This window comes from Panthera onca, chromosome A2 (genome assembly GCF_046562875.1).
Source record: "Panthera onca isolate mPanOnc1 chromosome A2, mPanOnc1 haplotype 2, whole genome shotgun sequence".
In the NCBI taxonomy this organism is placed as follows: domain Eukaryota; kingdom Metazoa; phylum Chordata; class Mammalia; order Carnivora; family Felidae; genus Panthera; species Panthera onca.
The window spans coordinates 81,152,634-82,218,735 of record NC_138340.1 but is presented as its reverse complement, the minus strand read 5'-3'; the positions used below and the strand labels follow the sequence as shown (position 1 = coordinate 82,218,735).

General features: G+C 38.4%; 15 protein-coding genes, 4 long non-coding RNA genes, 1 other non-coding gene and 2 pseudogenes across 46 annotated transcripts; 14 read left to right on the top strand and 8 right to left on the bottom strand.

Annotated features, from left to right (window-relative positions):
* Positions 1-5,686: 5,686 nt before the first annotated feature.
* On the bottom strand, positions 5,687-74,378 carry RSBN1L (round spermatid basic protein 1 like). Of its 3 annotated transcripts, XM_060632314.3 has the most exons (9): positions 73,771-74,378; positions 41,327-41,437; positions 32,851-33,108; positions 32,468-32,532; positions 15,854-15,991; positions 13,939-14,081; positions 10,878-11,045; positions 9,711-9,819; positions 5,687-9,630 (listed from the first exon to the last, which is right to left on the bottom strand). In XM_060632314.3, exons 1-9 carry the CDS (start codon positions 74,330-74,332, stop codon positions 8,992-8,994), a joined length of 2,193 nt encoding a protein of 730 aa, XP_060488297.2. In that variant the 5' UTR covers positions 74,333-74,378; the 3' UTR covers positions 5,687-8,991. The 3 variants fall into 3 exon arrangements, with proteins under 3 accessions (XP_060488297.2, XP_060488296.2, XP_060488298.2); XM_060632313.3 differs by having other exon boundaries at positions 32,468-33,108; positions 73,771-74,377; XM_060632315.3 differs by lacking the exon at positions 73,771-74,378 and adding an exon at positions 54,359-55,201 and having other exon boundaries at positions 32,468-33,108.
* On the top strand, positions 50,529-50,635 carry LOC132679918 (U6 spliceosomal RNA). Its single transcript, XR_009610404.1, has one exon. It is a non-coding gene; the product is annotated as a U6 spliceosomal RNA (small nuclear RNA).
* Positions 69,123-73,516, top strand: LOC144613783 (uncharacterized). Its single transcript, XM_078435135.2, has 3 exons — positions 69,123-69,907; positions 73,108-73,201; positions 73,327-73,516. The coding sequence occupies exons 1-3, from the start codon at positions 69,883-69,885 to the stop codon at positions 73,514-73,516; spliced, it is 309 nt and encodes a 102-aa protein (XP_078291261.1). The 5' UTR covers positions 69,123-69,882.
* A 31-nt stretch (positions 74,379-74,409) lies between the features above and the next one.
* Positions 74,410-98,887, top strand: LOC132679113 (uncharacterized). Of its 2 annotated transcripts, XR_009609972.3 has the most exons (5): positions 74,410-74,990; positions 76,666-76,860; positions 82,606-82,662; positions 90,929-98,299; positions 98,486-98,887. It is a non-coding gene; the product is annotated as an uncharacterized LOC132679113 (long non-coding RNA). The 2 variants fall into 2 exon arrangements; XR_009609971.3 differs by lacking the exon at positions 82,606-82,662.
* A 35,210-nt stretch (positions 98,888-134,097) lies between these two features.
* On the bottom strand, positions 134,098-237,816 carry PTPN12 (protein tyrosine phosphatase non-receptor type 12). 3 transcript variants are annotated; one of them, XM_078442532.2, is made up of 18 exons: positions 237,332-237,816; positions 196,094-196,202; positions 183,273-183,349; positions 180,659-180,754; positions 179,089-179,127; positions 178,159-178,230; positions 174,576-174,635; positions 173,028-173,170; positions 170,082-170,148; positions 166,675-166,752; positions 166,465-166,563; positions 152,785-152,870; positions 144,228-145,204; positions 140,059-140,136; positions 139,145-139,212; positions 138,190-138,220; positions 135,206-135,313; positions 134,098-134,978 (listed from the first exon to the last, which is right to left on the bottom strand). In XM_078442532.2, exons 1-18 carry the CDS (start codon positions 237,428-237,430, stop codon positions 134,917-134,919), a joined length of 2,349 nt encoding a protein of 782 aa, XP_078298658.1. In that variant the 5' UTR covers positions 237,431-237,816; the 3' UTR covers positions 134,098-134,916. The 3 variants fall into 3 exon arrangements, with proteins under 3 accessions (XP_078298658.1, XP_078298659.1, XP_078298660.1); XM_078442533.2 differs by lacking the exons at positions 196,094-196,202; positions 237,332-237,816 and adding an exon at positions 187,033-188,045; XM_078442534.2 differs by lacking the exons at positions 196,094-196,202; positions 237,332-237,816 and adding an exon at positions 184,975-186,755.
* LOC144615636 (transcription factor BTF3 pseudogene) lies at positions 189,424-191,292 on the top strand (annotated as a pseudogene).
* Positions 237,817-238,096: 280 nt separating the features above from the next.
* GSAP (gamma-secretase activating protein) lies at positions 238,097-442,573 on the top strand. Of its 13 annotated transcripts, XM_060632294.3 has the most exons (33): positions 238,097-238,372; positions 329,969-330,134; positions 336,309-336,360; positions 363,183-363,259; positions 364,352-364,408; positions 366,582-366,651; positions 366,975-367,028; positions 373,809-373,897; positions 377,924-377,993; positions 379,183-379,232; positions 388,988-389,092; positions 389,342-389,401; positions 390,358-390,401; positions 393,059-393,144; positions 400,632-400,736; positions 401,413-401,490; positions 404,977-405,069; positions 405,203-405,420; positions 407,652-407,721; positions 408,530-408,612; positions 411,821-411,874; positions 421,709-421,837; positions 422,693-422,751; positions 423,411-423,442; positions 425,752-425,813; positions 429,259-429,354; positions 432,175-432,278; positions 432,941-433,035; positions 438,028-438,147; positions 439,014-439,075; positions 441,029-441,130; positions 441,291-441,390; positions 441,817-442,573. In XM_060632294.3, exons 3-33 carry the CDS (start codon positions 336,315-336,317, stop codon positions 441,906-441,908), a joined length of 2,562 nt encoding a protein of 853 aa, XP_060488277.2. In that variant the 5' UTR covers positions 238,097-238,372; positions 329,969-330,134; positions 336,309-336,314; the 3' UTR covers positions 441,909-442,573. The 13 variants fall into 13 exon arrangements, 11 of the variants coding, with proteins under 11 accessions (XP_060488277.2, XP_060488284.2, XP_060488283.2 ...); XM_060632290.3 differs by lacking the exons at positions 238,097-238,372; positions 329,969-330,134; positions 336,309-336,360 and adding an exon at positions 352,524-352,764 and having other exon boundaries at positions 400,659-400,736; XM_060632289.3 differs by lacking the exons at positions 238,097-238,372; positions 329,969-330,134; positions 336,309-336,360 and adding an exon at positions 352,524-352,764.
* A 1,752-nt stretch (positions 442,574-444,325) lies between these two features.
* On the bottom strand, positions 444,326-559,144 carry CCDC146 (coiled-coil domain containing 146). Of its 3 annotated transcripts, none has more exons than XM_060632285.3 (19): positions 558,914-559,144; positions 542,464-542,633; positions 484,581-484,663; positions 481,207-481,416; positions 475,740-475,797; positions 473,426-473,602; positions 471,473-471,546; positions 470,321-470,548; positions 469,285-469,471; positions 463,083-463,178; positions 462,301-462,471; positions 461,002-461,090; positions 460,748-460,912; positions 458,405-458,629; positions 456,388-456,616; positions 450,995-451,123; positions 450,077-450,214; positions 446,577-446,825; positions 444,326-445,222 (listed from the first exon to the last, which is right to left on the bottom strand). In XM_060632285.3, the coding sequence occupies exons 2-19, from the start codon at positions 542,620-542,622 to the stop codon at positions 445,019-445,021; spliced, it is 2,871 nt and encodes a 956-aa protein (XP_060488268.2). In that variant the 5' UTR covers positions 542,623-542,633; positions 558,914-559,144; the 3' UTR covers positions 444,326-445,018. The 3 variants fall into 3 exon arrangements, with proteins under 3 accessions (XP_060488268.2, XP_060488269.2, XP_060488270.2); XM_060632286.3 differs by lacking the exon at positions 558,914-559,144 and adding an exon at positions 545,147-545,212; XM_060632287.3 differs by lacking the exons at positions 542,464-542,633; positions 558,914-559,144 and adding an exon at positions 494,372-494,619.
* Positions 458,903-511,242, top strand: LOC144615640 (uncharacterized). The gene is made up of 3 exons (XR_013554008.2): positions 458,903-458,952; positions 494,251-494,324; positions 510,170-511,242. It is a non-coding gene; the product is annotated as an uncharacterized LOC144615640 (long non-coding RNA).
* Positions 517,585-524,132, top strand: FGL2 (fibrinogen like 2). The gene is made up of 2 exons (XM_060632310.3): positions 517,585-518,333; positions 520,819-524,132. The coding sequence occupies exons 1-2, from the start codon at positions 517,718-517,720 to the stop codon at positions 521,523-521,525; spliced, it is 1,323 nt and encodes a 440-aa protein (XP_060488293.1). The 5' UTR covers positions 517,585-517,717; the 3' UTR covers positions 521,526-524,132.
* A 143-nt stretch (positions 559,145-559,287) lies between the features above and the next one.
* Positions 559,288-634,785, top strand: FAM185A (family with sequence similarity 185 member A). Of its 2 annotated transcripts, XR_009609968.3 has the most exons (9): positions 559,288-560,007; positions 562,694-562,803; positions 576,069-576,161; positions 580,563-580,701; positions 598,627-598,668; positions 611,822-611,917; positions 616,847-616,981; positions 629,743-629,876; positions 633,857-633,942. XR_009609968.3 is itself a non-coding variant. In XM_060632311.3 (8 exons), the coding sequence occupies exons 1-8, from the start codon at positions 559,557-559,559 to the stop codon at positions 633,967-633,969; spliced, it is 1,179 nt and encodes a 392-aa protein (XP_060488294.3). In that variant the 5' UTR covers positions 559,291-559,556; the 3' UTR covers positions 633,970-634,785. The 2 variants fall into 2 exon arrangements, 1 of the variants encoding a protein (XP_060488294.3); XM_060632311.3 differs by lacking the exon at positions 629,743-629,876 and having other exon boundaries at positions 559,291-560,007; positions 633,857-634,785.
* Positions 634,786-639,344: 4,559 nt separating this feature from the next.
* FBXL13 (F-box and leucine rich repeat protein 13) lies at positions 639,345-849,685 on the bottom strand. 2 transcript variants are annotated; one of them, XM_078442538.2, is made up of 21 exons: positions 849,435-849,685; positions 834,731-834,834; positions 833,930-834,020; positions 814,361-814,428; positions 813,175-813,329; positions 811,763-811,872; positions 809,103-809,270; positions 764,559-764,654; positions 762,019-762,151; positions 733,038-733,090; positions 728,983-729,083; positions 719,432-719,561; positions 702,367-702,465; positions 701,715-701,832; positions 701,455-701,617; positions 695,388-695,507; positions 694,247-694,373; positions 669,240-669,323; positions 654,680-654,814; positions 649,351-649,514; positions 639,345-639,660 (listed from the first exon to the last, which is right to left on the bottom strand). In XM_078442538.2, the coding sequence occupies exons 1-21, from the start codon at positions 849,507-849,509 to the stop codon at positions 639,474-639,476; spliced, it is 2,481 nt and encodes an 826-aa protein (XP_078298664.2). In that variant the 5' UTR covers positions 849,510-849,685; the 3' UTR covers positions 639,345-639,473. The 2 variants fall into 2 exon arrangements, with proteins under 2 accessions (XP_078298664.2, XP_078298665.2); XM_078442539.2 differs by lacking the exon at positions 809,103-809,270.
* Positions 640,229-664,413, top strand: LOC144615642 (uncharacterized). The gene is made up of 5 exons (XR_013554011.1): positions 640,229-640,294; positions 648,334-648,409; positions 649,339-649,469; positions 655,824-655,881; positions 664,120-664,413. It is a non-coding gene; the product is annotated as an uncharacterized LOC144615642 (long non-coding RNA).
* Positions 719,390-750,849, top strand: LRRC17 (leucine rich repeat containing 17). The gene is made up of 4 exons (XM_060632309.3): positions 719,390-719,491; positions 735,860-736,766; positions 745,727-745,882; positions 750,121-750,849. The coding sequence occupies exons 2-4, from the start codon at positions 735,995-735,997 to the stop codon at positions 750,516-750,518; spliced, it is 1,326 nt and encodes a 441-aa protein (XP_060488292.1). The 5' UTR covers positions 719,390-719,491; positions 735,860-735,994; the 3' UTR covers positions 750,519-750,849.
* Positions 766,576-766,661, bottom strand: LOC132680012 (U2 spliceosomal RNA; annotated as a pseudogene).
* Positions 849,686-849,848: 163 nt separating the features above from the next.
* On the top strand, positions 849,849-868,301 carry ARMC10 (armadillo repeat containing 10). The gene is made up of 6 exons (XM_060632312.3): positions 849,849-850,165; positions 855,161-855,309; positions 858,364-858,498; positions 861,526-861,702; positions 866,272-866,343; positions 867,245-868,301. Exons 1-6 carry the CDS (start codon positions 850,027-850,029, stop codon positions 867,494-867,496), a joined length of 924 nt encoding a protein of 307 aa, XP_060488295.1. The 5' UTR covers positions 849,849-850,026; the 3' UTR covers positions 867,497-868,301.
* Positions 868,302-868,319: 18 nt separating this feature from the next.
* NAPEPLD (N-acyl phosphatidylethanolamine phospholipase D) lies at positions 868,320-915,544 on the bottom strand. Of its 4 annotated transcripts, none has more exons than XM_060632304.3 (5): positions 915,203-915,544; positions 894,291-894,597; positions 879,219-879,865; positions 876,340-876,454; positions 868,320-871,575 (listed from the first exon to the last, which is right to left on the bottom strand). In XM_060632304.3, the coding sequence occupies exons 1-5, from the start codon at positions 915,412-915,414 to the stop codon at positions 871,447-871,449; spliced, it is 1,410 nt and encodes a 469-aa protein (XP_060488287.1). In that variant the 5' UTR covers positions 915,415-915,544; the 3' UTR covers positions 868,320-871,446. The 4 variants fall into 4 exon arrangements, with proteins under 4 accessions (XP_060488287.1, XP_060488288.1, XP_060488289.1 ...); XM_060632305.3 differs by lacking the exon at positions 915,203-915,544 and adding an exon at positions 914,797-915,165; XM_060632306.3 differs by lacking the exon at positions 915,203-915,544 and adding an exon at positions 902,922-903,026.
* A 109-nt stretch (positions 915,545-915,653) lies between these two features.
* LOC144614090 (uncharacterized) lies at positions 915,654-919,317 on the top strand. The gene is made up of 3 exons (XR_013551610.2): positions 915,654-916,538; positions 916,982-917,029; positions 918,893-919,317. It is a non-coding gene; the product is annotated as an uncharacterized LOC144614090 (long non-coding RNA).
* A 43,939-nt stretch (positions 919,318-963,256) lies between these two features.
* Positions 963,257-977,883, top strand: PMPCB (peptidase, mitochondrial processing subunit beta). The gene is made up of 13 exons (XM_060632283.2): positions 963,257-963,387; positions 964,347-964,487; positions 965,381-965,467; positions 965,801-965,930; positions 970,590-970,788; positions 971,160-971,239; positions 973,858-973,970; positions 975,202-975,345; positions 976,157-976,317; positions 976,971-977,056; positions 977,138-977,226; positions 977,387-977,462; positions 977,557-977,883. Exons 1-13 carry the CDS (start codon positions 963,289-963,291, stop codon positions 977,619-977,621), a joined length of 1,470 nt encoding a protein of 489 aa, XP_060488266.1. The 5' UTR covers positions 963,257-963,288; the 3' UTR covers positions 977,622-977,883.
* On the bottom strand, positions 977,832-1,014,606 carry DNAJC2 (DnaJ heat shock protein family (Hsp40) member C2). Of its 3 annotated transcripts, none has more exons than XM_060632279.2 (17): positions 1,014,313-1,014,606; positions 1,011,895-1,012,085; positions 1,007,516-1,007,591; positions 992,043-992,141; positions 990,450-990,591; positions 988,139-988,219; positions 987,209-987,274; positions 986,676-986,767; positions 986,269-986,390; positions 985,700-985,849; positions 983,103-983,191; positions 982,960-983,029; positions 981,330-981,514; positions 980,458-980,558; positions 980,240-980,347; positions 978,215-978,369; positions 977,832-977,959 (listed from the first exon to the last, which is right to left on the bottom strand). In XM_060632279.2, the coding sequence occupies exons 1-17, from the start codon at positions 1,014,374-1,014,376 to the stop codon at positions 977,885-977,887; spliced, it is 1,866 nt and encodes a 621-aa protein (XP_060488262.1). In that variant the 5' UTR covers positions 1,014,377-1,014,606; the 3' UTR covers positions 977,832-977,884. The 3 variants fall into 3 exon arrangements, with proteins under 3 accessions (XP_060488262.1, XP_060488264.1, XP_060488265.1); XM_060632281.2 differs by having other exon boundaries at positions 1,011,895-1,011,996; positions 1,014,313-1,014,604; XM_060632282.3 differs by lacking the exon at positions 1,011,895-1,012,085 and having other exon boundaries at positions 1,014,313-1,014,604.
* Positions 1,014,607-1,016,865: 2,259 nt separating this feature from the next.
* PSMC2 (proteasome 26S subunit, ATPase 2) lies at positions 1,016,866-1,030,069 on the top strand. The gene is made up of 12 exons (XM_060632284.3): positions 1,016,866-1,017,025; positions 1,019,063-1,019,100; positions 1,019,669-1,019,750; positions 1,020,468-1,020,567; positions 1,024,301-1,024,432; positions 1,024,836-1,024,908; positions 1,025,296-1,025,391; positions 1,025,963-1,026,127; positions 1,027,651-1,027,738; positions 1,029,331-1,029,533; positions 1,029,623-1,029,719; positions 1,029,808-1,030,069. The coding sequence occupies exons 1-12, from the start codon at positions 1,016,956-1,016,958 to the stop codon at positions 1,029,963-1,029,965; spliced, it is 1,302 nt and encodes a 433-aa protein (XP_060488267.1). The 5' UTR covers positions 1,016,866-1,016,955; the 3' UTR covers positions 1,029,966-1,030,069.
* A 625-nt stretch (positions 1,030,070-1,030,694) lies between these two features.
* Positions 1,030,695-1,063,188, bottom strand: SLC26A5 (solute carrier family 26 member 5). The gene is made up of 18 exons (XM_060632278.3): positions 1,062,990-1,063,188; positions 1,061,096-1,061,235; positions 1,055,006-1,055,116; positions 1,053,758-1,053,924; positions 1,053,043-1,053,207; positions 1,050,960-1,051,112; positions 1,049,555-1,049,637; positions 1,044,775-1,044,922; positions 1,043,636-1,043,749; positions 1,042,229-1,042,306; positions 1,041,442-1,041,537; positions 1,041,127-1,041,233; positions 1,039,980-1,040,049; positions 1,039,381-1,039,473; positions 1,038,589-1,038,696; positions 1,037,720-1,037,920; positions 1,037,057-1,037,111; positions 1,030,695-1,035,746 (listed from the first exon to the last, which is right to left on the bottom strand). Exons 1-18 carry the CDS (start codon positions 1,063,139-1,063,141, stop codon positions 1,035,562-1,035,564), a joined length of 2,226 nt encoding a protein of 741 aa, XP_060488261.1. The 5' UTR covers positions 1,063,142-1,063,188; the 3' UTR covers positions 1,030,695-1,035,561.
* Positions 1,063,189-1,066,102: the final 2,914 nt, after the last annotated feature.

Sequence of the window (1,066,102 nt, the reverse complement as noted above, 5' to 3'; positions counted from 1 at the left end):
GTGCTTTATCTCCATACCACCAAGGAATTAATTCAGTTCTGACACTACTTGGAAATAGTATCTCATCTCACAGGCTAAGGGTCCAATTCCAGCAGATGCCTCCTTCTCTCAAACTTCAGATACCAATTACAAATCCAGGTTGTTTCCTGTGCTTCTGACCTACCAGCATTGGATTGGATGTTCACATGACTCTCTCGATAATTTTGCTACAGCAGCTCACAACTCAAAGAAACATTTTACTTATTAGATTACCAGTTTATTATAAAAGGATGTAACTGAGGAACAGCCAGATGAAATGGTAAGGCAAGGTATGGGGAAGGGGCAAGGAATTTCCATGCTCTCTGGGCACACCACTCTTCCCCCATCTCCTTGTGTTCACCACCCCAGAAGCTCTCTGAACCCTGTCCTTTGGGGATTTTATGGAGGCTTGATTACATAGCATATTAAGAAAATCAATGGCCAATGGTGACAGAAGTCAATCTCCAGTTCCTCTCCCCTGGAGTATAAGGACAGGGGGACTGGAAGTTCCAACCCTTTAATCACACGGTTGTTTCCCCTGGCAACCAGCCCCTATTCTTAGGTTACCTAGGAGTTTTCCAAAAGTCACCTCATTTAGTTCAACAGACACCTTATTACACTTAACATTTAAGTTCCAAGGGTGTTAAAATTCCTGTGCCTGGAATAAGGATGAAGATCAAATATGTATTTCTTATAAATCACAGTATCACAGCCTCAGTGGTCGGGATACATTTAAAATATTAATTAAAGATAGGATAGAAACTATGCTCACAGAAAAAGCAAAACTAATGGAATAATAAATAATATGAAGAAAAATACCTTCCCATTTCTTTTTAATTATAGGCTATTACCTTTATAATATAAAGTTGTTTACTAATGGTGTTTATAAAAAGAACACACTCTGCCTTAAGAAAGAAACTTAAACATGAAAGTATGCAACATGAAGTTTCTTCGTGAAGTCAGTATTTTCCAGGTCAGCATGGACAAGAAGTAACTTAATCTGATTTGGGGTGAAAGATTTATCAAAAATTCTGAGTAAAAGCAACTTGTGAACAAAATAACTTTTTATAAGACTTGGAAATAGAAAAAGTAGAAAATATGAAAGAACGCACAACTTAATTCAGCAATATTTCATTAACACAGAGGATGGGTATGGTGGTACAATCAACTTACCACATGAAACATGAGCCCACCAATGGAGGGCTTTCACGCACCAAGAAAAATAGTTGTGCAAAGCTTTGAGAAGTAGAGATCCGTCCGTGCGCTAAAGTTTACTGTAATTTTAAAAGTTATTAACCTTATGAATTAGGCTGTTTTCCATTCTGCTTTTTCACAGTGCAGCAAGTAAGAGAAACTGATGTCGATTAGTTAACAGAAGTAATGGTCAAAAAAGAAGAGGAAACCATAGAACCATTTTCATATGGGGCAGGCATGTTACTATACACCTGTGTCATCAAGAAAAGAATAGTCATTTCTCCCTTCCTGAAGACAATCAGAGTGCTTTTAGTATTATATTAAGAAGCCACAAACTACAAAAGGAGTTTCCTCTCATCTTGATTGGTCACGTTTGCACAGTAAATGTCAGTCGATCTCAAAGTATTGTTGGTGTTCCTATAATTCGTGACATAGATAGTGAAGGTACACAGGAATTACAGTGTTAGAACTAAGAAAAAAACCACCTCATTACAATGACAGAAAAACTAAAGCACAGATGAATGAAATGTAAATCAGACCATGGTCATTGATAAATGGAGACGTCTAACTCCAAATGCTATTTCCACAAATAGGTTTGCTATTGAAAAAAAATAGAAAGTTATCAGTGGAAGATGCATACCAGTTATCAACTGCTAGGTAAGGTAACCCTGGGTTAAAAGCTTTTATGAGAGGGATCTACTTTACACTTTAATGTTTTACTCTCATTTTGCTTGCCCTATGTTCAAGTTACCATACTATAATCATACTGGTAATCTTATACCTCAAAGTAAATTTACTACCACTATCATGTAGATACCACAAACACAAATTTCTAATCAGGAAAAGGCAGTCTGTGACAAGACAGAAAAAGCAGTCTGTGACAAGACATGATTTTGAATTTCTGGCTCTGGGCAAAATAGTGAACTAGGAAGAAGTTTGTTTTGTATCTCCCTAACCTCTGCCACAACCTCACCTTGATCCCTTGATAAACTTTTTCCTCTTCCCAGATACCTATCATTTGCCCAAAATTAGAGAGCGGTATACAGAGAAGAGATCATTAGTGAGAAAGGCGTGAAATGATTAGGCTGACCCAGAACATAGCTCTTCTATTCTTTTTACTATGTTAATTCCAGGATCAGAAGCTAACACTTGTAGTGTCTACAATATATAAATCAATGTGCTACGTAAACATTTGGCATGTTGTCATTTAATTCTCACCACAAATTAACAGAAAAGGTATTTCTCCCCACTCTGCCATTTTACATATGAAAAATACAAACTAAGAAATTTCTCAACATTATACAAGTGTATTATTCCCCCTTGATAGCTGTACTGCTCAAATGCCCTCAGCATAGTATCATACTAGTGAAGTGGGTTCACAGAGGGTCTGTGAAAACGTGCCACCGTTTTGTCCTTGCCCCACTCCTGCAACAGAAGGATATAGACTAAAAACACTAGTGCATGTTATCACCTTCAAAATTTTCAATTTTTGAATATTTACAGTATCAATAGGGAGACTTTATCTTGCCAAGCAAGACTTAGCAACAGTTAAAAATCTGCTTCAGACTGCTTCTTATATGATTATTTGCAATTTTAATCATTTTAGGTCTAGTTAAAATCTATCCTTAATTTGTAATGAATGTATGTCTGGTTGAAGGAAAAAAGTTGGATTTTACAGGTTTAATGATCTTTACAATATTTACTTCCTCCACATTGCTCAATGGGCCCAGATATTTAACAGGTCGCTTCTTACACTTTATTTGTAAGACCATAGTACAAAATAGAAACTTGGTCTCTTTATAGTGCCTGCTGATCTAATTTTCCTCACTTTTCTTTCTATTGCAATTCTGGAGTTACATTATGAATTAGTCAGAGACAGACTTTTTAGTAGAAATCTACATAATTTGTTTTTCCCACTCCCAGTAAAGGTACAACAGTTAAGGTTCCTTCAAATATTTATTGAATACCAAGTGTATATATTGGATGTTGAGGATACAGAAGGAAAAGAAAATGTAACTTCTAGCTTATGGTTTAGCCAGAGCCCAACATGTACTTAACTAATATGTACACTAAATAATATGCACAAAGGAACACAAGAAGCAGAGGGAAGAAATGGTTCTACACCGACTTTGGGATAAGGGCACAAATGGAACAAATTCATGACATGTGGAAGAGATGTTTAACTAGAATTTCGAAAAAAATAAGTAAAATTTCACTGTGTTATATTCCAAGCAGAGATTTCCCCAGCAAAGGCAAAGAATTTTAAAAGTACACAAGGGAAATGGCAAGTACTGGCACCAGATAAATCTGAAAATTGGGCACACACGTTAATGGAAGGTGACAACAGATGAAGTTGGAAAGGAAGGGCCATATCATGAAGGCTTTTTGGTACAATGATGAGCATTTGGCTTCTATTTAGGAAAGGAGCTATGGAATATTTCTAAGCAAAAGAGTAACAATCATTGTTTGTCTTACAAAGATTGATCTGGTAGTAAGAAAGAATGGATTGGAATGGGGATAAGGGCAGAAGACTGCAGTCAGCCTAGAACATTTTAGGCTATTTTAAGAGTCCAGGTGAGATGAACATCTACTATGGCTAAATATCTACTGTAACAAGAGAAGTAGACAAATTATAAAACTACTTCTGGGACCAAGACAAAATCTCACAATACATTGTATATAGTTAGAAGAAAGATAGAGAATTCTGATTACTGTGAGATGACTAGGTAGAGAGATAGTGACGCCAATAACCAAATTAGGAGGGACGGAACAGCTAATGCTTGGGGGCAAGGGAGAAGAATTTAGATTTGATTACAGGGATCATTAGAGCTGCAGTGAGAATCCAAGGCTGAGTGAAGTCATGGGGTCATGAAGATAATTCAGGGACAGAGTATAGAGACCTGAGGAACCGGAGACTGCTTTAAATAGTGAATAGGCAAAAGAAGACATCCAAAGGAATGGAAAAGCAAAGCAGAACAGTTAGGTCAAAAGTACGGAGTTTTAAGGAGTAAATGATTGTTTACAAGTGCTTCAAGGATTAAACAGAAGTATTAAGTGAAGCCACTGAATCTGGCAGTCAAACGGTGACCTTTGAGAGAACCACTTCAGCAGGGTGATTAAATCTGAGGCTTAAAACAAAATTGGAGTGAAATGAGGAAATGAAGGCAGACAGAGATTTCCAAGAACTGTCAGGAAGATGGAACAATAGTATAAACAAAAGCCAGACTGAAAAGTGTGTGGTTTTTTTTTGTTGTTTTTTTTTTAAGAAGGCAGATGAGATTTTTCACATAAATGTCTGACTCAGTTAAAAACAAAATTTCAAAGAAAGAAGACACTTGGGGTGTAGAGGGAAGATGTGGAACTGCCTGTCCAAATAAAATTTTAAACACTACATTATGCAAAATATTTGCAGCTACACTGACTTGTCTCTGAATCTGCCTAGTAGTGTTAAGTAATACAAAAGCAATGAATTTTATAGGAAACTATATAGATTTAACATTTTAAAAACACACAAGATGTATAAATCCTAAATTTTAAAATGTGTAGAAGGATCCAGAGTTCTCTTATTTTGATAGTGCAGTTCTTGGAAGGCAGATAATAGTAAAAAACATAGTAGTATGTCTTTGTTGTCCTCTTCGTTTCTAGTTAACATATATTCTATATGCCCACATTTTATTCTTGGCTCATTCGCATTTCCTGATTGGGTCTAAAGTCCTAGAAGGGAAGATAACCTGAAATGCAGAATGTTTTTTTTCCCCCTCCTTTCCCTGGTAGAGAATATGATATGATATACAACCTAGTAGAGATATGATATACAACCTCTGTAAACTTAAAAAAGAAAAGACATCACTGCTTTTAGCCTCTTGTGCTTGACATTCTAAAAAGCAATCGTTCCATCTGCATTATGCAGTATGTCACAGAACAGAAAAGCCAGAGCAGAGATAGAGATTTACACTTCTCCCTAGTTGTCCTCTTAATTATCTTATCTGAGATACACTGTCAGTGCCAAACATAAGTCTTTCATGAAATAGACAAGGCATTCTAAAAACCAAAATTCTGTTTACATATCAAATTAGTTACATCAGGTGGGAGAAAGATTAAGCAAGAGCTCTACTACCACTCTGAAGATCTAAAACCCAACATGTCAGTTTTTACCAGCTTAAAAGTATTTGGAAAACAATGGCACTTTTGACCTCCCCTCAGGGGAAAGAGAGTCTAGAGGGAACTGAAGTAATTTAGCCCATCATCCTGTCACCCATACCTAACTAGTTTAGCAGTCTTAAAGTAATCCTCAGTATTTTAAAGTTGGCATGAATCAACTTTTGATAATTAAGTTTTAAGAGGAAAAAAAAAGATTTTCAAATTGCAATTCAAGATCTTATGGTTTTGGCTAAAGACAGAGAAACAAGAACTTTTAAAGATGACAAGATGAAAATAAAATGTCAAATATAAGAAAATAATTACAAAACAAAGGTAAAAAGATTACAGTTATCAATTTTAGTATTTATTGAAAGGTGGAAGACAAGGAAAATTCCTCTCAAACTCTAAAAACAAATCTTGCATCTTTGCTAAATGTAAAATGAATTTTTAGATATTTGCTTTACATGACAATGAACTTGTCCAACAAAATACCTGAATGCAAATTTACCAAAACAGTGCTAATCTATTATTTACAAACATGATCTTACCTGCCATAAGTATTTGGGGAAAAAACTGTTTCACTCAGGAACACTAATGAAATACCTTGAAGACCTAACAAAAGAAATAAAATTTTTCCTACCTTCCCTGGCCCCAACTCCCCCAAGTTATATAATGGATTAAAAATGGATATATGTGGGAATAAACATAATATTTCCAATAATCTTACACACATGCATACACACACATACACACACATACACAGTGTTGTGCGAGATCAACCTAATCTTTATTTAAGGTCAACAGCTTTAGGGACAAGGGAGAAAATGAATATGGCTTTAGTAAAGTTTTCAACTAAATATCACAAATGTTTAATTCTTTTGCTAGCTAACCAGCTAACCTGAGTATGGAAAAGATACTACTTCTTAGCTAAAAGGGTATGAACAAAAGTAATTGAAACAAACAAACAAACAAAAAAAGCACTGTAGCAGACACCACTGAGGTACCTTAGTTATTTTTTTAAAGGTCTGTGTATCAATTTAATAATTTACATAATCACTGTTTATATAGCATAAGATCATATAGAAACTACATCTTAAGTGCTTTATTATTCTGGTCCAACAAACTGGAAGTAACCAAAACAAAACAACAACAAAAAAACCTAACAAACTTGTGTTCAGATAAAGAACTGGAATGTACTAACTAGGAAACCATTAATATAATGCAATATTGAAATAGAAGTTATTTGTGTGTAACAAAGGTAGTCAGAAAGTTCTCAGATTGCATCTGAAGAGGATTTTAAAATTATAACCCGTAAGACAAGGAACATAGCATTATTCAAGGTGACAAGGCTATATCTTGAAATCTGAGCCCAGTGATTTGTATTTCACTTCCAGAGAAATGTATGCATTTTACAAAACATTACGTTTTCAAAATATGGACAAGTTTTGAGTATTTATAAAAGAAACTATACCTAAAAGCAACCACTGTGGTTGTTTTAGATACGTCTTTTAGTTAAAAGTTTAAGGCTCATAATGTTTTGGACGGATACCCTAAAGACATTTTATTACTGTATGATCTCATGCATCTATGTGTATACTACTGGAAAACTGAAACGAAAACATTGTTAAATATATCACCCTTCAATTAAAAAAAGAAAAACAGAAAAACATTTTAACCACATGCTCTCCTACTTCTCAATACTGGTTTGTTACTAACTTTTGTATCCAAAAGGTAGATGCAAACGATAAATTTAGCTTAAAAGAGAAGATTTAAGTGGTGAAGAGCAGGCTAAGGCAGTAACGTATAAAACAAAATCCCTATTTACATTATCATGATTTATACCTTCCTTATCCCATGAAAATTCCTATGTTACAAACATACTGATTTCCTGTAAACCACTGAGATTTCCTACAATATTTGCCTACCCTTTTAAACCGTGAGCCAGAAATATCACTGCTGCAATTATTTTTTCTCCCTAACCAGAAAGATAAGCAGTTTTATGGGTACCACAAATAAGGCTGGGACAGAAACAATTTAAATAGCAACACTAGCCCAAAAGAACCACAGTTAAAAGTCATCAACCAAAGTAAGAGCCCAGAAAAATACCAAAGGTAAATAAAATTGATCTGCAATGAGTAGAATTCCTTATATCAAAGCATACATTAAAGACATTTGTTTGACTTTCAATTACAGTAGTGGAAGCAGTCTCAAATAGTGCTGAAGTCCATCACTGAAGAGATTTGTTTTAAGCTTTACGTAGGCACTGGCAATCATGTTTCTACCCTAATTTTACTTTCTAGAGCTTTTTTGGGGGGAAAAAAAGTACTCTAAGTTGTTTACCTGCTAAGGTAGGGAGAAGGATCCTTAGAAAAATGAGGTAACACATCTTATTTTGTTAGTTCTATCTCTGTATGGCAGCTGAGTCATTGCCCTTACGATTTTGTATTTGTCGTATTTTCCTCCTGGTCTGCAAGAAAAATGTAAAAAAGGATTTTAACTGCTCACAACTAAACATTCTGTAACTAAAGATTTTTACTCAGCTTCTATGAAGTATATATAGTACAGATGCTGATTAGTAAGAAAATTTTCTCAACTTATTCCACACACTACAGAGAAAATTTACCTTAGGGCTATGCAATCTGGCCACAAAACTTCATTAGTTAGAAGAGTTAGATATCACTAACAGACCTTGTTTCTCCCAACTTTATAAAACTGTTTCTATTACCTAAACTGCTTTCTTAATGTTGAATATAAATATTTTAAAACATATTCCAGGGAGTGAGGCTAGGAAGTTTCACATATTCATCTTATTCAGCAATTTAAGAAGTTATGCAAAATATGATATACATATATATATATTCCCATACATACACACGTATATAAATATGCTTTCATAACTGAACCTTGGTTTTAAAAATGCTTACACAGTGTGGAGAATTTAAATATTCACTAGATTTGAATACGTACATTGCACTCCATTACCACTCTAAATGCATACACCAGCAGAAACATAATAGATCAAATGATTTAACTGAATTGTCAGTTTGTCTTTTTGCAGACCCAACAGAAAACATATTTATTATTATGAACCTTTATTAAGTGGCTCACATTTCAGTATAAATCACACTAAAAAGATTTTTTAAAAGCTATTTACACTACAGTGCTGACACAGTAAAATGAAAAAAAAAATTGGTATAAATAAGCTCTATGGAAAAGCCTTTAAATTGTCAAAAAAGAATTCTGGCTCATATTACAAAATATATATATATATATGTTAATACATATATATACACATATATATACATACATATGTATACATATATATATGTAACATATATATATATGTTATATATATATATATGTTAATGTCAGCTCTATTCTAAAACCTACAATTCCAAATCAAATGATTTTTTTAAAGACTCCTTTTGTTTAAACCTGTAATGTTTACAGTGCATCTGGCCCTAAGTGCTTTGATACTTCACAGTTATGGACAGGCACTGAGGAATGTTACAAAGCTACATAAACTCTATTTTGTAACAGACTTAGGAGCAAGTCCTTGGCTTGCTTTCAGAATTCATGAATCTTTATTACATTATTAACTTAAAAAAAAAAAAAGAATTGTAAATGGTATGTACAAATTCAGCACAAAATGTCATCATCTTTTCTATCTTGATTTGAATGTGCTGAACTAGGTTGTCTTGTATCAACTAGACTTATGTGACTTCCAGGACATAATTCTTCCTTTAAATCTTTGTTGGTATTTTCAAATTTAGAGTCCACGTCAATCTTAAATTCTGTAAATTGAACATGATCCAATTTTGCTTTAACATTCTTGCCATCCATATTCGGTGCTCTAGTCTTTTCAGGAATATAAACATTCACAGGTTCTTCCTTGATTCTTACAGATGGAATAGGTTCATGTTTAATCTGCTGCAGTTCAGATTTAGAATGAAGTTTGTCTGAAAAATTAGAATCCAAGGAGGTTTTGCTTATAGCACAAAGCATGTGGTCAGTGTGAGGTCCAAGAACTGATGATGTGGTATCTGGTGATGTGCCTGTTTCATGAGTAGCTGTATTCTGTACAGTGTCCTCCTCTAAGTGATATAACTTGAGCCGAACATGCCATGCTAAACTGCATACAGCTGAAACTGTCTTGAACTGATGAACAACATTCCTTGGAATAAAATAAATGTCATTATCATACAGCTGAATTCTGGCATAACGGATGCCTTCCCTCCTCAGTTGATTAAGTTTTGCATCATCAACCCACTGGACACACTAAAAAAAGAGACAGAAATACCAGTAAGTCTTTTCCACAATAAAAATTAAACTGAAGACAATAATGGTTAAAGATATACCTGGGACAGTGGAGGTTCATGTAAATCTAACTGCATTCGTTGAACTACTTCTAAGAAATCTTCAGCATGAAAACAAATTACATCTTTGGTTATTCGGGGTTGAGCAGGCCTACAAAAACATGAAACAATGAAGAATCTTCCATTAATGTTTCACTCAGTTAAGTCCTTATTAAATTTTATGGTCAAAACAAAAGTACTTAGAAATAAAGTCAAAATGTTTAAATATGTAAAGACCACTTTACATATTTAAACAAAGGGATAAAACCATGAGTTTTGGCTTAAACATAAGTAGAACAACTCGCTTCATTTTATTATAGCTATGTATAACCGTATTTTGAAAAAGTAAAATAATTTGAATTGGTTAATTATAGAAATCAAAAAAGTAAGGGATTATCTTGAAGGTTAATACTTCAGCAAATTAAATGCTAAAGACGAAATTACTAAATAAAAATTAGAGGTAAATATGAGAAGAGAATACTTTCAATAAAGACATATATAACCGCAATTATGTGTAAAATTCCTAAGTCACTCAATAAATTAAGAGACATTCACTAGAAAAGTGCTACTGAACTATTACCACTCTATTTGCGGAGGATTAACAGTGTCTTTATAATTCTAAAAAATCCCCAAATTCGTCAATTAAGTAGCAATATACAAATACATTTTTATAGAACATGCTAAAAAATGGATTTTGAAATGAAATTCCAAGCAACAGAACTACAAAACAATCATACCAGGGCAAATCATAAACAGATTTTTAAAAACCAGTGATAAAGAGAAAATCTACAACTTATACATTACACTGATACACAGGGAAAGTAGGGTAAGATCATCAGGGACAATGATGACACAGTAAGCACCAAGTGAACCTTAGTTTTTCTTTAACCTTAGTTAAGGCAATTGTTTTTACTTCTCATCACTTAGAAAATCAAATTATTATGGTCCAACCCAAAAGAGTAAAAGCACATTCTAACAATTAAAAAATTTTAGTGCAGTCATACAATTAGTCATACAAATACAGAGAAAAATGGAACTTTCTTTCCCCACAGGAAGGAGAATTACTGAGAAACTTCCCAAGAAAAATTTTAGAACCCAAAAACCTTTCATTAAAATAGCAGCAGTCAAAAAAAAAGAAAAAGAAAAGAAAAAGCAGTAGTTAATACATACCACTCTCCACAGTGCACAGCCTTCAACACTCCAACAGCAGCTGTAGTCTGTCGTTCAAAACCTTGTCCTATATGATCTGCATGGGCTCTTGTCCTGTCTTCAAAGAGCATCTCACGGGGCTCACTGGTTCGAGGTAGGTACTGCAGGTTTTTTATTTCATTGGTAGTTCTGTTAAAATAAAATCAAAGATAGACAGGTAGGAAGGAAGGAAGGAAGGGAGGAAGGAAGGGAGGAAGGGAGGGAGGGAGGGAGGGAGGGAGGGAGGGAGGAAGGAAGGAAGGAAGGAAGGAAGATAAATAGAGGAGGTGGGGAAAGAGGCTGGCCTACATATTAAAGCTTAATCGCCTTCAAACATTTGTATTGATGTCCTGAGGCTTAACTGCCATCAAGGATTTAGTAATTACATAATTCAGACAAAAGGAAATTTTACATCACCTGTTCCCAAATCAAGTTCTATTTTTAAAATGAACAAGTACAAACAAAAATGCATATAATCCCCTCCTTTTTCTAACAGTCTTCACAAAAGTGGCCACTGTAAGGTGGATAAACAACTAAATCATAGATGTTGTGGTTTACCCAGGTTCCCTTCCAGAATCTTTACCTGAGGTTTGGGTCTTATCTGTAGAACCATGCCCCTCATTCAAATCACGTGGCTAATGTAAGATATATTATCTGGAACAAACAGGTAACTTTCAAAAATGGGTTAATATTAATAGAATACCTACTGTATATTAGGTGCTATCTAGGCACTGCAGCTAGTGAACAAGACAGTAGTGAATAAAACAGACAAGTTCCCTACTTTCATAGGAGTTGATATTCCAGTGGAGAAAGACTAACAAATAAATAGGAAGAAAATACCAAGTAGTAAGTACTTCCACAAAACATGCATGATTTATTGGAGGCAGAAAGGAAAACCTTAGCTCCCTCTTAAAGGACATCCACCTGCATTCCCCTATGGCTCACCTAGATAAGCATACAGAAGCTGCTACTTAGTCTCATTCAATGCAAAAACCCTCTAATTTTGCTGCAAAAGGGGAAAAGGGTGAGAACAATTTCTTTGGGAGTCATCATCTTGTTTATCTTCCTATGTGGTTTTCTGTTGCTTTCAGAGACAAATCCAGATTGCCCCCATAATTTTCTCCTCTCATCCTAGACTTAACCCCTAGAATCACTCTTTCTTATTAGTTCTCTAATTTCCCACTGTCCATCTCTACTACCACTGCTCTTTGTGCACTCTTGTATTACAACACACACACACACACACACACACACACACACACACACACACACACACATGTGATGCTACAACATACTTTTTTGCCTTTTGTGACTATGTTCTACAGGTGCCAGAAAGCTAGATGATAATTCCTGTGGAAAGCTAACAGGCTTTCAAGCCTACAATTCTAGTGTCATTAACACCACATTCTAATGAATTAAAACTTTATATGAAACATTTAGCACAGTGCCTTGGGCAATATTGTTATTAGTTGGTCAGACTACTACGTGATATACAATCATCACATATACATGGATTCTAATCCCTGAGGGCAGGCAGTTTCCTCAGAGGGCTGGTGAACTCCCTTAAATCACATGTAAAATTCTGTGTATATCTGCACTGTTCTGGGGAGAGGCTTTCACAGTCTATTTCTCACTACAAAGAATGCTGAAATTAACATTCTTATACATTTACCTTTGGTGATTTCATTTCTTAGGACAGATTCCCAAAAGTAGTAGTGCTGGATCAAATAGTATATATGCATTAAACTTCATGAGCTATTGTTAAATTACTTTCACAGAATGGTTATAGCAGCTCACCTTTCTACCAACAATATATAAATGGTTCTGTTTCCTCATACCTCCCAGCCTCTAATACTTTTTTTTTGCCAATGTAATAGGTAGAAATAGTATCTCATGATTCTTTTAATGTAACTGGCTGAAGCCTATTTTTCTACTGGGTTGTGTTACATTTTTGTTGTGAATTTGGGAATGCTTTTTGTATATTAACTTTAGTCTGGCACACAATATAAATGTTTTAGTACAGTCTATCATGGTTTTGAACTTTGTTGTTCATGTCTTTTTTCTCACAAATAGTATTACTATTATACTAGATAATACTAGATAGTATTTGTATCTTATTTCTATCTTATTTTCTATCTTATTTCTATCTTATTTCTATCTTTTCTTTCTTATTTTCTATCTTATTCTATCTTATTTAAACCTACTCCTAGGTTTAAAGTTTTTATTCTTTTATTTTAATTTTTTATCTATTATGTTCAAATCTCTGACTTCTTGATAAGGGTTTGAGATAAGGGCTATGGTTTTGTTTTCTTTCAAATGGACTTCAATTATGCCAGCATTACTCATTAAATAAATCTTCCTTTTCCCATCCATCTCATACATTAAGGTCTCAACATATTTTGATCTATTTGGATACTCTATTGTATTCCAGTGATGTTTTTGAGCTTTACAATAATTTTTAATATCGAGTAATACAAGGCCCCCTCACTTATCTTCTCTTTCACAGTTTTCTTGGAAATTTGTTGACTTTACTTATCCTTCCTTCTGAACTTTAAAATCATTAAATCCAGTGCTGGAAGTGTGAGTCCAACTGGAATGCTAAAAATTTCAAAAGACACTCATTTTTATCCAATCTAGAACACAGTAGGGTTTTCCATTTATTTAGTTTATTATTTTATATCCTCCAGGAGATGTTTTAGTTTTCTTAATATGGGTTCTGAATATTTCTTATTAAATTTATTCCAAAATAGTTTATAATGTCTTTGTTGTGAATGACATTTTTTCCCATTCCTACTTACAATTTATTGTAATTTGCCTACATTACTCAAGCCTCATTTATATTTGATACTTTATAAAAAAAAATTAATCAGCACGTGTAGCCATTTTTGAATTTACATTTAAAGTATGCTCTAAACCTTCCCTTCCTTCTTTCTCCAATTTCCAACAAACACACACACACACACACACACACACACACACACACACACACACACCCAGTGTACAGACATCTATCCCTGGCAATAAAAATTTGTATTCAACATACCTTTTCCTTTTGAAAGGTGACTTTGGCATATCGGCCACAGGGATCATTTGTTCTCCTGGGCGCACCCACATGATGGGACCATCATCACTGTCTTTTCGACTCTCTAATTTTAGACTAGATAGTGTCCCCCATGGCAGTGTACACTAGAGGCAAAGAGTTACACAGAAACCAATTATTTTCAAAATGCATCTTCCAACATACATTAAAGAATACTGCCCCCTTGACAAACTTTCATATATACCTTTATACTTATACATTTAAAACACATACCTATATTGAATATATTCCTATGTATTTATACATTTTCCTTCAAAAAATTCTATTTCAAACATATCAAGAGTAATTATTCTCAGATGGTTCTCTCCTCTAACCCTGGCAGAATATGATTTACTACATTCATCATCTGTTATTCCTCCTTCTACCAAATAAAAGGGTCATATGATGTTAATAAGCCGGCAAAATAAGCAAGTGTTCTCCATGAGAATCCATAAAAATGAACTGAGTTATAAAAACTAGGCATCTCAAAAAAAAAAAAAAAAAAAAAGATACCTCTATGAATAATTATCATCAAAACCTAACAAAACGAAAAGGAAAACCAAACCAAAGTCAAAACTTATTTCTGTTTAGTAGTTGCTTGAAGAGGTTGCTGGTCTAAAAGCAACTTTTTTTTTTTTTTTTTTTTTTTTTAAAGAAAAGAGAGAAAAAAAATGTCTAAGGGCCATTGTCCTGGGAATGGTGAAAATGGTATTTAAAAAAAAACAACAACAAACATTTATCCTATCATTTCCAAGAAAGGGGAGGATTGTCACATGAAATTTCCCCTGAAAGAATGCATTTAGCTCATTTGCCTTTAAAATTAAAATCTGAAACAATGATGTTTAAATAATGGTATATATTTTTTTTAATTTACAGTTTATTTTGAGACAGAACGAGAGAAGGAGAGTAGAGAGGGAGAGAGAGAGAATTCCAAGCAGGCTCCAAGCTCAGCACACAGCCTGACACGGGGCTCAAACTCACGACCTGTGAGATCACGAACTGGGCTAAAACTGAGTCGGATGCTCAAGCAAGTAAGCCACCTGGGCACCCCTAAATTACGCATTTTAAAAATACCACTCAAAATAAATGCAATCAAATTCCATGATTTCACTAGTAAAGGAATAAAAAAAATATAAGGGGAATGGAATGGAGTGAAAAAGCTAGAAAAGATATGCATACACACATAGATTAGAAAATGGAACAAGAAAGTGAAAAAAGAAGCTATCTACAGCGAATTATGTAGCAAATATTAGAGATAAAGGGATCCTGTCATATTCTGACCTTTAAATTACTGATGAAAGAACTACACAGCTCAGAAATTTCTCTCTCGGTGGGACAGTCCCAGCAGCCCACAAGAAGAAATATTTTCTAGAATGCAGAGATTATTGAAAAAATAAATCTGGCTAGTAATCATTTAAAAAATTTAAAAGGGCCTTAAAGCCACATAGTCTAAATGCAATGTTTTATGGATGAGGAAACTGAAGTCCAGAAAGTTTAAATGGCTTGCCCATCCCAGGCAAGTAGAGCCAAGATTGAAATACAGAGCTATAATCTCCCAAGCCAGTTTTCCACAATGCCAAACTGCCATTACTTTGTCCTAAACACTTAATTTGTAGGCATCCTTCCTGTACTTTAAATCCTCTGGTACTCAGTTGATACAAAGCTGACAAATGGATGGAACCTAATTTCCTCAAGTGGGAGCAACAGGCAAATGTTACTCTGGTCCACCACTTAGCTCTGCCATTATAATCAGTACCTGAGAGGTCACGTGCACACACACTACACAAGAATTCTATTTCTGAAACAACCATGATTTGTGTCACCCATAGTGTGAAAGTGACACCCACGATTTAGACTGCTTGATACTGTTTTCTCTTACTTTTAAAAATGGTGAATCTTCCAACATGTCAAGGAACTCAGGGAAGTAATCTCCCACTTCTTCATCAACTGCTCCCACCAAGCTGATCTGTCGCATTGGGCCAGCTCTGTAAGTACCGTGAGAATATGTTCTTTTTACCTGAAGGATATGGATTTAATTAAAAGTTACACATAAGATAATGTTTACTATCATTCTGTAACACTAAATTATACTGTCTGAGAACATAAGAACATAATGTGAGGTAAGCAAAACAAAACAAAAGCCTTTACAAACAGTTAAAGAAAAAAAAAAGCATGAAAAAAAATCCATACTAAGGCAAGCTATTTTACCTTCTCTAGCTATTTCTACACACTGCTTATAAAACCACAGATGAGATCAACAGCATAATTCTAGACACTAACTTCTCACAATACAGTTAATTATATGATCTATAAGGCCAATTAAATTATATTAAAAAGTTGTATACCAGTTTTTCCTAAATGGCTCATATCTTTTTATTGGAATTTCCCCCTGAAATGTTACATTTATCCGATACCCGTGGTTTATATGTCTGAAAGGCCACCAGGAATGATTTTCCCTTCTAGATCATACATTATTACCTAGGATCCAGTTTATTTTTATGATTAACTCTGATAAAAACTACTAGAGATTGAGAATCTGGAGTCCTAGGTTCCAACTCTACCTTTGCTATCTACCAGCTATGTGACCTTCAGAAATCACATAAATTCCTTGAGTTTTAGTTTCCTTAAGTGGAATGATTTACCTCAGATTGCTGAAGAACACTTAACAATTATATAAAGCTATAAAGCCACCTGCACAATGCTAGCAAATGGGCGGCATTCGAGTATCAAGTGAAGTAAAACAACCCACACCTCAAGAATCTTGGTACTTGAATTCTAACAAGCACATTTAAATCCTGCAAAGAAATCTATGCCGTTTCATATCCTAATGGGAGTAAACAAAAATCTTTATAAGGCAAAACAACTTCCTTTCATAAACTTTAAGCAAAATCCTAATTATCTTTTTCATCTCTGGATTAGCTTTGGTGGGCACTAAATTTAGGGAGATCAAAGTATCTCACTTTGCCTGGGTCTATGGCAGTTTTAAAATTCAAAGTCCTATATATTTCAAGAGGCAAACCTGGAATGGTTAGGCTTTTGTCACATCATGGATACACTCTTAAAAGATATTCACATCACAAATCAAATTCCTATTATCACAGATGGCACAGATAGTCTTATGTACCCAAGAATGTAAGCCCTCCACCCCCATATTAAAAAAAAAAAAAAAAAAAGATGACAAAAATTCCATCACAATAGATTAATTTGACTCAAATACTAGAGAATTTCACTTCATTTTTATTATAATCAGCAAAAGCAATTAACAATGATACGTTAATTCCTTAATAAGTTTATTTACCAGAATTCCAAGTTTAAGTTTTGATTAACTGTCAAAAAGTCACTTCTTAGAACCGTAACACACTCTTCCAATCCTCAAGTTAAAAAAAAATTGGAAGTTCTGTGTCCCCATTTTGTACTCATGACTTCATCTTTTTTCCTGTATCCCAAAAGTTCTTAGCATCTTCAATACTGAGAGAGCTAAATGTTAAGATCTGACTGTACTCTAGAGGTTCTAGATGGTTACATGTACTAACAGTACCACAAGAAAATTAGTCATCAGTGTGCATTCTGTAATGTAGTCTAACAAAGCTAAAGGTTATTATCAATTCAAAATTAAGCAAATTTACCAGAACGGACATAACATTAATTCTATTAGGTGATTCTGAGTTTGTGGCTTCAGTTTTGGATCTGCATATGATTGTATTAACAGACCTCATGGCCATTCAGTGAAATCAGACCTACAGTGCAAAACTCAAGTTTTCCAAGTGCTTTGAAATACATTATTTGACCTGTAAAAGTCACAGTAAGATAATAATATTTCCACTTCAAACCAAAGTTCTGTGCCTCAAATCTCCTTAATTTGTTTAACTCAGATAACTCATCTAAATCATTAACTAGTTCTGGGGCGCCTGGGTGGCTAAGTCTTAGGTTAAGCGTCTGACTTCGGCTCAGGTCATGATCTCACAGTTTGTGAGTTCAAGTCCCTCCTCGGGCTCTGTGCTGATAAGCACAGAGCCTGGAGCCTGCTTTGGATTCTGTGTCTCCCTCTCTCTCTGCCCCTCCCCCACTCGCCCTCTGTCTCCCTCTGTCTCTCTCAAAAATAAATAAAACATTAAAAAAACTTTTCTAATTATTAACTAGTACTAACAAAGCCAAAATCAAGGAAGTCTTTGCCACCCAGCTTGTTCATTCTACGACATCACAATATCAACAACAATCAACTGAATAATTGGGGCAGTGACTCAATGATCAACTAAATAATTTGGGAAGGAGGAATCTTCAACAATCAAATTCTTCTAAAATACTAAGCACAACTCAATTTATGAGCTCTCCTAAAGAAATAGGCACTTTGAACATACTTTTCAAGAAAAGTCAAATGGGTGGTGGTCCACTGGACTTTCTTTCCAAGTGCAAAAATTAAATGTGTGCATATAAAAGATAACACCAAGAAAGAATGCTCTTTAATGTGAATGTTGGGAATCAAAGATAATCTTCTCTGAGGAAATGTAAATATGAAATCGTAACAATTTATGTAATAGGTAAAAACAGGTCTTACTATACTTGAAATAATTTTTTTCGCAAATAACTGAGGTAGTTTTCTGAGTTCTACCTAGCAGTTGCCATGCAATTCAAATTGCTTCCATCCTACAAAAAACAAAAACCTACTAAAAGCATTATTAAACTATAGAGAAGATGAGATAAATACAGTAATCAGAAAACCAGAACTAATTACTAACAAATTTAACATTCAGCCCTCTTAAGAGTATAATTTCTGTGTTTAAATGTTAAGTAAAAATGTATCATTTAGTAACTGAAAAAATGGGTAAAGCTTCTTGGATGATAATATTAAAGACAAATGATAATGTCTTATCTTATAACTTAAGTACTTCACTAACTGACTTAACCAGATGTTAACCAGATGTTATCTTAGCCTAGAATGATTATTAATTGAAAGGAACATATTGACCTAGTCATCTCATTTCAAATTACCTTTACATTAATTTCTAAGTTATAAACGTTGTTGTTTGTTTAAAACTAAAATGAAACGTGCTCGCTTTGGCAGCACATATACTAAAACGAAACACATCTAAATTAGTACAGACTAATTAAAAACTATTAAAAACTTTAACATAATACATTAAATAAATTAGAACAAACTTGAGTCCCCCTCCCACCATTTCTATTTTGAGGCCACCTAAAAAGAGGCTATATCTTTTGATGATGTTTTAAAATATGGTCCTATTATAAGTCATAAATATTTCAAAAGATAATTAGGAAAAACTAAATTTTCAAGAGTAAAGTAATATAGACTCTAGTCGTCAGCTTATAATCTTAAATATTGTATTTGAATCTTTATAGTTCTTGTCACCTCATGGCAAAATACATATATATTATATATGAAATTTACTTATATACATAATTTGCTATAATAAAAGTACAGGTCTCTCTCCTTTTCACCAAAATGTGCTAAAACTGTAAAATACATCCTATTTGTCTACTATTAAAACCACACAGGTAGGGGCGCCTGGGTGGCGCAGTCGGTTAAGCGTCCGACTTCAGTCAGGTCACGATCTCGCGGTCCGTGAGTTCGAGCCCCGCGTCGGGCTCTGGGCTGATGGCTCGGAGCCTGGAGCCTGTTTCCGATTCTGTGTCTCCCTCTCTCTCTGTCCCTCCCCCGTTCATGCTCTGTCTCTCTCTGTCCCAAAAATAAATAAAAAACATTGAAAAAAAAAAAAAAAACCACACAGGTAAATTCTACTAAAAGTATGGTCTTTATATAAACTATGTATACTTATCTATCATGTTCAAAAACAAAACAGTAATTTTCTTCTAAAACATTTATTCTCCAAATATTAAAGATAATACTCTGATAACTCAATACGATGGATACAAATATATTTAAATTTAAAACTACATTTTAAAAATTAAACTGAAGTCATCAAAATCTTACTTACAAAATTTCACAAAAGTAATTTTGTGAAAGCAATCTTTTAAAATACACTGTAATATAACTTTTAATTATATACCACTTAACTTTGTAATTTCATAACCCAATATTCAAACATAGACTAAATTAGTCGGAATCACTAATTTAATGTTTTAAACATGGCATATTACACATAATAATGCATTCAAATTCAAAAAGTATGTATCTCTTGATAAAATATACAGATGGCACTTAAGTGGTTACAACAAAATGTAAGAATATGATCCACACACCTTTCACAAAAAAATGTAAGTACCTCTTGATTTAGAGGACACCTATTTTACTGCAATACTACATAGCAAATATCTATTCTTACATGGAATGAAATTAAACCTACAATATCATAAGATAAAAAGCTTCAACTCTCCAAAAATCATCTATTTAACAATTGTAACTAAAGGGCAGTGGGAGTTGAGGGGGAGGAAACAGGTAAGGTTCTAAAGAATCTCTGGAGAGCCAAAATAAATGCCATAAAACCATGACTCATAAAAGGGTCTCTTCTGACGTATGTTTCTACATTAGGCACAATCCTAACTAAACTCTAAAATCATAAAGGATAAGAAATCACAAATGTGAAGTGGGGAGTGGTGACAAGAAGCAGGCATACATATTTGCAACTCCCCTAGCATGCATTAGAGCATCAGAATGACAAACCTAGACTGAAAACAGAGTTAAATTGTATTGCATATGCTTTTAAAAAGGGTATTTTCATTAAAATCTTGGTACCTAAAACTATGGGCTTCCATTATCTAGAAAAACCACCTATCTGAAAAATATCACATCCTGATGACACTGGATATGAGATTACTTTATTTGCTTTGACTCACTTCAGTAAACAGTAGTCAAGCCATCAGTTTTCTGATGCAGTTAAAAAGTTTACTAGAAAATATCAAAACGTGTCACTGCTTTAAAACAAATCCTATATGCTGAAAGAAAAATGCATTGTTACAAAGAGTACACATATTTTTCCTCTCAATTTAGGTACACTCAAAAGACAACACAATAAAAGATAGAAATGACATTTTTGCTTATATTTAAATAGTTAAATTAAGCTCATCTTTAAAAAGTGCCTGTTAGAAGCAGATGGAATATTTTTAATCTAAATCTCCTCCCTATAGCTCCCTTCACCACCGCCCCCCCCCCCCCACAAAACCTACCACCATCATGATTGCATGTTTACCTTTCCCCTCTCATATTCTTTATAAATGTTATAAAGGGAAAAAAAAATCAGGAATAGGAAACTTCTTGTACCCAATGCCTGTTTAAGTGTCAAAAACAAAATCTAAGAAGTTCTGGTTAACAAGAAATGAACTGTTTAATTAAATCATGTTTAAACCGAAATCCTATTCATCATTCCTCATGAAAAGTAATCTTTAAAATAAATGAACAAAAAGAAGACCTTATGATTCTGAGGTCGGCCTGCTTACAAAAAGAAAAAAAGTAGACTTTCTGACAAGAAAAACGCAGCCAAAAATAAATACGTAGGACTCAAAACTGTTTTATTTTATGTATAAATATGGCTACAAGGGAAGAAGCAAATATGGTAATAAGTAATTAAAAAAAAAAACATGAAGAATGACTCATGTGAAACAACTTGCTGCTTCCTAAAATATGTTTCTTGATATGCCAGCCCCTGCAAAGAGGATTCTATACAGTCCAATAAATTTCGGAAACTCTTCCATGTGGGAGGTTCACCACACACAGGGACTATTAGCATTTCTGTGAGGTCTCAAGGTAAACATAACTTATTTGACCCAGCCTTACACAAACTATTCTGGCTTCAAAACCAGTTTTTCTCATACTTGTTTCAGCATGCCTACCAACATCCTGAGATAGTAATGGTTCCACAGAATAATAGTGAGCCATAATAAATACAGAAGATATTACAGATGTTCCTAGCTAGCTAGTATCATCATCAATCTGAAGAAAACACAAAAACAGGATAGTTATCAGAACCAAAAATTTAGGGGGTGAGGGCAGAAGAGGCTGTCAATTCTGCTGGGTGTTTTGAGGGGAGAGGGGGAAGGAGAGGGAAAGTCTTATTTAAAAAAAAAAAAGAAAAAGCTCATCCCATTCTTACTGAGGCAAATCTAAAATCTAACATAAATGAGTGTGCCACAAGGGGGAGCCATTCCCCATCACATCTGGCATATCCTTTCAAATCAAAATCTAACAGGTAATGACATTTAGTCAACATTCTATTTCAAAAATATCCATGTAACTTCAACTAAAATTAGGATAAAAATATCATTATTCATTTTTAAAACAGTACAATAAAGGAAAAAGTCCCCTTTCTCATTTAGAGCACCTGGCACTTGCTACAGTAATGTTTTGCATAGATCTGCTCCTAAGCATTCAAGGAAGATGGGACAGGCACAAATGGTCAAAATAAAATTTTAATACAAATGCAGCCAATGGTTCAAAGATGGCATATCTAATCATTTTTACTGGCCTAAAACAGTGAATGACCCCAGCAAGAAGCCAACAAATGTTAACTGTCTCATTCTGCAGAGGGACAAAGCTTAACAAATCAGATCAGATTTAATAACTTTCACTATTAAGGTACCAGCCATTTAATCATGAGTTAACATCGTGACCTAAGTTATTTGATACAAACAACTCAGAACCAAGATGAAATAAAACCAGGATTCAGAGTTTGGGGAGGGGAAAGGTGGTCAGAAGATAAGTGCTCTGGTTTTCATATTCTCACAGCTCCAACTACAGTGTTCAGAGTATGTGCTGATTAAATACTGAGTGACAAGAAAGAAACCTCATTTATACCTTAACAGATAAAACTCCTGTCTTACTTGCCTTTTTGTCTTCCTACTATCAAATGAATATTTGAACAAAATGGAGATGGTAGAAAAACTAGGACAAATGTGGAGATTGCAAATGATGGCCAAAAATTCTTCCCAAGCATGTATGCTCACTTTTTTAAACTTTTTTTAATGTTTATTTATTTTTGAGACAGAGAGAGAGAGACAGAGCATGAACAGAGGAGGGGCAGAGAGAGAGGGAGACACAGAATCTGAAACAGGCTCCAGGCTCTGAGCGGTCAGCACAGAGCCCGACGCAGGGCTCGAACTCACGGACCGTGAGATCATGACCTGAGCTGAAGTCGGACGCTTAACCGACCAAGCCACCCAGGCACCCCTAAACTTTTTTTTAAATGTTTATTTTTGAGGGAGAGACAGAGTGCAAGCAGGGGAGGGGCAGACAGGTAGACACAGAATCCCAAAACAGGCTCCAGGCTCTGAAATGTCAGCACAGAACCCAACACCGGGCTCAAACTCACGAATCTCGAGATCACGACCTGAGCCGAAGTTGGACACTCACCCCACTGAGCCACGCAGGCGCCCCTGTGTGCTCACTTCTAAGCAACATGACTGCACCAGTCCTATCATCAAGAAGTGAATCTGGGCCTGGCTATTTCACTTCCTTTGGCCAACAGACATTAGCAAACCCAACAGAAGCAGAGGTTTGTGCACTAGGGATTGCCCTCTTTCTGCTCTGTGGAGTCCTGCACCTGCCACCATGTGTATGAGCCTAGGCTAACCTGCTAGATGATGAGAGAAATGGGATCATCACTCCAGGTGACAGCACAACAACCACTGGACATTCAAGCAAGATCTCTTAAGACCAACTGACCTGCCAATCACCAGACACGTGAATGAAGCCATTCAGCCCCAGCCAACCCAACAAAGACCTTAAGAACTCTCCAGACAGCCCAAAGAATTGTGAGAAATCACTTTAAGCCATTAAGTTTTGAAGGTTTTGTTTGCTGCAGCAAAAGAACTGACAGGCTATTAACTTACAACAAAAATCCATGTATATATGTTTCTGTTCTCAAAAAGACTTTTATCATACACTTTGACTGACATTATATCACTAACCTCAGAGCCACAACACTACTGACATGACATGACCTACTAAAACAACATTATAATTCTACATGGTCTTTAAAATTTTCAGGCAACCTGCAAGGATACAGATGAAGATAGAAAACATAATTACACAAGTAAAAAGAATTCTAAAACCAAAAGAATTCAAAGACTAGGAGGTCTCGATCATCTGTCACTGCCGTGTGTGTGTGTGTGTGCGTGCGCACTGTGTGTATACACAAACACATATACACAAAAAATTTCAAATTAACACGTTTCAAGGATAAAGGCTGAACAGGTGCAAAAATGAGTTTTTGTGAAAACTACAGAGTAATATTACAAAGATAAACACTATAAAGATCATAGGAACGGTTACATAATTTGTCATCTTTTACTTTCCACAGAATTGAGGACAAATGAATTTTGGTTGATCAGATTTTAATCAGGGAGGAAGGAAATTAGGAAGAAGGGAGGGAAGGAAAGGAGGGAGATAAGGAAACAAACTAGTCTCATGAGGATGGACTTAGTTTGGGTTCCACAAGCCACTGGTAGTCAGGACCATCAGGTTGCACTATGAATAGGTGCAGTAACAATTTTATGTCAGCATATACAGCAGCCCTGCTGGTAGTATTAATTCTCTGGGTCTGATCTAAACTTGGGCATATGAGGACCTATTTTAAGTTGAAACAGATGAGGTTTTATTTACATTTTAAGCTTCAATATTTGCACACAGTACAATACTACAAATAAAGGAAACATAAAATACATATTTTAACATTATTATACTGTTTTATCCACTAAAAAATAGTGCTAATTCATTACAGATACTCATTATCATGAATTTCTTTTCTTTTGTTAAAATTTTTTAAAGTTTATTTATTTGTGAGAGAGCGCACACGCGCATAGCACAAGCAGGGTAGGGCAGAGAGAGAGGGAGAGAAAAAGAATCCCAAGCAGGCTCTGCACTGAAGGGCAAAGCCCAATGTGGGGCTCAATCTCATGAACCGTGAGATCATGAACTGAGTCAAAATCAAGAGTCAGACACTTTAAATGACTGAGCCACCTAGGCGTCCCTATCAACAATTTCTTTAATGCTGCTAAGTGCATTTTCCAAACTAAGATTAAAGAAAAACAGTAAAGGTTAGATTTGCACACTTCCTCTCTATGAACTCATTCAATTATCTCTTCTCGCATGTTTCTAGATCTTTTGAATACTGCTTTTTGGACTGGTTTTGACTAAATCTGAGGTTTTTCAGAATATAAAAGGCAGAAAGAGGAATTAAAGGATAGTGAATTACAAAATTTTAAAATTCAAAACTTCTCTATAGATTTTCTTTCCTCCGCTCTGTAAAAAGTATTATCTCTCAACTATACCAGGTTCTAGTAAACCTAACCTATTGAACTTAGTTAATGAGAGGTCATGATCAAATCATCAAACTAGAACATGAATTTGGCTTTGTTTCCCACACCCTGTCTTTGTTATGGTTGATATTAAGTGAAACTACATTCCAACACTGATACCTCATTTTCTTCCTCCTGTAGAATACTACCATGCATGAGTCCAATAATGTTATCTCAACCAATTCTTTTGGTGAAGACAAATGCACATGGCAGGATGTAGGCTAATTCATTTGACATCACCAAAATATATAGCCTCACTATATGATTCTACTAATAAGCATGCTGCACAATAATGCCATAGGTAAAGGGAAGAAAGGTGCTGAAAGAGAAATAAGGTACAAGACATATTTTCAGTTTCTCAAGATGAGTGTTAATGTCATATTCTAAGAGGTACTCAGAACTTCCAAGTTCTCAAAAACAGTGATAAATAAAATGAAGTCCTCAAATACCTAGGAATGAATCTCAAAAGATGTGTAAGATCTGTAGGATGAAAACCAAAAAATATTATTGAGAGAAAATAAAAAACTAATGAAGGAAAATACCATGATCACAGACTGAAAGATTCAAAATTGTAAAGACATCAATTGTACCCAAACTTAATTACAACTTCAATGTAATCCCAATCAATATCCTAAGCAGATTTTTTGTGGAATCTGACAACTATAGAGTTTATACGCAAATCTAAAGAGCCAAGAAAATCTTGAAGAACAGCAAAATTAATACTTACTCTACTAGATATCAAGAAATATTATAAAGTTATAGCAACTAAGACAAAAAGAATAAGGAAATCGGAAAGAGCCCAGAAATGCACACCATATATACGATTCAGCTGATTTATGGCTAAGAGGACATTGCAATGTAGCATGGAATGGGTGCCTTTTCGATAAATGATCATGTCCATTGAGTACTTATATGAAAAAATATGAACCCTGATGGTGACCTCATATCATATACAAAAATCTATTCAGAAGAACTGTAAATTTAAATGCAAAAGATAAAAGAATAAAAGCTTCCAGAAGAAAACTTCAGAGAATACATTAATGACCTGGGTTAGGCAGAGATTTCTTAAGCAGGACACAAAAAGCACTAATCATAAATGGGAAAAAAAAAACAAAAAACCTTTATAAATTAGATTACATTACGGGCGCCTGGGTGGCGCAGTCGGTTAAGCGTCCGACTTCAGCCAGGTCACGATCTCACGGTCCGTGAGTTCGAGCCCCGCGTCAGGCTCTGGGCTGATGGCTCAGAGCCTGGAGCCTGTTTCCGATTCTGTGTCTCCCTCTCTCTCTGTCCCTCCCCCGTTCATGCTCTGTCTCTCTCTGTCCCACAAATTAAAAAAAAAAAAAAAAAAAAAAAAAAAAAACGTTAAAAAAAAAAATTAGATTACATTAAATTAAGAACTTCTAGTCATCAAAGCACTCTTAAGAGTGAAAAGGCAAGCCTTTTCGAGTAAGAGGATATATGTGCAATACATATAATTGACAAGATTCTTATCCTATCCGCAATATATTAAAAACTCCAACAACTCAATGAAGAAAAAAAAAAGCCAGTAGGGAAATGTGCAAAAGAGTAAACTAGTTACTTTTAAAAAGAGGATATCCAATTGGACAATAATTAGATAAAAAGGAACTTGACTTCCTTAGTCATCAGGAAAATACAAATTAAAACTACAATGAGATACTACTACACAGCCACCAGAATGGCTAAAATGAGGAAGACAGACACCACTGAGTGTAGCCAAAGATGTGGTACACTGCTGGTGGGAATGTACATTGGTACAATGACTTTGGAAAACCTGCAGTATCTAGTAAAGCTGAACATGTGCATACTTTTTGATCCTGAAATTCTAATTTTATATACAGAGCCAACAAAAACAAATACATATGCTCACAAAAACACATGTACAAAAATATTCATAGCACCCCTACTGTAATAGCCACAAACTGGAAACAATTCAAATATTCATCCATATTAAAAAGAACAAATAAATTGTGGTATGGTCATACAACAGAATATCATACAGCAATGAGAAAATAAACTGTTGCTACACACAAGATAGATGAATCTCACAAACATAAAGATAAAAGGAAGGAAGCCACACGGAACAACGCACATACTATTTGATTCTGTCACAGAAATGTTCAAAAACTGGCAAAATTTATCTGTGATATTTGAAGTCAGGAGGTAGTTGCCTGGGTGCTTGTGTATGTGCTGGTGGTGGGGTGCAAAGTAGTGATAAAGAGGGATTTGGAGAAAGCTCTGGCTACTAGTAATATTCTACTTTTTAAAATCTCGGTGTGTTCATTTAGTAAAGATTCATCAAGCTATGCATTTATAATGTGTGCATTCTGTGTATATATATATACTTCAATAAAAAGTTTATTTAAAAAATCAATTTAACAAAAGCTTAAAGAAGTTTATCTTTTACAAACATTTTAATGAAAAACGGAAAATAAAACTATCATATGATTCAGCAATTTCACTTCTGGGTATTTATCTCATGGAAATGAAATTACTGTCTTGAGTAGACAGATGCACCCCTATGGTTACTGCAGCATTATTTATAATAGCCAAGACACAGAAAAAGACACAATGTAAGTGTCCATTTGTGGATAAATGGATAAAGAAAATGAGGTGTATATAAGCATACAATGGAGTATTAGCCATTAAACAAAGAAGGAAATCCTGCTGATTCCAGCAACACAGATGGACCTTGCAGCTATTATATATTGAAATAAGTTCAGACAAAGAAAGACAAATACTGTATGATCTCACTTATATGTGGAATCTTAAAACACAAAACCAAGCTCATAGATCCAGATAAAAGATTGGTGGTTGTCAGAAGTGGGGTGGGAGGGGGTAAGAGAGGGTGAAGGTGGTCAAAAGGTGCAAGCCAATTATAAGATAAGTAGTAAGTCACCGGCATGCAATGTTCAGCATGGTGACTGTAATTAATAATACTGTATTTTATGTTTAAAAGTTGCTAAGAGAATAGAGCTTAAAAGCACTCATCACAAGAAAAAAATCTGCAACTATGTGTGATGGTTGTTAATTTATTGTGGTCATCATTTTGCAATATATACAGATATTGAATCATTAAGTTATACACTAAAACTAACATAATGTTCTACCTCAATTATTGCAATTAAAATTCTCAATAAAAGGGGTGCCTGGCTGGTTCAGTCAGTGGAACATGTGACTCTTGATCTTGGAGTTGTGAGTTCAAGCCCCATACTGGGCACAGAGATTACTTAAAAAAAAAAAAAAAAAAAAAAAAAAAATTAAAGTTAAGAAAAAAAGTTTTGAAAATCTCAATAAAGGAAAGGCAAGAAAGAAAGAGAGAGAAAGAGAGAGAGAGAAAGAGAAAGAGAGAGAGAGGGAGGAAGGAAGAAAACCTCATGTCCATTAAGCAGTTACTCCCAATTTTCCCTTTCCCCCAGGTCTTGGCAGCTACCAATCTGCTGTTTCTATAGATTTACCTATTCTGGGTATTTCATGTAAGTGAAGTCATACAATATGTGACCTTTTGTGACTGGCTTCTTTCACTCAACATGATGTTTTAAAGGTTCACCCACACTATGTAACAGTATCTGTATTTCATTCCTTTTTATGGTTCAATAATATCCCATTGTGTGCATATATCATAATTCAGTGAACTCCTTATTTGTATATAAAGCATTTGTGGTAATTTTTGACCTTCAGTACTTGCTGAACTCCCTACCATAAATTAACACACTTTTAAGAATCCTCACCCAGAAGTCAGTTGTCACCTATTCAACAAAATGGAAAATTTTAATATCGCACTAAGTCACTATAACAACTCTCTTTGTATAACCTGTTAGTAGTCTATGAAATACTGCTAACAACAGCCTTGTGAATTAAATAATATTATCCTTATTTTGTAGGTGAGAAATCTGAGACAAAGAGCTGAAGTAGCAGGCTAGTGTCACAGTGGGTCAATGGCAAGACCCTGACTAGACCCCTTCTCTTTCCATCCACCCCACATCAGAGTTCAAGCAGCTATTCACACTAACCCAGTCACAACTCACTACAATGACTATAAGATATTACTACAAATTAAATTTTGAAGAGAGGTTCTCACATTCAGGACAAGAAAAGGCTCAAGTTATAAACTGGTTTAGCTCTAAATACATGTTTATAACTTAGTCTCTGTAATTCATAAAGCATTTTCCCAAATAAAAACCTATACAAATGGTTAAATAATTTCCTGGAGGGATACCACAAATTAGGTTAAGAGATGGGGGTTTACTGGGAAGAATCAAGAAACCAGAAATAAAAATAAGCTACAAAAAGTATACTCATTTCTCTCCTATTTGCTCTCTTTTGGATTCCATTCAGTTTCAGATAGCTAGCGCCTAAGAACAAACACAAGGCTACCTGCCCCAGTCGGCAGCAAACAACTTCTTCCTTGGTTTCCTCATTTTGTTGTTTTTAATAATGTTTTTATTTATTTTTGAGTGAGAGAGAGAGACAGAGCATGAGCCTGGGAGGGGCAGAGAGAGAGGAAGACACAGAATATGAAGCAGGGTCCAGGCTCCAAGCTGTCAGCACAGAGCCTGATGCAGGGTTCAAACCACGGACCATGAAATCATAACCTGAGCTGAAGTCAGACATTTAACCAAAACTGGGCCACCCAGGCGCTCCTCAGATACCTCGTTCTTAAAAAAACAAGAAATACCAAATGAGTAGTTCAAAGTAGCTCTTTGCTGGATATTCTTCCCCACACCACAGGAATGACTCAATTTGGAGCATCTTGGGGCAGTGAAACATGGACCTTGCATAGGCAGCTTCCTGCTAGTAACTATAAAGCTAAAGAGGTAAAACCTGTCCTTGCAGCTGACAGATCATATAGGGGCGAGAGCCACAGCTGGTAACCAAGAACTCTAGCATCTGCCTAGCGTTTCCTCTATGTAACATGTATTATACCAAAACCCTGGATAGGAAATGAATGGTAGGTGGCTCTTCAAGGACCCGCAACCCACAACCTGGCCACACAGTGGAACAATTAATGAGTCCCAGTATCTCATTTTAATTCATAACAAAAGCACTTATTACACAGTAACATGAAAATTCTTGTTTAATAAAAAATTCCTAATTTGAAAGAAAATGTATTGGGAGCTATTTGAAAAGCAAATGTATTATGACATTTGAAAGATTACTGAAATAAACTTGCATAGCATGGCAGCAAGAAAGTTTGTGATATAATGAAAATAAGTGGGATTGGAAGTCAAGAGGCCGAGCATAAAACCTAGCACTTAGACGTATAATAAATGACAAATGAATGATCTAGTACCAAAGGACTATGGACAAGTTATTTCTTCTCTCCCTATTTCTAAAATTAGATTGTAATAAGGCTTAAATGAGTTATTACATTTGTGTTTAGAGCAGTTCTTGGCACAGAACTATTTATTGACTAAATAGTAGATACTATTACTAGATACTAATCGATACTATCACTAGTTCCACCACGAGACAGAGGTGTAATCTCAGACAAGTTACTAACCATTCTAGAATTCTATAAAATGACAGTGCTAATAATAGATGCTCTATAGCTCCCCTTCAGCTCTAAAAGAATATTTACATTCTGATTCTCAAACATGTTACATTAAGGAGTATCTTCCCACAGGCACATTAAAACTTTAAGTACTACTGTATTTTCCAGACAATAGTATATTACAGAATATATACCAAACATACAGTGGGGGAAGGGGGCTTGGACATGTGGATATGACTGGACATCCAGACTATCATTTAAGGTAAAAGACTGTAACTTAAACACATATCACAAAAAGAAATAGAATAAGTAAAACAGTTCTGGATGAAGATTGAGGAGATTGTGTTCTACTCCTGACACTGCTACCAAACTTAAAATAGTAAATTACTCCTATCTATGTTTGTTTGCTTATCTGTAAGGTGAGAAAGGTTGCAATACATGATCACTAAGATCTCTTTGGGACTTTTTTCACTTTTTTCCTTCTTTCCAAACTAGCATAATGTCAATTATTACTTAGAAAACTGGGAACTTTAGCACCCATAAATTTGAAAAATTGGCTGATCTCCTGGCCTAAGCAAGCAGTCCCTGATCTGAGAGTGGGTGCAAATTGCAATGGCCTTTTATTATTTTTTTAATGTTTGTTTGTTTGTTTATTTATTTATTGAGAGAGAGAGAGAGACAGCAGGGGAGGGGAGAGAGAGACAGCAGGGGAGGGGAGAGAGAGAGAGCAGGGGAGGGGAGAGAGAGAGGGAAGGTGAGAGAATCCCAAGCAGGCTCCTCACTGTCAGCATAGAGCCCAATGTGGGGCTTGATCCCACGAACCATGAGATCATGACCTGAGCCGAAATCAAGAGTCAGATGCTCACCTAATTGAGCCACCCAGGCACCCTGGCAATGACCTTTTAGATGAGCCCACATTCACTTTCAAGAGCCAGTGGATTTGATTTTGCCTCTGCTTTCTAAAATAATGTACATTCTATACCATAGAGAAGGGCAGGAAAAGGAAATTAGCTCAATAAATGCACTGATACACTAACCTTCTCACTTAATTGCAGAATTAACTGATTCCTTTGTACTAAAATATATTTAACAGCCAACATTTACTCAGCACCTACTATATGATGGATCCACTGGTAAGCACTTTTAAGATAGAAAACAAGATAATTTTAAGTGATCTTTAGGTAAGAGTACTGCTGTAAGGGCTGGAAAATACATGGCTACATCCATCACATTTCTTTCATTTCCAAGATAAATCCTTGCAAAAAAGGACAACAGAATCTTATTTCATTATCTCTAAGAAAAAAAGAGATTAAGTAGAATCTGAAATTTATTTTTTTATATTATATTTTTTTTTTTTTTGAGAGAGAGAGAGCATGGAAGGGGAGGAGAGGCAGAGGGAGAGAGACAGAATCTTAAGCAGGCTCCATGCTCAGCACAGAGTCTGACGCAGGACTCAATCCCCCAACCCTGGGATCATGACCAATGATGAAATCAAGAGTGAGACACTCAACTAAGTCGCCCAGGCACCCCAGAATCTGAAATTTAAACTCTTATGTTCACATCAGGACAGTAATTTATTCTTAATATTCCCAAAATTGTCATTATAGTCTTACCTTTTTATTTCAAACCCACAGCAAAATAAAAAACAGAAACTTGTCTAAAACATGTAACTAAAAGTTAAAAAAAACCCAAAACCTAAAAACCTCTTACCTGAGCATGAAAATTGGACATAGTCGTTGTCTCTATATCCTTCTTTCCTAATATCTCCATTTTCACTGGTGAATTGGGAAAATTAAATGAAAAGTAGTCTAAAAAGTCAGGTAAATAAGTAGCTGCCCCATGAACAATACCCATTACATAGAAAGCTGCAGAGTTTTCATTTTCACTGAACACTAGACCCACAAACTCTTCTGCAAACCTCTCCATCTCCACAGGAGACAGGTGGGAGAGTTCATTACTGTAGGCGTGGATAACAGATGCGCCTCCATTAGGCTGGTGCTCAATATGAATGAGCTGTTTGAACTCCAATGTGTCCAACCTTTTGAGGTTATTCTGAACCCGTGGCTCCTTTAATGAGACAAATGGAAACTCACTGTTCTCTGGAATTTTGGAATCATAGTTCTTGGTATCCAAATTCTTTCCACTGTAATCCTTTACATTATCATTTAGGATGCCTTTGGCTTCTTGATCTTCAACATCAGATAGCAATCCTGAGCAGATGGTTTGAATAGATTTGCTATACATTTTTGGACGCTTCCGTTTTTCATTCTCTTTGTGTTTCTTTTTCTTTTTCTTCTTTACTTTTTTAATTTGTAAGTCTTCTGCATTTGTTTTTGGTTTCTCCTTCCCACCTGTTGAGAAAAAAATTTTTTTCACTCCATATTTTAGTTACTTAAAAATCATGCTTAAGGAACTATTGTACAATAAATAAGCAAAGTTTACTCAGATTTGAGTTTGTATCTGGGACTTGTTTTACACAATATTGATAAACATAATTTAGTCAATCTCCTTCCCTCTCTACACACACACACACACACACACACACACACACACACACACACACACGAAGGCCTACGACAAATTTGTACCTATCGCGCATGGTACCATTCTGACATGCAGCAGACGTTCAATCAGTGTTTACTGAAGTAATGAATGAATATTTTAGAAAGCATAATCTTCAAATTTAAATGTAAAAAATCAGAAATGGGAAGTTGAACAGAGATCAGTCAGATGTTTCCCACTGACACATATCATCATTTTAATGCATCTAAGTTATTTAAAAATTGCATGTAGTCAAAAGACTTATAAATCACAAAGGGAGAGAACTACTTGCATTGTATGAGCAGCAACAAACACAGCAATTCCTTAGCTGTTTACCATATTTCCTCCTTACTAAACTATTCTTGCATCTAAAATGGACTACTTTAGGGACGCCTGGGTGGCTCAGTCGGTTAAGCGGCCGATTTCGGCTCAGGTCATGATCTCTCGGTCCGAGAGTTCGAGCCCCGCATCGGGCTCTGTGCTGACAGCTCCGAGCCTGGAGCCTGTTTCAGATTCTGTGTCTCCCTCTCTCTTACCCTCCCCTGTTCTTGCTCTGTCTCTCCCTGTCTCAAAAATAAAACGTTAAAAAAAAAAAATTAAAAAAAAAAATAAAATGGACTATTTTAGAGGTCCACTAGATTTTGCAAAGTCCCCAATGAAGACCCAATAAGGCAGCATAAAGGAGATGACAAAATTAGAATAATTTCACATGTCCTAAGCATAAATGATACCCATGTACTAGTAAAGAGATGAATAAAAAAGTAAAACATTTAGGGATTATAACCATATACATTAATAAGCTTCTGTAACTAAAGTCAGGTAGATTCTGGGTCTAGAAATTTAGAACTCCAAAAAATACAAGAGTAATGCACAGAGGCTATACAGCTATAGACTAAGTGTACATATAAATGTGTAATTTTATCACAATATATTTATTTCTATACAGCAAGAAAAATAGGAGAAAGCAAACATCTTCACAAGAAAGTATTATGCTGGGGCATCTGGGTGGCCCAATAGGTTAAGTGCCAGACTCTTTATATATGCTTAGGTCATGATCTCACAGTCCTGAGATTGACCCCGTGGCAGGCTCTACACTGAGCCCTCTCTCTCTGCCCCTCCCTCATTTGTGCTCTTTTCTTTCTCTCAAAAATAAACAAACTTAAAAAACATACTATGCTTCCTAAGATAGTATGAGAAAGCCATATGGTAAGAGTTAAGAAGAAAAAGCATTCACTGTTTCTACCTGTTATTTCACTTTTATAGATAACCTGTTATAAATTAAACCTTCCCAATCTGTTTCCTTACCTAAATTTTTCCATATGCACATATAGCTTTTATTCCTTTCTGTCTCCAGTGAGCGAGATGTCCTGCCTACTTTTAAAAAATAAGTCCTTCCCACCAACTCCAAAAACCCTTACAAAAATAGTTCCCTATCCTCTTCTTTTGATCAAACTTCTCAAAGCAACCATCCATGCTGAGGTCCTTCCATTTATTACCTTATTCTTATCCCTTAAATTCTAAGTCTCCTTCAGTCTACTCAAATTTACTTTCCCAGAATGTTCAAATACTAAATCCAATGATATTCTCTCAATTCATTCTTCCTGATCTCTCCAAGCTTTAACAGAATTATCCAGTTCATCCTTGATTTTTTGCTTGACATTACTTCCTTGCTAATTTTTAGTTTAAAAGCCTCATGACTGTCTTTCATCCTGAATGCTGGAGTCATATTAACCTTTCTATAAATTTTATATATTGTTGGATCATATTTATCCTTTAAGTAAACTGCTTTGAAGGGTTCTCAATGCCTACCAAATAAAATACAACCTCCTCAATATGGAATCCAAAGAAAATGCTCTCAGGACAACTGGACAGCTCAGTTGGTTAAGTGTACGACTCTTGGTTCTAGCTCAGCTCATGATCTCTCTCACAGTTGGTAAGATCAAGCCCCGTCTTGGGCTCTGTGCGTGAAGCCTGCTTGGGATTTTCTCTCTCCTTGTCTCTCTGCCCCTTCCCGGCTTGCTCGCAAGCATGTACTATGTCTCAAAATAAAAAACAAAAAACAAAAAAAAAACAGACAATGCTCTCAAGTACTTCATTCTCTAGTCAATGTGTACTACTTACAATTTCTTATAAAACAGCCTGTGTTATCTTTCTACTACTTGCAAAGACATCTCCTCTTCCGAAAATACCCTTGTCCTACCCAGCACATCTGACTTCTTTCTTACCATTCTTTAAAGACAACTCATGTCATTTTCTTCATTTTGCTTTCCCTCTCTAGTTGGAACTGGAATCACTTCATTCTAAATTCATATAGGGGCACTTGGGTGGCTCAGGTTCCTGGCTCTTTCTGCCTCACTCTTGGTGTCAGTTCAGGTCATGATCTTTACGGCTCATGAGTTCAAGACCCACATCAGGCTCTGCACTGACAGTGTGGAGCCTGCTTGGGATTCTCTCTCTCTGCCCCTCCTCAGTTCTCTCTCTCCCTCAAAATAAATAAAAACTTTAAAATAAATAAATTCATATAGGGGCGCCTGGGTGGCTCAGTCGGTTGAGTGGCCGACTTCGGCTCAGGTCACGATCTTGCGGTCCATGAGTTCGAGCCCCGCATCCGGCTCTGTGCTGACCGCTCGGAGCCTGGAGCCTGTTTCGGGTTCTGTGTCTCCCTCTCTCTCTCTGACCCTCCCCCGTTCATGCTCTGTCTCTCTCTGTCTCAAAAATAAATAAACGTAAAAAAAATAAATAAAAATAAATAAAAAAATAAAAAAAATAAAAATTAAAAAAAAATAAATTCATATATTTTTTTCACTCATAGGATACCTGTATATCACGTCCTTCCACATACTATATGAGTGAAACAAGTAACTTTTATATGAATTATAAGAAAGAGTTAAGTGATACTTTCCCCCCCCAGCCAGGCATTGTATTCCTCATGACATTTAATACATTGCTACGGATGAACATTTAATAAATCCATAAATGAAGAGATTTCTCTCACCAATAAACTAACTGAGGTCTGTGGGTTTTTTCCTTGTCCCTCCTTCAGCCAAAGTTTTCCACAATATAAATACCACTAAATCCTAATCTTGGAAACAACGAACATAAAAATTCTCTTAAGTTAATAGCAATTCTAAAAAAGGGAAATTTAATGTTAACTTGTAAAAATTCATTACTTCTAAAAATTTATAAATATACAACGAAGACCAAATTGGTATAATTATGTAAAGCAAAAATAAAAATCTTTCAACATTACTGATTACATAGGTTTGTAGAGTCATAAAATGCAAAGTGTTAATTCTCTAATGTCTACACGTAAATAAATGAATATACTAATAAACTCATACTTGCTACCTAGGAATGATCAAAACATTAGATTTAAGTTAATATTTTAAGAACAAAATTAATAATGAAAAAAATTTAAACAGGGAGTTAATCAGCATGAAAAGATAAAATAGGTATATATACATAAGCAAAATCCAAATGCGTCAAAGAAAAAAGCAGTGAATTAAAAAATTATAACTTAAGGGGCGTCTGCGTGGTTTCAGTCAGTAAGTGTTTGACTCCTGCTCTCAGCTCACTTCTTGATCTCAGGGTCCTGACTTCAAGCCCTGAGTTGGGCTCCACATTGCGTGTGGAACCCACTTAAAAAAAAAAAAAAACAAAAAAAAAAACAGAACTTAGTACTATGTGCTGCTGCAGCGAGCTCCAAAAACAGAACTTAAAGTTTAAAAGGCCTAAGTACAGTAACTAAATGGAAAATATATATAAAGTTGCACAAATTAAATGGGCTGCCAAAATAAAGAATTTCATTTCAATGAAAATATAAGCTTCATATCCTATTATATTTATACCTAACACATGTTTAAAAAGTAAAATAGAAAATATCCAGCCATTAGAATCACATGTTACTTTGAAATGAATTAGGCACAACAGTCTATTTTGTATTCACAAGGATGAATGAAAGTAGTAACAGTATTAAATGGTCAGAAACTGAAAAATGCAAAATAATAAGAAATCAGTTAAGAGAGTCTTATAATGAGCAACAAGGAATTAAATTCCCAAGACAAAGTACTCTGTAATTAAACACTAAAGCGAGCACAGTATGCAGAAGAGAGTTAACATAACATGGCTGAGACTGCTGGTCTTAGAAAGGCCTGCTTACAGGGGTGGCCCTGGGCTGGTATCTGAGAAACTGGTACTTTGGGAATGTCCCCACAATTCCTTGGTAAGAGTGGCTCACTGTATCTAAACTTTCCGTGCAAACAATATGGTTTATGTTGACACCTTTTTCCTTTTGGGAGCCTGGAATTGTACATGCTAGACAAAAGATGCCTATGTAACCAACCCCCAATAGAAACCTTCAGCATCGAGTCTTGAGTTTTCTGATAAACAACATTTCACATGTGTTTGTCACAATTCATTGTTCAAAGAATTAAGCGCATCCTCTGTGATTCCGCTTGGAGAGGACTCTTGGAAGCTTGTGCCTGATTTCCTCCAGATATTAATTACCCCATGTGCCTTTTCTCTCTACTGATTTTACTTTGTATCCTCCACTACGGTAAATCATAGCCATGAATACATCTATATGCTGAGTCCTACAAGTCCTCTCAGCAAATCATCAAACCTGGGGGTAGTGTTGGGGACCTCTGATGGACACAGGTAACATGCATTCTTTACAAACTGAGGCACTAACATTCACTAGACGTATTTTTACATTCACTAGATAGATTTTTAAGGTTTTATATAATCTGTCACTCATTTCCTTTGTTAGAAAGACACGTGAAATGCAGTAGACATATAGGTAGACAATCTTTAAATACTTTAAGGAAATTAGACCATTTTGATTATCAATGTTCTTCTCTTACACTAAAAGTATTTAAAGCAACATTTCTCTAAATCCTATGATTCTTCAAATCAGACCTATGCTTTTTTTTAGAGGATCGTGTATGCTTTTTTTTTAAAGGATCGTGATACGTACCCATAACAAAAAGGGTTGTCAATTTGAACCCTCAAAAAGTATAAAAGAATAGGATTGATAAGGGACCTTCCCTCCACAGATCCATAGATCCATGAACATAGTGGACCCCAGACACACACACATACACAGAGCACCACAGACACACACACGCAACGAGAGCCAAAGAAAGATTCAATCAGAGAGAGGTGGACGGACACACACACACACACACACACACACACTGCCAGAGAGGAAAGAGACCCTCACTTAAATACAGAAATAAACACACACCGAAACAGATACGAAAACAGCATGTATTGTTAATAACTAATTAAACAAAAACTTTAAAAAATCACAAATCTACTGGCATTAATTTCTGCCACTAGAGTTAGTATATTAGTGTTAACAAAAGAAAAAATAAGGGCTGTCCAGAAAAATTGGATCTGATTTTGTATCTAATATGGGAATTAATATTTATATATAACTCATTACCATACATAGAAAAAAAGTAGTAATTAGCTATTTTCAACCTCTGGGTCTTAGGGGAATGACTTTGCTTGTTTTGCATGGCAATATTTTCACTCTTCCTGACATGAATTACCTACCTGTGACCTTTGGTATACTAGTAATAATCTTGGATATTGGCTTCTTTTAACCCTCATTCCCCTTGCTCACCAGCAAGCTTCTTTTATGTGCTATAATGATAAATATCACTCTCAAAAATACTATAATCGTAACACCTCTGTTCTTACAACTTTTCACAACATAAAAATGGCTGAAACATATAAGTATGCTCAGAAAAAGTAGGTGGTAGATGTTAAACATAAAAGGATAAGCTAAATCAGCTTATTCCTTTAAACTATTTCTCATAAAGCAAATAATCCTATTTTGTCAATGAAAAACATTTACAAGATTTATGCACTAATAAAGATTTTTTAGCATGTATATAATTATGTACATAATCTAGTCATACTCAATCTCATGCAGTTTTTGATGAAAACTTGGAGGAAATGAGACTGGTGCAGAGTTAAGAGTTAGGATCTATTTTAGATGTCAAACACTGTCATTAAACAATCAATGCCTGTGTGTGCCATACTTTGTAACATTATCAGGAGAAAATAATACAGAGAGAAGAAAGGCTGAAAGGAAAACAGGGCACAAAGGGCACACAGTAGTAAATACCAGCACACTGTCCCCACCAACAGATTCTGTTGTTGCTCCAGGACATCACCTCTCCCTGATCATAGACTAGCAGGGCAAATTGTTTCCACTGGATAATAACAAAAGCTAACACTTACTTGGTGCTTACAATGGGACAGGCACTATTTCCAAAATGAATCATGTTTTATTCACTTAATTATCTATATTTTACCTAGGGAGGAGATAATTTTGTTGTTTTTCAATCGCAAGAGTTAATCTTTCATACATGTTTACAAAAAAGATTCATATCCACTTAATCTGTGGGCCAGACACCATGGTTGGCACTTCCACCATACTTTACCTGATTTAATCTTCACAACCCTGTAAAGCAGTAATTACATTATTATTTACCTTCATTCTATAATTAAGTACATTTTCCCATGGTCATCTCAGAGGTCACTAAGATTCATTTCTAAAACTATCTCATTCTTCCCCTTTATCATTACTAGGTTTCAGTTTAGTTCAATTCAAAATTTTTCCTAAATTTTTCATGTACTTCAAAGTCAAGGTTACTACTGCATACTACTGAAAAATCTCCATTTTCTTAGGCTATTTTAAATTTTGTTTGTATATATAATCTCAGATTCACGTATTTCATATGAATGGTATGTAAGGAATCCAACATTCACCCAAGTGACAGGAATTTCCATCACTGTACATTCCATTGGATAAGAAAATGACTATCTGACTAAACCAGTAAAAAATGACTATTTGACTAAACCAGCAGGGTAAAGTTAAGTAAACACTTCAAGCATTAATCATTAGCACTAGAGTGGTCAAATTTGAGTCCCGCCTCAAAGGCTTGCAATCTAATTAGACAACACAGCTAACACACGCTGTCAAAAGAAATAGAATAAAAGGACCACGAACATTAACTAACCATCAACTTAAGCTCTGACCTGTTTCTTCCAAGGTCAAAAGAATTTTATTAAAAATGAAGTTCTGACAAGTAGAAAATAGCCCAAGAACATCTGGAAATATGACAAAGAATGAAATGAAAATACAGAATCTAATATTCTGTTTATCTTAAATAATATAAATTAACCAGTTACTTCATTACACATACAATGCTATAGGCTTTTCTTCCTAATGTATATAATGGTTTATTAACACATGAGTTCAACATCAAATTAATCAAAGTCAATGTATTCTGATCCATAAATTCTCGACTTAATAGGGGCAGCAAATGAATTTGTTAGCTGTCTAGCAACCAAATTGCCATGGATTCTTCTTGCTATCTGACTGAATTTAAGACTGTTCTTACTTCTCTTCTACCACATATTTCCTGGAAGGGTTTAGATTTATTGATAGGATTAGTATTATTACTCAACCACCCAGCCCCATGTATAAACAGCAACTGAAAACAAACATTAACAGAGAAAAGGCAGGAAACAAAAACAGGATATTCTTTAGGTATGCAAGCAACACACAGTAAGAGTATACCTTCTAATTCAGCTCAGAGTAAATGATCCCTGTATGATACCAGACTTTGAGATGGTGATTACTGTCAAATATTTTTAAGATCACTTCTTCTACCATCCATCCCTCTTGTACTAAAATTGTTTTAGCTCTTTAGATGATCTAAACATGGGTAAATACTAGTAATGCAAACACAGAATTAAATAACCTATATTTAAGGAAACTAATAGTTTGATGAAGCTCAACCTTTACTACTTCTTCATAAAGTATACTGAAGAAATATACTACTAACAACATTATGGATTAGAACTCCCTACTATTACAATAACTTTCCATATTCTAACCATTAAAGTTTGCTCTCAGCAAAATTTGGCAACAAACATTAAATCACTAAGTCTGAAAGTACAATGAGCAATATAATATAGTACAACTTACATCACTAAATATAAACTTACTTTTCAGCAAAATCTTTATTTCTCCATTTTCTTTCTTGATCTCATTCATTACTTTATGCTTCTTTTTCTCTCTCTCTTTATCTCTCTCTTTAATTTTGTCTTTGATTTTATCTGAAAGACAAAACAAAGGAAATATTTAAAATCATTTAAAAATAAATAAATAAATAAAATCATTTTATAATTTTTCCCCATGAACCATAGGGCAATTTCTAGAGTTACAATATACCATGAAAAATCGGAATGAAAAACAATCATGCCTTTTGTTCTTCCTCTCAGGTTTGGGGGAAATAGATTTCTGAATTTCCTGTCATAAATTAACATGGAACACATAATATACACATCATATATTGTCAAAATTTATCATTATGAAGATTTGTAGAGATTCTAAAGAAAAATCTTCATTCTAAAGATTATTCTTCATTTAATTCATGTCAACCATATTATTAGACTACCTTCAAATCACTTAAAATAACTGGCTAATTGAGATAGTAAACTACAATGGAAAAAGTGCTAGCTTTGAGGTTGGCTATATCTGAATTAATACCTTAATGAAAAAACAATCACAGTTTCTTAAACTATAAAATGGCAGTTATTATCTTTCTCACAGGTTACTGTAAGGATTAAATAAATCAATTTATAAAATGACTACCCAGAGCCTGGTTTATATAAGACTAAATGTGAGTTCCCCTACCTTTGCTTGCATCTTTTAAAAAGGATATGACTGATCTGGCTAGCTGGTGATATTAGGATATTAAGATAAAAGGTATAGGGGCGCCTGGGTGGCTCGGTTGTTGAGCGTCCAACTTCAGCTCAGGTCTCAATCTTGCGGTTTGTGGGTTGGAGCCCCGCATTGAGCTTTGGGCTGAGAGCTCAGAGCTGGAGGCTGCTTCAGATTCTGTGTCTCCCTCTTTCTCAGTCCCTCCCCCACTCTATCTCCCTCTCTCTCAAAAATAAACATTAAAAAAAAATTTTTTTTTTAAATAAAAGGTGTAAAAACTCTAGGAATCATTGATCTGCATTCTAAAAATTTAAATTTGAGTTTGTAAGATTTATTGCCCTATTCTTGTTCAATCAAGCTCCAATGCCCCCAGCAAAAGAGAAGATCTAGAGAATTTTAAAATAGTGATGTAGTTTCTGTTCTCAAAATGCTTCCCATTGATTACAAAGTCATGATTGAAGCACATAAAATCTATAAAATATCTTCTAATGTAACAGAGATTATATAGTGTATATACACAGACTACAGAATTTTTTTTTTAATTTTTTTTTTTTAACGTTTATTTATTTTTGAGACAGAGAGAGACAGAGCATGAACAGGGGAGGGTCAGTGAGAGGGAGACACAGACTCTGGAACAGGCTCCAGGCTCTGAGCTGTCAGCACAGAGCCCGACACGGGGCTCGAACTCACGGACCGCAAGATCATGACCTGAGCTGAAGTCAGCCGCTTAACTGACTGAGCCACCCAGGCGCCCCCAGACTGCAGAATTTCTTAAAATCCCCCCTTACTGTCCTTTCTATAAATATTATCCTGAGGCCATAACCACCTTATGATTAGATTACCATCTATATCAGTACTGCCCAGTAGAAATATAATGCTTACCTGATATGTAAATTTGAGTTTTCTAGTAGTCACATTAGAAACAAAAACTAACAGGTGAAACTAATTTTAATAATACGTTTTATTTAGCTAATGAATCTAAAACATGGTCATTTCAAAATGAAACCAATATTAACAAATTACTGAGACATTTTACATTATTTTTTTTTCCACAGTAAGACTTCAAAATCCAGTGTATATTTTATACTTAACAGCATATCTCAATTCAAAGTATTCAACAGCCACATGAGTGACACTAGTGACTACCACACTGAACAGCTCAGGTCTAGACTACTTAAACAGAAAATTCTTAGAAAAATAAATTAATGCACTTAACAATTTAAAACTTACATTCATTAATAAAAAAAAAATTCAAATAACATCTTCTACCGATCAAACTGACAAAGTGCTTTTGCAAAAATGATAATACTCAAAACAGAGGAGAGGACAGGTGATGGTAGAACAAACCAAAACAGGGACCGACTTAAAAAATATGCATTGCTGAGTATAAGAAAAGGGTTAGGGAAATACAAGTAAGTAAGGTCCTCATCTGTTCACATATAACTTAAATTCTAGAAATACATTAAGCTGTTCTCACACTTCAGATTAGTTTACTTTTTGATGCTTAAAGTCCTTGAGATCCTGTCATAGGCTGTCATCCAGCTATTAAGTGTTTACTCCAACTAGCTAGAGCTTAGACACATATATAAATTAATATTTCCTAAGTAAACATACATTTTTAATGAACTATTTATGCATCATTTAAAAATCACAACTGAAGAAAATAATCTGTCTCTGCATTTATTTTCCCAATCATCCCTGTTAGTTTATTAACCTAAAAGTGTTATTTCAATAACTATTGAACTTTTAAAGTTTATTAAAGTATAATATACACACAGAGAAAAACATGTAAGTATACAGTTCAATTTTCACAAAAATGAACAGCACCTCAAGGATCCCCGTCTTCCCTTCCAGTACCCCTAAGAGTAACCAAGATCCTAACTGCTAACCACACAGATGGAAATAACTACAGAATTTTAATGGCATATATGTATACAAAGACTATGATATAATATAAACTTACCACAGTCACAAAATATAAATACTTTTCAGAATAAAATTAAACTAGCTTCTCAGAAAATAAAATTATAATATGGTTATGACCCAATTTTTTAGTAAACTTAATTTATATACTTATAAATATATTTATTTATAGACAGTATAGACTTTAAGAGCAGTTTTAGGTTCTCAGCAAAACTAAACAGCAAGTATATACAGATTTTCCATATAGAACTGATACCCCTATACATCCCAATTTTAAAAAAATTATAATGTACACACATTCAAAAGACTGAAAAATAACAGTTCAAATTATTAAAAGCTATTATTTTTGGTGGCATCTGGGTGGCTCAGTGGGTTGAGTGTCTGACTCTTGGGTTCCAGCTCAGCTCATGATCTCGAGGTTGGTAGGTTTGAGCCTCACTCCTTGCTCTGCGCTGACTGCCAGTGTGAAGCCTGCTTAGGATTCTCTCTGCCCCTCTCCCACTTGTGCTGTCTCTCTCTCTCTCTCTCAAAAATGAACAAACATTAAAAAATAAATAAAAAATAAAAAGGGTGGTAAAGGACTGAAGAAAAGCGATACAAACAGACCCATGATAAGAATTTGAACCCAGAAGCAAAACAAATATAAGAATGGAGGAAAAGAGAAGGAATAAATGACTAAGCATTATCAAACTAGAACAAGCTGTAAATTACAAAGTTGGAAAAATAAACATTTGCTAAAGACATATACCATATGTAAAAGTTAAGATATAAAAAATAAAATTGATTAAAATAATTTCAAATAATATAAATGGGATTTTCAAACATATATTCAATTTATTGAATTACCAGTATATTTCAGATTGAATGCACCCAATATATTTCTATTGAGCACTTATGTGCAAGAGATAAAAAGAGTAATAGTGCTGTACTAAAGAATCTTACAATCAACGATATCAGTTGATATTGGTTGATTCTTACTGTTGGTACCACTATGGAAAACCAGTTCTTAAAACAAACAAACAAAAAAAGACCGGTTCTTAAATAATAAAATCATTGTTTTCATCTTGTTATAAAATTTACTAGTCTCCACCAGTATTACAGTCATTATAATATAGAATGAAAACGCACACACACATAAACAAATATTAGGTGAATCGGTCCAGTATAAAGGAAGTAGAACTTATAAAAAGCATTGTTAGAGAATCCTTTTGAGAGATTTCTAATACACCAACAATCCATTTATCTGGAATCTTCAGAATAAATTCACAGTTCCTACATAACAGAAGACTGCCACTGTTTTTTAATCATTCTAATAATTTTCAAAAATGTATTATACTTCCCTGCTTTCAAAAATCTAGGAAATATAGTCTTTTCATTATGACAAAAATTTAAACTCTCACTATCACACTCATATTGATGAACTCAAAAACAAATCAAAACAAAATTTACCTGTTCAAAACTAAAAAAGTATTTGTATTGTATTTGTATTTGTATTTGTAAAGTATTTGAGTATCATTTAATTTTTATTGTCTTAGCTGTCATTTATCATTCCACATACAAGAGGTGACAGCTATAACTTCTGGCAGTCACCAATAGGCTCATTCTCATCTGCTCTGTCCTAAGAAATTAGACCAGGTCCATCAATACTATACTGTATACAACAGTATGCAGGTTCTCTATCTCTAGCCCTATTAAAACAAGTTTCACACTGTATTCTTTCTAGTTATAAACTTATCTTTCTCCTTATAATCAATCCTCCCCCACCAGTATATAGTTTATCCTTGAGAGTAGAAAAGACTCTACCTCAATAAATGCTTGTTTGATACACAAAACAGGTCCTGTGATATAGTAAATTACTGTTATTTTCTGAAGCACATTGTGACTTTCCTTTTATGTGCTCTACGTTGATCTTTATTAATTCTTCCTTCTTTTCCTAGCCATACCACAGCAAGGAAGGAAATTCTTAGCCCTTAAAGCCATCCAGGAGTAGTTCCTCAAATTTATTTCCCCTTCTAACTACCCTGGTTGTTTCTGACAAAAAATCCTGAGATTTATGAAGTTGCTCCTCCAAAAACATTAGGGTTCCACAATTTTTCTAAGTCTCAATAAAGGCTAATAATTTTCCCTGAAAGACAATGGGGTAATTTCTCTTTTATGAAGAATTCTTACAACATAACATCTAAAAAACTAAGAAAAAGAAAGTAACAGTAGGAAAAGCATGTGACTCTCAATCTTGGGGTCATAAGTTTGAACCCCATGTTGAGTGTACAGATGAATAAAACAATAAAGAATTTTAAAAAGAAATAAAAAAAAATTTTAATAAAAAAGAGAAAATAGAAAAAGGTGCAAAGGACATAAAATTTCAACCTTACCAGTGTTCAAAGGAACACAAAACAATATAAAACTGTGGTGCCTGGGTGGCTCAGTCGGTTGAGCGTCCGACTTCAGCCCAGGTCATGATCTCGCGGTCCGTGGGTTCGACCCACGGGGGTTCGAGCCCCACATCAGGCTCTGTGCTGACAGCTCGGAGCCCGGAGCCTATTTCGGATTCTGTGTCTCCCTCTCTCTCTGACCCTCCCCTGTTCATGCTCTGTCTCTCTCTGTCTCAAAAATAAATAAACATTAAAAAAAAAAAATTAAAATAAATAAATAAATAAATAAATAAATAAAATAAAAATAAAATAAAAAAAAAAAAAAACCCACGTGGGTTCGAGCCCCACATCAGGCTCTGTGCTGACAGCTCGGAGCCCGGAGCCTGTTTCGGATTCTGTGTCTCCCTCTCTCTCTGACCCTCCCCTGTTCATGCTCTGTCTCTCTCTGTCTCAAAAATAAATAAACATTAAAAAAAAAAAAATTAAAATAAATAAATAAATAAATAAATAAAATAAAAATAAAAAGAAATAAAAAAATTTTTAATAAAAAAGAGAAAATAGAAAAAGGTGCAAAGGACATAAAAAAATTTCAACCTTACCAGTGTTCAAAGGAACACAAAACAATATAAAACTGTGGTGCCTGGGTGGCTCAGGCAGTTGAGTGTCCTCCCCCACTTGTGCTCTGTCTCTTAAAAATAAATAAACATTAAAAATTTTTTTGAATAAAAAATAAAATAAAAACACAGTAGCAAAGGGGTGCCTGTCTGGTCCAGTCAGTGGAGCATATGACTCTTTGATCTCAGGGTTGGGAGTTTGAGTCCCATGTTGGGTGTAGAGATTACTTTAAAAATAAAATAAAATCTTAAGAAAAATACAATAGCAAAACTGAAAAGCTAAAAACATGAAGGTAAAGTTGAGATAATCTTCCAAAAAGAGAGCAACAAGACAAAGTGGAAAACAGCAGAAAAAAAGGTTACCTAAAGGATCTCTTCAGGAGATCCAATATCAAATTAACTGAAATTTCAGAAAAGAAAAATAGAATTTTACAGGGAAGGAAAATATCAAAATGAATAAATGAGAAATTTTCTCAGAAAAAATGAGTCACCAAACTTTACGGGATGAGCACAGGAGCTCAGTTGGAAGAGCATGGAACTCGACCTCAGAGTCATGAGTTTGAGCCCCCTGCAGGGTGCAGAGATTACTTAAATTTAAAAAAAAAAAAAAAAAAAAGAGAGAGAGAGAGAGGAGAACAAAGAATGGAATTCACAGTGGTAGCCCCCCTCTCCACATACACACCAAGCACATCATCATGAAATTTTAGTTTCAAGAGAAGATCCTAAAAGCCTCCTGAGGAATTAAAAAAAAAAACACAAAAAACCAGATCTCACATAAAAGATCAGATAACAGTGTGGAACTCAACACAATAGTAGATGGTAGAGAGCAGTAGGACGACAAGTGCCTTCAGAATGCTGAATGAAAGTAATGTTTAACCTAGAATTATAGGATCTGTCAAACTATCAACCAAGTACAATGGAAGACATGATCACACAAGCAAAAATTCAAACATTGTTACCACACACACCCCCTTTCTTAGGATACGCTTAAGTAAATTAAGGAGTAAACAAAGAAGGAAAAGGAAAACGGCATGAGACCAAGGAAACAGGAGACCCACCACAGGAAGGCACACAAGAAAGTATCAGTACGAAAACTGTGTAGTTGGCTTAAAGGATAACCAGTTCAGGTATAGAGCACTGCACAAACCACCTCCAAGAATAAAAGGGAATTGCCAGATTATCTCTTACTACAGAACACAAAGAATAGGGCAGAAAATGAAGATGCCAATACATATAAATAGAACTTCCTGGACTTATAATGGGATTTCGTCCCAATAAACCCTTTCATTGTAAATTGAAAATACTGGGGTGTCGGTGGTTCACCAACCATGGTTCACAGTTAAGTGTCCGACTTTGGCCTCAGGTCATGATCTCATAATTCATGGGTTTGAGCCTCACAGAGGGCTCTGTGCTGACAGCTCAGAACCTGGAACCTGCTTCAGATTCTGTATCTACCTCTCTCTCTTTGCCCGTACCCTGTTCCTGCTCTCTCACTCTTGCAAAAATAAATAGTTAAAAAAAAAAAAAACCAAAGAAACATTTTTTTTCATTAAGTCAGAAATGCATTTAATACACCTAATTTAACAAACATGCTCAGAACCCTTACATTAGCCTACAGTTGGACAAAATCATCCAACACAAAGCCTATTTTATAATAAAGTGTTGGATATCTCAAGTAATTTATTGAATATTTCACTGAAAGTGAAAAACACAATGGCTGTATGGAGACAGAATGGTTGTAAGCATATGGGTTGTTAACCCTCATGACTCCATGGTTGATGGGGAGTTCACCTCACTGCCACACCCAGCATCACCAGAGAGTACCCTACCACATATTACTAGCCCTGGGAAAAGATCAAAATTCAAAAATATAGTTTTTACTGAATTATATCACTTTTGCACTATCATCTAGTCAAAAAATTCCAAGTCACTGTAAGTCAGGGACCAATATGTATGAAAAGAAAGGCCATTTTTAACTATTACGAAAATCCAGAAGGCCATACAGAAAAGGATCTCTGATTTGCATTGAACAGTATTTGCAAAGTCATAATAGGCACTGATTATTGCACTTTAACTAAGTTTTATGAAATCACTGGTTAGGAAAGAAGCTAGGTTATAAAAGTGCTAAATTCTTATTACCCTTAACAAGAATGCAATATAGTGTGTCTAAAACCGATCAGTCAAAAAATAAAAGCCACTATGAGCATTTTATTCAGAAATTTGGAATTAAACGATGAGAACTAAAAGAGTTAACAACTGGGGGTAGGGGTAGGGAATGCAAAGAGTTAGGGCCATTTCTCATTATAAACCTTTCAGTATTTAATTTTTAAAAATTTTATTTTTTGAGAAACAGAGAGACAACAAGAGTAGAGGATGGGCAGAGAGAGAGAGAGAGAGGGGGAGAGGGGGAGAGGGGGAGAGGGGGAGAGGGGGAGAGGGGGAGAGGGGGAGAGAGGGAGAGAGAGAGAGAGAGAGAGAGAGAGAGAGAGAGAGAGAATCTTAAGCAGCCTCCACACCCGCACAGAGCCCAATGTGGGGCTCGATCCCATAAACTGTGAAATCATGACCTCAGCAGAAATCAAGAGTTGAATACTTAACCAACTGAGCCACCAAAGCATCCCGATTTGATTTTTTAGATTAAATTTTATTTTTAAAATTTACAAAGTCATGGCCTTCCTTTCAAAAACCCATCTCCCCATTCCAGTCGTGAGAAAACCATCAGACAGATCCCAATTGAGGGACATTTTATAAAATGCCTGACCAGTACTCCTGAAACTATCAAGATAATCAAAAGCAAGAAAAATCTAAGCAATTGCTGTAGCCAAGAAGAGCCTAAACAGACATAATGACTAAATGTAACGTGGTACCCTGGGTGGGGGATCCCTGAACAGAAAAAAAGACATTATGGGGGGCATCTGGGTGGTTCAGTCAGTTTAACATATGACTTCTGATTTTGGCTCAGGTCATGATCTCACAATTCATGAGATCTGGCCCTATGCCAGCTCTATGCTGACAGTACAGAGCCTGCTTGGGATTCTCTCTCTCCCTCTTCCCCTCACCCACTCACTCTCCCTCCCTCTCTCAAAAATAAACTTAAAAAATTTTTTCTTTAACATTTATTTTTGAGAGACAGAGACAGTGCCAGTGGGGGAGGGGCAGAGAGAGAAGGAGACACAGAATCTGAACCAGGCTCCAGGTTCTGAGCTGTCAATGCAGGGCTTGGACCCACGAAATGCGAGATCATGACCTGAGCCAAAATCAAGAGTCAGACGCTTAACCAACTGAGCCACCCAGGTGCCCCAATAAACTTTTTTAAAAAAGGACACTGGGTAAAAACTAAGGAAACCTGAATAAAGTATGTACTTTGGTTAATGATAATATATCAATATTCGTTCATCAATTGTGACAAATGTATCATACAAATATAAAATTTCAAGAACAAGAGAAAGTGAGAAAATTTCAAGAGAAAATTTTTCTATAAATGTAAAGCTATTCCAAAATTGAAAGCTTAATAAAACTTATATTTATCTAAATTTATAAAGGAAAAACTTAATTGTAAGAAAGAAATATAGTGCTTGCTTGCCTCAGCAGCACATATACTAAAATTGGAATGATACAGAGAAGATTAGCATGGCCCCCAAGCAAGAATGACATGCAAATTCATGAAGCATTCCATATTTATGGGACAGACAGTGGCTGTACTTGTGGTGATCACAGCATATGTATAAACTGTCAAATCACTATTTTGTACACCTGAGGCCAAAGTGCCATTGTATGTCAACCATAGTCAAATACACAGACACACACAGGTTTGTGCATGAGGCTAATGTGACATTGTGTGTCAACTATACATGCATACGTAACACAGACACATGTAGTTTGTGTGCATGTGTAGATAAATTTCACTCTATGTAATGGACAGAGTTCCAAGACACTGTTAAATAAAAACAGCAAGTTGCACAAAAGTGGTAGAATATTTAGGCTTTTGAAAATAGGCTACATATTCTTTTCTGTGCATGTATATGTACACATGTACATATGTAAATGCATTGAAAAAAATCTGGAAGGAAGAACACAAAATACCTAACAGGTTTGCTCCTATGGAAGGAACAAAAGAACTTTAAAAAAATTTTTTATTTATTTATTTTGAGAGAGAGAGTGAGAGAGAGAGAGTGAGAGAGAGAGAGAGAGAGAGAGAGAGAGAGAGAGAGAGAATGCACGCACGCACAAGCGGGGGATGGCAGAAAGAAGAAGAGACAGAATCCCAAGTAGGCTCTGCACGGTGCAGAGCCTGATGCGGGGCTTGAACTCACAAACCGTGAGATCATGACCCGAGCTGAGATCAAGAGTCAGACGCTTAATCAACTGAGCCACCCAGGTGCTCCAAAAGGAACTACTGATTCTTATTTTAGGTAATTCTAAATTATCTGAAATTTCTACAACAGAAAGGGATTCATATTTATACTTATGTAATTAAGTTGTTAGCATACATCTCTTTCCTGAAAGAAGAACTGATAATTTCATGTTTAGACAAATTTTTTTTAACTAGATTTACAGTTGAGCACCTGGATGGCTCAGTCAGTTAAGCATCCAACTTTGACTCAGGTCCTGATCTCATGGCTTGTGGGTTTGAGCCCTGTGTTGAGCTCTGTGCTGACAGCTCACAGCCTGGATGGAGCCTTCTTTGCATTGTGTCTCCCTCTCTCTTTGTCCCTCCCCTGCTTGCATTCTGTGTCTCTTTCTTTCTCAAAAATAAATTAACATTAAAAAAAAAATTTTTTTTTTAAAGATTTAGAATCACTCAAGATGCATCAGAAGGAAAGAAATAAGAAAAAAAAAACAAACCACTTCAAAATAAAAGAGTGAATATGTAACCTAACACACAAACACACATGAAAATAATGTTACTTTTTCCAAATTCCTTACTTCATTAAAATTGTTCAAGTGTATTTCTACTTCACTTTTATATACATTATCTCAAGGTTATGTTATAGTTAACAAAAAGAACAAAAGGAGAAAATATGATGCAATTATACATCTATTCTCAATATGTATATATGCATGTACTACTTGTTAGATTTAATAGCTTTTAAGGAAAAGAGAGAAATCCATAAATGACTCATTAAACCACAGAATTCTGTATAAAGAAGGATCTTCATGTAGATTCATTAAATTTTTTTTTTAAAAGATGTTGTCAGAGGGGTGCCTGGCTGGCTTACTCAGTAAACTCTTGATCTCAGGGTCTTGAGTTCAACTCCTCCCATGGGCATAGAGCTTACATTAACAAATAATAATTAAAAGTAAAAAACAGGGGCACCTGTGTGGCTCAGTCGGTTAAGCACCTGACTTCGGCTTTGGTCATGATCTCATGGTTTGGGAGTTTGAGCCCAGTGTCATGCTCTATGCTAATAGCGTGTAGCCTAGAGCCCACTCCAAGTTCTGTGTCTCCCTCTCTGTCCCCTTCCCGCTCACGCTCTCTCTCTCTCAAAAATAAACAAACATTAAAAAAGTAAATAAAATAGGGGCATTGGGTGGTTCAGGTAAGCATCCGACTTCAGCTCAGTTTAATGATCTTGTGGTCCCTGAATTCGAGCCCTGCATCAGTCTCTGTGCTAGCAGCTCAGAGCCTGAAGCCTGCTTCAGATTCTGTGTGTGTGTGTGTGTGTGTGTGTGTGTGTGTGTGTGTGTGTGTCTCTGCCCCTCCCTCACTTGCACTCTTTCTCTCTCGCAAAATAAATAAATGAATGAATAAATAAATAAAAATTAATAAAATAAAAAAAATAAAGTGTCATAAAAATCCACACTACCTGTTCTTTTTTTTTTTTTAATGTTTATTTATATTTTTGAGACAGAGAGAGACAAAGCATGTACGAGGGAGGGTCAGAGAGAGAGGGAGACACAGAATCTGAAGCAGGCTCCAGGCTCTGAGCAGTCAGCACAGAGCCCGACACGGCTCTCACGGACTGTGAGATCATGACCTGAGCCGAAGTCGGCCGCTTAACCGACTAAGTCACCCAGGAGCCCCTCCACACTACCTGTTCTTAAGGAGTGTTGGTAGAATTTTCTACTGAAGACTTCAGTTACAATACATTCTTGTACCACAAACCTCAAATAGGCTTCACGCTATGAGTTTTTCCTGCTTTGGGTATGTGCCATGATTCACACTGTAATAATACAGTCTATGAAATCAGTTAGTCTGAACAACAACACTGATCTCCTTAAACACCTTCCCCAGATAGGAGTAAGTATAGCTAGAAATAGATCTGAAAATAAGCAATAAATAGAAGAAAAAGAGAAATAATACAGAATTTAAGTGGGGAAGTAGAAGGGAAGGTAACATTACAAAAATGGAAAGAGAAAGATAAAGGATATAGTAAAAAGGGGAGCAATGCCTTCTCAGCCCTTTTTTCTTGGTCCTTACTGCAAAAGACATTACTAACCTCTTCTTCAAAATTCCTCCCTAAGTCTCAGTGGTACTGCACTATCCTGTCTACTCAGTAACTCACGATCCTACCATCAAAACTTGCACATTCTCATTAGGATCTACCTTGGGCATGCTTCTTTCTCTCTTCTTTTTCCATTGAAGAAAATGCATTCCTATGATTCAAACTATAACCGTTAGGTAAATGAATCCTCAGACTAATATCTCAACTCAGCCTCTTGGCCAAGCTCTACCACTTATTTCCATAAGAAATATTTAACACCTTGGGGGGTGCCTGGGTGGCTCAGCAGGTTGAGCACTAGACTCTTGATTTCAGCTCAAGTCATGATCCCAGGGTCATGTGATCAAGCCCCACCCTGGGCTCCATGCTAAGCATGGGGCCTGCTTGAGATTCTCTCCCTCTGCCCCTCTTCCCTGCTGGCGCTCTCTCAAAATAAAAATAAAATAAAATAAAATAAAATAAAACTATTAAAAGAAAAAAAAGAAGTATTTAACAACTTGGGATGCCTGGCTGGTTCAGTTAGCAGAGCATGTGACTCTTAATCTCAAGGTTGTGAGTTAGATTGAGCCTTACACTGGGTAAAGAGATTACTTAATGTTTTTAAATCTTAAAAAAAAAAAAAAAAAAAAGAAATACTTAACATTAAAATTACCATCTTTCTCATATAAATAAAGTTCAAGCTCTCCTTTTAATTCCTTGTTTATGTTAATGGCACAACATCCTCCAACATCCAAATTCAAAAAATTCTCAAAAACCTTTATAATACTTCCTTAACGTTATAATATTATATACAATAACATATTATATATAATATAATAACATATATATTATATATAATAACTTTCCCTAACATTAAATCACTTTCTCAGTTCAGTCTATTTTTCCATTGAAATATGTCTATCTTCCTTTCCCTTTCCATAACTGATTACTTATCTTTTGAAACAAGTGATCTTCCTACTTACAGTTTCTCTCTCCACCAATCCACTCAGCAGTGACCAAAAAATATTCCTTGAAAATATAGTTGATCATGTCACTCTCTTCTACTTTAAACAAATGAACAAAACCACCCTACATAAAAAGAGAAAATTCCCACAGTATGCCATTCAAGAATCTACATATTCAAGACACATTTTAATTTCTTCTACTCTTCAACCACATGTATATCTACACAAGATTCCAGACTGATTCATTAGTACAACTTACTCCAATATTTTTGTTAATACCATTTAGTTAGGATGCCTTTGCCCATCCCAATTCTTGTTGACCAAAATCCTACACATTCTGCAAGAATCTACCTGAAATTCAGCTTTCCATTAAGGACTCTTTGGTCCCTTCAACTTGAAATGACCACTGCCTTCTTCTCCCTCTCTTACGATTTGAATTGTTTGTGTACCTTTTTTATCTGCTCTGTTGGATTATAAACTCTTTCTTGGTTATTATATCTAATGTATCTTTGTTGTCTTCTATAGAACCCAGAATAGTGTTTTGCACATAATTGATGCTAAAAATGAATGAGGATTCCAGAGGGCAAAAGAAAAAGGGTTAATATAAGTAGGAGCAAATTATTACCAATAATCATCTGAAGGGTCAGCAATCAGAGAAGACACCCCCCCAAAAAAAGCAACACGCAGAAACAGAAACAAGATGAGTAACAATACAAAGTGCCTCTTACATTGCAGCTAATAATCTTTCCAATTAAATTATACATCTTGAAGGAAAGAAATACAAACAACTTTTCTCTCTGCATTCCCCTACACAATACCAAACATATGGCAGGCAGTAAGTGTTTGTTGAATCATTTAAGAAAGAAGCAGAGGACAAATTAGAGAAACTGTGATATAATTTAAGAAAGTAAATGCTTTTATCAGTATTTTATATGACTCTAAAAATAAGTAATAAAAAAATAGAGCTCTGACAAAAATCAATAAGATAGTGTTGAAGCGGGACAGTTGCCAGAAAGTCTTCCACAAAATTAGTTTTTTTCATAGGAAAAAATTAAAGATTTCACTTATTCTCCTCATTTTATAGAGAATAAAAGTCAGGGCTCAGAGCAGATAAGATGTTCTCATGCACAGAGACTAAGTGGCAGAACTAGGAAAACTCCCAAACAGGTCCAATAGGAGTTAAAAGCTCCTATTACTACACTATAGGAAAGAAAACCAAAAACATATAATTCTTTGGACCACAAATGTTTCATTGAATTTAGCTAATCGTAGATAGTTCCTAACTTAAACCTGCACACGGAAGCAGCACCATTTCTACCTCTTCCGCACTACATCTTCATAAGGATATAGTAACATTACAGGGGAAGGAATAACATAGAAATGGGTTTCAGAAACTTGGAAGGCAAAGAAGAAAACCTTCCTTTCCAATTAAAGGACGGCTGAGATGTGACAGGCATGAGGCAGATGGTATTTAAAATACCTGATGCCTCCTCTGGAGTTGTCTGCTCATCCATAGTGAGGGGAAAATGCTAAAAGAGTGAAAGGTCTTCATGGACCTAATTGTAAAAACTGCTACATGTCATGAACCCTGAGATGTGAAAGACTTGTGCAGTTCCAGTAAGTAAGAACTGAAGGACTTGGGAACTGCTAACCTGTGAGAGGGCTGCAAGCTTCTGCTGCTTATACTTGCAAATCAGGGGCTTCTGCTCACTGAGCTCTGATGACCCTTTCTCTTCTAGTGTTTCCCAATTCTGTGCTTCTATTTTCTTATGAAGGGGAAAAAACTTAGTATAATGACTCATACAGCAACAATGTCCTATATTTTGTACAGTAATGCAAAAAATGTTTCTGCCTGAACATATTATGAGGAAGTTCAGATTGTACAATACTTATCTCTTACTATTCAGGGAAAGGCAGGCTGCTTTGGCTAACATATTGAGACCAAAAAAACAAGGAAGAGAATGTTGAAAATGATATAGTTTAAGACAGCTGTGTATTAAGAAACTCTAAATGTACTGTAATATGTTGGAAATAACTCAGGCTTTGTAATTAGACATATTTAATTTCCAGTTCTGCCACTCACTGACACAAATTACTTACTAATCACGTTGTGCCTCAGTATTAATTGTTAAAGATCACAGCACTTATCTTTTTAGACTTTTTATGAGGATTAAAGGCAACATATGCATTATTTCCAACTATCCCCAGTTTATATTGCAGGCACTTGACAAAAGAAGCTATCATCATTAAATATAGATTATTAGGAAAGCATTTAGTAATATGCATACACTGACAAAATAATAATAGTATGGTAATAGTATAGTAATAATCACAAGAATACAATCCCTAAAAGGAGAACAAAAAAATTAATATAGATGTACCTACATGAAAGCCAAACCAGGCATAACATGAAACAGTGGTCTGGGCGCCTTCCTGTACCATAATTAAAAATTTCAGGTCAGGTTTTCTTCACTAATCTACCAGGAAGACCTGCTTCTAAAACAGAAGTAAATACTTCCTCTCCTCTCTATATATTATAAAAGAAAGATATAAAGTAGCGAGACATTATATTTGGTATCTAGATTTGGTATCTAGATTGTATTCATTGAATTTTATACTACAGCTGTCATATAAAATGTGACCCACATACAACCAGGGGCATTCTAGACCTCTAAGTCAACATTACACAATTACTTTAATTAAAACTATATTCTATAATGCAAACAGTAAACTATATAGTTCTTTTTGTATAATGATAACAGCATATATGAGAATCATTGCTTTTATTATATACGCTTATGTTTTTTCATGCAACCAATTAAAGTTCTAAATTTTAAAAAGTTATGGGGCACCTGGGTGGCTCAGTCAGTTGAGCGTCGGACTCTTGACTTGGGCTCAGGTCATGATCTACAGTTGTGAAATAGAGCCCCATGTCAGACTCGATACTGGGCATGGAGCCTACTTAAGATTTTCTTTTCTTTTCTTTCTATTCTTTCTTTCTCTCCCCCCCCCCCCCACCCCTCTGCCACTTGTGCATGCACACACACGTTCTCTCTCAAAAATAAGAGTCAAGAGCTAAAATAAAGATGTTTAGCAATATATAATGTCAGAGCTACAAAGAGAATCAAATATCTAGAAATTATTTCCTTCTTTGTTTTATGACATTGTATACGTGTTTTCCTATCCAATTCCTATCCAATTCTATGAATGTTACACTTCAAATAAAGCTCTCCACCTAAATTCCTTCATCTCTTTACTGAAATCCTACCACACTATCCTTCAAAGATTCGCTCAAAAATCCCATCCTCCCTGCCTACCTGCATTTCCACAAGTACCACCTCTACTTTCCATTTGTCTTGTGGTATTCAACTTACTGCACTAATAATTACTTTTTCTAGTATCCTGCTAGATTAAGGTACTTGAAGGCAGAAGCTTTATATTGTTGTTTTTGTCATTTTATTAAAACCTACCACAGCACCTAAGCACTAAAAATATTTGTCAAGCTGAACAGTTATACCGTGCTAATAGAGATCTCAGATTTCAAAGACAAACACAATGCTTGAAGTACCACAAGGAGTACCATAACTTCCTGAGTATTACTAAGTATCATACTGTAATTCAACTATTCCTGATTATGAAGAATTGGTAGCCTTTCACTATTATATAATTACATACCCAACTACTAAGTGTATGTAGAAAACCCAAAAGCTTTCTTATATACCAGTAACAATCTGGAAGAAACTCCCCAAAATAAAATAAAATGCCAGATGAAAACTCATAATCTGTATTAAAAATCAGTACACTTTATGGAGACATATAACAATACAAGGGTAGGTCAGGGTACCTGGGTGGTGGAGTTGATTAAGCATCTGACTTTGGCTCAGGTCATAATCTCACGGTTTGTGAGTTTGGGCCCCGCATTGGACTCTGTGCTGACAGTTCAGAGCCTGGAGCCTGCTTCAGATTCTGTGTCTCCCTCTCTCTCTGCCCCTCCCCCACTCACACCTCTATCTCTCTCACTCAGAGATAAATATTAAAAGAAAAAAAAAAAAGAATATAAGGGTAGGTAAAGACATACATGTAACTTTTTAATTTTTTTTTTTTTTTTAATATTTATTTTTGAGAGACAGAGTGTGAGCCCGGGAGGGACAGAGAGGAGTCACAGATCTGAAGCAGGCTCCAGGCTCCAAGCTGTCAGCACAGAGCTCGACACGGGGCTTGACCCATAAGCCCTAAGATCATGACCCGAGCCGAAGTCAGATGCTCAAAATGACTGAGCCACCCAGGTGCCCCCCCCCCTTTTTTTTATTTTAAACGTTTATTTTTGAGCGACAGAGCATGAGTAGGAAAGGGGCAGAGAGAGAGGGAGGCATAGAATCCAAAGCAGGCTCCAGGCTGAGGTATCAGCACAGAGCCCAACACAGGGCTCGAAGTCATGAACCACAAGATCATGACCTGAGCCGAAGGTGGATGCTTAACCAACTGAGCCACCTAGGTGCCCCAAAACATACATGTAACTTTTGAATATAAAGAAAATTCTGTAATTAAAATCTGCCCTTAATTTAATCAACAAATTTAATGAAACACCCTAAGTGATTAGTGGGTTGGGAGAGTGGACTTTACAAAATAATTCTCAAGTTAAGCAAGAAGGAAAAGTAAGAATAAGGGCACTTTGATCCAAACCTCAAATACAGAAGTTTTCAAAATGCACTATAGTCCTAAAGGTAAAACCTAAAACTATAAAGTATCTAAAAGGAAACATAGGAGAAAAACCCTTGTGATCCTGGGTTAGGCAAAGCCCTCTCAGTTAAGACACAAAAAGCACATTCCATACAAAAAATAAATAAATTATAAAGTGGACTTCATCAAAATTAAATTTTTCTGCTATGAAAAAAGTGTGAAGGACAACATTAAGAGACTGAAAATTCACAGAATGGGAGAATACATTCATGAAATACATATCTGATAAAGAACTTGTACACAGAATAAAGAACACTCACAATTTGAAAATAAGAATAACAGATAATCTGAACAGATACTTCACCAAACAAGAGACAAGGATGGAAAATAAGTACATAAACGATGTTCAACATCAGTAGTCATTAGGGAACTGCAAATTAAAACTGCAATGAAATACTGCTACACCCACTAGGATGACTAAGATTTAGTAAACTGACATCAAAAGTTGGTGGGTATGAAAAAAAGTACAGCAACTTTAGAAAAGTATGGCAGTTTTTTATGAAGTTAAACATAAACTTACCATACAACCCAGTGATCCCATTTCTAGATATTTGCTCAAGAGAATGAAAAATACATCTACTACAAGATTCGTCTGTGAACAATTGTAGCAGAAACAAAACCCAAAAACCAGAAACAATCTAAATGTCCATCAATGGTGAAATGAAAAAACAAACCTGTGGTATCTCTATGCAATGAACTCAGAAATAAAAGAAATGAGGGGTGCCTGGGTGGCTTAGTCGGTTAAGTGTCCAAATTTGATTTTGGCTCAGATCGTGATCCCTGGGGTCATGAATGAGATGGAGCCCAATGTTCTCCATGTTGAGTGTGGAATCTGCTTAAGATTCTCTCCCTCTGTCCCTCCCCTGCTCACACTCACTCTTTCTCTAAAAAAATAAATAAATAAAAAATTAAAAAAAAGGAATGAATTGATTACTGCAACAACACTAATAAACCTCAAAAAAGGAATATCCTAAATGAAAGACACCAAACATGAAAAAGACAGTGTAGGATTCAACTTTTTTGACAATCTGGAAAAGGATTTCCATTTATAATGCCATTACAGATATGGTAAACACATGCAGATTAAAACCGTAAAATATCCTCTTTGTGTAATGTATTGATAAGCTTCATTTGTTTGACATTAGAGTATATAAAATGTCAATTCTGGTAACTCAAGCTGAGTCAAACACAATACAATTAGTATCATCTACAGAGTCTTTCTAGTTCCTGTGCCCTTAATACCTGCCTTTTGTACTCACTTGACAATTTTACCATCGTCTGTGAGTTGCTGGTCAACATCTCATCCCGTTATCACTTTTCTGCCGTTCTTAGTTGGAAATACGTGCCCAAACTTTCCTGAATAACAGGCAGACATCTCTTCTGAGCAGGCAGAAAGGGCTGACACGTAGTATTACTCATTCATTTCCGAAATAGTTATTGAGGACCCAGAGGTACCCTGACCTAAAAAGAAGAGAACCACAGCCCCCAGTTTTCACAGGTTATGTCTAGTGAAGAAGACAATTAATTGATTAAAATGAAGTGAAGAAGATAGAAGAAGTGCAAGGTGACGTGGGAAGAGACAGCAAGGGGACCTAACCTAATCTAGAGAATAGCAAAGGCCTTCCTTTCATGTGGAGTCCTGATAGATGAGTGTAGTCATTAGCTAGGTGCAGTAGAAATGTGGAACTAGGGAGGGTAGAATAATGGGTACAGAAAGTCCTAGGCAGCAAGGAGCACTGAGGAGAAGCTGAAGAGCTAAACAAGAATATGATCATTCAGAGAGTTGGAGGACATTTTGGGATTTGAACATCATGTCATAAAGAGAAAAGTGACATGATCACATATGCATTCAGATCTCTAGTTATCACTTAAGGCTGTAGCATGAAGAACGAATTGAAAGATCACAGACCTGAAGTAGGGATTCCAATAAAGAGGCAGTTATATAATGATCTAGGGTAGAGATAATGGTAATTTGAACTAAGACTAGAAAGGACAGTGAAAGGACACAGATATGAAAGATAGTGATTAGAACTGACAAGACTTGGCTACAGGTTAGACAAAGGTAAAGTGTAGAATCCAGTTTTAAAGCTTGAGCTACTAGATATATGATGGCATTGAGATAAAGAACATACACAGCAAGACAAATTTGAGTAAGGAAGGCTATGGGTTTTGAACATATTAATTTTACAGCTCTACGGAATATCTAATAAGGATTATGTCAAGGAGGCAGTTGAATCTATGGATCTAAAACTCCAAACTAAACTAAGATTTGGGGAGTGCTAACAACAGACATTAGAAAACCAACAAGGAGATTAGCAAAGTCAGAGAGAAGAGTACTGTAAAAGAGCCCCAAACTAAACCAAATACTAAGATAAGGAAAGAGATAAGAAAAATGGTGGGGGAGGCCGGAAGACGGAGGACAAATGTGAGATAAATTGTTAAATTGTTAGGCCATGTCTAATCTTGATTTTTTTTTAGAGCCCTTTTAAAGGCTGTGAACAGCTGGTTACCTAAGAACTAAGACAGGATCTGAAATTATTTGTTCCTCACAAAAAAAACAGTGGTTGTTACCTGCTACTATCAGTGACTTTTAAAATGGTCCCCTCCACATACACAATACTGAAACATACACACACTCACTGAACAGAATCTCCTAAACATTTTAAAACTTTAGGGGAGCCTGGGTGGTTCAGTCGGTTGGGCATCCGACTTTGGCTCTGGTCATGATCTCACAGTTCATGGGTTTGAGCCCTGCGCCAGAGCTCTGTGCTGACAGCTCAGAGCCTGGAGCCTGCTGTGGATTCTTTGTCTCTCATTCTCTCTGTCCCTCCCCTGCTCATGCTTTGTCTGTCTCTCTCTCAAAAATAAACATTAAAAAAAATTCTTTTTAATTTTTAAACTTTACACATTGACTCACCACTAACTGGAGCTTCATGTAATAAGAACTCTAACATAAGGTACTTGATTGTATCTCAAACTTATATACATCGTTTCCAACCAGGTCTCCTGCAAGCTTACCCACATTTTTTCAATGATATGCTTATTTTCTCCATCTGAAACAATAAAATACATAAATCCTTTGTTGCTATGTATTTGTATTTATGAAGCCCTATCATACATTCCCTTTCAAAATCTTTTCTGGGGTGTCTGACTCAGTCAATTAAGTGTCTGACTCTTGATTTCAGCTCAGATCATGATCTCACAATTTGTGAGATGGAGCCCTGTGTCAGGCTCTGCGCTGACAACAAGGAGCCTGCTTGGGATTCTCTCTCCCTACTCTCTCTGCCCCTGCCCTGCTAGCACTCTCTCAAAATAAATAAATAAACTTACCACACACACACACACACACACACACACACACACACACACACACACACACACCTTTTCCTTTCCATGTCCAGGAGTACCAATCATCTTACTACTAAAATCACTTCACTTTACTACTAAAGTAGTCTCCAATATCCCTGTCTCTAATTTTTCTCTCAGCCAATTCATCCTACATAGTGCTAACAAATCAATATTCCTAAAATACGAATTTGAATAAATTATCACTCTATTAAAAAAACCCAAAAAACTGTGCCTTGCTGTTGCCCACAGAATGAAGTCTGAACTCCTTATCCTGGCAAATAGAAGGCATATCATGGCAAACTTTCAACTGGCATGCTGTGTTATTTCCCAACTTTGTACAAAATCACCAATCCCAGCTGAATGGTTCTATTCACAGACTACTGAACATGCCATCCACACTTCTGCTTCTGTCTCTACGATCTTACTCATACCATTCCCCCTAATAAGCCTGTCTCCATCATCTCCATTTACCTAAGTCCTATTCTTCTTTCAAAGTCTGGTTATTTGGTAAACTAGCTCACAATGTAAGGTGCAATTCTGGATGAAGGAGATTTAAAAACATTAACCCAGTTTGCACAATAGCGTAGAGCTGGGGCTCTGAAGTCAAACTACATAATGATCTAAAACTTAGATTGCCTGTTTATTTAATATCCTTGGCAGGTTACTTAAATTTTCTGAGCTTCCATACAATACTTAAAAAAGGCTAATATCTAACTAAACTTTAAAGAAGTTGTTAAAATTAGATAGAAACACATAAAAGTGCTGAGTACAGTTCTGTAAATGTTACCTATTGGTATTATTGTTATTGTTTCTGTCCTCAAGAAGCTTAAATTCTAGCTCAAGCTGCATCCAATTACTCATTGTATCAGCTTGTGGCCCAACTCAGCCTGACAGAATTTACTAATTCTGATATTTTCATCATCCTCAAAGCAGAAAATTGAAAAATGGTGGCTATTTGCTCCCTCTTAAGGTATAAAGTTCATCAGTGATTTAGCCAGAAAATGAATGTCTGGAGACATCCATTTTTCAGAATATTGTTCCACATGTCAAACCACTGAAGTGGTTCTGATTTAAGTAATATCTAAAGAAAGTGTATACCCTTTCTATAAAAAAGCTAACAAGTGTAGCTACTCAAATTTGCAATGCAAAGAGGACAGATAAAATTAATTTCTTAAGGGGCACCTGCATGGCTCAGTTGGTTGCACATCTGACTCTTGAATTTTGCTCAGGTCATGATCTCACAGGGTCATGAGATCAACCCCACCTGTGCTGCGCATGGAGCCTGCTTAAGATTCTCTCTCTCTCTCCCTCTACCTCTCATGGTAGAGGTATTTTTTTTTCCTTCAATCACTGAGAACAAGGCAAAGATCATAAAATGATGACTATAACGATGCCTGTTCTGAAGGCATTGATATAATGTAGTTAAACAGGAATTCATATAGGTATATGGCTAATTTATAATAGTCGACAGAGGACATTATGTAATAGAGATTATAATTTTGAAATATATATAGTTTCTAACATGCTATACTATTATATATTTACTATATTAAAAAGACTGGTAGGGGGCGCCTGGGTGGCTCAGTCGGTTAAGTGTCCGACTTCAGCTCAGGTCGTGATCTCCCGGTCTGTGAGTTTGAGCCCCGCGTCGGGCTCTGTGCTGACAGCTCATAGCCTGGAGCCTGTTTCAGATTCTGTGTCTCCCTCTCTCTGACCCTCCCCCGTTCATGCTCTGTCTCTCTCTGTCTCAAAAATAAATAAACGTTAAAAAAAAAAAAATTGAAAAAAAAAAAAAAAGACTGGTAGGAATTTCTCATTTTTGGCCTGTGTTACCAATATTGTAACAGATCACCAATTGTAACTAGACTACTACACTCAATCTTTAACTATAAGCATTCTGCAAGTAGTTTTCCAAAATTCAAACTATGGTGAATTAAGAATTCAAGAAACGTGTTTACCATGAAATTCTAGTCAGACCAATGAACTTATTTACTTTGGTACTCCAAATCAAAATAGATTGCCAAATGTTAATTGACATATAAGAGTAGCGATTTATTATGAATTCTTCATTCCCAAATCTAATTCATTTTTTAGTTAGAAATAGTTTGGCATCATTCTTTAAGTCCCAACAGAATGGGTAACTCAGGCAGAAATCATTGATACTGAAGCCATGAGGTAAAAAATAACTGAGAAACTGGATATTCACAAAGCATCAACACACAGATTACAAACTAAATGCAAACAAAAAATGAACTATAATAATGGGGACAATGGGCACCTCAACCAATTTACTAACGGCACAACCTAGATATTATAATGCATCCTGATGGGATATAATATGAAATATGCCTATGAAATATTCTCACCAAAACTAGTTAATCTGAATTTAATCAGCCTTGATCTTGATACCTAACTTCCAGGTTATAATAAATAAAAAGAATCAAGTTAAATACCACCACAACATGGGTATAGATATTAAAAATAAAATCTTTAAAAATAAATAAATAAAATACCAGAATGAAATAAATGTTTAAAAATCATGAATATAAAAAAAAAAAAATCTACAAGGTAACAGGTATGTTGAACTAGTATCTTCAAAAAGCCAATCTCAGGCACCTGGGTGGCTAAATCGGTTAAGCCTCTGACTCGGTTTTGACTCAGCTCATGATCTCATGGTTCTTGAGATCAATCCCCAAGAAGGACTCTGTGCTGAGACCACAGGGCCTGCTTGAGATTCTCTCTCTCCCTCTCTCTCTCTCTCTGTCCTTCCCCGCTGGCCTGTGAGCACGTGCACTTTCTCTCTCTCTCAAAATAAATAAATTTTACAAAAAGTCAACATCACATGAAGAAAAAAATGTGAGTGGGACGGTTCTAGATTAAGATAAACAGATGTAGTGTGTTTGTGGTACAATGGGGAAATTGGGGGTTATTGGAAGACTTTGAATACACGCTGTATGATTATTTTCTTGAATGTTTTAATGTTATTTTAGTTATGTGGTTACTTTTAGAAGATGAACGCTGAACTATTTAAGAATGAAGTATCATGGGGCACCTGGGTGTCTCAGTTGGTTGGGTGTCCGACTTCAGCTCAGGTCATGATCTCACAGCTCGTGAGTTTGAGCCCTGCATCAGGCTCTGTGCTGACAGCTCAGAGCCTGGAGCCTGTTTCGGATTCTGTGTCCCCCTCTCTCTCTCTACCCTCCTCCACTCATGCTCTGTCTCTCTCTGTCTCAAAAATAAACATTAAAAAAAATTTAAAAAAATGAACTATCATGTCTTTTAAATAAGTCCGTTCTTACATATGATAAAATATTAACAACTGTCGAATCTAGGAGGAAAATCAACATAAGATCATTGTTATTCTCTCAGCTTTTCTGTATGCTTAAATTTTTTTATAATAAAAATTCAGGAAAAAAGAAAAAGTTGGAAAAAGTTTTAAAGTTCATCTTCACTTTCTTCTTCCTGTTTATCACAGTCTAAAGGGAAAAAAATTAAGTTAACTGTAGCACTGTGTAGTTAGGCTCAGACTCTTGCAGAGATGGGGTTGATCCAAATTCTTTACACATTAGCCATGCAACTCTGAGTGAGCTAAGAAAAACTCAGAGTTTTAATCTAAAAATATTGAGATAATACCATGGCACATGACAAGCACTCGACAAATGCCTTTCCTTTCTCCCACCAAACCCTCAAATTTTATTTCCTAAGCTGTTGTGGCTGACTGCACACTGACTTCACAAGTATCTGCTCCAAAATAAATGTTATTGGGAGTTTTTTGTCTGCTTGCTTATTTATTTATTTATTTATTTTATTTATTTATTTATGAGGGGAAGAAGAGAGCACACACAAGCAAGGGAGAGTGGCAGACGGAGAGAGACTATTAAGCAGATTCCACACTCAGCAGAGAGCCCGAGGAGGGGCTCAATCTCACCACCTGGGCTGAAATTAAGAGACGCTCAACTGACTGAGCCACCCAGGTGCCCCTTGTCTGCTTAGGTTTACTTTGATGATACTAAATAGTTAACCCAACCCTGGGGCACAGCTGGTGGGAATATAAAATGGTACAACTGCTATGGAAAACAGTATGGCAGTTCCTTTAAAAAACTGGAAGATTACCATATGATCCAGCAGTTCTACTTCAGGGCACATACCCAAAAGAACTGAAAGTAGAGACTCAAACAGATATTTGTACCCATGTTTATCACAGCATTATTCACAAAAGCCAAAAGGTAGAAGAAACCAGGTGTCCATCAAGGGATGAATGTTTAAACAAAATGTGGTATATACCTATAATGGAATATTCGGCCTTAAAAAGGAAATTCTGACACCATGAATGAATCTTGAAGACACTATGTTAAGTGAAATAAACCTGCCACAAATGGACAAATACTTTATGATTCCACTCATACAAGGAAATGCTTAGTCAAATTCAGAGGCAGAAAGTAGAATGGTGGTTGCCAGGGGCTGTTGGGGCTAGTGGGGAGGAGAAAAAGGGTAGTTATTCTTTAATGGGTATGCAGTTTCATTTTGGGAAGACAAAAAAAGTTCTGAAGATGAATGGTGGTGATGGTTGCACAACAATGTGAGTGTACTTAATGCCACTGAGTTGTACACTTAAAAATGACTAACATGGTACGTTTTAGGTATATTTTACCATAACTTTTTAAGAAGTATTTTTTAAAAGGAGTTAAGCAATATGTATATATATGTATATATATCTATATGCGCACATCTACTCCAAAAGGAGATATACCAAATCATTAATGAGTTTGGGACTATGGCAGATTTTCACTCTTTAAAAGCATACATATAGGCATTGGTGAAACTTTACAGGCATTATTAGTTCCATAATGCAAAAAGTTTCTATCCTACTTATTTTGGGGTGAAATGACAGATGCTGGGAATATGCTTTAAAATACCAGTTCAAAAAATAAAAATAAGTGGAGGAAAGGAAACGAAACTTGAAGTGTAAATGTTAACTGTCAAAGCAGTGTGAAAGGTAGACTCAGAATTCATTATATTGTTATGGTTTCTTTTGTATTAATTAAAAATTTTTCATGAGGAAAAAATTAAATTTTTTCAATCTACAGTTCAAGAGTAAATAATATGTACAACATATTAATGTACCTTGAAAAATAAAAATGTCTGAAGTTATAAAAATATTAGTTAAGAATGCACTTTTACCACTGATTCTCCTAATCTCATACACAAAGATTTTATGTAAGCTACAATATTTCATAATTCTTTTTACTCTAGCACAAAATAAGCATCCTTATTTTTTCAATACTCTATTTTAAGTAGTTTATGCGTAACTTGGAAGTTTAATTCATTTAAGGATGGTGAAAAATAGCAATTACCAAAATAACTACACCTCAAAAATAAAAATTTCTTTCAAAAGTTAGTATAGGCCATACTAAATACCAGAAATTCCCAGAAACCAGGATACCAGTAGAAAAACTATACAGGTTATACCTATCTGTAAGTTCAGTGACATGAAATGTCTCTGTTGTGTTAGACAGGAAAGAAGAGTTAGGAGCTAACATCTGTTATAAATGGGTGCTATGTGCTACATTCATGTAACTCTAACAACCACACCGTGAAAAAGGTATCTCTAGAAAACAGATAAGTTCGGCTCAAAGAGATTAAGTGATTTCATCAATGTTCCAAAAATAGGAACACATCAAAATAAGGCTAAAATTTAAGATCTAGTTTTAAAAAACATACCCAAACAATAGAGAGAAACAGAAACAGAAATTCCATCTTTCATGTAACGAGGAGATACTGTAACTGTAACCTGAAATACAATGTATAAAGGCAGAAAACCGGCTGATGGTAGAATGGTAAACAATTTAGCATAATGGAAGAAGGTTAATGTTAAGTCCTACAGAGATAATACCAAACAATCCTATTTACTATGCAGTACCCTTAGAAAGGCTTAGAAATTGGAGTTGCTAGGGGTGCCTGGGTGGTTTCAGTCAGTTGAGCATCCGGCTCAGATCATGATCCCAGGGTCATGGGATTGAGCCCTGAGTCAGGATTCTCCCCTGAAGCCTGCCTGAGATTCTTTCTCCCTCTGCCCCTCTCCCCCACTTGCACTCTGTCTCTCTAAAATAATGAGAAAAGAAGGAAGGAAGGAAGGAAGGAAGGAAGGAAGGAAGGAAGGAAGGAAGGAAAGAAAGAAAGAAAAACTGGAGTTGCTAGGAGAAGCAGGAGAGCAGACTCAACCCCCACCCCTCCCATACACACATACACTCTCACCCTCCCTCTCTGTCTCTCCTAAGGGAATGAGAGGTATGATCTCCAGCAAAACTGAATCAGAATGGCTCCAGGTTCAGGTGCATCCCACACAGAAAAAGGAAGAAGTGACATATTCATATGAAAACAGGGAGACTAAATGAAAATCCAGAAACTGAATGGTGAAACTTACAGTTTTCTTCCTTGATCCAGCATTAGAGTCTTACCATCTAAACTTATTACCTCTGCCAATCCCCTCATCTCCATTATTCCAGTTATACAGATGGACAGAAAAATGAAGGACCTTTATCTGAAGAAATTGAAAACCTTGTCACCTACTACCCAGGGAAAAGAAGATAAAATATGGGAGGGGTGTCCAGCTGGCTCAGTCAGTAGAGCATGTGACTCTTGATCTCAGCAAGGTTAAGTTTGAGCGCCACTTTGGGTGTAGAGATTACTTAAAAATAAAATCTTGAAAAACAAGATAAAACATGGGAGTTCATTAGTCACTAAGCCATGCTCATGCATGCCCAGTGAGCTTTCAAATCAGCTTTGAATGTTCCTTGAGTATGAAGGAATGGCTAAGGATCACGGAGAGCTGCAGAAAGCCTCCAACAAAAAGAAAAAGACCAAAACCAACAACAACAAAAAAATTTTAGAGGAACCAAAAATAATACAAGAAACAAAGAAATTATAATTAATATTCTTGAAGAGGTAACAGAAGTGCTACACCCATGAAAAAAGAACAAGATGCTACAATACAGGATCAAAGAACAAGAGTTCATAAAACATTGTTTTAAAAGAGAGCTAAAATTTAAAAATTCAATGAAAAGGTTGAAATCTCCCAGATCACAGCAACTTTTTGAGATCAAATTTCTCAACATCAACACTGGAAGCTAGGCAATACGGGAACACCTCCAAACTTTTGAGGGAAAATGATTTCCAATATACAAACCTCTCAATAGCCAGTCAACTGTGAGGGTAAAAATAAAATCCCCCCCCCCCAAAAAAAATATTTCCAACATACACTTCCACAGTAATAGTAGAGGAAACCAAAATGAAGGAATAAACCAAAAGGAACACATAGGATCCAGAAAAAAGGGACTCAACAAAAGTGAAAGAAATTCTGAGTATCAGCTAAGGGAAGTCCCAAGATGACAGCTTTGCAGCAGGCCTAAAGAGAAAACCAGACTAAAGCAGGAAGAAAGACAGCTACAGAAGAGATGACTACAAGAACAAATAGAACTGGTAAGTTTATCTGACAGATCTGACCATGTGGAAAATTGTACTGAGAAGCATTTTATGGAGCTGCTGGAGGGTATAGAAAGATTTTGCTAGACAAAACTAAACAAATGAAAAAACAAGGCATGAAAAAAGGTTATACAAGAAAATGAAATTACAGTAAACTATGCCAGCAGTGACAAATATTTGGCCATAATGATGAAAACTCTAAAACTGAATTTAAGGTAAAACTGTGGAATTAACAATATTAGAAAGATAGGGGAAAGTATAGTTTGAAAAGTCTTCCAACATCACTGACATTTACATACCTTAAATTATTCATTTCTAACAGACTCCTGACTATAAAGAACAAACTGACGGTTATCAAAGGGGAGGGGAGAGGGGTTAAAAGCTTAAGGAGGGCACTTGTGATGAACACTGAGTGATGTATGAAATTGTTGAATCACTACATCGTATACCTTAAATAAATAGAACACTGTATGTTAACTGGAATTAAGATAAAAAGAAAAATAACTATTATTCAATTCTTTAAGAGTCTCTATTTTCATTAGAGTTAAATTCTGTATACTTTCAAGGCAAACATTCTGTGAAATGCTCTGGTTTTATCTTGAGATACTTTACAGAATCATTCTAAGGAAAAAAAAAGTTAATAAATGCAAAGCAAAAACACTAACAAAAATTAGAAGATCTATACAAGTTTTACTGCTTACTTGAATCATTAAAGCACTTTGTTATCTAATAATACGTTTGTTTTGCTCTTTGCTAGAATATAATTCTAAATGTCAGATACTTCCAGCACATGTCCATTTTTTACCTTCCACATTTACCAATTCAAAAATTTTACCAATTCAAAAATTTATTCACTCCTACAGGAAGATGGAATGTGAATTCTTCAGCAGATTACCTCTATAACCAAATCTGGTTATTTTCTAGTTTTAAAAATTTTAAATGTTTTGCACATCTCCTTTTTATAAGAAATAAATTTAACTTTCACATGATGACTCAGGCTATCATGCAAATCAGCTACCGCACTATGACCAGATGGCCTCACAGGTTTTAGGTGCATAAGGCATCAACCTTTATGCTAAATGGGCTTGAACTGCCACATTTTTGTTATTCTGTTGTTTATCACTCCTAACTTTCAAATCCACTGTCAATGATCCTTACTGTGTCTGGACTAATCCACTTTTTAATTTGCTATGGGGTTAAAAAATCATCATGTTTCTGACTCAAATAACATTGACTAAGTGGCCTGCCAAGGCTTTTCATACACAGTTTCATTTAATCCATGTAATTCCTGTTAGAATGGTAGCCAATAAAAAAAATTAGTTCTCACTAAAGACTTAAAAAAAAAAAAAAAACAAAAAAACCCAAAACCAAACCTACTACAGTACAGGAACTTAACTGGTAAATGGGGTAGTGGGCTAGATTTTTTGGATTTTTGTTGTTGTTTGCTTTTTCAGGGAAGATTCATTCTATTTTCTTTGCTTAGATGTCTTTATAGCTCACTTCCTGTTCTGATTCAGATTGTTCAATCATGAAGCTATGGGATAATTGGGGTCACTGAACTATCCTATGTGCTATCCATGAACTATCCAACTTAGAGCAACACTAGAAAGAGTTATATATATATATATATATATATATACACAACACAACAGACCTAACCACTAAGATTTTTCTAAAGTAAACTCTAAGCCCAACCTGGGGCTTGAACTCAAGGTCCTGAGATCATGCATCACATGCTCCACCGACTGAGGCAACCAGGCGTCTCCCCCCCCCCCAACCCCCCGCGCCATCCACTCACTAAGATTCTTACATAAAGCCCACAGAAATGAGAATTGGATTACAAATTAGGATCTTCATATTTGCAATTATATTTATATTGAATTGATGTATGTAATCTTGCTATTTTAATAACAGTTGCTTAAGAGTTTTCTTAATTAAAATAAATTTGATTTAGTTAAATCTGAACTTCAGAAGGATAAGAGTACTTCTTAAATTAAAAGGGAAAGATTTCCACCATTAAATTTATCAAGACACTGAAAAAAATTCTTCTCTTTGATTTTTAGTTTTTTCTCAGTAAAATGGCAGCATTTCTCTCTCTCAAAAAAAAAAAAATGAAAATCGTACAATAGTGTTTACATCTAGTCATACGTAAAAACCCTACATAAATCATGGAAAAACATGTTCCCCACATTTTAATGTAGCAGCTATCATTCCTCATATTAAAGCATAATATAAGCTGTGACCTTCAAAAGGAGGAGCCTAAACGTAAAAGACTACAGAAATTTCTCTTTAACAGCCATTTCATTTTAAGGGCCATTTTTATGCTCCATATTTTAAGTTAGACTTGTGAAAGAATGTTTACTTCTTTATTTTCAGCCATTCCAATACACTGACAAATGTTATACCCCACATTCACTTCCTCATTCAAAGAATTCAGAAGAACAAATACACTGTTTACATACCACAAATAAAACTAATACCAAACTGCAAATGCACAGACTTTCAGGCACTTATAACTTTTCAAGGTAACCACTAAAACAAAATGGCTTTAAAATACTAATCATATTAAAATTCCAGAGCTAATAGTATAAATTCCATCCTCAAAACCACTTTCCTAGAAGCAACACAGTCCAAAACTGAGAGAACTTTACTCAGTGCCAGAGTTCCTGATGGCTATGCTTAGATGTCAAAGCTTTGCTATAAGCAAAACAGCAGGGAAGAAGTAACCCTGTTACTACATACTCCTGTGCAGCATTTTTAAAAACTGTGAAAACTGCCACTCAACCAGAATTATTCATGATTTAAGCTACAATTAGATCAGCAATGCTAAAACTGCTTGACATGTCGTTTTTCCTAAGAAACAATGATACTTTCACAGTACATTTTCAATGTATATTTATAATAAACATCATTATATGCTTTAGTCTTTTGATCACATAAAAATCTACTTTTTAACCAGTCTCCATGTTGTGCCACCGTCAGATCACTATATATCAATAACGAAATAAGTAGGACCATCTATTTTAAATAAACACTTTCGGAAAATTATATGGCTAGCCTACATTTTAAAAGAAAACTGCCTAGCCCTGTCTGAAACGGACGCTCGTGAATTTGCCATTTTCTGATGTTAAAACATTTTGCAGTCACTTGATCTGACCAAAAAACGTCAACGCTCCTGATTTTATCATTTGCTGCAGGAAAAAAGAATATGGCTGAAAATTCTCTCCAAAGGGTGGTGGTATTCCAAAGAGGACCCCAGAAAACACTTGAGAATACGGAGCGGTGCGGAAGGTACCTTATGAAACAGCACACTTCGGGCCCTGCACACTACCTCATTTCCCTAATAGGGATGAAAAGCTCGGGCCTCTGGTAGCTTCCAGCTGACGCCAATGCTCTCCACACCCCTTTTTTGACAGGATTTTCTGGCGCTGGAGCCTGTGTTCACAAATACGAATTCCGCGATCACGTCTAAACGGTCTAAATAATCAAGAAATCTTTTACCAGACCAAACCTTTCGCGATCCCATCACCTCCCATCTCCCTCCGTAGTCCAGCACACCTAAGCGGGTACTCTAGACCGAATTCTACAAATCTTTCAGCGCATTAACTGGGAGATAGAAACAATATTTAAAAATGAGAGTTTCGGGCATTCCCCTCGCTGCAACTGAAATTACAGGCTCCATTTCCTGTCCCCAAAGGGACTGCAAAATCGTCCGCTGAGAACGGGACGCCTCCCGCCCCCTCCAGGCTGGCGCCCGCGACCGCCACACTCCCCCTGCCCGGGCCCCGCGGGCGCGAGGAGGTGGCGGGGACGCGGGGACCCGAGAGCCCTCCCCTCCCCCTCCCAGCGCCGGCACCCACCTCGCGGCAGCGGCTTCACCTCCCCGTTCTCCTCCCGGGCGGCCCCGCTGGCCTCGCCTGCCCCGCCGAGGCCGTGCCTCCTCCTTTCCTTCTCTCGTTTCTCCTTGGGTCGGCGCGGCTTGGCGTTGGCCGAGGAGGTGGCGGCCGGGAGCAAGAGATGGTGAGGCTGAGCGTGCAGCAGCGTAGGAGGGACCAGCAGTTTGCGCGGCACCGGCTGAGATGAGGAAGCAGAGGCTGACGAAGGGACCGCGCCAGCGGAAAAAGAGAAACTGCTCCGAGCAGAGGACGGGGAGGGGGCAGCAGACAGACCGGGAAAGCTCCAAGACGCAGGGCTGCCATAGCTCTGAGGCGAAGGTGCCGCCAGCGGCTGCAGCTGCCTGCTGTTCCCGCCGCTGCTCCCTTCTCCGTTCAGTCTCCTCGGCGCCTTCTTCTCCTCAGTCCGGACCTTCTTGGCCGACAGAGGACCTGGTGGGTCCCGGAATGGGGGCTGCAATTTGCCAAACGGTTCTTTCTCCGAGACGGCAGCGGCAGCGCCGTGCACGGGGCTCGGCGGTTCCGCCATTTTGCGCTCCTGTTGTATTTACTCTCCTCGGCTCCCGGGCGCGGGGCAGGGGCGGGCCCTCAGCGAGGGGCGGGCGAGGGGCGGGGGAGGGGCGGAGCGGACGGGCCACCGGCGAAGCCCTCCATTGGACGAACCGTGCTGAGGGATCCCTCTGGGAGCCAACCAAAGGCGCGAATCTGGAGCCGAAGAGGCAGGATCGCCAAGCGGACCCGTTTTGGAGGTCACAGCTCCTCTGGGCGCGGCTTAGTGGCGGAGCTTGCCGTGAGGGGAGGGTCTTCCACTTGTCGCCAGCGTGAACTCTGGTGCCCCGTGAGTGTTCGGAATGGACCCCCAAATCTGCCCCCGCCAGGTCGCACTCGACTCTGTTTCGACGACTTTTTTTGTATCACTTTCTCTTCCTTTTTGCCTTGGGGTCCCTTTGGTCCCTCCTTTTCTCTTCGCTCTCAGAAATCCGAGTTTCGCAGATGCTTAGCTCAGAGGAGAAAATTGTGTGCGGAATTAAGTCCTTCCTTCTGTTAGGCAGTTGGATGGGAGGGACCAAAAATCACTCGGTGTCCTGACAAGATTTGTTACAGTTGCTAAGATCGTCAGCTCTAATGCTTTGAGGGAGATAACTTCCTGCAAACCCAGAACTTTCGGATTTCTTCCGAGCTCGAAGGTAAGACCCCCTGGAGAATTTTTCTTTTAAACTTTTATGATACACCCGTAAAGATCTTAATTTTATTGCAGTTGTTATAAATGAACCTTGCTAAGAAAAATCCGTTAGCGATATTTATTGATGTTTGAAAGGCAAAAAAAATTTTTTTAACTGTGAAATAGTGGTTAGCATCCTGAGTGTTCCATGTTTTATAAGCGTGTGTTTTGATTTCTAGCTTAGAAGATAAGGAATTGGGGGAGATGAGGTACAGTAGTACAGTTGCAACCGAGGCGAGGAGTAAGATTTCAATTTCACTTTGAGGTTTCACAGGAGATTAACAAGTCAAAGGAACAGACGCAAAAATAAAAGTCAAATCAGGAAATGAGCAGTCGGAGAATATTCTTAAGTCTTAAAAGGAGCCCCAAGTTACCTGTAACTTTTTGGAAAACAGTTAAAAGTAACTTTCCAGGATTATCATTTCTTGTGACCATATGAAATTGGAATTTTTTGTTTTCCCTTTTTTGTTTGTTTAGAATACTTTGGAGTCAAAATTTAATAGTGGTCCTTTTTTTAGGTGCCTCAGATTTTTAAAATAATCAAAGTATTTACTTCCTTTAATACATATCAGTGAAAGAAAGTGAAAACTTAGTGGTTGCAATTGATTGTCAGCATTTGTATTCACGAAAAGGAACATTGGTGGAAAAGCAGACTAAGAGGATGCGGCTGGAAATCATCAGCTACTAACTAGCTTTGAGACCTCCATCACAATGCTTCATCTGTCAGAGCCTCTGTTTTAGCGGAATAAATTCAGTTATATGATCACTAAGGTCTCTTCCATGCTCTAAACTTCTGCCATATGCAAGAAGCTTTACAAAGTCACACTGAAACCATTACAATTAGAGTAGCTTCTTTTTTTTATTTAAAAAAAATTTTTTTTTAGTGTTTATTTATTATTGAGAGACAGAGCATGAGCATGGGAGGGGCAGAGACAGGAGAAGACACAGAATCCGAAGCAGGCTCCAGGCTCTGAGCTGTCAGCACAGAACCTGACACCGGGCTCGAACTCACAAACTGTGAGATCATGACCTGAAGTCAGATGCTTAACTGACTGAGCCACCCAGGCGCCCTAGAGTAGCTTCTTAATTGTTGACCTTCCAAGCGCATAAATGTGTCTCTTGTGTATGGTAACATGGTAATTGGAAACTTGTGCCATTTATTTTCTCATCTCCCACATAGAAGTCTAGGATGTCTAACTTTGTAAGGGCCCAGCTACAATGTACTCTCACCTTCAGGAATTTTTTTCTGCTTGCACTATATATAGTCTTTTATACTATTATGCACTCTTATCAGTCCTAACCTTAAATTTGCAGAGCCTGGGCAAATGTGGCTCAGAGGCTCACGTACCATGTGTCTAAACATTTAAGTTATAAATCAAGATAACAAACTATTATAAAAAAAATATTCTGGGGCACCTGGCTGACTCAGTGCAGCATGCAACTCTTGATCTCAGGGTTTTAAGTTCGAGCCCCGCATTGGGTGTAGAGATTATCTAAAAAATAAAATCTTAAAAAAAAATGTATTCTATTCTAATACATGATGTATCTACTGAAATAATGATCTGGAAGGCCAGGTTTAAATTTAGAACTCTCAGATTTCTAGCATTCTCAGATGCATCCCATTCTCTTCCCATTCCCAGCTTCTTCACTTACCACACCAGAGGAAACCTTGCACGTGTGCATTCAACATGTCCAAGATTATGTCCATATCCTTCACTTCCTGCAAATAGTGATGTCTAATCAGCACAGCTCTGTCTGCCCCCTGATCTGGGCACACATGGTCCCCTGATCTCATGGACTCCTTACACTTTGCAATTGGAGGAAGATCCTTCCAGGTAATTCAGTTTGCACTATTACTGTTATCAGGGTTCAATTAACTGTTTTCTTTCCTGTGTAATCAACCATTCTCTTTCAACTAGATCATTCCTTATAATATTAGGAGAGAATTCCCATCACTGTCACCAATTCCTGTTGGCTTAATCTCTGCTGCCTTGCTGAAACCATCCACTTTTCTCCATGCCCATTGTTGGCACCCTATTCAAAGTACTGCCCCCTTGCACCAGGATAACTACACTGACCTTTGTTGTGATTTCCCTATATTCTTGTTTTCTCAAATCTGTTCTCCATTCTACCCAGAATGCTCTTTTCAAAACCTAAATTTGGTAATGTCTCTTTCCTTGCTTCACACCTGCCAGTGGCTTCCATTGCTTTTAGGATAAAGAGCAAATCCTTAATGTGACCTACAAGACACATCATGATCTAGTACTTTCTTCTGTATCAAGGTAAAAGCTCTTTAGTTTCTAGAATGCACCATGCTATCTTTCAACCTAAGAATATCACATATGTTTCCACTGTGTGGAAAGCTTTTCTCCTTACCTGATGCTTCTGTGATGGTTTGGATAATGAGCATAATGGAGGCAGATATCATGAATACCTCCATTATTTCTAACCTGCATGACTTGATGGACAGTGGTAACATTCACTGAGCTAGGAAACATTGGAAAAGGGACAAGTTTGGACTACTTCCTGACCTTGGACCTGATGAACATGAGATGCTGGTGAGAAATCACTTCCTTTGGATCTCAACTTAAGCCAATTCTCACTTGTTTAGAAAGCCTACCTTTTCTTCCCCATCAAGACTAGATTCCTTGTTTGTTCCTGTTCTTTTTATCCCCATTTCTTCTGCTTTTCATTGTTGTTATCAACTCACTGATAATCTTTCCCACACCTTTTCATTCTCTCCTCTATAACAAGCTCTGTTGAAAACATACCCCATATACCCTGCTTCTCCATCTTGTTTGAAACCTTGAGGACATAGCCTGTACATTTGAAAGTTGTTTCTTCTCAGGGCGCCTGAGTGGCTCAGTCAGTTAAGTGTCCGACTCTTAATTTCAACTCAGGTCATGATCTCACATCAAGACTCCACACTGGTCTTGAGCCTGCTTAAGATTCTCTCTGTCCCTCTCACAGAATTTCAGGTTGTTAGTACTTTTCAAAGTCATGTCAAAATCCCTCCCTTCTATCAGATTTTGTGGTATGGCTGTATCATCCTTCACTGACTTCCTGGTCATTTTGCCACACTTAATGAAGATTTTGATATTTTGCTTATGTTCATGCCCTGTACCCTTCAGCCAACATTTTAACTGACCTCAGCGTCCACACTTATGAGCCATCCAATATTCTTGCCTCAGTGTTTCTTCTAGGACTTGCATTTCCATCCTGTTTCAGTCACAAAATAGCCCTTTCCTGATCCTTTTCATCACTCTTTCATCTCTGAAATCCTAAACTATAGTGTTTTAATATTCAGGTTCCTCATTCCTCTATACCATACCCTTCGCTTTGACCTCAGCAGTACTCCCAGACTCTAGATCTTTCTTTTTTACCTAATTATGATTGCCAAATAAAATATAGGACACCCAGTTAAATTTGGATTTCAGGTAAACAATGAATAAATTTTTAATACAAGTATCCCCCTACAGAATTTGGAATGTATTTATACTAAAAAGATCATCTTTTTTTAATTAAAAAAAAATTTTTTTAATGTTTATTTATTTTTGAGAGCTAGAGTGCAAGGGGAGGGGCAGAGAGAGAGGGAGACACAGAATCTGAAGCAAGCTCCAGGCCCTGAGCTTTCCACACAGAGCCCAACACAGGGCTTAAGCTCATGAACCATGAGATCATGACCTGAGCTGAAGTTAGATGTTTAACCCACTGAGCCATCCTGGTGCCCCTAATTTTTTTTCTTAATGTTTATTTATTTTTGAGAGAGAGAGATACAGAGTACGAGCAGGGGAGGGTCGAAGAGAGAGGGAGACACAAAATCTGAAGCAGGCTCCAGGCTCCACGCTGTCAGCACAGAGCCCAACACGGGACTCAAACCCATGAACTGTGTGATCATGAAATGAGCTGAAGTCAGATGCTTAACCGACTGAGCCACCCAGGCACCCCAAAAATAATCTTTATTTATCTGAAATTCAAGCTTAACTAGATGCCCCTTTTTAATTTTCTCAGTAAATCTGGAAGCCCTATAGTAATCCATCCTTTCTATACTTTCTTCACTCTCCAGCCTAGAGTCTATAGTATGTAATTGGTAGCATACGTTTACTAACACCTCAGTTCCTCACACTGTAATTCTCTTCCTCTCCATGCTGCTGGCAACGTCTATACCTGCTCTTCTGTAGCCGGCCTGAGCATTGTTCCCTCTTTTCCATTTAAATGTTTGGCATATGTCCCTGCTCTCGATCTCACTTTGCACACTTCTTTGTGATAGTATGCATCACAGTGTCTTCTGATAGCTCACAAATGCTGACAGTTCCCAACTTCCCACCTGCCTTAACCTTGTATCTGATTACTGACTCTTACCCAGATGCCAAGCGGACATTGCCACCAGTGTGGCCACAAATACCTCCGAGTTCATACCACCCATTCCCATCCTCCCCTGTGTCATTTCCTACATTCCTTACCATTCAAGCTACAAACTTGGGAATCTTTGACTTCTTTTTTCCCTCCTCCTCCACATTCAGTGGGTCACTGTCTCTAGCCAGTTCCTCTTCATTCTTGCTGCTGCTTCTTGCCTTCAGGCCTCAAGCCATCTTGGGTTTTGTCAATGATTTCCTTACGAACTGGTCTGTCTGCGTTCAGTGTTGCATCTTCTAAACTATGCTCCATGTTGCTACCAAATTGTATTTCTAAAATGTAAATCTGGAGGTGCCTGGGTGGCTCAGTTAATTAAATGTCCGACTCTTGATTTTGCCCCAGGTCATGATCTCATGGTTTGTGAGTTGGAACCCTGCGTTGGGCTCCATGCTGACAGTGCAGAGCCTGCTTGGGATTCTCTCCCTCCGTCTCTCTCTCTGCCCCTCCCCTGCTCATCCGCTCGCTCTCTCTCGCTCTCTCTCTCAAGAATAAGTAAATTAAAAAAAAAAAAAAAAAAAACCTTTAAAATGTAAACTCAATTATCCTTCAGTCTCTTCAGGAATTCCCTTTTGCATATGGAATAAAAGTCACTTTTTAGTATAGATATGAGCCATTCTTGATATATAACCCCACCACTATCTTTCTAACTCTCTTACAGCTTCCCTCTCTTTCATCTATTCTGAACTATGTGTAATTGCTAAAAGAGTTGCACTCCCTGTCGCCATGTGCATTCTGTTTCCTCTGCCTGGAATACAGTAATAAAGCTCTGCTTGCCCTTTCAGATTTAGTTTAAATATCTCCCTTGGCGGTGCTTCCTGACTGGTCAGTGAGAATTGAGCATCCCTTTGTGCCATCATCATTCTACATAGGATCATTGGTCTCTGCTTTTAGCCTGTGAGCTCCTCTTTGGCAGAGATAATGCAGTATTTATATTTGTGTGCATAGTATCTGGGATGGTCAGTGCTCAATAAATGTATATTGAAAAGACCTGTGTAAAGTGCAGGTTTGTGATCTTTATGGTAAGATGGGGACCTGGGGCTACAAACATGAATGCCAGATGGTCTTGGTGCATTCAAAAATAATAAAAATAAGGCAAGCTGAATGTTATCTAGTAAGAAGTGGGGAGGACTGTGGAAAACTAAGAATACTTGCCTTATCTACAAGGTACATTTGCTTCTCAGCTCTAACTGATTATTTCCGTATGGAAATGCAGTGGGCCTACTTGCTAGATATCTAGATTTTTTTAAAGTGAAATTTCCTAAGAAGCTGTGTGAGCCAAACAAAACTTATCAGGCGTGTAACCCAGTGTGACTTCTTATCTAGAAAAGAACAGCTTAGTTTGGGTAAGGTAGCTTTTGAGAGTTTCGTTTGTTAATCCACAACCCTACCTTTGTCAGTTGCTGAAATAGATGCTAAGTAAATGCATTTGGCCCTTGAATGACATAAATGTCAACTACATGGGTACACTTATGTGTGGATTTTTTTCAATAACCATAGTACAGTGCTACAAATATTTTCCTTATTAGTAACATTTTTTCTAGCTTACTTTATTATAAGATTACGGTATATAATATAAACAACATACCAAATATGTATTAATTTACTGGTATTGTTAAGGTTTCTAGTCAATAGTAGGCTACTAGTAGTTAAGTTTTTGGGGAGTCAAGGTTGTATGTGGATTTTTGACTGCACAGGTAACAGTTAGGACCTCTAGTCCCCGTATTGTTCAGGAGTCAACTTATACTCAGGTTTCCAGCCATAATGTTTGTTAGCAGAGCTTAGAGCTGCCTGCTGCACCTCTTAGAATCTGGTTTCTGTATACATGATGCCCTCCCAGTATTCCTGAGCTGAACTATATTTTCACTGTGCCAGTACACTATCCTCTGGCGTTGTCCTGACACCCTTGGCTAAAGGTCTTTGTGCTTTATAAAACCCCATATTAACCTTAAAGACATCTCTTCTACCAGTCTGGCTTGGACATCTCAAAGCCCTGCTTCTACCACATTGACCTGCTCATCTTTATGTGTCTTTCTGACTTGAGTTATTGCTTGTAAAGAGTGGTTCTGTGCTTTAAGAAAGCCTGACCTTTTCAGCTACCATGTTGTCAGTTCTAATTTAGTCTACGTCTAGTACAGGGGCCAGCAAATTTGTTTTCAAAGAGTCCAGTAATAAATATTTTAGGGTTTGCAGACCACATGGTCTTTGTAGCAAATATTGTTTGTTGCACAAAAACAGCCATAGATAGCATGTAAATGAATGGGTGTGATTATGTTTCAGTAAAACTATATAAAATTAGGAAGCAGGCTAGATTTGACTGCAAGAGATAGTTTGCTGACTGTTGTTTTAGGATTTTGATTTCTACCTTTATACCATGTGAAAAGATGGTTGAAGATCGCATGCCACACTCCACTCATGCTGCATTAGCCACACTAGCTTTCTCTCTTTTCCTTGATCATGCGCATTCCTATCTGAGACCCTTTGCCCAAGCTGTTTCCCCTGCCTGGAATGCTTCCTCCCTCCCACCCCCAACTCTCTATTCTTGCAGGTGTCCTAAAGGCTTTCTTTGACCATCCAATTGAAGGTGGCTCTCTTTTCATTATTCTCTATCACAGTATTCTCTCTGTTTCAGAGCACCTATCACAGTTTATAATTACTTTACAATTATTTCTTTACTTTTTATCATCTCCCTCAGTAAACAGTAAGCTCCATAGGACACAGATCATATCTTTTTTTTATTCATTCCAATTCACCGGTGTATCTGTAGAATCTAACAAATTGTCTTGTATACATTAAACACTCAACAAATGTTTATTGGCTATATCAGTATAGATAAATCAGTCAGTGAGTCAGTCTGAATTATGATTTGCCAATGTAATTGTTTTCACCAGAAAATGATAGAATAGTTCTATAGTAGTCTAAAGGTAAAACCACCAAAAAAAGTCAAAATTTTAGCTTTCTGATGAATCCAGTTATGTCCACATACGGGTTTCAGTCATAGTAATTGTTTCCTAATATATTTGTACATTCATGCACTGAAAATTCATACAACTAAAATGCCATTCTATATAACTTTTTTCCCAAAGGTACAGAATGGCTCCAGCTGAATAAGTAAAACAACACCAAGTTATAGCATGAGATTTTATGTGGCATTATATCTCCTACAGGGACGTTCAAGGCTATAAGAAAAACACTGATTATAATTCTGTCCTTTAGGAAGAAAGGTATGTTTAGATAATAGATGAAATAGTGACAGGAGTAAGAGGGTCAATTTTGATTCTTTGGTAGCTGTCTTCAGAATTATAGAGTTAAGCAACTAAGTAAATTTCAAAAAGAACTCTATTAAATTAGAACAAAACATAGTATCTAAGGCTACTTAGTCTCTTTGTATGTATCTGAAAACCTTTTGTTGTATTAGTGGAGTAAAAAACCTTTAGATCAACATTGCATCTATCCACACCTAACCTGTTAAAAGAACTATTGGACTTACCTTCAGAAAAGGAAACTTATGAAGCTGCATATATTACATTATTGCCCTTTCTACTGGCAAATAAGATTTCTATCAAGTTTGAAGTCCATGTATACATATATGGCAAGAACCCACTGAACCATAGATACATCATCAATTTCTTTGGTATACCGACACTGGGCTCTGTAATGATTATGTAAATCCTTTCCCTCACCCTAATTGTAATCACTGAACTTACGAAGTAGAAAAGAAGCTATTTGAGATCCCAGGGTTGAAGCATACTATATGTTGTAAATAGAAGTGTTTCATACAGAAATAAATAAGAGGCATTCAATTATTATGAGATACGAGAAAAAATTAAAGTACCCAAATAGCATTTATTAACCAAATAGTATCCAACATAAAATGTTTTTTAAAAAATAAAGGATCTAGGTGTGTGCCTGGGTGGCTCAGTTGGTTAAGTGTCTGACTTTGGATCAAGTCATGATCTCACGGTTCTTGGGTTCAAGCCCCATGTTGGGCTCTGTGCTGACAGCTGGAGCCTGATTTGGATTCTTTGTCTCCCTATCTCACTGCCCCACTTGTGCACGCGCGCTCTCTTTCTCTCTCAAAAATAAACATTAATTTTTTTTTTTTATAAAAAATTAAAAGAAAGGATCTGGGGCACCTGGGTGGCTCAGTCAGTTAAGCATCCAACTTTGGCTGAGGTCATGATCTCACAGTTCATGGGTTCAAGCCCTGCATCAGGCTCTGAGCTGACAGCTCAGGGCCTGGAGCCTGCTTTGGATTCTGTGTCTCCCTCTCTATCTGCCCCTCTTCTGCTTGCATGCTCTGTCTCTCTCTCTCAAAAAACAAAAAAAAATAAATAAATAACTAAATAAAAGATGGGGGCGCCCGGCTGGCTCAGTCAGTGGAACATGTGACTCTTGATCTTAGAGTTGTAAGTTCAAGCCCCACTTTGGGTATAGAGATTGCTTAAAAAACAAATAAATAAATAATTTAAAAAATAAAAGATGAATTTGGGACACTGGAAGAGGATTATCTGTTAAATTCAGCAGCCACTTTCAGTTCAGTTGGATATTTCCAAAACTTTTCGGATTTATCATGCAGCTCCTTCTCACAATATTTTACAGGTTCCTCTTCTTCTCAAGCATTAAATAGTAGAGGCGCTGAAATTTCAATTCAAGGACCCTTTTTTCCCTCTCACGTTATTTTTCCTGGCCAATCTCAAACATGCCATAACTTTAACAAATTAGTTTTATAGTTACAGCTCCCCAATGGACATCTCTAGACCTGACTGTTCCTGTGTGTTTATGACCTATCTAATCAGCATCTTCCATGGATATGTCAAAAACACCTCAAACTCAACATTTCTGTGGCAGAGATGGCTAGTATTTGTTTGCCCCCTTCTTCCTTACTACCGGAACCTTTATTTCATTTAGTTTGCAATGTGCCTAGGTTAACAAGAAAAAATAGCCTTCCCAACCTCCCTTCCTCTTGGAGATGGCAATAATATGGTGGATGTCTTTGGGTGAGGTTTTCAGGAAGGCCTTTTAAGGGTGGGAAGAGACACTTAGCCTATTTTCCCTTTCCCCTTTCTCTCCTGCCTGGAACTTGGATAAAGGGAAAAAAAAAGGGCAGTAAATGGTCAAGATTGAAAGCTTCCAATCCATATATTTTTTTATTCAACATTTTAGATGAGTTGAATTCTCACCTCTCAACCTGTAGTATCATTTTCCAACAAATATAAGCCAACAACTTGCTCAACCACAATCTTCTTTCCAGTTTGAATATGCACTCAAGTTCAGCAGAAAGAGAGCAAAGTAGAGGAAAGTGAAGTTGAAAAGTGTAAGTGAGGGAGTAGCCCACTGTTTAAAGGCTTCATTGAAGAGCCAAAAGGAACCACAAAGCAGAAAGAAGGTATAAAGAGTAAAAGGGGCCAATAAAGTAAATAGAAACCATCTATAAATATGTCTCTTCTGGAGTTAATTTTGCTGCCAGAATTTTAATATGGGAGGACATCAGATCATTTTAGAAAAGGATAGGAAGCCTATAAAATGTATGACAGGAACCTTATTCAATGTTGTAAAGCTCTTAAAAGCATGTTTTGTCGTTCCACTCAATTCTCTGGGAAGAAGGAACTATTTTAGTTGATGACTGGTGGGTAGAGGGTAAAATATAACCATGAAACCTAGGTATGGCAAAGAGGTGTAAAGAAAAATGATAAACTCATAGAATATCTGGATTGAAAAACCAATCCTATACCCAGTTTGTGAATTTTCTTTACTACATACCCTTTCCTTTCTTTTCGAACAGGAAAACTTCACCTCCAGAATAATTGTTCTCTGCTTTGTAGCTTTAGCCACACTATCTGACCATTACTATGGGTAGAAGGATAATATTTACTGAGTGCCTCATGTAAGCCTCATATTTGTGGACATTTCACTTTATCCCGTGCTTTCAAAAAAGTTTTCCAAGGCAATTTTCAAAACTGAGCTCGAATGGCACATTCATTCTGACTCTAAAGCAGTTTTCTTTCTAATGTGTCCTGTCTTGCAGGGGAGAGCAGAACTTTAAAGCATCAAAAAAAAAAAATTGTTTTTAATTTTATTTATTTTGAGGGGCAGGGGGTGGGGAAAGAGGATCCAAAGCAGCCTCTGTCCTGACAGCAAAGAGCCCCATGAATTCAGGAACTGTGAGATAATGACCTGACCAAAGTCAGCCACCTAACTGACTGAGCCACCTACGTGCTCCTAAAGCATCAGATTTTAAATTCAAACATTTACCAGACCTTTTTAGAAGTTTCAGTTAATTAAATTCCTATATTCTGAAAATGGGCATTCAAAAAAGGTACCATGTTTCTTAGGGCACTGGTGCTTTTTTATCTCCCAGAAAAGAATAGGCCAGCATTACTACTAGGGGAAGGAGTGAGAGTGGGAGAAAGTAGGAAAGACCAACAGACCTATGGAAACAGTGGCCTCAGCTTTTATTTTATTTATTTATTTACTTATTTACTTATTTATTTATTTATTAATGTTTGTTTATTTTTGAGAGAGAGAGACACACACACACACACACAGAGCATGAGCAGGGGATGAGTCAGAGAGAGAAGGAGACATAGAATCTGAAGCAGTCTCCAGGCTCCGAACTGTCAGCACAGAGCCTGACATGGGTCTCGAACTCACAAACCATGGGATCATGACCTGATCTGAAGTCAGATGCTTAACTGACTCAGTACCCAGGCACCCCTGGCTCCAGCTTTTAGAGAAAATTTATAATTCAGTTGCCCAGAGAAAGTCTGGGTAACCTGAACGTCGTGAAACAAGTCTAACAGATTCCAAGGGGCAAGAGGGATGACCCACAGTTAGAAGACAACAGTTTTGTGCAAACACTGCCCCTAGAACCAGGGCATTATGAAGCTATGACTGTCACAAAGTTATCATTTCATTATTTTAGCTTTACAGATTTTACTTTGAAAAGCTTTTTTGTATAATTTGTACAGAGCCATGAAGTAACATGTATCTTGCCTTAGATTCAAGTGCTGGCTCTTGATTCTCATCAGATGAATAACTATCTCTATACCATTTGATTCAAAAATAGATGTATAATTAAACAGCTATACTAAAGAACCATCAAATAAATAACCACTTTTTAAGTTAACTTTTAAATCTAACTCAAGCTGTATTGTAATTCCTATTTTTTTTTTTTTTTAAGAACTGATTTTTAAGTAATCTCCACACCCAACATTGGACTCAAACTCATAATGCTTACATCAAGTCTCCCGCTCCACTGACTGAACCGGTCAGGCACCCCTGTAATTCCTATTCTTAGGATTTTAATGTTGGTCTTTTCTCTATATTCGATTTTAATGCCTAAAAAATACTAAGTTCTACACTATTGTCACTGGGAGTTTTAACATCTATTAGTGAAGAGGATGGGAAAAAAAGGTACAAATCTGGTACCTGGAAACCTTGAATACCAAGGCACAAAGCCTCGGGTCAAAGTTTGCCATATCCATCCTTGCCAACAGAGATGAACAAGTCCAACGGCCAAAGTGGATAAACTTTCTTTTTGTAAAGTTATTGTAACTTGGGTGGAATTTGTCTTGAAGTCTTAATCTTGCCATTTGAGTTCACAAATACTAGCAGTGTGCCTGGCTCATCACTTTGATACAGGTCACAAGCGTGGGGAGTATAGATGTTGAGTCTCTTCTTCACCGTGAACTGTCAGCACATAGGCATAGCTATTAGAGGCACAAAAGGTCTAAATACCAAGGGAAGTGCTTCAATGATTATCATAGGAAAATAAGCCTAAAGTAATGCAGCATCAATATAACTACAGGTATACAGTCATAATGTGTAGTGCTTATAAATCAATAAATAACTTAGTTTGGGGATTAAATACTATTTCTGATACTCCAGGTAGAGGCATTAAACAGAAAAATATAAATACATTAGTGGCAAATGATACAGATTTTTTAAAGATGCGGAGGACATCATTATTTTTATTTCTATTGGGATACTAATAATGCCAATTACCACTGTATAGATAATTGAAAATACAAATCATATTTATCTCAACTCACATTAACTCTTCTGCCTCCCAGGATAATCTCTCATGTTTATGATGAGAGATTTTAGTAATTAAAAATTTTTTTTCTAAGTTTTTTAACATTTATTTTTGAGAGACAGAGATAGAGCACAAGCAGGGGAGGAGCAGAGAGAGAGAGGGAGACACAGAATCCAAAGCAGGCTCCAGCCTCCAAGCTGTCAGCACAGAGCCTGATGCAGGGCTCGAACTCATGGACCCCAAGATCATGACCTGAGCTGCAGTTGGCCGTTTAACCAACAGAGCCACCCAGGGACCCCCAAAACTTTTTTGCGATTCAGTGATGTTATTACTTTCTACAGTTTCTTTATTCCTTGATATACTACGACTTATGCTAGAGGTGCTTGCTTTTCTTACTACCTATTATGAATTCCCCTTTTCAGTTTATTTTCAACTAATTATTAGATAGCCTGCTTTTTATTGTCCATATGCATTAAGTAGTTAGCAGGTACTTGTTTTTTTCTGTTTTTGTTTAAGTAATCTCTATACCCAACATGAGGCTCAAACTCACAACCCAAGATCAAGAGTCGCCAGGTGCCCCAAGTTAGCAAACATCCACTTGGTACCCAACAGTAGGCTAAGTTCTGGGAATATAGCAGTAGGCAAGGCAGACATGGTCCCTGTCCTCATGGAGCAAACCTTACTATCTAGTCACAAGATCTGTTTCCAATAAGCCTTTCGTTGATGCTTAATTATTCAAGACTCTTCTCTCATTTCTTACTTATTTATTCATACAACAAACAGTAGTGAGTATCTGTATGGACCCAGGACACCATGACGATATAATTGAGAAAACAGACATAACCTAAATTATAGCACTGTCGTTAAAGTAATGCAGTGGTAGCATGAAGTGTATACATTGAAAATAGAAAAGGCAGATCAACAGCTCTGGATGGAAAAGAGAATATTCAAGCAGAATTAAAGATTAGTAAGCAGAGAAGACGGAGAAGGACTCTTGAGGCTGAGGAACGAGCATTTGGAAAAAGATAAGGAATGACATGTTCAATATGCTATTCTCTGTAAGAACTTCATTGTAGTTAAGTATAAAGGACACAAAGTGCCATAAAAGGAGAGGAGTCTCTCAAATGAGCTAGAGCCAGATTGTGAAAGGTTTTGCTCACGACTGCCTTGGCATGTTGGAGTCATTGAACACATCTTATTAACTTAAGGGCTTAAATGAGGAAGAATGAAAAATGTTCATGTAACTGTGTTTCACTTCCTTCTAATTGCTCATGGGTTTCACCAGGTGCTTCTTCCTGACTTTAACTGAATAGTTCTGCTTGCCATACAAGACTCGTTTGCATTTTAACTATCACGTAATACTTAAACACTATTGCAGTTATCACAGCTTTCTCACAAACCAAGTAATAATAGGCACAATTTGAAATTTGAAATTTGAAATTAGATTTACTTTTGTTCTCACTAATAAATTGTTTGACTTTAAAATGATACATTCATTTCACACAACTAATCTCTTCATTTAGCATGCAAATACTTTGAAAGTAAAATCATTAAATACTTTGATGTTGGTTATAAAACAATACTCAGGTAGCTTCTTCCTGCTATTTCTCTATTTTTTTTTAAGTTAAAAGTCTATTTTGAAGAGATTTTTGCCACACATATAAATGCCAAAGCAGGGGAAAATGGTTTAAAATACCGTTAAACTAGGGGCGCCTGGGTGGCTCCATCGGCTAAGCAACTGACTTCTGCTCAGGTCATGATCTCACAGTTCGTGGGTTCGTGCCCCGTGTCAGGCTCTATGCTGACAGCTCAGAGCCTGGACCCTGCTTCGGATTCTGTGTCTCCCTCTCTCTCTGCCCCTCCCCCTCCTCGTGCTCTGTCTCTCTTGTCTCTCAAAAATAAATAAACGTTTAAAAGAAATTTTTTTTAAAAAATAAAATACTGTTTAAATAAAGGCAATGAAGCTTAAACCAATGGTTATTCTTATGGGAGGCACCAAGTCAATACTTATCCCATTCTTGAGAAGAAATATCTGAATGCAGGATGTTTGTGGTTTTAAAGTAAGTCTTTCCTTAAGTTCAGGAAACATATATTAAGTACTTACTCTATGCCAAACTTGATTTTAGTCACTAAAAATATAAATATGAGTAAAACATGCTTCCTGCTCTCAATGGACTTGTCATCTACTGAAATGTTAAGTTGAACCATATGAAATTGCTTTTTTTAGGTCAAAAATGGTCAAATACCAGTTCAGCCTAACATGTATATGTAAACAGATTTTCCATGATAGAGATAGGAACGAGGTACTACACACACTGAGAGAGTGCTTCATGCTGCCTAGAGCATTCAGTGAAAGCTTCCCAAAGGAGATGACATTTGAGCTGAGTTTTAGAAAATGATTGGGAGTTCACTGTGTGTTTACAGGAAGCGAAGAGAATGAGGGCATTCCAGAAATAGGAAACAGCATGTGCAGAGTTGTTGAAGCGAGAATGAGCCTAGCGCATGTGGGAAATTGCACATAGTTCAGACTGGTTGCAATGCCAGATATGTTGGGGGTGACAGGAGACGAGGCAGGTGAAGTAAGCAGAGGGCAGATGGTGGAAGGTTGGATGTTTTAAGCCAAAGAGCTTGATTTTATCCTTGAAATTGGTGAGATGTCTGTAATCTAGGGAGTGTGCAAGGCAATCTGTCAGGAGTCAGAAAGAAAATATTACTAGTTATATGTATATATTTTTAAGTTTACTTATTTATTTTGAGAGAAACAGAAACAGCAGGAGCAGGGGAGGGCAGAGAGAGGGAGAGAGAGAGAAGCCCAAGCAGGCTCCATCATGCCAGCACAGAGCCCAACATGGGGTGTGAACTCCTGAAACCGTGAGATTGTGACCTGAACCAAAACCAAGAGTCAGACACGCAACCAGCTGAGCCACCCAGGTGCCTCTACTTCATGTATATTTACCTTTGCCTTATCTTTTTCAAATTTCCAATTAAATAGGGGTTATAGGGGGCGCCTGGGTGGCTCAGTTGATTAAGCATCTGACTCTCGGTTTCAGCTCAAGTCATGATCTCAGTTCGTGAGTTTAAGGCCCACATCAGGCTCTGTGCTGACAGCATGGAGCCTTTTTGTGATTTTCTCTCTCTCTCCCTCTCTCTCTGCCCCTCCACTGCTCTCTCTCTCAAAATAGTAAATAAATAAACTTAAAAAAATAGGGGTTATAATGTATATAATTCTTAATGCAGTACTGGATGTGAATAGTGTATAAATAAATGTACATGTATTATGGTGTGTTACAGACTGAATTGTGTTCCCCAAAATTCATGTTGAAGTTCTAACCCCTAGTATCTCAGAATATGACTTTGTTTGAAAATAGGGTACTTGCAGATATAATTAGTTAAGATCACACCAGAGTAGTGTGGGCCTCTAATCCAGTATAACTGGTGTCCTTATAAAATAGATCACGCCACATGAAGATGGAGGCAGATGTTGGACTGATGCTTCTACAAGCCAGAGAACTCCAAGGTGGCCAGCATATCATCAGAAGCTATGGGAGAGGCATGAAACAGATCTTTCCCTCACTGCCCTCAGAAGGAACAGGTGGTGCTGACACCTTGATCTCGGATTCTAGCCTCCAAAACTGTGAGACAATTTTCTCTTGTTTAAGCCATCTAGTTTATGGTACTTTGTTATGGTGGCCTTTGAAACTAATACATGGTGCATGGTCGAAAAGTTTGGAGACCCCAGTTAGAGAATGAGAGCCATGGAAGAATTGGTATATGTTTAAGAGTCCAAACTATATATGTCCTGTCTTTATTCATTTTCTATATTTAATAACTTATTTTAGGGCACCTAGGTGGCTCAGTTGGTTAAGCATCTGACTTCATTCATGTCATCATCTCACAGCTCATGAGTTTGAGCCCTGCATTAGACTGTGTGCTGACAGCTCAAAGCCTGGAGCCTGCTTCTGATTCTGTATCTCTGTCTCTCTCTGCCCCTTTCCCCGCTCAAGTTGTGTGTCTCTCTCTCAAAAATAAATAAACATTAAAAAAAAAAAACTGTAAAAAGTAAATAACTAAATTGAAGAGATTTCTTAGCTTATCAGTACTTCTATTAAAGGCACTATAGTAGAAAACAATGTGTTCATCTTTGTGTTTGGTGTAGTTTATGTTAAAGGAAGGAGGAATTAGGAAATACTTGACTTAGTATACTTTAGTTCAAAACAGGCCAGTTTTAGGGAAAAAACTTATATTTAAGAACCCCATTAGGCAGAAGTGGAGCCAAAATCAGAAATAGGGTCCTACCAACAGAGGGCATACCTGTGAACAGTCTGAGAGTTTATCATCAGTGCTGAGAGGACTGTAGGCAAAGCATATATTATTCTAGCTGTGTAATTTTCAAGTGCTAAAGACAACCTGTCCTTTTTATACAAGTTATACATTAGTCATGTGTGTGAGATTCCAAAATAGTATGATTGAGACAGTTTTCAAGGACAGGGGTAACACCTTAAACTCAAATGTATCTCTTTAGAACCTGTGTGTGGGTCAGCAAAATCTGGAAGTCAGCAGTACATTAATTAAATAGCATATTATTTAATAGTAACTAATCTATTAATATAAAACCCAGGTTAGTAGATATTAATTAATATATTAGCTAATTATTATGTTTCTATAGTAATACAAAATGTATTTACACATTAATGAATTTAACATATATATAAATATTTTGTTATTTTAGGTCTTTGTTGGCCATGGAATATTTGATCATTTTTGGCCTTATTTATGCAAGTCAGTGAAAACATTTTGAAGTCCTACTTTTTAAAAATTTCAAGTGTATTTATAATAGCTGTGCCATCCTTTAGACTTTTTAAAGTAATAGAATCATTTCTTCAAATAAACTCTTGTGTGGAAGCCCAGTATGCTCATAACTGCATTAGCAGTATACCCATTATAGAGGACTGGCCATTTGTAGAAATATATCCTCATGTTTTAAATCTTGTTTCTTATATCTAGTCTGGAAATTCTGTACTTTGTGGATATATTTTCTATATTCACTATAATTTAACAGAATGAAAAAGAAATTATATAGAAGAGGATAATAAATATGCTACTGACCTATGATCATAGAACCTGTGCTTGGAGTTGCTATCCAGTAGTGGAACTAGATTTGTAAGAATACATCCATCATCTCTAGTTTGGACCCCTTTGTAACCAGCACTGCAGTCTGTGACCTATAGCTACTTGGTCCAGAATATAATGTCTACTATCCCTAGAAACACATTTCTCATTAAGGAACTTCCTTTTTGTGCTTCCACTACTGTTCTTTTAACAGTTTCTGTTTTTGCTCTATTCAGCTACACCTTTGCCACCTTTGGACTCAAAAACCTGTTTGTCCAGTTCAATAAATGTGTTTTTTTTTTCTCTCTCTCTCTCATTCATGACTTATATTATTGTAAGCTCATAAATATTTGGAACTGTATATACTTTTTGTATGTTTAGATTGTTATAAAAACTGGTACCATATGGAGAAGTTGGGCATTAGCAGTGGAGTCTTTCAGAATTAAGAGTTTTTGCCTTCATGGTATTTATCACATGGCTATTTTTAAAGAACAAAATAAGTCAGGTAGCCAATCTGACTGCCAGTAAATTGCAATTCAGACTTTTCCACTTTTGTCTAAAATGTACATATAAAAAGATAGAAACGGGGTATAATTTGATCATCAGTGAATCTTTTCAATAAAAATATACCCAGAGTCTTTATTCTTTTTTTGTTGTTGTTATTGAAGTATAATCAACATACAGTGTTACATTAGTCTCAGGTATACACTATGATTCCACAGTTCTATACATTACAGCCCAGAGTCTTATATCAAATAATGTTTATTGAGACCCTACCATGTGCTCATTATGCTAAGCCTTGGGAGGTGGACAGCAAGAAGTCAGATTCAGTATACAGTGGCAAATTAAATGAACATGATCCTGGCCTCATGGCATAGATATATTACAAATACACATATATACACACAGACAAAAATATACTAATATAATAAGTATAATATAATACTCTGATACAAGTTCCGAAGGAAATAAACAGAGTTCTTCAATGGGAGTAAAAGAAGTTACTTTAAATAAAACAGTCAAAACAGGAATGTGAAGTGAAAAGAAAGCATTCTAAGCAGAAAATAGCTTGTGCAAAGGCCTTGAGGCCCACTAAAGTACTGGGCTTATTCAAGGAACAAGACCTTAAGTTCCATGAGGAAAAGATATTTTTCTTTTGTCTAAAACAACATATGTTATGTAACAATCACTAAAGAAATATTTGTGTACAACTGAATGAATATCTGTATACCTTGGATTTAGTGAGTACAAGTTGAGGTTGAAGAGGTAGGCAAAGATCAGCTATGCCAAGCCTTGTTAAAAATTGAGGGACCTAATTCACATTTTATAAAGGTCACTCACAACTGTGAGAGGAACTGTTTGGTAGAAGAAGGGAAACCCAGGTTCATGATGCAGTGGAGGTAGAGACAGTGGACCAAAGAAATCAGTAAACAACTATGTTAGAGCCAAGGTCAATGGGTTTAACTTCCTGCCCACTTCAGCAGCTTAGCAAAGTGATTGTGTCCAATATAGATCTTTATACCCCTGGAACTCCCATAGCCCTTCAACCCCCAGACCAAGCCTGGAAAGAAATTAACCTTTAGCTGAGAGTTTAATCAAGCCCTTAAAGAAAGTAATTTCAGAGTTTCTCCTGAGTCTTTGTGTAATTAAGGGAATGACCATCTTAAATGAAGTCACAAGGACGATCAAGAATATAGATTATTTTATAACTGCCTTGGTTTATGCCCAATGAGTATTTCTTTTGAAGAGATTTTACCACACATACAGAAGTAAAAGCAAGGTACAATCATTTTTGAAATAGTGCTAAGCTAGGGGCCCCTGGGTGTGTCAGTCGGTTAAGTGTCTGACTCTTGGTTTTGGGTCAGGTTATGATCTCACCATTTGTGATTTCGAGCCCCACATTGGGCTCTGCGCTGAATGTGCAGAGTCTGCTTAGAGTTTCTCTGCCCCTCCCTTTCTCTCCCTCTCTCTCAAAAAATAAATAAACATAAGAAAGTTTAAAAAATAGTGCTAAACTAAATAAAGCCATGATACTAAACTAATGGTTATTCTTAGAAAAGGCTTGCCTCTCTCACACTTCCTGTGGCAATGTTGCAAGGAAATAGTTGTTTTCATGGAGACTCTACCTGTTGTTCTAGTCAATGGCCAATAGAATTGTGCCTAGGGACTCGCAGAGAAGTGTCTGGGATGCTAAGGAGCAATTGCTTGGTGGGTAACTTAGAAGGACATTAAGACAAAGCCTCTTTTCCCCCAACATATACTAAAAATAACCTTGACCAGAGCTGTGAGACTGACAGTTGTTTTATAACATTGATTAGCACATAGGTTCTCAGTGAATCAGGATTTGCTACCTCACAGGGTTAAGTAGCCTGTTTCACTTTTGTATTGATCTAGTCATTAGAGTTACTTCTTTCATTGAGCCAAGGCTTTTCCACCTTTATTCCCACCTGTTGTATATAGTTTTACTCTCTCGATCTCTAGCAAATAAGGCTGATCACTTTTGTTGGAATTTTAAGATTTAATTTATTTTGGAACGGCTGCCTGGGCTACTTTTAATCCTCTAGTATATTGCAAGAGAAAATGAATCAGTGGCAAGAATTAAGCTTACAAGATGCAGAGGACAAAGTGCCGCCTGTGAAGGTAAATTTTGTCTTAAGATTTGCCAGTCCCTGCAGCCCTTTTAATGAGGCAACTCAGTCTACATCTGTCTAGCCAAAATAAGTAAAAAACAGATCATTGCCCTATTCCCTTCCCCTCCTCCATTCCTAAGCCACTTACATAACTGGTAGAAAATTACCAAGATCCCCCATTGAGTTGTAAGGTACCATCCTTCCACGGCCTTGACTTTGGCTGTCCCTTTCGCTGCACTCTCCCTCTGTGTATTCTATTCGGTCTCCTGCCCTCCTTCTTCAGCAGCTATTCCTCCACCTGTTTTGCCTCTTCCAGAAATGTAACCTTTGTGCCATACTTGTCATCTTGTAGTTTAACCCCTTTTTAAGAAAAAAATTCCTTTATCTTCATTGTATCTGGGCCTCTTGGAGAAGAGAGAAATACGCACTGTCCATCAGTCAGTTTGTACCAGAAACAGTAATACAACATGTATAGTCAACTGTACAAACATGTTAAGTTTGGAAAACAGGGAAAAGTAAACATCTATAATCATACCATACTAACACAAATCCATTCATCTGTTTATTTATACGCTTATTCATTCATTCAAGTCACCAGATATTTACTGACTACCTATTATGGTAGTAACTGCCATGCCTTGTAGGGAATTATGTTCTGGTAAGGGAACTGTAGCTAAGTAGAAACAACCACTAAAATACCACTGTTTCGGTATATTTTTATTGGATCTTAATCTTACAGTTTTTCTAATACATTGCAATTATACAGTCTATACAGTCTTGCATGCTTTATTCTACTTTTTAACTTACAGCACATGACAAGAGAGGGGCAAAACTATTTATTCAATATTTTTGCCTGTCAGGAATAAGATCCTATTATTTTTTTTTTAATGTTTATTTATTTTTGAGGCAGAGACAGAGCATAAGTGGGGGAGGGACAGAGAGAGAGAGAGGGAGACACAGAATCCGAAGCAGGCTCCAAGCTCTGAGCTATCAGCACAGAGCCTGATGCGGGGCTTGAACTCACAAACCGTCAGATCATGACCTGAGCCGAAGTCAGTTGCTCAACTGACTGAGCCACCCAGGCACCCCAAGATCCTATTATTTTTAACCTGAGTCTGCAGTTCATATAGCAGGCCCTGCTCCTGATCTGCTTCACAGAGCCTATCTCTAGCTATACTGTTTGTCCACCTTATAACTGGGTGAGCTTTGGGTAGATAGGTACTTCTCACTGCCCAGCAGTCTTCAATAAGGGTGCCAGTTGAGCTCACTCTTATTTAATTGGAGGCTGGGGCAGAATAGGCATCAGTCTGTGAAGAGGATCAGCCCTGGGCCAGCTATTTCAGTTCCTTACAGATCAGCGTGCGTGCGGATGATAGAGGTCTCACGACTTGAGCCATAAGACAGTGATCCTGTGGATGTTTTCTCATCTCTTGACTCAACTCTTCTTCCTTTATTCCTTCATTCCTCCTTCCTTCCTTCCTTTCTTCCTTCCTTCCTTCCTTCCTTCCACAGTCTTATTCTTTTACCTCTTCTCCTCCCAGATTTTCACAAAAGACTACTTGTTTTTTTTCTGGAATGCCACCTCTCCACATGGAAAAAGTGAAGGCCTAGTTCATTTGATTTCTTCTTGTAGTTTTACTCTCAGGAATAGAGAAGGGGGAGGGAATAGGGCAATGATCTGTTTTTCACTTTTTTTGGCTAGATAGCTACAGATTCAGTTACCTCATTAAAAAGGCGGCAGTGACTGGCAAATCTTAAGACAAAACTTACCTTCACGTGGGGCACTTTGTCCTCTGCATCTTATAAGTTTAATTCTAGCCACTGCTTCATTTTCTCTTGCAGTATATTAGTCTTACAAATTTCATAGCCTCAGGTGTCCATTTGGGGTCTGTAGCTTTAGCCCTTGCCTGGTTTCTGCTCTCTTTGTAGTTAGAATCATATTTTAATATAACTAAGTCATACCCTATTATTTTTTTTTTTTTACAATTCAGTGGTTTTTAGCATATTCACAAAGTTGTGCGACCATCACCACAATCTAATTTAAGAACTTTTTCATCACCTCAGTAAGAAACCACACATCCATTAGCTGTCACTCTTCATTTCCCTTACTCTTCTGCCAGCCCTAATTAACCACTCGTCTATTTTCTGTCTCTGTAATCTGTCATTTCTTCTGTTGGTAGAGAGGATAAGTGCAGATGGGGAGAAAGGTGAGCTCTGGTTCAGAAGTGAGCTTCTGCTTCTGATTTCTGCTTATCTGCCATCCCCCAAACTTGAAGTTAAATAAAACTCCTTGCCTCTTTGAAGATGTTCTTCCAAAGATTTCCATCTGATCTCCAAAAGATAATTATACATAATATCTGTAAACATAAATATATTCCTAAATGTACTCTTATTTCATAAGTTTGATCTTTTTTCTTGTGAATGAGTGATCCTAGTGCACACACATGCACACACACTCACCTGGCCCCTATATTTCAAAGCCTTCTTCAAAGCCAGACAAAGCCAGACAATGAAGGGCATCATGCCTCAAACACTGTCCCCTAATTTCCTGATTCCTAGGTTTTCCAAATCAGGCTGCCATACTTATATCTTGGTGATTTTTAGATATCTCACAATACTAAGTAACAGTAAAGAGTGGGAGTCAGTAGAATGAACCATGGGGAATGACTTGGGGGAAACACCCCTCTCTGCTGTGTATACAATTAGAATTGACCAGGGAGAGACAAAGAGGGGTGGCAGGGCAGTATGAGAAGGCTCTTTAGCAGTTATCTTTTCCAGCTAGAGCATCTTGGCCTACCTAGCATCCCCACCCCTCCAGAGTGGTCCTTTGTGATGTCTAAGCTCCCCTTAACCACCATTGGCTGCAGTGAGTGCCCTGCTGACTAAACAGAGCAGAAGGGGTGTGACTCCCCATTGTTCTGGGAGAGGTATATATACAGAGGACAAACTCCTGGGGTTAGACAACTGAGAGGCTGCAAGATGGCAAAAGTGGTGAAGAAATCATGGAAACCACAAACCACAAGCACCAAGCGGTGGAAGAAGAGGAAGACCACCTCTCAACCCAGATCAAGAGGCATTAGCAAGGTCAGATGACCCTACCCAAGCTTCTCTTCCTTTTCCCCATTTATGTTCCCCCCACCCCACCAGTCCCCTCCCCAGATAATCCTGCCTCTGCCTGGCACAAACCTCCTCCTTAGCTCTCCACTTTCCACCCAGCCCCCATTCCCTTGTCCCAACCCAGTCTCTGGGCTCACCTTGTTGCCTTACCAGGTGCTAAAGACACACAAGAAGATGAAAAGATCACTTCACATGAGTTTAAGAAAAAAATACTCTCCTAAAGTTATAACTACTTCAAGAAGAAAGAAGAGAGCAAGGAGGGCCAATTAATTTCACCCATAGACTGAGCCAAAAGCAGCCAGGCCAGACCCAACGGACTCTATAGAACTACACCATTCCAAGACAAGACCGGTGCAAACACTACATACAGAGCAAGCTTCAGAGACCTCAGACGGTCTGCCTCTAGAGTCCTGGCTGCGGAGAAGTGGCCAACTGCGTAGAGACTGATACAGATGCTAATATGAAACATGGAACACAAATGGAGGTGATTAAAATAAAACCAATAGGGTGTAAGAAGCCCCTCCAAAAAATAAAATCAGGCATTCTGCGTAGAAATGAATCGTGTTGCATTACTGCTTAAGATTGTTCCTCAGAATAAGAGAGTGAAATGACAGAGAGGTTTAGCATCTTTGTTGTAAACCAAGCTCTTGGCCCCCTGATGTCTGCCTGAGGAGAAAATGTACATACAGCTTACCAGGGATGGAAAAATGCCCTTTACACCAGAGTCTCTATCCATGGCAGATGAGTTTAACAACTTCCTTAATTCCTTCCTTCACCTATATATGGGTGAAAATCAGCAGAACATAGCAAATGCCCATGCTCACTCTAATAGACTTAAAGGCAAGGGGGACCAAAAAAAAAAAGGAAAAAGCAAAGATGTCCCTAGGAGTCTCTAACGTTGTCAGTCATGATTCACAACTGAACTGCTCAGGTCACTTGGGAATAATTTAGTTGGAAGTTGAAGGTCCCTGAGCTTCACTGGCTCCCTCATCCTCTATTGACCTGGTGAATTGTAACAAAGGACAGCAGCACCAGGCCCAGACACCAGGAGAGGGTACTCATGTGGCCACATCAAGCAGAGGCCTCACCAGATGCTCATCTCTGGAATGATTCTGCCCAGCTTCCCCAGTCTCACCCTGCCTATCAATCATCCATCCCCTTTAAAACCCAGAATGGAGCACTCAGTGTGCCCTGCAGAGTCAGAGTTTAAATATTTTCTAAGGATATAATTTCTAACTTATTATAAATATTGATATTTAAAATAAACTGTTACATTAGTCCTTTTTTTTTAAATCTGCAGTATTTTCAGATAAATTCTACCCCTCTTTGCTATGGATTTAAGCGTGGGAGGCGCCACCAGACAGGGTTATTATTTGGCCTGTATTTTTCTCAGAAAACTTTGAATCTGCTTAAGTATTTAAACAAGCATATGGTGAGACCATTCTTCACCATGCTGTATGAATGAGATGATTTTTTTTTTTTGTACATTCTTAAAGGCTACTATTATCTGATACTGGCCTGAACCATAATGACAAGGGCAGTCTGAGCCCTGTGCACTCTGTGCTTGCAAGATCTGTTAGCTGCAAGCTGTACCCCAGCAGTAGAGCTTATTTGCTCTATATCCATAGAGTGAATATCCATAGTTTATCCATAGTTTATCCATAACTAATTGTATGGAGTTTAAAAATCAGATGTCCAGTGTTGAATAGCATCTTTTGTGAACAAGAATGTTTTGACCATATTTTGCTAGTGAAAAATAACACAGGTGTTATCTATATCGATTAGCTGAATATTTTTAATTTATTTATTTTGAAAGTGTGATGGGAGGGGCAGAGAGAGAGAGAGGGAGAGAGAATCCCAAGCAGGCTGCACACTGACAGAGTGGAGCCCAATGCGGGGCTCTAACTCACGAACTGTGAGATCATGACCTAAGCTGAAATCCAAGAGTCGAACGCTTAACCGACTGAGCCACCCAGGTGCCTCTAGGTTAACTGAAATTTAAAATGCTGATGGCATAACATTGAAAACAGTCTCTCCTTCATCACCTTTGGCCCTTTCCAAATTTTTTTTATTACATTTAGAACAAGTTCCTTTGTCTCTGGAAAGATGGATCCACAGAAAACTGACAGCATTAGTTGCCTCTAGGAAAGGAAACTGAGTAGCTGGCACTGGTGTGGGAAGAAAATTCCCGTTGTCTGTCCTCTTGTGTCTATTGAATTCTAAGCCATGTGCATTGCATATTCAAACTTAAAATACAATTTAAAAAATAAGAGTTAACTAATTATGTAATAACTTAAAAAAAAAAAAAGACTTTGCTTGCCAGAATTGTAGTAAGATGTATTTCTTTTGGTTTTCAATCATTAAAACATTTCTCTAGTTCTTGAAGATTTGTCCACCAGTATGCACTGTAATAACATAATGGCAACAAAAAATTACTGGTAGGAAGATATCAAAACATTAATGAAGCCAGATTAGCAAACAGGGGCCCAAGCAAGAAACTAAGACTCAAAGTATCCCAACTTTTTATTTATTTATTTATTTATTTATTTATTTATTTTAATTTTTTTTAACGTTTATTTATTTTTGAGACAGAGAGAGACAGAGCATGAACAGGGGAGGAGCAGAGAGAGAGGGAAACACAGAATCCGAAACAGGCTCCAGGCTCTGAGCTGTCAGCACAGAGCCCGACGCGGGGCTCGAATTCACGGACCGTGAGATCATGACCTGAGCCGAAGTCGGACGCTTAACCGACCAAGCCACCCAGGCGCCCCCCAACTTTTTATTTTTAAAATAAATCCACCAGTAGTTAAATATGTTACAAATACCATATTTGCTTTATCACTAATCTGTTTTGGTCTTCAGTAGGCCCAACGGACACCGAGCTGTCCGGGACTTTGTCTGATCTTGTTAACAGTTTCATCAGAATGTCCTGATAGGACTTTGTCCTGTGAAACCCTATAGCATATTATTCTCCCATCACCAGAGCTGCTGGTGTGGTATCCTCAAAGATACTGCAGACCTGAGGGTGTTACCTGCTTTTACAACTTGGATCTGGGCCCTTTCATGTTTAATCAAGAGAACTCAGCATTAACTGAATTAATCATTAACTGTTGTCAGGTGTGTTATAGGGAGGTCCTGTGGAACTGGCATAAGGGAAGGGAAGAATTAGGGCTCCTTGGAGGAGTTATATCCATTTATAATAAACTGGTGATCTAGTAAATAATATGTTTGTGAGTGTGAACCACACTAGCAAATTAATCGAACCCAGTGAGGGGTTTGTGGGAACTTACTGGTTCTAGGCAGTGGGTGAAGAGCACAGGTAACAACAAGCTGGACTTGGGATTGGACCTGAAGTGTGTGGCGGGGGGGGGGGGGGGGGGGGGGGGGGCGGGGGGGGGGCGGGGCAGTATTGCCAGTTAGAATCGTTAACTGGGATGTGATGCTATCCCAGGTAGATAGTGTCAGAATTAGGTTGAAGTGTAGAATACCCAGCTGGGGTCTGAGAATTGTTTAGCATGGTGAAAAACACATACATTGTAATTGCTGTTGGAATCGTATTAAACGCAGGGTTCAGGTGCCAAACAGAGAAGGAACTAGAACACTTAAAGGAGATTATTGTTAGATTATCTGCATTTCTAAGTTAAAAAAACAAATTATCATGAGGCTAATAGAACAGCTTTAAAGTAAAAGAAAATGGTACAGACTTTGTAGTTTCATCTCAGCAGCCCCCCCTTCTGCATGAGAGGTAAAGAGTGTAAACTGGAGAATTTTTGTCTACATGCTTTGCCCAACAAGATTTCCAAAAAGCAGAAGATACTTCAGAGAAATAACTATTTTCCCTGGAAATAACAGAAAGAATAATTAACAGTTGAGGACCACTCTAGGGAGAATCATGGTAGGGATTCATGGTGAACCCCCTGAATAAGTCCGAAAAGCTGCTCACCACACTGCCTTCCTGCCCTTATACAGAAGCTCAAAGATTTACTATCAGAGCTCCTTTCTGTTTTTGCTGTCCTGGATCCCAAAGAAAGCCACCAAATATACCATATTTTTTTCTTAAGATGTTCATCATACTTGATCTAATGATTTTTACTTTTTTTTAATTAAAGTGTAATTGACGGAGTGCCTGAGTGGCTCAGTCGGTTGAGCGTCCGACTTCCACTCAGGTCGTGATCTCACAGTTCATGAGTTTGAGCCCCACATCAGGCTCTGTGCTGACAGCTCAGGGCCTGGAGCCTGCTTCGGATTCTGTGTCTCCCTAGTTCTCTACTCCCCTGCTCACACTCTGTCTCTCTCTCAAAAATAAAGATTAAAAATAAATAAAGTGTAATTGACATGACAATATCCTATAAGTTTCAGATGTGCATCATAGTGATTCGATATTTTTATACATTACAAAAGGATCCGCATGATAAATCTAGTTACCATCTGTCACCATACAAAGTTATTACAGTACTTTTGACTATATTTCCTATGCTATACATTACACTCCATGGCTTACTTATTTTATAACTGGAAGTTTGTATCTCTTAATCCCTTTCACCTGTTTTGCTTGGCTCCCCCACCAGCCTCTCCCCACTTTGGTAACCAGCAGTATGTTTCCTGTATCTGAATCTGTTTCTGTTTTGTTCATTTTTTGTGTGTTTTTTAGATTCTACATATAAGCAAAATCATAGGATTCGTCTTCCTCTGACTTATTTCACTTAGTGATCTTTACTTTTCAATGCAATCCATCAAATACTTTTTGTTTTCTACATTATTTCTATTTAAGTACAGAATTGAATTTAGTTGTTTTAATAATCATATATGCAAAATTCCAAATTATAGGTAGCTCCATTCATCAATTTCTGAAAAGCTTTTTAGTTTGTTTTTATAATATTTAGTTTCTAACTTTCATTGCTCTGGTTTTTGTTTTGTTTTGTTTTGTGTTCTTAATCCTATGATTTAACTTTCTGTTTAGCCTAAACCTCAGGCTTGGGAACCATTTCTTCACATATTTGTAAGTAATTGTTCATCCTGCCTGAATGTCTTGCATTTGACTGAACATGCCTAGTTCTTTTAACAATTCCTCATAGGTCTAATTTTATAAACCTTTAATCAGTTGCTGTTCTCCTCTGAACATGCTCCAAGTTTTTTCTCTTTGTACAGCATGACATGAAAATTAAATATGGTTTCTTCCAACTGAAGCCTGCCCAATGCCAAATAAAGCAAAAATAATTGCTTCCTTTTTTTTCACACATATGCCTTAATGCAATCCTATAAAGCATTTGTCTCTTATTTCGACATAGAGAAGACTCATCCAATTTAACACCAACCATAATTGTTGGATCTCACTTCACTTTGTTTCATCTATGGCTGTCCTAGCCGGTATTTCCACATGTTTGTTGCAAGTCACTGGCATATTAAAAGTTAATTGTTAAGTCTATAAAATGATTTCTTCCACATATTCTTACTTCAAAGATTGTTCCATAAACAGTTGGTATAAATGTGAATGTAATGGTAAGGGTCTCAAGAACTAAGACTTGAATGATTCTGAGGGTTTTTTTGGTTTTTTGCAACCTCAGTGAGAGAACACATTTGTGTATCATGTTTTGATATGAAGTGATCACAAAGAATTTACCCATAATAAGGCACCACAGTTTTGAGTTATTTATGTATATACATGTATGTGTACACACACATACACACACACATTTATGAGTGACATAAATACCACTTTGATCCGATATGATTTCCTGAGAGAGAAGGGTAAAATTACAGCTGACCTGCAGGGAGTTATACATAATCCACAGCCTACCTTTGTGGCCATTTTGAATTATTTTCATTTTTTTTTAGTTCACTTTTCAAATTTTTGCCTATGACTAGATAGAAGAGGAAATTACAAATGAATGCATCAGCATCTATACTACACAAAAATAAAATGTCTATGAGCATTATTATTAGTTGACACCTAATAGCTATGATGGCCAAATGAGAGCTCTCAAAGTAATAATATAAAAATCCTCCTTACATTAGTAACAAGGGTGGGGGGAATCTACCAATTACATGTTTTTATTTTAGCAATAAAATAAGGTTAATTTATATGGTTTTCAATAGTGTGAACTTGTTTTATTAATGTCAATATAGAGTAGAGGTTAGGGGAGAATCATGATATCTTAAAAAAGACATAAGCTGTATCTTGTTGACCCTTACTTGACCAATTTTATTATTATTGTATTTGTAACATTATTAGATGAACATTTAACAAAGTATTTTGTAGTGCAGTTTTCTTCATTTATATGCAAAATTGTTTTGGGTTTTTCTTTTTTTTTTTTTTTTTGCATTTTTTTTTTTTGAAATCTGAATGCATCCATGGAAGTATGTCACATAGATAAATATCATCCATCCTTTGTGTTAATGTGGCATAATGATTAAGAAACAATGCTATGCAGGGTGCCTGGGTGTGTCATGATAGGAAGTGGTCACAAAGAATTTACCCATAATAAGGCACCAAAGTTTTGAATTGTTAAGTCGGTGGTTGAGCATCTGACTTCGGTTTAGGTCATCATCTTATGGTTCATGAGTTCAAGCCCTGCGTCATGCTCTGTGCTGACAGCTCAGAGCCTGGAGCCTGTTTCATTCAGGTTCTGTGTCTCCCTCTCCCTCTCTGGCTCTCCCCCACTTGTACTCTTTCTCTCTCAAATGTAAACAGTAAGAAAAAAACTTTTTTCTTAAAGAAACAATGCTATGCTCCTTAATACTCTCAAGGTCTTCGGGGTAGTTCAGAAATCACTACATGTTGACAGAACTTTATAATTAAAAAATGTTTAGTGTTTTTTATTTTGAGAGATAGCATAAGTGGGGGTGGGGCAGAGAGAGAGGGAGAGAGAGAATCCCAAACACCCCCTGAAGAGCCTGGCTTATGTCTTGATCTCACCAAATGTGAGATCGTGACCTGAGAAGAAATGAAGAATCTGATGCTTAACTGACTGAGCCACTCAGGCGCCCCTATAATTTTAAATTTCTTAGAGACTTAAAATCCAGGCTACTATTGGAATACCACAAGCATCTATGAACACATCATTTGGGTTACTAGGTAGCGTCTTCTATTCTCTTCCTCTGCTCTTCAGGCTACTGCGGTAATATTTGTATAGATGCGGTAATGTCTCCTCTTGGTACCAAAGTCAAGTTCATCAGTTCTGTCAAAGTAACTATATCCATGCCAAGAATTCCTTGCACTCTCAATGATTCAACAAGATTTTAGGGAAATGGTCCCTTTAGTTTTTCTTCTTCTATCAGAGCCCTCTTGGATTAGAACCCTGGCATGACTCTTGAAGAACATGTCATTTCCCTCAGACACTAGGCCAGTTTTTTGGAGATAATTCTTCATGAAATTTGCATTTCTGCACATAAGGTGGATGAAGCATTGACTGCCCCTTGTTCTGGGCTGTCTCTTCAAGATGTTTGTATAGCAAACAACCTGAGAAGATAGAAATGGTATCACCTGGAGCAAAGAACAAACAAGCTTTTACTGTCCATTATAAAAGGTTCAGATTCCCTAGGCTGAAGGTTCCTCTCCTATAATGCAAGCCCCTGCGTGTGCAGGGAATTGGGACTCAAAACTAGTGTCCTCCTCCCCCACCTCAAAAGCTGATATTCTGGATAGTGCTATTGCTGTAGTAAACCCTCCTTTCTCTCTAAATCAAGAGTCTTATGTCTTGTACCAATATCCATGTGGCAGGCTAACTTTTTGGTTTGCAATCAGGGTAAAATCTCTTGCAGAAAAAGATTGCTTACAGTTCTTGATGTTGCCTTAAACCAAATGCATGTGCTTTTTTTTTTTTTTTTAGTGTTTATTTATTTTTGAGAGAGAGACAAGCAGAGAGAGACAGAGTGTGAGTGGGGAGGGGCAGAGAGAAAGGGAGACACAGAATCTGAGGCAGGCTCCAGGCTCTGAGCTGTCAGCACAGAGCCTGACACCAGGCTTGAACTCACAAACTGAGATCATGACCTGAGTTGGAGTTGGACGCCCAACTGACTGAGCCACCCAGGAGCCCCCAAATGCATGAGCTTTGAACCCTAAAAGCCTTTTTAGTCCCTCATGTAAATATATCCTCAGGTAATTGGCTCCACAGTGCTCCAGATAGAACTTCCATGGCTTAATCTTAGAGTGTACAGAGCTCAGGCTCAATATTGGACCCCTACACATCTCTTTAAGTGTGAATTGTTAATAAGTCAGACTCTTCTTTTTATTATGCTCATATCATACCTCTTCCTTGAAATATACTTCTGCTTTATTCTGCCACTTTATATTGCATGTGTTCATGAAGCTTTTCCTGAGTACCCCTGCTGTGTTAGATCTGATCCCATTGCATTCAACAGAACTTGAACTCCTGATTAAGGACTAGGCATTAGCTAATGACCAGTAGCTACTCATGAACACATTCATTACTTGGTCTGCTTATCCCTATATTCTCAAAGCTAATTTCTTTGATTCAAAAAAATTAACATATATAACATATATGAGTTTATTTCCTGGCTTGAAATGGAAACTTATGAAGTTCAGACATAAATATAAAACCAAAACATCTATTTACTAATAATCCAAAGAACATTCTTATCATTAGAATTCTGAAGAACATAAGCCTGTAATGGAAGGGGCTTAAGAGTGTATTAATTTCTGGGGCAGTGCCTAAAGCAATTCTCCTGAGGCCCATTGTACCTCCTTCATATTTCCTCCTTACCCTTTCCCTTAGGAACAACTCAGAATCTTTCCTTCTACAAATTACCATTTTCCTCTCCCCCCTTCTTCTTCCAAATATTATTCCCACTTTCTCTAACCCCAGTTATGGGCTGAATTATTTCCCCTCAAAAACTCAGATGTTGAAGTCCTACCTAATCCCCAGCACCACAGAATGTGACTAGGGGATAGAGTCTTTAGAGAGGTGATTGAGTTGAAAATGAAGTCATTATTGTGGACCCTAGTAAAATATGACTGGTGCCCTTAGAGGAAATTTGGACAGACACACAGGGAGAACACCATGTGAACATAAAGACGGCCATCCACAAGCCAAGGAGAGGGGCCTCAGAAGAACCCAACTTGCCAACACCTTGAATTTGGACTTCTAGCCTCCAGAACTGTAAGAAAATAGATTTCTGGTTTTGTAAGCCACCCAGTCTGTGGTACTTTGTATAGCAGCCCTACCAAACTAACACACCCACCCCTTCCCATCAGCTATGCATTCAGTCTTGCTGTTTGCACCCTACCCTTCCCTGGGACCTTCTATTTCCTCTGTGTTCACATCTCAATATTCAATTCAGCAGACCCTTTAAATTACAAGTTCTTTGAAGGGTACAATGAGTCACTCTTCTTGATGATTCCATTTCCAGCAGATTACCCCATCATGCCACTGCAAGTCCTTAGCATTAGCAGGCAAATCTTAACATGGCTCATGTCTAGCAAGAAAGACTGGTTTTCAATCACTATCTTTAAAAATAAGGAGGATCTTTTCCAGAAGTTTCCAGCAAACCTCTTCTGGAATCGAATTGACAAGTATTGGATTATTTGCCTATTCTTAGCAGGAAGGAATAAATGAATATAGTGGTGTTAGTCCATTTAGAGCCCATCCCTGGAGCTAGGAATTTGACTAGTAGCATCTGTAAGTCTCATAGGCTACAAGGGCAAGGGATAGGTACCTGGACAAAGGATCTGTTAGGAGGAAGAGGAAAATAGATACTCGGTGTCCAACCAACATTGTCCGTTGTACCCAAAATACTGTTCTGACAAATTGATAATTTAAAAAAATGATGTTTATATAGCACTTACTATTCTAGATTAATTTTATGTGTTATAAATAGCATGTAAGATAGATACCTTTAGTGTTCTTTTTTTTTTTTTAACAATTATACTTATTTAAGTAATTTCTGTACCCAACATGGAACTTGAACTCATGACCCCAAATTGAGAGTAGCATGCACTTCCAATTGAGCCAGCCAGGTGCCCCTATTGTTCTTTTTTTTAATTTCAATTTAAACAGTAAAACAAAAAACAAAAGCAATTCTCCCATTTCCCCCACCCTCTCACCTCCGCCTCTGGCAACCACCAATCAGTTCTCTGTGTCTATGATATATATATAACACATATCTAATATATATATTAGATTCCACATATAGGAGAGATTATACAGCATTTGTCTGATTCATTTCACTTAGTATATTGTCCTCAAGGTCCATGCATTCATTTTGTCACAAATGGCAAGATTTCATTCCTTTCCATGGCCAAACAATATTCCATTGTATGCATATGTGTGTGTGTGTGTGTGTGTGTGTGTGTGTGTGTGTGTTGTGTGTATACATATACAGTAAAACCTTGATTTTTGAGCATAATTCAAAGCACTCATATTTCAATTTCAAGAACCACTGACTTAGTTGTGATCATGTGATATTCTGTGTCACATACTGCTTGTATTGCAAGACATCACTCATTTATCAGTGATTTATAATAAATTATCAAAATTTATTAGAAATATTTGCTCATCTTGAGGAACATTGACAGAACAAGTTACTCATAAGCCAAGGTTTTACTGTAGATATATCACATATTCTTTATTCATCCACTGATTGAAACTTAAGTTGTTTCCATATCTTGGATATTGCACATGATGCTGCAATAAACATAGGGGTGCATATATCTTTTAAAATTAATGTTTTTGTTTTCTTTGGGTAAATACCTAGAAGTGGAATGCTGGATCATATGGTAGTTTCATTTTTAATTTTTGGAGGAAGCTCCATACTGTTGTCCATAGTAGCTGCACCAATTTTTATTTCTGCCAATAGTGCACGAGGGTTTCCTTTACTCCACATTCTTGCCAACACTTGTTATTTCTAGTCTTTTTGATAATAGTCATTCTAACGTGTGTGAAGTGATATCTCACTGTGATTTTGACTTACATTTCCTTGATGATTACTGATGTTGAACATCTTTCTATGTACCTGTTGGCCATCTGTATGTTTTTGGAAAAAGGTCTTTTCAGATTTTCTGCCCATTTTTTTTTAACATTTTTTATTTTATTTTTGAGACAGAGAGAGACAGAGAATGAACGGGGGAGGGTCAGAGAGAGAGGGAGACACAGAATCTGAAACAGGCTCCAGGCTCTGAGCTGCCGGCACAGAGCCCGACGCGGGGCTCGAACTCACGGACCACGAGATCATGACCTGAGCTGAAGTCGGCCGCTTGACCGACTGAGCCAACCAGGTGCCCCTTCTGCCCATTTTTAATATGGTTGTTATTTTGCTATTGAGTTGTGTGAGTTCTTTATATATTTTGGATATTGGCCTCTTAAGAGATATCTGATTTGCAAATATGTTTTTGCATGCAGTATGTTACCTTTTCATTTTGTTGATAGTTTCCTTTGTTGTGCAGAAACTTTTTTTAGTTTAATGTAGTCTTATTTGTTTATTTTTGCTTTTGTTGCTTTTACTTTTGGTATCCTTATTCTACAAATTATGAAATTGAGAGCACTCAAATGACTTGCACTGATATTGCATAAAGATTAATTACTGGCAGATATTACAATAATTTTATTAGCACAGTCCATTTATTTGGGGATGGTGGGATGTGAACCTCAGAGTCAATCCTTGTTTGATTTTGTGGCTTGTATATAAGATCCTCCTACAAGTAGTAAATTATAATTTAAAAAATAATTCAGGTAATTATTCAGAATATGAAATGTAACAACAGCCAAAAGGAGGAAATAGCATAAATTCCCATTCGTAAGTAATGGATGAACAAAATGTGGTAAATCCATGCAATGTGATATTACTGGCCTTAAAAGGGAGTGAAGTCCTGATGCATGCTACAACATGGATAAACCTTGGAAACTTTATACTAAGTAAAACAAGCCAGACTCAAAGAACACATATTGTGTGATATCATTTATTTATTTATTTTTAATATTTATTTATTTTTGAGACAGAGAGAGACAGAGGCAGAGCGTGAGTGGGAGAGGGGCAGAGAGAGAGAAGGAGACACAGAATCTGAAGCAGGCTCTAGGCTCTGATCTGTCAGCACAGAGCCCAATGTGGGGTTTGAACTCAGGAACGGCAAAATCACGACCTATGCCAAAGTCAGACATTTAACCAACTGAGCGACCCAGGTGCCCCTGTGTAATATCATTTATATAAAGTGACTAGATTAGTCAAATTCACACAGGTGAAAATAGAATGGTAGTTATCAGGGGCTCCAGGAAAAGGGTAATAGGCAGTTATTGTGTAATAGGTAAAGAGTTTTAGGTCAGGTGATGAAAAAGTTTGGGAGATGGATGGTAATGATGGCTGCACAATTGTGTGAATGTACTTGATGTCACTGAACTGTACACTTAAGAATGGTTAAAATGGATATTTTGCCACAATAAAAGAAGAAAAAATATGTAATGTGGGAGACTATTAAGATCTCTGAGTATCCATTCTTATGACACCCTCCCCACTGTACACTGGATGAGAGGTGAGCACCTGGCTGCCTAGCCAGGGACATTTCCCAGCTTCCCTTGCAACTCAATGTGGCCATGTAAACTAGGTTTTGACTGATAAATATGAATAGAAATGATAGGTGTAGTTTCTGCTTCGGCGTTCTTGAAACTGAAATGCTCACTCTTAACACATTCTTTTTCCTTACTCATGGGCTAGATTGCACACATGGTACTGGTGAGCTACCTCAGCCCATGTGGATGAAGACAACTGAGAGGCCCCTGGCTGGCTCAGTCAGAAGAGCATGTGACTTGATCTCAGGGCTGCCAGGTCCAGCCCCACATTGGACCTGGAGCTTACTCAAAGAAGAAAAGACAACTGAAGCAGTTGCTTTTTACTCTGATGTTAAATAGAATCCATATACTGAGGCTAGTAGAGACACATTGTCAACTGGATCCTTGGATAAATTCATGGAGTAGTCTGTCTTCCTATGCCACACTGTAGAAGAGGGAGAAATAAACATATCTTATTTAAAACAATGTATTTCAGGATCTTTGTTACAGCACCTTAGCTTAGACATTAGCTAATATGGCTAACAGTAAATTTGCACTTATGTGTCACTCAGTGTATTTAGCTCCTTATGTGGATTATCCAATTTAATCCTGACCACAGACCTATGATCTAGTCACTATTATTATCCCCATTCTGTGAATAAGGAAATTGAGACACAGAGTGAGTTAAGTAATTTGACCAAGATAAAGCAGCTAGTGAATGGCAGAACTAGGAATTAATCATAGGCAGTTGGCTTTAGAACTGTCTTAAAAAATGTTCATTTATTGGGCACCTGGGTGACTCAGTCAGTTAAGCATCCAACTTTGGCTCAGGTCATGATCTCGCAGTTCGTGGGTTCAAGCCCTGTGTCAGGCTGTGTGCTGACAGCTCAGAGCCTGGAGCCTGCTTCGGAATCTGTGTGTTCCTCTCTCTCTGCTCTTCCCCTGCTCACACTCTGTCTCCTTCTCTCTCAAAAATAAATAAACATTAAAAAAGTTTTTTACATCTTAAAAAAGTTTTTTTTAATGTTTATTTGTTTTGAGAGAGAGTGAGAGAAAGCACGAGCACCAGCAGGGGAGGGGCCGAGAGAGAAGAGAGAGAAAATCCCAGGGCAGGCTCCATGCTGTCAGTGCATAGCCCCACATGGGGCTCAACCCATGGGACTCAAACTCATGAACCGTGAGATTGTGACCTGAGCCAAAACCAAGAGTCCAACTCTTAACCAACTAGTGACTCAGGCACCCCTAGAAGCTGTCTTCTATCAGTTAATTTAATTATATCCTGTGAGAGAATTTGGGATGCTTGGGGTGGCTGAAAACAGGGAATTCCTATTCTGCCAATCAATAGTTTTCTATTTGTTTCGTTTCATGCCCAGTACCTGCATAGGAAAAATGAATTCCTAGAATTGTTGATTATTTTATTTATATTTTGCATTATAGAATCTTAATTCGGGAGAGACATTTTAGGCTTTCTAGGCATTAGACTTTTTTGTATAGTAAAATTTCCAAAATGTCTTTGGAGACTAGCTGGGAGTTTTTTGGGTTTTTTTTAAATGTTTTATTTATTTTTGAGAGAGAGAAAGAGGGTACGTATAAAAGTGGTGTAGGGGCAGACACAGAGGGAGACAGAGAATCTGAAGCAGGCTCAAGGCTCCAAGCTGTCAGCACAGAGCCTGACGTGGGACTCAAATTCACAAACCGTGACATCATGACCTGAGCCAAAGTCAGACACTTAACAGACTGAGCCACCCAGGCACCCCGGTTTGGAGTTTTTTACTTTTAGTTTGGCCAAGGTAAATACCATGGGAAAAGAAAAACCTGTTGTTCATCACCACTACTCGTAAAAGGACATCTTAACACCAAAATAAATAGAAAAGTCATTACAGGGGGAAAAAAAAAAAAAGACATTTAATTTAATTGGATAAAATTGCCATTATGAAAATGTCATTCACTGCATGTTTTTATTTGGAGGGATGTACCCATGACTGGTGGAAACTTTGACATAGAGAAGTAGTGTTCTGAGAAAGAACAAGTGAGTATTTGGTCTCAGTCAACCACCTTCTGCCAGGATTCAATGCTGGGAGTGTATCTCATCCCACCATGTGGCAGGGAGCCTCGCGCGGCTCCACTAGAAAAGTGTATTTTCTCCAAGTATACTTTAACAAAGGTATCTCTGGGCCATTTGAAAGTCTTTGGGAGCCTACACATCTTACATTTCTTTAGTGAGAGGGCAGCACTAGCTGGGGCAAGATATTACTTACACCTCTAACCTTTTACAGTTTATGTCCTAAAATTTCTTCAAATACCTATTTTGAGTATAAAATGATGAAATTGTGAGGTAGGGCTCATGAGCAAATGGCTAAGAAAGAATTCTCGAGAAGTTTTTGGTGCAAAAAGGTGGTTTTATTATAGCACGGGCAGGACCGTGGGCAGAAAGAGCTGCACTGGGATTGTGAGGAGTGCTGGTTTTATACTTTTTAATTAGTGACGGTTAGGGATAGTGTAAGTCTCTAAGGAATTTGGAAGCAAGGCTTTCAGGACCTTGAGGGGCTAACTGCTGTTAAGATACAGATACTTATAGTCTCTGAAAAAACAAAAACACTAATGCAGTTAAGACAGCCATGAGTTCCTTGGGGATGGTCACACTCTGTCCGTTTCAGGTGTCTGTCTGTGGGCTGCAAGCTGTAAGGAGATTTAATTTAAACTACATTTCTCTTGCCTTTGTTATCACAAAATACAAGGTGATTTTATGGTTTTTAAATCTCACAGTTGTCCCTGTCTTGATTCCCATTTGTGATCCCTAACAGGAAAACTGATGGATTTGAAATTATTATTTGTGTTGTTCTCTATAGTCACAGTCAGAAAACACTTTGCCTCTCATTCTCCTGCAGAGACAAAAACATTATTAAAAAAAAAATCTCATAGTAGCTGTTGAGATAGATGTGTGCTAACTTGATGAAGTTGTACTGAATATGGAAATGCCCTTTCAAAGGCCAAGGAAGTAGCAAAGAAAATTATCACATTGTAAAAGTAATTTAAAAATGGTAGCGCAGGGGTACCTGGCTGGCTCAGTTAGGAGAGCATGTGACTCTTTTTTTTTTTTTTTTAATTTTTTTTTTTTTCAACGTTTATTTTATTTTTTGGGACAGAGAGAGACAGAGCATGAACGGGGGAGGGACAGAGAGAGAGGGAGACACAGAATCGGAAACAGGCTCCAGGCTCTGAGCCATCAGCCCAGAGCCTGACGTGGGGCTCGAACTCACGGACCGCGAGATCGTGACCTGGCTGAAGTCGGACGCTTAACCGACTGCGCCACCCAGGCGCCCCGAGCATGTGACTCTTGATCTTAGGGTCGTGAGTTCAGGCCCCATGATGGGTGTAAAGGTACAAAAGGGAAGTAACATTGACAGTAACGATTTGAATTCCACCGACTCTTGCCTCTAGTGATTCACAGAAGACATCAGTCCCATTTCAAAACTTCACATTTATTTCTGGGAAGCCCCAGGGCAAAGTGGTCCCTGCTCTGCCCTCAATTGTGGGCAGCTTTCCTGTGGCCCCGACAGCCCTGCTTCTGCCCCAGCTTTAGGCTTCTACAGCACCTGCCACAGCAGAGCCACCTGCGCTCTGGGGGGGATGCAATGTGGGTTTATGCTGAATTACTGAAGCATGTGTGGAAAACATGGTTATATCTATAGTTGCAGTCCCAGTGGTAGGATAACCAACCTATGCTGTTAGTTTTATGTTAAGGCTTATTGTCATTTAAAAAAGAAACAACACAACTTCTTTGGTTAGTAATGACATTAAACATGTGAAGATTATATTTGGAATCAAGCACTTGCATTCACTCATTGCTGCAGTAATTGTTCATTGAGCCTTAGCATGTGCGGGGGCTATGTTCTACAAGCTGGGATGAGTGATGAAAACAAACAGCCTCCCTGCTTTTGTAGAGAGTATCAATCAACCAGTTAATTGGAGTCCATGATACCAGCTCATTTCTGCAAATGTAACATCTTGTTTCCATCCAGTTTTCTGAGATTCTGAGCTAAAGAATTGGCTACCTCAACAGCACAAATCATTTGGTTTTATATTTTCTCTTTTATAATGAAAGTAGCTGTAAAAAGAGGAGAGTAAAGATGAAAGGTGCTGCAATCTCTTGCTAGATTTTGGATTGAGTCCCTCACTCTAATTGATGGCATTTATACTCCATGCAACCCCTTCTGTAAACCTTCTGATACTGTAGAATGCTGTAGATTAACTTTCTAGGGCATTTTATGGTATTTGGAAGCCCTCCAGTGGCCAAATACTATACCTAAAAAACAAAACAAAACAAAACAAAACCTGCTGTGCTTAAATGTTTAGGTGTGAAATGTACTCACGTTTGCAACTTACTTTGTAATGTATCAAAAAATAAGATGAATTAATGTATGAATAGAAGGATGCATAGATGGGTAGATATGTGATCAAGCAAAATAACAATGTTAATTGTAGAATCCAGGTGACAGGTATATGGGTCGCTGTAGAATTCTTTTCAACTTATCTGTGTTGGAACATTATATAAAGTTGAATAGAAATCTCTTTGCTAAACTCCAAAGACTTATACATTGTAGTTGACATTGAATTTAAATTTTTAGACATTTAAACATTTTTTAGTAAAATTGTCTTCATAAATGGATATGGATTAAATTTTCTTAACATGATTAATTTCTAAATGTTTAAAAAGCACTTCTGGGTTTTTAAAAGAAAGTTTATACAATGGGAATATGAAATAGCTATATGATTTTCTTATTTAAAGAAGTGAGATACCACAATGAGATACACACCTCATGCTTGTCAGAATGGCTAAAATTAAAAACACCAGAAACAAATATTGCTGAGGATGTGGAGAAAAAGGAAGTTTCATACGCCATTGGTGGAAGGAAATGCAAACTGGAAACTAGAAAACAGTATGGAAGTTCCTCAGAAAATATTTGTTTAATTACCTAATGATCCAATTCTGGTAGTTACCCAAAGAACATGAAAACACTAATTCAAAATATATATGCACCCCTGTGTTCATTGCAGCATTATTTACAATAGCCAAACTATGGAAGGAACCCAAGTATCCATCGATACATGAATGGATAAAGGATATGTGGCAGGCAGCTGGGTGGCTCAGTCAGTTAAATGTCTGAGTTCTGGTCACAATCTCATAGTTTGTGAGTTCAAGCCCTGTGTCAGGCTTCGTATTGTCAGTGCAGAGCCTGCTTGGGATTTTCTCTCTCTCCGCCCTCCCCTGCTTGCTCTCTCTTTCTCAAAAATAAGTAAACATTAAAAAAAAAGAATATATGGAATATATATACAGTGGAATATTACTCAGTCATAAAAAATGAAATCTTGCCATTTGCAACAACATGGATGTATCTAGAGGATATAATACTAAGTTGAGATAAGTCAGTCAGAGAGAGAAAATTTACCATATGATTTCACTCGTATGTGGAATTTAAGAAACAAAACAAATGAACAAAAAATAGACAAAAACACAGATTCTTAAATATAGAGAACAAACTGGTGGTTACCAGAGGAGACCATGGTGATGGGCATGGGTGAAATAGGTGAGGGGGATTAAGAGTACATGTATCATGATGAGCAGGGAGTAATGTATAGAATTGCTGAATCACTATGTTGTGTACCTGAAACTAATATAACACTATAAGTTAATTATACTGGAATTTCAAAAATAAATAAAATAAATGTTCATCTTCCTAGAATATCTATTTTACACACTCAGGAAATTGTTAGCAAGTTAACTAGATACACTTTTTTTTTTTTTTAATCAGAGAGGCAATTGTTTGACAATTTCTGACAATACCTTTTTGTAGAGGAGGTGCATTCCTCAGGATTCACTGCAGAGAATAAAATCCACTCTTAAGTAATTTAAGCCAAAAGGGATTATTTACTGCATGTTATATTACAAATAGCAGGATTGTAAACTGAGCTTCAGGAGTGCATCACAAATCCATGCTTTAGAACTGGGCTGGCAAAGGACTGCTGCTCATGTCATGATCAGGAAGCCACTTGCTGAATGTGGAAGCCACCCTTACTGGTTTCCACAGTCACGTCACCTTCATGATAATATGCCCCGTTAAGAAGGATTCCTCATAACCTTGTCCTCCCCTCTGCATTCTAGATTCTTCACTGTACACAAGTGCCTCTAGTTGGTGGAATTTAAATTACATCCATAACTCTAGCTGCAAAGGACTTTGAGAAATATATTTTTAGCTTTCCCAACACTAAAGTCTAAGAAGAGCTGTAAGGAGGAGGATGGCATGAGATGAAAGGCTGTTGGAAACTTTAGTGAACAGATCATAATGAACAGGCTGACAGTATCTGAACACACTGATCAGCATCACCACTGAGACTACCAGACATTATGACCCTTCTGACACATGTAGTGGAAGTCAGTGACAACGTCTATGAAGCATTCTTGCCCAAACCATCAATCCTGACTCTGAGAGCCTCCCAATCCTAGCACCAAGTTTACAAGAAATAGAGGGATACAGGCACATGTTAACACCACCAGAGGAAGGCAGCCAGTGAAATCCATAGTGTGGGAAACTCTATAGGACAAGTGACACAGATTCCTCAACAGATACATGGCAAGGAAAGAAAGCAAAGGGAACCTAAAATTTAAAGAGATTTAGGAAATATATCAAGTAAATGCAGCATGGGAATTTTGTATGGAACTTGATTCAAACGAACCAGTGGCCAAAACATTTTATGAGACTCAGAAATCTGAACACATATTTGAATAATTGATTGTGTTAAAGAATTATTGTTAATTTTTTAGATGCATAACAGTATTGTAGTTAATGTCAACAATCACTCCAATCGCTTTCACAATAACCTCTTTGTTTTTTCAGATTGTTACACATTGTTTCTTTCATAATTAATTTATGGCTGTGTGTTTTATGCCAGAAAGCTTATTGTGCTAGGCAATTTTACATGTTAAATAATTTAATCCTTGTAACAGTGCTGTGATGAAGGTAAATTATTGTGTTCATTAAGAGAAATATCTATCATAGCCTTTCTGGAAGTAGATAAAAACAAATGTCTATTTTAATTTTTTTTTAATCTTTATATATTTTTGAGAGAGAGAGAGAGAGCACGAGGCATAGAGGGCAGAGTGAGAGGGAGACACAGAAGCTGATGTAGGCTCCAGGCTCTGAGCTGTCCACACAGAGCCTGATGCAGGGCTCGAACTCATGAACCATGAGATCATGACCTGAATGGAAGACAGACACTCAACTGACTCAGCCACTAAGGTGCCAAAAAATGTCTATTTTAAAGTACACTTAGTATGTCTAGGAACAAAGAGGGAGGCAGGCAGCCTTTCAGAGAAGGCTAGGAACTACTAGGCAAGGTAAATTATCAGATAATATCTCTTTTCAAGATTTGTTACTTTTTATAAAGTAAACATTAGATTTGATGTTTAAAGTATTTTCTGGGTTGCTCAGTTGGTTAAGCATCCATCTTTGGCTCAGGTCATGATCTTGAGGTTTGTGAATTTGAGCCCTGCATCAAGCTCTCTGCTGTCAGTGCAGAGCCCACTTTGGATCCTCTGGCCCCCTCTCTCTCTCTGCCCCTCCCCTGCTCCTGCCTCCTGCTCTCTCTCTCAAAAATACATGGAAATTAAAAATAAAATAAAGTACTTTAAAAATGTTCTTTTATCTCTGAAAGTATGAGAGGGCATCTCTTATCTCATGAAGAAAAACCCAAAGCACACCCCTAGCTGGCCAAGATGCATGTGAGAAGCACACTGAGAGTCTGTCTTATGAGACACATCCAAGTATGATACCGTGGCCATCAGTGCTCCCTGTTTGGTTGCAGTCTTGAAGTTCGCTCTGTTAATGGGCTTAGGCCATAAACTCTAAAATTCTGTCATAAGGGACAAAAACAATCTTAGACATTAGAGTGGTCTGTGTACCTCCAAAGCTCAACAGTACTCAACAAAATATTATTCCTATTTCTCTCACTAGGGAGAATTTAAATCTAGAGTTTCTCCTTGTCGGGGTGAGAAGCCTATAATGAAAAAAAAATTTCAGAAACACTGACTTAGGCCAAAAGATGTTTTATGTAGAATATGGTGATTTCTCTCTTTTTAAATATTTATGTATGTATATATTTATTTATTTGACTAATCTCTACACCAAACATGGGGCTCAAACTCATGATCCTAAGATCAAAAGTTGCATGCTTTTGCAATAGAGCCAGCCAGACACCCCTAGAATACAGTGATTTCTAAATCATGTTTTCACATTCTTGGAAATGAACATCATCACTTTTACTTTTTAAATTTAATTAATTTTAAAAACATTTAAAAAAATCTTTTTAAAATTTATTTATTGTTTAATTTACATCCAAGTTAGCATATGGTACAACAATGATTTCAGGAGCAGATTCCTTAATGCCCCTTACCCATTTAGGCCATCCCCTCTCCCTGATTTTATATTATTTTTGCTTCCCTTGCCTTATGTTCATCTTAAACTTATGAGTGAAGTCATATGATACTTGTCTTTCTCTGACTAATTTTGCTTAGCATAATAATATCCTCCAGTTCCATCCACGTTGTTGCAAATGGCAAGATTTTATTCTGATTGTCGAGTAATACTCCATTGTGTATTATATATATATATATATACACACACACACACATATACCACTTTTCTTTATCCATTCATCCGTCGATGGACATTTGGGCTCTTTCATACTTTGGCTAGTGTTAATAGCACTGCTATAAACATTGGGGTGCATGTGTGCCTTTAAGACAGCACACCTGTATCCCTTGGATAAATACCTAGTAGTGCAATTGCTGGGTCATAGGGTAATTCTATTTTTAATTGTTTGAGGAACCTCCATACTATTTTCCAGAGTGGCTGCACCAGTTTGCATTCCCACCAACAATGCAAAAGAGATCCTCTTTCTCCGCATCCTCACCAACATCTGTTGTTGCCTGAGTTGTTCGCGTTAGCCATTCTGACAGGTGTAAGGTGGTACTCATTGTGGTTTTGATTTGTATTTCCCTGATGATGAGTGATGTTGAGCATTTTTTTGTGTGTCAGTTGGCCATCTGGATGTCTTCTTTGGAGAAGTGTCTATTCATGTCTTTTGTCCATTTCTTCACTCGAGTATTTGTTTTTTGGGTGTTGACTTTGAGAAGTCCACTGTGTCATTCAAAGCCATTGTTTCCTTGATTATCTGTTTAGATGATCTGTCCATTGCTGTAAGTGGCATGTTGAAGTCCCCTGCTATTATGGTGTTATTACCAATGAGTTTCTTTATGTTTGTGATTAAATGATTTATGTATTTGGGTGCTTCCATGTTTGGAGCATAAATGTTTACAGTTGTTAGGTCTTCTTGGTGGATACATCCCTTAATTATAATATAATACCCTTCTTCATCCTTGTTATAGTCATTATTTTAAAATCTATATTGTCTGATATAAGTATGACTAATCTAGTCTAGCTTTCTTTTGGTGACCATTAGCATGATAGATGATTCTCCATCCTCCTATTTCCAATGTGAAGGTATCCTTAGGTCTAAAATGGGTCTCTTGTAAAGAGCATATAGATAGGTCTTGTTTTCTTATCCATTCTGTTACCCTATGTCTTTTGATTGGAGCGTTTAGACCGACATTTAGAGTGAGTACTGAAAGATATGAATTTATTGCCATTATGTCACCTGTAGAGTTGGCGTTTCTGGTGGCGTTCTCTGATCCTTTCTAGTTTTTGTTGCTTTTGGTCTGTTTGTTTTTGTTTTGTTTTATTTTGTTTCCCTGTCTTTTCTCCCTTCAGAGAGTCCCCCTTAAAATTTCTTGCAGTGCTCGTTTAGTGGTCACAAACTCCTTTAAGTTTTGTTTGGGAAACTTTTTTTCTCTCCTATTTTGAATGACAGCCTTGTTGGATAAAGAATTCTTGGCTGCGTATTTTTCCGATTCAGCACATTGAATATATCCTACCACTCCTTTCTGGCCTGCCAAGTTTCTGTGGATAGGTCTGCTGCAAACCTGATCTGTCTTCCCTTGTAGGTTAAGGACTTTTTTTCCCTTGCTGCTTTCATGATTCTTTCCTTGCCTGAGTATTTTGTGCATTTGACTATGATATGCCTTGTTGATAGTTGGTTTATGTTGAATCTAATGGGAGTACTTCCTCTGTACTTCCTGGATTTTGATGTCTGTGTCTTTCCCCAGGTTAGGAAACTTTTCCACTATGATTTGCTCAGATAAATTTTCTACCCCTTTTTCTCTCTCTTCATTTTCTGGGACCCCTATGATTCAGATGTTATTCCTTTTTTTAATGAGTCACTGAGTTCTTTAATTTTTATTTTGTGCTCTTTTTCCTTAGTCTCCCTCTTTTTTTCTGCTTCATTATTCTCCATAAATTTGTCCTCTATATTACTGATTTTCCACTCTGCCTCATCCTTCCTTCTCGCCATGACATACATTCAAGATTGCAGCTCAGTTATAGCATTATTTATTTCATCCTGACTAGCTTTTACTTCTTTTATCTCTGCAGAAAGGGATTCTAATCATTCTAATCTATTTTTGACCCCAACTAGTATTCTTATTATCGTGATTCTAAATTCTGGTTCAGACATCTTGCTTGTATCTGTGTTGATTAAGTCCCTGGCTGTCATTTCTTCCTGTTCTTTCTTTTGGGGTGAATTCCTTCATTTCGTCATTTTGAAGGAAGAAGAGGAATTAATAAAGTAAAACAAAAACAAAAAACACTTAAATTTAAAAAGTTAAAAACAACACAAAGAAATCAAATAAACAATGCTAGGTCGTTGGTGTGTTTTGGCCTGGTTGTTCAAAGAAGCTTGAGAGATTAGAGAAAAAAGGGAAAGATAAGAAAAGAAAAAAGGAAAATGTTTGAAAATTTGAAAAAATGAATACAATAAAATAGAATCAAATAAAATGATGAAAGTAAAATAGATTTTTTAAAATTTACAAAAAAGTAAAATATATAGTAGAAAAAATTTTCTTTTTAATAAAAATGGAAAATAAAAATAAATTTTTTCTCTTTCTGTATTCAAGAATGAGAAAAGAAAAAGAAAAAAAAACTGAATAAAAGGACCAGTGAACAATATGAAGTAAGGTTGAAATTACATCTGGTTTCCCATAAAAGTCAAGCTGTGAAGCACTTCATAGTTCTGAAGCTAAGCAAGCGGGAGATTTGTGTTGTCAAGAGTGCTGTTGGCCCCGTTGGGTGAGGTTTAGTGTAATGGCTCCGTTCTCCACTAGATGGAGCTGCTTAGCTTACTGGGGTGGATTGCTGTGGTGTGTGTAGGCGTTTATGCGCATGCACGAGAGAGGTGAAATGGCGTCACCCAGTTACCCAGTAGTATCAGAACTCTGTGCTCTCACCATTGGTAATCAAACACCCCTCCTTTGTCTTCAGTTTCCATCCACTCCCTGTTTCTACACTGTCTGTGACCAAGCCGTCAGGTTGCCAGGCGGCACCTCCCTTCTGAGTTTTATCTCTAATGTGGCTGTGTTTTCCAACCCCTCACTTCTGAGGGACTGTAGCTTTTATCCTCTCAGGCCTCTGGAAGAGGGTCTTTCTGAGAAATGGCCAGGTGCCGCCCGCCCCCAGGAATGTTTGCGAGATCGCGCTGCTGCTGCTGCCCACAGATTGCAGCTGGGTGTGAGCCCGCCCCAGAAAAGGTTCGTACGATCTTGTAGCAGCAGCGTTTCAGGGTTTATGGAAAATCGCAACACACATCTCGCACCAGGCTTCACTCTTAACGTCCTGTTCCATCACTAGCGACTGTGATTGTTCTCTGGGGTCTGCTGGGACCAAGTGGCAGCACAGCTTCTACCAAATGTCCTTACAACAGTGGAACTGCTTCTCCCCGTGTGGCCCGAGAACCTCCCGGACCCTGCTTTGCTTCTGGCGATTCGCCCTTCCCACCAGAGCACTGCAAGGTATTGAGGTGCAGAGTTTCAGACTCTGCGCTTCCCCTGTTTATAGAATCTTAATGGAATTTAAACCCTCTCCTTTCTCCTCTGTCCCTTTTTTGTTCAGTCCCTGCGGTTGTTTCCACTTTTCCACTTTATCTCCAGCTGCTTTTGTGTGTGTGGTGGGGGAGGGGTGGTGCTTTTCCCATGCTCTCTCCCCATCTCCATCCTCTCTCCGCAAACAAAAACAGCTCCCTGCCCTCCACAGCTTCTGTCTCCCCCAGTTCACCTCTCCGCTCTGCGTACCTGCCAAGTTCTGTGGTTCAGGTTGTGCAGATTGTTGTGTTAATCCTCAAATCAGTTTTCTAGGTGTGCAAGATGGGTTAGTGTTGATCTGGCTGTATTTCAGGGATGAGAGTTGCAAAAAAACTTCGATGCTGTTCCAACATCTTGGCTCCTCCTCCTCCAAAAACATTTTTTTTTTCTTAATGACTTACATCCTTTTTTCCCAGATTTCAAATGGTTTTTAAAATCCAAATGCTACCTTGTTTTTCTAAAAATGATCCCCCTGTTGCCACTTTTTTCAAGGAAAATTGTGGCATCTCCACCTGATGGAGAATTGGTAATTAGTTGGTTAAGGAGATGTCAATGGTTGGAACTGCAGGCCTAGTTGACTTGAGCTGTTGTTACAGTGAGCTTATTAACTGGTAGTTGTTGGTCTCTGCTGAACTTTGTGCTTCGTAAACAGTCTTAAAACCTGTTGGTAGGTAACCATTTAGAGTTAGTGTCCAATACCTCTGGATTTCAGCCCCTCCTGTTGCTTATATGGAACTGCTATAGAATTTTCTAGTTTGAACCAAAGACATGAAATTGTTATTCCTTACCCTTAAAACTGGCACTGCCCTGAGGCAATACCAGAAATGTCACTCTGTTTGTCTCTAAAGTTCATATAACAGGATTGGGTCTGAAAAAGATGCCCTCTTCACCCTGACTGAATCCCACCTCTGTTCACATGAATTTATTGCAACTAATGTGTTCACACTGTATGGAGAAAATTGGGTTAGGCACTCAAGAGCCTTGAAGGGTAATGTGGAAGATGTATTTTTAAAACAGCTAATTTGAAATGATGTGGAAAAAATTGCTTAGAATACTAGAGCTAAGGGAACTTCATGGAAGAGCAGTTGATTTGGCCAGAAGTCAAGGGAGTGATATATTGAAAAGTAGGAAAGTTTATGAAGAGAGTGCTGTTGGTGGACTTTGAAAGGTATGTAACTGCACTTTCACATTGGAAGAAGGTGATGAAGGCATTCCAAGCGGGGGGTGGCTGTTGAGTGGGACCAAAAGAGCAAAGCACAGAGGTAAAAAAAAATTCCAAGGTATATGTGGGGTGTACATTTCTACAGCTGAAGGTCAGGGTGGAGAGTCAGTGGTGGCAGATAAAGCTGGAAAGGTTAGAGACATATCATTGATCTCAAATAACATGCAGAGGCCTTCTGCTGTCATGGTTAGTCCCAAGGGTTATTTGGAGATGTTATTTGAACACATAGTATCACCTAACTCCTTATCTGTCTCCACCCCCACCGCCTTCATCCAGTAGAAAAGGATCAGAATTTGCTGCATTGTGATTTTGGACAAGCTAGTTAACCTGTCTATACCTTAACTTCCTCTTTTATAAAATGGTGATTAAAGATAGTGCCTACCTCATTAAATGAGTCACAACAGTATGTGGATATAGGAGGCATCGTATGAGTGTTATATACGTAAGTTATCAAAAATTCTCAAATAATTGTTTTGAGGCATAGAAAAAAAGAAGGATTTTAGATCTGTTTAGATCTATGCTAACTCCCAACCATGGGCTGAAGACTTTTAACAGTAAAAATTATGTATATCACAGCCTTAGTGTAATTGCTAAAAGGACTTTTATGCCTTTATTTTAGAGCTCATATAAATGTTTTTCCAGCCCTAGGAGCTGCTTAGAGAGTGTCATTAAATAAATGGGTACTGGGGCGCCTGGGTGGCTCAGTCGGTTAAGCGTCCGACTTCAGCTCAGGTCACGATCTTGTGGTCCGTGAGTTCGAGCCCCGCGTCAGGTTCTGGGCTGATGGCTCGGAGCCTGGAGCCTGCTTCCGATTCTGTGTCTCCCTCTCTCTCTGACCCTCCCCCGTTCAGGCTCTGTCTCTCTCTGTCTCAAAAATAAATAAACGTTAAAAAAAAAAATTTTTTTAAATAAATAGATGGGTACATTTTGAGGCTCCTGGCTAGTGAGCAGAAAGTTCTTGATCTTGGAGTCATGAATTCGAGCCCCATGATGGGTGTAGAGGTTATTTAAAAATAAATAAATAAACTTAAATGTGTGTGTGTGTGTGTGTGTGTGTGTGTGTGTGTGTGTAGATAGATACATTTCTAATTAAGGCTTGACTTAAAACTTTGGAAATTCCTTGGCTTTGAGCTAACAGCCTTTTGACATTTTTGGTATTCATTACCAACTATATGTTGCAAAAAGGAGAAAGGACACACAGCTATTTCATATACCTATGGACAGTGGAAAAGCGATAGTAGATAGGAAGAGTGGAATCTATATTAAATATTTGTAGACTTAGGTCATTTTTGGTTTTCCATTGTTGTTTTACTTACATATTGCTGCAGAATAAACCACCATAAAACATAATGGTTTCAAAACAACACATTATTTCTCACAGTTCTGGGGAACAGGAGTGCTAGGCTGGATGCTTCTCTTCTACGTGGTATTGGCTGGGACTGAGTCTCCACATCACCTTTCATGGGTTCTATGGTTAAGCCTGAGCTTCTTTACGTGCCACCAGGGCTCAGGAGACTGGAAACCAAAGTAACCTGGCCTCTTAAGGTCCAGAAACAGAATCAGCCCAGAAACACACGTGCTGCATTCTATTGGTCAAAGCAAGGCATGAGGTCAACCTAGACACTAGAGGTGAGAAAACAGACTCCACCTTTATGGGAGAAGCTGCAAATATTGTGGCCATGATTCCAGCATTCGCCAGTTTTCAGGCTGTATGTTTTAAAGCTTACGGATAACATTTGACTTAAGTAACTAGCCCTTTTTCTAGTCAGTTAACAAACAAACATTTCTTATCTGCTAAAGCCTACACACCTAGTTTCTCTGAAATCTAGAGGCATATAGTAAGGTAAGGTTAGTAGTTAGGAGTAAGCATTTGGGAATAGGAACTAGGCTTAAATTCTGACTTTGCTACTTTGTGTGACTTAAAATTACCTGAAGTCTATATTCTTCAGGTTCATCCATTAAACAGGAATATTTACCTGGCAAGGATTTTGTGATGATTAAGATAATATGTATTCAGGGTTCAGAGATTATCAGGGTACCTGGCATATGGTAAGAATTTAGCAAGGTTAATAATTTTTATTAGATAGGCCTGAGTCTGCATGAAGACTGTTGATGCCTTAAGGTCTTGCAAAGAGGGGCACTTGGTATTAGGGCCTTCATAAACATTCTCAAACAGTGAAGCCACTCACAGAAGCTTCTGGGTTGTTAGTTTTGTGAATTTTCTTGAGTGCCGTTCCTGATTTTTTTTGGATCCATAAATTTCCTTTTGGTTTGTTTTGCTGCCCCCTTCTGGTAGAATAGAGAAGAGTTCCATGATGTTCCAACGCCTACATCCAGAATAAAAGCTCTATTTGGAAGCCTTTATCAAAGAATATAACTTTGAAAAATTTTTGGTCCTAAGTTTATAAGTGGATTCAAATGAAAGTAAAGTGTAAACATAAAACTTCTACATGTAAATTTCAATTTATTTCTGTTACAGGGAAATCAATAGTGACAGATAGAACAATGACATTAAAATGGACAGCTCACTTTAGGCTTAAAAGATAAGCAGAGTACTTTGTTATGCTTAATAGCAATAGGAAGCTCCCTATAATCTGCATTTCACTTTTCTGAAACAATTAAATGTGTATATATAGAGTTTTGATTTTCAAAAATATTTTTCTAATGTATCAGCTAATGTGTACATTTCAAATTATGACATTGTAGTAACCTTAGATTGGCATTTAAAATTTTTTGCATAGAAGCTGCGTGAAAATGTGTGCTTACTTCAAATACAATCAGAAACGCTAAATACTTAGATTTTATATTTAATACAGTATATTATTTAAATGTTTTTTCACATTTTAGTATTAGAAGACATTGGAAATATTCTAATAGGTTATATATATGTACATAAAGCTAAAATTTAGAAGGCACAATACTTTAAAATGCCACAGAAGTGCTGGGGTGCCTGGGTGGCTCAGTCGGTTGAGCGTCTGGCTTCGGCTCAGGTCATGATCTCACGGTTTGTGAGTTCGAGCCCTCTGTCAGGCTCTGTGCTGACAGCTCGGAGCCTGGAGCCTGTTTTGGATTCTGTGTCTCCCTCTCTCTCTGTTCCTCCCCTGCTCGTGCGCGCGCTCTCTCTCTCTCTCTCTCTCTCAAAAATAAATAAATAAACATTAAATAAATAAATAAATAAATAAATAAAATGTCACAGAAGTGTAGATGATCTGTACATTTGTGTACTTACTAAACAGTCCTGCTGAAGAATTTTTAATGTTTATCTATTTGAGAGAAAGAGAGCATGAGCAGGGGAGCAGAGAGAAAGGAGAGAGAGAATCTCAAGCAGACTCCGTGCTGTCAGGGCAGAGCCCAGTGTGGAGCTTGATATCACAGTGTGATCATGACCTGAGCCGAAATCAAGAGTTGGTTGCTTAACTGACCACCCAGGTGCCCCTGAAGAAGTTTTCAATCAGAAAAACATAATATTGGAGGGTGAGGTGGGCAAAATGGGTGAAGGGGATCAAAAGTACATACTCCCAGTTATAAAATAAATAAGTCATGGGGATATAATGCACAGTGACTATATTTAATAATACTATATTATATATTTGAAAGTTGCTAAGAGAATGGATGTTGAAAGGTCTCATCACACAAAAAAGTAACTGTGGGAAAAAAATAAAAGAATTACTTATAAAAGATAATAGTTTAAGAAATCTAGAACTACTTTCCTGTTTCCTGTTTGGCTATTTGGGCATCAATCTGTAGTAGCTAAAGAATATGTTCTTGTTGACATTTTGGCAAGCACATTCTCAAGTCACAAATGCTACTACATTAAGTCGTGGTAACAGTACCTCTGCCATGCTATCTCTAAAAAATGTAAAATGACTGGAATCTTTAGAATTCCCTGCCCCCATTAATTCAACAAAGCCCAGATTTGTGGTAGTATAGAACAGAGGCACACTTCCTGGAGCTACCCAGGCACGACTGCTTTTCGCTGGTTAAATTATCTAAATATACCGGTCATTTGCACATCTTACGTGATTTGTGCACCTTAAAGACAAATAACTGAGGAAACCAAGTGGAGGAAGTCTGTTAAGAAAATACAATTTATATTCAAAACTATATCTACTTTGCACTTTTGGCATAATATGCAAGGGCTGCTTATTGAGTGGATATGTGCCAAAATCTTAGTTAAAGCTTTTGCAATTCTCCATCTGCCAGAATGAAAATTTGAGCTTCTGGCCTTGAAGAGCTGTGTAACAAAGATCCAGTATTAGAGAAAAGAGAGTATTTAAAAACTGAAATTAATTCACATTTCATTATTTAGAAAGCTATTAATAGAATCTTGGGGTTCCTGGCTGGCTCAGTCAGTATAATGTGCAACTCTTGATCTTGAGATTGTGAGTTCAAGCCCTATGTTGGATATAGAGCTTACTTAAAAAAAAAAATTAAAAAAGAAAGCTATTAATAGAATCTGAATTTTGGTATCTAATATGACTAAAAGCAGGTAATTAGGAGATACTGTGTAAGGAAACAAAGGCAGCAAAACCTTTTCCAAAACTAGCACAATAGTGATTTAATTCAATTTAATCCTATATTTAGAATTAAACTAGAACGATTTTATAATTGCAGTCAAGAATACCAAATACAGGGGCTCGTGGGTGGCTCAGTCGGTGAAGTGTCCAACTTCGGCTCAGGTCGTGATCTCATGGTTCATGGATTTGAGCCCTGCATCAGGCTCTGTGCTGACAGTTCAGAGCCTAGAGCTTGCTTCAGATTCTGTCTCCCTCTATCTCTGCCCCTCCCCGCTCACTCTCCATCTCTCAAAAGTAAATAAACATTTAAAAAAATGCCTAATACGTATTACAATCAGAATACATTTTAGGGCTAAAATATAATTAAAGTGGCATTCTTGAGTTTCTCTCAAAAGCTTCAAATTGCAAACTGCAATCATTCTTTTTATTGCTTCCCTTCACATTTAACACTTTTTTTAGTTTAATTATTAAAAAGCCCTTAATATATATGTATACATGTTTTCAGAACAGAGCCAACTATTCAGTTTGGAAACCATGGATATATTCTTGGGAAAGTACTCCCAGTTAGTGGATAATGTTTTTGACCACTCTGTACTTTCGAGCTGGCTCCAGGAGCAGGGACAAGTATATAAGCAACATATTATTAAGCTCCATTCAATGAGTGTATTGATGTGGGTGCTTTAAATCATATGTCAAGAGAATTAAGTTTGAAAATATAAAGACTGAATAGAAGAGTGCTTGGGAATGTAAATCAGAACCAGGTGTGGACTATCTTAACATGTGCTATAGTTTTGGATTCAGTTCACCTATTCAGCTGACATTTATTTTTTACTCTATGTCAGGACAATGTTTAAGAAAATACATATATTCAAAATCAGTTCTCCTTTGTACATTTAGCTGTTTTTAAAGTGTGTGTGTGTGTGTGTGTGTACACACACACATACATGCCAACTTTTTACTAAATATCATAGTCCTTTCTCTCAAGGGGCTAGTTTAGTAGAGCAGAAAGTCTAAGTACATTGGTAAATAAATAGGGTGCAGTATAGACAAAGAGAATGGTTCATGGACTTGATGAGAAATAGGATGAAATGAAGGACTTAACAAGATACAAGAGCTGAATTAGACTTGATAGATGAGGAGGGCTCACCAGAACAAGGACAAAGTGGGGTATTCAAGACAGAGGGTTTGGCATGAGTCAGGTGTAGGGGCTCAGGAAACTCTAAGTACAGCTGACCTTTGTACAACACAAAGATTAGGGACCCCTATGCAATCAGAAATCTGTGTATTGACTTTTGACTTAACTGCTAATAGCCTACTGTTGGAAGCCTTACTGATAACAGTCTATTGATACATATTTTGTATATTGTATGTATTAAATACAGTGTTCTTATAATAAAGTAAGCTAGAGAAAAAATATATTAAGAAAATCATAAATAGTGGAATACTACTCAGCCACAGAAAAGAATGAGGTCTTGCCATTTGCAACAACATGGATAGATGTAGAGGGTATTATGGTAAGTGAAATAAGTCAGAAGAAAGACAAATACCGTATGCTTTCCCTTATATGTGTAATCTTAAAAAAATGAATAAAGCAGAAACAGACCCATAAATACAGAGAACAAACTGGTGCGTGCCACAGGGGAGAGAGATGGAGGGATGGGTAAAATGGGTGAAGGGGAGTGGGAGGTACAGGCTTCCAGTTATACAATGAATAAGTCATGGGGATGAAAGGTATAGCATAGGGAATATAGTCATTGGTAATGTAATAGCATTCATTGTACAGTGAAGATGGTAGCTACAACTTATGGTGAACACAGCATAAACATAGAGTTGTTGAATCAGTATGTCATACACCTGAAACTAATGTAACATTGTATGTCACTTCAATATTGAAGTACACTTCAATAAAAAAATTATTTTTAAGTTTTTAACAAAGAAAATCACAAGGAAAATTTAATTACAGTACTATACTACACTTATTGAAAAAAATCATGTGTAAGTGGACACTTGCAGTTCAAACCCTTGTTGTTCAAGGGGCAGCTGTAATTCATTGTGGCCAGAGCACAGATACAGAGAAAAGGCTCCAAAGGGCAGCAGCAGGTAGATCTTGGATGGGGTCTTGCATCCAAGTCACTGGATTTCATTATGCACTAGAATCACCTATGGTGCTTGTTTAAAATGCACATTACTTATCCCCATTCTAATTCAGCTCTAGGGTAGGACCCTGGAACCTGAATTTTAAGGGCACTCTCTCAAATATTCTAATGCAGGAGAACCTGGGCCACATTTTGAAGAAGTATTACCATAGACAGTGAAGAACCATTAAAGATTTTTTAGGGAAAAGGTAACAATTAGAAGAGGTCACCAGCAGGTCAGACTGGCCTTTTAAGATGAGTCTGGTGGTGGTAGTGAGGAAGCTGGATTGAAGAGATGAGAACCTAGAGTGCAGAATACACCAGATGACTGGGATGGGTAATGGGAGGGAGAGGATGCCATTCACCAAGGTAAGGAACATGTTTAACCTAAATCAAGTTTCAACAAATACAAATATGAAGATTTACCATATTACTGCAAAAGTTCGTTTAAATAGCAAATTCTTCCTGAGGTTTCTGTGCTGTCATGGTTTCATTCCTGGCTATATTAATTCCCTCTTACTGATATCCAGTCTGGACATTTCTTATGAACTTCGAATCTACCTATGGACTATCTACCTCCTGGCGGTTATCTCAAACTCAACATTCAAAATTGAGCTTTTTCCTTTCCTAGCCAGAATCCTGGGAATTTAAGAGACCCTCCCTATCCCTCATACCCATCTAGTTATCTAAATAGGAATAGGAACTCCCTGTTATAAATTCAAGCTCAGAAGATAAAGACAAATTGATATTCAGTAAACTCTTCACATTCAAGAATTTAATGTTCATAGTTTCAATGATTTCAAGTGACCCCAGGGATTCAGAACATATAGTTCTGAAATTTCCCTCAGGCAAAAATCTTAACCACAGACCCCACGAGGCTGTTATACTTAACTAAGTTACTCAGCTAATGACTGAGCCTGGCTCAGCACTGACATAACTATGGCTTTATTGCTCTCTGTTTATCTGTTTATGGAGAAAATGTCCATAAAGTGAAAAGTATTAGAGTGAAAAGTACTATTTATGAAAAATTGCTCCCAAAGGAAAGCTAACTGATAGTGTTATGAAGGAAACAGAAAGATTTAAAAGCCTTTGTACCCTTAGTTATACAAGGTAGAGGTTTTGGATAAAGCAGCAGGATGAATTTGGCAGTGGTTTATCTCAGATACAAATGAGCTTACCATATGCTTTACACAGAAAAAGAAAAATGAGTAACTGTTCTACTCACAGTTCCAACCAGTATAAAAACTAATCCTTGGGAGAAAGCTAAAGCTAGAAAAAGACAATTTAAAATCATCCTGAGGATAGGCAATAGAATAGAAAGAAAAATCTAGAAACTGACTCACAGATCAATGGATACATAACTGGTATCAATGGATACCTGACAAAACTGTAACAGTGGAGCAAGGACATTAAATGGTGATTGGCCAATGGGGGAAAAAAAATCATTCCCTGAACAAAAAAATGGAACATTAGATAGAAATACGTACTCCGATCACAACCAACACCACTTTGTACCCATTAGAAAGGCTAAAATGAAAATTAAGGGCACTACCAAGAAATATATAACAATTGGAACAACCACTTAGGACAACTGGCAGTATCTACTTACTAAAGGCAGATATGTATGTGTACCCTATGATCCCAAAATTCCACTCCTCGATATTCTGCCAACAGATGTATGTACTACATGTACCAAATAACACATTAAAAAATGTTCATAGTGGCATAATCTGTAATATTCCCAAACCCAAGCCATCAAAATGTTTGTTAATGGCAGAATGGACACACTGTGGTACATTCATACAATGCATAACTCTATAGCAATGAAAAAGAAGTAACAGCTACTCATATGGTAATGAAGAAATCTCAGAAGCCCAAGGGGAAAGGTTCTCAGTGGCTGATCCTATTTTATTGCTGCATCTAGGTGGTAGTCACACTCAAATGGGTATAAACTTTATGATTATTAGTATGATTTTTGCACTCTTCTGAATACGTTATATATTTTTTTAAATGTTTGCTTATTTTGAGAGAGAGTGAGAGCGCAGGGGAGGGAAAGAGAGAATCCCAAGAAGGCTCTGCCCTGTCAGCAGAGCCTGACTTCAGCTCAAACTCATGAACTGTGAGATCATAACCTGAGCCAAAATCAAAATTTGCACACTTAACGGAGCCACCCAGGTGCCCCTGAATATGTTATTTTTCAATGAAGATGTTCCAAGCAATTCCTTCCCAACATAAAAATGTTTATAAATTATTTTAGTACCATATTATACAAATCATCAAGTACATGAAGGAGCTAAATTCGTTTTACAGTTACACTTTCAGTTTAGGGCACCTGGGTGGCTCAGTCGGTTAAGCATCTGACTTCGGCTCAGGTCATGATCTCGCTATTCGTGAGTTCGAGCCCTACGTCGGGCTCTGTGCTGACAGCTCAGAGCCTGGACCCTGTTTCACATTCTGTGTCTCCCTCTCTCTCTGGCTCTCCCCCGTTCATGCTCTGTCACTCTCTGTCTCAAAAATAAAAAAAAAATAAATGTTATACTTTTAGTTTAATTTTTTTTAGGAAAATGATATGCTATAGAGGTGTCTGTGTCTTGTGAATGTCAAGGGTCCACTGTATTCATATTTCCTTATGACCAAAACATATGGGAAAAATTTGAAATCCTAAGGAGCAAACACAAAGACCAATGAGCTTTAAAAAAAATTGACGTGAAATGATAGTTTTATTTTCTCCTCTGCAATAATCCTTCTACTCAGATATGGTCACTCTCTTACTTTAGTCTTATAATTTCTTCTCTCTTTGTATAATTTTTTCAAAAGTTTATTTATTTTGAGAGAGATTGAGAGAGAGGGGGGAACCCAGGAGGGGCAGAGAGAGAGGGAAAGAGAGAATCCTAATCAGGCTCTGCGCTAACAGTGAGGCTTGAACTTAAGGACCATAAGATCATGACCAGAACCGAAATCAAGAGTCAGTGGCTTAACTGAGAGAGCCACCCAGGCGCCCCTTTTATCTCTTTCGTATGCAGAGGGAAAATATAGACATCCATTAACTTTAATCCCTGGTGTTAGAATTCAAACTTGGGACACCTGGATGGGATCTATGCTCCAGTTGTAGGATGGGAAGAAACCAGTTCCCCCTTCCTAACCTTACCTCTGTTTGGTGTTTTACTGGATCTTATTAGGCAATAATGAGAAGGATGCCTAGGGCTGACACAAGGATAAGCATTAGAATTAGTAGAAGTATTGGAATTCTTTAATTAAGAGATTAAACTCCATTCACACTCATGACTTAAACACTGGAAGGTAGATACTAACTCTAATTCCCTTGGAATAAGGAATGAAAAACCAAGACAAGTAGGCACTGTAAAATTGTTTCTGTTTTTTTTTTAATGGCAGGTCAAATATCCTGAAACATACATATATTTTGATAGTCTTCTAATCCCACTTGAGTTCAAATATTAAAGTAACACACACACACACACACACACACACTCACGAGCTAAGAGAATTCAATATTGTTCCAAGGCACTTACTGAATCTCCATGACTAGATGAAAACAAGGACAATTAGGATGGACAATTAGACAGTATATAATATAAAAATAACTTTTTGCTTACAATTTACAAAATGTATTATTATTACAATCTTTGATCTCTGATAACCTGCAACGCTGGCTGCATGAATCCAGCAATTTTAAAATTCAGAAACTATTTTCTAAAACTTCAGGGCAAATAATTTACAAATAAGGTACACAAAGATTTAGACCATGCAGAAATTTCTTACATCTTCTGTTAATAATATTTTATGACTGCAACTTTATCAAATTATATACCTACTTGCCCTGTACATATACAAAATAATGCATACATGATAAAACATTAGCAAAAGAGTAGTCCTTAAACTCAATTTATCATAAAAGTATTACTATATTAACATGTCTACAAGCAGCGTGTAACAGGGTTAAGAGACATTAAGGCAATAATACTTGAAGTTACAAAATAAACCATATGTAATACTTTTTCCTAAGTGTAGTATAAGGCAGGTAGATGGTCCTAGCAAAAAAAAATACTAAGGCAACAATCTACACTGCTGTTAGTCCCACGTTTTTAAGATGGAATACTATAAATCTGGCTTTCAGTGGCACTTGAATTTTCCAGTCTAATTTAAAGTGTCTGTTAGCTCCCTGAATCATGTCCATTCTGAAGGTGGATCTCTTGGTCCTTTGGGTTTTCCACAGCGATTACGAAAACCTATAATCAAAATGCCATAGTGATTAGTGTTCAGAAATGTATTTTAATTTACTAAAAACTCTTAATTTGCTTTGGGTAGTTTATTTACGAACCTGAATAAATCATAGCACAAAGTTTGATAAACTTTGCCTTTCTAAGGAAAGCCTGAAACAATGGCAAATACCCTTTTCTCATTCTTGCCAGCATTAACTACATAAAGTTTTTAAATTATTTAGTAAACAAATTACCAATATCTGTGGCCTCTGTTGGACTTTCTGATAGTTGGTCTTTCTTGTTACTGAAAATAGGTGGACATTCTGTACAAGTCTCTATGTGAATACCTCCTGCTGGATGATCTAAAATGCAAAATAAAGATTGTTAATCACCATCATTTGTAGCATCATATATAGAATCCTCTAATGATTTTAATGTGTGTATTAAATTAAAAGAGCAAGTTTTCTCTCTTGGACGTCATAATTTCAGAGGCCCAGATAAATATAAATGCAGTGACGAACACAGGAAATCATGTTAGGTGTTCTCAAGGGCACTTAGACATCTTCAGTGAGTAGTTCTGCAACGTATGGATTCTCCTTATGCTCTTAAAATTTTATTTAATAAACTTCAATCTTGCTGTATTATATTTCCTTACAGTACTCATACTACGTGCCGATGTCCTAAGGCAATAATAGCAAGTGAACTGCTTTTATATGGAAATCAATGGCAATCAAGTTCATAGTTAATTGATGGACTACTGGCTTCTAACAGTAGTAATTCTTTGAAAGTTTTACATCAATTAAATTTTAGTTTACTTACTTAATCCCCAATGCATAAGATTAGCAACAAAAGAAATTAACTACTATGATTTATTCTTTCACAACCATTATCATATCCTCTATAACTCTCTAAGAAACTTATGGAAACTTGGAATTCAAGTCAAATAATACATGACCCTTGTCCTTTGGTGCTTGTAGTTTAAACAGAGTTCAGCAAACTTTTTCTATAAAGGACTAGAAAATAAATTTTAGGCCTTATAAGCAGCATATAGTTTCTGTCACCTCTTCTTCATTGATTTTTGCTTTTAAGTTTTTTTTTTTTTAATAAGTACTACACCCAATGTGGGGCTTGAGCTCATGAGCCTGAGATCAAGAGTCGCATGCTCTACTGAATGAGCCAGCCAAAGCCCCTAAACAGTTCTTTAAAAATGTAAAAGTTATGGGGCTCCTGGGTGGCTCAGTTGGTTGAGCATGTGACTCTTGATTTCAGCTCAGGTCATCATCTTGCAGTTCATGAGTTCGAGCCTGTGTCTGACTCCACGCTGACAGTGTACTTGGGATTCTCAGTCTCCTTCCCTCTCTGCCCCTCCCTTCTTCGCTCTCTATCCCTCTCAAAATAACATTAAAAAAATTTTTTTTAATGCAAAAGTTATTTGTTCAGCTCAAGGTCAGAATAAAAACAAGTCAAGGCCTAGGCTAGTAGGAGAGACTGACAAGCGTATTATTGTAGTAGTGTGGTAAGTTTTACAGTAAAATGATGCAGAGTGCAATGGAACAGACATAAGAGGTATGGAGGTGAAACCCAGTGGTGGTGAGCTATTCAAGGACTGGCTTCTAGGAAGAAATGATGACCTAGTCAAAAGGCCTCAGTTTTCTCAGTTAAATAAAAGGTCATCTACTGAACAAGAGTCAGTAGGATTGATTTCAGAAGAAAGTAAAGATAGGAAAACTCAAGGAAAATAGAAAGTGTGCCAGCTAGAGCGGATAAGATAACCAAGCAAAGCTGGGGGCCCAACTGTGGATGAAGATCCAGAACTGTAGGCTCATCTGGAAAACGGAATAATGTTCCCCAGCAGTACTCAGGAATCTTGAGGGATAAAATAAAATGGCACAGGAGTTAGGGGAAAGAAACTAGAGGATAATTTAGAGTAGGACTAGAGTAATGGAGGAATAGTATCTAGATTGGATAAAGAAGAGAAACCAGAAAGTAGTTAACATATATTAGGAAAAAAAAGAATTCAATGATCCACAATAGCAGTATTAATATAATAAAGATAGTAGTAATACTATTGCTTCCATTTTGAGTGCCTATCATGTGCCAACCACAGTGTTTGATAGCCCATATATGTGATTTAAATAAGTCCTCACAACAGTTTTTTAGGGTAGGTACTATTATTTCCATTTCACAGAGAAAAAAAACTGAGGCTAAGATAAGGTAACTTGCCTGAAGTCATATAGTAAGTAGAATGGTAAAAATGAAATTGTAAACCAGGTAGACTTGACTCTAAAGCCCTATTCTGTTCTTTTCCTTATGTTGCCTCAGCTAGTAGACAGAGTATTAAAAATGTGTAAGATGGAATGGAGCCCCATTAGTCAAAGATGCAGGGAGAGAGCAACTGAAGCAGAATGGAGGGTAAGGGCAGATGATAGATAAACTGAGGGAATTGTATAGGCTAGGATGTTTTGTTGTTGCTGCTGTTTTTAATTTTTATTTTAGAGAGAGAGAAAGAGAGCACGTGAGTGGGGCAGAAGGGCAGAGGGAGAAAGAGAGAGAATCTCAAGCAGGCTCCACACTCAGCATGGAGCCGGATGCAGGGCTCGATCCCACAACCCTGGGATCATGACCTGAACTGAAACCAAGAGTCAGATGTGGACGGTCAACCAACTGAGCCACCAGGTGCCCCTAGGCTAGGACGTCTGATAAGCTGCTTTCATGGTCACTGATTTATAAGAATTAATAATAACTTGATGTATTTTACTATGATAGTACAAGTAATGTGGCAGAAAAATATTCTAACTTGGCATTGGAACAGTGGGTTGAGCTACATAATCTTATTGATCTTCATAAATGCGGAAGTCCTACAAGGAAGAATTCCAAAACAGTTTTTAGAGCTCCAGTTCAATAATCTAGGTTAATTTGGGACATCTATTCAAATCACTGTCAGATCTAGATTCTAAATGTTTTTATAAACAACAGAAAATAAAAATATTTTAAAAATAATTTTTTTCCTATTAGCCTGTAACTACCAATAATAAATGCTGTTACTTTCCAGATTAATAATAATATCTGATACAATAATTAATTTGAAATAATTATACTACACAGTTCAGGTTCTAGAAGTGTCCTACATATTCTCACATACAGAAATAACCAAGTAAATAACACACACCATGAGGCATGCTATTTTATGGAGATTAATCTCTCTCTCTATAACAGAAAGAAACAAAATCTAACTTACCACATTTTTCACTTCCAGGGGTTGTCAAGCCCTAAAAGGAAGACATTTTAATAACTATTACAATATATCTCTTTTAGAAGAAATAATAGAAAATGTGGTCTGTTATGACTGTATATCCCAAGAAGTCAAGATCTACCAAAATTTTCAGTGTTAAAGGGAAAGAAAACAATGGTGTTTTCAATTAGGCTTAAAATTTTTAAATGTTACGGTATTTTATACTGGGAATAAAAAGATAGGGGAATTACTTTTTCCTTGTGGATGGAAACTGAAATGCAGGAGCAACTACACAAAGGAACATACACACAACTCCCATTTTGCCCATATTCTACGAATTATGATATACATTGTAACACATAAATAACATCATTATTACAGGTTACCACTATTTTATATATGCCAAGTAAAGTATATTGTTTCTTAATCATTGTAAGATGTGCCCTAATTTGGGGGATATTAAAATATGGGGGAAATATGAAAAATGTTAATATTGATGAAAAATGGTATGGAAACATGGCTAATATATTTAGCTGTCAAACATTTGCTGAATGTGAAAAGGAAACCTCATGTAACCAGACAAACCAAAGGATGGGACTATGTACTTAGTGTTATAATGGAAGGAACAAATTCTAAGAAAGTACTGTGACCCTGAAAATGTTAACTCCTATTCCATTCACACTTCCAAAATGACTTAAAACACGGAGTAATTTACAGATTTTAAAAGCAGTCTAGGAAAATAATACTCTGTGATGGCCATATGTAGATCATGTTGCCCTTTTTAAAAATTTCAGATCTCACATTTTATGTAGGGTTTTCATCTGAAATCTTACCATAAAAAATGCTGATCAAAAGTTATATTTAATAGTCTTAAGGTGACAGTTATTAAACAACTATAAGATAAATTAACAAAAGAACAAAAATACTTAGTTATAGCTGTTCCAATCCCAAAAGGACTCACTTCAGATATTTTTTGTTCGGACTGTTCCTGACTTTGAGGTTCACTCCATTCAGATCTCATAGGTGTATCTGAGAAAAATAAAATCTTACAATTAACATCTTTAATTCCTGAATTTCTTGCATTAAAGATGCAAAAACAGACCCTATAGATTTTTAGAAACGATCACTTCCATAAAATATTTTATTTCTATTAATTTAAGAAAATATAGTTTACTGTTATAAGCTCATGGTAATGTATACATGTGGCAGACTTAGATGTATTTAGTAGTATTGAAGTATACGGCTTCACTTTCCACATTCTTGAAATCAGTTAAAATTAATAAAATATTGGTAAAAGGTAACTTAGGTAAAATTAGGGAGGACCCCACCAAGCACGAGACATTGTAAATATATTAAGCTGTTTCTGTACTCTTTTTTTTTAAGAAGAGACAGAGAAGAAATATATTATCAAGACTTTGAAATATCACTTTCTCCCAGTTCTCAGTGATACTCATGTGGCCTTAAGTGTCCTTCAGTTAACACCAACTGAGTTGACGCCCAACTACAACCCAAATTAAATATTTACTTACCTAAACTGGCACCCAGTGAAGCAATTAATGTCTTTTAATAAATGCTATTTTTAATGAATGAAAAGACACCAACTTACAAATACAGTTATAAATACATTTAAGTAAATTATAGTATCTAATATAAATGCAGCCATTTTAGCAATCTTAGCAAACAAAAAATATTTTAAAGTATTTTTCAAAAAAATAAGTATTTTTCATTCAAGGAGTTAAAAACATTTGTCAATATCAAGTCAAACCTTTTTTTGAATTTAATTATGCAGCTCAATAGCAACTAGACTAAAATAAGCCATGTTTTCCAGAGTTTATTATTACAGTACAATAATAAAAAAGCAGAAGAGACACTCACTATGTTCACTTGCTAACACAAAGGATTCAGGAGTTCTTTCAGGTAGGGGAGGAGGTGAATCTTCACTAACATCAACATCTATATTAAATACATAAAATTCAGACAAATTATGAACTTGTTAAAGAATATTAACTCATTAAAAATGAACTTGTTATCTAAACTAATATAAGAGAGAAAAGTCATTTCCACAATTATCTAAGAACCAGTTTTTAGTGTTTATTTTTAAAAAATGTTTATTTTTGAGAGAGAACGCACGAGTGGGGGAGGGGCAGAGAGAGGGAGATAGAGGATCTGAAGCAGACTCTATGCTGACAGCAGAGAGCCCAATGCAGGGCTCGAACTCCTGAACCATGAGATCGGGACCTGAGCCAAAACTGGACACTTAACCAACTGAGCCACCCATGTGCCCCTAAGAGAAATCAGTTTTTAAAAATGCAAATAACAAACAAGAAATCCTCACTACTCAACTTGTTACCAAGTATTATTTAATGAGCAAAGCGGAATGAACTCATTCACTGCTGCGCAGAGAAAATGATTCCTGACTTTCCTGATACCCTGCAGACATCACTGTCCTCTCAGTCTGAAGACAGCCTTCAGTAGAAAAGCCAGTGGGCAAGGGACATCTCGTTTGGGCTTGCAGATGATGTTTTGAGTACACAAAGGAAACCTTTGGTCATTTGACTCAAGCCAGTGTTTCCCAAACTGGAATCAATTGCTTAACTCTCTTCATGAGTTTTGCCATACCACCATACCACCATCTGTCCTCTATTTTTTTTAATTTCTTTTTTTTAATACTCATTTTTGAGAAACAGCACGAGCGGTGGAGGGGCACACAGACAGGAAGGCACAGGATCTGAAGCAGGCTCCAGATTCTGAGCTGTCAGCACAGAGCCCAATGTGGGTCTCAAACCCACAAACCCGGAGATCATGACCTGAGCCAAAGTCAGACACTTAACCGACTGAGCCATTCAAGCGCCCCTGTACTATTTACTTTTTAAGTCCCATTCATTTTTAATTTAACTGTGTCCTTTGGTCATATTTTAAACAGTAATGACTAAAATGGCAAATCTGAAGTGTCTGTTTTCTAATATGCATAAAAGTATTACATTTTTTGAATGTTCATTTAATGCTTAAAATCTTATGAACAGTGGCATATGACCTACTCTGAGAATACTGACTGAAGCCATATTAAAGCTTTTCACCAGAGCTAAAACAAAATTAGCTCTTGGAAAAGATAATGCACTAAGTAAGCCTCATCAGTTAGCCTTTCTGCATAGGGTAAATGCAGTTTCATTGGAGGTAAAGAAGGAAAATATGAGGATACAATTCCGTGCGTGGGTTCTCCGGTTAGAGAGGATGGAGTGAAGAAAGGGAATGTAAGAATCATGTATTATTTTGTCTGGGCTTTGACAACTGTTCTCTTTTTAAAAAATGAACAATCTTGCCATAATACTTTGCTATTTAACCATATCTGATAGGCTATGCATTAAAGAGACTGAAAATCAAAGCCTTTTCAGTTTTCAACTAGCATGAGCCAGGTATGATTGCTCTTGTCCTTCCTACATTTATTTAGCCAAAGACCCAAGAAAATACAGCCTCTGGGTCCTACTAAGAATTCCAGTCCAGTATTTTGTATGTCAGTCACTAGTACTGGAACTCTCTCTTGCATATAAAGTGAAACCATTAAAGAACCATCCACTTATCCAGTAGTAATAATCTGAGCCATCATCATTCTTCCCCTTGCCCTTTTATTATTAACAGCTCACAAAAAAAAGATAGCTGTTGGAAGGAAAGGATGCATAATTTTGGCACTCTGGTGCCATTTCATAATTAAGTGAACAAATCAGGAAGGACAGTCTTGCTTGGTTACATTAAGTATCTTTCAGAAATTCTATACCTCTTTTTTTCATGGCAGTCTTTATTCTTTAACACTTAATTTCTAACTGTGGCTCATGCTTTTCAGCTTCATGTTTTTCTTTCAATCTCTGGACCACCTTTAAGTTATAAACTTCTATTTTAGAGGTTATCAAAAACAGAGACTGCACATTTTACACAGGTTTTTGCAAATCATAACACTAAATGGGGACTCAGTGTAGCCAAGTTTGAGAAATCTTTCAGGAGGCTGAAGTCAATATTAAAATCAAAATTCATAGCCAGTAATTTTTGTCAGGCAGTAACTTACGCAAAAGGTTTTTAGGTATCAAAATAAAATTGTTCTAACTCCCTAACAAGTTCTAAAACAAACAAGGAAACAAAAATCTAATTCTTGTGCCAATGGTTCATCTACAAAGTAACTAGTAACATCAAAAACAGGACTGCTTGCAGCACAGAACACTAACACAGGAAAATCTTCAGTTAATACCAAACTCATTTAGCATAGTTTGGATAGGGCAAAAAGAAATCAAGTCACATTTAGAACTATCTTTGCTTTGAGATACAAATAAAATGCAGAGAAGTGAGCTAGTATACAGCAGGATGACTTAAATATCCTTATACAGTACTTTGCATTATTTTTTAATGTTTATTTTTGAGACACACACACACACACACACACACACACACACACACACAGTGCGAGTAGGGGAGGGGCAGAGAGAGGGAGACACAGAATCTGAAACAGGCTCCAGGCTCTGAGCTGTCAACACAGAGCCCCATGCGGGGTTCCAAACTCAGGAATCATGAGATCATGACCTGAGCCAAATTTGGATGCCTAACCGACTGAGCCACCCAGGCGTCCCAGTATTTTGTATTCTGAAGGAAATTTTTCTATTATCACCGAAAGACTGGTCAGGTGGCAATAACTTTTAATGAGCATATCATATCTTGCATCCTTCCTGCCCTCACACCAAAATTCTATTTCTACCAATGGTTAAAAAAAAATGTATTTCCTAGGTACAAGATAGATGCATGCTTGATATACTTCAAAAGCCCAAAATGAAAATTTCTCATCAACCCATTTTCTTGTGTAGTTACAACTTGGCAGTTATTTTTCAAGCTCTGAATTTGAGGAAGAAAAAGATATTAACAGTCTTAAATTATGGCAAACTGGTAAAGTAATATTTACTGTGGTAACCATTATCTTCTGAAGATCCTTCAAATAACAGAAGAATCAAGACTACAGATTATAATGTAAATTTAGGAAACTACCTTAGATTCTCATTTACTCTACCAGATACATTCTCAAGATTAAAAAACACAGTATGTGTCAGCTGGGGAAAATAAAGGCACCATAATACGGGTAGTACTTATTAGGTCAGGAACAGAAAAAATTATCATTTAAGTTCACAGTACTTATTTGGTTGCACATTGTAAATACCAGCCTAAATACCATGACCTTTGGTCATGACCAGAGTCCACTGACAAGTAAATGACCACTGATAATCAATCTACCAGTAAATAGCTTTCGTGTTTATTACATTTGCTCTCAACTTTATGGTCTGTTTAAGAAGGCAGCCAGGATTATTTTAGTGGATCAAAGATGAATTTTAAGAACCAGTAATACATCTTGGGAACCAAGTGCACACATCCTCAAAAGCTAACACAGTTTAAAAAAAAGTCAATTAAATAATAGTATCAATGACGTAGATAAGGATATATCCCACTCACTACTAACTGAATTAAATTTCCCATATTCTGCTGAGTAGTTACAGTTTTGCTTCTTGGTTCATCTTAGAGGTAAAAGCAACCTCACGTGCAAGTATAAAAGGTGTTGTATAGTTAAAAAAGCATTAAACGATGATAAACTAGTATTTGTGATAAACATGGATGAAATTAAATGCCCAATGAAGCTGTCTGACAATATTTGTTACTTGAAGCAGTTCTATCTTCCCTAAATTATTTCTAATTATTCAGTCAGATAAATTTTTGACCCACATAAAATACTAAAAACTATTAACATAGGAGGGAAAACTAAAGAGAAAAAATTTTCAGTCACAACAATTGAAATACCTTGCAAACACAAAATCTAGTAATGCAATTAATCAAATTAAGGTAACAGAGCTTACTTTATTATTAGTTCTTAATAGAAACCTTTAAAAAAGTATCTAAAATAATGAAACTGTGCTGTAGATTCTACAGTGAAATGTGGAACAAAACAATTAATTGATATAGTGCTTAGAACAGTGACTGTAACACAGTAAAAATATTTAAGTGTTAGATACTGTTATTACCTTTTTCAGCACCTGAATGTATTGTTCCTGCTATATCATGTCTAGCAATGGACATTGGCAATACTTTCCTTGTAGAAATGCTTTCAGTACTAGTGGCAGCAGAAACTGTGGCACTTGCTGTTGAAATACTAGTTTTATTCTTGGTCATGGCACCGTCAGAGTTCCTTTCATCTGAGTCCGAGTCATCAGAGTGAAGAGGATTAGTAAAACTGAGGGGTGCTCTAAAGAGAGGCGAACTGTTATGATGACCTGCAGGATCATGGGTGTCAACTGGTGTTGTGGGGCTTGGTGTTAAACTCACAGTTTTCATCGTTTGACAGTGGAGATCTGAGGGTTTGCCTTCAGATGACTCAGGCATGGGTAGGGTATTTTCAGGTCCATGAAAAGACCACATTACATGTCCTTTCTCATCAAGAGGCAAGCGGTCTGGCCTTGGAGGTGTGCCTGAATTCTTCTGTGATTCTTCTGGTGGAACACCCGGAACTTTATTTGACTGTGTTGCGCTGCAGTCCACACAAGAATTCTGAGAAATATCATCTACTTTAAGATCCCCTGAACTCAATTCCTGGGACTTAGAGGTTTTATCAGTTATACAAGGTGGAGTCGATTTAATTTTAATTGCATGTCCCCTATTCAAGAGTGTGTTCCCATCAAAACTTTTTGGTCCCTCTTGGAGGGGGACCTTCTTAATCTCAAAACTTAAATTTCGCTCCAATTTTTTATCCATCTGTTCAATAGCTGATTCATTTTTCCCTGGAAGTTCTGCTGACTTATTATAGTTTCTGTTGAGGTCTGTTGAATGTTGTTCTGATGAAACCATGTGCAACACTGGCTTTGGATGGTATCTGTCATTGTCCTGCCACACAGTAGTGACTGTTGGAAACGCTGACGGGGGAGAAGGTGTCAAGATGGGTGGCACTGGATGAGGTTCTGGTGGCTGAAGTATTTCTTCCTTGGCATCCCCTTCAACAAGGCAACTGAAAACATTAATAAAAGGGCATCATAAGAATGCTCATCCTTTCATGAATAAAAAATTATAAACTGTCAAAATTTAATGTTTAGTGAGGCAATATATACTGTTTACAAATACAAGAATTTTCATGAAAAACAGGTCTCCTCCCACAGCCCTTCAGTTACCCAGAGACATCAACTTTCAGCCTTTTTAACAGCTGCTTCTAAGATTCACCTCCATTATTTCAAAATATTTCAAAATTCATAAATTATCTTTTTTCCATAAATTGTTATTTCTTGATCTATTTCACACATTCTCCATTATCTTCCTACTAGGTATCTTTTCTATCTTCCCAATACTGTTACAACTTTTAGCTAGTTCAATCTTATCAATATCGATATCATTCTTACCCATGACACTATGATTTCCTATCTTTTCTTATACAACCTCTTATTTTTCTCTAATAATTGCCATATGTTTCTGATGGCTCAGTTCTCTATGCATCATCAATAATTTAGCCCTTCTTTTTTCTTCCACATTTATACACCTCTTCTCAGTTGGTCATGAAACACACTATAGGTAATTATCAATACCACACACGTCCCTCTTAGGCTTTTAGGTCCTTGGTGCTCGAGCTCCAGTGTGTACCACTGACTACCTAGGCCCCACAGAGCTGACGTTCTCTCCAGTAGGACTCTCCTATTTTCCAGGTCCCATACATAAGGTACACTTCCTTGTTTTGGTGGTTGTATCCTGCAATTTCTTCTTAAGAACTACATATGGGAGGCAAATTTCTTGAGGCTTTTTATATTTGAGTATTATATTTTCAAGGTTATTGATTTTTTGAAAATATACATAATTTTAGATTAGAAATAATTTTCCTTCACAATTAGATAATTCTGATTCCTGCTCCTTTGAATGTGAACTGTGTTTTTTCCCTCTCTTGGAGCTATTAGGTTCTTTTTTGTTCTTGAGGTTCTACAGTTTCACCATGGAACTTTCAGAATCCATTGTATTATAAATTTTTTTATCTATCAGATTGGAAACTTTCTTTTTAAGTTTATTTGTTTTGAGATAGCGCACACACGTAAGCGGGGGAGGAGCAGAGAAAATGACAAGCAGGCTCTGCACTGTCAGCGCAGAGCCCCATATGGGGCTCAAACTCACAAACCGTGAGATCGTGACCTGAGCTGAAATCAAGAGTCGAAGGTTGGGTCCCTGGGTGGCTCAGTCAGTTAAGTGTCCAACTCTTGATTTCAGCTCAGGTTCGTGAGTTCGAGCTCCACACTGTCAGTGAGGAGCCTGCTTGGGATTCTGTCTCAAAATAAATAAGGAAAAACTTAAAAAAAATAAAAATTCATGTTCTTTAATACTGGAAATTTATCTTACTATCTTTTTTCTACTTTGTATTATCTCTATTTCATCTAGGTTCCTTTTTTTCCTGCTTATTTAGGTCTATCTTTCACGTTAGAGACGTTGTCAAATGCCTGATCATCCCGGTTCTGTTCTTAAAGAATGGAGTATTATAAATGACTGGAAGATCTATACACATTATGTAAGAGGGAGGTCTTGAAGCTTGTGGCTTAGAGGTCATGTGGACTGAGTACAGCCTTTGCAACAATACTGGTGGGCCACAACGAGTAAAGTGTACATTTCATCTCTTGAGCTAGTTTTTCAAAAGGGAGGTTCTCCCACCAGCAATCTGGGAGCAAAGGACCTGGAGGATGTGACCATTCAGCATACAAATTCCTGTTTTCAGTAAGGCACTACAACACCACCATCAGTTGGATCTGATGTCCTTGAATCCAAAGACCCCCCTGGTTCAGCCACTCCAGAGTAAATCCTTCCTGTGTGTCCAAATGTGAGAGAGGCAGTCATTTGCTCAATTTGATGTAAGGAATCTGGGGTTCTAAATACTCTTAATAGAAACACTCAAGTCTCCTTGTTTTTAGTCCCATCCTACACACTAGTCTTAAGGGGGACCTCCAATTTCTGAGGTTTTCTGAGAGTTCTTTGGAGAATCATGTTGATTCTTGTGGGCTTCCCCCACCTACTGGAAAGCAAGTTTTAGCTTTCCCTGTTCTGTTAGTCCCTTTACATTGGTTGATAAGCTTTCTACTTTCCACAGTTCTGTCATCATCCTTCTGCTGCCATCCCTCTCCAATTTTGTTTTTAAAATCTTCATACATTTTTATATTCCTTCACAATAATTTTAGGAAGTTTAGGGAGGGACCAGAGTTAAATGTGTTCAAACAGCCTTATTTAACCAATAATCTTGTTAAGTACTTTTGGAAACAGTGTGCAGGATGTTGAAAATACACAATAAACACATTCTTAGCTACTCATATTTTTAAAAAGCTTTACTGAGGTAGAGTTGATGTACAAAAAAACTATACATATTTCATGTATAAAATCTGATGAGTTTGGACATATGCATATACCCATGATACCATCACCACAATCAAGGTAATAAACATACATCATCACCTCCAAAAGTTTCCTTGTGTCCCTTTGTGGGTTTTTGTGGCTACTCAAATTTGGTAATTACACTAACAGATTTCTTCCTATCCTTCTTTGATTTAAGGTTGGTTGGAACAAGGCTTAAAACACTTAAATAGCACTTTCATGTACACAAAAATTGGAAGCCCAACCACAAAAATATATATGCTACAAATGGACTTTCCACTATAGTAACCGACACTCATGTTTTTACTAGATACTCTGATATATGACTTGCATAATTCTTATTGTAAATACTGGTTTTAATATCCTCTGTTTTGAGGAAGGCATAGATTTCACTTCTCAAAAACAAAGCAAACCATTCAGGACCTACCACATGCTAGGCATTATACCAGTACCAGAAGAGGACAGAACAATGAACACAACGGTTCGGAAAAACAGTGAAAAATAAAACTAAAAAGGTAGATTGAAGCTATACTGTGAAGGCTCAGAACTTCACACTAAGACATTTGGACTTTATAATAATAATAAATTATATTTAATTTGTTTGACCAAGTCTTAAAATGAGTGACTCTATAATTTGTTATGTTACATAAAATCAGAATATTACTTTTCTTACAGTAATTTAGGCTGGATTCCATATGGGGTGGAAACAGTAAGGGAGTGAAGAAAATGACTACCAAAAAATTAGAACAGAACACTTTCAAAACAAAAACTTTCACTACTCTCTTTTTTTAGGGAGGTAATACCATATAATGAAGAAAACATTACTGGACTAGAAGATAGGAGACTTGTGTTCTTGGTTGAACTCAGCTAGCCTATTCACATCAGTTCTTTTGGAAAACAGCTATTAATATCCCTGTGATCAAGATTACTGTAAAAGTCACTGTGTTCATGACATCACTTACCACTCTGACATATCACTGACTATCTACAGAATGAATAGAGAATACATGGCAATCTAAAAAAGGAAGATGAGAAAACATAAATATAGGTGTTGTATCAATGCTAATGATTACTTTTGATATAATGATTAACTTAATAAAAAAAGGTTTTTTTGATGTCTTTACTTTTGACAGAGAGACAGAGAGAGTGCTAGCAGGGGAGGGGCAGAGAGAGACAAGAGACACAGAATCCAAACCAGGCTCCAGGCTCTAAGCTGTCAGCACAGAGCCTGAGGCAGAGCTCAAACTCACCAACCTTGAGATAATGACCTGAAGCGAAGTCAGACTCTTAACTGACTAAGCCCCCAGGCACCCCAATATAATGGTTACTTTATATAGCTTAAACTTTGGAATTGAGAAAGATGTTCTACTTGTGTTTATCCTTTATTTCTTGGTTTTATTATATATTCTGACCCCTATCAATAACTTTTTAAAATTATGCCTGAGATCAAAAGTATTTCTAAAGTGAAAAGAAATAACACAAGAATTAGAGAACTATAGTAAGCATGCATATTTTTGCATTTTGCCAAAATCTACCCTTATTTATCTTAAAGAATGCAAATTGGGAATGAATAATTCAATTAGAACTTTAAAATTTTAATCAGTCAAATAAATCACTTTTGTCCTTTATGATTTCCTTTATCCTCCTATTATATTCCCTTCTACAAGTTTGTCAAACATTATTATTTTTTAGGTCAAACATTATATTTTGTTTCAATAATTTGACTTTCTGTATTTAATCACCTGAAGATTGCCTTGGTATTTGGTATAAGGATCTAAATATATTTTTCTTCAGATGATTAGTAATATTATATTATGACTTTATAAATAACGAAACCTTTTCCTTCTCCCTATTTAGTATATATTAATTCCTAACAAGATCTATTCCATAGTTGTTGGTTCAACTCCATTAACTAGTATATTCTTATACCACTGACAGACTATCTTAACTATTACAGTTTTCTAGTTTTTAAAAGAGTTGGTCCTTGCTTATCACTATTTTCATCCAAAGTTTTCTGTTATTTCTCTTTGCTCATCCAAGTTAACATTATATTGTCAAGTTCAGAAAAGATCCGGTTAGTATTTTAGTGAAAATTGCATCAAATATGAAAATAAATGATATTTTAAGTATCACTGCGAAAGCTCAATTACATTTAACTTTTCCAATCAAGAACACTTAATTTTTTTTCAATAATACAAATGAAAATAATTCTACCTAAGGTTCCACTTTCTACATAAGGCTATTTCCAGATATTTAGTATTTTGAAAGGGACCTCTTTTAATCACTTCTTATTTGGCTGACCTATAGGACCATTTCCTACTTTTATTCAATCACTTTGCTCCTTTCTTAAAAATTAGCCACTTCAAGGCAATACATTTGTTTAATATACTTGTTAAAAAAAAGAATCAACAAAAGGAAAATAGCATTTCAAAAAAGAGCCGAAGACTTTTTTTTTTAACAGAAGAAAACAGTGCAGAAGAACAACAACTGTTTTGTGAAATACAGGTTTCTCCATCACCTACTTTTTCCAGTTGCCATTTTCCCAGAGTTCTTGGTCACCAAAATCCTCACCAAAAAACCACATTCTTTGCTAGATGAGGGTTCAAATCAGGTAACTTCAAAAGCCTCCAATGAGTAGACCTTAACTCCTGTTTTGACCCCACAAATGCCCTCACCTATTCAGGATATTCTAAGAGCCACAGATGTCTGAAAGTCTATTCATTCTCCCAGGCAACCCTCAAAGAGGTTGATATTCATGTATTTCTGGCAGATACAAAATTCCTTCACGGCTTGTAGAATGCCACTGTTTTCCTGGTTTTACCCTTGGTGGTTTTCCTTTTCTACAGCTTTCTTTTAGTCTGCTCCTCACAAATTATGGTGCTTATCAGGGTTCTCTCCTTGGTAATTTGTTATATTATATCTACAATATGAAAGACTTTATTTCTGTGCAAGTCTTCCAAATACAAAACCCTCAATAAATCTTTACCTCTCGCCTCGATAACAAAATGTCTGAAACAACCACATTCCATATTCCTTCCAATTCTAATCCCACTTAAAACTGAATTGAGAGGCATTAGAAGAAAGCATCAAGTATACTGTCACTGTCTCTGAAATATTAAATAAAGAAAATTTTACTATGGCACACACCATAGTAGTAAACCTGTTGACAATTTATAGAAACAGCTAACAAGGTACACTTACAGAGTGCTGGAGTTAGTGAAAATAGAAAATGAAATCTGCTGTTCAAAATCTACAATACTCTTTAAGTATGTATAAACCAGAATTATATGACTGATTAAATCTAATACAACAAACATAAGCCTTCCTCTCTAGATCTTTCTCTAAGAACATGTACTTTAAACAACCAATTCATTTATTTGCTTTCTGTAGCCATACTGAAAAAGAAAGTATACCATTATTACTTTTTAATCAGTCTTACACTGTTGTGATTTTATTTTCAGTTAACAATTTACACTAGTTCTAAAACTCATCTCAACCTGGAACTCACAGGGTATGCCTTTGTGGAACATGAGGAAATTCTGCCATTTGACTCCACTGCATGTATAAGAAAAAGGTAACTTCACATATCCCTAAATAAAATCCTGTCTTAAGCTGAATGAACACTGTTCTATTAATACTCATTTGCTACTTCTTTATTATCCTTTTTGTTTATTAAAGAATAACAGGAGTCAAACTTTCAAAAAGACTTAAAATTCACAACATTCTATTCATTTTTTCCCTTCAAAATTAGGAAGATATTACCACTGTTTGTTGTTGGAAGTAGAGGACTATGTACATCACAAATATCAGTGTACACTTTGAGAACCTCTACATTGGCTGAATCTCAAAAAAATTAAAAGATATTGGGGTAGCAAAAATGTTTCTTGATTTATTACCTTTATAGCTAGAGTACAGTTTCTTTTAGGATCCCAAAGGACTCATATGTGGGACAAAGAAGTTAGCTAACAGTTTATAGATTTTAACTAGATACCTTCCCAGGAGGCTAAGATTCCAATTTCAGTATAGATACCAAAGTGGAAATCAAACAAGAAACTACTACTGGGAAGTTTTGTTAGTGCACAGTTAACCACATCCTGAGCATTTAAATGCTGAGATTGTAAACCCACCTTCATAGGCTTTCTACTGTTCCACAGAGAAGCACATAACATAAAAGTATTCCAGAGACTACAGTAAGTATGATATCTTGCCTTAGTTATCAAGGAAAATTGTATTCTTCTTTTGTATTGAGGAATAATGTCATTAAGGTGTAGCAACTCAATGCCAAGACCAAACCCCACTTAACTTCAGTCAACTTCTATTCAACTTTTAAGGAAAAAAAAAAAAAAAAATTGATGAATCGTATATAAAAGAAGTCCTACTTTAAGGGAAGGCCAATTCATTTGGGCAGATATTTGCTCAAGACAAGACCCTATATAAGTCATTGTAATAGTTAATAATTGTATAGTAATTGTAATGGGAAAACTAACATGTAATGGAAACCTAATAATGTGCCAAGTCCTATAGGTAGCATTTTCACATACTTTATTTCATTTCATTCCTAGGACACTACTTAAAAACAAAATGAACCAAGGATTAAATAAGTGGCTTAATTAGAACTTCAAAGCTAGTACATGGGTGAAAGGACTTGAAACTAAATCTTTCTGATTCTATCTATATTCTTTCCATACTACCACATAACTGACCTAGCAGCTACCCTGAAAGAAAAAAAGAAATAAAAAAGGGTACAAGAATATCTTGACTTTATTATAAATGAGCTTGGTATGAAAGTAATAAAATCCGGACAGAAATAAGCTCATTTTGCTAGTAATGTTACTAAACATCTTCAAATAACTTTTTCAGTGTGCACACAATTTTTGACAATCATTATCACTTTTTCAGTCATTATGCAAAAGTGGACATCTTTTAGAAAATTTAAAATTGTAATTATACCACATACCAAAACATGAACTACTGTCAGTTCAAGGGGATGTTCACTGTTAATGTACAGTGTACTACTGAAATTTTATCTAAAGTGAAAATTTTTAGTACACTAGTAACAAATCAAATACATATGCTATATCCTAAAAAAAAGAATGATACAAGTTATAAAAACAACTTGGAAATATTCAGAATTTGTTATTTTAATTAAGAGTAAGTAAAAGAAAAATATCCTTTCAAATAAAACGTGACATACAATACCTGCGGGTCCTTGGTGGTTTTGGAGGAGGAGAATCTTGTTTGTCAGGATCCATGGAGCTGACCATATTTTCAGTGTTAATTTCATTCTGCCGAGAAAAAAAAAGCTTCATTAAAGTTAGGAGAAAAATAATTTTCCTTCCTCATGTTTCACATAGCTGTTTCTAATGTTTATTTTTGAAAGAGAGAGCAAGCGCAGGGCACAGGGGGAGCAGAGAATCTGAAGCAGGCTCCAAGCTGACAGCAGAGAGCCCAACGCAGGGCTCAAACCCACAAACCATTAGATCACGACCTGAGCGGAAATCAAGACACTTAAACCAACTGAGCTACCCAGGTGCCCCTCACATAAGCGGTTTCTTGGCTTTTGAATTTGTAAAACAATGACACTTTCCCAAAATGGGGTTTACATTCTCTATTATTTTAGCTGAAAGGGCCAAACTTCAATGAGAGACATTCATATCAAAAAAAGTCTAGGGGTGCCTTGCCGGCTCAGTTGGAAGAGTGTGCAGCTCTTGATCTTGGGGTCATGGTTCAAGCCCCACGCTGGGTGTAGAGATTACTAAAAAATAAACTTAAAAAGAAAAAAACACCACCACCACCACAATCTATTTCCAGTTACTGAAAATCCAATTGTGTACCATGGCATTTCAACACATTTCAAATGTTTCCATAAAGAAACAGATTTCCCAAGAAAATAAAGATCAAAGAAGATTTTTTTTCAGGCATCACTACTACTAGAAGCTTAACATGTGCAGAGAAGAAAAAAAAAAAAGCCAGTAAAATAAGGCTTATATCTTCCACTTTTCCCAATCTTTTTCAAGATTCCTACTGCTACTTAGTACTTTTAAACAGGTCCCAGAATTCATTTTAATCAATCTTTGCCCTACCCTTTATCACCATGGAGTGCCCTTAAACTCCATAAGCATATATAACTATTATATCATTCTCTAACCAAATAAACCCAAAAAAGGCAGAGAGAGCCCATCCAGAGATATCCTTGTTCTCGCTGGTCATAAGGACCAGTAATATTCATTAACATGGATGTTCCAGAGTCAGTAGTTATAAGAATCTTAGGTTGTGTTTAGGATTGTGAATAGAAGAGTTCTGAAATTATTATATAACACACTGCCTTGAATTAGTTTCAGCCTCAAGGAAGTACTTCATTTTTATCCAGCTAGGCATATGTTAATGGGTCGGAAGACAAGAATGATTTTCATTGCTACATCTCAGATTAATTTTAGAAAAAAAGCCATCTTTATATAAACTATGATTAAGGAACTCTGAAACTGTAATTGCCTTTTTTTTTAATCAAAATGTACTTTTGCTGGGTTCATCATAGCACCTTTTTTGCCTTTATAACTGTTTCTTGCCAATGAGTTTTTTTGTTGTTTTTTCACTAAGTAGGCCTAACCAAGAAAAAGAGATCTCCACTTTGCAACAATTTTTAGTGCACTGTGTCCTAATATATAATGAGATGTATCAGAAGAGTTTTATGCATCCTAACTCTGCATCGTACTCTGACCAAAACAACAATTACATCATGAGAATGGATGTTTTCATCCTTAAATTAAAGCCACCTACCATAACAAAGCATCTGTTGCAGGGATATCTGCTAAGGCAATGTAGCCATATAATTTATTGTCCAAATCAGGGCTCGTTAAGAATGAAAGTGGGGGCACTAGTAATTATTACACCTAGACAAATATTAAAGATACCTCCGACATATTAATTCATATGCTTATAAACATATTCCCATAACAACATTCAATATTTTTGTATCAAAATCTGTAAATATTCACATTAAATAGGTTAACTAAAGGTTAAGGGGGAACCATATGAAACTGCTTCTAACCTACAAAACTCAGCAATTTTTTATAGTACAATGTGAAAGCCTCAAGTCATGCCAACTTAGATTTTGCTTCCAAATGGGTATAATACCAAACCAACACTCTCACTCTCTCTTCCCTTCTCCCTCCCCACAACTTCAGGTTTTCAGAGCATTTTGGATTTTGGAATAGCTCAATATGTGAAATGCACTGAAGAGTAAGCACTGCAGAGGATACAAAAATGTAAACGACATAGTACTTAACTCCAAGAAGTGTATAGTCTAGTAATAATCAAATTAAAAAGTAAAGGGGTAATCATAAAACCATAAAGTGATGAAATCAGAGAAAGGAGATGTTATATGAAGGTGTGGATATTAAGAATATAGTTGAGAAATATTAAGAAGTTGAGAATATTAAAGCAGTATGTTGAATGGCCTTAAAGGATAGATAAGATATTGCTACACACAACAGAGTATGGAAGGGAATAGGTGGGAAGGGAACAAGAAGAGAAACAAAGGGCATCTGCAAGCAAATGACAACAAATATGATAAAGGAAAGAAAATGTCATGAAGAATTCCTCATTCTGAATAAATGAGAGAATGGTGGAGCCATTAATAGAAAGGGCCAAAAGAAGAAAAGTAACTTTGGGGGAGGTTAAGACTTTTGAACATGTTGAGTTTCATCTTAAGAAAGAAATGAATGTTGCCAATACAGAAATGTAACTCAAGAGAACCATTGCCTACACAGCATGAACAAATCCTCTCAGTTACTGGACTTCACAATAGGACAATGTTCTTGGATTCCTGTTTTACCTACAATAATGTTTGCTCTACTCATATCTTCTGACACTCTTAACTACAGCTTTTGTCCCCATATTTGTCCTAATGTAGATAGCTCTCTTAAGCTGCTTTTATTACCTGAAACAATCACCAACTTGGTGATTCCAACTTTAGAAATAAGGTAATCCATTGGTAATTAGGTTCTAGTGTATCCTTGTTTCAAGAAGAGCTAAAGTTATTATTTTTTACCTTTTTGACCACCTTCACCCATTTCACTGAAGTAATTTTGTGTCTTATATTTACTACATAACAGCCATGTGAAAGGCCACACAAAAAAAATCAGAACCTAACTATCAAATAATTACAGATATATTATCAGCTGTAAAATCAAATATTAAAACAAGGTGATTTAAAAATAAAAGACATTATATTTGAGGAAAAATTATTAAAAACTCAGTATCACATCTAAAATGTACACCACAACAGGGGCACCTGAGTGGCTCAGTCAGCTGAGCGTCCGACTTCAGGTCAGGTCATGATCTCATGGTTCGTGAGTTCGAGCCCCGTGTTGGGCTCTGGGCTGACAGCTCAGAGCCTGGAGCCTGCTTCAGATTGTGTCTCCTTTTCTCTCTGCCCCTCCCCTGCTCAAGCTCTGTCTCTCCCTCTCTCTCAAAAATAAATAAACATATAAAAAATTTTTTTTAAATGTACAACACAACAGAAGGACCATAACACAAACTATTGCTATTACTCAATCATCCTAGAATTGAAAAACCTGGTGTAGATAACTGGTCTTTTATATACAACATAAAAAAGCATGCAAGCGTATCTTACAGATGTTTGCTTACTTATGTATTTCTAAATTCCAAATCAGTAGGCTACTCCATTCTAGAATGAATTTTCGCTTTGGATCTCTTACTCCGGAAAGTCATCTTAGTTGTAAATACCTCTAACAAATAACATTTTTTAATGTTTACTTATTTTTGAGAGAGAGAGACAGAACGTGAGCAGGGGAGGGGCAGAGAGACAGAAACACAGAATCTGAAGCAGGCTCCAGGCTCTGAGCTGTCAGCACAGAGCCCGACACTGGGCTGGAACTCACGAACTGCAAGATCATGACCTGAGTGAAAGTCGGCTGTGTAACCTAATGAGCCACCCAGGCGCCCCACAAATATCATTTATTATAGAGTCTTATATTGTTGGTCAGCATTCCAACCAAAATTTCTATGAAAATAATTCTAGAACATACAATTTGAGAGTTGTTTTGTTTTTTAACTTCGCCTATAAATTGTCGGAGAAATAATAAACAGATTTATAAATGTTTCTCAGAGCATAGGTTCAGAGAGGTAAGGAAAATATTTCAAATCATTTTATTCAACCATACAGTTCTAAAATAATTTTCCCCGGTTTTTTACATTCCACATTTTTTCTAAATGGCATTTATGGTTTCTAACCACATATAAACCTGCTATAAAAACAAGTCACCCAGATTCAACAATACCTAGAAAGCAAGATTTCTTAACAGGACAAGATAAAAAAATTACACAGAATGATAAGCTGTCTGTCTTTCTTCTATCCATTCCTCCTTCCACTTTTTAAATCCATTCACCCATTGAGTTATATAGTTAATACAGTATTAGTCACTACCTTTGGCAAAGTATTTTTTCTCACCAAATACAGCTTTCTCAGAATGGATTCTATAGAGAATGATTTTTCCTTTTTACAGAATAGAAATTGCCATCTTGCCCAAAAGGTAAATCCAGCAGTCGCCGTGTCAGCTTTAAAATGCAAGGACATAATCTAACATTTTAAGTTCAGTTAGCAAACATTTAGTGGGTGTCTCCTATGTATCAATCAATGATATGAGAAAGTAAGTTTGAAATAACCATTAATCTGCTATTAGCTGATATTTCATCTCATCCCATACACTGTATGATCCTTCTTGTATTCCTTAGCTATTTATAAACCTCTGAGCCATTAGACAGAAACAATCTATAACAAAATTAAATCCTAGTGTGAAGTTCAGACTAATAAAATGAAAGTTTAATTTATGAAATAAAACCTAAAAAAAAAATCAAGGTAATAAGAAAACAGAGATGAGAGAGCAATGCAATATTTACCACATATCAGTTTCTGGAGATTACTTAAATATACTTAAAAGCTTTAAATATATAACATTGAATATTGCATTAAAAATATTTTTGAGCAAAGGCAACAACAACAACAACAAAAAACAAGTGGGACTACATCAAACTAAAAAGCTTCCACACAGCAAAGGAAACCATCAAAAAAATGAAAAGGCAATCTATGAAATAAGAGAAAATATTTGCAAATCATATATTTGATAAGGTGTTGATATCCAGAATATATATGGAATTCACACAACTGAATAGCCAAAAAAAACCAAACAAACAAAAAAAAAAAAACTGATTATAAATGGCAGAGGACCTGAATAGACATTTCTTTAAAGAAGACATACACATGGCCATCAGGAATATGTGAAAAAATACTCAACCATCACTAATCATTAGAAAAATGCAAATCAGAACCACAATGAGACCTCACACCTATTAGAATGGCTAGCATCAAAAAGACAGAAATAATAAGTGTTGGAGAGGATGTGGAGAAAAGGAAACCCTTGTGTATACTTGGTGGGAATGTAAATTGATGCAGCCATTATGGAAACAATATGGAAGTTCCTAAAAAATTAAAAATAGAAATACCAAACAATCCAGTAATCCCATTTCTGGGTATTTATCCAAAGGAAGTGAAAACACAAACTCAAAAATATATGCACCCCCATGTTCACTGCAGCCTTAGTTATGATAGTCAAGACAAGAAAGCAACCCAAATGTCCATTGATGGAAGAATGGATAAAGAAAACGTGGTATATGCACATGATGGAATATCATTTAGCCATAAAACAGAAGGAACTCTTGCCATGTGCAACAACGTGGATGGATCTTGAGGGCATTATACTAAGTGAAATAAGTCAGAGAAAGACAAATACTATATAATCTCACTTATATGTGGAATCTAAAAACAAAAAACTGAATTCATATACAGAGAACAGATTGGTGCTTGCCAGAGGTGGGTGAAATGGGTAAAGGAAGTCAAACGGCCGAGGTCAAACTATACAAACTTCCAATTATAAAATTAAAAAGTCAGGGGATATAATGTACAGCATGGTGACTAAATAATACTATATTGCATATTTCAAAGTTCATAAGAGAGTAAATATTAAAAGTTCTCATCACAAGAAAAAAAAAATGTACCTATGTATGGTAATGGATGTTAAACTAGACTTATTGTGGTGATCATTTCACAATATATACAAATATCAAATCACCACACTGTACACCTAAAACCAATATAATGTTATCTGCCAATTATATCTCAATAAAAAATTAAAATAAGAATGTTCTATACATTTAAAAAATGTAATAGAATATTTTTCACTTGTATATACTAAGGAAATGGTAGTCTAAAGCATCTATATTTCTGAAGTATCAAAACTTTAAAATTAAATCTTGCTTTTATAAAAACAAATATTTTCCCATTACAGTTTAAAAAAAAAAGCATAGCCTATTTAGCTTTCTGAAGCATTAACTGAATCTCAATTTAAATATTCTACATAGTAATATATAAACATTCTATTCTGTATTAGAAAATATTTGACTATATTCAGTACAGATTATAACAGGCTTTAATTAAACCAAGGGGGAAAAAGATGGCCATGTATAAGGCCTAGTTGCACAATGATTCCTAGGTTAATACAGGAAATAAAAATGAGGTCACATACATTAATCTTAAAAATTTACATTATCATTTGGCTAATAAAGGAAATACATAGCCCCTAAAGCTCATGGATAATCCATATTGTCAAAATAATCAATACTATATTATTTTAAGACATTGAGACAAGCATTTGGTAACAAATTTCTCATATGTAAAACCAAGAAATTTAAACAAATAGTCTGGGAAAGTGCCAAAAACAATGTGCAAAAGAAAAGGAAAATAAAGGTTATAAATTTTGCGCCTCATTTTACTTCAGTTATCGAGGCTAAGTTCAATTTATTATGTGATAGCTATGTTAGTTTCAGTGATAAAAACGTAAAGAAATTTTATTTAAAAAAATAGCACAATAACTTCAAGGACAAGGTCATTATGTACATACAGCAAAAAAAGACCTAATTAGAAAACAGAGGCAGACATGAGAACACTATGAGAATACAGTATTTTTGTCAGGTCAAAAGTTTGAATATCCAATAAGATCTTTTAAAGCTAAAATGGGAAGATGGCTGCGTAGGAGGACGCTGGGCTCACCGCCTCCTGCTGATCACTTAGATTCCACGCACACCTGCCTAAATAACCCAGAAAATCGCCAGAAGACTAGCAGAATGGATTCTCCAGAGCCAAGCGAAGATGAGAGGTCCGCGGAAGAGGGTACGGAGGGTAGGAAGTCCGGAGAGGCAGTGTGCACTACACGGACTGGCAGGAGGGAGCCAAGGCGGAGGGACGGCCCGCCGGCTGAGCAGAGGCCCCTAGTCTAGCTTGCAAAAGCGGAGGGGCCGGACAGTGTGTTCTGACAGTGAGTGGGACTTAACATCTGGAAGGTTAAACAGCTCTGCTCGGAGAGCAGGAGGGCTGGAGGACAACGGGAGGGAGAGTTGTTGAGCCCCGGACGACAGAGCTCAGCTTGGCGGGGAACAAAGGCGCTCGCCAGTGCCATCCTCCTCGCCCATCCCCCAGCTAAAATCCCAAAGGGAACCAGTTCCCGTCACGGAACTTGCTTGCACCGGGCAAACACCCAACGCTGTGCTTCTGCGGATCCATCCCTCCAGTGGGTCTGAATCACTCCCGGTGCCGCAGGGCCCCTCCGGAAGCGGATCTCCAAAGGAAAAGCGAGCTGAGCCTGCCCCTCCCGCCCCTGTGCACCTTGCCAATCCACCCCAGCTACTACCAGATCCCCAGCACCACAAGCCTGGCAGTGTGCAAGTAGCCCAGACGGGCCACACCACCCCACAGTGAATCCCACCCCTAGGAGAGGGGAAGAGAAGGTATCCACCAGTCTGACTATAGACCCAGCAGTGGGCTGGGGGCAGACATCAGGTCTGACTGCGGCCCTGCCCACCAACACAAGTTATTCAAGGCAGCACAGGGGAAGTGCCCGGCAGGCAGTTCCGCACCACTCCAGGGACTATCCAAAATGACAAAACAGAAGAATTCCCCTCAAAAAAACCTCCAGGAAATAACGACAGCTAACGAACTGATCAAAAACGATTTAAACAATATAACAGAAAGTGAATTTAGAATAATAATCATAAAATTAATCGTTGGGCTTGAAAACAGTATAGAGGACAGCAGAGAATTTATTGCTACAGAGATCAAGAGACTAAGGAACAGCCAGGAGGAGCTAAAAAATGCTATAAATGAGCTGCAAAATAAAATGGAGATGACCACAGCTCGGATTGAAGAGGCAGAAGAGAGAATAGGTGAACTAGAAGATAAAATTATGGAAAAAGAAGCTGAGAAAAAGATAAAAAAAATCCAGGAGCATGAGGGGAAAATTAGAGAAATAAGGGATGCACTAAAGAGAAATAATCTACGTATAATTGGTATTCCAGAGGAGGAAGAGAGAGGGAAAGGTGCTGAAGGTATACTTGAAGAAATAATAGCTGAGAACTTCCATGAACTGGGGAAGGAAAAAGGCATTGATATCCAAGAGGCACAGAGAACTCCCTTCAGACGTAACTTGAATCGATCTTCTGCACGACATATCATAGTGAAACTGGCAAAATACAAGGATAAAGAAAAATTCTGAAAGCAGCTAGGGATAAACGTGCTCTAACATATAAAGGGAGACTGATAAGACTCGTGACCAATCTCTCTACTGAAACTTGGCAGGCCAGAAAGGAATGGCAGGAAATCTTCAATGTGATGAACAGAAAAAAATATGCAGCCGAGAATCCTCTATCCAGCAAATCTGTCATTTAGAATGGGAGACATAAAAGTCTTCCCAAACAAACCAAAACCGAAGGATTCATCACCACTAAACCAGCCCTACAAGAGATCCTAAGGGGGATCCTGTGAGACAAAGTACCAGAGACATCGCTACAAGTATGAAACATACAGACGTCACAATGACTCTAAACCCATACCTTTCTATAATAACACTGAATGTAAATGGACTAAACGCGCCAACCAAAAGATATAGGGTATCAGAATGGATAAAAAAAACAAGACCCATCTATTTGCTGTCTACAAGAGACTCATTTTAGACCTGAGGACACTTTCAGATTGAAAGTGAGGGGATGGAAAACTATTTATCATGCTAATGGAAGTCAAAAGAGAGCTGGAGTAGCCATACTTAGACAAACTAGACTTTAAATTAAAGGCTGTAACAAGAGATAAAGAAGAGCATTATATAATAATTACAGGGTCTACCCATCAAGAAGAATTAACAATTATAAATGTCTATGCGCCAAATACGGGATGCCCAAATATATAAAACAATTACTCACAAACATAAGCAAACTTATTGACAAGAATGTGGTAATTTCAGGGGACTTTAATACCCCACTTACAACAATGGATAGATCATCTAGACACAAGGTCAATAAAGAAACAAGGGCCCTGAATGATACATTGGATCAGATGGACTTGACAGATATATTTAGAACTCTGCATCCCAAAGCAACAGAATATACTTTCTTCTCGAGTGCACATGGAACATTCTCCAAGATAGATCACATACTGGGTCACAAAACAGCCCTTCATAACTTTACAAGAATTGAGATCATATATACCATGCATACTTTTGGACCACAATGCAATGAAGCTTGAAATCAACCACAGGAAAAAGTCTGGAAAACCTCCAAAAGCATGGAGGTTAAAGAACACCCTACTAACGAATGAGTGGGTCAACCAGGCAATTAGAGAAGAAATTTAAAAATATATGGAAACAAACGAAAATGAAAATACAACAATCCAAATGGCTTTGGGATGCAGCAAAGGCAGTCCTGAGAGGAAAATACATTGCAATCCAGGCCTATCTCAAGAAACAAGAAAAATCCCAAATACAAAAATCTAACAGCACACCTAAAGGAAATAGAAGCAGAGCAGCAAAGACACCCCAAACCCAGCAGAAGAAGAGAAATAATAAAGATCAGAGCAGAAATAAACAATATAGAATCTAAAAAAACTGTAGAGCAGATCAATGAAACCAAGAGTTGGTTTCTTGAAAAAATAAATAAAATTGACAAACCTCTAGCCAGGCTTCTCAAAAAGAAAAGGGAGATGACCCAAATAAAATCATGAATTAAAATGGAATTATTACAACCAATCGCTCAGAAATACAAGCAATTCTCAGGGAATACCATGAAAAATTATATGCCAACAACCTGGACAACCTGGAAGAAATGGAAAAATTCCTAAACACCCACACACTTCCAAAACTCAAACAGGAGGGAACAGAAAGCTTGAACAGACCCATAACCAGCGAAGAAATTGAATCAGTTATCAAAAATCTCCCAATAAGAGTCCAGGACCAGATGGCTTCCCTGGGGAATTCTACCAGACATTTAAAGCAGAGATAATACCTATCCTTCTCAAGCTATTCCAAAAAATAGAAAGGGAAGGAAAACTTCCAGACTCATTCTCTGAAGCCAGTATTACCTTGATTCCTAAACCAGACAGAGACCCAGTAAAAAAAAAAAGAGAACTACAGGCCAATATCCCTGATGAATATGGATGCAAAAATTCTCAATAAGATACTAGCAAATCGAATTCAACAGCTTATAAAAAGAATTATTCACCATGATCAAGTGGGATTCATTCCTGGGATGCAGGGCTGGTTCAACATTCACAAATCAATCAACGTGATACATCACATTAGTAAAAGAAAAGGTAAGAACCATATGATCCTGTCAGTCGATACAGAAAAGGCATTTAACAAAATTCAGCATCCTTTCTTAATAAAAACCCTCGAGAAAGTCGGGACAGAAGGAACATACTTAAACATCATAAAAGCCATTTATGAAAAGCCCACAGCTAATATCATCCTCAACAGGGAAAAAGTGAGAGCTTTCCCCCTGAGATCAGGAACACGACAGGGATGTCCACTCTCGCCGCTGTTGTTTAACATAGTGTTGGAACTTCTAGCATCAGCAATCAGACAACAAAAGGAAATCAAAGGCATCAAAATTGGCAAAGATGAAGTCAAGCTTTCACTTTTTGCAGATGACATGATATTATACATGGAAAATCCGATAGACTCCACCAAAAGTCTGCTAGAACTGATACATGAATTCAGCAAAGTCGCAGGATACAAAATCAATGTACAGAAATCAGTTGCATTCTTATACACTAATAATGAAGCAACAGAAAGACAAATAAAGAAACTGATCCCATTCACAGTTGCACCAAGAAGCATAAAATACCTAGGAATATGTAACCAAAGATGTAAAAGATCTGTATGCTGAAAACTATAGAAAGCTTATGAAGGAAATTGAAGAAGATATAAAGAAATGGGAAAACAATCTGTGCTCATGGATTGGAAGAATAAATATTGTCAAAATGTCAATACTACCCAAAACTATCTACACATTTAATGCAATCCCAATCAAAATTGAAGCTAGAACACGGAATCCTAAAATTCATATGGAACCACAAAAGGTCCCGAATAGCCAAAGTAATTTTGAAGAAGAAGACCAAAGTAGGAGGCATCACAATCCCAGACTTTAGCCTCTACTACAAAGCTGTCATCATCAAGACAGCATGGTATTGGCACAAAAACAGACACATAGACCAATGGAATAGAAAAGAAACCCCAGAACTAGATCCACAAAAGTATGGCCAACTCATCTTTGACAAAGCAGGAAAGAATATCCAATGGAAAAAAGACAGTCTCTTTAACAAATGGTGCTGGGAGAACTGGACAGCAACATGCAGAAGAATGAAACTAGACCACTTTCTTACACCATTCACAAGAATAAACTCAAAATGGATAAAGGATCTGAATGTGAGACAGGAAACCATCAAAACCCTAGAGAAGAAAGCAGGAAAAGACCTCTCTGACCTCAGCCGCAGTAATTTCTTACTTGACACATCCCCAAAGGCAAGGAAATTAAAAGCAAAAATGAACTACTGGGACCTCATGAAGATAAAAAGCTTCTGCACAGCAAAGGAAACAACCAACAAAACTAAAAGGCAACCAACAAAAGATATTTGCAAATGACATATCGGACAAAGGGCTAGTATCCAAAATCTATAAAGAGCTCACCAAACTCCACACCCGAGAAACAAATAATCCAGTGAAGAAATGGGAAGAAAACATGAATAGACATTTCTCTAAAGAAGACATCCAGATGGCCAACAGGCACATGAAATGATGCTCAACATCGCTCCTCATCAGGGAAATACAAATCAAAACCACACTCAGATATCACCTCACGCCAGTCAGAGTGGCCAAAATGAACAAATCAGGAGACTATAGATGCTGGAGAGGATGTGGAGAAACGGGAACCCTCTTGCACTGTTGGTGGGAATGCAAACTGGTGCAGCCACTCTGGAAAACAGTGTGGAGGTTCCTCAAAAAAAAAATAGACCTACCCTATGACCCAGCAATAGCACTGCTAGGAATTTACCCAAGGGATACAGGAGTACTGATGCATAGGGGCACTTGTACCCCAGTGTTTATAGCAGCACTCTCAACAATAGCCAAATTGTGCAAAAAGCCTAAATGTCCATCAACTGATGAATGGATAAAGAAATTGTAGTTTATATACACAATGGAGTACTACGTGGCAATGAGAAAGAACGAAATATGGCCCTTTGTAGCAATGTGGATGGAACTGGAGAGTGTGATGCTAAGTGAAATAAGCCATACAGAGAAAGACAGATACCATATGTTTTCACTCTTATGTGGATCCTGAAAAACTTAACAGAATCCCATGGGGGAGGGGAAGAAAAAAAAAATGTTAGAGTGGGAGAGAGCCAAAGCATAAGAGACTCTTAAAAACTGAGAACAAACTGAGGGTTGATGGGGGGGTGGGAGGGAGGGAAGGGTAGGTGATGGGCATTGAAGAGGTCATCTTTTGGGATGAGCACTGGGTGTTGTATGGAAACCAATTTGACAATAAATTTCATATATTAGAAAAATAAAAATTAAAAATTAAAAAAAATAAAAAAATAAAACTTTAATATTTAGGTTTAAAAAAAAAAGCTAAAATGACATCGAACTAATAAACACATGCCAAAAAGGGACTTAATTGTAGCACTCCAATTCTACTTCATTAAAAAGCCTGTACAAAATTAACTATAAAACTATATATTATGACCAAGAACAAAATACAATTCATGTAGAATCAACTTATAATTACTTAGGTGGGGGTAGAAAAGGAGAACAATAGTTAATTTAAAAATTTTTTTATTTTTATTTTTTAGAGCATGAGTGGGAGAGAGGGGCAGAGGGAAAGAGAGAAGGACAGAGGGAGAGAGAGGCAGAGAAAGAGAGACAGACAGACACTAAGGTTCTTAAGTAGGCTCCATGCTCATTGCAGAACCTGACATAGGGCTTGATTCCACAACCCTGGGATCATGACCTGAGCCAAAATCAAGAGTCGGACATGCAAGTGACTGAGCCACCCAGGTGCCCCTAGTTAACTTCTTAAAAGTAATTTATACTTGAAACAGTAATGATTTTTGATATAAGATCAACTTTCCTAGCTATATTCTACAGAAAATTATTTAGCTGGTTATGGAGTCCATAAATATCCATTACAATAGAGAGATTCAAATAGGAAGAAGGAAAGGAGTTAACAAAAAAATGAAAATAATTGTCATGGATATTATGTTAGATAAAACACAAGATGACAATTAAAAAGCTAAGCATTACATCTTGGTTAAAAAGTAAAAGTTTTGGGGGCACCTGGATGGCTCAGTCCATAGAGCATGCAACTCTTGATCTCGGAGTTTCTAAGTTTGAGCCTATGCTGGGTGTAGAGATTACCCTAAAAAAAGAAAGCTGAAAAATATAAAGAAAAGTTTTCTAAATTTAATAGGCCAAGAACACCTACCACTCCATCAGCAATTTTCTGGGCTCCATGAATTTCATACAGTTGTAGCTGTTTTTCAAACAGTTGGGCAATTGCTCTGTGAACAAGCTCATACTGCTCCTATTATGGAGATGAAATATTAAACAAGGGAAAAGATGTTAAAAAACAAAAAACAAAACAAGAAGACATTTATAAAAATACAGTTTATAAAAGTAAAACAAAAAACTATACCTTAGTTTGTACTGCAGAATGCCTTTGTGTTCTCATTTCTTGTATTAAATTAAATACATTGAATTCCTCTGGTATTTTCTGAAACAAAGAATTTAATACATCAACTCTCTTTCATATAGACCTTCAACTTTTCAAACAGACCTTATATACATACTGGATGAGTGAAAACATGTACTGAGAACTACCTACCATCCTTCAGACACTCTTCTTGGCATTGTGGATACAAAGCTAATCTTGACCCTCGGCAGTCAAGCTGGTGAGATATGTGAACAAATAAATATCCAGCCAAGGCAAAATCATAGTTCAGTGGGAATAAAAATGCTGTAACTAACTCTGATTGGTGTGTGGAATGAAAAGTGAAGGAAATATACATAAGCACAGCAGATTAAATATATACTCTTATTTCAGGAATTGAGAAGCTTGATGTGGAGATAGCCTAAAAGTGAAAGAAGGACAAGTATTCAAGGAGGAAAGAAGGTAAGGCTACCTGGGATCAGACTGTAAACAATAAAATTTGAACTCATTCTACAGGCCACTGTTCCCTGTGCTGGCTACATAAGGACCAGCTAAGAAATTTGGTAAAAATACAGATCCCTCAGCTGTGTCTCTGGAGACTGAAATATCCCAGACAATTCTTGGTACACCTGGAATTAGAACTACTCTAATAGGTAGCACAGACATGAGGAGATTTGATATACAGTCTACTTTTGCAGCATGGAGGACAAGAGTCTGAAAAGGGGACAAACTGGTAGTAGTTTACTGAAGGAGTTTTAAAAAAGCAGATTTGAGGCACATTTCTGAGGTAGAACTATTAGAACTTGGTAATCACCAAGAATATTTTGAAGTGATAAGGAAAAAGAATTAAAAATGATTCCCAGGCATGGGGCGCCTGAGTGGCTCAGTTGGTTAAGCATCTGACTTCAGCTCAGGCCATGATCTCACAGTTCCTGGGTTCAAGCCCTGCGTCGGGCTCTGAGCTGACAGCCCAAACCCTGGAACCTGCTTCAGATTCTGTGTCTCCCTCTCTCTCTGCCCCACTTACACTCTGTCTCTCAAAAATGAATAAACATTAAAAAAAAAAAAAAAAAAAACTAAAAAAAAAAAAGATTCCCAGGCTTACTGCTTGAGAGTCTTTATATAACATCAGAAGATTTTTACATCAAGTCCTAACCTAAGACAGAAGATTTACCCTATGTTAAGCCAAACACAGTCAAATGAGGACTATGTTCAAAATACACAACTTCTGAGATGACCAGTTATTTATTTTGCTTACTGGCATTTATCTATATGCCTGTTTCCATCTCAATTTTAATCTTTCACTTTTATGTTAAAATGGGTTAGAATCCTAGTTAAATTTTTTTCATTTAAAAATCTTCATTTCGACTATCAGGAGATGATTACAATTTTTGAGGAATACAAAAATAAAATTTAATCCTAGACAGCTTTTGAGGAAAATTTTAAATTTAAATATTCCCTAAGCAAGAGTTTAAAATGGAAAGAAGGCAGGAGGAAAAAGAGAAAGAATAGAGGGCAGAAAGAAGGAAAAAAAACCTAAATATTTTATTAATCCTATTTTATACAAGATACAGATTGAAATATTCACAGAAACATACACTATAAAGCTACAAAGGGGGGTGCCTGGCTGGCTCAATCAGTGGAGTATGTGACTCTTGATCTCAAGGTTGTGAGTTCAAGCCCCATGTTGGGTATAGAGATTACCTAAAATATAAAATTAAAAAAAATTTTGGGGGGGGGGGCCTGGCTTAGTTGATGGAACATACAACCCTTGATCTTGGGGTTCTAAGTTCAAGCCCCATGTTGGGTACAGCATTTACTTAAAAAAACAATACAAAAAAATTTTTTTAACATTTATTTATTTTTGAGAGACAGAGACCGAGAACCAGCAGGGAAGGAGCAGGTGGAGAGAGAGAGAGAAAGAGAGAGAGAAAGAGAGAAAGAGAGAGAGAGAGAGAGAGAGAGAGAGAGAGAGAGAGAGAATCTGAAGCAGGCTTCAGGCTCTGAGCTGTCAGCAGAGCCCGACACGGGGCTTGAACCCATGAACCATGAGATCCTGACCTGAGCCAAAGTTGGAGGCTTAACTGACTGAGCCACCCAGACAGGCTCCCAAAAATAATTTTTTAAAAAGCTATAAAGAATTAAAAACCTCTCCCTAATGCATAGAAAATGAACATACTATAGAACCAGCAAAGGAACCAAATCTACATACAATAGGGACAACTTAAGTTTTTCAAATCTGTAATAAGGGCTGTGTTTTATTTACCTGTATATCCTCCAAAGTATTAAACACAGTTTCTCAGAATGAGTAGTGGTAGTAAAACAGTAACAGCAATTGTAATGAAAACTAACATTGAAATGAGCACGTACTACAGGACACCCACGTTCTTTTTTATTTGTTTGTTTATTTTTGAGAGAGAGAGCACAAGCGGGGGTCGGGCAGAGAGGGGAACAGAGGATCTAAAGCAGGCTCTGTGCTGACAGCAGAAAGCCTGATGCGGGGCTTTAATTCACGAACCCTGAGATCATGACCTGAGCTAAAGTCTGACGCTTAACCAACTGAGCTACCCAGGTGTCCCAAGACACCCACAGTTCTAAAGAATTTTAGAAAGGTTAACTTATTCCTTATGAGTTATTAATATTATGACCCCATTTTTCAGTTGAAAACATGGAGGCACAATGAATGAAGTAATTTGACCAAAATCCCAAAGCTAGTAAATGACAGAGCAGGAATTTTAATCTGGGCAATTTGGCTCCAGAGTCAGCATCCTTAACCACTATACTGTGTATCCACTTAGGCATAAATATTTATAAAATTGGTTACATTTATACCTAGAATATAAAAGGCAATGAAGATTCTGTATTTGGAAAAGTCAACGCAGAGTTTACATTCTTTTTTTTTTTTTTTTTTCAATGTTTTTTATTTATTTTTGGGACAGAGAGAGACAGAGCATGAAAGGGGGAGGGGCAGAGAGAGAGGGAGACACAGAATCGGAAACAGGCTCCAGGCTCTGAGCCATCAGCCCAGAGCCCGACGCGGGGCTCGAACTCACGGACCGCGAGATCGTGACCTGGCTGAAGTCGGAGGCTTAACCGACTGCGCCACCCAGGCGCCCCAACAGAGTTTACATTCTTAATGTAGGTATCAATTCACATAGATCAACCAGGAGGCAACATGTCTACCTTTCTGCCCTGTGCATTATCTCAAGGTAATATGCATCATTTATGCCTTCCTTTTTCAGTTCCATTACCTTTATTTCTTACATAGTAAAGCTACTTCTAAAAAAGCAACATGTATAACAACACAATCTATAATTTACAGAAATTAATCATTAAGTTTGAAAATAATAATAGATCAATTGGACATAATGCTATATAAAAATTATTCTTACCCCAGCTTTTAGTAAATTCCATGTATAATCTATGGCACAAATGGCACCTGTTCTTCCACAGCCTGCACTGTAAAGTTTGAAAGAACAATTTCATTTTTGTTATAAAAGAATTAGAAACTAAATGTGGATGAACATGTTAGTTTTCAGAAGCAAAAAAATCATTTAGAAATATGACAAAATTCTACCATTTTATAGTAAACAGACTACAACTTAACATCTTTAACATTAGCATTTATACCTGGTTTTTATTAAATTTGGGGAACTTCCAAGATTCAAAAATTACCTATGTGATTCACAGATGACCCAGCAGCCTTCATTTTGTAAGTCTAATTCTAACTCAGAAAATCTTGTCTAGCTAACATAATAACTCACAGAGATAATTTTATTTTATGTCCAACATGGTTCTGATGCCTTACAGTAGAGGAAGAAACAACACATCATTTCAATCTGCAAAAGGTATAGGAAAGACGAAGAATACAAGCCCTAGAAACTGGTTTGAACTCCAGCAGTGATTTCAACAAAAGAACAAAGTGACCAAAATAACAAAAGACCAGTGATGTACTTTCATCTTCTACGGAACTAACAGAACCTGGAGAACGTAAGTAAAATTCTGCAGGTTTTTACATTTTAAAACATGACAAGAGTACTTTACAGCAATTGATTCTCAACTAGAGGGAGACAGGAGACATGCATCTTAGGACTGAGAATCACTCTGAGTAATTAAAGACATTACTAACATCACCAGAATCATTTTTAGGCAGGAAAAAAGTTAGGCAGCATTTAAATTTTGAAACCTTTAGAAATATCAGTAGTTTGTCAAACATGTCATGTGAAAATTCCTGATAAAGTAAATTTATAAACAACTTAGTATGATTTTTAAAAAGCTCTTAAAAGACATCAATAATACTAATTTTTAACTGTTGATACATTTATCAATTCTTCATAGCAAAATATTTCTAGAATTTTAAGTTAAGAATTACTAGGGGCTAAATGACATATATTTAAAACTTTATGGTTAAAAGTGTAACCTTACAAAGATACACACAACCAGACTGATGAAACACAATACAAAATTTAGAAACAGATCTGAGTATATGTAGGTATTACATAGTGGTGGATTCTCCCATGAAATGGGAAAGATTAGACCATTCAATAAATGGTAGAGGGAAAGTGAGCCTAACAACAGCAAAAGCTAGATTCTTACCTCATACCTTAATTATTAAAAAAATTCCAGATAGATTAAAAATATGTTTATAAAAAAACCTACAGAAGTGCTAAAAGGGTAGTTTATGCACTACTGTTACAGATGGACTTTTTCTAAGCATATCTCAATGGACAGAAATCATAAATGAAGACTCACAACTCTGACTACATAACAATTTCAAACTTATGTGTGGCAAAATATAAGCAGAATAAAAACCATGAAAAACCATGCTACTTACAACATGACTAAGAGCTAACAATCTCAATATATAAAGATATGTAAAGAATTTATCACATAACTAAGAGATGAATGCCTGCTTTAAAACAATTGGCAAAGTATACAAATAAATTCACAAAAGAATATAAACTACCAAGACAAAAAAAAATGAACAAAAAGCTTGCCTGTCATACAGGCATTAAATCAAACAAACAAAAAATTAATAGTACTGGGAAGAATATAGGAAAATAGGCACTCCCACAAACTAGCTAATTATAATTAGCATCAACTTTATGGATAACAGAATATAAAATATGTATTAAAAGCATAAAAATGTTCATGCCCTTTGACTTAGAAATCTCATTTATAGAGATCTATCTTAATGAAGTAATTACCGATATGCTCAAAGATTTTGCCATGAAGACTAGCCATGTGGACATTTAAACTACTGTTTAAAATACATGAAAAAGGATGGGGGTGGGCATAATAAAGGAATGGAGGTTAAATATAAAGTAGAGTACAGTCATAATGAATTGTAGAGAGAATAGTTATATGATTTAGAAAAAGTACATGACAAATTACATGGAGAAACATTCTGTAACAAATACAGCACATACATGGAAAGGAAATTCACCTCAACTGGAATTGTGATTTCCTTGCTTTTATGTATGTGTTTTCTTTCTTTCTTTCTTTCTTTCTTTCTTTCTTTCTTTCTTTCTTTCTTTCTTTCTTATGTCTGTTTTCTAAGTCACTACAGTTAACATACTATTTTGACTATTAAAATATTAAATGGTGTATTTATTTTTTTAAAGGAAAACCTTCACATCAAATTGGATTCATGAGCTGTATACACTGGGCAACGATGACAGCACAAGAAATAATTTCAACTAACTTGTAAGAAATCAAGTCAAATTTAATTTCTACAATTAAATGGACTTTTTTTTCTTCTTAAACACTCAACTACTTAACTGAATGGTCAGCTAACCACTGAATTAACTATAGAAAAATATTTTTTTAATTAACCAAGTTGTTAATTGATTCCCACATGTCCCATCAGCAAGTCCCCTTTCTGGCCCACAGCAGCCTTTTCAACACACTAATAGGCATTACAATCAGACCTACTGGATAAGAAAAACTACCTTTGGTGTTCTGTCTACACTAAAAAAAAAACAAAAAAAAAAAAACTTTGAACTATTTAATTAACCTGTAAATTTCTGAGTCTGGGAAATTTCATTTACTCTTTATAACAAATGTGAATGCAGATAAAGTCACTTCAAGAGATAAACTGATAGCAGTTTTATGAAATAAGTAGTAGGATTCTAAGTGTTTTAGAAGAATCTAATGTAAAATAAAAATTCAGAGAAGAAAAACTCTGATTCAGACAGCTTTTACTATTTGGAAACCCATATAATGATCTATCTCATTTGGTAATTCCAAAAATTAGGTTTCAAAATACCATACATCACCCATATTATAATGCCACTTATATTCCAAAGTACTTAAATATTTGGAAAAATTTTTTGTACCTGCAATGAATACAAATAGGCACATCTTCATGTTCTTGGTATTTCCTCATTAAGCTTATCATGTCCAGAATGGAATCAAACGATGAGGGAACATCATGATCTGGCCAGTTCACGTAATGAAACTGATACAGCCTACGAGATTCCTTCAAGAAAAAACAGAAATTCAACAATTATAAAAAGACATTACAAATTTTAAAGCATGCAGAAAAGCTGCACATCTGACTTTACTGTCATTTCTGAAGTTTTTATGTGGTATTTAACACTGCCTTAAAAAAGTAAATGATAGGCTATATTTATTGACTATCATACATCAAGTCTTAATCTAAGGGCTTCACATGTAACAATTTATTTATTCCCCATGTAATTTTATGAGGAAGGTACTGTTAATAGTATCCACGATTTATAGGTAAGGAAACTGAGACAGAAAGATTACATAACGTGCCTAATGTTTCACAGCAAGTGACAAATGTAGGATCTGAACTCAGGCACTCTTATCTCCAGAGCATGCATGTTAACTCTAACACTATGTATATTATTTGGTAATCCACAGTAAAGGGATGAGCAATATACCAGAAGCACAGTGTTTGAATCTATTGTAATTAGAAAACTAATAGGATATTTAAACTGAAAAAGAAAATTAGAAACAAACTTGTCCAATGCCAAACCCACTTCCTTATTTTAGATGAGTGGTTCTCAAAGTATGGAGTGCTGGAACCATGTCTACTTGTAAAAAGGAAGGTAGGCTGTGGAAGTGTGTTTCAAATGTACCAGTTGAGGAACAACTGTGCACTTGATGGCCATGCTTAATTGTTCATAATGGCTTGAAAAATTAAGATAATAAAAATACAGAGATCTTGGAAGAAGCTGATAGCATTTTCTAATGTCCATCAAATTTTTGATTTCCTAGAAAAATTATCATTTATCATTTTTTTTTAACGTTTATTTATTTATTTTGAGACAGAGGGAGAGAGAGAATCCCAAGCAGGCTCCACATTGTCAGTGTAGAACCCAACGCAGGGGCTCATTCTTATGAACTGCAAGATCATGATCTGAGCCCAAATCAAGAGGCGAATGCTTAACTGACTCAGCCACCCAGCCGCCCCAAGCAATTATCATTTTATATAGTTCTGAAACACGGAAGTCAAGGGCCTCAAGTGAAAGCAATATATATCAAAATGAAGATTTAGCTTTGATGGTGGTTCATCTATGTCTAAAAAGTTGTAAACTAGCAAAAGTGGGTAAATAATTTGGAAAGAATGCTATAATCTGCTTAATGTAATAGAGAAAAAAATATTTATGGCAAATAGATACAATAAATTTAATTTAGGGAAAATTGTTTTAAGTAAGTCAAGATTTATATTACTTTAATTTGATAAGCTCAAGGCTCAAGACACTAAATAAAAATTACACTTTGATTTTCTTCACTATTTTACATAAGGAAATTTGCTAATTATTTTAGTTAACTATGTAAGACCAGATAGCATGCAATTTATATACCTTCTCTTCAAAAATTTCCTTAGAAACGGTCTCTAAATGGAAAATACTTACATTTTGAAATTCAAGTAAGAGTGTCCTAATGAAGTAGTCTGTTCTTGCTTGTTCAGCTTCCTAAATACAGGAAAAGTGAGTCAGTGAGAACATTGAAACCAAAACATCCACACACCAAAACAAACAAAAACCACGTATTTAAAGTCTACAATATAAAATTAACCTTTGAAATTCCAGATATATCTAGTAATTACAAAAACAACCATTCTAAAAGTCACTGATTTGTCTACTCAACTTTGCTGTTCTGATGGGCAAACAGGTAAATTAATGGGCAAGGCAATATTCTAGTAAATCTTTATTTACAAAACAGGCAGTGGACTAGACTGACCTATGCATAGCGTGCCCACGTCTGGTCTAAGTGGTTACATGCAGCGACATGCAACCAAGTTCCTCCTGGCTAGTCCTCCGTGTCCCAACACTTTACCCTCCTTCTCATCCCCAAATCAAAAGTGCTCCTGATACTGTCTTTTCTCAGTCTCAAAAACTGATTGTCAAGAAGTCAAGTCATGTACTATGGTTATTTTCACCAGCTTGCTTTCTAATTACAAACTTGATTTTTATTTACATCAGTAATAACAAGTCCTGAGTTGCTGGAAACAACCACAAGACATACAAATTACTTTCCATCTGAAATCTTGAAAGAAGAAATTTGCTTCTTCAGTATGGATCAGTCCCAATATTGACAAATCAAACCAGCTATCGCTAATCAAATCAAACTTATTCAAAAGATGATTAAATTATCATTTCGTTCACTCTGAAAAGTCATCCAAAAAAGGTCATAGTTTTCCAAATTATAATCCATTTCTTTACTCATTAAAGTCTTTTAATTTTTATTTATTTATTTTTGAGAAAGAGCAAGAGAGTGAGAGAAAATATGCATGCGCGAGCAGGGGAGGGGCAGAGAGAGGAAGAGAGAGAATCCCAAACAGGCTCCATGCTGACACTGCAGAGCCCAATGTGGAGCTCAGACATACTAACTGTGAGGTCATGACCTGAGCCAAAATCAGGAGAAGGATGTTTAACTAACTGAGACCCTCCTCTACTCATTATTTTAAATGTTGTTTACTATTCTTGATCCCCAACTCTTCAAAAATTTCAACTCATTTAGCTGTTGAATGTTAAGCACTATACATTTTCACTTGAATTGTAACATTTAGTACAGATATCTTATTGTATTCAAACTTACAAATGTTCAACACAACTACATTGCACAGAAAATAGATTTCCTGAACAGTTCAGGGGCATAATATTGTAGAATACTTTATAGATTGGTGAGAGGGGAGGTGTTCTCTCACAGAAATACATAATGTGGTATGTATTGGTTTTTATCCATTCCAAATAACATGACATGCAGTAGGATTTAAAATTATATTTAATCCACAAACAGTTAATTCTAACCAGGACTTAAGAATACTGGCTGCTTATTAAATCCAGGCAGTTCAACTATGTGTTATAGTTAACATTACAAAAATCGCATTGTATTTATAAAGCAGACTGTCCACACACCTCAAGTCCTTTCTACAGTAGAGCAACCTAGAAAGCAATAAACTTTGTATGGAATTTAAAAGTCATTAAGTAGAAATAATTCATAAAACCATGGACTTCTTGAACTCACCAGTGAAAATAAAATCACAGAAATTATATTTTACTTAACCATGGAAAACATAGTTACAAACCAGCAATTCTCAGTTGGAGAATGTAACAGTTAATTCCATGTGTCAATGTGGCTGGGTCACAGAGCGCCTAGATGTTTGGTCAAACATTATTCCTTGTGTTCCTGTAAAAGTGTCTTTGGGTGAGATTAACATTTAAATCAGTGGACTCTGAGTAAAGCAGACTGCCCTCTATAGTATGTATGGGTGGCCCTCCATCCAGTTAGGGCCTGAACAGAACAAAAAGACCAACCTCGCCCGAGTGAAATTCTCCACTAGCCTACTTTCATGGGCAAGGATGGCTCTTCAGTTCTACAGCAGACTGTCTTTACACTAGAACTGAATATCAGCTCTTCTGGGTCTCCGCCTTGCGTACCTTTTAGCTCTCTTGGCCTCCAGACTAGATCTAAAGCACAACTCTCCTGAGTCTGCAGCCTGGCTGACCACCCTACAGATTTTGGACTTGCCAGCTTCCATGATCCTGTGAGCCAGTTCCATATAATAAATCTTTTTCTCTGTATATATGCATATCCTACTGGTTCTATTTCTCTGGGAAACCCTAACCAATACAGGGAAGTTATTTAATTCTCATCTATGTTCAGTCATGGTCTTTGAGTATGAGTAAAGACAACATATTTCTTTCAGGTGATTAAGAAAGATGCCATTGGGTGTAACCAAAAAGCAAATTGTTGGTTCTATTCTAAAGTTCACGTATATTTTACTTCCTTTTTAAAAAATGTTTCCCTTCATTCTTTTTCCTTTAAATTCATTTACTTAGATTTCTGCTGTGTTTTAGAACTTAAATTTATTAACTCATTTCCAGAGTTAACATATTAGGTATATGTTTTAAGTTTCATAATAAATTATCTGCCATATAGGATCAATCTTTCCTTCTAGGATAGCAGTTCTCAAACCCATCTTTGTATATAATTATAACAATTCTGGATAGCGTAACGAACGTATGAAAGATTATCACACAAAACTATACTTCAGTCATCAAGGGTCCTTCCCATTTCAGTTTGAAACTACTTTACACCAATTTTTCTTTTTTCTCTTTAAGATCTTACTTTTAAGTAATCTCTACACCCAACATGGGGCTTGAACTCACAAGCCTGAGATTAAGACGTGGTTCACTGACTGAGCCAGCCAGTTGCCCCACCTTTATACCAGTATTCAAATAGAGCACTCAAGGGGTGCCTGGGTGGCTCAGTCACTTAAGCGTCCAACTCTTAGTTTTGGCTAGGGTCATGGTCTCCTGGTTGGTGAGTTCAAGCCCTACATCGGGCTCTGTGCTGACCATGTGGAGTCTACTTGGGCTTCTCTCTTTCTCCCTCTCTCTGCCCCTCCCACACCCTCTCCCTCTCAAAGTAAATAAATGAACTGAAAAGTTAAAAAATAGATCACTCAAAGGACAGTTAAGTTACTGTTTACTTTTTTAATTAATGTTCATTTTTGAGAGAGAGAGAGAGAGAGACAAAGAGAGCAGGGGAGGGGCAGAGATGGAGACACAGAATCCAAAAAAGGCTCCAAGCTCTGAGCTATGAGCGCAGAGCCCGACAAAGGGCTTCAACCCATGAACCGTGAGATCATGACCTGATAAGAAGTCAGATGCTTAACTGACTGAGCCACCCAGGCGCCCCTGTTTACTCTTATATATGTAACACTTATCATCAGCTTATATACAAAGACTAACACTAAATTAACATAATAAGTTACTAGGAAATTACACATTTATGAAGTCATTTTCAAAGTTAAATTTAAAGCTGTATAAAAACAAACATTATTATTAACATTTATTATAATTAAGTACAGATTTATGTGGAAATACTGAATGCTTGGCTTATGTAAAACTAGGTTCATTCCATATTATATTCTTCAGTCTAGCATCCCAAATTTCTGATTAAATAATATGTATATAAATAGGTACTTACACAAGAAATTTTAAATGGTGCAAATGTTATAGGTTCTTCTCCATACAAAGGCCAATAGCGTTCACATTTTTTCTGTTATTCAAACAAAAAGAAGTAAGTTAATCCATATGACAGAATTTTTCTTGAACTTTTACAAATATTTTGTGCCCAATTATTCAGCTTCTTGCCCTTCCCAGAAAACACAGAAACTGACATCAGATTAAAAAAAAGTTTACTTTAACTCATGTACCATATTAGTATAAGGAAAATTCAAATCACCACATAATTTGTTTTCTGAGTTTGATGTACGTGTCATAATTATAGAAGACCACACTTAAGTTTTACTTAATATTTATTCTCTGTAAATATATTAGCACCTCCAACATTGAAGTCTTTGGAATTGATGCTGGAGGGGATCACAATGGTTTTAAAACTAATTTCACTTGGACACAGTATAAAAAACACCCATGTTGAAAACTTCATATTAAGAATTTTGTTCTCTTTCCTTCTGAAGATAGTATGAACAAAAACAAAAAAATGTAGTGGTATTATCTGACAGAAATCAGAATATTCAAGCTATAACCTGATGATAATTAATAAAAATTATTTTATTGAACTCATTTTCATTTGCTCAATTTTATTCCTGTTTTAAATTACGTCTCTATTTCAGTCCATAAATAATATTCTACTTACAACACCATTAAACATCTGAAGACTAAGTAATAATATGGTATCTGTTAAGTGTATCATAAAATGAAATGTAAAAATGTAAAAAAAAAGGTTTATGTGCCTTTTAGAGATTATTATGTTCCTTGTATCAAATAAAACCAATGGCAGAACACAAAAAAGAAGTATCTACTTAGAATATAATAAAGGACCAGGAACATATATCCCTAGAAATGATGAAATGGACACTCCACAGTTATTTTAAGTGTTAACAGGTATACATACCCTTCCCATCTCAAATTCTCGACAGGCCATTACAATGATCTAAAAAGAAGTGGGGGATGGGATGAGATGAAGAATGTATCAGCTAAACACAATTTTACTTTTTTAAATAAAATACAAATTCCAAGAATTACCTTTTATTCCGAACAAAATTATACCTGGCCTGTCAAAATAAGTAGGTTTTTAAATTTTTTTTTTAGTGTTTATTTATCTTTGAGAGAGAGAGACAGACAGAGCGTGAGTAGGGGAGGGGCAGAGAGAGAGGGAGACACAAATCTGAAGCAGCCTCCAGGCTCTAAGCCATCAGCACAGAGCCCAACGTGGGGCTCGAACCCATGGAGCATGAGATCATAACTTGAGCTGAAGTTGGGCATTTAACTGACTGAGCCACCCAGGCACCCATCAAAATTAAGTAGTTTTAACATTAAAAGTAGGCATTAAAGCAATGTTCAAAATCACACCTTCTATTTTTTTTTTTGAAGTTTTTTTTTTTTTAACGTTTATTTATTTTTGAGACAGAGAGAGACAGAGCATGAACAGGGGAGGGCAGAGAGAGAGGGAAACACAGAATCTGAAACAGGCTCCAGGCTCTGAGCTGTCAGCACAGAGCCCGACGCGGGGCTCGAACTCACAAACCATGAGATCATGACGTGAGCCGAAGTCAGATGCTTAACCGACCAAGCCACCCAGGCGCCCCTGAAGTTTGTTTATTTATGAGAGAAGGAGAGACAGATAGCACGAGTTGGGGAGGGGCAGAGAGAGAAGGAGACTCAGAATCTGAAGCAGGCTCCAGGCTCTGAGCTGTCAGCACAATGCCCGACATGAGGCTTGAACTCACAAACCATGAGATCATGACCTGAGCCAAAGTCAGATGCTTAACCGACTGAACCACCCAGGTGCCCCAAAATCACACCTTCCAAACAAGGGATAACTATATAGCAACAAATTAAATTGGCTTCAATTAGCATTATATATGAATTAAATTTTAGGACTTTTATAGATCTACCTCCGACTTGAAATTATATTAAAATATCACTTTTAGGGTATTTACTTACCCAACCAAAAAGCACCATGAAATATTTTAAACATATTTAATAAAATTATCTGAAGGTTTAATGCATTTAATACTGTCTTTAAACATAAATGTTACTGGATTTGCTTCCCCATCCCAACATTTGACAATGTTTCAAACATATAGCGAAGTTGAAATAATTTTACGGTAAATACTGTATAGCCACCATCTATAGTCTACCATTAACATTTCACCGTATTTGTTCTATCACATAGCTATCCCTCTATCCATCTATATAAATCCATCTTAGTTGGTAGCTGTCTTATTAGTTGCTGACTTTAGAAAAGAAAGTATTATCACACTCTTCTTAAAATATTTTGACTAACTTGTCAGTGTTGAATGAGACATCCTAGACTTCAGTTTCTGTCTTTTTAGTAAACATTAGCAATAAGTAACATATCCTTATGGCTAGAAGGTCTTCTCATTCCATATTCAGTAAAACATCTTATGTCATTACATGTAATACTTCTCAAAATAGATTATGAAAAGGAAATTACTTACTACAACATTGTACTCCCATATCATCCTCCAAAAATCTATTACTGTATTTGCTAACGGTCCTTGGGTTGCCACATACGCTTTTGGCCCATAAACACCCTAAAATGGTTAAAAGTAAATTTCATATTTATTATAGTTACCAAAAATATTTCCTTACCTAAATTTTAATGTTTAAATTTTCTTAGTAATACTCCTCTTTTCACTGGAAGTATTTCCAAATAATTTTAGCACATAAAAGCATGACAAAATATATTCAATTCATTTCAGCTTTTTGTGAAGTACTATTTTTGTGTATGTATTAGACCTGGCACACAGAATTAATAATTAAACTGCTTTATGCTAATTTACAAATTATTATTTACCTGTCTCTTCAAAAAGTGCCTAATACCCCAATACATAGTCCATAAAGCTAACTGTACAGAAACATAAAAAGCATGCTTTGATTCTAAAAACAAGAGTAAAACTACCTAATAGTTCCTTCTTAGCCACATTCGTCCATAGATACCTTCAATTATCTACTCAATTTAAAAGATTTATTGTGTGCCTATTATATATATATCTAACAACAAACCTGGGAATATACCAAATAAAACAGTGGACTAAAATACTAAAGCAGCACATAGTTGAATCACACGATAAATCAGTGTTACTAAGTGGAATTAAAAACTACAACTTTTTTTGTTTTTAAATATTTTATATTTAAGTAACCTCTACACTCAACATGGGGCTTGAACTTACAACCCTGAGATCAAGAGTCAGATGTTCCACCGAATGAGCCAGCCAGGGGCCCTGAAAAGCTAGAACTTTTAACAAATGTCCTTACAAAACAGTATCAACATAACAATATCTGAAACAGCAAACCACCTACAGATTAGTTTTGGGTTTTGCCATAATTTTAATAAAACTAATTTTTTTGGGGGAAAAAAGTTTTTATTTTAAACCATGACAGTTTATTGTTGACACAGGTAATATTAATATTACCATATACCTTGTACCACCATAATATTTTGATCAACAAAATATTTTTTATATCTATAAATACCAAATATAAAATAAGTAATTATTATACTGTCATTCAAAAACAAAGAACAGCTAATGGAAAAAAGTAGTCTTTTATTTAATCAAGTAGCATTTTGCATTTTTTTTTAAGTTTATTTATTTGGGGGGGGGGGGAGGGGCAGAGAGAGAATTCCAAGCAGGCTCCACACTGTTAGCACAGAGCCCAACACAGGGCTCAAACTCATGAACACACCAAACTGTGAGATCATGACCCAAGCACCTCAAGTAGTAGTTTGCACTGGTCTATTGACAGCTATGTATGAACATGACTACTTTTCACCTAAGAGTATCTAAAAAAGGTTCTCTACATAAGGATTGTATTTAATCTTTTTTAAATTTTATTTAAATCCAAGTTAGTTAACATATAGTGTAATAATGATTTCAGGAGTAGAATTTAGTGGTTCATCACTTACCTAACACCCTGTGCTAATCCCAACAAGTGCCCTCCTTAATGCCCATCACCCATTTAGTCCATCCCCTCCAACCCTGACCCTCCACTAGCAACCCTCAGTTTGTTCTCTGTATTTAAGAGTCTAATGGTTTGCCTCCATCTCTATTTTTATAAGACTGTATTTAATCTTATATTCACTTGTATTGCCACTTGAAACAGTTGCCAAAAGGTTTTCATCTAAGTTTATATTCTGTAATTTTAAATCAGTATTACCCAGTAATTCTATCTAGCCCTGATAATTTATCCTAAGAAATGATTCAAAAGAATAACAATGTTCACTGCAATATTACCAACAAGAAAAATTGGAAACAACCTATATAGTTCAACAACAGGGAACAACCATGTATGTGCATTTCTGTACATTTGTGTACATAAACTTTGTCAAAGGGACAATGGAGAAGATAATTTAGTAACCAGTAAACTGTTTATAAGCTTTAAATGTAAAAAAAAAAGAAACAAAATAGAAAACCATCTCAACTTTCATGAAACTGAGCAAAACTCTAACTTTATGAGTAAGGTTAGAAGGAAATCACATATGTGATGTGGTGTGTGTATACACGTACAATGGAGTATTACTCGGCAATCAAAAAGAATGAAATCTTGCCATTTGCAACTATGTGGATGGAACTGGAGGGTATTATACTAAGTGAAATGAGTCAGTCAGAGAAAACAAAAATCATATGACTCAACTCGTATGAGGACTTTAAGAGACAAAACCGATGAACATAAGGGAAGGGAAACAAAAATAATATAAAAACATTGAGGGGGACAAAACAGAAGAGACTCATAAATATGGAGAAGAAACTGAGGGTTAGTGGAAGGGTTGTGGGAGGGGGGATGGGCTAAATGGGTAAGGGGCACTAAGGAATCTACTCCTGAAATCACTGTTGTGCTATATGCTAACTAATTTGGATGTAAATTTTAAAAAATAAAAAATAAAATTTAAAAAAAAAGGAAATCACATAAAAGTGTGATTTTATTTTTCTTCGTTTTCTTCCTTTTTTTTTTTGCTCTTGGTATTTAGGAAATTTAAAAAATTTTTATAAAACTATTATGCAGGAAGACATTAAGTAGGGCAGAGAAACACCATTTGAAGTTAATACATACCTTAATAAAATTTGCATTGATATAGTCTGAATCTTGAGAAGGAGTCTTTAAAGTCAACTTAACTCGGCTGTGATCAACTACAAGGAAAAGAAAAAGGATTTCGTAAATTATGTCCTGTTGGTAGACAGGTGTTTTCTAATAAGCCACAAGTAAGATTAAATAAGTAATTCAAAATATTGTCTTTAAAAAACAATTAATGAAAATTGACTCTAGATACCAGCAGGGTAATTTCTAACATCATATTTATAGAAAATAAGTCTATAGTAACAAAAATATGATGATGTAAAGTTGTGTTTTAAAGCTGTAATCAAAATAATCTCAGGAACTCTTTTAAAATACAAACTCCTGGGCATCATCCCACATTTGCTAGACAAGAGCCCAGGGTGAAGCCTCTGCAGTTTTTAACAAGCATTATGAGGTAGTGAACACTAACCAGTGATGTACAAGCTCATTTGCCAAAATTCTTATTAGGAAATGTAGCTTTCATATTTCACAAGAAATTATAAAAATTAATTAACTATGATAAATAAATGAATTATGATGATGCATAAAAAGTGCTCAAGGGGTACCTGGATGGCTCAGTTGGTTAAGTGTCCGACTTCAGCTCAGGTCATGATCTCACAGTTCGTGGGTTCAAACCCAGCATTGGGCTCTGTGCTGACAGCTCAGAGCCTGGAGCCTGCTTTGGATTCTGTGTCTCCCTGTCTCTCTCCCCCTCCCTCTCTCTCTCAAAAATAAAATAAAACCATCTTTAAAAAAATTAATAAATAAGTAAAGTGTTCAATAATGCAGTTGGCAATAATATTATTAAGTAATGCAAACTTAAGGTAAAAAACAGTTTACAATAAAGTTCAAAAGTGTAAACTTTATTACTTTTATAAAATTGTTACTTTATTTTTTATAATTTTTGAGAGAGAGAGAGTGAGCGCTATGAGTGGGACAGAGGGAGAGAGAGAGAGAGAGAGAGAGAATCTAAAGCAGGCTCCACGCTCTGCCGAGCTAGACATGGGGCTCAATCCCACAACACTGGGATCATGACCTGAGCTGAAATCAAGAGTCAGACGCTCAACTGAGCTACCTAGGTGCCCCTGCAATTTTATTTTTTTATCTAATAAATTATTTATTTTTCATAATTTACATACAAGTTAGCACACGGTGCAACAAAGATTTCAGGAGTAGATTCCTTAAGCCCCTTACCCATTTAGCCCATCCCCCTCCCACAATCTTTCCAGCAACCCTCTGTTTGCTCTCTATATTTAAGAGTCTTTTGTTTTGTCCCCCTCCCTTTTTTTATATTATTTTTGCTTCCCTTCCTTTATGTTCATCTGTTCTGTCTTAAAGTCCTCATATGAATGAAGTCATATAGTTTTTGTCTTTCTCTAATTTCACTTAGCATAATACCCTCCAGTTCTATCCACATAGTTGCAAATGGCAAGATTTCATTCTTTTTGATCGCCGAGTAATACTCCATCGTATATATACGTATACATATATATATATATGTGTATATATATATATATATATATACACATATATATATGTATACACACACACACACACACACCACATCTTCTTTATCCATTCATCCATCGATGAACATTTGGGCTCTTTCATACTTTGGCATTGTTAATAGCGCTGCTATAAACATTGGGGTGCATGTGTGCCTTTGAAACAGCATACCTATAACCCCTTGGATAAATACCTAGTAGTGTAATTGCTGGGTCGTAGGGTAGTTCTATTTTTAATTGTTTGAGGAACCCCCATACTGTTTTCCAGAGTGGCTGTATCAGCTTGCATTCCCACCAGCAATGCAAAAGAGATCCTAAGAGATCCTCTTTCTCCACATCCTCGCAAACATCTGTTGTTGCCTGAGTTGTTAATGTTAGCCATTCTGATGGGTGTGAGGTTGTATCTCACTGTGGTTTGATTTAAATTTCCCAGATGATGAGGGATGTTGAGCATTTTATCATGTGTCAGTTGGCCATCTAGATGTCTTCTTCGGAGAAGTGTCTGTTCATGTCTTTTGCCCATTTCTTCACTGGATTGTTTGTTTTTTGGGTGTTGAGTTTGATAAGTTCTTTATAAATTTTGGATACCAACCCTTTATCTGATATGTTGTTTGCAAATACCTTCTCCTATTCCATTGGTTGCCTTTTAGTTTTCTTGATTGTTTCCATCACTGTGCAGAAGCTCTTTATTGTGATGAGGTCCCAGTAGTTCATTTTTATTTTGGTTTCCCTTATCTCCAGAGACATGTTGAGTAAGAAGATGCTGTGGCCGAGGTCAAAGAGGTTTTTGCCTGCTTTCTCTCCTCTAGGATTTTGATAGCTTCCTGTCTTAGGTTTAGGTCTTTCATCCATTTTGAGTGTATTTTTGTATTTGGTGTAAGAAAGTGATCCAGTTCATTTTTCTGCATGTCGCTGTCCAGTTTTCCCAGCACCATTTGCTGAAGAGATTGTCTTATTCCATTGGATATTCTTTCCTGCTTTGTCAAAGATTAGTTGGCCATATGTTTGTGGGTCCTTTTGTAGGTTCCGTGTTCTGTTCCAGTGATCTGAGTGTTTGTTTCTGTGCTGCAATTTTATTTTTTAAATAATACATGTATCTGATTTTTTAAAATGAGATTTAAGAAAAAAGTATAAAATAAAAAGTAATCTTCCCCCATCCATAAAGTCCAGGTCTCTCCTTCCCAACAAAGACACTTCTAAGGTTCTTTTTTCCTTCCAAAAGTAATTTTTATGCATATACCTACATACTTAGAAAAACTACGCAAATGCGTTCATAACATATACATGTTCTGTATCTCACTTTTCAGTTAATTGTATAACCTGGAACTCTTCCCAGAGCTAATACAGATCTATCTTGCTCAATGTTATATGAAATCCATTATAAATAGATATCTCATTATTTATTTAACCAGCTACACTACTGCTGGGCCATTTTTTCCTATTAGAAACACTACCACAATGAACTCACTGCTATAAGTGGTATAGGGTAAGTTTCTAACAGAAGAAAAAAACTTATCTTCTAAAAGGTATATACAGACTTAGACAATTCAGATGCTATATGTGAGAGTGACAGGATGTTATACCTTTTAATAGTTAACTTCTAAAAAGTAAAAAACTCAGACTTGTATTTCTTGAACTATGCAAATGGTTGTACATTTTCATACAGTTATTGGTTATATTTATTTTACCATAAGTTCTTGTTTATATCCTCTGCACATTTTTATCTATGTCTATGTTTTCCTACTGATGTATATGAAAAATTAGTCTTTAGTACATGTAGTGCAAATAGTTTTGTTCTAGTTTGTGTTGATTCTTAAAAACTCTTTATTTAGAGGTGCCTGGGTGACTCAGTCTGTTGAAAGTCTGACCCTTGTTTTCAGCTCAGGTCATGATCCCAAGGTTGTGGGATCAAGCTCTGCTTCGAGCTCTACACTGGGCTCTGCATTGAATATGGAGCCTGCTTAAGATTCTCTCTCCCTCCTTCTGCCCCTTACCCCAGCTCACATTCTCTCTTTTAAAAAAAAAAAAAAAAGCAAACAGCACCCTTTTTATTTAGAACTAATTTTAGAATTAAAGAAAAATCGCAAAAATAGTAGAGAAAATTCCTATATCCCTCACTCAGCTTCCCTTAATGTTAATATCTTACATAACTATCAGTTATCAAAATCAGAAAATTAACATTGTCACACAACTAGTAATTAAACAACAGACTGCATACAAATTTCACCAATTAAAAACAATATTTTTCTTACTAGGATCCCACATTTAGTTGTTACTTCTCCTTAGTTTCTTCCAATCTATAATAGTTCCTTTGACTAATTTTTTTCCTATGTTTGGAATGAGGTTTTGCATTTTGGTAAGAACACCAGAGAACGATGATGTGTCCTTCTCAGTGAGAAGACACACCAAGGGGTTTATGATGTCAATGTCCTATTACTTGTGATGTCAACCTTGGTTACTTGGTTAATAGGTGTCACCTGGTTGTCTCCACTATAAAGTTAATATCTTTCTGTTTGTAGCAATAAATATTTGGGGGGAGATACTTTGAGCCTATGAAATCCTAAAGTAGTAGGAATGCCTAATATTCATGAGTCTCTAGATTAGAAAGAACCACAACATGTAATATGTAAAATGCCACCATCACATTACAGTCCTTCCTAATCCAGAGACAATGAATATTAAAGGCAATTAAAATACAAAATGACGAATACAAAAATGGTAATAAGATATGAATAAGACTTCTTAACAAAACTCTTAAAAGTCAGCTAATGAATAACTAATTTGTCAATGACTCAAATTTTATCTATCAGTACTAAAAGCCCAGTTCTGCTGAGTTTATTAATTTTTGGTGAAATCTTTGGAAATCTGTAGGAAGAGATATCTAAGAAAGAAATACTAGCCTCCAATTCAAATTATTTCTCTCTTTTCTATGATTCCAGGAAAGAGAATATGTTTATCATTTCACTTGATGTTCTGATAAATATTCACTAGTTTGGATAATGACAGTTAAGTAACTACACACACTTCCTCTCCCCATGTCTGCCAGTAATGAGGGGTCCCAATTAATTACCCTTAATCATGTGGCATATTAGCCTCTAGTCAAAGTATCTCAAACATAGGACTTTGTACAATAATTGGTTTACCACTGGATCCTCAGTAAATGTGTCTGGGGATTGTGAATCCAAATGACAACAGTGGCTCCCAAATAACAGTCAAAACTGGTTTCAGGCTGCTACATGCAAGCTGGTAATTTTTTAAAAATATTCTATAATGGAAAACTGTATGCATATACAGGAAAATAATGGTATAATGAATCCCCATATAGCAATTACCAAGTAATTAAGAAATTATTAATAATTTCAACATTTTTTAAAGTTTTTACTTAAATTCCAGTTAGTTAACACACAGTGTAATATTAAATAATTTCCAAACTTGGCACGCCTGGGTGGCTCAGTCAAGTGTCCAACTACTGATTTTGCCTCAGGTCATGATCTCACAGTTTGTGAGTTTGAGCCCCACATCGGACTGTGTGCTGACAGTGCAAAGCCTGCTTGGGCTTCTTTCTCTCTCTCCCTCTCTTTCGGTGCCCCTCCCGCTCTCTCAAAATAAAATCAACTTAAGAAACAAACAAACAAATAATCTCAACACTTTGCCGAACTTATTTCATCTATCTCTAGTCATATAACATTTAGGGGCTAGGGAAAGTTAATTAAAATACAAAATTTCTAAGTACCATATTCTTCAGTAAGTTTGATTCAGTAAGTTCAAGATGGGGCAGAAAAATGGCTTAGTCTAAAGCACAAGCAAATTTTGTAGTCAGTGCTTTATACCACACAATCATAGGATATTACTGCCAATTTTAAAAATCAACAGGGGCTCCTGGGTGGCTCAGTCAGTTGAGTGTCCAACTTCAGCTCAGGTCATGATCTCACGGTCCGTGAGTTCGAGCCCCGCGTCGGGCTCTGTGCTGTCAGTTCAGAGCCTGGAGCTTGCTTCAGATTCTGTGTCTCCCTCTCTCTCTGTCCCTCCCCCACACACGCTCTGTATCTATCAAAAAGTGAATAAACGTTAAAAAAAAAAAAATCAACATTAGGTTGGTTAGATAACGTGTCATCACGTTGGTGCTTCAATTCTTCACTGGTGCTCCTAGTAAGTATAAACATATATAGAACTTAAAGAATATTAAAGAAATGAAAACAAGCAATCCTCTCCATGTTTTTGTTTTGTTTTGTTTTTTGCTGACTGCCACTACAATCTCCCAACAATCCAATTCCAAACAGATAAAACCAAGATTGGCCACACAGGAGACTCTTCAAGCAGCAACTTTTTTTTTTTTTTTTTGGTCAAACAAACATCAACAACCTATGGCAACAAAAAGAAAAGTATTTGAATATCGTTACCTCCAAAGAAACTGAAATTTCCTACTGGCTAAATACTATGTCTCAGGAGAAAAAAAATAATCTTAATAATTAACATTACAATACACGTAGTACACTGATCTATTACTTGTAAAAACAGCTAGCAGCTCGGTTTTAGCCCTCTCAGCAGACAAAGCACAGATCATTCTTGACACAAGAGTATCTAGATATTTCTTAACTCTGAAATTGGCCTCAGTATTTTTTTTTAACGTTTATTCATTTTTGAGACACAGAGAGACAGAGCATGAATGGGGGAAGGTCAGAGAGAGAGGGAGACACAGAATCTGAAACAGGCTCCAGGCTCTGAGCTGTCAGCACAGAGCCCGATGCGGGGCTCGAACTCACGGACCGCGAGATCATGACCTGAGCCGAAGTCGGACGCCCAACTGACTGAGCCACCCAGGTGCCCCTGACCTCAGTATTCTAGTATAAAATAAACCAAATCTCCAAGACAGCTCCAGAAAAACCTACATAAACTTTGGACAATAATGATACTACTTTTAATGGATCACAGGCAAAAATGTCTGCTCTTGCCACTTCAAGTCAACATTGTATTAGAGGTTCTAACTAATACAATAACGCAAAAGACACATTCAGATAAGAAAGGAAGTAGTAAAACTGTCATTATTTGCAGATAAAATGACTCAGTATGTGAAAAATCCTAAAGGATCCACAAAAAATTACTAAACTAATAAATGAGCTCAGGAAGGTCATTGGATTAAAAAAAATCAATACATGAATAGAAACTAGATTTCTATGTGCTAATAATAAAGAACTTGAAAATATTTCATTCAGATAGAAGAATTTAAAGAGTAAATACAAGACTTATACACTGAAAACCGTAAAACATTGTGGAGAGAAATGAAAGATCTAAATAAACGGAGAGAGACATTTCATGTTCATAGATTGGAAGAATCATTATGGTTTAAAATGGCAATTCTCCCCCAAAGTGCTCTACAGATTCAATGCAACCCTTATCAAAAGCCTATTAGGATTTTTTGCAGAAATTGACAAGCTGATCTTACAATTTATATGTAAGAACTAAAAAAGAACCAAACAAATTTTAAAAAGTAAGAACATGGCTGGAGGACTTCTTGCTTTCAAAACTTACTACACAAAGCTACTGTAATGAAGACAGTATGACACTGGCTTAAAAATAAGACACTGTAGGTGTGTGTGCACCTGATCTCAGCTGGTCTGCCTGAGACCCCCTGAGCACCAATCCTAGTCACCTGCGCAGTACCATTTCTGCTCCAACAAGGCTAAAGAAACTATCATGAACCAGGAGAAACTCACCAAACTGCAAGCACAAGTGCACATTGGTGGGAAAGGAACTGCTTGCTGAAAGAAGGTAGTTCATAGAATGACTACAGCAGATGATAAAAATTTCAGTTCTCCTTAAAGAAATTAGAGGTAAAAAATATCTCTGGTACTGAAGAAGTGGCTATGTTCACAAACCAAGGAAGAATGATCCACTTTAACAACCCTCAAGTTCAGGCATCTCTGGCAGCAAACACTTTCACCATTACAAGCCATACTGAGACAAAGCATCTGACAGAAATGCTACTATCTTAAAACAACTTGGTGCAGACAGTCTGACTAGTTTAGGGAGACTGGCTGAAGTTCTGCCCAAACAATCCGTGGATGGGAAAGCACTACTTGCTACTGGAGAGGATGATGATGATGAAGTTCCAGATCTTGTGGAGAATTTTGATGAAGCTTCCAAGAATGAAGCAGACTGGATTGAGTCAACTTCTGAAGAAGATAAAACTTGAAGAAGTTACTGGGAGCTGCTATTTTATATTATGACTGCCTTTTAAAATTGTGTTCATAGAGCTGATAAAATCTAGATCTGTAATATTTTTAAGCCCAGGCCCCTTGGACACTACAGCTCTTTTCAGTTTTTGCTTATACACAATTCATTCTTTGCAGCTAATTAAGCTGAAGAAGCCTGGAAATAAAGTTTGAAACAAGGTTAATAAAGTTCTTTACCTACTGTGAAAGAAAGAAAGAAAGAAAGAAAGAAAGAAAGAAAGAAAGAAAGAAAGAAAGAAAAAGAAAGAAAGAAAGAAAGAAAGAAAGAGAATGAAAAAGGGAAACCATGTAGTAGAATTAAGGGTCCAGGGGAAAAAAAACCTTGTATTTATGCTCCAGTGATTTCCAACAAAGATACCAAGGCAATTCAGTGGAGAAGAAGATAGTCTTTTTCAACAATTGGTACAAGAACAATCTTACATACACAGATTATTTCAGATGATTAACTGAAAATGGATTACAGACCTGAATGTTAAAGCTAAAGCTACAATACTTCTAGAAGAAAAATTTTAAAAAACAAAGAAAATCTTTGTGACCTTGACTTAGGCAGAATTCTTACTCAGAGTATCAAAAGCATGATCCATAAAACTGATAGGTTGGACTTCATCAAAATTAAAGGCTTGCATACCTTAAAAGACACCTTAAGAAAATGAAAAGACAAGCCATAAACTGGGGGAAAAAGTGAATAAAGACTTGTATTTAGAACAACAGCTAAAGAACTGAAACAACTCAAGAAAATAAAATCAAATCTAACAAAAGGACAAATGATTTGAAAAGACTTTTCATCAGAGGATATATAAGTGGCTAATAGAACATGAAAAGATGTTCAGTTAGTCATTAGGGAAATGCAAGTCAGAACCACAATGAGATACCTCTACACACCCAACTAGAATAACTGTAATCAAAAAGACTGACAATAAAAAGGAACGTGGAGAAACTGGAATGCTCATATATTGCTGGTGGGAAAATAAAATGGTACACAGATACTTTAAACAGTTTAGCAGTTTCTTATAAAGTTAAACATAAGCTACCATAGATCTAGAAATTCCATTCCTGGGTATCTACCCAAAAGAAAGAGAGCCATGTGTCCACACAAAGATTTGTATGGAAATGTTCATGGTAGGATTATTCATAATGTTCATCAACTGGTGAATGGATAAACAATATGTGATATACCCATACAATGAAATATTACTGACTAAAAAGGAATGAACTCATATATGCTACAACACAGATGAATCTCAAAAACATGCTTAGGAAAATCTAGAGACAGAAAGCATTAGTGGTGGCCTGGGGCTAAAGACTGAAAAATGGCCTAAATGATTATTTTAGGTTGATGGAAATGCTCTAAAACTTTACTATGTTGATGACTCTATAAATTTACTAAAAATAACTGAATTGTATATTTAAAGTGGGTAAATTTTATGGTATGTAAATTATACCTGAATAAAGCTATTTAAAAAAATACTGGTATCCAAACACTGAACATGCTAAACATACAAAGGAAATTGACAACTTACATTATTTTTATGACAGCAAGTAAATATACATCTCTAAGTACAATTGCTTTTAATAACATTTTCCAAATTAAAATGACTAGAAATTTATTGGAAACTGACTTATCAATCCTTCAATAATTTAAAAGGAAAAAAAGACACTGCTAGTTTGACTATATAGCACAATGAATAAGAGCTCAGGATTCAGAGCAAGGTGTCTCAACCTCAGCACCCCTGACATTTTGGCCTTGAATAATTCTTTGCTGTGGAGAGGGTGTAGCCTCTGTGTTATATAGGATGCAGGAGCATCCTTAGCCTCTACCCACTAGATGCCAGTAGCAGCATGCCCATTCCGTATCCCAGTTGTGACAACCAAAATGTTTCCAGACTTGCTAAATGTCTCTTTTAGGGGCAAAATCACCCTAGTGGAGAACCAGTGCTCTGAATATAAATTCTCATTGACTCTGTTAGCTGTGTCACAAGCTATTTAATCTATGTCTCAGTTTCCCATCTGCAAAGTGGCACATAATACCTACACCTCAAAGTTTTGTGATTATGGCAAATAATACATTTACTACAGAAACTGACAATACAAATCAGGGTTTCTATTTTTTAGAGGGGCAATTTAGAAGCACACCAGTGAACTTCCCCTGCTACCTCTATTTAAAATTGTTAAGCTTTCTATTCTCAGTTTTCTCTACATGCCTAATCCCCACTGTATTATCCTCAATACCGCTAATCACCATATGACAGATCATGTATGTTATTTGTATTCACTGTACATTACCTTAACTAGAATATAAACACCACAAGGGCAGGGATTACTGCCAGTTTGTTTTCTACGGAATCTCTAGCATATAGTATATGCTCAAATTTTTTTGTGGAATGAATAAATAAAATATAACTTAAGAAAATAGAAACCTAGAGCTGTTTAAGACTCATTTGCCCAGATGCCAGAAAAAGAAAGAAGAGAAAATGTGTTTTTAAAAGAATGTGCATTGGGACTCCTGGGTGGCTCGGTTGGTTAAGCATCTGATTTTGGCTCAGACTATGATCTTGCAGTTCGTGAGTTCAAGCCCCACATCAGGAGCTCGAGCCCGCTTCAAGGGAGCTTGAGCCCTGCTTCAGGCTCTGCATTCTCTCTCCCTCTCTCTCTGCCCCTTGCTCACTCTCCCAAAAAAAAAATAAATAAAATAGCATCCCTCTAAAAAAAAAAGAGAGAGAGACAGAGAAAGAGAGAGAGAGACAATGTGCATTAATTCCAGAGTACATTAAGAGTATCTCAAGGGGTACCTGAGTGGCTCAGTCAGTTAAACGTCTGACTTCGGCTCAGGTCATGATCTCACGGTTCGTGGGTTCGAGCCCCATGTTGGGCTCTGTGCTGACAGCTCAGAACCTGGAGCTTGCTTTGGATTCTGTGTCTCCCTCTCTCTCTCTGCCCCTCCCCTGCTCATGCTCTGTCTCTCAAAAATAAACAAACATTAAAAAATTTAAAAAAAAGTATCTCGAGATTGGGGTACCTGGGGTGGCTCAGTCGGGTTAAGCGTCTGACTCTGGATTTTGGCTCTGGTCATGATCTAAAGGTTCATGGGATCATGCCCTGCATTGGGCTCTGTGCTGGCAGCTTGGGATTCTCTGTCTCCCTCTCTCTGCCCCTACCCTGCTCGCACTCTCTTTCTCTGTCTCAACAGAAAAAAAAAAAAGAGTACCTCGAGATTATCGTGCTTAATAAAAACTATCCAGAAACCCATACCATCCACCATTCTGAGGAAGACTGGTAAGAAAGTAGAGTGTATTTTCAAAAAGCTTAATGAGTAGTTACTATGTGCTAGGTACAATCCTAAGCATTTTAACATGTATTAACTTATCTAATGATCAAAATAATCATAAAAAGGATTATAATCTTTATCTCTATTTTGCAGATGCAGGGAAAAAGGCACAAAGAGGGTGAGTCCAAAGTCATATATTTTAAAAATTCTTTTGAGGTTTATTTATTTTGAGAGAGATAGAGACAGTGTGAATGGGGAAGGGCAGAGAGAGAGGGAGAGAGAGAGAATCCCAAGCAGGCTTTGCACTGCCAGTGCAGTCTGACGCGGGGCTCAAACCCACAAAACTGAGATCATGACCTGAGCCGAAACCAAGAGTCGGACGCTAAACCGACTGAGCCACCCAGGCGCCCCCAAAGTCATATAAATAGCAGGTGGTAGAAGCAGGATTTGAACTTCAGAGTCAAAACTCTTCAATTATACTATGTAAACTTGCCACTTAGTAATTCTGCTAATACTGGCCACCCACAGATCCCACAGCTGAGAATACAGTTGAACAACAACAAGAAAAAGATGAAGGATTAAATGTATGCAAAGAAGACCATGAGAAAGAGAGGGAAGCAGACAAGAGAGGGAAGAGGTCATTTGAAAGAAAGAGATCACGGAAGAAGAAAATTTCAGAAATAGGGACTAGTCAATGGCATCAAAATAGTTAACAGAAAGGGGTAAACACTGAACAAAGTCACCAAATCCAGCATGAAGAAAATCACTGGAAATTTTTTCAAAGACATTTTAGAGAGAACAAGCTTAAAAAAAAACAAAAACAAATTTTTCAAGTATATCTCAATAAGGCTGGAGAAAACAATGAATTAGAGTTGAGGGAATGGTGTCATGGAATGGAGCTGTTTTAAGACAGTTGAAGGGAAAGAAAAAGACTAGTGGCAGCTTTAAGGGACAGCATGCATGATGTAAAGTTTTTATTCTGTAAAATAGGACACATGGAAGTATGCATGCTTTTAGAGTTAAAGGTATTCTGCCGAAAACCATGCTATTTAAGAATACAGTTACATTATTATAATATAATGCTATCAGTCTAAAGTATACTCTCAGAGATACATATTTAGATTACTGAGTACAGCCGACATGCAGGCATGAACCACCTTATGGTTCACTTTTTCATGCATAATTAATGTTCTGATTGTGAACAGGGAATAGATAAGAGTTAATATTTTTGGCATTTTATAAAATTTATTCCATTATACTTACTGAATTATCTATTTTATTTTAACAAAAAAACTTCTTTGAACAGGAGTCCACAAAAGATATTCTTACTTGGATTTTTTTTGTATTTTTTTTTTTTTTTTTTTTTTTTTAATTTATTTTTGGGACAGAGAGAGACAGAGCATGAATGGGGGAAGGGCAGAGAGAGAGGGAGACACAGAATCGGAAACAGGCTCCAGGCTCCGAGCCATCAGCCCAGAGCCTGACGCGGGGCTCGAACTCACGGACCGCAAGATCATGACCTGGCTGAAGTCGGACGCTTAACCGACTGCGCCACCCAGGCGCCCCGGATTTTTTTTGTATTTAAAAGTAAGTATCAGAATAATTGTGATGCTTAAAGAAAAAAAAAGCAAACAACAAAAACTACTTTCAGAAGGAAGAACAAGAAGCACAATCACAAATTATTATCTTATAGTGTACCTTACAAAAGAGGTACTAACTCCTTAACAATCAAACTCATTAGGAAGAATAAAACTAGTTTAGGATACAAACTTATTAACATTTCCATTTGTTCTATGAAGGGCATTTCAAACTTACATGGCAGTATGTCCTTATATCTGTTCTTTTTAACATTTTCTTCTTTTTCTCCAGTGGCTGTAGGATAAATCTTTTCTGTTCTATATTTGGTAGACAATCTTCTTAATCGCTTAAAATACAAACAAAAAAATTTAAGTTTATACAAACGTTAATATTTTCAAAATTTTAATGATTTACAAATAGCTCTTTATTGAATTTTGCTAACCCCAATTCCTTATAACTCATTTTCCTATTTTTCCAAGCTCACAGTATTTCCCTATCTCTTAATAATTAACCCTAAGGATAATTGTTTTTTACCCTAAGTGCAAACATAAAATTAATACTCCAAACAGCACTCAAAGGGGACACTAAAATAAAAGTAAGAAATTTGTTTAAAGACATCATTAATAAGCTAAGTCAGAATATTTAACTCAGTCCTTAACTTACTCAAGTAATTTTAGTGTTTAACTATGGGTCCCTAAAACCAAGTAAATAATGCGTAAAAGATTATGTACAAGTTTCTTTATTCCTTCCCTCAATAAACCTTGGGCACCCATGATGTGCCAGGCTCCTTCCAAGGCATAAGCTAATAATTACTTATAAGACACTACAAAACAAAGTTCTTTCATATTGAATTGGAAATGTCTAACAAAGACCAATTCTGCTTATTCACTGCATTACAGAAGTGGTTTGTGAGTTAGTGACAAATTCTTACCACATATGGCAGTAGGGATGTTCTTTGGGCTGGAATATTTCTGCGTGTCAGTAATACACTTCCTGCTTTCAGAAGCACTGAAAGTCAGCATTGTGAATTGTTTAAATTCACTACTCAACTACATTGCTGAAATTTAATTTCAAAGGAGCCTACTTTCTTCCAGGCTTAAAGACATATTGAAGGCATTTTGGTTTTACTATTCAACAAATTATTGAATACAAATGAAATGAACAAAGTCTGGTAACATTTAACTTTTTCACCATTTTACTTTTACAACTTGTGATGCTGATATTTAAGCAGTGAAACATTTTTTTAAATCACAGATAGATTATACATAGAACAGTGAGTCTTCTGTTTGTTTGAAAAACCACTAAACTTTATCATGACAATTCTTAGAGACCTAAATCAGGAATACACATTTTTTTCAGTAAGATGAAAAGACTTATTAGAATCCTGTTCTGCACTGGCACAACACTGAAGTTAAATTCCCCACATTTATGATGCTATTTTCTATGGTAATAAAGTTCTCAAAGTAGGATAGGGGAAAAATTATATTTGAAAGTAAATGGGCTGTTGGTGAGGATGTGGGAAAACCAGAAATTTAATACAATGCTGGCAGAAGAAAACATTAACACAACCCCTAACGAGGGTAATTTGGCAATTTTAAATACATATATCCCCTTAACCCAGGAACTGTACTTCTTAAAATCCACCTGCACAGGTGAAATGATATATCATGCACAAAGTTATTTATTGCAGCATTGTTTTAAAACAGCAAAGGACTACAATCAAAAATGTCTATAAATAGAAGACTAAATAGATTCATTTCATTTATACAAGTAAATATGATAATGACTGAAAACCATTAAGAAAGTTCTTTATATATAGTGATATGGAAATACTTCAAAATACATATTAAGTGTAAAAAGCATGGAACACTACAGTGTATATAATATACTACTGTTGGTGTTAAGAATAAAAATATTATTTGCATGTCTTTGTACATGTGCATAAAATATCTCTAGAAGAGAAACTATTAACAAGGTTGTTGTCTATGGAGAAGAAAAATGAATAGCTATAGGAAATGGATGAGAAAGAAACATTACTATATGCCATTTCATACTTATTAGATTATATAAATGTATTGCCTATTCAAAAAATTAAATGTTAAGGGGGGCCTGGTTGGCTCAGTCAGAGGAACATGAGACTTTTGATCTCAGGGTCATCAGTTCAAGCCTCAAGTTGGGTGTAGAGATTACTTAAGTAAATAAAACTTAAAAAAATAAAAATAAATGCTACAAAAATTAAAGGAAAATAGAAAAGATTGCTCATGATTTTCTTAATCCACATTAACAAAGATCTTCCCAGTTATGCACATATACATCTTACATATATAATTAGACTCTATAATGTTTTTTTGTTCAAAGATTTTAATTTTGTTATTTATAGTATCTTAATACATCAAAATATTGTATGTGAATGTGACCTACAGAAGGATATCAATCTAAATATTTGCAGAAACACCAGGGGAAAAGGAATGTAACTTAGGTAATAATCACTGAAAAAAATTATAGAACTACAAAGAAAAGGAAGAGGGGATGTATTTAATTATAAAATATGAATACACTTCTGGAATATCTGCTGCAATCACTCCAAGCATTTCTTTTTTCACCTGATGAATTATGTTATTGAGAAATGGGCAAAATAAAGATTTTATGTGAAATGACTTCCTTTTTCATATAATAAAACTTAACACTTTTGTGTACAAATAAGTATCTCATTTGAGTCTGAATTTTTATATATCCAGTTTTCTTGAAGCCTAGCACAACATGGAATGCTTTCTACTTCAAGCTTCCCATGAAGAATGTTCTATTAAAATAAGCCTACAGAAGTAGTGTACTTAAAAAGTTTCATACACATCAGAAATACTCATCTCTGGTGTAGTATAAATAAAACAAAGATGATCTGTTAAACATAAAAACTTTGTACATTAAAAAAAAAATCAACATCAAAAAAATTCTACCCAAATTTATCAAAAAGGTATCAGGGCGCCTGGGTGGCTCAGTTGGTTAAGCGTCCAACTTAGGCTAGGTCATGATCTCACAGTTCATGGGTTCTCACAGTTCATGTGCTGACAGCTCAGAGCCTAGAGCCTGGAGCCTGCTTTGGATTCTGTGTGTGTGTGTGTGTGTGTGTCTCTCTCTGCCCCTTCCCTGCTCGCGCTCTGTATTCCTCTCTCTCAAAGATAAATAAACATTAAAAACAAAGTTAATATGAGGATAATACCCACACTCGGAAAACAAGCCTCCAAATCTTATCCATCTTTTAAGTCCTGGCTCCATCAAAGTTTCTTATGTCTCTCGTGCAAAAATAATCTTTCCCTTCTGAGTTCTGTTTAGACTATACACATTCTTAAAACACCACTTCCTTCTCTTTATGATAAATATATAAAGAGAATACACTTTACTTCCCCTACCAAACTGTAAGCTCTGTGAGTACAAGATTATAGTCACATTGATATTTAAGGCCCTGTACCCCTAGAACATATTAAATGCTTACATGTTAAATAAATTAAATTTAGAATAAGATTTGAATGCTGGCCTAGACAAAAAATTTTGTTCTTTTAATATATCATAATTAACATCCAAATAGTGCTTGAAGTAGAGATAGCACCAAACCTCATTTAACTACATGAAATGGAAGTATCTACACATGCAATTTCATTTTAACTTCCTGACCACCAATTCCATTTTCTCTAAGTGAAATTAATTACTAGGAAATTAATTAATTGAGAAACATGTTGTAAATACTAAGGCATCTTATTCGTAAGTAGAGTGCATGTGACAGACTGTGTGAAAATAGCATTAAGGAAAACACTAATAAAATAATTCATTCATTAAGCTTAATAATTATTTAATATAATCCTAAAGCAAGAAAGTACTTTGAATCATTGACTATCCTAATTGGGCGAAAATATAGCTAATTGGCATATTTACATAGGCTTATAAATACCAAACCTTGTGTCATATTTTCTTTTCTTTATGCAAACAAAACTAAAGGCCTTTAAGAAAGATTTCCAATTGTCTATCCTTAAACATCTTGAAAAAGTCACAAAATAAATTCTTTTAAATAATTTCTTATCTCAGAATTACTGTCCTAAAAGGCAAATCTGATCATTTAAATTTTAGTCCCTCACTTAAAAATCCTCCAGTGGGTCTATTAGCTCCAAGAGAAACTACCAATTCCTTTTTTAATTATAACACATTTTGAATGCTGCCTGTCCAGTTTCCTAGCTTCTTTTTAGAACACTCTCTTAGAGTTTGATGCTTCAGCCATGTAGAATCACTTACCACCACCGTTGCCACAAGCAACCCTTCACTCCTCAACATCACAGTTTGACAATTTTTACTCTTGCTGGTGAGTTAATAGTAGGACTCTGGCTAAAGTGTCATTTCCTTTGTGGAGCTTTCTCAAACCTTTCCTTAACAGCTCCTCAGCTTCCAGCACTGAATAGTCAACAATACATTACCCTATTACCACTTGTGAGATTCAATCTTATATGTCTCATCCACTGAACTATAAAACTGAAGGCAGAGACTAGACTATCTTATTGGACTTTAGAGACCAATGAATTATGTATATGACCATGATCTAATGCAAATAACATTAAAAATGGGTAATTCATTTCTTTATTGAGCTTTCTTAGACAAGTCATACAGATGTCTCTAATACATTATAATTAAAAAAAATTTTTTTTAACATTTATTTATTATTGAGACAGAGAGAGACAGAGCATGAGCATAGGAGGGGCAGAGACAGGGGGAGACACAGACTCTGAAGCAGGCTCCAGGCTCTGAGCTATTAGCACAGAGGCTGACACAGGGTTCAAACTCACAAACCATGAGATCATGACCTGAGCCAAAGTCAAACGCTTAATTGTCCTGAGCCACCCAGGAGCCCCTCTAATACATTATAATTTTTAACACAAACAAAACCCAAATTTAATATTCACTTTGTTTTAAAGTTCCAAATTATTTTCTCTTTCCTTCTTTTTTCTTTTTTTTTTTTTTGACATTTAAAAATTTTTTATTTTTAATGTTAATTTTTGAGAGACAGAGAGAGACAGAACATGAGTGGGGGAAGGGCAGACAGAGGGAGACACAGAATCAAAAGCAGGCTCCAGGCTCTGAGCTGCCATCACAGAACCCAATGCAGGGCTTGAACTCATGAGCCGTGAGATCATGGCCTGAGCCGAAGTCCAACGCTTAACCAACTGAGCCACCCAGGTGCCCCATCCTATGAACATTTTAATAGTGAGGTTTGGGGCTCTGTAGGACCTTGGTGGAGTCCTACCTTCCTCCCTGCCCCTCATATCCCACTACACAGGCACTGCCTCCTCCCTCACCCCCCACCACCCCCCACACCAGGGCACACTTTCATAAGAAAGAAAATACTTGAATGTCTTCTCACTCAGTTACCTTTTTGTGAGAACAGATCTTTTTTTTCTTTTTTTCTTTTTAAGTTTTTTTTACTTATTTTGAGAGAGACAGAGACAGCGTAAGTCGAGGAGCGGCAGAGAGAGAGGGAGAGAGAATCCCAAGCAGGCTCCACACTGTCAGCCCAGAGCCCAATGCGGGACTCAAACCCAACAAGCTGTGAAATCATGGCTTGAGCTGAAAGCAAGAGTCAGACACTTAAACGACTGAGCCACCCAGGCACTCCTCTATTTCTTAAAACACAAAAAATTTATTTCCTTAATCCTAAATCAATAAACTTATTCTCAAAGGCTTCTAAAAGTCACATGCAATAGAACTATGCTCTTTTCAGATATCCATTTGTGTGTCAAGATTTGAGTTCCTTAACAAAGTAGAACAGTTTCACTGTTTATCAAAGACTTTAAGCTAATGAGTATGTGTTGTGTGCTGTTTGTTGTATCTGTCCAGTCAAACAGCTGTATACCGGACTGTCCACTGGGTGTCTCATGAGCATTACAAACATGTCCAAATGGCACTACCATTCAACAGTTGTTCAAGCCTAAAAGCTAGGAATCATCCTTGATTCCTTCCTTTACTCTCTCCTACAACATACAATCCATCATCAAATTGTGTTACCTTCAGGTCTAAAAAATATCTAATTCTCTTCAGATTCACTGAACACTTAGAATTCATAATACATTGAGACAAGAAAAGTATTAAACTTAATTGTTGGCTGGATTTTATATCAGGACAATTAAGAAAAAAAATGGACACAAAAAGTAATAGAGCTAAAATGGAAATTAAGCTAACTCAAATTATTTTGGGAATAAAATGGAATATAAATAAATTAAATATTGGAGCTCAAGACTTCTCTTGCTATTACCAGGCCACACACTATGGTGCCAAATTCCTCAATGTCAACACTTAAAAAACAGTATGAGTTCCAAAAGACAATAATTTTAGTAAATATGCACACAAGAATATACAAATCATAAAACTGTACTTCAAGGTGAAATCAAAATGAAATCATACTTTAAGCTTAAAAGTTATATTGTAGCAAAATACAAGAATACCTAACACATAAAATAGTAGTGCATTTGCCACTATTCTGAAAAATTTCTGAAGCAATTACTGGAGAATCTATCTGAATTTTAAAAGGTATGGAACTTGGCAAACAGTTGGAACTAAATAATAACTGTTAAATGAAGAGATTCACCTGGTTTTATACCTGAAATATTTAACTGTCCTGTTACTACAAGTTGTATGATCATTAAGTCAAAATATTTTTTAAGCCCAAATACAAAGTAACAGCAACAAGTAGTAAAATCATAGGATTTTCCACTAAAACTATACCATCTCTAACCAACTTTTCTTAAATCTTTACAAACCTATTTATATAAAAATATGCATATTACTAATACCTGTTACAAGCAACTAAAAAAACCAAAAGGTCTTTAAACTATACATCTGCAATGCCTACCTTTAAGTGTAAAATATGCAACTCTGCCTTTCAAAATTCATCTTCCTATCTTTGCTCATGCTTTACCCGCTGCTGTATAACAGACTAAATTGTCTGCCATTCTTTTTCAGATACCAAAGCTATGCCTTCTCATTTGAAGCTAAGTTAGGATTGATAGTAAAGGGCACATTGTGAAGTAGGGGCCAATCATATGGGTCTTTAGGTAACAAAAAGATTTTATTCTTTGTTCTTGTTGATTTCAATGCTTCAGTTATTTCCCTCGTAGTATACACCAAACAAACTCCTTGCTTTCTTCTAGATCACTACAGAAATTGTCTTGCTAAAACATTTCCTGAGACTACTCCTGGCACCAACCTCCATCTTCCACTTCCTCCCAAAGTGCTTCCTCATCGCTACCCACAGCCCTTTATATACGCGTCTAATCTAGAACATAGCACAATCTACAACAGTTAATATGCCATCAGAACATGGATTCCCTGAAAATGCACACCCTGTCTTCTTATTCTATTAATACCAGCTACTACCAGCATAACCCATGACAAATAGTAGTAATTTAGATCTTCTCCAGTGTTAATGTCCAAAGAAAATGAATACAAATTAGAATTGACCAGTATACTTACGAAACAAATTTCTCTGCCCTCTTACACTTCATTATCACTTCACAATGGGACAGCTTTGAGTCAGAGAAGCTGGGATTCAATTCCTATATCCATCAATTACTAGCAAAGGAGAACTCAACGTAGCACCTTTATAACCCTTTCTGAAGGGGTAAGCAGTAGACCTTAATTTTGAGAACTTGTTTTAAAATAAACCTCTGCACTACAGACTTATATTTTAAAATAATAAATATGGCAAGCATAAAAACTAAAAGAAAATAAAAGTTATAGAAAATTCACAATAGTCTATAATCGTTTTTTGCACAGCCTAGACAGCAAGCAAAAATTTTCCTTAAAGGAAAGCCTCCTGCTCTTGGGTCAGAAGAGAAAATACAGTGCTTTCTCAAGATGGAAGTAAGTTAGGAGGATGTATGCAAGTTTATCCTCTCTCTACCTCCAAATTATATTCTTGTGGAAATAAAGTAGAAGTCCATTTGAATGACGAGGACAATAGTTTTGTGATATATACTAATGTTACTGAAATGAAGATATTTAATACAACAAATGGAAAAGAAAAGAGTTCCCAGGTTTGATTACTTTGTTTCTACACACAAGTTCTTACCTTTTCTTTCATCTCTTCCTCAATCATTCTGGTCCTCTAACCATTTAACTCATGAAACTGTTGGCTCCAGATTTTACAGGTCAATCCCAAATTCAAGTGTTTTGTTCCATTGTCTCCACAGCAAATTGCTCAAAAATTCCAAAATTTGGGTATTAAACCTATGGCCTCTGACCATGCCACCCTTCATCTATCTGGTAATGTGTCTTGATTTAAGCAAACACTGTCACTTCAGTCCCCATTACCCTTTAGTTTACACTGGAAAATACTTTGCCAAGCTCAGACTCTTAAAGTGTTCCAAAGCAATCTATCACCAACCTCATTATTCCATAACATAGACTATGAACCATACAGTAAAATTGAGAATACTGAGCTCCAGCTTTAACACATTAAGCCATAATAATACCAACTGTCCAACTAAAAAATTAAGGAAGACCCCCAAATTAATAGCATGGTTACAGAATTTTTACTTATCTTTGCAAAAACAAATACAGCACAGGAAGAGTCACCTTAGAAGTTTAACAGAGTTCAATACATATTTACCACTATATGGAAATAAATTATTTTTTGCTAGGCTACACTGCTTCAAAGCTGTGGTCAACAGACCACAGTTTCAAAGAGAAACTGGCACTTCCTAGTGAACCATTAACTCCTGAACCCCTTAAAATTTTCATTCTTCCCTTTACCACTTCTACTGAAACTTTTATGAAGTCACCAAAAATATCCAAATGACACCAAAATCTCAAAGCCTTAATTCCTATTAAGTATTTAACAAAGATGATCCTCCCCTTTTAAAAACTCCTTTCTTAGCTCCATGAAGCAAGGGTCCCTTGATTTTCCTTTTACCCTGCTAATTACGCCTTTCTGGTTCCTCTGCTTCCCAAATCCTAAATGTTGTGTTCTCTTAGGGAACTGTTCTCTCCTCAGATTTCATCTTTTAGCGAGGTTATCCCCTACCTATTGTGACTTTAACAAGTACATTTATGAAGATCCAAAAATTTCTATTTCTATCCTGACTTTTCTCTTCAGTTCTAGTTCCATATTCAAACTGCTTATTGAACATCCCCCAAAGCAATTCAAACCTAACTAGATAAAAAGAAATCTACCTGACTTTTCAAATGCTTCTATGTCTCTTTCTTTTCATGGCACCTCTACCCTCCTTACCTCTTCAGCCTTAAGAACTCCTAGTAGTTTTGGGCTTTCCCCGGAACCCTTATCTATCTGACTTGTTTCCTCTCACACCCCATCAATTTCAATTTCTGAAGAATCCACCTCAGTAAGTATCTCCTAAACCTGGCCTTTACTTTCTAGGATGGAGACAAAAAGTTGTTTTCATATAGGATACAGGTTACTTAATTTTCTTTCCTTTAATTACACTGTTTCAATTAAAAATAAAAAGATTTAAGAAATCCTTTGAATGAGGGAAAAGAACAAACTTAGTGGGCATAACAAAATAAATACTATAATTAACATTATTTATGTAATAATTACTTTTTGAATATGATAAACTAATTACATTAATTAATACATGTCAAGGAGTAAAGGCAGAAGAAATGCATTTTTTAACCATGCATGTAAAGCACCCTACATAGCACCTAGCATAGAGCATACCTTTAAATACAGAAAAATTGAGGGGTGCTTGCATGGCTCAGTTAGTTAAGCATCTGACTTTGGCTCAGGTCATGATCTCGTGGTTCATGAATTCGAGGCCCACGTTGAGCTCTGTGCTGACAGCTCAGAGCCTGGACCCTGCTTTAGATTCTGAGTTTTTTAAACAGGAACTGGAGCTGATAATGAGCACTGTGATCTCAAATATCTCACTCCAGTATGGCACCAAATTGCCTCTCTCTCTCTGCCCCTTCCCCACTTGCACTCCATCTCTGTCTCTCAAAAATGAATAAACGTTAAAAAAAAAATTAAATACAGAAAAACTGACATGAGTATGTAAGATTTATTAATAAATGAGGAATTTAACAGAAAATTTTCATTAGCTGCTTCAGATTGGCTGAATTGGCAGACACCAAATTATGTTTATTTGTATATTCAAATATACTGCCAAATTTTTATTCTTAAAAAGCAATTTAAGGGGCACCTGGGTGGGTCAGTCAGTTAAGTGTCTGACTCTTGATTTCAGCTCACAGTTCGTGAGTTCAAGCCCCACATTGGGCTCTGCGCTGACAGTGCAGACAGAGCTGCTTGGGATTTTCTCTCTCCTTCTTTCTCTCTGCCCCTCCCCTCCCCTCTCTCAAAATAAATAAACAAACATTAAAAAATATAGCAAAAAAAAAAAAAAGCAATTTAGTCAAATTTTGTGTGTACCCTAAGATTTGGTGCCATACTGGAGTGAGATATTTGAGATCACAGTGCTCATTACCAGCTCCAGTTCCTGTTTAAAAAACTCAGAAAGCAATTTTTAACTGTACATTGCAAGTCTATTTAGACCCATTAGACAAATCATAAGCCAAATTCTAAAATGGTAGAATAAACTGTCATCGACGTTCTAATTCTTCCATTATTAATCTACACAGAAACCACATAAGCCCTAATTGTTATGTATATATATATATATCCAAAAGCTTGAAAATTACCTAGCAAACCAGAGTAAGTTTACAAGCTGTATTTTTGCACCTTCTCATTTCAACTCCCCAAGTCTAGTAATAACTAAAGCATTACTATTGAAGGATCTGTTGTGCCAATTTTTCCTATCAATGCATAAAAATGTTCTTGTTTAATAAAAGGTATTTATGTTTTAAGATATAAAAAATTAAGTGTAATGAAGGATCTACTTTAACACAATCATTACCATTTTTCAAAAAGGAGAGACTAAGCAGAGATAAAGTCACGTTAGATTGCCAAACTTTTGTCTGTACTATTAGGTTTTAAATTTGTAATAGAAGCACAGTTTGGCAACTCCTCAAAAGGTTAAATATAGAGTTAACATATAACCCAGCAACTCCACTCCTAGGTATATGCCCAAGAGAACTGAAAACATAACTCTGCATAAAAACTTGTACACAAACGTTCAAAACAGCATTATTCATAAAAGCCAAAATGGGAAACAGCTCAAATGTCTGTCAAATGATGAATAAACAAAATATGGTATATTCATACAATGGAATATTGTTTAGCCATAAAAAGGAATGAAGTACTGATAACATACTCAACAGATCAATCTTGAAAACATTATATTAAGATATACAAAAAGCATATATGATTCCATTTATATGAAATGTTCAGAATAGGAAAATCAATAGAGGCAGAAAGTAGATTAGTGGTTACCACAGTATTGGAGAGAGGGGGAAATAAGATGTTACTGGTAATGGGAATGGGGTTTCTCTTGATGAAATGTTCTGAAACTAGATAGTAATGACAGATGCCAGCTTTGTGACTATACTAAAAACCACCAAAATATGCATTTTAAAGACGTGCATTTTTATGGTATATACGAATTAATCTCAATATATGTGAATTTGCCTCAACAAAGCTATAAAAAAATTTATAAAAAATTTATTAAAAAGTTATAAAAAATCCTTAAAAGGAGGTTAATAGGAATTATTAGCAGCATCAGAGCACGCTAACCAAGGCATCCAGTCCCATCCAGTAGTAAGGAATATCCATCCTCCTCAAAATGAGTCTTACTCAGCCTCTGTTCTTCACTACAGACATTCTCATTAGAACATTAATTTGACAGAGTCAAGCATAACAAGACTACAGAATCTGGTCTACACAGGGTAACACAAAAAAATCACAATTAGGTCTACTAGAAACTTGTGCCAGTGAACTTAGCACACAACTCTTTCAGGGAAGGATAGGTAAGTATGATGAATAAGAAAGATAAAAATGGGGGCACCTGGGTGGCTCAGTTGGTTAAGGGTCCTACTTCAGCCTAGGTCATGATCTCACCGTTGCCGAGTCCAAGCCCCACATCAGGCTCTGTGCTGACAGCTCGGAGCGTGGAGCTTGTTTCAGATTTTCTGTCTTTCTCTCTCTCTCTCTCTCTGCCCCTTCCTCACTCATGCTCTGTCTCTCTCTCTCTCTCTCTCTCTCTCTCTCTCAAAAATAAACATGAAATACTTTTTAAAAAAAGATAAAAAATGGAGTTTTTAACATGACTTGATGTCCAAACCACACTAATGAAGCTAGCCAATGAATGTGGAAGACTGGATATTTAAGAGAGGAAGACAGTAAGCAGAAAATGGTGAGGGAGAGAGGGAATAATTAGTAAGCTAAGATTAGAGTTAAAGTCTAAACTCTATCACTTCTATAACTCTAACCCAAGGTCAAGAAAGACTCAAATAAAAATTTAAACCTAAACCTGGGTAATTAAACAAATACATTGTTCTTAAAGTTTCAGTTTATTTCTCTGCAGAAATAAATTGGAGATTATTTTTTATACTAAACATTCAGATTCCTTGCAAAAAGTATTTGATTCTGACATTGTTTTAGACTTAGTCCTGAAGGCCAGACCACCCTACTAATGAAGATATGTGCACCCCAAGTTACCAAGGGCATGATTTGATCTTCAAATATCTCTTTGTAATAATGATAAACAGTGTTCCTCTTTCTTCCAACATGTAAAACCCAACACAAATAATATCTTACATAAATATACAAACTTATGCTATAGAGGAAATACATGACTAAAAATAACTTAAAAATATAATCTAGAATGGGTTTCTTAACTTTTTTTGAGTTTATTTATTTATTTTGAGATAGAGAAAGAGCGTGTGCATGTGCATGAGCACAGCGGGGGAGGGGCAGAGAGAGAGAGAGAGGGAGGGAGGGAGGGAGGGAGGGCGAGAAAGAGAATACCAAGCAGGCTCTGCATTGTCAACACAGAGCCTGATGTGGGGTTCAAATTCACAAACTGTGAGATCATGACCAATATCTCATGACCCCAATATTGAAACTGGGGTCAAAGTCACTGAAGAGAATATACTTTAAGAAGAAACTTTACTGGGTGCCTGGGTGGCTCAGTCGGTTAAGCGTCCGACTTCAGCTCAGGTCATGATCTCACGGTCCGTGAGTTCGAGCCCCGCATTGGGCTCTGTGTTGACAGCTCAGAGCCTGGAGCCTGCTTCAGATTCTGTGTCTCCCTCTCTCTCTGACCCTCCCCCGTTCATGCTCTGTCTCTCTCTGTCTCAAAAATAAATAAACATTAAAAAAAAAAAAAAAGACGAAACTTTACTGAGTCAAGCAGAAGATATGTCAACCTGTTTAACAGTCCTATGAGGAAAAATGATAAATAACTGAAACTTCAGCTGATTATAAGAACTATTAATTAAACTAGAAATATGATGCCACATAACTATCCTGCATAAGAGCGTTTTACTTTAAAAATGAATCATAAATTTTGTTTTATTATAATTGGTAACTTTTATAAACTGATGCTTCCCTCTGCTAAAGATGGATATATAGAAATATCTTGATATAAAGAACTCCCACAACTCAACAACAAAAAAACCAAACACCATAATTAAAAAATGGGCAAAGCACTGGGTAGATACTTCTCCAAAGAAAATATACAAATAACCAACACAAATGTGATTAGATGCTCAACACCACTAATCAGGGAAATGCAAATCAAAACACAAATGACATATTATCTGACAACCCATTACAATGGCTACTATCAAAAAAATAAAGTAAGTGTAGGGGGACTGTGGAGAAACTGGAATCCTTATGACTACTGGAAGTGTAAAATGGTACAGCCATTACGGAACACAGTATGGCAGTCCCTCAAAAAACTGTAACTTGACATTATCAGATGGTCCACTATTTCCACCTCTGGGGATATATCCAAAAGAATTACAAGCAGAGTCTTGAACAGAAACGTGTACACTCATGTTCTTAGCAACATTATTCATGATAGCCAAGAGGTGGAAGTAAACCAAATGTCCACTGATGGACAAATGGATAAACAAAGTGTGGTACACATCTACAATGGAATATTATTCAGCCTTAAAAGGGAAGGAAATTTCAACACATGCTAAAACATGGATGAACTTTGAGAACATTATTCTAGTTGAAATAACGAGAATATTGTAAGTAAATAAGGTACTTACAAAGTCTTAAAAATAAAAAGTGGAATGGTGGTTGCCAGGGACAGGGAAAGGAGGAGAATGGGACTTCTGAGGACAGAGTTTTCATTTTGCAAGATGAAGAGAGTTATACACATTGGTTGCCCAACAACGTGAATGCACTTAACATTAGTGAACTGTACACTTATAAATGGTTAAGATGCTAAGCTTTATATTTGAATTTTACCACACTTAAAAAAAATTGTAATGAAAAGTAACCCTTTCTTATTTGCTTAAAAAATAAATGTCCAATCCAGTTATAGAAAGGGTACAAGCCGGTTGTGGGTAATGTCATTGAGTATCTCAGATTACCAGGCCACACAACATTCATAGAACATTAGATAGCTCTGATGAATGACCAGTTACAGTTTTCAAAAAAAAAAAAAAAAATCTACTTTTCCAGTTTGCTGACATACTAGATTCAGACATTTATCGTAAAAGTAAAGAGTGAGATTCAATTATCACCCTCATTAGAATGAATGATCTCACATCATTTTCTCCTAACCTATCCTATGTGCCAGATTTTCTTTTAGGTGCTACAAATATAGTGGTAAATGGGACAAAATCCCTACCTCATATAGCATACATTCCAAAAGTATATCCTGGTTGTGTAGCATTTATTATTTCTGCCTTTTATATCCATCATTTGTTTACATGTTTTAACCCATCCTTACCACAGCTGCTATCAAAAAAGATTACAATTTCCTGTCTGTCAGAGACAATCTTTTATACTTCTCTTTATTTCCTCAAAGTGCCTAGTGTCTTCCATGTACTATATATTAAACAAAGCCGACAAGAATTTAAAACAAAAAAATTTTTTTAATGTTTAGTTGAGAGAGAGAGAGAGAGAGAGAGAGAGAGCGAGCGTGAGCAGGTGAGGGGCAGAGAGGCAGGAAGACACAGAATCCGAAGCAGGCTCCAGGCTCCGCTCTGTCAGCACAGAGCCTGACGTGGAGCTCGAGCTCACGAACGGTGAGATCATGACCTGAGCTGAAGTCAGACGCTTAACCAACAGAGCCACCCTGGCACCCCAAGCATGGCAAGTTTTTTAGACATAATGGTAACTGATAACCACATTCAGAACATCACATAATCAATAAAATTGGCATTCTACTATGATAGTTATAACACATTTAGTTCACTAAGTTGAAATAATATAGTCTATATAAGTGGAGATACACACTTAAACCCCTTTTATTCGGTTCTTTATTATATTACCTACAATGTCACCAAGGAAAGCTTTCAATCTTTTATCACCAGGGAAAAAATGTGCAGAATAAATGGGTCACATAATACACACATTTAAAAAAACTCATCAACATATCCTTAGAGATGAGATGTGCGTGTGTGTGTATATATGTGTGTATGCCTTACGTATATACATATACATATATAATCTAAACATGTAATACATTAAATTTAACTTCTTAAAATATATACACTCAATACATGCAGATGCTGAAACACTGAAACCATACTGACAAGTTGTGTCATGGATTCCCAAGACCACCCTCAGAGTCAATGATTCATGAGGAAGAGTCCTAGGACTATATACAATCATATTCACAGCTATGATTTATTACAGCTAAAGGACACAAAGCCAAAGCAGCAAAAGGAAAGATGCATAAGGCAAAGTCCAGAAGAAACTAGGGACAAGCTTTCAGTGTCCTCTCCTAATGCAGTCACATAGGACCCATTTAATTCCTCCAGTAATGAGTAATGGTAACACTTGTGAAATGCTGTCTTCCTGGGAAGCTCATTAGAGAGTTAGTCCCACGTGTTTTTATTGGGGGCTAGTCACTGCCTTGCGCGGACTAAAATTCCAGACTCCCAAAAGCAAATCAGGTGTTCAGCATAAACATACACATACAGTAAAGGTATGGTAAGCTACTCTCATCATGGAATGATGGGAACTCTCCCAAAGGTGTAAATTCCCAGAGATTAGCCAAGAGCCAATCTTGCAAGCATGCCATTCTAAGGATAGCAGTTTTAGGTTTGCTATGTTAAATCTATTTTGCACACAATTGGAAAATAAAAAACAAACTCCCTCTCCTCCGTATTTCTTTCCTTATAAGTAGTCAACCATGTTAAACTTCTTTATTAATAGATATTTTGTTTCACGAAACTGCTACAATGAACATACTTGGACATATGATTTTATGCACAGATGCAAATATTGTAAAGAAAAGATTCCTAGAGGTTGACATGCTGGGTCAGAACATACACATCAATTCTATTAGAAGTAGCCAAACTGCCTTGTGAAAAATATTTCACCACTTTACCTTTCTGTCAACAGATCAAGAATGCTAGTTTTTCTATTATCTTTACCAACAATTGCTATGATCAATTTTTGAATTTTACCAAATTTGGTGGAATCTAGTGAACCCCCACAAAATTTAATGTTGATTAAATATTTCTTGAATTATTAGAGAGTTTGGTGACTTTTCCCCATGTTCGGTAATTATTTGCATTTTTCTTCTGTTAATTACCATTCATAATATATGCTCATTCTTCTATTGGGAGTGTTTTTATCAATATATAGAAACTACTCATGTTTTATATAATCCATCAACTGATACATGTGTTGAAAATATTTTACCTAAATCTATATGCTTACCTTTTATATTACAGATTTTTTTTAATGAGGTCAAATCTGATCTTTATTGTATTTGTGCTTTAAAGGTAAGTCAGGAGAAAAAGCATTCTAATTCAGAATCAGCTTTGCCCCTAAATGATGTTTTCATCAATCTCTTTACATCAACATAATGACTCCCTCTAAGCAACTATTTATTACATTAAAAAAAATTTTATCCAATTAAGGTAGTTTTTTGAACTTGCTTATTTTAAAATAAATTGAAGAAAATAAAAAAAATAAAATAAAATGAAGAAATCTGATGATTCAGCTATTTTTTATACTAAAAAAAGTAGTCTTAGGCAAAGTGGTATGTTTCTGCATTACTCTGTGAGGTAACAATTCTTAGGTATCCAGCTAATTTCTAATAGGATGAGGACATAAGTGTGACTCAATACTACACCATCAGCTTGACTTCTTTGGGACATACAACACTTAATATTCAATGTGTAGTGTGGGTACACTGGCAATCTCTGGGGTTAAATTATTTTAGATCATATCCCCTATAACCAAATAACATTGATTGCTTTAATTATAAATCTTTTGCTGACCAGAACATTTCATGAACACAGACCAAATCTACTTTTATCTGTGGAAAACTGACCCAACATTTATTCTTAAAATTCACAGTATTTTAATCTATTCCTTGTTTGTTGTCTTAGAAAATACTTATAGGGGCACCTGAGTGGCTCAGTCAGTTGAGCATCCGACTTTGGTTCAGGTCATGATCTCACTGCTTGTGAGTTCAAGCCCCATATCAGACTCTGTGCTGAGAGCTCAGAGCCTGGAGCCTGCTTCAGATTCTGTGTCTCCCTCTCTCTCTGCCCCTCCCCCGCCCACGCTGTCTCTCAAAAATAAATAAACATTTTAAAAAAATTTAAAGAAAATACTTATAAATTCACCAACCACTCTATTATATTAGCTATTTCTGTAAGTGCTATTTTTTTTACTGCTCTTATTTAGTTAATGCTGCTATTAATTGCTGTTTCCTAAAGTCCATTTATTATTCCCACTCTCATTTGTTTACACAGAGTTCCCTGTACTTGTAAAGTCTCTCCACCACAATTCACCTATCCTTATGGATTCATTTTAAAAATCCTTTCTTATAAAGCATTCCATGACTGTCCTAACAGTATATGACTTTTCTCTTTTAGGAATCCTCACTGTACAAAAATGTCAATGTACTTAATGCCACTGAACTGTATACTTTTACAAGTGTTTAAAATGGTGTACATTTTACCACAGTAAAACAAAGCTGCAAAAAAAAGGGAATCCTCCTGGCACTTTGTCCTGTAGTATTGTCCTCAGTTTTGCATTAGTTATTTGTGTACTTCATTATTTCCCCATCTCTACTGAAAATGAGCCTATTTGCCTTACTTTTACATACTCAATTAATGCTACACTCTACTTTCAATACAATTTTATCTTTCAGCGAAGTTGTTACATTGATAAGAGACTTTAAAAACATACGATCATATTATCAGTAGATTAAATATTATTTATCAAAATATACACTAAATAGTAGAGTACTAAAGGCACATGAACAGAAATGCTTTGATTGATAAGTTTGCAGAGATGAAGTCACCTCCCATGTGTGATTAAAAATGGTTCACATGTATATCCATTGATGGATGAATGGATAAAGATGTGGTATATATATATACATATTTGCAACTATGTGGATGGAACTGGAGGTTATTATGCTAAGCGAAATTAGTCAGAGAAAGACAAATATCATAGGACTTCACTCATATGAGGACTTTAAGATACAAAACAGATGAACATAAGGGAAGGGAAGCAAAAATAATATAAAGACTGGGAGGAGGACAAAACGTACGAGACTCTTAAATATGGAGAACAAACAGAGGGTTATTGTAGGGGTTGTGAGAAGGGGAGTGGGCTAAATGGGTAAGGGGCATTAAGGAATCCACTCCTGAAATCAGTGGTGCACTATATGCTAACTTGGATGTAAATTAAAAAAATTAATTAAAAATTTTTAAAAATGGTTCACATGTGGCACACCTAGGTGGATCAATCAGTTAAGCATCTGGCTCTTGATTTTAGCTCAGGTCATGATCTCATGGTTCACATATCAAGCCCCATGTCAGGCTTGGCGCTGGTGGTACAGAACCTATTTGGGATTCTCTCTCTCCCTCTCTCAAAATAAATTAATAAACTTAAAAAAGAATTCCATGGTAAGAGACATGGGACACTAACATGTTTAATCCACACTCAAGTGTATTTAAGGTGAAGAATGTCAACAAATAGTTGACAGCCAGCAGATATGTTAACAAATTCTAGGTGTCAGGCAAACACTTATTTCAAAAGTTCTGCCAGTCACTTTCTCAAATTAGGGATGGATGATCATGCTGCTGGTGCCATCCATGACTACACTGAAAGAGGCAATAAAACATAATAGTGAATAGCATAAGTTTTATAGTTGGAATAGTGCTTCCACTCACTACCCATGTGACCTTGGGCAAGTTCAGATTCCTCATCTGTAAAAATAGGACTTGGATTAGTCTGAGGATCCAATGTAAAGGACCTAGTGACATTTACTGCAGAGTTTATCATATAAACAAGACATATAGCATTATATATATATACATATATATACATATATACATATATATACATATATACACACACACACACGTCATTGTGTTATCTGATAAACATACTTTGTAAGTATATTGTAATGACTAATTTATCTAACAAGATTTACCAAGCACCTATCATACAGCCATTGGCTAGGTACCAAAGTATAAAGACAAGAAAGACTCAGGCCACTGGATCTCAGAATCTCTGATTGTGGATCTCTGGTCACTGAAGTCCTTACAACCTAGTGATAGAAACAGAAAATAAATATATAACTGCAATATCATATGGTGAATTATAATCGAGATAGATGCGAAGTGCTATGGGAGCAAACAAGGAGAAAACCTTTACTTTGTCAAACCCTGTTTATTTCATCAACAGTTTTCTGCCATATCATATACACTGATGCAACTTAAAAGAGGAAACTTCTGCATGGCATTACCTACTATTTGAGGTCTACTTCTCCCACTGCTCTTACCATGCTGAAGGACAACGTTGGCCATCTGTTTCCTCGTCTACAAAATGGACATAATATCTTGCTCATTTGGTTGTAGTGAGAAGTATGAGAGTTCATTAAGCACAAACTGGCACCACCTCAACATTTGTAGGGCTTTAAAATCATTTTCTGGATTCCATAATCTCTGGGCTTTAAGCCAGCTCTGGTTGCAATGGAAGACCATTTGCTTTTGTGATAGAATGCCATGTAAACAGCAGCACAACAGTGGCAGCACAGAGGATAGAAACGGAAGAAGGGATCCAGGGTTAAATGAGGAGAGAAAATAAACAAAATCAACAGATTAGCTTTTTGACTTGTAATCACTCCCTTCCCCAGTTTTTTTCCCTGAAATGACTATAGGAGGTTTACCTTTCAGGACAACTCCTATGTATGATGGGATTTCACAAACAGGGCAATTCTCCCACTGCTTTGAAAAATAAAATAAAATCTATTCTTTCCTATTAACAACTGCCTAAAACTCCCTGAATATCTTCCATTTCTCGAGAAAAAGTTTTGTTTTGTTTTTTTTTTTTTTTTTTTTTTTTTTTTTAATTTTTTTAACGTTTTATTTATTTTTGAGACAGAGGGAGACACAGCATGAACGGGGGAGGGGCAGAGAGAGAGGGAGACACAGAATGGGAAGCAGGCTCCAGGCTCTGAGCCATCAGCCCAGAGCCTGACGCGGGGCTCGAACTCACAGACCGTGAGATCGTGACCTGAGCCGAAGTCGGACGCCCAACCGACTGAGCCACCCAGGCGCCCCCGAAAAAAAGTTTTTAACGCAAATCTGTCACACCTTCTTCTCAGTGCTTTTGACAAGGTAACCCAGGACTCCTAATCACCAAATCCAGGTTTAAATTCAAATTCTCTTTGAAAATCCTCAATCCATTTGGCCTCTACACCACCTTCCAGGTTCTGCTCCTAACTCTAGCAAGCACTGAGAGTTTATCAACCTCAAACAGGCACTTAAGTGTCTCTAACATTCTGTATTCCTTTCTCTTTATTTTCTCTCTCTCTCTCTCTCTCTCTCTCTCTCTCTGTCTCTCTTTCTGTGTGTATGTGTTTTGAGAGAGAGAGAGAGAGAGAGCGTGAGTGGGGGGAGGAGTGGAGGGGGGGGATGGTGGGCTCTGCGCGGACAGCAGAGACCAACACAAGGTTCGAACTCACAAACTCTGAGATCATGACCTGGGGCAAAGGCAGACACTTAACCAACGGAGTCACCCAGGCACCCCTCTCAGTATATATTCTTTACCTCAGAAATCTCATCTTCTTCCATGAGTTCCACAATCAACCCATACACACACAAAAAATTACAATCTAGAGGGCCAACCATGACACTGACCTGAGACCTAAACTCAGTACATCTACCACTGAACCAACTCTTCAGATTCATCTTTCGTCCTGTATTCCCTATCTCATTACTATCACTTAGTGTCCAAGTTGGCTTAGATGAGTTCTTCCTCACCTTCCAATATGACCAAGTCTTGTGAATGCAACCTCAGAATGCCTTCTGAATTTATCCCTTTTCATTGTCTTCAGGCCCTTCTGCTTCAACTAGTGGAAAGCTTTAAGTGGTCTCTCCTTCTGTCCTTACTCTTCTACATTTTATTCTCCATACAGCAGCCACATGATCCTGTTAAAGTTAACATAACACCTAAGAGTAAAACCCAAGAGTAAGGTTCTCATCTTACTTAGAGTAAAAGCCATTCTTCTTCTTTTTTTTTTTATGTTTATTTATTTATTTTGAGAGAGAGAGAAAGAAAGTGCAAGCAGGAAAGGGGCAGAGAGTGAAGGAGATAATCTGTCAGCACAGAGTCTGATGCAGGGCTCAAACTCACCAACTATGAGATCATGACCTGAGATGAAACCAAGAGTCGTATGCTTAATCAACTGAGCCACCCAGGTGCCCTGAGTAAAAGCCATTCTTACAATGACCTACAAGAACCTAGTCAGCCGTAACTTCCAACCCTACCACAAATCTACTTCTCTGTCACCTATTCTGCTCAAACACAGAATTCCTTCAACACTCTTAACTTAGGTCCATGGGACCTTTAATGCTCTACCTGGAATGTTCTCCTCGCAGATAACCTCATTTCAAGTTTTGGTTCAATGTCTTCACCACCTTTTTTAATAGTATCTCCTATACCTGTGATAATGGTAGATTGATCCTATTCAAAGCCTATTTTTCATCCTTCCATATTTTAAACCCACATTTGACTTTGCAGTTCTTTTGACCTACAAGATAGAATCTATTCCCCCACCCTCTGAGGTGGAAATGGTATTGTAACTGGCTTTGGTCAACAGAATGTGATGGAAGTTACAGTGTGCCAGTTCTAACTTGCGTACTTTCCCCCTCAGCTGCACCTCTGCAACAGCCACGTGCCACAGCCGATAGCCTACTGGGGAATAAGAAACATATAGTACAGTGCCAAGCAATCCTAGTCATCCCAGCCACAGCCAGGCTAGATGTGCTGACAGCCAGCCAACCCTCAGAAATACGAATGAACTCAGACAAGAGCAGCAAAATTGCTTAGCTGACAAACCAATGGCATGTAAAATATGTATATATACGTACATATATATGTATATATATGTACGTATATATACACACACACACACATATATACACGTATTTTTTTTTTTGAGAGAGAGTGTATGTGTGTGCGCGAGCACGCACGCAAGTAGGAGGGAAGAGCAGAGAGGGGAGTGAGGGAGTCTTAGGCAGGCTCCATGCTCAGCATGGAGCTCAATGCAGGACTCTATCCCAGGACCCTGGGATCATGACCTGAGCCAAAATCAACAGTCAGATGCTCAGCCAACTGAGCCACCCAGGTGCCCCAAGAATATTATTATATGCCACTAAGGTTTTGTGGTTGATATACAACATTATTGTGATAACAGATAACTGATATACTCTACTTTTTTTCCTCCTTACTGTTTACTGGCCTCTGTAGCACTTAATATCTGACCTAGTTATATTTACTTGTGTACGATGTTATTTTCTCTTACCAATAGAATGTATGTTCAATGAGGAGTTGTAGTCTTCAGGGTCTAGGATAATACCTGGTAACAGTAGGCATTCAATAATTATTAAATGAATAAATAAAAATAAGCATGATGAGGGACGCCTGGGTGGCTCAGTTGGGTGAGCATCTGACTCTTGATTTTGGCTTAGGTCATGATCTCATGGTTTGTGGGTTTGAGCCCTACATCAGGCCTGTGTTAACAACATGGAGGCTGCTTGAGATTCTCTCTCTGCCCTTCCCCTGCCAATGCTCCCCCCCCCCAAAATAAATAAACATTAAAAATAAAAAAAATAATAAGCATGATGATTTAATAAACCATTTGGATCTATGTATCCTTGTCAGGTATCTTTTTTTTTTTTTTTTTTAAGTTTATTTATTTATTTTGAAAGAGACAGAGACAGTACAAGTGGTGGAAGGGCAGAGAGGGAGAGAGAGAATTTCAAGCAGGCTCCCAGTTGACAGAGCAGAGCCTCATATGGGGCTTGAACTCATGAAACCATGAGCTGAAACCAAAAGCAGTATGCTTAACCGACTAAGCCACCCAGGCACCCAGGTATCTTTTCAATCCAGGGAAGCCATTATATTCAGAGCTAGTCTTTCAAATCACTATATCACAAAGTGTTAAAATCAAGATTTTTACAAAGTATTATAATTTTACTAAAAATTATACTTTGTCATTAGTAAATATTTTTTAAATTTACGTATATTATTTGTTTAGGCTTCATCTCATCCTAATTTTTAATATGTATTTTACAATAATAAATTTTACACAGTTGTATAAGTAATGTATAAAATTATAAGTTAATGAAACTATATCAAGAAGGTGCACACCTAAAAATTTTAAAACTCAAGTTTAGGCAGCTCTTTCTGCCCATGGGCCCTGTCCCCATGCTTTAATAAAATAACCTTTTTGCACCATAAATAAATAAATACATACATACATACATACATAAAAATAAAAAGTTTAGACATCACTGGCTTAGAGGATAAAATCAAAACTCCGGTTACTATCAATGATATCTTCAGATAATTACATGATACACATTATTTTTTTCTCTATCATCCAAGAGAGTCCAAAAGAGAAAAAGAGCAAGGGGTTGCCTTTTTCTTTCACATTTATTTTACTTCTCAATGCCATTTATCACTTTTCATTCCTAACTATCATTTATTTAGAATAACATCTAACACATATTATTCACATTTCAACTAATTCTCACACTGCAAAATACTCCTGTTTTGTGGATAAGGAAACTCAGATTCAGAGTAGTTTAAGTAATGTACTCAAAATTACATACAGTAAAAATGGCTAAGTTTAATCCAGATAAAACTTGTGATCTACCACTGCTGGAATACCCAATATAACAACACCAGGCACTCAAATTGCTAAAATCAAATATATCATAAAGATATGCTACTTTTGTCTGGTCCTTTCTGTCTTGACATCTACTCATTCCTTCCTTAACCTCCTATGATTAAATTCCCTCCTACTAGTATGAAAGATTACTTTTCTTCCCTCTTCTAGTTACAACATATCTTAAAGATAAAAGAGTGACAATTTATATATATATTCAATCTACAGTCTATTTTAAAATAAAATTTTCTTTCTTTTTTTAATAAAATTTTCTAACCCTTCTTTAACAAGAAAAATAAGTGATATGATAATTCTGGAATATACTTAGATATGGCATAGTATTAGATATGGCATAAACAATATATGGTTTGCAACCAATATAAAAACTGACATATAATAAAGTAGTAACAGAAAATTAAATGTATTGGTTAAATATTCGTCCTATACTTCTAGTTTAGATTAAGTTGCATTTTCCAAAAATAAAAATAATTTGCTAGTCATCACAAGAATGTAGAGTATGGGGGTATCTGGGTGGCTCATTTGGTTAAGCATCTGACTCTTGATTTTGGCTCAGGTCATGACCTCATGATTTCTAAGTTCAAGCCCCACATCAGGCTCCATGCTGACAGTGCAGAGCCTGCTTGGGATTCTCTCTCTCTGCCTCTCCCCTGCCTCCTTGCAGTCATGCACACTCTCTTTCAAAATAAATAAACTTTTTTTAAGAAGATTAAAAAAAAGATTGTAGAGTATGAGAAAATATTAGTATTTTATTATTCTTTGAGACTCTTTACCAACATTAGAATAATCCATGTCACTATAGTCAGTTTTACAAGATTAGTAAGATTTCTAAATATTCAAGTATTCCATTATATTTCCCTTAGGACATACCAGGGTAAAAAACAGAAAAGTATGTTGCATCTGAGCCACTATTAGAGACAGAGACTAAAGAGGTAGGTATAAATGATGCTTCAACATCAAGGCAAGGACTTAAAAAGGAAAGGAAAGGAAAGGAAAGGAAAGGAAAGGAAAGGAAAGGAAAGGAAGTTAAAGAAAAGAGAAAAAAATTAAAGAAAAGAAAAAGGAAAGAAAAGAAAAAAAGACAGTCAACAGTGCTGAATGCTAAAGAGGCATCAACAAAGATACACATTACTATAAAGGATGTACTAGATGTGTCCAGAAGATCTGGGGCAACCATAGTAAATGCAATTTCAGCAAAATGGTAGACCTTGAAATCAAATTACAATGGGGGTTAAAGGAACAAATAAGAGGCTGAGGAAGTGAACCTAGCCAATGCCTGCCTGACTACTCAATCAAGAAAGGAAATAATAGTTCCTATGAATGTTGATTTTCACAAATAAAAATTTTTGTTTCAAGTTTTTGAATTATTAAACTTTTTTTAAAGTTTATTTATTTATATTTGAGAGAAAGTACAAGCAGGGAAGGGGCAGATAGAGAGGGAGACACAGAATCCGAAGCAGGGTCTAGACTCTGGGTTGTCAGCATAGAACCAAGGTGGCCTCGAACTCACCAACTATGAGATCATGACCTGAGCTGAAGTTGGAGGCCCAACCAGCTGAGGCACCCAGGTACCCATCCTCTTTACTTTTCCATAAAAGACCAAAGCATATATTAAGCATTAAAACCATATTTCTCTTACTTTAATAATCTTCTGCTATCCATATTATAAATTAAATAAGAAAAAAATTTTAAATATATAATAATGCCAGTGAGTAGGTTTAACGATAAATACTTGGACATACCCAGTTATTTCAGTTGAGAATCCTATTACTGATATCCATCTACTCTATGTTCTTCCTTGGCATTTATGTATAATCTATTTACAGTATTAAAAGAAAAGAATTACAGCGGTGCCTCAGTGGCTCAGTCAGTAGAGCATGTGACTCTTGATCTTGGGGTTGTGAGTTCAAGCCCCATGTTGAGAGTAGAGCTTACTTTTTAAAAAAGGTAAAGAATTACAGACACTGGGCATAAATTACAGGAAATTTCTCAATTACACAGTACATCCGAATCTATTTCTAACACCCATTTCCAACACACATTAACAAATCTTAAACACAAACAGGTCAATGGACAAAGTAGATAAAGAAAACTAGACAAAAGGTAGCAGAGGCGCAAAAGCAGACAGATACAGAGGACAGGAAGAGTGACAACCAGGCAATACATCACAGTACTTAATTTTTAGATGACTCAGGACTAAAGGTACTATAGATTTATTTTATTGATGCGAAATCTGTTGTGAAGAAAATATATTAGTCTTTCAGATAATGCTATATTTCAGATATATATTCAGGGAGTGAACAAAGAATGACCAGACACAATGCTTCAATAAAATAGATCTTTAGAATAATATTTGCTTGCAAAAAGGTAATGTTCTGGTTCTAATATTTGAACTCTGAGAAATTACAATTTAAATTTTAGATACCATAAACATGCAGCATACAGACTACTTTAATTTTATAGTTTTCACACACACAAAAATTTGCCTTTTAATATGTATTGTTATATGCAAAATAACACTCTACCAGAGCCAAAAGAATGTTATCTCAAGTCATAATGACTTTTTTTTTTTAAGTTTATTTAAGAGAGAGTGCGTGTGAGGGATAAGCAGAGAGAGGGAGAGAATCTCAAGCAGGCTCCATGCTGTCAGCACAGAGCCCAACATGGGGCTCAAACTCACGGACCAGGAGATCATAACCTGAGTTGAAACTATAAGTTGGACGTTTAACCAATTGAGCCATCCAGTGCCCCTCAAGACATAACAACTCTTTATCTTTCTTTTTCCCTTCTCTGAAGCAAAGTGGGTAGGGTTTATTTGGGGCTGAAACCTTAATAGTTAATTTTTTTTTTCAGTTTTGCTTCAAGGATTTTTTTACTACTCTTTGCACTACCTGCCTTGTTAGTGAACTATCACTCTCTTTCCATAGGAAAAGTCCTTTCCCTTCCATATGTATGAACAAGCTCCACACCTTGTTCAACTCACACAATACTCATGTCACTGGCAAGCTGAATGACTCTTTAAGTAATGTAAAAAGGAGATATAGCAATTATAGTCATTCTGATCTCTTACCCCAAACTGAAATAAAGTGAGTGAGATAGATTAAACACCAAAAGGATTGTCTTTATTCAGAATATGCAGTCCCAAACAGTGAAAGCCAAACTGCACAAAGAGAACAGTAAAGCAGGTGCAAAGAAGCAAAGCCAAGTATCCAGTCATCTAGAGACAGAGAAACTAATAAATCATAGAGGGGCTATGAAGAGAAAAGGAAGAAGAGAAGTGCCTAGCTTTATAGATCGCTCTCCATTCCTTGGTTCCTGTGCTTCAAGTAGCTCAACGGCAGTATTCTGTTGCAATAATCTTTTTTTTTTTTTTCACTTAAGCTAGTTGGGAAGTAGGCTGCAAATAAAAATCTATACCGGCAAAGAATTTTTTTTTTTTTTTTAATGTTTATTTATCTTTGAGAGAGACAGACAGACCGTGATCAGGGAAGGGGCAGGGAGAGAGGGAGACACACTGAAGCAGGCTCCAGTCTCTGAGCTGTCAGCAAGGAGCCAGACCTGGGGTTCGGACTCACGAACAGCATGACCATGACCTGAGCCAAAGTCGGACGCTTAACCGACTGAGTCACTCAGGCACACCAACAAAGAATTTTTTTTAATTATTTTTTTTAATGTTTATTTATTTTTTGAGAGAGAGACAGAGAGAGAGAGAGAGAGAGAGAGAGAGAGCGTGCATGCGCGTACCCGCAAGTGGGGGAGAGACAGAAAGAGAAGGACAGAGGATCCAAAGCAGGCTCTGAGCTGACAGCAGCAAGCCCAAACGTCAATTGGGGTCCAAACTCATGAACTGCAAGGTCATGACCTGAGCCAAAGTTGGACGCTCAACCAATTGAACTGCCTAGGTGCCCCAACAAAGAATTTTTCTGTATTTCTCATGCCCCGCTTTTTTTTTATTGACTTTTCCCGTAAATAGTAAGAATGCAATTGTTGGCCAAAGCAACATCATGTCATAGAAAAAGCATCTGCTTTGATAACTGGGGACAAACTCAGCTCTGCCAACTTCTAATGGCAAAATCTGTATGAAGTTCTTTAATTTCTAAATTTCTAAACAGGTTTAATGTCTATAACTTATGAGTAAACCCGTTGTGTATAATGTGGGAAGAAGGCATCCAGAAAAGCTATTCTTTACTATTTTGTATTATGGAATCTAGAACTATTTTCCTTTCTTTCTTTGGTTCTGGTCCCAAATATGTAGTCTCAAAAACTCGAGAGTTATCTTATGCAAAACTCAAATTTGTTAAAAAAAAAAATCCAAACTAAGCAAGAGGCCAGCCACTATAAATGACATGCCTAGGTCCTACAGACTTTTTAGTGTAATTTTTTTACAGGGCACTTTTAACAGAAGCCAGCGAAAAATACTGATCTAAACATCTAAGAATCATATAAACAGGGTACTATTTTATCTATCTGGGATAAAGTAAAATTACCAGATTTGAGAATACTGACCATGTGGTTGAAACTCAGTTTTAAAAAGATTTTTCATACTAACCAAATAATACATTGTAAGGGTAAACAACTATGCCATAATAATAAGACATCAAAATACTCCTCACCAAAACATTCAAGAATGCAAAGGCCAACTTCATATTCATTTCATACTCCGCATTTAAGTTGTTCTCGCTGTGGGAATACCCTCCTATTATTTCAGTATACAGGCTTTTCTTATTTTATCCTTTGCCAGCCACTCTGTTCCTCTCATCTCAAACCCACAGTTCTTATCTCTGTGTGTCTGCAAGCGCTGTTAGTTTTCTATCTCTGAAATGCCTTTTATGCTAGTCTACCTAACAAACAAGCAGATTTAGGCTCGCCTGCCTCGTACGTTTAAATCTTAAACACACTTCCATTAGAATAATATGACATCTTGAATTACTATTGAGTAGTCTCTACATAGTATGCTAGTAGCTTTACATACATATTATCTTTATCTTGGTCAATCAGGTAGGTATTATATCCACAATTTCCCTAGATAACCTGCTCATAATCATAGCACAGCCAAGATAAAAATTCCTGTGTGGCTCCAAACCTTGTTGTCTTTCTACTAGTCTGGAGGTATTAAGGTTTTTGGAACCCAAGACCCTTGAGAATCTATGAGCTATGAACTTTCTCTACCACCTCCCCAATAACAAACTTACACACAAAATATTATGTACAACTTGAAAAAGTTCACAGGCCTCCTGAAGCTCATCCAACACCCCCAGGAAAACTTTCTGCTGTTCTCACAAGTCTATCCACAGTTGGTAAACTTCTTGAGGAAAATGTCCTATTTTCAATTGGTAATTGTAAACACAGTGCTTAGGCATAGTGGGCACTTAAGGAATATCTTTTGTATGAATGGTGGATGGCAAGAACCATAGAAGGATGATAGGGACACATTTTTGCATTCCTCCAGAGTCTACCAGGGTAGCTACTCAATGTTGTTAAATAGCTTTTCAAATGCAGAGTACATATAAGAACAATTAAAGGAAATGTAGATATTAGTAAACATCCCAAAGCCTCTGAGATTAACATGATCCACGTTCCACATTCTCCAGGAAAAAACAAGGGACAAACTACTTATATCTGCCACAAGCCAATTCATAGACACTATAATATTTTACAAATGGAAACAAGACTTTTGTGTATTTCAGAGGAAAGGAAGTAATTGTCAAGGTATGACTGCATGAATCTAAAAAATTTTTTAGACTCTAAAGAATCTAAAATGCAAATATATGACAGGAAATACAAAATGTTGGGAGAAAAATTCAACTATTTGGATGAGACTTAGGGTCTTAAGGGTTAGAATAACTGCATATCACTGGGCTTGCTTTAAACGAGTCTTGAACTCAAATTTAATGCAAGGCTTTTTTCCATGACATTAAAAATTGAATTTTACAGTGGAGATATCATTACAATGAGATAAATTTACAACGGAGAATACTTTAGATAAACTGAGCTAAAATATTTATCCCAGAAAATGAGAATTAATTTTTGTTTCTGAGTTCGGGGTGAACATGGTAAAGCCATTCTAAATTTTTAGTGTTTTGACCTTCAGAGTACTGGCCTATAAGGAAAGTTTGCTAAGAAATGGAAAAAGTATGTTTAATTTAATAGTACAACCACAGATAAGATTTCATTCATTCAGTGGGTACGCTCAAGGACAAGAAATGGCTTATTCTAGAGGGAAGAGGATACATACTACAGAGTACAGGAGTTTAATACTGCCAAGGTAATGTAAAACTATATTTAAAAGGCTCTGGAATGCCAAGTTAAGAAGTACAGACTTTATCCTCTTGCCTTGTGATATTAAACTGGGGCAAAAGTTACAAAACTGGGAGGACAGGAGAAAGGGAAATTGGGAAGACAGCATATAATTACAGTTTGAAAATAAGCACAGCTTTGATCTGATGCTTCAATTTGGCATAGGCATCCAAAATTCTAATAATTTTAATGGTGATCAAAGGGAGCTTTGAGTTGTTTTTGAACTTACGTGTTTTGATAACAAAAATAAAAACATGTTTCCAATATGGTCCTACATAAATGTATTAGTAAACAGAACTAAGTAGCAACACTGGGACTAAAATTCACATATCCTGATTTTATAATCAGCATGCTTTCTATTATTCCACAGATGCCAACACTTGAAAATGGTATTTTAGGAAAGTGAGTACAATATGCAGAATGGATCGGATGAGGCAAGAAACTAGAGGCAAGAAGAGAACAGCTATTGCTGTAATCACTCTTAAATCACCCACAAGTTACAAGGATATTGTTATTTTTGCAGAAACGCCAGTGACATGGTATGTAGATTTTATTAATGAAATCTAAAATCAAAAGTTAAAAGTTGATATTTTATTAAAATTAATATTCTAAGATAGTGTCCCCAAAGTATGATTCATGGGATGGGAGATACATTAAGTGTTTCCCTGAATCCTTATGTATATCAGACAGCATCCAGAAAAAAATATGTACCGTTCTATTTTTCATATTTAGGCAGAAGATATTACAATTAATAAAATCCTATTTACCTAAATGTTTTCTTGAATTCAGTCTAGTACTTTGTCTCATATTTTCTTTTTCAGTGGATAATGAAATACAACCACAGTTGTATAAGTACATCTTTATGCATATAAAGGGGAAAAGCAGTTCTCAAGCTCATCTAAGAGACAAGCTCTTCAGACCATTTGAAGAATCCACTTGAAGAATAAATCTCTTACAATTTTTTTTAATGTTTATTTATTTTTAAGGGGTGGGGGGCAGAAAGAAGAGGACAGAGGATCCAAAGCAGTATCTATGCCTATAGCAGTGAGCCCAATGTGGTGCTTGGATTCACAAACCGTGATGATGACCTGAGCCGTAAGTCAAACACTCAGTGGACTGAGCTACCCAGGCACCCCTCTCCATCTCAGAATTTTAAGCTCACTACAATTTCTGCTCATGCAATGGCCACTAATGCCTATTAAGTGCCAAGTACTATATTAGGCAAGAAGTATACAGATAATTAAGTCGCTAGCCCTGGAGGCTTTCAGTCCGGGAAGTCAGAAATGTAAATGTTTATGAATCTAATGAACTGAGTGCTATAGAAACACAGAAGTGTTTAACACATGAACAAAAAAATTTAACCTGTCTAAATGTTAAGGTCTTACTTTCAGTTTCAAACTGTCAAACCTTTTCCAAACTAAATGTCAAATATTGAAGGGAAAAAAGCTAACGGTATTCTAAAAGTAAATACGGACAATCAAACATTCTTGCGAATTTAACACTTGTAATAGGATGCTGTCTCCAGTGAGCCATATCAAGAGAGTTACTTAAAAGTTTACTTCCACTTGCAAAGTTAGAATACAAGTATGTTTGGCTACATACCCATCAAAGGCTGAATAAGAAACTGAACCAATTGCGATGGGAAAACCCTAAAATTAGCTCAAATGGAAAAACGTGGAAAATACTTCCTATCACTCTAGCTTTGAAAGACACGTTAGACATACATACAGCACCAGTTATATAAACTTACTAAGATATTTTAAAAACCTACAAGCTACAAGATAACCTACTTCACACCCACAAGGATGGCTATAATCAAAAAGACAGACAATAACAAGTGTTGGTGAAGATGTAGAGAAATTGGTAGGAATGTAAAATGTACAGCAGCTTTGTATAACAATCTAGCAGTTCCTCAAAATGTTCAACAGTTACCATATCACCCTTTAATTCTATTCCTAGGTATATACCCAAGATAAAGGAAAACATATATCCTAACAAAAATTTGTACATAAATGTTTATTCATAAAATATATTTTATCTATTGTTATATAATGAAAAGATTTCAAAAAGTGGAAACAACTCAAATGTCTATCAACGGATGAATGGGTAAACAAAGTGTAGTATATCCATAAAATGGAATATTATTCAGTCATAAAAAGAAATGAAGTATTTCTGAGTCCTACAACACATAGATGAACCTTGAAAACATTATATATATTAAGTCAAAGGACTTCGCCACAAAACATCACATATTGTATGATTCCATTTACATGAAATGTCCAGGAGAGGCAAATCCATGGAGACAGCAGGTAGATTAGCAGTTGCCTGGGGCTAGCAGGGAGGTAAGGGAGGAAGAATGACTGCTAATGGAGGGGGGGGGGGGTCTTCTGGGGGTGATAAAAATTGATTGTAATGATGACTGCACATTTTTGTGAATATACTAAAAACTATTAAATTACACAGCTTAAATGGATAAATTTTATTGTAGGTGAAGTATCTCTCCATAAAGCTGTTACTGATTTTTAAAACACCTACAAGCCATGGTATTAAACAATTTAACAAACAATGAAAATGTGTATACATATTTTGGCTGTGCAGCATGAGACCTTCCAGGCTTTCAGTCTTTTCTCCCCTCCTGTTTTCTAACATTTCAAATCCAAACTTTAAATAAAAAACTTCAGAGGTCTCATTTAACCAAAAGACAAGTTCTCATTATCTGTCTTTTAAAATCGTATTTAGGGGCACCTGGGTGGCTGTTAGTTGAGCATCTGACTTTGGCTCAGGTCATGATCTTGTGGTCCATGAGTTTGAGCCCCACATCGGGCTCTGTGCTGACAGCCTGGAGCCTGCTTCAGCTTCTATGTCTCCCTCTCTCTCTGCCCTTCCCCCGCTCGCACTCTGTTTCTCTTTCTCAAAAAAAAAAAAAAAAAAGAAAATCATATTTAAACAGCAATCATTTCACAAAAGAGGGCATACAGATAGTTAAAAAACATGAAAAATACCGCATCTATCTTATCTAAAAAAAAAAAAAAAAAAGGCAGAATGTGGAAGGGGAGTTCTCCTTCAATCTGTCTTCCTCTAGTTTCTACTGTCTGCTTTCAGAATGTTAGAGTAAATGTTAAGAATTTATACTTGGGGCGCCTGGGTGGCCTCAGTTGGTTAAGTGTCCAACTTTTGGTTTCAGCTCAGGTTATGATCTCACGATTCGTGAGTTCGAGCCCCACATCGGGCTCTGCACTAACAGCATGGAACCTGCTTGAGATTCTCTCTCTCTCTCTCTCTCTCTCTCTCTCTCTCTGTCCCTCCCGCACTCACTCTCTCTCTCTCAAAAATAAACATTTAAAAAAGAAAAAGGAAAAAAAATTTATACTCATTTTACCTATTTTCTCCTCAACTATAATCTAGATTCTTCCTATATTCCACCCCAAGCTGCTATTTGTGGTGACCAAATCACTCCTATTTGGCAAACAAAATGGGTACTTTCTCAACCTTACCTTACCAGTCCTCCCAGAAGTATTTGATTTTGCTAACTACTCCTTTCCTGAAACTCTCCCAGACTTTTCTGACAGCTTCTGGGTTCTCTTCGCTTCTTTCCGAGCATACCTTCTCAGGAACAGTCACTAACCTCCTTTTCGGACTGCTATTTATTTATTTATTTATTTATTTACTTACTTACTTATTGTTTGTCGGACTGCTCTTTAAATGCTGTTGCTTTCCAACCTAAAACTGGTCACTTTATATGTTTATCTGAACACACTCATTTGCTCCCATACTTGCAACTACCTCTTACGTGCTTATATGACAAGTTTCAAATTTTTAACTCCATCCTGTCAGCTCTCTTGAGCCCTACATTTCTACTCAATGTTTCACGCACCTCAGTTTAACACATTTAAAACTAAATTCTCCCCTACCTTGAAATCTCCTCCAACCGTCTTCTGCTTGATCCCCTCTACCTGTTTCTCCTCCCATACTCCTAACCCTACCAAATGATATCTTCTATTGGGTGATAGTATACCAAACCAGGAACCTTGGAGTCATACTGCAAATATTTCTTTCTCCTTTACTACCCACATCTAGTGAAGTGTTAAATCTTCTTTCTTAATCCTTATCAGATCCTTTTTATACTTTCTACTGTCTTAGTCTTCTTATATTTCAACAGCTTCCAAAATGTTCTCCTCCATCACTAATTCCACCCTTAATACTGCCATCAGAATCAACTTTCTACAACACAAATCTGTCAAATAACTGCTTCCTCTTTTTTTTTTTTTTCTTTAGAGAGAGAGAGAGAGAGAGAGAATGAGAAGGGGAGGGGCAGAGACAGGGGAAGAGAGAGGGTCACAGGATCCGAAGTGGGTTTTGTGCTGGCAGCAGACAGCCTGATGTGAGCCTCAACTCACTAATGTGAGAACATGACATGAGCCTAAGTAGGACGCTTAGCAGACTGAGCCACCAAGGAGCCCAATCACTGCTTACCCTTCTTAAAGCATGAAGTGGCTCTCCAGAGACCAACAGTAGTGATTCTTAGCTTTTCTACTAGCACCTATCTGAATGACAGAAATGAAGGCTCATACTAAAGCAGGCTGGAGCCAGAGGGTGGGGGTGAGTGGTTGAAGGTGGAGGAAACACTGCTAGAATGCTCAGCTACTATGTGTATTTTCTTAACACCTGCCCACTATCCATGTGAGTTTAGTGTAGAACTGTTCAAAATTATTATCATTGAACTACAGAATAAATTATAGCATAGATATAAGAACTTTCACAATCTAACCCCTACCTAACTTACTCAGCATCGTTATTAGTCCTTACCATGCATTACCTCATTGGTTCTCAAAGTATGGTTCAGGGACAGCCCACCCCCAGATCATTTCAGAGTCCATGAAGTTAAAACTCTTTTCCTAATAATATTAAGTCATGTTTCCTCACCTATAAATATGATAACGCACAGACTTTCACACAATAATTTTTAAAAATCAGTTTCATTCTCTGAGGAGTATACAGTAGAGTTTTCTAGAGTACATGACATGTGATGCTATGTGAAATGTAACATTGCAATGGTATGAGTGAAGCAGGGGAGGGGCTTCTATTAAGCCAGACGTAGAAATTTGCAAAATATACAAATAATGCTGTTTCTCACTACCTTTTGTTCTGAATAATTATCTATCACATAGTTAATATGGAATGAGTTTATTATCATTATCTTAAAGTGTACTATTTTTTAAAATATGTTTTAATTTGTAGTATAATAAATAAACAAAAGCTTTTTGGGGGCCTTCAGTAATTTTTAAGAATGTAAAGGACTCTTGAGATCAAAAGATGTGAACTGCTGCATTAGTTATAGCAGATTATCTTTTCCTTTTTTTAAAATATAACTTTTTGTCAAATTGGTTTCCATAAATTATGGCAGATTATTTACCACTTCCCTAAACATGTTCCACTTTAAAACTTCCATCCTTTTGCATGGTGATGTGCCCTCCCTCCACCACTAGCCTAGTCCCAGCTAGGTCCTAAGAGACCTCAGATGTATCCTGGAGAAACAGAACAAAAAGAACAGAGGTTTGGGGGTACCTGGCTGGCTCAGTTGGAGGAGAATGTGACTCTTGATCTTGGGGTCTACACCTGTGCTGTATATATGTATGTATGTATAGAGATTACATACATACATATATACACAAATAGAACAGAGGTTTTGAAGTCAAGCAAGATACTTAACTCTCAGAGTATGCTTCCTCATGTGTAAAATACAGGTTATATCTACCTCATAAACTGTTGAGTTAGTAAGAAAGGGTGTAAAGTATCTGGCGCAGTGTTTAGTATATAATAGAGATGAAAAATGTTAAGTTCTTTCCTACTTAAAATAACTTATAAAGTCACTAATGTTACCATAGTAAAATAAAAACCGTATAACAATTATTTAATCATAACAAAGCAAATAGGCTGGTCATTTTGAGCAGTTCTGTCAGGATTACCACTTGTAGAACAAATGGTTTTATATAATAAATCCCCTGAAATAAATAACTTCTATGGTAGTTCTTGGGTATCTTTGATAAATTAAGTTCAGATTAGTTTAAAACATCAAAGTTATTTTAAATAGCATATTAATATAGGATGGCTTGCTATTATACCCAGTTCAGCCTCAGAAAAATGTCCTTAAATCCTCTCCTCCCAATATTTCACAAAAAAGTACTAGAATTCACACCTCTGTTGCATTCTATATTTTAAATACTCCACTGAATTCACTTATTATGTTTTTGTTTTCACCTTCATAAATGTAGAGAAAGCTGGCTTTTAAGCTGAAGCTGCCATATTTGTTTGTAGCTTAAGTGTCTTTTGTGATTTTTTTCATATACAACTGTGTAATGTAAATTAGATAAACTTTAGCCTGATCAGAAGAAATCTACTTCTTGTTTTAATGTTTTACACATTACAAAGCTTTAAAACGCACAAGAAAATGATTGAAAACAAAGCCCAGATACTTCTTTCTTTCTATGTCTAGTTATCTGTAACTGACTATATGAATTAGCCATATGAGAATACACAGACCTTAGCACAATAATTTGTTAGATGATGACCCTAAACGTCAGTCCCAGACCTCAGCCCTGTGAAGTAGCATTTTTCTTCTTTAAAAGATCAGTCATCTGGGGCGCCTGGGTGGCTCGGTCAGTTAAGCGTCCGACTTCGGCTCAGGTCATGATCTCACAGTCCGAGAGTTGGAGCCCCGCGTCGGGCTCTGTGCTGACCGCTCAGAGCCTGGAGCCTGTTTCAGATTCTATGTCTCCCTCTCTCTCTGCCCCTCCCCTGTTCATGCTCTGTCTCTCTCTGTCTCAAAAATAAATAAACGTTAAAAAAAAAAAAAAAAAGATCAGTCATCCTATTTTAAGTGGCCTGCTCATGGTCAGACAGCTAGCCAATGAAAGAGATGGGAGTAAAACCCAGGTCTGTCAAACACGAATGCACACCACTCTACCTTATACGTTTGTTTACTTGTCATGATCACTGTCTGCCATCTTGCAAAGAAGACTTATAGTCAATGGGGCGCCTGGGTGGCTCAGTCAGTTAAGCGTCCCACTTCAGCTCAGGTCATGATTTCGCGGTTTGTGGGTTCGAGCCCCGCATCAGGCTCTGTGCTGAAAGCTCAGAGCCTGGAGCCTGCTTGGGATTCTGTGTCTCCCTCTCTATCTGCCCCTCCTCCACTCATACTCTGTCTGTCTCTCTCTCTCAAAAATAAATAAACATTAAAAAAAATTTTTTTTTAATAAAAAAGAAGACTTGCAGTCAAGATAGGAGAAACCAAGTTCCGGACCTGCCACAAATCAGATGTTTAACCTTCAACATGCAAGTAATCATCTTGGTACTACAGTTTACACCATCTCAGTATCTTAGTTTTCTCCTTTCTAGGGTTGGGCTGGGGAGGACTCAACACACCAAGGCCAAAAATAGAAAACTCAAAGAATAGTTAATGACAGGTGGAAAATTTTCAAATTAAAACAAGATACTATTTTCCGATCATCAAATTATCAAAGAGCAAGATAATTAAATGAACACTCATGCATTACTGACAGTTGTATACATTGATACTTCTTCAAAAGGTTATTTATAGATCTGTATTAAATGTTTATATCCTTTTACCTAGTACTTCCACTACTGGAATATATCTTATGCAATACTCCAAAATAAGGAAGCTTTACACACAAGTGTTCATTACAGAATTATGACATTGTAATAACAGAAAATAAATGGCCTAAACATTCAACCACAAGCAAATGGTTAAGCTATAAAATGGTTGCCAGGTGAAATATATTATATAGCCACTGAAAATGACTTTTGCAAGTGAAAAACACTTATCAAAATGTTAAGTTAAAAAACAACAACAACGATATTGGGGCACCTGGGTGGCTCAGTAGGTTAAGCATCCGACTTCAGCTCAGGTCATGATCTCCCGGTTTGTAAGTTAGGCCCTGCGACAGGCTCACTGCTGACCATGCAGAGCCTGCTTGGGATGCTCTGTCTCCCTCTCTACCCTCCTCTGCCTGCTCACATGCGTATGCGTGCTCTCTCTCTCAAAATAAATAAACATTTAAAATACATATATATATTTATATATATAATGGACTATATATATGTATATATATACACAAAATGGAAAAAATATATATATGTAAAATGGAATATATCGTATGGTCACACAGATGCATTAAACAGAGACAGCCTTTGAGTGATGGGACTAGGTAGGCTGGATACAACAATGGAAAGAAAACATTTTGGATGTCCACCCACTTCCTAAGAGTAAGGCATTATTAATTAGTCTATAATTTCCAAATTTGAAACAATGAACATTAGTACTTTATACTTGAACAAGATTATAACAGCTAGATTATCTCTAAGGCTCAGTTCTAAAATGCTAAAATTTAAAAATGCATTTTTAGCCCACATAAGATTTGAAGAATAACAGAACACTTAAAATTATTAGCTGATTTTCTATTCTCTTTCCATGGTAGAAGGGCATGGTTTCCCACCAGCATACCACCCAAGGGAAAAAGCACAATCTAGCAGTCTTAATTATAGCTATTGCTTATCAAGTCATGGAATAAAAAAAGCAAGCACTATAAAAGAATAGCCTTAGTCATCAAATCTCGAATGTAGACTCACCTAGTATCCCTAGGTATTATGGAAAAAAAAGAAACTCATTTAGTCCTTCAGAAATGAAATCTCCAATAGGAATCCCTGACTCATCCCCAAAGCACAAACCCCAAGGCTACTTCCCCTGTAGTTCAGAGACTGGGCACCTGTCCTGATGGCCTTCATCACCAAACAATGCTCTTTCCTGACAGGATGTGCCCAGGGATAACCAGATGACTAGCATGCAAAGGAGAAGTGACCAAGGACCACACCACCTCTTCTTCCATAACCAAAATAAGACTGCAATAGACTAATTTTAAACTTTTAAAATATCTTAAGTAAATATTTTCTATTTTTGCTAAAAATATAGAAAAAAGGGACTCCATCCAATTATTGGTGACACTACCCAAAAGATATGAACACAATCAAAATTCTCAATGTAAGATGAGAAAATGTTCCTTACCTTTACTTCGACCAAAAATTAATTTTTCAAAAATACATAGGCTAAATATCAACAGAAAATGTTTAAAATAAGTCATAGATTATTTATATTTTTCTGTTCTGAAAAGATACTAACAAAATCTTACTCCTATCCTCTATTATTGGTCTAGGAAGGCGGGAATCACAAAGCTCAACAATATCATTATTATATTGAGTAAGGTCAACGATCTATTTTATAAGCTGTTAACAATTTTAATGCTAAAGCTTTACTAGACTGGAGTCGCTTTAAAATGTGAAAAAGCATTTCAGTACTAAAAGTCATATCACCTGCACCTTGTAAACAATTAAACTGTACTTTGAAACAAAAACTAGCCAGCGTTTGCTGCTCATTCATTTTTATAGACATTAACTGTGTATCCTTTTTACAATCGAGAATTTCGGAGTTAAGTGCTTATTCTTGGAGTTGTATCTTGCCCAGGCGCAAAATTTTCCCTAGCTTATTTCCCATTCTCAAACCCCGCCAAGGCTAAGGAGCAACCTCTTCCCAAAGTCCCACTTCCTTTTCCATTCCCCAGACCTCCAGAGTTTCCAACGCCCCAGTCTTGCGCAATATCCGTAGGAGCAGCAGCCGCAACCACCGCCTCCTAAGCCGAGAAACAACCCTAAAGGGAACATTGTCCAGCAGAAAAATAAAAGGGGGGCCGGAGGGACAATGTAGGAAGTCGACTTCTGGTCCCACGCCTTTGTATCTGACCCCCTCAATAAGTGATGTATCTAGAGCAATTTCACGAACAAGACTTTTAACCTCCTCTCCAGCCAGCCAGACCAAGCAGAGGGCGGAAAGAGGGGGGCGGGGGGAGGCTGAGAAGGTTATCTCCCAGTTCAGGGCTTCAGCCCGTTTCGTTGCCTCCGCCCCACCAGGACTATTGTTCCCAAGTTCCCCACCCCCACCCCGGATAGGAAGTGATAGTCACATCCCCTCCGCCTTCGACAATATCCCCTAGGGAGTCCGAAGTAGGCTTCCTTCAGGATAATCACCCCCTCCACACACACACACACTTACCCCCTACACACACACACACACACACACACACACACACACACACACACACACACAACCCGTCAACCTAAAGTCACGATGACCCCAACCCCATCTCAAACCTGGGTCTCCAGAGACAAGAGACCGGACGAGGGTAGATGGAATTGGGCAAACCAAGGGATTCCCTACGGACAATCCTTTCCCAAGCCTTGGAATAATAACTGCGAACCCAAAAAACGGCAGAACTCCTCCCTTGCCCACTTCTGAGACCAGCCTGAGCAAAGGGACCCCAGGAGTTAATGCCAACCTCAACACCCCCGTCCCTCCATCAGCTGCGATCTGCTCTCCACCCAGGGTAGACACCTTGCCTCGACCCTCCCAGGAGGGGCAGGCTGGTTAGGGAGTGGGGGTGGAGGGACGAGCCCCCCCTCCCGCCCCGGGTCTGCACCTCCTTCGGCTTCGATTCCCGGCCCGAGAAACAATAGGTGGTCGCCGGCGGCGGTGCAGAGTGCGGGCTCCGCCGGGGCCGCTCCTTTCGCGCCCCTGGCGCCCGCGGTGGGGGCCGCGAAAGCGGGATGGGAGGGAAGGCGGCCGAGGGGCGGAGGCGGTCTCACCTCCCGCCGGCCTTCGAGACCACCCGGCCCTAAGGAGTTGGTGCGCGCCACTCCGCCCCTCTCCTCTCAGCTGCACACAAAGCGCTGGCTGCCCGGGCCGGCTGGGCGAGGCGGTGGTGGGCTCCGGTGCCGGCGAAAGGAGGCGACAGCAAGGAGAAGGACTCACCATGAAGTCCCGGGCGAAGTTGTCCTCCCCATTGTGGTCCGGACTCTTCATGGCCTGAACCCTCTGGATAAATTTCCTCAGGATTTCCACTTGCTCCATCCTCCCGCGTCCCCCCGGCTGCGGTGGCTGGCCCCCCCGCCGCCCGCCCGCCCGGCGCAGAGCTCGCTCAGTCTTCCCCAGCTCGCTTTCCCGGCCCTTCCCCTCCCTCCCGACCCCCGCCTAGCCTCGCCACTCCTTTCGGCTCCTCACCGCTTAAGGCGGCGGCAGCGGCAGCACCGGCCCGGTTCCCGACCCCACAACTTCCAGGAGCAGCGGCCGCTCTCCCACAGTACGAGGCGAGCCGCTGCGGCTAGCGCCAACCCCAACCCCCAGCTTGCTCCATCCTCCTTCCCCGCCCTCCTCCTCCTTCGTTGGGAGACGCCGCCACCGCCTCAGGAACACGGCTCTCCGCTCTCCCTGCCCCCCCCTTCCCGGTTCCTCCTCCCCCCCCCCCCACCTCCACCAGCACCCGCAGCCGCCTCTCCCCACGGGCGCGGCCCCGCCGCCACCCAGACGCGCGGCCCCGCGCCGTAGCTCCGCCCAAGGCGCTAGGACGCGCCGATTTCACCCCACCCCACCCCGCCCACCCCGCCTCCGGGCTACTCTCCCAAGCCCGCCCTGCCGGTGCTAGCCCCTCTCGGAGTGGCTGGAAGGCTTTTAGCTGTCGGCTGGGCTACTTGACTCTACTTCCGGGGCGTGGTTCCGCCCCGCCTGCTAATAGGTCTGAGGAGGTCTGGAAGGAGGGAGTCCGCCTCTGAACAGAGTAAATCCTAGTCAGTCGAGTAGGATTTTAGTTGGAACTTGCGGGCTCACGGCCTGCTAGTGGGAAAAGCATCGTTCTAGAGCGCTTCCGCGCCGCCCACAACTGTGGGCTAGGACTACAAGTCCCGACCCGCGGGAGTCCAGGGAGTCCAGGGAGACCCGCGGGGGCGGGAGAGGGCGGCGGTGGGATAGAGAGGCATGCTGGGAACTGTAGTTGTGTCACCTCCACGTTCACAGCAGGTATGTCTTCATCTTACTAGTGGTTTGGTGACTATTGACGGCAATTAGACATTGGCACTTTGGGGAATGGCTACGGTCAAGAAAAAGGAAACGTTTCTTGAGTGAAAGGACTTTTGCTTTTTTGCAAATCCGTCCAAACCCTGACGAGTGAGCTCCTAGTTGGAGTGCATCCAACACGCTTGTGTTGGGGGTTGTGATTGCTGAATGAAAGGGAATTTATCTAGCGCTTAGATTCGCAGCCCTTCCAAAATGAGTAATAGATTTTTCTCCATTGAATGGATTGTATAAATCTTTATACATCTTTGTAAATCTAGTGATCAGAATATCCGTCCTAGTCTAATTAACCATTTTACAAAGAAAGTGATTCGCCTAAGTTCCCTCAGCATATTCTTAGCAGAGCCAAAACTAGAACGCAAATCTTGTTTTCAGTACAACGGTTATATTTCCTCTAAGGAAGGTAAACATGTGGTAATGTGACAGAAGTGAAGGATTTTATTCATAGACTTTTTTTTGGTCACTTATACCCACAAGCATTTTTTACAGATACACTGCTTGGTCAAGGAATTTGGTTAAATAGAAAATATAAGTGATAGCCCCCTTTTCCCAGATAAATGTTTAGAACTACTATGGAATAAACTCCTTCAAGAGAATAGGTATGAGTCGCAGATAAAAAAAATTTTTTTAATAATACAATTAGTGTGTACTAATCCACTCCTCCTCTCAGAAATAGGCACTTGCAGGTGTGCCTTTCTAAATCTCTAACTATGCATTTACATATAAAAATATACATTTTACATTATATATATTTATATATATTTATATTTATATTATGTTATAAATTATATATTATTATATATTATATTTATATTTAAATATATAATATATATTTATATATATATATAATATATATATATGCAGTGTAAAATGATACAGGTTTGTTCCATATTTAAAAATTCACTTAGAGGAACAGTTCAGTTTCTAAGGTAAGTTTTATCTGAAACAAGGGTCTGGAGTATTTTACTTTAATCAGTTACTGAGACTCCATTTCACTGGATGGAAAGGTCAGGATCTGGACTTGATCACCTACTAAGATAGCTTGCTGTAGGTACCCCTTTTCCTCCAGAACTGGAAAAGAAATTAGACTCTCAGCAAAGAAATGGGCAGATGATCAAGAGTACTTCTACTTTTGATATATCAAAAGAATGTACAAACCAGAGGGTGATTTATAAAGACTATATGCTAGACAAGTTGTCTAACGGTCTAGGGACAGTCTGATGGGAAGTGTTACTTGTTTTGAGTTACTGAGTCTATTTTGACTAGTGTTTTTGCAATTTTTTTACTTTTCCTCTTAATTGGCATGCTTCTCTCTCTTTCCTGTAACACTGTGTGTTTTTTGAGTTCTTAGCAGCTACCTGTGGCATCTGATGTAGGTTAGGGAGAACAAATGTACCTCTGTGTATTTAAACTCTTTTGCAAGGGCTTGGCAGTACCTTCCTCATTTTAACATACTTAGGTCATGTTTCAATCTACAGATATTTCTTGTCTACCTCAAAATATGAAGGGTTGTAAATATGAGAGATTATGCTGTGTGTGTGTGTGTGTGTGTGTGTGCGCGCACGCACATGCAAGATACATCAGTGTTTTTAGGGATGGCTTCTTAGACTGCATAGCCTGGAGGAAAAACAATAAGCGGTTAGTTATACCATGAGTGATACCAAATGAGTGATACAGATGTTGAGTCGTTTAACAGTTCTGAGAAGAGACAATTGTGAATTGGTTATCACGATGCAGTGGTCCTATCCTTGAAGGATATGTGAAATTGGGTTTGAACGGAAAGAAGAGCTTCCACGTAAGAGAAGTGATGAAACAAAAAGCATGAAGACAGTAAAACAGAAGTTTGTAGCAGAATCTTTATATATGTGTGAAGGCGCTAAAGTGGATAGGGATTGGATTCTGGAGGATGTTGAATGCCTGGAGAATGATGCGCACTTCATATTGTCAGTGGAAGTCACCAAAGGATTTTGAGAATAGAAGTAGAATTAGGAAAATAGCAATCTGGCACTTTTTAGATAAATCATGACTTAATAAGTGGAAAGAATGGAATGAGGTATTAGGAGCCAATACATGAAGCAACAAAAGCTGTAACTAAGGTCATAGTACTTCAATTACAAAGACATGGATGGGGCGCCTGGGTGGCTCAGTTGGTTGAGCACTGACTCTTGATTTCGGCTCAGGTCATGACCCCAGGGTCATGGGATCAAGCCTCAAGTGGGGATCCACGCTGAATGTGGAGTCTGCTCGGAATTTTCTCTCTCACCCTCTCTCTCTCTTCCCCCAACCTCTGCCTCTCTCTCCCCTGCTCTTTCTCACTCTCTCTAAAATAAAAATTAAGGAAAAAAAAAGACACAGATGGAATTGGAATTGAGAGAGACAAAGAACTCAGAGAACTAGATGACTGACTGACTTAGTGAACAAGAAAGAAGGTAGAATTACAAATGACTGAAATTACCAAATTAGAAGAGATCAGAAAGGTTCACAGTACACAGGGCTATGCATGGTATGGGCAAATGGAAACTTTCATGCACAGATGATGAGAGGCAGTTTGTCCATAAATGTATAAAAATGGAAACGTTATGCATGCTTTGGCTGAAAAATTTATAGATAATATTTACAGCTGTATACAAACATATATACTTATTGCAACCCTATTTGTAGTAAAAGTGGAAACAATATACCTTCATACCAAAAGGGACTAGTTAAAAAACAAAATCACATACATATAATTAAGTTTTTTGAAGCCATTCAAAATATGAAAAAAATAATCTTTATATTTTTATGTGGAATAGGCCCCAAGACGTACTTACTAAATGAGACAAGGTAGGCATTGTATTTATGGTATTTATTTACTTTTATGTAAAATAGAATGTGGATAAAATGCTTGAACATAGAACTTTGCAAAAAATACTTCAAAAACTGTTCGCTTGTGTTGGCCTCTAGGAGGGCTTTGAGAATCTTTGGTAGAAAGGAGACAACTTCCAGTGTGTATACCCTTTTATATTCCAAATATTTTACTCTGTGTGCATTACTTTTCCAACAAAATTAAATCTATTTAAAATTTTTTAGACTTCCAATCTAGGTGATAAGAAGAATGGCAATATCTTCTTTATAATTCTTTTTTTTTTTAAGTTTATTTTGGGAGAGAGAGAGAGAACATGCGGGGGATGGGGAGAGAAAGAGAGAGAGAGAGAGAGAGAGAGAGAGAATCCCAAGCACGGAGCCCACTGTGGGGCTTGATCTGACAAACTGTGAGATCATTACCTGAGCCAAAGTCTAGTCTGATACTTAACCAGCTGAGCCACCCAGGTGTCCCTGCAATATCGTTAATAAAAACATACAAATGAAGAAAAATGAAAGCAGATCTTATTTGAGAGAATTTTTTAAGTAGCACAGGCTAAGTTTCAGAATACCGACCTACAACAGTTCTCAAGAAACTTGACTATCTTGCTCATCGTCAGCCGCACTTGACCCAAATTAACTAATCCCCATGTAAAACTGGCCAGCATCCTGTGACCTGGTGTAGAAACATCATGTTGGCCAAGCAGTTCTCACTGTTCAGAATCCGAACTTAGAAACCTAGAGAGCATTAAACAGCAAGGATAGAAGCTGAATGCCATGGGGTACAATTAGGGCAGGCCTTGTAAGAATAGAAATTATAAAGAATCCAGTTAGTCAAGAAAGAAACATTAAGCAGGCATATAGAGATGTGTAGAGATGTCACGATACAACCCATGTGGCCATGAGAGAGGTGGGGAGAATCCCTGGAACAACTTGACTTAATAACTTTTCAGGACAGGTCTGTTTGGCATTTATTCCAAAAAGAAATTCTGCTTTTCCTGAAACAGAACAGGGCAACAAGAAAGAGCATGGGCTGTGTGTGAAGTGAGAGAGATGAAGTTTCAAACGCCCACTCCATTTCTTACCCAGGGTGTCACTTAAGCTCTCTAAGCCGTGGTTTCGTCTTCTAGGAGGTATGTTTCAGAATTAGTGTGCTACACACATTACCCTCGCTCACCAAAAACACAAAATAAGAAACTGGTTAAAAAAACAAACAGTGAATGATTTCTGAACCTTTTACTTTTTTACCTCCTGTAAAAGAGCCCTTCTTTGGGCTCTTGCCCTACTCACTCTCCACCTTCACTCTGGGTAAAGACATGAGGGATGAAAGGAAAACCAAAATACTGCTTTCAAAATTTATCTTCTTACTACTTTTGTGAAGGTTGGGGGAGGGGGTGGAGTTTGAAACCAATAATTCAAAATGGGTTTCAGGATTATCTACCTGTTTCATATTCACAGTGTACCCTTCCCCCCTCACTCAGGTAAAAGTAATGCTTTATATCTGTATAGAAATTTTAACTTTTGGAGTATTTTTATGTATATTCTTTCATGAAAATTACCTTTGTTATGGCTTTCATGGCATTGTGACTCTTTGCAAGTTGTTCTTTGTTCTTTTTTAACAACTCTGGGATGTAATTTCGCATCATTGCCCTCATTAATAGATGAAAACTAAATAAAACATGGGAGTGGGCATGACTAGCTCACTTGTAAAATACAAATGTCAGACGCATGGCCAGAACCCACAGGTCCTGAGTTTCCAGCTTGTTGCACAAACCACTGAGTCACAATGCTTTAATATCTGGTGTAATTTAAGTGAAACTGCAGATGAGGATTCAAACCATTCCTGAGATTCCCCCAAAGTAGCACTTGTAATATTCACTTGTCATGTATAAACACCTCTTAGTCGTGTCTACATTTTCAAACTAAAGGTCTCCTAACTAGGAAGTTACAGGAGAGTGAATACGGAAGAAGGGAGGGGAATTCTTCTCTAATTTATTTCTGGTATCCCTTACTCCCTTATTCCTAGGCCTAGTCACCACAAAAAAAAAAAAAAAAAAGCTGTAAAGCTGCTGACCATTTTTAATGTGAGTTTACTTTTGAAGCATATAGTCCGATAGATAGGGAACTGGGGAAAAAGCAGCGTAACTTTTTAGTCTAGTATGGCATAACATTTGTAGAAAAAGGCACATAAAAATGGAGAGAAGTTTGGGAAAGGATGAGATTTCTTTAATCCTTAATATGTATTTCCAAAGCTAATATTTCAGAGCTTTTTGACATAATACTCTCCATTTATTCCCATAACTCTACCGCAAGGTAGGTAAGCCAAGTATGATTATCTCCATCCATCTTTATGGATTAGAATACTACTGGGGATAATAATGCCTAAGCTTAAAGGAATTAAATGATTTGCCCAAGGTCATATAGATGGCAGAACTGGAACCAAAACCCAGGCAATTCTCCACTCAATGAAAATTTCCCAGTGTTGTATAACAAAGGTTAAAGAGTATAGTAATAAATACTAACTGCAGGTGAATGCAGTAATTAAATCTACCCTCTAACTTTTCTTTTAACTTCCAAAGATGTTAAAACATCCATTTCATTTAACATCCAAAGAAAAATTAAAATTTTATAAATAACTTCAAAGTCAAGTACTACCTTAGTATCTAATTAGTGATCTTTCAACATAATGACATTCAATTTCTATATTCAGAAATGGATCATTAGCAGGGGCTGTGAAATATGATTGTACCATATAAAATCCATCCAGTGTATTTACTGGGCTCAGGCCCAATTAGCAACAGAAAGCCCCAAAATAAAACAAGGAAAAATCCCTTTCATTCAGTGACTGCTAATATTTTGGATTAAAAATAAATTGTAGACAGAGAAAAATGCTGAATGGTCTCACTTATATGTAGAATCTAAAAAAGAAAAAAATAAACCACGCTCATAAAAAAAGAGATCAGACTTTTGGTTACTAGCAGTAAACGGTGGAGGAGAGGAGGATTTGGAGGAAGATGGTCAAAAAGTACAAACTTCCACTTAATAAGATTAAGTACTGGGGATGTAATATGCAACATGATGATTATAGTTAACACTGCTATATAATGTATAGGAAAGTTGTTAAGAGAGTAAATCCTAAGAGTTCATATCACAAAGAGAAAGGTTTTTTTTTCCTTCTTTTATTCGTGATAATGGAGATTAGGTGAACCAATTGTGGTAATCATTTCACAATATATATAAGTCAGAACATCATGATGTATGCATTAAACTTACACAGTGATACATGTCAATTATTTCTCAATAAAATTAAAAAAAATAAATTGTGATTCCACTTACATGAGGTATCTAAAGCATTCAAATTCATAGAAACATTAAGTATATTGGTATTTACCAGGGACTGAGGGTAGGGGGAATAGAGCAGTTGTGGATCTTTTTTTTTTTCTTTTTTTTGTTTTTTTAATTCCAGTGTAGTTTATATTAGTTCCAGGTGTACAATACAGTGATGCAACAGTTCTACACATTAGTCAGTGCTCATCATGAAAAGTGTACTCTTAATCCCCTTCACCTATTTCACCCATCTGTTCTTCTACCTCCCCCTCTGGTAACCTCAAGTTTGTTCTCTATAGTTCAGAGTCTGTTTGTTTTTTGGTTAGCCTCTTTTTTTCCCTTGATCATTTGTTTTGTCTCTTATTTCCACATATGACTGAAATCAGTTGGTATTTGTCTTTCTCTGACTGACTTATTTGGCAAGATTTCATTCTTTTTAATGACGTGTGTGTATATATACGTGTATATATATGTGTATATATACACGTATATATACACACATATACGTGTATATATATATCACCTTTTATCCATTTATCAATCCATGGACACTTAGGCTGCTACCATAATTTGGCTATTGCAAATAATGCTGCTATAAACTTGGGGGTGTGTATCTTTTCAGATTAGTGTTTTCATATTCTTTGGGTAAATACCAGGTAGTGGAATTACTGCATCATATGGTATTTTTAATTTTTTGAGGAACCTCCATACTGTTTTACATAGTGGCTGCACCAGTTTGCATTCCCACCAACAGTGCGTGAGGGTTCCTTTTTCTCTACATCCTTGCCAACACTTGTTGTTTCTCATGTTTTTGAATTTAGCCATTCTGACAGGTGTGTGGTTTTGATTTGCATTTCCCTGATGATAAGTGACGTTGAACATTTTTTCATATGTCTTTTGGCCATCTGGATGTCTTCTTTGGAGAATTATCTGTTCATGTCTTCTGCCCATTTTTTAGCTATTTTAATTTTAACTATTTTAATTATTTGTTTTTTGGGTGTTGAGTTGTATCACTTCTTTATATATTTTGGATACTAAACCTTTATTGGATATGTAACTTGCAAATATCTTCTCCCATTCAGTAGGTTGTCTTTCAGGGAATTTTTGTTCGTTGTTTCCTTTGCTATGAAGACACTTTTTATTTAGGTACAGTGCCAACAGTTCAGCTTTTGTGTCCCTTGCCTCAGGAGCCATACCTAGAAAAATGTTGCTGTGTTCCATGTCAGAGAAATTACTGCCTGTGCTCCCTTCTAGGAGTTTTATGGTTTCAGGTCTCACACGTAGGTCCTTAATCCATATTGAATTTATTTTTGTGTATGGTATAAGAAAGTGGTCCAATTTCATTCTTAGACATGTAACTGTCTCTTCTTCCCAACATCATTTGTTGAGGAGACTCTTTCCAAATGCGTATTCTTGCTTCCTTTGTCGAAGATTAATTGACCTTATAATCATAGGTTTATTTCTGGATTTTCTATTCATTATGTTGATCTATGTGTCTATTTTTGTGCCAGTACTACATGTTTTCTTCACTACAGCTTTGTAGTATATCTTGAAATCTGGGATTGTGATATCTCCAGTTTTGTTTCTCCTTTTTTTTTTTTAGTTTATTTATTTATTTTGAGAGAGAGCGAGCCCAAGCTGGGGAGGAGCAGAGAGAGAGAGAGAGAAAAGGAGAAAGAGAGAATCTCAAGCAGGCTCCTCACTGCTAGTAGCGAGCTCTGACATGACGCAGGGCTCAAACTCAACAACCATGAGATCATGACCTAAGCCAAAATCAAGAGTCAGATGCTTAACTGCCAGAGCACCCAGATGGCCCTTATTTTTCTTTTTTAATATTATTTTGGCTAGGGTCTTTTTGCAGTTCCATACAAATTTTGGCATTATTTATTCTAGTTCTGCAAAAAATGCAGTTGGTATTTTGATAGGGATTGCATTAAATCTGTAGATTAATTTGGGTAGTATGGACATTTTAACAGCATTTGTTCTTCCAATCTATGAGTCTGGAATATCTTCCCATCTCCTTATGTCATCTTCATTTTTTTTAATCAGTGTTTTATAGTTTTCAGAGTACAAATCTTTCACCTTCTTGGTTAAATTTATTCTAGGTATCTTATTATTTTGGGTGCATTTGTAAATGGGACTGTTTTCTTAATTTCTCTTTCTGCTACTTCATTATTACTCTATAGAAATGTCATGGATTTCTGTATCTTCAATTTGTATCCTGTGACTTTACTGAATTCATTAACAGTTCTAGTAGTTTTTTGGTAAAATCTTTAGGATTTTCTATATAGAATATCATGTCATCTGCAAATATTTAAAGTTTTACCAATTTGGATGCCTTTTATTTCTTTTTGTTACTGCTTTGGCTAGGATTTCCAGTACTTTGTTGAATAAAAGTGGTGAGAGTGGATATCTTTGTCTTGTTCCTGACCTTAGGGGAAAGGCTCTCAGTTTTTTACCATTTAAAAGATGATGTTACCTGTCGGTTTTTCATATATGGCCTTTATTATGTTGAGGTATGTACTTTGTTGAGGGTTTTTATCATGAATGGATGGTGTACTTTGTCAAATTCTTTTTCTGCATCTATTGAAATGATCATACGGTTTTGTCCTTTCTCTTGTTGATGTGATTTTTTTATGTTAATTGATTTTCAAATATTGAGTTATCTTTGCATCCTGGGACTAAATCCCGCTTGGTTGTGGTGAATGATATTTTTTAATATATTGCTGGATTTTGTTCGCTAATATTTTGTTGAAGATTTTTTGCATCTGTGTTCACCAGAAATATTGGCCTGTAGTTCTCTTTTTCTGTGGTGTCTTTATCTGGTTTTGGCCTCATAGAATGAATCAGGAAACTTTCCTCCCTCTTCTAGTTTTTGGAATAATTTGAGAAAAGTAGATATTAACTTTTCTTTAATTCACCTGTGAAGCTGTCTGGTCCTGGACTTTTGTTTGTTGGGAATTTTTGATAACTAATTCAGTTTCATTGCTTGAACCATATACTTTAAAAACCTTAAAATAGTAAATTTTATGTTAGGTATGTTTTGCCACAGTAAAAAGTAAATTTTGTTTAACGTACCAATGTGGAGACACCTGGCAGGCTCAGTTAGTGGAGCATGTGACTCTTGCTTTTGGGGTTGTAAGTTCCAAGACCCACATTGGGTGTAGAGATTCCTTAAAAATAAAATCCTTAAGGGGTACCTGGGTGGCTCAGTCAGTTGAGCATCCAACTCTTGGTTTTGTCTCAGATCATGATCTCACAGTTTCATGAGTTTGAGCCCCACATCTGGCTCTGCACTGGTCCTCCCTTGCCTCCCGTTTACGCTGTCTCTTGCAAAATAAATAAACTTAAAATTTTTTTTCAATAAAATCTTTTTTAAAAAGTACCAATGTGATTTTCTCTTTTTATCTATAACTTTCATTATTCTGTGAAAAATTTTTCATTTCATGTTTCTGTGTAGACCACTGTTAAAGCTGAGATTTCTTTGAGCTTCTCGGTTATTCAGCCTGTAGTCAAACATACATAATTGGTGTTGTTAGGGAGCTATTCAACTCTATAGAGGGAAATTTCTAAACTCTAAACCTAAACCCTAAACTCTATAGGGGGAAATTTCATTTCCAGAACGTATCATAACACTGTGTAAAAAAATTTTAATGCCCATGGAATTCCACAAGGCACCTTACATGCATATTGTGTTTCATTCAGTGAAATCACTAGATGATTACCTTGCCTCGTCAGTGACTATCACATTTCAAGCTGCCCATTTTGTAGCCATATTCAAGTTCATCTAGTAGTTTAAAAGTTGTTTAAAGGCACTTACTGTTCATAGATAGCTCATTTTTCTTAACTTTGAACTATAAGCATTCAGTGCATTAAAATAATTGTAAAATTTTCTTGTATTATGTTCTGCCAGTTACTTTTGTTTGAAAAACAAACCTTAAAAATAGTTTATTTTAAACTTTAAGGTATGTATTTCCTTCATTTCAAAGAAATGAGCTATGTAATTTATCAAAGCAATTATTATCTACCCTCTCCTTGTCAATAGTTAAGTAGTCTCATTTCAAAATTTTAGTGAGATATTTGTATGTTTCTTTAATCCTAACTTGTCCCCTAGAGATCTTTCATTTCCTTTTCCTAGTTGAATGTTTGACATTTGATGTTGCTTCAGTAGATACCAATTTGCTCTCTCAGTTTATTCTTGACTGATCTTTCTCTTGCATGTTACGTAAAGACTACTTTTAAGTATATGTATAATATGTCACAAATCCAATAACGTGTCATACAGATGGTACAGTATAGTGGTTTTATTTCTGATGAGCAATTTATGAGGTATAATATTAATTATGCAATGCTTTTAACAGTTAAAGTTTTTAATTGTGGATTTGTGTGTCTGTGTGTATGTGTATACACAAGATATTTATGATTTCCACCAAAGCCCTCAAAGCTGCCCAGTCATTTATTTATCTATCTCTTTATCTGTTTTTAAGTTTTTATTTTAATTATCTGGTGCTTATCACAAGTCCACTCCTTAATCCTAATCACCCATTTTACCCACCCTTCCCCCAGCTGCTCTTTGGTGACCATCAATTTGTTCTCCATAGTTAAGAGTTTTTTTCTTGGTTTGTGTGTGTCTCTCTCTCTCTTTTTTTTTTTTTTTTTTCTGTTGCTTGTTTATTTCTTAAATTCCACATACTTGTGAAATCATATAGTATTTGTCTTTCTGACTTATTTCACTTAACATTATACTCTTTAGATCCATCCATGTTGTTGCAAATGGCAAGATTTCATTCTTTTTTATGGCTAAGTAACATTCCATTGTGTATGTGTATATATTTCTTCTTCTTTATCCATTCATCATTTGATGGACACTTGGGCTGCCTCCATATCTTGGCTGTTGTGAATAATGCTGCTGGAAGCATAGGGGTGTATGTATCCTGGTGAATTAGTGTTTTTGTATTTTGGGTGTAGATACCCAGTAGTGTGATTCCTGGATTGTACGGTAGCTCTATTTTTAACTTTTTGAGGAATCTCCATACTGTTTTCCAGAGTGGCTGCACCAGTTCGCATTCCCATCAACAGTGCACAGGGGTTCCTTTTTCTCTACATCCTCACCAACACTTGTTTCTCATGTTTTTGATTTTAGCCATTCTGACAGGTATGAGATGATATCTCTTAGTAGTATTGATTTGAATTTCCCTGATGATTAGTGATGTTGAGCATCTTCTCACGTGTCTGTTAGCCATCTGGATGTCTTTGGAGAAATGTCTGTTCATGACTTCTTATTTTTTAATTGGATTATTTGTTTTTGGAGGTGTTGAGTTGTATTAGTTCTTTATGCATTTTGGATGCTATCCCTTTATTGGATATGTCACTTGCAAATATCTTCTCCAATTCAGTAGTTTGTCTTTTAGTTTTGTTCATTGTTTCTTTTGCTGTGCAGAAGCTTTTTATTTTGATGTGTCCCAATAGTTTATTTTTGCTTTTGTTTCTCTTGTCCCAGGGGACCTATCTAGAAAAATGTTGCTATGGCTGATGTCAGAGATATTACTGCCTGTGCTCTCTTCTAGGGATTTTGTGATTTCAGGTCTTACATTTAGGTCTTTAATCCATTTTGAGTTTACTTTTGTGTATGGTGAAGGATGCTGTACTTTGTCAAATGCTTTTTCTGCATCTATTGAAATGATCATATGGTTCTTATCCTTTCTCTCATCGATGTCATGAACAGCACTTCCAACCCAGAAATAAATCCCACTTGATCATGGTGAATGATTTTTTTTTAAGAACTTTCTTTCTTTCTTTATTTTTTAAGTAATCTCCACACGCAACATGGGGCTCGACCCCAACTCCACCATCAAGAGTTGCATGCTCCTCTGACTGAGCCAGCCAGGCTCCCTGTGAATGATTATTTTAAGGTATTGTTGGATTTGATTTGCTAGTATTTTGTTTAGGATTTTTGTATCTATGTTCATTGGAGATATTGGCCTGCAGTTCTCTTTTTTTGTGGTGTCTTTATTTAGTTTTGGTATCAGGGTAATGCTAGCCTCATAAAATGAATCTGAAAGTTTTCCTTCCTTTTCTATTTTTTGTAATAGCTTGAGAAGAATATGTGTTAACTCTTCTTGAAAGGCAGTCCTCTGGGGCTCCTGCATGGTTCAGTTGGTTAAGCGTCCAACTTCGGTTCAGGTCATGGTCTCAAGGTTCATGAGTTCGAGCCCCACATTGCTGTGTGCTGACAGCCCAGAGCCTAGAGCCTGCTTCAGATTCTGTGTCTCCCTATTTCTCTGTGCCTCCCCTACTCGTGCTCTCTCTCTCTCTGTCTTTCTCAAAAATAAATAAACATTAAAAAAAAATTTTAAGAAAATAAAGGCAGTCTTCTTATTCATTCTTGGTACCCCCGTGGCTGTCCAAGCCCTATACCCTGCTTCCTCATTCCTAGAAAAAATAGGAATTACCAAGTTTAAACCCATTCCCTCTCTCTGCTTTCCAAGTAAAATTTGGAAATCATAAATTTACCTCATACTTACTTGTTTCTCTCCATTGTTAGGATTCTTAGTCCTTTCCTAGGCTAACCTCTCTCCCTGTTAAACCTTCTCTGCCTTCTTTTATCTCTTCCTAGTTGTGCTGTACAAATATCTCTTTTATCTGTCTCCAGTCTTTCCCTCTCCACTGACTCCCCTTATTCTACAAAATACTCAAGATTCCCATGAACTACTACACTGGCCCATCTATTGCAACCCCAACAATCTGACTACTAGCACACTTCTCCTAAATGGACTTCCTACTTGCCAGGTCTAATGACCTCTTAGTGTACATCCTCTTCCACTCATGTGGGGCATCTGACCCTTTTCAATAAGTATCCTTCCTTCCTTGAACTTCTCCCCTTACTTAGTGTTATTTTTAATGTGACATGACATTGACATAGCATAAAATTGACCACTTTTAAGTGAACAATTCAGTGGCATTTAGTATATTCACAGTGTTGTGTAACTGCCACCTTTGTTTATTTCCAAGACATTTTCATGACCTAAAATGAAACCCTGTGCCTGTTAAGCAATTACTTCCTACTCCTCCATTTTTCTGTCAACCCCTGGCAGCCACCAGGGGTGGCTCTCATCTGTCTCTATTTTTTTTTTAATTTTTTTTTTTAACCTTTATTTATGTTTGAGACAGAGAGAGACAGAGCATGAATGGGGGAGGGGCAGAGAGAGAGGGAGACACAGAATCGGAAGCAGGCTCCAGGCTCTGAGCTGTCAGCCCAGAGCCTGACGCGGGGCTCGAACTCACAGACCGCGAGATCGTGACCTGAGCTGAAGTCGGACGCTTAACCGACTGAGCCACCCAGGCGCCCCACATCTGTCTCTATTTATTATTCTTGGTATTTCATACAAAGGAGACCATATAATATGTGACTCCTTGTGCCTGGTGTCTTTCATTTAGTGGAATTTTTTGCTTATCTTAAATTCTAATGTTTTGTCATATTTGCTTCAGATTTAAACATGACAGATAGAAGAACTGAGATCTCTTTTTAGCCCTTCCCTTTCCTCCTTCCCCAGAAATAATTATTGTCTCAGATTTAGAATTTTTATTGTTCCAATGTTCAGTGTTAGATTGAGTGGTGTCTTGCCTTTTAAAAAAAAATTATGGTACAGGATACCTAGGTGGCTCAGTTGGAGAGAAACTTCAGCTCAGTTGGTTAAGCATCTGACTTCATGATCTCACGGTTCATGAGTTCGAGCCTCACATTGAGCTCTGCGCGGACAGTGGTGGAGCCTGCCTGGGATTCTCTCTCTCTCCCTCTCTCTGCCCCTTCTGCTCTCTCTCTCTCTCTGTCAAAATAAATAAACTTAAAAAATGTCTTAATAAAATAATTATGGTAAAAAATATAACACAGAATTTATTATCTTCACTATTTAAAAATGTACAGTTCAGTAGTGTTGAGTATATTCACATTTTGGTGAAACAGATATCCAGAACGTTTTAATCTTGAGAAATTGAAAAGCTATATCCATTAAATAACAACTCACCTTTTCCCCTTACCCCCGGCCCCAGAGAATCACCATTCTACTCTCTGTATCTATGCATCTGATTGCTTTAGGTACCTCATGTAAGTGGAATCATACAGTGTTTGTCTTTTTTCTCACTGGCTTATTTCGCTTAGCATAATATCCTCAAGGTATATTCACAATATTGTGTAACTGCCACCTCTAGTTATAAAACATTTTCATGTTTTATAGGAAACACGAAACCCTGTGTCCATTAAGCAATTACTCCTCCATTTTTCCCTCAACCACGTCCATTTTTCATTGATGGACATTGTTTCTTCTATCTTTTGGCTTTGTCAGTAGTGCTGCTATGAACATACATGTACATGTATTTGGAGCAGTAGGTCGTATGGTAATTCTATGTTTAACTTTTTAAGGAACCATCACACTGTTTTCCAAAGTGGTCTGCACTATTTTACATTCTTCCTAGTAAGAGTCCTAATTTCTTCATATCCTTAATTTTTAGTCATCTTTGTGGGTGTTGAGTGGTACCTCATAGTGGTTTTGAATTGCGTTTTCCAAATGACTATGATGTTGAGCATCTTTTTGTACAACTGTTGGCCATTTGTGTATCTTTTTTGGAGAAATGTGTATTCAAATTCTTTGACAAGTTTTAGTTGAGTTCTTTGTCTTTTTATTGTTGAGTTGCAAGAGTTCTTTATATATTCTAGATACTAAACCCTTACCAATTATATGATTTGTAAATATTTTTTCCCATTCTATAGGCTGTCTCCTTTTGGGTTTTAAAACACTACTCTCTGCTGTTTTCCTCTTAATGCTTTTTCAAACATTAACTTTATTCAGGAGGAAAATTTTGATCTCCCAGTATATTGTTAGTCACTGTTTTCTATACTGGCAGTAAAAAATACAAATATTTACTATCTGACACCTTTTTATTTCTTTCACTATCTTCTGTATTCCTCTTAATGCCTGAATATGATGATTTTCTGTAGTTATGTTGCCTTCTCTGTGGAGGCTTCCCACCTTCATTTTGTTACAGAAAAAGCCTATTTAACCTACAGGACCCAATCTGAACATCAGTCCTCTGAGAAGATTCTGTGATTTCACCAGGCAGAATCAATCACTCCTTCATAGCTCTTACAGCACTTTATGCATTTAACACAATATTATAACCCTTACATTGCTTTATAATTGTTTTTTTATATATGTAGATATGAACTCCTTAACATGTGTTAGCCTCATAGCTAATAAATCTTTCCCAAGTCCCTAGTAAAAGTCTGGCCGTAGCAGTTATTCAACAAATATTAAATGAATTATTAGGCCCTGGATTTTAAAAACTTTTTATTGTGAGAAATTATAATTTTATACAACAGTAAAGAGAACAGTGAAATGAATCACCATTCTTCATTAACCAGCTTTGACAGTTATCAACATAGGGCTAGTCTTATTTCACTGAATCCCCTTAATTCTCTCTCCCTACAGGATTATTTTAAAGCAAACTTCAAAAGTCATTTCATTCATAAATACTTTTCTGCATTTTCAAGGGAAAAATTGGGACATTAAATATAAAACCGGTGTACCTGTGGTCAACCAAACAGAATCTTCAATTAGTTTTTCCTCAGTTTTAAGAGAACATGACAAATCATAAGAAATTATCTGCAATCTCAGAGTTTAAACTATTCAACTTAGTAGATTCTAGTCTTAAAACAATTCCAGCATAATCTAATGAATTTCCACACTTAGCAAAACTCATACGACAGACTGATATTCACTACACTGAACTTAAGGTATTGAAAACTAAATTATCAAAGAAGTAGCCAAAATAAAATATTTTACTTAAGCAAGAAATATGTTTTTTGTGGCAGTTTAAAAAAAAAAACTTGAAAAAAAACCTTTTTGTTGAATCTTATTTCAACAGAAAATAATGTGTCATTGTATTTAGATATAAAATGACACAGCTAAAACCGCAGGGTGTTTTTTAGTTGCATCAAATAATGAAGTAATGTGATATGAGTATTGTTAAGAATATTGAAAATTACTACTCTTTACTTCTTTTAATTTAACAAACATTTTTTGAGTTCTTTCTTTATTTACATGCCCTTTAGGTACTCTGAAACTTATGAAGGGCTTTCCTGGTACATCTCATAGTCCCACTTTGGTACTGTCCTTGGCCAAGCCGCCGTCATCTCTGACCTGCCTTTTATGATCTTTGCCTACCTCTGCCCCAAAGGTTAGAACAATCCTTTTCAGACGTGTCAGGTCACATCCCTCCTCTGCTCAAAACCTCTAGTGTCTTCCCATCCCACTAAGAGACAGCAGGAAATATTCACAGTGGGGCTGGTATTGCTCAGTAGGGTATATTTTGGAAATCTGTGGCAAATGTTTTTGGATATAACCATGATTGAGTGGCATTTAGTGTGGGCGCTCCTAGGCTGCTGGTCCAGCCCACAGATTCCCTAACTTTAAATAATTTTCTTCAATCGTGCATGACATTTTTTAAAATCAGTTTTTGAGATACAATTTAGAAATATAATTTTTGAGGTACAACAGTATAAAAGACACCATTTGGAGTGTACAGTTAGAGGAGTTTTGATAAATATATACACGCAGGTGACCACCGCAACAATCAAGGTATAAAACATTCCCATCACCACAGAAAGTCCCCTCGTGTGTCTTCTGCATGAATTCTAGATGTCCTCTGGACATTTCTGAAGGTAAAAAAAACCTGTTTATAATGATCTGAGCCTGGAACCTAACTCCACGTATATATAACTACAAAATATTTTTTGCATGGTTTTAGTGTGCACTTGCTTTTCCAGAAACACAGCTATCATGTAAATTGAGGGAAGATGATACTCTGTTCAGAATTTTACCAGAGGTTTGCCATTTTGGCAAAACCACATTAGAAACTGCATCAGCGCCATCAATTGTGGCCTTTGAGTTTCCCAAGAATACATTCCTCTGTCAGTCTGCTTTTGTAGCTGTCACATTTATAGTGATTCTACATAAAGGTGACATATTTCATTATATCTTTTATAGTGTTCATGTGTGAACATTTACATATTGAAATATATTATTTTAAGTTACTTTCATTTACTTCTCATTTATATTATGGTTTTTTTCATTTATTTCTCATTTATATTGGTTCCTTTGTAAGTTAGGTGTTTAGGTAGGTTGTATCATCCGTGAGGTCAATTTCAGGATAGTAAAAGAAAGGTAAAAAATGTTATAGAAGGAGAGCATTGGGCCTGTGTATTCTCATCCTGTCCCTTCCCTCCCCTGGAATACCTCCAATGAGATTTATTCACTGTTCTCTGTGCCCCCTTGCTGCAGCCACACTGGCCACTGGCTTCCCTGCTGTTCCATGGAAGCCCGAGGCACATGGCCACCCCTGAGCCTCTGTCTGCATTTGCTGCTTCTTTCCTCTGCTGGAATGCTCTTCTACAGGTATCCACATGATTCATTCCCTCCCTTACGTTTAGCTCTTTGCTTCAATGCCACCTTCTCAGTAAGGCTTCCCCTGACCATTCCATTTAAAATTGTACTTCTACCGTCCAGTATGCCTCATGTTTCTTCCCTGCTGTATTTCTCTTATAGAACTTACTAGTCTCTGGACAGACTTTATATTTTACTTATTTTTTGTCTCCCCCCCCTCCTCCACCACACTAAAATATAAACTTCATTAGGACCAGCTACAAAATGTAGGTTGGTGCTGGTGAAAAAAAAGTATTCAGTTCCCCAGGAAAGTGGCATCTGTTTTGATATATTACATAGTCAGCCTGGGGCTCCCTTCTTATCTTGCAGCCTGGCATATTATACTGGCTTCCCCCATCCCTTATTCCTGTTTTATAAAGGCAACAGTGTTCCTGGAGTTTAGAATGGTACCCAGCACATAGTAGGTCCTTGATAAATATTTCCTGAATGAATGAATGTCTTTAGAACTCTAAGAGGAGTGTTTTTGTATGATTTTATCTTAAAGTTTGAAGATTTAAATATTTTTACTTTTATATTAATATGCGTTTCTAGAGAGCAACACAAAGTATATTACCTGGAGAACTGCCATTTACACTCCCTTGTGCTGTAAAAGTTGGTTGATGCATAATTGGTTCTTTAGAGGTCCTATTGTATTCTTTTCCTCATTAAGAGGATTGACAGCTATAACCTAATGTTATTTATAAGCTATACCCATAGGCACATTGAAGTGTGTCCTACATATGGTATAATTAACCTGACTCATAAATTACTTATCAATCATTTGCCCCCAGGTGTCAGAGGCAATATATGGTGTCTTAAGAATAAAACTGGGGAAACATTGTTAATACAAATATACCTCATTGATTTGGGCCCCTACTGTTTCAGATATTGAGTTAATTTGCTTGAACTGAGCTAACATTTTTAACCCTTGCCTAACCCCTGAACAAAATCCAATCAGTGGTTTAAGGACAATTATAGGAAAATGATCAACCTATTTAAGAGAACAACCTTACTTGTAAGTAATCATTTCAAGTAATCATTTATTCATTCAGCCAGTATTTATTAAGCAATTCCATATTACAATTACTGGACCAAGCATGGGTCTGGAAATATAAGGACAAATAAGGTAGAATCCCAGCTTTTAAGGAACTGATATTGTAAATAGATGAGAATACAAGCAAGTAAACAAAGAGGTACAATAAAATATCACAGTTGCCAAGATAGCAGTCTGATGGAGGACAGAAAGTGATAGAGGTGGGAGTGCGGTGGTCACATCTAACTGCAGTACTGGGAATGAGGCAGAAAAGTCTTCAAAATGAAGATAGTGCTTGAACTGACTCTCTGGAGTGAAGAATGTGGTTGTGTGGACTGAATGGATGAGATGAAGCTATTCTAGGCATAAAGAGCAGCATGATCCAGAGGTTTGCAAAAATCCACCTGGTTAGCAGAATTGTCTGGCGGGTTTAGAGCATATACTACTCCTGAGGGAGTAAAGTGAGGTAAAGCTGGAGTGGTGGGTGGCGGTCAAGGCATGGATGGCCTGGTACCATGGACTAAAGGAATTTGAACTTTATCTTGTAGGTAGTGGAGAGCCAGTGAAGTCCTTTCGGTAGGATAATAACATCAGCTTATTTCACTGATGTGTCAGCAATGGATTAGACAGGTGGAGCTAGGAGTGGTTAAACTGTTATGGTAGTCCAGGTAAGCAATGATTGAGATCCTGAAGTAGGAATGTAGTAATCAAGATGAAGGGAAGGGAGACAGATTGGAGAAATGCTGGAATCAATAGGACTTGATGATTGATTGGAGAGGAATGGGGAGAGGAAGGATTTAGGACAAGAGTTACAATCTCAGATGCCTTGAGAGCCAGACAGATGATACAGATCAATAAAAGGAGCTTCAGCATCCATTGTTGCCATTAAAATTACTGCATGACCTAGGAGCTTATCTGAGTCTAAATGGGACATCTGTTACTCAGCTCTAGCTGATTGTTCCATGTAGATAGAGCCTGATGTTGCCTCCTCTTCTGATTTTTAAAGAGAAGCTGTATCTCTATTTTTATGTGAAATGTCCCAAATCTGAAATGTTGGTTCAAAGTTTTCTAAAGTTCTGTCTGAACCAAATAAAATCAACTTCAGCACATAAGCAGATAGGTTGCAGCCTCTCTTCAGAATGACTCCTGTTTTTCATTTTGAATGAGTAGAAAAGTATGGCACCATTCAGTAAGATAGGAAAGGGAGGAAGAAAAGCAGCCTGGGAGGTGATGTGGGGAAGACATAAATGTAATGAGGATTACATTTTGAACATTCAAGTTTGAGGTGGCTCAACTGAATGCAGGTCTGAAACACAAAAGCCAGAACTGGAAAATAAAGACCTGGGAGTTAAATGTAGGTAAATAGAAGGTGGGTGAAACTCCTGAAGGAAGTGGATTTGCTTATGGAAAACAGTGTATAAATGAGATGAAAAGGGAGCCAAGAATAGAATCTTAGAGAACACTGTCATTTAAGAGGCAGGTGAAGAAAGGCAGCTAGCAAAAGACAAGAAGAGGAAATTGTCACAGAAGTGTGAAAAGAACTGGAGATCAGTTATGTCCCTCAAGATCAGAGAGTTGAATATATTTTAAAAGTGTTAAATTTCTTGAAGTACTCAAATAAGATTGTGTGGGTGGGTGTGTGTGTGTGAGAGAGAGAGAGAGAGATTATAGTTGATGAGTGAGGATTAAATTTTGACCAATTGCTGAAGATAATAGACATAACAAGCAGAGTTGCATTGACTGTTTTTGAGAATACAATGCCAACTGAGATCCCCTTGGTCCTGTTTTGATTTTAGCAAACATTAGCCTTTGCTCTTCTCTCCAGTAGAATATTATAGAGAAGTTATTCTGGTGTTTCTGAAGAAACTGCCATAGGCCATTAGCAGGAAGAATTAACCAACTTCCTAGATGGTGAGCTTCTGATAGAATCATAGACGTTTGAAATAGCAGTAAGGCCTGAGATTTGCATAAGCCATTGGGTCTCCACTCTAGTTACATATTAGAATCATCTGAGGGGCTTTTAAAAATACTGTTGCCCTAGCTCTACTCCAGATCCATTAAATCAGGACATCTATGGGCAGGTATTTTCTTAAAACTTCCCAGTTGATTACACAGTTGATTTCTAAATTTGAGAATTAGTGACCTTGTGGAACTGGAGTCACCTTGAACTGCTTGGGGAAAAAGATACAAAAGTACAGTTATTCCCATATTTACAATAATGGCGATTGCTATTATTATTCATAAATTATAGAAGAAAAATACATTTTTTTACCTTCTATAATAGTCTAAATTCACTTTTGTGCCTCCAATCCCAATAGGCTAACAGAAATTTTTTTTTTAATATATGAAATTTATTGTCAAATTGGTTTCCATACAACACCCAGTGCTCATCCCAAAAGATGCCCTCTTCAATGCCCATCACCTACCCTTCTCTCCCTCCCACCCCTTCATCAACCCTCAGTTTGTTCTCAGTTTTTAGGAGTCTCTTAGGCTGACAGAAAATTTAAGAGCAATCCTTTAAGCCCTCCTCATCCCCCAATTTTGCCAGGTCCTGGTATCTTACACATTGTCAGGTTGTCAGGTATTGGCATCTTGATCGGGTAATGAAGCAGTGCAGCTTGCTGCTGACACAGTTACCACCCCGGTTGTCCATGTGGTAGCCAGCTTCCAGTGATTCTTACCTCCTGACTTACGCCCCCCTGCCCCATCATATCAGGGTTGGTCTATGTGACAAATAGAATATAGGGGTAATGATAGCCTGTGACTTGTGAGATTAGGTCAAAAAGGAGACGTGGCTACCTCTGACTACCCCTCTTGGATGTCTCATTCTGGGTGAAGCTAGCCACCATGACCCAAGAATACTCAGGCAGCCCTGGGAGAGATCCATATGATGAAGACCAGGCTGCCTGCCAGCAGCCAGCATCAACTTACCAGCCATGAATTGAGCCGTTTTGGAAGTGGATTCTCTAGCCCTAGTCAAGTCTTCAGATGACCACAGCCACGGCTGATATTTTGACTACAACCTCATGGGAGACCCTGAGCCAGAAGCACCCAGCTAAGCCGTTGCTGAATTCCCCACCCACAGAAACTATGTAAGACAAATGTTGTTCTTTTAACCCACTAAGTTTTGGAGAGGTAATTTGCTATACAACAACACCTACCTAATGCAGCATGGCTCATTCAGATATTAACGTTGTCTTTTGCTTACATGACACCCCAGGAACTTAGGAATTCTCCTGCTTTTTCATGAGGTGCTTGGAGTATGGAAATTATTGTGGGCTTGTCTATGGCCCTGTTTGTCCCAACACACCATGTAATTATTCTTTCACTGGGATTGTACCTTCCTAGTTTCTCTGCTCAGGAAGCAAGGCCCAAGTTCCCCCTTTTCCTTGAAACACAGACCTATTTGCGGACCCCCTGTTCTTCATTCACAGCCGGGGACATTTTGTTTCTGTCTTCAAGGAATCCTTACCCACCTTTATGGCCATAGTATCTTGTTCTTCAATCTTCTCATCATTTCCAGGACTTTTGGAAATAAAAGTCAAAGCACTTTCTGGCTTAACTTTTCTACCATGTTATAATCCCTTCCCTGAGACAGTGAACACATAGCTATCACTTTAAATTTGGGGCCGTGCAGAAGGGAAGAGGAAAATGGAGGGACGAAAAATCATAGGTAGATATCTCAAAATATATGCTACTACAGTTATCAATATGTGTTGAGTGCTTATATGCACCAGACACCATACTGAATGGTTTAGATATTTTATCTCACTGAATCTTTACAGTAAGCTATGAAAGAAATACTATTAGTTCCACTCATTTTACAAACAGGAGTCTCAGGTTTAGAGTTCAGGCTTTTGACCATTACCATGCAGTTTTTTGGTGAGGACGGGAGAGGGTGGATCTAAGGATTCTCCCCTTTGACGTCATTTGTTCACATAAACGAGTATGCCAATCGGAGCTAATATTTATCTGTTTATTAAAACATTTCTGGGAGCGCCTGAGTGGCTCAGTCAGTTAAGCGTCTGACTTCGGCTCACGTCATGGTCACATAGTTCATGGGTTCAAGCCCCACGTCCGGCTCTGTGCCGACAACTCAGAGCCTGGAGCCTGCTTCAGATCCTGTGTCTCGCTCTCTCTCTGCCCCTCCTATGCTCACACTGTCTCTCTTTCTCTCTCTCTCTCTCTCTCTCTCATAAATAAACATTAAATTAAAAAAAAAACATTTCTGACAGGCAGACCTACTCTGTGCACTTGAAAATTTTAACACTGCACTTCTAAAATACTGAATCAGACAATTTCATTTGGTTAAGCAACCACATAGTTGAGAATAATTGAAAAGCACAGGGGATGCTTGTAAACGAGATAACAAAGAGGTTTGTTTTGCCACACGAACAAATTAGAAGGATTAAGACTCTCACCTCACAGCTAGAATCTTGTCTACAGATATTCTTTGTTTGGTGTAGGGTTTTTTTTGGGGGGGGGGTTGTTTTTTTTTGAATGCCTTTCAGCAGGCCATCCTCCAGTTTCCTGTCTACCCGGGGCCACCTCTTCATATTATATTTGACCTAACTAATCACATAGTTAGGTTTCCTATCTATCCCTGCAGACATTTGAGTTCATTTCTTTTGCTATAGCAATGGGGAGTTAGCTGAGGGTATTTTAAGGCAGAGATAACATGAATGCATTTGATCCATTTTGGTCTGTCTTTACTGTGGAGGATGAACAGTGAGGCCGCATGGTAAGGGGTGAAATGCAGTGCAAGATTAAGAGACCCAGGGAGCCTGGGGATAGGGAAGAGTCATGATTCCTAGGCTCCCACTAGATGAAGCATGGTGCCATTTTCCCCAAATGGAGAAAACAGGTCTTACTCTATACATTATATAAAGTCATAAAAGTGTTCCGGAGCACGTGGGAAGAGTCCATATAATGGACAACAGGAATACCTAGATGAAATTTACCAGGAGGCTTTTCAGAAGTATATTAAATGTGCCTGTAAATATTGTGACATATTTATGCCACCAATCAGGATACATGTAGGACATGTTGGTATGTATCAGTTGTAACAATGAGACACAATGTTGAAAAATGGGAACTGTTCTGAAAAAATCTGGGGCCTGTGGTCACTGTATATAAGAATTACTTTGTTGTCTCATTCGGGCTTCCTCTTGGTCAAAGTTCTCAGTTAATGAAAATATTGACCACCATTAGAATGTGCATGTTTAAATGATCATGTCTTAAGTACAGCTAGTCAGTCTTCAGCTACAGTCGCCCCCTCCCCCATTTGTGGTTTCAGTTACCCAAGGCAAACTACACTCCAGAAGCATATGATCCTGTTGTCAGAAGGTCAGTAGTGACCTAATACTACGTCACGATGCCTGCATCATTCACGTCTCTTCATCTCATCCTGTAGGCATTTTATCATCTCATATCACAAGATGAAGGGCAAGTTACAGGATGAGAAGATATTTTGAGTGAGAGAGACCACATTCACATAACTTTTGTTATAGTATATTGTTATAATTGCTCTACTTTATTGTTACCTCTTACTATGCCAAATTTACAGATTAATCATAGGTATGTATAAAAAACATATATATAATATAGTATTATATTAACAGCATATATATATATATATATATATATATATATATATATATATATATATGTAGGGCTCAGTACCACCTGCATTTTCAGGCATTCATTAAGGGTCTTATCCCCTGTGGATAAGGGAGGACTACTGTATTTCCTTATTCTCATCTCAAATAACTTAAAACTCCTTTCTATCATACTTTTCCCTACAGCTATAAATGGGTAGCCAACCCCATCAGCTTACTTGACTTTCCTCTCTTTTTCTCTAGCTCACGTTCACTGGAGATGTTAATGAGATATATAATGTCTAAAACACAGGAAGCAGGAAAGACATGGGTAAATCTTCAAACTGGATACTCAGGTACTGAGGAATCTTAAATCCACAGAAATCTCTTCCATAATCTATAAAGTGTCTAGCACTCAAAGTACAAGGTAGATATAAAAAGGAAAACCACACTGCAGCAATGTATCCCTGTTATTCCGTACATGTTAGTATATTATAATTTTATAACTTTGGTTAAACCTCATTTTACATTAGAAGTAATTACATCACAAATTTTCAAAACACAATAAACCTACCAAAAATAGTGAGTTAACTACATAGAATGCAAAAATGTATAAGACATGATTTCTTCCTGGAGTTTAACAGAGGCAATAAGACACATTTATGGAAAAATAATAACATAAGCTACTATATGTTGTCAAACAAATACTTCTAATGATAAGTACACACTTTACAAAAAACATGACAAATAGTACAAATGATAAGGAAGTCATATTTTTTTTTAATGAAAGGGGCCCAAATAGGATTTGTCAGTAACAGGGACTTAGGCTATTTACAGCAAATAACATGCTAATACTCAGGAAACTTTACTAGTCAGTACAATAATATGCTCATGACATTCAAGTAATGACAATGGAAGGTAGTCTAAGTTTTTTTAAATAAATAAAATACTGTATTACCAAATTCTATTTTAATTTTTTTGAATATAATTTACTGTTAAGTTGGCTAACATTCAGTGCATACAGTGTGCTCTTGGTTTTTGGAGGTAGATTCCCGTGATTCATCACTTACATAAAATATTTTAATTTTTTTAATGTTTACTCATTTTTTGACAAATAGAGATAGAGACAGAGCATGAGCAGGGGAGGGGCAGAGAGAGAGGGAGACACAGAATCCAAAACAGTTTCCAGGCTCTGAGCTGTCAGCACAGAGCCTGATGTAGGGCTTGAACCCACAAACTGTGAGATCATGACCTGAGCCAAAGTCGGACACCCAACCGACTGAGCCACCCAGGCACCCCTGTATTACCAAATTCTAGACCAAAAAGTCAGCAGTTCATAAGAAAGTCAAATATTGCTCACATTAAAGTCTTTTATCAATTACAGATAATAGATTTTAAAGATATAAAGCAAATTATTGTTTTTAGCATTATAGCTTTTATAGTAACTTGTATTTTTTCTTATCCCAAAAGTCATACATGTGCATGCAGAAAGCTTATGTAAAAATAAGCAAATGAGTTCTAATTAGTAATGAGTTCTAATATTATAAAGTAAATAATTTGACTAGCAATGGTAGCCTAGGTTATTTGGACCAATCTTCCTGATAAAAGTCACTAAAAATGCTAGAAAAAATATAAATAGTTTTAAAGCATTGAAGGTATGGGAAAACAAACTCACGTTGGTGAGCACAGAAGCCGTTTGCTAAAAACACTTGCTGATCTCTAGCAAATTTCGGCTTTCATTTTGATAGCCTTATGGGGCCAGGGCACAGAAATCAAAGGGCTTGGCCCACACAGCAGAGTCAGTAGGCAATATGGACTCACACAGTTAGGTGAAACTCAAAAACAATACACCTTTGTGGTAAAGGTAAATTTGAGATAAACCAGGGCTCGGTACACTAGCTTGGGAGACTTCTATCATAGTATTTCAACTCACAACAGTACAGATTTATAATGTTTTTCCATTTGTACAAAAGTAATTAGTTCTGGTTCTTAAATCACTTCTGACATGTCAATTTCTACAACTTAAGGAAGCGAAAACAACCTGAAACACTGAAAAGAGAACTAATCATTCCATCCCTGTATCTGTTCGGAATAACTTTAGGTGTGAGTAAAAGACCCCAAATGACAATGGCTTAAACAAGACAGTCTTTTGTTTCTTTCCCATATAAAAGTCTGGAGCTAAGGTGGTCCAGGGCTGTTGTAGCTTTATTCCCAGAACACTTCATGTTCTAACTGGGCTACTCACAGCCATCACAACCACATTCCAATCTGGAGGAGGAAGAAAGAATCAGGGGCAAAGGATACATGCCAGCTATCTTTTAGAGAAGGTTTCAGTGCCACATTGCGCTCACCTCTAAGAAAGAGAAAAGCAGCCCCTGACATCCAGAGCCTCTCTGGCACTCACAGCAGGGCCTTGGTATTCTGTTAAGCACATGGCAATTTCAAAGAACACCAGCATCAGGCCATAGAAACAAAACTCCATAATTATGCCTGAACACAGACAAAAATAATGAACATTGTCTAAACTGCAAAGTGACCAAACATCTCCTTATTCTGCCTAATATAAACGACTGCTGCTTTGTTACCAGTTACAGCTTTGGTCGTGTGTCATGCCTCCTGATAATATTTTAAGACACCTAATTATAGAATTGCCCCTGCTTCCCGATAGCATGCATTCCAGAGCAAAGCCCTGCATTCTTCATCCTTCCCTAAAATGGCCTAATATAAGCCGAATTCTGTACTAAAGTGTAACACCTTCTCACTGAGTGAGACACCTAGGTTCCCGATGGTTTGCGTTCTCCCTCATCGCAACAAGCAATAAACCCAACTTCTTCAACTACTGGCTTATTTCTGTGGTCTTAGGATGAAGGTTATGGACACCTGTCATTTGCAATAAATTAGTTATAGGACCACACTCAGTTGTGGGGGTTGCTGAGAAGTGTAGTCTTTTCTTTGGGCCACCATGTACTCCGTGTAAATTGGGGTCTCTATTGTCATAGAAAGGAGGGAGAATACATATAGGGACCAGCTAACTGTCTTTTGCACAGTCTCTAAACTTAAGAAAGCCTAAAGGCTTTTCTAATGTGACTGCCCAAAATAAATGTGTGCTAAGAAGCAAGAAGATGCCTTCAGAAAATAAGTAAGCCATATAATTGGCATGAGGCAAAGAAGCCAAGTTGTAGTCTCAGTCTCTTTCAAAAAAAAGGGAAAGATGTCTCAGGTGAGAAAAGCAGACTCCACAAAGGAGAGCAAGCCAAGTACAAAATAGAAATCAGCTGGACCCAAACCAAATTCAAAGAGCACACTGCAGAATAAGACATCCTTTGTAAGCTCTGTTCTAACAGGAGAAAAACAAAGTAATAAAAAATTGTGATTGTTGATGATAAATAAATGTTGGCTACTGCTAACTCCAAGGTACTCTGGAAGCAAAAATGGAAGGAAAGATTGCTTTTGTCTGGGAAATAGGAGAAATCTCAGTGCCGGCCTCACAGAGGAGGTAATATTTTAGCTGCACTATGAAAAATGGGAAGGAGTCTGCTAACAGTACAAGTTTTAGGGCAACAATAATAAATGAATGGATTTTCTTGTATTGGATATAATAAAGGTCATCATTTGTGGGGGGAAAAACATGTTGCCAATGTGATAATAAAAGGAGTAATGAAGACAGTTGGTATTAGTGTTGTCATGATTTTCCTGTTGATGGGGCACTTGGTTGGCTTAGTTGGAAGAGCATGTGACTCGTGATCTTGGGGTCATGAGTTCAAGGCCCCCGTTGGGCATAGAGCTTACTTTAAAAAAACAAAAAATAAATAGTAATAAAGATTTTCCTGTTTAGAAGTTACTTTTGGCATCCTTTGGCTAGTTCTTTGTGTTTCTGTTTGCTACAGGTAAACATATTAGATTTTTTTAAAAATTTTAACGTTTATTTATTATTGAGAGACAGAGCGACACAGAGCATGAGCAGGGGAGGGGCCGAGAGACAGAGAGACACAGAATCCGAAGCAGGCTCCAAGCTCCAAGCTATCAGCACAGAGCTTGATGCGGGGCTCGAACTCACAAACCGTGAGATCATGACCTGAGCCGAAGTCGGATGGTTAACCGACTGAGCCACCCAGGCACCCCTAGATTTTTTTTTTAAGCAGCAAAACAAATATCTGTGGGGTAATTGCTTAAACAAACAAAAAGTTATTGTAATAAAGTTAGCTTCATAGATGTTTCTTCGAAGACCCTTGTTAAAGTCCCTTCAAAGAAAGAATCCCATGGCCTGATGAAGGTATTCTTCACCTTCTGACTTCTTGCAGACTGAAATAAGGCAGGGGCAATGACAAAGTAGGAAGGGAACATTGCCTCTTCCACAGTGTTGGTCCACCACTAAATACAATGTTAGATGATTGATATCTGTAGCTTTGTGAATAATAATAGTAGCTAACAATTTTTGATCCTTAGTATACTAATTCATTTTAGCCTCCAAACAACACTATGAATTATCTTTTATTTTAATTTTACAGATTCTTAAAGTTACACAGCATATAATTGGCAGAGTTGGCATTTAAACACAGGCATTTAAATTTTAGAATCTGAACTCTTAACCACAAGTCTGTGATGCCTCCAGTTATAACATAATAAATAATGTACTGGCATATTATTTGAAAGTAAGCAAAGGGTTGAGTAAATATGGTATTTGAAGGCAAAAAAAGGAACGAAGTCAACTGTTTTGAGCAACTACGATATGCTAGGCACTGTACTGTGTGCTTTACTTGTATTATCTCATTTAACCCTGACACACCTACTATAAAGTAGATACTATTTTTTTATTTTCCATTTTATAGATGGGGAAACAGGTTCAAAGAGCTTTTTTTTTTTTTCATGTTTTTTCTTCTTGAGAGAGAGACAGAGACAGAGACAGAGTGCAAGAAGGGGAGGGACAGAGAGAGAGAGAGGGAGACACAGAATCTGAAGCAGGCTTCAGGCTCTGAGCTGTCAGCACAGAGCCCGACATGGGGTTCGAACTCACGAACCGCAAGATCATGACCTGAGCTGAAGTCCGATGCTTAACAGACTGAGCCACCCAGGCACCCCTCAAGGAACTTAAATAATTTATACAAAGTAAGTTCAGGTACCTGAAAGGAAAGTTCATGCTCTTAATTACCGTGAAGTGTTGGCTACCCAGTCACCCCCATAATTAACTCTTTTGTTTTAGGCAAAAGAGTTCTTCTTTATTAGTGCTGTTAACCCCTTTGGATTATGCCACTAGTCATTCGCTTTCCACATACATTTTCAATTAACAAAATAGCGAAAGTAAAATATACTCGTTTTAAAATAACTTAAACATGGGGTGCTGGGTGGCTCAGTCAGTTGAGTGTCCAACTCTTGACTTTGCCTCATGGGATCAAGCCCCATGTCGGGCTCTGCATTGAACATGGAGTCTGCTTAGGATTCTTTCTCTCCCTCTGCCCTTCTCCCCCACTCACACACTCTCCCTCTCTCTCTCTAAAATTAAAAAAAAAAAAAATAATGAAATAAAATGTATAGAAAATGAAAATCTTTTTGTAGTTTTGTTGTTCTTTTCCCTCATCTTTATTATTTTTTAATTTAAATCCAAGTTACCTAACATATAGTGTAATAATGGTTTCAGGAGTAGGATTTAGTGATTCATTACTTACTTATGACACCCAGTGCTCATCCCAACAAGTTCCCTCCTTAATGCCCATCACCCAATAGCCCATCCCCCCACCCAACACCCCGCCAGCAACCCTAAGTTTGTTCTCTGTACTTAAGAGTCTCTTATGGTTTGCCTCTTTCTATGTTTTTTATCTTATTTTTCCTTCCCTTCCCCTAGGTTCATCTGTTTTGTTTCTTAATTTCCACAAAAGAGTGAAATCTTATGATATTTGCCTTTCTCTAGTGAAAATCTCCCTTAACTTTGCCTCCAGTTCTGTTCTGATTGGATTTTTGCCAATACCGTTGAGTCTATTTTCAAAGATACATTTATAAGTGTTATACATATATGTGCATTTATATGTATCTGTATATATCTATACATGTACATATGTGTACAGATACATATGCACACATCTGTGTGTGTGTAAATATATACAGTTTAAAATTTTTTCAACATATATAAATCTACGTCTTTTAAAAAAATTTTAAATACTAAAATCACTTCAACATGCTTATAATTCTATTTCTTACTTTATTAGTTTAAGACTTTGTATTAGTTATCTATTACTGTGTAACAAATTACCCAAAAACTTAAAGGCTTAAGACACATTTATTATTTCATGGTTTCTGTGGGTTAGTACTTTGAGAGTGGCATAACTGGGCGATTCTGGCTCAAGGTCTTGTGAGGTTGCAGATAAGCACTCAGCCTGATCTGCAGGGTGGACTGGGGGCGGGGCCTCAAGATGGCTCATGTGCTGAGACACTGGTTCCCCCTCCATCTTCTTTAGAAATTTGTTAAAATGTCTTGCTGCTGCTTCTCATTTTCTATTGTCTTTGTCATTAGGGGTTTATATGCTGTTTTATTCCTTTCCTATCACTTAAATGAGATTTTGTATAATCGATGCGTCATCTTTAACTGGAAGACCGCCTCATACTATTTAAAGGCTGCACGGTATTTCACGGTATGAATGTACTATAACTTATTTAATCATACTCTTATGGAAAGACATTTAGATCTTTTCTCTTTTCATTTAGATCATCCTTCTTTAAAGATCTTTGAATATATGTAAAAGTGTTTCTATAGGATAAAATTCTATAATTTGTTATCCTAAAGGATATGTGTTTTTTTTTTTTTTTTTTTTAAGGTACCACTAAGGGGTGCCTGGCTGGGTCAGTTGGTAGAGCATGCGACTCTTTATCTCAGGGTTATGAGTTCAAGCCCCACATTGGATATGGAGCCTACTTAAAAAAATTTTTTTCAGGGGGGGTGCCTGAGTGGCTCAGTTGGTTAAGCATCCAACTTTGACTCAGGTCATGATTTCATGGCTCCTGAGTTCAAGCCCCACATTGGGCTCTCTGCTGTCAGCATGGAGCCTGCTTCAGATCATCTGTCTCCCTCTCTCTCTGCCCCTCCCTCCCTCTCTCGTTCTCTCTCTCTCTCTCTGTCCCTCTTTCTCAAAAATAAGCATTTTTTAAAAAGTTTTTTAAATTAAAGGTACCACAAAATTGCCTTTCCCAAAGCTATACCAATTTACCCTGAAATTAATTTTTGGTCATAGTTTATACATAAACATTTGAACATCCCAGGACTAAGGAAAAATTCCTCCGTGTTATATCCTGTTCATAAAAGAGTGGGAGGAAAAGAATATATAAGGTGTTTCCACAGCATAATGACAATTCCATCTTTAGCCTATAAACAGGAAGTAGAACCAGGATAAAAACATGACTTCCTCCATTTTCAATGAGAAAAGCAGAACAAACACCCATCCCCCTACAGCGTCCCCCTCTCCACTCCCCACCCCCCCACACACACACACAAAGAATCAAGCAACTAAACAGGCTGCCGCCTATAGATAGCCACATTCACAAGTAAAATTAAGGTTGACATTTTAATCAAATGAAAGCCAGCCCCAAACTAAAATGGGATCCCTGTGTATAAGGACATATGCCACTGAGGCCACCTCAGTTTGTATATACAATAACTGTCCCAAGTAGCTGTGTGTAAAATGAGCTTTTTTAAATGGAACAATATGTCACATTTACAAAGAGGGTTCAGTTCTTAAATGAACTTTATGGCAAATCAATCTCAGTGTATTTTTTCATTCTGTAAACATCTGTTTTCTCATATGAATTCTGAATATGACCCCATAATTAGAGTAATTGAAGCCTTTATTTTAAAATTAGCCCATTTTCTTTAAACAACATTTTAAGAAGATATTGTTTTTTCATTCATGCTCACTGACAACAGTTGTTAGAGATACCTCTCCTGTCCCATGTAGGAACCATCTATAGTACCTGGCACAGTCAAGGGCTTCAGGAAAATTCACTTTCTGACCAAGGCAAGGATTTTTCTCTTAGTTTCTGAAGCATTGTTCTTATCCCCATATCTGTTGCCTTTGTGTGTTTCTAAGCAGGAATTTTCTTATCTCTGATGGTACCAGAACCGAGATGGAGTGGGCTTTCTAAAAAGTCAAAATGTCTCCAGATGCCACTGTTCTTATGATGTTACAAAATTGTAAGCTCTTAGAAGGTAGGAAATCTTCTGCCTTGTTCCATGGTTCTCCATTAGTGGCTCATTTTCTCTGTGTACACTCAGAAATATGAATTTTGGGTATTTATTATGAATTTTTCTGCCACATGAAGATAGATTAGTTTTACAGCGTTATCTCAGTAGCTTGCTCACGTTACAGGTAGGTTGTGGGTCATTTTGTATCTCTGTTCAGCCTTCTGGTAGGCATCACATGTCTCCTCATTTAGGACCTGGGCTGAAGAAGCACTCCCTTTGTGAGACATTCCCTTCTCGTGGCCGGATTGGGGTGGGAGTGGGGGGGATGGTTGTGGAGATGACTCTTAGAAACACAATGTCTTTTAAAGCTTTTGCTCAGATATTATGTGTATCATATCTGCTCGTATTCCATTGGCCAGACCCATCATCTGTGACTGGAGGTACATAATCCCTCTTTCAGGAAGCCTGTACCCACAGTCCCCTGTAGAAGATGACTGTATTTTTTATGATGTGGGTGTGATGAGGAGATGAGAAAAAGTGCTACAATTGAGATTGTATTCTTCTGATAGAAAAGGAAAGGTGCCTAGAATTATTAGGCCTCTGTGCAGAAGAGTGGAGGCTTTACTGGTATTGACATCTTGAAAGAAAGAGCCAGATTACAGTGGGGTGAGTCTGCAATCAGATCTCATGCTGGATTGCTAACAGCATAGGGTTTCTTTTGGGGGGGGTGATAAAAATGCTCTAAAATTAGTGATGATAGTTGCACAACTTTGTGAAAATATGAAAACCCACCGAAGGGTATACCTTAAAAGGGTGCATTTTATGGTATGTGAATTATATTTCAACAAATTACTGTGATAAAAAAAATACTTGTATGCTGAAACTGTAAAGTAATGCCCTCGATAATTTAAGGAACTTTATATTTTTCTTGGGTAATGTTAAAAAACATTCAAAGAGATATTAGGTGGTATTTTTAAAACTCAGTTTTATAACATTTTAAATAAATATAATAGTACTTATGAAATCTTTAAGCTTTGTACTATAGAAAATTTAAAATATGTATAATAATAACACAGTATTATAAAGTCCATATACCCATCACCCAGTTTTAACAATTATCAACTCACCAATTTTGTTTCCTTTTTTTTAATGTTTTTTAGTGTTTATTTACTTTTAAGAGAAAGAGAGACAGAGCGTGAGCAGGGGAGGGGCAGAGAGAGAGGAGACACAGAATCCAAAGCAGGCTCCAGGTTCCAAGCTGTCATTACAGAGCCCGACACAGGGCTTGAACCCATGAACTGCAAGATCACGACCTGAGCTGAAGTCAGATGCTTAACTAACTGAGCCACCCAGGCGCCTCCCCAATTTTGTTTTCTACTATACCCCAAATTATTTGACATCCTAAGTGTATTTTGTAAATATTTGTAAATATTTAGTACACCTATCTAAAAGTAATAACTCTACCATTTAAATATAATCACAAAATTGCTATTAGAGATCCAAAAACAATGCTAACTTTTTAGTATCATCAGCTATCCAGTTAATATTTTTCTTTTCCTAGTTGTCCTATAAATAATATCTTTTTAACTTGAAAAAAATCTAGTACTATAAATTATTGTAAAAGAATTACAGGGGCGCCTGGGTGGCTCAGTTGGTTGAGCATCTGACTTCAGCTCAGGTCATGATCTCGTGGTTCGTGAGTTCAAGCCCCACATTGGGCTCTGCGCTGACAGCTCAGAGCCTGGGGCCTGCTTCAGATTCTGTGTCTCCCTCTCTCTCTGCCCCTCCCCCACACACATTCTGTTTCTCTCTCGAAAATAAATAAATATTTAAAAAATAAAATAATTACAGTATTCAGAGCAAGAAAGTGAAATTCTTTTATTTTTAAAGTTTATTTTTTATTTTGAGAGGGAGAGAAACAGTGCATGAGCACGGGAAGAGCAGAGAAAGAAGGAGAGAGAGAATCCCAAGCAGGCTCCATACTGCCAGTGTAGAACCTGACTCAGGGCCTGAACCTACAAATCATGAGATCACGACCTGAGCCCAAATCAAGAGCCTGATGCCCAACAACTGAGCCACCTGGGTGCCCCAAGAAAGTAGAATTCTTTAAAAATGACATCTAAACTATTTCCCATAAAAAAATAAGTATCTGAAAGGAAGAAAGGAAACTTCTTCCTGCCACCTTGATGATATATCTTTACCCTGATACTTAAATATATGTATGTGTCTGTGGATGGAGGTGAGAAGGGAGATTTTTTTTTTTTAATAGGCTCCACATACAATGTGAGGCTTGAACTCACAACCCTGAGATCAAGAGTCACATGCTCCACCAACTGAGCCAGCCAAGCACCCCAGGAGATTTTTTTTAACTTATTCTCTATACTATTTGAATTTTCTAACTGTGACTATATATTTTGTTTAAAAACCAATATCAAGAGGCGTTCTCTATGTATTCCACTTTTGCTATGTCCTTTTTATTTTCCTCTATTAAAATATAATAAGTATTACTTTTTACGTAAAACAAGAATGAAGACTGAGACCAAAGACAAGATAATTGTAAGATGCAGTAAGGGTGCACATATACCTTTGGACCCTATATTGTTGTCAAGAACGGGCTACAGATTTGTCTTTAGACTTTATAGTAACCAATAAGAGAATAAGCTGGTGAGATACACAAGATACAATATGAGAAGAAAGTGAACCAACTGCTTAGGATAAGCATACGTAGACCTCTTAATAGAGGCAGAAGAAAATCTCTCCTAACGGTCCTCACAGAAGATTCCACTTTGTAAAGAACATGGAAGCCATACTCTTGACTATAGCTGAATACAGTTTCTAAGGCTGTTTTATAGTATCCCTAAATGTAGGCTGATGACAGCCACCAAAATTAAAATCAGTAAAAGCAATACTGACTCTAAAACGGCAATGTGTGATATAATCCTAGCAGCATTCAATTCTCTGCCGGTCTCACTGATCTTAAAATATTTGCAGGCTTTGCAAATGCAGATATGTGTGGACTGTGACCACCTGGAGAGCCCCTGCCCTGATTAAAAGGAACACAGCTGCCCTTTCTCAGCTCCAGCAGATGTTGCCATGTGGGGACCCTAGTACAGTGTTGCCAGTCCTTCTATATTTGAAATCTCACAATTTTTCAATGTCGGCTTAAATTTTTGAAGATACAGTTTGGACCAGAGAAAGTATTTCTGTGGGATAAATTGATCTTATTTTGTGGATGGTTATCTAGAGGAATGAACTAATTTCATACCCTCAGATAATCTCCATGAATGTGCTTCTTTTTACACATATATTTGTTCTAGTTTCTTGTTGTTGTTGTTGTTGTTGTGAGTTGGAGTTATTATGATCAGCTTCCTCTTGCAAGAATAGAGTTGCTTAAATGACAGGCATTCCTGAAAAAGAGGCCAAAAAGGGAGAGAAAGTAATACTTTCCTTCTCAGTTTTCATGAAATGATCAATAATCAGCAGAATGTTGATTTCAAAGCTAGCCAGTCTTCCGGGGTACACTTGGAACTCATCCAGAAGATGCCTAGCTTGTTACACAGGGGCCAAAAATGACCTGGTGGAAACATCCAGGAAGCACTCCCTCCTCATTTATGTTCTTCTATTGGCACCTCCCACCACTGATACTAGTGTTGATGTTCTCTTACTCGTAGGTAGCCAATTCAGAGTTCGTACATGATGGTGACTAGAAGGCTTGACCCCTAATTTTATTAGAACCAAAGAGTACTATCGAAATGTCAGTATATTGATTCGTGGGTGTCCAGTTCTTATACAGTGGTTCCACAGCTCAGCCTTTCCGATGAGTGCATATCACCAGGCTAAGTCCAGGACAATGCTCTAATACAGTGATCTTCATTAGCATCTTCTCAAGGACACGTATAAAATGTACATAGCTCCTGGACCGGCAAGGTTCACGTTTCAAGATGACCTCAAATATTCAGCTAAGTCAAAGGGAATAAAAATTTTAGAGACCACATCTGGAAATATGTCAGACATGTTTCTTTTGGGACTATAAATCCAGGGAATGATTGAGATGTTTTAAAAACTAATATATAAAGCCATATGATTAATACTATTAATTAAAGGAAGTTTTTAGAGTATTTTGAGTACCTGGCATTACATTAATAATGTAATAAATCTGTTTGGAACTGTTTGACATGTTTGGAGGTAACCACATCTGCTGCTACAGTGTGTCAGTAGATTACATCCAAATAAACACGCATCCCTAGCATTTGGCTCTTGTGAACAATATTACTTATCAAGAGTCAAATTTAACCTTTAACATTATGTACCCAGACATAATGTTAGCTTTAATCAAAATAATTGCTAAATTATGAAAAAAATATGTTTAATTTGACAGTATATAATTATTTATCTGATTCTTTCTAAAAATATTTGAAGTAACGTGTAATGAAGTTCAGAGGCATTAAAAAAACCCAAGAGTAAAAGAACAAAAGTCACTTTACAACAGGGTGGTAGGAGTAGAAGGTGTAGGGATGGTGAATAATTAATCTGAAAAGAATGAGTAGATGTTACAATCAAGTAGAAAACTTAACTCTGCACTTCTTGGTAAAAAGGGAAATATAAGTCGCAACCAAAATGAAACATACTAGTTGATCAAAAGAAACAAATATTGCCGAGCATTAAACTCAAAGAAAAATTGTCCACACAGATCTTATTATATGGAGGACAAACAAAAGTGTCATCAAATTACAATTTTATGAAAGATGTCAAAATAGTCCTTAGGTGGTTGTTTCAGTGTAGGCTTTTGGCAGAAGTCCAAGAATGTAACGTTACATACGTTTCTATGAAAGCTGAAGAAATATAGATTAATTTTGTAATTTGGGGAGTAATTGTAACATGAACAAGTATAGACTCAATAATTACTATGCCTCTTAGAACGTCCACTGCATGAACCATATTGAAGAAAACACGTTTCAATACTCACAAACCTTCTGAGATCTTTTATTTTCATTAATTCAGCACGTATTTATTGATGTCACTACATATGTGCTTGTTCTGTATATGCTCTAGAATGTTCATGAATATCTCATCATTAGATGGTCCTTAAGTATGTATATATGATGTGTACATCCACTTGGTTCTAAGCAAACATTGTACTTACTGTCAGCTCAGTCTCTGAGGTATATACATATTAAAGGTTATATTCAACTTCTGTTTTCATGAGATCTATAGATAGTTAATTTTTACCCACAGTAAATGGAAAAAATTTCAAGAAAATCATTCATTCCATGGATCTAGTTTGGACAGAATGTTTAAAATTATTAACAATACAATCAATTGTATTAACAATCAATTAACAATACAAACAATTAAAATAATAATAGGCAAGGGATTAAAAATAACCAGAAGTTTCAGACCCTCCAACTTTTATTTGGCTCTGATCTAGCCATTTGTATTTCTGATAAAAATCAAGTGTTTCTGGTCAAGTTCTCCTATATGCATTTATTTTGAGCCTTGGCTTTGGGAACACAGACAGCTAATATACATGCCAGATGATTTTGATCATAATGGGTGATAAAATATTGAAATGCAAACCCTGTGTCAAAACTCCAAAGCATAAAGCTAACAATTTTCTCTACTTCTGTCCTTGGTTTTTGTGGGAAATTATGTGTGACATTAGTTTGACATGGGTGAAGAGCCTTTCCAAAGATAGCAGAAAGGATAGGATTAACTTCACTGAGGCTCTCCCATGAGAGAGACATTGTAAGGCATTATGCTAGGCATCTTTTATAGGTATTCTGTGTTCTCAGATCCTGTCCTTGGCATCTCGTACATGAGAGAACAGAGTTGGGTTAAGTAACTTGATGAACAAAATGCACCACGTGAGGATTGTAAGGATGGCAATAATGTGAGGAGGCTTGCTCCAAAGGGGATTGGGTAATCTACCCAAAGTCCCACATTAAGGAAGTGGCAGAATAAGGCATGAAATTATGGGACCAGTTTAATTCTTTCCTAATACATCATAGGCACTTTTTGTAAGTAAACAAGAGGACACTGTGATGATTGTTAACTTTTTGTGGAGAGAAGGATGTGGTTGGCAGGAGAACAAACTCAGTGAACTAAGTGAACAAAATCCAGTGCTTGAGTTTTCTGTGCTCCCCACCAATCCCTCCCCTTGCTTACCCCCTGTTTTCCTGTCACATGCTCATAAATTTGGGGGAACATGGGAGTTTAGAGAAATCATAAGAGCATATTTTAGGTGTATGAAGTTCTCCCAAATTAGCTTACCCTCTACCAGTTTCTAATTGAAAGTATTTCCATTATCTAAAAAAATTAGGACTGGTGGTTTATTTAAAAATAAAAATACAAAATCGGTTCTGAAAGCCTGAACCTAAAGTTCTCCAGATGCTCTATTTACTAGATTTCGTGCAGAATAAAAATTTTATTGTGTGATGTGATAAGTATCTATTTTTGCTTTGGACAGAATACTTTACTCATGGCATTGAATTTTTAAAACCACAACAACTCCTTTGCCTCTCATTCGAAACAAGTCTTTGTCCTCCCTCAGTATCTCCTATCATGTCTAGTCGGGGGTGTGTTGTCCAGAGAGCTTCTTTCCTTTAGAGAACTTTTCCCATGACATATCTGCTTCTTTGGGGATGGAGATTCCTCAAATTCACTCTCTCTGGGTAGCTGGTTCCAGTGTTTACTCGTCCTTATAGTCAGGAAGTTCATCTTTACTGCATCTACCATATATGTTTCCTCCTGCAACTTTGTCTGGCTCTGCCTTCTGTGCCGATGGCAGCAAGCTGGACAGAAATATACTCACCGGGGAGCATTCTCAAACTCTCAGGCAGAGAACACAGGAAGGAATGGTTGTTGGCTAGGGAGCTGTAGAACAAATTACAATGTGCCCACCATGCCCGTTAGTGACAGTAATCCTAGTCTGATGCTCAGCTCAAACTGGCTGCCCAGTAAGTCTCAGTATCCCTATATTATTCTGTCTCTCTCCCTTCCCCCTTCAAAACAGCTACTTAATAGGTATTGAGTAGAGCAAAGTATTACCTGATGAAGTATTTTTCATTTAAATATGAATCATTGAAAAGACTTTTTTTCTCCAGCAGGTATTTATTTTTTAAAGCAAGCACCTATTGATTAAGGAATAGGGGCACCTGGGTGGCTCAGTTGGTTAATCATCAGCACACAGCCCGTTTTGGATCTTCTGTCTCTCTTTCTCTCCGTCCCTCCCCCGCTCACTCTCATGCTCTCAAAAATAAATAAACAAAACAAAAAAAAAGGAATAAAATGCTTATCACTGAAAGATATTTAGAAGTTGGAGCTAATATTACTTCCTCTCAGGCATGTTTAAAGTTTAGAAATAGTAATAATAAAGTGCTTAGTAGATTATACCCATACAGCAAATAGTGTCTACTATTATTAGATCCTATAGTCCAAATAGTCTTTGATCCTATAAATAATATTTCTATGGCCTTAGCTGAAGAGTTTGCTGCTTTAATACAGTCCATATTAATAATTTTTAATTAGAGTTGACTAATAAGCTCAGTTTCTTAAATTTGTCCTTATAGGTCTGATTGTATATCCTTTAAAGCTTTTAGTTATTTTTCCTTAGAATCTCTCATTATAATATATCTATAAATATCTACTTTTCCAAAATGTCTGTAAGGTGCATACATTTTAAAATGTGAGCAGCCAAAATAGAAACACTATTGCCACTAAGACCTAAACAATGTTGAGAACTAGGGAAGGATAACCTCGTGGTAGTAGATCTTGTAATATTGTTCATACATAATGATATCAGGCATATTTTCAAATATGCTCCTTTCCTGACTCATATTTAGAATGAGAATCACTCTAATTCTCTATTCTTCTCTGTTCTCTCCTGATACACATAAAACCCATCCTATACCACCTTGTGCTTAAGCAGATTATTTTACCACAGAGCCCACTTCAGATCTCTCTCCCCCTCACTTTCTGCCCTGCCCCTGCTCTTGCACGCAGGCTCTCTCTCTCTCTCAAAAATAAGTAAACATTAAAAAAAAAAAAAAAGTATGCTACTGGTACCCTGCAAAGCATCTTCTGGTCTTACCCATGTGTTTTCCTGTTTTGTTAGAAATTTTAGTTTTAATGCACTTTTCCTAGGTTGTACCCATGCCAGCCACTTTGGAATTACTCTTAATTATCATCATTCAAATTATTAATGGAAGTGCAACGTGGCACAGGGTTCAGGACTGATCCTGTAAGGCAATCTTCAGTGCCCAAGTCCTAATTAGCTGTGGTATATCGGAAAGAAGGAAACATTGAAAAGATGGAGAAATATGTGGAAAGGAAAGAGGGCAGAATGAGAGAGACCTAGAGATCCAAATATTCAGAAAGAAAGATACAGATGAGTAATAAGGCTAAATGGGAGAACATGAAAAAGGAAAACAAGTCTGCAACAGAGAGACATATGATAAATAAAGTTCAGTAAGTGGATAAGTAAGCAGAAGTTTAACATGTACAGCAAATCTTGCTTAAAGCTGCCACACCAGCTGTCCATTATTTCTAGTGTCTATTTTAAAATATACTCTTAAGATAATTCTTTAAATTTACCATTACCATTTTAAAAAATTCTCTTCAAAAGGTCAGCTTTTTATATGGAGAAAAATTAATAACATTTCTTTTTGGTTTTGGCTAACATATGGAAAGAGATTTTTCATTTAAGAGAATTGCAACATGATATGCTATGGAACAAGCAGGGGTTTGAGATCCAGGTAGATTTGAATTCAAACATTATCTTTTCTTGTTAACCAACCCCAAAGAATCACTGAATTCTCTTGCCTGAGTTTCCTCATCTGTAAAATGGAACTGAAATTAAAGACTTTCAGACCTGTAATAAAGTTTAGAAATCATGTACATAAAATGTTTTGCAGGTAGTATGCATAAAACAAGTCAAACCTATTTTTATTAGATCATACAGTCCAATTAGTCATTGATATAAGTAATATTTCTTGCCTTGTTCCCTGGCATTTCATTTAATAGCAGGCCTGTGTATTTTCTTATTTTGTGAGCTTAGTATTTTGTCATTAAACATGAAATTTTAATATTCTAAAAATAACCTACACAAAAGAACTCTAAAATGTCATCTAATTCTTTCTTTTTTTTTTTTAGTTTTTTTAATTTATTTTGAGAGAGAGAGAGAGAGAGAGAGAAAGCAAGCAAAGGAGGAACAGAGAGAGAGAGAAAGAATCCCAAGCAGGCTCTACACTGGCAGCACAGAGCTGGATGTGGGGTTCAAACTCACAAACTTGAGATCATGACATGAGCAGAAATAAAGAGTCAGACATTTAACCAACTGAGCCACTCAGGAGCCCCTAATTATTTCTTTATTGCAACCAGTAATCTTGTTTTGCTAATGGGCACTACCTTAACCTAGTGACCAAGGTAATGTCACTAGTGAGAAAAACTCTTCATCATGTGCCCCCTGAAGTGATGCACTGAAGAAGACACCACATCACACTTATTAAGCATTCTTGCCAAAAGTATATATATTGATTTAATTATGAGGAGACCTCAGAGAAATCCAAATTGGAGGATATTCCATAAAAGCAAATAGACTGGGGACACCTGGGTGGCTTAGTCAGTTAAGTGCCCAACTCTTGATTTTGGCTCAGGTCATGATCTCACAGTTCATGAGATCAAGCCCCGCATCAGGCTCTGTACTGACAACATGGAGCCTGCTTGGGGTTCTTTCTCTCCCTCTCTGTCTGCCTCTCTCTCTCTCTGTCTCTTTAAATAAATAAACTATAAAAAACACAAATGGATGGTATGCTATAAAAAAAAAATATCAGTGTCACAAAAGACAGAAGAAGCCAGGGGAACTTGCCAGATTAAAGGAGATGGGTTATCCTGGATTGGATCCTGGATTAGGGGGAAATTTGCCATAAAGATCAATATTGAGAAATAGATGAAGTTTGAATAAGGACAGTATAGTAGATAATAATATAATATTGTATTAAAGTTTAAATTTCTGGGGCACCTGGGTGACTCAGTGGAGCACATGACTCTTGATCTCAGGTCTTCATCTCAGGGTCCTGAGTTCAAGCCCCGTGTAGGGTGTGGAGCCTACTTTAAAAAAAATAAAATAAAAATATAATTTAAATTTCTGATTATGTAAGAGAATGTCTGTAAATATAAATACATACATACACACATGTATAGATAGATAAGCAGAGAGAAACAGAGACAAAGCAAGCACTAAAGCAAATGTGACAAACTGTTAACAGTTGGTGAATCTGGGTGAGGAATATCCAGAAATTCTATGTCCTAGTGCAGTTCTTTTGTAAATTTGAAATTATTTTAAAATAAAAAGTTCAGAATGAATTTATCTTGTTTTATAGAGAGCAACTGATTTTTTGATGCAGCTAGTTGACTTTTTAAGTAGAATTTAGTGAGGAAAGGTTTTATAAGCTTAAATCAGGCCCAAGTCTGCTCTGGCAGCCTATTGAGATTTATTTACCATAATTGATGCCTTATTCTCATGAATGTGCTTAAAAGAAGTAATGAGAGTGATGAGCTCTCTGCCATAATTTTATTATGTGGTTCTTCTGGGCAAGTACAATGTCATGTATAGATCTGCATGTAAAAGTTTGCATTATTGATGGGAACTGAATTGATGATTAACTAGAAAGCAATAGTTACAGTGAACAGTTTTGAGCTCCCATATATAAAAGTTGTATCAACCACATAAAAATTAAGCCTTCTTTAGGAAAAATCTCAATTCAGCACATTAATCTTCAGAGAAAACTGTTTATATGTACGTTTTGAAAAATCATTTGAAATATTTTAGATTTATTTTCTCTTAGAATTTAAGAAAGTATTGCTAATATAACTCTCTGAAATCTAGAAACAAGATTAAATCTTACTTTTTGGTATTTCAAAGGATAAAAGGGGGTGTCAAATATTTCACTTTTTCCCTCCTTATTAGGATTGTGAGATTCTTTATAGGTAACCATCAAAATATGCTGTTTTCAACAGCATGAAAATAATACTGTTTTTTGGATTTGCATCATATGTATATTTTCAACTTTGTGTGAATTCATTTTAGAGTATAACTTTGGATTCCATTTCTATTTAAAAACATACATTTTCTTTATAAAACTAGCAAAAAAGGAAGTGCTGATTTATTTAATATGTTCTCCAGTTGAGAATGGTCACAGAATTGCAAGAGTCCATGTGTCATGAGGTCAGTGAAATCGTTTCTGTGTTGTGGAGCCCCAGGATTTTTTTGAGTCCCTGGGTAGTCTGGCCGGATTTCCGGGTTGAGTTAGAACAACCTTTGATATCATGGGATGCCTTGCCCTGGTTGTGCAATGTAACCATCAAAACCAAGCAAACCTGTTCAACTACTTCAATCCTGTTTCTTCTGTATCCAAATCAGGTTATTCCCATACAAACGTGGTTCAATAGGATATTTACCACTAGACAAGAAGGGTTGTAAAAATTTCTGTGGACTTAGTGGATTAAAAAAAAATAGTTTGAAAGTATGCCATGAGCCCACTGGGGCTTGGAAGGCACTCTGAAGAAACAATGTCTGTGTAGAATTCAGGTTCAACCAAGAACAGGTGACATCAGATGCAATTGTTCTTTATGGGTGGCTCTCCCTTTCTTCTTTCTACCCACCTGGGCTATGCGCAAACTCTTTATTTCTCATCCTAGAACTATACCACAGGTGGGGTAGGTGTGGCACTGCCATTGGCATAATACTGGAAGAGATGCTCCTTCTTCCCACTCAGGCCCAACACCAAGTCACTGGTATAAAAATGGATGGGTTTGTTCTTGTTCTGGGGCAGAAAGGAGGAGAGAAAGCCAGAGGGGTGTATGAATTGTCCTGACAAGAGAACATATTAAGTCCTAGTTTCAATCATTCCAAATTTCTTTAGTTTTTACATGATGACCTTAAGAGTCAGTCATCTATTTTCTTTGAAGTAGATGATTCATTTTTTATGCTTTGTGTTCTGCCTTCCGAATTTATTTTGAGAAAAAATGTGGATCAGCTAAGTTTGAACTCAATTTTAACTGGTACTTAATTTGTTAACTCCTCAGGTATTAATCCCTGGAGAAAAAAAAATACAATAATTATGAGCCCCCAAAAACTAGATTTGGAAATTTTATTTTTAAAAAAGAAGAAAAGAAATTGCTAACATTTCTTTGGGCAGTTCTGTGTTGTAACTTTCCACTGCCGACATCTGAAACTTCCAGGGTTACTGTTACAAAAACTGCTCTTGCATAAGGTTTTTCTTCTTTGCTTTATTTTATAATGTTTTGGGCCTGCAACTACTTTACTGCATTCTGAGGACATTTCAGGGTCTAAACCGTGTAAAGATGCACAGGTTATTAATTGTGCCTATGTTCTAAACAAATGATTACTAAGAGCTTACTATGTGCCAGTCACTGTTGTGTGCCCAAGATACAATAATGATGCTCACACTTTAATTGCGAAATTTATATATATCTAAATAATTATGAAGTAGTCACAGAGGTGTTAAGGAAATACTTACAAAGTACAACTAAGACCAGACAATGGAACCACTAATTGTGCCAGAGAGAGTCAAGGAATGTGGTAATATTTGATCAAGGTCTTAAAGGATGACTAGAGATTCACTCAGTGGGTTCACCCAGTGGGAGTAGGCATTCCAATCACAGGGAACATTGTTTGCAAAAGCACAGAGGCCTGAAATGCAAGATAAATCCTGAAAGTGGCCTGGAATCACTGGAATTTAGGGTACAAAGATTAAGCATAACTTCCTTTCACCAGTTGGCTTGCTCTCAGCTGCCTCTCACATTCTCCTCTTAGTTTCATTCCTGCTTCAGCCCCCAATACAACAGCGCTCTTTTTCTCACCCAGCATCTCTGGCCACCGGGTAGGCAATTTCTAGTTTATGAGCGTCAGACTCCTTTCATGAAAGGGCCACACCTTGTGCCTCTGTTGTGTATATTACTCTCTAACAACACCAATCTTGCCTGGTCTGATTACTCCTCCTGTTTATTGGGGTTTGTTCCCAAAGACTTTTGACTGTTTTCAAGTCAAGTCTATCCTTGAAGAGTAAAGATTTGTCATCATTTAGGATAATTAAGGAATATGTTGCACATTCTGAAAATAATCCTGAGAAATATTCCAAAAATGTTTTGAAAAGTGCTGGCATCACTTTATAGCCTTTTAAGGTGATTCTCAGAGAACACTCCTTTGGATATGCAAATTATAGTATATTTTAAAATAGTCACATATTGTTCATTTTTAGGTGTGAAAATGATATTGTGGTTGTATCTTTAAAAAAGTCACTTTTTAGAGATACATACTGAAATAATAAGGTGAAATGTGAGATTTGCTTTAAAATAATTCAGTGGTGGGAGGAGAGGGCAGGCAGTGTGGGGAGTACAGCTGAATTAGTGGATAGCTATATAAGGGTTATTGTACTTGGTCTTGCACATGTTTCTTTGTACATGTTTGAAAGTTTCAATAATAAAAAGGTTTTTTTTAAAGTCACATTTAGTCACCCTTCATCTTGTGCTTGTAGGTAGGAAAGAATAATCATTTTCACAAATATGAAGATCCATGTTTACTTCAATGTCATCAGTTCATTACTCTCTCCATATATTGAGAGAGTCTGAGTTCTTTTTAAGGACCTCTACTACCTTTTGCTATAAGGAATTTTAAATGTTTATTTTGGAGAGAGAGCACACCAGTGCGAGAGGGGCAGAGAGAGGAAGACAGAGGATCCCAGGTGACAGCAGCAAGCCCTATGTGGGACTTGAACCCACGAACCGTGAGATCATAACCTGAGCTGAAGTCAGGTGCTCAACTGAATGAGCCACCCAGGCGCACCTGCTATAAAGAATTTTAATATGGGGCGCCTGGATGGCTCAGTCAGTTGAGCGTCTGACTCCTGGTTTTCGGCTAAGATCATGATCTCATGGTTTTGTAGGTTTGAGTCTCACGTTGGGCTCTGTGCTGACAGTGCAGAGCCTGCTTGAGATTCTCGCCCTCTCCCTCTCTCTCTGCCCCTCCCCAACTTGTACTGTCTCTGTCTCAAAATAAGTAAACTTTTTTAAAAAGTTTAAAAAAGAATTTTAATATATATATTCATATGTAGATAAATAATCTTTTAGTATTTCTGAAGATAACTAAGTAGACAGCTAAATGTATATTCTAAAACTAACAAATTAACATATACTAAAAATTCTACCTTTTAACCCAAAGAATGCCAGACTTCTAATTTTAGCTTGTCATTTTTTTTTAATTTTTGTACCACCTCTGCACTACGAACACTAATGAATAAATATTGTCAGATGTAAATGTAGAGGTATTTTTCTCTCTGTTACAATATATCAAGTTACAGGAATTTTATTTGTCCTCTTTATACTGCCCACCTCCACCTATTGAAAAAAATTTTTAAGAACTCCAGGCATTCTTGGACAATAAAGATCTTGTGGAAGTCAGGTCTCTCTTTAATTCAAATTGTTGAGCCTGTAAAGTAGCTTATACAGTGGGGTGTCTTCAGGCCCTCTCCAGCATGTAGAATGTTTGCTTACAGGAATGGTTTGGAGACTCATTAGGTACTCTTCTTCCCTGGGAGAGCCCACAGGCTCCAGAGCACAGAGTGAGCTCCCCAGTCTGAGCTCACCTGCTGACCGCAAAGAGCCACTGAAGATGAACAGTTAAGGCAAGGTCGTGCTCTTCCTATTCAAATCAATCCTGAACTTATAATACATGCAGTTTGTAGTGGTCTCCTTGCTCCAGATTCACTTTAGTTAACACACCCCTAGTTCTTACCTTTTTCATTTCATAAACCACCTCTATAAATTTCAATGTATACATTTTCTAGGACACTTTCCCTTTAGGTGAAAGTCTCCCAAAGTGTGACAAAGGTTCAGTCACACCCAAATTGCTTGGAATGCTTGGAGTGCTGTCCCCCACCACAGACGTTCTAGAGCAAATCACTGGAGGCAAGGCAGGGGCACAGGGCTCCAGTAATGGTAACAGTGACAACTAAGCTTTAGAGGAGGTTTCCATTTGGCTATGGGATAGTAGGACCAAAAACAATAAACCACTGCTCCACTCCTGCCCACCACCTTCTTTAGAAGTGTATTTTCTGGGGCATCTGTGTGACTCAGTCGGTTTAGCATCTGACTCTTGATTTTGGCTAAGGTCATGATTCCAAGGTCATGGGATCAAGCCCCACGTTGAGATTCTCTCTCCCACTCCCTCTGCCCCTTCTCTTCCTCTAAAGAAATAAAAATAAAAAATTAAGTGTATTACCTCAAGTTGTAAAATGCACTGTTGATTTAACAACAGCTTCTGGTGCAAAAAAAAAAAAATCCTACATTTTTGCCAAAATTTTAGAAATATTAAATGCAAAAATATCCATCAGTTCTAAGAACAATAACATTGCAGATACATTTACTAGTTGTCAGGTCACTTAATAGTAAGCTCTTTTAAAATACAGACTTAAGTGGTTAGTCATTCTCATCCTTTTATGTTTTTTTTTTTTTCCAAATTGTATTTTATGCCAACAAGGAGATACTACTTAGGCAAGTTGTTTTAGGGTAGCAGTCTTCAAATTATACCTATACCTATACTATGGTGTAGGAAGATGTTACAAAAGATATAAAGGTCAGGAGAACTTCAAGGGAATCAAGATTCTGGATATTCCACTTCCCTTTCCACTCCTTAAAATTGATCTAAAAAATACTTACTGGAGAGATGACCAAGATGGTGACATAGGAGGCTCTTCAGCTCCCCTTGTCCCATGGACACATGAAAGTGCAGCTGCCCCTCAAGTGATTCTCACTGAAAGAAACCCAGAACCTAGCCAAGCAACTCTACACATAGGTTGAATAAGAAAATACTCATATCAGGGGCCCCTGGGTAGCTCAGTGGATTGAGCACCCAACTCTTTTTTTTTTTTTTTTTTTTTTAATGTTTATTCTTGAGAGAGACAGAGCATGAGCAGGGAAGAGGCAGAGAGAGAGAGAGACAGACAGACAGACTGTGAAGCAGGCTCCAGGCTCTGAGCTGCCAACACAGAGCCTGATGCAGGGCTTGAACCCACAGACTGCAAGATCATGACCTGAGCCGAAATTGGTCACTTAACAGACTGAGCCACCCAGGCGCCCCAAGCATCCAACTCTTAATTTCAGCTCAGGTCATGATTTCACAGTTTGTGAGATTGATATGTGCATTGGGCTCTTGGTTGACAGTGAGGAACCTGCTTGGGATTCTCTTACCCCCCTCTCTCTCTGCCCCCTCCCCCCCCCCCCACTTGCATGTGCTCTCTCACACACACTCTTTCTCAATAAATAAATATTTTTAAAAAAGAAAATACATCAGATAGGAAAGTCTGAGACCCACACTCTTGCCATAAACAACACCCCCCCCCAAACAGCACTCCTAATTCCCAGCTTCTCCCTGAGGAACAAGGGGTTTGGACCCCACATTTAGTGCCCCATCGAGTGTTCCACTTGCCCTCTGGCCCCCAAAACACCTAGCTTTGAAAGCCATTGGAGCTTGCATGCACAAGACCCACAAGACCATAGCCAAAAAAATAGCATCATCAGTAAATGGTGTTGGGAAAACTTGCCAGCTGCATGCAAAAGAATGAAACTAGACCCCTGTCTTACATCATACACAAAACTGCCTCAAAGTGGGTTAAAGACTTGGATCTAAGGCCTGAAACTGTAAAACTCCTGGAAGAAAACTCAGAGGGGTAAGCTCTTTCAAACCGTCCTTGGCAATGATTCTTTTTAATGTTTATTTGTTTATTTATTTCGAGAGAGAGGTAGAGAGTGAGTGGAGGAGGAGCAGAGAGAGAGGAAAACAGAGAATCTCCAGGAGACTCCGCAGCTGTCAGCACAGAGCCCAGTGTGGAGCTCCAATTCATGAACCATGAGTTCATGACCTGAGCAGAAACTAAAAGTCAGATGCTTAACCGATTGAGCCACCCAGGGGCCCTGGAAATGATTTTTTAAATTTGACAACAAAAGCAAAAGTAAACAACTGAGACTACATCAAACTAAAAATCTTCTACACAGCAAAGGAAACCATCAACAAAATGAAAAGACTACCTATGGAGTGGGAGAAAATATTTGCAAACCACATACCCAGTAAAGGGTTAATATGCAAAATAAATAAGACATTCATACAACTTAATAGTAAGCAAAGGAAATAACCCAATTAAAAAATAGGTAAAAGACCTGAATACACATTTTTCCAAGGAAGAAAAACAGAATAGAGATGGCTACCATGTACCTGAAAAGGTGCTCCACATCACTAATCATCAGGGAAATGGAAATCAAAACCATATTGAGATATCACCTCACACCTGTCATAATGGCTGTCGTCTGAAAGAGAAGAGGTAACAAGTGTTGGTGAGGATGTGGAGAAAAGGGAATGCTTAATGCTTGTGCATTGGTGGTGGAAATAGAAATTGATGTAGTCACTGTGGAAAATTTGTGGAGATTTCTCAAAACATTAAAGGTAGAACTACCATCTGATCCAACAGTTCCACTTCTGGGTATATATCAGAAGGAAAGGAAATAACTGTTTTGAACAGATATGTGTACTCCCATGTTTATTGCAGCATTACTTACAATAGCCAAGGTGTGAAAACAGTTTAAGTGTCCATCATTGGGTGAATGCATCAAGAAAAGGTGAGGTAGTGGGTGATGGACATTGAGGAGGGCACTTGTTGGAATGAGCACTGGGTATTGTATATAAGCCAATTTGACAATTATATTTAAAAAAAAGAAAAGAAAATGTGGGATATGTATACAGTGGATTATTATTTGGCCTTTAAAAAGAAGGAAATCCTGTCATATACAACAGTGTAGATGAAACTGGAGGGCATTATGCTAAGTGACATAAGCCAGACAGAGAAAGGAAATACTGCCTGGCAACACTTACATGTGGGATTTAAAAAAATAAGGTAAATTCATAGAAACAGAAAGTGGAAAAGTGGTTTACAATGTGTGGGAGGTGAGGGAAGCAGGAAGAAGTTGGTAAAAGGGCACAAACTTTCAGTTATAAGATGAATAAGGTCTGAGGATCTAATGTATAATATGATGACTGTGGTTGATAACTGCATTGTATAATTGAGACTTGCTTAGACAAGAACTTAAATATTCTCTCACACACAAAAAGTAACATGATGGATGTGTTAATTCAGTGGGGTGAATCCTTTAACAGTGTATATAATACATCCAATCACCACCTTGTACACTTTAAATATCTAGTAATTTAATTTGTCAATTATACACCAATAAAGCTGGAAAAAATAATTTTAAAAAGCCTGATCAGCCTGAGGATATATTTCCAGCTCTTCTTCCACCCGTCCCTTCCCTATTATCTCATGTTTTAAAGAAGAAAGGCCCCCTTCTCACGGTAATCTTTCTATAGCTTATTTTCCTACAGTAGAAAAACCTCTGTAGCCCACTGATATAATTAGAAACATAGTGTAGGTATTGGTATGGGTGTTGAGAAAGGGAGTTACACTAACAAATGAGTAACAAGTTCTTTTGCAATTAGATGGTTTCCTACTTTGCTTTCAGTACAATTGCAGGAAGATCTACAATCAGTTGTCAACTGATTATTGAAAACAAATTTTGGTGCTTGGTTTCCCCATGATTTTGGTGTATGACTGAAAGTGCAAAGAACTGAGGGCATTGCTGTAACAAAACTTCTGTTCCCATCTACTTATTTACATAAACAGGTTTTTTTTCTCAACATTTTCAAAACGCAAAAAGGTTGGGGAGATAAAACTAAAGTTGAACCTTGTCTTAATTTAGCCACAAGTAATAAGTAATTATGGCTAAATTGATACCTGACCCAATTTTAGCAAAAATTAGATACTCGGCCTAATTTTAGCAAAACCAGCCAGTCTCCATCCAGCTCATTAAGATACATGTAAAATAAAAATTGGAATTTTCTTTCTAATAACTTAGCAAAATTTATAATCCATGTTGTTTTCACCAATAGTATGCTAATAGTAATTGAAATAAGTCAACCAGAATAATTTGTTTTAATTTTTTTTTTAATGTTTATTTTTGAGAGAGACAGAGACAACATGAGTGGGGGAGGGGCAGAGAGAGAGGGAGACACAGAATCTCAAACAGGCTTCAGGCTCTGAGCTGTCAGCACAGAGCCTGACGCGGGTCTCAAACTCATGGACTGTGAGATAATGAGCTGAAGTCGGACTGAGCCACCCAAGCGCCCCAAAGTCAATCAGAATAATTTTTAAACACAACTTCATAGTTACCGGAAATAAAAAAATATATCATTTCAACATATATGCCTTTTGTTGTGGTAAGATAATTGACCAAAGTCTTAGAAGAATAAAAATATGTTATATTAGGTTGAAATTTTTTGGTAGAAGCAGAATAGAAATATGAGTTCAAGAAGAAATAAAGATGCTAAATCTCTGATTATTAAAGAACAACTTGTTCATGTTTTTTTTGAAAACAGATGATGTGGTATTTAGATTCTATTATAAATATAATATAATATAATATAATATAATATAATATAATATATAATAAATGAGTATATATATTAATAATATTATATATATATATTAATGATAGTATTTATAGTGCACTGGAAGTGACATCCTTTGCAAGTATTTTAACATGGGATGAAAAGTTTTAGATGTCAGCTTAATAATGTACAAGAGGATACAAAGCTTTACAAAATTATTTTGGAAGTGTTTGCAAGTAAAAAGTTTCAAGACCACTATTTTAAGAAACCCAGTCAGAGATCAGTGTGTAGAATGGGGAGGAATGGGGAGAAATTGGGCAGGGCACCAGTTAGGAGACAATTGATTTTTTCCAGATGTAAGGAATTTGAACTGTATTAAGTTCATAGTCATGGAAATGAAGAGAAGCAGACTGAAATCAAAAGCTGCTAAGAAATAAGAATTATTCATGTTGGTCTTCATTTCATCTTAAATTTTAAATACTGTCAAAACAGAATTTTCCGATGTTTTCTATCTGTAGACAGATAGATTTAGTCTTGAGTTCCTTGCTACCCACTTTCCCTCCCTTCCTCCCTCCCTCCCTCCCTTCCCTCCTCCCTTCCTTTATCCCTTCTTTCCTTCCTTCCTTCCTTCCTTCCTTCCTTCTCCTCCTGTTCATCAGATATTCTGCTAAGTGCTGTGACTTCTAAAACAGTTAACATCAGGTTCCTAGCCTCTGATAGCTTCCAGTTTAGTAGAGAAGCTTACAGCTAAGTATGATGCCAAGAGAGATATATATGGCCCATATATATCCTCTCTTCCCTTCTAACATGCTAGAGGACAGGGAGCTAAGGCTTCCATTTCCCAGACTTCCTCAGATTCCATATGTGACCCAGCTTTTGCCAAAGCAGACATATGAATGTTATATTTGGAAGACAGAAGTGAGACAGAGGTGGTTCTTCTGCTGTTTCCACTAACAAGCAAGGATACGGAAGCTCTGGTTTTTCTGTGGCAATGTAGCAGGGGCCCCGGTGTCTGGTACCTATTTCTGTGGGTGCCAGGGACATCTATTTTAATGGCATGGGTCTGCACTGAGGCAGCGTGCCTGGAGCCAGGAGTCAAGGCTGCCATTTCCTTATTCCTCAACTTTCTGGTCATTCCAATTCTCTGACCATGGCACAGGCTAGGTACTCTGGCTGGCACGTCTGGTGATTGCTCCTAGAAGCTCATCCTGGAGCCTGTTTCTCCAGACTTTCTAACCATTTTCTAAACATTTAATTCATTATGTTAAATCCTTTTGAGTTTAAATTAGCTAGAATGGCTTTTTTTTTTATTGGAAACCAAATCCTGCCTAATACAGATGAAGCCCATCATTCCTACCAGCCTCCTAACCAGCCACTTGTTATTCCCTAGGTCTCTTTTATTTTCAAACAGTTGTTATTCTCTGGGCCAGTGATAACCCTGGAATGGTACATTACTACTTTAGTTGCTACGGTTTCTCCTCTGTGTGCTTTAATTTTCAGAACTAGTCTCTGGCATATTCTGATAGGTCCTCTTTTTGTTGAACTGGAGTCTCTAATGCCCTACCCTGGTGAAGACTATTCATAAACAGATCTAAATGGTGGCTCCAGAAGTGTTGAACCCTTATATTCTGTTTTTCTGCCTCTGTGTTCCATTCACCTGCTTGGGACCCCATTACTCCCTTCTTTGTCCTTTGGACAGGGTATCTTACCCACCTAGCTGCTCCTCCACAGTGTGTCTTTCTATAATTGGGTCATTTCCTTTAGAGCATTGATTCTGTTTATTTGGCCTCAGAAGTCCTCTGAAGAATTTATTTAAAATGCAGATTCCCCAACTCAACCCTGATATTAGGTCTGAGGTATACCTGGAAGAATACATTTTTAACAACTGCAACAGGGCATTCTGACCCACTTGGGCCTTGTACTAAACCTTAACAACTCTGCGATGTCAGTGTGTAAACCACTTTAGTGATTAGGACAGAGAGTGGGTCCTAACTCCTTCCTTTTTCCCTGTACTGTGAAGGATGAGAAAAGAGAGAGGATAAAGGTAGCACCTAGGTTGTAAACTTGGATGATTACGATTACGATTATAGCACTGGTTCAAACAGGGAAAATAAGAAGGGAAACCAGTTTGTGGAGGAGATAGTGAGTTCCATTTGAGACATGCTGGGTTTGACATCCAAATGGAGATGATATATTGTTGGCAGCTTGTGATGCATTGATGACTCAGGTCTGGAGGTTATGATTAGTGGGATGGATTCTTTGTTGTGTGGACTTCAGAGAATCACTGTTGTAGCTAAATTATTTCTTTAATGTGGTACATCCATGATTGTCCTGAAGATGACATACATCTATTGGTGTCTTTCTCAGTATGACATGGAATCAAATATATTTTGTATTTTTGCTGAACTGTGTAAGAGGAAAAGTGAGAAGATTCATAGTAGGATAACCATGTTAGAGTTTCCTGGGAGATGCCTAAGATCCAGCTCTTTCCCTTAGATCTCCCCTTCTCTCCCTCAGTCCTTCCTTCCCTTTCCTCCAGCCTACTGACCAATATACATTAGGTATGTAAATTGGGGAAGGAAAGATTATGTAGGATAAATGTAAAAGAAAAGAATAAAAACCAAAACTACAGGTATTATTATACATGTAAATGTCTCATGGGTCTTTGTGTAAAGGAGAATTCTTGAGTTGTCTTCCAGCCTGTTGTAAAAGTTCTGTTTCTTCTCTAGGACTTACCAAGTGTTTAGGAGTGGTTTACAAGTTCTCTTCAAGTGAAATCTTATACAGAAAAAGGATTTCAGAAATGTAACTGTACTTGATTAAGTTCAAATATATACCATTTATTCATTCTAAAATTGTAGCTGAGGTTCTATGAGAACAATGAGGGTATTTTGATGGAGATAAAAGTTCAAAGGCTAGGGCATGTGGACAGTGGTTGTATGTGAGCAAACAAATTTCTTTCCAGATTTATACTGATAAAATCCTGATTAATTCAGAAAAGTAATTGCAAATGAACACTTTAAAAACAACAACGTTTTTGCAATTGTGGCATATTATAAGTAAACTGACACGGTACCAGAGCCCTAGTTCTGAGATCTACCCTGTAATTATTTAACTTTGTCAGTTGGTCAGTCATAAATATTCATTGAACACTTAGTATGTTCTAGATATGCTGAGGTTGTATTAGAGAGATCAGACACCTGGAATTTATGGCCTAGAAGGGAAAGTAGACCCTAAAAAAAAAAAAAAAAAAAATGTAAGTAATTTACAAGTGCATAATTTATAAGTTGAAAAAAATTCTAAGTATGCCAGGAATGTATGACAGGAGACCTTACCTTGTGTAAAAGTGGTCAAGGATGTTCTTTCTAAGGGAATGATGTTAAATTGAGACATAAAAGGTGAATAGGCAAAGGGAAGGGCAAAAAAAAAAAATGTTCCAGGTTGATGGGCCACTATGTGCAAAGGCCCAAAGGTGGGAGAGGGCATGAGCTATTTGAGAAACTGAAAGTCAGTATGGCTTTTCCCCAACAGAGCTGGAGAGACTGACTAGTGAGCTATTGATAGAAACCAAATAGTATAAGACTTTCTAGCCAATGCATTGGGGTAATTTGTAAGGTATTAATTGATGGTTTTCAATGCTGGTATTATTATTAACCTTGAACCCTCCATCACTTGGGCTGTAGGCCAAGAGTTATTCTCCCAAGAGGTAGATGGAGTGCCACAAAGAAAACCAATAACAGAAACTTTAAATTTTTTGCTAAGTCCTGTTTCAAGTCTTATTTCAGATTCTGTCTCTCTCTCTCTCTCTCTCTCTCTCTCTCTCTCTCTGCCCTTCCCCCACTTATGTTCTGTCTCTCTCTCAAAAATAATAAAATAAACATTTTAAAAAAATTTTAAGGCAGGGGGAGTGCCTGGGTGGTTCAGTTGGTTGAGCATCTGACTTGGGCTCAGGTCATGATCTCACAGTTCCCAAGTTCAGGCCCCACATCAGGCTCTATGCTGACAGCTCAGAGCCTGGAGCCTGTTTCAGATTCTGTCTGTCTGTCTGTCTGTCTCTCTCTCTGCCCTTACCCCTCTCATACTGTCTCTCTCTCTCTCAAAAATAATAAAATAAACATTAAAAATTTTTAATTTTTTTGCTAAGTCTAAACCAAAAAAATAACAGGCTGGGCATTAGAAAAAAATGGGGCAATATGCTTGCTGAGGTGGAATATAGTATAGGGCCTGCATAGGGTACCTGAGAAAAGAACCTGAGCACAGCTTCACAGATAAAGGTGATCCCCAGTGGGCTGTGGGGAGCAGACCAATATTTTCCAGTGTGACCAGAAAGTCACACTAAAAGGTAGGCTGACCAGGAAGTTGCTTGTGAGGCAATGCAAACACTGAGAGCAGCAAGTGTTTAGTGGGGGAGGCACAAGGGATTAGTACCTTGGGGTGGGTTGGAGTCCATAAGTTAATATTTCTTATCATCCTGAGATATCTATATTAAGTCTTGGGCATTATTTGAAAGGTAGTAGAAAGCCATTGGGGGATTTTAAATGGAAACCTGACTTGATGATATCCCTCTAGCTGGGTACAGAGAATGGTTTGAAGTATGTGAAACTGATTTCAAGGGAAAACTGTTAGAAGGATATTGCAGTAGTCTATCTAGGCAAGAGATGATAAGGACAGTAGCAGTGGAGATAATAGGAAATGGACAGTTTATTGATATCTTTATCTGCTCAGGCTGCCATATAATAAAATGTATAATAAAGATGAGAGCTTAAACAGCAGAAATTTATTTTCTCACAGTTGTGGAGGCTAGTCGTCCCAGATCAAGGTCTACCAGCGTTGGTTTCTGGTGATTTCTCAGCCTAGCTTGCAGATGGCTTGCATTGTGTCTTCACATGACAGAGAGGGATCTCTTTCTGTCTTCCTCTTCTTACAAATGACCTCATTTAACTTCGATTACTTCCTAAAGCCCCGTTTCCAGTTATATCACACTGTAGGTTAGGGCGTCAGTATTTGAATTTAGGGAACACAGTGCAGTCTGTAGCAATATATTATATCTTTAGGAAATAGTCCTTGATTTAATGTGAGGATGAGGTGGAAGAGGGTAGGGGAGTCAAGGATGAACTTAGAAATAATGGTGCTATTTATGGAGATTGGGCTCACTGGAGGTAGAGAACATTTTAGGGAGAAATATCTAAGCCTAATGTTTAACTTGTTTATTTTGAAGTACTATGAGATATCAATAGGAAATGGCAAGTGGGTAGTTGGTCATATGGGCCTGGAATTCAGAAAAGACATCTGGGATACAGATGTAGTTGTAGGGCTCATCTGCCTATAGATGGTTGTTCACTATAGGAGTGGAGGAGAGTCCATAGGGTAGTGGTTCTCAAACTGAAATTTGCATCAGAATCACTTGGATAGCTTGTTAAAACACAGATTGCTTGGCCCTACCCCCAGAATTTCTGATATCACTGTACTTTCAGCAGCATATGAATATTTTACAGCTCTTGAAATATACTGGTAAATTGCTTTTCGGAGAGCTCATAGCAATTTATATTTTTATCAGATGAGTATAACAAAGCCCATCTAACTGTACCCTTTATTGCATTGAATATTGTAATTTTTTTAATACTAAAGACAAAAAAGTAAACTCATTGCAATTTTATGTTGCACATCGATGGTTATCTGTGATGGTAAACATTTTTTCACATTTTATTTTTTGTTTATCTTTTTTAAAAGAATACTTTCATTTCTTTCTTTCTCTCTTTCTTTCTTTCTTTCTTTCTTCCTTTCTTTCGTTCCAGAGAGAAAACACGAGTTGGGGGGAGGGGCAAATGGCAAGAGAAAGAGAATCTCAATAGGGGTCCACGCTCAGCATGGAGCCCAATGTAGGGCTCAATCCCACGACCCTGGCATCCTGACCTGAGCCGAAATCAAGAGTCGGACACTCAACCAACTGAGCCACGCAGGTGCCGCTTCTTTTTCACATTTTTAAAATGCTGTTTGCATGTCCTTTGGTTTTTGGTAAAAACCCTTTTGTTTTTACATATTTATATTTTAACACATATATTCTTTGGCCCCTTCGGTACACCATTGTATTTTGTGACCAGCATATTTGGGAGATAATTTGCACTGATGAAATGTACCCTAATGCATGTGAGTTGAAAGAATTAGGCAGGTCTTTAATATTCACCTTTGTCAATATGATGAAAATACTCTGCTACTGATACTTTTTCAAGTTGAATAACATAAAAATGAGGCCTAAATGGTGCTACAGTTAGTTTCCATGTGTGTGTTTAGGGTAAGTAAAACCAAGACCTGGTTGTTCTGATTGACACTAAGTTCTCCCATGGCCTTTTAAAGGGGCTGAGGCCCAGAAATTCTTTCTCTTCTCTAAATTAGAACACACTTGACTGGCTCTGACAAACTGGCCATGACCTCATGTTCCTTCTTACACCATCCCACTGCATGTGAAAGCCAGCCCAAATGCTTAGTTAGGCAGCAGTGAAGCTACTGATGACAAAACCAGATCCTGCTGGGAGCTCAGCTGTCTTGTCTCTATGGCTGTTTCAGTCAAAATCGTGTTACTTTTCTGACAGCCTCTTTCAGTCAGCGATGTTAGATGACTTGAAAGTATACTTCAGCGTATGCTTCAAACACTTTTAAGACTCTTTCCTGGCCTACAGTCTCCCTTGTTAATTGGTTATAACCTCTGCCATGGCCCCCTGTCATCGCTTGTTTTGGCACCTACAGTCTCCATGCACTGAAGCCAGGACTAGGTCTGGTTTGATGGCTGTGAAGCAAATGTTCCCACAGTCATCATCAAATTGCATCTCATAAACACCCACCCTAGAGTTAATCATAGAGATACATTCTGGCTATCTGAAGTGAAAGAGAGCCAGCAGATTTTTCAGATAAAACGCACAGAGGTATATATATGGTGTCCCAACAAGGCCAACTCTCTTCATTTACACAGGACATTGGATTTTACAATATATTTTTGCTCTGAATGGAGATTCAGGGACCTTGCACCTCTTCTTAGACTGGGAACAAAGCAGAGCATGATGGAGTAGACTTGAACTTTGAGTTTAAACAGACCAATCGCCTGGTTCTGTGGCCTTGAGTAACTTTCTTCGTTTCTCAGAATTTGTTCCCTTATTTGTGAAATGGGGTAATACATTTCTTACAGGGCTGTTGAGAATGCGGAAACATGTAAAACATTGCAGGTGCTCAAATGTCAGCCCCCTTTCCTTACTGACTAGGAGTAGGCACCACTTTATGAAAGGAGTGGTCAGTGTCACTCGGTATGGAGTGGGAAGGTAAGTTCTCTAATGGATAGCCTTATTCTTGGATAACAATGGCTCAGCCACAAGGGCTTGAGTAATTGTTTTATTGCTTTGAACTTCCTTTGGCCCAGGGCCCCACCCAACCCATGTGAAAATGAATACCACTGAGCAGCCTAGTGTTCCTCAATTGTTAGCACTCTCAACACAAATTTGTAAAAAGAATTTAATTGCCAAAAATCAAATAACTACAACTGAATATTGCATAGGAAGACCAGGATTCCTAGTACATCCCAGGACTCTTACTTGTCATGTCCTTAGCATGACTCTCTCTCTCATTTTTTTTTTTTTTTTTTTTTTTTTTTTTGGTAGTCCATGATGATAGGAAGAAGCAAGGAGGTAGAAAGAGAATGTACCTGTTTGAGGCTCCATCGAAAGCCTCTGATGCAGTTTCTTGCCAGGCGTCCACTTTCTCTTTGCTGGAGATTTTTCACAATTACAGTTACATCATCATTAGAAGGTCTGAAAATCACAAATTAAATAAAAGCTGGCTGGGCTTGGGGTGCCTGGGTAGCTCAGTCGGTTAAGCATCTTGACTCTTAATTTCAGCTCAGGTAATGATCTCACAGTTTGTGGGATACAGCCCCGAGTTGGGCTCTGTACTGACAGTGTGGAGCCTACTTGGGGTTCTCTCTCTCTGCCCCTCCCCAACTTGTGCGTGCGCATGCTCGTGCGCTCTCTCTCTCTTTCTCTCTCTCCAAATAAATAAATAAACTTTTAAAAAAGAAAAAAAAAGTTGGCTGGGCTTTAGACCCCGTTAATGTAGGGTTGTGTGGAACAACTCAGCTTAGACTTGTCAAATACTGATCACCTATCATCCATATCTAGTTATTAAAACAGACTTTCTAATTAATCTCTGTGAGCAAGACATAGTCAGTTTAGACTTACTGCTATTTTTTTCTCCAAAGAAAAATTTTTTTTTCTGAATTAAAAAAACTTTATTCTTTTCATTAATTTAGGCTGTGTTTCCGCACAATCTCCATCCTCTTCTACTTCAAATTTGACATCTATAATTATTTGAATTATTTTTCCTTTCATCATACTGAATACAGATATGAAAATCAGAACTTAAATAAAATATAGTGTAATTTAGAGGCTGATTATTAACTTTATGAGAAAGATTTCCTTTTCTAGTCGGAAATTCTCTGCTTCATCTAAGTCAGTGGTAAGGTAATGGAAAAGACAGGCAGGGATGCTTGGGGGGAGCTCTGGTCTAGGTTCTAGGGCCATTACCAACCAGTTTTGTCTCATTTGTTGTATCAAATAATCCTCTGGTGCTCAGTTCCTTAGTATCAGGGGGTTAAGCAAGATAATCTCCATAGTTATTTCTGTAAATTCAAGTTACAGGAACTCATCTGTTGTGTAAACCAAGGCCCAAATTTCTGTCTTGGACATTCTGAGTTTCTTATATAATTGTTAGTAGAGTCAGAAATTTCCCAAATTCTGTTTCCCATAATTCCTTAGTTCTACTATTAAGTGTCACTGGTAGTAGAATTCTAAATATTTTATTATAACAACAGCAATTTAAATTCAAGGGCATATGGAGAGAAAGTAGTTCACGTAAAAAGCATACTAATATATCTCATAAGATAATGAGCTTATTCAAAAGCTTGCAAAGTTTCTAACTAATGCAGTATTATGTTTTACAACTTGTATCTATAAAGTCCATTAAGCAGTGCATTTCCCCTTTGATTCAAATTTATGCATGTTCTTATTAGTGATTACATTTTTTTTTTCAAATCACACCTAGAGTTCATGACTCGAGTCCTAAATTTAAGTTCATATTGGATTTCAATTCCATTGCCTTCTTCTGATACATTTAAGATACATTGATATTACTCGACCACATTTTTGGACATTTAGGATAACTCTCATTATTTAAAACAAATTTGAGAACCGAAACTCCACTAACCATAAGAATGACTTTAAAAGTGACTCACCCAATTTGGTAATCAACCTGTTTTTTTAAATATTAGGTTTGAATGGAAAATGAAGAAAGCAAAAGGCTATTAATAATGACATGAGGTGGGTGTATGAACAGGTGTAGTAGATTGTGGTGACAGAGATGTGAAATTGCTGGCTATTCTAAAGAACCACATCCCCATTTTCTCTGTCACCTTCTCAGCAAATGGTGGTTTTATGATTCGAAAAAAGATGTACTGAATGTTGAAACGAGACCATCAGAGTCTTTTTTGTTCAAGAGGATGAAAAGGTTTTAATGTAAAACTTCAGGACGCAAAAACAAGTATTATTTCTTTTCATCTGAATATGGATCCATAAAGGAGATCAAACATTTCCACAAGCATTTTTAATGTCTCTGACCAGGAAGTCCTTCATTTCACACATCTGGGAAGTTATCAGGTGTCCCTGACTTTATGTCCTAAATATCTTCAGTTGCCTCCTCTTCTCTGTGTCTTCATCATCACTACGTAGGCTCCTGCCATTATCCTGTCTTACCCGACAACTGCACCAGCTCCCTGTTCCCAACATTAATTCTCCATTCTGTCAACAAGCCCTGACCTTCTCAAACGTGAGTCTGGCCCTCCACTGTTAAAAAGCCATCAGCAAATTCCCATTTCCTTGAGAATAAAATGCAAACCTTCAGCATGACATAAAAGATTCATTATGGTCTGCCCTTCTGTTTAGCTTCAGCTGCCAACAAAGTCTTCCTCTCTCCCAACTTAATTTCTTGGTCGTGCTGAAACAGATTTTAGTTCCCTTAATTCACCTTGCTTTCTCACCACACTTCTCTGCACATACTGCCCCTCTTGCTTGGAAAGACCTTCCCCATGTCTTCATCTGGGAAACTCTTGCTCATCCTTTATGACTCCACCACCATTCCCTTTTTCCATCTTTAATCACTCTTTCAGGTCGGTGTTACACCAGTGTGTTCCCATGCATGCCCGATCGCATGCTTCATTCTACTCTAAATGGCACTTCATCACTGCACCATAGTGCAATTGTCCATCGCCCTACACTGAGACTCTGGAAGAGAAGGACTACCTTGTTCATTCTTTTCTCTCAACACTTAATATAGTGTCTGGCACAGAGCAGGCATTCTATAAATGTATGTTAAAATAACCAATGCATAAATAATCCAGGAAGGAAAAGTTCAACATGGAGCAACTGTATTTATTTAAGCTTATTTATTTTGAGACACAGAGAAAGCATGAGTGGGGCAGAGACCGGTGGGGTGGGGGGTGGGGGGATAGAGGATCTGAAGCAATCTCCTTACTGTCAGCACAGAGCTCAAAGTGATGCTCGAACCCATGAACCGCGAGATCATGACCTGAGCCAGAGTTGGATGCTTACCTGACTGAGCCACCCAGGTGCCCCTGAACATGGAGCCACTTTAAAATGGGATTAATTAGGACACTGATTCACATTATTTTTAATACTATTGAAGCTGCTACGATATACAACAGAAAAGTGGCCCAAAACAGTACCGAAAACTCACAGTAAACATTATTTTCTACTTGACTAAAAAGAACATTAAAACATCAACAATCTTTCCTGATACTTTTTTATTTTACTTGAAAAGAAAAGGAAGCCTTCTCCCCTCATCATAATTTCATAAATTCATGATTTCCCCTCTCTCAAGCTATAGTTATCAGTGGCATTTAAAATCTCTGAAACTTCATTTATTCTAATTAAAACAGAAGAGGTAACTATTAATTGTAACTCTTCAACCACTTCTGTAAAGTTATTAGAAATTTTATTTATATATTCACAATGTAATTCTGTAAAAAATGCAAGCCCCCAAATAGTATGCTTTCATAGGGAGAAGCAACAGGTGAAACAAGGGTAAATCTCCATAAGCTTGGGCGACCAGGAAGTACGTCCTCACTTTTCTATGTGCCTGTTAATTTCTATACCAGGCCAAGTAGGAAGGCCAGAATGAGAGGTGACAGAAACTTAAGCTCAATTTGGACTTCTCTTTTCTTCTTGAAGTCTAGGGACTGATTTAGTTTCTGGGCATCAGAGGGGCAGGGAGAAGGGGTCTTTGGTCCTTAGTTTCATCCTTTAACCAGCTACATCTCAACACACACATGAAACAAGTGACATGGTAAAATTACAGGCTGTACCCCATTGGCTATTGTAGACATCTGAGCTCGTGAAAACAACAGTGATAGCATACTGCTCTCCACCAGAACCAAGTGATAGATTTTATTAACTAAGCTCTGAGAAGCTCAAAGCAACTTCAGATAAGTTTAAAATGTTATGTAAGGTTAATGGGTAAAATGAGTTCTACATCAATTATATAGAGTTCTACATCTATATAATTAAAATATTATATAAGGTTCAGTGTATGTGATATGCTGAACAATATCGTGAGAAGTGGGTGATTTTTATCAATAGGAAATTATGACCATGAAACAAATCCCGTGGTTTTAAACACATAGGAAAATAATAATGTCTTCGAAGTACACGAAAATATAAGCCCACTTGGAACTTCATACGTATCTGTGCAGCCTTATGTATGTAACAATACAAAAAAATCAGAAAAATGCATTCTAAGGTGTAACATTAGTTATTTCAGAGCAGCAGGATCTCTGATGATTTAATAATTTCGCCTTTCATTTTTGTGATTTTCTAAATTTTCTTTAATACACATTATCATTTCTAGAATAAAAATAATTAAATTGCATTTCTGTATTCTACTTTTGAGGGTATTATTACTGAGACAGAGGTATGTGTGTCTGCTCATGTGCACCCATGGTGAGTGTGAAGGTAGCATGAGGGCCGACTGTATTCTAGGCAGTAGAAATAAGCTTAAGTGATGATGAAATTGGGGAGGGCATACAGAGTGTGGATGAGAAAAAGCAGGTACAGTGGAAGGGCAAACCCTATCTCAAAGGGTACTCATTGCCAGCTGACTGCTGCATAGCTCATAGCAACTTTTCATGAGAAGCCAGATATCTAGATTTTTGTGTGAAATTTTTTGATGTTGGAAGTAAATTAGTTTTTAATTGTGAAGCACTGTATCTGCCACACCAAAGATGTCTGTAGGACAAATGTAGCTTCCGGAGAGTGTATCTGGACTTTTCTGCTCAGACCTATTGATCCATAGTTTGATAAATTAATTTACAGTGCTTCCCAACATATTTGAGACCAGAGCACACATAAAGATATGATAACGTTCGTACAGCACACTGAAAGGAGCTTCTTGTTGCCTGGAGATATCTGAACTGTGGCCTCCTAATGCCTAGGTCTCATCCCCTCTCCTACCCCGGCCCACCCTGACTTATTGAGGAGCTGAAGAGCTATCTCGGACATCCCTGTAACTCACCATAATGCATTTGCATCACCCACTATGGTATGGCCCACTCTACCTGAAAGTGTGGAGGAAATGAAATGAACATGGCTTTCGGTGGTGGTGGAATAGGGAACAAGGTTATGGGGAGAAATCCCAGGATGCAGAGAGCATGTGGCAGGAAGCAGGGAGGGTGGCTGTCTGGGCTGGGGCACCTCAGTCAAGAGCCTGAATCCTAATCAACTTGTGTGAGCTCCTTGCAGACCAGGACTATAAAGGTCTTTGTGTCCCTGGGCCCTGGTGCAGAGGCTAACAGAGAAAGTGCCTAGCAAATGTTTGTTGAATAAATGAAGTGCGGTCCCAGGGTGCTGATTCAGGAAGAAGAGGCCTTACCTCAAGGTTCTACCACTTTTTGGGGATAGAGGGTAGGTACATTCCCTGAATTACTCTATGGACACCTACCACTCCTTTCTCTTCCCTGCACCCCCAGATCCCTTTCCCTGAGGAATTTAACTTATCCTTAGGAATCATACTGGCTTTTCCTACAACCCTCAGAAAATACTCTTGGACTTATTTTTCTTTCTTACGTCTCCTTCCCTCCAACCACCCCCCCCCCCCCAAATAGGGCATGATGCAAGAGGAAATGCTAGTTAGTTTAAACCCACTGAGGGTGCACAAGATTTCTATAAAGCACAAGGACCTAAAGAAAGATTTCCTGGATGGAATCCAGTTTCTGGATCTTCAGCTTCCTTCACTGTCCTTAAAACTGATCTGCCTGAAGATATCCTTGAGGTGTGGTGCTGTTTCCTTTGTCACTGCCTCTTGCATAATCCCCCTCCCCTCCACCTCCCTCATTATGAAAGGGCCTCCCTTCCCCTGGAGAGGTTACTGCAGCCCATTGCCCTGGGGTGGAAGAACCTCTAAAGTGGCAGACAAGAAGACAATTCAAATTATTGGCTTGGATGGTGAGAGGGGGGAATAATTATAATAATCCTTTTGAAACTCAGGAGGTTTTCAGTTCTTTGAACAGAATTAAAGGGGAAACTAATTGAGCGGTCAGCTGGTGATTCATTAAAAAATAATTTTTATGATTCATTACTATGTGATTTCAATTATATAACTCTGAAGGGGTTCAAATAATTGTAGGTCATTGCTGTAATAAAACTTTCAGTCTCGTGTTCTTATGTATGTGACTAAGTTTTTCGGCACTTGAACATTAAAAAAGAAAGTTACATGTAAGTCTAATTCTAGCATAAGTAATATTAACCCACAGATACAAAAGCTCATTGAAAAAAAGGCCCCGTTATCTCATTAAAACATATGCTGACAGTAAAATGTTAACCTATATTTAACATTTATGTAAATGTGTCATTCGTGGTGGTTGATCAGTGTTGTCATTAAATAACTATAATGGTAACGACAAAAGAAAGAAATGCCAGCATTATAGAACCAGAGAACATTTTGATTTGTATGTGTATTTTTATTGTAAAGAATTATGATAGAATGACCAATCATGGATTTCAAGCATCAAAAATATGTCATATTAGAATAAAATTTTGTGGGGAAAATGGAATGGAAATACGAGTTAAGGAGAAAACATGATGTGAAATTTCTGACATAAAAGAATTTGTTCCTATGTATTTTTTTAATGATGTGGGAATTAAACATCTCTGGTGTTTACATTCCTGGATTATATTTAAGAATCACATAATAGTTTTTTAAACAATATGTCAATAGTTATAATACACCAGATATATAATTATATAATAATGTCAATAGTTATGGTACACATCCTTTGCCACTATTTAAATTTATGATGAAAAAGTTTAGATGCAAATTTTAAAATGTGTGAGGGACTATAAAGTTTTCCGAAATTATTTTAGGGAGCATAGAAGCAGAGCCTAACGACAACTCATTTAGGAGCCAGGGCCTAGGACTGAATCAAATCTATTTTTCCCAGTGGTAATATAGACTCCATCTTTAGAATTATAATAATCACTTTATTTCCTTCTTCAGTGGTTAAAAAAAAAAGCTGTAAGAAAATCTCAGTAATTAGCTGTTACTCAGTAATAAGGAGAAAACATCTAGAGTATTTAGCTTTAAATAACTTCTGACTGCAGATGATTCACAAACTTAAAGTTTTCACCCAGACCTTTCCTCTCCGTTCTAGATGTACATTTCCACCTACCTGACACAAGTCCACATGGCATCTCTGACAGGCAGTTTGCCCAACCATGTCTGCTGTTCCAATTCTGAGGCTGTAATTCCCCTCCCAGAACCTCACACTGGTTTCCCTTCTCAATAAATGTCCCTTCCCTTAGAGTTTTAGGTACCGCGGCCCCCATGCTCTCATTACTGTGGCTGTCCGGAGTGTGGAGGATGAAAAAATAAGAAAAGGGGAAAAAAAAAAAGATTAAAAACAACAACAAAAAAAACCTAAGTGATTTTTTTTCTGTTTTCTAGGAGCATTAGAGATCTCCTTTCTTGCTCATTGGACCAGAACTAGAGCCTTCTTCTGGAATTCTCTCTGTCTAGGCCTGGTTTCCACTTCTGGTTTTGGGCTATCCTGAGTCCCGGCTAGGAGACCCTGGAGAGAAAAGAAAATGGGAAACTCCCTTCTGGTTCAGCAGGACTTCAATTTTCTTCTTTCCCTATCTGCCTGCTACCATTTCATTTTAGAGTACTCATGTATTCTGCCCCTTTTATGTCTGCATTCAGTGGGTGGGACAGGATAGAGTCAGCTTACGTCGAAATGGAACCTCTGTATTCTGTATCTTAACTTCTTATCGTAGAATAAGCATTTTCCATTTTGATGAAACAGTTAATGGGTGCATACCACACTCTTGATTGGACGTTTAGGTTGTTTCCAGTTTCTCCCTATTATAAATTGTGATGAGTTCATAGTTAGAACACAGGGGAGTCTCTCTTTCTGTGGGGGCCTGGGCCTTCCAAACAAATTCCTGTTACAGTGAGACTCTTCACCACTAGACTGTCTTTTAAATTAGCTGAAGCTAGTAGTTGTTAAGTTATAAGCAAGATCAAGCAACTCTATCCATAGTCCAGTAGTTTGAATTTAGGGGCAAATGTATTTGACCTGTAAGACTGATAGCAGTGTAATTGAGGGTGCATGGGTGGTCCAGAGCAGGCAAGCCTGACCTTTACTGAAAAGACACACATGTATATCTGAATAGTCCCATAAACGTTAGAGCCCTCTGACTCTCTCCCTGTCTGTCTGTCTGTCTGTCTCTCTCTCTCTCTCTCTCTCTCTCTCTCTCTCTCGGACAACCTGGCATAGTAAGATGTTGGTTACTGTGATGTGTTACACCTGCTGGAACCTGCAGAAAGCATTACTTTTCTCTCCTGTGGTTATGAAGCAGACCCTGTGATCTCGGGAGACCCACAGGCTTTCAGATACTCCCATTTCTCTCCATTGCCAGTACACTCTGCCTCTTCCCTGGAGTGGTGGGAGTTATAGCCCTTACTCTCTCCTGGGGTTAGGGGCCCTCATCTTTCCATCTCAGTGAGTCTGCGGAGGGCAGGAGGTGGCATAAAGCTTGTGTTTCTTTCTGTCATGTGTCATACATCCATGTTCTCTGTGTAAGGGCTCTCTTGATTAGAGAAAAAAGAACCAGATTTTAGTTCCAACTTAGGTAGTAGGAAATTACTCCCATTTTCTTCTGTCAGAATTCATCTGTCTAAAGGGTTAGATTTCTCTCCAGAAAGATGGTAGCAATTTACATTTCCACTAAAAATATATAAAAGTGCCCATATCACCACACCCTCACCAGTAATTCTCATTTATAATGTTTATTAATTTGACAGATGAAGCATGGCAGTTTCTTGTTTGAAATGTTATCTCTTTAATTGCCTGTGAAGTGGAACATTTTTCCATGTTCACTGCCAGTTGAATTTCTTCTTTGTGAATTGTTCTTGTTCATTGCCCATCTATTTCCCAAGTGTTATATTTTTAAAGATCTAACATTTTATATTTATCATTTAGAAAAATCAGCAGTGGAAATATGAAGATGTATAACAAAACTCTATTCTCTAGTTCTGAAATCATTTTACTGCATTATTTATTCTAGGTCTACATAGAAGAATGTTGGCAAATTTTGCATTAATAATGAAATCTAGAAAGCCTCTAAAAATCTAAATTAAGATAATGTCCTAAGTGTTCTTCTTACAACTTTTTGAGCAAACCAGTTACCAATGCTCTTCTTCCTGCCCTGCCTGCCCTCTGGTGGAGGTGTTAAAGAGCAGGCCTGGAGATCAAGCAAGCCATAAGGGAACTAGAAGTTGTGAAAAAGACCAGGGTAAGTGCAAATGACACCAGCCGTTGACTAATTGCAGAGCCAGAGTTTGACTTAACAAACCTCTGTTTCTTGGTTTTTCTAACATTAAATGGAGATAACACCATTTACCGTGGTGGCACCTTTCCATAGGTGCCGCTCTCCACCCGTGGTCCTGCTGACCCAGATGGTCCCTGAATGAGAAAAACATGCCCAAATCTGTATCTGGAAAAGAATACGGTTTGGTATAGTATAAAGAATAGTGGTCCAGGATGTTAGGGTTCTCTTCCCAGCTCTGGCACTTGCTAGATAGTTGAGTGCCTTTGGATAAGTCCCTTAAGCGCTCTGTAAATTAAGAACAATGATATTAATGGGTCTATTGTGAGGCTCAAACTAGTAATGCTAGTGAAAGTGCTTTGTAAACAGTAAACCTCTGCGGATGTAGGGTAATATTAATACAATGTTGACAACTTTTTCTCTCGATCAATATTTAACTTGACTTAGTATCTTTTGTATTTTAAAATAAGAAATAAATCAGTTTATCCTTTTAATCTTTAGCAAATAAATGGAGCCTTTGGTCTCATAGCCATAGAAAAAGCAAATTGCATGTCCCAGTGTGACCCACGTCTGTGTGTGTACTCTCTGATCTCACTTTCATTTTTGTTTTAATTATAGCATTGAAAGAGTAGAAGGTTTAAAATTACACCTTTCAGAACTAGTCATTATTCACTGACTCTGTGTTTCAAAAATATTGCTCATGTCTTTAAAATAAATTATCAGGTTCTTTTATTGTTACCTTGGCCTAAATATAAATTTATTGACATGGTGATGATAATGGTTTTTAGTGGTTTTTAAAACATTTCTTTGAAGCTGTAATAATGTAGAAGATTCAAACATACTATTTAAACATATTAAATATTTACATAAAATTTAAGTATTTAAATTGCTTACACATTTTGTTCTGTGTAGCTGAAGATAAATGTGAAAATACGTAGATTTATAGAAATAGAAGGGTTGAGAGTTTTGTGCTCCTTTCTCTGCTACATACATAGTCTCTCCTCCCTCCCATCCACTTCAGTATGATACAGTAGAAGGATATAAGAGGTAGTTATCTGAAGAGAGATAAAACTGTCAAAGGTACCTGGCCCAAGTCGCCATTATTCTTGCTTAGATATTTACAGTAGCTACCCATCTGGTTTTTCTACTTCAGTATGTCCTTAAAATAGCAGCCAGGACGATTCTGTTAAAATCCAAGTCAGATAATATCATTTTATTTATTTTTTAATGTTTATTTATCTTAGAGGGAGAGAGAGAGAGAGCATGGGGGAGAGGCAGAGGGAGAGGGAGACAGAGGATCCAAAGCAGGCCCCGAGCTGGCAGCAGAGAGCCCGATGCAGGGCTCAAACTCACGAACCATGAGATCTTGACCTAAGCCTAAGTCAGGCTCAACCAACTGAGCCATCTGGGTGCCCCAGTAATGTCATTTATATGCTCAAAAACCTCCAATGACCTTTCCTACCCAGTCCTCTTTTCCTACCCACCCCCTCACTGTCCGGCCAGCCACACAGGCCTCCTTGACCACACAAGGTCCAGTGCAGCTTTGCCCTGGAAAGTGCTTCCCTCAGAAATCTCCAAGAGTGGCTGCCTGACCTCCTTCAGGTCTCTTCATCTTCTCAGTGGGATCTTCTCTTTCGCCTCTTCTAAAATTTCAACTTTCACCCCACTCCTTCATCCCTTCCTTCCATAATGCTTATCACCATCTAACATACAATATGTTTATTTATTTCTTCTGTTTATTATCTGTCTCCCATTCAAATGTAAGCACCATGAGGTCAAAGGGTTTTGTTTGTTTTGTTATCTGCTGTATCCTCAATGCCTGGCTCATAGTTAAGTTCTCAAAAAATGTTTGCTGAATGAATAAATGAATGAATAAAACAAAGACAAGTCATGGTCTTGTTTGATTTGCAACATGTAAAAATTATAAAATTTTCATCAAAACTTTTTTCAAAAGCCAGATAACTTTGGATGGTTTCTGGTGATGAAAAATCTAAGGTATATGTGTTCTCCTCTTCTACCCCCTCCAAATACTTTGGCAATTTTATGTCTCAAGAATTAAGATCTCCATTAATCCATCACTGTCCTGTTTAATCTAAGTGTAATTGTATAAATCACTCCCAGTTTGTCATGAAAGGAGGAGAGAATTGAATAGTAATGAAATATCTGTCCTTTGCTTTTTTTGACACTATATTCTGATGATCTTAGCTTTGTTTAAAAAATTTTTTTAACGTTTATTCATTTTTGAGAGAGATACAGAGCATGAGCCAGGGAAGGACAAACAGGGAGGGAGACAGAATCTGAAGCAGGCTCTAGACTCTGAGCTGCCAGCACAGAGCCCGATGTAGGGCTCGAACCCACAAACTGCGAGATCATGACCCAAGCCAGTCAGACACTTAACTGACTGAGCGACCCAGGTGCCCATCAAAACTAATGATGATCTTAGTTTTGGCAACCCATTTTCTGACTTCTCTTTCTCCCATGTTTCCAAAATGCAGGCACCACCAGAGGATCTTGCTTGGATTTCTTCTCTTGCTTTGTGTATTCTTAACCACTTTTCTGGCTTCTATCATCTCCTTTTCTTAGATGACTCTTAATTTGTAAACCCAATCTTGATATTTCTTATTGGCTCTCAGTTCTGCATGTCCCAGACTGACCATATCCATCTGGCCACCTTTCAAGTTCTCAAACCTTACATATCTAAAACCACATTTATCTTTCTCCTTTAAAACTGGCTCCTGTTCCAGGAGTCCATTTCTGTTAATAACTTCATCTTCTTCCAAGTTTGGAAATGTTTCCAAGGTTTGTAATCGTTTATGACTTTTTCCTTGTTGTCAATTGTCAACCCTTCTTGCTTATATCTCTAGAATATTTCCTGATTCATCCTCTTCTTTGCTTTAAGTAGGTCAGGAATGTGGCCTGAGATTCGGCATTTCTAATATGCTTCTGAGTCAAGCTGGTTTTTGGTCTGTTCACCACACTTGGAGTAACAAAGGCCTGCTATAGGTTAACAGTGGCCGTTTGAACACAGTCTTTCATTTCCTGGTCCATGGCCATATCTAAGAAATACTTAATTCTCTTTCAGAAATAGAGATCTGATATTGCCTGGTCTTGCTTTAAAAGAGAAAATGTCTTTTCTATGTCATAGAAGATTTAGAAAATTACAGAGACAGAAGGTAAAAAATTCAAATCAGCCATAAAGGTCAGTTCACAATTAATCATTAACACTTAGATATATCCTTTTAGTCCTTTATTTCTTTGTCTATAAATATATTTAAGTTACATTTATATTTTTAAAACCATAGAGGAATCATTCTTCCTTTAGTTGCCCAATGTGTAAATATGCTAAGCGTGTTGAATCCCCTGTCTTAAAAAGTGGAATCTGCCTTCTCTATGTGATAAAAATGCTCACTGCTCTGTTTCTTGACCTCTCTTACATCTGGGAACTCAGGACTTGGTGCAGCCAAGCAGATGCATCCTCTCTAGACTTTGATTCAAGAACTGGTGACTCAAAGCAGCAGGGATGACGCAGAATCCGTTCTGGCCAGGGCATAGCAGCAATGGCAGCTGCATCCGGTTTCCAGTGGCGGGAGAGACAGCTGTTCTGTGGCAGTGTGCAGTGTCCAGCATCCAGGGACTTGGCATTGCAAATTACGAGGTCGGTGCTTGGCAGCTGTGGTAATGACTTCACAAAACCAGTTTTTCAGAGTGCTTTGGGTGTGGTTCTTGCCCAGTGGTTTATCTTTCCACCTTTACTTCTTAAATTAGCTTAAAAGTTGACTTAATTTACTGGCAACACATACTAATGATATTAACAATAACTAACTCTTAGTGCTAATTATGTGCCAGGCAAATTTCAAAATATATTTACATGTAAAGTATGCTTTATGTATATTAATTCATTTAATATTTATAGCAACTCATTGTGTATGTACTAGTGTTATCCCCATTTTACAGATGATGATACTGAGCCACAAAGAGGTTAAGTTACTTGCTCAAGGTCACAGGACTTTAAATGGTCTTGAAATTCAAATCTGGTCAGTCTGACCTAGTTCTTAAGAGCCCTATCTGATACATGTACTGTTTCATAACCTGATTTTTTCATAAGACAAAATTTCATGAGCATTGCCATGTTATTAAATATTCATCTAAATATTTAATGTAGCTGCATAGTGTTCAATTATAAGGATGATTCCTGATTTGTTTAACTTGCTATTTTTGGACATTAAGAATATCCTGTCGCCTAAACTTTTTGTTTGTTTGTTTGGGAGAGAGAGAGGGTGCAAGTGAGTGAGGGACAGAAAGACAGAGAATCCCACAAGAGGCAGAGAGAGAAGTGGGGCTTACCCAAAGTGGGGCTCGTGCTCACGAACCGTGTGATCATAACCTGAGCCGAAGTCAGATGCTTAACTGATTGAGCCACCCAGGCACCCATAAACTGTTTTCGTTTTTGTTTTTGTTTTTGTTTTTGTTTTTAATAGCCATGACTCTCCTTGGGATAAAGTCCTAAAAGTAGAATGCTTAGTCAAAGGGTATTCTGATTGCTTTCCAGAAAGATTATTCCAGTTTACACACACAGTAGTGTGAGGGAGCGTCCTGTTTCCCTCAGGTGTTAATAGCATTGAATATTGTCATTAAAATTTTTTTCTTTGTAATATTGAAAATGATAGACAGTTTTCATTTAGGCCTGAACTTCTTTAAACATTTAAAAATATATGTGTTGGTCATTTGTCAAAAGTTCTTTTGTGAATTGACTGTTCCATCACCTATGGGATAAAGTTGAAACCTTAGAAGACAATTCTAGGTTCTTTCTACTCTGACCCCAACTTCTTGTCTATCTAATTCTCCTATAAGTCCTAAGAATCCACCCTACACATCCTGGGGATTATTTTGTTTTGTATGAGTTGAAACTGTATGAATGTGCTATTTTTATCGGCCAAAAATGGTTGACCGTTGACATTTTCATATGGTTAAATTTTATAAATCTCCAAAACATTTGCTTTCCCACTAGAATGTTTCCACAAATGTCTTGGTCTCTCTCTGCTTGGTGAAATCCTTCCCTTTCCTTATGAAGCCAGGTTCACTGGTCATCCCCTACCCCTCTATTCCTTTGCCATCACATTCCTCTTCCCCTTCTTACCCCAGTTTAGGTAACTGTAAATAACTCCTCTTCACCATCTCCACTCTGCTTCTTGCCTATCACAGCCGTAGAATGGATTGCAGCTGGATAATGAGTTTGCATCTGCCTGGCAGAGGCCAGGCCCTCTGCTGCTCTTTGCCAGCAGAGACTCTCTTATTTATTTTGGCAGTTAACAAAGCTAACAAGGTTTCTGGCTCACAGCAGTTGCACAGCAAATATATGTTGAAGGGAAGAGCTAGTAACTTTCAGGCCCAGGAAGTGCCTTATTAACCAAATAATAATTGCAATTTCCTTCCATGTTAAGTAAGGAAGAGTATGTGTAATGTCTTCTAATTTGCTTGGTTGGTATTTTGTTTGGCATTGGCCCTTCTTATTTTGAATCCTCCCTCAATTTAATTCATTTTTTCCTATTTTCAGATGTGGTAGTTATATTTCAGTTCAAAGAAATTAATTTATTCCATGGCACAGTTCTCAAGGGTGAAAGAACACAATTCTCTAACTAACTGTATAGTAATCAGTGTACTTTCCAAGGAATAAATGTACTTTTTTCCTTTTAACTATATTCATCTTTTTTCTTAGGTAGACTTTTAGGAACTTTTAGTGACTTCCAGGAAGCACTAATGCTATAGATAGAGTTGTATTTCAACAAGCTTCAGGAAACATTAAAAGTAGAATTTTCTTTAATTAAAGTGTAGTTGACATACAATATTATGTTAGTTTCGGGTTTACAAAAAGTAAAAATATTTTTTAAAACCATTAAAAACACTTAAACTGAATCTTATTAAGGTAAAGCCTCTATTTATAAAAGATAACATTGAACGATCAATTTATTTTTTTTTAATTTAAGTCCACGTTAGTTAACATATAGTATGATAATGGTTTAGGAGTAGAATTTAGTGATTCAACACTTACATAACACCCAGTGTTCATGCCAAAAAGTGCCCTCCTCCTTAATGCCCATCACCCATTTAGCCCATCCCCCCTAACCTCCCCTCCAGCAATCCTCAGTTTGTTCTCTGTATTTAAGAGTCTCCTATGGTTTGCCTCCTTCTCTGTTTTTATCTTATTTTTTATTCCCTTCCCCTATGTTCATCTGTTTTGTTTCTTAAATTCCACATATGAGTGAAATCCTATGATATTTGCCTTTCTCGGACTGACTTATTTCGCTTAGCATAACACATTCTGTTTCCATCCATGTTGTTGCAAATGGCAAAATGTTTTTCTTTTCGATCGCTGAGTAATATTCCATTGTGTGTGTATATATATACACGGGTATATATATACACGGCATGTGTATATATATATACATATATATGTATATATATGTATATATATATACACTGCATCTTCCTTATCCATTCATCAGTTGGTGGACATTTGGGCTCTTTCCGTAATTTGGCTATTGTTGATAGTGCTGCTATAAACATTAGGGTGCATGTGCCCCTTTGAATCAGCATTTTTGTATAAATACCTAGTAGTACAATTTCTGGGTCGTAGGGTAGTTCTATTTTTAATTTTTTGAGGAACCTCCATACTGTTTTCCAGAGTGACTACACCAGTTTTCACTCCTACCAGCAGTGCAAAAGTGTTCCGCTTTCTCTGCATCCTCACCAACATCTGTTGTTTCCTGAGTTGTTAATTTTAGCCATTCTGACAGGTGTGAGGTGGTATCTCATTGTGGTTTTGATTTGTATTTCCCTGATGATGAGTTGCACGATCAATTTAAATTGCACTTACAGGAAGAAAGTCATGGAATCATAGAACTTTAAAGGTAGAGGATATCCCCAAGGTTTTCAGTATGTACTCTGGTGGAAAAATTCCAAGTAGGAATGGAGGAGAAAAGATAATAGTTTCACTTTAGCACTGGCTCCATATTCCTCTCTCCAGTTAATTTTCAAGAGAAATTACAACCCTTACTCATCTTCTCTTACCTACATATCATGCCCTAGTCATGCTTCAAACAAGTGCAGGTAGAAGCAATCTCAATCCAGGCCTCCTTTTGTTTACAGCCTGAAGGGACTGGATGCCCTGGCTCCCCCATGACCCCCAGACATCCAGACATCTTTGGTCTTTTCTTCCTGCTTGCTCATTAGGCATGTGTGTGCTCAGAATTTTGCCTTTCTTTGCTAACCAGGGAACTGGTTCAGTTTTCCAGATCCAAAGATCCAGAAGATCTGTTTGAGATTTTTAAATAAGGGGTGGGAGGTTATAATGAAAAAGATAATAGCAACTAAATGGTAAGAATGTGGAGAAATTGGAACCCTCATACACTGTTGATGGGAATGGAAAATGGTGTAGCCACTTTGGAAGACAGTCTGGCATTATCTTCAAATAGTCAAACATAGAGTTGCCATATGATTCAGCAATTCCGCTTTTAGTTATACCCAAGAAAAATGAAAAGATATGTCCACACAGGAGCTGGTACATGAATGTTCATGCAGCATTAATCATAACATCCAAAGAATAGAAACAGCCAAAATGTCCATTAGCTGGTGAATGGATAAATAAAATGTGGTAAGTCCATTAAATGGAATATTGTTTATCAATTAAAAGAAATGAAGTACTGATACATGCTACAACATGGATGAATATTAAAAACATGCTAAGTGAGAGAAAACAGTCATAAAGGACCATATATTTATGATTCTATTTATATGAGATTTCTAAATAGGCAAATCTGTACTGAGAGAAAGTAGATTAGTGGTTGCCTAGAGTGATGGCAGAGGGTAGGGGTGTGGGTGTTCTCTTTGGGGTAATGAACGTGTGCTAAAATTGATTGTGGTAATGGATGTATAAGTCTATGAACATACTAAATGCTGTTGGGTCATACACTTTAAATGGGCAAATTGTATGTGAATTTATGTCAGTAAAACTGAAAAAAAAGAAAAGAGGGGGGCATTTGGGTGGCTCTGTCAGTTAAGCGTCCGACTCTTGATTTCAGCTCAGGTTATGATCTCACAGTCCAGAGATTGAGCCCCACATCGAGCTCTGTGCTGATCGCACAGAACCTGCTTAGGATTCTCTCTTTCTCTCTCTCTCTCTCTCTCTCTCTCTCTCTCTCTCTCTCTCTCTGCCCTTTCCCCACTCATGCATGCCCTGTGTCTCAAAATAAATAAATAAACTTTTAAAAAAAGAAAGAGAATAGGGGTTTTGTGTCTTTTTCATTTAATTTTGTCTTCTTGTACTTCTGTGGCTAGCTGGACGTTCCCATGCCTAATTTCAAACTCATTTTGCCCTTTGATTCTGCCTGAAGTCCAGCCAATAGCTAATGTGGCAGGGTGGAAATTTAACTCACACTACAACCCAGACACAAAGAGAAAATATAAGTTCTTTATTTAGTCTATAACAAGTCTGGCTTTTCTGAAGCCCCAACTGATGGATAGTGGTGAAACGAATGGCATGGTTAGCAGTCTCTGGGAGGCCACTGTGGTGGAAGAAATGGCTGGAACTGATTTACCTGTAGCAACCACTCACACAATTCTTGTTGTGACTAGATCCACTCAAATGACCAATGGACAGAACAGTGTGATGTTCCATGTATATAATTCTCAATTCTTGTTTTGATTCTTGATTCTCTGCCTTGCTTTGGCCTTTGTTTTCTATGTGATTCAAGACTTGCTTTAAACCCTGTGTATGTATGCTCCTTAACTCCCAGTGGCTCTCCAGACATGTGACTATGGGCTCTGTCTTAAGCACTGATTCCCAGGTGATGCATATGTCTCTGGGTTTGCTGTATTCCTGCGCCTGGTCACAAATGTTCAATGTCTCAGTCTCTTAATCATGACTTCTAACCCCATCTCTATCTGTGATCAGTAGCTGGCTCAGGTGATAAAATAGTTTCCTGAGGCATTAGAGCTGTAGAATATATACACTTAATTCCCTTCTTAGGAAACTATATTTAAAAGTACTCTAAAATGTTTTAAATAAAATTTGCCATAATTTTGTATTGATAATGCTCTGAGTACTTATTATACTATTTACAGTTCTATTTTGTTTGTTTCTTTGGAAAGAGGACTGCCTAACTGTTGATGCTTTGAATGGAGGGAAGTACAAAACAGTGTTATATTAGCCCAAGAGGAAGATGAACTGTAATGTATATTTGCTTTTCCATTGTTTAATCTTGGCCAAACCAGGTCAGTGAAGTGACAGTTCAGAAAGGAATTCAAAGAGTACTTACTGGCTGCTTTGAGCAATTGATTCTGAAGAATTGTGACTTCTGTAAATACCAACAAATTTCAAAATTGGTATACAATCAGGACTTAAGGAATAGGACCTTAGCATTGATATATGCCCTACTGTCTGAGTGCCAATATAATGGGAAGTCTTTTTTCTTTTTTAACAAATAATTCATTATTTGGGGGGAAAAACAAATTCAAAAATATTTAACATTATATGAATACCTGTTGAATTTACAAAGAGACAAACTTGATTAAACTATTTGACTACTAAGTGAACATGGATTTGGTGTATTTTATAGGATTTTTTTATTCAATAGAAACTATCTATGTGTTATATATAAATCAAAGTCCAGGGGAATATATATGTAAATATATATAAATAAATATGTACATATAAGTAAATCATGACTATATATATATTCTTAGGTATATTGTGCTAAGTTTCAGCTGGATATAATTTTCACAGCAGCCTGGAGCCTGCTTCAGATTCTGTGTCTCCCTCTCTCTCTGCCCCTCCCCCACTCACACTCTGTCTCTCTCTCAAAAATAAATAAACATTAAAAAATTTTGTTTAAAAAAGTGAAAGGTTGATAATGACAACCTAAAACAATTATATTCTTTTGGGTATTTATTTACTTACTCAGATACTCACAAGTTCTTATGAAGTTTAAAAATTCCTGAGACATTTATAACAACTTTAAAGCAGCTATGGAAGAAATACTAATAAAGCATGAGGTGTAATTACATAGATTGCTAAACTTGAATAAATGCAATGATGATAGACAAAGAACAGTCAAGGAGAGGGAAAACTGGAAATGAGAAGAGTGAAGCATTGAAGGAATGATCTAACTGTAGCCCTGGATGAGTCACTGACAGTCAAGGGGAAGAGTGGGGCATAGGAACAACATGTTTGCACAATTTAAGCACCGTGTTGGAATTAATGTGTGTATTCCCACACAAACTCCTACCTCTCATTCCATTTGTATTGGTTGGGATGCAGATTAGATAGACCACTGTATCAAAGGGGCCCAACATATAATGAGTTAAACAAGGAAAATCCAGAGTCTATAAGGTGGCTTCTCAGTGTCTAGGACCAAGGCTCCTTCTGTCTTGTGGCTTGGCCATCCTTGAAGATGTTGCTTTTATCATTCACACTGCAGAAGATGGTTCACCACCATCCCAACTGGGCCCACATTCTATCCAGTGGGAAAAGGAAAGGGGGAACCAGATGGTCTTATGAAGCCTGAAATGATTATTAGAAAGGGAAATGAAAGAGAAAGGAACCTGACCATGTGTCCAGTATGATTTAAGAGAAGATTGATTTGGAAATTTAGGTAGCATTATGTCCCTTAGGTAACATTATGTCTTTCTAGGAAAAACTGGTCAGTCAATCTCCGGGGTACCCCCACCTGTTCTGTTTCTCTTCTTAAGGAGATGCCCTGTTATAATGGGAAGAGGGATGTGGTTTATTGTTTCCCTATTGGGGTGAATTAGAAAGGTTTGGCTGCACACCAGCATTCAGCAAGGGTCAGCCACAGAAATGATCTTTCCAGGGCACTACATGAAAATCAAGGACAAACTTTGATGCCATTGGTATTACTTTCATTTATTCAACACTGGTTCTCAAAGTGTAGTCGCTGGATCAGCAGTATCACCATCACCTAGGAACTTGTGCAAACTCTCAAGTCCTACCTCTGACCTACTGAATCAGAAACTCTGGGGGTGGAGCCCCACAACTATGTTTGAACAAACCTTCTAGGTGATTTGAGGCATGTTAAGTTGGCGAACCATGGATTTAATGCAACTCACTAAAAGGAGGTGTCAGAATACATATTTAATTGACTGATTCTCTTTCTCTCTTGGTTTCTTTCTCTATTCCTTCTATAATTCCCTGGGACTAAAAAACAGTGAGCTTTCATTTACTTCTCCTAATATCCTACTTCGATAAAGCATCCACTTTCATATCAACCTCACTTAAGAAAACAAGCAACTAACAAACTAAACTAACCAAACCATAAGAATGGGCCCTTTGGAGGCACCTGGTTGGCTCAGTCTGTTAAGCATCAGACTCTTGATCTCGGCTCAAGTCATGATCTCGCAGTTCATGAGTTCCAGCCCCACATGGGACTCTGTGCTGGCAGTGCAGAGCCTGCCTGGAATTCTCTCTCCATCTCTCTCTGTCCCTACCCCACTGGGGCTCTTTCTCTCTCTCAAAATAAATAAATAAACTTAAAAAAAAAAAAAGAATGGGTCCTTTGGGCTTTGTTGGGGAGAGGAGAGGGAATAATAGGTATTTGGAAAATAGCCTGGATTGCTGCATGATCCTATTTTGAATGCCAGAAACTATTTTGTCTTTGCATTCCTTTAATATAATACTAATTTCCAGCCCTTTTCCTGATGGATCTGACTAATGGATTCTGCCAAGGATACTGTTTTCAGACCAGGAAGAGAAGAGCACATTTTCCACAGTATTGTATCACCCAATTACATCTATTCACTTTTGTTAGAAGTCTACACTTACATTTTTTTAAAAAAAATTTAGTGTTTATTTTATTTTTTAGATAGACAGAGGGTGAGTTGGGGAGGAGCAGAGAGAGAGGGAGACAGAATCCGAAGCAGGTTCCAGGCTCTGAGCTGTCAGCACAGAGCCTGATGCAGGGCTCGAACTCACGAACCGTGAGATCACAACCTGAGCCAAAGTTGGATGCTTAGTCAACTGAGCCACCCAGGCGCCCCAGTCTACACTTAAATTTGATGAGAATGATGAAGAGGACCAGCTGCCTACTCCTACAGTGCTTCACAGAAAGAAATAGTACCAGGCAACAAAAACAGAGAGAAATAGTCAAGAATAGACAATGTCTAATTCTGGCTCTGTTTCTATCCCAGCATCCTCAGTGTGCATAGTTTCCCTTGATTATAAAATAGAGATAAATTCTAAATGCAACATTACATAAAAACACATTTATTTTTACTCCCTCCTCTGCATGGAGACAGTAATTTGTCTTCATCTCAATGTGAGTTAGAATTTATAATGCCTGAATAAAAAATATTTCAATTTTCATCCATTTAGCAATAGTATGTTTCCTTGGGAGAGAGTTGCCTAGTAAACAAAAAAAAATGTGTGGGATGTTAGGCTCTTATAATCACTTAAAAGAAGTGACTCTAAATATGCTACATTAATATGGCTATAAATCGGAAGTTGTCATTTTTGTGAATGGAGAGTTTATGTAAAAAGAGACACGGTTCTTCCCTTCACTTAATCCATTCTCCACATGTCTGACCTTTTGAATAATCATTTTAAAAATATAAATTGCATCACTCTCCTCTTGTGGGGCTTCCGAATGCACTTAGTTGCTGCTGAGACACTACAGGATCTGCCCCTGCATTCTTCCTTGGTGTCGTCTCCAGGCTTTTCCCCTTTGCTTATATTGGCTTTCTCCCCATTTCTTAAAGAAGCCACATTCTTTCATACCCTAGGGCTTCGGGGTGCGCCCTTTGCCAGGAATGTCCTTTCCCTTACCTCTCACCCAGTTAATTCTCGTTTATTCTTAATTTCTCACTGAAAGTTCTCTTCCTCAGGAAAGCCTACTGTGGCTTTAGGAGTCTGCTGACCCTTTCCCTTCATATACATTATCAGTTTGTAGTTATGAATTGATTTGGTGCTTATTATTTTATAGTCTAAATTAGAGAATAAACCCTGTAACATCACAGATCACGTCCATTTTGTTTACCTCTCCAGAGCCAGTGCCTGGCACACTACCTGGCAGGTAACAGGGCTCAATAAATATTTCATGACTGGATTACCAAATGTCTTGTCACACAGCAAAATAGACACTGTGGTTTGATTTATAAATGATCATTTATCCTGAAATTCTAACATTACAGTGTATTGAATTTGATTGTTCCCAAATGAGTTGAGTTCCAGAATCTGCAAACTGGTTATTTGACAGATTACATTTCTCTATAGAAAAGCTGTCATCGTTGGTCCAGGCCTGCATCTGCCAAGAATAACAATTAGAGATCCGTTCACCTCCATTCCGAATATTGGTGTCCTTAGACTTCAGTTTCCAAATCAGGGTTCCTAGTTTTTAGCCTCCACATAGTTTTTGAGGCCTTTGTTGTTGTGAAATTAAGATAGAAATGGTGCCTTAAAAAGATGATTTTTAGTTTATTTTCTCTCAGGGGCTCTTTCATTATTGGAGTGTTTGCATAAGGAGAGAGAAGCATTACTGTCAAAGTGTGCTCAGCATTAGAGGTGGCCTTAAGAAGCTGGGAAAAAGAACATCTTCCAAGAGTATTTGGAAGAGATCTGTCAGCATCCCGTGACAGCTTCCACTGTAGAAATGTATTTGTGTATATGTGGATTGCAGGTGGGGTGGAAAAGGAAGAGAGACATATTCTACTCAGAGGAGGAGGGGTGACCCTGGAATCAGTCCCTTGTACACTGGAGTGTTCCCTGCTGTTCAGTCACAGGGGCAGCTGCAAGGCCCTAGCTACAGTTGGAATGCTGGCTCTCAAAGACGTCAATGGCACCTAAGTGCCACCCACAAACGCAGATGTATTACTTACAGAGCCCAGTATTAGTCTGGCATCATAAGAACTCATTGCAACTCTCCTTCCTTGAGGTCAGTTTAAATCAAGTTCAGTTTTGCCTTCAAGTCCCTCCCAGACCTGTAGAAGCACATTAGTCTCAGAAAAGCCTAAGCGGCTAAAAATTTCCCTACCAGAAATTTCTACTGCAACAGCCCTGACATGCGTTCCTCCAGCCTTTGTTTGAATACTCACCTCCTTCACAGATAGCCTCCTTCATATTTGGACAGGTCTCATTGTTACATATTTAACTTCCTCATAGTGTAATGAAATATGCCTCCCTGGTCTTTCACCTCATTTGTCTTTGTTTTGCCCTCTGGAGCTATGCAGAATATGTCTGATCCTCCTTCAACATGATAGTTCTTCAGACATTTGAAGACAGCTGTCAGATCCTCTCCCCTAAATCCTCTTTGCCAGGTAAAATAGCCTCAGATCTTCCAATTGGACCTTTTATAAATAGTGTACTAAAGTGAAAAATGTATGAGCAACCAGCCTAGGCAGACCTGGGCGCTCTTGATTTGTTTTTATTCAGTTACTTCCTCTTTTTGCATTTGTTCCCATCAGTAAGTAGAATAAGTATGATACATCCTAACAGGGCGAAGTGCTTGGCTCAGTGAGTTCATACAGTAAGGAGGGACTTGACCAAGGCAGGGGAAGTCAGCTAAGCCTTTCTTAGGAGGTCAGTGTTGAACTGAACTGATGGATGGGTAATAGTTACCAAGGTGAAGAGGAGAAGAATTGCTCTCCAGGCAGAAGGAGCAACATGTACAAAAGCCCTGTGATGGGTAGGGCATGTGATGGAGGTATAACCTTCTTGGTCTTTAATTTCTATATATATGCAGAGATGGATTATAATACCTTCTCCTTTACTAAAAGAATTATTTCAAGGACCCTTTAGATGGGTATGAATGTGCTTTAAAGTAGTAAAATACTATGATTTTAATCACAAAAAAAAGAATCCCTTAACCCAGTCAGGCCTGTTCCATCAATAGGCATTCCCATGTCTGTCTTTTTGCTTCTGGTCTCCCCATCCTAGAAAGGCCTCTCCTTTTCCGTTTATCCAATCCCTGCAATCTGTATTGCCCATCTCCTCTTCTTATTCGTCTGGGAAGCTACCCTGGGCAGTGAGGCTCAGGTCTGTTTCTGTAGTGCAGTGGTTAAATGCAGGGTCTTGGAGTCCTGAGTTTGAGTGCAGGTTCCATTCCTGACCACCTCGTGGTTCTAGACAAATTGCTTAATTTCTCTGACATTTAATTTCCTTATCTGTGCAAAAGAGGTAATAATAGTAACTATTTCATTCAACTGTTTGTGAGGATTAAGTGAGATATCTGCATCTCTCTCTATATTTATCTCTTTGTATCTGTACATATATGATAGAGCCCTTCCTGATGGTTCTTACTTCCTTGTACTGTACCTCCTATGTGGCCCACACCAACTGGCTCAGTAATTTTAAGGCAGATTCTAAGGATAGAGGCATTGGAAGGAAGCCATATGCTCTGCTCCTGAGTATTTGAAGTCTCTGGTCCACTGGCTGTCACTACTGCACATCCGTGGAAGTGCCCCTCCATAAGCCCACATGTGCATGTGTGCACAGGACCTGTGAGCCACCCACTAGCCAAACCAGGTACCCTATAGCTCCCCAGCCTCAGAGTCACCGTGCATGACCAAATCACCCCAGCAAAACTGCAGAAGGCAAGTTATATTATGCTTTAAGTGGCAAGTAAAATCACTTTTCAAAATGCCTTCAAGTCTAAGGCTTTTCTGGATTAATAATTATTTTGCAGAATCTGATTTCATAAATACAGCTTGACAGTGTTTAATAACAGCAAAACAAATTATTTAATCCTTAAATTAACAGGTTTTTAAAGTTCTTACATTAAAATGAGGTTAACTAGGTGAAATTCTAGTATTATTTTCTAAAACATTGTAACCAGTGTGTCAAGACTACAGTCAAGGTTCTTGTAGTGGCAAGATATTTAATTTCTATTCTATCTTGGAAGAGACATGAAACATGCTAAACTGATTAAGTCAATTGATTTAAGATTCTTTATGTTTACCTCCTGCAGACAATTGTGGTTCAATATTGCAAGTAATTTTCTTCTCTGTAGAATTAAAAGAATGTACAAAACAGAAACTAAATCAGTGTTGTGCTTGCAATTTAAAATATAACCCCCTACCAACACCACTCTGTGTTTATTTCATACTTCAAATACTTCTCATTCTCTGCTAGGTCAGGAACTATAAAAGACATTGTAATGGGTGTCTAGTTCTGCGATCAATAAAGCTAATTTAAACTATCCTCTAATAGGTGAGGTAAAAGATTAGTATTTAGGTCTGGGATTAACAAGTGAAAATAGGCCATTTTGTGATATCTTCAGGGACACAGCACAGTTCAGGGTTTAAGGCTCAAGGAAAATCTATTTTGAGAAAGACATGAGTCGTATACTTCATTATGGACAGATTTGTATCCCATTAATGACGATACCTTTTATCTTCAGTTCTGGAAGCATCATCTCTCTGTTAGGGTATTAACACTTCTTTGCCCCACCAATCTCAATTTGTCAGCTGAATTTTTCTGCCCTTCCCTTTGGTTTTTGAAGTGGGGACTCCAGTCACATTTACTTTAATTACTGCTTTGGAGATACTAAAACCAAGATCAATGTGCCTATTTTTCTGTTGCAACCATTTTGAACAATAAGTATTCAAATAGTATGTAAAATCTCACTGAAGCATTTAATTCAGAACCTAAAAATGTGTGTACAAAAGCCACTACCATGATTCTGTAGAGTTCAAAATTGACCATTTTGTTTTCTTACGAAATTGGTCAAAATGAAAATGTACATTTTGTTCTGTTCATTCAGTTTTCCCTAATTCTCTTTAATTCAGTTTTATTTCCTTTGTTCTTTGTAGTCTCCCTCTTCCCCACACTGATTTTCTTTCTGCAAATCCTTTCAATGATGGGTACTGACATCCGTGTCCACAGTTTTAACACTTTTATTAAATCTAATATCTTTCATAAAAACCCAGGCACACCTTAGGGAATCAGGAGCTTACTAAATGTTCACTTAGCCTCATTTTATGTCTAAATCCCTCTTTTCCTGTTGCTCTAACATTTATTTTATCAATAATTATTATCTTTTGATCAAGCATCATGATAAGAAATGTGATTTTTTCTTTCATTTTTTTTCTTTCACCACCCAACGTCTTATTTGGATAAACTTCAAACAGACAGAAAGGTTGAAATAATTGTATAGTGAATATCCATATGCCCACATATACATATTCTATTATGAACATTTTACTACATTTGCTTTACCACCCAGCTGTGCATTTGATCCATTTTTCCATGCATCTGTCCATCAGTCCATCTTAAGTTTTTGATGAAGTAAGTTACAGATACCAGTGTACTTCAGCCTGCATATCATTAACTAGAGTTCTATATTCGTTTACAATTTTTTTTTTTTCAAGCGGTATGTCCATGTAATGAGATGTATGAATATTAGGTTGCCATTTGCTGCATTTGGACAAATGTAGATACCTGTGTAACCTAAACCCCTATTAAAACAGAGAACATTACTGTCACTCCAGAAAATTTCCTCATGCTTCTTTCCAGGTGATCCTCACTCACCTTGCCCCTTCCCCCAGGCAACCACTGTGCTAATATTTTACCACCACAAATTAGTTTAACCTGTTTTAGAACTTCATATAGATGGAATTATAAAGTATATGCCTTTATGGGCAAGATTTCTTTTACTCAGCATAGTGTTGAGATTCACCCATTTTTTTTTTAATTTTTTTTTTTTAACGTTTATTTATTTTTGAGACAGAGAGAGAGACAGAGCATGAACAGGGGAGGGGCAGAGAGAGAGGGAGACACAGAATCTGAAACAGGCTCCAGGCTCTGAGCTGTCAGCACAGAGCCGGACGCGGGGCTCGAACTCACGGAACGCGAGATCGTGACCTGAGCCGAAGTCGGCCGCTTAACCGACTGAGCCACCCAGGCGCCCCAAGATTCACCCATTTTTTAATTATTGTGTGAACCAATAATCAGTTCCTTTTTACTGCTGAATGGTATTCTGCTATATGACTGTACCAGTTGGTTTATCCGTTCTTCTATTGATGAAACCTGAGTGTTTTTCACATTTGACCATGATGAATAAAGCTGCTATGAGCACTTTTGTACAAGTGTTGTGAATATTATTTTTCTTTGCCTTGGGTAAGTATTTAGGAATGTAATTGCTGAGCCATAGGTGTATACTTAATATTATAAGCAACTACCAGACCCATTTCTAAAATTGTGCCATTTCACACTTCTGTCAGCAACGTATAAGGTTTGGTTGCTCCACATTCTTGCCAACATTTAGTGTTGTCAGTCTTCGGAATTTTACCTATTTTGGTGGGTACACAATGAACCCATTGTGGTATTCATTGGCATTTCCTGATGACTAATGATGTTCAGTACTTTTGACATGCTTACTGGCCATTTATAGCCCTATCTTTGTGAAATGTCTGTTTAAATCTTTGTCCGCTTTTTAATTAGGTGGTTTATTTATTTATTTATTTTTGAGCCGTAGTTCTGTGCGTAACCTGGATACCAGTCTTTTGTCATATATGTTTGTGAACCCATTTCTTCTTTGATTTTATCCATCTTGGTGTCCATGCTGTAGCATAACTGAACCGGTATATTGTCTCCATAGCTTGTCCAAGACCCTTACAAGTTTTTAAAATAAATACCTGCTATATTTTTCTTTAATGCCATAGGAAGGCAATGGTGGACTCCTGAAAACTGTTGAATGTCAGGAACTAGTTTTTCTATTTGTCCTTCAGTGGCTTATTTTCAGGATGGAAATTAGCACTTTCTTAGTTTACTTTGAAAAATAGTTTCAGGGGCGCCTGGCTGGCTCAGTTGGAAGAGCATATGACTCTTAATCTTGGGGTCATGAGTTTGAGCCCCATATAGAAAGTGAAGATTATTTAAAGAAATAAAAAAAAATAAAAAATAGTTTCATCTAGTAACCTTCCTATTTATAAAGTGATACAAAATGAAACAAATCTATGAATAATTATAAATCTAAGAAAACAAAACAGCAATGGAACAGGATAGAGAGCCCAAAAATAAACCCACTCATATATGGTCAATTAATCTATGACAATGGAGGCAAGAATATTCAATGGGAAAAAGAATATTTAATAAATGCTGCTGGGAAAATTGTACAACTACATACAAAAGAATGAAACTAGACCACTTTCTTACACCATACACAATAATAAACTCAAAATGGATGATAAATCTAAATGTGAGACCTGAAACCATTAAACTCCTAAAAGAAAGAAAAGACACATTATCCTTAGAAACATGTTTATGGATATGTCTCCTCAGGCAAGAGAAACAAAACCAAAAATAAACTATTGGGACTACACCAAAATAAAAGTCGTGGGTTTTTTTTTTTGTTTTTTATTTTTTGTTTTTTTTCCCCCCATAGCAGAGGAAACCATCAACAAAACAAAAAGCAACCTAATAAATGAGAGAAGATATTTGCAAGTGATATATCCGATTAGGGGTTATCATTCAAAATATATAAGGAACTTACACATGTCAACACCAAAAAAAAAAAAAAAAAAAAAAAAAAAAAAAACAAGCAATCCAATGAAAAAATGGGCAGAGGACCTCAATAGACATTTTTCCAAAAAAGACATACAAATGACCAACAGACATGAAAAGATGCTTAACATCACTAATCATCAGGGAAATACAAATCAAAACAACAATGAGGTACCACTTCACACCTGTCAGAAGCCAGTATCAAAAAGACAAGAAATAACAGGTGTTGGTGGGGATGTGGAGAAAAGCGAACACTCATGCGTTGTTGGTGAGATGTAAATTTATGGCAACCACTGAAGAAAACAGTATGGAGGTTCCTCAGAAAATTAAAAGTAGAAATACTCTATGATCCAGTAATTCTACTACTGGGTGTTTACCCAAAGGGAAAAAAACCCACTAAATTGAAAAGATAAATGCACCCCTACTGGAGCATTATTTACAATAACCTAGATATGGAAGCAACTCAAGTGCCTATCAATAGATGAATGCATGAAGAAGTGGCACACATACATATAATGGAACGTTGCTCTGCCATCAAAAAGAATGAGATCTTGCTATTTGCAGTAACATGAATAGACCTAGAGGATATTATGCTAAGGGAAAGAGAAAGACGAATACCATGTGATTTCACTTATATGTGGAATCTAAGAGCCAAAACAAGGAAACAAAGAAACAGACTCTTAAATACAGAAAAAACAAAACAAAATAAAACAAAACTGGTGGTTGCTAGAGGGGAGGTGGTGAGAGATGGGTGGGAGAAATAGATAAGGGGGATTAAAAGGTACAAACTTCCAGCAGTGCCTGGGTGCTCGGTTAAGCATCTGACTTCATTTCAACTCAGGTCATGATCTTACAGTTCACGAGTTCCGCAGTGAGCTCTACGCTGACAGTGTGGAACCTGCTTGGGATTCTCTCTCTCCCTCTCTCTCTCTCTCTCCCTTTGCCCCTCCCCTGCTCACACGTGCTCAAACTCTCTAAATAAATAAATAAACTTAAAAAAAAAAGGCAAGATGTTAGTGAAAATCTTGGAGACTGTAAGTACTTTTGCATCATGCATTGCTACATTGTAATACAAAAGATTGGCAACAATTCAAACAAACTGTTTCAGCCATCCAGTGGAACACTTACCCCTTCTCTACCTCCTACTGGTTGTGTCACCTGTGTTGTTTTATGTTTTCCTTTATGATTTCATAACCAAAGGGCTCTATAGATGGAAATAACTTTGGGATCATCTGATTCTATCCCTTCATTTTACAGATATTAAATATTATGTCTCAAACAATAGAACTTTGAACAGTTTGAGGAGTTACTATTATACATAGGACTAGACATAGATCTACTGATTGAATAATCTTTTAGTTTCATGTTTTTTCTTCTGTTGTCCAGCCCTATGGGTTTTTGCTTTAAGATGACACTTGCATTTACCCCTTCTTTTCTACTGCCTTTACCAATATAATCTCTAATTTTATCTAAACTGGATTGTCACTCATTTAATCTATTTCCTTTAGGTCCATCTTGCACTCTTTTGTCTCACTGACTTTCCTAGTATAGACCTTTCAACAGGCACTCTTCAGAAACTTCAGCGGCTGCTGTTGAATCAGGTCCTAAATTCTCAAGGATCTTTCATACCCTACTCCCACTCTTCTCTTCATCCTTATTTCCCATTCTCCCCAACCTGCACCTGCTCATCAGGGTGGTCTCCCCATTCCCTGGCTGCATGTGAACTCCTATTGTGGTTCCTTTCTTAGTCTCCTATTCTGGTAACTCCCACTCCCACCCCTTCTCTCCAGTTAGTCACTGACATACAGCTCATAGTTCAAAATACAGCTCAAGCTCCATCCGCCTTCCCCATGAAACATTTTCTAATTTCACAACTGCAATGATTTCTCACCCATGAATATACACTGCAACATCCCACCTAGCAATTGACCTGTGCACTAGCCTCCATGAGAGATAAAACCCCAAATCTCAGTGGCTTAACATCATAAAAGTAAACTTCTTGTTCAGTGATGATAGTGTATTTGTGTATTGTAAGTATTTGTGTATTGTTGATGGTGGTGATGGGAGCACTATGCTTGTTACAGCCATTTAGGAGCCAAGGGTGATGGAGCCTCTGCTCTCTTTATTTATGTATTTTTAGTTTTTTTATTTTATTCGTTCTTTTTTAAATTCATTCATATTTTATTCAACGTGGGGCTTGAACTCACAACCTGAGACCCAGACTTGAGCAGAGATCAAGAGTGGGACGCTTGCCCAACTGAGCCACCCAGGTGCCCCAAGGCTCTGCCATCTTTAATACAAAGCTCCCAGAGTTACTTTGGGTCAGGTCATGATCTCACAGTTCATGGGATCAAGCCCCACATTGGCCTCTGCATGACAGTGTGGAGCCTGCTTAAAATTCTCTCTCTCCCTCTTTCTCTGCCCCTTCCCAGCTGTCTCTCTCAAAATAAACAAACTTAAAAAAAATTAAGAGATATGTCTAAACTGTAGTGTTTGGATCTTGATTTGAACAAACGAATTGTTTTTTAAAATGGGAGAAACTTGTTTACTAACTGGATTATTTAATGATAACAAGAAATAACTTATTACTTAAGTGAGATACAGTACTGTGGAGTTTTTTAGGCCTTTTTTATTAGCAATACAAATGGAAATATTTACATGTGAAACAAGAGGACATTTGTGTTTAGTTTCACAAATGAGAGAGAAGTGAGGCATATAGATGAAACAAAACTGGTCATGAATCAGTCATTGTTGAAGCCAAGAGATATGTACATGGGATTTCATTACAAATATTCACCCTATTTTTTGTGTATACGTCAATTTTTCTATAACAGAAAAGATTTAGGAAGAGCAAGAGAAACGAGGTGCACCAACTAAAATATTTTATTTTATTAAAAATATTTTTTGGGGCGCCTGGGTGGCTCAATCGGTTAGGCGGCTGACTTCGGCTCAGGTCATGATCTGACCCGTGAGTTCGAGCCCCGCGTCGGGCTCTGTGCTGATAGCTCGGAGCCTGGAGCCTGTTTCAGATTCTGTGTCTCCCTCTCTCTGACCCTCCCCCGTTCATGCTCTGTCTCTCTCTGTCTCAAAAATAAATAAACGTTAAAAAAAATTTTTTTTTAATATTTTTTAATGTTTATTTTTGACAGAGAGAACATGAGTGAGGAATGGGCAGAGAGAGAGGGAGACACAGAATCTGAAGCAGGCTCCAGGCTCTAAACTACCAACACAGAGCCCGACGTGGGGCTCGAACTCACGAACAGTGAGATCATGACCTGAGCTGAAGTCAGATGCTGAACCGACTGAGCCACCCAGGTGCCCCAACAATATTATTCTTCTTAAATTGAATATAATCCAGTTGCATTTCACTTTCTGTGTGTGAAGAATACATTGCAAATGTGTTCTTAAAAAAGTTCCCTGGCACGGTTTACCGAGTAGTACCTATGTAGTCACACACAGTTATATATGAAGGGTAGAGTTGCAAGACAGGTTCTAAGTAGTTTTTTGTTTGTTTGTTTGTTTGTTTTTTACTTTTGCTATGGAAATTTTTAAATATACACAGAATAGAGAGAATAGTACAATGAATCCTTATGTACCCATCACTCAGTCCCAATGTCCATTAACCTAAAGCCAGTCCTATTCTATTCTTTCCCTCATTCACTCCCCCTTTTGTATTACTTTGAAGCACATTACATCATATCATGTCATCTTTAGGTACCTGAAGCATATTTCCCTAGAAGAAACAAACGTCTCACAAAATAATCACCGGATCATCACACCTAAAATTTGTTAATATAATTAAATAGGCAGTTGGTATTCAATTTTCCTGTTGCTGTGTATACATCAGCTTTTTTAGTTCCTTTTTTGAATTGGGATCTAATCCTCTCACATTGTGATTATTTCTCCTTCAATCTGTATATTACTTTTCTCTTTATTCAGATTTAAGAAGACAGATTATTTTTGACCTGTAGCTTTCCTCATAGTCTGGATTCTGCTGCTTACATTGCTGTAGCGTAGTTCCAAGTCAGATTTAAATATTAAAGAGAGTGTTCATGCACATTATGGTCAGGTTTCACCCAAAGTGGTGGTATTATTTTGGGCCCTGGTGATAACAGCTAGAGGTCAGGGGAGGCGGCCTTGCTAGTGGATCCCAGCTGGCTGTGAGCACCCTGTGACTGGCTGAGGTGTGCTTGTCAGGCTGAGAAAGCTTGTCTCCTGCCTCAGGCCCTTCCTGCTCTCTAAACTCCATTGGGCCTCTTGTTATGGATACAGTGTCAGACCATCCTCTACTTTTCCTTCAAGGAGCGGGTAACAATTTGTAAATGTAGTGGGCTTCCCCAGTTTATATTCCGAAAAGTCAGGAGTGCATGAATGTGACTTTGAATTCTGAAGAACACGTAAACCATGGTTTCCAGCTAGGAACGGGATGACACAGACTTGACAGTTCGTGATAATCATTTCCACATTGGAACTTTGTCTCTTGTGACTAAACACCAAGTTACATTTAATTTTTCTTCCCCTTCTTTTCTCCCTGGGGAGGACGAAGCTCCTGGGCCAAGGTCATCCTGTATATATGCGGTTCTTTACTCAGCCCTCACCTGTAACTGAGAGGCTGAGGCTATGTCTTCGTTTTGCATTCATCCTGATTTCACAGATCTCTAAAATCTTTGTGCCCCATCTATCCTCCAAACAGACAAGGAGAGGAGATTGAGAGGAGCCAAGAGTGGAGCACAGATGCCAACGGGTGCCAAGAAGAAGCACCGGCACCCTGTCCCCTACGGGGCAAAACCAAGGGAGGTCATTGCAATATCCAGATTTACTTAGATGAATCTCAAGTTTGGAATAGCACCCAGCCAATAGGACGCCTGGGTAACAAGGACTGAGTAAGTTCTGGCAGATGGTCTGAGTGAGGGCAGCATTCTAGAACACTACACATGTCAGAGTGGTGTGAGGAAATTGCTGAGAGGTTTTAAGCCCCTGAAGGATTTGAGGGTGGTGGCAAATTGCCCATGCAACCAGGGGAGACTGTGTGTGCGAACCTTGAGGCTGGAAGCAATGGTGGGGACCATGGACACCACCAGTGGATGCCATATACCACTTGCAATAAACTGTACCTCAGCTCATGTATGTGACCCACCAACGACCATGTGGACAACCACACTACAGAGGCCCCTCATGCACCGATGCTGCAGGGTAGTTAGGGTTCCTGGGGAAGTTGCTAATCCTCAAAAAAAAAGGGAAACAGAAGGGGAAGGAAAACTTTGAATTAGAATGAATATTTACTAGTTTTAAATGGAAAGATACTGAGTTATCTTCAAGTGGCAAGACTGAGCTCATTTTCCTTCCATCAGCAGAAAGGGGACTCAAGAGCTAAGTTTGAATTCCATCAGAAAAAGATAAAGGCACATTCCAGCACATCTGGGCTGTGACTATAAATTTTAAACTCACTACACAACCCACATTTATGTGTTTATTTTTAAATGTCTGTGTGCACTGTATTAAAAGTTTCATGAGGGGTGCCTGGGTGGCTCAGTTGGTTAAGCATCCAACTTCGGCTCAGGTCATGATCTCGCGGTCCATGAGTTCGAGCCCCACGTCGGGCTCTGTGCTGACAGCTCAGAGCCTGGAGCCTGTTTCGGATTCTGTGTCTCCCTCTCTCTGACCCTCCCCCGTTCATGCTCTGTCTCTCTCTGTCTCAAAAATAAACGTTAAAAAAAAATTTTTTTTTAAAGTTTCATGAGGGCACAGACCATTTCTTTTGTGTTGTGTATTCTTAACACCTAACCCAGTGATTAGCCTTGACAGACACTGAAGAAGGAGTTGTTGAATGAATATTGGACCCACACGCCAGAGCTACTTCCACAGTACTTAATACAGAGCAAGCTCATGATAGATGATCTTTTCCCTTCATTCCTAAAGGAATATATATTTCTTTGGGGACAGTCTATCTTTCTGTTGAAATCCAGTTCTAACTTGAATGGCTCTGAAGGTAAATCAGCTATGTTGTTTTTTATGGGAGCTATTTAAGAAAATGACGTCCTAGTGTTTGTCTTCTCTGACCTTATTCTGTATCCAAAGGGTATATTGGATACAGCAGTAGCCATACCTGCAGATGCTCAGGGTTATTATGTGGAAGATGCTGATAGTAGTGATTGCCCCACCACCCACACAGTCCTGGCCCCTTGATTCCAAAACACTCTCTCCTTTTGCTTCCCAGCCTCAGATTCAGTCTGTTCTCATTCGCCTCTCCTTTTTCTGTGCCAACGCTCTTGTCTGCCCTTCCCCATTCACACCCCTGATCTTCACCCCTCTCAGGGCAGAACTCCTACCTAGCCAGCCAGCAGCCATATGTTTTGGATGGTTCTCATTTCACGTAGAGTCATCTCTGGAAAAACCAAAAGGGAATTTTATTAAAAGATGTCAATGTGCAATTGATTATCTATATCTTTAAACCATTAATTTGTATTCCACTTTATTTATAAAAGTATTTGAGGTAAGTAAATATATCTTAATAAAACATGTGTTGTAAATAAATTCACTAACAAGTAAAAAAAATCTGTGAGCTCTGATTTTTGACTTGGAAAATAGGGACCCCACAGTCCAGTATTTCCTGAACTTGCCTGGTAAGAATTACCTTGCTGCTGGGGCATCTGGGTGGCTCAGTCGGTTAAGCATCCAACTTCGGCTCAGGTCATGATCTTGCAGTCTGTGAGTTCGAGCCCCGTGTTGGGCTCTGTGTTGACAGCTCAGAGCCTAGAGCCTGCTTTGGATTCTGTGTCTCCCTCTCTCTCTCTGTCCCTCCCCTGCTTATGCTCTGTCTCTCTCTCTCTCTCTCAAAAATAAATAAAGATTTTAAAAAAAGAAGAATTACGTTGCTGCTTGTTAAATACAGATTTCCTCAGCTCTTCCCCTCAAGACTGATTGAGTGGGCCTGATTTTTTTTTCTTATGCTTTAGGTAATTCTTTTCATTTGATTTGATAACTTGAATAAAAATCGCCAATGTAGCAGAGATAGGGAGGATGAAAACTCATGAGGAATAGGGACATAAGTTTGTGGGGAGGGACAGAGACCTTTCTGAGTGAAAAGGAATTTGATTCAGTAGGGTTTTTTTTTAACAGTTTGTTTTTTTTGTTTCTGAGGTTTTTTTGTTCGTTTTTTGGGTTTGTTTTTAGTAAACTTTACCCCCAACATGAGGCTCAAACTCATGACCCCATGATCAAGAGTCACATGCTCTACTGACTGAGCCAGCCAGGTGCCCACACACTCTTTTTTCTTTTCTCAGTATGAATATATCTGTGTGAATGCTGATAATCAAAAGCACTCATGGCATTATGGAAAGATCGATGGTGGCAAATTATACTGAACTATCAAAGTTAAAAAAATAAACCGAAAATGTTGGTCAAGCTGTGTCAAGTAGTACCAATTACTTTTCTTTTCAATGATCTCCTTACTGTTGTATCTTATTATCTTGCTGCACAATTAGGTATAACATCAAATGTGTCCGATTAAGTAAGCTGTAAGTTTTAATTTGATTAGAACAGTAACTTGCCTCCCTCTGAATACCTATTTGTATCTTTACATATGCCATCTTCGTAGGTTGTCATGTATGAGCATGTTACCTTCTCGATTTTAAAATATTAGAAGGAACAGTGCATAGATAAGATCTTTCTTTATTCTTATTTTCTGAAATTTCAGGCAAACCCCTGTTGGATCAGTAAGTCACCCACTTTATAGTCTGTATCTTTTGAGAATTTTGTTCTTTTCCACTCCATCCCCTTCTTGAATGGAATTCCACACTTCAAAAGTTACTCCACTTGGTGAAGAACAGCACTTACAGGAAGGGAAACCCAGGGAAACCCTGAAGTTTTGTCCTTTGAGAGCTCCACCCTCTGAGGGCTCCGTCACCCTTCATTCCCTACAGTCTCAGGTTCACTGGGAGGGAGCTTGTGGGGAGGAGAGCCTCCAGGGAGGTTGGCAGGTATGAAGGGCAGGGATGAGATTGGGGGAACTGGGACGCTGGGATGGGCTGCTGCTTCTGGAAGACCTCAGATGCTAGGGATATGTGAGGGCCTTGTGGAAGCTGACAGTCTGGAAACTTCCTGTCATAGTGTCCATTGCTTAGACGGTGAGATTATTAAAACCAGTAATTCCTAAAGTCACAGTTTCTGTAATAGGAATCTCTTCTCTTTTTTTTTAAAGTTATTTATTTATTTTTTTCTAAATTTTTTTTTTCAACGTTTTTTATTTATTTTTGGGGGGACAGAGAGAGACAGACAGAGCATGAACGGGGGAGGGGCAGAGAGAGGGAGACACAGAATCGGAAACAGGCTCCAGGCTCTGAGCCATCAGCCCAGAGCCTGACGCGGGGCTCGAACTCACGGACCGCGAGATCGTGACCTGGCTGAAGTCGGACGCTTAACCGACTGCGCCACCCAGGCGCCCCAAGTTATTTATTTATTTTGAGAGGTGGGGCAGGGCAGACAGAGAGGGAAAGAGACAATTGCAAGCAGGCTCCACAGTGTCAGCGCAGAGCCCGACGCAGTGCTTGATCTCACAAATCATGAGATCATGACTTGAGCCGAAATCAAGAGTCAGATGCTTAACTGACTGAGCCACCCAGGTACCCCAATAGGAATCTCTTAAGAAAACAGTACCATGTGAAAGGCGTTGCATAGTGCAGGGTTTAAGGCCCTTGTATTCTCCTCTCCACTTTCATGTCAGCAGTCTGGCTTCTGGTCAGGGACAGCATATTTTCTAAGCCTGTTGCCCTGAAAGCTATTGTCATTCAGAAAAATTCCCGGTACCTTAGTACTTCCCAAATGTTGGGTACTTTTAGAGGTTTGCAGCTGTGCAATTATGACTATTAGTTTAATACTACTCCGCCCGCACCCTACACCCTGTCTGCTTTTATGCAAATAACAGCATGGTGCGGGCTGATCAGGTACCGATGGAATGCAGCATAGACCTTGATCATATTATTCAGGAAGGTTAAATTTTGGTTTCATAGACTCACACTGCTGCTGCCCACATTTACCACTGTCATCATTTCCTCTCTTCAGATGTCCCTACAGAGTTTGGGACATCACTGAAGAATGGAAAAATAATGCCTTCAGAGTTTCCCACCTTTTCATGAATCAAAGGAACATGGCATTGATAGGAGAGGCAGATTGTATTAGAATTATTTGGGCCCTTAGTTGGATTTCCTTCTGGGCTGGATTTCAGTCCCTTCCTTTGTGTCTGCCTATCCATCTGTGAAGAGGGGAAAATTACACCTGTTCCTCATTTGCCTCAGAGGGATGGTACAAAGATTCATTTAAAAAGTCTGTAAAGGTTTTTGAGCACGAAAGAGTTATAAAAAAATATATTGTTGCGTCAGTGGTACTGACAAATATCTGAAATCACTTAATCTGAATCACTGAAAGTGATTTCAGTCATCAATGTAGAGAGGAATACACATTTTTCACATACTCTGTGTGTTTTTTCCCAAGGTGTGTATGTCTAAGAGGAGAGAGTTTGGAGAACAGATCATCAGCCACAAAGGTAAGTTTTAAATAATCCACTTTCTTTTAACTAACTGTGTTCAGGCTTAAAGCTAAAGGAGATGAGCCAAAGAAACGACATGAAAAAAAAACCCAGCAATCCTCAGCTGCACTGTGCAGACTCTAATATTTTTCTGGCCTATAATAAAAAATGACCATCTGAGTCAGAAAAGATTTCTTCAGGTCAGAAATGCTTCTTTCTGTTTTGTTTTGTTTTGTTTTGTCTAAGTTCTGGTGTAAATCTTTGCAAATCACCTGGACCTTTTTTTATTAAGTTTTTATTTTAATTCTAATATAGTTAACAGTGTTACATTAGTTTTAGGTGTACAAATAGTGATTCAACAATTCTATACATTACTCACTGCTCCTCATGGTAAGTGTACTCTTAATTCATCTGGACCTTATTTATTTTTTTATTTTTATTTTTAATTTTTTAATTAAGTTTTTTATTTTAATTCCAGTATAGTTAACATACAGTGTCTTATTAGCTTCAGGTATACAATATAGTGATTCAACAATTATATACATTACTCAGTGCTCATCATAAGTGTATCCTTTAATCCCCATCACCTATCCCCAACCCCATCCCCCGACCCAACTCTACTCTGGTGACCCTCAGTTCTCTATAGTTAAGAGTCTGTTTCTTGGTTTCTCTCTCTCCCTCTCTCTCTTTCTAGAGTGGCTGCACCAGTTTGCATTCCCACTAACAATGTGTGAGTGTTCCCTTTTCTCCACATCCTTGTCAACACTTGTTTCTTCAGTTTTTGATTTTAGCCATTCTGACAGGTCTGAGGTGATATCTCATTGTAGTTTTGATTTGTATTTCCCTGATGATGAGTGATATTGAATATCTCTTTATGCATCTGTTGGCCACCTAAAAGTCCTCTTCAGAGAAATGTCTGTTAATGTCTTCTGCCTATTTTTTAATTGGATTATTTGGTTTTGGGGTGTTGAGTTTTATAAGTTCTTTATATATTTTGGATACTAACCCTTTATCAGATATGTCATTTGCAAATATTTTCTCCCATTCTGTAGATTGCCTTTTAATTTTGTTGATTGTTTCCGTTGCTGTGCAGAAGCTTCTTATTTTTTTGTAATTTTTTATTTTATTTTATTTTGTATTTGTTTATTTTTTAATTTACATCCAACTTAGCATATATTGCAATAATGATTTCAGGAGTAAATTCTGGTGATTCATCCCCTATGTATAACACCCATTGTTCATCCAAACAAGTGTCTTCCTTAATGCCCCTTACCCATTTAGCCCATTCCCCCCCACCCACAACCCCTCCAGCAACCCTCAGTTTGCTCTCTGTATTTAAGGGGCTCTTATGTTTTGTCCCCCTCCTTGCTTTTATATTATTTTTGTTTCCCTTCCCTTATATTCATCTGTTTTGTATCTTAAATTCACCTGAACCTTTTTAAAAAATTTTTTTTAATGTTTATTTATTTTTGACAGAGAGACAGAGCATGAGTGGGGGAGGGGCAGAGAGAGGGGGAGACACAGAATCTGAAGCAGGCTCCAGGCTCTGAGCGGTCAGCACAGAGCCTACGCGGGGTTCGAACTCACAGACCGCGAGATCATGACCTGAGCCGAAGTCAGACACTCAACCGACTGAGCCACCCAGGCGCCCTACACCTGGACCTTTTTAAATGATAAGTTTTCCTAAAGATTTGAAAAGTCAGTTGACACATATACTTTATTTTTTTTTAATGTCAATTGACATCACCCCTAAAATTTCAATTGTCAATTATGTTAGAGGCATGGCTATCACAGATATATAGGAAACACTAGTTTCTTCCAAAATATCAATTTACCTATTATTAAATTTTCATTGTCTTTCAAGGAGGTGAGTAACAGCTGTTTCCTGAAAATTGCTAAAATTGCATCAACAGCATGGGAAACAGAGTGAGGAAAAGTACAACAAATAACTATAAACTCCCAAATGCAAATGAGCTGATTCCTGTTTTTTTTTCTGTTCCACAGCACTCAACCCTGATCTCCCATTATGAAAATGAACAACAAATGTTTGTTAAATGCCTGCCATGTGTGGGAATAGTCGTTTTCCTAGACTAGCGACATCAGCATCACCTGAGAGCTTGTTAGAAATTCAAATAGGAAGCTTTGAGATTGGAGCCCAGCAATCCGTGTTTTAACAAGCCCTCCAGGAGATTCCCATACATGTTAAAGGTGTCATTTAGAACTGGAATTTCACAGGGTAATGGTGAGGTGGGGACTGGGCTGGGCATCCTGTGGGCAGCATGGGATAGTGGCTGAACACAGAGCTCATTCCTCTGACTCCTTAGGGGGTGAACCTCTCGCCACCTCAGGACTTGCATTTGGGGAGGAGAATCATTCTTCTCTGGGAGTCAGATCTCATTCCAGATAAAATGCTCAAATGGGAGATATTCCAATTTGTGGTTAATACTGTGTGCCGGGAAAACAAAGCTGTTCTCTATTGCTGTCATGACATTCGCTTATGGAGCATGAGGAGGGACCTAAGAAGGAGTGAAAGGGGACAAGAGGGCCCGAAAAAGATTTGATCCCTACCATTACCATGTCTCCTTTCCACTACCCTGTCCCACAACTCTTTCCCCATTTACCTCTTGACCTCCCTGGGTCCGGCATGCTCTCCAGTGAATTTTGGGAGAGCTGAAACAGTGAAGGGGAGCTATGTACTAGAGATGGTGTAGAGAGGGAGGATGCCCCAGGCCAGTCCCTGCCTCACCCTTTAACCAACAAGATTCTGATTCCAAGGGCATGTTGCACCTTCACTAACCAGAGCTGTAAGAGTATTCAACCCCACTTCCTTTTGCTTTTTTGGGGGGGCGGGGTGCGGAAAGCAATTCCTGGAAATAGAACTTGTCTTTCACTTCAACAGGATGTAACTCTGATGTACATTCCAATGTCAGCTGTTGGTGACCCAGCCCTCAATAGGAAGGCCAGCCCATCCCTACACTAGTCCTTGGCTGAGAGTGCCTGACTGCTTCCCAACTTCCTGAGGGGCACAGAGCTTGTCACTCCTCCACACACCGTCTCAGTAGTCAGATTTAGGGACCAGTCATGCTTGGAATCAGTATTCCCAACAAGAAAGCTTTCCTTTTGGAAATTTTTGATCTTTGCATCATCAAAGAAACTGGGAGAGAGCAGTCTTTAATTTTTACTTATGGCTTAAAATTAATATGTAAATATATGAAAGAGGGGAAACTGAGTGGACTCAGTCACTAGACATCTGAGTCTTTATTTCAAAATCAATTTTTTTGCAAGATGACTACTCAGCTACATACATTGAAAGAGACTAATGACCGAAGGACAGAAGACAGAAGGGTTGGTTTATCTGGGTTCCATATAATCCATATGCAAGGAGATAGATTTGTCTAACACTAAAAAAACCTCAACTAAGTCGTTTTAAAGCAAATACTAGCAACATTGCTTGAATCTTAGATTAACTAGAGGGGTTTAACTATCCCCAAAGAACTATCAGGCATTTATCCAGTGGACTGTGGATAAACCTACAGTTTGCTTTTTTAGGCGGCGGGGGGGGGGGGGGGGGTGCAGGGGGGGATTGAGGGTTAGAAGTAAATTGGTTTTTAAAAAGTCCCTAATATTCCTTAATCCTCAATTCCATTTTTCTGCGTTTCTTTGTACAGCATATCTATATAGGGTATCTGTTAAAATTCTGGTGTTTCTTTGGTTACTAGAGTTGCAATTTTTCTCCGAAGCCTCTATTGACATATGAACTTACTGACAGAACTTACTGTTCAGAATCATAGAACTGTTTATAACTAAAAGGGACTTCGAAGATTATAGTCCAACTTCTGTTATCTTACAAACAAGGAAACCAAGTCCAGAAAGTTTGAGTGACTTGCCCAAGGTCACAGAACTAGATGCTAGTGCTGAGACAAGAATTCTGGCCTTTTTTTTTTTTCTTCTTTTTTTAAAGTAAGTGCTGTGCCCAATGTGGGGTTTGAACTCACAACCTCAAGATCAAGAGTTGCATGCTCTACAGACTGAGCCAGCCAGGCACCCCAAGAATTCAAACTTCTTAACTCACAGTCAAGGACTGAGTACATCGCCCTGTTACTTTGCTAGTTTGTTTTTGTTTGTTTGTTTGTTTTAATACCCGAAATTCTTTACCCTCTTGAGATTCCTGGAGCATTTTGCCAGTATGGTGTGAATATCAGGCTTTTTCTTAAGCAAGGAGGATTTGATACTATCAAAGAACACCTACATGGGGAACTGCTCCCAAGGGTGGACACAGATTAGATGAACATTTGGAAAGCTGGAGAGAAAGGTGACACATTGCAGGCTTTAGGCTGCCATTAGGACTAAGTGTTCTGATGGTATTCTTATTTCTCTTTAAGAGCAAGAGATCTGATTCCTCTTCCATTCTTTCAACAGACCCAGAGACCAGTCTTAATTAACATAAATATCTTGGATTTTTGAGAATGAGGAGGGTTTAAATTTAATATGGTTACAAAAATTAAATGAACTGAAGGGGGGACATTAATGGAATCCTCAATTAAACTTGAAAAAAATCACCTACAAACGCATAGTCATTTTGGCTACTAACCGCTTGGATCCTCTTGAAATGCACTGAGCTAGTTATTTCTCTGAAGTAGTCTGTATTAGCATGCACCTAGAGAAAGGGTCAGAGGTTTACGTTTTTGGGGTTTTTTTTTTCTTTCTTTTTTTGGCACGGTAAAATCTTTTTCAAAAAGATTTTCTATGATACAGATTTTTTTTAATACTTCAGGTCAATTCATGTTCCCTTTGTATATGGTGATTCATGGTAAGATAAATAAACCACCACTGAAATTTGAAAAGAAGCTACTTAAGGAAGATCTTTAAGTAGCTAATGAGTCAGTGTGTATTCATAGAACTTTGATCAGTGCTTGCAGGGACTATTTTGTGCTGAGAACAAAGACACCAAAGAGATAGGGCCACTGGGAGGAAACTGGAGGGAGTGAAAAGGCTACCATGCAACACTGGAATCAGGAAATTCCCAGCCCTAATAACCAAAGCCAAGTGCAGGGGAGAGCAGCTGGAAAAAATTCAGAACCACAAACAGGTGAAAAATGCAATTCTTAGCAAGGAGAAACACCTTTTATTTTAGATTACCTACATATTTTCAGTGTACAGTCTTGCCCAAGAAAAGAGGTTCATTTGATTCAACAGCTGAAGGACAGCCTGTCATTCCTCCCTCCCCCAACAGCTGACACTCACTGGAGGGACACCAGAATCTTCTGCATCGGAGCATTACATCTTACAACAAAACATTTAATTTTAATTGAATGTATTTTCCTAGGAGGATTGAAAACACACACTAACCCACCGCTTTCGGGATGGTAATTTATTTATGTAGGTTTTGTTTATTCACGACCTAGATTGACTGATGTGGTTCCTCCAGGAATTGCCCCTCCAAAGGCTCTGACAATAGGTCTTCTGTGGAGGGGACTGCTGGGAGAGCGTTCAGCTTCAGTAAAGGCAGCTTTCAGGGAAAGCAGGAGCTCAGGGTCAGGCTGCCAAGATTTTAATGAATTGCTTCAGATATTCTCTCTCATGGCTTCCACTGTGTTCAGAAATCTGAAAGAAAAATAATAAATCTGCATACAAAACACATGGCAGTTGGACATAGAAGTTGCTGCACACACAAATACCTGTTACATATTTCTTTTTAAATGGCTAAGTGCCATTTAAAAAATGTGTACATTTTTTAATGAAAGTGTTTCTGTAATAGTTATTATTTAATCTTTTTCCATCTATTTCCCTATGAAATAAAGTCATATGATGGCTCTGAAAAAAAATGTTTCATTTTAGTAATTTTTTTTCCTGAGGCCAGTTAATGGAAGATTCCTATTAGGGAAAAAAGTCATTGAAGAGGTGAAAAAATACAGTGTTCCATCATGCTTCTGCTTTTATTCGACTATGGCTTATTTTCAGTCAGTTGGGAGTATTCACTTCTTTTTTTTTTTAATGTTTATTTATTTTTGAGAAAGCGCAAGCAGGGGAAGGGCAGAAAGAGGAGGACAGAGGATCCCAAACAGGCTCTGTGCTGACTGTGGAGAGCCCGCCCATTATGGGGCCAAAAGTCAGGAACAGTAGAGGTTATGACCTGAGCCAAAGTTGGACGCTCAACCAACTGAGCCACCCAGGGGCCCTAAGGGAGACTATACTTCTTAAAGCACAAGGTTAATAAGTTCAGAAACTTTCTTTGCATTTCTTTAAATGTAATCTAATTTAAAGCCTTTACATCTTCTGATAATTTGATGTTTTAAATCCACCCACCCATGTCATTATTTAAAGTTTGCTCTTAACACAAAAATAATAGTTTTTTCTCTGGGAAAAAAATAAAAGTTTATTTATTTATTTTGAGAGAGAGCGGGGTGGGGGGAATTGGGCAGAGAGGCAGAGAGAGAGGACAGAGAGAGAGAAAAAAAGTCTCAAACAGGCTAGAGCAGTCAGTGCAGAGCCTGACACATGGGTCTCACAAACCATGAGATCATGACCTGAGCTGAAATCAAGAGTCCAGTCAGCCACTTAACCGACTGAGCCACCCAGGGACCTCAACGAAAAAAAAATACTTTATAAAGCTTCTGAAACACCAGTCATTTTGAAAATATTTTGTTTTTATTTTTTATTTTTGTTTACACATTTTTTTTACATGTATCTATTTATTTTGAGAGAGAGATGGCTGGGGAGGGGCAGAGAGTGAGCGAGATAACCCCAAGCAGGCTCTGTCTACACTGTTAGTACAGATCCCATGAACCTCAAGATCATGACCTGAGTTGAAATCAAGAGTCAGACGCTCAACCGACCAAGCAACCCAGACACCCCATGAAAATATTTTTGTTTTAAAAATATTTTTCACATCTTGAAACAATCACAAGCTTACAGAAAAGTTGGACGTATCCTATAAATAACTTTTTTTCTGAGAGTAACTGCCAATCTGATGTTCCAATATCCTCTAAAACTTTAGTATATATTTTCTACAAGCAAGAACATTCTCTTACATAAACACAGTAGAACAATCAAAATCGGGAAACTAACCTCAAAACATCATTACCACCTAACCCTCAGACCCATTCAAGTTTATTCAGTTGACCCAAAGATGAATTTTATAGCAAAATATCCAGGTTGTGATCATGGGGAGAATTTAACTGCCATGTTTCTTCAGTCTCCTTCTGTCTGAAATACTTTGTCTTTCAGTGGCTTTCATGACCTTGACACTTTCAAAAATAACAGTCCAATAATTTTGTAGAATATTCTTCACTTGGGTTTGTCTGATGTTTCCTCATGATTAGATTAAGGTTATCATTTTGAGGAGTGATTATATACTATAATTTCCATTTGTTCCATTACTGATGTTGTTTACTTTGATCCCTTGATTTAGGTGATGTATACCAAGCTTAATAAGTATTTTGTGGGATAGTACTTGGAAATTATCTAGATATCCTGTTCCACATCAGATTGTGTGTGTGTGTGTGTGTGTGTGTGTGTGTGTGTGTGTGTGTTCCTATGGTTTTCTTTTTTATTTAACATGTTTGTTAAATTAATTCAATTTAACAAGGAGGCCATTAGACTGAAGTGGCTCTAATGCCATGGTGGCTTTTGTAAGCAAATCAAAATCTAGGTCTATAAATGACTCAATGTTATGAAATCAAAACCCAATGAAAACCAATCACAGTCAACCAAGCTTTAAGCTATAGCCAATCAGTAATTTCCTTACTCTGCTTTCTCCTTTTCTCTATAAAAATTTTCCCCCAGAAGAGCACTTCTAACCATTTCCAGTTTGGTGCTGCCTGGTTTCAAATGGATTCTTTTTCAAATAAAATGTTAAATTTTAATATACCTATTTTTTTTAAGTTCATAATCCTTTGTTGTAATTGTTTATTTTGATACTCAGATTATTCCAGATTTGGCCATTTGGGAGCCCCTTCACACTGACTTCTGTGTACTGACATGTCTTAATCATACTTGAATAATGTTCTTGCTTTCTGGCACTGTGAGATGTTTCACGTGCATCTTGTTTTTTTCTTGTGCCAGGTGTGTTAACTGATACTGGAGGTATTGCTGTTCCCAGGCTTTCAGTGGACAGAACTAGGGAATATATATGTATACGCATTTACCCATATACACATTTATGTTACATCTACATTTCTGTCTATCTCTGTCATCATCATCTCTCTGTCTAGTGGAAACTATAAGTTTACACCAGTACCTCCTATTCCAATCCAACACTATGTAGTTTATTTTAGCTTTTTTTCTCTTTTTTTGTGACACCCTGGCCTAACAGTAACACAACTTACATTATTCTTAATATATTTACTTAACTGATCAATCCTCCTGTAAGTAGCCAAACTCTCATCTCAGCTGCCATTCTCATCCTCCTACAGATGCCCTCCCAAGCCATTTGAAATGTGATACCCCATGCTGGACAACCCCCACCCCTCTGCTACCTACATGGATGCCTGCAATGTTTGTATTGGACTGGATTCTGATACCTCCTACTGGGTGACTCCTCCCACCCCACAAACACTTTATCCACCCTTCTTGGGCTCTGAAATCCAAATTTTGGCAGACACCCTGCCCTCAACCCCACTGTGTAGATGCTTACCTGCCTTTGCCCCATCTGATGGCTTAAGGATGTAATTGTTTAGAAACAGAAGAGGAAAGGGAATATAGGGAATTAGGGGCAAAAAAAAAAAAAAAAGAGGAAGGAGAACAAGGAAGGAGAAAGAACAACACTTATGTTGAAATAGATCACAAGTAAGCAGATTAAGTTTTTGTTAATGTGATATGGTTTAAATACAAAGAATCTAAGAAGCACTTAGAAATGGAGTGCTGTCTGACATAGAATGTAATACGTTTTTTCCTGGTCTTGACAAAATCCATGTATTACAGGTGACAGCCCAACTTTCACATGATTATATGTTTTGTGGATGATCTTTTCATATTTTGTATATCTATTGTTCTTCCTATTTGAGATACAGTAATTCCACCCAGTTTTAGTATTTGCTCATCAGTAAATTTCCCAGGAACTTGGTGAAGCGTTCTTGCTGCCAGAAATGTTCAGTACCCTTTCTGTTTCATCCCACTTCTTCCCTATCCCATGATTAAATCAGACATAATTCCTTTAGAATGTATTCAGACTGTTGTCTGGTCCATCTTGTTCAAGGTCAGTGCTTTATTTCCCTCAAAATCATAAGGCTATCATTCTTTGTAACATTTTCTTAAAAGATCTACGTCAGTCTTCTTTTCAACAAATTACAGGGAGAGGCTCTCATACTAACATCACAAATGATAAGTAAGCAGATTTAAAGTTGTTCGATCAGTCACTGCTAAATACAGTGTCAGCTCTCTATGGAAACATGTAAAAACAACATATGATGGGCGCCTGGGTGGCTCAGTCGGTTGAGCGTCTGACTTCGGCTCAGGTCATGATCTCACAGCTGGTAAGTTAGAGCCCTGCGTCGGGCTCTGTGCTGACAGCTGGGAACCTGGAGCCTGCTTCGGATTCTGTGTCTCCCTCTCTCTCTGCCCCTAACCCACTCATATTCTGTCTCAGTCTCTCTCAAAAATAAATAAACATTAAAAAAAAAAAAACAAAACCATATGATATCCCTTAGCATTCAGCCATCTCCACAACAACACGGGGCAAAAATTGGCACAAACATGGTTCCTTAAAACTTGAACAATACTGTTATTATCAAAATCAGAGTGAAGATGTGTGTGTGTGTGTGTGTGTGTGTGTGTGTGTGTGTGTGTATATAAAGCTACTTTCAAAATTAAAAAATTAAAGGTTTAAAAACTTTCACATAATTACATTTCTCAGAGATAACTATTGTTAACAGCTGAGACAGTCTTTGGACTTCCATTTGTAGCTGGTAAGAAATAGGACTATATCTTCTATTTTTAAGCATATCTAAGTATGATTCCTTTCTTAGATGAAGAAAGTGTGTGGGATGTTATGTGATTCATTTTAATTTTTAGGACAGAATTTAAAAATACTAAAAAATGACTGTAAAAACATCCTTATCATAACAGAACTTGGAATTGGTGATTAGGGACATATGGATTACCCACCTTGAACATTTTGTAGGTTTTTAAAAATTCTCTAGAAAGATGTCATATTTTTTCCATCTCCAGTTGTTTAGATCTCTAATACTGTTACTAGAGTTACATTAAATAAAACACTGAGAAGTCTGAACATAGGTAAAGAAGATCTTGACTTAGATGTCCATTTATTTTATTAGGATCACTGTGTTCTGATGTGCACAGAGCAGGCTATTTTTTTGGAGGACTCTTGTACTCATGGATCTTGGAGTGAGGTTTCTGCTCTGCACCATATCAAAACAGGTTTGAAACCAATAATTCAGACACAAACAAACAGAAAAGGAAGAAGACAACTCTTTTTTTTTTTCATATGTGGTATTAGAACTGTTCTTCTCAAACTTTAATGTGCACATGAATCATCCAGGAATCTGTTAAAATGCAGACTCTGGGGGCACCTGGGTGGCTCAGCTGGTTGAACATCCAACTCTTGATATTGGCTCAGGTCACGATCTCACGGTTTGTGAGTTCCAGCCCCACATCAGGCTCTGCACTGATGGCATGGAGCCTGCTTGGTATTCCCTCTCTCTCTGCCACTCCCCAACTTGCTTGCTCTCTGTCTCTCTCTTTCTTTCAAAATAAGTAAACATTAAAGAAGATAAATTGCAGACTCTGATTCACTGCCTTGCTTCACCTCTTTCTTGCCTTGTGTTTGCACCTCCCCTAAAAAGTGTTGGCACTTTAATTTTTACCAGGCTGTACTTTCTGGAAGTCCTGGACTACCAGCCTTTTCCTTTTTTCTAAACCATCCTGCCTTCAGTTCCTGATTTTCTGTGGTCTGCCACTGGAACTGGTGGCCCATGGCCTGGTTCTAACTTACATAATCTGTACTCACCCCCATGTTAGACTTCTCTCTGGACTCTGGGGTGTCTCCACACCTAGCACATCCCAGCCTATCCTCACCGGCCCCTCCTTGGGGGTGAAAGGAAAGTAGGAATACACAGGTGGAAAGATCATTGCAATAAGCAGCAGAGCTTTACAATTCATAGTGTCATCTGTGGACCGGCAGTGGCAGCATCACCTGGGAGGTTGTTAAAGTGTAGAACCCAGACTGCCCACTCAGAATCTACAGTTTAACAAGATCCTCAGGTGATTTGCATGCTTATTCAAGTTTGAGAATCCCTGATTTGACGTGCGGTTAGCAAAAGTAACTGAAAATCCAATTCAAACTGGCTTAACACAATAAAGGAAATCTGTGGCTCCTGTAATTGAAAAATGTGCTGATAGAATGAGTTTCAAGGGTGATCAGATCCAGGGGTTCTTTTTTTTTTTTTTTAATTTTTTTTTTAATGTTTATTTATTTTTGAGACAGAGAGAGACACAGCATGAACGGGGGAGGGGCAGAGAGAGAGGGAGACACAGAATCGGAAGCAGGCTCCAGGCTCTGAGCCATCAGCCCAGAGCCCGACGCGGGGCTCGAACTCACGGACCGCGAGATTGTGACCTGAGCTGAAGTCGGACGCTCAACCTCAGGACTGAGCCACCCAGGCGCCCCAATCCAGGGGTTCTTAAGTCTTTAGGGCTCCGGAACTCTTTTTGCTTATCTGGGCTTTTTTCCCTCCATGCCAACCCCATTCACATTATTTCATTTTATGTTAATAAGAATAATACAAAGATACAGGACAATGTAACTGTTAAAATAAAAAACTTGTTATGATCATACCACTCTTTGGTGGAAGCTACCAGAACTTTGAAATGATAGCCCTTTAAAGCTGAGACCCTTGGCTGCAAGTAAAATAAAAGCCTGACTCAATCTTGTTAAACAATAGAAAGTTTGTTATCTTTAATCTCAGAAAGGCCAAAGGTAGGGCGGGTGCCAAGAATGACATGCCAGGGCTCCCTTTCTTTGCACTTCTCTGGGCTCTGCCCAATTCCATCCGTGGATTCCGTCCTCAGACCAGAGCTAGACTGGTGAAGTTCCAGGAATCATATGCAGGCCTTCAAATACATAAAGGCTGAAAAAGACATTTTCCCTTGTCTCCTTTTTAAGGAGTAGATAAATCTTTCCCAGAAATAACATGGCATAGGTTTCCTTATAGCCCATTGTCTAGGATTAGGTTTCAGGCTCATGATAGAGACCTCTAATTACTTGTGAGCATCCATTCTCTCTGCTCTCTTCAGTAATATTATTCTGATTTTATATGGACATATGGCTCGCCAGCTAAAGACTAGATTCCCTTGCTTCCCTTGCATCTATATTTGGCCATATAACTAAGTTTTAGTCAATTAAATGTAATAAAAATGTTAGGTAGAACTTCCAGGAAGTACCCTTAAAAAGAGAAGTAGCATCCTCTTTTATCTGTCTTCCATTCTGATTTCCGGAACGCAAACAAAAAAGGTTGAAGCTTTTACGGTCATCTTAGATCATGAGGATGAGGATACACTCAAAGAGCTGGTAGAACAAAAAGCTGGAAGAAGCTTGGCTCCCTGATAACTTTAGGGACTTGCCCTCACAAGTATTGTACTGCCCACCTCCAGTTATGTAAGAAAATAAAAGCTTGTATGTTTGATTCACTTTTAATTTAGGTTTTCATTAACCTCCGGTGAACTTAATCCTGACTGATGCACTTGCCCATTCCCAAATCAATCACCGGCCAGAGGATGTGTTACCACCTGACTGGTGGCAAGTGGATTTGGGGGAAGTCAAATGATCACCACATTAAATATTTATTTACTTAAGTACATATTAAATATTTCCATTAAAAAATAAATTATTATAGGGAAGCAGCCTTCTCAATATCTACAAATATCTACCTTGTTGTGAGTGAGCATCTTAGTTACTGAACTTTAATGATTATTTCCTGTGAAGGGCAGAGGCACACTTTACCTTCATTTAGATTCTAATGGACATTCTGGTAACTTCTATTCATTTTCATGAAAAAATTCTTAGCTGTGCTTTCAAAGGATTAGCCTCCAAAATACAGGGTTTGGTTTTGAGCTGATTCACTTTTACTTTTTTTTAAGTTTATTTATTGATTTTGAGAGAGAGCACATGGCGTGCAAGCAAGGGAGGGGTAGGAAGAGAGGGAGAGAGAATCCCAAACTGGCTTTGCACTGACTGCAGGGCCCCACGTGGGGCTTGATCCCACAAACCTCAAAATCATGACCCGAGCCAAAATCAAAAGAGCCAGAAGTGTAACCGATTGTAAGTTCTGCAATTTCTCACTGTGGTCCGAGAATTCCACCCCCAGTCGGGGTGTGGTATTTGGATGACTAGAAATCATCAGACTGTAAGGTAAGAGTACTTTAGTTCAGTTCACTGGATGTATTAACACAAACACCAGTAGCAGGAGACTTGTTGTTCTGAGCCCCCAACTTTGTGCTTAATTAACTTTGCTGTTTTATACCAGACACTCACTTCACCTTTTTGAGCCTCAGTTTCTTCTATAAAATAAAGGCCTTGATTACAAGATCTTTAAGTCTCCAATTCTGTGCTATGTGTGGATTTTAAGGAAGACAGTGGCTTATTTCTAAAATCCTCAAGAAGCAGAAATATTTCTTCTCTCCCCAAAAGTCAGTTCCAGTGCCTGATGATTATGTAAGGCAGCTTTCTTTTGTTTCCAGCTTTACTGATGTATAAATGGCAAATGAAATTATATATAAAGTGTACAGTATGACTTAATACACATATACATTGTGAAATGAGAACCATAATCAAGTCAACACATCCATCAATGAGGCAGCTTTTTAAATAAAGAGGATAGCACTGTCTCCAGTTCTGTCTTCTCTAGAGTTGAAGGATAATCCGCTAGGATTCTTCTATTAACCCTTCACAAATCTTAAACCAGTAAGTCACCATTCACCAGTCTTTTTTCCCTAGCAAATGATCTTCTGAGCTCAGCCATTCATGTACTCCTCCATAGTTTGGGCCTCATCTTTCTGCTATCTTGGTTCTTATGTTCTCTATGTTCCTTTTTACTTAATTTTGAAGAGAATTTTTATATAATCACTGCTTGATGAGGATTATGTATGAGGATAATATCAGTCTTGCTTGGCAAAAATAGAGGTTAACTATGGGGGGAAAAAAAACAGAAACTTAACTGAATTTTAAAATAGACAAGGAAAGACTTTATGACAAAAGCAACAAGCTTCATTTGGTATGAAGCATTTGTTGTAGTAGCTCCCCATGACTTCAGTGGTCTTCCTTTTGTGCAGCAGCATTATCAGTAGCCTCAAACCTTTCTGTTAAACCTGCATGCACTTTACAGGTGGGAAGATGTTCCCAGGTATGTGGTGGTAAGTAGTGGGGTTCTACCTGAAATCATCCACTACCTCAGGTGGAGACGCATGTCTCTAGGGCAAAATCAATAGCTTCTTTTACCTTGATTTAGGATAATTTTCAAACCTTAGCCTAAGAATCACCTGAGGTTCTGGCTAAAATGCTCATTTCTAAGCCTCACCCAGGTCTATACTAGAGCCTAAGAATTGTAAAACAACTTCCTAGATGATTGCATGGCAGGCAGTTTTCAGAGCCTAACTTTGAGAAACATCTGATAAGGCTTTCTTCCATCTATTACTGTATTTCTTTATTCTTCAATAACTGTTGAGCACTTTTCAGGTGCTCTGGTAGGTGCCCCTGATAGGAGGCAAAAGGGCAGAGGGATGTGCCAAGACTCGAGATTTGGTATTCACGTCTTGAGGCAGTATATGACTATGAAATGAGGCACACTGGCAGTATCTTTCTAGGAGTTCGGGGTTGGGAATATTGCTGTGGGCTGAAGCTGTGAGAAGGCTTTGTGGATCCAGATTGGAAGGACTTGATTTTTGTTTTCTTTTTTTTTTGTTTGTTTTTCAGAGGAATCAGCTTCTGGAAATTAGATCAGTCTGGAGGTGAAGTTCTAGGTGCAAAGGCTGGAAAGTCCCTTAAAGTGTAGGCACTTTATCCTAGGGCCATCAGCTGTTACTCAAGGTCTTCTGCCTAGGGACATGAGGGTAGCCTTGTTTTAGGGAGTAATAACTGGGTGTTGATGTTCAGGATTGAATCTGTCAGTGCCAAAGGCACAACACCCATTAAACTTACTGAGGGTGCATTCATGGGAAACAGAAGAAAGCTAGGGGCACTTGGGTGGCTCAGTCAGTTTAGAGTCTGATTCTTGATTTCCACTCAGGTCATGATATCTGGGTTGGTGGGATAGAGCCCCGTGTTGGGCTCAGTGCTGGCAGCGTGGAACCTGCCTGGGATTCTCTCTCTCCCTCTGCCTCTCCCACTCTCACGTGCACTCTCCCTCAAAATGGGTAAATGAAGTTAAAAAATCAGATCACACACACACACACACTATATATATAATACGTATATATAAAAAGCAAAGTGGTGAGACTAAGAAAACACCAGATTTATTTGTAGGGGTGGGGATGAGAAGGTGTCCTGCCCAAGATAGAAGAATGAGAGCACTTAGTCACAGCGGGAATCCTAAACAAGTCAACAATTCAGCTTTGTAAAAGCCAGTTCATAAAATCCTAAACAATTCCTTTTGTAAAAAGGGAACCTCTTGAACTGGCAGAGGACCTGTTTATGTTAAGATTGTTAACCCTTTCCAGGGTCTCAGTATCTCCCTCAAAATAGAACTATCTTCTTCACAAGCTCCCCGATGCTACCTAAATACTGCTAATGAAACCTTATCTCCCTGCAGCTGGGTCAGTAGGCCCGGGATACTGCAGGCTTCGAGCCCCGCGATGAACTAGAACCTTCTCAGGTGATTCGCTAAAATACCTCTCTCTCTTGTCAAGTGGTTTCCAACTTTGCTGCAGAGGAAGCACCTGAGGATTTAAAAAGAAAAGAAAAATAAGCCTAGAGCCTCCTCTAACGCGCAGCATAATTTAAAAACCATCGGTTCAGCGACATCTCCATGGCCCTTAAATCCCTCCACTCATCTGCCCTCCGCCCGAAGGGCGCACGTAGAGGGTTCGCGCCGGGTGGGTTGGTCGCCGTGCCCCAGTCCCCTTTCCTCCTAGTCCGCGGTGCCGAGCTCGAGGCTCCGGGCTCGGCGCAGGCCTGCAGGAGGCGGCGCCCCGGGCTCCCCGGGCCGGGCCGCAGCAGAACCGAAAGCGGCTGGCGCGGGAAGGCGGGGGAGAGGAAGGAGGGGCGGGCGCCGCTGGAGAGAAGGGCGAGGTGGCGCGCGGAGCGGAGGGCCGGGAATGCCCGCGGCGCGGGGCCCGAGCCGCCCGCTGGCCGCGTCCGGGCAATGGCTCTCCGTCTGGTCTCCGATTTCGACCTCCGGAAGGACGTGCTACCGTGGCTGCGGGCGCAGCGGGTGGCGTCAGCGGCCGCCGGGGCCCGAGGCGGCGGCCCAGGTGCTGGAGGCGCGCGTCCGGGCCAGGGGCGGGGGGCAGGTGCGGGCCGGCGAGGGGTGAAGTCTGAGTGGTTCCTGCCGAGGGGGTTCCCAGGACCGGAGGGGGTAGGGGGCGTTGACCAGAGGGGGAGCTGCCTGCAGCCCCCGCCAACCTGAGAAGGTTGGTGCGGAAGGGGTGAGCTTCCCTCTTTGGAGTCTGGGCTTTGCCACCCTCACCCTCGGGCACTGGTGCAGGTCGGAGAGGCAAGCCCTGGGCAAGGTCGCGGCTGTACTGCACTGCTTATTCTAGCGAGTCCTCCAGCTTCTGGTTCACTTGTTGCCTAGTCACTCACCTTTAATAGAAAGGCCGAGGACACTAGTGATACCTCAGCACCACCTCATCAGGGCAGGGCGTGGAGGAGCACGATCCTCCGGTCCAAGTCTGCAGGGAGTGGGACAGGGTCTTCTGCGTGCTTCATTGGCATCTCACCTGCCTGGGAAGGTTCATCACCCTTGTAGGGGCTCTGCCAAGACTGGGGGCTCCTGGAAGTTCTTGCGTTATGAGAAAAGATGAATCAAGGCCACCAAGAAGGCCACCATAGAAATACTTAACGGTTGCACAGTTTTTCCTCACATTGGTGAGGTGTGTTTCTGAGCGAAGTGGACGTGCCTCTTCAGATGTGAAGCGCGAGAGGGCAGGGGCCTGCCTGCAGGATGTGAGCAGTGAACTCAGCCTCCGGTTTTCCAAAGAAGCTCCAAGCCCATCGCCACCAGCCCAGAACACTAGCCTGTGCGGGCTAGCAAGAGGAGTGTGAGACAGTGACAGGTTTGCTGTTCTACTTCCTCAGGGTGAATGAGAACACTTCCTTCACAGTTGAGGCTTTGGTTTTCATCTGTCGCAAAAAATCTTTTGTTTTGGTTTTGATGAGGGAGAGAAAAGTGACTTTTGAGCCTTTCCAGCATTAATCAGTCAAAACTTTAAAAAAAGGGGAACTCTGATTTCTCAGATTTTTTTTTTCTTTTTAAGAAGCTTGCTGCAAATAATGATCCATTCTCAAGGCTTAACTTCAGCTTCAAAAGCTATGCTACCCTGGATCCCATCTTGTTCACAGGAGCTTTTCAGTGTGTTTGCCCCTGCCCTTGTTTTTCCTTACACGCTATAGACTGCTGGAGGGTGTTGTTTTGGAAGGGTTATCTCGTATCTACAATTTCTTTCTCCTTAACTCTGGTGAAAGTTTTCTCTCCCTGCCTTCTGTCTTCACACCATCCTATGTCTTTAACAGAATTATTTGTAGGGTAGCTTGTCTTGGCCTGTTGGTTGTTAGTTCCAAATAAGGAGTCATCTTCCTGTAGCTTAACGCTTGAGTTTGTTGTAGTGTCATTATTAGTAACGTGTAGCTTTTTTTGGAAAAAAAAAAATTCGTCTCCTAAAGAGTTTTGGAAGCTTTAACTTTTTAAAATACAATAGGCAGCCCCAAGTCTGCTTTCCACCACAAAGTAGTTTTTTCTCTGAGCCTTCACCTCCTATAGCTAAATGGCAGGTGTCTGCAAATGAGAAGTTACGCGAAGTGTGAAATGCCAGTCTTGTGTTTCAGTAATGTGTGTTGTGATTGAAAAGCTCTATGTGAGCCAGTTCAGCTTTAGCTTCCTGTGCCTTTCACTCATCTGTGAAGAAATATAAACTTGTGTATTGACATTCCGCTGAACAGATGCACTTGGGTTCTCAGAAGGTAAACCTACTAGAAATACCAGCTTTTTCTGATATTGGTAGTATTTCCCTCTTGCAGAGCACCTTGGCAAGATTAGTAGCTCTGTTATGCTAACAGAATTGTTACTCCTTTCTTTTTTTTAAAAAATGTTTATTTATTTTTGAAGGAGAGAGAGATGGAGTGTGTACAGGGGAGGGGCAGAGAGAGAGGGAGACACAGAATCCCAAGCAGGCTCCAGGTTCTGAGCTGTCAGCACAGAGCCCGATGCGGGGCTCGAACCCACAATCCGTGAGATCATGACCTGAGCCGAAGTCAGACGCTTAACCGACTGAGCCACTCAGGCACCCCCAGAATTGTTACTCCTAAGGATCACCAGTGGGTGGTAGCTCAAAAAAAAAAAAAAAAAAAAACACAGTTAATTCCTCTTCCATAATTTGTAGTACTGGCAAGGGAATCTGGGATTCTGATTTATTTCTAGCATGGTTATTACTCCACACATTTGACAAATTATTTTCCTTTCAAAGTCTCAGCTTTTCAAATGTAAATTATAAGTAATTATACCATTGTAATGTCTCTTCTCTACACACTTGCTTCCTAGATTTGAAGCCTTAATATTTTTACATCAACAAATACAATTAAAGATTTCTTAGTGGTGCTAAGTAATACTCTCTAAGTATGACATATTCCTGGCAAAATAGCCAGGGAGCTGGACTAAGTTAGCCATGGAAATTAAGCGCCTGTGTGATAGTATTTTAGTCAACCAGGGGTTACAGAGTAGGGAGATCAGATTTGGTTACTACGTATGCTCCTGGTTCTGGGTTGAATTTGGGAAAACGGTCTTTCCTGAAATAAATAGAAAAAATGTTTCTTTTAAAAATTAAAACAATTATACAAAATATTTTAACACATATAAGCTATACATAACAAAAACCATGTACCCACCTTAAAATAGGATAATATCAAGACTTTGGAAGGCTCTTGTGTCTCTCTATCTGATCCTATTTCTCTATCCTTCACCTCTTGGAGGTAATAACTACTTAAACTTTTATCTTATTTGTAGTTTTAAGCTATATAAATAGGTATAGATCTCCCTATGCAAAATATCATTTCATTTTGCTTGTTTGTGAACTTTAAATGAAAGAATATTATATGTATTTTTTGCTTTTTTTTTTCTTCTTATATTCACAGTGCTATAGGTCATTATTTTTCACTGCTGTATAGTATTCCATTGTGGGAATACACAATGCTATGGTGGACATGGAGGTGCCCTGCTTAGATCTTCCTTTCAAGGAAGGGCTTGTCCCAGGTGCTGAGGGTAGTTAGCAGATAATCTTCTGTCAGCCCCTTCAGGGATTGCCTCCACAGAAGGTTTCCTTCCTCACCCAAAGTCAGGATGTGTTGGGTGTGGCCCACTTTTAGTTAGGGACTAAAGTGGGATATAAAGGCCTGACCATTTTGACTCAACACAGGACAACTTTGACAATCCATTTCAGTTTGAGAGCTTCTCCAATAGGGGATTCTGAGATTACCTGAGGCTATGGTAGCTTGTCTTCTCCCCACTTTGTGGACCTCCTTCCTTCTCCTTCCTCCTACGGGTGTTAATCCCACATCCCTGAACACTCACTGGTAAGTATCATGGATACTAATCCATCTCAGGGTGCTTCCTAGCTTTGCTTATGCTTTTTCTATTGGTGACATTTGGGAAGTTTCTGGGGTTTGCTATTACAATCAATGCTTTTACTCACTTTCTTATGCATGTCTCCCGGTGCAGGCATGCACAGGTTTCTCCAAGGTGGATATCTAACTGGAGTTGCTGAGTCACAGGCTATGTACCTCTTCATTTTTCCTGGGTAGTGCCAAATTGTTTTCCAAAGTAGTTGTTCTTATTAACAACCCCATTTGCAGTGTAGAAATGTTTTTGGTACTCTTGGTATTTCCAGATTTGTAATTTTTTGTCAAATGGGTGAGTCTAAATGTTATGTCATTGTGGTCTGAAGTTGAGCATCTTTCTCTATTTATTGACGATTCAAGTTTCCCTTTTATGAGATGTCTGTTCATCCTGTCCATTTTTCTATCATGTTTTTTTTTTTTTTCATACTTTTAAGAGTTCTTTATTCTGGTTTCCAATCCTTGGTTCATCATCATATGTTGCAAATATTTTCTCTCATCCTGTTTTTTTCAGTTTGCTATGGGGTGCCGTTGATAATTGAGAGTTTTTAGTTTTAGTGTAGTCTAATTTATGAGTCTTTTCCTTTTTGGTTTGTGCCTTTTTGGATATTGTAAAGAAATCCTCTCCTATTTAGAAGTTACGAAGACGTTTTTAAATTTTCAGGGTTTTGCTCTTTGCATTTTGTTTTCTAATCCATCTGGAATTTATTTTTGTACATGATACGATGTAGGAATCTGACGAGGGGACACAAGAGCCTTCAGAAGTCTTGATAATGTTCTATTTTTAAGCTGGGTGGTGGGTAAATGGTTTGGTTTTGTTATTTATAGCTTACATGTGTTAAAATGTTCTTTTGTAAATTGTCTTGGTTTTCTGTATTAATCGTTCTAGTGACACTAACCAAATAAACCTACCTCTTCTCATTGACAGCAAAACCACTTCCGTGACATATCAAGTTTCCACATATGTATGGGTCTCCCTTCCTGGCTTCTTAATTTTGTTCCTTCTGTCAACTTAAGATGAAGACGTGTTAATAACTGTCTTTATGATAAGTCTTGATACCTGGTGGAGTAAGCCCCCTCACCTCGGCAGTCTTAAGGACCATCTGGGCTATTCAAAGTCCTTTGATATCTTATATATATATAATTTGGAATCCGCTTACCAGATTTCACCAAAACATCTGTTGGAATTCTGATTTGAGTTGCATTGAATCTGTACATCAGCTTTGGGAGAATTGGCATCTTTACAATATTAAATCTTCCAACTATGAACCAAGTATAATTTCCTATTTATTTAGATTCTCTTTATGATCTTAATAAGTCTTAAAATTTTCTTCATGGAAGTTCTGCACACTTTTTCCTAGATTTATTTCTAGGTTGTTATTTTATGTTGCTTCCATAAATGGCACACTTAAAAATCACATGTTCTACCTATTGGTATATTGCAATACAACAGATCTCAGGTTATTAATTTTTTATCCAATGCTTAATCCCCTCTTGCCATGTATCACTTTCAAGAAACTAAGAAAGTGTATATGGTATGCATATTTCTGAAGGTTTAAATGTCATCTATATTTAAGACCAGAAAGAATGTAGGCTTCTTTGCGTATATATTCTTGCCTTCTTTGATATTCTTAGATCTGATACACAGATTGATTCATCTTTCAAATACTGTAATCATTCATCTTTACCAGAGAAGTGATATATTTTACCAGATGACTGATTCAAGAGTAATGTCTTTTTGTTGCCTCCTATATACCCCCAGACAGATTTGAGGGCCAGAGGTCTGGCTTAGCCACATTGTTTTTTTTTTATTGTTCCAGTATTCTCTTGGAAGGCAGCTGTGCTCACCACTATACCACCAGCGCTGCACGCCAGTATTGATACTATCCTTTTCGCTTTTCCTTCCCCTACCTTCCTAGCCTCCTTTTCTAATTGTCATACTTTTCTTATTGCTTCTTAACTAAAGCACCCCATCCTTTTTTTTCTTTTTCATTTCATTCAGAATATGGGTATAAACCACATAATGATGTTTACTTTATAAGTTTAGGAATTATAATATCTCGGCACGTTGAGACAAATACTTATATGAATTATTTACAGCATACACGTGTTGTAGGTATAATCCTATCTTAGCACCTCCTGATCTATATAGGAGCAATTCAAATTTTTGTGTAACACTGTGAGACCCCTCGTTGGAAGACAAATACTTTCATCTGATTTTTGTCTGAATGCAGCTGGGAACAAAATTTACACATTTGGCAAACATCTTCCTATAAAAGGAAATCACTTGTGTTTGGCAAAGAAGAGCTTGCAACGCATGAGAGTATCTGACAAACCAGCTTTGATTTCACGTGAACTGTGCCTTGCCAACACCTTTTAGTGTGGAGGTACTCTCCTTTTCTTCAGTAGGTTCACTTATGCAAGTATCTACATTTTTGCTTCATGAGCTCTGAGGACATTGAACTGTAAAATTAAACCACATTTCCTCATTTGAATTGCTAAACTTCCTCTTCTGGACTTTCCAGTGATGAACTACTGGGAGAAGAGTCAGAATGAATAAGCAAAGAGGCTATTGACTACTTCTTTTTTAAAAGGGTGTGTCTAAACCATGAGCAACTAATCCGGGGAGGATGGGTTAATAGTGTGTGGTGAGACACTGGTGTCTGGATTTCCAACATTGCCAAATTTGTCTAATTCAGATGTTTTTGAGATGAGAACTATGAACTTATTAACTACAGGATTATTTTAAGACTGCAGTTATTACTACGTAACAGATCCACAAAGGCATTATTTTTATTATTTTTCAACTCTATCATGATTACATTATAAGTTGGTCCTAGTTATGTTATTTAATGAATATTGTTTAATATATAATACAAATATGTGATTCAGTGATTCTCAACCCTGGCTGCACATTAGAATCAGATGGGGAGTTTAAACACACACACACCAGAGACTGGGCTCCTCACCAGCCCAATAAAGTCAGGATAGTTCGGGTAGGGCTTGGGCATCCATGTTCTTTTAAAAGCTCCCCTAATCAGGGGCACCTGGGTGGCTCAGTTGGTTAAGTGTCTGACTTCAGCCCAGATCATGATTTCGTGGTCCGTGGGTTCGGGCTCTACGTCAGGCTCTGTGCTGACAGCTCAGATTCTTTGTCTTTCTCTCTCTCTCTGCCCTTCCCGTGCTCATGCTCTGTCTTTCTGTCACTCAAAAATAAATAAACATTTAAAAAATTATTTTTAATAAAAAAATAAAAGCTCCCCTAATCATTCTAACCCAAAGCCAGAGTTGAGAACCACCAATTTAATGGAACAAGCATATATCATTTGTTGTAATCTGTATGGGGATTTTTAAAAATTGTTTAGTGTTTTGGAAATAGATGTGCTTTTGTAAGTAAATTGAATTTTCTTAGCGAGATTTCTTGTAAAGGAGTTTCTTATCTTAGCTGAAACCTTTTAAGTGTACTTTGGAGAGGGTCTCTCCCAGCATCCTTATAATCTTGAAAGAAAAAAAGTACTTCTCAAAATATTGACACATTACATTCCAGAAGTTTTGAGTCATGTGCAGGATGAAAAAAAAAAAAAAACTCCCTGAAATTCTCTTTAGATGTCTACAAAATCTACCTTAAAGGATTTTTTTGGTAATTATCCATTTGCCTATTGTAAGCATGATACAGGAAACTTAGTTTATTCTGTTTACCTTTTTTCTGAGTTTGAGATTAGTCTGTGCCACTTTTTTGATATATTGGCCAAGTATCTGAACCTCATTGAAATTCAAATGTTTCATTAGTACAGTGAGCCTGTAAAAGCTGACACAGTGTGGCTGAGCTAAAAATAACTCAGTAAATTGTAAAGTGCTATTTATCGGCGAGCTATTGAATCATACTATTCTCCTAAGAAGACTAGGTGATTATCCTTATTTTTAAATCAGTGGGAAGTGAGTCTGACAGCTCATTATACATTGAAAAATGGATGTGCCCACGTTAAAACAAAAACAGCACTTCGCCCCCTGCCTTTACCTTGCTCTTAGAAGATCCAGGCAGCTTCTTCCTGTGAGGGATGGGGAAGAGAGATGCCAGGATGATTCCCACATTTTCTACAAAACCTGCTCTTTGTCTTTTGAAATGTTTCCCACCTCCAGTTCCAGTACAGGGCTCCAGGTCACCAGTTATCCTGTTTTGTTTTGTTTTTCTTTTTAAATCAGGAATACAACCTGAAATTTGCTCTGAGTTGGAGAATATTTGTCATATGTCTTGTCTGAATATTGAAACTTGTCATGATCAACATAATTTAACATCTAAAACACTATTCATGTGTGGGGAAAATGAGTCAAGTTGAAGCGATTTTGTGGAAATTAGGGAAATCTGTATTTCTCTCCAATTAATGATAATTATCAAAGCTGTATCTACTAATGTTTAAATCCCATAATTGTAGGGGCACCTGGGTGGCTCAGTCGGTTAAGTGTCCTCCTTCAGCTTAGGTCATGATCTCACAGTTCATTTAGGCTCTGTACTGACAGCTCAGAGCCTGGAGCCTGCTTTGGATTTGCCTCTCTCTCTCTCTCTCTGCCCTCCCCTGCTCACACCCTGTCTCTCTCTCTCTCTCTCAAAAAAATAAATAAACATTAAAAAAAATTTTAATCCCTTAATTGTAGAATTGAGAGGAATATACTAAAATTTTGACCAAAATATGATGGTCAGTTAAGTTACAAGTTAAATGTTTTGTATAAAGGACCTTTCTATCTTTCATCAAAATATGGCTTTCATGCAGAAAGGTACACAGATCATAAGTGTACAGCTCAGTTAATATTCACAAAATGAAACAGACCCTTGTAACTAGCACTCAGAGCAGGAAAGAGAACATTAATAGAACCACAAAGGTCTCACATACCCCTTTCCAGCAATCACTCAACTAGCACCATACGTTCATTTTGCCTGTTTTCGAAACTTGTGTATAAATTAAATCATATAGTTTGAACCTTTCTTGGGAGGGGGCAGGATCTTGGCTTCTTTTGCTCAGTTATTTATGTTGAACATCATAACAAGTTATTATGACTATTGTACAATAGGCCATTGTTTGGGTATCCTACAATTTATTCATTCTTTGCCTGATGGATATTTTGGGTTTCCAGCTTGGGCTATTATGAACCATAGTGCTATAGAAATTACATGTGTCATTTGCTGAAATAAGTGTATATTTCCATTGCGATATATGTACAAGTACAGTTGCTGAGCCATGTATGTTCGGCTTTAGTAGCTACTGTCAGTTTTCCAATATATATTCCTGTTAGCAGTGTATGACATTTCACTTGCTTCACATTTCTTGCCATCCCGTAATATGAAAACATAATTAGTTAAGGACAAGTATTGTAATCTTTAGGATAAGTAGTAATACTAAAAGATTGTATAACAAATTAATAAGTAGGAGAATTAAATAAGTTTTTTGATTAATCCAGAAGAAGGCAAGAAAAAACAATTGAGTCGTATAGAAAATAAATAGTAATATCATTGATACAAACCCAACATATCAGTGATTAAATGTAAACGGACCACATACTCTAAAGGATGTTGCTTGTAAGACATATCTTAGGTGTAAGGACACAGGAAGATTCATAATAAAAGGATAAAAAATGTTATGTAAGCACTAATCAGAAGACAGCTGACGTTGCTATACTGTAATCAAAGTAAACTTTAAAAGCAAAAAGAATGTATTCAAGAAAAAGGGCATTTTATGGTGAAAAAAGGGATTAACTAGTCCAGCTCCTGGTTAAAAAGCTATGTGTGATTTTTCAGGCACAACCGTATGCAATTGCAAAAGCTTAGGGATGCCTGGGTGGCTCCGTTGGTTAAGCATCCAATTCTGGATTTCAGCATCGGGCTGTGTGCTGATAGCACAGAGCCTGCTTGGAATTCTCTCTCTCTCTCTCTCTCTCTCTCTCTCTCTCTCTCTCTCTTTTTCTCTCTCTCTCTCCCTCTCTCCCTCTCACCCTCTCTCCCTCTCTCCCTCTCTCCCTCTCTCTCTCTCTCTCTGTGTGTTTCTCACCCTGCCCCCCCCCCAAATAAATAAAGAAGTTTTACCTGGCAGCCCTCATGGGGGGAAAGCTGCCCCCGCCCCCCAACCAGACTTGGTGCATAGCCAGTGCACTGCAGTTCTCCAAGGGAGTTGCAATCGACTCAGGCCCCCTCTGGGTGGCCATCATCTTATCCATAGCTGCGTTCTCAGCTGGGGTGCCTTCATTCAGAGGCCTCTTTATCAGGAGTTATCAACACAGACCTTCTTTAGGTACCTGTGCTGAAACCACCCCAGGAAAAGTTGGGGAACCTTGAAGATACTCTTTCTCCACACTGACTCAGTACTTGTCCATGTTAGCTCTTCTCCCTCTCTCTGCCCTGAGAACCCTGGGGTTCACAACACTGCCGGAGCCTTTTGTTGAGGGCTCCTTCAGCAGTGAGAGATTCCCCACCTCTCTACTGATCTACCTGACCCTCCACCACATGTCATTCCATGGGAGAAAATAAACTGAGAAGTTGATGCTTTCTCTGGTATAGACTCTTCCTTATACTCTCATAGCCAGTGAGAAAAGACTTGACTATTACTTGCTTTTTATCTTGTTGCTTTCATCTGATAACTCTGCTGAGTTCCTAAATGTTAATCCACCAAGAAGCTATAACAGCACTAAATTTTTATACCTCTAATAACATAGTTTCAAAATACATAAAGCACAAACTAATAGCTACTTAAAATGTATTGAAGTATAACATACAGAAAAGTATTTAGGTTAAGAGTGTACAGCTCAGTGAGTTATTGCTAAGCGAGTATATCAGTATACCCAACACATATTGCATTACCAGCACCTCAGAAAGCTCCCTTGAGATACCTCCCAATCACTAGATCTTTCCTCTTCCCTAAAGGTCACTAAGTAGATTAGTTTTGCCTATTTTTAAACTCTATATAACAGAATCATCAGTATGTACTCTTTTGTATTTGGCTTTTCACTAATATTTGTTAGATATGTTTTTAAACATTCCCTGTTAAATATTAACTTGCTGCTATTATCATTTTAGGTGTTTTAGAAAATAATTATGAGAGCTTACGTATACTAAATGTTGAAAGAAATGGAAATGTTATTTATACCTATAAGGTATGTATGCTTTTTTATTGTGGTATGATATGCATGACATAGAATTTACTATTTTAACCATTTATGTTTTTTCACAGAATTTTATGCTATATCTTACTGAGGGGTAAGAATAAGTGCTGGCATTTAACTTTTAACATGACTTTTATTTTATGAGATTAAACAAACTAATTGAAATTGAGTCTTAGGAAATATTTTTTTAAACAAAAATTACACACAATATCTGACCCAGCACTCAAATTTTTTGAATAAATGAAGTTCCATTCTTCAGAGGAACAAATGCTAAGTGAAAGACGTTTAAACCTAATTAATATGTAAAGTTTTGATCTTTGAAACATATTAAATATGATTACATAATCTGTTTAGGTATCATCTGTTTTGAGGCATTATTTAACATGTTTTCAATGTTCAGTGTTATCAGGAATGAAAATTTAACTTTACTGATTACTATAGTAGGGAAACACGAAAGAATAATTTTAGTGGCCAGTTTGCTTTGCGTAGATGTATTACTGTTTTTTTGTTTGCTTGCTTTTTGTTTTGTTTTTTTTTTGCTTAAAAGTTATTTTAAGTTGGGGCACCTGACTGACCCAGTCAGTGGAGCATGCAACTCTTGATCTCAGGGTTGTGAATTCAAGCCCCATGTTGGGTATAGAGACTACTTAAAAATAAAATCTTTAAAAAAAATAGTTATTTTAAGTTGTGTCTATAAGTATGCTGCATTTAAGGAAACTGTGTGATTCAAAAAGTTTTATTTATAGGAATATCATAGACTTGTTTTAGCCACTCCCAATCTCTATCATATATATTATATTAAATAAAAGGAAGTATAAAAAGATTCACTCCTTTACTATGCTCTGTCCTACTAGCCAGGGTCCCCCCAGTCTGGGTCCCCCAGACTCACCAAACTGTACACTCTTCATTCATTTCACTCTTTGAGCCCCTATTACTAGTTGAAACAGGTTTGGTCCCTTTCTGACATGCTACCTTTAGAGTGCTAATTGCTAATATTGATTGAATTATTGCAGGTTTAAGACTAACAACATCCTAACTTCCTGAACAATGGTATATAATAAATATCTGGTTAATTTTTTTAAGGACAATAAGGGAAATGTCTTCTTTGGATTATATGACTCCCAGACCAGACAAAATGAGGTAAAAATTACTATAATTCATAGATAACTCATTAGTTACTTTATTGTTTTTAGAGATTTTTACTTCTTTCTGCCTCCTTTTTCTAGATACATATTCTCATTTCATTTTCTAAAAAATTTTTTTGCCTCCTCCCTTTTACCATCTCTTGGACCATTATCTTGAAAAATGAATGAATGAATGAATGAATGAATGAAGTGCAAGAACTCCTGGACCAAAACATTACCTGAGGTTTCTTAGTCCTTTGAGATTTAAGCAAAATTGGCTCAAATAAATTATCCAATATTCCATAGGAATGTAGGAAGTCCAATGCCTTCCTGAGATTTGTGTGTGTGCTCTCACAAGTTTAGGATCTCATATTGACCTCTGGCTCTGTGTTCTTCTCCTTAACCTTCACTTCTCTTACTTCTTAAACATCCAGGTATAGAACGCAGCCTCCTTTTCTTAATTTTTCCCCAAACCACCCACTTAGAGCAATGGTTGACGTGACAGGCTTACCTAACTCTCAGTGTAAATACAATGGGGTCCCTTTGTGCCTATGTAAAAGCAACTTACAAATATTAAGGGACCAGGAAGTCTAGAAATGTACCCTGGCACAGAAGTTTCTCTAAACATACTATTACCTGAAAAAAGCAAATTGCCAGAATAATACATTTCATTTATGTTTAAAAAAACTTTCAAGAAAGTATGAATACATATGCATAAACATATATTCATTTAAAAAGATCTGCAAGCCTAGCGAGTAAATAAAAACATGTTTCCTTTTGGAAGGTAGTTCGTACTGGGTGAGCATAGCAGGGAGCTTTGACTTTTTATTTGATGGTGTCTGTGTGTTTTAAACACTGAGACTATACTCGTGTTATTTTATAATTAAAAAGGTAAAACACTAAAAATTAAGTGTGTACAACCATAATTCTTCTTACTTAGAATCCCTCAGAGCAAGAGTCAAAAGAGACCAAAATGTCTGAAATGAATTGAGAGCCTTCTTATTCACTCAAAGTCCACTTTTTCTAATCAAGCGTTTAGTGACTTCTCAACATTTTTCAACTTCTGGCCATAGGGTTTTAGTGTATTCTTGGTACTTTTTGTATCTATAGGTACTAATTACTTTCCTAGTACTCCTGCCATGTGTTGTTTCTCTTAGCCTGTTCTCTCCTGAGGTCTAAGACTCTTGATCTTTTCTTACCTTCTCAGTGTATTGTAAGAGAGTTTGCCTAATATAACTACAATTGTCTTTATTTCCTAAATCTGCATGTCATATCCTCCTCCTGTATGACCATTTTCATTTTCTTTAATATTTAATAAGGAAATGGAATCTTGCTTGTTCAAACAGCAAGAAAATTTTTTAAAAAATAAAGATTAAATAAAAACAGAAGATTACTTTGCCAAGGCTCTGAATATGAGAGTCTTAGAGGAGATGCTCTTGTGATTCTGTCTTAGCCTTAGTTAATGATATCATAGTTAGACAATTTGGTTAAAACTTTACTTGTCTCAATAATTATAAGAGCTGACATCTGAATGCTTATTATGGGTGGCAGACATTATAATAAGTGCTTTGAATGGATCATCTCACTTGATCCTTCTAAGGATTTCATGAAATAGGTATTATGATTTTTATTTTACTGATAGAGATTGTCTAAAGTCACACAGCTAGTAAGTGGCACAGTCAGAATTTGATCCTGTGTTTAACCTGGCTCCAAGGTTTAAACTCTTAACCACTTGGTCATGTTGTCTCATGGTTAAGCTTCAGTGCCAACTCTGGTCTATGATTGCAGACTTTTTCTTAAAAAATAATCTGAGGGGCACCTGGGTGGCTCAGTCAGTTAAGCGTCCGACTTTGTCTCAGGTCATGATCTCGCGGTCTGTGAGTTTGAGCCCTACATCAGGCTCTGTGCTGACAGCTCAGAGCCTAGAGCCTGCCTGGGATTCTGTGTCTCTCTCCCTCCCTACCTTTCCCCCTCTCTCACTCTGTCCCTCTCTGTCTCTCAAAAATAGATAAAAAGTTAAAAAAAAAATAATCTGAAGCTTCTCAGTATGGATAAACTGGTTCATTGGTGGTTCTTTAATAAAAGGTCTTGCCACCATGACACCTGTTTCAGAGCTAAATGGGAATTTGAATTCTATAATTGTTATTTAACACAAAACTCCAAATTAAAAAATAATTTTGTTTTAACAGCATCTCTATACATTTGAAAAAGACTTGCACGTTGTCAGCTGTTCTGTCAATAGTGATAGAACTTTGCTGGGTAAGTTGGACTCTTTTATTGCTACATGTCAAGAACTAAACTACATTTGTTGAGTTTCAAAGTATTGGACTTTTGCTATATTTGACTATTCTATAACAATGATTTTCTGGGAGGAGATGCTCCTGGGAGATTAATTTTGAAATAAAAAATCTGTGGAATCCACCTACAAAAAAAAGAAAAAAAAAGACTTCATTCTGCATTACCTTTATCATCCACTGACAGATTTTTTGAGCCTTCACTTATTTCAGGTCTAAAATGGTAAACTTTAACCAGCCACTGCATGGATCACTTGCTAATGGATTATTTTTTTCTTTTTCCATTAGCTGCGAGTTTAGTTCATTCTACTAAAGAAGGAAGAAAGAATGAGCTTCAACCAGGTATGACATAGTTTTTAGTGTCTATTGAAAGATGAAGATTTATTAACTAAGTCAAATTTCAAACATCTTTACAAATAGCTTTATCTCAGAATGAAAAGGCAAAGGTCATGAAAATGGTTTTTTTTACTTTTTTCAAGAGAACAAGAAAATACAGAAAATAATGTAACAGTGAATAGTAGAAGTATTAAAAAGGCATTTAGTACCTGCAGACTAAATAAACACTGAGGACACACTAGAATCCTATGATTCAGAAGCTGGTGTAAATGGCTGGGCTTTTAAAGGGTTGATATTCCTTCAAGAATGCATTTTTGTTCTTAACATCTGGTGAACTATTGAGCAGTACATAATGCACTATGAGTAGTCCACCAATTCTAAATAAAAATTCCCATTTGCCAAGGTCACTTTGTAGTTTATTATCTATGTGATACTCCCCCCTTCTTTTTAACATTATGTGTCATCCATCTGTCCAGAACTCAACAAAGAAGTGCCTGCAGTGGGTCAGGCACTGTGTTTGATGCTGGGAATGCAATGTTATGCAAGAGAGGTGTGGCAATTGCCATGGTGAGCTATAGAGACTAATGGTGGGTGGAGTGCCCCCTGGGGCATGGGTCTCATCTTCAAAGGACGGCAGTAATCCCTGTGGGAGCAGCTTTTCAATTTATCAAGAGAAGTATGGACCTTTATGTAAAATTTTAATTTAATCAAAAAAATTTTAACGTTTATTCATGTTTGAGAGACAGAGCATGAGCAGGGGAGGGGCAGAGAGAGAGGGAGACACAGAAGCTGAAGCAGGCTTCAGGCTCTGAGCTGTCAGCACAGAGCCAGACGCAGGGCTCCAATACATGAACCGCGAGATCATGACCTGAGCCAAAGTTGAACATTTAACTGACTGAGCCACCCAGGTGCCCCTAAAATTTTATTTTAAATTTTGGCTCAAATATTTTTTTAAAAATTCTGCTCAGGCAGTGATAACCACCTGTGGCTGATGTAGCCCATGGACTACCACCATTTTTCAATCTCTGGTCAAGTTCTCATTTCAGTCCCTTACTATTCCCATCCTGCAGCGCTTCCCATCTGTTGTGTTTATTCGAGGCTTAAGCTCCTTTTGTTAGCATAGTTCCCACTCAGATGTGTTCTTCTGTGGTTGTATGTGATGGAAAAACTTCTTGCACCTTCCTTCCCCGTGGGGCTTATGAGGCAGTCCTGGGTTCCCACAGAGTCAGCTTAGAGGGTCAAGGGAAGCAGAGTCAAGTCTGGATGGGATCTTCTCAGGGACCTTGGCAGAGAGATTATGGGAGATGCTGCTGGGCAGGAGGCTCACCTGGAAACCTCATCATCCATCTGATGATCTATACCATCCTTGCCTTCCCTCCTGCCTTGTTACATGGAGAACCACAACAGCCACCTTCCCTCTTGAGTGCCATGTCCCCCTCTTCACATCCTCTGCTCCTCTTAGAATGAAGTGCAATGCTCACTTCAGAACTGATGGAACTGGACTAGTTTAAGTGAAATAGGATCTAAGACATTGGTGTCCTGACCCTAAAACAAAGGCATATGACCTCAATCTCCTTTACTTAAGAAGAGAAAGGCCTCGTCTCTTGTGCTTCTCCCAATCACAAGCCTGGGCATCTCTACACATCCTTCGATTAGCTCCCTGTGCCTCCCTGTTCTTTTTGGCCCCTATTCCTATTTGCCTCTGGAATTCTTTATTATGCTGGTAAACCAGTAGAACCTATATTCTTCACTTGATGTTTACCATCTGTGCTTGATTGTCATGCAGAACAGTGGCGATTATGTACATTACAAAATGCACTTTCAGACCAACTTTACTGTAAATTTTATTAAATTAAATCCTATTCAGATACGCTTACTCTTGAAGTTTGGTGCACTTCTGGTGAGATCATCTGATTGCATCTTTAAAAATACTAAAATGAACGTTGTTAGTTATCGTATTGGCTACCTCATGCTTTATATCTTCTCAGCTCACCTTTCATGCCAGCTGCCATGGTAAGAACCAGCTCCCCACAAACGTAATTCGACAGACAGTGCCTTAACTCTGCTGCTCTACCTGCTTCTTGCTTTGTGCCCAGAGCCCTTGGGAAATTCTGTTTGCTACCTACATGTGTGCCACCTGGAAGCATGGCTGGAAAGGATTCCCAGTAGCATAAGCCATGACCAACCAGGGGCCAAGGAGCTGAAGGATAAATACTCTTCTTTCCATCCCTTAAGTGGATTATTCTGAGGGCACGCTGCATGCAGCTCAAATCCCACAGTGGTCACAAATTGGATTGGGTTCCTTACAGTGGTAGACTCTTCTTCCTGTTTCATGCTGCCCACTCCCTCATGCCAGCCCTCAGGGCTAAAGTGATCCTGGCCCCTGAAATTATTTCTTGTCTTGGTTTGGGTTTTCCCCCCAAAGTAGAGTCTGAGGCAAGTATTTGAATGAAATTAGTTTATTTGAGGGATGATGCTAGGAAATACTATTAGATGAGTATTTAAGCAGAGATCTGAAAGAAGGGAGGGAGCAAGCACATGGCTGTGGGGAAAGCACATTTCTGGCTGTGACCACAGCCAGCACAAAGGTCCTGAGGCCAGAGTGTACTTGATGGATTTGCTGATCAAGGACAGTGAGGAGGTTAAAAGGGGAGAAAAAAAAAAAAAAAAAAAAAGGATAGTGAGGTCAGTGAGGCTGAATGAAAAGGGGCAAATCAGTAGGAACTAAGACCAGAGGAAAACGGGGCCAAAGTACAGACAGATCATGGAGACCCTTATGAGATCTTCGTTCAGTTAAGAGTTTAGAAATGATGTAACCAGAAAGCACTGTAGAATCTATTATAATGTTTTGCCCTTTGAACAGTTATTTTGGAAAGCCTTATTTTATTTGTCCATGAGTGACCTGATAAGCCATTCAATTATAAAATGTGGTTTGCCTGGAGGTGTTGTTTAACACTCTGTTGCTTATGGGATTTTTCCATTGTAAGTGAGACAAACTGTCACATCTTTCCTATGAACAATACAGGGTTCTTTGGTCCACATATTTTACAGCACAGTTTTTATCAATAGTGCTTCTCTTGTTGGCTGTGGCCATGGCAGAGTTAATGTTTTGTTTGGAAAAGAGGGAAAAAAGAGATGCCTGGCAGTCAGTAGAACATGTGACTTCTGATCTCAGGGTCATGAATTCAAGGCCCATGTTGGGTCAAGCTTACTTGAAAAAAAAAAAAAAAGAAGAAGAAGAAGAAGAAGATAGGGAGCCTGAGTGGCTCAGGTGGTTGAGCTTCTGACTTTGGCTCAGGTCATGATCTCACCGTTCATGGGTTTGAGCCCCGCATCGGGCTTTGTTCCATCAGCTCAGAGCCTGGAGCCTGCTTCGGATTCTGTCTCTCTCTTTCTCTCTTTCTCTTTCTCTGCTCCTTCCCCACTCACACTCTGTGTGTGTCTCTCTCAAAAATAAACAAACATTAAAAAAATAATAAATAAAAAAGATTTAGGGAAAGAAAAGAATTAAAGGGCCTAGCTCCCCCCTTCACCCTCCCCTGTGGAATTGCATTTGCCCCAAGGCACAGTAGATTCCCCCTGGGCAGCTATTGGGGTGTCCACATGTGTTGGCCACTGAGACTCTCCTGGGGTCCCCTGCGTCATTATAGATAGTTGAGTGCTGTGGATGTTCCCTGGAGCTGTGCTTTGGTTCAAGAGCTCCAGTAACCAGAGCTGCTTCAGAACCATGCCCTACTGGCCTTTACCAACCTTGTCAGTCTTTAAAGTTTGGTGCACCTCTAGTGAAGTTAAATGATCACATCTTTAAAAATACTAGAATTTTCACAGCATGTGTCTTCACCAGGTTCTTTTGCCCACTCTATCCTCCCCATGCCATGCCTATCCCTATGCTTTTATTTTTTTTTCAATTTTTGTTCAATTTATTTAAGCTAAAAAGACAGAACAGTTCACTTATTTCTCCCATTCTCCACCCCAACCCCCCACCTCTTGTAACTGCTAATTTGTTCTCTGTATCTATGCGCATGTTTCTTTTTCTCTCTTTCCAAGAGTCCACACATAACAGATACCATACAGTGTCTTTTTCTGACTGATTTCACTTAACACAACGCCCTCAAGGTCCATCCAAGTTGTCACTTTTGATCTTGCTGTCTTTACTTTCTGTGATATCTACATCCTGCCTGGATCCATCTTGCCCTTCAGTGATGCCCTCCCAGTCTCCCCTGAGATCGGTATTCTCTAACTTCTTAAGACAACTGTAAGTACTTCATGGAATCATGGGATTTCATGACTGAAAGTGATTGTGGAAATGATCTGATTCTGTAGTTTTTTTTTGTTTTTTTTTTTTAATAGCAAGGCACTAAAGCCTTGAAAGCTTCATCCTTTCTAGTTGACACTAGAGCTGATGTCTCTAGAATCCTGATCCAGAGTGCATCATATCACACCATGAAAGCACATGGTGTGTTATTGAGAGAAATTCCTTTTCCACGATTACTCTTATGATTATGCTGATTATATTAGTTAAGTGTCTGGGCTGCCCTAAAGAAGGGAAAGATTCGTGTAGGAAGATAGTTTCTGTCCTTGAAAATCCTCCCATTTTAAAATCAAGTGAATTTAGCTGATAGCTGGTTATCAAATTCACTGCCAAAAAATCCAAATGTGAGGTGATTCTTTACTTTTGCAATGAGTAGGATCCTCTACATGTCCCCTTAAAAGGTGGGGTTTTTTTGTTCCCCAAATTGGAATATATAGACTTTTAGGACAAGAGATAAAATAGCCAAATGTCAACTTATACTACTTTATTTACTTAGTTATACATACTTCGTATAAAATAATAAGGAAAATAGTTTTTTTCTCATTGTCACATTTCACAAAACATTTCTATTTTTCTTAAGTATCGTTGGCACCAATGTTTTTCTTATTCCTAGAACCCCCTTTTTTTTTTCTTTTTGAGTGATCAAGCAGATTCCCAAAGCTCCTGAGCTTTACCTCTGTCCCAGTTATTAGAAGTATAGTTCTTTCGGGGCGCCTGGGTGGCTCAGTCGGTTAAGCCGCCGACTTCGGCTCAGGTCATGATCTCATGGTTCGTGAGTTCGAGCCCCGCGTCGGGCTCTGTGCTGACAGCTCAGAGCCTGGAGCCCGTTTCAGAGTCTGTGTCTCCCTCTCTCTCTGACCCTCCCCTGCTCATGCTCTGTCTCTCTCTGTCTCAAAAATAAATAAACGTTAAAAAAAAATTAAAAAAAAAAAAGAAGTATAGTTCTTTCGAACTGGTGTATGATCGTCTCACTGGGATTTTTGTTTGTTTTGTTTTTTATATATTTATTTATTCTTGAGTGAGAGAGTGCGAGCAGGGGAGAGGCAGAGAGAGGGAGACACAGAATCTGAAGCAGGCTTCAGGCTCTGTGCTGCACAGAGCCCAATGTGGGGTTCGAACCCACAAGCCATGAGATCATGACCTGAGCCGCAGTCGGACGCCCAACCGACTAAGCCACCCAGGTGCCGCAGTGTCACTGGAATTTTTATCCCAAGCTGTAAGTACCATTGACCAAACAGTATTTGATTTTCATTTGTTCTGTCCTTGTATATTTCAGATCCCACATAATAACTCACTGTCTTGCTTTCTCAGTAATCTTTAAAAAGCATGTTTATAGAGATATCCAGTCCTTGCAATTGTGAGGCCATATCCCAGGAATTGTTTCACATTCTTTCCCTTAAAATAAAAATGTTTACTTATTTATTTTTGAGAGAGAAAGAGCAGGAGTGGGAGAGGGGCAGAGAGAGAGAGGGTGAGAGAAAATCCCAAGCAGACCCTGGGCTGTCAGTGCAGAGCCCATCACGGGGCTTGATCCCCAGGAACCGTGAGGTCATGGCCTGAACCGAAATCAAGAGTCAGACACTTAACCTAGCCAACTGAGCCACCCAGGCGCCCTACCTAAGACTTTTTGGGTTTTGGGGGGTTTTTTTGTTTGTTTTTTTTGTTTTTGTTGTTGTTGTTTTTCCTAAGCAATGCTATCAGGTTAGTTACTTAAATAGTGAAAACTGGCACTGATTCAATTCCAGGTTGCTGTGCTGTCTCCAAGTTGTATATTATTTTTCAAAATAAAGTCATTGAAAAAGCATCAGAGAATAGTTAAGTCTTTATAAGAACTCAGATATAAGACAACTCCTTCTTCTCTGAGGTTTAGTCTTAGGGGAGGGGAACTTTTGGCCTAAATGTAGATATCTGTGGTAATCCCATTGTAGCCTGTGTCCAAGGACTTCCCTTTTAATTGCTATCTTTTAGGACATTTGCTACAATGTGACACTGAGGAAGTAAGTGGGTCTTTATCAGGGCAGTTCCAGTACCTTTCCCAAGGGAAGCCAAGCCCCTGTCCTCTTAATAGGCACTCTCAACTGTAACATGTTCATGCTTCAGAAAGATCTTTACATTTTCATACACAAGCAGTATTTGCCAGTGTGCTGCAGAATTGGAGTGATAGAGAATTGAGTTGTGTTTGCTTAGACTTAGAAACTCAGAGGGCCTATGAAGCTGTGCCAAGTGGCTGAGGAGTGGGCAAGAACTTGTTCCTCACTTGTTCATGAATGCGTATTGCTTTCTCTTTCATGAGGTTTTCTTTATCTGTTGTGGGTTTTAAGAACTGTCAATGTAAATTTTAAGAAAATTACTTTTCCTGGTTGAATAGCTAATACAACAGGTAACGTGTTTATATTTTCCAAGTTCAGACGTACATGGAGAAGATCATGAATGACATTCTCATCTTCTTACTAAAAGCCTCCTTTCCTTTGTAGGATCAAAGTGTTTAACTTTGTTGGTTGAAATCCATCCTGTTAACAATGTGAAGGTTCTAAAAGCAGTGGATAGCTATATTTGGGTGCAGGTAAGCGAGCATGTCCATTTATCACTCATCTCACTAATCAGAAGGTGTGAAACCTAGAGGCAGTGGTGCTTACCAAGTGTTTTCACACCCATTATCACATTCAATCCTCAAAGCAATCTGGTAGATGGGTATGGTTGGAATTATCAGCTCACCTTTTGCAAACACGGAAATCAAAACTCAAACCTAGTTCCTCTGTCTCTGTTATGTCATGGTTTATAATGTTTTTACATGATAAAATACTCTCAACACACATTTAAGGTAAGTTTAAAGAAAAGTTTGTTTGGTGTATTCACATAGTTGACAGAGTACACATGATTAAATGGCTAAATCACTGAATTTGTCAGCTCCATGAAATGGTACAGAAGCACTGTAGGTACAGTGTGGATGGACCAGATCTAGTCAACATTCATTACAAGCACATTCTGAATTTGTGAGTTGTCCTACTCACTAAAATCTATTTGTGACATCAAAGTCAATACTCTTGGTGCCGTCACAGTTATCTACAGACATGTGGAAAGTGGTGAAAAATTTGTCACTCAGCTGAGGTTGAACAACGAGACACTGCCTTCTTGATTGAGTTCTTATCCTATAAATGAATGTCATTTTTATGATCTATTTAGCGCCATGATTTTCACATTTTTGAGCTTTTTGTTGGTGATTTCACTTTTCAAATGTCCCCCATGCATAGTGCTAAAGTGCTGGCTACTGTCCCTAAGCTCAAGAAGGCTGCCATATGCTTTATAGAGAGAATATGTGGGTTAGGTTAGCTTCATTAGGGCATGAGTGCTGTTGACCATGAGTTTAATGCTAATGGATCAACAATATATATTAAATGTGTTTTATAAAAACAGGAATACACACGAAACAAAATTATGTATTAATTCGTTGACAAAAATGTTGTGGCCAGGCAGGAGCCTGTCCTTGTATGTCCCCTAGGAGTAATGGTTCATTCAGTATACGGTGTTTGTGGTGACTCCATGCGATCTACCACAGATGACAGTGGACTGTACATGTTCATGCAGTGCTATAGCATAACTTCCTCGTGTAACCTGAACTCTCTGCTTCTCGTTGCTCCCCCCCCACCCCTGCCTACTCCCAGCCTCAAGCCACTGGGTCTCCCTCTTGCAATGTGTCAGGAGAGGGACATCTCTCCCATCCCCACCCCCCCAGGTCCTTCACTGGGGGCCACTGCCTGTTTCCAGCTCCTAGGCTGTATTCCTCCTCCGTCAGGAAGCTGCTATATTTACACTGTCATCAGTACAGGGGTGACTATGGGGCAGACCACACTTCCCTTTTTTGGTCTGTTCTTGGCTTCCTTAGCATGTCCACTCAGGGCTGAGTAGGCAATGGAGATACTAATGAAGGATTAGGGCAGCTAAAGGGAATTAGAGCACAGGAGGGAAAGGATTTTTATAAGTATGTAGTTGCACAGCATTGTGAATGTATTAACAACTACTGAACTGTATACTTTAAAACAGTTAAAAAGGTGATTTTTCTGTTATGCAAATTTTATCTTAATTAAAAGCAATTAATAGTACATGATGCATGACTGCATCCATAGGCCAAAGGGGAAGTCCCCACCCAAATGAGGTAAAACTCGTACTTGTCTTGAGGACCCATCTCTGTGCCTAGCCCTGCTCCCTGCTCCTCATTCTTATGCTTCTGGAGGGAGAAAATCCTCCAAACCTCCATCCAGGACAACCCCCCCACCTCCCTTTCTCCCTCCTTCTCCCCTTTAGAGAAATGCCATTCATTGTCCACTGAATTTGGTCTTGCCCTGAAATCTGTCTCCCTTTCCTTACCAAAACATTCATGGTGATCTCTGATAGTACATTTCCCCAAGTCTGTATGTGCAGCCTTGACCTCCTTCACAGAGAAACTTGAGCAGGACAGTAGTGGTTAGGGTTTGGATCCCAACCCGGTACCTTTGGAGAATCGCCTACCAGCATGACCTGCATCTTCCAAATGGCTCCAGATATCCACCTATAGTGCATATCTTCCAACTGAGTATTAATAATCAGAGTCTAGCTCCATATCTGTGAAGATAAATATTTCCCTAATACGATGTAATCTCTATAGACCTCTACTCAAACTGCAAGAAAACAAAAACCTTGCATGCTTTTATAGAGCTGTCTGTCTGTCTCTTTTTATTTTTGAGAATGAGCACACATGCAAGCAGGGGAGGGGCAGAGGAAGAGAGAGAGAGAGAATCTCAAGCAGGCTCCGTGCCCAGCACAGAGCCTGACACGGGAGCTCAGTCTCAGACTGTGAAGTCATGACCTGAGCTGAAATCAAGAGGCAGACGCTCAACTGACTGAGCCCCCCCAGGTGCCCTGAAGTCTATTTATATTCTCATTTCTAGGCCTTGCTCTAAGGCTGCCTCATAATAGAAAGGAAAACCACCACCACCTAAATGGAACTTTTAAAATCATGTTCTCACTGATTGCGGCACAAACACCAGGCAAAGGCTTAGAACTTGTCAGCATCATACTCCAGGTCACAGCCCTAGGCAAGTACGCCTTGGCCACCTCTGTAGTCCCAAGGGAGGCCAAATCATCTTCTCTAGGAATATTTCCTTGTTTTGAGGCACCGAGTGTTGGCTCTTCCGCTATCTGTATGGTGTCACTCAGCTTTGCTTCTCCTCAACCCCAGGACAGGCAGTTTCCTGTTTGAGGTGCACAATTTCACAAATCAGGACATAGTAAGTTCTACATTATTTTCATAGCTGAATTCTACAGTACTATTTTATAATTTTGAAGATTTGCCATGAAAAATGGTGTATCGTTAATGTTCTGTTTTTCAATTCTAAAAAGGAAACTTGACTATGGACAATTAAAAAAATTTTGCCAGTTCTAGGGGTGCCTGGGTGGCTCAGTTGATTAGGTGTCCAACTTCGGCTCAGGTCATGATCTCACCTTTGGTGAGTTCCATCTCCGCATCGAACTCTCAGCTGAGAGCTCGGAGCCTGGAGCCTGCTTCAGATTCTGTGTCTTCCTCTCTCCCTGACCCTCCTCTGCTTGTGCTCTTTCTCTCAAAAGTAAACAAATAAACTTAAAAAAAAATTGCCAGTTCTATTTTCATTTTGTCATCATGAAAAGTTAGAACACCAGGTAATACATTTTGTCAAAAATGTTCCTAGTCTTTAGAAAGGCTGCCGATTATAAAATAAGGACATAAAAAGGCTATGTTCTTTCATAATGCTTTGAACTGTGGAGGGAAACAACAAAATTCACGGGTGGATCCTATCTAGTAAGCTGTTTTTCATGTTACAAAATGAAACTGCTGATTTATAGTCACCCTTTTGATGATGAAAGAATTAAGTCACTGGAGTCATCCCAGGGCCCCTTTTCCCTCATTATCACTGCTGATGACATCAGGCTGTTTCTGGCTGGCTGCTTTGTCCTGTGGGCTGACCCATATGGGAGAGCATAGAGAAGGAGGAGTAGGGTGGATGGAGCCTTTTCTTCCCAACGGCAGTCATTCTATTATTTGAGGCTTGCAAATCCTCCACCACATGCCACATCGTGACTCACTCTTCTGCATTGGAAAGTCCCGTGTTACGTTGTGCTTTGTCTTTTGGATGTGGGACTTTGGAAGTTGTAGGAGAGCCTACATTTACTTGGTTGTCAAATTAAATACTACATTTAATTGCACAACAGATGTATTGACCCCTTTTTTGTGTGCTTGCAAAACAGAACTTTCTGTACTGATGTTTATATTGTTTCTGATTAGCTTCAGAATCACGTTCCAAAATAGGAAGCACCATCTCTGGAAATAAGCTTATACTTTAGCCTTACTGTTTAAATGAATTATGTTGGCCTGCCATCAATTTCCCCCTGGAAAACTGAGCTCCTGAAAGTGTTTCTTTTTCCTCCTTGCTTCCATTTGTAATGTGTGTCTGCAAACTATTCGGTGGTTCCCAGTACCTTCTAGGCTGTGTAGTAGTACAGTGATCAAACACTTTTGGAATATTTGTGTAAGTAAGATAGTCTTTGCTTATGATTTTGGTTCATTTCCTTTTTATAGTTTCTCTACCCCCATGTGGAAAGTCACCCCCTTCCAGAGAACCATCTGTTACTGGTTTCAGAAGAGAAATGTAAGTGTATCTTTAGATGATATATACAAACTTCATGAAGGGCACATCTCCTAGTGAAGTATGGGACTTGACTGAATCTTCTAGATGTTCACTCACCAGTGCTGAAGGTCCAACTGACCTTTGATGTTCATTTCAGATCTAGCACTCCTGTGGAAGGGCTTTTCCTTTTCGCCCCACTTGTCCCCTTAGGCTCTGCTCTGTTTCCCATCCCAGGAATGATGGGCTCCTATATGCATGGATTTCCATGTTTGTCACATGGTAGAGTGTAGACCAGTTGTGGAGGTCACTTTTACCTTCTTTAGTTCATCCTTCTTCAGGGTATCTGTCACCTTGGATGGAGAAGGAGGAAGGTATTAGAAGCCAGTAGAATTTGATAGTAGAATTTGAGGACACATACTTGGTCACATTCTACCTGAAATAAGATTGGGACATCCTCTAATGAAGTTTTTTTCACTTTGGATGGGGAGGGTAGCAGAGAAGGGACAAAATCCACTCGTGGATCTTACCTCGTAAGCCATCTTTCATGTTATAAAATGAAATTGCTGATTGATAATGGGAAGAACAGGCCTGGGGGTGTTAGGTTCATGTTCACTTTCTATGCTCTTGACCAATTATCTGTCTCCCATTTTTGTACCTAGTCTGGCAGAAGGTTAAGTATGGCTAATTCTAGATTGCTTCCTGAGAGAAAGGGACCATCCACAAATCTACCTAAATTGCTGAGAGTTCTCTTATTGTGAAACTGATCCCTGTAAAAATACCCCCCAATATCTTGTATAATGAGTTTTCTCCCCATTATTTTCGTATGATATTTTCATATGATATTTGGAAATTGGAGATAAACCCTGCCAAAGGAACCCCTGTTAGCTCCAAATAAGACTGATGGTGCAGGGGAGGCCAACATTTGAGGAAACCCAGGGGAGCAGAAGGGTTAAATGTCTCATCCATTGTTGACATTGAGGAGCAGAGTAAATGCTAGATTTGCAATAGACTATGGAGAGAGGCTGGAGAAAGGTGGGTTTTGTTTTGCACTTATATTATGAAATTGCTCTCTGTGATAATACTATTTTTCCAGCCAGTTGATTCATCTGCATTGCTTTTATAAATAAATGTTCACCACTGTTAGGTGTAAAAAGGTGCTCATAATTTTCATAAAGGTTAAACTGTCTTTCTTTTGTTTATCTTTTTAAAGATATCGAAAAGTTTCATATCCAAGTCATCCAAGAAGATGGAAGTAGAGTGGTAAATATTTGAAATTTCTCTTGCTTCACAGTTTTTTCCCACAGAGTGACATTTCTAGACTGTTAAGGGTAGAGTAATGTTACAGACACAGACCATTTCTTTATTCGATGTCTTTCAGATGACAGACTTGCTGTTGTAACATGTGAAATAATGTGAGATCTATGAAGGAGTTAATTATCTCCTTTATCTTGACCTCACTGTCCAATCTCAGTCTCCTGAGATAACTCATGACAGCCTGTGTGACTCTTCCCACACCTTTACCTTGCTCATACAAACGTACACATATGCAGGAATTCAGTTGTTTTTACCAAAAGAGAATCTATTAATTTGCCATTTTTGTTTTTTGCTTTTTACTTAGTATATCAGGGCTATCCCCGTAGGTTTTTAATTAGGAATGTAACCTTTTCCACTAATTTTTATGCATACATAGAATAAATGGGATCATAACATATATGCTGGGGGATAATACAGTTCAAATTTTTTTTTCCTTTTTTCTTTTTTTCTTTTTTTTTTTTTTTTTGCTTGTATGCTACTTCTCCCTTGTGTTTTCTCCTCTAACTTTTGTCTACAGCCTATTAGGTGTCCTTTCATGCTGTTCTTCATACGTGTATATATCTCATCCCCACCCCTGACACACCCAGAGGTTTGTTTATTAACCACTCCTTCCTCCTACAACTTTGTGGCATTACCTACAAGTCAACCTGAATATGTCAATTCATTCTTTTTAGAAACACATAATAGTCCCCGGCGTGGATGTACGCAAGTTCAATCATTCTCCCATGGATGGCCACTTTTTTTTTTTTTGAGTAAATAAATATCTTTTATTTATATTTTTTCAATATATGAAATTTATTGTCAAATTGCTTTCCATACAACACCCAGTGCTCATCCCAAAAGGTGCCCTCCTCAATACCCATCACCCACCCTCCCCTCCCTCCCACCCCCCATCAACCCTCAGTTTGTTCTCAGTTTTTAAGAGTCTCTTATGCTTTGGCTCTCTCCCACTCTAACCTCTTTTTTTTTTTTTTCCTCTTCCTCCCCCATGGGTTTCCGTTAAGTTTCTCAGGATCCACATAAGAGTGAAAACATGTGGTATCTGTCTTTCTCTGTATGGCTTATTTCACTTAGCATCACACTCTCCAGTTCCATCCACGTTGCTACAAAAGGCCATATTTCATTCTTTCTCATTGCCATGTAGTACCCCATTGTGTATATAAACCACAATTTCTTTATCCATTCATCAGTTGATGGACATTTAGGCTCTTTCCACAATTTGGCTATTGTTGAGAGTGCTGCTATAAACATTGGGGTACAAGTGCCCCTATGCATCAGTACTCCTGTATCCCTTGGGTAAATTCCTAGCAGTGCTATTGCTGGGTCATAGGGTAGGTCTATTTTTAATTTTCTGAGGAACCTCCACACTGTTTTCCAGAGCGGCTGCACCAATTTGCATTCCCACCAACAGTGCAAGAGGGTTCCCGTTTCTCCACATCCTCTCCAGCATCTATAGTCTCCTGATTTGTTCATTTTGGCCACTCTGACTGGCGTGAGGTGATATCTGAGTGTGGTTTTGATTTGTATTTCCCTGATGAGGAGCGACGTTGAACATCTTTTCATGTGCCTATTGGCCATCCGGATGTCTTCTTTAGAGAAATGTCTATTCATTTTTCTGCCCATTTCTTCACTGGGTTATTTGTTTTTCGGGTGTGGAGTTTGGTGAGCTCTTTATAGATTTTGGATACTAGCCCTTTGTCTGATATGTCATTTGCAAATATCTTTTCCCATTCCGTTGGTTGCCTTTTAGTTGTCTTGGTTGTTTCCTTTGCTGTGCAGAAGCTTTTTATCTTCATAAGGTCCCAGTAATTCATTTTTGCTTTTAATTCCCTTGCCTTTGGGGATGTGTCGAGTAAGAGATTGCTACGGCTGAGGTCAGAGAGGTCTTTTCCTGCTTTCTCCTCTAGGGTTTTGATGGTTTCCTGTCTCACATTCAGGTCCTTTATCCATTTTGAGTTTATTTTTGTGAATGGTGTGAGAAAGTGGTCTAGTTTCAACCTTCTGCATGTTGCTGTCCAGTTCTCCCAGCACCATTTGTTAAAGAGACTGTCTTTTTTCCATTGGATGTTCTTTCCTGCTTTGTCAAAGATGAGTTGGCCATACGTTTGTGGGTTTAGTTCTGGGGTTTCTATTCTATTCCATTGGTCTATGTGTCTGTTTTTGTGCCAATACCATACTGTCTTGATGATGACAGCTTTGTAGTAGAGGCTAAAGTCTGGGATTGTGATGCCTCCTGCTTTGGTCTTCTTCTTCAAAATTACTTTCGCTATTCGGGGCCTTTTGTGGTTCCGTATGAATTTTAGGATTGCTTGTTCTAGTTTCGAGAAGAATGCTGGTCCAATTTTGATTGGGATTGCATTGAATGTGTAGATAGTTTTGGGTGGTATTGACATTTTAACAATATTTATTCTTCCAATCCATGAGCAGGGAATGTCTTTCCATTTCTTTATATCTTCTTCAATTTCCTTCATAAGCTTTCTATAGCTTTCAGCATACAAATCTTTTACATCCTTGGCTAGATTTATTCCTAGGTATTTTATGCTTCTTGGTGCAATTGTGAATGGGATCAGTTTCTTTATTTGTCTTTCTGTTGCTTCATTGTTAGTGTATAAGAATGCAACTGATTTCTGTACATTGATTTTGTATCCTGCGACTTTGCTGAATTCATGTATCAGTTCTAGCAGACTTCTGGTGAAGTCTATCAGATTTTCCATGTATAGTATCATGTCATCTGCAAAAAGTGAAAACTTGACTTCATCTTTGCCAATTTTGATGCCTTTGATTTCCTTTTGTTGTCTGATTGCTGATGCTAGAACTTCCAACACTGTGTTAAACAACAGCGGTGAGAGTGGACATCCCTGTCGTGTTCCTGATCTCAGGGAAAAAGCTCTCAGTTTTTCCCCATTGAGGATGATGTTAGCTGTGGGCTTTTCATAAATGGCTTTTATGATGTTAAGTGTGTTCCTTCTATCCTGACTTTCTCAAGGGTTTTTATTAAGAAAGGGTGCTGAATTTTGTCAAAGGCCTTTTCTGCATCGATTGACAGGATCATATGGTTCTTTTCTTTTATTAATGTGATGTATCACGTTGATTGATTTGAGAATATTGAACCAGCCCTGCATCCCAGGAATGAATCCCACTTGATCATGGTGAATTATTCTTTTTATATGCTGTTGAATTCGATTTGCTAGTATCTTAGAATTTTTGCATCCATATTCATCAGGGATATTGGCCTGTAGTTCTCTTTTTTTACTGGGTCTCTGGTTTAGGAATCAAAGTAATACTGGCTTCATAGAATGAGTCTGGAAGTTTTCCTTCCCTTTATATTTCTTGGAATAGCTTGAGAAGGATAGGTATTATCTCTGCTTTAAACATCTGGTAGAACTCCCCTGGGAAGCCATCTGGTCCTGGACTCTTATTTGTTGGGAGATTTTTGATAACCGATTCAATTTCTTCGCTGGTTATGGGTCTGTTCAAGCTTTCTGTTTCCTCCTGATTGAGTTTTGGAAGAGTGTGGGTGTTTAGGAATTTGTCCATTTCTTCCAGGTTGTCCAATTTGTTGGCATATAATTTTTCATAGTATTCCCTGATAATTGTTTGTATCTCTGAGGGATTGGTTGTATTAATTCCATTTTCATTCATGATTTTATCTATTTGGGCCATCTCCCTTTTCTTTTTGAGAAGCCTGGCTAAAGGTTTGTCAATTTTGTTTATTTTTTCAAAAAACCAACTCTTGGTTTCGTTGATCTGCTCTGCAGTTTTTTTAGATTCTATATTGTTTATTTCTGCTCTGATCTTTATTATTTCTCTTCTTCTGCTGGGTTTAGGCTGCCTTTGCTGTTCTGCTTCTATTTCCTTTAGGTGTGCTGTTAGATTTTTGTATTTGGGATTTTTCTTGTTTCTTGAGATAGGCCTGGATTGCAATATATTTTCCTCTCAGGACTGCCTTCACTGCATCCCAAAGCCGTTTGGATTGTTGTATTTTCATTTTCGTTTGTTTCCATATATTTTTAAATTTCTACTCTAATTGCCTGGTTGACCCACTCATTCTTTAGTAGGGTGTTCTTTAACCTCCATGCTTTTGGAGGTTTTCCAGACTTTTTCCTGTGGTTGATTTCAAGCTTCATTGCATTGTGGTCCAAAAGTATGCATGGTATATATGATCTCAATTCTTGTATACTTATGAAGGGCTGTTTTGTGACCCAGTATGTGATCTATCTTGGAGAATGTTCCATGTGCACTCGAGAAGAAAGTATATTCTGTTGCTTTGGGATGCAGAGTTCTAAATATATCTGTCAAGTCCATCTGATCCAATGTATCATTCAGGGCCCTTGTTTCTTTATTGACCTTGTGTCTAGATGATCTATCCATTTCTGTAAGTGGAGTGTTAAAGTCCCCTGAAATTACCACATTCTTATCAATAAGGTTGCTTATGTTTATGAGTAATTGTTTTATATATCTAGGGGCTCCGGTATTCGGCGCATAGACATTTATAATTGTTAGCTCTTCCTGATGGATAGACCCTGTGATTATTATATAATGCCCTTCATCATCTCTTGTTACAGCCTTTAATTTAAAGTCTAGTTTGTCTGATATAAGTATGGCTACTCCAACTTTCTTTTGGCTTCCAGTAACATGATAAATAGTTCTCCATCCCCTCACTCTCAATCTGAAGGTGTCCTCAGGTCTAAAATGAGTCTCTTGTAGACAGCAAATAGATGGGTCTTGTTTTTTTATCCATTCTGATACCCTATGTCTTTTGGTTGGCGCATTTAGTCCATTTACATTCAGTGTTATTATAGAAAGATACGGGTTTAGAGTCATTGTGATGTCTGTATGTTTCATGCTTGTAGCGATGTCTCTGGTACTTTGTCTCACAGGACCCCCCCCTTAGGATCTCTTGTAGGGCTGGTTTAGTGGTGACAACTTCCCTCAGTTTTTGTTTGTTTGGGAAGATGTTTATCTCTCCTTCTATTCTAAATGACAGACTTGCTGGATAAAGGATTCTCGGCTGCATACTTTTTTCTGTTCATCACATTGAAGATCTCCTGCCATGCCTTTCTGGCCTGCCAAGTTTCAAAAGAGAGATCAGTCACGAGTCTTATAGGTCTCCCTTTATATGTGAGGGCACGTTTATCCCTTGCTGCTTTCAGAATTTTCTCTTTATCCTTGTATTTTGCCAGTTTCACTATGATATGTCGTGCAGAAGATCGATTCAAGTTACGTCTGAAGGGAGTTCTCTGTGCCTCTTGGATTTCAATGCCTTTTTCCTTCCCCAGTTCAGGGAAGTTCTCAGCTACTATTTCTTCAAGTACACCTTTCAGCACCTTTCCCTCTCTCTTCCTCCTCTGGGATACCAATTATGCATATATTATTTCTTTTTAGTGCATCACTTAGTTCTCTAATTTTCCCCTCATACTCCTGGATTTTTTTATCTCTCTTTTTCTCAGCTTCCTCTTTTTCCATAATTTTATCTTCTAGTTCACCTATTCTCTCCTCTGCCTCTTCAATCCGAGCAGTGGTCGTTTCCATTTTATTTTGCATATCGTTTATAGCATTTTTCAGCTCCTCCTGACTATTCCTTAGTCCCTTGATCTCTGTAGCAATAGATTCTCTGCTGTCCTCTATACTGTTTTCAAGTCCAGTGATTAATTTTATGACTATTATTCTAAATTCACTTTCTGTTATATTATTTAAATCCTTTTTGATCAGTTCATTAGCTGTTGTTATTTCCTGGAGATTCTTTTGAGGGGAATTTTTCCGTTTGGTCTTTTTGGATAGTCCCTGGAGTGGTGCGGACCTGCAGGGCACTTCCCCTGTGCTGTAGTGTATAACTGGAGTTGGTGGGCATGGCCGCAATCAGACGTGATGTCTGCCCCCAGCCCACCGCTGGGGCTACAGTCAGACTGGTGTGTGCCTTCTCTTCCCCTCTCCTAGGGGCGGGATTCACTGTGGGGTGGCCGTGGCCCGTCTGGGCTACTTGCACACTGCCAGGCTTGTGGTGCTGGGGATCTGGCATATTAGCTGGGGTGGGTAGGCAAGGTGCACAGGGGCAGGAGGGGCAGGCTTAGCTCGCTTCTCCTTCGGTGATCCACTTCAGGAGGGGCCCTGTGGCAGCGGGAGGGAGTCAGACCGGCTGCCGGAGGGGTGGCTCCGCAGAAGCACAGCGTTGGGTGTTTGCGCAGATCAAGCAAGTTCCCTGGCAGTAACTGGTTCCCTTTGGGATTTTGGCTGGGGGATGGGCGAGGGAGATGGCGCTGGCGAGCGCCTTTGTTCCTCGCCAAACTGAGCTCTGTTGGATGGCCACTTTTTCAAAATCTGTTTTAGGGGCGCCTGGGTGGCTCGGTCGGTTAAGCGTCCGACTTCGGCTCAGGTCATGATCTTGCGGTCTGTGAGTTCGAGCCCTGCGTTGGGCTCTGTGCTGACAGCTCAGAGCCTGGAACCTGTTTCAGATTCTGTGTCTCCCTCTCTCTGACCCTTCCCTGTTCATGCTCTGTCTCTCCCTGTCTCAAAAATAAATATACAAAAAAAATAAAAAATAAAAAAAATGTACGTTATAAAACGTTTTTTAAAATCTGTTTTATAAATCATCTCAAATGTTTTTTATAGCTATATATATATATGGTACACATATTTCTTTGGGTTAAATTCTCAGGGAGGGATAATTGGGTTGATGGATGTACGCATTTAATATATTTCAACAGATTTTGCTAAGATTGCTTTCCAAAACACCTTGTAACAATTCACAGTTTTACAAGCAATGTGTAAGAGAATGCTTTCCCTCTACCCATACCAATCATAGCCACATTTGCCTTTTATTTATTATTTTTATTTTTTTACGTTTATTTTGAGAGAGAGAGTGCAAGCAGGCGAGGGGCAGAGAAAGAGGGAGAGAGAGAATCCCAAGCAGGCTCAATGCTGATAGGGCAGAGCCTGATGTGGGGCCCGAGCCCAGGAACCAGGAGATCATGACCTGAGCTGAAATCAAGATCAGATGGCTAACCAACTGAGCCACCCAGGTGCACCTGCATTTGTCTTTTAAAAAAATTTCCAGGGGTACCTGGGTGGGTCAGTTGGTTGAGCATCAGACTTCTGCTTAGGTCATGATCTTGTGGTTCATGAGTTCGAACCCTACATCAGGGTTGCTGCTGTCAGCCTATCAGCACAGAGCCCACTTCAAATCTTCTGTCCGTCTCTCTGTGCCCCTCCCCTGTTGCACTGTCTCAAAAATAAATAAAGATTTAAAAATTTTTTTCCAATTTGATGGGTTTAAGTTCATATCATTATTTTAATTTGTATTTCCCTTAATGTTACTGGCTATGTGAATTTGTTTTTCTGAAAATTGCCTAATTATATCCTTGTCTGTTTTTTTATTGAGCTGTCTTTTTCTTGACAATTAATGTAACATAATAATATATTATTGGTATTAGAAATTATTTCCTTCAATATTTAAATAGTCTTCATCAAAATAATCTTCTCTGAAGATTTTGATTTTAAAGTTATATGAACATTGAAATGAAAAATGTCATTTATTAATTATGTATCTATGATTGAAATCTCAACTCAAGAGGCTGGCTGGAAAATGACTAGAAAGTAGTCAGAGACAACCATAGAAAGTGGTTGGAGCTCTGGGCCACCAGTGGCATGGATGACAGGGCATGGACAGGGCTAGTGGTCAGAAAAGAGACCAGAGAGGAAAGGTGAAGGTAGAATCTGAAAGCCAGCAATGTGAGTTTAGAGGAGAGCATCTTCTAGGATTTACAGGTCAGTGAAATAAACAAGACTAGAAGTGGGTATAGACAGAGGACTGGCTGGTTAGAAGAGGGGCTGAGAACCACGAGAGACACTGCAGAGTGAGGGCCTCTGTCAGCAGCCAACACAGTATGGCCTCAGCACTCCATCCTTTTGTGCCCTTCTGTGAAGCATCATTGCCCTTATTCTTTAAAGGCTTGGATGACAGCGTCTTAAGGCACTGTGCAGTTCCATGCATTCATCACACCCTGCAATAGGTAGGCAGTGTTGTAATTATCCCCATGTTTACAGAGAATACAGCCAAGGCTCACAGAGGTGAGGTAACTCCAGAGAGGGGCAAAATTGAGATGTGAACTTGGGTTGCCACACTCTGATGATCATTTTCTTGCCAGTATATTCCTCTGTGAGTCCCCAAATCTCTCCTAATTTAACAAATTTCAGAAAAAATGGAAATAAGATGGGCTCCCCAAAGTTAAGAATCTTGTTGAAAATATAAAGGTGTTGAAGGGGAGTGCATACTCATTGGGGTAGACTTATAGGAGTAGTTAAATGTAACTGTAATAGAAATATGCCAAAGTACAAGGATGTGGAGAAAGGAGAACTGTCTTGCACTGTTGGTGGAATGCAAACTGGTGCAGCCACTCTGGAAAACAGTGTGGAGGTTCCTCAAAAAATTAAAAATAGACCTACCCTATGACCCAGCAGTAGCACTGCTAGGAATTTACCCAAGGGATACAGGAGTGCTGATTCGAAGGGGCACATGCACCCCAATGTTTACAGCAGTGCTATCAACAATAGCCAAATTATGGAAAGAGCCCAGAAGTCCATCAACTGATGAATGGATTAAGAAGATGTGGTGTGTATACATACACATATACACGCACACAGGAATACAATTTGGTGATGAAAAAGAATGCAATCTTGCCATTTGCAACAATGTGGATGGAACTGGAGGGTATTATGCTAAGCAAAATAAGGCAGAGAAAGACAGATATCACATGGTTTCACTCATGTGGAATCTGAGGAACTTAACAGATAGGGGAAGGTAGGAAAAATAAGATAAAAACACAGAGGGAGGCAAACCATAGGAGACTCTTAAATACAGAGAACAAATTGAGGGTTGATGGGGGTGGAGAAAATGGGTGATGGGCATTAAGGAGGGCACTTTTTGGGATGAGCACTGGGTGTTGTATGAAAGGAATGAATCACTGGATTCTACTCCTGAAGCCAAGACCACACTCTGTGTTAACTAACTTGAAAATTAAAAACTAAAAAAAAAAAAAAAGAAATATGCCAGAGTACCATAGAAATACAGAGGTAGTGAGTTTTGCCTTGGTTTGGGGGACAGGTGAAGGAGGGCTTTGTACAGGAGGCAGTGCCTAAGTTAGGCCTTGAAGGATGTGTAGTAAAGTATTGCTTGAAGGATGGGCAGTATCACCATACTCATTGTGGAAGAGATAAAGGTAAGAAGCATGGCATGAATACTTTATGGCCGATCTGGGATTGTTGCCCAATACCCCTCACCCCTAGGCCTGAGTTCTTTCCTTGGCCTCACAGCTGCTGCCTTTGGTAGTAAAGTCCTTTTGTCTGCAGATACCTGAGTGGATTAGGTGCAGAATGGGAAACTCTGAACCTTCTGTTAGCCTAGGTATTGATTTGTGGTAGGTGTGGCCTTGCCTTCAACATCCCTGGCCTATCTGGCAAACTAGGGACAAGAGTAATATTGCTTATTATAAAATGGTTGGAAAGAGTAAGTAATGAAATAGTGCCTTAAATCTTTTCTGGAAAGGCTTTCCATGTATATGTGTTGGGGATCAGGGACTGCGAAAAATAAACCGTGGCAATATCTGTATGTATTATAAAGATAGAATATGCAGAATAATAATGAAATCCAGATATAGTCTCCTTTAAAATAGTTACTTATTTCTAAAATCTCTTTGCCTCTTTAGGTAATTAAAGACTCTGGTCATCTCCCGAGAGAGAGAGTAGCTGAGGATTTTGTTTGGGCTCAATGGGATATGTCAGAGCAGAGATTATACTACATTGACCTAAAGGTAAAAATGAGTCCACTGGCCTCCTTTCACAGGAACAATTTAATTTTGACATTATCATTGTTATAATTACTGCATTTTCATTAATGGGGAAGTCAACGAAGGTTTATTAAAAACGTGAAAAGGTTTTCATCACTGTTTGCTTCTTGGTTGCTTCCTTTTCACTCTCCCTCTCTCTTTTTCTTTTTTTTACTAGTGTTTTTATTGTTTTTTTAAATTGTGATTTGTCATTTATCCTGTTTTTTCTTCTAGAAGTCAAGGAGTATTTTAAAATGCCTCCAGTTTTCTGCTGATGAGAAGTTTAACTTAATGGTAAGTCTAGAGAATGATGGGACTATAGGAAATTTTATAACACATGGCCTCCTTTTAAAGAGAGCTGTTATCAGAAAGAGCATCTTAGACTTCTTGTTGCATTAGTCACTTGTATGAGCAAGTAGCACATTTCTTGCCTCTTAAGGCTTCAACTCTATAATATATACAATCAATATAGGTGATTAGAAGAGCACATAGGAAGTTTCTGCTAACTGAATGTCTCTCATTAAAGAAACAAGTATATAAGTGAGGTCTAGTAGAAGGTAATAGGAATTATCTATAGTAGATAGCTTTAAATAATTACAAGTCATTTGACCCCAAAAGACTTGTGAGGATAGTGAATTTGAGTATGGAGTAAAATGTCAATGAGAGTGTATAGTCTGATTAGTAAAAATCTAGCATCACTCTTGGCAAAGCCATTTGGAATGCTAGTCTCATGAGGAGGAATTATAAGTATCTTTTACCTGTGATGGATAGAATGTTATTCTTCTTCCCTAGGATTAATATTGGTGTCTAATATAGATTGATATTATACTGTTACAAGAATTTCATTTACTCCTCCTGCCTTTTTTTTTTTTTTAAACTCATTCTCCTTCTAAAGACACCCAGTCTTTCCCTCCGTACATGGTCATCTGTGTCTTGTAAAAGTCTACCCCTACTGACTGGCTTATTATATAACCTATTTATGATACTCAGATCCAAGGCAAAGTTTGCCAAGTATTAGCCCTTTAAGAAATAAATATACACCAAGCTTGTGATTGTATGTAAATGCCAGAATATTTCCAGTGGACTTCCTGTGCTGTGGATTTAGGAGATAATCTCTGAAGATAATGATGGTTAAATAAATAGGTTCTTCATCAAAAGGCAAGCACAGCATTGTCAGACTTGCTCTGGGCTCAGAACTATCAACGCTTAATGTTGTTTTTTGGTTTATTTTCTCATGATTTTTTTGACAGTTTGAAGCACCCTTGGATATAACATTAAGTGACTCAGGATTTAAGTAAGTTATTCATAGTTTACAACTAATTTTTATAGACACTTGTGGGCAGAATGTTTATACTTATATTTAATCTGTGGTATACAGATAAAAGGACAGTTCAGTATTCCGTGTGTGTGTGTGTGTGTGTGTGTGTGTGTGTGTGATTTTTTAGATTTCTGTCCTCTATAGGGAACATAAACGACTTTATCAAGCACAAACACAGGGTTTTCCATGTAAAGTCAATCATATTGATTTTTGTAGCCACTTATTTCTGTAGGATGTTTCCATTTATTTTGATCTGTGGAAGTGCTCTTCTCCCTGTGATTCAATAAAAGGATTTGATGAATCAGGGAGGGCTGCATTTAGAATCCAACATCAAAACCCTTTCCTTGTTGCCATCAAAGAGGATTGTAGCTCAGTTTTATCTGTTGTGTTGCTATTTGTTTTCCTTTTTACACAAAAGGTGAGCTTTTTTCCCCCCAGACTATTTACACATAGTAAAAACATGAACACTTTTGAAAAAATAGGCAGAAGCCCACTAGTGCACAGAAGAAATGAAAGTTGTCTTGAATTAGACTACTGATAACCCTAAACTGTTCTATATTTCAGTAGCTTTATTTCATCACATAGGAACACTCAGTTGTACTTATTTTGAAACAGTATATGCAGCACTCTTATTAGAAAAAAGTTACATCACTTTCAACTTCTGTTTTTATGTATTTTTTTCTCTATTGCCAGCACCATGCCATTTCTGTATGGTAGGTTTTTTTTTTTCTTTTTTAAATGTTTGTTTATTTTTGAGAGAGAGGCAGAGCGTGAGTGGGGGAGGGGCAGAGAGAGAGAGGGAGACACAGAATCCGATGTCTGGTCCAAAGACACAGAATCTCATCAGCACAGAGCCTGATGAGGCATTTGAACCCAGGAACTGTGAGATCATGACCTGAGCTGAAGTCGGACACTTAACTGACCCACCCAGGTGCCTCCTGGGTTTCTTTGTTTGGTTGTTTGTTTGTTTGTTTTTTATCACGTTTTTAAAGAACTTTTTTTTCTTTTAATTTTATTTTTTATTTTTGTAAATTTACATCCAAATTAACTAGCATATAGTGCAACAATGATTTCAGGAGTAGATTCCTTAGTGCCCCTTACCCATTTAGCCCATCCCCCCTCCCACAACCCCTTCAGTAACCCTCAGTTTGTTCTCCATATTTGAGTCTCTTCTGTTTTGTCCCCCTCCCTGTTTTTATATTATTTTTGTTTCCCTTCCCTCATGTTCATCTGTTTTGTCTCTTAAAGTCCTCATATGAGTGAAGTCATATGATATTTGTCTTTCACTGACTGACAAATTTCACTTAGCATAATACCCCCCAGTTCCATCCATGTAGTTGCAAATGGCAAGATTTCATTCTTTTCGATTGCTGAGTAATACTCCGTTGTGTACATATACCACATCTTCTTTATCCATTCATCCATCAATGGACATTTGGGCTCTTTCCAAACTTTGGCTATTGTCAATAGTGCTGCTATAAACATGGGGATGCATGTGCCCCTTGGAAACAGCACACCTGTATCCCTTGGATAAATACCTGGTAGTGCAATTGCTGGGTCGTAAGGTAGTTCTATTTTTAATTTTTGGAGGAACTTCCATACTGTTTTCCAGAGTGGCTGCACCAGCTTGCATTCCCAGTTTTATAGAACTTTTAAACAAAAAGGCCCACATTATCTACTTAAATTTCTCAGGAACAAGTCTCTACCTTGGTGGGTATGTTATAGCAGTTACTATCCTTTATGAGGGAACTTTATTTTTTATTTTTATTTATTTATTTTTAATTTTTTTTTTAACGTTTATTTATTTTTGAGACAGAGAGAGACAAAGCATGAATGGGGGAGGGTCAGAGAGAGGGAGACACAGAATCTGAAACAGGCTCCAGGCTCTGAGCTGTCAGCACAGAGCCCGACGCGGGGCTCGAACCCACGAACCGCGAGATCATGACCTGGGCCGAAGTCGGCCGCTCAACCGACTGAGCCACCCAGGCGCCCCTATTTTTTATTTTTAAAAAATTCTTCCTATTAAGGGTGTCTGGGTGTCTCAGTCAGTTAAGCATCAACTCTTGATTTCAGCTCAGGTCACAATATCATGGTTTGTGGGATCAAGCCTTGCATCAGGCTCTGTGCTGACAGTGTAGAGCCTGCTGGGGATTCTCTAACTCTCTTTGCCCATCTCTCCCTCCCTTCTTCCTCCCTCTCTCTCATAAATAAATAAATAAATAAATAAATAAATAAATAAATAAGAAAGCAAATAAATATGAAGCAATTAAAAGATTCTTATTCAAGTGTAGTTGACACACAATGTTATGTTAGTTTCAAGTTTACAACGTAGTCCATTATTCAATGCTCCCTGCGTTAAGTGAAAGAGGAAACTAGTTTTTTTTTAAGTTTATTTATTTATTTTGAGGGAGAGAGAGAGAGCAGGGGAGGGGCGGAGAAAAGAGGGAGAGAATCCCACACAGGTTCCACACTGCCAACTACAGAGCCTAACATGGGGCTTGAACTCACAAACTGTGAGATCATGACCTGAGCCAAAACCAAGAGTCTGTTGCTTAACTAACTGAGCCACCCAGGCACCCCAAGAGAACTAATTTTTAAAGGCATTCACAGTTTCTTATGCTTTATGTTTTTAGACTTGTAAACTTTGGATGTGATGATCTTCAAGACCAAGAGAACTTATCGAAACACCTGACCCTGTGCGTTTTTACCAACCATACAGGTAGAACCAGGATTATATTTATCAATTTATTCAATTATACTTGAGTTCTACAAAAAATTTAGTCATTGTTTAGATATATGGATCCTTAAAATATAATAGAGCCACAATCTTACATAAGTGATCCTATGGATATTTATACAGTGTATCAAATTATCTTCTCCACTCCAATTTTATACATCTGTTGTCTGCATAAAGGAAGCCACAGTCAGCAGGGTTATTTTTTTGTGCTTTTTAATAGAGGGGATGGATTCGTATGTAATCAATCTACATTTTCTCACCTGTTCCGTCTTTTAACAAATGTCATACAATTATGAGGATGCTTTTTGTGTCAGGCCTACTAATATATTTGGACTCTAAACCTATGTATCAGGCTGCTTTAAGAGCCGTTCTAGAACTTACTGAGCTAGCAATCAAAGCTTGACATAAAGTTTAGTGTACTGTAAGCCTCTACAAAGTCAACACTAATAACTAAATTTGATAGCCATTTTTAATACCCTAGCTTGAGTAGACAGTTACCACTGAGTTAAGTAGCACTTGGAATAAAACTGTATTCCTTTAAAACCAGATTATGTGGTATTCACTAAGCCAATGTTTATGGAGACTTACCGTATGCTAGGTATTGGAGAAATGATGATGAGAAAAAATGACCTAATTTTCATTAGTAAAATCCACTATTTGAATTTTAGACATTAAATAAGTGCACACAGAGTATTTCAATAGAATCTTGATAAACTGTAGGAATTAGGAAGTCATGAGAGTGTATGATAGAAGGTACTAATATCTTCAAATATGTTCTAGTTCAGCTAGTCTGTCCCTGTGCTCTTACCCTCCAGCACGTTCTGTCTTAGTCCTGAAAAGTGTCTGCTTTCCCACCTCACTCTTTCTTAGTCTCTCCCAGTTTTTCCTGTTCATCCCAGGTCTCAGGCACAAAGTCCCTCCATAAACCAGTCTTGAGAGTTTAGGAAGGCAAGGATATTTCACGTGAGACTTGGAGGGTGTAAATGAGCTAAGAACAGTGTGACTGAAGTAGAGGGAGCAAGGGGGAGAGAACTGTGGCGGAGAGGTGGCTTGAGCAAGGTTACGTAGGGCCTTGCAGACCATGAACGACTTCATATTTTTATCCTGAGTCTAAAGTCATTAAAGGTTTTTTTTTCTTTTTTTGACATTTTATTTTGAGAATGCCCAAACATTACAACAAGTCTCAAGGACAGAATGAACATTCATGTACCTTTTACTTAATTGTATCATTTACAGTATTTGCTTGATCACTCTCCCCAAACACAGGTACCATTTTCTTCCTTTTGACTAAGCCATTCAAAAGTAAGTTGCAGACACCCTGACAGTTTACCAGTACATTATTTAGCATGTATCTCCTTAGGTTAAGGACACTCTTTAACATAACCTCAGTTCCATTATCACTGAAAAAAATGAATTACACTAATCAGTAATAATTTCATATTCAAATTTCCATAATTATTTCAGAAAAGTTCTATATGTGTTTAGATTTCTATATATGTTTGTATATGTGTTATATATTTGTGTATATGTATAAAAATGAATATATGTTGTGTGCATAATTTTTAAAGTCAGGATCCCATCAAGATTTGTTATTATATTTGGTTATGTCTTTGTAGTCTCTTTTAATGTAGACCACTCCCCTCCTCCTATCCTCTGTCCCCACCCCCTGTTTTTTTTGTATTTTTTTTCCCCTACAACATTGATATTTTGAAGTGTCCAGACCAGTTACCCTGCATTCTGGATTTGTCTGTTTCCTTGTGGAAGTATTTAACTTCTTCCTCTGTCTTCCACATTCCCTGTATGTTGATAATTAGACTGAAAGGCATCATTACACATAAGTTAAATTTTTTTCATAAGAGTACTTCATGGGTAATATTGTGAAATTTACTCGCACCAGATCGGGAGGCACATAATGTCAGGATGTCCTACTACTTGTGATGCTAAGTTTGGTCATTTGGTCACGTGGTAACCACTGCCTGTCTCCCTTAAAAGGTACATTTTAATCTTTGCAGGAGTAACCTGTGAGCTATTGTAGTATCATGCGACTGCCTTAGTCCCCAACAGCTTTTTACTTGGCACTCCTTGATGCTCCTTCACTGAATGTTGTGGTTTTTAAGTTTTTATTTATTTATTTTAAGAGAGAGAGAGAGAGAGAGAGAGAGAGAGAGAGAGAGAGAATTCCAAGCAGGCTCTGCACTGTCAGCATAGAGCCCAACGTGGGGCCTGAACTCACATACCATGAGATCAGGACCTAAGCCAAAGTCGGACACGTAACCGACTGAGCCACTTAGGTGCCCCTTCACTGAAGTGTTTTAAGCAGGCAGTGATGTGATTAGGTATGTATTTTTAAAAGATCGCTTGCTGCTGTGTGAAGAATGGATAGGAGGCAAGAGAAAAAGTAGGGAGATGAGCAGTTAGGATGAGGTTATGGTCGTACATTTGGGAGGGGGATGGCTTGAACTAGGATGGCAGAGGTGGTAATTTGGTGGGTTTGAGATGCATTTGGAGATGGAACTGAGAAGACTTGCTATCAATTAGCTGGAAAGGAATGGTTCTCAGGTTTCTCACATGGGTGAACAGTGGTGCCATTTACTGAGGTATAGTGGTTTGGGTCAGGCTTAGAAAGAGAGATTGTGAGGGTTGTTTTGGACATGTTAACTAAGAGATCTGGGACTTAGAAGAGAGGTCGGGACTGGACATGAATAAATGTGGAAGTCATTAAGTCTGCAGTTGGCATTTGAAGTCATGGGAGGGGTATAGGGTCAAAAGGGAAGAAGTTTAGGAATAAGATCTGAAAAGCAAAATATATAAAGATTGGGTGGAATATCCAAAGAAAAAGGAAAAAGAAGGTCTGGAGAGAGAAGGGGAAAAGCAGTTGTTTTACTATAGCAGCCAAAGGCAGAGGGTTTTACAAAGGGGAAATTGGCTAACTGTTACTAGGCAGTGAGCAGTGGAGTCCGTGTGGTCTGGCAGCATGGAGGTTACTGTGGGTGATTGCAGTGAAATCCTGGTTGTGCTGGGTAGTGGCACATGGGAGGTGAAAAAAATCATAGCAGGTATAGACATGAGAGGGGCAGCAGCTAGAAGGGGTAGCAAGATTTAGGGAGTATTATTTTTGAGGATGGTAGAGACTCCAGTATGCTTGAATGCTTACATGGTATTTAGTGGCAAGAGAAAAGATGACAACACACAGCAGAGAGGAATCTTTGGTAGAATGAATTTGCTCGGAAGGTGGGAAGTAACGGGATCCTGAGCTCGTGTGGAGGGACCTGGGTAGGCTCTTCCCTGGTGCTTTATTTTAAATCTGCCAAATATAAACAATCATTTTAGGCTTTCATTCTTTGAAGCTTTTATTCCTTTTCATTTTATTCCCATAGGAATTTCTCATGAACAGTAGCAGCTATAACTTACAGATGGGTGATCTATGATGTTTCTTATTCAATAAAATGTTGGGTTTATCTGCACCAGAAGGGGAAGAGTCTGCTTTTTTTCCTTTCCCAGCAATGTCTAGGACAGTAGAAAATGAGCCTTGTTCTTCACAGTCAGCTTCGAAATACAAATAAGCCTGTTTCAAATGGGATACGTCCTGATGTAAGATGCAAACAAGCCAGGAAGCATCCTTTTAGTTTTTAACTCAAGCTGTCACCTCATGTATTTCCCAAATTTCTCTTGTAAAAATGATTTTTCACCTTTGCAGTTACCAAACAAAAGCCTAGTTCAGTGAAGTAGGAATGGAGAAGGGAACAGATAGTCTAATCCCTATATGGCTCCCTCTGTACCAGAGAGCTTAATTTTCCTCGGGTGTGGAGACCAGAGAACAGGGTTCATGCAGTGAATGCTGATCAGACTCAGGGTTGTAAACAAACCTGATCTTATGTCACTGATGCCATAATAATATTTGGTGTTCATTTGTCCCATATTGGTCATTAAGAGCTACTCTGTCCTTTCAACATTGCTTGTTACATGCTCAAAAGCATCTATGTCCTGAATTTTCCTGCCCTAAGAAATGAAATCCACTACCTTCCAAGGAATTAGAGCTGAAAATCTGGATGATGGGGGTGCTCATGAGCGGTGATGGTGGGCAAAAGTGCTGCCACTTATGTATTAAGATTGAGTTCATGCAGATTTTTTTAAAATGTTTTTAATGTTTGTTTATTTTTGAGAAACAGAGTGCAAGCAAGGTAGGGGCAGAGACAGAGGGAGACACAGAATCCGAAGCAGGCTCCAGGCACAAACTATCAGCATAGAGCCTGAGGTGGGGCTTGAACTCACGAACTGTGAGATCATGACCTGAGCCAAAGTTGGATGTTCAACCGACTGAGCCACCCAGGCACCCCATAATTAATGCAGATTTTTAAAGATAGTTTATAGCAGGAGGGTAAATCAGAGACTTCCTAAAGCAGTGAAGGAAGGAAAATATTCTTTTCCTAATAGTCCACTCTATAGCTGTACTTCAGTCAGTGGCTGTATTCTTTCTTGTGCACCACCTACTGGGAGGTAGTGAGGGGTGAAAAGTGTAAATTCTCTTTTCCTGTTCATATAATTGCAAGAGTTGCCCTTCACAAGTTCCCAGAATTAGTCTTGTGTTTTAGCATTTTATAGAGCCTTTTACAATGAGATAATTTCCCTTGGAAAACTTTGCCCATAATAGCTTTCATTGTCCAAATAGTTTCCCAAAGGCTAGCCAACTCTGAGATTTTATCTTCATCATTGATGAATATTTATTAAACATCTCTTTCTGGATACACCATTAAGAGCATGCTTTGTTTTTGTTTTTTTTTTTTTTTTTTTTTTTTGAAACTCTGACTTCCCCCAAGTGAGTTCCCCCAACTTGTAAATAGCAGCAGAATCATTCTGGAATAATCATAATCGCAGCTAACCTTTATAGCCAGACATAACTTCTTTGGCAGAGCTTTATACATACATCTCATTTAATTCCTATGTAAGAACTATATGAAGTAGGTTCTATATTTTCTTTTATAGATGAGGAAACTGAGGTTTAGAGAACTTAATGTGCCCTAGGCACATTTTAAAAATACTGATGCCTGGGTCTCACCTTCAGAGATTCTTTTTCAGTTGATTGAAGGGGAGGTTTGAGAATCTGTAAGCCCCAGGTGAGTTTAATATGCTTTCCAGGTTGAGAACCAGTGCTCCATTGCTGTGTTGTCCAGTATGGCAGCCACTAGCCACATGCTATTTACATTTATTAAAGTTAAACAGAAAAGAGTCACAGTAGCTACATTTTATTTAAAAAAATTTTCCCCAAATCAATACAGCTTTTATTGCATCTTTAAAATTCACAAACAAGTCTGATAAATTGTCTGGCATCTTGGTATTTCTGTAGCTAGACAAGTTAGATTTTATTCATCAGCCTGCTGAACTGTTCCTTTTTCAGAAACATAGATAGCATCCAAAAATTTTCTGATATCCTTGTTTTTATGTAGGTACATTTTAAGTGCTCGATAGCCACATGTGGCTAGTGGCAACCAATTTGGACAACAGATATAAAGCATTTCCATTATCAAAGAAAGTTCTATCCATGGGACAAGCTTCACAGAGTCGGTGCACACCCGTGTCACCTTGCTGTGTCTTTATTATTTTTCCCACCTTTGGGCTAGGGAAGGGTAACTAAGCCACAACCTAGTAACTATTTGGAAACGTTTGCTTATGAGATCTGAAGATGGCTCCTGGTGAATGTAATTGGGTACATTTATTTTACATCTCACTTCAACTTTCTGCAAAACAAGAAAAATGATGACCTCCATTCTCTAAAGGATGGTGTGGAGGATTTTGCTAGAAGGGGGGGGGGTGGATATCATCTTCTTTATTGTGGACATTTCATGTTCATGCTACAGGATAGATTCCTACAAGAAGAATTTGGGTCGACAGGTGTGAATATATTTAATCCTCTGCCAAACTGTGTTTCAGAGAGGTTGTAGCAACTTCCTTCTTACTTGAGAATGTTTTTCCTACTGCTCCCTTGACAGAATTGATTATCATTTTAAAAACTTTGCTAATTTGAAAGAAAAAATATGGTGCCTTTAAAAAAGATTTTATTTTGTAATTACTAGAGAGGCTAAATTTTTAACTATGTTTGCTGAAAATTTCTTTCTCCTTGTGATCATAGAACATAAAAGGACAGGGTAAACCAGTAGTTTTTTGCTGGTAGTATCTTTACTTTATAAAAATAGTCCAAGTGGTACATAGAACTTTTTTAACTGTTATAATTACTATTTTTGTTTAAGCTTTAGTATAGTGTTACTTGGTTTCTTAGTCTGCTGTAATTTTAAAGAAAAGTTATTATTGTATACTCAGTAGCCATAACAGTAATTTTACATCTAGTAGAATTGTTACTATTTTTATCTGATAAAATTACTCTTTTAAATTCTTTTGTACTTAAGATATTGCAATAAAATATACTTCTAACAATATGGTGCGGTTTTAAATGTCATTAAAAATAGTCACAAATGATAAATATTATAACAAAATTCTCATATATGTCTTTGAATAGCCTTCTTAGAGAAAATTGGCGCTTTTTTTTTTTTTTTTTTTTTTTTTTTTTTTGGCCACCCTGATTCTTTGACAAAGGACCTAGTGAAGTATAACAGAGGAAATACTGCTATTCACTGAAGTAATGATTGAATTTACATGGCTAGCTAATTGTAGTTCTGGGACCAGAACCCAGGTTTCCAGATTCCTTGTTAATTAAGTTCCTTTCCACCTGGAAATCTCCTATTTTGGGTAATCACATAAACATTAGCATTGGAAGTATCAGTTTCTGTATAATGCCCTCAATGGTAGGTCTTTGATGAGAATATCTAGTCTATCCACATAGCAACAGCTGCTAGAGATGATGGACATATTACACACTGAAGGAGGGGTGAAGGCTGAGGGTGTTCTGGAGTGATGGGGTAAGTAAAGGCAGTCAGGGCTCATCTGGGAGGACTGCTTTGTGCCACAAACACTTCTTTGCCCTTGGACCAAGGCTCTTGGTGACCCAAATATGTTTGGGTATGGTCCAACACACATTTGCTTTTATTGGCCCAGTTTGCCTTCCATTCCAGATAACAAAGAAGACTGGAAACTTTCTGTAAAGAAGAGGTACATTTTTGTTAAACTAGGGTCTATAGCTATTAGTAATGGCCTGGAAGGCAAGCTAAATAAGAGAGCAGGGCAGTATATGTATATTAGGAGAATCTTATGAAGCTTTGTAAATTTCTCTAGACACTCATGATTTCATATGTAGGAGTGTATCTCTATTCATTTTCCTATTATTTAGTAGCTCATCACAATACATTGCTTATGTGTGTGCTGAGTAACTGTGGAATTAGCAACTTGTTAACTTATTAATAGACCATTTCTAGATTTGGGAAATAATCTCTGTATTAAGTTGAGGCAGAACGTCTAAAGGAATAGAAGCCAGGTTAAGTGACTTAGGAAACTTTTTATTTGTCTCCTATTCTTTTCAGCTCTACTAAATACCTTCTTACTTCTAGGAAGTTTATGTGTGTGTTACAGTCCGAAGTTTGACTCTTGGGAAAAATTCACATATTCAGTGTTTTACTTTCATAAAGGTACATGCCATTTATTCTTATTTTTTTTTTTACTTTTACATAATCACTTTTTCCAAATGGTAGCAAGTTAGATAAATTTTAAAGACTTATTACCTTGTAATGAATTTTATCAGTACATTCTATACCTTTATACCTATATAATACATGTTTCCTGAATAAATTCATTAATGATGAATACAGTTAACCCTTGAACAACGTGGATTTGAAGTGCACAGATCCACTTACATGCAGGGCTTTTTCGATAAACACAGTAGAGTTCTATAAATGTATTTTCTCTTCCTTACAATTTTTCTTAATATTTTTTCTTTGCTGTTAGAGTACAATGTAGAATACACGTAACATATATGTGTTGACTGTTTATGATAAATGTTAAGTGATAAACATTACAACAAAATGCTTCAGATCCTTCTATCTGAGCACAACCCATCTTATAAAGTCTAATATTATACTCCAAGCCCAGAACAAGTACTAGATGGTGATTGCACTTGTGATCCATTTTCTCTGCTGGTTTTTGGAGAATGATGGGGAACCACGAAATCCAGAAGTCAGACACATGCTTTGTCAGTTTCACAGCTCCTAAATGTTGAGAGTATCACATAGAGTAATAGCCTTGGGTGGGATTCCGGCTCTTTGTTTCTTACCATTCTTTTCTTGGTTTCCTGTTCTCTACCCACAGGGCACGGCAAGACCTTCACTGCTGCTCTTGGGAGTGTTGACTCACATGTGACAAAGGGCCTTACTTTTCTCAACCTTGGTGAGTGAGAGGGAGATGGGTCTCTCTGCTCTGACACTCCTTTCTAGTACATGTGATACTCAGCCTTTTATATCTCATTTTCTCATCTGTGCACCCCATTTTCTCCTACCTCTTCAGGACTCGGATTGTGAGGACAATCACTGACCTCTCTGAAACCTGATAGGGGAAGGTTTTCTCTGGACACATTAGCACCCGTAATTTGTCTGTTGTTCAATAGTCAACTGTATTAAGTTAGTTAATATTTTTATAATATATTTTTTCCTGACCTATGTCTTTTTCAAGGCTTATAGACCAACCCTAATGGACGTATTTGTGTCCCCCCATCCAGATCAGCTTTTTTTTTTGGTGGGGGGGATGCATCTCCCTTTTTAGAGAACACAGGCTGTGAGCTTTCCTGTGTTTTTAGTAGGAAAGAAGCCTGGGCACACATCTCAGCCCTTCTGAGCCTCAGTTTCATTATTGATTGTAGAGAGGACAAAGGTCTTTGAATAATCGTCCATTTCCTGTTGCTAGAGCCTTCCAAGCTGTAAATGATTTACGGATCAGCTTGAATGTGTTGATTTTCATTGAGTAAATATGGTAAGGGAACTTGAGTGTTAGGTTGGAACGTATTAATGGAATCTATAATGAAGAAAATAAAGAAGGAGTTTATTGTACCAACCTCCTGAAAGCTGCTTTTGCATGTCATTTGGGGTGAGGGTCACAAACAGGTTAGCACAGAACTAAATAACAGAAGTATTGCTTGCCTACCCAAGGGACATGACAATATTTAAAAAGAAAAGCTTCAGCTTTAGAGCACATGATTCTTTGATGTATTCCCCTATTCCTGTTCCCCAGTCCTTCTACTGTCATGACAAAGGCTTAGGAAGGTGTGATGTGAGGGAACTTGGCAAAATGAGAATGAAAATGATAAGAAAGTACATAAAAATATTTTTCTTTTGAATGATACTATTGGTGAGGTATCTAAGGCTGAGTGGGCTAGTATGTGGCAAATGTTAACATGAGCTTTGAACCTGTGGGAAATTACTTTAGAGAGGCCTGATTCTACTGCTTCCTGTGGTAAGAGAGATAAATATAAGGTTTCCTTGGTCTGAGACTTGATTATTATCAAGTAGCGAATGCTACATCAACATCCCATCTAAGAGTGATAGGGGAAACTTTCCACTAAAAATAACCTTAGCATTTTGTGAGGTCAAAGGTAGCCTTCCTTTTTTTCCCCAGAGAGTGACTTTAAAAAAGGGCAGGCATGATTTAATCTATGGTCTTCAGACCGTGGAGCCAGCAGAAATACTAGAGCTTTGTAAAAATAGGCCATCTTACATAAGTTATCTTTCCTTCTTAAACACATTTTATCTCATAGGCACAAAATTATACCCAGGATTAAAACTATTCCAGGAGTAATTTTTATGACAACAGTATTGCTTTGTGAGTGATGTATTTTTTCCTATAAATTGCATGCAATTTTCCTGATTGCTACCCTATTAAAAGGGGGCTTATATTGATTAAAATACTAAAGGATTGGGTTTTGGGACGTTTTCTATAAATCCCAAACACCTCTATATAAGAAAGATACATTGGTAAATAAAAAGCTATCATTTTGAAAAATGAATACTATATGCTAAGTTTGTTATTTAAATTATCTTGATCCTTAAAACAATTCTGTTTGGTGATGTTATCCCCATTTTACAGATAATGAAAGTCAGGCTCAGAAAGGCTGAGATGTGCACCCAGTCTTCTTTTAGTGTCTCATGTCAGGGGCACTGTGTTAGTTTCTTATGGCTGCTATAACAAATTATCACAAATTTAGGGCTTAAAACAACATAAATGTTGTCTTAGGGATCTGGAAGTCAAAATTCTAAAATCTGGAGTCTTGAGGGGCTAAGCCAAAGTATAGGTAGAAATGGTTCCTTCTGGAGATTCTGGAGAAGAATTCATCCTTGGCCTCCCGCAGCATCTTGAGGCCAGCATTTCTTGACTTGTGACCGACATGACTCCCATCTCTTTCATCCTCACATGATTTTCTCTGTAGTCTGGTCTCCCTCTGCCTCCCTCCTGTGAACACATTTGTGGTTCCATTGGGTCCACTTGGATGTTCCAGTATACTCTCCCCATTTCAAGATCCTTGATCCCATCTGCAAGGTGCCTTTTATCACTTAAGGTAACATATTCACAGGCTCTGGGATTAGCACCTAAACATCTTTGGGGGTCAACATTTGGCCTACCACAGGTACTGTTGACATTTTTGATGAAACAATACTTTTTGTGTGAGAGTGTCCTGCACGTAGAGCGATGTAATAACCTTTACTCCCTACCACGCCAATGACTGGGACAACTCAAAACACCCTGACATATTTCCAAATGCCTTGTCTCCCAGGGACAAAATTACCACCCTAATTAACTGGTTAAATGCTACAACTAGGAGTTAACTTAGATCATTTGATGCCTAGACCCTTTCCACTGTATGCTACTATATCATTATTTGTGTCTTTCTACTTAAATGTTACCATAATAAGAACATTATTGCAACCATTTGTGCTATAGACTTGAACATCACTTAATCCCCTGTGACTGAGAGGGCACTTCTAAGTCAAATCATTCAAGTTTTACATCCTCTTTCCCTTCCTTTCCACTGAATGCCTTCTATGCAAATGATTTTTTTTTTTTTTTTTTTTTTGCTTCTTAGGGAAAAAAAAAAAAGAGTCCAGCTGGCTCACTTAAAATCTAAATGTGTCTTCTATGTGAAATTCACTGCTATTGCATGAATTTTTCTGTTTTTCTAAGGTCCTAGAAAAATTATTGGCAAGGGCTACTTCCACCTTCCCATTCCCCAGAAACCTATTTTTATACCTTGCTTCAATCTGTGTACAAATGTTCTTGGTACAAAATTATCTAATGCAGGGACTGTGAAGGTGTGAATTCTCAGCAGTTAGCTATGCAAGGAAATGTATTAATATTTCACAAAGCATCAGAATGCCTGCAGAGATTGTTTTGATGAATATCAATTTAAAGGTTCTCTAAACAAAATGACGATAATGATAGTGATGATGACAATGAGTGGGCAAACACAGGAAACTAAATTTTAGAGCATCCCCAAGCTGGCAGAAACTAGGAAGGAAATTCCCATTTTAAGCTGTTCCCAGACTATCAGATAAAGGAAGAATTCATCTTGCTTGATTTTTTTTTTCTAATTTGTTTTCAGAGGTCATTTAGGTTCATATAAAGCCACAATTCACTTAGAAACGGAATTACAGATGTCAATTAAGATAACCGTGACTAGATGTATGAAGAAAATTAGCCACAGGTAGAAATAAATGAGATCTGGCTAGTGAGATGAAATGTACTGATATAAGACAGCTTATTATTATACTGGTCAAAACGTTTGTGTTTTTAAGAGGCACAAAGAGGGCTACTGTGAACTTCTGGGCTTTATCTTTGCCTATGTAGCTCTTGCCACATGCAGATAACATAAATCTTTCTCTTCTACAGACTATTACTTGGCTGTTTACTTACCTGGTCATTTTTTTCATCTACTTAACATTCAACATCCAGACCTAATCTGCCACAGTTTGTTTCTGACAGGTATGGTGATATGGCTGTAATTTTTCATTCACTAACATGATCCATTTGGGTTTGTCTTGGCAACATTTACATTTGGGTGAGAAGAGTTTCTTTTATTTGCTGATGTAATTTTTGTTTTTTGTTTTTTGACCAGGAAACAGCGAAGTTGTTGATATGCTACCTCATAGTCCTTTACAGTCACTGTCAGGGTCCCTGGTACTGGATTGGTGTTCTGGAAAGCTCTATAGGGCACTCCTCAACCAGTCATATTTATTACAGTTCCTATGGAACGCTCGGCTAGACTGTGAGAAGATGGCCGTGTTGCACTGTGTGCTCTCCTGTGGTGGAGACCGCCGGTTCCTGGAAGCCAAGGTGGTTATGTAGCTTAAGTTTAAAAACTGGCAAATGGACAACACCAACTGTATATATTTGTGGTTGAAATGGATGGAAGTCATTTTTGTTTGTAACAATTAATTGAAGTTTATGGTTTCCATCCTAACTTGAATATCTTTTCTTGTGCTTTTTTATAGACCCCCCAAATACACCTCAGACTGTGAGCATGTCTGTTCTTTTGACTACTCTCTTTTCCATACTGTGAAAAATGGTAGCTATATCAGTAACATTCCAAGAAAGTGCTCAGTGAACAGTAAATAGTTTCTCAAATATCTACTTTTCCTCCTGGTCTCTATATGATATATAGTGTCAAAACAACTAAATCTGATGGCATATATTTATCATATTGTAATAAAGATAGCATATATTTACACTGCATGATATAATTGAAGAAGGACTTTCACACACTTTGTCATTTAATTGTACAGCTATCCTTTGAAGTTGGGAGAACCCCCCCTGCCCATTTAGACTTGACTGGGACCAACAGGTTGTTGGGTAATTGAAGAAAAGATGTCTGAAACATTTTAACCTAAACCAAAAAAATGTGCACTTATTCACCTGTCTTTTGAGGTAGACTAAGACCCTTTCTTTGTATATTAGTGGTTAGAGTTCACAATTATTTTTCTTACATAAAACCGCTAGTAATGTGTTGTCTCTGACTTCCTGTTACTTCTTGCTTTTTTTTTCCCCTTTTTTTTTTAACCTTACTTTCTTTTTCTTTTTTTAATCTAAGGAGGGCAAGTTTTTGAAGATCTTTCAAAACAATCTGTGTATATTGGGCCATTTTTTTCTAATCCTTTCTAGTTATCTCATACCTAATTTTTTTTTAGTAAGTGTTTTAGACATGCCTTTGAGTCTTTCCAAAGCATTCAACTTTTGGGATGGCGTGGGAGGCTCAGTCCATTGAGCATCTGACTCTTGATTTTGGCTCAGGTCATGGTCTCAAGGTCATGAGATGGAGCCCTGCATGGGGCTCTGCACAGGGCGTGGACCTTGCTTGGGATTCTCTCTCTCCCCTTCTCTCTGCTCCTCCCCTGTTTGTTCATGTATGCATGCTCGCTCTCTCTTGCTGTCTCTCTCTCAAAATAAATAAACATTAAAAAAAAAACCCACAAAGCATTCAACTCTTATTGACCAAACAACACTCTTTTTGCATCCATATTTCACTCATCTATGGTAATATTTTATTAAATTACCTAATTGTGAAAATAAGTGTAACTAGCATGAATGCGTTTGGAAATAAAAACAGCAACTTATTGGTAGGAGCAGAAACGTGAGAGTGCTCTGTGGCTAGGTAAGCCTGATAGTATCCTTTCACTGGAAGGCTGGGAACAAGGAGTTTCAGTCCTCCAGCAGGAAAGGATGGTTGTGGAGACTGAGGGAGTTGTTGATGCAGCATGCCCTTGGGAGGACCATATAGTGATGCTCACAAAGGTTAGATGGTGTGACAATGTTCACACTGATGGCTTAGCTGGATTCAAACCCAGGTCTGCTGCTTCCAAGCTTAGTGGTGTGGTTTGGTTTGATTTTCTCCTGTATCTCACAGCCCTTCACACTGGTATTTCGCTGTAATGAGATGTACCCTAGCAAAAACAAACATGGGGTCGAAGAAGCCTTACTTGGATTCCAACCAAGGACATTTAGTAAAAAAGATGTGTAAAATGGACCTGATTTATAATACTACTTAAGCCACAGTCTTGCATTATGTGTCTTGAAGAGAACGTAGGAGTGTGTTCTTTGGCAGTACCAAAATAGAGAATTTTAAAAGATTCATATATATATGTATATATGTGTGTATATATATGTATATATATGTATGTATATATATGTGTATATATGTATGTATATATATGTGTATATATGTGTGTATATATATGTATGTATATATGTATGTATATGCATATGTGTGTATACATATATATATATATATATGTATACACACATATATATCCTTTTTTAATGTTTATTTTTGAGAGAGAGCAAGCAAGGAGGGGCAGAGAGAGGGAAACAGAGGATCTGAAACAGGCTCTGTGCTGACAGCAGAGAGCCTGATGCGGGCTCAAACTCATGAACCACGAGATCATGACCTAAGCCAAAGTTGCTGAGCCACCCAGGCGCCCCAAAGATTTGCATATATTTTGTACTTCTTTGGTGGTGGGCGCAGGGTGCAGATGTAAATACTAACAGAATTGTCTTCTCACTTCTTAAAGATTATTCAGTGGATTTCTGAGAATATCTCTGCCTGCCATTCATTTGACCTCATTCAGGAATTTATAACTGGTAGGTGTTGCTGATGGTGCATATTAAGTTGAATCCTTGACCCTTTTACTGGAGGGAGAACAGTAAATTGATAATGGCTCAATCTGTCAAAATGTTGGTTAGGAGCTGTTTTTGTTTTTTTGTTGTTTTTTTTTTAACTCTATTTCTTTTTTTTTTTTTTAATTTTTTTTTTCAACGTTTTTTATTTATTTTTGGGACAGAGAGAGACAGAGCATGAACGGGGGAGGGGCAGAGAGAGAGAGGGAGACACAGAATCGGAAACAGGCTCCAGGCTCCGAGCCATCAGCCCAGAGCCTGACGCGGGGCCCGAACTCACGGACCGCGAGATCGTGACCTGGCTGAAGTCGGACGCTTAACCGACTGCGCCACCCAGGCGCCCCTTAACTCTATTTCAGTCAGCAGCTAATTAAATTTCATTCTCTTATGGTCTTTGAGAAGTTGCAGCCATTCAGAGACTGATAGGATATATGATCTTCATTCTATAACCTTATTAGTGATTTTTTTCTCCCCTGTGAGATGTAACTTTCTTAGTTCCGTTTTGTGTTGGCTAGTTCCATGTGAAGTGGTATAACATCACTGGGATAGATAGAAGTACCAAATAAGTTTTATTATTATTATTCTCCTTGTAAAGAGCAGAACCTGAACATTTAGTGAAAGTGAAACCATAATAGCTAGGCTTTCCAGGGTAAGGATAAGGCAATAAAAACACTTTTGGGTTTGCTTGTTGTGGTGAATGACAGTGTCTACTGCCTTATTCTTATTAAACCATGTCTTTTTTTTTTTCCTTTCCTTTCACAAATCTGTTCAGCTTCTTCATATTGGAGCATATGTCCAGAAACCAGTAACATGGATAAACTTTTGCCATATTCCTCAGTGCTCACTTGGAATACAGTAAGTTAACCCTTTGTGTTCTTTATGTAATTAAAATTGATTCACCATCATGGGTCATTTGTAGGACATCCCTGTCACAGTAACCATGGCTGTGATTTCATTTGTCTTTTGACTGATAAGGATCTGAGTTGGAGTTTTCTGGCAGAAAAATAATAGTAAATACTTGCTGTTAGCCAAAGTATTTATATAAAATGGAATTGAAGGTGAAGGTATAGAATATGTGTTACTCTTCTTACTACTAAGAATTAAGCCTCTGTCATCTTCAAATGGTATTTTAATTTTTTTTAGCAACTAGGGTGGATTAAAATATTTCTTAGGTTTTTATTAATGAGGAAGGGCTGGGCCAATGCTATTGTTTGTAAGCTGCTCTGTTTACTAAGTAGATTTACTAAGACCTCTTCTCAGCCTCATAAGGACAATTTGTAATAAGTGTAGAGCTTCAAGATCAGTAGAAGTTAGTAATCCTGAGAAAATTCACTCCATTCAACCTTTTCTTCCTCTTTGTCCTTCCTCTCTACTTTTCAGCTGGGAAGTGCTGAGATAAAATATTGTTTCTTTTCCCCTAAACATGGGGCAGTAAACTGAGTTTTTGTTGGATCAGAAAGCAAAAACCATGGGGTGCCTGGATGGCTCAGTCGGTTAAGTGTCTGACTTCGACTTCGTCTCAGGTCATGATCTCACGGTCCATGAATTCGAGCCCCACATGGGGCTCTGTGCTGACAGCTCAGAGCCTGGAGCCTTGTTCGGATTCTGTGTCTCCCTCTGTCTCTGCCCCTCCCCGGCTTGTGCTCTGTCTCTCTCTCTCTCTCAAAAATAAATGAACATTTTTTTTTTAAAGCAAAAACCACGTATAGGCTGCCCCTGAAAAAGGTTTCTTCTTTCGTATTTAGATGTTAGAACTATATGCTTAGTCTCAAGGCAGTGGTTTGTATCAAAAAGGCATTTAGAAAAATAAATTTACTTTAGGTAACACAGACATAGGAAAATAAGTACTGGCATAAATTGTGATACTTGCCCATTTTGTATTTAGACTATCTAAATATAATCAGGTGTGTTTGATTCATTCCTAAATTTTCTGTATGCACAGTGGTAGTGTTTTCCTAAAGGCCCTTCCATCTTTTACTGTAAAGAGTTATTAAATTTTCCTGCCTCACTGTAGAAAAACAAAGAAAAGATGAGCTTGTTCCTTCACCAGGCCCTCACTGTTTCCTTTGAGAACCCTTGTGAATAGACATGCAGACTGTAAGTGATGCAGCAGGAAGTTTGCAGGTTAAACCACAGGGAGTCAGGAAATACACGTCTCTGCCTCCTTTCCCCTCCACCCAACCCTGTCATCCTCTTGTGTTCAGTGTCTGACAGGTGGGGACCGGGAACCCCTCTAATTCCCAGAGTTGTGTTTAAGGATGGAGCATGTGTTCATTGGATGACCCATGACAGGCTCATCTTGACAGGCAATTCTTCACCTTTGCATTTCTCATGACTTTGTGGGGGCAGAGGAGCTCTTGTAGACACATAGAATGATGGCAGCAAGTCCTGTGAGCAGTACAGTGTAAAAAACCCCCAGTTGTAATCACCATCTACTGAGCTTGTTTTAGCGTTTTCCACATTGCCCTAAACTTCCAGTGGTTAGAGCAGGTCGCCTTAAAGGTCTCTTCTAATCCTAAATTTCTAAGTGTATGCATATCTTTAGCACTGATGTAAATCATTTACTTTTGCTTTTTCTAATCTGCAAATGCTCTTAATCCTACACCTTAATAAACAGTTGCCACAGTAGGAGATATTAATTTCATGCATCTGTATGGAGACAGATTATTTCTGTAAATAACTGAATTGGATTTAAGTTACTAGAACATACGATGCTCTTATACATAGATAATCCTGAATTGTGCTTTGCAAACAATTATCCTTGTTCTACCTATTTTAAGATGCCATTTATAACCTAAACCTGTAGTAAAATTTTAATGCTTTTTTAAAGTGTCTTCTCTACTGAGTAGTGATAAGTGAAACACAAAATATATTCTTATCACTGGCTTTCAGTGGTCATAGCAGACAACTCAGTTGCTTGAATATTCTGGAAATTTATTTCTCCATTGCTATGATGCCCCTTTCCACAGGAATGTTGTAGGTCAGTAAAAATCCAGGACATTTAAGTTTTAAATAAATACCAGATTTTATTTCTACATAACACCTTCTAAATTAATTTCTAGTATATCATTTTTTTTTTTTAGAAAATAAAAGGTGAATTCACTAGTTGAGAGTCTAACCTACATAATTATTATAGAAACACACTTCCAAAATAACTGAATGAAAGGCAATCTTGGAAGTTTATATTTTTATTGAAATTTTTGTTTAATTTTTTTAATGTTTATTTTTGAGAGAGAGATTGAGAGAGACAAAGCGTGAGCTGGAAAGGGGCAGAGAGAGGGGGAGACAGAGAATCCCAAGCAGGCTTCAAGCTGTCAACACAGAGCCCGACACGGGGCTCGAACTCACAAACCGTGAGATCATGACCTGAGCCAAAGTCAGATACTTAACCAACTGAGCCACCCAGGTGCCCTGAAATTTTTGTTTTAATGCTCACTAGGTAGCAGAATGTTATAATTTGGTCTTCCAGGTGTGAATTGTATATCTTTCATATTTGTCATGGTGATACTGCTGTATAAACTCTTCATGGAGATTTTTTTATTTCTGAAATTATGGTGGAGGATGAGGTAAAGAAAAATCTTCTGCTAAAGTCAAAAAAGAACCCCATTAATCTTGGTTCCTCCTAGTGAGGCAGGGGCTAACTATAATGTAATACATTTAAGCAAAAGAGAAGAAGAGGGACAAAAAAGCAATAAAAAAAAAGAAGGAACATGTCCCCCTGATTATTACACTTCATGGTGCAGATGTAATTTGCCTAATTTGTTCTTAAATGGGAATGTGTAAATATTAAACTATTTACTCTGTATTCCTAATAGTCTTCTCCTTTCCTTCAGAAACCCTGTCATCTATTGTAATCATAACTTTGAAGAACATTTCCCTTCCCGAGGCAAAAGATGGGCTGTGTTCACTGTTATTTATAAACCCCAAGGTTTATTTAAAGTAGAGGTTAGCAAACTGGGAGCTGCCCGCAGCTTCTGTCTGTGCAGAAAACACTTCCTGAAGGCTCAAGCTTGTGGTGGTTGATAGGTTTAGCAGTTGTGTGTATGTTTTTTCCCCACGATAGGAAATTCCTGGAATAACCCTTGTGACAGAAGAGATCGCGTTGCCTTTCATGAAGGTAAGTCCTTATAGGCAGAGGCGAGACCACGGCTGTGCACGGCTTCCTTGCTGGTCTCTACGCCCAACTGGAGTCCCGTCCCTGCTGCCCCAAGTATTAAGGTGGTTCCCAGGGGGGCTTGTAAGCTGTTGGGGGAGGATGTGGGTAGGGGTTAGTTCTCTAGAAAATCCATTCTAAGGGGTTGAGTAGTCACTGATAGTGATATTATGGCAATTCTTAAGAATACTCTTCGGAGAGGGCAGTTTTCTGAAGATAGAGAATTACAGGGCTCAACGGAAACCGTATAGAACCGGTCCTTTCCACCGCACCTCAAATCAGTTCACACTGGAGGAGTTCTTTCTTGTAAACTGTCCTTGGAGGACCTGGTAGCTGTAGCTGTTTCTTTACTTCATTTGTGCTCCCACCTCCTTATCATATGTGCGTGCGTACACACACACACACACACACACACACACACACACCCATTAAGTAACCTGGACTGGGATTATCTAATTTCCTTCTGGTTCTAAGAACCGCTTTTCTGTTTCTCAAAAGAGATCTGTAGTGGCTCTGTATGTGGTCTCTGTGAAGCTTCTGCACACCCCCTTCCTGCCACGAAGTGGTAGCTATTAGTGTCTTTCTGCAGTTTGGTGGTTTCAGAAGAGTTTCTGAGTACAATAGGGAGAATGGGGTGAGGTGAGCAGAAAAGAATGTGTATGTAGTTAAAAACTGGAGAGTATTTTAGCAGTATTCTTGAAGCTCTTTTGTTGTTTTTGGCATTGCTTCCTGTTAATTGTAGTTTGGTGTGTAGTGGGAAATCTCAAGTTTTGCCAGCAGGCAGCTCACTGTGCTGTGCCCTTTCATTTACACTTGATTCTTGTGGGTTCATGAAGGGCAGGCCAGGCCTGGGCAGCTGGGGGGAAAGCCATGAGATCTGAGGTTACAGTGATGCCCTGAGAGTGAGAGAGGGCCAATGGGGACAGGTGTAGTGGTTCTGGGTTTTGGTCCTAAGAAGGGTCCTTCAAGGAGACCAACAAGTGATGGTTCTCGGCCATAGCCTGAGACCACTGGGAAGCTCGACAAAGGGAGGAAGATGGAGGGGAAAGAAAGGTTTGATTAATAGCTTAAAACGTTCTTAAGACCCTCTCTCCTTTCATTTCTTTTCTGCTTTTATCACTAGTCCTACCAAACCCATAATGTGTTTAGTGGACACACAATAAACCACACAATGGAAAATTTTAAAAAGAAACCAGTGTCACCCACAACTCTACAGGTCCTAACATATCAACTGTCGGTCCCCCTCACCCCTCCACTTCCTCCTGGTCTCTGTCCTAGGTATGCATTTATTACCTAGTAGTAGTGGCCATCTAGAGATACTGAATAAAGATGGCAAATCATATCAAGCAGTTTTCATGCTGCCACGTGATGTCATGATTATGATCTCTAATGGCTCCATAGAATTCTGCTGGGTTGTTGTGTCCTCATTAATCATTTTTCTGTTTTGAAATATTTACTTTGTCTTCAGCCCCCCTTTTAAAAAATTGCTATTAAAAATAACGTCTCAGTGAATATTTTTATATAGACAGTTTTTCCTTTGATTTATTCCCCCCAAGGTTAAATGTCCAGGAGTATTACTGGGTGAAAGACTGACAGTTTTGATAGCTTTTGATTCTTATTGCCAAATTGGTATTTTAAAAAGAAGTTGCAGGTGAGCCTGGGTGGCTCAGTCGGTGGAGCATCTGACTCTTGATTTCCGCTCAGGTAAGTGATCTCACAGTTTGTGGGTTCAAGCCCTGTGTCGGGATGTATGCATACAGCATGGAGCCTGTTTGGGATGATCTCTTTCCCTCTCTCTCTGACTCTCCACTTCTCGTTCTCTCTCTCAAAATGAATAAACTTTAAAAAAAAGTTGTGATTAACTTACAAGGAATGTACAAGTTCATCAGTTTTACTATAACCTTATCACTGTCGTATATTTTCATTTAAAAAATTAAGTATAGAAGAGTGATGTGAAGGTTCTCTTCATTTTTTACCCGTTGGCTTAATGCTAAGAATATGATTTGCTTTGCTTAGGAACAAAGTGGCTTGTTTTTGCACTTTTTCTTTCTTCTTTTTTCTATTTGCTTATTTGTGTGTAAAATGATGCGTTTTTATCTTGTTCGTGTTTTCTCTCCCTTGATATTCCCTCTGCCTTCTCACTAATTTCTCCTCTCCCCTAATTATCTTTAGCATTTGGCCTTGCAGACAGCTGTCTTCCAAACCTGCTGAGGAGCTCTCCCACTGCTCTACATGTATCTACACGCTGGCAGGAAGGGTTACAATAGCACAGGTTCCAACTATAGATCTCTTCACGACCTGACCTTGTCCTCACAGACAAGATCTGTCTGGGAAGTTGAAGGTACACTGCTGGGATGGGCTTTGGGCTCAGGAGGAGATGGTACTAAATTTGGTTCCGCCAGCTCCCCAGCCCCCACCCCAATCACTCAGCATGGGAGACCCTAATCAGAATCTCCCAGCGCACAGGACACCTGGCTCTGATCTGTCTCACGTTTCCTCATTTCTGCTTGCACAATACCCCTCACTATAAGCCGCTGCCTTTGACCTACTTCTTCTACCCCAAGTCCCAGCTTAATTATATTGCGATGGACCTGCTTGCAGCGGCTCAACCCCCACCACCCCCATCCTGCTCCTCCCTCCCCGGTCCCAGCTATATGACTGTTCTTGCCATGCTTATTCAGCTACAGGACTTGGCTCTGAGTACCTATGACCTGAATCACAAGTTACCTTTTGAATGCATGCTTGCTGCCGGAATTTCCATGAGGCCCAAGGGACCCCTATTTACTCTGACCACACTTGCTTCCATTCTCCTTGGTAGATGACTGCCCTGATAAGGAGTCAGGAGAGGGAAAGGCAAAGTGAAACTGGATAAGCACTTTCTTCCTGCTCTCTCTGCAAATAATTCTCCTGTGGAGTACTTTACAAACGTTTAACATATGAATATGTAATTTAACTAGCATAACCCAGTTACATTAGAAGTTTATCACCTGAAAGACAAGTGGCTTCCTTGCTTTATAAAATGGTTTCCAAAAGATTTTAAACAATTAATAAGTATATTGGAACAAGGTCCTTGCCTTAAAAGCAGTGTTATCAAGAGTGACCTTCCTATGAATGATTTTACCCCTTCATAAAACATGGTTTTTTCTGGGGAAGTGGCTATTTTTGTGAAAGGTTTAAAATTACCCTTGATTAAAAAAAGTTTTTTTTAATCTTTATTTATTTTTGAGACAGAGACAGAGTGTGAGCAGGGGAGGAGCAGAGAGAGAGAGGGAGACACAGAATCCGAAGCAGGCTCCAGGCCCTGAGCTGTCTGCCCAGAGCCTGACACGGGGCTGCTCACGAACTGAGAGATCATGACCTGAGCCAAAGTCAGACGCTCAACTGACTGAGTCACCCAGGCGCCCCAAAATTACCTTTGATTTTATGGTGAGAAGAGAAACTATTAAAACTGTCCAACCACAAGAGCACCTAAGGATTAAAATATATAAACCACCTACTTGAATATAAAGATAAAAGGTGAACAAGCATATCACAGATGGAGAAATGGGGAATTTTTACCAAAGGTTTTTTTGGGGGTTTTGTTTTGTTTTTTTTAACATTTTGTTCATTTTTTGAGAGAGGGGGAGACACAGGATCCAAGCAGGCTCCGGGCTCTGAGCTGTCAGCACAGATCCAACACGGGGCTCGAACCCACCAACCATGATGAGATCATGACCTGAGTCAAAGTCGGACGCCCAACTGACTAAGCCACTCAGGCGCCCCTACCAAAGTATTTTTTAAGCCAGACATCTCTATTTTCATTTTATAAAGTAAGGAAACCTTTTTGTCATTTGATTAGAGATTAACTGTCTGACCCAGAGACTGGGAAAGTCAGAGACTTAAATCCCCTTCCCACTTACTTCCACTCAGAAGCGAGGGTGTTATGTCAAATGCCTATTTGGGGTCTCAGTACCCCTGAGCAATTGGGAAAACAATTATTGGCACCTGGGCTCTTCTCCGTGTAGAGGCTTGTTTATTTAATTATGCTTCTTCACTTAAAAAGTGTTTTAAGAATACTGTTTTAATTGGGTAGAGCATGGGTGTCATTAAGTGCTTGGTGAAATACAACACTTTTTCCCTTGACCCTCCCAGTACAGACAACCACCATCATTTAAATAAAAGGTTGGTTAGAGATCCGAAGTAGCAACAAAATTACAACGTAATAGCTTACAATTTTAAAAATGAGGATTGTTGCTTTGATAACAATGTAGCATTACCAGAAATGTCAATTGGTTATGTGACAAATAGTGATTTTTCCAAAGATCAGTCTGTATATATGTGATACTATGGTAAAACTAGAAATACACTTTTGGTCTTCATCCATGATTCCTGACAGAGAGTTCCTTATAATTTCTTAAGTGGTAAGAACTACAGGGACATCTTGTGTTATATTTAGTGTTTGTTCCCAGTGCCTGAAATCACCCCAGGGCACAAAGGTGTAAAGAATGTCTTTTTTTTTATTCATAGCAAGCTCCTTTCAGCTACACCCGAGTTATGTTAATAAGGTGATTTTTCGAAAGCACCTAAGACTAGGAGCTGGTTGTCTAAAGAACCAAACACGTGATTAGAAAGTTGGAAATTTAAGCCCATTCCCTCCTCACTTCCAGAGGTAAGAGAGAGTAGCCAGAGATTGAGTTCAGTCCCCAATGACCAATGATTTAATCAATCCTGCCTATGTAATGGAGCCTCCATAAAGAACCTTTACTGAAGGAGTTTGAAGAGTTTCTGAGATGGATGAACAGGTGAAGTTGTGGGAGGGTGGTGTGCCTGAAGAATGCATGGAAACTCTGAGCCCTTTCCCCCATGCCTTGTCTTATTCATCTCTTCCATCTGGTGGTTCCTTAGTTGTTGTTGTTGTTTTTTTAAATGTTTGTTTATTTATTTGTTTAAGTTTATTTTTGAGCGAGAGAGAGAGAGAGAGAGAGAGAGAGAGTGTGTGTGTGTGTGTGTGTGTGTGTGTGTGTGTGTGTGAGTGGGGGAGGGGCAGAGAGAGAGGGAGACACGGAATCTGAAGCAGGCTCCAGGCTCTGAGCTGTCAACACAGAGCCCCATGCAGGGCTCAAACCCACTAACCATGAGATTGTGGCCTGAGCCAAAGTCAGTCACTTAACCAACTGAACCACCCAGGTACCACTAATGTTTCTTTATTTTGAGAGGGAGAGAGGGAATGAGGACATGGGCACTGTGTATGAGTGAGCTTGGGAGGGGCAGTGAGAGAGTGAGAGAATCCCAAACAGGCTCCATGCTTGGTGGGGAGCCCAAAAAGGGGCTCAGTGTCAGAACCGTGAAATCTTGACTTATGCTGAAATCGAGAGTTGGACTCTTAACTGACTGAGCCACCCAAGTGCCCCTGGTTTTCCTTAGTTGTATCCTTTTACAATAAACCAATATATAGTAAGTAAACTGGTTTTGTTTTGTTTTGTTTTTTTACTTCTGTGGGCTACTCCAGTGAATTATCAAACCCCAGGGGGTGTTGGGAACCTCCAATTTATAGGCAGCCTGTGGGATTTGATGCTGTCTTCAGGTAGTGTCAGAACTGAGTTAAACTATGGGACACCCAGCTGGTGTTGGAGAATTAATGGATGGGGGCAGGGGTGGAGTTCACACATTTAGTGACAGCAGAAGTGAAGTCTTCTGTGAACAGACTGTTGTAGAAAAGTTTTTTCCTGTACAACATATTTTCCGGGGCAGTGAGTTATGACAAGTTCAGTGAATATTGTCAAACATAATTTTATGATGCTACAAAGAAGTGCTACCTATTAGAAATGGAGCAGTAGGCTGGTATATTCATTTCTATTATATCTACAGACATGGGGTATCTTCAGTTTATATCTCAGATGATGAAACTGAGGAACAGATTGAGTCACTAGGCTGTGCTGCTGTTATTCATAGGTTTGGTTGGAGATGTTCTGTTGAATGCTTAAGGTTGAAAGGAGGGAAATAGCATTGGCTTCCTCAGGGTATATGCTGATTGTGAAATGGAATAGTTTAGAGTCATATTTAGTGATTACATTAAAATGCAGCCCATTAAAAATGGCTAAGGGAGCCACCTGGCTGGGCAAAGAAGAGAGATTTTTTCCTAGGTGGTGAGAAGAAAGAGGAAGTTAATTTATAAGTAGGAGAACTGGCACTTACAACATGCAGTCCCCTTTGTGGGAAGCTTCAGGAGATCTAGTCACTGGTCCTCTGTATGGATCTGATGGTCTGTTTAGAGCATTTTGGCTTAATATGGTGCTTTGCTGGGTTTATGGACACACAGGTGTTTCTATGTTCTATCTGCACTAGAGGTAGTGGGTCACTGTGTTTCTCTGGGCTGCAAATAGAAGTTGATACTGAGATGGTATCTACTGAACAAATTGGATTGATGCTTTAGTTCTGCTAGTTGAGCCCTGGCATGAAGAGTAAAGGTCTCTGAGGTGGCTTCTTCTCCTCTAAGAAGATGATGGTTAATCAGATGTAGAACCAAAGCCAGAGGGACTTTTAGAAATAAAAGGCAGATTTTGTTTTGTTTTGTTTTTTGTTTTTCCTGGCAGTAATTTGCAGATGAGCCAGTACCACAGGGATTTTTTTTCCTCCTAAAATCAACTGGCAACCCAAATCATTAACGGGGAACAGTTCCTTAATGTAATTCTTTGGTCCTTTGGTTCAATTAATAGTTTTGATGGGCTTCCTTTAATAATTATTTCATGTCCTCCTAAGAGATAAAAGGAGATTATTTTTCAAGAGGAGACCTGGGATAATTTGCCTTCTTTCAGAATCAAACTTTAAAACTCCTTCTTGTGCAAGAAAATACTTCTGGGGCTTCCCTGAGGATCTGATGGCTTCTAACACTAGCATCTCCCAGAAGTAGTTAAATTCATGAATATTTTTTTTACAAAGTATTTTTGTGTATTTTAAAGTTTTGAGCTCTTCTGAAGTAGCCTGCAATGTTCTTTCTGGGCTGTTGTGGCTTTTACTTTGTGTTGATGCTGTTGTTTCTGATGAACACAATGTTGAGTTCACAACTGGTTCCGTAAGTGCTAATTGAGCAACACAGGAGTGGTTTTCTGTGCTCCCAGGTTGACTGTTAGGATGTGACTGTGTAGCTTTCACTCTCTCTTCCCCCCTCTTTCTGTGTTAAAGCATCTAAAATTTTATCTTGGAACTGCTTGAATTCTCTGGGTTAATGAGTATGCTTGTTTTTCATTGACGTTCGAAATCTGTCCTAGATTGGCTGACCTTCTCTTTGACCCTTTCTCCTACTATTTAACAACACAATCATGAGTCTTCAGACAGCTGGTTCTTCATCAGCCTGTAAACCAGGGGTGTAGATGAGGCAAATATGCGAGGCTGGGTGGGAGACTGGGATTACCTGGGCAGGCATGCTTAAGCAGGGTTCTCTGCCCTGGCTGTGCATTGGGGTTTCCCAGGGAGCTTCTAAAACTCAGGAAGCTCAGGTCACACCCCCCACCAGTTAAATGTCTAGGGGATGCAAGCCAGGTGTTTACTGAGGTTGGGAGTGACGTGCTAGAGGCAGCAATCTTTGCCACAGAGAACCAAGTGCTATTGTTTGCTTTCTCTGCTTTCTCTAATGCTCTCTGATCTAAACCCCGGATCACTCCAGTCTTTCATTCAGTCTTTGCTCACTCCCTACATGCCCCATCTGGAACATCCTCCCCTTGTCTTTTACGTACTCAAATCTATTTTCAAACTCTGGGTCTTATCTATTACTTAGGCCTCCAAATAGACCTTCCAATTACAGTGATCCCTGAGAATTTTCATAACTTAAAAAATTACATCACTTACCTTGTAAATACCATGTAGTGACATCGGCCACTAATTGTTTTCACTTATGTTATGGCATGCAGCCCGGTGACATTCTTGAAAGACCCACCGGTTTAAGTAAAATATTTCTGGGACTTCTGATTAACAGTTGTTTCTTATTTAAAGTGTTTTTTGTTTGTTTATTTTTAAAACTTAGATCCTTTTCCTTCTAACCCAGTGGTTTTGAACTATTTTAGGTTATGAATTCCTTTGAACATCTGGTGCAGGCTGTAGACCTTGTCCCCAGAAAATTGTTCCTACAAGTCACTCCATTTTACATACAATCAGTGGGTTCATAACCCTCTTGGAAACCTATCTATGGACTTGTTTTATCTGTTTATTCTCAGCTGAGAACAGGGATTTTTTAATGGGGGAGGAAGGAGAAGGAAGGTAGCTTGGGAGAGATCTTGTCTTAGGAGTTACAGTGTGTGAGTGGGGTCTTCAGACAGGACAGTGGTGTTTGGCTTGAGGGGAAGAGGCCCCATGACAGATAAAAGGGCATCCGTGTTCCTCACAAGATCAGAGGGGTGGGACTGTGGTGGCAAAGCAGGCAGAGTTAGTATCTTAACTGACCACTAGGTGTCACCACAACACCAATTAGTTTTTGGGCTTTGGCCCTAGAGTGCCTGAACCCAGGGGTAGAATAGCAAGAAAGCTGTACTGACTTCCTGTCAGGGACTGAATACTGCCAAATGTTGGCAGTATTTGCTTTCATTATTATTTTTTTAAATAGAAGGAAGACCAAAGGGTGGATAAAGGTATATTAATTTTAAATAAATTGAAAGAGGAAGAAAAGGTGAGGTAGGTAGGTCAAGTTGGTGGTGTGACTTGACCAGTGTGCCGGTTTCCCCTAGAAATGCCCTTTTCTTGAACATAGTTTTTCTTGTCTCTGTGAGAAGGGATGTTGGCTGGATGGGCCTTTCAGCCTTCTAAAACAGTAAGTTAATATTATTATGTAATTTACTGATACTCCAAAATTCATTTTGAACCAATGGACTTCCAATAAGAATTTGGATAATGTGCTATTATTTAACGTAAGGGCATTTTTCTTGGTTGAGACATATTTTGTATAAATTCTCTTTTTTTTTCTTGCAATGCAGCCAAGTCTGTCACCACACTAGGCATTAGCTCACTTTGTTTTATGGCTACACATTGCACCTTTGGCTCCAGTCCTATCTTTTATAAACACGTATATTTTGGCAAGAAAGTGTATCATAAATCTATCTTCATTGATTTAAGAAAACAGTTTGTGTCAGTATATACTTTGACCTCAGCCACAGAAACATTTTTCCAGATATGTCTCCTTAGGCAAGGGAAACAAAAGCAAAAATAAACTATTAGAAAAATATAAAAATAAAAAGCTTTTGCACAGCAAAAGAAACCAACAAAACAAAAAGGCAATCTACTGAATATGTCCAATAAGAGGTTAATATTCAAAATATATAAAGAACTTCTACAGCTCAACACCAAGAAAGCATAGGGAATCTAGTCAATAAGATTGTAATAATGTTGTTTGATGACAGATGGTGACTACACTTACCATGGTGAGCACTGATTCATATATAGAAGTCTTGAATCATTGTGTTGCACTCCCGAAGCTAATATAGCACTGTATGTTAATTATACTTAAATTTAAAATTTAAAACTTTAAAAGCAATTTGTGTCAATATATCCTTCAACATTAAAAAAATGTATTACTATTACCTGAGCCGAAATCAAGAGTCAGATGCTTAATCGACTGAGCCACCCAGGCACCCCAAGTCTCTCCAATTTAGAATTTCTTTCAGGAGGGAAATGCCATCTTTCGTGAGAAGAATTCACTCATAAATGCTACCCTATGAGAGCTGAGGAAGTAAAGCAAGCCCAGCTTTGCAGCAAGGCTCCAGCGATCCTTACCGGGTAGTTTGGGCCACAGGCCCTGCTTCTCAAGCTCACCAATGTTTTTGTCTCCTACAGGTGCATAGTTTTAAGGGCTACTGGGAAAAACTGAACTCCAACCTGGAATATGTTAAGTACTCCAAGCCACACTTGCACTATAACAACAGCATGGTCAGGAGAGAATGGCACAGCCTGATCTCAGAAGAGGTTTGTGTGGATTCATAAGAATAAAGCAAAAAGCAAAAGCATAGTACATTTGATGAGCTGATGCCCTTAAGTCTTGAGGCTGGCTTAAATTTGCAGGTCTCTCCAGTTGCCAGGTCCTTTTGCATTGTTGCAGGAAGACCAAAGTGCTTCTCTGCTCTCTATTCTCTTGAGGAGGAAAATCAAGTGCACAGAGGTTAAGGGACACACACAGCATATTCATAGTAGAAATGGGATTAACCTCCAGGTCTTAACACGGGTTCTTGCGGTACTTGTATAGTTAAAATTTGATTTAAAAATCTAGGTGTTCCCAAATTAGTGGTTGCTAGGGATTAGGGATAGTTGAAACAAGAGTGGCTGGGACTGACTACAAAGCGGGCAGCACAAGGGAGATCTTTGGAAAGATGGAACAGTTACGTAGCTTGATTGAGGTGGTGCACTATGGTACATGAATCTGCATATATGATGAAATGACATCGAACTATACCCTCATCTTACCAACATCCGTTTCCCGATTTTGATATTGTACTATAGCTGTTTATAGAAGATGGAGACTCTGGGGGAGACCGGGTGGAGAGTACATGAAATCTCTCTTTAGCATTGTATATAATTGTAGTTTTGTTGTGTATAACACAACAGTGTATAGTTGACTTGCACCTTCCTATAAATCTAATAATTTCAGACTACAATGTTTTCTAAACTAATTTTTAAGAACCTAGGTATTTTGGTTACTTGGAAAGTATATTTCTTTTTTGCTAAAATTATACTTCTTTCCTATATTGCATTATGTCCTTAGTGTGAAAAATGTCACCCACAAAACCTCTACCTTCCACACTTCTGACATGTTCTCCCTTCTAGAAAACAGGAAGAAGAAGGTCCATGGTGTATGTGAAGAATATTCTTGATAATGCAACGAAGTAAGTAAAATTAGGGATTGGTGTTCCTATAAGATGGCTATCTTTTGCGATTCCTTTTTTGGGTAACTTTCATGGAAGTAGCTTACTTTTGTTGAGTACCCTCAGATGATGCTGTCAACTTAAATGAATGCAGCCACCTGGGCCCTATTCTTGAGTTCAGTGCTGGAGTTTCTAGTGGGAAAATTATATGTGTTAAACCTTGTAGACTTTCATCAAGAGGATGGATGAATTATAAGTGATAAAGCTCTTACTAACTGAGCACTTTAAGGTGGGTAGAGACAGTAGGTTCATTTAAAAAGTGTCAGTGGACTGACGAACTGGCTCTTATTTTGAAAGCACATTTTCTGGATAGATGAGTCATCTCAGAGTGCTACAAGTGTAGGCCCCATTCCAGCCCTGTTCTATTTTCTGTTCCCATTATTTCCAATAACTGAGAGCTGTGATTGTTCTGAATTATTGTCATTGTTTTCACTAAAGGGTTTTGAGATCTTATAATTGCCTAATGTGGCTTTTGCCAAGTTGATTAAAGTGTTTGAGGTTTTCAGCGACCTGAGAACAGTTTCTGCAGTGGTTTTTATGGAGGATGTCTTTGTATGGTATTGTGGCTTTTTTTTTTTTTAATCTTTATATGTGAATAACATTGGCTAATTTCTTTGTAGGGTGATTTCTAACCTAGAAGCAAGGAATTTGGGTAAGAAAAGACCTATAATAAAGCCTTCTGGATGTCAGTGTTTGGTTTGTAACACTGTCTTTCGTACCACTGTGAGTTGGCAAGAAAATCACACCCAATAGTGTAATGAAGGCAGTACCCTTGAATATCTTCCTGTTAGAGGGACCACCCAGCTCCTTCCCTGTCTGTCTTGGCACCAGGACCTGCAGGGGCAGCTGCTGAATGTACTTTAGCTGGGCCAGTCCTTCACTGTTAGCCTTGTGGTTTTCATTATTTTTCTTCATGGACTTGATCTAATTACCATGCCCTGTGGCTGTACCCACAGGATGCACTTGGGCAGTTCCCCTGGCCTAGAGCTGATTTCTTTCCAGCAGGCTGATCATGCGAGAGTCTGTGACTTGGTTAACACTTGGGCACTCACTAGGCTAGGCCATAGGGGTACAAAGATGAGGAGTCTCTGGGTGAGCTGTGTGGTTATGGGGGAAGAGCACAGGCTTGGACCTGGACAGAACTTGGCTTGACTTCCAGTTTGTCCACAGCGCTCTCAGTGTGCTCCTGGGCAAGCCGTCTATTCATTTTGTGCGCTATCCTTTTCAGGGCAAGGTGAGGAGAAAATGAGAGTGAATGGGCTGGTGTTTATAGTGCCTCATACAACACAGTGCTTGGTGCAGGGGATACTTGAGGTGGCTGCTTTGTCATGAATGTGTGAGGAAGAGGTGCTAACACATGGTTTCCAAACCAGGTGACAGGTGTTATAGAACCATAGTGGGGGAGGGAGTGGGTCAGGAGTGGGGGTGATTGCGGAAGAGAGCGGGGTTAGAAAAGCCTTCCCAGAGGGAGCAATGTCTGAGGTAAGTCTTGATGAACAGGTGTTTGTCCAGGTGAAACTGGGGGAAGAGAATGTTAAGCATACCCAGGTACAAGTTTTCTGTGGTTTTGCCCCTGGAACTCTTTCATGCCTCATAGAGGCCAGCCTCCATTTGAAAAGCTGTTATTTTTACATCCCACTGTTGTTTTATAGGCTCGGGTGTTTAGGTACATATTGGGTGGCGCTAACAGAAAATATTTTATATAGTGTGTTGGGGTACATCCTGCAGCTGTGTGCACAGCCCATGTGAACCATGATAGTGAACTTGTCATCCAGCCCAGGCCGACAGAGCCTGTGCTCACTGAACAGCCCCAAGGGAACCATCCTCAGCCTGTGTTACCAGGCCATCCGTGCCTGAAGCCAGGGGGTTCTGCCACTAGCCAGAGTCCTGCCCAGCGGCCAGGGTGTGAATGTGTCTGATTCATGCTCACCCTCCACGTACTGCTGGGAATGTTGCAATCTGGGAAGTGTTGCTGGTTGTCCAGGATTTTGTCGTGTCCGTCACTCCTGCCCCTGTACTTTTGGCCAGTTTGCATCCTGTGACCAGTATCCTTTTTGAGAGCACATTAGGGACTTGTCCCTTCCTCTCACGTGCTTAGTTTGTACTAGTTTCCTAGGAAGAACGTCATTGCTAACAGAAACAGAACAATCTGTGTGAAATTCAGGACTGCTGGAGTCAAGTTTGGAATGACTTCATCTAAATCAGGAAGATTGTGTAGGATCCAGTAGAATTTATCCAAAGGGGTCAAGAGGCCTCTGTGCCATCCCACATAGGGTCACCAGCCTGCTGAGCGGGGAAGTTCTGCTCTCTTGACAGGTGCTGTGGCTCAGGTGCTGCAGGAGAGGAGGAGCAGGGCACCCAGGTGCTGTTAGAGGAGTGTGAGGGCACATCTAGTGAGACTGTGCTTGCCTGCCCCTTCCCTGTCACTTTCCCATCTTGATCTAGTTACCTTTCAGTTGGATAACTTGTTTCAGTTAGTATTATTTGATACAGGAATTAACAGGTCCCCTCAGTTCTGTGACTCTCAAGGTCACTAAACTACAGGGGGTCACAAAGAAGGGAGTCATGCAATCCTTTCACCAAGTCCCTGTCCCTGAGTTGTGCCCTTCTTGGCAGTAAGAGAGGACGCAAGTCTCCCTGACACCAGTGAAGCAGAGGTTCTTAGTGGTGAGTTTTCATGTTGAAGAGGAATCAAAGCCAGATCCTATTGGTGTTGGGAAATGTGTTCCTCATTTTCTTTCTTTCCTAGTCTCTACCTCTGTTAGAATAGAGCTGCGTATCACCTGAGTGATAAGTTCAGCTTGTAGGAATAGGTCACACATGTAATGAAAAATTTCATCCTATCAACAAAGTGTTCAGTTTTCCCAAAAAGTCAGAGAAGGGAAACCCAGGCTGATTTCTCTTCTTCTAGCCCATTTTCTGAAAACCACTCTGCTTGACTCGTGCTCTGTTTAATTTCAGAGCCAAGATTAACACCCCTCTTCCAGGAGGAGGACAACCACCAGAGACTGCTTATGGGTCTGGTAAGCGGTCTGTGGGCCATTTGGGTGCTGGGAAATGATAGGCTTCAAGAAAAGGGGAAAGGGCTAGATTGTACTTCTCATGCTAACCTTATCTTTCATTCATTCTTTTCATTCATTCATTCATTCATTCTTTTAACATTTGGTGTTATCAGCCCTGTAGGCCCTGTGTGGTCAGTGGTTAAGCAACACAGATAAGATTTCTGCACTTTTAGAATTTTTTTTAAGGTTTAATTATTTATTTTGAGAGAGAGAGAGAGAGCACGTGCAAGTGGCGGGGGGTGCAGAGAGAGAGAGAGAGAGAGAGAGAGAGAGAGAGAATTCCAAGCAGGATCCACACTGTCAGCACAGAGCCTAACTCTGGGCTCATGAACCATGAGGTCCTGAAGCTGAAATCTGGAGTCAGACGTTTAACCAACTGAGCCACCTAGGCACCCCTGCACTTTTAGAATTTATAGTTTAGTGGGAGAGACATACATAAATCAGTCACCCCCAAAATATATAATTACGGAACATCATAAGGAAATGTACTCCACTGAGTTTTTGAAACAAGGGAAGAACAATGTCTCTGTGGCATTTGTATTTGGGGTTTAAAACACAACAGAATAAAGTATTCTTTCTCAAGAAGTCCTACTGTAGGAAGACCAAAGAGAGTTATATAAATTACTGTAAGAGCGGAATTGGTAAATAAATCCAAAATATGTTTTAAAAAATGATTAAAGAGACATCTGAAAAGTTTAATAAAATATTTTTAATACTGTACAGGCTTAGGAATGGGGTAATCCATCACGTTAAATTACGGAAAATTTTAAAATATGAGAAAAACACATTTGAAAATTCCAGTTAAATTTTCCTTAATAAAGAGAAATACCAAACTTGAGCCAAGAAGAAATAGAAGTCCTTGAAAGCACAATAACCATAAATAATTTGAAAAAATTGTCAAAAATTATCTCCAAAAAAGTCACCAAATTATTTAATGAGTCAGTTCTTTCAAACTGGCTTAAGGATCTAGATCATCCCCATGCTATGTAAATTATTTTTGGGGGGAAAAAAAATGGGAAGCTTCTCAGTCACTTTAGAAAGCTAGCATAACCTTAAAACCAAAATCTAACAGTGACCACTTTTACTTATAAACATAGATACCACAAGCTTAATTAAAATATTTTCCAGTTGTCCATTTGAAAAATATGGCATGGTCAGGTGGGCTTTTTTCTAGGAAGGCTTAATATTAGCAAATACATTAATGTAATTCATCATATCACTAGTTCAAAGAGGGGAAAAAAAGATCATCTTTATAGGTGCTTAAAATTGATAAAAGTAAAATCCCACTCCTGTAATACATCAATTAGGCAAAAAAATATTCTAATACTAATGGTTAACACCCTTCTTAATGGAATGTTGGGGGCATTCCTGTTAAAATCAGAAGGAAGTTAAGGATCCTTGCTATTTTCACTAAAATTTTATATTGTTCTAGAAATTCTATACAGTGCAATAAGAAACAAAAGTAAAAGAAGATGCTATGATTGTCCAGTGCAACAAACAAATAAAATAATCAACTGGGGAAATGGGGAATAATAAGGAAAAAGTTAATAAGCTGGTGATTCTAAATTTATTTTCTTTTTTATTAGGATTAACCAGTTAGAAAAGTAAATGAAAAACATTATTCCATTTCCAAATCCTTAGCTTCTAGGTTTAATAAAATTACAACTAACAAGCCAATGAAATTTCTCTGACAGTTGACCAAGTGACTCACTTGACAAAGAGGACTGGAACTAGCATTGCCAGATAGCTAAGTATGTTGTTGAGCTACGATAATTGAAACAATGTGGTGCTTGTACAAAATAGACCATCAGGAGACTCTAGTTTTAATCTGAATGTTCAGTGTATGATAAATGAGGCATTTAAAAATCACCATGGAAAGAAAGAATTTTCAATCAATGACTGGCTATTTGGAAAAGACCATTGAAGTCCCCCCATCCCAAATACCACTACTTTATAGCATAAACCAACAAAAATATTAGATAGATTAAAGAATCTAATATAAAAAATTTATGTATGTGTGTATCAAATTGTCAAAAATTTAAAAATTACAAAGTTCAGTATACGGGAAATTGGGCAGTCTCATGTGATGTGGCTAAAAATTAGTATAACCACAGTGTCTGTGTGTCTTTCGGCAGTGTCTCTACAAACCTTAAGTATGTGACCCAACAAATTCCATTTCTAGGAATTTAGCCTGAGAAAATAATTGGGGATATGGCAAACAAATATTGTATAAGGATTTTTTTCAGTACTATTAACACTTGCATAAGAAGCATCTCATAATGTGTAAGAAGGGAATAAATAATTCTAGTACTTTCCTAAAATTGAATACTGTGCAGCCATCACAACCTGTGTGGTTAAGAATATTTAATGACATAAACTATTATATGAAGAAAAAACAAATTAGGAAACATTAGAATGAATGTGCACACTAGAGAAAAGGAAAATAAAAAATTCAAAATGTTAACATAGATGATAGGATTATGGGTGACTTAAATTTTCATGTTTATGGCTATTATAGAAAAATTGAAAAGCGCAAAAAAGCATGCAGTAGTCATGAATCAAAAAATTTTAAGCCTAATTGATGAACACATGGCCCAGAATGCCACAGGCTAAGTTTTGCTTAGGATGTTATACATGCAAATCTGCTAAAATAGAAGATATGTACACATATAATGTCAATTGTACGATTCTCATGGTGTTTATTCATGCAAAAATCTCTCTAGCCAGGAGGGCATCTAGCTGAGTAGGGCATCTAGGCAAAAGGGAGGGGAAAAGAAAGGAAGGAGACAGAAAAACAAAAGGTGGGGAGGGCTGGGATGCCACACTGATTGGTGAGCTCCAAGAACAGAGTAGGTATACAAGCCTGTTTGGAGGCAATAGAATCAATAAGTTCATTACTTTTCCATGTAGGGGCTTTATTCAGTGTCTGTAACCACTGCGCAGAGGAAGGTACCTGATGCATTTCCTTTTTACTCCTGCCTGTGTCCTTCCAAAGGTCCCACACCATACCTCCCCCCCTCCAACTCCCAGTTGTTCTGTGATTAGAGTAGTTCCTTTTAGTTCTCCAGGGCTGGGAGCACTAGACTTCAACCATCTGGTACATCCCAAAGACTTCTAAGTTAATGGTTTTGCCCAGCTTCTCTGGAGAATTCTAATTAAGGCTGGGAATCTGATTCTTGGCTGCTCACTGAGGGAATCATCAGTAGTTCCTCTTGAGGAGAACGTTGGTGCCCTTGACTTATGCCTGTTGAAGTAACACTATGGGTTTGTACATTCCTGCTGGTGGGACCTTCAGACCCAGTATTTTTCATATTGGTAAAGAGTGTTAATAAATGGATCTAGTTTAAACAAGTAGCAGGTGTGAGTGGGCAGGTTGTGACTTATCTAATCTGTATCCTGTTTTCAGATGGTGTCTGAGCTAAAAGACCATCTTCTGAGACACCTACAGGGTGTAGAAAAGAAGAAAATTGAACAGATGGTTCTGGACTATGTTTCAAAACTGGTTAGTTTTGCTTTTTTGTTCTCTATCATGCTCCTTCCACCCTGGTCTCCCAGTATGTAGCTCCCAGTATATGGTTCAGTTTTTCAGATTAGGTTTTTTACAGATTTCCTGTCCTCAAACCAGTATATTTGGCGCTGGAGATTGAATAAAGGGAAAAAAGAACCAAAAAAGCAATGTTATGAAAGTAGTTTATTGCAGTTCCTTCAAATGGTGATTTTTATGTTCATGGAAGGATAGAACAGTAATGAACTTGGCATGGTTGCCAAATGTTCATATGTCATATGTCATCTTGGCATCTTCTAGCTCCTTATTAAACCATAGGTAATGATTTCTGTACATGGAGGTTTATGAAGACATGAGAGAACTTGAATTTAAATTCTTAATGAGTGCCTAACAGCTCAATTAGGCCAGATTCTAGCTCAGTTGTGTAAATACTCCCACATTAGAATCTGCTGGTGGGATTGGTAGCTTATCTACTCAGTAGCCAGTAGTCACTCACTGAAGTTGTGTGATCCAAATTAATAACACCAGTCCATGTGTAAATAGAAGTGGTGTGACCAGTTTGAATTTTGAGGCAATCTTGAGTCTCTCAGAAAGTGTATGGAGTTCAGGCATGACCCTACTAAGAACCTAGAAATAGTGTGGTAGACCAGTTTCTTGAAGTATTTAAATTCACATAAAGAGAAAGAACACTCCATTTCTCCAAGTTTGGGTAAGAACAGTATGCAAATGACCAGTGTGTGAACATATATGTTTGCATATATGTATTAGATATAGCCCTGATTGAATTTCTTGTTTAATTTTATTACCTTTTATAGTTTTCTGCCTTTATTACAATCACCAGTGTCTTTTTATTTTTTTTAAATTTTTTAAAATGTTTTATTTATTTTTGAGACAGAGAGAGACAGAGCATGAACAGGGGAGGGGCAGAGAGAGAGAGGGAGACACAGAATCCGAAACAGGCTCCAGGCTCTGAGCTGTCAACACAGAGCCTGATGCGGGGCTTGAACTCACAGACCACGAGATCATGACCTGAGCAGAAGTCGGATGCTCAACCGACTGAGCCACCCAGGCGCCCCTCACCAGTGTCTTTTTAAATAGTATCTTTGAATTTCACAGTTTTTAATACATTAGGTGAGGTTGGAATCCTCATATATTGATATTTACAAGCAGGGCATTGAAACTTTCTTCTTCGTCTTTTTTTTCCCCCAAATTTGTTTGTTTATTTTGAAAGAGAGCACAAGCAGTGTGTGTGTGGCCGGTGGGGGGCGGGGGGGGGGGAGTTGGTGGAGAGAGAGAGAGAGAGAGAGAGAGAGAGAGAGAGAGAGAGAGAGAATCCCAAGCAGGCTCCACACAGCACAAAGCCCAATGCAGGGCTCAAACTCATGAACTGTGAGGTCATGACCTGAGCTGAAATCAAGAATCAGACGCTTAACCAACTGAGTAGCTCTGGTTCTCCGGCATTGAAACTTTCTTAAATAATAATAATTCTTTGTAGTAAAACTATACCCAGGAACTCAGTTTATGAACGTGTTCTTGATCTTCCCATGCTGACATTAACTTGCTTTCTTTGTCCTTTAATAACACAATTATTTAACATGTCCATCTGTCATCATTCCTTCTGTTGACTTTAAATTTCACCTTCCAATGTGTTAAAGGATTTTAGTTCAGGCGTCATGCTTCCTTGCAGTTAATCACATACAACTTTTTTTTAAATTTTTTTTTACATTTATTTATTTTTGAGAGACAGGGTGAGACAAAGTGAGAGTGGAGGAGGGGCACAGAAGAGGGAGACACAGGATCGGAAAGGCTCCAGGCTCTGAGCCGTCAGCATAGAGCCCAACATGGGGCTCGAACCCACAGATAGTGAGATCGTGACCTGAGCTGCAGTCGGACGCTCAACCGACTGAGCCACCCAGGCGCCCCCACATAAAACTTTTAACAGCAGTTTGTGTTAACAACCACCAGAACTAATAGGACCAGAAGTGGTAGAGCTGTAGCCTCAGAAAACTCAATACCCGTGACTTTCTGACTTGGCTGCCACTGATGGAGGCCAAATCCACCTGCTCCTGCCCAGCAGCAAACAGCCTTGTCTCCCAATCCTCTCAGGAGGGTGGCTGAACAGGCTTTCTAAAACAAATGGAGGAAGTTGCTGCAGAACCAGACTATATTGCTTATGAGTTATCTTACCTGATTTCAGCCAAAGAGAAACTGAGAATCTCTGTCACTGAGAATAAACTCTTATGCCTGTGCCTGTATGGAGATCCTTTCTGATTTGCCCCCTGTGCCCCCCGTCCTTAAGCCTACACGTGTAGTGCATGGACTCATGGCTGGCAACAGCCCCATGGAGACTGCTCTGTTGCTGACAAACTAGTCAAATGTATGACCTGGACTTGAAAGCAGTCTTACTCCACAGTCGACACTCAGGACCTCCATTGTCTTCTGTGTCTCCTTTCTTCTCACTGTCAGCCACTGACCTTTGTCATGTACCAGGCCTAGAACAAATCCAGTTGGACTTGACCTTCGCTGGTGGCAGAGGGCCTATGATTGAGGGCCTGTTAACCAGGCTGGGGAAGCTCAGTTGGGGCACTGCCTGCATAGACAGAAGGGTCTCTGTTAGACTCGGGTGTGCATTTTCAGTCTTTCCATTTTGGATTCCAGTGCCTCAGAACGGACTGCAGGAAGGCTGGTTCTGTGTCTGGGCACAGGCCACATGCCAGCTGCCCTGAACGTGCCCATCAGCCCTGCAGAGGGCTAGCTATAGGGACCCCTGAGGGAAAGGGTATGGGCAAAGGCTAACAGGCTGTCTTTATCCTCCAGCTGGATCTCGTCTGCCAGATAATGGAAACCAGTTGGAGAAAACACAGTCTTCACCCCTGTGTTCCCCACTTGTACGCAAGTATCTCTTGCTCTCTCTTATCAAGGTGTGCAAAGAGTTAAAACAACCCTAATTGCTGCCTGTTTGGGCAAAGCTTTTTTGGAAGTTAACAGTTGACAGCAGTTGTCACCAGCCCTGACACTGTCTATCTTAATTCTATACTCAGCATTTAGGGAATCGCCCTGTTACTTCACCCATCCTCTTTCCCTGACACGTGGTTGATGAGGAGGGAGGGACGTGTGAGCTCAGGACTGCTAGGAAGGGGAATTTCAATTAATACCATTTATCATTTATGTGCCTTCTGTCTGGTTAGATTCTAGGCTTTAGACTGATGGTCGCCATCATACTTATGAGGCTTTCAGCAGGGCCTAGCCTTTCACCATTAGCATGAATTCCATCTCTGTTAGGTACTCAGAGCCACTGCTTAGAAAAACAGGTTTTTTTTTAATGTATGTTTGTTTATTTTGAGAGAGCGAGAGTGCACATGAGTGGAGCAAGGGCAGAGAGAGAGGGAAGGATAGAATCCCAAGCAGGCTCCACACTTTCAGCACAGAGCCCCACGGGGCTCGATCTCACGAACCCGTGAGATCATGACCTGAGCCAAAATCAAGCGTCAGAGGCTTAACTGACTGAGTCACGCAGGTGCCCCTACAAACAGGGTTTTAGAGATTAACCCTTGGCTGACTGTGGCTGTGTTGTTTTACCCAGCAGTGGGAGGGCCAGTGCAGCTGAATTTAAAGTCTTTCACATCATGACCAGGATTCTGGAAGCTACCAAGAGTTTGTTTTTACCGCTGCCTCCCGGTAAGTCTTGGCTCTTCTGTCTTTTGTTGTAAGAAATTTGTTTTTTCTTCTTCACGTGGTCCCAGTCTTGGCACATTATGAGTTTAAGGATGTGATCTCCTGTGTCTGAGAAATTGGGTATCTGGCGTCACCGTGAGAGATGGTCCTGACATTGGTTCTCTGCAGACCAGATCTCTCCAATTATTAAACTATGCTATGCCTTGTCACTAACTTTAGGGAGCCTAGGCTGGTCCCCATGCAGCTTGCTAAGATACTTTGAACCAGTGAAGATGATTCATGGAGATCTTTCTCTGATGTCTCCAGGCTTAGTTTATCTGATTGAGAAAGTTAACACTCAGAAGGAAGTGGGTCTGGCTGGGTGTCAGAACTTGAGCTGATTGTTATGTGCTTGGAAGCTAAAAATTGCCCTTAGGACTTTGAAACAGGAGCAAGTCAGGCCTCAAAACAACCTTGGCATGTGCGTATGCAGTCATTCATTTAATTGGTCATTTGTTCATTCAGTAAACAATTTGTTGATTTTTTAAATTCCATTCCATGTACTGTGCTAGAAATTAGAGCAGTTACAAAAATTAACAGAAGTCCAGTTGGGAACAGGTGTATATAAATCAGTATCCTTTATACAAAACAAATAAGCTCCCATCGGCTTTGTGTTCATTACATCTAAGTTCTGACAAGTGTTAAGCTTTATGATAACTATCACTACATAATGTTTATCAGCCAGTTTTGTTTATTTATACACATACATCTATCCAATAATATACCAGTAATTCATTCTTTTATTTATTCATTTTAAACCAGGACCGGGGAGCCTAGGTGGCTCAGTAGGTTAAGTGTCTGACTTTGGCTCAGGTCATGATCTCACAGTCCAGGGGTTTGAGCCCTGAGTCAGGTTCTGTGCTGACTGCTCAGATGCTTCAGATTCTGTGTCTCCCTCTCTGACTCTGCTCCTCCCCCGCTCACATTCTGTCTTTCAAAAAAAATAAACATTAAAAAAAATTTAAACCAGTATGAGTATGGTGCCCATTTTATGCCCGTTACTGTTCTAAGTACTTTATATAAATAAGCACGTTTAATCTTCATAACAGTCCTAAATGGTAGGAACTTAAATTGAACCACATTAAATTGTCAATATCCAACCAGTTTTTGACCAACAAAAATGGCACTTTCATAGGGTTCCACTTATGATTCTTCCCCTTTTATGATGATGAAATTGAAGCACAGAAAGGCTAAGCAACTTGCCTAAAAGTCACACAGCTATTAAGCAACAGAGCCAGTATTCAAAGCCAGGCAGTCTGGCTCCAGAATCTGTGCTTTTAGCTACTATTCTGTGCTGTCTCTTGAATTTTATATTCCATTTGAATTAGTTGATGCTGAAACATTGACTATTTATGGGCCCAGGAATCCCCACAGCAGTCTTGGCTTGTCAGCATTTGTGATACATCCTTCATGCTTTGGAATCCTTCATGCTTTCTCTATCCATACACCTTATCTTATAAGAGCTGCTTGTAGTGGAGGTACAAAAAGAGTTTCTTTTGATTTTGTAGGGATCTGAAAGTGACCATTCATGAACATTATAGATGGCTTTAAATGATCCTGATGGAATCTGAATTGCAAGATGCCCTCTAGAAAGACTGAAGGGATTTCATGAAAACTATATTATAGCTCTCTGCCTTAAGCTCTTAATTATTTGTCATGAACACAAAAGACTTGTTAGAGGAATGATTGACACTTTCAGATTTGTTCACCGTGGATGTTCAAGCCTCTTTTGTAAATAAATGAACGTGACTCATGGGGAAAACATTATACTTGGGAGATCAGAAGACTTTACCTTCTGTGGAACATCACATTCTTCCACAGGCATGTGTAAGGAGGGGAAACATGGTGGAAAAGTGTTATCCATAGTGGCTGAGAATAATTAGGAGTACACTTAATGGTTTGTGTCCATGGGTCAAGTAAGAGCAGTATCCCTCTCTCCTCTTCTTTTAAATCTTTGTTTCCCTCATTTGACGTGGAAATAGAGGTGAAGTGAGGTTGGATCACGTGGGTGTGCATGTGTGTGTAAACACCGGTGTTTTCCCATGTCCCTGTGTTTGTGTGCTTGCTTTCCAAGCCTCCTGGATTAGTGAGAACTGTTTGAGTTCCAAGGGTCAGAAACTTGTAATCCATTTGGTTAAAGAGGAAAAGGCAACAAGGACCCCGAAAAGGAAGTCATGGTTTAACCATAGCTGGAGCATTTGCAGTTTGAAGGGAGCCTGGGTTCCCCTCACTGGCTACCTGAGGCCAGGAGCCTCGGAGGATGCGGACGGGGGCTGCAAAAGCTCTGCCTTGGAACTGATGCCTACTTGGAGCCAGTTGGCTGTGTTACTTGGAGCTGATGTGTGGAGGCAGCCAAGAAAGGACTGTTGGATGTGGGGCTGTGCCCTAGGGATAGAGAATGAAGCGTCATCAGGGGTTTCCAGGACACAGACACAGGGCTGGAGAAGGGATTTTGAATCCAGGAAACCTATAGGACGCTTATGTAAACTTTTCTTCAGAACTAATTTCACAACAGTTTTTAATCTTAGGAAGAATGTCCAAATCCATGTGAAAAATCTCATGTTGTTGATTAGTTAGTAAAAGTCACTTTTTTTTTTTTTTTTTGGATTCAGAGAAGCCAGTGGACTCCTCCAGCTGTCAGCCCATTAACATCTGTTTGTGGGCAGAGTCCGCACTTTATCTGACCCTTGATGTGGCCAGAACTTCGGACTCAGTCCCTCATTGCTCATGATTCATGTGCTCAGAGACAGAAAACTCCATGACGGCTCTGAATTCAAGTTCCTGCTCTTTGGGCATCATTTCCTTGTCATGTAAATTCCTAAGATTAGGCTGTGATCCTTTGTTATTCCCTATCCACACCCCCTCAGTTTCCAATTCTCTACCTGTTGCCACGTGTCTCCCCCAATCCCTCCCTTCCTCTTTCAGGGTCAATGCCCTCATCACCTCTGGTGCAGGTTCATGAAGTAGCCTCCTGTAAGTCTCCATACCTCTTGTAGCAAGGTGTTGGTACTCCAGTCCATTCTTTGCCTGTTGCCATTTTAATATTCCAAGAGTAAAACTGAAATCCTTTTTCCATCTTGCTCAGAAACTTTCAGTATCCCTCTCCAGAGTCTAATAAATAAGATATTCCTTGCCGTCATTCAGCATTCAGTCCCTGCCAATACTCAGGGCACCCTGCACTTTTCCTTCATGGAACTGGTCACATTTTTAAGAATGTATGTTTTGTGACTATCTGATTGTCTTCCCATCAGACCAGAAGGTGGATGGGAGCAGCAGTGACGTCTGTTTTGCTCATTATCGTGCACCCAGCTCCTTGCCTGGTGTCTGGAAGGCATCTGATTTGTTAAATAAACTAACCATTCCAGCCTTACCTCCTACCATTCCTCTCATACACCTGATTCCAACTCAGCTGGGTCATTTAATGCTTTCTGAACATGCCCTGTACTTTCTCACTTTTGGGCCTCTGTTCCTGTTGTCCCGTTAACCCAGCTGCCAGCTATTGGTGCGGGGTAATGTTATAGGCTAAAATTCCATAGCCCGCCTTCAAATTTAGCTCTGCCACTTACTAATGGTATGATTCTAGGCAACCTTCTTAGTGCCTATGGATCTTGGTTTCCCCATTTATAAAATGGGAATCAGGTAGTTCCCACCTAATAGTGTTGTATGAGGATCAAGTTGGCCGGTGCCTAGACTGAAGGCCTCAATACGTGTTTGTTATTTGTCACTGTTGTTCTACCATGTGCTCTGCGCTTCATAGACTTTGCTCTAGTTCTCAAAGCCACACTGTGGGAACCGTACTGGTGGCTCCATTTTAGGGATGAAGAAACAGGCTCATAGGGGCTTAGTTACCTATGGTGAGTAAGCAACATGGCAGGATTCTAGCTTTGGTCTGCTCATGACAAGCCTGGCTTTTTTTTTTTTTTTTTTTTTTTAACTGTCTCCACTCTGTATGTTCTCTGACCTCATTTCCACACACAGGAATCACATTTACCCTTCAAAGGTCCCCTTCTATGCTGTCTTTTCCAAGAGGGCTTTTCTGATTATCTGCTGGAGTGCTATCTTCTTCTCCCATGGATGTTGTTTTTATTTATTATTATTATTATTATTATTATTATTATTATTAAAGTTTATTTATTTATTTTGAGAGAGGCAGAGACAGGAAAGAGAGAGGATCCCGAAAAGGCTCCAGTGCTGTCAGTGCAGAGCCCCATGCGGGGCTCGAACTCACAAACCGTGAGATCATGACCTGAGCTGAAACCAAGAGTCAGACGCTTAATCTACTGAGCCATCCGGCGCCCCTGTTTTTATTGTGTGTTGTTAACAGTGTACTTAGAACTCTAGGTTTCTGAGTGTTTGAGTAACCCTCCCCACAGGACTTAGGTATGAGGGTGGGCCATCCTCTCTGTTGAATTCCTATAGATATGCTATCTGACCATATTATTTACATTTTTCTTTTTTATAATTTACTTCAAGTAGACCCCCAAAGCCTTTCTTTAGGGCATACCCAGAGATCAGGCTTATAGACTGTCCTCTTCTGGTCCAAAATGTTTCCTCTTCAACAATGTGGTCCCCATCTATCAGCCTTTTGGCCTGGCCATATGGGGTTTGAAGTTCTTCTGTTAATTGTTCTCTTTTGCCATCTTACTGTAGAATCGCAAACCTATTAAACTGTAAAACTATTTTTCATTGGGCAGGCCTTGCATTTTGTCTGTTTGCCTAGGAAGGGACATGAGGTGAAGGCAGTACATTCTTGTTGGGAACTTACTATGTACCCAGAGCACTACTTGGTCGTGATAACACAAAGAAGGAAACTTGGACCTTGTCTTCTAGCAGCATTTATTTGACTCTAGGTGCCAAGGGACCAAGCTAAGTGCTTTATCTACATTACTGAATTCCTTTCCTCTGGAAGGCTGGGATGCTGGCCGACTGTGTTTACCCTCCTGATCTCTCTACTAGGTTTTCACACTCTGCACACGATCCTGGGTGTCCACTGTCTCCCTTTGCACAACCTGCTGCATTACATTGATAGCGGAGTGTTGCTTCTCACCGAAACAGCTGTCACAAGGCTCATGAAAGGTACGAGGCTCTGAGTCTGCCAGAGTGCCAGCTCCAGGCTGAGCACCATCAGGCTGGCTTCGCGGGTGTGAGCCTGTGGGGTCACACGGGGCCCCGCTGCACTCAGGAGTGCAGGGGGATTACCGGGCACTCAGGAGTGCCCTGTGCCCTGTTGAATGCTCTGCGTTAAATCTTGAAATTCTTAGTAGCGGAACAAGGGGTCCTCATTGGCCTTTTGCAATGGATTCCATGTAATATGCAGTTGGTCCTGTTCATTTCCTGTAACCAGCCTTTGGGCTCATTTGAAGTGCCTTAGACCTTCAAGAGGCCCCAAAGGGGCTTCTCAGTCCACACACAGCTATTACATTCCTTCTCTGTACACGGGGGCACTTGAGGATAGGAGACTCTGAAGGCTTGTTTCTCGAGAAAATGTCATGAAATGGCTTACTTTCAGCTGATTAACTCTGTCATCTCAGACTTAGGCTTGAAATGCAAGAAAAGTTAAGAGATGCAGGGCTTACATGAATTTGCATTCGACAGCCCCTAGTATAATCACTTGCTGAAATTACTCATTGTGGTATTTTATAGATGAGTTTTGTTAATGTGTGTTAAAGTATTTGCCATTCCTCAAGGTGCCTTCTGTTTTAAGTTAGTAAAATTGTTCTGTGGCTGGCAGCCATGTTCCACGCCATATAGAAACAGCTTCAATAAAAACAAAGCCCTTTTATTCAGAGACACAAACTAAAATTTTCAAGGTATTGTTAGACTTAACATGAGAATACAAGGTTGGGATGTGTGTTATCAGAATGAACCACTGAAGTAGTATTTGGCTTGCTCAGATATTAAAGTGGAGGTTTGTTTTATTTGCCAATCTACCTTTCTTGTAGATCTGGACAATACAGAGAAAAATGAAAAACTAAAATTCAGCATCATTGTGCGGCTTCCCCCGGTAATCCTGAATTATATTTTATTCTCTCCATAAGCCTTGGTATGAACGTCCTTCAGTTTCTTCTTGTAAAGGGAGCATTTACTTGTTTTGGGCTAAAGTCAACTGAATTGTTTCACTTTTCAGTCCTTTCCAAGAAATCCCATCCATCCCCACCCGTCGGCCGTTCCCTGCTGCGCCCACAAAGGGCTTGTTCCTCTGGCTTTGTACAGCCTGGCACAGCCTGCCTGAAGCACTGAGCCATTTTCCCCTCTTAGGAAACCACGCTAATATTTACGTCTGTGAGTCTGAGGGGAGGGACAGGGGAAACATGTGCTTTTGGCATTTAAACTGATAAGAAATTTAAATACAGGTGAGGTCAGAAGGTTCTGGAACTGCATTTCCTCCCTCTGTCATTTCCACCACAGCAGGAAAACATTCCCAGGTCGAAGGAAGAATGAGGAACGTGAGAGAAAGGGTTATCCAGACACTCCTTATTTTTATGGAGGATATTAGCTCTCTGAGTCAGAAATACTAAGAAAATATGAAATTCCACAGCAAGGTCTTCAGAGCCTCGGACTCCACAAACTTCCTGACCCTGAGAGCCTCGGCCAGCTCTCTGCTCTGTTTGCATACCTTGAACACTCGTATCTCTGGCACAGTCCTCCCACAAAGGGATGTCCGTTGCCTTTCTGGACCTAATCATCTTCCTTTGTAACACCCTCTCCTCCTCACAGCTTAGTGAAGCAAAGGCGAGGGTAGAAAACAAAGCATACTTTCCATGGCTATATCTCTCTGGGGAAGGTCTCTGAACATTTAGTTTGGTCTCTAATTTTTTTTTTTTTTTTTTTTTTTTTTTGCCTCAAACTCTTAGGGAATTATAATTTTCTGGGCAAGACATTGGCAGAGAAACATGGCTACAGACTTTTGTTTCCTATCAAGGTATCACTTAGAGTCGCAGGTACCCGATTTTGAAGAGTAGCAGATGAACTCCATTTTAGAAAAAGAATTTGGCAACATCAGTGTAAAGGGCCTCTCTTTTAGACTAGTTACTTGTTTTTAAATTTTTTTCATTTTTTTAATGTTTATTTTTGAGAGAGAGAGAGAGAGAGACAGAGTGTGAGTGGGGAAGGGGCAGAGAGAGAGGGAGACACAGAATCCGAAGCAGGCTCCAGGCTCTGAGCTGTCAGCACAGAGCCTTATGTGGGGCTAGAACCCACATACTGCAAGATCATGACCTGAGCTGAAGTTGGATGCTTAACCAACTAAGCCACCCAGGCACCCGAGACTAGCTACTTTTGAATAATTCTTTTTAAATTATTATTTTAAAAAAAAATTTTTTAACGTTTATTTATTTTTGAGACAGAGAGAGACAAAGCATGAACGGGGGAGGGTCAGAGAGAGGGAGACACAGAATCTGAAACAGGCTCCAGGCTCTGAGCTGTCAGCACAGAGCCCGACGCGGGGCTCGAACTCACGGACCGCGAGATCATGACCTGAGCCGAAGTCGGCTGCTTAACCGACTGAGCCACCCAGGCGCCCCCATTCTTTTTAAATTATAAATAGATACAAGGTACATTTACTTAATGCACTGTAAGCTATATTCTCCTCTCTATATTTTTTCCATTCTTTTATTGTTATTATTGACTTAATTTTTTTAGAGTAGTTTTAGGTTCACAGGAAAATTGAGTGGAAGGTGCAGAGATTCCCCATATGCCCCCTGCCCCTACATGCGCATAGCCTCCCTCATTATCAACATCCGCCACCAGAGGGGTCCATTTGTTACAACTGATGAACCTACACTGACACATCACAATCACCCAAAGTCCATGGTTAACATTAGGGTTCACTCTTGGTGTTGTTCATTCTGTGAGTTTGGACAAGTGTATGATGCAATGGGTCCATCATTATAGTATCATACAGTGTTTCCACTGCCCTAAAACTCCCCCTCTACATATTTTTCAATTTGCCTAAAAGCTTATTGGTCAGAAGATCTGTCGACTTTGGGATCATCCTATGAGCTCTAACATTATTTCCCGGAACCACGTGAAGAGACTGCTGCAGAACTATAAGAAAAAGGTGAGTCCGTGGGAAAGCACAGCCCCACTAAATGTTCTTTGGAGCCTGTCTGCCCACTTCAATGTATCCGTATAGGCAGCAATTGTCATTCTGTGCCCTTTTTGTAAGTTTGTGCTTGTTGGGGAGATTCAACTGATACCAGAAGTGGTTTCTCTTTTAGCCCCCAAGTTCCGTGATTCACAAGTCGTCATTCAGTGTGGAATTTCTGCCTCTGAACTACTTTGTTGAAATACTGACAGACATAGAATGCTCCAATCAAGGTAATTTCACTCCTCCACTTTTAGCATTTCCCTGCTGTTCTCTTGACACATCAGTCCCTATTCATTTCTGTGTAGCCTTTTCTTTCCAGAATACCCCTTACTTACAACTTAGTCCTTTCTGCAATTGATCTTGGTTTGTAATGTACAATTTAGTTCTTAGAGTAAATTACCAAAGGGATAATCACCTTTGAGGTTTTAAAAGGATTTAAGAGATTCAAAACCCATTTGGTTGCTGCAAATGACCTTCCTTAGGGCTGAGGTTTGATAAATTTTAACCACACATTTTCAGAATAATGTGTATTACCAAAATATAAAAGAATTACAATTTCAACGAGCTGCGAGCACAATGTTATAGAAGTTCCATGGCTTCATAGTAACTCTTTTCTCCTCTCTCTTTCTCTCTCTCTCTTTTTGTTTTTTTCCCAGCCCTATATGCTTTTGAAGGACATGACAATGTGGATGCAAAATTTGTAGAGGAAGCAGCTCTGAAACACACCATGATGCTTTTAGGCTTGTAAAAGAGAAAATGCAATTATACCCGCCTCCAATAGTTTAATCTTGCTCATTAGCTTGACGTCTGTCAGGAATCCTTGACCAATATTTAAAATTGGTAACCAAAGTCAGAATGCGTTGTCAAGCCGTCTGACTTTCAGTCTGGTACTTGTTGAGACAGAATCAAACTGCTGTGCCTCATCCCAGTTTTGGACAGCAGACAAGAGGTCAGTGACCGACAGTCCCAGGAGGCACGCAGTGTCATCAGTGATGCTCTTCCCTAGTGGCTTACCTTCCTAATGGCTTCCTAGGTCAAAAGCTAGTTTCTGTTGCACTCTGAAATAAAATATGCTTTAAAAAAATGTAGGGAACAGTGTGTAGAAAAACAGAAACTAGATGTGTCGTTGAAAACAACATAGGACAAGCAGAAAAATTAAATGTTACATAAGAACTGTATTTGGAAAGAGGATACTTTTTAAAGAGCTGAATTTGGACCAGGTCAAATCTGCTATTTCTAGAATAGAATAATTTGTAACATATGGCAGTGTGTACATCCAGTATTTAGAGTAGGATTTGTTTTTATAATGGTTCAGATGGAACTGTATGTATATGTTAAAGTTCTTTTTTTTTTTTTTGTATTTATAAAAGTTTGATTTAGTAATATCTTGCCATTAAAATAAGAAACACTGAAGGTTTTGGCCTCTTTCATTTTCTCAACATGGCCTTTTTATCCCAGCCAGGAATCATGAGTCTGTGAGTATGTTCCCTCGAGGCCCCCATGACACCTAACTAGTTCTCCTATTTTTCTTTTTTCTTCCCTCTCTCTCTTACAGTGACTACATTCTGATCTATAATGGTAGTTGCTTGCCCGGGGTCAGTCTACCCTTTGCTTTTTTTCTCTTCACCCTGTTTCCTGCAGTGATCTTGTAAAATTTTAACGATTATAATTATCACTAGCTGGTGTCATAATTCAACTTCTTTTCTGAAATCATAGTTGTGTTCCAAATATTGTCCTCCACTACAGAATTTCCCTTTTTGGTCACATATTTAATCATCACAGAGGCTGCAAATCTGGGGGCCTTGTCAGCATGTTAGACTTTTTTTTCTCTTGAGAAGGTCATTGGTTTTCACTCCCTACCCTTTTCTTTTTCACACTTGCGTTTTGGTGTCTTTCTAAAGTCTGATTCCTCAGACTTACGCTGAAACTGCTCCTGCTCATAGCCTTTCAATGACTTGCCATTCATTACAGGATAGGATCCAAACTCCTTGTGGCTCTTACACAATTCCCCAACGTGAACATGCTGTTCTAGCCGGGCCAGTTTGCTGGGCCTTGAATTCAGCTTTTGTCTTCTTACTTCCAAACTTTGCTTAGGCTTTTCCCCCCACTTGGAATCCCCTCCTCACTTATTAAAATCTTAATTATGTTTAAGGGCCAGATAAAAAGTTCCATCTGACTGTGATCCCTGGCCATTCCAACACACAGTGACACCCTCCCCCTCTTAACCAGTAGCACACCTGTAATATTTAAACATCCATCCCTTTGTGTTACAAATTATGTTTCCATTCTTATATTGTTCCTACATGTATATTTTTTGGATCCCTAATGCAATTACTAATTCCTACAACACAGGATTTGTGTTTAAGTATACAGTATTTCTTTGTGTTAACCACACAGTGTTACTTATCATAGACACTTTACTTCTTAATAGCTTTCCAAACCATCCAGTTAGATTCAGGACTGACTTGTAGGCTGAGAATGAGATTAAATTTCCTTCCGGTCTGGCAGGATGTGGGTTTGCAAAATATTTTGTTTGATTTAGCAAAAATCAAATGAAGGAAGGAGGGATGGAAGGAGGGAGGGAGGGGGGTAGAGAGAGAAAGGAAGAAGAAGGAAGGAAGGGGAGGGGAGAGGTGGGGAGAGGAGGGGAGAGGTGGGGAGAGGAGAGGAGAGGAAAAAGTGGTATTTCTTACTCCCAGAATTATGACACAAAATCCATACCTGATACCAATATGAAATACAGCTTGAATATATGAAGTAAAATCAGTTTTCAAATTTACTTGTGTATTTTCATACATGAGAAAATATAAAAACGGAATTAGGAAAATATACGTGGGTGAAATGCAATAAAATTAGAGTAATGAAATAAGTGGAATTGGCCTCATTTCCAATTCTGTCACATGCAAAGCTACAAATGTTTTCATTGGAATTTTTAAAAATCTGGAGTCAGAACTTAAAATAATCACAGGTTTATTTACATATAACATTGTAAAAAATCTAGATTTATAAGATAAATTTTTATAGCAAAAGGATTCTTTATTTGTAAAAAGAATTACCATAATATACTTTAAAAAGGACAAGCCTCCTTACTGCTTTTTATTTGATTTACATTTACCAACAATAATTTCAAATACAACTATTTAACAAAGTGAATTATACCCCTGTGTTACTTGGGATGTTTTCCTTTTTAAACAATCATTCTGTCTTTCCCTTTCAAGTGAATATATTCAATAGTATTTGTGTTTTTTCTTCTTTAAATTTTTTTAAATGTCTGTTTTTGAGAGAGAGAGACAGAGACAGAGTACATGTAGGGGAGGGGTAGAGAGCAAGGGAGTCACAGAATCTGAAGCAGGCTCCAGGCTCTGAGCTATCAGCACAGAGCCAACACGGGGCTCGAACCCATGAACTGCAAGATCATGACTTGAACCGAAAGTCAGATGCTTAACCTACTGAGCCACGCTGGCACCCCATTTTCTTCTTCTTTAATAAACAGAGACCACTCTGCCAATTTCTGTACGTCACTGAAATTTGATTTATTTTTCTTGCATTTTTATAGCCCCTGGACTATACATTTCTGAAAGGTAGTAAATATATAGAGTGAAAAAGAAAAAAAAATAAACACTACAGATATATGCCTTGCCATAACTGTAGGACAATTCTGTGTCCTACTTAACATCATGTAAAATATAGTAGTTGATGAGTGTAAAAGGAAGCCATGTTGTTCTCCACTGGTGGTCAATTGCAATATTTTGCAATAATTTGTATGTTAGAACTCTTATGCTGATATTTTCCAGCTGTGGATATGAGGAAACCTGATTGAAGTGTCTCTCGTTGAGAAGCCTGGATTGGTTCACATACTCAGATTTCAATTGGCTTTATAACAGGTTTTCTTATGTGCCTCATATTGGCCCCAGGTTCACTGGGCTTAAAAGGAGCCAAAGCGCCATATGGTTTTGGCAAGGGAAGAGCGGCCTCTGCCTCTGGGATATAGGCATTTGGACGTGGCTCTGCAGTTGTGTAAACACCGTTGGGTAGCTGGCGAATATCTGCCGCCAAGAACTCCTGCAAAGAATGATTTTTCCTTTTGAGTTTCCTGAAAACTATAGTGAAGCCAATTCATCCTCAGGGCCCAGCAGACACAGCTGGGTCTGAGCAGTCTTAGGCTGTGTTGACTGATATTCCCCCAAAGGGACAGATGGGTATGAGGGTGGAGTTGCTAAACACACACACACACACACACACACACACACACACACACACACACACACACAGCATCTAATTGGAATGACCCATGTTACCCAAGTATCACTCTGTTGCTGGGGTTTAGGGTTTATCATAAACTGGTTAGTGGGTTTTAAATTCACTATATTCCAGCTTTAATAGCTTTCATTACACACTATTTCCATGATTTTGAAAAAGGCTGGAGTAAGTCATTGGTGAGCAAATGTTAACAAAGAGGGAAATAAGGAGTGAAGTAGAACCAGAGGACAGAAGTGGTCAGCACCTTGCTTTGAACCTCAGGGTCCTCAAGATTCTGCCTGTGCTTCTGGAGAATAGAGGAATTTTTTACAGCATTAAAAAAGAACTCTAAATAATGGAGACAGGTAAATGACAGCTGGGACATCATAGGTAAAAATGAATGCCCTAAAAAATAGAGTCCCAGGCAGTGTGGAAATTACAAATCTGACCCTATTTTCAGGCATTTCTAGTGTGTGTTTGGAAGGCATGTCTTCTTGGGATAGGGAGTGAATAGTGATCCTTTGGGGGATATCTACCTGCCAGTCTGAGAGTGAGCTGTAGGTCCCCAGAATGTAGTTTTCTTAAAAAGAGATCCTTAATGCCATTTTAAGAATACTAGAAGGTCATGGGAGTAGGCAGAACTCAGCACCCGATGTGTAGGTCCAGTGATAGACCTAGATTTAGGTCAGTGGTTGGAGAAGAAAGCTGTGGCCTTGAGGCCTTTGATGCCACCAAGTGCATAGTCTGCAGAAGGCCGTGACAACCTTCCCAATCTACCTTGGTGGTCCCAGTGGCCAGACATGGGAAAGTAAGGTGTAGCCTGAGCAGGGGTGCAAGGACATAAAGCCCTATGGATAAAACCAGTGCCAGCCTGGCCACTGTCCTGCCGGTGGGAGTCTATGGTGTTCAGCCACACTAGCCCAGGATGTAAGTCTGGGGGAGGGGGGTGGTTGGTGCTTGATGAATGTTTTCTGGAAAATATTACCGCACTTGGGATGTTATTTTGACTTGTCCCCTACATCATATCTTAATAAAAACAAAACTCCTTTCTACTGCTTGTTGGAACTAGGTGTGTGCTAGAGTGGGAGGTTTTTTATATATTTCGGGAAGACTGAAATCCCTGAAAATAGCCCTTCCTGCCACACTGGACAAATGCAATATAGAAGACAAAGCTTACCTGAGATTTTTCAGTGATGGCCAAAGCATACATTTCTTCATCTCGAAGTACCTTCAGCCATTCTCTTTCAATGTCTTTATTGAGTGGCAGACCCTTTTCTATCCTGGAATTGCAGGAGAAGATGAAATCTTCTTTATCCATGACTTCCTTTTGGAGTTCAATGGCCAGAGCCTGTTTCATGGAAAGCTCAGCAACAAGAGCCATCATTTTTTCCGTGGCATCTTTGATCTTTTTCCGGTAGCCGTTCATCTAGAATGAAAGAGCCCAAGGTTTAGACTATGTATACATTAAGAAAATGGCAGGCTGCTGGCTGTCTAGAATGGTGGGGGGCAGTCTTGGCTGGAGGACAGAGAGTTTAAGTGGGAATTCAGAGGAAATAAGAATTGGAAGAGATCTCAGAGATTGAGCCCAATTCCCTGGCTGTGTAAATAAGGCCCTCCTCTCACAGGCACACACACTCACCTCCACACCTGGAGAGAGCCTGGCCCTGGGTAAATAAAGACAGGAGGGAAAAGAAACCAATCTGTTCATCTACTTACTGGAGTTCCAAGTGGATAGCATGGAGGGAAATAGTCCCTTTATTTTTAAGAGGTGATAAGGAGAAGGGAAAGGGTATTCTTGATGTGTAAGTTCTGGCCTAATTTTGCCATGTCTTTAATTTGTCACCTATCCAGTGGAAAAAAATCTGGTAGAAAAAAAAACTACATTTAAAAATTACTCTTTAATTATACGAGATAATCAGCAGAGGTCCTGTATTCTGAAATGATTTTTAATGGAAAATATCATACCTCAATGTGGTTGCATTATTGATCATAATTCCTGGGATGCATCATTATTAGGTCATAAGCAAGCATGAGTTGAACTGGGGAAAATCTGGTCAATAATTTGAAATGAAATGTTTCTTGTTCTATGGGTATGTTTACCATTTCACATCAGCTAGTTATCATCAAAGAATTAAAAGATAGGACTAAGTGGAACATAGGCACCCAACAAAATTAAAACTGAAATTTTGCTGAATGAAGGAATTAATAAATTCTATTCTATTCTATTTTAATCCTTCAGTCCTTTGAATAAAGGTACACTGGGACCTGAATATGAGCTTCCAAAATCTACAATGGGCCTTGAAATACTTTATTCTCCTAATAGAGTGGACACTGATCTATCTGTATATTTGCTTAGAGAAATATTGCTGTTTGTGATTTACCTTCCTCTGAAAATATGTCTAATTGTTATATACACATTTTGTCTCTTTAAAGGAAGAGGGAATATACATTTTAAAAACTGTTCTATATTTTAAGAAGCATATAGTGAATAAAAGCAACTACTTTTTAAAGCTTCAATGGTGAGTCATTATCTTAAATTTCATTAATCAGTTATGGTACACTTGAATGTTGTGTGTATGTGTGTAAAGCTAGCCAACCTCCTTATCTCCTCCAAAAAAGGATGGTATTATTCTGGGTTGCTCTAAGTCTTTGTTTGGGATTTCCCATTTTCTGTTCATTTGGGAAATTTGCAAGTGGAGCCATAAGCTACCTGGGAAAGGTGAGAGATTTGAGATGTGCATTCTCGTTGAGTTCCTGCAAGGAGCTAGACCACTTCTCAACTACTCAATGCTTGCAACAACTTAAGCTGATATCAACACCCATTTCACAGATCAAGAAACTTCATTTTAAGATCATTTATGTATCTTTCTCAGGGTCACTCCCTAGTATTGGCAAATCACAGATCTGGGGTCTGAACCTTTCTACCTTCTAGTTCTGCCTACTATAAGGAAATCCTAATTTTAAATAAAAAGAGAAAAAGCCAAGTAGCTAGCACTGAAGGTGGGGAAAGGTACGGGAAGATAAAGCAGTAGGCTAGACTCCGCTTGCTGGATCCCGGGTAGCAGTTGTCACCATTTGCATTTCTCTAGCATTACAGCTGACTTCCGGACTGCCAACAGATTTGACAAGCCAGCCCTCAGTGACGACTGGACTTCCCCTAAAGAAAGGGAAATTCATTTTGCAAAAGGAAGGAAGGCAACATTTAAAGAAACATCGGGCATGCTAATTCAGGCAAAGTTCATGAGCCTAAAAGAGTCTTAGCATTTCTTATTTGATGAGGTAAAGTCGTGAATTGCCCACGAGCCATGGATCTGATGTGGAAGTCTATTAGTGAAAGTCATCAGAGCAGGTGTGTAAATGCCAAATAAAAATGGCAAAGGAGGCTCGAGGTTTACAGTGATTTTCTGTTTCTTTGGTGAGCGAGAACTTTCTAGAATGGGACTGACTTCACTTATTCAATAATTTTTTTCTCTCGAGTTTAGTACACGCTGGCCATTGGGGAAATTAAGGACGAGGAACAGCCACTGTGCTCAGGAGCCCACCATCATGGGCTGTTTACCTGTCTGCCAGCACTAGGTGTGGACAGTGTGTCCATTCCTCTTTGTTCCTGCCCTCACACCTGGCATCAAGGGAGCACGCAGCAGGTTCAGTAACTAAAATCCCTGGGCTGTCACAGCAGATGCTCCAAGGGGCCCAGAGGTCAGGTGAGCAGCAGCTCCTCTAAGTGTCCTACGGTGCCAGGTCCTGCCTCACCTAAATTACCAGCCTCCTTCCTGCTGGTGGCCCCTTTCAGCGCAGCTCTAGCAGTCCCAGCCTGACCCTGGAGCTTTGAATCAGCAGTCCTCATATTTGAAACTTAAGAAATTGGGAAGCTCCACATGACTGGTCTTTCCTCACTAGTGTGGCCCTGTAGTGGCTTCATCCCAAGGACTAACAGGCATGGGTGTTGTGTGACTGACTGCTGTTCTCTTTAATGGTCCCGTCCATTTCTGGGTTCTGGCTGGGTTCTGGATTAGGGCTGTTTTCGTGCAGACCGCTGGGTAAGTGAGGCCCTCTAATCACAAGGAACTAGAAAGGATTTAAGTTGGCACATGAAATATAAAGGTATAATTGTCGTAGTTGGAGTAGGTGGCCTGTTCAGGGAAACTTGTAAACTGTCATCAAAAAGCTTAAGTTTTCACATAACAGAAACCCATGGAGGAGGGGAAGGGAAAAAAAAAAAAAAAAAAGAGGTTAGAGTGGGAGAGAGCCAAAGCATAAGAGACTGTTAAAAACTGAGAACAAACTGAGGGTTGATGGGGGGTGGGAGGGAGGGCAGGGTGGGAGGGAGGGCAGGGTGGGTGATGGGTATTGAGGAGGGAACCTTTTGGGATGAGCACTGGGTGTTGTATGGAAACCAATTTGACAGTAAATTTCATATATTAAAAAAAAAAAAAAAAAAAAAAAAAGCTTAAGTTTTCCCAGTACAAAACAATTCATTCAGGGGACAAGATTGAAACCCATTTTGGACAATTCTCTAAGAGTCCTCTTTACCTTTTTAATTTTACATCTTTATGTTTCTCTAGTCATAAAGCCAAATCTCTTCAGTGCTACTCTCGATAAATAAAGCAGACTGTGCAAAATGACAGGTAATAAAGGAGTAAGGGCAGGAGGGAGAAGGCAGGGTCTCAGGCAGACCTTCTTGGCTAAGAGCAGAGTGTCCTGTTTGCAGGCCTGAGTTTTGCTGCAGAGTCTGTCTGTGAGCCGGGAGACCTGTTCATAGATGAAGTCCTTCTCCAGTAACTTCTCCTCCTTCTTGGCCAGCTGTAGTTCCAGCTATGGTTGAAAACAATTTCAGTAAAAAGGAAAAAACAAAGTCATGTAACTCAAATTCTTCTTTCTTTTAAAAAAAAATTTTTTTTAAATGTTTGTTTATTTTTGAGAGACCCAGAGACAGAGCACAAGCTGGGGAGGGGCAGAGGGAGAGGGAGACACAGAATCAGAAGCAGGCTCCAGGCTCTGAGCCTGATGCAGGGCTTGAACTCATGAACTGTGAAATCATGACCTGAGCCGAAGTGGGCCACTTAACTTACTGAGCCACCCAGGCACCCAAAAATATTCTTTCTTAATTAGAGCCCTATTTTTTTCCCCTTAATGAAAACAGATTGCTTTTATATAGTTGCCAAGATATCTCTGGAAAAGTCTTTAGCACTGGTCTAAGTCAAGACTCTCCTTGCTCCCAGCCCCCTGCAGGCAGCTCTGGGAGTTCTTCCTTCCCAAGGTAGGGGGCAGCCCTCTCAGCTCCATTTAGCTTCCTGTTGTCATTCCTCTGATACTCTCCCTTCAGGAAGACAAATTAATCCACTAAAGATGCTAAAATTGTTCCTTTGGGCTATGAGACAAAAGTGGGCATCTAGAAACCACACAGGTTTTACTTCTTTTTGGCAAGCATTTGAAACAAGCTTAGGTTTTGTTAAGGGATTACAATGACACAATTGTTAGTGGCTAGAATTGTGAGGGATAAATCTGTCTGCATAAGATGGAAATAGCACCACCGATATCTGTGACACTGATCAACAAGGGGCTAGTAGGTACTACTGTCAGAGGAATGCTTACCGAATCTAATTTTTTGATCATTTCTTCTTGGGTCATATCTTTCCCTGGAATGAAGCGGGTTCTGTTCTCACCCTCAGGATTTATAAGCTGTTTCTCCAGGTCTCTTATTCTGTCTGTGCACTGTGAAAACTATTAAATAAGAAAGAAACATTAACTTCAAAACTAACCCTCTTGCTCCATAAATTTTAAAATCACATGGCCCATGGTCTTTAAAGTCTTCCAGTGGGATCAACCCAGGGAAAGGGGCAAGAGAACTCTTTTTTTTTTTTTTTATTTTTTTAATGTTTATTTCTGAGACAGAGAGAGACAGAGCATGAGTGGGGGAGGGGCAGACAGAGAGGGAGACACAGAATCAGAAGAAGGCTCCAGGCTCTGAGCTGTCAGCACAGAGTCCAATGCGGGGCTCGAACTCACAAACCATGAGATCATGACCTGAGCCGAAGTCAGTCGCTCAACTGACTGAGCCACCCAGGTGCCCCCAGAGGACTCTTAACATCCCATCAGCTGGGACCTGAGGTTGAACAATGTGTCTGCCCACCCATGGTGCCATGAGGATGATGCCTGTAACTGACCCTCTGAAGTAAGTCTGCGAGTTCAGAGCCATTAAAGAAAAACCTGATCTTACAACCAGACCTTTGACTATTTACCATTTTGTGTTATACCCATGGGATGCTGCATGGTCGCAGAGCAGAGCTTTTTATGGAAGATTGTTCTAGAGGCCAAAGTAGACAACATACAAAGCAGACAACATCCTGGACTCCAGTTTAAAACCCTTTGTTGGCAATAGGTTTAATGGTGTTGCAAAGAATGAAGTTCTTAACTAGGTCAATACAATGTACAGTCTGTGAGGTATAGCCTGAACCATTTATATCTTTTTTGTTAACCACCTAATATAATGCTTTATATATCAACTATATTTATCGAGTCAAGGAGACTTTGGAGGTGAAGAAAATAGCAGTTCACACATAGTTTTTTATGGAGAGATGTGGAACACATTGAAAACCAAGAGTTATCATTTTAAACCTACTGAAAACCTGTAGAATCTTGGGCAAATCATTTATCTTCTCTAAACTTTAGTTTCCTCAACAGTCAAATGGGAAGATAAGGCCCAACTTAATGGGGTTGATTACTTAAATGAGATACCACATTCCAAGTGGTATTTATACTTTACACACTTTACAACGTGTCCCAGAGTGATATAGGTAGTATTTAATTTTTAATTTATGTATGCTTCTCCTCCTGACAAAAAGAATTCTAAGTGGTGACATAAATAATTTATTTTTTTTCCTTTTTCTTCCTCTCTCTCCACACTCCTTAATTGCCCTTAATATGGAGTTAAAGTATACATCTACACATAATTAAGCATAAATACATTATTGTATTTTTTTTATTTTAACTTATTTTTTATTTTTGTAAATTTACATCCAAATTAACTAGCATATAGTGAAACAATGATTTCAGGAGTAGATTCCTTAGTGCCCCTTACCCATTTAGCCCATCCCCCCTCCCTCAACCCCTCCAGTAACCCTCAGTTTGTTCTCCATATTTATGAGTCTGTTTTTGTCCCCCTCCCTGTTTTTATATTATTTTTGTTTCCCTTCCCTTATGTTCATCTGTTTTGTCTCTTAAAGTCCTCATATGAGTGAAGTCATTTTTGTCTCTCTCTGACTGACTCATTTCACTTAGCATAATACCCTCCAGTTCCATCCACGTAGTTGCAAATGGCAAGATTTCATTCTTTTTGATTGCTGAGTAATACTCCATTGTATATATACCACCTCTTCTTTATCCATTCATCCATCGATGGACATTTGGGCTCTTTCCATACTTTGGTTATTGTTGATAGTGCTGCTATAAACATGGGGATGCATGTGTCCCTTTGAAACAGCACACCTGTATCCCTTGGATAAATGCCTAGTAGTGCAATTGCTGGGTCGTCGGGTAGTTCTATTTTTAGTTTTTTGAGGAACCGCCATACTGTTTTTCAGAGTGGCTGCACCAGCTTGCATTCCCAATTATTGTATGTATTATTAACAATTGATATTTCTGTTTCTTAATTAAGAAATTAAATAAGGAACAAAAATATGGTGCTTGTTTATCAAAGCAGTACCTTAATTGCTCTGGTTTCCCCATGGGTCTTTGAGGAAAAACTGTTTACTTTTTTTTTTAAGTTTTTATATAAATTCCAGTTAGTTAACATACAATGCAGTGTTAGTTTCAGGTGTAGAATCTGGTGATGCAACACTTCAATACAACACCCTAGACTCATCACAGCAAGTGCCCTCCTTAATCCCCATGTTTACTTTATTGATATAAAATAGTGTTGTGCTCTAAAATAGTTCACATGATTTCCAAGATCCCTGAAAAGGAGCCATTATTATAAGCACCGGGAAAATATGACTCATGATAATCCTTGGATTAGACTGTTGGACAATTAAAAAATGTTTCAAACAACTGAGAAAATGAAAACCTTAAGAGAATTCTGGAAATGATGCAAAAATGGGAAGACTTTACAAAAAAAACCCAAAAACATTGCAGCTGTAACAAGTAACAGGATGTGACAGGGATCTGGCACAGCAAGGCAGAGTACAAAAATGACTTGCCTAAAGCTTTAAATTTCATATCATGGCCTTCAAAGGACCCACGTGATTAGTGCTAAGTAGACAAATAATTAAGTGCAGTTGGAAGACTAATGGGAAGCTTTATATTCAACAGTTTTGTTTTGTTTTGTTTTGTTTTGTTTTGTTTTGTTTTGTTTTGTTTTAGAGATGGAGCGTGAGCAGGGGTGGGAGGGGCAGAAGGAGAGTGAGAGAATGTCAAGCGGTCTCCATGCCCAGACTGGTGCCCATCTCGAGGCTAGATCGCAGGCCCCTGAGATCATGACCTGAGCCAAAATCAAGAGCTGGACACTTAACTGAGTGAGACACCCAGGTGCCCCTGTTCAACAGTCCTTAAGCTTAGAATAACCTGGCAAAACAGGTAACCGATGGTAATACATAGTCCATATTGTCTCAATTCATTTGCAGTCAGAATGGAAAAGGCTCATGTCAGGCATAAATGCATAAATATTTTCCTCTTGGGTAAACTGAATTCGTATTTTACACCAGATAACTGTATAATGAAATGCCAAGTGTGTATTTTTTAAGAACAATGAATTTTATCCATTGACTAGAAGTATTGATTTGCAATTAACACAAATAAAATGCTTACACAATAGAGAGAGAACTTTTCTGTTGTGGATCTTACTGAATTTAAAGTCCTTTTGTTCTGCTGGGCATCTTGATAGTTTGGTATGGACAAAGATGGCCCTGAAGCTGTGTTTTGGGAAGGAGCTAGAGAAAGGCAAATTATTCTGTAAAATCAAGTGGGACAAGTATGGAGTGCCTGGAGGGCAATCTGGGGTGGGGGTGATGTGGAGAGGCAAAGGGGATGAAAGATGGAAAGACAAGCCAGTGAAATGGAGCTAGGCCAGGGTGCTGCATGGGCTAACATACCTGGGGACTGTTACCAGTGATGGGGTGCCCCACAGAGCTCTGTAGGGCATGGATAGCTGATAAGGAATTTATAAGTTCTTTACATTTCTGTAAGGTATCCCATCATACTGTTGCCCCAAATCTCCAATCAGTTCATAGACAAAGATCTTGCATGAATGATTTTGTGTCAGTAAGCTGAAGAAGGAGTGACTCCTGAGTTTTGCACTGACATGGCACGGAAGTGAACCAGGCACTGTTGTGTGTGAGCTGACGAGGGGATCCCCCAAATGAACCACTCACTGGTAGCAGGAGTCAGAGCCATAGGAATCCTGGGGAGGCTACCTTGGAGACCTGAGAGATGCCTAGGGGTGTTTCAACCAATCCATCTAAATTGGGCTACACTTATGGAGGAAATCAATAGGAGAATTTATGGCTCAAAAAATAAACACTGGAATCCTATCATTGATATAGCATTCATTCATTCAAATGGCATAAAACATGGAAGTGGACCCATCATCTAGTTCCACAAAGTCACGTGAATCGCCATGACATGATTAAATGAAAACAAAACAAAACAAAACAAAACACAAACCCAGGATCCACAACTGTCTATAGCATGAGCTAATGAAAACTTTTTACTTGTACATCTTGAAGAAGACCAGAAGGATCTCTTCCAGATTTTTGATAATTTTAATAGTGATTATATATTGGGGATGGAATTTTATTTTTTAAATTTTTTTTAATGTTTATTTTTATTTTTGAGAGAGAGCAAGCAGAAGCAGGAGAGGGCAGAGAGTGAGGGAGACAGAAGCAGGCTCTGGGCTCTGAGCTGTTAGCACAGAGCCCGATGCGGGGCTCAAACCCATGAACTGTGGGATCATGACTTGAGCTGAAGTCAGAAGCTTAACCAACTGAGCCACCCAGGTGCCCCTGGATTTTTTTTTTAATTTTTGTATTTTTTCAAAACTTCATTAACTGAACATGTTTTAATTTTATAATCAGAAAAAACTTGAAAATAAACCTGACATTTTAGAAACCATATTATAGGTTAAAAAATTATTTTTACGTTTGTTTATTTTGAGAGGAATAGAGACAGCACAAGTCAGGGAGGGGCAGAGAGAGAGAGAGGGAGAGAGAGAAAAATCTCTTGGAGACCCAACCAGGGCTCAAACCCACGGAAGCCACAAGGTTATGATGTGAGCCGAAACTCAGAATTGAGCCACCCAGGCGCCCTATTATAAATTAAAATTTGTTCCTGCTGCATTGAGTAAATGGAAAAAAGATCTCTATTCTTTAAAAATAGAAGAAAAAGTACAGTTATTACATGTGAAGAAAGTAGCTTTATATTCATTATTTATGTATATATGTAGGTATTTCATGTTTAACGTTTGTGGCTTTATTCCATTTTTAAAAAGACTATGTCAGAGATCAGGCTATTATATTACAGGGAAACTACAGGGATTAATAAGGAGTCCATTTATATGTGATTGCCAATTAACAAACAAAAATCTCGGCTTTGGAGGACAGGAGTTCTAAAAATGAGAGCAAGATGGTCTTCAGGATCTTTCCAGCAAGCATCAAAAACATAGTTATGCTGGTGGCAGTGAAAACCTGGCTTACTTAAATTTTGAGCTATGAGGAAGCTGAGCAAGAGTTGAGATTTGGGAGGATCTAAATTCCATGGAAGGCAGAAAATGTTTCACGGGGAAAAAAAGACAATCTGTAGCGTGGATGGCTGATTCCACCCTGAAGCAGGGGCATTTTTAAAGAAGACTTATAACTTATGGGTTCGTACAGATACTAGGAAGGGCATAGCTTAATTTACATGTGAGAGCTCAATATGATCTACAAATCTCTAAAGAAGAGGCGGGGGAGGGGAAGCAAATGGCCCTGGAAATGTCTGATGAATATTTTCCCCACCTGAATCTGGAGCACTGCTAAGTCAGCATCCAGGGCCTTCTTGGTTGGCAGTAATTTCTGGGTCACATGAATCTGTCTTTGCTTCTCGGCAATCTTCAGTTTCAGGAATCGGATCTTTTCTTCCAGGACATGTATTTCAATTTCTCCATTTAGCTTCATCTTTTCTTGGATATTTATTTTTTCATAGAAGATGCACACTTCCTCTTCCCGCTCTATCAGCTGAACGCCACTATGGCCAAAAGGAGAGGCAGAGCAGGCTAAGAGGATGTTGAGGTCACTTAGTCATGGTGGTTCCCCCTGGATTTGGGCACCAAATACACATCGACATTATATAATTCCAGAAGGCAAAAGATATTCACTGTTGGCTTTCTAGTTAAACTCCACACTTTTAATTTTCCTGGGGATGGGAAAGGGAGGACTGTTTAGCATCTTGACTCTGAGCTAACCGTGCAGTTGGCTGGTCACGGTATCTCTGCAAATCCCAAAGGTTTTCCTGGGGTGGGAAAAAAATGTCATTCCCCATGCATGAACAAAGTAATCTCATAATCTGATTTTCTGCAGACCCTTTTCTTGGGCCAGACTTGCCAACTGAGCTCTGGGCCAGAAGTACCCAGGCAGGGGGCCAGCGAATGTGTTTCTGCAGCAATTCTGTGTAACTTGCCAGGCCTATTAGGTTCTTTGAAAGTTGAATATTTCTGATGCAAATTGCCCCATAAATAGGCAAAGTCCTGTCCTTTGTAATCATGCCAGGGGAAAGACCCCTCCATGTGAGGAGAATGTGGGAAAGAAACAAAGTAAGAATTTTCTAATTCCAGCCCTACAGGTCTGATCAGGGCCTGGGAACACACTGCTTAACTACTTGTTTTGTGCCAGGAGCCAAATAAGAGGACTTTTTTTTTCTTTCTTTTTTCCCAGAGAAAACACCTGCCAGCTGTTTGAAAAAGTAGTGTTCTTCACACCCTGAAGTTCTTCCCACACTCTGTATATCCATTATCCCAGAGTTCATCTTTAATTGCCTTTATCTCTGTCTCTCTCCCCTCCCTTAAAACATGTATACACATCGTTGTATTTGCTTAATCTTAGCTCTTTGTTTTGTCTCATTTGCCATTCATTGGCTCCTCAGGATCCTCTTACTTTTCTTGACACAAGAAGCCAGGAGCAATGCCATACCACCTGTTTGTACTTTCAGGGTCCAGCACTTAGCACATAACTTCACATGGAGCAGCCCACAATCAAGCCACAATGAACAGAAGATCTGATACCAGATGTAATTACTACAGGGCTCTACAATCTCACATACCACATTTCTCTAGCACAAGCACAGTTACAGTAGCAATTGATTAATGACATAATTGTAGTCTGGAAGAAATAATGCTGTTCTGAAACATCTTACTTGCTGAGAAAATGAGCTGGGAAAATGGCTTAATAAATTTCCTACTAAGACCAAGCCTGTCACAAAAGTGGATACGAGATCCAAAGACTTACTTATGTCAATTATACTGAAATAACTTGATGGTATCCTGAATGGTAGCCTGGGAAAGAACTTTGATCTTTAAGCGGGCAACTTCTCAAACCCTAGTCTTGCCTGTCTCACTTACAAGAACAGAGTTTCTTATTTTCAGGCAAAACACACAGCTGACCCCCTACCCTGCCCCCACAAAAGGCTAATGAAACCTGAATGTCACATGCCCCTCACTACCCACTGTCAAATCCAGATAGAAAAAGGGGCAATATTTGTTTTTTTTAAGCATTTTTTAATGTTTGTTTTTATTTTTGAGAGAGAGAGCGCAAGTGGGGAAGGGGTAGAGGGAGTAGGGACAGAGGGTCTGTAGTGGGCTCAGTGCTGACAGCCGCGAGCCCTGTGTGGGGCTCGAACTCACAAACCAGAACCGTGAAATCATGACCCAAGCTCAAGCCAGTCAACCGACTGAACCACCCAGGTGCCCCCAAAAGGGGCAACATTTCTAAGTAGGATCTCTGGGTGTTTCGTTTTTCACACTAGGTTGCTAGTTTTTACCTTTCATTTCGATGCTGAACGGCTTTTTCGTATCTCTTGCGAAGTTGCACCATCTCCTCTTCAATCACTGTGATCATGTTGGCAAGTCTGTCGATGTTATTTAACTGGACTTCCTTCTTCTCCTTCATTGCCTGAAGTTTTGCTACGATTTTGCACACGTCATTTTGCATGCTTTCTCTGATGGTAACATTGTTGGCAAGTTTCAGCATGGAATTTTGTAACTTTCTATAAAAACAATGGGAAAATGGGTGAGATCATAATTTTCTTTACTTTAAAAACAATGAAGACTTCTGAAACTAGCAACATAGCTCTTGCTTTCAGTATGTCCATTGAAACGACAATAGTGGTACCGTAGTCCCCCCATCCACCGTCTGGCTTTCTGCAGCTTCATTTACCCGCGGTCATCCGTGGTCCGGAAGTAAATGATCCTCCTTCTGACTCTTCAGAAGGTCAATAGTGGCCTAACGCTATGTCGCAACGTCTGCGTCATTCGCCTCGCGTCACGTCATCAGACAGGCGTTTTGTCACCTCACGTCCTCACGAGAAGGGTGAGTACAGTACAATAACATATTTTGAGGCAGAGGGAGAGAGACCACATTTACATAATTGATTACAGTACAGCCGACGCTTGAACAAAACAGGTTTGAACTGCATGGGTCCACTTATATGTGATTTAAAAAAATAAATAAATACAGTACAATACTGTAAATGTATTTTCTCTTTTTTATGATTTAAAAAACAATTTTTTTTTAACGTTTCTTTTTGAGAGACAGAGAGCATGAGTGGGGGAGGGCAGAGAGAGAAGGAGACGCAGAATCCGAAGCAGGCTCCAGGCTCGAGCTGTCAGCACAGGGCCTGAAGGGGGCTGGAAACACCCTCTCCCCCAAATCATGACCTGAGCCGAAGTCAGACGCTTAACCGACTGAGCCACCCAGGTGCCCCTTTTTTATGATTTTCTTAACATTTTCTTTTCTCCAGCTTACCTTATTGTAAGAATACGGTATATAATACATGTACCATACATAATATTTGTTAATCAAATGTTACTGGTAAGGTGTCCAGTCAACAGTAGGCTCTTAGTAGTTAAGTTTGGGGGGGGAGTTAAAAGTTATATGCAGATTTTCAACTGTGCAGGGGGTGCCCCCCGCCCCAACCTGTGTTGTTCAAGGGTCAACTGTATATTGCTACAATTGTTCTATTTTATTAGTAATTATACTCATCTCTTACTGTGCCTAATTTATAAGTTAAACTTTATCAAAGGCATGTAAATATAGGAAAAAAACACAAAATATATAGGGTTCAGTACTATCTGTAGTTTCAGACCTCCACTGGGGGTTTGGAATGTATCCTTCAAGGATAAGGGGGAACTACTCTGGTAGTAATAATGTTTACTACTATAATTATTATTACTGTAGTAATAATGATATTCATTATATGATACTCTTCAGGAGTTTCTATAGTTCCTCCCTCCCACCTTGGATTAGGACACCTTTTCTTTTGTGCCCCAAGCCTCTGCTGCCCCACTTTGCCAAATCAAAAGACTAAAGGAATTCATTTAATGCTCTGTTGAGTCTAGAAAGCTGTCTTTTTTATTTTTTAATATGAAATTTATTGTCAAATTGGTTTCCATACAACACCCAGTGCTCATTCCAACAGGTGCCCTCCTCAGTACCCATCACCCACCCCCCCATCAACCCTCAGTTTATTCTCAGTTTTTAAGAGTCTCTTATGGTTTGGCTCCCTCCCTCTCTAGCCTTTTTTTTTTTTCCTTCCCCTCCCCCACAGTCTTCTGTTAAGTTTCTCAGGATCCATGTAAGAGTGAAAAAATATGGTATCTGTCTTTCTCTGTATGACTTACTTCACTTAGCATAACACTCTCCAGTTCCATCCACGTTGCTGCAAAAGCCAAATTATGGAGAAAGCTATCTGTCTTAATCACTCCACTATACTGCCTTCTGCAAGCACATTAGATGCTTCAAATCTATAACCAGGGAAAGCTGGTTGATGAACATTTGATTGTCTTCCAAATTTGAATGCAAATGATCAAATTTGTGTTTTTCTTTCTAATTTGGTAAATGAAAATAAATAGTGTAAACATAGTGTTTTATTCACTTAAAAATATGGCTATCAGACAGTAGAAGCATAACGAATCACATTCAGATGCTTAGACTGTCATCTGTAAAGCATCTTTGAGCAAGGGCTCTTACAGCTTTGTAAGACTATTATCTTCTACTTTTTACTTTATTCTACTTTATTATCTACTTTATTATCCACAGGGTATTTTAGAGTTCAATGAATCAGAAGAGAAACTTTTGAAAAGACAATAGTTATTATTACACTTACCTTTCTTGAGTAACTGCACTATTTCTTAAAATTTCCAGTTCATTTAATGACATTTTATGCCTTTCTTTTATTTCATTTACTTTCTGGTGAGCTTTGTGAAGTAAGTTAACAAATTTGTTTCTCTCATTTCGAACAGTGTCATACAGTTTAGCAAACTCTCTGAGTCTGTGGAAACACAAGTGTTTTTGAAACTCATGAAATAAAATTCATTTTTTGCCCATCTAACAAGATAAATCGTCATGTAATTCTTTTACCTCCGATGAATTTCACGTTTTTTCTTCTTGTGTATCCTGATTTCAAGATCCTTTGCTTTGATCTCCTTAACAATATTGCTATATTTTTGCTGAAATATGAAAATTATGTGTGAAATTAAGAAAAAAAAAAGCTCAGCACCACTAACATGAATACTCCCAGCTGCACCTGATCTCATTCCTGGCCATTAAGGAGAATTCTATCTTAGCCAGCTGGGTTGTGCAGTTTGGGGTGGGGGTAGGGGAACTGTAAGGGAGCGATCTGAAAATTGCCTGGCCAGCTGAACTGAATTAATTAAGGACAAGAAAGAAGGAGAGAATAGAGCAAGAAAAAAGCCTATATGAGTTGTCTTTGAGGAAAAGTTTGGGAAGCTTTTAAGAGAGCGCAGGAGTGAGTATGGACATCACAGCCGGGCTGGTAAGTGAAGAGTTTGTGAAAGATAGTTGAAGGAAGATGATTTGTAGTCAGTTTTGACACATGTTAGAAATGGAACCCCCTGTGGTATTTTGTGAGAAACAGAAGCCATGATTTTCAGGCGCTTTTCCGAGGAGAATGCCATCCCGTGTCAATGCTTGCTCAGAATGAAGGTTGCCCTCAGAAACAGCCAACATCTGGGTCACAGGGTAAATTCAGGTATTCTCTTTTTGTAATGTGTTATATCATATTCGTTTTTAACAGGGAACCTGTGAACATAATCCCTTTGCGGAATACAATGATTGTCATGTTAGAGTGTTAGCTAGCATGACAGGAGAGTTGTTTTTGTCATTGGTTTCATTGCTCTTTTGTTGGCGATGTTGCACTGGGTCAGCTCTGCTAGTTTGTTGGGAGCCCAGGAAAGTCATGGGGTGGAGTAGTAACTAAGGGAGTTCTCGCATTGGTTTAAACAACGCTGGCTTGGTGAACCTGGGAGGCACGGGTGGGGGGGTGGGGAGCAGTTTAATGCTACCGCTGTTAACTTGTTCTTGGACACATCTCACCATGTGAGATGGTGGGGAATCACAGAGATCTGCCCACTATGTCAGGCCTGTCCCCGGGAGGCACCCACCTTTTTCTTACTGAAATCGTCATGTGCTCGAATCCTCTGCTGATTGCCACTGACGCAGTTCATTTTTCCTCTAGATTGCTGACTACTGCTTATTAAATCCTGAAACTATTTTTCAGTACGTGATTGAGTCTTGTTTGGGGAAACTGTATAGTCAAACTCAAGGAGACAATTACAGCTTTCTAATGAACAGTATGTGAAATTGAGGTTATCCTGAACTTGTATAGTAATTAATGGATGGTTACAAAAATGCAATTACCTGAGCTTTCAGGAAATCCTTGGATTTTTGCTCCTTCTCATCAATTTTGATTTGAGTCATACGGACAAGGTTGAAGGCAAGTTCTCGCATGTTTTCCTGCTCCTTTAAAAGCTTGTTTTCTTCTGCAAGTTGCTGTTCCACTAACTTGGACTCAGCTTCTGATAGGATTTTCTTTTGAAAAACACCATATATTATAACTGATTTGTTTGAAGAAACACACTAGGGCCAGTATCTTAACATTTTTTTAATTTCCTATGTAGAAGTTAGTTTGCTAGAACATAAAACAAAGTAACTTGACTGCTTTAGCTCCAAGTATTTTATCTTAGGAAAGAATGCGCAAGTACTAGCATTTTAATGTGATAGAAGTTTTTCTTAACCAGACTTTGTTTTCAAGTAACTTGAAGAAAAAGAAGAGACATAAAATCATGTTTTAGAATACTTTAACAGTAGCTTGAATAAACAAAATTTGAAAATTTAAAATTAGACATTGGTGAAATAAAACATTTATTGCTTATTTTTAATCCGATTATATAATCAGTAGCCCTTTTATTTTAAAATCTCATGCATTTGTATAATTTTGTTTGTTCAAGCACATCCTTTTTCTCCTGTTTAACGTGGGGTTCAAGTAGACCCTGAGATGAAGAAACAGACCCACATTAAATAGGATCATACTATATTTGATGACTCTCCTATTGATGAAGTTTTGTGGAGCACAGTTAAAAACACCACAACTTCGTATTAATCACCCTTAGATAGAAGCTTAGATAAGAGTCGATATTGACCTGTTGAGCCAAATTCCTCTTAGCCACTTCAACTTCCTTGTGGAGTTCTCTCCTTCTCTCAGATAATGTAGAATCATCTTTAGGGATAGCTTCCATCTGGAAATAAAAATGTAAAACCACTATTTACACAAGAAAGAAATCTTCAATGTCATGTTGTCAACTCCACTGTGTACCTTTTGCAAATGGTGGGCAAATTATTATGCTGAATATTCTTTATGAAGTCATGGTAAACTAAAATATGAAAACCTGCCAAAAATCTATAATTCACAAATTGCAAATATTTCTCCTTCATTTGGAAATAAATCTTGCTAATAATAGCTGCTAACAATTATACAGCATTGATAATGTGTCAGGAGAGGTTCTAAGTGCTTATGTGTATGGTCATATTTAATCCTCACAATAAACCCTATGAGGTAGATAATATTATTCTCTCTAATTGTACAGATGAAGAGAAGGAGGAACAAAGACATTTAAGCAACTTGCCTCAGTGATACAGGTGCAAACCCAGGAGGATAGACTCAGAGTCCATGAATCTAACACTGTATTTTACTGCTTCACTAACTCATAACTCAGCACTTTGGAAACAGGCATGTTCAAGTGATATTTATCATACTTATAAAATATAAATGTTTATGAAATCTTATAGATTAAAAAAATTGGAGCCATTTAGGGGCACCTGGGTGTCTCAGTCGGTTAAGTGTACGACTTTTGATTTTAGCTCAGGTCCCAATCTTGTGGTTTGTGGGATCGAGCCCCATGTTAGGCTCTGTGCTGACAGTGTGGAGCCTGCTTGGGATTTTCTCTCTCCCTCTCTTTCTGTTCCTCCCCTGCTCGTGCACATGCACTCTCTCTCTAAATAAATAAACCTAAAAGAAAATAGGAACCATTTATTAATCTAGTAAGAATACTTGGCTACTCAATATGTAGTAATTTGATGAGTAGCTGGAAAAAAGTTCTTACCCAAAAGAAAAGCCTCTTACATTTTTTTTGTTGATACCTGAAATTCCACCATTACATTTCTATTGTATTGGCTTGTGCTTTTGTCCTCTGCTAAAGAATTTCAGGAGAAAGTAACATTTCATTCTATCAGTTTTTGCTGCCTTTTAGGAATGATATTGTCAGATTCTTTATGATGGAGAAGAAAGCAGAGAGGAGGAGGGGGACACACAACAGCTTCTGGGGAAACACCATCCAAAGACAGGAAGGGTTATCTTCGGGTGCTGACAGCATACTTGAGTTAGAGCAGGTTTAGAGTCAGACTTTTATACCAAAAGCACATGACTCCAACTTGATAGTTTATTTCCTATGTAACAGCTCACACTTCTAGGAACTAAGGTGGAATATTGGCTAAAATCTGTACCAAGAGGGAAAGATCATGCTGTTTAGTGATTTAACAGTGTCTTTCTGAGATTTGTGTTGCTCTCTTAAAATAACTAAGTCTTTGGATGTCCCCAAATCCATGAACTTGTGTATCTTCAGTAGCACCTTCTGTACCCCCCCCAATGCCCAAGATTCCTGCTTCCATCTTACCATGGAGAGCTAGCTACTGAGGAGCACACCCTGGATTAGAAAGACGAGACATGGTCTTGTGAAATCCATATAACAATACACAGAATTTGTGATTTTGAGGAGCAGGTAAATGCTATATCAGGTCAGGAAAGGGACAGCTCAAAGTAGACTTGAATAATCAGGGAAGATTTTATGGACGAGTTAAGAAGTCAGATGGAAAGAGTTTGATTTCTCCTTCTGGAAAGTAGAGTTCTTTCTTTCAGAGGAAGGCCAGCAAGTGTCCCAGTTCCTGTGTACTTCTCTGCCACAGGTGCCCAGAAGCAGGCTACTCCAAATGCTTGGCTCCCAAGTGTAGACAAATCTGTGTATGAATGCTAGCTGGGATGAAGAAACCTTACAAGGTCTTTTCAGAAGATATGATGAGGGCACACTCACTAGCTTCTCTTGTCAATTAAAGCCCCTAATGAACTTTCCTGGTTTCAGGTCTCAGACATTTAGGTTACAAATGTCTGAGCGTTTTGAATTACAAACAATACTGCAATGAATTGTATTTATTTTTGGATTCTGGCTAGCTGCTTCTCTGATACTTTTCTGAAGTCTCCATAAACCTAACCCTCAAGTTTGAGACAGGAATTAAGGATGCTTGGTTTGTGGGAGAAGTATCAAGGTGGGCCATTGGTAGCTTAGCCAATAGCCACCCTCTTCTTTGACCTTACTAATAAGACCCCAGTTTTGTTCATAGCTGCAGTGTATCCTGGATTCCTTAGACTCTTTTGTAGCTGGGGGTGACCAGGGTATGTCAGTGAAATGTAAATGGAAGTCTGCTGGATGGCACCCCTGGGACAGTGATTGTTTTCCTGCTAAAAACACCACCTCAACCAAGCGAGCTGCCATATGCCTTTTATTCTTTGCCCTTCCCCATGTTTGTTTGATCTTATGCCTAAAGGTGGAATGGCTGTCTTTTGACCTTCCAAACAAAATATACACATTAAGGGTGACAGAAAAAAGAGCTAAGAGGATCTTGGGCCTACCTCTGGACTTTTTATTATGTGAATAAAACAGTCCCTTATTTAGTTAAGTCACTATAATTGAGTTTCTGTTACTTCTGGCAGCCAAATTGATTCCAGCTATATTCTAGTTATGTACTAATACTGGGGTGACTTGAGATATTTACCACTACATTTGAGCCTCAGATTGCATATATCAGCAGGTTTTGTAAGCTTATTTATTTTAGTTCTATGTTTGGGTTTTTATAGAGTAGCATTTCACACTTAGAAAAAAAAATGTGTTCATTGTAACCAAACAAAACAAAGGGTTTAAAGTAAGAAATTAAACACCTGCTCCCTACCTTTCCTTCAAATACTACTCCCCACAAGTCATGGTTAATAGTTTAGTGTCTGTTCTTCCAGACATTTTCAGTGCATGAACAAACATCAGTAACCTTCATAAAAGTTAAGAAGTTAGACATGATTCTGTTGCAGTAAACATCCCAATTATTTGATATCAAAAGAACCTCAGTTTCTTTAAAGCTTTGATATTTTCCTAAAATATTTCAAACTTTCACGAGGTTTGTGGCTTGACTTTCTGGAGTCTCTACAGTCAAAAGCAATAGGAGAATCAAACAACTCTCTCTAGGGGGAAAATGAAGTCTGAAGAGTAGTGGGAACTCTTCATACTTACCTTTTATCTCCTTCCTTTTTGGACTGTGTGCAAGGCTGAAATGTTCACTCAGTCTGGGAGTGACTATTTTCAAGTGCTGCCAGCCAGCGTAGGACTGTGGCCAGGCTAATTATAAGTCATGAGGTCAAAGAGGAACATAGTCTCTCATGGAAACAAACTGCACTAGGGCAAAACCAGATTTTTCTCAAAACCAACGAAGGAAGAAGATTTTATTTTATTTTTTAATGTTTATTTATTTTTAAGAGAGAAAGAGAGAGAGACCAAGTGAGAGCAACAGAGGGGCAGAGAGAGAGGAAGACACAGAATCCAAAGCATGCTCCAGGCTCTGAGCTGTCAGCACAGAGCCCAACGTGGGGCTCGAACTCATGGACCATGAGATTGTGTACCGAGCCAAAGTCGGACACTTAACCTACTGAGCCACCCAGGCGCCCCAAGAGGATTTTAAAATACGTTTTCATTTCTGTTCATTTTATATTCAGTGGGTGCTATTTTGTGAATTTAATAGCTAGAGGTGTCCTACTATAAAAAGCTTTTATTTATTAAAATCTGAACAATGTGTGAGCATTCTATTGCAGTCTCCCATTTGGTCAAGGCCATTCCTTATATATATTTGTGTCCAGCCAGATTAACCTGTAGTGGCAAGCCTTATCATCAGAAATAGCTCCCAACTAGCTTTATTGTGCCTTACTCTTAAATATAAGGAGATAGCACAGGGTCTGTGTTTGCCCAAAGTTCCAACTTAGCCGTCATAATGTGCTAGGACCTGGGCTAAGATGGAATAGCTTGTAGCAGACCAATGCTCCTAACAAGAATAACTTGAAAAGTTGGATTAAAAAAATATGTTTGAAGGTGTAAGAGTTGCAAAGGCAAACAGAGTTAAAGTCTTCAAAGCTTCTACCTAGCACTGTCTGGAAAGTAGCAAATTATTACTTTATATGGACTCTAATTAAAATCAAGGATGAATGTTGTAATCTTTAGGCTAATGGGTGGGAAGAGAATGCAGAACTAACTAAAGCATATCTAAAATGGGGGAAATAGGACAATTGAAAGTAGAAGTAGAACAGCTCATTTTTTTTTTTTTTTGATTCATCCAAAAGAAAGATATATAGGAGGGAAAATGGAACATAAAAGAAATGGGACAAAGAGAAAGCAATAGTAATATGGTGGGCAAAAGCCCAAGTAGATCCATACTTACATGAAATGTTTTTGGACTGAATACAAGAACTAAAAGGTAAAAATTTTCAGACCAGATATTAAAAAGTATGTGCTGCATGTAAAGGACACATCTAAGTAAGGACACAGAAAGAGTAAGAGTAAATGGATGGAAAAGGAAATAACAGGCAAAAGCTAACCAAAAAAAGCTAGTATAACTTATAATGTCCTAATATCAAAGGCAAAAAGCATTTCTAAAGAGATTTCACAGTGATAGCTAGAACTGTAATAAAAATATTAGAAGTATATGAGAAACAAAAAAAATAAACAATTTTTAAAAAAAGTATGAGAAACATAAATAACTGTTCTCTTTGTTTTGCAAAAGTGTAAAAAGCATATTTTGCCCCACTGAGATAGGGGAAAAAAAAAAAAAAAGGTTTGTGAATGCCATTTGTAACACTCCTAACCCTAACCAGTTTTGTCCACACCTTGCTAAAGATTAGCGTTTCAGTCAGAATAAGTTAGGTTATGCTACAGAAATAAACAACCCCCAACTATCATGGCTCCAAACCATGAAGTCTTATTTTTTGCTCTGACAAAGCCTATGGACAGTCAAGATGATTGTTCAAGACCACAATTTAAAAAAAAAAATTTAATGTTTATTTTTGAGAGACAGAGCATGAGCAGGGAAGGGGCAGAGAGAGAGAGAGAGAGAAAGAGAGAGAGAGAGAGAGTCACAGAACCCAAAGGAGGCTCCAGGCTCCGAGCTGCCAGCACAGAGCCCAACGTGGGGCTCAAACCCACGAACTGCAAGATCATGACCTGAGCTGAAGTCGGACGCTTAACTGACTGAGCCACCTAGGCACCTGAGTCCAAGACCACTATTGGCTGAGCCTTTGGACTGCTTCCATTTTACAGCACCTATGTATCATCATGTACTTCCACAACTGCTGTAGGAGAGGAAAAAAGCTAGAGGGTCTCACACGGGCAATCAGATATTCCGGGCTGGAAGTGACATGTGTCCCTTCCATCCACAATCTATTGGCCAGAACTAGTCATGTGACTCTGTTCGACTGCAGGGAAGTATACACTTCCCACATGCCCAGAAGGAGAGGAGAATTAAGTATAGCTTAGGATCAGTAGTGTCTAGCAGAGTTGGAAACTCCTGTTTAAATTTCTGAGGTCATGAACCTCCTTATGGTCACAGAGCATGACAATACTGAAAAGAATGGGTATGGTTTTTATACACCCGGCTGCTTCACCTCAGAGACTGCTCTCTTTTCCACCAAAGGATGCATCCTGCTCAAGGACCTACTGCCTTTCAGAAGTGCTTGTTCAATTAGTAGAGGCTGCTGATGGAGGAGAGTGCAGAGGCAACAAGACCAAAAACCCTCACTTGGGAGCACAGAGATAGAAGATACCAGCTATCCTGAGCATCCTCTGACTGGAGTACGGCTAGTTGGAGGTGCAGGCTGACTGACAAACTTTGATCTAGTCCCTGACTATTGCAGTCTGCAGTGACACCACGCTGGATCTGACTCTTTCAACTGGTAAAGACAGTGGTCCACTTGGTCCTACTCTGTAGTGAAGCCTTGAGCTCTTCCAGACCTGGATGGCCTCACTGCTTCCCCTGGCCAAGCTGATGCCTGATTCAAGTAAGACACGTCTCTAACCTTGGGTTAGCAAAAAGAGATCGAAAAATGTTAAGACAGAGCCTCTATGATAGATCTGATGCAGTTTAAAATTAGCATTCTCTGTTTTCCATTTCTTTACTGGTAGCAAAAACAACTTTTTAAGATATCTTTACTTCAAAAAGATGGCACGGATCTTGAAAAATCAAAAAGTGGTGCACAGCACCCACCTCTAATAGAAGCCTTTGATGTAGCGCTTGAGTTTGAGTGAGTGCATCGCAGGACACTTTCAAGAGTAGCTCCATCTTTCTTAAATTTCGAAAATCTCGTTCTTTTTCTCTTTGCTTACGAGAAAGTTCATCATGGTAGTTCTGCTTGTCAATGAGACAGTTTCGTAAATTGAGATCCAAGATTCCTCTGTTCCAGGAAAAGAGAGAAAATGAAAGTGATTTGTCATCAACTGCCCTTCATGCTTCTCAAGACAGCATGCTCAGCATATTCATACAGAACTATCCTCGTATGAGAAACCAATGTTAAATCATGCTAAAAGCCACTTTATTTGTAAGTTGGTATCATTTAGAGTCCCAGGCTAATTAGAAAAAACCCAAATGGAGGGAACCCGGGTGGCATCCCACTAAGCGTCTGACTTCAACTCAGGTCATGATCTCATGGTTCGGGAGTTCGAGCCCCGACAGCTTTGGGCTCTGTGCCGACAGCTCAGAGACTGGAGCCTGCTTCGGATTCTGTCTCCCTCTCTCTCTGCCCCTGCCCCGCTCATTCTCTCTCAAAAATAAATAAACATAAAAATATTTTTAAAAATAGCAGCTCAGCAGAGACAGAGGTTCCCAGTTTCCCTAAAATTTTATTTACAAATAGGAATTAACACCTTCCCAAGGAATTGCGTGGACCACAAAATTATTCCCATTAGGAAAAAGTCATGATTACCTGAGGAATACCATTCATATGTAGGAAAGATCCCACAACTATAGCATACTCCAGTGATATACTTTTCAGAGGCACATTTCAAAAACTTACAATAATATAAACATTGTGTCCTTGAGATTTGGTCACAAGAAATTGAGGAAAATGATGAGTAAACAATGGGGAAAATACTGGGAAATACTTTATTTTTTAATTAAGGTAAAAATCTATTCAAAATTCTATAAACTATTTATTGAATCAACATAAATGTGTTTGAGATTATGTTTTGAATCCTTAAGTAGAAACTGAAGACAAGTTTAGATGACAGACACACATAAATGTAACCTTTCAGTCAGTGAAGTTGCTTCATTCTCTCTGGTCAATTCCAACAGCTTGACCAATTGGTTATATTCTCGTTCTTTTATTTCAAGTAAGGCTCGTTTGCCTTCAACTTCCTTTATTACATCCTCCTTCTCTTCCATTATGGAATTAATTTTGGTTTCAACTTTCTTTAGGAAGTCATTTAGCTCTTCGAGTTCATATTCTAAGACAATCTTTTTCTTTTCCATTTCTCTTTGGAAACATACATACAGATACAGTTACATACATACATGCATATGTGTATACACACACACACACACACACACACACACACACACACACACACGTTTGCCTTATTTCGAGCTCATGCTGTCTCTGCCTATTTTTACTACCTGAAGAGGCGATAGAAGAGCTAGTGGTGAACTCAGAAGTGGGATGAAGATCACAGATGAGCGGGACTTAGGGGTGTCTCCACTGAGTGCCAGTGAGGGCAGTGATTTGTCCAGCCTCCTCACTTCCTCCTTGGCTCCCCACTGCACCACCTTCTGGGATCTACCCTCTCCCTGACCAGCCTTCTTGAACTGACCTGAATCTCTCAACTTTGGTGGTCGTGACAAGGTGGCTTTCAGAACTGTTACTAATGCCTGCTTTCTTCTTTCTCCTTACCAGAGCAATCAAATGGTTTCTCCAGAATTTTTGTTTCTTCATTTATCTTTATTTTTTTGAGCTCCTCTAAACCTTAAGAACTTCCTCCATGATTTCTGCCTCCAAAATTGCTCTGAATGTTTGGGGGTGTTCCCCAGGTGATTAGATGACAAAGTAGAGTTACTGTCATCTGGGCTTTAGGCTTCTGGCTGGCTGACACACCATAAAATTCTACACATTAAAATTCCAATAATTTATCTTTTGCACAGCTCTGTTAACATCTGTAGGGACACTCCATACAGATTCAATTTATAAATTGGAAAGAGACATAAATAAATGTTATGAATGTTAGTAATATGCTGCCTTACTTTCTTTTAATGAACTTGATACACACAACTGAGGCAAGGCTAAATGCAGATATTTCAAAGGTTGTAATAGTAATTTGATGTGTTCAATGGCTAATATTCTCGTTTTAGTGAGCATACACTAACTTAGGGCTGGCAGGGCTTAAAACATAATATTAAGTCATACACTTTTTTGCGTGTTGTTTTTTCTATCTCTTTTCCAATTTGTACAGGAACAGCTTGATGGTGGACCACTTCATCCTAGTAAAGAAAAGGAATGTTACATTATGTAATTTTAGACCAGAGTTAAATAGAAAAGAAGTACAATGTGTAGAATTCTTATCTTCCCCCTACTGTCTAGGGTGCTTTAATTATTTCATTTAATACTCACAGTGACCTTACAAGACATGGTTTGTAACCAGTTTAAAGAGGAGGTAGCTGAGTGTAACGAATACTGTCTGTTCCCTCTATGGATGTCCACCCATCTTTCCGGGTTTGCGGGGGTTGGCTCATGCCTGTTTTCCTCTCCATAGGATCGCCACTGGCTCAGCAGACCTGTCTTCTCAAGGGATAGGGAATGCAGGGAAGGGGGCAGCTCTCTGTGACCAATGACTAATTGATGTGGTGATACCACGGCCCATCCCCCCTGCCTCTGGGTGGAATTCATGGTCTAGAGATTCCCACAGGATCAGGTTGAGACCAGTATTTTCCTGAAAACACATTTTGGCCTAGTTTCTTCCCCCAACTTTCCTGACATTCCTATCAGATTCCCCTTAGAGACCTCCCTCAATGAGTATTTGTCTGAATACTAGAAACTCTGCTTCTAGGGAACCCTAAGACTTGTGCTAAGAAAGCTTAAATAATTTCCCCAAAGTCACGCAGCTAGGAAGTGGTAAGGCCGAGATCAAAAGCTAATTTTGACTAGTACCACTTTTCACTATGCCCTGTGGATTCACAGAAGGTTCTATTTTAGCCTCAAGCCACTTATGTACAGGGCAGGCATTATGAAACAGCCCTTCCTGCCCAAGGATCACACTGGACTTTGGTGCCTGGGGTAATACATGCATGGAGGTTGAACACATCATGGCAGTGAAGTGAATTTATCCCGGGATCTCGCTCAGTCCAGGGGCAGGTCCAAATTTTGTAAGGCTAAGACTCTTATGATTTGTCAGGGGGCCTCTCTAAGATAAAGAGTAAAGAATTATAAATGCTAAATAGGTACAGGGCCTTGGAAGAGGTTCATGCAAGTGAGGGGCCTGAAGCTTTAGCTTTGTTAGGCTCCTCGTAAATCTGTCTCTGCTGAGGTACTATGTTCCAGGTAGCAGCTGGGCACGTCGTGTTTGACTGCTCTAAGACCCTCGAGGAAAAAGTGGTCAAAGTGAATCATAATTGTCATTAAAGCCAATGAGTCTCAGATGTTGTTTCTAAACCAACTCTAGGGGTGTCTGGGTGTCTCAGTAGGTTAAGTGTCTCACTCTTGATTTTGACTCAGGTCATGATCTCACCATTCATGGGATCAAGCCCCACATTGGGCTTTGCACTGACAGCGCCAAGCCTGCTTGGGATTCTCTCTCCTTCCCTCTCTTTCTGCCCCTCCCCCACTCACGCATGCTCTCTCTCTCAAAAATAAATAAACTGTTAAAAAGGTAAAATAATTCTAGGTTATTTAAATTGTTTTGAGAGTTATATATTTTTCAAAATAAAATGAATTTTAATTATTTCCTAAAACATAAATGCATAAACAAAGTCTTAGTCACTTTCATGGGGAAGAGAAAGTAAAGTGAAATCACACAGATAAGGGTAAAGTTATACAAATATATGCAAGAGGTTAGGACATTTGGTTGCTCTTCAAAGAAGTCACTGTGTTTGTGACATCCAATTCTAATGTAGAAGAAAATTCTTAGTGAGGTCTTTTCCCTGGGCCAGGGCTCCAAGTTGGAGAGATCCTGTCAAACACTCTTAAAATTTTTTGTGAATTCCCAGGGCCCAGGTTTAGTTTGATTAGATCAGTCACAATGCTGAATATTTCAGTTTGTGTGATGCTACCCCTCTTTGTCAAACCTGTGTAGTTAATCTTGATAACCATGCATTTTTATGTCCACAGAGGAACAATGTTTAAATATTTATGTAAGTAACACACCTTTAGGTTGACCTGATATTCCAACAGTTCTTCTAGTTCCTTCTGCTCCTTCAGTAATTGCTTTTGCTTAGATGCCAAATCTTCCCGTAAATTTTTGATTTCTAATTTCTTCTGCATTGTTTCCTTACGTAATTCTTCAGTGCTTTCTCTCAATATTCTCATCTTCTTCTCCATTTCCTTAAAAGTCAGGAAAATTATCAGGTTATATAGAGCCTGAGCAAGTATCTGTCTACCTAAAAATCAAATTAAAAATAATTTTACTCACCATTTTGATTATATTTGTTTTGAGTTTCACAAATGACTTCTTCTAAAGTTAAATACAAAAATGACTTCTGACATCTTCAATCAAGGCATGACAGTTGTACTTCATGTATTAAACACTTTACATCAAACTCTTTTTTTTTTTTTACTAGTGGCTCCTTTCTATCCTGTATTTTATTTTATTTATTTTTTTTAAGATTTTATTTTAATCTCTACACCCAACATGGGACTCAAACTCACAACCCCCAGATAAAAAGAGTCACATGCTCTTCCCAGCTGAGCTAGTCTGGTGCCCCTCTGTCCTATATTTTCAATGTGTCCTTTTTCTGAGTTAATTTTTATTTCATACCAAAAAAGCATGAGTGAAAATTTCCAGCCCATTTTCTAGTAGCTTTGTGATTTGACATCAGATGCAAACCATCTTTGACTATTGGGCTTCTGGTTCACCTGAATCCCACATGAGAATTAAAGACTGAGGAGTTCATATTTGGAAAACCCAACCCTTTGTGCTCCTTAATCCCCCTCTTTGTAACCCATTCATATTCTCCCCAAAGGCCCTCCACTCCAGACTCAACACATCTTTGTTCCCTTGCCTGATTATTTGGGGAGTGTTTGACTTATGGGAGAGAAGCCTTGTACTCAGAAAATCTACACATTATTAATGACTGAGCGAATGGATCCATTTAGCCTGCTCTGGGTTTTCTACATATCTCCACCCTCCAATGCTGATGAGAGCGGGTAAAATTGGTGATCCTATGGTCTGGAACTAAAATCCAAAATTCTTTTTCCCATAAAATCTGTGTGGTAAATGGTAGGTAGGTACTTATATAATAATGTATATTTTATATGCTATATATGTATATGTACATATCTATACTCATACACATACACACACATATAAAAAAGTAGTATTTTACTCTATGACAAACAGGTTTTTTTGCCTTGGAATGAAAACACCAACAGCATGCTTCTGAAATATAACCATTCAGAAGGGGGTAACAGTGCAGAATGTAGTGACATTTCTCTTTACTTTGTGTGATAGATCACAAAAAATGTGATCTCACAAAAATGGATTCCCAATTCCTCCTGTTCCTATAGATATTTGTCATTCTTCTCATTAAGAAGTAGAGCTCAGAGGAGCCTGGGTGGCTCAGTCATATAAGCATCCAACTTCAGCTCAGGTCATGATCTCATGGTTAGTGAGTTGGAGCCCTGCATCAGGCTGTATGCTGACAGCTCAGCGCCCGGAGCCTGTTTAGGATTCTTCCTTTCTCTCTCTGTCTCTGGCTCTTACTGTCTTTCTCTCAAAAATAAGTAAACATTAAAAAAAAAAAAGTAGAGCCCGTTTCTCTATCCCTTGATTCTAGACTTAGCCATGTGACTTGCTTTGACCAATGACAGATTACAAAAGCAGAGGCTTGAAAGGTCTTATGCTTTGGGGGTCTGCCATCACTTGAGGCTGTTTTTTTTGAGGCCAGAAACCCTTCCACTACTATGTGACGACTGGTGACATGTGATCTTAGACCAGCTAGCCTGCCAACTGGCTGACAGATGAATGAAGCCATCTTGGACCACCCAGCCCCAGCTGAACCAGCTCAGACCAGGAAACCTCTGTGTAAAATAAGAAATGTTGGCTGTTTTAGGCCACTAAGTTTTGGGGCAGTTTGTTATGCAGGAATGGATAAGTGGTACATCTCCTTTATAAAAATGTCTTATAGTAAGCTTGAGATGTTCAAGAAGCTCTGAGGGTAATAACTATGCAAAAATAATGTTTTTAAGTGCTAACCACAGACACCCCCCCCCTTTTTTTTCTAAAAACAAAGCAGATATTGTCCAACTAAACACAGCCTATATTAGATGCCAAATAGCTAAGCCTGTAATAGGCATCACTATGTTTATTCCAGAAGTTATTCCTTTCAGCATTGTCTATAGTTAAGACTTTTGGATCTTTCAAATGTCTCAGGGTATGGTTGTTGTGATAAACATTAATATTTATCAAAAGGGATATTTGAATCCAGTTGTATTAACAAACTGTAGACCATCTAAGACTTACTCCTGGCTTAGGTATCTTCTCAAATTCTTTTATTATGAGGTTTTTTTCTTCTGTTAAGCTGTTAAAAAAAAAAAAACAAATTTGACAAAGTACAAAAGAGTAAGCTATTTCTGCAGTAATAACTTTCTATTTTCTCTTAGAACGCACTTCCTGTGTTTGTTTGCCAGGGAACCTGGTGTCTGTTCTTTGCGATGGCTTCAGTGACTCCCGGTTAGGTGCTTCCTCCCCAGTCCTCCCACAACACTCACTGCGTATACCAACCCATTAGAACAGTTATCTTATCGCATTATAGCTACTTGGTAGCAGGCCCTTCCCCACTAGACTCTGACTCCTTCCAGGCAGGCTCTGGGTCTTTTCTTTTCTTTTTTTTTTTTTTTATACTACTTGCAATGAACCAATGCCTGCCTGGATTACTGCAAAAACTTCCACAAGCTCCATCAAATAAGCAGATCTCATGAGCCAGTAGATCTGGGAAGTTGGAGCAAAACATGCACACCAGCTTTTATTTTTATGAATTTTTATTTGCAATAATGTAAATTAAGGTTAGTATAATAAGTACGTACCACATGGAATTTAATGTAGGTTAGCTGGGACACAAGTTGAAGTTGAACTTTCAGAGTTTTGAATACTTAGGCCTTTGCTGTTAGAGCTTGCATACACATTGACAATATTTAACTTCCAACCTATTGATCCTACACCTCATGCAGGCTGCCACTAGGGGGTGGTAGTGTGCTGTCATATTTTGATTGTAAAGGCCACCTTAGCGTCCCTGAGTTGGAAAATGGTGACTTGAAGCTCTCCCACAAGATAAAACTCACAGTCTTTCCTTTAAGTAAATATAAAATAATATATTTTTTAAAGAAACATAAGATGGCTAATTCTTTAGGACATTTTAAACTAATTACGTCTCTATCATGTGTTTTTTATTAAGAAAAATTGACTTTCCCTTTAAGAGATGCATATTTTTCTATTTATAAAGAAGTCTATCATTCATAATCCCATCCCATCACAGTTGATCATTTTCATTTTCTTTGTATCTTTTAATTAAATTATATAAAATGTGTATATATGATTGAATCCATTTTTACCTAACATGTAATTAAAGTAGCTTCCCAACTGCAAAACAGTCTTTGTAATTAGTAATTTAATAGTTAGTTTCAAGGTTTCCTAGTGGGTGAGTGTAGCATAATAAAACAATCCCAAACATTGTCCATCTTTTACTGAACTTATATCAGGTAATTTACATGCATTTCTAAACTTCAGAACTTACTACATAGGTATTATCTTCATTGTACAAATGAAGAAAACTGAGGAGTTAAGCGCCTTTTCCAAAGTCACACAATCAAAACTAAACTGACATTCAAACCTAGAAATTGAGCTCTGACTCCACGGTGCTTTTCAGTATCAAGCTGCCTGCCTGTGGAACACATTATTATTTAAATATTCCACTATTTTTAGAATTTAGATTGCTTTCAGTTTTTTACTCTTAAAAGTAATCATTTAATACATATTCTTGTGCATTAATGTCTTTTTTCCCCCTCCTCTGGATTCTCCTTTTTGCATGGCATTACTGAGATAAAGAAAAAATACTTTTGTGCCTCTTGATATATATCAACTTCTAACCTTTTAAATTGACATCAAACTTTAAATCTGTCTGACATTTTCAGCTTTCCTGACTAAGGGGTGCTTCAGTGTCAAAGCTACTCAGGATTTATTTTTTTCTGCAGCAAGAGAGTCCTAACTGAAACCATGTCCTCAAAGGTTTTTAATTTTAAGGACTTGGGAGTGAAGAGACAATGCAGGAAACCCTGTGTGTGGCCATGTGCAAGAGATATTTTTCACTATCAGTAGTAGAACCAGTCTGAATTAGTGGAAGTTGCAAGAGGTAGATTTTTGAACCAATACAAACCATAAACATCTAAAAATCAGGCTGTCCAAAGCTGGAACGGGCTGCTGTGGGAGGCTGTGTGCTCCCGTCAGAAGGTGTTTAAGCACAGACTGGTGATCACTGACAGAAGACTCGGGTGGATTCTAACCTTGTAGTCAGGGCTGAGAACTGCTTTCGGAGCCAACAGTTCTTAAAACTCTGACATTTCTCAGAAGTATGCTGGGATCTTGTAAAAACTGCAAATGCTGCCTTGGGTGAGAAGGCTTGGAACCATTAGTTTTAAGGTTGGATCTGCCTTTCAATCAAGTTTCTCAGGTCCTTCTCTTTTAGATATGAAGACCACACCCTGCAAAACCTGTTCTAAGCTCATTCTGCTCTTGGTTGCCACAAGGAGAGCAGGAAAGATTTAAAAAGTGTTTAGGAAGTGAAATCTATTCCAGCAGTGAATTTTTCCTTACTACTAATCCTAATGACCTGTGTGCCCCTGTGTCGTAGCTAACATTCCAGAATTCCAGATGCTTTGCTAAAATAATCCCTCTGTTCCTTTCTTGCTGCATCTGTTTGTTTCTTGGTTCCAACTTTGCTGTTACTACTGGACTAAGAATGGCAAATGGCTACCAAGCCCGGATTACACCACAGGGATGGCAGGGACCAGCTTGGAATAATGAGCAGTCACTAAGGCCAGGGTCACGTTGGGATAGCCCTGCATGTGAACAGCATGAGTGCTCCCACTCTCCATGTCCCTACCTGTGACAGATAGCAATAACTTGCCATGGCCTTGTTTCCCCACCTGGCCAAGACTTGTCAGAATGCATCAGATTTAGTATCAGAGACACAATTTACTTGCTGTCCAAATCTGAGGAGTTATTAGAAAGCAGGGAAGCCCCAAAAGGTAACAAAGTGAAGGCAAGGAAATGGTTGAAAAGGATATTGGAAAATCTTTTCAGAGGCTGTTTTTAGAAAGATAATGACTTCTACTTTGTTTCAACATAAGTTCTCAGGGTGCCTGGGTGGCTCAGTCAGTTAAGCATCAGTCTGACTTTCACGTTCATGATCTCACAGTTGGTGGGATTGAACCCTGAGCCTGGCTCAGCATTGCATTGCAGGCAGCCTGGAGCCTGTTTGGGATTCTCAATCCCAGTCTCTCTGCCCCTCCCCTACATGTGTACACTCTCTCTCTCTCTCAAAATAAATAAATATATATTTAAAAAAATTTTTGAGTTCTCAATAGTATTTAAAAACCTCATTATTTATAATATTAATTGAGCTTACTTAAGGTTACATATCCTTTTTTTAAAAAAATATTTATTTATTTTTGAGAGAACACAAGTGGGGGAGGGGCAGAGAGAGAGGGAGACACAGAATCAGAAGCAGGCTCCAGGCTCCATCCTGTCAGCACAGAGCCCGACATGGGGCTCAAACCCACGAATTGTGAGATCATGACCTGAACTGAAGTCGGATGCTCAACCGACCGAGCCACCCAGGTGCTCCAGGGGTTGCAAATTCTTTCCTAAACTGCATATTCAAGAGGTCAATGAGTATTAATCTCATAACTGAAACTATGGTAATAGATTTAATTGTAACTTACCATTAGCATTTATTAAATAGAGTTTATATTATGTGACAGCATAAGAAAAGTCAACCAAATTATAGAGTAAAATTTTATTCTCTAGAGCATTTGAACAATAAATTATTCTTCATAGCTGCCAGTGATTCAGAAGTTCCTAAAGATATTGGGGTGGAGGGGTGTTACTTACTAGAGCTTCTATTATTTAGACCCTGAATAAAATGAGTTTGTTGTACTGATCTGAAAAATATCATCTGTGTATTTGAATGAATGGTTTTCTCTCACTGGCTTAGTTTCTTTATTTTTAGGTGGGGATGAAAATATCTACTTTTTTCCTGGGGAGAGAGTGTTGAGTGAATTTGTTTCTATACAGTGTGATATGAAATATGTTAAAGCCAAGGAAATACGCAGCCTATATAATTCTTTCCTGGTATTCCTTTGGGAATCACCATTATTTTTATGAAAATAAGTTTGTTAATACTTGAGACGTGAGGAAGTCTGCTCGAGCTCAAAGTATTATGCGTTGCAAATCCGAAAACAATACACGCTAAACATTTCTGCAAATGTGAGTCCTGAATATTCTTGTTCACTGTAGGTCACTATGCACAGTTCCCTCCCTATCCCAGGCAACTCAGTGAACAATTTGCCTGTCTATACCTAAAAGGCAAGAGTTCTGGTTGTTGCTGGGTTTTTTCCTTGGCAGGAATACTTGGAAATTTTAAACAATTTAAATATCAACTGACTTATGTTCCCTTTACCCTTTCATGGAAATGTCAAGCATTCTTATCTTCAATACTAATGAACAACCACCAATTGTTTTAATTTCATTATTTTCTCAACTGAAAGAGTGCTTACAGAGCACAGAAATAGCTAGCCTTTCTTTTTATAGATCTCAGTGTGAGTCTGAAACAAGTTTAGATTGAAAGACAAAAGAGAACTCAGATTTTTTTTTTTGCCCTGAATGTAATTCTCCTGATGAAACTAGCCTTCTTCAGCCCCCCAGTTGAAAAGATAGGACCCAAAGAGAAGATTTCAAAACCCAGGGCTTACAGAGTCCTCAGAAAGTCACTTAAATAATTTGCTTAACTCTCGGTAGCAATGAATTATATTCGCTCTGTCGGAGATCTACTGAGATTCTTAAAATTAGCCAGAGGAAAGTTCTGCCACCTTAAAAGGTAACAAATCCTAGGAGCGATTATTTGGCTTTCTCTTCAGTGCCCAGGCACAGCATCCAGCATACCACAGCACAAAGCGTGGACTGTACTCATTTTGAAATTCAATCTAAATAGTGTGATTTGCTGAACAAACTCTTCCACTGACTTGCTACTCCCTCCACAGGAAGAACATTAGAGATTTTGGAAATACTATTTGCCTTTCTAGCAGTACCTTTCTACGTTAGTTCACTGAATGACATACTCTAGATCTGGATAGGTAAATGTGTCTTCCAAAAGGATATTACTGTCTTTCTTGATCCTGAGGGATAGTTCAGGAGAACAAGGTTGAACAAGTGGTCTGTGTTCGTGTATTAGTAAAATATAGTGAGCTAGATGTGACCCTCAGCTCACACAGGTTTGTCTGCAAAGTACATGTGGGGCGTCTGCTGTGCAGCTGTGTGGTCTGGTCCTGCCGAAATGATACTGGGCTACCATCAGGGCCAGAGAGGGCGAGAGTGTGTGCCAGGTCTTTGTTCCATGTAGTGTGCTCTTTGGCTGCAACTTCCAAAGCTTATGACTTTCCGGACACAAGAAAACACAGTAGAGATCTCCTCCATGAACACGTCTCCCTGTCACTTGAGCCTTTTTCTATAAGTTGTGTTACCTTCTTGTTCAGGGATGGCCCGTTCTAGGCAATCAAGGAAAGAGCTAGGCTTGTAGTCATCTTAACATTGCCATCTTACACTCAGTGTGCCTAAAGTTCCTTCCTAATTTAGTTTAATTTTTATCATTTTATTTATGTGGAAAGAGCTTTCCTCAAGCGTATCTTCAGTGTGCTTGAGAGAATTGTGCACTTACCTATTTAATCTGTACTGATTATGGAACTCTCTTTCCTTCACTGCATTATATTCATTTTGATACTTGAGAAGTTGTTCTCTCATTTTAGAGACCTCAGTGGTGAATGCCTCAGGAAAATTATCAGCTTGCTGCAGGTGAAATTGCTGCTGTTGTATTTGCTTGGTGAAACGTTTGGCATCCTGGAGCAGCTGGACCTCTGACTCCTGTGTGCTGGGAGCCATGAAACAGAGATTGAAATAATGAGAAAGGCGTACTTTTAACATCCATAGGAACTCCTGTAGAGATCTAGCAAGGAGAGGAGGGAGCGTGTCCACACAGCTCCTGGTTCCTTCCGTTCCTCAGTACAATTCAATTCAGTGATAAGTTTGTGCCAAGTATTACAGTAGGTACTAGAGGTGAATGGAACTTACAATCTAGGAAGGGGAACAGATGGAATAGGAAGCTGGAGTACCAGCTGACAAGTACTACCACTATCATGTAGATCAAAATGGTGGGAGAGACAGAGAAAGCACTGAGTTGGATGGGAATATGGTATTTTTATTGGGCTTTGAAGAACAATCATGACTTCCCGGACTGGCAGGGGGTGGGGGTGGGGTTGATAATAAGAGAGTGGGTCCTCCTTTTAACTGCCTCAGCAATGCTGGCTCTAATTCTTGAATTCTCCTGACCTGACTGTAGGGAAATTTTTTCCTCCTTAATGAACTAAGAAACAATAAAGTTTTCTAATGACACTTTACTAAGAAACTGGGAAGAAAAATTTTCCTATAAAATTATGGACATAAACTCCCTTACAGGTTTCTGATCCTATCTTCAATGTCTGGCTAGAGCCAGATTTAAATGTCACAGTTGAGGGGGATCCCCTATCTAGGTCTTGTTGCTATATAGGAAAAAAGGTTAAATATCTGGCAAGAAGCAGATTTGAATGGACACAGAAACTGGACTTGGTGAAAGCTTCTAAAACTCATTCATCTGTGCTGCAAGCTAGCCCCAGCTGTAGCCTTACCAGCAGACTTGATTCACGTTTCCCAAAAACCCAACTGCCTCACATTAGCTACCTCTCCTGTTTGGAAGCAAGACAGGGCTGGTGCCATTTCCGGTTTTAAAGTCAGCACGCCTCTTTGGTGCACACCCCAGCAAGGACCCTTGCCGGGAGAAATCTTCAGGTTTCTCCTCATTTGCAGAGATGCCCAATGACTTGACAAAGGCTGTCTCAACTGAAGTTGTCTGCTCCACCCATTTCCCCTAGTGTTAATACGTCATTTGCTCAATAACATCCAGTGAGACATTTACTGGGACATACTATGCCCTAGGCACTATGTTAGGTACCAAATACCAACACAGCTATGGTGATAACACATATGATTTCTGTTAACAGAAGTTGGAGTTTTTTCTTACAATTTGGTTTCCTTGCATGTTAATATACTTGGTAAATCCAAAGTGGCCTGATCTTCAACTGTGGAGTTGTGAATGGTTGTTGGCTTGTGCCACGGTGCCGGATTTCCCCCAGGAAGAAAGTGGACAAGGTGGTTAGGGTTCCAGCCAGAACACAAATGGTAATTCGCCTACATGGACTTAGACTATGCACCAGCATAAGAGAACTGAACAACTTTTATAACGTGGTTCCTATGCAAAATTCATTCAGCTTCAGTTCAGCATTTCCAGGCTCTATATGCCCTGTCACAGCCCCAGCAGCAAGAGTGGAGAGTTGGTGTCTTCGTGCTTTTCTCGCCCCCCAGGCGGGAGGAGTGGGAGAGGGTGGTGGGTGTTTGTAATCACAAGAGAGGGAACTAAAGGGTCAAGAGGAGGTAAAATGTGGGTAACAGAAGGGAAGTAATGGTTTTGCAACACAACCTGGAACTAGGAAGAAATAACCAAGGCCATAGTCTTGGTCCTACAAGGCCGTCTGTCACTGGGGCCCGGGCAAGGAGGAAGCTGAATCAGCACCCCACAAGGCTCTCTGGGCTGGGCTCTAGACTAGAGCTATCTGGAGGGTGAGAAGTGTTGCTGTAGGACTCGTATTGGCAAAGAGTCTTGAAGGGATGTTCTAAGAACTGCATGGATTTTTCCCCCCCACTTAAGCAGTGTGAAGTATGTTGAAAAAGATTACCCAGACTTTCCATCTAAATCCTCCAAAAGTTCGTGTATCTTGAGAATTATGTGTCTACACTGCCAGTTGGGGCCAATTGTGGGAAATGACAGGATAAGGGTGAAGAGTTAGCTTGAGGCTGGCACAGAGGAGGAGGAGGAGGAGGAGAAGCCAGAGCTGGGGGGTTGTTAGGAACCTGGATGGAGTGAAAGTGAAGGGTGCATAGAGATGGAGCTCTGCTCTTCTCCTGCTGCTTCACTTTTCCCTCATGCTCCCTTCCTGAAAGTAGTCAAATGACTTTGGGCAGGAAAAGAAGTAGAGCTAATGTTTGCAGATTGGGGGACAGGATGGATGGGGAATGACAAGAGGGAGTTCCTATCCATTGCTGCCTCTCCTTGGCTTTTGATGAAGACCCTATGCCAGGTTATGAGGCAGGAGGTTATGGAGAAAAGGAAGAACGAGGCTGGGGAGTAGTAAGGAGTAGCAGCAGAACAGGATTTCCCTTCTTTCTTCACTCTCCTTCCCTCTTGATTCCCACTGGCTGATAGCAGGTGCTTAGGAAACTTTGTGGAATTGTCCTGTGGAAGCATATTCTTACATGCTGTTGATTGTGACTAAGATTAGGAGAGTAGCCTAGGGTAGAAGGAAGAGGTGAGAAAACTGAAGCCTCAGCAAATGTAGCCTGGGGTTGTGCTAGTGCGTGAAGGGAGGTGGGGAGCACGGAACACTGTAGGAGTGTCCTGTAGTAGATAATGTCAGTGCCCCACCAAATCCCCTTGGCCCACTCTGGGGTCACCTGTAGCTTTGGTGGACAGTTACCGTACATCCCGACAGACCTGTGTGCCTCTGCCTGAGAGCTTTGTCTAGCCATAGCAACTTACTTGGCTTCTCAAAAGGCATGCTAGAAGTGCGGGGGGCTCCTCTCCCTAGGAGTAATCTTTGATCAACGATGGATGGAAATTAGTGGACAAATATCCCAGTTTCTTTACCCTTCAGTGGGAGAGTTCCGAGGTGTGTCCTACACACTCAGAGGGTCCTCAGTGAGACTGAGCACCAGTTGGCCACAGTGTTAACCTGCACATTAACACACCCTGGCCGGATTCCTCTCTTCCCCATCTCACTTCCCCATTCTCCCACGATAATTTCCGGTATCACTTCTCAAACTACTTGAACTCAAATCTTTGCCTCAAGGCCTGCTTTTGGGAGAATAAAAAACAAGATAGATCCCATCACAAAAAAAGAAATATAAATATGATAAAAGATGTCTCCACGTCCGCAAATAGCATACCTTATCACGGTATCATGTAGCAAGGTGTACTTCGCTTTTAACTCTGCCATTCTGGTTCCAGGAAGTTTTCCCATAGCATGTAACTAACAAAGAGAACACAAGACCACGATTAGCCATTAGCCATCACACTCCTTATGCTTAAAGCAGAGATAAAATGGATATATGGATATCTTATAAGATCTTTCCAGTCGACATTAGAGAGGAAACACACCAGACAGGATGGTATATTACAAAAATGCTGGGTGTTTGGAGAAAATAATTCTAGTTCTATTCTGCCTCCAGTAAGCTCTACATTCCTGAGCAAGGCTCTTACCTCTCTAGACTATGATTTCTCCATCTGTAAATTGACGGAAGGAATTGAGTTAAGTTCTTCCAATTCTAAGAAAACATATTTCTAGTTTTAGCAAACAGCCTGAATTAACTTATAGATGTTAAGTTAAAAACTTACAACAATTTGTAAGTTGAGAGAACTAATAAATTACTTATTTATTAGTAATAGCTGAGCGTCTATTACAAGCAAGTGTTATATTTCAGTTATTTCAAAGATATTTTGTGAAGTAGGGATGAATCGCCATTTTAAACTAAGGTTTGGAAAGTTAAGTGATTTGTGTCAAAGTTACAGAGCTAGTTAAAGGTGGTGTGTCAGGATGTAAACCCAAGTGGTCCAGCTCTAAAAATCCACGACCACTCCCCTATACCACAATCTCTCTGCCTCTACTGTCGAAGAAACATGAGAGTTTGTTTGGTATGTAAAGTGCTATTATTTGTTTCTTTTTCATTTTGGGTAAAAGAACTTTTACTCTCAGAACTAGATGATAAGTAGTAATAGACATCACAGTGCAACACAAAACACTGAAGTTTTACCATAATGCAGTGAGCATTTGTGTTAGGTTTGACTTTACCTGAGCTGCTACTGACACAGTATCAAAAAATGGAGCTAAAGGAAAGATTTGTGTTTATCAATGCCCTGTGGTTCTTACCTCCAAAATATCTCCTGAATCCATCTGTTTCCCTCTCCTTTCTCTGTGACATCCCTGGCTAGTCTAAATGACATCCCACAATAACGAAACCTCCACTGTCCCCCTAGCCTTCCCTGTGTCCACTCAAGGCCCTTGTCTGTCTACTTTCAGGGAGAGCTTTTAAAAAATTAAACGAGGTTTTGCTATGCTGGGTGTTCAGAACTCAAGTGGAATAGAATTCAAGACCCTGGGTGTGACCCCTGAGGTGCTGCGTGACCCTGCTGCTTTCCAGTCTTCTTTTCCAACCTGCTTCTCAAGCTCTTAGTGCTCCAGCCACACTGCCTGCCTTTTATTTCTGTAAATGCACGAGTCTCTTTCCTTCCCCAGAGTCTCTGTGCTGGTCATTCCTCACTTTTCCTTGACTTCACCCCTATTCTTTCTTCATACCTCAGCTTAAATATCAATCTGTAATCAGGCATTCTCTGACTTCTAAATTAAGATAGATACACACACCACTCACCCCAAAAGAATGCTGTACTTAATAACAGATGCCATATTACAATCTGCAGTAATAAAGAAATGTGACTAAAGAAATGTTACTCCCCAACTCATGTATAAGCACCATGAAGAAAGAGTCTGGGCTACTCTGTTCTTCACCGTATCCTCAAGCCAGCAGAACCCCAGACCTGGTGCAGGTACTTGGCAAACATGTGCTGCATGAGTGAATGAGTGTGGCTGATAAAATGTGATGGTCTGAGTCTCCACAGTAAGGTTTCATGGTCTCTCTACCCAAATCAGGGTAGAAAAAACAGTGTTAAATCCACTACGAAACCCTTTTGTGAAAGTGGGATCTTTTGAGAGTCACCTACAAGTTGGTACCAGACCTGGGTTCCAATCCTCACAACCCTCATTTTCTCTATATGGGTAGATATGTAAACAAGATTTTTTTAAGTTTTTATTTAAATTCTAGTTAGTTAACATACAGTGTAATATTAATTTCAGGTGTACAATTTAGTGATTCAACACTTCCATACAACACCCTGTGCTCAACACAAGTGCCCTTCTTAATCCCCATCACCTTTCAAACTTATCCCCCTCTGGTGACCATCAGTTTGTTCTCTGTAGTTGAGAGTCTGTTTCTTGGTTTTCCTATCTCTCTTTTCCCTTTGTTCATTTGCTTTGTTTCTTAAATTCCACATATGAATGAAATCATATGGTATTTGTCTTTCTCTGACTGACTTATTTTGCTTAGCATAATACTTTCTAGCTCCTTCCACATTGGTGCAAATGGTAAGATTTCATTTTTTATGGCTGAGTAACATTCCACGGTATGTACGTGTGTGTATATATACATCATGTCTCCTTTATCCATTCACCAGTTGATGGACATTTAGGCTCTTTGCATAATTTGGCTATTGTCAATAGGGCTGCTGTAAACATCGGGGTGCATGTGTCTCTTTGAATTTGTAATTTTGTATCCTTTAGGTAAATACCTAATAGTGCAATTGCTGGATCCAGGGTGGTTCCATTTTTAACTTTCTGAGGAAGCTCCATCCTGGGTAAACAAGATTTTTAAGCCCTGTGAGAAGGTTCTACTTCTCGCTGTATCAAATATCTTAAAATGTATTCATATGCCGCCTTAAATATAATTTACATGTAACTTTTTAAGTGTTGAGTTGCTGTTGGTAGGTTGACCTAATGTTACATTTTATAGATATTTAATTAAACATATTCTGGTTTTTCAGTTTTCTTTCTGTACTTTTGAGCTAATATGTAATTTACTTCAGATCGCAAGCATTTTCATTGGTTCCTAAAAACAGTATAGGACATAGGTACTGTGCCTTCAAGGTCTAATATGTTAAAAAAAAAAAAAAAACAACTTCGCATCAGGACACTCTTAAAAGAGAAAAATTACTGGGAAAAAAGTTATGAAAAGGTTAAGTGTGTGAATGTGTGTTTGCATGTGTATGTGTGTGATATGAAGACCATGTGGGGACCAGTCTTGTAATTAGTCAACTAGGTAAGCCATTGGTAATTATGGACTCCTTTGTTTAGAAACAAATAGAGTATTTATAGTTTTGTTTTCAAGCTGAAAAGATTTTTTGTCTCACCCATGGTCCTGCATGATGGAAGCAGAAGTAAATATGACATGGGTCCTGTCCTAAAGTAGCTCACAGTTTGAGAAGATAGACACAAAAGAAACCATATAACACTTACACTATGCTCAGTAGTTTTATTGTTAGTAAATAACTGCATTTGGTATTTTGCGATCATTTCCTTGACATTGTAAGTTAAAGCAAATAAGTAAAATTACAAATTACAGACCACTTCCAGGGGATGGAACTTCCAGAATGGTCACTTGAAGAGCTTGATGAATCTTCTACCTCAAAGAAACATTAATTAAACTCACCAGAATTATCTAACACAGCCATTTAAAGTCCCTGGAAACTGACCTAAGGGCATGCAAAAACTTTAGATGTATGTATTTAATAAAATCTGAAACTCAGTAAGAACGGTGGGAGACTGTGGCACGTGAACCATGAACTGCCTCCATTGCCCTGAGGTCCATGTTGTGGAAGAACTATTCCAGGCAGGCTTGGCAGCCAGTAAAGAGCCCATCTCCCCCACCTTCCTATTGTTAAAGACCTATTCAGGTGGGTGGGGCAAGGTTAAAAATAGAAAGGCAAGAATATCTACATCAGAGACATCAGAGACTGCACACTTCGGGGGAGATACACTTCACAGAATTAGTCCAGCCAAGTCACTAAACAAATAAACAAATGAACAATGCTAACAAAAACGTAACAGCAACAACAAGAAGCCTGGGAAGATTCAGAAACCAGAGTTGTTACAATATATTATCTAAAATGTCCAATTATCAACAAAAAATTATGAGCCCTTCAAAGAAATAGGGGGAAAAACGGCAAAAACTCTTTTGGTGGGTAGCAGGTGTTGGACTTAACCAAGACTTCAAAGCAGCTATTATAAATATGTCCCAACAATGAAAGGAAACCACATTTAAAGAATGAAAGGAGACTGTAATGATAGTTCATCAAATAGCGAATATCAATAAGGTAGAAGAATAAGAACTAATATGTTAAATGATGTTCTTTGGTCAGTAAGAATGTATGGTTTTTGTCTTTTTATGTTTGCTTATCTGTATCTTCTAATTTTCTCCAACACATATGTATTGCTTTTAATAATAGGTTATTAAAACATGCTTGAAAACTATTGCTGTAAACAATAGAGATTCAGAGCAAAATTTCAAACTAAAGTGTGCCGTGATCAGATCCAACTGGCATATACAGACAGATTCTAGGTCAAAGGTAGTGAAAACTCAGCTGTTTTCCCTAAGTTAAGTCTCTTCTAAAATACCAGTTAATGGAAGCCTGGTGGTAGGTGGCCAGGGGTGCGTGTTGGTGGGTTTTATGGCCACAGAAAAAGCAGGACGGCTAGAGAGGTTTCCTTTCCTACTTGTTTCCAACACTCCAGAAGCCATACTGCCTTTGATGCCTACAAATCTGTCAAGAAAGCTGGCAGGGCAAAACATATGATATGTTTTTATAGTTTCTATATAAATTGGAAAAAGTTAAGTCATAGACATTTAGAAAGAGGATTGATAAGCTATCTTTTATTTGGTCTACTCTCCTAAAAACAAATCTGTCTTAAAAAGAAAAAGACCAAACTGTAAAGAATGGATTTTAGCCTCCTTAAAAATAAAATTCATAATCTAGATGTAATACTCATCAAACAGTGACTTTCTGTGAAATTGTAAGCTGTCTCCTTAAGCAGGTCTATCTCTGGTTGGAAACTTGAGACTTAATTCTAATAGATGAAATGTTTCACTTATAAACATGGAAAAAATAGTTGCATTTTCACACTGCATGATACAAATGGGCACAGAAAACAAGTTTGTCATATTTTAAAAATGCAGGATCTAAGAAATAGTGCATAAGACCCAATTCAAATTGTCAAAGAGTATACATAAGGAAAGGTTAGATAGTATGTCATTAAGTTCATAAATATGATTGCACAATAGGTACTTGTGTTACTGAATTGCCTTGTTGGTAATTGAGACTGGAAGGAAACATTTACTCTAGAGCTGAAAGTTTAACAAGAGTTCATGATTCATGGATAGCATGTAATGATATGGAAAAAATTTCAAAAATGGAAATTCTAAGACATTCCAAGGAAAGTAAGAACTTTCACCAAGTGAACTGATCTGGAAGGGGGTCAGCATGAGGAAACAATTAGGTGTTTGTGTGGGCGTCTACAGGGCAACCACAGTGACCATGGTTTTTAACCTACTATATTCTTGTTGCCTCTTTGACATTACCTATTTATTGGTTTGATCTTATCCTCTTGAATAGTTGGCTTTGTCAGGGTAGCATAAACTTGAAAGCATAAATATCCTTAGGATCCTTATCTGCCACTCACCTGCTCCCTTTCTCTACTAGAAATAAACAATCTAGCCATTTGAAGCAGTTTCCAAATGCAGTTGAGCTCTCAACAATGCTTCCTTACTCCTTTTGTTTGACTTTCCGCCTTGGTTGTTATATCAAGCGTCAGCTTTCCCTTATAGGTAACTCATTCACCAAACAAAATTAGGCCACCTGAACTCATCTACATCAAAAGATCTATTTATTTATAGCCGCAGCCACCCTTAACTTCTTCCCCCAAATTTCAAAAATGAAGTCTTCTTTTCCTCTTGGTTAAGGCAAGCCTATCCATCTGTGTTTTCAAATATATACTCTCCTATTTCTTCCTAGGCATTAAAGCAACAGTTATACCTCCCTCTCCTTTATAATCTCTATTTCTCCCACTTAACTGGCTCAGCGTAGTATTCTAGTCAAGTACATCACAAGTGGACTTTGATTTGAATTCCAGCTCTACCACTTTTTTTAAATTCCAGTATAATTAAATTCCAGTATAAGTTCTATTATATTCAGGTGTACAATATGGCGACTCAGCAATCCTAAATATTACTCAGTGCTCATCATTAGTGTTCTTATTCTGTCATTTATTTCCCCCATTCCCCTGGTTCCCTCTGGTAACTATCAGTTCTCTTATTTGAGTCTGTGTTTTTGTTTGTCTCTTTTTTTCTGTCTTTGTTTTGTTCAGCTCTATTACTTTTTGACCTTGTAACTTGGAGTAATATTTAATCAAGCTGTGCTTCAGTTTTTATAGTTTGTAAAAGACAAGAAGACAGAAGTAGTCCCCATTTCATAAGTCCATAGTGACAACTACATTAATAATTACATATGAGGTATTTGGTGTAGTATCTAGGACCAAGGGCTTAATCAATGGCAGTAATTTTATTATTATCATTATTGACATTATCCTCAACCTATGAATGTCTTTCTCATTTAAAAAACAAACAACACAGGGGTGCCAGGGTAGTTCAGTCAGTTGAGCCTCAAACTCTTGATTTCGGCTCAGATCATGAATCCCAGGGTTCTGGGATCGAGCTTCACATAGGGCTCTGGACCGAGCATGGAACCTGCTTAAGATTCTCTCTTTGTCTCTCTCTCTCCCCTTCCCTCTCCCCATCTGCCTCTCTCCCCGCTCTCTCTGTCTCTAAAAAAAACCCAAAAAACCACAAAACACACACACACACGCACACACAAAACCCCTAACAACACAAAATCTACGCTGGATGCTGTGCTCCTTTCTCTCTCTCTCTCTTTCACTCTCACTTCAGCTTTCTTCAGGAGAGGAGTCTCTGTTCTGTGTCTCTACCCCCTTACCTTCCGGGCACTCAGGGAGTTGTAGTCACCGGCTTGCCAGCACTTAACCAAACTAATAAATGGATGGATGACTAATTTCTCTGGCAGATTTTGATATTTTTCTCTTAACCACTGTTTTCCAGTAATTTGTTTATGATATATCTTGATGTGGTTTTGTTTGGCCTGAGATTTGTTCACAATTTTGGATCTGTGAGCTTATAGTTTTCATGAAATTTAGAAAAATTTTAGATGTTGGTTTTTCAAATATTTTTTCTGTCCCCCTCTCCTTCCTTCTGTGATTAAATATTCATATATTTGGCCACTTGATGTCCACAGATCACTGATGTTCTCTTTTTTATCTTATACTACTTTTTCTTTGTTTCATTTTGAATAGTGTCGATTGTTACCGAAACCTACCAATCTTTTTTTCTTTAGTGTCCAATCTGCTATTAATCCCATCCAGTGAATTTTTCATCTCAGATACTATGTGTTTCATCTTTAGAAGTTTAATTCAAGTCTTTTTATAACTTTCTCTTCTCGCATTATGTTTATGCTTCCTTCCACCTTTTCCCCAGTATTAAAATATGTATAATATCTGTTCTGATGGCCTTGTCAATTAATTCTATTTCCGTGTCTACTCCATTGTTTGATTTTTCCTGTCATTATAGGTCATATTTTCCTGCTTCTTTGCGTGCTGGACATTGTGAATTTTACGCTTTTGGGAAATGGATTTTTTTTATATTCCTTTAAATATTTTTGGGCATTGTGAGTCACAGTTGAGTTACTTGGAAACAGTTTGATCCTTTCAAGGCTTACTTGTAATCTTTGTTAAGGAAGTTCAGAATGATCTTTTGTTTAAGGCTAATTTGGCCCCACTACCGAATCAGTGCCCATATGTCAGGAGGTCTTTCTGTCCTGATTTGGCTCTATGTGAGTTCCAGGTATGGTTCAACACCTCTTCTCTGGGAGTTCTTTCTCCAGCCTCAGCAGTATCCTTACAAGCACGCACTGACCAATATTCCTCTGCAGTTCTCTGGAGCTTCCTCTCTGTGAAACTCTGCCCTCTCCTCACCTATGTATTTTAGCCAACTTGGCCTCCATGAATCCCAAACTCTGTCTCCACAAATCAGCAAGATCACTTAGTTCTGCTTGGGGTCCCCCTCCCTAAGCTATCATTACTTGGAAACACTGAGTAGTGAGATGGGGCGATGATAGTTCTTAATTTATTTACCTACCCCCTCCCCTCAGAGATTACTGTCCTGTGCTATTTGTTGTCCAAAGTCTGAAAACCATCATTTCATCTAATTTGATTTGATCTTAGTTGTTTAAGGTAGGAGGGTATATCTGGTTCCTGTTACTCCATCTTAGTTGGAAATGGAGCCCCAATGACCTCTTAATTATTATATTCAAATGATATTCCTCTGTCCTTAGATTACTTGATGATTTTATGCCATTTATTACTATTGACTTATCATTCCTGGAACTCTCTCCTCTTCCAGTTACTGTACTATATCATCTCATGGTTCTCTCTCTTACTCTTCTGTTTTCTTCTCCAGTCCTCCCTTTCAAAGTTGGTGTCCTCCGGGATTTGGTCCTTATCCTTTTCCTCTTTTTAAATTACTTACTTTCCCCAGGGCCTCTTATTTATTCCCATAGTGTGAACTACCGCCTACATGCTGATGGTCCCCAAACAGGGGAGTCTACAGGCTGTTACTGGTCTAGTTAGAACTTGATTTGTTCAAGGGCCTTGTTAAGACTATGGGAGTTATGGTGAAAGAATAATAAATGTCTTCTTTGTCTAACACCTGGAATACATGAAATTGTTTCCTTAACACAATATCGACATTCAGGTATTGTGACCATTTTTTTTTTAGAGAGAAATGTATTATCATGTGGCATTTTATCTATAGATTTTGTTGAACCAGATATTGTCAGTTTTATAGAATAAACAGAATCTGTAACTCTTTGCTGAGCATGTGGCAATAGATAACCACTTCCTCTGACTTCAAGTCTTTTCTCCCTTGAATATGTCCTCCATGCTGCCAGCAAAACACAATTTAAAAACACAGTTTTCACCTTGCTTTAAACCCTTCAAAGGATCCCATCACCTTCAGGATTAACTCTAGGTCCATTAACATGCTGTTCAAGGGCTTTCATTATCTGGCAGTTGCCACCCTCTCCAAACCTATCTCCTCCCTTTCTAAATCTCCTGTGACCATTTCAGTTCTGGGTTATCTCCTGTGAATGGCAGAATGATGTCTTTCCCCTTCGCCCCCAAAGATGTGCACATCCTGATCACTGGGACATCTCTAGAGATATTTTACCTTACAGGGCAAAAGGGATCTTGCAGATGTGATTAAGAGTGTGGACCCTGAGATACGGAGGTTATTATGGATTATCTGGCCAGGCCGCAGCTACTCACAGGAGTCCTTAAAAGTCCTTAAAACCAGAGGAACTTTCCTGGCTGGTTTAGGGAGATGAAATGGAATGAGGAGGAAAGTTTGGAAGTGTGAGAAGGACTTGACCTGCCAGAGGAAGGGGGTCATAGGACAAGGACTCTGTGTAGCCTCAAGAAACTAGAAAAGGAAAAGAACCAGAAATTCTAGGAGAGACTCCCAAAAAGAATGTGGTCCCACCTAAACTTTGATTTTAGTCCACTGAGGTCTGTGTTGGACTTCGACCTACAGAATTAGAAGATAATAAATGTGTGTTGTTTAGGCCACTGCGTTTGTGGTTAAGAGAGCAGTAGAAAAAGAATACAGTTCCCAACCATACCACGCCTTGCATGTTATATTCCCTTATCTTCAGTTTCTTCTCTCTCTTGTCCACTTGGAGAGCTCTTACTCTACCTTTGAAACATCTCAGTGGTCACCACCAGAGACACTGCCAGGCAGAATTCTTTTTCTGTCTTTTTAGATGCATTTGCTATTGTACTCATTATACACTATTAACGAAATAATGATTAAACATGTTTCTTCCCACCAGGCTGTGTACTCTTTGATGATGGAATCCCTACCCCTTTATTCATCTTCGAGCCCTAGCACATGGCTTGGTATCTTGTAAGTGCTCGATAGTGTTCACTAAACTGTTGTTGATTTCACCTTACCTTAAAACAAATGATGCAGTTGGAAGAACTCTTGTTCATTCGCTTCCTTCCATTCCAACCTCCCCATTAGAGAAGGTGGGCATAAAAGAGGAACAGAGCAAGGTAACTTGGCCTGAACATAGACTCGAAAGAGCAGAGAATGTGCTGTACAAAACCAGCTGCCTCACCCACAGCTTCTCTCCTCCCTTCTGCGTGGCTGGCAGGGCGCACAGGATGAGCAAAGAGGCCAGGGACTGTTCTCCCACAGCTGTCTTGTTCCTCCTCTGGTGGCCCATCATAGGAATGCGAGGGGGAGGCTACAAGTGGCAAACAGGGCCTCCCAAGAGTTAAGGCATTAAGTGCAGTGGACACTGTGGATGAGTACTGCAACTGCTTAGCTATATGTAAGACTTCAAAGTTAAGTTATAATAGTTTTAAGATAACATGTGCAGCCAAATAAATAAAAAGCAGGCCTAAACACATACATGCTAAAGGGTGGCATTCCTTTAAAACACTCACATTTGTCCCCCTGAAACTACGATTACAGTTTTCCCTTGTTTAAAAATTTTCCCCTTCTCTTCCAAAGATCATGAGGAGAAATGATAGCAGGTTGGAGTGGCTGTGAGCCTGGGAGGCAGGAAATGAGCCAGATTAAAACCCAGATGCCTCTTCAAGAGCTTCAAAGGGTGAACTAATGATTGAGAGCAAAGAACCTAACTGGGCCAGAGACATGAGAGGCAGAACATAACTGGAGTCAAGAAAAAGAGCCAGGTTAAAACCAGTGAATGATGAACATCACAAAATAGGAACCAGAGGAGTAGGCATTGGGGGCAGGGGTGGCATGAACCCCAGAAAGGATTGTGTTGCTGGCCGATTCTGACCAATCAGCTTTCAGTCTTTCACATCCAGAGGTCCCACCTCTAGTGCACCTTTATAGATCTTGAGTTGGTTTAGGCAGTGAGAATCCCGAAACAAAGCTGGGGCCCTCAAAGGCCAGGGTATTTCTCACACAAAATTTGTGAATGTATGAAGGTCATGTCCACAGCTGGTCAATTGTTCATCTCACTGTGTAGTTCACAGACCAGAGCCGCTGCTCAGACCCTGCTGTAAGGGTCTGTCATTGCGAATGTGGGTTGGATCCCAGGCCTGGCTGCTCTCTCTGCTGCTGGGTAGGTGTGGTCACCCACCTTTCAGACCTTCTCTGGTCTGCTGACAGCACCACCCCGTCAGCTGGCTGCAGGCCAGGGATCCCCAGCTCTGGACCATAAGGTTACAGGTAAGGGACATAACCTCTCCCCACAACAAAGAAACTTGGGACTTCTGGTGCCCGCCTTCCTGTTTTGAAGATACTTCTGCCCCACAGTGCTCTTGCCAGTATTCATAAGTAACAATTTATTTAGTGTAGACGCATCCAGGAAGCCACCGGCACCAGCAGCACCCTCCACTTCCCCTTCTAGCGGGCAGATTGTGATGGACAATAAAGCCTTTCACTGTTGATTGCAGAAGTGTTCTTTAAAAAAGAACAAAAACCCAAAGTTGCAGCTTGAATTTCCCCATTGATACCATAAGATGGAAACTTGGGAGCAGAATATGGGGTTGTTTGAGTTCCACTCTTGTTTTTTTCCTTTTTTTTTTTTTTTTTCCCAACAAGAACATTTTTTACTTGAAGCATACTTCAGAACACATGGTGCTAAAAGATACATATAAAACATTTCATCCAAGAAAAACAGAATACACATTCTCCTCAAGTATGCACAGAAGAATCCCCTGGTTAAATCACATAAAAAGAAATATAACAAGTATTACAAATTTGAGAAAACTGAAATCATACCAGGTATATTTTCCAACCACAATGGTACAAAACTAAAGATTAGCAATAAAACAAAGCTGGAAAATCTACAATGTAAATATTAAACAACACACTACTACACCAGCAATGGGCCAAATAAGAAATCAAAGAGCAAATCAAAATATGTCTCAAAACAAAAGAAAAACACAATATTCCAAAATCTATGGGATGCAGCAAAAGCATAGTGTTAGAGTGAAATTTATGCTATAAATGCTTGTATTAAGAAAAAAAGTTCAAATAAACAACTTAATATTATACCACCAGGAACTAAAAAAAGAAAAAACTTCGCTAAAATTTAGTAGAGGAAGGAAATAACAAAGACCTATCAGAAATAATGAAATAGAGACCAGAATAAATAATAACATAACATTGAAAGCAATGACCAGTTTTTCCAAAAAAATAAACAAAATTGCCAATGCTTTAACTACATAAACCAGGAAAGAAAGAAGACTCAAAAGCCAAAGTGAGAAATGGAAGAAAAAACAGATACCACAGAAATACATAGTGTGATAATAGATCACTGTAAACAATTATATACTAAGAAATCAAATAACTTAGAAAAAAAAAACCCAGATAATTCCAAAAACACACAGGTTACCAAGATTGAATCATAAGTCTTGAATCCAACAAGTAGGAAAGCTTCTTAGACCAGTAACAAGAGTGAAAGTTCAATTAGGAATCAAAAATCTTCCAGCACATAAAAGCCCAAGACCACATGGTTTTATTGGTGACTTCTATCAAACATTAAAAAAAATAATGATAATCAAATTCTTACAAATAATGGAAAAGAGGGAACACATTAAAAAATCATTCAATGAGGCCAGTATTACCCTGATACCAAAACAGGATAAAAACAATACAAGAACAAAAAAGTCTAGTTCATCTGATATAAGTGTTGCTGGTCCTGCTTTCTTTGGACATCCATTTGCATTATAAATATTTCTCCATCCCCTTGCTTTCAGTCTGCAGGTGTCTTTAGGTCTCAAATGAGTCTCTCGTAGGTGAGTTCTGCTCTTGTTGATTCACTGGTAGGGGGCTTTAAATCATAGCAGGATATTTAGACAAACCATTTAATGTTTATTAAATTTACCCCAAGTATTTTATTCTTTTTGGTTCTGTTGTAAATGGAATTGTTTTGCAATATAATTTTAAATTGTTTGTTTCTAGTGTGCAGAAGCAATTCAATTTTGTCCACTAAAATTATTAACCATGAAAATAGGGGCCAATCCTCGATACTCTGGTGTCAGCCTTTTTATGTGTTGTACAAATGTTTAAGTTAGGGCAGAATATCTTTGACCCCCTTGTTTACTTGATGTATCCTGAGCATCTAGAATAAACTGACACTGAAGTGCACAAAAATATTTAATAAGTGAGGCCATTATATCTCACACATTCCTCAATTAGAGTACATATCTTGCCAGCGTTGAAGTCTTGCTCATATGTCTGTCCACCAGATGAAAAGCTCTCTGAAGGCAGGGATCATTCTAGTGCCCCAAGAACCTTGTATAGTACATGTCTGAAGAACCTGTCAGTATCTAGCAGAGTGGGGGTGTGACCTGAAGGGTTGAACATACCACAAAAGGAAATTTCAGTATATAACTTCCCCTCTCCACATACATGTGTGAATTGGGCTAAAATGATCATCAAGGGCATCACCACAAGAATATAAAGAAGTAAGTCTAGAAGGAATACCAGCAGCCCGAAGGGTGTTTGTGTGTGTGTGTGTGTGCGTGTGTCTGTGCATGTGTGCACATGTGTGTAAAGGTAAGATGACATAAACCTGATATTGACTGTGGGAGATTTATGAATTGGTTGACTGTATGTGGCATACCCTTCATGTGTACAGGTTGGAATGGAATAGTGAGCACCTTTGAAGAGAACATTTGTCACACATTTTCTCCTGACAGCTTGCCACCTAGGACAAGTCTTAAATTCAACATGCTCTATCTCTGAGGATGGATTACTCTGCCCATAGTTGATATTAATAACTTCAGTAGATTAGTGGGCCAAATTTAAGTACCAGAGAGATTCAAATGCATAAACAAAGCAGAAAATCTAATACATGAATATTTGAATCCTAACAAAAACTCTTTAAAGGGCAAGATAATAGAATTTTTTAATAACTAAATAGATATCATAAAGTGTTACATTTAAACATAAGGTTAGATCCTAAGAATCTTCTTAGTTTATATACTAATGTGAACCACTTAGTCACCTTATAAATTTTCTGAAATACTGTAATTGAATGGTAACAGATGGATAGCTATTACCCATGGCAATTATATAACAAATTATCCTGGAATTTCCTCAGAAAAGGGTGGAATATTCAGAAATTAACATAGTTTTCCAAGAAATCTGGTTTTTATGATATTCGGAGATAGTTTGTTAGCTTGTCTTTGTTTTGGACAAAGGAAAGAAAACCATATAATACCACCAAGTATAACTTTAACTTTCTTCACTTGATACCAATTTTGATACCAAGCAAAGAAAAGTAAAAATAAATGAAAAACAAAGAAGTTGAAAAATAGATTGTAACAAACATTTTGCCAAACACAGCTGTTTCCAGTTCACTAAGTCAACTATTACAAAATATTTTAATGTGCCTTCTGGCAAACACAAATAGCCTCATTTCATGGAAATGCCACATTTCCAATTATTTCTGATAGCTTGTAACAGTTTAAGGATATGCAACCATTTCTACAGATTTTTTTTTCATTTCTACAGATTTCTATATCAGGAAAAGAAGGTAAGACACTACCTACTCTTTAAATATATATCAGATAGACCTGAATCCATATCATAACAGCATATTTCACAAGAGCAAACTAGTAGCCAATAGTATAAATACACTCTGCAGATGTTTTTAGTATGCACAATTTAAAAATAAAATTAGAGAATTAGTTGGCAACATTTAAAAATTGGTAGATTTTATATAAAAATGGAATTTTCAGCTTCTCAAAAAATTACTAGATTTGATGACACTGGATTCATATTCCAATATTGCAACAGTCAATTGGCATTTAGCAGAGGCTGACTTTCAGAGATACTAAAAGAGGCTGCCCTTTTTAAAAAAGAACAGTTTGCCCCACCCATGCAATGCATGGCCCATGTACTAATACCTAGGCTGTTTCAATCATTTATGTTACTTTTATGGACCTTATAGGCATTTGAGATTGGGACTCTGTACATATTTTATGTTATATATTTATATGAGATCTATCTATCTATCTACCTATCTATATCTCAAGGTAGAAAATAGTCAATTGATTAAGAGAATGGCTCTATTTATAAAACTCTTGCACAAACTTTTTGGAATGTCATATTCCTTAGGGTTGTATCTGTCTCTTTTGCCTATCCGTGTAACTACCAGAGCACAAGGGTGTCTGACTGCATTATCTGAGATTTAGTACTTAACACTTTAAAATTTGAGATTTTTTTTTTGCTGTTTTTCCATTTCAACTCCTGATAATTTTATCAAATAAACTTGAATCTGACAATTTTTTAACTAATTGAGATACTTAAAATTCATTTAAAATGAAATATTTTATTTGGATGTTGAAATGTGTTTTCATTTCAATAAAACACCATGGGACAAAAATAAGCTAAAAAGATTATGAAGACACTGTGAAAAAATGTATCAGTCAGCAAATTTTGTTGGGGCCAAAAATCAGGAAACATTCAGTTAACATAAAGGACTTGTATTTTTTATTTCAGTCATTCATTGATTTCATAATAAGACCCAGGATTGGTACAGCTACCTCAGGCTAGCTGAGGTTACCTTCATCGAGGAACCAGGCTTCTCTGTGCCTGCCTCCTTGTCTTCATAGTCACAAAATGACTGCTATCCCTGTGGAAAGTCAAGAAGCAGCAGAAAGGGTAAAGAGAACAAAGCCTCTTTTTTTTCCCCCAAGATTTTGCTTTCTTATTCAGGAAAGTCTTTTATTATTATTGTTGTTGTTGTTGTTGTTGTTATTTACTTTTTAATTAACATAGAGGACTTTTTAAAAAATCTACAAATATTATCGTTGCAGTTAATTATCCCTTTGGTCCTGTACTTTAGGACTTGATAAAAAAAAATTATAATTTGTAAGGGAAGTGCAGATAATAAATTCCAAACAACTTACTCCAATAGTTATCATTTTAGTGGAAGTTTGGGCCAAATAGGAAGTGAACATCCAGTAATGCAGTCAAATGAGAAAATTATTTCCAGGCAAGTCAGGCACCAGCACACTAGGGATTCTAAGAGGGGATTTATAAGGACAAAAAGAATTTATTCAGAAATAGCATAATTTATGACTTGTGGTAGGATGGAAGACTGGAAGTTCCATTAAGGTAGGGACCAGGTCCATTTCTCCCATCACTGTATCTCCAAGGTCTGCCCCATGTGGAACTCACAAATACTTGAGTAAGTGAAAGAAATAACACATGTGACTGCTTAGCAAATAGTAGTCTTTCAATAAATATTTACTAAATAAATGAGCAATTCCTGAAATGAATTGATTCAATAAATATTTACCAAGTGAATTAATACACAAAATACAAATTAATCATTCTTCTTTTATCTCTTATTGAAAGTAATGCTTGGGAAACAAAAGCAAAAATAAACTATTGTGGCTTCATAAAAAGTTTCTGCACAGTGAAGGAAAAAAATCAACAAAACTAAAAGGCAATTGATGGAATGGGAGAAGATATTTGTAAATGACATATCTGATAAAGGGTCAATATCCAAAATCTATAAAGAATTTACCAAACTTAACACCCCAAAAATCAAATAATCCAGTTAAAAAATGGGCAAAAGACATGAATAGACATTTTTCAAAATAAGGCATACAGATGGCTAACAGGCACATGAAAAGATGCTCAACATCACTCATCATCAGGGAAATGAAAATCAAAATTATAATGGGATATCACCTCACATCTGTCAGAATGGAGAAAATTAACAACACAGGAAACAACAGGTGTTGGTGAGGATGCAGAGAGGAAGGAACCCTCATGCACAGTTGGTGGGAATGCAAACTGGTGCAGCCACTGTGGAAAACAGTATGAATGTTCCTCAAAAAGTTCAAAATAGAACTACTCTGTGATCCAGCAATTGAACTACTAGGTATTTATCCAAAGGATACAAAAGTGCTAATTCAAAGGGGTACATGCATCCCAATGTTCATAGCAGCATTATCAACAATAGCCCAATTATGGAAAGAGCCCAAATGCCCATCGACTGATGAATGGATAAAGATGCATGTGTGGAATATTACTCAGCCATCAAAAAGAATGATATCTTGCCATTTGCAATGATGTGGATGGAGCTAAAGAGTAGTACGCTAACCGAAATGAATGAGACAGAGGAAGAGAAAGAGAAATACCCTGTGATTTCACTCATATGTGGAATTTAAGAAACAAAACAAACTAGCAAAGGGGGAAAAAAAGAGGCAAACCAAGAAACGGACCCTTAACTATAGAGAACAAACTGATGGTCACCAGAGAGCGCTGGGTGGAGATGGATGGGTTAAATAGGTGATGGGAAGGCAGCTATGCTCACCACTATATCACCAATGTACGCCAGTGATGGGGATTAAAGAGTGCACTTGTTGTGATGAGAACCGGGTATTGTATGGAAGTGTTGAATCACTCTTTTGTACACCTGAAACCAATTTTACATGTATGGTAACTAACTGAAATTTAGATAAAAACTTTTAAAAAATAATGCTTAATATTTATTTATTTATTTATTTATTTATTGAAAGATTGCTATAGGTTATGTGTTTTATGTATATTATCTCATTTAGTGCTCACAATTACCTCATGAAATAAGTATTATAATCCAAATTTTTAAAAATATATTTTAAAAAATTTATTAAAAAAAATAAAGCTTTTATTTTAACAACAACAGCAGCAACAAAACTCGAGGTGGTTGAGAAACTTGACCAAGGTCACAGCTGGTGAGAAGCTTTCCAGGGATTTGGCCACAGTCCTATTCTGTCAGTCATTTTTGTGAATTAAGGAAAGTCAGAAATGAGTAGCATAGCCTTGCTGATGGCATGGAAACAATGTGAAACATTTAGAGAACTTAAGGTAATATAGATTGGCAGATATGAAATACCATGCAGAGGTGGATGATATCCATGAAAGGGTACTGTGTCAAATTGATGCTGTGAGGAGGGATGGGGGGAAGAAGACATACTAGTTAATTTTGATATCACTTATAGTGGGAAACCAAGAGACAGTAGTCAAAATCAATTATAAGAAAGAGGGAGGGGCACCTGGGTGGCTCAGTCGGTTGAACGTCTGACTTGGGCTCAGGTCATGATCTCACCATTCCTGAGTTCGAGCCCTGTATTGGGCTTGCTGCTGTTTCAGTGCAGAGTCCACTTTGGATCCTCTGTCTCCCTCTCTCTCTACCCCTCCTCCACTCACACACATACTCTCTCAAAAATACATAAAACATTTTTTTAAAAAGAGGGAAAAGGGTATGATATAATAATATGAATATAAAGATAACATTATAACAAAAGCACAGATCTTCCTAAATTCCAGAAGCTATGTTATGAATAAAAACAGATATATGCAAATATAAAGGAAAGATAAACCTTGAAATAGAATTATATTATAGGAAGAGACAGGGATCAGGGTGGAGGGCCTGGGGATAAAAGTTAGAATTCTTTGAATATACTTTGTTTTGGAGAGATGGTATAGAACAGTACCTTAACTATAAAATTAAATTGAAAAGCAATTCTAAAAATTGAAAACAAAATAAATCGATCAAACGTTAACTATGTTGGTGCATAACTGTGCAATCATAAAATCATATAGGACAATTAGAGAAATATGAATACTGACTGGATATCTGATGATATTAAGGAATTTTTGTTAGTTGGGGGAGAATAATGATGGCATTGTGGCTACAGTTTAAGGGAGTTCTTGCCTTTTAGAGATACATATGGAAATGTTTATAAATAAAATTCTTGGATAATTTAGGGATTTGCTTCACAATAATCTGGAATTGGGTGGTGTAGGAAATGAGTGGGGGCTGACTCAAGATTGGCCATAAATTGAAGCTAGGTTATGGGCATTCGGGTTCATTATATGATTTTCTTTATTTTTGTATAGGTTTGAAAATTTTCATTAAAGGGTTATACATTTCTTGATAACCAAAAGTACCAGAGTTTAGATATCCAAGTGAGTGTTGACCTAAAATACTTTAAAGGCTATCAACTTAATCCAAGAACTTTATGTTGTGTCTATATATAATTATATATTATAATAATCATTATTATACTTAATCATCAGAATAGACAACTTTGCTTTGAAACAAAATCCCTATCAATTGGCTTGATTTCCTGTCTTAAACACCAAACTTAGCTCTACAGTGAGCTAAGAGGACCTTTGACTCTCCTTGAAACCCAAATCTATCCTCAGAGAATGAATACTTGCCAGCCATAGAGGTGATGAAAAGAACATGCCAAAGAATTAGAATAGACTATGTCAACTAGTTTAAAAAGAAAGCATAAAGGAATAAAATCCACATTTTGATACTTTGAATATGGTTCTGAATTTCTCATTAGAGATAACACCTTATTCCACAAAAGACAAGAGAGTGTTAGCAATAATTAGTATCACATCAAAGGTTTTCACTGAGGGTATCCTTATCCTGAGCATTGAAAAACAGATGGTGTAATTATCAGTGCATTGCAAACTATCATGGATTTATAAATGGGTTATTGCAGACATGAATAGAATATTAGTCTTACACACAAACTTATGGGAAAATGTGAACAATCTAAACTATAGTGCTTAGATGAGGTTTCAGTTTAAGAGTTAACATATGCATAATAATATATGCCAGAAAAATGTACTGGGGGACTTGAATATGCTCTCTCATTTAATTCTTCTAATAATCCTATGAGAGAGGTATGTCACAGAGAGGCTATGCTCTAAGGAGACAAACGAGGGTTCACATTTCCTGTGACTCCAGAGTCCTTCCTCTTTTCACTCTGCTGCTCTGCCTCCTGCCATGTTGGCTAGAATCAGACACAACACTGACAGGCCTAATAATAACTATTGATAATTTATTATCTTTAAAAATGCAAATTTCAAACAAATAGCCAGCATCACATTTAATTATAGAACACTGGAGGCATTCCCATTAAAGTCAGAAATAAGGTAAGGAAGGGTACCTGATAAAAGCATGGTCATTGAATATGATTCAGAATGCATGCCAAGGCATTTAGACAAGAAAATGATGTGTGTATATGTGAGAAAGAAGAAACAAATGATCATTATTTACATCTGATAGAAATGCCTACATGAAAAATACAAAATAATGTTATAGTGAAATGAGGTGACCATTTATAAAACAAATTTAAAAAAATATAGCTTTCTTTTTTAAATTAAAAAAAAAATTTTGGGGGGGCGCCTGGGTGGCTCAGTCGGTTGAGCGGCCGACTTCGGCTCAGGTCATGATCTCGCGGTCTGTGGGTTTGAGCCCCGCGCCGGGCTCTGCGCTGACCGCTCAGAGCCTGGAGCCTGTTTCAGATTCTGTGTCTCCCTCTCTCTGACCCTCCTCTGTTCATGCTCTGTCTCTCCCTGTCTCAAAAATAAATAAAACATTAAAAAGATTTAAAAAAAAAATTTTTTTTTTGAGAGAGATAAAGTGCAAGCGGAGGAGGGGCAGAGTGAGAGAGGGAGACACAGAATCTGAAGCAGGCTCCAGGCTCTGAGCTGTCAGCACAGAGCCCGACACTGGGCTCGAACTCATGAACTGTGAGCTTGTGACCTGAGCCAAAGTCGGATGCTCAACTGACTAAGCACACCCAAAATATAGCTTTCTTAATAAGAAGCTTGAAAACATATTGAAGAAACGATCCCATTTGTAATAGCAATGGGAAAGATAAAAAATCTGGAAATAATCATTAAGAATGTGAAAATCTATATATAGAAAACTAATAAATAGGGAAATGTAAAAGCAGATTTGAACAAATGTCCTAGCATGACAAAAATACTTTAAAAGAGGCCATTTACCTCTGAATTAATCAATAGAATTTTAGAGCATAAAAGATGATTATAAAGTACAGTTGAAACAATAAATTTTATAAAAGGAAGACTGTTAAGTGTGAAATCTCCCTTTCAGACTGAAGATGTATTCTAAACCTATGAGATTTAAACAGTGTGACAGTAGCACCAGAATAGAGTGCTGCTTTATCATTGTAACCAGAAAATAGCTTGTTTATGCATAACTTAATATACAAGTTCAAGTCAGTGCAAGGAAAAGATGGAATTCATCAACACAGTGTATTGAAAGAACAAAATTAAATATTTGGGGAAAGAATAAAGCCAGGCCCCTATCTCATATTTTACTTAAAAATATATTCTAAAGTTTTAAAATCAAAACAAAAAATGAAACTATAAAAATAAGAACAAAATACACATGGATATTTTATATGATTGTAGTGTTGTGAAGGAATCAAAGGGAAACAACTAATATAAGCACACAACATCTAAAGACTTCCACATATCTACATACACACTTAAAAATCAAGTGTCAAACTTGAAAACAGTGTGCAAACACTTGATATACAAAGGGTTAATAACACAACTTTATGTATAAAAAAAGTTTTAGAGGTCAAAAAGAAAACCACCACAAAATGACTAGTGATCATAAAAATATGTCACTAAATATAAGACCAAATGACTGATAATTACATGAAAAATTGTCTAACAATCCCTTTCTCAAAGCAGTTCTATTTCTTGGGAAGTGCCCATTCAGGTGTATGCACGAGTACCCCAAGAAACATACAAGAATGTTCAACTACCATTATTAGCAATTGATGAAAATTGGAAACACCCCCAATTTCCATAGGCAACATAATGGATAAGTAATATTGGCATAAAAATACAATAGAAAAATACATGCAAAAATATGGATAGTTCTCACAAATATAACAGAGTGAGAGAAGTAAAACACAAAAATACATTTTGCATGATTCTATTTACATCAAATTTAAAATATAGGTAAAATAAAAAGTATGGTGTTTAGGGATTCATGCTTAAGTGATAAAACTATGAACAATTAAAAAGGATTATAAAAGTCACAGTAGCTACTACAGGTAGAGTGATAGGCTATAAAGGGAATTTCTGGGAGCTGGCAACATTTTATTTTTTGACTGGGTAGTGGTTGAGTATTTGATTTAACTTATACCTTTATATTTTAGACACTTTAACATAGGTGTATTACGCTTCAAAATTTTAAAAGATTAAAAACTATGTAGAAGATGGTCTATTTTTTTTATAAAATTACACATTCAGAAAAATTATTTGAAATAGTCCAAAATGTTAACAAAAGTATTATTACACTTAACAACAAAAAACCCAAACAACCCAATTCAAAAATGAATAAAGGACCTGAAAATTCATTTCTCCAAAGAATATAAATGGCAATAGGCACATTAAAAGATGCTCAACATCACTAATCACTAGGAAATACAAATCAAAATCACAGTGAGATATCACTTCACACTCATTCAGATGGCTAGTATTGAACAGATATCTGTGCACCCATTTTTGTAGCCTCATGATTCATTAAAGCCAAAAGGTGGAAACAACTCAAACGTCCACCAACAGAGCAGTAGATAAACAAAATGTGATATACACGTACAATGGAATTTCATTCGGCCTTAAAAAGAAATGATATTCTTTCTGATACACGCTACAACATGAACGGACCTTGTAGACATTATCCTAAGTGAAATAAGCCAGGTACAAAAGTACAAATATTGTATGACTCCACTTACTTGAGATACCTCGAACAGTCACGTCCATGGAGACAGAAAGTAGGACAGTGATTACCAGGAGTGGGACAGCGAGGAGTGAGGATTTACTGTGTAATGGGTATGGAATTTCAGTATGGGGTGATGAAAAAGCTCTGGAGGTGGATGGTTGTACAACAGTGAATGTACTTAATACCACCGAATGTACATTTAAAAATGGTTCAAATGGTGCATTTAGTGTTATGGTTATTTTACCATGGTAATAAAGAAGTAGGATTATAATTTTCATATGCATTTCTGTATTTTCTAATCTTTTTTACAATAAGCAAGTATTTGATTTGTAATCAGAAAAAAAGTTTTCAGAAAAGGGATTTAAAAAAAACTGGTCACATGCCTTCTAGAATGCAGCTCTGGGCAGGGTCGGGCACAAGATGGTTTTTTTGTGGTTGTTTTTTTTCTTTTTCTTTTATTTTACTTACATCCAAGTTAGTTAATATATAGTGTAATAATGGTTTCAGGAGTAGAATTTAGTGATTCATCACTTACGTTTAACACCTAGTGCTTATCACAACAAGTGCCCTCCTTAATGTGTATCACCCATTTAGCCCATTCTCCCACCCACCAGCCTTCCAGCAACCCTCGGTTTGTTCTCTGTATTTAAGAGTCTCTTATGGTTTGCCTTCCTCTCTGTTTTTATCTTACGTTTCCTTCCCTTCCCTATGTTCATCTGTTTTGTTTCTTAAATTCTACATATGAGTGAAATCGTGTGCTATTTGTCTTTCTCTGCCTGACTTATTTCGCTCAGCATAATACACTCTAGTTCCATCCACGTTATTGCAAATGGCAAGATACTTGCATTCTCTTTGGGGCACAAGATGTTTTCAAAAAATAATTATCTTAAGAATTTATACTCTAAAGGCAGACAATACAAACAAGCATAGACAGAAAGACAAGTGGGAAAAAAATTATGGATACAGATGTGTATATGTTGGAGAAATTGTCTGAATCATTTTCATGCCCAGCAAGGCATGTGAATAGCACATATGGGAATTCCCAATTCTTTTGAAAGACCTGAAGAAACCGTATTGCTTTCTAAAATCCCAGCAGCATTGTACTAGGAAAGTTTTAATATGGGTAAACTATATTTTGGTGGCATTTTTCTATAATCTAATGACAAATTAAGAGTACTATACACATCAATCCAGAATTTGCTGGAATAGCTATTTGGGAAGTTGGAAGACCTGAGCAGCCTTGGTCAGGTTTGGACAGATCATTTAGCTTTTCCTAGACCTGTTCACTTATCTGTAAAATGAAGGCGTTGGTCTTGATAACATGAAACGTCATTTCCTGAGGTTTTGTGGCACGGTGAAAAGCTTGCAACAGCAGTTTAATATTAAAGTTCCTCTAGTAAACACTAAACACTATTTGTTCTAAATATTCTATATCAATTGCTGGAATATATATTTAGTATATGCACCTTCCCCCTGACAATGTTATTTTGCTATTTGCTGTAGTACAGGTGTTCCAAAATAGGAAAAACTCAAGAAATTACAAGGAATTAAGTTGTTATGAAAGCAAACACTTCCACAACAAAACTCCTTTAAACATTTGGAAGTTGGATATGCTGACTAAAAGCTCACACTGTTTGTTAGGTTAAGCTGTTTGGAACTCGTATGTCTTAAAAGTTTATTTAACTTTGCGGATGGGCATCATAACAATGTAATTTGGAGCAACTACTGACACGCGGGGCCACTGTCAAAATGATGGAGGAGGTGCTCAATCATGAGGCCCTAATGCTCTGATTCCAACCGTATCCTATTTGTTCTCTCAGTATCCACTCCAGAAAGGAAAATCCTGTAAAATTAGCTTTACATGTGGATTTAATAATCTTCATTGAACGAAATATTGTGATACATTAAACAAAAGATCCCACCATGATGCAATTTCTCTCTCTTTATCCCCCGCTCTAGTCTTTTTTTCTGTGTTTCTTTGTCTCTGTCATCTTTATCCCACCACCTCCATCTCTCAGAGCTCCACTTTATTCCATGACACTATATTTCTGTCTTCTATGTTTGGGTGGGAATTAGAGGGGAAAATTATAGAAGATGAGCACATAATAAGCAGCAGATGTTAGCTATTTGTGGAGCAGGGAGGAAGAGCAACTTAAACTTGGCCAAGATTCTCCAAGTCAGGCCAGGCTCCTCTTCTGGTGCCTGCCCTAGAAAGGAGAAAAGTCAAATCCCCCAATCCATATGCTGTTTGCCCCTTCTTACCCCCACTGCTTCACACTACAGAAGCAAAGATATAAAAAGGAGGGGAAAAAATAGGAGAGGAGCAAATGTAAAAAGCAGAAAGTTTTAATATATTTACCTCTTGTGCTTTTATAGTTTCAGTGCTACAGTTATATCTATTCTGTGCATTCTGCAGAATTTATAATTTATTGAATTGATAAACCCTACAGTCATTAAATAAGTTTTAGACCTAGGGAAGCTACATGTGCTATTTGTATGGGGTATGGTTTTCTTTCTAAAACCCCTTTTGTTCTAAACCCTTTTTCTGCTTGGTACACAGAAGATTTTGGAGTGGTGGTAGTTAGGGAGATGGGTTAAGAAGCAAAGAAATAAGCCTAATAAAGGGGACAAACAGGAAGCTCTTTTCTCTACCTAGATAGCATATATCCAAGGTAGCAGTGGTTATTTACAGACACTATACAACCTTTGTGGTCTAATTTGGAAAAAATGACTTGAAAAATGGCCATCTCAGGAGTAGCAAAAGGAGAGGCCAGTGCTATGGCATAGTGAGAGGGATTGGGGTGGGATTCAGAAAAGGCAAGTATGTTCTAAGGCCAAACACATTGCCTCTGTCCAAGGCTGGCTCTGGCTTGGAACATATTCTTCAGGTTAAAGCTCCACCAAGTAAGGAAGTGTCTGTTTTTTCACCCTTATTATCCCTAGGGCCCAGTAGAGAGCATGGTTCCATAAATGCAAAATAAGTATTCATTGGATGAATAGCTAAAACAAAACAGATCTTCATAGTTTTCCATTGTAATTAGTGATTTAATTAAAGAATGCTCTGTACTTAGGTTTATATTTTAATGATTTGCTTTCCTATTATATGGCTTCTAATGAACAACATTTAGAATCATAAACTATTACAGCTGAAAAGGGCCTTAGTGATCTCTAACTTGACTTTCTCATATTACAGACTTGGAAATGAAAGCCTACTTAAGTGGCAAGAAAGCAGAAGTTTCCTCCCTAAGAACACGAGTTCCATAACTACCATCCTAAAGTTCTTTTCACTGTATCATGACATGCTATTTTTGAGATGATCACAGTAACAAATGAAAATTTAGTTTAAATTTATATGTGACTGACAACTTTTGTGCCTGTCTTGTCATCTTTTTGTGTATAAGCAATTGTTGCAGCTAAACTTTGTATCAGTTGTCAAAACACATGCCTATCTTTTGTACATACAAACATAGTCAAAACAACTTTGTATTAAATACACAAGCAAAGGAAAGCTGTGATAAATAATAATGGATACTTAAAAATAAACAAAATAAGGGACAAGCAATTTTACATCTGTTGATAATGATCTAGAAGTAGTTTCTTCTACCCTGAAAGATTTTCACTGAAAAGAACAGGAAATGACTCAAATCACAGATATTATCAAACTAGAAGCAGAAAAAGAAATAAACTAAATAACATAATGCTGTACCTTAGAATGCTATATTGTAAATACATAAAAAGATTTCCAAAGGACTTGGATGAACTGTCAGTGTTTCAATATGTACTATATACAACCTTTAATCCATTTCATAAATTTTCTTTACTTACCAGCACCATACAAGACACCTTTAAGTTAACCTTTATTGAGAGAGTTCATGTGTTGTCATATATTTCATAAGATAAACTTGAGTTCTTTCAAAAATGAGTCTCAGAGTAAAGGTAGACATTTAAAAGACATGTATTCAGCATGAAATTATTCAGTTGGTGTGGAATTAGTTTAATATCTTCATTTTTCCATAATGATTTAATTATTTAAGATGCACACTATTCTGATGAATGAACTAAAATATTAAACTAAATCCTTGGGGCGCCTAGGTGGCTTAGCCAGTTAAACATCTGTCTTGAGCTCAGGTCACAATCTCGCAACTCATGAGTTCATGCCCCACATCAGGCTCTGTGCTGATGGCTCAGAACCTGGAGCCTGCTTCGAATTCTGTGTCTCTGTCTCTCTCTGCCCCTCCCCTGTTTGTGGTGTCTCTCTCTCTCAAAAACAAATAAAAACATTAAAAACTAAATAAAATAAATCTTTAAACTAAATTTTATGATTCAACTTATATTTATATACATTATCTAATAACATGATATATATATATATATATATATATATATATATAACACAACACATACATGTGATGTATGTTTATACATGTAATATGTTATATAAAAATTTAAATATTATTTTTAAATGCCAAATAAAGACAAAAAACAATAACCCAAGGGAAGCAAGGTAATACCTGAAACAGGTAATACCAAATTAACCTTCTTAGCTTAGAATGAATGTACAGACATTTCCAAGGATTTAAAGCTCTGGATTTTGTAGCAGTATACAGTCAGTCCTCATTATTCGTGGATAGTGTATTTGCAAATTCACCTACTCATTAAAATTTGTTTGTAACCCCCAGATAATACATGTGGCTTTTGGGGATCATTTGCAGACATCCCTAGAATGGTGAAGCTCTGCTGTCTTGCTTCAGCTCTCATGGTGTAAACAGAATCCTTTTGGTGGTCTAAGTGTCACCTTTTGTTTTGTTTCTTGTTTTCATTTTTTAATTTGTTAATGTTTATTTTTTGAGACACACACACACACACACACACACACACACACACACAGAATCCAAAGCAGGCTCCAGGCTCTGAGCTGTCAGCACAGAGCCCGATGTGGGGCTCGAACTCACAGATGGTGAGATCATGACCTGAGCCGACGTTGGATGCTTAAGTGAGCCACCCAGGCACCCACCCCTAAGTGTCATGTTTTTTCACACTTTTGTGCTCCCAAGTTTAGTGCTGAAGTGCTGCCTAGTGTTCTTAAGTACAAGACTGTTGTGATGTGTCTTATGGAGAAAATACATGTGTTAGATAAGATTCCTTCAGGTGTGAATTATAGTTCTGTTGGTCATGAGTTCCATGTTAATGAATCAACAATATGAAATAAGATGTTTTTAAACAGAAACATGTTTAAAAAAAGGTTACGTATTGATGGCTTGACAAAAGTACTATGACCAGAGGTTCACAGAAACCTAACCTAGTATGTCCCCTGGGAACAGTGACTTTGTAGGATGTAACTACCAGAAATAATGGGAGACAAAGAGAAGATGCACAGAAAGCCACAACTGGGGGAGGAGGGAGACATAATTTGATTTTCATGATTTCTTTACCATGCTTTTATTGTTTGTTTTGTTTCAGGAATATGAAAAGAAACAAGATGTATTTTCAATATAGAAATAAAAATAAATACATTTTGTTTCTCCAGCATTGGTTATATGAAGTTTCCTAAGTGTCTGGAAACTGTTTGACAGCAAAATTAGATGTCATGCCCCATGGATCTCTTCAATCCTTTATGATCCCTGGCTTGGTGGGTGGTATATGGTAAAAGGAGATACTGTTGATAGATGACAACTGATGGATATCTCAAGACTTCCATGGAATATTATAGTTTCATAAAATTCTAGCCCGAGGAGCCCTGAATACCCCACTGAAGATCTGGGCCATTAGCACATCAGATAACTGTATATATTCTGTAGTCTTATAAAGAGTGGACCCTTGTATGTTTATGCCCTATATTTCTTTTGAACCAGAACCCTTAAGAATTCACATAATGGATCTTTCATGGTAGGTCCATACTAGAGGGATTTCTAGTCTGCATCTATGCTAGTGAGGTACTTGCAAGACAGACCAAAGAAACTATCAACTCTTATTCTAGTTTTAACCCAAATCAGGCAATTCATGATCTCTCTATGGGTTGCTGAAATCAGGGCTTTGTTTTAAAGTTCTGTGAAATTTATAACAAACAAGGACTAAGACCCCAAAAGAATATTAAAATAAACATTACTTACTGTTGACATTTCAAATCAAGTACTTTCAAAAGTGAATGTTTAAACATTTCTTATCATAAAAACATGTATTCCCTAAAGAATAATCAAAGGCTCTTGAATTTAAACATAAGAAACTACAAATATGTTAATACATGTAGTACCAGTGAAAATATCTCAATGCTATAAATAATGATTGTCATTATATTCCTTTGGTACAAATAGAATCAAAGTGTTCCCTTAAAAAAAACCGTATTATAGGAAATGGAAATTTACTTTTGAAATCTGATCCAAATACAGTAAATGCAGATCCTCCCTTGAATATACTTTGAATAAGACAACACTAAAGAAGTCTGAATAGAAACCCCACCGTATGTCAGTGCTAAATAATTTGTTTAGATTTGAAAAACAAATCTCTAAATGGGCATCATCTATCAGTTCTGGGTTGAGGACAGATGTGGGGTTGGAGGGAAGATTCTGATGCTGCCATGAAGAATGAGAGGTGACATTCGAGTCGGGGCAGACTGGGCATGAGAAAATCCAGGAAGACTTTCCAGCAAAAGGGAGGAGGCAAAAGGTCAAGGTCAGATGGTGGGAATTCCATAGTATTGGACAAAAGTTTTTCAAGCTTTTGATTATCTGATAGCTAGCTGCCTTCTTGAAAGCCTCTCTCCTGGTCTTCACAACACTTTACTCTTCTGGTTCCTGTCCTGTTTCTTTGACCATCCTTTCGGTATCTGTGGTTTCAAACTGATACCCACATTTATTCTGTGATGATTTCATACCTAGGTGTCCAACTGTTTGGTAGATGTCTCTAATTAATGGCTTGTCAATGTATTCCAAACAGAAGTAATACTTCTACACTCTCCCCAATCTACTGCTCCCTTCCAGTTGTCATTGCCACATTACTTAACTTCAACCAGAGTCGTATTTCATAGTTCTCCTTCTCCCCCCCACTTCTGATCAGTTATAAGCTTTCATGGCTTCTATCACTGCTTGGAAATAATGTCTGCAATGCCTTGACCACCCTCCTGCCATCACACTAATACCTCTCATCTAGAACTCCCATTTCCTACTGGTTTCTAGTCGAAGATTCATTCCTAAGAATGGACCTGGGGTGAGGGGCAAGGTTCCTACTGTTAACTAACATTTGACAAATGCAGCATACATCACTTTTCTCTTGACCAGCCATAATACACTTTAGTGTATGACTGATATTTCTCAGAACCGCTTGTCCTGGGGCTCTATTTTCATATTACATTCATCAACATCTAGTTATTCACGTTCCAGAAAACACACTTTGGGAAACAATGACTTGAACTATAAAAATGGCCCCTAAACCGCTCTCCTTGCCTAAACTTTCCCTTTCCAGTGCATCGAGTATTTCACTGATAGATTAATTTCTCTAAAGTACTTAACTCATTACAGTATTCCCTTGCTCAGAAACCTTCAGTGGCTCTCCATTGATCTAAGCAGTGATGAAGCACCAGGTTCCCACAACGTGGTACTAATGTACCTCCCAGTGTTATCCTTTCCCCCTACATGGCCGTGTGGCATAGGAGAAAACACATGAACTTTGGAGTAAGCTCCAGGTTCTTAAAAACTGTAAAACAGGCTTTGAGTCCTTTCTTTGCTCATCTGCAAGTGCACTTAGTAACTGCAGAGATGGGAGGAGGCAGCGAGATAGTATTAGTGAACATTCTCGCATAATTGTAGCGCATACTCTCTGGCCCCATGGGTTATAGACTCACTAGGCAGGTTGAACCTCTGTCATGTTGTAGTCACCTAGTGTCTTCCTGCAGTAAGTGACCAGTGATGTTTTAAATTGAGAACGCAGAGGATCACCTGCCAGTGTCAATGAGAACTGATCAGTAAATCAGTACTTCTATTTGGGGAATTTTTTTACGGGTCCTGAAGGAGCCAGTTCCCACAGAACATCCAAGCTTTTTAGGTGGAATGTGCCACTGGCGCTTGGCTGGGGTGGGGGTGGGGCGCAGGGCCCAAGAATCAACAGTGATGCTTGAAAAGCAAATCTCCAATTCAAACAGATGAAACAAAAGCCCACTGCAAGAGTCAGAAAGCTGCACTTTTATTAGATTCAGAAACTTTTTTTGAAAGTTTATTTATTTATTCTGAGAGAAAGAGAGAGAGAGAGAGAGAACATGCAAGTGTGTGAGCAGGGGAAGGGTAGAGAGAGAGGGAGAGAGACAATCTCAAGCAAGCTCCATGCTGTCAGTGAAGAGCCCAATGTGGGGCTCGATCTTACGAAGCATGAGATCATGACCTGAGCAGAAATCAAGAGTTGGACGCTTAACCAACTGGGCCGTTCAGGCCTCCCAGAAACTTTTAAAAGTGCTTATGATTTACTTCAAAGTCCAACATGAAGAAAATACAAGGTCCTCAACACCCCTGCCCACGAAGGAAAAAGGAATTTTTGTTTGATTTGATCACTAGCATAGTCTAAGTGCCTCAAATGGTGTCTTGCATGTAGAGGATGCTCAGTTAATATGATGGAGGGATGGAGGGATGGATGGAGGGATGAATGGATGGAGCAAGGGATGGAGGGAGGGATGGATGGAGGGATGAATGAATAGTTGGATGAATGGGTGGGTGGTGGATGAATGAATAAATGATTGAATGGATGAGGCCATGGCATGCATTTTATATACAGCCTAGTAGAGCACTGAATATATAGAAGATCCTTAATAAGTAATTGGCTAAATATATCAATTGTATCCCTAACCAGATAAGGGCATTTATAAAAAATAATGTACCTTAAACTAAATATTATTCCTATATATTTCTAATTTATAAAATATTTTTATATATTATCTATATTATCGTCATTCTCTTTCTTTTAAAATTATCTATTCATTCATTTATTTCTCCCCTCACAACATGGGAGTGTCAGAGCTTAAAAGCGGGTGAGGAGAGAAAAATGAAATTAAGAGATTAATTAGATGTTCTTAGTCAGAAGGTTAAAAAATTTTGCCTCAATTGGTTTGACTATGTTGAATGGAATGAAGAGAAAACAAACTTAATTTTTTTAAAAACCTGGAAGAAGATGGAGGAAAGTGAGGCATAAGGTGTGTAAAACATGTTTGATAAATTTGTCTGGAAAGAATGTTATGCTTAAATGCATTCTTTTCCCTTAACATTTCACTCAAAGTTTTTATAACTATCATTCTTGTATGAGGGAATAATAGCCAAATATCTCCTTCACAGCACAGGAACCAAGTCTCAGTGAAGTTAATGATCTGTATATTCAAGAGCAGGTAGATCCAGGGCTAGAATCCATGTCTTCCAAGTATTCAGGAATAAACACAATCGCCAAAGTGTAAAGTGAGCCTGACACATTTAGAGAACATAAGGAGTTAGGGTGACTAGGGTATCTGGCTGGAATGAAGGGGATATATAGAAAAGTCATAGGAAATAAAATTAAGGAAATAACTGAGATAGATTACAGAGTGCCTTAAAACACAATAAAGAATCTAGATTTTTATCCATGTCAGTTATTTTTGAAATTATTTTTAAAGCAAAAAATATCCTTTTTAAAGTAAGAAACCTTATATGAGATGCCAGTATGCAAAACAACTAAAAAGAAGGTGGTTTCTCCCATTGAAACTGTTCCCTCCTTCCTGCCTCTCAGCCTCTGAGGAGAAAAGGTTGAAAATTGATAAAAGGTTTAAACCAAGGAAAGTCTGAAAAGGCATAAGTCTGACAAGTGGGCAGGGCAGTGCTAGAGCAAGTGGCATAGAGACCAGGTGGAGGAACCCACCGTGGGAGGAAGAGAGCACAGAGGCATGGTTGTCAGTGGGAAGAGGAGGCAGAGATGCCGGGGACAGAGGGAGAATCTGAACAGAGCCAAGAAAAGTTCAAAGATTCACATGTGGGCAACTGTAGAATATAATCACAAACGTGGTAAAGGAAAGCAGGAGGCTGCTGGTTTTGATGAAAGGCAATGATGTACCTTTTGTCATGTAGACATTTCTACTACGCTAGGCTACAGCCAAAGGAATAGAAAGTAACCCCTTTCTACCAGTTTTCTTCTGTTTTTCAAATAGATGAAACAAAAGTGCATGGCATGAGTCTGAAAGCTGCACTTTTTGCCATATTAACAAAAAAATTTAAGTGCTTAACATTTCACCTGAAACTCCAACATGAAGAATATACAGAATCCCTGATGACTCACCCCATTCTACAAAGGAAAAAAAGACCATTTCCATTTTTGTAAACTTTCTGTTCTTCAGTCTGGGTAACTAGCACATTAATTTTTTTTTTTATCTTTAAAAGCTAGTTTTTCCAGGGGCATTAAGTACAATTTATTTCAAGCATAATTATTTTGAAATCCAAGATTTTTCTGGTGCTTCATAAACTAAATGGTAAAAGTGAAACTTGAGGAATCTGTACACCCAGGCAACCACAGTAATTCTGATGCGTATTATTTTGAGAATAAATAACAGGTTTTGGCAAGCTGCGTGTAAAGAGGACAGTCTCCTCTTCCTCTGTGATTCTGAAACTGGTGATGCAAGCGCTCCCGCCCTTTTCTGAGAACACAGAAAACCTGACTCAGGCAGGCAGCTGCGGCTATTAAAACAGCGCCGGCCCGCACGCGTCCCCGCTGGGGTGAGGGCCACCGCCGCCGCCGAGCAACGATGAAGCTAGCCAACTGGTGGGGGCTGAGCTCGGCTGTCCTTGCGGCTTATGGCGTTTTGGTTGTGGCGAACAATGAAACGGAGGAAATTAAAGATGAAATGGCCAAGGATGCCTGCCCGGTGAGACTAGAAAGCAGAGGGAAATGCGAGGAGGGGAGCGAATGCCCCTACCAGGTGAGCCTGCCGCCACTGACCATTCAGCTCCCGAAGCAGTTCGGCAGGATCGAGGAGGTGTTCAAGGAAGTCCAGAACCTCAAGGAAATGGTAAATAGCCTCAAGAAATCTTGCCAAGACTGCAAACTGCAAGCTGACGACAGCCGAGACCCGGGCAGAAATGGACGGCTGTTACCTAGCCCAGGAGCGCTAGGAGAAGCCGATGACAACAGAGTTCGAGAATTAGAGAGTGAGGTTAACAAGCTGTCCTCTGACCTAAAGAATGCAAAGGAGGAGATCGATGTGCTTCAGGGTCGCCTGGAGAAGCTCAACCTTGTAAATATGAACAACATAGAAAATTATGTTGACAGCAAAGTGGCAAATCTAACATTTGTAGTCAATAGTTTGGATGGCAAGTGTTCATCTAAGTGTCCCAATCAAGAAGAAATACAGTCACGTCCAGGTATGTATAATGTCTTCTTACCATCTGTTCATGAATATTATATAGCTAGACAGGATCTATAATCATTAACTTTTGCAAAGAAGTTAGACAAAGGACAGATGAAAGAAATTAAGCCTTTTATTCATCAAGGTAGTACAGGAAAAACTAATATCTTTGCAAATGTGACCACAGAAACAAGAATTAATTACAAAAATCATAATTCTGTATCCATTAGAAAGCACTTTCAATTTCAAAGATCTTGTTTGTTAATGCCAGAGCTACACACAAACCAAAGTAGAGAGATATTATTTCTTAATATTTTACTGCATTTCACTTCTCATATCTCCTCATTGAAGTGTTTGAAGACAACACAGATAAGGCAGTATTTCCAGCTGTGCTTTGTTCATTGGAAGTCAGTTTCCTGTGGTTGGCTGACTACTCCTCTCATGTGGCCACAGGAAATCTTTGCAAGATTTTAACTTATCTGCCAATCATAATCCCAAATATCTAGTGAAAACAGGAGATTTTATAAATGGAATAAAAGCAGCTATATGGCTTCATGTGTGTGCAAAACTTTTTGCTTTGAGTGGCACAAAAACATTTTAAGGGGAGAGTTTTGGCATGACAGAAGACCACAAACTTAGTTACCTACTGTGCCCACAAACTTCTAGCTGTGGCACTGGTTCCTCCAAGTGCTGGCTTTCCACCTGATTCACTGCTGCTGATGGTCTTGTTACACTTTGGAAAGCCATCTCTGCATTAGGACCTCCACTTACCATGCATGTAAGGTTGAAGGGATATGGTGCCTGGGATGGAGATCACATTCATTTGGAACAAGCACCTCATGTGTGCTCCATCCCCAAGGAATCTGCTAGGGATCTGAAGGTGGGGCTTTCAAGGACCACTGTTGCTAATACTCCTGCCAGCCCATATCTGAACATACCCTGAATGGCAAGGCAGAAGTTCACATCTTAGGTGACATCCCTGGGTGCACACTAGATTTGCTGCTGCATGGCAGCTTGTAATGATATGAACAAAATTCTACCGTCTATTTTTATACTAAGAGTTTAGGGGAAATGTTGAAATACTTTGAGTTCTAAATACACATGAACAGATTTTGTTTTGAGTAGTAACTTACTTTATCTGGCCCAAATCCTTATAAAAATTATCTAAGAGTAAATACCTGTATTTGATTCCTACAGAACCATCCTGAACATAACCACCTGTTGTTCTTTTCTAGAAACCAAACATGTGAAACACTGGCTAAATACGTTCCAGATAATAAATTCAGAATAAGAATGTTGGTATAGAGAGTATGATGCTAAGTGAAATAAGTTAGTCAAATAAAGACAAATACCATATGATCTCACTTATATGTAGAATTTAAGCAACAAACAGATGAACATAGGGGAAGGGAAGGAAAAATAAAATAAGGCAAAAAGAGAGAGGGAGGCAAACCATAAGTTCTCTCTTAACTGCAGAGAACAAACTGAGGGTTGCTGGAGGGGAGGTGGGGAGATTGGCTAAATGAGTGCTGGGCATTAAGGAGGGTACATGTTGTGATGAGCACTGGGTGTTGTGTGTAAGCGATGACTCACTAAATTCTGCAGAAAACAAAACTACACTATACATTAACTAACTTGAATTTAAATAAAATATTGGAAAGAGAAAAGTTTGCAAACGTATGCATGGAAGCATTAAAAAAAGGATATTGGTATATTATTGAAAAAAAATCTTTTTTTTACTTGAGCTTCTTAATTTAGTTGTCAAGAAAGTAAAATAAATATGAATTTATGATCAAGTCTGTACATTAGAATTTTAATACATAATTTGGAACATATCCTATAAAACTTTCTGGCAGAAGAGGATATCAGCCCCGTTAGGTGAAAGGAAATAGAAACTCTGCTTCTTCTGTAAACATGGAATGCAGTTCTAGAAGGGTTGGAAGCATCTGACCTTTAGGACCAAGGAATGCAGTAGTTACAAGAACAAGCTTTACAGCCAGCCAGATCTCAGTACGTGCCTTGGCTCTACCACTTAATGCTTCTGTGAAGTTGACCAAGCCACTGGTTCTCTTTGACCCTAACTAAGTATCCTCACCTGCAGACTGGAAATAATACCTACATCATAAGGTCAACGTGCAGACTAAGTGTGAAAATGTTATCAAGTCTTTGGCAGAATGCCTAGAACACATAAGTAGCACTCACTAAGTATTACTAAATTACCAAAACTATTTCATTGACTTCGTTGTTGTTTTTTGTGAACATTGTTACTATTATTACCAACCAAGAGTATGTTGGAGAGCCTTGTCTGCTTTATAGCACCAAGTTCTTATTCTGAGGCTTTAATAAACATTTGCTAAACAGGTTCAAGTAAATTTTGCAGAGCAAGGTTTCATGAACACCACTGACTAAATTATCAAACTGCTTTTGTACATATAAAGAATTCTTCATATGCATCATTTTTAGTAACAAAATCCAATGTCTTTCTCTTCTTCCCCCTTCAGTTCAACATCTAATATATAAAGATTGCTCTGACTACTACACAATAGGCAAAAGAAGCAGTGAGACCTACAGAGTCACACCGGATCCCAAAAATAGTAGCTTCGAAGTTTATTGTGACATGGAGACCATGGGGGGAGGCTGGACAGTGCTGCAGGCACGTCTCGATGGAAGTACCAACTTCACCAGAACATGGCAAGACTACAAAGTAGGCTTTGGGAACCTCAGAAGAGAATTTTGGCTGGGGAACGATAAAATTCATCTTTTGACCAAAAGTAAAGAAATGATTCTAAGAATTGATCTTGAAGACTTTAATGGTGTCAAACTCTATGCCTTGTATGATCAATTTTACGTGGCCAACGAGTTTCTCAAATACCGTTTGCACATCGGTAATTATAACGGCACAGCTGGAGATGCCTTACATTTCAGTAAACATTACAACCATGATCTGAAGTATTTCACCACCCCAGATAGAGACAATGATCGGTACCCCTCTGGGAACTGTGGGCTCTATTACAGTTCAGGCTGGTGGTTTGATGCATGTCTTTCTGCAAACTTAAATGGCAAATATTATCACCAAAAATATAGAGGTGTCCGTAATGGGATTTTCTGGGGCACCTGGCCTGGTATAACTGAGGCACACCCTGGTGGCTACAAGTCCTCCTTCAAAGAGGCTAAAATGATGCTGAGACCCAAGCACTTTAAGCCATAAATCACTAAACTCATTCCTCTGGGTATTTATTACCTAATAGGGCAATTAATTCCTTGAGCACTTTGGAATATGTTTTATACTCCTTTACTATGACTAAAAATTTATCTCTAGGAATAGGTTCTTATGCTACACAGCATTTGAAATAAAGCTGAAAAAGCACACATTTTATAGGCGTCTTTTGTTGCTGTTATACTGTTATCCAGATGAATATTTGCAAAGCAATTGGGAGTGTTGAGAATTACACATTAGATTTATGATTCCCTTAATTTCTATTAATTGAAAGATTTTCTATTTACTTATGTTACTTGCTATAATTATGAAATCATTGTTTCTTTAGCAGGCTGGATTTTTACACAAGTAATCTGTATTTTGATTGTGATTTAAATACCTTTTTTTCAGGCTATAGTCAGTTATTGGCTCTTTATGTCTCTAAATACCTTAATCCTCATTCTGAGATAAACCTTCTCGATTTATGGCATTTCTTTTGGGTCAGGAAGACCCTACAGCATTTTAGCTCCCAAAGGGAAATACATGTAATTAAACCTGTTCGTGTACTATTTGTGAAATGTAAAATATTTGTCATTTAAAATATTTTGGTGGTAGCATAATGTCACTCCTAAAAGCATTCAGAAAATTAATTCAACCTTAAAGACCATGATTTAAAGGTTATTAATTCACAGTTGATAACTCTTTAGGTGTTGGATGGTTAAAACTGCTTTACTATAAAAATTAGCTTCCTTTGCTTTGATTGCACAACAGTTTTTAATTTAAGATTGCTCATTACTGTGCATGACTACTGGTAAGCTTTCTTTTGGAAGGGTAGGTGTGGGTGGGGAATGAAGCATTTATTTATAGACTAGATTACTCTGAGGGCCAAAGCATTTATATCCAAAGCAATATTTTCATTAAGTGATTCACTTCATAGAAAGCTAAGTTTTATAAGACATATGTATTTTGATATATATAGAATAGTAGTTCAAATATTATGTATATCTTAACCCTAACTGGTGTATTGCTTATATTTTTATCAGAAAATTTAAATACAGGTGTTTATTTTTTTTAACCAAACTAAAATATATGAAGCTTTTATAATTCACTATGGAGTGCAGACCATTTTTTACAGATTATTAAAAAAATAGTGTGTTAAATTTAATCATTGTAAAAAAGGGATCATTTCAGAGAGAACAGTGGTATTCTGTTGAACATTTAAAATATACTCTAGAATAAAATTTGAAACAATACACTATAGTGTATGTGAGTCATAGAAATGTATTCAATCTTTAATTTCTAGTTTGTTTCTACCACAGTAACTCAAAATATACTCAAAAAGATGCAACTTTACTCATAATTTGAAAATAATTAAGGATAGTAGCTTTAGGAAACAAAGTAACTTTTCAAATATTGCCCTTTATAGAAAATTCTAACCAAAAAGAAGCAAGATACTCTTAAAAATATATGACATACAAAGTTTTCAGGTACACATGATGAAAATTAAGTTATTATGAATGCTATTAAAGTATTAAGGCAAGAGAAATGCAAAGAGAATTGTGACAGCCAAAATACAAAATATCATGGTACATTTCAAAAGCTTCATATCTACTCAATAGTATAACAGATGTAAATGTAACTGATTTACACTTTTATTCTTTTTTGTTTTTTTAAAAAAAGATTAAGAAGATTTTTATTTTATACAATGTATTTATTTCACATAGAATTTTCATTTACTATATGTAATTGTTGATATATGCATAAGTTTAAGTCAATTCCCATGATCAAAAATGGACTCATGAAGCAGGATCTGATCCTCTCAAACTTCTATTTCTCACACTGAAAAAAGGAAAATATACGGACTGTTTGCAAAATACAGTTCTAAAGAAAAATAGCTCATAAAGCGAGTATCCACTGATATAATGGGAATGAGATTATCATTTCAGAAGATTTGCCAAATAATCCATTAATCCATGTAAATACTCAAAAGCTGCCTTTTATCTTTCCACTTATTTCAAAGGATCAAATTTTATTTCTATTATACTTTTATGACACTTTTCCAATAAAAAATTCTGTGACATAGAAATTCCTTCTTGAAATCATTTCATGTCATTTATAAAATGTATTTTATACTTTATCATTTCATGTCATTTATAAAATATATTTTATGCTTTGCTAATCTTTAACATGTTGATGGAAATAGATTATATCTGAAAGAGCGTTTTGCTTTAACATAGTTATTCACTAATATGTGCTAATGTTCACAAATGTGGATTGATTATTAACAAATTGGTTCCATTTTAAAGGCTAATATTTGTTATCTTAATAAGACTTTATTTCTAAACTTTATCATTCTTTGAAAATGTTGACTAAAACTAGTCCTTAGAAATTCCAACTGAGGGGCCCCTCGGTGGCTCAGTCGGTTGAGCCTCCGACTTCCGCTCAGGTCATGATCTCTTGGTCTGTGAGTTCAAGCCCCGTGTCGGGCTCTTTGCTGACAGCTCAGAGCCTGGAACCTGCTTTGGATTCTGTATCTCCCTTTCTGTCTCTGCCCCTCCCCTGCTTGTGCTCTCTCTCTCTCTCAAAAATACATAAACCTTAAAAAAAAAAAAAAAAGAATATATAAGTGAAAATAGAAGTCCTTAAAAAAAAAAGAAATTCCAAGTGAAACTGATCCACTCATTGCTAAGAAGAAAAATCAAATTTTCCTATAGGCAGTAATGCTTCAAATGAATGAATGACACATCTGTCCAATAAAGAGCTTAAATATACAAAGTATAAAACATACTCTAGTAACAAAATTTGCTGGTCTTATTTTTGAGTGGCTACCCAGGGAAAGGTTTTAAAAGTAAAAGTGATGGGTAATGTCATCATGATAAGCTTTTATTTAGAGTTCTTCTTTTCTTTTATGTATAAATAAGTTTATGTCTCATGTCTTTTAACCACCCTATAAAATAAAAGATTTAATCTTCACATCTATTTATTTCTGCAATATGGAAACATTAAATATTGTTAGTAAAATAATATTTATATATTTACTCTTGTCTGAAAAGTTGCATAATGTTCACCTAACTAGACTTTACCTTTGACTCTTTTTGAAGACTTTAATGAGTTCTATTTCATTAACAGGAAGACCATTATCTCACTTCCCTCCAGCATACTATTGACACCTTTGAAATACAAAAGTTTCCGTTTTGTTTTGCAGCATTTAGCTCCATCTTTTTCCATCATTAACATTCCTGCTGGCTCAGCCCTCATCAACTTCTTTGGATAATGCAAATGCTTTCTCAGAGTAACCCATGCATTCAGTTTCCACCCTCCATTTCACTGTCAGAGAGACTATTTAAAAATACAGTTGTTATCATATTATTGCCCTGCTTAAAACCTTCCAACAACTGCTCATTTCCTATATGATAAATTCAGCAAATAAACCCCCTGTTCTTGCACAATCCCCACATTCCCTGAAGTTTTCATTATTCTGTGTATACTGTTCCCTTGGTCTAGATAGAAGGCCATCCTCTACCAGAGTTTTGTCTTCTTACTGCTCGTGATCTAGAGCAGGGACTCAGAAGCTGGACTTGTTAGGTTTGAATTTCAGCTCTACCATCTGCAAGCTGTGGGATCACAAACACAGTCACTTAATCTCACAGTCCTTTGGTTCTTTCAGTTATAAAATGGATAACAGTCGGGGCACTTAATCTCACAGTCCTTTGGTTCTTTCAGTTATAAAATGATAACAGTAGGGGAACCTGTGTGGCTCAGTCCGTTGTTAAGCATCTGACCTTGGCTCAGGTCATGATCTCCCAGTTGGTGAGTTTGAGCCCCGTGTTGAGTTCTGTGCTGACAGCTTGGAGCCTGGAGCCTGCTTCAGATTCTGCATCTCCCTCTCTCTCTGCCCCTCCCCCACTGTTCTCTCTCTCTCTCTCTCTCTCTCTCTCTCTCTCTCTCTCTCTAAAATAAATAAAAACATTTAATAAACAAAATTTTTAAATGGATAACAGTAGAATCTGCCCAATAGAGTTATTGAGAGGATAACATACGAAGCACCTAGAATATATATATGTATCACCTTCTCCCCATCCTCCTCTCCCTTCTCCTAAATAGTTACCTCTTTTGGGCATTCTGTTCTGGTAACATTAGGAGGGGGTTGGTACCCCTCTTCTTCGGTCCTATACCATCCTATATATTCCTTATTATATGTACATTATTCAACAATTGTCTGGGTTCTACCTTGAAATCAATCTGTTTGGCTAGGATGTAAAGCCAATTTGTGACAGTGTTGTTATTCAAAGTGGTTCATAAATATGTTACCAAAGAGAGCTGTAGTCTGAGGAAGCTGGAGTTATAACTGGGGAAGGAGCAGATACTGTCAAATCTGAGGATTTGGGAGATTGTGAACACAGGTGAGAAGTGGTTGAAGCCAGGGGGAAAGTTGGCAAGAGAGGATCAGATATACTATAGACTGGATACATACATACACTGGCAAACCTCTAATTTAGAAGGGGTTCTGGGACCGTGCCTCTGTGTCCATACCACACATGACAGTACCAGAACACACCGTGATTGTTCTACCCGTGTTCCTAAAGAAAAAAAGTGTTTTTTTCATACTTCTTATACCATATTATAATTTTGAAATTAATTTTAATCATACCAAATTCATGAATGGTTTAATTTAAAAAAATTACAATGAGACTAAAGACCCCTTTCTAGACCACCTTTAATTCCAATCTCCTCCCTCTCCCCAGAGGTGACAAGAGAGTTGGCTGAATCCCAACTAATTTCATCCTGTGTCTTGCCAAAATGCAATGTCTACTGAATCGTATTTATGCCAGGTTTCTTTTGTTTACTGATTGGGAAGAGTTGGAAGTGAGAAGAGAAATGAGGGAAATTGGGTATACTTGGAGAACTCACTCCCCTGAATTCCCAAATGTGGATGAGCCACCTTTGCTCCTTGAAGTGGCCCCTCTCCCCACACTGAGGAGGCTCATCCTGTTGCAAGAGTGTTGCTTTCTCTTCTGAGGGAGAGATCTCATTCTCCGTGAGGCTCCTTCATCCCACTCCTCAGCCTCTCCAGACCTGTAATCAGGGCATGCTGTCATGTAAATTATGACGTCAAATTGGAGGAGAAGCCTTTATACAAATTTGTGAATTTTTATCAGCAGAAAGCTGGGGAATACATGTGGGGACAGATTTTGAGGTTGCTTGACTAAGGAAGCAAAAAACAGAATTTCAGATGAGACCGGATCTATTGATATGGGTATATTTACCAGAAGTTCTGGATTCTGTGGGCTAGCTTGAGCAGAGGTGTTTGCTTCTAACAGTTCATTTGATTAGTTAACGAAAACCTAGTTTCGACAGCAGCTCACGCTAACTAAAAAAAGAAGCCAGAAATGTCTTGGAACATAAAGCCTTGTGGAGATAGAAATGTTGAAGTGGATTCAGGTGTAATTCATTCAAAAAAGCATTTACTGAGTGGATACCATGTGTTTTAGGAAGTCAGAGATACATCAGTTACCAAAATCCCTGTAGTCAGGGAGTTTATATCTTATCAGAGGAGATGAATAAATAAACAATATATTAAAATGCCATAAAAATTAAACAGGATAAGGGATATAAGGAGTATGAGAGGAAGGATTCTATTTTACATAGGCAGTCTGGGGAGACCTCCCTGAAGAGGTGACATTTGAACAGTCTTAAAGGTATGAGAGAATGTGCCAGACAGATGGCTGGGAGAAGATATCCAGGCCAAAGGAGCATCAGGTGCAAAGGTGCTTGGCCTGTTTTAGGTTCCGCCAGGAGGCCAGTGTAGGAAAAGCAGACAGTCTAAGACAGAGGGGGGTTGGAAGATGAGACCAGAGGAGCTGGGGAGCTGGGGTGTCGTGGCAGCTGTCAGACCATCTAGACCTTAAAAGTCATGGTAAGAATTTTGCCTTTTCCTCCACATAGGTAAAAGCCCTAAGGGTTTTGACCAGAGGAGGTACATGATCTCACCCACTTTGAAAAGGGCCACTCTGGTTGTTAAGTGGAGAATACGACTGAATCACGAACAGTCATCTGACAGTGTTTGCAATGATCTTGGAGAGAGATGTGCACCACGGTGGTTGCAGGGAAGTAAGTCCTGCAGGCAAAGCTGACAGAATTTGCTGACCAGAGATGGGAGGGGGCGGGGGCGGGGGGGGGGGGGCGGTGAGAGAGGGTGGGGGGGTGGATGGTGAAAAGATCAGAGGGATCACAGAAAACGACAGGACTTTGGCCTGAGCAACTGTGAGGGACGGAGCTGCTGTTCACTGAGGTGGGGAAGGCTGCAGGAAGAGCATGTCTGGTAGCTGGCGTGGGGTGAGGGGTGGTGATCAGCAGTTTTGAACATTCTAAGCTCAGAGATCGATAATCCATCCCAGCGGATGGCATTTTGAGAGCATGATGTACGGAGAAGACATCTAGGGTTCAGAAATGCAGGTCTATATTTAGAAATATGAGAATGTAGATGGTAAGGCATCCATGGGCCTCAATGAGATAACCTAGTAAGTGTACATGGAGCAAAGACTCTCACAGAAGAAAAGTTGGAGATAAGGAGGAACCAGCACAGCTGCATTCCCCCCACCCTGCCCACCCTAGAACTAGGTCATTTTCAGAGGTCACAGGGCTGCTGCCTTATGGAGAGGGCAGAGTTTTATTCCCACTGGAATCACAACTTTCTCTAGATTATTTTAGATTTAGATGTGCTTTTTCTTGCTTCTGTCAGCAACAGTATTTTGTTGAGAAACTAAATGTCTTTTTTAAATGTTTATTTATTTATTTTGAGAGAGAGAGAGAGAGAGAGCAAGGGAGGGGCAGAGAGATTGGGAGAGAGACAGAGTCCCAAGCAGGCTCTGCACTGTCAGCACAGAGCCCGACGCGGGGCTCAAAGTCACAAACTGTGAGATCATAACTTGAGCTGAAATCAAGAGTCAGATGCTTAACTGACTGAGCTACCCATATGCCCCAAATTACTACATGTCTTATAAGCGAGTACTGTATTCTGTAAATGGTATTCTATAAATCATTGCTTGTGACTTAGGCTGTCACTTCACAGAGAAGGGAGGAGGGTCACATATTGAAGTCTCAGATACTGCATCTTCTGGGACACAGCACCTTGTGAAGTTGGAGTGCTGTGATGTAGGATACGGTGTGTTTGTGTGTGTGTGTGTGTGTGTGTGTGTGTGTGTGTGTGTGTATATTGCAAGAGAATTATGAACTAGGCCACAGACCAAAAATGTTCTTTGTTAACAGTGTAATGATTGTTTTTTCATTATTTACTTTTGAGAGAGAGAGGGGCAGAGCATGAGCAGAGGAGGGGCAAAAAAGAGAGGGAGACACAGAATCCAAAGCAGGCTCCAGGCTCTGAGCTGTCAGCACAGAGCCTGATGCAGGGCTCGAAGCCCATGAATCGTGAGATCATGACCTGAGCCGAAGTCAGACACTTAACTGACTGAGCCACCCAGGTATCCTTACTCTTTAGTTTAGAGACATTAATGATGTCAAGGCTTGTTTCTTTCAAAAACATTTTCCAAAAGTTATCCCAGTTAACAATAACCAAAATCTTCTGTTTCTAATGGCTTTCAAAGTGTTAACACTAGAATGGCTATAAATGAATCTGACAGGCAATTTTTACTTAATGTTGGGTCAAGCTGGAAATGGGTGTAGTCCTCTGTATATGGGTAGGTTCCCCTTGTGTGTGTTTGCACACATATACACACTGATGAACATGTATGATACACATGCAGGCTTATGTATGCTATTTGTAACACATGCTATAATATGCAAGGAAACCTGCCCACTGAAATAAATTAGATATGCAGCTCATAGAGTCAAAAGTCAATACAAAAAAAAAAAAATCACCATGAGCCAATAGCTACCATATTTTGAACAATGCTATTTATTTATTTATTTATTTTAAATTTTTTAATGTTTATTTTAGAGACAGAGAGACAGAGCACAAGTGGGGGAGGGGCAGAGAGAGCCAGAGACAGAATCTGAAGCAGGCTGCAGGCTCTGAGCAGTCAGCACAGAGCCTGACACGGGGCTTGAACCCACAAACCGTGAGATCATGACCTGAGCTGAAGTCGGACGCTTAAATGACTGAGCCACCCAGGCACCCCTGAACAATGCTATTTAAAACAGACTGACATTGGGACGCCTGGGTGGCTCATTCAGTTAAGCATCTGACTCTTGATTTCAGCTCAGGTCATGATCTCACAGTTCATCAGTTTGAGCCTCACATCAGGCTCTGCACTGACAGTACAGAGCCTGCTTGGGATTCTTTCTGTCTCCCTCTTTCTCTTCCCCTCCCCTGCTCTCGCTTGAGCTCTCTCAAAATAAATAAATAAACTTAAAAAAATAAAATAAACTGATATAAAAGAACTTCAGATAGTTTTCTTTAAATCCCCTGTAACAAATTCTATGGATTCATGCTGCTGTTATTCCTTGAACTGGAATATTTCTTTCCTGTCTCTCTTTTCCTCCACAAGCCCATAGCCTGGCTCCTTCTCCTTTGCTCCTTTTACTCTTTGACAACTGCTGTCAGGTCAGCAGCCTGCTGTTCCCATGTCCATATTCAATTCTGCCTCGGCACTTTTGCTCACCTAAAGTCCCAGGGGTAAACCAAAACGAAAACTATGATCTAGCTAACTTGTGATCAGCATCTTCCTAGACATCACAAGGTATCTCAAAAAGATCTGCATTATTTTATTAGCAATTTTCAGAAGGAAACCCACACTATACCTCTCAGGATATAAATTCTTCCAAAAAAATCATATTTAAAAATAAGTAGCCTTTTTGTCTTAGCCTCTTAAAATACTTGATATTACATTCATGTTTATTATTTTAATAGAAATATTTATTATTTGCCTACTATGTGTATAGCATGATGCTATATGTTTATCAAAGTATTTTGAATGAGACTTTTTCTAAATAGTAATTATATAAACTCTCAAAATCTGAGTCTAATCTCTAGCATTCAAAGTTTTCTCAAGTAATTAAGGATGATGCCATTTAAGACAAATTGCTTCTCTCTTACAAAAGGCCTTATACAAAGGTTCATCTTATTTGGGAATCATGCAGAATTTGAAAACTCGTTCAGTTTCTATCTCTGGAAATTGGCTTTCTCATTTCCTGCAAGAAGCAAATAGTTTGTGCTCATGTACAAGTTTATCCAAAGACGGGTCCACGAAACTGTTTGCTTACATTTATTTCCCATTCAGTAACTGTAGTATCAAATTTTTACCAGTTAATTAAGTAACCTTTTTAAATTTTTGTTTAGAGATTCTTCCTTCTGAATTCTAATAATGATAAGCAGCTGTCACATGCTGAGTGCCAGTCTTGTGCTGGACACTTTCCTTGGAGCATTTCCAATGTTTTCTCTGCTGTGAGTAATGTTGCAATAGGGAGGAAATGTTTTACACTTAACTAAAGTCTTCCCTGAAAAAAAAAGCCCAACAATTAAACCAACCTCTGTTCCCTAAAACTTGTTGATCATCTGTAGACCATTACCCATTTTCAGCTTTCCTGGCTTTCTTGGTATATTTCTCATGAAATGGGCTAATTTTGCATGACAAATTACCTATGGTGATTCCATGGTAAAGTACACTCATAAGTAAATTTCAGTATCACCCCTGCTCTGACTTTCTATGTGAATTTTTCAAGTGGAAAATGATTCCAATTAAATCTCAATTTAAGGTGAGGCATATTTTTTTTTGTATCTTAACAACACAATTACATAATATTCTGGTGACAGGAGATATTTTAAAAATTAATACATTTTCAAGGGTGTTAATGTCCCTACTTAACCTAGCAGTTAAAATTTATTTTCTTCCTGCAGCGAAGTCAGAATTTATAACAACTCTGACAGAAAAGGCCAAACAAATATTCTATGCTCTCCAAACACTATTTTACTTCCATGGTTACATGGCAGAATTCACTGATGAAAACATTCTGCTTAAGTACAAAGCACTTTGTAAGTTCTTTGGAAGCCAAAAGATCTCTCATGTAAATGCCAAAGTTCTTATTTTCATTTGTTACATAAAATAATTCTTTAAAAATGTAAACATCACTTACGAATGAATGGTGTTAGTGATGGTGACTTTCTATTTCTGTTCTATATTCAAGTAAAAATTTTCTCTTTATCTGATCAAGTCAACGATTGCAAATCTACAGAGGCTCTCATAGCATGGGTAGCTATGCAAGATGGACAGGAAGACTGACATTTGTATGATGAATACGGAGTTGGTGTTTAACATGTTGAACAACTAGAGTAGAGCTTCTCAAACTGTGTCCCTAAGGTTCTGCAGACATAGTTCATGAATGCCAAAAAAAGCAAGGGTAGGAAGAAGCCAGGAGAGTGTGTGATGTATGGAACACTGCTCACCTAGTAAATAGTTCTGATTTAATTTCATATCTTGGGGGTCCACCTTAAATTTCACTTAAGGGACAGGTTTGTTTTCAAGAAAATATTTGAAAATCATTGCCTCCCCACTACATATCTGTTTGGAGGCTCAGCCAGCAAAAATAAAATTCATATAGATGCATGACGATTCCAACTTGGCATGGTATTTCTAACTTTAGACATTTAAATCTCTGAAGTTTTAGGTAGACTCGATGTGGTTCAATGCATTCAGAAAGTTGGAAGACATTTCCTCTTTAAGTTTGCTTTGTAAAATAGTGATTCAGTAGTGTGTGTGTGTGTGTGTGTGTGTGTGTGTGTGTGTGTGTGTGTTTTGTGGGGTTTTTTTAGTAGAAGGCTCTAACTAGTTACTATGAATATTCATTCTTTGAAGATGACTTGGCTACACGCAAGATGGTAAGCTAATTAAGAGTTTGCTAGGAGTATCAAGACAAACAGCAAAGGCTTCCTGCTTTCAATGTTCCTAAGGCTACTAGTTTAAAACACAGGAAAGAAAATAGTAAGTGGGATAAGGTACAGGCACTATCCAGGGAACTGACAGCAGCAAAAGTGATGACACTTTGTCAGGAAGAGGGATGCTTGAAGAAAAAGATAGGACCTGAGCTTTCCTTGAAAGATGAGAACAATGAAGCCCAGAAATGTGAAGGAGACCACTTCTGGGCTGGGTATGGGATGAGTAAAGGCATCAATCAGCAGGTTGGAAAATCAGGAGCTAGTTCAGAAAACAATCATGTGTCTAACTTGGCTGGAGCATGGAGTCTGTGACCGGGGACAATAACAAAAAGAAGAAAGGAATGGTGGAGACTGTAAAGGAATTTTCCTGTATGGTCAAGGAGGTGACACTTAATCTTAGGCAAGAAAATCTAAGGGAAGGAAAAATTCAAATTTAAGTACAGTACCTACTATCTCCCCTGCCACCTCCTGATTGCTCAGTTCTGTGCCTGAGTCTGTGAGGTGATAATGGGATACGGGGTGAGAAGGAAAATTAGAAGGAACCCTGAAGACTGTTTTACAAAATAATGAAATGACCAAAGATATCAAGGAGAGGCTGGGTGGAGATAGGGAGGGAAAAAAAAAAAACAGTTTGCGTGTAGGGAAACAATTTCTAGGGAAGTTTTTAAAGAGGGGCTTAGAGGCGTGTGGGAGAGGCATGTGCTGTGACGAGGAATTTTAGGAGGTTTTGCTGCATGACATGCCGTGGAACTCTTTCCTCTGTTCTCCAAGGAGCGTTCCGTACAATCAGAGTGCTTTCCAAGGCTTTCTGGAGGCAGGTCTGTGTTTCCTTTAGGCTGTGCTGAGATGGATTTTAAGGTGGGAGAGAGCTCAGTTTTATTCAGCTCACAAACTATCTGTACAGAGCATGGGGTTTCCCCAGTGATGCCGGTGGTGACAGGAGATGTGAAGGGGACCTTCCCCTCTGCATCCTTCCCCTCTGCATCCCTACATCCAAATCTGCTTTACATAGTGTGCTTCTGTGTAAGGTTTCCACTAGAAACGAGTGACAGAAGCAGCTTAAAAAACTGTCTACCACCAGGGTAGACACTGAGGTACCCCTGAAGGCTAATATGCTGAGAAATATACTATTAGTGCAAAATGAGACTCAGAGAACCAGATTGAATTGCTCAAGGTTGCATGGCTAGGACATGCACACGTAGAACAAAGACCCATTTTTATGGAACCATTCCCCCACCCTCACCGATCAGAGATTTTCTTTTCCAAGCCATTAAGATTTAAGATATTTTGAGCCTGTTGATTCTTAGACATAGTCTTTTCAGATGGCATAGTCTCTCTTTTTTTTTAATTAAAAAAAAAATGTTTTTATTTATTTTTGAGAGAGAGAGAGAGAACCAGCAGGGAAGGGACAGAGAGAGAGAGGGAGGCAGAGCATCCAAAATAGGCTCTGCACTGACAGCAACTAGCCCGATGCAGGGCTCAAACTCAGGAACCATGAGATCATGACCTGAGCCGAAGGCAGACACTTAACCAACTGAGCCACCGACGCGCCCCTAGTCTCTATTCATTTAATCTGAGGTTTGATGTCAGGTAATTCTTATACCTCCTCGTTTCGTATCTCTGATGCACCCTGGTGCACCTGTTTGCGTCCGCTGGGTATGGATGGGCTGGGGATATGTAAAGAACTTTTGCCTCAGAAGGTATTGGACGTGGCATTAGATTCTAAGCATGCTGCTGGCATCTCCTTTCTGTTTGCCCTTACGGCACCATAAATGCCCAATGGAACAAAGGTTAAAATATGATGACTCAAACTATCAACATGCTAGGAGAAAACACAGGAAACAAATTTATCATCTCAGAGTAACAAAGGTCTTCTTAAAGTATGACATGGAATTTGAAGCTGTAAAAGAAAAGCACATTAAGAAATAAATTCCCGCCCAAATAAATACATTTCCACATAAAGAAAAACCACCTTAAGCTAACTCAAAAGAAACCCAACAAACTGAAAGCCTTTTGCAATGCATATTACACACAAAGGCCTGTTTTCTAAATGTATAAAGAGTTTCTATGAATCTATAAGAAAAAAAAACTACACAATAGAAAAATGGAAAGAAAATGTGAATAGAATTCACAAAAAAAGAAGTACAAATGGTTCTTTGTAGTATCCATGCTTCTAGCTTCTGTAGAGTTGCCACTTTGACATTTGTACTATGTGACTATGCTGGCCGGATACACCTTGTTCTAGACAACCTGATAATATGCCTGAGTCACCTTGCCTTGGCCTCCTGCCTCCCTTATTGTCCCCCTCCCCCACTTTGAGAGGAATCCTCCTTCCAGAGGTATACTTTCAAATGCAAACCAGCCAATCCAGAGTCCACACTCTCAACTGGCTCCTTATTAGGTTCTCACATTCAGGCCACTATACACTTTCCCTTATCACTACACCCCCACACTCCTACCCCTGCCCCATGCCAAGTACCAAATAACTAGGGACAGCCCCAGAGTGACAAAGATCAAAAAGTTAGATAGCACACAGTGCTGGTGTGAGTAAAGACACATTCATTTATTGTTTCTGGAAATATAAATTATTACAGCCTCTATGGAGAGCACTTTAACAATGATAACAAGATCAGAAAACACAGGATTCGTGATCTGGCAATCCTACTTGTAGGTATATCTTCAAAAGAATTGAAAGCAAGGATCTTGAAGAGATATTTGTACACCTGTTGATAGCAACATTATTCACAATAGCCAAGAGGTGGAAATCACCCAAGTGTCCATAGACAGATGAATGGATACACAAAATGTGGTATATACATACAATGGAATATTATTGAGTCTTAAAATGGAAAGAAATCCTGTCACATGCTGTAATATCAGTTTGAACTGCGTGGGTCCACTTACACATGGAGTTTTTCAATAAACACAGTAAGGTGCTTATAATGTATTTTCTCTTCCTTATGATTTTCTTAATAACACTCTTTTTCTCTAATTTACTTTATTGTAAGAATACAGTGTATAATACATATAATGCAAAATATGTGTTCATCAACTATGTCATTAGTAAGGCCAGCAGTAGGCTATTAGTAGTTAAATTTTGGGGGAGCCAAGCTATATGTAGATTTTCAACTGTGCAGGAGGATTGGCACCCCTGATCCCCATGTTGTTCAAAGTCAAATGTATATTCAAATAGTTCTTGGGTTTCTGAAGGTACTGTTTCACAAGATGCACATTCTCTACTGAGAGCGACAAGCTTTCAAAAGCCAACTTACTTTATCTCCCAAGAACTTTCTCAAAGGAGAAAACTATACCATTAAGTATTTATTCCTAATCCTTATTTTAAAAAGCAACATCTGGGGCACCTGGGTGGCTCAGTCAGTTAAGTGTCTGACTTTGGCTCAGGTCATGACCTCACGGTTCATGAGTTCGAGCCCCGCATCGGGCTCTGTGCTGACAGCTCAGAGCCTGGAGCCTGCTTCAGATTCTGTGTCTCCCTCTCTCCCTGTCCCTCCCTTGCTTGTGCGCTCTCTCTCTCTCTCTCTCAAAAATACATAAATATATTAAAAAAATAGAAAGCAACATCCATTTGCAGTGACAACTAAAAAAACAAGCATCTGAATATAGATTATTATTTCTAATATTTAATCGCTTTGCTACAACAGTTTAGCTAAAGAATCAAAGAAAAATACAGAGGTAATTCAAATTTTATTAAACATATAATGAAAAATAAACACAAGCAGGCACACATACACAAGCTAGGTCCTCATTATGTCTGTAAAAGAATCAAAAAAGAGAAAGGGAAATTAAGGACAATTAACCACACAGATGAAGGGTCAGATGAGCTGCTTGGGGCAAGGCCGCTGTGGCATTTTCCTCTGGTTCCCAGCCCTAAGTCTAGCCTGTGCTCCATGCTCAGTAAAGATTTTTAGAATGAGTAAAGGAAAATAATCTCCAAAAGGAGGCAGAGGAGCTACCAATTTTTTTTTGTCCCCGATTTTCAACTCTTTTCTGACTCTCACTTGCTACTGATCACAGCCTGTTCAGATGGCAGAGTTTTCCAACAATACCTCAGATTCCTGGCCAGAATCAATCTTCATGTTTTTCATTTTTAAAAGTGCCAAGGATGGGGCACCTGGGTGGCTTGGTTGGTTAAACGTCCGACTTCAGCTCAGGTCATGATTTTGCAGTTGGTGGGTTCGAGCCCTGCGTCGGTCTCTGTGCTGACAGCTTAGAGTCTGGAGTCTGCTTCTGATTCTGTGTCTCCCTCTCTCTCTGCCCCTCACCCGCTCACACTCTGTCTCTCTCTCTCAAAAGTAAAATACACATTAAAAAATTTTAATAAAAAAATTAATAAAAGTGCCAAGTATAAGGATCCCCTAACATGGAACTTTCTTTTCTGTGTCCCTGGACTCCTGCAGTGTATGATTTTGCTGATTGAATTTAAGGGTGTTAATCTACTTTGCAAAGTGGAATATGGCTTGTATTCTTACGATCCTCATATAAACCTTTAATCTTTGTAAATAGGTATTAGCCATGTCAATATCCCAAATGTTTAAGTGCATTCCAGGCACCTCCCAAAGTCTTTTTCCATACTGGAAAGATTTTAAAATTTCCACCTGACTGTCAGACTAAAACAAAAACCAAAAACTTTATGGGAAACATGAACCTATCTGTATTATTTAATAAATTATCAGTCTGTTTAAAGTTTCTTGACAGCCAAAAAAAGATCTTGAAAAATTATTCTTGCAAGGCTGCCTGGATATCTAAAGGAAAAGTGAACAGAGGCCAACAATAGCAAGACTTGTAGAAAGATTTAAAAAAGAAATTTAGTAGTTTTTTTTTTAATGCATATCCTCTGTGTACAGCTATTAATAAAGTGTGATAACTAAGAAAAGGAGAAGGAAGCTAAGGAGAAATATTTAAATAGAACATTAAATATTTATCTTTATTTTTTCTTTTAATATACAGTTTACTTGAAAAGTCAATTTGTAAAATCCTAAAAGAGTAGTGTTTAAATGTATGAATGTCAAGTGAAGAATGTCATCAGATGAGATGTGCGCTAAGGTAGGACACAGGAGATAACGTTCCTTCTGCGGTTCTGCATCTGTCTGGTTGTGCAACCCAGCAAGTGTCAACGTTTTTAGAACTTTAAGATAAAAATAATATCTTAAAATTCCTATTCCTTATAGAATCCCTATGAGAATTAAATTACACACTTAAAACTATGTTGACTAAGTTCCTTGAGTGTGGGGATCTTATGTTTTCATCTTTGTAAGCAGTTACTTGATTAATTCATGTATGAAAGAAATAGGGATCATTTTCATTCGTGAAAAAATTTTAAATTTCATTACAGATTATCTCAGGAAACTCCTTAGTACCGATAGGGGGTCAAGCCTAGAAAATGAAGGAAGCTTTGGTAGCATCAGAAAATCACCAATGTTTTCAGTAACTACTTGAAACTTTTTTATTAAAAATTCCTAGGCTTATTTAATCTGTTACGAGTCTTAGGAGAACAAAATGTATAACAAATGAGAAAGTATCTTTTGAACATGTGACTAGGGAATTAAATGATGGCCATGGTAAAAGGTGCCGTTAAATATACATAAAAAGTAATGTGCAATTTTTTCAGAAGGCAATCTGAATACAATTGAGAACCTGTTCTGTCTAGATATCCAGCCCAAGGACTTCCCTGGGAAGTTCATGACCCACATATTGGACATTCCTTTCAGGCCTGTTTCTTCTGAATTTTCTGTCACTTAGAATGTCACATTCCAGCCACTTTCCTAAATCGGAAATCCAAGCATCAGTTCAGACTTTTTCTTCTTTCTCACTCTACTTCCCCCATCTATTTAGACACTAAGTCCAGAATTTTCTATTTCCTTAATATCTCTCCTATATATATTCTGTCCTTTTCCCCACTGCCCCTGCCTTGATTCAGTGTCTCCTTACATCTTATCATGATCATTGAAATGCCATTCTAATTGGTGATATGGCAGGAATGGAACAGAGACAAATTTAATAGATGTTTAAGAGAACCAATTGATAGAATACAGGAAGAAAACTAGGTTTGGGAGAAGAATAATGACTTTAGTTCTGAGCATGTTTAGCTCAAGGTGCCTTGGGGTCATCTGGGAAAGATATTCCCAGTATGTGCACATATGGGTGTGGGCAAAGCCTAAGGACAGAAAAGTCGGTTCATAGTGAACACTATGGATATGGCAGAAATGTCCCCTCTCATGTCCTACTCCTCCAAAAAGCTTTTTCCAGATCATCTCATTCCCACAATGATTATTCCTTCCATTCAATTCTAGTAACTCTAATTGCACCTTCCAGTTTCACAATGATATGTTGCTTTTTGTTGATATTTAATATTTCAACCCCCTCCCCCCAAATTAAGCTTCTACAGAATAGTAACCTTTGATATGCGTTATGCCTGTGAATGCCTATGGCATCTAGGGTGACTGGCAAGAGGCTCAAGGGACACCCCCTGCCCCCCGGTTGCAGGAAACATTGATCTTGATCTGAGTGGGAATATGGCAAGAATGAAGAACAGATAAATCCAAGAGATATTGAGAGAGGTATTTAACTCTCAAACTGACAAAGAGAATACAGGAGGAGAATTAGGATTGGGCGAAGAATGATGAATTTGGTTCTGAACACATTGGTTATAGGACTATGTAAACATTCAACCAAGCTGTACACTGAATATTTGTGAGCATCACTGTATGTATGGTATATGATAACAAAAATATTTTTGGATAACAAAAATGTTTAAAATAAAAGTAAAATAGAGCAGCATCAAATTTTCAATAAGACAAGGAAAGTCTGTGGCGTGTCAGGCCTCATACATAGGCAGCGATGGCAGAGTTGGGAAGCAGATGTCTAGCATTAACCCGCACAGTCTACTGACAGAAATCATGTGGCTTAATTCCCAAGCGCCACTTGGAATCTTCATCCCAAAATCTGAATTTACACAGTGTAGTTCCTGCCCTGTTAGGTCTTATTGATTAATATAATCACAATGTCAGTGGAGAATTCTAAATTCTCCATGCAAAATATTATATGATGAGAAGATACTCAATAAATATGTTAAAGACCTAGTAACACATGACAGGTGTAGCCTACAAATGCTGTAATAGTTGAGAGTTTGTAGAAGATGCTGGCAAAGTTTCTCCAAGGACATGGGCATTAAGCTAGAAGGTCCTAAAAGGTAGGAACAGACACAGGGGTTGCAAAGTACAGCCTATGCAAGTATTTGATTTGATTTCTTTTTGTTTGAATGGCACAATCTTTCAAGAGATAATGTGACTAGACATATTTCTGGACAGCCGTAACCTTACATCATGCTTTGTGTATATGTGCCCGTTTCCTAGGCATCTGAATGTGGGAGAGTCCCTATGAAGGAGTGCAGCATAAACAGAAGATCATGAGAGTCTAAGTGAGTTATTAGATTGCACAAGTAGTTTGGGCCCACATCACTCAGTGCCATGAAAACCATCCTGAATGTATTCTGCAGGCAATGTTAACCAAGATGATGACCCCTGTGTATTTCAGTAGTGTGGGCCAGTTGTGTGACTAGCATTAATAACAATAAATACTGTAAGCAGCTTCTGGTTCTTTCAATGTGATGCCAAGCATCTGGACCTTTGGAAGTGAATTTCTTCCTGCTTTCTTTCAGTTGCAATCTGAACTCTTGCTATTCTGCAGAGAAGGCTTCTGTTTAGATAACCGAAGGAAGGAAGCTTATATAAAGTAGGTTAAAAATTTTGTTGAGACTCATAAATCTTAGAGGAGTGTTGAAATGATAAGCAAATAAAGCTATAGATGCCAAGAGGAACAGTTTTAGTGGTGCTTCTTATGGAAATAAAGTTGTTTGAAACCAATAACCATTCTGCAAGGTTGTGCTGGCTTGAGGAACAGTTGTCATGCAATGAAATTACTGATTTAATTACTGATATAATTTTTCACTACTCAAAAGGGTAGGTAAGACAGTTCTTTGACATTATAATGTAAGGTATTCACTTTATCAGGGGCTGGTCATATCCAATGTTTAAGAACTATAATTTATGCATACATGTATGCTGAGAGATTGAGATATTTAATTGTTATATTGCAGACTAACATGCAGGAGAGGTTGTCCTGAGTTCTCCTTTGACTGTACAAAAGAAATCTTTCATGATTATTTATCTGTGCCTTAAAAAACTTGATCATAATTTTTATTATTAGCATAACTTTTGGTAGAAATAAACTCTAGTTTAGCCTTATGTTTTATTTGATAGAATTATTAAGGGTAGTGGTATAAAAGTACAAATTCTATTGCAAAAAGTTGGACATATGATGGATTTTAACAGAAACAGAGAACCCTGGTCACTTAAAAATATTGAGACTAGAGATGTGGATTCATGGTTTTAAATATGTAAATATAGATATAGAAATAGATACGTTTGTAGATAAATATATTCATGCATCCATTGCCTAGCTCTGTCTGCTGAGAGGACTTAGAAGCAGTGACAGACCAGTAGCAATGGACATACCCAGCATTGAGATCTTAGTTTGCAAATATATCTTTCTCCACTAAAAGGAACCAGGGATCTTTGAGAAATGGCTGATTCCAGGGTTAGAGCAAAGAAAATGCAAGATGAGCCTGGACCATATTCTTATAACAGAAAGTAAAGAACTACACAAAGAATCATAGGGGCATATCAATAGGACAAGTGAGCCTTCCTGAAGAGGTGTATACTGGCCAAATCCAGGACAATTGAAATGTCAAAATGAATAATGATAGTAATGGATTATAACCCACTGAAAAGAAAAAGAACTCATAGGTCTAGAAAGATAGATAGATGGATAGAGAGATAGAGATAGATGGGGAAAAGGTAGATAGAAAGAAGAGAAGGTTCTTCCTTACAGTTGGAAGCCAACTAATAAATGTAGAAGGAATAACGGAAGTAGACAATCATCATTTGGCAACTATCATAATAATAACTGATTTGGGCAAGTATCATCAAGAAATATATAACTAGTAGGTGAAGATTTTAGGAGGAGTAGGATACTTAAATAGACTCAGAGTATCTCCCCATAGGTACTTACTAATTTCAAACAGAAAAACAACACCTTTACTGAGGAGAAAACTGATGGAAGTCACCACCTTAACCAAGTGATCAAATTAATACCACCAATAATGGGACAAGTTGACATTGTGTGTTCCTGATAGGACATTTGTATATATAAAATAAAATCTCAACAGTGGTGGCAGCTATTGTTTGAAATATTTACACCTACAAAATATTTGGGTGGGATTTGGTTTTGCTTCTTGGTTTTGAATAAATTCTGATTTTGTTCTAAGACTTTCTAAGCTTATTTCTATTACGACTATCAACTTACTTAGATGTTTTATTCAGTTATATCCACGTAATGTTAATGTCCAGAATTCAGATGTTCTGTAAAATACTTTCTAAAGTAGAGTTCTCAAGCATGACAAGGTAACAGTTGCATATATAGTCAGTTACTATTTAAAAAAAAAACCCTCTCCTTGTATATAGGCATTTCCTAAATGTTCATCTTGGTTTTTTTTTTTTTATTAGAAAATCAGACAAAAATCCTATTTCCCTTTTTGTTTCTCTGCTAATAGGAAAGAGTGGATTTTAATGCCCTACTGCTCTAGCTACAGTTAGGTAAATGCGTATTTTTCTATCATTGGATGTCAAGATCTTTTATCTTCATTTTATGGAAGTAAATGGAGTGTATTCAATAATGAAAGGAATTTCCCCTTTTATTTCATTTACAAACCTATGGAATGTACTTAACTGAGCACATATATGCAAATATTTATTATGCTATAAAAATGTCAGAACCTACACCACTGTGTTCATCCAGGATTGTAGGATAAGACTTTGGAAGAGAGGGTGGGGATTATTTTATTTTCAAGTGCTTCAAATGATACATATTGCCTACAGGTTACATGTAATAAACCATTTTGATAATAATATTAGCTTCACCTGAATTTTAAGTAGATAATGATTCAGGTCTTAGTATAGTAATACGTAAAGAGAAACATACCTCGTGCAGACAAATGAAAGCTGGAGTTGTAGATAAATCAACAAACCGTTCATCTTGGATGTTAATTGTGGGTGCTATGGCATAAACGGGGTCCTTTTGATCCTTTTCATCTTTTTCCTCTTCCTCTTCTGGTTCTGTGTCTGTAGTACTGTCTTCCATTTTTCACAATTCTAAAATAAATCATTCCATTTTCAGCTATTTCAGGATGTCATCGCTTATAAAGTAAAATGGGTGGAAAATAATAAAAGCAAGCAAAAGTCAACTGGAGTAAGCTAGCCTCCAATGAAATTATAGGTCAGGAAAGTTGGCTATGGATAAATTATTATAAAGACTATTTTGTTGTAAAGATACACTTCATTGCTACATTCAAATCAAGAATTCTTTTTTTTTAATTAAAAAAGTGTTTATTTATTTTGAGAGAGAGAGAAAGACGGAGTGTGAGTAGGGGAGGGGCATAGAGAGAGGGAGACATAGGATCCGAAACAGGCTCCAGGCTCTGGCTACCCAGGTGCATCTCAGATCAATAATTCTAATTTTTTTTAATGTTTATTTATTTTTGAGAGAGAGACAGAGTGTGAACAGGGGAGGGGCAGAGAGAGAGGGAGACCCAGAATCCAAAACAGGCTCCAGTCTCTGAGCTGTCAGTACAGAGCCCGACGCGGGGCTCGAACCCACCAACTGTGAGATCGTGACCTGAGCCGAAGTCGGACACTTAACCAACTGAGACACCCAGGCGTCCCAATAATTCCAATTTTTAAAAGCAGGCTATTGTTGCACTACTTGGAGAAAAATGATATGAATAGAATGTAAGTTCCATGAGAGCAGAGACTTAATTTTATTTGAGTTGGCACTCAATCACTATTCATTGATTGGGTAAATACCTGTAACTTCCACTCTTAAAATATAACAAAAAGTTAATTCAAATTAGTTTTGGGGAAATAAATGCCAACACACTGTGGTGGTCCACACTGCCTGAGGCACACACCTGTGCACCTGCGCAACAGGCTAATTGCTCAATACCTGAACTGCCTGCTATGGCCACAGCTTGGGCCGATTCCCCACCACCTTGACTATCTCTGCTGTTACTTGTGTGCTCAACTGTCCCATCAGGCTTCACTTACAAAACAGAAGCTCAAGAATAAAATTAAGGATATTAAGGTGGTGACACTAGAGCATTAAACCAAGTTCAGGGCCCTTTAATACATACATACTTTTTTTCAGTGCCATAAAGCAGTGTTTTTTTTTTTTTTGTTTTTTTTTTTTTAATTTTTTTAACGTTTATTTATTTTTGAGACAGAGAGAGACAAAGCATGAACAGGGGAGGGTCAGAGAGAGGGAGACACAGAATCTGAAACAGGCTCCAGGCTCTGAGCTGTAAGCACAGAGCCTGACGCGGGGCTTGAACTCACGGACCGCGAGATCATGACCTGAGCCGAAGTCGGCTGCTTAACCGACTGAGCCACCCAGGCGCCCCTAAAGCAGTGTTTTAAAAGAACCTGTTGTTATTGAGGCATCACAATGCTTTGATTTCGGCAGTTAATTATAGTTTATTGTTTAAATCTTCAAGGAGCTGAAAAGGTTTGATTATATAATCTAGATGTGTTTATGTTTATAAGCAAAAATATGTACGTTCAATCATTTCACGGGTGAAAAATGTTAATGACTATCCCAGAAAAGTATCTCCTTCAGAGCATTAGACCATACCTGTGAATTTTAGCTTTATTTCAAACAAAAATGAAAGTAACAATATTTCAAACCAAAAACAGTATAATGAATCCTCAAGTGCCCATCAATCAGCTTCAATACATATCAAATCCTGAGCAATTTTTGTTTTATCCAAACCCTTCCACTTACCCCTCCACTCTCCATATTATTTTGAAGCAAAACCTAGACCCTTAGACTTAATAATATAGCCAAAGAACTCCATAACAACATGCAGAGACAGCCCTCAGGCCACTGCAGAGCTGCCCAGCACACTTTGCAAAGATGTGCCATAGCTATTCAAATCATTCCCACATTATAAAAACAGGGGATGTTTCCAGTTTTCTGCTATCATAGTTTTTTTTGCACAGTGTAGTACATATATTTGTTTAAAATATATATTTAAAAGCTCTTGGAACTTTCATAATCAAGATGGCATTGACTTTAAAAACTTAATTTCAGGGTTGCCTGGGTGGTTCAGTCAGTTAAGCATTAAGTGTTATGTTAAGTGTTAAGTTAAGTGTCTGACTTCATTATAGGTCATGATCTCGCCATTCTGAGTTCCAGCCCCGCAGTGGGCTCTGTGCTGACAGCTCAGAGCCTGGGGCCTGCTTCAGATTCTGTGTCTCTGTCTCTGTCTCTCTGCCCCTCCCACCTTTGCACTCTGTCTCTATCTCTCAAAAATGAACATTAAAAAAGTTAAAAAAAAAAAAAAACAATTTCAGGGGTGCCTGGGTGGCTCAGTCAATTAAGTGTCTACTTCAGCTCAGGTCATGATCTCATGGTTCATGAGGTCAAGCCCCAACTTGGGTTCTCCACTTTCAGCACAGAGCCCACTTCAGACCCTTTATCTCCCTCTCTTTCTGCCCCTCCCCAGCTCGTGCACTCTTTTTCTCTCTGTCAAAAATAAACATTATATATTTGAACTTAATTTCAGGCAATCTTCTGAAAGCCACTGCACTTTAAATATGGTAAAGCTTACCTAGGCAACAAAAGAAGGGCACTATGCTGAATTTGTACAGATTTCTCAGTCTCCTGAAGTTTTCAGTCTCTATTATCTTGAAAACATTCCAAATATTTTAAAGCAGGTAAAACATTAAACAGAGGGAAGCAACTAAAAGACACTATAACAGAGTTCTGATACACATTATCAGACAAACTTTGACCTTTAGAAAAGAAAAGGGAGAGTGAGTAGGGAAGTAAGAAAACACAACAGAGACAAATACAAAAGTCTCATGTGAATTTAAACCTAAAACACTAATTAATCTAATTAAATAACAGGTTGGAAAGCGCTTGAGTAGATAGCAAAGTTTAACGGAGAAAACAAATATTCAAGGATTCATTAATGTAGGATTGCAAAGCCCATTACATTAATATTACCATGCTGTTGGCAATATGATTGACAGCCATAAATAAAACAATAGAATAAAATACATTCTTAGTCTACAAGATATAACCAAGAGAACATTTATAAAACATCTTAAATTCCTGGTGTATGAGGAACGTAGCTATCCAGTATAGTAATTCTAGAGACGTATAATCTCCCTAATACATAAGTCAATTAAGCAAATATTTACTGAGTTGTTTTATGAAGATCAAGAATTTACAAAAAGGCAAGTAATTTACAATACAGAGAGAAGGGAGTAGCTAGCTCTGTATCATATAAGGGAAGGTAAAATAAGCCTAAAGAAAAAGCAATGTTGGTAGGAAGGTAGATATGGCTTTAAAGGCAACTTGAAGCCTGAAATTTAGATTTTAATCTATAGTTGTTGGAAAACCATTACATTTTTTTTCTGCATCGAGGAGTTATCTGAGTTTGTAAAGATGTTGGTGACAATAAGAGGAATGTTTTTTTTTAAATTTTTTAATGTTTATTTATTTTTGAGAGAGAGGGAGACAGAGTGCAAGTGGGAGAGGGGGAGAGAGAGAGGGAGACACAGAGTCTGAAGCAGGCTTCAGGCTGCAAGCTGTCAGCACAGAGCCCGAGGTGCGGCTCAAACTCACAAATGGTGAGATCATGACCTGAGCCGAAGTCGGAAGCTTAACTGACTGAGCCACCCAGGCGCCCCTACAATAAGAGGAATGTTTTAAAAAGGGTGTGAATTTGAAGGCAAGGAGACAATTTAGTGGCTATGAGTTAGCTCCCTTTGCTATGGGCAGGGGATAGATTCATTGGTGAGCTTTAACCAGACCAGGTGTCTAGCCTCAGGGGCACTCAGCAACTGGTGAGCAAGATAGAAAACAATCAGAGAATCACAGAGATAAATGTAAAAATAAATATAACTGAAACAGGTGCTATGCAAGCATGCACTGCAGAAGCAAGGTAACCATGTGCTGCACATTTCCAGCAGGCGCCATTTCCTGAAAAATGGCAAAATGGTGCAGGGAGGAAGCCTGATTGGAAGGTTAGATGCTGAGAACCCAAGCCGAGGCAATACCATGCTATGCCGTAGGAGTCTGAAGAGGAGGAGAGGACGTGGTTTTGTGGGTCTTTCTAGAAGGGAGAAGACAGGTACTGATCTTCGACACAGAAAAGCAAAAGACTAGTGAACCCTGAGCTCCTGTATAATTCACACTTTGTCTCAGGGTTAAAAGATAAAGCCAAAATAGGAAGCTTCACAAAGAGTAATTAAGTAATGAATATTGCAGGATATGCCTTGTTTTGTAAGACACAGCACTGCTTCCTCTTCTCTAAAGCTAAAGAAGTGATCATCATTTTGTGTTTTGATTTTGAACTCTTAAGGAAAGTTTTCTTGACAGTTACAAGCAGCACATGCCAAAAAACATTACATGCACAAGGGAATGGGGTAAGATACACCAAAGATGTGTGTTTTTGAAGGTAAAAGGGCAATGCTTACTTCTAGAAAGATACAGCAGGAAACCACACTGGCGTTTGATATTATTTACCACTGAACCAGCACAAGATTTGCTCATTTTAGAACAGCAGGATATAATGCAAAGTCCAAAACGATATGGTCCTACACTGAACCTGAGCATTCTTTTTCATAATTTAGTTCTTCTGTCCACCCTGGAAACAGGATCACATGCTCCTTTCCCCAGCAGGGCATTGCTAGAGGTGAGTTACAGGACAGTTTCTGCAGTGACTTAGAGCCATACCTGTTGGAGGAAGGGAGATGTCTGGGATGCCTATTTTGTTTGCTTGTTTCAGTTTACTATACTTATTTAAAAACATAGACATGGTAAAATGGGGTTACAAAAATTGTGGTATATTTAAAGCTGTATCAGTGTTTCTCTGTGATTGTATGCATATTCCCTTTTAGGGATAAGGCTAAAAGTCAACACTGAAGGCCCTTTGTGAGAGGCCACTGGTCCACATATGACAGGCTCAGAACATAGGGCAGCCGGTCCCATATGTGTCCTCCAGTTCACTCAGATCCATTTAATCCAACAACAACATCACCACAGGACACCACCAGCTTGGGAGTCCTAAATGCAACAGATAAAATTATTGCACATATTCACGTCTAGCTCTTTTATTCATGTACAATTATACAATGCACATTATTAGAGAAAGACAAGATGTGACTTGAAACATTTTTTTAAAGATAGACAGATTTCAGATCATGTTTTTAAAAAGAGGGGTAGAAAAGCTTTGTCATTCAAAGGCCCAACAAATCAAACCACAACTTCTTTCTGTTCCTGAAAAAAAGGAAAAGAAAAAAAAAACTTTGCAAAAAACCCCAATCTGGCACAGAAAAAAATAAAACCACTGCAGATCAGTATGTACAGATAAAATCTACCTCATAACTGAAGTGTCAAAGCAACAAAGTAGGTTAAAAACATACATACACATAAAAGAAAACTCTTGAGAGGAAGCTCCAAGAGCATATTGAGGCTTTAAGATTTTTTAATGTTTATTTATTTTTGAGAGAGAGAGAGAAAGAAAAAGAATGTGAGCAGGGGGAGGGGTGGAGAGAGAGGGAGACACAGAATCTGAAGCAGGCTCCAGGCTCTGAACTGTCAGCACAGAGCCCAATGCGGGGCTCAAACTCACAACAGCGAAATCATGACCTGAGCCAAAGTGGGACGCTCAACTGACTGAGCCACTCAGGAGCCCCTATTGAGGCTTTAAAGTACATGTTCACAGTATTAGATAGTTAAATCTTAAATTATATGCATGTGTAACCAGTGAGGAACCTGTTCACTGCCCATGAGCATAGAGAACCAAAGACTCTGTTATAGGTTAAGGAAGCTGAGAGCGCTAGGCCTTCTCCCAACTCATTTCACTTAGTCCTTTTGCCTTCCTTTGAACCTTCCAACACCAAACACAGACCCAAGGAAAGTTATTCACCCTCTTTTTAAAACTTCTTACATTTTCTCTTCTTTTTCTCAGAAACCCACACAGTCAAGATGAGCTCCATAGTACTCATTTCTGAGTGAGTCAGGATGGGAAGCACCATCCATGTGGAGACTGTCATAGAAACAGACATGATTCTTGTCTCTATCATATGCTCCTGGTTGCCCTCACCAACATGCGGGCACTGCTGCTGGGTGGTCACTCACCTGTGCACTTACTAATAACAGCATTTATATAGCCCTTGACAGTTTAAGCAAAGCTTTCCTTCATATTATTTCACTTTATTCTTATGACAACCATGTTCGTAACTATTATTATCTCCATTTTATAGAAGAGGAAACTGAAGGTCACAGAATATAAGTGATATGCCCAAGATCACACAGCCATAAATGGCAGTATTTATTCAAACTCATGTCCGCTGGCTCCAAATCCCTTACCCTTTTCTATTATACCATATAGGCCTCTTGCCATGGCCTTGGTAAAGCCCTTTCCTCCTGGCCTCCAGTAATGTAAAACAGGATCAAGGATCAGACTGGCTAATGCAATTTGACTTCTGTCCCTGTAAAGGTTTAAGCTAAAACCCCTTTAGCAAACAGCAGGCCAATATAAGGTAAGTCAATTAAAGACAACTTAGTTCTTGTAGAGCAGTGATTACTAGGCAGTCCATGAGGTGGTAAGACTGAGCTGTGCAAAACAATGAGCTATAGAACTTGTTGCTATAGTTACAAACCAAAGGAAAGCTTTCACCTCTACAAAGTGTGGCAAGAAACACTGGTCTTATATCTGCAATAATTTATAGTCATTCTGCAAGTCCAGTCAGGCTTCAGAAATTCAAAGATGCCTGAGAGGCCCCCATAGTTCCCTTAATGGTTTCCAAATAATTTGGTAGTGAGTAGAAACTGAGCTCCAAATCCTGTGGAAGGTTTAGAATGTTTAAGTAGGTCTGAAGTTGACAGTGTTTCAGAAGGTCTGTGAAGCAGAGATTCTATGTTTGTGTGTGATATAGAATCTTCACATTGCTGGCCATTCCTTACTTTTGCTATAAAAATATCCATGTTTTTCAAATCTACTTCCGCCTTTGTTTGAATTTTTAGAAGCATATCTGAAAGCACATTCATAACAATACCAGTCAATATGTCCTACTAATTAGGCCATTGCCTTGCAAACCTGCTCTTTTAATTTACCCCTTTCCTCTCCCCCATACCCTAGTCTGTAGGAACTGTGAATCTAGATGGGTCTTTTTCCTTAGCAAAGAACTTCATTTAGTATGGGCTATCCCTGCTTCCCATCTGCAACAGCCCTGGCTCTTCCCTTCCTTCTTGTCGTCGGCGTCGGCGTCCTCCTCCTCCTCCTCCTCCTCCTTCTCCTCCTGTTATTTCATCAAAGACTGGGATTAGTGGCTTTAACTTAGTCTACCAGGATGACAACATGGAGTAATGGAAATGAGTAGCCTGAAGTTAATCAATTCAGGGTTGAATTTCATTCTTCCCTTTCCTGTGTGAGCTTGGGCAAGATATTCATCCTCTAAGTGGATATTTCCTTTACTGCAAGATGATTTAAGGGTTGTTGTGAAGATTAAATGGAACAAAATCTCAGCCCAGACCCAGCATGATCAATCATTAGTTCCATTTTCAGCCCTTCTTTCTTCTTAGGAGAATGGAGGCAGGGCTGAAAATTCCAAACTTCTAATCATGGTTTGTGCTCTCCTCAATACATGTTAGCTCCCTCCCACCAATTTTGGGTTCTTCTGTTTTCATGTGTAATGTGCCTTAAATGATTTTGACAGGGATCAAATAAACAGAGGTCAGCCTAGGACTGGATCAAATAATTTAGGAATCTATAGGTTGGACAAGGTGATCTGGGTCTTCTCTAGCATGAATTTGTCCCAGAATACCTCTTAAGATTTGGTGTAAGAGTCCTGGTAAGCCTAACCTTCAAATCCCACTATGAGACGTTTTAATGTAGGAAAAGAAAGACTATGTAGGATACTGAGTATTGCGGCAGGGTGGGGGTGGTGGGGGGCGAAGGGGAGCAAACAAAAAAAACCTTTAAAGTCCTTGAAAGAATATGTGTCAACTCTTAGGGCAGGCCCAGCTTTAGACCGTAAGTAGGCAAAGTTCCTTCTCCCATGTCTAGAAATTTCAGAGCCTCCTTTTCATTGCATAAGTACTTCCTGTTCTCAGGCTTCCCCTGGCCCTGGGCGGAACTCCACTTCAGTCTTCCTCCCTTTGGGCAGCATCCCTTACTCAATTTCTTTCCTTCCTGTAAAAGCAAAGGTTCTTATATTCATTATAGGGTTAGAAGAATATTTACCAAGCCAATTTTTCTACCTTACATTGGAAGAGGAAGTTAAAAATAAAATCTTTGCCAAACTCAATATCACAAGATTTTCCCCTATATTTTCTTCTGGATCTTTGAGAGTTTTAGCTTGTCTACTTGCATTTTTTGTCTATTTCAAGTTTTTGTGTGTGGTGTGAAGGGTTGATATTCTTTTGGAGAGGAGAGGCGTATGGATATCCAGTTGTTCCAGCACCATTTGTTAGGAAAAGTATCTTTGCCATTGAATTATCATGGCATCTTTCTCAAAAATTAAATCAGTCTATGGGGCGCCTGGGTGGCTCAGTCGGTTAAGCGTCCGACTTCAGCTCAGGTCACGATCTCGTGGTCCGCGAGTTCAAGCCCCGCGTCGGGCTCTGGGCTGATGGCTCAGAGTCTGGAGCCTGCTTCCGATTCTGTGTCTCCCTCTCTCTCTGCCCCTCCCCCGTTCATGCTGTGTCTCTCTCTGTCTCAAAAATAAATAAACGTTAAAAAAAAAAATTAAATCAGTCTATTTCTATGTTCTCTCTTTTGTCCCATTGATTTATGTCTATTCTTACACCAATACAACATTGTATTAATTATCATAGCTCTGTAGTAAGTATTAAAAGGAGGTAGAATATGTCCTCAAACTTACTTCTTTTTTCAAAAATGTTTTAGCTATACTATGTACTTTTGTTCCCATATATAGTTAAATTTTTTTAATGTTTAAATAATTAAATATTTAAATAATTTTAAATATTAAGTTAAATAATTTTAATTTTGAGAGAAAGAGAGAGAGAGAGAGGCAGAGTGTGAGTGGGGGAGGGGCAGAGAGAGAGGGAGACACAGAATCCGAAGCAGGCTCCAGGCTCTGAGTTGTCAGCACAGAGCCCCATACAGGGCTTGAACTCACGAGCTGTGAGATCATGACCTGAGCCAAAGTCGGATGTTTAACTGACTGAGCCACCCTGGCGTCCCTCCCATATATATTTTAGAAGCGACTTGTCAATTTCTATTTTTTTAAAAAGCCTACTGCAATTTTGACTGAGCAATGAATCAATACATTAGTGTGGGGTGATATGCCATCTTAATGTTGAGTCTTATTGTTCCTCGAACATTCTCCCCACTTATTTAGATCATCTTCAGTTTCTTCAGCAATGTCTTATGGCTTTCAGAAGATAGGTCTTGTATATGTTTTGTTAAATGTATCCCTAAGTATTTCACATTTTGTATGCTATTGTATTATTTTTAAATTTCAATTTCCAAATGCCATTGTTAGTCCTTAGAAATACAACTGGTTTTGTTATTGACCTTGTGCCTTATAACCTTGTGAAACATTTTTATTAATTCAGTAGCTTTGCATAATATACCTTGGAACTTTCTACTGACATGATTGTGCTTTCTGCAAATAAACACAATTTTACTTCTTCATTTCCAACGTAGATTCCTTTTATTTCTTTGTATTGCCTTATTCCACAATGTAGGATCTCCAGTACAATGCAGAACAAAAATAGTGAGAGTGAACATTCTCTCTTTGTTCCACATCTTAACAGGGAAAGCATTCAGTCTTTTATAGTTAAGTATGGTATCAAGTGTAAGTTTTCATAGCTGCCTGTGGGGTGGAGGAAGTTTCCTCCTACTCCAAGTTCATGGAGAGTTTTTAACAGGAATGGGTAATGAATTTGGCTAATTTTTGTTAATGCATTGAGATGATCATATTTTTCAACAAATTATGCTGGAACAACTGGACATCCTTATGTAAAAGAATGCACACACCTCAAACCATACCCTGCATCATTTACAAAAAGTAAACTGAAATGAGGTACATACCTAAATGTAAAATCTACAGTAAAAAATGTTCAGAAGAAAACATAAGAGAAAATATTCACAACCTTGGTTTGGAGAAAGTTTTTTTTCCCCGAGATTTTTATAAATCATAAAGGTAAAAATAGATATTTTGGAATTTTTCACAATCTAGGAGATCTGCTCTTCAGAAGACGGTATTGGGAAACTGAAAACAAGTCACAGATAGGAAGAAAATATATGCAAACAATGTAGCTGATAAAAGACTGGTATTGAGAAATACAAAGAAATCTCATCACTCAATAACAGGAAATCAAACAGACCAATTTTAAAAATGGGTAAAAGATTCGAACACATACTTAACCTAAGAAGATATACAAATGGCAAATAAGAATGTGAAAATATGCTCACTTCATTAGTAATTGGGGAAATGCAAATAAAAATCACAATGGGATATAATTACACACTTATTAGACTGTTTTAAAAAAAGTGACAATACCAAATGTTGGTGAGGACGTGGAGCAACTGGAACTCTCACGTACTGCTAATGAGAATACAAAACTGTATAGCTTCTTTGGAAAAGTTTACTTATTTCTTATAAAGCTAAACATACATTTATCAAATGACCCAGCCATTCATTCATATGTACTTATTCAAAGGAAATGAAGATATACATCTATTCAAAAGCTGTACACAAATGTTTATATTGGCTTTATCAATATTCACCCCAAATGGGAAATGCCCCAAACTGGAAACAGATTGTTTTCATACTGTTCATACAATGGAATTCAACTCAGAAATAAAAAAGAATAAACTACTGCTATATTCAACAACATGGGTGAATCTCAAATACATTATATTAAGTCAAAAGGCTATGTATTATATGATTCAATTTATATGAGTTTCTGGCAAAGGCAAAAGTATAAGGATAGATCAGTGTTTGCCACGGACTGGGTGTTGGGGGAGAAAGAGTGACTATAAAGTGGCATGAGGGAGCTTTTGGCAATGATGGAAAAATTCTACATCTTGTCATGGTGGTTATGTCACAGTATACATTTGCCAGAATTAATAGAGCTGTCCACCTAAAAAATGAATTTTACTGTTTTTCTTTAAAACAAAGAAAAGCAGGGGCGCCTGGGTGGCTCAGTCGGTTAAGCGTCCAACTTCGGCTCAGGTCATGATCTCGCTGTTAGTGAGTTCAAGCCCCGCGTTGGGCTCTGTGCTGACAGCTCGGAACCTGGAGCCTGTTTCAGATTCTGTGTCTCCCTCTCTCTCTCTGACCCTCCCCCATTCATGCTCTGTCTCTTTCTGTCTCAAAAATAAACGTTAAAAAAAAATTAAAAAAAAAATAAAACCAAGAAAAGCAAACAAAAGAAATGAACTTACACAAAGTGCTAAAACTGTAGACCATCTAAACAAAGAAAAAAAAATTCTAAAAGCAACCAAGTTCTTTTGTCTCTACAAAAGAACTAAGTTAGACAGATAGAAGACTTGTCATTAGCAAAAACTGTACTTCTTCAAAGTACTGAGAAACGGTAACTGTCAACTAACCTATTATTTAAAAGGGCAAAATAAAGACATTTTCAGACAAAGTCTGAAAAAATTACTCAGAGATCCATTGAATAAATATAAAAATATACTTCAGTAAAAACAAAACTAAATCTAGAAGGAAAGAGGTGAGCATATAAATTGGTAAATGTTGCTAAATTCAAACAAGCACAAAATATAAAAAACAATAACAACTACTTGTGTGGCCTCAAAAAACAAAGTGAAACTAAAATATACAAGGCAATATGACATGAAAGATGGAAAGGAAAAAACTGATGTTAAAGAATTCCATTGTTCAAAAGGAGGATGAAGGTATTGATTGATTAGAGGAAACAGGTGAATAAAGAAAAATATATAGACTAAATGAATGGAGAAAAAAGAGGACCCCACCCTGAAAAAAGCAAAAAAGAAAAATTAATAGAAAACACAAAATAAGATGGTAAGAATACATACAAATGAAAGAGTAATTACAAAAAATGTAAGTGGATTAATTTACCTATTGAGACAGATTCTCAAATTGGTTTTAAAATATCCTGCTGTATTCTGTTTATAAGACACAAGCCCCAATTATAAGGTCACAGGTTTGAAGTAAAAGAATGAAAATATTGTTAGGTAAAAATATGTATCAAGACAGAAAGTGGGGCACCTGAGTGGCTCAGTCAGTTGAGCATCTGACTCTTGACTTTGGCTCAGGTCATGATGTCATGGTTTGTGAGTTTAAGCCCCTCATGGGGCTCTGTGCTGAGGGTGCAGAGCCTGCTTGGGATTCTGTCTCCTTCTCTCTGCCTCTCCCCTGCTTGCTCTCTATCTTTCTCTCAAAATAAATAAAAATAAACTTTAAAAAGACAGAAAGCAATACTAGAGATAAAGAGGGTCATTACTTAATGACAAAAAAGAAAATTTATCAGGAAGCAATATGAATCTTGAACCCATACATAACTAACAGCATTGTCTCAAAATATATAAAATGTAAGTGATATTTCTACTCAGTGCTACCACTGTGTGAATGGTTGAAACACTATTGCTATCTTGTAGAAATGGCGTTAAGTATTAGCACATACAAGAACTCTTGCCTAAGTTAGCTTTAAAAATTTTTCTATTATGAATAAACTTTGGTTGCAATAAAATATTATCTTAGACACACAAACACATATACACACAAATACATATTGTTTTAGCATACAAAGTACTCGAGAATATTTGTAACATAGGCAACTTCTCAAGGTGTTTAAAGTGGGGGAATTTGACCTCATGAAATAACAAACTTTTTCCGGTACATCATCTGCATGGAAATAACATGTAGATTTCAAATGAGGCTACCTATGTGTTCATTAAATACTTCTTAGTACTGTCAGTTATTAGTTTATATTATTGATTTATTAAGATTTCATAAGAAGAATAAAAGCCATAAGATATATTTATTTTAAAAGTTTATAATGGAGAAAGTTAGCAAATTCCTAGGGCTTCCCTCACTGAAGAATTCCAGAATTCTTTAAGTTACATTTTTCTGAAAACTCTCTCATGCCCTCTGCTGTCCATCTATTAACAATTATTAAATAAAATCTTAATGGGCACTTAAATTTAGATAGTAAGAAATTCTCAACCTATTTCATTATTTGAGTTAGTCTTAGGAAACAATGTATTTTAAGAAATTCTTTTAATATTTTAAAATTATAGATGTAATATATGTTTATACACAAAAAATGAAAAATTAATTATCTCACTACTTAGAGATAACCATTGTTATCAAGTTGGAATTGTTTTAATGGAATATATTTTAAATACAATTGTATTTTAAAATTACTACTATTATTATTATTATAGAATTGAGATCATACTAAACATACAATTTGGCATTCTACTCTTTTCACTTAATATTACTGTGAGATAATAGAAAAAATATATATTGATCTCTCCTTGGTTCCTGGCACAGGGTTCCTGAAACCCTTGTAATTTCTGGGTGTGATAGGATTACCTTTCGTTCTAATGAGGTGACTTTGGGTGGGCTCCTGGATGGCTCCTGGATGAGGGTTTGGAGAGCACAAACCATGATTAGAAGTTTGGAATTTTCAGCCCTGCCTCCATTCTCCTAAGAAGAAAGAAGGGCTGAAAATGGGATTAATGATTGATCATGCCTACTTGATGAAGCCTCCATAAAAATCCCAATAGTATGGGGTATGTAGATCTTCAGTGCAGGCAGACAAATCCACACAAGGAAGGAGACACATCCCAACCCCAGGGAGACAGAAGCTCCTGTTCTAGGGACCCTCCTAGACCTCACCCTATGTATCTCTTCATCAGGCTGTTCATCTGTATCCTTCATCATATCTTTTAATAAACTGGTAAACATGTTTCCCTGAGTTCTAAGAAACACTCTAGTAAATTCATCAAAACTGAGAAGGGGGTTGGGGTGCCTGGGTGGCTCAGTCAGTTGAGCATCTGACTTTGGCTCAGGTCATGATCTCACATTTTGTGAGTTTGAGCCCCACATTGGGCTTTGTTCTGACAGCGTGGAGCCTGCTTCAGATTCTCTGTCTCCCTCTCTCTCTGCCCCTCCCCCGCTTGCCCTCTCTCTCTCAATAACAAACATTAAAAAATAATAATAAAAACTGAGAAGGGGTTGTGGGAACCTCTGATTTGTAGCCAAATCAGACAGAAGTTGTGGGTAACCCAGGGACCACTACATGTAATTGGCATATCAAGTAGGTGAGAGCAGTCTTGTGGAACTGAGCCCTTAACCTGTGGGATCTGACACTATTTACAGGTAGATAGTGTTAGAATTGAGTTAAACTGTAGAACACCCAGAGTATCAGCAGAAGTGTTGTGAGTGTGGTAGTAGTGTGAGAGTAATGGAGAAACACACAGAAAGAGAACTGGAGGTTTTTCCTTTCCAATTATATTATGGAAGTTTTCCCATATCATTGAATATTCTTCAGAATATAATTTTAAATTGTTGCAGAATATTCCAGATATATACTGATTTATGTAACTACGACTATTTCTGGACATTTAAATTGCCTCACTTCTTCATTATCATAAGCAACTCTATAAAACAAAATTCTTTGAACATAAGTTTTTTGAACATCCATAGTTTTATGCTTACATTAAATCCCCAGAAGTGTAATTTCCAGGTCATGTATACACATTAAAAAAAATTTTTTTAATGTTTATTTTTGAGAGAGAGACAGAACGTGAGTGGGAGAGGGGAAGAGAGAGAGGGAGACACAGAATCTGAAGCAGGTACCCGGCTCTGAGGTGTCAGCACAGAGCCCAATATAGGCCTCGAAGTCACAAACTGTGAGATCACATGAGATCACTCCTATAATCAGAAAAGCAGTTTTTCAGTCACTTTTCTTTAGCTTTATTTGAAAATAATCAAACAATGATTTTGCCACATAGACAACTATGGTTCATTTGCCAATTCCATTAACTTGGTTGTTCTCAAAAGGAAATATTACCATAGAAACAAAATAATCTGGTAGGTATTCCTAGTTGATCTAAAAATATTTGGCATGTGCACAACAGATGTGAGTGCATTCTTAACTTGCTTAAACCAATGCCTTTTTCAAATTGATTTTCAAAGTTATCCCTGTGGGTTTTCATTAAAAAGACAGTTTGAAGAGCAGTTTGAATAATTATGACCAAATGAAACACAAAGCCAAGGACAGAACTAGTATACAGCAGGAACTTGGTGAACCTAAAAGCTAAGCATCTATCATAAGTCTTCAGTAGGAGGGAGAATAAGGAGGGAGAAAGAACTAGGAGGACAGAAAAGAGCAAATGATAACCTAAGAAAACACTGAATTTTTAAAAAGGTAATAGCTGGCAGAGAACCCTGTGACCTGGGACCATGAGGACTTTAGCCAAGTTCATTAGGACTTAGCTAGTCCCTCTATCACTATACCTCCCAGTAATTCTGCACTTGGCCAAGGGCTTCAGTTTTCTAAGACATTTGGTTTCAGCCCTTGCATTTTATTAAACATCATTGCTTGCAGTTTGTCTTTACTAAAGAACTTAGGGAATAACTGGTAGGAGAAGAAAGGGGCACAGAAAGGGAGAGATATGTCAGCAAGCAGGAAATAAATCTCGTGGGTTTTTTTTTTCCATTTTTAAAATTGCCCATAGAATTATAGAAGATAAAAATGCCTTACAGAGTCATTTAGTACAATCCTTCTTCATCTTAAAGCTGAAGAAAGAGATCCAGGAGACGCAGATAAAGAGCCAGGTGACAGAGCCAGGAAATAGTCCCATGCTCTTCTCAATGCACTATGCTGACTGATTTTTCTTTGTAGGAGCATTTGTAGTCAAAGAGATCAGTGCTGCTGTCAACACAAGTTCCGATCTCTCAGATATTTCTTTGTGACTAAGAATCAGTGCTATCCCTAAAATAAAAATACAGTAATTTACACGGCAATTTTGTAGCCTGTGCCTCATGTTCACATCCATTTATATCATTTGATCCTTACAAAAACTCTGAGGCAAGACAAGGAAAGTATTATTGACCTCTTTTTAAGGACAAGCAATTAAAACCCAGAGACGTTCAATGACTGGCTTAAGATCACTTAGGATCAGGAAGAAGGCAGGGCTCTAATGCTATTCCTAAATTTGTTATCAAAAGAGGGAGTTCATCAAAAAACACCAATCTGGCTCTTTACCCTCTTGCCCAGGGATTCTCCATCTCAGGGTAATCCCCACTAGTTTAGTGAAGTTTGGATCTAACCACCTACCGAGGGTACTTTAGTTTGCATCTAGTTCTCACTTTTTAAAAGCGCAGTTTCTTACCCCTTAACTTGGTCCTGATCCTTATTTAGTTCCTATATTTCTCCGTGGATTAGGGCCTCCAGGGTCTCACTCCAGAGCTCCACCCTCTATCAAAGTAGTCGCGTCCCGGGTATCCAAGGAAACCACGCAGTCCTGCCCACCTTGTTTCTTCCGCGCTTTCCATTGGCCAGTTGGATTCCCAAGTAGATTTTTTTTTTTTTTTTTTCCTATTCCTCCAATGGCTAATGGGCTTCAGGCCAGCAGCGCACGCCTTCGGAGGCGGGTCTAACACGTGGTCCTACTACCCTTTCTACCCTGCGCATTGCCTCCTGGGATATGTAGTTTCTAAGCTGCTCAAAGCCCTTCGGACCTATCGTCCCCTTTGAAACTACGTATCCCATGCACCTTTGCGAAAGGGGAGGGCGCAGGCGAGGAGTCCAAGTCAAAGTAGATACTGAGAGCTTTGAAATTTCAACTTGCCGGTGAGGCGTGTGCGGTTGAGGTTTAAATTGCCAGAGAAAGTAGTCAGTCTTGCTGTTGCTTCAACAAATCCTCTCAAACGACCCCCCTTTGACTTGAGTAGGCGTAGTGGTCAAGTTGACTGGCTGGTGGCGAGACCGGCCTGTGGTTGAGGGGATTAGAGGGAGCACGAGAGGGGCGCGCCATGTTCGCCCCCTGCTCGGGCTGGGGGTTCGGCCGCCTCCGGCTCAGCCAGCTCCGAGTTGGGGCCGGCAGAGCTGCGGGTAGCTGGGCGTGTCGGGCTGGTTCGGCCCGGGAGTACGGCTCAGGTGGGGGCCAGCGCCAGCCTGGGTCCGAGCCCACAGTCTCTCGGCCTGGGCTTGCGCGCCAGGCTCTGAAGGAGTGGGCGCTGCTAGTGAGCCCGTTCGGTCGGCTGCGGGCGCGGCTTCCGTGCCATTTGGCCGTGAGGCCCCTGGACCCCCTCACCTACCCCGACGGTGACCGCGTGCTGGTCGCGGTGAGATCAGCGGAAGGAGGGGCGCGGGGCCTGGCCGGCCTGCAGGTGAAATACGACGAGGCGCTGAAGGAGGTAACCATCGTGTCTGACACCATCGACCCCCAGGCGTCCGTGGAGGTGAACGCGCCCCTGAAGTTTGGCAAGTGAAGTGAAGTGAAAACGGGTTTGGGTCCCAGGGCACAGCCGGCGACCTTCTGAAATTGGGCAGACGTGCACTTTTCATTGGTTCCTTTGACTTTCCAACCCAATTTACTATTGTCCCCCCTCGGAACCTGCTCCCCCTTTTTCTTTTTGTTTGTTTTTTCTTGTTCTACTTTGGGTTTCCTGGTGAAAGTTAGACATCAGGTTCGCAGTTAAAGACATTGGAAACCTCATATGGAATAATCTAAGTCAAATATTATTTGTGGAACCCTTATATTCTCCTCTGGCACTTAGTTCCTAATTTTTCTGTCACTGCACTTTGTCAGTAGCAAAGTGGTTAATTTTTCAGGGTTGTAGTTTCTTGATAATCCATTCAGTGCTCACAGCCTGGGGTCCGTTCCAAAACAGCTCTGTCTATAGGATGTTCCATATCTAACCTGGACCAAGTGTTCGCTTTCAAATAGGCACCCAGCCTTTTACTGATACGTCTCCATTGTAAATTTTCCATGAGTAGCAGTCTTTTTTTTTTTTTTTTTTTTTTTTTTAAATTTTCCCAACGTTTTTTATTTATTTTTGGGACAGACAGAGACAGAGCATGAACGGGGGAGGGGCAGAGAGAGAGGGAGACACAGAATCGGAAACAGGCTCCAGGCTCCGAGCCATCAGCCCAGAGCCCGACGCGGGGCTCGAACTCACGGACCGCGAGATCGTGACCTGGCTGAAGTCGGACGCTTAACCGACTGCGCCACCCAGGCGCCCCTGAGTAGCAGTCTTTGAAAACACACGCACGCACGCACGCACACACACACAGTAAAACTGCCTGGGAAACTTCAGTTGATAATGCCTGCAATGTTTCTAAGTATTTGGGCTCCATGATATTTCTCAAATGCAAGCCAGTGTGTACACATTGTTCTAGGGAAGTCTCCCCAGGCTCTCCTTCCTGACTGAAGGATACTAATGATGATCCTAACAGCAGCTAACACTTCTAAGATAGTCTTTTCTAACCCTTACAATTGCGCTATAGAGTAGATACTGTTATTGGCACTGTTTCACCTAAGGAAGTGGGAGAGATAGCAAGTTTCATCAAGTGTTTATTGTGGGTGACAAAGTAGAAAAAATCTATGCCTTCGTGAAACTTCTGTTCTCATGGGGATAGATCAGCTATCTCTCAGATATAAAGTGGTGGAGCTGGAATGGGAATTGACTGCAGTCTGCTCAACCACTATGCTTTACTGCTTCTCAACTTCTTTAAACTAGTCTAGATGAATAAGAGACCCTAACCTCAAAATAGAACCCTCTGGGTTGGGGAGAAAGATTTCCCGTTATATTATCATAATAAAAAATGGACTAAGTATCGAAATAGAGTTAAGCAAAATTTTTATGGTAGCGCAGATGAAAGTGAAACCATCCATACTAATGATCCTTAACCTCATTTTTTTTTTTTTTTTGTAGATTCCTCTTTTTAGAGCCAGAATCCCATTTCCAATTTACCATTTTCTACATGTCTATACACGAGCTCCTTAAATCAACATAATTCAGTTTTCTTCATACTTACTTGTTCCTCCAGTTTGTTTATACCTGTTTCTGTGAGTAGATAAGAGTAGCATTATTACCACTCAGTGTCTGGCCTTAACTTTTCTACCTACCTAGTGGGGGGGTAGAGTGTATTTAGAGTATGTTTCTTTCTCCCCATGTCTATCAACACTGCCTTGGATGAAGGCTATGTTGCAACACTACTTAACTGGGTAAATGCTTCTTGGTTACATTTGTTTCCATGTAAAGATGGGGTAAAACTGTTGGTTTGTATAATTTAGATTATTATAGTATTGCTGTTTATTAAACCTTTATAGAGACTGCTATATACAAAACTAGAAAATTTTTTATGCCATAACTATTAAAATTGTGATATTAAGCCCCAGTAGTTTGTGTGGGGGGGCAACAAACACAGATACATACTATTCCTGTACATGCTTTCAATTTATAGGAGATTTGAGAACAAATCTTTAAATCTTCATGAATATGAGAAGAGGCTAACTGGCATATTCAGTTTACCATAATGACTTAAAAAAATTTTTTTTTCTTTAATATTTATTTATTTTCTGAGAGACAGAGACAGAGACAGAGCGTGAGCAGGGGAGGGACGGAGAGAGGGAGTCACAGAAGCCAAAACAAGCTCCAGGCTCTGAGCTGTCAGCACAGAGCCCGATGTGGGGCTCAAACCCACCCACAAACTGTGAGATCATGACCTGAGCAAAGTCGGATGCTTAACCAACTAATGACTTTTTAACTTGCTATATTCTTATTCGAACCTGTGTGTGTGTGTCTGTGTGTATGTGTTGTCTCAGTGGGGAAGAGGCTTGTATGATCTTTCCCAGGAATGTCTATAATAACTAGAGTCTCTGATGACCTCCCTGACTTGTCTCCTATATTACTTACTTTCTCTTTAGGTGATACAGGTCAACAGAAATCACTGCTTTATTTCTTAAAACAAGCAGAAAAGGGCACTACATCTGGTCCTGTTGCTGTGGTGGGACCCCTTAGGTGCTGACAACTGTGCTCTCTCCAGAGTTCAGTAATATTATGAACATAACTCAGGAGCTGGATTTCTAGGGGTTACTAAAATGCTTTGGAGCTCATTAGCCATAGTACTAATTTGCTTTTTCTTTTTTTTTTTTTATTTCTAGATTTGAATATCAAGTCATCAGGGTCTGGCTGTGTAAAAGTCCAAAATATTGAGTGTGATAATTGCAAAATTGAAACTGAGCAGGGGACTGGCATCTTACAGTCTGTTAAGGTATGAAAATTTTTCTAATTGTGTTTCAATATTACTGTTTTAAAAAACCTTAAACTTTGAGCTGCAGTATCAAAATAAAACTATTATTCTGAGTATTATGTTGAGAATGTTAAGTATTATTTATTCATCTTTCAGACATTACTGGCAGAAATTTTACCTTGAAATCAGTTCTGTTCTGAAAGTCCAGAGGTTGTAGCAACTCTGAAGGTTTTCCTCATTTTTCTTTATTTTTTTAATTAAAAAAATTTTTTTAATGTTTATTTACTTTTGAGAGCATGAGTGTGCATATGAGAGCAGTGGAGAGGCAGAGAGAGAGAGGGAGACAGAGGATCCAAAGTGGGCTCTGGGCTCACAGCAGAGAGCCTGACGCGGGGCTTGAACTCAGGGACTGTGGGATTGTGACCTAAGGCTGAAGTCAGATGCTTAGCAGACTGAGCCACCCATATGGCCCATCCTCATTTTTCTTTTAAATTTCATTTTAAAGTGTACAGTGAAACTAATAATACATTCTTAGTATTCTGAGATCTTATTAAGTTAAAGAAATTTTCGTTTTAACAAACGGTTTTATTCTGTTTATTAAAGAGTAAGGAAAGGGCCTTAAGCACTAAAAATATGCTTAATGAAATAAGTTAGAGAAAGATAAATATATGATTTCGCTCATATGTGGAATTTAAGAAACAGAACAGATGAACATAGGGGAAGGGAAGGAAAAAATAAGATAAAAACAGAGAGGGAGACAAACTGTAAGAGACTCTTAAATACAGAGAACAAACTGAGGTTGCTAGAAGCGTGTTGGGTGGGAAGATTGGCTAAATGGGCAATGGGCATTAAGGAGGGCACTGGTTGGGATGAACAGTGGATGTTATATGTAAGTGATGAATCAATAAATTCTATTCCTGAAATCATTATAACACTTTATGTTAACTAAGTTGGATTTAAATTTAAAAAAAGAAAAATAGATTAAAAATAAAAATAAATTAAAAAAATAAAAATATGCTTAAAATAGTAGTCACATTTTTAATGTGTTAAGTAGCTCATTATTTAAGGATTAAGTAGGTATTTGTGCTAAACAACAAAGGATTCATCTTGTTTTGTAATAACACTTTAAAAAAATTTTTTTTAACGTTTATTTTTAAGAGAGAGAGAGAGAGAGAGGGAGAAAGAGTGAGGGGCGGGAGGGGCAGAGAGAGAGGGAGACATAGAATCTGAAGCAGACTTCAGGCTCTGAGCTGTCAGCACAGAGCCTGACGCGAGACTCGAACTCACAAACCGTGAGATCATGACCTGAGCTGAAGTCAGACACTTAACCGACTGAGCCATCCAGGCTTCCTGTAATAACACTTTTTTATTTAATTTTCTTAAAATTAGATTGGTCTCAGCTCTAAATGATTTCAACTACATCTCTGATAGGCGCTAGCTTTTCATTTCTACTGCTACTTCTTACACTTGCATTGTCAAGTACTTTTGTGAACTTTGATGGCATATAACTTTGTTGAAGAGAAGTCAGTCACCTTTGCTTCATAATTGCAAAACATTTTCATTTTTAGATTCATAAACACTAACTAGAATGTTTAATTTGATGCATTTAAAAATTTTTACATCATTTGTTTTTTGCAGCCACTTTTATTTGCATACCTTCTGTTGCAGGGAGTATGGCCGGAGTCGCAAAAGATGAGTCTGCGAACAAAGTGCAGTTAAATGAAGGTCCTCATACTCTAGTGGGAATGAGGCCCTGACTCCAGAATGAAGCTTCTTTTTATTAGGATAATTGCTAAAGGCTGTGTGCATAAAGTCAGCCAAGCAAGTGTGTTAATCAATGTAATGGTTTAGCTTTTCAAGGTTGAATTTTGAGTTAACTGGTTTCTATATCACTAGGAAGGGTCAGGTGTGAAGGAGGATCCGGCCTTTGACAATGTTAATGGCTCTAGGCGTTCCTTATGAGCCTCAGCAGTGTTCAGCTGTGTAAACATGTCCTAAGGCCTTGCACCTTCTCCAGCCCTTCCCTTTTGAAGTCCTTTCCTTTGATGCGTCTCTCCTGCATCTCCCACATCTCCCCCTTTTCTTTCATTTGGCAAAGCTGGAAAGCAAAGACAGAGGCTCTTGCAAAGAGCCTATTCTCCGCTTCGTTGCTGTCCTCTTCTCCAGACTAGGTATATGCAAAGTAATAAGACAAAGATTAATATAAAAATACCAATTGCAGAAAAGCTTAAGGGTTTTATATAATTCATTGGATTCAATACCGAGATTCTATTAGTTATCTCAGATAGAGAAGGAGCACCAGAAATCATCTCAAGTTTATTTTTGAATGTTTCATAAATGTCCTTTTGTAATTGAGCTATATCAGCAGAGGTATTGCCTTGATTAAGAAGGTGTCGACGCACCAGGTCCCGTGATATCTTAGATTGATTATATACATGGGGGTGACACAAAAGGTGGTTATGTTCCAATCACACTGAAGCTTTATCTGTTGTTGTAAACTAATCAATTGATCTCCTAGAAAAAGAACAGCTTGTTGCAAGTCAGATAATTGGCTCTCTATTTGGCTATCGATCATCTGTTGGCTGTTCCACAGCCTTTCTGAATCTTGATGTCAGTTTTGTACAAAGTGGGTGGTTTGTACAGTCTGATGTAGCACAAAACCGGCTGTTGCTGCTGTAGCTGTAATAGCTATAATCCCAAGTACAGCAGTTACCAGTAAAGCTACAAACTGTAGGCTGCAGTGTTAGACATGTTTCAATATTTCATCTATGAGTAACATTTCAAGGGAGTGTTGCCAAAGCTGATCCATGATTACAGGCATCCAAACCCCATTATGTGCCTTAAGGTTATATAAGCTTTGTTTTTCCTGGTTAAAAGAAATAGTAGAATTAAGACAAGTATCAAAAGAACATTTATGGCAAGAAGATTGTTAGCAGGGTCCCAATGAGGCATGCCTAATATAAACAGAGAAGGAAGTCTGACACATGCTTGGATTTTATGAGTCTCATTTAATCTAAAAGAGATGGAGAATTTATTTGAAATATTCATTAAGTGGCCTTTCCAAGTGGCCATGCCTAATAATCTAGTACCAATTTCCCGAAGTTCTGAATGAACTGGCCCATCAGGTAAACGTGGGCTGGGGGGAGCCATCCCTCCTTCATGCCATACAATGGGTTCAGATGTTACATCTGAAATGATGTCGTCTTGATATCGACGCCATCGGAGCTCTCTTTTGGAGTATTTGGGCCAAACAGAGCCTACAGAGGCCCAATTTATGATGCTTCCTTTGGAAGTATTAAGAAGGACTCTATTAATCTCTCCTCTACAGAGCTCCCAATTAACCCATTCCTCAGGATTTATAATCTTTCTTAATTTACATCGAGGCAATTTAGGAGGGTGATCCTATGTAATTCTTTGACTTCTCATGGAGACTCCCTGTAATAAGTACAATATAGAGACATTAGTCCCATTGGGTATTTTTGTTATCCATGCCTGTGAACGAACTGTAACACAGTGTTCACCTGTTCCAAAGCATATAGGTGGCCCATCTGCACCTACAGAATATTCAGGGATTATTTTCCTTCTTCTTCTGGTTTAAATGGGCCTCTATTATCATAAGGTCCAGGCAACCAGACTGAATGATTTACATAAACTGGGAAAGAGGGATCATCCCATGTAATTAATCTATTAAGAGGCAGATTTAGAATATAAGCCCAATATGTGTGATTCTCTTTAGTGCTCACGATAAGGGTAAGAACCGACATCACGGCAATGAACAGAGTAGTAGAGGCTTAGGTGTTCCTGGTTTTTGGAGGATCTGTTCTGCTTCTAGAATCATCTTCTTCATCTGTCCCCATGTCGGAGGTTTGGCTTTGTTTTGTTTTGTTTTGTTTTTGTAATCTCTTGCTTCAGGCTTAATTCTTCCATATCTTTCTCCAGTGGTCGAAAATTGTCAACTCTTTTTCTGTTGGCCCATCTGTTCATATCGTGGTTTTAATTGCCGGGCTGGGAGCCAGATTAGCCCCGTCATCTGTGGATATAAGAGCAAATCCTTGACCTCACAATTTAACATACCCAGGGCACCATTGGTTATTATAATTTTTCCAAAATATTGGTTGTAAAAAGGGTCTGGTATTAGAGACTGTGTGATGTTTTTCAGCTGCAGTGAGCTTTTGTTCACCTCTTAAATCCAAAAAATTAAGTGTAAATAATGCTTTCATTAATTGATTCTTTGGATTCAAGGTCATATCCCCAAGTTTTTGTTTTTGTGACATGGTTTTTAATGTATGATTAGTATGTTCAATAATAGCTTGATCTTGTCGATTGTAAAGGAATGCCTGTAGTATGATGAATCCCCCATTTTTGGCAAAATATAAGAAAAGTGTGAGAAGTATAAGCAGGGCCATTGTCATTTTTAAGATTCTGGGAGAGTCCCGTTGTGGCAAATGCTTCTAAAAGGTGCTGAATAACATGGGCCGTTTTTCCTCCTGACAAAGGTGTAGTCCATACAAAACCAGAATATGTATCTATTGATACACGTACATATGCAAGGCGACCAAATTGCAGAACATAAGTAACATCCATTTGTCATAAATCATTAGGTTGTTGACCTCTGGGATTAACCCCCTGAGAGTATGGAGGAATGACAATAGGCCCACAAGTGGGGCAGTTTGTGATAATTTCTCTAGTTTAAGAGAAATAGAAAAGTGTTTACTTAAGCCTTTAGCATTAAGATGAGTCAGATTGTGAAAATCTTGTGTTGTAATAACAGGAGCTGCCAATAAGGAATCTGCTGTAGCATTTCCTTCTGTCGAGGGATCAGGGAGGCCAGAATGAGATCATTTGTGAGTAATGTATATAGGATGGGATTGGTGTTGGAGACAATGTTGTATTCAAAAAAATAAGACCATTCTGAGCCATCTGAATAAATATTAATGGTTTCCAAATTTTCAATCATTTGTTTAGAATAGGCTGAATCCGTTAAGATATTGATGGAGGAGGATACAATCTTAAGTAATAAAAATATGGCAAAGAGTAAAGAGTTCAGCCTTTTGTACTGAAGCATATGGGGATTTTACATATTTAGAAGTAGGACCATAATATGCAGAATAACTGGATTTGTTGGCATCTGTAAAATAATTAGGTCCATTTACAGGTACTAATTGTACAATTCGAGGCATGATAAAGGAGGTGGTTTTGATAAATTCAGTTAATTTGGATTTAGGATAATGGTTGTCTATGTGACCTATATAATCTGCAACTCCAAGTTGCCATGAAATGCATTGCCGATATGCCATGGATATTTGTGCATGAGACAGAGGTACTATAATTGTCTCAGGGTCTTGGGCTGTTATTTCCTTAAGTTTCTCCCAACCCTTAAAAACTAACATTCCGGGGCGCCTGGGTGGCTCAGTCGGTTGGGCGGCCGACTTCGGCTCAGGTCATGATCTCATGGTCCGTGAGTTCGAGCTCCGCGTCGGGCTCTGTGCTGACAGCTCAGAGCCTGAAGCCTGTTTCAGATTCTGTGTCTCCCTCTCTCTGACCCTCCCCCGTTCATGCTCTGTCTCTCTCTGTCTCAAAAATAAATAAACGTTAAAAAAAAAAAGTTTTTAAAAAAAATAAAAAAAAAAACTAACATTCCTATTTTGTCTAATTATGTAGATAATTTTTTAAAGGCTTTGGTAGAAAGAAATATCCATTCTGTGATTCCATTAGCCTGCCAAAGTACTCCCATAGGAGAATGAGGTGATGGTAAAATTAACAAGGAAACAGGTAGCGAGGGGTCAATTCGAGTAAACCGACAGGAAGCAATTTTTTGTTCGATCCATTGTAATTCTTGGGATGCTTCCGGAGTTAATTTTGTAGGGCTATTTAAATTGGAATCCCCTTTACGTACATCAAGAAGATGAGTCAGTTGATAAGTAGGTATACCTAGAGTAGGACGTAACCAGTTAATGTCTCCTAATAACTTCTGGAAATCATTCAAAGTATGCAAGGTATCTCTACGAACTTGAACATTTTGAGGCATTATTGAATTTTGTACTAATTTTTGACCTAAATAGAACAAGGGATCTTCAAATTGAATTTCGTCTTCTGAAATAATGAGGCCATATTTTGAGAGGGTTGCCTGAGCTGCTAAAAAGAGTGCATGTCAATCATGTCGTTAGGGTAAAGCTAATAGGATGTCATCCATGTAATGGATGATCTTAGCATGAGGAAACTGAGATCATAAATATTGGAGAGGTTCTGCAACAAAAAGCAGACAAAGAGTAGGACTATTTAACATTCCTTGAGTTAAAACTTTTCATTGAAATCTGTTTATGGGCTCCTCATGATTAATTACAGGAACGGAGAATGCAAATCTCTCCGAATCTTTAGGGTTTAAGGGAATGGAGAAAAAACAATCCTTAAGATCAATAATTATAATTTTCCAATCTTGAGGGATAGCAGCAGGTTGTACTCGGAAGGCCAGGCTGTAGAGCCCCCATAGGTTGTAGGATTTTATTTAGGGCTCAGAGATCAGTCAGCATTCTCCATTTTCCAGATTTCTTTTTTATGACAAAAACCAGAGATTTCCAGAGACTAATTTAAGGTTCAATATGTCCCACTTCTTATTGTTCAGAAACTAAAGATTTTAAAGCTGCCGGTTTTTCTTGAGAAAGCGGCCACTGCTCTATCCATATGAGCTCATCATTAAGCCATTTAAAGGCAGCGCATATTTTTGTTCTTTGGCAGTGGTCACTAGGATAAATTTGGATATCCTAGCCTTGTGGCTTTGTATTTGGGGAAAATATCGAGGGGTGTTTTAATGCCTTGTTGATTTTTATCTAATCCCTTCAGTGGGTCATATCCCATGGCACATATTATATTTTTATTTTGAGTAGATATAGATGGGATATTAATATATGCACCCCATTGTTGAAGTAAATCTCTACCCCACAGATTAATGGCAATGTTAGCCACATAGGGTTTAAGAGTTACTATCTGATCCTCAGGTCCTTCACATCTCATAATCTGTTGACTTCTTTTAATTCCAAGAAGCCAAGTCCTGTAAAAATTACAGGTATGTTCTCAACAGGCCAAGATGAAGGCCAAAACTTTTCAGATATGATGGTAACGTCAGCTCCAGTGTCTACTAATCCTATAAAAGATTTATTATTAATTTTAAGATGTATTTTGGGACGAGGATCTTTCAAAAAAGTTTGCCAATATAATTGTTTTCCAGTATTGCCAAAACCTCCAGTTCTGATAACAGGATTGCTGTGGCCCTCTGTGTAAGGAAGAGTAAGTAATTGAGCAATTTTATCTCCTGGTTGAATAGTATAAGGGTTATTGGCTGATATCATAACTTGAATGTCATTTTCATAATCATAGTCCATAACACAAGGATGCATATGAATACCTTTAAGTGTAAGACTATTCCATCCAAAAATAAGGCCTATTGTGCCTTTTTCTAAAGGCCCATATTTAGTGATTAGTGTTTTAGCTTTTTATCTCATTAGATATCCAATGAATTTATCTCAATTTATCATGCAAACAAAACTTAAATGTTTTAGGTTACCAAAGACTTTGAAAGCTATCTTAACAATTACCCATGAAAACTATGAGGCAAACAAAGTTAACCATTACTTTAAGTCATTCTTTTGTTAACAGATTGGAACAGAGATAACATGAGTTTATTTGACCTTTAATAAACCTTAGTAGAATAAAGTTTTATATTTAAAGTTGATAATTTGAAAGACAAATCCAACAAATATAAATTAGTTTAAATATTAAATATGTTTTATTAACCATTTAAATCCTGGGAAGTTTGTTATAACCTTAGGATGTTATTATAAAGCATATCCTAAATAGGATTGTAAATTATTATAAATCTTAAAATTTTATTTATTTAATTAACGTGTCAATAAAAGATCCTAAAGGCGAATGTATAGCATTATATAGTTGTTAGCAAAACTTAGTTCCTTTAATATTGAGAAGTTTTACCTAAGCAATCAAAGACTTGATAAAGATGAAACTTAAAGCTTTGGTGTTTTTGGCAAAGAGAAAAGAAAAAACCTTTGTTTACATTGTCTTATCAAGAGCAGAACAGTCAAAGAAAGCTCTGTTTTTTGAACAGAGAGAAAAGCGGAATTTTAACCTTATACCAGTATATTTTAAAAATTCCATTTATCTCAACCTTGGTAGAATAAAGTTAAAAGACATGTCTATCTTAATATTTTATCTGTGTTTTCTTAAAAGTTTATCATTGTTAATTTTTTCCCGTGGAACCAGTGAGGAAATTTAAAGTTTAAGGAAGTGTTTTCTTTGCCTTTTGACAGCGTACATCTTCCTGAAGGTAGACAGAGGCGCAGAGGGCAAAGAAAAGAGTTCACATGGTTCTAAAGTCTGCCAGCTCAGATAGACGAACAGATACCGATTTTTGTTTTGTTTTGTATTTTTTGTTTGGTTTGTTTTTGTTTTCCTTTAGTGGAATCAGGCAGTCTATGTTGGGCCAGAGAAGACAGGGAAGTTTCCCGAAACAAAAGGAGTTTTGGCAGCTGCTTGGGAATATTCCTTAAAATCTCTATCCTGATGTAGACTAGCCAGAGACAATTGGCTCTAATCACTTGTGGGTGGCGGCGGAGGCCATTCTGGTAAAGTATTTTCCTCAGGTGCTATATAGCTTTGATTCCTTTGGAAGAAGATTCATCCTCAAAACTATCAGATGTAAAATCCAATTCATCTTCTTCTTCTTGATGAGTTTTTAATTTAGATGAAATTATATTTTGTTCTGAGTCAGACTGTAAAGGCTGTAAAGCCATCTCAAAGAGCATAAAAGACCAAACATTTAAAGAAATGATATCTCCATTTTGATGAGCATGTGTAAGCGTTTTCGTAATTAATCTCCATTGTTTAAGGTTTAAAAGATTTTTTCCAGAAGGATTAAACCAATAGCAGTGTTTTTTAACCAAGTACCAGAGCTCATCAAAGGTTCCCCTTTTCACTTTTACTCCTGAACTTCGCAATAAAGTACGAAGTATGTTAGAGTAAGCTTCATGATCCTGAGACTGGGAGTTTCCCATACTTCACTATCCCAAAGCGGGGACTTACCTGTCCTACCGCTCCGCTTTGGTCCCCTGTGACTGTAAACCGAAGTAGTCCAAGACTGCTGCACTGAATCCTGCCGACTCCACCAATTGTCCCAGAGTCGCAAAAGATGAGTCTGCAAACAAAGTGCAGTTAGTGAAGGTCCTCATACTCTAGTTGGAATGAGGCCCCCACTCCAGAATGAAGCTTCTTTTTATTAGGATAATTGCTAAAGGCTATGTGCATAAAGTCAGCCAAGAAAGTGTGTTAATCAATGTAATGGTTTAGCTTTTCAAGGTTGAATTTTGAGTTAACTGGTTTCTATATCACTAGGAAGGGTCAGGTGTGAAGGAGGATCGGCCTTTGACAATGTTAATGGCTCTAGGCATTCCTTATGAGCCTCAGCAGTGTTCAGCTGTGTAAACATGTCCTAAGGCCTTGCACCTTCTCCAGCCCTTCCCTTTTGAGGTCTTTTCCTTTGATGCTTCTCTCCTGCATCTCCCACAACCTTCCTTTAGTATCTGTTCACATGTGAACCATTTCAAATAAATTTAATTGTACAAATGTCATAAAAGATTAAAGAATCCTATCATATGTCCTTTTAGCAAAATGATATGGTTTGGGTTCTTATTGTAAAAGATACACAATGAAATCTTCATGTTGAATGACTAATTGGATGAGAATATTCATAGCTCCTTTTATATTGTTCACTCATCAGTGCTTGAGTTTTAGAATGTGCATTTAGAATATTGTCTTCTGAAAACTCAGTATCGTATACTTTCAGTTTCATAATCAAAATTAGAAGCTAGATGACACAAACAAATGGAAAGACATTCCATGCTCACGGATTGGAAGAATTAATATTGTTAAAGTATCCTTACTACCCAAGCAATCTACAGATTCAGTCCAATCCCTGCCAAAATGCCAATAGCATCTGTCACAGAACTAGATCAAATAATCCTAAGATTTGTATGGAACCATGAAAGACCCTGAATAGCCAAAGCAGTCTTGAGAAAGAAGAATGAGGTGTCACAATCCCAGATTTCAAAATATACTACAAAGCTATAGTAATCAAAACAGTATGGTAGTGGCACAAAAATAGATGCATAGATCAGTGGAACAGGGTAGTGAGCCCAGAAATAAACCCACACCTATATAGGCAATTAATTGGTGACAAAGGAGACAAGAATATGCAATGGAGAAAAAACATTTTTTTTCAATAAATGGTGCTGGGAAAACTGGACAACTACTTGGCAAAAGAATGAAAGTGGACTACTTTCTTACATCATACACAAAAACAAACTCAAAATGGATTAAAGACCTAAATATCAGACCTAAAACCATAAAACTCCTAGAAGGAAACATAGGAAGTAATCTCTTGGGCATCAGCCCTAGCAATATATTTATGGATATGTCTCCTCAGGAAAGGGAAGCAAAAGCAAAAAACAAAACAAAAACAAAAAACTCAGAATTACAAAATGAAAAAGTTTTACACAGCAAAGAAAATTATGAACAAAATATTTTTTTTAGAATGCAAAGAATTTTATTTTTGAACTTCTAAATTTGAAAACAAAACAGCCTAGGTTAAATAATGTAGTTTTCCAAAGCTGAATATGCTCATTTGGAGCTCAGTTTTTCTGGCTTGCAGTAAGAAAATAACTTCCTAAAATTCCTATGCAGGAACACTACTGTTTGATTATCTGTGATTGGATGAACTGACCAATCTCAGTTGGTAACATCCCTTTTTTTCCCCCTTGATAAAGGTTTAAAAAATTCTAGAACAGACATATTTTTCTAGTCTTATACAGACAATCTCATTCTAAATGTCTCCTAAGAGGCATATACCATATACAGGAATCCATTTTTGTCCTTCTCACTTTCATATACTTGAGAAATCGGTGTGGACACACTCACTGTGCTGTGTCCATCCACTAACAGGAAGAAGACTTGATTGGTGTTCAGCTGTAAGCACCTTCTAATTATCTTGATGGGCTCACCCACGTTGACATGATCAGACACAAGAAACTTGGTTTTGTCCAGGACAGGAAGTTCAGGAAGTTGCTTCTCACCCTTGTTACCGTTCTAGTGAATGGGAGAAGATATTTGTGATGATATATTTGATAAGGGGTTAATATCCAAAATATACAGAGAACTTAGCACAACTTAACACCTAAAAACCAGAAAATCCAATGGAAAAATGGGCAGTAGACCTGAATAGACATTTTTCCAAATAAAACACATAGATAGCCAACAGATAAATGGAAAGGTGCTCAACATCACTAATTATCAGGGAAATGCAAATCAAAACCATAATGAGGTATCACCTCACACTAGTCAGAATGGCTAGTATCAAAAAAGATAAGAAATAACAAGTGGTGAGGATGTGGAAAAAATGAAGCCCTCATGTGCTTGGGAACGTACATTGGTGCACCACTGTAAAAAACAGTATGGAGGTTCCTTGAAAAATTAAAAATAGAAATATCATATGATCTAGTAATTGCATTACTGGGTATTTACCCAAAGAAAACAAAAACACTAATTTAGAAAGATTGCAACATTATTTACAATAGCCAAGATAAGGAAGCATTCGTACATGCACGAATAAATAAGATGTGGTGTGTGTATACATATACACACGTACATGTATATGCTCACACATGCATGCACACACACAGGAATATTACTCAGACATAAAAAAGAGTGAGATCCTGCAATTTGTGATAACATGGATGGACCTAGAGGGTGTTACGCTGCAAAGTAATTCAGAGAAAGACAAATACCATATGACTGCATTCATATGTGGAATTTAAGAAACAGAACAAACAAGCCAAGGAAAACAAAACAAAAAAGCAGAGAGAGAGAGACAAAGAAAGAAACAGATTCTTAACTATAGAGAACAAACTGATGGTTACCAGAAGGGAGGTCAGTGGGGGATAGAGGAAATAGATGATAGAGATTACACATACCATGATGAGCACTGAATTGTTGAATTACTATACTATACATCTGGAACTAATATAACACTATATGTTAACTATACTGGAATTAAAATTCATAACTTAATAAAAAGTATATTACCATTAAAAAAATTGATGGTGATTCTGTAGGCACTGTTCAAGTATAAAGGTACTCAAAATAATCACAAGAGTGCAGATTTAAATTTTTTTTTTTTTAAATCAGAAGCTACTATGCTGCTGTCAGTTTCTTTGCATTTCTCTCTTTTTCTTTTGGCATTTATCTTTTGATTCATTTGATAATACTAAGATATCTTTTTTGTCATTTTTCTTCCTCCTGCCATTGTGGCATAAAACAAAAAATGGTTTCTCAACTTTGGCACTATTGATATTTTAGGCCAGATAATTTCCTGTTATCATGGGCTGAACTGTGCCCTGTAGCATGTTTAGAAGCATCCCTGGCCTCTACCTACTAAATGCAAATAGCACACATTATGACAATGAAAAATATCTCTGGACATTGTCAAATGTTCTCTGGGGGACAAAATCATGTTTAGTTGAGAACTACCATTCTAGGCAAGTCCTTCAATTCTTCTGTTGCCTTATCACGGGCAACTTAGGCTGTTGCCCTAAGTGTGACTATATCCTTCTTCAAAAGACTCCAGCCATGGAGTGTGGGTTTTGAAATCATACAGAGCTTGATTCTGTTAATTTATATTTTGTTGTTTTCTAACTGTCCTGTACCTTTCTGATTCTTGGATTTCTTTCTCTGTAAATGGGAAAAAATATAACACTTATTTCTGAGTTGTGAAGATTAAAATCATAGATCATATAAAGTAGTTAACATTGTATTTGGTACAAAGAAAATGCCAAGTAGTGATAACTATTGTTATTAAAAATGATAAGTATTAATAATGATGAGCAATAACAATAATTATTATCATCTTCTTCATCATTTATGTTTAGTTACCCAGTTATGATGATCTTATATTCCCAAACGCTTCTTCAGTGAAGTTACTGGAACACGCAAATATCTCTTCTTATTCTCTAATGAGTACAGATGACTTATTTAACCTCTTTAATAGCAGTTGGCTCTCTTTCCTAGTTGTTGTAATTATTCCAAACAGTGCATTTCTGTTTTATTCCTGGTTTCTTTTTCTGCTTTATTATTATTTAAGAAGAAATGTATAAAATGTTGGAAATGTTTTTATGAGTCTCAATCAAATTTATTTTCTCCTCTATATTTTTGTATTTGTCTTTCAGAGTCAAAAATTGCATGTTCAAACAAAAGGAGGCAAAGTGATCTGTCTGGGAACAGTTTATGGAAATATAAATATTCATGCATCAGATAAAAGTGTAAGATTGAAACTTTTTTTTTTTTTTTTTTTTTTTTTTTAGCAATTACAGTTTTGTATCCAATTGGCTCACACAACTTGTAGGTAGGTTCTTCAAACTTTGTGGCATAATATTCCATCTTTTGAATGCATTTTAGTTCATTAGTAAATTAAAATTTGAAATTTAACTGATCAAGTATTATACAACTTAAATTTTAGCTTGTGACTTAATACTTTTGACAGTTCTTTAGTTTTTTATTTGGAATCAATAACATCTTTAAATAATAAATGTTTAATCCAAGTTCTAAAGGGATGTTTATGAACATGGATTAAAATCGATCATTAAGTTATACTGCCATGATCAGGATTAATTTTTTTTATGTGTTAGGTTTATTTGAGCATTTTTCTAAGACCTGTTTACTTTTCCTTTGGACTAGTAAAGGTTGAATTTCAAAACAACTTTCTTCAGCATTTTCCACAAGATGGCACCATTAGGTAGCATTACTGTTCTCCAAAAGCTTTTATTACCTATAGGGATTTTTTGGTTGTTCTAAAATAGCTTGTATTTTTAAGTTAACTTTTGTTGCTTTCTGTGATTTTGCCTACAATGAAGAATATAGATGTAATTTTGAAATATAAATTATCACAGTTTTCTTAACATTATGGATAATGTTTTAAATCTTTGAGAAAGATCTTGGTCACCTTTTATTTTACACTTACACAATTTGTGAGAATCTTTCTTTGTAAATTTAAATTCTCTACTCAGCTTTTCTCTGAGATAATTGGTGAGGACAAGTTATAAATATATCTTGTAGGTAAATTATTGTTGGCATAATTAAACAATGTAGATTTTAACAGTAACTGTTTCTACTGTCATCACTTTTATTTTCCATCACCTGTGTCTTAGAACCTTTAGGACATTGTTTAAACCCAAACATTTGAATTTATCCTTTAAATTAAACTAGGAAAGTATTGAAAGATACTGCCTGGCCTTACGTGGCAGCTTTTTTGAGATGGCATTTAGTTTCACCCCTTGGATTGCTGTGGGCTTGGAAGTGCAAAAGCGAAATTGTACCAACTTTGCAGCTCCTTTAAATCTGTCCTTTAAATCATGGCTTATGTGAATTGAAATGATTTAAGTTACCAAAATATTACATTTTGATATTCAAATAAAGGTATCAAAGAAAAATTATAATCATTTCTTAATTATTAGCTGCTGTTCCCACTCATTAGTTATTTATTTGTTCCAACTTTCATGGTTTATTAAATATTCATTTATTCCTACTTTCTATTATACTATTTTGTTTCTTGCCTGATTGAGTTTTGTGTTGTGTTAATGTAGATATTTTCTTTATATTGTGTATAGTGTTCATATTTAAAGTATATTTCTAAGTTTATGGGTTTTTATATAAAATAAATGCTTATATATTTACTCTTAATATATAACTTTCACAGAGATGTGCTATAGATATTTGAGAGGCAGCATATTGAATTGGTTAAGAGAACAGAATTGAGAACCAGACTACTTGGGTTTAATTCCAGGCTCAGCCACTTACTAAGCTCTGTAACTTCAGACAAGTTACTTAACCTCTGTGTCTTGGTTTTCTGAAAAATGGAATAATAGTAATGGACTTAACTCAGAGGGTTATAATGAGGATTAAATCAGTTAATATAGATGAAGTACTTAAAACAATGTCTGGCACATAGTTATCTCTAATATGGTATTTACTATAATGATGATGGTGAAGGTAAGTGAAAGCACAGGAAAGATGACTAGTCCTAGATCTACCAGTTAACTTTACGGAGTCTCGTTCCATTATTCATAAAATAGGGATGGTATTATTTGTTTTTCCTATTCACAAGATTGTGAGAATAAAATGAGTACTGTAAACACTTAACAGCATTTTTAATATGTTGTTTTAAATGGAGTGTCTATTTCTAAATAGTATCATTAATTTTAGTATCCTAAGTTTGGTACTGAGAAACTAGAAATACATTCCCTCTGATGGTTGGATGAATTCATGACATGGTTGTCACTTGACCTCTCTTAGTCTGAGCTACAAAGCCACAGTACTTTCTTAAAGTTTGATTTTTATTATATATGTTGATTTATAATAACTAAACTTATGAAAAACTTTCCTTCTTGTATGGAAAAGAAAATTAATTTATAGCAATATCTCTGTCAAGAAGGTATTAATTTTTGGATCTACTTTTTGTTCTTTCTTTAAACAGCTGCTTCTGTTAATAAGCAAGCTATACAGTTTAATCCAAAGAGTCTGTTTGTTCCCTTAGCATTAAATAACTATAAATCAGAACCTCAACATTTTGCTATAAACTATGGTGTCCTATCTTTAATTGTTCTAGTTTGTATCTGATATAGTGCATCATATGTGGCCCTCAGTGAATTTTGAATTTCTTTGAAGTTAATTTTGTGGAATGATTGGTTAAAATAACTATATTATTGTAGTGGGGAAGGTGTGGTACTTTCACATGCTTTCATTTGCTTTGGTACAGCAGGGGAGGATATTTTTCTAGTTTTCTACAAAATAAAATATTTAGAGTTTAATGAACAAAGTAAATCCTTGACCATTTCCAGATACTCATAAGGAGTCTCATAAAGGCTTTATTTGGTTGTGGGGAGAGTCTAATCAAAAGTGCTCCTTTGCTAATTTAATTAAGTTTCAAATATTCTTTCAGTATTTATCTTTTGTTATTGCCTAAACCAGCCTCACCATCTATAAAAAGCTAGAGTGTTCCTCCTTGTCTGCTTTATGGAAATACTTGGAGAGTTTGAAGCCATGCATAAAGCAGCTTTTCATGAAGAACTTTGTAGGTAAAGGACAGATTTTTTCAGGAATTTTACACCTATGCTATAACACTGAGGAATGTGAAATATCTATATTCTCGCAAATTTGAATGAATTGTAGGTAAAATATCTTTTTTTGACTGATTTATTGAAACTAGATTTAAAGTGAAAATTCCTATGAGTCTATAATTAGCTTAAAAGAAACTGTAGATAAGAAGCAATCAGGTGCATATTATATACTTACTGAAAGCTAAAAAAGGAAGTTATATATCTCAAATCCAGAGGGTGAAGAAATTCTAATTTGCTTCCTGGTGGAACTTCTGAGTGCTTTTCTTTCTCTTTTTTGTACTTACAAATTTTAGTATTCTTGAAACTCAATTCTTCTTATATAATATTTTCATTTTTTATCAGTTTTTGAAAAACGTATTAGGAGTGGATGACACTAGTGTGGTGATGATGTGTTGAAAATCGATCTTTCTTTAAACACCCCAGCGTAATACTTGAATTTGATGCCAGGCAAAATTGTAGCATGCCTTCCTGGTGATTCTGTTTCTATGTCAACATAAAAGTAATTAACACTCAGACATAATTAACACTCGACGCTTATAAAATGTTTGTTTGAACTTTGATAGAGATGATTAGAAATTATTACTGGATATCTTCATTTTATATTGTGTTCAATATTTGAAACATAAATTCATACTAAATTTTGTTAGGGAAGCTTAGGGATAGATACAAAATTCTTTTCATTTTGTTTAATAGAAAGCTACTTTGTTATTAGATGTAAACTGGAAAAACTGTATAATTGATAGTGTATTCACTAATTAACAGATGACAGGAGAAAATCATGATAGTACAATCAAATCAGATAAAATATGTGCTAAAATTAAAAGCCTATTTATAATTTAAACAAATTTGAAATAGTTGGAATCTGATACAAAGGATCCAAAGGATATCTAGAGCAAACATCTTACTCAATGATGACGCTATATTGTAAGTTTTCCCTCTGAGAAGAGACATAAGTTTAGGATGCTTGCTATCTCCTTGCTTTTGTTCACTGTTGAGTTGGAGACCTGAGCCAGATAATTAGGCAGGAAAGAGCAGGAAAAATGCATTAATATAAGGATTGGAAAGGAAGTAAAGAAACTATCACTTGCAGGTAATGTAAATATGCATGTAGAAAAATTTTCTTAAAAATCAGGAAAATTATTAGAATTAGTGAGTTTAGTGAAGTTGTTGGATTTAAGATCACATACAAAAGCCAATTAGGATAAAATGAAGTTTAAAAAAAGATTTATAATAACACTTAGAAAATACCAAATAGGAATAAATTTAACAAAAGCTGAAGAACTCTACAAAGAAAATATAAAACATCATTAAGAGAAATTAAAGATCTAAATAAGTGAAGGAATTTAATGGGTCTATTCCACATTCCACAGAAAATACATTGTTGCTCACAATATTATAATTAGAGCTAGAGAATCAACGTAAATAAAGTGATTGTGTACTGGGTAGTATCTTTTTATCTAGTTGCCCGTTTAAATCTGAGGGTACCATTTTGACTTTTTACCAGTCTTTGTTTTATAATGAACTGATTTTGAGTTTTTCTTTTGATAGACTGTGACCATAGATAAACTGCAGGGAAGTACAGTTAGTATATCTACTGAAGATGGTTTGCTGGAAGCCAAGTATCTTTATACAGAATCATCATTTCTGTCTTCTGCTGCTGGGGATATTACATTAGGAAGTGTTCATGGTAAGATGACAAAGGCCTAATACATCTCAGACTCCATATAACATAAATTTTTAAGAGGTAACTCTTATTTCTCTTTAGTTGAAGAAGGATCTGCCATTAGGAAGCTGGCCTTCTAAATAATTAATGGCAAACTCATCATCTTTTTAAACAAACATAAAATAAAATGACTCATAAACTATTATATTTTATTTTGGCAAGATATTGAATATTATGCTGTTATATTTGAAGGTAATAGTAATTCTGGTTTTTAATGCGTTTCCTTTTGTTACTTATTTTTTCATTTATTTTTTGCTCAGCTGTGCCTTGAATAGTTCTAGTGATTTGTAACTCTTCATTTTTTAATAATGACTTTTATGTAGTATTGCATTTCTGGTAATGGCAGTGAAAAGTACTGTACTTAATATATTGAGTAGCTTTTAGTAGAAAAGCAGTTCTTTATCAAGTCAGATGTTGACTAACACCCGTGATTAGAACAGCACTGATCTTTGCAGTGCTTTTTACCATATTTACATTAAATCCATTAATGTTTAATTTCTTTTGCTTTCTTTTAACTTAGATAAAATTGAATTTGGTACAGTTTGCCATTAATAGCTTACATGAGAGTAAACAGAGGCACTTTTTTTGAGGAAGTCCTCAAAAAAACTCTTAAGTCTCTTGATTATTGATTACTTAAAGTGCTGAAATGGAAACAAATTGCGAAGAATAAAATAATTTGTTCCTTAAGTTTTGTAAAGCCTTTTATATTTACTGACCTTTAATATGAAGTCAGATACCTTTCCTTGCGTGGTTTAAATCTGAGTCAGATCTGGATCCTCTCTTGGGCTGTTGTCCTCAGGTTGGGTTTCTTGAAAGCAGGCGCTGAGATGGAAATTCGAGTGCAGCACATTTACTAGGGAGGCGTCTTGGAACCAATGCTGTGCAAAGGAAGGAAGCCCAATTTCTACTGGAGAAGTTGGACCTGATGCAGCCACAGCAGTCCCAAGGGGGAGCTCTAAAGCTGGGGTGGTCCTCAGAATTGTCTCAAGTTAAGGTGAGGGAAGCTAGACCTTTAGATCCCCAATCATTAGATGCAAGATGCCCCAGGAAGGAGTATGATTTTGGGCCAAGATGGCTCTTTTCAGCTGAGGTAATACCCTAAGAGGGCTGACAGCTGAGGGCTGTCTGTCAGCAGTACTCCCATCAGCTAGGAGAATAAGCCTTGGGTATAAAGGGGTTCTGGATGACAAATCATAGCATTCATTGAAGTTATATTTATTGATTCATTCAGTACACATATTGACCACCTATTGTGTGCCATACTTTCAGACACCAAGGGTACATAGTTGGGCAGGAGATGATCCCTATTCTTAAAGAACTAGTGGTGTAATCAAAGGATTGAATGTCATCTTCTTTATTTGTAATACTGGCACAGCAGTGAGAAGAAGTAAGGGAAGGGAAAATTTGATCCATTTGCCACTGTAGAAAAGCTTACATGTTATACAATCCTGCTTTCCTCCATCTGGTCCTTGGCCCACAATCTGCTTTGGTTTTTCAGTGATAGTAAGTATGTAAAAGAGAAAGAAATAAGAAAGAAACCCTCCTATTAGTCACACCAGTGTCTGCCTACTTTTTAATCACCTTTCAGACAAGCCTACGTTTCTTGCCTCTCTCATGCTACCCTTATTTCCATCCTTGTCCTAAAGGACATCCTTGTCAGTATGTGAATGTGCTACTGGAGTTTGGAGTTTGGAGGTGGGATGGGTATGGAAGAACAGGCAATGTTCTAGGCCTACATCCTAGTTGGTGAGAAGATCAGAGTTGTGGCTAGTGAAAGGAAGTCCCTATGTTCTAGCTACTAGGATTTGAGTAAGGAGGAATATCTTCTGAAGATCATCCCAAGCTGGAATTCTGAGTATATATTGCAGTGAATTCTTTGTTCTTCTCAGTGGGGATGGTCATATAACACAAATTATATTTTGGCTATATTTAAACAAGCTGGCTTGGGAATCTTAAAACTTGTTTTTATGGGAAAATGTGTTGCTACTTCTAAATGTCTGGCTTACAGAAAACAAATTTGGGATACATTCTAAGACCTGCCTATCTAGGATTTATTTAGTTTGGCTTCCTTTTCCTTTAACAAGGCTTAAACTGATTTTTTTTTTTTAGTAGATTTTTAGCAACCCAACATACAGATGTTATAAAAAAAGCCATTTTTACCACAAATACAATGTCAGTAGCTGTATAGTTGTCTTTTTTTATAGATTTACCAAGAAATATTAGTTTGGAGGTCTTGGTGTCAGTGGGTGGGTGGATGGTTTGAAAGCAAATTGAAAAGAAACATGTATTGAGTGCCAAAGTGGACCAGCGCCTTTCACTTAATGGACATTTGGCTGTTTACAAATGAAAACAAAACTTAGAAATGTCTAATTGTTTTCTCTCCATTACAAGTTAATTAATGGAAGAGCAAGGATTTAATCCAGGTTTCTTGACCTTCTAGGAGATATTTGTAAACAGTGTTCAAACAAATCTGTGTAATAGCCATGGTGAACCCAAATGCCATCATTGCCCTGAGGGATTCCTGGCATGCTCTGGAGATGTTTCCTCTAGACAAACAGCACTACCACACAGATGGACTGTTTCAGCTATGTTCTATATCGTAAACTCCAGTTTCAGTGACATTTGTGATGCCTTAAGACATCTGGAAAAAATGTGGATGTTCTGTACAATGTTTTGGTTCAACTTAGTCTCATGGAGATATTTAGGAATTCAGTTTATTCCATAAAAGTGCTCTCTTCAGTGTATAGTTTCTAAGGCTTCCATAAAGGAAGAGAGAGCATGAAACTTATTTCTTGTATATATTTTCTGTTTGTTCATATAACCTGATGGCAAACCAATACCCAACACAGTGTTAAGTACTTAGAGGATGCCCAGTAATGAGAAAAGGGATATTGCAAGCAGTAATATGTCTTTTTCTGGCCTTGCAAATTGACTCCTAGATGTAGAGAAGAAGAAAAATCTATCCTAATGGTTTTCCAAATGGAATTATTAAGTATAGTTAACTATATATTCTAGATAAGAAAATGAGTAAGCTAATTGACTAATGATATTCACTATTTGTAAGGTTGGTTGAATCATATATATTAGGTATGTATGTCTTCTAATATAAAAGAAACTAGTTTATTCGTTGATTCAACAAATATTCCCTACTCTCTTGGCACTAGCAATCTAGGAGAATAAGTAGTTGGATAGTTTGTACTTAGGTATAAAATTTTGGGACAGTTTACTCTCTTGATTTCCTTCTAAATTATCAAAAACATTAGATACTATGTGAATTATGTTTTATTATATTCTGCTATTTGAATGTTTATTATTTTAAAAAGTCCTCTACATGTATGTATAAGATATAAACATATTTTTATATTTAGTATTCTACTAAATATGTTTTTAAAATATAAATATATATAATCTCCTGACTCTAAAGAGAAACAGAAGCTTCCTTGAAATGGTTTGCTGGGGTTGGTTTTTATTTATAACATAATTTAAACAATTAATGAGAGTTTAATATGTAGGCATACTCAGGGCACCTGAGTGGTTCAGTTGGTTAGATGTCTGACTCTTAATTTCAGCTCAGGTCATGATCACACTGTTGGTGAGATTAAGCCCTGTGTTGGGCTCTGTGCTCTGCACAGAGCCTGCTTGAGATTCTCTCTCTCCCTGTCTCTCTGCCCCTCCCCTGCTCTTGGTCTCTCTCTCTCTCTCTCTCTCTCTCTCTCTCTCTCTCTCAATAAATAAACGAACACTAAAAATAAAATAAATATGTAGACAAACTCATGACAATTGTTTTAGCATTTTATATTTAACTTATGTTATTACTTGGAATAAGTTATCAATGAGTAAAAGTATACTTTAAATATTTAGCTTCCCCATGTAATTTAAGGTCTTATTTTAGGTTCTTTGGGAATATACATAGATCAATAAATTACTGAGCATTAGTTCTCTAATTTTCTCTCTACTCAACTACTTTGGATTTTAGAAACTCCCAGAAGTAAAAGTTCCATTAGCTATACAAGCACAGTTGGTAACTTTGATATCACTCAGAATTTCATAAAGAAATGTCCGAATTTGCTTTAAGAAATGATTTTTAGTCACTGGTGAATTTATTAATCTGTCTTGTGAATTTAGAAAGACAAAAACAATACAGAATTTCAAAAGAAAAGCTTTTATTGGATAAAATAGAACTTTTCATGAAGTTCATGAACATGCTTTGTTTAAATTCTAGGATTTATTATTTAAAGTCTTTTGTAAAGTTTTGGTTTGATTTTCATTTTGACATATGACAATGTTATGTTAATGTTGACTCTGGACACTTAAAACTTTTTAATATAAATACTAGAAAGGAATTGCTTGCTTTGTGGTACAGACAGCATAAATTTTGGGGGGGGATTTAGACAATGTGATACATGCTGTATTTGGACTCAGTTCCTTAGATGGACTTGACTCTCTCTGTAAAAGTGATGCTGCCATCTTCAGTGTGTGGTTTCCAAGCTTCCACAAAAGGAAGAGAGATTAGAGGTTCATGCAAAAAATTTCAGAAACCAAACCTAAAAGTATATATATTCTTCTGCCATATGTTTTTAGCCAGAATATTTCATTTTATTTAATTAATTTATTTTTATTATTTACTTTTGTTGTTTAATTTATATCCAACTTAGCTAGCATATACTGCAATAATGATTTCAGGAGTAGAATCCAGTGATTCATCCCCTATGTATTAACACCCAGTGCTCATCCCAACAAGTGTCTTCCTTAATGCTCCTTGCCCATTTAGCCTTCTCCCCACCCACAACCCCTCCAGCAACCCTGTTTGTTCTCTATATTTAAGAGTTTCTTATGTTTTGTCCCCCTCCCTGTTTTTATATTTTTCCTGCTTCCCTTCACCTACGTTCATTTGTTTTCCATCCCAAATTCCACATACGAGTGAAGTCATATCATATTTGTCTTTCTCTAATTTTGCTTAGCATAACACCCTCTATTTCCATCCATGTTGTTGTAAATGGCAAGATTTCATTTTTTTTTTTGATTGCCGAGTAATACTCCATTGTGTGTGTGTGTGTGTGTGTGTGTGTGTGTGTGTGTGTGTGTGTGTGTGTGTACACAGCATCTTCTTTATCCCTTCATCTGTCGATGGACATTTGGGCTCTTTCCATACCTTGGCTATTGATAGCACTGCTGTAAACATTGGGGTGCATGTGTCCCTTTGAAACAGCACACCTGTATTCTTTGGATAAATACCTAGTAGTGCAATTGCTGGGCCATAGGGTAGTTTTTTTTTTAAATTTTTGAGGAACTTCCATACTGTTTTCCAGAGTGGCTCCACCAGTTTGCATTCCCACCAGCAGTGCAAAAGAATTCCCCTTTCTTCACATCCTCGCCAACATCTGTTGTTGCCTGGGTTGTTAATTTTAGTCATTCTGAATGGTGTGAGGTGGTATCTCATTGTGGTTTTCGTTTGTATTTCCCTGATGATCAGTAATGTTGAACATTTTTTCATGTGCGTGTTAGCCATATGGATGACTTCTTTGGAGAAGTGTCTGTTCATGTCTTTTGCCCATTTCTTCACTGGATTTTTTTGTTTTTAAGATGTGGAGTTTGATAAGTTCTTTATAGATTTTAGATACTAACCCTTTATCTGACATGTCATTTGCAGTTATCTTCTCCCATTCTGTCGGTTACCTTTTAGTTTTGCTGATTGTTCCCTTCACTGTGCAGAAGCTTTTTCTCTTGATGAGGTTCCAATAGTTCATTTTTGCTTTTGTTTCCGTTTCCTCTGGAAATGTGTTGAGTAAGAAGTTGCTACAGGTGAGGTCAGAGGTTTTTGCCTGCTTTCTCCTCTAGGATTTGATGGCTTCCTGTCTTATGTTTTAAGTCTTTCATCCATTTTGAGTTTATTTTTCTGTATGGTGTAAGCAAGTGGTCCAGGTTCATTCTTCTGCATGTTGCTGTCCAGTTTTCCCAGCACCATTTGCTGAAGAGACTGTCTTTATTCCATTGGATATTCTTTCCTGCTTTGTCAAAGATTAGTTGGCCATATGTTTGTGGGTCCATTTCTAGGTTCTCTATTTTGTTCCATTGATCTAAGTGTCTATTTTTCTGCCAGTGCCATACTGTCCTGATGATCACATCTTTGTAATATATCTTGAAGTCCAGGATTGTGATGCCTCCAGCTTTGGTTTTCTTTTTCAGGATTGCTTTGGCAATTCGGTTTTTTTTCTGGTTCCATACAAATTTTAGGATTGTTTAACAATATTTGTTCTTCTAATCCATTAGTATGGAATGTTTTTCCTTTTTTGTGTGTGTTCTCTTCAATTTCTTTCATAAGCTTTCTGTAGTTTTCAGTGTATAGATTTTTCACCTCTTTCGTTAGGTTTATTCCTAGGTATTTTATGGTTTTTGGTACAACTGTAAATGGGATTCCTTCATTCCTCTTTCTGTTGCTTTATTATTGGTGTATAGAAATGCAATGAATTTCTGTGCATTGATTTTAAATCCTGCCACTTTGCTGAATTCATGGATCACTTCTAGCAGTTTTTTGATGGAATCTATTGGGTTTTCCATGTAGAGTATCTTGTCGTCTGTGAAGAGTGAAAGTTTGACTTCCTCCTTGCTGATTTGGATGCCTTTTATTCCTTTGTGTTGTCTGATTGCTGATGCTAGGACTTCCAGTATTATGTTGAATAACAGTGGTGAGAGTGGACATCCCTATCATGTTCCTAACCTTAGGGGGAAAGCTTTCAGTTTTCCCCCGTTGGGGATGATATTAGCAGTAGGTCTCTTCTTTATGGCTTTTATGCTTTTGAGGTGTGATCTTTCTATCCCTACTTTCTTGAGAGTTTTTATCAAGAAAGGATGCCATGTTTTGTCAAATGCTTTCTCTGCATCTATTGAGAGGATCATGTGGTTCTTATCTTTTCTTTTATTGATGTGTCACATTGATGGATTTGTGGATATTGAACCAGACTTGAATCCCAGGTATTAAGCCTACTTGATTGTGGCGAATAATTCTTTTAACGTATTGTTTAATCCAGTTGGCTAGTATCTCGTTGAGAATTTTTACATCCATGTTCATCAGAGAAACTGGTCTGTAGTTCTCCTTTTTAGTGGGGTCTTTGTATGGTTTTGGAATCAAGGTAATGATGGCCTCATAGAATGAGTTTGGAAGTTTTCCTTCCACTTCTATTTTTTGGAACAGCTTCACAAGAGTAGGTGTTAACTCTTCTTTAAATGTTTGGTAGAATTCCCCTGGAAAGTCATCCAACCCTGGACTTTTGTTTTTTGAGGAAATTTTTTATTAATAACTCAATTTCTTTACTGGTTATGGGTCTCTTCAAATTTTCTCTTTCTTCCTGTTTCAGTTTTGGTAGTTAATATGTTTCTAGGAATTTGTCCATTTCTTCCAAATTGGCCAACTTATTGGCATATAATTGCTCATAATATTCTCTTATTTTTGTTTGTATTTCTGTAGTGTTGGTTGTGATCTCTCCTCTTTAATTCTTGATTTTATTTAGTGGGTCCTTTCTTTTTTCTTTTTGATCAAACTGGCTAGGGGCTTATCGATTTTGTTAATTCTTTCAAAGAACCAGCTCCTGGTTTCATCAATTTGATTTATTGTTGTTTTTTTTTAAATTTAAATAGCATTGATTTCTGCTCTAATCTTTATTATTTCCTATCTTCTGCTGGTTTGGGGTTTTATTTTGTGTTCTTTTTCCAGTTCTTTTAAGGTGTAAGGTTAGGTTGTGTATCTGAGACCTTTCTTCTTTAGAAAGGCCTGGATTACTATATACTTCCTTCCTATGACTGCCTTTGCTGCATCCTAGAGGTTTTGGGCTGTGGTGTTATTTAAACTGGCTTCCGTGAACTTTTTAATTTTCTCTTTAACTTCTTGGTTAACCCATTCATTCTTTAGTAGGATGTTATTTAGTCTTCAAATATTTGCTGTCTTTCCAAATTTTTTCTTGTAGTTGATTTCGAGTTTCATGGTGTTGTGGTTTGAAGATATGCACGGTATGATCTCAATCTTTTTGTACTTGTTGAGGGCTGATTTGTGTCCCAGCACACAAATCTATTCTGGAGAATGTTCTGTGTATACTCAAGAAGAATGTATATTCCACTGTTTTAGGATGAAATGTTCTGAATGTATCAATTAGGTCCATCTGATCCAGTGTGTCATTCAAAGCCATTGTTTCCTTGTTGATACTCTGTTTAGATGATTTGTCCATTGCTGTAAGTGAGGTGTTGAAATCCCCTACTATTATGGTATTATTACCAATAAGTTTCTTTATGTTTGTGTATAATTGATTTATATATTTGGGTAATTTCATGTTGGGGGCATAAGTGTGTACAATTGCTAGATCTTCTTGGTGGATAGACCCATTAATTATGTAATAATGCCCTTCGTCATCTCTTCTTACAGTCTTTATTTTAAAATCTAGATTGTCTGATATAAGTATGGCTACTCTGGCTTTCTTTTGGCAACCATTACCATCATAGATGGTTCTCCATCCCCTTACTTTCAATCTGAAGGTGTCTTTAGGTCTAAAATGGTTCTCTTGTAAACATCAGTTAGGTGTATATTGTTTTCTTATCCTTTCTGTTACCCTATGTCTTTTTATTGGAGCATTTAGTCCATTGACATTTAGAGTGAGTACTGAAAGATAGGAACTTATTGCCATTGTGTTGCCAGAGTTTCTGGTGCTGTTCTCTGGTACTTTCTAGTTTTTTGGTCTTTTTTGTTTTGTTTCATCTTTTCTCCCTAGCCAGAATATTTTAAATGACTTTATCGAACTGCAAGAGGCTGAGATTGAGAGTTTAGCAGTGTTCTAAGGCAGGAGAAAAGCCACAAATATTAGTGGGCACTGGCAGTCTTTTTCATGTCTTATATTTATAATTGATCTTTCTCAAACTTCTATGAGCTCCTCCTTTTCCCATTCCCTTGATATTCTCCAAGATTTCATCCTGTTTTATTGTTGTTTTGCTTCTTTCTTTTCCTTGGGCATCTTACATGCTTTTGAGTCTTAACTACTCTTGTATTCTGGTAATTCAAATCTGTATCTCTAGCCCTGACTTCTGACTTATACATCCATCTGCTTGGTAGATATAGCTAATTGGATCTTTACAGGCATCTCAATTTCAGCATTTCTAACTTTTTTTTTCTTATTTTCCCCTCCCCCTGACAAACCTTATCCATAATGTGTTTTTCCTCCTTTATTTCTATTTTCAGTTTCTGATATTACCATGTACCAAACTCCCCAAGCTAGAAAGATTGAAGTAATCCTAGATTCCTCTCTCACCTCCCAATCATCTAATTAATCACCAAATTTAGGTGGGTTTTATTAGCTAAATATTTCCTCATTCTGTCTCATCTCTTTCTAATTTCTACTGTTCTATTTCAGACTCTTGTCATCTCTTGCCTCCACTCAGCAATACCTTGGCTTCCAGTCTTTCTTTCATCAACTCCATCCTCCTTACTGTAGCCTATGGTTGTTTATTAGAAATACACATTCAACATGGCATTCTCTTATTCAAACCTTTCCGATTGCCTGGATGATTGGCCTAACTTTCTGTTTGGACCCTGTGCCTTCCGGAATTATATAATCTCTTACTTATCTGAATATATTCTTACCTGTTTTATATTTCTGAGTCCTTGATTAGAGTCTTAGACCTACTGATCATTCTGTTGATAGTCTTCAAATGCTTTTCCCACCTTTCTTTACCTCATTGACTTTTAGTAATTTTTCAGTACTCATTGAAAACATCTGCTCTTCATCTCTGGCCTTCCATTGATCTGTACATTCTTGCCTAATTATAAATTCCTCAATAGAAAGGATCATGTTTTATTCATCTCTATATTCTTAGCGTTTAGAACTGTGGCTTGCAAATAGGAAGTGCCTCCCTTACTTCTCACCCTCCCCCCACCTCCTGAAAATACAAAAAGAATTTAACCTTTAAGGATATTTGCTTGCTCCGTTTGGATTATTGATGTTATGTGCTTTTTATTTATTTTATTTTATTTTATTTTATTTTATTTTATTTTATTTTATTTTATTTTATTTTTTGTTTCAAGTTTTTATTTAAATTCTAGTTAGTTCACATATAATGGAATACTGGTTTCAGGGGTAGAATTTAGTGATTTATCACTTACATATAACACCCAGGGCTCATCACAAGTGCCCTCCTCAGTACCCATCACCCATTTAGCCCATACTTTGCCCACCTCTTCTCCACTAACCCTGTTTGTTCTCAATAGTTAAGAGTCTCTTAAGGTTTGTCTCCCTCTTTTTTTTCTTACTTCCCCTATGTTCATCTGTTTTGTGTCTTAAATTCCACATATCAGTGAAATTATATGTGATTTGTCTTTCTCTGACTGACTTATTTTGCTTAGCGTAATATACTCTACACGGGCGCCCCTCCTCTAGGATTTTGATGGTTCCCTTTCTCACATTTAAGGTCTTTCATCCATTTTGAATTTATTTTTGTGTATGGTGTAAGAAAGTAGTCCACTTTCATTCTTCTGCATATTGCTGTCCAGTTTTTCCAACACTATTTGTTGAAGAGACTGTCTTTTTTCCATTGGATGTTCTTTCTTGCTTTGTTGAAGATTAGTTAACTATATAGTTGTCGGTCCATTTCTGGACTTTCTATACTGTTCCACTGATATATGTGTCTGTTTTTGTGCCATTACCATACTGTCTTGATGACTACAGCTTTGTAATATAACTTGGACTCCGGAATTGTGATGCCTCCAGCTTTGTTTTCCTTTTTCAGGATGCCTTGAGCTATTCAGGGTCTTTTTTGGTTCCAAACAAATTTTAAGATTATTTGTTCTAACTCTATGAAAAGTGCTGGTGGTTATTTTGATAGGGATTGCATTAAATGTGTAGATTGCTTTGGGTAGTATAGACATTTTAACAATATTTGTTCTTCCAATCCATGAGCATGGAATGATTTTTCATTTCTTTGTGTCCTCTTCAAGTTCTTTTGTAAGTGTTCTTTAATTTTCAGAGTACAGATCTTTTACCTCTTTGGTTAGGTTAATTCCTAGGTATCCTGTGGTTTTTGGTGCAGTTGTAAATGGGATCCATTCCTTGATTTCTCTTTCTGCTGCTTCATTATTGGTGTATTGAAATGTAACAGATTTCTGTATGTTGATTTTGTGTCTTGCAACTTTTAATGAATTCATGTATTAGTTCTAACAATTTTTTGGTGGAGTGTTTTAGGTTTTCTACACAGAGTATCATGTCACCTGTGAATAATGAAGGTTTGATGTCTTCCTTGCCAATTGGGATCACTTATTTCTTTTTTGTCTGATTGCTGAGGCTAGTACATTCCAGTACTACATTAAATAATGATGAGAATGTCTTGTTCCTGACTGTAGAGGAAAAGCTGTCAGTTTTTCCTCATTGAGTATGATATTAGCTGTGGGTCTTTCATATTATGGCCTTTATGATGTTAAGGCAAGTTCCTTCTGTGCTCACTTTGTTGATGGTTTTTATCAAGAATGGATGCTGTACTTTGTCAAATACTTTTTGTGCATCTATTGAGAGGATCATACAGTTCTTATCCTTTCTTGTATTAATTTAGTGTATCACATTGCTTAATTTGCAAATATTAAACTGCCTTTGCAGCCCAGGAATAAACCCCACTTGATCGTGGTGAGTAATCTTCAAAAGTACTGTTGGATTTAATTTACTGGTATCTTGTTGAGAATTTTTGCATCCATATTCATCAGGGATATTGGCTTATAATTCTCCTTTTTGTGGGGTCTTTGGTTTTGGAATCAAGGTAATGCTGGCCTCATAGAATGAGTTTGGAAGTTTTCCTTCCATTTCTATTTTTTTGAACAGTTTAAGAAGAGTAAGTATTAACTATTCTTTAAATGTTTGGCCTGGCTGGCTTAGTTGTTTAAGCATCTGATTCTTGATTTTGGCTCAGGTCACAGTCTCACATTGTAGGATTGAGCCCGCATCAGGCTCCATGCTGGGTATGGAACCTGCTTAAGATTCTTTCTCTCCGTCTCCCTCTGTCCCTTTCCAACTTGCATGCATGTGCTCTCTCAAAAAAAAAAAGTAAAATTCCCTTGGGAAACTGAGGATATGTGCTTTTTAAACCATAATCACATTTATTTTAGTGAAGAAAAATAAACTAATGTTTCTCTCTAATTGATAGTTTATTTTTCCTTCTGACCATACTAGAATGAAGAATTACTGGCTGAAAAAAGCAATATATTTTCTCAAACACTGGGGTTTGTGGAGAAGTTAACATAACTTGAAAGAAGAATACACACACATAGTACAAACCATATGGTGTCTCCTTTATTACAAAGAAGCCTTTTACATAGATCCACCCCTCTAAAGTAGTTGATTTGTTTATTGTTTTTAGTGGTTGGAGATGAAATAGGTGGAACCAAAATATAGAAAACTGTGCTAGTGATGCCCACTTAGTTATCACCTTTTAAATATTCTACCTAATTCCACAAAGTATTTGAGGTAAAAGGTCCATTTTGTATATTCTCATGACTTTGGAATATTTCTGTTTAAGGTAGAGTTTCCTAAATATTTTGATATGAGTTAAAAATACATTTTTTATTTATTGCTTTAAAAATCCTTTAGTATTGACATGGGGCACCTGGGTAGCTCAGTCAGTTAAGCATCTGACTCATGACTTCAACTTAGGTTATGGTCTCGCGGTTCGTGAGTTCAAGCCCCGCATTGGGCTCTGTGCTAACAGCACTGAGCCTGCTTGGGATTCTCTCTCTCCCTCTCTTTCTGCCCCTCCCCCACTTGTTCTCTTTTTCTCTCTCTCAAAATAAATAAAAATAAACTTAAAATCCTTAGCATTGACAAAGATATTTTGAAATATTCTTTATTTCCATAGTTTTTTCCTTCCACTATGCTTTTATTGCACAGAACTCTTTAACATTTAAGAAAGATGTAGTCTGAGACTCTAAGGTCCCACTATAATATGAACTAGTCCTTCATTCTTTAATTGATCTAAAACTTCTGTTTTATGGCTGTAAGAACCATAACTTTCTTTGAGGTCACTTTACTTTCATGATAAGCGCTAATGATAGGCTTTTTGAGAAAGAACATATTTTCATTAAAAAATAGCAAATTTTGGGGGGCACCAGGGTGGCTCAGTTGGTTGAATGTCTGACTTCAGCCCAGGTCATGATCTCACGGTTCGTGAGTTCGAGCCCCATGTTGGGCTCTGTGCTGACAGCTCAGAACCTGGAGCCTGCTTCGGTTTCTGTGTCTCCCTTTCTCTCTGCCCCAACCTGCTCACACAGTATCTCTCTCTCTCTCTCTCTCTCTCTTTCTCTCAAAAATAAATAAATGTTAAAAAAATAGCAAATTTTTATAGCTTTAATTGAAGACTAGTGTAAGATAATAAAGCTCTTTTGCCTTCCTGAGTGGGCAACTGGACTCGCTTGCTAAAGGACTGACTATAAAACTATTACAGTTCTTTACTAACAGTTATAATCAGAAAAATCAGTGGTCTACTTTATCTTATGTTTGAAGTGTTCAGGAGGTGGAAGCAATAAAGAGAATTCTGAGTGAATGTCTTCACTGTCTCACACTAGGTTAGTCTCCCTAAAGCATGGTTTTCTTATTGTTATCCATCTTGAAATTCTTCACTGACTTCATCAATTTAGGATAAAGTCAGTAGAAGACTAGCACTCTATGGCTCTTCTACAGATTGCTCTTCACATGTTTTTCCAAACTTAATTTGAACATTTGTTTAAAAAATGATAATGTTTACTATGTAGTGGGCACTGTACTAACCTTTCAGGATATAATGCTAAATAAGAAAGACATGATCTCTGTCCTCATAGACTTGCCTAATTGCTTGTGCTTAACTGATTTGCATGATTTCAACATAGCATGTGTAGTTCTACTTTTTTTTACCTTTGCTTATGTTATTCTTCTTCCAAGAAAAATTTTCCTCCTCAGAATATTCAAGTTTATCCATGTTTAAAATCTCAGCTCTAGTTATATCTCCAATATGACCATTCTCGTTGTCTGTGCCTGGTCATTTTAGTCTCTTTCCTCTGAGTGGCCGTGGCACCTAATACATATTGTTAACTTAGGACTGTCACTTATAATTATTAATAAATACTGATTTTTAATTTTTCATGTGTATATCTTCCCAGATATCCTGTAAGGCTTTGGATGGCCAGTCTGTCTTCCAGCCCCTCCCCCAAATGTCCCTCTCACATGCAAAATACACCTCCTTTCTTCCAAGTTTCCTAAAAGTTTCATCCCATTATGCACCGCATCAGAGTCCAGAATCTCTACATCAAAATCAGTCTCATCACCTGATGAGACTCCTCAGGTGTAGTTGCTTAAGTACAACTCATCAAGAACAGTTTCTCTGAATCTGAAGACCTGTGAACTAAAGAGATGTTATCTAGCCACCCCCCCCCCCCACTTTACCACCCCTCCCCCACAACCTACCTGCACACCCAACATACAATCATGGGACAGGTATAAGATAATTGGTATAGACCTTACTGTTCAAGAGGAGGAAAATGAGAGGCATAAAGAGGTCACTGCTCCATAGTGATTTTAAAATTTGGGTGGGCAAATATTGGAGTTTCCTTGATTTATATCTCAAGGCCTGGGAGTAATTATTTAGCATTTCATGCTTTGCCCTCTGTGCTTTTGCTCCTTCCTCTGAGTCATCCTTCCTTTTTCATGAAGTATGTTTGCATGTGAGTGATTTTCTCAGTCGGCTGCCTGACAATTTTGGGGGTCCAGTGGTCTCTTTTTACCTTGTACTGTCATTGTTCCTTTCAGTTCAGTTTAGCGGTGTGCTTGCTGTTATTACTCTCTCAAAAATTTTGTCAGCCTCCTGTGAATCACATTGGGGTTTACTCATTAGATAAAAGCCACATCCAAGAATCTCTTCAAAATGTGGGCTTCCGCAGAGATACTGAGGTAAAATGCACTCAAGCTTTCTGAAGTATTGACTGTTGATTGAGAGGATCTGTGAAACATACTTTTAATCTTTTTAAAGGATTGTTTGTATAATTGATTATTATTATTATTATTATTATTATTATAAGGTACCACTGTTGATCTTTCTGTGGTCTTTGCAGTCACCTCTCAGCTTCATTTTGAGGCCATGTTCTGCCAATGCTCTTGGATTCAAACTTTGTTTGAAAGCTATTCCCACCTTTAACATCTTTTGTCATCTCGGGGGGCTGAGAATTTTCTTTTTCCTTTTTTTCTTTTTTGAATTTTTATTCTTCCAAGATTTTATTTAAATTCAAGTTAGTTAATGTATAGTGTAGTATTGGTTTCAGGAGTAGAATTTAGTGATTTGTCACTTACATATAACATCCAGTGCTCATCACAAGTGCCCTTCTTAATGCCCATCACCCATCTAGCCCATCCCCACCCACCTCCCCTCCAGCAACCCTTAGTTTTGTTCTCTATAGTTAAGTCTCTTATGGTTTGGAGTGGCTAAGAATTTTCAAAACTATTTGTGCCCTGGTTTTGTTTAACAGTCCTTCCTTTAGATTAATCTTTCTTCTCTTGCATTTTACAGTAAGTGAAAAAAAAAAAAGTAGCACTTACAATACTTTAACCTGCTTAGAAATCTTAGTTAAATCCCTCAGTTCATTAAGGCACATTTCTTACTTTGCATGCACATTACTGAAGGTGATGGTATTGCTAAGTTTCTACAACTACTTATCAAGGATGCTCCTTCTTCCAATTTCTTTTTTTTTATTTAAAAAAAATTTTTTTAATGTTTATTTATTTTTGAGAGAGATAGAGACAGAGATGAGTCAGGGAGGGGCAGAAAGAGAGGGAGATACAGAATCTGAAGCAGGCTCCAGGCTCTGAGCTGTCAGCACAGAGCCTGACGTGGGGCTCGAACCCACAGACTGTTGGGATCATGACCTGAGCTGAAGCCGGACGCTTAACCGACTGAGCCACCCAGGCGCCCCTCCTTCTTCCAATTTCTAAATACATTTTCCTCACTTCATCTGAGTCCTTGTGGAAAGCATACTCAGCTTTCTACTAACAGTCTGTTCAAGGCAATTTAGGCTTTCTCTAACATGCTTTTGAAAATCCTTCCAGCCTCTGCTTCACTGCCAAGTTGCAAAGCTACTCCTACATTTTTAAGTATTTATTATGGCAGCACCCCTCTTTTAGCTTTCAACATCTGTACTAGTTACCTCTTCCTGTGTAACAAATTACCTCAAAACTTAGCAGCTGAAAGCAACAAACACTTATTATCTTACATTTGGATGAGTCAGGAATCTTGGTGTGGCTTAACTGGATCCTCTGCCTCAAGACCTCTTACGATGTTGTTACGAAGCTGTCAGTTGGGGCTGTGGGGTCATTTAAAGGTTCCACTAAGGGACAGTCTGCTTCCTAGCTCACTCGTGGTTGCTGGCAGGATTTGAGTTCAGATCCTGTTCATTAGAGGCCTCTATTGATTCCTTCCTAGTGTGCATCTTGGGCAGTTGGCTGATGGCTTCCATCAGAGCAGAAAAGGGCTACCAAGACAGAAACCAGAATCTCTTTGTAACCTAATCTTGGAAACAACATCCCATCACTTTTGCCTTATTTTCTGTGTTAAATTATTAGGTCCAACCTATGCATGAAGGGAAGAGATTATATCAGGGCTTGAATACCAGGAGTCAGGGATCTTTGAAAGCCACCTTAGAAGCTATATGATCTTTGGCCACTGTTTGCATGTGATGGTGAATCTGCATTTACTGGGTTTGAAAATTGGAAGAGAGTGTCTAGAACACACCGATGAAATAATATTTACATAACACATTTAAAAGGATCTTTATAACTTTGTAACTTACTGAGACTTGAAAATAATTTTAGGAGCTTAATTTCTCCACACAAACCAAGTTTTATTTCTACACAAATGTACTCCTTGTTCATATCCTCACATGAAGGAATATAAGACTCTTTGATTTTTGCAATCAAAATACATCTGACTGTTGACAAATGAATCAAGTGATTTGTTTGCTTTTTCTCAGGTGCTGGTGATACATGTCGGTATTTACAGGATGTAAGAAATTAAATAAATGAGTTCATTTACCCTAGATTATTTGTGAGATAAAATTTATTCCTTTACTCTTTTAGTAGTTTTGGAATTATGACAGAAGAGGTAACCTTGATTACATTTTCAGTACAGTAAACATAGATCGTATGGGTCTAGGAATAAGTCTATAAACACACATATGAAGAAAAATCCTATGAATTTTGGTATTGGGGGAAAGGGGGCTGGGAAGAGCAGTTCCAGTATCCTATACTTTTCCTGGAAAATATGTTTTCATCAAAAGACTTCTGAAACCTTTTTCTTTGTTAGTCATACTTCAATGTGTTCATTATTCCTGCCCTAAACTCTTTGACTCTTGGCACAGAAACTACTTTAATCTAACAGACATGGCATCACGGCCTGAAAAATAACAGTAATAACTTTTTTCCACAGATTATTTCAGTGTTATTTTAGTTGGCTTAAAACTTGGCTTTGAGTGGTCTGATAAATACAGCAATGTTTATGTTAAAAATAAATAGTACGTTTAAGCAACTTTTTCATTTATGGATTATAGAAGTATCATTATTTTTCATCCACGTTTCCCAGAGAGTATGGTGGTTTGTTTTGTAGTTATGCTAGAGAACATTAAGGTGGAATATTGGAAGAGAGTTTGTATAGATGACTAAAGCTAGTTATTTCAGAGTTTCAGCTAATTCTCTTATTAGATTTGTACTACTGAGAAGAATTGCCAACAACAATAACAGTGTTATTAAATAATATTGTGAATATCCAACCATGTTATAGAAAACCATATATTATAATAGTTCATTTTTAGACTTTCCCTAATATATAAAATTGTCTTTTTTTCTCTCTCTTTTACAGGCAATATAACATTACACAGCAACATGGGCAACATCACAGTAGGTATGTGCTAAGCTGCTAGTTGGTAAATTTTGCATGCTTTTAAAAATAGTTATATTTGTGATATTTTATAAATAAAATCTGAAGTTTAGCTCATGAATCTGATATGTTCCTGATATGCAAGTCAAATATAGGCAGACCCAATGTATGAATATGTAAAATTGTTTCTGAAAATTCATTGACTCATCATCCTGTATATATTATATAATTATAGATTTGGTATCAATAAGAATAAAGTTAGAATTCTGATTTCACCACTTTCTTTTTTTAAAGTTTATTTATTTATTTGAGGGAGACAGAGACAGGGAGAGTGGTTGAAGGGCAGAGAGAGAGAGAGAGAGAGAGAGAGGGGGAGAGAGAATCCCAAGCAAGCTCTGCATTGCCAGTGCAGAGCCCTATAGGGCTTGAATTCGTGAAACTATGAGATCATGACCTGAGCAAAATCAAAAGTCAGGACACTTAACTGACTGATTCACCCAGGTGCTCCTGATTTCACCACTTCCTATACATGGGCTAATTACCTAACTTCTCTGTGCTTCAATTTGCACATCTGAAAAAAATAGAAATTATAATAAGTACCTATTGTAGAGGGTTATTGTAAGAAGTGAGATCATATATATAAAGTACTTTAGCATGGTGTCTGACATATGGTAAAAATTCAATAAATAATTGTCATTTTAATTATTGTTCCAATCCCAGGCCAGAACTAATAGTGGCTAATGGTACTTAAGACCTCTTCACTACATGTGATGCTGTGCCTATGGGAGAAAAGTTCAGCTTTCCAGATAGTTTAGATAGAGTTTTTCTCTCTCCCAAGGAGCACCTGCTTACCTATAGGCAAAGGCATAAGAGTGGTGGTTGTTTTTAGGCCTTAGAGAGTTGGGAGTATGGATGGAAAATGAGGACCTTTGAGGGGAGGCTGTGGCTTATTGCCAGGATGAATGCCCAGGGCCTCTTGGCTTTGTCCTTTTTGATGGTTTAAATTTTTCCTTTCTTTGTACTCATTTTAATAGTGAACATGTCCATTAGTCCTTTGCACTATCACTCCTAGATTTTCTGACTTAAAGTACATATCTTTTTAAATAATTTTCCAGAGATTATAACTTTTATGTTCAATGAGGGACTAAGTTGAAAATAAAGGCTTCTTTCATGATAGTTGTAAATCATTTTAACTAAGACAAGACAGAAAGATTTACCTGTGTTCCACTGGAAAATTGAGATTTACTGTTAACTATTCAGGCCATTTCATCAGAGGACACACCTAAGCATAGTAAAGGAAGTTTCCAGTGTGAACAAAAAGGTATGCTGGTAAGAAACTGAGCCAGCTGGGGAGAGAAAATGCTAGACATGGGTGGCATTTGTAGCATTAAGGCAAGTGGGGAAAGAAGGAGAATGTTGCAAAATGAGGCACAGGGAATTTCATTACCAACTAGAAGGCCTTTTAGGCAGATATGAATTTGAGGACTATTTGTAATACAATATGATATGATCATGCTAGTATTATTCTTGGATGGAAATGTGAAACATAAATGAAAAACCCTTCTCTCTAAAAGTGGAAATAAATGGTTATTTATCCATACTGGAAAAGAATAGTAGTAGCAAGGATGAAATGAGCAGCAATTTACATCTCTGAAGATGGTTTCAAACTGTACAAATGATTAACATTATGAATTCTTGTTAATTTTTCATATGAACTTTTTCTCACTGTTAAGTACTAGAGGGATTTTAAGATGAAATGTTTTCTTTTTCTTTGATAAATCTCTGTCCACTCAAAGAAAATGACCTGAGTACAGTGTTAAGAACTATAATTTATAATTTTCTTTATCAAAATATAAATTGTGTCCATGGCTTTAGGTTCTTAAAAATCTACAAATATATGAAGGTAAATAAAGCTTGAATTCTTATTTTGTAAATATCATTGATAAACTTTGAGTTTTATTTTGGAAGAATCTCTTACAATAAGAAAAAAAGTTTTACATTTGTTAACTTATCATATTTTGATCTCTGGTAGTGTGGAAAAGTATAGACTTTAGAAGTAGATTTGGTGGTAAATTTTGGTCCTACCATATATTAGCTGTGTGACTTTCTCAAATTACCAAGTCTCTGAGTTTGCATTTTTTTTTTACATAAAATGGATGCCATTTACATAGCACAAGGTTGTTGAGATAATAATTAAAGTAGTACTAATAGCCTACTGTAGACTGAAAGCCTTACCGATAACACAAACTGTCATTTAACACGTATTGTGTATGCTATATGCATTATATATTGTATTCTTACAATACAGTAAGCAAGGGAAAAGAAAATGTTAAGAAAATCATTAGGAAGAGAAAATACATTTACAGTACTGTACTGTATATTTATAGTGGCCCCACACAGTTCAAACCCATGTTGTTCAAGGGTCAACAGTATATAAAATACATCGCAATACGTGGTAGTTATTCAATAAACTATCCCTCTCTTTCTCCTCTTCCAGTTTATTATCTATAATATAGAACAAGTCACTATGTTTTAAACTTAATTATTAAGGAAGTGTTCATTTCATAAATTCCTTTATTTCTTTCAATATCTATATTAATACTTTGGAAGAAAGGTATAAATTATGTCTTTATTTACTGCTCTCAAGATTCTGTTAACATTTGAAGACAACCTTGAGTATGGCAGTAACTAGTCAACATGTATTTATTGAGTGCCTGTTCTATCTCAGGAACTTTTTTAGGTACTGACCATAATATTGGTCAACAAAAACATAGTCTCCATGCTTACCTTCAGCCTGAGAAGATAGACAATAAGCATGCAAATAACCAAAGATAACTTCAGATTGTGCAATGAATAAATAAGAGAGGGTAATAGGATAGAGAATGGGGAAAACAAAGTTACTTCAGTTAGTAATCAGGGAGGGTCTGAAGAAGGGACACTTGAACTCAAGCCAGAATAATGGGAAAGAGGCTCATAAAATTTTGGATGCAGAGCTCCCCAGATAGAGGAGTAGCTAGCGCAAGCCCTGAAAATGGAATGGATCTATCATTTTCAAGATACAGATCCAGAAGCAGAACTCATGGAGAGTTGTGGGAGATGAGGTACCTGAGGGCTAGATCATAGGGCCTTTATAGACATTGTGAGAGTTGGGACTTAATTTCAGCTACAACAGGTGTTAGCAGGCAAGTAATATCTAATTTTTTTTAAAGAGCAACCTAGCTGTTGTTTTGTAATGTACCAGAGGGTGCAAAAGTGGAAGCAGGTAACCAGAAAGCTTAATTTGTTTATCCATTCTCCTGTTGTTGGATACCTTGGCTATGTCTAATTTTTGGCATTTATAAATAAAACTGGTATGAATGTTCTTAGACAAGTCATTTTATGAAGACATATATGGATGGTATATATATTTTTTCCCCTTCTTGGGTAAATACCTAGGAATAGAATCACTGATTTGAGTAGGTATGATAAACTTCCAGACTTTTCCCCCAAAGTTCCCTTTTACACTCCTTTCTACAACATATGACAATTCTAGTTGTTCCACATCCTCACCAACATTTTTGTCAGTCTTTTTTTTTTTTAATGTTTATTTATTTGTTTGAGAGAGAAAAAGAATGCCTGTGTGTGCATACAGGAGAAAGGCAGAGAGAGAATCCCAAGTAGGCTCCATGCTGTCAGCATAGAACCAAACAGAGGCTTCAAACTCACCGTGAAATCATGACCTGAGCTGAAATCCAGAGTCAGCCACCCAACCACCTGGCACCCAGGTGCCCCTGTCAGTCTTCTAATTTTACCCGTGTGCAGTGGTATCCCTCTGGTATTATTTTACATTTCCCTGATGACTAATGATGTTCAGTACTTTTCATGTGCTTACTGCTTATTAGTATATCTTTGTGAAATTTTGTTCAGGTCTTTTGCTCATTTATTTTTCAGTTGGATTGTCTTTTTGTTACTGAGTTGGAGGAGTTCTTTATATATTCTGGGAACAATCCTTTGTAACATTGTTTTTCTGTATTTTCCCTCAGTCTGTGGCTTGCCTGGTCAGTCATTCTGTTTTCTTTTCTTTTCTTTTCTTTTCTTTTCTTTTCTTTTCTTTTCTTTTCTTTTCCTTTCTTTTCTTTTCTTTTCTTTTCTTTTCCTCTTCTCTTCTCTTCTCTTCTCTTTTTTCTTTTCTTTTCTTTTCTTTTCTTTTCTTTTCTTTTCTTTCTTTCGACTGAGAGAGTATGGGCAGAGGGAGTGGGAGAGAGAGAATCTTAAAGCAGGCTCCACAGTCAACCTGACACGGGGCTCAATCTCACAACTGAAAACATGACCTGAGCCGAAATCAAGAGTTGGACACTTAACCAACCAACTGACCCACCCAGGTGCCCCTGTCTGTTCATTTTCTTAATGGTGTATTTGGATGAGAAGATTTCCATTTTGATGAAGTCTAATTGACCAATTATTTTTATGGCTATTGATTTCTGTGTCCTGAGAAACCTTTGGCTGCCTTCAATCATGAAGCTGTCCTATGTTTTCCTCTAGCAGCTTTCAAATTTTTGCTTTTACCTTTGATCAATCTCTAATTTTTGTGTTTAATCTGAGTCAGGAAATCCGGATTTATTTTTTCCCATCTGGATGTTATTGTTACATCACCATTTGTTGACAAAACTTTCTTTCTCCAATGTATTACTTCAGCATGTTTGTCTAGAATGAAATTACTGTATAAGTTAATAGATATTTTATTATTCTATTTTCTGTTTTGTCTGACTTTACATTCAGTAAGTGGTACTTTTCAAGGAATTTGTCTATTTTATCACATTGTCAAATTTGTTCACATAATGCTGTGCAGAGTATTCCCTTATATTCCTGTTTATGCCTATAGGATCTGTAGTGGTATTTCTTTCCTCTTCATTCCTGATATTGATATATGTATTCTCTTTTTCTTGATTAATGAGGGTAGACTTTATTTTCAAAGAACCAACTTTTCACTTTGTTAGTATCTTTATTGTTTGTTTTCTGATGTATTAATTGATTTCTGCTCTTTATTTATTATGTTCTTTCTTTTATTAACTTGGAGTTTCCTTGCTCCTCTTTTTCTAGCTTCCTCAGATAAAACATTAGGTCAGTGATTTTAGACAGTTTTTTTTTTTTAGAATTTTTGTTAATATTAGCATTTAAATTATAAGTCTGTTAAAGGCAGTGTATTCCCCACATTTTGCAATGTTGCATTTTTTTCTTCTATAATTTGGCTTTTGTAAATAATGCTGCAATAAGCATCAGGGTACATGTATACCCTTGAGTTAATGTTTTTAATTAAGTTTTTATTTTAATTCTGGTATAGTTAATATACAGTGTTATATTAGTTTCAGCTGTACAAAATACTGATACAACAATTTCATACATCACCTAGTGCTCATCACAAGTGCACTTCTTAATTCCCATCACCTATTTCTCTCATCCTTCTACACACCTCCTCTTTGGTAACCATCAATATGTTCTCTATAATTAAGAGTCTGTGTCTTGGTTTGTCTCTCTCGCTCTTTTTTTTTCTTTGCTCATTTGTTTTGCATCTTAAATTCCACATATGAGTGAAATTGTATGGTATTTGTCTTTTTCTGACTGACTTATTTTATTTTTTTATTTTTTTTAATTTTATTTTTAATTTTTTTAAATTTACATCCAAATTAGTTAGCATATAGTGCAACGATGATTTCAGGAGTAGATTCCTTAGTGCCCTTTACCCATTTAGCCCATCCCCCCTCCCACAACCCCTCCAGTAACCCTCTGTTTGTTCTCCATGTTTATGAGTCTCTTATGTTTTGTCCCCCTCCCTGTTTTTATATTATTGTTGTTTCCCTTCCCTTATGTTCATCTGTTTTGTCTCTTAAAGTCCTCATATGAATGAGGTCATATGATTTTTGTCTTTCGCTGACTGACTCATTTCACTTAGCATAATACCCTCCAGTTCCATCCACATAGTTGCAAATGGCAAGATTCCATTCTTTTTGGTTGCCGAGTAATACTCCATTGTATATATACACTACATCTTCTTTGTCCATTCATCCATCGATGGACATTTGGGCTCTTTCCATACTTTGGCTATTGTTAATAGTGCTGCTATAAACATGGGGGTGCATGTGTCCCTTCGAAACAGCACACCTGTATCCCGTGGATAATTGCCTAGTAGTGCAATTGCTGGGTCATAGGGTAGTTCTGTTTTTAGTTTTTTGAGGAACCTCCATACTTTTTTCCAGAGTGGCTGCACCAGCTTGCACTCCCACCAACAATGCAAAAGAGCTCTTTCTCTGCATCCTTGACAACATCTGTTGTTGCTTGAGTTGTTAATGTTAGCCATTCTGACAGGTGTAAGATGGTATCTCATTGTGGTTTTGATTTGTATTTCCCTTATGATGAGTGATGTTGAGCATTTTTTCATGTGTCAGTTGACCATCTGGATGTCTTCTTTGGAGAAGTGCCTATTCATGTCTTTTGCCCATTTCTTCACTGGATTATTTGTTTTTTGGGTGTTGAGTTTGAAAGTTCTTTATAGATTTTGGATACTAACCCTTTATCTGAGATGTCATTTGCAAATATCTTCTCCCATTCTGTCAGTTGCCTTTTAGTTTTGTTGATTGTTTCCTTCGCTGTGCAGAAACTTTGTTTTGATGAGGTCCCAGTAATTCATTTTTGCTTTTGTTTCCCCTGCTTCCGGAGACGTGTTGAATAAGAAGTTGCTACAGGTGAGGTCAAAGTGGTTTTTGCCTGCTTTTTCCTCGAGGATTTTAATGGCTTCCTGTCTTACATTGAGGTCTTTCATCCATTTTGAGTTTATTTTTGTGTATGGTAGAAGAAGGTGGTCCAGGTTCATTCTTCTGCATGTCGTTGTCCAGTTTTCCCAGCACCACTTGCTGAAGAGACTGTCTTTATTCCATTGGATATTCTTTCCTGCTTTGTCAAAGATTAGTTGGCCATACATTGTGGGTCCATTTCTGGGTTCTCTATTCTGTTCCATTGATCTGAGTGTCTGTTCTTGTGCCAGTACCATACCATCTTGATGGTTACAGCTTTGTAGTATAGCTTGAAGTCTGGGATTGTGATGCCTCCTGCTTTGGTTTTCTTTTTCAAGATTGCTTTGGCTATTCAGGGTCTTTTCTGGTTCCGTAGACATTTTAGGATTATTTGTTCTAGCTCTGTGAAGAATGCTGGTGTTATTTTGATAGGGATTGCTTTGAATATGTAGATTGCTTTGGGTAGTATCGACATTTTAACAATATTTGTTCTTCCTATCCAGGAGCATGGAATCTTTTTCCATTTTTTTGTGTCTTCTTTGATTTCTTTCATAAGCTTTCTATAGTTTTCAGTGTATAGATTTTTCACCTCTTTGGTTAGATTTATTCCTAGGTATTTTATGGTTTTTGGTGCAATTGTAAATGGGATCGATTCCTTGATTTCTTTTTCTGTTGCTTCATTGTTGGTGTATAGGAATGCAACTGATTTCTGTGTGTTGATTTTATATCCTGCAACTTTGCTGAATTCAGGAATCAATTCTAGCAGTATTTTGGTGGAATCTTTTGGGTTTTCCATATAGAGTATCATTTGACTGACTTATTTAGCTTAGCATTGTACTCTAGCTCCATCCCTATTGTTGCAAATGGCAAGAATTCATTCTTTTTCATGGCTGAGTAATGTTCCTTTATTTATATATGTACACCACATCTTCTTTATCCATTCATCTATCAGTGGACACTGGTCTGCTTCCATAATTTGGCTATTGTAAATAATGCTGCTATAAACATAAAGGTACATATATCCCTTTAAATTAGTATTTTTTGTATTTTGGGGGTAGATACCCAGTAGTGTGATTACTGGATCATAGGGTAGTTCCATTTTTAACTTTTTGAGGCACGTCCATACTGGTTTCCACAGTGGCTACACCAGTTTGCATTCCCACCGACAGTGCAAGAAGGTTCCTTTTTCGCCGCATCTTCACCAACACCTGTTGTTTCTTGTGTTTTTGATGTTAGCCATCTGACAGGTGTGAGGTAGTTTTGGTTTACATCTCATTGTAGTTTTGGTTTACATTTCCCCAATGATGAATGATGATGAGCACCTTTCAAGTGTCTGTTGGCCATCTGGATGTCTTCTTTGTATAAATTTCTTTTCATGTCTCCTGCCCATTTTTTAATTGGATTATTTGGCTTTTTGGTGTTGACATGTGTAAGTTCTTCATATATTTTGGATACTAACCCTTTATCAGATAAGTCATTTGCAAATATCTTCTCCCGTTTAGGTTGCCTTTTAGTTTTGTTGATTATTTCCTTTACTGTACAGAATGCTTTTATTTTGATGTAGTCCCAATAGCTTATTTTTGCTTTTATTTCCCTTGCCTCAGGAGACATATCTAGGAAAATGTTGCTATGGCTTATGTGAGAGAAATAAATGCCTGTGCTCTTTTCTAGGATTTTCATGGTTTCAAGTCTTACATTTAGGTTTATAATTCATTTTGAATTTATTTTTGTGTATAGTGTAAGAAAGTGGTCTAGTTTCATTCTTTTGCATGCAGTTGTCCAGTTTTCCCAACTGAAATTTATTGAAGAGACTGTCTTTCCTCCTTTTTCAAAGATTAATTGACCATATAATTATGGGTTTATTTCTGGTTTTTCTAATCTGTTCCATTGATCTATGTGTCTGTTTTTGCATTAGTACCATACTATTTTGATACTGTAGCTATGTAATATAACTTGAAGGCTGGAATTGTGATATCTGAAGCTTTGCTTTTCTTTTTCAAGATTGCTTTGGCTATTCAAGGTCTTTTGTGGTTTCATACAAATTTTAGGATCATTTGTTCTAGTTCTGTGAAATGTTGCATTTTAAAAATCATTCTTTAGAAGATTTTTAATTGTGCTTTTGATTTCTTCTTTGATCTTTAGAAGTCTATTTTTAAATTTTTGTATACTTAAGATTTTTATAGATCTCTTATTTTATTGGTTTCTAACTAAATTCCATTCTGGTCAGAGAAAATTCTTTATGTGATTTCAGTGTTGTTGTTGTTGTTTTACATTTATTGCAGTTTATTTTATCATTCAGCAGCATATGGTTCTATCTTGTGAATTTCTGTGTCACATGCCATTGAAATGAGCATACGGTATAATACATTTTTGGGGGGTCTTAGCTGTTCTATAAGTTGCTGAGAGAGGGTTGTTAAATTTTTCAATGAATTCTGTCAGCTTTACATTTGGTTTTTGAATCTCTGTTATTTATGATATTCATATTCATGATTGTTATGGCTGTATGTTGAATTAACCCTTTTATCATTACAAAATGCCCTGCTTTATCTCAGGTAATATTCTGTGTCTTGAATTTTCTTCATCTAATGATGAAAACACTCTTCACTTCTTATGCTTAATATTAGTAATAATAAAGGCACTCTTGCCTTCTTATGCTTAATGTTAGCATGGTATATATTTTTCTATTCATTTACTTTCAGTCTATCTGTTTAAAAATCCTTTTTCATAGACAGCGTAGTTGGCACTTACTTTTTAAAGTTCATTTTGCAAACTGTCTTTTAATTGGAGGATACAGTCCATTAACATTTAATATAATTATTGATATGGTTGGATATGTGTCTACCATTTTATTTTATTTTGTATTTTCTATTTTTTGCTTTTTGCCTTTATCAATTAATTTGATATATTTCAGAATTGCATTTTAATTTTCCTTTTGACTTTTTATTTATGCCTCTTTACATGACGTTTTAGCAGAGTTTCTAGTAATTTCAATATAGAAACTTAACTTTTCACAGTCTATTTAGAATTAATATTATGCCATTTTGTATTATGTCAAATAGATTCATTTATCCACTCCTGTCCTTTGTAGTATAGGTTGTCTTACACCTACATATATTATAAAGTTATATAGTATTATCAAGTTGGAATATTAGGAGACTTCAGATTATTTAAGTATTATCCTGATTTCAGGATAATAGATGAAGTAGTTTTCCCATGATTCCTTTATTTAGAAGAATATTTGTAATTCAGGTCAAAGGAGTTTAGACAATATAATTGATCAGATTCTTAAGTGATCTCATCAGTCATTTGGATTTTGTATACACATTACCACTCACCTCCCAAAACCCTGTACTTTCTAGTTTCCGTAACACCGATCTCTCTCAGAAGCTGAAGTGATATAAAAATTTTGATTATGTATATCAGAACCAGGGTTTTCCTTGGATTCATATTTTTTTTTTAAAAATGCCTTTTTTCTGGAACACCAGATCATCTTCTATTTAAAATGAGTCAACAGGACAAGGCAAAGCTTGATAATAGATAACAGTAAGATAGAAGTATAATAGAGTTGTTCACCTCACTTTACTTTCTTTGCCTTATGTTGCCCTTTTTTTTTTTTTAATTTTAGGGAGAGAGAGAGAAAGAGTGTGAGTGGGGGAGAGGGGCAGAGGTAGAGAGAGAGAGAGAATCCCAAGCAGGCCCCATGCTCAGTTTGGAGCCTGATGTGGGGCTCAGTGCAATGACCCTGGGATCCTGACCTGAGCCAAAATCAAGAATTGGACACTCATTGGACTGAGCCACCCAGACACCTCCTTTTCTTTTTAATTTATATGTGTTCCCTTTTTTGGAAGGCACTGCCAGAAGCCATGTACTAGTAATTTTATCTTTAAAAAGAGAAATATGTTCATGGTTGAGTGGGGTGGTTTTGCCTTGTCTGTTCCTTTAAGCCCAGCCTCCGTATGTTCCCTCCCTACAGAATAACAAGCAGGGCACTAATTTAGGAAGCTTTACATGAAGTGACCTTAAAATTCTGCCTTTGCAAATCCTTTATGTCCAATGTATGAAATTTGTTCCTTGTTCATGCAATTAGTGTAGCTTTGGAAGTGTAGGAATTAAGTTGCAGAAATGAAAAAATACCTTTTGTGTTGCTGTTCCTTAGTATCTACATGTTGAAACTTAAGGTAAAGTGATAAAAAAAAAAAATTCAGAAAATCTTTCTGAACATGTTTGACCCATTTTGAGAGAATTCTCCCATTATCTGAAAGAAAATGGCAAAATTTGGAATTTTAGCCTTTCAAGTAGTTATTATTCTTTGCTGTTAGCTAAATGTATATTACAAATAGCTTCTTTTTTTTTTTTTTTTTTTTTTTGGTTGTATGTAGTGATTAACTGGTAGTTGACATCATTTTTTCCTAATTGTATCTGTAATTTTCTGGGAAAACTCAAATCAAACAAGATCTTTGTCCAAAATTGGGATGATAGAAGACTCTCTGTGAGAGTCTACTTATTGCAAACATTACCTGGATTAATGATTTCTGTTCACTTCTTAATCACCCACCCTCTAATGTATATTTCCCTTAAGGCTTCTTCCAAGACCTATGGAATTTACCCATTATGTGAATTTCCAAAACAAAAATGAAATTTTTTAGAGAAAGCCTTAATTTGATTCTTGAGAATTAATTTTTAGTTCCAGTCATGTGTATTATAGAAAACAAAAGAAAATTAGTGTTTGTTTTGCTCCATAGCTTTTTAAATATCACTTTTGCTTTCTCTTTTGAAAACATATCTTGAGTTTTAATTTTTTTTAAACAGTCTTCAAGGAATTGGCCATTATCAGAGCTCAAGACTGATAACATGAGGATGTAATTTCTCAGTGGCTTACGAGAAAATTATTTAGCTCTTGTTTATTTCCCATTGGGATGGGGGGAGAAGTGAAAAGTACTGTTTATTAGCCTCATGAAAATCTTGTGTTTTTAGCCCCCTAGAGAAAGCAAGAAATCAAACTAATGTTTCAAATATTTTACTTCATTCAACCTGGGATAATACACACATTGTGTAGTCCACATTTTTTTAACCACAGTGTATTTTTACTTGGCTTCTTTTAGGATGCAGTAAGAGGTTATAAAAAAGGAATTTCTGTTGGTAACTGAGGAGAGAGATATTCCTCTTTGCCCAACTATTCTATGTCATTTATCACTAGTGACTTAATTTCCCAGCATCAGTGTTTACTTTTTATACTTAAAAATTAAATAAATTGGGTCTGATAAAGGGCAATTTTCAGTATAGATTACAGATAATTATTATAAATTATCTTGGGGTCAGATTTTAACCAGCTTATTCCCAAGTTGTTTTCTTTATTTGGGGTCCTTTAAAACTTGAAAGAAAGATGTCTAGTATATGAATGTTTTTTCTCCACATTTTATTAAAAATATAATATAATTTTTGGCATTATTTTCACCACACTCCCTATTTTGTTTTCACTTTGAAGTAGTAAAGTTCCTAATAAAAGTTCCTGATAAAATAAGCTTTTTAAGAGGCCTTTCTAAAACAAATATGCTTTGGCCTTTCTCAGGGCAGGTAAATTAAAAGGTTCAGTTGCTATAGTTGAGGAGGAAAGAGAAGCTACTTAGTGCTGACTCTTCAACGTCTTTCACTTACTTCTTTAACTTTATCAGCTTTTTCTTCAACTTGAAATGTTGGTTTTTTGAAAAGTAGGGTCAATGACAACTGAGAAATTTGAGTGTCAAATCAGAACCACTTAATTCTGATTTTCTTCTCCTGACTTAATAATATCTGTTTAATTCCAAATACTTGAAAAGAAATATTTAGATATAAACAAGCTTCACCCATTCTTTAAGTGACTGCCTTTTCCTCCATTTCTGCCCCCTAAGAAATGCAACAAATTCTTATCTAAAGTAATCTTTCGCTGTTACAGTACTTTTTTAGCACTAGCAAATTTGTTAAAAGGAGAAAACATCAGAAGTTTTTATTTTTGTTAACTTAGCTACCACTCCTATGTGTCTGTACATGAGATAAAATTCTTTAGGAAATATTGAAAGTTGAGAATAAACTAAATATATCAACGGTGCTTAATAGTCTTGGCTGTCAAGGATCTACTGCTTGCATACTGTCCTTACTATATATTAGGTTGCAGAATAAACATGTTTATCAATAAGTTATGCAGGTTACTATAGATAGGAATTTTTTGTTAGTTATCTAGGTATAGATTTGTAGATTTCTGATACTGTTTTCATTTTTAAGTGAAAGATGGCATAATTATGAGGAAAATACAGAACGTTGCAAGACTCTTGGTGCCTTATCCTAATGCTGAAGCAGAGCCTTTTATTTCAAATTTTTCATTTCAGTTACTACAATAAGAATGATTATGTTTTTTTTTTTTTCTTTTTTCCTAGATTCATCCTCTGGATGTCTAAAGGCCTCAACTCATCTGGGTGCAATAGATGTTTACGTCAGCCAACTAGGGAAAGTGGAGTTAAAATCTCATGAAGGTTAGCCAAGTGGAATGTTTTATTTTGACATATGGTGTACGGAAGGTTTTATGTAACATCTAGGAAACAGATGGTCAGATTATCTGTATTGACATCGTGAGCTCAAGAAGATTTCTTCTGATAGAACTTGATTTAAAGATTGACTGGAGGGGGTACTGGCTGGCTCAGTCAGTGGAGCATGTGACCCTTGATCTCAGGGTTGTGAGTTCTAGCCCTACGTTGGATATAGAAATTGCTTAAAAATAAAATCTCTAAAAAGAAAAAAAAAATAAAGACTGATTTGAAACAGATGGCCATAAATACTATCATTCCCTTTGTAGTGCAAACAAAAATGTTACAATAGGGGCGCCTGGTTGGATCAGTTGGTTGAGCGTCTGACTTCAGCTCAGGTCATGATCTTGCAGTTGACAAGTTTGAGCCCCACGTCAGGCTCTGTGCTGACAGCTCAGAGCCTGGAGCCCGCTTCGGATTCTGTGTCTCCCTCTCTCTCTGCCTCTCCCCTGCTCATGCTCTCTCTCTCTGTCTCAAAAATAAAGATAAACATTAAAAAAAATTTTTTTTTTAATGTTACAATATATTGACTGTTACTGTGGAATTGTTAGTGTTTGGGTTTTTCAATTTGGTTTTATGTCTGAAATAGAATATCCTTTTGAGTGAAAATGCTCCCATACATTCTTTTGGAAGCTTTTCTACCCTCATGTAAGAGGACCTTCTTGAAGAGAAGAATTTCTCTAGAGAAATCTTTGCAAAGTATGATCCCAAAATAAAGGTATCACCAGGAAGTTCCTCTAACGTGATTGTTGACTTAGTATTAAGACTAGTATGACATGTCTCTTTATATATATATCTGTTACAAATAACTTTTCTTTTTTTTTTTTTTTTTTTTTTTTTTACAAATAACTTTTCTAAGAATCCAAGTATTTCATTAAAAATACATTTTTTAGTCACGTGAAGACTGAATACAAGTCTTTGTGTACATGGTGCCAAGTGGCTCAGATACTTGGAATAGCTTGCCCATAGGGGCTGAAGTGGCCTGGGTACAGAAAGTTCAGAAACATAGCTCTGTTTATTATTTGTTTGTTTGCTTTTGTTTGTTTTTGTTTTTTGTTTTAAAGTTTCATTTATTTATTTTGAGAGAGAGAGAACAAGCAGCAGAGGGGCAGAGAGAGGGAGAGAGAATCCCAAGCAGGCTCTACACCATCAGCGTGGAGCCTGATGCAGGGCTGGATCTCATGAACCTTGAGATAATGACCTGATCCAAAATCAAGAGTCAGATGCTTAGCTGACTGAGCCCAGCTGCCCTGAAAAACATAGCTCTGTTTAAAAATTGTTTTAAGTAGGGGCGCCTGGGTGATTCAGTCAGTTAAACATCCAGCTTGGGCTCAGGTCATGATCTTGTGGTTCATGAGTTCAAGCCCTGCATTGGCTGCCCAGGCAGCTCAGAGCCTGGAGCCTACTTCAGATTTTGTGTCTCCCTCTCTCTCTGCCCCTCCCCTGATCATGCACTGTCTGTCTGTCTGTCTCTCACTCTCTCTCTGTCTCTCTAAAAAGTAATTAAACATTTAAAAAAAATTTTTTTTAATAAAGTCTAGAAGATATTGCATATTGGCCAGAACAGAGCTATATGTATAACAAGGAAAATACTTCCTTACAGAAACCGGTTATTCCTGATGTTAGCAATATTTTTGGTCATGTTGGTTTAATACTTTTTTGTGCAACAAGGCTCTCTTTTCAGAGTGTCAAAATAAAACTACAAACACAGAGGCCTGAAACAGAAGGTTTTTTGCTGACACACAGGTGTGATTTGATTTTGCAAGATCACATTTTTTTTTCCTTTAAAATAGGATAATATTGTGTTTTCTCTAAATTTCTGAGATCTTCAGTAATGCCATTCAGGGTATTTTGTAAGTGCTATAAAAGTCATATAGGGGCGCCTGGGTGACTCAGTCAGTTAAGCGTCCGACTTCAGCTCAGGTCATGATATCATGGTCCGGGAGTTCGAGTCCCGCGTCAGGCTCTGTGCTGTCAGCACAGAGCCTGGAGCCTGCTTCAGATTCTGTGTCCCCCTCTCTCTCTGCCCCTCCCCTGCTTATGCTCTGTCTCTCTCTGTCTCAAAAATAAATAAAAACATTAAAAAAAAAATTTTTTAAGTCATATAATGCATTCTCTTATTATGAAGGCCCAAAGAGAAAAATGTAAACCATTGCTAATTTAATGTAACTAGTAACAGAGTAAAAACAGAGTTTTGAATAAGTAGCTCTTATATGAAAGTTATTTCCTGTTTTGTATATGGATGGGCAAAAAGATAAAATAAACAAAAACATTGTTAATCTTCACTTAAAATACTCTTGAGCATTATTTGGAATGTTATTCCAGTAACCTATTGAAATAGCGTATGATATAACAAAATTTGATTAGGATTATAACTTCGTGTTTTTTCCTATTGGAAATGGCATGAAGCTTAAAGATAACTGGAAACAAAAATTTCTGTCAGGTCTTTTAATTACACTTGGGAACAGTAACTTTTTAGAGTAATGGAAAATTATTCAGGATTCTGTTGCTTAATGGTTAGTAAAGACATCTAGAATCCTTTCCAACTCTGCTGCTATCTTGCTGTAGGGTTGGGGAGCCAACCCCTTGAGTCTCTTAGATGTTCTTCATTTTGCCACGCGAAAAAGAATGTTGCATGCTTGTTTTTTCTTCCTATGAGTTAACATGATGACCTTATTAATTCTTTCAAAGAGGCCATGTTTAATAGGCTTAAGAGTCAGACCTGCATCTCAGTACTTACTTTTCCATTTAAAATTTGTCCTTGATAAAACCACTGTTCTTAATATAGTATGTCTTCAGTAAATGGTACAATTAGTATTAGTTCACCTTTTAATTTTAAAAAATGGTATTGAGGGGTACATGGGTGGCTTAGTTGGTTAAGCGTCCGACTCTTGATCACAGCTCAGGTCTCAATCTCAGGGTCATGAGTTCAAGCCCCGAGCTGGCTTAAACTTTATTTAAGTAGGCTCCACGACCAGTGTGGATTGATGTCAGTAACCATCAAAATAGTTTATGAAGTGAAGGAGGTTGAAGATATAGCAAGAGTTCTCTTTTCTAAACAATATAGTGTTAAAGATGGGAGATTTGGAAAATTTTTCAAGTCATGAGAATTCTTTCACAGACAGTAATGGAGTTTTGGTAGTGATGATTTTTGTTTTTAAGAATGTGGAGAAAGATAAGGATAGAGCTAGTTGCATTGCTTAACAATTGTTTTAATTTTTTAAGAAATTATGTTCATATATTTATTTTTTGAGGGAGAGAGAGAGAGCATGAGCAAGCAGGGGAGGGATAGAGAGAGAGGAAAAGAAAAATCCCAAGCAGGCTCTGTTCTGTCAGTTCAGAGCCCATTGTGGTCCTCTAACTCATGAACTGTGAGATCATGACCTGAGCTGAAACTAAGAGTCAGATGCTTAACCAACTGAGCCACCCAGGCGCCCCTATTTTGCTTAACATTTTTAAAGCTCTCACATATTTAACATCGCTTTTTCATTTAAAAACAGAAAAAAGTGTTCATAAAATTACCACATTTGATTTGTTTAGAGCTAAAAAGTCCTAGAAAAAGGTTTTAAAAATCTACTTTTTGTTAACTTAAATCCCTCATATCTGTTGTTATGGGGAATCTCCTGTCAGTAGTTTACATTTAAATCTTGAAAAGCAATTTGTTTTTTAAATAATATAACCCAGTTGTAGTGATATACCTTATTTCCCCCCTTTTTGAGGGATGATTATGAGAGTTTATCAGTTTTAGCTCAGACTTTCCAGCTTCAGTTAGGAATGCTGAGAAGATATGAAATTAGGGAAACTTAATCTGATGCTAACCAAACTAAAAGACAAACAGTGACCCATAAATGAGTGCATTTTAAAAGGAATCTTTGCAACATTCACAATGAAAGTCGTCCTGACCACTTTTGTCCACAGAGGAAATGGACCTAATGCTTTATGGCAGGGGTCTCTTACTTATTTTATTTGACTTATGAGAAACAGAGAAAGAAAAACTTCTGAAGCAGGAGTGTGTTGATGAATTTGCACTGCAACCCCAACAGATGTAATTGTTTTGGAAAATTATTACTTAGCTAACAGAGTACTTTTTCTTATTTCCTCCTTTAAAAGCTTAAATTACTATAAGATTGTAGTGGAAATAAAGTTGAATGTCTTGTCTCATACACAAAAAGACTGATATCCATTGATATCATTGAAAAGAATTGAAAAGAAACATGAGTCAGTTGAAATTCAAATGTTCCCTTTTTTATTATTGTTATTTCCCCCATTCCACCCCACCCCCCACCCCAACATACACACACAGGTTACAACTGAAAACACAAGAGTTTAGGATTCTAGTTGTGTCAGTGATCAGTGAAAACCGAAGTCCTAAAATATGATGAGGTAGCAGTATGTGCAATACCACAGTGGTTATGAGCATGGGCCCTGTTGTCATTGAAGTGAATCTAGTTTGCAACACTAGTGCTGTTGGGAACTTGAGCAAGTAAAATTGGGATTACAATAATAACTTATAAAGTTGATATGTAGATTAGAAGAGATAACCTAATTAAGCTGTTTTGCTCTCAGCAAATGCTCAATTAATGGTAAATACTATTTACAAACTACATGTGTAGTACACTACACTTTTCTGATATTGGGTAAGCTGACGAGATAGAGCTCTTGACAGAAGGAGTTCATAATGTTCTAATGACCCATACCCTTGACAAGAATTACTGTGAATGCCTTGGGAGTAAGGAAAAGGCACTGCTGTTTAAATAAAATATGCCAAGGAGTAAAGACAGGGTTCTAGGAGCAATGCTGCCCTTTCAATCATTTTCCAAATAGCCCTTGGTACTTTTGATTTCTTTGCATTAATAAACTCGTTTAAATTTATTACAGGCTCTATTCTTGTCAAGGTCGCATCTTCTCTTCAAGCTCGTTTAGAGTTATCAGGGAAAGAGGTTGACGTGAACTCAGAAGTCCATGTTCAAGAAATGGCTGAAGCTCATAAAGATGATGGTGTAATAATTACTGGTAAGGGTGCTGCGTTTTGCTATGTAAGGTGAATAGTCATCTGTACATGAGTAGAAATATGGTATACATAACTGCAGTTTTAGTCTTTTATTCCTTTACACGGTCACATTTTGGTGTTTTGACACTCTTTTCTTCCAACTGCTTATCGGTAGCACAATGCAGACATTTAATTTGAACTACTCACTAACCTGTCATTGGATAAAAGCCATTTAAAATATTTTTCTATCTTCAAGAGATATTTGCACACTCATATTCACAGCAGCGCTATCACAGTAGCCAAAAGGTGAAAGCAACCTAAATGTCTATTGGTAGATGAATGGTTAAGTGAAGTGTGGCTTATATAGACAATGGAATATTATTTAGCCTTGAAAAGGAAGGAAATCCTGTCACATGCTACATGCATAAGCCTTGAAGACATTATGCTAAGTAAAATAAACTGGTCACAAAAAGACAAATACTGTATGATTCCTCTTATATGTGATATCTATAGTACTCAAGTTCATAGAAACAGAAGGTAGGGGAAGGGGAAAATGGGGACTTCTTCCATGAGTATAGAGTTTGAATTTTGCAAGAAAAAGTTCTGAGGATCTGTTTCACAACAGTGTGAATATACTTAACACTACTGAACTGTAAACTTAAAAATGATTGAGATGGTAACTTTTATGTTATGCATTTTTTTACCACAATTAAAAAAAATTTTTTAAACCATTAATTTTTTTTTTTTTTTTTTGCTGGTAAAGCTGCTTTCTAACTGTTGGCCTTAAAAATCATCTAAATACATAGAATGCAAGATTTAAGGTTACCTTTATATGTTTGCAATAAACACACATTTGGTTTGGTATTAGGCACATTGTAAACTTGCTCTTTTAATATAACAATTTCTTAGTCCCAGAAATGTGAATGGCTTTTGCATGTTTTTTTAAATTACCTTCGGCTGCATTGATGGCTGATACTACTTTTTAAAATATTTATTGTATACATGTACATAATAAATACATGTAAACGATAAAAAAAAAAAAAAAAAGAATTAATGCTGGTAAAGTTTTCCTTAAAATCTTACCAGAACGGCATTGGAAAAATGTGTGTGGCAGTGGTGGTGGTGGCAGTCGTGGCAGTGGAGTGTCTTCATGAGATCAGGTTTCAGTTTTAAATACAAGCATACCTCAGAGATACTGTGTTCCAGACCACTGCAATAAAGCAATTCAAATGAATATTTTTGGTTTCCCAGTGCATATAAAAGCTATGTTTATACTATACTGCAGTCTGTTAAGTGTGCAATAGCGTTATGTCTAAAAAAACAATGCAGGTACCTTAATTAAAAATGTTTTATTGCTGAAAAATGGTAATCATCATCTGAGCTTTCAATGAGTCATATAATCTTCTTGCCTTGATGTCAATGGCTGCTGCTGACCGTAAGGGTAGTGGTTGCTGAAGGTTGAAGGTCGAGGTGGCTGTGGCAATTTCTTTAAAAGATGACAGGGAAGTTTGCAACATTGATTCTTCCTTTTACAAATGATATCTCTGTAGCATGCAATGCCGTTTGGTAGCATTTTACGCACAGTGGACCTTCTTTCAAAATTAGAATCTATCCTCTCCACCTCTGCTGCTACTTTATCAACTGAGTTTATGGAATATTCTAAATATTCTAAATTCTTTGTTGTCATTCCAACAGTCTTCACAGTGTCTTCACCAGGAATAGATCCATCTCAAAAAACCACTTTATTTGTTCATCCATAAAAAGTACCTTTTGATACATTCAAATTTTATCTTGAGATTGCAGCAATTCAGTCACATCCTCGGGCTGTACTTCTAGTTCTTTTCCTCTTTCCACCACATTTGCAGTTACTTCCTACACTGAAGACTTGACCCTCTCAAAGCCGTCCATGAGGGATGGAATCAACTTTTTCCAAATTCCTACTAATGTTGAAATTTTAACCTCTTCCCATGAATCATGAATGTTCTTAATGGCATCTAGAATGAATCCTTTTCAGAAGGTTTTCAATTGACTTTGCCCAGATCCATCGGAGGAATCGCTGTCTATGACAGCTATAGCTTTATGAAATGTATTTCTTCAATAATAAGAATAGAAAGTTGAAATTGCTCTTTGATCCGTAAGCTGCAGAATGGATGTTGTGTTAGCAGGCATGAGAACATTAATCCCATTATACCTTTCCATCAGAGCTCTTGAGTGACTGACCACTGCATTGTTAATGAACAGTCATATTTTGGAAAGAATCTTTTTTTCTGAAAATAGGCCTCAACAGTGGACTTAAAGTACTTAGTAAGTCATGTTGTAAACAGATGTACTATCATCCAGGCTTTGTTGTTCCATTGAGCACAGGCAGAATAGATTTAGCCTAGTATTTTTAAGGTTTTTTTAAAACTTTTATTTATTTATTTGAGAGAGACAGAGACAGAGAAGGGCAGAGAGAGCGGGAGAGAGAGAATCCCAAGCAGGCTTCATGCTGCCACCACAGAGCCTGATGCGGGGCTCGAACCCTGAAACCGCGAGATCATGACCTGAGCCAAAACCAAAAGTCAGACAGACATTCAACCGACTGAGCCACCCAGACGCCCCTTGCATAATTTTTAAGGTCCCTAGGATTTTCAGAATGGTAAATGAGCATTGGCTTCAACTTAAAGTCAGCAGCAGCCTTAGCCTGTACCGAGAGGGTCAGTCTGTCCTTTGAAGTTTTGAAGCCAGGCGTTGACTTCTCTTCTCTAGCTATGAAACTCCTAAGTAGCATTTTCCTCCTATATAGCGCTGTTTGTATACATTGAAAATCTGTTGTTTTTAGTGTAGCTACCTTCATTAATGATCTTAGCTAGATCTTCTGGATAATTTGCTGCAGCTTCTACGTTAGCACTTTTATGTTATCGAGCACTGTTATGTTATGTTACGTTACGTTACGTTACGTTACGTTACGTTACGTTACGTTACGTTACTGCTTCTTTCCTTAAACCTTATGAACTAACCTCTGCTAGCTTCAAACCTTTTTCTTGCAGCTTTCTCACCTAAACCTTCATAGATTTAAAGAGTGTTAGGCCCCTGCTCTGGATTAGGCTTTGGCTTAAGGGAATATTGTGGCTGGTTTGATCCTCTATCCAGACTGCAAAAACTATCTTCACGTCAGCAGTAAGGCTGTTTCACTTTCTTATCATTCGTGTCTTCACTAGAGTCACACTTTTAATTTTCCTCCAAGAACCTTACTTTGCATTCACAATCTGGCTAACCATTTGGCACAAGAGGCCAAGCTTTCAGCCTATCTTGGCTTTGGACAAGGCTCCCTCACTAAGCTTTATCATTTCTAGCTTTTGATTTCAAGTGAGAGATGTGTGACTCTTCATTTCACTTGAATACTTGCAGGCTAGTGTAGGGTTGTTAACTGGGCTGATGTTGTTGGCACAATATTGTTGTGTCTCAGCAACTATGGAGGTGTGAGGAGAGCGAGAGACGGGGGACTGACCAGTCCGTGGGGTAGTCAGAACATACACATTTATCAATTAAGTTTGCAGTCTTACACGGGTGCCATCTGTGGTGCTTCAAAGCAGTCACAGTAGTTACATCAAAGATCACTGATCGTAGATCACCTACCGTAACAAATGTAAAAATAATGAAAAAGTTTAAAATATTGTGACAATTGCCAAAATGTGACAGACAAAGTAGCAAATGGTAAAGGGGCCAGTAGACTTGCTCAGTGCAGGGTTACCACAGACCTTCAATTTGTAAAAAAATACAATGTCTACAAAGCACAATAAAGCAAAGTACAATAAAGCAAGGTATGCCTTTATTGGTTTTCTATGTCATAAAATTAAACAATCTGTTAAAAATCATAGAATCTTAACAAAAAGCATAACAAGAATAAAAATAAGACCTGTACACCCACCCTCAGATCTAACTCAGTGCCTAATGGCCAGACTCTTAGTGACATAGTAAAAGTTTGATGAAAATTTAACTGTATTTAATGTAGTAAGAATCAACTTCTTATGATCCAATCTCTTGAGTTTAATAAGGAGACAATAGAGTTAACTTTTTTGGCCCCAGTAGTCTAAAGCAATAATATAAATTTGTTTAATAATGTTCTGCATGATAGCATAATCACATTATTTTACATATATTAATGTTTAAATTACAAATTAAAGTTACTTTGTCATTTTCTATTGTTACTCATAGAATCATGAAATTTAGATTTCATTTTAATTCAGTTTTACAACCCTATTCTCAACACTTTAGCCATTAAAAAAGACCTCATTAAATTATTTAGGAACACTTACTAGTCCTGTCACTGGATAAAATCACTATCTGCAGACCTGATCTCTTTTTTCTTGCCCATTTCTATTCCACTAAGCCAGCACCACCTCAAGCATAATATATTTTAAAACAAATGTTCCCTTCCCTTGCCTATCTCCTCCTCCTCCTATCTTCTGTGTTTTCCTTTATTTGGTAAGTCATTCACTCAACAAACTTTTGAGTCAGGCACTGCTAGAAACTAGGAATGAACGATAATAGAGTATGGTCTCTCTGTCATGTGGGAAGCTTACATCCTAGTAAGGCAAGACAAATCAGTGAACACAATGAAGTGGAATAAATGTTGTAGTAAAGATATGTATATGGTACAGTGAAAGCATGTATGTGACCTATCTAAATTAGACTACCATTGTGAGTTTGAAGAGGTGAGAGAAGCACAATATAGCTAGAATATAGAGAGTAGGGGGAATGTGGCATAAAAGAAGGCTAGAGACTTTGGAAGGGGTCAGATCATATAGGGCTGATTTGGATTTTAAACTAAGTGCATGCAAAGGCCCAAAAGGTTTCATCTGGGTTTACACAATCAAATCTATGCATTAAAAAGTTCGCTGAGTGGGGAGCACCTGGATGGCTCGGTCAGTTAAGCGTCTGACTTCAGCTCGGGTCATGATCTCGTGGTCCGTGGGTTCAAGCCCTGTGTCAGGCTCTGTGCTGACAGCTTGGAGCCTGGAGCTGCTTCAGATTCTGTGTCTCCCTCTCTCTCTGCCCCTCCCCTGCTTGCTCTCTGTCTCGCTGTCTGTCTCTCAAAAAAATAAACATTAGGGGCGCCTGGGTGGCTCAGTCGGTTAAGCAGCCGACTTCAGCTCAGGTCATGATCTCGCGGTCCGTGAGTTCGAGCCCCGCGTCAGGCTCTGTGCTGACCGCTCAGAGCCTGGAGCCTGTTTCGGATTCTGTGTCTCCCTCTCTCTGACCCTCCCCCGTTCATGCTTTGTCTCTCTCTGTCTCAAAAATAAAAACGTTAAAAAAAAAAAATTAAATAAACATTAAAAAAACTTTTTTTTAAAAAGTTCACTGAGTGGTGCCTGAGTGGCTCAAGTTGGTTAAGTGTCCAACTCTTGGTTTTGGCTCAGGTCATGATCTCACATAGTTCATGAGTTTAGGCCCCACACTGGAACTCTCTCTCTCTCTCAAGATAAATAAATAAACTTAAAAAAAAAGTTCACTGAATGTTGGGGCGCCTAGGTAGCTCTGTCAGTTAAGTGTCTGACTTCGACTCAGTTCATGATCTCACAGTTCATGGATTCAAGACCCACATCAGGCTCTGTGCCGACAGCTCGGAGCCTGGCATCTGCTTCGGATTCTGTGTCTCTGTCTCTCTCTGCCCCTCCCCAGCGCTCTCTCTCTATCTCTCTCTCTCAAAAATAAATAAACATTAAAAAAAAATTTTTTTTTAAAGTTCACTGAATGTTGAGTGGAGAAAGATTGGAAAGGACAATGGTGAATGAAGAAAAAGCTAACTAGCAGGCTACTGCAGTAATTCGGAAGAGCTCTTTCTGTGGCCTGGACTCCATAGTAATCTCTCTTAAACTCAACAGAAAAATAAATAAGCCTTCAACAAATTTTGCTTGAAGAAATAGATAAATGGATGCTATGAAGAAGATACATGCTTACCCCATTGGTATTTATGAAGCTCCTCAGCCTATTCTTTTTGTGTGTAATTTTTTATTATGTCTTGTACTCTAGCCCCTCCTTCCTAAACCAGAAAGGCCTACATTGCAGAACAAAGTTTATTTCCTGCTCACAACACAAGAATCTAGGTACTGATCAGCAGAATTTCTTTGTAGAGTCCCACATGACCTACTACAAGCCCCAGATGTATCTCTAGATTGTCTCTGATAGTAGGTTAAATCCATTAGAGTAATTGTGCAGAGAGACCTCACATAGAGACAGGGCAGTCCCTTTTGGAGAGAGCCGTATGAACAAGTGACTGAGTTTACAGAAACTTTCATGTTTCATTTTGATTCTAAAACTGTTTGGTGCCCAGAAGGCCACAGACCTTATTTATCAGATGGATGGAATAATTTAAGAGGCCTAGAAAATCAGGGCAGATTGCTTTTTTTGTGGAGATTTCCAATCTGAAACCCAGTTTTGGAAATAATGAGCAGTTTTATATGTGAGTTGTTATTATAGGCAGCTGAGCTCAGCTCATCTGGGCCTTCCTTACAGAGCCTATGAGGCATAGAAACAGAAATACCCTCACTGCTAAGAGGTCTGGATTGTATCTGTAGCATGACTTCTGCATGATTTCTGCAAGAAGCATGCCAGTAAAAATTAGTCCCTAGGGCTCAGGCTTCCCACAGGGTCTGATGTGTCAGCCTTGTAATTTTGATTTCCTGCTTCATGATTTCCCTTGCTGTTGCTGTCACTAATAACTGTACATTGCACAATTCTTAAAATGACTTACAAGTATTATATGCTATTCTGAGGTCAAAAGAAAGCTCAGGCTGAAACATTTACCTACTTTAAAAGCTGTGTGCAGCATGTATTCTTTGGAGTGCATTTTTTAATCCTTTTAAGATCCTTGGTTCCAAGTTTTGTGCTCTACCCATATATAGCAAATTCAACAGGTGGTGAATGGCTTAGGTAAGATATTTCTTGTAAGAAATTGACTTCTCCATTAGCTTTTGGCCTTGGTTCATCAACTTAGATATAAAACCTCACTGTGGTATATAATAACATTCTCTGAGCCCAAAACTGCATGTGGTACAAAGTCTTTCTATCTTAAAAGCCCCAGTTTAGATGTTTAGAGAGTATTAGAGATAAAGCGTGTTGCCAGCCAAATGATGCGTGTCCTCATCTGCTTAGTATAGAAGGTGATACTACTGGGTTAATTTTATTTTAGTAAAACTAGAAATGTAAAGCATATAAAAAATAAGTTCATTTGGGATCCGGCCACCAAGCCAAAATAGAATTCTCAGCTTGTTTTCAGGCCAGAGAGTTATACATTGAATGGTATTGTGATTTATAATGGAAAACTGATTCATGAGTTGGAAAAGAAGTTGAAATGGGACTAAGCCCACAGAATGCCACTTTTAGATCTAGAGACAGTGCTTTACCTCCAAATGGGGGGAAAAAATCTAGTGTTTTATTATGACTCATAGAAATAATTCTTTTTTTTAGAATACTCTGAAGTTTGAGTTTTCTCCAAGCTTATAACACATGGATTTATCAGTCATGTAGATGTGTTTTAGGATGACATGGAAGAAATTCAGAAAGAGAATGAAGAATGCTATAGACTTATGGCTGTCTGCTTAAAAATACTTTAACAGGGGGGCACCTGGGTGGCTCAGTCAGTTAAGCGAATGTCCAACTTTTGTTCAGGTCACGATGGCATGGTTCATGGGTTTGAGCCCCACATTGGGCTCTGTGCTGACAGCTCAGAGCCTGGAACCTGCTTCGAGTTCTGGGTCTCCCTCTCTCTGCCCCTCCCCCACTCACGCTCTGTCTCTCTGTCTCTTTCTGACTCTCTCAAAAATGAATAAACATTTTTAAAAAATACTTTTAACAGGGAGTTAATGTAGAAAAACTGCCTTCAGATTTTTTGTGCTTTTAAAGTTTATTTATTTATTTTGAGAGTGAAATAGAGCAGAAGCAGGTGAGGGGCACAGAGACAGAATCCCAGGTAGGCTCCATGTCATCAGTGCAGAGCCCAGCTTTGGGCTCGAACTCACAAGCCATGAGATCATGACCTGAGCCAAGATCAAGAGTAGGACACCTAACCGACTGAGCCACCCAGGTGCCCCAGATTGTGCTTTTAATGTGTTTTTGTTTCCCCATCATTTTGTTAAAGTTCTGGGAATGTCATAGATAATTAGACATGAACTTTATTTGTTAATGTTTACCAAAAAAGACCAGGTTTTGTTTCTTTTCATATGCAAACTTTATGTGTAAGACTAGATAGTAAATATGTTAGACTTTGCAGGCTACATACGGTTTCTGTTGCATAGTCTTTTTATTTTTAATATAACCCCTTAAAAATGTAAAAGTCATTCTTAGCTATTAGGCCATAAAAACAGGCCTCAGGCCAGATTTGGCCCATGGGCTATAATTTGCTTACCCCTAACCTAGAGATCAAAGTGCAGGTCCCAGTCTTAGAGCATGTGAATTCTGTTTGTAATGCCTGGGGATTTTTGTTTGTTTTTGTATTTGTATTTATTTTGGTCATTTAAGAAATACTGAATCACAGTCAAATCTTACCCCGAATGTACTCTTCCCAGTAATGAAGAAAAATGATTTGTGTCCATAAAAGTGTGATTGCATAAGATGTAAGAAACAGTGCAACCATAGAAGATATACAATGGCAAATAAAAACACAAAAACATTCAGTATCACTAGCCATTAGTGAAGTGCAAATTAAAACCAGAATGAGATATTACCTCTTAGAATACATAAAATAAAAAATACTGCTAATATTAAATGCTGGCAAGGATGTGGAGAGATTGGATCTCTCTTACATTGCTGTTAAGAGTGTAAAATGATATATCCACTCTAAAATTCAGTCTTGCAGTTTGTTAAAAAACTAAACATGAAACTACTGTATGATCCAGCAATTATACTCCTGGGCATTTGTCTTGAAGAAATGAAACTTAGAGTTCACATAAAAACCTGTACACAAAAAGTATAGCTTTATTTGTGATACCCCAAAATTGGAAATCATGAAAATATCTATCAGTAAATTGTTATACAAACTGTAGTATGTCTGTGCAATGAATACAATTCAACAGTAAAAAGGAATTTTTATTGATACACACAACTTGGATAGACCTTGAGGGCAGCATGCTGAGTGAAAAAAGCCAGTCTCAAAATGTTACACACTGTATGATTCCATTATTATAATATTTTTGGAATGACAAAATTATAGAAATGGAGAATAGACAAGTGGTTGCTAAAGGTTAGGGAAGAGACAGGATAGACTATAAAGATGTCACAAGAGACTTATTTTGTGGTGATACAACAGTTTTATATCTTGATTATATTGACGGTTATAAATCTGTACATGTGATAAAATGTCATATCAGTGTACACAAAAATGTAAAAAAGTGAGTGCATGCAAAAAATGGTGAAACCTGAGTAAGGTCTGTAGTCTAATTAATTGTACTTCGCCAACCAATTACTTGGTTTTGATAATGCACTATAGTTACATCACCATTGGGAGAACTGGGTTAATGGGTGCATAGGACCTCTGTGTACTATTTTTGCAACTTGATTCTTGCAAGTCTTTATTATTTCAAAATAAGATGTTAGAGAGCATAGTAAAGGGAATGGGGGGGGGGGGGTAGATGGGGAGAGGGAGAAAGAGAAGAAAGAAACAAGGAAGGCTTCCAGGCAAGAGGTGGAGTAAAACGGACTCATTTTATCCTTTTATCTAAAACAACAATAATAAAATTTTGTAAATAAGAAAAATCAATGAATAAACACTTTCTAAGACATGATACATCAAGTGATCACTGAGAGATGCAAAACAAACAAAATGAGCCCTGCTTACTGTCTTGAAAAAGTCTCCAGTCTGTAGTACAGAGAGAGAGAGGAACCCATTGTGGAGCCTAGCAGACTCTCTGATTTGAGGAGACCATGATGAGGGTCCACACAGACCAAGACAGTGAGAGTTCATAGGACGAAGTACCAGAGGAAAGACGGCCTTGTGTTCACACTGGTCCAAGAATAATGCCTGTGCCACCTGCCAGACTGGAAAAAATTGTAATTCATGGGACACTGGGTAGAGCACGTAGTTGTTAGAAACAATTATCCCTAGAATGAACATCTCCCCAGAACTGCCTAACAAATCATAAAAGCAAGAGATGAAATGCTTAAACTGTTTCCAAGTAACTGCATCTCTGAACCAAGCTCAAGATTTATAGGAATACAAAATCAACTAGCACCCAAAAAAATAAAATTTACAATGTCTAGCATCCAAGCAAAGATTAACAGACATGCAAAAAGGCAAGAAAACATGACCCATAATAAAGGGAATGTCAGTTGAAACCCACCCAGAACAGATACGGATGTCAGAATTAACAGAGAAGGAAAATAAGTTATCAAAACTGCATTCCACATATTAGAATATAGAATAAAGTTAAGACATGGAAGATGTAAAAAAGACCAAAATTGGATTTCTAGAAATGGAAACTACAATGTCTGAGATGAAGAATACAGTGGATGGGATTAAACATAAAAAATTTGAAGAACAATGAGCCTTTTTGAGAATACTTTTTGGGCAAAACTGTCTACTTGCTCGAAGTCTAGAGGTCTGTTGACTTTGTTATTATTCCAGGTAATTGAGAGAAAATGTAATGATGGAAACCATTAAAACTAGTTTAAAAATGGGGCCAGATCATGACCTGAGCCAAAGTCGGCTCAGTCAGTTAAGCAGCTGACTTTGGCTCAGGTCATGATCTCCTGGTTCGTGGGTTCGAGCCTGCATCGGGCTCTGTGTTGACAGGTCAGAGCCTAGAGCCTGCTTTGGATTCTGTGTCTCACTCCTTCTCTGCTCCTTCCCTGGTCGTGCTCTGTCTCTCTCCCTCTCTTAAAAACAAATATGCATTTAAAAACAATTTTTTTAAACACTAGTTCAAAAATATTTTCTTGTCGGTAATAATTTGTTAAGATGCCTGGGGCTGCATTGTTGTTAAGGGCAGGCTGTAAATATTTGTAGAATGTTGACAACATTGAAATATTTGGTTATAGAATTGTATATGGCTAGAGGTTTTATTTGTGAAATATATGCAGTAAAAATAATAAAATTTCAGAGTATTTTCATGTTGTTTCATAAGTTTATGATTTACTTTCCTAGCCAGTTGGTAAACTTTTTGAGCATATTAGTATGTCTTTGTACATCTTCTGAATATAAAGATGTAAACTACTTTAGCATGGTGCTTCCCATAATGGGTGGTCAGTAGTGTTTATAATGTAAAAGAGGGAATCTTCCAACTATGAATCATTGAAGTTAAATATGCTAATAAGGCAGCACCAGAATTATCCTTCTGAATCGAATGTAAATAAAGTCTGTCATAGGGTTGGGAAAGGGAGGTGGAGGTCAGGAACAGGGGAGGGGAAGGGAGAAGCTCACCTTAGTGAAGAAGCTTTTTAAGCCTAATTTTAAACAAGAGAATTAAATTCTGCAAATTACTACTTAGAGCCCTATCTTTATCCACAGAGAGTGCTGATTAGATCAGGTGTATTTTGGGTTAAATAATGACTAATGCTTCTCAACTAAGTATTTGGGGGGAAATAAAAGAACTTGGAGATTCATATATTTGGGTAGATTTGGACAGGGAGGATTTAGAGAGCAAACGCTGTAGTTTAAAAACGTCCTTAGAAGAAACTCTTCCCCCCGTTTAGTTAATGGAAGCCAAACTACATAGGGATAGGGTAGTCATTTCCCTTTTTTTGGCCAATAAAACACTGATTATCATTGGCAAGGGGAATTAAATAAGGAACAAGTTTTCTGCAACCACAAATTCCAGTGTGTGTTGCAAGATTTTTGTAGGAAGGAATTTATAAACTTTACAAATTAGAATGGAGTCTCCACAGATTCAGGCCAGAGTATGAAAAGCTTTCAATAAATTACTTATAGGCAAGATAGAGAAAGCTATTTTCAAGCAACCCAAGTGGAATTGTATAAATATAAACTGTCTTGTTTTTTGAGTATTGTCTCTAGCCTAAAATTGCTGTGTGTTCATTTTGTTAGTAGCAGTAGCACTGTGTGCAGTATGAGGGCTAAGGGCAGGCTGCCCCAGGAAAGGCCACTTTGGCATAAAGACGATTTCAAGTTATAAGTAATCAAAACCCAGTAGATGCAGTAAAAGCTGTCTGCCTCTCCCTCAGCTGCATAAATTTACTTTGGAAAGGAAAGCCTGTGCCAGCAAGAGAGCTATTAACAGAGACTCCCCTTTACCTAAGAAACTTACCTGCATAACTGGGGCAACTTTTGTTTTTCAAAGCATCTCCTTTCACTTTCCTGCTAATGAGCTGCTCCCCTTTGTATCTTCAGGCCCCACCCCTTTCCTTAGCTCATATAAGCTTCAAGTTGCCTCACTGTCTTCGGAATTTCATGTGTGTGGGGATTCTCCATATGCACACATACTAAATTTGATTTTCTCCTGTAGATGTCTCATGTCAATTTGATTCTAAGTCCAGTTAAAAGGACCATAAGGCAGAGGAAGGCCTTTCTCCCCGACAGTAGCCTCTTCTACTGTTGCAAAAGAAAATGAGTAGATTGGCTTCTCTTTCCATAAGCAAGAAAAGCGTAACTGGGGAGGTGACACATAAAATATTAAGGAAAAGATCTTAGGTATTTGGGAAAACCTTACTATCATTTACTATTGATGCCAAAGAGTGTAAGAAAATAATAAACTTAGAGCAACCAATGTTCAAGATTTCCAATTCTTTCCTCTATATTTATTTGAATTACTAGGAAAAAAATTATGTATTATAGAAAACCTATTGCGTGCAGGTACCTCAAAATCCTGACCTACCAAATGCAGCACAGGCACAAAAAGAAGAACATTAAAATTGACATAGCTGAACTCCTTAATGACAAGTTGGAGGAAAAACAGAAGCTTCTGTGAAATAACAAAATTCAGCCAGGTAAATTTGAAGACCTAATTGGCTTTATTAAACAATTAATGATTTGGGCAGCACCTCACCTAGCAAGTAGAGGGGCACACCGAGGTGTTGTACAAAATGGAAGGTTTTTCCAGAAGGAGGATGGGACCAAGAAAGTTGTTAGCAAAAGAAAAGGATTATTCCAGGCTAGGCCCTTTCTAGGGGGGAAAAAGGGGGTCTTCCCATGCAAAGGACCTCATCATTCTCTGGGGAATGAAGAGGTCCCATGTGGCAGAGTCTTGTTGCCACTGACTAAAAATTCCTGACTGACCAGCGAAGACTACGTTTCTGTGGGAGTTTGAAACTGCAATTAGATTATGTATTAAGCATCTGTTTGGGAACTTGTCTAAGAGACACCATTTGGGCCTGTGATGTTTTGTTTTGTTTTGTTTTGTTTTGTTTTGTTTTGTTTTGTTTTTAACACATCTAACACAGGGATTTACCAATTGGAATGAGATTTTAATCAGTTTAATGAGAAGTAGAGTCATGATGATACTGAAATCTAGCAAGAGAGGGTACCTGGGTGGCTCAGTCAGTTAAGTGTCCGACTCTCTGATTTCAGCTCAGGTCATGATCTCATGGGTTCCCAGGACCAAGCCCTGCGTCAGACTGTGTGCTGAGTGTGGAGCCTGCTTGGGATTCCCTGCCCTGCACCCCCCCCCCCCCCCCCACACACACACATTAAGGGGCGCCTGGTGGCTCAGTCAGTTAAGCGTTCCAACTTCAGCTCAGGTCATGATCTTGCAGTTCATGGATTCAAGTCCCACCTTGGGCTCTGTGCTAACAGCTCAGAGCCTGAAGCCTGCTTCAGATTCTGTGTCTCCCTCTCTCTCTGCCCCTCCCCTGCTCATGCTCTGTCTCTCTCCCTCTCTTAAAACTAAACAAACAAACATTTAAAAAAATAAAAAAGAAATATAGCAAGAGAAGTAGAAGGAAAAACTCCAGAGGAACTTGAAAGATGCAATGAACTTGAAAGATGCAATGAACACTGATAGATAAGATTATGGCTCAGATTAAAGGGGAGGCAAGAATTCAGAGAAGAATTTGTTTCAGAAAAGCACTCGACACAAAGATTGGATGGTGTAAAGCACCTTTTCATCAGCTAGGAATATCATATGGTACTAACAAGGGAAAAACTATGCTAAAGAAAAATTGTTTCCTGATTGGTGTGTTTGGGTTCAGCAAAGAAAATGTATATAAGGAATTGAGACAGTGTATTCACAACTCTCCTCAGTACAGTTTTTGTTTTTTTTTTTTTTTTTTGCCAGTGCAATATTATTATTTATTGGGTTCTGTTAGATTTGACTCAAACAGCTGATACACATTTCCCTAAACTAAGCCTAAAAAGCTTCACACAAAAAAACATTGTCAGCACCAAGGATATGTTATCACAGAGGTAGGTGGCAAGAGATTTTTGCCCCCTAAGGCTGGTATTTGGCTTGGTTGAGCACTACCTAGAAGCCAGAGTATAGAAGTGAGTTGAAAAGAGCTATTTATGTATATGTTCAGAATGGGTAGATATTATACCTGTCTGAAGGCAAAGAAGAGAGAATAGGAAATCGCCCTTACACTTAGGCAACTTGCAAGAGAAGTACGAGAGGAGAACCAAACTCACTGGTACAATCTTTCATAGCACAGTGACACCTAGAACACAGTCTAGTGTGTTCTCACACATCCATAGCAGTTCCTCCTCCCTAGGAGGCAGGTGGCCTAGAGTGAGGGCTTGAGCAAGTCTTCTCCCTTAGATGCCTACCATTTTAAGGTAATTTGGGATGAACGTTAACACCTCCTTAGGCCTATCAATCCTAACTGAATTGACTGAGGTTTTATAACATAAACAGTAGTTTGAAACACTAAAAAGCTTACTTTCATATTAAATGGCTTCAGAACTCTGTATGAGGTCGATATTAAGATGTTTTTTATCTTGCTACCAGGGCTTGGAGATAGAAATGTCACAATCGGATTTCTGTTGCGATGGGGATAATAAGACCTCAACTCATAATACTAGCTCAGTGATACTTATTTACTAATACATTTCATCATTGAAGTTGGAAAAGAGCATTATAAAATTACAACTCAGAGATAAGAAATGGTGCCAACTTTTTTAAAGTATTTCATGTTTTGTCATGCTAAAACAGGGCCCTAAGATCAGAGAATTGGGTGAGGATTTGGAGGAGCTTAATATCTTAATCACTTAATTTCTTCTAGTTTTCCCGTGGGTCTAAGTTGGTAGTGTTTCTTCATGTGGGGAGGAGACTGAAATTCTGAAGGTTGTGCTACTGACTAGTACAAAGAGCCTGTGACCTTGGGCAAGTAACTTAATGAGTCTTCCTGGGCCTCAGCAACCTTCAACCATAAGACTTTACCCAGGCTTTGCTTCAAATAATTTCCACTTCTTGGTTAGAGCTGCTCTTAGGAAAATCAGCATATACATAACTCGCACAGAGAGTAAACTGAACCATGTGCAGAGAGAAGAATCCGAAAGTCATTAATTTTAAAATGACCAACGCTCTCGAAACTAATTTATTTAGTCCTTCTCTCAGTTGCCAGTTGAGCCCTGTCCCCACTCCGGCCTAAGCTGTGGTGGCCCAGGCAGCCCACCCGGGTGTCAATCACTTGACCCAGTGGCGTAGCCAACTGGCTTCCTTCCTTCTCGAAACCCTCACAGAAAGATGTGCCCCAAAACACTCCTGGGAATTGTGAGGAGAAACTGTCAATGTTGGAAGACATTCAGAAACCCTTTGCCACACTGGTAGTCCCTACCCAAGAGCATACGTCACGGCCTCCAGACCCTAGGATCTGGAAAACAGAATAAAATGCCCCAGCAGCTGCACTCACGCACTTTCTGGCATTCCTTTCAGCCATAAAGGCTTCCAACCACTTTGACTCCTGGGTGGGTCAACCGTGAACAGGGCGTGTTGATGTGGGGCAGCCAGTCCTCCTCAGTACAGTTTTGATTGGTCTCTTAAATTCAGAGTTGCACTGGAGCTTTAGACGAGGTATACCACCTTCATTACCTTGATTGAAAGAGAAAAAAACCTAGAACTAAAAGAACAGAGATGGGAAATAAACCAGGTGAGCTGTATCACTGCTACAGCGTATGACTTTGAGGGCAGGGAGCAGTAACACAGAGCCCAGCAGACTCCTGAAGTGGAGACTGAGCTGAGCATCTCGGGAGACCAGGGCTGCTAGATTTCAGAAGAAAGAATTCCAGAGAGGAGGGATCTGCAAAGGGTGCCCATGAGCATTCATACGTAGTGTTTCTTCATGTGGGGAGGAGACTGAAATTCTGAAGGTTGTGCTACTTCATATTCCTTCATATTCCTTCAATGAAGGAAATGACCTCATCCCTAGTACAGTGTGAATGAACTTCAAAATGATTATGCTGAGTGAAAGAGCCTAGATTTTTAAAAAAGAATAAAATGCATACTGTATGATTCCATTTATTAAAATTTTAGAAAATGCAACTAATCCATAGTGACACAAAGTAGACCAGTGATGGGGGGTAGATCAGTGATGGGGATTTCATGGGGGAGTGTCTGGAGGTGACAGAGAAGGGAAAAGAAGATGACAGAGGAGCAAAAGTCAACTTTTACGAGTGATAGATATATTCATTATTTTGATTTAAGAGATGGCTCCACAGATTTTTACATATTCCAAAATTTACTGTATTGCATATGTCTTTTATCAATTGTACTTAAATAAACCTCTTTTTAAAACCTGCACACACAAACAAATACAGATAAAAAAAGAGTAGCTTCCCTTTCAGTTGTTCTGAGAAAATGAAAGGAGGGAATAAGCCCAGGTAACTGCAACTCTTTCCCGACTCACACTGTCTTTACTAAGATTTTTGCTGTTCCAAAGTGTTTTTCAGTTTCAGAGATGTGTTGTTAGGATCTATGTCATAGTCAGATATTGTTCTTGTCAATGAAGATATAACTTTATGCAATTTTGTGTTTCAGGGCTCATGAATCAAGCAAGCAAACATGAAAAATGGATTAAGGCCGATGCCCCAAAAGGCACTATAAATTTTAGAAGTCAAAGCTGGTTTCAGTCCCTGAAACTGCAGGACTAAGAATGGTTTGAATTTTACTTATAATTTTTAACAATGATCAGCAGATCTAAGACTACAAAAATGCAAATACCACAGTTCATATAAATGTTGAAAACAATTTAGAATGAATACTAGTGAATTGTCTTGTGGAGACCTTTTCAAAATTTGTACTTAGCTATTGTATTCATTTTTTGTTGCCCTGCAATAAATTACCATAAACGTAACCAACTTAAAATAGCATTTACTTATTAGCTCACAGTTCTGTAGGTCAACAGCTCTGCATAGCTAGGCTCTCTGCTCAAGGTGCACAAAGCTGGACTCAAGTTCTCATCTAGATCCTCTGGGGGAAAAAAAATCTACTTTCAAGCTTATTCATATTGTTGCCAAAATCCATTTCCTTGTGACTATGACTGAGGTCTCTCTTTTCTTGCTGTCCATCGGTAATGACTCTAAGCTTCTAGAGGCCACTTGCATTCCTTCTCATGTGGCCCTCTCCATCTTAAAGCCAGCACTTGCTTCTCATGCACTGAATATCTGACCTCTTCTGCAACCAGCTGGAGAAACTGCTTTTAAAGGATTTGCTTGATTAGATCAGGCCTTCCCAGAATAATCTTTGTTTTGCTCTGTGATGTAACATAATCATGGGAGTGCTCGCTCATCATATTTACAATTTCCATTTATACTCAAGAAGAGAAGATTATACGAAAGCATAGGTCATGGGTGGCAGTTATCTTGTAAAGAAGCATTTCTTTCACTTTAGCTCTCTTGTAACATGTTAGTATTTCTTATGACATCAATGTAAATGTAAGCTGTCAATAAAATACATCATAAAAATGATGCATTTGCTACTGATTCTTAATTCTTTTTGCATAATCTAAGATACAATGCATTGGGAAGAGGAGAAACATTCAACTGTTTTACAGCCTGCTGTATGAAGATTGATTTTTATTTTTACAATGGTGTAGTGTATAAAGTTATTTTATAAATTCTCTTTCTTTCAAGCCTAGCCTGTCTACTCCTGGGACATTTAATTTACGTAAGACTGAATAGACCTATCTTTCAGATTATGTCTTTTATGGTTAGGATAAATCAGCTCTTAAACAATGGTTTATAATAAACCTTTTCTTTCTTTCTTTTTTAAGTTTATGTATTTATTTTGAGAGAGACAGCACAAGCAGAGAGGGGCAGAAAGAGAGAGGGATAAAGGGTCCGAAGCAGGTTCCATGCTGACAGTAGTGAGCCCGATGCAGGGCTCAAACTCGCAAACTGCGAGATCATGACCTGAGCCGAAGTCAGACACTTAAACGACTGAGCCACCTAGGTGCGCCTATAATAAACCTTTTAAAATATTATGACTTATAATAGTCTCTTAATATTTGTTTAGAGTCCTGTCTATTTTTAACTTCATATTTATGAAACAAAAAGTGAACTTTGTGGAATATCTCAAAGTCTCCTTTTAGTTCAATCTTCATGAAATCAAAATTTATTAAAGAAATTGGGACAGTACTCATGTTAGTATGTTTGATGTGATGTGTGTGTGTGTGTGTGTGTGTTAGATTATTAAGTAGAGGAAACTGTGAGGCAATGAGGCAATTTTTATAATCTTTTTTCACCCTCATGCAATTATATAAATATTTTCATGATTAAAAATAAAGTTTGTGAAATTAGTCAACAACAGCCAGAAAGGTCATGAGCATAACAAGCAGTAAACTGTACTTAAAATTCTTAAAGGAATTGTGCATATTTGAACCACATAGTTAAGTCCAAACAGAAAGGAAAAGCTGCCATATTTTGCTCTCTTGACCACTCACCTATCTATGGCAAATGCCTAAGAGTTGAAGACCTAAGTAATATTTTGGATATTTTGAGTACTTTGCACTGAGTACTTGAAGATTTCACCACCTGTTCCTTCTGCTTCTTGGTCCTCCTTTATAGCCTACTTTTTCTAACACCTGCCCCCTTTTTTTTTCATTTGTGTGGTTATAAAATGTGTCTTTCCAAATGTGTCTCCTGTTTTGTTTAAAAGAAGATCTTACTCAAAAGAGTTTTAGAGCGAGCTTTGACAGTTAAATACCAAACACCCTACTTGGTTTCTAGAGAATATAACAGGGTGTCTTTCTCCTTATTCTGATCTTCCCCATGCAGGTTTTATTCCTTTAAAAAGCAGTTGCCTCTTTTATAGGTCTCTCCAGTTGTGTGCTTGAAATTCTTAGGGAGCAGACACTTAGGGATCAGAAGCAAATTTTTCTGCAGCTGCCAAAAATCTCTAGATTTAAAAATTACCCTCTTAAGTCATCTTAAATCTCTTGGCTCATTTCGGAAAGCTTCCTACTCAGCTGATTCCCTTGCAGTCCACTTCTAGGTGGACTATCCTATTTCAGAAACTCTTTCAAAATCAACCTTAAAAAGGGGGAGAATTATTAAAAACATTTAGGTAATACAAGGTATTATAATCATACTTTGTGCAGCCCATTTTAAACTTTTCAAAATAATTTTCATATTCTTTACCTTAAGTTTTATCCTTGCTTCCGATTTTGGGGGTACAAAGAGACTGTGATTAACTTCATTTAAGAGATAACCAACAGCATTTTCCACAGAACTAGAACAAACAATCCTATAATTTGTATGGAACCACCAAAGACCCTGAATAGCTAAAGCAATCTTGAAAAAGAAAAACAAAACTGGAAGTATCACAATTCCAGATTTCAAATTATATTATGAAGCTGTAATATAATCAAAACAGTATGGTACTGGGACAAAAACAGACACAGATCAGTGGAACAGAATAGAAAGACCTGAAATAAACCCACGATTATATGGTCAATCTTTGACAAAGGAGGCAATGGGAAATGGGAAAAAGAGTGTCTTCAACAAATGGTACTGGGAAAACTGGACAGCTGCATGCAAAAGAATGAAACTGGACCACTTTCTTATACCATACACAAAAATAAATTCATAATAGATTAAGGACCTAAATGTGAGACCTGAAACCATAAAAATCCTAGAAGAGAGCACAGGCAGTAATTTCCTTGACGTTGGCAATAACAGCACCTTTCTAGATATATCTCCTGAGGCAATGGAAACAAAAACAAAAACTATTGGGACCTCATCAAAACAAAAAGCTCTGCACAACAAAGGAAATAACCAACAAAACTAAAAGTCAACCTACTAAATGGGAGAAGGTATTTGTAAATGACATATCCAATAAAGGGTTAGTATCCAAAGTACATAAAGAACTTACACAACTCAACACTGAAAAAACACAAATAATTCAATTAAAAAATGGACAGAAGATATGACCAGACACTTCTCCAAACAAGACATCTAGGTGGCCAACAGGCACATGAAAAGTGCTCCACATCACTCATTATTGGGGAAAAGCAAATCAAAACCACAATGAGATATATTACCTTGTACCTGTCAGAATGGCTAACATCAAAAACACAAGAAACTACAAGCAGTGGTGAGGAAATAGAAAAAAAGGAACTCTCTTGCACTATTAGTGGGAACTCTCTTACAAACTGGTGCAGGCACTGGAAAACAGTGCAGAGGTTCCTCAAAAAATTAGAAATAGAACTACCCTACAATCCAGTAATCGTACTACTGGGTATCTACCCAAAGAATATGAAAACACTAATTCTAAAGGATATATACATCCCTTTGTTTGTTGTAGCATTATTTATAATAGCCAAATTATGGAAGCAACCCAAAGGTCCATTGATAGATGGATGGATAAAGAAGATGTGGTAGGGGAGCCTGGGTGGCACAGTTAAGCGACCGACTTCGGCTCAGATCATGATCTTGCAGTTTGTGAGTTTGAACCCTGTGTCAGGCTCTGTGCTGACAGCTTGAAGCCTGGACCCTGCTTTGGATTCTATCCCTCCCTCTCTCTCTGTCTCTCCCCAGATCGCACCATCTCTCTTTCCCAAAAATAAATGAGCTTTAAAAAGAATTAAAAAAAAAAAAAGATGTGGTAGATATATACAATGGAATATTATTCAGCCATAAAAAGAATGAAATCTTGCCATTTGTAACAACATAGATAGATCTAGAGAACATAATGCTAAACAAAATAAGTCAGAGAAAACATGATTTCACTCATATGTAGAATTTAAGAAACAAAATAAATGAACAGAGGAAAAAAGAGATGAACATAAAAACAGACTTTTAACTAGAGAGAACAAACTGATGGTTACCAGAGGGTGAGTGGCTTGGGGGGATGGGTGAAATAGGGGAAGGGAATTAAGAGTATGCTTGTCATGATGAGCACTGACTAATGTAAGGAATTGTTGAATCACTATATTGTACACCCAAAACCAATATAACACTACATTTTCTACACTGGGGGAAAAAAAAAAGGTATGTAATAGAGGAAATAGGTTAAAAGACTGATCCAGTATTACCAACACAGCTTGTTCATGGCAGTCAGAACAGAGTTGTGCTTGCTCCTGGACTCTATCGAGTGTCACATAATATCAAATAATGATATACCACCGTGTGATCACTTGAATTCTGTAGTTATTATCTTTTACCAGAGTGGTAAAAATCCATAGATGAAAGCTTATTAACACTAATAAGGAGTGGGCATGTGGTGGCTCGGTTGGTTGGGCAACCGACTCTTGATTTCGGCTCAGGTGAGGATCTCACAGTTGTGAGATGGAGCCCTGCATTGGGCTTTGCACTGAGCATGGAGCCTGCTTAAGAGTCTCTCCTTCCCTCTCCTTCTGTCCCTTCCCCACTTGTGGGCATGCACTCTCTCCCTCTCAAAAAAATTAAAAATTAGTAATAAGGAGGAGGTACACAATTAATAACCCATATCTCCTAGCATAAAATAGGGAGAGCATCTTTTTTGGCATAGCATATTTTAAAATTCCTCTATAGTGCAGATGTGATTAAAAAGAGATCTTTCTGAAACATTGCAGAGACATCCTTTCTATTCACAAATAGTTCATGTTTCTATTTAATTTGTCCCTGACTGTTAAGTCAAATGTTGAGATGGGTCCAGGGTCAAGTGGCATTTAGTTCTTATTGTTAAATGTCTAGAAATAACAAGAAAGCCTGGTTACCTTTAAAAATGTATGCCCATATTTTTTATAATATATCATCACAGATCCTTAAAGCCATTGCCCTGGCTCAAACTCCTACTCTGACTCCTATGGCTATCTCTGCTTTCTTTTGTAAAGAAAAGCTTTTAAATGGTTGTCAAAAACATCACATCTCTCAGGGTTGTTTTATATGACTGTAACCTTAGATTTGATAATCTCATCAAAACTATCAGTTTGATTAAGGTAAATTTAAGTGGAAAATTTACAGTGTAGCAATACTTCATTTGGCTTTTAAAAAAACCACAATTAAACCAATTAGAAGAACTAATAATGTATTTAGAAATATTTGTATTTGGAACAAAAATCAGGAGATGATTTGCTGGTTGTTCACACTGTTGAGATCCAGCTAGTGAAAATACTTGCATCAAATGAAGTTACCAAGTTCTAGATTTTTTTGTTCTTCTTGCTTGAGGCTGAAGGTCATACTACTTCCTCTTGACTACTGTGTGTTGACTCTGTCACTGTCCATTCTACATTTTTAGGTGGTGGTATCTCATGTTGTCTTGTAAGGGGCTTGCCTTCATAATCATAGCCAAACCAAAGTGGAGGGTCACCAGGGTTATATTCCTGCTGCTGAACTATAGATGACATTCTCTTTGCTGCCTCCCTGCAATAACAATGATTAGCATTAGCCAGTTGCAGAAGTAATTACTGGTGTAGAATTTTCAAACTAGAGCAAATTTGGAGTTAAAAGAACTGTCACAAGTTGAATGAATTTCACAACTATCTTGCCTTACCGAGAGGGAGGGTATGGGTAATTATGTGAATATTCAGGATCCCAAAGCTTGAGTAGCTCATAGCTCTCTTGTTCAGCCATTTCAGAGATTAACAGATACAGTGAATGGGTAAGGAAACTGCATGGTCATGGAGTAGGAACACTGAGGGCACTCTCTAGTGTTCTTGAGTCCTCTGGCTCTTATTTCCAGTTTCTTTGATGAGGGAGTATCCTAACCAGCCAACCTGCAAAGGTCCACCATGCAGGAGCTCATAACCCAGAGTCCCCAGATCCCTGTTGGATATGTGGGTGAACTTCAGGGAGGTCCATGAATTCCCTGAAAATTCATGCAGTTTTGTGTCTAATATACATTTTTCTGAGGAGAGGGTTTGTGACTCATCAAACTCTCAAAAGGTGTCAGCGACCAAAATGATTAAAAATACCATTTCTGCCTTTCTTAGGAAGAAATAAGGAAGAAAGCAAAGAAGGCATCTAAAGGTTGTTCTGGACCCCAATTTTAAATTGGGTGAGTGTGGGTTTCCACCACCAAGCAATTCTTTTCTTTTCTTTCTTTTTTTTTTTTTTTTTACATTTATTTGTTTTTGAGAGAGAGAGAGAGAGAGAGAGTGAGCATGGGAGGGGCCGAGAGTTGGGGAGACACAGAATCCAAAGCAGGCTCCAGGCTCTGAGCTGTCAGCACAGGGCCCAACCTGGGGCTTGAACTCACAAACCAAGAGATCATGACCTGAGCCAAAGTTGGACGCTTAACCGACTGAGCCACCCAGGCACCCCCACCACCAAGCAATTCTTAGACAGCAGCTGGGTGCCCTACAATGCAACCAGTTCTGACACTGTCTACCCAGAGATAGCATCAGATTCCACAGGTTCAAGGCTCAGTCTCACTAGACTGCCCTCCACTTTAGATCCCAGTTGCAAGTCCAGGTTGTCATCTGGGCTTCTGACTGACCAGCTATAGATCAGGAGTTCCAACATAACCCTTTCTTGGATTGGATTAATTTGCTAAAGTTGCTCACAGAACTCAGAGAACCATGTTGGTTACTGGATCACTGGTTTATTATAAAAGGGTATAACTCAGGAGTAGCCATATGGAAGAGATATATAGGACATGGTGTGGAGAAAGGGTGAGGAGCTTCCATGTCCTCTCCAGGTGCACACTCCCCAAATCTACACACATTCACTGACCCAGAAACTCTCCAAACCCTTTTAGGATTTTATGGAGACTTCATTATGTAGTCATGCTTGATGAAATCATTGGCCATTGATGACTGATTTAATCTCCATCCTCTCTCCCTCCCCAAGAAATCAGGGGATGGGTCTGAAATTTGCACCCCCATGCTCGTTGTTGGTTCGTTCCCCTAGCAACCAGCTTCCATCCTAAGCTGCTTTCCAAAAGTCACCTCATTAACACAAACCCAGTTGTGGTGGAAAAGAGTTTGTTATCAATAACATGACACCTATTTTCATCTTTATGTCTCTGAACTAATTTCAGGAACTGAGGGTGAGACCAAATATTATGACAAAAGATGTTCCCATTGCCCTTATTACCCAGGAAATTCCAAGGGTTTTGGGAGCTGTGAGCCAGGAACCATGAAGGAAGACCAAATATATATTGGTATCTAAATGACCAAAATATGTTTCTCATAAATCATAATATTACAGCATCAGAAAAATAAATAAATCTAACTTGAAAACATGTCTTTTTGAGGGTAGAACAATGAGACCAGTGCTTTAAAAAAATTGAGTAATTGGCAACTTTTGTAGGATCAGAAATGAGTAATGATAGTTGCCCATGAAGGGGATACTTTTCCCACTATTGCCAAATATTACATTGAGTTATTACTTGCAAGTCTTGAAACATAAAGAAGCTGGTATTACCCATATGCTTTGAGTTAAATTTGTGCTCAGTGGCTATAGGAGTTCAGGCAGGACAATGACATTGGTAAAAGGCTGAGATACCTCAGTTGTTTAAAATGCTGTTTCATTTGAACCAAATTTTAGATGTCTTAAAATAATTATAACGAAACTCAACAGGGAGACAACCAAAGCATTGCTAATTCCATCTCTTACTACATTACTTTTGGTTTCTATATTTGCACTCACATCTCTTACCACATTCCTTTTTGGTTTCTATATTTGCACTCACATAAAACAAAACTAAACAAAAAACAAAACAAAACAAAATACTAAAAGCAAAAAAAAAAAACAACTAAAAACAAACCACACAAGTTTAAAAGAACAAGTGTGAGTAAAAGCAAGTTATACTAATTTCTGCTTCTGAGCCAACAATCCTATGGACTAAAACTTGGCAAACAAGTGTCTTCTCTTTAGAGAAATACTTATTCTCAAATTTGAAAATGATAACTTTATGATCAAAGATGAAGTTTTGCATTCTGTTGATGTTTTAATTTTTTTTAAGTGTGGTCCTACATTTGAAACTTCTTATATAATCTTTATATAAGTAGGACTTCATTATGCAGTAATAATAGTGTTCTATCTTTAGCTGTCCCCACTTTCTTCTAAAGATTATTCTCCCTTTCCAATTCTGTGGAGTTGAGATTGACATGTCTATGAAGGTGTTTTCCATGAGATTGTTTTCCCTTAAGTACTTACTGTAGCATAATCCCAAATGTTAAGGGAATCTGAAGCATAAATTATTGGCACCATCAGTTTCAAATGTAAAGCAGTACCCTAGGCAACAGAGCTTCACTGTTACTTACCCTTCACCCCATCTCTGCCCATTTAAACTTGATGCATCTTTCAAATCTTCAAACCAATCCAACCTCTTGTAAAGACCCAAACCCAATCTCTTCCTCCTCTGAACTTCTATAAAAAGTTGATCATAGAGGGGAAAATGGGTGATGGGCTTTGAGGAGGGCACTTGTTGGGATGAGCACTGGGTGCTATATGTAAGCCAATTTGACAATAAATTATATTAAAAATAAATAAATAAATAGTTGATCATAGAATTAATTTCTTTCCAATACATAAATTCATGGCATTAATTGTTTATAATTATAAACTTTATTGTTTTCCTTTTGTTTAATAAGGTATTAAGTTATTTAAGGGTGTATTCCATTTCTTTGTATCTTAAAGGACAGCCAAAACAAGACACTTTCAGCAGTTTATCCCAGCAAGGAAGCCCTTTAGGTCTCTTATCTTCTGCAGGTTTGAAGCATTCTTAGGTTGCTATTTCCAACACCCACTTGCCCTCTGCCTGCCAAACTGCATTGTTCTGGACATACATACTGTAGTTAACAGTTGTTGATAATGATTCAATGCTACTGATGATAAGGCAACTACAACTATAGGCAACAATGGTCTTGACCTTTAGGAAAAGGATGAGTTTGGGGAGTAAAAGATTTGTAAGTAATTGACCAAAGTATATGTAACCTTTGGCCTCAGAAGAGCAATAATTTCTGAGAGTTCTAGATAACTGGTAAGAGGATAAATACTCTTAACGCTAAACTTGGTAACATATAAATATTGGGTCATACAGTTCCTTAGTCAGCTACAAGCCACAGTGAATTAGATGATAATTAGGGCAAATAATGGGAGTTTGAGAAAATAACAAGAAAGCTGGGGATACTGAATCCTCAGTATAGACAAAAAAAAGTAGGGAATGCATAGGGAAGAGTACTCATTAAATGCAATGTGATGGGACAAGATCAAAATGAGCTGCATATTGAGCACTAGCTATGAGGGAAGTGCCCAATTTTACCTTAAGCTGTTAACTTTAAGGATTTTAAAGAGCAATTTTATTTAAGATAAAAAAAAAAACCAGCTTATTTGGGTATAGCAGAGGAATTGCAATTCGGGACAAGCACGCTATGGTAAACCATAGCCAAGTCCAAAAAGACAAAGGGAAGGTCAGCTTTTATTAGGTTTCAGGCGGAAATTGGGGAGGGCTGTTTTCAACAAAAGTTTATTGGAAAAGAACAAGAGTTTGAGGTTGTGGCAGTTTCTCATTGGTTACAAGTAGTGGTCAGAGCTTTGTTGCTGGGGCAGGGAGGGATCTTCCTTCCTTTTCTGAAACACGGGAGATAAAGTTCTTATGAAAAATGTCCTCCCTTGTTGAAATACAGTTGACCCTTGAACAACATAAGGGTTAGAAGTGCCAACCCCTTATTTCTTGGCTCCCGGCCACCCTTACCTTAGCTCTTAGTGGTAAGCAACGCTCTTTGTTCTACCTGTAGTCAGCTGCACTGAGACTTAAACATCCAAGGGTCCCCTGATCTTTGGAGGTGATGCTCACAGACCAGAGAGGAACAAAGGATCAGGTCTCAAACCCTCCTTCCCTTCCCTTCTTCCCCTAGTCTCAAATGTCAGGAGGTTAAGGCTTTCTGTGGTCTAGAGTGTTTCTAGGGCCTATCTTAAAGCATGTATGCTTTCACAGCAAGAGTAGTCCTAGGGAAAAACTGAAAATCTGAATTTGACCTGGAACAAATCTGGGATTATTATTAGGATTTGAATGCCAGTATAGACTATTCTGAAAGCCACGTCCTCTCCACTCTTTAGAAAATCCTTAGCGCATTGGGGAGCCTGGGTGGTTCAGTCAGTTGAGCATCTGACTTCAGCTCAGGGCATGATCTCACAGCTTGTGAGTTCAAGCCCCTTGTTGGGCTCTGTGCTGACAGCTCGGAGCCTGGAGCCTGCTTCAGATTCTGTGTCTCCCTCTCTCTCTCCACTCCTCCCCTGCTCACACTCTGTCTCTCTCTCTCTCTCTCAAAAAATAAATAAACACTAAAAAAAATTTTTTTACAAAATCTTTAGCCCATGAACTAGCTATCCTCACCACCTTACTTAGACCTTTGGCATCCTCCTATGGACTGACTCGTAAGGCTGAGGACCTGGCCAAGAGAACAGACCAGCATGCTGACTGGCAGCAAATATCTCTGAACTCTTTTTACACATCCTGTGTTACTGTGTGTTTGCACACACGCACTTTTGAAAAGTATCAGGGAACTTGAAAATCTAGAAACTGAATATTCCTGCCAAAAAGAACTCACTCTGTCTCTGTCTCTCTCTTTCTCTCTCTCTCTCTCTCTCTTAAAATAGTTTGGTATCTGGTATGGTCAATATATGGGAGCTAGGAAATATTGAAAAGAAAATGTATAGTTAGGAATTACTGTGTACTCTAAATTTCTTAGAGTACATATGGAATCCTTTGACTACCTTCCACTCTGGCTGGACCTAAGTGAGTCCCAGGTCCTTGGACATTGTAGGAGATGATTTGGGAACTGAATCCAGTATGCCGCAGTGGTAGTCATCATTACTCATTTAACCTGGTGAAACAGGTTTCTCTGGATCAATATAGAACATGATTTTCAGGGGCACCTGGATGGCTTAGTCAGTTAAATGTCCAACTTTGGCTCAGGTCATGATCTTGTGGTTTGTGGGCTCGAGTCCCATGTCCAGCTCTGTGCTAACAGCTCAAAGCCTAGAGCCTGCTTTGGATTCTGTGTCTCCTTCTCTCTCTGCCCCTCCCCTGCTTGCACTCTGTCACTTGCTCAAAAATAAACATTAAAGAAATTTTTTTTTAATTTAGGATATGATTTTCAAAATGATATGCCACAAACAGTTGTGAAACATTAGATGTTTAATAATAATAAGGTACTGAAGTTTGTAGGTGATTTTTGGTTTTTATATATTATAGGGGATTCAAGGTTATTCTTATAAAAATATTGCTTGCCCTCACGCACATTTCCTTCTAGTTTCTTGAGTAGGCAAAAAAGGGGGGGAATGTTGGAGACAACACAAAGAATGCTGGTAATCAGCAGCCTCTCTAATTTATGCATCAGTGAGTAGATTGGGTACAATAGGACACATGTCTCCCCTTAGTGATCAAGTCCCTTGAATGTCTGAACTTTGAAAAAAAGCTTGAGAATCGCTAAAGGCAAAAGAGCAACATAGTAATGCTTAGGTACAAAGTATAGCTCTGCCTTTTATTTGTTTGACCTTGGGTCTTATTTACACTGTTTAAACCAATTTCCTTATTCATTTTTATAGTAATGGGGTATTTATGAGGATTAGATGAGAGAGTCAACATAAAATAGGATTAACACAATACATGGCAAAAAATAATTATTAAGCAATATATTTTTTCATACTAATACAGCTCCCGATCACAAAGGTCTTTCCCCAAAGATTTTTCCATGAGCTGGGGAAGAGAACTCTGATAAAGGTTTTATTTCCTAGCAACAGAGATCTCTCAGGGTGCCTGTGTAATAATCCATGCTGCCAGCAACTGCTACAGAGGCCTTCGAGAAATCTCTGTTATTGCTGTTTGGGCTCTCCAGGCCACTAAGACTCTACTCATCTCTTTAGAGTTGAAAGTTTTAGACTCCAGACACAAAAATGTCAGAAAGGTCCTTTTATTCTTTGCTAAGTATAGACTTAATGTTTCTTTTACCTCTTTGTGGTTCAAACCCTATCAGGTTGTGGAGACCATTGTTTGGGTCTTGTTCCCTCTCTCCCACTATGCTTTTCTTCCTTTGTATTGCCTTTCTTGTTTTTCCCACAAAGGGCCATACGTTGAAATGTTGGTTGTACACAATTGTTTCAAATATAAACAACTAGATATTCTTTTCATGTTTATGATCATAGTTGCTACTTATTTCTCCTTGAGTTAAAGGAGCCTAGATTGTATCTCAGCATGATGCTCTGGAACCACTTCTTGGGATCCCTTCAGGCTCTGGGGTTAGTAGAATGATAGCATATCTTATGCTGGAAGCTCTCTTGCAAAAGAGCTGTAGCTAATTTTCTCATTGACCAAGAGTTTGCTACTCCCCCAGTTCAGTGGGACAGACGTCTTTGATTTGCAAAGCTTGTGCAATAGTTTTAGATTCCATTGAGTATGGGGTGATTTGTTTCTTCTGATGGCAGTAATTGGATTTTAAGAGCCATATCATACAATATTTTCATGTTCAAATGGAATCAAATGTGTGGAAGTTCAACACTTTGTGATTCAAAGTCACTGAACGTCTTCCCAAGTATGAACAATTTCTTCTATTTCAACTACCAAATGTTCCATTTCACCCAGACAAAATAGCCACTGCAGTTGAGGGAGCCACATTAGCCCTGGTAAGAGCAAACAACTATGCTTTTTCAGAGTGAACATAGATAAGCAAAGGATTAAACAACATCATGAACTTGAGTCTTGAAGGGGCCACATATTTTGTGTAGCATTTCCAATTCCACCAAGGATTTGAGCGGAGAAGGAAGCTGCTTTAAAGTCCTCAGAGCTGACTCCAAACAGCTGCAAGTGTCCAGGCCTTACCACTTCTCTAATCAAAGTTTTCAGGACCAGGTATCTTGGGAGCTCCTTGGCTAAAAAACAGTACCCTGTCCTAGAAGTTGGGAGTCAAGACAAGCACTCTTGGAGCCTTACTAGTCCAAATGCTGGGACTCTCCAAACCATTCTGCTGTGGGGACTGCCCTTCTTTATTGCTAGACAAAGATAGAATCAGAGCATTCTAGGCCTCTTTCCTGCTGGAGCTTAGCAGGGGTGGGGCTATGAGGGAGACTGAAGTAGTTTGGCCTTTTTAGACGATGAGATGGACAGACAAGCCAGTTCCCTTCTAAGCATTAGGACCATCTCTCTGCTTCTTGTTGGTAGGGACAGCCAGTCTTGGTGGTAGAAAATAAAAGATGCCTTCACTGTCCTAGCTTAGGTAAAGGAATTTTTCATAGATCCAACTAGTTAATTAGAGTTTCGCATTGAGTTTTAGTGGTTACGCCTAGCTACTAGTAAAATCTTACTTTGCCTTGTTTGGTTTTCTTCACATATTTTTTTTACCTAGTCACCTTGCAAGAGGAGAGTGGGCCCATCACAGGCAACATTAGGATATTACTAGATATCTTGGGTCTCCTTAACCAAACACCATTATTTATCACACTTTAACATCCATACCATAATTAGGTTCAGAGAGACCTGTGCCAGAAAGTCTCCATTCATTCTTACTTAAAATCCCACTTATTAGAAGTTCAGTGATATTATTTCCCCAAACTAGTGATTATCAAAATGTAATCAAAAGATTAGAAGCCAGACTCCTTTGTGTAATATGTTATTCATTCATTGCCATCTACCCAAAGTTCACTGTTTAATGATATGACAAGGCTGACAGGGACTCCTAGGACCGTATTTCATGATAGCCTCTTTCAATGAAGTTAATCATACCCATATCAGTCATCTCCAGACTTATTAGGGAGGGTTGGGTCTCCACTCCTCTTCAAAAATTTTCAAAGATCTGCTTCTTTATTTCTGACCCCACTTCAGTTGGCTGCCTTCCTCCCTGTGGGCCCACTGGTCCCAGTGGCAATGCCTATTTTACAAGTAATAATTTTTGTGTCCTTTTTTTTTTTTTTTTTTTCATTTTAATTTAACATACACAGCCTTGGATCAGGAACTATTGTCTTCCTCAGGCTTCAAGTGACCAGATCTCATGGTTCTGCTCATGCCAGGGCTACTTAATTAAGCAAGTTCCTCTGCGAAATATATGTGTTTAGATAATTGATAATATTAATTCTTAGTATTCACTTTTCCAGCCTGCAGAAAAGAACCAGACCTTCAAGATTTGGTCAAGAATTTTCATTTTGAAGACTTTACAGGTAACTTCATCAGGTCAGTTAAAACTACTTGCACATTTTTACTCTCAGTCAATAGGAAAACAACTACACAATGTAGCAAATAACTGCTTTATATTTAAAAACTCATGGGATAGGGCACCTGGGTGGCTCAGTCGGTTAAGCGTCCGACTTCAGCTCAGGTCATGATCTCACCATCCGTGAGTTTGGGCCCCGCGTTGGGCTCTGTGCTGACAGCTGGAAGCCTAGAGCCTGTTTCGGATTCTGTGTCTCCCTCTCTCTCTCTGCCCCTCTCCCACTCATGCTCTGTCTCTCTGTCTCTGAAAAAATGAATAAACCTTAAAAACAAAAATTAAAAAAAAAACTCACGGGATAGACACCTGAGAACTTCTACCTGTGTATATTGCTCATTTCCCCAACTTTTATTTCAGTGGAAACATTTTGCAGATTGAGGGAACCAGCACTTGGGCTGTAGCAGTCAAGCCAGAATGCTTTACTCTGACCTCGCTCCTAAGGGAAATCCCTAAATGAGTAACAACCATCAGGCAAATAGCTTTGAGAGATATGTGGCTTAGGGTTAACTGTTAGTAATTTATACTTAATTGTGAACTGGTTTAATCTAATTATTTTTAACCCCTAGGGGAGACTGACTGACTGGAAGTATTTTGAGAGATGAGTAAAGAAAGAATAGTGACAGTTCTATAAGAGCAGAGTTAAGGCTTTGAATACCTGCATGGTCAAGGAAGGAGAAGTCCTTGAAGTAGAAGGGCCAGTGGGAAAGGGATACGAAACTACAAAGACAGTTTTAGAAGAGAGCTTCCCCTGGTTCAACTCAAAATGTTGGCTTCAATTAGGCAAAAACTAAAATGAAACTTTGTAACTCTGAGAGCCACTATGTATTACGAATGCCATAGTCATGTATTCTGTTTTCTCAGAAAGTAGTTCTCAAAGCTTTTCATGTTTCAGGTTCATACTTACATGGAAATAAGCCTGCAGTATTGCATCTTAAGAATCCGGAGTTGTTTGCAGCCTATCTGAAGGTCCTCGAGCATTTGGTCAGTAAGCAGGACGCAACCAGAAATATCCAAAATGTGCAGGTAATGGCATTTTGCCGATAACATCTCCATCGCTGAGTCAGTAATCTGAACACACAGCCAAAGTGAAGTACTGATTATTCCCATGAACTCCATCCCAGGGAGGAACAGTGAACTAGTCAGTTTGGGCTGCTGTAACAAAATACCACAGACTGGGTAATTTAAACAACAGACATTTGTTTCTCACAGTTATGGAGTCTGAGAAGTCTAAGATGAGATTGCCCACAGATTGAGGGTCTGGTGAGGACCCTCTTCCTGGTTTGCAGATGGTTACTTTCATGCTGTATCTTCACAAGGCAGAGAGACAGCTCTAATTTCTTCCCATTCTTATAAAGACAGTAGTTGCATCATGGTGGCTCCACACTCATGACCTCAGTCTAAGCCTAATTAGTTCCCCAAAGCCTTACTTCCTAATGCTGTCACACTGAGAATGAGGGTTTCAACATATGAATGTAGGGGGCAGGAGGGAGGGAGACAAAAATTGAGTCCATAACAAACAGAATCACAACCCTTCCCAGCTTGTCACATGATGGGCCTATAACACACGTTAGTGATTTAACTATTTCCAGAACACTAAAATTATGTTTCAGGTAGCAGCAATAGACTTTGTGATCTTGCTGTTATAACTTTCATATTAGAGTTCTCTATTTTGGATGGGTAATTTCATCAAAATTTCCTTAGTAATACCCATCACACAATATGAACAATTTATGAAATGCCACAGTAATGGAATTTGGCTTTAAACTTGAAATCCACTCTAAGGCATCATCAATTTAGAAAACTAAGTTTAATAATATAATATGTTGCAAAGCTATAAAATATATATATTCCCTGAAGTTAAACCACAGACAAGGTCAAATTGCCATGAGAAGGGATCTGGACATCTCTGATGGTTTGTGTGTAGAGTAAAATGGTTCTGGAAGGGGACAAGTAGATGAAACAGATGTTTGTAGGCAGGGGAAGAAAGAGCAGAAGCCACAGACACTGCATGAATCTGACTCTGAGAAATTCTGCTGAGGGTTCCAATATCTTGAGAGTTTGTCCAGATGTTATACAGAGATAATTCAACTCTCATTCTTAGATTATTTTATTTACTCAAGGTCTAGCTTTTGAATTCATAGCTGTACTAAGACTTGCTGTAAAATCAGTGAGATTACTTTCCTCAAAGGAATTTTTTTTCCAACTGGATTTAATTTCTTATTTTAAATGTTTGAACATTCTAAAAAACATGCCATGAGGCTTGGCTCTTGTTCTTAATATAAAGTTGAGGAAATTATGTAGAAAACTCTTCAGTTTGAAATGTACACTTTCCAAGTTTGGAAAATAGATGTTGTCATTGTCTAAGCATGACCTGTTTTCAGAACACGTTCAGGACCAAGGTTTAACATTGTGCCTGATTCTCACAAAAATACCTCCATACATTCCTGCCATACTATCTTGGTCTCTGAGGATCTGATGTCATTGGGGGGGAAAAAAGCCCTCAGAATTATAGGCAAGACAATGAGGTGATAGAAAAGTCCAGGACAGGTAGAGCTCAGAGCACTACGTTTTATTGATTCTGAAGGAGTGAAAAAGGAGCCTGACATTTCCTGTAGATCAGAAATTCAAGATGTTTAATGACTGAACAGATGTTGTTGGGACTTATAGGGCTGGGAACTAGAGGTGGAGGTGACTGGGTAAATTCTTAGCTCCCAGTCCTGATCTCAGTCCTACTGAGCAGAGATTCTATTATTCCCATTTTAGCACTGGGAAGGGTGGGGTCACAGTACTGCTTACCAACCTTGGAGGTTGGCTGGTTGCAAGAAAAAGCTGGCCTTCCAGGAGATGGATAAGTGACCATGCAAGATTGACCCATGGGCTTTTGAGAAACCTAGTCTAGGATGATGAGCCAGACACTAATGTGTTTTATAGCTCATCAAAAGCAATGTAGGTGGAAATATAACACTGTATGTCAACTATACTGGAATTTAAAAATTAATTGAATTTAGTTTAAAAAACCAATGTAGGTAGAATATATTAGACTGGACCATAGCTTTATGATTTCTCAATGAGGAGTATTCCTATTGGCCCAAATTATGGTCACCACATCTTCTGAATGAAGATACTTATTTGACTCACAGTGGTAGTAAAGCTAAACCCTTCTCTCTTACATTGAGGTTCTAGAATAATTTACTCCCTTTCCTTTTTTTCACGCTAGATCTTTGATATAGGGTGATTTGTTTTATAATATCTTATTTGTGTAACATCCTCCTTAGTTTCTAGGCTGCAAGACAGTATTCACTGCACAGTGTATAGAAGAAATTCCCTCAGCTTCTCCTTACCAAAAAGCAAAAACAAAACAAACAAACAAAAAATCCTCTGCCCAATTCCTATTCTCACCAGAGTCTTTACTTCTCTTATTCTCCTACTTTCCCCTCTAATTAATAGAGCCACTAAGAGGCCCAGCCCCCATCTGCATCTGCTTTGTGGCCAGGGCAGTTCACAGTGAGCCATGTGTTGCCCATGTGTCCACGTGTCTGTGTGCAATGAAAACAAGAACACTGCAGAGGGTCCATGGTCAGTGTGGCTAAGTATGCTTAGTTCCTTGACCCACTTCTAGAGCCAGATGATGCTGACCAATAAGGCATTTGGTTTCTCTAGGTCTAAACAAGTACATTATTAAACAAGAATTTTGTTGTGAACTTTCTAAATTAATTTTGTCATGATTTACCACATCTTTCCCCCCACTGCCTTCTCCTCCTTACTACAGCACAGTTAACTATGGAGGAATTAGGAGTTTCTAGCATCCTTCAGTTAATCCACTAACCACATAGAAGCTGACTTTTTAGACGAGCTAGAATGCAGGATATCTTGAGATTTCGGGTGGTACTTTACTAAAAAGAAGCCCATCAGTGTGCACAACAGAAGACAACAGGTTGTTAATGGTCATATAGTTTCTGAGGATTTTTTAAAAAGACTTTTTAGTTTTCTTCCCTCTGCATATTTTGTTTCCCCCAAGTTTTTCCTATTAATTTGTTTTGGTCTTTATCTTCCACTTTAGAGGCTTTTCTATTATGTCTGGTAATCCTTGGCCGTCTGCTATTAATTAATAGCAGAAGGGCTACACACTGATTGAAGGGTTGAGTGCATGATCTGGGCCTTCTCTACCTAAAGCTTCAATGGTTCTATGGATTATTAGTTGGTAAACCTCCAAATGTCAATATTTTTCTGTCTTTCATCTTGTGCTAGTCAGAGTCTCCAGAAAACAGGCTTTCAGTCTCCTGCCTGGAGGGAAAGGTCTGGCAGCCACATTCTGGATGCTATGTTGGAATAGCTGTTGAGTGTCTCTGCATTTGGCATTCAGTCACTGAATTCCTGTTTTCACTGTTGTACTCAAACTCTGAATTTGCATGGTATCTCCCAGCCCAGCAAGCCGCTATTTTACTATCGGTAGAACAAATAATAGAGCAATTTTGCCCCCCAGAGGACATTTGGCATTATCTGGAGACATTTTTTATTGTCACAATAAGGGGGTGGGGGGGACCTGGTGCTACTGGCATATAGTGGGTAGAGAATAAGAATGCTGTTGAGAGAGCCAAAGCATAAGAGACTCTTAAAAACTGAGAACAAACTGAGGGTTGATGGGGGGTGGGAGGGAGGGGAGGGTGGGTGATGGGTATTGAGGAGGGCACCTTTTGGGACGAGCACTGGGTGTTGGATGGAAACCAATTTCACAATAAATTTCATATTAAAAAAAAAGAATGCTGTTAAACATTCTACAGGGTCGTGTACAGAATAACCCCCCCCCCTACAAAAGAATTATCTCATCCAAAATATCAATAATGTCAGGGTTGAGAAATCTGGGAAATTTAGGAAATAAGTATCCAGTCTTTTGGTGAAGGTAGAGAAGGGCAGTTGCCCAGAGGCGTGAGGTAGAGGAGGAGATCTAGGATCTGTCTACTTCTCAAGAGCTCTTAACCCAGTCTTCCTTATTTTAGCTACCCTCTCCACCCAGTTCCAAAGGTAAACAGTGCCACCAAGTTTGAAGATCATGGTATAAATCAATCTTTTCCCCCACAGTTTTCTCTGTTGCTGGCTTAGGATTCAAAACTGCCTCTGTCTGCTAAATTCTATTGGTTGATCTGGTTTCAAGCTTCCAAAACTTTCTTGATCTTATCTCTTCTGTTTTCCCTACCAACAGTTCTTCTGTAGGTCTATAAGGTTTTAAGAGGGAACAAAATTATATGTGTATATTCAATCTACCGTATTAATCCAGAATCAGAGATCTCTATTTCTTGACATGGAAATATGTCCATAGTGTATTAAGAAAAAGAAAGTAGGCTACAATGTCTTTTGGAAAGTATGATTCTATTCTTAAAAAAAAAAAAAAAGACAAAAACAAACCTTCTATAACTATTTCTAATCTCTGTGTACATAGAAACAGTTCTAGAAGATAAGTATAAAATGCCAATACTGGTTATGTCTGGATGGTGGTATGACAACAGATTTTTACTTTCTCCTTTTTGTTTTTATATGTAGTCCAGAGATTTTACAATAAGTGCATATTTCTTTTATAAACAGATGTCAAAAAAATTATCAAACACTAGAAATAAGAATGAAGATGATTACATGTATTTTCAGTGTCATACTGGAACATCTTTAACAGGCTCACCAGAGGAATTCTATAAGGAATTATGTCTTTGTTTGGCATATTAATTAGTACCGATTAGGGCCTAAAGTCGATGAAGTTACATGTTATAACTTGTTATATTTTTGCCCAGGGGAGATGAAAATTATTTCTTTCTGGTAGAAACTATAAATCCAAGGTTATGGATTTATTACCTTATAGGACATTAACCAACTTTGGATCTAACCTAAAAATCATATTCCAACATTCTTTTTCTTCAGTTCCTATAAATATCCAGTTTGATCAAATGCTGTATGGACTGGTTTTACCATTTTGCTGGTCCTCTCATTAATGAATTCATAAATCTTGACACGTTTTTATATTTGAATGGGAATTGTTTTTAACTTTTTGAAAATTCTACTTTAACACAAATGAAATCATAAAGCCATTTCCCAGTTGAGGAAAGAGAAAAAAAAATGTAATGAATACCTCAGGCATAGCAAAGAAAACAAATTCTATGATGACACTGACCCCTGACTGCTACCCTGCCTGGGTTCCTTGTCTGTGTTTCAACTGGACACATCTGAGCTCTGACTCCTGCACTTACCTTTGGACAGCCAGCAATGCTGAGAGATGTGAGGGAAACACAATAAATGGCCAGTGCTTTAATAATCTCATTTGACAGCTGGGAGCAATAAGAGACATCCAAGTGTTCTAAGATCAGTGAGCCTTTGCAGAACGCCTGCAAGAAATTTCAAAGTCAAAGATTTTTTTTTCTTTTTTTTCTCTTAGTCTTTATTCATCTAGAGCCATCTTACCCACAGCAGCTTGCTTAGTATGCATTTCAGTCCCTGAAGTATAGATGTGTTACATCTTGTTGAAAAAAAAAAAAGAAGAAAAAGCTATTACATCCATTTTTTTTTTAAACAAAAGATATTCACACACCAGCCTAACCGCTTAGTAGTATACAAATTCCTGTTAGCGGAATTTGGTATTCCTGACATTAGTGCTGAGATTTTACCCATATGGTTAGTAATTATTAAAGTTATATTCAGCCAAATGAGTGGAGGAAAAGAATCTAGGGGGGAGAATTAGATGGCAGACACTGTGGGGTAATGTAGTGGGAAGACCACGGTCTTTGGAATCAGGCAGACCTTAGCAACTCCATCTTTCTGAGCCTTAGTTTCTTCTTTTTTAAATCAGGGAAAATAACATCCACCCTCTAGCATTGTTCTGAGATACCAAAATGTTCATCTGAAATTTCTAGGGCTAGAAAAATCCTGGAAATCATTGGAAATTCTTCCCTTTACCTTAGTAGTTATTAATTTTCATTCCCACTTTTCAGTTAAATAAAGACAAGAACTGAGTGATAAGAAGAATCCATGAGGAAAAAGTTTACAACAAAGCAGTTATACAAAAACAAAATGATCCACAAAAGTAAAATTGCAGTTGTAAAAATATACTAAGATGGATAGGAATTAGAAACCATGACCAATTCCAGATATTGTACTTAACAAAAGTCCCTCCCCCAAATTATAAAAATTAGAAATTATCAACATGTGCTCAGTCACTTTAGAGGTTTTTCCTTATTGGAAAACAGCTCAAATTCTTAAAGTACTAAATCAAAGACTTCAGTAAATGATAGTTTACATTAATATTAGATTTTAGTAACTAGTGGCTTACTAATAAGGCATTGCTTATTTGTATGTAAAGATGGATGTCCATTGGACTACATGTCATTTTCCTTTCAGAACTGAGGGAAGGACCTGGGCTGTTGGATCACTTGATGCCATCAGGATGACTCCAGAGGTAAGACAACCAGTGGGTCTCCCTCCCACTTGACTATGCCAGTTTCCCATCATTAAAAATTTTTTTTTTCAACGTTTTTTTATTTATTTTTGGGACAGAGAGAGACAGAGCATGAACGGGGGAGGGGCAGAGAGAGAGAGGGAGACACAGAATCGGAAACAGGCTCCAGGCTCCGAGCCATCAGCCCAGAGCCTGACGCAGGGCTCGAACTCACGGACCGCGAGATCGTGACCTGGCTGAAGTCGGACGCTTAACCGACTGCGCCACCCAGGCGCCCCCCATCATTTTAGCCCTAAGGAAGACTGGAAAGAACTAGTCAGCCCACTATTTTCTTTAGCAAGTTATAAAAGAGGCAAAATTTCCATGAGAGGCAGTTTAGCATAGGAAGTAAAAAATAGTACTAAAAGATATTGGTGATTTAACCCTCAATCATGATCTTTTCCTGACCAGAATAGCCAACAGTGATTCCTTTTTCCTCTGACCTCATGCAAAATTTGTCTTCTTCAATTGATTCAGCAGTTAACAGTATTTGATTTACTCCTGTATTGTGGCTAGCTTCGTATGGAGATCAGTCTTCTTTAGCAACTAAGTGATGACAAAAATTGGAAGGGGCAGCTTGTCATGAGATAGTGAGGTCCCTGTCATTGGAGATAATCAAGCATAGAGAGAATGCCCAGTGGTGGTGCAAGGGGAATCTGACTTTGAAGGACTGGAATGATTGGTCTTAAATCTCAGCTTGGAGATTCAACAGCTTTTTCAATGAGAATGCAGTAAGACTCTCAGAGGTATTGTGTGGAATTCTGCTAGCTTTTTATACCCTCTTTCACAAGCATCATATTTAGGATGCAGTAGGTTCTCAATAAATACTAGTTGGTTGATCCATCCTTTATAAGCATCTTCGAGAATATAAAGAATTCTGTTTTAATGATACAGGAATTCTTATGTCACAAGGAGTAGGGTAACATTGTTTTCTTCTTAGAAAATGGACAGAGTTCAGGGAACCATAGAAAATTTAAGGCGGGAAGGAATATTTAAACTAAGAATAATTTATTAAAAGATGAAACAAAATTTGAAGGGAGATTCAAGGCACTTAGTGTCTGAAAACCCTTTCAGTAATATCTGTCAATGCCTTGCACTGCTTGAATCAGTTCTGCTTTAGGTCTTAAAAAAAAAACAACTCTAATAGTCTTTGAAGTTGAACTTTCTCAGAGGTTTTAAAATTAAAGAATAACATAAAAACATATTAGAAGGTCTATGATACACTCATGGTAGCATTTTCATCCATGGAAAATCTGAGGCATAAAGACCGGTCTCAGGCTTTATGCTTGGCATAAGTCAGTGCAGATCTGAGAAGTCAGTCAGACCCTCTCCTCTCTTTGTAATTCACATTTTCCTTAAGACACATATAAGTCATAAGTAAGTTAAGTCTGCAGGCATGTTTCAACATAACCACTCATGAAATTCCATTTCTCCCCTACCGATAAGATTATTTTATGCTTTTCTGGCTCCAGTGATACAGATTCATATATATTTATCAATGCTGTTGCTTTTCTTTTCTTAGAAAATGTCAGACTAAGCTTCTTCTAAGATGAAATATTTTACAGTGAAAATGGGGAGAAAATACAAAAGTTATCAAGTTTGGCTCCCATCCCACACATCAACCAGTTTTGCTGTGGGTTAACAATCTTGAAGAAAACTTCCAAATGTCTTTAAATCATTTCTTCTGTCTATCTTCGCAGCTGAGTCATAGTGTGGGAAGGCTTATTGACTACATTCCTAAACTGGGTATGTAGAGGAGACTGAGTTCCACTAACACTTATTGATTGTCACAATAATGTGCTTCTGCCAAAATCCTGACTTAAGCCACCTCAACAGGTGGCAGCTCTCAGTCTCAAAAAAGCTCCCCCTCGTGGTGCATACCCATTTTTGGACTATTTGCTTCATTTTTTCTTTTTCCCAATTAAAAATCTTGGGAAAATCTTGTAATGTCAAAAACCATTTTCTGTAATGAAGACTATTTTTGGCTGCTTCAAAGGCTAAAGTACAACGTCTACAATTTTAAGTTATAAACTGAATTCAAAACTTCAGTTTGTTGGGCCTCCTATATCCTACCAAACATAGACTTGCTTTCACTAGGCATTAGAGCAGATGGATGTAGCTGTGGCCAGGGCACACTGAGCTGGGAAATCTGGGCATTGCCACCAGAACTAAATTCTACAGAGCCCAACGCCTCACTACTAGCAAAATGCCTCTCCTGTATTCCCACTCTCCCTGCCAGGGAAACCAGGCTGAGCAAGGCTCAGCATACTTCTTAGTATGCTTAGTAAATATGGAGGGGATTCTTAAAGGGCAAAGGCCAAAACCCAAAACAGGCGTTTCCGAAGATGCTTTCATGATGCAATTTGTTACCTAATTATATGGTGATTTGGGAGATAAGCTGTAGTTCAAGCCAGCTCAAATGTGGCTAACTCCACAAACTTTTCCCCAGTTCGTTCCTCTGGAAGAAATGCCTCTTCCAAATCCCTATAGCTTTTAACTTTTTTGTCTTTCTCACTTTCTACTTGTATTATAGCTATTTACATAATTTATCTCCTGCACTGACTGCAGCTTCTTGAGAGCAGAATCCATGTCTAATTTAACTCTTGCAGCCCCAACATCTAGCATGCAAAAGAGGTTCAAGATGAGAGAGTGTCCGAAGGGAATGGAAAATGCTGCTTAGCACAGGAGTAAGGAAAATGAGCTCCCATAGATTGCTCTTAGGACACTAAGTCCAGTCCTTCCCCACACCCTATTTAATAATTGAAGTTCTGAAGGTGGCTAAGAGCACAGAGTCTGGGGTCCACCAGCCTAAGTTCATATCCTGCCACTTAGAAGTTTGTGTCTCTGGATAAATTACCCTACCTCTCAATTCCTCAGTGATCTCATCTGCAACAGGAGAATAACATGGTACCTTAATATGACACCTACTTCATGGATTTGTAGGGAGGATTAAGTGAGTTAATATGAATACAGCAACTGAACAGTAGCTGGCACGTAGTAAGCAGTCGGTAAATAGTAGTCATAAAAAGAGATCAAATGTGGGGAAATTAAACAACAGAAAGGGTAAGCACTCAAAGAGAATGTATATCGGAAAGAAGACCTGGAAAAGCATAACAAAAAAAATACCCTTGAATTAGAATTTGTGGGGAGAAATTTCCAGAACAGTTTCAGGTTTTAGACTCTATCTCCAAAATAAAAATAAGCCCGGATTGGGCTACTCAAAGGTCAATCAGGCATTTCTCTTGTGGCCTGTAAGATAACCTACACTTTTTCCATTTTTCTAAGATAAGTAAAATTAAATGGGTGCCCAGTGGCCCAGTTACCTGGCACTTCCCCAGGGGTTTCTTTGGGATAAGAAGGGCATGGAAATTATCTAAGCTATACTAATCAGCCTGAAAGAATTGATAGGTTTCTGTTTACACAGCCAGCCACTCCACTTATTCTCTTTCTCATTCTTTCCAAGAAAATGGCAACTCAGAACTTTCACTCCGAGGGCTAAGTCATACTGTCCTCCTGTGACCGCTTCCATTTAAAGATCTCTAGGAAATAATGAGTTCATGAGCCATCGATGCTGCTTTGATCTCCCATTTGGGGGGGTAATGAACTAAGAGATGATGTAATCAAGGGAGGTTACTGGTTAAGCAGAAAACTTAAGGGGCCTGAAGTTGGGTTTGTGATCTTCAGAAAGTTACTTAACCTCAAGTTGTCTCATCTATAAGCAAATGGAAACAACCATTAACCTATCTCACAGGCTTATTGGAAGATAATGTACTCCAAAAGTACTTGACAGACATAGCACCCTTTACAAATCTTGGTTTTTGCCTCTCAGCAGTGGAACCAGAGAGGTCTTAGAACAATATTGTCTGCCATTTAAGACCCCTGAGAGAACATCCTCACTATCTTCCATATGTTGAAGGCTTTCAGATGAGGAAATATCATGTGCTAAATTTAACTGGAAGCTAAGAGAGAGGACAATTAGAAGTCATAATGTGGAAAAATCATAGCTTCTGTGAAATATGCCACAGGTACTCAGTTCATGTCAGGTGAGGCTTAGTAAGCAAGACCTAGGCACGCTACATGACAGAAAGATCAAACACAGATTGGCCACTTATATTTAAGAAGCAAAAGAAGCATAAACTCATACTCTTGTGGGAAAGTGGAATTTTGATGTTTATTTTTTGTGCCCCCCCCTTTTTTTTTACCTTCATACAATCTGACAGTTCTTATTTAACTTTTGGCAAGTTTCATCTTACACAGGATAAACTCATGTTCCAGGGACAGCTTACATGTTGGGAGAGTCCTCCAAAGGATTATCTTCCTTTTGACATATTCTCTTATAGTTCTTCTCTGTGGATGCTCAACATGAAAATAACAGATGTGTGCTTTCATTTAGCAAGTCTATCTGCTTCACTTGTCCAAAAATAGTTCTCCCCAGTGGGAGAGGGCAAGAAGCCAGGATTGGTGTTGGGTATTCTCAGTTTCGGCTATTTATCAGCCAAAGAAACATGGTACCCATGACTCCAGTATCCCTTGGAACCTTACAGACTGTGGGAAAACAACAAGCTGTCAAATCCCACATCCTTTGAAGTCTTGCAAATTTCTAATTCTATTGAATTGCCTCCACAATTGGGAACACACTAGGTTGAGGAACAACAGAGAATACTGAGCTTATTTCTTTTGCTCACAGCCTTAGGTAGAGAGAATAATGCCTAAGTGTCTTCTGGGACCTTGTAACTCTCTGTTAATTCCAAGTGTCTTAGGTGTGTTGGTTATGCTGTTCTATTATAGATTCTAGGAGACAGTTCTTGGTATGGATATCTATGAAGCACAGATTTCTGTAACAAAGATCTTAGTTGCTCTAGGTTTTGTTGGAGTTGCTTTTTCCACAAGGTAGCAGATACCTTCCTCTTAATTCTACCACAGGAATTCCATAGTTTCCTCTCCCCAAACCCTGTAAAATGATTCTACACCTGGGACCTTCTGGGATCTTCATCACAGAGAGTTTAGTCACTTATTTCCTAATAGTAACCTGGAATATTGGAGGAGGCAAAGAATTTTAATGAGCAGTATGGCCAAGAGACAGTGTCCAGATGTCTGAATGTCCTATCTCCCCACACAGAAGATTTCAGAGCTTCCACTGTATCAAAGGCCAAAGAGTAAAGCCATTTTGGAAAAGGATCCTCTGTTTGTTGCTTCCCTCACAACCCATAAACATAACTATATCCCTGGAGAAGAGGTGGAGTTATTGAAATCTCATACTTTGACAGTTTTTGAATGATTTAATCTTAGAAACCAAATAGAAATCAATGTTGGTTTTTTAAAAAATTGTTGCTATGTGGAACCAGCACATCTAATCCATCTTTGGCATTATAAGTCAGTACATGTCAAAGGCCACTAAAACCTCTAAACCACCAAGGGGGTGGAGTCTTTCAACTGATGAGAATGATTGATGAAAATCTTGCGTGAGCAACATTTTATAACTAGTCAGAAAGTTTAGTGATTCAAAGTAAGAGTTTGAGATCAGAAAAGAGTCTCTGGAGCATAATCCACTTGCTCCTAGGTAAGAATGAACCCGACATGGATGTTAGGTCAAGACATGAACCCAGTTCTTCTTACAATTTATAGAGAAATGTCCAGAAGAGACTGTCAATGGGCCATTCTTGGAGAGGAGGACTCAGAAATGTTGCTGAATGTTGCAGGTACTCCTAGGCCTTTTTGACTTGAGTATCCATGTATGCTCTTCAGTTATAAGAGTTTCAGTTCTCTAGCACAGGTAATGCAGGATACAGGACAGAGAACCCTGAACCCTCGGTCCCCACTTGGACTCAGCCTGTAGCAGCCTCACATCTACAGAACCCCTTGACTTGCTGAACAGTCCTGGATTGGGCTGAAAACCAATTGAATAGTAATGGATCTTAGTCTGCTGCTCTCCCAGCCATAGAGTAGCTCTTGATTCACCCGTGCAGCCACCCTTCCCAGTCCTTATTCCTTGATCCCTCTTCTCTACATCTCTATTTATAAATCAAGATAAATCAGTTACAAAGTAAAGGTCAAATAAAAAATAAAATCAAAAGTTTGTAACAAGAGAATGGATAAAAGATGTTAAAGGTTAAAAGACAAAAGGAACTCGTAATCTCAAGTGTCCAAGCACTTAGGTCAAGATTAAGGGTCTCAAAAAAGAAAGACTGTAAGAGAACAGTGAAAGAAGTGGATGTTCTAGCATCTCTACCACTGCTTATACCCCATAAACAAAAGTTGTCAAGTATTTTTGCGATCATCAGAGAATATGACATTATCCTAGGCTACAACTAGGTTGTTAAAATTCATCAGTGGTGCCATTTGGGAGATGTCAGTAAACTGCTTGAGAAGGATATATGCAACAAATCAGGCAGAAAAGACACTAGAGAGTAGATAAGGCTGAACCACTACCACATGCCTCTTATTCTTCTTATGTAGTTATAAATACATCCACTGCATTCCGGCTGCAGGGCTTTAAAACACAGATATCCATCTCTATTAGAGAGTCTTTTGAGATATGTATATATACACACATAATAAAAGGTAAGAGGAGACCATGTTTGGGTTTGAAGAACAGTGATATTTATCTAAGTCTGAATCTTCTCCTCCTCCCCAAACCATAAAATCTATAGAGGGAACAAACAAAACTACATAGTACCCATATTCTCCCTATTAGAAGATAGAGAACAACTACAACCTTCGAATTACCTGTAAGTAGAGTAAAAACATATTCCAACAGAGCTCCCTTAGCCTGCCTGCAGCCACTACAAGCCTATGGATTCAGAGAGTGGGAAAGGGGACTCTGTCCTAAGAGTATAAGGGTAAAGAGAGCTTAGAGAGGAAGCACAGACAGAATTACTCACAAAGAAGAGAAAGTGCAAAACTAAACGTCAAAATACTGAATAGGACTTGGTAGTTCATCGCACTGGCTACATGACTTAGCTATGGGAAAGAGCTTGAAAATGAGGGTACCATAAATCTCCCAGGCAGCCAAGTCAGATGGACGGATGTCATCCGTAACCATGTCTTCACTTCCAAGCCTACTGAAACTCAACAGTTCCATGGATTTTACTACTTAAATGTTCTCCAATCCATTCCCTTCTCTCTAGTCTCACTGTTACTGTCCTTGTAGGCCTGCCACTCTCTCTCTCCTGGACTATAATAAAATCCTCTTACCTTATATTCTTTCTATAAATCTTGAGAGCTGTCCTCTCTCCCCTCTACCCTTCAGTCTAAATTCCACATTTCTTCTTAAAGTGATCTTCCAGTGGGTAAGCTTTCCCTGGCATTCCCACGCTGACTTAAGTACCACAACTGAATCCTTCTGGAGATTTCTTTATTACAGTATAATAGCTAGAATTATCACTTTGGAATTAGACATTATACCCTAGCTCATATGTTTATTTGTTTCATGACTTTGGGCAAAATTCTTAACCTCTTTGAACCTCGATTTCCTTATCTATAAAATCAAATTAAAAGTATTACCTACTTCATAAGGTACTTAATTAACACACAGGAAATACTTAGAACAGTGCCTTGCATATAGTACATGCTAAATTAACATTAGCCAACAATCAGCACATGGTATTGGATTTTTCTTTTTATAAGCCTATTTGACTAGGCCTTGACTTATTAAAAAAAATTTTAGAATGATTTTTGTTTTCAAAAAACTGACAGATTACCTCAGTGTCCACTGCATAGAAAATCCAGTTCACATGTTCTTAGTTCAATCACTGAGCAAGATTTTCACAAAATAAATCTGAATGAGACAATTTGAATATTTTCTTACATGAAGGCATAGAGTTATTCATCTACGTTGAACTTAATCATTTCAGTTTTTGCCAACTCAGTGATTGCAAATCCTGGGGTTGTACTAAGGAAACTTAAGAATCTTTATGAATGGACACGACCAAAGTACCTGAACTTCGGGGCAGCCGTAGGCTCTGCCTGTATGAGCACAGCTAGCTCACCAGGCTGCACACTGCAGGGAGTTCAAAGAGAGCAAGCTCCCGACGCCAAGGGCAGTGCTCAGCACTGATGGCTGCCTACCTGCCCAGCTCGCCAATAGCTTTCTGCTCTTGGCTCCTGAGCTCTCCAGTTCCTGACTTCATTCCTGGACTCTAAAGGTCTGATTCAAGCCTAATTTACATTTATCATCCCTTTTGGTTGTTATTGATTCAGCCAGCATCCATGAATCCAGAAGCAATGTTCCAGACTTCCAGTTTCCAGTCTGTCCTGAGAGTTTGGAACTTATCACTTCTATCCTCAAAAGAAGAAAAAGGGTGAGTGAACTGAAAATCAACAACTCTTCTTAGATCTGTCAGATAATTGCGGTCACAAAGCAAACCACACTCTGAAAACTGGGAAGACAGGTGAATACAGAGAATCAGGGCTTACTAGGAGCAGAAGCCGGTGGCTGAAGCCAGTATCAGCTGGAACATTTAAAGGGCTATTGACTAACTGCCAGAAACTGAGAGTAGATTAGTTTGAGAGAAAAGTTTCTGGGGCCCAGCCTTAGCTGAGCCCCCATGCTTTCATGAGCTTATCCAGGAGACCCACCAAGTTCTCAGGATGAAGATCAGAGAAAAATGCCCTCATGCTTCCTACATGGGGAGAGGGAAAGTAATCATTGTAAGATACCTCCAGAGCATCTGTTCTCATTAACAAAAGCTTGACCTCAAGGGATACTGTTTTACCAGAACCTACCCAACACGGGTTTTATGAGAGCCAATCCAGCAAAGGGTCAGGGAAATACCCAAATCCAGCCCCTCTCACCTTATTGTCTTACCTCAGTGTAGCAGAGGCAGGGAGAGGGGTTGGAAGCACTTGTAAAGATCACTGTCCTGGGACACAGGCCCGTTTGAAGACCGAGACTTAATCATATGAATATAGAATGAGACCTCCCACAACACATCTAACTACCACACAAATAGTGTTCCTGCATAATAACACCTTAACAAAAAAGATTAGAAATCAGACAAAATATGCTCTCAGGGTAAGATGGAATTAAACTAGAAATCACTAAATAAATAAGTAAATAAATATTTTTTTTAAAAAAAGTAAATAAACTAGAAATCACACAGACAGCTAGAAAATCCTAAAATATTCAGAAGTTGAGCAACACATTTCTAAATAAACATGGGTCAAAGAAGTCTCAAGAGGGTTGATGGGGGGTGGGAGGGAGGGGAGGGTGGGTGATGGGTATTGAGGAGGGCACCTTTTGGGATGAGCACTGGGTGTTGTATGGAAACCAATTTGACAATAAATTTCATATATTAAAAAAAAAAAGTCTCAAGAGAAGATTTATGCATATTGAAAAAATATGTTTAATATCATAATCCCAGTGAAAAACAGCAATCCAATTTCTTTTTAACTGGTTTGTTCTCTTATTCTATTTTCAAGAAAATAGCAATTGTATTTATGTAGTGTTCTAGATTTTTTAAATGCTTTTACATATGTAAATTTATTTAGTCATTTATATTTAAGTGCCTCTGAAAAATACATGATTCATTCACAGAAGTAAAAACTAATAAGCTGTTTCTTCCAAGAACATATTCTAAACTATCTCCTTAGCATTAGAGTAGTTTGGCTGTCATGATTACCTGCTTGCTGACTCTGGTTAACTAAGGTAAACAAATTATCAAACTATTATGCCAAATATGTTTATTTTTTATTTACTAGTATATGTTAGTTTCTATTTCATTAAATAAAATAATAATCATAGTAATAGGCAATATTCATCATGCATTGTGTCAGAAACCATGCTAAGTACTCAGATGTTTTATATCATTTAATCCTCACAACAGGGAGACTGTTTTATTATTACACCCATTTTTACAAGTGAAGAATCCAAGGCCCAGAGGAGGAAACTAACTTGTCCAAAGTCACACATCTTGACAGACTAAAACTGTAAACTTCTGTCTGACTCTAGAGCAGATGTTGGCAAACTGCCAAATTTTTACTTGCAGGACAAATCTTGTCTGTCACTGTTTTTTATATGGCCTTCACTCTGAGAATGGCCTTTACATTTTTAAGTGGTTGAAAAAAATCAAAAGAAGGATAATATCTCATGCCATGTGAAAATTATATAAAATTCAATTTTTCCATAAAGTTTTATTGGAACACAGTCACTGTCATTTATTTATGTGTTGTCTATGGCTGTTTTTTACTCTACAGTAGCAAAGTTGAGCAGTTGTGACCACAAACTGTATGGCCTACAAAGCCTAAAATGTAAACTATCTGACCCTTACAGGAAAATGTTACAGAAAGGTTATACGAAAAGATGACTCCTGTTCTAGGGTGCTAGTTCCTGTCTGCCTCACAATTATAGCCACTATGGGAGCAATGAATTGTTGTGGAGCTAAGTGAATTGTGTGCATAAGATTATGTAGCTATGTAAGAGGCAGAATCAGGATAAAAATAAGGATTTTGGATAGCTAGGCCCACATTGCCAATATTATATCCATTGCCTTTGCTATCAGAGAGCTAGTCTATACACTTTTGTAAGAAAAGATCCTTTTAATTTACATGGATATTTAATTTTTAAAATTAAAATATAAACAAAAAGATAATTATTTAACAGACTAATTTTTATGATTTGCTTTGAATATTGATCACTAACTATCTGGTCTTAGCCTAGAAATATATAATCTTACAGCATCTCTATATGTGTGTAATCTAACATACACTAAAATGTGTATACATAATTTAATTTACACACATATACCAGACATGCAGATATACACATCGCTGCATGTAAACATGCAATCTAACATATGCTAAAACATATACACATTTAATTTGCACACATATACTATACATAGGTATACATTTACATACATATCTTCATGTAAGCACATATGTACGCACAATTTTCCCTGCATATACATGTGTAAGCCCTTGTGGTAAGTCATAACTAACCTTGATTTTTTCCTCTCCAATGCCCTTTCTTAATCAGCTACCTCAACTTACAAACACGGAAATAATAAAAAAATTTTGTCTAGCTGCAAAGGACCTACATATGGTCGTATATATGACCATTACAAAAATGCATTTACAGCATACTTCATTCCAAAAACAGGGAATGAGAAATATAAACGAGATAAAGGGAGTAGAAAAAGCAACTAGAGAAAAATAAAAGCAACTAGAGTAAATAATTACATTTGTTCCGTTGGTTCTATCCAAGTAACAAGACAACTTCCATTTTCTCTATATTGCAACATCCCAATTAAACCAATTATTTTACCAAACTTGACAGTTTGTTATTTAATTAAATTCATAAAATGTTCAAGGAGAAGTTTTCCTGAGAAATGCTCAGTTATGACTGCATCAAACATCTTTTCCAAAATGCGTGTGCCTTTGAAGAGCACCAAATAATTTTAGTCTAACATGATCACTAAATGTCTAATGTTCTCAGACAAAAGACTGAAGCTGGAAGAAGTAATTAAAACCAGATCCTAAGTCAGTACATCTGAGACTCCAGACACTTAATCTGCATGTGCTGCGGTTTCCAGTTAAACACTAAAATGAGGTAATTTTTTATTCTGATTATGTTCATGCCTCTTGCAAAACCTAACCAGGGTAAAAATGTTTATCTCATTTTTTTCATTAAATCATGATGTTGAATCTAAGTTTCAATGTCTTGTGCTAAAAAGAGAATCTCCCATAGTTACCTTTTATAAGTAACAAGAAAGCAAATTCCTGACAAATTGTGGATAATGTAAATATCTCAGTATAATCACCTTATTTTACTCCCTTCCCCTCTCTTTTGTAAATCCAAATAAGGAGTTGTGAAATAGGTTTCTGTGTCATTTTCTCTTCTCACCTTCTTTGTCTCCTCTCTTTGGGGACTTAATACTTGGGCTGGAGGAGGCACAGAGGAGAAAGATTGTCATATGCCCAGAAGTATGAGTATACTGGGAACCTTAGAAAGGTAAAACTGATTAACAGCCACAACATACATATACACACCAAAAGCAGGAGAAAGAGAAAAAAAAAAAATTTTGTGAACTTGAATAGAATAGCTGATCTTATGTAACTAATAATTAAATAATTTCGTATTTCCGTGCTCCTGTATTCCCTTTTTTTATTTTCTCTTCTAGATCACTGAAAAAATACATACCAATTTTTTAAAAAATTACATTTTTTTCCACTCATCTGAATGATCGTGTAGTTAGCATATGGAAGAAGGCTTTTATTTAAAGTCTAAGAGTGTCTAAAAATAGTGTAATTTTCAGGTTTCAAGGACCGAAAATAAAAATGCCTGGAACCCATGGAGTCAAAGAGAAATGGCAAAAAGCTCTGGCTTCCTAATACTTAGCCTCATATTTTGTTTTGTTTGTTTTAATGTTTACTTATTTATTTTTGAGAGAGAGAGCACAAGCAGGGGAGGGGCAGAGAGAGAGGGAGACAGAATCTCAAGCAGGCTCTGAACTGTCAGCAAAGTGTCAGATGCAGGGCTCGATCTCATGAACCACTCATCATGAGCTGAAACCAAGAGTTGGATGCTTAACTGACTGAGCCACCCAGGTGCCCCTAGTCTCATATTTTGATCAGCACTTTCTCATCCCATGGAATGTTTTAAAAATTAGTTAGTAATTGGTGTATGTTAAGAGTCCATGTCATCACCATGCTAGGTTTCCAGTGTAATTGATCACCATATAAAAAATATAGCCCAGGGAGGGGAGGGTGGGTGATGGGTATTGAAGAGGGCATCTTTTGGGATGAGCACTGGGTGTCGTATGGAAACCAATTTGACAATAAATTTCATATATTTAAATATATATATATAGATAGCACAGTATTAGAAATGTTAATATTTAACTGTTTTATTTTAATAATCTTTGTTCTGTCACCTTGTCAAAGACCTTTTAAGAGCCTGACTTTATCGTATTCATGGATAAAGTTTTATGTAAATATACGTTTAACTTTTAAATGAACTGTAGTAGGGTAAATCATTGTTTAACCTTAGAAAAACCTTTTGGCTTTTTCTCTTAGTAGATTACAGGCATCTAAATGTTTTGTAACCCCTTTTGTTAAAACCTTGTCCTATATGGAAGTTGTTAGTCCTTATTTATCCCATGAGTCTAACACTGGGAAGAGAGAGAGTAGAGAGGAAAAACGAGAAAATAAATTCCCTTAGTCACCTTAGGCTATGGAGACCTGTCTAAAGTCCAGTTTACCTTGTCTCAATCAGCATATTTATAATCCACTTATTTTTTCTACTCTGACCTATAAAGTTTGTTCAGTTTGTGCTTAAATTTTAACCATAATTCTTTAAGAGAAGACCTTAATTATCTTACCTGAATTCCAACATCGGTGATTTTATAACACTCAGATAGAGAAAGTTCCTTTAATTTTTTATGTCTGGAAAGTGTCATCAAACCCTAAAATATAAATAATATAAAGATCATTTTGTGATTATAATTTAGTACAAACAGTATATGTCTAGTAAAATAACAACCTTTTATGCAAAATAGTTTAACTTCTGTCTTATATTTCTTTACACTTGTAAAATTACTTTCATTAGGCAACATTTTAAATAAAAATTTCAGGTTGTCTCTAATGTTTTATAAAAAGTATGATAGAATCCTCCTGAGGCAAGGGAAATAAAAGCAAAAATAAGCTATTGGAACTACATCAATATAAAAAAAACTTCTACACAGCAAATAATCAACAATACTAAAAGACAACTCACTGAATGGGGGAAGATATTTGCAAATGATATATATGATAAAGGGTTCGTATCCAAAATATATAAAGAACTTAACACTTAATAAATGAGTAATCCAATTAAAAAATGAGAAGAAGACATGAATAAACATTTCTCCAAAGAAGATACCCAGATGGACAACAGACATGAAAAGATGTTCATCATAACTTGTCATCAAGGAAATGCAAAGCAAATGAGATATCACCTCACACCTGTCAAAATGACTAAAATCAAAAACATAAGAAATAAGTGTTGGTGAGGATGTGGAGAAAAAGGAACCCTCTTATGCTTGTGGGAATACAAACTGATGTAGCCACTGTGGAAAACAGCATGGAGTTTCCTCCAAAAGTTAAAATTAAAATTACTATGATCCAGCAAATGTACTACTGAGCATTTACCCAAAGAATACAAAAATGCTAATTAAAAGGAATACATGCACCCCTATGTATATAGTGGCATTATTTACTATAGCCAAACAATGGAAGCAGCCCAAGTATCCATTGATAGATGAATGGACATATATATATATATATATATATATATATATATATATATATATAGTATATACATGTATATACATGTATATGTATATATATATATATATATATATATATATAGTATATACATGTATATACATGTATATGTATATATATATATGTATGTATATAGTATTTCATTGTGTATATATAAAGTTACCATGTGACCCATATGAATGGAATATTATTCAGCCATAAAAATGTTGGTAAATGTTGCCATTTACAACAACGTTGATGGATCTGTAGAGTGTTATGCTAAGTGAAATAATTCAGAGAAAGATAAATACTATATGATATCACTCATGTACAATGTAAGAAACAAAACAAATGAGCAAAGGAAAAAAGAGAGAAAGAGAGAGAGAAAGAGAGACAAAGAGACAGACTCTTTAACCATAGAAAACAAACTGATGATTACCAGAGGGGAAGTGGGTGGGGCATGGGTGAAATAGGGGAAGGGGAGGAAGAGTGCACTTACAATGAACACTGAGCAATGAATGAAATTGTTGAGTCACTGTGTTGTACACCTGAAACTAATATAACACTGCGTGTTAACTATACTGGAATTAAAATTTTTTCAATAATAAAAATTAACATTAAATTAAAAAATAAAAAGAGGGCATTGGCCACTCTTTCATTTCTCCTCCTCTTGCCCCGGATCTAGCGTAGGAAGAGGGGAAAAAAGTGTGACAGAATCCCAAAGCCAGAAATTTCCTTGTTACCTGTATTTAGGTAAATATTATCTAAGTCAATTATTTTGAAGACACTTCATGTGGCTATTTAATCTATTTGTCAGTAAATTCTTACTTGTGCCCAGCCTAAAAATCTGAAATCTTTAGCTCATTTTACTATGTTTAATTGCTTGGAGAGGGAACAGATCTTTATATAAAGGCCTACAGATAGACAATCATTCATCAATAATAGCTCTCTCTTTCAGTTTAAAAGCTTTGTTTCTTGGGGTGCCTGGGTGCTCAGTCGGTTGAGTAAGTGTCCGGCTCTTGACTTAGGCTTAGGCCATGATTTCACAGTTCGTGAGTTTGAGCCCTACATCAGGCTCTGTGCTGACAGCAAGGAACCTGTTTGGGATTCTCTGTCTCTCTGCCCCTCCCACGCTCATGTGCTCTGTTTCTCTCTCTCAATAAATAAATAAATAAATAAATAAGCTTTTAAAAAAGATTTAAAAGCTTTGTTTCTTTTTAGTTAACAAAACATTGATTACACTTTTTAGTTCTTAAATGTTTTTAATGTGTGGTTCTGCTGTTTCATTTCTCAGTACTTTCACCATTAAACTGGGGAAACTGATTAATGTGCCTTTTAGATACCATTTTCCTGGTTTATTATGCTTCCTATAAAAGGTGGACAAGAGCAGTTTCCTCTCATTCTGTGGTCCCAGAGCTGACTGGCAGGGAAAATACCAGAAATGGTATATGGATTTGTCCTTTTTAAATTTTATTTACAGGATTGGTTTACATTTTATTGAGCTTAAATACAGCATTTGGACCATAATTTAAAATGGGTTATGCAAATATTATATCCAGTTGTTTCACTGATGTACATATTAGGCCCTTTTGTTTAAAAAATAAAATGAAATCCAGGTCAAGGAAAGAAGTGCTTAAAAATCTTTTTTTTCTTTTAATAATCTTTTTTTATTAATTTTATTTTTTTTAATTTACATCCAAATTAGTTAGCAGATTGTAAGACAATGATTTCAGGAGTAGATTCCTTAATGCCCCCTACGCATTTAGCCCATCCCCCCCTCCCACACCCCCTCCCATAACCCTCTGTTTGTTCTCCATATTTAAGAGTCTCTTCTGTTTTGTCCTCCTCCATGTTTTTATATTATTTTGGTTTCCCCTCCCTTATGTTCATCTGTTTTGTCTCTTAAAGTCCTCATATGAGTGAAGTCATATGATTTTTGTCTTTCTCTGACTGACTAATTTCACTTTGCATAATACCCTCGGGTTCCATCCACGTTGTTGCAAATGACAAGATTTCATTCTTTTTGATTGCTGAGTAATACTCCATTGTGTGTGTGTGTGTGTGTGTGTGTGTGTGTGTGTGTGTGTGTATATATATATATATATGCACACCACATCTTCTTTATCCATTCATCCATCGATGGACATTTGGGCTCTTTCCATACTTTGCCTATTGTTGATAGTGCTGCTATAAACATGGGGGTTGAAACATGTATGTTTGAAACAGCATACCTGTATCCCTTGGATAAATAACCTAGTAGTGCAATTGCTGGGTCGTAGGGTAGTTCTATTTTTAATTTTTTTAGTAACCTCCATACTGTTTTCCAGAGTGGCTGCACCAGATTGTGTTCCCAGAAAATCTTCTTAATTGATGCCACTGTTTAAACTGCAATTTCTAATTTCATTTAACAGTTTTGTATATCATCCAAAAATAAAATCACTCCATTCATTTTTAAAATTTTATTGCAAATGTGGACTCTTTGGGTAGGAACACATTATGTTTTCTGCCTCCTTGTTTCAAAACAAAAAAATTACTAAACCCTGTGGAGCCGGCACATGTGGTCTCAGTTCCAGATGTGGATGCTATTTTTTTTTTATTCATGTTAGAAGAACTGGAGCTTAGATATTCCCCCAGCAGAAACCAAATTGTTCAAACAAAAGTAATAAGTAAGAGATACAAGGTTTGTCTCATTGCCCTGTACTTGATAATAGCTAAGTATGTGTTATTATCCTATGGGGAATTTGTCCTATGAAACTATCTCTGGAGTTTTCACTTTTGTTTCTACTTTTATGTAGCCAAGTTAGAATTTTTTAAGATGAACTGGAAACAAAGTACACCTGCAAAGTATGACATTTGACAGCCTATATTCTCTTTACCACTTTATTCAAAAACACTATGTGGTAATATTAAAATAGAATGCTATGTTTCATCACTATAATTGTTCGTTAAAATATATGGCCTCAAAATTTAATTAAGATAATTAGCCATTAGTTAAATGCACATCAAAACCACAATGAGATATCACTACATACCTACAATGATGGCTATACTTAAAAAGATAATAAAAAATGTTTGTGAGGATGTGAAGAAATTAAAATCCTTATTCACTGCTGATGGGAATGTAAAATGGTCCAGTCACTCTGGAAAATAGTCTGGCATTTCTTCGAAATATTAAACGTAAAGTTACTATATGACCCAGCAATTCACTCCTCAGTATATACCCAAAAGAAATGAAAATATATGTCAACACAAAAAACTGGACTCGAATGTTCCTTAGCAGCATTATTCATAATAGAAAAACAGTGAAACAAGCCAAATGGCCATCAACTGGTAAAAGGATAAATAAAATGTGTTATATCCTTAAAACGGAATATTATTTAGCAATAAAAAAGTATGATGCATACGACCATATAGATAAACATGTAAAACATTATGCTGAGTAGAAGAAACCAAACCCTAAAGGCCATATATTATATGATTCCACTGATTCGAAAAGTCCAGAATAGGTAAATATATAAAACCAGAAAGTAGATTAGTGGTTGCCTAGGGTGGGGTAGAGGGTGGGTCCAGTCTAGGGAGTCACTGTTTATGGTGACTTTTTGAGGTGATGAAAATGTTCTGGAATTAGACTGTGGTGATGGTTGCATAACTCCATCAATATGTTAAAAACCACTAAATCGTACACTTTGAATCATAGAATTTTACAGTATTTAAATCATTTCTCAATAAAGATGTTTGTAAAAACTGAGATTGATTGGTATAATAACCATATAGCTAAATACAGAGTAGAAATATTCCTACAGCATCCTTCAGTCCAAGATGAACACAGAAAGTTCTCAGATCTGGACACCCAATCTCTTAGCAAGACAGGGAGCGAGAGATGCCATCATCTAATGTGCTGGACAAGTTACCAAAGGTCTTGCTGTTGTAAACACAACTTTGCAACTGAGCAGCAGCAAATCTGAGCCAGCTGGAGGAGACAAGTCCTCTGCTGAAAACTGCCTTGTGCTTGGATGGGATGACAGCTTCTCAGTACAAGTGAAATACATGATTCCAGTCAACAGGATTCATTTTTAACCGCTTTTTGACTCAGAAGGTTTTCAGATAAATGACCTAAAGAACATCAGAGCCAGCTAGGTAAAATGTTCTGCTTGGCACCGTGAGGTTCATAAATGCTCCAAATTAGGTGTTCTCTGAAACACTTGTTAAGTGCTTGGGATGAAAGTCCTAGGGACTTTACTTCTAGGGGGGTTGGAAAGAGGAGAGTGGGAAAACAAAAAGGAGGAGGAATGAGGAATCAACAAAAGGGAGTGACTGGGCCTCCCTTGGGTAAAGGGCAGGTGGATGCTTACTTTTCAGGGAAGTTGTAACCGTGAAAATGTAAATCCTCCTTAATGTCCTTCAAAAGTCAGCCAAACTCATGAATGTTTTGCAGGAAAAGTTTTGGCTTATTTTCCCAAAGTATAGGAAGGGAATAAATTATAATCAAGTGAAGCACAGAGGAAAGTTACTCGTGTGGTAGCCAAGATTGCAGGTGGTATAGTTTCATTATTATTCATTATTATTGATTATTATTCATTAATGAAACATAGTTTCATTAATATATCTGTATGAATATAGTTTTATATATACACACATCATATACATAGTATATATTCTTAAGTCTGCCTATACATACATATATAGGTGGTATGTGAGTGCAAGGTCCCTGGAATCCACACAAATCCTAAGGAGCAGTTTCCTCCTTCATAGGCCATGGAACTGAGGGATCTGGATCTGAGGAACTTAAGAATTCCTAGTAATTGGTTTATATTATAGCTCTGGTATCAGGTCCAATGAAGGAAGCGTCAAGACATAACACTCGAAAGCAGGCACCAAGTCCCAAGAGTCTTGTACGTCATTCTAAGGAATTTGGGCCTCATTGTGTGCAACAGAGTAAAACAAAACTTTCCCTCTTGAAGGAATAGGAGTTGATACATAAGTGGCCATAATGCAAAAAAGAACGAGCATGTGTTTCAAGAAAGGTACAGGGACCACAGAATGGGAGGTGGCTGTCTAGAAAAGATTTTCATGGAGGAAGGGGAATTTGAATTAAGCCTTAAAGACTAAGTAAGATTTTGATAAGCAAAATAATAAGAATAGTGTTTCAGGCTGAGGAAACGACATGAACAAAGACTTCATAAGGATTGTGTGAATTGTTTGGGAAGTAGTTCAGTCTGGGGTCACTGGAAGAAGTGGGAGGGGACACTGGACACTGCCAGGAACAGCTACATGTACACAAGTCATTTCAGATCAAATTCTTAAAAACAATTCTCCCCACCCCCACCCCCAATTTAACATCTGGAATTGTTTAGCTGATGTATATAGACATCAGCAATGAACTAGTTACCAAATGTTGGGATGGTATGTGTGTGTGTAATTAGTATACAGCTAAGTCAAACACCTATATGCTCCTTACCTAAATTCACCAATTGTAAACATTTTGCTATATTTGCTTAATTAATATGAGTGTGTGTGTATAAATATACATAGTTTCATTAATATATCTGTATGAATATAGTTTTATATATACACATATATACATAGTATATATTTTTAAGTCTGCCTATACATACATGTATATACAAGTTTTCTTGATGCAGTTTTTTAAACTGCAAGTTTGTATCTCTAAATCCCCTTCACCTAATTTGCCCATCCCCCCCACCTCCTTCCCCTCTGACAATCACCAATTTGTTCTCTATATTCATGTCTATGTTTTTTGTATGTTCCTTTTTTTAAATTCTACATATAATTGAAATCATATGATATTTGTCTGTCTTTATCTGACTTATTTCACTTAGCATAAGACCTTCTGGGCCCATCCATGTTGTCACAAATGGCAATAGCTCATTGTTTTTTATAGCTGAGTAATATTTGTGTATATAAACACACACACACACACACACACACACACACACACACACACACCTCCTCTTTACCTATTCATCTACTGATGGACACTTGGGTTGCTTCCATATCTTGGCTTTTGTAAATAATGCTGCAGCAAATATAGGGCTGCATATATCTTTCCAAATTGGTGTTTTCATTTTCTTTGCGTAAATATCCAGTAGCAAAATTGCTGGATAATATGGTATTCCTAGTTTTAATTTTTTGAGGAACATCCACACTTTTCAATAGTGGCTGCATCAATTTACATTCCCACAAACAGTACAGAAGAGTTCTCTTTTCTCCACATTCTTGCCAATACTTCCTATTTCTTTTCTTTTCTGATAGGTGTGAGATGATATCTCCCTGGTGATATCATCTGGTTCACCTGATGATTGGGACTTCCCTGGTGATTAGCAATGTTGAGTATCTTTTCATGTGTCTGATAGCCATCTGTAGGTCTTCTTTGGAAAAATGTCTATTCATATCTGCCCATTTTTCCACTGGATTTTTTTGGTTTTTTTAGGTGTTGGGTTGTATAAGTTCTTTATATATTTTGGATATTAACCCCTTATCAGATATATCATTTGCAATTATCTTCTTTCATTCACTAGGTGTCCTTTTTGTTTTGTTCATGGTTTCCTTTGCTCTGCAAAAACTTTTATTTTGGTGTAGTTCCGATAGTTTATTTTTGCTTTTGCTTCTCTGACCTGAGGAAACCTATTCGTAAATATGTTTCTAAAACTGATATCCAAGAAATTACTGCCTATGTTTTCTTTCAGAAGTTTTATGGTTTCAGGTCTCACACTTAGGTCTTTAATCCATTTTGAGTTTATTTTTGTATCTGGTATAAGAAAGTGGTCCAATTTCACTCTTTTGCCTTCTTTTGTAGCTGTTCAGCTTTCCCAGCACCACTTATTGAAAAGACTGTCTTTTCCCCATTGTACATTCTTGCCTTCTTTGTCATGAATTAATTGGCCGTATAAGCATGAGTTTATTTGTGGGCTATCTATCTACTATTAATCACTGTGTCTGTTTTTGTGCCAGAACCATACTCTTTTGCTTACTATAACTTTGTGGTATATCTTGAAATCTGGGAGTGTGATAACTGCAGCTTCGTTCTTTCTCAAGATTGCTTTGGCTATTCGGGGTCTTTTGTTCGTTCCATACAAATTGTAGGATTATTTGTTCTAGTTCTTTGAAAACTACTATTGATATCTTGATAGGGATTGCACTGAATCTATACATTGCTTTGGGTAATATGGACATTTTGAAAATTTTATTTCTTCTAACCCATGACCATGGATTTGTTAGGAGTTTTTTTTTATTACAAATTCAATTTTATTACTCATAACCAGTCTGTTAAAAACTATTTCATCCTCATTTGCTTTTGGAAGACTGTAATTTTGGGGGAATTTATCCATTTCTTCTAAGTTGACCAATATGTTGGCATATAATTTTCAATAGTATTCTCTTATATCTGTGTTGTTGGTTGTTATTTCTTCTCTTTCATTTCTGAAAATATTTTAGTCCTCTCTCTTTCTTTTTTGATGTGCCTGACTAAAGGTTTGTCAACTTTGTTTATCTTTTCAAAGAACCAGCTCTTGGTTTCATTCATCTTTTTTTTTTTTTTTTTTTTTTTGGTCTCTATTTCGTTTATTTCCACTCTAATCTTTCTTATTTCCTTCTTTTTACTAACTTTGGGCTTTGGTTGTTCTTCTTTGCCTAATTCCTTTAGGTGTAAGTGTGGATTGTTTATTTGAGATTTTTCTTGTATTGAGATAGGCCTGTATCACTACAAACTTTCCTCTTAGAACTACTTTTGTTACATCCCAAAGATTTTGGACTGTTGTGTTTTCATCTTCATTTGCCTCCCTGTATTTTAAATTTTCCCCTCCTCACTGACCTATTGGTTGTTTAGTAGCATGTTGTTTAGCCTCCGTGTGTTCGCGGGTTATTTTTTTCTCTTTAGTTTTTTTTTTTTTTTTTCTTGTAATTTATTTCTAGTTTCATACCATTGTGTTCAGAAAAGATGCTTGATGTGAATTAAATCTTCTTAAATTTATTGAGACTTCTTTTGTGGCCTAACATGTGATCTATCCTGAAGAATGTTCTATATGCAGTTGAAAAGAATGTGTATTCTGCAGTTTTGGGGTCAAATGTTCTGTATTATCTGTTAAATCCATATAGTCTTATTCACAGCCATTGTTTCCTTGTTGATTTTCTGTCTGGATGATCTATCCATTGACATAAAGTCCCCTACTATTATTGTATTACTGTCAGTTTCTTCCTTTACGTCTGTTTAGCTTTATGTATTTGGGTGCTCCATGTTGAATGCATCGACATTTGCAATTGTTATATATTTCATATTATATATGTTATAAATTTACCTGAATCATTTGAAAATAAGTTTCAGATATCATGATACTTTACCTCTGAATATTCTATACGTATCTCTCTAGAAATAAAGACATTTTAGGGGCACCTGGGTGGCTCAGTCAGTTAAGCGTCCGACTTTGGCTCAGGTCATGATCTCACAGTTCATAAGTTTGAGCCCCATGTTGGGCTCTGTGCTGCTGGCACAGAGCCTGGAGGCCTGCTTCGGATTCTGTGTCTCCCTCTCTCTCTGCCCCTACCCTGCTTACTCTCTCTCACTCAAAAATAAACATTAAAAAAATTTTTTAAAACATTTTCCCATATATACAGTATAGTATGTATAGTATTATAATACTTAAAATTAATAGTGATACCATACTATTTAACAGAAAACCAATATTTGTTTTTTATTCAGGACTCAGAGTTCATGCATTGCATTTAGTTGTCATGTCTCTTTAGCCTTTTTTTTTTTTCTTTAAATTTTGTCTTTTAAGCCTTTGACTTTTAAAGATCTCAGGCCAATCATTACATAGAATGTCTCTCATTCTGGATTTGTCTGATTGTTCCTACTGATTAGATTCTAGGTAAAAATTTTCTGCAAGAATACTACCTAGGTGCTGTTGCAACCCTTTAGGGGCACATATATGAGACACCCCACTGTTGGTGATGCTGCTTACTCACTTGACGTAGGTGGTAACTATAGATCTCTTCAATAGCATGTATTTTTACTTTTGATTTAATAAATAATCTGTGGGGTAATTCTTTGAGACCACAAAAATACTATGTTTCTCAGAAAACTTTTAGCCAAGTTAGACTTCAGATTAATTGGTGATCCTTGCCTAAATCACTTTTTCCATTAGGAGTTGCAAAATGCTGATTTTTCTAATTCTATCCTTTCTTGTATATTTTTTAGCTCTTTTCTGGCTTTTCTGTCACCCTTTCTCTTCAGTTTTGCTGAATATTTTAGGAGGTGTTTTGAATAAGATTATTTTAGACGTAACAACTATTGCAGTTAATTTTTTGTGTTACCTTAACAATCTTTAAATTTTCCCAAATCCCTGTTGACCACATTTACAAAATGAAGTTACTGTTTTGGTTGGTGTGATTATGTTACTCGTTGGCAAAAGATGACACACTGAGGAAAACAAAAACACCAATACTTTGCCTTGTTGTAAGACTGAACATTTGGTCACAATTTAAAAACAAACATGTTTTGTAAATGAAATTGAAGTGGGTGAAACCTTATTAAACAAAGCTTAACGTTCTGAAAGTAAATTTATTCTTTAAAACTTGCACATGGATTTTTTTTCTGAGACACTGTGTTTGCAGAAAAAGTCTGGAAAGATGGTCTAGGAATAGTAATATTAGAATAAAATATAATGTAATTTATCTAACAGCCACATGGCTACAAATCATCCTTATTTATAGTATGTTTCAGTTTGGAAACTGTCAACACTTTAATACAGACATACCAGAATAGTAAATAAGCATAAATAAACTTTATAATCTGTCTTGCATATGGTTAAAGAAATAATTTTTTGGAAAAAATCTACATAAAATGACATAAGATTGCATAGTTCAACTTTTGATTCTTTTTTTTTTTTACAAGCAGTAGCTTGTGGGCTTTCCAATTAAAATACTAAAACTAATCTCTTTCTCACAGTAGTGAGATAAGCTGTTGTAAGGATATGGAGAAAATATGACAAATGATTAATAACTACGTTATTATAAACAGTTCATACAAATTGGCAGAAGTATTGATACCCCAATGTCAACAGAAAATTCATAGAAGGTGAAATATAATTTCAATGAAAAGCAGCAGATATAGGACAAAATTATTGATATTAATAGATTTTTTAAGTTTATTTATTTGAGAGAGAGAGAAAGAGAGCACGAGCAGGAGAAGGCAGAGAGAGACAGGTGAGAGAGAATCCCAAGCAGGCTCCACATTGTCAGCACAGAGCCCAATGTGGGGCTCGATCCCACAAACTGTGAGATCATGACCTTAGTCGATATCAAGAGTTGGGTACTTAACCAACTGAGCCACTAAGGTACACCTAGAATTTTTTAAAATGCAAATTCAAATAACAATAAAGTTCTAATTCCTAGCGATTTTTGCGAAGTTATAACAGGTAATCTTGATGAATGAGTATAAGTCTATCATAGTTGTTTTATTGCTGATGGCAATAAAAATCGCTACAACCTATAGGGAAAGCAAATTGCCAAAACAACAAAATGTCCTGTTCAAAAGAAGAGAAAAATTGATGGGGGAAAAGTTTATAACAACTTTAAGGCAAGCTGCTTGTCTTATTCTTGGTTTTACACTCAAACCTGGAATTGCTGCTCTAAATATTGTAGGACTTAGCTAATTCTGTATCAAACGAAAGAAGAAAATAACAAAGAAAAGAATGAATCAATAAATATGTGAAATTCCTCAATGTGTGTGAAAAATAATTTACAATAATTTGGAAAAAACAACACCTGTGCCCATCATTAACTCTTTTTGTACATCAACAAAAAATTATACAAAACATTAACACCATGTTTAATTCCTTTACACAGACCCGTAACAGTACTGGGCAGTTTACTGTCTATCCCAAACAAACTGAAACAGCACACAGCACCAACATTCAAGCAAAATACTAAGCTGTGAATGTTGCCATGTACAAGTATATACATAGATGAGCAATTTTATTTTACAAAAATTGATGCTTCTGTTTTCACAGTACTTGAGCCACCTGTGAAATTTGACCTTGCTGACAATCTCTTGCTTTTGGAAATACCACCTCACTTGGTTCCCTTGATATCAGTCTGAACTCTTTCCTCACCTACATCTCTGGATGTTCATTTTCAGTTTCTTTTGTGGGTTCACCTTCCAAATCCACCATTTCGTGGAGTCTTGAACTTGACCTTTTTTCACCTTCTGTCTCTCATCTGTGACTTCCATCATGTCAACCATCTCTACATCTAGCTCAGATCCCCTTCTTGAGCAACAGATCTTTCCTGATTGATAATTAGACACATTAATGTGCCATAAGCACCTCAAACTCAGAACTGCTACTTTCAGAGGACTAGTACTTCAGTTTTTCCTACTCTTTCTGCTAGCTTCAGGAAGGAGTCTGGTGAATGGCTCATGATGGACTTCTCTAAGTACCTTGCTCTTTTCTCTGAACTTTGCAACTTTTATGATTCTCTTTATAGGTCCTAGATTTCCCTGGCTGGGAAACCTATAAATATAACCTGTGCAACTTAGCATATTTGATGTTTGAATACAGGATATTAAAAATCACATTCTATCAAATAAGATGCAGTGAGTGCCCAGGAGTCTAGAATAACTGAGAACTCTGATGTAACTATTGGGCATTAAGATCACGAGAAATCTAGAAAGGAAAAAAGGTCCCTGACAGCAGACATAAAAAGCTTCCTTTTATACTGCCTTTTTTTTTTTAAGGATAAAAATGAGATGTTAGTTGTAATAGAGGGGATAGAACTTGGAGGTTGTTGAAAATCTTTGTGTAAATTTTCTGCTTTCAGTAATGGTTGAATTGGAATATACCTAGTTACTATGATTTCTTGCCAGACATATTGAGGAACAAAACAAAACAAAAATGGTGATTCCAAAAGTCAAATGGCTATGCATTCTTTTCGTCACTCAGGATTGAAGGGGCCCGTAGTGTAGAGAGATGTGTCCTAGTACTGGAATTAAACATGTCTAAAATGGAATTTGGCATCTTATTTACAAGTCCTAATCTCTCTCTGAGGTTCTTTTTCTGGGTCCTGGTACCACCATGTCTGCAGTTGACCAAGTAAAAACTTGGGAATTTTCTATGTCTCCTCCTATCCCCTCTGCTCTCCATATCCAACCAATCACCAGGCCCTCCCTACCTATATACTTCCTAAATATCTCTCATACATGTCCCTTCTGTCACCACTATCAAAACCTCATTTCTCGCTGTATGAGTTCTACTCAGAGTTCTTCAGTGGCTCCCACTGCATATAGCATGAGTCTGAATCTCTTTGCAGAGCACCCAAAGCCAGTCACATTCTGTCCTCTACCTCTTTCTCCAGCCTCATCCCCTATCTTCTTGGGCCATGCTTGAACAATACAAAGTCACCTGTGGATCTCCCAATACAAACCCTCTTTCATGTCTCCATGCCTTCCCACCTGTTTCTTCCTCCACCGAGAATGTCCATCTTTTCCTTGCAAACATCTACTGAAGCTTTCAGCTACACCTCAGAAGCTGAGAAGTGTCCCCCGACTCCTCTATAAATGGACAACAGAAACATAAGCACTCACTTTTCAACTCATCCTTGCTGCCAAGATACAGCACATGTACCCAGATGTATGTATCTTCGTCACAACAAATATACCTCATATGTCATAATTTGAATAAATCATTGCTAAGATGTATTGACTGTTTACCATATGCCAGGCACTATGTTAAGCACTTTATATTTATTATCTTATTTAGTCCTCACAACACTATGAGGAAAGTGTATTTTAAACACTGTTTTAAAGAGAGGGAAATTGGGGCATCTGGGTGGCTCTGTTGGTTAAGTATCTGACTTTGGCTCAGGTCATGATCTCATGGTTCGTGAGTTCAAGTCCCGCGTTCAGCTCTCTGCTGTCAGCCCAGAGCCCACTTTGGATCCTCTTTCTCTCTGACCCTCCCCTGCTCGCTCTCTCTCAAAAACAAACATTTAAAACAATAAAATAAAATAAAGAGAGGGAAATGGCACAGAGAAGTTAAGTAACTTGCCCAAGGTCTCTTAGTGTGATGGCACCAGACAAGATGTGAACCCACACTCTGGACTCAGGCTTTTGGTAACTTTTAACCAAGTAGTGTTGTTACTCTTACTGTTATTGTTTTGCCACTAGACTGTAACTTGAGCCCAGAACTATGGCTGTAAATTTAGTACTCCCAGTACCTCACATAATATTTAACACACAGTTGACAATGAATAAATATCTGTGAATGGATGAGTAGCCTGTAAAATTATCTGTTTTTATGGAGCCAATTTTCTCCTATGTTGTGGCATATTCTCAGAACTCTTGGATAGAATCTATTTCCCTTAGTAATTATGTGAGTTAGTGTTTATATTTCATATGTTCCTTTCTGAACAATTTGCTGTGTTTGGTATTGCTTACCACATTCTTTTATTTTTTTTTTGTTTTGTTTTTTGTTTTTTGTTTTTGCTGGATTATTATTTATTTTTATTTTTTTTTTTAATATATGAAATTTACTGTCAAATTGGTTTCCATACAACACCCAGTGCTCATCCCAAAAGGTGCCCTCCTCAATACCCATCACCCACCCTGCCCTCCCTCCCACCCCCCATCTACCCTCAGTTTGTTCTCAGTTTTTAAGAGTCTCTTATGCTTTGGCTCTCTCCCACTCTAACCTCTTTTTTTTTTTTTTTTTCCTTCCCCTCCCCCATGGGTTTCTGTTATGTTTCTCAGGATCCACATAAGAGTGAAACCATATGGTATCTGTCTTTCTCTGTATGGCTTATTTCACTTAGCATCACACTCTCCAGTTCCATCCACGTTGCTACAAAAGGCCATATTTCATTTTTTCTCATTGCCACGTAGTATTCCATTGTATATATAAACCACAATTTCTTTATCCATTCATCAGTTGATGGACATTTAGGCTCTTTCCATAATTTGGCTATTGTGGAGAGTGCTGCTATAAACATTGGGGTACAAGTGCCCCTATGCATCAGTACTCCTGTATCCCTTGGATAAATTCCTAGCAGTGCTATTGCTGGGTCATAGGGTAGGTCTATTTTTAATTTTCTGAGGAACCTCCACACTGCTTTCCAGAACGGCTGCACCAATTTGCATTCCCACCAACAGTGCAAGAGGGTTCCTGTTTCTCCACATCCTCTCCAGCATCTATAGTCTCCTGATTTCTTCATTTTGGCCACTCTGACTGGCGTGAGGTGGTATCTGAGTGTGGTTTTGATTTGTATTTCCCTGATAAGGAGCGACATTGAACATCTTTTCATGTGCCTGTTGGCCATCCGGATGTCTTCTTTAGAGAAGTGTCTATTCATGTTTTCTGCCCATTTCTTCACTGGGTTATTTGTTTTTTGGGTGTGGAGTTTGATGAGCTCTTTATAGATTTTGGATACTAGCCCTTTGTCCGATGTGTCTTTTGCAAATATCTTTTCCCATTCCGTTGGTTGCCTTTTAGTTTTGTTGGTTGTTTCCTTTGCTGTGCAGAAGCTTTTTATCTTCATAAGGTCCCAGTAATTCACTTTTGCTTTTAATTCCCTTGCCTTTGGGGATGTGCCGAGTAAGAGATTGCTACGGCTGAGGTCAGAGAGGTCTTTTCCTGCTTTCTCCTCTAAGGGTTTGATGGTTTCCTGTCTCACATTCAGGTCCTTTATCCATTTTGAGTTTATTTTTGTGAATGGTGTGAGAAAGTGGTCTAGTTTCAACCTTCTGCATGTTGCTGTCCAGTTCTCCCAGCACCATTTGTTAAAGAGACTGTCTTTTTTCCATTGGATGTTCTTTCCTGCTTTGTCAAAGAAGAGTTGGCCATACGTTTGTGGGTCTAGTTCTGGGGTTTCTATTCTATTCCATTGGTCTATGTGTCTGTTTTTATGCCAATACCATGCTGTCTTGATGATTACAGCTTTGTAGTAGAGGCTAAAGTCTGGCAGTGTGATGCCTCCTGCTTTGGTCTTCTTCTTCAAAATTACTTTGGCTATTCGGGGCCTTTTGTGGTTCCATATGAATTTTAGGATTGCTTGTTCTAGTTTCGAGAAGAATGCTGGTGCAATTTTGATTGGGATTGCATTGAATGTGTAGATAGCTTTGGGTAGTATTGACATTTTGACAATATTTATTCTTCCAATCCATGAGCAGGGAATGTCTTTCCATTTCTTTATATCTTCTTCAATTACCTGCATAAGCTTTCTATAGTTTTCAGCATACAGATCTTTTACATCTTTGGTTAGATTTATTCCTAGGTATTTTATGCTTCTTGGTGCAATTGTGAATGGGATCAGTTTCTTCATTTGTCTTTCTGTTGCTTCATTGTTAGTGTATAAGAATGCAACTGATTTCTGCACATTGATTTTGTATCCTGCAACTTTGCTGAATTCATGTATCAGTTCTAGCAGACTTTTGGTGGAGTCTATCGGATTTTCCATGTATAATATCATGTCATCTGCAAAAAGCGAAAGCTTGACTTCATCTCTGCCAATTTTGATGCCTTTGATTTCCTTTTGTTGTCTGATTGCTGATGCTAGAACTTCCAGCACTATATTAAACAACAGCGGTGAGAGTGGGCATCCCTGTCGTGTTCCTGATCTCAGGGAAAAAGCTCTCAGTTTTTCCCCACTTACCACATTCTTTTAGAAATGAAGAACAAAACTTATACTTAGAAATATGTTTTATCTTAATTACCACCATATCTTCTTTCTTTCTTTCTTTCTTTTCTTTCTTTCTTTCTTTCTGTTTATTTTTGACAGAGAGTGACAGAGCACAAGCAGGAAGGGGCAGAGAGAGGGAGACACAGAATCCCAAGCAGGCTCCAGGCTCTGAGCTGTCAGCACACATCCTCTTTCTGAAATCACTGAAAACACTATCTTGTACAAAGTCCTTCAGAATGTATTTTAACCTCACAAGTGATTTTCCCTTTTATGCTACGGTTAGCAGTTAAAATTTTATGCAGTTAAAACTTTCTTTTTTTCAATGATTTTTATTTATTTCTACTTACTTGATTGTTAGTATGAATTTTGTTATCATATTTTTTAATGTAGTAACCACTCTGATCTAATTTACTGACCTACAGGTCTAAAGGAAAACAGGCTTTGGTCAACACACAGAAATAGGTCCTCTATATATTTATGGAGAGAAAGAAAATCAGCATCTATGTTACCTAGAAATAGAGCAACTGGCCTTGAGACTCCTTGCCTCCTACCTGATGGAGGTCAAGAGGAGAGTTCTGGCACCAACTACTCTCCTTGAGGGAAGTGACAAACTTAAATTGTTCACTTCTTTTTGCAATTTTTCTAGTAGGCATTTTGCCAGTTACAGGAGACAATTGCCTGTAACCTCTGTAAGGAAAGCCACTATTGCTACTGGTGGTAGCAACAGATTCCTGTAAAGCCAGTAGCTAGGAGATGGGCCTGGAAAGGACTCAAAAGAGGTCCAGCTCCATATGGAAGAGTATAACCAGGGCAGAATTTTTGTTATGTGCCTTTGAAAATCCAAGGCAAACGCATCTGCCTCTGAGTTTCCCTGCTTCCTTTTAACTCCCATTCTTTCTATTTATCGAATCCCAAGCGATTTCATGTGTTTCCTGCTTTAGAGGTTTTGCTTCACTGAGCCTCAGGCCTTATTTATGTGTGTGTTCCATGCAGATGGGTGGTCTCTTGAAAGTGTATCGTCAGATGAAGACATTCGGCTGTAAGCACTCCTACTCCAGCTCAGAGAATAGCTGAGAAAATGTGGAAATTGAAGAAACCGTAAGTGTTTGGTTGAAAGGAAGGAAATGGTATGAGATTCATTCATTCACTCACTCCCTGACTCACAAATCAAATATTTTACGTGCCTCTTATGTACTAGGCATTATGCTAGGCTTCCCAAAGATGGGATGATCCAGGCCTTACCATCAAGAAGTTTACAGTGTTGTAGGGAGACAAGTGTGCAACAAATATTAAAGTATAATTAGTTAATGGCTTTACTGGGGCCATTGTGAAATATGGTAGAAACAAGACAGAGAAATCCTAAGTCTGTTTAGGAGTTCCAGGAGAGCTTCACACAGTTGAAACTTGAGGGATAAGCAGGAATTTACTAGGGGGACAAGGGGAGAGGGTATTTTAGACACAGGGAATAACTTGCAGAGATGGGAAGGCAAGAGGAGCGTGACACGTTCAAGGAGCTATAGGAGAGTCAGCTCTGTGTCTGTGGAGCCGAAGATGAAAAGTGGGAATCTGGGGGAAGTGAAATGGTAGAGGTGGGCAGCAACAATCTCAGGAAGAGTTTGGACCTTTACACTAATTGTTTAGACTTTAAACTGTAAGCAGTATGGAACTCCTGCAGAATATGCTCCAGGAAGCATTAGGCTCCAATTTGCATGCTGAAGGATCATACTGCAGTCGAGTGGAGAACAGATTTGAAAACAGTGATATTTAAGGCAAGAGAGGTTAGTAAGGAGAAATAGTACTTGAACTATGGCAGTGGCAGCAGGGATGGAGAGGAGGCAAAGGGATAGACATAAGCGGTATTTATATCATAATACAATTTAAACTTTATAACATATACAATTAAAATTAACATGGAATGTGCATGCCAATATTCAATCGATTTTTTTTTTGAAGTTCAATGAAAATAATTTGTGTGCTACCAATAATTCAAGAGGTATTATTACTGGGAGGCCATCTAAATAGATAACACCTCTCTGGAGAACTATGCTGTAATGTGACAGAAATAAGATACAGGATATTAGGAACTAGAGAATGCTTATTTAGGAAAAACGCCTAGAGACATTAATGTCACCATGTGATTTATGTTTTCTTAAAGAGAGAATGCATCAGTAATATAAAACCCATTGATATTTCCTTGGAATGATCTGGACTGGGAAGTGTGATTTTCTGATAATTATGGAGAATATGGCCAATGTTTATTATAAAATTATTTTTAAAAATCTTGAAAGGTACCATTTGCCAAGATGCATTAGCTATTGTTATGATCCTCATTGATAATTTTCTCAGCATCTACCTATCCAGGCACATGAAAAATAGAAGGAGGAGCATCCCATGCAGACGTTACAGCATGTATAAAGGTCCTGAGGTAGGAAAGATTTTTGACTTGTTTGAGGAGGGAAAAAAAAGGCAGTGGAGCTGGAGGAAAGGAAATGAGGGGAGCAGGGGCATGAGATGATATTGGGAGAACAGGCAGGGATCTGTTTAATAGTAAATATTCTTTCAAATTTTGGTCCTTTCCTGGTTTACCTTCTGTGTTTTATTAAACACTGTTGGATATTCTCTTAATACTCCACACATGGTTACACTCACCTGGTTCTCTTACAACCTTTCTCACCTTCTTTCTTTAGTCCCCTTTATGGATTCATCTTATTTCCACTCCTTGCCTTTAGTCTTTCTCCCCTCCAATCTGTCCTCCAGAGAGCAACACAAATAATGTATCTAAAATGGGAGACTATTATGACTCTGACTTCCCTGCTAAGTGTTGTCTCCTCATCCATTGGTTCAAGTCCAAGCTCCTTGGCCTAGGATGGAATTCCTCAGTGACATCTCCTTTTCACAGTACATTTTAGTAGTGTGAAGCTGCATAAAGTTCCTTGAACAAGCATGCATTTGCATGGTTGCATGTCGAGCAGGCTGAGTTAAGAGATCCCTTCCTCTCTTCTTCCAACACTACACCTGCCACACCATGTTTAAATTACTCATACTTACCCTTCCACATTGGACTGCAGAGAACAGATCTTATTCCCATTTGGTAACTCTAGAGCTCAGCATTTGTTCCTTCATTCAGTGAGTATTTATCAAGTGTCTATTAACCCCCAAGGTTTTGGGAAAACAGCAGTGAGCAAAACAAAGTCTCAGTCTTCTTGGATCTCACATCCTAGTAAGGGGACTCTAGGAAATAGCGTACATGATAGGCACTCAAGATATGCTACTCATAATTAAAAATTTCAAGGGGCGCCTGGGTGGCGCAGTCGGTTAAGCGTCCGACTTCAGCCAGGTCACGATCTCGCGTTCCGTGAGTTCGAGCCCCGCGTCAGGCTCTGGGCTGATGGCTCGGAGCCTGGAGCCTGTTTCCGATTCTGTGTCTCCCTCTCTCTCTGCCCCTCCCCCGTTCATGCTCTGTCTCTCTCTGTCCCAAAAATAAATTAAAAAAAAAAAAAAAAATTTCAAAAATCAGGGGCCCCTGGGTGACTCAGTCAGTTAAGGTCTCACTCTTGATTTCAGCTCAGGTCATGATCTCACAGTTCATGAGTTTGAGCCCCATATCGGGCTCCATGCTAACAATGAAGAGCCTGCTTGGGATTTTCTTTTTCCCTCTCTCTCTGCCCCCCCTGTGCTCTCTTTCTCTCAAAATAAATTTAAAAAAATAAGACTGTCTTTAAAAATTTTTTAAAATAAAAATTTCAAAAATCAGGCAAATGAAAGAGCCTTAATTAAACCACTGTCTAAGCACACTGTCTGGACCATTGCTCTGACTCATTTCTCCTTTAAACAGCAAATATGGCAGTGACTAAAGCAACTTAAGCAATGGATTGAACTTCCCTAACTGTAGGTACTATGGTCTTCAGTAAGTGATAATTCTCCCAACTAGAGGAAAACATTTTCCCCACATACATGAAGATATAACCTCATATTCAAACAATCCTCTGAGGTAGGAAGGGAATGAATAACATCCCATTTAATGAGACATTAAGAAAAGCTGTATAAGAGATTAAAAGACTTTTAATGATACTAAGATACCATCACATTAGTGAGCTATTTCCCTCACTTGTGAACCCTGTCCTCTTTATATTAAAAGAAGAAAATTGACGTATTTCCTCATTCTCTAAAATGTGCTTACTAGATAACTTGTTATACAAGCTTTTATTCCTGGATGATACATTTTTCACTGTTTTCTAATTATTATAAGAAATGTATACAGCTTTAAATAACTGTGTTCTCCTCTTTGCTTCCCCCATTTAAGCTAGCTCTCTCACTTAAGCATTTTTCTAAATTTCTAAATATCTCTACTTTTGCTTTCGCTGATTAACTTCCTCACGAGTTTCCATGACTTTCAGAGTGCAACACGCCTTCACACTCTGCAAACCTAAAAAGCTCTTCTGTCTCTAAGGAGTGAATTTCAGCGATTTGTCTGCTTATTTCCTGAGCTCTACATTTCTCTAAAGCTGTCTTCCAGGTGACTCAAACCAAACAGCAGCCCTGCTCCTTGCACTGTGGAAAGGACCCAGCTCAGTAAGGGATGCCACCATTTAAACAGATGCTCAAGCCAAAAATCTGGCATCATCCCTGATTGCCTCCCTTCCTTCTTTACCCCCATACTCAGTCTATTTCTATTTCCTGATGATTCATTTTCCTCAGTGTCTCTCAAATCTGCAGATTTTGCTCCAGCCCTACTGTCATCTCCCTTAGCTCTAGCCTTAATGCAGACACTCATAACTGGATTACTGCTTTATAATTAGTCTCTTGTTCATCTATTATCCCCTTGTCTATCTAGCAGGTACAGTCATCTTTAAACCATGTCCGTCTGACCTTGTTACAGTCTAATTGACAGTCCTAAATATCTTTCCATTGCCAAAAGGGCAAAGAACAAATTCCTCAGTATGGCTTCTGGGCCCCTCGTGACCTGGTCCTTGCCTGTCTCCTGGGCATCATCTCTTATCACTCTCCTCATGGTCAAGTCGTACCCAATGTGCAGATCTCCTTGATGCCACCATACTTTTAAACCTCTGTGTCTTCGTTCAGGCTGTTTCTTTGGCTCAGCACATACCCCTTCTTTCTCTCTTAGAAAAGGTCTTCTCTGACTTTCTGAGGGATGTTGTCTCCCATACCCATCACAGTTTATAAACCACTTGTCCCATGCCTGAGGAGCCATGTTTGTCTTGTTCATTCCAGCATCCCAATACTGACTACAAAGTACTCAGAATAAAGATTTGTTAACTAAATGAGTGGTGCGATTCTAACTGAAAACTCATTATTGAAAAAAAATTGAGAGAGAACAGAATTATTAGAAAATGTAAGAAGCTTTTTTTTTTTTTTTCCAAAAGGTGTAATTGGTCACATTTGATCTCTGGTGAATATCTGTAACATTCCAGAGTTTAAATCCTAAATGTTAAGTTTCTAGTCGTATTTGCACTTCATCAGACCTACAATCCAGACTGGTGTTTAGCTGCCCAAACTGACATCTGGGCTGACTCATTTTATTTTTACTCTTTGAGATTACTACCACAGCTATTGTAGTACTACAGTGTTGACCATTTGCCTTTTATTTATTTTTTATTTTTTAAAATTTATATTCAAGTTAGTCATCATATTTTTTATTTTTATTATTTTTTTAATCATTCACCTTCTAGATCAGAGTTTAACCAATTTGGAGGAAGAAAACAACAACCTTCAGAAGACTTCTTTTTAAATGTTTTAGCAGAATATAACTAGCATTCTCCCCCACAGATATCCACTTACAGCTCTCTCATATTGTATACCTTCCTTACAAGCAAAACAACAACAGTGAATGGGACTTGAGGCTATATTCTTAAGTTTTTAACTTGTCCTCAGCAGATAGAACTTCAATATATGGTCTTTGAAAATAAAAACTGAGTTTTCCCCAAATGCTAAAAACTAGGATAAAGCTTCCAAGCTTCACTGCTTTTGTTCAACAAATGTTTATCATTCAGGCTTGCAAGGAGTGCTGTGGTGGAACGATATCGTGATGTGTTTTGTAATGTGCTTTGATCCTCCACCTTTTGTTACCCTGTGACCCTTCTAACAGCAGCTGGGCATTCTACTTGTATGTGTCAGGGAAAGGTTTTCACAGAAGAACACAGGAGGAAAAAAGATATCCCAGGCCTTTAAGCTTTACATAAACCATGAAAGACTTGAGACATAATATTTTTCAAACCATGTAATGGAGTTGGAACATTTTTTCCCATCCCCAAATTAGATAGTCTATGTCAAGAGAAAAGAAGAAGAGCTAAAAGAGAGAGAGAACAAGGGAGAGAACAAGGCAGAGGAAGGGAGAGGAAAGGAGAGGAGGAGGGGAAGAGCAGGGGAAGGGGGAGCTAGAGGGAAGCAAAGAATGAGTTCTGGGGGATGCCCCACACAGGGCACTGTTCTAGACCTCCCTGGACTCTATTCAGTTGGAGAGAAGGTTGGAACCCCCAACCTGATAGGTTTGGGGATCTAAGCAAATGGGAACCCATCCCACCTTTCCCTGGAAGGGTTGTGAAAAGCAACAAGGCATCCGAGTTTTTCCTGGGCTGCTTGTTGTGTCAGCTACGATCTAAAGAAGAAAACAGAAACTGTATTTAAAACTGAGGAAATTTAATTGTGATAGGGAACTGGCTAGATATGTGGTAAAGAAACTGAGAAGTGAAATGGGATAATGACACAATCTAGAGATGTGAGCAGGAGCAGGAAGCCACTACTCCCCCTGTGCTGGAAGGCCAATGAGAAGAAACGGTGTTATTGGAGGCTGGACCCAAGGTCACCCAGGGAAGCTGGGACCACAGAAGATCTCACTGGAGGGAGAAGATCATGAAGGAAATGCAGCTGCTGCTGATGATGCAAAGAAAGGTGGAGGAAAATTCTGGTCTTTTCCCTCTTCTTACCCTCCAGTTGCTCACAAATGCCTGACAAGCACCAAACCCAACTGGAAGCTGGTGGACATGAGTCAGCCACCGCAGCAGAGTGAGAGAAGGGTGAGGCATGGGTCTGCGGCAAATACACCCAGATGTGAGAACAGGAAAATGTCTGCAGGGGATGTCTAGGACTATGGGCCTAAGACAGCCTCACAGAGTCCCCATGCCCCAGCATGACCCAGAGGGGTCCAGAGGAAGGCACACATGACAAAGGAGCCTGCAGACCTAAAGGGGCTTTGGAGCTGACCAAGGAAGACACATCAGGGATCTAACTAAACAGGAAACCAAAAACCAAATGAGCCTACAGACATCCCAGTGGATTCCAGCTTGGACAGAAGACAACGTTGTAAAAATCAGGCTTGCCACCACCAAAGTGAGTTGACTATATGTAACTGCCCCTACCCCACTCTCGTACCACACATAGATGACACTACCAAGCAAGGGGAGAGGAGACCGTTTAGCAGGATGGAGGCTGAATCTAAATTCACTCTTAGATAAAGAAAGGAAAGAACATAGACCAATAAACAGAGCCCACTAAATGTTGGGGAAGAATGGACACAACACAGATATCAGTAATGCAGTAAGAAATGGAGAGAAATGGATCATGTTAAAGGATGTACTGGGGCAAGAGATCCACATAGAGAAGTAGTTCCTGTACTTGCCTGTAAGGTAGGGCTTTTCAGAGAAGGACTTCTAGGTGATTTGATGAGCATGAGGGATGAACAGGGATTTAGCAAGCAGATGGGGTAGAGATCCTCAACTCTGTTGTCTTCCTATATCCCTCCCAATGCACTGATTTTCAAGAGAAGCCAATGCATTTCTTATCTAACTACAGCCCATTGAAGTCTTTCAGAAACATGGCAATCTCTCCAACTTTATCTTCCTTTTGATTAGTAAGTGGGGCAGTGCCGCAGTGATAGATAAGATACGATAAGTGTGAACTGAGTTTCAACTCTGAGGAGTAGCATCAGCCTCTTGCAGGAAATGAGTTCCTTAAAATGTATTCTTTTGTAGATTTGATGAGGCCGTTTCTAGATTTCAGTTTTGAACTAAAGAGTGAGGTTTCAAGGCATTCACATAGTTTTACAGAATGTTCAGTCCACCAGAAAAACATATATAAGCCAACTGGAATATATTACATCCACATTGCCACATTTCTATAATGAAACAGATTTCAGATCTGTCGTTTAACATTCTGATCTGTCAGGACTTTGCTCAAAATACTGAATTTTCCATTTTGTAAGCAGAGAAACAAGACCCTTGGTTTATAAATAACTTCATCTATCACTATTACAGAAACAGTATTCCTAAACTGGCCTTTTATAATCTAATAACTTAGGAAATAAAAATAATTAATGTTCTCTCCATTGTTATACTACTGAAAACAATAAAAGTCATTGAACTATTTTGAAAATTTTCTTTACCTCATTAGAGATGTTTGTTCCAGAGAGATCTACTGATACCAAGGAAAAGATGTTTACAACATATTCAATTGCTAGGTCAGTCAAATGTTCACAATTTCTCAAATTCAAGTAGTTTAAATTAGGGCAGCTGGAAGAAAGCAGCATGAAGAATTAATTTTAGCTTTTAATCACAGTATTGGTAGCCATTTCTTTATATCAAAACTGTCTAAGGAAAGCAAATGGTATTGAAACAAGGACTTTCTTTTTCTCAAAATCAAAATAGGCTTAAGAAGCACCTGGGTGGCTCACTCAGTTAAGCGTCTGACTTCGGCTCAGGTCATGATCTCACGGTTTGTGAGTTTGAGCCCCGCATCGGGCTCTGTGCTGACAGCTCAGAACCTGGAGCCTGCTTCAGATTCTGTGTCTCCCTTTCTCTCTGTCCCTTCCCCGCTCTCACTCTGTCTCTCTTTCTCAAAAATAAATAAACATTAAAAAATTTTTAAAAATAGAAGTAGGTTTAAAAGTGGAAAATAATTTGGCATTACAAAATAGGATGAGAGGGAGGTGGGTTATTATATAAGATAGTCTTTCTGTGGTTTCATTTCATACTGTAATTTCTAGTGAGAAAAAAACATATCACTTGCATGCAAAAAATTGTCGTGTAAGTATGATGAATGACCCCTAAAAGTGCAAGGTTAAGTTTCTCATTTATCCCTTACAAGTTCACCACAGGAATTGGGCTCGACCCTTTCTAGTACACAGGTCTCTGACAAGTAGAGAGAATCAAGAATAAACCCACCATCTAGAACATCTCTTGGGAAATGCTGGAGCATTTCCAAAGCCTGGAGCAAAGGTTTACACAGAGGTAATATCCTTGAAAAGCACAGAGAAGTCACTCATGTCTAGATAGTGATAACTTCATTAATGATTCCATCTGAAACTTTCTCTAATATGAAATTAATAAGAAACCACTCATATATGATCAAAAAACTAGTTTAATCTATGACTCCAGTGTCTTTTCTTTTATTTCACTGAGTATTGGACCAGCTTCTTGGCCTCTTGATATTTCCCAAATGGCTCTGAAGGTCTATCTCTGAGCTCTCCTATTAGCAAATATACAATTACTAATGATATGATGTAAAATATTATTATTTTATCATACCACTCTGATAGTTTCATAATAGAGGCATCACCCAGGTGGATACAGTTACTTAAATTTAGCTCTCTTATCCTTATGCTCACAGGACCATCAAGAAATTGCTTTACTCCCATATCACCAATTCTGTAGGAAAGAGTAAGAAAAGCTTTACATATGATTTTATATGTAAATATATAGAATACTACTTAAGTAATAGTTACTACATTCAATGCATTCTAAAATAACATGGTAATATCCTTATATTGGTATTGATTGTGCCAGTGTTTTAAAACCAAATTTGAGAATACAACTTTTAGTCTAATAGAAAAGGTATAAATGATAGTAATGGGAGAAGTATTAATAAAAATGCTCTTCCTGCTCATTTTTCATTTAATTAGGTGACATAATTGTAATTATGAATAAGACAGATGGTTCTTGAAATCTTTTTCTTGATTTAAAATGTGATTGAGTTAAGCGGTCCCAATGCAAACTCCTGCACAAGAAAAACACCAAAACTTAGGAGAGTAGAACCAAAACTAACAGTCAAGCTACTGCCAGACTCTTAGAGGAATTTTCACTAAATACAAGGTCAAGTTAGCTGGACTGGAAAGCCAACAAGTGACCTTTGGATTTTTTCTGCTGAAGTACAGAAAACCTAGAAGAAGACTTTGACCTCAGTCTTCCTACATTGTCTATCCCTAATCAGAGATGCCTTTGTGTCCCTGCCATTCCTTGCCCCCTCTCCGAACCATGCTTTATAAATGGCTGGAAGTCTATTTGACCCATCCGTTCCCTGTCTTCCATTGGGAGCTTTATTTATGATTCCATTTGGAGACCACCGGTTTCTTCTAAAAAGCATTCCAGTAAATAAATACAACAGGAAATTGCACATTGCATCCTAAGAGGTAGATTTCACATGCAACAATCCTACAGGTGGGTGTACAGATGGGAAAAGCCTTGGAACCAATATATGTGGACTGCTGACATCTTTCATACCCTCTATTTGATCAGATTTATAAAAAAACTGAGCAGTACAGGCAGAAGGTGAATGGGCCTGTTTGAGTTGAATGGGCAACATTAAGTGCCTCCTGTGCCCATAAACTCACCTTCCATCTATAATATCAAAGGGAGACTGTGGCAGCACCTGGGAATGCATTAAAGGGCCTGGCGAGTGAGTGGGTGGATGGGGGAATGGGAGGGGATGGGATCAGTGCAAACACAACTGATCAACTTATCTGTTGGCAAACACCAGGGCTGGAGTATTCATTGAGAGATATTTTTACTAACAAGAAAACAAATTCATCATGGGATTTGTAAAACTTAAGAAAGCATATCTCTGAAAATGATTTGAAAAAGAAGATACAAAAACATTAGAACAAATTAAGCAGTGTAAAGAAGCAGTAGGAATTAATAAGGGTGACCTGACTGTAGCCAAAATAAAGATATTCTAAAATGCAATCTGAGATGAAAAGGTGGCCACCTGAGATAAGAACAGATGGCAAACATAGCAGTGTTTTTCTAGATATCTCTTCTAAGGCAAGTGAAACAAAAGCAAAAATAAACTACTAGGGGACTACATTGAAATGAAAAGGCTTAGCACAGCAAAAGTAGCCAACAAAACAAAAAAGCAAACTTACTGAATGGGAGAAGATATTTGCAAATTATATATCTGATAAGGGGTTAATATCCAAAATATATAAAGAACTTATACAAGTCAACACCAAAAAAAAAAAAAATAGTCTGATTAAAAAATGGGCAGAGGAACTGAATAGATACTTTTCCAAAGAAGACATATTGTTGGCCAACAGATACATGAAAAGATGCTCAAAATCACTAATCATCAGAGAAATGCAAATCAAAACCACAATGAGATATCACCCCCACACTAGTCAGAATGTTTAGTATCAAAAAGACAAGAAACAATGAGTATTGGTGAGTATGTAGAGAAGGGCACATTTGTGCACTGTTGGCGGGAATGTAAATTGGTGCAACTACTGTGGAAAACAGTATGGAGGTTCCTCAAAAAATTAAAACTAGAACTACCAGAAGATCCATCAATTCCACTACTGGATATTTACCCAAAGAAAATGAAAACACTAATTCAAAAAAATATATCTACCCCATGTTTATTGCAGCATTATTGACAATAGCCAAGATATGGAAGCAATATAAGGGTCCATCATTAGATGAAAAAAGATGAGATCATGCCATTTGAGACAACATGGATGGACCTAGAGGGTATTATGCTAGGTGAAACAAGTCAGACTGAGAAATTCCAAAACCACAGGATTCAGATCATAGTGAAATCTTTTTAAAAAATGAATAAAAAGCAAAAAGATGAATCAGACCTATAAAAACAGAGAATAAACTCATGGTCTCCAGAGGGTAGAGGGGTAGGAGGATAAGCAGAACAGGTAAAGAGGTGTAGGAGATACAGGCTTCCAGTTATGGAATAAATCAGTCACAGGAATGAAAGGTACAGCATAAGGAATACAGTTAATGATATTGTAATAGTGATATATTGGGACAGATGATAGTTTCATACAGATAGTGAACATAGCATAATGTATAAACGTGTCAAATTATTAAGTTGTATACCTGAAACTAATGTAATATTGTATGTCAACTATACTCAAATTAACAAACAAAAGAAAAACAGCTGGTAAAAACTAAAAATTCAATAACCTAATTTAAGTCATCAAAACCAAAACTGACCCTTTCAGAAAATGAAATTAATAAGTAGAAGGCATATTTGAAAAGTTCCTTTGAAATGCAGAAGGATAAAGAATTAGAAATAAATGAGATTGAAAACAGAGAACTAGGATTCAATCTTTAAATAAAGAGGATTCTTGAGAAAGAGAGAAAAATAAATTAGAACAGCAATAACCACAGATATATAAAAGCTTTTAAAATAGGAAAACAATCCATATGTTAAATCAAATTAACTTAATAAGGAAAGTCTAATTCCCTTAGACATTAAAACATATTATAAAGCAATAATAACAGATAACATTTATTGAATGCATATTATATGCCAGACACTATTCTAAACATATTACGTGAGTTAACATATTTGATCCTTACAACAATCTTGAGTATATACTGTTATTTACCCCATTTTATAGATAAAATACTGTGCAGGATTAGATAGAGGATGGATAAATGAATGGAACAGAAAAGGTAGTCTGAAAACATATACATATACACACCTATCTTTTTTTTTCAGTTTTAAAAACACCATTTTATTTTTTTCTTAAATTTGTGAGGTACATCTTTGTGAGAAGGATTTTTTTTAATCTGTGCACACCTATCTATATCAACTCATATATGTGTGTATGTACGTATATATGTGTAAGTATATGTATATGTATGTATATATGTATATATAATTTTCTATTATAATCCAGGAGGCATCAAAAATCAACAGAAAAGGATTATACAGGTAATGGTACAAGTTAATTGGTTAATGTATTTAGTCCCAAACCTGGCTGTGCATCAAAAGCAGCACAAGCTGGGTTCCATTCCTAAATATTCAGGCTTAGTAGCTCTGTGGTAGGGCTTGGGCATGTGTAGTTTTATTCAGCTCCTCAGGTGATTCTGATACCCTGGAATTTTTATTTTTAAATCCTATATATGTTTTTAATTTATCTTTCCATTAGTGATTTCTAATTTAATAACATTGCAGTGAGAAAATGTAATTTGTTGATACCAATAATTTGAAAATCGTTGAAATTTGTCTTAAAACTTCATGCACAGTCCATTTTAAAAAGGAGGGTTGGGGGCGCCTGGGTGGCTCAGTCGGTTGGGCAGCCGACTTCGGCTCAGGTCATGATCTCACGGTCCGTGGGTTCGAGCCCCGCGTCGGGCTCTGTGCTGATGGCTCAGAGCCTGGAGCCTGTTTCGGATTCTGTGTCTCCCTCTCTCTGACCCTCCCCTGTTCATGCTCTGTCTCAAAAATAAATAAAACGTTAAAAAAATTAAAAAAAAAAAAAAAGGAGGGTTGTGTGGTTGAGGAAAATGTATATTCTCTGACTCTCAAATTGACTGTTTTTAGGCTTATCTCTTAGAGATGAAGTTTTAAAAATCTACTGTGAAACTCTGATATCTTCACCCCATGATACACTCTTTCATATTTTTCATCTTTTTTTTTTTTTTTCACTCTGCTGTCATGGAAGAGATTATCTTCTGTCTCTGTACTTCTCTCCTCAGTGAGTTCTAACCTGCTGATTGGCAATCCATTTAGTTTCTTTATTTCAATAACTGCACCATACTTTTTATTCCTAAAAGTTTTATTTTCTTAAATAAATCTAGTTATTATTATTATATATTTTCCCTGATCATATTTCTGATTTCATTAATTTCCTCAAACATTTTATACATATTTCTTATATCCTATGTCTGATAACCCCAATAATCTGAATTATTTGAAGGTCAAATTTATTTTGCTGTTTCTGGTGACTCATATCTTCATACATCTAACAATCTTTAATCGTGAGCACCTATATTTTATTCTTAATCTATAGGAGTCCTGGAGGCCTAAATAGAAAATACTTTCCTCCAGAGAAGCTTCGAGCTAACTTCTTTGCAGGACCCTGGGTGCTACCTACCTAAAACCATTTTGTCCGCCTTAAAGAGGTCCAGGTCTAGCCCCTGTGGAAGTCTCAGGTTCTGCTTCCCTACCTTGAGTCTTGGTCAGAGCTGATTCTCTCAGTGGCGGCGTTGACATAAACATTTATGCTCAGAGCAGCAACGAATCCCAAGAGAGCGTTCGTTGAGAGGATGGTACAGAATCAGGATATTGGATATTGGATCTTTCTCTTACTCTCAGCAGTGTATTTAAAGTATGTCTCATCAAGGATCTAAATTGTGGCAAAGAGTCCTTTGAAATGTTTTGTTAACTATACTGCTAGAAGTAGAAAACCTCCATTTATTTTAAAAGTAGTTAACCTGCAGAAGCCTGAGTGAAGTATGAGGATGAAACTCAATTTTATTTCACATATTAATACAGATAGGATACTCTGTGTGTGTGTGTGTGTGTGTGTGTGTGTGTGTGTGTGTGTGTGTGTGTGTGTTCTGTATCACTATGTACCTAATAAACCCAAACTTTGTGCCTTAAACATTTATTCTCTCCCAGTTTCTGGGTCTTGGGAATTTGGGAGTAGACTAGCTGTATGGTTCTATCCTAGGGTCTTTCATGAGCTTGCAATAAAGATTCCACTGGGAATTCAGTCATTTGAAGGCTTGACTAAGGCTGGAAGGTCTATCCAAGCTCACTCACGTGGCTGTTGGCAGGAGGCCTCAGTTCCTTGCTGGGCTATTCACTAGACACCTGGATTTCCTAATCCACATTTTTCCCCATTTCAAATCCAGTTCCTTCCCTCACCCATGGTGACTTCCCATTTTAATAATAGGGATCATGGGTCAAGATTTTTGTAGTTTAACTTATTACTCTGAGTAGTCCTATGCTCTCCCAAATATTAACCGACTTCCTAGTCAACTACTGTTTTGCCAGCCTGTGGCCCTATAAGATCATAAAAATGTACACAGACAAAAGCCTGAGATCCACTAGGGAAGAGGTTCCAACAAAAATTGGACCCTTGCCCACCTGAGAATACCAAGGGAGAAACCCAATGCCCAACTGAAGAAAGGGTTTCGTTAAGAACTTGTCTTCTGTCCATATGTTAGGGGATCCACACAGAGGAGAAATCTCACCAGTACTCAAGAAGAAACCCTTCAGTAAGGTTGGTTCCTCCTAAGCAACTAACGAACTCCATTTGGGAAAAGACCTGTTAAATGAACTAGCCATGAGAACCCTCACTAGGAAAAATAGCCCACAAGTGTTCCCGTGATTTCATTTAATCTTATAAGGGACCATGATTCCAATTATCCTGACAGTCTCCTTGCCTTTCCGTATAACCAGCCTGGGGTCGGTGCCCCTTAATTGTGTTACCACAGAACTCTGTACTTCCCTGCACTTGGACTCCTGCTTTTCATGTTTATTCTACTAACCAATGAGCACCTTGAGGAGAGAGTCTCGCGCATTCTAATAATCAGTATTTCTTAAACAACATTTAACTGAATGACTCATTACCTTATACAATTTGCCAAATTCAACACAGTTAGTTGCTTCAAAGGTGAAAGTGACTTAAGGCTACTATCTGTTAATCTCTTGCAGTCTGCCATGTAAATGTGACTGATATTTGGATAATTCTTATCTATAAATTTGAAGCACGCATCAGTAATCCTTTTATTTCCTGTTTAAAAAAAAACCAGAAGACAAGTATTGTATTTGTAATGCCACAAGAGTAAAAGTAAACATTAATGCTGAACCCCATTTTTAATATCACAGACCTTCAAATCGGATCTTTCTGAGGTTACACGTAGAAAGAGCTTTAAAAGCACAATCAGAGATATGTGGAGCGCCAATGAAAACTATTGATGTAATACGAGGGCACCTTTCAACTAAAGCCTTTAGAAGAAGAAAAGATGATAAAATTTACCACAGTGTATAGAACAAGCTTAGCAAAGTAATGAGGTTGTTTTTCTCCATACTTTCAGAAGCAGACATATTAACCATTACATTTTCCTAATTTCAAAGACAATGGGACTTTTATTCAATATATTTTAGTACATTCACATTTGAGTACTGCAGAGGAATCAGAATTAAATCATGTTACAAAGGTATGGGAAAACATGAGAAAATGAAATGCTGACAAAAAAATCACTACATTTAGAAGTCTGACATATAGCACTAAAGTCAACATTTATGCTTAGGCTATAGTATCTTTGAAACAAAAATATTCCAATTGTGAAACAAAGTGTATTAGGGCATGTATAGATTCAAATGTTCAACTGTATGTGCATGTATAAATTTTAAGATGATTTTCTTGCTCTAAAAACAGCTAACTTGAAAATCCCACTCATATTTCTCAACAATTCAGGCCACTAGAAAATGTGTGCATTAATTGGGACTGAGAAGAAAATGTACTTTGCAACTACCTACTTTTATACAGTTGTCCGTCAGAGTTGGCATGTCGTTGATGGTCAGATGCATAATTCCAGTGCAGCTGTTTGCAATGTTCCTGAAGCCTTGGACTGAAATCTGAATCGTACAAAGTAGGTGAAAATGATGGTAGAACTCATTAGCATGACAGCTAATAAAACCCGAGTGAAGTCGTAAGCAAAGGTATGTCATGATGTTGCTACCATATTTTAAAATTGGAACCATAAAATATGACAGACATAAGAGGTAAAGAATCTAGTCTTGATTTCTTTACTATTTAATTTCTTATATGTATATTATGCAATGATCATCACAATAGGTCTAGTTAACTTATTGTTTAATTGTTTTATTGAGGCAAAATTCACATAACGTAAAATTAATCACTTAAATGGGCCCTTAACCATTCATGATCTTATGCAACCACAACCTCTATATGGTTCCAAAATATTTTTATCACCCTAAAAGGAAACTGAATCTATTAAGCAGTTGCTCCTTATACTCCCCTTCTCCTAGCCCCCAGCAATCATTAATCTGGGTTCTGTCTCTGTGGATTTACCTCTTCTAAATATTTCACAGAAGTAGAATCATATAGTATATGGCCTTTTGTGTCTTCTCTCTTTCACTTAGCGTAATGTTTTTGAGGTTCATCCATGGTGTAGCATGTATCAGTACCTTATTCATTTTTATGGCTGAATAATATTCTATTGAATGAATATACGGCATTTTGTTCATCCATTCACCTATTGATGGATATTTGAGCTGTTTCCATCTTTTGGATATTTTGAACAGTGCTGCTATGAACATATATATGCATCTATTTGTTTGAGTACCAGTTTTCAATTGTTTTGGGTATATATGTAGGAGTGGAATTCCTGGACCCTATGGTAATTCTATGTTTAACTGTTTTAAGGAACCACCAAAATGTTTTTTACAGTGATTGCACCATTTTACGTTCCAACCAGCAATCTAATAGTGTTCCCACTTCTCCACATCTTTGCCAACATTATTTTTCATTTTCCCATGTTTTTCTTTTTTTTAAGTTTTTATTTATTTATTTTGAGAGAGAGAGTGCACAAGTTAGGGAGGGGCAGAGAGAGAGAATCCCAAGCAGACTCTGGGCTGTCAGTGCAGAGCTGACATGGGGCTTGAACTCACAAACCTGTGAGATCATGACCTGAGCCAAAATCAAGAGTCAGATGCTCAACGAACTGAGCCACGCAGGCACAATGCATGGCCACATTTTTATCCATATCAGCATCTTTGAGATTATCTACCCTATCTGGCACCACTAAGTGCCTGAACGAGGCATAACTAAAAAGAAAGCTTTAAGATTTTATTGTTGCTTCACATTGCTAAGTTAAAACAGAAACCCTCAAGCCCTTAAAGTTCTGATCCAAAATACTTAATAAAGGAATTTCAGTTTCTTAAAGTTAAATAACTAAATTAGGAGGGGAAACATTCCATTTTTAAATGCATGTGAATGAGTATTATTTAACTTGTGTAGCTGTGTGAGAAAGTGTTTTCAGCCCTGTTAGAGTTCTCATAAAGTGAATGTGATTGTACCATGTTATGGAAGTCACAGCTCATAAGTGACTCCTCACATGTGATGACATATTACAAAATGCCTGGAGGTGGGAACAGCAGAAGAGACAGGTTATCATAAAGATCTTGGACTTCTCTTATAGACTGAGGTAGCCTCCAGGAGATGAGGAAACAAAGTATCAGGTTCCTTGATCAGTTTTCTCCAGATTACAAATTGACAGAACAAGAACACAGATGTTCAAACTCTTAATCCAATGTTCCTTCTGATGAACATTCTTCAACAATAACATCCATTTCAACTGTCCCACCCCACATGCCGTAGTTCTTTAGACCTAGCTGCTCCAGCCAGAAAGACATCTTACTTCTCCAGTACTCAGTGGACCTCTCTGTTCTTTGTCTGACCTTGTACCTCCCTTTGCCTCTTTCTCTTTTCATCTATTCAAGCCTTAACTATGTCTCAAGTTCCAATGACTCCAGCTACTTTCCTTCTCTTTCCCTTACAAGCCTAAAACTCTTTATTTTAGCCATAACTCTTTCCTATAACCTGCATGTCTTAATTCCCCCAAGGAGATGATCTTACACTCTTTTTTAACTTCTTACTGTGTTGGACAACTATCTGTGGCTAAATGAATTAAATTTAGGAGTAAGACAAATAACGTCTGGGAAAGAGTACAGAATTTGGCTACAGAAAAAACCAAAAACATTTCCAAGTCGAAGGTAAAGCACAAAAGTGAAAGGAAAGCAGTGGGAGCACTGGACTTGGATGAAGTGGCAAGGTCACCCCTGGGATGAATAGGAAAAGGTAAGGAGGGAGGGAAAGCTAATGGAAGACCCATAAGGCAAGAGTGAGATATTTTGTATTGTAGTGTCATGGATTCTTGAATAAGTTTCCATAAGTATTCCCAGAGAAAGGTCCAGGGGAGATGAATAAACATTAAAAATCTGGAGATCAGAGGAGGGAAGAATGTTGGGCTTAGAATCAGCAGAGCTGGGTTGGAATCTGGCTCTGTTTCTTTGTCACTTGTAACACAAGGCAACTCAACCTCTCTGACACCTAGTCTTCCCATCTGTAAAGTGGGGATTATCATATGGGTATATTATTAATAATTCTAATTAATATTGATATAATAATGGTAATTGATAATGTAATGTTTCATTAATTATAATTATTAATAACATCTGTTTTAGGAGATACTTGGGAAAACAAAATGGGGTAATGTGTATGTAAAAGTGGTCAGTTAGCACAATGTCTGGCATGAAATACTGGATACCAGTTTTCTTATTAGTGTTCTTCTGGGTGCATTGTGTTCCCACAGAGAAGTACAGATTTGTGACCTAGAGATAGAGGAGCTTGAGAGATCATTCTAGTGCATCCCTCACATTGCAAAAATAAAGAAATAGTATTCAGAGAAGTAGTGTGATTTGAGAACAGGTTCTTTATCTGTTCTTCATGTCCCCAGTGTCCCCAGTGCTGGACAGTGTCAGACAGAGTGAGTGCTCCATAAGTGCTGAATGAATGAATGAATGGTCTTGAGTCACATCATCTATGGCAGAGCGAAGGCTAGAGGCCACCTCTCCCCATCTGACCCACAATTCCAGGGATGGGAATAGTTGGGTTTTTTTAATATGAAATTTATTGTCAAATTGGTTTCCATACAACACCCAGTGCTCATCCCAACAGGTGCCCTCCTCAGTGCCCATCACCCACCCTCCCCTCCCTCCCACCCCCCATCAACCCTCAGTTTATTCTCAGTTTTTAAGAGTCTCTTATGGGAATAAGTTGTTTTTTACAACACTTCTAAATTTCTCTCCTTTCTCTCAGCCCTGGTCTATTACCCTAGCACTATTATTTCCAATAATGGCTTCCCCTAAAACACAAGATAAAAAAAATTAAAAAATTAAAAAAACCTTTTCTCTCTTGCTGTCTTGGAAACATATTTATGACAAGATTTTCTGAACAAGGGAAAAAATTATAGCAGTAATCAGCCACAGCTGAGTGATTCCTTGCAGCACAGCCAAACGCTTGGTGCTATCAACCAATAAGACTGTGTCCAGAAAAGGGGTGGGGGAAACCTCTAAGAAGAGCTTTTTAGTTTTGTCCTGGCATGAAATGCTTAGTTCTCTACACAGTTTATTTTAGAATGTCCAAAAAGATGCTTGGCTAATACTTTATGACTCAAATATTCTCGCCACAGTCTTTTAGGCCAACCAACTATTAACTTGTCCTTTCTCTTCACTGAAATAATGGGAATATAAGCCTGAGAGTAACAATCCCTCTCGAAGGGGAAAAAAAGTATTTTACCATGTTAAAACACCAGGCTTTGCCACAGCTGATACATGTGTATCGTGTGTTTAATATTCTTACAAAACTCGGGATCTAATCTCACTGTGTTTCCTTGCGAGGTGATTTGGACTTCAGTTTTGATACCAAGTGGAGCCCTGCCACCCTGCTCTTTGCTGTCAAACCCCCGTTGGTTAGGAAATTGGGGGAGCTGGCCACACCAATGCCATCATAATCGCAAGTCCCAGCAGACAGCTACTGCTGCTAATGGGGGCAGAGAAGCTTTGGTGATCATAGGAAATCCTCTCCAGCTGCCTCTGGGTGGGTCTGAACCCATGAGCAGGACAGGACAGAGCTGTCTGAGGAGGAAATGAGTTGTCAGTAAGCCACACGAAATGAAGACCAAAGCGTTGAGCACCAAGAACTAGCTCACATCCCGCTTTGCTGTTGCAAGGTGGTAAAAAGAAGGAAGGAACTTATCTCAGGGAGAATAACATATTACTAAGCTTCCACTTTCCACTTCTTTAAAACACTGAACCAGTTAGCTCAGCAACACAGAAAGGAGATGTATGTAGGGCCAGAGCCTCTATGACAGCTAGAAATATCCATCTTAGGTAGACATTGCCCAAGTTGTGTTCCTGTACCATTTCCAGCTGTTTCTCTCATTTGAACAACACTGTAACCCATGACTAATGGGTAATGTAATGACTTTAGTCATATCCATATATCCTTCATGACCTCCTGGTGACCTCAGAGAAGCCTGGCTTAGCAAGTAGAATGAATTGTTGGAGAGAAAGACAAAGATTTTTCCCCAAAACATGCAACACTTTGTTTTATTCCATTCAAATGTGCCACAAACTTCTAAAATAGCAACAGTTCCCAGAGTCTGTGCTAAAAGGGCTTGACAGGCTTTCATATATTGTGTCCTCTGTGATGACAAGAAGAGAGGCCTCATTATAACTGCTTAGATGATGCTTTACTTTCCAGTCTATATATTCTTCATGGCTACCCCCTCCTCTACGTTTGCTAATGTACTTCTCCTAGGTAGCCCTCCCTGACCACTTCAGGTAGAACTGTTTCTTCCTCTTGGATCTCAGAGCACCAAACAGTATAGCCTTAAGTTTGAATTTTGTATCCTCTCCCTTGTATAATAATTATGTGTACACATGTTTACCATTCCTGCCCAGGAACACAGACAGAATTTTCTCCACCATGCCCTTCACAGTACCACACAAGTGCTTGGCACTGAGTATGATACTACAACTGTTTGTTAGTAGACCAAGTCATTGTTGAATAAACTGTTGTAGAATGTAAATGAGAATTAATAGTTCTAAGGCGGGGGAAGGGTAATAATACGGTCATTTATTAAAGATTACTGTATTTATCTAAAAACATTGAAACGCCAAACATAAAAAAGAAAGTTTCATTTTCCGACGTGAGTGGGGAATTAGAATACAAGATTAGCGAAGCCTCCAGATGCCAGGAAGGCAGGCATTGCAACTCCGTGCACTCACTGCACAATGACTGTGAGCTGTGACCTGCCGAAGTAGGCTTGACCCTTCTTACACTTCATCATTCTTGTTTAGCTTACACCATCTTCTTCTTTTCCTCACCCAATGGCCAAATTGTTCACAGCTCCTCCTGTACGATAAATGGAGCTTCATCTCCCTTTTAACCAAGAGAATCACAACCATAATACTTTTTATTACAACACAATGATCCACAGAGCTACTTGATTTGTCTAGACTTATTGAGCTAGATGGTGGCTTTATAGCTACCATTGTAACCATAGGCTTCACTGGGGGCCCAAGACCCAAGTAGAGTTTTGTGAAGAGTTGATGAAATTCTGTATGTAAGTCACATCCTAAGAGAGGGAGCAGAGAAGAAACTGAAAGAAGGATGGTTTTTCAGAAAGCCCTAAAGTTTTTCCAAACCTTTTTTTAGGAGTGCGAAACATGATCTTAGTCCCCTAAGACTCATCATTTTGTCATCTGATTCTTCAAGATCTAAAAATTGTTGCCAGATGTTTCATTTGTTACTGCTTAATGTAATAAACATCCTTACACATTTTGCCTACAAAGAGATTGCATTAAGCTATGGATGTTAGCAGTAGATGTTTGTTATATTTATTTTTTATTTTCAATATGGCTAGCATAAAGTTATATTCAAACTCGTAACAACCATTTAAATTTAGATGAGCCCTATCTACAAGATATGTAAAATGATTTTCCTGTTCAACACAGTTCAAAGTATAATTCAGAAAGGTCATAAAGCATTCCTTTAACAGGGAAACTGAGACACAAGACCTGACTGAGAAAAGCAGAAATTGCACTGTGGTTTTTCTGATTCATGACTGATTTTCCACTAGAACCCCTTCATATTAATGACATTTAAGACCACAAAATATTTTTTTCAAATAGAAAAAAGTGCAACTTTTTTTTTTCTTTTTTACTGTTTGCAGTATATAGCACTTCACAGTTTTACAAATGATAGTCTAGTTGTATAGAACATGGTATTCAGAATTAGTTGGATCAAGGTTATCATTTTGGCCCGGACACTTTTTGTGTGACCTTAGGCAAGTTACTTTATCTTAGCACCATTTTCAATAGTGTGTGGGGCCAGTTTATACCAGTTTGCAAGTGCAAGTTGTTAAATTTGTAGGAACTCTGCAAGCCTATTGTTAAAGACAGTTATATTAAAAATTAAGTCATATAAACTTAAAATTAAAATTAAATAAGTTCTATTAACAAAGGTAGTGAATATTCCAACTCATCAACTCCTAATTATTTTATTACATGTTACCATTTCCTATGCTCTTGAGGATATTTGTGTGTATTGGATATATACAGCGACAGCATTACATAACAGTTACATAACATTACATAACTCTTCAGTGACTTCTCATTGGCAAGTTGAAATAGGTCATGGTGAGAGTATTTACACCATGGAAATCAGCAACCATTGCAAATCAGGGCTTTCTCTGCTTCCTGCCAGTTGTTAAATGTTTACCAGCACATGATTTTTCAGTTTTCACATCTCTAAAATGGGACTAATGATACCTACCTTATACAGTTATGTATAAAGATTAAATCAGATAATAAATGTAAAACACTTACCTCAACACCTAGCACCAAGTCGGTACCCAAACAAATGACAGCAATTATTATCACCATCCATTAAAATACAGAATAAGGGAAAATGGAATCAAACAAATGTAAATGAATCATAATTTTGAATTAACTGTTGACAATTCATTTTGGTACATAGTCTGCTTATTCATAACTGGTTTAGCTGGTCACACAACTCTTACTGTTCCAATTGCCCCTTATTGGTAACCTAGCAAATCTGTACCTCCACTCTCAGCTCTGTGCCAAGGACCAGACTTATACACAGAAACACAAAATTCTCAAGCTGAAAAGGATCTCAGAGATCATCCAGCCCAAACTAGCCATTCTACAGATAAAGGAACTGAGGCAGAAAAGCTAAGTAACCATTCAGAGTTGCACAAGAGGGTAGTGGCACAGCAAGGACTAGATCCCAGGTGTCCCAAGTCTAGCTTGGGGCTCCTTTCACCATCCCACTGCCTTCTGCTGCAGGAGAGAGAGAAAGAAAGAGAAATCCCTTTCCACTCTTACTTTGCTTATGCAATCTCCCTTCCATTTGGCCAGTACATTCATTCCTGGACATGCCTCTGTCTCCCACCTCCACCACAATCCCCAGAGGCGAACAAGTAAAACCTTCCATGATCTTTGCCTTTCTAGAAGGGGAGTCTGTAATTTATGTAGCCTAGAGAGAACTGAAATGACCTTGGAATCTTCCTGTTTGCAGTTTGCACAGCCTACCTTTAAGATCCATGGGTCCCAGAGAGACTTAACAGTACAAGAACTACTGATAAACCATTATTATTGTGTTGAGTCATTTGAACATTTCTGGGATGCTGTCCCTTTTCATTTTTGTTGACTTGGGTGTAGTGACTAAAAAATAATTGATGAAAAAGTACTTTCACTGTAGTATTTCATATTTTCCTAAGCTCTTTTCTTCCCCTAAATCTAAAGCAATGTGAAATTCCCCCCTTACCAAGAAAAGACTATCAGACTTTGCTCTGGCAAGTTGCTAACTTCTCAGCTTCCTAACAGACTTCTTGAGCTTCCACCTGAAGCATCTGGCTGGCCACACCCTGAAATTGGCTGCCACTTATTTCGTTCATTCATTCACTTGTTCATGAAACGTTGATCAAAGTCCTACTCCTACTACATGCAAGGTACTTACTGTATTATGTGCTGAGGATAACAAATACACAGATAAATAAGGCACCATCCTGGCCATCAAGGAGGCCATGATGGGGAGGACAGCAGACAAAAAAGCAAACCACTGAATATGTAGAGAATGCTTAGTGAAAGTACAATAATAAAAGAACAAACAGGAAGGATCATAACCTAGCTTGAGTTGGGGGAAAAGGAGGGGGTCAGTGAGAACTTCCTAGAGAAAGAAGGTTGTGATTGAACAAAGCCTCAAAGGATGCATAAAAACTAATCTGGTGAATGGGAGAAAGGGACAATATGAGGATCACTCTAGATGCTGGGTTGAGAGTAGACTTGTAGGAGGCAGAAGTGAAAGCAGAGAGACCAATTAGGAGGTCGTCATAATCAGTGCCAAAATGGCCAGTGCCAGACACCCCAAGGCAAGAGCTCATGTGTTGAAAGAACAGCAAGGAAACCAGTGTGCCCGGAACAGACTTGGTAAGTGGCAGACCAGTAGGAATTAATGCCAGAAGGGCAGTTGGGGGAGAAGACAGATTACATAGGGTCTTGAAGTTCCTTCCAAGGTTTTTCTTTTAATGAGTGGGTAGGATGCCTCACCAGGTGTTTGAGAAGAGGAAGGACATTGACTTGGGCAGAGGGTACAAGGTGAGCCTAATAAAACAACTGAGGCTGGAAGTGAAGAACAGGGGAGGCACAGAGGCAAAAGCTTCTATTGCAAGCTCTCTTATTCTCTTGTTTAACTCTCATATCTGAAAATATAAATCTGAATCTTGGCCTTCACCTGGCTCTGTCTCTCACTCTGTTCAGAGTTGTTGGTTTCTGGGCATTTGGGTTTCAGCCTGAGATTGGCTACAACCCTAGCCTTCCTTCCCAGCATAGCTGTCGTTGTTCTGTGCTTGGCTTCCTACACAGTGTCATAACCCATGGCTACATGCATTTGGGGATACATAAATCAGTAGGAGAAGTGGCCACCCAAAGTTAATATCAACAGGAGAATCCTTGGACTTACAAACAGACAAAGGATAAAGGGAAAGCATAACCAGCAATCACTGCCCTCCTCATAGGGACTTTCTCATGTAAAACTAGAAAAGCTTTGTCTTCTCCATTAAAATTTTTCATCCTACCCATATTTTCTATTTTGAGATTTTCAAAGAAACAAGAACTTTTGGAGAGTACTGAAATTAACAGGGAGTGATGTAGATATCTTAAGAGCATTTTAGCTGATACCTTTTTATCTACTCATTCATCATGGGGGCATGTGAGGAAAGTCTCAAAGGAGGGGAGGAAGTTAGCCATACAGATAGCTGCAGAAGGAGTATTCCAGGCAAGGAAAATGGCCAGTGTCCAGTAGCAAATACCCTGAGGCAAGAGCTCATGTGTTGAAAGAACAGCAAGGAAACCAGTGTGACTAGAATAGACTTGGTAAGTGGGAGAGCAGTAGGAATTAATGCCTGAAGGGCAGTTGGGGGAGAAGACAGATTACCTAGGGTCTTAAAAGTCCTTCCAAGATGTCTCTTTTATTGAATGAATAGGATGCCTTGCCAGGTATTTGAGAAGAGGAAGGACATTGACTTGGGTTTGAAAAGCCACACTCTAGATACTGGGTGAGGGGCGCCTGGGTTGCTCAGTCGGTTGGGTGTCCGACTTCAGCTCAGGTCACGATCTCGCAGTCCGTGAGTTCGAGCCCTGCGTCGGGCTCTGGGCTGATGGCTCAGAGCCTGGAGCCTGCTTCCAATTCTGTGTCTCCCTCTCTCTGTGCCCCTCCCCCGTTCATGCTCTGTCTCTCTCTGTCTCAAAAATAAATAAACGTTAAAAAAAAATTTTAAATAGATATTGGGTGAAAGAAGACTTGCAGGGGGGCAGGAGTGAAAGCAGAGACACCAATTAGGAGGTCGTCACAATAACGCAAGCAAGAGAGGATGGTGACCTGGGCTGCGGTGGCAGCTGTGGAGGGAGCAAGGAGTGGTCCAATCCTAGGTGGTTCTGAAGTAACAGTCACTGGACTTCCTGACAGAGTGCATGTGGGGGTGAGAGAGAAGAGTCCAAGATAACACACTAGTTTGCTGGGTCTGCTTTAACAGAGCACCACAAACTCAGGGCTTAAACAACAGAAATGTGTTGTCCTACAGTTCTGGAGACTAAAATTTCAAGATCAAGGTGTCCACAGGGTTGGTTCCTTCTGAGGTTGCTGCCTTTAATATGAGGGAAGGATATGGTCCAGGTCTCTCCTCGTGGCTTGCAGATGGATATCTTCATGTTAACATGGCACTCTCTTGTATGCAGGTGTCTGTGTCTAAATGTCCCCTTTTTATCAAGGACATCATTCATATTGGATTAGGGCCAATCTTCATGATTTCATCTTAGCTAATTACATCTGGAACAACCCTATTTCCAAATAAGGAGGTTCTAGAGAAAACCGTATTTTTAAACCCCTCTTCTTCATTTCTCTTAGTGAAAGTGGTCACCAAGGTTCTAAATGCTTGTTAAATATATTTGAAAAGAGGGAAGTTTAATGACATCTACTTGATGTGGAAGTGAACGTAAGATGATTTAAACAGTTATTGCTAATTTCTGAGAGGGGAAGAATACTTATCAGCATAGAAATCCATTCCTGGTTTGAATGTTGCTCTCCTACATCTCTTACAGTGCACTTTACTAACAGTGCTGCTGTGAAAATAAATTATGTGGCTAAATACAGGGAGTGAGTATGGAGAGCCACGGCATCAGCTTTCTCAGAGAAATCGTATCTATGTGAGGTTTCTAAATCATGAAACTGTCGTTAGGATTGACATGTCCAATTAAGGAAACTAACAGTATTAACAACAACCAAACATACATATACTTCATAACCCAGACATTCAACTTCTGTGTGTATAGAGCAGAAATATCTGCCTGGGTGGCTCAGTCGGTTGAGTGTCCGACTTCGGCTCAGGTCATGATCTTGCGGTTTGTGTGTTTGAGCCCTGCGTCGGGCTCTGTGCTGACAGCTTGGAGCCTGGAGCCTGCTTAAGATTCTGTGTCTCTCCATCTCTTGGACCCTCCCCTGCTCATGCTCTGTGTCTCTCTGTCTCTCAGTAATAAATAAACGTTAAAAAAAAAATTATAAAGAAAAAATATCTGCTGTCTTCATCAAAGGATAAGTACATGAATGTTAAGAGAATCACAAATCAGCCTAGACTTACACTCTCCAGGCCCTGCAACCTCAGGAAAAACAGAATTTATTTTTCCCAGTGTTGAATACTTAGAAGGATTCTGAATGGTTCTGGTAGGGTCATGCCTCTCTCCTGGAAAAATCACAGCCACTGCAGATGGAACTTAGGATTGTCCAGGCCAGGGTCAAATGACCCAGTGGCCATTGGAAAACCCTAATGATTACTAAGCATTTACTCTGTGATGCCACTGTTCTAAGCATGTTATATGTATCAGATCATTTCACTTACACAACACATTTATGAGGTAGATCCTAGTACTTTCCCCATTTCATAGATATTGAAGCTGAGAACCCTCAGGTAACCTGCCACAGTCCCATAACTAGTAAATGATAAATTCAGGATTAAAAAGCAAGTGCTCCGGAACCCATGCTCCCAATGACTACCATGTATTGCTCTCAAGGCGTCAAGAGTGACACAGCTCTGCAAAGTCACAGGGAAAGAAGAGGAGTGGTTCCTGAAGCAAAGTACCAGGTGCAGAGGAAAACTACCAATGTTTCATGCAATAGCTCATCAGTTTCATTTATCTAACTAAACATCAATCCAAATATTCAATAAACATCTGATAAATGTCTGCTGTGAGTTAGGTCACACACCATTCTTTAGAGCAGAGCACAAGATGGACCCATTCGTTGCCACCAGTTGTCTCCCTGACCATAGATAATAAAGGAGCATAGGAAAGGGTACTTTTCTTTACACAATAAAACTATTTTGTCTCTAAAAAGTCTCCCCAAATTGTGTTTAAACATAGTTTTAAAAATATTGTGGTACTTGGGGGGTTTTGGTTTTGGTTTTTAATGTTTATTTTATTTTATTAAAAAAATTTTTTTTAATGTTTATTTTTGAGAGACAGCATGAATGGGAGAGGGCAGAGAGAGAGAGGGAGACTCAGAATCGGAAGCAGGCTCCAGGCTCTAAGCTGTCAGCACAGAGCCCGACGCGGGGCTTGAACCCACACCCTGTGAGATCATGACCTGAGCCAAAATCGGACGCTCAGCTTACTGAGCCACCCAGGCGCCCCTATGTTTATTTTATTTTTGAGATAGAGAGAGAGACAGACACAGAGACAGAGTGTGAGAGGGGGAGGGGCAGAGAGAGAGTGAGACCCAGAAGCTGGAGCAGGCTCTGTGCTGACAGGAGAGAGCCCGGCGTGGGGCTTGAACTCACAAACCGTGAGATCATGACCTGAGCCAAGGTCAGACGCCTAACTGACTGAGCCACCACCCAGATACCCCTAAAAAGTTGTTTTACGGCATAAACTTAAATTTTATATTATAACTGAGTAAATAGTAAATATAGAAGCAGACGTATTAAATTTGTTCAACTGATTCGACCAGAATTTTTTGTTAAATGAATGTAGATTGGTTTTCTTGTTCTTCTTCTTCTGAAAATACTATAAAGAATATGTTGCACTCAGGCTCTGAAAGAAAACTTTTAATTAATTTGAAAAATATTTTAACAATGGCAGCTGGTTGGACTAAGAATCCTTGTTATTAGGAGCGCCTGGGTGGCTCAGTCGGTTGAGCGACCGACTTCAGCTCAGATCATGATCTCACAGCTCATGAGTTCAAGCCCCGCGTTGGGCTATGTGCTGACAGCACAGAGCCTGGAGCCTGCTTCAGATTCTGTATCTCCCTCTCTCTCTGCCCCTAACCCACATGCATTCTTTCTCTGTCTCTCTCAAAAGTAAACATTTAAAAAAAAAAAAAAAAGAATCCTTGTTATTCAACAAATATTTATTAAGTGCCTGGGTATGATTTAACCTTACAAGTGATCAGAGAAATACAAATTAAAAATATAAAATATCATATTTGATGTCAAATTGGCTAAAGTTTTTTTTTAGATAATACTCTTATGAAGATATCAAGCATTATTTTACATTTGGCAATTCACACATTGGCAACCTTTGTAGAGCATAGATGGCCTTAAAAATAACTATATGCTCTGACCGTTTCACTTCTAAAAATTCATACCAAAACGTTGCATAGACTTATGGAAATATATGGCTATGAGAATTTTCCTCACAGGTTACTGATGATAGCAAAAAATGGTAGGTTATAGGGGCGCCTGGGTGGCTGGTTGAGCGTCCGACTTCGGCTCGGGTCATGATCTTGCGGTCCCTGAGTTCGAGCCCTGCGTCGGGCTCTGTGCTGACAGCTCGGAGCCTGAAGACTGTTTCGGATTCTGTGTCTCCCTCTCTCTCTGACCCTCCCCCATTCATGCTCTGTCTCTCTCTGTCTCAAAAATAAATAAACGTTAAAAAAACTTTTTAAAAATGGTAGGTTATAAATATAACACAATATAGTATAATATAATATATAGTTAAATAAAATAAGATATTTATGGAATATTAAATAAAAGATATGTGTACTATCTAATCCACTTTAGTTTAAAAGAAGTATAGCTGTGCATAGAAAAAGACCAGAAAGCCTTACCCTTATTATTTCTGGGTGGCGAATTTTCAGATAATTTCAATTTTTGCTCATTTCTCATATTTTTGTGTTTAACATGTAAAAAGAAAAAAAAGCAAAGGTTTTTAAAAAGTGAAAAAATAAAATTCAAAGTGACAAGTATATTGTTAGAAAGTTGCAATGTATGGTGTAAGAGCTCACTGGAACAGCTTTATCCTGATTTAGGGCCAAGTGAGCAGAGATTTTTCGAGAAGAAACTGAACAGAGGCGTCCCCTCAGTCACATTAAAGATGAGGACACACAAGTGTATATGCAAGTGCTGGTATTTGTTAGGAAATCAGTCGCATTACTTACTGCACCTATAGTGTTTATCCAATCCCAAAAGCATTCAGAGTATTTCTAAAACATGTGTAATCGATTTTCACTTTTCTTTGCAGTTCTCCATTATCCATTTATGTATTTTTTCCAACAACTATGGTTAAAATACTTCCACAGTATTGTATAAATCCATCTTTCCTTTTTGGGCGGCAGCCACGACTGCATTAAAGTTTAGCCCTTAACAGACTTCACTTACGTTAACCCAGAGCTCCTTAAAGACAGGGATGCTGTTTTATTCATCATGCGTGTCCAGCATGCAGCAGGCACAGATAACACCAGCGAAAAGCAGGTAGGTGTGAGCTTCTATTCTCAAGTCTTTTGTTTTATTAGGACCTTTTTTCTTTGGCAGATATACTAACACATGACTTCATAGTGCAAAATTCTTGTAAAAAGAAAACAGATTTTAGTTTCCAAGCAGAGAACCTGGGAAATCTGTGAATCATCGATTTTCCTGCTTTGAAACCATTTTTGTGCCACCCAGTCAATACAAGTAGGCCTGGGAGAGTGAAACTGTCCTCACACCCAGAGCTGGGGAGGCAGACAGAACCTCCCCACAGAATTTAACACATCCCTCGGAAGCAGTAACATCCAAGCTTTCCTCATTCTTTCTGAAGCTAGAGCAGCAGCTCTATCTGCTCATAGGAGATCTGTGCTTACTAATGAGCCCATTTCTTACTCTCAGTGAACCTGAAGGGGTTCGGTTTCAAATGGCACAATTTCCAGTGACTGAAACAGTGTCTGACACCTGGAGTTAAATCTCCGTTGAATTATAAAATAAACAAATGAAAGCGAGAGACAGATGAACAAAAGAAATTAACGTTGCTTTGCATAGCACTGTGAAATACTAACTTCACTGTGGATTGAGATGTACAAATTAAGGGCCAGTCGGGGAAAAGTATCTATTCTTTATACATTCAGACCAAACTTAAATACCCACCAAGGACAGGCAGGCCATGCAGTTAATTGGTAGGTGTGCGTGTGTGGACGTTACCGAGTGGAGGAGAAGCCAGCACACGCCATTTCAAGGGGACGAGGCTGACTCGGTTCCAGCCCTTTGTTGCCATATGGCGATGTTGGCCCAACTTCGTTAGTTTTTCCAGTTTTTTAAGAGAAGCTTGGAGTCTAGATTTCTTTATGAAAACTCCAGAATTTAAAATGTTGGCTCAAAATTTAAAAGTAGATAAACTGTATCTGTGAGTTCTGCATGTATATCTGGCTAGAGTAGAGGCACATTGATTGGGAACCTCTCATTTTGACTTTACTGTGTCTGAGAATATTTATCCTTAGGGACATGTGCATGTGTGTTCATGTGTTTGTGTACGAACTGTATGTTGTCGCCATTACCTTGTGGAAACTGAGAAGAAGCAGGTAAGTCACACTGTGGGGAGGGTTTTTAAGGACTTGGTTAGCTGGTGGAAAATAGTGGAGGATGTATCTTTAGAGGGGAGAGCAATCAATAGGATGCGTACACCCATATCGAAAGTAGACACCTACCCTCCCAGAGAGACTGGAAGATACACGTGCTACTACCCTTAATGATTATGTATCAAAGGATGGCTCCCAGGTCCTTGAGGGAGGCGTTCCTGGGTTGTAACACTGGCAAGAAGCTTTTAAAGAAGTTTCTATCTATCTCAAGGAGAGCAAAGAAAGAATGACCAGTTTCAACTTTTCTAAAAGAAATGCTCTAAGAAAAGGGAGGTCAGGGACCTAGAGTCAGGAAGAAGCCGGTCTGAAGTCGAGGGAAGCTGGAGAGAATGGTAAGTCCGTCTCTTCTTGATGTTTAGCAAGCTACACACCAGTAGGTCAGAAATAAATGTAAATTCTAGATGTTTCAACTCTAGCTCACAGCCCTCCCCTCCTTGCCCCCACATCCTCCCTACTGCCTAGTGTACCAGGGCACCATGGGATGCCAGTGATGGTGACTAAGTTCTATCCATTTAAGCACTTGGAGGAGAAGCCCATTGTATGCCTAAATGCCCTCCAGGGGACTCTGCCTGCCTATGTAGGTACCAACAGGTGCTTACAACTGCCCCAGTACCCTGTGCTTTCACCAGCTGGGCAACCTTGGGAGCCTAGCCTCTGCATTCCTAAATGGGCACAATAAATACCAACTACACAGCATTTGCAGTGAATCTGGTCTATGTGAGGCACTCAATATGGTGCCCGGCATATAGTAACAACTCAATAAACAGTAACTATCAAGGTTTCAGCCAGTTCTCATCTGTGCAATTGTATTATTTCTGTAGAAGGAGGAACATACATTAACAAAATACCTAGAGAGGTGAAAGAAAAGAAGTTAAAAGAATAATGACTTAAATCTGCCAAAATCAAGAAGAAACTACCAGTGAGGCAGTAACTGTTCGCAAAGTGCCATGACCTTCCCTCCTCAACTCCACCGATTTTCTACCCAATTTTCCTTTACCTTATTCCCTCAAACTAAAGTATTTCCCTATGTACATCTCAAATCTCCATGTTATTTAGCCCAAGGATACAATGCAGTTTTAGAAATTACAACCTTTGTTGTATTTCCTTTCTTACATTTAGAACTCGCAGCATTTGACCCAATACCCATTTATTTTTTGAAAGCCCGTGTGGGAGCTAATTGACTTTCCAGGAAGTTCTTTGCCAATCCTCCCCCAAAAAGGTTTCTCCTGTGTTTGTATCTGGTAGCAATTCTACAGTTTTCAACATTTGGAACTCTGGTATTATAATTGTGCTTGAAGTATCTACACAGAAATGGTCTGTTTCATCATCCCCTGAGCTCGGCCTGTGTGTGGATGTGACATTCCAGTGGAAGAAAGCCAAGAGCCTATAGTAGCGATCCTGGGGAAAATTTAAGCAGCTGTGGCTGTGTAATTCAAAACCTCTGAAAAGTGTGCTGCAGTCCGTGCACAGCATTAGTATAACATGAGGGCTGGATGTAGCCCGTCCTCCGGAGGACTTCCTTGCCCGCTGCAGGAAAGAGAAGATTGAAAGACAAACCTGGGTGCAGCCGGAAAGGTCCAAATAGATGAGCTTGTGGCATCCATCCCCTAAATTCAGGTACCGTAATCCTTTGTCTGTGAACTTTTTGCAGTAAGCCAAGCTGAGATTCTGTAAGTTGTGGAAGTGCCTGAAAAGACAGGACGAGAAAAGAGAGGAAGGAAGGGGATTAAACTTGAGTCGTTTTCCACATCTTTCTTAAGCCACTATGACAAAGAGAAGTAAAACTCTAAATTAATCTTTTCTCCTTGCAGATATTCAACAGTTGGACTTCATTGTTAATTCTCTTCCTGTTATGTAAAGGAGATTGTAGTAGTATGTCAGATAATGCATAATTACATTTTAGATGAAAATAAAGATTTGCCTCGATTTTTAAGAAAGCTAGTTGGGATAAAGCTTTGGGGGTGGGGGAGATTTGTGCATTCATATTGTTTGGACGTTAGTTTGTGTTCAAAACCAAAGTTACAGAGTTTGCATTATTGTTGCATTTAGGTTTTATCTTTGGAGCACCAAAACAATGTGCAAAATGTCTAGAAGGACAAACCCTTTGTAAACATTTAAATGGTGATTAACTGTTACATGACAGTGAGGACTGGGGGCAGAAAGGAGGCAAAGTTAAACATAAGAGGCTCTTAAAATGGACATGATTAGCAAACGATTTGAAATAGACGTTTGAATATGCATGATTTCATAAGAAACAGTTTCATATTTATAGTTAAAGAAAGACTAATTGATAGAGCTTAAAAATGGGTTAAAAAGAACAGTCTGCAAATGAGTTGGGCAACACATGAGGGGAATAAACACTACATCAGAGGCTATCTGTCTCACTGGAGTTCAAACAGATTAAATGTGGCATTACCACCATGACCAAAATGATCGCTTCCAGAAAAAAAAAAAAAAAAAGAGGGTAATTAAGATGAGCCTGTACTACCCGGCAAGGGCTTACAGTTTGAGGACCTTCTGTGGACAATTTTCCAAGCCTTCCTAAGCCTGGCATTTTTTAAAAGTGCAAGAACTCCCACTGTTGCCGAGTCTTGTAATGGAATTAACAACGTGCTCTTGGTTTGTGATCCGCACCAGTTTAACACCAAGTTGGAAAACAAGAACAAAAAAGTGGAAGAAGATGCCTCTCTGTCCCTCAAAAGCCCACAAATGACAAGTGAAATTTACCTTCACATAAAATTGGGAAATAAGATATGTGAGCATTGACAATCAGATTGATTACTAAAATTTGAAAAACTCATCTATATGATATAAGGATTCCCATTGCATAGTGATTTGTTTGATGCAGAACACACATTCCCCTCTGGCAATGGCTGTGTCCATGAGATTCAACAGAACAAAGAGGGACGCCATCTGGATTCCCCAGTGGCTGTGGGCAGGGCCATGGAGCAGAAAGCAGTACTAACATCCCAAGGACACGTCCCCTCTCCTGGGGCCCTTGAGTTAACGAAGATGTATGCCAAAGTTTTGAAAATGCTTGATCTTCCTCTCCCTGGAATGGTACCCTTGTGATTCAAGAACAGCTTTCTTGGGGTGTGTGGAGGGTGCAGGGAGGATTGTCATTTCTAACAACACTTAAGCTCTCTAATTTGGAGGAGGGAGCCTGAGGCACACAGCACAACACAATGTAAAACATACAAAGTTTTGGAATCGGACCAAACTGGTTTCAAATTTCAGCTCTGACACTTATTGCAACTTCCCTAACCTCTCAGAGATTGTTTCTGCATCTGTTAAGTGGAGATTATAATATGATGTCTTTTCTTTCTAAACCCTGACCAACTGTGTCCAGCTTTCCTGAACCTCAGTTTTCTCATCTGTAACATGGATGTAATTCTATCTGCTATTTCCTCTTAGAAGTATGACAATTCTATGAGAACATAGATGTAAGAGTATATATTAAGGATGACTTTTGATGATTAAAATCAGGAGGTAGAAGCTTTAAAATATATGGGGTGCCTGGGTGGCTCAGTCGATTAAGCGTCTGACTCTTGATCTCAGCTCATGGTTCATGAGTTCGAGCCCTGTGTCAGGCTCTGTGCTGACAGTGTGGAGTCTGCTTGGAATTCTGTCTCCTCTCTCTGCCCCTACCCTACTTGTGCTCTCTCTCTCTCTATCTCAAAATAAATAAATAAACTTAAAAAATAAACTAAATTTCAAAAATAAAATAAAAATATGTATTATTGTTATTACTAATTCAAATGATAACATATTAATTGTTCTTATGAAGTTTGTTGGGTCTTCTTTCATGTAATGGAATGGGTACTCATCTGACAAGGTGGTGCACACAACTGATTCCAAGGGTTTGGGGGAATTTCCTATGACATCTACACCCTCAGTTTGGTCAAGGTTTAAAGCCCTATTTAATCCGTTTGAACTCCAGTGAGATTGATAGCCTTTGACGTAGTTTTTATTCCCTTCATGTGTTGCACATTTTCAGACTGTTCTTAACCCATTTTTAACCCCTATGTCAATTAATCTGTGTTTAATTATAATAATGTAACTGTTACTGACAAAATCATGCATATTCAAATATATTCAAATCTAGTCCAAAGCTGTTGTTTGATTTTTTTAACTCCTTGTGATCAGTTAACAAATACTGTAAGTAGGAATTGACTGAGGAGTTCTTAACTTTTTTGTGTGTAACAGATACCTCTGGGTCTATGGACCCTTTATCAGCATAATGTTTTTAATACGTAGAATAAAATACTTAAAATTACAAAAGCAGCTAATTATATTGAAAGATATTATTATCAAAAAATTTTAAGGATCAAATGAGTAGAATAATAATATGTGTGCTTCTTTATTTTTAACATGTTTATATTATATATATATATATATATATATTTGTTATGTAACATATGATATCATATGTTAATATTAAATAACAAATCTAGTGGCAGGGCTAATAACTACCCATGGTTTTGAGTGGGCGATGAATGTCAGTGATACTTTGAGATAACTATGACAACTATAGTAAGAAAATATTTCAGATTTTTATGTGTAAAAGAGTCCCAGGAACTGCTAGTGCTATTCTGATTTTTCACTTACATTTCAGTTAGAGCTTAGCAAAGACGGGGATGATTTTTCCCCCATCAAAACTTATGGAACCTCTGAATTCCATCCTTGTTCCTTGGGGGATCCACTGACCCCATGTTAAGAACCTCAGATTTGGCAAAAGAAGTTGTTCATTGGACTAAATGACTCCCAGACTGAAAGTCTCTAGGTGGCTGTCCTCAAAGTGGAACCTCATGGGAACCATCAGTTTGAAAACCTAGCATAGGAGGAATCTTGAGTGGCCCTGTGGCCTTTCCAGGGATTTACAGTGCTGCAGACTCAGAGCTTCTGGGAATGGGAAAACAATCAGTTGACAGTGAAATCACTTGGCAAATTTTATGCAATACTGCAACTTTTTATTCTGAATTTTGGCAAAGAAATACATCCCTTACGTGAGTGAGATCTGGCTCATCATGTTCTCAACCCAGAGACAACTTGGTATTTCTAATTCCACTTTGAAGCTGTGTTTGCAGCCTGTGTTTATCTTTTCCTAATTATTTGATAACTAACTGTTTCTAATGGGGGGAGAGGTTCTCTTTGTGATTTATTTTTCTACTGCTACTATAATCTTTAAGAAATAACAATTCTTGGGGTGCGTGGGTGGCTCAGTCAGCTAAGTGGCTGACTCTTGATTTCAGCTCAGGTCATGATCTCACGGTTCGTGGGTTTGAGCCCCACATCTGGTTCTGTGCTCACAGCGTGGAGCCTGCTTCAGATCCTCTGTCTCCTTCTCTCTCTCTCAAAAATAAATAAAACATTTAAAATATTTAAAAAATTTTTTAAAAATCACAATTCTTACAGAAACTACAGAGATCACATTTTTTTCTGTTGGCTTTTTTCCATTAAAGAATCGAGGTCTTCTTTATTAGATCACCAATACCTGAGGGCATTACTGTTGGAAGGAATGTAGAATTCTGTATTTCAACAATGATTTCTCTGAAAAAATCACCAAGACAAGGCCTAGTTTGTAAAGGAGATTTGCAGGTAGTCTCTTTTGATTTAGTGCTGGGCTCTTTAGTTTCACAGATGCAGTTTTGCATAATAGGATCCCTGCAGAAATCCAAATGCAGTGTTTTGACCTTATTCATAGACTAGACCTTGAGGATGTACAGTCAAGGAAACAGCTTACTCTTTCTGCCCCACTCTGATGGGTAAGACCATATAACCTGAGAGCACCTATGTGTAAAGAAATGTCCAAGCCATTTGAAGGGACTATGTGAAAAATAATTAAACACCATGCCACTACAGCACATGACACTCCATTAAAGAGCAAAGATCATAATAGCTTTACTCACTACTATATGCCCAGAATGTCCTGCACACAGTAGTTGATCAATGCATGGTAAAAAAAAAAAAAAAAAAAAAAAAAAAAAAAAAAAAAAAAGTGAATGAATGTTACTGTTAGGATTCAGGGAAAGGAGAGATCATTGTGGAATTGTGGTAGATGGTATGACTCGAGGTATAAAGGCTATGGCTTAGCAGAGAGAAGGAGAAAGAAATTCCATCTATAGAGAAAGAGAAGCTTGCAGCAATCCAGATGACCAGAGTTAAGGGCTTCCCTTGGAAAACCAGGGCAGATAGGTTTCATCACATAATGTTAAGGACCTATACAGGAGAAGTTTGATCAATGTTAAAGGACAGTAAGGGAAGAGTCTAGACCTTCAGCATGTCAAAGACATGATAAGACTATCATTTCAGGATGATGCCTCTTACAGCGTAAGAAAAAAACAGATTGAAGGGAAGAGAGACCAAGGGTGAACGGTAGGGATGCAAGGCCAGATGAGGCGCTGAGAGTGCCACCTAGGTGGTGGCAATAGGAGTAAATGGAAAGGGTTCGATTCAGGAAATATTTAGAAGCAAAAATGTCCTGGAATGGGCATGAGCTATGAGCAGCCCTCATTTTCAACTTCAGAAAATGGAGCAGGTCCCCAAAGAAGTGAGGAAAAATATTCAAATAAAAAGCTGGCAAATCAATGTTGTCAAGAAGGGCAAACAAATTATATTTTTCTTCTGGCAAATGATTTCTTTGGAAAGAAATACTAAAGGCAACTGGGGAGAGAATGACAACAGCACACAACATTTCTCTGGTTATTTATAGTTTAAAGAACACTTTTGCATTCCCAAACATATTTGAAACAATGGAAAACAGAACAAAAATAGGGAATCATAATGAAATGTATTTTTATCATAGATAAGAAAGTGTACATTTTTTTCATATGACAAAAATCATCAATATCAAGTATATTTTTCGTGATTGTTCTCCCAGTCACAAGAACTACAGTTAAAATCAAAACAAAATTCTCATTTTGGGTCCTACCTATTTTTTTTATCTGTTGCCCACTAAAGGCATAGCTTCATTTGCAAAATAAGTGTTCCTAAAAAACTATGCACGGTTGTAGTATTATCTTAATTTTCCTAAGAGAAAAAATTATCTCAAAGTATGATATCCCAAATCATCTACTTCATAAATTCTGTTTTTCACATAGGAATTTAATGGATTTTGTAATATATTCTCTCTTTTTCTGTACACACACACACACACACACACACACACAAGCATACATGTTCTCTCTCTCTCTCTCTCTATATATATATATATATATACACACACCACACACAAGCATATATGTTATCTCTCTCTGTATATATATACATATATACACACACACACTCATACATGTACATATATACATATGCATATACATCTCCCTATGGAATTCCTAAAGAAAAGTACTGAGTGATATTCTATATTGCAGGACTAGAGCACCTTTTAGAATTCCTGAAAGGGTCAGGACCCTCCACAGTAGCATCACTGGAGCTGGCTTGCACCAGCCCATGAGAGCCAACTATTAGCATTTCTTTCCAACTCCACATTCAGTGACATCATGTTGGTAGCTTAAAATTGATCATGGTGGTAGTATTTACATCACAGAAATCAGTAAATCTTATAAATCAGAACATCCCCTTAACCCCTACCCAAACTAGTTATTAAACATTTATTGGAACCCAGCTATCCTTGGAACACACTTTGAGAACTACTGATGTGGAGAATGCAGTATGCTGAGGAAATGTATACAGAGATAAAAATGATGAAAGAGAAGATGACAGCTTTGAAGGACAGGAATAAAAATTCTATCTGAGAATAAAACAGGATTCTTAAGACAAAACCTGAACAAATGGAATAGAAGCATTAAAAAGGAAAATGCCGGGGCGCCTGGGTGGCTCAGTCAGTTAGGCGGCCGACTTCGGCTCAGGTCATGATCTTGCGGTCCATGAGTTCTAGCCCCGTGTCGGGCTCTGTGCTGACAGTTCAGAGCCTGGAGCCTGCTTCATATTCTGTGTCTCCCTCTCTCTGACCCTCCCCTGTTCATGCTCTGTCTCTTCCTGTCTCAAAAATAAATAAACGTTAAAAAAAAAATTAAAAAAAAAAAAGGAAAATGCCTTCCTTGCCTGAGAAAAGATCTAAGTTTTAATATTCAAAAGGTTTACTATGTTCCAGGAAAAGTTAATTGAAAGAATTAACCTCGGATAATGTTTTAAATTTCTCAGTAAAAAGGAAATTCTTGCAAGCATATTGGCAGAAAAATAGGTTTCCAACAAAGGAACAACAACAACAAAAAAAATCAAGCTAGCTTTACACTTCTCTTTAACCTGAAATACCAAAGATTATGTGGCAATATTTGTAGGTTTTTAAGAATAAAGTAAGGGACATAATTCAAGAGCTATACACCAAGAGAGGTTGTTGTTCACCCTTCAAGACAAAAGAAAGTCATTTTCAGAAAGCAATGGCTAAAAATCTAACACTTGTTTATCTTTCTCAATAAAGAGGTTTTAAAACTATATGTCCAGTCATCATGAGATGAATCAAAGTCAGAAATAAAGATTAAGGAAATTGTGGAACAAATGGACCATCAGTGAATGACAAACTTAGAGGTAGGACTCCATAATCATAAATATCATCACAATATTGAGCACAAACATGAAAAATCAATATTAAAAGTAAGTTAGATGATTACCAAAAATCACAAATAATATGTGTTTATGGACAAGGGGGTGGAAGTAGAGAAGCATCAAGTTCAAGGGAGAATGAAAGAGTATTAGATCTCTAACCAACGTCATTGTTCCGTCACAACTTTGATAACTGAAAAAATGCATATTAAAAACATGTTTTTTTAAAAAAAACATACACATAGCCACTAGTTAGAATACAGAACAGAATGTGCACATACCTCTGAAATACATTAAGATTATAAAAGTAAACAATATAGTTTATATAGCAAAAGGCAGAAACAATGAATACAGTATAGTAACATAAAAAATCAAAAACAAAGCAAGATCATAAAAATAAAACCATACACTCAATTTTGAAAGGAAATATTACTTGTAAACTATCCTCTTAAAAAGGCAGAATGAAAAATTTTAAAATAGAAGTTAGCTATGTGCTTCATATAAAAGGAAAACCTAAAATACACCAACATAAAGATTAAAAACACAGGGATACATAAAGTTATTCCAAAAAACCATAAGCAAAAGAAAATAAAGATGACTATATTAATAGCAGATAAAAAAGAATCTGAGGCAAAGAAACATCAACCAGAATAAAGAATGTAATTTTATGTGAATAAATGCTATAATCTATATTGAAACCTGCTACTTATTAATCTTTATATATAAAATAAAAATATCAAAATAAAGAAGCTTGATTCTAAAAGACAACCAATGTATCACTATTATACTATGAAATATCAAGAATTCATACATATATACACACACGTAGAAATTTTGTTCCCTAAAAAATACTCTCTTGTTTTAAGCATTCATGGATGATTTACTAAAATTATCCAATAATTATATAATTAATTTACTAAAATTAATTATATAAACTGGTCCACCAAGAAATCTCAATAAATTCCAAAAGGTAGAAATAATTCAGCCCACATTTCTTGACCACAGTGTACAAAATTAGAAATTAAAACCAGAAGCCTAATCAAAGAAACTTCAACTACTTGGAACCAAAAATTCTCTTCTAAATAATTATTGGGTCAAAGATGAAAATAAACGTGCAACAGTTTACAAAATGAGAACAATACTTATTAAATCTTACAAGCTTTGCCTATATTCTTATTCAGAGGTAATTTCATATTAAATCTTACAAATGAAAGAAATCAATTAAATCTTACAAATGAAAACATTAAAAGGACACTTGTACCTTGTACCCAAGTCCAAAAATGACCATTTGGAAAATATAATGAGAAATTAAAATTAAAATTTAATTAAAACCAAGAGTCAGAAGCTTAACCAAATGAGCCACCCAGGCACCCCTTAACAACTCTGAAAGTGTAAAAAATATTCTTAGCTCATGGACTACATTAAGTCAGGCTTTGGACCACACAAGTCATAGTTTGCTGAACCCTATTACATTGTTGCCTCATTTATCTACCAAAATAAATTCTAGATTGATTATAGATTTAAGTAAAAACAAATCATACAAGAAAAAAATAATAAATGACATCAAACACCTGGAAGGAAGAAAACCTTTATTTAAAAGTTTAAAAGTATCAGAAAAAATTTCAAAGGAAAAATTTGATAGATTTGACTAAACAGACTTGACTAAAATGTGGAAACTCAATTAATGGGATAAACAGAAAATATGTTACCACTTTTTTTAGGCTTACACATTTCTAGAAAATGATCAGAGACAGAAGATAAGGAAAATAACCACCTAGAATTTTCTCTAGCTTTTTCAAATGCTTTGCTGTTATTTTTCAAAGAATCTCAAAAAGTTATATTCTCAAAAATAATTTATTCTTTCGCAATAGTTTGAAAAAAATGTTTTGAATCTCTCCCAATATGATTATCTTCTCTTCCTGATTAGTATTTCCTTGGTGAAAATAAATAATTGAATGACATAAAATTTGAATATCCTGTCAACTTTTGGTGATGTCTTGTAGTCTTCTGTCCCTTCTCCTCCAACGAAGCACTAGCTGAGGAGATGCAACATTTGTATTCAGCCCATAGATCAAAACACAACTCGTATCAGATTTCCTGGAGGTGGTGGAAGTCCCAACAGGTAACCAGAGCATGGCAACAGGGAATATGGGATCACAGTGTTCAAGGTCAAAGAAAGGAGGGCACTGGTGTTCTGTTGTCAAGAAGTCCAGACATGGGACTGGAATTTAGAAGCCAGGCTCCATTGCCCAGGAAGGAGGACCAGAAAGAGACTGGCAGAGCCTAACTCAAGCTACTGGGCACATTGCTATAAGAGTGACACAGAAATGTTGGCCAAGCAGAGGACCAGTTATTTAATCTGGGCCCGCCCAGGAGGGAGAGAATAAGCACCAGGTTGGGGACTTGAAAGCAGCAGTCCTGTTACTAGATTAGTGGTGCCATGATGGTGGGGTGCTAGATGGTTAGATGGTGGGGAGTGCTGGAACAAGCCAGAACCTGGAGGAGCATCACTATTTTCAGTATAACACCTATAACACAAACATTACCTCGGCAGCAGTCTCATGGTCCTGTTGGTGATAATTGTGTTAGATAGATTGAGGTACAGGACTCCAGGACAGCCTTCAGAGATGTATCTCATTGATTCATCCTGCATAAAAACAGAGGGAAGAATCTTATCAAAGTCTAACAGGGGATGCCTGAATGACTCAGTCAGTGAAGCATCCAACTTTGGCTCAGGTCATGATCTCACAGTTCATGGGTTTGAGCCCCGCATGGGGCTCTGTGCTGACAGCTTGGAGCCTGGAGCATGCTTCAGATTCTGTGTCTCCCTCTCTCTCTGCCCCTTCCCCACTAGTGCTCTGTTTGTCTCTCAATCTCTCTCTCTCTCTCTCTCTCTCTCTCTCTCAAAAATAAATAAACATTTAAAAAAATTTTTTTTAAAAGTCTAACAGGCTCTGTTATTTCCCCATGATCTCTCTACTATCTATCTCCCTGCTCCAAAAATACCATGCAAGGCTTGGTCTCTTCAATTCTTTGATATTGGTTGTAAGTCAAATTAAATAGAAGGTGATGGTTTTGTTTGAAGCTTCATTACTCTCTCCCCTTCCCTTTCTTTGGAAATCAAGTCCCATTTGATCACAGTGACACTTCGTTAAAATTTGAACCCTTGCAAGTTCAACTCTGACGGGAAATTTGAGCTTAAGTGTCAGAGTGTCAAACGCTCCTGACTCTTCAGATGCATGAAAGTAATTAAATCCTGATCTATTTTTAAGCTCACTAAAATCATTCTGAAAGACAGGAATAGTAAATGTTCTCAACTGGACTTCATTAAAAGTGACTCCATATTTACACATATAGATTTAAAGAAATGTGTGTGTATGTGTGTGTATGTATAATTAAGTTTTTGTGGTTCTATTACTGAATTATTAAAACAGCTGAACAGATCCTCACCAAATTTATGGTAAGTTTGAGATGGCCTGAAGTAAAATATAGGCTACATACATGTTGAACGTGAAGTTCAGTGTTGAGGGTATTGTGGGCAACACTCTCAAAGATTCAAGAAACCCTCCCCCAGAGAGCTGAAACTGGGGTACCAGGGTACAATTCCACTATGACATGAATGAGACAGCAAAACAAATAGTGATTTCAAGCCTGAGCCCTATCTTGGCATTTACAAGACCAGATCACTTGCAAGCTTTCATTGCAATGAACTCCTTCCCATATGGGTAACTACTTATAAAATGCTTTAGTATGAGTAAGTAGCAGCATGGTTTTTATTTATTTAATTATGGTTGATGCGTCTCCCTAGGGACACCGACAAGGTCAGCTCATTCTAAATATTTGTGGCACATCCGTCCTGGAAATAGGCCATTGGAATAGGCCATTGCAGGAAGAGGTAAATCGTCACTTGACTAGGGGATATGGTTTGGGAAAGAATTCTGCATGTTCAGTATGGCCACCTCCAATACCACTAAGGATGGCAAAGGCTTATTTTCAGTGGGATCATCAGTGTTTAACATTGTATTCCTAGCTATTTCCCAGAGTCAAGGATATTAAAATAACAAAATCATGCAGTTGTAAAAGCTGTAGTTCTGCTGTAGGGAAAGGTACAAGTACATGGCATGAGTACAAGGGCACTGTATTCTTGCCACTGCATTCAAGCTGCCAGTGATTTTTCTAGACACTCCAAACTAAAATGTATGATTTAGATATACATGGATTGGTTTAAAAACAAAAGTATGCCGTACAAGTTTCCCAGAGGTATGGAGAGAATAACCATAACGAGCGGCATTGTACTTTAATATAAACAAAATCTATCTTCAAAAATGTTCATGGTACCAATCAAATATCAAAGTGATTGTACACCTGTTGAAAGTCTCTGGCAAAAATGCAAATGAGTTGGGCAAGGAGAGGATAGAAAGCTGGTTTCTACACCCAACCTTAGAGAGGTAGCCACAGAGAAGATGAAAATGTGGGGCCAGGAAGAGCAAGATAAAGTATGTCTTCTGCACCATAGAGGAATTTGATTTTTCCTTTAAGATATGGAGGCAAACCATTTACTGGATTTTCCTGTCTGGCAGAGCTTGGATATCCAAAAAATTTCAGATGAATCCTATTCTCAGTGTTTAAAAGAACTCAAGTTTCAATCCCCAAACACTTGAGCACATAAACTCAAAAACTGTTTGAGTATCCTTATTGCAAAATGGTTTCTGAATTTGTTCACAATGCACTCAAATCTTTCTGAGTGTAATATATTCATAAGTCAAGTTTCTTAGAAATAAAGTTTTCTGAAAGGATGTTACATGGCTCCTTAAATGTAAACCTGTCTCCCCAGTCTATGTCTCAAAGCGAAAAACAATAGTAAAATGTAGCTGGATAAAATTATCAGCCCTGTATAGTATTAGACTCCAAAACTGGGAAAGACTTTGATGTTCACAAATTCAAATTCAATCCAGATGGCATTGTTTTGACTTTCCTATTACAAAGCCATATTTCAAGACTGTGATCTGTTATTCAAGTGCAGAACTGAAGCTCCCTGAGGACAGGAACTGAAACTTGATTCATTTTAAATTCCCTCTAACACCTGTATTTTATAGCATATAAACTCCCTGTATATCTTTATATATAAAAATAAATACATCTTTAATGTAGTAGGTACTAAAAATATCCACCGAATGAAACAGAAATTTGAAAGAAAGGACAATAATGATGATGCTGGGAGGTAGCAAGGAGGAGTCAAGGGTGTGGATGTCACTCTGGAGTTGCTGCTTAATGAGGCATGACACAGTCAGACCTTTCTGTTTTCACCCTGCTTCTCCCACTGTTCTTTCTGGAGATTCTTTGCTATTTCTTCTCTGTCTACTTCTAAAAGTCAGCAACGCCCCAAGTTTTACTCCTAAATCATCTTCTCATGCCTTCTTTCTCTCTCTAGGCTGACCATATTCACTTTTGTGATGTTAACTAAGCATACGAACATGTCAACCCAAGATGGAATCTCAAGTTCTGTGCCATGTTGTCCATTACCTGCTAGGTGACTCCACACAACTCCATTCATTAAACAAATGTATAGAGTGTTTACCATGCCAAGATCTGTGCTATGTGCTATGACTACCACAAAAAATAAGACACATCTCCTGTGCTTTGGGCCCCTTAGGCTACTGAAGGAGGCAGAAACACTGTGATTAGGGCTATTAGAGTAGCAGAGGAGTAGAGGAGTAGAGTTGCAGAGGAGCTGCAACGAACCCAGCCCTGGGAGTCAGTGATGTCTTGATAAAGCAAGCAGTACCGAAAGTAGGCCTTCAAGCCTGACAAAGAGGATAACAACACCTGAGGACAAAGCGAAAGGGCATTCCATGCCAAGAACACAGGCTGAGCAAAAGTGAAACAGCAAAGAGCAGCTTGGCTCATGCAGCAAAGAAAGCATAGCAGTGCATGGTTGCTGCAGCTTAATGTGAATGCGGGGATTGGAGTAAGATGAGGCTGGAAAAGGAGGCAAAGCCAAGAGTACAGAGGGTGTTTGAGGTAGAGTAATGTTAAAGAGCTTTGACTTTATCAACAGTGTAGGTGACGAATGTGTGTATAAATTATGGAAAATGGGAGTGAAATAATCAGATCTTCCTTTTAGAAAGTGTATGTGCTCACAGGGTGGAAGACAGATTGCATGTGAAAGAAAAGCTTGGAAAGAAGGCCAGGAAGGAGCTGCCCTGGGTTACATGTTCATTTCTGTCTTCTTTGGCACACACCTGATAGCCGTGAAGACCACTAAAATGAGCCTATTGTCTCTACTGGGACCCAGTTTTTTCTGTCTCAGACACACATGGCCTTAAATATAAATATAGTTCATTTTTATGTAATTGTTGAATAGTTTCCACTTTCCAGAGACTCCAACCTTGGGCATATAGCTACAGGATGAATAATAAATAGCATTATACAAATGGGATAACATTTCTTGCCAATGTTTAACATAGTTTGCTTTTTTTACACATTTGATCCTAAATGAGCAGACAGGCATGCATTTTGGCAAAATCTCTGTGTATTGGCACTCCAATATAGCAAGTCTGAATCTATATAAATAACAGTAAAATAAACTTCATATACTCACTGTGAGTGTTGGGCAGTCAGAGACATTCAGCTCTTGCAAATTTCTACAGAGGCCTAAATCAAACAAGTTAAACATTACTAAACAACATAGTACAAATGTTTAAACTTAAATTTTTTCCATCCTACATTCAATGCAATGTATTCATTAGAAAACAAAAATCTTGGCATGTAACTTGTTCTAAGTATATGGTTCCTTTTCCCAAAAAATCGATTCCTTCTGGCTTTAAAATTAAAATATATACACATGTTTATTATTGCTTGAGGATTACAGAAGGAAGGGGAAAAAAGAAAAGTACTACTCTGGGAAAAACAGTATATACTTAGAGCTTGGAAGAAAACCAACCTGCTTATTTTGTGGCATGGCTTTTTGCTCATTTTGGGGATTTTGTTTTCTTTTATTATTTTATTGTAAAATTTTTCAAACACAGAAAAGTGGAAAGACTTGAAGATTTGTACAATGAATATACCCACTACCAAGATTCTATTTCTATTGCACGATATTTGTGTTATCACTTCTTCACCTACATATCCATCTTTCTATCTTTCAATCCATCTTATTTTTTATGCATTTTGAAGGAAGCTATAGGCATAAGGACACATCCCCCTCCTACCTCAGCATGCATATTGTAAATAATTCAGCATGCGTAATAATTAATAAAATGTTTAGGATTTGTTTAGATTAGATCTACATACAATTTATAATGAATTGCAGAGAAATGGGGGACCAGAAAGGCCAAGTGTCTGATTTGCTCTAGGACCAGGGGCAACTGTACAGCTTACGGTGTCACAGGGAAGAGGACACATGTCCACAAAGAGCTGGGTAGCAAAGTGTTCTACAATCAGCACTCTGGGGCTAGACCGACAGAAAGTACAACTCCAAATCTGAGACAGAAAACAAGCATCTAGGGGAGAGGACACAAAACAGTAAAGGAGAGGAACACTTGAGACAAAGAGGGGAAAGTCATTCTAGGTGGAGGAGACCCTCATCGAGCAGGAAAACTCCAAATATCCTGGCATCCACACTGCTACAATGAATAGAAAACACATCTGCTGCTCATAACCACTTAGCCCCACAATAATAACAACAGAAATGTTATTAATTATAAATCGATTTTGAACATTTCTTCCTTTGCCAAGAATGGACTGTGTCCTAAGTAATGAATGCAAACCAAAACCACTTTCAGAATTTAAAAGTGAAAATAATTCTTTAAAATGTACAGATCTTGGAAGTCATCAGTAATACTCGTTAAGGAAGAAAATAGATTCCCCAAACAATGCAATAACTAAATTTATGATATTAATATTTTTAGAGAATATTTACCTGAGAGTAAGTCATGCATTTAACAAATATTATCAAGAACCTGTTATGTGGGGGCACCTGGGTGGCTCAGTCAGTTAAGTGACTGACTTCGGCTCAGGTCATGATCTCATGGTTTGTGGGTTCGAGCCCCGTTCGGCTCTGTGCTGACAACTCAGAGCCTGGAACCTACTTTGGATTCTGTGTCTCCCTCTCTCCATGCCCCTTCCCCTCCCCCACTCACACTCTGTCTCTCCCTCTCTCTCAAAAATAAAATAAAACATTTTAAAAAAATTAAGAAAAAACAAAGAACCTGTTATATGCCAGAAACTCTACAGGTGCTAGAAGTACAGCAAGTGAACAAAACAGACAAAGGTCCCTGCCTTTAGGGAGTTCACATCCTCACTGGGGGAGACTGACAGTAAACACAAGAAGTAAAATATCTACTTTGACAGGTGGTGATTAGTGCTGTGGAGAAAAATAAAACAAAAAAGAACATAGGGAGTGGCTAGCAAGTGGGAAGAGATGCCACTTGACACAGAGTGGTCATAGAAGGCTTTGCTCAGGTGACATTTGAACCAAGATGTGCAAGACTTGCCAAGGACAGTGCTGTTTACTTTGAGCATTTCTGTATCTCACATTCAATATGGTTGGTGATTGGGAGACAGTACAGGAAAGAAAAAACAAGCTCAGGAGAACAGCTGTTGGGACCTACTTTTTTTTTTTGCCCATCTCAAGGCTGATGGAAGTATCCCTTTCATTTCTTGAATCTGATGTGCTGATACATTACATGTTTCAGTTTTCATAACGCTAAGCCCTGAACAGTAGAGTACTTCTCCTGGACCAGGTACTGTGAAGTGTCTTACGTGCATGAGCCCGTTGCATTCTCCTAGCAATACGACGAGGTATCCTCAGCCCCATTTTTTTTTAAGTTTGTTTATTTATTTTGAGATAGAGAGTGTGAGCAGGGGAGGGGCAGAGAGAGAATCCCAAGCAGGCTCCACACCACCAGCAGTGAAAAGCTCGATGTGGGGCTCGAACTCACGAACCATGAGATCATGACCTGAGCCAAAATCAACAGAGGTGTAACTGACTGAACCACCCAGGCACCCTACATCAGCCCCATTTTACAGATTCTGAAGTTGAGGTTAAATAACTAGCCTGACGTCATATAGTTAAGCAAGCAGGAGAGTCTTCATTGAAACTCAGGGGCCAAACCCTTGGCCACTAAACCAGACAAGTGGGAGGGTGCACTCAACCACTGTTCAGGATGTTCCTTTATTAATTGCAATGTCTTTGCTTAAGAGAAAAACAAAAAATTTATTGTGGTGATCATTTCACAATATATACAAATATTGAGTCATTATGTCACACACCTGGAACAAATATAATGTTATATGTCATTTATACCGCAATAAAATATATATATATAAAGAAAATGAATGTTTTTTAAAAAGCTGCTACTATCTGTTAATAACACAATGTTCACAGTGGTTCTTCAGAGATGTTTTTCTCTTGCAACCTAGGGACTCCATCGAACCTCAGCTGGGTCTCATCGTTCCGAATTGCATTAGTTAAGATTACCCAAGCTTGCATTTCAAAGGAATACTTTCATCGTTCCCTCTGTCACCCCAAGTAATTGGGGCCAGCTGAATGTCAGGATGCGCGTGGTTACGGTGGTAATTCTGCTCTTCTTTTGTAAAGCCGCGGAGCTCCGCAAGGCCAGCCCTGGGGGCTCGAGAAGCCGAATGAATCATGGCCGGGCGGGTGGGAGCAGGAGAGGCTCCAACCCCGTCAAACGCTACGCGCCAGGCCTCCCCTGCGAAGTGTACACGTATCTTCACGAGAAGTACTTAGATTGTCAAGAAAGAAAACTAGTTTACGTGCTGCCTGACTGGCCTCAGGATTTGCTGCATATGCTGTTAGCAAGGAACAAGATCCGCATACTGAAGAACAAGATGTTCTCCAAGTTTAAGAGGCTGAAAAGCCTGGATCTGCAGCAGAACGAGATCTCCAAAATTGAGAGTGAGGCTTTCTTTGGTTTAAATAAACTTACTACTCTCCTCCTGCAGCACAACCAAATCAAAGTCTTGACAGAGGAAGTGTTCATTTATACGCCTCTCCTGAGCTACCTGCGTCTCTATGACAACCCCTGGCACTGTACTTGTGAGATGGAAACGCTTATTTCAATGTTGCAGATTCCAAGAAACCGGAATTTGGGGAACTATGCCAAGTGCGAAAGGCCACAAGATCTAAAAAACAAAAAGCTGCGGCAGTTAAAATCTGAACAGTTATGCAATGAAGAAGAAAGGGAACAATTAGACCCGAAACCCCAAGTGTCAGGGAGACCCCCAGTCATCAAGCCCGAGGTGGACTCGACTCTTTGCTACAATTACGTGTTTCCCATACAAACGCTGGACTGCAAACGGAAAGGTTTGTAAGTTTCTTAGTTTTTCATTTTCGTGGACGATTAAAAATGCTCTGAATCTTATCACCCTCCCTACACTCCACCGTGCCTTGGGATTTCTGGTGTCACTTCCACCAGAAATCTTTTCCCGGTGACAATGGAATTTACTGCAAGCTTTTCTAGGGTTCAGACTCAACACGGGGTTTTGGGGGACAGTAGAGGAGGGTAGGAGTTATGCTCAGGAAGAGCAGCCAGTTGGGCACTACTCTTGTTTGCTAATAAAACCTGTGGCTGTCAAGAATCCCCTTTATCTTAAATCACAATGTGGTATAATTTAGGCAGACCAGTGGGTATAAAGACAAGTCCAAATGCTATCTATATAATGTGACTTAAAGCGAAAACATAGTGTGCGTCTGTGGGGAAATTACCTCCAGGAAAATCATGTGTGGAAGGGAACAGGTGAGAACACTGTGAGAGGGAGGCTATGTGGGATGTAATGGCGCGTCTGTACTTCTCAGAATTTGGCCTCAAGGTTTTTTGTTTGTTTTGAGAGAGAGAAAGAGAGAATCCCAAGCAGGCTCCATACTCAGTGCAGAGCCCAATGTGGGGCTCGATTCCATGACCCTGGGATCACAACCTGAGCCATAATCAAGGAGTCAGATACTCAACTGACTGAGCCACCCAAGCACCCCTGGTCTCAATGCTTGCTAAATGCTTGCTAACATCCTATATCTTCATTGTTCCCAAGTTCCCCAAAATAAAACCTAAAAGTATTGAAAGAACTAAGCTGAAAATATTTAATCCAAGAAGTATGAAGCTAAGAAAAGCTTTCCAGAATATTACCTACTTCCTGAAAAATCACTGCTGAGTTTTACATCCCACACAGTTTTGGTGTGGTGCTGCATGGGGCACATACAGGATTAATTCATGAAATAAGAAAGTGGGAAACTTTAGTAATGCTCTTGACAGGTTAGTGAAGACATTCTCAAAGTGTGGTCTGGGAACTGCTAGTCTACCCAAGGATAACCAGCCACAGGACAGTGTCTGTTTCATTTCTGGCATGGATTAATGACTTATTCACAAAATTCAGTTAAAGCTAGATGTCACAGGATCAGGGTCACATCAAAGCAGGATGTCATTCCTTCCACTTATTTTAGGAGGTTTTGCTTTGTCTTGTTTCTTTAAGAACAGAAAGAGAAGGTTAAAAGCAACATAGAGACCCTGACTCCTTTCCAGGGAACCAGAAGCAGGAATGTGTTGACACTGAAGAGGCAGGCAACCTGAACCAGGAGAAAATTTGTTCATTTATCAGCCAAGAAGTGCACAAGCCTTGCCTCTCTGTCCCAGACTCCATAAGTGGCACCTGGTGAGAGCAAAGCACAGCCATGTGACATGGAAAGTTTTGCTTACTACAACACCCTGTGAGACGTGTATAATTTGGTGCCATAGTAGAACAATTACAGTGTCATGACCAGGGAGATGCCATGCCAGGATCCTCTGAACTGGAGAGCAACTGTTCATTAATTGAAAACCTATTCTCCAGGCACTCCACACACATGTTCTGCATAGCTTCCAGTAAGGTAGCACTATCCCCATTTACAGCTGGGAAAAATGAAGCTTAGCGAGGTTCAGTGACTTGGTTGAGGTCTCACAGGTAAGCCCCAAAGCCAAGGTTTGAAGGTTGGTCTGCCTGATCATGCCATCTTCTTTGATCACATTCAAGCAAACAGCTGCCTCACCAATGGAAAGATTAAAGAATTCTAGAAAAGTCAGTATATGCAGTTTCTCTGCAGCCAGATTGGGTGAAATTTCCCTGACCTTGTTACAGTGACTACTTAGTTTTCATGCTGAAGAACATGTCTTATTAGCAATGCCTTTGTGATGCTTAGATTAAAAACTTAAATTACAGGGGTGCCTGGGTGGCTCAGTCGGTAGAGCGTCTGACTTCGGCTCAGGTCATGATCTCACGGTTTGTGAGTTCGATCCCCGGGTCAGGCTCTGTGCTGACAGCATGGAGCCTGCTTGGGTTTCTCTGTCTTCCTCTCTCTCTCTCTTTCTCTCTCTCTCTCTTTAATAAGCATTAAAAAAAAAAATAGACCCGGGGCCCGTAGATGGCTCAGTCAGTTAAGCTTCTGACTTCAGTTCAGGTTATGATCTCACTATTCATGAGTTTGATCCCTGTGTCAGGCTCTGTGCTGAGAGTTTGGAGCCTGGAGCCTGCTTCGGATTCTGTGTCTCCCTCTTTCTGCCCCTCCCCTGGTCGTGCTCTGTGTCTCTCTCTCTCTCAAAACTAAAAAAGCATTAAAATTTTTTTTAAAACTTAAATTACATATTTAAAAAACTAACACAAAGCTACTAATCCTAGACTTGGGTTAGAAAAATTACTTGATAAAGCTGAGGCTCTCCCCTCAAGCTAAAGATAATTTGCACTTGTTGCATCAGGTGATCAAGTTAAGTATGCACAGTTAAGTTCATTGATTATCTGAGAAAAATGCCATCAACACAAAATCAAAGACTTCTACAGCTAGACTGCACTGTAATTTAAGAATAGATAACGTGTTAGGAAATATCTGCCATTTTTACTGCTTTACTGCTCTTGGGCCATTCAACCCCCCCACAATGAGCCTATTTCTGCCTTTGTCTTTTTTCCCATGATATTTTTGTCTCATTTTCTTTTGGCAAACATCAACTTATAAAAACAGAAGTATTTTCTGTTTTCTTTCCTCAACTTATTGTTGTCTAAACACGACCTTCCAGATATGCCTCGTAAACTCATCCCCCTTGTGTTAAAATACACCTATTTACTGGAAACAATACACACTGTATATATAATGATACTGACTCATACATGAAAGGACAATTCAAGTTCCTCCAAACGTTAATGACTACACAAAGGAGAGCATATGCCATTTATATTACAAAATGAAGGGCAATTTTGTCTTTTAATATCATACATATAAATTGCCTTCACTATTATTGATATAAATTTATGAATCAGTTGATAGTTTATTTTTTGTAAAAGCCATGGTCTTGTCTCTGACACCCCCTGTACTCTCAGGTACTGCCTGGAACAGGGCTATGCGCTTTAGACTGATGATAATAACTGTGCTGCCTTCTTTGCTCTTGCAAAGGCAGTAATTTAAGCAACCTTTAAAAATAAAAATACATAGAATTAAAAATCATGGCTAGAATTCAAGTATGACAATCTGTATTTAATCTGTAATTTTCCTTATTCCATTCTATAAATAGATAACAAATGTCAAATACTAAGAATGTTCAGCAATTCATCTCTAGCTCCCTGCCAAAGAGTAGTAATACTTTTGCTTATGCTCTACGTGTTAGATACTATGTAGAATCTAAAGAAGCCCAAAACATGCTGTCCAAGGTGGAACCAGCAGTGGTGTTAGTGAATATAAGCTGTCTGCTAAAGGCTCTGTGTGCCTAAGACATAGAGGTTTACATGCATTACGTAATTTACTATTCAGCCTTCAAAGAGCACTATTACTACCCTCACAAAGGAGGAACCTGAGGTGTAGAGAAGGTAAGTTGCCCTTCTAAGGTCCCACAGGCAGTCCCAAGCCATTGACCACCATGCAATGTCATCTCTTCCTTCATGATTCCAGGTACATCAACCAAGAAAAATGTATAAAAGCTTTCTGGGTGCTTTCTCCCAGTACTGATTCTCCTCTTTTTTTTTTTTTAATTTTTAAAAAATGTTTATTTTTGAGAGAGAGGGACAGAGTGAGAGCGGGGAAGGGGTAGAGAGAGGGGGAGACACAGAATCTGAAGCAGGCTTCAGGCTCTGAGCTGTCAGCACAGAGCCCGATGTGGGGCTCAAACCCACACACCGTGAAATCATGATCTGAGCCGAAGTCAGACACTCAAGCAACTGAGTCACCCAGGCACCCCTACTGATTCTCCTCTTAGGCTCTGTATGATATACCATGTACATGAGCACACACAGAAAACCCAAATACAGATTACCCTAACTCAGAAGTTGTGCCTTTCCCAGCTGACAGATGATGAGTCAGATGGTGTGCATAGGGCACCTAATATGTGCCAGTTTGACCACACAGACCTCAAAAATCACTAATTTTGCTTTAAACGTTGGACGGCACGAAAAAGAAATAATAGCTTTATTCACTGGGGGACAGGCACTTTGCCAACAAAATGTAGTCTTCCAAAGGGAATAAATGTGAAATTAGTTGAAAGGCATGTTTATGCCACATTGAGGTAAATGTATTTGCCAAAAAGACATGAAAGAATTGAAAACTGCATTTTTAGCTTTATGTTTACCAGAATCATTTACAATTTCTAAGGATTCATTTTACTTCTGAGATTTGGACTGGGGGGTATTATGCAGGTAAGGTACTCTCAGCTGCCTTTGAAGTTAATTTCATCGCTAGTTTAACAATGATTAATAATTTTTTATTTGCAAAATCAGGGTTATTTATGCCTCTTTGCCTACTACCACCGAGCCTTCAGAGTAGTTCTGATATTACTGACAACTAAGATATTGCAATCCCACTAAGGGGCGCCTGGGAGCATAGTCAGTTGGGTGACCAACTCTTGATTTCAGCTCAGGTCATGATCTCACAGTTTGTGGGTTTGAACTCCAAATCAGACTCCACACTGACAGTGTGGAGCCTGCTTGGGATTCTATCTCTCCCTCTCTCTCTCTGTCCCTCCCCAACTTGTGCGTGCTCTCTCTAATTAATTAATTAATTAAAAAAAGCTAACCCACTAAATGGGAAATTACATGGAGAAATTTTCCCAGTTCACTCCTCAGACTCAGCAAATTTTGGTTGGGGAATGGTAAGGTTTGTCAAGGGTGACGATAGAGTAGATGAGGTATGTTTTGAGTGTTTACCAAGAATTTTAGGTAGCAGCAAATAACAATGTGGTGCCTGGTCTAGAAATAGGGACATTGACCAAATTTGACTTGTGGCTATAATCTTTATCATTTTACATTATTTTACATCACTATTTGCAATTTTCATTCAAGTTTAAGATAAAAGAACTAAAGAATTGTTTTTACTCGTCAGTACAACAAATAAGATTTTTCCATGGTTTTTCTAAGCCATACTAGCAAAGGCTTTGGGTTGTATATCCTGGTTTACTTGTGGATCCTATTTTTACCCTATTTTTACTGCTGACAATGCCAAAGTTGGTTCTGCAATTCATAGTCCCTTTCCAGCATCCACAGGCCCTGTCATACTGCTTACACTGAGTTTCAGGGAGTTCTCATAAACTATTTTTTCTACCCATTTATTTGTGGTTTACCCACTTCAGCTTGTCCCACAGGGGTTGCTTGGGAGGTCTCTGTCATCCACCCCATGTCCAACCCAACAGATGTGGATTCAGCAAGCAAATCCTGATAAACAGCCTGCTTTCCAAAACCTAGGAGATACTGCCTGTGGTGGCAATGAAGATCTACAGTTCTTAATGGCCTTATAGGACCTTAATGAGGACTTGAGCTTTTATTCATAGTAAGATGGGAACATCTGGTGGATTAGAAGCCATCTGGGGAATTGACATGGTTGTATTTATGTTTTGACAGTTTAACATGGGCTTAGGACACTTTGGGGATAATCCAGACAAGAGCTGATGTTGACTTAGACCAATGTGGTAGCAATGGAGGAACTGAGAAGAGGTAGGATCTTGGGTATTTTGAAATAAAACTCTATTCTGCTTTTAAAATCTTGCTAAGAAGATGCCACAGCCATTTTCAATAATTATTCCAAACACTATAATGTCCACAAATTATTTCTTTGATTTGTCCTCCGTTGTCTCCATGGTTTTTAATTATTGCTGGGATCTCCATTTACTTGTTTAAATGTAGGACCCCAGAGAGAATATAGCTCTTCACTTGGGGTCTTGATGATCCTAAAGGGAGGAATACCTCACTGTTGGAACATTATAAGTTCAAGACTTAAAATCTTTCACCTTTCAATTATATTGGCAGACATAATTCTAAGTCAAACAGAATAGTGCCTTACCAAAAGACAAAAATAAGATCACTCCATATTTTTTTATTTTTATTAAAAAAAAATTTTTTTTAGCATTTATTTAGTTTGGAGAGAAAGAGAGAGACAGAGGCGTGAGCAGGAGAGGGGCAGAGAGAGGGAGACAGAGAATCCGAACCAGGCTCCAGACTCTGAGCTGTCAGCACAGAGCCCAATGTGGGGCTCAAACTCAGACCACGAGATCATGACCTGAGCTGAAGTCGGACACTTAATTGACTGAGCCACCCAGGTGCCCTGATCGCTCCATATTTTAAAAGGATTTTTATTACAAAAGTGCTCAGTATCCTGAAATCATCAAACTCAATGTTTCATGAGCTCTTATTTACAATGTATTATCTGTGATGAACTACCCCAATACTTAGTGGCTTGATACAACACACATTCATTATCTCACAGTTTCTGTGGGTCAGGAAACCAGACATGGCTCAGCTGAGTCCTCTGCTTGCAGATCCTTCACAAGGCTGCAGTCAGTGTGTTCACCAGGACTCACGTCTCTGGTCCCATCTGAAGACTCAACTGGGAAAGGCTCCTCTTCCAAGCTCATGTGGCCATTGGCAGAATTCAGTTCCTCAAGGGTTGTTGGACTGAGGACCTGAGTTCTTTGCTGGCTATTTGCCAGAGGCTACATTCCTTGCCACGTGGGCCTCTCCAAAATGACAGCTTACTTTATCAAAGTGAGCAGAAGAGAATCTGCTGGCAAAATAAAAGTCATAATCTCTTGTAACCTGATTGTGGAAGTGGCATCCACTGACATTTGCTGCATTCTATTTTTGGAAGCAAGTCATGGGTTCAGGCCATATTCAAAGGAGGTGTTTACACAAGGGCATACGTGTTAGTAGAGAAGAACATGGAGTGCCTTTTCAGAAGCTGTCTGATACATATCATTTGTTTAGGATATATTAGGCATCGTCCTAAGCCTCCACCATGAAGCTTCTATGGTGGGGAGGGGACAAAAATGAAAACAATCAGTAAAATGTATACTACATCTGATGGTGATAACTTACCATTGAGGAAAAGCAGGAGTATTTGTTATTGCTAAACTGAAAACAGGAGACATCATTTTAAATACAGAGCTAGGAAGGTCTCATGGCCACCCAGTGTATTGACTCCACCTCAGTTCCTCCCCCACTCCAACTTTACCCTGTGCCAGGCTTGAGGATTCAAAGGCAGATGGAATGGCATGAAAGAAACAGAAAAGTACCAGGAGCAGAGTGGTTAGAAGCATATATTCTGAAGCTAGCATGTGTATTTAAATCCTAGGACTATAACTACAGGCAAATTGTGCCTCAGCTCCCTCATCTGTAAAATGAGAATAATCATACTTAGCCCATAGGGTTCTTGTCACTTAATACTTGTTAGAACATACAGAACACTTCCTGCACATAGATACCAAGATACTAAGATCCCATCGAGACGAGAAAGCAAATTTAACAGTAACAGGGATACTAAAGAAGGATTTACCAATTCCATTCCATTTAAGACCATGGATTTGGGGTTTTAAAGGGGAAAAAATAAACCTGAATCTTCATGAAAATAAATATACTATGGGCTAAGAAGTCATAAATACCAGAGTTTTGGGGTTTTGGTTTTTTTTTTTAGTATTTTGAAGAAATTGTCAGCAATTCAATTATCCTGTTCCAAAAATATTATCATGGATAAATGGATACCACCTTTTATAAGCTTATTTTCTGTACCCAATTCAACAAATTTTATTCACAAAGCCTTTGGGTCATGCTATTTCTCAGTTATCAGTTAATCTGGACATTTTATTACTTCTAGTTTTCTTTTGTGGAAACAGGCTTGTGTCTCTTCACATTTCTCACTTGCCCTACTTAAAATTAAATAAAACCTCCTTAGACTATTTTTCCAATGATTAAGAGGGCAAATATTACACTAAAATATAAAATAACACTATATTTTTTAGGAACTCCTGAGTGGCTCAGTCGATTAAGTGTCCAACTTTGGCTCAGGTCATGATCTCCTGGTCCATGGGTTCGAGCCCTGTGTCAGACTCTGCTGACAGCTCAAAACCTGGAACCTGCTTTGGATTCTGTCTCCCTCTTCCTCTGCCCCTCTTCTGCTCACGTTCTGTCTCTCTCTCCCATCCCCCCAAAATAAATAAACATTAAAATATTTTTAAAAATAACACTATATTTTTTAAAGCATAATTTAAAGAGAAATGTAAATAGAGACAAATTAGGTGAACCTTGATTTCCTATTAACCTGTGAAAGATAACCTGGACTCCTCTTCCAGAGGCTTCTTCTCTAGTAGTAGTAACAGTAATAGTGTTGTTGTTCCTGAGGTGTCTGGGAGTCTAGGAGTGCTGGAATATAAACTAAGTCACAAGGATTCAGGGAATACATGCTGAGGAAGAAGCGGGGGCAGCAGGTCAGGACTACGCTTCCTCAAATTTTAGCATCCAGGGAAAGGAGCCATAAGATCAAGGTCAAAAGCTTTTTGTTAATTTTTTAAGGGTAGAGAGACCTGAGCACTTTTTGTTAGCAGAAAAAATCGAAGGAGAGGAATGAAATGAAAACACAACCCAGGGGCAGCAGTTAATAGTGAAAATTCCTTCCTTGAGCAGATGGGAAAGGATTGGAAGGGACACACATAGCGTGGTTTGATTGATTTCACTTCCTTTTAGCTTTTTTCCCCCTAAAGCTTCCCAGGTGCTTCTAATGGACAGCCAGGAGTGAGCCCCACCGCCATGTCTAGGACATTTCTCTGAACAGCTCAGCAAGGAGTGCTATCCATTCCTCTAAGCCTGACGCACCTGGTCCAGGAGGCTTTGTTGGAGTTAGCACATTCTATATCTCATTCATACCAATGTTCTTTAGCTTTAGATGATCCCTTTCCCCTTTAGCTTTAAGAGTTGACCCTTCAACCACAGGTGGAACAGTAACTAAGAAGATGGCATGGGAGGAAACCTCGATAACCAGAATGTTATTAATTTTTCCAGAGCTGAAGAAAGTTCCAAACAACATCCCTCCAGACATTGTTAAACTTGACTTGTCATACAATAAAATCAACCAGCTTCGACCCAAGGAGTTTGAAGATGTTCATGAGCTAAAAAAATTAAACCTCAGCAGCAATGGCATTGAATTCATAGATCCTGGTAAGTTCCACAGAGTAGCCCTTTAAATGGGTGATGAGTATTCTCTGGGGTTTTTTTTCCCCCTTTATGGCAACATGTATGGTAAGTACAATTTAGTTTTGAAAAACCTATATAATGAAAATTTTAAATTAAACATGATGTCTAAATCAGAATTTGTTTGGCACTCAGAAATATTTACCAAAATGTTGCTTTATGAAGGATAAAATACTGTATATTACTAAGCAACAGTTATTCAGTTGGTCCAAATAAGTGTTTTGTAGAATGGATTTAAAAAATAAGAATATGTGGTCAATAATATCTTAAACATGTAGTGACTTTTAAAGGGAAATTCAGATTTGGCATTTTCTTTGCTATTCATGAAGTTCCAATTTGTTTAAAGTAAACTTGAAACAATCTGCTAAGTACCAAGCTCATAAATTCATATAAAATGTGTTCAAGCCAGAGCCAGATGTATTTTATCTAATCCCAGATCCAGATTAATTTTCGTTTCCATCCCTCAAATCTCTTCTCCATTTGCTAATAATAAAGCCTCTGGCGAAAATGAGCATGTTAAGTAAACACACTGGATTTGGAAAGAACTGAGAATTACTGCAATATTGATCAGATTTGGGACATACATAACACACATGCCTTCATAGTGCTGCTTCAATATGAAAACTCCAGTCTATAAAAATGATTATTGATACTATTAATAATATAATGTTAATGTTATAAATGTTTTCAATTCAGTTGTTACTTCTGCTTTGCTTAATGATAATGCCATTAATAGAACAGTAGGATTTTAACATTGTAGAAGTACAAATTGAGAATGAATGTTCTGGAGCTGCAAAGGCATATTTTAGTATTTGTAACATCTTTTAAAATATTGAGAAATCATAATTTAAGGGGTGTCTGGGTGACTCATTCGGTTGAGCATCCAACACTTGATTTTGGCTCAAGTCATGATTCCAGGATTGTGGGATCGAGCCCTGCATCAGGCTCTGCACTGAGCTTGGAGACTGCTTGAGATTATTCTCTCTCCCTCTCTCTGCCTGTTCCCTGCTCACACTTGCATTCTCAAAAAAAAAAAAAAAAAAAAAAGTCATAATTTAAAAATTTCCCAAAGGAACAGCATTATGCTACACTTATACCTTAGCCTGTATAGACTTGGGGGTGTCTTTAAATCATGAGGTCAAAAGTCATTTTCATTTCACAGTGAATAAGAATACAACAAAGACATCCTTCTCCCAAATGAAGTGATGATCATGTTAGTGTGGAGATCAGTGACTGATAGCCAGTCTCCACAAAGCCAGGCCACAGGGTGAAGAATCTGGAGATGGAGACCCTCTCTTGCTGCAAGAGAACCAAAGAATTGCAAGACAAGCATGCCTTGTCACAGGTCCCTGGGCTTTCACGTATCCAGAGTATCAGTGCAATCGAGTTTTAGAGTTATCTCTAAAAGAGACTGAAATGTTTGTTATTCTAATGGCCTAAGTTAAATTTATTAAAGTAGTGAGTAATGGTCCAACAATATTTTAATTGTAATGGAACCAGTGTATAAAGAAAACTAGAGTAAAATGAAAAAACAGTGTAGAGACAGATAATAATGCAACGTGGGTTTGTTTTACTTCGAGTGATATTTTTCCCTCATCAACTATGAAGTTCCCATAATTGCAAGGATTCCTTTACCATCCTTGAGATCTCCTGAAGCCTCCTGAACTTGTTTACCCAATGTGTTTTCCTTGCTGACTCACAAGGTGAACTCTTGTTACCAGCAATAGTATTCTTGTTTTCTCCTTTGTTCAATTCAGTCCCAGGAAGGTATTTTCTACATTAACAAATATGTGTTGAGCACCTGCCAAATGCCAGCCACTTTCTTGGTATGTCTTCTGGAACAACAACAAAAAAATCTCCACACTTCAATAAGTCAAAATAGCCTAAAGAAGTTTCTAAAATAAAAGACCTTCTATATTTCAGGACCTATGAGATGAAACAGTGCCAAAGTAAACTCTGTTAACTACTTATGTTAGCAGGTATACAAATGCAATGAGATTTACTGGGGTCGTTTAATGTTTATTTATTTTGAGAGGGAGCAAGCAGAGGAAAGGCAGAAAGAGAGAGAGGGAGAGAGATAACCCCAAGCAGGTTCCACACTCAAAGCCGATATCAAGAGTTGGGCACTTAACCAACTGAGCCACCTAGTGATTTACTGGTTTTAAAAGGCATGAAATAACAATCTCATAAAATGCCAGACTTTATTGCAAAAGAGAGAAAGAAGACACCCTATTAAGGATTTATCTCCTTTGAGAAACAAATGAAAACCAGCTTTCCCAAATGCCTGAATACATATGGTTTAAGTAAAAACTATAGCACTTTCAAAATAAAATCTAGGAATGTTTTCACATGCTTTCAGTCTAAAGGGCTGACTTGTTTCAAGGAAAGTAAATTGTGAGATCATTGACTTACAGAGTGTTGGCAAATAGGGGGGAAAATGCAGTGTCTTCAAAGCTGTCATTATACTGGCTGACGTTTTGCTCCTCCCCAGCCCCCAGGCTATTGCTTTTGCACCAAAGTAGAAAAAATTCTTTTTAGGGGAAATTATGCATTTTGTCTGAGAACAAATGATATGAAAATGGTTCATGATACTGGTATTAGAGCACATTTCCCAAATCCAAAATATGGACATTATATACCCTAAGTATTTTAAAACAATATTAAGGGGTTCTGGGTGGCTCAGTTGGGTTAAGCATCCAAATCTTGATTTCAGCTCAGGTCATGATCTCTTGGCTATGAGATGGAGCCCCATGTTGGGCTCTGTGCTGGGCGTGGAGCCTACTTAAGACTTCTCTCTCTCTCTCTCTCTCTCTCTCTCTCTCTCTCTCTCTCTCTCTCTTCCTCCTTCCCTCCCTCCCTCAAAAATAAATAAATAGACAAACAAAAAACCGTAATGAGAAAATGTTTGAAATAGCAGCAAAATGTTTGAAATCAAAGTTGACCAGTGAATTCTAGGGTTAGTCCACGTCAACTAAAATCTATGTTTAGATTTCCTTTTTACTCCTGGAGGGGGAAAAAGAGTTTTGTTGTCTTATTTCGTGTTACATATTTGATATTTGCTAATTACCCACACTCCAGCAGAATTAAATACATATGGATTCAGAACTGATAGCTACCACAGCTTGCCAAAACACAACCAGATGTTTTCAAAATGTTGATAAAAATTGTTTAGTTTTGGACTCTACAGGAATATCGTTCCCTCCCCCTAAAAAGGGAAAAGCTGCTTCCTAGGCATTTTCAGAGTTTGCTGTTGTCCCAGGGAACTGTCAGATCATCACCATACACATTTTTTCATTTTTTATGCACTTATGTCTTACATTTGAAATATTTTCCTAATTCATGCCTTTTTTGTGTGGCATCTTTCCAGTGAGTATTTAAAAAATGCACATGAGCCCAGAAACCATTTTTAGAAAGCTAACATAAAAGTGATTTTTCAAATAAAATATTGTAGTCAATTAAATCAAGGGAAGAGCTTTGTGTGAGCAAAAACATACTCCGGAATTTTGCATTGAGACACGTTACCGTTAGGAAAATATAATTAAGACCAAAATCCTCCAACACGGAAATTCTCTCCACAAAGGTAGTTGAGGAAAAAAGAAAACATTTATTATTGAATAAGCATTAAACCAAGATGTGACGCACATCACGGGCAATCTTCTAAGCGACTGCAAAGCTGAAAACACAATACTTACATGTTTTCAGGATAAGTAACTCGTCCTCAAGTGAGAGGGCTTGACAGCATTCTTTGTCATACATGGGGCATCTTCACTCTATCTGGTAATTGAGGTGGCCAGTTATGTTAGCTAATTGGCTTTACCCAGAGGAAAACAAATTCCATCTTCGTGACTAAGGAGCAAGGCCCCTACCCTCCCTCAGAAACTGGGAGATAAGGGTACTAGCTCCCCTGACGTTTACATTTCAAAGAGATGGCTTTCAGGTCCTTGAGGAAGACATTCCTGGCTCATAAAGTTGACAGAATCCCTGGTTAGGCTTCTGAAGGATATGTATACATTTCAAAGAGAGGATAAAGTACTTAAAATTACAAGTTTTCTAAAGTAAAGCTCTGAGACAAAGGAGAGGAGGGAATTTTTTTTTCAACAAGGAGAATTAGGTCTCTCATTTTTGTGTATATGTCTTTATAATACACCATACAGTTGCATGTAACCCAGCTACTCATTGCGTTAATAACTACTTTCTGTTTCTAGCTGCTTTTTTAGGACTCACACATTTAGAAGAGTTAGATTTATCAAACAACAGTCTACAAAACTTTGACTATGGCGTATTAGAAGACTTGTATTTTTTGAAACTCTTGTGGCTCAGAGATAACCCTTGGAGATGTGACTACAATATCCACTACCTCTACTACTGGTTAAAGCACCACTACAACGTCCACTATAACGGCCTGGAATGCAAGATGCCCGAAGAATACAAAGGGTGGTTTGTGGGAAAATATGTTCGCAGTTACTTTGAAGAATGCCCCAAGGACAAATTACCAGCCTACCCTGAGACATTTGATCAGGATCCGGAAGATGATGAATGGGAGAAGATTCATAGGGATCACACAGCCAAGAAGCAAAGTGTAAGAATCACTATAGTGGGATAACTTAGGAATTGTTTTGGTTGCAACTGTTTTGAGTTTGCTATACCGGTGTCAGAAAACCATATGTTTACATTTTGATTAACTGTGTTGCCTATTTATGCAGGGTTATCCAGTTACAGGAAGGTTCCCTTAATTATTATTTTTATTGTGAGAAATTCTAGCAACCAAGGGAATACTTCCATCCCGCTTGCCTGCCTGTTTGCAGACCGGCCTTTGGTGACGGTTCCACACTGGTAAACTGCGGGAGTTGGGTCCTAATGATGGTATTGGAATTTCATAACATCCTGTATATATGTTTTTACTGCCTTTTGAAAATAAAATTTTAAAAAACTTGGTTCATTTTTATATGCCTTGTGAGAGCTGCTTGTACACACCTAAAGATGATCAAAGTGAAAATATATGAGCGCTTAGGAATAATAAAATATCACTCTCCCCTCTGCCCCTCCCACTTTTTTTTCCAGCAATTCAGCTTATACATAGAATAAAATTCCATTTCTGATTCCTGTGCATTCCAAAATGTGATCCTGGCAAACCCAAATTTTCAAGTTTTCTTCACTGATTCTTGCAAAAAACAAAACAAAACAAAAAACTGTCAAGCTAGACCTGAAGGAGAATTGTCACAAACAATAAATAAGAGAATCTGAGAATTATATTGGAGACTGGTCAGAAGATGGGACTCAGAAGAAGTTGTAGATGGTGTGAATCATAAGCAATGAAGAGGTATAAACACTAGTGAATGTGGAAATAGTGCTGATTTTTGAAAGAATTCAGACTGGGGAGCCACCTGCCAGTGGGAAATGCCTGAGCCCTTCCTGCTAAGCTAATATGTCAAGCATAAAGCAAAGGATGAAATTAGAAATCAGGGTCAGGATTTGGGATGAGGTAGAAGCAAACAGGAGGCAGTGATATCAATAGCAACTGAATAAGAAGGCAGTGTCCAGGAGAAGCCTCATGGTATGGGTTTGCAGGTTAGAAATCACTCACCCAGAGAAGCAGATCCACACAAAAAGAGGAAATACCTGGAGACAAACCCCATCAGCTTGTGTTTTGATAGTTAGCTATACTATTACAAAAATAAAATGAAAAGAATATATACATATCCTTTACAATACCACTTTTTTCGGGATACCTGACTGGCCCAGTCAGTTGAGCAACTCTTAATCTCAGCTCAGGTCGTGATCTCACAGTTCATGGGTTCGAGCCCACGGTGGGCTCTGCACTGACAGTGCAGAGCCTGCTTGGGATTCGGTCTCTGTCCCTGACCCTCTCTCTCTCTCTCTCTCTCTCAAAATAAATAAACTTAAAAAAAATTTTAAACTTTTTCCTTTTTATAGACATTTCCTTTTCACTCTGAGTTGAATACATTTTCATTCTTCTATCAAGGTATTCCTACAAAGTTTAGCAACTGGTCTCATTTGATCCTTGCACAAAAGCATAGAAGATAGTATATGACAAATAGTTTCTTTCATATACAAATAGTATATGACAAATAGTTTCTTAAGCACCTACTAGATGCCATACACTGTGCTAAAAGCTTCACATATTCTACTTCTAATTCTCAACAAGATCCCTTTGAGGGAGGTAATACTATCTGTCTTTTCTAGATGAGGAATCCAAAGCTTGGAGTTTAGGTAGCTTGGATAACGTCACAGAGCTGGCGGGTGACAGAGCCAGCATTCAGGTCCATCTAAGCCCTGGCTGCCGGGCAGGTGTGCAGAGCACTCTCACAGTCACTGTTGGCCACGGCTGCCTCACATCAGAACCTGCAGAATCAGACCCCAGAAGAGGAATAGGTACCAGGAAAGTTAAGCCTTTTTGTCCAGAAACACCCACGAGGGCAGCTGGCAGGAGAGAGTCTTTGGCCCAAGTCATTTAGTACACATCAGAAACCAAGAGAATGGGATGCTGGAAGAATTGCTGGAGCTAATGGTTCAGGGAAGGACCCTAGATTATGAGGTTCTAACCACACTGCCCATTTTACCAGTGGTTGGAATTAGGGGGAGAGACTTATGCATACTTGGGTCTCAATGCAAATCTTCACCTTACTGTTCAATCTGTTACCAGAGTGTGAACGTTCATGAACACTCAGAATAGTAAGGACACAAGACCTGAAACAGCCAAGATGTGACGGTGGAAAAAGCCTGAGTGGGACCTCAGTAGGAGACCAAGTCAAGTGGTAGGGACACAAGGGTTCTGGGAGGAAGAAAAAAAAAGAGATTAAATCCGATTCAGAGAAAGGACCCAAGTTACTCTCTGGTTCAATTTTTGGAGGCTAGTTGGTGATTTGATTGGTTGATTTTTATCTACAGTGTCACCCTCCAGGTCTAATTGGAAATAAAGCGCTAGCAATGCATAGAAATTGATCCAGACCATCCAAAAGTAAGTTAGAGTTGTTAGTATCTCCCAGGACTGAAACTGAAGTACATTTTTGAAAGCTTAGGATTTGCCCCTTCTCTGTATCAGAGTTTATACTTTTCAGGGAAGTAATAGTTGATCAATGATGGAATGAACAATTAGGTACATCCCCTTCTGCCAATTTCTTGATAGTTTAATAACTTGCCTTTGAAACTGCCTTCTGTTCAATAGATGATGAGGGTCAGGAGATTTTAAAAAAATAAGTATATTTTGTGGCAGTCAAAAATATAATAATCCTGAGAACTACATATTTGAACATACATGTTTAAATGTCACTTGGCTATTTATCCAAATGTTACTTGAGTATTTGGATAAATACTCAAGTTTTGTTTTGTTTTGTTTGTTTTAACTTTCCTGCTAGTCCTGAAATTCCCTAATTTTTCTGAAGTAAGATTCACTTCAAGCTGAGGTCTCTTGAGTCCTAAGTCTGAGTCAGCTCAGACCTACTGCCTGGTTATTTGGGAAAGATATTTAACATTAACCAGTTCAGAGTTTTCATTTACTAATCATTCATCCTCTGGAGCTTTATGCCCTATGTCAACTAACACCTGTTTCTGAAAAATCTGTTTCTCCTGCTCTGGCAAATAGAAGCAATTCAGTACTAAGAATCTACTTGCCTAAATTCTATGAGACATCGAGGCTCCTTTCTTCAGGAGGTGTGGGGTATTGGTGTGTACAGGAAGATGTCATATGTGACTAACAAATCCGTATCAATGCTAGAATGAATAAGAACAACACGAACGTGGCAGGCAGACTGGAAAATTACTTCATAATCCTGTTCAAAAAAATGTCAATATTGTATCTCATAAATTCTAGAAGCATAAAAATGCAACTCCAAGGGTATCCACAAGTCAAAGCTTCTTCCAGACTGCTCTAATCTTGCGGTCATTGAGTGAGTGGAGAAAAATTAGGGATGGCTCCTCATCCCTAATATATCTGTTTTACTCCAGCACAACAACACAACTGCTGAACTTAAAAATCACTTGTGGGGGCGCCTGGGTGGCTCAGTTGGTTAAGTGTCCGACTTCGGCTCAGGTCATGATCTGGAGGGTTCATGAGTTCAAGCCCCACGTCGGGCTCTGTGCTGACCGCTCAGAGCCTGGAGCTGGCTTCAGATTCTGTGTCTCCCTCTCTCTCTGCCCCTCCCCTGCTAGTGTTGTGTCTCTCTCTGTCTCAAAAATAAATAAACACTAAAAAAAAACAATCACTTGTGTACCCTTGCCAAACATTTGCTAAAGTGTTTTAGCATATACTCTGCACACTTGATTGTCACAATATTAAAGCAAGCATTTTCTCCCCTGCCTTCATCTGCCTTTTAAACATTTTAAGATAACAATTTAAAGCTAATTTTATTATAGAGTTTTTGCAGACCAGGATTTTGTACAACTCTTGTGGCCATTCAGCCAAACAGCTCAAATAATCAGCCAGTATTTATCTTCAGTGTAACAGTCAGAAAGTCAAACTTCTTGCCAAAAATGTGTGTAATTCTAGACACACCAACAGACTAACCTTAGCTGGGGGGAAAAATTGAAAAGCTGAAACATCTCTGAGGTTGGGTTTTATTTAATCTTTGATACACTCGAGGTAGCTGGAATTAAAACTGATTTTATTAAGTAATCCTTAGCAAATTGAAAATATCACAAAGATGAGATAAGCATTACATTTACTTCCTTAGAAAATTAAGGTCTACTCAGGCTTTCATGTTTAATTTTTTCCATGATAAAGGCATTTTTACCAAGAATTACACTTCTAGATAAATACTAAATTAAAAAAAATTTTTTAAGTTTATTTCTTTATTTTGGGAGTGAGCAAGCATGAGCTGGGGAGGGACGGAGAGACAGGGAGAATCAGAAGCAGGCTCTGCGCACTGCCAGCACAGAACCCAATGTGGGGCTTTATCTCACAAAAAGTGAGATCATGACCTGAGCCAAAATCAAGAGTCTGCCACTTAACTGACTGAGCCACTCAGGTGCCTTAATACTAAATTTTTTTCTAATTTTTTTTTTTACATTTATTTATTTTTGAGAGACAGAGCACAAGTTGGGGAGGGACACACACACAGAGAGAGAGAGAGAGAGAGAGAGAGAGAGAGAGAGAGAGAGAATCCAAAGCAGGCTCCAGGTTTCGAGCTGTCAGCACAGAGCCTGTTGTGGGGCTCAAACTCACAAACTGTGAGATCATGACCTGAGCTGAAGTCAGATGCTTAACTGACTGAGCCACCCAGGCACCCCTTAGTACTAAATATTTTTAAGTAGACAACAAAATATCAAAAAACTTAAGACAGGGGGCCCAGGGTGGCTCAGTCAGTTAGGCATCTCTTGATTTCAGCTCAGGTCATGATCTCACTTTTCATGAGATCGAGCTTCACATTGCCTCTGTGCTGACAGCACGGAGGCTGCTTGGGATTCTCTCTCTCTCTGCCCCTCCCCTACTCACTTGCTCTCCCTCTCTCTCTCTCTTTCTCTCTCTCTCTTTGTCTCTCTCTCTTTCTCTCTCAAATAAACTAACTTAAAAAAAAACCCGTAAGACAATATTTTTGGCTCTCTTAGACCTCAGATAAAATATAAACTAAGGTCCACGTATCTATATATATGATACAATAAATGAAATACATATGACATATAGAAGACATTGTTATCTGATGTAATGAACATATGCCCATTGTACAGTATAGAATTTTCATTTTTTGGCCCTCTCTGTATTTTCCACACAAGTTGCAATTTCATGTTGCCCATTTCATCTCCATCCCAAACTTCCCAGTGGACTTTGTGCATAGGCATCAGGAAAAGTGTTTATGTGGAAACATGTTAAAAAAAAATCCAGGGAAGATTATAGCCATATATGCCAACATTTTAAAAGGATATAAACCTCAAATCAATAAGCTTAACCTTCCACCTTAAGAAACTAAAAAAGAAGAGCAAGCAAAACCCAATGCAAGCAGGATAATAAAGATGGGAGCGGGGATAAAATAGAAAATAGAAAACCAATAGAATCAATAAAAATCAAAGTTGATGTTTAAAAATCATGTTCATAGCAGCATTATTTCACAATAGCCAAAAAGTGGAAGGAACTTGTGTCTACTGATGGATGAGTAGATAAACAAAATGTGGTTAAGAACATCTAATGGAGTATTTTTCTTTCTTTTTTTTTTCAATATGAAATTTATTGTGAAATTGGTTTCCATACAACACCCAGTGCTCATCCCAACAGGTGCCTTCCTCAATACCCATCACCCACCCTCCATTCCCTCCCACCCCCCATAAACCCTCAGTTCGTTCTCAGTTTTTAGGAGTCTCTTATGTTTTGGCTCCCTCCCTCTCTAACCATTTTTTTTCCTTCCCCTCCCCCATGGTCTTCTGTTAAGTTTCTCAGGATCCACATAGGAGTGAAAACATGGAATCTGTCCTTCTCTATATGACTTATTTCACTTAGCATAACACTCTCCAGTTCCATCCACGTTGCTACAAGAGGCCATATTTCATTCTTTCTCATTGCCATGTAGTATTCCATTGTGTATATAAACCACAATTTCTTTATTCATCAGTTGATGGACATTTAGGCTCTTTCCATAATTTGGCTATTGTTGAGAGTGCTGCTATAAACATTGGGGTACAAGTGCCCCTATGCATCAGTACTCCTGTATCCCTTGGATAAATTCCTAGCAGTGCTATTGCTGGGTCATAGGGTAGGTCTATTTTTAATTTTTTGAGGAACCTCCACACTGTTTTCCAGAGCGGTTGCACCAGTTTGCATTCCCGCCAACAGTGCAAGAGGGTTTCCGTTTCTCCACATCCTCTCCAGCATCTATAGTCTCCTGATTTCTTCATTTTGGCCACTCTGACTGGCGTGAGGTGATATCTGAGTGTGGTTTTGATTTGTATTTCCCTGATGAGGAGCGACGTTGAGCATCTTTTCATGTGCCTGTTGGCCATCCAGATGTCTTCTTTAGAGAAGTGTCTATTCATGTTTTCTGCCCATTTCTTCACTGGATTATTTGTTTTTTGGGTGTGGAGTTTGGTGAGCTCTTTATAGATTTTGGATACCAGCCCTTTGTCCGATATGTCATTTGCAAATATCTTTTCCCATTCCGTTGGTTGCCTTTTAGTTTTGTTGATTGTTTCCTTTGCAGTGCAGAAGCTTTTTATCTTCATGAGGTTCCAATAGTTCATTTTGCTTTAATTCCCTTTCCTTTGATGTCTCAAGTAAGAAATTGCTGCGGCTGAGGTCAGAGAGGTTTTTCCCTGTTTTCTCCTCTAGGGTTTTGATGGTTTCCTGTGTCACATTCAGGTCCTTTATCCTAATGGAGTATTTTTCACTCTTAAAAAAGAGAGAGATTCAGATATGAGCCTCCACATGGGTGAAACTTGCAGACATGATGCTAAGTGAAAGAAACCAGGCTCAAAAGAGCAGATATTGTATGATTCTACTTATATGAGGTAGCCAAATCCATAGAGAAATAAAGTATAATGGTGCTTGCCATGGGTTGGTAGTAGGGAGAAATGGGGAGTTCATATTTCATGGTTCAGAATTTCAGTTTTGCAACTGAAAAAAAAAACTTGGAAAAGTTCGGGAGGTGGATGGTGATGATGGTTCCACAACAATATGAAGGCACAGAACTGTACACTTAAAATGGTTAAAATGGCAACTTTCATGTTAAGTATATTTTTCTACAACAAAAAAAGAACTAAAAGTTGGTTATTTGAAATGATCAACAAAGTTAACAAACCTGTAGCTAGACTGACCAAGAAAAACAAGAGGGAAGATGAAAATTTCTAAAATTGCAAATGAAAATGATGCATTACTGCTTACTTCAAGGTATAAAAAGGATTATAAGAGAATTCTATGCACAATTATGCCTCAACAGATTGGTTTACCTACATGGAATTGGCAAATTCCTAGGAACACACAAGCTATCAAACTTGACTCAGGAAGAAACACAAAATCTGAATACATCTCTAACAAATAGGTATATTAAATCAGCAATCAAAACACCTCCAACAAAGAAAAACCTAGGGCCAGATGGCTTCAGTGGCAAATTCCACCAAACATTTAAAGAAAAATTAACACCAATCCTTCTCAAACTCTTCGAAGATGTGGAAAAGGAGAAAATAGCTCCTAACTCATTCTGCGAAGCCAGTATTACCCCGATAACAAAGCCAGGCAAAGACGTCACAAGAAAGGGAAACTATAGGCCAGTATTCCTTTTAAATATAGATGTGAAAATCCTCAACAAAGTATTAGCAAAGAAAATACAGCAGCATGGTGAAAGGATTATACACCATGAATAAGTGAGATTGGTCCCAGGAAAGTGAAGGTGGTTCAACATATAAAAATCAATCAATGTGATAGCAACATATTAATAGAATGAAGAAAAAATCTCGGTGAAAAACCATTTGACAAAACTCAACACCCTTTTATGATTAAAAAAAAAAAAGACTTGGAATGAAAGCTTCCGGAGATATGTGCCCTGCCATTTGTCAGAAACTCACCCCAGTGTTCAACCACCATTGCCAACATGAAAATCTTAGGTCAAACCAAAACATTAAATGTTGCCATCTCGAGTCCATTTTCTTCCTTCAAAAAAGAGATGTATTTAATAGTACATTTTTCTGGGGACAGAGAGTGAGTTTGGGTGGCTAGCACATTTTTTAAGTTTTATTTAAATTCCGGTTAACATACAGCATGATATTAGATTCAGGTGTATAATACAGTGATTCAACAATTCCACGCAATGCCCAGTGCTCATCACAACAAGTGCACTCCTTAATTCCCATCACCTGTTTAACACAATCCCTCCACTTACCTCCCCTCTGGTAACCATCAGTTTGTTCTCTATAGTTTAGAGTCTATTCTTAGTGTACCTCTTTCTTTCTTTCTTTTTTTTTTCTTTGCTTGTTTTGTTTCTTGAATTTCACATGAGTGAAATCATAAGGTATTTATCTTTCTGTGACTTCTTTCACTTAGCATAGTACTCTCTGGTTCCAACCATGTCGTTGCAAATGGAAAGATTTCATTCTCTTTTATGGTTGAGTAAAATTCCATTGTATACATACTACTTCTTTGTCCATTCATCAGTCAATGGACACTTAGGTTTTTCCATAATTTGGCTATTGTAGATAATGCTATAAACTGGATGGCTAGCACATTAAGGCTTACAATTATTTTAACTCTTTATTACTAATAAAGTAATAAATTCATTCAAGATAGCAGACTAAGCCCATATTTCAGCTTTCCTCTCCTACCCAAATTCTGAGAAATGATTTTTTTTTCAAAAATTTGTAATATCTCTGGAAAACAAAACAGGAATGGTATTGGTGGATCAGAAATTAATAGTTCCTAAAATTCCAAAGGCAGACATGACCAGACTGAATGAGGAACAAACAGAACATGGCTGCTGTAAAAAAAGGAACAGCATTATATCTCTATAAAGAGTGTATCCCAGAAATAAAAGATATAATAATAACACTATTCTCATTAAAAACATGAAAAAAGGAGTCAAGAATAAGACAATATGGCTCCATATCCCTGCTACTGGGAGAAAAAAAAAAGGAGAAATAAAAGATATAAGACTAGGAATGAATGGAAATAAATGATCTGCCTGTAAAACCCAAAAGAATCAACTGACAAACTGTTAAAACCAAGAAGACACTTTAATATGTAATCAAATACAATAACATAAAAACTATAGCTTTTTTCAGTATCAGCAACCAGTCAGAATTATCCCATTTGGTATATTTTATTTATTTTTCTATTTAAAATAATCTATATTTATTATTTTTCTATTTAAAAAAAATTACAGATACACTTGAAACTCTTTGTGAACCTTTTCCCCATTTCATTCAACTCTGTCCACCTCAAGAGATAACCACTATCTTGCATTTGGAGTTTTCCTTCCCATGCATGCTTTTTACATTTTCCTTAAATATGTATTATTGAAATTATTTCAAAAGGTAAAGTATATATTATTTTGCACATTGAAAACTTGTATGCAAATGGTATTAGATTATCTATGTCATTCTGCAACTTGCTTTCCCTCATATATCTCTAGACTCATGTTGAGTATGTTGGTATTTACATGTTTATGGCTTTCTTTCTCATTATCTGAAATCAGTATGAATGTACACTTTTCTAAATATGTTTTTTCTCTCATTTCCAGAAATATATAAGGAAGCTGAAATGCACCTTAAAAAACAAATGGGTTGGGGTGCCTGAGTGGCTTAGTCATTGAGTGTCTGACTCTTGTTTTCAACTCAGGTCATAACCTCATGGTTTGTGGGTTCATGCCATTAGCACAGAGTTTGCTGGGTATTCTCTCTCTCTTTCTGTCTGCCCCTCCCCCACTCACATACTCTCTCTCTTTCAAAATAAATAAATATATATGTTAATGCAATGGACTGAATGTGCCCCTTGGCCAAATTCACATGTTGAAATCCTAGCCCCCTGTGTGATGGTATTAGGAGGTAGGGCCTTCAGGACATAATTAGGGTAGAGCTTTCATGAATAGGATTAGTGCTTTTATACAAGGAACCCCAGAGATCTCTCTCTCTCTCCTTCTCTCTGCCATGTGAGGACACAAAAAGATGACAACCATCTATGACCTAGAAGAGGGTCTCTCTAGACCTGATCTTGGACATCCAGCTTCCAGACTGTGGGAAATAAGTTTCTGGTGTCTACGAGACTTTATTATGACAGCTCAAACTGACTAAGGCAATTAAATACACATGTCACAGTGAAAGTACAAAGCAGCTGGGAGAAAATTGGAAATAACCTCAATATCCATCAAGAGGAAGAAAGTTAAATTATGCTACATCCACAGTATGGAAAATGAGTTTAACGATTTAAAAATAATTTAGTAGTTCTTTTTTTTTTTTTTTTAATTTTTTTTTCAACGTTTTTTATTTATTTTTGGGACAGAGAGAGACAGAGCATGAATGGGGGAGGGGCAGAGAGAGAGGGAGACACAGAATCGGAAACAGGCTCCAGGCTCCGAGCCATCAGCCCAGAGCCTGACGCGGGGCTCGAACTCACAGACCGCGAGATCGTGACCTGGCTGAAGTCGGACGCTTAACCGACTGCGCCACCCAGGGGCCCCAAAAATAATTTAGTAGTTCTATATAGACTGACATGGAAAAATTTTCAGGATATAAAAGAAAATATAAAACAATATGATCCATTGCATATTAAAATTTTTAATTGTGTATTTTTAATCACATATATGTAAATGTATTTTAGAAAAACAGAAAACTAGGGGTGCCTAGGTGGTTCAGTTGGTTAAGCACCCAACTTCAGCTCAGGATATGATCTTGTGGTTTGTGGGTCCACATTGGGCTCTGTGCTTGCAGCTGGGAGCCTGGAGCCTGCTTCAGATTCTGTGCCCCGTCTCTCTCTGCCCCTCCCCCACTTGTGCTCTGTCTCTCTCAAAAATAAAATAAAAACATTTTAAACAATTTAAAAAAAGAACAGAAAACTAATACCATTGAATACCTTTGAGTAAGTTAATGGGTTTGAGGGAGATACAGGAAGGTTTTTTGCTTTTTACTGTCTATTGTTAGAATTTTTAAATTGATAATATATTCTTATATTGTATTTTTTTTTAGTAGATGAATTGAAGATACATAGATAGACAAATGCTAGACCAAAAAAAAGTGGTCAGTAAGAATGGACAAAGGACCAGAGCACCTGGGTCTCTCAGTCAGTTAAGTGTCTGACTCTTGGTTTCAGTTCAGGTCATGATTTCATTATTTTGTGAGTTCGAGCCCCATGTTGGGCTCTTGTGCTGGCAGCATGGAGCCTGCTTGAGATTCTCTCTCTCCCTCTCTCTCTCTCTCTGCTCCTACCCTGCTCACATTGCCTCCATCTCTCTCAAAATAAATAAACTTAAAAAAATAAGAATGGACAAAGGACCAACTCCCAGATCATACAATCCATTAAGAGTTGACTATATTATAAGCATTTTAAATGTTTTTAATTGGCATTCTTATGGCCTAAGACCATAACTGAAGTGTCCATTTTATTTTATATTTTTCTTTATATTTGTTTAATTAAAAAACATAAAAGCAAGACAAAGAGTTGTAATGAACATACTCACTGACAGATCTCAAGGTTTTCAAGCGGAGAATACAACCACGAAAATTCAAACGCAGCATGTTTAGACGCCACCTTTGCAAAGTAGACACTATATATTTATCTGTGATGATGTTTTTTACTGTGGAAAAATCAATCTAAAAAGGATAAACAAAAGACGTTAAGAAGTGAGAAATATCTTTTGCATGTAAAAATTTTTAATATTTTTAAAGCACCAAGCAACATTTCTTCACCACATCTCTCATTTTTTCATTTCTTTGTTTTCATGGTCATTCTGGAGTTTAATTACAAACACATTTTTTTTGTTCATGGTCATTCCCAGGTTTAATTGCAAACAGATTCCAAATGTCCAGTCCAGGTCGACAGCTGGGAGGACAAGAGTCTCACATCTACCCCACAACAGAGTTGATTGTCTTGGAGTGACCTGGATAGCCCCCCATCACCCCAGGTGAGCCCCAAGCCTGCTTCAGTGTCAATGAACTCATCCTGGGTTCATTATTAATGTATGCCTGCTTCTTTATTCATGAGCACAGACTATGTGTTAAGTTCTTGACTATGGAAAAGACAATTCAGAGCGAGAGATTTATAGTGGCCTTTTCATAACTCATAATTTGGAGGAGGGAGGTCTGGAGAGAAGGAAAGAGGACTGACTGTACCTGGCTGATTGCATGTAAAATTGAAGAGCACAGAGGTTTATGTGAGTGCTGAGTGATGAGGGCTGGTTGACAATAACATTGATATCATAGTATTAATAATGTCTTTCAGCTACAAGATTAAGTTTATGAACTTCCAATTTCTCACTGCCTTCTGAACACAGCTATTCTTTGTGCTAAAATGTTTGTTTTAGCTGTGCCACATTTGAGCACTCCAAAATGAAGGCAAAACTAATAGAAGATGAAGGCAAACGTAGAATTGCAGAAAGAGAAATGTGCTGAACATAAAGCCTTCCTACCCAGGCTTTGTTCTTCACTGACATGTGCTCAGATTTTCTCTGACTTAACCTATTGAGAAGTGCTAGTTTTTTCTGCCAGGGCAGAAATGCTAGCTTTTTCTGCCAGGCTTCTGCAGGATTTGTCCTGATCTTAATGTCATATATATTCTTTCTCTTTCCAATCATTTGGATTCTTTTTTTTTTCTTTCCTAATTCTTTACAGGTTTTCCAAAGAAAAAAGTAACATTCCCCAATCTGTCACATAAGAAAGAGATTTATTACTTTAAACCATTGATTCTCAAAGTATGGTCCTGGGACCAACAGCATCAGCATCACCCTTGAACTTGGAAATACTAATTCTCAAGCCCCACCCCAGACCTACTGAGTTAGAGACTCTGGGTTGGCAACCAGCAATCTGTTTTAACAATCCCTTCAGATAATTCTGATGCATTCTGAAGTTTGAGCATCACTGCCTTAAACTAAAAATAAACCTAAGGCAGGAATATTAAATTTGGTAGCTAAGATGGATTAGCCGAGACAGAAGCACATTTTCTTCTTGCCATTGTTGCACAAGGTGAGAGTGGAAGCCAAGTGAAGCCAAGAATGGAATGTCAAGAGGTTGACTTGATTTATGAGTGGTACCTGTCAGCCCCTCTTAGTTTCTTCGTTTAAGGTTTAGAATTTATGTGGAATGGTTCCAGCCACCTATTCATAGGTCGGTCTGAGCACATGATGTTATAAGTCTTCTGATCACTAGCAGTTAAGGAGGGGTGGTAAAGTCATCTACTAACTGGACATTAGGTGACAGGGAAGATGTTGCCACCATAACACTAGTTGACAGCATAAATTATTACAGAGATTAAAGTATCATCCAAGGAAAAGAAAGAAGTCAGCAGGGGCAATTTATGCTTATTTTTTGTTGTTGGCTGAGACCCCTCCCCAGTGTCTCATTGGAATAAGAAACACAAGCATGTTCTAGGTTACAAGAATAGTATAAAAATAGTACAATGACAAGGATAGTATAGAGGTACCTGCCTAGAAGTCTATATTAGAAAACGCCTGAGTGTATATGTGTCTGTGTGCATGCAAACACACTAAGAATATCAAACAAGTTTTGTTTACATGTCGTATATTTTAGCCCTATTTCTTGTTAGTTTTTTTTCCACTTTACTCTATATTTTGTGCTATTTTGTTATGTTTTTTAAACCAATAATAGGGGCTGATATTTATTGAGTGCTGCCTACATGCCAGGCTTTATAGGAAGCACTTCACTTGCATTTCCTCAACTTATCTCTGCAGCATCCTGAGTGAGGCAATGTTAAGTCTAATGCAGATCTAACGGAGCTTTGTTTCAATTTAAAAATAATATTTGATTTATATCTACCATTCAAATTAGAAAATACTTATAGTCTATCTCTTAAAATAACATTATTATCTTTCTGTCTTTTCCTTTGGACTTGTGCCTGGGCAGAAGAGAAACAAATGCACCTACTGTTTGTGGCCCTGTGGGGGGAGCAGGGGAAAAAGTAGTCCCTAGTACAGTTGGCTTTTGTGGGGATCGGTTCTCCTTTAAGAACTAGGATCAAGTCATAGTTCAGGTAGTGTCTACTTACACCATTCCACAACGAGCTTGCTTGTGTCATCAACATCCAGGAGTGACAAACGTGACTACATATTATTTTATCTTTTAAGCTGAGGTAGAAGAAAATCTAAACACAAAGAAGAGAAATACACAATTTTGAAAACTGTGTGAATTTGGATATAACTCTTCCACTTACCTTTTGTTGCTGTTGTTAATCATGATAATATAATTCATATTGTAGTAGCAGGGGTTTAAGTGCTGGAATTTTATCTGATGATAGGAATTTTATCTAAAGCACTGGAACTTATCTGATGATGCCTTTGATATAATGTGATCTTTACAATTGATAGTCACAGAAGGATAGGGAAGAAGATATGCAGATTTATTTTCTGAATGACAGTGGCTTTCTGCTACAAAATGAGTGATTTTTCTAAATAGATGGTACGTAGAAGATGGTACATAGAAGACATTCAATGATTGCTTGCTGAACTCAACTGGATTCTTTTTAAAGTTAAAGAATTCCTAGGAAGGGCACCCGAGTGGATCCAGGGTGGCTCAGTCGGTTAAGCGGCAGACTTTGGCTCAGGTCATGACCTCATGGTTAGTGAGTTTGAGACCCACGCTGGGCTCTGTGCTGACAGCTCAGAGCCTGGAGCGGGCTTCAGATTCTGTGTCTCCCTCTCTCTCTCTGCCCCTCCCTTGCTCATGCTCTGTCTCTCCCTCTCTCTCAAAAATAAATTTTAAAAAACATTAAAAAAAAAAAAGAATCCTAGGAAAGATCAATAAACCCATCTTGCCTTCTGTTTCTGGAATAACAGTAGACTAGAAAATCTGCAAGTCCTCTTGACACAAAATATAAGTAAATGATAAAACAAACCTTTTAAAAAATATTTCTTTAAATATTTTTTTAAATGCCAGCTTCATTCAGCTATAACTGACATATAACATTCAAGATATTTTAAGTACACATTGTGGTGATTTGAGGTACATATACATAGTGAAAGGATCCCCCTCCCGCAGACAGTTAATTAACATATCCATCACCTCACATATTTATCTTTTTTCTTTTTGATGATAACATTTAAGTTTTACTCTCTTAGCAAATTTCAATTATACAACACAGTGTTATCAATTAAAATCACCATGTTTTATGTCAGATCCTCAGACCTTATACATCTTATAGCTGAAAGTTGTAGCCTCTGACAACCACTTTTCTACTCTCTAAAACAAACATTTTTTTTTTTAACATACCTGGGTTTTTAAGAAAGTAAAGAAAATATCCAGGCCCAAAGTCTTTGTAAACCCAGACTCATAAGAAGGTGTTCAGTATAGTTGCTCTACATAAGGGAGCAGTGGAGATGGTTGCTGCTTTGCATAATAAATAGATTCAGATTTTACTGGTCATGCAGGGACAGAAAAAGTTACCAAGCTTGTACAAAGCTGGGAGTCCTAACTGAGTCAGAGAGATTAAGAGGAACAGACAGAGTCAGAAAAGAGGAAAAAGAGAGAGAAATCCAGCATTATTAAACAGACAGGATTAAACAACAACAACAACTACCTATTTGGTGAGGAAAAAACTAAGGTAACTAGCCTGGGATTAAAAACAAACAAACAAACAAAAAAAACCCAGAGATTTTAAAACCAAATACTAGATATATGGATTGGAATTTTATTATTTGTGGGGTCCAGTTTATTACCTTTGTAATTGGATTTGATACATTAACATACAAAGAGCCGCGAACTTGGTGGTAACTCTGGGATATTTGGCAGAAATAAATACCATTTCTATGAAGAGACACATCTTCAAACCATGCCTTTTAGGATTCCTACAGATTAATCCCCCCCAAAGATGAGCTTTCAATAGAAATTACAAAACGTATGAGGGAAAAAAATGGAGTTTGCCTACAATAGACCCTTCACAAAAGAACTTCCAAAGGACAATGGAATCAGAAGAAAGGAGTGAGATGGAAATAGTAATGATGGGCAAAGAAACTAAGTATGAAAATAAAACCATTAACCTTAAAAAGCATGTAATGGTCATGACTAATATGGGATACAAAAACAAGGTGGAATAAAAACACTAGATAGTACTAATATTCTACACTTGATCTTAGCCAAAAGGCCGAGAAGCGATGATAGTACTAATATTCTAAGATTGAAGAGAGAGAAACCAGAGTTTAAGTGTTTTAAATTGTAGTGATTATGAGAAAGAAAGTATGGGTCATAATTTACTTTAGGCTTTATTAAGGTAAATTCACATGTTAAAAATATTTCAGAGAAACCACTGATATAGTAGAAATAGAATGCATATCTTTTAAAGCATGAAAATGGGAAAAAGGGGATAGATTTTTTAAATTAAAAAAAAAAGGCAGGAAAGGAGAAACGAAGCATACAAAAAAGAGGATAATAGTATAGTAGTAGAAGAGAAATATTAATCCAGTTATATCCAGTAACAATAAATTTTTAAAAATCCATTAGTTAGAAAACAAATATTCCTAATGATATTTTTGCTTAAATGTTTTCCCTCTGATACTACCAGAGCTATAAACTTTCATCATTTTGTGTTCATCTTGTTCAGAGTTGTATTTTAGATAGATTTTTTTAATATTAGATAATATTTATTCCCATTGTAATGAAGAGAAAACTGAGGGTGAAAGACTGTAAGAACCCCTCTATATGACATGTAGACTGATGTGACAGAGCAGGAATTCAGGTCTATTTTTTTTAATTAATTTGTTTTTTTGATTGAAGTATAGTTGGCACACAATGATACATTAGTTTCAGGTGTTCAATGGCAATTTGACAACTCTATACATTATGCTGTGCTCACCACAAGTGTAGCTACCATCTGTCACCATGTACGCTATTACAATACCAGTGACTATATTTTCTATCCTGTACCTTTCATTCCTGTCACTTACTCATTCCGTAACTGGAAGCCGATACTTCCCACTCCCCTTCATCCATTTTGCCCATTCTCCCATGCCCTCCCCTCTGTCAACCATCAGTGTTCTGTATTTATGAGCAAGTTTCTGCCTTTTGTTTGTTTTGTTGTTTAGATTCTACATTTAAGTGAAATTATATGGTATTTGTCTTTCTCTGTATTACTTCTTTCTCTTAGCATAATACCCTCTAGGTCAATCTACGTTGTCCCACATGGCAAGATCTCATTCTTTTTTATGACCAAATAATATTCCATTGTTTATATATACCACATCTTCTTTATCCCTTCATCTATCAGTAACATGTAGGTTGCTTCCATATCTTGGCTATTGTAAATAATACTGCAGTAAGTATAGGGGTTCATATATATTTTTGAATTAGTTTTTTGTTGGTAAATACCCAGTAGTGAAATTACTAGATCATTTGGTATTTCTATTTTTAATTTTTGAGGAGCCTCCATACTGTTTTCCACAGTGGCTGCATCAATTTACATTCCTACCAATAGTATGTTCCTTTTCCTTCACATATTTACCAACATTTGTTATTTCTTGTCTTTTTGATTTTAGCAATTCTGACTGGTATAGATGATATATCATTGCAGTTTTGTATTTCCCTTATGATTAGTGATGTGGAGCATCTTTGCATGTGTCTCTTGGCCATCTGGATGTCTCCTTTGGAAAAAAATATTTGGGTCCTCTGCCCATTTTTAAATTGGATTATTCTTTTTTGTTGTTGTATTTGGATACTAACCTATTATTGGATATATCATTTGCAAATATCTTCTCCCATTCAGTAAATTGCCTTGTCATATTATTGATGGTTTCCTTTGCTGTGCAAAAGCTTTTTTATTTTAGTGTAGTCCCAGTAGTTTATTTTTGCTTTTATTTCTCTTGGCTGAGGAGAACTATCCCTAATATGTTGCTAGGACTGATGTCCAAGAAATGACTGCTATGTTTTCTTCTAGAAGATTTATGGTTTCAGGTATCATATCTAGGCCTTTAATCCATTTTGAATTTATTTTTGTGTATGCTTTAAGAAAGTAATCCAGTTTCATTATTTTGCATGTGGCTGTCCAGTTTTCCCAGAGCCATTTATTCAAGAAACTGTGTTCTCCCTATAGTATTTTCTGCTTCCTTTGTTGTAGGTTAATTGGCTGTATAAGCACGGATTTATTTCTGGGCTTTCTTTTGTGTTCTGTTGATACAGGTGTCTGTTTTAGTGACAGTACCATACTGTTTTGATTATTATAGATCTGTCATATATCTTAAAATCTGGAGTTGTGGTACTTCCAGCTTTATTCTTCTTTCTCAAGATTGCCTTGGCTATTTGGGGTCTTTGGTAGTCCTATACAAATTTGAGGTTATTTGTTTTAGTTTTGTGAAAAGTATTATTGATATTTTCATAGAGATTGAATTGAATCTGTAGATTGCTTTGAGTAGTGTGGACACTTCAACAATATTACTCCTTCTATTCTATGAGCATGGTATGTCTTTCCATTTGTTTGTGTCATTTTTAATTTCTTTCATCAGTGTTTTATAGCTTTTGGAGTACAGGTCTTTCACCTCTTTGGTTAAGTTTATTCCTAGGTAATATATTCTCTTTGGTGCAATGGTAAATGGAATTGTTTGCTTAGTTTTTTTTCTGCTACTTTGTTATCAGTATATAGAAATATAACAGGTTTCTGTGTATTAATTTTGTACCCTGCAACTTATTCGTTTATTACTTCTAACAGTTTCTTGGTGGAGTCTTTAGGGTTTTCTATGTATAGTATCATGTCATCTGCAAATAGTGACAGTTTAGCTTCTTCCTTACCAATTTGTATGGCTTTTATTTCTTTTTCTTGTCTGATTGCTATGACTATGACTTCCAGTACTATGTTGAATAAATTGGTAAGAGTGGATATCTTTGTCTTTTTCCTAATTTTAGAGGAAAAGCTCTCAGTTTTTCACCATTGAGTATGATGTTAGCTATGAGTTTGTTATATATGGCCTTTGTTATGTTGAGGTAGTTTCCCTCTAAACCCACTTTGTTGACTTTTTATCATGAACAGGTGTTGAATTTTGTCAAATGCTTTTTCTACATCTATTCAGATGATCATATGATTTTTTCTTTCATTTTGTTGATGTGGTATACACATTCATTGATATCAAATATTAAACCATCCTTATTTATTCCCCAGAATAAATCCTATTTGATTGTGTTGAATATCCTTTTAGTATGTTGTTGAATTTGGTTTGCTAATATATTGAGGGTTTTTTTTTTTTTTTTTTTTTGGATCTATGTTCTTCAAGAATATTGGCCTGTAGTTTTCTTTTCTCTCTTTTTTTTTTCTTTGATTTTATATCAGAGTAATGCTGGCCTTGTGGAATGTATTGAAAGCTTTCCTTCACCTTCTATTTTTGGAATAGTTTGAGAATAGATATTATCTCTTCTTTAAATGTTTGGTAGGATTCACATAGGAAGACATCTGGTCCTGGACTTGTGTTTGTTGGGAGTTTCTTTGTTACCAGATTCAATTTTGTTACCAGTAATTGGTCTGTTCAAATTCTCTATTTCTTTGTTACCAGATTCAATTTTGTTACCAGTAATTGGTCTGTTCAAATTCTCTATTTCTTCCTGATTCAGTTTTAGAAGATTGTATATTTCCAGAAATTTACCCATTTCTTCTAAGCTGTCTAATTTGTTGGCATGTAATTTTTTTTGTAGTAATCTCTTAAAGTATTTCTGTGTTGTCAGCTACTACTTTTCCTCTTTCATTTCTGATTTTATTTATTTCACTTCTCTCTTTTTTTTCTTGATGAGTCTGGCTAGCAGTTTATCAATTTTGTTTATCTTTTCAAAGAATGAGCTCTTGGTTTCATTCATCTTTTCTATTGTTTTTTAGTCTCTGTTTTATTTATTTCTGTTCTGATCTTTATTATTTCCTTCCTTCCACTAACTTTGTGCTTTGTTCTTTTTCTAGTTTCTTTAGATATAAAGTTTGATTGTTTATTTGAGATTTTTCTTGTACATCTATACATTTCCCTCTTGGAACTGCTTTCTCCACATCCCAAAGATTTTGGACCATTGTGTTTTCATTTTCATTTGTTTCCATGTGTTTTTTTAATTTCTTCTTTGATTTCTTTATTGACCTATTGATTGTTTAATAGCAAGTTGTTTATTCCCATGTATTTATGTATTTTCCAATTTTTTTTCTTGTAAGTGATTTCTAGTTTCATACTTTTGTGTTGGAAAATATGCATGGTATGATTTCAATCTTCTTAAATTTACTAAGACTTATTTTGTGGCCTAAGACATGATCTATCCTGGAGAAAGTTCTATGTGCACTTGAAAACAATGTGTATTCTGCTGTTTTTGACAGAATGTACTGCAGATATCTGTTAAGTTCATCTAGTCTAATGTGTCATTCAAAAACACTATTTTAGTATTGATTTTCTCCCTGGATGATTTATCCATTGATATAAGTGGTGTGTTAAAGTCCCCTATTATTATTGTGTTACCATCAATTTCCTCCTTTATGTCAGTTAATATTTACTTTATGTATTTAGGTGCTTTAATGTTGGGTGCATAGATATTTATAATTGTTATATCCTCTTGTTGGATTGATTTATTTCAGGAGGATTTTTAAAGCTTGTCTGACAAAGAGAGTCACAATATCATAAATGAAGGAAATAATTCAAACTATGCACTAAAGATTTATAACAATTCTAAATGTGTAAGCCTCCAATAACATAACCACCAAGATACAAGGAGAAATTGACAAATCCACAGTCATGATAAAAAGTTATATGAAAGATCTCAATTACTGATAAATCAATGTGAGGAAATAAATCTTCCCTGAATTTCTCAATGCTTCTATAAAAACCTTTAACCTCTGGAGGCACAGAAATCTGTATGATATAAAGGTGATGTTTTGCCTTCACTTCCTCTATGTTTTTCTTTCCATATACCATGGGGATTAGATCTATAACCATTTGTCCACTTGTCTAGTTTATTGCTCTGATTCAAAAGGTAGTAGCTCTTCTCTTGTTTCCCCAAGAAGGTCAAATGATTATAGTTTGGCCTCCTCCTTTAGATCAAGCTTCCAAGATGCCAGGAAGATCCCTAGTAATTTACATATAAAGGAGATATGTGTCCCAGGCAGCACCTTGAAGATATCTCTAGGTTATAAAAGCTAGAGACACTGGGGCTTATCCAGCCCTTGGAGAGACATATTTATAAGAGGTCCTGTCTCCCTGTTTTACTTACAAGGACCTATGTGATTATACTGAACCCACCCAGATACTCAAGGATAACTCACCATTTCCAGTCTTAACCACATCCACAAAGATTCTTTTTGTCATAAAGATAACATATTCACAGATTCTGAGGATTAGGACACGGATATCTTTGTGGGCTATTATTCTGCCTACCATACTATGTAAGGAAATCATAAACACTGAATTTAAGAGAGCAGTTACTTCTGAGCAAGGGAAGACAATGCAGTGAGGCTTTAATTGTATTTGTTAAACTTTATTTCTTAAACTGTATAGTGATTACACAAGTGCTCATTATATTTCTTTGCATACCTAAAATATTTTAATAACCTCATTTTTTAATAAAATACATGGAATAAATTTCACTAAATTCTTTCACGGTGAAAGACTAGTACACTGAACACTACAAAACATTACTAAAAGAAATTAAAGAAGACCTAACTAAATGGAAAGACATCCCATATTCATAGACTAGAAGACATAATACAAATAACATATAACAACAAATGGAATTAAATCAGAATTTGAAGTCTGCCCATGAACAAATAAACACCAAAGTATTTTATGAGAGTATTCTATCAAATATCCAAGGAATATGTAATGCTTACTAAAGAATATTAAAATATCATACAACCCAAAGTGATCTGTAGATTCAATGCAACCCTATGAAAACGCCAATCGTTCTTTTTTTCAGAAATGGAAAAACTAATATTCAGATTCATATGGAATTGCTAAGGGCCCCAAATAGCTAAACAGTTTTCCAAAAGAAATAACGTTGGAGGACCCACACTTCACAATTTTAAAACTTACCACAAAACTACAATAATCAAAATAGCATGGTACTGGAATAAGGATAGACACAAAGACAAATGTAATCAAATTGAGGATCCAGAAGTAAACCTATACATCTATGGCCAATTGATTTTTGACAAGGATGCCAAGATCATTCAATGGGGCAAGGACAGTCTCTTCAACAAATGATGCTGGGACAAGTGGATATACAAATACAAAACAATGAATTTAAATACTTATCTCATACCATATGTTAAGTAAACTCAAAATGGATCTACAACCTCAATATAAGAGCTAAAAACTATAAAACTCTTAGAAGAAAACATAGGGGTAAATCTTTATAACCTTGGGTTTGGCAAAGGATTCTTAGATATGACACAAAAAACTGGGGTGCCTGGGTGACTCAGTCGGTTAAGCATCCAACACTTGGTTTCAGCTCAGAGTTCCATCTCACAGTTTGTGAGTTTGAGCCCCACATGGAGCTCTGTGCTGACAGTGTGGAGCCTGCTTAGGATTCTCTCTCTCCCTCTCTCTCTGCCCCTCCCCTGCTCGTGTTTTCTCTCTCTCAAAACAAATAAACTTAAAAAAAATTTTTTTAAAGATACGACACCAAAAGTGTGATCAATGTAGGAAAAAATAAATTATATTTCATCAAAATTTAATACCTTTGTGCATCAAAGGACTTTATCAAGAAAGCAAAAACTTTACCTTTTGTCTGTATGTACCACAAAGGAAAAAATATGCCATCAATTAAGTCAATTATTGAAATGGTCAGGAAGCATTGGAAAGGTACTATGGTAGATCAGATGGACTGAAAACTATACTTACACAATTTTATACATGTACTACACTTGTACTGTTTTTTAAGAGAGAAGCAGCATCATGACAGGGCCTATGCCCAGAGGTAAAAGCAACCTAGAAAAGAGAGGTAGTAGCACAGAATGGCAGTAGAAGCAGAGGACCAAATTTCTGAGAGTATAAGAAATGTGAGAACAGATGACTTGTGCAAGAGTTGTATAAGAACAACTTCAAAGAGGGACGAGGATGGGAAGTAAAGCCCGAAGGACAGCAAACTGTATAGAACTCGTGAATACATGAGGTCAATAAAGGGAGCACCTCTAAGTACCCTCAAGATGCAGGCAGTGGACACAAGAGCACAGCTGCTCAGAGTGTGGACTGAGACTTTATTCACTGGGCCTTTATTCCTGAGTCACCACCACTCCTTGGAAGGTTACTGTCTTAGTTTCCTCAGGCTGCTGTAACAAATTAGCACAAACTGGGTGGCTTAAAAAAACAGAAATGTATTCTGTCATAGTTCTGGAGGCTGGAAGTGTGACATCAGTGTCAGCAGAGCCATGCTCCCTTTGGAGTCTCAAGGGGAGGATCTTTCCTTGCCTTTCCCTAGCTTCTGGTGGTTACCAGCATTCTTTGGCTTATAGTTACATCACTCCAATCTTTGCCTCTGTCATCACGTGGGCTTCCCTCTTATGTGAATCTGTGTTTCTGAATCTCCTTCTTCTTTCTCTTTTTTTAAAAAAAAAATTTTTTTTAACGTTTATTTATTTTTGAGACAGAGAGAGACAGAGCATGAACAGGGGAGGGGCAGAGAGAGAGGGAGACACAGAATCTGAAACAGGCTCCAGGCTCTGAGCTGTCAGCACAGAGCCCGACACAGGACTCGAACTCACGGACCGTGAGATCATGACCTGAGCCGAAGTCGGATGCTTAACCCACTGAGCCACCCAGGTGCCCCTCCTTCTCCTTTCTCTTATGAAGATGTCAGTCATTAGATTTAGGACCCATTCTAATCCAGTGTGACCTCATCATAGCTAATTACATCCAATTCCAAATAAGATTATATTCTGAGTTTCTGGTTGGACATGAATTTTGAGGGGATGCTACTCAACCCAGTACAGTTACCTAACTCCTCTGAATCTGTTTCTTCATCTGCAAAATGAAGTTCTTTGTTGAGGTAGTCTCTCAAATTCTATTCAATACTGAAAATTTTGTGTTACTTTTATGATTTGTGGCCAGATAGTCAAAACTAGCCTCCTAATTGTATTGTCATTGTGTAATCTTTAACGTCACATTTAAAAGGTTTATTTTTTCCCATCATGTGATTAAATTATTTTCAGCTATGAATTTTAACAGTATATTATATATAATCAAAAGAAAGTCTACACCTAATTAGATTGTACCCATCATCTATATGCAAATCCTTGCATAAGTGGAGACGCACTTTCATCTGAAAGGTATACCTACATTCTTATATTGTAGAGAAGAAAGGAGCTATTTGAAGAAGACCACATAATTCCTTTCCAAAATGTAGGGAGTCATTAATTTATTCATAAGTGCATTTAATACTCATTCTTGAGCACCTACTCTATGATAATCGTACTCACTAATTCCATGGAATTTTTCCCAGATATATTTATAAGGCAGGTGTTCCACATCTCAGTGAAGAATAATCTTTTGCAAAGAATTTAAGTGCAATTACCATGAACCTATACTTTCTCCTAAGGAGTCATGTCATTGTTACATAATGTATATTGAGAGTTTAAAAACCTTCATATGTATTTGCACTTGGAAAAACTAGAACCTAATTCCACAGGGAGCGTGGGCTGTCACCAACATGGAAACCTGGGAAGAACATCAGGGCAAGTGCGTGTGGATTCCTAATTCAATTCCTACATAATTACATGGTTATTCTATGCAAGACATTCTAACCAAAAAAAAACAAAAAAAAAACAAAAAAAACAAAAAAAAACGGTAATAGGTGATACAAAAGAAAAGGGGACCTTTTAAGAAAACTGTATACCACTGAAACTGCACATAATTATGAAGTATGAGGCTACTCAATCACCCTATTCAATATGTATCAGTTTCCACTGTTTCCACAGTTGCCATTGTGCCAGGGGGAATTTGGATCTTTAGGAGAAGAAAGAACATCTAGTAGACTGGGAACAAATAGTGAAGTAAGCAAGAGGAATGAAAGCCCACATCACAAGAGAAATGGAGGCATGTAGTAAAGAGGATAAAAAAGGAGAGAAGATCTTTCACCCCTAATAGGGAGAGAACAAAACAAAAAGAATTCACAAATGCAAGGAAGCCTGCTGCTGCCCCTAAGGGGTTGAAACAGGTCCTGATAGTATCTGATCCCAGCTAAGGAATATAAAGGCAGCTACAAGAAGAGTCATCCTAAAACAGTGTGGAGGTTCCTCAAAAAATTAAAAATAGACCTACCCTATGACCCAGCAGTAGCACTGCTAGGAATTTACCCAAGGGATACAGGAGTACTGATGCATAGGGGCACTTGTACCCCAATGTTTATAGCAGCACTCTCAACAATAGCCAAATTGTGGAAAGAGCCTAAATGTCCATCAACTGATGAATGGATAAAGAAATTGTGGTTTATATACACAATGGAGTACTACGTGGCAATGAAAAGAATGAAATATGGCCCTTTGTAGCAACGTAGATGGAACTGGAGAGTGTGATGCTAAGTGAAATAAGCCATACAGAGAAAGACAGATACCATATGGTTTCACTCTTATGTGGATCCTGAGAAACTTAACGGAAACCCATGGGGGAGGGGAAGGAAAAAAAAAAAAGAGGTTAGAGTGGAAGAGAGCCAAAGCATAAGAGACTGTTAAAAACTGAGAACAAACTGAGGGTTGATGGGGGGTGGGAGGGAGGGGAGGGTGGGTGATGGGTATTGAGGAGGGCACCTTTTGGGATGAGCGCTGGGTGTTGTATGGAAACCAACTTGACAATAAACTTCATATATTGAAAAAAAAAAAAAAAAGAAGAGTCATCCTGGAGTCTGAGACTTTTCACACTTCCTGCCCACTTCTCACTCCTCCTGATTCATATGGGAATCGCTGACCCCCTTGGAAGAGACCAGGGATGGCTCTTGGGGTGGGGTGACCATGACATGTTGACCACACACTGAAGCACCAAGAGCACATTTTCATTTTGACCTCAAATGATAGAACTAGGATCCTTAGAAGGAAATCAACAGCAAACAGTTTTCAGCTTTATGTAAGCAAAGACCTCTAGGCTAGTCCCTGGCTTGCACAAAGACTCCATGACTTTAAGATTTTGTCATTCTCTGCTCTCCAAAACAAGCAAGTTCCAAAGGAAAAGAATTTACAGTGTTTGTTGTGAGCACTAAATATATTCTATAAGCCCCTGGTGTTAGATTGATTGGTATCAGCACATGTGTTCCACGCAAGAGCAGGGGGAATGATTAAGGGAGAGCTAAAATGGAGAGGACCGACTAGGAAGGGTGCCAGTTCACAGACTCTGATAGAACATCGGGTGTATTACTGAGGGGACACAGACTTGGGGTGGAGAAGCCTGTTGGAAGAGATGAACTTCCTTCTAGCACAAAAATTCCAAGATTTTGTAATTCATTTCCTCTAAGACAAGCCAGCCAGCTCTCAAAAAAAAAAAGAAAGAAAGAAAAGAAAAGAAAAGAAAGAAAGAAAAAGAAGGAAAGAAAGAAAGAAAGAAAGAGAAAGAACAAACTTTGTGAGGACTAAATCTGTTCCCCCGTAAGACCAATACATAGTACGTATTTGTTAGATTGCCTGGATGGTAATGCATTTCATGTGGGAGTCTTGCTGTAAGAATAGTGGAAAACAAACAAAAATAAATCCAGACACTATTGGCACAGGAGGAAAAAAAGTTACAGTATGAATCTTCTAAATTAGACACAGTTTGTACATCACATAATTATTTGACAGTGTGCACCATCAAATAACAGCAATATCTTCTTAGCAACTGGATAGCACTTAGTTTACAAAATGCCTTTACGCACATACTAGCCACGTCATTCTGCAAGGACTCTGTTAGTGAGTTGTGTAACTGAGAGACCATACCTTAAAGTTGGAGAAATGGAAAAGATCCTTTCTTCTTAGTGGAAAATAAGATATAATAAAAAATAAAAGTTCAGTTTTGGTCCACTAAACGTAATGTGTACCAAAGCCTATATCACAACCTTCAGGTAGGTCTGGTCTTCTGGCTAGGAACAAAAAAGAATGATGGAAGAGTAGGAGAACATGGATCCCTTCCTCTTTCTAAAGCCATAAGTAGGGCTAACAAAGTAGGCATCTACATGGAACGTGGGTAATAGCCTCTCCTAGAGGAGGGATTCCACTTAGGAGGGCTCTCCAGTGCTGATGTCCATCCATACTCCATTGAAAGAGGCAGGCATCCAAGTGAGGCAGAAGAGAGGGGTTTGGGCTGGGCAGGGCAGAAGGGGCATGATGTGGAATGTGGGAACCCCAAGAGTAGAGTGTGAGAAGACCAGTTTGGCACTGGGGTTGGAACCCAAGTGCATGGGAAAGTGGTCTAGTCAATGAGTGGTGACCCCAGGGGAGATAAAGCAGGTGGTCACACTAGGCGGCAGAGGTTGAATTTGGTAGTATAAGAAGCTCATCTGCTCATGAGATAAGGGGATGGCCTGTGTGGAATGTCAAAAATTAAAAGCGCTTAAGGGGGTTATTTGCATGGGAAAGGAGGCCATGCTAATGGGAAGTTAGTATATACAGGGAGGAGATAAATATATCAAATAAGTAAAAATATTAGCAAACTGGGAGCTAGGTTCTCACTCTAGGACAAGGATGTTACAAGTAGGGAAAGGAAGAAAACTATAATTTTGTAATGTTATATTGGAACTGGGATATCAGTAGGAAATTGTGGGTTTCAGTGTATACAACTGGATAGATAGATGAGGCCAAGAGTGGGAAAACCCTCTCTCGAAGCTCATGGAGATTGAATTCTTGAACCAAACAAGGTTCTGTTTGCAAGAAAGAGGAGAGGGATTGACTTAAGTAAGTAGCCAACATCCTGCCAGTCACTGCCCAATAGATCATCAGAGTAGGGAGAAAACACTTTGGGCTCCAGGATGCTTTCACCAATACTTTGACTTCCTGGGTGTTACCCACTAACCTGTAGTAACCTATGGTGACCCTCTAGACTAAGAGTCAGCAAACTTTTTCTGAAAAGAACCAAACAGTAAATATTTTAGACTTTGTGGATCTCGGGGCAAGGTTATAAACTCTTTGAGCAACTGTTCACCAAAAGTTAATGGTGGGTTTTTTTGTTGTTTTTTTTTTTTTGTTTTGGGTTTTTTGGTTTGTTTGTTTTTTTTTTACATTTTATATTTGAAAATATAAAAAACTATTCTTAGTTCAAGGTCAATACAAAAACAGCCTCCCCTCAGGCCATAGTTTGCCAACCCTGCTGTGGACCACACCCATCCCCAGAATGCCTGTGGTGGGCCCAGCTTGGTGGCTTTCCAGATTCTTATTCAGCTAGATCTATGGCACCTGCAAGAATCCTTGGGGCAAGCCAAACTCTTAACCTTACTCACTTCTTGTCATCCCTGTCCTGAGGGTACCCTGTGTCCTAAAACATTCATTTCATCTGAACAAATAGAGCCACATTTAGAGACAAAAAATGAAAACCCCCAAAAGATCTTTTTGGCAACACTGCATTTGCATCAAAAGGGCCAGTTTTCACAATTCCCAGACATTAAAAGTAGAGTTCTGGGGGTACCTGGGTGCCTCAGTCGATCAAATGTCCAGCTCTTGATATTGGCTCAGGTCATGAACTCTCGGTTTGTGAGTTTGAGCCCTGCATCGAGCTCCACACTGGCAGTGCAGAGCCTGATTGGGATTCTGTCTCTCCCTCTCTCTGTCCTTCCCCCACTCGCTCTCTCTCTGTCTCTCTCAAAAATAAATAAACACTAAAAAAAAAAAGTAGAGTTCTGTTAGAATGCAAATGTATGTAAACTTTCACTAGTAATTTAGGTCACTGTAGGCATTTTGGACATAAGTGTTTTTAAATGTCAGAGTAAGCCTCTTGGGTCCATTCCAGCATTGACTGTATACCAGTGGGAGGGTTTAGTATTGGTTTGGTACTGCTTTAGTCATGTTTAGTATTGGTAGGCCTATTCACAAACATTATAGCTTGTATCAACTCTATCCGCATTATACAAATCAGGAAGAGCAGAGAGATTAAATTACATGCCGTAGATTACACAGTGTCTCAGTCAGCTTGGGCTTCTACAACAAAATACCATAGACTGGGTGACTTAAACAACAGATATTTATTTGTCACAGTTCTGAAGACAAGGAAGTCCAAGATCAAGGTACTGACAGGTTCTTAGTAAGGGCTCTCTTCCTGGCTCTCCACAGCTGCCTTCTTTCTGTGTCCTCACATGGCTGATACAGGAAGCTCTGGTGTCTCTTCCTCTTCTTCCAAGGGCAGTAATTCCACTATGGGGACCCAACCCTCATGACTTCATCTAAACCTAATTACCTCCCCAAGGCCCCAATTCCTAAAACTATCTCATTGAGAGCTAATGCGTCAACATATTTTTAAAAAAAATTTTTAAGTTTATTTATTTTGAGAGCAAGAAAGTGCACATGTGTGGGGGAGGGGCAGAGAAGGAGAGAGACAGAATCCCAAGTAGGCCCCTCGCTGCCAGCGCAGAGCCGGACATGGGACTCTAACTCACAAACCACAAGATCATAACCTGAGCAGAGATCAAGAGTCGGATGCTTAACTGACTGAGCCAAGCAGGTGCCCCCGTGCTTCAACATATTAATTTGGTAGGGGTACAAACACTGAGCCCATAACACACAGTTATCCAGAGCTGGAATTCATACTCTGGTTTTCTATATACAGGATTCATTTCCCTACACAATTTCTATAATTCACACCATTCTAGAATAGCAGATTGTTGCTGCCTAACTGCCATCCAGCCAAGAATAGAATGAATTTATTTATTGGTAAAACACCTTTCAGCATAAAATTCAATCTTCACCATATAAACTGTATTTTGAACATTTTCCCAAAGGCGCATAATTATTGGACATTTTCCAATCATAAACTACTTGACAGTATGTAATGATGATTTTCTTAATTTTGCTGACAAATTCTCCTAAGAGATACTCATGTCAAAATTCTGCAAACACCCATCTGTTTGAAGACAAAATTTGTTCAAAAGTAAACCTCAGTTGTATAATGAAGTCATTCACTTCACCCAAAATAAAACTGAAACTTTGACCAGTACAAGGTCAAGTTTTTTGTTCCTTGTTTAAACTAACCATTCCTTTTTGCACAGCATCTAATGTCAAAAAAATATAACAACACTTTCACTTCTAAATACTTAGAGGAAAATTTAACCACATCCCATTAGAAATAGAACTCCCAAGAGTAAAACACTTAACAATCAAACAATCTGCTTCCATGGCTAAATTGCATGTTCTGTTTAACTTACTCTTTAAAATTTTTAAATAATAATACAACACCTGAACTATTCTTAGCAACTATCTTGTTCTGCTTACCCAAAGTAGGACATTTTATAAAAGGGTTTTTTTTTTTGGGGGGGGGGGTGGGTTCTGAAGTTTATTTATTTATTTTGAGAGAGAGAAAGAGGGAAAGGAAGGAAGGGGCAGAAAGAGAAGGAGAGAGAGAATCCTATGCAGGCTCCATGCTGTCAGCACAGAGCCTGACACGGGGACTCAAATGCACAAACTGTGAGATCAAAATCAAGAGTCGGCTGCTAACCAACTGAGCCACCCAGGTGCCCCACAAAGTTATTTTTTTAACTCAGTATTTATGATGCATAAATGGTAGATATTCTAAAAATTCTTTTCATGTATATAGATCTTAAGAGAAAAATACTAAATTAATATCTAAGTTTTTCACTCTGTATTTTTCTTCTTTGTTCCCCCAATTTAAACTTATTGTCAAAAAAGATATATGATCTCTAGAAGATGGTATTCTAAAAACAATTCTACTGTGTTTCCCAAATGCCATTACAAGTCAGAATACTATTTTGGATTAATTAATAAGTTCCATTTAGGTCTGAGCCATGGTGGTTATAGTCCAGCATACAAGCATTGGATCCCAGGGACATATAAACCAATTCTTTCTATAAATGTTCCTTAAATTATTAAAAAATACTTTGTAGGAAAAAATGATTGCACAGCCAAATAAGTGTGGGAAAATCTGATCAAAATGAAATAAAACATTATGAAGCATTTAAGCATTTAAAGAAAGAAAGAAATTTATAGCAAGTATATATCCATTAAATCAATTTCACAAGTATTACCCTTTTAGAAACTAGTCAGAAACTTTTCTTTAGGACCTTCTTTTATCCTCAGAAAGACAATGACATTAACCATTTACTGTGGACCTTGTTATGTTTTTTGTTTGTTTTGGCTTTTTTAATGAAAATTCTTTATCTTCCAGCTTCCAGGATGCCAATTACCCATACTAGTCCCTCCCCCCTCCCTGACTCCTGGTTCTCTGCTCCCTCCATTTGTCCCTATATTAGTCTAGAGAAAAAGAACCAATAGGAGATATATCAATTCAGATATATTGATATATTTTTATGACAGATGGTTCAGTTTAAGATTTTTCAGCATTACAATGGTCAAAAGCCATACGCATTCAGTAGAAACTATACTCAAATTTTGAATTTGGGCTTTTTCCCCAGGCCAGCAGTATGCAGGATGATCCTGGATGCAAGCCAACAACTCCTAGTCAGCCATATAATCACAAGGGTAAACAACTAATACACTTATTCTGTACCCATACAACCATTCTGTTTTTCACTTTCAATACAGAATTCAATACATTGCATGATATATTTAAAACTTTATTACAAAATGGGGTCTTGTGGGGGCACCTGGGTGGCTCAGTCTGCTAACCGTCTCACTCTTGATCTCAGCTCAGGTCATAGTCTCACAGTTCATGAGATTGAGCCCCACATCTGGCTCTGTGTTGACAAAGCAGAACCTGCTTGAGATTCTCTCTGTCCCTCTCTCTCTGCCCCTCCCCTGCTTGTTCTCACTTTCTCTCTCTCAAAATAAATAAATTAATTAACTAAAATAAACTAAAATAGGCTTTGTTTTGGATGGTTTTGACCAACTGTGGGCTAATGTGAGTGTTCTGAGGATGTTTAAGGTAGGCTGGGCTAAGCTGTGCTGTTCTATAGGTTAGGTGTATTAAATGCATTTTTGACTTATGATATTTTCAACTTATGATGGGTTTATTGGGACATAGCCCTATCATAAGCTGAGGAAGATCTGTGTGTGTGTGTGTGTGTGTGTGTGTGTGTGTGTGTGTGGTGTATTTTTTTAAAAAATTTTTAAATGTTTATTTTTGAGAGAGAGAGAGAGAGAGACAGAGCACAGGAGTAGAAGAGCAGAGACAGAGAGAGACAGACAGAGACACAGAATCCAAAGCAGGCTCCAGGCTCCAGGCTCCGAGCTATCAGCACAGAGCCCACGTGGGTCTCAAACTCATGAACTGCGAGATCATCATCTGAGCTGAAGTTAGTCGCTTAACCGACTGAGTCACCCAGGTGCCTCTGTGTGGTATATTTTACTATAAAAAAATTGACTCCCACAATTATGGAGACTGAGAAATCCAAGGTCTGCAGTAAGCAAGCTGGAGTCCCAAGAGAGCCAGTGGTGTAGATCTTGTGTGAATCTGAGGACCTGAGAACCAGGAAAGGCAATGAATGGTATAAATTCCAGTGCTAGTCTGAGTCAATTGCAGGAGAAGACTGATGCCCCAGCTCAAAGGCAGTCAAATATAGAGATAATTCTTTCTTACTCGGTTTTTTATTCTAGTCAGTCCTTCAGTGGATTAGATGATGCCTGAGCCCACTAGGGGTGGGGGATATCTGCTTTACTCAGTCTACTAACTCAAAAGTTAATCTCATTCAGAAACATCCTCACAGACATACACCAGAAATAATGTCTTACCAAGTATCAGGGCACACCATGGCCTGTTCAAGGTGACATAAAATTAACCATAACTGTCCCCAGTTGGCTTCCCTGCCTTTTCTCACATCATGGGTATTCCCCAAGACTCACCTTTTGGCACCAGCAAATTAAAAAAAAAATATCTCCCTCAAAGAGTTCATTCATTCTGGGGGCTTATGTGACGTTTTATTGATTACAACTATCTAAACAAAAATTTTAATGCTGTAAGATGGGAAAGAAGGTTGTAATGGAGGAAGAAAGGGAATTTTTATTTATTGTGCATTTCTCCTGTGCTGGGCATTTCATTTTAAGTCTTACAAGAATCCCATTACATGTCCAGTATTATCCTGGTTTAAAGAGGGAGGCACTTAACTCCACACCATTTTTCAGTTCTACCTGGATTTAATTATAAGATGCCCAATTAAATTTGAATTTTCTATAAACAATGAATACATTTTTAGTGTAAGTATGTACCACATAGGACAAACTTATACTAAAAAAAGAAAAGAGAACTTTATCTGAAATTCAAATTTAACTAAGCCCCTTGTAGTTTTATTTGCTAATTCTGGAAACCCTCACCTGAACTGGGGTTCTTCATTGCTTGCACTGGCTCCCCCTCTCCCTTAGCCCTGCATACAGACCCTCAGTGCCTGCCTGACCACTTGTCCCTGATCACCAGCCCATCACCAGTGTCACCACATGCCGACAACTTCTATACCCTCGTCACTGTGTTCTGTCCACCTACAGGAATCTCACCAGGTTGGAATCCTTCCATGCTCACCACCTGAGCTGACTGTGGCCCTTTGGTCAAATCCCCTGAAGACTATTTCTTACACTAAGCAACTATGAAACAGTTTGCCCCTCACTCCACCCAGGAATTACACCACCTTGGCTCCTGATGGAGTTTCCCACCAGCATACAAATCACTCCCACCTTCCATACAATACAAGGTCTCATGGGAAGGAGGAAAATGTAGATAGATTAACTGACAAAAAGCAGACCTACAGAGGCATGTCACAACTCAGAGCAGCAGAATGAGCCCAAGAAAGGGGTGTAGATAGGATTTGTGTTCAACATTTTTTTGAATGTGGATAAAGCTGTAAATATCATGTTTATCAAATCAGTAAATTCCACAAGACTGGACGACATAGCTAACTCTCTGACTTTTGGAATCAGAACCAAAATCAACAAGATCAACTTGAACAAGAATAACAGGAACTGCTGTGTCTAGATTGAGAATAGCAGTGACATAAGGTTGAATTGCTGGCCAGCAGTTCAGATAAAGAAGACCTCAGCATCTTGGTTCAACACAAGTTCAAGGATGGATATTATGTAGTAGAGGGAAAAAAATAAGCAATAGATTCAAACAAATCTTTTTTCAGTTCCTGATTTCACTACTGAATTCCTGCAACCCAAGCGTCTCTCTCCTCATTGTAAAACAGGTGCAATACCAAACTCACTAAATTGAGAGGATTGACAAGATAACATACATTAAGCGTGTCATAGCACTTGGAAGATAATCTATTGAAATATTAATTTTTGTTTTGCCAGAAGAAATGGGAAGGCAGGTGTGTGTGCTAATATTTGAGCCCTTTAATGGCATTTATACGGCAGGGCCAAAAGCAGAAGTTGCCAACCACCAGAAGCCAAATAAGCCCCACAAGACACCTAGCCTCAGAGGAATTGGATTTAATCAGTGAAAAGAATTGCCAGTTGAGCGAGTACGTTCCTGAGACTTAGAGGAAGAATTGGGGCACAAAGCAGACACCTGTGCTACATTCTCATGCAGATGCTATTAAGAGGTGACAGGGCCACTATAAGGCCACCACATCTGACCACTAAGAAACCTGCACTGAGCACCGCGGTAAAGATCACTGTGCCCAGGCTTGGCTCAGAAACTTTGCAGCCTCCTGCCTTTAAGGGACTGAGTTAATTCAGGCAGGAAGCACAAGTATGGTGGCCAGTGTGGGCTCGAGTGTAGTACTCTTCTTGGGCACGTGGGCTGTAAGAGACCTCTAAGATTCTTGTGCAGCTAAGGAGCAGGGGCCAGGTGGGGGGTGGGGGGGAGTGGTTAGGGTTAAGTTTCATGATTGAGATTGATTTTACTGGCTGCCAAATGAGTGGGGACAGGTAGCAAATTGACCTGATGTAGGAGAATCAATAAATATGGTGTTTATTTTCATCCAAAGATGAGAGAGTATGATATGAAAAAGTGGGACCAAAGATGCACCACAGACACGTCCACTTCAAGGAAGGTAATACTTGCACTGGATGCTGTGCAAATTGAGTCACATTTTCAATATTTTTTCCAACTCTAGGCACTATTAAGTGATTGGAGGAGGAAGTCATTGCACAGGAAAAGCAGGCAGGTGTCAAGATTAGGTAGTGGCAATAGAAGATAAATTAGAGAATTCAGGGGAAACCAAATAGATAAGCCATATTGTGGGGAAATGAGAAAGACAAAACGAAAAGGCACAGGCAGCAATGTGGTGATTTACATCATTTTAAGGACAAGAGTGACAGTAGCCAGGAACACAATGGGAATCGGCTCCCATGAGGTTAAGGGTCTAAGAACAGTGTATTCTCCACTCCCAATTGTTTTGCCAAGGGACCCCAGGAGCAAACAGCATTATGAGGCTATCCACAAGCTACAAAGGAAACCATAAATGGCGCAGAGCCTTGAATGATCTGGGTGTCTCCATCTGGGAGACAGAGCTTTCCATGTAGAAGGATTAGCTTGAACCTAGGTGCTCAAGACACATTTTGGGCTGCTGCTTCTCCTACTGATTCTTATTTGACTCAGGGTTAAGTAATAAATCATGTGAGTGAATATTCAATGTCTTGTGTAGGTTTCTCTTACATTGCTACTTGAAGGAAAGCCTCAGGACTGGGATAAGGAGGAAGGTGAGTATAAGGGTATGAAGTGATATAGGCAACCTATACCTGGGGAGATCCCCTGCCCTTCAAAGTGGGAGAACACAGGCCCACTCTATGAGGAACAGACTGAAAGAGAGTTCTCAAAAGATGGCAACCAAGAAAGTCTCAGAAGTGGGGATGGCAGGGCTGAGACTAGAAACAGTCATAGAAGAATAAGTGATTGTCTGAACTGGAAATTTGTAACCATAAAAGGACTACAAAAATAAAATTATAGTGGTGTTTAAACAATTGGCAAATTTGGTCTTATTCCTTGTGGATGCAGAAATTTCTGTCCTAGGGACAGAAGGTACTGGTGAAGCTACTGTCTCTGATGGGAGGAACAACTTTCTGATCATTCAATCCTTCTCCAAATGGAACAGAATAACCTCAAAGTCAACAGCCTCCCTAACACAGAAAGCGTTAAGCCAGAGGCAAGATAAATATTACTGTTAATGGAGATGTTTCATTCCCTTGGCCCCATGTTTCCATCTGGAAGCATTTCGGTAACACCCCAGGCCTCTCTCTCCAACCCTCAGGCCTCCTCAGGAGAAGAGGAGAGACAAACTGACTGAGGAGTTTGGGAGAAAGAACCAGGCCTGCAACTCAGCTCCTGCTCTACTCTACCCTGACCTGAATGCCTGTACCTGGCTGCTCTCAGTAACCTGAGGAAAGTCTGCAGTTGTCCAGCTGTACAGTGACTGATGGTGAGTTTATCTGATCCAGAGGTGAACGTACCTAGTAAGCCACCTTGGTCAATGATCTTAATCCAAAGTTTCTTATCAGCTATATCAGTTTACTGTTTTGATCTCCATCTATTAACTTTTCAATTGGTTGCAAACCCAGACAAGGCAGAGATGTTATGATATTGCCCCTGAAACCTCAAGTTTATCTATGAGGACTATTTCCTAGGAAAAAGTTTGGACCACATAACTCTAAATGTTCTATAGTTGTTCTATATGTAGGATTCTATGACTTTATGACTCTTCAGATACTTCTTGGACCTTCTAACTTAATGCCTCACTGCCATTTCACGTACAATGGATCTAAAATTAAATTTCTTTTCCCCCCAAACCAGCTCAGACTCCCAACACACCCCACACTGCCGCACATCAAGAGGTACAACTGGCCTCACATTTCATTCAGATTTAAAAGATTAAAGTTCCCGGGGCGCCTGGGTGGCTCAGTCGGTTAAGCGTCTGACTTCAGCTCAGGTCGTGATCTTGCGGTTTGTGAGTTTGAGCCCCGTGTTGGGCTCTGTGCTGACAGCTCGGAGCCTGGAGCCTGCTTCGGATTCTGTGTCTCCCTCTCTCTCTCTGCTCCTCCCCCACTTGTGCTCTCTCTCTATCAAAAATAAATTAAAAATGTAGGGGCGCCTGGGTGGCTCAGTCGGTTGAGCGTCCGGCTTCGGCTCAGGTCATGATCTCGCAGTCTGTGAGTTCGAGCCCCGTGTCGGGCTCTGTGCTGACAGCTCGGAGCCTGGAGCCTGCTTCGGATTCTGTGTCCCCCTCTCTCTCTGCCCCTTCCCTACTCATGCTCTGTCTCTGTCTCAGAAATAAATAAACATTAAAAAAAAAAATGTAAAAAAATTTTTTTTAAAGATTAAAGTTCCCAAATGGTAAGGAAGTTGCAAATGTCCCTATCATAATTGCAAATCAATACCAACATCAGCGAGTGGTGGTCAAAAGCCCACCTGTGATTGCCAAGATTTAGTGAAAGTGTAGAGAAAGGAGAGAGGGCCAAAGTCAACATTCAGAGGTGCTGGCAGAGAGCCAGAGGGTGGGGGAGAGCAAGAAACCCATAATGAGGACAAAGAAATAATTCCCAGAAGACAATAACCAGGAAATGTCATGCCATGGAAGCCAAAAAAAAAAAAAAAAAAAGAGTATTTCAAGAAAGAAGGGTAGTCAAATGTTACAGAAAGAGCAAGGAAGATGAGATGTGAAGATTAAGGAATTCCTGGAGGGAGAACAAGCTTGTAGTGATAGAGCTGAATGGGCAAAAAATCATTTTTCATTCAATCATTCAGCCAACATTTACTGAGCATCTAGTGGTTGAGAATTCAGAACATGTGCGACACTATCCCTGTCCTCAAGGCACTTACGATCCAAGAGAAAAACAGAAAATAAATAATTATAACAGACAATAAGAAGTAGTGCCTCAAGGGCTCTAGGAACATATATGATGGGCAACTAACCAAGATAAAGGGAGAGGACAGAAAAGCAAAGGTAGTCTTTCTGAGAAAGATGACATCTAAGTTGTGCCCAAGCAGAAATGAACCAAAGAAGATGAGAAGGGGGCTTACATAGAAAGGGCCTGTTGGCTGGAGGGAGTGCCTTGCTCTTGGGTAATGAGAGTAACTGAGCATGGCTAGAGCCAAGGATTCCTGTGGGGGGATGGTGGAGAATGAAGCTGACAGGCATGAAGGCCTAGAACATGAAGGGCCCTGTGGGGCATGTTAAAGCCGATGGTAAGTCAGTGAGAGATTTTAAGCAAGAAAGCAACATGAATAAATGTGAATTTAGAAATACAGCTCTGGCGGGCAAGTGAAAAAGTTTTTTTCATTTGACCTGGTGGGAGGTCAAGGTCAAAAGTAGATGCCAAGAAGACCCAATTAAGTGGCTCTGACAATAATGTCACTGGTAGGTAAAATGAGAGGCAGAGAGAATGGAGAGGAAACAATAAGAGAGATTACACATTTAAAATGGAAAATGGTGTGCCTGGGTGGCTCAGTCTGTTGAGTTCAGCTCAGGTCACGATCCTAGGGCCATGAAATCAAGCCCTGCTTTGGGCTCCACACTGCTGGGCTTGGAACTTGCGTGGTATTCTTTCTCTTTCTTCCTCTGCCACTCCCCACTCTCTAAAAAAAAATTTTTTTTAAGGGAGGGGTGCCTGGGTGCCTCAGTCGGTTGAGCATCCGAATCGCAATTTCAGCTTGGGTCATGATCTCATGAACCATGGAATTGAGCCCCCTGTCAGTCTCTGTGCTAACAGCATGGAGCCTGCTTGGGATTCTCTCTCCCTCTCTCTGACCCTGCCCCTCATCTCTCTCTCTCTCTCTCCCTCTAAAAAAAATTAAACATTTAAAAAAAAAAAAAAACGGAAAGAATACGCAGTTGGGAGTAAAGGAAAGAAATCGAAGATAATTCCCAAATTCTACCTAGGCCAATTAAGTCGATGATGATGCCATTCCTTTAGAAATAATACAGAAGAAAGAGAGGGTTGGAGGAAAGAAATGATGAGTTCTGTTTTGGAAATGATAAGTTGGTTTGTGCCTTTGGAACACCCAGGTGGAGACTGTTTAAAAGCAGTTTCTGAGTGTCTCAAAAGGGCAGGTGGGAGGTACAGTCAAGTTTGACAACACATATAAGGAGGAAAATAGAATTTTAACTCAAGAGAGAAAGATGATTGAGACATGTTTTTAAAGGAGTGAGTTGAATACGTTTATAGACATCAGGGAATAAGTCATCAAAGAGAAACCAACTGAAGATGATGGGGCCAGGGAAGGCACAGGGAAGGAGCAGGGGGAGCGGTTCTCTCTGATTTAATTTTACCTTGTGGTGCAATAAGAGTGTTGTCTTCTGAACATAAAACACACACTCTTGAGTTAATTAGTAAATTGCTTCAGTGCAGATCACAAGCCATCCAAAGCAGACGGCAAACTGCTAAAATGAATTAGACTCCACCATTTCAATGGAACATTGTATGGTATGGAAAGAAAAACACTTGGCAAGACAGGAAGCATGAGTCAGGAAAAAGTATTGAGTGGTATTATGAGTCATGCATTTAAACTCAGTGAAAACCTGGCTCTACTCCTGACTTTATTACTTCTGAGCTTCCCACCCCTCTAATCAGTCAGGCTCAGTGATGATCCTATCAGCCTCCTCACTCATTCTTTCGCTCCATGTACTGCTGGTCCCAGAACTGTGTTAAGACTTTGCTTCCCACATGGGTCCTTTCCTTCTCTTTCATGTGTCTGTGTGTGTGTGTGTGTGTGCACGCGCGCACGCTGGCAAGTTTTTATTTTTTCAAATTTTTTTGAAGTGTAGTTGATATACAATGTTATATTAGTTTCAGGTGTACAACACAGTGTTTCAACATTTATATACATGACAGAGGAAGTGATCATCACAATATGTCTAGCTACTGACTGTCACTATACAATGTGGTTACATAGTATTAACTCTATTCCCTACGCTGTACATTGTATCCCTGTGCCTTACTTATTTTATAAAGGGAAATTTGTCCCTTTTAATCCCCTCTCTCTATTTCTCCCATCCCTCCACCCTCTCCTCCCCTCTGGCAGCCACTAGATTGTTCTCTGTATCTATGTGTCTGTTTCTGTTTTACTTTGTTTATTCATTTGTCTTTTATTTATTTTTTTTTAATGTTTTTATTTATTTTTGTGACAGAGAGAGACAGAGCATGAGCAGGGGAGGGACAGAGAGAGAGGGAGACACAGAATCGGAAGCAGGCTCCAGGCTCTGAGCTGTCAGCACAGAGCCCGATGCGGGGCTCGAACCCACAGACTGTGAGATCATGACCTGAGCCAAAGTCGGACGCTTAACCGACTGAGCCACCCAGGCGCCCCTGTTTTGTCTTTTAGAGTCTATGTATCACTCCCACCAATGCTATCCTAGTGCTCCTTCTTTTTCTCTTTTTTAAGTTAGTTGTTTATTGAGAGAGAAAGAAAAAGTGCAAGCAGGGGAGGGACAGAAAGAGAGGAGAGAGGGAGAATCCCAAGCAGGCACTGCACTGCCAATGCGGAGCCCTTACACGGGGCTCAAACTCTCAAGGGGCTCAAACTCACAAGCCATGAGATGATGACCTGAGCCAAAGCAGACATTTAACCAAATGAGCCATCGAGGTTACCCCCTACTGCTCATTCTTAGAGAAAACCCTTCCTGCCTTCAGACTTCACCCAACCCTCACGACCTAACTAGAGCAGTAGGAAGAGGAGGGAGAGACAGGTGAAGGGGAAAGAGAACCACTTTCTAAGTCTACCATTATGTCATTGCCCACTTATTCATGCCCAACTTCTGAGTGGACACTCAAGACCTCAACAATATAGCCCCAGCCCTTCCAACTGTATATCTTGCTGCCCCCAACATAAATTCTTCATTCCAGCCAAGCCAACCTTATTCGACCACTGCTGAAATGTTTCTCCCATTTTCTTAGTGTTATTTTTCTTTTAATTCTTTCAACAAATACACTGCAGAGAGAAGCCTCCCCCAACAACTAGAGCAGTACACCCCCGTCATTCTTATTTTTAAGTGAGATATAATTGACATACAACATTATATTCATTTCAGGTATACAACATAGTGATTCAATTTTTGCATATATTGCAAAATGATCACCACAATAAATCTAGTTAACATCTATCACCACATATAGTTACAATTTTTTTCTTGTGATGAGAACTTTTAAGATCTGCTCTCTCAGCAACTTTCAAATATATAGTACAGCATTATTAACCATAGTCATTATGCTACATTATATTCCCATGACATTTATTTTATAACTGGAAGTTTTTACCTTTTGACTACCTTTACCCATTTTGCTCACCCCCGACCCTACCCTCTGGAAACCACCTATCTGTCTTCTGTATCCATGAGTTCAGTTTTCTCTCTCTCTCTCCCTCTCTCTCTCTCTCTCTCTCTCTCTTTGTTTTAGATTTCACATATAAGTGAGATTATATAGTATTTTTCTGTCTTTCTCTGACTTTTTTCATGTAGCATAATCCCCTCAGGGTCCATCCATGTTGTTGCACATGACATGATTTCCTTCTTTTAAATGACTGAGTAGCATTCTAGTGTATGTATATTACCATATTTTCTCTTTCCATTCATCTGTTGATGGACCTTTGGGTTGTTTTCATGTCTTGCCTAATGTGAATATTGCTGCAATGAAAATGGAGTACCTATATCTTCTCAAGTTAGTGATTTTGTTTCTTTCAGATAAATACCCAGACATAAAATTGCTGGATCAGGTGGCTTTTCTACTTTTAATACTTTGAGAAAGCTCCACACTGTTTTCTATAGAAGTTGTGCCAATTTACATTGCTACCAACAGTGCACAAGGATTTCCTTTTCTCCACATTTTCTCCAACACTTGTTATTTCTTGTCTTTTTGATACTAACCATTCTAATAGGTGTGTGAGGTGTTAGAGTTTTGATTTGCATTTCCTTGATGATTAGTGATATTGAGCATCTTTTCACATGTGTTGGCCATCTTTATATCTTCTTTGGAAAAATGTCTATCAGATCCTCTGCCCATTTTTTAATTGTTTTTTTTTTAATTTTTGCTATTGAGTTGCATAAGTTCCTTATATACAGTTGACCCTCCAACCACATGAGTTTGAACTGTGCAGGTCCATTTATGTGCAGATATTTTCTCAATATAGTACAGTGCTATAAATATATTTTCTCTTCCTTATGATTTCTTAATAATATTTTATTTTCTCTAGATTACTTTATTATAATAATATGGTACATAATACATACAAAATATGTGTTAATTAACTTTATGTTATTGGTAAGGCTTTGGTCAACAATAGCCTATTAGTAGTTATGTTTTTTCGAGAAATCAAAAGTTCTAATGGATTTTCAAGTACATGGGGGTTGGTGCTCCTAAACTCGGTGTTGTTCAAGAGACTTGGCCCTTGGATATTTTGTATTTGGGATATTAACCTCTTATCAGATATATAGTTAGCAAATATTTTCTTCCATTCAGTGGGTAATCTTTTCGTGTTGTTGATGGTTTCCTTTACTGTGCAGAGCTTTTTAGTTTGATGGAGTTCCATCAGCTTTTGCTACCTCTGCTTTTGGTGTTTCTTTTGGTAAAGGTGTTCATCCTTTATCCTGACTTCTTTTTCTTCATAACATTTCATTCTGTGTGACATGTTCTTGCACACTTGTTTACTTCTTCACTGTTTCTTCACATGAAAATATAAGCCCCAAAACCTTCGTACATTGTAGGAATCCAATACAGTTGTTAAACAAACAAAATAAAATCTTCATTGAGTGCCTGCTTGTGACAATCTCTTAGATGCTCAGGGTAAAGAAATAATCAAAACATGGGGCGCCTGGGTGTCTCAGTCGGTTAAACGTCTGACTTCAGCTCAGGTCATGATCTTGCAGTCCGTGAGTTCGAGCCCCGTGTTGGGCTCTGTGCTGACAGCTCAGAGCCTGGAGCCTGTTTCAGATTCTGTGTCTCCCTCTCTCTGACCCTCCCCCACTCATGCTCTGTCTCTCTCTGTCTCAAAAATAAATAAACATTAAAAAAAATTTTTAAAGAAATAATCAAAACAGGTATAATATCTGAACCTAAAAAGCATATACTTCAGTGAGAGAGACATTAAAAAAATAGTAAGCTATTGAAAGTTAATAGCTATTTAGAATGAAAAGTGCTCTGAAGGAAAAGAACAAGGCCTTAGAGCAGTGATTGCTTTTAGACTGGATTGTCATGGGGTGCCTGGGTGGCTCAGTCGGTTGAGCGGCCGACTTCGGCTCAGGTCACGATCTCGCGGTCCGTGAGTTGGGGCCCCCCGTCGGGCTCTGTGCTGACAGCTCAGAGCCTGGAGCCTGTTTCGGATTCTGTGTCTCCCTCTCTCTCTGACCCTCCCCCATTCATGCTCTGTCTCTCTCTGTCTCAAAAATAAATAAACGTTTAAAAAAAAATTTTAGATTGGATTGTCAGGAGAGGTCTGTCTAATGGACGCCATTTAAGCTGAGACATAAAGTAAGAGAAAGAGCTAATCGGGCTAGTAGTGGGGTGGAGAAGCATTTGGAACACAGGCATGAACCTGGACAAAGCCCTCTCCAGGATTTTCTGCATTCACTCCTGATATCTCCTCTACTGGGATGCTTGTTTGCATCCATGATTCATAGATGTTTAAAGCTAGAAGCGATTCAAGAGGCCATCTAGCCCATCCTCTCGTTTTACAGAAGAAACTGCAAGTACATACTCTACTAGAGATTTTCAAAGTCTTTAAACTGAGGCTGAGATAGGTTAGATGCCCTGTGGGAGGTCAGCAGGCTGACAGCGCTACTGACTACGTGTAGAACCATGTAGAATCCGGTCTTCTGTACTTCCTATTCAGCTGTTTATTCATCATTCAGACATCCACATTCAACATATCAATAATAGTAACTTTGCTGGGCACTTGGGTGGCTCAGTCAGTTGAGTGTCTCACTCTTGATTTCAGCTCAGGTCATGATTCCAGGGTCATGAGATCGAGCCCCATGTCTGGCTCCACACTAAGATTCTCTTTCCCTCTCCCTCTCCCTTTGCCCCTCCCCTGCTCATGCTCTCTCTGTCTCTCTCTCTCTGAAATAAAGTAAAATAATAATAATAGTAACTTCCACAGAGAAATTACTATACACACTAGGCATTGTTCTAAGTGCTTCATATGTATTAACTCATTTAATCTTCATAATAGCAAATGCAGGAGATATTTTTAAATTATCCTCTCATTACTTAGAGACAACTTAGAAATAAAAAGATTAAGCAACATGCCCACAGTCACACAGCTAGTGACAGAACTGGCCACCCACGTTCCAGAGTACACACTCAGTTTCCAAGTGGCTGCCTCTTTCTGTGCTGTAGTTTTCCATCCTAGGGATGATGTTTCATTTTGCAAAGGTCGTTCCTGCTAAAATTAATGTGACATCTTCTACAATTTGTCATTAAAGCTTTATAGTAAAATCATTTGTAAAACTGCTTAACTTAGTATTACTGATTAGGACTGAAGCAATGAAATCGAGGTCTATGGGCAGAGCAGGCTTTCACCAAAAATAAGCTGATGCTAAAACAATTTTTAGATGTTTTGTTCCATCTGCTTTTTCACCCACTCCACAAGTTGAGCCAATGCACACATAGTTCCTTGATAGAGCAAGGTTCTGGAACCTTCTCTTATCTGAAGTTCCCACAGTACATGCGTACGAAACCTGGAATCACTCTCTGCTTTGGTGAATTGAGGTCAGACTGACCCCTGAGGTTATCAAAACATGGAATTCAAAAAGTCATTGAGAATTCTGTTTTATAATTCTAAGTAACTGAATCCAATGGCCCTGAACCATCTGCTTTGTCTCCTGCAACATGGTACAAGTTTTAATAGTTATCCACGTTTTGTGTTTTCTTTTTCCAAGTGAGAAGATGAGTCATAACACTGAAGGTGATTTTAAAACTCTGCAAGTCCACATGCTATTATCTTTTACAAACAAACAAAAATAGTTATTTAAAATGAAAGGTAGCCCCAAGACACCATTTATATTGTTAAACTAATCAAGCAATTTTATATTTTAAGACAAATGCATTGCCTAACTATATACTATTTAGACTTTCCAAATTCATCAAGTACAAGGCTTTTCTCTGTATTGCTTGCCAAACTACACACATGCCAAAAAGGGGGGGGGGGGGGCGGGGAAGAAAAAGAAAAACCTTATATTTTCATGGAAAATGGTCTGAGCCAACCCTCCCACTAGATCTGAATTTGAGTGATAGTATATGATCCCTACCATCTGTAAGCAGACTTTCCCAGTGGGTAAATGATACGAAGGAAAATTGTTATAAAACAGAACCTGACCTGTTTTCATGGGTTGATTTAACTGAACCTAAAAGGCAGGCCTGCAGTATAAGTGTATTTTCCAAGTAAGTTCAAATTGTATGTCATTCCAGATTGCTGTTTTCAATTATTTCTTCAAAACATTAGGCAAGCTAAATTGTACAAATATCAACTTATTTTAAAAACCAACACTTTCAAAGGCTTTAAATAAAGTTAGATCCAACTCACATTACCTTTTCATGTTTTTACATCTTTGCTCCTCAAGTCCCTGAGAATTGGCTGACCAAATTAGTCACCAAATTAGATGGCGTTTTAAACCATGATGTAAAAAATTAGCTTTGCAAATCTGTAGCATTAATAAGCTTAAACCCACCTGTTCAAAACATGAGTCTTAGAATCATTAATTTCCAGTGTTCCACTATTATATAAATTCACTCATTTAATGCCTTTGCACTTTTAATAGACATTCTTGACAATTTATTTGATTGGGAAAAAATTTGAGAATAACCAAGAATAATTCTGTACTTTCGTGTTGTATGAAGATTTAGTCATTTGGAAAAGAAAAATATTACTCATATATTTTTAAGGGGAATGTAACCAAACAGAGGTAAATGGTAAATTCCATTCCTTTTTTTGTCTCATAAGTAAAATATACATATTACGTTTCTTTAGAATTCTCCAAGAAGAAAAAACAGAATAGAGGTTATAATTTTAGACAAGAATTAGCAAAATCAGATTCTGATCTCAGTTTTGTAGTTGTCTGGCTTTGGGGATGTCATTTAATTTCTTAGGTCCACAGGTCCTGAAAAACATAAAAGCTCAACAGAGAAATCTCTACATTCTTTTTTCTAGATCATGCTATGGTTTGAGTACTCTGGCAGACTTCATAACTCTGATTCCCAAAGGCTCTCCATCATTCCACATGGGAGTAGGGGTGGGAATCAGGGTGGAAGAACGGATAGCAAGCCTGATCACAACCCATGACATGATACCAGAAAGTAACCTGTTAAATGCAAAAACTGGCAATGGCTCCCATTGTCCTAAAACTTCAATTAATCCAACGTGAACTCTTTTCCATAAATTCAGAATTTAGTTGGAGAGATGACAGCAGGGAAGTTTTAGAGATCAAGGGCCAAGAGGGCTGATATTGCCTAGGGTCGTGATGCTAGTAATTGATGAGGAAAGATGGGAGCCCAGTTCTCCTGAGTCCTGAGCCTGAACTTGTAACCACTGTATTATCAAACCAAAACACTTTTATGAGAAAACATACAAGTTCATAGCTCATCATAAGTGTCGAAATTTCCAGGTACAAGACTCTGTTAGGCCCTGGATCACTTTATGAGATGGTTTGCTAACACCGGGTGCTGTGGTTCTTTATCAGTTGGCATTTTGGGCCTCTTTGAGTTGGGAGAGGGAAGAGCATTAAACCAGAATTCCTTTGCAGCAATCATATACTGACTTCTTAAAGATTTGCTTGCTTCTTATCTGTTGTAACTCACCCAATCCCCACTCAAAGTCCCCTCCTGACTAGCAATCTTGCAGTTAAACATGGCCTAGTGACAAAGTTCTAGCCTAAAATACACCAGTGAAGGTCTTAACTGTGGCTCTTGGGGAAACTTCGCTTTCCTACTAAAACGAAATAGGCCAACGTTTTCCCCTGCTAGCACTATGATTTTCCTCCTTCTTCAGGCCTGATAAGTAAAAATATGGTTGGAGGTGGAGTAGCCATATTGCAACCATGAGACAGTAAGCAAGAAGATGCTAAGGATTGTGGAATGAAATGATAGAAAGATTCTATTTTTATTGGCATTGTGGAAGACCACACCTGGATTGCCTTCCTCCGGACTCTCTGTTATAGGAAACAAATAAGACCTTATTTCTTTAAGCCCCACCATCTGCCATGCTTTCTTATATTGGTAGGTGAAGGCAGTACTAGCTCACAGCTTAGATAATTACTAAACCTGAATGCCTTGTTTAAAATAGCTACTTGGAGGTCTCCTGAAGAGTCTGCAATCAATCAATAAGCTTCCGAAACTATAGCGTTAACATTTTTTATTCTTGCCTTAAATTGTCTATATGGAGGCCCATAAAAAGATGGTGCATTCTTGAAAAAATGTGGAGCCTAAAGATATTTCAAAACTTGATCTCCTTTCTGTTCTGTTTCAATCAACGATATTTCTGTAGTTATTAAAAGCTTACCTTTTATGCCTACTCGTCAATAATTGTTTGGAGAATTGGCTTTCACAGACAAAAGAAATGGCCTGGGGAAAATATTGGTGTTTTTATTATAGATCTGTACCTTCTTTCTTAACCTTGAATTGGGACAGCATATGATAATTTCTTAATTTTTTTCAATGTTTATTTATTTTTTGAGAGAGAGAGAGAGAGTACAAGCAGGGAAGGGGCAGAGAGAGAGGGAGACACAGAATCTCCAGGCTCTGAGCTGGCTCCAGCTCTGAGCTGTCAGCACAGGGCCTGACTCAGGGCTCGAACTCAGACCGTGAGATCATGACCTGAGCCAAAGTCGGGGGCTCAGCCGACTGAGCCACCCAGGTGCCCCAGCATATGATAATTTCTTAAATGATAAATTCATTCACTTGATAAATATTTCTGGATGCTTATAAATCAGGAAACATGAATAAACATAGTCCTAGATGTCAAGAAAGATTCAGTTTGGACGGACCATTGAGTGCCTTGGTTAGGAGGCAACAGAAATTATGTTGAGAAACTGTCTTGTATTTGAAGTTATACAGCTAATTATGCAGCTTTCTGTCAACTACTCCTCATTGACTCAAAACTGATATTGATAATGATTTGAAAATAAGATTGCATCATCACCTCTGGCAGAAATTAAAGAAAAGCATCTGAAATAAATACTGTACATGACATAGGCAACACCCCTGAGAACAGAAAAGGAAACAAAGGTGGGTATGCATGGTATATTTGAAAAAGGGCAAATAGATCAGGAAAACAGGACTGAGGAACGTGGTCAGGAATTATGCCATCCTACCTGAGGGCATATATATTTTTCTCATTGAAGAAGGACAGAAAGTGAGGTGAGGGGCAACGAAGTGGGGGATTTATAATAAAAAAAAATGAAAAGAATTGTATTCGTTTGCTCAGACTGCTATAGCAAAATATTATACACTAGGTGGCCTAAACAACAGAAACTTAAATTTAAAAAATGAATACGATAAGAAAGAATGAACTCTGGCCATTTGTTGCAATGTGGATGGAACTGGAGAGTGTTATGCTAAGTGAAATAAGTCAGGCAGAGAAAGACAGATACCATATGTTTTCACTCGTATGTGGATCCTGAGAAACTCAACAGAAGACCAGGGGGGAGGAGAAGGGGGAAAAAAAATGTTCCAGAGAAGGAAGGAGGCAAACCATAAAAGACTCTTAAATGCTGAGAATAAACTGAGGGTTGATGGGGGGTGGGGGGTAGGGGAAAGTGGGTGATGGGTACTGAGGAGGGCACCTGTTGGGATGAGCACTGGGTGTTGTATGGAAACCAATTTGACAATAAATTTCATTTAAAAAATAAAAAATAAAATAAAATAAAATAAAATAAAATAAAATAAAATAAAATAAAGTAAAATAAAATAGGAATAGGAATTCAATGACCTGCAGGAAAACATTAAGTTGCCTAAGCAAAGTAGACATCCATGCCAGAGTGAGGGTGCAGAGGAACTCTTTTGGCCCAAAACAGGGTATCAGAACTAGGGTACATAAAGGAGAGTATCCACTCAGTGGACAACCTTGCACAGGGTTAGGGAGCCCAAGATGGGTGAGGAGGGTGTTCATAAGAAAGAATGGCTCAGAGTGGAATGTTCAAGCCCAAGTGGAAAAGGGAAGGCAAAAGTGAAGAAGCATGGCTCACTCTACGATGTTGCAGCCCAAGGGAGATGAAGCTCAATGAGGGGACATCTGCCCAGTGCAGACAGTCAGAGAATAAGCAGGGTGAGAAGGGCCTCCATCCATGTGGAAGGATATCCCAGAATGTTGAAGTCTAAGAGGGATGGGGATGGTGTTCCTAATGAGAAGAAGCTAGGGTGGGATGTCAGAGCCTGCGTAGGTCAAGGAAGGTAAACCAAGGAAGGAAAACCTAGTGTAAAACACCGGAGGCCAAGCGCAATGTGGAGCATGCCTATGTGTGGAGGGATGGCATGGGGTGACGGGACCTATGCAGTGTAAGGAGGGCATCCCCAAAAAGGGCAGCCTACACGTGCATTGTCAGAACCTGAGTAGGATAAGGAGGGCATCTACATAGGAAGGCACTCAGGATAGTGTGTGTCAGCCCAAACAAAGTTAGTGAGGAAAATACACAGGAAGAAAGGCAACTGACACATGGCGTCAGAGCCCAAGCTGTGTGAGGAGGGCCTCTTCATAAGAGGGTGGCCTGGCAAGGAATGTCAAAGCCTAAGCAGGATGAAGAAGGGAGGTAATGGTGGCAGCAACCTGTATGAATGGTTACACACAGGGGGAGTGATCAAATAAGTAAATATATTAAGAATAATGAAAGCTAGGGGGCGCCTGAGTGGCTCAGTGGGTTGAGTGTCAGGTCATGATCTCAAGGTTTGTGAGTTAGAGCCCCGTGTCAGGCTCTGTGCGGTCAGGGCAGAGCCCACCTCGGATCCTCTGTTCCCTCTCTTTCTGCCCCTCCCTCGCTCATGCTCTCTCTCTCAAAAATAAATAAGTAGTTTAAAAAAAAGAAAAAAGAAAAAAAAAAAATGAAGGCTAGGATTCTCACTGGTGGAGAAGCACATTGCAAATATGGAAGAAGAACTAGAATGAGCTCTGTGGTGCAAAATTAAAACTGGAAGTATCCATGTGCAATAAGTTTGGGTATGTAGAAGTATGTTGACATGGAAATAAATGTGTACTTGCATGTACCTATTATAGTCTCCCACTCTGTCTACTGCGAAGACATGGGAGAAGTGACACAGCAATGGCAAAGAATACACGTAGTGCTCTAATCTTGGTTTCTATGTACAATTTCCATTAAGAAGGATTTAGGGACTCATGGAGAAATAACTCATCTGAGGTGGGGCAGGGAAAGTGTGAGATGAGCCTGGGATATCATGCTGTGCTATAAAGTAAGAAAGTATACCGAAGGAGCTGGTTATATGTCAAAAGGACATGGAAGGCAACTTGAATTCGTCTGAATCTAGGACAATTTGAGCACCAAAATAAATAGGGATAGTAATGGATTGTAACCCGTGACTAAAACAGAGCACCATGAGTCCATACTGCTATCAATAAGCAAACAGGAATATTTATATAATTTTAAAGTAATTACCCACAAAATGCATATCAATCACAAAGGGTGTGATTGAATTGGAGAAGCCTGATAGACACCACTTTTTTTTTTAAGTTTATTTGTTTATTTTGAGAGAGAGCAAGTGGGGGAGGGGGAGAGAGAGAGGGAGAGGCAGAGAATCCAAAGCAAATTTTCTATTTTTTTTCCTAATTCAGTTTTGGAAGGTAATAAATGTCTGACTGTGCAGAGCCTGATGTGGGGCTCAAACTCACAAACCATGAGATCATGACCAAAGAGGAAGTCAGACACTTAACTAATTAAGCCACCCAGGCGCCCCTGATAGACACCACTTTTTAACCAAGTGACCAAAGTGAATGTCATAGACAAATCCAAATCCTGTCACTGATATGATACAATGAGAAGAGCACAGCACGATGTCTGTGGTATTTCTAATTTTTTTTTTTAATGTTTATTTATTTTTGAGACAGAGAGAGACAGAGAATGAATGAGGGAGGGTCAGAGAGAGAGGGAGACACAGAATCTGAAGCAGGCTCCAGGCTCTGAGCTATCAGCACAGAGCCCGACGTGGGGCTCAAACTCATGGACCGTGAGATCATGACCTGAGCCGAAGTCAGACGCTTAACCGACTGAGCCACACAGGTGCCCCAGTGGTATTTCTAATGAAAACGAATAACCTGAATGTATTCTTGAGGAAACATAAAACAAGCTCAAATTAAGAGATATTCCATAATAAAACCGACCTAATCTTCATGTCAAGGTCATGAAAATTAAAGAAAGACCAAGGGGCAGTTGCAACCCCTCAGAGGGTAAGGAGGGTAAGGAGATGTGGCAACCAGTTGCTACAGTAGATCCTTTTGCATTAATGAGACAATGGAAGAAACCTGAATTGGGTTTGAGGATTTTGATAACTGACCATAAGTAAATGATCTTGTTTACAGGAAATAAACCAACAGCAGTCAGGGGTGATGAAGTATCATGTCAGCAACTTATTTTTGAAGTGTTTAGGAAAAAGAGTTCTTTGTATAGTACTGGCAACTTTTCTGTAAGCTTCAGATTATTAAAGTAAAAAATGTATTGAAAAGACTTGACTTCTTCCTTACCAATCTGGAGGCCTTGTCTTTTGTCTGATTGCTGTAGCTAGGACTTCCAGTAGTACGTTGAATAAAGGTGGTAAGAATTAACATCCTCGTCTTGTTCTTGAGCTTAGAAGAAAAGTTCATAGTTTCTAACCATCGAATATGATGTTTGCTGTGGGCTTTTCACAGATGGTCTTTATTAGATTGAGGTATATTCCTTCTAAATCGACTTTGTTAAGGGTTTTTATCATGAATGGATGTTGTTGTCAAATGCTTTTTCTGCAATTATTGCAATGATCGTATGGTTTTTATCCTTTTTTTAAATGTTTTTTTCATTTTTGAAAGAGAGAGAGAGCAGGGGAAGGGCAGAGAGAGAGGGGACAGAGGATGTGAAGCAGGCCCTGCACTGACAACAGAGAACCCAATGTGGGGCTCAAACCCACAAACCCGTGAGATCATGACCTGAGCCAAAGTCGGATGCTTAACTGACTGAGCCACCCAGGTGCCCCCTATCCTTTCTTTTGTTGATGTGATGTGTCATGTTGATTGATTGTAAATATTGAACCACCCATGCATCCTGGAATAAATTCCTGTTGATAATGGAGAATGTTTTTTAATGTATTGTTGGATTTGGTTTGCTAATATTTTATTGAGGATTTTTGTATCTATATTTATCAGAGATATTGGCCTATAGTTTTCTTTTTTTGTAGTGTCTTTGTCTGGTTTTGTTATCAGGGTAATGCTGGCCTTGTAGGATGAATTTGGAAGCTTTCCTTCCTCTACTACTTTGTTTTAATGTTTATTTATTTATTTTGAGAGAGAGAAAGAGAGCATGAGCAGGAGAGGGACAGAGAGAGAGGGAGAGAATCCCAAGCAGGTTCAATGTTATCAGTGCGAAATCCAACATGGGACTCAGTCTCACAAACTGTGAGATCATAACCTGAGCCAAAATCAAGAATTGGATGTTTAACCACCTGAGCCACCCAGGCACCTCTCTTGTATTTTTTGAAATAGTTTGAAAATAAGCATTAACATTTATTTATTTATTTATTTATTTATTTATTTATTTATATGAAATTTATTGTCAAATTGGTTTCCATACAACATCCAGTGCTCATCCCAACAGGTGCTCTCCTCAATGCCCATCACCCACTTTCCCCTCCCCCCAGCCCCCATCAACCTTCAGTTTGTTCTCAGTATTTAAGAGTCTCTTATGGTTTGTCTCCTTCCCTCTCTGTAACTTTTTTTCCCCCGCCTCCCCCTCCCCCCTGGTCTTCTGTTGAGTTTCTCAGGATCCACATATGAGTGAAAACATATGGTATCTGTCTTTCTCTGCCTGACTTATTTCACTTAGCATAACACTCTCCATTTGCATCCATGTTGCTACAAATGGCCAGATTTCATTCTTTCTCATTGCCAAGTAGTATTCCATTGTATATATAAACCACATCTTCTTTATCCATTTGTCAGTTGATGGACATTTAGGCTCTGTCCATAATTTGGCTATTGTTGAAAGTGCTGCTCTAAACATTGGGGTACAAGTGCCCCTTTGCATCAGCACCCCTGTGTCCCTTGGGTATATTCCTACCAGTGGTATTGCTGGGTCACAGAGTAGATCTATTTTTAATTTTTTGAGGAACCTCCACACTGTTTTCCAGAGCGGCTGCACCAGTTTGCATTCCCACCAACAGTGCAAGAGGGTTCCTGCTTCTCCACATCCTCACCAGCATCTATATTCTTCTTATTTGTTCATTTTAGCCACTCTGACCCACATGAGGTGGTATCTCAGTTTGGGCATTAATACTTTTTTAAATGTTAGGTAGAACTCACCTCTGAAGCCATCTGGTCCTAGACTTTGTTTATTGGAAGTTTTAAATTGCTGATTCTATTTCATTGCTCATAACCAGTCTGTTCAAATTTTCTATATTTTTTCCTGTTTCAGTTTTGAAAGGTTATATATGCCTAGGAATTTATCCTCTTCTTCTAGGTTGTCCAATTTGTTGACATACAATTTTTCACAATGTTCTCTTCTGTGGTGTTGGTCATTACCTCTCCTCCTTCATTTCTGATTTTATTTTAGTCCTCTGTCTTTTCTTGACAAGTCTGGTGAAAGGTTTATCCCTTCAAAGAACCGGCTCTTACTTTTATTGATCTTTTCTATTGCTTTTTTTTTTTAGTCTCAATTTCATTTATTTCTTCTCTAATCTTTATTATTTCTTTCCTTCTACATGACATGATACTATATACAGAAAACCCAAGATTCCACCTAAAAACTACTAGTACTAGTAAACGAATTCAATAAAGTCACAAGATGCAAAATTAATATACAGAAATCTGCATTTCTATACATTAATGAAATAGCAGAAAGAAAATTTTAAAAACAATCCCATTTACAGTTGCATCAAAAAGAATAAAATACCTAGGAATAAATCAACAAAGTCAAAGACCTCTACTCCAAAAACTATAAAACACTGATGAAAGAAGTTGATGATTACACAAACAAATAGAAAGATATTCCATGCTCATGGACTGGAAGAATCAATATTGTTAAAATGTCCATACTACCTAAAACAATCTAAAGATTTAATGCAATCACTATCAGAACACCAAGAGCATTTTTCACAGAACTGGAACAAGTAACCCTAAAATCTGTATGGAACTACAAAAGGTGCCAAATAGCCAAAGCAGACTTGAAAAAGAACAAACTTAGAGATATCACAATCCTAAATTTCAAGATATATTGTATAGCTATAGTAATAAAACAGTATGGTACTGGCACAAAAACAGACACATAGATCAAGGAAACAGAATACAGAGTCCAGAAATAAATCCACACTTATATGGTCAATTAATCTACCACAAAGGACAGAAAGGTATACAATGGGCAAAAGACAGTCTCTTCCACAAATGGTATTGGGAAAACTGACAGCTATACCCAAAGAATGAAACTGGACCACTTTCTTACACCATAGACAAAAATAAATTCAAAATGGATTAAAGACCTAAATGTGAGACCCGAAACTATAAAACTCCTAGAAGAAAACATAGGCATTAATTTCTTTGACATTGGCCAAGGAAGCATTTTTCTAGATATGTCTCCTCAGACAAGGGAAACAAAAACAAAATTAAACTATTGGAATATACTAAAATAAAAAGCTTTTCCCACAGTGAAGGAAACCATCAATAAAATGGCAAGGCAACCTATTCAATGGGAGAAGATATTTACAAATGGCATATCCAATAAGGGCTTAATATCCAAAGTATAAGAATTTATACAACTCAACATCAAAAACACAAATAATCTGATTTAAAAATGGACAGAGACATGAACAGACATTTCTCCAAAGAAGACATCCAGATAGCCAACAGACACATGAAAAGATGTTCAGCATCACTAATCATCAGGGAAATGCAAATCAAAACCACAATAAGATATCACTTCACACATGTCAGAATGGCTAAAATAAAAAACACAAGAAACAACAAATCTTGGAACCCTCATGCACTGTTGGTAGGAATGCAAACTGGTACAGCCACTGTGGAAAACAGTACGGAGTTCCTTAAAAAATTAAAAATAGAATGACTGTATGATCTGGTAATTTCACTACTGGGTATTTACCCAAAGAAAATTAAAACACTAATTCAAAGGGATAAATGCATCCCTGTGTTTATTTTAGCTTTATTTACAACAACCAAGATATGGGAAAAAAACCAAAGAAGAGGTAGTGTGTATATATATATGTATGTGTGTATATATACACACATATATATATATATATATACACATATATAGATATATATACTATATATGTGTATATATATATGTATATATACCTATATATGTATATATACATATATATATACACACACACACACATATATATATATACACATATATATACACAATGGAATATTACTCAGCCATAAAGAAGAATGGATCTTGGCATTTGCAACAAATGGATAGACTTAGGGGGTATGATGCTAAGTGAAATAAGTTATAGAAATGCAAATATCATTATGATTTCACTCATGTGGAATTTAAGAAACAAAACAAATGAACAAAGAAAAAAAAGACAACCAAAACAAAAAAAACAAGCTAATGACTGCCAGAGGAGAGATGAGTGGAGGGGTGGGTGAAACAAAGCAGGTTAAGAGCACACTTATTGTGATGAGCACTGAGTAATGTATAGAACCATTGAATCATCATATTATACACCTGAAACTAATATAACACTGTACACTAATTATACTTCAATAAGAAAACAACAAAATAATAAATATATTCTATATCAACAATAGCTAAACTATGAAAAGAGCTCAAGTGTCCATCAGGTGACAAATGGATAAAGAAAATGTGGTATATGAAATGAAAATGAAATGTTGCCATTTGCAACAACTTGGATGAAGCTAGAGAGTATTATGCTAAGTGAAGTAAATCAGAGAAAGATAAACACCATATGATTTCACTCATGTGTGGCATTTAGGAAACAAACAGATAAACATGTACGAAGAGGGGGAAAAAAAAGAAGAGAGAAGCAAAGCATAAGACACTTAAAAACATTTTTTTAGTGTTTCTTATTTATATTTGAGAGAGAGAGAGAGAGAGAGAGAGAGAGCGCCAGAGAGACAGAGTCAGAATCTGAAGCAGGCTCCAGGCTCCAAGCTGTCAGCACAGAGCCCAATGCGGGGCTCGAACTTACAAGCAGTGAGATCATGACCTGAGCTGAAGTTGGATGTTTAACCAACTGAGCCACTCAGGTGCCCCAAGAGACTCTTAATGATAGAAAACAAACAGGGTGGATGGAGGGAGGTGGGTGGGGGATAGGTTAAATGGGTGATGGGCATTGAGGAGGATACTTGTTTGGATGAGCACTGGGTGTTATATGTAAGTGACGAATCACTGAATTCTACTCCTGAAACCAATATTACACTACATGTTAACTAACTAGAATTTAAATAAAAACTTAGAAAAAAAATAATAAAGCAAATTAGGGGCAGGTCTCCCTGCCCTTTACTCATAATAAATAAATACATAAATAAGTAAATAAATGCTGGGTAAAATAAAATTGACTATTTTGTAAATAATTTTAAGTTTATTTTTGAGAGAGAGAGAGCACACGCAAGTGGGGGAGGGGCAGAGAGAGAGACAGAGATAGAGAATTGAAGCAGGCTCCAGGCTCTTGAACCCACAAACCATGAGATCATGACCTGAACTGAAGTCAAATGCTCAACTGACTGGGTGACTGAGCCACCAAGGCGCCCCTTTTTTAAAAATATTTTTTAAGATTATTTATATTTGAGAAAGAGAATATAATTGACTATTAAAGTAAAAATAATAAATTGCATTGTACGGTTTATAAATACCTCAGAATATAATGTATGGCAATACTAGCATGAAGCACAGGAGAAGGAAAACGAAAGCTTACTCTTAGGTTTTAACATTATACATAAAGTGGTAGAAAATTTTGTGAAGGTGTAATCTGTGATAAATTGAAAAGGCATATCGTAAACCCTAGAACAGCCACTGATAAAGTAAACAGAGAAACATTAGCAGTGAACTGCTTAGGAGTTCAAAGACAAAAAACAGCTGTATAAACTGTAAGAAAGAATGTGACATAGCTTAGGAAAACAGCTAAGAATGACATATTAATATGGCACAAAAGGAAAAGTAATTAGGGCAAGAATGACAGACTTCGTTACAGAAAGCTCTAAAATTTTTCACATTGAAGGACTCTACAGACAAAATTGAAAGCAAACATCAAGCATGGAGGGGTGGAAATCTCTAATATATTCCAGGCAAAGGGTTGATATTACCAATATATAAAGGGCTATTACAAACCAGTAAAAAAAATTATAGGAATTCCAATTTAAAAACAAACCAGAGGCAATTTATAAAGAGGAAATTATGGGCAAAACTATCCTTATCCTAATTCTATGCTCTATATAAAATGCAAAAAATTAATAATAATAATAATAATAATAATAATATAAAATAAAAAATGGGGTGCCTGTATGGCTCAGTCAGTTAAGCGTCTGACTTCAGCTCAGGTCATGATCTTGCGGTTTGTGAGTTCAAGCCCCGCTTCCGGCTCTGTGCTGACAGTTCGGAGCCTGGAGCCTGCTTTGGATTCGGTGTCTCCTTCTTTCTCTGCCCCTCCCCCACTTGTGCTGTCTTTCTGTCTATCAAAAATAAATAAATGTAAAAAAATTTTTTTTAATTTTTATATAAAATGCAAGATTAGGTGTAGATACATAGATACCTGTTCCCAAATATAACTTGAGCTTGATTCTGTGCATTTAGAGGGGTATATTTAATACATGGGATTTTATAATGTGAAGCTGCCATCAATCAGAATGAGGTGATATTTTACACTTCTACCACTTATCAGGTAGCCTCACAAAGTAGAAGTTACTTTTCTATCAAAATAGGAGAGAATATAACCAGTAGTTGGAATTATGGTTTATTTTTCAGAGATCAATTCAATGAATTGTAAGATGTAACTACATGATTCTTTTTATGAATTCACAATCTAAGGAAGAAAGATAGTATAAATATTTTAACTAACTGAAAGTTGCAATAAGACAAGACCATTTGCATCCCCGAATAGAGGAATAATGTTAAGATTAAAAGATTAGGGAGGGATTGGAGATTAAAAAGTGAGCACTGGAGTATCTAAAATCTGTTCCACCTTAAATGACATGTACTTGAAGGAGGAAGGAAAGAAAAACATTTCCTACAGCTTTACTTTCCCCACTTTTGACTGTCAGATTCATCTTATAGCCATCCAAAAGGATGGCCTCTAAAAAAATTAGCTTAACCCAAATGTAGTTGTAAAAAAACACGTATATCTTTGAAATAAAATCTCCATCATCCATGTAAGGTTTATAAAACCACTCTTTAAATAAGCATTGTGAAAATGACTAGTTACGGTACATGAATTCATACAAACCTGTGAGACCGCTCTTTGGGGTAACAGTGAAATGTCACATTCAGGAACATTGCCTTCAAGAGAGACTTTAGACAGACTTGGTTCAGGAAAAATGGATTCTCCATTAGCAGCTACTTTGAGTTTTAGGTTGTTTCTCCATTTTAGCAATTGAAGTTCATGTTTTAATATCTGCCATGAAAATAATTGATAAATTCCATGGAATTGTTGTAAAGGTTAAATGAGATGATATGTATCAAGCATAGTGTGGGGCACCTGGGTGGCTCAGTTGGTTAAGCTTCTGACTCAATTTCAGCTCAGGCCATGATTTCAAATGTTCATGGGATTGGGCCCATTCTCTCTCCCTCTCACCCTGCCCTTCCCTGGCTTGTGTATGCGCATGTGCTCTCTCCTTCAAAATAAACTTTTTTAAAAAAAGCACAGTGCTCAACACCATGATAGCACCAATTGAGCACTATTTATTGTTACTATCATTGTTATATAAACTGTCTTGTCAATAGCATGTTTAATATTCTCTGGACCACCAAGGCATTAGAGATCATTTCCATTAGTTGTAAGACAACATTGGCACAGGCAACTACCTTGAAGATGTGGTCCAGCTCCTCCTTCAGATGAGGAAGCTGAAACCCACAGAGTCGAGGTTCTGGTAATGATAGAACTGATATTTGGGGCATGGAAAGGAGGTGGTTAGCACAGAAATTAAAAAAAAAAAAAAGGAGAGACAGAAGAAAGCATCTGGGGACTTGCCTGATTTATTGTGACAAGAAGTCCCCATTTTAACTTTCAATACATTCCTTAAAACTGCATAATCAAGAAAAAGCCATAAGGGCAAACAAATGTTACACACAATTTTGATTATTATTAGTTATATATAATATATAATTATTACATATTATTATATAGTATATATTATATATAGTTATATAATTATTACATATTATGATATAGTATATATTATATATAGTATATATATATTATTATATATACCTGCCTCCTTCACTTCACCCTCCTAAGTGAGTGATTATTAGGCCAAGAAATCACATAGCTAGAAGCAAATATTTTCTCTAAACACTCAATTAACTATATAATATACATCTATACTAAGGATAATACTATATTATGTATAATATACATTATTATATGTATTAATTGTGTCAACTACTACATGCAAAACATTATACTCAATGTATGTGTATGATTAAGAGAACGATTTTGCCTCAAGGATGTTCAGTTTTAGAGGGGTGTGAAAGGAGCAGACTAGTCACGTACAGTTATTTATTGTACCATTGGACAATCACTGATCAGGCATGGGGGGAGCCAAGGTCAAAGTACTAGCTTAGTACACAGTGTTGAAAAACACTGAACAAGCAGATTAAAACAGTGGTACCTGAAGTATAACTGTTTAACTGGCAACATTGAAAATGAACTCCACAAAATTCTAGAGGACATCTTATAAGAACACCTGTTCAATACCAGCAGATAATAAACTTCCAGAGAGCAAGTATATGCTTTATGCATGTCAGTATCCTTTGCAGGCTCTAGCACTGTTTCAAGGATTATGTAAGCAATAAATCTTTTCATGCCCTCTCGGGACGTATGTAGTATCATCAGTCTCAACATCTGAACTAGTTAGCGGTGGGAGGCATTGATCCTGCGCTCCACCAGGCAATGACAAAACAGGAAGTTTAACTTCTTATCTTTCTCTTTCCTATTTATTCCAACTTTGTATTTCAAAGACTATTGATAAAATATTACCTACTGAATAATATAGCTAAAAAAATTTCAGCATTTTTCTGTCTGATCCTAATAGTTACTGTGCTTACTAAAACAACGTTAAATAGTAATTTACTAATAGCTTAAGCAAACTAGAGATATATTCAGGTTTGGAGGAATTTCCTTGGATCCTCTATTTTAATTGTTTTAATTCCTGGAGGCACCTGGGTGGCTCATTCGGGTGGGTGTCTGACTTCGGCTCAGGTTATGATCTCAGTTCCTGGGTTTGAACCCTGCGTCAGGCTCTGTACTGACAGCTTAGAGCCTGGAGCCTGCTTCAGATTCTGTGTCTCCTCTCTCTCTGCCCCTCCTTCCTTCTTCATTCGCACTCTGTTTCTCTCTCTCTCAAAAATAAATCAATATTTAAAAAAATTAATTGCTTTAATTGCTGGGGGGGGGGGGGGGAGGAGGTGTCCCAGTTAAGAATGATCCTTTAATTTTAGTAATTTAGTAATTTTTAAAATTATTTGATATTAAAATTATAATTTATTACATTAAATGTTGAAAAAGAATAAACAACAATTTAATCTTACCTAGAAAAAAGCTATTCAGTCTTTATCACAACAAATAGTTTCTCTTCCATTTTAGATATCTATACCCATCTAATCACTTGCTTGAGCAAAATTCTTAGTCTTTATCAATAACTTTAAACAAAATGTTGAAATGATTTTTCTCAGTGTTCATAGTTGAAACAACAGAATTTATTAGAAAATATTCTTGGTAGCTGACGTGAAATTTAAATTATTAAATTACAAGAATAAAGACCCCACCAAAAGTATGTAATATTCAGGATTTTAGTACTTTCCACACATAGCATCATTATCTGAAGCCACATCAATGTAACACCAAAATTAAATTTCTAAAAATACTAAGTTTCCAAGATACCGTACCAGCTCATCTTCTCTCTTTTTATACTTAAGTCTTGCTTTATCCCTCCATTTAGTTAGGATAGCTGTCAGCTTGTAACAGTGCAACATCTTTTGTACCTGCGATAGTGTATCTAAAGAAAAGTTATTAGGTTATTGTATATATTTAAAGATATTTCCCAAAAACCCAAAGTGTCTACAATATGAACCAATATTGCATCTGACAGTTTTTGTTTGATTTTAATTTCTTCTAAAATTAATTACTATGGATAGCAGACTTCTACTCCCGAGACTTTATTAACCTGTAAACATCACCTTTGCCCTTATAAATTAAGATGTCATAGATGTGATAGCACATCTTTATAAAACCAGAATTTCCAAACTTATTCATAGAAATAGAATCATGCGATAGTATTCTAATTTAGTTAAATGCATTATGATTAAAGAATTTGCTCCATTTTATGTTTTCACCAAGGGTCCAAAGCTCAAATACAGGGGTGGGGCCAGGAAGAAGGATGACTAAGGCAGGCCCCCGGATACCACTGACAGAAGGCAGTGGCTTCCTCACTGCGACCAATTGTTTCCTCCCAGAATTAGAAGTCCATCAGTCTTATGTCAAAACCTTCAGAGGGTTCACTGTGACTGAGAGACCAACAGGAATGGATCAAGAGGAAATAATTCTCTAATTTGCAGCAACGATAAACCAATATTTGGTGAAGTGGCTAAAATCTGAACAAAAGGCTGGAGTCCCCCGGGGTGTCTGGGTGACTCAGTCCCCTTTAAGCAACCTATTTCAGCTCAGGTCATGATCTCACAGTTCATGGGTTTGAGCCACACTTTGGGCTCTGTGCTGACAGCTCAGCCTGGAACCTGCTTTGGATTCTGTGTCTTCCTCTCTCTCTGCCCCTCCCCTTCTCTGTCTCTCTCTGTCTCTCAAAAATAGATTAAAAAACATTAAAAAAAATAAAAAATAAAAATAAAAAAAGGCTGGAGTCCTCTATCCCTGCTCCTAAGATCATGTACTTGCACTGCCTGCTCATCAAAGGTTTAAGGAAAAGAAAATTCATTTTCTTTGTTTCCTCATGTACCCATTTCAAATGAAATACCTGTCATGAATGGAAAACTCTCTACCAAGAAATAATCAATTTTGGTACCCATCTGTGATATACCAGGGGTCTATTAGTAAAAAAGCTGATAGGAGATCCCTATTTCACACAAATACATACAGAAGTTTCTTTTAAACATGACTGTTTGCTGTTACGATGAAACCCTTTGACACAAATCTCATTAAATATTTTAAATTAGGGGCTTTACATTTCATGACAGCTCTCTAGACATAATAATAAATTCTCTAGTACAAACTGCTTAGCCATTAAGTGTGTTGATTCTTTGAATACCTGAATATAAAAACAAATCAATACTATGTAAGGATTTACCTGTAAGTTGTTTTTTTTGACCTTTTACATAAGAGTGCCAGAGACGAAATACATATTTTTGAAGTCTGAAATTATTATATTTCATTGCTCTTTCTATTTTCTCAGCCAGCTCATCATCTTCATTTGTAAGAGGTATTGCTATGTCTCTCCAAGAGCTAGAGGCAGAAAATATAGAAAAATAGTATTTTGATGTTATGGCAATACATTACTAAATAAATGGAGACGGAGAAGGAGTAATACCACCTCCTTTAGCTCCTCAAAAACCACAGCATAGAAAGAAACTGTTCAATTATTGTTATTGTTTTATTTCTAGCTAGTCCTTGCATTTCCTTTGAGCTTGCACTTCCCTTTGCTACATTTCTAAAACCCAGAAAGATCTGGAATCCGGAAGTTTTTCCATAACCTATTTAGAGGCAAAACTAGACCTGATCTAATTTTGCTTTAGAACCTCCCTGGAATTGACACATAATTGTTCATAGTCTTTTTTCATTTCATTTCATGTATATACATTTCATTTTATTACATACATATATAATATATACATAGTAGAAATACTAATATGTTTGAATACGTTTGGTTCCAGCATGCTGTCTCAGACACCACTGAAGATGTTATATAATACATACAATGTGCAGAAATACCTTTGTAAAAATTTTTAAGGAAAGGAATATAAATTTGAAAACATATCTCCAAGGGTTTCAAATGAAGGGATTATAGACCTTATACTTTCAATTTTGAAGTTTTAATTTAAAAAAAAATGAAAACACCACAGGGGCACCTGGGTGGCTCAGTCAGTTGAACATCCAGCTTTGACTCAGGTCACGATCTCACGGTCTGTGAGTTCGAGCCCCACATCAGGCTCTGTGCTAACAGCTCAGAGCCTGGAGCCTGCTTCAGATTCTGTCTCCATCTCTCTGCTCCTCCCCTGCTCATGCTCTCTCTCTCAAATATAAAACAAAACATTAAAACACACACACACACACAACAAAGTAATACCATGAAGAAGTAAAGAACATACTTTAAGTAAAAGCCAAGTGAAAATAAATTAAATATATAATACAAAATGGTGGAGACATGATTAAATAGATAAAATCAGAACAATTGGCTAAAAATGAGTTGTTCTTCATATGGAGAGTATTAAAAAATAAAAACACAGAGAAATAGTATGTAAAAATCACATTCTTACCAAAAGTGTGTCTTTACTAAATGTCCAGTATAAAAAGTACATGCTTTTATCATCAATTCTGGAGTCATCTAAAATAAATAAATAAATAAATAAATAAATAAATAAATAAATAAATAAAAGAATGAATGAAACAACAAATATTAGAAATGAATGGAATCCAAAGGCTAACTCCAGAAGCTACACAAGAAAATGAGAGCAATGGTTGCCTTGGGCAGTAAGGAGACAGGAATGGACTGGAAGAACTATATACCATATACACTTTTTGGAATGTTATATTATCTATTTTTTTAAGTTAAAATTGCAGCTTAAAATTTTCCCATTATATTGTATTTACTTTAAAGCATTTTAAGTGGTGCCTGGGTGGCTCAGTTGTTTAAGTTTCCAACTTCGGCTCAGGTCATGGTCTCACGGTTCATGAGTTCGAGCCCCGCATTGGGTTCTGTGCTGACAGCTCAGTGCCTGGAGCCTCCTTCAGATTCTGTCTCCCTTTCTCTCAGCCCCTCCCCCCCTCACGCTCTGTCTCTGTCTCAAAAATAAACATTTTTTAAAATATTAAAGCATTTTTAAGTAAGTCTAAGGTATTATTATTGTCAGCTGTATTGATAATAGTATAGAGTTGTAGGTCACTATTAAACTGAATGATTTTGCCTTCTCAAGAATATAAAATGAAATTTTCTTTAAAAAAAAAAAAAAGAAAGAAAGAAAAAATAAAAAGCTTACCAGAATGCCTCACCAAACAGGCATAGGAAAACCATATAAATTAAGATTTCAGAATATACTGAAAGAGGTGCAAATTTATTACTTGCTACTATTCACAATAACACACATTGACTGACATGTGTGTTGAACACCTATGTGAGGATTCCTGAAATTATCTGTACTTTCTGTATCTCCTTTAATGAGCAAAGATAATATTATATTAACACATTTGTTATATGTACATGGCTACTATGAAGTGCAAATGGGGTTATTTTTTCTCATGTTATCGTCACCTTGTTTGCCATATAAATAAACATGTGGCCACGTCTGTTTGGTATAGAGATAAGCTTGGTTCAAATCTATACAAACTGCCCAGGATTCTTAATTCCACTTTTCAAAGACAAATGTTCTCCTCCTCAATCATGGATTTATTTTAGGCATACAACAAAGGCCCCTTGCTCCCCCCCCCATCCCGGCCAATATTCTGCCTGATGTTCAAAGACATTTGGAAACCCTCAGTTTGATGGAGATTATACGCAAAGTTTGCTTATGGTGAGGGGGAACATAAATCATTGGAATCATTCTTTACTAAATTCTGATTTTCATAAGGGAAAGGAATTCAGATGAGTAAAGTAAGAGTATTGGGGATATCACAGCAGGGTGGATAAAACCAGGAAAGGAATGAGGTGACAGAAAAAAAGACAAATTTCATCTACAATACAATCTTTCTGTTCTGCTGTTAGCCCCTAAATTTACTAAGATTAAACTTTTCTTTAGAAGATATAACCTGGGAAGTAATATATAAATATCTACAATAAATGGCATCATTCATTAAAAAATGAGTATATTACATGATCGAATTATAATTCAGCCAGTAAGACTTGAACTTGAGTTTCCTTTTTTTTTTTTTTTTTTTAATGTTTTTATTTATTTTTGAGACAGAGAAAGAGCATGAGCAGGAGAGGGATAGAGAGAGAGGGAGACACAGAATCCAAAGCAGGCTCCAGGCTCTGAGCTGTCAGCACAGAGCCCAACGCAGGGCCAAACTCACGGACTGTGAGATCATGACCTGGTCCGAAGTCAGACGCCCAACCCACTGAGCCACCCAGGTGCCCAGGGTTTCCTTTCTAATGATCCACTCTTTAAACCAGCATAAAAGTGTTCTTTCTAGTTCTTTCTATTCTATTGTTGAAAGAAGTTGAAGTCCTCATTAATTCATGACTTATTATGCTGGAAGAGTCTGTCATCCTCATATTCCTTTTTAAAGAGTTTCTTGCCCTGAATTCTTATTTTAATTTCACAGATACTGTTCTGACTAAAAACAAAACACACAAAAACACTAATAAAATGAAAATAGCTATGATTTTTCCTCATTGTTGGCATCCTCCTGTTTTCTCCACAGGGAAAATAGCTTTAAGAGATTGCTCTGAGGTACTGGCCTCAGCAAAGACTCAAGCTCAGTAATGCCCCATCCCCCACGCGGGGCTGGGCACGGCTTTACTCCACTGCAGCACCTCTGGCCTGTGCCCATATGTTTGGTCACATGATTCTGCTTCCACTGCTCAACGTTTTCACTGTTGCTTTAGCAACTTGCTTTCTACTTTCGGGGGGGGGGGGGGGAGTGGGTTGAAATATTTTAATGTATTATTTATTTATTAATTATTGTTGTTGAAATATAGTTGACATACACTGTTATATTAGTTTCAGGTATATAACAAAGTGATTTAAAAATTCTGTACATTACTCAATGGTTACCACAACTAGTTTAGTAAACATCTGTCATCATACAATTTTTTTTACAATATTATTGACTAGATTCCCGATGCTATACTTTTCCTCTCCATGACTTATTGATTTTTTAACTAAAACTTTGTATCTCTTAATCCCCTTTGCCATTTCATGTATTTCTCACCCACCTCATCTCTGGTAACCATCAGTTTGTCCTCTGTATGTATGAGTCTGTTTCCATTTTTTTGTTTGTTCATTTGTTTTTGAGTCCACATGTAAGTGAAATCATATGGCATCTGTCTTTCTCTGTCTAACTTATTTCACTTAACATCATACCATCTATGTTTTTGCAAATGGTAAGATTTCATTCTTTCTAATGGCTGGATAATATACCGTTGTATACCACCTTTTCTTTATCCATTTATCTATTGATAGACACTTGGGTTGCTCCCATATCTTGGCTATTGTAAAAAATGCTGCAGTAAACACAGGGGTACACATATCTTTTTCAATTTGTGTTTTCATTTTCTTCAAACAAATACCAAAAGTGGAATTAATAGGTTATATGGGGTTTCTATTTTTAATTTTTTGAGGAAACTTCATATTGTTTTCCGTATTAGTTGTACCAGTTCACATTCTCACCAACAGTATACAAGGAATCCTTTTTCTTCACATCCTCACCAATACTTGTTATTTTTTCTTTCTTTCTTTCTTTCTTTCTTTCTTTCTTTCTTTCTTTTCTTTTGTTGTGTCTTTCTTTCTTTCTTTCTTTTTCTTTCTTTCTTTTTTTTCTTTTGTTGTGTCTTTCTTTCTTTCTTTCTTTCTTTCTCTTTCTTTCTCTTTCTTCCTCTTTCTTTCTTGCTTTCCTAGCTGGCCATTCTGATTGATGACGTGATCTCATTGTGGTTTTCATTTGTATTTCCCTGATAATGAGTGATGTTGAGCATCTTTTCAAACGTCTGCTGGCCATCTATATGTCTTGTTTAGAAAAATGTCTATTCAGGTTCTCTGCCCATTTTAATTAGGTTATTTGTGGGGTTTTGGTGTTGAGTTATATAAGTTCTTTGTATATTTTAGATATTAAGCCCTTATCAGATATATCATTTGCAAATACCTTCTCCCATTCAGTAGTGGTCTTTTCATCTTGTTGTTAGTTCCCTTTGTTGTGCAAAACCTTTTTATTTTGGTATACTGCTAATAATTTATTTTTGCTTTTATTTTTCTTGCTTGAGGAGACATAACCATACATATGTTGCTAAGGCTGATGTCTGAGAGATTATTGCCTAGGTTTTCTCTTAGGAGTTTTATGATTTGAAGTCTCACATTAAGGTTTTTAATTAATTTTGAGTTTATTTTTGTGAATGGTGTAGGAAAGTGGTTCAGTAGCATTCTTTTAGCTGTAAGTATTTGGTTTCCTAACACCATTTGTTGAAGAGACTGTCTTTTCCCCATTGTATATTCCTGCCTACTTTGTCATAGATTAATTGACAATGTAAGTGTGGGTTTATTTCTGGGATCTCTATCCTAGTCCCTTGATCTATGTGTCTATTTTTGTGCAAGTACCATACTATTTTGGCTATAATAGCTTTGTAGTATATCCTAAAATCTGAGATCGTGATACCTCTAGCTTTGTTCTTTCCCAAGATTGCTTTGGCTATCCAGGGTCTTTTGTGGCTCCATACAAATTTTAGTATTATTCTAGTTTTGTAAAAAATGCTATTTGTATTTTAACAGAGATTGCATTGAATCTGTAGATTGCTTTAGGTATTATGGATATTTTAACAACATTAAGTCTTCCAATCCATAAGCGTAGTATGTCCTTCCATGTATGTCATCTTTAATTTCTTTCATCAAGGTCTTGTAGTTTTCAGAGTATAGGTCTTTCACCTCCTTGGTTAAGTTTATTCCTAGGTAATGTATTCTTTTGATACAATTGTAAGTGAAGTTGTGTTTTTTTTTTAATTTCTTTCTGCTACATTGTTATTAGTGTATAAAAATGCAACAAGTTTCTGTATATTGATTTTCTATGCTGCAACTTTGGTGTATTCATTATTAGTCCTGATAGTTTTTTGGTGGAATGTTGGGGTTTTCTGTATATAGTATCATGTCATCTGCAAACAATGACAATTTTACTCCTTCCTCACCAATCTGGATGCCTTTTATTTCTTCTTGTTTTCTGATTGCCATGGCTAGGACTTCCAGTACTCTGTTGAATAAAAGTAGTGAAAGTGGACATCCTTGTCTTCTGCCTTGTCTTAGAGGAAAGGCCTTCAGTTTTCACCATTGAGTATGATGTTAGCTGTGGGTTTTTCATATATGGCCTTTATTATGTTGAGGTATGTTTCCTGTATACTCACTTTGTTGAGAGTTTTATCATGCATAGATGTGTATTTTGTCAAATACTTCTGCGTCTATTGAGATAATCATGTGGGTTTTAATCCTTCTTGTTAATGTGATGTATCATTTTGATTGATTTGCAAAGGTTGCATCCCTGGAATAAATCCCACTTGATTGTGGTGACTGATCCCTTTGATGTAGTATTTGGTTTGCTAATATTCTGTTAAGGATTTTAGCATGTATGTTCACCAGGGATATTGGCCTGTCATTTTCTCTTTTTGTAGCATCTGTGTCTGGTTTTGGTATCAGGGTAATGCTGGACACACAGAATGAATTTAAAGCATTCCTTCATTTTCTATTCTTTAGAATAGTTTAAGAAGGATAGGTATTAACTCTTCTTAAAATGTTTGGTAGAATTTGCCTGTAAAGCCATCTAGTCCTGGACTTTTGTTTGTTGGGAGATTTTTTGTTTTGTTTTGGTTTTGTTTTGGTTTTGGTTTTGGTTTTATATTACTGATTCAATTTTATTACTAGTAATTGGTCTGTTCAAAATTTCTATTTTTTTCCTGATTCAGTTTTGGTTGTATGTTTCTAGGAATTTACTCATTTCTTCTAGGCTGTCCAATTTGTTGGCATATAATTTTTACAGTATTCCCTTATAATCTTTTGTATTTCTGTGTTTGTTGTTCTTTCTCTTCTTTCATTTCTAAAAAAAAAAAAAAATATTTATTTACATCCTCTTTTTCTTGATAAGTCTGACTAAAGGTTTATCAATTTTGTTTATCATTTCAAAGAACCAGCTCTTGGCTTCATTGATCTTTCCTATTATTTTTTAGTCTCTGTCATTTATTTCCCCTCTTTTTTTTTTTTTTTTTTGGAGAAAGAGAGAGAGCACACATGAGTAGGGGAGGGGGGTGGCAGAGGGAGAGAGAGAATCCTAAGCAGACTTCACACTCAGTGTAGAGCCCTGATGTGGGGCTCAATCCCATGACCCTGTGATCATAAGCTAAGCCAAAATCAAGAGTCAGATGCTCAACTGACTGAGCCATCCGGGCACACCTCATTCATTTCCACTCTAATCTTTATTATTTCCTTCTGTCTACTAACTTTGGTTTGTTTGTTCTTTTTTTTTTTTTTTTTTTTCTTTTTGGTATAAGGTTAAATTATTTGAATTTTGTTTGTTTGTTTCTTGAGGTAGGCCTACATTATATAAACGTTTCTCTTAAACTACTTTTGCTGTGTCCCAAAGATTTTGCACCATTGTTTCCATTTTTATTTGTTTCTGTCAATTTTTTTGATTTCCAGTTTGATTTCTTCTTTGCCCTGTTGGTTGTTTAGTAGTCTATTGTTTAGCCTCCGTGTGTTTGTATTTTTTCCAGTTTTTTTTCTTGTAATGGATTTCTAGTTTCATGCCATTGTGGTTGGAAAACATGCTTAATATGATTTCAGTCTTCTTAAACTTATTGACACTTGTCTTATGGCCCACCATGTTATCTATCCTAGAGAACATTCTGTGTATATTTGAAAAGAGTGCATATTCTGCTGGTTTTGGATGGAATGTTCTGTGTATATCTCTTAAGTTCACCTGGCCTAATGTATTGTTTAAAGCCACTGTTTCCTATTTCCTATCTGGATGCTCTGTTAATTGATAAAAATGGGGTGTTAAATTCCCCTATTGTTATTGTATTACCATCAGCCTCCTTTTTTAAATTTTTTTTTTTAACGTTTATTTATTTTTGAGACAGAGAGAGACAGAGCATGAACGGGGGAGGGTCAGAGAGAGGGAGACACAACATCTGAAACAGGCTCCAGGCTCTGAGCTGTCAGCACAGAGCCGGACGCGGGGCTCGAACTCACGGACCGCGAGATCATGACCTGAGCCGAAGTCGGCCGCTTTACCGACTGAGCCACCCAGGCGCCCCTCTATCAGCCTCTTTTTATGTCTGTTAATATTTGCTTTATGTATTTAGGTGCTCCTATGTTGTGTGCATAGATATTTGCAATTGCATTCTCTTGTTGGATTGATCCCTTTATCATTATATGATACCCTTCTTTTTGATGTTGTGGGCTTTGTTTTAAAGTCCATTTTGTCTGTATAAATATTGCTACCCTGGCTTTTTTTTTCCACTTCCATTTGCATGGAATAGCTTTTTCCATCCCTTTACTTTTAGTGTATATGTATCTTTAGGTCTAAAGTGAGTCCCTTGTTGGCAGCATATTGATGGGTCTTGTTTTGTTTTTTGCTTTTTTTTTTCATCCATTCTGTTTTATCCATTTTATCCATTTTTTATCCATCCATCCATACCCTACGCTTTTTTATTGGATCATTTAGTCCATTTACATTTAAAGTAATGAGTAGTAGATATGTACTTATTGCCATTTTGTTCATTGTTTTCTGGTTGTTTTTATAGTTATTCTTTATTCCTCTCTTCTCTTGCTCTCTTTCCTTGTGGCTCAATGGCTTTCTTCAGTGTTATGCTTGGATTCTTTTCTCTTTATTTCTTTTGCATCTACTACAGGTTTTTGGATTGTGGTCACCATGGGGTTCATATATAACATCCTATGTATATAGCAGTCTATGTAAAGTAGATGGACACTTAAGTTTGAACACATTTTTTTTTTTTAATTTTTTTTTTATTTATTTTTTATTTTTTAATATATGAAATTTACTGTCAAATTGGTTTCCATACAACACCCAGTGCTCATCCCAAAAGGTGCCCTCCTCAATACCCATCACCCACCCTGCCCTCCCTCCCACCCCCCATCAACCCTCAGTTTGAACACATTTTAAAAGCACTAAATTTTTACTTGCCCTTCATGTTTTATGTATGTCATATTATAGTCTATATCTTTTTATTTTGTGTATCTCCTAATTGTTGTAGATATAATTGATTTTACTACTTTTGTGTTTTAAACTCTATATTGGCTTTATAAGTGATTAATCTGCTGTCTTTACTGTATGTTTGCCTTTACCAGTGAAATTTTTTCCCTTCCTAATTTTCTTAATTCTAGGTATGGTCTTTTCTTTCCAAGTAAAGCATTCATTTTTACATTTTTTGTAAGCTGGTTTAGTGGTGATGAACTCCTTTAACTTTTGTTTGTCTGGGTACCTTATATCTCTCTTTCAATTAATGATAACATTAGTATTCTTGATTGTAGGGTTTTTTCCTTTCAGCATTTTGAATATATCATGCTATTCCCTTCTGGTTTGCAAAGTTTCTGCTGAAAAATCACCTGCTAGCCTTGTGGGGCTTTTTTCTGGCATGTAACTGTTTGCTTTTTCTTGCTGCTTTAAGATTTTTTTTTTTTTTTTTTTTTTTTTTTTTTTTTTTTTTGGCCATTTTAATTCTTATGTGTCTTGGTGTGGGCTTCCTTGGGTTCATCTTATTTGGGGTTTTCTTTGCCTCCCAGACCTAGATGTCTGTTTCCTTCCCCAGGTTAGGTAAGTTTTCAGCTATGATTCAAATACATTTTCTGCCCCCTTCTCTCTCTCTTCTTTTTCTTCTGAGATCCCTGTAATCCAAATGTAACTATATTTGATGATGTCACAGGTGTCCCTGAACCTATTCCCATTTTTATTATTCTTTTCTCTTTTGCTATTTAGCTGATTGGTTTGCTGATCCATTCTTCTGCATCATCTAACCTGCTATTGATTCCCTCTAGTGTATTTTTCATCTCAACTATTGCCTAATTCAGCTCTGACTGGCTATTTTTTATATTTTCTATATCTGTTGAAGTTCTCATTGAGTTTATCCACTCCTCTCTCTAATGAGTATCCATGAGTATCTAATGATCATTACTTTGGTCTTTATTAAGTATATTGTCTACCTCCATTTTGTTTAGCTCTTTTTCTGTGGTTTTGTCTTATTCTTTTTTTTTTTTTTAAGTTTATTTATTTTGAGAGACAGAGAGAGCAGAGGAGGAGCAGAGAGAGAGGGAGAGAGAAAATCCCAGGCAGGCTCCATGCTGACAGCATGGAGCCGAATGTGGGGCTCAAACTCACGAACTGTGAGATCATGACCTGAGCCAAAACCAAGAGTCAGACACTTAACCGACTGAGCCACCCAGGCATCCCTGTCTTATTCTATCAGTTGGGACTTATTCTTCTGTCCCCCCATTTTGTCTCTGTGTCTGTTTCTATGTATTAGGTAGGTCAGCTATGGCTATTGGTCTTGAAAGTAGTGACGTTGTGTAGATGGGGTCCTGTGGTGCATTGTAGTTCAGTCCCCCCTTGGTTACCAGAACCAAGTGCTCTAGGGTGACTGTTGTGTGGGCTGCATGTGTCCTCCTATTGTGGCTGAGTCTTGATTGCTGTGGGCATGCTGGTCGGTGGGACTGGCCCTCAGCCTGACTATCTGCAATTAGTTGCTGTGACAGCTGTGGGTGTACTGATGGGCAGGACTTGTTTCCTGTGCACAGACTGCAGATGGGGTCATGTGTGGGGTCATCTCCCCACCTCTGCAGGGCAGGAGTCACTTTGGAGAGGTGCTGGTTCTAGCCAGGGCTTCCTGCCAGGTGTGGTGGGACACCTGCCAAGGCAGGTGAGTTGGATGGGGCAGGGCTGAAAGAAATTCCAGGGCTGGCTGGTGAGTGTTAGGACTGACTCCCACAAGCATGCAACTATCTAGGCTGAGGAAGGACAAGAAAAAGAACTTTTCCTCCCAAGGAACTCTCCTGCAGATCTCTGCTCTTCCAACACATGACCTCAAATTAGTCAATAAATCTTCTTCATGTATACCCCAAGCACTTTTATTTTGTATTTTTTTATTAGAAAGATTTTTTAATGTTTATTTATTTTAATTAATTTATTTTTTAATGTTTTATTTATTCTTGAGAGAGAGACAGAGCATGAGCAAGGGAGGGGCAGAGAGAGTGTGGGACACAGAATCTGAAGCAGGCTCCAGGCTCTGAGCTGTCAGTACAGAGCCCGATGCAGGGCTTGAAGTCAGAGGCTTAACTGACTGAGACACCCAGGTGCTGCCCAGGCACTTTTCAAATTGCTGCTTCTGTGCTGTGTCTCCAGAGAGTCACTTAGTATCCTGGCTCTTTAAGGGCAGAGGCTTGGCTTGCTATTGCCATCCAGCTTTCGAGAGTTAAGCCCTGGTGATTTTTTTTAAGTTTATTTATTTTGAGAAAGAGAGAGAGAGCACGAGCTTTGGAAGGGCAGAGAGAGAAAGAGCAAGAGAATCCCAAGCAGGTTCCATGTTGTCAGCAAATAGCCTGATGCGGGACTCAAACTCATGAACTGTGAATCATAGCCTGAGTTGAAATCAAGAGTCAGACACTTAAGTGACTGAGCCACCTCGGCAGCCCAAGCTCTGCTGATTTTTCAAGCTCTCAGAGTGAAGTCCCACTGATTTTCAAAGCCAGATGCTATAAGGACTCATCTTCTCAATGTGGGTCCCCAGGGCCAAGGATGCCCTAGTGTGGGGTCTGATCCCATCACTCCTCTGTGCTTGTGGTGTCGCTCCCATTTGTAGTTAGTGACACCAGGGGTTTGGTTCCCAACCACATCTCTACCCCTCCTATCCTTTTTTGCAGACTTCTCTCTGCAAATAGCGGTAGAAGATCTGTTCTGCCAGTCTTCAGGTCACTTTCAAAGTCAGTTGCAATACATGTAACTGTTGACTCAGTGAGCTCAGGGTCCTGCTACTCCACCATCTTCCCCACTGCTTTCTACTCTGCATAGCTGTCATATCTTGGTTAGCTGCTAGTGACTAGAAAATAGTCTTTCTCTCACTTTTTTTATTCCAGCTGATAGGATTGCACAGAGTAGGAGCTCAACAAATATTATATGGACTAACCTACTTCCTTGGAAAACTGCCAATTCCCTGCCATCTGGCTTCTAAAAATGGAGAGTAAAGGATTCAAGCAATGACTGTGGGGAAGTTGCTGGAAAAAAGTAATTGACATTGGTATAGAGGGCCTCAGAGTGAGAACTCTGTTTCCAGGCCCTCACAGACCACGTCCACCAATTTCCCACAAGGTCCTCTACACACACACTTTTGAGTAATAACAGAAGAGAAGGAGGAGAGAAAAAAGGTGGACCGCCACACAATTTCTAAGAGTCCAGTTATAAGATTAGCTTTGAGTCTGGAAATAAAAGAAAAAATTCTGCCATGAGAGATGGTTTTGAAAGTTAAAGGGCGGAATGTTAGAATCTCCTATGAAATTTTGTAAAATACTCATGCTCACTCTCCACCTCCATAGGAATTATTCCTATGATGAGTCACTATTACTACTGAGAATATGTCTTATCCCTCATGTTAAGGCTCTCTGTTTTAAACTGAGTTCCAATGAAATACAATATGATTCAATGAAAGTACATTCAACTTAACACACTAGTTTCAAGGAAACATTTTGTATAGCTTGGAAGAAAAATAAAAGAAGTAAAATAGAATATTGATCCCTTTTTAAAAAGATACTGCATATAGCATAATACAACTCAAGTCTTAAAAATAGTTTTAAAAAGTGGCGCTTCAATGGTTCAGTCAGTTAAATGTCATACTTCAGCTCAGGTCATGATGTCGTGATTTGTGAGTTCAAGCCCCATATCAGGCTCTATGCTGACAGCTAAGAACCTGGAGCCTGCTTTGGATTCTGTGTCTCCCTCTCTCTACCCCTCCCCTGCTTGCACTCTCTCTCTCTCTCTCTCTCTCTCAAAAATAAATATTTAAAAAATTTTTAATGTTTTTTATTTAAAAATTTTATTTAAAAATTTTTATTTTTTAAATTTTAATTTTTAAAAATTAAAAAAAATAAAAATTTTTAAATAGTCTTAAAAATATTTTATGTAAAAAAATTCAAATGTACAGAGAATTAGAATAAATACCTACCACCCCCTAGTCTACATTTAACATTGTCAACATTTTGCCATACTTGCTTTTTCTCTTTGTAGTATATAAAGTATATAAACCAAAAATTTTACTGTCTATTTCTAAAGTATAGTCACATTTTCTTCACAACCACAATTCCATTATCCCACCTTGGACAATTAACAATAATTGCTTAATATCATCTAATACCCACTCCATATCCAAATCTCTGGAACTATTCCCTCAAACATCTTAAATAGTTTGTTCAAACTAGGGTCTAAACAAGGGTCATGTGTTAGCACTGATGACTCGGTTTATATGAAACTCTTCATTAAACTTTATATGAAACTTTTTTTTTCATTCTCCTTTTACATATTTTTCAACATTTAATGACTATGAAGGGCAAATAAGGCATAGTCTCTGGCTAAATCTGATGAATTCACTTTTCTGGGTATCTTTAATGTATTTTTACAGAGAAAGTTCTAGAAGTCAATTCAAATATTTTTGTTGTGAATTTGTTTTGATGAGAGTTTTCTTCTATCATCTGGAAGAATGATAGAAGTGGGGAGTGGGGACAGGGCGCTGCATAGCTCCTGTCACAGCCCCATGGATTGGAGGTCTGAGCTTTAAGGAAGAAGAGACTGGAGGCAAAACCCAAACAAACTGCTCCTCTGAGGCACTTCTGTACAAGACAAAATGAGAGAAGGCATTTCCTCCACTTCCGTGTGGCACCCACAGCACAGTGGCATCCAATTTTGTGTAACTTTAAGTTTTGAAAATCTGAAATAATGTGATAAAAATATTACAAACATCTTACATGATGCCAAATTTTGAAATAATGTAATCCCTCCACTTAAAATTTTATCAAGAGGCATTTCATTCTAAAGCTAGTGGGAGCATGGAAGTTTTAAGTTCTTGGCACATGGTGGTACCATTTTGGCAGGTAAAACGCTTGTGGAATGAGTCTTAAAGTGCAAGCTTGACTTATTCGAGGTCTTTATAAAAGTATCTCTTTCAAACAGTGTGACCTCTAGGTATGGTCTGAGTAGAGCAACAGAGAAAGGAGCACTGTTTTGGCATTTTAAGGATTTGTGGTGGAAAAAGACTAGAGCTCCACCTCAGTTAGACTTCAGAGCTCTCAGGTCAAGAACACCCACACTACGGCTTCACCTTCAGGCAGCCCAACAGGCTTGAGACAGAGACCTTAAGAGGAATTCTTGAATTCACACGGGACAGCTTTGGGATTCCCAGATAGAACTGGTTGGAATTTTGAGGGAAACCAACCTCCTGCAATTGTGAGCTAGGGACTAGAGGCAGTGAAATTTGGAATATTACTATCAACATTGCTCTACTTGTACCCCAGGCTGGTGAGACCTGGAAAATTTTGTAATGAAAAAAAGAAAAAAAAAAGAAATACCATTACAAACCATGAATGCTAACTTACAAACATACTCAATTTATGGCTCTTTAATGTTAGTAGTAATTGGTCCCCATTAATTTTTAACTTTGTTAGATACTATCTATTTATGATATATGAGAAAACTAATGCATTCAAATAATGCCAATAGGGAAAAAAAAGTTTTATTTCTGTGATATTTGAAATACTTAATATAATATTAGGACTCTGATAAGAACCAAACAAAAAATAAAGGTAAATAATTAACTTCATATTATAATTTTTGGTTTTTAGTATAACAAAATTTTTCTTCTGGTAAACAATTCCATTTTTTGCTCAGTTAATCCAAGAATCAAGGAATTATGTATTAAATTATCATAACATGTCATCATATTTTTAAAAAATTTTTTAATGTTTATTTTTGAGAGAGAGAGAGACAGAGCACAAGTTGGGGAGGGCAGAAAGAAGGAGGGAGACACAGAATCCAAAGCAGGCTCCAGGCTCTGAGCTGTAAGCACAGAGACTGACGTGGGGCTGGAACTCACGAACTATGAGATCATGACCTGAGCCGAAGTTAGATGCTTAACCAACTGAGCCACCCAGGTGCCCTCATCATATTTTAAAGTACATGTCTTTACTTCATTCATGAATTCATTAATATCCCACATAGCATCATCGTAGAATGCTAACAAAATAGTATGGGATTTGCTATAGATTGAATGTTTGCATCTCCTAAAATTCATATGTTGAAACCTAATCTCCAGTGTGATAATATTTGGAGGTAGGGCCTTTTGGAGACCAGCTCCTGAGGGTAGAGCCCTTATGAATGGGGTTAGTACCTTTATATTTTTTTTCTTTTTAAGTTTATTCATTTATTTTGAGAGGCAAAACATGAGCAGGAGAGGGACAGAGAGAGGGAGAGAGAGAGAGAATCCCAAGCAGGCTCCATACTGCCAGCGTCACCAACCATGAGATCATGACCTGACCCGAAATCAAGAGTTGGACGTTTAACCAACTGAGCCACCCAGGCACCCTGGATTAGTGCCTTTATAAAAGAGACTCCAGGGAGTTCCTTCACCCCTTCTGCCATATGAAGTAACAGCAAGAAGATGGCAGTTTATGAACTAGGAACTGGGTTCTCAGTAGACACGAAATCTGCCAGCACCTTCATCTTGGACCTCCCAGCCTCTAGAACTGGGAGAAACAGACTTCTGTTGTTGATAACCACAACCCAGTCTGTAGAATTTTGTTATGACATCCCAAACAGGGTTTATAAATATGTGTTGAAGGCATTACTTCAAATCCCTCCCAGTTCTGATATTTTTATTACTCATGGGCTGGAAAAGTTAATAGTAATAACAAAAATACTAAAATGAAACCATGTCTTTAATGCAAAAGTGAGTGGTGTCTATAACAGTACCATGATGTGGGTAAAGTGTTGGATTTTTCATGATGAGTAATTTTCTTATTATTTTTATCTTCTGCAAATTATTGAAAGATTCTTTAATGCCCACTGGGCTCTTGTGCCTGGAGACAGACACTGATTGATATTTGTACTTTAGGGCTCTAAGTGTTAATAAACACATTTAAATAAATACAACTTTGAAAAATCAGTTTTCCTTAAACATGTAAATGTTTATTACAAATTTTAAGAAAGTCCCTGAAACATTTTTTTTTTTAATTTTTTTTTTATGTTTTTATTTTATTTTTGAGAGAGACAGAGAGACAGAGTGCAGGCAGGGGAGGGGCATAGAGAGAGCAAGACACAGAATCTAAAGCAGGCTCCAGGCTTCAAGCTGTCAGTGTGGAGCCCGATGTGGGGTTCGAACTCATGGACTGTGAGATCATGACCCACGCTGAAGTCGGACGCTTAACCGATTGAGCCACCCAGGCGCCCCTGAAACAATTTAAACTTATAAAAATGTTCTTTAGAACTCTCAGCTGCCACACATAGTGGACAAACATACAAAAATGCTCTATCATTAACTATTATTACTTACCTTACACTTAAATTTATCCTAAAGTAAACAACATGAATCCAGTTCATATCTTCATTATTTCTATTCCTTCCAGGTTACTGTAATACTTAGTTTGATGCCTTCTCAGGGAAGAGTAATCTACCAAATTTTAAAAGGAAAAGGATACTTTTGCAAACCAGGAAGGGTAGAGGGTGTGGTTATTGACCAGTTGATTTTTGTTTGAGGCATAGGATCTGCTGGCCTCTCCCAAAAGGTTAAAACCTAGCCACTGGGGTCATAAGGTTAAGTCTCCTTTTCATAGTTAAACTTTGTTACATCAGTAAGACTTTTAAGTCCACATCTTTCATTTAGATTTTAGGATTTTGTTACACAGTGCTCCCTATGATACCATCATTTTAAAAGCCATAGCATCATTTTAAAAGGGAGTGATCTCTAGGACACATTAAGTGAGAAAAAGCGACACACAGTCTGCTACTTCAATGTAAGAAGTTGATGGGAGAAGAATACAATGTATGTGCTCATAATTTTCAAAAAGAAACAATGGAAAAACTAAATAAATAAACCAAAACCTACTAACATTGGATACTTAGAAACAGGGATGGAATAGGGAGGAGAAAAAGGCAGGAATAGAAGCAATACTTCTCTGAACACTCATTTTATTGTTTTGATTCTTTGAACACTCATTTTGTTGTATCGTTTATTGTTTTTATTGCCAGTAATGTTATACATAATTGGAAAAGCATAATTATATCAAAGAGAAAAAAAGATGGCCATCGGCACACACAAAAAAATAAGTATCTGGGGTAACAAAAAAAGTATTTTTATTGAAAATATTTGATAGGATATATACATCTTAAAGGCAAAAAGAATTGCATAACTCTTTTGAATTGCATACTTTTCGTAAACTACATTCAGTAGTTTTATTGTTAGTGATCTTGTAGTATCGTTATTCCAAAAACATTATGCGTGTATTGTAAGATGAAACTAATAAGCAATTATGTTAATGCCTAGAAGAATCAAGATTGATAAAAAGTGGGTCTGCCACACTTCTGGGTGCACCCCCATGTGATGCACTAGGAAGAACCACCCTTCCCCATGTAGTTATTCTTGTCCCCAAGAGAAAAAAAGGGGAAAAAAAGAACCTGAATATCAAGTTTGTGGATCTAACTACAAACTTGAAGGAAATACAAGAAATAGAACAAATGAAATGATGCCAGAGGAAACAATGAGAATGTGGGACATTTTACAGGACAAATGATGTTTTCCTCAGTAAATGAGTGGCATGGGAAATAAGTTTATTACAAGAAGTATTAAATATATGATACCCAAGTGCAATGTGAACTCCATATGGATTTTGATTTGACAGAGTCATGTTTAAAAAGGTATTTTTGAGACAATTTGGGAAACTCGAATATGGACTGAATATGGAATATATATATCTGAATATAATCTGCACTATGCGATGTTCAGAAATTACTGCTAATTTCATTACATACATAATGGCACTGTGCTATGTTCCCTAAAAATGTCATTTTTTGTTAGAGATGCACACTGATGTATTTACTGGTAAAATAATATAACTCCTGGGATTTGCTTTCCAATACTTCAGCAAAAAAAAGGACAAGGGGAGATAATTAACAAGATTGGCAAAATGTTGACTGTCATTTAAGCTAGATGATGAGGAATCATTATGGTGTTCTGCTTGTGTGTTATGTTTAAAATTTTCCATGATAAAAAGATTTTTTTTAATATTATAGAAGTCTTTTCTTCTTGTAATCAGTACCCATCTGGAGATTTAATTTCTTAAGAAATGAGAATCAAGTCTGTGAAGTTAGTTTCCTCCTGACAATGGTTGATTCTTTCATCTTGGAACACATAGTTAAACTGTCTTTCTATTTACTATTATGAGAGCAGTTCCTACTTTTTCTCTAACAATGTGGCTTGCTCACAGTTTCCTGTATTCAATTTTCTCTGTTTGCACAAATAGAAACAAATACTTTGTTATAAATAGGCAGAACAGTGTGGAGACAGAAGCATGCTGAGACAATACAAAGCAATCTTTTTTTTTAAATTTTTTAATGTTTATTATTTATTTTTGAGAGAAAGAGAGACAGAGTATGAGCAGGGGAGGGTTAGAGAGAGAGGGAGACACAGAATCCAAAGCAGTCTCCAGACTCTGAGCAGCTCAGAGTCTGATGTGAGCGAGGCTCCAACTCACTAACGGGAAATCATGATTTGAGCCAAAGTTGGCTGTTTTAATCACTGAGCCACCCAGGTCCCCCTACAAAGCAATCTTAATAATGGGAAAGATTACAATTGTTTGTGATCTTTAAAATGTTTTGTCAGGGCCCCTGGGTGGCTCAGTCGGTTAAGCATCTGATTTGGGCTCAGGTTATAATCTCACAGTTTGTGGGTTCGAACCCCACATCAGGCTCTGTCCTGACAGCTCAGAGCCTGGAGGCTGCTTCGGATTGTGTGTCTCCCTCAATCTGTGCCCCTCCCCCACTCACACTCTGTTTCTCTTTCTCTCAAAAATAAATAAACATTAAAAAATATGTATATTTTAAATGTTTTGTCAAAACATTAAAAACGCTCATCAGTGATTATAGCTGTATATGAAACTATAGGAAAGAAAAATGGGGGAAAAAAGCAAAGCTGATATTTATTTAGTATACTATAATTTAAAATACTGGAAACTTGGGGCACCTGGGTGGCTCAGTCGGTTGAGCGTCCGACTTTGGCTCAGGCCATGATCTCACGGTCCGTGAGTTCGAGCCCCGCGTCGAGCTCTGTGCTGACAGCTCAGAGCCTGGAGCCTGTTTCAGATTCTGTGTCTCCCTCTCCCTCTGCCCCTCCCCTGTTCATGCTCTGTCTCTCTCTGTCTCAAAAATAAATAAATGTTAAAAATAAATAAAATAAAATAAAATAAAATACTGGAAACTTTAAGGATTAAAGTGTCTTATCCTTTGTAAAAAAAAAAAAAGAATTTTTCATTTTCCTCTGAGGGTGAAGGAGAAATGAATTAATGCATATTCAATCTCGGCTGAGCCCTCTAACAAAGCAATCATAGGCACCTAGAGATTTACCTTTTGCGAAGTCACATCTAGTTTCTACTTTTCCTACTTTATAAAATGAAGCAAGACATCTTTTCTATACGTATGAATTGTCATCCTCCTTTCTAAATGTGCATGAGCTCCCTGTATTTTATCCTTTGCACTTTCAACATCATGAAATATCTCTGAGAATTCTTTTTCTAATAAAACTTTAGGTTTAAAGTTGCTATGGTGTCTCAGAATTCTGTGCAATTCTTTAAAAGATTCTCTCTAGGCTTCTGGCTAGATATTGAACATAATCTGATTGTATTTTACAAAATCACTTTCAAAATATTGACGAGGTTCACCCCTCTGCGTCAGTGGTTTTTAATAATTTTAGTATCTTTTAGCAATGATGTTTAAGCATTTTTCATATGACATTATATTCAAAGTGGAATTGTTCTAGAGTGTAAGGTGGGGGTGAAAGACCCTGAATCCCCACCCCCTGGAGCTCCCCCTCAGCTACTGAGGTGGCCCCCAAACATCTCCGAGAACACAGTTTGCAGACACCTGCACTTCATAGTAGATAAAGTTCTATGGCTGATAAAGTGAAGTCATTAAGACACCCAGACACCACAACACAGATCAGCTAGGATTGGACATGTGGGTTCTTCCCATTGTATTGGTACTCAGAATCATCCCAGTCTTGGCAGAAATATCCTGTCCCTCTATTTCTGTCTCTCTGATGCAGACCACTGAGTAGGATCCAGTGTGACCCTCCACCCAGCCTTCCAAATTATGCTTCAGATTGATCCTGGCTCTCAGCATCCACCTTGACCCAGGCTTCGATTTCACTTTTTGGCGCCCAAGTTCACCAGCAGCTCCCAAGCCCTGCCTGCGTTTACCAAGACACCAGCCTGGGATCTGGAGGTATCACACAAGGCCCCACACACATGTAATTTGTGTTGGCATTTCTCTCCCCACATGCCTTTTGCTATTTTAGCTTCTCTCAGATACACAGTCTTTGTTCTAAAAGTCTCCGTGTCCTGAATTACTTCCTTGCCCTCTGTACAGGATCAAAACCAGCTGTTAGAGCTGGTTGTTCCTTTCTTTAACGATCGGTCTGGCTTTTAAGTTAGCTCTCGTTGTTTGGCCATATCTTTATGAGCATAATCCCTGGGCAGATGGCAAAGAGAATGGAGAAGGGATAGAATACAGAAGGAAGCAGATTAGAAAGGAAGGACAATATCCTCATTTAAAGCTTTCCATAATGTTGGTTTTATCATTATAAAGATGCAAGAGGAGAGGAGAAGGAGAAAGAGGAATGGGAAAAATATAATAGAAAGATTTTATCAGAAGAGGAAGAATAAATGTCTGTTAAATACTTCTGGAAATTTGGGAAGTTTACTATGAATGTGGCTGTGTGCAGGGTGTTGGGGGGGGTGATATTCCTTCACTTCTCTGAGTGTCCCCAATTCAAAAACAGTTTGACCTCATACATCTTATAAAATCTAAAATCTATTTGAGAACTTCCCTCAAAACTTGGGATGTATATTTTAGAATGTCTGATTACTAATACTGACCAGTTGATCATCCAGTCCAAAAAGTTGTTCCATGTAAGTTTCAGACAACCTCCGAATTTTTGGCCTCATTGATGGATCAATGCACATATCCCTTTGATAAAATCATAAAACACAGTCAAACATTTCATTTCATAGTAGTTAGTTCCATAATTAAATCAGTGATTTGAATCCATGATTCTATGGGTGGAGTTGAAGGGAGGGGAAGGAGGAGACACCTCCCCTTGGGAGAAGTATATCAAAACCTACTGCAGGACTTTGTCAACCACCCCCTCCTCCAGATTTTGCTGTGCCCCCCAAGAGAGTATGCCTCTTTTTCCTCATCCCCAACTTGAAATAACTGCCCTACAAGCACATTATTGATGAGAGAGGGCTATATTTCTCAAGTTAAGAACCAGTGGGGAAATTGTTCCTATTGAAGTCTTTCAGACTTAAAAGCCTATGAAAGGGGGCGTCTGGGTGCCTCAGTCAGCTAAGTGTCTGACTTGGCCTTAGGTCATGATCTTACGGTCTGTGAGTTCGAGCCCCACGTCAGGCTCTGTGCTGACAGCTCAGAGCCTGGAGCTGCTTTGGATTCTGTGTCTCCCTCTCTCTCTTCCCCTGCCCCACTCGCACTCTGTCTCTCTCTCTCTGTCTCTCTCTCTCTCTCTCTCTCTCTCTCAAAAAGAAATAAACATTTTAAAAAAGCCTATGGAGGGATTCCTTAACCATCCTGAGATTAGAAGACTTCTTTTGGTACTCTATAGTGAGTGTTTTACATTCAGAATAAAATATCTCCCTACCATAAAGCAAAACAATACTCACCAGAGAAGACTTTCGAGACCATTTTCCATTATAGTAATGATCATTTTCTGTAAATATTTCAGCGGATCCTCAGGACATGTAGTAAGTAGGCCACATAACAGAGCCTAGGGAAAATGAAACAGAATCACTCTTTCTGGATGTGCATGTTCTTTTTTTTTTTTTTTTAACATTTATTTATTTTGAAAGACAGAGACAGAGCACTAGTGGGGGAGGGGCAAAGAGGGGTGGGGGAGACACAGAATCTAAACCAAGCTCCAGGCTCTGAGCCATCAGCACAGAGCGGGATGTGGGGCTCGAACCAACAAACTGTGAGACCATGACCTAAGTCAAAGTTGGACACTTAATCAACTGAGCCCCCCAGGCACCCCTGGATGTGCATGTTCTTACTAAGCAACAAATAGGTTTCTCTCCTACAATTACAGAATCAAATAAAGTGATAGGTTTTTTTTAAAATATATTTTTATTTATTTTTGAGAAAGAGAGCAAGAGGTGGGAAGGGGTAGAGAGAGAAGGGGATAGAGGACCAAAGCAGACTCTTTTCTACCAGTAGAGAGCCAGATGTGAGGGTCAAACTCACAAACCATGAGATCATGACCTGAGCTGAAGTGAAATGCTCAACCAACTGAGCCACCTAGGCACCCCAATGTGACAGTTTTTTAAATAAGCGTACCTTATAGACACTCCTTTATTTATCCAGTGTTCATATTTTGTTAAAAGTCTAACAAATGAAGTTTCACCTTTACTACTTAAAAAAAAATCCATTGTAAATGACACAATGGAGTTGCTGCTCAGTGTTTTACATTCGATGGGCGGTATTTTGGAGTCAAATTGAAGACACAGTTGTGATATTTTGATCAGTGGTGTCTACCCCTTTTTAGTATGAAGTCCTCCTTTTTAACGTCAAAAATCTCTTCAGACCCAACCACAAAAGTTATTGAGAAAATCCACCCTCAAAATCTATTACAAATTCAAAGAGTCTTTTTAAAAAATTTGTATTTTATCATTCACAACATCTACAGAACATATATTTGAAAAATTATAGCTTATGGGGCCCCTGGCTGGCTCATTTGGAAGAGCATGTGACTCTTGATCTTGGAGTTGTGAGTTCAAGCCCCACATTGGGTGTAGAGATTACTTAAATAAATAAAACTTAAAAAAGAAAGAAAGAAAGAAAGAAAGAAAGAAAGAAAGAAAGAAAGGAAGAAAGAAAGAAAGAAAGAAAAAGAAAGAAGAAAGAAAGCAAGCTTGTAGCATAGTTCACAAAGGTGGGAAACAAATGGCTTACTGGATCTGGATATTTAAAGTACATATATGAGGGGCGCCTGTGTGGCTCAGTCGGTTAAGCGTCCGACTTCGGCTCAGGTCATGATCTTGGGTTTGTGGGTTTGAACCCACGTCGGGTTCTGTGCTGACAGCTCAGAGCCTGCAGCCTGCTTCGGATTCTGTGTCTCCCTTTCTCTCTGCACCTCCCGCACTCGCATTCTGTCTCTCTCTCTCTCCAAAATAAATAAACATTAAAAAAAAAAAATTAAAGTACATATATGAACTCAGAAAGCTGTTGCCATCTTACTTTCCACATTGAGTTTTCCCAAAATGGAGAATATTTCTCCATTTGAGGCAGAGAAAACAGTTTACAGCACACATCCCACAGAAACCACCTGGAATCCTCCTTAGACATTTCTCTTTGCCATTTTGGTTCACTGCCTGCAGGCAGGGTCTAGTGTGCATGGGGCAGGACTGGGGGTGGAGGTGGAGAGGCCGTTCTTTTACAGAGGGCCTATTCTCACTGGCTTTTTTCCTGCTCACTCACTTGTGAACAAAGTAATTTCACCCACTGGGTCATGCAGGGATCTTCCCACCTCCATGGACCAAGTGTCAGCAGATCCAGGCCTGGAAGTCCTGCCTTAGTCTCTTAGCAGTTCTCATAGTGTTCTTCCAGAAGGAAGAAATTGGATAATTTCCCCTGACTGGACCCTGCACAACATAGTTCTCCCTTTGCAATTAGCTCCATGTCCCCCTTTTAGTGTGCAGGCTGCAGGCTGAGAACCCAGCCCTCAAGACTACGGCAAAGTGGTTAGACCTACATGTCTCTCCTTCTCCAGCTCTGCCTCCTGACCGAGCCCCACCCCAGATGTTCACAGTGAGCACTTAGCCATCTGCTGACTGACTTCTTTCTCCCCTAGACCTACAGAATATAATTGCACAGGAGGTCAGTGATTCTCACCACAGTTGCAAGATGGATATGAATAGCATTCTGTTACCCAAGGCCGGAAGTCTTCTATTACGTGGAAGCCAGACTTCAGACAGCTCCCTGAATAGTCCCATGAAAGGCCCATCTGCTTTCTGGCACTGCTGTGCCTGAGTCCCCAGAGTGCTGAGTTTCTCCATTCCGCACTTACCACATCCTGCATTCCATTCTGGCATCCTGAGGATATCTGCATTGGAATCACCTGGGGAGTGAATTGGTCTCTGAAGATGGGGCCTGGGAAGCTGCATTATGATGAGCTCCCCAGGTGATTCCTCTACACACTGAAGTCTGAGGATTGGTGCCTTGAGGTGATTTTTAAGAAAGTTGGGATCTGATTAATGAATACAAAAAATTACTTCTTTATATTTCTACGTTCCACAGATTAGGAAACTACTTCTCCTGAAAAGTTATCTTGCAGAAGTCAAATCAAGTTGAGAGGAAAAGTCTCTGGAATGATAATAAAGGCATATGGAACTAGCATAGTTCAAATGTTCACTTTTTGCACAAGATATCTCATTGTTCAGTTTCCCACTGGGCAAAATAAAATAGGCTAAGGCTTTATATATTAATGTGTAAACAGCGTATAGCTATCTGCCAATAAGAAAACATAATTAGTGAATCACTAGCTTTTTTTCCGCCCAATGAAAATAAAAATTGCAAAACCATTAGTTTTGCAGAGGCAAAATTATGCAAAATTCCCACAAGATGAATGTTTGGCTGTCAAAAACACATTAATTATTATTAATTAGCAATTATTATTGCTAGGTTTCTAAGTAAAAACTTACACAATCAAGGACAAAAAACACCATGACTTAAAAAGATCTAAATTGGCTTTCTGAAGCTTGTATTTTCACAAAATAATTGTGCAATCTTCCACTTGCTTTTGGCTCTGTCTAACTCAGTCCCCAGTCTTTCTCAAATATTCTGAAAGATGTATGGGGACTGATGACAAACATGGGTTTATCCAGGACCATTGTTTCTACTCCTTTCAACTACCATCCATCTTTCCAGGAGCAAGATAATGCAGTGCTTGGGTTCCACTAGCTGTAAATTCTGGATCTGCAATCTCCCAGTGGGGAAGCTCTGACAATTACTTCTCTGTTCTTATTTCCTTCCCTATACATATCATAAAGGTACACATATCATAGGTCTATCATGAGAATTAAATGAGCTAATATATGAAAAGTATTTTGAATAGTTTCTAGTATAAAATAAACACTCCATAGATGATTATGGTAACAAGCCATTCACTGATAATCATCACCTCCTGTAGAGCCAAATACTTGACCAAAGAGAAAAGAAATTCAAAACTATTCCCTTGTACCATTCAGAGGCCAGTGTGATGACAGAGAGATTGACTTTATACCAAGCCTGATGGAAGAGATTAGAACAAATACATTTGGGGGAAAGGATTAGGAGAGAGAACTTGATAGAACAATAGTTTAAATATAAATAGCAAAGTAGTAATTATCTATGAGACACTTAGATACTCAAGGGAGCAAGACTTATTTGACTTTCCAGATACTGCAGATAAATATAGTAAAATATACTAAGGGCCTAAGTAGCAATGCAAAAATCAATTGCTTCCCCAGTACAGAGATAAAGTGATTACAAAAGCCTTGTGAGGCCCTGGGCAGTGGGAGAAACTTCCAGGTAGCAAGTACTGAGCAGATGGTTTGCAAATAGGGTCTTTCTCTTGGCAAGAGCAACACCTCAGGGGCAGAGACCAGTTTGGCTGGAGTAAAGGGTTCTGATGAGAGAGAAGCAGACATAGCCAGAATTTTATACTGGGACCTGGGACAGGGTCTTCCTCTCTCCTCTAGACTTCTCTAGGCCATTCAGAAGCAAACCCCAGCAAGACCAGTCACATGGCCAAATGTCGCAGACAGCCAAACATCAGAGAGTCACAGTTCATTTTGCTTCCCAAAATCCCACTAGAGTTGACCTTGACTTTTAGAGGTTATGTTCTTATTTCTGGATTTCACAGATGAGGCAAAGTAGGGCCAGGTGGTACATAAAGTGAGAAGGTTTTTAAACTACAAACACAGGGCTCCTCCCGTGCCCATAGCATTGCACTCATGCAAAATTGTTTGCATGTATATCTTCCTCCAGAACTCGAGGGGTTTTTTCACGTTAACTATCTGGAAATATTTATTTATTTATTTATTTATTCATTCATTCATTCATTCATTCATTTATTATTTGGTTGTTCCCTTATTCATTTTTTTTTTTATTATTTTAAAGAGAGAGAGTGCATGCTGAGAACACGTTCAGGGAAGGGAGGGGGAGAGAAAAGAGAGAGAGAGAGAGAAAGAATCTTAAGCAGGCTCCACACCCAGCGCATAGCCCCACATGGGGCTCCATCCCAGGACCCTGGGATCATAACCTGAGCCGAAATCAAGAGTCAGACCCTTAAACTGACTGAGCCACCCATGCTCCCCTTGAAATATTTTATTTTTATGCAAACTAGAAAGACATTCTTCTTTTAAATTAATGGTAGAAAAATCAACATATAGTTTTCACCTTATTTGTTTTAGATGAGATTGCTTTTATTTTTATTTATTTATTTATTTTTAATTTTTCATTTAATTTTTAGAGAAAGAGAGAGAGAGCATGTATGTGCATGAGTGGGGAAAGGGCAGAGGGAGAGGGGGAGAGAGAGAAAGAGAGAGAGAGAGAGAGAGAGAGAGAGAGAGAATCTTAAGCAGACACCATGTCCAGTGGGGACCCCCACATGGGGCTTGATCCCACGACCCTGGGATCATGACCTGAGCCAAAATCTAGAGACTGACATTCAACCAACTGAGTCACTCAGGCACCCCAAGATGAGACTGCTTTTAAAAATGCAATGTCAGGGGCGCCTGGGTGACTCAGTCGGTTGAGCGTCGGACTTTGGCTCAGGTCACAATCTCGCAGTTTGTGGGTCTGAGCCCCACATCAGGCTCTCTGCTGTCAGCGCAGAGCCCGCTTCAAATCTGTCTCCCTCTCTCTCTGCCCATCCCCCATTCTCTCTCTCTCTCTAAAATAAACATTAAAAAATAAAAAAATAAAAAAAAATAAAAATGCAATGTCAGAATCACACAGTTACAGAAACCCCTTTTCTTAGGAATAAGGTTTAAGTCTCTGTTCAAAGTCGCTTCTAGCTCCCTCCCCTTGCAAACAAGCTCCAAGTGACATCTCACAAATTCTTGCCATCCCATTATGGTAGAAATGGAGTTGGCATGCTATTGTGTCATTGGAGGGGAACTCTTAATCAGTTTCTACAGAAGTTACTAAGTTAACAATTTGAGAACAAAAGAGTTTCTGTGTCTTCTTGACATTTAAATAGAAGGTGTCAATTTTTTATTTTAGAAACTCTATAACTCAAAGTATACTGAAGATTATTTAAAAGGGTCAGCTGGCTTCAGCCATTCAGGAGGAACATCAGCGAGAGAAGATGTCCCTCAACACTAGAACCTGAGGGGTTTTAAGGCAGGTGGGACATGTGAGGAGACCCAGTCTCCGTGAGGTGAGAGCAAGACAATGGATTCTGATACCTGCTGGTGGTCACCAGCTGTTTAATCCCTAAATAAGTAAACTGTTACTGGAGAAATAATCATTGTATACTTTTTGGTTATTTAAGTGTTCCACAAATTTGCCTCTGGAAATGCATCTGTGAGTTGGCTGACTGGGCTAAGGGAACGCAGCAAACAACTGCCCTCAAAAGATACGTCTATCCCCAAGGTCCAGTAAAAGGAGTTAATAGATCAGTTCCTTCTCTCCTGCATTGGCTGGCGGTCTCTTGCTCCATATTCAATAATTCCTGATTCTTGCATCTCTAGTAAATATTTGCAGCAATTAGTTCCTAAAAAAAATCCCCAGGGGCGCCTGGGTGGCTCAGTCAGTTGAGCATCCGACTTCAGCTCAGGTCATGATCTCACAGTTCGTGAGTTCCAGCCCCGCATCAGGCTCTGTGCTGACAGTTTAGAGCCTGGAGCCTGCTTTGAGTTCTGTGTCTCCCTCTCTCTCTGCTCCTCCCCTGTTCACACTCTGTCTCTATCTCTCAAAAATAAATAAACTCCAAAAAAAAAAAAAAAAAAATCCCCGGTAACAGAATCTATGTAATTTAGAAATAAATGCAATATTCTCAAAATACAAATTGGAAGCTATCATGAAAGAAATATAAAGCATAAAAGATGAATAAAAATCATAAAAATAAAAAAAACACACTTATTTCTAAAAATAGAAAACTTTGCAAAAAAAATTTTGATTTGTAACTTAAATACGCCCTCTGCTGGGAATATCTAGTTTTGCAAACTAAATGTTAAACCGAAATCTGAGCTAACAATTTGCAGAGCACTTCTCTGCTCTCAGAGACAATTGCTATGTACAGCTGTTTACTAATTTGGTAGACACTATACCCATAGTATCTCACCCATCCTGGGACCATGCTGACTTCTGCCTAGTAGAAAATTGAAGAAGAAATGGATTTCTAAATATTATTGCCAATGTTGGGGCCACTGGGTGGCTCAGTCAGTTGAGTATCCGATTTCGGCTCACGTCATGACCTCACGGTCTGTGGGTTCGAGCCCCGCATCAGGTTCTGTACTGACAGCTCAGAACCTGTGTTCTGGTTCTGTGTCTCCCTCCCTTTCTTGCCTTCCCCGCTTGTGCTCTCTCTCTCTCTCTCGCTCTCTCAAAAATAATAAGGCTTCATTGTGTATTGCTATCTTAATACCTTTTAAAATACAAATGTCTTTTGTAAGGAATATTTCCAAGGAAGGAGATTCCAACAGTAGTGGGATGAAGTATTTCAGAATTCTAAGAACTATCTCAGAGAGAGAATCTAGTGAGTGAGAAATCAGAAGACAATACTCAGTTTTCCCACAATTCTATCTAGGTGCAGGCTCTGAGTGTCCACATGCAGATGTTTTTTAAAAACGTGGAATTTCTAAAATATATTTTTCCTGAATTAAAAATAGTATGTAGAGAGTAAATCTCTTATTGCACAGATTTCCAAGTATTTGATCAATTAGTTCATTTACTTCAAACCTAAAATTAAAGTTTACAAAGTACTTGACTCCATGGTCTAAAAAAACAAAACCCACAGCCATTCTGTATCTCGATGTTTGTACCTCTTGCACAAACAATACATGTAGGTTTGCATGGAAGCCATATTAGATACTGGTTGCCCATGAGGGAAAGAAAAGACACATGAGAACATGAACCATGAAGGAAGAGACCATTTTCCTGACAGAACTATGGTGATTGGTCACAGTGATTTCAAATACATTTTTTTTTTTAGTCAGAAAAAAAAAATCTTAAAAAAAACCCAAAACAACCTCATGGGAATCCCAAAATATATCCAGATAAAAGCAGAGCTGCTCTTTGATGTTGTAGGGTGAGTGTATAAGGGGAAGAAGACGAGCTCTCTTCTTCCCGATGCCCTTTCTCCAGCTATACAGTGTTCCTTGTAGGAGTCGTTAGAACCCTGGGATTCTGCTAACAAAACCAAACAAAACCAAACCTTTGGAAATCTGTCAGTATGCAATTAGGCACACACAGGGCTATCTGGAAACCGAACCTGAGGAAGAGGGTTTTATGACAGTGCTAGCTGGGACAGAGACTGGCCCATCTAGGAAATGGGGTATCCAGGAGACCTCATGTACGTGGCCTGAGGCAAAAGGGCGCTCAATCCAGGGAGACCAGACGCAGGTCTGCAACAGGCCAACCAGCTGTACCTGGGATGAGAAACCAGCACTTCCCAGTAATAAACGCTTTTATGCTCCCTGTGTTTTCTTTATTGCTTTCTAGTTTATTTGCTAATAGTATGGGAAAGCAAAAAAGGGGGCATTTTTACTACAGTTAGACCAGCATTTCAGTTAATATATGAACATTTTTTTCTGACTATAAAAATAACATGTGATCTATGCAATTTGGAAAATTCAGAGAAAATACAAAGAAGAAAATACAACTCAACCATCATCCTGCCAACCAGAAATAACCTCTAAGAAAAATTTTAGTTTCTTTCCTCAGTGCATATATTTTTAACAAATTAAATTTTAAAATGATAATTGTACACATTAAAATCAGGATTATATATTGGTGTATATTCTTTTTTTTTTTGTATATCTTTTTTTTTCCTTGGCTGGTCATTATGTTGTGAACATTTTTCCATGTCTCCCCAAAATTCTCAAACCATCATGTACTGAGGTTGGTTGATAATCTATTGCAAAAAATAGTACCGGGGTGCCTGGGTGGCTCTGTTGGTTAAATGTCTGACTTCGGCTCAGGTCATGATCTCACGATCTGTGAGTTTGAGCCTTGCATCAGGCTCTGTGCTGACAGCTCAGAGCCTGGAGCCTGGTTCAGATTCTATGTCTCTCTCTCTCTCTCTCTCTCTCAAAAATAAAGATTAAAAAATTTTTTTTAAAAGAAGAAGAAAAAAAGTAGTACCATAAATGTTTAATAATTTCTAAATGGTTGGCCATTTGGGTTATTTCTTTTTCCCAGTATTAAAAATTATAGGATATAATATTAATTTTTATTAATAATGATGAAATGTACATATCTTCATCTCTATTTTTTCAGGATAGATTTCTAGAAGAATATAGAATCAGAAGGTGCGTCTTGAAGCTCTTCATACATATCTCAAAATTGCTTTCTAAAAACGTCTTATCAATTTACACTCTTATTAACAGCCAATGTGAGTGTCCATTTTACCTTGCCAACACAGAGAATAATAAAATTTTTGATTTGACAGGTGGAAAACAGTAATTCATTTCATCTACATTTTGTTTTTGTCAGTGGGGTTAATTTTCTTACATTTACTAGCCACTACGGGCTAATTGTGTTCCCTCAAAATTCATGTCTTCGTTGTGATGATATTTGGAGATGGGGCCTTTGGGTGGTAATTAGGGTTAGGTAAGGTTGTGAGAGTTGGGTCCTCATGATGGGATTAGCACTGTTATAAAAAGAGACACCAGACAACTTGCTCTCTGTCTCTGCCATGTGAAGACACAGTGAGAAGACAGCCACCTGCAAGCCAGGATGAAGGCCATCACCAGAACCTCACCATGCTGGCACACTGGTCTCAGACTTTCAGCCTCCAAAACTGTGAGAAAACAAAGTTCTGTGGTTTAAGCCACCCAGTGTAATGGTACTTTGTTATGGCAGCCCAAGCAGACAAAGACACTAGCCATCTTTGATTTTGCATACACTTTACTTGTCCTTTATTGGGACAGACTTCATTTAGATAGGATTAGGGAGGCAGATATATCAGTGTCCAAAGAGAGAACCCCAAAGGAATGATAAATTCAGAAAGACAGAAGCAAGGCCACTTGTTGAATCTCCATTCATGTCCCCCAGTCTCCCCTAGAGACCTTCTCAGCTACAGATATAGAGCGTTTTGTGATTTAAAACAAATAAGTCATTTCAACAGTTAGTCCATGACCTAGTCTCCTAGTCCATTAGGGCTTCTGTAATACAACACCATGGATTGGGTGACTTACAAACAACAGAAATTTATTTCTAGAGGCTGGGAAGTCCAAGATCAAAGTACAAGAAGATCCTGTGCCTGGTGAGAGCTGATTCCTGGTTCATAGACGGCCATCTTCTCATAGTGCCCTCACATCATAGGTGGGCAAGGGATTTCTGTGGGGCATCTGTTATAAGGGAACTGATCCCACTCATGAGGGCTCTGCCTCATGACTTAATCACTGACAAAGTCCCCACCTCCAAATACTATCACATGGAACATTAGGTTTCAACAGATGAATTTGGGGAGACCCAACATTCAGTTGATAGAATGCTCTCATCACTTCTTTCATTTTCACAATAAAATCTAATTATGGTGATTCTTGAAGATTTGAACCTAGACATCAATTTCCTTTGGTGTATGTGAGAATAGCTGTCCTATGTGTGACTCCACTGATCGTTGTAAGTCACCAAGCTGACTGGCCATTATAGCCCCTCTACCCTCACTGTGCCACTCAGACTCTCCCTGAAGTTCCAGAAGCTTTGTGCTCTTGAAAAGAACAAACTTACTTAGAGACACAGTGATCACTTCTGGGTCGGGGTAATTTTCCTTGATTTATTAAATATGTAAATACATTCTAGACCTGCATTGTCCAATATAGTAGCTACTATTTACACATGGCTACTGAGTACTTCAGACATGGTGGTCCAAATTGAGATGGGACGTAAGTGTAAAATACACATCCAATTCTAAGACATAATGTGATTTCACATTGAGTCCATGTTGAAATGATAATATTCTGGACAGATTGTTTTTCTAAAATATATTAAAATTAACTTCACCGGGGCTAGCTCAGTCAGCTGAGGGTCTGACTTCAGCGCAGGTCAGGATCCCACAGTTTGTGGGTCGAGCCCTGCATCAGGCTCTCTGCTGTCAGGGCGGAGCTTGCTTCAGATCCTCTGTCCCAGCTCTCTCTGCACCTCTTCCACTCACAATCTCTCTCAAAAATAAATAAGCATTAACAATTTTTTAAATTAACTTCACCTATTTATTTTTATTTCTTTAATGTATGTATTTATAGGACACCCAAATAGACAAATGCACAGAGAATGCAGGAGAAAAGTTTGGGCTAGAAACAGCTTCAAATTCACAGCTGCAAGTGGCTAAAGCCATTGAGGTATTTTCTACTAACACATGGTAGATGCCCAGCAAATATTTGCTGATGGAATGATCTAATGTACCCTCCTTAGCTTACCACACTTACCATCCCCTAAGAAAAAAAGGCTGGCTGGTGTCAAGAGCCTAATCTGTTGCTCAAAAAAAATAAGTTACCTAATGAACTTGAATTGAACATACCTGGTTCTCTTTAGAAACATTTGCTCTTAGAACTGAGCCACCATACTGTGCGGGCGTCCAAGCAGCTCATGAAGAGGCCCATATGGAGAAACCAAGCCTCCCGGCTCACAGACATAGCTGAACTCCCAGCCAACACCCAGCACCAGCTGGCCAGGCATGTGAGCAAACCATCTTAAAAGTGGATCTTAGAGGACATGCTTCAATACCATTGACTTGGGACCTTGCTGGCAGGGGATGACTTCTTATCTACTGCCTTGATAACTTCAAGGGCCATCATTGTCTCATGTCCCACAGCAATAATGGCTTGGAGGCAGGTAATCAGAGAAAGTCTCTATGCCCATGGGCTTGCTGGGGATAGTCTGCACAGTGGCAAACACACACACACACACACACACACACACACACACACACTAAATTAAATTAAATTAAATTAAATTAAATTAAAAAATAAAAGTGGACCTTTAACCCCTGTCCATCACCCCAGATGGTACCACATGGAGCAGAGAAAAACTGAAAAACCTTATCAGAATTCAGATTTTTGAGCAAACAAAATGATTCCTGCTGTTTTAAGTCACTAAGTTTTATAGTTGTATTACATAGCAATGGATAATTGATACAGCAAATAGAAAATGACTATACAGCCAAATGAAACCTATTATTCCATCCATCCCTAGTTACATACATTATGAGAAAAAAACACCCAGCCATTACTCTCTTGTAACTTCTTATTATAGAAAACTTCAAACACAGAGAAAGTAAACAAGAGTATAATGAACCCCTGTGTACCCATAACCCAGTTTCAAACAATCACCCCATTCCGTGAGACTTCTAAGTTGTTCATCTTAACAATGATTTTAAAATAACAACATATTAATGAAAGCAGGAAATGGTAGACAAAATGGATGAAAAGATGCAGAATTTTGATTGGAATGTATAAAAAAAGACTGACATTCTAAAACTGGAAAACACACTGTTTGAAATTAAAAACTCATTTGATATATTTAACAGTAGACTGGACACAGCATAAAACGGAATCAATAAACTTAAAGACAATCAGTGAAAAATATCCAAACAAGTACAAAGAGAAAAATAGGGAAAAAACAAAACAGAACAAAAAAACCAAACCTAACATATTTATGATTGGAGTCCCAGAAGGAGTAGAGAGAACTGGGTAGAAGCATTGTTTGAAATGATCCACAATTTTCTAAAACTGATGAAAACCGTCATCAATTAGAATCAGTAGCCCAGTAAGTGAAGCAGGGGTTTTGTTTTTTGTTTTGTTTTGTTTTGTTTTGTTTGTTTTGTTTGTTTTAAATCAGCTTCCATGCGAGGGTTTTCAGGGAAATGATATCCAGGTTTTATTTAGGATAGGTAGGTGAAGTTCAGAAGAGGTTAAATACACAGAGAATCCATGATAATATGTGTGTGTATGTGTGTGTGTGTGTGTGTGTGTGTGTGTGTGTGTGTGTATACACACACACACACACACACACACATTCCAAAGCTTGTAGAAGATGGGTTTTGGAAAATAGCCAGTCCTGGCAAATTGGATTAGATGAATAGCTGTGCAGGAATATAAGGCACAATGAGATTTATCCTAATAGTCTCCTGGGGTTAGTGGGTTAACCAAGTTAAGGTGGGAGTGTGAGCCCCCAGAAAACTGCTCTCTTGCGCCTATTGGTAACATGGTAGCAGAAGTGAGTGAAGGACTCCTGAGAGTCATGAGAATGTCACCTTAGGCCAAGGGCACTTCTGAGGGCCTCTTTCTTCTGGGAGCAAAGCAACCTGGTAGGCTGGTGAGCAAAGGATGCTTTTACCCAAAGGAGGAGCCAGGGATTACTCTGGCAGCTTCTGAGTGTTATGGCAAGTGGAGAGCAAGATGAGGAGAGGCTATCACTTCCCTGATGTTCCCTGACCCTCAACTCAAGTCCACTTCTGCTACCTACTCCACAGCCAACCTGGACTGAGTCATCACTCTGCCCTAAATCTTAAATACAAATATTCCACTTCCTGATCCCTACCTCCTACTTTTCCAGTTCCCTCACTCAATTACTCCCTTTACACCTCTTCACTCCTTAGGAACCTTCACTTTCTGCCCATAGATCAATCTCACATCCTACTCTCATTTCCCACCCAGTTCCTTGGCCCATCAGGCACTCTGAAAAGCTTAGTTCCTTTGCCACTGCCCTTCCATACTATATGCCTGGCAAACACCTATCCTGGTTGAAATCAACTCTTATTGCTGTATCTACATGTGGTTTACTGACTGCTGCTTAAGAAAAATCACACAATGGGGAAGATGAGTACCATGCTCTCCAGATATTTTAAATATAATTGAAGTAAAACATGAATCAAACTCATCAGAAAAAAACTAAAACAATACAGATCTATATAGAACAAAAAATTAGGGTTCTCTCCTAAAACAAACATTTGCTGTCAATAGTGTTGCAATATGTTCTATGCATGCGTTATTGTTTTAACTGTAGATAGATATGGACACATAAATATATGAGTAGAGTCAATTGTAGACACTTCTGGGACAACTTGCATTTTTTCCCCCTTCTTTTTAAATGTGTCTTGGATGGCTTTTGTTTTGAAAAGGTACACATATACTTTATATACTAGCCCATTCTCTCATTCATATATAAGTTCTTTATGATTTTCACTATAATGAATATCCTTGGACAGCTTTCTGGGTACATGTGAGAGTATACCTCTAGAGTGGATCCCTAGAAATGAAATGTTTGATCAACAATATGTCTAAATTACCATCCAAAAAGGCTGTACCAAATTGCACTCCCAACTGTATAGGAGTTATTATCCCAAGCGGGCCTCTCAATACTGCCTGGTTCTTTCCTTCCCTAGCTAGACCTCTCTCCCTGTCATTCTCCACATACTTTATTTCTGCTCAAAACCCCTTCTGCAGCCTCCAACTCCACCCAAACATATAATTCTTAGCAAATATCTTACCAAATATTTATAGAGAAAATGGAAGTCACCAGAGAACTTTCTTGGCTTCCTACCCCCAAAACTACAAAACCTATCCACCCTCTCCTGTCCTCCTTCCTCCCTTCCTGTTATAATGGTGGGGGTAGGGAACAGTCTGCTGTTTAAGGCAATCCCGGTGGTGGGGTCTTTCCCCTCACAAAGGGCCGGCTACCTTCCGTCGAGAGGTCTCTATCTTCTGCCTTCACCACTCCATTGAAACCCCAGGCTCACCGTGTGCCAAATCCACTATACCTCACCTTAGGTGGCACTATTGCCCTCTCTCTTCATAAAGCCACACTCTTCGGATATTCCTCCTCTGTTTCTAGGGCACTGCTTTCGCACTTCTCTTGTCCTCAGGCCCCTCTCGCGCCCCATGCGCCCAAACCTTAAAGTTTGGAGTTTGGGGTTTCTGCTCCGGAACCCTGTACTTTCTCCCCGAGTTAGGTCACCCATTCCCCCCTTTCAGCCACCATCACCTCCCTCTGTCCTCTCCTTTCTGATCTTCAGCCCAGATCGCCACCCTGCTCAAGGCTAACCTCATCCTGTCCCTTTCCGCCCCAGAATCCCTCCGCTCCCTCTGCGGCTAAACCCCAGCTCCTCCCAGATATCTTCGGTTTCTCCCCTCTGGTAACTCCGCCGCCACGTGGCTCCAGTACCTCGCAGACCTGAGGAATGTAGTTCTCTTTGAAGTAGTTCCTCAGCCGGGAGTTGGCAGTGCGTAGCGAGGCCATGACCACAGGCCCCACTGAAACTCCCCGCCTGCTTTCCGCGCCTCGCGTATCAGGCGCGGAGCCCGAGCTAAGGGCTAGCGCGTCCCGGCGTTGCCCCGGCAACCGCGGGAGAGGTGGGGGGGGAGGGGCCGGGGCTGCACCCGAAGTTCCACGCCCCTACCGCCCGGGGCAGCCGGGAAGGAGGCGGGCTTCGGCCCTGGTGGGGCGGGGCCCGGGCCGAAGCGAGGGCCAGCCCGCCTCCGGACAGCGGCGGACCCCAGTGCGCCCCCTGGGAGACGCGCAGTCCTTGCGGCCCTTCACATAGCCCTGCCCCCCGCCCCTCCTCTGCCGAGCGGCCTGGACGCTTCGGGGCCGGAGTGGGCGGTTTTACTATTTTAGCAGGGCCGTTTCCGGGAGGCGGAGCTCAAGCCCCATTTCCTTTCTCGTCCTTCGGCTGGCGCTGGGGTGGCGGCGCGACCCGCTTGCTTCGGAGCCTCCTGCGCCAGGCCCAGCGCTGCGCCTCAGCCCCAGCTGTAGCATGGGCCGCTCCCGGCACGTGGGCTGGGTGGCGGCGGGCCTGGTCCTCGGGGCCGGCGCCTGCTACTGCATTTACAAGCTCACGCGGGGCCAGCGGCAAGGCGACCGCGGGCTTAGGCTGCGTCCCTCGCGCTCCGCAGGTGAGGCCGCAGGGGTGCCCAGCAGGTGGCCGGGGACGGCCGGCGGGGCCTCGGTGTTATCCCGAGGGTGCGGGTTGAAGACTGCTGGCGCTCGTGGCTCTCCCGTGCTTGCAGAGAAAGGAGCCGAGCTGGAGGAGGGAGAGCGGGAGGGAGATTCGTGAGAAGTACAAGGTCGAGAACCGCAGGTGCAGAGGGCGGATCGTCCGCTTGACTGGGTGCGGGTAGGGTTCTGAGCCGCCCCTTGCCTCCATTTGGTTCAAAATCGTGGGATGAAAAGTTGCCCCGATTTTCCTGCTTGAGTGCGGCGTCACAGCGGAGGGTTGATTAGGTTTCTCAAAAGCATGTCGATTATTCCTCACGTTAAAGCTTGCTCCCGGACTCTGTGTTACCAAAGGGATTGTCCCTACTGTGGCCCGGGTTTTGCTGGCCTTGGAGCGGTAGATGATGAAATTGTGCTTGGACTTGCCCTGGAAGAAGGAACCCTTGAGGATTATCTCTGCCTGCATTCGGCCCAGCCTCCGAGGGGAGGTACCTTGATGTCACTGGTTCATACACAAAGTTGCAGAGAGATCCTGGAAGTACAGACACAGGTGTATATATCAGTTGAAACAGTTGTCTGCATGGGAGGGTACCCTCCTGGTGAACAAAGTGTGTGGTTAAATTGCCATCCAAAAGTTGATTGGTGCATTCGGGATTCTGAGGATTTGCTGAGTGTTCTGGAGGAATATTTCAGGTCATGGACGCTGTTACAGAAATAATTAAAAGTAAAACTACCAACTAAGAAATTCCTCTCTACAAATAGACAAAAGAACTAAAGAGTTTTATTGTTGAATAAGCATTAAACTAGATTGCCGAGTCGTCACAGGCAATCTGCTAATGGGATTGAAAAAGAGTGCTCACTCTTTTATGTACCCAGGCAGATAAAAATCTATTTCATATTACCTGCCTGTTGGCAAGATTAACATGTCCTTAAGCGGACTTGACAACACCATTTGCTACACATAGTTCATCGTATATTCACTAGTAATTGAGGTGGCTATTTGTGTTAGCTAATTGCCTTTATCCAGAGGAAAAATAAGACTTCTCAGTATCTTTAGGATAAACAAGAGGTGACAACAGGGAGCTAGGTGCCAAGGCTAAACTCAGAGATCAGGGCTTCATCTTTCTTGATGCTTACATTTCAAACAGATAGTCCCAAAGCCTCTAAGAAACACTTTGTTGCATTGTAAACTGACAAGAGGGTTACTTAGCCTTTAAAAAGATGTTCATTTATGTCAAAGAGACAGAGGATTTACAGTTATAGCTGACTCTTGAACAACCAGGGTTTGAACTGTGCAGGTTTACTTACAAGCAGATTTTCTTCAGTAAATATATGTACAATTCTGAAAATGTATTTTTCTTATGATTTTCTTTATTATGAGAATACAGCATATAAGACCTAGAGCATACAGAATATATGTTAAATGACTGTTTTCGGTAAGGCTTCCAGTTAATGGCAGGTTGTTAGTAGTTAAGTTTTGGGGAGTCCAAAGTTATACATGGATTTTCAACTTCTCAGGCATTGGCATTCCTAGCGCCTGCCTTGTTCCAGGGTCAGCTTTACCACTTTGCTCAAGGAAACACTCTTAAGAAAACAGAATAGAGGGAAAGTGTAGTTCCTTTTGGCACAAAGGAAAACAATTTTTTTTTAAAGATCTTTATTTACCTTTACTTACAGCCTAATTTGTTGTCCTTGAGAGATTTCCATATAGGTAATTGGTCTGGTGGCCTGGACTTCAGATACCTTCTTAACCTGGTAAACGTGGATAGTGTTACTTTTAAACTTAATTTTACCAGTTTCCAAAGTCACCATTACCTTAGGTCAGGCAATTTACAAAATAAGTTGCTCATGGCCCCTTCTTCCTGAAGCTACTCACCTTTATTTTTGAAGAAGACTTGAGAAGTACCCATTTTTTTAGCATCAACCTTAGATTTCAGAAGATGATCTTTTTTGTTTTAATTGAGATATAATTCACATGTAACTTTGTACTAGTGATAGGTATACAGTATAATGATTTGATATGTATGTATTTGATATCAAATATATGGTATATATATTTGATTCAATTTGATGTATTTGATTTATGTATTTGTACATATTGCCGAACAATCACAGTAAGTTTAGTTAACATCTCTCACCTCAAAAAGTTACAGATTTTTTTGTTGAGATGAGAACTTTTAAGATGTACTCTCTTAGCAACTTTCAAATATACGATACAGTATTGCTAACTGTAGTCACCAAGCTGTACATTACATGCCTAAGACTGATTTATCTTAAACTCAGTTTGTACTCTGACCACCTTCATCCATTTTACACTCCCCCTTCGCCTGCCTCCAGCAACCCCAATCTCTATTGATTAACTCATTTTTTGTTTGTTTTTAGATTCTATATATGTGACATTATACAGTATATAAAACCTTGGTTTGAGAGCATAATTCGTTCTGGAAACATGCTTTTATCCAAAGCATTTGTATATCAAAGAGAATTTGCCCATAAGGAATAATGGAAACTCAGATGATTCATTCCACAACCGAAAGATATTCATATAAAAATGATTACAAAACTGTAATATAATGCAAAATAATAAAATACAAAATATAAAGAAAAATAAATTAATTAACCTGCACTTACCTTTGACAACCTTCGTGGCTGGTGTGAGGGAGATGAGAGGAGGATTACTGTGGAGAATGAGTTTCATGATCACTAACAGAGTCACTGCTGTCTACTGGCTCTGTAGAATCCTTTTTTCATGCAACTTTAACAAGGAACCTAGCCAATGACACTTGCTTTTGCCTCCTTTTGAGGATTTTGCGGAAATGTGACATTGCACTGTCATTAAACAGATTCATTGCTCACACTGCTACAGCCTTATTTGGGTGGTGATTTTCTACAAAATTTTGCAGTTTCCCACATTTGACATATCTCCCTAATTGCATTTGAAGTGAGGGATTCCTCTGCCTCTTTCTCCTCCTCCTCCTCTGCAGACGAGATGCAGACATCGGCTTCTTATAAAATCTCGGCCACCTCTTGAATTTTGACTTCTTGAATTTTGGCCACTTGCACACCTCCTTCATACTTCCCAGTGTGAGATTTCCTTCTTCAAAAGTAATCATCTCCTTACCACCTTTTTTCTGACATTTTTCTGCATGGGGCCATTGTATACGCTCGCATGGATGTTGACTATAGTACAGTATTAATAAACTCTGGTCATATACTGTATTTAATGTAACCGGCAATGTAAGGCAGCAGAGGACAGGGTCTACATCTGCAGGCAGCCTGACCTAGAATGAAGCAAGCATTCCTAAGCTTACTCTTAATACAGAAAAGTGAAGGACTGTCCACAGGCGCTTTGAAGCGACAAAAAATACACTAGTGCCAGTTGTGAGCACCTTCCAGTGTTCTGAAAATTCACTGATTTCTGCCAAACACCGCAGCCTGAGGCTGAGCATCTGAACATGGGAGATGATCACCCACAATCCTGCAGTGAGAGACAGAGAACACCATTGGCTCAGTTGTGATCATGTGACATTCGGCATCACACACTGCTTGCATTGCAAGACATTGCTCTTTTATCAAGTTAGAATGTATTAGAAATGTTTGCTCATCTTGCAGAACACTCTCAGAACAAGTTACTTGCAATCCAAGGTTTTACTGTACTTAATTTACATTACAGGAGTGATACATATTTATTGCGAAAAAGAAAAAAAAGTATTCCTAAGCACAGGATAGAAAACAAGTCATTCAAAATCCAACACCCAAAGATAACCATCTTTAATAATTTGGTATCTATTTTAAAAACGAAAAGGCACAGGGGCTTCTGGGTGGCTCAGTTAAGCTTCCAACTTCTGCTCCGGTCATGATCTCATAGTTCATGAGTTCAAGCCCCGCATCGGGCTCTGTCCTATCAGCATAGAGGCTGCTTTGGATCCTCTGTCTCCCTCTCTTTCTCTTTCAAAATAAATATATTTTTTTAAAGGCACAGATATGACATCATATAGCAACTATTGTAGGCTGCCCCTCCCCTGGCAGTGAATTGTGGACATGTCTACTGTCTAACCTGTAATCATAGGTTCATTTTTCAGGAACGAACACACAATGATGGTGTTATAAAATGGTTTCTATTCTTCCTGTGGTAATTTCTGTAAATATAGTTGTGGGTTTCTTTTAAGATAGAGCGATAAATTCTAAAAGTCACTGACCAGATCCAGTATTCAGCTGCTCTAGCTCTACTCAAAACAAGAGCTTTGCTTTTGTCCTTGTCCCCAGCAAGACTGTTATTCTAGCATCTAGAATCCCAACCAAACAAAAATGCCGCACTAGCAGCATGATTGGCTTACTCCCATAACTTTGTCTCCAGCCTGAGGTATTCTTAAAATTGTGATCAGAAAACATCTGCTTAATGCAAACCCTTTTCCTTCAATAATCTATGCCTCTAGGCAAGTGTTCCATTGGACAGGTGTACCTGATTTTTAAAGGAAGTAGAAAATGTTTCAGCATGCAGTGCCTTACTAAGAAAGAAATACCAAGTGACCGTTGGCTAATTTCTTAATGTCTGTAAGCCTCAGTTTACCATCTGTAAATTGAGAATTATAATGGTATCTTCTTCCAAAGGTTACTGGAACATTAAATGAGATAAAGTAGATGACATGCTTAAAACTGTGCCTGGCATCAGAGTATGCATTCAATATTGTTTAAAAATATTATCTAGGGGCACTTGGGGGGAGGGGGTTTCAGTCGGTTAGGCATCTGACTCTTGATTTTGTCTCGGATCATGATCCCAGGGTTGTGGGATTGAGCCCCATGTCAGGCTCCACACTGGGCATGGAGCCTGCTTAAGATTCCCTCCCTCCCTCCCTCCCTCCCCTCACTTTCTTCTTTCTCAAAATAATAAAAATAAAAATCCTTTAATCTCCTATTGATTTTAAAGAGTTTTAAATAACCTTGTTCTTCTGCAGAAGATTTAACCGATGGTTCATACGATGATATACTAAATGTTGACCAGCTTCAGAAACTCCTCTACCTGCTTGAGTCCACTGATGATCCTATAATTATCGAAAGAGCTTTGGTCACTCTGGGTAACAATGCAGCCTTTTCAGCTAACCAAGTAAGTATCTAGTCTCAGAATGGGTGCCTCCCATTCTTACACCCTAGCAGTAATTGTGACCCTGATAAGGTACTTAATCCCAGAGCCTCACTTTCCTCATATATACGGTGTGGGGATGTATCCCTACAGCATAATGTTTGCTCCTGAAAAGCACATCCTAATAGTGACATAGTGTTACTGGGATTTGAGGTCCCCTTGAAGTTCATCACAGGCATCACATTGGTTAGTAGATAAATGTTATCTACACCACATTTAGTATTGCATGGCTTTTTAAATTATTTGAAACTCAACCTTGTTGTAGTTGAAAAGTGAAAACATCTAACATTGAAGTACATGCCTTCTATTATATGTAAGTCTTGTGGGGGTGGTTCTGATGCAGGTGGGCCCTTGATTGCTAACAACCACTAACCAATGTTACCTTCTACCAATAGCGACTTGGTAACACTAAGTCTCTCTAGCTCAATTTGAATGTTACCTTCTCTCTATTACTGCCACGGAGAAAAAGTAAAAAAAAAAAAAAAAAAAAAATTGGAATGGTTTTTAACTAATGCCTTTCATTAACTTTGTCATGAAAACTATGTTGAATTTACACTCTATTTCAGTCAAGTTTTTTCCAGCATGATAAGGTTTACTGTAAAACTTTTGAGATTTATAGGGAGATATAAAAATATTTGTTGATTACTCATATTCTTTCAGTTGCAAGTGACAGAACCCAGCTTAAATTATTTAAAAAAATTTTTTAATATTTATTTATTTTTGAGAGAGAGAGAGACTGAGACAGCATGAGTGGGGGAGGGACAGAGAGAGAGGGAGACACAGAATCCGAAGCAGGGTCCAGGCTGAGTTGTTAGCACAGAGCCTGACACGGGGCTCGAACCCACGAACCATGAGATCATGACCTGAGCCAAAGTGGGACGTTCAAATGACTGAGCCACCCAGGCGCCCCCAGCTTAAATTATTTTAAACCAAAAAGGAAAACACTGAGCTCAGTTAACTTGGACATCCAAGAATAGCACTGGCTTCAGGCACAAGTGGAAATGTTTAAGGTTCCGGAATGCATTATCAGAGCTCTCCCTCCCTCCATCTTTTGGCTGTGCTTATCCCTGCTTCTTTTTGTATATTGGTTTTTTACCTCTTTGGCCACAAAAAAGTTTTCTTCACAGGATGGAAAGAAAGCCACTGGCCACCCAAGCCTCCATCCCTGAAAGGTGGAATTGCTCAGCCAGGGTCAGGTGCTGTGCTAATAAGGCTCCCCGGGCCATGGGTAGCAAGGCTTGACTCACGTGAGCATCTCACGGCCAGACAGCAGGGGATGGATGTGGTGGGTGTGAGCACGTTCGCCCAGCCGTCCCATCGGAGGCTAAATGGGAGAAAAGAGGTGCTCTGTCTGCCCCCCGGGCAGGGGGGAGCGTCACACAAACAAAAACAACAGATGGTGACTATTAGCATGCCTATATAGTGCTGTTTCTGATGCCATTGTTTCATATCTCTCTGAAACAAACTGTAGCTTGAAGAGTGTGTCTGTAGCCACTGCTTGAACGAGTGTTTTCTTGGCTAATGGAAGTTGGTGCCCCTGGTCGTAAATTACAGTGCCTTCATCTACTTTAGTAGGATAGTTAAAACAAACAAACAAAAATCTGTTTTCTAGTAATCGCAGTTCTTTGGGAAGAACCTGGATTGCACAGGGGGTTTCTTTTTCTCCCAGTGCTGAGCCCACTCTGGACAGTAGAGTAGGGCTTGGGGCTGTTGGTAAAAAATGGATGATGGCAAGATACTCTTTTGTTCTTTTTCTCATAGAAGGGCATGTTTTGGCCCAACAGGAGTAATGTTCAGCTTACTTTTCTTGTAAGAATAGAAGCAGTTAATGCATCTTTTAATGTTGAGGACAAAGGCGCATAGTAGTAGCATAGTGTTGCAACTGATGGTGAGAAATCCCCCAGATTATTATTTCTTCAGAAATTTGGGTATCATTTCCCAAATTGCGTGGAACTCCCAAGTCTTCCAGGTGTTGACAGGTGTTTCCTCTGACCCCACTCTTCCCTCTATTTTGTGTACAGTTCATGGAAATGCTATATTGAATGGTCCCTCTTGGAGATTCCCAGTGCACATGATGAATATATGAATGCTTCACAATAAAGAAATGTTTGCACTTAATATACACAGAGTTTCTCAAAATTAACCATGAAACCTTTTTTTTTCTTTTTTTTTTTTTTTTTAATTTTTTTTTTTTCCAACTTTTTTTATTTATTTTTGGGACAGAGAGAGACATAGCATGAACGGGGGAGGCGCAGAGAGAGAGGGAGACACAGAATCGGAAACAGGCTCCAGGCTCCGAGCCATCAGCCCAGAGCCTGACGCGGGGCTCGAACTCACGGACCGCGAGATCGTGACCTGGCTGAAGTCGGACGCTTAACCGACTGCGCCACCCAGGCGCCCCGAAACCTTTTTTTTTCTTAATGGAACATCTATTAATATCTTGAGGGATTTGTGTTCCAAAGAATACAGTTTAGCAAAGCATAACACTTTTCCAAATTTGCCTATAATAGGAAAGTCCCAGAACTTATTTCAGAGGAAAATCATTTGTAAATTGCTTTGAGATCATTTAAGTAGCTCTGCAAATCTTCATTGTATATCTCCAAGCTCTAGTTTTTAAATAACTATGTATCGTAATTTATTTCCAATCTATTTTCTTACCTATAAACTTATGGAAATTTAATTTTAATAAAATTTAATAATTTTTTTTTTAAATAAGAATTACAAGGGTACCTGGGTGGTTCAGTCAGTTAAGATTCCGACTTCAGCTCAGGTTGTGATCTCGCGGTTCGTGGGTTTGAGCCCTGCACTGGGCTCTTTGCTCTCAGCACAGAGCCTGCTTTGGACCCTCTGTCTCACTCTCTCTCAACAATAAATAAATAAGTAAAATAAGAAATACAGATTGTGCATAGGAAAGGTATTCCCAAAGGGTCATTAATTTTTATTTGTATTTGTAGATGCAAAAAGTTTGATGAAGGGGGTGCATATTGAAGTGATGGTCCTCGTTTTTTTCCCTCTTAGGTCATTATTCGTGAATTGGGTGGTATTCCAATCATTGGAAGCAAAATCAACAATCCCAACCACAGTATTAAAGAGAAGGCTTTAAATGCACTGAATAACCTGAGTGTGAATGTTGAAAATCAAGTGAAGATAAAGGTAAGTTAGCTGAAATCACAAATGTGTGAGTCTTCTATGGTGTTACCTAGGACCTCCATCACTTCACATAATTACCTTTTGTGTGTGTGTGTGGTGAGAACATTTAAGATCTACTCTCTCAGCACCTTTCAAGTATATAATACAGCATAGTCACCCTGTTATCCATCAGCTCCCAGAACTTACTCGTCTTATACCTAGAAGCTTGTGCCTTTTGACCAAAATCTCCCCATTTCCTTCATCCCTTAGCCCCTGGCAACCACCACGCTACTCTAATTCTGTGAGTTCAGCTTTTTTAGATTCTACATATAAAAGATACCTTCAGTATTTGTCTTTTTCTGTCATGTCACTTAGCATAATGTTCTCAAGGTCTATCCATTGGTTGCTAATGGCAGGATTTCCTTCCTTTTTATGGCTGAATAATATTCGATTGTATATAGACCACATGTGCTTTATTCATTCACCTGTCACCACAGGTTATTTCTGTGTCTTGGCTGTTAAGAATAATGCTGCAGTGAACATAGTGGGTACATATGTCTTTTCAAATTATTCTTTTTGCCGTTTTCAGATAAATGCCCAGAACTGGAATTGCTAGATCGTATGGTGGTTGTATATTTAATATTTGGAGGACTCTCCATACTGCGTTCCATAGTGGCTGTACCATTTACATTCCCACCAGCAGTGCACAGGATTCCCTTTTCTCCACATCCTTGCCAAGACATTTTTTTTTGACAGTAGCCATTCTGGGTATGAGATATGACCTCACTGTGGTTTTGATTTGTATTTCCCAGAAGATTAGTGATTTCCCAGAAGATTAGTGATATTGAGCATCTTTTCATTTATCTATTGACCATATGTGTATCTTTTGGAAAAATATGTATTCAGGTCCTCTGCCAATTTTTTATGGAGAATAAGGCAGAGGAAGGAGGAATCTGAACCAGGCAGTAAGAGGTGCCTTATGCTTTTGAGTTTGGGGTTCGTTTTTTTTTTTTTTTTTTATGTTTATTTATTTTTGAGAGACAGAATGCTAGTGCGTTAGGGGCAGAGAGAGAGGGAGACACAGAATCCGAAGCAGGCTCCAGGCTCCAAGCTGTCAGCACCAGAGCCCGACGTGGGGCTTGAACTCACGAGCTGTGAGATCATGACCTGAGCTGAAGTCAGACGCTCAACCAGCTGGGCCACCCAGGCACTCCTGGGGTTCGTTTTAATCCAAGTGTGGTAAAGGAAACTGTTCAGAGTCTGATAATATCAGCAGAAAGATAAAATAAATTAGAAACTTCTGTTTTTTCTGCATTCATTGAGCTCCTGCTTTGTGGTACAGAGTTTAGAAATGAACACAATTAACTCTTGTTTTAAGAAAGCTAGGAGAGAGAAGGCAACTCCATAAACAGGCATGATGCAGGGCAGAACATGAAGTACTTAAAGGAAAAATGTAAGTAAAACATTGTTGAGTACATAGAAGGACGAGATCTCATCCAAAAGTTTTGTAAAAGGTAGAGTACAACCTGGCTCTGAAGAATGTCTGGTTTCTAGAAGCAGAGTTGGGGAGGGAGGGAATTCCAAGAGAAAGGAGCAAGGGGAGGTGGGCACAGCTCCAGGAATAACCAAGGTGGCCCATCTGGTGATCTTGTTGCTAAAATTGAACCGGTGAAAAGACTCAGAGAAAATAATATTGGGGCACCTGGGTGGCTCAGTTGGTTAAGCATCTGACTTCGGGTGAGGTCATGATCTTGTGGTTCACAAGTCTGAGCCCCAGGTCAGGCTCTATGCTCAGAGCCTGGAGCCTACTTCAGATTCCTTGTCTCTCTCTCTGCCCCTTCCCTGCTTGTGCACTGTCTCTCTCAAAAATAAATAAACATTAAAAAAAAGAAAAATGCTCAATGCATTTTAGGAAATGCTTTGAAAGACATCAGCCTCTTATGAAGATATATGATTTATAAAGAGCTAAAGAAATGTCCCCCCCCTTTTTTTTTCTAAGGATGGGTAGGTATGTGATGAAATTCTGGCCAAAGAGAGCCAGGTGACTTATATCAGATCTGAAACAAGACTAAAAATCTAGTCTCTCTTTACTTTACTGCCATTACTCTAGTTTCTATGGTACCATGGATACCTTCGGTTTTTTAAAAAACTTAGAATTGGCTTATGGGACAATTGATAATTTCTTAGCATTTCATATTAGGAATTTTTTTTTCTTTAGCAGTTAGAACTTCTGGTGGAGTTTTTAGTTAAGTGAATAGTAATTATCTGTGAGACCTAGTTTTTCCAAGCTGGAAAGATCCTGGCCAGAAATAGAAAACAGTTTCAGAAAACTTTCCATCACCGGTGGGTTCAATTCTGTCACGTGTGAAATAGTACTCCTGTACTGTTTGCATTTTGTTTTGCCAGTGGCAGTTAACAGTATCAGGAAGGAGGAATTCGTATGCATAAACTAGGTAAATAAGAAAACTGGGCCAAAGAGTTTTCCCTCTCCTTTTGATAGAACTAACCTTAGAGAAAAATTCTTTCACTGTTTCCTCTATTCTTTACTTCGTAAGGATAGGGTCCTGTTGTTAAGATACTTACCTTGATGCCAAATGGCCAGACATGTCTTCCTCCTTGGTCCTAGTGTGCCTAGACCAGTTAACACAGAAAGGTAGACTGAGTTGGGAGGCCCCCAATAATTGAGAGACCACTGGTGTTGAGAGCATGGTCTCTGGAATTGGACATTGCTCCCCTACCAGCTGGCTTGATATTGGGCTGGGGATCCAAGTTCCTTGAGGACTTGTCCTTATCTGTAAAATGGCCATCCTCTTCTGGATTAAGTCAGGTATATTTGTAAAATGCTCGCACATTGCCTGGCATTAACAAAAAAGCTACCCCAAGGTAGCTTTAAAAATCAAAAAAGTTGCCCAAGTTCAAGGGCTGGATAGAAATGTCTTTTCTGAGGAGCCAGTCTCATCCTGAACAACTGCCCTGCTCCACTGGGCAGAAAAGTTACTATTTAACAGACAGACTTTTGGAGAATTAAGATGCTCACTTCTTTCCCCCTAGGTATACATCAATCAAGTTTGTAAGGATGTCCTCTCTGGTCCCCTGGACTCTGCTGTGCAGCTGGCTGGACTGAGATTGTTAACAAACATGACAGTTACAAACGACCACCAGCACATGCTTCACAATTACATCACAGACCTGTTCCATGTGTTGCTTACAGGAAACGGAAGTACCAAGGTACGAATGAAACGGTTATGACTTGGAAGTGCAAGGAACTATTGCATCAAGTTTATTAAGACTCGGATTGAAAGTTTTTTATTTTTATTTTTTTTTAAGTTTGTTTAGTTTTGAGAGAGAGACAGAGTGCAAGCGGGGGAGAGGCAGAGAGAGAGGGAGACACAGAATCCAAAGCAGGCTGCAGGCTCTGAGCTGTCAGCACAGAGCCCAATGCGGGGCTTGAAACCATGAGCTGCGAGATCATGACCTGAGACGAAGTCAGACACTTAACTGACTGAGCCACCCAGGCGTCCCTGGAATTGAAAGTTTATTAAAAGGCTTTTCATGGACCCAAGAAAGTTAATTATGTTTATCCCCAAATATTCAATTTTAAAATTAATTTGTGAAAATCTGTTATTTCACTTATCCATAGATTGACATTTGTTTGATTTTCTGAAAACCAGTTTGCCTTTTACTGAGGTGACATGGGTGGCTCCCCCCACCACCAGGTATAATTATACATAATTGAGTAAAATGAGTCTCTGAGTTAATGCTGGTTGATTGAATTTTTGCTTAGCCTGGGGTTAGAAACATTTTTTTGATTTAGACATTATTTGCTGAAAAATCTTTTGAAAACCACTTTTAAATTAGTAATAGATGTCTCGGTGCTTGATTTTGACCAGTTGTATAGATGGTAGGAGGTAACAGAGACTAACCTGAATTAAGTAGGATCTCAGGAAACACCCCATGAAAGTAACTTGAGTAAACCCCTCATATTAGTGGGCATTTTTCTCAAGTGCCATTCTTTGAGAAACAGCATAAAAACAGAAGGTAGACTAATCAAAGGTTCCAATTAGTTGGGTCGGTCATTCATCAGCGTTTTACTATATTGGTCAATGTTCTCTGGCACGGTTGAAAGAAAAACATGAGCATTTTAGAAGGACTAAACGTGAAGCCATACCCCAAATATTCAACATCACTGAAGCCATACCTCAAATATTCAACATCATCATAACCCTTATGTCTGAGGTTATCAAATGTGATGAGGAGAGCCTCACTACAGTCCTTTTAAAATTTGTTCCAGACTTTCCACATTGCCAGTAGCCAGACTTATTTGGATCTGGTCTAAGATTTACCAAAGGCACTGAACATTAAATGTAATAATCTTATTAGCAGTATTTTTGCAGTATGCTCCATTCATACGCAGTTTCCAAAACATAAGCACCCATCGACATCTCTTTCCCCAGGGGAGCAAGGTAACTTCCAGCCTCTGAGGCGCCATGGAAACCCTTCCCTGTTCCCAGTAGCATCACAAATATAGGACAGATCTCCTCTCCCCAGTCTGCAGCTGCTTTACCCAAAACCTCAGGAGAAACGCTGAGTTTCAAGCCAGGCGAGTCTGGCCTTGGGGCTGTATGGATCTGTCTCAGACATGGTCTGTGTTTTAATATACTTTATGACTTTTTTAGAAGGTGACTCACACCACAATAGTATGTTCTATTTTTGTTTTGTTTTTCCATTCCATTGCCTAGTACAGCATTTCTGGGATAGAAAATTTGCTTTTTTGGTCTGTCTGGGAACCTGACCCCAATTATAACATCATTTTTCCATAAAAAGTGAATGCAAAGTTCCAACTTACAAATGAGCTGCTAATGGACAATAATCCACTTGTGAGAAAATGTACCCGTTTTAGGTATTTTCTTAGTAAATAACCACCAAAATGAAAACTTATTTTTAGAAATCTTTTACTTAATTTTTTTCTCATTTATTTTTTAGAGAGAGCACATGAGTGGGGGAGAGGGGTGGGGAGACAGAGAGAATCTTAAGCAGGCTCCACACTCTCAGCATGGAGCCTAATGCAGGGGCATGACCTGAGCCAAGATCAAGAGTGCTGCTCCGCTTGAGCCACCCAAGCGCCCCTAGAAATCTTATTTTTAATAAGAGGTCTGACCATCCTATAATAATCTTTTGGGTACAGCAGTGATTCCTAACCAAGTATAAGTAATGGAAGATTAACATAAATAAACCCTGTGTTTGTTAAATCTCCAGTGAGAGCAAAGAACTAATGGCTTGAAAGAAATGTCATGGAGTCACCACAAGAGGGCACACGTGATAAGAGAAAGAGCTTAACATGGTTCAAACCAAAATACAAACACAGGTCTCCCCTGCTATCTGAAAGTAGGGCATTCCTGTAAATCTTTTCATAAGCCAAAATGGCATGACGCGAAGCAGCACTTAGCATTAATTCATATGGAAAAAGTTTTGAGTGGTCCCAGACCCAAGAAAAAAACCTCTCTCAGGCTTTTCTGATAGCGTGGAACAAATCTTGCTCACAGATGCACAAAATAAATCAAGATAAAGCGCAGATGCTCACAGGCACAGTTCAAAGCTATGGCTGCTTGATGCTGAGATGCCGAGAGGAGCTCCGGGGTGCATGATGCCCCCACTAATGCTGGCTGCAAAACAAGCACCCAACCCTGTTTTCATTTTTTGCCTTTTTTTTTTGTAAAAGCGAAAATCCTCTTTGGATTTCTTTTGGATAGAGAAACAGGTACTAATTATGTAGGTCTTTTATAAAAGCACAGTGGTGGGGGCGCCTGGGTGCCTCAGTCGTCTGCAGTTGGGGGATCAGGCTCCACGCTGAGCATGGAGCCTGCCTGGGATTCTCTCTCTCTCTTTCAAAATAAACATTTAAAAATTTTTTAAATAGTTGATAAATAAAATTAAGCAAACCGTTTTATCCTCTTTAACAAATTAGTATGTACAACATAATCAAAGGAATATGTGCATAGATAGGATAGGTATATAAAAAGACCAGAAAGAAAATACCAAAACTTAATAGTGATTGTTTCTAGTCACGGAAATATGGGTGAATTTCCTTTTCCTTTGTGCTTTCTTTTCTATCACTTTTTCAAAATGTTCTATAGAAACACAGAGTGCCTATGTAAAAAAAAAAAAAAAAAAAAGTCTCCTGGGCTCCTGGGTGGCTCAGTTGGTTAAGCTTCCGACTTCAGCTCAGGTGTTGATCTCTCATGGTTCATGAGTTCAGGCCCCACATCTGGCTCGCTGTTGTCAGCGCAGAGCCCACTTCAGATCCTCTGTCCCCCTTGCTCTCCCCTCCCTGGCTTGTGCTCTCAAAAAAAAAAAAAAAGTCTTCTCAAATAAAGATATAAGTTCCCTCCCAGGTCTGGTGGGGAGCACCTTCGCCACTCCCCACTCCTCACTTTGTGTAATTTCAGGTGTCTTTTACAAAGTATAGCTTTATATGACTGTTGTTTATAAATAGGAATTGTATTTGATGATGTTTTTACAGTAGTCCCCCCTTATCTGTGGTTTCACTTTCCGTAGTTCGTTATCTGCTGTCAACCACATTTGGGACGTGGATGATCCTTCTGACTTACCATCAGAACGTCACTAGTAGCCAAATAATCAAAATGCCTGTGTCATTCACCTCACTTCATTTTGTCACCTTACCTCATAAGAAGGGTGAGGGGCACCTGGGTGGCTCGCTCAGTTAAGCATCTGACTCTTGACTTTGGCTCGGGTCATGATCTCATGGTTCGTGAGTTCGAGCCCCACATCAGGCTCTGCACTGTCAGTGGGATTCTCCCTCTGCTCCTTCCCCACTTGCACTTGCTCTCTTTCTCTCTCAAAAATAAACATTAAAAAAATAAGGATGAGCACAGAACAATATCCTCTGAGAGTGCTCACTTCACAAATACTAAAATTCGAACGATATGTTGAGAGATCACATTCACTTGTTATAGCACATTACTGGAATTCTATTAACTATTGATAATCTATTACTTTGCCTAATTTGTAAATTAAACTATCCTAGGTATGTATGTGTAGGAAAAAACATAGTATATATAGGGTTTGATACTGTCCATGATTTTAGGCATGTGCTGGGGGTCTTGGAATGTATCCCTTGCAGATAGGGGGTCTACTATACTGACCAGTTATAAGTGATGGGAATGCCGATATTCTAGCTAGTCTGCTAGAAGTTAACATTTGTTTGCTGATTATTTTTATCACTGCCTATTTGAAAGATTTTAACATATTTTTCATATAAAAAAAGATCAGCTCAAAGGTTCATAGTAACCTACTAAAAAGAAAAGGGCCATATTTTTATCTAGTCTTGGTAACTGAACTGCTCCAAGATTTTCATACTTTAAATAGAAATAAATCAAGCTTTGAGAGATTCTCTTTTTGTTCCAAAGATCGTATTTCACTTACCAGTAATCATAATAAAGCTCATTTATGTAACAGATGTTAAGTTTATTACCATGGGTTGGGGGTTGGGTAGGCAATGAGACATTCAGGATCTCTTCCCTGACGATGTACATGAAAAAGTAAGGTTTAAATAAGCCTGCTGTGTGAGAAGTGCTTCCGGAGTGTGCCAGGTGTGGAAGAGGAGAGAGGCCCTCACAAGATGCACGCAGAGAGGGCTCTGTGGGGCAAAGGATTTGAGCCAGACCCGGAAGCCCAGGCAGGACTTTAGAATGTGACTGCAGTGAGAGGGCAGTATTGCCGGGAAGGGAAAATCCATGCTCACTGGTCTGAAACAAACCAGTATTATTCTTATTTCAGGTTCAAGTTTTGAAGCTGCTTGTGAATTTATCTGAAAATCCAGCCATGGCAGAAGGACTACTTGGTGCCCAAGTAAGTAGTTTACATATTTGTTTTATAAGTATACAAATATATAGATTTGGCCTAGAAAGATTTATCTCAACATGTTAACAGATTTTTTTTTTATTTGGTTCTTTTTGCCTATATATGAATTTCCTAAATTTTCTGTAATGAACATATTTTCCTTTTAAAAATCATTTTGGAAAAGTTCTCCCTGACATATTGTTATATAAATTATAATCGTTCTGCCTGTCCATTTTGGGGTACCAGTATGTCATCACGTCTCCTATACTTGACCTACTTGTGTTCGCATGTATCTTCACATCCACTGAAACACTAGTCTTCACCTACCTAGTCCCCAGGATGTGCCAGATGCCGGGCTGAGTGCCAGGACACACCAGTGGGCGCGTGTGGCATGGTGCCTGTCCTCGTGGAGCTTGTGAGAAGAGACAAAAATATGTAACAAAACAAGATCACTAAAAGCTGTGATAAGTGTTCTGAAGAAAGCAAAGGCGGTACTGATAGCAAACAGGCGTCAACTCCTGTAAAGGAGGGAACCTGTGACAGTGACCTCATCCATGTGCCCCATGCCCATGCCCACAGTGTGCAGTGGGCAGCAAATGTCTGGGGAGTTGATGAGCTCCCGTGAGGAAACTTGGACCTTAAAAAGGATATGGGTGTTTTTCCAAATGACTACAATCTAGGACTCTAAGAAAACAGAATTTTTCAGCTAAAACTATGAAGACTCTTTTTTTCCATTGGTATACAGTATAGGGGTGCATTAAGAGTTTACATTTATGTTAGGTGATTTTAGGGATAATTTTCTATGACAAGATTTTTTTAAATGTATTCAGTGTAGTTTTCAAGTGGGAAAATATACATGAAAAATATTTTCAAAAATTTAAAAAATAATAGTCATTGTTTCCTATTTCAGGTGGATTCATCATTTCTTTCCCTTTATGATGGCCATGTGGCAAAGGAGATCCTTCTTCGGGTTCTTACGCTATTTCAGAATATAAATAACTGCTGCAAAAAAGAAGGCTGTTCAGCTATGCAGCCTACTTTCCCTAAAGGTTCACTGTTTTTCCTGTTATACGGAGAAGAATGTGCCCAGAAAATGAGAGCTTTAGTTGATCACCATGATGCAGACGTGAAGGAAAAGGTAACAGTATTACCAAAATTCTAATTGGTCCTATTTTTCATCTTCCTTACCAAGGGAGCTGAAATTCTTTTCACCTGCTGAATTTAAATGGTAATTTCCTCATTAACACAACATTTCAACATTAACACAACATAACTTGCCATGGTCTTCTGGTTTATTTTGAACCATTTTATTGATACCAAATGAAGAGCTTGTTCTGAAAGCATGTCTTTTTATTTTGCTGTTTGTGGAGTTTACTTCAATTATTTCCTCTACGTGACATGACAGTTTTCTTTTTTACGTGTAAGCTAACCTGCCCTTAGAAGTGATGTGCAGTTACTTGTCTGAGACCCCATTAGTGTGTGATTAATTAGTTCGTCGGGGCTGCCGCAGGAATGACCTTGTTCTCATGGTAGAGTTCCTGAGCCTTTGAGGCCACCCCCCAGCCCAGCCATACCACATGCTTCCAGAAGTCTGTTCCCAGCATTAGAGTTTAGTCTGAGTTGGTGAAAACTCTCCCTGTCCTTACCACTCCCACTCAGCACACCAGCCTGTGAAGATGCCGTGTATAATCAAATGTCCATCCACAGGCAACTGGTTAAGTCACTTACCTAATCTTAGAAGAAATAAGCAAGTCTGAATGTGCTCATGTGGAAAGGCATCCATGAAACAGGCATGTGTTTTTTAAATGAACAATTTATGCTTCCATCCAGAGAGAATATTTTCTAGAATGATACCAAGATGGGACTGAGGAAAGGTCTTTTCTATGTTTACCCTTCAATTGTCTGAATTTTACTATGAGCATAAGTTTTATAATTTTTTAAATAAAAAGGAAAAGAGTTCATACACATTTTCTCTTGATAGTACTTTATTCATTTTCATCCATATTTTAGAGATTTTCACATATTGTAAATTTTTATTCCATAAGCTATTGTAACAACTTAATAGATTTCCATTCAGCCAGGTTTTATAATGTTCAAGTTCATAACCATCACCATGCTTAGTATTAAGTAAACCAGTATGCAAGCAGAAGTTTTCCTACTCCAGGTAGTTAAGGCAAAGCCGTACGAGTACTTTAAGTTCATTCGTAAATATGTGGATTTCCATAGGAAGTCACAGATCCTCAAACAGAAAAATGTGTATTTTCAGGCTTATCCCAATATAGAAATCAAACTTGGAAGAATTACTTTTATAGTAGAAAAAGGATTCAGTATTAAGGTGAAAACATGGAAGTTCCCAGGTGGCTATAGCAGTAATGTGTATATGCTAAGAACACTACTTAGGTTTGCATCACTGATGAATAAAAGTACTAATTCCCTGAAAGGCACATTTCTTTATAACGATTTTTTTAAAAATCTGCCTTCGTTAGTGAAAATCAAAGTGTGCACATGATAAAAACTAGGATTTGGCTTTAATGTGCTTTGGCAGCACTGGATTCTAAAACCCCACATCTTCTTTCCTCTGTTTTTAGTTTGAATAGATCATCCCATTTCCTGGAGATCAGAGCATTAGGTCTGAAATGTGAAAATACACAAACGGATCTAGGTTGGTGCAGATCATGGCATATCTTGGCTTTTCTCAGTATTGCCCCCCACTGGGTGATCCCACCCTCCAGGCAGGGAGGAACATCAAGGGGTTCCCCAGGAGAAGGAATCCTCAATCAAATCTCCCATGTTCGAATGGGTGCCAATCAAAGAGCAAAATAAAACTGATCAAATAAGATCGAGTAAAAGGTATTACCGCAGAGGTTAGACTGAATAGAGGCTAAAGAGTGCATCTGGCTTTTCAAAATTTGGTTTTGTTTTGTACATAAACGTACAAATGTAGCTAAGTGAGACAATGGAAATCACTCAATAGAACGAGACTGTACAAGGAGATCTGAAGCTCGATGTACTTAACAAAATGTCAACACAGAAATAATGTGAATGGTAATAAAAATTAAAGCTTGTGAGGAGGCAGGCCTAATTCAGTGGAACTAGAACATAATTTAAAGTGCTCAGAGCCCCGCGGTTACACAGTGCACATGAATACAGAAATGATGTTAAGGCCATTCATGGAGCAAATTAAGATGAGCTTGGTCTGCTTCAGAGAGCAGAGGCAAGAGATGCGCGTTGAATGCAGCGTGCAACAGAAGGAGGGTGACTGCGTGAACACAGCCAGTGTCAGGGCACCAGGCCCCAAAGCTAATCCACCATCAACCTAACTTCTCCATTCCCATCTGCTTGCTAGAATGTTCCTTCGGAGGGAAAGGTTTATGGTGGTTCAGTTTTTGTTTTCCTGAAGGTTATCTTACGGGGAAATTTTTTGTGCTTTAGTGCCTCCAAATCACATACATTCACACACATTATATACACATTTCCCCCTGACAGATTTGCATCTTTGTAAGATAAAAAATGCTAAATTTTGATGAAGATCATTTACATTTATTTTGGCTATTACTCCCCAAATTTACAAAATGAGCTGAAGTTGTTAATCCTCAGTGTTTCATGTCCTAGGTACAGATGCTTGAATCTGCAATGGGAACGATACGCGACCAAAAGCAAGAGCCTAGTTTTAGCTTTCAGATCTCTAGTAGGCAGTGAGGTCTTAAGAAATAATTTTCTCCCTTATATTTTCAAAGTGCTTTTTAAAAAAATCACTATTCACATTTTTTTGGAGGTAGGTCAAAATTATCCTCTTGTTGCACATGAGGAAACTGAGGCACAGTGAGTGTAGGTGACTTGTGGCAGGATACACAGAAAACCGTGGTGGAAGCAGGATTAAAATTCCAATTAAGTGGCTAACAGGTGGCGTGCATAGATGTGTATGTGAAAATAGAATAGTGCCCGTTTAGCATATGCTGTAAAAAACCTACTTTGATTATTCTGCGAATGAAATTTATTTCACTGAGACTGGGGAGCAGGAAGATGGGATGGGCCTCTAATGTACCTCATTGGCTCTGAGGAATGTTCAGAGCAATCAAGCAATCCCAGGGCCCTTACGGGACCTAACTCAGGTCACCTAATTCCCAGAATTACTTTTAAACTGCTAGTATTCCGTGCTAGCTTAGTAAAAGCAGAATTGTGCGTATGGGTCATTTAATATAAAAATATAAGACCTCTGAATCATGTAAAACATAAATTATTTATAAATCTTATTGATACATCGAGGGTTGGAGCTAAGAAACGGGGGGGGGGGGGGAGGGATGAGTAGGTGGAAAGAAAAGAGAATATAGAAGGAATTGTTAACATTTTAAGATCTGCATTTATCTTTGTAAAATACTATTTCCTTGCAGTGATCTTTGTGCTCAGCAGGTCTGACTTGTAGATTAAAAATAGAAAATGTCATCAATCATGTCCTCATAACCACACTCTCCCTTCCTCTGCCCAACTCAGGCAGCTTCTGATTTGGGGACTGGGGATGTGCAACAGAATATATTATTCCTCTTTGAAACAATGATGTCTTTAAAAATGGTAACTTAGCCCAATCTCCTGTGGTTTTATACTTAAAAAAATAAATCATTCAACATTTGGCATATAAGCTAATGTGGATAGAACAAGAAATGCTGTAAGCAGGTGGGTGTCCATTCCATCACTTACTCTAATGTGAGTTAAGAAGTTTAGATGTGCAGCCTCAAACCATCTAGGTAGATAGACTTAACCTGTAGAAGGCCCTTCACCAGAAGAACAGAAAGAAGACTTTAAAATCAGTTTTCCTAACTTCCAAATTCTACCACTAAAGCATAATCCTTTAAAAAAAATTCCATTTCAATGCTTCTACCATTGAGACAGGATTCAAATTCCCCTCTGCCAATTCAGTATTTAAATGACCCACCTCTGAACTCTTCTTTATATGAACTGGCATTTGGAGTAGCAAGCAAGCCGTCACACAAAACATACAACACAAACTTATAGAAGTGGTTTACAAATGTAAAACATCCTAATATTCATGAATTTCTTAGTCTTTCCTAGAAGCTTAGAGGATACCTTTTTCACTAAAAGCTCACGTGCTCACATTCATTCAGAGTTTTCATCGTCAGTATGGAGGTATCTGGATTCTCCATGCTTCAAGACAAAAAAATCTTCAGTCTTAAGTCCATATCTTCCTAGAGCCTCACTCAGTTTCACTGGGGGCTCTAAGTAATGCTGGCAGAGGGCACACAGAAAACAATGGAAAAGGATTAACCTTGCATATATTGGGGGGTTATTTCAAATGAGAGTTGAAACTAAAATAACCAACATATGCCTACTTAAAATAATGTCTTTTTATTCAAGCATTAGCAAATGAGCCAATCACATTTTCTAATATAGTCATTAACAGAAATATATTATCTGTCCAAATACCATGAATGTCAAATTTGGTGCCAACTTAGATTGAACATCACTAGATTGCATGAAACCTGATGACCCTTTCACTACATGAAATTCCAGTCTAAATGGAATCAATGCCAAAGATAGTATTACAGAATTAGATACTACCAACATTTTTTAAGAATATGGAAGTTTAGGGAGCACCTGGGTGGCTCAGTTGGTTAAGCATCCAACTGGCTGAAGTCATAATCTCACAGTCTGTGACTCTGAGCCCCACGCCAGGGTCTGTGCTGACAGCTCAGATCCTGGAGCCTGCTTCAGATTCTGTGTCTCCCTCTCTGCCCCTCCTCTACTCACGCTCGCTCATGCTCTCAAAAATAACATTAAAAAAAGGTTTTTTTAATAAAGAATATGGAAGCTTAGATTATAAGAGTATAAGCAAATGCTGGAGAAAGATTTTTGGCTCCTAGAAGGTTGTCACCCTCAAATCCCTAGGCAAATATTGACACTGTAGTCTACAGAGTATAAGAGGGGCCCAGAGAACAAAATCTGGTAGCATTTCCCCCATTTCCCCTTGTTTCCTATTTTTTTCCTTTATTCAAAGATTCTTTTTTTCTCAATTTCAATTAGAAAAGCTGTGGGGCACTTGGATGGCTCAGTCGGTTAAGCATCTGACTTGATTTCAGCTCAGGGTTTGTGGGATTGAGCACCGAGTCAGGCTCTGCACTGACAGCGTTGAGTCTGGTTAGGACTCTCTCTCTCTCCCTCTCTGTCCCTTCCATGCTGGCTCGCTCTCTCAATAAAACAAAAAAAACAAAACAAAACAAAAAAAACCCTTCTAAGTGGCTCATGCTAGCACTTTAGTCCCACAAGGGAGGTAAAAATGCCCCACAGCCATACAACAACTATGAATCAAGCAAGACAGCAGATCAGAGGTAAGAGTTAAGTGGTGGAAGAAGCACCCAACACTCTGATTCTATTAAGGGCTAGGTAACCAGCTGAGACAACTCTAATTCCCTTTTAAAGGGTCACTGTTTTATGATCTCCAATAGGTTAAAAGGTAGCATATCTTATGTAATGCCTGAAATGTTTCCACCAAAACGAGTGCGTGAAGTTTTAGTACTTACATAACATCATGTAGGAAATTGACTCATAATTCCCTAGATAATTAGATGTTGCTATATGTACACAATTTTTTTAAGTGTTGCCAGGTTAAGGACATCCTTGGTCAGCTTATAGTAAGCAGCTATTATAACTACTTTTATGCAAATCATTTTAAAGTGTTTACTCATAGGGTAAACATCCAAAAATTCTGTAGTCTTTGTAATTTAACAAATTCATAGTTGTCAGGTTTATGCAACTCATGTCAGAATGTGAACACATTCTAAATTGCTAGGACTTACGGAGTTGTAGGTTTCATTAAGAAATAAAGATGGAGGTTAGATTTATAACAGGAATAATTCTTGAAAGCTGAATAACTAATGAAGTCTGAGGTTTTCTACCTTTTCCTTATCTTCCCCATCTCAGTAAAGACCATGAGCATCTTCCCCGTTAAGTTAAAAACCTAGGGAGTCATCCGTGATTCCTCTTTTTGAATGGGTTTGAAAAAATACTATTACTTCATCTAAGGCTCTGTGTATGTCATATATGGAATACATATCTATGGGTATGGAATGAACATACACAGTTATATACACATAGAATAAGAAATTGCCACTGAATAGTATGGTATGCCACTGGGAAGCAGTATCCAATTTCCTTTTCAAATACACACACATACTCCTGTTCCCCTTCATCCTCCCCTGGCCCTGTGGTCATTCATTTATTTGCTCCATTCCATCTCCCCCTAGCGTGGCTCAGGGTTGCTGCATCATGGGACGGGAATCCTAACTGGGGGCAGTAGGGGTGGGCAGGCAGTGTTTTAGGTAACTACAGAAAAAGATACAACTTAGGGAGACGGCAGGCCAGAAATCAGGCAGAGGGAGTGCCTAGAACAGCCTGAAATCACAGGGTTCCTGCAGAGAGGCCCTGGGATGTGGAAGAGGCCACACAAAGCAAAGTAGGAGAAGCCAAGTTCAACTTTTTTTTTTCTTTTGAGAGAGAAAGAGTGTTTGCAAGCGGAAAGCGGGGAAGAAAGGCGGGGTGGGGGGGAAGATGGGAGAGAGAATCCTAAGCAGCCTCCACACAGCACAAAGCCCAACGTGGGGCTCAATCTCACAACCCTGGGATCATGACCTGAGCCGAAATCAAGAGTTGGATGCTTAAATCCTAAAATTCATATGGAACCACAAAAGGCCCCGAATAGCCAAAGTAATTTTGAAGAAGAAGACCAAAGCAGGAGGCATCACAATCCCAGACTTTAGCCTCTACTACAAAGCTGTCATCATCAAGATAGCATGGTATTGGCATAAAAACAGACACATAGACCAATGGAATAGAATAGAAACCCCAGAACTAGACCCACAAACGTATGGCCAACTCATCTTTGACAAAGCAGGAAAGAACATCCAATGGAAAAAAGACAGTCTCTTTAACAAATGGTGCTGGGAGAACTGGACAGCAACATGCAGAAGGTTGAAACTAGACCACTTTCTCACACCATTCACAAAAATAAACTCAAAATGGATAAAGGACCTGAATGTGAGACAGGAAACCATCAAAACCTTAGAGGAGAAAGCAGGAAAAGACCTCTCTGACCTCAGCCGTAGCAATCTCTTACTCGACACATCCCCAAAGGCAAGGGAATTAAAAGCAAAAGTGAATTACTGGGACCTTATGAAGATAAAAAGCTTCTGCACAGCAAAGGAAACAACCAACAAAACTAAAAGGCAACCAACGGAATGGGAAAAGATATTTGCAAATGACACATCGGACAAAGGGCTAGTATCCAAAATCTATAAAGAGCTCATCAAACTCCACACCCGAAAAACAAATAACCCAGTGAAGAAATGGGCAGAAAACATGAATAGACACTTCTCTAAAGAAGACATCCGGATGGCCAACAGGCACATGAAAAGATGTTCAACGTCGCTCCTTATCAGGGAAATACAAATCAAAACCACACTCAGATACCACCTCACGCCAGTCAGAGTGGCCAAAATGAAGAAATCAGGAGACTATAGATGCTGGAGAGGATGTGGAGAAACAGGAACCCTCTTGCACTGTTGGTGGGAATGCAAATTGGTGCAGCCGCTCTGGAAAGCAGTGTGGAGGTTCCTCAGAAAATTAAAAATAGACCTACCCTATGACCCAGCAATAGCACTGCTAGGAATTTATCCAAGGGATACAGGAGTACTGATGCATAGGGGCACCTGTACCCCAATGTTTATAGCGGCACTCTCCACAATAGCCAAATTATGGAAAGAGCCTAAATGTCCATCAACTGATGAATGGATAAAGAAATTGTGGTTTATATACACAATGGAATACTACGTGGCAATGAGAAAAAATGAAATATGGCCTTTTGTAGCAACATGGATGGAACTGGAGAGTGTGATGCTAAGTGAAATAAGCCATACAGAGAAAGACAGATACCATATGGTTTCACTCTTATGTGGATCCTGAGAAACATAACAGAAACCCATGGGGGAGGGGAAGGAAAAAAAAAAAAGAGGTTAGAGTGGGAGAGAGCCAAAGCATAAGAGACTGTTAAAAACTGAGAACAAACTGAGGGTTGATGGGGGGTGGGAGGGAGGGCAGGGTGGGTGATGGGTATTGAGGAGGGCACCTTTTGGGATGAGCACTGGGTGTTGTATGGAAACCAATTTGACAGTAAATTTCATATATTAAAAAATAAAAAAAAAACGCAAAAAAAAAAAAAAAAAAGAGTTGGATGCTTAATCGACTGAGCTAACCAGGTGCCCCTTGCCCATCCACTTCTAATTTTTTACTTAGGACAGGCCCCAGATCCAAGAAAAGAGAAAACGTTTTTTGCTGAGGAAAAAATCAGTCTAGGAATAAAGCCACCATTTATCCATTGCCTGGCACAGAGCAGACACTCACTGTTTACTGGATGAATAACATTCCTGAAAATTCCAGGCTGTCCAGCCTCACTTCCCCCGTTGTCCTCCACATCACATCCATACACTCACTGTTCCCCTCACTTGCTGCCTCTAAGTCTATGCTCTGCCCCTTACTCCTCTTGAAATGCCTTCTCACAGCCACATTCAGATGTCACCTCTCCCATAAAGCCCTCCCTGATCCCTCCAAATCAAACATGTGACTCTTGAGAGCACTTTATTTCACCATGAAGCAGTCAGTCCTTTCAACACATTTTAGAGTTATGTATACAGCTTACATCTGCTGTAACAAAAGCCCCCTTGAGAGGGAAGACATGATTCATTTTTCTATTTTCCAAGATTATACCTGTTTTAGTTATATAAACCCATGCTTCCAAAAGAACAGCATGTAATGAGGTGGTTTTTTTTTTTTCACTGTATATGAATACGGTTTAACTAATGTGGTTTACCCCCTTAATTCATTTGAGGACTGTGCAGGTTCTCATTCTTGTCTGATCTCTGAACACACTGCAAGGTGTGCTGATCCCAGGATCCTCTCAGGTCAAACACATAACGGAAGTTACTTTTATCACAAACTCACCTCATTTGCTAAGGCAAAAGTTCCCCAGTGAATTGCCACAGATTTCTTTGTCTGAACATCGATGTGAATCCTTACAGCTTCTTCTGGGTCTATATGCTGGTATTTCATAAACCACCTGATAAAACAGCAATTTATTAATTCTGGCCTTTGAAATGTGCACTAAGTTATAATTACTACTTCATCTAATCAACCTTTAAGGTTATGCACAGGAGTAAGACATTAGGCAAAAACATCTGTTTTGAGCCCACTTTCCTGCTGGAAAAAAAGCAAAAATCTTACTTGCACAAACCCAGTGACGCCACAGCTAAGTCTCAAGCAAAACTCCCCTTTGAAAGGTAAGATGTTGTTTCATGTGTATTTGATTTTACTGATGATTTATTCTAAAGGTAGGTCTTAATCGTTAAAAAGGTATTTTGCAATCTTGATATGAATCAAAGAAACTGGATAATGGATAAATGACTAGAAACCAAAAGTGCAATTCAGAAGAACCTAAATTGCTGAAACCGATTTTAATGCATGAAGCAAAAAGCAAAAATTAGGGTATAAAATTGAAAAACTGGGAGCAAAAAAACCCCAATTACCATTCAAGGATTTTATTTGAGCATCCTACAGCTGAACACTGAGGTGTAGGATTGAGCAAGCACAGGGTACACGCTGGGGACTGAACAAAGAGAGTGTGGAAACAGTGTAAGCCTGCCGAATGCCTGTGAAAGTGGGGTTCAGGAGGCAGTGGCCTGCACGGGGACCCCTCCCAGCTCGACCAGCTGCTGGGAATGTGGATCTCAGCTCTGCTACTGCCAGCTCTGCTGCAGTTAAGACTCATGGACATGGATCTGACACAGGTGCTTCTGGATTTTAGTCAACACAGCATGGAAAAGCTATCCATCTCCAACAGCTAAAGGGCTGTTATTTACTGTTAGGAGCTGCTGGGCCTCCTGGGAGCCTAGGAACAAAGCCACTGTGTTCTCCTCAACAGCAGACTAGAGAAGTACTATTCTGCCCTATTTCCTGACACTCGGAATTCGGGGCAGGATCAAAACAGTTTTTGGTGTTTCTGTTGATTTTTTTTTTTTTTAATTCCTACAACAAATCAAAGGGATTTGCTTTCCACCTTCACGTCTACCTGAAATAAATGTAAAGTTTTTATTTTGGTGTGAAAGTTACAATAAAAACATCCTGGGCACCTGGCTAGCTCAGCATGCAGTTCTTCACATCAGGGTCATGAGTTCAAGCCCCACATTGGGTGTAGAGCTTACTTTAAAAAAAAAAAAAAACAGTGGGTGGGGATGTGCCTGGCTGGCTTAGTGAGTTAGGCATCTGACTCTTGAATCAGCTCAGGTCGTGATCTCAGAGTCGTGAATTCAAGCCCTGCATTGGACTCTGCTCTGGGTGTGAAGCCTACTTGAAAACAAAACGAAACAAAACACACAAAACTTCCTAACCGACCTGGATGGAATACATAGACCATACTATAATGTAAGTACGAACGTTACAGGTCTACTACTGAAAGCCGTCTTGGTGTAATCATTTCACATTTAGAGAGTACTCTGAAGTTGTTGGTAACCTTATTTCTAAACCTGTCAGTACTGACCAGAGCAATGGATTACACAGTAGAGGCTACCACACTTTAATTCTCTTAGAGCAAATTCTGCCCTCCTGGCTTTCACCCATCTTAAGACAGCTAGTGCAGCAGGAAGAGGGAATTCTGTGAGTGAATTTGTGTAGTTAATCCGTACACATTCTACCATCCCATATATATGATCTTTATATACTGTGACACAAGAAGAGTTTTCATAATTACAAATGAGATATTCTAATACAGTAGGAACATATACTGAGGAAAGATCAATACTATATGAAATTGGTTTGAAAACAGGATGTTTTGAGAGATTTCATTAGAATTATAGTGGAAAAGTGTAGTTCAAGCACTACTACAGATTCATAATATTTTAAAATAAGGTAAAAGTGTCCAGCCTCTTAAACTAGAAAAAAAAGAGGGAGAAAGAAGCAAGCATTCATAAAGACAGTGAAGAAATGGTTTTTAGTGAACCTTACAAGTTAAATACATGTAACAAAATCAGATGGAAACTAATCATCGGATTTGCTCAATTCATTTTTGAACTAGTGTTTTACTGCTTGTAGGATTGCTGAAATAAAATGCCATAATACATACAATTCTGTATCTGTGCATGTACTTTAGTGTTTAACTTGTTCCTGTCACCCAGTTAGCTGAAATCTAACTGAATTCTTTGAAGTCGCTTCCCTTTTCCTTAGACAAGATGAAATAGAACACAGGCAGGGCTGGGTCTCCTCGGTCTCCAGTGCGAGTGTGACCTTTAAACTGCTCTGACTGTGGGCGAGGGGCATGCCGTGGGGTCACTGCCACATTAACTTCAGTACAGACTGAAGTAACACCATTGCAAGGGACTGATTGCTAGCTTTCCTCGCCTTTTCTCTGCCAAACACAGGAGGGCTACAGGCTGGGGACAGGTGCACACCAGATGTGAAGTGAAAGGTAGTTATGTAGCATGTCCTCCATGTGAAGAATGTGAGCTAGGTTTGATTACTGGCTGGTAGGTTCAACTTAAGTCAGAACCGAATGCCAACTTGTAGCTAGGTTATGGCAATTCTTTAAACCTTGGTCCATCTTTCTGGGTGATATAATTTCTGATTCTGAGTAATTACTTAATGCTATGATTGAAACGCTTTCAAAAGAAATTTAATTGAATCTGACCCACCACCCCCCAATAACAGCCACCACCACCAAAAGTCCACCAGCAAAATCAGAAAGGAGATCACAAATGACCACAAACTCAACTACTTCAGAGTTGAGGCCACTTATTACGTAGCAGGGCTGCCATCCTGGGAAGTGCACATACCTTGGTTCATATGCTCCGATGGGAATAGCTGCAAGGTCAAAAGGTCCAAACCTTTTTCCTATCTCTTCAAAGGCAGGGCAATAGCCAGTGTCTCCTGCAAAAAAAAATCGGCTCCAAGGCCCCAAGACAGACCAGCTGCCCCACAGAACCTTGTTGTCATCCACGAGAGTCCTTTTGCACCAGTGCTGGGAAGGCGTAAAGACAAAGGTGACCTTATCGTGTCCGGGGACACAATTCTCCTCCCACCAGTCCAGCTCGATCACATTCTCACAGCCGCACTTCTGCATCCAGTCGAGGAGACCCAAAGGCACAAACCATCGCAACTCCTGACCAAATCGTTCATTCAGAGCGATGACAGAATTGTAGTCCAGGTGGTCATAGTGGTTGTGACTGATAAGGACAGCATCTATCGGGGGGAGTTCACCTATGGTGCACGGGGGACGACGGAACCGCTTCGGACCCATGTGCTGCGACGGTGATGCACGGGAGCTAAAGACAGGGTCTGTGAGAAATATGAGCTCGTCCATTTCCACCATGACTGTCGCATGTCCCAGCCATGTGACTCTGAGGCCAGCTTCCCGCACCCCAGCTTCTTCGGGGTCATCGATAAAATACGGCCTCAGCACTGGAAGCTCTTTATCAAGTTCCTATGCACAGAAAGAAAGGGAGAAAAGCAGCTGTTAGTGGGGGGGATAAAAGGTATCACAACATATTTGGACTCTGATTATAGAGAGAAGGGCTATTTGGGGAGAAATGACCTCATTCAATAAATTTGCTATTTTTGCCTTTTGCATGAAAATGCATACCTCTTTCCAAATCTGACTCAGTAATCATGACAGTATCAGGTCGTCTTAGTCTCAGATGCAGTACAAAAAGGGAAAATTAAATGTGCAACTTCAAGCATTGCTGAATTCATTTAAAATTTTAGAAGCTCTCTTCTGTAAGTGCTGGAAGCAAAACTGTAGCCTAGCTGCAGTCACTCTGCCCCTTTACTTGGCTGGTGCATTTGCTGCTAAAAATGGTGTCAGAAACAGGTGGGCTCCTGGACAGAGTAAAGAAAACTTACAGCCATTTATTGGTAGACCTTGTATCTCAGATATGAATCTGAGCACACAGAACTCGAAGCAGAGCACTGAGCAAACCCCAGTCACGGACGGCTCTCCTCATTCCTCACCCATAAGGTTTTCTCCTTCGGATCAAACCAAAGCAGAACATGGTCCCTGCCTATGAGAAGGTGACTGCTTTTGGGGGTAAATAGATGTAAAACAGTAACCAGAACAAAACAGAAGCATTACTTCTTTGGTTATTCTCCATTTTATCCTTACAGAAGCTCTGTTTTAGGGTCACAGTCCTGGCTTTTATAAAACTGTTTTCTAAGTTGTGCTTTAGTATTATGCTCTACCGCTGTATCAAGGTCATTTACAGGAAGACGCCTCATGAACCTGGCTGTGTATGTACTGGAGAGAGGTCTTTAAGACTCAGTATATCTCCAACCTCCTTCCCCACCTTCTCACTCACCTCAGAAACATTTCTCTCAATCCTCAGTATCAGGAAAAGTTCTTCACCAGAGCAACTGGCCTTATTCATCTGGCCACTGGGAAAACTCATAACAGTTCATGCTTCCCTCTTTGCACCAGGAAGTTGGGAAAAAGCTACTTCCAACATTGTGCAGGGCATGACAGCACATGTTTCTATACTAACTTTATACTTGGCTTTATTTCTCTACCCTAAGAGTCCTTTTGCTCTTCTCTGTTCATCTGTTTTTTACCGCTACGTGGATTTTTGTAAGTTGCAGCAAATCAGTTTTAACAAGTCTGGTATTGGATAATTACGTAAAATACAAGACACACTACAGCCCAATAAGAAGGAATAAAGAGTCCAGTCGCCTAAGGCGACACAGTAATCTGTGTGAGTTTCCTGACCAATTGACAAGAAGTTCATGATGCAGAGAAAAGGAAGGAGGTCATTTTAGGTGGAGAAAATGCCCAAGCAAAGGCAAAGAGCCAAACAGGAACAAAAGTGGCATTTGGGGACAGGCGACAATCTATGAAGGATGAGAACACAATAAAAGCCTTGAATGCCAGACAGGAAGTATCTTAAAAAAAAAAAAGATTTGTCCCAATTTATGTTTAGAGAAAACATTCTGGAATGCAAATGACGACCTGGAGTGTGGTCACAACAGCTGCCATGACAGATGAAGACTGAACAAAGGGGACCGCAGGGAGGTGGAGGCAAGAGAGGGAATGGGGGGAGATGCCAGGGAAGGAAAGCTGAGGTCACAGAGATGGTCTGAATGGGAAAAGGGTCCCGACAGGGGAAGAGAAGGAGCAGCAGAGGTGGAGGGCAATGCAAACACCCTCTAAGCCACCCTAACCCTTAGTTTCCCCATCTGAAAAAGGAGTATAATTGTACCTACACTTCATTGTGGTGGGGACCAACCACATCAGGAGCAGCTGGCACACCGTAAACACTCTGCAAGTATTCCGGAAGGGGAAAGAAACCACAACCTGGACAAACAATCAGGCACCAACTCTGTATTTTTACCCGTTTCCTTGATCACTAAACTGTCTTACTGTCAAACTCAATCCATACACCAGAGCCACCTCAAAAATAGTCTACTTACCATACAACTGTCTCCCTTTCTGGAACATCTTTACAGGCTCTCTACTGACTGACAAAACATGACTCCCCTCCTCGGCCCAGGAGGAAGCCTGGGGTGGATTCCCCCAGTCTTCCTCTCCAGCTGTGTCTCACCCAACTCCTGCAGGGCTGTGCCCCACCGACACTGGGACTGATTCCTGCTCCCAGATAGAGCTCGGGAGCCCTGCACAATACTGAACCCATTTCTCAGGTTAAAATGCATTCCCTCTGATCCCTTTGAGACCTTTAACTACATACCCTTCACGGGGCCAACACCAAGTCTCCACAGACCAGGACAATCACTCCAGCCACTCAACTTCCACCCCACTCTGTTCATGCACCATCCATGGATATTCTGCCCAAACCCTGGATGGGCGTATACAGGATGTATCTCACGTCTTACTCAACTTGGAACCATCCACGGGGCGCAATGCACAGTGCAGGGACAAACACATCATGTGCTCGACAAAATCTGTTGGATGAATGAGTGGAAATTTTTCAGATCTGTTCTCAAAGTTGGTAGGAGTTAGGGCTACTGAACAATAACAAATGTCATGTGGTATACTTATCAACAATGAGGGAAAAGGGAGAGAATTAATATAAACTGAGTATCTGAGTATTAGGCGTCACACTAGGCACATAGTAGCAATGGTGATGAATCATCCAATATGTCAAGTACTTTAGTATAACACAAAATAACACTAACAAGAGCTATCACTTATGGAGTGTTAGTTGCCATACTAACTACTTCATTAAAAATGTTTAACTTAGGACCAACCATAATACTGCAGGTAGCTCCTGTTAACTAATGCTATTTTACAGAGGAGAAAACAAATAGTGATGACAGTCACACAAGGTCAGCCCGCTAGCCTCCACACATACTATCTCCCCCCACGGACTCCTAAGTCAGTCCTAATTTTCTCATTTAATACATATTAAAAAAAAAAAAAAGCCACAAGTACCAGCCCAGGGATATGAGATGGATTACTAGGGATACAAGGCAACTATTGGAGATGACAGGATGTACATCATCCTGTGATCTTTTCATGAATATATAAACAAGTCAAAACTCATTCAATTGCATTTTTTCAATATGTGGAACTTGAATTGTTATTAAAACCATTTAAAAAATCTTAAGCAGCATCATGTTTAAATAGTGCATCAAAATATCTGTAATAAAATTCCCTGAAAACAGCTGCACCTCTTTTTTGCTCTAAGTTTTTTTTTTTATTAATTAAAAAAAATTTTTTATGCTTATTTTTGAAGAGAGAGCGAGCGTGCGTGCAGGCAGGGGAGGGGCAGAGAGAGAGGGAGACATACAATCCAGAGCAGGCTCCAGGCTCTGAGCTGTCAGCACAGAGCCCGGTATGTGGGCTCAAACTCCCGAACCACAAGATCATGACCTGAGCCGAAGTCGAATGCCTAACCAACTGAGCTACTCAGGTGCCCTTTTGCTCTAAGTTTTAAAAGCCACAGTATCTTCTGACTAAACCTTTAGCAGAGCACCTCTGGCTGCCTCACCTTGCTCTCCAAACAGAAGATTGACAGGTAAAGTGCTGAAAGAAGCCAGTCACCAAAGACCACAGACTGTATGATCCTATTTATATGAAATGTCCACAAGAGGCAAGTCCGTAGAGACAGAAGATAGATGCGTGATTTCCAGGGGATGCAGGAGGGTAAGAGAACTAGGAGCTGCTGAGTAAGGACATGAGGTTTCTTTTTGGGGTAATGAAAATGTATTAAATGTGGGAATGGTTGCACAACTCGGAGTGTACTGAAAACCACTGAACTGTACATTTAAAACAGGTCAGCTGTAGAGTATGTGAATTATAGCTCACCTAAGCTGTTTTTTTTTTTAAAAAAGCAAAGTACTGACAAGACATCTGAATTAAGCAATCACACCATGTTTCTGCACGCCATATGGTTTCTCAGCCCATTACAAAAGAGCACCTTAAAGAATCTGATCTCTAACACTATGTCCCATAATAATCAGTCAACAACTGAGATTCAAAAAAAGAAAAAATAACTTTGTCCTAATCAGAGTTGGTGTTTTCACAATTTTTTTTAAGCAGGCTCCATGTCCAACATGGGGCTTGAACTCATGACCCTGAGATCAAGAGTCACCTGTTCTACCGCCTGGCATGAGCCAGCCAGGCACCCCCTGATAATCAGAGTTTGAAAAAGCAGTTAGAGGGGCACTTGGTTGGCTCAGTTGGTAGGGCATGTGAATACTGATTTCAGGGTTTTAAGTTTGAGCCCCATGTTGGGTATAGAGATTACTTTATTATTATTTAAGATTTTATTAAAGTTAAAAAAAAGCACGTAGATGGGGGTAGGGAAATTCTTATTTGAAGAAACCAAGCACTCACTTGGCATTTTCTTTACTAGGTTAGGACTTTCTTGGCTGGCCTTCCTTTTTAAAGCTGCAACTGGGAAAATCCCTAGGCGCATAATTAACCAGGATACTAGTTAATATTTACTTTTCTTTGGGAAAGGGAAAAATCCTAACATTCATTCAACCACTATTCTTTGCCAGATGCCATAGGTGGGTTCTGTCATCTAACTCTAATGAAGGAATGTCACTGCCATTTTACAGATACCCAGACGGAGGGGGAGGGATCACTAAGAAGGTTGCCCAGGGCACACAGCAAGCGCATGCACGCTCACTCAGGAGTGGAACTGAGGTCTTCCTGGCTCTAAAGACCCTACCTTTTCATTAAACCATAGCTTTCTCCATGGCATAACTTTTACTCATTAACTTTAAAACAATGAAACCCATATTCTTAATAATAATTTTAAGAATATGTGTGCGCATGAGAGATGATGCAAATCTGCTAAAATGTTTTTAAAAATAATTATGTTTAAAGAATTTAGTTAAGCCTTTTCTTCCGACTGAAAGTATCTTTTTACTGAGGAAATTCACAGTTTTGCTTTGCAACTCTGATTTAAATAAAAACTATTTTTCTTTTTCACATTTATTTTGCTGATATTATGTGAACACGGAACAGAGATGGATGTTACCAAAATACCTCAATTATCAATGGTAATGTTTTATATTTTTGCCATGCTGTGTGTAGCAGGCGTACTAGATCCATCAGAATGGCTTAATATTTTCAAACTTCTCCTTGATTATAAAAGAAAATACCTTTCATAAAATGTTTGGAAAATCCAGTAAAATATAAAGAAGAGCAGCCATCCATACATCTGTTTGCAGAGATTATAACCACTGTTAACATTATGCTATCTTTAGACACAGTCCTATTTCTATGCATAGTTAAGATCATAAGGTATTTGTATTTTCTTTTTTAAAGAAACTCAAATTTTGACATTGTCACTACCTCTTAAAACTCTGAAACACATACTAAAGTATTTAAAAATGAATTTATTGTCAGGAAATCTGTGAGAATGCAAAAAAAATGAGGAAATACAGGAAAAAGAAAACTACAGAGGACTGATCTAGGTGATCCACAACCTAATTAGTAGTTGTTTCATAAATTAAAAGGATGAGGAAAGGAAATTTTCAAAGAATACTCAAATTTTCCTAGAACTGAAAGAAACAAACTTTCACATCTGAAAGTTCACATCACGAGGCATCGAGCATGATCAATAAGTAAAACACAACTTGGGATAAGTTTCAAAAAAGAGATGATCCTCAAAGTTTCTACAGGGGAAATACAGGGCATACAAAGGTTCAAGACTGGCACTGAACTTCTCTACAGCAATACTACAAAGAATGTCATGGAGATAATACTTTGAAATTCTGAGAGAAAACGGTTTCCAAACAAAAATTCTATACCCATACTACCAATAAGAATGAGAACAGAAACACAGTTCTGGTCCAAGAATGGTTACCTCCTCCAGGGCCATCCCAAATCTACACCTATTTTTAGAGCAATTCCTCCCAAAGAACTGAGGGCTGACCCAACAGCTTCTGCACAATGAAAGAGGGACCACACAGAGAACAGCAAGAGAGAGGGAGACACAGTCATGAAGGGAACTCCCACCCTGCTCACTGTGGACTGCAGTGGGAGGGAGGGATGGTACTGAGGGAGGGGAGCATGGGGCACAGAAACAGGGTGAAAAGGACAACTAGAATTTAAAGGAGCCAGTCCCTAACTACTCTGGCCAAACAGTGGGTAAATACCGGAATGTTCTGGGTCTGAGAGGCAAGTGAACACCCCGGTTAACATTTGCCCTCCACCTTGACAGCACAGATGGGAACAGCTTTCAAGATAAACTACAAAGCTGCAGCACTCACAACGGTATAGCACTGGCACTAAACAGACACACAGAGCAAGAGAACAGAATAGCAGAGCCAAGAAATAAACCCACACTTATATGGTCAATTAATGTATGACCAAGGAGACAAAAATATACAATGCAGAAAAGAAAGTCTCTTCAACAAATGGTGTTGGAAAAACTGGACAGCTACATGGAAAAGAAAGAAACTGGACCACTTTCTTCCACCAGACACAAAAATAAATTCAAAATGGATTAAAGACCTAACTGTGAGACCTGAAATCATAAAACTAGAAGAAAATATAGGCAGTAATCTCTTGGACATCTGCCTTAGCAACATTTTTCTAAATGTGTCTCCTCAGGCAAGGGTAAGAAAAGTAAAAATACACTACTGGGACTAAACCAAAATAACAAAGTTTTTCCACAGTGAAGAAAACCATCAACAAAATGAAAAGGCAACCTATGGAATGGGAAGAGATATTTGCAAATGATATATCTGACAAAGGGTTAATATCCAAAATATATAAGAATACAGCTCAACACCAAGAAAATAATCCAATTTAAAAATGGGCTGAGAATCTGAATAGACATTTTTCCAAAGACATACAGATACCAGCAGACACATGAAAAGATGCTCATCACTAATCGTCAGGGAAATACAAATCAAATCACAGTGAGATATCACCTCACACCTGTGAGAATGGTTAAAATGAAAAAGACAAGGGGCGCCTGAGTGGCTTAGTTGGTTGAGCATCTGACTTCAGCTCAGGTATGACTCACAGTTTGTGGGTTCGAGCCCCGCATCGGGCTCTGTGCTGACAGCTCAGAGCCTGGAGTCTGCTTTGGATTCTGTGTCTCCCTCTCTCTATGCCCCTTCCCACTTGCGCTCTGTCTGTGTGTCTCTCTCTCTCAAAAATAAATAAACATTAAAAAAAAAATGTAAAAAAAAAAATGAAAAAGACAAGAAATAACAAGAGGCGCCTGATTGGCTCAGTCAGGGGAGCATGTGACTTTTGATCTCCGGGTTGTAGATTTGAGCCCCATACTGTAGAGATTACTTAAAAAATAAAAATAAAAAGAAAGAAAGAAAGAAAGAAAGAAAGAAAGAAAGAAAGAGAAAGAAAGAAAAGAAAAGAAAAGAAAAAATAAAAAACACTGGCAAGGATTTGGAAAAAAGAGAATGCTCATACACTGTTGGTGGCAATGTAAATTGATGCACTGTGGAAAACAGTGTGGAGGTTGTTTAAAAAATTAAAAATAGAAATATCATACAATCTAGTAACACCACTACTGGGTATATACCCAAAGAAAATGAAAACATGAATTTGTAAAGATATATGCACCCCTATGTTTACTGCAGTATTTACAATAGCCAAGAAACGGAAGCAACCTAAGTGTCGATAAACAGATAATTAAAATGTAGGATACATATTATATTTATATACATACATGTACACATATATAATACATATATATATTAAGTGTATATATATAATGGATTATTAATCAACCTTAGAAAAGAGAGATCTTGCCATTTACAACATGGATGAACCCAGAGGGTATTATGCTAAGTAAGTCAGAGAAAGCCATCTATCACATGATTTCTTTATATGTAGAATCTAAAAAACAAATGAATAAACAAACAAAAAGCAGTAACAGACCCATAAATACAGAGAACAAACTGATGATTTCCAGAGGGGAGAGGGTTGGGAGGATGGGCAAAATGGGTAAAGGAGAAAAGGAGATTCAGGCTTCCAGTTATGGAATAAATCACAGGAACAAAAGGTATAATGTAAGGTATTACACAATGATATGAGAGCACAGCATAACATATAGAGTTGTCAAATCACTGTATTGTACACCTGGAACTAATAAACATCGTGTGTCAACTACAACTTAAAAATGGCAAAAAAAAAATTATAATAAAGATACTTCAGACAATCAAGTTCTCAAAAACCTGACTTTCTATGCACCCTTTTCTCAGGAAACTGATTAAGAATGTGCTCCACCAGGGTGCCTGGGCGGCTCAGTTTGTTAAGTGTTCAACTTCAGCTCAGGTTGTGATCTCACAGTTCATCAGTTGGAGGCCGGCACTGGGCTTTCTGGTGTCAGCGTGGAGCCTGCTTCGGACCCTCTGTCTCCCTCCCTCTCTGCCCCTTCCCCGCCCATGAGCTCTCTGTCCCCAGAATAAACAAACATTAAAAAAAAAAAAAGGTGCTCCACCAAAATAGAACCTGTTCAAGAAAAAGGAACAAGTGGGGTGCAGAAGACAGAGCCAGCACTGAAGAGGCAGTGGGGTCCAGGATGGTGGTGAAGGGAGACTCCAGAATGGAAGCTTGCAGAGAAGCGGGAGGGCTGTCAGCCCAGAAAGAACCCAGTGCTAAGAAACCAGCTTACAGTCTCTCCTCAGGAAAGCTGTTGAGAAGGAATGAGAAGGAGGGAAATAATCAGTCATAAATACATACAAAGTTAAGCAGGTGAAAAATGAGGCATTGCTAACCTCGGGGGGAAAGAGCATATTAAGAAAGGAGACATGGCTACGGTCCATGACTGGGTTCGTCACAGTGATACAGTCACCGTAGCATATAAAGAGGTCAGGCCTGTGGGAGAGAGACGGGGAGGGGTACAGAGGGAGTTAAATTTGACACTAAACATGAAGGAACACAGAAACACTGCTTGGTTCCACACGTTAATATCTAAGTAGTTAAATTCACCGAATCAAAAAGTGGAATGATGGTTACCAGAGGCTGGGACGAGAGGGAAATGTGCAGTTTCTATTGCCAGGCCTAAAGTTTCAGTTGAGCACGATGAATAAGCCCTAGAGACTTGCTTGTTACAACACGGTGCCTACAGTCACCAATAATGTTTTGCACACTTAAAAATTCAAGAGGGTAGGGCATCTGGGGGGGCTCAGTTGAGAGTCTGCTCTTGATTTTGGCTCAAGTCACGATCTCATGGTTCATAGTATTGAGCCCCACATTGGCCCCTATGCTGACAGTGCAGAGCCTGCTTGAAATTCTCTGCCCCTCCCCCGCTCTCTCTCAAAAATAACTATTTTCAAAAAAAAATTAAGAGGGTAGATCTCGTGTTAAGTGTTCTTACTACAATAAAGTTAAAATAAATAAAAGATGAAGGTAAGCTCCCAAGGAAACAACTTAAAGGTCTGTAAGCTGTTGCCTCCAGAGAGGGGGGACAGGTTACAGGGGCTGGTTAGAGGAACAGTATTTGTCTAATAAGCCTTTCAGCACCATGACTTCTTAGAAACTCTGTATACATGTAATTTTTATAAAGATAAAAAAGCAACATGTTAGCATACTACAGCAGAAATAGAATTGATGTTTTTCATTTTTTCAAAGGGCACCACTCTATTCTTCCATATTTTACATCTAAAGAGTATATTATATTTTCAAAGTACTTTCGTGTGTCATGTGAACCTCAAAATCTTAGGGACTAAACTGTCTTATCCTAACCTTATGGACAAAAAAACAAAACAAAACAAAACAAGCCCCCCCCCCCCCCCCCGCAAAAAAAAAAAAGTGCCTTGAGGATCTGTTAGAAATAAAGTCAAGTACTCAGTGAGGTATCCTGAACCTGAGCCTGGTTTCTAGACTCCGGGTATCCCACTTTTCCTACCAGTCCAGGATGCGTTTTCTCAGTTCCATGTCTGTCTCATACTCCAATGTGACCGTCCCTTAGTCACTTCTATAGTAGTGACTGGTAAGGACAGCCTCCTCCAACCAGTGAACCTCAGGACATTCTGCCTCCCTCCTTCTTTGAAATTCTCCAACTGTCTCTTCCCCCTCCCCCACCCTGGACTCTGGTAACTATAATCAACAATAACCAGACAAAGTCACTGAGCTTTCCAACAACCCAAAGCAATGACAGCGTCTCAACAGCATGAAGCCTATGAACTGGCATGCTGCCCAGAAAAGGCAAGTATCAGAAATGGTCCAAGTTAAAGAAATGATTTTCTGAATAGCCAACTAAATGGTTTAGCTTTGTTAATGACCAATTTTTATTTTACTTAGACCTGTAAATTACAGGTTATATCATTATAACATATTAACATATGTTATATGATATATGTTATAATGATATAAACTGCCTAATATATAGTAATTATAACCCTATGTGTATATTATCCTGTCTCCTTCCAAAACAATAATTTGAAGTTTTATTTCACTACACTTTAGCCCCCCAATGTCTAACAAAAACAATTTCCAGAATCTGATTACATTCTGAATGGACCCAATCATCTGAAGCAGGTATTCTTCATGTTTGGGGGGTGGTTTTCTGGAAAATGTGGAAGACTATCATATTTAAAAGTTGGTAAAAGTTAATAATTTTGCCAATGTAAAGGGATTAAACATGGAGCTTTAGTTACATATGAAAATAAGAAAAGTCAACATGCATCTGATCTAGTTCTTAGCTGTATGTGGAAACGAGGGGGAACCTAGATGTGTTTCTCTCGCAATGATGACTGTTACTGGCACTGTGCTTTTCTTCCTCACTGGATTGATGTATGAAGCAAACTAGGCATCAGCTTTCAGACCAGAAACATTTTCAAGAAAAATTGCCCAGGATCCTTCTGCGGCTTTAGAAAAAGAAGCAGCAGCAGCCATCACCTGACTGTGATACCATCTCAAACCTGGAAATTCTTCTGGCTTTGGGTATTTTAAAGACTCTTAGTTTTAAGTAAGAATAAACTCTGGCTTAAAAAAAATGGATGAATGGTTAAAGAAGATGTGGTATATATACACACCATGGAATATCGCTCCTCCATAAAAAAGAATGATAACATGGATGGACCTTGAGGGCACTATGTGAAATAAGTTAGACAGAGAAAGACAAACACCATATGATTTCACCTTATGTGGAATCTAAAAAACGTGAACAAACAAGTAAATTTAAAAAAGAAAGACTCCTACACACAGAGAACAAACTGGCTTGTCAGAAGGGGTGTGTGTAGGGTACTGGGTGAAATGGGTGAAGGGGATTGAGAGGTACAAACTTCCAGTTATAAAATAAACTAAGTCACAGAAATGAAAAGTACAACATAGGGAATACTGTCAATAATATCATAATAATTTTTTTAAAGTTTCTTAATGTTTATTTTAGAGAGAGAGAGCATGAGCAGAGGAGGGGCAGAGAGAGAGGGAGACACAGAATCTGAAGCAGGCTCCAGGCTCCGAGCTGTCCACACAGAGCATGACGTGGGGCTCGAACTCAGGCACCGTGAGATCATGAGCTGAGCTGAAGTCAGACGCTTAACCAACTGAGCCACCAGGCGCCCTCTGTAATAATTTTGTACTGTAACAGAGGGTAACTACACTTATCATGGTGAGCGCTGAGTAATGTATATAACTGTCAGATCACTGTGTCACACATTTCAAACTAATATTATATGTCAACCATACTTCAATTAAACAATTCTGCCTTTAAAAAAAAGTTCACACTTCATTAAAGAATGTAGTTCCCATCTCCACCCTAATTCCTTTCTCTGCTTTGTTATTCTTCAAAGCACTAGTCCTATTTTAATACATATTTTACCCATTTGTTTACTATTTCTCTCTTCCACTGAACCCAAGGTCCAAGAATGCCACAGTGTCTTTCTGCTTTGTCCAAGGGTCTCCCTCTACTGCCCAGAACTGTGTGCTCACACAGCAGGTGCTCAATAAATAGTAACTAAATGAGGGGTGCCTAGGTGGCCCAGTCAGTTAAGCGTCCAACTTCGGCTCAGGTCATGATCTCACAGTCCCTGGGTTTGAGCCCTGTGTCAGGCTCTGTGCTGACAGCTTCGGATTCTGTATCTCCCTCTCTCTCTCTGCCCCTCCCCCACTTATGCTCAGTCTCTCATTCTCTCTCAAAAATAAACATTAAAAAATGTTAAATAAATAAGTAGTAACTAAATGAATGGATGAGTGAATGGATGAGTGAATGAATGAGGAAGGGCTTGAGAGAATCCATGAACTCACTGAAATTACAGTAAAAGGCAATGTGTTTATGTCCACATAAGGTGTACAGCTTTCATCAGACATTCAAAAGGAGCCAGGGTGGAAAAGAGCTTCAGAACCACTAGCCTGGCAAGTTCTCATTCAACCCAGTTTCTAGAATATCTCCAAATCCTTAGAACACACAGATGTATTTCTGCCTTCGTGTGATCGCTCACTTCCCATATGAAATGAAACAAATCTAAAATTACCACTGCTTGCCTCTGCAGTTTTAGAAGCTGTGGCTCAAAACCAGTAGGAAATTTACCCCAAACAGGTAGCCCCCTGCCCTACCCCTCCTCTTCACAACACCCTTCCATGTTGCTCTTCATATGGCTTCTTCAGAAGGAAAAAACAAGTGGGGGGAGGCTTCTTGTTCCTCCCGGCCTCAAAGCTGAAACACGTAATACGGTTTTATCTATTAATGCCCTGCCTGCCTCATTCTAACAAGGTGTTAGAAAAGCATTAATCATATTAATCAACTCTGTTAACTAGGATTAATACTGTGAACACTCCTTAGCATCAAAGTGTTAATACCGTTTTTAAATCCCATGTCCTTAAAAAGAAAAAGACACGCTTACCCAAGGATCTACCACCACCACCACAAGCAGCCACTCCCCCTGTTGTCTTTCCCACTGCAGATCAAGCCTTCAAGGATGCCCCCCCCTCTTTTCATCTTGTCCCCCACTCCCAACATCAAGTTCTCTCTCTCTCTCTTCCTCTCTCTCTCTCTCTCTCTCTCTCTCTCCACTTCCTCCAAAGCCTTGTAGGACAGAGGTTGGTAGAAAAGAGAAGCCAAAGGAGACAGGTGGTAGAGAGAAGCAAGAAAATAAGAAAAAAGAGGGGGCAAGAAACAGCTCTTGCAATTGGGAGCCACCCACTCCCTGCCAAATGTAATCACACTGATCTAATAAACTGTATGCCAAATGTTAGTTTCATCCTAAAGGGGCACCTGGGTGGCTCAGTCGGTTAAACCTCCCACTCTTGATCTCGGCTCAGGTCATGATCTCACAGTTTGTGAGTTCAAGCCCCGCATCAGGCTCTGTGCTGACAGCACGGAGTCTACTTGGGATTCTCTTTCTCCCCTCTCTCTCTCTCTCTCTGCCCCTCCCCTGCACATGAATGCTCTCTCTCTCAAAATAAGAAACTAAACTTAAAAAAAAAATAAAGTTTCACCCTAGGTAAATATCATTTATTTAAAGGTCAGTGACCTACTGCCAATTTTTTAAGGTCTGGAAAGGTTATCCGAAGATTCCTTTCACAGTTTTAGCGGCCGTGTCCAAGGACGCCAAGCACTCTGGGCAAACACACATCAGGTTACTACTTGATGGGACATGCCATGCACATTCTCACCTCCATGACCTTGTTCATGCCATCATCCACCTGAAAACCACTGCCAAAATACTTTTTATCTTTTTAGGCCCGGATCAAATATCAAATTGCCTCCTCTGAGAAGCCATCTCCAGCCCTACCAGCTCGGATCCACCGCTTCCTTTCCTGTACTTTTTTTTTTTTTTTAATTGTCAAGTTGGCTAACATACAGAGTATACAGTGTGCTCTTGGCTTTGGGAGTAGATTCCCTTGACTTATCGCTTACGTACAACACCCAGTGCTCATCCCAACAAGTGCCCTCCTCAATGCCCATTCCCCCCTTCCCTCCCCCATCAACCCTCAGTTTGTTCTTTGTATTTAAGAATCTCTTATGGTTTGCCTCCCTCTCAGTTTGTAACTATTTTTTTTCTTCCCTTCTCCCACGGTCTTCTGTTAAGTTTCTCAAATTCCACATGAGTGAGCACATATGATACCTGTCTTTCTCTGACTGACTTATTTCACTTCGCATAATACCCTCCAGTTCCATCCACGTTGTTGCAAATGGCAAGATTTCATTCTTTTCCACTGCTGAGTAGTATTCCACTGACTGTATGTGTTATGTATGTATATCACATCTTATTTATCCATTCATCCTGTACTTCAAAAGCACTCTATTCCTACCCCAATTGCCACCAGATCAGAGTGGTTATTCATATACATACTTTGTTGCTAAGTTATGAACTTGAGGACACCTTATTCACTTTTTCTTCTCAGAACTTAGCCCTATGCCTTATCATATAAAAGGAGCTCAATTAACTAACTTGAGTGTCATGATACAATTCACAGCAAAATTAAGTGATAATAAGAGCCCCCCAGAAAAACCAAACGCTACCTCTTTGGAACACGGAACACTGCTGTGATCTTTCTCCATTATCAGCCATCTAAGAACATTTGGAATAGAGAGATTTTTCCAAGTTGGCCAAGGGTTGACAAATCTGCCATCCTTTCCTTTCTTTGATTTAGTTACATCTTCTTCTAGTCTGTAATCCAATTTGAAACTTTTCCTGGAAAACCTAGAAGAATCACTTCCTACAGAACTCCGTGCTGAATTTTGGCGTTTTCTTACTGCTTCTTTAGGATACTGGCTGCTTGTCATCAGAGATTGGTTGCTTTCATTTTCATCCATGTCCTTTTCAGAGCTAAAAAACAAAAAAGGGGGGGGGGGGCGGAGGGAATACTGACTTTAACATAAAGGCATTAAGACTCATTACACAGCATCCACAGTATTTCTTAGCTAATAAAAATTTTCTCAAACTTACAAGAACATTCTGTCTCTGTCAACGCAAACTTTCTTCCTGCAAAATACCACTTCTGAATCCAGAATTACTGCTTGCTAAATAGGAAAAAATGTTTGCTTTATCTTTTCTTGACAAACCATTTAGATATTCCATATCTGCTGTAACTGAAAGCAGTACTCCACCAGCCAGCATTTAAACACATGAATTTTTCCATTTCAATATCTTACAGAATTGAAGAACCTTCCTGAATGTGTAACATTTTCATACCTGAATTTTAAAAATACTATTGTTAATAATACATAGTGAGAAGGACTGCCTTAGTTCCTTGAGTATAACTCAGTAATTCCAGTGATTTATATAGAACTCCGCGAGGCCTGGTCATTTTTGCTTTGAAAATAATCTTTTAAAAACCTTAAAAAAATAATTTTACTTTGAAAATAATTACCAGTGCCCCTAAAAAAGCACACTGAGTTCAAGCCCCAGGAAAGGAAACAATAACAGTAATGGAGAAACATTTCAGTCATGTATTTAAGTGGTTAACAATACAAATTTGAATTAACTCAGATTGAGAACTGCCAAGACAGTGTAGTATGTATCCTAGCTGTATGACCTTAGGTAAGTTTCCTACCCTCTCTGTGCTTCGATTTCCTCATTTATAAAATGGAGATAATAATACCACCATCTCTGAGGTTTATGGAGAGGTTTTAAAAAGCTAATACAAGCGAAGCCCTTAGAAACATGCATGTAACATGTATATAACAAATGTAACACATATACATACATGGTAACAGGTCTACAAATGCTAGCTGTTGCAGCTGACATTCCCACTACCACCACCACTGCCCCCAGACTCAAGGAAGCGAAATCCTTGATTTTGATCTATATAGAACTCCAGATACATAGAAGTGATAATATATTAAGAATATGCATTTAGGGGTGCTCAGTCGGTTAAGCCTCCGGCTCTTGATTTCGGCTGAGCTCATGACCTCACATGAGTTTGAGCCCTGCGTGAGGCTGGGCATTGTGACGTGCGGAGCCTGCTTGTGATCCTCCCTCTCTCCATCTCTCTCTGCCCCTCCCTCTGCTCACTTGTTCTCTCTCTCAAAATAAACATAAAAAAATTTTTTTTAAAGAATAAGCATTTATTGGGGCACCTGGGTGGCTCAGTCAGTTAAGCTTCCAACTCTTGATTTTGGCTCAGGTTATGATCTCACAGTTCATGAGTTCGAGCCCCATGTTGGGCTCTGCACTGACAGTGTGGACCCTGTTTGGGATTCCCTCTCCCTCTCCCTCCCTCCCTCTCTGCTCCTCCCCCACTCACACACTCTTTCTCTCAAAATAAATAAATAAACTTAAAAAAAAAAAAAAAAGAATATGCACATATATGCCATGAATTTCATTTCTTTCCTATTCCACTAAACAAACATTTGCTTTCTGTCTAGTTTAAATGCACTGCATACACATAATACACTTCATAACCCCTGAGAAAATAAGCACAACAGAAAGCCAAATATTTTTATGGCCACAATGATGTTTACACAGAAATACCATCCAGGAGAGAAAGGGAAAGAACATAAACACTAGGATGAACATGTATGCTGAACTAAAACTTTTTCCCAAACCATCTACAGTAAAATAGTCTCTGGCCTGGACAATAATGGGTGTTAAGAAAAGAAACTAGGGCTGACAAAAGCTGAAGCACACACGGTTGGTTGCTCAGCCGCCCACTGTCTGCTGCAGAGCCTGACTGCTAGGAGAGCCTAACAAGCTTTAGATCTGGGCAACCACCCACCTCTCTCTAGTCCTCAATATTCTCGCCTGTAAAATACCTACTTATCTCATGGGGGTTCAAAGGATCAAATGACATAATGTACATAAAGGGACTGCCACCCACCAAATGATAATTCTTTTTTCCCTAATCCTGCTAACTGGCCATATACCTAAATTCCTTAAATTCCATCCGAAAGCAAAAAATCTGGGTGAGTTATCTCAGTTCTTCTCAAAGAAGTGCTCTACCTGGGTCATAATTAAGTTCAGGCCCAGGACTTTACAAAGCACTAGGGCAAATACCGTCCATTTGAACCCCAATACATTTAACAGACGCAAACACACCAAGTTGGGAGACTTTTATTTCCCCAAGAGTAGTATGTCTAAGGGATGGCAGAGCTGACCTGATGCCACCTGCCCTTTGTGATGAAAATCGGCTTGTGAGATATGTGCATATTTATATAAACACATTTACACATATGTGTATATATACATGTACATATAAATACATACATAATATTGCTCCCAACTATGTAATAAATTTTTGGCCCAATGTTTTATTTTTAACGTTTATTTATTTTTGAAAGACAGCGACAGAGCATGAGTGGGGGAGGGGCAGAGAGAGAGAGGGAGACACAGAATCTGAAGCAGGCTCCAGGCTCTGAGCTGTCAGCACAGAGCCTGACACGGGGCTCAAACTCACGAGCTCAGATCATGACTTGAGCCAAAGTCAGAAGCTTAACTGACTTAGCCACCCAAGTGCCCCATTTTGGCTCATTGTTTTAAACAATTAGAGGATAAGGAGAAAGGAGAAATGAGCCCTCTGACTCAAAAACCACAAAAGCAAAGCCAAAACGGGGTTTTGGGACAACATCCAGCCATCCAATGTGGATGTAAGAAGTAAGGGAGGCTTGTGAGAGCCAACAGTAAAGGTATGAAGGATGGGATTAGATCTGGGACCTGGCCCCGCGAATAGCCAAAGTAATTTTGAAGAAGAAGACCAAAGCAGGAGGCATCACAATCCCAGACTTTAGCCTCTACTACAAAGCTGTAATCATCAAGACAGCATGGTATTGGCACAAAAACAGACACATAGACCAATGGAATAGAATAGAAACCCCAGAACTAGACCCACAAACATATGGCCAACTCATCTTTGACAAAGCAGGAAAGAACATCCAATGGAAAAAAGACAGTCTCTTTAACAAATGGTGCTGGGAGAACTGGACAGCAACATGCAGAAGGTTGAAACTAGACCACTTTCTCACACCATTCACAAAAATAAACTCAAAATGGATAAAGGACCTTAATGTGAGACAGGAAACCATCAAAACCCTAGAGGAGAAAGGAAAAGACCTCTCTGACCTCAGTCATAGCAATTTCTTACTTGACACATCCCCAAAGGTAAGGGAATTAAAAGCAAAAATGAACTACTGGGACCTTATGAAGATAAAAAGCTTCTGCACAGCAAAGGAAACAGCAAACAAAAACTAAAAGGCAACCAACGGAATGGGAAAAGATATTTGCAAATGACATATCGGACAAAGGGCTAGTATCCAAAATCTATAAAGAGCTCACCAAACTCCACACCCGAAAAACAAATAACCCAGTGAAGAAATGGGCAGAAAACATGAATAGACACTTCTCTAAAGAAGACATCTGGATGGCCAACAGGCACATGAAAAGATGCTCAATGTTACTCCTCATCAGGGAAATACAAATCAAAACCACACTCAGATATCACCTCACACCAGTCAGAGTGGCCAAAATGAACAAATCAGGAGACTATAGATGCTGGAGAGGATGTGGAGAAACGGGAACCCTCTTGCACTGTTGGTGGGAATGCAAACTGGTGCAGCCACTCTGGAAAACAGTGTGGAGGTTCCTCACAAAATTAAAAATAGACCTACCCTATGACCCAGCAATAGCACTGCTAGGAATTTACCCAAGGGATACAGGAGTACTGATGCATAGGGGCACTTGTACCCCAATGTTTATAGCAGCACTCTCAACAATAGCCAAATTATGGAAAGAGCCTAAATGTCCATCAACTGATGAATGGAGAAAGAAATTGTGGTTTATATACACAATGGAGTACTACGTGGCAATGAGAAAGAACGAAATATGGCGCTTTGTAGCAATGTGGATGGAACTGGAGAGTGTGATGCTAAGGGAAATAAGCCATACAGAGAAAGACAGATACCATATGTTTTCACTCTTATGTGGATCCTGAGAAACTTAACAGAAACCCATGGGGGAGGGGAAGGAAAAAAAAAGAGGTTAGAGTGGAAGCGAGCCAAGGCTTAAGAGAAAAAAAAAAGAAGGAAAAAGAAAATTGAAGGAGCTTAAAAAGGAGATAACCCACAGCAGGATAAAAACAAAAGGCTGTGGCTAAACACTGGAGCCAGGGAGATAAACTTGTGAGTAGGAATGGGCAGCCCAGAAAATCCAGTAGTAGCAAAGCACGCTGTTACATGTTTGGCACATTTCATTTAAATTAACGCTCCTGGCAAAATTTCAGGGTAGGTAGGATAATCCCCATTTCTAACTGAAACACCAAGAGGTAGAGAGCAGCCCTCTCAAAAGATGAGAAGGCAGTGACAGTGAGAAGAGAAAGAACCGAATAAATCCAAGAGATAAGAGGATGAATCAGTAAGACCTGAGTCTCTAAAAGGTCCCGAACTTCAGACCATTTGTAAGGCAGGGTGGGGGATAGGTTAAAAAAAAAAAAAAAAAAAAAAAAAAAAAGGGGAGGGGGCAGGATCCAGAAACGACAGCACCAATAACTGAGTAAAGGATTTAGGGGAAAGCTAGTGTTTGGAGTACATAAGAGAAGGTGGAATTATGACCCAGTGAGCTTGCAAAAGGGTTTGAGACAACAGGAAAGAATCCAAGCAGAAGTACTCACGGACACCAAATGGAAATGATGACCCTGGGACCCAGGTTGCTTTGGGGGTGATAAAAGCGAAGGTAAGAGAACAGAGAGGTTTTCAGGGACCCGGGAGTAAAATGAAAGTGAAAAATGGGTTCACTGATCTGCTTAAACCTGAACAACAAATTTTCTCAAAGTTGTCTTTTCATGTGTCCCCATTTTCTTTCCTCCCATCCACTCAGGCTCTCACCCCAATCAATTCTGTTAATAGTTTTCTCGCAAAAAGCCATCCTCTCTCAACACGCCCTTCACCCCAACACACACAAAATCCAGTCTTCAGAAATGACATTTTTAAAAGCAAATCTGATAAATAAAACAGAAAAACAGAAGATTGCCTTGGTTCTCAGAATGAGGGCAAAGGTCGGGAAGATGGTCTATGAAGGTGTTTCTAGCCCTGCCCACACTCTCCCCTACTTCAAACACAAGCCTTAATCTTTCTCAAATGCATCATGTTCCTACCTCGGGCCACCTATTGCTATCACAGGGCCTTTGAGCATGATTTTTAAAATATTGAGTACTCAGAGATATATCCCCAGGATTATGTACTACCGTGAAAGTGTTCAAGCAACACAAAATGTTGGTGCTATGTTGTGCCATTTCACACTATGCACTGTGAGTGTGAAACGATAAGAAAAAAACAGGACATGGAAACCTGAACTATCACAATCTGGACTTGTTCACCTGGAGGAAAAGTACTGGCAGTCCATTCAGTGAACATGCAAAGTGACAAGGTCTATCAACAGGTGCTCCAGTGACAAAGTGAGCCTCGGCCAGTGGAGATGTATGGAGCCTGCCTGAGAGCTGGGTCATGTGAGAAGGCTCCTCATCAAATCTGTCTTCTGGTCACTATGTAGTGGACGGTGACAATCTTACAACAGTCATCTCTAAACACCAAAGATAAAATGATGGGAAAACTAGGACTGAAGATGAGCAGGTTCTAAGTATGGCCCTGCCAGTCACTAGCCCTCAGCTTTGCAAACTCAGACAAACCCCTTAACATATCCAGACTGGAGTTTCCTTAATTAAACATAGCAAATCTCCTCATTATTTCTGGTTATAGATCTCTCTCCAAATTTAACAATGTAAGTAAAAATTCAGCCTTGATCTCTGGCCAACAGTAAGTGAAAGGAGATGTGTGAACTCATGAGTTCAAAACTGGGTGAAGTTTACACCATCAGCATTATTTACATTATGCTAATTTTCATCCAATTTTAGGTACCATGAATGAATGGTAAGGTACACTGTTATTTTATGTGCCACTAAGAAAGTAACAATATCAATTATAATGTCACACATCATATGATATAACCTGCTATCAGTGGTGTTCAAATGTGCATAAAATGTCTGTCTTGACATTGATGAAATACACCAGTTTTTACATGGAAATATAAATTCTGGAAGAGGAGCAAAACATTAACCTTGGTAATTAAATATAATCAGAACCACAATTAATTTGTGGACCCTCCTTTCCTCTGTGAACAACTAACTTTGTGACCAATAGCTAAATTTGGACTAAAAAGCTAGAATCCAGAAGCAAATTTAAACAAAGCCCTATGACAACTAATATAAAATATAAATGCTCTTCGGGGTGCCTGGGTAGCTCAGTCGGTTGAGCGTCCGACTTCAGCTCAGGTCACGATCTCGCGGTCCGTTGAGTTCGAGCCCCTCCTCGGGCTCTGGGCTGATGGCTCAGAGCCTGGAGCCTGTTTCCGATTCTGTGTCTCCCTCTCTCTCTGCCCCTCCCCTGTTCATGCTCTGTCTCTCTCTGTCCCAAAAATAAATAAACGTTAAAAAAAATTTTTTTAATATAAATGCTCTTCTTTAAAGAACAATTTGTGGGGAGCCTGGGTGGCTAGTCGGTTGAGCATCCGACTTCGGCTCAAGGTCACGATCTTGCGGTGCATGAGTTCAAGCCCCATGTCAGGCTCTGTGTGGACAGCTCAGAGCCTGGAGCCTACTTCAGATTCTGGGGTAAACCTCTTTCTGTCCCTGCCCCACTCATACTCTGTTCTTACTCTCTCTCAAAACTAAATATTAAAAAGAGGCCTCCACAGCTTCATAGTAAAGAATAATGTGTTACAAAAAGGACAACATAAATTCTATCTAGTAATTATCAACTACATTCTCCACATTTCTCTGAAGATTAAGTGCCTACTTAACAGGAGAGGAACTTACCCCAATGTCTCTAACCAAAGAGAGATCTGAACTGTGACATTTGGTGAAGACAAGTGTGCCAAGTACAAATATTTTATTTCAATAACTGCACACATGGGTAAAACGCTTTCAAAAAACAAGAACTCTCTATTTCAAAAGCAAATGTTTTACCCTTTCTTTCTTTGACATTTAAGATTTGCCAGCTGCCTAGAAGTGAATGCATTATCATTTTAAAAACTGAAGAAAAAAAATTACATTAGTACAATGTACATTTGGGATTTCAACATACTCCTAAATCATGACATTGCAAATCATTATTCCTAAAGGTGACATTTAATAAATATTAATTGAGTGACTATCCATTACATACCAACAAAGATGCTGACACTAAATCTGGAAAACATTCAGAACTGTATTTTCAGATATCTAAAAATAACAGGAAATCCACAATTTTATATCTGTGGTCCTATCTATAGTGAAGAAAAGGGTCCTTTTAGTGCAATGCTAGATAACATAGCTAATGAAACTATTTCAATTCACTGAAATGTCTGCAAAGGGCTTCCATAAATTAAATTAAACTGTTTCCATCCTTCACATGCAATACAGGCTTCCCTTGAGACTGGTATTAACCCCCACATGCCTATCGGAGTCTGGTGGGAGGGTAGATATGTCCAAGAGTGAGAAGTACACTGGCTAATGAAAGGGAGAATGTTCTGTGGGAGGTATGTGCACCACATACGTTAACAAAGAAATTACCACATTGTTTGTTTTCTAGGACTTTCTTTTACTCACTTTGTTGACTTAACAACCAGTTTCACTAAAAAGCTAAGAAAGCAAAGCAAATAACTTAATATACAATACCTGGGAGCACACTAAAACAAGTTATGACAACTTTTAATAACAGAATATATATGTGCATACATGTGTCCATTTAGATAGATGTATATATAGGATAAATCTATATACCACACCAAATAATTTACCTTCACACAAGTGAAAAGAACATTAGTTAGGAGTGTAAAAGGACTCCAGTTTTACCACTAACTACAGAGATATTAGCACAGGTAAAGTAACCTAACCTCTCTAAACGTGGGCTTCAGCACCTATTAAAGAGAACTCCTAAATATCCCCTTGAAGGACAGTAATGAGAAGCAATGACGTCATGGAGCAGTATCTCCAACCACTATCCAAATACAAATTGTTACGTTCAGTAGAAAAGTAAATCATGTGATAACCAGAAACTTTTGATCCAATTGAGTTGTTTTTCAAAATGAAAAATAACACTTCAGAATTCTAGATAGATTTAAAAAGAGTCCTAAAATCTTTCTTTCCTTAAAAACTTTATGTTAAAAAAAAAGTATTTGGGGGGCACCTGGATGGTTAAGTCAGTTAGGCATCCAACCCTTGATCTCAGCTCAGGTCTTGATCTCAGGGTTGCACGTTCAAGCCCTCAGATGCTGGGTGTGGAACCTACTTTAAAAAAAAAAAAAATTATTTTTATAAAAAGTCTAAGTTTCCTTACCCTTTATAATAATCAAAGTATTGTGTTTAAAAAAAAAAAACACTTCAAATCTGTCTTATAAAGTGTTCATCTGATTATAGACAGAAAAGTTACTTCAATACTTCAACAAATGATAAAGTTAATTCACACATCAGGATCCACAGAATGGAGGCTGCCCAGGTGGCCTGGCCCACAAATCTAAACTCAAGTCAGCCTGCACTTACAGGAAACCCATCAGAGAATCCTAACGCACATCAGCCACAATCCTCCAACTCAGCTTAGCTAGCTTACCTTACCCTAAAAACAGGACCTGCTAGCCTTGTAAGAAAATCCCGACCTCCTTCCCAATCACGCACTGTTTCCACATCACCTCTTCTGTGCCCTATAAAATGGACTATTGCAAAAAATGTCTCAGAAAGAGTGCTCCACGACTCCTGAAGCACTGTACTCCCCAGATCCATGGATTTTTTCTTCCCTTAAAGACATTGAATTTGTTATGAAATTGTGTTATTTTTGTCATTTGACACAAGTAATTCACAAAGAAATTCTACCTTAACAAAAGCACCAAGACTCAGAACAAACAATTTTGAGACGAATGAGTGTGGAACACACCTGACTCTTCTGAGGTACAAAGTAGAGAACATGTTCTCCCTTCAAAACCAGTCAAGGACAACAAATGTTCTTGATCACAGAACACCAAAGGCTCTGAAAATCTTTGCTATCTGAGACAATTCAAAATACTGAACTAAAAGTCATTTCATAAGCTATTAGAAGATTTTAAGTCACTAAAATATGCACACTATAGGTGCCTCCTCTACAAGACATTTTTTCCAATATGTAAATAAGAAAGCAAAGGGTTTTTTAATGTTTATTTATTTTGAGAGAGAGTGAGGGAGAGAGAGAACCCCAAGTAGGCTCCACGATGTCAGCACGAAGCCCAACGCAGGGCTCAATCCCATGAACTGTGAGATCATGACCTGAGCCAAATAAAGAGTGGGACGTTTAACCAACAGAGGCACCCAGGCACCCCTCTAGTAAATAAATATTTTAAAAAAAGACGTTCGCTCACATGCTCTCTCTCAAACTTTAAAAAATGTATTAGAAAGCAAAGCTTTGATTAGAATTAGAAACAATAAACAAGGTGAGAATTGGAAACAATAAACAAGGCAGCTTAAGACCAAAGCCCATTTTATTTTTTTTAATGTTTATTTTTGTGAGAGAGAGAGAGAAAGCAAGAGAGACAGAGAGTGGGGGGGCGGGGGGGGAGGGGCAGAGATAAAGGGGACAGAGGATCCCAAGCAGGCTCCACGCTGACAGCAGAGAGTCTGATGCGGGGCTTGAGCCATGAGAGCATGACCTGAGCCGAAGTCGGACGCTTAACAGACCGAGCCACCCAGGCACGCCAAGACTATAAGCCCATTTTAAAATACCACCTACAAGGGCGCCTGGGTGTCTCAGTCAGTTGGGAGTCTGACTTCGGCTCAGGTCATGATCTCACAGCTGTTGAGTTAGAGCCCCGCGTCGGGCTCTGTGCGGACAGCTCAGAGCCCAGAGCCTGCTTCAGATTCTGTCTTCTCTCTCTCCACCCTCCCCTGCTCACACTCTGTCTCTCCAAAAATAAATAAACATTAAAAAAAATTAAAATACCACCTACAGTAATACAACTGGAATCCTTAGGATAATCATACTAAAACGGCATGTTATGGCAAATTGAGAAAGCATGCATAAAGAGGTATGTTTAATGAAACAACACGGTTATCACCTCAATTTCTTAAAAATAACGCAAATAAGCGCCGTCATCTGTTATAATCAGTGACACCTGTATGATATAATTACTTAATTGAAAAGGTTGGGGCTGGTGGGGAGGAAAGACTAACTTGATGGTTAAGAAACTAAGAAGTACATCCTAAATCTGTTATATGACCTTAAGTGCTCATTTACTGTTCCTTAAGCCAAGATTTGAACAAAAATATTCTTTCAAATGTGGCCTCTCTCTCCCCTGTCTCTCTCTCCATCAATTATGCAAAAAGAAAGCTTTTTGTTTTTTAAAGTATAACCCATAAAGAACAGGAATGGAGAAACTGGTCTTCATAGCTCCTGGATAGAAAGGAAGGGGACTGAGGGGGAAAGCACTCTCTTTTACTTCTGACTTCAGTTCTGATTCCAGCTTTTACTGTACTGAGCTTTCTTGACTTACAACAGGGTGAATCCTGATAAACCCATCCTGAAGCTGGAACTAACTCAGATCAAAAATGCATCCAACACACCTAACCTACCCAACATCACAGGCCTACCTTGCATGTGCTCAGAACACTTAGTCTACAGCTGGGCTACATCATGTAACACAAAGCCGGTTTTGGAATAAAGGGCTGAACAGCTCATGTATTTATTGACTGCTTAAAGTGAAAACAGAATGGTCGTGTGGGGACAGAATGGCTCTAAGTGTGTCGACTGGCCACCCTTGTGATCATAGGCCTGACTGGGAGCCTGGGTACTGCCAGGATCATACCATGAACATTACCTTGGAACAATTCAAAATTCAAAGTGTGGTTTCTACTGAATATGTATGGCTTTTGCATCATCATGAAGTTGAAAAACCAAAAGTCAAACCATAGTAAGTCGAGACTGCACTGAATTGTGTAATATTTATTTTTTCTTTTTTAAAGTTTATTTATTCTGAGAGAGCAAGTGAGAGAGAGCAGAGAGGAGGAGGAGGAGCAGAGAGAAGGAGAGAGAAAATCCCAAGCAGGCTCCATGACACCAGAGAGGAGCCCCAACTCAGGGCTCGAACTCACGAACCAGATCATGACCTGAGCCAAGATCAACAGTCAGATGTTTAACTGGCCGAGCCACCCAGGCATTCCTGAATTCTTTAACACTTAAAAAGTCACTATCATTGAGATTCACTTTCTCCATCTGTAAAATGAGAGGCCTGGGCCACACCCGTCAGGCCCCTTCTACCTCCCTGATTCTAACAGCCGGTGGCTGCACCAGAGAGCCTGCTCAAAGCCACAAAAGAGCTGTCCCCTCTAGCGTGGCTACTACCAAGCCACGTGCCCCTCCCAAGTTCTCCTCCCTGCTAGGAGGTTCCCCTCTAAAGTTAGCTCAGATGCAGCCACCTTCCCAGGCTGGGTCAGCAAGGAATAAGCACAGCATTTTTCATCTGAGAACAGCAAGGTTAGCTCCTTGGAGAAAGTGTAGTTTCATGGGTTTATCAAGCAGACCAGGAGATTATTTAGAGCTTAAAATCTTTCAGGAGAGATTTCACAACAAATCTGATAATCAAACAGCCATTAGATTTCCAACCTTATAATAAGATTTCAGATATAATTTGTAAGGGCCTATATACTTAAATCATTCTTAGAGTCATTTACCAAACATGGTGTGAATGTCTACTATGTCCAAATTCTAGCTTTCCAGGTATGGTGGACAATACAAGCCTCTAACCTCCAAGCATTCAGAATCCTTTAGGGGGGAAAAAACATCATAAGCAACCATATAGATTTTGGAGAAACAGGTTTACAGAAGTGTCAGCTATGAATACTGAAAACTGTAGTTTTTAGTATAAGGCATTTCCATAAGAACTGGCCCAAATTCAACTGGTAAGGAATACTTTTCCCTGTATGCCACGTGGTTCACACAGGAAGTTCTGTGACCCCAGGATCAGGGATGCCAAAAACGGAGATAAAAAGGTTAATGACAAAAACCAAACCACTAGTGGGGGTTTTTACAAGGAGGCAAGGCCCAGGGCACTACTGAGGTCAGACCCTGCTCAGCCCATCTCCTGACAGTGTAACATCAGGTTCAAAGTGGCATCATATGACATCCCTGAGAGGTCAACTAACAGAATCAAGTTCAAAGGAACTTTGAAATTCTGTAAGTTCAACCCAGTATATTTTCAGAATACTAGGAAGTAGGTAGCAAATTATAAAAGCACATAAAAAATGGATATAATTAAAATATACTTGGGGTGCCTGGGTGGCTCAGTTGGTTAAGCATCCAACTTCGGCTGAGTCATGATCTCACAGCTCGTGGGTTCGAGCCCTGCATTGGGCTCTGTGCTGACAGCTCAGAGCCTGGAGCCTGCTTTGGATTCTCTGTCTCCCTCTCTCTCTGCCCCTCTCCGCTCATGCTCTGTCTCTCTCTCTCAAAAATAAACAAACATTGGGGCGCCTGGGTGGCGCAGTCAGTTAAGCGTCCGACTTCAGCCAGGTCACGATCTCGCGGTCCGTGAGTTCGAGCCCCGCGTCAGGCTCTGGGCTGATGGCTCGGAGCCTGGAGCCTGTTTCCGATTCTGTGTCTCCCTCTCTCTCTGCCCCTCCCCCGTTCATGCTCTGTCTCTCTCTGTCCCAAAAATAAATAAAAACCGTTGAAAAAAAAATTAAAAAAAATAAATAAATAAAATAAATAAACATTAAAAAAAAATGTTTTAAATTAAATATACATGCATCAGTTACCAGGAAAAACCACATTACTAGGAAAAGGAACATAAAAAATTTAAAACATTTTAAAATAAATACTTCCTAGTTTGTCATCTCTGACTCTTACAGTTTCCTTGTCTGGTGCCCATTCACTGTGATACTGGACAAAATGTACATAAACCATAGCCTAGTGTCTGGCACGCAATAAGCCCTCAATAACGGTAAGCCACTATCTTATATTCTAAGCACTTTAGTGGAATACATATTCGATTTTTAAATTTCTGCACTTATAAGATATGAGAGCAGAGAGTAATGGCATGAATAAACTGAAATGAAACTCTGGAACGTGTGTTTGTTCTTATATTTGAGTAAAAATAAGTCCCGGTCTTCCTGGAATTCATACAACTCAGAACAAAAATGAAACCACGGTTCTCCAAAGGATTCCTATGCAATCCCATAGCCCCTTATGGCCTCAGCAACTCTCTGGATTTACCAGAAGACTTTTCATAAACCTTGAATAGTGTCCTAGCTCTGAAAATAATAATCCTCTCCACCTCACCCTCCTTATCTCTCTTTCCTGCCCCAGGGAGAAAAATGTGCAAACTCATAATACTAACAGTGGCCACATCTACAATCAGCACCTTCCCCAGAGCTTGAGCCCCATTTACGAGAATTCTTTGGCTCAAAGGACTTCCCACCATAGGAGCCCGTAAAATAAGCAAGCATGGCCAACTTTGGCTAAATGTCCCCCAAAGCAATTCAGCGTCTTGTATCTCTTACCCAAGTGATGACTAATCTCAGTGCTCTGCCACGTCCCCTTCTGGTGGTCAAAACAGGTTATTAAGAAAGGATGTGATCTCCAGTATAACTGATAGAGAGGAGTCCCACGTTGTTACCTAAGTATTTCCAAGCCACCTGAGTACAAAGCCTTCACCCTGGGATTCTCAAGGCTGGCTACACATCAGAATTACCTATGAAGGCTGTTAAACTATACCTGAGTTGGGGCACCCAGGTGGCTCAGTCAGCTGGGGATCCGACTTTGGCTCTGGTCATGATCTCACAGCTCATGAATTTGAGCCCCACGTTGGGCTCTGTGCTGACAGCTTGGAGCCTGGAGCCTGCTTCGGATTCTGTCTCCCTCTCTCTCTGCCCCTCCCCCACTTGTGCTCTCTCTCTTAAATATAAATAAACATTTAAAAAAAATTTAAACTATACTTGAAGCTACTGAATTAAAATGTCAGGTGGGAGTTCCCCAGATAGTTTTTAAAAACTCTGTGGGTGATTCCAATATAGGCAGGGTTAAGAACTGCTGCTTCGAATTAGTCATTGGCATAGAGGTAGGACAGGCATCTAAGAAGGACCAAAGGGACTTTCTGACACCCCTGAATTAATGCTAGCCTAGCAACTGCCAACAATAAAGCCTACTCTTCCTCCCTGTCCCACACTACAAGTTGGGGGGGGGGGGGGGGCGCATAATCCCCAAGATGACCACACAGCACAAGGACAGGGAAGACCACAATGCTAAGGACAAAGGTTGATAGGTCACAGACTTGTATTCAGTCCAGCTGAGTCACAAATTTGACTCTGTGCTCCCAGGAAGCCAAACCAAAAGAAAAGGAAACACAGTCAGTGGTGATTCACATTGCCTATTGTAACCCAAAGTAGCCTACACATAAGGAGTGCCCAATAATATTTATTGAATGAATAAATGAAGAACCGGAGTTTAATTGCCTAATTACTCTTCACTAGGGCAGAGTTAATTGTTTTTGAAAACAAAATTATAAAATCAAAATTATAGGAGAAGCAAAAGTAACCAAAGGACAGTGAGACAAAAAGCCAACAGAGGGCATTCCCACTACTAATTAGAGAAAGAAAAACTGAAAAATCCCAGGAAATTCCTGAAGTCTTGAGTTCTATGCTGGTAAAGTTGTGACCTAGCGGTAAAGACTAGAAGATGCCTACCATAAAATCTAGTCCCCTTCCCCCCTTTCTCTTCAGTAACAGAGCCTCGGTTTCACTTATGGTTACTAGCTCTGCGCCACCTAAATGGCTACCTTTCCCACCTTTCCAACTAGGGATCAGCCATATTAACGACATTTTGTGATTCAAGCAAAAAGAAGTCTCACGTGATGCTCTGGGAGTCTCCTTAAGGGAAAGGGAGACATTATTTTTGATTCTTCCTGCATCTTGCTGGCTGGAGCCACTGTGAGCCATGAATATGATGGCGATTCCTGGGAATGGCACAGAGGTCTAAAACGACTTCGGGGGCCCCCCATAACAAGTCTGGACTTTCCAACTCTAGGCCTCCCCGAACGAATCCCAACTGAGACAATAACCATAGCTGCAAAGTTCAGGGAAGCTATGAAAACACAATCCTTCGTAATACAGCCTTCCTAATCCAAACGTGGGTACCCCGAGCAGCAGACATGACCGCTACTGTTTATCGCCATACTTACTATGTGCACTTACTATGTGCCACTTTAAATGTATTCGTTATCGTGTTTGATCCTCACAACATTCCCAGCATAACATAACATTCGATCCTTATGTTAAAGGTGATGTCACAAAAGGTTTACAGAGTTTAACAGTTTGCATAAAGTGAAAAAGCTGGTTAACAGCTAGACCTGGAGATCCAACCCAAGTTGAATCAGATTCCAAAGTCCATGCTCTTTCCACTCACCATGCTGGATCTGCAAGGAAAATCCAATAAATTTATCTAGAACAGATACCAGTTTCAAAGTTAGCAACCTATAGCTAACAGTTAAAGGCTCACAGACAGGCTAGCCTTTTTTTGCTTTCAACATTGTCCTTTTTTGTCCCTTTCAAAGTCAAAAGCACTTAGTAGTTCCCTGATAAGTTCCCTTATAAATATTAACTGCCCTTTTAATTTTACAGGGAGAGGATTTCAAATGATGTGACCCATTTAATTACTGAACTGTTCTCATTTAAAGTTACACTGTGTGGGCGCCTGGGTGTCTCAGTCAGTTAACCGTCTGACTTCGGCTCAGGTCATGATCTCACAGCTTTTGGGTTAGAGCCCCACATCGGGCTCTGTGCTGACAGCTCAGAGCCTGGAGCCTGCTTGGGATTCTGTGTCTCCCTCTCTCTCTGCCCCTCCCCCCCCAAAAAGGAACAAACATTAAAAAATATTTTTTAAATATATAAAGTTACACTGTGAAGAACAAATAATGAAGTGTTTTTATATAGTTCTATACTTCAGCCATATAAACAGAAACTACACATGAGGCCTTGAAGAGCTTTTCCTTGCCTTGAAAAGATGTCTTTGAGTCCATCCAGCATATAACCACCTAGCATCTTACCCTTCCAACCAAGAAGAATTGTTAATCAAGTTCCATGAAGACAACTTCAGGCATGGGGATCAATGTATCTAGCGTGCCCAGGGCTTTCCCAGTTTCAGCACGGAGAGTCCTACATCCTGAACTTCCTCAGTCTCAGGAAAACCTGGAGGAATGGTCACTCTACAGCCTCGGGGTACCATATAAATGCATAGTTAGGTCTTCAATAAGACTTGCTAAAATGTGAGCAGTTGGGGCACCTGGGTGGCTCAGTCGGTTAAGTGTCCAACTTCAGCTCAGGTCATGATCTCGCGGTTTGTGAGTTCGAGCCTGGCGTCGGGCTCTGTGCTGACAGCTCGGAGCCTGGAGCCTGCTTCGGATTCTGTGTCTCCTTATCTCTCTGCCCCTCCCCACTTGTGCTCTGTCTCTATCAAAAATAAATAAAACTAAAATGTGAGCAGTTTATAGTAAATTGGAGATAACCATTATTATAAAATATGATTTTAAGATATTTAGGCAGCTAAGCAAAAAGGAATTACAAAGGTCTACATATTCATGCTTAACCAAGAGAATATTGCTGACAACATCAAAAGGTTGTCAAACTCTTCATTGTGATTTATTCAAACGTGTCTACCAGCATTCATATTTGCCAGTTAAAAAACAAGCTGAGAACAGCACATATACAACATGTGTATACAACGAACAATTCATCTACACATAAAACTGAGACACCATGGGGCGCCTGGGTGGCTCAGTCGGTTGAGCGGCCGACTTCGGCTCAGGTCACGATCTCACGGTCCGTGAGTTCGAGCCCCGCATCGGACTCTGGGCTGATGGCTCAGAGCCTGGAGCCTGCTTCCGATTCTGTGTCTCCCTCTCTCTCTGACCCTCCCCTGTTCATGCTCTGTCTCTCTCTGTCTCAAAAATAAATAAATGTTAAAAAAAAAAAAAAAATTAAAAAAAAAAAAAAAACAAAAAAAACTGAGACACCATATGGGCAAAGAATGACAGAGGAATCAACTTCCATCCAAGAATGTTAAAGTATATCTCTGTGAAATGGTGAAGCCTAATTTTGAAGTTTTGGCTTTGTGGTTATCATGATTGGCTAAAAACTCTTGCAAGAGTAGAAACAGGAAATCTGTAAATTAAACACGAGGTACACACTTCAGTCCTTTCTAACTTGAACATCCCATGACTCAAGTTCATCACTGTGTGAACCCCTTTACTTCACAGGTGAAGCAAGTCAGGCTGGAGAGTGACATGACATTCAGAGGCTCCAGCTCTGCCTGGTGATAGAACCTGGACTACTTATGAGCCATGCTCTCATCGTAATTATATTTAACAACACTTGGATCAGAAGAGCAATGATCAGAATAAGAAGATAAAGGACACATTTCACCTCATGCAGGATATTTTACTTAGTTTAGCTCATAAACAGATAAACGGGCCTTAAGTTTTTTAAAAAGGGAGTCTAGAAACTTTTTAACTGTCCTTAGTTACTTCAACCATATAATAGCACCATATTCTGAATAAACGCACAGTACTTCTTTTCACAAACTCTCCAAACAAGCCAAAGGAATGAACACAGTAACTTAAAAAGAGAACAAACATCTTTGTAGTTTGAAGAACTACAGAAAACTTTCCAAACCAATTACTGTGTGTTGTCCAGATGTCCTAGCATCAGTCTTGTAAGCAAAGCAAACAAGCATCTGACCAGGGTAAGGAGTGCCAGGAACAATCAGGAAGCTTGGTGTTTCTTTATTCTGACAACTTTACTTTCAGAAATAAGAGAGATTTCAGAAGAGCATAGAGGTGTACGGGCACTTCCTTTCGGTCAACGTGTTACTATTCCTTAATCTGGGAAGACCCCCAAATAAGATAAACATGAAAATCTGCTGCCTTCAAGGGAAAAAATGGATTGTTTTAGCTAACAGGTACATACTGAGTTATTTCTCAAACACACTTGTGAATTTATGCTGATCCATCTATAAGCCAGTCCTGGGCCTCTTTAACCAGTGATACTGACCATTCACAAACAATAGGTTTAGGGGTACAATCTGTGGCTGTGACGCTGACCAGAGCTTGCTGAGCAACACCACTCTACCTTGGCTTCATTAGCACACCTTTCTGACAAGAGGCAGCAGTGGATACTACTACAGAAGGCCAGAGCTGCTGTGCTAAGGGACCTTGGGAAACCACTAAAACTTCCCAGCTCTCAGTTTCCTGTTTGCATCATCTGTAGAACAACGTTAATAATTTCACACACTGTAGGTCTATTAAATTAAACTAAAAATACATAAGTACGTGAAAGGGCTTTGTAAGTCATAGTTATAATACTTATAATACATTATTTAACCACCTGAGTTGGCAAAAGACTATTTCTGACATAACCAAACCGACCCTGGGGTCATAGGAGTTCATACATAATCTATCACAAAAGTCTATTAATAAGATATTTAAATACACAATAAATAGTTGTAAATTCAAAAGACAAGTCCCGCAAAGCACTAACTATAAAGAGATAGGCAGGCAGAGATAGGTAGAATTCTTCAGTATTATAGCAGTTAGAATGGTTTATTACTTGGGCCTTATGCTAGAATTAACGAGGGATTTTTCTTTAATGCCACTTTTATACATGCTCTCACAGGCCTTCAGCATAAAGATGCTCGCTCATTAACCATTACTTATGTGCGAATATGGCTCCCAAATACTTCTTCAATGCTAACACTTTTTACTTGTGTGCTTTTCAATCTAAAATGCCAGATGAACACAGCCTCCCAGCTATAGCCATATCTTATTTACATAAAGAGTAGAATGGCATGGAAAAACCCACCACATCCACAGCCATCTACCACTACAAAGAAAAAGCAGAATGAAACACCAAAATCAAAGGCAAATAGTATCTTTCCCAACAGAGACAAAATGTTCCCCCTCAGTTTCCCAAACTCACAAACACCAAAGGAACATAAATAATACCGTTTTCAAACATGAGGATGACTCTATCAACTAAAACATAACCAAAACCCTACGATGGAATGCTTACATTAAAAGGTCCTTCATACAATTATCCTTGGACTACTTTAAAAATTAAGTTTTGCAATATGAAATCGGTACAACTTAACTTGGAATTGTGAGTGAAAACAAGGTATGAGAAATACATTAAGTATTTTTCCTCTTTTGGAGACTTACCGAAATTCTTGCAGCAGGAAAGCCTGCAGAATCTAACAAAAAATTTCTGAAAATTGGGACTATATTTTCAGTTAACCCAAAACAGTCTTAAGTGAAGTCAATCTCTCTTAAATACACTTGCCCTAATTTCTCTCACAGACCTGATGTTTTCTTGCAACAACATCAAACTATTGTGGGATATGGGTAATCTTTTCCTTTTAAAGATTACGTAATTTCTTTCTAAATGGTATTGATGTCCGAGGCTAAATCAAAAACACTAAAATATAAATAGAAATGCTAGATATCCACTTTTAAAGAGATTGAAACTGTTTAATTTTCAGAGAGTTGTACCTCAGGAGTGACTCTCAATAAATTACTCAGAATTATCAAATAGCAAACACTTCATGCTCAGCCCAAGTAAAGGAGGTGAGTCATATTATAACAGTAAAGGCAAGGACAAGAACTAAATGACTTTTTAAAGGTTAACTTTTCTCATTCTCTTAATATTCTCCAGGTTCGGTTGCCGTGTTGATATCAGATCGTAGCCCGAGGAAGCATATTTATCTCAACTATCAGCGCCCCAGCGAGTTCTATACCGGGGGCGGGGACCGCCCGCAATAATACCCAACTTAAGAAACAATCACAGAACAGAAAACTCAGAAAGCACCAGCTTCCACCACCCCACCCCACCTTGCTCCTTTCTTCTGCTATTCCATTCGTGGTTCATTTTCAAGACAAAAGCAAAGAAACCTGTTGGAATGAAGTTTTAAAAGATAAACACCCTATATGAGGCAGAAATAAGTTGCTCTAAGAATGCTGTCGACCCATTCATTTACATACAGCCACAGAAAATACACCCACATGTATTTCGATCAGCGAAGATGTGACCTGGTGATTTGAAGAGAAGATGGGATCTAAAACAAGTCCCAGAGACGGCTACTTTCCCAAGAGAAAAAAAAAAAAATAATAATGTGGCTCTTCACCCAGGCAGCTTGAGACGCGGGCTCCGCAACTCTAGAGGTGCAGAAATTCAAACGAACGCCTGCCGCTCACAAGTACAGCATCTCCAGGACGAGGCAGGGCTCGGCCCCGGTAATCCCACCCACTGCGCGCTCCACTTCGCCGAGCAGTCCAAACGGCCCCAGGCCGGGGTGTGCTGGCTGCCCCACCCAGAGGCCGAGGGGGAAGCGAGCCGCGAAAAAGATACGCGGGCGGGAGAGCGGAGCTCGGGGAGCTACAGCTCGAGGCGGCAAGGGGGCGGGCTCACCTGGCGCGGGGGGCGGCTGGGCGCGCGCGCCGCCGCCGCTGCCGCTGCTCCAGGGCTGCGGGCCACAGCGCCCCCGGGCACAGCACCCCCGCGCGGAGGGAGGGGCCGCGGCGGCCGGCGCCTGGGTTCCGCCGCCCCCGGCCCCGGCGCGCCGGCTCTGCCGAGGGCGCCAACAGCTGCAGGCAGCGCCTCAGCGCTCGTCGCCTCGCCATCCCGGGGGCGAGCTGTACCCACAGATCGAGACGAAGTTCGCCCCACGTGGGCTGCTCGCTCACTCGTTGTGACCTTCGAATCTGGCAGCTCTGCCAGCGGTAGCCCCCTACGGGCCGCCGCTCTGGCCTTTACAAGATGGCCGCGCCCGTGGACCCCAGCGCCGAGGCCATCTTGGTAAAGGAGGCGCCGCGGGGCCCGCGCTTAGCGCCCCCTCGGCCGGCCCGCACCTCTCGACCACTCTGCAGAAGCCTTTTTTTATACAGGATTGGTTACCCTGACCTAAATCAATAGCTAACTTTCAGATGCATGAACACGTTCCTAGACACCGGCCCTAATTGCTGAGACTAAATGGGATTTAGGTGGCATCTCACAGCCGTTGCGATTGTAGTAGACAAGCACTTGGTAGCAGCATACTTACAACCGATGGTGCCATGAGCCTGGAAGCGAAGAAACTAATTTGAAGTGTGTTGTACAAGAGGTGTTGAATATTAATGGCAGTACTGCCTGGTCACGGTGTGCTCATTACTTTTTAAAGCGATGTCACAGCCTACTGGCACACACAGTTCTTGTCTTTTTTTTTTTTTTTTTTTTTTTTTTACGCTCTCTAGTTGATGACTAAAGAGCATGAAACTGTGATTCTGAGTTTCTCCCAGGATTTTCTATTTAAACTACAGGATGATATTAGCTGTTTCAAGAAGTAATTTATAAACAGGTTGAAATCAGGTTGAAACAATTCAACAGCAGGTGGTTGGGCAAAAAGATTGCTTCATTCAGAGTCTTCTGTTTGTGTCCATGGTCCTCCAGGACTTGAGGGGCGGGGTGGGGTGGCATGGCATGCTGGGGAAGAAACACCACACAGGGCCCAAATGCAGATAGGACTGCTGGAAAATGCAAACCAAATTACTTTACTATATGCAAGTGAAAGTGCACCTGTAATGCTGTAGGAATACACGGATAATGTCAGGTGTGGACTTTTATTTCCTCAACCGAGCTTGCACAGTTCCCAAATGTTACTGCCTGAAGTGTGATTTAGAGCTGGTTGTGCCTGGGTGGAGCTCAGACTGCATTCAGAAGCTGGTACCTGAGGTGCGAAAGGAAAGGAACAGAGCTACAAACCAAAATTGTGAGTTAAAGTTATGCTCCGAGGTTCTTCACAGTGCTTCTGGCTAAGGAACGTAAAAAGAAGCTTGTTGTTCCCCTCACATTTTGTTATGAAGATGTCCAAATATACAGAAAATAGATATGCCTTTTTGTTATACCCATTTGAATAAGTTGCAGACATCAAAACTTGTCACCCCTAAATACTTCAGCCTGCCCCTAAGAATAAGGACATTTGCTCCAGAATTAGAATACCATTAGCACACCTGAGAAAACAATTCCTTGATGCCATTCAATATTCAGTCCATATTCAAGTTTCTAGGATTGTCCCAAGAATGTCTTTATAAACCCCCTTTCCCCCCCTCTGAACTAGAATACTGTCTAGGCTCATGTGCTGCATTTGCTTACTATGCTTAAGAAGCAATTGGAAACGTTCACTTGCTAACTCTTCTCTACATATACTTACAGATACTATGAAGAGACAACTGTTCACAAGGTGTTTTCCCTTGAGGACAGGTAAGCACCTCTCTGTAAATCAGTGGAATCTAAGAGGAACGAACAGTCTTTTACCACAACATTGAAATGGTAATTGAAGCTGTATTAATTAAGGAGTAGTGTTAATGCTTGCTTAACTCCTGGAATACTACATAAACTTTATGGATTGTGTTGCAGTCTCTGTCAGCTCAACTTCTAAAGCTTAATGGTTGGATTTTTTTCTAGACCAAAAGAAGATGATTAGTGTAACAATTTATATTACTCCAGGCAAAATTTCTTGTTAGCCCTGCTTCCCAGGATAGGGCAAAATGAACACTGCACCCTCTGCATTTTAACTCATGGCTTAATTTTAGATCTTGACTTGCTGAACGAGTTTTATTTGTCCGCCCCTAGGAAGTCAGGCACTTTGCACATAATGATAACTATTTGTCTTCTAAATTGTTACTGTTAACAACAAGACATCAGGCCCCAGATGGAGTCACTCATGCTAAGCTTCACATAGCCAAACTGAGAATTCGTTTTTTTGCCTCTCAGAAATGGGATCTTAAACCAACCAGGAATCTCCTGGTCAGCACTATTAAGATCATCCACCTTAATAGAACCTGCCATCACCTAAAGGAAAGGGACCTTGACACAACGATCCACTTTTTCCTTGTGTAACTTCTTTGAAACCCCTATAGACACATAAAGACGAATGGAAATTAAGACGGTCACACTAATGCTTCAGCAAGGCTTGACTTTATTTTTTTTTTTTTTAAATTATAAAACTTTTTTTTTTTATTTTTTAATATATGAAATTTACTGTCAAATTGGTTTCCATACAACACCCAGTGCTCATCCCAAAAGGTGCCCTCCTCAATACCCATCACCCACCCTGCCCTCCCTCCCACCCCCCATCAACCCTCAGTTTGTTCTCAGTTTTTAACAGTCTCTAATGCTTTGGCTCTCTCCCACTCTAACCTCTTTTTTTTTTTTTTTTTTTTTTTTCCTTCCCCTCCCCCATGGGTTTCTGTTATGTTTCTCAGGATCCACATAAGAGTGAAACCATATGGTATCTGTCTTTCTCTGTATGGCTTATTTCACTTAGCATCACAGCTAACATCATCCTCAACGGGGAAAAACTGAGAGCTTTTTCCCTGAGATCAGGAACACGACAGGGATGCCCACTGTCACCGCTGCTGTTTAATATAGTGCTGGAAGTTCTAGCATCAGCAATCAGACAACAAAAGGAAATCAAAGGCATCAAAATTGGCAAAGATGAAGTCAAGCTTTCGCTTTTTGCAGATGACATGATATTATACATGGAAAATCCGATAGACTCCACCAAAAGTCTGCTAGAACTGATACATGAATTCAGCAAAGTTGCAGGATACAAAATCAATGTGCAGAAATCAGTTGCATTCTTATACACTAACAATGAAGCAACAGAAAGACAAATGAAGAAACTGATCCCATTCACAATTGCACCAAGAAGCATAAAATACCTAGGAATAAATCTAACCAAAGATGTAAAAGATCTGTATGCTGAAAACTATAGAAAGCTTATGCAGGTAATTGAAGAAGATATAAAGAAATGGAAAGACATTCCCTGCTCATGGATTGGAAGAATAAATATTGTCAAAATGTCAATACTACCCAAAGCTATCTACACATTCAATGCAATCCCAATCAAAATTGCACCAGCATTCTTCTCAAAACTAGAACAAGCAATCCTAAAATTCATATGGAACCACAAAAGGCCCCGAATAGCCAAAGTAATTTTGAAGAAGAAGACCAAAGCAGGAGGCATCACAATCCCAGACTTTGGCTTGACTTTAAACTGTACGTGTTTTTCTCTTCCTTATTCTTGAGCCCTCTCCCTCCCCTTCACTTGTTTTTCTGTAGAATCCTTTGTTCCGGGAACTCAGTAAAGGTGTTGACATCTTGCTAACCTCGAGGAGTGGCTCCCGTGGCCAGTGCTGGTTTGATGCTAGCTAGAATACAATGAGCATGGCTGGAGGCTCATACCAGATACCTATGGAAACCATTTAGATGCTATATTTCACTTTGAAACCCCTCAGTCTTTTACCCCAGGCGGGTCTGCAGTGTTGAAGGCATTAGCCTACAGCAGACTCCTTTGCCTGGCAAAGTAATAAAACCATTGGTGCTCTTATCCCCAAACTCTGTCTTCAAGTTATATTTCAGCTCCAGAGCACAGAAGTCGGATTTTAACAACACCTCCTGCCCATAAAAGTCTTTCATTTTGTACAGCCCCTTAGAAGTCCTTTCTATCTGCTAGATGTGATGCTGCCCAATTCATGATTCACTGAATAAAGCCAATAATATCTTTAAAATCTACTCAGTTGAATTTTGATTTTTAACATTACTTAATTTTTAGAGGCACCTGGCTGGCTCAGCCAGTAGAGCATGCGACTCTTGATTTCTGTGTTGTAGTTTGTAGCCCTTCATTGGTTGTAGAGATTACTTGAAAATAAAGTCTTTAAAAAAATTACTTAGTTTTTAAATGTTAATTAAAGCTGTAAAAAAAGAAAATTAGGAAACGGTTCTCTATGCATGGCTAATGGCCAATATAACTTTTCTGGAGACTGCTACTAATTATTTTAATACTTCACAAAACGTTAGGTGCTACTTACTTTGAAAAAGTCACATATAAAACAATTTCAGCATAATAGCTCTTTCATCTTTAAAGTGAGGCCTCCTTCGGGCTCCTGGGTGGCTCAGTTGGTTGAGCGTGACTTCAGCTCAGGTCATGATATCTTGGTTTGTGAGTTTGAGCTCCATGTCAGGCTCTGTGCTGACAGCTCAGAGCCTGGATCCTGCTTCGGATTCTGTGTCTCCTTCTCTCTCTGCCCTTCCCCTGCTTACACTTTGTCTTTCTCGCTCTCAAAAATAAACATTAAAAAAAAATTTTTTTTTTTAAGTGGGGCCTCCTTGCTCCAGGCCTAAATACTCGGAGCACTAAAAAACTAGTTACTAGAAGACTTTAATTCAGTACATATTTATAGCAGCACCTGTGGAATCCAGTTAACACCTGCTTTCACCTCCAGTCAAACTAAAGACTGTTTTCATGATCATTAGGAACCTATAGATACTCAGGGCACCTGGGGGCTCAATTGGTTGATCCTCTGACTTTGGCTCAGGCCGTGATCTCACAGTTTGTGAGTTCAAGCTCCACATCAGGCTGTCAACGCAGAGCCTGCTATGGGTCCTCTGTCCCCCTCCCTCTGCCGCACCCCTGCTTGCACTCTCTCTCAAAACATTAAAAAAAAAAAAAAAAATCCATAGATAACTCCAAATAGCAAGAAAGACGTTGGGTAACTAAATTCTAATGGACACCCTGCCATGAACTCTTTGTTCTTGGAAACTACCCATCTTACCTCCCCAGACTCCCTACTCTGAGGCTGTACGGCCACTTGCATTATAATATTTGAAGATTTTATTTAAAAAAGCTTTGAGGGGTACCTGGGTGGCTCAGTCACTTAAGCGTCCTACTTGAGCTCAGGTCGTGATCTCACGGTTCGTGGGTTCGAGCCCTGCCTCGAGCTCTGTGCTGACAGCTCAGACCTGGAGCCTGCTTTGGATTCTGTGTCTCCCTCTTTCTCTGTCCCTTCCCTGCTCACACTCTCTTTCTCTCTCTCAAAAATAAACATATATACATACGTACATACATAGTTTCAAGGAAAAATGCATGAAGACAGGACAGGGTGCCTATAGGGGGAGTTGAAATGCGTTTAGGCCAAGGGTCAGCAAAATTTGGCCTGAAGGCCAGATGTTTTATTTTCGATTCAAACTATTTTTCAGAATGCAAAATTCTCAACATTCATTATATTATAGCATTAGGTTTTCTCTTGCTTTTTTTTTTAATGAAGAAGGAATCACAGTATCAAGATTAAAAAAAAAAAAAAAAAAAACATTTGAGAGAGAGACAGAAGATCTGTAATGGCCTCTGCACTGACAGCAGCGAGCTGGGTGTGGGGCTGGAACTCATGAGATCATGACCTGAGCTGAAGTTGGACGCCCAACCAACTGAGCCACCCAGACGCCCTTGGTTTTCTCTTTTTCTATTGCAGTAAAAAATACCCTTAACATTTAGTATCTTAACCATTTTTATGTTAAGGGCATAGTTCAGTAGTGTTAAGTGTATTCACATTATTGGGCAAACAGATCTCCGGAACTTTTTCATCTTGCATATCTGAAACTCTGTAAACCCGTTAAACTCTGAAACTCTGAAACCCATTAAACAATGCTCCCCTTTCCCCCTATCCCTAGGCCCTGAAAACCAGTATCTCCTTTCTGTTTATGTGTATTTGACTATTTAAATAACTCACATAAGTGGAATCATCCAGTAATGATCTTTTTTGTGACTGGCTTATTTCACTTGGCATAATGTCCTCAAGGTTCATCCATGTTGTAGTGTGTGATGGGATTTTCTTCCTTTTTAAGACTGAATAATATCTCATTGTATTTATTTACCACATCTTATTTATCCATTCATCCACTCATGGACACTTGGGTTGCCCTCTTGGTAATTGTGAATAGTGATGCTGTAAACATGGATGCTCAAATGTCTCTTCAAACCCTGCTATCATTCTTTTAGATATGTACCCAGAAGCAGTAATGCCATATGATCTGGCAGTCCTATTTTTACTATTTTGAGGATCCTCCATACTGTTCCTGTAGTGGCTGCGTCATTTTACAACCGCACCAATACCGCACAAGGGTTCCAATATCTCCACGTCCTCACCAACATTTGTGATTTTCTGGTTGGTAGTAGCCATCCTAATGGGTTTGATGTGATAGCTCATTGTGGTTTTTATTAACAGTTTTCTGATGCTTAGGAATGCCAAACATCTTGTTTGTATACTTGGCCATTTGTATACCCTCTTTGGGGAATATCTATTCAATTCCTTTGCCCAATTTTAATTATTTTATTTTTCATTGTTGAGAGATAGGATTCTTCATGTAGTCTGGATTATTAACCCCTTATCAGATGTATGACTTGCAAATACTTTCTACAACTCTGTAGATTGCCTTTTCACTCTCTGTCATTGATGCACAAATTTGAGATAGTCTCATTTGTCTTTTTGCTTTTGTTGCCTGTGCTTTTGGTGTCCTATCTAAGAAACTACTGCCAAGTCCAAGGTCCTGTTTTCTTCCTGCAGTTTTACAGTTTGAGGTTGCACCTATTTTCATATGGCCTGTGAGCTAAGAATGGTTACATGGTGGGCAGAGGGAGTTGGGAATCAAAAGAAAAATATTTGGGGGCGCCTGGGTGGCTCAGTCAGTTAAGTGTCTGACTTTGGCTCAGGTCATGATTTCATGGTGCATGGGTTCGAGCCCCACATCGGGCTTCGTGCTGACAGCTAGGAGCCTGGAGCCTGTTTCAGATTCTGTGGGTCCCTCTCTCCCTGTCCCTCCCTCCCCCCCCTCTCTAAAACAAACATAAAAAAAATTTTTTTAAAGAAAAATACTTTGTGACATCTGAAAATTATGTAAAATTTGCAGTGCCCATAAAGTTTTATTTTTCCACAACAACATTCAATCATTTACATATTGTCTAACTGCTTTTGCACTACAAGGGCAGAGCTGAGTACTTGTGCCAGAGACATTGGACCCACTAAGCCTAAAATAGTTACTATCTGATCCTTCACCAAAAAAGTTTGCTGACCTCTATGTTACCTTTCTTTTCTGCCCCTAGTCTCTTAGTACCTGAGATGGTCTAGAAGAAAAAAAGGCAAGGGGAACCTGGGTGGCTCAGTGGGTTAGGCATCTGACTCTTGGATTTTGGCTCAGGTCATGATCTGGCAGTTGGTGGGATTGATTCCCACATTGGACTGCACACTGGCAGCATGGAGCCTGCTTGGGATTCTCTCTCTCTGCCCCTCCCTTGCTCATGCTCTCTGTCAAAATAAACAAACAAGGTAGAGTCAAGGCTATGTTCTACCTAAAGGGAAGGGACAGTTAAGTAAAAATTCTCCAAATGTTTCTTCTTTTTAAAAGCAGAAATAGCAGCCTAGAGGAAATTCTTTGAGTCAAATGATGTCAACTTACAGCAACAGCTTCCAAAGTGGGTTGCCCCAGCCCAGTGAGTATGCAAGAAAAAAGAACTTCTTCTTAGGTTTTTAAATCTCATCTTTTCTGCTTTCTGATCTTGAGTTTCATAATGAATATGTATCCGTACAGAAGCACATTATAAAATACACATGAGATTTTTGTTTGGCATTCACAATAAAAATTGGAGACCACTGCAGGTCTCTCAATTAGAGGGTGATAGTGGCAACTGGAGAAGGCAGCAGATCCAAAGCAATCACTAAAAATTTAGCTTCTTTGCCTTCTTACAAGTAAGTTCACACACTATAGTTATGAGATCATACTTTGATTTAGCATTTATCCCACTAGAAAAGAGACTACCCAAATATTATGGTATTTTAGTTGTGTGGAAAGTAACATCCCTCTTACTGGTAGCTGGCCAGTTTATTTATTTTTTTTAATCTGAAAGATTCAGAGTATGATCTTCAAAATGTAAAATCTAAGCCCCAAGTAAACTAAGTTCTTCTGAGAAATAGCATTTTCTGTGGATTAGCACCACAAAAAAATACAGGGGAGAACTCCAAGAGCAGAGGGGTTAGTCTGCCACTATTATCACGATCTATTCCACCTGGAAAATTCTGTGCCTCCAAGAATAGCGCTGAGATAGTACAAGTTAGCATGCTACTTTTAATCATGAAATTTGGGGCACCTGGGTGGCTCAGTAGGTTAAGTGTCCAACTTCAGCTCAGGTCATGATTTGTGAGTTTGAGCCCACATTGGGCTCTGCCTTGACAGGTTGGAACCTGGAGCCTGTTTCAGATTCTGTGTCTCCCTTTCTCTCTGCCCCTTGTTCTTTCTCTCTCTCTCTCTCTCAAAAATAAACATTTAAAAAAAATCATAAGGGGCACCTGGGTGACTCAGTCGGTTAAGCGTCTGGCTTCAGCTCAGGTCATGATCTCACAGTTCGTGAGTTCAAGCCCCATGTTGGGCTCTGTGCTGACAGCTCAGAGCCTGGGGCCTGCTTTGGATTCTGTGCCTCCCTCTCTATGCCCCTCCCCCACTCACACCTCTCTCTCTCTCTCTCTCTCTCTCTCTCTCTCTCTCTCTCAAAAGTAAATAAACATTAAAAAAAATTTTTTAATAAAAAAATCATGAAACTAGAGATTTAAAAAAAAAAACAAAAACACAGCAACAGGTGAGGTGGGCCTGACTGAATCAGTAGGCACAGCATGTGACTCAATCTCAGGGCCATGAGTTCAAACCTCATGTTCAGCCTAGAGATTACTTAAAAAAAAAAAAAGGGAACCAAAGCAATCATTATGCAATCATTATGTATTTTGTGCTTAAGAAGAATTTTAGATTTCAGAGCGTTTTTTGAGCTTTTATACTTGAATTTGTTCATTTAAAACACTAGTTTTAGCTTTTAAAATGGTATCAGTGTTGAATAACTGATTTTAACAGCTTTTAATCCTCACGTTAATTAGGTTGGGAGAAATCCCTGATAAGTTAACAAGAAATTGGTCAACCTGCTATGGTTTTCTTCAGTGAAAAAGAATCCCTTCATACCTAAGTGGTTCACAGAATATTATTTGACTGAAGTCTTTTTAATTTTTTAAGTTTATTTATTTTGAGAAAGAGAGAGAGAGAGAGAAAGAGAGAGAAACATGAGTAGGGGAGGGGCAAAGAAAGAGGAAGAGAGAGAGTCCCAAATAAACTCCAACCTGTCAGCATGGAGCCTGATTCAGGACTCGAACTCATGACCCGGGAGACTAGGACTCCAGCCAAAATCAAGAGTCAGACAGTTAACCGACTGAGCCACCCAGATCCCCTGAGTGAAGTCTTCATGGGGGCACACTGGTTATGAAAAATCACTTATTTTTTTGGTTTAGGTTTTTTGTTAACATTATTTTTAGTTCCCATGGAGCTGAATTACACAGTTACAACAAAAGATTATAACTCAGAATAAAGAATCAAACATATTCCAAAATCTAAACACCAAAACCTGACAGTTAACACGGGAGGCATTAAATCTCATTTATCTCCCTCACCCCAGCTAACTAAACACCCTATCTTTTGAAGGTTGAGGCCCTGAAATAGAGACTTTCCTAATGACTTGAGGGATTCATTGAACTTTTTGCATTCCCTTGAGTGCCCAGAGAACTTGACATGATTACTTCCTATCATGGTGCTTTCCTTGTGCTGCTTTGTGCTATGTGGGCACACCTCTCACTTCCACATTGCTACTGGTAGCAGTGAGCATAGGTCTGGCCAGCCCTGCCCCTAACACGTGCAGAGCCCAAGGCAAGAGGATTAACAAGGCACACATCCTACATATCTTATTATTGAAAAGTTATACATCAGGGGTGCCTGGGTGGCTCAGTGGATTAAGAGTACAACTCTTGATTTTGGCACAGGTCACGATCTTGTTGTGCATGGGTTCATTCCCTGCGTTGGACTCTGCAAGGACAGTGCAGAGCCTGCTTGGGATTCTCTCTCTCCCTCTCCCTCTGTCTCTGCCCCTCCCCAGCTCACTCACACTGGCTCTCAAAATAAATAAATAAACGTTAAAAAAAAAAAAAAAAGGTTATACATCAGACTGACAAACTGTTAAGTAAAAGATATTCAATCCTCCTACCTTAACAAAATACACCTTCGTAAGGATGAGGAAGCCCGGGTTCTTTAGAGTTCTTTGCTTCTTCAGAACTCTCTGCTAGACCCAGGAGCACACTCGGGGAGAGTTGGCAACTGGTTCAGGACATTGGCTTCAAGCTTTTGTCCTGTACTGTGATGGCCTGCAGCTTATCCATGTGGACCCTTCCCCGTGTCTGAGTCCCATCCATGACCAACAGAGAGCCACCCCCAGGCTTTGGGGTGCACACAATAGTGTGCTGCCGGACCTCATGAGGACAGTCATGGGGGAGAGGTTGCTGCTGGCCCTGAAGGCAGGCTTGAGACCATTTTGGCAGGACTCCAATTCCTGGGTGCCTGGAGAGTGGTCAAGGATGGAGATTGGGCTCCAAGAGCACATGTCTCCATGGAACACTTGGAGAGAAATGCAGCAAAAGGAGCCAGCGTGGGCTCTCACATGCAGGGTCCCTCCACCCCTGACCGGCGTCTATGGATAGTTATGCTCTCAGACTACAGCATGTGCCAATCTACCATCAGAAACAATGAACCTTCAAGGGTGCCTGGGTGGCTCAGTTGGTTAAGCATCCAACTTCAGCTCGGGTCATGATCTCATGATTTGTTATTTCAAGCCCCACATCGGGCTCTCTGCTGTCAGTGGGGACCCCACTTCAGGTCTTCTGACTGCCTCTCTCTGCCCCTTCCCCATGCACATGCTCTCTCTCTCTCTCTCTCTCAAAAGTAAGCATAAAAAAAAAAAAAAAAAAAAAAAAGGAAAGAAAAGAAAAGAAACTGATCCTTCAGTATTTCCACATTCAAACAGTTTATTCCCAGTGCTCAGCCAGTCATGTGGCTCTGCCATCAGTGACTCAGCAAACAAGAATTTCAGTTTTCTAATCCTTTTTAAATTGCCCAACATATTTCCAGTACAAGGGTCATCCAACTTGGATGGCATTTATTATGGACAGAGGGAGAAAAACGATTGCCTTCTTCCCCACAAAGATTAGACCAATCCCTCTGGTATCTGATTCTCCATGGACTCAGTAACCCAATAAGGGTTCCTTGTCCCAGCCCTTCCCACCTACCCCTCAATTCCCAAGTCCCCAGCTGCAGACAGGTATGTATTGTCTGCATGCTTCCAATTCAGGGATGAAGAATACTACCTGTAGTAAAGTGAACAATCCTCTCTTCTCCCTAAAAAATCTGCCTCCAAATCCCCAGAATCTGTGAGTGCTACCTTATGTGGCAAAAGAGACTTTATAGATGTGATTAAATTAAGGATCTAAAATTGGGAGGTTAGCCAGATTATCTAAGTGGGCCCTAAATATAATTGTAAGGGCCCTTCCCTTATAAGAGGGAAGCAAGAAGCTCAAAGAAAGAAGGCAGCAACGTGACAACAGCAGCGGAGATTGGAGTGACATAGCCAGAGCCAAGGAATGCAGGCAGACTCTAGAAGGAACCAGTCCTGTGAAACCTTCACCTTAGCCCAGTGAAACGGATTTTGGCTTTTGGCCTCCAGAACTAGAAGAAAATAAATTTGTACACACCACCAAGTTTATGGTCATTTGTTACAGCAGCCATGGAAAACTAACACAGTCTTCTTTAAACAGTCTCTGAAAGTCTGATAACAATGTCTATAAAATATTGATGATCTACTAACCTGACAAATGAGTAGACACATATATCTAAACCCTATATTGTGACTTCCAGATTGAACTCTGAGACCCAATTAATTTTTTTTTTTAATATTTCTTTTTGAGAGACAGAGCATGAGCAGGGAAGGGGCAGAGCAAGAGGGAGACACAGAATCTGAAGCAGGTTCTGAGCTGTCAGCACAGAGCCCGACGCGGGGCTCAGACTCACTAACTGTGAGGTCATGACCTGAGCCGAAGTCGGACACCCAACTGACTGAGCCACCCAGGTGCCCGAGAGACCCAATTTCTGAGCTTTATAGGAATAATTTGCCTGGCTGGAGCTAGGGACATGGTTGGAGAAAGGAGCAGAGACCTAGTGTTGGGAGAGATTGCTTCTGGTCCTGCCACGATCAAGTCACTGACCACCCTGAGCCACCATGATCACAAAGATCCCTTCAGATCGAAAAATCGGAGCTGGAGCCAAACATGTCTTACCTTTGAACTTCACATTCACACATTCCTGCTATCACAATCTCTCTCCAGGCTTCTGGTCCACATGTTCTCCAAGGCAAGTGCACACACACACACACACACACACACACACACACGAGCTTGCACACGCGTTACTACTTCTGCTGGGAATGGTCCTCCCAGCCTCACACTCTGAGCCCTCAGGCTTATCCCTCACACTCAAATCAAGAATCACCACCTTTGAGAAAATCTCCCACCTTCCCAAAGCAGAATGGTTGTCTCTGACCTTGGTGCTTTCAGAGAACCATGAAAGTGGTTATTATAGTGCGACTGTTTGTTTCCATTTCTGTCTCCTGAAACCAGAACGTGGGCTACTCCTTTACACATACTCCGATCCATATTTATACCTCTAGCACCTGTGGTTGGCATACAGCCCACACTCCTATTATATCTGTAGACTAGATAAAATAGAAATTGATTACTCCCTGAATTCTGAAGCGCCTTCTTGGGGCTGGGCGTGGGGTGGGAAGTGGAGAGGGATGGAGGTAAAGTACAAGAGGACAGGGAACTCATGTTTCAGCAAGACATCCAGAGCCCTGGAGAAAAAGAGGCGGCTGATTTGTGTGATGATTTAATTCAAGGCTATACTCAGATGCTCATCGTACATGCAATTTGGCATCTCTCTTGACCTTGCTTCAAAGTCAGTTTCTGAGTGGAGTTAACAGTACGAGCTACCTTGCACAGCAGTCTGCTGATTAGAAGCTCTTAACTGGGGCGGATGGCAGGCAGCCACACACGATTTGTCAGCTCTGTGTCCTTGCGTGCCTCTCAGCAGAGGCTCCGACTTTAGAATTTCATGGTAGCTAGTTAACAACCCTGTCCTCACAGACCATTCTGGATAACAACTCAAAACTGTCCACACTCATTTTTCCTTCTTAGACATTAAAAAATACCCTCCCCCAACCCCTTGAATGCTCCAGGTAGATCGTGCATTTTCCTGATGCACAAAGCACAAAGGCCAAACCCACTCAGAAAACCTCCTTGAAATGGAAATGAGGTTGTCATTTCCACACACCTCGAAAAACCATGGAATTAGACTTCTCATAGAGACTGCTGTTAATTTACAATGTGTCTTTGATCATGCAGCACTCTTTACTATGTAATCATCTCTGTGTATTCCTTTGCTATTTTTTTTTTTTTTAGTGTTTATTATTTTTGAGAGAGAGACAGAGAGCAAGCAGGGAAGGGGCAGAGAGAGGGAGACACAGAATCAGAAGCAGAGAGCTCTCAGCACAGAGCCCGATGTGGGGCTCAAACTCACAGAACGCGAGATCATGACCTGAGCTGGAGTCGGCTGCCCAACCGACTGAGCCACCCAGGCGCCCCTCCTTTGCTATTTTTTTTTTAACTGTATATCTATGCTGGTTTAGAATTTCACATTTCAGGCTCAGCTGTTTTAAGGTACAATTTTGTACATTTTCCATGTGCCAAATATTATGCTAAGTACATTCTATTTCTCATTTGATCTTCATAACAAACTCAGACACTAGGCATTATTACACTCTTCTTAGAGAGGAGGAAAGTTTACATGTAGAGAGACTAACTTTCCTGAAGGCACAAGGTTAATAAGATGTGGAAGCAAGAATCAGGCCCATTTCTGTTAGATGGAGGGATCTAATCATTAGACTATCTTCTTGCCTCCTTTTTATAATGCTAATGTGACATTATATTGATTAATAAATACTACTCAGCAATTAACAATTGCCTTTGGGGGTAATGAAAAAATGTAATCCTTGTTTCCAAAATTCAAGATTTCTATAATTTCCATTGTAGAAAAGCAGAGGCTCTGCCATCATGTAATATCTATTTATCATCTAGGTGCATAGCACTACGTACTATCTACGTGCAGTTTCCTGGCATTAATGGCTGATGGTTAACCCTCATACTACTGGGTTTTTTTTTTTAAGCTTTTAAATGTTTACTTTTTATTTAGAGAAAGAGAGTGTGTGCGTGAGTGGGGGAGGAGCAGAGAGAGAGGGAGAGAGAGAATACCAAGCAGGCTCTGAGCCATTAGCACAGAGACTGACGTGGGGCTTGATCTCATGAACCACAAGATCAGGACCTGAGCCGAAATCAAGAGTCAAAAGCTTAACTGAGCCACCCTGGAGCCCCTGTTTTAATTCTTAAAGTTAGAGAGAGCAGAGTTAGAGCCCCAAGGACTCCCCGCATGGATCTAGGCCAAAAATGAAATCTAGGTTTACCATATACATGTAAATGTACATTGAGGGAAACATTAGTAGAAATTAGAATGCTTTGTGGAAATTCACATTAACTCACAGCCTCTGTCATGTTCTGTGCCATTGTTACAATGAAATCCATTGTGAATTAGGATTATTTAAGTAAACACCATCTGTATAATATCCTGCAAACTGGATCTTCTATGGAAGGATAGAGACTATGAGAGGATTTCGAAGGCAAGCACAGTGAATTTAGGGTTTATGGATTGTTCCAGATTTGCAAGAAGAGTCAGATTCACTCTTGGCCTAGTCTTGGCTCCTAAAAGAAGCTACTCAACTCCTCAAGGGCAAGAATAATAGACTTCACTTCAGTGATGTCTATAAACAAGCCCACAAGACTGCATAAAAATCATTGGCAAGTATTTTTAAAATACAGGCAGATGAGCCTCACCCAGCATAAGTGTCAGTAATAATAACAACTAATACTTTACACAGTAGCATTTACTGTGTTCTGGGCACTCTTGCAAGCACTTGACAAATATATACTCATTTAACCTGCTCAACAACCCTGTGAGGTAAATATTGTTATCATCACCATTTATCAATGAAGAAACTGAGGCAAAGAGAGGTTAAGGAATTTGCTCAAGGTCACCCAGCTAGTCAGGGGCAGAGCCAGACCTGAATATAAGCTGCCTGGCTCCAGAGTCTGCACTTTTAACCCCTATGCTATGTTCTCAATAATCTGTACATTAACGAGTTTTCTAGTGATTCTGATGTGCAGTAAGCCTTGGAAGCCCTCAATGAGTGTAGGGATCTCCTTCTCTTACAACCTGTTACCTCGGAGCCTCTGAGCTAGGGTTGGGAGTCCACCATCTGAGAACAGTCTGGGTTTTAAATATCTAGTCATTAGCATCCTCTGCTCTGTGGAGACTAAGTCTGATCCTGGAATGCAGATAGGAGAGTGTGCATCGGGAGTAATAAAGTGGTATACTGGATTGACTCCTATAACTTGCAAGTTACACACACCTCTTCTCAACTCTGTGTTTAAGAGCATCATGTTGGTAGTTTGGAATCCACCCTGATCGGAGCATTGACACCAGAGAAATCAGCAAATGCTACAAACCAGGGATTCTGTTTCTCGAGAGATCCAGTAGTTAAACCTCTCACCAGCACAGCACTGGATTTGCGCCACGATCCCCAGATCGACCACCTATCACTTCAGCACATTCTTGACACTCTCCAAGCCTCATTTTTCTCATTTGTGAAAATGGAAGCAACAATAACTGTGGAAATCAAAGGCGGTAAAAAATGCAGAAGTATTGGACATAGTTTTGAAGAGATGGATGAAGAGTGGTCACCTTACCAATATTCTTTCCTTTCCATTTCCCAGTCGCTCCCAAACATCGGAAGATATGTAGCGAATCCTCCCCTCATGCCTGCTTTCCCAAGCTGGATTTCTGCTCCTGCACCAAGGACATGTCGCTTAGACCCCAAAGTCTGGAAGTGTTTTGCTAAAATTGCTGTTTAGCTATTTTACTCCCATACCCTTTCTATAGGAATCAGGTATGAATTTGAGGGGGAAGGGTTGCCTGAATCAGCAGATAAATTCAAGTGACAAAGTTTATCATGGGGATGTAATGCACAGCACTGGGAAGAGTCAATAATATTGTAACACTTTGTACGGCAACAGATGGTAACCAGACTTACTGTGTCAGTCCCGCTTTGTAACAGATCTAAATAGCGAATCACTGTTGCACACCTGAAACTAGTATAATATTGTTTGTCAGCTGTTCAATTTACAAAATCCTTTGAAGTTTATCCAAAGGACACAGGAGTGCTGATTCATAGGGGCACATGTACCCCAATGTTTATAGCAGCGCTTTTAACAATAGACAAATTATGGAAAGAGCCCAAATGCCCATCAACTGATGAATGGATAAAGAAGATGTGGTTTATATATACAATGGAATATTACTTGGCAATGAGAATGAAATCCTGCCATTTGCAGCAACGTGGATGGAACTGGAAGGTATTATGCCAAGTAAAATAAGTCAGTCAGAGAAGGACAGATAAACATGTTTTCACTCATATGTGGAACTTGAGAAATTTAACAGAAGACCATGGGGGAAGGGCAGGGGAAAAAATAGTTTCAAACAGAGAGGGAGGCAAACCATAAGAGACTCTTAAATACAGAGAACTGAGGGTTGATGGGTTGAGGGTGGGGGAGAGAGGAAAATGGGTGATGGGCATTGAGGAAGGCATTTGTTGGGATGAGCACTGGGTGTTGTATTAAGCGATGAATCACGGGAATCTACCCCCAAAACCCAGAGCACACTGTATACACTGTATGTTAGCCAACTTGACAATAAATTATATTAAAATGAAAAATAAATTAAAAATTATATTAAAATTATATTAAAATAAAAAATCAAAAATCCTTTGAAGGGAGAGACTGAGCCTGGGTGGCTCAGTTGGTTGAACATCCAATCAGGTCATGATCTCGCAGTCCATGAGTTCAAGCCCCATGTCAGGCTCTGTGTGGACAGCTCAGAGCCTGGAGCCTGCTTCGGATTCTGTGTCTCCCTTTCTCTGATCCTCCTCCACTCGCATGCTCTCTCTCTCTCAAAAAACCAACATTAAAATAAAAATAAATACGTAACTAAAATCCTTTGAGGGGAGAGAGACAGACACCAGCATCTTGAGATACAGAGGAAGAAAAACCACACTAAGAGGAGGGGGAGTGGACGGGGCGGGGGGGGGGGGAGAAAAAGGACACTCTCGGCACACTCATACATTAGATCTCTGTGCAAAGGCAGCAGGCTGCAGGAGCAGCTTCAGCAAGCTTTTGGGCAGGGATTCTAACTATTGCCCATGAACACTGTTGTCAGGACGATGCTGAAGAGGCAATTTATTAGTTATACATAGAACACTCCAGCTGCTCAGAGGGAGCACCTGAGGGTCACAGGCATCAATGATGATCAAAGATCCAAAACCAAGGTTAAGAGGTCACAGAATGCAGGAGGGCCAGCTGGAGGGCTAAGGGATCCACTCAATGTTCCTCATGTTCTCCTCCCATCCTATTGAAAGAGTAAGAACTGTCTAGAATTAAAAGATGAAAAACCGGCTCCAACTGAAAAAAAAAAAAAAAAAAGCAGCCCATTTTTTTTAAACATTAATGGATATCTATTTTTAATGTTTATTTTTGAGAGAAAGAGGTGGGGGGAGGGGCAGAGAGAGAGGGAGACACAGAATCTGAGCCAGGCTCTGAGCTGTCAGCACAGAGCCCAATGTGGGGCCCGAACCCACGAACCGTGACATCGTGACCTGAGCTGAAATTGGACGTCTAACCCACTGAGCCACAGGTGCCCCGGCCCTGCTGTAAATCAGGCTGGGAGGATGAACACAGATAAAGACAGCTGCAAAGTCAATAGGAAGCGCTGAAGCAGATGTAAAATGCCACAACCTACCCTTCCCCACCAACTTTGAATGGTTACTGCTTTCTTTCCAATGATGCCCCATCCCATTTGATTATTCCCATCTCTTAGGAGGGATTCCCAATTGCTAAACCACCTCCCCTCAGGGCAGCACCCAACACCTGGTTTACTCCTGCTTTTGTATATTTTTTTCCAGACATGCTGATTCTTCATTCTTTTATCAGACTTTGTATTTTTTAATACTTTAAACAGGTTTTATATTTACATATGCATATATATATATATATAATTTATTATCAAGTTAGCCAACATACAGTATATACAGTACGCTCTTGGTTTCAGGAGATTTCCATGATTCATCGCTTACATACAACACCCAGTGGTCATCCCAACAAGTGCCCTCCTCAGTGCCCATCACCCATTTCCCCCCTCCCCCGCCTCCCCCATCAACCCTCAGCTTGTTCTCCGCATTCAAGAGTCTCTTATGGTTTGCCTTCCTCTCTGTTTGAAACTATTTTTTCCCCTTCCCTTCCTGCATGGTCCTCCATTAAGTTTCCATGTTCCACGTAGGAGTGAGCACATAGGATACTCTTGCTTTTCTTAAAACCACCGCAGAAGTGGCACCCAATGCAGAGCGGATGTGAGCTTCCTTTACTCCTTGGAATCCTTCAGAAGGAAGCTAAACCTTACAAAAGGCTTCCTTCTCCCCTCTTGTTTGAGGTCTCCCCTGCCTGCATGCAGTCAATCAACCTGATTTGGCCAGACCACAGGTTTGGGCCTGGTGATCTTAACGCCATGAGGCCTCACTGTCCTCTCCCTGCTTCATTCCCCCTAGTGCTGGGGAAATAAAGTTGCAATGAGGTAGTGCTACAATTCTGAAACAGTTACTGGAATTCAGAATTATAATTGATAGAGAGCCTTTTACTGCTCATTGCTCATCTTTGTGCATTTGACTAGAGTAGGCAATGATATGACTAGTTTTTTGGTGGGAAGGAGTAGGGCAGGGCCTCAATAGCTCAGCAGCCTTTGAACAGAAACCCTCCCACCAGGATTCCTGTTCCTGTTGACAATTTGCTTTAACATTCGAGGTTTAATCTTTCTTTCTGAACTACTCTAATTTTGTGTAAGGGCTCCAATGGCTACCACCTGATGTTAATTTGCAGGGTTTCCACAGAATTAGCAAAATGGTCAGCAAGAATGTCAAAGCTACTACAAGGTCCTGTCATTCTAGAAGTGTTCATGTTTTCTGGGGCACCTGGGTGACTCGGTTGATTAAGCATCAACTCTTGATTTTGGTCACGATCTCACAGTTGGTGGGATCAAGCCCTATGTCGGGCTCTGCAGAGCCTACTTTGGATTCTCACTCTCAAATATACAAACTTAAAAAAAAAAAAGTGTTCATGTTTTCTCAGCATAATGACAATTCCTGGTTACTTCAATATGAAATTACAGGCTATTGATACTACCAGCTTGATGCTTGGACTTTTCCAGGAATTAAAAAAAAAAAAAAAAAAAATCACAGGGGCACCTGGGTGTCTCAGTTGATTAAGCATCTGACTCTTGATTTCAGCTCAGGTCATGATCTCATGGTTTGTGAGTTTGAGCTCTGCATCAGGCTCCTCACTGACCGTGCAGAGCCTGCTTGGGATTCTTCTTCTCTCCCTCTCTCTCTCTGCCCCTCCCCTGCTCACATTTTCTTGGTCTCTCAAAATAAATAAAGTTTAAAAAAAGTCACTGTTTTAACATTAGTCATAGGTTTATTCATGGGGTAGAAGGATTGTGGGTTTGGCCTTAGGTAGACCTCAGCTTGCCTCTTCTTAATGCTGTGACCTTGAGCTATTATGTGTCCTCTGAGCCCCAATTTCCTCATTTATAAAATAGAAATAATTACACCTACCTCCCAGAAGTGTTTTGAGGTTAGTAATAGTGTATGCAAAATCCCAGTGCAGTATCTGACACACAGTAGGTACTCAGCATGCAGTTGATGCTTTTAGGACTATAAGGTACTATCTGGTCGCCAACTATGTTATCCCTCCCCTCACTCAAGTCTGAGGCCACCCCACACTTGCTCCAGCCCCTGCTTCCCACCAAACGGCTCAACTCTGGGCCAGTGTTTATGCCAATCCAGACCTCGATGTCAACCCTTTCCAGGAGCTAGTTTTCCTGCCCATACCCCCTCACCCCTTCTACTTTGCGATGTAGACCTATGCCCTGCTCCTGTGGGCCTGAGCTTTGCTGCTCCACCCAGTACCAAGTCTGTCTCTTGGGAACCCTCCTGTCAGACTCCCAGCCCCCACAGCTCCTCCTCCACAGGGAGGATCAAAGACAACAGCACTGCTCACCGGGCTGCTCCCACGATGTGGTCCTACCACCAGCTAACAAGCCTCCCCACCGCCTGAATTTGCAAGTACCACCTGTTGTGACTCCCAGGCCTTGGGATAGTCCGACGTCTTACTTGCAGCTCGACCTTCCTTCACCTGGCCTGGATAGCATGTCCTGCCTTCCAGATCCTCCTTTCACCCAACATATGTTCTTGTAACTCATGGATGGCCCAGCCCAGTTATCGGGCCTACCTCCTGAATGCGGTTCATTCCTCTGGCCTATTCATAGTGGTAGATACACCAGGACAGTGAAACTATTATATCAAAGCCTTTAACTGAGGGTTCCTGTGGAGTGTGTCAGATCCAGTTAGCCTTCGACCTTTTGTCCTTGCAAATGGTATGGAGCCTGCAGATGTTAGGATGCTGGCAAGTTACCACTTCTGTGGAGCTCTGAGTTCATCTCAAATGTTCATGTATCAAAAAGCTGGAGAGTGGCTACTCTTCACATTAATCCGTTCACTGAAGACAGCTTCAGTTTAGATGGTAGATTAGTGTTGTAATAGCACAAATTCTTTAGAAACAAAACAAAACAAAACACCACACAGCTGTCAGTTGGTTGTTGACTATATTAGGAGCTGAAAAGTAATAAGCGGGCATGGCTGGTGCTGTTTTGTCAACACTGCCCCAGAGGTGTGCCGGGTTCTGACCCAGCAAATCACTGGATTTGGTCACCCTCTCTTCCTGATGAGGCATCTGGGGAGGCTTCCAGCACTGTGTGTCGTTATAGAGAATGGTATCTCTAACTTTTCTAACTGCCATTGGCAATAATGTAAGTTACAAGGAAGACAAGAAAGTTTTTTTTTGATTGATGTTGTTTTAAGAGAGCATAGGCAGGGGAGAGGGGCAGAGGGGGAGAGAGAAAGAGAGGGAGGGAGGGAGAATCCCAAGCAGGCTCCACACTCAGTACAGAGCCCAATGTGGGACTTCATCCCACAACCCTGGGATCATGACCTGAGCCAAAAATCAAGGCACCCCAAGAAAAAATATTTTATGATAAAAATAATTCATGTTCACTTTAGAAACTGAGAAAAATACAGTGAGGCATAAAGAAGCAGATAAAATCATCATCTATCCCAGCATCAAGAAATACGCACTGCTAGGGGCACCTGGGTGGCTCAGTCGGTTGAGCGTCCGACTTCATCTCAGGTCATGATCTCACAGCTTGTGAGTTTGAGCCCCACGTGGGGCTCTGTGCTGACAGCTCAGAGCCTGAAGCCTGCTTCTGCTTCTGTGTCTCCCTCTCTCTCTGCCCCTAACCCCCTTGCCTTCTGTCTCTGTCAAAAATAAATAAACATTAAAAAAAAAATTAAAAAAAAAAAAGAGATACACACTGCTAACATTTGTACACTTTAATACTTGTAGCTTAAAGAGAACTCAGGTGTTTATAGGAAACAATGTTTGGAGGAAAAAATAGAAATGACTGAGCACTTCTTACGTACCAGACTCTATACTAAGAGCTTTAGTGCATATTAGCCTATTTAATTCTCCTAACAGCCCTGTGAGGGATGCTTGTGAGGTAAACAAAAGCAGTTTCAAACCAGGCAACCTGTCTGGACCATGTGTCCTACCCAATATACACACAAAGGAGAAAGAGGGGCTACTAATATTCCTAGGACTCAGGGGACCATTTTAACAGGGTACGTCTCAAGAAACGAATTTTGTAATTCATCAGAAAATGTATTATCTGGTGGTTTATGGAACAGGAGCAATATTAAATACAAAGCCATCAACACTGGTAACCTGTACTAGTTCTTTTCATACGGCGCCGCTCCACAGTTTAACAGGTTCTGTTATAGGCGGAATGACACCATAGCTAAACTTGTGTCCATTCCTTTATTCCTTAATGCATTCGATCTATTGTGCTGGGAGTGACCTGGGGGAAAAGTCCGGGAGAAGAGAGAAGTAAAGGAAGACAGAGAACAGTGCCTGAACAAGCTGGGGTAGGAGACCCCTGAGACAAGCTTTCCAACTCCCAGTTTAAAATTAGCCTCTTCTGAACACAATTAGCCCTTCCGTGGACTAGTGCGATAGTCACCTTGCTGGTCTACCAGCACCCACTCTGACATGCTCCCATCCACTTTATACATAGAGCACAAACATACATTTGTGTTTTGTAAAGACACAAATTTGGGCCTGCTATCTCTTACAATGACAAGCTCCTTACCTGGCCCACTAGACCCTGTGAGCCTCATACTGGCTGCTGTGGCTCCCTCGGACTCCTAGTCCTTCTCCCTTCCAACACAGCCTATGTTATGACCTTAGCCGACATCACAGTCCACAGGCTGCTTCTCCTTCCTGGGCTCAGAGGCCCATTCCTCAGAGGAGACTTTCCCGACCCACCTGAATATGCCAAGTTTCCATTCAGCGGGGACTTAAGGCACTGTCCACCTCTCCTTCCCAGCACGTGACACAATTCCAGTTTTACATTTGTGTGCTTGGCCATTTGAGAATATGTGTCTCCCTGACTGGAGTGTGAACTCCATGAAAACAGGCTCCATGTCAACAAGGGATCCCAAGGGGATCTAGCAAAGCCCCCGGCATACAGTAGACATCCAAAAAATGAGTAAGTGAGGGGTGCCTGGCTGGTTCAGTCGGTAGAGCATGAGACTCTTGATCCCAGGGTTGGGACTTTGAGTCCCACGTTGGGTACAGAGATTACTTAACAACAACAACAAAAAAAACAAAAACAACAACAACAACAACAAAACAGGGGCACCTGGGTGGCTCAGTTGGTTGAGCATCTCACTTTGGCCCAGGTTATGATCTCACAGTTCTTGAGTTCAAGCCCCACATTGAGCTTTCTGCTGTCAGTGTGGAGCCCACTTCCAATCTTCTGTCTCCCTCTCTCTCTGTCCATCTCTCTCTCTCAAAAAATAAACAGTAAAAAAAAATTTTTTTTAAATAAGTGATTGACTAAAAACAAAAATGTGACTGGAAAGTTTACTAGTTGCTGTTTTTTAAAGTAAGTTGCCCAGGTGGCTCAGTCAGTTCGGCCCAGGTCATGATCTTGTGGTTTTTGAGTTCAAGCCCCGCATCAGGCTCTGTGCTGACAGCTCAGAGCCTGGAGCCTGCTTCGGATTCGGTGTCTCCCTCTCTCTCTGCCCCTCCCTAGCTCGCTCTCGCTCTCTGTGTCAAAAATAAAAATAAACCTAAAAAAATTACAAAAAGTAATCTGGGTAATTAACGGGCTAAGTTAACGACAGCATTAAAGGGAAAAACAGTAGTAAACAGTGAGCACTAAGCTGATTTTTACTATTCCTACAAAGAACAGAAAACCGATTCCACAGAGAGGGCTTCAGCTCTGTGGGATGGAGCCTCAAGGAATGGTGGTGTTACGGGGTTTTAGAGCCATATCCACAAATAGTCCATATGCTAATGGGCTTCCTGATGGCTTGGATTCAGCCAGCAGAGTTAAGTCACAGACTGCAAACTGACCATTTCACCATCAGGGGGCTTTGCTGCTGGTTCTAATCAGTATTGAGAAAAACTATTCTAGTTCTTCCTTCTGGAGTCCTGACTGCTATCTTGACATTTCTCTTGCCCTCTACTGCTCTCAGACTTCTGCAAGTCCTCACTAAGAGGACTTGTCACAAAGACTGGGTTTTCTTACCTTTACCCGGTGACATCGGTTTACATGAATCTGTAAAACGAGGCCAATGTTATCTTCCTCAGAAAATTCTTGTATTAACATAATTCAAGGAAGGGAGATAGTGGGACATATACTTAGTAAAGACCACTTAGAGGTTGTTGAAAATGTCCGTGATTTAAATAACATTGGTTTTTCTTGAGGACTAGCATGTCAAGTAACTTGTGCTATGCTACTAAAGGCTATTTATTCCCACTTCCATGCTGATTTTTTAATATATGAATGTTTATTCATTTTTGAAAGAGAGAATATGAACAAGCAGGGGAGGGGCAGAAAGAGAGGAGGCCCGAGGATCCGAAGCAGGCTCTGCACTGAAAGCAGTGAGCCTGTTGCAGGGCTCGAACTCATGAACCATGAGATCATGACCTAAGCTGAAGCCAGACACTCAACTGACTGAGCCACCCAGGCACCCCTCTATACTGAGCTTCTAATGCAGAAGCAGAAAGATAGCTTATGGAGAATCTCCCTAAACAAGTTTTTCTTCATTATTTTAAATAAAGAGATGCCTTCGTCACCATAACAAGACTGAGGTTGTTTGGAGAAATTCCTTAGACAGCTCATGAAAGTGAAGACTTAGGATGGGGCGTGGTCCATAAAGTACAGAATTTGGTCAGAGCTCTGGGTTCTTTTTAGCATCTCATCTTGATTTCTTACAAGCTATGTGATCTTCTCAGAGCCTCAATTTCCACATCTGTAAACTGGCTGTGATCGAATTAGCTGCTCACCACCTTATTGCAGGGACTAACATTTTGTGGGAAACGGCCAACTCCCACGTGAACTGAGTAACTCTTAGTTGTGCATATAAAAATATCAGTTTTACAATAACAATAACCTGGCCTAGTTCTCCATAGAAACACAACCATATTCCCATATTACCATAGGCAGCAAGTTGGTCATAGGCACCCGATAAAGCTCAACATACTTAAGTGTTAGGGGCCCCCAAAACACCAATATAGAAGATGACCAAGTGACCAGGTGAGGTTTAAAACCATAATATTGGCATATTTTTCTAGGAAAATGTCCTGTCTCTAGTCAACCAGGAAGGAGTATATCAGTATAATGCATGAATTGTGTCCCATCTGATTAAAATTAAAGGCATTATATTGTTGCTATGTAAATGCTATTCTAAATGAAAACACTAAGAATATACATATAAGATTTGATGTGAGATAAGCACAAGAAAATAGTCTAAAAACAAACATATTAAATATAATCCCATGTGACTACTAGCTTTAAAGGAAAAGTCTCTACATAGAGTTGATGACCAAGCACCTGTACTCCCTATGTATGTATGTGCAAATGCACACGTGCATAGCCTGTTTTCCCAAAGGAATTTTCATTTATTTGAAGCAAATAAATGAGTCATTTTGTCATTCCCCTCATCCCTTTATTTTTCAGGTTAGGAAAGGATTTCATGCATCATTCAAACTAATTTTTTATGCCTGAGAAAATTTCAGCTAGCTTAGAAGCAGGCTGACCAGAGACAAAATGACAGGCCGACTTTTTGTGGGTCTCTTCAAACGCTTGGTAGCTAATGTCTGCAAGCAAAATCTGTGTGTGAAGACTTTGCAGCCTGATTCTCCCTGAAGGAAAATCCTAATCACCAATTTCAAAAGCATGAGCTTTGCTAACGAGCAACGCTGCAATCTGCAGCCATTATGTTTTGCTTGAAACAAGATATCCGTACAACTCCAAGTGCAAAGAATCAATCTCAATGCCCTGAAGATTCTTCAGGCAGTGATTAATCATGGGGAAAAAAACCCTATTTTCAACTTAATTGGTTGGAGGCCAACCCATAGATATAAAAAACGCAATTCATAGCCACTAATGAACAGCTATTCAAGAAATGCACACGTTGAAAACACTATTTGTATACATTATAAGGAACGTATAATGCAGAAGACTGCTTAATTCACACAAAATCTTGCTGGTCTTATTTGCTTGCTCTATTTTTTTCAGTTCCTATCTGCTGCTTCAATAAGTGAAAAGAACCTCTAGGCAGAAGCCATTGAAACATTCTTTAAACCCTGTGCATATTTTTATCAAACATTCCAAGGCTGAATCACAAATGCTGATGCTGGCCAAGGAATCACAGAACAAGGGAGGCGTGTGTGTTTGTGTGTGTGTGTGTGTGTGTGTGTGTGTGTGTGTGTGTGTGCGCGCGCGCGCGCGCTTTTGTCTTTTCAACCCTTCTTTATTACAATTGTTATGAAGCTTTAGGGGATCAGTTATGGTTTGACTGCCTGTGTAGCCAGCTCATTTTATTTCAAAAAGCAGTTGAAAAATTCTCCATCAAGGCTTAGAATGGTTAAATCTCAAGTTCAGAAGGGGCCCTTTCTCGGTGAAGGTACTGGCAGAAAACAGCGTTCCCATGCACAGGATGTACCTGAAGATCATGTCATGGCAAGACGATTTAGAGGGATGTGGGCAGGGTTAAGAGATCCAAAAAGGGAGGAGGAAGCACCCGGGGCTCATGGTGGGGCTCTTACTACCCTGGCCTTGAAGGGAGAGAGAAGATAGTTGTGGGCGCTGGGAGAGATGGAGCCATGGAGGGAGCTGTAGCCCACCACCATCCTCCCTCCCCCGCCTCTGGAGGAAGACACAGCCACTGCTGGAACCATAGCTGCTGAGCAGGAAAGGACCTCCGTCTTCCCTTTCTCCCACTCTCTACCCCCTTGGCAGTACCTCCTGCTGGATGAACCCCATGGGAAGCCAGTGGCAGGGATGCTGTTGCTAAGGCTCAGCTCCCAGGTAAACAGATCAGGGTAGACAGGGATGGAGAATGGAAGAGGGGAGCACGAGAACAAAGAGACTAACCCAACAGACCCTTAAAGGCCTGCACGTCTAGTGGTCCTTAGACCTGTGCAGGTGGCAAAGCATACATAGACCAGCTTATTCCTGGTACGGTACCTTCAGTCCGACCAACTGTAACTGCATACCTACCACGTGCTAGGCCCTGCTAAAAGCAGGTAAATTCAGAAATGCATAGAGCATCAATCCCTGTCCCAGAAGAACCTGGAGCCTAAGCTAGGACAGAGTGGCAAGGAGATAATGCCTGTGTAGCATGGTACATACAAATGGATGTTTACTTGCAGTCATCTACCGTAGGCTTGTTTGCAACAGCATGAAAGTAGAAATAAATCTTCCATCAGTTAGGTAGGAGTTAAATAAATGGGATACCAATTCAGTGGAATCCTCTGTCGTAGATTTATTTTAGTTTATTATTTAATTAATTTATTTTAGTGTTTATTTTTGAGACAGCGAGAGACAGAGTGTGAGCGAGAGAGGGGCAGAGAGAGGGAGACACAGAATCTGAAGCAGGCTCTGGGCTCTTAGCTGTCACCACAGAGCCTAACGCAGGGCTTGAATTCAAGAACCCCAAGGTCATGACCTGAGCAGAAGTCAGATGCCTAACTGACTGAGCCATCTAGGCACCCCTAAATTTATTTATTTTGAGGGGGGTGGAAAGGCAGAGAGAGAGGCAAAGAGAATCCCAAGCAGGCTCCTTACTTAAGTCAGCACAGAGCCTGACAAGGGGGTATGATCCCACAAACCCCAATATCATGACCTGGGCCAAAAATCTCAAGTCAGACACTCAACGGACTGAACCACTCAGGTGCCCCTGTACTTGTACACTTAAAATGAATATATTTATATAGTGCTATAGGACAATCACGGAGCTAAGCTGTTTAAAAAACATGGGAGCTGAAGGGGCACCTAGCTGTCTCAGTTGGTAAAGCAGGAGACTATCTCAGGGTTGTAAGTTCAAGCCTTACATTGGGTGTAGAGATTACTTAAAAAGTAAAATCATTAGTTCATTCATAAATAAGTATTAAAAAAACACAGGAGCTCAAAGTTGTATATAATATGCTGAGATTTGTGCAAGAAAGAGGGGGAAAGAAAGAGAGAAAGATCAGTATATATGTTTTTTTTCATATATTGGTCAAATTCTCAAAGGCCATAGGTGGCCTCAGTGGAAGACCATAAATAAGTATTAAAAAAAAAAGAAAACACAGGAGCTCAAAGTTGTATATAATATGCTGAGATTTGTGCAAGAAAGAAGGGAGGAAGAAAGAGACAAAGAAGATCAGTATATATGTTTGTTTTCGTATACTGGTCAAGTTCTCAAAGGCCATAGGTGGCCTCTGTAGAAGGGAGAGGTGTGGCCAGGGGACAGGGTAAAGAGGAGGCATAGGATTTACTTTCTTTAGAATTTTGGACCACATGTACGTATTGCAAATTAAAAAATAAATGAAAATTAAAAATTTTAACTTAGTGGGAATGCAAGCTGGTGCAGGCACTGTGGAAAACAGTATGGAGGTTCCTCAGAACACTAAAAATAGAACTACCCCACAACCCAGCAATTACACTATTAGGTATTTATCCAAGGGATACAGGTATGTTGTTTCGAAGGGACACATGCACCCCCATGTTTATAGCAGCACTATCAACAAGAGCCAAAGTATGGAAAGAGCCCAAATGTCCCTCGATGGATGAATGGATAAAGAAGATGTGGTGTATATATACAGTGGAGTATTACTCAGCAAAAAGAATGAAACCTTGCCATTTGCAACTACGTGGATGGAACTGGAGGGTGTTATGCTAAGTGAAATTAGAGAAAGACAAAAATCATGACTTCACTCATATGAGGACTTTAAGAGACAAAACAGATGAACATAAGGGAAGGGAAAGCAAAATAATATAAAAACAGGGAGGGGGACAAAACAGAAGAGACTCATAAATATGGAGAACAAACAGAGGGTTACTGGAGGGGTTGTGGGAGGGGGGATGGGCTAAATGGGTGAGGGGCACTAAGAATCTACTCCTGAAATCATTGTTGCACTATATGCTAACTAATTTGGATATAAATTTAAAAATGAATAAATAAAAGTAAAAATTTTAAAAAAAAGATCCTCTCTCTCCCTCTGCCCCTCTCCCCCATGCATTTATGTATTCAGTCTCTAAAATAAAATTTAAAAAAAATAAAAAGGAAGCAAGGAAAAACACTGCTGACATCAAAAAAATTTTTTTAACTCAGCATAATAGGATAGGTAGCAGCACAGGGTGTACAGAGCCCACAGGAGGGGTCTGTAGCCCAGCCTGAGCCCCGAACTGCACCTTGAAGGAAGGGCACAGATTGGAGAGGAAGGACTGAGGCAGCAGGGACGGTTTAAGCAAAGACAGAGGTCTGAGGTGGGCTGTGTGCCATGGACTGTGCAAATCCATGTACTGCAGGACTAAAGAAAGTGAAGACCCAAAAAAGTGAAGTGGGAAGGCACAGGAGAGGGGACAGGAGAGGGGACAGTGGTGGGAGTCCTGTGGCCCCTGCTATCAAGGTGGGATTTCCTCCTGAAGATGAAAAGTCACTGTAAACTCTGGGGCTAAGGGGGAGTTTGAGGGAGATGGAGAGGATCAAGTTGTAGTCCTTGAAACACACGTACATTTAATCCCATCAGCTGAATATAAATCTGGGCCAGCAGGAGATCCAAGGATTTGATACAAATCAACAGGAGACCATTGCCTAAGAACATTTTTTTTTTTCTTTTTGCTATTAAACTATCATCTGTGCTTGCTGTTGGTTCATGCATTTTGACAGGTTTCAGAAGAGAGTTCCTGGAGAAAACTGGAAACGGAGAACATTCTATCAAATAGCTTACTATCAGGATCAGCAAAGACACATTGATGTCAGGGGCAGTGCACCTTGTTAACACCAGACTACTTTTCTGAGGGGCACAGGGTGAGAACCACAGCTCTCATCCAACCCACAGCTCCTGTGCCACCTGACCGACTCAGCAGTTGCTGGAGGAAGGACCATCTGCCCCCAGAGCAAACCTCCCACCCTCTACCCAGTCCACGTAGAAGTAGAGGATCCCTGAGATTAAAGCTGTAGCGACATCTGAGCAGCTCAATCAGTTAAGCATTTATTTGATCTTGATTTTGGCTCAGGTCATGATCTCATGGTTCACTGATAGCATGGAGCCTACTTGGGATTCATTCTCTCTCTCTCTCTCTCTCTCTCTGCCCCTCCCCTTCTTATGCTTGCTCTCAAAATAAATAAACATTGAAAAAAAAAATAAGCTTACAGCTTTAGTTTCTTGTCACAGATCTCTTCCTCACTACTTATATGAGCTTGGGCAAACACTTAGAAATCTGGATTCCACATCCATGAAATGGGGGTATTTATACTATCTCACTAATACACAGGTATGTTGCAAGAAGAAACTGAAATAGTGTATGTGAATGTGCTTCAATGAGGGGCATCTGGGTGGCTCAGTTGGTTGAGCATCCAACTCTTAATCTCTGCTCAGGTCCTGATCTCACAGTTCGTGGCATGGAGCCCTACGTAGGGCTCTGCATGCCAGCAAGGAGCCTGCTTGGGATTCTCTCTCACCTCTCTCTCTGCCCCTCCCCAGCTCATGTTCTCTTGCTGTCTCAAGATAAATAAACTTAGGGGCGCCTGGGTGGCGCAGTCGGTTAAGCCTCCGACTTCAGCCAGGTCACGATCTCGCGGTCCGTGAGTTCGAGTCCCGCGTCAGGCTCTGGGCCGATGGCTCGGAGCCTGGAGCCTGTTTCCGATTCTGTGTCTCCCTCTCTCTCTGCCCCTCCCCCGTTCATGCTCTGTCTCTCTCTGTCCCAAAAATAAATAAAAAAACGTTGAAAAAAAAAAATTAAAAAAAAAAGATAAATAAACTTAAAACATAAAAGAAAGAAAAATAAAGCAGGAAATAAGTTTGTCATTAATAAAAATCCACTGATGACTGTCCCAGACACAAAACAGTTTAATGGAGCTCCTTAGTCCTGCCTTACTCGGCATTCAATAACAACCAAAAACAATGAAACAAAATCTCCAGTTAATCTCCTTTTTAGTCATGGTGAGATCAATGCTCAACACATCATAGATTCCCAATAAAATAGGTGGACTGATGGTATTTCAAAAGACTAACATATTCTAAGGCTTATACCTAGTTTTGACATTGACTCAAGCAAAGAAGTTGAGCAAACCTTTACTTCTGTGTAGCGCAAGATGATTTAATCAGTAGCTTGAGAGGGAAAGGAAATAAGTAGGAGGAAAGAAACACAGGTGTTAGAGCCTTTGATTCAGTTCATAATTAAGACTTTCACTTGTTTTGTGCCCTGAGCGAGTGGCTCTTGCCCCAAACCTCAGTGTCTCAATACTCCAAGGTGAATAAAGAAACACCACCCACCACTTGACCAAACTATTTTCTCCTTTTTTTCCTCCTCCTACTCATTCTTCACATGAGGAAGAATCTAAGTTAATGGAGATTGGTTTTCCAAACGCTTCCACTTAAAAACATGTAAAGGAGCCCCACACAACTTGCAAGTCACGGTCCAAGACACAATGTAAGCATTACGTCCACTGCCAGCTGTGCTGATCTTGAGAGAAGGACGCCAAAGTCACACATTCGTTCATCCATTCAACAACTTACTAGCACCACCCCCCCAACCATGGTACAGGGCAAAGTACTACTGCTGGGGATACAGGGTGGATGAAACAGGCATGGTCCCCACCCTCACAGAGCTCATGGCTAATAGGGAAACAAAATAAATAAACCCACAAATATAAAATTGCTATCGTGCAATGAAGGCAAAGAGGGTCTATGTGCAGCAGTAATGGGGAAGGTCATTTCTATTGTGGGCGTCCTGGTGCAGGTTCTCTGGAAGCAGAGCCTACTGAAAGGATGCTTGCACAAATCCTTCATTGAGGGAGTGCGCTCAGGACAAACCTGTAAGGGACTGAAACAGGGAGAGGGGAAATCTGGGAAGTTTGGGGTTTCAGGAGAACTCTAGCCGCAGTCTGGTCTCGCCGAGAGCTCTGGAGCATTAACTGCAGGGCCAAATTTGTCCCACTCACAGGCAAGGGGGCTGAATGGTCTTACCCCACATCAGCTGATGGTTAGTGAAGGTTGCTCTCTGGGGACAGAATAACCGCCCAGGCATCTTTCAGCAGGGCAGTGTTCATGGGCTGAATGCAGTGCTCTGGAACGGGGGCAGGTGTGAGCAGTTAGCAGCAGCCACACCTGCAGAGGCTAAGGGATGGGTGCACTACTTGGGTGCAGGTGATGTAAACAGAGCATCAATAGCCTTTGCTACAGAGTGTCTGGGGAGGCTTCTCTGAAGTCCCTTCTAAGCTAAGAATTAATAGAGGCGTACGAGTTAGCCAAATAAGGGATTCCAGGTTCCACCGACCATGTGTGCATGAAGGAAAAGAAGATCAACAGGGCTGGGAGAATTGTGAGGAAAAGTCGATCAATATTACTTGGGGGAGAGTCTAGATCCTTTTGGATTTTGTCCTAAAGACAACAGGAAACTACTAAAGCGTTTTAAGAAGCGAAGGGACACAATCCTCGCCCATATTTTATTATCACTTGGGCCTGGCAAAGAGTGTGTAGAAGAAGGAAAGGGAAGATGCTGGGACCCACATGGAGGCCAGATGGTAGCTGTCTGGGCTGCAGTGATGGTGGCGTAGAGGAGGGTGGAATGGGGACTGAAAGAAAAAGATGGGCTCCGGATAGATTTTGGAGGTAGAATCAACAGAATTTGGTAATGAATGGCCTGTGATGGGCAAAGTTTTACATCTTTTGTTTTTAATGTGTTTTAATGTTTATCTTTGAGAGAGAAAGAGACGGAGTGCAAACGAGGGAGGTCAGAGAAAGAGGAAGACAGAATCTGAAGTAGGCTCTAGGCTCTGAGTTGTCAGCACAGACCCCAATGCAGGGATCGAACCCACAAACTGTGAGATCATGACCAGAGCTGAAGTTGGATGCTTAATCCACCCAGGTGTCCCTAAAGTTTTATATCTTGATTGGAGATAGAGGTAAGAATTTTTAGTTATGCTATTTCCCCTCTTTTTGTTTGTAATGTGCAAAATATAGACTTAGGGCCTGGTGTTAAGGGTACTTTTTTTTTCCTATTTGTGTTAGTTGGCAAGGCCTACCGAAAAAAAACTGACAGTGATGGAAGAGAACAAAACAGCCACTCTGAGCAGCCAGCCCAACCTCTGGAGATTAAATGGCATGTTCATTTAATACTGCTGCAAAACACACAAGCTCAGTGCTTACATCATGCATATGTTATCTCGGCTTCCGTGGGTGAGGAAACTGAGCTGGCTTACCTGAGCTCTCTACTCCAGGGTCTCACAAGGCTGTCTCCACAGTCAAGGCTGGGGTTTCATCGTGAGGTTCAGGGGCTTCTTCCAAGACCCCACAGTTGTTGGAAGACTTCATTTCCTTGAGACTATAGACCTTCTGGCGGCTTGCTGCTTCAGAGCCTGCCAGAGAATCTCTTACTTCTAGACCCTTTTAAAGGGCTCACCTGACTAAGTAAAGTCCTCCCAGGACTATTTGATGAACTTAAGCTCAACTGACCAGGTACTTAATTCCACATGAAAGATCCCTTCACTGAGGCCATTTGAGAAAACCTAATCACAGGAATGAGATTCCATGGGGAAGGGATTATACCGGGGCCCGGGTCGTTAGGGGGTCATCTTAGAATTCCACCTACCACAAACTGAAACTGAAAAGAGATCTATTACAGAAGATCAGTTAAGTTTAACTGCAGCTTATGGATTTGTAGGAATTTTTAAAACTACCTTTATCATTAAATTTCTACTTCAGTATCTCTACCCAAATTTGGGGAAATCAGCCAGGGGTAAGAAGGGAGGGGTGCATACAGGAGATTCAGGTAGATAGGTCATCAAACTGACATGACTATATTCTCTTCCTGGAAATCTAAGTTAACTGGGAAATCATCATCCCTAAACTTCTGAATCTGTGCTTTTCTCAGATACCAGAAAACCGAGTAAATGTAAATAGGGTCAGTCTACTTTTGTAAGAATCTTATACCAATATCTGAAGAAGAGCATCTTGGGACCAAGGTGATTTTGATATTTGGTATTCTTGCAAATTTGTTTTGAGATCATTATTGAATCTCTTCCCACATTAAATTCGAATCTAGACTCTATCTTTCTCTTCCCCTCTTTACCAAACCCCTTGGACTCTTCTCTTAAAGATTTAATGAGTGTAAGTCTATCCTAAGGGTACCACTGGAGACATCTAGAGAAAACATTTGTCTAGAAGTTACCATTGGTCTCCACTAAGGGGAACACAGAGTCTTCAGGAAGGTTTGTGGAATGAATAGAAACCAGGGGCAGAAATGTTCAGTATACATCAACCTGGTATGAATCAAGGAGCACAGGAGGGGGGACAAAGAGAAGAACAAAATGCAGAGGCAAATTAATGATTTTAAGGATCCTAGAAATACCCATGGGTGTGGAAAAATCCTCACAATTTGGGGTCCTCTAGGTCAAGAGGAAATTAAGGAGAAGAAGACAGAAAATCAGATCTTGCTAGTGTCAAAACTGCTGGACTTGGAGATATGGTGGGCTGCATGGGGGTAAGTGGGAGTTCAGATTTTTCAGAAACTACTTTTCTTCTCCCCTACTTGATTATCATTGATTCTTAGCTAATAAGCACTAACCAGAAGTTTGAAGGATGTAAAGTTGCTTGTGTACAGTGCCCTACATTTTCTTCTGCTTCTGCCCTCAAGGACAAATCAGCTAACCTATAAGCATTACATGCACAGGCACACATACACATGCTCACTCAAACTCAGAAACATTCAGAACATAGAAAAGGACTTTGACAATAGACATGTGGGGGCTATGAGCCACATTCCCAGGGACTGATTGTGGCCTCAATTCCCATGGCAATTATATATTCAACTCAGGGCCTACTTCTCACTCACTATAGCCTCATTAAGAGGCAAGAGACAAAAAGAAATAAAACTGAAACACTTCAATGAGTCCAGACTGGGCACAAAGGCTGCCAGCCCCACAGCCAGATGCAGGGAGCCACTCAAATTGTCACATTACACATCTCATAGCACACTAATCACTCCCTCGTCACCAGGGGGCCATTGTAGAAAAGGCCAGATCAGGAAAGCTTCGTGAAACATGCCAAGATTTTTTTTTTTTTTGCTCCAATTCATTTGCAGTTCCTTTTATTACTTTATTAGTTATGGCCAAATGAACAATTCTGAATTTCTCTTCCCATTTCAATTTGTATAAGAATCTGTGACCGGTGTGTGTGCATGTGTGTGCGCACACATGTGTGTGACTGTGATACATGATGATCAATAAACAGAAAGCAGTACTCTTCCCACTCATAATAAAAAAAAATTCTTTTGGAAATATAATTTCACTTTTTTTTTAATTCACACTTTTATTTTGAGATGATTGTAGATTCACATTCAGTTGTAAGAAATCAGGAGCGTCTGGGTGGCTCAGTCATTTGAGCGTCCAACTCTTGATTTTGGCTCAGGTCATGATCTCATGGTTTGTGAGATCGAACCCTGAGTCCGCCCTCAGCACTGAGCCTGATTTAGATACTCTCTCCGCCGACTGAGAGTCTCTCCTCTCTCTCTCTCTGCCCTTCCCCATCTCACGCTTGCTGTCTCTCAAAATAAATAAACATTAAAAAAAAAGAACGTATATAAATGGAATAAAATAGTATGGAACTTTTAAGACTGGCATAATTCTTTTGACGTCTGTGCATGTCATTACATTTATTAAGAGTTCATTTCTTTTTAGTACTGAGTAATATTCCATAGTATGGATGTACTTCTGTTTAACCATTTAATTGTTTAACCATTTATCTGTTGAAGGAAATCTAGGTTGTTTCCAGTTTGGGGCTATCACAAATAAAGCTGCTATTAATAACCATGTGGTTGTTTTCATCTCCCTGGGATAAATGCCCAAGATTGCAATTGCTGGGTTGTAGGGTAAGCATATATTTAATTTTATTTGAAAAAAAACAACCTGCCGAGCTATTTTCCATAGTGACTGTACCACTCTTGAATTTTACATTTCCATCCACAATGTATAAGAAATCTTGTTTCTCTGCATCCTCACCAACATATAGTGTTATGCTAGTTTTTACTTCAGCCTTTCTGCTACATGTGTAGTGATATGTCATGATTTTAATTTACGTTTCTCCCATGGCTAATGATGTTGATCTTTTCATGTGCTTTTTTGCCATTTGTATTTCATCTTCATTGAAGTATCTGTTCATGTCTCTTGCCCATTTTTAATTGTTTTTGTTTGTTTTTACTATTTTGAGAGTCATTTATATATTGTAGACACCAGTTGTTTGTTGCATGTATGGCTTGCAAATGTTTGCTCTAAATCTTGTCTTTCCATCCTCTAGCAGTGTCTTTTGCAGAGCAAAAGTTTTTATTTTGATGAAGTTCAGTTTATGCCTTTTTTCTTGTATGGATTATGCTTCTGGTGTCAAGGCTATAATCTCTTTCTCTAGCCTTCCATCCCAAAGATTTTATCCTATGCGTTTTTCTAAAAAATATATAGTTTTACATTTAAGTCTATGACTCATTTTGAATTAATTTTTACAGAGGGTGTGAGGCGTAGGCCTAGGAATATCCAGTTGCTCCAGAACCATTTGTGGAGAAGGCTATCTTTTGACCATTGAATTCCTTATGTGTCTATGCAAAAAATTAGTTGGGCAGATGGATGTGGGTGTTTCTGGTGTGAGATAATCATAAAAGATAAAGAAAAAATGACAAAGCTTCAGGAAATTAGAGAGATGCCAACAAATATGGAAGACGGTTGAAGTAATTCAGCATAGGGATAACTTCTACCCCTGAATAAAGAACCCACTGAATGGAATGCCAGGTATATTGAAAGAGAATTTTCCTAAAATGAGGGAAGAACTAAATCCACAGATTGAAAGAACATATTGTGTTTCTTGAAATTTTGATAAAAATCACTCAACACAAAAATTACTCAACATTAAGACATACTCTAGTTCAGTTGTTAAGCTTCAAGAATAAAATGATTTTTTAGGTATTCAAACAGAAAAAGCAAGCCATATTTAAGGGTGGTAAAAAATCTGGTTAGCCTCAGACTTCTCCAAGGCAATATTCAACTCAAGAAAATAATGGAGCTATGTATATAAATTCTGAGAAAATGAAAATGTTACCCAAGAATATTAGGCCCAGATAAATTATTCAAGTGTAAAGGCAAAAGTGGACATTTTCACACATAAAAGAATGAAAGGAACAGGACATCCACGATGAAAGTTTCAAAACAACCAAAATAGCAACAACTGGGGCACCTGGGTGGCTCATGTGGTTAAGCCTCCGACTCTTGATTTCAGCTCAGATCATGATCCCAGAGTCACGAGATTGAGCCCCGCAATGGACCGTGGGCTGTCAGTGAAGAGATTGCTGCTTGGGCTTGAGATTCTCTCTTCTTCTCTCTCTGTCCCTTCCCTGTTCATGCGTATGCATGGGCACATACTCTCTCAAAAATAAAATTAAATACTGACAATAATACTATGAAATCATCTGCCATCCTAATACAATGTAATAAATACCAATTGTCTGCTCATTTATCCTAATACTGATTAACACACATTTAAAACTTGCTATCAGTCTACTTTCTGACTTATTCAAATGGGGTGATTTGAAGAGAGTTTAATAAGGGGTCTATTTACAAATGTAGGGGCAGGGTATAGAGAAATCAACAAGGGGAAATGCAGCATTCCAGAACTAGCAACTGCAGAGATCTGTCCCCACTTAGCCTCGAAGGTAGAAGAGGAAGGAGAGGCCACTAGAACCCAGAGGATAGCTGTATAAGGGGCCATGCCCTTGGCAGAGAGATGCATCAAGTCCCAGGGAAGAAGCTGAGAGATGAAGGCACCTCCCTCGCTTCTCTAGGCTTGTGTATCCTGCTGTGACTCTCATTGGCTAAACCCAGCTAAAAACCGGAGGAATCAAGCTATCTGCAGGGCAGCTCCCTAAAGCACAGAATAGAGTGGGAAAGGATGGGGAGTGGGGACAAAGGGAAGATATCCAGACACTGTTAATAAATATAGCATTTGTTGTATTATCCCATTCTCTTAAAGATTAAGTATTCGGTCACCATAGCTATGTGCTGATCCATTCTTCCATCTATCCATCCATCTTACCTTTCTAGGTACATATACACATTAAAAAGGTATCTGAAATGTTATCCTAATGTTAATGGTGATAATTTTTGGATAGTGGGATTTGGGGTATTTAAAAAAATTGAGATATAATTTATATACAATAGAATTTATCTTTTTAAAATGTAACATTAAATGGATTTTAGTATACTGTCATACAACCATCGCCACTGTTTCCAGAAAATGTTTATCACCCCTAATGAAACCCGTAACTATTAGCAGTAATTCCCTATTCCTCCCTGCCCTCAGCCCCTAGTAAACACTAATCTACTTTCTGTTTCTTTGGATTTCCTGTTCTGGATGTTTCATATAAATGGAACATATAATATGTGGCCTTTTGTGGCTAGCTTCTCTCATAGCGTAAAGTTTTCAAACATCCCCATTGTAACATGTATCAGCACTTCATTTTTTTTTTTTAATTTTTTTTTTAACGTTTATTTATTTTTGAGACAGAGAGAGACACAGCATGAACGGGGGAGGGGCAGAGAGAGAGGGAGACACAGAATCGGAAGCAAGCTCCAGGCTCTGAGCGAGCCATCAGCCCAGAGCCCGACGCGGGGCTCGAACTCGCGGACCGCAAGATCGTGACCTGAGCTGAAGTCGGAGGCTCAACCGACTGAGCCACCCAGGCGCCCCTGCACTTCATTTTTTTAAAGTAAGCTCTGTGCTCAACATGGGGCTTGAACTCACAGCCCTGAGATAAAGAGTCACATGCTCTACTGACTGACCCAGCCAGGCACCCCAATACTTAATTCCTTTTTGTCACTGAACAATATTCCATTGTACAGGTATGCCACATTTTGTTGATCCATTCATCAGTTAGTGGACATTTGGATCATTTTCACTTTTAGGCTACTATGAATAATGCCATTATGAACATTTCTGTATAATTTTTTGTGTGGACGTATTCTTTCATTTCTGGGGTATATATAGCTACCTAGTAGTGGAATTGCTGGGTCAAGTGGTAATTCTATGTTTTACCTTTTGAAGAACTGATCAACTGTTTTCCTCAATGGTTGTACCATTTTACATTCCCATCAGCAATGTTGAGGGGTGCAATTTTTCCATAACTTCATCAACACTTGTTACTGTCTTTTTCATTGTAGCCATTTTGGCATGTGTGAAATAGTACCTTATTATAGCTTTGACTTACATTTTCCTGATGGCTCATAATATTGAGCATCTTCATGTGCTTATTGGCTGTTTGTATATCTGCTTTTGGGAAAAATATCTGTTCAAATCCGTTGTCCAACTTTTGGTAATGGATTTATTGAGATAGAATTTCACATGCCATAGAATTCATCCACTTAAAGTGTACAGTTGAATGGTTTTCAGTATATTCATAAAGTTGTGCCACAGTCACCACTAGTCCCAGAATATTTTAATCACCTCAAAAAATAAACCCCCTACCCATTAGTTGCCAACCTCCAATCCTCCCATTAACCCCAAGCCTAGACAGCCACTAATGTACTTTGTTTCTCTATAGGCATTTCATATAAATGGAATGGCTGCTTTCACTTAACATAGTGTTTTCAAGGTTCATCCATGTGGTAGCCTGGATCAGTCCTTCATTCATTTTACTGCTGAATAATATTCTGTTGTATGGATATACCAAGTTTTATTTAATATTTCATTAATGGAAGAACATGTGGGTTGTTTCCACTGTTCGGCTATGATGACTCATTCTGCTATGGGTATTAGCATACAAGTGGACATGCTTTCATTTCTCTTGGGTATATATCTTGGAGTAGAATCGCTGGGTTAAATGGTAGCTCTATGTTTAACTTTTTGAGGAACTACCAGATTGTTTTCAAAAGTGGCTGTACCATTTTACATTCCCATCAGCAGTGCATGAGGGTTCTAATTTCTCCACATCCTCACCAACACTTTTTATTGTCTTTTATTTAAGCATCCTAGTGGAGGTAAAGTGGTCCTTAGGGTTTTGACTTTGACTTTGATTTTTGAGGGAGAATAGGGGTAGTAAAGAAAATACATGCAGCAGAAGTGGCCATTGGAGAGCTTAAGAGTATTGCAAACACCAAGCTCCCAGTGGTGGCAGGTGCCCTTGACATCCTGGTCCTTCTTTGGATCCTGCTCACTTTCAGAGCTTGAATCTCCACTCACTCCATTGATTCTGTGAAGCACAAAAGTTTTTAACTTGATGAAGTCCAATTTATGTTTATTCCTTTGTTGCTTATACTGTAGGTGTCATATCTAAAAAATTCAATGCCGGGGCACCCGGGTGGCTCAGTTGGTCGAGTGCCCAACTTCGGCTCAGGTCATGATCTCATGACTTGTGGGTTTGAGCCCCCCATCAGGCTCTGTGCTGACCAACTGCTCAGAGCCTGGAGGCTGCTTAAGATTCTGTGTCTCTTTCTCTCTCTGGCCCTCCCCTGCTTGTGCTCTGTCTCTCAAAAATAAATAAATGTAAAAAAAATTTAAAAATTAAAAAAATTAAAAAAATTCAATGCCAAATCTAAGGTCATGAAGATTTATACCTGTGTTTTCTTCTAAGAGTTTTATAGTTTTTTTTGGCTTACATCTTTGATCCATTTTGAGTTAATTTTTATATATGGTATGAGATGGGAGGTCCAACTTCATTCTGCATGTGGGTGTCTAATTGACTCATCACTATTTGTTGAAAGGACTATTGTTTTTCTTTTGAGTTGTTTGGGCACCCTTGTCAAAAATAAATTGCCCGTAAACATGAGGGTTTATTTCTAGATTCCTAATTCTATTCCACTGTCTGTTCTTATGCTAATACCACACTACTTGATTATTGTTGCTTTGTAGTATGTTTTAAAACTTGGATGTGTGGGAATCCTTTAACTTCATTCCTCTTTTTTCAAGATTGTTTTGGCTATCCAGGGTCCTTTGAATTTTCATATGAATTTGAGGACCAGCTTGTAAAGTTACACAGAGAATCTAGCTGAGATTCCGATCTGGATCTCACTGAATCTATAGATCCACTTGGGGGAATACTGCCATCTTCACAACATTAAGTCTTCTGATACATGAACATAAGATGTCTTTTCATTTATATAGATCCTCTTTAGTTTCTTTCAATAATGTTCTATAGTTTTCAGAGTATAAGTTTATACTCCTTTGCTAACTTTTCCCCTAAGTATTATATTCCTTGTTTCTCTTAAAAAATGGAATTATTGGGGCACTTGGGTAGCTCAGTTGGACTATCTGACTCTTGATTTCAGCTCAGGTCATGGTTGCAGGGTCATGGGATCAAATGGAGTCCTGTATTGGACTCCATTCTGGGCATGGACCCTGCTTGGGATTCTCTCTCTCTCCTCCTGCCCCTCTCCCCAGCTTGTGTGTGGTCTCTCTCTCTCTCTCTCTCTCTCTCTCTTAAATAAATAAGGAATTATTTTCTTAATTTCACTTTCAGATTACTTTCCTTTATTTTTGAAAGATCATTTCACTGGATATAGAATTCTTGGCCCAATCTTTTCCTTTCAGCACTTTGAGTATGTTCTGGCCTCTGTGGTTTCTGATGGGAAATCAGCTACTAATCTTACTGAAGATCAAGCATATGTGATAAATTGCTTTTCTTTTGCTGCTTTTGAGGTTTCCTTTGTTTTTCTAGGTATGGGTCTCTTTGAGCTTATCTTACTTGGAATTTGTTGAGCTCTTTGGATACATAGATCACTGTTTTTCATCAAACAGTATCAAACCTTTGATTTCTTCAAAGGTTCTTTTTGCCCCTTTCTCTCTGTACTCTGTCTCTGGGACTCGCGGACATGTGTACATTGGTATGGTTGAGGGTATCCATAGGATTTTGAGGCTGTGTTCATTTTACTTTATTCTTTTTTAATTCTCCAGACTGATCATCTCAGTTGACCTATCCTCAGTCCTCTGATTCTTTCTTCCTACCAGTTCGTGTCTGCTTTTGAACCCCTCTAGTGAATTTTTTCATTTCAGTTATTGCATTTTTCAATTTCAGATCTGTGATTTTTTTTTAAAAAATAATGATTTCTGTCTTTTTATTGATATTCTGTATTTGGTGAGCCATCATCCTTATTTATTTATTTATTTATTTATTTATTTATTTATTGGCATTGTTTCCCTTAGTTCTGAGAACATTTTTAAATGGCTTATTTTATTTTTTTTAATGTTTTATTTATTTTTGACAGAGAGAGAGAGACAGAGCATGAGCGGGGGAGGGTCAGAGAGAGAGGGAGACACAGAATCCGAAGCAGGCTCCAGGCTCTGAGCCATCAGCACAGAGCCCGATGCGGGGCTCGAACTCACAGACTGCGAGATCATGACCTCAGCCGAAGTTGGATGCTCAACCGACTGAGCCACCCAGGTGCCCCTAAATGGCTTATTTTAAAAGCCTTTGTCAAGTCCAATGTCTAGCCTTCCATGGGACCTTCTCTTTTCTTTTCTTTTTTACCTTTTTTTAAATGTTTATTTATTTTTGAGACAGAGAGAGAGAAAGAGAGAGAGAGAGCACAAGTGGGTGAAGGGCAGAGAGAGAAGGAGACACAGAATCTGAAGCAACCTCCAGCTTCTGAGCTGTCAGCACAGAGACTGATAGGGGCTTGAACCCATGAACCATGAGATCATGACCTGATGCTCAACCAATGGAGCCACCCAGGTCCCCCACTGCCCCCCGCTGTGGGGACATTGTCTATTGATTTTTTCCCTCTGAGTATGACCATATTTTCTTATCTTATAATTTTTGGTTGATAACTCAACTTTTTTTTTGTATTAAAAAAATTTTTTTTAACATTTATTTATTGTTGAGAGACAGAGTGAGACAGAGCATGAGCATGGGAGGGTCAGAGAGAGGAGGGGACACAGAATTTAAAGCAGGCTCCAGGCTCTGAGCTGTCAGCACAGAGCCTGATGTGGGCTCGAACCCACCAACTGGGAGATCATGACCTGAGCTGAATTTGATGCCCAACCAACTGAGCCACCCAGGCACTCCTGATAACTGGACTTTTAAAATAATATAGTGTCAATTGTGAATATCTGATTCTACTCCCGTCCCAGGCTTTGTTGTTGCTGTTTGCTTTTGTTTGTTTTCTGAATGAATTACTTAAAGTCATGTGTGATGGCTGAAGTCTGCCTGGTTAGCTTAAAGGTCAGGTAATGACTGAACAGATACTTCATTAAAAGCCTAGAAACAATGACTTTCCCAGTTTTTGTGTTTGTTTGTTTATATTTTTATTTATTTTTAAAGGTTACTTATTTTAGTAATCTCTGCATCCAACGTGGGCTCAAACTCACGAGCCAGGCATCCCCTCTGACTTTGTTGAGGAGCTCTGTGTGGGGCATACCATCAATGTTTAGCTAGACGGTTGACATCTATGCCTTAGTCTTCACTTCCTGCTCATACGGAGCCTCAAGGTCAGAGAGGAGGGTTTAAGTCTTTTTCAGGTCTTTCCTGGGCAGGTGTACATCTCCAGGTATGTACATAGTTGTACACATGTGTATGGCCTTGGAAAGGTCCCAGGGATATGTCTGAGCTTTTCAAAGCGTCTATAGATATCTCAGGCCTTAGCTTTTCCTTTTAAGCTTTTTGTTTTAGCTATTGTTTGCCCCTGTTGTTATCTACCACCCCCAGGCAGCCACAAAGTGAAACAACTACCTCTAGATATTTTTGACAATACGCCCAGAAAAAGACCTTTTGCTCTGAGTCAAGTCAAACAAAGACAAACTTGCAAGTGAGATCTTCCAAGGAACCACAGGATAGGTCAAATAATTCCAATTCTCTGGGTTCGGGGCCTCGAAGGAGCTTGAATCCAATTCTGCCATGCCAGGCTGCTGATTTTCATCGTGGTTGTGGGATGTGGCTTTCCAAGATTACCGTGAAGATATGGGGAAGCGGTTCAGGATAAAACAAGTTAAAATACTATAAAGCTCACTCTTCTTGAAGTTTAGCTGTTTTCATGAAATAAAAGCTCCCCAGATTACGTCAAGCCTTTGTTTACTTTCTAGAGTTCTGAAAATGTTGTTTCCGACAATTTTTTAAATGAGTTTTCTCATTTCTTTTATAAGAAAAAGAGGAAAACTTTGGAGGCCTTTATTTCTGTCATTTTCCCTGACATTCCAAATTAATTTTAAGTTAAAATGTGCTAACATTTCCCAGGTGTTTCCTGTGATTATACCTAAATATTTTTGTATATATACATGCATGTTTGTATTTCTTTATTAACGTTACCACACGTTTGTTTTGGAAATATGAAGAAATAACCTTGGTTGTCCTTATTATGTAATAGAGCCTATGGGTTGAAGCTGTGAATCCTAGCAGAGAGGGTAGATGGCAGAAGTGAGTCTAGAAAGATAAGTGGGAGTCAGATCCTGAAGGGTCCTATCTGCCATGCTAAGGAGCCTTCACTTTATCCTGACCATGGAGTTACTGGAGGATTTTTCATAATGGGATAGTCATGCTAACAGTTGCATTTTAAGAAGATCCATTGGACAACAATGTGAAAAACTGTGACAATGGGGCTAGAACAAATTCAAGACGCAGGATCGGAGTACATCAGTTGGATGTAGAGGGTGGAAAAAAAGAGAGGAGCTGATGATGAAATTCAGGTTTCTGGTTTGGATGTCTAGGTGATTGGAGGTCTCCTTGGCTGTTTTGCATTGGATATACAGGAAAAGACTTAGGACAAGACAGTGAATTGTATTTTGGACAAGTTGATATTGAAATGTCAATAGAATATTCAATTATAGTTTTCTAGTCATTGAATGGTTAAGAGGGACTGGAGCTCAAGAGAAAGTCGCGGGTGGCTAGACAGGGAAGTCCTTATGAAGAAGTAAAACCATTAGGGAGAGTGTGCAGTAGAAGGGGTCCACGTCCACAACCATGGGGAATACCAACTTTTCAGACAAAATATTGTGGTATTTAAGAACACCAGCTTTGCTGTGGGGCACTTGGGTGGCTCAGTTGGTTAAGTATCTGACTTCAGCTCAGGTCATGATCTCGTGGTTCATGGGTTCGAGTACCATGTCAGACTCTGTACTGACAGCAGCCTGGAGCCTGCTTTGGATTCTCTCTCTCTCTCTCTCTCTCTCTCTGTGTGTGTGTGTGTGTGTGTGTGTGTGTACACCCACCCCTGCCACCACCGCTCATGCTCTGTCTTTATGTCTCTCTCTGGAATAAATAAACACTAAAACTTTTTTCTAAAGAACACAGGCTTTGGAGCCAGACAGCCTCTTGTTAGCATGGTGACCTCAGGCAAGTTATTTTACCACAATTTCTACATTTTACAGATATAAAATGAGCATAAGAATAGCACAGTTAGAACAGTGCTTATTACTTTTAGTCTCATTAAGAGATCTGTGAATAAAGAGTTGTCCAAGAAAGTAAAGAGGAAAGTAGTAGGAAAAGGAGGAAGGCCTCTAAGATACAATAAGAAAATTTCAAAGAGACCTACCATGTCAAATTCTGCAAGATTCTGTAAGATAAGGTCTGAGACGCACCTGTCTTTAAGCAATTAGTGGCTTCACCAAGAACGATCTCTATGGAATGAAATGAACCAGACAGTGAAGTGTTTAAGAACAATGAAGTGACAGAAAGAAAAATCAAGGAATCGATCCCATTTACAGTTGCACCAAAACCCATAAAATACCTAGGAATAAATCTGACCAAAGAGGTGAAAAATCTATACACTGAAAACTATAGAAAGCTTATGAAAGAAATCGAAGAAGACACAAAAAAATGGAAAAAGATTCCATGCTCCTGGATAGGAAGAACAAATATTGTTAAAATGTCGATACTACCCAAAGCAATCTACATATTCAATGCAATCCCTATCAAAGTAACACCAGCATTCTTCACAGAGCTAGAACAAATAATCCTAAAATTGTATGGAACTAGAAAAAACCCCGAATAGCCAAAGCAATCTTGAAAAAGAAAACCAAAGCAGGAGGCATCACAATCCCAGACTTCAAGCTATACTACAAAGCTGAAATCATCAAGACAGTATGGTACTGGCACAAGAACAGACACTCAGATCAATGGAACAGAATAGAGAACCCAGAAATGGACCCACAATGTATGGCCAACTAATCTTTGACAAAGCAGGAAAGAATATCCAATGGAATAAAGACAGTCTTTCAGCAAGTGGTGCTGGGAAAACTGGACAGCAACATGCAGAAGAATGAACCTGGACCACTTTCTTACACCAGACACACACACACAAAAAAAACCTCAAAATGGATGAAAGACCTAAATGCAAGACAGGAAGCCATCAAAATCCTCGAGGAGAAAGCAGGCAAAAACCTCTGTGATCTTGGCCACAGCAACTTCTTACTCAACATGTCTCCAGAGGCAAGGGAAACAAAAGCAAAAATGAACTACTGGTACCGCATCAAAAATAAAAAGCTTCTGCACAGAGAAGGAAACAATTAGCAAAACTAAAAGGCAACCGACAGAATGGGAGAAGATATTTGCAAACAACATATCAGATAAAGGGTTAGTATCCAAAATCTATAAAGAACTTAACAAACTCAACACCCAAAAAACAAACAATCCAGTGAAGAAATGGGGAAAAGACATGAATAGACACTTCTCCAAAGAAGACATCCAGATGGCCAACCGACACATGAAAAAATGCTCAACATCACTCATCATCAGGGAAATACAAATCAAAACCACAATGAGATACCACCTTACACCTGTCAGAATGGCTATCATTAACAACTCAGGCAACAACAGATGTTGACAAGGATGAGGAGAAAGAGGATCTCTTTTGCATTGTTGGTGGGAATGCAAGCTGGTGCAGCCACTCTGGAAAACAGTATGGAGGTTCCTCAAAAAACTAAAAATAGAACTACCCTATGACCCAGCAATTGCACTACTAGGCATTTATCCATGGGATACAGGTGTGCTGTTTTGAAGGGACACATGCACCCCCATGTTTATAGCAGCACTATCAACAATAGCCAAAGTATGGAAAGAGACCAAATGTCCCTCGATGGATGAATGGACAAAGAAGATGTGGTATATATACGCAATGGAGTATTACTCGGCCATGAAAAAGAATGAAATCTTGCCATTTGCAGCTATGTGGATGGAACTGGAGGGTATTACGCTAAGTGAAATGAGTCAGTCAGAGAAAGACAAAAATCATATGACTTCACTCATATGAGGATTTTAAGAGACAAAACAGATGAACATAAGGAAAGGGAAACAAAAACAATATAAAAACAGGGAGGGGGACAAAACAGAAGAGACTGATAAATATGGAGAACAAACAGAGGGTTACTGGAGGGGTTGTGGGAGGCGGGATGGGCTAAATGGGTAAGGGCACTAAGGAATCTACTCCTGAAATCAGTATTGCACTATATGCTAAGTAATTTAGATGTAAGTTAAAAAAAATAAAAAATAAAATTAAAAAAAAAAGCATAGAGGAAAAAAAAAAAAAAAGAGGGACTAAGGGTCAACAATGGCACATCCTTCCCTCCTCTCAGTACGCTGGTCTCTCCCAATAGATGCTTCCTTAAGGACAGTGAGTTCTGGATCCTATTCCACTTTATCCAATCAATTGTAGCCATCAATGGGATAATAGGTCTCACCAGGTTACCTTTAACGCCTCCACATTTGTGTCTCGCACTCCGTAGGCGATCTAAGTAACTGAGAATACAGGAAACTCCTACAGACTCCCTAATTCGTGTTATTAGGGGCTTACAGCTCAGCACAAAGCCCAGCTCTGTTTCTTCCGTGACCGCTTCGAAGAGTGTCATTTCCATCTTGGCCACAAGGTGGAGCCCACCTACTTTGGGACATCAGGTCACGACCCCGGAAGCATATCCTCCCCGTCCCCAACCGAGATGGCGGCAGCGGCGGCCAGGTGGGTGCTGTTGCCTGCGGCCCGGCGGCGGCTTTGGGGTTTCACGGAGAGGCTTCTGGTTGGAGGCGCTGCCAGGAGGGTGAGCTTCTTTCCACTTGTCTGGGTGTCGCTTGAGACACGGCCTTTGCCGCCGGACCCCGCGCGGCGGAGCTGAGTCACGGGCCCCCGGCCCAGCGGCGGAGTCGGCGCCCCACACCCCCACGGCGCGTGGGGAACCAGGGGGCAGGGGATGCTGAATGCCCGCTGGGGATGAGCTGGCCTTGGTCACCCGCCGCGCGTGACCTGCTAGTGAACCGTGGGATGACACCGGTTGCTGGCGCCTTTCCCGGCAGTTGCCCAGGAGTCGTAAAGAGTGCGTGTTGGTTACTAAAAGCACAGTGGTTGCAAATGGGGAGAAATTAAAAAGTGAGACGAGAGTTCTTTTTGTCTAAGGCCGAGTTTCATCCTCAGCTGTGCTTCCTGCGAACCCCGGAGTAGCCAAAGGAAAGTTTTGTCTGTGTATATATTTTTCTCATGATAACCTCTAGCTTTCTCCAAGGTATGTGGCAGGGACTTTAACGTGTGTTTAAAGGAAAAGAAAAATTGCCGACAGGAGAATGGTCCGTAGTCAACAAATCTTTCAACCACGGTAGATCTTGAGCATCTGCCCTTCTTCCTATCTTCTGTTTTCCTACCTTTTCCAAAGCTTATTGCTTTTCTTGAACAGTGAAAACCTAAATCTCATTCCTTTATAGTGTATACATATTTTTACAGTTTTCTCTCCCTTCATTGTCTCCCCTGTCCCGTTTCCTCTATAATGAATATTAAGCTTTTCTAGGAGAGGTACTGAAGTAAAAACAGTTTCTCTCTGTGTAATGATAATAACTGCTTGTTTTCCCTAAGGCGAAGGCATGTTTGCAGGCTTGTTGCTGGCTTTAGGAGAGTGGTTAAGGAAAGTTCCTAAGCCAAGCAAAGGGGTGGGTCTCATTGGAACAAAAGTTAAAATCAGAATAGTGATGTGTTTTGCTTCCTCTCTCCCACTCCTTCACCCCCAACCAGTCATTATATTTTGGAGGGAACAGATGGAGAAATACACAGGCTGCTACACAGGTTGTTCTGAATGTTCCTGAAACGCGAGTAACACGTTTGGACAACGGACTCAGAGTGGCCTCTGAAGACTCTGGGCTCTCAACATGCACAGTAAGTGATTCCAGCAACCACTGTTTAGTTGTTAGGCACTTAGGAAAGGGCAGCTGTTTATTTTAATCTAAGCTTTTTGTTGGATGGTGGTTGAAAAATAGGGGCAGTTCTTTGGCCTTGACAGGTGACTCTCATTTGTGAATCTTTCTTCCAGTGATACTTCCATACTGGATGCATATGTACTTTGTTTAAGGGTCTGCATCTGGTTCCTGCAGCCAGTTGTGTTGTTTGTTGTTAGTAGTGTTGATAATGAAAGAAGTACCTTCTCTAGGCTACTCTGTGCCAACTGTTTTTGCATATATTGTCTTATGTGATCTTTAATTTTTAAACTTTTTTTTTTAAAGTAATTGCTACATCCAACGTGGGGCTGAAACTTACAACCCCAAGATCAGTAGTCAGATGCTCCACTGACTGAGCCAGCCAGGTGTCCTCTATTTGATTTTTAAAATAGTTCTTTGTAGTAGGCACCAACACACCCTTTTTACAATTAAGGGTCAAGTTCAGAGAAGTTAAATGGTTTTGTTCAAGTTACACAGCTAATACATGACAGAGCCAGGATTTGAACCTAGATTTTTCTGACAGTCTCTGATGTTCTTCTATATATTATAGTTGTTAATTGGCTGTAGTAACAAGGGGCTAAAAATCTGGGTCCTCCATGAAACTGGCAAGTAGTATTTTAGCACTCACCGGTAGACTGATCATCAACATTTTTAAATCTCCTAGTTCTTAGGAATGTGTTGTCAATCCACTCAAGTCAAGAAAACTTTAGTGCTAAGACTGGAAAGCATTTGTTTAAAAAAAAAAAAAGGGAAGGAGACTGCTCCCTCTATACCTCTGTCCCCCCAGAAGAAAGAAAGTGATGTTTTACTTAATTTTTTCTTGATTGTATTCAGGTTGGGCTCTGGATTGATGCCGGAAGTCGGTATGAAAATGAGAAGAATAATGGCACAGCTCACTTTTTGGAGCATATGGCTTTCAAGGTAAGTTGTAAGACTTTATAAAAAAGCATTTTCTTTAAGAGCCATTAGGCACAATATCTCATTCTAAGGGAAGGAGAACTACTTCAGTAGTATAGTATAATTTATTTATTTTAATCTTTTCTTCTTTCCAGAATAATTACCTGAAATACTGACAGTTGTTCTGTAGAGTTGATGTCAGGGTCATCTGAAAGTATACACCACTGATGCACTTTAGGAATCAGATTTGGTCCTTGCATGAAACTGACATGGCTTATGTCCTCATATTCATTGCCTGAAGTCCTTAGAATAGATGAGAGATAAAGGAAGGTATCATAATTTTCTTTTCTGTTTCAGGGCACCAAAAAGAGATCCCAGTTAGATCTGGAACTTGAGATTGAAAACATGGGTGCTCATCTCAACGCCTATACCTCCAGAGAGCAGACTGTATATTATGCCAAAGCATTCTCTAAAGATTTGCCAAGAGGTATTGTTATTATGTACACTGCAGATAGGTAATTTTCACAAGAGTTCAAAAATAACCTAGTACTGGTTTTATTATGTCTGTTGTGAAACCCCCAGAAATGTGAAAAAATGAATCAAACTCTATGTGGGGGAGGGGGGTACCTATTTTTTCCTCCAAATATGACAAATGATATCAAACAGTTGTAGGCTGCAAGACTTGTGCCAACCTGGCTTAGTCAGTTGAGTGTCTGACTTTTGCTTTTGGCTCAGGTCATGATCTCAGGGTTATGGGATTGAATCTCATATTGGGCTTCATGCTTGGTATGGAGCCCGCTTAGGATATTCATTCCCTCCCTCCCTCCCTCCCCCTCCCCCTCCCCCTCCCCCCTCCCCCCTCCCCCTCCCCCTCCCCCCCTCCCCCTCCCCCCTCCCCCCTCCCCCCCTCCCCCCTCCCCCCTCCCCCTCCCCCCCTCCCCCCTCCCCCCCTCCCCCCTCCCCCCTCCCCCCTCCTCCTCCCCCTCCCCCCTCCTCCTCCCCCTCCCCCCCTCCTCCTCCCCCTCCCCCCCTCCTCCTCCCCCTCCCCCCCTCCTCCTCCCCCTCCCCCCCTCCTCCTCCCTCTCCCCCCTCCTCCTCCCCCTCCCCCCCTCCTCCTCCCCCTCCCCCCCTCCTCCTCCCCCTCCCCCCCTCCTCCTCCCCCTCCCCCCCTCCTCCTCCCTCTCCCCCCCCCTCCTCCCCCTCCCCCCCTCCTCCTCCCCCTCCCCCCCTCCTCCTCCCTCTCCCCCCCTCCTCCCTCCTCCTCCCCCTCCCCCCTCCTCCTCCCTCTCCCCCCTCCTCCTCCCTCTCCCCCCCTCCTCCTCCCTCTCCCCCCCTCCTCCCTCTCCCCTCCTCCCTCTCCTCCCTCTCCCTCCTCCCTCTCCCTCCTCCCTCCCCCCCTTCTCCCCCCTCCTTCTCCCTCCCTCCTTCTCCCTCCCTCCCTCCCTCTCTCTCCCTCCCTCCCTCTCTCTCCCTCCCTCCCTCCCTCTGACAGTCTCTGATGTTCTGTATATTATAGTTGTTAATTGGCTGTAGTAACAAGGGGCTAAAAATCCCTCTCCCTCTACCTCACTCTATATCTTTCCCTCTTTTTTCCCCACTCCCCCTCTGTCCTTTCTTCTTGTGCTTTTTCTCTCAAAAAAAAAAAAAAAAAAAAAGTTTTTCTCCAGAGCCATTCCTGTGTAGGGAAATATTTTTAGTTGTATCCAGTTTACTGCCTACTTTTTTCCCCTCTCACTTTATCACTGTGGACTACTGGGCCTTTTAAAATTTTTATTTATTTTTTTAAATGTTTATTTTTGAAGGGGAGGGTGAGAGTGGGGGAGGGGTAGAGAGAGAGGGAGACACAGAATCTGAAGCAGGCTCCAGGCTCTGAGCTGTCAGCACAGAGTCCAACATGGGGCTTGAACTCCTGAACCCTGAGATCATGACCTGAGCCAAAGCTGGACGCTTAACTGACTGAGCCACCCAGGCGTTCCTACTGGGCCTTTTTTTTTTTTTTTTAAACAAAACTCTCTTATCTTTACTGCGTTTGCACATTTTAGTTCTTCATCTTGGAGTATACTTCTTTGTTATTTTCCTTTCTATTAATTTTTTAAAAATTCAACTTAGAATTAAAAAACACCTAAGAAAACAGTTCGCACATTTCTCCTGGTTGCATCTGGCACCCACTGATGTGTTCTCTGTATCTGAACTTGTTCTGTTTTGTTTGGATTCCACATGCAGAAGATTTGTCTTTTTGTCTGAGGTATTTGTCTTTTTCTGTCTCACTTCATTTTGCATGATGCCCTGTAAGTCCATCCTTGTAGCAGCTGACAAGATTTCATTCTTTTTTTGTGGTTGAATAATAGTCCATTATAGAATATTCCATTCCACAGTTTCTTTATCCATTCTTCCACTGATGGACACAGAGGTTGTTTCCATATCTTGGCTATTATAAATAATATGCTGCAGTAAACATGGGGGTGCATATATCTTTCTGAGTTAGTGTTTTCATTTTCTTTGGATAAATACCTAGAAGTGGAATTGCTGGGTCTTCTAGTATCTTTTATTTTTAGTTTTTTTTAAGGAACCTCCATACTTCTACAAAGTAATTGCACCAATTTACAGTCCCACCAACAGTACACAAAGGTTTCCCTTTCTTCATATCCTTGTCAGTACTTGTTACTTTGTCTTTTTTGTTAATAGTGATTCTGATAGGTGTAAGGTGTTATCTCATTGTGGTTTTGATTGGCGTTTCCCTGATGATGAATGATGTTGAGCATCTTTTCTTATGCTTTTTGGCCATCTGTCATCTTTGGAAAAATGTTTATTGATACCTTCCCATTTTGTTTTAAGTGTTTTTTTTTTTTTTTCTTAAGTTTATTTTGAGAGCAAGAATGTGTGATTATGAGTAGGGGAGGGGCAGAGAGAGAGAATCCCAAGCTCAGGGCTCCAACTCATGAACCGTGGGATCATGACCTGAGCCGAAATCAAGAGTTGGACATTTAACCAACTGAACTACCCAGGTGCCCCTTGATTATACATCAATATAGGTGTATTACAGATTTTTTTTAAGTTTATTTATTTTGAGAGAGAGAATTGGAGCATGGCTAGGGGAGGGGGAGGGAGGGAGGGAGTGAGGGAGAGAGAGAGAGAGAGAGAGAGAGAGAGAGAGAGAATGAGAATGAGAATCCCAAGCAGTCTCTGTACCAGCAGCATGGAGCCTGACTCGGAGTTTGAACTCATGAACCCTGAAATCATAACCTGGGCCAAAACCAAGAGTCAGGTGATTTACGAACTGAGCCATCCAGGTGTCCCACTGTATTACAAATTGAATACATGTATTGCAATACTAATACACATAATATATTAACAAAATTTTTTTTAAATGTCTATTTTTGAGAGAGAGTGCGAATGAGTGTGAGTGGGGGAGGGGCAGAGAGAGAGAGGGAGACACAGAATCTGAAGCAGGCTCCAGGCTCTGAGCTGTCAGCACAGACGCTAATGCAGGTCTTGAACTAATGAACCGGGAGATTATGACCTGAGCCGAAGTCGGATGCTTAACTGACTGAGCCACCCAGGCGCCCGTTAATACACATAATATTAAATATACATTAAAAAGAAAGATTCTAATTAAACATAAGCTCCAGGAAATACGAACTTCCACTTGAGCAAATACTGTCTAGACTACCAATCCCGTATTACAAGAGAGTCTTCACACGGGATTCCTTATCCTTCTATCTGTCTTTGGCCTTTTCATCACCCGTCATGGCTTTTGGTTCTTATGTGGACAGAGTTTTTTATTTGGTTTTATATTTTTTCCCTTTGGTCATGATCTCTGCAACCGGCTTGCTTTGGTCTAGCAATCTGTTTCAGCATGTTGGGCAATCTACTGGTAGTTCATTATAGGAGGTCATTGATACTCGAACATAATTGCTTTGGAGACAAGGCCCCTTAAAGCGAATCTAAACAAGGAACAAAAGTTTGCAGTAGAGTAAAAAAAAAGAAACTAAAGATTATTCATGTTTTATATTTGTTAAAATTTAGATTGTGATTGCAACTATGTACTAGTTCTTTTTTTTTTTTTTTTTTTAAGTTTATTTACTATTGAGAGCACGTGAGAAGGGGAGGGTCGGAGACAGGGAAAGAGAGAGTCCCAAGTAGGCTCCCCACTGATACCACTGAACCAGATGTGGGGCTTGAACCTATAAACTTTGAGATCATGACCTGAGCTGAAACCAAGAATTGGACACTTGACCAACTGAACCACCCAGGTGCCCCTGTATGAATTCTTTTTTTTTTTAATTATTGCTATTTTTTTTAATGTTTATTTTTGAAAGAGAGCGTGAGCAGGGGAGGGGCAGAAAGAGAGGGAGACAAGAATATGAGGCAGGCTCCAGGTTGTGAGCTGTCAGCACAGAACCCGACAAGGGGCTCGAACTTATGAACCGCGAGATCATGACCTGAGCCGAAGTCGGACACTTAACCAACTGAGCCATCCAGGCACCCTGCCCCTGTACAAATAGGTTAGGTTTTTCCTTTTTGGAGAAGTGTGTAGTTTTATAGCATCATATAGCATCCTTGAGTTCACTTTGGGCTTTTTGCAAATTAGGGTCATTCTTATATGAATAATTTGAGGGCTTAATCACTTTTTCCCAAGGGTCACTTAATCCTTTGATAGCAATAGGTATCTTTTTTGGGATACCTATCCTTTTCTTCACATGTTAACTTTCCATCTCTGTTAGATTATGGCATGTACTGGCTTGTTTGTATAGCAGCATCATTGCTGTGGGGACTGGGGTAGCAAATATTTGGGCGCTGTGGATCCTCTGTACCTACCTAGATGTTTTTATACAGAAAATTTTCTACTTTTTAATATTTTCATACAGAACACTATACACTTGGGTCATGTTTGAAGTGGTAGAGTCATTACAAGTGTTGTGGAGACCTCAGATAAATTTAGGAATTTTCCCCAAGTTCTTTACCACAGGGGTTTATATTTTATATTTTTAATTTTAATGGGAGTAAATTTGTTTCTTCCTGGCTTAATCATTTAGTCAAAATTGAATGATGATGGTCAGTATCATGGTTTCTGATGCTAGTTTAATAGATCTTAATATTGAAAATTAAGACTCTTCGTGTTTCTTCTTGTTTTATTTTTAATTAGCTGTAGAAATTCTTGCTGATATAATACAAAACAGTACATTGGGAGAAGCAGAGATTGAACGTGAACGTGGAGTCATCCTTAGGGAGATGCAGGAAGTTGAAACCAATTTACAGGAAGTTGTTTTTGATTATCTTCATGCCACAGCTTATCAAAATACTGCACTTGGACGGACTATTTTGGGTCCAACTGAAAACATCAAGTAGGTATAATTCTCAAGATTTTTTTGGAGAAAAAATGATGAGTTTTGAAAATTCAGAAATATTTCAAAACGTAATGTTTCCTCTTGATAATCTGAATGAAATTGTAGTTAGCTACATTTTGGCCCCATCTAACTCCCAGGTGTCTGGGCTCTTGGATAGTACTGAAATAACAAGTGACGGTATCGGCTCTTTGTTCTTGATACAGGAAAGTTGAAATTCTTCATCTTTTGTTGATACTTGTTGTCTGTATCCTATTTCTGACTGCATTTAACTTAGAGTATTTTTAAGGTCCAACTTAATTTCAGGTATATTATATAAAGATCTGTGCTTTTTAGTTTCCTTTTATATTGCTTTTCTTTCTCCATTACAGATCTATAAATCGTAAGGACTTGGTGGATTACATAACCACACATTATAAGGGGCCAAGAATAGTACTTGCTGCTGCTGGAGGTTAGTCGATTTACATTTCTGTAACTGAATGATGAATCACAAAATTCTACTCCTGAAACCAATACTACACTATATATATATACACACTATATATATAGTGTATATATATAGTGTATATATGTATATGTATGTATACATACATACACACACACATATATGTTAACTAACTTGAATCTAAATAAAAAATAAGTAAATAAATTTCTGTAACTGTTTTAAACACAGTCATAGAATGATGCACTTACTAGTTTGATCCTGTTGGGAGAGGTCCTGGGGTTTTTTATTTAAAGAGCAAATTGTTGAGTGTGCTATTTAAAGGTAATGTGGAGCACTGGAAATAGACTTTCTTCTCTTCAGTAGAAGAGGAGGTTAAAAAAACCTATTAAAAAAACAGAAAAACTTACAGATATGAGTGTACACACATAACTTGCAAGGAAAGGGCACATGAGCGAACTGGTAGATAATGACATTTGAAAGATAGTGTACTAGAGTATGGGAATCTCTTGAGATTTTAAATTATTTCTTGAGAACCAACTTCATCCTCGGTCAGGCATGAATTGGATATGTTATGTTGTTCATTCTTTGATTTGTTCATTCAGTAGCTCTACTAATTACTGAGAAGGGGAACTGTGCAGGGAGCTGAGAGTGTTTAAAGGGAATCCAACTATGTGAGTGGCTTCAGGGCAAGGCTTCCTTGGGGATGTTTGAAGCCAGTGAATGAAAGAAAATTTACGTTAGATTCTGCTGGATTTCGTGGCAGTCTGAATTTAGGCAAACGGTACATTTTATTGGTTTCCAGTTTTGTTTTCACTTTGTCTTTTTAGGGCAAAACAAAGATAGATGGAGTTTTCTTTTGTGTAAATTTAATTTTTGTCTTGAGAAATGACAATAAATTAAAATTCTAGTTGCCCTAGTTAGACTTGTGAACTAATTACTTGGGAATGATGGAGAAAATGAAAATGAGGGTTAAATACCTTTAACAGTTTATTCATTAGGCTCTGAAGCTAAATCGCATTACCTTTGTAATAGCCGTCAGTGCACTCTGAAATTCTCTTGTGTAACTGTTTCTAAAATGGATGGTGCCGACTGGGGGTCCACATTTGAAACTGCCTCGGAACAGGAAGACTTAGGCCTCAATGACCACACTGGGAGGTCTCTGCCATGGTCGTTGGCACATGGACACAACGGGGTTTTTTTTTTTTTTTTTTTTTTTTTTTTTGTAATTCATAGGCTCATTTCAACCTTGCTGAAGTAGAGTTAATGGCTTGTCCTGTATTAATTAGTATTTTGTCTTTTTAGTACATAAGTTATGATGAGCGTTACAAACAATGGCATCTTAAAATCAATGAAAAAGACCAGACCTAGCTTCATTAAAAAATTTACTGGCTCCCCTGCCTTCTGTATGAGGAGAAGTAAAGGTGTGGGAGCAGGAGCTATCTGGAATGTCTAATCAGGAGGGCAGTAGGTGAAGTTAATAAAGCAGTGGAAGTTGGTGTTACCAGGTGCTGAGAACTGTGTGCGTGTTCATGGTTTTTCACTCTCTGGTTGTCATTCTTGGACCACCAGGGTTTCCCGTTGTTTTGTTAGTGTCTGGATTGGTATCCGAGGTGGCTCTCCTAGACAGTGCTTCTGAAAACACATGGTCTTGTTTTATACCACAGATTTGTTTGGAAAATAATGGGTGCAAGTTGTGCTTTTACATTCTAAAGGAATGTTTCATATAAATAACATGACAGCATTTGTAAAAGCACTTGCACATGTCTAAGTTTGTTTCCTAAGTTTATCCTTGTGTTTAAGAATCCTTCATTGAATCTGTTTGGGTCATGAGTTTGGATTAGTAACGTGTTTTTTTTTTGTTTGTTTGGTTTTTTTTTGAGCGAGGTAGAGGATCCAGGTGAGTGAGGGGCGGAGAGAGAAGAGGGAAAGAGAGAATCCCATGATGGGGAGGGGGGGACAGAGAGAGAGAGAGAAGCAGCGTTCATCTGAGGTGGGGCTCAAACCCATCACCTGTGAGATTATGATCTGAGCCGAAGTCAGATGCTTAACCAACTGAGCCACCCAGGTGCCCCTAGAATCTAAGTAATCCTTAAGTTTTGGATGGCCAGCAGTGAATATTTGGATAGCTCTGGATTTATTCAGAAATTTAGATGAAATTCTTTTGAATTTTGACTGCTGCATTCTGATAGCAGAGCTCAGAGAACAAAGCGTATTTATGTACCCAGCCTTCTTTAAATTAGAGCTCATGTTTATATTCTTTTCTACTTTACAAAAATTATTGAAAAGGGGACTTTTTGCTAGTTTGCATTCTAGGACCGTGAGTAACTTAATGTAACAGGATTTTATATAGAATGTATTTTCCAGCTGTTTTCTTATCCTCAGCTGTGAATTTGTTGGTATGTTAATTGTTCTACAGACTGAGAAAGCTGTGCAACCCCAAGCCTGTAACAGCAGGGCAAGTGTGCTGTCAGCTCACTCTGAAGTGGCTTTCAGTGAGTGCGAGTAGATCTTGTGTAACTTTGATCACATGATACCACCTTGAGCTTATTGTAAAGTTTGGCAGTTATTGGTCTGCTGTAGATTGTACTGCTACTAGATCTATGAAATATTTTCCTTCAATTTAGGAGTTTCCCATGATGAACTGCTTGAGTTAGCCAAGTTTCATTTTGGTGACTCTTTGTCCACACACAAAGGAGAAATACCAGCTCTGCCTCCCTGCAAATTCACAGGAAGTGAGGTAGGGCAAGCCTCCTTAGCTAGTATTTAGCCCTTTGGGTTTCTTGGGTTGTGTTTATGAATGAGTATACAAAATGTGCTTATTTTTAACAGGAGTAAAATGGAAGAAACCAGAGGCTTAAATTGAAACATAGAAAAAGGGAAAGGGATGGATTCATTTGCTTATATTCCATATTATTTAACCACTTACTTTCCTAATAAGGAAACAAGGTTTTGAGGGGAATGTGATAATTTGGTCTTTTTGTGCTTTTTCTTTGACACTGTGCCCAGTTATGTATTGTGAGCTATAAAAGTGTTTCTATTTTTAAAACTCCCCAAATTTTGATTTTCACATCAGGTTTATTCTTCATTAAGTTCTGCCCACAGTACACTTCTGGGAGTAGCTGTTAGAGCCAGAACTTGCAGAGAATCAGCTAGTTGTCAGCTGTAGCCATAAATCTCGTTCGGAAGCCTAGTTTGCCACATTAGGGATGGTGCTCGAAGGAAATCTATCAAAAGTGGTCTGATGTTGGCAAATGCATAGAACTATAGCATTGGTAGGACAAAAATAAGCTTTGTGTCCCTGTTAGAAAATAGACTGTTGTGTCACGATTAGAAATTAGAATGTTCCTGATTTCTGCCAGTGAAATAATGCAGTCCTTTTTGACCAGGTAACCATCTGGTGGCTATGTATGTGGGGTTTTTTTGTTTGTTTTGTTTTTAAGTGTTTGAGAGCAAACATGCACATGTGGGGTGGGGGTGTGGGCAGAGAGGAGAGAGAGAGAATGCAGAATGCACAAACTGAGATCATCACCTGAGTCAAAGTCAAGAGTGAGACACTCAACTGACTAAGCCACCCAGATGCCCCTGTAGTATTTCAATTGCAGATCTTTTGGTGAAGTTTTCTTTCCAGAACTCAAGAAATTTTTCTGGATTAGACTGTTCAATGTAATGAGGCATGATGTGTTTCTTTCCTGTTAAGCCTGTTACACAGTGGCAGTCTTTTTTTTTTTTTCCCCCAAGTTTATTTTGAGAAAGAGAGGGTGTAATTATAATTAGGGCAGGGGCAGAGAGGGGGAGGGAATCCCAAGCAGGCTCCGCACTGTCAGCACAGAGCCTGACGTGGGGCTCAATCTCCCAAACTGAGATCATGACCTGGGCTGAAACCAAGAGTCGAACGCTTAATGACTGAGGCATCCAGGCGCCCCTATACACAGGCAGTCTTCACTAGAGTTGTGCTTTGTTTTAACTAGATTCGAGTGAGGGATGACAAGATGCCTTTGGCACATCTCGCAATAGCTGTTGAGGCTGTTGGTTGGGCACATCCAGATACAATATGTCTCATGGTTGCAAACACACTGATTGGCAACTGGGATCGCTCTTTTGGAGGAGGAATGGTAAGTGATTTTATGAATAATTTTCCATAATAAATGTCAAGGCAGAACTCTGTCTTGTGAATGGACTTTTAAAATACAGACTGATCCTGGAGTGCATCCTGGGCTGGGAAAGATTTTTGTGTGTGCCCTAAGTATGTAAGTCGGATAATTAGCAAAATTTGAAGGAGGATAGAATTCACTAATAGTACCATTATTAGTGCTAATATTCTAGTTTTAATAATTGTTTTGATGTTAATGTCCTTGGGTTTTAGAAGTGTACACAAAACATCACATCTCTCAAACAGTTGAAAAAATATGTTAAAGAGAAGGATAAAGCAAACATGGTAAAATAACAGTTGTTAAGAGAATTTGGGTAAAGGAATTCCTCATACTGTTTTTGTACCTTTTCTGTCTGAAATTACTTCAAAATATAAAGTATGTTTGTACTCAAAGATTTCAACAAAATATACTTCATATAAACATCGTAGGCTTCACATGCAATAGAATTTGAAATCTTTAAGCATACACAGCAAGGAGCCCTACAAATTGGGTTGGTAACGGGAATGAATTATTTTAGAATTGGTGCAGCTGCTATGTTAATTACAAGGATTCATTGCTTTTACATTGTGAATTTCTCTGGGGGTACACTGGGCTGGTGAGAGAAGTATTGTTCTTAGTCTCATTGAATTTTAACTTCATATTGAGATGCTGCTAGATAAAACAGAGACACAGCCTCTCAGGGCATTCACTATTTGCCACAGAACTCATTTTGCTTTCTGGTAATTTGGGCACGTATACCTACAGTTCTCTTGGACAATTTTTTTCGTTACAGAATCTATCTAGTAAGCTGGCCCAGCTCACCTGTCACGGCAACCTCTGTCACAGCTTCCAGTCTTTCAACACGTCCTACACAGATACAGGATTATGGGGCATCTATATGGTTTGTGAACCGGCCACCATTGCAGATATGCTACATGTTGTTCAGAAAGAATGGTGAGAAAATAAATCTTGTTTAGAATTCACACTGTTTTTAAGTTTACGTATTTATTTTGAGAGAGTGAGAGCGAGCAGGGGAGAGGCAGAAAGAGGGAAAGAATCAAAGCAGGCTCCGCATCAATGTCAGCACAGAGCCCAACACAGGGCTGTCTCACAAACCATGAGATCATGACCTGTGCTGAAATCAAGAGTTGGACACGTGACCAACTAGGGCACCCAGGCATCCCTAGAATTCATGTTTTTACACTGTTGACTAGTTTTGATGGTGATACTAGCATTTAGTCAAGAGAAGACTAAATAGGGGCGCCTGGGTGGCTCAGTTGGTTAAGCGTCCGACTCTGTGAGTTCGAGCCCCGTGTTGGGCTCTGCGCTGATGGCTCAGAGCCTGGAGCCTGCTTCGGATTCTGTGTCTCCCTCTCTCTACCCATCCCCTGCTCACGCTGTCTCAAAAATAAATAAACATTTAAAAAAAAAAGTTAAAAAAAAGCATCAGTATTATTTTAGGTTTTGTGTAGCTATTGGGATCATTAATAACTTTTCACTAAGTTGAAATCCTAATTATGTGTATGTTGTGGAATAATACATATAGTGTCTTTAAGTCATTAACTCAAGTCATTTTCAAACTACTTGACATTTTGATTTGGTTTTAGGATGCGACTCTGCACAAGTGTAACAGAAAGCGAAGTTGCACGAGCCAAAAATCTTCTGAAAACAAACATGTTGTTGCAACTTGATGGTAAGAATAAAGACCTAAGTTCTATTTTCATATGGTTGATCAATATTCCAGTACCTACGTGTTTCCTCCTCTTGTAAACAGGTTCCACTCCAATCTGTGAAGATATTGGCAGGCAAATGTTATGCTATAACAGAAGAATTCCCATCCCTGAGCTTGAAGCAAGAATTGATGTAAGTAGTGTTTAGACACTGTGAGGCTTGTACAAAAGTTCCTTGTGACAAAGCTGAAAATAGGTGTCCTAAATTCCTGCTTTAGTTCTAAAAAGTTCCAGGTACAGAATGTGTCTTTACTATGAAAAGCTCCGAATGCTAGTTATCTTCTCTATTTCAGGCTGTAAATGCAGAGATAATCCAAGAAGTGTGCACCAAATATATTTATGATAAGAGTCCAGCTCTTGCTGCTGTTGGTAAGCCTGGCTCCTTTTCTTTGAAGTACAGGGTGCCTAATGGCTAAGTACTTGTCTTTTATTCAGTTTTAACTGTTTGTCTTCTAATCCTTAGGTCCCATTGAGCAACTGCCAGAGTTTAACCAGATTCGCAGTAACATGTGCTGGCTTCATGATTAAAATGCTCCTAATCAACATATTTCGACCATATATATTTATAAAGCTAACAGATCTGCAAGTTTTGAGCTACCAGTCCCTCGAGAAAAAAAATATACTTGAAAATTTGACTGAAATACTGCATCAGACTTTGAAAGGCTGTAAGACCACCACAGCGAATGGCAGATAGCACACTTTGAAATTATCACTTGAAATAGAATTTTAAGAATGAAAATTTGTACAATATTTTCAGTTTTATTATAAAAATGCACACACAACAAAGATTGTCATTTCTTGGCTCTACTTGCATTCAGCACTTGCTCTTGGGCAGCTTTCTTTGCTTTTACCATCTCGACGAGTTCCTAGGAAGGGAGAAAGGTGTTAGAAATTGTCAGAATTTGCATACTTTTCTGGTGTTTAGTTTGGCAGAAGTATGTAAAACATTGAAATTGGGGAAATCTGTATATTATGATTACCACTGAAAAGGCTGATTTTACCAACCGCCAGAGTTGGAAAGCTTTCTTGTAATACTGACCCTCACAACTACTGTGGTGGTGACATCACACACACACACAAATAAATGGTAACGGAATTTGTAAACTCTAAATATCTACTACCTTATATCGCTTCATGCAGTCCTTCTTTGTCCTGCCAGGCACTGCTTCTGCTATTTTCTCCCATCTTTCAGGTGTATTTACTGGGTACGTTTTCAAAGCCTGCTCCAGAAGTTTCTGTTCTTCTGTTGTCCAAGGGGTAAAATCTGTGCATGGACCTGTTTAAGAAAAATTTTTATTTGATAAATCTCATCCTGATAGAAAATTCTGTTGCAACACCTTTCCAGATAAATCTTTTGGTGCACAGGTATCTTGGTAAGTGGCCATTCAGATCTGTGGTAATTTTGAACAGATTTTTAGAGATGACACACATAAAAGCCTCTCAAGTATTAAATAAGAGAAAAAAACTCGGAGATATAGCTCACATCCCCAAAAATCTCTCGAGGCTTTTTTTTAAGTAAATCAGAAATACCTATTATAATGCTGATCTCTTCCAACCTAATAATCTTACCAGACTGGTTCAAAAACACAAGTGTAAATGATAAATCATAAGGAAGCTGCCTGACAGTTAAACTTTTAGGCCGATGAGACCCTGAAAAACATTTTCAGTTTACACTGGAAGAAAGAGCCTAGGAAAATTAAGCCAAGTGCCCAAAGTTTCAGTGTAGAGGCAAGGTGACATTAGATTCTGTGTTCCAGTGTGGCATTTTCAACACATTTCTTGCAGAACCAATGCTAATAAGAACCTCTACTAAACTAACCCCTTTATGCTTGACAAGACCTCTCAACATGTATCAGAAACAAATATAGGTCTATCTAAGATTGTAAGTATTACACATCCCATTTGTAGGAAAATGTTAAATAGTTAAAAACCTGGATGTAGTCCGCTTTCAAATTCCAGGGAAGCCCTCAGTGGAATTTCCTTTCATTGGTCTGAAGCCCACATTTAACACCATGGATTTCTCTCTTGGAAAAAAGATGGAGGGCATAAAAGGAGGAGAATAAACCCCTTTAGAAGTGCCTTCCAAGTGTTTTGTAACTTGCTTTTGTTACTTAAAAGAGCCTAAATAATGCCCGGCCTAGACACCCCCCCAAAAAAAAATCACCTCTGATTTTTATAACACAGTGTGATAAGCCTCTTCTAGTATTTTCAAACTGAAATTTTGGGATAATATACCAGATTAGTAAAAGTGGGACTCTTAGAGGACAGAGGTAGGTTATCACATTGAGTTATCAGTTAATCCCAAAACATGCATTTGGAACTGATCCGGAAAGCATATTCAAGATTAGTGGCTCAAAAATGCACGAAGTGAAATAGAACTTTTTCCAACTTTGTCAGCCACTCACCGTAAGAAAACAAGTCACATCCCAAATGTATATACATGAACAAAAGTTTCACAACTTTGTTTACACTTATGTAAGAGGTGTAATGCTCTCTGATATTTTCTATTCATGACCCACTTAGGGGGTCATAATTTGGAGTCTGAAACACTGGTCCAGGTTAATCAAATTAGGTAGAACACCTAAGACAATGTCAGCACCCTAATATGTTTTAATATTTTGAAATAATTTCAGAAGAACAAAGAATCCCTGTATATGCCACCCAGATTCCCCAAATGTAAACATTTTTACCATGCCTGCATTTTCTCTGTATATCTCAGACATAATTTATTCTGAACCACGTAAGTTGCAGACATGATGCCCCTTCTTAGCTTTTTCCTTACAAACAAGGACATTTTCTGTCATAATTATAGTGTATTTTCCCCAATCAGGAAATTAACCTTGATAAAATACTATTACCTAGTCCATAGAGCGTATTCAAATTTCAGCTGTCCCCACATCCTTTAATACTGCTTTGTAAAATCTGGTAAACAAAAGAAACCCAGCTCCTTCCCTAATGGCCTCTGAAACGGAAGAACTGTAATTTTCAGTTATATGAATGTCCTGAAAATGCTTGCTGTCCATCTTCTAGTCTGCTAAACATTTTATTTTCTAATTATTCTGAACACAGACCCCTACATTTTGTCTGTCTTCACATAGTGTAGGTACAGGGCTAGCAGTTTCTACTTAAAGAAAAACAAAATTTACCTTCAAACCGTTCCGAAGGTGTTGCGTTGTCTGCTTGAGGCACCACTCCATGTTCTTTTTTAAATTTATCAAATGCCTTTTTGTTTATGTCATCTTTTTGATGAGGGTCTGAGAAATGAAAAAAACTTATTGCAGGTCACCTCATTCAGTCATTAAATTGCACAGATTTTTGAAAAATGCATTTGAGGTAGCAAACGTATTGATTTTGCAAAACTCACCAAGTTTCTGAAGACTCTTTGCTTTGCCAATAACATCTTTGGCGGTTCTCTTGACTCCAGAAGAAGAATGGATGTTCATGTAATTAGCAATAACCTCCCATCTAGAGACACCAATGTAATAAATTTAAGAGGGAAAAACCCCCAAATAAAAGCCAGAATGATCCCTATGTTTGTAATGTATACAAGTTAGCTATAATATCTACAGAATTCACTCTAAATTGGTAGTCTCCTTACTATTACCTGGATTACACCTTTTGCTTTTCGTATGTTTAAACCAACTGTATATAATCTTGGCTTCAAGTCTGTATAAAACCTTACAGATTCTGTGTACAAACCAAGAGAAAATCACACATTTGTGTATACTGCCATTTGGACGCGTAAAGAGAGAAATCATTCTCTGCCAACAGCTTTAGTTTCCTCAACTATAGAAAGGAGGCTGGATCTATAAGTCTTCTTTTGAGTTCTAAACTCAGACTCTGCAGTAAGTTCTGGTTTGAGGTGGGAAGCCAGAAAGAAGGATTAAGGCTGTAAGAGAAAACTTCAGAATGCAAAAACCTAGTCCCTAGTACTAGCCACAATGGAATAAGCCAACATGAGAGTCACGGTTTATGTCTCACGATCTTTAAGTTCTTGAAAAATTGGTGAAGCGTCCACTGTATGGCATCCATACATGTATGTGAGTTGGTGTGAACTGAAAAAAACCGGCAGGTTCAAAATACACCCTGCTTTTCACACTTTCTACTGTGGCACAAAATTTAGACTCCAGCATTCCCTGGAAGTTTCTGCTCTAACCAGTGCTCTCTGGGTGCTTGTCTGCATTCTCCCCAGGCCCTAGTATACATGCTCAAGACAAGTTTCATTAAAACCAGTACCTTGAATTTGTTCCAGCAGGGAAGAGGTTCACAGCTTTAATTAGTAATTGCAGATCATCTTCTGACCAGTTTTTACTACCATTTCCACTCCCACCAGTTGATTTCTCTGCATTCTTAGACGCTTGTCGCATTCGAGCCTCAGCTTCCTCTTTCTCTTTTCTGATTTGCTCATTTATTTCTTCTATCTACACAAGTATCATAGGTAAGTCAAAGACTTAAAGCATCTAGCTACTCTCCCTGCAATTCTCACATCTCACTATCCTGACAATGACCGACGACACCTCCCGAGCCAACCCCAAAACCAGCCATCAGCTTTTCATTTTGGCTTTGCCTCACTCCGGCTTCTGGGCTGCAGAGCTCTGCTTGAGGAGTCAAGAACCAAGCACAGCCTGCCCTGCCCTGTATTCATACTGTGTGACTTCTGTTTGCTTTGGACACTACTTGTCGAGTCTATGGACACTGGGTTATTTCACCCACAAGCCATTTCACACCTCTCTTCAAGCTCATCCCCACTCTTTTCAGAAGAGAATATCCTTTATTTTCTACAAGAAGGTAAAGGCATAGAAAGTGGCCTGTGTTATCTTCAAGTTCCACCCTTAACAACGTTCCTTCCAGTCTACCTTTAGACATGCACAGACAAAAAAGAAAACCTTTACGTGGCCTTCTTGCTCTGTTAACGGCTCTCTTGGGGTCGGTCATCTGTAACTCATTTCCCTCCTTCCACCCCTTAGAACCATTCACCCCAGTGCCAGCGATTCCAGTGACTCCCATCATCCCTCACAGTCCCAAGTCCTTCTGGCGCCAGTCCTGTAACTAGTCACACTTACGTGGCACATCCTGCCTACAAACGCCAGACTAATACTATGTTAACTCTTTGCTACTCAGACCTCTGCAGTAATGGAAATCAGGCATCATGGTATTACAAACCTGCTTAATTTGGCTCTACTTTTTCTAACCATCTCCCATGTCTCTCCCATGTGATATGGTTTTTCATGCGTTCCTCTGACCTTCATCTTCACCCTGTCCATCTTCCAAGGCTGGCTCAAACCCTTCACTGAACCTTCCCTGACCACTCTGCCCTGTACTGGGCACTTCCTATTTAACCTACAGCACCTACTGCAGATCCTCCATCTTTTGGTCCTCAGGCCTTTTTTCCTCAGTGTAGTTTCCTGAACTCCTTTGTGGCAGCAACAGCATTAAGCATTTCTCCAAACTACTTAGGCATAGTGCTGTATATTGTAGGTACTAATACTTACTGCATTAAATTGTATTTCTGGGCCTGTTTCCTCATCTGTACCATAAAAGGTATACACTAGACAGAACAAACATCTCTTTTGGTTCTAAATGTTAATGTCCTACAAAAATGCTCAAGGAATAGTCAAACAATTATTAACGTGCTAGATACACAACTCAAGCACTATACATGGTAACAACTATACAGACAAAGTCCAATTTAAAATAACAAAAGCGCTTACTAGAAGTAACACATACTGAGGGACACAAAGAGAAATGAGATTCTTTGCCTTTATTAGTAACTTCTATGTAAGGTGGGGAAATCCTGAGGTGAAAGCAATATTGTAAGCAGAACTAAACGCTAAATACAAGTAGAAGGGACGCGTTCTTCTATTACCTGTTTTTCCAGAGCAGCCTTTCCTACTTCTTTTGTAGATGATGTGAGTGTTTCATTCAAGCACTGTAAGCTAAAGGAAAAAAAGGGATGAAACTTTATCCAAAGCCCAAGAAAAGACTGCAACAGCCCTCCTATGGTTATACCTTGCTAGTTCAAGCCGATCACAAAGTTTTTCCACTTCTTCCATCATTTTAACCCGCTCTGCCTCATTGTCAGAGAAGTGATTCCAGGTCTAGAAGCACAAGCACAAACATTTTCATCTTTTATCTACTGACACTGAACGATATGTCCATAAACACAATAAGCAGAGCATTAAGTTCTCAAGAGATACCTCAAGTGAACGTATGGCCTTCTGAACATTAACAACCACACTCCCAGGGCTCTCCCCTGACCAGCTAGCAGTAAAAATGCTTTTACCAAGACGATGGAGAAGCAAAACAGAAAAAAGGTGATGGTGTGGAAGATCTCTGGATGTTATAAAAGAAGGATTCCTCAGAACCACCTACGAATCAAATTCTGTATGAGTACTCAATGTTCTCTTTGTTAGGCTGCCTATTCTATCTTCTGTGTGCTCAACTGTAACGTTTGCTAGACATTTTAAATGTGAAATTAAAAAGATAATGTAATGTGTTAAGGAACAGGAGATATTAGAAAAATTATGATTAAGGATTATGCCCAATGTCTCCCATTCCTTACTTCTCCTTGCTTCCTTAATGCACGCAGTCTGGCTCTCACTAAGGTCCCAATGCTTTTACTGCTGACCCTTCCCTAGCATCCAAAAAGCACTACTGATTTTCTTCCTACCTGTCTGCATCACTCCTCGGGCTCTTCTTCCTCTTTCAGTACCTAAATTTGGGTGTTTGCATCCCCCACCCTCCTCCCTCTCAGCCCTCTCTCTGGGTGATCTACTCACACGGCTCCTAGTGCCACTGAGATAGAGAAGACCGTGATCCCAGAACTCCAGACTTGTACACCCAACCACCCACTCAGAATTTCCATTTGAGCATCTCAGTGCACTCAACATGCCCTAATCTGAAGTCAACTGGCAGAGGTGGAAAGGGCTATAAACTGAACTCTTCATTTCCTTTCAGCTTTTCCTCCTTTATTTTCTGTTTCATTGAATTATACCAGCATCCACCAGCATCCACCCATGCAAGACACTGGAACACATGTAAATACTCCTGTACTAATACTACCTCCCTCCAGCACACAATCAGTATCACCTAGGCAGCAGCCTGTCCTGCCTCCCAAATACTGGCTCATTTCATTCACCTTATTCTATTCCCACCCTCTCTGAAAGGCACAATATTCTCACCTGGATTATAGCAAAAGACTCCCAACTGTTTCTGCCTCAAGCCTTCCCTCAGCATCCTGACCGAAACCAACTCAGGAGCAGATACGAACTAGCAAGACACAGAACATCCTTCAAGACCTGGCTCCTTACCTCTTCGGTGGCCTTTGCTTCATTAAACCGCACTTCATGGATCTCTGCTTTCTCTCAATGCTCCCTGACCTCTCTCATCTCTGACCCCATACACATACTACTTCACCTGGATGAATCCTACTAGATCCAGAAAACCTCCCTTGACTACCTGTTTTTTGGTCCTTCCTCATCCTAGTAAGATAAAGTGTTTGAAATGCCTGTTCCCTTGTCATTCTCCACCATTAACCAGATTTCTGGAAGGCGAGGACTGTATGATCATTAGATCTACATCAATTATGACTGCTTGCACATAGTAAGCACTCACCAGATATATGATGAATGAATACATGAACTCCTGGAAAGGAGCAATAAAAACAAAGTCATGTAACACCAGAACTTTTACCCTCGTTTATGCATCATCTCGAAGAACTATTCAAGCTTTCTATTTTCTAATTAGCCTCTTTAAATTTTTTACTGATTTCTCATTATATGCCAAATATGCTACATACTGCATGGGAATGTTCTCATTTAAACATCATAACACTATTACTAGGTACCAATTCAGCTAATGTGTAGGTGAGGAAACTAAGGCACAAAGGGGCTGACGTAACCTCCTGAGGGCCCATAGATAGTAAGTGTTAAGTGAAGAATGACTTCAAAGCTAGGCAGCTTGCTCTCAGCCCATACCCTTTACTACCATGATACACTGCATCCTTCTCAAAACAATTTTCTTGGTGAAATCCGAGGAAAACATTTCATTTTTTTCTATTTAGACTTTCCTCTCACCAACCAGAAGCCTGAAAAGACCACCTGTGTTTGTATTCTGGTTAAACCTTTTTCACAGCCTGCTGACAGGGCAGAGTAATTTCAATTATGTTATCAACTGAAGATTCAGAATGGCATATATTAAAATATATGGGGACCTGTTACAGACACAATAGGAGACATACACTAAAGCCTTTGAAATGGTCTTATTTGGATCCTAATTTGAATAAACCAACTATACAAAGACATTGTTGGGATAACCAAAAATATATGAATATGGACTATTAGAATATCAAACAAGACTTTTGGGGGTTTGAAAACAGCATGATGGCTATGTTAAAAAAAAAAGCCTTGATCACAGTTGCACGTGAAATTAAAAAAAAAAACACGAATTTAAAAGCATTTTAAGGATTTAAGAGATGTTTAAATGAGATAAAATGTGTACACCAGTTTAATTATATTTACATAATATAAAAAAGAAATATTCTTAAGTTTAATTAGCAATTGGATTTACTTGTTACCTAGTGTTGGTTCAATCACAGTCTGACGCACCTTGCATGAGTTTCGAAGTTTTTGCCTTTCCTTCTTAATGGCTTTTTTCTGGATATCTTTTTCCTTCTTTGCCAGTAATGCTTGTTGTCTAACTTCCTCCTCTTCTTTCTCTTTAGCTAACCGAGCAGCTTCCAATTCAGCTTGTCTTTGCTTTAATGGAAAATAAAATTATTTTAATAAGAAAATTAGGATTTCTAAATGTCTGTAACCTTGTTTTACAAATTCAATCTTTTAATAAATTAGGAAAAAATGTGACATGTCAACTTATTGAAGATGGAAGGTTAAACTGAGAAAAGCAGCTGGTAAAGTTCTTTCTACATTTATTAAAAATATAAAATAGAAACATTAGAAATAAGCATAGTATTAAAGGAATGTATACGACATGTTTTTGCTTAGTAAGAATTTGCTGGTAAAGAATATCCCTGTAATTATCAATGGTACCAACTTACCAAGATTTACGCACAGTCGCACCTAATTCTCTACGTCAAGATTATAGTTTTTAAAGGAGATCTGAAGATTAAAGATTTTATGAACAATTTGAAGTCTAGCTTCATCAAATGTCACCTTACTTTTTCTTTAGCTTCTTGCTCCTTCCGTTTTGCTTCTGCTTTTGCTTTCTTTTCTGCTTCTTTCTTGGCTTTTTCTTCTTCCTTAAATTTTTTTATCCTTGGATCACAGCTATATGCATTGTCTACCAGAAAAAAAAGTTAATTTTTTCAATTTCTAATTCAATTTCTAACATTTAACTAAAGATCCTTTTAAATTAATTGACTGATTTTGGGAGAGTGCACACCTGTGAGCAGGGAACAGGGTCAGAGGGAAAGAGAGACTCTTAAGCAGGCTTCATGCTCAGCACGGAGTGTGACACAGGGCTTGATCCACGACCCTGGATCATGACCTGACCCAGAATCAACTGACTGAACCACCCAGGCAGGCGCCCCCAAAGAACCTTTTTAAAAATACTAATTATACTTACCAACTAATGTTCTTATCCTATTCATTTCTTCTTTTTTTCTTTGTGCCCTTGTTGCTCTGTTCTGCTTTTCAATCCATCTCCTCTCATCACGACTTAAAATATTGGAAACAAAGTATTGGTTATAGATGGTATGACTGGAAAATGTAGTATTTTATAAATTTATGTGTAAATAATGTCTGATATTAACATTAAAGGGTGATTCTACTTAGTATTAATTTTTGTTGGCTTTTTTAGAATATTCATGTCGAAGGTATTTCCCTACACACACAAAGAAAACTAAAATTAAACCAGTTATGCAAACAGAAGAAAAATAATTTGCTGAACTGAGCTTTTGTGACAATTATATTCGTTGGTCATTTGTTAACATACCCTAACCATGTGGCCCCATCTAGTTTAACTTGTGAGATGGGATCTCAAAACACTCAACTCAAAAAATGATACACAAAGAGAAATTTATACAAAAAAATATATGTAGTATATTTTTACGTCATCACAAATAACTATTTTCCTTTATTAGTGACTTACATACATACCATTCTGCTTTTTCTTTTTCTTCTTCATCTAAATAAGAAAATTCTCTCCAAGAATCAAAATTATACCTAAAATAGAAATTAAAAAAAAAAAATCAAGCTAACAAATAAAAATCTTCCTTGTAAGATTAAGTTAGGTGCATATAGTGCTAAGAAACATTAAAGGCAAGGTTGTCTTGCAGACAGCGCCCCTCACATGGTGGACCTAACACTATGCTCAAGTCGTCTTCTTCCTCTTTGTTAAATGACACTGATTTGGTATGAAAATCTAAAAGTATACTCCTCACCCCTAAACTAAAATCACGCCTCCCTACCATCTCTCCATTAGCTTTTTCTCTTGCCTGGAACTTGTTTAAGTTCTCCCTACTTTCTCCTTTCCTAGTCTGTCACGCCTTAAGGCAGCCCTCATAGTGGCTATTGTATCTCTGATTTGTATCCTCTGAAGGGAAAAGCAACTACAACTGGTAGAGCTAAATTTGGTTATTTTTGTTTCACAATAATTTCATGTTTTCATTTACCAGATACTTAATCAGAAAATATAGCAAATGTAATACAAATTGGCCATGAGTATTTATTGTGTTCATTAAACATTAGTGAATCAGAGACAAAAAAGCACTGCCTTCCTTGTGTATTCAAGTATTTTTAATAGCAAGACAAATGAAAATATTTTCATTTTTACTGAAATCAAATGGCTCCTTAATAGTATGCTTGATATCTAGAAATGTGATGATTAGAAAACAGATTTTAAAAATCATAGAAGCCTAAATATCACGTAGATTACAGCAGTATGTGAAAACTATTATGATTACTTCTGAATAGAGTGCTTTTGTTCTGTGATTCTATTTTTCAATAAATTTATGAAAAATCAAGTATTTATTGCATACTTATCCTTTTAAAAAATGACAGCATCATAGGAACGGTGTATTCACTTACCAGAAAGAATAAAATGCATCTACATCTTCAAATGATGAATTCATATCACCAAGTTTAGGAACATTTTTTTTATTTGACCATCTGAAATAATAAAAGACAAAAATTCAATTCAAAATCTGTACAAAGGTCAACAGACAAACTAATTTATTAAAAAACATTTTTTTATAAATCCTCTACATCCCCTGTGACTAAGAAATGGGGCTGGAAGATCAGCAGTGAGGTGTCGAACAATACAGGAGCAGGGAGAGAGGACAAGGGTAGATGGGGTTGGGGAAAACAATGGAACGATGTTCTCACCATCAGGTTGTCTTCAGTTCTACAAATTACAGGCTTGTGGCAGCTGCCATACTAGCTAGGAAAAACAGGCAGTGCCCCCTTTCCCAAGCTCACGTACTCCTGCCTCTAAACAGGCAGCACAGAAGCAACCTGCAGGCTCACATTTTTTTTTCTTAGAGAGTAAGAGTGTGAGCGGGGGAGAGGGGCAGAGGGAGAGAGAATCTTAAGCAGGCTCCACACTCAATAGGGAGCCCAACTCAGGACTGTGGCATCATGACCTGAGCCAAAATCAAGAGTCAAGCACTCAACCAAATGAGCCACCTGTGCGCCCCCCAGATTTTTAAAAATGTTAATATAGAGGGAAGATTCCCACCCTCTCATTGCCATGACCATCCCCACTAAGAGTCAGGACTTCTAAAGCAGCTCATCCATCATCTTGGAAAGGATTCTGTGGGCTGTTACTGACCCATGTTTTCTACTCTATGAAACCATTCCACAACAAAATGTATTACACCATTTTGTTTTTACCACCTTCAACACTATTATAAAAAAATGAGGAGCGGGGCGCCTGGGTGGCTCAGTCGGTTAAGCGCCCAACTTCGGCTCAGGTCGTGATCTCACGGTCCGTGAGTTCGAGCCCCGCGTCGGGCTCTGTGCTGACAGCTCAGAACCTGGAGCCTGCTTCTGATTCTGTGTCTCCCTCTCTCTCTGACCCTCCCCGCATTCACGCTCTGTCTCTCTCTGCCTCAAAAATAAATAAACGTTAAAAAAAAAAAGTTTAAAAAAAAAAAATGAGGAGAGGGGATGGAGAAAATATTTAAGTTGCACTAAGCCAATGAAGTGGGTCTTAAGCCTGGCTGCACATTAGAATCACCGGGGAGTATTTAAATACCCTACAGGCATTCCAAACTAATTAAACTGAAATCACAATTAAATTAAAATTTCTCCAAGTGGAACACAGCCATCAGGAGTTTTTTAGCCTCTCCAGGTGATTCCAACATGCAGCCACACTGTGCTCTAAGGAAACCCTCCGGTGCAGATGAAACCAAAAAACACAGAATATTGATATACACCATTTAAAAACGGACTTCGATGAAATAAATTACAAATACAGTAACATTAAAGATATCTCATCTTTGGGGCACCTGGGTGGCTCAGTGTCTGACTTCAGCTCAGGTCATGACCTCACAGCTCGTGAGTTCGAGCCCTGCATTGGGCTCTGTGCTGACAGCTCAGAGCCTGGAGCCTGTTTCGGATTCTGTGTCTCCCTCTCTCTCTGCCCCTCCCCTGCTTGTGCTCTCTCTCTCAAAAATAAATAAACATTAAAAAAAAAAAAATCACCAAAAGAGAGAAAAAAAAAAAGATATCTCATCCTTTGTCAGAGAACTTTATGATAATGAAATGCTCCAAGAAAACAGTTCCAAAAGAACAAAAGCTTTATCAGATGATAAGGGGCCAGAAAGAGTATGTACCCATCAGTAAAAGGGAAGCAAAAGAATGGGAAATTACTATCACTTAAGTAAAATATCACACTACATAAAGTCAGTTACTGTTCTTTCCCACAAAGGAAATCAAAAAGAAAAATATCCTATGAGGTGTAAAGGAATTTCACCATCAAAAGGCAGAACTTCTGGGGTGCCTGGGTGGCTCAGTTGGTTGAGTGTCTGACTTTAGCCCAGGTCATGATCTCACAGCTTGTGAGTTCGAGGCCCACATCAGGCTCTGTACTAAATGCTCAGAACCTGGAGCCTGCTTCTAACTCTGTGTCTCCCTCTCTCTCTGCCCCTCCTCCCCCGCTCATGCTCTGTCACTCCTGTCTCAAAAATAAATAAACATTAAAAAAAAAAGAAAAAAGGCAGAACTTCTGTTCAGAGAGCAAAATAAATGAGAGCAGTACATTCACCAGAGGGGCTCAATACTGTAGAGAAGGACAAAGAGAACAAAACTTTTATCAGGGGAAAAATGCAGAAACCTGGAAGATTACATGAAGCGGGCCAATATAGCATTCTGATCACAAGGGGATCCCTTAACTCACCTAGAATTCCGTTCAAACACTGGGGAAAACACTTCGAAGAAATTGTCCTTTGCTTCACTTTTAGAAGGAACTGAGTTATCAAAAGTAGGATCTACACTGTTGAATGCCCGTCTTTTCACTGGATCAGATAACATTTCATAAGCTGAGGAAAAAATGGTAAGGTCACATTACTATGATGCTACATTTTTTCTCTGTGAGAAAAAAATCCCCTTCCTTTAAAAAAAAAGTTATTTTTCGGGGTGCTTGGGTGGCTCATTCGGTTAGCTGACCAACTTTGGCTCAGGTCACAATCTCACAGTTCGTGAGTTCGAGCCCCTCGGGCTCTGTGCTGACCGCTCAGAGCCTGGAGCCTGCTTTGGATTCTGTGTCTCCCCCTCTCTCTACCCCTCCCCTGCTCACACTCTGTGTCTCTCTGTCTCTCAATAATAAACATTTTTTTAAAAAGGTTATTTTTCATATTTAAAAATTTTGTGTGTTTGTGGGAAGGAAAAGATTGAATGTAGGTAATGATACCACTAGTGCTACTGGATAAATTCTGACTTCATAACTTCTTTCAGTACCTCTTCTGGAAGGCAAGTGACAAAACAGTGGTTAAATACTCATCCCTTAAGAATGCATGACTCCAAGGAAATAGAAATAGCTAGAAAATTAACTGTTAGAGTCCAAGGTTGTAAAAAAAACAAAAACAAAAACAAAAACAAAGAACCTTTAGCATCTAGCATCTTGAGCACTACGTAAGAGTAGGCCCAAAAGAGTAAGTCTGAAAGGGGTGTACACGATTTTAAAAAGTTATCATCAAAATGTAAAATCACACCTAACAACACACACTTAGATATGGTAACAATCTATATTAATTTGCTTAACGAACATATGGCTATGTAAAGAGCAATGAACGTCATCTTGAGTCCCACAGCAGGATACAATCAACTTTTGGATTTAAATTAGCAAAACATCTGAGGACAATTTAGTCCTACAAAGTATCTGAAACGGAGAAATAACTTAGCATTCTTGTTAGAGAACACTTAGGATGAAATGACTGCAGGAGGAGTTTCTCATATAAGAATCCCCAGAAGATCTCGTTAATACACGGACTGTCAGCGGACCTGGGGTGGGGACCTGGTTTCTGCATTCCTGATAAGCTGCCAGGTGCTGCTGATGCTGCTGGTTGAGAGAACCTCGCTTTGGGAGTAAGGTTCTGGGGTGGGTTATCAGAAACAACCAGATATAACCGAAAGTGTTTTTAAATGTCATGGTATGGGGCGCCTGGGTGGCTCAGTCGGTTAAGCGTCCGACTTCAACTCAGGTCACGATCTCGCGGTCTGTGAGTTCGAGCCCCGCGTCGGGCTTTGGGCTGATGGCTCAGAGCCTGGAGCCTGCTTCGGATTCTGTGTCTCCCTCTCTCTCTGACCCTCCCCCGTTCATGCTTTGTCTCTCTCTGTCTCAAAAATAAATAAACGTTAAAAAAAAAAAATTAAAAAAAAAAAAAATGTCATGGTATACTTAAATTAACTACAGTATATACACTAGAAATCCAATCCTAGCACTTAATGATCACCACCATTACAAATTCCTGACCCTAAGGTATTTTCTTACCTTTAGTTATGCAAGTGAAGTAGTCATTATCTCCTTCTTTGATTGGTTCACCAGCTGCTTTCCGTTTGTCTGGGTGATGTTTTAAAACCATTGCTTTATCTACAAAACAAGCCAGATTTAGACAGTTTGTCACTTTATGCATAAAAACTAAAAATAAAGATGAGGAGCTTGGGAAGATGGCGGCGTAGGAGGATCCTGAGCTCATCTTCTCCCACGAACCCATCAAGGCTGCAACTGCACACAGTGAAACTCACTCTGAAAAGGACCTGAAGACTAACAGAACAGCTTTTCCATAGCTAAAGACGTAAAGAGAAAGCCACGTTGATAAGAGGGGAAGAGGTGCGGCTGGGAACCAAATCCCTGGGGTGGCAACCCTTAAGCAGGAAGGAATTCACAGGTGCAGAGGTCCTCCCTGGGGAGTAAAGGGATCTAGTCCCCACTGGGCACCCTTGCCCTGAGGTTCTCTACACAGGGAAGAGAAGCCCCCATTAACATCTGGCTTTGAAAGTCAGCAGGGCTTACTTCACTCCAGGAGCTGGAAGGCTATCCTGAGACTCTGCTTTTAAAGGGCAAACACGCCATATCACTTGCTCTAAGACCCAGCACAGAGGCAGCAGTTTGAAAGTGCCTGGGTTATTTATATGTGACAGAGATTTACTAATTATACAGTATGTGCCAGAGAAGCAGAAAATTCCATAGGAATTTTCTCCAGAACGAAAAGTGCTGGCAGGTGCCATTTCCCTTCCCTCCTTCAGCCTAGCGGTCCCGATGCTGGTGGGAGCCAGTTGTGACACTCTCCATCTGCCTTGCTAACACTCTTGTCCCACCTCATGTTCCCTGCAGAAACACCCCACCCAAAGGCGCCCATCCAATGTGGCAGCCATCCCACCATACTTGGTGGGCAGCCCTGGTTAGAACTAGTGCCTCTCAAAAGCAACTATGGACAGAAGAGGGGGGAAGCCCTATTCATCAACACACCTGCCACAGTTTGTAGCCTGACCCTTAAGCCAGCTATGTTGGAGGAAGCCTTGCCTGTCAATGCACCACACCCACAGTAGTGCTGGACCAGTCACAACGGGAGAGTGCACACAACCCCCACAGAAATCATTCCTGGAGGGACTGGTTCTGGTGACCAGGTGGGAATCGCACTACTGGGCACCACAGGACACCTTTTATATAAAGCCACTACTCTCAAGAGCAGGAGAAGGAGCTGACCTAACACACAGACACAAACACAGAGTCAGACAAAATGAGGAGACAGGAATACGATCCAAATGAAAGATCAAGACAAAATCCAAGAAAAAGAGCTAAACAAAATGGAAATGAGCATTCAACCTGATTAAAGGCTCCAAGTAATAGCCATAAAGATTGGAGGGAAGAGTGAATGATACTGTGAGTACTTCAACAAAGAGACAGAAAATATGAAAAACAAGCTCGAGGGAATCAATGCCTGATTAGAGGATGCAGAACAGATCAGTGATCGAGAAGACAGGGTAATGGAAAGCAACCAAGCTCAACAGCAAAAAGAAAGAAAGAACTTAAAAAATGAGGATATGTTAAGGGACTTCTCCAACAACATCAAGTATAAGAACATCTATATTATAGGGGTCACAGGAAAGGGGAGATGGGGCAGAAAACTTATTTGAAGAAATAATGGCTGCAAACTTCCCCAACCTGTAAGGAAATAGAGACCAGCTCCAGGACATAAAGGGAGCCCCAAACAAGATGAAACCCAGGAGGTCCTTCCCAACACACAGTAATTAAAATGGTAAAAATTAAAGATGAACAGAGAATCTTAAAAGCAGTAAGAGAAGAAGCAAACAGCTACATACAAGGGGAACCCTATAAGGCTGACTTTTCAGCAGAAATTTTGCAGACCAGAAGCGAGTGGTGACACATTCACATTGCTGAGGGGAAAACAACAACAACAAAACCTATAACCAAGAGAACTGTACCCAGCAAGGTTATCATTCAGAATGGAAGGAGAGAGAAAGAGTTTGCAAGACAAACAAAAGCTGAAGGACTTGATGACCACTCAAGCAGCTGTACAAGAAATGTTAAAGGGAATTCTTTAAGTGAAAAGAATAAGAGAAGAACATGGTGAGAGGAACACTTCACTGGTAAAAGCAAACATACAGTGAAGATAGTAGTTCAATCACTTATAATGCTAGTAAGGAGGTAAAAAGACAAAAGTAGGAAAATCAACTATCTACAAAAATCAGTCAACAGATACACAAAACAAAAAAATGTAAAAAGTACTTGAACTTAAGCAACTATCAACTTAATATAGACTGATGTTATATATGAACTTCATGGTAACCACACACCATAAAACTTTAATAGGCACAAAAAAAAAAATAAAGGAATCCAAGCATAGCTCTAAAGAAAGTCATCACATCATGAGGGTAGAGAGCATGAGAAGAATAAAAAAAAAAAGACAAGAGCTACAAAAAACCCCCCAAACAAAACAAAACCCAGCAAGCAATTGGCAAAATGGTAATAAGTACATACCTATTAATAATTGCTTAAAATGGGGGTGCCTCAGTCAGTTAAGCATCTGACTCCTGATTTTGGCTCAGGTCATGATCTCACTTTTCATGGGATCGAGCCCTGCATCAGGTTCCATGCTAATAGCACAGAGCCTGCTTGGGGTTCTCTCTCTCGCTCTCTCTGCCCTGACCCACCCATGCACTCTCTCTCTCTCTCAAAATAAATAAATAAACATTAAAAAAAAATAATTGCTTAAAATGTAAATGGTCTAAATATGCCAAAAAAGACAGAGTAGCTGAATGGATAAAACAAGACCCCTCTATGTAAGAACATGATGTCTACAAGAGACTCACTTCAGACATAAAGACATATACAGACTAAAAGTGAAGTGATGGAAAAAGATAGTCCATGCAAATGGAAGCAGGAAAAAAAAGTTGGACTAGCAATACTCTACCAGATGAAACAGACTTTAAAATAGGCTGTAACTAGAAACAAAACAAAGCATTACTTAATGATAAAGAGATCAATCCATGAGAGGCTATACGAATTGTAATTATCTATACACCTAACAGAGAAGCACCTAAGGATATAGAAAAATTAATGGTTATAAAAAAAGAAATGGACGGTAATACACAATAATCAGAGTAGCCTTTAACACCCCACTTACATCAAAGGATAGAATATCCAATAGAAAATTAGTAAGGAAACAGTGGCTTTGACAACACATTAGACCAGATGTACTTAACAGATACAAACAGAACACTGCATCCAACAGCAGAATACACATTCTTCTCAAGTGCACATGAAACATTCTCTAGGATAGATTTCATGTTAGGCCATAAAACAAGTCTCAATAAATTTAAGAACATAGTAATCATACAAGCATCTATTACAACCACAACATTATGAAACTAGAATCACGGGAAAAAAACAGGAAAAAGCAAACATATGGAAGCTAAACAACATGCTACTGAATCAGCGGGTCAAAACATTACCTTGAGACAAATAAAAATGAAAATGCAATGGTCTAAAAACTCTGGGACATGGCAAAAGCAGTTCTAAGAGGGAAGTTTACAGCAATACAGGCGTACCTCAAGAAAGAAAAAAAAAAAAAAAACAAACTCAAACAATCTAACCTTATACCTGAAAGAAAAAGAACTAGCAAAAGAACAAACAAAACCTGAAGTTACTAGAAGGAAGGAAATAATAAAGATCATAGTGAAAATACTGAAATAGCGAGACTGAAAAAAAAAAAGAAAAAAAAATCAATGAAACTAGGAGATGGTTCTTTGATAAAACTGATGAACCTTTACTACAGTCATTAAGACAAAGAATATTCCAATGAATAAAACTTGAAATGAAAACAGATAAGCTACAACTGACATCACAAAAATACAAAGGAATGAAAAATTATACACCAACAAATTGGATAACCTGGAAGAAATGGATAAATCCCTAGAAACATACAATCTTCCAAGACTCAATCAGAAAAAAGAAAAAAGTCTGAACAGACTGATTACTAGTAATGAAATTGAATCAGTAACCAAAAAACCCCTAACAAACAAAAGTTGAGGATCAGATGGCTTCATAGGAGAATTCTATCAAACACTTGAAAAAGAGTTAATACCTATCTTTGTCAAAAACAGAAGAGGAAGGAATGGTTCCAAATTCATCCTATGAGGCCAGCATTACCCCAATACCAAAACCAAAGACACTACAAAAAAACCAAAATTACAAACCAGTATCCCTAATGAATACAGACGCCAAAAATCTTCAATAAATATTAAGAAACCAAATTCAACAATATATTCAAAGGATCATACACCATGATCAAGTGAGATTTAGTCAAGGAATGTAACAACGGTTCAATAACTGCAAATCAATCAACATGATACACCATATTAACAATGAAGGATAAAAATCATATGATCACCTCAATACATGTGGAAAAAACATTTGACAAAATTCAACATCTATTAATGATAAGAACTCTCAATAAAGTAGGTACAGAAAGAACATACCTCAACTTAATAAAGGCCATATATGACAAACCCACACCTAACATCATACTCAATGGTGAAAAGCTAAAAGCGTTTTCTCTAATTTCAGGACAAGGTGAGGATGCCTATTTCTTGCCTCTTTTACTCTCAACATTGTACTGGAAGTCCTAGTCACAGCAATTGGGCAAGAAAAAGAAAAGCCATTCAAATTAGAAAGTAGTAAAACTGTCACTATTTGCAGATGACACGATATTATACATAGAAAACCCTAAAGACACCACCCCCAAGAAATTAGAATGAATGAATTCAGTGAAGTTGCAGGATACAAAAATCAATACACAGAAATCAACTGCATGTCTATATAATAACTAGCAGAAAGAAAAATTAATAAAACAATCTCATTTACAACTGTAGGTGAAACACCTAGGAACAAATTTAACCAAGGAGTTGCAAGACCTGTACTCTTAAAAATGTAAGACACTGACGAAAGAAACTTAAGATGACACAAATAAATGTAAAAATATAGCATACTCAAAGATTGGGAGAACAATTGTTAAAAATGTGCATAACTACCCAAAGAAATCTGCAGATTCAATGCAATCCCTATCAATCCCTATCATCCCTATCAATAGTGTTTTTCACAGAACTAGAATAATCCTAAAATTTGTATGCAACCAAAAAAGATTCTGAAGAACCAAAGCAAATCTTTGGTTCTTTTGATACCTGGAGGTATCACAATCCCAGATTTCAAACTATACCACAAAGCTATAGTACTGAAAACAGTATGGTACTGGCACATAAACAGACACATAGATCAATGGAACAGACAGCCCAGAGATAAATCCACATATATATGGTCAATTAACATATAACAAAGGAGGCAAGCATACACAATAGGAAAAGACAGCCTCTTCAATAAATGGTGTTACGACAAGTGAACAGCTACATGTTAAAGAATACTCCATACACAAAAATAAATTCAAAATGGATTAAAAACTGAAGTATGAGATGTGAAACCATAAAATACCTAAGAGTAATGTCTTGGACATTGGCCTTAGCAATATTTTTCTGGATGTGCCTCCCTAGGCAAGGATAATAAAAGCAAAAATAAACACTTGTAACCTACACCAAAATAAAATCCTTCTGCTCAGTGAAGGAAACAACCAAGAAAACAAACAGGCAACCTGCTGAACAGAAGACATTTGCAAATGACATGTCTGATAAGGGGTTAATATTCAAAACACAAAGAACTCATACAACTCAATAGCAAAAAATCCAAATAATTTGATTAAAAAATGGGCAGAGGACCTGAACAGACATCTTTCTAAAAAGGATATACAGATGGCCAACAGACACTTGAAATGATGCTCAGCATCACTAATCATCAGGGAAATGCAAATCAAAACCACAATGAGACACCAGCTCACACCAGTCAGAATGGCTACTATCAAAAAGACAAGAACTAAGCTTTGGCGAGAATACGGAGAAAAGGGAATCTTCATGCACTGTTGGTAGGGTTATAAATTGGGCTTATAAATATAATAGGGTATTGGGGTTATAAATATAATAGGGTGTTAGCAACTACGAAAAATAGTATGGAGGTTCTTAAAAAAATTAAAACAGAAATATCACATGACCCAGCAATTCCATTTCTGGATATTTATTTGAAAAAACAAAACAAAACAACCCAAACCAAAACAAACACATTCATTCAAAAAGATATATGTGCCCCTATGTTTACTGCAGCATTATTTATAATAGCAAGATATGGAAGCAACCTAAGTGTCCATCTATAGATGATTGAATAAAGAAGATGTGGAACATATATATAATGGAATATCACTCAGCCATAACAAAGAATGAGATCTTGCCATTTGCAACAACATAGACAGACCTCCAGGTATCATGCTAAGTGACACTAAGTGAGACAAAAATAAATACTATATGGTTTCACTTATATGTGGACTCTAAAAAACAGAGGGACAAACAAACCTTCCCCCACCCAAAGACTCATAAATATAGTGAACTGGTGATTGTTAAAAGGGAGGGTCAGAGGGTTGGGTAATTGGTGAAATAGGTAAAGAGAATTAAGAGGTACAAATTTCCAGTTATAAAATAAATAAGTCATTGAGATGAAATGTACAGCACAGGGGACAGAGTCAAAATATTGCATTAAGTTTGTATGGTAACAGAGTGTAAGTACACTTATGGCAAGCATTTTGTAATGTATATAAATGCTGAACCACTCAGGTGTATGCTGTACACCTGAAACTAATATAATGCTGTACGTCAACTATACTTCAATAAAAAAATAAAAAAACATGAGCTACACAGAGCCATTTGTAAAATCATAATATCAATTTTAAAATATTTTATGCTATGGTAAAATATAAACTTGTTACATGTGGAAATCATAGAAAAAGAAGGAATTATTTTAAGGACTGGCCAAAATGCCAACACCCAAAGACAATTACTGCTAACATTTTTGACATATTTTCACGCAGATCTTTTTCCTTAAACATGTTTAAAAAAAACTAGGTATAATTGTAACATTATATACCAATTTACAGTCTGATTTTTTCAAGCTAACATTACACATTTGCATTTTCTGTTGTTACAAACTTCAAAAAAACAATTTTCTTTCTTTTTTTTTTTTTTAAACTTTTTAACGTTTATTTATTTTTTGAGAGACAGAGAGAGACAGAGCATGAGCAGGGGAGGGGCAGAGAGAGAAAGGGAGTCACAGAATCTGAAGCAGGCTCCAGGCTCCGAGCTGTCAGCACAGAACCCGATGCGGAGCTCGAACCCGGAACTGTGAGATCATGACCTGAGCTGAAGTTGGATACCTAATCGACTGAGCCACCCAGGCGCCCCAATTTTCGTTTTTTAAAGTGGGCTCCATGTCCAACATGGGGCTTGACCTCACGACCCTGAGATCAAGAGTCAGATGTTCTACCAACTTAGCCAGCCAGGTGCCCCTTCGAAAAATTTTTAATGATTGCTCAGTAAAGTATTTCAAATAGATTTATCATAATTTATTTCTCTATTGCTGGATATTTAAATTGCTTCCAATTTTTCACTATTATAAGTAATGCCAATTTTAATCATTTTGTAGAGATGTATTTGTACATATTCAGGATTCTTTCTTCTGAGGATGTATTTACAGAGATGACATTAGTGAGTGAAAATGTAGGAACAAGTTCCTTTCTAAATGTTAGGCCACTTCATACTCTTATGTGAACATGTATTTCACCACAGCCTCACCAGCAATGGGTATTAATTATTTAAACCTACGATTATTGCTGGGCTCAACAATATTTTTGGTTCTATCTTTCATCCTTCATCTATAGAGGAAGGAGAGGTTCTGGTTTCTCTTCTTTGTTTGATTCACTTTACTAGGTTATGGCTAGCTGTTAACATCTGTTGAACACTTAACATATACTAGCACTATTCATCAGTTAATCTTCCTAATAACCCAATGAAGAAAGTGCTATTATTTTCTCCATTTTATGGAAGAGGAAATTGAGGCAAAGAGAGGTTAAGTAACCATGACTCTTTCAACCCATCCAAAAGTCCCCAGCAAATCAGGCTTCTGTCCAATGCTTGATGCAAATGCTTTTTCCAACTGCTGTTATTACACTTGTTTTTTTACTTTTTATTTTTTTAATGTTTCTTTATTTCTGAGAGACAGCAAGCAAGCGAGCATGAGCAGGGGCGGAGCAGAGAGAGGGAGACACAGAATCCAAAGCAGGCTCCAGGCTCTGAGCTGTCAGCACAGAGCCCAACGCGGGGCTCGAACTCACAAACCATGAGATCAAGTACCTGAGCCGAAGTCGGACGCTTAACCAACTGAGCCACCCAAGTGCCCCTACACTTATGTTTTAAAAAGTCTTTTTGGGGGGGAAAGTTTCCTCTCTGTACATCCCCCATGAACATCACAAGCTACCTATTACTTAGTGTTACATCAGATAAAGGTTTAAAAAAATATAGGATTTGAAACAAAAGAGTGTTTTAAAACAAGTTTTCATTTCCCTTAAACTCATAACTTCTGTTTATAATGGAAAGTGCTCAGTTATTAATAGAGAAGAATGCTTTAAGAGTGATCAATAAAATTCTTTAAAAATAATTTTGTCTTAAGTGTTTTCTACATTTTAAATTTTACAATGAAAACCTGAGACCCCCCCCCCCCCAAATTCCCTCCTGTTCTATTCCTGTTCAGCAAAGCTCAATTTTCTTAATGTAATACCTCAGCTTTAAATTCAAAAGTGATTGCCTACTATATTTGCTTCTAAAATGCTTTTCTATAAATACTGTTGTCATTGTGTCTGTGATATACATTTTTTATATTCCATTTATATTTATTTTTTAATATAACTTGTTTCTGTGATATATATAATACATATAAATCACACCTACGTATACATGTGTATGTTTATGACACACACACACACACGATTTATGTATATGTACAACTTCTACTTCTTGAGATGGGAGACTTTCACTGCCAACTAACCTAACGAGAACCTATGGGGGGGGGGGGGTGTGGAATCCTCAAAATAGAAGTTTTACATAAATAAAAAGAACATGTGTACATGTTATATATATGTATACTTACATATAATTTATATATGTACAATATACAGATCAGTCATTTTCATTTATATTTACTGATCATTTCTTTTATAATTTTTTCTGAGTACTTATAAACTTAGAAGGCACTTCATTATCAACAATTTTAATGTATTTTCTAGTTTCATTAATATTTTCTACAGTTAGAACATTTTTAAATTCTTTTTTTAATTATAATTTTAACATATTCAAGTTAATATCTAAACCATTCATGTTTTTGAAGTCCTAATTACACTGAATAATCCTTCCCTTCTCCCGTGATGTATGATATCTCCTTTACCATGGTAAATTTTACCAGGGTTTGTTTCTGGTTACCTATTCTTGCCCTGGGATCATCTTTAAAATGACTATACCCTTCTATATATTTGATGGTAACGTCCAAAAAATTATATTATTTCTGCGTATTTCTCCTACATCTAGCCACCTGACGCAACCCTCTTTTGGTTTTCTAGGTAGATCCTGTATTATCTATAATTATTTCTTTTCTTCTAATAGCCCTCTTATTTAATCTTAACTCACTAAACCATACTCCTAATAGCATAAAAAAATAATAGGCAGGTTAGCTTCTCCCAGGGATTTTACTGGTAATATCACCAAAACCACATGGTTAAGTTTGTTAGCTGTGGGTATGAAATATTTACCAAAATAGAAAATTAGCTGTATTTCTTTGCAAAGTTCTATTTATCAAAAAGGAATGGTTATTGTGTTTTATACGTTTTCCCTAGAGGAAATCACATATTATCTAAACCATAAATAGATTTAACTATATTAATATATTTCCTAAGTTGGATTCCTAAGGGAAATCCTACCTCTACCTGGGTATTATTCTTTAAATGCGCTGTTGAGTTCAATTAGCTATTATTTTAACTGGCATTTTTTGGTTTTATATTACATTCATGGATGAGATCTGTCTGTAGTTTTATTAAGTCTCTCCTTGTCAGGTATTAACATTTTATTTATTATTTTTAAGGCAATTTTTTAGAGCAGTTTTAGCTTTACAGTACAAGTGAGAGAATGGCACAGAGACTTCTTACATGCCCTCTCTACATGCATAGCCTCCCCCTCCTCTGTTACCACCATCAGGCATCAGAGGTGACGAACTGTTACAACTGATGAACCTACAATGATACATCATAATCACCCAAAGTTCATAGTTTACATTGCTGTTCACTCTTGGTGGTGTACATTCTATGGGTTTGGACAAATGTATCATAACATGTATCCATCACTGCAATATTTTATAGAATTTCCACTGCCCTAAAAATCCTGTGCTTGCCCTATTCATCCCTCCCTACTCTCCCAACCCCAGGCAACCACGATTTTTTTTACTGTCTACATAATTGTCTTTTTATGCCAGGTTTTCATACCAGGATTACATTAACTTCACAAAATAACTGTTCCAAAACAGTTTTTATTTATTTTTTTTTCAATATATGAAATTTATTGTCAAATTGGTTTCCATACAACACCCAGTGCTCATCCCAAAAGATGCCCTCCTCAATACCCATCACCCACCCTCCCCTCCCTCCCACCCCCCATCAACCCTCAGTTTGTTCTCAGTTTTTAAGAGTCTCTTATGCTTTGGCTCTCTCCCACTCTAACCTCTTTTTTTTTTTTTTTCCTTCCCCTCCCCCATGGGTTTCCCAAAACAGTTTTTAATTCATCATGACAGTTTTTAATTCCTTAAACATTTGGAATAATTCATCTGAAAAATTACCTGGGTCTAAAAACGTGTTTTTATTTTTTCAGTAATCTCTACAACATAATATGGGGCCTCAAACTCACGGCCCTGAGATCGAGTTGTATGCTCTTCTAACTGAGCCAGCCAGATACTCCTAAAAACATTTTTTAGGTGTCTCCCTTCCTTCCTCTTTCTTTCTTTTTTTTTTTTTTTTTTAGAGAGAGAAAGAGGAAGCAGGGGATAAGGGCAGAAGGAGAGAGAGAATCTTAAGCAGACTCCACACTCAGCATGGAGCCTGACGCAGGGCTTGATCCCACGACTCTGCGATCATCACCTAAGCCTAAATCAAGAAAGAGTTGGAGGCTCAACTGACTGAGCCACCCTAGTGTCCAAGAGGTATTTCTTTCATACTTTTTAAAATTTTTTTCCTCAATTTCAGAAAAGTTCATTTTATCAAAATTTTTGAATCTATTTAATAGTGGTCTCAATTAAAAATATCTTCTGTAATGGTTTTATTTTTCTTTTTTCTTATAAATCCATTTTTTCCTCCATGTTCCTTAGTGCTAGTCTTTTAAACCCTTGAATTGAATGCCTATTTTATTTTTCCCTCTTTAGGCCCCAAAGAGTATATCTGATTTCCCAAGTGACTGACCTTTTTTGTTTTGTTAAATCACATCTTTTATGGAATTAAAATAAAATTTACATAGAATAAAAGGCTCAGATTTTAAGTATTCAATGAGTTTTGACAATTGTATCTACCTTGTAACTACCACCAAAGAAAATACAGACCATTTCTATCACCCAGAGTTCCCTTTACCCTTTTCCAGCCAACTCTCATGCCCTGCTACCTAATTTCCTTCACCATAGACTACTTTTGCATGCTCTTGAACTTCATGTAAGTGGAATCACAGAGTAGATCTTTGTATCTGACTTCTGCTCAACCAATGTTTTGAGATTCATCACCATTCTTGCATATCTTAGTAATCTGTTCTTTTTTTTTTTAACTACTAAGTACTAATTTACTGTATGAATATACAGCAGTTTGCTTATCCGTGATCCTGCTTGGTGAACATTTGAGTGGTTTCCAGTTTTTGGATATTGTGAGTAAGGTTGCTATAAACACTTTAATACAAATCTTTCTTTGGGCATAATAAACTTAGTGATTTCTACATATACAGCAGGGCTTCAAAAACTGACAAATACATTTTTGTTTTTTTGAACTCCAACTTTTTTTTATAGTCAAGTATATTATCAATTTCTCCACTAATACTCCAGAAGAGGCATTTTTGTCTTCTAGCCGGTTTAAGCAGAAAAGGAATTTATTAAAAGTTATTAGACAGCTCACAAAATCTGTTAAGAGTCAGACTCGGGCTTGGAAGTTATGTAGCTAGGAATTATGATCAAATCATAACGGACAGTTCAGAGGTGTGATGATCCACAACTGTGGGGCACTAGGGAAACAGCACAGGCTACTTCCACAGCCCGGGTGTAGGGCGAAAGCCACAAGCTTTGCAGTGCTCTTCCACATTTGCTGGCAAAATGGATTCTGTGCAGCACAGCCTAACTCATACTTGAATTTCAAAGGAAATGTGCTGAACAGTGAAACCTAAGTCACATGCCTGCAAACACTCTCAACCCCAAGATGTATTTTTTTATAAAAAGGGTAAGTTTCCTTCTTTATTTGCAATTACGGTTTCTGTTACATTTATTCTGACTTTAGAAATCAGGCATCTCTTTATTCTTCCCCTCTGAATTTGGGAACATTCCTCAAGGTTGTCCTTTGCTTTACTGTTTGTCTAATTGTATGTCAGTCTTTCTAATTCTGAATTCTGCTTTCATGTTTTCAGTTTCCAGGCAATTCTGCTTATCTTCCCCTAGTCTCTTTCTTCAATGCCTACACCCCCCACCCCCACACAAAAGCAGTGTCTTCATATCTTACTGACAACATGTAGTAGATACTTGTTTCCTTTTGAATCTTATGATACAGTCTAAGAGAGGTGATATCTCAATTTTCTGTTGGACAGTCTCCTCTTATGTTGCGCTAGTTTTTTTCTTCATGGAGCTTTCTGCCTAATCCATGTGCAGTAGGGAGTCCCAAGATTGTCCTATACTGTCTTGTGGAGGGAGCAAAAGATGTTACTCAATTTTAAAACTAGGAGGCCAAATAACATGGTCTAAAATACAAACAAGGGTAATTTGGAAGCAGCAGTTGTTTACTGAAATTTCAAAGATACACCCCCCCTTCTCCCACTGAAGAAGACAGTTTCTAGGATGTTTTGAGGGTACACTGCAAAAAGGTTTTTCATTATACACTCATACTGCTATCATTATAAATGTCTCCGAATAGGATTTTTAATCTTTAAGAAGCATAACATAGAACAGCTTCAGTTTAAAATATCAGAAATATTTTGAACCAGAAGTATTAGAGTTGGAAAATTCAAATCACCAAAGACCATTTCCATGCAAAGAATATCAAACCTACAGGCCAGTATGGCAATTTTACTTCAAAATTATGCAAGCAATTGAAACACCACTTTTAGTATTCAAATACTTCCTCTTAACCCATCGTTCAACTTTTGAAGTGATTTATTCTTTTCAGATAATGCACAGAAGGAAAAAAAGACTCACTTTATTGACCCTTAACTAACTTAATTTTCATTTTAGCAATTCAAAATACATTAAACAAAAATAAAACTTTTATGTGTATGTAATAGGATGTAAGAACTCTAAGGATCCCAAATGCATTAAAACTTACATTTTTATGAGGTTTGTCTGTCCTAATAATTATATATTTGTAACCACTAACTCTGCATTTTTACCTTTGGACTAGATTTCAGAAAGCAGTAAAGCAGTCGCTGTCTATTTTATAATGACAGAGGTAAGAGAATGAGTTTCCTTTTGAATAAATACTGAGAATATTCAACACAGTGGCAGAGAGTGAATTATAATTATACTTAATGTTAACAATCTGTTCACCGGGGTTGAAAAATTTCAGGCTACAGAGTATTCAAAAATTCATTTCTATTATGCCAATAAAAAGAATGGGCTTAGAAACAAAGGAATGTTTCTTTTACAGTTTATTGTACATTAAAAAACTTTTTTTTAATGTTTATTTATTTTTGGGATAGAGTATGAGCAGGGGAGGGACAGAGAGAGAGGGAAACACAGAATCCAAAGCAAGGTACAGGCTCTGAGCTTTCAGCACAGAGCCCAACGTGGGGCTCGAAATCATGAACCATGAGATCATGACATGAGCCAAAGTCGGACGCTTAACCAACTGAGCCACCCACACAGCCCATAGTTAGTTGTACATTTTTTATCTTTACAGAAAAAAAACAATTCCTTCACCTTACAATACCAATTATTTTCACAGTTCTAAATCACTTCTAATTCTTTCACATATTTATATGTATCAAGACTCATTTGGTATTTGTATGCTGTTCTTTCATATAGCAAGACTTTGCAAATATTTTTCCATGGCAAATGAACTTCCCTGGCATTTATGTATACTGCAATGACTATTCATATGCATTAACATATGCTTAGTCTAAAACCATGCCAGTTCTTTAAGAAACTGAATAACAGATCTGAAATAATCTCATAAATTCCTTCACCTTGTTAAAAATGTTTCTTGTGATTTTCCTAACCATAACAATTAGTGGGGAAAATTTTAAGTTTATCAACTATACCTAGTCTCAACTAGTATTTTTCAAATTGAGATGGGTCTCATTCAGCGACCTTCCTCCAAGTGTAATACTTTCTCCTCTTGACTGGTCTTGACTCCCTAACTCCTTTCCCATATGGCCGCATCTTACCTCCTCTGACCTTAATATCCATTCTCTAGAGTGGAGGGCAGAACATTCTCCTAAGATAGAACACAGAAAACTAATCACCTTCACCTCTTTCATCAAACTTTACTAGCCAAGAGAACCGAATGGTGTGTAGGGCACTATGGGATGGTGTTTTTAAATTTTTTTTTTTTTAACGTTATTATTGAGAGACAGAGAGACAGAGCGTGAGCAGGGGAGGGGCAGGAGAGGGGGAGACACAGAATCTGAATCAGGCTCCAGGCTCTGAGTGGTCAGCACAGAGCACAACACGGGGTTCGAACCCACAAACCATGAGATCATGACCTGCGCCGAAGTTGGTCGCCTAACCAACTGAGCCACCCAGGCGCCCCGGGATGGTGTTTTATAAGGCACATGAAGACTAGGCTCCTACAATTCCCTGAAATTTTTCATCTTGTCAATGAAAAAAAACAGTGAAACATCAGATAATTCTTTTTTGGACAGAAAAGACAGGTGGGATCAACAAAAATGTAACCCCAAACCACAAAATAATATCAGAAAACCTAACAAGGCAGCTTCCACTAAATACAGCTGGCTGTATTACTGAAAGGAAGTGAAATATTAATTTTTAAAAGGTTGCTTTTAGAAGAATGTTCTTTATCTTGGTCACAAACACACCCACCCACCTTCTGTCCATGCATGAGATTGATTGCTTTCTGGTTCTGAAGGTAAAGCAGACTATGGGTTATACATTGTTATGACCATATGACAAATGCTGTTGAATCTAGATTTATGGCTACAGAATATGATCATGCAGATCTTTTCAAAAGGATTAACATTTCCTATACCAGATACTGGATTATTTCAAAAGAACTAGGTACTTACGAGCTGCTTTGATCTGTCTCTGTGTAGCTTTGTATCTTACATGGCCAAGTCCAAGTACTGCATAATGATCTTGGTTCTGATAAAGACACAAAAGGAAGTCAAGTGTGAAATGGAGCTGATATCCCTTGTGCTGGCACCCATTTTAGTGCTTCCCAAAGTGAGAATCCCATAATAGGAGACATTCTATATATAATGGATTCTGTGGTATGTAAGTCTGGGAAATGTGTATTGTGATACAGCCTTCTTGATGATTTGTATGCATATAAATCAAAGGCTCTGAGAAGTCTTGCAATTAAAAAAAACCAACCAAACAGAAACCTGCAAAACCCAGCATTTTCTTAACTTACTTGACGACTGAGCCCATTTTTCTCCTAACACCTAGTAATATCCTATGGCCATCCTTAAATCAAGAGATTTCAGAACTGAGGGAAGCACTATCACAGCCCCACAGCGTTGGGCCAGGACAATGAAAGGATAGGACCAGGAGCTGTGCAGAGCAAAGGTAGGCTGGATGGAAATTTTGAGAAACTGAGAGATGAGGCTTCTCTGGAGAGGAAGTACCTGCTGTCGTTAACATCCTTGCAAACTGACAAGTTGAAGCAGCAACTGGAGTGAAGGTTCCCTACAGAACTCAAAGGGTGAGTCTAGTACTGGAGAACTGAGAGGGGGGAAAAGGGAGTTGGGGGCATGAAACACGGGAGAAAAAAGTTAAATAGAGCTGACTGGTTTCCCTTCAAATTCAGGACTACAAAGTTCATGTGGATGGGCTTTTTCATTACGCCTGGCCATCATTCCAACTGGTTTACCTTTCCACTCCCTAAGGTTACTATTTCTCTAGTCTCTCCTCAACCCTCACAGATCCTTCTCCACCCTCTTATCAACAGCCCTGCCTCCCAGTTAAATATAAGATGTAAATGATCCTACTCAAATTCCTACTCAATCTTTGTACTACCCTACCTGCAACCATACATCTTTCCCCTTTTCCTCCATTCACAACTGAAGAAGTCTGTCCTTCTGAGACAAACTACTCCACCCCTCCTCTTGGTTCTGAGCACTGTCTTCTCTACGTCTCCTCAAATACTAGCATCTTTCAGGGATCTCCCAAGCTTCAAGTGGATTATCTTCATCTGTATAAAAAGATGCTGTTAGTTCTCATCCTTAAAAACACATCCATGACCCCCTTTCCAGTTACCACTCTCTCCATCTCTCTGCTGTCCGTCAACATTAAACTTCTTGAAAAAGGTGTCCACACATTTTACCTCCTTTCGCATTCATTTTCAAACCACTCCAGTTTGGTTCTGTTCCACCCACTCCCACCCCCGGCACAATGAGGCTGCTCTCTTCAGTATCAATTTCCAGGTACCAAATCCAAGACCACTCATCTGCCCTCACTTGACTTCAGCTCCCAGTGGCAGCACAGCTGACTCATTCCTTAAAATATTATCTTTCTTTAGTGTTTCTGTGCATTCACTCTGTTTTCTTCCCACCTTCCAGTAACTTTTTTCAGCCACTTTTACTGGCTTCTCTATGACCTGCAAAGCTCAGTTCTGGGGTTTCTTTTGTCTCTCTCTACATTTCAGTTCAAAGTGATTCGATTCAGTGCCAGGGCTAGAATACACTTATGACTCCCCAGTTCACTGGAGCACAGACGTCTCTTCTGAGCTCCAGATGCACTAAGCACCTCCATTTCTCACTATTCCTGGCTTGTCTCTCTCTACCTCGATCACTCACTTCCAAATACAAGACTGGTGCTGCAGTTCACTGCAGATACCGAGCTCTTCCTCCCCCCAGCCTGGCACATTCCCCCTTCTTCATGTGGCTGCCATCTTCTCATCCTTCAGCCTCAGCTTAAATGTTATCACCTTATTTAAAACAGACAACCTTCTCTGCCCATCTCTGCTCCTTCTTGTTCCCCCTGAAGTATTTAAAAATTGTCATTGCTTCAAACTCTCCACTGGCTTTCCAGTGACTATTGCTCCTTACCTCCTCACACCCCCTATCCACTCTGTACCACCTATTTGCCTCCTTCAGTTCCTGGCACTTCGAACTTCTTTCTGCCCCCACACAAGATCTCTGCCTGGAATGGCATTCTTGTGGATCTTTATGTGTCATTCAGGTTTTATCTTAAATGTCAACTGCACAGGCCTTCCCCACCTACTCACTCTAAAGCAGTCATATGGACACTCTATCACATCATCCTGTTCTACTTCTTTGCCCAGCATTTGGTGGCCACATCTTTGGTTGTTTACTTATTGCCTGTCTCATTAGAATACAAGCTATGTGGGAGCAGTGATACTGTCTTGTTCAGTTGACTTCTCAGCACCCAGAACAGGGTCTGACACATAGAAGATGCTTGATCCTGTTTGTTGAAAAGAAACAACCAACTGAACAAAATGTATGAACCCTGCTACCTGTTGTCATATCATCTATTCTTTTCTATACCAAAGACTTTCTTCATTCTTTCTTTTCTCTCTTGTAGACCTCAACGGTCCCCAGTTCTATCTTCTCCTGACCCTGCTTTTCCCTCAAGTTACTATTTTCTCTTATTTTCTTTACAACTCAGCTATGAAAAAGAGTATTTTGCACTGTGGTCTCCTACAACCCAACTATAATCGCTCGCCATCCCAACCTTTTTATTGGAATGGCTTTCAGTGTGGTCTCCTAAGCTTCATTTGCCAAACCCAGTAGGTTTTTATCATTATTCGTGTTATGTGATGACTTCCAAAGCAGTGACACTGGTGACTGTGTTTTTCTTCTTGAGACTTCTTCCTCTCTTAGTTTCTGGAAGTCTAGTGCCTGATGTTTAATAAACCTTTGTGGAACTAACAAATGTCTTTTTGTTTTCTTTCTACTTCTTTCACCCTTCTTAGTATCCTTTGCTGCTTCTCCTCTGCCCACACCTTAAATATTCATGCTCCACAATGTTCAGTCCTTTTTTTTTTAAATCAATAATGACAATATGTGAACCAGCTAACATTCTCAGCACTTACTTTTCTAAGTGCTTTACACATACTCTTTATCTTATTTAATCCTACAATCGAGGAGAGAGAAATTATCCACTATTATTTATCCTATGTCAAGCGATAAGTTAAGTGTTTTACACGCATCATTGCGTTAATCCTCACTAAACTCCTTTGAGGTGTTAGCAATCTCACCGTAGGAAACAGACTTCTCAAGTAACTTTCCCAAGGTCCCACCACATTAAATGGGCAGAGCCAGATTTGAATTCTGGCACTCTAATTCCATAGTGTGTATATATATATATATATATATATATATATATATATATATTTAAATATTATACTAGTTCTCTACTTAATAGGGCTTTATGATACCTATTTGTCTATATTCTTCTCTTTGACTGATGTCATTCAATTCCCCACAGCTTCAACTACCACCTAAGACTTGCCAACAACTTGCAAAAGTTGTTGGCTCTATTCTCTTTCAGAGTCACAGACCAATTTCTAACCATCTACTAGAAAACTTCACCAGTATATTAGAACCTCAATTATGACATAGCCAAACTTGAACACAAACACCACATTCCCTCAAAAACTTCCTTTTTCCTGCATCCCAGTGTTAGTGACTGATATCAGACACTGGCAGGTCATTCAACCTGGAATGCTCAGAGGTCTTCTGAGTACATCTCCGTCTCTTATACGGCACAGCCAAGGTCACCAAGCTCTACCAAGTCTACCTCCAAAAAAAAAAGCCAGTGGCGCCTCTTCCTCAAAGCTCGGCCACAATTTAGCTCAAGTATGCATCTGCAGGCTTGGATTATTGCACTTGACCTACAATAGCAAACCATTCACTTCCCCTCCAGCCCTGTCCTCCCTCTTCAAATAATTTTCTGTACTGCCAAGAGAATTACTTTGCTAAAATTAGCTCAGAAACTTTTGATGATTTCCTACTGCCCTGAAAATAAAATCTGAGTTCCTTCCTTAGTATGGCATAAAAAGGACGCTACAAAAGAATCTGGTCTAGACTGTTTCAGGACTAAATTCTCACCACCAATCCTTCAAGCATCCTACTCTACTCTCACTAATCCCTGAAGAGGCAGTATACTTCTTTACTCCTTTGTGTCTTTGCAGATCTATTCCTTCTGCCCAGATCACCTTTTGTTCCCTTCTCTGCTTCACAAACTGCTACTCATTCTTTTAAGGCCAGTTCAAACATGTTTTCTGTGAAAACTTCCTGGATTTTTCCAGCAGAGACAGTATCTTATGGCCATCTCACTCAGAGCTTAACAATAGACAGGTGCTCAATTATGGTTCTCTTGCTGAAGCATCTTAAAACGGTTTACTGACAGAAAACTTGTGGGAAAACTGCCTATGCCTAACAAAGCATCTGACTGAACAAAAGATTCAGATATTAAGTACCTTCCAGTCTTTGGGATCAAGTGTTTTCAACATGGGAAACTCTTCTAACTGCAATTCTTCATCTTCCGATTCCTCTGATAACTCTTTCTTATCCTCCAGTTCCTGAAAAGAGGCAGAAGCATTCCTGTTTCTCCTCTTAACAAAAGCTTCAAACCATCTTCCCACAGGTTCAACTTGACAGAGTGTTGAGGCTGTGATTGAAAGCGTTAAGAGAGGCTTCAATGTATTGCATGGAATAAATCTATTTCAAGGCAATAAATAAGATCAAAACAGTGATAGCATCAGAATGTAATTTTAAAACCATCAACTAAGGAAATAATTGCAGTACGGGATACTTGGGAGATAGTGCAGGTTTGGTTCCATACCACCACAATAAAGCAAAAATACTGCAAAAAAGTGAATCAAATATGTTTTTTGGTTCCTCAATGCATATAAAAGTTCTGTTTACGCTATGCTATAGTCTATTAAGAGTATAGTAATATAACGTCTAAGAAACAATGGACATACCTTAATTGAAAAATACTTTATTGCCCAAAAATGGTAACCATCATCCAGGCTGTCAGCTAGTCATAATCACTGATCACCATGACAAACAACAATGAAAAAGTCTGAGATACTGTATTACCAAAATGTGACAGAGACCCAAAGTAAGCAAATACTGCTGGAGAAATTGTGCTGATGGATTTGCTCAACACAGGGTTACCATAAACCTTCAATTTGTAAAAAATGCAGTATCACTGAAGCACAATCAAGTAAAATGCCATAAAACAAGGTATGCCTGCAATCCAGTTAACATGAGGGTTGGCAATAATCATTTCCTAGTATTCAGAGTATTCAATCCACCTCTTTCAGTTATCTGACAAAGCATTCAGCAACGTCAACAATAAATCAATACGTTTCTGAAGGTATGAGAGGAAGGCGAGGAACAGGGAGAACTGCTGCCAACTGCTTTACTGTTAGACCAATAACTGTAATAAAACAATAAATGATAAACTGTCTCCAAAATACTAACCTCATCAAAAAATTTTTCTAAAAACAACTCAAAATATTTTAACTAAAACCTTGAATTCAGCTTTTAAAAATTTTAAGAACTCACTAGCAATGATTCTGGAAGACAATTCTCCAAGCAGCTAAAGAGGTTTAACACAGCTATGCTATAGGGTAAAAGCTCTGGATCTGATATCAAAAGCTCTGGGTTTAGTCTAAGTCTGACAATTAGCAACTACGTGCAATGAGTCAGAGATGTCTTCAACCGTAATATGGGAACAATATTTATCTTCTATGGCTCCTTGGAAGACTGAATGAAAAACCATATTTGAAACCACTTTGAAAATCACAACCTCTTGAATCAAAGTAAGGTTTTACGAAGATAAATCACTGCACATTTGTACATTAACGACTCAAAAAAGGTCATCTGAGTCAGGGGAAAAAACCCCTGAACACTTTAACTTCATAGTCCACGCAAAAGCAAAAGACTTTGCCCTGTCCAGCAATAAGTAACTCAAATGTTGTTTCCCATTGTACCTAATGGCCACAATTTTCTAAAAATAACTTATTTTTCATGCTTTAGTTGGTTTGGGAAATTAAGATTTCCTGTACCATACACAGGAGAGGATTCAAACACTATGTTCAAGATGTACTAGCTGTCTGGTATGGGTGTGGCTTTTAAGGACATCACCTTTCAAGCCTTTCCTTTTAGTTTAAGATCACAGAGACTTCCGCAAGCAGAACACAACACGTGCCAAGAGATAGGATCAAAATCCAACAACTGTCTCTATAAGTGGCTATGGTAATTAACGTGGATGGCTGAAACTAGAGACTAAGTTTACCATACCCACGACTGTCCTGGGCTATAAATTTAAGAAACTACAGAAGCAGTCAACTCTCAATGACTCTTTCAAAGTCTGTCTACACAAATCTTAGCAGCATCACCGGCAAAGGTCTTTTCATACTGAGGTTTTGAGTATGAGGAGCAGTCTCTAAGCTTTGACATTTAAAAATCAAAGAAGGTACTAACACAGAGAGGGAGAAAGATGTTTAACAGCACCAGCAGCAAGGCTTTGTACGACGCGAGGCACGTGGGAGCTCGCTGCGGGCAATCTCTTGACCTAGGCAAGGAGATGCTTACAAGAACCTTTTTAGGCTACTAGACGGTTCGGCCCCGAACTGCTCTGCCCGATCCATGAGTCAGCAGCGGCGAAAGGAGGAAGAACTGTCGGGGCAGAAAGAAGACGCCCCCTCCCTTCTTCCAGTCTGGAGAAGGATTTCTTTTGCCTGGAGCAAAGTCACTCGTCATGGCCCACGCGTCCGGGTGCCAGGCACCAGGGACAAGAAGGGAGAGATTTCGGGGTCGCGCAGGTGGAGGGCGGAGGCAGGGGCGGCTAAGAGGGGACGAGCCGGGGTTGAGTGGGCACGTACCAGAGGTCAGAGCGTGGGTGATGGCGGTGCCCTGGCCGTCCGCAGCGCTCGGCAGGAGCAGCATGATGGCGCCGGGGCCGGCCCCGCAGGCGCAGCGGTTAGCGTCCTGGGCCGGGGGCGCTTAGCGTCCCCTCCGGCTCTACCTCTGGGTCCGAGCCTCGCGCCTTGGCTCTACGACGCCCAGGAACCGGCGCATGGAGACGACCAATAACTACTTCCGGGATGGATCTTTCGCGGTGCGGAGGCCAATTCCACCCGCACACACCGCGCCAACGTGTGCGGCAGCCTAGTTACTCTAATGACACGGATCCGGCTGGGGACCAAGACTCACAAAAGAAAGGTTCCTAGACTCCTCAGTTCCGCGGCGAAATGGATTACTTTATTCCCCTAGGTGCGATACGTGGAGCATAATTTTCTGAAGCAGTTCCTACTATGCTATTTTTATTTTTAAATCACTATTTGCCCGAGACTAACCACTAACTTCTCAAGTAGCTCTACTTATATAAATAAAAAATGAAAAGATATCTATGCATTAATATTGGGAACAATTATTGTAGTCTATATACATCTATAGAGAATTTTGTACATATACCTATAATATACTTGCACTTATATAAATAATAATGGCAGCCTGTATTTGTTGCGATATTACTCAGTAATTTACCTGCGTTGTCTCGTTTAATCCTTGTAACGTTTGGCAAAGAACACCTCCTCAGTGTTAGCTTCTACTGGAAGGCCGGCAATCTTTTTACCCTGTTCTAAAAGCATGAGATTTTTTGTTTTTGTTTTTGTTTTTTTTTTCTTCTAAGATATTACCAATTACAGAACTCTGGAACTTAATTGTTTAATGTATAATAAAATCCACTGTACGCTTATTATGATTCCTTCTTACGGTCAAAAGCAAGAACTAGCAAAAGAAAACCAGTCGATGAAGATTCACACACATCCCCTCCACACTAAGCTTCCCCCCCACCCCGCCCTCCCCCTCCCCGTCCCCAGTATCTGGAATAGGTTGCACAAAATAAAAGACTTGATGTGCTACCCTTTGGGAAAGAGCGCCGGAAGTTAGAGAATTATTCTCTATGAATTACATTTTCAGTTAAATCCATTGATTTGTCCCGTTATCTACCCCATGACAAAATTGTCACTTCACAATTGACATTTCAAAAACTAAGATAATCAACTCCCCCTAAAGCTATCCCTGACCCCTTGCTTAAAAAAAAAAAAAAAAAAATATATATATATATATATATATTTTTTTTTTTTTTTTTTTGAGAGAGAGCAGGGGAGGGGTAGAGAGAGAGAGGGACGCAAAGGATCCAAAGCAGACTCTGGGCTAGAGCCCTGACAGGAGAGAGCCCACCTGATACAGGGCTCAAAATCACAAACTGTGAGATGATGACTTCAGCCCAGGTGGGTTGCTTCACCAACTAAGCCACCCAGGTTTCCCAACCCCTTTCTTTATTAATGCAACCACTTGTTAAAACAGGCTCTAAGACTCAAAGTAACCTGACTCCACTTTCTTAATTTTATTCTCACACCTGCCTCATCCATTCTCCGCCCCGCCCCCCCCCCCCCCCCCACCCCATCTGGTCTTACAATGACCTATTTTTAAAATGGGGCTGTTTTCTGGGGCACCTGGGTGGCTCAACCGGTTAAGCCTCGGACTTCGAGCTCGGGTAATGATTTCATGGTTTGTGAGTTTGAGCCACTTATCAGACTCTGTGTTGACAGCTCAGAGCCTGGAGCCTGCTTCAGATTCTCTCTCTCTCTGCCCCTCACCCGCTCACACTCTCTCTCTTAAAAATAAAGGTTGAAAAAATAAAATGGGGTTGTTTTCTTGTTGATTGGTAGTTCTTCATATACTCAGGATATTAATCCCTTACCAGATATATGACGTGCAAATACTTTCCCCATCCAGTAGGTTGTCTCTCCACTATGCACTGAGTCCTTTAACGCAAAGACGGGTCCGACTTTTCATTTCCAAATTCTACAGTTATTTATCAATTCCTGTTTACCTCCTAAACGAATTTATTTCAAAACCTGCTCTTTTCCCGGACTTTCCTGTATCTGAGGCACCACTCTTCTTTGGCAGGAGGCTCAAAAATTGAAACTCTTCATCTCCTCATCCCACGCTAACATCAAATTAAGGAACAACTTCCATATCTCTTCACTGTATTCGTAGATCTAGCCACTACTTAATGCGTATCTAATATGCCAGATACTTTGAAAACACTAGTTGTTTAAAGCCTCCACAATGCTGCGAGGCAAAGGAAAAATTAAAGCAGAGAGAGTAACGAAGTTACCCAAGAGTGAACAGTAAATGAATGACTAAATCAGGATTTAAAGTCAGGACTGAGCCACGGTTGGTCTTAAAAGGCCGTCGCTCAGGGAGTCTCCCCATGGTGAGGGGCCAGGGACCACCCGTGTTCCCCTCCCACAGGGAATTCTTCCTGGACCACGGAACCGGGAGCAGGACACGAGCCCGCCTCCCCCAGGGCTCCCTTCCGGTTCTCGTGCGCAGAGTAAAAGGATCCGTAGAGCTCAGCTTACTTCCGGTGAGGAAAGGAAAGAGCGGCACCACCGGAAGCGAGAGAGGTGCTGTGTAATCACCTAAGAGCTGAGGCCTTTGGAGCTCCTAAAATGCCGGATTACCTCGGTGCCGATCAGCGGAAAACCAAAGAGGATGAGAAGGACGACAAGCCCATCCGAGGTCAGTTGACATAGGCAGGAGCTCCGGGCCGGAGCAGGGCCAGGCTTGGCCCCGGAGGAGAGGCTGGAGTCCCGCTCGCCACTCGGCCCTGTGTCCCTTTTGTGCCCCCGATGATTTCGTCGGGGGCGGCAGCCGGCTTACCCTGGCTGCCTCTTCTGTGTCCCTCATGCTACTCCAAGTTCTGTATTCATCTCTCGCTGATCGACATTTTTATTCATGTTCAGCTCAGGTCCTGATGAAGTTACTCACCCTGCTTGGTCTTGCAGGCCTTGAAAAGTTTCCCTGCCTGGTGGTGCTTGGTCACCTGTATCCTCTTTCTGCCCCTCCTCCCCCTCAAGTGGGATGGCTTGGTGCTGTCACTGTGTAGTCAGGATCCTGAGAAGTAATTTTCCTTAAAAAAAAAAAACAAAAAAACATTTCTTTGACTACGTAATTTATTCATGTGATTCAAAACACTAAATGTATAAAAAAAGACACATTGAGGGGCGCCTGGGTGGCTCGGTCGGTTGGGCGTCCGACTTCGGCTCAGGTCATGATCTCACAGTCGGTGAGTTCAAGCCCCGCGTCGGGCTCTGTGCTGACAGCTCAGAGCCTGGAGCCTGTTTCAGATTCTGTGTCTCCCTCTCTCTCTGCCCCTCCCCTCTTCATGCTCTGTCTCTCTCTGTCTCAAAAAAAAAAAAAAAAAAAAAAGACACATTGAAAAAGTGGTCCTTGGCCCCAGGCGTGCATTCATGATCCACCGAGGCAACTAGTGTTGCCATTTTGCGTTATCTTTCTAGACATTTTCTGTGCATATCAAGGGTTTGTTCTTTCATAAAATGTAGCGAATTGTATATATACATTTTCGGATTTTAATGTGTCTTAGGGATAAGTTCATATCGTTATATGTAAGGAGTCAGTGCTGTCTGCCTGTCTGCATCTGCATAGTATCCCACTTTTTTGGGTGAGTAGTAATACATATAATTAATCCTTAGTGATGCACATGTAGGTGTCTTTCAATCTGGTGGCCATTCTAGAGCAGTGAATAACCTTGTTCGTGTACCTTATCACAGACACAAACACAAGCGGGAGGGTGAATGTTGGAAGTGGAGTTGTAATTTTGAAAATGTGAAATTACTCTCTGTAGAGAACACCGCCACTTGGCACTTCTCACAGTGCAGGTGATACGCACACGGAGCTCACAGGATTTCTTCCCCTTTTAGTTCCATCTTTATGCTCTTTTCTTCTTTTGTTCCTGACAGGCTACTTAAAAAATCTTCTTGCAGTGTTTTTGTTGTTGTTGTTGTTTTTCCCTTTTTCTCTCTTCCCTTCCTAAACAACTTCAACCTCTCCTAGCACTTTTTTTTCTTCTTTTCCACCTCCCCCCCACCAAAGAGATTTTCTCTTTACTTTCATCCCACACTCTACTGTTTGCCTTGAAAGTGTTTTAGGATACTGCAGACCTCAGAGCTACTCAGGCACCTGGTGGAAAACTGAGTCACAGAGGTTTAATATCTCATCTGTGCATTTCTCTGGGTATGCCATCATTCTGTAAATGTATTACTAGATTTATTCCTTGCATATAATTATGATTAACGTGTATAGAGTTTTAGGTGCTTCTTCATCCATATCTTATCTGACCTTTAAAGCAACATTGTGAGGGTAAAATTATGGTTATCTCTGTTTCTCAAAGATGACAAAACTGATGCTTAAAGTGGGTTTTCCAACATTACCTGGCAATTGCATGACGTTGCAATTGCACCCAGGTTGCTAGCACCCAGGTCGTTTTGATTCTCAAACTCTGTTCTTTGGGCTTCCTGTTTTTGTGTCACATCCCTTTGAGACTCTTCAGCAGCTGTGTTATATACTTTGTAAAATTCTGCCTTCACCCAATTAGTTAAAAGTTCCTGGAGTCCAGGAACTTGTTGTTGGTTGTATTTATATCATTACAACTTTGCATAGTTTTTCTCACTCAGTTACTGAATGTAAATTGAACAGAAGAGAATTGTTAGCTCTACTTTCCTCTTTTTGAATCTCATGTATTCTCTCTTATTTTAGCTCTGGATGAGGGGGATATTGCCTTGCTGAAAACTTACGTAAGTCGTTTTCAATGTCTACCAAGTATAGATGTTTTATGTTGAAAGAACTATTGTTGGTAGTAGCCTCCCAAAATATTTAGAAGAGAACGTCTGGCAGTGTATAGTAATCCTCACTGAAAAAAGTTACATACCACAGTTTCTCTCCAGATTAGATCAGAGAGCAAATATTTAGCATGTCAAAGCGCATACATTTTTATACTATTTGTAATTAAGTGTGGTGCTATATTGAAAGATATTTGAAATAACTTAGACAAATGTTTACTATATTTAAAATGTATGTACCTGAATTAGATCTGAAATAGAAAGTTTCAATGTTTAGGGCTTGTAGTTGGGTTAATTTCAAGCATGATTTTCATTTGTTACCTTGCATAATAGTGCATTGTGTCTTTGGGCAAAAATATTAGTTTGGGAATACTTCTGAAAATGATATACTCTCTCTATTTCCACGTCACAAGCATTGGGACAATAATAGCTATTGAGATTGTAACTGTTAAAAGTTTCTGTCTGCAGTTTCATAAATTGTTGATGTCTTGATATTCTAATTACAGTGATTTTTATCTCCTAGGGTCAGAGCACTTACTCTAGGCAGATAAAGCAGGTTGAAGATGACATTCAACAACTTCTCAAGAAGATCAATGAGCTTACTGGTGTGTATTTCATTATTCTTGTCTCTTATCTTTAAATGTAATGTGTTAATTACATCTAAGGAGTTTAAATACAGATGTTATTCCTTCGTGAATTATAGACAAAAAAAATTATCCTTCCTGTCTGTTAAGAAATTGGATCTCCTTTAGTAATCTTTCACTACCTTTTACAACCAAATATAATGCTTAAGCAGTTAAGCAACAACATCATCCTTTAAGCAAGTAATGTTTCTATTGGTCAGAGACAAGTTCAGTAAACTCTAATAAACAAGTAAACATTTTTTAGCGAATAAAAATGTGGTCTCACATGGTATTGCTTAAGTAAGTGGGCTATTGCCCAGTAGTTGGAAACTTTTCTGCTCATGAGTTGGAAACTTGAGTGGTGAAGTTTCATAGTATTTGTCAAATATGGTGTTGGATTTTGGCTTGTGACTACTTTAGGGCAGTGTTTTTCAACTGGGGTGATTTTGCCCCAGCATCCCCTTCCCCCAGGACATTTGGCAGTGACTGGAGATACTCTTGATTCTCGTGACTTGAAGGAGAGGTGGTGCTGGTGGCATCCAGTGGCTAGAGGCCAGGGATGCTGCCGACTGTAACACACAGGACACTCCCCACTGCCACGTATTCAGTCCAAAACGTCATTGGTGCTGAGGCTGCGGAAGCTTGCTTCAAGGTGATGCATAACATTTCAGTGAACCTTTGTTATCCTTCTTTATGTAGGTATCAAAGAATCTGATACTGGCCTGGCCCCACCAGCACTCTGGGATTTGGCTGCAGATAAGCAAACACTGCAGAGTGAACAGCCTTTGCAGGTTGCGAGGTATGCATAGCACTCCTTGAAAATTTATTCTTATCTGTACGCTCAAGCACTTTTTAGAATCCGGGGTATAATGCAATAGTTCATAAAAGTTTTTTATTCCACATTCTGCATAAATAAAGCTTTCTCCAGAAGTATCTGGGATTAAATTTTATGCCTTCAATAATTATTCAAGAAGTAGGTAAAGACATAATCATATAAAAATTCAAATGATACAGAAAGAGCAGATGAAGACATGAGAACCTTCCTTCCCATCTTCACTGTCCCACTGCCCCTTCTTCAGCTACAACTGAAAATAGTTTGGTCCTCTTAGTCGTCCTATGTCTTCATGTATATATTTTATTTGCATGCAAAGAAACATATCCTGATTTTTTTTTTTTTTCTAGTACCTCTATTTCTGGTTTCTCTTGGTTTCTAAAAATTATGTAATATTCTGTAGATGTTGGTCTGTTTACAATTTCTGTGATTCTTCATGGTGCTACGTTGAATGTTCATGTTAAATATTTCTCTGTGTGTGCATTTATTTCTTAGTATAGCTTATTAGCAGTGGAATTATGAGGTCAAAGGGATTTACAGTTTTGAAAATCTGGAAAAAGGTGATTTGACCAGTTCATACTCCTTAACATGAGGTTTTGAGGCAAATGCCTGTTTGCCTGATCAATATAAGATATGTGATCATCAATTTTTACACTTTTGCCATGTGGGGGAAAAAATCTCATCTTAATTTGCATTGTGCTGATTACTGGTGTGATAGCTGCTTCTTATACTTATTAGACATTTGTATTTTTCTGTCCATTCATATTTTGTTCTATTGGTTTGTTTCTTGTGAATTTTAGGAGCACTTTACATATTGTACGTATTTATCTTTTCTTTAATATGCTACAAATATTTTTTTCCCATTCTGTCGCTTGACTTTTAACTTGTTGCTACTTTTTGTTGTACTAATGTTTAAAGTTTTTAGGAGGCAAATAAAATATGTAAACATTTTCATTATACCTTTTGGGTTTGAATGTTGCTCAAGAAGCCTTAGCCCAATTCAAGATTGTATTCTTTTGTGTTTTATTCTAATCATTGGAAATTTTATTTTCATTTTATCTCTTTAATATGGTAAAGGTTATTTTTCCTTTCCTCTTTTCCTTTATCCCTTACTCCCTTTTTCTGTCTTTCCCATTTATTTTGGTTTATTTTTCAGTTCTATCATGGTTTTAAGGAGTTAAATAATTCTGTAACAATAGTTGTCTTTCCCAATTCCTCTTCCCTAGAGACACCTATTTTCAAAATTTTTAGCTGGTTATTTTGATTTCTACCTTCATGATTCTTATGGACAATGCAAAATCTTGTGTATTGTAGATTACATCTTGATTATTTTTTTAGCTTTAGATATCATCTCTTGGCCTGAGGATTTCATTTTGTTTCCTCTGTCATCATCCCAATAGGATAGGATACTTTTCCTATCCTACATCCTTAATTACATTAAAAATTTGGTTAGATCAGTATTCATTGATTTCACAACTGTGGCTAAGTAGTGCTATTTATAAAGAGGCAAGTAGTAAATAAACTGATCGCTTTTTCTTTCTTGTACCAGTTTTTATTTTTCTTGTCATAACCATCTCGTTTTCTTATTTGCCTGGTTTTCTATGTATATAAATACTCAACTAAATTGGTCTTCAGATTTGTTAAGTCCATCAGGTTTTTTCTCACATATGCCTCGGGTGTGTCCTCTGCACCAGGATTCTCTCTGGTCCGTTTTCCTGAAGAAGTCTTTCCCAGCACTTGCCAACCTGCTTCAGTGCACTACTGGTGGCCCTTTCCACCTACAAAATCACAACCATCCTGTGACCTCTTTCCCTGCAGGTTCCCTTTGCCTCTCTCCTGTTGTTTATGTACCATGAGTTTGTCTTTTTGGTTTACTTACACCCGCATTAGGTGGGCTCTGTTCTCTGGTAGCTTCCTGAAAGAGGTCAGTTGGGATGTCATATTTGTTGTTTTTTTTTTTTTTCTTTTTTTTTCCTTTTTTTTTTTTTTCCCTTTTTTTTTTTCTCCCCCCCTTTTTTTTTTTTCTTTTCTTTTTTTGGGATGTCATATTTGGAGACTACGTATGTCTGAAAAGGTCTTGGCTGATATAAAGTTCCTTCTTCAGAATTTTGAAGGCAGCATTCCATTGTCCTCCAGCTCCTGGTATTGTTGGTCTGAAGCTGTTCTGATTCCCAGTCCCGTACATGTGACCTGTTTTTCATCTGAAAGTCATAGGGTCTCCTTGTTCTCGTGGTTCTGAACTTTCATGACTACGTGCCTCAGTACTGATCCATTTCATCCACGGTGCTGGGCTCTCCTGCCCTTCACGGTGGTGGTTTTTCTTGAAACTATTGCTTACTGATTTCCCATGTTCTTGGTCCTCTGTTCCAGACTTCAGACTTCTATTCTTTGGAAATTGGGCCTCCTGGATATCTCCACTAATATGCTAATCTTTCTCTCCTGCGTTTTTTTTGTTTTTTTTTTTTATTTGTTTGTTTTTGGTCTTTTTGGTCTACTTTTGTGAGATTTTCTTAACTTTATCTTTGAGTCTTTTTTTTTTTTTTTTTTGAGAAAGAGGGAGAGAGAGAGCACCTGCCTGTGTAAGGGAAAAGGGAGAGAGAATCTCAAGCAGGCTCCATGTACAGTGCAGAGCCTGATACCGGTCTCGATCTCACAACTCTGAGATCATGACCTGAGCTGAAATCAAGAGTCAGACTCTCAACCAACTGAGCCACCCAGGCGCCCTAGACTACTTGCTATTATTATGTACATGGTATTACAGATTTGCCTTCACCATGTCACACAGAAAAAGAAATTAAAATACATTTAAGTTAAAAATAGCAACAATGATAAAAATGGATTTGAAGTATAAACTCAGGAAAGAATGAAAACACATTACTTAACTTGATGTAAAATGACTGTCTTTCCAATGGGAAAATAAAATGGAGAGTAACTTAAGATATAGAAGAGTATTACAAATAAACAAACATAGTTAAGAAAATCAAATTAGTGAACTTATTGGGGCACCTGGGTGGCTCAGTGGGTTAAGTGTCCGACTTCGGCTCAGGTCATGATCAGGTGATTTGTGAGTTCGGGCCCCACAGTGGGCTCTGCACTGGTGGTGCAGAGCCTGCTTGAGATTCTCTCTTTCTTTCTATTCCTTCCCCACTTGCTCTCTCTCTTTCTCTCTCTCTCTCTCACAAAATAAATAAATAGACTTTAAAAAAAATTAGAGAACTTAAAAAAAAAAACTGTTTTAATTAAATTTTATTTTTGAGAGAGAAAGATAGAGCGTGAGCAGGGGCGGGGCAGAGAGAGAAAGGAAGACACAGAATCTGAAGCAGGCTCCAGGCTCCGAGCTGTCAGCACAGAGCCTGATGCAGGGCCCGAACTCACAAACTGAGATCATGACCTGAGCCGAAGTTGGATGCTTAATCGACTGATCCACCTAGGCGCCCGTAGAGAACTTCTTAATGTTGAAATATTTGGGTTTACTTTTCTAGGGCAGTGTATCTTTTGAAAATTTTCCAGTTTAGCTAAAGTGGAGTGGACCCTTGGGGTTGTGCATACTCCATAGAAAAAGATCTTTAATAGTGGCCTAATTTCTGCAGTTCTCATTTACACCTGCTCATCAGTTTACTGCTTGCCCAGGACAGAATCCAGTTACTTGAATTCATTATTAGTGGTTTAGGTTCTTTAATCAAGCCTTTTGCTCTGTTAGGTGTACAAAGATCATCAATGCTGATTCGGAGGACCCAAAGTACATTATCAACGTGAAGCAGTTTGCCAAGTTTGTGGTGGACCTTAGTGATCAGGTGGCACCTACTGACATTGAAGAAGGGATGAGAGTTGGGTAAGATTCTGCTTATACTCTGCTTTCGTTAAAGATACCATGTCACATTCACATCCTTGGCTTTCTTTTGAATGAATGGGCTGGGTGCCACGGAATACAGGGATACTGTGCAGTAGAGTACTACAGTTGGACATCCTTTCTTCTGCATCAGCTTCCTGACCTCCCACCCACCTCCTTTCTCCCACCCCCACTGGGGCTTTTTGTGAATGGCTTTAAATGTCATACTCAAAGAAGTGCAGGATTTTAGAGTTGAGTTTGCCAGTCTGTTGAAAGTAACATGGTGTAAGGAGAGGAAGAACTTGCTCTAGGATAGTTAGGATTAAGGAAGTTATATACGATACATGTAATTAACTTAGTAAATTTTTTGAATGTATTGAGTGAGGATATTTTTTTATCTCTTTAGTGTGGACAGAAATAAGTATCAAATTCACATTCCGCTGCCTCCCAAGATTGACCCAACAGTTACCATGATGCAGGTAAGAAAATGCGGGAGGGAAGAGGAATGACATGACTTTGAATACAGTTGCATCCATCTCAAAGGCTGACTAGAAATATTGACTAGAAACCTGTCAATATGTGGGCATATACTGAAGAGCTGCGAAAATGTTTTAAGCAGTTTTTCAGATGAGAAAGTCTTTATCAGTCTTTCTTTTTCTGGTTTGTCTCTTTTACTGGTTATCATAGCAAGTAATAACAGCAAGTGGTTCTAGGACACTGGACAATGTATTCCATTTTTGTTAAAATTCTTACTTGTTAGGAGTCTGATTTTCCTTTTAGGGTATTGGGTCTGCTCTACTGGATAGAACATTTGAACTAGTATTCAAAAGCCTGTGGCTTTTTACGTTCTACATTTTCATCCTTAGGTGGAGGAAAAACCTGATGTCACATACAGTGACGTGGGTGGCTGTAAAGAACAGATTGAGAAACTTCGAGAAGTAGTTGAAACCCCATTACTTCATGTAAGTGGCTGAGTCTGTGCACTTAAATTGCCTGTCATTAGATAGCTTTAAAAATTTTATATTTTCCTTAGTGAGGGGGTAGAAGATAGAGGAGTGGTGAATTAGTATGTCCCAGGAGAGAAAGCAAATCAAGTGGTCAGGCCTACTCTAAGCAGAAAGATCTGCTATTTTGAGTGACAGGAGTTTGAGGTGTAACCTTTAGCAAGATGTTAAATATAAGTTATTGTAGAAGGAACCATGTGTTTTAATGATACCAAGAGGAAATTAAATTAAGCTGAGGAGGATAATGGAAAACTAGAATATTAAATACCATAATTCTTTTGTTTTTTAAAACAGTACTTTTTTTTAAATTAGAGGGAAAAATGTATTGTTAAGGAGAAATACCTTTAAAAGCTGTTCAGCATTATGTATTGATATGAGTCTAGTTTAGATCTTATGTCTTAGAATAAGTAAAATTCTTATTAAGTATATTGATTATGGAGTCAATAATTTTGATTTAAATATGATATAGAAGTAGTTTTGTTTTTATCATACCTAAGTAATAAATGTAAAAATCCTGTCTCCCTCACAGCCGGAGAGGTTTGTTAACCTTGGCATTGAGCCTCCCAAGGGTGTGCTGCTCTTTGGCCCACCGGGTACAGGCAAGACACTCTGTGCTCGGGCAGTTGCTAACAGGACAGATGCTTGCTTCATTCGAGTTATTGGATCTGAACTTGTACAGAAGTACGTTGGTGAGGTAAAGTAAATTGATCAAAACATATGTAGCCCCATGAAAGATTTATAATGTGGAATAGCAGTTCTGATGAAGTTTTGGGGTGATGGGGTTTGTGGGGTCCAGAGCTGACGACCAAGAAAGAATTCTTGAAGACATCTTTGGTGCAGAAAGGTGGGGACAAGACCTGTGGGCAGGAAGAGCTGCACTGGGGTTGTGATGGGTAACTCATTATATATCCTCAGGTTGGGGGCGGTCAGGGATAGAGTAAGTCTCTGGCATTTTGGAAATAAGGTTTCCAAGACCATGAGAGGTTAGCTGTTGTTAGGGAAACACCATTTATTACTGTTTAATAAAACCTCAGTCATGAGACCCTTTAAATGTATATCGGGGGGCCATAAGCTTGAAGTATGATTGCCATTATTTATCTTGGGGCAGTTGAGATAAAGGAAGTAGACTTACAGGATCCTTGAGGTTGGGATATTGTTAAGCCAAGATTCACTTTTGCTCCTAGCAAAGTACATCTAGGCAGCTGAGCTCCTAGAGGGAGGTCACTCTGCTGGTTTCAAGGACTTGTCTATGGGCTGTAGGCAGTAAGGGAATTTAATTTTTCATTTGCTTTCATTTCCCACATTACCATGGCAAGCACTTAAATCCTTTTCCTTTGTTCTTGGGTAGCGAGGAGTGTCCGAGGGTTACTACACATAGTCCACCGGGAGGTGGGGGTTGCTGTTAGCCTATACTTTGCCCTCAGCTTGCCCCGCACTCCCTCATCAATTCCACATTGAAGGACTGAGACTTGAAATTTTTTTGATTGATGGTTTGTAATTAGTAGTTCAGAAGCCACCAGCCTTTCCTTGTGGTCACTGGAACTAAACTGCTTAAAATTTTTAATCAGTATGCTGGGACCTTTTCTACAGACTTGGTGTGTAAGACCCCAGAAACGTGGTGAATTGTGCATTTAAAAGTGTACTTTTATTTCAGAGGCAACGTTTCATATTCTACTGAGAAAGAACATAGTTGTCTGTATATGTGTGACACACACATACGTATACATGTGTATATATGTTCTCATTAGAGAGGAAGTCTAGGGCTGTACATATTGCATCTGAAGCATTAACAACTCATATACTTAGAATAAGAATTAGTAAAGGAGCTGTATTAGTTAAGGTATAATTTTATTCCTTGATCAAAACTTACAAATTAAAATTGGTGATCAGAAATGCCAAGTGATAAATCAGGTGCCATTTTTTATTTCCTCAAGTTTAACTGATTGAAATGGTACATTTAACTGTTAATTTGATCTCTTCAAGTCTGGAAGTTATTGGCTATTTAATAGGTAAAGAATCATGAAATTAATACTGTTTTGAAGCTAATGAGATTAATATGATGGAATAGGTAACAAATTTCATTTTTTTTTTGAAAAAGCTTTTGGTAATAATAGTTGAGAACACTGTTAGGAATATTGAAAGGTTTGAAGCATAATTTCTTACTGTACTTAAAAGTTTTTTTAAACCAACTCTGAATTAAATTATTTTTCTCATTAGGGGGCTCGAATGGTTCGGGAGCTCTTTGAAATGGCCAGAACAAAAAAAGCCTGCCTTATCTTCTTTGATGAAATTGATGCTATTGGAGGTATGGGCAGTATATTAGAGTACTACTGTAGGATTGGGTTTCGTGAGTGTTTTAAAGTAATATGTGTAGAGTTCTCTTGATACGTTAATCTTTTACAAAATTTTAATTCCAGCTCTTGTATGAGCTCTGGCGTGTCGGAGCTACAGATCTAATAACCAGTAGAGATACATTATTAGGAAAAAAGAAACAGAGCATTGCTATTTCTCCAAGTCTTTATCTTTGTACTTTTCCTAATTTCATTCACATGACCCTTGTTTTCACACTTTAACAACTCTCAACTTAGGATACAGCTTCACTTAATGTGATCAGAAAGCTTTGGGGCATAATTGGTGGTGGTTTTTCATGAAGTATACCTAAAAGAATGTTCTTGTTGGCTTCGTCGATTTGATGAAATAAAATATTAGCTGTGGGATCTGGACAGGTTATTCTAACTCTGAGACTCTGTTCACTTGCCTTATAAAGGGAATGATAATTCATACCTTGTTAATTTTATGGGTGTTTGGTTTGAAGTAAGTCATAAATGAGATAGACCTTGAAAGCTACTCTTCTGGAGGCCTGAACTGTTACAATAGTCTTTGAGAGTAATCATTCTTAATAGCTGGAGGAATTGGCATATGTTTCAGTTAATGAACTTAGTGACAAAAATGACTTGAAAATATAGTTGCACCCTGTAATGCTGTTTGGGGACTGCAGTTAGGTTACCCCGAGTCTTGTTTTTAGACAGATGAGTGTTGTTGAGTTTGGATGCTTCTGTGGTTAATGTCTTCAAGGGCCAGCCATAATGTGACCACAGTGTATCGATTTAGTGTTGTGACTCTGAAGTTTCCTTTATAGAATTTTTGGAATAAGCCTTATGATGATGTCAGGATGCTCTGAAGAGGTAGTGTCCAAAGTAGACTGTGTATCAAATAGTATTAGTGTGCAGGAAGAAAATCTAGAATTTTTCTTCATACTTTTAATCTCATTTAAAAGTTTTCCAATTTTTTTGTTTTATATAGTGTACATAATACCTTAATACAACAATATGTATTTATACAACTTAAAAAGGAAAATATATATTTGGAGGCCTTTTTTTTTTTTTTTTTTTTTGCTATGTTGGTTGAAATGAGAGATTGACAATCTAGAGTACTCTAACACATCTAAATCAGCGTGATGTAAGCTGTACAGTTCTACTGTATTATGGATGTAGCTGTATTTTTAAGGACAGTTTGGAGAAACTTAGAGTATGACAGTTTCTTACATACAGTCAGACACCATTGGAGTGCTAAAGTTTGCATGGATTCTGTTGCCTTATCCAGATGTATATGGTGTTAGAAATGGAGGTGTTCTTGAGTGATTTAAAAAACAAAATTCCTCAAAGAGGACTTAAAAAATACTTGAAAGGAGCCCCTTTTAAATATCTATGAGGAGTCCTTTTCAAAGATTCACCTTCTAATTTAGTTTTCCGGTAAAGTAGGCTGTTCTTACAGAATATGCTTAAAAGTGAGACGTTCACTTGAGCTGGAGTACCTGACTTGAGATCTGTAATACTTCTGGGTTACACATAGTGCTGTCCTGAGTGGACACGAAGAGCTTATTTTTCGTCTTCCCAGGGGCTCGTTTTGATGATGGTGCTGGAGGAGACAACGAAGTGCAGAGAACGATGCTGGAACTGATCAATCAACTGGACGGTTTTGATCCTCGAGGTAACATTAAAGTGCTGATGGCCACTAACAGACCTGACACTTTGGATCCAGCACTGATGAGGCCAGGGAGATTGGACAGAAAGATTGAATTTAGCTTACCTGATCTAGAGGTAAGAAAATCATTTCGTTTTAGAGAAGGGATTCTTGAAATTTCGTGATGTCTTTCCATTTTAATATTTATTAATTCCCCTATTTTTAGGGTCGGACTCATATTTTTAAGATCCACGCTCGCTCAATGAGCGTGGAAAGAGATATCAGATTTGAACTGTTAGCACGACTGTGTCCAAATAGCACTGGTAGGTGAAAAGGTCTTGCTTACTGTACTTGCCGGTCTGTGTGTTCAGGCTGCTTTAATAAGCCTGTTGTTTTCTTTTTGTTCGAAAGGTGCTGAGATTAGAAGTGTATGCACAGAAGCTGGTATGTTTGCTATCAGAGCACGGCGAAAAATTGCTACTGAGAAGGATTTCCTGGAGGCTGTAAATAAGGTCATTAAGTCTTATGCCAAATTCAGTGCTACTCCCCGCTATATGACATACAACTGACCCCTGAAGACTTTCACGAAAACACTTTTCATTGGAATCCTAACCTTATTAAATAGACTTGTTAATAACCATTAAACACGTAAAAATAAATCATTTCAAAATTGTATGCTTTTTTCAGATGTCTTTTTTCTGTAGTACAGTGAAAGGTGATATCTGATGTCATTTGGCAGAAATGCTTATTACAGTGTCTGTTGACTGTTTTTGAAGTGCTACCATTTAAGGGTCCCATCTCCTCAAGTGCTTGCTTAGACCACGTATGTTCTTGGCATATGCTGGCCTGTGGGCTGTATGGGTGCCGATTGTATCCTCCCACGCGGTGAGGCGGGTCTCATGCATGTTGATGTAATGCCTGCAAAGCTTTCCTACCTGATTGACTTGGAGCTGGGATTGAACGTCCAGGTGTGTCGGCTCTGTCGCCTGTGTTCCTCACCTTCCTGCTCTTCTGCCCCTCATCACAATAGCCCATCTAGGCACAGGACCACATGTGTTTACATGTTGTTTTTTTCCTACCACATCAAATAAATAATACCACTTTGGCCAAACTTTTTTTAAAGTGGAAGAAGCATCTGATGTCTTAGGTTTTGCTTTGCCATTTGAGTTGATTTCAATTTCAAGTTAATCAAGAATTAGTGATTTTAATGGCCAGTGAAGCAGTAAAGCAGAAAGAAAAATATATACACCATTGGTTTCATAAAGAGAAATACTTCATCTTGTAAATTAATGGTTTAAAATTTCAGTAAAATTCCTGTTAGACTTCTGGTGAAGTGAGGTATTTCTAAAAATAAAATCGAATTAGGATCCTCAGCACATCCCTTTAAAATTCTTTCTTGTTCAGCCGCCACCAAATCCCCTCTTGTCTTGCACCACAGTTATCCTCCCCGCCCAAATACTGAGACCCAGGCACCATAAAGACTGTTTTTATTGCAGTTCAATGTTCATAAGTAATGCAAAATAGCAAGAGCTGGATACATTTTAATTCAAAGAAAAAGTGGACAATGTAATGCTTTGAGTATTGAGTTGAAGTATTTAAAATATGAACATTTTCAAAGAGAAAAATGAAAGCTCTTCATTCATAAAATCCAACCAGCATTCTTTTCTGTCTTCCATTTTTCTTTTTTGCGAAATTGGTAAGAAAAATTTTTCCAAGCCTGCCCTGGTCTCTCGTGAGGTATGAAATAGGATGAACCCTTTCTAGGTGTTATGCATATAATAAAATACTCAGGTAAATAACTGAAGATGTATGTTTTTGTAATATTTTGAGAAACAAGCATTTAGATCACGCTGTTTGAAGTCTTACCATGTTTTCACATAGCCACATACTTCTATGCACCAATTTGAGATGACTCACACTGGAGGATGTCTTGAGCTCACTCAGGACTAACATATTCTAGACTCTGGAGAATCTTGACATCTCAGTTACATGCTGAAAATCTAACTGACCACACATCAAACCGACAATTATTTGAAAAATTTGGGTGTTTCTGCCCAACTGTATCTAGATTAGCATCTTTGTATCCCATTTTAAAAGATAAAATACACACTCGTTGGTAACCCCCTCCACCTAAAATACGTGTGTGTACGTATACATGTGTATATGCGTGTGTATGGGCACACGTGTATGTCATAAATAAATCAGTGCTGATAAAACACAGAGTTGATGACTCTAGAAAAATGCTGTAGTGCTCTTTAGAAAATACTTTTAAAAAACACTGTACAAATGTGATGGATTTGTAAAAATGTAATTTCCACAAAGCTCAGGTCATCTGTTAACATAAAGTGAATGAAGAGCCTGGTGTGCCTTTTTTCTCAAAGGCAGATAAATTTTTGAGATGCTCAGGCTTCATTAAACCCAAGTCCATAAGCAGGCAGGTTACCTGCTACAATGCTAAGTTCTTGAACATTCTGTTGTTGGGATTTGAGCGGTTTCAAAACCCTCCCATGCATTTTGGTTGGCTATTTGGAGAATTAAGGTAGGTACTTCTGTCACTTCTCAACCCAACTTTTATCTACACTCAAACCATATTATCACAAATCTAAATATATGGACTCCTAAAAGCATTCCTGAAAGGTACACTAAAAAGGACCAACAGCAGTTTTTACACTCAAAGCGCACAGGCTCACACCAAGGAAGTTTTGTGTGATCTGATAATTTTAAGTTGATTAATATCTTTAAAGGGGCAGACGTAACAGATCAAGCCTTCCCTACCACATTACATACTCCCTTCCCTCTCCCTCAGCCTCCGCAAGGGCATACGCCACCCCATCCCCACATCCCCCAAAACACAGAAAAACACACCTACCCATTCCAGGGCAGATTCTTTGGGTTTGTTACCCACTCCATGCACACACCAGGGAAGACTCATTTTCTCAAAATGTACCTTTGGAGGCAGGTACCTCCTTTCTCTGTTAAGTAGGTAAGAATACAGGATCAAACCACACGGAGTTACCTGAAAACTATAAGGGTTTTAGGGGTTACCTGAAAACTATAAAGTGAACTCCCAGGGCTTGCAGAGGATTCATATCCTTGTTACTCTGAGTCCCACTGCAGATGGGACTGGCAAATGGGATCCCACTATAAGCTGCCATTATACAGAGTCCATATCTATGACATGAATTAATTTTCTGGGCCCTGGTTCACAATTGTTTACATATTCCATCCATCCATGAGATAGAAATCAACCACTATCCTATCATGTAGGATTTTAGAAAGACAACTTCTCTATATGGGACCTTCCTGAAGACAGGGCTCTCCCATATTGCCATAAAATAAGACCAACCAAGTCCCTAGATCTATCATTGTGGATTATGCTCATTTTGACAGGGCAGTGAGACTGAATTTGAACCAGGGTTTGAGACACATAGGAAGCACAAGCTACTGGCTATTGAGCTCCAGAAAGAAGAACGAAGAGGCAAACTTAAAGTAAAAAAGGTCAGGAAATTTTCTACTATATTAAATAATTTTAAGTAAAACATTCCAACATATTTACATATAGATAAAACATTTTGAAATGCATTCTTACATCCTCAGAGGCTCGCTGAAACAAACAAAAAACTTTCCTTAAGACTTCAGTGCTTTTTATGTACATGGTAAAAATCTATTCAAAATAGGTTGAAAATTAAGGAACAGAAAAGTTAAATACAAATCTGTAAATACAGATAAATACTATTTTTTGTACCCTACTTTCAATCTATCAACAGCTAGGATGTGAATTTCTGTATGTAAAGCATTTGATGAAGACGGGTGCTAAAGTCAATGCAATGAAGTATTTTATAACATTGTTTAGAATCTTTAAGTTCTGCATTAGTGGCGGAAATGGTGCAGGCCCTCGTACAAAAGCTTCCACTAAAGCTGAGGTGCTACAACTACATGCTCCTTCAGAAGGCAGTCTGTATCAGAATGCAGATGTATCTGATCTTGCGTGTGATGATTGCAAAGGAAATGGCTGGGTGAAAATCTCATTTCTTTCTAGATCTCCATTAAGTACTGATTAGAAAGGAGGTGGTCCACTTTAAATTAGTAAAGTCACTGCAAAATCTGAGAGTTAAAGCAAACAAACCATAGGGTTTGGATGGAGTTAGACCCATGCTAACACGACTCTTTCCTGGGATCTGCCCACTTTTCTCCTGGCAGTGTTTTCTTTATGAAAACTAAAAAGAAGTCAGTAAGAAAACATACTTGAAAAACGGACTGTTAGCAGGAAATCTCAGCAGAGGAGGCTTTAGGCAGGTTGGCTAATACTTGTGCTTTGATTTGGAGTGAGGTAGTACTTAGAACTACAAGAGCAAGACCTTTTTGATGACGAATTGGCTTAAAGTTCTCCCCCCACTTGAACAACTATGAAGACTGCCTGAAATAGGCATTTTACTCATTCATAGGCTTACCCCCCCTGGGTCTGATAAGAATTAACTGATAACTATTATGGACTTCCAAGGAAGATACTAAGTTATATCAAGAAATTAGCTTTCTTAAATACATGGTCTTTAAGGTTACTTTACTATTAGCAGCAACAGAAGTTCTAGGGGCGCCTACTGGTCACAGTAGTGACAAATGAGCACCAAAAAGAATTATTATAATGGACTGAGGAACATTAAAACTGTAAAAATACACGAGCCTATGATTACACTGAAAAAAAGAGAAATGTAAAAGAGCCTACTATGTCATTGCCCGTTAAACCAGCTCCTTACTTTGAAGTTGATAGTTAAATGGAAAAAATAAAGCATTTAACCTGCCTTTCCACTAAGAAAGGATTGTATTTAAGGATGACCAAATAGCTCAGGTTGAGGAGGAATAGCTGTAGTTTACAAAGAAACACCAACTAATAAATGCTGAAGAAATGAGAGAAATGGAAAAAAAAATCTCAAGCCTTAATAAAATTATTGATTTAAGCAAGGATTATCACTGTTAAAACCTCTGGGTGAATGGCTAATGGGAACTGGGCATTCATTCGCTGCCAAAGGAAAACCAGATAGAAAACTCACAAGTCACAATGGAGAAAACGTAAGTGGGGGATGAGGCTATCGGCATCATTTAGTGGTAGGTCAACTAGATATTATGTGTTTTCTGATGTGATGAGATTTAAAGCATGTGTCTCATCTAGGATATATTCCAGCAAAAAAAAAAAAATGTTTTATTCAAATCCATGAAGCTTTTAGATAAAACTTTTAGATTACAGGTAATTCAGGAAATAAAGGGACAAGCGATATAACACCTTGAAAGAACAAAATGGGGATTCTACAGGACAACTGCCCCAGTCTCTCTTCAACAACTCAATGTCATAAAAGGGACTGTACTGGATTAAGATAGACTTAAGGGACTTGAAGGGACATGACCAGTTGTAGTGGTAGGTCACAGAATGGATACTAGTCTGGACAGACCAAGTATAAATTTGAGGACAACTGGGGAAACCTGAATATGATCTGAGGTAAAAGTATTCCAGATGAGGAAACAAGGATTGTTGACTGAAAAATGACTTACAGAGCACTATGTAGAATATGATCTTACTCTGGTTAAAAAATGTAAGTATATATGCACAGAAAAAGATCTGGAAGGATATGCCTTAAGGTGTTAGTGATAATCTTTGAATGGTAGCAATATAATGTTTTTAGTTTATTTTTTCTATTCTTTTTATTGCACTCATAATGCTTCTTTAGTAATAAAAGGTTATTTTTAAAGAACTTCTAGAAAACTGAGGGTGTGCCCCTTCTATTAGTTAGCTCTGATTACAGAAAGTCTGTACACCAGCAAGTACCAAAGTAAGGATGCTACCCATCTGGTGAAAGCATATATGATTGGTACGTAAAGCAATTAAAGGAAATAACTTCTGGAACGCTCGGCTTATAAAGGTAACACTAAAGGGTAACAGGAATGTCACTGCACAGTAAATGCAGGCAAGAGGGACAATTTATCTTTGAAATAATTCAATTAAAAAAAAAAACAAGTAAGATACATCTTGCTATGTGCGTCATTCACCCTCCAAATCAAACCTTGACTACTAGCATTTACCCTTAGCGGGGGGATGTCTAGTGTCTAGTACTTAAAATGTGTAAGTGAGTAATCTCCCAGAGGCTCGTACCCCATCCCAGCTGGGTTCCTCCTCTAAGCTTCTGGAGTGGCGTTGGGTTCTGAGTCCTCCTGCGGAGGGGCGGCGGTGGCTTCTTGCTCGGCAAGCGCCTCCCGAAGCTGGCTGCCTAAAACTGCATCATGAATGCTGTAGAACAGCAGCTCCTTCAAGGCAGGATTTTCAAAGAATCGATTTTGAGTGAGGTCATTCACAACTTGTGCTATAAAAGAAGAAAGGAAAATTAGCCCACACTTTGGGTATCGGTGTCTAACATTAAAAAAATTAACACTCTTAGGTAGTTTAAATACTACAGTGATAGAGTAAAAAGTGTCACTCCAATCCCTGTCCCCGTGATATCACACCCCAGTTGCAGGAAACTACTTTCTCGCATTTTCTTTCAGTATTTCTTTATGCAGATATAGGTAAATACAAATATATATATTCTTATTTTCCCCTTTTTCTTACCCCAAAGTATCTTTTTAACATTATATATAGATTATTCTGGATATTTTTTACTTTTTTTTTTTTTTTTTTTACCACTACATGATACTCTATCATGTGGATATACCCGAGTTTATTGAACTGGTCCTTTTCTTTGATGCTTAAGGTTTTTCCAGTCCTTTATTCTATAGACAGTAACCAGTTTCTACAACTGCTTACAGTTGATCAACCACGTACATGTGTCATTTTGAATACATGCAGCACGTTGCTGGAAGTGCTGGGTTAAAGGTTAAGTGCATTTGCAGTTGGGAAAGATCATGCCGCCCTGACCTCCACAGAGGCTGTTCCATTTTGCACTCCCGGCAGTAGTGTCTATGAGCACTTGCTGTCCCACAGGGTGCCTACAGAGCATGTTTGCAGACATCTTTCCTTTTTGCCCATCTGGCAGGTGAAAAGCGATGTCTATGTAGATTTCATTTTCAAGCACTTTTTGGTTTCAACCAAAATTTAATATAAAGCAAAAATAGCAGGCATTGTATGGAAAAACCTAAATGATTTTATAGAACTATGTTTAAGGCAGCCTTTAAATAATCATTAAATGTACCAGCCCAGAACAGTGGTTTATACGCTCCTTCATTCCACATCCAGGTCAGGAGGCCTGCCACAATGGCCCAGTGAAAGGGGTGCCTGGAAGTGGCTAATTTCAAAGCTAGCTTTAGAGTGATTTTCAGAATAATTTTCATTTTTGCCAAAAACAAAAATTAAGAGAAAATCTTCCCCAACTTTTTTTTTTTATTGTTTATTTTTGAGAGAGAGAGAGAGCAAGCAAGGGAGGCAGAGAGAGAGAGAGAAAGAGAGAAAGGGAGACACAGAATCTGAAGCAGGCTCCAGGCTCTGAGCTGTTAGCACAGAGCCCGATGCGGGGCTTGAACTCACAAGCTGTGAGATCATGACCTGAGCCAAAGTTGGTCGCTTAACCAACTGAGCCACCCAGGCGCCCCAATCTTTCCAAACTTTTAAAATGCTATTAAAAAAGGAGAAACAAAACTAAAGTGTTAAAGCTTCTCCCCATTCTAGAAATGTACTCACCGCTGCATCCTGCTAAATACACATAAATACCGACATCTCCATATTCTTTTACAATCTGTAATAATGTTGAAATAAAGTTTAGTTTCTCTTGACTCCGTGCCAGATGCAAGTCTCTTTCTACCAATATGTATCTTCTGATACAAGACACTAGTTCATTCGCTTGAGCTACTGGGCCTCGTAATTATGCATTTTAAAAAATTATGCATTTTTGAGCTAATCATTTAAAACTAATTTTGTATATAATTTTTACATGGACAGTGATCATGAGGGTTCTCAAGGAACTCTTGTTAAATTTTATGTAGGTGGAATAAAGTTACTGATTTTTAGAAGAATCCTCTGTAGAGCCGTATCCTGAAATATTCACCAAGAGGTGACTGATGACTGGGATGTGCTTTAAAGTAAAAGCAGTGGAAAGCGGGTGTGGGCTGAATGAAACACGACTGACCATTAACTGATGAACTGTCGAAGCTGAGTGATAGTTACATGGGGCTTCGTTACACAATGCTCCTTACTTTTGTATAGTTCTGAAATTTTCCACCATCAAAAGTGGAAAAAAGCAACAACAAAGAAGAATTTTAAGAGTTGAAAAGGGACCCTAGTTCAACTCTCATTTTACTGATGGCAACAGAGATACGAAAACCACTCATTTAAGATGATGCTTACCCCGGCCAGAGTTTTTACGCCAACAGAGTCAATAAAATTGACTTGTGTAAAATCCAGAATGATGGTGTGGATGTTATCCCCTGGGGGCATAAATCTTTGCATTTCTTCAGGAAATGTGCTCTTGATGACTATTGGGGGGTATTTTACTTCGTCATCCTCTTCTTCAGGCTTCGTGGCATCTTCTCCATCTACTTCTGCATCCTGTGAACAGTTACACCAAACCAGAAGTCTATGAACAGCTCACATTCATTTATAGGGGAAAATGAGTCCCTATATTGTCAAGCTACTGACTCTACCAAACCTTGTCTAAAATGACTGCCACATCCTAGCCTTGCAATGTGACAGAAAAAGGATGTGTAACATATGTTATTCAGTGTTAGTTCAGTTTCTTTTCGTCTCTTCCTCCTCTTGTTTCTGTCCAATGAAATCCACTCTCCTTTGTCATCATAGCCATTTTCTCCCCACTTCTAAAATAGTTCCATGAACTTCAGCATGACCGTGAGTTACCATAAGGCTTGAATAGCAAAATCCAGCCTTTGAGGTGTGTGGGTTTTGTTTGTTTGTTTGTTTGTTTTTTTACTGTCAGCTGAATAAATCTATATGAAGCACCCATGGTAAAAATTTATTAAGGTACTGTGTGATCTTAATTTAAACAAATGTTTTCCAGGGCTCATATCCTTACTTTTTTCAGAAGTGTTCACACATGGCTGACTTTATTACATATCTTTAATAATATAGAGGATACTTAGATTGTTTCTAAGCTTTCCTATTTTAGGGGCTTCCTGTTGTGTTAAGGCTTCCATCGTGAATAAAGGTGGGGGGTGGTGCAGATTAAGAGGAGGGAGAATTACAATGAAGAGACCACTCACCACTTTGACAGAAGTTGCATTGGCCATATTTGCATTTCCAACTTCCTTAGCATACTTCTTCATGGCCTTTCTTCTTGCTCCCATTATGAGCGCTGGGTTCACTCCAGTCTTTACGGAAGAACAATATATGCGAAATCATGTCTTGGCTCCCAGGAACCCACCAAATGCAATTAATCTTCAGACTCCCCATCTGACTGTTTTCTATGCCAAGTAATCCCCCCACTTCTACCTTTCCCTCAGACATTGTGAACTGAGTCACTCTCATTAAAGGAGCATGAGTAACTTTCCTTATTCCTGTGTATATTTAGCAGGATGCAGCAGTGAGTACGCCAAAGTATTGAAGAGAATGTTTAAAGTAACATTTTTCAAACTTACTCTCAGATTCTTATATTTAAGAGACTATGTGGGTTGACGGGGAGATATTCTGTATATTGGGCAGTGTGGAGTGAAGTTCTAACCATGACCAGAGGAACCCACATGATCTGAAGAGTAGGAAACCTAAAAATATTTTTTCACTCTTTTTCTTAAATTTTTTTTGAGAAGGTAGTATATGTATATGATAAACAAGAATGACTGGTGGTGTTGGGTACACAATAGTGTGAATGTACTCAATTCCATGTGCTGAATGGTAAATTTACCAAAAATGGTAAATTTTCTGGGTATTCTACCACAATAAAGAGAGAAAGGGAGAGAATGATATAGTGTAAAAGGCATATGAAGACATTTGAGTGTCCCTCACACCCCTGTCAATCCACAGGTCCCCTCAAAAATAATCCATTTCTCATGACTCACCTTTCTTTTTAAAGCATTGCTATATAAGTCGCTATTTGCATAATAAATTGGGGCATTGATTTGGAATATTTTTATTCCAGGAATTTCTTTCACCTGAGAAAGAAAATGTGAGCAAATTTAACACATGGAAATATTTCAGAGTCAAACTGCACCTACTCCCTCCTCCAACCTGAAAATCAACACAAAAGTCACAAAAGGCCCTCTTATGGTGTTCAGATAAAATTCTGTCACTATCCCACGTAGAGGAAGGAGTTCTGAGAAGAAAGCCTTGAAAATACACATTGTCATATTTCTTTGATAACATTAAAAATATTTATTTATTTTGAGAGAGAGAGAATCGCCAGTAGGCTCTGTGCTGTCAGTGCAGAACCTGACAGGGGCTCGGTCCCATGAACTGTGAGATCATCACCTGAGCCAAAACCAAGAGTCGGATGCCAAAGCGACTGAGTCAAACACGTGCCCTGAAGTGCAAGCTTTTCACTCTGACTACTACACTTCCTTCTTTTCCAGCCCCCAACTTTTTGCCCTACATAAAAATAATAGTCAGCTGATCACATGACATACTTACAACCATTTAAAATGACAGAAAAATGTCCTACCTCCTCATATGCATCTATATCAATATACACGTCAGTGTCAGGAAGCTGTCCAAGCACTTTGTAGCTGGGACTGAAGAGAGAGAAAGTGTATTAAAATACCAGTGTGTTGAGGCCCCCGTATGTGGTTCAACCATGAGGTCTGGCATGTTTACATGTCACGTAGGGACTTGCTAGTGAACTCAGGGGCACTTGATCCTTGTATGGTACCTTTGCAGAGGGTTCATACGTATCACAATCCCAGTGCCATCCAGGCCCTCACACCCTGCCCCGAACGTACACGACACACACATACACAGCACATATACCTCACACTACACAGACCGTACACACACCCCCCACCCCCCCCCCCCCCATCGGGTTAGGACAAAAGACTTGGGCATTTAAAGATGGGGGCAAAAGGGAACTGTGCAAAGTTCAAGCTATGCCAAGGAATGTGCAACTCAAATTCTCATCCACCGAGTAGACACAACTATCTTCCTACTCTTATTCTTAAGTAGGGGAGGAGTTTTTCTTTTTGTCTCCCGTAAGAGGCTCTGACCCATGGGGGTGGTAGTCAGCTGAAGGTGTGGGGAGAAAATGAAAAATCTCAAATTAGCCTAGAACTTTTCTTCAGTTTGGTTTGAATAGATTTTAAACATTATTTTTGGAGAGTCCTCCTCTTTTTATAGGACAAGGTGGCTCAAATTGGGTACTGTAATGATGACAGATACTATTTGAGTACCTCATATTACCTTATTATATCCAATGTACGAGGCTTATTTCCACTGTTGTGTGGATGAGAAATTGAGGCCTAGTGGAGTGAGTTGTTCAATGTCAGAGGGATTGGCAAAGCCAGAATATGGCTCAAGGTCTTTGATTTGACACTCCATGGTCTTGCTACAATACTCTGGTGTTCTTAGCAGGTATGCACAAATACTGTGTGAGTCAGAATACATAATACAAATGTTAGCTGTTTTTCTGGGTGGATTCCCTCAACAAGCTTGCAGAGAATACACCCTATACGCCTGATACTGGACTCCGGGAACATTACCTCCACAATCAAGATACTTACAGTCTAATGGCATCTGTCGACAAACAGGATATATTTAAAGTCAACACCACAATTTCAGGCAGGACAACCCACATCCATCCCAATTTGTACACTCACCTCTGGGTTCTGTAAATCACAGTCAGCAGAGCGATGATCACAGCTGTAATCAAACCATAGTCCAATCCCAGGAACAAGGAGGAAACAAAAGTGGTCAGCCAAATGGTCTAAACAAAAGACAGAAAGATTTATGTAGAATCATGGTAAAAATTTCCTAAGTGTCTCTCTCTCCCCTCACACATACACATAGTACCTAACCTTGCCTAACTTGATACTACATACAATAACTTCACTAACGTAGCTTTCTCACATTTTTATCAGCATCATCCACATGTTGTATGACATATTAACCTAACAATCACCTGTGTTACTTACCAGTTCTATTTTGCTCGTTCTCCAGAAAAAGGGGAGATCTGAGAATTGCATGAACATTCCTTTCAGGTTGACAATCACAATGGCCGACAGCACAGCCTGAAACAGAGCACATGATGCGTGCCTCTCTTCTTGTGTCCACAGAGCCCCCTTTGCTGGCTCCTCACTGTCCTCCTGCTGCCCTCCCCACATCCTCTCCCCACTCACTTCCCACGCAGCAGTGATGGTACGTTTGGAGCCATGAACACCTGGATTTTCAGGACTTGGTTAGCTAAAATGGGCCTTGGAAAACCAGGCATATATCCTAGTAGCAAACCTGCATGGTGGTCAAGAGGTTCAGAATTAAACTTGGTACTCAAGGAATTAGTTCACTCCTGGTCTTCCTAGGTTATGATTTTCTCCACTCTGTATCATTCCTGATCTCTACTAGATTAAATAGATCAGCAAACAAATGTCTTAGGAGTGAAGGCCATCTCAGATTTTTAATGGAAGTATAAGGTCACAGAAGATCAAAGAGAGAAGGGACCTTGGAGATTAATCAGTCCAAACCCCCACTTTGCAGATAAGGAAACAGACACCCAGAGATGTTGAGATGGCTTTCCCAAGATCCCAGATTGTGGGGCAGAACTGTAGACTGTGGAGCAGGATCCTGGCTCCAGCCTTGGCCTTTCTCACACCACCCTGCTAGGGTTACAGTAAAAACCCACGAGACAGTCACAGAAATGCAAACAAATAAAATAGAAAAATCCCTACACATGGAAAAAGATCACCCCACATCTAAGCTACACACCTGGGGCAATGATTCGAAGAGGAACCCGGTGGCTAATATGACCAGCAGAATCATTAGTGAGGCCAAACAACCTGCAAGCTGAACGAGAGAAGACACACAGAAGGGGCTTTTAGGAGACATGAATAAGAGGTGGGGCAGAGGTGATCTTAGTGTTTTGATAATCACTGCAGGAAGATCAAGAAAATATGGGTTCAAACAAGTCATCAAAACCATTACATACACCAATATTCCTTCCCATTCCCTTTATGAAGTTCAGTTTCTCTTATACCTTTTATTTTTTATTTACTTTTTTTTTTTTTAAGAGAGAGAGCACGAGCAGGAAAGAGGGGCAGAGGGAGGGAGGGAGGGAGGGAGGGAGGGAGAGAGGGAGAGAGAGAGAGAGAGAGAGAGAGAGAGAGAGAGAGAGAATCCCAAGCTCCACACTTAGTGGATCCCATGACCATGAAATCATGACCTGAGCCGAAATAAAGAGTCAAAACACTCAACCAACTGAGCCACCCAGGTGCCCCTCTCTTAGAGCTTCTATACAGAGGCTGAAATGATTAAATACCCTGGTAAAAATGCCCTTGCCAGGGGCGAGGGAAAGGAGATAATGGTGCTGACTCGAGACCCACAACAGTCAAATGAGACTCTCCTGCCCAATGTAGTAGCCACCAACCACATGTAGCCATTACGTTTTTAAAATAAAAATTAAGTACAATTAAAAAATTCAGGTCTTGGTTGCATTTCTCACGTATCAAGTGCTCAAGGGCCACAGGTGGTTTGTGGCTGTCATATTGGATGGTGCAAAACAGTGGACACTTCTGTCACTACAGAAGGTTCTATTGGATGCACTAATGGCATCCTGACCATACCCAGTCCCAGGCTTTCATGACAACATCCTATGCGTGAACTTTGAGGTTTACTGGTAGCAGCTAGTGGTGTTGTAGAATTTTCAATTTAACCGGAGAATATACCTCTTTCCTACAGATTCAGTTCTTGGGATTTGCTTCAATCATTCATGCCTTTCTCTGATTCACTACACAGCTCACTGGAGCATCAATCTTCAGACAGAAAAGCTTTGCTGGGGTTCAGAATAGGATCAAGGGATTAAAGTTTATCATCCCAGGGGCGCCTAGGTGGCTTAGTGGGTTAAGTATCCAACTCTGGATTTTGGCTAAGGTCATGATCTCATGGTTCCTGGGATTGGGCCCCGTGGTGGCATGCTGGCAGTGTGGAGTCTGCTTGGAATTCTCTCTCTCTCTCTCTCTCTCTCTCTCTCTCTCTCTCTCTCTCTCTCCCTCCCTCCCTCCCTCCCTCCACCCTTGCCCAGCTCTCTCACTCTCTTTCAAAGTAAATAAAGTTAAAAAAAATTTTAAAGTTTACCACCCCAAATCACCAGTCCTCAGAGGCCAGTTGCATACACACCTGTGTCTTCCCTCCAGTCCCCTCTTGAACAAGGCTTCGAGATAAGGAGCATGAAATTGAGAAAGTCTGGAAGAGTGAGCCAATGGAATTGCACAGTCCCAGGGCAATGAGCTCCTTTTCCAGGGGGAAACAAAGCACACACGAGGTCAGTCATTCTTCAGGAAAAAAGGCATGATGGCCCATTTAATACACATTTTCAACAGTAGAAGCTGTCTCTTCATTCTTTTTCTAGATACAAGAGTTTGTTGGGCATGAGTTTAAAATAGGGATTATTGAATAAGGTGGGAGAAAAACAGAGTTCTTGTTCTGTCAGAGATAAAAGCTGCAGTCACTACCTAGTCCCCTCTTTGCCAAACACACTCTCCTACACTAAAAATGGTTTGTTTTTTTTAAAGAAAACTGCAGCAAGGGACAAAATATTTTTGTTACGAGAAATTTACTGGTGTATAGAACCATTGGCATCTTTTAAATGCTCAATCTCTTGCTCTTTGACACATGCCACAGTGTCCTCCTAGGACCAGTGAGTGAGTCCTGCTCTCAGGGATACGTCCTGTCTTCCTAGTTGGATCACTGTGTCTTGTGTGAACGCGGAGCATATAATCTTCTCTTAGAAATGTATGGTGTGTTAAAATAGTCATCGTCATGCCAAAATTATGGCTTATGGTATTCAGATTAAATACCTTATCTGTAGATAGTGAGTCAGTAGATAGTTATAAAAGGAGGTGGCAAAGAATATAATGTGGAGTTTGAGTGATGAATCATATGTTCCAAGTTTAATGAACAAAGAGAAGTCTTCCTGTAGAGTAGAACGGTTCTAGAACAACATTTGCTTCTCAGGCTGTGAGCTTTAAAAACAGGGCCAATGTCTGTCAGAGTGTGGCAAACTGAGAGCCTCCGATCAGAGATTTCATCTTCCTAACAAGACCCCTAGCTGTAACATGAGGTAGGACTCTGTACCTCAGTGTTCTGATGATCTAATGCACATAAATAATGAAAAAAAAAATGTAGTGTTGAATAAATACATCATCAAACTAGAAGTTTTTCTATCAAGATAGAGAAATCCAATTCATTTGCCTTATGTAGCATAGCAGGATGATTATACCACAATGAAGTATCTGCAGGGAATTAATGATCTTTACCTGATTGCCATCCACCTGGTAGCCATGTTTATTTGCCAAGGTCTTGGCCATTGAGATGGTCACTGAAAATCCAACAATGGCTATGGCGATGGCATCCACGTACACGAGGTGGAAGAGGCTGGTGTCCGGGTTGGCTGGAGGTAGTAGCCTGAAAGGTCAAGCTGACTTTAACCTGAGCGTTGTGACCACTGGGAAAAAACATGCAACTAGAGGGGAGCATTTCAAAAGGGCATCATCTGCAAATGAGGCGATCAATGCTTGGATACTTGTTTGCTCTGCTTTGGCAAAAAGGAGCGCCCTCTTTGACACACACAGGTTCTTTTTAGGCCCCAACCCTAGAGTACCAGCTTTCTACCTGAATGGGTTATCAGGAGACATCAGATGCCGTTTTATTTAGAAAAGGAGTAACCTCATACCTCATGACACCCTGTATGGCAGGTGTAAGTAAGACATGGAACAGGAAGAGAGGGTCAGCGAAGTGCTCAGATGGCACAAGACATTTGAACCCAAGTCTGAGCTCAGGGAGGGTGCTCAACAAGGGCCATCTGAGAGGAGAACGACTATTCAGACTGTTCCCCCTTGTTATTTCAAGTAAGGACTCTGCTTTCTAGGCCCCCTTCAGGTGAGTCTCTAACATGAAAAAAGAGCAACGGAAGATTATACTCCTTGGGACTCACCTGGGAGTCCTGGGTAATTGGAGGGGGCAGTGGAGAACCCAGTTTTTGTGGTCCATTCTTACAGTTTGGAACCCTTGTCGTAAAGGAACAGAATAGGGATTCCCCAGAATGGAATGGGGGGAGGGGGCGACAGAGGTTTTCAGAGGCACCTGATCCAATTCAAGGCATTGGTCTAAATAACAATTAATTCATGTACTATATTCTTTTTTTTTTTTTTTTTTTTACAATAGCCATGATTTATTTAGGTGCTGCCTCTCTGCCAAGTTCTGTGCTTATTTATCTCTGCTAGCCCTGTGAGCTAGGCACCACTATATTCCCCATTTACAGATGAAGAAAATGAGGCATAGTGAAACTAAGCAACTTGTCCAAGGTCAAATGGCTCATCCACCAAGTACCACAAAAAACATGGGAACCTGCCTCCCTGCAACTATTTCTCTTATTGTGTCATATCCTAGTGATGAAGGGGGTGGTGTCTCAGGTTCTGGGAGGGAAAGAAGGGAGAGAAGGAAAAAAAAAAAACCTGAATGTATACTAAGCCTATGTTACGTGCCATATACTTGACCTATGTTATCTGTCCTTACAACAATCCTGTTAGATAGATGCCATTATTATCCTAATTTATAGGTGGAAAGAAATGGATCCTTGCAGATGTTAAATAATTTGCCCAAGATGGAGGAGGGAGTCAAACCCAGGAGCTCTGACTATAAAACTTACTGTCTTTCCCTTACACTTTGCTATAGAAGCATTAGCCAAGAGGGAAGACCTTGTAGCAGATTTGGGATTGCAGAATAAGAATATGAGAAAAGAACATATTCTGGAATGAGTTAAGGAAAGTAAACCAAGAAACAGGATACATTGCCATGGCTGGGATCTTTAAGAGTCAACTGTCGGGGTGCCTGGGTGGTTCAGTCGGTTAAGCGTCCAACTTCAGCTCAGGTCATGATCTCATGGTTTGTGAATTCGAGCCCCGCGTCGGGCTCTCTGTTGTCAGCATGGAGCCTGCTTTGGATCCTTTGTCCCCTTCTCTTTCTGTCCCTCCCCTGCTCATTCTCTCTCTCAAAAATAAACATTAAAAAAGCAAAAAGAGTCAACTGTCACTTTCTGGACACTGTACTGTGCGTGTATAGATAAATGTGGTAGTTTGCTTTCAAATATGGCCACCAACCATTCCTCCCATACTTGTGGGAGCTGCTCCCCCCATGTAGAGGAGGAATCTGTTTCTCTTCTGGTCAGTCTGGGCTGGATTTGTGATTGGTTTCGACCAACTGGATGTGGTTCCAGTGACACTATATGAGTGCGTTTAGCAGCTCGGCACCTCCTGCTTTTCTGTCTTGTTTCCCTGAGCCACCATGTGAAAGACTCTGGCTACCCTGCCGGAGTCACCACGTGGGGAGAAGAGGGCAGCCAGCTGTCCGCCACTGCAGCCCTCCACCTGAGGTATCAGAACGTGAGTGAAGCCCTCGTGGAGCCTCTGGCACCAGGCACACCTTCAGACATCTGCAGCTGCATGACAGGCCCCGAGCAGAGCCACCCAGCTGCCCTACCTAGGTTGTGAATTGTGAGCAAATAACCGGATGTTGTTTTAAGACTTCGTTTCGGAGTATTATCCAGCAGTAAGACTCACAGATAACTGAAACAGTACTGGGATATGTAGATACATAGTCAGAGAAGCATTCTTTGTTTTCTGCTTGGTTTTGGACGAAGTTCCAGAAAGGGTGGCCAAGTTTTAGAAAAGGTAAAACCTGTTCTTCCTTTAAAATATGGCTCTCACACATGGAGGAAAAGCAACATATTTGGGTACAATGCAATAGGGAAAGGAATGTCTTGGGTAGAATTCACATGTAATCAAATTATTTGATTAGTTACTGAATAGAATTATGTATTGGATCTAGTTGAAGACTAATGTTTATCACATGACTAATTATGTTAGAGACCCAGGTGTGAGGTAACAGAAACGGCCAACAACTGAGTACTGGATGACGGCATTCTGGGTCCAGGCTAGGACTCACCGGTGTCTCTCAAATGTTGCCTTCTCTGATAGCCTACCTCACACAGTCACCTGAGCCCCTCCCATCCCTTACCTGGCCTCTCTTGTCTTCACAGCACTTCTCACTGTTTATTCTCTGTATCCCTTTCCCCTGTTCCCCTGGATAATATAAGCTCCATGAGGACAGACACTTTTTTGCTTGTGTGGCTACTTTTGTTTTTAATGGCTGTGTCCCTGGCACATACTAGGCACTCAATAAACAGATGCTAAATCAGTGAACTTTCTTACCTTATAAAACGGGGAGGGGACATATGTCAATAGTGTTATTGTGGGCACCAGCGGAGGTGGTGGGTATGAAAGTATTTTATAAGTTATAAGTCCAAATGGAAAACCAAGTGTTACTACTTGGTTATACCTTTACAGGGAATCGTAAGTGACATGTTCATGACCGCAATCCATTGTTCTGAAGTGTACTGCGTGCTACCTCCTTCAACACTTGCTCTGGGTGTTGGGGGTGAACTCTGGCTTGAAGAGCAGCCTCTACCTCTGTGCCTCCCAGGAGATTCTTAGATGGTACCAGAGGCAAGGCCAGGTTCATCAATGCCCAGCACCTGGGCATCTGACTCTGCTCATCTGGAAACGAGGTGGCAAGGGAAAGAGACAGTACAAGAGACAGACAGAGACACACAGAGAGATGCAGAGATAGCCAGAGCATGTCAGAGAGGAACCGAGTGAGGTGAGGAGAAGCTCATAGTTACTCTAGTGTCTTCAAATATAAAGAGAATAGTAAAAAAATTTTGAGTGTTTATTTATTTATTTAGAGGGACAGAGAGAGAGAACAAGCTAGCAGCAGAGGAATAGAGAGAGGGAGACAGAATCCCGAGCAGGATTAGCACAGTTAGCACAGAGCCCGATATGGGACTTGATCTCACGAACCACGAGATCATGACCTGAGCCGAAGCAAAGAATCGGACGCTCAACCTACTGAGCCACCCAGGCGCCCCAAGAATAGTACACATTTTTAAATATAGAGTTAGACAAAAGAATATTAATGACAAAGCATATATCATTTGAAACTAGAAAATTTGTTGAAATAAAGAGCCACAGAACTTCCAGTTAACATGTCTTAAATACTTTCCAGGTGTGCTCCAGGTGTTTTTTTTTTAATTTTTTTTTTCAACGTTTTTTATTTATTTTTGGGACAGAGAGAGACAGAGCATGAACGGGGGAGGGGCAGAGAGAGAGGGAGACACAGAATCGGAAACAGGCTCCAGGCTCCGAGCCATCAGCCCAGAGCCTGACGCGGGGCTCGAACTCACGGACCGCAAGATCGTGACCTGGCTGAAGTCGGATGCTTAACCGACTGCTCCACCCAGGCGCCCCTGCTCCAGGTGTTTTATGTGCACTAGCTCCTGTAGCTTCACAGTTACCCTCAAGACAGGCATTGATTGCTGTGCTAACCTGGAGGAGACCGGGGCTATGAGAGGAGACGCAACTTGCCCAAGGTACACAGCTAGTAAGTGTCAGGCTAGATTTAGGTCTTTTTGCTCTTAGTTCCTATGCCGCCTAAGGAGAGATTTTAAAAACCAGGAAGTGCGAAACAATAGGAAACAAAAGAAAACACTGCATCCCATTGTCGTGGGATTGTAAAATGGTGTAACCACTATGGAAAATAGCACGGAAGTTCCTCAAAAAGTTAAAAACAGAACTATCATACAATCCAGCAATCCCATCTCTGGGTATTTATACAAAAGAACTGCAAGTAGGGTCTTGAAGACATATTTGCACACCCATGTCCATTGTTGGATGAATGAATAAACAAAATGGGATATAGATAGAGATATCTGTTTCACAACAATGTGAATATACTTAACATACTAAACTATATACTTCAAAATGACAAAAATGATAAATTTTCTGTTGTGTGTGTGTTTACCATGATTAGAAAAAAACCCCACATACACACTACAAAGGAAAACACTCCAAAATTTCAGATATTTGGTATGTAGAAAAAAAGAGATATTTTTGATTGTAAGAATACTATAGCAAGAGTTAGAAACAATAACAGATCTGTTGATAACTCAAGCCACACTGTTACTTAAAACTGTTCTCCTACCCCAGAGGAAGTGTCCCGACGACATCCACATTGTACGATTCTTGCAAGTTAAACCCAGCTGAAATGCCAGTTCCCATCACCACCTAAAACAGACATAAATCCAAAGGTGCCTTTTATAGATGAAAATTCAACCACTGCCAAAGTGAGTTTCAGTTTGTTAGCCAAGCCAAAATCTATTCCCCCTTTCAGCTTTCAGTTTAAAAAGAATTATAGTTAGCTTCCAGCATTTCTAACTTCTCCTAATGGCTCTTCTCCACAAAATTAACATGGACTCTACAGTTTCCTTGTGGTCTGGAGTTCTTTTCTATTTTGCTTCGGCTAGTTGTGAACAGAAAGAGCCAAAAAACGTTTCAGGAGCTGGCTTTGCCTTTTGTAGTTGAAAGGAGTTTCTGGCTAACATGGCATGAACTAGGGATGCTGAAAAGTGTATATGAGGGTAGTATACTGACAGGGTGTCATTACAAAATGGATGTTTGGATCCACAATCCTTCTGCTGACCCTGTTTCCACATCGGCAGCACCGACTGTGGTTAGAGGTGTCCACCAGCCCCCCTCAGTGGTCTTCTCCCATCTCAGTTACAGCCAGGGTCACAGTGCCTCTGTGCATGAGCCCTTCCTGGATGGTCAGGACATAGATTTAATCGGTGTGTAAAATACAACCCTTACTGAAGTGCAACAGAAAAATAAAAGAAGGACAGAAAGCAATTTTCTTCATCTTGAAGAACTGTTGCTATAGAACCTTCTGGGTGGGCCATTCAGTTGACAATTAGGTCTGGCCAGGGTGGGCAGCCATCCCTCACATTGGTGGCTGCTGCAGGGAACCAACAGTAAGGTAACATTATTAATAAACAACTGTGGTCATTTAAGAATGTAATAGAATGTATAGTATTTCAATACATGTGCATTATTTTTACAATAGTTCCCAAGTTGTTAGATGTAAATATGTATTAAGTTGTTTGGACCTAACTACTTAATAAATGGAACTGCTAGGTATTTCTTTTGGCCTAGGAGTGCCAGGAACCAAGAAAGTATGGGAACCTTGGTCTCTTGCTCTTTTCAAAATAGAAACAGCTTAATTTTTTCACGTGATTAAAGTTATGTGTGTTCATTATAAAATAAGCAGACAATAAAAATTTTGAGGAAGAAAAATCTCCCATCATCTCATCACTCCGAGGTAATTCATATTAAAATTTTTAGGGATGGCTTTCATCTGTATTTTAAAAATCATCCCTGTCTATACTCTAATAGATTTTCTTTGTTGTCCATATATTTGTAAAAGTTCCCCTTGACAAATTCTAACCTTCTCTTGGCAGAACTGGGAGGAAAAAAGGTAGAATTTCCTTGCTCCTCCCCTGTCCCAATCCCTCACCCAAATGACTAGGCACCTGTGGCCAAAGTTGACTTACCGCAAAGAACTCTAAAGGAATAGGTGCCGGTAATTTCTCCTTAAATCTCTCATTAAACTCCTTGCCACCCAACAGCAAACCAAAAACCATCAGCCCGACGCCTAGGGAACACACGTTGAGGTTTTTAACATTCTGCAACACAGCAACTGTACTCTGTAACACAGCGAACACTGGATGTTTACATCAGGCAATGGCCCCTGAATAGACAGAGACACTAGTGCACGAATTCACACCAGCCATCCCCTTATTGTGCATTTCTAGTTAAAAGTTCTCAGACTGAAATGTCTCTCTCTCACCAATTAGGAGGCATTTTTACCCAGTCATACAGCTTTATGGTTGTAATTCTTATCCAACAATCTTATTTAGCTTTTATTTTTTAGAGAGAGAGAGAGCGAGCACAAGTGGGGAAGAGGGGCAGAGAAAGAGAGACTCTTAAGCAGGTTCCATGCTCAGTGCGGAGCCTGACACAGGGCTCGATCCCCTGACCTTGGGATCACAACCCAGGCCAAAATCAAGAGTCGGATGTTCAACTGCCTGAACCACTCAGGTGCCCTTCCAACAATCTTATAGTTGGTGTTTTTTTGATTTGGTTCTGGCTTAATGTAGTATTATCATACTTAGTAAAGTACCCCTTAAGCTGAGTCCTGAGCATTCGGAAGGGATTAGGGGTTGATATCAGCAAAATAATGCAAAGGTAAATACATAGAAAGGACTTTTGGAGGTGAAAGAGGGAGAAAGAAGTCACGTTAGCAGATGAAAGAGGGATCAGTTGCACTTCGAAGGCAAGAGAGTGCTGAAGTTTGGAAGAAGCCCAGAGACTTAGAAAAGTCACTTAATTTTCTCCGAGGGTTGCAGCCTCAGCACCCCAATATGCTCAGACTCTGGGAGAGTAGGTTACACTGAGTCCAGGCTCCACACCTTGCCTGTCAATGTCTAGGGCACACTCAGTGCTTATCTGCTCTATTTCTTTTGTGATGAGGCATTGAGAGAAATCTCAGAGTAGGAAGCATGTTATCAGCTACTGTGGGAAACGAAGATTTTAGTTATTCAGGGAATGTTCTTACAGCTTGATTCCATTCCTAATCAATCAAGGAATAAATTTAAACGTCACTTTCTCAAAATGACTTTCTTGGACTCCCTATTCAACTTTCGTAACACTTAACACAATTTGTAATTAATTACATATTGATGCAATTAATGGTTTACTATCCATCTTCTCTTTGGACTGTGGGCTTTAAGAGGGCAAGGGCCATCTCTGTTCACCCACTGCCATGCTCAGCATGTTGACAGGCACAGAAATACCTACACAAAGGCCATAGGTCCTTCTGGGCAAGACTAGCTTTAGCGGCATCTCAGAACTTCTGATATGTAGTATCTTAACTGTCATTTGGTTTTAAATATTTTATAATTTCTTCCTATTCAGGGAATATTTAGAAGCAGGATTTTTGGTTCCCAAATGTATGGGGGTTTTAAAGCTGTATTTAGTTATTGGTTGCTAATTATATTGCACTGTGTGAAAAAAATAATTGAATTTTTAGAGTTTGTGATCAGTTTCAACATGATCAGTTCTCACCATTGTTCCCTATGTGCTTGCAAATAATTTATATTTTCTCTGAGTTGGGTGCAAGGGTCTACATATATTTTATTAGATTAAATGGGTAATTGTGTTAGTTAAATCTTTTATAGATTTACTTTTTTTTTTTTTGCCTGCTAGAGTAAGCAGTTTCAGAGAGATGTGTTCTTGCATAATGCCTTTAAATCATGTTAGTTCCCAAAGAGAACACAATTTGGTTCTAGGAAAAAGCGGTCTCTTCAGCTAATTAAGGTGAAGGGGCAGTCACCAAGTAAAGATCTAATAAAAAATTCCTTGTGAGGTATCACATATTAATAAAATGGGACTTTAAGATTTAATTTCCCTTGTAGGGTTCTCAGAAAAGTCTTAGAATAATGAAATCTTTTCCATTTTATTTTAATTCTTGGAAAAAAGAAAAGTGAGCCTTGAAAGGAAAAGAGATACAAAAGAGAAGGGGCAAATACAGAGGGGAAAAAGAAGTAGCAGTAAGTCAGGAAGTAGCTTACTTACATACACCACTGAAAAGATCCCACTGTACCGCTTTGTTTTAACTCCAAACAGGTATTTTAACATGGAGGTGAAGACGTGCACAGCAGCCGCGGTGGTAAACCCACGGACCAGGGGCTCCGTAAGATATATGGCCACAAATCCAAACCTACAGACACCTAGGCAAAACTTTTTTTTTTTTAATGACAAAGAAACAAATAAATCATGTGATAGATCAGGAAGTTAAAACCAACAGAAAACATACACAAGTTCTTTCTGGACCATTTTCTAACACTGCAACCTTGCATCTGTAGCAGTTAAGTGGTTCGCAAATCAGTGGTTATGCAGAAAACAAGGGAAGGTTTGCAGTGGCTTGCAGCCCCACAGAGCAGAGGGGCACACTCATATTTTCCCTGCTCTTCAGAACTGGGGGCATGTTTGGTCAAGGTCACCTCCTGCTCCTTTCAAGCATACAAGAGATTACTAATTACTAATCAGTCCTGCTTTAAACTTTTCTTGCTTTTTGGAATCTTTAAAGTATGCAACTGAAGCTTGCTAGTTCCTAATATATACCACCTTAAGGAAGGCATGCAGGGGAGTGGTGTTCCTGAACGCTTGGAACCCTGATCTCAGGACTTGGCTGGCTGACCTTGCCCACCACGTAGACCAGCCACAAGGGCTTAAAAGGTATCTATCAAATGAACAAATGACAGCCCATTTCTCTATCAGTGAATACTACCTGGATGATTCCTGAAAGTAAGGTCACGGACATGGCGACTTTCACTCTCAAGGCATCTCTTGCTTCCGTACCATTGGTTGCATTTACCCCTCCTGGAATAACTATATCATCTGGTACTAATCGAACAGCCACACCACCAATCATCAGGCTAATAACAGCGAACGGACCTGAAAATGATGAAGCATTAGGGAAATCATGCTGAGCATATCTCACATGGCTGTGGCCGGTACGCAAGGAGACACAGGTGAGGTCACTAACTCATCACTGACGTAAAACTGCCCTGCTTTCCTTAAGCCTCTGCTCCTGGTTTATGTGTAAGCTGTGTATGTACAGATCGTATTCTCTAAACATGACCACGATGATATCTTCTATCCCATGGACTCTTCTAGAACCTGGACATTTGCCCATTAAGAGGTAGGCTAATTCCTCTCTCCTTGAATCTGGATGGACTTGTGACATGCTAGTTGCGAAAAGAATGCGGCCAAGTGATACTGTGTGGCTTCTGAGGCCAGGGAACATGCGGTGATGCAGTGATGCAGCTGACGGCTGTAATAGTTGCGCGTGCTGGGGCCCTGAGTGTGCGAGAGCTCAATTAGGAAACCACGTGGAGAGAAGCTTCCCCTCTGAATCTGCACCACAGACCCTGAGCCAGAACTGCCCAGATGAGCACTTCTCAAGTCTTGACCTATGGGAACCATGCAAGATAATGAAACAAGTATTTTAAGCTGCTAAATTCGGGGTGGTGTGGGGGCTATTTTTTACCCGGCACCAGCCACTGGAAATACTGTGTATGTGTTGCTGGTGGCAGCCTCATGCAGCAACAACACTTAACAAAATCAGTATAAATCTTATCCTAAATACACTGGGAAAAATCATGTACAATCCAGAGCCTAAAATAGGATGAAAATGCAATATGTGCATAGAAATTGGGAACATGCAATGCCACTAATAAACAAAAAGAAAAATCAGATACAAGCAAATTGTATTATGAGCTAAAGATCTCACAAATTTCAACAATTTGCTCTTTTTACACAAGAAAATTATCTTTTTCCTTTACGCCAAGATCATAAGAAAGCTATTAGTTCTAGAAATCTGGAGGGGGGGGGCAGTGTATTCTTCTAAGGCAGTATGCAGTAACAAAAGTTATTAAGCAGAGGTTCTGGTAACAAACACACTATTTCTTTGGCACACTGCAGAGCTCAGAGATCCAAACAGAACGGTACTAAAATAGCAACGCTAAGCTCTTACCTATGGATACATGTCTGGAGGTTCCAAAAAAACAATACATTATAACAGGATAAAATGAAGAGTACAGGCCAAACACCGGAGGCACAGCAGCCAGCATCGCAAAGGCTAACCCTGTGGGATTAAAACCAAACAGAAATGGGGAGATTAGAAACCAGAGGGCTATAGGCACTTTTCTCTCAGTTGTGTATGATGAAGAGGTGAGAGCCATGTTAACTTAAGCAGATGTGTCTTCACCTGTCCATCATTCCATCCCAATCCTCCTCCTGGGCTGAGACAATTTTCCTCGTCATCTCTTTGCCAGGGGGTGGATCTTTTCTGTTTTGTTCTTTCCCAATCCAGATGAGGGCAGATAGTCTTACTTGACCGGTGTAGCTATAATCTGTGTTGATGGCCAAATGCTGGCTGCTTCTCTAATGGGGTGTTTTTGTGTTTTCGGGGGGGGGGGGGAATCCCTTTTCAATAAGGAACTCCCAGCTTCCAGTTCTTACACCTTTTCCAGGTTCTCTCTGCTGCCATATGCTCCTCTGTAGGCAGTCGTCTCGGGCAGGTACCTTCCAAATGAGCCAAGCCAGGTGACCTTCCGGGGCACCCACTTATCCAATGGGAAAGCCTGACACCTGTACCCCAAGAAACTTTGGAAGTGCAGGCCATGACCACCGGCTCTCCATTCTGCCTACATGGGAGGTGTATACCCTTTTACCTGTAGATTTTGTTTTCTTGCAATAATTAGCAACAACCCCCCAAAACTCGAGGGGACATGTGTCCTGTGCTCTGAGTGGTTCTCTTGCAGTCCCTCCTTCCTCGACTTTCAGTGGAGGAGAAACAGTGCTTTCACCTCTCCCTAGAAAATTCTCATTCCAAATCGATTATCATAATACCTGGTCCCCTCATATATCCTATTGAAGTGATGCACTAAAGAGACAGTTTGGTGTCATTCACTTACAGTTTGGCATAGATGGTCTGGTATTCAGAATATGGAGACAATAAACACCCTTTGTTCTCAGCTCAGGGACCTTACCCAAACATCCTGGACAACTAGAAAATTCACTTCATGCATTGTCATGTTGTGGAGAAAAAATTTTGGCAAGAGAAGAGTTGGGGAAGCATCCCTCCTCCACATGTAACAATATGGTCATTTTAATGTTGTCTTTTTTAAAAAACCAAATTTCTATGTTCTAATTTTTATTTCAAAAGAACACATGTCCATAGTTTAAAAACCCAAGCAGTACTAAATGGCTCTGAAGAAAAGTCGAGTCTCTTCTGCCTTGCCTCCAGGTTCTGCTACCCAGAGGCACTGGCTTCCAAGTTGCTTAGCTGTTTTTCTTTTTGCCTTTCTTTTTTTTTAAACATTTATTTTTGAAAGAGAGAGACAGAGTGTGAGTGGTGGAGGGGCAGAGAGAGACACACACAGAATCTAAAGTAGGTTCCAGGCTCTGAGCTGTCAGCATAGAGCCAACGTGGGGCTTGAACTCACGAACCGCGAGATGATGACCTGAGCCAAAGTCGGACGCTTAACTGCCTGAGCCACCCAGGTGCCCCAAGCTGTTTTTCTACCATTTATCTCATCTCTCTAAATCAGCAGGTCTTAACTGAGAGGATTTTTCCCCCCAAGGGACATCTGGCAATGTCAGGAGACATTTTTTGTTTTATTATCATGACTGACTGAGGGTGGGGGGCTGCTACCAGTATGGTGTGGGGTTGAGAAACCTTACTGTAAATCATGTGTTGGCATTGTTGTGGTTTGTTTTAATTTTAGAAAGAGCAACAGTGAGAGAGGGAGAGGGGCAGAGGGAGACAGAAACAGAGTCCCAAGCAGGCCCTACGCTCAGCATGAAGCCCAATGTGGGGCTTGATCCCACAACTCTGGGATCATGACCTGAGCCGAAACCAAGAGTTGGACGCTCAACTGACTGAGCCACCCAGGCACCCCATGTTATTCTTAATTTATCAGTTTCAGATGTAAACTATAGGCTTTCTGTTCTGTTTTTTCAGCCTCTTTGTTATATCACTATTATGTGACTTTTTTTCCTTTTTAAAAAGTTTTGAGATCTTCTATTTATTCCAGTCTTCTGATATTTTATTATGGTGTGTCTAATTTTATTTTTTATTTATTCTGCTGGGTACTGGGTGGTTTCTTTCAGTCAGAAAACTCATGTACTTCAACTTTGAAAATACTCTTCGATAGTCTCTTATGTTTAACCTCTTCTTTCTGGAACTGCCAGTAGATGATGGAATACCAGGCCTGATCCCCTGGTGTTCTTGTCTTTCTTACTGCTCACGTATTCATAGTTTACTTCTATTTCCAGGAGATTTCCTCTATCTTCCAGCTCTTGACTATTTTATTCTAGTTATGTTGTTAATTTCTATGAGCTCTTTGTTGTTCTCTGAAGGCCCTTTCTAAAATCACATCCTGTTCTTATGGATTCGATCTGTTTTTACACCTTGCTGAGGATATTACAGAACAAATGTTTTATTTTGCCTTCTCCACTAATTATGTACCCAATGGTCTTCTTTCTGTTTGTTTTCTTCCTTGAAGCCTCATGTGCATTGGCCAGTTCATTTATTGATGGGCTTTACTGTGCCATTGGATGAACTGTAGGCATCTTGGTTGGGGAACCCCCAATTGTCACTATCTCTGGGGGCAACTCATCATTTACTTTGGGCTGCAAGATCTTGGAGGCTCTTCTGAGGTGCACAGGGCAAGGAAGAACCCTCACTAGCGCACAGCTCAGTGTGGACTTAATTCCCCCTGACCATCTTTCATGGTTTTCACCCTTCCATCCACAGCATGGTGCCGGTGTGGGCACCTGGGTCTCTATGTGTGTGCTAATTATTATACAGACTTTCAACCCATCCTCTTGCTTCTAGCCATCTGCCTCTCACCTTAGACAATACTCAGCGCTGCCAATTTCCCAACGTTCCCAAGGCACACACCGAAATACCAGCTTCTTCCACTGATAATTCCGTTGTCCCTTGTCATTCACTAGCCATCTTTTTTTTTCCTGCTCCACAGTGTCTCCTCTCCCATTTTCTTTGTCCTTGCTAGTTTACACCATTTCCCTCTCCTTTACCATCATTTTAGAGGGACTTTATTTATTTAATGTTTATTCATTTTGAGAGAGAGGGAGAGAGAGAGGGAGGGAAGGAGGGAGGGAGGGAGGGAGGGAGGGAGGGAGGGGGAGGGAGAGACAAAATCCCAATCTGTCAGCACAGAGTCCATCATGGGGCTCGATCTCAGGAACCCGAAATCATGACCTGAGTCCAGCTCTACAGTCAGATGCTTAACTGACTGAGCCATCTGGGTGCTCCCAGAGGGACTTTAAATAAATTAGAGATAAATTAATGAATCAATTAATTCAATGCTTAACAAAATCCTTTTACTAATAATGTATCAACCACAAGCAATTAACTTAGTATCTCTTGGATTTCTATCTGTGCTACATTTTGTTTTTCATATTTATCCATCTTCATTGACTAGTGATGGGCAGAAAAATATCTTTTCCATACAAAGTTGATTGTGGGATGACTTACACCTCTTAGTGTTTGACCTACTGGATAATTCCTTGTTTTGAAATTATGTCTTCCTTTCTGCAATACCACAGTCTCCTGGTTCTCCTTTCTCCTTTCCAGATGTTTTTTCAGTCTCTTTTGCTGGTTCCTCCTTCTTTATTTGGTTTTCAATATTGGACAAAGCTTGATCTTGGCTCCCTCCTCTTTTGTTCCACATTCTCTTCTTGGGTGGCCTTGTCTACTGCCATGGTTTAAATGTTCCCCATATGTCAAAGATCCCCAGACTGACATCGGAGCCCACACCTCTCTTTTGAGCCTGTATTTTAAATATTAACATGCACTGTCCATGTCTCTATCTCCCAAGTGTTTCAAATTTAACATGTTCAAACTTACCCTTCAAATCCATTCCTCCTGCAGTCTTTATTATGTCTGCAATTGGCACCTCCAGCCCTCAGATGCTGGAACCAGAAATCTCAGACATTCTTGACCATCCTTCTTCCTCACTGCCCTCACATCCAATCTAACTCTTCAGCCCAGAAACCTTAAAGTAATTCTTGACATGCCTTGTTTCCCTATTCTCCCCCAAATCAATCCAACAGCCCATCTGGCTGAATTTTACCACAAAATATAGCACATATATTTGTAATTCTTTCCATTTTTATAGCCACCACCCTAGATCAAAATGGAAGGAGGGTAAGAGGTCAAAGATAAATTTCTGGCACAATCCTGAGGATTTCTCCAAAGTGTTAGTTTACATGGGCTCATTGCATCACTTCCTGTGGCCTTATCTGTCCGAATTGACCAAAGGTCAGTTTCACTTGTTTCAAACGCTGCTGAACCCCTGGATGTTCCCCTCCCTGCTCCCACCTCTGCCTTTGAACCCATCCCCTTCTCTGTCTTTGGGGTGCTGGTGCCAAAATGGATGAGAAAAAATGTCCTAAAACTGGTTTAAGGCTTTTGCTTAAAAGATTTGGTAAATCAATCACTTGGAAAATTAAAAATTCAGCTGAATGATCATTAGGGGACGTGATTTTTTTTTTCTTTTGACCAATTGATCATTTGCTAATTAATTTTTGTGAAACTGAAGAAGGGAATAGATTCTTGGCAACTGACCTAGAAGCTGTTCAAGCCTTTATCACCTTTCGCCTACAATGAGTCACTATCACCTCTATTGGTCTCCCTACTTTCCTTCTGATGCTCCTCTCACCAACCAAATCCACCCCCCCAAAGCAGTCTCAGTGATCTCTTAGAAAGAAACCCCAAGTGAAAGCATGGTGATAGCTTTCAGTGCCCTCAGAGTGAAATCCAAAAAGTGGCCAACAAGGATCTGTAGACCTGCCGCTGCTCACCTCGCTGGCCACCGTCCCCTAGCCCCCCACACCCCTAGCAAGCTGCTTTTCAGTTGCTTCTTCAAATACTCCATTCTTCTCCTAAGTGTCTTCACACATACTATCCCTGCTGCCTCAAATGCACTTCCTCTCATTCTTTACCTGCCTCCCAAGTATCCTTCAGGACCCAGCTCAACTCTCTCTCTCTTAAAGAACTTTTTGTGATTTAGCTACTCAAGTTAGGTTCCCCTATTATTATCTTCCAGCACTCTGTATTTTCCTTCAGAGTGTTTAACATCATTTGTAATTAAAAAATTATATGCGCTTTTAATTTTTTTTTAATTTTAATTTTAGAGACAGAAAGAACACGAGCAGGGAGAGGGGCAAAGGGAGAGAGAGAAAATCCTAAGCAGGCTCCATGCTGATGCAGGGCTCGATCCCATGACCCTGGGATCATGACCTGAGCTGAAATTAAAAGTTGGACACTCAAATGACTGAGCCACTCAGGCACCCCCCAAATTTTTATGTGCTTTTATTTGTTTGATGTCTTTCTGCCTTATCAAATGGTTAGTTCATACAGAAAAGGAGGGTCAGGCAGATGCTTGATAAACATGTGAATAGATGAATAAATGAGCATTTTCTGAAATTCTTATATCACATATAAAATCACACAAACGTAGAGGAACTCAGTCTATCCCAGTCCCTTGTAATTAGAATATGGATTTATAGGTCAAGAACCTTAAAAAAGAAAACCCCAACAACGTGTTCAATGAATAACTGATTAACCTAGCAAGAAGTAGGCCATGTGCAGTCAGTTCCGAAAGGTCCTGATCTGCAAAGTAGTATCACTACGTTCTACAACTACTATCTCTGGGATTTTAAAGGGTTAATTATTTCTGAAAAAATCCTTTATTTTATTATTATTTTTAATGTTTATTCCTTTTAGAGAGAGACCATGAGCGGTGGGGAGGGACAGCGAGAAAGGAGTACAGAGGATCCAAAGCAGGCTTTGCACTGATAGCGGTGACAGCGATACGCAGGGCCTAACTCAAACTGTGAGACCATGACCTGAGGTGAAGCTGGACACTCAACTGACTGAGCCATCCAGGCGCCCCCGAGAAATTCCTTTAGAATGATATGATAAAAGTATGAATTTGCAATCATAATGAAATTAAACAGAAAACGGGTCAACAATTGTTTGAAGAGATAACAGCAAGGGAAACAACAAAAAGAAATAAATATACCTACTGACCTTGAGGAAGCTGAAGTACCCCTGTGCTTATGCCTGAGACCAAGTCACCCAACACATACTCTTTGAATTTGTACGCGGGCAACCACTTAGTTATGGGCAGGAACATATAAATGATATTTCGTATCTTCTTAGGAGTACATCTGGGAGGACCAAAAAAAAAAAAAAAAAAAAAAAAGACGAACATTTCCACCAAATTCACACCACGGTGTCTTCCCTTCCTCATATTGTGGCGCAATAGGGACAAATTCACATTTGGTGCTAAGAGCGACCTTGCCACTTGGGGGAGATCAGAAACAACAAAAGCTTCTTGCAACCTTTTCTTTTTTTTTTTTTTTTTTAATGGAAACATCTGAATTGGCTCCATGATAATGCTCTACAACTTACCATGAGAAATAAGAAAAACTTAGTTTTGAAATAATGGGGATACCCTGGAAGCTATTATTTTAATAGATGACATCCTAAATGTACTTTCTGTGTTGGTGTAAATCAAAGTAGGGGAATTACTTACTGCTTCGGTCAATTTTTGAAGGTGGAGCCATTGACCAGCAGGCCCACCCATTTAGTTTCCCCCTTCCTTATAAAATGAAGGACATGTATGTGTTATGAGCTTTATGAATATGTATTTGAAGTGCTTTAGTATCTTTGATTAGGAAAACTCAAAACACCATTTGTTACTGGAGTATAGTAGTGGATTCTGTGTCTGGTTGTCTTGATTAGGTGGATAAAACCAAGGCTTTGCATTTAGTCCCTACGTAGTTCAATTAATTTTGATACATGAATATGCTCTGGGCCACGGTCAGTCCTTTTCCCACTCTATGTCCATCATCAAAGACATCACTGAATAAGAGCATGGACAGATGAGTCTGTCCCTCACTCTGGCAGCCCCAAGTCCTCCTGGTGACAAGGAAGCAATTTATTCCATTCAAAGGACAATGTACTCTTACACCACGCACGGTACTTTATATAATAATGTCTTTAGTGGCCAAAGCATCTGATTATCAGGTTTAGGAAGATACTGGAAGCAAATGTGGGGCAACTGTGGCAACAGTCATGAGTTTGAGCGAAACAAATTAGATTAGATGCCACACTCTTTTTTTAGAACATTAAGGTATTAACAATAGCTATGCTTATATACTGTTTGCCACGTGCCTTGCACTTCGCATATCTTAATGGATTTTAATCCCCAGTAACTCTATGATGTAAGTCCTATTATTATCCCCATTTTACACAGCAGGAAACTGAAGCACACAGCTAGTAGGTGGTTGGGACTAGGATTAAAACTCGGAGAGTCTGACTCCAGGGTATACATTTTAAAACTCTCCTGATGGTCATACTTAGAGCGGAGGGTCTCTGTGAAGCTTACATGAACACAGAGCACAGAGGTGTCGTCCCAAGGGTCTAGAATGGTTTGGTTTTGAAGCTTGGGAGCTATTGAGAGGCACACATGTATTACTGTTCCCAGGCCTGCAACATGGCTGTGAAAGCGTCTCCAAAACAAAGAGTCATAGGATGCTGTCCTTGACAGCCTAGGTTGGGATGTAGATTCAGGATGTTGCCAAATGGAGAAATCAGAGTGGAAAAAAAGTTTGGAACATTCCTGAGAGACGAAGGCAAAAGGTGGATGTGTGGAAGGTGCTGGAGTATGGGAAAGCCGGGTGTTTAAATAAACCATTAAACAGATGCAAGCATAATCAGAATTTAACAAATAGGGTGAAATACATAATGAAGCCTGGGTTCAATCAAATACTATCCCTGAATGAACCATGTGGACAGTTCTGCAAATCCTGAGTGCTCACTTTTTGTTTTTTCTCCACTGCACCAGATTTTCTTTATACATTTGACCTTGCTTCTCTCATAATGACAGAGTAAAGGAAAAAGTTAAAACACAACATACGTGAATGCCTGTTTCAGCTTATCCCCGATGGAATCTGAAATCTTGTCCTTCTTGTGAAGTCTTTCCTGGAGGACCAGATGGCTGAAGATAGGCCTTTCCACATAGTACCTCTGGCTTGCTGCAAGGATTTCATTTTCTTCAGCATGATCCATAGTACTCCGAAATTATTCATCAACAGCAGGAGACAAGCATTTCCTGAGTGTCACTAAGGGAGAAAATAGTCTATTTCAGATGCCACAATCCTACTGATTGTGTTCCTAAGCATCTCTTCTTCGTGGGATTGTAAATTCTTCTGACGACTTCATCTTTCGACAACCCAGAGCACCTAACACATGGATGAGTACCTAGCAACAGCAAATAAATGAAGTTAAAATCACTATGAAAACATATGAGACTTATTTCCTCCCAAGGCAATAACTGGTAATGTGTGTACTTCTAACAAAAGCTCGCATTAAATTCAGTGGCTAAATACTTCAGTTGGCTCTCAGTCCATATAAGGGGGATAGTGACCCATTTACATGTCAAGGAAACAGAAAAAGGGGCAAGATCAGTCCTTAAATTGAACCCAAGTTTCTTGAAGGCATATTATCCTCCTCTCCAATTCTGTACTCACATTTGATTACTCCTTAAATTATCCTATGGTTCAGAACTGAAGCTTATACATCTCCATGAGGAAAATTCCTGTGAAAAGTTACAAGTTGAAAACATCAGTGCAATGGTAGAATACTCACACATGATTATGCTGTCATGTGTGAGACAATTACGATGGTTGATTTATATATATATATATATATATATATATATATATATATATATACACACCCAATATATTTGTGTGCATGGAAACGTGTGCAAGGATGTCTACTGCAGCTTTATGATATTGAAAAATTAGAAAAAAATGCAAATGTCTACTGGTATGCAATAAAAAATAAATTTTGGTATAGTCATATATTGAATGCTATAAAGTAGTTTTAAAAAGTGAAATCTATTTGTGTCATCATCAATAAATCTCAAAAACTTAATTTTCGATAAAAATGCAAGGCCCGGATAGATACCTCAGGGGTACAATAATATAAACAAAATTTTAAGAAGTATAAAGCGAGGTGCCTGGGTGGCTCAGTCAGTTAAGGGTCATAGGATCAGCTTAGGTCATGATCTCACAGTCCATGTCTCGAGCCCCACGTCGGGCTCTGTGCTGACAGCTCAGAGCCTGGAGCCTGTTTCGGATTCTATGTCTCCCTCTCTCTCTGACCCTCCCCCATTCATGCTCTGTCTCTCTCTGTCTAAAAAATAAATAAAAACGTTAAAGAAAATTAAAAAAATAGAAAGTATAAAGCAATACTACATGTTGTTTATGGACACATGTATGTAGAAAATGTATAAAACCATGAATGGCAATGATAAACACTAAGATCAGGATGGTGTTTCCTTTGGAGACAAGGGGAGTCAGACTCAGAAGAGACAGAACTTTAACTGTATCTATAATGTTTTAGTTTGTAAAAAGAATTGGTGCAAATAGAGCAAAACATTTAGATTTGATTAAGTCTTGCAATATGTAAATGGGTGTTTGTTACATGACTCTTTGTATTTGTCTATATATTTCAATTGTACACCTTATAATGGAAAATTAAGTGAACAACAAAACAACGGAAGCCAATGTTCCCAACTGAAGGAAGTTAACAGCAGAGGAGACGGGAGTTGGCATGAGTTAACAGTCAGGTGTCTATGTGATAACAACAGGAGAGTGGGGCAATTCTTGAGGTGGGTCAATACAATTCCTGCGTGATGCAAAGTTTTTCACCAAACTGAAATTACAATTCACACTGAACTCAGGTTCATGTGACCACCCACAAAACATCATCCAAAAACAAATGCCTGTGTCCAAGGAGGTTAAAAATTCCACAGTCTAGAATAAAAAGGAAATCTAACAGCAAATGCAACCAAGTACCAATAAGGATGACATGAACAGATTAGTCTGGAGAAAGAGGATTTTGCAGCAGAATCTGACAAAAATCATATGTTTTTTGCTTTAGGCTAGCAAGGCTGGTTGGCCATCTAATTTTTTATGGCGACTCTAGGAACTCATAATATCCCAGAACGACTGGGCTGATGTGTATGAGTGGAGTCTGACCTAGATCAGTGCAACCATTCTGCCTTCCACCTGCCCCAACTCCTCCAGAACATGACAGGACAGTTTGTAGAACCATCTGGAATTCACACAACGCACCGCACTGCTTTAAGCCTTTGTGTCACTGCAGAGTTCCATTCACTCTGGAAAACGCTGTTTTCTCCCCCTCACTCTCTTCCCATTTTCCCTAAACCCTAATCATTGTAGCTTTCAAAAGCCTCGTTTTGTCCTCTGCTTGTCTGAAGTTTCCCCTAAGACTGGGTCAATACTCACTACTTTGTGTAATTTTCCACTTTTCTCCCACTGATTATAATTATTGGTCTCTTCTAAATTGTAATTCCCGAGACCATACCTTGAAAGTCAAGGGTCTAGCTCAGTCCCTGTCTTAGCAGGTACTCAGTATTTGATGAATGAGGAAGATCTTTGGATTGGTGTTCATGACTGTTGATAATATAGGTCATGCTTCCTGTTATTTCGTATTATAGAAGATGAAGCCTGCTTTAAAATGTATCATTATTATTAATTTTTCTGTACACCTCCTCCTTAGTCATCTTCTCTTCTATTTCAGAAAGGTTATATCTTCCTTCATAGAGCCACTCAAAGAGAAAAAGACCAGGTAGATCTGAGGGAGGTCTAATAAGAATCAGGCTTTTTCTCCCTATTGCAAAAACCCAGTTTTATCATTGATTTTACTGTTCCCCAAAATCAATTTGCCCAGATGTCAATGGGATGAACTGTGATGATCGTATCTAAGGCTGTTGCATCATGTACACTTAGTGGGACCAAACGTAGCCACTCACCACAAGGGTCTGGGGAAGGCTGAAAGTACTGATGTCAGGGCCTCCCTCTGAATCTCCTGAGTTAGGATTTCCAGGGGTGGGGCCTGGACGATGGGCATTCAGTATGTGTGAGTGTGGTCATGCCTTGCTGTACCCATGTGTGATGGCCTTCTCTGAGACTTCAGAGAAACAGAATAGGCTTACAC

Coding starts and splice junctions, on each gene's coding strand:
- SLC26A5 (XM_060632278.3), bottom strand. CDS start 1,063,141: ATGGATCATGCTGAAGAAAATGAAATCCTTGCAGCAAGCCAGAGGTAC. Junction 1,053,208..1,053,757: donor TACTTTCAGGAATCATCCAG/GTAGTATTCACT, acceptor AAAAAAAAAAAG/TTTTGCCTAGGTGTCTGTAG. Junction 1,043,750..1,044,774: donor ACCAGGTGGATGGCAATCAG/GTAAAGATCATT, acceptor CCCCTGGAAAAG/GAGCTCATTGCCCTGGGACT.
- LRRC17 (XM_060632309.3), top strand. CDS start 735,995: ATGCGCGTGGTTACGGTGGTAATTCTGCTCTTCTTTTGTAAAGCCGCG. Junction 736,767..745,726: donor GCTGGACTGCAAACGGAAAG/GTTTGTAAGTTT, acceptor TAATTTTTCCAG/AGCTGAAGAAAGTTCCAAAC. Junction 745,883..750,120: donor CATTGAATTCATAGATCCTG/GTAAGTTCCACA, acceptor TTCTGTTTCTAG/CTGCTTTTTTAGGACTCACA.
- PMPCB (XM_060632283.2), top strand. CDS start 963,289: ATGGCGGCAGCGGCGGCCAGGTGGGTGCTGTTGCCTGCGGCCCGGCGG. Junction 973,971..975,201: donor GCAAATTCACAGGAAGTGAG/GTAGGGCAAGCC, acceptor TGTTTTAACTAG/ATTCGAGTGAGGGATGACAA. Junction 977,463..977,556: donor TCCAGCTCTTGCTGCTGTTG/GTAAGCCTGGCT, acceptor TCTAATCCTTAG/GTCCCATTGAGCAACTGCCA.
- FBXL13 (XM_078442538.2), bottom strand. CDS start 849,509: ATGGCCTCGCTACGCACTGCCAACTCCCGGCTGAGGAACTACTTCAAA. Junction 813,330..814,360: donor TTAGTAAAGACACACTTTTG/GTAAGAATGTGA, acceptor TTCTGCCTCTAG/CTCTTGGAGAGACATAGCAA. Junction 669,324..694,246: donor GAACAAACATCTCTAATGAG/GTAAAGAAAATT, acceptor TTTATATTTTAG/GGTTTGATGACACTTTCCAG.
- PTPN12 (XM_078442532.2), bottom strand. CDS start 237,430: ATGGAGCAAGTGGAAATCCTGAGGAAATTTATCCAGAGGGTTCAGGCC. Junction 152,871..166,464: donor AGAAAATTGCTGATGGAGTG/GTAGGTGTTCTT, acceptor TTTTCTCGGCAG/AATGAAATTAACACTGAAAA. Junction 138,221..139,144: donor CCGAACAAAAAATATCTGAA/GTGAGTCCTTTT, acceptor TCTTCCTTTTAG/GGCTTGACAACCCCTGGAAG.
- GSAP (XM_060632289.3), top strand. CDS start 352,656: ATGGCTCTCCGTCTGGTCTCCGATTTCGACCTCCGGAAGGACGTGCTA. Junction 411,875..421,708: donor TCGCGTTGCCTTTCATGAAG/GTAAGTCCTTAT, acceptor TGTCTCCTACAG/GTGCATAGTTTTAAGGGCTA. Junction 429,355..432,174: donor TGGACTATGTTTCAAAACTG/GTTAGTTTTGCT, acceptor TTTATCCTCCAG/CTGGATCTCGTCTGCCAGAT.
- FAM185A (XM_060632311.3), top strand. CDS start 559,557: ATGTTCGCCCCCTGCTCGGGCTGGGGGTTCGGCCGCCTCCGGCTCAGC. Junction 576,162..580,562: donor TTCATGCATCAGATAAAAGT/GTAAGATTGAAA, acceptor TTCTTTTGATAG/ACTGTGACCATAGATAAACT. Junction 611,918..616,846: donor GGAGTTAAAATCTCATGAAG/GTTAGCCAAGTG, acceptor AATTTATTACAG/GCTCTATTCTTGTCAAGGTC.
- CCDC146 (XM_060632285.3), bottom strand. CDS start 542,622: ATGGAAGACAGTACTACAGACACAGAACCAGAAGAGGAAGAGGAAAAA. Junction 470,549..471,472: donor AAAACAACACGCAAAAAAGT/GTATGACTTAAT, acceptor ATGTTTCCAAAG/AGAAATGGAAAAGAAAAAGA. Junction 463,179..469,284: donor ATCAAAGGCTTCTATTAGAG/GTGGGTGCTGTG, acceptor TTTTATTTCCAG/ATGGAAGCTATCCCTAAAGA.
- RSBN1L (XM_060632313.3), bottom strand. CDS start 74,332: ATGGCGGAACCGCCGAGCCCCGTGCACGGCGCTGCCGCTGCCGTCTCG. Junction 41,438..73,770: donor GGTGAAGCCGCTGCCGCGAG/GTGGGTGCCGGC, acceptor TTTGTCTTTCAG/ATAAAATCAAAGACAAAATT. Junction 11,046..13,938: donor TCACCTTTCAAAAGGAAAAG/GTATGTTGAATA, acceptor TTATTTTAACAG/AACTACCAATGAAATAAAAA.
- FGL2 (XM_060632310.3), top strand. CDS start 517,718: ATGAAGCTAGCCAACTGGTGGGGGCTGAGCTCGGCTGTCCTTGCGGCT. Junction 518,334..520,818: donor AGAAATACAGTCACGTCCAG/GTATGTATAATG, acceptor TTCCCCCTTCAG/TTCAACATCTAATATATAAA.
- ARMC10 (XM_060632312.3), top strand. CDS start 850,027: ATGGGCCGCTCCCGGCACGTGGGCTGGGTGGCGGCGGGCCTGGTCCTC. Junction 850,166..855,160: donor GCGTCCCTCGCGCTCCGCAG/GTGAGGCCGCAG, acceptor GTTCTTCTGCAG/AAGATTTAACCGATGGTTCA. Junction 866,344..867,244: donor AAGGACTACTTGGTGCCCAA/GTAAGTAGTTTA, acceptor TTCCTATTTCAG/GTGGATTCATCATTTCTTTC.
- DNAJC2 (XM_060632279.2), bottom strand. CDS start 1,014,376: ATGCTGCTCCTGCCGAGCGCTGCGGACGGCCAGGGCACCGCCATCACC. Junction 990,592..992,042: donor CTTCACTTGCATAACTAAAG/GTAAGAAAATAC, acceptor TTTTTTCCTCAG/CTTATGAAATGTTATCTGAT. Junction 983,192..985,699: donor AACTTCGAAACTCATGCAAG/GTGCGTCAGACT, acceptor TTGTGCTTCTAG/ACCTGGAATCACTTCTCTGA.
- PSMC2 (XM_060632284.3), top strand. CDS start 1,016,956: ATGCCGGATTACCTCGGTGCCGATCAGCGGAAAACCAAAGAGGATGAG. Junction 1,017,026..1,019,062: donor GGACGACAAGCCCATCCGAG/GTCAGTTGACAT, acceptor CTCTTATTTTAG/CTCTGGATGAGGGGGATATT. Junction 1,019,751..1,020,467: donor GAAGATCAATGAGCTTACTG/GTGTGTATTTCA, acceptor TTCTTTATGTAG/GTATCAAAGAATCTGATACT.
- NAPEPLD (XM_060632304.3), bottom strand. CDS start 915,414: ATGGCGAGGCGACGAGCGCTGAGGCGCTGCCTGCAGCTGTTGGCGCCC. Junction 894,598..915,202: donor CCAGCCGCCCCCCGCGCCAG/GTGAGCCCGCCC, acceptor TTTGTTTTTTAG/CTCTGAAAAGGACATGGATG. Junction 876,455..879,218: donor ATCGGAGCATATGAACCAAG/GTATGTGCACTT, acceptor CTGTTTTATCAG/GTGGTTTATGAAATACCAGC.
- LOC144613783 (XM_078435135.2), top strand. CDS start 69,883: ATGACTACAAGAACAAATAGAACTG. Junction 69,908..73,107: donor TACAAGAACAAATAGAACTG/GTAAGTTTATCT, acceptor CATTTGCTGCAG/GAAAAAAGAATATGGCTGAA. Junction 73,202..73,326: donor AATACGGAGCGGTGCGGAAG/GTACCTTATGAA, acceptor CTTTTTTGACAG/GATTTTCTGGCGCTGGAGCC.